The sequence below is a fragment of the Carcharhinus amblyrhynchos genome, unplaced genomic scaffold (genome assembly GCF_965287045.1).
Source record: "Carcharhinus amblyrhynchos unplaced genomic scaffold, sCarAmb.v2.hapA scaffold_56, whole genome shotgun sequence".
Taxonomy (NCBI): Eukaryota; Metazoa; Chordata; class Chondrichthyes; order Carcharhiniformes; family Carcharhinidae; genus Carcharhinus; species Carcharhinus amblyrhynchos.
Genome location: NW_027649797.1, coordinates 298,688 through 1,422,711, shown reverse-complemented (window position 1 = coordinate 1,422,711; position 1,124,024 = coordinate 298,688). Strand labels below are relative to the sequence as shown.

The following is a 1,124,024-nucleotide window of genomic DNA, read 5'->3' as shown; positions in this document are numbered from 1 at the left end:
TTACCTCTGTTTACTCTATCTATACCCTTCATAATCTTATATACCTCTATTAGATCCCCCCTCAGTTGCCGTCTTTCAAGGGAAAACAGCCCCAATTTGTTCAATCTTTCCTCATAACCCAGTTCTTCCATACCAGGCAACATCCTGGTAAACCTCCTCTGCACTCTCTCCAGAGTCTCCACGTCCTTCTGGTAGTAAGGTGACCAGAACTGGATGCAGTACTCTAAATGCGGCCTAACCAACGTTCTATACAACTGCAACATTAGACTCCAGCTCTTATATTCTATACTCCTTCCTATAAAGGCTAACATACCATAGGCTTTCTTCACAACCTTCTCCACTTGTACTGCCACCTTCAAAGATTTGTGCACTTGCACCCCCAGGTCTCGCTGCGATTCTATACTCCTTATGTGCTTACCCTTTATCATATAACTCCCCCCTACATTATTCTGGCAAAACGCATCACCTCACATTTATCTGGATTAAACTCCATTTGCCATATATCTGCCCAATATACCAGCCTATCAATATCCCGTTGTATTGCCAGACACTGCTCCTCACTGCCTGCCAATCCAGCCCTCTTGGTATCATCAGCAAATTTGCTGATCACACTACTTACTCCCTCTTCCAAGTCATTTATATACACTACAAAGAGAAGAGAGTCCAGTGCTGAGCCCTGCGGCACACCACTAGTGACAGAGGTTCTCACTCTACAGAACACAGTTGAAATCTTTCCTAGGTACCATAAAATACTATGGGAAATTTACACTGAAGTTTACAATCTTGCTGGCACCCCTCCATGTACTGCTTTTTCTCAAGTAAAGTCAGAAATGGTCATGGCAAATGCCACGAGAGGAAGCCTTTGCAAATGTTAAACAACAATTGCAGTCAGCAAGTATTAGTCCATTGTGACCTATGATGCCTCCCCCTATAGGATAGGACTGGTATTTTTGCATCTTTGGAACAATGGGAAAGAACATCTAATCGTCTATGCATCACGAATCCTGGCAGATACAGAAAGGAAGTAGACCCAGATTGAAAAGGAAGGTTTGACCATGGGGTTCCAGGTGAAGAAGTTCCACCACTGTCTACAGTTGACATTTCACCATAGTAACCAATCACAAACCTCTGCGCCTCCTCAAGGAAGACCAAGTGATTCTTCCCATCACATCAGCTAGGCATTGATATTGGGTGCCTATAAATATACTTCAAAACACTGTCCAGATAAACATCTGGCCAACACAGATGCCTTAAATCACTTGCCACTACCCACCACCCTGCTGCCTTCTCCGAAGATGGATGAGGTCATCATGACTGAACTTCATGGACCCTCTGCCAGTATCCGCCAAGCAGATTCAGCCATGGACCCAAAAGAACCCCATGTTGGCAAAGTTACATCACATTGTCCTAAGTGGCAGAACTCAAGGGTGTCCTATGGAGGATTTAAAACCTTATCTCTCAAAATATCAGGGGTTGAGTATAGAAGATGGCATCATCTTGTGGGTGACTGTTCTGCATCCATGCAGCTTCAAGAATTGCACAATGGCCACTTTGGAATTTACAAGATGAAAATGCTCAAGACGCTATGTCTGGTGGCCTGGCATAGACACTGATTTCAAAACCCTGGTCAAGCTGTGCAAAACCAGAAGAAGCCTCATGCGCCATTGGGAATGTCAGGGGAAACCCTGGTGCGAATACATGCAGACTTTGCAGGGCTGTTTATGAGCTTTTATGTTTTTAATCCTCTCATTTAAAATGGATTGATGTGCACTGGATGGCCTCTACTATCTCTTAGAATACCATAGAGAAACTCCATCAATCCTTTAGTACATATGGCATACCTGAGATTGTTGTAACAGACAACATGATCCCATTTACCAGCAGAGAGTTTCAGACCTTCATGGCTATAAAAGGAGTAAGGCACTGCCGCACAGCATCCTATCACCCATCCTCAAACGACTGGCTGAACAGACAATACAAGAGATTCAAAAGTGGCATGAAGAAATGAATCACATGTTCTTTGGAAACAGAGCTTAAGGGTTTTTTTCAACTGTCAGATATGCCACATATGCCGATGGGAATACCTCCGGTGGAGCTATTGATGGGCTGATGCCTTTGGACAAGGATTAGCCCTAGAGTTCCCAAATTTGTATTAAAACAAGAAACCAAGAAAAGGGGCCACGATGGTCAGAGACCAGATAGTCTTCAAGCTGGGAGATACAGTCCACATGAGGAATTCAGAGAAACAAAAGACAAAAATCAAAAAGGGTCACCGTGGGAGAAACTGGAGAATTCAATGAAATGGGTCCAGTAAGGCTAAGAGAAATAAAACATGGAGAGTGTACAAAATATGACAGGACAGATGGTCTGAAGTGTCTTTGCTTTAACGCAAGGAGTATGACAGGTAAGGCAGATGAACTTAAAAGCTTGGATTAATACATGGAACAGTGAAGTTGTAGCAATTACAGAGACTTGGACGAAAGGAGGACAGGACTGGCATTCCAAGATTTAGATACTTCAGGTGAGACAGAGAGGGTGACAAAAGAGATGGTGTGTTGCTTTACAGATTAGAGAGAATGTCACAGCTATACAGAGGGAGAGCACCTTGATGGGATCATGCAGTGAGACCATATATGTTGAACTCAGGAATAGGAGCAGTGCAATCATACTGGGGTTATACTACACACCTCCCAACAACCTGTGTGAAGTGGAAGAACTGATATGTCAGGCAGATTATGGTAAGATGTAAAAACAACAGGGTTGTTGTGATGAGTGATTTTAACTTTCCCAACATTGATTGGGATTCCTTTAGTGCCAGGGCTTGGACGGGGCAGAGTTTGTTCAATGTGTCCAAGAGTGCTTCTTAAGGCAGTATGCAGATATTTCAACTCGGAAAGGGGCAACCTTAGATCTAGTTCCAGGATAAAAGCCTGGACAGGTGATTGATGTCCCAGTGGGAGACCATTTTGGGAACAGTGATCACAATTCTATAAGTTTCAAGATACTTGTAGAAAAGGATAGAAGTGGTCCTAGAATGAGTACTAAACTGGGGAACGGTTAACTATGACAGTATTAGGCAGGAGCTAGGAAATGTAGACTGGGAGGTGGCTGTTTGAGGGTAAATCCACATCTGATATCTGGGAGTCTATTAAAAGTCAGTTGTTAACAATTAGGACGAGTATGTCCCTGTAAAAATGAAGGATAAAAATGGCAAGATTTGGGAACCCTGGATGACAAGAGATTGTAAACTTAGTGAAAAAGAAGAAGGAGGCATACGTAAATTTCAGGAACTTGAAAATGGGTAAGGCTCTTGAGGAATACGAAGAAAGCAGGAAGATTTAACAGAGATTTGGAAGGGCAAAAAGGGGCCATGAAATGTCATTGGCAGGCAGGATTAAGGAGAATCCTAAGGTTTTTTATCATAGAATCATAGAACCCCACAGTGCAGAAAGAGTCCCTTTGGCCCATCGAGTCTGCACCTAACACAATCCCACCCAGGCCCTTCAGGAGATTTGTTGTATTGAAACAGCGCATTTAGTTAAGGTTTATACAATATCATGGTTGTTATTTTTTCTTGTTTGTAATGGGTAAATGTAACTGCTAATTTTCTTTCTATATAAATTGTATTCTTAAATAAACTTTGTTTGATAAAAGCTCTCCAGTGGGTCATTTTAATCATATCTGAAGTGAAACATCTCATGCTTACCCTAGCCAAATTCAAATTGCAAATGTTATGAATCATAGAATCACAGAAACCCTACAGTGCAGAAGGACGCCATTTGACCCATCGAGTCTGCATGGACAACAATCCCACTCCAGGCCCTATCCCCACAACCCCGCACATTTACCCCCACTAATCTCTCAAACCTACACATCCTGGGATACTATGGGCAAAGTGGCATGGCCAATCAACTTAACCCACACATCTTTGGACTAGGGGAGGAAACCAAAGCACCCAGAGGAAACCCACGCAGACACAGAGAGAATAGTTTGAATATCCAGGGGTATCAAACTGTTCAGAGGGGCCAACAGGAAGGTAAGGTAGCTCTGATATTTAAGGATATCAGGCAGTAGTGAAATATAATATAGGTTCTATGGAAGAAAAGGTCCATTTGGGTGGAAATTAGAAATAGTAAAGAGAAAAAGTCATTGATAGGCGTAGTCTATAGGCCACCAAATAATGATGTCATGGTGGGGCGAGAAATAAACAAAGAAATAACTGCACGTAAAAATGGTATAGCAATTATCATGGGGGGTTTTAATCTACATATCAATTGGTCAAACCAGATCGGTCAAGACAGACTTGAAGAGGAGTTCATAGAATATATCCACGATAGTACCTTGAACAATATGTAATGGAACTGAAAAAGGAGCAAGCTATCCTTGATCTGGTCCCGTGTTATGAGACGGGAATAATTAATGATCTTCTTAGGGATCCTCTTGGAAGAAGTGATCACAGTATGATTGAATTTAAAATACAGACGGAGCGTGAGAAGGTAAAATCCAGTATCAGTGTCTTGTTCTTAAACAAAGGAGACCATAAAGGGATAAGGGACGAGTTAGCTAAGGTAGACGGGGAGCAAAAACTTAATGGTGGGACAATTGAGGAACAGTGGAGGACTTTCAAAGCGACCTTTCACGGTGCTCAGCAAAAGTATATACCAGTGATAAGGAAAGACTATAGAAAAAGAGATAATCAGCCATGGATATCTAAGGAAATAAAGGAGGATATCAAATTGAAAGAAAGTGGCAAAGATTAGTGGGAACCTGGAGGATTGGGAAATCTTTAAAGGTCAGCAGAAAGCTACAAAAAAAGCTATAAAGAAAGTTAGGATGGATTATGAGAGTAAACTAGCTCAGAATAATAAAGACAGATAGCAAAAGTTTCTACAAATATATAAAACAAAAAAGAGTGGCTAAAGTAAACATTGGTCCTTTAGAGGACAAGAAGGGGGATGTAATAACTGGAAATGAGAAAATGGATGAGGCTTGAACATTTGTGTTGAATATTTTGTGTTGGTCTTCACAGTGAAAGACAGATAACATGCCTAAAATTTATGAAGGAAGGCTATGGCAGATGAGAACCTAGAAACTATCATTATCACGAAAGAGGTAGTGTTGGGCAAGTTAATGGGGCTAAAGGTAGACAAATCCTGATGGAATGCATTCCAGGTACTTAAAGAGATGGTGGGAGATGTAGCAAATGCACTAGTGGTAATTTACCAAAATTCACTGGACCCTGGGGTGGTTCTCGCAGAATGGAAAACAGCAAATGTAACGCTGCTGTTTAAAAAAGGAGGGAGACAAAAGGCAGGTAACTATAGGCCAGTTAGCTTAACTCTGTAGTAGGGAAAATGCTTGAATCTGTCAACAGGGAAGAAATAGCGAGACATCTGGATATAAGTTGACCCATTGGTAAGACGCAACACGGGTTCATAAAGGGCAGGTCACGTTTGACTAATTTGTTGGAAATCTTTGAGAACATTACATTTGCAGTGGACAATGGGGAACCCGTGGATGTGGTGTATCTGGATTTCCAGAAGGCATTTGACAAGGTGCCACACCAAAGACTGCTACATAAGATAAAGGTGCACAGTGTTACAGGTAATGTATTAGCATGGATAGAGGATTGGTTAACTAACAGAAAGCAAAGTGGGTAAATGGGTGTTTTTCTGGTTGGCGATCAGTAACCAGTGGTGTGCCTCAGGGGTCACTGTTGGGACTGCAATTGTTTACGATTTACATAGATGATTTGGAGTTGGGGACCAAGTGTTGTGTGTCAAAATTCGCAGATGACACTAAGATGGGTGGAACAGCAAAGTGTGCAGAGGGTGCTGAAAATCTGCAAAGGGATATACATAATCTAAGTGAGTGGGCAAGGGTCTGGCAGATGGAGTACAATGTTGGTAAATGTGAGGTCATCCATTTTGGTCAGAACAACAGCAAAATGGACTATAATTTAAATAGTAAAAAATTGCAGCGTGCAGCTGTGCAGAGGGACTTAGGTGTCCTTGTGCAGGAACCTCAAGGAGTTGATTTGCAGGTGCAGCAGGTAATTAAGAAGGCAAATGGAATTTGTCCTCCATTGTTAGAGGGATGGAGTTTAAAAACAGTGAGATTATGCTGCAGCTGGATAAGGTGCTGGTGAGGCCACACCTGGAGTACGGTGTACAGTTTTGGTCTCCTTGAGAAAGCATATACTAACACTGGAGGGGGTGCAGAGGAGATTCGCTACGTTGATTCCAGAGTTGAGGGGGTTGGCTGATGTGGAGAGACTGAGTATACTGGGCCACACTCATTGGAATTCAGAAGAATGAGGGGTTCTTATAGAAACATGTAAGATTATGAAGGGAAAAGGTAAAATAGAAGCAGGGAAGTTGTTTCCACTGGCGGGTGAAACTAGAACTAGAGGGCATAGCCTCAAAATGAGGGGAAGCAGATTTAGGACTGAGTTGAGGAGGAACTTCTTCACACAAAGGGTTGTGAATCTGTGGAATTCCCTGCCCAGTGAAGCAGTTGAGGCTACCTCATTGAATGTTTTTAAGGCAAGGATAGATAAATTTCTGAACAGTAAAAGAATTAAGGGTTATGGTGAGCGGGCGGGTAAATGGAGCTGAGTCCACAAAGATCAGCCATGATCTTATTGAATGGTGGAGCAGGCTTAAGGGGCCAGATGGCCTACTCCTGCTCCTCATTCTTATGTTCTTATTAACATGCAAACTTCACAAAGACAGTGACCCAAGTCGGGAATTGAACCCAGGGCCCTGGTGCTAATCACTGTACCGCCCCTTATGATCCAGGTGGACTTCATAAAACACTTAGGAGTTTCTGACCTCGATTATAACACCTCTTATCATACAAAGTGGCAGGCATAACTAGGATCCATATGGTTTGCCATAGCAACGTCTATTGGGAGGAAGTGAGCGGACTCAAAGCAGAAGTTGTTCAATTTGGGAATAATTCAGCGTGGGGAAGAAGATGGTGGTTGGGAACAGGTTGAGTTCCTGTCGAAGGAAGAAATGGAGATTCCTCAGGTTGACCTGATGGAACGTGGAGTTTAATTGGGATTTGGCATCAGTGAAGAAAAGGAGACAGGATTAGCAAACTTGAAACCGTTATAATAGCAGGAGCCATTGGAAGAGTTGTGAATGTTATGGGAAGAGATTGGACAAGAGAAGAAAGAAAATAGAATCATGCTAGGCAGAAATCAGTTCTTTGCGGCAGGAGCAGGCTTAAATAATTGGACTATCAGGGCTGTCCTCTCTGTGAATCATGAAAAGGAAGTAAAACTGGACTCTGCGGGATTGAGGTTTACAGTTTACAGCCATGGAGAACAAGATCAGTAACAGTCCTGAAAACAATGGCATGATGTTTAGTGGTGGAGTCATGGTCCCAGAGTTGGCTTTCAGGTTCTGTGAAGAAGAGGTCAGTTCACACAATGATGTAAGCTCTATTCCTGTCAGCAGGTTTAATGCATTCCAAAGACTAAGGAAGGTAGGTTAGACTGAGTGAGGGAAATTGAACCAGCTATTGACAAACTGGCAATTTTCAAAAAAAATCCATTGAGGGTTAAGGCCAAAGAGAATTATGTAGGTGAAACAAGAAATCTGAAGCCATGAGAGAGTCTGATGAACAGGTGTAAAACTCCTGGCTAAAGAAGTGGGCATGGAGGTGAAGGTGATGGGGCAAGTCTTAGTACCATGCTGAGCTCAAAACGCACTGAGGTGGGGGCAAAAGGTTGTTCAGGGTCAGAGAAGGGACTGGAAGAGTGAATAGTGAAAATATAGCAGGGTGTGAAATTGGAAGAAAGAAGGGTGGGGTACCAGGAAAGTGAAGGGGAACAGGGTCTGGATATCCGAGAGTTTTTGAAGCTTGTGATCTTTGATACATAAAAGTAAGAAAGAAAGCTTTCTTTCAAAGTTCGGATGAATTGAAACTGAAACTGTAGACCTGGAGAACTTTTGAGTGCTGCAATGAAGAATTGAGAGTGTGAATGTGGTGGCATAAGACATGAATCTCAAGATGCAATGCGAGCAGTAGGAATGATGAATGCCTGAGATACTTATAATCGTAGGTAGATCCATAACATGAAGGGAGGAATTTCCGTTCAAATCGACACAAAATAAGTCTGAGCTTGAGACAATGGTTGAGGAAAGAGAAATGGTTGTGAAAGTGGAACTAGAAAGCAATGAAGATGAACAAGGTGAAAGAGACAATGTCCTAGAGAACAGAACTTTGCTAAGGTGGGTATTCTTGGAAGAGAAGTAGCAGTGAATTGAACACAAAACTAAAATACTGCAGATGCCAGAAACCAGAAATAAAGATGTAGAAACTGCTGGAAATATCAAGGCAAGTGGCACCTAGAGAAAGAGAAACAAAGTTAACATTTCAGGTCGCTGATCATCAAAGCTAGAAAAGGTTGATTATCAGGTTTTCAGCAAGTATAGTGGAAAGGAGAGGGAGGAGAACAAAGGCAAAGGTCAGTGATGAAATGGAAAGCCGAAGAAATTAAATGACAAAAGGAGACGGTAATGGGTTAAATAAAAAAAACAAAAGATGGGTCTTGAGAAGCTATACTTAGGGAAAACCCGAATCATCTGCAGTAGCAGATATTTTCTTATTTTAGGTTATTAACCTTTTTGTGGCATTCCTGAAATAGAAATCATTTAGCTTTTTCAGTATCTTGTCTCTTTTCTTCTGAATAAGATAGCCTTCAGTGGAGCCAAGGAGTCTTTCTGTGCATAGACCAGGTGGCTCTTCTTAATTTCTGTGCCTTTATAGTGTAAATCGAAGCTTTAATTTAGTGTTTTCTACCAATGGTCTGAAGAGTTGAACACACGATCTAAGCTTTTTAAATTTTTTCGCAGGATGAGCATCGCTAGCTTAACCAGCATTTATTGCCCATCCCTAATTTCTCCTGAGAAAATGATGGTGAGCTACCTTCTTGAATCATTCTGATCCATATGGTGTAGGTATACCAACAGTGCTGCCACTCCATCATGCTGCCACTCCATTATGGTGTCAAGGGAATGCTTCACAGTCAGAGGCATTGTGTTTCAAATTAGACATGAGGCCAAGGCCCTGTCTGTTCTCTTGGGTAGAGATAAAAGATCCCTTTGCACTACCCAAAACAGCACGGAAAGTTCTGGTGAGTTGGCCAACATTTTGCCATCCTTCCCCCCCTCCCAGCCAGCTCTCCCAAAAAAGGCTAACTACTCATTTATTTCACTGCTTTTTGTGGGTCCTTGCTATATGTATTTTTCCTGTTGTATTTGTCTACAGCAAAATGCAAACCACGCTCGGGAGTGGCTCAGGGATATCTCATATGTCTATGGGTGCCTTTACTCTCTGGTTTTTGGAGGAACATGAAATTGTTTATTTACAATGAAACTCTGTTTCCTTTTTGCTTTCTTCGGAACTCCCTGTACTATATGCCATCAGTAACGAAGACGGATTGAAAATGTGCTCCCTGGCATCTACACTTGACACTAAAAAGGCAATATTTAGTGCAGGCAAAGGGGCTCTCACTTGGCTGTGAAGAACCAGCAAGAGCTCCACATTGTCCCCTTTTGGGGAAGGTTGTCTATGGAACCTACGAGAAAATGTGCCATAGACAGTAGAAAATTGTATGCAAAAGAGCAGTGGTTATGTAGAATCCAAATAATCTCTGCAGTGCAGAAAGAGACAGTTTGGCCCACTGAATCTGCACTGACTCTCTCCGAGAGAGAATATTACACACGCAAGATATTAAAGGACAGTGGTTGAATATTTGAAAAAGAAAATTTAAACTTGTGTGGCGAAAGGGCTTGACTCACAGCTCATTTTCATTGCAAGGGAGAGAATGGCCTTCTTAATTTTGGTAGTTAGCCATGGGTCAACAAAGGACCAAAGATACCTCTCTCCATTAGAGAAAAACAGTTGGTTTTGTGTTGCTTGAGGGGCACCACTTCATAAGCATGGGAGAAGGTGAGGACACTTGTCTCCATGAGCTACCACAGCTGGCACAGAGATTGAACCCATGCTGTTAGCATTATTCTGCAAATTATTCTAGTGATCTAGCCAACTGAGGCAATGAAACTCCAGCCCTCCTGTTGTGCTGTAAAATTGTACAATTATATAATTCCAAGGCTTCTGACCTTAATTGTGGATGATGTGTGGCTTAGCAAGACAATCAAGAAGGTAACAAGATGAAATAAAACATCATTTGGGGAAAATAAATCTCCAGACGTCAACATTTGTTCCACATGAGAAGTACCTTCAAAGTAAAGGTTTAAATAAAACAGATCCTAATTCGGAATAAAAATCAAACAGTTAACTCATCACATGTGTGTCATTACACTTTTGGAAGGTTTAGTTAATCTTTTATGCCTGATCTTTTGATTCAATCAATTGTTAAGGATACTGAAGAACAATGATAACACAAAATACAGGATAAATTCAGCAGGCCTGACAGCATCTGTGGAGAGAGAAACAGAGTTAATGTTTCGGGTCCATATGACTCTTCCACAGAACTGTTTTTATTTCAGATTTCCAGCATTCACAGTATTTTGCTTTTACTGAAGAATACCTTGTTCTCCCAATGAACTATGTATTTCTGGACTACTAAGCTCCTGAAGGGATATGGTAATTCCATAAGTTAATCATTCACAATCTTACTTTTGAATGGTTGGAGCCTATGGACATCTCCCTGGATGCTATAAATCCTCTCCATAGTTAACCAATCAGGAGGCAGACCTCAACAATGATGAAATCTCATATTCACTGGCCCCACCTCCCCCTTGACAGAGTTCACCTTTCAGGTTGTGACCTTTCAGAATTAAAATTTGTTGTCTAAAGAAAATCACACTACTGGAAGGATATGGAAGCTTTGGAGAGAGTGCAAAGAAGGTTCACCAGGATGTTGCCTGGTCTCAAGGCTGTTGACTGTGAGGAGAGGTTGAATAAACTAGAATTGTTTTCACTTGAAAGATGGAGGTTGAGGGGAGACCTGATAGAGGTCTACAAAATTGAGAGGCATAGACAGGGTGGATAGTCAGAGGCTTTTTTCCAGGATGAAAGTGTCAGTTACAAAGCAGCACAAGTTCAAGGTGAGAGGGGGAAAGTTTAAGGAAGATGTGCAGGGGAATTTTTTGATGCAGAAAGTGGTAGGTGCCTGGAGCACACTGCCAAAGATGGTGGTGGAAACAGGCACCTTAGCAACATTTAAGAGGCACCTGGATGGGCACTTGAATAGGGAAAGGATAGAGGGGTATGGACCAAGTAAGGGCAGAAGGGGTTTTTTAGCTTAGTTAGGGTATCATGAGTGGCACAGGGTGTAGAGCGCCAAAGGACCTGTTCCTGTGCTATACTTTTCTTTGTTCTTTGTTCTAAATCTTATTGCAAACACATTTAAATTCTGGCCTCCTCAGAAAGTAAATTTGCATGCGGAAGACATCAAATCACATCTTTGTTTGGAATTGCAAATAAATGTAATGGTTTGCAAAACTCACCTAACTTTGAGGTCAAATCTGATTTTTTTTTCCCCTGCCTTTTTCTGTCCTTTTATCTGCAAGTGTAATCAGGAATCATAGTGAGAAGGCAGAACACAAGAAATAAGGCCAGGGGCTACCCTCAATGACTCTATGCATCCAGTTGACCAGAATCCAAAACTTTTAATTATTGTGAACTGTTATTTCATCCTTGTTTTACCTATTCACAAATCATTCCTTCGAGTCCATGTGGAGTATATGCTGAACTTTTGCAGGTCTTCAATATCCGAGCCCTCATGCATTGTACCTGTATAAGACAGGTCTAACACATTGTATACATTGTTTGACCTGAATAAGGACAGAGTACGTGCGGCAGCTGTACAGTGACAAGCCTCATATAATAACACACACCTTCCTTGTACTAGGAGAGGCGCAGCACTGTTGAAATGTTGCAGATAACTTGATTATATAGTTGCAAAAAGTTTAAATACTTCACAAACATTAACTGTAGTTGAAATTTGTCATTTAGGTGACCTATGGGTAATGGTAATCAGGCAAGAAAGGTGAGATCAGATTGTTGTTGGTGCATAGTTTCAGGATCAGGAAAAGTACGTTAAATCAATTGCAAATCGACAAAGTTTTATATGACTAAAAATAGTCACCAGATATTTGTGACATAAAGGTAAATCTGTTGAACTGGAAGAGTTAAGAGAAATTAAATCATAGCCAAAATCATTTCCTGCTGAATAAATTTAAACAACTGAAAGATCATTGGCTAGAATACGCAATTTCCTTGCGTGTCCCCTAGCCCCCATGAGGTGCACAAACTGTGCCATGAGAAAAATCTTCCTACGTATTTCCATTCATATAAATATAAATGATAGTGTTAAGCTTCACTACTTTTCTTTTGTACCATTCCATTGACTGTTAGTATGACTTAATCTTGCTTATCAGTGTGGCTTTACATTAGACAGAAGCTACTTTATTTTTTGCAATTGCTTTCTTTTGTTGTGTCAGCATGCAGACATTAATACACTATATCTTAATAAACAATTTTATCTATTATTCTATTTCCATATTATTCTAAGGGGAGTTTTTGGGAGTTCATCCTTTTTTTTGTTATTACAATTGACTGTCTTTTTGACATTTTGTATCTCTCCAATCAGGTGTCCCTTCCTACAACTGCACCAAAACCTGCCTAACTAAAATTGGAAAACATATCCTTTAAGACTTTGTCTGTGATTCCTCATCCTCCCTCTGTTGCGCTCTTTGACAGACCACCTTCCTTCAAAGCCTTTCCTCTGTTGTCCAGCTCACTGGGATTATCCTTGATCAGTTTTACATTTGCCTATCTAATTGTAGCAAAAGTATCTACAACAATGGGCTAAGCTTCTGACCCCATTTTATTTCCCATGAAAAAGCCTATCAATTTCATTCTCAATATCTAATGCCTTATCCCTTGTCTGAGCCTACTGAAACCCCTATCCATTCCTGTCACTGCCAGGTGTCACTATTCTAATGCTTGTTCATTCCTCATATTCCACAAACATAAGTTTATCCAATCTTATACTAATCTACATCAGATCCCTGTTACTATCATTCAGTGTCCTTACTGACCTACGTTGGCTCTTGGTGCTCCTATGGTCCCCAATTTAAAGCTCATGATTGTGTTCAAGTTTCATCACAGACTTGCTTTCCTATCCATTTATCTCCCCCAGCCCAAGAACCCCCACCCTTGTAACTCTCCAGTTCTCTGTGCTGGTCCTTCATGCTTTTGCCCCATCAGTAGCACATCTACCCTTCTAGGCCCTATGCTATGAAACTTTCCCTCCAATCTCCTCTGTCATTCCTCAATCCTCTTTCCCATTAAGACACTCTTTAAAATCCATCTCGACTAAGCTTTTGGTCAGCTGTCTTATCCTTCTTTGATCCATATTTTTGCCTGTTTACACCTGTCCAAATGTATAGACATAATAAATGCAAGTTGTTTCTGTTATTGTTGAAATATTGTATTGGAAATTGGGGGCTTTTTTAATACAGAACCTCAAATTGACTCATTTAATTTCCCAGGTCAACAAGAGCACAAGGTCATGTTTGGCACTAATGTCATACATCAGAGCTGAAACCTTCTCTAGGGATCAAAGACCATTTCAATTAAAGGTGTGGTTTTGTGGGCTTCTGTAATCAGGTTTGGGTATATAGAACTAAAATACGTGAGTGTTAATTAATACACTGATGCACTCCCTAGCACATCAACCTCCATATCTTTCTGTCTCTTACTCGCTTAAGCAATCCCATTGATCTATGACAATTGAGGGTTGTGGCTCATAAGCCTCACTCAATCATGGTTCTATCTACGTGCATTTTAAGCCTCACATGCTAGGATTTGTCGTACGTGCATCAATCATTTATCTAGGCTTGATTCAAAACAGCTCCTCACAAGTAATTCAAAAATTTCTGAAGAAGGTGTTCAACAGTTGAAATTGACTTCTCATTAAAACAGCGTAGACCAAAATCCTGGGTGCATTTAAGGAATAGTTGTAGGCTGCATTAGGGACAGGGTGGGGGCTACTTCAGTGGTAGTGTGTGTTTTAAAACGTGAAAGCACTAAGCATAAGAAATCATGCAACTAGTAAACCACATTTAGCCATGACAAACTGACTCTTTTCACCTGTCCACATACAATTTATATTTTTATAAGTTGTTCTCAACTTGAAACTCATGAAGAAATTCTGCTTCCACAGGGAATGTATCAAGGAGATCAAACTGAGCAAAAAAAAAGCCTGGATGTTAGCTTTACAGGCACATTATTCAACCCTGACTGCATGTATTCAACCAGTGGCACTCCTGAAGTTCTAGCAAATCCAGAACCCAATTGATTCCAGTGTGATGCTCTTTTTCTAATTTCTCCCTTAGACCTTTAACTTTGTTGACAACTAGATATTACTCCAGCTCATTTTTTTTCAAGGATCCAATTGACCCCGCTTTGAAGCAAAATACAGAGGAGAATGCCTTCTTTGAAACTGTAGCATTTAACTGTCAGGAAGGAGGCCCAGTTGTGTTTGTGTTGCTTCTCTTTAAATGTTCTGGAGTGTTAGATTTTCCAGACTCAAATGCCTTCTGCTCGTGATTGAGGTCTGAAAGAATTTTCATCCATCAAATTTCCCATGATCATTAATGCTCTCACAGTTGACCAACCGAGAGCGTGAACTGATTATGATAAGTATAAATGGGCATGAAAACATTGCCAGAAGTATAGTATTTTTATCTCCTTTTCACCAATAGTGTGTAATATTTACATGAAAAGTACTCCCCTATACATTCTTCTTTAATTATTTTCAATGAGAACGGTTCCACATATGTGCAATCCTAAGGGAAACAATCCTGTCACCTGAGGCTTGCTAATTTAATGATTGCTGTTTGTGTTAACTATCTTGTTAACGTACAGTTCCTTCAACCTTTAGGTTTGCATTTGCAGTACCTTAATAGCATTACTGCCAGGCAGTTTCACTTTGTACGAATACTAGGAAGTTCTAAAGAGCTGATGTTGTTACACTGCACTCTGTGGAGTTTTGCTAAAAGAGACAGATTGGAAATACTATTATAACCTTATATAGCACATTCTGCAATCTGACATCCTATTTAATTAGCTGTATGATGGGAGAAGAGATTTGCAAAATTAGCCCTTTATCATCTGACCTGAAGTGTTTGACCAGTATCATGCTGCTTCCCTCTGGAGTTAGGACAACTGCTGACTCTAGGTTTATATCATAGAGATAACTTTGTGAGGCTCACATGCTAGAGATCTGATGTCACAATTTGCCCTTTATAAGCATTATAACACTATCTTTGATCCACACTCTACCATGGCTTCACAATGGGAGAAGAACCTCACATGTAACCCTTTAATTTAGGATTGGTTCAAAGTAAACTGCCTTGCACTGGTGCAGTGTTTGTGCTATTAGTACAGCTTTGTTAACGTGAGTCATGCCCCCAGTGAATCTTTTGGTCATGTCCATTCTTAAAGTTACAAAGCCAATGCACCAAACAGACCGGATAAGCTCTTAATTCATCATTTTGCTTGTTCCAAAAACAAATTCATGGTCCACACGAGAAACATGCAAGATCTAAGCTGACAAGAAAAGGCATTACACCTGATCTTGAGTTTACATAGAACAGTACAGGCCCTTCGGCCCTCAATGTTGTGCCAAGCTTTGTCCAAACCCAAGATCAACCTATCCCACTCCCTATCGTTCTGGTGTGCTCCATGTGCCTATCCAATAACCGCTTGAAAGTTCCTAAAGTGTCTGACTCCACTATCACAGCAGGCAGTCTATTCCACACCCCGACCACTCTCTGAGTAAAGAATCTACCTCAGACATCCCTCCTATATCTCCCACCATGAACCTTTTATATTTATGCCCCCTAGTAACAGCTACGTCCACCCGAGGAAATAGTCTATGCATGTCCACTCTATCTATCCACCTCATCATCTTATAAACCTCTAAGTTGCCTTTTATCCTCCTCCACTCTAAAGAGAAAAGCCCCAGCTCCCTCAACCTTTTCTCATAAGACCTACCCTCCAAACCAGGCAGCATCCTGGTAAATCTCCTCTGCGATGCTTCCACACCCTCCTTATAGTGAGGTGACCAGAACTGAACACAATATTCCAAATGTGGTCTCACCAAGGTCCGGTATAGTTGCAGCATAACCCCACGGCTCTTAAACTCAAAACCCTGTTAATAAACACTAACACGCTATAAGCCTTCTTCATGGCTCTATCCACTAGAGTGGCAACCTTCAGAGATCTGTGGATATGAACCCCAAGATCTCTCTGTTCCTCCACATTCCTCAGAACTCTGCCGTTAACCCTGTAATCTGCTTGATGCTAGCCAAAAGTCCAAAAGGAAGGGCATCCATGTCAGGTGATCATGGTTTCACCCTGCCACGTCCAATTATTTTAGCCTTCCCTCCAGTTTGAATCACTTCTCCACATCAAGGGTCAACAGCTTACTCTACACCACCACCAGTAGTCAGGATTTATTTTCTGTCTGGTTTAAAATGTTCCTTTAAAATGGCAGAGCAGTGTATTCGGACAATAGGGTGCAATGCAGAGTGGTGGGATGTGGCTTCATACTTCTTGAAACACAAACCCCAGCCTTTTGGGAGGCAATATCAGAATGGTGCAGCCATTAAACTTTGAGCATCTCCCAGCGGGTGCTCCCAGGATTGACTCAGTAGAGGCCTGGGATTCATGTTCAGCTCATAAGGAAATCGGCTTGCAGTCAGCGTGGTGTTCCACCAGAAGTGAAAAAAATCTACAATTTGCTCCCTTTACGTATTTAAAATTGCAACTATAAATGCAAAAGAAACAAAAGAGTATTTTGCTACCAAGACGTGTACTTAAAATGCAATGTTGTTAAATTGGTGTGCAATGTTACGAAAAAGAGACTGAGAGGAATTACAGTGTTCATAAACTTTGGTGGGGTGAGATACATGCAGACAATTCAGTGTTTTTTCCCTTTGCATAAATGAGCTTGAAATTGCAACATTGATCTTCCGAGATTGTGTGGGTGACCCCAGTGGACAGAGTTGTGCTATGTTACTATGTTACCAGGGAGATGTGTGTAACCAACCAGGAGGGGAGCAGGTGAACCCAAGCCAGAAGTTTAACAGGGCTGGTTAGCTAAAATATAACTTCTGTTCCATTAGTTGATTGCAAAGTGGCATGTGGCAGAAAATTGGGGACATGGGTGAAAATGTTACCTTGCTGCCATTTAAAAATGCATTAACAATACTGAAAGTAAGCTTCCTGTCAACTGGGATTAGCAATATTTTGCCTTTAATGCAGAGTTTTACACAGAAATTTCCTGAAATCTATTTAACTAAATTGAATATTTTTGTGAAAATTGTGTTAAAACAATCCATGAATTTGTTTTCACACATGATCGCCATTATTTTGTAATTAAGAAACTAAGAAACTAGCAACAGTTCATTTTATACGTAGATTGTTTTATATAAGAAATGTGTGTGGATTGTGTTACAGTCAAGAAACGATGGTAATGCACTATTTATTCTTAGCTTAAATCTAAGAATACTAAGGAATAAATATTTCAAAGATATCTAATCTGTTATACCCAGTCTTGAAAATCTGGAACTTGAAGCTCAGACAACTGTTATTCACTGGGAGTAGTTGGTGGAGGTTGGAGATGTGCTGGTTGGGGGTTGGGGGGGGTGCAGTGGTGGTGAGGTTAGAGGAGAGTGATCATAGGAAGGGTTTTAAGGTTTTTAATGTTCATACCATGAAACTAAATACCGTCCACTTCCTGAAATACACTTTTAGAATTTAAACCAGCTTATAAATAGTCTAAATTTTTATTATGCCCTGAAGTATACACAATTCTGATGACATGCAGTGTTGATCACTCGAGAACCTTGGGCCTCATCAAAATAAATGTAAGAAACTGAAACCCAAAGTGGAATCTTACCAGAAAAGTGACCACATGTCAAGATTTGACTGAAGACTGGCATGTTTCTCTCCAGAATCATTGGCAGGTTTTCTCACATGTTCGTTTGGCAATTTGTCAAAAAGTGACAGATGAGCATGTTTCATGCTGTCATGTTGAGGGGAAAGCCTAAACACACCGGCAAAGCCACCTACACTGAAATCAGGGTGCAGTTTCTTAACGGGTGCTCTGGTCAGAGAGGAAAGTAACCCCACCCACCACGAAAGTCTCAGGAGGTCACCGCCCCCCCACCATCATTAGCAGCAAGCCTTTCCCCCATGATCAATGCCAGCAATCCCCTGCTCCTCCCTCCATAGTTGATGCTGGCATCAACCCCATCATCACTTTCTCTCTTTTTCTCCCCTCTCTCCCTACCACCCCCAAACAGTCAGTAGCAGAACACCTACTCCCCTCCCTCTCCAAACAGTCATTGACAGTGTCCCTGCCACTCACATGTCTGCCTGCCACCCCCTACACCCCCGATGTCTGGGTGAATCTGTTGTAAACCTCGCTGATGTGACATCACGTTGGTGAGGTTTGAAAATTCAGCAGCTGAGAAACATATGGCGGGGAGCTGGGATGTTCTTTTCCATTGACTTCAATCTTGTTCTTTTGTCTCCTTTCCTTTTTTGAGGTACTGTGATATTGTAATAATGTTGTTTTATAGATTTTAAAAATATATTGTAGTGAGAAACAATCATTAAACTGATAGAATGGTGAATCATTCAGGGTTTGTCCTCTGACCGCTTGAAAATTATGTCGCATAGAGACACCTGAGCGCTCCAGTGCTTCTCGCTGACACTGAAGACCCATGTTGTTCAATCATTCCACTTTGCTCAGGAGTCATTGATCATTCTACCTTGTGAGATTACAGCTTGGTGGGTTGTGGGTTCAAATCCCAAGTCAGAGACCTAAGTAGAAAATCCCATGCTGACTACTTACCTGTGCTTTCAACCTCCTGTTGCTTATTTGAAGTACATTCAACTGCTTGCTCTGAAGAATTAGAGGAAAGATTTGCCATCAACATCAATATGTGGTTAGGATCTGGAATGTATATTGTATCTGGAATGTATACCTTGGGACTGCAATGGAAGATTCAATTGTGACTTTTAAAGGAAATTAAATAAGCACCTGGAGAAATATTTGCAGGATTCCAGGGAAGCTTTGGAGGAGTGGGACTAACTGAGTTGCTGTTGTGGAGAGTGAGGATGGACACAATGGATCTTCTCCTGTGCTGTAACTATTCTATGATTATTTACATGTAGAATTATCATAAATACATATATTACTCTAGTTTTCAGTTTTGTTAGTTCCTTTCTTTCAGTATATATCTCCATTGTCCCCAACCATGGATGTTCCACACAGGCAGGGAGAATTGTGATTTACCCTGAGGTTGCTGTTGGTCATTCCCTAAAGTTGGGTAATGAATCAGCACTGTTACAGGTCCAGAATGTGGATATGGCGTCAGAGTTGGGAATCAGACAAGTGGACAAAAAAAAGCAAAATCTGTGACATTGGTCTGTTTGCTGTACTATGCATGCAAATTCTTACCAAAAGACGCCTCTAATGACCACCTAATCAAAACCAACAACAGGGAGTACAAGGTCACAAGTTGATTCTTAATTGAGCTAAGTTAGCTCAACTGGAATTTAAGTTGGGATGCTGCAATACAATTGACTCAGCACCACTAGATTAAGATGTAAATAAAAATAAATTGTGGTTCCCACATGTCTCCTATTTGTGGATTTTGGGTCAGACTAAGACAGGGCACAACTATGACACTTTCCATGGCGAAATAACCTACCTACATTTACTCTATAGACTTTATAGACTCTATAGACCCTTTGCCATCAAAGGATTTCCTGAAACCTTGGGACCTGTCCATGACCCCAGTTGCAGAAAGGTAGAGGAGGGCAACATTTTCATAGAACTTATGAAAGATCCTGTAATGGGATGGATAATAACTAACGTGAATTGGATGTTGGTTTGTCATGCATACTTTCCACAGGAGAGTCGGGAAAGAAAATCATTAAGTCAAAATATACTTTTGAAATTTTTGACTAAAATTACCAGAATATGAGAATTTCTGAGTATATTGGTGCATACAAAGAGTTAAATGAATCAACAGTAGGCTTGTGAGGTCACAACACACGCTGCATTCTGGAACAACATGTTTCTCGGTTTAGGTCCAAATGGAAATTCAATTGCTCTCATCACCTACAGGAATCGCTGTTATTTAATTGTCACGTTGCTGTGCTAGCCCAGCCTTTGCCTCTCTGGAGGGCAATTACTTGGGGAATGTGATGGTGTAATTGGGCAGGTGTGTGGAACATAATCACAGCTAGCTGCAAATTAATGTTGGAAGTGGTTGCTTTTACGTCCATGGTGTGTGAGTGAGTCAGTGTATTGAGTAGCAGCACAAAAGCAAGATGCTGTTGATGCTGGAAATCTGAAATAAAGACAAAATACTGGGAGTACACAGCAGATCAGGCAGCATCTGTGGCGAGAAACAGAGTTAACGCTCGAGATTGGTGACCTTTCATTGACTTGAAATGCTACATTGGATAAGAAACAAGTTGAAGAGTTACATAATGTGTGATTTGAATTGGCTGAAGAGCAGAACAGCGTAGAGTTCTTGCAGCACTGCAGAAGCTGGAGAAGATATACTCTGGAAAGAAAAATGGGGTATTAACATTTGCCAGAATAAGTAGGATCACCAGATGACATTTCATCTGAAGAACAGCTCTTCTGACAATGCAGTACTCCCTCAATACTGCACTGATATGCCAGCCTGAATTATATTTTGAAATTCTATAGTGCTACTAGCTTCAGCCAAATTGAGATCCAAAAATAATTCTTTCCTGCCCTTTAAACTGCTTGATAGCAATTGGACATGAGGGAGGGAAAGAGTAATTTTAACCTCAAGGAGCACCTGGAATTTGGCTGCAGGTGCAGAATGACAACTGTGGAAAATGCAAATGTTGGGAAGCCAATTCCAATCTGTTGATTCTGTATTTAACTGAAATTTGTTAGACTCTTAGGGTACAACCCCCTTGGGTTGCCTTTTAAACACCTCTCATGGAGTGACATTTCAGCTGACTTTCACATGTAATGGTTCACCTACAGGTTTGCTGAGCTTCCTGATATCCTCCTATGAAAGCAAGGCAAAAAAAAAATGATTGAAAGGACTGATTCAACCACCATGAAACACTGCAACAAATGCGCAGCCCTAACAGCTGTATTATGTACCACAGAGTATAAAAGGATTTATTCATAATACATTTGCTGAGAATCTACTTTCAACATTTAGAGGTTTTCTGGCATTTTGGCTGCCTTGGACCTCAGGAGCAATATGACTCTCACCAATGTTAATGATTTGAATGAAGGGACAGCAATTGGAATGAGTTTGCAGATGAAACAAAGCTGGTTGGAAAGTTAGCGATGGGAAAAGCAAAGAGGCTGCAAAGGGATACTGATAGGTTAAGTGAATGGACAACCAGATGGCACATGGATTATAGTATAGGGAAGTGTGAAATTATTCACTTCATCAAAATAATGGAAGAGATCAATTTTTATTTAAACCTTTTGACCTTTTTATTGCAAGGGGATTGGAGTACAAGAATAATGTAGTCTTGCTCGAGTTGTACAGTGTTTTGGTGAGACCGCATCTGGAATACTATGTGCAGTTTTGATCTCCTCATTTAAAAAAAGATATGCTTGCCTTGGAGGTAGTACAGTGAAGGTTAATTAAATTGATCCCTGGGGTGAGGGGGTTGTCCAAAAATGAGAGGCTGAGCAAATTGGGTCTATTTTCTGTCATTTAGAAGCATGAGAGGTGATCTCAATGAAATATGCAAGATTCTGAAGAGACTTGATTGAATCTATGCTGAGAGATTGTTTCCACTGGTTGGGGAATCTAAAATGTAGGGGCACGGTCTTAGGATAAGGATTGAGATGAGAGGAAATTACTTCACAAGCTAGTAACAACTTGCTGTTTAGAGTCCTTCAGCTAGACAACAAGGGGCAAGCAACTAAAGGGTGCAACTCACAGGAGACACAGACCTTGCTACACGTCTGTAGGCAACTGCTGAGTTTCTTTGACATGTCGAAACATCGTGTTCCAGAAGGCCCAGGTTAACTGAGGTGGTGCCAGCCATCAACCTGCCTGAAGACTACCTGGTGCCATGTGTTACCAATGGCTGTCAAAGTTGCCACCACCCTCTATGTTTTTGCCATTGGATTCTCATAAGGCTCTGCTGCAAATATATACAGGATCTCCCAGTCAGCAATCTATGAATGCATAAGGCAGGTGAATAATGGGTTGTTTGCCAGAGCAACAATTGTGTGAATTTTGCCTTTTCTGATGCCAATCAAAATAAGTAAATGTTCAGGTTTGCATCTCCGGCTATTTTCACATAGAATCAGGGTGTCGTTAACTGCATGTAACTGGTAATCTGGGCATCCTGCATATCAAGAAGGAATATTCATCTGCAAGGTCATTTCACTCCATCAATGTGCAGCCTGGGTGCACCAACAAAAAGATATTTCTCAGGGTGCTGTCATAATTCTTTTGTTCATCAATAATTTAAGCTCCCTGACATCTTTGGAGCTGGAAGCACACATGAAATCGATAGGTGAGACAACTACTTCAAATTTGGCTGTTGGTTTTTAGGGATTTGAAACCTTAGTTGTTATGAGAATGGGCTAGCAAAAGGTTCAGCTGTGAAACTGAATGAGCTAAATGTCAGAACACGTTCATTAAGTTTTCAGGTGAACTACAGCAATAAATTCGGGCTGTGATTTACAGTCTTGTAATATCCTAACTGTGTTAGGGATTGTGGGTTTTAACAAAAAGAATGTGGTTTGCACACACAGGTTCAAACTAACAGCAACAAATTTATTCCAGGAGCCTTTTCCAATACAAAATACAAACTAAAAGTAAAACAGCAGCCTCTGCAAACACCGTAATGACATCACCATCAAATAATATGATCAGTTCTCCAAGAAATCTGCAAACCTTTTAAATATATAACAAGTCTAATGTGAACTATATACTGCCCATATTGTGACTGGATGGTAAGTGTACAATGGCATCTCTTGTAGCTTTTAGTCTTCGGGCTTTTATTTTCTCTTTCTCTCTTGTTTCTAATTTTAGCCACTATACAAATCTGATAGGAGGCCCTCTTTTTTTAATCCTGGCCCTTGAGGCTTTTTTATCCTGTGGTCTTTTGTATTAGTTGAAATTGTGCCATGGTAGCATACATGCTTTAAGTTGGTAATTAAGCACTTCTGTCCCCAGTATAAGGATTAGGGAATCATTGCAAGAGTATATACACCAGTTCTCCCTGGCAGACTCTCTGTGAGAGTCTGTGACTTTGTGTCTTAGAAATAAACTTGTTTTAAGATGCAGGCCAGCTTCAGACTCATTCTTCCTCAACGTACAGTTACTGGAATTAAAATGAGCAGAGGATGAATGTTAAGCTTTAGTTGCTGAATAAGAAGTTGTCTCAATTCTCTTAGAAGCATATTGCCACTGATAGACCTTTTTTGATGTCCCGGGAAATGGGTGAGTATCAAATTAGGAACACCAGTGAAATTCCAGATGCATAATGGAAGGGAATTGTGAATGAAGGGAAAATGTGAAAATTTCAACATATCGTTGCAGCTGAGAGCCCATTCAGCAATGATTGTTGTAAGTGAAATCTGCAGTGATAGACATGATATATAAGATGCATGCTGATCAATTGGATTGCAAAAGGCATGGACAGTACATACAAATAATTCTTTTCAAATGGTTGAGAGGTAGAGCCTATACCATTTGGTGTTTGGAAGGAATCCAAAGATGCCTTCAGTGCTATCATTTGCTACCACTCCTGCGAAGGAATTACTGTGAGCTAATTTTTCTGCTCATGTAAATACCTTGCATGCAAGCAGGAAGTTACATCAAGGTGAAGGTTTTCGACAGAATTAGGAGAGCACTGCAGCCCTGCATAAGACTGCCTGAGGCAGAGGCAGAATTAGTTCAAGTGATTTGATTTATTATAAGAGAGAGGCACAGATAAAGGACAGGCCCAGGGAAAGTTGTAGGATGTGAAGGGAAAACTGATTATTAAAAATGGGAATCAAGCAACAAAAGCCCATTTTTCAAGCGTTATCAGAATGAATTATGAATTTACAAATACAGACGTGATAGAAGCACCATGTGCATTGGAAACTCATTTTATGGGGCAGAACCAGAGGAGCAAGAAAAAAATGGAAGAGGAGTTGGATGTTGGTAGAAAAGCAGACTGTGATAAACAGGAAGGAGGTATTTTGTCTAGAAGGCAGCAGCTCAAATGAGTTCTTGGATATTGCATCATCCAGAAAGATCAGATACATGAGGGATGATAGTGGGATGGTCAGGACAATCTACTGGAAAATATAAGAATTGACTGAATGTCCAGGATGATGGACAAGCAGTGAAGGCCATGGACTGGGAAAATGGAGTATGAGAGTGGAAAATAAGGAAGAGTATTCCATGTTGCAGTAATGGGTTAGCTGATGAATCATAGGTGAAGAAACATTTACATATGTTCCTGACTCAAAATGTTGGCTGAATTCTCTCTCCACGGATGCTGACAAACCTGCTGAGTTTTTCCAGCATTCTGTTTTGGCTCAACTGACAAGTCTAATGTACATATTCAACAACCACTATTCCTCACAATAACAGCTATATCTCGCACGACTGGTTGCTGGTCACATGCTGCATTACATTCTTGTTCCTTGATGCCATGCATCATTTGCATATTCTTAGTGAGATACTACATCCCCTTTTCTTTTGTACCAGGATAACACTGCATACAGTGAGAGTAAATGGGGTGTTTGTGAAAGCTACTTATTAGAAAGACCAATGTTCAGCAGTCAAGAGTATAGTGTGTAGGCTGCTAGATAATGTGATGGGATAACCTTCCTGAGATTTAGATTTATCACTTTGCTGTCCTCAACTTTTAGATGCATTGAATCCTGTGTATGATCAGAGTGCTGATTGTTTGTTTTTATGGTGGTTTCCAAATCTTACCTTTGATTTCATCTTGGGATGTGTTCTGGAATGCTGACTGTTACACAGCTGGATATTCAATTAGCTCACTTCTTGTTCTCCTTGGCATTGTGCATTCAGCATTGTGACCTCATAGGATCTAGGCTCATTGCGCACTTCAGATAATTGTGTGGGTAACCATGTTTCCTGGGTGGATTGTTTGACGCAAACCTTTCTGTCCTATGCGTATATTAGGCAGTTCTGCGCTTGCATGTCGGTCATGGATTGTCTCTGTTCTGTCTTTTTTTTTGAGAAGTTTCTCCTGTGTTCCTGAGAATTTGGACAAGTGATAGATTTTGGAACGTAGTCCCAACCTGCCTCCCATGTATGATTTCCACTGGTGATGGAAGCCTGTGTCTAAACGTGCTGACCTCGTGTAACATAGCAATACGAGATCTGGTTTCATTCCACTGCCCTTCACAATGCAGATTATTCACTCAGCAAGACTGTTGAATCTGGTTACATCTGTGGCTTATGTCCCATTTAACATACATGATCCGAACAGGTCTCCCAGTATATTGTGGCCTGTTGTCCAATTACAATATTCATCTGAAGAGCTCGTCAGCCACAGAGAACACGCTGCAGGTATCCTTCAATCTTCTGATGATTAGTAACTTGGAAAACTATTCCATAACTGGGAGAAAGTCATCGCCATGGATAGTGAATAAACCTGTTGCAATTTTGGACCAAGGGTGCTGTGTAACCTTGTGAGCAAATTGTGGTTCTTTATGTTGGTGACTCTGACATGCTACATACATTCTCACCATCTTTGGGTTATCTTTGTTAATCTTGAGCCTATATACAGCTTTCTTTGTAAGATGCTTCATTCGATCTATGTCCACATGCCCCTGGTGTGACTCTAACAGCATGTCCTGGTGAAAAGCTTCAGATACAAGCATCTGCATCAGTTGGCAATGCACAATGGGTAATGCCATTATGTTCCATGTTGTCCAACTCACTCTTGAGCTTCTCCTGTATGTGCACACTACATTTTCTAAAAAGGACCAACCTTTGGGATTGCATATTTTCTGAGGTTTAGTACAGCATCACCTCTGATATTTCATATAGCATTGAATCTCTCTGGGTATATCTGTTGTCAGTCATGGACTGGCTCTGCAGTTTGTTTTTAAGCTTTGATGCATTAGCAATTTTTATGTCACAATGTTGAGTTCCCTATACAGTAGTAACCCTGCTACTGCTGGTTTGCTCATGTCCACCAAGAAGAATTGTCGTGGTTTCTATGCAGACTTGCCTTACTGCATTTCAATGTCACTGTACCAATGTAATAAATGGGTGAACTGTTGTATGCAGCTAGCTAGGCTGTCCTTGGTTTGACTCCGAACGGTCCGAGTATATGTCCTTCAGGATTCTAGCTGGTAAGGTATTCATGCTCATCCTGTGTTGACTGTCCGCAAATATGTGTTTGCTGCCTTTCTTTGGGCATATGATGCTTATAGTAGCAAAAGCTTCTTAACTGATGTCAACCACAAATTATGTCATATTCACTATGGGGTAAAACAACAGAGCACGTACTTTTTGTAACCTTTAGCTGCACCTCCAGAACCGTTTTTCCTGCATCAGAAAGCATAGTGTCTTGCACTGCATACCTGGCAAAGGTCATGGAATACAGAACTACTGCAGTCAGTGTAGATACTGTATTTCCCATATATCTATTTACTTTTTTGCATCTTGACTATTGTGCCAATAATGGTAGCTGCATCAATTATTTCAGGTGTTGATGCACAGCCACAATGTCTTCATATTTTCTTCCTTTTTTAGTGCTAAACATTTTCTTTGAAAATCTTTTTGGAAGGCTTTGGCATTGAAGCTATAACTAGCTCTGAAAAATTGCAGTCCTTGTCCTTTATTGTAGTATTTACTGACAAACTAATCAATTGATTCTTGTGTTTTATCTTGGTGATTTCACAATAATAGAGTAATGGACTAAGCTTGACAACAGTAGGACAACAAGATGCTGCTGAATGTGCCACTGACTAGCTTTACCTGACCTAATTTGGTTATTAAAACACTTCCTGCACTGAATTCGCTAATGTGCACAGTGTCTCTGCTGCTGACCTCCTGAATCACTTCCAACTACATCATCTTTGTTTCAGCTGTAGGTTTATTTCTCTCATGTTGGGGAAAATTATCCATCTCCATTTCCTCATAACCTCCAGTATTACATAAAACAAGATACCATCATTATAGCAGGTTGCAACTTTTGAGGATCTTGATTGCATATCTGATGCTTTCAACAGCTTTCATCTTTGGATTGGCATGTTGGAATCAAGATCATATCATGCAAGTCCTCGGTATACCTCTTGCCACCACACAATTGCCATCAGATGTGGAAGTAATATGATAATATAACTGCATTAAAAAAGCCATAAGTATGTGTGAGGAACTTGCTTCTAGATTTCCCATGTGATGAAGGACCTCCCTGCTCCCAGTGCGTCTCAAGTTAATATCAGGTCATGGTTTCCAATTCTGTGTAGGACATGGAGTTTGGCCATGCATCAGAGTGCTATGTCCCACAGAGAATTGACTTACTTATCTGTATTATCTGTTTGGGCATCAATCTCCATCTCTGATCATCATGGAAGAGTTTCTTCCAATGGAAGGAGGGAGTCTGTCGATGGAGGCAAGATTTGGGATGTATAGAAAAATATTAAGATTTTCTTTTTAAAATTCAGGTCACGTATCCTTTATCCGAAAGCCTCTGGATCAATTGCCTTTTTGATTTCAGATCATTTTAGTTTTCAGATACCACGTACAAGTCTAAACCTACTTACATTACAATGGCCAAACCTAGACTGGCTATAGTCTAAAGTAATAAAAGTGGGTAGAAATGTAAGATGTACCACTGAACAATGAATAAGAGGTATCTGTAATAAGTTCCAATTTGTGGTGCCATCTGCGACTGTTTTTGTAGGAGGACAGTTTGCAAGGTAAACCGTGCAGACAAACAATTCTACTTCCTGTGCTAAAGGTTGATTGTGATTGGCACAGTTCACGTCAGCCTCAGGTTACACGTGAATGGTCAATAAAGTTCTAAAAAGTGCTGTTTTTGGATGTGTTTGGTTTCAAATTTATGGACCTATGGTGCAAACAAATATGAAGTATATACTGGCAAAGAGTGAAAACCCAACTGGCCTTAATCATTATAACCCAGGAGCCCTAAGCTCTAAAATCCCGCTGGCCTAGTAGATTGAAATCTTTAATCCACGTAGAGTCAAGCTCATCGGCTCAAACCCAGCAGGTTAAAATGTCATTGGCTTAATAGATGAAACTCTCATTCCTGTTAGACTAAAACCACAGAGTCAGCAAACTTAGGCTTCTGAGGCTCAACAGACAAGCTTGCAGGCCTAGTAGATTGATCAATGAACTAGTCTAATATACATGTTTATCATAAGGGAACATTGAGTAGTTAATTAAATGAGAACCTTGAGGCATTGTTGTTGGTTTTGAAATAGACAGACGTATTTGTTGGGCTGTAAACACTAAATAATCTTCCTAAATCACCTTTTATTTTTGTGCACTTGTGCAGACACCATGTATAGGCGATTATTCAACTAGAGAATCTGACAGCAAAGTCTGTTCCTGTTCTCGCCCAACATCCATATAGACATATTTTCCATTACAAATTATTGGATCGATTTATTATTTGGGTTCACCGCATTACAATACTAACAACACTTAAGTACTTCATTGGTTGTAAATTAGGCATGTCCTGATATCATGAAAGGTACTACATTAATATAAATCTTTATTTCCTTTGTGTATGAAACTGTTGGTCTAGGGAGCCTTATGTCAATTGTGGCATCCCATCTGAGCTCATTTCCAAGGATTTTTCACTCATGCCTGTACTACAGAGGTCTGTGGGTGATCGTTTTTGGTTATGAAATTTTAGGAGGAAAATTCACAAGATTACATTTAGGAAAAACAAGCTGAAATTTGGAAGTGATTTGAGTCTGTCATTGACTCCAGATACCAATTAAATTCGTAAAAGGGAAGAGCAACATTCAGTAATACTGACAGGCCATTGGCACTATGGATAGTGACAGCTGCAAAAGTATTAGAACCAGTGTCACTTACTGCTTTTCATTTTCACTTCTTCATATCCATATTGTCCCCTGACTACGCGCAGAACCTGGTAATTAGAGCTTTCACCTATCACTTTCAAACTGAGGCAAGCCTCAACAAGCATCCTCTCTTTCTCTAAAATTCCAGGTTATTGATAGTTCTCAACTAATTACACTTAAATTGAGAAGAGGAAATGCCAGGCTACTTGTGAAAGTTTTCACCAATTTGTGCAGCATGCAAATTAAACCTGAATTATAAGTAAACAACATCCGATGAAGACTTTTATGCATACAAAGAAGGTTCTGATCTTTACAGGAATGATATTTTTCCTAATTACAATTGTACTTGGACTCATACTTTAATACTTCTATTTACTAGTGTGTGATCTATATTTGAAATGTAATGAAGAAGCAAAGATTCATTGCATTGCTGCTCTGTTCTTCTGTTTCCATTTGATCTGAATTTTGTAGATCAATTCTTATTTTGAACACATACAGCAACAGTTCAGCCATGAACCTGGGCTATTTCTAAGCTCAAGAAAAAGCCTTGGACATGTTTTGCTCAGCCTCTAATATAATCAACAGAGAGATGCTCCACAAATGCTCACCACCTGCATGTCTAAGTTCTGCTGTATTTGCTACTGATGTCACAGAGTCCTTCTTCCAGTGCAGAAAGAGGCCATTCAGCCCATCAAGCCTACACTGACAACAATCTCAACTAGGCCCTATTTCCTTAATCCCCACCTATTTACCCCGCTAATACCCCGATACTAATGATCAATTTAGGATGACCAAACAATCTAGCTTATGTGTTGCTTCACTTTATTTTGCATAGCTCTGCCCGTTTTGGGTAGCACGGTGGCACAGTGGTTTGCACTGCTGTGTCACAGCACCAGAGATTCAGGTTTGATTCCTGGCTTGGGTCACTGTCTGTGCAGAGTCTGCATGTTCTCCCGGTGTCTGCGTGGGTTTCCTCCCACTGTCCAAAAGCATGCTGATTAGTGTTGGGTGAACTTACAAGACTGGGATGAATACATTTTTCATATTTTCTACTCATTGCATTCCCAGACAACTGAAATAACAACTGCTGTCCAGGCTCTCACATTTAAAGAATGACCATAGTAGTGGTGGATCAGAGAGCATCGGGCAAAATACTTGAGGTTGTTGAAGTTTCCTGTGGATATTGGAATATTAGCTGCAATGGACTATTGCTACCTCTTCAGTTTTCAATGTTGTAAGTGGCTGAGCCAAATTCTGAGCAGTAATATCAGTCTTGGTCCAGTAGAGGGCTCATCCTTTGTCCCACACAAAATAAATATTTCCTTAGTGATTCAGTGACAGCACTGACACTATTCCATGAGTTCCTCTGTTCGTCTGGATTATTGTCATGTAAATGATAAATGTTCTACATAAAATGCCTGCCCAACATCACCTCTGCCTGCTCACTGTATGCTCAATGATTGCTAATTTCTTGTTGTACAGTTTTCTGTTCAGTATTTGTTTGATATCTGTTGAGTATCTATTCAGTCTTCTTGAGACATGTTCAATGCCTGCACAGGTGAGGTAAAGGTGACAACGTTGAACGTCAAGGCACCATTTGACTGGCATCAAGGAGCTCTAGCAAAATTAAAGTCCATGAGAATCAGGGATTGTTCTCCCTAGTTGAAGTCGTACCTAACGCAAAGGAAGACGGCTGTGGTTGTTGAAGGTCAATCATCTCCTTTCTTGGGCTTACTGTAGGAATTCTCCAGGTAATGTCCTAAGCCCAGCTATTTCTTCAGCTGCTTTATCAATAACTTCCTTCACCTTCATTGTAAGGTCAGAAATCAAGGTATTTTCTGACATTGGAATTCCTCAGATACTGAAGCAGCCTATGTCTATTTGCAGTAAGACACAGACAACATTCGGGCTTGGGCTGATCGGCAAGTAACGTTAGAGCCAGGCAATGTCCGAACAAGAGAGAACCTAACTGTCTCCTCCTGGTATTCAATGGCATTGCCATCACTGAATCACCCACATTTAATCTCCCTGGGATTACCATTGACAAGAAACTGAACTGGATCAGCCATATAAATACTACGGGTACAAGATTACATCAGAGGCTGAGAATTCTGCAGCAAGTAACTCACCTCCCTTGCTTCCGAAAGTCTGTCCACGATCTATAAGGAGCGTGATGGAATACGCTCCATTTACCTGGATCTGTGCACCTTCAATAATGCTTCAGAAGCTCCACATTAACTATGACAAAGCAGCCTACTTGAGTGAAACCCCATTTTCCCCCACCTTGAATATCACTTCCTTCACTACTGACTAATGCATCGTAACCACTCAGTGACAGCACTTTCCAAACCTGCAACCTCTACAAGAAGAACATGGGCAGCAAATGCATTAGGACTTGCAAGTTCCCGTCCAAGCCACACACCAACCTGACTTGGAACTATGTCATGGCTCCTTCACCATACCTCAATCAATACCCTAGGCCTCCCACATAACAGCACTGAGGGTTTACCAGCACTGGATGAACTGCAGCGGTTCAAGAAGGCATCTAACGACAACCTTCTTGAGCACAATTGGGGGTGAGCAATGAACATCGACCTAGCCAGCAATGTCCATACATCTTGAAAGAATTTACAAAAACTCACTTTCTGCTTAGCACCTGTTCGCTGTCTTGTCAATGCCTGCACATGGTCTGCTCAATGCTTGGTGTCCAGTTATTGTCTGCTCGGCATCTCATAATAAAGTAATTATGAAACCGTAGGAAGCCATTTGGCCCATCAATGTAATGCCCACTCTCTCTATACAGCAATTCAATCGTGGATGGCCACAATAAGCTGATTTCACTTGGGTATGTCAAGCAGAGAGAGACTGTTCAATTCTGAACTTGATTCGATCCAGTACAGAACCTCCCTCCCCCCACCGCCCCCCCCCCCCCCCCACCACCACCACCACCACCACCACCAAACACTCCCTTTATGGATGTCGTCACCACCACCACCACCAAACACTCCCTTTATGGGTGTCAAGTCTCTTGATCAGGTCTTGAATGTCTTTTATTTTGAGGGGATCCCAACTCCTCTGCCCAGAGGTGATGAGCTGGTGGTATGGTTTTAGCTGCCATACACACCACATGACATGCCCATCTGCAGCTGGGTTAATACCAGTTGTGGCAGGATGAGGTCCTTAAGTAGTCATTAATTGACCAGTTAAGGGGATAAATATGTGGCAGGGTAGGAAGGTTGACAGTGGGCCTTCCTGCCCAGAGCTTAATTCTAGAGAAGGTGGGAAGGGATAGCATTCCAGTATGCCACCATTCCACCTAATTTTCCAGCAACCAATGAAAACAGAAGATTCTGCAAATTAAAAGGTATCTCCTTATCTATTGTTTATAAGAGTCCTGTTTTTAAAAAGATGGCCAATTTTAATCCAGTTTCTCAAGTGTATGTCCCTAGCACAAAACGAGCCCTAGTTTGGCAACTTCACTCTGGAATTCCATTAGAATGGAAATGTGTGAGAAATGGAAAATGTCAAACACTTGTGGAAAGGAGACAGGCACATTCAAGCAAAGTAGGAGGTTTTCTCCAGGTGTAACCATGCCATGGGAATGTTTGATATTGTCACTGGGTGCTGAGAGTGGAAGATGTTCCATTTCCACTGCTTTAACAGTTCACAAAGGAGCAGACTGTAAGAAGCAGAAATGTGTTAAGTTAAGCTCTTGATTCTAGACCATCCTTGGCTGGAAAAACCCAAAAATATTAGGCTGAGTTCCCTATTCAAGTCAACGTGAGTACTGGCAGTTTTAGCATGCATCTGGTAGTCCTATACTTGTTTTTCTTGGACGAGTCCTGGATGTACCAGGTCGCTACAAAAATCAAGAGAACCAGTTATTGATTAACCTAATGTGTTAGTTGATTAACAATCAGATGGTTAATTACCTGATTAATTTGCTGACTTTAGATACTTTGTGTTGTAGCCTGTAATCATATTATGTCTAAAATATTCCCCAGGTAAGGTTGACAGTCAACATTGCTATTGGTCATCTCCCAGTTTATTTATCCTGTTGGGTGAACATCTGTGCTTGGTTAGCTAGTCTTATCCAGAAAATGATAGGGGAGTTACAGTGTCTTCACTCTCTTAGGCTGGGGGCATATCAGCCAGGGTTCCCAATTTTATCACCATCCATTGTTCCGTGATAGAAAATGCACATATGAGTGTTGGGTTAGGAGATTATTCCTGAAATGGGATTAATCACTTGGGCCAGATAGAAGATTAGAAGGTAATTTCTGAAATTATATTTGCCTGGGCCGGTGAAAGAGGGCTCCTATCACTTGTGGAACTGTAGACCAGCAAGAGTCAGCATTTCACAGGAGGTTACGAGGTAGTTGAGGAAGGGAAAAATTGGTCTCATGGTATATCCCAGATCAATAGACTGATTTCCAGAGAGGTTCCTTTTTGAAGGATTGGCATAACGTGTGCCTGCATTAGGAGTTAAAATCAATGAGCAGCCTCTCAGCAGCTTATCAAAGCCGAGAATTAACAAATCTTTCACTGCAAAATAGTCTTTAAGTGTCATCTTGCAGGGAGTGACACCTTGCAGAGACTTGACAATTGAAGTTTAGCTCAGGGCCAAAGGATTGCACTGTAGTGCAACTCATGGGATTACAAGCAAAGGTCATGTTAATTTGAGTAAGATAATTACTCTAACAAACACTTTATGGGGGCTTCATTAGTGTGTCATTTTTAATTTTTTTATCTAACACAATGCAAGTGACCCAGGCTGCTAATAAATATGAAAGGCATCTAGGCTGTTTGAATCCACATCACATTCCACAATAACAAGCTGCTAACCCATCATTCAACATCCTCAGGTATTGTGCTGCTTCATTGTCTATTAGTTAAGGGTACGATGACACCATGAGTGCTATTGCTAGAGGTTATCTGAGATGGTCAATAATAAGTCCAATAAGCAGTTCAGGACAACATGGAACTTTGCACAAGGAGTGGTTGATTGACGTATATGTAGTTAAGAGGGAGGCGAGGGCAAAAATACAGAAGAATATGTTGATGAGGTGAGTGGTGGTTCATGTGGAGCATAAACGTTGACCTGTTGGGCCAAATGGCCTGTTTCTGTGCTGTATAATCTTACGTAGTTTGAGAGCATGGAAAAATGTGGAGCAGCATCCTTAAGTTGTGCTGAAGTCACTGCATAGTATTATAGCCCAAGAAATCAAAGCTTCAGAAATGCATTTAGAAATCTCTGCATGCTAGTTCCTAAAAGATTGTTATTTTCATGATACAAGTTAGTGGGACAGCAATCAGCAATGGGAATTTCTGAATCTTAAATCTCCTGCTTGCAAAATTGAGGATAAGTTGCAGAAATTGTTTGTCTTCCCTTGAGTATGGAAGATTTATGACAGTACGATCAAACTGCTTAAAATATTAAAATGATTTGACAGGCTAGATTTGGAGAAACTATTTCCTCTGGTGGAAGAATCAAGGAACAAAGGGTCATAATCTTAAAATTAGAAACAGGCCCATCAAAAGTAAAATCAAGGTACAAGTTTTCACAGAAAAGAGGAACAAAAATCTTGAATTCTCTCCCCAGTGTACTGTGGATGCTGCTGGAATTGAGTTTTGAAAATTGATGTAGATAGATTTTTGAGGGGTAAGGATATCAAGGGATTTGGGTCAAAAGGGTAGGTTGCAGATCAGTCAATATCTAATTGAATAGCAGAGTAAGGCTGATTGGCCTACTCCTGTTAATATTTCAATGTATTTTTGGCATTTATCCACTTTGTCTCTTTTTGCTGGCATGTAAGTGGAAACAACCTAAATTCCAGCTCTGGAGACAAAACGCGTGCAAGCCATGGGCAGAGATCCAGAAATACATGAAGCACAGGTCCACTACCAACCAGAGGTGAAAAGGAGACAAGAAGCCCAAGGACTACATTATAATTGTCACTTCCCCAGTCCTGCACCCCTGAACCAGATTGTTTGCTAATTACTCTGGGCAGAGTAAAGTCTAATCTCCTCCCTTCCCCAATTACAGCCATGCCTTCTCTATTAATTCTCATTCTGCTCTTTACCTCAGTCTTGGATCCACTGTCATCAATATAAAAACATAAGAACATAAGAAATAGGAGCAGGAGTAGGCCATCCAGCCCTTCGAGCCTGCCCCGCCATTCAATAAGATCATGGCTGATCTGTCGTGACTCAGTTCCACATTCCCGCCCTCTCCCCATAACCCTTAATCCCCTCGCTTATCAAAAACCCATCAACCCGCGTCTTAAAAATATTTAGCGAGGCAGCCTCCACCACTTCAACGGGCAGAGAATTCCAGAGATTCACCACCCTTTTGAGTGAAGATGGTCCACTTTGGTAGGAATAATGGTAGGAAGGATTATTACTTACGTGGAGAAAAACTGCAGCAGGCGACGGTGCAGAGGGACCTCGGGGTCCTTGTGCATGAGTCGCAAAAACCCAGCTTGCAGGTGCAGCAGGTGGTCGGGAAGGCGAATGGGATGCTGGCCTTCATAGCGAGGGGGATTGAATATAAAAGTAGGGAGGTCTTGCTGCGGCTATATAGGGCATTGGTGAGGCCGCAGCTGGAGTACTGTGTGCAGTTTTGGGCGCCGTACGTACGCAAGGATATTTTGGCCTTGGAGGGAGTGCAGAGGAGCTTACTAGGCTGATGCCGGAGTTGAGGGGGTTGAGCTATGAGGAGAGGCTGAATAAACTAGGCTTGTACTCATTAGAGTTTAGAAGAATGAGGGGAGATCTCATTGAGACGTATAAGATGATGAATGGGATGGATAGGATAGAGGTGGAAAGACTCTTCCCACTGAGAAAGGACAGTAGGACTAGGGCGCACAGCCTCAAGATAAAGGGGGGGCGGTTTAGAACGGAGTTGAGGAGGAACTTCTTCACTCAAAGGGTGGTGAATCTCTGGAATTCTCTGCCCGTTGAAGTGGTGGAGGCTACCTCGCTAAATATTTTTAAGACGCGGGTTGATGGGTTTCTGATAAGAGAGGGGATTAAGGGTTATGGGGAGAGGGCGGGAATGTGGAACTGAGCCACGACAGATCAGCCATGATCTTATTGAATGGCGGGGCAGGCTCGAAGGGCCAGATGGCCTACTCCTGCTCCTATTTCTTATGTTCTTATGTTCTTAAGTTCCTCCTCAACTCCGTTCTAAACCGCACCTCCCTTTATCTTGAGGCTGTGCCCCCTAGTCCTACTGTCCTTTCTCAGCGGGAAGAGCCTCTCCACCTCTATCCTATCCATCCCATTCATCATCTTATACGTCTCAATGTGATCTCCCCTCGTTCTTCTAAACTCTAACGAGTACAAGCCTAGTTTGTTCAGCCTCTCCTCAGAGCTCAACCCCCTCAACTCCGGAATCAGCCTAGTAAACCTCCTCTGTACTCCCTCCAAGGCCAAAATATCCTTGTGTAAATACGGCGACCAAAACTGCACACAGTACTCCAGCTGCGGCCTCACCAATGCCCTATAGAGCTGCAGCAAGACCTCCCTACTTTTATATTCAATCCCCCTCCTATGAAGGCCAGCATCCCATTAGCCTTCCTGACCACCTGCTGCACCTGCAGGCTGGGTTTTTGCGACTGATGCACAAGGACCCGGAGGTCCCTCTGCACCGTCGCCTGCTGCAGTTTTTCGCCCCGTAAGTAGTAGTCCTTCCTACCATTATTCCTACCAAAGTGGACCACCTCGCACTTGCCAACATTAAATTCCATTTGCCATTTCCTGGCCCATTCGCCCAACCTATCTAGATCCTTCTGCAGACTCTCCACACCCTCCGTGCAAATGTTCTTGCAAGTTCCACTTCTGGATCAACTGCTATATTGGATGCAGTGAATAATCCTACTGCACTGAATTAATTATCTGTCGTGGTTATTGCACTTAGTATTTGTTGTGCAGATTTTCCCTTCTTTCTCACATCTGTTCCTTCCATTTGTGATTCCTTAAGGCACAGGTTCATTTGTGTGGTGCAGTTCCATGAACAATGGGCCTGCAGGTATGAGTCTGAGAGAGTGTTGCCAGCTCATTCAACCATAGACAACATCACAGCTAAGATAAATCAATGGAACAAGCTCTCCATGGAGATTGTGGAAGCAGATAATATTGAGTCATTTAGATGCAAATTATATAGATTTCCTTGAGGAAAACTATATCTTGGGATACTGTATATGAGTAATTTGGGTGGATTTAGAATGCTTGGGAGGAAGAGAAAATTTAAGACTTTAGGTTTTCCTTGCCTATTGTCAGTCTGTTGTAGAGCAATTAAGAGCGATTGATTGCAATGATGAGACAACAACTATGCTATTGTTGTGACTACCAGGATAGTAAAAGATGAACGAGGTGGACTTTGATCTTTTTTCTCTGAGCCAGGCCCCGCTGTCTCCTAATGTCCACACATTCGTATTTCTAATGTATTTTAGTAGATAGCAATCATATGTAGAAATCTGTACAAATTTCTCCCCCTTTGCATTACTCAAGGACACTGAGGCTGACTGTTATACACTGGCTGAGACCAGCAAACTTAGTGCAAGAAATCAAACTGGGATATTCTTGACATGTGTAACTTGAATACTCAATCCCTCAAACAACTGAGATTGGTGGGAAGCTGCGATGCAACTTTCAGATAGTTTATTGAGTGGCCATGAGTGACATCATTGAGTTGCAGATGATATTGTTGCCCCACTGTCAGCCGAAGCCAGGGTTGGCAGATCTATCAAATATTTCAGCATTGACCCCTTCCCTTTAAATCAGGCTTGTCTGCTACTGGCTGAACTGACTTGTGTGTGAATACTTTTTCTTTTCAAGTTTACTGAGTCTCCACCCAAAGTCCAGCCTCTGTGCCCGGAAAAGCCTCTGCCACACTTCCACCTAATCTTCTCCCCGGCACCAGATGCCGTCACCGTGGAGACAGGGACGCTACATGCTGAGCTGCAGTAAATAATGTGGTTTCACAATAGCAGGCCACTCCTGCTCACCAGATCCCTGTGGAGTTAAAAAAAACACTTCAGGTACAGTAATAAGCAAGTGACGCTCTTTTTAAATGTTAAGGAGTTGCTGCTTTTTCATGAGCTGAGGAAAAAAGGGTAGCGAGAGCTTTCGTGGAAAAAGTTTTTCGGTAATTTAGGAGCTGAGTTGATATGTTGTTGTACTTCACTCAAGGCTTTGTGTTCAGTGTATAGAATTCTGAAAGGAAGCTTAACCCTTTATGAACAACCACTGTACATATCAGATGACTGAAGAAATGCTTATTTGCAATTCTTATTGTGCTTTCTGGGTGACAAAGTTGTTTAGTGCGTTCCCTAAAGGGCGGCACGGTGGCACAATGGTTAGCACTGCTGCCTCACGGCACAGGGACTCGGGCTTGATTCCGGCCTTGGGTGACTGTCTGTGTGGAGTTTGTATGTTCTGCCCGTGTCTGTGTGGGTTTTCTCTGAGTGCTCCGGTTTCTTCTCACAGTCAAAAGATGAGCAGGTTCGGTGAATTGGCCATTTGGCCATGTCAAATTGCCCCTAATGTCCAAAGATGTGTGGGTTGTGGATTAGAGAGATAAACATGTGGGGTTATGGCGGGGGATGATGGGCCTGGGCAAGCTGCATTGTCAGTGAGTTGGTGCAGATTCAATGGACCACATCGCTGCCTCCTTCTGCATTGGAAGGATTCTATGATTCTAATGTGGAATTGAGGCATATATACTGAGATGGTCTTCTTGGTTGCAATACCTAGTTTACGTTGTGTTAGTTAATCTTAGCTTGTGCAGCTGCATGAACAATGCAATTGGTCTGTGAGACCACTCCTGGATTAAGGATAGAAAATGTATCCAGAACCTTCTGCAGAGATTCATGGTTAAAAGTATAAACAGGCAGCTGAGAATAGGCTATGATGCCCTGCATAATGGAATAGCCCTCCTGGCTTTTCTGGATGCTTTTAAAACTGTATGTCAGTGAGAGTGAGTGCCTTCTGGAAAAGGAGGGTGAAAAGTTTGGGAACTGCAAAAAAGCCTGTTTATTGTATTGATTTATTTGCTGTGTTCCATTCCTCCTAACTGATTTCTCAATTTTACATTATTGTCTTATTTCAGAAATGGTGCAGACTATATGATTGAAACTTGACCAATCCAAGATATTTCTGTCTGCACATTGTTGAACCTTCAGTCTTTTGGCTTAAACTAAAATTCGTCCCATCCTAGCTGTCAATTGCTAAATTTTGTAATCAGCATTCATTTTTTTTAACACTAAATGATAATCTAAAATGTCACCTTTAAATGTAATTATTTCATTATAACTTGTTTGAATTTAATTTTTGCTCGTGCCTAATTAGCATTCAGAGCAGTAATTCTCAAACTTTGCCATGTAACAAATGACCTGAACATGTATTGTGGCTATTCTAGGGATCGACAGCAAATAAGGATAAATGGAAAGATATCTGATGGTCCTGTGGACCCAGAATTCCTTTGTGGCCTTCCAGGGTCTGGGACTTCCAGCTTAAAAGGCTATGTCCCAAGATGTCAGAAGATCTCATTACTGATTTCCACTCAATTTAATGGTTCCCAATTGATGTGTGTTTGGACTGAACATGGCTGGTCAAATGAGGTTTATCCAATTTTAATTTTCTTGATGAAAGGAAAAGTGAAAAATAAAATATGGTTAAACCAAACACTGACAATTGGCAAAAATGGGAATTAACAAATGTGTTGAAATGCACAAGGAAAAATTGTTTCCAGTACTTACTTTAAGCCATCGTGAGTTTGTGGAATACATTGACATATGTTCTGAAAGTTTTAAAATTGCTTGGAAGTTTGTGTTTAGAAACATAAGTGAAGATTTGCTGTACTGCATTCTCATCAATTTACCAACACTTATTCACAAAACGCCAGGCAGGTAAAGGAAGGAATTTGAATCATTTCACCTAGCTGTCACTTATTATGTGTAAATCATTCTCTTGATTGGGCACCGACCCTATTGGACAGGGTTTAACAAATATTTATTTTCCTGATGACAATGATGGTGTCGAGACTAGTGCTTGATTTGGATTAAACTGAGGGAGAGTTGCACAGTGTCAGCCTCACTCCGATATGTGACAGAACATTCCATGCCTGAATTGGCCTGATCAGTCCAGCCTCAAAATGGTGTTGAGGTCCTCATCGATGACAATGGACAAACAACAACAACAATTTTCCTTATGAAAGGACAAGGCCTGTTATTTAATACAGTTTTAATGACTGTCAGAAGAGGGCAAAGTAAATAATTAAGCAGAGAGAAGATGACACCCAACCTACTAAGGACCCAGATTTAACCATTTGAAACCTAACTGCTTTCACAAAATTTACATTGAGCCCTAAAACTGTCATTGTCAGTGTTTTAAACATTGCCAGCAATGGGTTATGGTTATTCAACTTTTTCAGTTGTGTAACCTCGTCTGATCTCTTATGCCTACATATTCCAGTTCATGTAGAGTACCTAGCAACACGTGAAGCACCTACATTGTCCAGTATGTACAGAAACAGAGCAACTGTCTGGTCCAGCACATGTAATTCAGGCTCATCTTCTATGCATTGCAGGCCACCAGAAAAGTCCCTAATATTATACAACTGCAAAATCCCACTAGTTCTGGTGTGGGACCTCTGGAGGGCTAGATGGGCAATTAAGGGACAGTAAAGCCCAAAGATCTTGAGATCAATAGACTGTAGACAATGACTGAAGCCAACATAAGAGATAAAAATGCAGATGATTGGAGAGAGCTGATGCCTCTTTGGGCTACTCAGCTTAATGCTCTACTTCCCACGGCCTACATTCACCTTTCCCGTGGACTAAGTGGCAATAACTGATGGACAGGAGGGAATCAAGCAGAAGCTGGTTCATTGCAGTAAAGGAACATCCAGTGGAAACATGGGGAGGTGAATCCTGATTGATTCAAAAACCAACAGTGAAGCTCAACACCCACATTCTTCACCACTGTAGATCCTAGCCAAACTTTACTTTTTCAGGGAGAATCAGATCAGCCCTCCCTCTGGGACAAGTCAACAAGTGTCTCCAACAGACCAAGAATCTGCCAAAATAAAAGCAAAATATTGTGGAATCTGGAATCTGAAACAAAAACAGAAAATACTGGAAAGTTTCAGAAGGTCTGACAGTATCTGTGGAAATAGAATAGAGCCAATGTTTCAAGTCTTGATGACCTTTCATCAGAGATTCTGCCAAAGTTAGCAGTACCAAAATTGCGCAACTTGACAACTGTAATATTACACCATCTCTGCCTCCTGGACAAGGACTGATTTGTATTTTTTTAAAAACTTTTCTTTGGACTCCTAACCCTCATTTCTGACATGTGAGTGTGTGTTGTGTCTTTATTATTTTTCTTTGGGTTTTAGTAACCAATAAACTCAGTTTCTTTGACTCAAAGCCTAGTTAAATTAGCTCCTTTCTAAAAAGTAAATACTTTTGGATTGGGTAAAGTATCCATGAGGAAAAGATTTCAAACAAACCTTTGTTGTAACCAACTGAGGAGATTGGAAAAAGGGGGAACCAGCTTATTCCTTCTCATCCAGTCGAGCAAAATTGGGATTCTCAGCCGTGATTGTAACACAATGCTCAGAAGATAAAGTGGGAAGAATCCACATCAATTCATGTTGAAATTGGGCAACTGGATTTAATGGAATATAGTTTGCTTGACTACCACTAGTCGCCATATATTTTTGCCACGGGTGGATTGAGCGCAACGATTGGTAGCACAGGCCAGCAGTGTGTTGTTTTTGATTGGTGGACTACACATCCAGAATGTTCAGGGTCAGACACCAGTATTTACTGCATTTGAATATGTGTATACAACAAATCTGTACTTCTATAATGTAAACAATGCAAATTAAGCCTATCGTCATAACATTCTTATATTTCAGAAGTAACTCATTATGTTAAAAGACATTTTAATGTACAAGCATTATTAGTCACTAATACAACAGCATTGTTCCCATGATATAAAGATGTCACTAGATGTTAACAATCAAGAACACTTAACCTCTGAGACCATCTTGCCAACAAAGCCCAAAGTATTCTGTACTGATCACTTTGTGCACTCATTTTTGTTGCAGTGATTGCCTAAGAGAGGCTTCAGGGTCCTACCTCCCTGAGAATGACAATTGAGACCTTTTTGAGAAGTATTGAAAGTATTAATTATGCATTCAGCAGTGGCCCTCAATACAAGTTGTAAGTGGAGAAGGAATGTGAGACTTACAGTCTGAGAACTAGCTCCAGGACTTTGTATTACATAGCCACATCTGTGTGTTAATCCATTTTGCTATGCAGTGACGACAGACTGAGTTAGCAGCCAGCTGGCCTCCAGGGTAGGATGAGATTATTGTACAGTATAATGCAGAAGGTGAGTACACTTATGAAGGCTGTACTTAGCAGCTTATTCAACTATCAGTACATTATTACAGATGCAGCCATTTCATCTTTTTGCAGTCAGCACCTAACCGCAACAGAATTTCAGCCAAGGATTAGCATGTAATAAGAATCCAGTCTATAATACTGGCATCAGCTCTATATAGGACGTGTGCTACCACATCAGACCGGATGTAGAGTTTATTATTGTAGGGAATTATAAGCAACATAGCTTGGCCAAAGATGAGTTTAACAAAAGTACAGGTCAATGACCTTTCACCAAAATGAGAAATGTTAGAAAAGAGAATTGAGTTGAGACATTAACTCTGATTCTCTCTCTATTTGTGCTGTCAGATCCGCCAAGTATTTCCAGCTTTTTCAGATTTCCAGCATCTGGTAGTTGCCTTTGAATAAAATAAACCATTGAGTTTGTGGAAGATTCTTGAGATGTGCTTCGCTACTTTTAGATGATGGGAACAAATTTTGTAAAATATGCAATTTGATTTACACAATAAAAGGCCAATAAACCTGTTTCTTGAGAGACAGATTTTGCCTATCCACCTTCTTGCCTTATCACCTAATCGCTTCTTTCTCCAGGAACACACTAATTATACCCTGTATAATTATGTTAAAGAATTAGACTCCTTTAGCAGCCTTTCCTAATGCTACCTAGCTGTATTACCCACTAGGGTAAAGGTCCCTCCCAAGTTTCATTCTTACTCTATTATTTCAAATGTGTCCCCAGTATCTAAGCAATTTCCATTCTGAACAAATTGACTAGATAAGCTTTGTTGCCTCCCTTAATAATTTAAAAAAAACTATTTAAATATTTTGCCCAGTTTTTAATTGGGTGAAACCTATGAAAGGGCAAATGACGCAAGGAAGGAACAGGCTTTGTGGACAAAGGAGCCTTTTCTCATATGTTGCATGTGTGTTATTATACCAATGGTCATAACAGTATATGTTATTGAATATTAATAGCTACACTATAGAAAAGAGCTCCATAGCCTACCCGTGTATCATTATAGGAAGATAGGTTGCACTGAGACTATGGGGGGATTTTCTGCTCCACTTTGGAGGTTGGGAATTGTGGAGTGGGATGGAGAATCATATGGGAGTCTCAAAATAACATTTATGTCAGCAGGATTTCCCCACCCGATTTGCCCTGCCTCTCTGGCGATGGTCTAATAGGTTTCCATGCAATAATGGGAACCCTATTGTACACTTAAATGTGATTAGCAAGCATAGCTACTGTAGCATGCCTTCCCTCTACCCCAGATGGGGTGATGTCATGTCAACATGGTCTATGACAGTTTTGAAAAATGGGGAGCTGGTGACCAGAACTGCCACCTCCCTGCACCCCCCTTCAACTTGGCATTGCCTGCGTATTGCTCCACTCACTGCACCCTGCTACTGCCTGGCACAGGGTTCAGTGGCCTTCTGTTGAGGGGGTTGGGGGTGATGGGAGGGCTGGTGGTGGGAGGGAAAGAGGGTACCATATCTGCATGGTGGCTCCTTTTTATAAAAGAAATGTGCCCAATCTCTCAGCCTAGGTTGCTGGCAGGGTGAGTTCATTGAAAATCCACCAGGTCAACATGACATCATGGGACCCATCTCTTTTTTTCCAAAGTGTTTAAAAATTCAGTGGGAAATGCTGGCAGTGCAGCCAACACGCCACTCGTTGTTTATCCTGCCTAAGATGATGCTTTGAAACAAAGTCAGAAAATTCCAACCCCTATTAAGATAGGGCCATACAAAATTGTGTGACACAGTAACTGCAATGGGGAGAAGTGTTCATTTAGATGATAGCGTAAACCAGGAAATATTGATTCAACCACCTATTATACATCTCCCTCTCTCAATTTTTTTTCCACTTAAGTAAATTGCCTTCAAAGTTTAATAGTTTTTTTAAATTTCAGTGCAAGCTGTCTTCTTAACCTCCTTTTGCCTGCCCCTTCCAACCTCACCACCAACAAATGCAAGGAACTCATGGATTTCTTTGCATATAATCTTGAGGTCTTCTGTTAGCTCACAAAGTCAAACTTTCTGCAAAACATTCAAATGCCCTGAACAATCTTTCCCTAGTTTTCTCTGATCTGCCTTTATACCTCCTTATGCAGTCCACTGTCAAACTTTGTTTGATAAATCTCCTATGAAGTATATTGGGACATCTTATTGAGTGTTGTGGAAGAGAATTCATGCCAGACCATGTTTTAGTGTGATCTTTATAATATGAGGACCTAGCACATTTAGCGTTAATGTGGGGTTGAGTGCATTACCACCCACACAGAGAGCACATGACCTGCACTTAGGGTCAGTTGCGTGTTGGACAGAGCCATGTATACCAGCAAGATGGAGACAGCTCCTGGCTTGTCCCGTTTACTGTATATTTGTAAATAGTTTGAAGAGAACTTAAAGACTTTAGACCTATCAAACAGTAACCTAAAACATGGTGACAGCTTGTGGAAAAAGCCAGAGACAAACTGAAATGCTGGAAGATTGAGGAAAAAAAAGACATTCTGATCTGAAAAGCAGCACCAGAAGCACAGGTACAAAGGAAAAATTGTCAGGACAAAGCTCCCAAGAAAGGTTTGGAAGCTGAAGGCAGAAAGTTGCAACTTCTTTCTGCAACAGAATACCCCATTGAACCTCATTTGGAAGTCCAGCTTCACATCCCAGAGAACACAGTCAGCAAACTAGCAAGGGTGAGCTAAATTTTTTAAATTCCAGTCTACAGCAAGAAATCTTTAAGCATTTCCGAGTCAAAAGTACAAAGTTCTTGGTAAAATTCCTAGATGGTACCTTAAACACATGGTGTCTGAGCTTGCTCCATAATATTTATTAATAATTAATTGTATACTTTGGGAGAATCACAACTTTATAAACCCAGATCGAGGTAAGCAAAAGCCAATATTCTGCAAATTTCTGACTCTAAACATACAAGCTAGACAAAAGAATGCTGCAGGCAGTGATCGTTGAGAATTTTTTCAGTTAAGTGTGACTACCATTGTAGCTGAGCCCACCAAAACCAACAAGCATGCGTAATCTTTTCATCTCAATGTACAGCAATACCATCTTGATACTCAGAAAGCACTTTAAGCAGAACTGACACTTTAAAAAATTTATCATGGGTTAGAATACCACACTCCCAAATCAGTTCAGACAAATCCAAGTCCCAGATTAATCACATAATTGGAAAGAAAACCTTTCTAGATACAGCATCATTTCAGGTTTAGACAAAGTCAGAAGCAAAACAGGTTGACACATTGCTTTACTCAGTAAACCTGAATTGGAGGCAACATTATTACAAGACCAGGAATTCATGAATCCAGGAATCCATGAATCATCTGCTACATTTGCAGTAATACTACAATATTTCAGCCTGAGAACAAATAAAGTACTTGAGAGCTAAATTTAACAAGCAAGTCCCACAACCAGGAGATCCTGTCAACACATTTATTGATAACCTTCTGCCATCCTGTATAAATTATGAAATCAGAAACTTAATTTGAACCACTTAATAGTGGTAATAGGAATACTAATAATAGCAATAGGAATAGCAGACGATGCACTCTGATCTCTTGGAAGCAAAGGATGATCCAGATAGTTAGGCAATCAGAAATCCATGAGTAGCATAGTAGCAGATGTCAACCCACAGTTCAAATTAAGCAACAAGGACTCAAGAGAAGCAATAACCAAACTGGATAACAAAGTGGCCATGTCAATGCGTTGGAATAAAGTACTCCTAAAGCAAGATCAATGTGAAGGAGGTGCCAATGAAATGTTTCTCCACCTGAAAAGAATGTTTGGGGCTTTGTACAGTGAGGAAGGAGGAGGCAAAGGGCAGATGCTGCAAGTTCTGTAATTGCATAAGAAGCCCACCAACGCCCCTACTTAGAAGACTAAGGAAATTTGGCATGTCTGCTACGACTCTCCCAACTTTTACAGATGTACCATAGAAAGCATCCTTTCTGGTTGTATCACAGCTTAATGTAGCTCCTGCTCTACCCAACACCACAAGAAACTACAAAAGGTCATGAATGTAGCCCAATCCATCACGCAAACCGGCTTGCTATCCATTGACTCTGTCTATTCTTGCCACTGCCTTGGCAAAACAGCCAGCATAATTAAGAACCCCACACACCCTGGACAATCTCTCTTCCACCTCCTTCTGTCAGGAAAAAGAAACAAAAGTATGAGGTCACGTACCAACCAACTCAAAAACAGTTTCTTTCCTGCCGCCATTAGACTTTTGAATGGACTAACCTCGCATTAAGTTCATCTTTCTCTGCACCCTAGCTATGACTGTAACACTACATTCTGCACCTTCTCCTTTTCTTCTTGAACGGCATGCTTTGTCTCTCTACAGCATACAAAAACAATACTTTTCACTGTATATTAATAGATGTGACAATAATAAATCAAATCAAAGGTTGGAGGCAATGGAGGAGTGTACCAGGGAGCCACAGAAGAAATGGTTTCTATGTAATGATGACAGGGGAAGATGTGTTTCATGGTGGCATCATGCTGGAGATAGAGGATGATCAACTGAATGCGGAGGTTAGAGAGTGAAAGATGAAGACAAGACGGCCCTTATTATGGTTCTGGGGTGTGACAGTAGGGGTGCAGGGGATGGGGCGGACACAGAGTTCCCTGTCAACCACTGAAGGGGAAACGCTGGTTGAGGAAAAAAGACAGATGTGGAAGACGACTAATTTCAAAAGTGGCATAATTGGACAACAAAGATAGAACCTGGGAGAATAGGATGGAGTCCTCTATAGGAAGTGGGGTGTAAGGAGCTGTGGTTAACGTAGCTTTGGGAATGGTGCATTTGTAGTGAATATTCGCTTCAGTCTGTCACCAGAAATATAGATGAAAAGGTAAAGGAAATGTTAGAGACAGACCATGTGAAGGTGAGAGAAGGGTAGCAATTGGAAGCAAAATTGATAAATTTTTCCAGGTCCAGATGAGCGCATGAAGCAGTACCATACAGCCATTGGTGTAATGGAAAAGGAGTTGTGGAAGGAGCCTAATAGGACTGAAACAAGGAATATTCTAGATGCCGCACAAAGGCAGGCATAACTAGGGTCCATGCAATTACCCTTGGCCACCAAGTTAGAGGAGAAATTGCTGACTGAGAACAAGTTCAGCTAGGTGAAGGAGAGTAGTGATGGATGGGATTGTTCGGGCCTCTGTTCACAGAAGAAGCACAGTAAAAAGTCTGACAACACCAGGTTTAAGTCCAACCGATTTATTTGATAGTAAACTCACTAGCTTTTGAGGTTACCCCCTTCGACGAAGGGGACTTAAACCTGGTGTTGTCAGACTTTTTACTGTGTTTACCCCAGTCCAACGCCGGCATATCCACATCATAAGGAAGAAGCAGCAGATGAAGCGGCATTTTACTTGCACCTCCTTCAATTTGGTCTATTCGCTTCTCCCAATGCGGTCACCTCTACACTGGGGAGACCAAACTGGGTGACTGCTTTGCGGAACCCCTTTACTAAGTCCATAAGCATGTCCCTATCCTTCCTTTCAACTTGCCATCTTACTCTCATGCCCAAGTGTTCATCCTTGGCCTGCTGCAATTCTCCAGTGAAGTTCACGGCAACTTGGTGGAACAACACCTCATCTTCCAATTAGGCACTTCTGGATACAACATGAGTTCAACAGCTTTATACTGTACGCTTTCTCCTCTATCTTGATCGTTTTTTTAAATTTCTTGTTTACTTTGTTTATCCCATCCCATTCACCAACTGTGTCATTTGTCACTTGGTCTTCAATTTGGCTTCAGCATCTTCTTTATTCCTTAATTCTACCATTAACACTTCCTTTGTTTTGTGTTTATGGTATCTTTGCCAATTTCTCCTCATCTCCGACCTATCCCTGATGTTCTATTCTGTCCACCTCTTGCCCACCCGCTTAGTATATAATCCATCATATCTCTACCCCTCTTCAGCTCTGAAGAGTCATACGCTCTCAATGTCCATAGATGTTGGCAGACCTGTTGAATTTATCTAGCATTTTCTGTCATTATATACACAGTAAAAAGTCTGACAACACCAGGTTTTAGTCCAACTGATTTATTTGATAATAGACTCACAAGCTTTCGGGTTAGTCTCTTCGTCAGGTGAATGGAGAGTTCTGGCCTCAGACAGAGCATATAAAGCACAGACAGTTTAGAGATTACTGATTAGAATGCGAATCCTTACACCTAACCTGCTGTTCAAGACCTGAAGTTGCTGACAATGTGAGTGGAAGGAACACTGATCACAGGTTACAGAGATGTGTATTGTCTCCAGACAGTACAGTAAGTGAGGTTTTGCAAACCCAGGCAAGTCACGGGGGTTACAGATAGTGCGACATGAACCCAAGATCCGCACACATGAGGACGGTCTCAACAGGGATCTTGGGTTCATGTCGCACTATCTGTAACCCCCGTGACTTGCCTGGGTTTGCAAAACCTCACTTACTGTACTGTCTGGAGACAATACACATCTCTGTAACCTGTGATCAGTGCTCCTTCCACTCACATTGTCAGCCACTTCAGGTCTTGAACAGCAGGTTAGGTGTAAGGATTCGCATTCTAATCAGTAATCTCTAAACTGTCTGTGCTTTATATGCTCTGTCTGAGGCCAGAACTCTCCATTCACCTGACGAAGAGACTAACCCGAAAGCTTGTGAGTCTATTATCAAATAAATCGGTTGGACTAAAACCTGGTGTTGTCAGACTTTTTACTGTGTTTACGCCAGTCCAACGCCGGCATACCCATATCATGAATTATATACACAGCCATGCTTTTTGGGAGAGGTTAAGGATTTTGGTTTCTCACTAGGTTATGCAATTCTTTCAGTCAATGGCCATTTACTAAATTTTAAATTAAACACTGGAGCCAGTGTAACAGTCCAGCTGAACAAGGAACCATGACTAAAATACCTCTAACTGTGAACAACAGACACAGCACTTATGGGCCTGAAACAACTCAACTTCCTGTCAGACATGATTCCAAAATCACTAAGGCATGGTGGCAAACAAATCTTCAAGCTGATGTACATCATTCATAATGAATCTTTCTCTCTCTTGAATAAAGATATCTGTGTAGTCCTGGATTTCTTTAAAATGGCAGAAGATGTCAAGATAATCATAATTATTAATCATGTTCCCAATTATTCAAGCAAAAAAAATTGTATCCTGACTAGGACTTCATCTCTGAACTGTCTTATCTCTTTGTGGAGCAGGTTTGTCCATTCTTGTTACAGGTGCTGGAAAGATGGTGATTAAATGTGCCAACTATCCAGATGGTAACCCTAATGCCTTCAGTAGTGAAACTTAAAAAAAAACTACCAGCTGTCCAATGATACTTAATCTCTGGCTCCAACAATGGTACTGCAGGTCAACTCTGCAACCACTGAACATCAAATGCAACTCCCAGGCAGCGTGCCGAAGACTCAGAATACACTGGAACCCAATAGCAGCCATCCATTGCCAACAGCAAAATGCAGAGGTGAATATGCTAGTATACCTCATTCTAGCATAGAAATACTTGGCCTCCACTACAGCAGATATTGCCATAACCATACGACAACGGAAGAAGCAAAATAAATCACAGAGACGAATACAATGTTTGTCCACCCAAACAAGAAACAAGTTAGGGTAGCATGCACCACCCAACACAACAGCTGAACTGACCAAGTGTGGTTCAACATGAGGAATGAAAGAAAAGGATGAAAATGTACCCAGTTGCCAGAAGAACTCTAAATCTACAGAAAGAACCAGCAGCAACAAAGCTTATCACCCATCTGACAATATGAAAGGGCTGTAAGGCCTCCAGACTGCCTAATCCTTTGAATTGAAGAACTTGAAATGATAGGGTAATGATAATGTAGGGATTGCAATGTGAATAAATCATTGTCATGACAATGTAAGACACAAGGTAAACTGTAACCACTTAAAATATCATGAGATCACAAGATATAGGAGCAGAATTAAGCCATTTGGCCCATCAGATCTTCTCCGTCATTCAATCATACTTGATAAGTTTCTCAACTCCATTCTTCCATCTTTCCCTGTAACCTTTGATCCCCTTACCAATCTAACATATCTATCTGTCTTAAATATACACAATGACTTGGCATCCACAGCCTTCTGTGGCAATGAATTCACCACCCTCTGGCAGAATAAATTCCTCCTCATTTCGGTTCCCTTTATAAGAATATAAGAAATAGGAGCAGGAGTAGGCCAACTAGCCCTTCAAGCCTGCCCCGCCATTCAATAAGATCATGGCTGATCTGTCTTGGCTCAGTTCCACATTCCCGCCCTCTCCCCATAACCCTTAATCCCCTCTCTTATCAAAAACCCATCAACCCGCGTCTTAAAAATATTTAGCGAGGTAGCCTCCACCACTTCAACGGGCAGAGAATTCCAGAGATTCACCACCCTTTGAGTGAAGAAGTTCCTCCTCAACTCCGTTCTAAACCGCCCCCCCCTTTATCTTGAGACTGTGCCCCCTAGTCCTACTGTCCTTTCTGAGTGGGAAGAGCCTCTCCACCTTTATCCTATCCATCCCATTCATCATCTTATACGTCTCAATGAGATCTCCCCTCATTCTTCTAAACTCTAACGAGTACAAGCCTAATTTATTCAGCCTCTCCTCATAGCTCAACCCCCTCAATTCCGGCATCAGCCTAGTAAACCTCCTCTGCACTCCCTCCAAGGCCAAAATATCCTTGCGTAAGTACGGCGCCCAAAACTGCACACAGTACTCCAGCTGCGGCCTCACCAATGCCCTATACAGCCGCAGCAAGACCTCCCTACTTTTATATTCAATCCCCCTCGCGATGAAGGCCAGCATCCCATTCGCCTTCCTGACCACCTGCTGCACCTGCAAGCTAGGTTTTTGCGACTCATGCACAAGGACCCCGAGGTCCCTCTGCACCGTCGCCTGCTGCAGTTTTTCTCCACGTAAGTAATAGTCCTTCCTACCATTATTCTGAGCTGTGCCCCCGGATCCTAATTTCGCCTACTATTGGAAAGATTTTCCCCACCTCCACTCTATCCAGGCCTTTCAGCATTCTGTAAGTTTCAATGAGATCCCCCTCTCATCCTTCTTAACTCCATAGATGCAGAGACCTCAAACTCTCCTAATACATCATTTGATAAGACCTCTGGGGATGTGTTGTATAAAGTTCTGGCACAGAGGGTTAATGTGGGGTTGAATAAATTACAGTCCACATTATGATCGCACAACACATTTCCAGAGTCAGTTGAGTATTGGACAGAGCTGTGTGTCCTAGCAAGCATGGAGGCAACTCCTAGTTTGTACCTTTTGTTGTTTATTTGTAAATAATTCTATATATGACTACAATGCTTTTTCAGACCTACAGAACTGCAATCTATACTATAACCGTGATAATCATCAATGGGTTCTAGATGGTTCATGATATTTGTCCTCATTTAAAGGGTGGACATCCTCCTTCATACCATCTCTTCAAAGGTACCTCTAGCCATGCATTTTGCAGCGGTTGGAAGGATGTGCAAATAATTTGCCTTTTGCTGCCAATTCCACATATAATCAATCACTGGCAACATGCAAAAGGGAAAGGTGAAGATTCCCAATTTAATTGTTCTAGTTGCTTGTTCCCATGATGCCAAAGGTGTTTGTGGCTACGTCTGTCCTCAAAAAAATTCTTATTCCTGCCCCTTTCCCTCATAGAGCAGTGCTGTTGAGATCATAACGCCATTGTTTCTAAATAAGTTTGTTATTGATAAGGTAGTCATAAACACTGGGCAATGTGATTTAGTTGGTAATTACTCAAAGAGCATATATGAGGATTGAACAGAAATTGTACTTTGATCTTTATGGCATATTTTTGAGTTACACTTTTCTCTGCAGGAGATATTCTAGTCTTGTATCCCAACTTTACTCAGTGAGAAAGAGGAAATGCAAGAAACAATTACAGTAGCTTTCATTTATGTAACAGAATGGTAGGAGGAGTGTGTTCATGGTCAGGGACAGGGGAAGCCCAAGGCAGGAGAGGCCCAAATTTTCCTGTGGAGCTAGGAGGAGAAGTTCTGATCCTGTTGGCCCACAAGGATATTTTCTTTCCATCTCAGCTGCCTTCTGGGTCTGGTACAGGTCCTGCTCTTTGGTGCCTGGCATCAAACACACAATTGTGCTTTAAAATTTGAATGGATTCCAAGTTACACAATCAGATCCTCACCTTTTATATTTCCATGAGGAGCTCTGCATGTATTGACAAACTCTGTTACCTACCTTATCTCTCGGACAGTATTAGCTACACAACATAAATCAGCTCTTTTTGCAGACCTTTGGCATCATAATTTAGTACCAGTACATCAACAAATACAGAAGAAAAAGAGAGAATGCAAAATTTTTAAAAGGTAATGAGGCACATTATATTTCTGTTGGAAATCTCATTGACTCCTTTGGATTCCCCCCTGGAGTCTGCATTATGAGCTTGCAGTATAATACTTGTGTGCCAAACAGTATAAGCAGCAAAAATAGAGCTATATAATTCCACAACCAGCTGATCAGATCTAAGCTCTGCAGTCCTGCTACATCCAGCCATGAATGTGGTAGATAATTAAACAACTCTTTGGAGATGGGATTCCACAAATATTCCTATCCTCCAGGATAGAAGAGCCCAGCACATCAGTGCAAATATACAACATTCACAATAATCTTTAGCCACAAGTCTGAGTGGTTGATCCATCTCGTCCTCCTTTGGAGGTTCCCAGCATCACGAATGTCAGTCTTCAGCCAATTTGATTCACTCCACGTGATACCAAGAAACTGCTGAAAGCACTGGATACTGTGCAGACTATGAACTCTGGCAATAGTCCTGAAGTTCTCCAGAACTTGCTGTGTCCCTGATCAGGCTGTTCCGCTACAGCTACAACAATGGCATCTACCTGGCAATATAGAAAATAGCCCAGATCTGTCCTGTACATGAGAAATTGAATAATTACTGCCCCATTAGTCTACACTCGATCATCAGTACTGTGATGGAAGGGATCATCAATGGAGCTATCCAGCGGCACTTGTTTAGCCACAATGTGCTCACTAATGCTCAGTTTGGGTTCTGCCAGAGCACTCAGCTCCTGACCTCATTACAGCCTTGGTTCAAACGTGGGCAAAAGTGCTGAACTCCAGAGTTGAGGTGAGAGTGACTGCCCTCGATATCAAGGTACCATTTGACCAAGTATGACATCAAGTAGCCCTAACAAAACAGGAGTCAGTAGGAATTGGGGAAAACCCTCCACTGGCACAAAGGTCGATGGTTGTGGTAGCTGGAGGTCAAACATCTCAGTTCCAGGACTTCACTACAGGTGTTTCTCAGGATAGTGTCCTAAGCCCAACCATTTTCAGCTGCTTCATCAATGACCTTTCCATCATAAGGTCAGAAGTGGGGCTATGTGCCGTTAAATGTTTACCATTCATGATGACTCGGATACTGAAGCAGTCCATGTCTAAATGCAGCAAGACCTGAACAACAACCAGGTTTGGGTTCACAAGTGGCAAGTAACTTTCACACCACATACATGCTAGGCAATGACCATCCCCAACAAGAAAGGATCTAACTATTACCCCTTGACATTCAATGGCATTACCATTGTTGAATCCCCCTCAAGCAACGTCCTAAGCGTTACCATTTGACCAGAAAATTAACTGGACTTGCTACACAAAATATCGTGGCTACAAGACCAGGGCAGAGGCAAGTAATCCTATGGCGAATAACTCATCTCCACGTCCCCTCCCAAAGCACGTCCACCATCTACAAGACACAAGCCTGGAATGTGATGGAATACTTGCCTGGATGAATGCAGCTCAACAGCATTGAAGAAGTTTGTCATCATTCAGGACAAAGCAATCAGCTGATGGTACCTCTTCCACAAACATTCAGTCCCTCCACCACAGACAAATAGTGTTTACCACCTACAAAATACACTGCAGAAACTCACCGAGGCTCCTTAGGCAGTACCTTCCAAACCTACAAATGCTACCACCTCAAAGGACAAGGGCACCAGATACATGGGAATCCCACCCCCTAGAGGTTCCCCTCCAATTCACTCACCATCCTGACTTGAGAAATATATATTTCAACTATAGCAATTCAGAACAGTTCATCACCATCTTCTCAAGGGCAACGAGGAATCAGCAACCTAGTTTAACCACCATCCCGTAAAGAAAATTAATAAAATAGAACCCCAATGTGAAAAATCAAGTAGTTCTCAAAGTTCATTTCCCATGGACTGTTCCATTCAGTTCCTGATGGTGAGAGTACTAGCCTCACATGTTCTACTGAGTTTGAAATGAAGAATAATCCTCGAATTACTTGCACCATTCATATTTTTCCAAATAAATATTAATCAGTAATTGGCAAACTTATTGCTGTGAACCAATTGTTTTGTAAACTTAGCGTTATACTTTTTGCATTAATGTGATTTTTGACCTTATCTATTGTGCTGCTGTAAATGTGACCTGACCTGAGCCAGGACAAGTTCATTCATAACTGGGGTTGTTTTTCATTCATGGAAGTCCTAGACTATGGTTTGATCTGGAAGGTTAGGATAATTTGATTAATGGGAAATTGGAGATTTTTGATTTCGATGAAGCAATGAATTCAGTCTCGTATTACTGTATTTAGAAAGGCTGCACCATGCAATAGGGCCAGTACACTTCTTGATGTCCGTCGATTTTCTTAGTGCCCAGTACTAAAGCAATGAGTCTACTCTTAGAACTTGCTAAAAGCTCAGTGAGTAAAGTCACCATAGATACAAGAATGAGCCATGGAGACCAGAAGATTGCAGGTTCACACTTCAGGACAGAGTTAGCTATTGGGTTGCTATAATTGTTCTCAATGCCACTAGCTCAGCAAAAAGCATCCAGGATGCTCGCTTGAAGATGCCTTTGTGTTATGTGCATTAGGTGAACACAAAATTGAGTTTGTACCCACTTTAAGGCTAAATAAACAATTTCTTATTAACCATACCCAAGTAAGTAGTTGTCGTCTACCAGGATGGAAAGAACATTGGAAAAATAGATCTATTCCCTGGATGCAAACAGGTTAAAAAGGCAAGTTAAGATCCATAGAATCATAGAATTCCTACAGCGCAGAAGGAGTATATATATCTCCTTTGGCATCCAAAGTTTGAATGCTTTCTGACAAAGTGTGATCAATACCCTGAATGTCTGAGTGGACCATAGAGTCATAAAGATTTACTGCATGGGGACAGGCCCTTTGGCCCAAGTTGTCCATGCCATCCTTTTTAAACCACTGAGCTAGTCCCAATTGCCCACGTTTGACCTATATCCCTCTATACCCATCTTACCCATGTAACTATCTAAATGCTTTTTAAAAGACAAAACTGAACCTGCCTCTACTACTATTTCTGGTAACTCGTTCCAGACATTCACCGCCCTCTGTGTGAAACAATTGCCCCTCTCACTTTAAACCTATGTCCTCTGGTTTTAGACTCCCCTACCTTTGGGGAAAGACGTTGATTGTCTAGGTAGCCTACGCCCCTCATTATTTTATAGACCTCCAGAAGATCACCCCAAAGTCTCCTACACTGCAGGGAAAAGAGTCCCAGTCTATCCAGCCCCTCCTTATAACTTAAACCATCAAGTCCCAGTAGCATCCTAGTAAATTTTTTCTGCACTCTTTCTAGTTTAATAATATCCTTTCTATAATAGGATGACCAGAACTGTACACAGTATTCCAAGTCTGGCCTTACCAATGTCTTGTACAACTTCAACAAGATGTCCCAACTCCTGTATTCAGTGTTCTGACCAATGAAACCAAGCATGCCGAATGACTTCATCACCATTCTGTCCACCTGTAACTCCACTTTCAGGGAGCTATGAACCTGTACCCCAAGATCTCTTTGTTCTATTATCTCTCCCCAACACCCTATCATTAATTGAGTAAGTCCTGTCCTGGTTCTTTCTATTAAAATGCATCACCTCACATTTATCTAAATTAAACTCCATCTGCCATTTGTCAGCCCACTTGCCCAATGGGTCAAGACCCCGTTGCAATCCTAGATAACCTTCTTCACTGTCCACTGTGCCATCAATATTGATGTCATCTGCAAACTTACTAGCCATGCCTCTAAATTTTCATCCAAATAATTAATATAAATAATAGTGGACCCAGCGCTGATTCCTGAGGCACACCTCTGGTAAACACAGTAAGAAGTCTGACAACACCCAGGTTTAAGTCCAACCGATTTATTTGATAGTAAACTCACAAGCTTTCGTGCTTTCTCCCTTTGTCAGGTGAATGGAGAGTTCTGGCCTCAGACAGAGTATGTCTGTGCTGTTATATGCTCTGTCTGAGGCCAGAACTCTCCATTCACCTGACGAAGGAAGAAACCCCGAAAGCTTGTGAGTTTACTATCAAATAAATTGGTTGGACTTAAACCTGGTGTTGTCAGACTTCTTACTGTGTTTACCCCAGTCCAACGCTGGCATCTCCACATCATGCACACCTCTGGTCACAGGCCTCTACAACCAGGCCTCTTCTGTCAACAAGTCAATTTTGTATCCACTTGGTTACCTCACCCTGGATCCCATGAAATTTAACCTGCACTGGAGACAAAATCTCTGGAGACATTCAACATCAAGTTGAATTCTGGGATGTGAAATCTAGATCTCAATGGAAGGATGAGCTTTCCCTCATCTCTGCTTTTTGGTCTTTCCAAAATCATCTTTGGACAAATGAGTTGAGAAAATAGCTGGGTTCAAAGATGATTTGAGACTTAACCCAAATGCTGTGTATCCTTTTGAAACTATAGCAAGATTAGTTCTGCTGCAATTCCAGGAGGGGCAGCATGTTTGCTGCAAATAGAGCATTGCCATTCCACATTGTCACAGGTAAAACATACACACTCTCTTACTGCCTGTAATCAATATGGAGAGATGCGGTCTGTCTTTCCTTACTCTGTGTGTGTATTCTAATTGAATAATTCTTTTGAGTTGAAAATAAAGGTCATTTATTCTCACACACTTGGTCTCTTACACAAGTACACACCACATAGTCATAGAGACACACACAGAAATATTGGATACAGATTACAGTTAATTAAGTCTCTGGTTTATGATTTTGTCTCCCATGTGTAAGGAGATCTGTAGTTTCTTGAATGGATTTGGTGATTTAAAGTTTAAATGAGGGTCTCGTAAAGCAAAGGGTTCACAGCAGGTTGCAAGATTTCTTGTAGTCAAATATCTAGGAGATTGTTTCACATGTCAACTTAGAAAGTGAAACAAGTTAAATACTTTGCCTGTTTAATGATTTGCAGGAGTTTGAGTCTGGTCTTCAGACTGCCTGACAACTACTGGTTTTGTGGATCTACTGGGTCTTGGGCTAATACAGATGCAGTCTCAGAAACCAGCCCCAATCATATGATCGCTGGGTTAACACTTATGAGGCTGGGGGAGGCCATTGTGGTAGCATGGAAAGTTGATAGTGGTCATTGTGTTTTGATCTTCCCTTTTATCCACTATGAAAAATGAAGGTAGGCAGTCTGAAAACTTCATAGTCTTTAGGTCTTAGCCGATCCCTAAACAATGAGACGTGTTCCACAAATAACTAATTATCCTCACCTATGTCTATACTTAGATATTCACCGGAGATTTGCTACAGTTTGTAGTCAAAATTGCCAAAAGTCACATGATTTGCAGCAGCCATCTTGTAGCTTGTTTGAGCCCATTTTTAAAAGTATTGACTGAAATTTCATAATATCATATGCCCGAACTGGGCATGACAACTTATTTGTGGAGAAAAAAATAATAAGAACAGAAGGTACCAGAATGATGTAAAATCATTTCCATCGTTCATTAGGAGATAAAACTCAAGTTATGCAGGAAGGAAATTAGAAAAATATCATCTAGAGATTTCTCTGTGACTCCAACTTGATATTGATAAATGTCTCTCTCTGCTTTTGCTGCCATTATGCTTAGAGTCCCAATTCCGTTTCTGGTCAATGGTTACTCCTAGGAAGAAGCTGAATTCAGCAATGGTAATGCCATTGAATATGAGGGGAGATGATTAGATTCTTTCTTGTTGGAGATGATCATTGCCTGCACTTGGTGAAAATTTACTCTGTCACTTATCAGCCCCAGCCAAATGTTGCACGGATCTTTCTGCATGTGAACACTGATTCCTTCTGTATGACATTTTAAGTAATGCATAGTGATAAAAATGGCAAACAAGAAGGATCCAAGATTTGCTTCCCAGTGAGTGTTTTCTTCAAATTTTTCACGGGATGAAGATATTGTAGACAAGGCTTGATTGTTCCTGAAAACTTGGCTATGTGCCGTTGAACCACTGCTGTCCATCTGGTGCAAGTGCACCCGCAGTGCTATTAGGAAGGGAGCTCCAGGATTTTGTGCTAGTGACAATAAAGAAATGGTGACATAGTTCCAAGTCAGGATGATGTGTGACTTGGAGTGGAATTTGCAGGTAATGGTGTTCCCATATATCTGCTGTCCTTATCCTTCTAAATGGTAGAGGTTACTGGTTTGGAACATATAAACTTATGAACAAGCAGCAGAAGTAAGCAATTCAAAACCTCTGCCTGCTCTGCCATTTAATAAGATTTAATTGTAGCCTCAAATCAGCATCCTGCCTACCCCTAATAACACATGATCTCTTGCTTACCAAGAATCTACCTACTTCTGCCTTAAAAATATTTGAAGACTCCGCTTCCACAATCTTTTCAGGAAGAGTATTCCAAAGAACCTCAACCATCAGAGAAAGAAATTTGCTTCACTTCAAATTTGGACGTGCGACCCCTTATTTTTAAACAGTGACCCTCTAGTCTTGATTCTCCGACAAGAGGAATCATCCTCTCCACATTCACCCTATCAAAATCCCTCAAGGTCTAATGTTTCAATCAATTTGCCTCTTACTTCTCTAAATTCCACAAGAAGCAAGCCTAACCTGACCAATCATCCTTACGATAGCCCACCTGTTCCAGGTATTAGCCTGGTAAACCTTCTCTGAACTTCAAATGCATCTACATTCTTCCTTAAATAAGGTGTCTAATACTATACACAGTACCCTGCCTAGGGGCACCTTCACTAGGAGGTTGTTAATTGCTCTCATCTCATTGCACAATACCAGATCTTGTATAACCTGCTCTCTGGTTGGCCTCCAGAACACGTTGTTCTAAGAAACTATCCTGAAAATATTCAATGAACTTCTCATCTGGGGCTACCTTTTGCCAATCTAATTTTTCCAGTCCACATTTCATTAATATTTGCATGCTTATCATTGTGCCTTTCTAACAAGAATCAATTTTTTTTCCTTTATGTTCTATCCTACCACATGGTTGGTGTTGATGGCCTGAAAACTTAAGTTACTTCTTACCTTTACCATTTCTCATCTCTACCCAAACTGTTTCCACATCCCAGGTTCCTGTAGCGGCATCACTAAGTAAACACATCCAACCATTTCAAATCAGTCTCTTCTCTCCACATTTATATAAAAGTATATCAGACTGTTTCAGTCCCCTCTCCCGGTCCAGTCCATTTACGCACAATTACATCTTGCGTATCCCTATCTATTGTGATAATATTATTATTAAACAGAGGTAGTCCTCCACCCTTTCCTCACTTCTTGTCCTTTTCTAAACATTCTGTACTCTTCAATATTTCATATTAACATAATGGCTATCAAACTGTACTTATTTATTTTTGTGTGCACTCAGTTCATCTCTTTTGTTTTGAAGATTGTGCATGCATATACAAAACTTTTAATTTTATCCTTTTTGTTCTTTTTTGTAACCGCTGGTCTCATCTATTCATTTACTGTTGAATTTGTACTCTCTGTATCCCTTCCTGTCATGGTCTATTATTCATTTCCCATGATAATATCTTTCTCTTTTTGCCTTGTCCTGTTCTTTGATTTGCCACATCTTCCCAAATTTGATTGCCCCCACCACTTACTTTAAAACTCTTCCCTAGTTATGCAGCTTGCAAGAACATGGTCTCAGCATGGTTCAAGTGTAGACCATCCCAACATTACAGATCCCACTTTCCCCAGTACTGGTGCCCCACAAACCAGAACCCACTTTTCCCACACCAATCTTTGACCCACACATTGAGCCACATGTAAATTGGCATGCAGCTCAGGTAATAATCCAGAGCTTATGACCTTTTGAGATTTTGGTCCTCATACTCATTATGCAGAACTTCCTTCTTTTTCCTGCCTATGTCATTGGTATATAATGGACTAAACAACTGGGTCCTCCCCCACCCAATGCAAGTTCCCCTCTAGCTTTGAACAGATGTTCCGAACCCTAACAATTGCTGTCAACGGATCTTGGTGAGTTGCTGCAGTGCTTCTTCTACATAGTACAGATTATGCCACTGTGCATCAATAGTGGAGGAAATGAATGTTAAAGTTGGCGGTTAGAGTGCTGATCAAACGGATTGCTTTGTCCTCTATTGTTTCAAGCTTCATGAGCATTGTTGGAAGTACAGTCATCCAGGCAAGTGCAGAGTATTCTATTGCACTCCTGCCTTTAGCCTTGGAGATGGTGGACAGGCTTTGGGGAGTCAGGAAGTCAGTAACTTACCTGTGACTTTTTAGCCACTGTATTTACGTGGCTAGAGTCTAGTTCAGGTTTGGTCAGTAATAATCCCGGGATGTTGATAGTGGTGGATTTGGTATTGATAATGCTAACAAATGTTTGATTCTCCCTTGTTGGAGATGATCATTGCCTGGCACTTGTGTGATGCAGATGTTACTTGTCATGTGGTCCAAGTTTGAATGTTATGTAAATCTTCCTATACATGGACAGAGAGCTCTGTATTTGAGAAGTTGCAGATGGCATCAAACATTAGTGAATATCCCATTTTTGACCTTATGGTAGAGGGACCGTCACTGAAGCAGACGAAGATGGCTATGCCTAAGACTACTCTGAGGAACTCTTGCAGTGATATCCTGGGACTGAGGTGATTGACCTTCAACCATGTTCTGACCAATGCCTGGTATGACTCCAATCATTGTAGTCATATCCAGCATTACCTCAAATAGTGAAGCTGTTAGCCTTAATGCTCATTTGGACAGGAAAATGATTGTTTTGTTAAACATTTTACCCAAAGAACTATCCTGTTTATACCAGAAGATTGAGCTCTCAGACAAAAATTGGCATTTATATCACCCTCTTAATGTAGCAAAATATCTTGAGGCGCTTAACGTGACTATTATCAGACAAAAATTAAAACCACGTCCACATAAGGAGATATTGAATCAGTGGACTAAAAGCTTTGTCAAAGAGAGATTTTAAAGGACAACTTAGAGAAGAAAACAGAAACAGAGAGGCATTGAGCCATAGAGATTATTTCTTCCATTTAGGGTGTTTTCAGGAGAAACATCCCTATCCAAACAGTGGCGAGAATGCGGAACCTGTTACCACGACTGTGCAGATGTATTTAAGGAGAAGTTAGGTAAGCATATGAGGGAAAATGGAAAAGAGGGTTTCCTGATTGTTTGATGAGGAAAGATTGGAGAAGGTTTGAGTGGAATGTAAATGCCAACATGGACTGGTTGGACCAAAGGTCCTTTCTGTATTATATATCCTATGTTTCAAAAAAAAATTAAAGTTTTCCCTTTAGAGTCTAATTTGATATATTCAAAATATCTCGGGCCAAATATCATAAGCGCTGGAATGCACCAACGTCAAGAAGCACACAAGCGAAGGTTAGCTAAATCAGGAAATAGTGTTAAGGTGGCATTAAGTTTAGGTTTCAAGATCTATAGGTTGTCAGAAGAAGAGATGATTGAGAGAGATAAGGAATTGTACACTTTTGAGATTGTAACAAAGCATGGGATAGAGTAAAAGTTAATGTGATGAATCAATTTTAACACAGGTGTATATGTATACAGACAGACAGTTATAGACTGACATTTTTGAAGTTTAGAAGAAGCATGATAGTAAACTTCAGAGGAAGACTAAACCTAATAGTAGAAACAAAATAGAAAGAGACAACAACAACAAAGCTTATAAAAGATTAGATTGGCAACCAAAAATGACGGAGGACTTGATGATCAAACAACAGCTTTTATTTATGTAAAAGCGAAATGCAGATCTGAATGGAAAAATCCGACTGGTCAGGCAGGATCTGTGGAGAATTAACATTTCAAGACCAAATTTACCCTTCAAAAGTCATATTGGACTTGAAGCTTTCTATATATTCCCTCCAGGTATGAGAGAGATTTTGGGCAGGATCTTGTGCTGTCATTAATGTCGAACTTGGAAGCAGGAAGGATCTATACTTAGGTAGGATGGCGATCTACTGGAAGCCTACCACGCCACTTTCCACTTCTGCCTGAATAAAGTTCTGGATGGCAAGACCCATGGATGACCTTCCCTTTCAACCATCAGTTGAGGCCACCAAGTGGCCAATTAATAAGTTTAGGTGTCTCATCTTGCCACTGCTGGCATTAACCCAGCTTCAGTATGCATGACAGGTAAACCTGTGCAGACTGCTTGTCATCTCCAGGGGCCAGATGTTGGTGTCCCTCAATCAAAGGCACATTGCCTGATCAAAGGACTATACATCAGGAAGGGTGGAGTGGCAGATGCTGAAAGCCACACCTATGCCCTTGTGGCTGACGACACAAGACCTAATATTTAGACTTTGCCCCTTAGCCCTGGACTCCCTAATTATCAGAAATAAATTTTTCTTTTTACCCTATTTATTCCCCCAATATCTTGAAAGCTTCAGTCATATCACCCCTTAACCAACTACATTTTAGTTTGTTTAATCTCTACTTGCATTGTAACTATTTAAATTCAGGCATGATTCTGGTAAAGCTATGCTCCAACACCAATATATTGCTCTTAAGATGTGATCTCTCAGGGCTTTATAAAGCTGCAACATGACTACTATCCCCTTATACTCCAATCCTGTTGATGTAAAGGCCAGAATTTTATTAACCTTTTTGATTATTTTCTGTATTTGTTAATGACATTTAATTTATGCATTTGAACCTCCATTGTTTCTAGCTTCTCCCCAATAGAAATTATCTTGTTCTATCCTTTTTTTGGTCCAAAGTGAATGACCTCACATTTGTCTACATTAAAATCCATTTGCCATAGTTTTGCCCATTCACTTAATCTATCATTTTCTCTTTGTGAGGTTATACTTTCATCTGCACTGCTTACAGTGCAGCTTAATTTCAGTAGGGCTCTATGAATGAAAATAGGGACCATACAAGTCAGGTGTGAGTTCACCTGAGCATGATATGGGAGACTTGGGTGACCATATCTGAGAGAGGTGGAACTGGCTACAACTTATTATATATTTATTTTGAAGGTTTGCCATCAGATGGGATTGTTTTGGTGAATAGGCTCAGTTAATCCAGTTCTCACAGCAAGATTTCACAAAGAGCAAATTAGACGAATGGTAGCCTGCACTTAATTGAGGTGAAATATTGGCCCAGGACATGCTGTTCTTCAAAAGTGCTATTTTCTGTTTAAAATGTAGACCTACAATTAATGCCTTGTCTGAAGAAATGCACTTCTAACTATATAGAACTCCCTCAATACTGCATTAGATCATGTTTAGATTCGGAAATGGGGCTTGAAACCACAATCTTATGACTCAGCGCAAGATTATTCTGAGTTGTGATACCACAATGATGGAGATTTTGAACCTAAAGGGAACTTGCTGCATTAGGATAGGTTGTGACAAGTACAATCAACATCGTCACATTTTCTTAAAATTAAGAGTTGATACATGCAATGACATCACTATGTACATTGCATTGATCAACGATGAGCAGCATCTTGTGACACACTTCAGCCTTGAGAAAATACAGAGATTGGATATGTCTCTTTTACAATGAAAGTAGTAGAATTGGAGATATGTTCAACACTTTTGCAATCTAAGGGTTAAAGGTATGTACTACATTGGCTCCATAGCTTGGAATGGGTCAGACATGTAAAGAACAATTGGATCATTGTGATCGGAGTTTGTAAAGGGAATTTTGACAGGCTGACTAGTTTTACTTAGATGTTTCCAATCGAGGTTGGTTTGGGCTCAGGTGTGTAGTAATGCTTCGTTCATCATGGTCCCTTGAGGCTGACATGAACAGATGGATAAGGTAACAGATCAAGGGTGATACAAACCTTCTGGGCAGGTTTGGGCATGTCCATTTTAGTAAAGATTAATTTTGCCAGTACTCCCCGAACAATCTGATAGTCACACACTGAGGCCCTCTGGAGGTCCAATGGAAATACTAACATTCAATGAAATAGTATGGCGAACGCAGGACAACTAAGTGTTGTGTACAGACTGTGTGCAAGTTGTCATAAATGCATTTGATTCACATTACAAATCATAAGCAAGTGATAATGGACTTTCCTGAACAGATTATGAAATTGATTCTAGAGGTCTACCAGCTGCAGTAGTGCAACAATGTAATGTCAGTTTGACGCAATTGGTTGCATTTTTATTCTGAAGATTGTGCACCCAACCTACAATGAGCTGACTCCCAGTGCACTGTTGACAGAATGCTGCATTGTCAGAGTAACCTTACTTTGGATAAGGCATTGAACTTGTTTGCCTCATCAGGTGGATGCTAAACAGGCACTCTCTCTTTTTCCCTTCACTTGTTCTCTTCACTTGCTCTCATTATCTCTCTTAAACCATCTCACTGTCAAATCCTGGGGGACCACCAAACCCAGGCTGAAACCATTAAAGTCCTCAATCGACAAGATCCATTTATCACTAACTTTTATTAGACTTTTAAAAAAACTACTTGATGTAACCCCCCACTTTGTAACTTGTGTGCACATGTGTGCCCTTAAATGCATGTGTAAGAGAGTTGGGGTGCTTTTACTATTTTCATTTAGACTAGATGTTGAGTACAATAAATACTATCCTTTTTTTAAAAGAAAACTTAAAAGAAAGCCTGTGTCTTTTACAATCACAGTACATAAATAATTAAACGCTAAATGACTTGGCAAACATATTCTTAAAGAAAACCTTATTGTGGTCAAACAAGGAATGGGAAAAGAGGAGAGCCAGTCGACCCTTCCTCACCTGATTGGAACAACTGGAATATTAATAGTGTAAAGGACAATGAGGGGTCAGAATTTCTGAAGTGCATTCAGGAGAATTTTCTAGATCAGTATGTTTTTGACCCAATGAGCAAGGAGGCATTATTGAGTCTGAATATTGAGGGACAATTGGATCAGCTTGAGTGGAGAAAATTTAGGGACCATGATCATAATGTCATATGGTTTATGTTAGCTATGGACTAGGAGCGATCCAGAGCAGAAAATAATTAATTAGTATTATGCTAATTGTGGTGGGGTGAGAGTTATCTGGTCGAGTTAAATTGGAATTAAGTTTTGAATGTAAATGAATAATGGAACAAGGCTAGCTTTAAGGAATAGATAGTTTATGTACAGTTGAGATGCGTTCTCGCTAGGGGGAAAATGGAACAAATAAAGCAGAGCTCCTGAGATGATGAAAAGGTTGACGAGTAAGATGAAGAAGTAAGAAGGTGCATGTAACCAATGTCAGGTTGGTAATACAAGTCAGAACCAGGCTGAACTTAAAAAGTTCAGATGGAAATGAAAAAAGAAATGGGAAGTATGAAAAGAGACTGGCAGCTAATTCAAAATAAATTCCAAAGACTCCCATTGGCATATAAAATTGTTGTTGTCTTCTTAGGCAGTCCATCTGAATCAAGACTGGCTTAGATTGTAATTTGCAAAAGCAGTGGGGCCCATTAGGGAGAAACTGTGTTCTCTTATTTTTCTTTCCACTGTAGTTATAGTAGAGTTTCTACTTGTTTCTGGTTCTTGTCTTCAACCATTGATTGGAGTATACACTGGCCATCTGTTCTAGCAATACTGTTTTCTTTTCATGCACTCACCATCCTACTGTTGTGTTAGCTTAATCTCTTGTAGTATTTCTTCGGTAGCTGTCAAGTGTTTTGTGATGAGTGAATTCTGTGCTTCCACTTTGTCAATAAAATTTAAATCTACCAAATGTACTCCTTCCACTAGAATTTTTGACAATGCATCTGCAGACTTTTGGTACTTTTCCCTGGACTTGCTCAACAATTGAATTGTATCTTATGGGTCTCAGTTGAAAATATTGAATTCTTTCTGGTATCTTTGCAGTTTATTTTTGGTTAAGGGGAATAATCAAAGACTTGTGATCAGCTTCAATTTTGAGTCTTAAGCCATGACATAAGAACAAAGAAAAGTACAGCATGAGAACAGACCCTTTGGCCCTCCAAGCCTTGGCGGATCATGATGCCCTCTCTAAACTTAAAAAAAAACCACCGGACCTTATTTGATCTGTATCCCTCTATTCTCTGCATATTCATATACCCATTCAGACGCCACTTAAATATTGCTAATGCGCCTGCTTCTGCCACATCCTCTGGCAGTGCGTTCCAGGCCACCACCACTCTGTGAAAAACTTCTCCCTTAAACTTCCCCTCTCACCTTGAACCTCTCCCCCCTTGTAATTGACACCTCCTTCCTAGGAAACAGTCTCTGACTATCTACCCTGTCTATGTCTCTCATAATTTTGTAGACCTCTATCAGGTTTGTTTTTCTAGTGAAAACAAACCTACTTCATTCAACCTCTGTTCATAGTCAATACCCTCGACCAGGCAACATCCTGGTGAACCTTCTTTATACTCCTTCCAAAGCTTCCCCATCCTCTGGTAGTGTGGTGACCAGAACTGCATGCAATACTTCAGATGTGGCCTAACCAAGATTTTATAAAGCTAAATGTGAGAACTTCTCGCAAGCCCAAGTTGCTGCTGAAGCTCCTTTTTCAGTAGTTGCATACCTTTTCTCTGAATCCACAGGGGATCTTCAGACATAATACATGATCTTCTTTGTCTATTTTTTTGAATTTGAAACAGTACTGTGCCTAATCCTATAGAGGATGAGTCTGCTGTTACAATTGTTGGCAACTCTGGGTCATAGTGTCCTAGTATCGCCAATGATATTAAGAGATTTTGTCAAAAGCATTTTGCTGGTTGACGTTGCACCACTATTGTTGACCTTGCCTCAGTAATTGTCATAATCGCTCGTTGATTTCTGCCAATTTCAGTAAGAATTTGCCTACTTGATTTACCATGCCAAAGAATCTTTGTAATTCTGTGATGATTCTAAATGCTGGGGACTCTCAAATCACTTGTGTCATCAGTGGGTCAGCCATAATTACTGAACCTTGTATAATAGAACCCAAGAACTTTAACATACGCTTTGCAAATTTTCATTTGTCACTCAGTGTCAAACCTGCTTCTTGTAGGACTTAGGACTGTTCTTACATGATGGTCATAGTCTTCCTTTGATTAACCATGTAATAGAATGTGGTCCATATAGCATAATGCGCTTTTCAGGATCTGAGACATCATCTGGATTATCTGAAGTGCAGAAGCAATTCTGAATTGTGTTAAGACAAAGGTTGTTAACAATCTTGATTCGTTGATAGAGGTAGCTACCACTAGGGTGCTTTTTGCCAATTTGGCAGGACCTGATCCTTTTGCTTCTGATGCAAACCCAAAACTGTTCAGTATCTGGAGTATCTCTTCCTCTCATTCTCAGTGTTGGGCCTGTTATGATACTTGAGCATTTCAGAACAATTCAAGGAGTAGCAGTGCTTACCCTAAGCTCTGAATCCATTGCTGCTTCTGAAGTATGACTTATTCACTGCTGTCTGGCCTTCTGCTGCACCCACAATGCTCCTTTCTGTTGTGAGTCTTCATTTCTTTTCTTGCCCTTTTTTCCAAGGATTTGTATATCTTTCAGACTGCAGTCTTCACTTGGTAGTTTTCTTGGTTTTTCACGCACTGTCCACTGGCACCATGTTTTGTCTTGAGTTTGAGTCTTGGATGTGATTCCCGAGGGTTTGCCTGTTACCCTAAACTGTTATTCGTAAAAACCATTCCTGCTTATCTTTTTACGTCTCAGTGCTATACACAAGGTTCTACTTCTTGTTTCCAGCCAGTTCTCAGTTACTTAGCCATGTAACATTACATTGCAGTTACCACAGGAGTTATATCAGAATCAGATGCTCATGAATTAATCCTTTACATATAGTGTCTTGAAATTAATGGAACACCCTGAGGTATTTCACTAAAGTTAATGCAGTGACATACGATGTACTTTGGCAGGAAGAATGAGGAGAGGCAATATGCAATTATATAGGGGGTATAGGAACAGAGGGACCTTGGAGTAGATGTGCTCAAATCATTGAGTGTGGCAGGATGAGAAAGTGGTTAATAATGGGATGTTGGGTTTTATCAAAGAAGCATAGAGTAGGAAAGTAAGGACATTGTGGTGAACCTTTATGAAACACTGGTTCAATCTCAAGTGGAGTACTGTGCCCAATTCTGGGCACCACTTCTTTAGGAAGGATGTGAAGGCATTTGAGAGGGTGCAGTGAAGATTCATGAGAATGTTTCCAGGAATGAAGAACTCCAGTTACATGAATAGATTGAAGAACCTGGGCTGTGCTCCATAAAAAAGAGAACCTGAGATGATACTCAATATATATATTCAAAATGATGAGGGATTTGGACAGAATAGATTGGAAAATGTGATTCCCGTTAATGGAAGGATCAAGAACCAGAGGACACCAATTTAAGGTGAATGACAGAAGAACCAAAGGTGACATGAACAAAATCCTTTTTTATCCTGCGAGCAATTACGATCTGGAATGCATTGTCTGAGAACATGATGGTGACAGATTCAGTCATGGCTTTCAAAATGGAATTATATAAATATCTGAATAAAATAAAATTGCATAGCTACAGGGAAAAATGTGGAGAGCTGGAGTAGCTGCATTGCTCGTGTAGAGAGCTGTGGTCGCCTTGTGATGGATGCGAGGGTGTTGCTGAGCAAATCAGTAGCTGCAGAAATGTTGTGGTGAATGAAGGGCTAAAGTATAGACAATTGGAATTTTGATAGTGCAGCTGTAATTGAATTGGGGTATAGTTTTTTTCCAATGGCGAATACAGAGGGAGGAAAGGATAGGGCATAGGATATGGGTGTGGGTGGACAGTGATACAGGACCTTGCCTTGCTTTAAATTCTTTCACAAAGTGTGAGCATCACTGACTTTGGTCAACAGGTTTGCACTACTGCCTCCCAGCGCCAGGGACCCAGGTTCAATTCCGGCCTCGGGTCACTGTCTTCATGGAGTTTGCACATTCTCCCCGTGTCTGCATGGGTTTCCTCCAAGTGCTCCGGTTTCCTTCCACAGTTCAACGATGTGCGGCTTAGGTGGATTGGCTGTACTAAATTGACTTGAGTATCAGTGGGATTAGCAGGGAAATATGTGGGTTATGGGATTAGGGCCTTGGTGGGATTGTGGTTGATGAAGACTCAAAGGGCCAAATGGCCGCCTTCTGCATGATAGGGATTCTATGATTCTATAACATTGCCCATTCCTAATTGCACTTGAGAAGGTGTTGGTGAACTGCCTTCTTGAACTGTTGCAGGCCCTGTGATGTAGGTAAATCCACCGTATTATTAGGAAGGGAGTGTGAGGGCTTTGACCTAATGACAATGAAGAAATGGTATCTGTGATTGATACAATGAAACAAGCAAGACCATGTGAGATGGCAAGGCCAAAGTGGTGGTCATGAATATGAGCTCAGAAGGGAGAGAATTAAGGTGGAAGAAGAGATAGTTAACTTAAGAGGGGAGAGAGCATGACGAGTTGAGATGGAAATTTAAACCTGAGGATGAAATTTATTTACTGCACAGGCTGAGGGAGAAAGCAGTGAAAACATCTAACTGAAAAAAATTTTATTGTACTTGGGAAAGCGGTTGAGAATAATGGCACCTTTGATGCCCTAGTCCCTAGTAAAACCATTGCACACATTGTAACTAAGAACAAAGAATAGTACAGCACAGGAACAGGCCCTTCGGCCCACCAAGTCTGTGCCGACACAGATGCCTCTCTAATTGAACCTTCTTGCTTCTGGGTGCTCCATATCCATCTATTACCTGCCTATTGATGTATCCATCCAAATGCCTCTTGAATGTTTTAGAATCTGCTTCTACCACCTCCTCTAGCAGCATTCACCAACCTCTGTGTGGAAAAGCTCTGGCCGTTCCCCTGTTATTAGCATTCATCCCTGCTCCCTTAAGTCCAAGGGATGCAGAATTGAAAGGACATGGTAGACAACTGGTTTAGTCATCAACAGCCAAATATGACTAGGTCACAAAGTATCATCAGATCCTGCTCTCGACCACGAAAACTGTTCACTATTCCAGAGTCATACCGGAATGCAGGAATAGTTTCCGGCTTCTTTTCTCTGCTGTTAATCATCTTAAACCCTGGCTCCTCCCTCCTTCACTCCAACAACAAGTGCAAGAAATTCATGACTTGGACAGCTGATCAGCTATCTCTGCCACATCCCTCCCTTATACTAGCCAGATCTCCTCTAAAGCTCCTCCACCTTAGACATAAACTTGCAACTTTCTCTCGTTTCCCTCTTATTTCACTGCATACCTTCACTAAGCTTATCTTGTCCATGAGACCCAGCACCTACTTCTACTCTATTCGCACTAACTTGCTGATCACCCAACTTCCCCTCCTGTTACCCAGGTTTCTAAAATGCCAACAGTTTTCTTTCCAAGTGCTATTCCTATCTCATTTAATTCTCTTATCATCTCTCCTCAAAACAAAAAGCCCTTGACTCCACCATACTAACAAACTTTGCCCCATCTCCAAACTCCTTTTTCTCTCAAGCTTTTGAACATGTTGTTGCCGCCCAAATCTGTGCCCATCTTTCCCAACATCCCATGCTTGAATCTTTCCAATTAGGTTTCTGCTCTTGCCAAAGCATAGAAACCACTCTTATCAAAAGCATAAAACACATGTTTTGTCACAGTCATAAAGTTTAAGTATCCCTCCTTGATTTGTCTGCAGCTTTTAACATGGTTGATCACAGCATCCTCCTCCTTTGGCTCTCCATCCTCATCCAGCTGGATGGGACTACTTTGACCTGGTTTCATTCTTGTCATAGAGTATCACTTGTAATGCCCCTCCTGGGATCTATCCTTGGCCTTCTCTTGCAAAGCACAGTGTTAACTTATCCATGTATGCTGACAACACCCAATGCTACCTCACTACCACTTTGCTTGATTCCCTTACTGTTGCAATACTGCTTATCCCACATCCAGTACTAGTGGGAAGACTGAAGCTATTTTTATATATAATGCAACATATCCAATTTTCTTCCTGAAACCTTTGAATCATGGCAAGGTATGAGGGCTGATTCCACAATCCTACGCTTCCAGCAAGGAAAATGTCTTTGCAGGAACCACAGTTTTTTGGAAGAGCTGTAACACCATAGATCTGATAATGCACCATACAAATTCAATTTCTAATCAGAACAATTGAACTAGAAGTTCAAACTTCTATCTGATACTCTTCCAAATGGTCATTTGTTGTTCATGAGCCTAGAAAGAATGGAACAGTCTATTAGACTAATAGAGGCATCACAACCAAGTCTGATTCTGTTCTCACCTGACATGCAAGTGTTAATACTGGAGAGCAATTAGGAGCAGAAAAACTGGCCAACGTTCTTCAACTAATCAAGGAGTATCGTGACCCTAATCCTAATTGCAATGTCAATGCAGCTGAGATTATCTGATTTTATTTCAACTTGATTTTAAGGCTCAATTTCACATAATGCATTTGTACTTATGAATTGAACAACCAAAATTATTTTGTCATTTGAACAATTTTTAGCAAATGAAAAGTCAATATTAAAACAATTGAATAACAGACTAACAAAAGCAATAGCAATATGAATTTTAACACAAACAAGTTATAATGTGGAGGAAATAAAACAATTATTTTTAATTTCAGTTCTGAGATAAGTAAACCAAAACATTGAAAAAGTTCTTTGCACCTCTGTAATAGAAGCTTGGTTCTCCCACGACCACCTGCACTTTTCAACAGAATCGTGACCAGACATCAAGTAGATTTGACATATCAATTAGGGTTAAGTCTCCACGATTGAGTATTGTTTTCAAAATTTGTTCACCCAATGGATATTAATGAGTTATTGGTGGGTTTGGAAAGTGATATGTTCATTTTATACAAGTATTGTCTTAAATATTTCTACTGTACATAGGTCCAATGGTCAGTTGGAATGCCAATGTTTTTCTTTTGCTTTGATACTAAGGACCTTTGGTACAGTCTTAAAAAAACAAATATTTTGTAATTAATATTAATCTGCGACATGTAATTGCCAATTTGGTCAGCCATCCCTTCTAGATTGCTGTAAAGGACTCTTAACATATGGCTGGAGAAAATATCTTGGATAAAGTTGGACAGGATCGTGGAGGGAATTGGGTTGAACTTGAAGTTGATGTGCCATATAAAAGTAGGGAAGTCTTGCTGCAGCTGTATAGGGCATTGGTGAGGCCGCAGCTGGAGTACTGTGTGCAGTTTTGGGCGCCGCACCTACGCAAAGATATTTTGGCCTTGGAGGGAGTGCAGAGGAGGTTTACTAGGCTGATACCAGAGTTGAGGGGGTTGAGCTATGAGGAGAGGCTGAATAAACTAGGCTTGTACTCGTTAGAGTTTAGAAGAATGAGGGGAGATCTCATTGAGATGTATAAGATGATGAATGGGATGGATAGGATAGAGGTGGAGAGACTCTTCCCGCTCAAAAAAGACAGTAGGACTAGGGGGCACAGCCTCAAGATAAAGGGGGGGCGGTTTAGAACGGAGTTGAGGAGGAACTTCTTCACTCAAAGGGTGGTGAATCTCTGGAATTCTCTGCCCGTTGAAGTGGTGGAGGCTGCCTCGCTAAATATTTTTAAGACGCGGGTTGATGGGTTTTTGATAAGAGAGGGGATTAAGGGTTATGGGGAGAGGGCGGGAAAGTGGAACTGAGCCACGACAGATCAGCCATGATCTTATTGAATGGCGGGGCAGGCTCGAAGGGCTAGATGGCCTACTCCTGCTCCTATTTCTTATGTTCTTATGTTCTTATATGCAGACTTACCAACTAAATTATAACAACTGTTAAGTTTCATTTTGTTAGCTGAATATAAGTAATCAAGAATATGTCCATCACTCCATGATGCAAAGTGTGCTTATAACTTTTTCTTTACTTTGGTCATAGAATACTTTACCCATCACTGGACCATCCCAGAGCCAAGATGGCCCAATCTTCGCCAGCAGATGAAGGGCCTACATTTGAACATCTCTGGAGTAGTTTGTAAGTCTACAATTGTGTTTTTTCCACATATAGATGACTCCTTTGGGGTGGAGGAAGGGGGATTGGAGGGGGTAGTTTATCCCCAAAAAATCAGGCAGGTTTAGATCAGATCAGAATCCCAAACCCAACTCTTCCCCCCTCCTATTTGAATGTAAACAGCACGATAGATACTCCCAAAGTTGGCGATTTCGATATCATAACAAGACTGTATGCTTCATTATTATTCCTCATTTGAAATTTAAAGATGGATATTTTGGGTTTCCAGCCCTCAAGTAACCCGTCTGCTAAACCCTAGTGAAGAGCGCTGGATCGAGGTGCAAGTGCCTTTCTATTTATCTTCTGGATTCAGCATGCTCGCCTTTCCAATTGAATTATATTTACTTTCTCTTCCTGCAACAGCCCCCATCCCCCCTCACCAGGGAAAAGCCCTAAAGAAAGGCCTGGAAGATGGTGGCAGAAATTTAAAATCTCCACTGCACAGAAGACTTTGAATTTTCTTCGGAAGTCCAGCTTCTAATCTCAAAGATTTAGCTGGTGTGAGCTAAATGTTTTAATTCTTCAGGCCATAGGAAGTCCTGAGAAAACTTTAATGCAGAGTCAAAAATGAAGTTTTTAAAAAAAACTAAATTTGCTAAAACCTGATCCCCGAGTCCACACCTAAATGTGATGCCTGAGCTTGCTCCAGAGCAAAAAAATTTCTAAACTCAGCTGAGAGCAAACAAAAACCAGGATTCGATAAATGTGTGACTTTTTAAGTAAAATGTTGAGTAAAAGACCTTCACAAGGTAGCGGACACAGGCAACCATTGATGAATTTTTTTTTCAGTTGAACACAACCTGCATTGTAGTGGAGCCCACCTAAGCCAAGCATGGGAGATTATTTGTGTACAAGTGAACTGCAACACCATCTTGAAATTCAGAAAGCTCTCAAAGTAGAACCTGAACTGTTACATTTGTAACGATGGATCAGGATTCCATTCTTCCAGAACAATTTGGACTTATTCAAGGGTCAAACCTAATGGAAAAATTGGGAGTTCTGGAAAAGAAAATTTCTAAGCCACCAGAGTCTATTGGTTTAGGGAAAGTCAGAAAAGGTCCAGTTTGATATATTTTTATGCTGAGGAACTAATCCAAATATAGTGCATTGAGTCCTCAACCAGCTTTGATGAAATGTTAAAAACCTTTGACAAATTATTAACTGTTGTGGACTGCATTGCCCTTATACAGAGAATAGACAATTCCCATTAATATTGTAAAAGGGGAAAAGACATTACTTAAATAAACCAGACAAGGGTGCCAGAGAGGCAAAGAACATTCCAAAGCCCAAAAAATATATATTTCTGGAAACCCCCAACATATTACCCAAACTACAACAACGGGTGGCCAAATGGTATAAGCTGATTGTGAATAAATCTGATAAAGTTCAAAATACACAAATTCTACAAAACAAAAATGAAGTAAGGTTGTAAAATGCGTGCATCAAAACTGATTCAGAAGATTTGAACCACAAAATTCAAACTGAGTATGTACCTTTCGAATGTGCATGATAAGCTAAATCTATTTAGACTTATTTAATTTCTTAACAAACACATTTCTGAAGAGTTACAAAAGCACGAAAAAGGCAGTAACAGCTCTGAATTCCATTGTTGGCAACTCAAAGTAGGAGTTGGAAAGATTCAACCAGAAGTACAGCCAGGCCCAACAGCAGGAAGAAATAGTTGGTGGCGTTACGGCAAATAGGGTCCAGGTGAAGGCTGGGATGAAAGCGCTTTATCTGAATGCACAAAGCATTCGGAATAAAGTGGATGAGCTGGTGGCGCAGATCGACACAAATGGATATGATCTGGTGGCCATTACAGAGACGTGGCTGCAAGGTGACAGGGACTGGGAGCTGAATGTACAGGGCTATCAAGTGTTTAGGAAGGATAGGCAGGAGGGAAAAGGGGGGGGGCGTAGCTCTGCTGATTAAGGATAGCATCAAGGTGGTAGCAAGGGATGATATTGGAGCCAAGGAGCAGAATGTGGAATCGTTGTGGGTGGAGATTAGGAACAGCAAAGGGAGGAAGACGCTGGTGGGTGTCATCTATAGGCCCCCGAATAATGATCTGGAGGTGGGGCGGGCTGTTAACACGCAAATAAGTGCAGCGTGCAGGATTGGGACGGCCGTAGTTATGGGGGATTTCAAGCTGCATATTGATTGGTCGACCCATGTTGGACGCGGTGGGCTCGAGGAGGAGTTCTTGGAATGCTGCCGGGATAGTTTCCTGGAACAGTGCGTGTTGGAGCCGACAAGGGAGAGAGCTATCTTGGATCTCGTGCTATGTAATGAGGTGGGTAGAATTAGGGACCTTGCGCTGAACGATCCTCTTGGGGAGAGTGATCATTATATGGTGGAGTTTCTGGTGCAGATGGAGGAGGAGAAAGTGGGTTCCCAGACACGCGTACTTTGTTTGAATAGAGGGGAGTACGGTAGGATGAGAGAAGAATTGGCGAATGTGGACTGGGGGAGCGCGTTGGAGGGAGGGTCTGCTGAGGAGCAGTGGAGGATCTTTAAGGAGATCTTTCTTGGTGCTCAGCGGAAATTTATTCCGATGGTCAAAAAGGACAGTAGGAGGAGAGGTAATAAGCCGTGGATAACAAAGGAGGTGAAGGAAAGTGTTAAATTAAAAGCGGAGGAATTTAGAGTAGCTAAGAGTAGTGGGCGAGAAGAGGATTGGGAGAGATTTAAATGTCAACAAAGATTGACAAAGAAGTTGATAAAGAAGGGTAGGAGAAACTATGAAGCTGGGCTAGCGCTTAATATAAAAAAGGATAGCAAGAGTTTTTATAAATATATAAAAAGGAAGAGGCTGGCTAGGGTGAACGTTGGTCCTTTAGAGGATGAGAAAGGGGACCCAGTGGTAGGGGATGGGGATATGGCTAAGGTATTGAATAACTTTTTTGTTTCTGTCTTCACGGAGGAGGACGTGAATAATTTGCTGGGTGTTAGCGATGGAAAGGTGGTAGGACTGGAGGGTCTTAATGACATTACTGTTACTAGAGAGGCGGTGCCCGACAGACTGGAGGGGCTGATTGTGGACAAGTCCCCAGGACCGGATGGAATGCATCCGAGGGTTCTGAAAGAAATGGCAGAGGTGATAGTGAATGCCTTGGTGGTTATTTTCCAGACGTCACTGGATTCCGGGGAAGTGCCGGAGGATTGGAAAACGGCTAATGTTACGCCGTTGTTTAAGAAGGGTGCCAGGCAAAAGGCGGGGAATTATAGGCCGGTTAGTTTAACATCTGTGGTAGGTAAAATGTTAGAATCCGTTATTAAGGAGGAAATTGCGAGGCATCTTGAAGGGAACTGCTTGATAGAGCAGACGCAGCACGGTTTCATTAAAGGGAAGTCGTGTCTGACAAATTTACTGGAGTTCTGTGAGGATGTGTCTAGGGCGGTGGATAGAGGAGAGCCGGTGGATGTGGTCTTTCTGGATTTTCAGAAGGCGTTTGACAAAGTCCCTCACAAGAGGTTATTGCAGAAGGTCGAGGGACATGGAGTTGGGGGTAGGGTGTTAGCGTGGATAGAGGATTGGTTGTCAAATAGGAGGCAGAGAGTGGGGGTCAACGGGTGCTATTCGGATTGGCGGATGGTGACTAGTGGAGTGCCCCTGGGGTCGGTGCTGGGGCCTCAGCTATTTACCATTTATATAGATGATCTGGAGGAGGGAACCGAGTGTAGGGTGTCGAAATTTGCACCAAGATTGGGGGAACGGCAAATTGTGCGGAGGGTGTGGAGAGTCTGCAGAAGGATCTAGATAGGCTGGGCGAATGGGCCAGGAAATGGCAAATGGAATTTAATGTTGGCAAGTGTGAGGTGGTCCACTTTGGTAGGAAGAATGGTAGGAAGGACTATTACTTACGTGGCGAAAAACTGCAGCAGGCAACGGTGCAGAGGGACCTCGGGGTCCTTGTGCATGAGTCGCAAAAACCCAGCTTGCAGGTGCAGCAGGTGGTCAGGAAGGTGAATGGGATGCTGGTCTTCATAGCGAGGGGGATTGAATATAAAAGTAGGGAGGTCTTGCTGCAGCTGTATAGGGCATTGGTGAGGATGCAGCTGGAGTACTGTGTGCAGTTTTGGGCGCCGCACCTGCGCAAAGATATTTTGGCCTTGGAGGGAGTGCAGAGGAGGTTTACTAGGCTGATACCAGAGTTGAGGGGGTTGAGCTATGAGGAGAGGCTGAATAAACTAGGCTTGTACTCGTTAGAGTTTAGAAGAATGAGGGGAGATCTCATTGAGATGTATAAGATGATGAATGGGATGGATAGGATAGAGGTGGAGAGACTCTTCCCGCTCAAAAAAGACAGTAGGACTAGGGGGCACAGCCTCAAGATAAAGGGGGGGGGGCGGTTTAGAACGGAGTTCAGGAGGAACTTCTTCACTCAAAGGGCGGTGAATCTCTGGAATTCTCTGCCCGTTGAAGTGGTGGAGGCTGCCTCGCTAAATATTTTTAAGACGCGGGTTGATGGGTTTTTGATAAGAGAGGGGATTAAGGGTTATGGGGAGAGGGCGGGAAAGTGGAACTGAGCCATGACAGATCAGCCATGATCTTATTGAATGGTGGGGCAGGCTCGAAGGGCTAGATGGCCTACTCCTGCTCCTATTTCTTATGTTCTTATGTTCAAAGAATTCATAGTCTCGAATACCCTAAGGAACCAATACATGCCCCAGGGAAAGATATGAAGCATTTAAAATCATGTTGAGTGCGATTTCAAACTGTAACTAACTCCCTACAACAATCCTCACTCAGGGTGTCTGAAATTGAAGGAGTTGCATTTCCCAGCAAATATACACCTCTAGTTGATGAGCAAAAATGCATTAGAAAGATTTTTAAAAAATATCTCCCATCTTAAGTGATTCTCCTGTTGCGTCCACCAACTAATAATGGGTTGAATTTTCAGGCCGCTACCACTGGCAGGATCTTCCACTCTCACCAATGGCAACCCCTGCAGCGGGTTCCCCAGCAACGCAGCCAAAGAACAACACAAAACACCATCGACATGGGCAGGAACAGAAACTCCTGTCAAAGATCAATGGTGAGCTGCATCTGACAATGGAAAACAGGGTGAAAGGCCAAAAAATCCCACCCAATGATTAAGGTTGGCAAGTTTGAGCTTGAGATGAATTTCATCCAAACACAGTTGATGAACTATGGCATTTGTTTTTTCTCCCCAGAGAACCAGACAGTACTTACTTTGATATTCCACAAACCAACCTTTCTGGCAGCAATGAGGCTGTGCCAAATTTACCACAGAACCGAACCGAGGTTTGCATGGATGTGTTTCAGATGAGGGATATGAATGAGTCTGTGATGGTGAGTATAATCAAACCTCTTTCTTTTGGTTCATGTTGTTTGGTATGGCAATGGAATAATAATCAAAATATGTTAGATTATGGAGTGGCAGTTTGATAACTGAAAGAGTAGGGCTTGACTTGCACATTTTAACATTTCTCTGTTGTGACCATTTTTAAAGCATAAGAATGACAGTAACCTTTTTGTAGATCTGTCATAGTTAATTACTAAATGTTATGTATCAGGAAGTGTGGTGATGGATCCTAGGAACAATAAGCAATTTTACATTTGGATAAGGGATACAGGCACCAAAATTGACACACTGGGCTGAGATTTGTTTTCCCACTTTCACTTCCTCTCTCTGATGATTAGTTCTTGCTGGTAATGATCACACATGTACTGATAACTTCCAATACTTCACTCAGGTAGTCATTCTATTTATAAGTGTGTGTGGTGGCAGGTGGGTGTGTGCAATCCTGTCTTTCTCTGATGTCTACATTCTTTGTATCAAAAGTCAATGGAAAGCAATAAGGAGTGGCATTCCAATAGAATCCTACAGTGCAGAAGGAGGTCATTCAATCCGTTGAGTCTGCACCGACCACAATGCCATCCAGGCCAAATCTCCATAACCCCATACATTTACCCTTATAAATTGACTAAGGAGGAATTTAGCATGGCCAATCCACCTAATCCGCACATCTTTGGACTGAGGGGGGGAACTGGTGCGCTCGGAGGAAACTCCGCGGACGCAGGGAGAATGTGCAAACTCCACACAGACAGTGATCCAAGCCGGGAATCGAACCCAGGTCACTGGAGCTGGGAGACAGTAGTGTTAATCACTGTACCACCCTGGTTTGTAGACTTCCAACTGTAATCCTGACTGAGTGGAACTAACTCAGCACTAATTCCAGTTAAACTGAAACCTTGCTGACTTGCTCAGCTCCATAATAAATATCATGTTTACCAACTGTGCTATTGGAAATGCAAAGATCTAAATGGGTTCTTAACCCTTAACACATGTACATTACACATATTTTGCTTAAACATTCGGATACATATACATGCACCCACAGATGCACACAGCAGCAGACAAGCACAAATATGATAATATATACATTCCCAAAGAGCAGTAATACACATTTCCCAAAAGAGCAGGAATATCATAGTGGGTATGCTATTACCAAGTTTAGCACTTAGCCTCCAACAAAATTGCAGAGAATCCTACCCCATTTACCATAAGACATAATGGGCGAGGCTGTAAAATCTCACTCTGCTCCGATTCTCGTGGCAGGTGTGGCAGTAAAATTCATTCCAATATGCTTTGCTGCTGTAGATGGTACACAATGAAGTTAAGGAGTGGAGGCAAGAAGAGAGGTCGGTGACAAACATACCAATGCTGGCCAATTTGTCAGCATTGGGATGCCATTTCTGATGCTGGTAACTTTTGGGGCAGGAAAGCTTGAGGCGCAGGAAGACTGTCTGGCCTCTCAAGATGAGCAAACAAATGGACTCATTAAGAGCCTTATTAAAAGAATGTTCAGGAGGTCTACTGGGATATTTGGCAGGTTAGGATACCAGTGCTACAGGCAGGCCTGAAGGCCTTTCCTGCCTGGCTGCATTGGGGAGATGGCCAAAAAAACACCCTATAGTGGGGTCCCGTTCAACCTCTCACACTGGCTTTGTTTGTTTTTTTATATATGAAATATTTTTGAGAGTTGCTGAAAGGGTACCTTCTTGTTGAAATGCCCTCCCAGATACCTTGTACTCCTCTGAAGCTGGAAGGCTTCAGATCAGCCCTCAAGCTGAGAGCCTGTCCACCATCCTTAACTGAACAAGGAGCCCATCTCCTTGCCAGTTAAAGTCTTATTTTTCAATCCGTTTCTCCATGAAAATGTGTTTTGGGTGTAAAACTGACTCCTGACTTTCCCATTTTGGTGTGAAAATTTAGCCCAACAGCCATTACACCTCAAAAGTTTTTGAACAGCTTAATTCGATCAAAAAACAATTATTTGATCATTCATTCACTTGTTGTTCATGTGTGCTAAACAAGCTGCTGGGGGGTGGGGAGAGAGGGGAGAAAAAAAAGCTGGTTGCCAGAGGTGGACAGGGGGGAAAGTGGGAGAAACTGACTGCTGGGAAGACAGAGTGTGTGTGTGTGTGTGTGTGTGTGTGTGTGTGTGTGTGTGTGTGTGTGTGTGTGTGTGTGTGTGTGTGTGTGTGTGTGTGTGTATCTGACTCATTCTCTTCATTCTTACATCCACTCTCATAGTCGATGAGAGTAAGTGAGTGAGCACCTGAGACTGATTGAGCCAGACACATACATACACATTCACCCTCTAATGGCCATTTTTATCAACAACTCATTTTTTACATCATCAATTTATTGAAATTCATGTTTGATCTTGTGCCAAAACTATTATAAATTTTTTGGTGGCCTGCTGCTAATTTCTAAACCCCCCCCCAACCCTCAGACTTGCTATTGTTCTTTCCAACGTTGTAAGCCTCTTCTTTGTAATCTAGCAATAAATTTCCTGAGTGAATCACGGATGGTTCTTTCTTGCTGAATGGAATGTTTTTTCTTCAATATTTTGAATTGTTTCTGTTAAATGGTTCCCCCTGTTCATATACTTCCATACTTTTTGGTCTATTTATTCAATTAAATTTACCCAATTAACCCACAGCCAGTTTCCCCCCTCAAGTGACAGTAACTTAAATTTCTTAGTGGTCCGGTCGGATCACAGCTCCCCCTTTTCACCTGTTAGCACACTCAATATATGTTGCATTGACCTTGAAACTTATGCAGTGATTTTTCTTGTCATTCATGGGACATGGGTGTTGCTGGCTGGCCAGCATTTATTGCCCATTCCTAGTTGCCCTTGTTCAGAAGGCAGTTGAGAGTCAACGACATTGCTGTGGATCTGGAGTCACATATAGGCCACACCAGGTAAGGACAGTAGACTTCCTTCCCTAAAGGACATGTGTGAACCATTACATTTTAATGTAAAAATGTTTGCTGTAAAATTTCCTGTACCTGCTAGCTTAACTGAGGTGTTGATTTGTTATGAAATTGCATCATTTATGGAGCTAAAAATATAAATTAAACTCCTTCCTGGAAGAGAGAGTTTGAGAGAGCAGACATTCTATTTAAACATATTCATACAAAAAAAAACAGCAGTGTGGTGTCCAGCCCCTTTTGGTGGAAATCCTCTAAAAAGGTCCTAGCTGACCAATTGGGAACCAAGTAGGGGCTTCACTCCAACGTGACTGTGCTTATCCCAGCAGTTACATTCTAAAGTCATGTCTGGAAACATTGAATCTGCACCATCCTGTAAATAGTTGTTGTTTGTTAATAAGCATCTATGGTTTGTTCTTAACTGGTGGAGTCAGGCTATGACAAACAGTCTTTTAGTGCAGTGGGCCGTGAAAGTTGCATGTCAGCCGATCCGCAGGATTCCCATGAGCGTTTATGCTGTGCTTGCTTCTCCCAGTCCTGGATTTCCAGCAATGTCTGTGCGATGCTAAAAATCAGCTGGACGGTGGGGCTAGCATGTAAATAGTATTTCACTTACTAGTTAAATGCTGTTAGCAGGCCTGAGACTGAATTCTCCAGGCCCGCCAGCATTTCCTACACCACCAGGGTATTTCACTCCAGCAGGGGTCACTATAGCTCCCCATTTTCAGGGAATTAGCAGCCTGACCCTACTGATGTGAAAGGGAGGGGCAATCAGGTGGTGGGGGAGTGGTGCCCCTGGGCATGGGCAGCCTGGCAGTGCCAGCCTATGCCCTCAGCACTGCCCCAGGGGGCACCTTAGCATTGGCCCCAGGCAGGGCCTATTGGGGGTTGGGGCGTAAGAGGCACTCAGTGGGGGTGGGGTCTCCTGCTGCCACTCTGCATAGGGATCGGTGGGAGTTGGAGGGAGGCCAGTGATCAGGGCATGCTAGGAGAGTTGTGGTCTGCCTTAGGTTGGGAAGGGGTATCATCACTATTGAGGGTGGGGGAGGGGCTGGAGATCAGAGCAGGCCAGGATTGCAGAGGGAGGGATTTGTGGCTGGCCTGCAAATGGATAGGGAGCCGCAGTTGGGTTGTGAGGGGTTGGGGGGCCCCAGCACTGCGGGCTGGCCAGCAAACCAGAGGATGACACTTTGGGGCCACTATGCATGTGCAGAGCCCCATGATTTCAGCTTCTCCAGGATGAATAGAGACAGCCCCCTGAAATTTAATGATATTTATGCTGGTGGTCTCTGCAGTGCACGGTGTGTGGGAGATTCTAGTGTGAACTTACAGTGAAAAAGAAACAGCGTGAATAACTCCAGTTTTCTCACTAATTCGACACTTAGGATTTTTTTTTGGGAGAATCACCTCCATTATTCCTGGTTTTATCCATGTCATTAGTTCCCATGTGGACTCATGCCAACTGGATCTTCCTCTTCCCACTCCTGAGTTCCACTTCAGATATTCTTGACACAACCTTCTGAGCTCCTGGTCAGGCCTGGAGAGAACCGTATCTATCCTCTTAAGTACACTGTCATTTATCACTACCACATTCCCCTTTGCTCCCCACATTCCAATGTCATCCTTCACCATTGTGCCATGACCAGTCTGCTCATCAACCTGGCAGTCCTTCTCATCTACACAGGTAGCAAGCAGCTCATACTTGTTGGACAAAGTCAGGAATCGAGTCTCCTCCATCATTATATGCTGATTCCTGACACCTGCCTCACTCGCAGCCATACCCTCCTGTGCCTGACTATTGATCAATTTTAAAGTTCTGCCTATCACCCAGAGTGTGACTGGCTCCTTGAACAAAGTGTCCAGGTATCTCTCCCCCCTCCCTGATGCCCTGTGGTTTCTGCAACTCAGCAGAAACTCTGAGCTGAAGTTGCTAATGCTGCAGACACTTTCTGTAAATATGGTTGTTGGAGAACGCAGTGCATTCCACAGATTCCCATATGTTGCAGCCATGACACACCGCCAGCCTGGTCATTTCTGCACAATCTTGCATGTCACTTAGCTAATAATTTACATAAATTAATTGAAAACTGTACTGATTCAGTTTGGAGAAAAGGAAGAAAACTCACCAACTAATGGGAGGCTGAAAAAAAAGGAGGACCTCTTTTATTCCCATGCCCTGAGTTCCACCTGAACTAAAGTGCAACTGCACACTATGTCTACATCTCACTCCAGAATAGTCTTTCCATGTGTCTTTGTTTATCATTCACTACACCAAATTCGTGGTCAATTTGGAGGCAGAGTTTATGAAGGAGAAAGAGGTTGGACAATTTGCCTAGAGTCTAAGAAAGAAATCTCCAGTAAGCTCTATAGTGAAAGGCAATTAGTCTGGGAGAAGACTGTGGTAAAGCACTCTTGTATCTGCCTAGGGAAAGGAGGTAGAGACCATTATGAATCGGGGATGAAATTTTGCAATTTATTTTCAGTGTTGTTTTGGGCAAAAAAAGAGGCCAGCCTGCCAGATACCTTGCTGGCTTTTCCTGGATATTTTCAAACTCTGTGGAAATAGAAAATGGAAGGGGTGGGTGTCATAACCAGGCAGTATGAAGCTGTGCACCCCAGCGACTTCCATTCACTAGGTCCCTGTTTGTCAAAAGCTGTTGTAAAGCCCACCAACATGACATCATTCTGGGGGAGGAGGAAGCGGGGGATGAGTTCCTTGCATGGGAGGATGATGTCGTAGGGAGTCCTACTAATGACGTTTGAATGTATGGTAATGATGCTCCTGACCTTTCATGGCAGGGACCCCATTATGTCATTGACAAGGGCCTGGGACTATCACAACAGGTAATTCTGCCAGCATTGCTTCATGGTGGTAGATTTATGAGTACTAACCAACCTACCAAAGTTCCAATGTCGTCCTTGTCATCCTAACCCTGGGTAGGATACAAGATCGTGTTCCCAGAATGGCATGTAGGAAGTGTGTACACATCTCCAGCCCTCCACATTGGATATGGTAGATGCGTTGCTAGCAAGATCGCATATTAGGCTTGCACGGCACACAGGATCAATTTTTGATTACAGAGCACCCCAGTGCTTCAAAGACCATGTGCTCAATTCACACAGCATTTTGTGACACTGACCAGCAGGAAGGCCCAAGTGTGGAGCTAAAAAGGATGGGACTGCTGGTCCTAACTCAATGTTACAAAAATATCACCACCACTAACCCCCCATTATCCTTTCCGGCCTGAAGCCTGAATGCCCACTCTTTCTGGTCTGAAACCAAAATACCCACACTTTATCACCCGAGGGTCTCTGTGGCCCAGTCTCAAAATATACTTGGCTGGCAGCTGTACACAGCTTGCCAATTCCAAGGAAATGAGGCCTAATATGGGGGATATCTTGGGTCTTGCTATTCAGGTGCAGACTTTGTCATTCAAAAATGATGTGCTCGAATTTCAAGGTTTACATGTTTTTCTCGTCATGTGCAGCGCTCTGACTTTTGGCTTTCAAAGAAAAATGCACTGAATTGTGACGTGTAAACTGCCCTCCTGGCCAAAAAAACCTGACAAAATCCTGCAATTCTGCATGCAATTAAACAACTTATTCAGCCACCTTTGGGGCTATGGCCCCACATATCCTATGTCCAGGGCTGTACAATGTCTGAGTTGTTGACTATAATTTGAATAGGAAGCCTAGTGGGGGCTATGTCCCTGTCTACATCAACAGGGATGAAGTAGAAAAGGTCAAGAACTTCAAATTTTTAGGTGTCCAGATCACCAACAATCTGACCTAGTCGCCCCATGCCGACATTATAGATAAGAAAGCCCACTAACGCCTTTACTTTCTCAGAAGACTAAGGAAATTTGGCATGTCAGCTACAACTCTCCAACTTTTACAGATGCACCATAGAAAGCATTCTTTGTGGGTGTATCACAGCTTGGTATGGCTCTTGCTCTGCCCAAGACCACAAGGAACCACAAAAGGTTGTGAATGTAACCCAATCCATCACACAAACCAGCCTCCAATCCATTGACTCTGTCTACACTTCCCGCTGTCTCGGCAAAGCAGCCAGCATAATTAAGGACATTCTCTCTTCCATCTTCTTCAGGAAAAAGATACAGAAGTCTGAGGTCACGTACCAACTAATTCAAGAACAGCTTCTTCCCTGCTGCTGACAGACTTTTGAATGGACTTACCTTGCACTAAGTTGATCTTTCTCTCCACCCAAGCTATAACTGTAACACTACATTCTGCACTCTCTTGTTTCCTTCTCTATGAATGGTATGTTTTGTCTGTACAGCATGCAAGAAACAATACTTTTCACTATGTTAATACATGTGACAATTAATCAACTCAAAAAATTGTAAGGTTACATGCAGTTGTGACTGAGATTTTTTAGATTAATGTCAATGTGAAGCTGCTGTTCTAACTTTATACTTTCTACCCTGTCAATTATTTTGTTTATTTCTATTAGGCCTTCTTTGTCACATTTATATTCACAAAGGAATAGCTTTGTTGATTAACTCATGTGCTGGGTCGTTTCCCCTGGGCTTCTTATGATTGGCCAGCAGGAGTTTTGCTTATCTTTTTGAGGATAATTTCATGGATGGTGGACTTCTTATTTTTTGCAAGATAAGTTACTGAACAGGAATACCACATACAGTGATGCACAAAACACAAGCATTTGACTGAATTGTGATTCCCTCCTAAATGTGAACTTTTCCCTCCTCTAATGTCTTATTCCCACCAAAACCTCTGTTAATGGAGGGAAGCTGTTTGTGTTTAATAGCCTTGGCCTCGGGTCAGTGGAATGAGGCAGTTAAAGCTTCCTTTGACGCACTAATTATACACCAAGCCAAGCCTGTCAACTAGAAGCTCTGTTACACCATCTGCAGCACCAACCCGAGCAGCCAAATATTGAATAGGCTCTATTATTACCAAGTAAGGGAGTTAAACTGCTCTCAGCTACTCATAGCCACAAATCTTGCCATCCTTTAAAAATAATCAATTTAATTGTAACATACTTCATTATAAAACTCAGTTTTTCATTTCTAAGAATGAATTTGTCCCTTTTACTTCAGTTAGTTGCAGTCTTTTGAATCTGAAAGCCATGAAATACCAACCATTTTGCCCTGAATCAAAATTTTTAAGCAACTGCAGATACAGCAGTAAGAATTCTATGGTTGGGTGCAGCTCAGTCCTGGTTGACAGAGAAAAGAACAATCTACAAACAGGGTAGCATTTATTATTCGCAGATTTGTTCGTATGGTGGTCCATGTAGGTGGATGGCCCACAACCAATCACCTGTTTCAACCACATTTGAACTTCAAACCCCAAATCCAATCCATTACCAATGCCTCTGAATTGCTTGCCCTTACCCCCAACCCACCTCATTTTTTTTCACTGTTGCTGAAACCCTTCTTTCTGCTTTTGTTATCGCCAGGTTCAACTTCTCCACCACCCTCCTTCCTGACCTCTTGAGTTACATTCTTCACACACTCCAAGACCAGAATTTTACATGTCTGGGCTGGGCACACACCCGAAGTATATAAAATCTTTTTCATAGAAGGGTGATACAACAGTTAGCTCTGCTGCCTCTCAGCTCCAGGGACCCAGGTTCAATTCCAGCTTAGGGTGACTGTGCAAACTCCATACAGATATTCTCCCTGTGTGCGTGGGTTTCCCCCCAAAGTCCAAAGATGTGCAGGTTAGGTAGATTGGACATGCTAAATTGACCTTTAATGTGCAAAGATTTATAGATGATTGGATTAGCAATGGGAAATGTGTGGGATTACAGGGATAGAGTAAGGGAGAAGAGGGCCTGGGTAAGATACTCTATCAGAGAGTTGGTGTGGACTCAATGGGCTGAATGGCCTATTTACTGTAGGGATTCTGTAATTATGGTTAACCTAGATGGATGGGCATCTAGCAGAGTGACCAGGTGCCTCAGTCATCTCTCACATTGGCAGTAATCCCCAGAGGTCACGGCCAGTGTGCTGGTTTGCTAGTCCATACATGCCTCCTGGAGCCCTTAAGGGTGTCCCTAAAGCAGCTGCTTCACTAGTATCGCCATCTTCCCAATGGAGGAGGATGTGTGCTACGTACTCAGAATCAACGCAGTGCTCATGTTTCATGTAGACTCAGTGATCAAAGCATTTGCATGCAGATTCTCATAGATCTCCACTAGATTTCTCTGTACATACAGCATCTGCTATCTGATGGACATCTCCAGATGCTTGTCATCAGCTTCCAACTCTGTGTGGTCCTAGTCTCCAACAGTGCTCCCACAGTCAGCACCTGAGGATCTCTCTGCCTCTGCCATGTCTTCACACGAGCCTGATGTGCCCTCACCACTTTGCACTATTTGTGGAGCCAATGACCTAATTCTCACCAATATGAGTTTCTGCGCTGGTGCAGAGTTCTGAGAGAAGGTGTGACACTGATCAGGATCTTCCCTGTATCTTCCTGGGAGCTTAACAGGGAATCCTTGGGATTGCCAGCTGTTGCTATGGGTGACAGTTCTTTGGAAGGGAGGATAAAGATCAGTAATTTCAATCATATTCATGCTAGGCACCCTGAAAAGATAATGGAGAGGTGTTGCATGGTGCCATCTGCATTGGTGCTTCAATGGACGCTGCGGCTGCGACAGTTCACTTTTTGATGACTGAAGTTCTTAAAGTTTCCAGTGCCTGTGGCTCAAATATTTGTGACCTTGCAGTCTTACCATCATCCCGGATCCCTGCCTCACCACGACCAGAGGAGCAAGCTGGTTGGTGGCATTCTAGCTCTAGTGCATCACTTCATACTTTGTGAGGATTAGCAGATTTGGCATTCCCCCACCGATTCTGCAGCGCTCAGCAACATTATGAGTTGTCTTCTCCTGACAAAGAGCAATAGAAAGTGCCCCCCGCCTCCCCTGCCACATTAAGCAGATTATTTCACTGTGGTTCACCTCACCCTCCAATGCACTGAGGCCAGAAACAGTTGAAGATAGGAAGAAGCCACTTTTGGGTTTTATTATCCCTCTAACAGTGACCAGATCCTAGAAATTCATATACAGGAAGAAATAATGGAAGCTTGGGGTTTGTGAGAAAGATATGGCGATAATCATGGGTAATTTTAATAGATTGGTTAGTTGGTTGGAAAAATCAGATTGCAAAGGTAGCCTGGATGAGAGTGTTATGGGACAGTTTCTTAAAGCAACACATTTTAGCACCTGTCAGAGAGCAGGCTATACTTGTTCTGGTAAGTGGACTTTTCTACTTTTGTAGAAAGAAAAGGAATGCAAAATATTTAATAGTAATTGCAGAACTCTTGCAGCACATAAACATCTAGCTGTCCTAGTACATGAAATGTTAGTATGCAGACACAGCAAAAGATTAGGAAAGCAAACGGAATGTTGTCATTTATTACAAGGGAAACGGAATATAAAAGTAGGGATGGTTTTGCTGCAGTTGCATAGATCATTGAGACCATTTCTAGAGTGGCGTGTACAGTTTTTGTCTCCTTTTTTGAGGAAGGATAGAAGTACATTAGAAGCAGTTCAGAGAAGATGCCTTTGATGAGGGGAATTATCTTATGAGGAAAGGTGGAGAGGTTCGGCTTGCTTCCATTAGCATTTAGAAGAATAAGAGATAATCTTATTGAAAAGCTAAGATCCAGAGGGGACTTGACAGAGTGGATGCCGAAAGAATGTTTCTCCTTGTGGGAGAGACTACAACTAGGGGACACAGTTTTAAAAATAACAGGTCTCCCACTTAAAATGGAGATGAGATATTTTTCTTTGAGGGTTGTGACTATTTTAAACTTTACTCCCTGAAGAGTAGTGAAGTAGGGTCATTGAATATTTTAAAGCAGGGATTGCTAGATTCTTGCCTAATGAGAGATAAAGATTATTGGGAAAAACCTTGGAAAGTGGCGGTGAGGCCACAATTCGATCAACCATGATCTTACTAAATGGTGGAGCAGGCTCAAGGGCTCTTCTAGCCTATGTCTCCTAATTGGTATCTTCATGTGTCTACCAAATCTTGCCTCCCCCTCCTCTTCATCATCAGTTTCAAAACATTCAGCTGTCTTAGCCCTAATTTCTGACATTTCCTGCCAGTATTCTTTGCCCCTGGATATCCCTGCCCCATCTTTCGAAAGCCCCTTCTATTTGACTGTACTTTCGGTCAACTCTCCTAATTCTTCCCTACTTTTGTGTCCATTCCTCCTCTGCGCAATGGCTAGGGCATTTTCTACATTAAATGTGCCATACAAATGTAAGTTGTTGATGTCCCTGTGGACCATCAGCCCTATAAATAGGTGCTTTTCTGAAGAGACTTCACCATATTAATGTGTCGCTTTGCCTGTGTTTTGGAAAATTACAGAATGATATATAGAAAGGCATGGCACGGTTTCCCAGTCATGTGTCAAGGTCTCAGTCCTGCCTATACCATCAGGAACAGGCACTGTGCAAAAATCTATTGTATCTCACAGGGAGGGGAAATCAGAAAACAGGGGTACTCACTTGGCCAAGGCATCGTAGATTAGAGGGTTCTAGGGGGTGAAAATAAACATTTTGCTTCCATTTGTAAGGCCGACGTTATCAAGAAATGTAAAATCCCCCTTCAGCCGAATTGGTTGTTTCCATTATATTTTCCTGTGATTTCACTAGAGGGCTCTGTTGAGTGTGGTTTACATCAGTCACCTCCCAACAAAATGCAAACTGTCTGCAGCTTCAGAACTAATTGTACTGATTACATAATGTGATCATAAGTTGTCGTGAAAATGTGAGTAATAAAGACACAATTTGACGTGACCATCATTGTAAACCAGACACCCCTACCAAGGTCCGTCATTATTTACTGCAGCCTGTTATTTCACATAATTTCAAAGATGTTCAGGTTCTTCAGATATCTTTTTAGATGAAGGGAAAACTCAAGAATGATTTAATATATCTGGTTGTCCCTGGAAAGGGGGGCACAGCAGCTGATGAAAACAGACGGGGCTGGACCACGTATAATTGTCACTACAGAGCATGGCTTGCAGGACTACTAAGTCCAAAGTCTGAGCCACCCCAAGTTCAAAGTCAAACATGGGCTGAGCAGGGAGCAGAGCTTACACAGGAAACTTTCTGTATTAAAACAGCAATGTGTAAATGCGCAAATCTGGGCCACTCACACAGCACAGATGTGAAGCTGGCTTGTTTACACATACAATAAGTTGAAAAGCAGATCTGAGCTGGTTAGTTTTTAGTTATCAAAATTCTATTTATTTAAACCAGACTCCTACTATTAAAGGGAAATTTCTGTACTACTGATTAACAACCTACAGGATTAGTCAACACAGCATCACTCTTTACAATTACCTCTATTTGTTAGGGGTGCTCTTTGTACAGACTATTGGGTCTATCCGCCTCACTCCAAATGAAGGAAAGTTGTTTAAATGTTTCTTTGGTACATTCACATTGGCCATCTGTTTGTTCCTGTACACTTTGCCCATGCATGTTGGATTCCAATTTCCCCTGACTCTTAATATTCTAGTTACCTAAACCTTTGCTTCTCCAGCGCCCAAATCCACCACTGTCTAATCTGATCATCATAGATCTCTGCTATCTGGCCCCACCTGACTCATGCTTCTAAGGAATGCACAGCTATGGTCAGTTTGACATGTTCCCTTTTGATGACAATCAACCATACCAAAACACATTCAGTCTCCAGTGTACTTAAGCAGCATATATTTTGGGTATGAAAAATTAATGCCATGCACTGCCTGAGAGTGCGGTGGGGGCACATTCATCGTGGCTTTCAAAAGGGAATTGGATAAGAACTGAAGGAAAAATTTTGCAAGGCTAAAGGAAGTTGGGACTAACTAGATTGTTCTGGCAGAGAGCTGGAACAAACTTGATGGGCTGAATGTCCTATAATCATTATATGAATCAAAATAAATGCAAGGTCTTTCTTTTGACAATTTTCTGTTTGCTTTTACAATACAAAGTACTTGGATTTGCTAGGGAATGGTAATGAAACTGTCAGCGTTTGCCATCATTGCTCCAATAAACGTGACAACAAATTCTGGAGTCACATGAATGCAGAATTACAAGAAAATCCAAAGCATCCTGAAAGTAATTCTGTGCTTCTCCAGAGGATGCGCTGTTGAGACACCCGTCCCCATCATCCCCAGATTGCAATCAATTGAATTGACAAGAGCCCGAAGCTTAATAAGCCTCACTGTAAAAATCCTTGTCTAAGTTGTATGTTGTATGAGGTATAACGGCTCACTAACTTCATGATTATTTCTAAACACCCTTATTTGCCTGGAAAATTAATTTTGTAATTGTGGGATGTCCATAGAAGTAAAAAAACCCACACTTTCAGTTTAATTTAATTTTCATTTGCCTAACTTGTTAATTTAACTTCCCATCTTAATTCAATTATAATCATTTATTTCTCTATTTGAAAATTTAAATTAAGTATTAAATGCTTTTAACTTCACAGTTTATTGTGTATGAGTACTTAAAATGTGATAAGTTTGTGGACATCACAGCTTGCTGCACACTGTCATCCTTTTGACTTGGTACCAGATTTAAACTAGTATTAGGAAAGGGGAAAACTAAGCCACACAGATCGCTGGATCTTTGTGTGCTTACTTTGAGGTTAACAATGAGCACCCATACTTCACTATTGACCACAAAATCCACAAACTATCTAGAACATCATCTTAATAATTATTTTATGAGGCAGTGAGCTTGCTTTCTAGAAATAATGGTGCCTCAGCATGGATAAAATCATTACGTTTCTCCTCAACAACTTTGTGTTGAAGAGATTGGCTATCTGTTCTTCAGAGTCTAATCTATTAACTTAAATAGCTAACTGTCAGCTGCAGCAGAATCTAGCTCAGTAGGCTGCCTTGACAACCAGATATAACCCTCTCAAGCCCAAGTGACCAAAATGCCAACTGAGGATAGCCTCAGAGCTCAAAACATACAGTTTGTGTTTGAGCAATTGGTGAAAGACTGGCAGGAGATAGGCTGGGAAGGAGCGTGCAAGATAGAAAATTACTGACATCAAATCTTATAACTGTAGAATACACAAGGTGTGATAATTACACTCAACAGATGCAGACTTTCCAAGAGTATTTGTGGATAGTTCATTGGTATAAAATCCTACATGGGCATATTCTGTCCTTGCATCACAATCAGCAATCAGTGACCAGGATGCAAAAGGGTTTTATTCACCTAATTTTTGTAATCTCCTCCCCTGAAGACTGTAACTCCTGCTGAGTCCAGGGTAGTATATATCCAAGTAACCTTCTAGGCATGTGGGCCAAGAAGATGCACGTCAGCAGATTATTTGACTTTGGAGAGTCAGTATCACTAACTCGTTCCTGAGGGTAAATTCAAGAATATTGCATTTGTGGTGAGAAGTCAGGCTTGAACAGAATGTGGATTAGAAATAGTGCTACAAAGATTTAATGCCATTTCTCTACCATTCCCTTTCTACAAGTACAGCTGGTTGTTTGGAGTGTAAGATGAATTAATGAATTATCTAATATCCATGTTTCCAAGAAAACACTGGAACAAGAATTTTGAGATTTTTATTTTGCTTCTCATCAGATCTGAGTACTTAGACCCACTTTTGCAGAAATCAGTTATCTCAACAGCAATTGAGGATTCAACTCCTGGCTTTGCTGTGTACTTCCACATTGGATGGGGAATTTTGATTTGGATAATTTGGATGTATTTTGTTTTTGTAGAATAGTTGTGGCTGTGATTGTAAATGGAACAGTAAGCATTGTGAGGGTGAAACCTCTATGAAACTTGTTATGAATTTCAACTTTCCTAGTTGGGAACACCAATCCTTTACTGAGTCATATGCTTGTGGACCGAATCCCTCTGTCGATCTAAGTCCATATTGCAGAGCAGTGTTTGGACATTACTGCATTGTCAAAAGTGCCATTGCTTGGACAAGATATTAAAATTGACCCTATCTGTCCACTGAAATCTATATAAAAGATCCCCTCACATTTTCAACAAGGAGCAAGTATTTCTCCTAATTTTTTGCCAATATTCTTTCCTCAACCAAAGCCACTGAAATAGATCAACTGTTTGCATGTTCAGTTGCTGCTTCTGACTTTTTTTTGTCTAAACTAACTGTTGCATCTGCCTACTTAAAAATGTTGACTACATTTCAGAGTAATTCATTGGTTGACTAGTGTTTTGCGACTCCGAGTTTATGGGCTGCTATGTAAAGGCAAGTTCTTTCCTTCTGTCAATTCTCTACTCAAGTTCAGATTTCCTTTGTTTGCAATTGTAGTTTTACCTCTATGAATCAATTGAAATTATGTTATTTTAACACCAGCTCACAAGTAATCTGAAGTCTTTACCATGGTTCAGTTTGCTAATGCACCTTGTGCTTTTCTGGGCAGTACCAAAGTACTCCGTGTGGAGAAGTGGCCTAAATAAATAAATCAAGGTAATTGTTGCAGCCTATGAACTCCTGTGCTCCATCATGGAAATTATGAGAGCTCAGGAGAAAATACAACAGATGACGGAAATCTGATAAAGGGACAGAAAATGCTAGAAATACTCAACATGCATGGCAGCATCTGTAGAGAGAGAAATTCTCCCATTTGCCTTCTAAGTGTGCCCACTAGCAGGAAAACCAGCGTTTTGAGTTGACATTAGCAAGGCATGCCAGGTGGGAGTCACCCACCTTAACCATTTTAATTTCTGGGAAACATGTCAGCCAGCCTGGCCTTAGAGATCTAAGAACTGTTTTTACAGTGCACTCAATCTCCAGGCTGACAAAAAGCCCCCCCACCTCAATGGACATGGCAACCCCTGCTGGCAAGCGTAATACCCCTGAAATAAGTTGAGGCCAGTGTCCCTACACCAAAACTGATTTATTTACAATGGTTTGCACATACTCAGGTATGTACTTCCCAGAACAAAGTATTCACCCCAAGTGCCAGGGACCCAGACACTCCACGTTATATGTCTCTGTAAAGCTCCCTCTCTGGGCAGCGTTAACAGGCCTCAATTAGAGAGTTCACATTCTAGCAGGTCCAACTCCTGGACCTCGTCATTTAAAGTCATTACACCCATTCTCCTCTAGGTCTGAGGAACTGCAGGGAAGTCAACCAACTTGTGAATCTTTTTCAGCATTTCCATGCTGGATCTAGATGCTCGTGTTCAGCCTCAGAAGTGTAGCAGACTGGAGTTCATCTCTTCCACCACAAGCATTGTGGCATAAGTTCACTTTCATCATCGAGCAGCAAGGATTCAATGCAGCTAAGTCTCCCAAGTCCATTTAAGTCTTTGGGGTCACCATCAGTGGAGATGGAGAGCACTAGACAGAGGGTCCTGGAATTACTTATGAAATTCCTGACATGCTGGGTATCAATTGTTCCTCCCCCTCCCTACACTCACACTCTCACTCACATTCACACTTTCATTCTTCCCTCAGGCCTCAATGAACACTGTGCCTTGTAAGAAATGTATTTTAGCCATGTCAGTTGATAGGAAAACCTCAAGCACTTTTAATACCCATTCCAGAATTTGATCCCTTCCTAAAACAAATATTGGGAATCAATATTTATTGATCATAATGGATGTGTCTACGATGTTTCCAGAGGCTACTCCATTACGCAATATTACAGCGTAATGGAGTGGCTGCTGGAAACATAGTAGACACATCCATTGTGTCTACTATGGATTGTAGAGGAGTTGCTTAAAATTTTTATACATCTGGTGTCTTCACTCTTTGAAGTGGTTTGATTGACAAGTATGGATTACTTACCCACTAACAAAGAACCTTGTTTGTTTTTCCTTCCCTTTATGGTTGAATGCGTCTCCAGTTCTTTGTTAACATTGTGGTTAGAAGAGGAAGTTAAACCTCTTAAATTATCCTACTTGTCAATCCAAGGCTGAATGTTTATAATATTGGTTAGGCAGTCACTAGACCTCCATCCCAGGGGAAGAGTCCTCTCAGGTCAAGCCCTTTCCCCCAGTCTGAGCCCACAACACCCAGGTCCCTTGGGGAGGGAACCCCCTCTGCAGCCTGATAGGGGCACACCATGTACGCCCTTCCTCCTTGCCTTCCTCATAGTACAAGGTGCTAGGTCCACATTTGACAGGATCTGTACCCAAGCCTGCCCGGTGGGTTTCCAGCTTGTGGATGGTAGGGTGGTGCATAATGAAGGATCTCTGAATCAGCCTTCCAGCTTGTTAATTACATGTTTATTAGCAGCTTTGTACAATCAATTGTTTGCCGCCTGCTCATAGTCATAGAGAAATACAGCATGGAAACAGGCACTTTAGCCCAACTGGTCCATGCCAACAGTGGTGCCATTGAACTAATCCCAGTTGCCTGTGTTTAGCCAATATCTCTCTAATCCTTTCCCATCTGTGTATTTATCCAAATGTTTTTAAATGTTGCTATTGTACCTGCCTCAACCACTTTCAGTGGCAGTTTATTCCATATATGCACTACCCTCTGCGTGAAGAAGTTGCCTCTCCGATCCCTTTTAAATCATTCCCCTTTCACATTAAACTTAACTAGAGGGCATAGGTTTAAGTTTTTCACTTCCCTTTCCCTGGGAAAAAGACTGTGCTTTCATCCTATCTATGTCCCTCATGATTTCTACACCTCAATAAGGTCACCCCTCATTCTCCCACGTTTCAAGGAATTAAGTCTTAGCCTGGCCAATCTCTCCCTATAACTCAGGCTCAATAGTCCTGGCAACATCCTCGTAAATCATCTTTGCACTCTTCCCAGTTTATCAAAGTTTTTCCTACAAGAATGACCAGAACTGTATACGATACTTAAAGCGTGACCTCATCAACAATGTGTACAACTGTAATATAATGTCCCAACTTTTATACTCAGTGTTCTGACTGATGAAGACCATTGTGCTAAATGCCTTCTTCATTACCCTGGCAGAAACCTGATTGGGGCTGGCTGGGATCACAGCAATGGGTTTGCTGCCTGGCGGGAATCCCGTTTTAAGCCTGACACTGGATTCAACTGGCCAGCAGGATTCCAACCAGAGGCTAACAGGCCCAATGATCGGGGAGGCAGTGCATAGTGGTATTGTCACTTAAGTAGTATTCTAGAGACCCAGGATAATGATCTGTGAACCCAGATTCGAATCCCACCCTGGCAGATGATGAAATTTGAGTTCAGTAAAAATCTGGAATTAAAAGTCTAATGATGACCATTGTCAATTGTCATAAAAGCCCAACATCTGGTTCACTAATATCCTGTGGGGAAGGAAGACTGTCACCCTTACCTAGACAGGCCTATATGTGACTCCAGAAACACAATTCTGAGTGAGTCTTAGATGCCCTGAAGGATAGATAATAAATGCTGGCCTAGCCAGCCATGCCCACATCCCATGAACATTTTTTAAAAGCCAAAAGGGGGGTGGATGAGAAGTTGTGGGGTTTGAGGGCTGGAGGACCCTTCAGTTTTTGTTGTAACTGGGGGCAAGTCGCATAGCACCGAGACATGTCCTTTAAACACCCCAACCTTTTCCCTAGTCAGCTGGCCTACCTGCAATTTGCAACCTTCACCAGAAAACCATTTTCTGTTTTTGTCACAGATTCCAGCAGTATTTTGCCTTTGTCTTGGGGCTCTGTTTCTTGCTCTCCATATGGTGCCAGACTTAGTGAGATTTACAGCATTTTCTGTTTTAGAAGAGCCCCTTTGAATTGCTCAGCTTTATTCCTTCTTCTAAAGATTGTTTGCATCTCTCAAAAGTTCACTATTTGAAGTGAGAAATCAAGTCTTTTAGAAATGTGCCAATGAGTCAAATGACATGCTAAAATCTGAAGTGTGATGCCTTAAGCATGACAGGAAGTAAGCATAATGCACCCTATAAATGTAGTTTTTAATGTACTGATGGTAATAGGTTATAAAACAGTTTTATAAAAATGGAAGTAGGGGTTTATGGAGGTCTCATAAGAGAAGTATTTAACTTTTGGTTAACTAAAGTAACTGTACAGTAAGATTAATTTGGTCTGTCAGGTAAACATTTGTGAAAAAGAAATGGTGCATATACCCTTATCAACCTGATTTGATTTGGTTTATTTGATTTGATTTATTGTCACGTATTAATATTACAGTGAAAAGCATTGTTTCTTGCATGCTATACAGACAAAGCATACCGTTCATAGAGAAGGAGAGAGTGCAGAATATAGTGTTACAGTCATAGATAGGGTGTAGCGAAAGATCAACTTAATCCGTTCAAATGTCTGATAGCACAGGGAAGAAGCTGTTTTTGAGTCGATTGGTACATGTCCTCAGACTTATGTATCATTTCCCTGACGGACGAAGGTAGAAGAGAGTATGTACGGGATGCATGGGGTCCTTGATTATGCTGGCCGCTTTTCCAAGGCAGCGGAATGTGTCAATGGATGGGAGGCTGGTTTGAGTGATGGACTGGGCTTCATTCACGACCCTTTGTAGTTTATTGCAGTCACGGACAGAGCAGGAGCCATAGCAAGCTGTGATACACCAGAAAGAATACTTTCCATGGTGCATCTGTAGAAGTTGGTGAGAGTTGCAGCGAATATGCCAAATTTCCTTAGTCTCCTGAGAAAGTAAAGACATCGATGGGCTTTCTTAACTATAGTATCTGCATGGGGACCTTTAGTTGCTGAGGTGAACTGAAGCTTTCATTTCAACAATAACAATAGCTTGCAACTTTATAGCAACTTTAAAATATTAAAATGTCTTGGGAAGCTTCACATGAGACAAAGATTTAGATTGGTCGCCTTTTTTGACTCAAACAGGTGACCAGAAGCATGGTCAAAGAGGCAGTTGCCAAAGACGATATTAAAGTAGGAGAGAGAGGCAAAGATTTGGGGAGGGAATTCAGAACTTAAGGTCTAGATGCCTGAAGGCATGGAGCTAATGGTAGGTGAAGGACAGGAGGCCAGTATTGGAGAAATTAAAAGATTTTGGAAGGTTGTAGGGATGGAGAAGCTTAGAGATGGAAGAAGATGAGACCACGGATGGATATGAAAACTAAGGTGCGCATTTTAAAATCAAGGTCCTGGTGGACTGGAAGCTATTGTACGTCAGCAAGCACAGAGGGGATGAGTCCCAGCCAAAATGGGCCTTGTGATGAGTTAGGATATGCGCTGCAAAGTTTTGGATGAGCTTAAATTAATGGAGGGTGGAAGATGGGAAGCTGGCCAGGAGAGTGTTGGAAGGAATGCGTGAGATTTTCAGCAGCGATTGAACTGAGGCAGAGGTGGAGATGAGTGATATTAGAAATAGGAGGTATTGGAAATGAAAAGAATATGTAGTTAGAAGTTTAACTTGGGGCTGAATAGGATGGTGAGGTTGCGAACAGTTTGGTGCAGTCTTATTCAGCGACAGGAAGGGGGATAAAATTGGTGACTAGAAAGCAGAGGTTGTGCCAGGGGCAAAAGTCAATGAGTTTGATCTTCCATTGCTCTTTGGAAATAAAACACAATTTAAATTTTGAACTGTATTAACTAGTTTTGGAATCTGGCATTGGGTAATATTGCTCATTGTAAAGAAAAAGGTTAATAAACCCCTGCACGAGGTGAAATAATGCCTTTTTAATTAATGAAGTCCCTCTGTCACCGCAGATCCGAAATGGTAGAGTCCCAAACATCATTGGGCAAGTCTGAACCTGCCTTCTGGTTAATTGAATAGTCATGAGGAATAGAGGGGAGGTCCAGGTTTTGTTGTTAGATGCAGTCTGGAGAGAGGATTGAGAGAAAGAGAGGGAGAAAGAAAGAGAGATAGAAGAGATGGAAAAGCGACAAAGACTGTCCCACCGTGTTTACCTGTTTCATAACCCCCAAACCTTGACCAGTGGATGCCAGTAAGGTCTGCCGTAGACTCTGCACCATGTTTGTTTAAGACGGGGAGCAAAACATCCCTCCTCTCTCCGATGACACCTGAGGTGGGAATAATCCCTGCTGCACCCACATTTCGGAAATACTAAAATGCTTTACATAAGTGACGCAGCCCAGCACTGCACCACGGTAGGTGGCTACAAATTTACCTATTTTGTACATATATAAAAAAAATTTTAAAAAGAATTTTGTATTTTTGTCAAGATCTGAACCTGTTGCTGATTTGTGGGGTAATAAGTTTGATGCTGCTCTCATTTCCTTCAGCTTGTTGCTAGGTAATTAGACAACACTATGACTGAGATTAATATTATTTACTGCTATACTGACCCAATATCACTCTTATCACAGGAGTTTGTAGAGGTGTTGCTGCAGCTCAGAGTTACCTTTAAGTGCTGCTGTGCCTCTTACTAAAGAATCCTATTGGTTTCCCATAAGAGTCCATTGGCTCATAATGATTTTAGGTATATGGAATATTTAACACATTCCAATTTATGGTGTATAATGCAGGATAACTCTGATGGGTCTGTAATAGAAACCCTATAATTGATACAAGTTCCTTTTTAATTGGAAAAGTATAGGTATAGGTGGTCAGTAGTTCTTTCTGTTCCGGCCTTACTTCTTTCTCTGTTTTATTGCTACTACTGTTGGTCATCACTGCTCTGAACTTTTCTCTTGTGGTTCCCTTAAGCTGGCAATTTCACTCTCCAACACTGCTTTCCATCTTGCAACAGACTTTGAAATCAGGACATCACATCACCACCTCCAAATTTCATTTATCCTTTTGCCGGACTCCAAAACTGTGCCATTCCCTGCCCTTCTGATCTTCCCTGCTTTCTAGCATCCACAGGTTCCAGGTTATTCCACAAAATCCAGTGATGGGATGGACAGGGCCTAGTATCATGCCTTTTGGGCAGGATATTGATACTCAAGAACACTCTTCAATATTTGAAATGATTGTTCAATGAATATGATATCCGCCTTCTACAGAATGGACTGTGCATCTTCAGATTTGTTAGTTATCATCTTTCAAATGAATTCTCCACAACCTGGTTTCATATCTAATGGAGCATGAAGGGTTCAGGTTAATGAGAAGGAACCAGTTTCTAGATTTTTGTTCAGATTAGGAAGTTTTGGGTCAGTATATTTATTTGACAATGAGAACTAAAAATGCAGTTGATTTAAAAATAGGAAGCAGTTGGCTAGTCCTAAGAAGAGAAAATACAGACCAATATCTTGGTCAGTTTAGCTGGTTCCTTTATTTTTCTAATCTGTCTTGAATCACCCAGTATGAATCAAAACAATACATCTAGAATACATGGTCAGATGTCATGCCTCTGCTTTAAGCTGTAATGAATTTTACAAAAAAATTTTTCCAGTTATGTTATATTGTAACTTGAGGTCCTGATGAACGAGATGACCAGTATGTTTTGCTAGGTTTGTTTCAATAAAGCTCATCGCATTGCTTACTGGCTTCACAACATTCATCATAGGGGCGTCATTGCCCTTCAGGGGAAGAATTTTATCCTGCATCGTATGCAAGTAACACAATAGGAGTCATTCTGAATCGACGACACACTTACCTGGAATCACAGAGGAAGCTGATTAGCCTACAATGCTTGTCAGGGCTAACTCTTCAACCACAGTTATTCTCTATCTTCCTTTCTTGACTTTTCCTATATCCTTTAGTATTCTTCCTTTCCAAGTGCCTAGAACATTTATTTTCACATTATGTTTATAGTGTCTTCACCCAACAGCTTCTGTACCAAAGCGTCCCACGTTCTAAGACTTGAGTAAAAACACATTGCTTTTACATGGTGACCCTCATGCACACCATCTCCAAGGGCTTTACAAGGGATATTAGACAATTATGTGCAGGCTAACAACTGCACATGTGGAGAGGAGGAAAATTAAAGAAAGGGAGGAGTTGAAAACTGAGTTAAGTGTTTTCAAGAAGCTTTGGATGAATAGTGGGAAAACAAAGTAGATTAGGGAGATGCTCCAAACTTATGCACAGGGACATTTTGCAGATTATTGTTGTTTATAAGTTGCATGATTTTCTTAGTAAATACTTTCAGAAGGTTCATGATTGCTTTCTAATAATTTGTTTTTAAAAGCTGTATTTTTATTTTGATTGTTTAAAATCTTACTTTTGGCTCCTGATATGTTACTGCCAGTAGGCATTAAGGATGATTCCTTAATCCCACATACTCGACAGTGAAATCACCGTAATGGTGTTGCTTGCAAGAAATCTGTTTATGGCACAGTTGATTCTCCAACGTATGCTCTCTGCAGTATCAGCTGGGAGTGCTGAAACACCTGGATTACTTATGCCACTTTGCTTCCTGTTTCCTAATTTGCAGATTTTGAACCTAGTTCTTTGTTTATTTAGTACACAGATCCAGTTCATATTCCTGAATCTCAATTTCCTTACTGGCCCTATGTGCTTGGAATTGCATCTTTATACAAAATGTACAAAACTGTCTAATGATAGGACAAGGCAGATGGATGACTGATCATTTTATCCCCTCCGCCCGCCTGCTTCCTTAAAAAGTGTTGGTTCTGAGGAAGTTTTCTGAACGACAGTGGTTCTTTACACAGCCATTGTTAATGTGTGCACTTATGCTATTTGCCGCCACTGTTTCCTGTCAATGTCCAAATTTTGCACAGTTCCATTTTTCCAGTAAAGTCAGGAAGAGGAACCCTGCTCCATTGGCACTGAGATCAGTTGAAATGATCCAACTGTTGCCTTGGCTGACTTTGGCTAATGAGATCGGTAACTTTCTGTTCTGCGTAGTTGGTTGATCCATAATGCTGTAACCCTCCTCCTTCATTGAATGTACAACAGCAAAAGAAAATAATGCAGAAAAGACACTACACAAAGCTGGACCAAAATCTCTCATTTTCCACTTTTTCTTGTTAAAATTATAGAAGTCTAGATGAAGAGCCAAATACTTAAATTCAAGATTGATGATAGTAAATGAGGTAAATCACAACATTATACTTTGTTAACACCAAGCGTGAGTTTCAAAATATGGATTATAAGGGGAAGGAAAACTGAAGGAGGCAAGGAACCTAATCATTTCGAGATGCAGGGAAAGAAGAATTTAAAATGGGACAGTGTGTGCTGAGTGCATATCAACAATAACAAGAAAGTTCAGCATTTATGATGACTTATAACTTGGGGAGGGCAGCTTACAGATCAATTTATTCCTAGGGCAGCTTCAGTGTTGTCCCTGGGCCAACTTGCAAGAGCAAATGGAAGCTCTTCATTGAGATATCTGGCCTGTACACCGTCATGTGATACAATGGAAATCTTTTTTAAATCTTGCAACTTGGGTGAGGGCAATTGAATATGGAGCATCAGTGTTTGATGTTGGATGGGATATTGATCCTATGCTGTCTGCATTCCAGTCAGTATTTGGTTGTTGGCCAGATGGAGTGGCACAATTCCATTTAGGAAAGAGGTTGAGAGATCAAACAAGGAACCATTATAAAGCAACTGTTGCCAGATCAGGCAACGGTAAATTGTGTCATGTGCGGGTGATTTAATTATATACTTTTTCTCAATTTTATCTCAAGTTTGCAACAAATGAATTAAAGCTTTGCTGCTCACTTTTTGATGGGCTTGGTATCATTTTGGCAGAAAACCGTTTTAAGACAAAAATGTAAAGCTTAAACATGCCATAGATTCTTTGTCTCAAGGTTGAGGAGACCTACCCAATATTCTGGGGCTCAGAAGGAGCGATCACTGATGTCCTTAGCATGGTCTCAGCTCCTGGCAGTAAGAAAAGTTTTCATTTTGAAACATACTGCCATATTATAGATGTTGCCAGCATTACTGATTTTCCCCCTCAAGTTCACCTGGCCTCATCATGGCTTTGGGTTATCATAAAAATCTGTTGAAAAACCTTAATACCTAAATTAACTGGTAATAAATTTCATTATTTACCAACAGCAGACCACAAAAAGAAATTCAATATGAGGAATAAAATAGTCAGGGTTTTTGGTGCCTGATGCATTTTTAGAAACTTTCAATGATTTTGGTGGACATGGACAATTTATGTGAATCCAGAGTATTGCAGCAATGAACTGACAAACATTCCCACATGGGATGCGATTTGAACACTGATAGATGTTCATGAAAATGAGGGCAGGATGAAAACTAATTGCTTTCAGCCCAAAGCCACCAGTCCCAGCAACCTATCATTTGCCGAGTTAAACCTAGCCCCAATCTAAAATCAGGTCTCATAAAATGCTGTGCATGCAATCTCACTCCCTGCAGAATACTCAATGCTGTCTTTGCTCCCAGTAGGTAAGCCTATATAAGCCTTTCTTTTTTTAGCTCCTAACAATCATAGCTCCTGTTTCCAAATTATGTAGGATCAAAATTCTCTAAATTGGACACTAGAAATGATAGATGCTGGAAACACATAGCAGAACTGTGGCATTTCAGGGAAAGGGAGAGATATAGTCTTGAAGACTCCCTGAAACATATCACTGGCTTTTCCAATATGCAAAGAGCCATCCTTCATTTCCAACATGTTTTTATTTTAGAGTTCAACAATATGTGCCAATCCAGAAACAATGTGTACGTGACTGAGGTGTATTATCTGCTTTAATATTTTTGTAGATACATTTTAGCCACCGCAAAGCATTGGGAGCTGTAAAGTGGAGCTATGGCTGCTAGAATGTCCTTCAATGAACATGTGCTGGTTAGGCAAAGCAGGTGGAGGCCAATTATTTATATTTCCACAGCCATAAGAGTGGTTGCTGTGCCAGAAGGTATTTCCAATTGCTTTTGTTTTTCTGGTTGCCAGCTACCTGGATGATAGAAATAATTGATCTGCAGAGAAAGGATTTGAGATTTCCCAGAAGACATTTGTTAATTGAGAAGGGCTTGCTTTTGAATTGAGGACCTTGAATTTCTGGGGCAATCTTTCCAATCTTCCTCTGCATTCAATGGCTGATCAAGAGGAACCCTGAATATAAGATATCAACAGCCATTCTTGAGCATTTATGCTGCTGTTCAAAGAAAGGGGATGCATGGGTAGGTAGTTAGTGGAGTGAGGGGGTGGAGGGATGGGGTAAGATTTATTGCAACCTTTCACTTTCTCTCATTCTCTTGTTTCCACATCTTAAATCACCCAAAAGACAGCACTGCATTTTCTCAGTGCTGCACTGGGGTGCCAGCCTAGATTTATTTGTGCTCAAGTCCTGGAATGGCACTTGAACCCACAACCTCCTGACTCAGAAGCTGAAAGTACTACCAATTGAACTATAGCTGGTGTACATATAGTGATGTGCTGCAGCAGCACTGACCTTATTTTATCGTGACCCTGCCAAAGTTGTGGAAGATAGCTGTCATAACTCTAAAGGCACAGCAGGCCAGTGTGAAATGGTGAGTTACTCTGACATTCAAGGTAGTAAATTTAGCATGGCTGATCTTCTGTTTCAACTCCACTTTCCATTTAGGTCCCCTGCAAGTTTGAACAACCTGTACTTTCACACATCCAAAGTATCAGATTGTTCTTCAAAATTACGCAGTTCCACGTGGTTCAAAGTTAATACGATGTATAATTATTGACAGATTCCTAAAAAAAATTCAATTTGTTATGTATATGGGATTCCACGAATTACAGACATCACCGTTTCCTTGCATACCATTTTCTCCTTCAGTTTTCTTCCCCCTCTAGAACAGATTGCAGCATGAATCCACGGGCACAAAGAACATCGGACGTTTTATACATCCTAGTCATAGAACCGTAGAACACTACAGCACAGAAACAGGCCCTTTGGTATCTCTTGGCTGGGCCAAACCATTCTTCTGCCTAGTCCCACTGACCTGCACGTGGACCATATCCCTCCACATCCCTCTCATCCATGTACCTGTCCAAGCTTTTCTTAAATGTTAAAAGTGAGCCTGCATTTACCACTTCATCTGGTAGCTCATTCCACACTCCCACCACTTTCTATGTGAAGAACCATCACCCCACCCCTCATATTCCCTTTAAACTTTTCCCCCTTCACTCTTAACTCATGCCCTCTAGCTTTTTTCTCCCCTAGCCTCAGTAGAAAAAGCCCGCTTGAATTCAATCTATCTATGCCCATCATAATTTTATACACCTCTATCAAATCTCCCCTCATTCTTCTACGTTCCAGGGAATAAAGTCATAACCTATTCAACCTTTCTCTGTAACTCAGTTTCTCAAGCCCCAGCAACATCCTTGTAAACCTTCTGTATACTCTTTTAATCTTATTAATATCCTTAATCCTATGCTCATCTGACATCCACATACACAGTTTTCTATAGAAGTCAGTGTTTAGTAATAATAAGGAAGAACTCAGGCTGATCTCCACTGTACTCGTCAACACTTAATAAAAGAGTGCTCACATTAACTAATTCAACGCAGACCAATTATTGGGCTTGGGGCCTTCTGGTTTCTGAGACTCCTTTACACACAATTTTGGCCAACTGAGCCATCAGAGCAGCAATTACATGGAAGGCAAGAAATATCACTTGTAATTTAGAATGTTTGACCTGAAATTCTAGTCTCATTACAACATACGCTTGGGAGCAGAGGGTTTGGCATATAGACAGTACAGTGACTGTCCTCAAATCAAGCGTAAACTGATGTTAAAATATTGTTTTCCTGGGAAGAAATATTGGAATTCTTTCCTTCTACTTCCTACTCCCTTCTTCCCATAAACTACAAGCTTTTAAAAGCTTTTTCTTATTTACCTAACCTTCTTACTGCTAGATTGAAAGCATAGGCGTTATGCGCCATAGGCTCTTCTTCTCAACTGGATCTCTCAGCAAAACTAATTTGTTATCTGCAGCACATACATGGGAATGTCAGAGGACCAGTCATTCCACAAAATCGTCAGCATTTTTTTGTAGTTTTAAGTAGGTTCCCCTAATAATGACAATTATTGCTACCACATTTCAAGTGATGCACCTTATTTGTTCTTCATTAAATCAATTTGCTAGCTTGCCCCTCGAGGTCAGTTGTTTTTAATTTGGCTTTGTGGATGGCCTTTTGGCTGTGGGTTGTACTTCTTTCAGTACTTACCCCAGAATTTTATCTCATAATCCAGTGCAGTGTTAAGATGTTGCCATCTTTGGATGAGCTATTAAACAGAGGCCCTCACTGCCTGTTCAGGTGAATGTTAGAGATCCTATGACACCACTAGAAGAAGAGCGCAAAGGACTCTGTGCTTGGGCCAACATTCTACCCTCAACTATCAAGTTTGGTTATCCATTACATTGCTATTTTTAGAACCTTGCTATATGCAGGTTGGCTGTCATGTTTACCTACCTAATGGTCACTGCAGTTCAAAGATTAAATCACTTTAATGATTGATTGTTCTGAGATACTTCAGCGGCATTATGATGCACAGGACCTTTCACTTATGTAATGTCCATATTTATCAGAGTCAGCTACCGAAATCAGGCAAATGATGATGTTTGCCATATACATTGAAGTCAATTACTAATGTGCCATTTATAACACATTAAGCTGCCAAGAGAAGCAGTGATGGTTAAAACTGTTCATACTTGACTTTATAGTTACATGAGATATGGGAGGTAGAAGCTTTGCCCCATTAATGTTGACAAATTGGCACTTGGACGATAGTTAACTTTTGAACTCCTCTTCCAGCACATTTCAGAGACTAGTGCAGTGTACCAATGCTTGCCGTGTAATAAACACATGTACATGATTTTCAATCCTGTTTGTATAGGTATTTATTCTATCTTTAGCTTTTTGATAAATCTCTATTTTATCTAAATAAAGATAACTTAAGATAAAAACAGATAAAGCCATGGTTGTTGTAATTCTCAAATAAAAATCTGAAAATGCTGCAATTACACACCAGTGTCAAGAGAGAAGAAGAGTTCTGTCTTCAGGGGTGGATTATAAAGCACTCTGAAGAACATAAGAAATAGGAGCAGGAGTAGGCCATCCAGCCCTTCGAGCCTGCCCCGCCATTCAGTAAGATCATGGCTGATCTGTCACTGCTCAGTTCCACTTTCCCGCTTTCTAAACCGCCCTCCTTTTATCTTGAGGCTGTGCCCCCTAGTCCTACTGTCTTTTTTGAGCGGGAAGAGTCTCTCCACCTCTATCCTATCCATAGAAGGGGTTATACCCAATACACTTAACTGCTTTTTCAATTTTCAGGTAATTGCTGGCATGCTGTGTGCTTTCAGTATTTTCTGATTTTATTTAAAATATATACAATAATTCCATCTAAGTTTTGGAACATGCATGCCCACCAAATGTGCCAGTTTTAACGACATACAAACAAATACACCAAGCTTTGAATTAGGAGGAGGAGTAGGCCATTCGGCTCCTCAAATCTGCTCTGTCATTTGATAAAATCATGGCTGATCTTACTGTGGCCTCAATTCCACTTTCCTTCCTACCTTCTATAGTCTTTGACTCTCTTGTCAATCATAGGCAGCATAGGCAACCCGGCATTGACTGGCACCTTCTGATCTCGTCAATGTAAACAGAGTTTCCTATTCTATTTCTCTCCTCCCCTGCCACCACCACCACCACTGGGAAACCTGCAGTGGGGGTTCACAGTCAGCAGAACCAGAAGATCCCGCTGGCAAGAACGGCCATCAAATTCTGGCCTATATATTTCAACATGATCACATCCTGTTCTTTTAAACTCCAACTGATACAACCAAAACTTGTCCAATCTTTCCTCATAGGATAAACCCCTCATTCCAGAAATCAGTTGAGTGAACCTTCTCTGAACTGCTTCTAACATATTTACATCCTTTCTTGAATAAGGAGACCAAAACTGTACACGGTACGCCAGATATATTCTCATCAATGCCCTGGACAACTGTAGCAAAACATCCCTACTTTTATATTTAATTTCCCTTTTAAAAAAATGACTACATTCTACCTTCCTAACCACTTGCTGTACCTGTATACTATGTTTTTTGTGATTCATGTGTCAGGGCACCCAAATCCTTCTGAACCTTAAAGTTAAGCAATCTCTCCTTATTTAAATAATATGACTTCTTTCTTTTTTCTGCCAAAGTAGACAAGTTCACATTTTCTCACTCTATCTGTCAAATCTTTGCCCAGTCACTTAACCTGTCTGTAACCCTTTGCAGATTTATGCCCTCCTCCCAACTACCTATTTTTGTATCATCTGCAAATTTAGCAATCATTCATTTGATCCTAGCATCTAAGCTATTAATATAAATTGTAAATGGTTGAGGCCCCACCACAGATCCCTGTAATATTGTATTCAGCACATCTTGCCAATCTGAAAATGACCAGTTCACGCCTATTCTGTTTCCTGATAACTAATCAATGCTCTATCTATCCTAATATGTTACGCTGTACACCATGAGCTCTTATTCTGTGTGGCACCTTTTGATATAGCACCTTGTTACTCCCTCAAAATACCCTAATAAATTAGATACAATTTCTCTTTCACAAAACTATGTTGACTCTGCCTGATTGCATTAAGATTTTCAAAGTGCCTCACAAAAAACTCAGTAATAGATTTCAGCTTTTTCCCTGTGATTGATTTTAAGCTAACTAGCTTATAACTTTCCGTCTCCCTCCCATCTTAATAGAGGAGTGGCATTCACTATTTTCAAATCAGCAGTTTAACAGTATTACTTAATTTACCATTTAACTAGTTTTAAATTGATTACGTAGCTTGTATGCTCTTTATTTCACCATATTAAAAGTAATCTAATCAAGATAGTTTAAATTTAATTAGGGATTTGGTAGTTTATAGAAAATCATTGATGGTAATATTCAGAACAAGTGCTCTAATCTTAAAATTAGAGCTGTGCCTTAAGGAGAGAAATCAGGAAACAACTTTTGACATGGACTGAGATTCATGGATTATTGTTGGATAAAGTTATCAAGGGCTATGGAACAAAGGCAAGTAAATGGAGTTGAGTCATGATCTGTGTGCCAACTCATATTCTTTTGTTTCTAATTCCCTCGCAGTCATGCAGCTCCTATGGCTTCTGACATGAGCAACCCCAATAATGAATTCCCCCTTGGAAAAGATGCACAAACTTTGTCACTTTCACTGCTGGCCAGCAGAGTGCACCCTTTGATCTTTTCCAACTAGATTTCCAAGCATATAGTCTGTGAAGGAAGCAGACTGGCTGTAAAATATATATGCACCAGTGACTTGAGTACTTTGGTGGGGGAATGGAGAAGAACGGGGAATTGACACAGAACGAGATTGATAGGTTAGTGGTGAGGAAAGGAGAAGAATTGCAAAAATATATGTAGATTATCTTAAATTCTGTTTGTAATGTATAGATTATCTATCTCTAGCTTTTCATTAAATCTCTGTTTCATCTGAATTGAAATAATCCAAGATTAAAAAAGATAAAGCCACAATTGTTGGAGTTCTTGACTACAAATTAGAAAATGCTGCAATTACACAAGTCCCATTACTGTGAAGCGAAAAGAAGGTATGGATCTTACAGAGCTCTGATCAAGGGGCTAAACTCAAAACACTATCTTTCAATTTTCACGTAATGACAGGTGTGCTATGTCCTTCCAGTATTTTATTTAAAATATATAAAACTAAGGTATCGAAGGTTTTGATAACATGTATGCTGACCAAAGGTGACCCTAGGAATCATACAGCTCAGAAGGAGGCTATTCAGCCCATCATTGTCAATGGCAGCTCTTTGACACGCATCCTCATGGAACCATACCATACAATCAATGTCCTAGACACCATCACAAACATCCCTGGGTTTGCTCTGTCCAGCTGGCATGGCAAACTCACCATAGTTGTTAGCATGTTTGCTTACATGTGGGAGAGGGTTCACAGCCAATTAATTCTAAATCATCCATAACTTGTAATCTCATGGCCTGGCATATTACCCGCTCGACTACTACCATCGATCCAGGCATCAACCATGGTTCAGTGAAGAAGAGCATGATAGAAGGAGCACCGGGCCTCCTTAAAAATGAGAGGTCAGTCTGAAACTACAACTTAGGGTTAGTTGCATGCCAAACAGGAGAAGCAGCAAGCAATAAATAAAACTAAGCGATCCCACAATCAATAAATCGGATCTAAATTCTACAATCCCGTCACATCCAGCCACAAATGGTGATGGACAATTAAACAACTCACTGGAGGAGGTGGCTCCAAAAATATCCCTATTCTCAACGAAGGGGGACCACTTAACATCAGTGCAAAAGACAAGCTGATGCATTTGCAACCATCTCTAGCCAGGAGTGCTAAGTGGAAGATGTATCTTGGTCTCCTCCTAAGGTTCCAGCAATATTCAGCTAATCCGATTTGCTTCATGTGCTATCAAGAAATGACTGAAAGCACTGGATATTGCAAAGGCTCTGGGCTCAGACAACATTCCAGCAATATTACTGACAACTTGTGCTCCAGAACTAGCTGCACCCCTTGCCTAACTGTTCCAGCATAGCTACAACACTGGCATCAACCTGGTAATGTGGAAAATTGTCCAGGTATGCCTGCCCACAAAAGGGAGGGCAAATACAAGCCAGCCAATTATCCCCCAAGTAGTCTACTCTCTCCTAACAGCACTAAGGTTGTACCTACACCACATGGATTGCAGTGGTTTAAAAACACACCTTCGAGAAATTAGTAATGGGCAATAAATTTTGGCTAGTCAGTGACACCAACATCCCGTAAATGAATTTTTAAAAACATTTCACTCCACTCTTAGTTGCAGTGAGATTTGAAGCCAGGCCTCCAGAGCTTTAGCTTGGGCCTCAGTATTACTGGTCCAGTGTCATTACCAGTACATAATCGTCTCCCATTTGTGCACGACATAATTCTGAAGGGCAGGGCTTGGAGTACTAACCAAGTACAGAATCACCCCCTCCGCCCCCACACTCATAAAGCAGTGAACACAATCATTGCTAACTCCTAAATTTTATAAGCATACAATGGGATAACCAGCCACAGTATGAACATTCACCTCCGCGGCTGGTTCCTCGACATGTGCATACCTGCGCCTGTGTTGTTGTCTGGGGGAAGTTATGCAGATAATTAGTCTCGGCTGCCTTGTCTGTTATTTTAACTTGGACTAGTCCATTAATAACATCAGCTCAAAGCCAGCCCAGCTAAGAAGAAGGGGTGAAGGGGAAAAATGATAACGAAGAAAAGTAGCCCATCTCAAGCCAGGCAACCATCACAAAAAAAAACCTCCCCCCCCCCGCCGACTCTTATTCATCTACTATTGGGAAAAGATGAGCCTACTCTCTGACTGACTTTTGGATTCAGTTGGACAAGTCTAAACAATGTATTACATTTAGAAAGATATTAACACATTTTCCCATTGTAAAATTTCTGTGTGGAACAGCGAAAGAAAGAAGAGATCATTGTACATTTTTGAAACAGTTAAAGCAATGTCTCTAAGAAGGAAAGGCCTGAATTTATAAAAGTTATTTTACAACTTCAGGGCATCTATAGCACTTTACAACCAGAGAAGTACTCTTGGAGTGTAGTTACTTTTAGACAAGCCCAGCAGTGAATTTGTGCACAGCAATGTGATAATGTCTAGGTGATTATTTTTATGTTTGAGGAATAAATATGGCCAGGACTCCAAGGAGAACACCCGTACTGGTCTTTAAAAAAGACAAGGCTTTGACAAAGGGTCATCCAGACCCGAAACATTGGTTCTATTCTTTCTCCACCGATGCTGTCAGGCCTGCTGAGATTTCCAGCATTTTCTGTATTTGTTTCAGCTTCTGGCATCTGCAGTATTTTGCTTTTATTATAAGGTTATTTGATGGTCACCAGAGAGGATAGATGGGGCTGGGTTTAACATATAGAAATATAGGAGCAGGAGTAGGCCATTTGGCCCCTTGAGCCTACTTTCCATGAAGATCATGGCTGATCCTCTATCTCAACATCACACTTCCATTCTCTCCCCAGACCCCTTCGTGCCTTAGAGTCTAGAAATCTATCTCCTCCTTAAACATATTCAGTGACTTGACCCCCAAAACCTTCTGTGGTAGAGAATTTCACAGGTTCACCCTGTGAGTGAAGAAATTTCTCCTCATCTCAGCCCTAAACGGCCTATCCCATATCTCAAGATAGTGAACCATTATTTCAGATCCTTTCCAGCCAGGGGAAATGTCATTCCTGCCTCCAATCTATTCAGTCTTGTCAGAATTTTATACATTTCAATGAGACCCCCTCTAATTCTTCTAAACTCCAGTGAATACAGGCCAAGTTGACCCAATCTCTCTCCCTACGACAATCCTGCCATCCCAGGAATCAGTCTGGTGAACCTTCGCTGCACGCTGTCTCTCGGCATGTATATCCTTCCTTGGGTAAGGAGACTAAATTGCATACAATACTTCGAGTGGTCTCGCAAAGGCACTGTACAGCTGTAGTAAGACATCCATTTTCCTATACTCAAATGTCCTTGCAATGAAAGCCAACCATTTGCCTTCCTAACTGCTTGCTGCACTTGCATGCTTGGTTTCAAAGACAAGTGTACAAGCACACCCAGGTCCCTTCATACAGCAACATTTCCCAACCTATCACCATTTAAGTAATACTCTGACTTTCTGTTTTTCTTACCAAAATGGATAACTTTACATTTATCCATGTTATTCTGCATCTGTCATGTGTTTGCCCACTTACTTAAATCTCACGGGATCCAGGGTGAGGTAGCCTATTGGATACAAAATTGGCTTGATGACAGAAGACAGAGGTTGAATGCAGAGCGTTGTTTTTCAAACTGGAGGCCTGATACCAGTGATGTGCCTCAGGGATCGGTGCTGGGTCCAATGTTATTTGTTATTTATATTAATGATCTGGATGAGAATTTAGGAGGCATGGTTAAGTTTGCAGATGACACCAAGATTGGTGGCATGGTGGACAGTGAAGAAGGTTTTCTAGGATTGCGATGGGATCTTGATCAATTGGACCATTGAATGGCAGATGGAGTTTAATTTAGATAAATGTGAGGCAATGCATTTTAGTAAATCGAATTGGGGCAGGATCTACTCGGTTAATCGTAGGACATTGGAGAGAGTCATAGAGCAAAGAGATCTAGGGTACAGGTTCATAGCTCCTTGAAAGTGGAGTCACAGGTGGACAGGATGGTGAAAAAGACATTTGGCATGCTTGGTTTCATTGAATATAGCAGTTGGGACAGCTTGTTGTACAGGACATTAGTGAGGCCACACTAGAATACTGTGTACAGTTCTGGTCACCCTATTATAGAAAGGATATTAAACTAGAAATAGTGCAGAAAAGATTGACTAGAATGCTACCGGGGCTTGATGGTTTGAGTTATGAGGAGAGGCTGCATAGACTGAGACTTTTTTCCCTGGATTGCAGGAGGCTTAGGGCAATTTTAGAGGTCTATCATAATGAGGGGCACAGATAAAGTAGATAGTTAACATCTTTTCTCAAAGACGGGGGAGTCAAACTAGAGGGCCTAGGTTTAAAGTGAGAGGAGAGCAATACAAAAGGGGCCAGAGGGGCAATTTTTTTCACAGAGGATGCTGAGTGCCTAGAACGAGCTGCCAGAGGCCGTAGTAGAGGCAGGTACAATTTTGTCTTTTAAAAAGCATTTACACAGTTACATGAGTAAGCGGGGTATAGAGAGATATGGGCCAACTGCAGGCAATTGGGACTAGCTTAGTGGTTAAAAACTGGATGGCATGGACATGTTGGACATTTTTCCATGCTGCAAACCCCTATGACTCTGTCACTCAATTTGTCTAAATCACTTTGAAGCCTTTTAACTTCCTCCTCATCGGTCACATCTTGGCCTAGTTTTGTGTTTTCAGTAAACTTGGAAATATTACATTTGATTCCCTCATCAAAACTATTGATAGTCAGGGAGTAAGAACCAGATCCTGCAGTACTCTACCAATATCCACCTGTCAGCCCAGAAAAGACCCATTTATTCCTACTCTTTTTTTTCCTGTCTGCTAATCAATTCTTAATCCACATCAATATATTATCCCCAATCCCATGTGCTTTAATTTTGTACACTCGCCTCATATGTGGGATTTTATCAATAGCTTTCCGAACATCCAAATACACTACATCTGTTGATTCTCCCCTATCTATACTAATTATGACCATCCGACAAGGTAGAACTTCCTCAGAGGATCAGTCTTAGATAATATGTTCACATCCTGGAGTGGGGCTTAAATCTTTGATCTTCTGCTCAAGAATAAAAGTGTTGCCAACTTAATTGAGCTGTTGTAAAACTATTACACGTTCTTACAACTTTGATTTGCACTATTCATACATTTTAAACCTCCCAAAATATAGCACTTTGCTTCAGATCTGCACTTCTGTTACAGCCAATGCTTTTTTCAATTTTACCTTCATTTCAATCCAAAGCCAAATTTTCATGGGAGGGAGGATAATTTTCAATTCTGGCACGCAATGGGGGAAACTAAAATGAAACTGCTACCCCAGAGGTGTATTGTATAAAAACAAAAGTCATCGTTGCCTTTTGGTCAGCTTCAGTTAGCTGAACTTTCATCAGGAAATGACTACCTTAAATTTTACCGTCAACTCTCATCAATGCTTTTATTCATCTCTAATTTAAAACCATGGCAGTGTATAAAACTAAGAGTAAGTTAACTATAACATCAGCTGAATGTGTCATCTGAGTAACTTCACTACGAATGTTTTTCATAGTTTTAGTCTCAATGTCACAGGATATAGAAACACTAAAGAAAGTGAACAAGAGATTTACAAGGATCAAGTCAGAGCTGAAAGGATACAACTAAGAAGCAAAGGGCTGCTAGAAAAGAGCAGATTAGGACCTGATAAGAGCTCATTACAACTAAGAAAGAAGAAAGAGACGGTGTAGGGAAGATATTTCTACTTGTGAGGGAGACCAAAATTAGAGATCATAAATATAATAGTTCAGGATTTTCCGCATCCCACGAAGCATGTTTTCTGTTGGTGGAGGTGACCAGTCCTGCCAAAGTCATTGGCCATTTGTGTTGCCACGCTGCTGGGGAACCCCCTGTGGGGCTCACTTTTGGCGGGACTGGAAATCCCCCTGACAAGTTGCCTCCACCGCTGGAAAGGGAAGGGCCATGAAATCCCACCCATAGTCACCAATGAGGAGTTCAGAGAAACGTCTTTACTTGGAGAACAGTGAGAATGTGAACTCCTGACACATGGTTGAGACAAGTCACATGGATATATTGAAGGGATTTGGGAAAAAATGAGGGACAAGGGAATTGAGGGTTGTGCTGCTAAAGTTCGTTGAGGAAGATGGAAGGAGAAATGTAAGGATGTATTTATTGATGGGGTGAGATTAAGTAAATGGAGTAAGAGAAGGCCATGAGCAGTATGAATGCTAGCTTAAGGCTGTGTTATAATTCAGATCAGAAACTCCAAGGTGTTCTGTGAAATCCTCCTAGATCATAAGTTTTGCACTTTAAATTTGGCTAGAGTGAGCGTGTGATATTTCTCTTCAGGTATGATTCAAATGACCCATTAGGAAGCTTTTATCAAACAAATTTTATTTGAGTGCAGTTAACATGTATAGAAAGAAAATTAGTGATAACTTTTACCAATTACAAATAAGGAAAAAACAATCATGATATTGTATAATTCTTAACAGCTAACTATCATTCCAATGAAACAAATCTGATAAACAAAACCTTTGCCATAGGTTTAATACGTAAAATGTGAATGTTCAGATGATACTAGAACTTAGACTTTTGGGTGGAGAATTGAAACGCTGACTTCCTAGCCTTGTAACTTCTAGCAGTGCTCTGGATATAGCTTGAAATCAGAACAGCTTCCCAAAACACACCAGGGAAAGAGAGAATCTAGGCAGGCCTTATGTCCAGCCAACAGCAGAATTTCTAAAAGTAGGGAGAGAGAGAAATACATTTTTTTCAGCTTGATGTCCAATCCCTTCTAAACTAAAACTGCTGTCAGCCAAATTAAAAGTGAATTCACTATGAAGAAAACGATCTGTCCAAAACACATGACTTACCACCAATCTTCCCTCTCACAATGCAGTGTCGTAAAACAACTCCCAGAAAGTACCTAAGCCCTATAGTAAAAAAATAAACAAATCCCCATTTAAGTCACTGAAGCAGTAAGAAGAGGACTTCTAGCAGCCAGCCCGGCAACACAAACCAAAAAGGCCTGCTTACGACTGCGGAGAACACAGTTTTTCAAACAAATTCTTGAAGGTACACTAACGTCACAGTTCGTTTAGTTGGTCTGCTTCCATACTGTAAGTCTGTGTAATTTAAACTTACTCAGGAGGCCAGAGAAAGAACATGCCGTGTACACTTCAAATGGATTAAGCGATGTATCAGTGAGTGTGGGAACTGAAATAGTAACTTTATAAACGTCTTAATTGTAAGCGTCAACTTTTTGGGTCCTGCTGCTTGCCGTTTCCCCAGTATGTGCAACCAACATTGCTTCCCAATGATAGTCCAAACTTAGTGTGAAATTGATGAAGTTGTTTTCTAAAACTTTTTATGCAGGGCTAACTTGACACAAATATAGCGTAAAATGTTTGACCTTAAAATCTGCTACTTACAAAAGTGGTGTAGACGCCTTGTAATGCAGAATCCGAGAGAGCATACACACTTTGCTGGGTGCAGTAATAGAATCATACAGTACAGTAGGGGGCCATTATGCATGTGCTGATTCTTTGAAAGAGTATCCAATTGGCCTCACTCCCTGCAATGGTGGGGAGGCAATGGCATTGTGGTATTGTCACTGGACTAGTAATCTGGAAACCCAGGGTAATGCTCTGGGACCCAGCTTCGGATCCCACCATGGCAGATGTGAAACTTGAATAAGAAATATGGAATTAAAAGTCTAATGATGACCTTGAGAGCATTGTCGATTGTCGTAGGGGTGGCACAGTGGTTAGCACTGCTGCCTCAGTGCCAGGGAACTGGGTTCGATTCCAAATTTGGGTCACTGTCTGTGTGGAGTTTGCATATTCTCCCTGTTTCCTCCAAGTGCTCTGGTTTCCTCCCACAGTCCAAAGATGTGCAGGTTAGATACGTTGGTGATGTTAAATCCTCCCTCGGTATGTCCTAGGCACCGGAGTGTGGTGACTAGAGGATTTTCACAGTAACTTCATTACTATGTAAGCCTACTTGTGACTATAAATAAATTTTAACTTTAAAAATCTACCTGGTTCACTAATGTCCTTTAGGGAATGAAATCTGTCGTCCTACATGTGACTCCATATCTGCTGATCTTCCCTGCTCTGGCACACATGTGACTCCAGATCCAGAGCAATGTGGTTGACTTTTAAATGTCTCTTCAAGGGCAATGAGGGATGGCCAATAAATGCTGGCCCAGCCAGCGACACCCACAACTGAAGTTTATATTAAATTCTCTGAAAGGGACTTCGACCTACCTCCTGGATCAGCTGGTGACATGCCAGCCTGAGAGACCCCCACGTTGGTTGTCAAGGCTGAAGACAGTGTTGGAAAGGATCTTTTATAAAGCAGTCTTTGTCATCATGTAACTTTTTAAAAATCAAAAGATATGAATTTGTCATGAATGAAAGTACATTGAAGTGAGGTTACTGTGCCCTGGTGAAATATTGTCTCATGCACTGTTCCACAAGGGCACTCCACCTGACTCTTTGTTCTGGATTTTGGTATTTTCTATCCTATCTCAGGTCTTCTGGTTCACTATCCCCACCTGACAGGCACAGACAGGTAGACATATGCTCCCTGGTTCTCTATTGTCACTACAATGTGTTAGCCTTTCTTCCATCTGTTGAGTGCACACTAAGCTCCATGATCCTTTTCCTATTTATGTTAGATTGGTATCATTGGGTGGGAACAATGTTTGTCTCATAATCCTATTTTTCAAAGTGAATGGGGCAGTAGCAACATGATCACTAATGTCTTCTTGCATGAGGCCTCTCTGACATGAAATGTAAGCTGCCCTTGAAATGAGTGGCTGCACTGGCGCTCCTTAAAGTCTCCATTGTTTAATCTTGAAGACTAAATGCGGTAGACCGAATCAGGATGCCAGTATAGAACCCTGCACCCTGCCTGCCCAATTTAAAAGAGGTTGGGGCATCAAAATGGCAGGGGCTTCTTCATAGCCAGCATGGGGAGCAGGGGTCAGTTGGGTACCAAAAGTCAAAATCAACTCCAGTGTTCCAACCATAAGTTGATAAAGTGATCCTTGTGTTACTGTCTACGCTAGGACAGCCCTTGAAACAGTGATAGTGATCCTCTGATTACAGTAATGGACCATGCAGCCATGAAGAACAGGAAAATCCTCAATTCATTCATTGGTTGATTTTTCAGTCACGACAGGAATTGGGATGCTGCTATCGGCCTCAATATTGCTGGGCTGGGGAAGGCAATTTTTGTTCTTGTTGCTGTGCCTGATAGTCTTTGTGTGTATCAGGTGTGGACAGATTAAGCTTAAATTTTGATGCACCACATAGCAGAATAGTCTGCCCACATGCACTGTCTAGGCTGCCATGTAGAGAAGAGCCAATCAAGTGAGGTGGCAGAGAGATAGTGACAACAGCAGTGGAAGTGGACACCAGCTCAAGCCAAGACCTTCAGGAGAGGAGAAAAATAGGGTTTGGGGAGATTTCTTTTTTAAACAACCACTCCATACGTTTATTTGATTTTCTTGTATTATTTTCCATTTATCTGATCCTCTGAACTTTACAGCTGAGTCGATTTGATTCATTCGTGAGCCCAGGTTTATTCTTAGCTCCTGAGGAAACATGTTTTTTGAATGATTTGTGTTCATTCATTTGTATGGGGTTGCTTCCTTGCTTGAAATTATATGAATGAAACAAAAAAAATCTGCTTGAACAATCCGACCGGATTTCTCCCACAATCACCAAACAGTTATAAGTAAACCAATGGCCCAAAAATAGTTTTCAATACATAAAAAACTGTCAGGGATCAGTGGTCAGAGAAAAAAACAAGAGGTAACAAGTTTCAAACTGACATTTTTCCCTTCATATTTGCCTGAATAATACATTTATGATTAATTATTTGACAAGTCTTTACATGGGGCAACAGGAATAAAAAGGATTCCAGGAGCTGAAATGTAGTGACAGCTGTCTGATGTGTGTGTTTTCTTAATAGTCTGAAATAAGTGGATGTTGCAAGTCCTTACCTGGCTGTTTCACTTCTTATCCCCACCCCTTTGCCTTTCCAGTCCCAGTTTAATTTGCTAAACAGCAGCATGGATCAGAGTATCACCAACCGTGCATCCTCCGCCAGCCCTTACAACTCGGAGCACGCCTCGAATGTCCCGACGCCGTCTCCCTACTCGCAGCCAAGCTCCACATTTGATACCATGTCGCCTGCTCCAGCAATCCCTTCCAACACAGACTATCCGGGACCACATTTATTTGAGGTCACTTTTCAGCAATCGAGTACTGCTAAGTCAGCTACCTGGACCGTGAGTCTGCTCTTTTGTATTTTTGATCGAAATATACTGTAAAGAAAGTATAGACTATTTATATGAGAATATTGTGCTCCTCCTTAATTCATCAACAAAAAAGGATATTTTCAGCTACAGCCCCTTGTAGTCCTTTGTTCTTTCTTCCTGTCTTTACTTTCATGGAAAGTGTATTATCTAAATGTGATGTTCAAGTGTTGTTAAAGTTTTACTGGAGATTGACTCAATGCAACTTCAAAACTTGGTGTTTTGTTGAAATGACTACTGATTTCAGCTTGTACCCTGTGCATCCCACTACATGCCAGACACTAAATAGCTAACTTTGCAACAGAACATAATTTTAAACAGTCTGGCCAGAAAATGAACCAGAATGCGAGATGCTCAAACCTCTCCAACTGTAACATCTGCACTTTCTCCAATGGGAGAAGCCGAAGTGTTTTTAATTGTGAAAATTGCTTTTAACACGAGTCTCTAGTCTGCTGAAAACATGTGTTTTTTTTTATCCTGTGTCTTATATATCTTAAAGATTATGTCTTGCAGCAAGACGTGACTGAACACGCTCGCAATCCAAGCACATGTTGGATGCTGCTTGTGCTATCTCCTGAAGGGAGATGTTCAGACTTGCTGCAGACGAGCAAGCATCCTGTCCAACAGTAGAAGAAGCACGGCTCCCTGTCTGCTGGTAACTGATGGGATAATTAGTGTTTTTCTCAAGTGCAATTTCAAATGTGCTGCTCATCCTCGTCTGTGCAAAGGCTCGCCACGATGTGAAGGGCGTACAGTCGGGCTGTTGATTGGGTTGCGGCGATTGGCAGCGGTTAACTCTGGCTGAAATTAGCAATGCTGACTTTTCACTAAATGTAGAATGTCATCCATAGCTTAACTGTTTGAGTTCCAGCCTGTTGCATTTGTCCTGGGTTCAAGCACCAACCAGTGCTACGGTTTGCAGTAATGTCCTCTGCTGTAGCATTGTGTTAAAAGCCAGTTCTGTACCACACCAGGACTCTGGTTGCTGTTGAATTTTCCTCTGTTATGAGCTGTGACTCCCACAGCAACAGTGCATGTGAAAAGAACAGGATGCAAATTGTTGCATGAACAATTTCTGTCTATTGGGTCTCCCCTCCTGGTTGGGGTAAGTTCCACACAAAACATTAGGACAGCTGACCCATACTAGTGAACTGAGAACTCAGCCTCCCCTTCATTAGCCATCTCCAGAAAAATATCTGTTTAAGCCAAATGCAGTGCCTTGATTAGCTGTCAAGGGGTGTGCTCGCTTCTTTAGATCTTTTCTGGCACCTCCAAAGGCAGCAACGACACTTCACAAAGTTGCTGCTTCCCTGAGACAAGGAGCTACTCTAGAGCCCACTCTAACAAGGATACTAGACTCTTAAGGGGGTCAGAACCAAATAGCCATTTTCACGAACCCTAGAGGTGAACCATAACCTTACACCACCACATCCAACTTCATATCAGATCTTTAATACTGATGAAATCGTTGTGTAGCATTCACATGTGTAATTATAAGATGATTTTTTTGGGTGTTTTGAGTGCCCTTAGAGCGTCAACATGGTGTCTGTTTCTTGAGTGAACCCTATGATATTGGTGCAAGCTTCAGCAAGCATGCAGTGAATATCTACCAAAAGTATGCAGAGCAGATGTACAGTGTCATCATGCAACGTTCAACACTGATTCAGTGCTAGCTGTGGTCATTTTGAACTCGGTGCTCCTGTTATCACCCTCCCTGAATCTCACACAGCAAATTCTCAACAGCCGAAAGGAATCCCCACCAAGGCTGTTTAGGGAATTGTCAACTACGTACAAGTTAGTTGCTGGTTGATTTTCTTTCTGGTTATTTTTACTTTGATGCTTTCTATGGTTGTTTCAAGTTGAAAAGATCTCCAGAACATGTGGCATGCTTAAAAGCATCTGCACAAACAAGTTGCTTCTAGACACACTAGTACTCATTTCCCTTGGAAACACAGTATGGCTGAAAGAATAAGTAGAGGTCACACACGACAGGGCAAGCTACTGGAAGTGGAAGGAGGAGAAGAGGGTGAAATACACTCAAAAGGAAGCTACATCGCACAGTGTTCAGCGAGCTATTCTCCTATTAGCCTTAGCGAGGAGTGGTGAGTGATATTTCTCTGCTTCAGTAAGGATACCTTTGCTGAAATTTATTGCCTGTAGCAACCACAAATGGAAACCTCACTATAGGACAAGGACCACATTGCCGGTTGCTGCCAAGGTGACCATGGCAATGAACTTTTTTTTGCCTGGCTCCATCTAAGCTGGAGCTGGAGATCTTTGCAACACCTCCATAGTTTATCATCCACTTCTGTAAGCAAATCAATGTGGCTCTTCATTCAAAGAGTGACACTTCCTTTGCATGTACATTGCTTTGTGGGTTCCATATGTTAACTTTGTCCTATGCTGGAACCAAAAGGAATTCTGCTCCTTCAAAAGTTGAGCTGATAGCTCACCATAAATAATGGTGCCTTTGTTCTGTGGCAGTCTGCTGTGCCAGTTGTGTTTGGGTCAGCATGAGACACCAGAGGGTGATGAGGGCAATCCACTGAAGACATGGCTCATAACTCTATGCACAACTCCATACACATGCATGGCATGCACACAGTAAAAACCATGCTACCCAGGTGAAATGTGATAGAGCAGACCACAGCATGCTGAAACAGTTCTGTTGCTTACACCACTCTGGATGAGCCCTGCAGTACCCTGGGGTAGATATCAGGATTTATGGTGGTCTGCTGTATACTGCACAATCTTGTCATCATGAGGGCACAGCCACCAGCAATACAAGAGGAAGAAAAGATGAAAGGGTGTGGACAGAGTATATAGCCATGTTCTGCCTGGACTGTCCATGAAGACCCCAGTTCACCAACAGCTGTGTACTTTATCCTCCCTCTAAGCCATGATACAAAATAAAACCACCTCAAAATAAACATTCCAAACCCAATTTATAAATGAAATCATGCCATGTTGCGTGAAAAGGCCAACAATTCACCTCGTGCAAGTCTGTCGTTTTTGTGCCTCTGCCTATCTTGTAATCGCTACCAAAGTGGCTGCAACATGTCCACTAGAAAGCTGCTGACTTTCAGTGAAAGATATTACAAATGACCCAGAGTGACCTCAAACCGTTCTGGGTCTAGGAGACCCAACTGTGGCCTGCAATATCTTGGCATCTGCAGCTGCAGTCTGGGCTGACTAGCAACAGTAAGGGCACTGGCAGAGTGACAGTGTTGAAGAAAAAAATTTGTCTTCCTGACAGAGCACAGCAAATTTGTGTTCCATGGAACCACTGCCACTCCCCAGGGCAATACCCCAACAATCCTACTTATCTGCTGGAGGACAGATTGCTAAAAAACTCTGCAAGCACCTTATCATACAGTAATCCACAGCCGTGATGGGAGCCTTATAAGCTTCCCTGGCAGCAAGATGACCTTGCATGACACAGCCAAAAGTTCCACCGCAGCACTTGGACACTGGGTGGCTGTGCTTGTCCATGTGGGAGCTGTGACATTGACCGTCAAAGGCTACATCGTCATTGATCCACATGCTGTTGGCCACCACTTAGAGTGGAAAGGATGGGCTCCAAGCTTTGTACAAAGCTCTTTGCCAGGTTGGTGCTGAACTTCTCCATGCACCTTGACATTTAACACAGGCTGCCTTTCTCCCAATACACCATTTTATTGTGCATCCATCTACCATCTTCTGTAGGCTGTCCCATTGAAGTTCCCAACTGAGTCTTCTGTAGTGGAATATGTGTGGTCTCGCCCTCTTGGTGTGCTGGCCATCCATGCTGGTCTTTGTCCCTGTCCTGCCAGGAGGCTATCTATGCCCAATGTCTTATCCTATGTGATTCCCACCTTGATACTATCCTCCAAATTATGCACACTGTCAATATGTGAGTTGGTGCTAGTGAATGTGAAATCAAGTTACAGTGCATCTTCACTGTCATCTTCCTGTTCCTCTACTCTCTGGCCAGATTGGGTGTATGAAAGATGAAAAGCACAAGGTTAAGTTTGATGTGAGAGAGTAAATGGAAAATAAGGAGTGCATACTTGCACCATCTGCAGCTTGTAAGTCTGTAGATATTGTGGGATGTAAGAAGAGTATCAGGTACGCAATGCTGTTATAATCGATGATTTCAGCCCCGCCACTGACCAAGGCTTCAGAAACAAATATTTCAATAACAGTAAGTAGTATCTTCCAGATGGGCTCTTATGGGTAGCTCCTGCTTCTTCAGGCCTTCAAGAGAGAAGCCTGTCATGGAGTTTTGTGTAATCTGGGTGATGTGGCTGTCTCGATTGGATAGCCGTCAGTGCGTGCAAGCTGAGCGATGTGGATATGAGGCTGCAGCAATACTGAATGTATGAGAATGAGGTGAAGCATATGAATAAGCCCTGGTTGATAGTTGGTCAGTGAATAATTGGAATGTAGTGAATTGAGCAGTATCTGAAAGTAGTGCTTCAGTGAGATATTTGAGTGCACTCACTGACCTTGATCGCTCTTGCAGTTGAACCTCTTGTATCATTGCATTTAAGTCCTTGGGAGTTTGACTATCCAAGCTCTCCATGGCTATCTGCGCCCACTGCTTTTTAAGTTTGACTCTGGAGGGCTACCTTCCCCTGCATGTACAGAACATTGCTTTCCTCCTGTGGTGCAGCATCAGAAACCTTTGGCTGTTCACATATTGTATCATTCAACATTGTTCATTGTTTTCCAAGTCAGACTCATTTTCTACACAACTGTCAACACATGCTCCTCCCTTTCAAGAGTTATAACCGAGCTTAAAGGAGTGAAGACGAGCTTTAACTAGTGCTAGCAAATTATAGTTTTGCATCCAGTCAATCAACATCATGATTAGTGCTGGATTCAAGCGAAAATCATTCAAGTGAGCATGCAACATGAAGTTGCCATGTTCTCTGCATTGCACTCAATGGCCATGAGTTCGCACATCACAGTCCCCTCACCCATTTTTAGGGTTATCCAATTTACCCTCTTCAGTCTCCACCAGCTATTTTATTTTTTTCACCTTAGTTTAAGCCCAAGAAAAGAAGCATGTACAATTCCAGCCAAGCTTAGTGCTCAGGCTGACCTGTGGGCAATGCCAAGTAGAGATAGAAATATCACCAGCATGATGAGAAAGCTTGACTGAATCACACCTGGCAAGTTGGTGGCTGCAAATGGCATTTAGCTACAAAAGTTCACCATCTTTTTTAGTTGCAGAGTTATCAATCCTGGAATTCACCAGAGAAGGTATTTAAAAACACAAATGAACAAAGGCAATTTGCCCCCCAAAAAGCACATGCACACACACCTTTAACCTCAAGTTCTCATACATCGCTCACTTCTGGCTCTTGAGAGAATAACAGCAACCATAAGATGGTGGTCTCCATCCCAAATCCCACCATGGAATTTGAATCCAGTTAATGAATCCAGAATATAAAGTAATATTGACCATGACAGCTATCTTCCATTGTTGTAAAAGCTTATCTGGTTCATAATGCCTGTTAGAAAGGAAATCCACTGTCCATACTGGGTTTGTCTTGTATGTAACTCCAGGCCCATAATAATGTGGTTGACTTTTAACTGCCCTTGTAAAGACTCAGCAAGCCACTCTGTTCAAAGGCAATTAGGGACGAGAAGCAAATACTGGCCTTGTCAGTGACATCCATATCCTATGAAAGGACACAGAAAACAATGGGTATTTTATACAGTGACCACCCATTGAATTGGAGGTACTAGAGAAGGTGCAAAGTATATTTATTAGAATGATACCAGGGATGAGGGACTTCAGTTGTATAAAGAGACTTGAGAAGCTGGGATTATTCTCCTGACAGCAGAGAAAGTAGAGATCTAACAAAGATGTTCAAAACTGAGGGGTTTTGAAAGAGCAAACAGAAGAAACTGTTTTTCCTGGCAGAGGATCAGTAATCAAAGGAACACAGGTTAAAGATCATTGATAAAAGAACCAGTGAGGGAGATACTTTTTTTTATTGTGCAAGTTGTTATAATCTGAAATGCAATGGTAGCTTAAAGGGGAATTAGCTATATACTTGGAGGCAAAATTTGAAGAGCTATGGGAAAAGGTGGGGGAATACAATTAATTGGAGAGTTGTTTCAAAGAGCCTGCCCAGGCACCGTGGGCCAAATGATGACCTCTTGGGTGCATAATTCTAGGAACTGCTGTGACAGAGGACACCAATTTAAAGCAGTGACCTGGCTTTACTCTGTTTACAGAAGATCCCCCTCCAAGTTTCTGAGTATCATTCCATTCCTTCACTGTCACTGGGTCAAAATCTTGAAGTTCCTTCAACAGCTCACTGTGTGTGTACCAACACCACATGGACTGCAGTGGTTCAAGAAGGTAGCTAATCCCCACCTTCTCAAGGACAATTAGGGATGAACAATAAATGTTACCCTAGCCAACAAAGCTCACGTCCCCCGAATGAATTTTAAAAATATGCTGACAGACTCATTGTGAATAACTATTCCGGATTGCCAATATTTGCATTTTAAAAAATGCCTACTGTAAGCAGAGGATTCTGCACAGGAAAGCAACCAAAATTAATTATTTTTCTGCACTGTTTTACACAGTAACTTGGATGTACACATACTAAGAGAAATTAATTCCAGAGTTTGCAATTTTTTGATTTTTAAGGCACTTGTGTAATGTCATTGTGTTCCTGTTTATTCAGCATCACGAAGTGTAAAATACTATAATTGCTTACTTTGTATGTTCCTGTGATGCATTTTTTTAAAATGTGAAAAATAGAACTTCCTCCACACTGCACAATGGATGAATATGTTGTTCAATGTGGCATTGAACCATATAAACAAGGCAGGTCTCAAGATTGGTTCCCAGTTTGTCCTGAGTTAGTTGGACTCATGCATGGGAGGATACTTAATTGGTCTCCACAACACTAAGCTACAAGAAAGAGGGAAATCAGCTGGGGTCAGTGCTCCTGATGGCTACCCAGTCATGCCAGCTGTTTACAAAGTGACATGCAAGTGATTGTTTGGTGAGGACAGGATAAGGTTCAATTTTGACATTCTCATGGTCAAATTATCTGCTGACGCTTTCTGTCCAAACAGCCACACGAAGATGATCTGCTCGTTTAAGGCTGCTGGCATCTTGGAACCATACCCCAGCAATGGCAACAGCGTCAGGAGAAGGGGAAAAGGGGGCAAATAAATTGTCGGAGTGTGGCTTTTCTTAAAATTGAGTAACCGGCATGCTTAAATGCAGTGACAGGCTTCAATACTTCAGTAAGTGTAATGGACTACAGTTTGGATTAAAATACAAATTGACTATTTATTTTTGCTGATGTGGCTCATTTTAATGAATAAACACCAAGATAATGCACCAAAATTAACTTGTCCAGTACACACAGTCTCCAGTGACTAATATCATTTCCCTGGTATCGCCTCAGTACTTGGTTTCACAGACTGATTGCTTTGTGTTGCCTCAATCCACACTAGTTAACATAGCCATCCTAGCACTTACTAAATATACTACTCAAGTGAAAAACCAAAATATGTTCCATCAGCTGAATCATTTCCAATGTGCCATTAAACAGAGTTCAAATTAATCACTGTATATAATCATCAGATGAAATGGAGTTGGGATGGCTGCTGATTGGACACAAGTGTAATGCACTCTTAATTTTCAAATTGTATGTTCTGCTCTTATTATTATATTTTTTAGTATAATTTTTTATGCACTTATTTATAATGGAAGCTGCCTGTCTAAATTTTCCATGCTGTAATTGCAACCTACTGCCAGTGGCAATATAATGGCAAAAGTTGACAAGAAGTGCACGCAAATAATTTGTAACACATAGATTTAGGGTCAAGCTTTCTGCCACCACTTGGCAATACTCTTGCTAAACTTCTTATACTCTTTCTCAGCTCAAACATGCATTAAGGCCTTTACCTTTCATCTGGATTCCACAGGAAAAAAAATATATATCATCACTTGGCAAATATTTCCACCTTGTTGTTCAACATTGTTGTACTAATGATTCGGCAGCATTCTCCACTTTTGTAATGCTTTGATTCTTGTTTAGCTGCCTGAAGGGATTTTTATAAAAAAACAAGACTCTAATTGTCACAGGGCACTGGGTGTAGCTCTGTTAAGTTACCAAATCTATGATTAACAGGCCTACCCACCTACTCTCACGAACCAAGTAATGTAAATTAGATCTAAGTGAAACAATTAGGCATTTTCATTAATGTTCTACAGCTGATAATTGCAAAAAGAACTAACATCAACTACTTCAGTCTACAAAATCTAACTTGCACTGTTTCCAGAGGTTGAGCAACATTTCACCCTGAGGCTTTTGAAGTACTAACGGATATTTGCTGATCAAATTTCCAATTTGACCAGAATCCAACACAGAATTAATTCCCAAATCTGAAAATTGGTGCAGTAGATGGATATCGGGATGTAATTGGCAAATTAGTGTTCCTGGCACAAATCCTGGAGCTTCAGCTGTTGAAAACAACCTCCACCTTGGGTCATCCATAAAGACTGGTACCCAGTGTCAATGAAACCATATATCAGGGCACAAGGGAGTGTGAATAAAAAAAACAGGGAGGAAACAAACTAAAAAGTAAAGCAGTGACCATGTCAGTAAAACAAAATACAGGCTGAAGGCCAAAGGTGAAAAAGAACAGTTACTAAAGGAGCTTTCCAAAGTGTAGCTTGTGCTCTGTATTTGTTATGCTGTCTTGTGTTAAGTACAGTGCACCTTTAGTTGTGTTAAATCTGATTGTAAATATATACTAATATTGCACAAAAGCAAATAGTAGTGGCATGGTGGCACACTAGTTAGTGCTGCTGCCTCACAGCAACAGGGACCCAAGTTTGATTCCGGCTTTGGTTTGTTGTGTCTGTGTGGAGTTTTCACATTCTCCCTGTGTCTGCATGTGTTTCCTTTGGGTGCTCCAGTTTCGTCCCACAGCCAGAGATATGCAGGTTAAGTGGATTGCTGTCATAAATGCACGGGATTACAGGGATAGGGTGTGGGGAGGGAGTGAGCCTGGGTGAGGTGCTCTTTTGGCGTGTCAGTGCAGACTCAATGGGCCAAATGGCTACCTCCAGCAATGTCAGGATTCTATGGCCTTGCAATATTAAAAAAACAACTGGGCTGGACTTCCTAAGTCTTCCTCAAATTCACCCTGAGTTATTTTAAATCCTTAGAAGGTGCTGTATTGCCAATCTGCACCCTAAAAGCATTTATATTTAAGGTTTGAGGTAGGAGCACACCAAGTCATTGTACATTGGCTAGGAAAATTCACAGTTAGATGCACATTACATGAATGCATATTACCTGTTATAACTGACATTGCAGTTGCTGGAGTCAATATAAATGCAACTGACACTACAGACAGTTGACCTAACAGAGAGAGAGAGAACACTCATGGTGAGTTGACCATCTAAAAAATTAACTCTTAGGCTGTTGACCCCTGCTTCCTTCCCACCAGAGAATGATCTGACAGAAAGTTAAACCTGAAAGACTTAACTCTATAGAGTTAACTCTACAAAGAATTGGCCATCAGTCTAACTCTTGTTGCTGTCCTAGGTGCTGAGGTCACTGCAGCAATTCCATAGTACCTGGTTTAATGTGTTTGTCTCAAAAAGATCACTTGGTGATCTACCAACTGTAACTGGCAGCACTGAAAGAGATATTCCCTTGAATGTTATAAGGTTTGCCCAGTATTGTGTTCTGTCAGCTAGAGAGGAGAAAATTCAGCTCCAGTTATTGCTTCTCACAAGGTTTTCCTGTGTCAATATCACATAAAGATTGAAAGCAATGGATCTTTGCTTAAACAGCTCGTTAGGTAAGCACTGCCTGATGTGATGCCAGGTCAAATGTAACTCGAAGATCTTAACAATCCTAGTCTTTTCTGAATTTGTTAATCTCAATTGGGATGGCATTCCATTCAGTATAATGAACCTTTGCGCACTTAAGTTATGGAAGGGAAAATTCAGTCGGCCATCTCACTCCCAATAACTATCAATAATTTCTTGTAGGGAAGAATGAAATCTGCTGAGATACTGTTCCTCTAGGGTATGATGCCTCACCTGAGTCAAGTAGCTAGTGGATACTTGCTGAACAGGAACAAACATTGGCGCTTAGATAGTATTGAGGGTTGCTAGTGCAGTCTTGTGTTGCCATTTCAGTGCCTCAGGGGTGGAGGGCAGAAAGGTGGGAAAAGTAGGATCAAGTTGGAACCTCCGAGGCTCCAAAATTATAGCTAAATCAAATATTTCTGTTGGAATTACATTCTGCATACTGTTGAATGATATTCCCAAACTCATTGTTTGTAAAGAATTTATATAAATTACATCAAATCACACTATTGATGTATAGAATATATATCCCACAGCTTTTGTTTCAGAAGGAACACTTCTTAAAAGTTCTTGCAATGCACATTATAATATTTTGTTATATAACTAAAATCAATTTTGAGATGTTGACTGTCAAAATACACATAATAGAGTGAAATTTATGACGGTCCCCAACAGCTTATTTGAAAGTTGGGGAGAGTTGTAAAACAAACACAGCTGACCTGCCTGCTGCCTTCCCACCCAACCTTGACCTATTTCCCATATTATTGTGGATGGGCAACATGTAAGACAGCTCACCTGCCCTTGGGGCTGCTGAGGTTCTTGGGTGGACAATTAATGGCAGCTTTTGCTATGCAGGCTGCTTATTGAGCAGAAAGGCAGGGGCTGGTATCTCCTTTGTGCGGCGGGGTGGGGGGGTGTGGTTCCTTGTCTCCATTGGAGGCAACACACTCGTTCCGACCCCCAAGCATTATGCTCCTTCTTATCTCTACCTCCCCACTGGCCAGGGTGAAGGGAATCTGGTCCACACCCAAACTAATCATAGGGCATTGTTGGCAGAAGATGTGAGCTCTAGCTGTTAGCTGCAAATTGTGGGGCCAGTGAAATAAACAGAGAATTAATCTGCCTTGAAAGAACATCCCCTTAGAAAAATTGTTGTTTTTTTAAAAAATTAAGCCAAATGAAGTTCTTGGAAATAACATAAACATCACAAAATCAGCACCATTAGGAACAGATCCTGTTTAGCAACGCAGTCCGAGGGAGTTTTGGATGTGTGCGTGTGCACATGTGTGTGTGCATTTTTATGTATGTCTATGTGTATGTGTAGAATGTAACAATTAAAGTGGCAAGTACATAAAAGAGAAGGAAACTAATTATTTCCTGTTGTTTTGACTGATCTTGATAATATGGCTCTTAGAATTACCCTCCTATTGATGGAGATTGTGTCTATTTTGGCCATTTCTGCAAAAAGAAACCCAGGCAATGCCTTTCAAAATTAAGTAAACGCAATATTATCAACCAGACCCCGCCCCACTCACCCAGCCCTTGTACCTGACTCCTGATCATGTATGATCAACAATTAGAGATGTATAGTTGTCCCGTGTTGCACTAAGATATGAGTGATTAATGCTGGCACAAGATTTGTTGGGGGCACATCCTGAGTATTCCTTTGATTTTTCAAATAGATTCACCTCAATCTCAGGTTTCAGTTTTATTCTTTCACTAGACCTCAAAGCTGTGGTAGTCATTATCGTTTCCTGTTTAACCTTTCTGGGAAGTTGCAAAGAGATATAGACAGATTAAGTGAGTGGACAGTGAGATGGAGATAGAGCATAATATAGGTAAGTTATTCACTTTGGTTATAAGAATAAAAAAGCAGAATATTTTTAAAAAGTGAGAAACTGCTAAGTGTTGATGTTTAAACTTGTAAAAGGAATGTAGAAAGTTAGCATGCAGATACAGCAAGCAATTAGGAAGGCAAATGACATGTTGGCCTTTATTGCAAAGGGATTAGAGTACAAGAATGAAGAAGTCTTGCTACAGTTGTACAAGGATTTGGTGAAACCACATCTAGAGTACTGTGCACAGTTTTAGTCTCCATGTTTAAGAAAGGATATACTTGCAATGGAGGCTGTACAGCAAAGGTTCACTAAATTGGAAATCAGATGAGGAAGTTGCCCAATGATGAGAGGCTAAATAACTTGCGATTTTATTCTCTGATGTTTCGAAGAATGAGAGGCAATCCCATTGAAACCTATATAATTCTAACGGGGCTTGGTAGTGTGGATGTTGATGGATTATTTACACCGGTCAGGGAATCTAAACCAGGTGGGCAGAATTTCAGGATAAAGGGTAGGTCATTTAAGACTGAGATGAGTAGAAACTTCTTCACTAAAAGGATTGTGATTCATTGGAATTCTCTACCCCATAGGATTGTGGATGCTCAATCATTGGATACCTTTAAGGTAGGGATAGATAGATTTTTGGGAATGAGAGGTAAAATGGAGTTGAAGCCAGAGATAGCCATGATTGTACTAAATAGCGGAGCAGGCTCAATCAAACATGTGGTCTATCATTGTTCGTCTTTCTTATGTTCTTGAATGATTTTATGATACGTAATTTCTGTTTCTCAGTTTAACCTGTCTGACCTCAAAGCTTCAGTGATTCAAGCTTTGACTTTGATCCTTATGAGACAAATCTTCCTGTTATTGCAGCAATGCCTGAATGAAGCACGTAGAGGTGAGTGATGTGAGGAAGATGTCATGTCCTAATTGGACAAGGCATTGGGTCAAACCCTTGACCTACACACAATTTTCTCAGTCCAGTTTTTCTCAATGTAGTGTAGCCAATGCCCAGGTGCAAGAAAGCGAAAACCACCCCTAAAAGTTATCTGAAATATTTGTGAGCTGCTGAGGAGTTGAAACATTTGAAAGGGTTAATATTTATTTTATTGCTTTATTTTATATTCTCCCATAAAAGCACATCTTTGAAAATTGAAGCAGCACAGAGGCAAGGCAGTTAACGGTATCTATGATTTGCAAGATGGTACTTGCCTAGTGACAAGGGATATAGATCATTACCACTCTCACTCTGAGAGCTTGTCCCAACATGTCGCGGAGATGTGAAATGGCAGCTGTTTGGCTCAGACCTGCCTGTGGCTGCCATCTCCTCTTGGCCAGCAGAACTAGCGGTTTATTAGGAACCGTTGAGCGTCTGTTCCGGGCATATCTCGTGCATGCTCCTGAGCGCAGTAAGGAATGCAGGAGACAGGAGGCACAAAGCATTCATTGGTTAGATCCTTTATTTAAAAACAAAGAAATTGATGGCTTTAATCCCTAAAGAACAAGTCTGAACTCTTCCAAAGGGACAGCTGCACTTAAAGTTTCATCGGAGACTAGTGTTCAAACAAGATCATTAATGGTTTGGAAAAAATGTGCTTTTCACATCTAAGTAAAACTTTACAGCACAAATGCAGCTATCCAGCTCAAGCAAGTTTTGGGTAAATTGTGCTTTTATGAAAAAGTATTCATTCAACTATCCCTTATCTTTTGGAGATTCACAAAAAATATAACTTGGAATGTGCTACAAGTCTGATAGCAGACCAACTTGAGCGTTTAGTCAACGATACAGCTTTCTGCAGTTGCTAACTTGACCCCAATCATGTTACCTGCAAATGATGTGATGGCATCAATATGCAATAATATGTTCTGACACAAATCAAACCTTCCATTGACAATGTTAGGTTTAGAACTCCAGAGCGGTTCTAAATATGGACAGTATCTATCTTCTTAAATAGTCTTCCTTCCTCTTGTGCATGAAAAGCCTCAAAGGTCTTAGTGGCGTACAACCCCATTAAAGCAAGCTATTCTTAATCCAGGCATTGGAATTTGATTTTGTTTTGGGGATTACCACTTTGGAAATTACATTGGAAAAGTACAAGATTCGCTAGGATGATGGCTGCAACGACTGGTTCATGATGAGACACTGAGTAAACTTGTATTACATTTCCTTAAGGTTATCGAGCAATAGAGATATTTGAGGTATGATACTGCCCCCCCAATCAGGGGGATCCAGGACAAATCAACATCATCTGAAAATTCAAACAAGGCCAGCTAATAGTATATCCAGAAAAAATTTCTTCTCACAAAAATAGTATGGATTTGGAGAGTCCCAGAAACCTGTGGATGTAGAATCAGCCAAGGTTTTGGTACTACTTAAGATATAAGGACTTTAAGGGATTTGGACACAAGGCAGAAATTTAAAAAGAGTTGCCTCAGCTATCAAATACAGGAACCAGATCAATGGACCAAAAGATGTCCTCTTGCTCCTAAATACCAATTTTAAGTAAATGACTTTCTGTTAAGAAGAGTACACTGACAAATTGAACTGATTAATTTAGAAATAATATGGAAATTCTACCCTAGGAACTTTAAGCCTGGAAATGCCAGCATCTGTAGTTGGAATACAGTTCCTTTGTGAGAGAGGAGGAGGTAGTCTGCTAGCAGTCGGTCTTTGTTTGTTTACTCTTTTCTATAAACCAAAGATAAGACTCAATAGAGACAGGAATCTTACCTGTAGCCACAGTCAAGGAGAGAAGCTGAACCAACAAAAGCGATCTTTACAAATTGTTCACTGCCTTGACCAATTCCTCTACAAACAACAGTCATTGGTTGTAAAGCGCTTTGGGATGTCCTGAGATTAAGAAAGGTGCTTATAAAGCCTCCTTTGAAAAGTTCAATTATTATGGAATCCGAATTGAAAATACACATATTTAGAGTAAGAAAGGAGGTGAAGGGATCCCTTTTACCAACAGGGTATTAGAGTTTCAGAATAAATATCCAGGGAAGAGCTCATTGAAGCAGACAATAAAAATGAGCTTAAGGAACAATGTTGTAGAACGGTTGAATTTGATGCAGTCAATAAGAGGTATTGATCTTTCCTGTTTCTAGAACTCATTTGCTTCTATTAGAAACATCAGAATCAGCAACCTCTGTGTTAAACCAATGAATGATGTCAGTACAAATAATAAAAGGTAAAGAAATGAGCTGGAAAGTGGAATTAGGTTAAATGAATCATGCACAGATTCAATGACCAAAATAGTTCCCTTTTCTATGATGATTTTCTGATGCAGGTTATGGTGGCTACATATGATTTTGTCATTTCATGTTTGTTTAAAGTCCTGTGTGATTTGCCATCCGCATTGGACCTGCCTTGGACACACCTAAGTTCCTAATTTGCTTCCTCATTGCATACAGTTTTTGCATCAGGAGTGTTAGTAGTAAAACGTATTCAAAAACTATATTACAGACATTTCCCATTCACACTGATGCAGTCACAAGATGAGGGAAAAGGATGAAAAAGATAGGAAGTAATTATGGAAAAATAAACAAAGTACTTTCTTTGGCGCTTAGTTTTAGAGATTCAAGTTTCAGATATTCAGAATATTTGTTCTGAAAGGAATAAATGAACGATGTACCCCTTGACCACTATAGTTTTGAGCTGAGAAAATGCATAACTTACACCTGTGAAAAATGTTCCTGAACGTATTGACTGCGAACATCTTCTTTGCCCACCAGCATTGGAGGGACAGCGCACACACACTGCCACTGCAGCAGCATATAATGGGCACATCCTTTAAAGGAAGCATCTCGGAGGACATGTTATAGAACTATATAAGTTTAATCCAGAGCAATACTTGTACACAAGACAATGGAGCAAGGAGGCAGAATCTAAAACTGGCGAAAGGCCAAATTAGAGCAGATATCATCAAGACATGTAAAAAATCAACATTAGAATCATAGAGTCATAGAACCTCTACAATGCAGAAGGAGGCCATTCGACCCATTTAGTTTGCACCCACTCTCCAACAGATGATCCCATCCAGGCCCTTTCCTGTAAACCTACATAGGTACCCCACTAATCCCCCTAACCTGTACATCTTGGCACGCTTAGAAGCAATTTAGCATGACCAAACCATCTAACCTGCAGATCTTTGGACAGTGGGGAGAACACAGTAAGAAGCCTCACAACACCAGGTTAAAGTCCGACAAGTTTATTTGGTAGTAAACGCCACTAGCTTTTGGAACGCTGTTCCTTCGTCAGGTGAGGAGCGTTCCGAAAGCTAGTGTTGCTTACTACCAAATAAACCTGTTGGACTTTAATTTGGTGTTGTGAGGCTTCTTACTGTGTTTACCCCAGTCCAACACCGGCATCTCCACATCAGTGGGGAGAAACCAGAGCACCTGGAGGAAACCCACGGGGAGAACGTGCAAAATCCACACAGATTATTGTCCAAGGGGCTGGAATTGAATCCAGATCCCTGGCACTGAGAGCTAGCAGTGCTAACCACCATGCCGATCTGGACTACTTGAGGTGGTCTTATATGATGTGAAGGCTTTGGATTTTTTGAGACACAGATGAATTAATCTGAACACTGTACAGTTTTTTTGATGGATGAGCCACGATGAATTAAATGGCCTCCAAGTGAACAAATGCCCCACACTGCTAGGCCTGCACTGGCCTAAGTGAAATTCTCCTGAGGGCATTGTTCTTTGACAAATCCTTTACTCACTATTTCATTTCCATTTGCATTGCAGAGAGCAGCTGAGCACCCTGGGCATTCCAACAGCTCCAGTTGAAGCTACGCAATGTTACATTGGAGACTGTCAAAATTATCTTATTTAATGATCTGCTTAGGGAAAGAACTTTGCAGGAGAAGCATAGATACAAACGTTTAGAATGCAAATAGTTTAATTCTATGGGCAGAGTCACCAGGATTAAGAACAAATGAATCCTAATTTTGAGTCTTCTAAATAATGGGATAAGAAAGAAAGAAAAACATTATAGCCTGAATTTTTGCAAGAACAAAGAACCTCTCTATTGTTGTGAAAATGGTGGAGAAGGCCGAAATTCAAAATTTCCGCCACGGAACACAGCATCCACCATTTGCAGGGAGGTGGAAATGGATCTGGATCAGGATTTGCGCATGAGCATTTTGCACAGGTACCTATCCTGATAAAGCTGCCTTCAGTTATGTCTTATTTTGTTAGCCAGGAGTGGAAACATGCATGTGCAGATTAGACTTTGTAGGAGCAGATGTAGGCTTTGTAGAGACTGTTAGCGAAGTGGTGTACCTTTTTAGAAAGGAAGAATATACCTTTGGATATGATCCTAGGAGACTTTTGGTGGTGGGTGGGGAGGGATCAGGGACCCTTCGGAAGAGGTAAGATGCCTTTTGGGATGGTTAAAAATAGGTATGAATAAGTGCTAAAATTGCAAAAGTTCACTGGAACTGTCAAGAGAGCTTCAAAAGCAAACATCTAAAGTGCAAAAGCAATTGTTAAGCTGTTTAGAAATTTAAAAGTCCTGCTCTTTAAGTCTTTCATAAAGGCTGGGTGGAATTCTGCGCTTGCCAATGGTGGGAATCATGGCAGATCAGGGCATGTTATTTGGGAGAATTCAAAAACTCTGTTTCCCAACAGCAGGAGAAGCTGTGTGAATTTTGTCCTCCTGATTTTCAAGGCAGTTTAAAATTAGGTCATGTTTACTGACTAATATTGGGAACTCCATTAGCATTCCATAGTATCACGCATGTTAATTAAAAGGCCACTGGAATTAAGTTCATCCTCTAAATTAAGTTCTTTGCCAGCAAAAGTTTAGAATGTTCAGTTTATCCAAATGGCATGCATTTCTTAAAATTAATTCATGGATGTGGCATCACTGTCTAGGCCAGTATTTATTGCCCATCACTAATTGTCCTGAGAGGATGGTGGTGAGCTGCCTTCTTAAACCACTGTAGTGTAGGTACACCCACAGTGCTATTAGTGAGGGAGTTCTAGGATTTTGTCTCAGTGACTGTGAAGCAATGCTGATCCATTTCCAAGTCAGGATGGTAAGTGGCATGGAGGGGAACTTCCAGGTGATGGTGTTCTCATGTGTCTGCTGACAGAGGTTGGTGGGTGACGCAAGGATATAGTCATAGTGTCATAGTGGTTTACAGCATGGAAACAGGCCCTTTGGCCCAACTTGTCCACGTGCCCCTTTTTTAAATCCCTAAGCTAGTCCCAATTGCTCATATTTGGCCCATATCCCTCCATATCCATCTTACCCATGTAACTCATAAACGCTTTCTAAACGACAAAATTGTACCTGCCTCTACTACTACCTCTGGCAGCTTGTTCCAGACACTCACCACCCTCTGTGAAAAAGTTGCCCCGCTGGACTCTTTTGTATCTCTCACCTTAAACCTATGCCATCTAGTTTTAGACTCCCCTACCTTTCGGAAAAGATATTGACTATCTAACTGATCTATGACCCTCATTATTTTACAGACCTTGATAAGATCACCCCTAAACCTCCTATGCTCTAGAGAAAAAAGTCCCAGTCTATCCAGCCTCTCCTTACAACTCAAATCATCAAGTCCTGGTAGTATTCTAGTAAATCTTTTCTGCACTCTTTCTGGTTTAGTAATATCCTTTCTATAATAGGGTGACCAGAACTGCACACAATTTCCAAGTGTGGCCTTATGAATGTCTTGTACAAGACATCAACAAGACATCCCAATTTAGAAGGTAAGTTAGGATAGAAGGTAGTGGAGTAAGTTTGAAAGGTGTAGCACAACATTTTTCCCATCTAACTTTGACCATACAGTTATCTAGTCAGTGAGGTCCCTTGAAGTAAGAGCAGGATCTTTTCAAGTGGGCGGCATTCAAGTTCAGCACAAATGATTGACTAAAGGGACACCTTCATTCATAGAGCAACTGGATTTCAACCATGCTCAATTGTATTCTCTTTATGGTGAAGCCCACATTGCAGTAGGTTTGTTCCCAACACAGAAATCCCAGCAAGATCTGGAGCTGTTGTTCATTCTGTGTCATTTGCCATCGGCAGCAGTCAGAAGAAGGGAGGTGGATGCCTCCGAGGGGCATGGTTGTTGGCAGCAGTCAACTCATGACTCCAGACTTCCATCCCCTCAGGTGAATGGTCTTAGCTGATGGAGACTCATTGCTATGCTGCCAAGGCAGTGATCTCTCTGTAGAATCTCGAGGGTAATGATATTTATAGTGACAACCGAACCTGCAATATAGCCCTCAATGAATATTGATCCAATGTCACATTAAATACAATCTAATCATATAATATTTACATCCAACTTCAGTGAAACCTGACAAATTGCAATAACATTGCCAAAGATAATGATTTGAGGCCAAGCTGTGGACACAGAACCTCGCTAAACACAAATCCAGATTGGAGATACGGGTATATCATTAGTCCCAATTCTTCTATCTACGGTTTATTGATCCTAAGATTTTGTGGGGCATCTTGAAATAACCCTTTATATACACATGTTTTAACATAATAACTATCATGTTTGAAAGTGTCGCATGGAACATTGACTTGGATGAATGTTAAATTAATAAAAAGACAGCTAACAAATCGAGTGACAAAGAATCCTAAAACAAAATTGGAAAGGAAGATTATAATTTCCTAAGTTTCTTCTGACCTTAACAATTAAAACTATCATAATCTAGCCCATTCCAGGCTCATATTTAGCAAGATATGCTATTTGCAGTAGAGACTTGTGAAATAGCCATGTTGATTATATTTCTGTCTGAGAAATCTCATTGGGTCCATTTGCCTGTCCCAAAGAGAATGAGCCAAGGTTCGCAAACACTCCAATTTAGCAACAAACATCCCTTGACAATAGCAATTACAGAAATAACTTGTATTTATGTAATTCCTTTCCTCAGAACATCCTGAAGAGTTTGCAACAAATGTATTGTTTTAGCAAAATAATCATCGATATATAGGCAAACATAGCAAATTTGTGCAAGGCAACATATAGTTATGTAAGCAAAGAAAGTCTAATTTACTAAAACATTAGTCTTTGTGGCCTTAGTGAGACAAATCCAATTAAACGCTGGACCTTTTGACAGCAGAGTAATGTATGGTACTTCTTTCTATCTCTGACCCACAATGGCATACACAGAGTGAGATTCTCATTGGCAAAAGTAGCATGGCACACAAATTTCTCTTTCTTTCTAGCCACCTCCTCTTAAAGTCTGAAAAAGTGGAAACTTAAGCACCTTAAAGTTTCTAGGCATGGTGAATTGGAATCTGATACTTCCCAATTGATGGATTTGGGGAATTGCGGATAGGATGAGTTTTGAAAAGTTGAAGCTCACGCATGCAGTAGTTGACTTTGAGCTTTTATTAATTAATTAATGGGATGTGGGCATTGTTGACAGACAATCGTTTATTGACTATCCCTAAATGCCCTCAAGAATGTGGTGGTTAGCTGCCAACTTGAACTTCTGAAACCCATGTGCTGGAGGAACCTCCAGCATGTCATTAGGAAAGGAGTTCCAGTATTTGACCCAGTGACGGTGAAAGGATGGTGATATGTTCAAAGTGAGGATGGAGGGGAGCTTGCAGATGATGTTGTTCCCTTGTATCTGCTGCCTTTGTCCTTCCAGGTGGTAGAGGCTGTGGGTATGGAAGGCACTGTCAAAGGAGCCTATGTGAGTTGCTACCGTGCATCTTACAGATGGTGCACGTTGCTGCCACTGGTGGAAGGAGAGAATGTTTAAGATATTGGATGGATGCTAATCAAGTGGGTTCTTTATCCTGGATTAGTCTAGCTTCTTGAGTATTGTTGAAGATGCACTCATCCAGGCAAGTGAAGAGTATTCCATCACACTCCTGACTTGTGCTTGTAGATGGTAGACAGGCATTGGGGAGTCAAGAAGTGAGTTACTCTCTGAAGAATTCCCAGCCTTTGACCTGTTCTTGTCGCTGCAGTATTTATATGGCTATTCTAGTTCAGTTTCTGGTCACTGGTAACCCCACTGTAAAAAGATGACATGGATTTCGCAAGGCCAGATCAAGACACTCTCTGAACCTAATCTGACGTATTGTTTTCCCTTAGACAGCCCTGAGTTACTGAAATCTCATTGTAGGCTGCAGCTCCCTCTGCTCCAAAGTGCCATGATACCAACCTTAGAAGAATCAGTATAGTATTACCACTGTTGGTGCCTCTGTTACCCAAGTGAAACTAATAAGTTTGTGTTAAATTAGTAATGAATTGTAAATGAGGTTCTGCCGCGGACTTGATAGGAATTTTACCGGGACTGTATTAAACTTACTGCCATGAGAAGGTGTAGGCTCCCGATGAGAGATTCCAGTGCAGACTGTTTGAACTATCAAGTCCTTTGTTTTATATATTTAGTCAAATTGAAATATTTTTGTATGTAAGTTTATAAAATATGATGAAATATATATAATAATTTGCATGTGAAATAATTTTAATGGTAGGGAACACGTTGAAACCAAAGCCTTCAACTTGTTACTGTTCAACCAGATGTGTGTGGGTGGAAAAATTAATCTAATGCACAAATGAGAATGTTTATTGCATATGTGTTTACAAAAAATGTTTTAACCTTTTTTCCAGAGTCTGTTGATATTGTATGGGAAAAGGATCAGTGGTTTAGTGCTATCCACTCGTTTTCAAGCTGGGCAAAATGACTTATTTTGACACATGACTTTAATGATGCACACTCGCAGACTTCTTCAGAAACACAAAGGGTATTCATTAATAAAGAAATACTGTACGGAGACTCGCAGTCACATAGCTTTCCTAGGGCAGCCCACCCCACCAGCTGCCCCCAGTACTTACTTGTCTCCTGCCCAAGAGAAAGCTCCACCCCTTGGGTGATTTACCCACTCTCAGTCCCAATTGGTCCTCAAGTAAATTGACCATCTTCTGCCATGTTTCCCTTAAAGGGACAATCACCATATTCCTACCCCCCCCTTAACTCCTTTATACAATCTTCAATAAGCAAGCTACTCAGTTCAAACTCGAACTAAAACACAGGAGTTGGACAATTATAAATAGAGTCTGAAGATTTTTTCTCCTCCTTGTAGAACTGTGTAATTCTGTAGTTTGAGATGCTTCCACAGGATCGACATTAACAGGTACTTCTTCTGGCACAGGCAGTCCTTTGCTACTTGCTTCCACAGAATTATCAGTTATGTCTATAACAGGCCGATCAGCTATTACGTATTTATATGGCTTACAGATTCAAAACATTTATTGACCCAACACTGAGTGCTGGATCATCGTCTTCTCCTCCAATGACCCATATGTGATCCACATGTTTATGAATGATCCATCCCTTCATGTCTACTGGGTACAACAGGAGTCCGGTCACAGAGCTAATAATACCAGGGATCTCACTTGATCTGCTACCGAAAATTCATGTTATGGCACCATATTCTATTATGTATTTGATATGGGTTTTTTATTGTTGGAGTGGTGATAGCTTATTGATAAAATCTTGAGGCTTGTGTATTTTTAAACATACTTACCTTTATTGGTAGGCTTTAACTATGTGCAGTTCCAAACATGTGTTAGAATTCTCCTGCACCATTGGCCACGGAATCAGGGCAGGCAAGGGGCATACAATGGAAATGCCCATTGTCCTCTTTCAAGGTAGGGAGTAAAATCCCACCTATAGTCTTGCATGGAGCTTTTCCATACAGGCTTGCTGCTTTTCCATTCATGTTTTGGCACACAATCTATTTCTCTGTCTGAATTACTGATTCTGCTGTCAATTTCAATGTTTTAATTCTTCAGATAATTTCTCATTGTCAAGCTTCCTTCAAGTTTTTATTTTCCTGATTCCAATTCTTCACTGGACTTGTTCTTATTTTCTGGTTGCTTTTCATGGAGTTCAGCTTATTCTCAATTGTCTCATTAAGTTCTCTTGAACTTCATTTTGACAATTTTTGTACTATCTTTTCTTGTTTGCTGTCAGTCATTACATCTTTTTATTTTAATATTTCTGCTAGAGTTCCTTTTTTTTTTGCAGATTCCTCTTTATGTTCAGTAATTCCTGATATCTTTTGAAGTCTTTCATTTCTGCATTTCTTCCAAGGTGAATCCATCATGTTCTTACTGGGCATGTGCATTTCACAATGGAATCTTCATTTCTACTTGCCTTGACTTGTGCTGAAGGAAATTAATTGATTCTTTGGAATTCTCTATGATGGGAGTGGATAGAAAAGGGATTTGTTCATTGTAATCCTGTACAGCGGGAATGAGCAGAAAGGGGTTTGGGTCAGTTGGAATTTCTGTAGAATAGCATGTATTGGAAAGGTTTTGGTCCATTGGATTTCCGTATAATTGGACTGAATAGGAAGGGAATAATTCGCTGGAATTCTAGAAGAACAAATTGCAATTTTATAAAGCAGGATGACATGCAAGTGAATCACTTGATTTTAATTCTATCACTGAATTAGCTACAAGTCCGGGGATTAATTTCCACAGGAGTGCACTGCTTGTGAGTTTTGAATTCCTGAGCAACAGCATTTTTTTTCTTCAATATCACAGGCAACCATTCCATTTCTGCCTCCATAATCCACACTTTGCCCTTTTTGAACCAATCAAGATAGAAGATAGTATTTGATATAGTATCACTGAAGGAACTTGGAGCCACTCTTTTTTAGTAAGTCACCTGTCAATTTGATAATTGACTGGAAATGCAGAGAAGGAGAATGTGAATAATTTCCTAACTAAAGCAAACTAATAGTCCTTCTCACTTTCATTTGGCAATTGAGTCACAGCCTATCCTCATGCTGTTCCAAAACGCCACACCATGCCTAAAATTCTATCAGCATAATGGAAAAGCAGCATAGACTGCCTTATTTCATGATTTTTCTTTTCCTCTCTGTGGAGTTATCTGCGTTGTTCCCCACATGATCAAAACTAATGTGCAGAACTCTGGTTGCCAAACCCATACCTTAAGTGCATGAGAACATATGTTGCCCTAAGATGTTACTTTAGAATCACCCCGTCTTGCAGTAAAAGTCCTGGATATTCAAGTGGATTACTACATTTTACTTTCATCCCTGGGAACCTTCAATCAATTCTAGCTTGTACTGACAAGACAAATATTTCCTTTCTTTGCTGTAATGGCCTCAAATGAAATGAATTTGTGGTGGCACGATGACACAGTGGTTAGCACTGCTGCCTCACAGTGCCAGGGACCCAGGTTTGATTCCAACCTTGGGGACTGTCTGTGTGGAGTTTGCACATTTTCCCTGTGCCTGTGTGGGTTTCCACTGGGTGTCCCAGTTTCGTCCCACAGTCCAAAAATGTGCAGGTTAGATGGATTGACCATGCTAAATTGCCCCTTAGTATCCCAAGAGGTTATGGAGTTTAGTGGGGTAAATACTTCAGGTTACAGGTATAGGGCCTTGGTAAAATGCTCTGTCAGAGAGTCTTTGCAGTCTCAATGGGCCGAATGACTTCCATCTGCACTATAGGGATTCTGTGAATTGGTCCATTCTCAATCCAGCATACATTGCTTAGAATTTGTCAAATTGGCTCAGTCGACTGCATTCTCAAGTCTGAGCCAAAAAATTGTGGGAAATGCCTCTTCAAAACTTTAGCGTGTAATGTATATTAATGCAGTGGATGGAATCTTAACATGTTTAAAAAATAATGGTGGGTCCAGTATCCACTGGACAATTCAAACAGGCAAGTAAGAAAGTTTGTGACGTAAGAGTTTAAGCATTTAACTAACTCTGGATCCCACAGGATATTTGTTTTAATTAAGTAGCGGCGAGAAAAAAAAGCAATTTCAGTGATATATAATCCTTACACAGCTTATTAAATGTTTAAAGAGTCTGTATTTAAAAGTTTTACGTTGTAGTGACTTGTAACTGTATACTATAATATGCACCTCACAGGCATTCAGTTTCTTTTTATCTTGAATTTATCCATGTTATAGCATGGATTCTCTGCAGAATTTATGCCCGCAAGCTGTGTGAGATTCTGCCACCCTCCACTCCCCCACGGAAGGTTAGAAAGACGTGTTGAGAACTGTTCAGGAAGCAGGCAGACAGTGTGATGGGCCTGTCTGAAAGTGAATGGATAGCTGGCTTCCTGACAGTCTGAGGCACAATTGGTCCAACTCTGAACTCTGGCATTTTGACTTGGCTGCATACAAATTTCTAACATGCAAACTTGATGCACGAAAATCTGTTTTCACAGAGGTCAGCATACTCTGTGCACATAGTTCCTGATTTACTGAACAAGAGTGAAATCTTGTAAAATTTTCACATCGAAGCCTGATGCTTTGTCTGAACTTGTCACCGCATGGAGTAGTTGAGGCACATAGCATAGATGTATTTAAAGGGAAGCTAGATAAGTAGATGAAGAAATGCATAAAAATAACAGCCGGAATTCTCCCATCCCGCCCGCCACTGGAATTCTAGCCAACGAGGGGCGGACCATGTAAAGATCCATTGAAGTTGGGCTGGAATCTCTGGTTTTCAGGCGAGCATGGCCAGAGAATCCCATGCAATATGTTGATAGGGCAAGATGAAGTAAGGAAGAGCAGGCTGTTGATTGATGTTAGCATAATCCAGATGGGCCAGATGGCCTTTTTCTGTGCTATAACTTCAATGTAATTTATCAACAAACGCAACTTTTCCACTTTTACGAGGTTGAAATTGTGTTATGGAAACAAACATGGGAATGCCTTAAAATTAGATGGAGGAGTTTCACCCAACCGATGTAACTTGTTACTATCGTTGCACAATTGGTTTTCTTGATCTGATTTATTATTTCACACATATTAGTATACAGTGAAAAGTATTGTTTCTTGTGTGCTATACAAAGCATACCGTCCATAGAGAAGGAAAGGAGAGAGTGCAGAATGTGGTGTTACAGTCATAGTTTGGGTATAGAGAAAGATCAACTTAATGTGAGGTAGGTCCATTCAAAGGTCTAATGGCAGAGGGAAGAAACTATTCTTGAGTCGGTTGGTACATGTCCTCAGAATTTTTATCTTTTTCCTGACAGAAGAAGGTGGAAGAGAGTATGTCCAGGATGCATGGGGTCCTTAATTATGCTGGCTGCTTTTCTGAGGCAATGGGATGTATAGACAATGTCAATGGGTGAGAGGCTGGTTTGAGTGATGGACTGGGCTTTGTTCTCAACCCTTTGTAGTTTCTTGCAGTCTTGGACAGAGCAGGAGCCATACCAAGCTGGATACAACTAGAAAGAATGTTTTCCATGGTGCATCTGTAAAAGTTAATGAAAGTCATAGTGGACCTGTCAAACTTCCTTAGTCTTTTGAGAAAGTAGAGGTATTATTGGGCTTTCTTAGCTATAATTTCAACATGGAGCAACGAGGACAGGTTGTTGGTGACCTGGACGTCTAAAAACGTGAAGCTCTTGACCATTTCTACTTCACCCCATTGATGTAAACAGGGGCATGTCCTCCACTAGGCTTCTTAAAGTCAATGACTATCTCCTTTTGTTGACACTGTGTAAGAGTTTATTGTCGTTGCACCAGTTCAGCAGATTCTCTGTCTCTTTCCTGTACTCTGTCTTGTTATTGCTTAAGATCCGACCCACTACGGTGGTGTCATCAGCAAACTTGAAATCAAGCTGGAGGGGAATTTGGCCACACAGTCATAGATATATAAGGAGTATAGTAAGGGGCTGAAGACACAGCCTTGTGGGGCACCGATGTTGAGGATGATTGTGGAGGAGGTGTTGTTGCCTACCCTTACTGATTGCATTCTGTTGGTTAGGAAATTCAGGATCCAGCCGCAGAGGGAGTAGCTGAGCTCCATGCCATGGAATTTGGAGATAAGTTTCGGTGTTGAAGGCTGAGCTGTAGTTGATAAATAGAAGTCTGTCATGGGTGTCTTTATTATCTAGGTGTTCCATGTTTGAGTGCAGGGCCAAGACAATGGCATCTGCAGTGGGCCTGTTGAGGTGGTAGGTGAGCTATAATGGATCTAGGCAATCTGAGAGGCCGGAATTGATGCATGCCATGACTAACCTTTAGAAGTACTTCATAATGATGGATGTCAGAGCCATTAGTCATTAAGCACGCTGCTTAGCTTTTTTTGGTATCAGGAAGATGGTCGTCTTCTTGAAGCAGATAGGAACCTCAGATTGTTGTAAAGAGAGGTTGAAGATGTCTGCAAATACCCTCGCCAACTGGTCTGCACAGGATCTGAGTGCTTGTCTGGGTATCCATGGGTTGACTTTTGAGAAGGCTGCTCTGACATCTGCAGTAGTGACCTCGGATACAGGTTCATCCGAGGCTTCCAGGTGGAGGGTGTGTTCTCGCTGACTATTTGTTCAAAATGGGCATAGAATGCATTGAGCTCATCAGGGAAGGGTACGTTGATACCAGTGATTTTACGTGCCTTCATCTTGTAGCCTGTTATGTCTTGCAGACCTTGCCATAGTTGGCGGGGGTCCATGTGACTAGCACGGGGCTCCAGCTCGGGTACTGTCTCTTGGCATCTTTGATGGGTCTCTTTAGATTATATCTCACTTTTTTGTATAGGCCTGGGTCACTTGACTTGAACGCCTCAGATCTAGTCTTCAGCAAGCATGACTATCCCTGCTCATCCATGGTTTCTGGTTGGGAAACATGCAGATTTGCTTCTTTGGCACAGAGTCTTCTACACACTTAATAATGAAGTCAGTTACTGTAGTTGCATACTCATTCAGGCTGGTCGCAGAGTTTTTAAATACTGACCAATCTACTGACGCTAAGCAGGAGGAGGTTATCTGATTTCTCAGACCAACATTGCACAATTTCCTTTGATGGATTCTTCTGTTTCAGGTTTTGCTTGTAAGCCTGGAGCAGGAGCACAGCCTTGTGGTCTGATTTGCCAAAGATATGATTGTGCTCCCCTACTTCCACCACCCAACCCTGACCTCCCCCACCGATTTATTTATCAAAGTTTTTCATAAGGTTCTTATCAGCACAGCAATTAACCAAGTCCATCCTTCCACTCTCCCTCCCGTTACCCCTTATCCTAGTTCTTCCCCTGTCCACCCTTGGATTTGATGAAAGATGATAATCAAAATCACAGGCTTGCATTGTGGCGATGAGTTCAGTCTCAAGAATCAATCAGATGATATTTTGCTGCTGCCACTGGTACTCAAGTAGAGTCCTACTTTTTCTGTTAATGTGCTGTTCATTAACTGTGAGCCTGTTGGAAAACTGGTAGAGTTAGAAGACAGCATTTGTGCAGCACTCAAGACGCACAAAGGGGAGTTGGGCAGTTTTTAATGTGACCTGCACACTCGGGTGGGAGGCTAGACTTCTCCTGGGACAGACATTGTCAGGACAAGGCAATGCGAGGATTGGCAAATGGACAATGTTGGCAGCTCTGCACCATCATCAAGCGAGATGGTTGCTGAGGAGGCAAAGCTTTGGTTGTCTTGCCAGAGTGAGCAGGCAGGAAGAGCCAAGAATTAGATGGGAAACCATGAAGTGTCTGGCTCCAAAGGCCCTCCCTGTAATGGGAAGGAGCAGCTGACACGCTCCACTTATTCCTCCTCCCCCAGAATAATGCCGTTAAGCCAGGAAAATTGACCTTAATTGGACTTTTAATTGTCTAAGTTGGCTCTTTACCACAGTTACCTGGCAGGGAGAGTCATTGATCGGCAAGATTGATCTCCCAAGGGTGGAACCGTGATCCACTTAGCATAGCTATGTTTCTTCTCCTTTTAGCTGAGCTCAAACATCAGATCAAATCCAAGGTGTGGTGTTGATGCCTTATCTTGTTAACTTGGATCTTGTATGTCTCTCTTGTGGGAACCATGAATTGGGTTCAGTTTGAACTTGGTTTTTGGAGCAAGCAAGGTGGTGGATTTCAGTCTGCCCATTCCAGTCCGAGCTGATGCATGGGCGTCGCTATGTCTTGCTGCCACCAAGACAAAGGCCAAGTATAGCTGAAAATAATTAACTTAAATTTGGCAATTCACAAGTATGAAGAATTTACTTAATTTAGAAACGTTTTTGCTAGTCTGCAGCTTCAAATCTCTCCCTCCTGATTACATCCAAGAATTCCAGTCTTGCAACATTCTCATTAAGCTCAGCTTTAACATGAAGTGCGTGGGAAAAGCAACCACAAGAGGAAGGAGTGAATTCCTCAATATTTACCTCTTCAGGGTGGAGGCACACTGGAGTGAATATCAGTGCAGACATGCAAGGTGATTCTTGCTGTGCTGGACTGTATTCATAAAGCTAGTCAAATACTCAAATCTTGCCAATTCCCAGAAACCCATACAGACACTAGAACACAGCCTTAAGTAACTTTGTATTTTTTGTTGTTTTACATTGAATTCTGCAGAAAGAGGAAATTCAGCCCAAATGTTGTGTGCCAGTGTATATGGACCAGACAAGTTTCCTTCCACTCCTCTTGGTGGCCGGCATGGTGGCACAGTGGTTAGCACTGCTGCCTCATAGTGCCAGGGACCCAGGTTCGATTCCCACACTGTTTGTGTGGAGTTTGCACGTTCTCCCCATGTCTGCATGGGCTTCCTCTAAGTGCTCCAGTTTCCTCCCACAGTCTGAAAGATGTGCTGGTTAGGTGCATTGACCTGAACAGGTGCCAGAGTGTGGTGACTAGGGGAATTTTGCAGTAACTTCATTGCAGCATTAATGTAAGCCTTACTTGTGACGAATAAATAAACTTTAACTTCTCATCTCATCCTGCCAGCATACTTTATTCCTTGCTCCCTCATTTGCCTATTTAGCTTTTCTTTAAATTCATCCAAGTTATTCATCTAAACTGTCGCTTGCAGTAGCAAGTTCCATATTCTTATAATACTTTAGTTAAAGGAATTTCCTAAAATTCAGCAATTCCCCAGTTTTTGGTATGTTTTGGAACCGTAGGGCTGGATTTTTACCACAAATGTGGAAAACAGGGAGCCAGATCTGTTAGTGTCAGAATGCCACTTCCATGGGGAAATTGAGATTTATGGAGATTAAAGCTGATGAGAGCAGTGTGGATCATTCAGACAGCCATGGCAGCCATCATTGAGGTTGTTGGTTGCCCTAAAAGAGAGAATGTGTGCCAAAATTTTCCACTGCATCACAAGAAAGCAAGGCATCAAGATAAAGCAAATAGAGCTGGAAACAATGAGTAACAGGAGTGAGGTCCCCCTCCCTTGAAGGAAGAGACCACCTCATCCTGCAGTAGGAACACCTCCCTGTTCATTGTGATTTGCCTTCAACTCCTCCCACTCTCTTACTCCTTGCTTTTGCATCTCACAATGAGCTGTCCTCTTCCAGGGCCTTACCATCCTCAAGGTCCACAGCTCTCGGCAGAATCATGTTTGGAGAGTGTAATAGATCTCTACAATGACCAAGACCCTTGCAGGGGGACTATTCCAGTGAGCAGTTCAGGCACAAGACCCAGCACCCTCTTATAGAGCCTATGATGCCCCATTGATTGTGAATCAGATGTGTTGTCCAACCTTGGTGAAGGGGGCATGTGTTACCTGAGTGATGCACTGGTGTGCAGCAACCACAGAGGTATACACAGATATCTCCTTCAGCACTGCCAAATTAGTTGAGCTCAGCCAGAGATTTTCTTTTGACTTTCAGAATTCGAGTAGGAACATATTAGGTTCCTCCAATGCAAACTAAAGAAAATTAGAGATTTGAAGACCACACTAAGCTGCCACTGATAAAGCTGCAACTGTTGAAGTCTGAGTTCTTGGAGAAAATACATTCTTTAGACACTTAATAACATTTAAAGGGAGCACTGCTTTTGCAAAAATGAAGTGTTTGGAAAACATTGCTATATTTGGTTGCAAACACACATGACAAAAATTATTGTACATTAGCATGTTGCTTCATAGTGATGAAAACAAATGCCTGGCATCTTCTGGTCTTTCACAAAGCTCTGAAAGAAAGAGATAGCACTTCTTTGTTAATGATCCCTATTTTGCTTGAACTATTTTCCTTCCTTTTTAGTTTAATCATATATACTTGGCTATCCATTGCCCAGGTAGAGGATGAGGTATCCAATGTTCAATGACTGGCACACTGCCTCACTCTCTGCTCTTTCTCCTCTTACCTATAGTTCTTCAACTATTTTCTTAGAGTAATATGGCATAAGCACACTTAAAATTGCAACTGTTATGTGCATTTGTATATCACTGTGTGGTATATTTAGAGAGAATGATGAGAAATTTAAAAAAAGAGAATAGTGCACAGCTTGCTTTTGTAGCATTTTAACATAACAAATCATCACATAATGCTTCAAAGTTGTGGATGAACAACAGCAAGAACAAAACAAAACAGTGGCACTAATAGAAAGACCAGAAGATAAAGTGATGAATTGCTAAGATAGAGGAAAAAGAAAGATAGATATTCATACAAACGTAAACTATGAAATTTGGTCCAAAGCCAGATTAAAATCTCTGGGTCTTCCCATAGCCAAGAAGTTTCAGATCATCAGAAACCTGAAAGACTGAGGTGGTCTGTTAGTTGCCTATGGTTTTGCTGATGGAATGCAGCCACATGTAAGGAGCCTGTACATGTTCCAAATGAGACAGGCACACTTCATCTTACTCAATGTGCGTGCAAGTCAGGACCTGGTAAAACACAGTTGTTTCTTTTTTGAAAATTACAGCAAGTCCTAACTTTCCCAAAACGAGAAGCCAATGCTTTCTGAGACTAGATCAGAGTAAAAATATGTTGAGACCTTTCAAGGAACAAGAAGAGCCCTAACAGAATTAGTCTGGGGGGTCTGCAGTTTCAATCTTTAGAGCCTCAAGGATATCCAGGTGTTGGAGGAATTAAGTCTTTTAAGAGTCTCAACAATCTAGAAGTGTGTTTGCTACAATACATTAAAATTACCAGGTCTTCCTGACAGGTAGTGTCAATGGATTGTTTATCAAAGCCACAAAGATAATGAGACGCTTCGAACACAAAGAGGGGATTCCCATTTTTGTCACTTGCCAGCTGCACCCGATAAACTGAAAACAAGCTCTCACTAAGAAGATTGCCTTCTCCAAATACAGCAGCCTCTTGGCACACTGCTGTAGAGACTTGCCTTAATGTTAAAGGCAGTTATATCTGTAATAATAAATGTGGCTGGTGATTACAGTCATGCATGTTTCATGTGAAGATAAGACAGTGAATAGGACTTGCCATTAATACACATTAAAAGGTGATGCTGTTAGAATAAAAATGGTGATCTTGTCAATAATGAGAAAGGTTAGCTTGTTTGCTGACTGATTTACTTAGCAATCATAGATAATTTAGTCATTCCTTACTTAGTCATACCTTATGCTGTCAATTTATGGAATATTTTATGTTCCCCAAAGCTGTGGCAGAGCCTTTGGCTATTATTGCCTGATGCTGTAGAATTCTCAAACTTTTTTCCACTGTACTGCATTTTCTCCCGTATTCAGTCAGTTTCTTACAACTTAACTCTTCAGCCATACTTTCAGGAGCCTGTGTTTTAACTATCTTTTGAACTATCCTAAAGATGCTATAAATTCATGTCGCAGATATGCCTGTATTTCTGCATGTTTACATCTGTCTCTTGCTCTGTTTGTGGCAGCATTACTGTTTCTGTGTGTATTCCCTAGAACACTAGACGTTTACAGCTGTGAAAGAGGTAATTCACTCTGTCATGTCTGTTCAGCAATTCAAATCCCGCTGCTCTGCTTTCCCCATAACCCTGTCTCTCTATCTGCTTCAAATATTTAACATTCCTATAAAAGATGAAATGGTTTCTAGGGGTAAGATTTTTCAGTCACGCCTGCTTGGGGACTGGAAATTCCCACCTCAGGTCAACAGACTTTCTAACAATGCATTAAATGGTCCATCCTGCCTGCGACGATTCCTGTAGCGGGCAGGATAGGAAGATTTACCGCTAGATCAACATCTTCTATGCCAAAGCCACGATTTTGCAACAATCCGTTATGTCAAGAAGTTTCTCTGAACCTCATTCTAAAATTTGGCTTACAACAATTTTTAAGTACCAAAGAAAATAGTCTTTTCCAATTCATTCTATAAAAACTCAAAAGAATTTCAAGACCTTCTGTAATTCTGTTCTTGGCTCTGCTGCAGTTGTGCCTCATGTTTCCTCAGTTGTATAATATTCCACCTGGCGTTATTCTGATGAGTGTGTGTTTTACACTTTCTATGGCTTTAACTTCTTTCGTATAATGAGGTGTCCAAGCTGCACAGTCTTAGCTGTGACCTAACCAATGTTTTGCATACATTCAACATTATTCATTTACATGTATAGTTTATGCTGCAGTTTATAAAACTCCAAATTCAATTGACTATTTTGATTGCTTTACCCAGCTGTATTTTCAGAAAATTATGCATTTGAACCTCTCAACTTTTCATTCACGTACACTCATTTCTTGTTTTAACCATGAAGTATATGTTCCTATTCTTCCAGAAATGTAGTGCTTTGTACGTATCTATGTGTTTGCTACTTGTCTGACCATTTTGCTAACCTGCTAGTGTTCCTGAGTGGTTTTATATGTCCCTCACTGTATGGTAACATAAGAGGAAACCCCAAATGATATTGCTGTTATCAACATAGAAAGCTGGTAGTAAATGGTGAGAATGGCCCATTTAGGGACAAAAAAGTGATATATTCTTAAAGGCACAAATAAACTAGAATAATTCATAAATATCTCATTTATTAAGGAGGAGAATGCCAATTAAAATTTTGGTAGATGCTAATGATGCGGTGAAAATTGAAGGCAGATGTACAAGAAAGTCTTGCTATGTTTAAGAATGGATAAGTTGCCTGGTTTGAGTGGAACAGCAAGGAACAGGATAGAGAAGTCATATTAAATGTTTGTCTTCAGACTGTAGGATGGTTGAGTGATGTTCCCCAAGATTTAGTGCTAGGAACACTCATTTTTTTCTTGTATAAGATGACTTAGACATTGGAGTGCAGAGTAAAATTTAAAAATCTGCTGATGATATCAAACTCTGAGGTGTGGCATTGTGGATAATAAAAATTGACTGCAACATGACATAGAATGGGCAGACAAGTGGCAGGTGGAATTTGACGCGCAGAAGTGTGAGGTGATACATTTTAGCAGCAGGGATAGGGGGAAACAATATAAGGTTTAATCGCACAAAAACAGAAAATTCTAGCAAATCTCAGCAGATCTGACAGCATCCATGGAGAGAGATTTAATGGTACTATTCTTTAAAAATGTGCAGGGATGAGGTTCCACGTGCAGAGATCCTTAAAAGGTGACAGGACATATTGAAAGGGTAGTTAGCAAAACATATGGGAAATAGCGATATTGAGTACAAAAGCAGTAAAGTTATGCTGAATGCTTATATCAGTCTGGTTAGGCTCCAATAGAGTATTTTGTTTACTACACTTTAGGAAGGCCCTTGACAGAATCCTGAAGCAATGTATCAAAATGGTTTCATGGATGAGGGATGGAATTTTGTAGAGGCGACAAGGATTGCAGGAGCCAGCTGGAGAGCTGGTAAATGCTTGCGTCATCTCTCTTCAGGATAGCCTGCTGCATCATATTCCATTCAGGCACATGACAGGCCAGTGGCAGGTCTTCCCTGGGATCAGGGACATTCAGGGGCAGAGGTCCCACATGCTGAGAGTTGCTAGCCAATCAGAGACCAGCAGCACTATTGGATGACAGCACCACCAGAGAAGCATAGGCTGCTGCCTGTATGACACACACACACACACACACTGACCTGAGGCCTAGAATCATTGTTGGGACACAGCCCAGACGTAAGTGATAATGGGAGGGATGTTGGCAGCATGCTCAGCGGGATGTTTCTCAACAACCATCCCCAACACCACCACCCCTCTCCTCAGCCCCCACAATGCTGGGCCCCTTGATCAGACATTGGGTGCCTTCAAATGAGTCACTCCCTCTCCATCCCTGGGAGGGGATGTTTGTTGTGGTCCTTATCAGCCTGTTGCTTGCAATAATTGTCATTTAAGGGCCTCAATAAGAGTGAAGGCCATCCATGGGCCTTCCTGTCACAAACATAATTGTGAAAAGATGACCAAATCCCCAACCAACTTCCTCCCGCCTGATTAAATGCTCCCCAGCACCAAACTCACCATGGGAGGAGGAGGGGATGGTAGGGCACAGATTCTGCCCAAAGAATTTAGTTATAAGGTTAAATTGAAAAAGCAGTGTTGCTCTTGTTGGAGCACAGGAGATTGAGAGGAGATTTATTTTTAGAGGTGTATAGGATTATGACAGGTTTAGATATGGCAGATAATTTGTAACCATTGACATAGTCCAGCTGTGTTGAAATTTGGGTCTGGTATAACAACACTATCTTGATTGGCATAGTGGGGAAAAGTGGACAAGTCCAATCAATAAGGTCCAGAATTACTGTAAATAATGAGCGAAAGGCCTATGGAATGTATGTAGCTGTGCACAATGTCTTTGTCTGCATAAAATTGGGAAAGTATCAAGAGCCAGCCTGTTTAATGTTGTTGACTTCAATTCTTCAGGTAATTGAAACATCTCAAAACTTCATATCATGAATTACGGTTTGGTAAATGTGCCAGCAACATCCCACAAACCAAAAAGAGATGAATGGTAACGTAAGTTGAAGGACGAGCTCCCTGTTCTCCTTTAATCGTGTGCTGGAATTTCACAGACAGATGGGGTCTGGGATTAGTACCTCACCTGTAGGTCCAGTTGTGCAATTAAAATGTGAAGCAATTGCATCAACATATGCAGCAGTTTATTATTCTGAAAATTAAGTCTTGCGCGAACATTAATTGGTTTTATTTTCTACACCCACTGAGTTACTGCTTCTTCAACCCACCACATCTCTAGAATTCCACATCAGCCTCCTCTGTTGACAGATTGGAATTGAAAAAAAGGAAGACTTTTTATTGTGATTTTCACAACCACATGATGACTCAAAGCACTTTACAGCCAATGGAGTATTGTTGAAGTGTAGTCACTGTTGTAATATGTGTAGATAGTTCCCACTAACAACAATGTGATCATGACCAGTTAATCTGATTATTTTGTTTAGAGCTGTTGATTGAGGAATAATTATTGGCCAGGACGCTAGGAGTAACTCCTCTAATCTTCTTCAAAATAGAGCAATGGAATATTTTATAATTATCTGAGAAAATAGATTGTTTCTTGGTTTAATATTTCATCCAAAGTATTGCACCTCCAACAATGCAGTACTCCCTTACTGCACTGAATTATCAGCCTAGATTTTTGTTATCAAATCTCTGGAGTGAGACTGGAATCCATGGTTTTCTTGATGAGCACTATCACCTCAGCCATGGCTGGCACTGGTTTCATCAGGGATCCTGCCTTCTTTCTTTGAATGTGTTGACTTCCAGTTTAAAACAAAGATTAGGGAGGGTGGGGGAACTTGCTTGCAGCCAATCCCAAACCTGTCCTCAACATTCATGTGTACTTTCCAGCAGGGTCATTGAGCTGTGGTCAGGATCAAGGATCCCATTTACAGCCCAGGTACCAAGGTTAAGTCTAGCATAGTGTACTGGTGCTCCTGTTCAGATCAGCTAACTCAGCACAATGGCATTACTTTGCTTGCAGCTCTCCTGTGTGGGGAGTTTACATAACCAGGTCTCCAAATGGCAGGCTGTGTTTAAAAGCCATTTGCAATTTATAGCCTTTCAGATGCTGTCATTTCATTCCATTAATCTGCATGTCTATACAAATACTGCTGAAAAGTCAGGAAACAATATGCTGCAGGTGAAGTTCTGGGTTCTTCTCAGGAAAGACATGCTGAAGCACGCCAATGATAATGTGAAGACCTCCATGCATACGACTGTTCTACCCATGAGTGAAAATAGAATATGAGGGTTTGATTTCAAAGTGGAACAAACTGTTTGAATTTCAAAGACCAGTGTCAGGACACAAGAAAGTGATTTTCTCCACTGGACATGACCAAACTTGTTTGATTTAGTTGGAAGTTGCAATAAAATCATTTTTGCATCGAGTAGATTTGGAATTCTTGTATATGTATTGTATTTTTTAAAACTACTTTAGACATTCTTGCAAAAGATCCTCAGCTGAGTTGAAATTTAGATTCCAAGTTCAAATCTCTCTTAAAGATTCAGTTGGTAAGAGGTGGAAGTAGTACTGAGCTACTCAGAGCAGATTTCTGGTTTTGCTCACTATCCAGCACTGTGAAGCAAGATTATCTTTGTGGGCTCTCACTCCCAGTCTGTATCCCAGCAAATAAGTAAGGAGAAACATTACAATGGAGAAAATTTAGTTCTGTCATATAAATATTGAGAATCGCACAAAGGAAACTCTACAGTTAAGTTTTTAGGTTTATCTTTGTTTCAGTCTCAGGTTTAGGTTTATTTTTGTTTTTCTGGTACTGCAATTCCACCAATTATTATAGGGAAGAAATAAAACCCCAAGACAGATTACATTTTCTTGACAGGATGTGAATCAATAGGGGGTTTCATACAAAAAGATTGTAAAAGAAAAAGTGTCAAAGAAGGTTTAATAGAACATAGAACATTACAGCGCAGAACAGGCCCATCGGCCCACGATGTTGCGCCGACCAGTTAAAAAACAATGACCCACTAACCTAAACAAATCCCTTCTCGTCCATAAACCTATCCATGGATCTCTTAAACGCCCCCAAACTAGGCGCATTTACAACTGCAGCAGGCAGGGCATTCCAATCCCTCACCACCCTCTGGGTAAAGAACCCACCCCTGACATCCGTCCTATAACTACCCCCCCTTAATTTAAAGCCATGCTCCCTCGTGCTAGATTTCTCCATCAGAGGAAAAAGGCTATCACTATCCACCCTATGTAAACCTCTAATCATCTTATATGTTTCAATAAGATCCCCTCTTAGCCGCCTTCTTTCCAGCGAAAACAACCCCAAATCCCTCAGCCTCTCCTCATAGGACCTCCCCTCCATACCAGGCAACATCCTGGTAAACCTCCTCTGCACCCTCTCCAAAGCCTCCACATCCTTCCTGTAATGTGGGGACCAGAACTGCACACAGTACTCCAAGTTTATTCAATGAGCGAATGTCAAAACATTGCGGATGGGGATTTAAGTGTTTACTTACTGATTACCAAGTGTTTACCAAATTCATTATATGTCACAGTGTTTTCTGGAAGCTGTTACAGGCTTTTAGGATACTTTCAGAAGATGTCTAGATGCAAGAATAAATATTCCCATATGACTTCCTCGCACATTTGGACCAAATTCCTTTCCAGATTGTTAATGCTAACCTGGGTCTTGTTAAAAAGCACAAGAGAATTTGGTCACAATTAAAGGTTCGGTCACTGCCAGTTCTAACTGCTGACCCACACAAAGAAACTGCAAGGTGGGTTGGCTCTCTGTTTCATCTCTGAGACCTGTGTTTAAATCCACACCAAACTATAAGTTTTTTTTTGTTATGTGGAGAAACCCAAGTGATAACACAAGACAGCAAAACAAGCTGAAGAATTGAAAAGAAGGTAAATCAGGAACCAGTTAGATGATGCCAAACATTTTTAGAAATCATGTAGTTTGTGGGAAGAAGAGTAAGCTGCAAGAAGGCAAGGGGTTCTGCAATTTCAAGATCCTCAGGAAAAATGAGTTGAAATAAGAGTTACAAAGATCAAAAAGGAGGAAGAGTCTGAATGGCTTGTGTTAGCAGTAGCACTATTGCCACTGAGTTACAAAATTCTGCGTTCAAGTCCCATTTGAGGACCTGAGTACAATAATCAAGGCTTTTACTTAGGGAGTGCTGCACTGTTGAAGGTGCCATCTTTCAGATGATGTGTTAAATTGAAGTCCTATCTATTCTCTCAATTGGATGTAAAAGAACCCACTATTTCACATCACAAAATCAGATTATCTGGGCAAATCACCTTGCTGTTTATGGGAGCTTGTGTGCACATTGGCTACTGTTTCCTGCATTACAACAGTGACTACACTTCAAAGAAGTATGACATTGGCTGTAAAACACTTCGTCTGGTGATCGTGAGAAGTGCTTTATAAGTGTCAGTCTTTCTCTGTTCTTCATTTTGCTGGAGGTTAGGTCTGAGTTGGCTAACTGGTCTTTCATCTCTGAGTTTTGGGCTCAAATAACATTTAAGTATTCAGATGTGCTCTTGTGATGCCATACAAAGCCATGGGCTAAGTGCTGGAAAATGGGATTAGAATAGTTGGGTGGTTTGTCTTTGGCTGGCATAAACCCCATGGGCAAAAGGCCCTTTCTGTGTGCTGTAGATCTCTATGACTCTATAAATACAGCCCACACCCTTTAGGTTTCTGCATAAATAGGGAAAATGGTTGTATCAGTATATTATGCTATTAGTGGAAACAGTAGTATTTTGATTTTGTTTATTGTGGACTAGTAATCTAGAGACCTTAACTAATGATCCAGATACGTGAGTCCAAATCTCTCATGAGGCTGGAGAATTTAAATTACTCAATTAAATAATACTGATATAAAAAGAATAAGACTGGACAAACTACCTGGCATTTGCCTAGACTTTGGATTCAGAAAGGACAAAGGGACATTTGGCCCAGTCAATCTGGCAAAGTGCTCTTCATTAACATTCGTGGCAAAATTGTTGCAAAAGCCTGATTTAATCTTACTCACAGAATCCTATCTCTCACCCAATGACCCAGACCCCTCCATCACCATCCCTGGGTATTCCACTGACAGGGCAGAACCACCAGAGGATGTGATCTTGGGGGTTATCATCAATGGCTCTGGACCAATTGGGTTCATGACAAGCATTGAAGGCAGCAAGTGTACAGAACATACTCAGGTCGGAGGGCTTCAAAGTGTAACACTACAATTAACTGAGCAGGCAGAGTCATGAAGAACATTGCTGTGTTAATAGAATTGTAAAATCCCTACGGTGTAGAAGGAGGCCATTTTGCACCGACAACAATTCAACCAAGCTCTATGCTTGTAACCCTATCTATTTACATTGCTAATCCCCTGACACTAAGGGGCAATTTACCATGGCCAATCCACCTAATCTACAATCTACAGAGCATCCAGAGGAAACCCACGCAGATGCGGGAAGAATGTGTAACCTCCACACAAACAGCCACCCAAGGCCAGAATCGAACCCGGATCCCTGGCGCTGTGAGGCAGCAGTGCAAACCATTGTGCCACACCCCTACTAGGCATGCAGCAGGAGGTGAGAGAACTAACTTGACCTCTTGCGAAAAAAGCTTATTTGATCATCACCTCACCAGTTGACCAGTAGCAGATGCATCTGGCCATGACAGTATTGGTGGAATTCACTTTCCACTCACCTGACGAAGGAACAGTGTTCCAAAAGCTTGTGGGTTTACTATCAAATAAACTTGTTGGACTTTATCCTGGTGTTGTGAGACTTCTTACTGTCAATACCATCAAGCCAGGGGACCAATCCTGGTTCGATGAGTGCCAGGCATCTGTGCAAATGTGGTGCCAATCTGAGGTGAAGTCACAACAGAGGACTAAATGCATGATAATCAGTGGAGTTAGTGTGCTATCGACTGAACTAATTGATCGCATAAACAATGGATCAAGTCAAAACTCATCAGCCCTGTCAGAACAAGTAATGAATGGTGGTAGGCAATTAAATAAAAAAACTTAGAGGAGGAGTCTTCATGGGGTAAAGCGCCACACAAGTGCAAAAGTTAAGGCTGAAGTATTTGCAACCATCTTCAGCCAAAAGTGTTGAGCTCAGCCTCCTCCTGAGGTCCTCATCATCACAGATGCCAGTCTTCAGCAAATTCAATTCACTTCACATGTATATGTACTTGCAGCACAGTGGTTAGCACTGCTGTTTCACAGAACCAGGGACCCAGCTTGAGTTACTGTCTGTGCATAGATTTCACGTTCTCCCCTTGTCTGTGTGGGTTTCCTCAGAGTGCTTGGGTTTCCTCCCTTAGTCCATTTGCCATGCTAAATTCTCCCTCAGTGTATCCGAACAGGTGCTGGAGTGTGGCAAGTAGGGGATTTTCTTGGCAGTGTTAATGTAAGCCTACTTGTGACACTAGCAAAAAAACTTAAATCTTCCTGGACCATCAAGCCCTGGAGCAGAACTTGAACCAGAGCTTCTAGCTCAGAGGTAAGGACACTACCCACTGTGCCACAAGACTTCCTAGGTTTATCTCTATAGCTGTAAAAAGTCAAACAGCATATACAAATCAAGATGGTGTGTATGATTTTAAAAACGTGGACTGAATTAAATCTGTGTGCCTTGTTCCTCTGCTGTCTGACTTCTCTTCACCTGATGACTACTCTGGGTCTGACTTACTATGGAAGGCTGAGATTGATTTTGATTAATGTTTTACTATGTGTTATTTTATTTCCAGTATTCTCCACTGCTGAAGAAACTTTATTGTCAGATTGCAAAGACATGTCCAATCCAGGTGAAATTGACCTCGCCACCACCTCCAGGCAGTGTGGTGCGTGCAATGCCAGTCTACAAGAAGGCTGAGCATGTGACTGAAGTGGTAAAACGCTGCCCCAATCACGAACTTGGCAGAGACTTCAATGATGGTGAGTGGATGCAATGTAACTCCCCTCTCTATGTACCTGCTTAGTAGCCATGGATAGTCACTGATGGGAAGGGAGGGTGAAACTTTCCTCCTCCTTGAAGTGGCACCAATCAGAAAATGTAGACCATTTTTCTACCATTCATCTCTCTTTTTGTCCAAAGCATTGGCCCGTTATTTAAATTGTGTGTTCATTTCTGTTCTGTTTCAGTTGGAGTCAATCATCTTCTCTCCCAGTGGAGAGTCAAACTCAGAGGGATTGCAAACTGGAGAATCAGTACTATAGCTCATTCTTTGACAAATACTTCATTCAAGCATAGCTCAGTATAAGAGCACAGAACTGCTGAAGTTATCCTTCTTTCTTAGTGTTGCGCATTCACTCACCAGACAAGCTATTCTCTTTCACTTCGTTATCTCCACTTGAAACATAAAATGAGTGAAAGACTGAAAGGGGGAAAGAATCATTGGCTGAATGTTCCAGTGAAGTGGTAGTTCATTTTGAGTCATCAGAAAGATTCCAGGAATTTGGTTAAGTGAACTTTGCACAGCTACTTTCAATAAAGATATACCAATTTCTCCGACTCTATCACCACATGTTGGACTTGGTGCCGGTTCCTCTAATGAGTCCCGACATGGCTTGTTCCAAGCTCTCACAACTACCTTTGGTTCTAGTGAGTGTTGTGAATGTACTCTGCTTTCTCACACAATGTGAGGGTCTGAAGTAGCAAAAATGACTCATTGAAATAATAATGAATAGAACAGTACTTGCCTTAGATTGAAGTTGTCTTGAGACCAGGATTGTTTGCTCTGAGGAACAGCAGCATTTCCTTGCAGAGAAACAACTAAATGATTTCACAGTTGGTTATTTATTTTATCATGTATTTTCCAGTCAAGAAGTTTCACTATGGGCTGGATCTTGTAAACCATTCTACTTACACAGTATTAACAGTCACTAAGCCCACTCCACCCTTCATCTCGTGTTTCATATGACTGTGTCCACATTGCAAAAGGCCCTTGTAGTCAAAGCCTCCCTTTTAACTTGCGATGTAATCTTCCCACCTAACATGCAACGATATTCTCCGTCCCACCCAGACTATGGTATAAGCTAAAGTTACCATCCATTGTCTACGTTGTTGTATTTATTCACATTTCACACAGAAGCAACTCAAACTTAAAGAATTGGTGGCAGAGAGTAATGCAGAAACGACAACAGAGGGATCTGGTATTCTCCTTTCCAACATCATCTATATTGCCCTGGCCATTCTCTGCTGAGGGCAGGCTCCCTCATCTGTTCCAAAATCAACTGCTCAAGAGATACAAGCTGGGGGTGGCTCTTCCTTACCTGTTGGATGACGGCTGGGTGTTTCCCAGCAGCATAGCCAGAATCAGTCACTCAGTGTACACGGAGTTGAATCTGGGAGTCAGTATGTCAAAGTGTCTTAATTGCCTTATCCCCCATCAGTCAACATGGAAAGTTGCCAAGTTTCCCAAGTTCAGTTATGTTCACACTCAGAGGCTTTTCAAATATGCACCAGTGAACTGATAGTGTTAAAATTAGCCAGTGTCAAAATTAGCCAATCAGCATGTAAAATATTGCCATTGGGCGCAGTGCCAAACTTACGCTTAAGTATAGACTATTTGCCATCTGCAGCCAAACTCAGTAAAGAAGCTTCAACCAGCTCTGTGTCTGCCAACTGAAGTTTTATCAGGCCCACAAATCAACCACCTGTAAGTAAGGCCATGTTGCAATTGCCATCTAGATTATTCCTGCCAGTTAGATTGTGCTGAGCTTAGTAAACAGCTGTAGTAAACATAAGTCAGCTCATTTGTACAACATCTGTTTACTCACCTCAGCCAGGTTTTTTTGGCAGCAGTGTTATTCTAGATATTATCTCCAATCTCATAACCTCCTCATGCTTTTCCTCACCAGTTATGATGCTCCCTCTCCACTGTTTAATTCCCACATGCATTGAGGTTTCCAAACTTAAGTGAAAAATTAATTGTTCTGATATGATCAACATTTAGATAACAAATTATCTTGGGATTTTCAGTTGGCTGCAGCCTTGTATGCAACAGACAAGGAAGATTGCAGTTCAATCTTCAGTCTGTGCTGATCTCAACCATGACAGTGATAGGAAACTCTACGATTGACCTCTGTCCTTCCTGTTTACTGAGGGAGAAAAGTCAACTAGATTTCCCCCTTCCCGATTACCATTCACCAACACCTGCTAGCGAGGACAGGATTATTCTCAGGTACAATTGTGCTGCACCTCAACAGCTGTATAACCTGCCAACAATCTCTAAACATAGATATATTTCTGTACATAATATATATGCAGAATTGCCTCGAGTGAGACAGATGAAGGCATGGTGGCATTTATAGACCTGCATCTTAGCATGAGGAAAGAAGAGGAGAAATTTGGAAGTGAGGTATAAGAAAGTTAACAAATTAAAACTTGTAATCCTACCTCAGATGGTACATGCCTGACTTCTGAATTCTATCCTGGGTTATAGTTCAGTCAGATCTTCATTCTCTCATTCTAGGCACAACCTCAGGCTAAAGGAACGATCCTTTAAAACGGGGAGGAGTAGGAATTTGTCAGCCAGAGAGTAATGAATCTGTGGATCTTTTTGCCACAGAAGGCTGTGGAGGCCGGGTCATTGAGTGTCTTTAAGACACAGCTAGATAGGTTCTTGATTAATAAAGGGATCTGGGGTTATGGGGAAAAGGCAGGAGAACAGGAATGAGAAAAATATCAGCCATGATTGAATGGCAGAACAGACATGATGGACCAAATGGTCTAATTCTGTTCCTATATCTTATGGTCTTATTTATTCACTTCTCATTACAGATAAGTAATAAAATAGAATAAGCTCTACCTGTGGGAAATGTTATCATTTTTATATTGGATCCATGTGCTTCCTTCTGGGTGAATCCTCATTGGGCCCTCATCATTTAGTTTTGCCCTGGTTGCAATTTATGGCTGAAATGTTACTGTCATCCTCCCAGGTCAGTCTGCTCCAGCAAGTCACCTGATCAGAGTGGAAGGAAACAACCTTGCTCAGTACATCGATGACGCTGTCACTGGACGGCAGAGCGTCTTGGTGCCATTTGAGCCTCCACAGGTACGTTGCATCTGTACATTTTTCATTCTTACGTTTGTCCCTGAGCTAGGTAGCAAGTGATTGAATCATCCATTAATCCAGTCAGGAAGGAAGATGTGTTCCTGTCTTTTGTTCACAAATAAAGAGATTCAGCTCATCCCTGAGATCATTGCACTCCGCAGTTTGTTCACAAGTGCGTAAAAAATAGAAGCAGGCCATTTGGTCCTTCGAGTATGTTCTGCCATTCATTTTGATCATGGCTGACCATCAAAATCAATATCCTGATCCCACCTTCTGTCCCATATCACTTGATCCCTTTAGCCCCAAGAACTATATCTAATTTCTTCTTGAAATCGGACACTGTTTTGGCCTCAACTACATTCTATGGTAGTGAATTCCACACACTCACCACTCTCTGGGTGAAGAAATTTCTCCTCACCTCAGTTCTAAAAGGGTTACCCGCTACCCTCTAGTTCTGGATTGCCCCACCATTGGGAACATTCTTTCTGAATCTACCCTGTCTAACCCTGTTAAAATTTTATAAGTTTCTATGAGATTCCCTCTCACTCTTCTAAACTCCAGTGAATATAATCCTAACCAACTTAGTCTCTCGTCATATGAGACCTGCCATCCCAGGAATCAGCCTGGTAAACTTTCGCTGCACTCCTCTATAGAAAAACATCCTTCCTCGGATAAGGACACCAAAACTACACATAAAATTCCCGATGTGGCCTCACCAATGCTCCATACAATTAATCAGAGGCAACACAGAGTAAACGATTTTTATACTTTGAATCAGTTAGTTATATTTTGCAGTCTGTGTTCTGTTGCACTGTGTACTATAATGATCAACAATGTACGAAAAATCACGGTGAGATATAGTATTGTGGAAATTTCCCCTCCCTCCCATCATGGGAATTGTAAAGTGCAGGGTGCAGAACACGTTAAGGATTTGATTTGATTTATTATTGTCATACGTATTGGTATACCATGAAAAGTATTGTTTCTTGCACGCTATATAGACAAGGCATCCTATTCATAGAGAAGGAAACAAGAGAATGCAGAATGTAGTGTTTTGGATCTGAAATCCATATTCTGTACAGGGTAGGTCCCTTGAATAGCACACTGCTAAGGTTATACTGACACCTAGTGTCAGATATGAAATGGTTATTGTTAGAAACTTGGGGCAGAATTTTACAGCACCATCCTAGCAGGGCCAGAAATTGCAGCAAGCTGTTCAAATGTTCATTGATTTTGGCAGATCCCATTGGTGGAGGGGGCCATAAAATTCCACCCTAAGGGCCCACTACTCTTGACACCTCTTAATTTTAGAAAAAGGTTAGACCAGCAGATTGTGCTGGATAAAACAAGAATTTCAACCACAAGAGACAATGAGACATAAGAAATCAGATAAATTCTGACAGTTTTTTTTGTTATGGATAAAGTTGTAACGTTAAATCCTGTACGTTATATCCTGAATCAAAACTGTAAGTTCAGAATATATGAGAGTAAGGATGGAAAATGCTGGAAGCACATGTTGGGTAGATCAGAGATAGGAACTTGAAAGGAAAAGATAGATTTCAGCAGTGGCCATTCACTGTGTTAAATTGAGAAACTCCAGTGAACTGGGCCATTGTGAAGGATATCTGTTTTGAAGAGAAGATTGAGTAAACTTAGAAGCAGTTGTTAGGCAACACTAAGCTTTTAGGAGATAAGGAGTTCCACAACTTTGAGATTGTTTGTAGAAAGAGTTGAAATGGAGATATGAGATGAGTCTTATTTTCAATGTTATAAATTGTAACTCCACACATATATACCGAAATGTGTATTGGTTAGTTTGTTGACTATTACTTTATTTATTGATTGATTAATTGATTCTTCCGCTTTGAACAGGTAGGAACAGAGTTCACTACAATCCTGTACAACTTCATGTGTAACAGTAGCTGTGTGGGTGGAATGAATCGACGACCCATCCTCATTATCATCACCTTGGAAACAAGAGAGTGAGTAACTGACTCTACAAGAATGTTGGATTACAATCACTGCTGCCTGATTCCAAGATATTTGATCATTCATTAAGGACACAAGTTAGACAGCATGATGAGTATCTGGGCCGAATTTTACCAGCTTTTTGTGGGGGGGATGGGCTCAGAAGCAGGAAGGCTGGCAAAATGCCTTTTAACATCTTGCTGCCATGCCATTTTGCCAGGAGTGGGGAAGGTAGCAAACAGGGTAGCCCACCCCAGAACACGATTGAAGTGTCTAAAAGCCTCTTTCCACCTCCTCTGGCATTTTATCAGTAGTTGAGGCTGCTCCCTGCCCTTGGTGAAACCCCACCCATCTCCAGGGTCTATCCTAATAGCTCCAGTGTCCCTAGACTCCTCATACAGCCATCAATGTGCTCTCATCCTGTAGCCCTGGCAATGGCCAATCCCAGCTATGGCCCTGTTGAGATGCTAACTTTTTGATTGGCCTGTTCTTGGGGCAGTCTTCTGCTCTTAATAGGCTGGTAGCCCTGATGGTAGCTCTTTAATTGGACGCCGCTAGCAAATGCAGCCCTGGATCCTGCTGCTCACTGAAGCAGGGTCACACCCCTCACCCCTTTCTTTTTCTTTGGCAGCAGTGGTGGCACTGCCACCTACAAAAAATTCTGCCCTTTGTATCAATATTTAGAACTTTAGTTTATCCTACTCCACTCATTGTGTTAGTTTATATTCTGACTCGTATCCTTGCTGATCCATAATGTTCCCTGTCCTCCAATGGATTATAGATAAAATTTATTATTTTTAAATTACTCCTGGGCCTGGCTGCACAAGGCCTCAACAACCTGTCTAGACTTGGATCCTTCAATCCTACTTTTTGTGTTTCCCATGCAGCCTCCAGCCTGTTGTTTGCTACTTCTCCCTATTTTTAAGGAACAACCCAGCAAAACCTTGGTTATCCCTCTTCCCACATTTATACACTTTTTCAAATACATCTCTTCAACGAAAGCTTTCAGTCACGTCTTCAAACCCTCCCAAAAATTTATAATACATAGAAATCATAGAAACCCTACAGTGCAAAAGGAGGCCATTCAGCCCATTGAGTCTGCGCTGACAACAATCCCATCTAGCCCTTATCCCCACATATTTAACCCACTAATCCCTCTAATCTATGGATCCTGGGACATTGGGGGGCAATTTAGCATGACCACCTTACCTAACCCACACATCTTTGGACTGTGGGAGGAAACCAGAGCACCTGGAGGAAACTCTCACAAACATGGGGAGAACGTGAAAACTCCTCACAGTCACCCAAGTCAGGAATCAAACCCAGGTCCCTGAAGCTATGAGGCAGCAGTGTTAACCACTGTGCTGCAGAGCTAACCACTGTGCCACCATGCTACCCCAATACCTTCTCCAATTTTCCTCTGTGAGGTGAGCTGGATTGTTTTTCTGCAATAAAGATGTGATTTGATATTTGGGGTTATTGGGGCTGATGAAATTCCCTCACCAAATGAGTGCCCCGGTTGTCGTCTTCAGTGGTCAGGTTCTTGGACGCCGGTCATTTGAGGGTCGAATCTGTGCCTGCCCAGGAAGAGATCGAAAAGCAGATGAGGACCATTACCGTGAGCAGCAAGCTATCAACGAGAGCGCAGCAAAAAATGGAAATGGTAACAAACGCAGTAAGTTTTGCTGGTCTGACTATAGGTGAGGTGGGCATCCCCTAATGTTACCATCTGTTTCTGTGTTGGTTTCCGTTTCAAAGGCTGAGACACACACCGGACTCAGTTGTCTCTGTGAAACTTTTCATTGTTCCCACAACCTTGAAAGCTTGTCAGTGAGCACTTAGCCTCTACAGACACGGACTTACTGATGTCATGAACTCAGCAGAGATGGGAATTCCATGGCTATATGGCGCAAAGACTGTACATTACCAGGACATTATTTTTATTTATTTTAACCAAATTCAAAGTTACTGTTTTAAAAAAAAGTGGAATAAAATTTCAAACTCATTATAGACTATACAATCTGGCCTGGGGTAATTTACAAGATTAGAAATTATATTTTTAAGGAAAGGTTGTAAAACAGATCATGAGTGGATACGCACGAGAGGTGACTAGATGCTCTTATACTTTGTGCTTCAGCCTTCAAACAGACACCACAGGGAGTTCAAGGGCCCAATGCAGGCATCAAAAAGAGGAGGCATGGAGATGAGGAGTTCTTCTATGTACCTGTGAGTATACACATTTTTTCTTTAGCCATCAAAGCATCCAGTGTCTCCATGGTCCACACATTTCCTATCTTTTTCTTCCCAATATTCTCCTCACCATATGCTCTCCGATGTCTACCCTTTCTAATGATAGCAGGCTCTCAAAATTTAATAATTAAATTTGCTGAGACAGGACTCCATTTATTGAATAGGATAAGTTGCCAGCGGCTCTTCAGATGCTTTACCCTCTTCTTGTGTGACCCAAGGCAGGAGTAGTTGGCAGAATTCACAAAGCTCCTTAGACAACACCTTCCAAACTATGACCATTACTGTCTAGAAGGACAAAGGCAGCAGATACATGGGAACACCACCATCTGGAAGTTCTCCTCCAAGTCATTTACCATTCTGACTTGGAAATATATTTTTGTTTTTTTCACTGGTCAAAATCCTGGAACTCCCTCCCTAACAGCACATGGTCTACAGCAGCAGCTCATCACCACCTTCTCAAGGGTAATTAGGAATGGACAGTAAATGCTGGACTAACCAGCGACATCCACAACCCATGAATGAATTTTTAAAAATTTAGTACAACCCTGTTCTCATCCAACATCCACATATGAACACTTTCTGGCACTGATCACTAGTAACATCAAGTCTGCCCAATTTTTCCAATTATCCCAGCAGGACTGTGGTTAATGGTCGCTCTCCTAACCAGCCAGACCGTATTCATGTGGATCTCTTACGTTTTTGCTTTTCCATTTATTTGCGTGGACCAACAGCAGTGTATATTTTATAACACCCTTAACATAAAACAATCCAAAGTACTTCAGAAATTGCAGTAAAGAAATTGAATACTGAGCTATAAGGACAGAGATTAGAAAGGATTATTGAAATGCTAGTCAGATAGCTCCTAAAGGTGGTTGAAAGAGAAGAAGCAGTGCGCTAGCTGAATGCCCTGCTACCAAAAGTGGATTGAAAAGTAGTGAACTGAAAGCACACCTTTTCAAGATGAGCATTATTACAATTGGACAATGGAACAGTTCTCTTTCTGAAACTTAGCCCCCCAAAGTTAAGGATGTATGTATTTTTAATGAATAGCTAGTTATTTTAACCAAAGTAAAAAATTTTAGTGAAAAGAATACCTTTCATGACCTCAGGATCTCCAAAAACACATCTCAGCCAGTGAAGTACTTTTGAAAAACTGTTGTGATGTAGGAAAATCTGCAACTGGTTAGCGAAAAGCAAGATCCCACACACAGCAATGTGGAAAGTGGCCAGAAAATTTCCCTTGGGGAAGGGATAAATATTGGCCAGGACAGCAAAGGACTTAAGCCACCAAAGAGGGTAGACCTATCCTCGATCAAACACCTCATCTGAACACTGAGACCTTCAACTGCGCGATGCAGCACTTTGCCAGTACTGCACTGGGAGTGCCAGCCTTGACTTAATGATCAAGCTCCCGGTATAGGATTGAATCCACAGCTGTCTTGAATCAGAGGCAGGAATGCTACCCACCAAGCCACAGCTGACGCCAAGTGTTGAGCAAAGGTACATTTTTCAATTTGAATGTCCAGTGTCAGCATCAAGCATTCTCAAGTCAGGAAGAACTTAGACATGTTGCAAAATATCTTTTCTTGTACTCTGCTGCAACAACATGCCTCACCTTCAACCTCAGAAGAGCAACCCAATTGTATCAGTGCAGTATTGCCATTTTCCACAGACTTCACTGATTGAAATTGGCTGTTAAACGACAATTAGTGTACCAGTATTTGTGCAATGAGCCCACAACTGTGACAAGGGATGTGACTTAGTCATGGAAAAACACTGAGTAAATCACATGCCCACCACCTTGGGAATATAGTCCCATTGTGACTATTTGCTATGGTAAGTTTCTGGTCTTTGAGCTTGCTAGCAAAATTTCACATTGTAGAATTAAGGGCCTGGTCAGAAATCCTGTTTCTAGTTTTTCAAACCGATTAAAACTGAATCAAAATACAATGGTTTCCAAAAGCTAGCAGTTCTCTTATAGCTTCTCATCAATGGGATGAGTTACACCAACAGATTTATTAGCTCCTTTGGTTAAAATAAACCAGGAAGGTCCCAGTTTCAATCTGTGCTGAGTTAGTTGATTTTGTATTGAGTAACAGTTGGGGCATTGCAACTTGCCCTGGATTATAGAGGGAATAGGTCAATCAACGTTGTCACATTATTATTGTAAGCGATACAATAGAAATGAGTGTGATGGTCTTAATCTTTTCCTGCAGGTACGAGGACGAGAGAATTTTGAAATCCTCATGAAGATCAAGGAGAGCCTGGAGTTGATGGAATTGGTACCTCAGCAACTTATCGACTCATACCGGCAGCAGCAACAGCAATTGCTACAGCGCCAGTCAGTATCTACACTCGGAAAATCCCATTATTTCTGATGCTTATTTCTAAAATTCCCCACCAGCCCCCACCTCCTTCATTTTTAAATTCAAATACCTCAACACACAACAGTCTCTTTCAATGAAAAATAACCATCAGCAGAGACATGACCCTGCCCAATTCTGATGTCCAGGTGACAGAATTTGTTGTGACACAAGCCTGCTTGTTAGCTTTTTCCTTACTCAAATCTCACTGGAGTGTGAAGAGCTTGATGGTATTACTCACAGGTTCACTCTCCCACATTTCAATCAGTAATTTCACAATAGTCAGCCCAAAGTGAATTATAGGAACAGTAAAGCTTGGGAAAGAGCACATTTACATGTTGCATATTGAGCCACATAGGAGCAAATTACTGCCCATTATTCCCTCCGTTCCTTTCTGGACGCCATCGGCTCTTGCTGAGTTATGGTTCCACAAGCATCTGCAGCCTTGTAATATCTTGCCTGAGTCACCATTCTTCAACAGTGAGTGTTTGCAAGCTATTCAACTGTGGTGGGTGTTGAAATCAAGCTGTAATCCTGGCTTCAACTGACATTTTCCCACACTTGCTTCTTAGTGGGCATCATGGGTAGCTTTCAGGACTGATAACTTTTGTAGGTTTCTCTCTCTGGTTCTGGGTTATTGTGAGTAAGCTAGCTCAACACCATCCAAAGAATGAACCTTTAGCTTTCCCATTTTGGGTAGCTCAGTCCCATTCCAATTCCTTTTGTATAGCTTTACCATGCATTCCTGTAATGACTCAAGGGAAGTTTCTCTCTTTTTGTGTAATATGTAGAATACATTTTCTTTCCAAGTCTTTAAATCATTCTAATTGATGTTTTCGTTGTTGTTTTGAGTAGGCAGCAGGCTTCATCTTCCTATGGTGCAGTGATACCGCCTACAAACAAGATCCCCAACATGATGAACAAACTGCCCTCTGTCAACCAACTGGTGGGACAGCCCTCCCAACACAGCCCGAGTACCTCAGCCAACCTTGGACACATGGGTAACTAAGCACAGACGCTGTGTGTTTCTGCAGATGTTTGCGTCTTGTTAGAATGTGCACACTTGTCAACCTTTAGAATCAGCATTACTTGGGAATGGAACACTTTTGTTTTTCTCTGAGAGCTTGTCCTATGTTACCCTGGTAACAGGCTTCAATCTAACCTTTGCACATCAGACCCAGTGATAGTGTCCTTATCTTTTTGTAATCACGTTTTGCTTAGTAATATTGAGACACCACCATCTATGATGCTTTTCTCCCCTGTAAAAAAAAACTCTCGCCCATATCAGTCATTTCCCACTTTCACCTCTTTTAGATCCCAGGGAGGCACACTAGAATGTAACTGGTGCGATGTGGTTGACCCATTTGTCACTGGATCTGGCTCACATACCAAACTGCCCAGTACTCAAGGATCATCTTGGAGAGGAATAACGTCTGGCCTTTTTTTCTCTGCTACAAACTATTTCTTTCAGCCTCTCACTCTACTCTCTCCATCCTCCCCAACAGTAACAAATGCTAGGAATTCATGGAACGTTTTATCATTAAGATTCAAAGATCTCATTTAATTGCATTCCCGCCCTTGCCCACCAATCTATACCTCCTTGAAGGATCCTGACAGCCTTATCCCTAATCTCACATCTTCCTTCTCTTTTATTCCCTAATGCCTTTCTAGCTTACTTTCTCTTTGAGATCCGTCTCTTGCTCTCTTGACTCCCCAGTACCTGACCAATTAACTTTCATTCCTGGTCCCTATGCTATCTGAGATTGCAGATGGTTCTGTCTCCTTGGTTGTTGTAACCCTGTCCTTTCAAATCCACTTGTCCACCATCAAGTCTTGAAAGCAATTCAATCTTCGACTTCCTCCTATTTACCACTGGGCAGCAATCATCTTTGGCCCCTACCACAAACTCTGTACTTTTGCCACTGACCCCATCTCTCTCCCTAGCCAGTATCTCAGACTGAGCCAGACCATTTGCAACTTTGGCCTCCACTCTGAGTTTCCAATGCCTCTGTGACAATAAGGAGAAACAAGAGAATATGACATGGAGAATTTGGAACTTGAATGAAGTAAAGAGGAAAGTAAGGATGAGCATTGGTTGTATCTTTATTAATAAAGTGCAGAGAAAGTTGCAATACTGAGAGAGGGTGAACCATTCAATGAAGTGCGCTATTCAAAGCTTGACTTTTAATAAGGACCTTGTGTGTTGGGATCTCCAGTCTTTCTCATACACAAGAGCAAGTCCTCCAATAAAAACAATCATGCTGGAAAATCTCAGCAGGTCAGGTAGTATTTTTGGAGAGAAAGACAGTTGACAGATCAGATTGAGATGGGCTGAATTTTCCGTCTGCACTCACCCCAAAACCGGAAAATCTTGCCTGAGGTCATAGATTCATAGAGCTTTGTAGCATGGAAACAGGCTATTCAGCCCAACTTGTTCAGATTTCCAACATCTTGTTTCTAGCATTTTGCTTTTGTGATGTTGTAGGGGTGATTCTTCAATCTGGTGCTCCCCATGTGGAACAGCATTCTGGGAGAATGGATCTCAGGAAATAGCAGCTCGATGTTCAAGATTCCCTGAGATATGCACCCTGCAAAGACAGCTCTTCCTTTCTCTCTTTTGGTCATAGAGTCACCTCTAACTTTCACTTCTCATGTGTATTTGGGTAATTTTGTTAAATATGAATAATATTTCCACACTTGTGTTCAGAATGGGGAGCAAATTATTCCTGTAACAAAAACTTTCACACCAACAAGTTGAAGCAAGTATTGCAAACATTTCATCAACTGCCAATAAAGAGTAAAGACTAGAGGAAATGAGCACTGAAATAGAGGGACATCCCCCTCAAATTATTAATATTGTATTTTCTCTTATAGGCCCAACTATAATGAATAACCACCACCATCATCACCATCATCATATACCAACCAATGGTAATATCAACGGAGGAAATTCCTCACAGTCAGCAGGCATGGGGCCAACCTCACACTGCACTCCTCCCCCACCATACACTGCAGATCCAGCTCTTGTCAGGTGAGCAGCCTTCTCTCTCTTATGCCACGTATACTTCTTCAGGTGATCAGCTGTGGGTGATTCTTTCCTAATTGTATATCGTATCATTAACCTCACGCTCATTTAATGTAACTTGCTATTCAATTTTTGGCTTGGAAAAACAGAAATACCTTTCCCAATGACATACCCTGATGAAACAATGGAAGCTTAGCCAGTAAGGCTCCATGGTATAATCCTCTATCTGCTTTTAGCTGATCCCAGTCAGTGTAGCAGTAGGAGTGGTGCCACAGTTGACCTCGGTGCCTCTGGATCAGAAAAGAGAGGAATTTATTCAAGTTAGCCCTCCTGCTCACAATTCAACAACTCCTGTTGGAAAGTGAGCACTGCAGGTGAGGACAGGATCGGTCTTGACTGCAATGCCTCTCACAGCCAAACCTGCCAACATTCACTGTTGAGGTTCTAAGGTGAATAAAAATCATGTTGGAAGAGAAAGGCATCAGAACGTGGCTAGCAGCTATGGAAATGTTTGAGTCAACTTTTTTTTAAAAGCAAATGGGGAGGTTAGGTTCGTGAAAACAACAAATGCAGTATTAGTTGGGTAGATGATGTTTTCCAAGAAGCCCCAACCATGTATCACCATTTAGTTCAATAAACCTGTAACAATTTCTGGTCAATCAACCTGTAATATTTTCTGGTCAGCCCATTCAGACTTAATAAACCTGTAATGTTTTGTAGTCAGCCTCATTCTGTGTGTTTATTGAATTTTCTTTCATAGTTTTTTAACAGGTCTGGGCTGTCCTAACTGTCTGGAATATTTCACCTCACAAGGGCTGCAGACTATGTACCACTTGCAGAACCTTTCCTTGGAGGTACTGTTTACAAATACTTAGGTGGTTTATGAATGGAGATAACGACAGCTGGATCCCTTTTCTGAAAAGTGATACATTTTATGATGCAAAGGTGTGGCCCATGGATTGGTTGTACATCAGTTTGAAGCCAGACTTCCACATGCCTCCAAATTCTTGATTCTACCCACACCAGTTTGGTGAAGCACTTAAGAGGTGGAGGATTCCCATCACAAGGAAGGAGAGATCCCTCAATAAGCTACATACCTCTCCATGGAACAGCCTCTTAGTAAGCCAGGCAAAGTCAGGAACCTATCAGTGTAGCATCAGGCTACACTGGAGCTTGAGTTGCTGATCCTTTTATTAAAGACACATTAGTTTTTTTTTATACACTTAAGTGTAGAATTATGCCCATTTCTTCATCCTATTAATCAAATGATTTTTCTTGTCTCCTAAGTACACTTTTCCCTGTTCCTCCTTCAATGAAGGTGTTGATTTTTGATTCACTTGTCCCAATGATACCAGCTTAAGCTGATCCAGTCCTTGCTGGATGTCGGCACATGCACAATCAAGCAGGGGAGCACAGGATTGCAATAAGAAACACGAACCCCACCCGATGTTCTTACCCCTCCACAGCCCTCAGGCACTGAGGCCAATTCTAGCACCACAACTGCAACTTACCAGTGACTAGCTAACTAAGCATGGATTGGGATTTCTGCTTTTCGTTGCTCAGTTACGCACTGTTTACTAACAAAGCCATTGGGGAGTTCAAAGGAAATCAGAATAACTTCTAATCCCTCAATCTGTAAATGCTTCACTTTCCTTTCTTTCAATAGGTTCTTCTTTTTTTTATTTGTCCTACTTCCTCCCTCCTTTCTGACCATGTTGTCCAGGGGTGGACACACCTTATGGGAATTTGGGAGATAACCTGAATGTTCCTGTGAAAGTTGCCAAAACTACTGTATTACCACTCCAACCCCTTTCCTGGTGCTGCCTATTCCATTAGTTCCAAGAAGAAGCCCTTCTAGGGAGGTCAGTCTATCTTTAGTGGTGTCACTTACTCAGGTACAGGCCCATAGATGTCCTTGGATGCAATCTGCCTTTTTGTAGGTTGCTCAAGTGGCCGATCTTCTTGTGTGAACTCAGACAGTGAATGCTGGGAGGTATCCAACCATGGGGGCAATAGCTAAGCCTGATCCAATCCTGACTCAATATCCACTCTCAAGCACTTTCTAGCAAGTGTCACTGTTTGATTACTAGGTCACTGACAGATTTACGAAGGCTTGCTACTACCTTCTCAGGACAAGTAGGATGGGCAGTAAATGATGGCGTTGGCAGCAATATCCACATCCCAAGAATAAATTTCAAAATAAAATCTCTGGTGTACTCTTACTCAATCATTTAACGTTGCCCTTCTCTTCCTCATTAGGATCTGGGAGCACTAAAGATTCCAGAACAATACCGTCTTCTGATTTGGAGAGGGCTTCAGGAGTTCAAACAGGGGCATGACTATAGCTCGCAGCAACTGATCAGGTCCAGCAACAACAGCAGCACAATCAGTGGGGAGCTGCAGCGTCAGCGGGTGATGGAGGCTGTCCATTTCAGAGTGCGTCATACTATTACCATTCCCAACCGGGGTGACGACTGGGGAGACTTTGGTTTCGATGTACCCGACTGCAAGTCACGGAAACAGTCAATCAAAGAGGAATTTACTGAAAATGATCTAAATTAAGGACAGAAAAGGGAAAAGCAGAAAACAGAGAAACCCAGCAGCTTGTTACCTTGTTCAAAGCACTGACTGTTGTAAAATAAGCTGAGAGAGATTGGAGAGCTTTAGTGCTACAAACATTGTCCCTGGTGGGTTTATACCCAGGCACGTTGAATACTTCCTTTGAAAAACAAAAGGGGCTTGGATAGCAATCAAACTTGGGTCATGGGGTCACCTCATCACTGGTTCTTGTGGCTGATCTGAATGCTATGTGTTTTCCTCCTTTCCTTGCCCTTTGTCTCCATTTCTAATCAGGAGGGTAAATGACCAGAAGTGCCATGATCATGACCCCCCTTCCCCAGTCAATATCCCAGACTTGTTGCAGTCCTTCAATCCATGAATATGGATGAATGGAGCTTCTTGTATAATCAAAGCACAGCATCTCTCACATTCTTCCTCCAACCTCCCACCCACTCCCCACCCCCCCATTCTAATGCCCCCTATCGTGCATGCGTGGGAGTCTCTCATTTTCTGTTGGACAGCCAAAAATATTTCTAATCATCCAAAGTTTGTCAGTTCACTGTGGAGACTGCAGGAGAGGGTGGGTTTGCTACTCATTTTACTTATGTACTTGTACACTTCCATAGTTGAGATTTTCTTTCTCCCAATGTTAAAGAAAATGTTTGGTCATCTGAACAAAATGTGCATTGAAATATTAGTCACTGGGAACAGGAAGTGTGTTAGCCACGGTATGGTTCTCCCATTCCTCATCTAGTTTCTGGTTTTTATGTGCATGAAAATTCTCTTAGAGATATCTTGGGGCAGGACAAGGATGGAAGTGGGAGGTGTGGGGAAAAGCACATTTTTACTGTTAAAACCAAGTGACTCGTGTCCCAGGGAGGGGAGGATTTTGATGGTACACAGGATTAAAGTATCATCCTAACAGTTAAGAAAATAATTGGAAATATAAAATAAAACAGAAAATGCTGGATATGTACAACAGCACCAAAAGCATTTATTAAGAGAGGAGAGAGGCAGATTAATGTTTAAGACATGGAACTAGAAACTGGAATATAAGCAAACCCTTGGAACATTGTCCAAAAAGTATTTGTTATGCTTCCTTTTGCCAAAATACATCCATTGGGGTGAATCTTGTGCCCTCCCTCATGGTAGATTTGGTGATGAGGGAGCATTTAATTGGGCAGAAGGGTGGTGATTAGGACCATGCTGTCTTCCCACTTCCACCTGTGGTAGGAAGACCTGTGAATGGTCTTCTCACACTATCGCCAATTGAGGCCTTTGAGTGTCCAATTTTGCTGATTTAAGAGTCTTATTCCCCTCTCACTGGTACTGACCTGTGGGCAGGGGGCTAGTAATGCAGGGAACATGACAAGCAAACCCTTGTGTGTGGGCTCCCAGGGCACCCCTTCTCAAAGGCGCTCAATGCTTGATTGGGGGATCTGGTATGGGGGGAGGGGGAGATGCTGAAAGCCATCCTGTGCCCTTTTTGCCAACCGCCTCACCTCATCCCTCATCCACAACCCCATCACTCATTGGTCCATCATGATATTCAGGTCTTGGGTGGATGTCATTCCAGCAGCCACTGCCTTCCCAATGGTGCTGCCATCAATAGAGTTACTGGCTTCTGATTGGCTAGCAGCTTTTGGTGGATGGGACTTCTGCCCCCAGGGTTCATAATCCCAGGAGCAGGCTCACCACTGGCCTGTTATAAATGCTTCATTGGCACAAGATGCAGTGGGACTTGTAATAAGTAGGCAATGCAGGGATCTTATCAGCTCTCCAGCCGGCAGCCAAGAACCCTGCTGCTTTTACAAGATATTCAGCCCATTGTTCGAATTGTTTATAGATTTCTACATCACTTCATCTTCAAAAGCAAATCGTATTATACATAGTGTTAAACTCAATACAATCCAGTTCTAATGAGTGGCTCACTCATCTTCCAGTTCCTGCACTGGGTCCACATCCAAAAGGTTAATGTGTCTTTCCTCTTCTCTTGTACTTTGGCAGAAATGTAAATTGTATCAGACTACTGAGATGACAGCCACTCTCCCACCACCCCCATACTCCAACCAAGCTGGAATGAGTTAAGTAGAACTCACTCCAGTGCTAAAAGTATCAATAGTAGGGAAAATTGAGCGGAGGGTAAGACAGGCTATAAATTTGCTATTGCTTGTTTGGTGCTACTTCCCAAGAGGAATTTCTTCTTCATTGTGTTCTGTTGTACCCTGAGTTAACTTTTAAACTCTACATCCAATCCATCCTCCAACAGGGCCTATTTCCCCTAGCATGATATTGCCTGCTTTATCTTTCCCCTACGTTGCTTATGTTCTCATTCATTTTTCCTTACCTCCACAGTTGGCTTTTCCAAGTCCCTTTCGAAAGCCACCAAGTTCCACCCTATAACAATCCCAGACCGCTACCACCTGTGTCCTAACCCATATTAATTCCTGAACATCTACAACCCTTGCTCTCAGCAAGCTACTCCAGCTTGTTATTCCCAGAAGCACTATTTCAAATCCGTACCTTTTAATCATCAAGCCTATGAAATCTCATCCAAAACAGTATGTCTTGCCCTGAAATCTGTTTCTTTAGGCAAGTCTTCCGTTGCCTCCAGAACTCTTCTCCAAAGCCGTATTCAGTGTTTAGTAAGGTACCTCGGAATGCTCTATTAAGTTACGCACTGGTATAAATGTCAGTGGTTGTTGTCGCTTAGAAGGGAAAAGGTGGGGGTTGTCTCAATATGTCACCAATAAGGGCTGCTCAGTTTCAGATTATATGTTGATTAAACTGGCAACTTCAGCATACACTCAACAAACAGAAACAGCAACACTCCATCTTATCCTCAATTCTGATCCAATCCCTGCACGTGCACACTTATTCCATTACATCATTCACTGTTATATTTGTTATCAAACAGAGTAAATGACAAGGTTTTGTAATACCCCAAAGCATTCACTGAATCCCTAGGATGATTAACCCTGCATGGCTAAATCCTCTCCACCCTAAAGGTTTTCCTTTGATTGAAAGATCTGTAAGCATCACATAAGGGAAGCTCAAAAGGGCAGAACCCATTGAATGGTGAGCGCTGGGAGAGATTGCACTGATACCAGTTAATGGCAGCTCTCCACTGCACTCTGTGGACAGACTGCGCAGTTGCATGATGTTTAAGGATGACAGTGGCAATCACTGCCTGAAGCAGACTTGGAAATACCGGGAATTGAAATTTTATACATACAAGAAGATACTGTGATTTGTAATGATATAAGATAAAGTTGTATTTGGAGAATGGATTGGAAGGTTGCTCTGTCTGAAGATTGCCACTGTAGAATAGACAAAAAGACCCAAGTATTGTTTGACTGACGACTAACCATTTACCAGCACCCCTGACTCTCTCCTTCCCCTTCAATCCAGCCCCATTTTCCTGGTCCGTTCATTTCAGATATTTTGATGCATGTTAGATTGTTATTTTTAAACTGAAATTCTTTAACTGCTGTTTCTTCGGTGGAACTGTACACAAGATTCCTCTGAAAATGAGAAGTTCCTTTTTTAAACTTTATGTATATACATTATTTTTCTTTTCTGATGTATTGTGCAGTGTACACCTTGCAGGGCAAGGGAATTCTACGCCTTTGTTGTATTATCTAACGAGTAAAACAGTCCTCTAACTGTCTGTGGCTGGTGCAGAATTTGAGTTTTGTAGCTTTAGGCCTGCAGCATTCCAGCTAGAACCAGCAGCTATTGCTTTCGTCCTGTTGTACAAAAGACTGAATTCCTGGAAGAGTCTTCGGAAAGATGATGAAACAAAGGGCAGGGTGGATATTAAAAATATAACTGAGGGGCTCTGGAGGTGTACTGGGTTAGTCAATGACTGAAAGGTGAAAGACGGTGAACATTGATCAGTTTTTCTTGTTTCTTTCAGGAGTTGATAAAGGTGCCATGTATTTCCAGCCCCCTCTATTTTCAGAATGCGGCAGCCCATCAATGCCTGCGAGGAAGGGAGAGAGAGAACTAGTAGCAATTAGGAGTAAATCAAGTTCTGATTTTTGCTCCCATGTAAACTTCATTCAAAACCTTTAATCGCCGATTGATGCTTCCACTTCACTGGACCCAAGTGTGAAGTAGGCAGAAGAGGGAGAATTGGCTTGTGTTTCTCAAAAGAAAATCAGATTGTTTGATGTTAGGTTTTACATTCTAGATACTTACAGATTTCTGTGAAACCGAGGTAGTGCAGTCCACACTATGTCAACAGCAGGCCAGGTTTTGATTAGGTCAGAAGCTGCCTAGTTTGCACGTCCCTCGGTTTGGTCAGTTTAAAACACAGTAAACCTGATGTGGCGTGCAGAATATGTCTTCTCTTATACGATAACCAAGTCACTGGCACAGGACATGATTGATATTCTGGGCTTCTATGAGCATTGGAAACCAGAAAAAGGATTATTGGCAAGACAACAGAGCACTAATCCATGTCCAAAGGTGGGATTATCAACTCGAGGTGGATGTACCATGGTTTCAAAACATCATCTCCACTAAATAATGTAAAAAAAAGATTTCCCCTCATCTCCAAAGTGTAATCATAAAGATATTCAATTTTTTAAAAACATGTTCTTTTTAATGTCCTATTAATTTTAAGTTGGTCACAGCAGTGCCTAGGAGATTTTTTTAATTTTTGGATACTCAGGACAGTTGGAAACCTTATGCCCTGTCAGGCAGGGAAACATCCATAGCACTGGATTTAAAAAGGAGGGGAGAGGATAGATAACAGGTACAGGGAGTCCTTTATCAGAATAAACATACTTGGGGATAGGTACTCCGAGAAGCTCATTGTAAAGAGCATATCTGGAATGTTACCCATGATTTCTTAACAGGTCAGATTGTGAGTTTATTAAGGTTACCGTGCGTCAGAGAGTGAGATGATTCCTTCCCTCCCAAATTAAGGGGATTTTGTTCTCTTTCAGTACACCGCCAGATTTTTACAGTGTGCAACACTGTTATTGTAGTCATAAATTCTTCTGTGCACTATTTTTAGGTTAACAAGGTCCACTTAAATTTCTGCCTATACTATTTGAGTGCAGTTAGTGACCCATTTGTGTAAGAGTATTGGCCATTGCACTGTAAAGAACAGACTGAACTAGTTAATCTGTCAGGCATTTGAGCGATGTTGAGACATGTAAGAAAGCAGCATCTGCTACAACACAAAGCAGCAGGAGATTCAGGAATGAATCTGTCCCTACCTCCCCACCTCCCCTACACACACCTCCAAAACAAATCTCTCCAAAATGATGCTGGAATTTTACCACATTTGGTGGCGTTTATTACATTGGAGATCAGAGATGAGCAATTGCACCGAGCTACTGACAATGGAAAGAATGTTTCCATTCCACTCTCTTCACCCTTCTGACAAAAGAGATCAGGTATTGCAGGGGAAGAACATAACATTGAAGTGTATTGAATTGTGCTAAAACAAATGCAATCAGTTCTGGATGTCCTTAATCTGAATTCATCTGTCTCAGCAATAGGAGATCCTGCCTTTTCCCCAAAGCGAGGGTTTGAACACAAAACACATCAGACACTCAGACCCTTTTGCAAATCTTCTAGCATGTAAGAAAATGGCTGAACCCTTCAGTTCTAAGTTGGGGAAAGATTCCTGGTACAAGAATCAGAGAAATAGTGTTAATAAGAAGAAAGTAAATATAAATTGTTCTTTTGGAAATTAATCAATTACTTACCAATTTTTCTTCCCTGAACTCCTAAAGGTGCTTCCACATGGGGTTCATGTTTTATTCACCCTTGAAATTCAAGTGGTGACTCTTTATTTGTGAGACTAGATGATGAGTGTCAACAGGTTATTCAGCTGTAGGGTGCATCGCCAGCTAAACCAGTGGCCGCACACACATTTTCTACAGGGATTACACACGCTTTCCAGCAGGGATTATTAAATGGACAGTTGTAGCTGCTGTTCTCATCCCAGGGTGCAAAGACTAATGGTGGTGTTCCTACTGTCATACTATCTAAAATCAGCTAATTTATAGGTTTAGACTGAACTCTAGGGTCAAATCCAAGTTATTTGTAACCTTTAAGGCCTATAAGTATCAGTTGCCTTTTTTGGAATGTTCTGACATTATTATAAATTTAGTTAAACATTATGAGGGGGGGGGTCTGAAACAGAACAAAAAGCCAATGATTTTTGAAATAATATCTTGTAAATACTAGTAATTTGCCTGTAGTCAGTGAGTTAATGTACAAAATTAACACATGAAAAGACCAGGTGGTCATTCAACCTTTCCCTCACTGCCAGAACAAAACTAAATATTCCTCACTCTCCCTACAGCCATGAAAGCCCCCTCAAGAGAGGTGAACAAAAATAAGATAAAAATACATTGTTGAAAGTGCATCTCCTATCCCTTCAAGTAATCAAAATGGACCCAGGAGATCATATAGACAGAGTGTTTTCTATGAAGGCAATTAACTTCTATATGATGGAATTTCTGCCCTCGTCAAGAACTGGGCCAGCTCCCGCTTGAAAATCCTGAGCCATCAAACCCAACCCACTGAGCAAAACCCAATTAGGCTACACCATTGTGATTTGCTCTGACTTCCCACATATTCTCTTTCTAAACAGGTTTCTCACTGGGTAGTTTGGAATTAGGCTGCTGGTCGCTCACTGTCTAACTCGCACGGGAAAAATTGGGTGAGGTATCAGGTGCACAATGCTACCACGGAGCTATGAGCCAAAAAGGAATTGATAGATGTGGCAGAGCTGGGGAGTACTTCCATGGTAATATTGCTCATTTCTTTCCGGAGTTCTTGAAAGAGACATTTCCACAGCACTTAGAACCCATAAATAATTTAAGTCTGCAAGTTTTATATGGTGAACTCACTGTTCTAGGAGCTTTTTCTCAATTGTAAACTGGTGCACACTGTAAAATTACATTTTGGGCACTTGTGACCCCTCACCTTTGAATAGTAGCAATTTAAAGCACTTTATTGCTTTAAACATTTAAGATTAAAAGGAAAAAAATTGTTTCAATGTCAACTAATGCTTTTTAAGCCAGTATTAATTGTTACCTTATATTCCAAACAAGTCGTAACTGTGTACTTTTTTATTATTTGTAATGTATCCTTTGAAATTATGTTTCAAAACATTTTGTAACACAATAAAGCACATGGATCCTGCATCTATCTCTGTGTTGGAATCTAATTTACTTTTTCAGAATTTGCATTCAATTGCAGAAATTTAAAAATTCCCCTGGGCAACTATCTCACAGATGAATAAGTCAAATTTAATTTCCATGCCATGGAATTCTACAGATTTTTCTTTATTTTTAATCGAGATCAATGGATTTATCCATGAAAATGAAAAATTTGTACATATGATATGCAGATACAGATTTTGTGTACTGGGTAGAATATATATCAATAAAACTGAGGGTATTTCAGGTCTTGGATGTGCTTTGTGAGTTTAAAAATATTTCACAGTTAAATACACATTCCTAGGTAATGGCAACTTCTAACCCTTATTGATTTTTAATGCAGGAATTTTATTCTGAGCAATTTTTTTTCATTGGCTATCCTAAAGGGCTTGGATGTAGTTTCACTAATGGGTTGCTGCCTTTTTTTAACTGTGTCCTTTATATTTAACCTAAATAAGTGGTAGTGTTAGGTATTCTGCCCAACTCCTAATTTGTCTACAGACACAGTTTACAGCTGAGATTAATGCAAGTATTCTGACTTAGTGTTTGCCCTCATACACCACCAGTTCATTTAGCACAGATAAATCAGGTCGTTGCCCAAATCTGTGTGGCTCAATCCCACACCAAATGTGGGATTATTTTAGAGTGTAGGGGGGTGCTCCCCAATATCTCAGCCAGTATTTATCTTTCAACCACCATCATTAAAATACAGATTAGATGGCTGTCACATTACTGTGGGACCTTTGTGTGTTCAGATAGGCTGCTGTATTTCTTACACACTTCAACTGCCTAATTAGCACTTTAAGGCATCCTGGGGTCAGAAGGAGCTACATAAATAATACAAGTTCCCACATCCACTTGAAACTGACTAAAACTCCCTTCAGAATCAATTGTCAGGAGTGAGTAAGTAAAGGAGAATTTTGTATTTTCGGCGAAGACTGTATTTTAATCTAAATGTGGTAATCAAAACCAACAGTTTAGAATGTTATCACCCCAAATAATTTTATTTGCAAGTCTAATATTGTAAAAATGAATACATAAAAACAAATCAGAAGCAGTTGACCCAAGAAAAATAATGTACATCAAACTGTTCAACTGCATTTGAAGACTACTGGAAAATGCCAATTAATACAAACTAAAAGGTAACAGCAACTGCTAATCTTCAGAGATCAGTGACCAGCAAGAATCAAATAAGAACATATCCAAAATACATAACTGTTACTGTTGAACAACAGGTAACATTGTTAATTTAATTCAAATACTGTTCTTCTATAGTTTTACGTTTAAAAAAAGTCATGTTTGAAACATTTTTTAAATTACAAGTATAACTCAATCTGTTACAATAGTAAAATAGCATCAATCAGATAAAATTGTAAAATATACTAAATGTTGGTCTCTTTCTTCTGCCTTTATAAAAATGATGGTGCATTATATTTAACTGGGAATTTCAATCATAATTTTTTGTTCCAATTTTCCTTTACCTTGCTTGCTCAGTTTGATTCACTGCCAGTACTTGGCTAAGTGGTAATTCTTCAAGCTTAATTTTTGACAATGATCAGCAAGCTATTCAAACTCATCATAAGCAAAGCATCACAGCCAACCTGAAATCTGCACCCCAACACTTTTCAAAGTCACCACATAGCAAAAGGCAATAAAGACTTCGGCTGAATTTCCCTCTTTAGCCCAATGATGCTGCTGTGGTTTATTGATGCATTCCCACCACTAGCCTGTCTGAGATCAGCTAACATACCACACACTGGAGGTTGAACCAGGGTCCAAGCTAGTTTCAAAGCACTTTTATAGCTTTACACAAAAATACCTGCTGTTTTCCAAAACATTATCATCCTCACATCATTTGATTAAGGCACCTACTTGTATGCACTCACAGCTCTTCAATCACTGTGCTTTTCCAGTGCATTGTTAAATATTAGAAGTCCATAGTTGCTATGGAGGGGAGGAAAATGAACTATTCCTTTAATAAACCTATCAGATTAGTGGAGGAGACAACCAAATCATTAAGGCATTAATCAGGTTGAGTGCTACGAAAAACAAATGCTCTTCAGCTTTAAAAGAAAACCCTGGAAACAGTCAAATACTCTTCTTACATTGCTGGACCTATAATCAAAACCAGCCCACTGGTAGTAAATGTCTTCATTTTCCATTAGCTGCAAGGGCTCCAAAGTGAAATGTTGTAGTGACCAGTGGGTACTGCAGGAAATAATGCCTAATAAAACTTGTATTATGAGTTAGCTGTATAAGATTCCGCTGAATTTAGTGAAATAGGACTATATTACATTATTTTAAGGACTTTTCAGATTGATAAAACCAATGTTGGTGATGCCTTTTAAAAGGGGCTGCTACTGGTGCTTCCAGTTCCAATTTTGCAGTCATCCACAGAGTGGGGAGGGGGGGGTTGGTTTGTTTAGACTGTATTTAATGTCCAGTCCTATGCAAGACCTTGAGAATATTCAATACTAATACTGGAGGCAGGAACTTCACAGAATCATTACACCACAAGAAGCCTTTTGGCCCATCATGCCCACTCTGGCTCTCCAAATGAGCAATTCACCTACTGCCAATCCCCGATAACCCTGCATAGTTTTTTCCTTTCCAGTTAACGGTCCTATTCTGATTGAAAGCCTCAAGTGAACTTCCTCCATTACATACTTGGGCAGTGCATTCCAGGCCTTAACCACTTGGGGCATGAAGTTGCTTTTATTGCCAATTACTCTTATTCTCAATCCTATCACAAATGGCAACAGTTTCGATCTGCTCTGCCCAAACCCTTCATGATTCTCAAAATCTCTAACAATTTCCTCAGTTTTCTCCAAGGAAAACAGTTTCAACTTTTCCCATCTTTCTTCATAATTGAAGTTCTTACTTTGTGGCACCAATCTCGTGAATCTTTCCAACACAGTCTCCAATATGTTCACATCTTTCCTAAAGTGCAACTGAGGCCAAACTAGCCTCTTACTCAAGTTCAATATAATCTCCTTGTTTTTGTTTTCTATGTCCCAATTAAAGCCTCAGATAATGTATGTTTTACTAAATGTGCCTTCAAACTGTGTTGTCACCTTCAATTACTATTGCATACAAATACCCAGATTTCTCTGCTCCCGCACCCCTTTCAGAGTTGTATCCTTTATTTTATATTGTTTCTACATGCACTTCCTACCAAAATGAATCACTTCACATTTCTCTGGTTGAACTTCATCTGCCATTTGTCTGCCCATTTCACCAAATTTTCCATTACCCAGAACTGATGTCTCAGGCTCAGCTAGACTTCACCTGTCATCAAAACCCACAAAGATTAGTATCCAATGACTCGGAAGGTAAATGCAACACCAGAACAGATTACACGGACCAAGAAAGTTCAATGTCTGCTCTTTAGCCTGCGCAGTTAGCGAAGTGTGACTACTAAAACTGTTATTAGTAACTTCAAGCTAGATGGCAGTAGAGACTGTAAGGAACCTTGCACACAAAAAGATTTCCACTTAGGCAGAGAGACCTAAAGGCCAGACATGTGTATCAGGCAACCTAAAATTCTGTTCTGATGCCCCCTTGCTGTACAAATAACCTTTTGATCGTCAACCACCAAGTTCACACATGCAAAATTCTAGAGGCTGCCAGCGATATAGGGGCAAGACAATCAGAGAAAGACAGAAGCAAGCTATCATTGTCTTACGTCTGTTTGCCTTCCCAGAATTTTGAGAAAAGCTATCATTAAAATTAAACCAGCTGAAAATTGTTCAGCAATTACCCATGCAATGTGGGTCCTTTAATGTATGGTTCCATTTTTCTTTAGCAATATGTATCCTTTTGTTTTTGCTGACAGGAATGGATAGACTTGCCACTGGGAATCCAGTAACAAATGAAGATTGCATTAATGATTTAGCAATAAGTGACTGACAGTCTTAGTCATGGTACAGTGGGTAGCATTCATTTCTGAGTCAGAAGGCTGCAGGTTCAAGTTCCAATCCAGAAACTCAAGTACTAAAATTTAGGCTGACATTGAACTACTGCACTGACAGAGGTGTTGTCTTTTGGATGCCTTATGGAGGTCCCAGTCTGCATACTCACGTGGACGTAAAAGATCTCACTGAAACATTTAAAAAAGCAGACGCATTCTCAGGCCACTATTGATCCGTTAATCCAAAAAAAATCTATCCAGACATCGTGCTGCTGTCGTAGGAAACTGTGCAAATCAGCTGCTGGGTTTACCTACACATGTGATAACACTTCAAAGGAATTTCATCAGTTGCTAGAAAAATTCTGTGGCATCATGAGATTGTGAAATGCACTATTTTTATAGTGCATTCCAAAGGCCACATACAGGATTCTATATTGGCTAGTAAGAGCTAACAATGCATTCTGGGTCACAATGCCATCTCCAGAGCAAGGTTCGCTCATTTCAAAAGCTTTGGCAATTTTTTTGGTTAAAAATCCTTCTCTTGGATCACAGTTTCTGCACACCTCTAGAAGATTTGGCAGGTGACAGAGAGCCACAGCCAAGGGGATGTGGTGTAGATTATTAAATGAATGGTTATAAACTGTGACATGGCACATTCTTAAAAGCAGCCAACTTTCTCCTGACAATGTAAACCTTCTGACCAACTTGTTCCACACTGTGTACAGCTATGAAATGTCCAGAAAAGAAAATTATTTCATTGATTGATGACCAAGTTAATTTATTAATTCGTGAGGTGGTCACTCACACAGTCTTCCATGACTAAATCACTAGTCATGTGATCTCAGGATCCAAAATAAATCAACAATTGTGGGGCACAATTGACATATTCATCGGTCACATAAATGTAACTCATTGTAAATTCATATTTATAACTCTCTGATCAGAGAATTATGAATATTGCAATAGCTGGATTGCTTACTGCAAAATAGCATCAACATCTTAATGCACAACATGGCTTCAGGTGGGCACTGCACCAAGCCATCTTAGACTGTTGAACTAATGCATTTGGGCCTCATTGCCCCTTAAGATGCTCAGTCCAAAACATCTGTTAGCATGACTGCAAGAAACTTTGTAAAGGTCCCTTCCACTCTTGCAACAGCTGAGTACATCACACACTACCAGACTCAGCTATACTAGCAGGAAGATGCCAAGTTCAACCTGTAAGATCTTAGCTGGGATAATGATGCAACTGAGGTGTTGTATAACAGGTAATTAGCTTAGATGTGAGATTCACGAGAAATCGTTTTTCTAGGATCACGACAAGGTTAGCCACTTGAGCAAGTTATCAGTGGACAGCCAGTACCTGTGAACCATTCCATCAGGAGCATCAGCATCTTAAGAGTGGAAGTAATGGGCAGGAAAGTGGCTGGAATGCTTAAAAAAAAATCAGCAATTGTTGCCCGGTCTGTGTATCCTGCAACTTGCTCTGTTGCTGCCAATAACATCTACAATCCAACCACCAATAATTGCATCTTAATTGTACAGTAACATTTCTTTAAAAAAATAAGTCGACAAGTGCAGAAATCGATAAATCAAAGGAGCATAAAATGATTGTCTTTTGAGAAAAACAATATTGTGTGAAAAGTGCAATACACATCACTAATCAGGAACAGAGCCAGATTAAAACTTGAGTTTGAATGGGTTCAGATCAGACTAGGCAGACTGGGCCGCGGAATAAAAATTCAAGCAGTCAAAAGGCTAAGAGGAGATTTGATCAAGGTATTTAAAATCATGAAAGGTTTAAATGTAACAAATAAACAGAAAATGTTTCCAATGACTGAAGGGTTGATAACCAGAGCATACATATTTAAAGCAATTGGCAAAAAAACCCCCCAGAAACGACACAAGAGAAAACCCTTTCTTTTAAACACAAGGGGTGGTTTGAATTTGGAATGCACCGATAGGGTGGCAGAAACAGATTCAAGAGTCGGTTTCAAAAGGGAATTGGGTAAATAATTGAAGGAGAAGATATGCAGGGACATGGGGAAGCATGGAGTGGGACTAACTCAATTGCTCTTCAGAAGAGTCAGCACAGACTCGATCAGCTGACTTCTTGTGCAGTGTCCTGTGCTTTCAATTCTGTGGTAACTTAAGTAGATGGAAATATTCAAGACGACGTTTTAGATGACCAATATATTCCTTAAAGAACCTGCAGGCCCATGCCACATTTCAAGAAATCTGCATAACTCAAATCATGGAACTGATACCAAGACCCAGGTCAATAACTAGTTGCTACAACCAACATAAAGTGTATTTAGGGGACCACTAGCCTTACAAATATATATTTTTTAAAGATTTAAATAGAATTTACTGTTTATAGGAAGTACAATTTTTTGACTACCTTTCTATTGCAAATTGTACGTATTCTTAAAGCTAGCTCTGGAAGTTTCAAAATGTTTGCAATCATCAGTGTGACTTCCCACACAATAGGGAAAGAACAGTCCTGAGACTACAATTCCCTGTTGCACACTCTGCACTGGTGTAGAGTTAACTTTCCATTCACTCCATCGTCTTCAGATTCAAACCTAACATCAGCTAATTTGTATTTCCCAATTTACCAAATTTTCTTTCAATGCTGAAATCCACACTTTCTCAGTGAAACACCAGACTACCCAATTGATTACAGCAGTGCTCACAAAGGGCAGCAATCCTGCCCCGCACTATGAAATCCACTCAACATGACTTAACTCTGGTCAGACCCCACTTGGTGTATTGTGAACAGTTTTGCGCCCCAGCTCTAAGGAAGGATGTACTGGCCTTGGAAAGATCCAGAGGAGGTTCACAAGAATGATCCCTGAAATGAGGAGCTTGTCGTATGAGGAACGATTGAGGACTCTGGGTCTGTATTCATTGGAGTTTAGAAGGATAAAGGGGGATCTTATTGAAACTTACATGATATTGAGAGGCCTGGATAGACTGGACACAGAGGATGTTTCCACTAGTAGGAAAAATTGGAACCAGACTAAAGGGACGATCCTTTAAAACAGATATGAGGAGGAATTTCTTCAACTAGAGAGTGGCGAATCTGTGGAACTCTTTACTGCAGAAAACTGTGGAGTGTTTAAGACAGAGATAGATAGGTTCTTGATTAATAAGGGGATCTAGGGCTATGGGGAAAAGGCAGGAGAATGAGAAAAATATCAGCCATGATTGAATAGTGGAGTAGACTCAATGGGCTGAGTGACCTAATTCTGCTCCTATGTCTTATGGTATGCACACCAGGAATCTCCTGTCAGCTCAACATCAATCAGTAATTCTCTCCAATACCACGTTGTGAAGCAGGACTTGCTGCATATCGCAAATGTAAATAGCCACCATAAGAGCTTGGTCAAAGATGCCAATTGAGTCAGGGTGTGAATTTTCTGCCATCTTTCTCACAGCTCAAACTCAGGGCAAGATGATGAAATCCCATAGTGAGCTAACTGGAGTGCCAGCAAGCTCTCATTAGCAACTTTAGACTTCTAAGTGCATTAGGTAATACTACTCATTACACAGAGCTGTGTCACTGAGCTGTTCTCTTAGAGCTTCCTTGCAAAAACACTCTCCCACCATCAGCTCCAGATTTCACCTTACAGAAGTCATAAAAGGTTTCGTTGGTTCTATTGTTCCAAATACACATCATATGCAGTGAAATAAACAAGTTAACTCTGCAGATGTGCTGTGTTCAGTTGAGACATACAGCTTCTTTTGGCTGCCTTTGATTCCTGCTTTTCTGATCTTTCAAGGTTAATTACTGGCATGGGTTCAGTATTTCTCATTTGGACAAATGAAGCCCAGTTTGTCACTGGTTTGACAATAGGAGAAACCTCTCCTCTCCCTTCACCTGCCCAATGAATGTTAGTGTGAATTTTTAAGTTTATTATTTATTACTGTAACAAGTAGGCTTACATTGACACTGCAAGTTACTGTGAAAATCCCTCAGTCGCCACAATCTGGTGCCCGTTCGGATACACTGAGGGAGATTTTAGAACAGCCAATGCACCTAACCAGCACGTCTTTTGGACGGTGGGAGGAAACCCATGCAGACATGAAGAGAATGTGCAGACTCTGCACAGACAGTGACTCAGGCCAGGAATTCAACCTGAGTCCCCAGCACTGGGAGGCAGCAATGCTAACCACTGTGCCACAATGGTGGTAGCACATGTTGGTAAGCACTGCTGCCTCACAACATCAGGGGCCAGGTTCAAATCTGGTCTTGGGTGACTGCCAGTGTTGTATTTGCACATTCTCCCTGTGTTTGCGTGGGTTTCTTCTTGGCGCTCTAACTTCCTCCCATTGTCCAAAGATGTGCAGGTTAGGGGAATTGGCCATGCTAAATTGCCCCTTAGTGTTCCAAGATGTGTAGGTTAGATGAATTTGCTGTGGTAAATGTGCGTGGTTACAGGGATAGGGTGGAGGCAAGGGCCTGGCTGTGATACTCTGTCAGGGGATTGGTGCAGACTCAATGGGCCAAATGGCCTCCTTCTGCACTCCTATGAGGTGATGCAACATTAGGGGTGAAATTAACATTCATTGTGTTCACAAAATTCATTTCATACAGAAAAGAAGAAAATTCGCTATATCTATTAAAAAGTTTACATTTTTTTTAAATAAAAATTAACCATTCATTGCTATATGCCTTTCAGTTAAAACAGAGGTTACGTTCTTTTTAATTGTCCAACTCCCAATTGTTGCCTCTGCTCTGGTAAAAACAAGTCCAACAATAATAATGTTTAGAAGCAATCCTAAACTGGCCAATAATTACAAATATAAAAACACATATTTCTAAATAAATTACCCTTTTAACCTATCGTATACATAAGACCTAATTCTGTTAAATCAATTAAGTTACAGGATTGTGAAAATGCCAATATTGCATCTAAAGTACAGCAAACAAAAGCATGCGCAGACTGGGTTACATCAGTTATACATATACAGTACTTGTGTTAATCCACCGCCATCATACCAGGAATGGTATAGAAATACACTTCTGATTCACGGGCAGAAAAAATTCTCATCACGCCCCGAGGTCATCTGAAGAATAGATGTTAAGCCCAGGCCGCATTCCAGATGTGCTGCTGGGAGTGCTTCACCTACACAAAAGCATCCGAGCTCCATCGGTACAGTTCTGAAATTCAATACACTTATTGGTAGACAATAGGTAGAATAATCAGCTGTTGCTTGTTGCTGAAAAGCACATGAGGAGTACAATTGAGGGGTGGGAAGAGAGGGAGGGGGAGGCAATGCAATTCTACTAATTCAACAGTAGACACTCAAAAGCTTCCATATGTTGGAAGCTCCAACTTCTTCCTGTGTAACATTCATAATGCCAGGCATTGCCAATTGCTAAGTGATTATACAACATGGGTTCTTGCTGGGACATCAGAGTTAGACCTGCAAGGTGGGCTAACTCACTCCACTCCCCTTCACATCTCCTCCCTGGTCTCTTGCACCTAACTCCCCCACACCAGCTGGTCTATCTGCTACCATTCTAACCCACTACTTTGAATAAAATTTTTCCTTTACAAGTATCGGTCTACAAGAGTGACAAGCAGTTTATGGAACAGTTCTCAGTTTCCTGTTTCCTCTCTGCTTCCCCAACCAGGTACTGTTACAGATAGCCATTAAACACGGTCCTCAATTTTCCTGCCATCTGCTTTTTTTCAGGGCACTTCAGTTTTGATAACTGTGCCGTCGAGGGCTTCGTTCCGCAGATCCACTGCTGAACCGTTCCTCCAAGACTGCTCTGCAGCTGCTGCAACCTGAATCGTCCACAGGAAGTTCTCCTTCGTGATAAAAGGCTCCTCTTTCCCTGAGGGAAGAGCAAACAATTACTCAAAAATAAAAAAAATTGTTTCTACAGCAAGCAATAAGCCAAGAGTTATTAAGCCCAGAGTTCCAGTTTAATGCATGGTAACATCAGTATTGCTCCTTCCTGCTTTCTCTCCTGAACAAGGGGGCTGGGATACGGTTCTATAAATGAAGACAGCACTCTCACACCCCACCCATCTGCGGCTGACAGGTGTTGCGGGTTCAAAAATACTACAGAGACTTGGAACACAAAACCTACGCTGGCACTGTGGGACTGTTATTGATGCCATCTTTCCGATGAGATGTTAAACCAAGGCTCTCATAAAAGATCCTGCGGCACTATTTCAAAGCGGAGCAGGGGAATTCTTCCCTGGGTTTTGCCCAATATTTGTGCTCAACCAAATCAAATTATCTGACCATCGCCTTAATTCTGTTTGAGGGAGGTTGCTACATCCAAATTGGCTGCCATGTTCCTACGTTAAAACGGCAACTGCACTTCAAAAGTACTTCATTAGCTATAAATGTGCTGAGATTGTGAAACACACTATATAAAATGCAAGGAGCAGCCTGTTGCTGGGATCTGGTTACATAGGTGATGGTGGCAATCCTGTATCTCACCCATTGTGGATTTGCAAGTTAAAACAGCCACCTCTGTGATTCCAGACAAGATCAGTTAAATGTAGACCTTTCTACAATGATGTGATGCATTTTCCCACTGAGGTATCGGTGGAGTTTGGAATGCTTTTAAACTTTAAAGACTTAGGATTGTCTAATGGATAAACCCAGTGACATACTCTGGAAATTACATGGGTGTAGGCATTGTCAGAGAATAACACTCAGCAGTAATGCGGTCCCTGCATCCTCCCTGCTAGAGCTGGCACGAAGTGGCAAAGGTTGCTGATTCTTAGAAGTCAGTGCTTTCAAAGAGAGATAAAAATTGGGAAACCGAAGAGTGAGAAATCCAGAGAGTTTAAATGGTGTTACAATTTTTGTAGAGACCAATAACATTTAAGAAAAAATTCAAACTTCCAAATAATAGCTGAAAGTATGACAACCCGCATTCCTGTGTAATGAACAATAGTGTCTTGTTATCTGTAACTGCTGTCGCTCTCATGGACCCTGGCAAACTAAGCTTGTCTGTGAGTTTTCAGGGATATCTTTACACCCTTGTCCTCTCAAACACCCACTACTGTGGCAACGTGAATCATACAGTGGGCATTGAATCCAGGTAGAAATGCTGATTTGCTTTCCTTGAGACCCCAATTCTCTTCTATCTTGGAAGGAAATGGACTGTTAAAACACAACTTTTACAGCCCAGCATTCTCTTTTCTGAGACTTTGGAGACACTTAGTCTTTCCGCTGTTAGTACACAGACTCCTGCCATTGTCTCCAAGTGTAAACACTTTACACCTTTTTCCCAGTGAAACGATCTGGGCCCCCTTTTAATTTCTAACAATTAAAACATTCAAGCCTACTGTCAGTCAAACGTCAGAACAAGCTCACATGACTCCCTTAATTTTACTTTAAAGGCACAGACCCCAAAACATAATCTCATAAACCTTATAATTGTAAGAGCAAGAGATTTGTATATTTTTGGTTGCTTTTTACATCCTAAGGGTACCCCAAAACAGCTTCAAAGCCATTCAATTATTTTCTGAAAGACAGTCATTGTTGCTCAGATAGGCAGCTCCAACAGTCAATTTGCTAACAGGAAGATTCCTCAACAATAAAACGACTGACCAGTTAATCTATTTACTGGCAAGTGGCGTCAAAAATAAGGATTCTTGCTCTTTTATGATGACACACTGTGGTATATCTACATTCGTCTGAACCTTGAAGTCCCACACAAAAGAAAGCACTCCCTTGGGGGAGAGGGTGGCATCGTGGTAATGTCACTGGAGCAGAAATCCAGAAGTCGAGGTTAACGTCCTAGGGACATGGTTCAAATTTTGCCATTGCAGTTAGTGGAATTTAAATTCAACTACTAAAACCTAGAATTGAAAGCTAATCTCAGTAACGTTGACTATGAAACTATCATTGACACAAGGAAATCTGCCATCTTTACCTGGTCTGGACTACATGTGACTCCAGATCCACAGCAATGTGATTGATTCTTAACTGTCCTCTGAATTGGGCTGATAGTATGAGGTATGGCCTGCTAGCAACACACACGTCACACCAAAAGAACTAAAATAAAATGCAGCACTCCCGCTTAAATATCCATGCATGAATTTTGCAGTGGGGCTTTTTTAAATTCATTTACAGGATGCAGCTTGAACTCACAAATATTCTGATTTGAGATGAGAATGGTACGCATTGAAACCAAACTGATAGATTAGGTTGACTGGAAATGGTAAACTGATCCTAGCGTCAGGTGATTAACAGGGTAATTGTGAGGGGTTATGGGGATAAGGCCTGGTTGGGATTGTGGTCAGTGCAGACTTGATGGGCTGAATGGCCTCTTTCTGCACTGTAGGGATTCTATGATTCTATGATACTTAATTCAGCTTCTGTAAATGGCAATCTAATCTATCGAGGCCCCAAATCTTCTGGACGGCCACACTTACAACTGGTGAGCTAACATATTCAGTAGTAATTTACTTTGTAATCCAAATCACAAACATAGAACCATCACATTACTGTATTTCTGCCCCTTTGCTAACCTTTCAGAGTCTTGAGGAAGTGTTTCAGCAGATCTCTATAAGCATCTTTGTACTGGTCGTAATGCAGGTGGGAACAGACAGGTCTTGGTGTGCCCTGCTCAGTTATTCCCAGTGCATTCCGATTGTCCATCCTTAGTGTCCCTTCTGATCCGTGAACCTTGAAGGATTCAAAAACAAACATGTGGATGAGCATGCCATTTAAACACACAGCACCCTGATGTGCACATCACCAATACCATCACTACCCTGCACTCACCACCCCTCCCCCCACCCGCACCCACCGCTTGAAACAGTATTAAGCAGCGTGAGTGAAAACTTTGCTCCTACACTGATTACCCAGTAAACACTCCCAAACTTGTGTGAGGTGAGCATAGGACAAAACAAAGAATTGACTGCTATGATATTCCTTTACAACTGAATATCCACCAGGTTGACTGGCATTGTGGAAGTTGTACACCAGATAGAACCGGCACTCTCAGAAATGAAATTGTGGAGACAGATGGTTGAAAAAAAAAGATTTTAAATAAAAGGGTGAAGGGAACAGTCAGTGAGAGATGAAGGAGGAATCCTGGTGGGGATAGGCGTGACAACCATTTGCTTATATATCTGTGGAGAAGTGACTTACCTCCAACCTCTGGTCACTACTGCGTGTACAATGCTGACTGACATCAAGTGTGACGATAGCACCACTGGCAAATTTCATGCTGACTGAGACTGTGTCAGCATCCTTCAGGGCTGCAATCTCTGTCAGGAGTTGAGAATGGATTGGAGTTAACCTCTGCACAAATCACAAAACTGCTTTCATCCAAAGAGAGCTGCCTCCTTTCATTTTTTGAATCATTTTAACCTCTATGCTTTGTTTCCTGGTCTTTTTAAATAATTTATTTTTTGTACCGGTTATTTTAATATCTTTTTGTTTGTCAGGTGTAGATATTGCAGCAGTCACTACTCCATCAGATGCTGCACAGACACACAGTGATATGCTCAGTGAGGTTTAAGAACTGGCCACAATCAATACAGGTTCAGCAAAATTTAAAACTGCATAGAATAGAGAAGGGAGACAATAATATCTTAATAAATCTATGGACACTCAGAGGGATCATGCACTAAGCCCTTCGCCCGGACTCAGTGCCAAAGTGCTGTGCAGCAAGTGTTACCTCATCCTCCTTTCACCCCACGGCCAGCAATATTTCCTTTGTCCCTTCTGAACTTGCTGACTCTCACCGGGGTTAAGGTCCAAAAACTGAAAGTGCCAAATGTTATCTCTGACAGACATGGGAATTTGCCTGTTTAAGGCCACTTAGTATCGGCAGGACATTCTACATGAAGGGCTTCTCCTGATGTCCATGTTTGCACCACAGTGAAGGACATTTGATAGCAATCATGAGAAAAGCCCTGTTTTACCCTCTTTAATAATTTGCAAAATCTTAGCGAATATAAATCTTTACTGTGTTGACTGTGGCTCAGTGGGTAACACTCCTGTCTCCAAATCAGAAGACTGTGGATTCAAGTTCCACTCTAGGTATGGTGGCACGGTGGTTAGCATTGCTGCCTCAGTGTCAGGGACCCAGGTTCAGTTCCAGCCTTGGGTGACTGTCCATGTGGAGTTTGCACGTTCTCCTCGTGGGTTTCCTCCAGGTGCTCCAGCTTCCTCCAGACTCCAAAGATGTGTGGGTTGGATTGGCTGGTTGACCATACTAAATTGCTCCTTAGTGTCAGAGGGAGTAGCAGGGTAAATATATGGAATTACAGGGATGGACCTGGGTGGGATTGCTGTCGGTGCATGTTTGATGGGCCGAATGGCTTCCTTCTGCACTGTATGGATTCAATGATTCTACTTGAACACAACATCTAGGTTGACACTCCCTGTGCAGCGCAGAAGGAGCGCTGCACTATCAGCAGCGCAGAAGGAGCGCTGCACTATCAGCAGCGCAGAAGGAGCGCTGCACTATCAGCAGCGCAGAAGGAGCGCTGCACTATCAGCAGCGCAGAAGGAGCGCTGCACTATCAGCAGCGCAGAAGGAGCGCTGCACTATCAGCAGCGCAGAAGGAGCGCTGCACTATCAGCAGCGCAGAAGGAGCGCTGCACTATCAGCAGCGCAGAAGGAGCGCTGCACTATCAGCAGCGCAGAAGGAGCGCTGCACTATCAGCAGCGCAGAAGGAGCGCTGCACTATCAGCAGCGCAGAAGGAGCGCTGCACTATCAGCAGCGCAGAAGGAGCGCTGCACTATCAGCAGCGCAGAAGGAGCGCTGCACTATCAGCAGCGCAGAAGGAGCGCTGCACTATCAGCAGCGCAGAAGGAGCGCTGCACTATCAGCAGCGCAGAAGGAGCGCTGCACTATCAGCAGCGCAGAAGGAGCGCTGCACTATCAGCAGCGCAGAAGGAGCGCTGCACTATCAGCAGCGCAGAAGGAGCGCTGCACTATCAGCAGCGCAGAAGGAGCGCTGCACTATCAGCAGCGCAGAAGGAGCGCTGCACTATCAGCAGCGCAGAAGGAGCGCTGCACTATCAGCAGCGCAGAAGGAGCGCTGCACTATCAGCAGCGCAGAAGGAGCGCTGCACTATCAGCAGCGCAGAAGGAGCGCTGCACTATCAGCAGCGCAGAAGGAGCGCTGCACTATCAGCAGCGCAGAAGGAGCGCTGCACTATCAGCAGCGCAGAAGGAGCGCTGCACTATCAGCAGCGCAGAAGGAGCGCTGCACTATCAGCAGCGCAGAAGGAGCGCTGCACTATCAGCAGCGCAGAAGGAGCGCTGCACTATCAGCAGCGCAGAAGGAGCGCTGCACTATCAGCAGCGCAGAAGGAGCGCTGCACTATCAGCAGCGCAGAAGGAGCGCTGCACTATCAGCAGCGCAGAAGGAGCGCTGCACTATCAGCAGCGCAGAAGGAGCGCTGCACTATCAGCAGCGCAGAAGGAGCGCTGCACTATCAGCAGTGCTGAATCGGGTGTACTGTTAAAATTGAAGCTCTCTCCCAGATGGAAGATTCCATGGCACTAACTCAAAGATCCAGGTCTCCTTGGTGGCCTGGCCAACTTTTATCCCTAAATAAACATCACCAAAACAGAATACTGATCAATATTATGTAGTTGTTTGTGTGTTCTTGCTGCATACAAAAAAAAGGTTTTCATATATTACAACAGTAGCTACATTTGAAAAGGCACTTCATTGACTAAGAATTTTGGAACTTTCAGGTGAAGACAGAAAGAATAAACTTGCATTTATTTAGTATAACAGTCAGAAGTGGAGCAGGAAAGAGGACTGTGCAAGTTGATAAAAAACATTGCTCTCTATGTTGGGAATTACTTGTAATGCTTCTATTACCCAATGATATCTGAGTATCCCTCTCAAGTGACATTTCCACAAAGACTTTGAGGCCAACATTTTCCACTTTCGTGCATGATAGAAACAGTCTGCTTCCTGTGTTCCTTTTTTCAAAAAATTTAACTCGTGCCTGGGATGTTCATAATGATTGAGGCTGCATTTATTGCCTTTCCCCGAGTGGCTCTGGGGATATGAAGAGTCAAGCACACAATGTGGGACTGGTGTAGTCTGCAGGTCTGAATGTAGGTGGAAGCAGCAGGCTCTCTGTGAACTAGTGGGGTATATTTATGACGAACTTTGATTTGGTCCCCAGCTCAAAAAGGACCAGATTGATTGAACTGGTGGAAAGAGTTAAACTCACAGCTTGTGCCCCCCAGCCACAATTCATTTCACCTGGGAGTTGACCAATTAATCTTTAAATTTCCATCCTCCTGCCCCCCATTCCTCCAGATCTACACTCAAGTCTTCAATCAGAACGCAGCTTGTTAGGTTCAAGCTTCTGAATCAGATTGAGATGGGAATTTGACACAACTGATGTAAATCTACTATTCTGAAGATTCTTCCCTCACTACTTCCAGACAAGTTCTTTGCTACGCTCACTATCTTATTATACATTCAATTAGTTCCTACCTTGGCAGAAGGCATGACCCAATGAGAATATGGTATCTGGAGCATTTTCTCCAAGTAGCCAGCAGACAGTATCCAAATCGTGTACAACACCATCGTAGAATATCCCACCTGTTTAAAACACAACAATTCAGGTGACTACGCCTGTCTGGAACAATAGGTTACAGCCACAGTTATATAACAATGCATATAAGAATTCAGCTTGGAGCAGGTTTTGTGACAGAAAGGACAAACATCACAAGATGTGGGGAATTCTAAGCAGATTACCAGTCTTTATCAGTGTGCCTAAAGGTTAAGACTTGTCAGTCTCAACCTTTAGGCACACATCAACATATGGACATATGACAATCAGGAAAAGATCAGATTATGGAGAAGGCTCCATGGCTATCCCCATCCTCAACCGATAAAGGCAAAATACTGTGGATGCTGGAGTCTGAAACAAAAACAGAAAATGCTGGAAAATCTTAGCACGTGTGACAGCATCTGGGAGAGAGAATAGAGCCAATGTTTTGAGCCTCAATGACCCATCATCAGAGCTGACGGAGGGTCATCCAGACTCAAAATGTTGGCTCTATTCTCTGTCCACAGACTATTCCTCCAGCAGTTGGCGGGCGGATGCGGGGAATAAGGGGGAGAAGATAAAGCTGACGTATTCCTCCAACCATCTTCTGCCACAAGTGCCAGTGAATGATCCATCTCCCCAGCATCATAGATGCCAGCCTTCAGCCAACTGGATTCACCCCATGTGATAATAAGAAATAGCTTAAGGTGCTACATACGGCAAAGGCTAAGAGTCCTGATGATATTCTGGCAACAGTATCAAAGACTTTTGCTCCAGAACTTGGCGTGCCCCTAGCCAAGCTGTTGCACCACAGCTACAACAGTGGCATTTACTGGACAATGTGGGAAATTGTCTCAGTATGCATTGTCCATACAAAGCAGGATAAATACAACCCAGTCAAATACTGTTCATAAGTCTACTCTCCATCTTCAATAAAGTGATAGAAGGGCTATCCAATAGCACTTGGTCTGCAATAACCTGCTCAGTTTGGGTTCTGCCAGGGTCACTCATTCCTTACCTCATTATACCCTCAGTTCAAACATGGACTAAAGAGCTGAACTCCAGAGGTGAGGTGTGAGTGACTGCTCTTGACATCAGGGCAGCTTGGCAGCTTTTGAGCGAGCATGGCATCAAGGAGCTCAAGCAAAACTGGAATCAGTGGGAATCCTTTCCGCTGGAGTTATACCTAACACAAAGGATAATGTCGATCACCTCAGTTCCAGGACATCACAGCAGGAGTTCCTCAGGTCACTGTCCTTGGCACAACCATCTTGTTTCATCAATGACCTTCCTTCAATCATAAGGTCAAATGGGGATTTTCATTATGATTGCACAATGTTCTGCGCCATTGACAGAGCTAAGCGATTCCATAACAAATGGATCAATCTTCAACATACTGGGAGTTTACTTTGACCAGCAACTGAACTGGACTAGCCATATAAATACTATGTTTACCAGAGCAGGTCAACGGCTAGGAATCCTGTGGTAAGTAACTCACCTCTTGATCCTCCCCCTCCCCAAGCCTGTCCACAATCTACAAGACTCAAGTCAGGAATGTGATGAAATACTCTCCACTTGCCTGGATGAGTGCAGCTCCAACCACCATCCAGGGCAAAGCTACCCCTTCCATATTCAATCTCTCCACCACTGATGAACAGTGACAGCAGCATGACCATCTATGAAACTCACCAAGGTTCCTTAAACAACACCTTCCAAACTCACAACCACTACCAACTAGAAGGACAAGAGCAGCAGATATGTGGCAACACCACAACCTGGAGGTTCCTTTCCAAGTCACTCACCAACCTGATTTGGAAATATTTCATTGTTTGCTCATTGTCGCTGGGTCAAAAATTGGAACTAACTCCCTCCCTAATGGCAGTGTGGGTTTACTACAACTCATGATGTAGCGGTTCAAGAAGACAGCTCACCACTACGTTCTGAAAGGCAACTAGGAATGTGCAATAAATGCTGCTCCAGCCAGCAATGTCCTCATCCCGCAAAATGAATTAAAAAACATTCACTACTCTTCAAATGCTGAAACAGCCCACATCCAAATGCAATGAGACCTGAACAAGAAACATTTCGTGCCACACCAGTGCCAGGCAATGACCATCTCCAACAGAGAAAATCCATTCAACGCCCCTCAAATGTCAATAGCATTACCATTGCTGAATTCACCCTTATCAACAACCTGGAGGTTATTATTGGCCAGTAACTGAACTGGAATAGTCATATAAACACTACAAGGGTAGGCCACGGGCTGGGAACCATGCAGCGAGTAACTCACTTCCTGATTCGCCAAGGTCTGCCTGCCATCTACAAGGAACAAGTTAGGAGTGTGATGGAATACTCTCCACTTACCTGGATGAGTGTAACTCCAACAACACTCAAGAAACTCAACACCATCCAGGACAAAGCAGCCTGCTTGACTGCCACTATCTACAAACATTCACACCTAGTGCATTTTTCCACCATTTCTATTTCATATTTTCAACAGTTTTCTTTTTGCTCCCAAAGTAATTTCTCCAAATCAACTTTTCTCAGAGTTGCATTCACATACATCTATTCCACATGGAATTTACTTTTCCAAGCCCATACCTGTTTTTTTGATATAGCTGAGAGACAGAGAAGGGTAGATCCTACTGACACTAACTATTCGATGAATCCTCCCAAGAGCTTTATTGTGAACTTTCTTGTACAAGAATTGCACGGCTGGATCAAAACGTCTGCACAGAGACAGAAAATAGACATTAATGTCAAGCGTAGAGTTTATCTGTTCTGTTTTATGTGAACTTCAATAACACGCTGCTACCAACAGAAGTTTATTCTGGCAGAATAATGAAGTGGTTTCTGAAACTAACAAATCCATTCAGATTCCTGAGGTCAGTGCCAGTATTCCAAAACTGGATTTAAGAGGTTAGAATGGAGAAAACATTGGGAACATCAACAAGGTCACATGTCTTGAGCACATTTTTAAAAAACAAGTTATAATACTATGCTCCCCGCTACCTGTTTTTTAATTTGTCATCTCCTCTCTTCCCCTGAAGCCTGTTCCTGAGGTATAGTTCCATGCTCACCAGTGAATCACCCATTCAGCAAATGTAAGCGAAGTGAATACCAGGAAGCTATCTGATTGCTGGAGATGTTACAGTTGAACCTATTCACTTAATGTATGCAAATAAAGACATACATGCTTTCTTGCTGTGAACAGGGCCAGCACCCCTGGCTGATTTTAATTCACCCTTCCATTTTGGCCAGCTGAGATCTGGGTATATTTGCCCAGAGGGAGTCGCCACCCATGTTTTGATTTAGCAAATAAGTTACCAAAGCAATAGCCTATGCAGTTGGGATTTTATCATTAACCTCAGCTGGTAGACTTTACTCACTTATAGAGTCCACACACCAGAGGTTGCCCACATCTTGCAGCTTCATCGAAGCACGACTCAGCCATTTGTTTGTCTAAACTCAGTAGCTTTTCACAGAATACTCCTTTACCTGCAACACAAAGAAAATAATTCATTCATTTCAGAGAACCGTATACAAGACAGGACAATAATAACCCTTCGCGGTATTCTGGTGGAGTCTGGCTAAGTACGACTGAATAGAGTTTCTGTTTTGTGTATACTTGGGAATTTGGGCTGTTGAAGCTACAATTCAGGTTTTCACTGAAAATCACTGGCATAATGACAAACATAAAATCCTCCAAGCACCTGGCTACAAATGAGAAAAAGTTCATTTATCAGACAACAAGCTTCAACCTGTATCCTTTGTAGGAGTGTGAGAAAGATACTGGAAGGAGTTAATCAGAAATGAATGGGCTCTGGCTGCATAAAACTTTAAGGGGAAAAGCGTTTCAACATGCAAGAGGAAATCTAACTTCCTGGAGAAAGCTTTGCAGGATGGTGCACGTGGTTGTCAACTGCAGTTAGAATCAGCCTTGGCAAATTCAGTCAAATGAGCTTCCACAAACAACAATCCAGGCTCTGCCTGAACCTTAGCTACTCAGAAGAGGCACTTCTGGGCTCCTGAAATACTTGCAGCACATTTTATTTACTTTCAAGGACAGGAAGGGAAAAATGAGGAGATAAAAAGCAACAATCCTTGTGGTTGGCATTACTGAATTGCCAACAGTGCTGCCTACAGTAAATCAGGGGACGTGTTATTTTATACCCATTACCTAGCACGGTGGCACAGTGGTTTGCACTGCTGCTTCATAGCACCAGGGACCTGGGTTCAATCAGTGTGTGGAGTTTGCACATTCTCCCCAGTTCTGTGTGGGTTTCCTCTGGATGCTCCGGTTTCCTCCCACAGTCCAAAAGATATGCTGGTTAGGTGCATTGGCCAAGCTAAATTCTCCCTTAGTGTACCCGAACAGGCATCAGTGTGTGGCGACTAGGGGATTTTCACAGTAACTTCATTGCAGTGTTAATGTAAGCCTACTTGCGACTAACAAATAAACTTAACTTTTTAAACTACAATGTATCATTTTATAGCTAAAGGGTGAATAAAACTAGGCTTTTAAGGTTACAAATTCTAACAAATGTTAAGTAAACATTGGGTTAATTGAAAAAAAAACCACTAATCTATTTTGGGATGAGCACCCTTTACTTTGTTTGTGGCAAGACCAACTAAGAGGCTCGGGTCACTGTGCCTCTGGTATTTCCTGCATGTAGCAAACTCTTCTGTGCTTTGACGAGAAGAGCTCTTGGTCTTAATTAAGTTTTTTTTTAAATAGTTGCAGAAATTTGCATTTGACAACAGGCATGTGTAGTGCACAGGGAATATGTATTATTGAAAAGCAATAAAAATGATTGATGCATATCAGTCAATTAAGTTTGTAACCTCACCTGAGTTAAATAAACAATTATAACATTACGGATTACAGGAACATAAAACTTCACTCGAGTATCCCATCTCGATTTCCATCTTTGTTATCTGCCTATTTCCACTTACAATTCCCCTGATCCCTCCTCTCCTCAGTGACGGTGTCGATCCATAATTTATGGCAGTTACATGGGTTGCAGCAACTGTGCCAAGATCTCAGCCAAGTGGTTACGATTTACACAGAATCCAAACATCACACAACTATCTGATAACATTGAGCACCAAAGCAAATGCTCATCTTTATCAAATGTCCAAACAAATGTATTTTTCAGCAGAAACACTGGCTTGCATTCACGAATAGCGTTGCTGACTGATCACATAACCCCCCCCGCCACCCTGCTCCAGAGATGTTATAGAAGCTTCCGGTAGCTCCCCAGGCTTAAACAACTAACATAGCACATGTTTGCAATCAAAATTAGGACTATCTGGTTGACTCAGAACCACAGCACATGAAGTAGACCCATTTAACCTTTAGAGCAAACTGACAAGAGTTACCTCCTCAACATCATCTTTCCTTGTCCCTCCAATTCCCATCTGCATTTATCCAAAACGCACACCATACCTGCGCGTAAAGCATCCAGGACTATTTCCGAGCCTTCTTCTGCCAGCGAGCAAATAATAATTCCTGAGACACTGCACAAACAACAGCACAGGAAACAATTAGGTGTTTGGGTAGATCAACCTGAAATCCATCTCAGATCTCAATTCATTTTTACGAATACAACTAAAATGCTTTCATTCTAATTTGCAGAAGGAGACCACGGCAAGGAAAAATGTTCCATTGAACCAAATTTTTTCAGTTGCATTAATCACAAGGGCTGAGAAACAAAATAATAGAAACACAGTTTCTATTCACCTCCAGTCAATGTTCTGCCATATTACCTGCTGTCCAAACAGCCAATAGAACAGGATTGTCCTTGCACAAGATAAAAATAGAAAAAAAACTGAAAAATTCAAAATAAAGCAAAGAAAGCTTCTTCATCCAGAATAATCATTAGAACAATTAGGACAACTCTAAAAGGTGAACTTCGAACAGACCTGCTGTCCGTTGAGAATTCATGGTTTGATTTCCGTAACATGTCCTATGCAAGGTTTTTATTGGCAATACTCACTGATTCACAATGTTTAAAGGAACATCACTTCATAAATGAATGGCCAAAACGGTCAACAGACAGGTGCCATTATGGGCAGATAGCAGCTGACAATGGCATTCATTCATCTTGCAATGGAGTAACCAACTGCACCTAGTCCATTACATATTAGGGTACCACAACTGAAGTTAAACAAAATCTGACTTTGCTCATCAGAGTACCTTGTATAGTTCAAACATTACATCTTGTTGAGGGGTGGGAAAACAGTAAACATTACTGTTCTGATGATATTGTGGAACAAAATGAGGAAAAGTCAACAACTGAATGCTGGATTTGGTTCCACTTGGCTAAGGAAGAGCAACTGGTTAGATCCAATCCAAGCTGAAGTAACTGTTTTCAACCAGCTCTACAGGGATGAAAGAGCTTTGTGGTCTACAACTAGGTAATAGTTAGCAAGAGACAAACAGCCTGAGTGTCTACTCCTCTCTGTTCCTATTCAGCAACAAAGGGGAGGTGCTGGCCTATTGGTATTATCGCTAGGCTATTAATCCAGAAATTCTGGGGACCCAGGTTCGAATCCCACTTCGCAGCTGGCGGAATTTGAAATCAATAAATAAAAAATCTGGAATTAAGAATCAACTGATGGCCAGGAAACCATTGCCAAAAAAAATCATCTGGTTCACTAATGTCCTTTAGGGAAGGAAATCTGGTCCTTACCTGCTGTGGCCTACATGTGATTCCAGGGTCACAACAATGTGGCTGACTCTCGACTGCCCTCAGGCAACTAAGGATGGGCAATAAATGCTGGCCAGCCAACAACGCTCATGTCTAATGAATAGGGCATGAATATGGATTCCACATAAAAGATAAGTTCCTGTGCTGATATCCTGCCCTGGCAGATACTTACACTCTAGACTTCCAGATGATGAATGGCCACTTAGGCAAAATCTGTGGCTCATTAGTCTTTCAGGAGTGCCCACTTGAAGAGGAAATTAAAAAGCCTAACAAGAAGACATTATACAAGTATACAAAGAAAGATGAGAAATGATCTTCAAAGCCATCCTTGCTGATACTATCCATTAATGATGCACACTCGTGCATCTCCCTTCTGCACTGGTGGAATACCAAGCGAAATCAGCCAAAGCAGAATTTCAGGAAAGACTCTTGGAGAATCCTCAATGCCCGAGGCAAACAAGCAACTCATGGAGATAGTGGTGGATCTAAACTATCCCAACTATTTTGTTGCCTCCATAATAGGAGCGCACTGCTCCAAAATGTGCAAATGTGTGTAGAATAAATACGCAATTCATAACCGTACCGTTGGTCATTGAGCACAATGTCAGCGTCCTGTCCCCGTAACACCCTGGTGTTTGCAAGAACGTCCGTGCTGAAAGAACATTCCAAGTCCTGGATGCAATCCTCCACAATGTACAGCAAGGTGCAGCCACTCTCCTCTTCAATGCTTTTAAACAAAGCTCTGTTGCCACTACAAACACCAAACAGTGCCAGTCCAATGCGGCTGCCCATCAAATCAACATTCCCATATTGTCCTACTGTTGTGTTGGAAATTACATTATTGGAAGCTTCAGGAACAATGTGCCTTTGGCCATTGGATCTTGAGGAGTGTGAATGACCAAGGACTTGAAAGCCATTGAATAAAAGTGAAGAACCTGAGGGGGTGTTTGAGGTAGCCATGTCATGGCGGATAGTCACTGTGCTGGTTGTGGAGTTGGACACATTGGTTCTGAATGAGATCATGTTCTGATGATGAGGTACTGGAGATGGAATACTGTTGCTGAAGCTGGTGGGACATGGGTTGGGTTGAAATACAAAGGACGATGACTGTGGTAGAACAGACTGATCGAGAACAGACATGCCAGTGGTAAAGTCCACAGGAGGCGACCTAGGAAAGATAATACACCAACAAAATATTAGCTATCTAAATAAAATTTTTTTAAAAACATGGATATCAGTTAGTTTCCCCTGGTCACAATAGTTCATTTGATAAATGCACAGTACAGTTGTACTGAGTCATAATAACCACACTACCCCAGGGTCGAATTAGCCGACGTCAGCAGTTATGGCAGCATGGAGTTGTACTTGACCACAGTACTAACCTACAGAGGAAGGCTGGGAAAGAAGGGAAAAAGTGTTAAAGCCTTGATCCTTACTGGAAGCATACACATTTAGGTGGCGGCCAGAATAGAATTGAGCATGACTGCGATGTTCTCCTTGCCCCAATGGGTTGGAAAGCTTTTCAATATTCAAATCTCAGCATCATTTGTGAAACAAGTTACTTAAAGCGAGGCACCAGATGGACACTGCTGTTCCTGCTCTTACCCAGTAGAACTGTACCGTGTCATCAGGCAAATAAAAAGACAACATTCAAACAGCACCCTTCATGACCTCAAGACATCCAGAAGTGCTTCGCAGCTGATACATACTTCTGTGATCATTTCTGCAATGTAGGGGGAAAACCGGGGAGCAAAATCAATTTGATGTCTAAATTCTACTTCAGCACACAGAGTCATTAATATTTAAATCACTGCCAATTCTTTGTTCAATTTTGAAGTCTTGCTGTTTAGTTTTAACTTTGAAAGTGTCTCCTTAACATTATAATTACTGAGACAGGAAGACAAAAAAAAATCAGTTTGTGAAGCTCACAATTTTAGATAAAAAGGCTGTGTATGTAGATTTTTGGAACCACAAGTTCCAACCCAGTTTGCTTTATTTATAATCCTGCAATTGTATCGGTTGGAAGAATGTGCTTAGAATGCTGGACTTCATCGAGGTGATTTCAAGATTATGGTATTTGACACACAACAGTGGGCTGGCTGCATCAACTGTACAGACACATCACAGATTAACCCATAGTCTTCAGCAGTCTTTCCAAGAAAGGCTTTGGATATTAAGTTGGGAATAGGAGCGCAGTAAAACTGGTCTACTTGTTAGCTTGGCTTAATTGATAACAGTCTTAACTTGGTTATAAATCCACACAGCAAGACTTTTGAATCCAATCTAGGTTGACATCCAATGCTGCACTAAATGCTTCATCACAGGATATACCATTCCTTGGATGAAATGTTAAACCAATGCCTTTTGTACCTTCTCCACTAGTCCAGATGCATGTTAAAAATACCATAGCAATCTCTGAAGAACAATGGGGGAACTCTCTTGATGTCTTGGCCATAATTTTCTCTTTAGGCCAGCATCACCAAATAAACACAACCTTTGATAACATTGTTAATGTCCTGGGGATGGCCCAAAATGATTGAAATCTAGTGAATTACTTTTGAAGTATGGTCACTGTTAATGTAGACAAACTGACCAAACAAATGGGCTGATGTCTTTTTCCAATCCTGTATATTCCTGCGTAATTTCTCAAAAGGATCAATCAGCTCATTATTGCTTGTGGAGTCCTTTAATTAAAAAATGGTGCCTCATTTGCCCACAAAAGACATGGTCAAAGCAGTTAATTATATCTGTGACAGAACAGAAAATGTTGGCGCAGCGATTTAGAATATTGATACAAAGTGTGATCAAAACTCTTGGCAATGGGAAGCAAGGTTTTGTGCATAATAAGTGCACGCTTTACATAAGATTTTTCAACAATCTATTTCCTGTTACACGCTCAATACATTTTACGAAGTGCCTCCAATAGATGCCTCTAAGTTATAAGTAGCATTCTCGCCAACTTTTACTTGTCAAATATTCCATGGGCCAATGACAATTCATCTGCTTTCTCTAGCCTCTTGTGCATTCAAGTCTTCATTGTTCCATCATTGACAGTCATGCTTTCAACTGCCTAAACTCCATGCTCTAAAATTCCCTCCCTAAATCTCTGACTTGCTCTCTTTTTTCAAGAAGGCCCTTAATACCCACTACTTTGATCGAGATTTTGATCACCTGTCCTAATTTTTCTTTGTGGTTCAGTGTCAAATTTCATCTGATAACATTCCATGAAATGATTTACTACATTAAACGTGCAACATCAATATGAGCTGTTGTTGCTACAGATGATGTTACTTTCATGCTAGAACCCAAAACGTAGCAAAAGATAACAGTCCCTGTTCCCCAGATGATAGAGGTACACAAGGAGGATGTAAGAATAGACAATCAGTAAAAAGTGAAGACTCCCTGCATTTTGTAAGAATCTCAAATAGTCTTGCAAAAACTACTAATGCATTGGCTAAAAAAAATGAAAACAACCTGAAAGTGGTTGAGGAATAAACCACAAAAGGGAAAGAAACAAAAGAATGAATACTGACAAACAAGTATGTTCAATTCCCCTCCCACTGCAAGTATTATAATCTTCCCTATTACCCCACTCCTTATCCACCTTTCTCAATACTCTGTGAAGCACCTTTCTAGTTGTGAGCGCTCCAGAAATTTAATCTATGAAGAGAAACAGTACAAACAGAAAGAGAATAGCCACAAAATAAAATAGAAGTCAATGTAATTAAATATATGAAGTTGTAAACATTTTATTTTGTAATTTGTGGATCAAAGTTTGGCTTCATACAAAAAAAATGAGGTGGAAAAAAATTGTAGCTGCTTTTATTTTCATTTTTGTATTTAAGGTGAAGTTAGATAACTTTAAATGAAGGAAAAAGCAAAAAGAGTTTAATGATAGGGTGAGATGATGGATGGTGGGAAGTGGTTTACGTGAAGCATGAATGCTTGCAAGGATCCCTAGGGCCGAATGGACTGTCTCTGTTGCAACTCTTATTCATTTCTTGATAGAGGGCAGCCAAAATCACCAATTTGACCTTGAAGTCAATCAAGACATCTCCAGAGAATGTTAGAATTTGATCTCCTCTCAAGCTGAGTTAATAGGTATTTATACCTGCAACTGCCACTTCTAGCTGTGCCATTTCACTTCAAAATACATTAATCAAGAACTTCATGACCCTACAGTTACTGATTCACAGTGTTCCCACTCCCCAAGCATCACATCCTGCTTGCTCTTCCAACCAGTTCAGTAATCTTACAAGATATTTTTTTAAAAATCACAACTAACTATAATGGACCCCACTATGTTTCATTAATACACCTTTTAAAACATTTTTCCTCTCCCCCGGAATGCAAGACTTTTCTGTTTGGGGACGTCCTCTTGAAGTGCTCACGACCTTATACTGTTACCAGGGATTTAAAGTGGAGAGATTGGGAACAGGAAATTTGTACAAAAGGAAATTATATAGCTGAAATGGAACTCTGAAGTGCAAACCAGAAGTGTAATCCGACAGACAATAAATGCTGTAAACCAATGAATATGTGTTAGTGGCAGGAATTTTGGCATTGCCAAAATGCAGCAAATGATTTCCATGCCTCCAGTGCCCAAGGCCACAGACAATGCGCGACAACTATCCCATCTCCAGTGGGCCCAAAAGGGTTTTGCAACATTAAAAAAGTGTTCCTCTATAAACACATACAAAAATGATTTGGATGCAAATTCAAATGTAATACTTTCAGATTTGAGGATGACACTACACTGGTGGAACGTGCATCATGTGAGGCTGCAAAGGATTTGGACTAGGTTAGTGAGTGAAATAGGCACAGAGTATTAAGATGCTGAGAGATTGGGAAGTGTTGATGTCCAAAGGGACCTGGGGTGCTCTTGTTTATAAGTCACTGGGAGCTAACATGCAGGTGCATAAAACAATTAGGAAGACAAATGTATGTTGGCTTTTATTACAAAAGAATCTGAGAACAGGAATAAAGATGCCTTGTTTCAATTGTATGTAACCTTGGTTAGATCCCACTTGGAGTACTGTGCAGTTTTTGGTGTCCTTACCTAATGTTACACTTACCAGAGAGGAGGTACAGTAGAGATTCACCAGACAGATTCTTGATTGTTCTATGAGGAGAATGAGGAGACTGGGCCTATATTCTCTCAGATTTAGTAGAATGAGAGGTCATCTCATTGAAACAAACTTAAGGGGCTAGACACTTGTGACATTAGTGTACCTTTAAGAAGTGTTTTTTTAAATCATGATCTCTGCAGCTCTCTATGTGTCTCATGCTTTCAGCCTCAGATGATGTCATTGTTGAGAGGAGGAATGAACTGGGCAGGTGACAGAGGCTCATTTTCAGTTTGGAGCTGCAAGTTTGAGTTTTTTAGTTTTAGAAGGGACAGCAAGTTAAAAGTGTTTTTCCTCTCTCCTTGCTGTTTTGAAAATTCTGTTAGCTGAAAACAAGATCTTATTTTCCTGAAGGGTGAAAATCTGTTATTACTGGGAGCTAGACCAGAGCGTCTCTGGCATTTTGGGAAGCAGCCCTGTTTTCAAACCATTCTGAGTCTCAAGAGCACTTGACTGCAGAATTCAACTAAAGGCCTTGATCCTAGTATCACTTGAGCATTAGTCTGTGCTGTGTTAAACCTGTTAAAAGGGTCTTTTGTCTATGGAATTGGTTTGATTGGAACATTGTTGAGATCTTTGTTAAGAGGTTGTTTTTTGTTTGTAATTATTAAAAGTTATTGCTAATTTTCTTTCCATACATGTTAATTATATTCTTAAATAAACTTTGTTCAGTAAAAGCTCCCTAGTGGGTCTTTTGAATCACACTTGAAGTGGAACATATCATGCTTATCCTAGCCAAATGCAAACTCATCAGACATACGGAAGACAACTTTGGATTCCTTCCCTATATCAATTGGTATCAGCTAAACCCCCTAAGCATTTGCTAAGAACTTTTAACATGTACTGCCTATGTCAGTGCCATTTGCAACTTGCAAGTCAGTTGGCCAGCCAGTATCTTGCACAACCTCTTGCAGAAATCACTGAACGGACTCTCAACAGCAATATTCAGGGTTAAAATATTCAAATTCCCACACATGTCCTGAAATTTGCCATTTACAAATTTTCTTCTATTATCCAACAGGGATTCAGTTACCATACCTAGTCCAGTAATAACTCATTTTTCCATTACCTTTTCTCTGATGGCTTGTTTGTCCCTCTCATTTATCAGCATAGATGGTCTGAATTTAATTGTCATATCCACAAAGTGTAGCAAAACAACCCTTGATCATTGTTCCATAACTTTAGGTCAACATAAATGAGTGAAATGTAAATCCACAGCTTTCCCAAATACAAATACTTCGCTATTTTCCATGTCTAGTTTCATTTGAGAACTTGCTCAACAATAAAGGTACTTCACTGGAGACAACATCAGAGCCAAAGAGACTTATTCCAGATGTTTTGCATGGGATGACCGCTACCTCAATATAATGTCATTCCGAAACTGAAAGCAGATGGAGCTTTTATATTCCTTAACCTTCTGTCGCTCTTCCTTGTCAGGAAATTCCAAGTTTTCACTAAGCCTCTTCACTCCACACACTGTAGAGGTGCACCTGCTACCCAACACTGCACAGTTGAATGAATCAGCGATAAAAATGCTCATCACTGGACTCAAACATTGATTAACCAATACAATTTCTTCAGGCCAGTCATCCTTATCTTTCTCACATCAGAACTATCCATATCATGAGTTACCTTAAAGGCTTGATTTTTGTGCTTCGAACAATCCATTGCATAATGATATTTGGAATCACAATTAAAACGCAAGTTAATCATTCCCCGTACATTTCTAGGACTCATGTGTCTATAGTTACCTTCAGTTTTATTTTATGTCTTGCTTCATAGACATAACAGCAACTGTCCTCAGACTGCCCATCAGCAACCCTGTCTTCATCAATCAATCAGCACATTCTTCTCATGCAGAACAAATTATTGCCCCCCGTTCCTGTTGGTAATTTCTTGCGAGCTGTTCTGATGAGCACAAGATGAAAAACTTTGACAACATGTCTGACTTTTCAGCAATACTCAAGTTCTGAACGACTGGGGTGGCGTGGTGGCACAGTGGTTAGCACTGCTGCCTCACAATGCCAGGGACCCAGGTTCAATTCCAGCCTTGGATCACTGTGTGTGCAGAGTCTGCACATTCTCCCCATATCTGCATGAGTTTCCTCCGGGTGTTCCAGTTTCCTCCCACAGTCCAAAGCTGTGCTGGTTAGGCTGCTTGGCCATGCTAAATTGACGCTGGTGTCGGACAGATTAGATTTTTGGGTAAGCGTTCTCCAAGGTCATCTTCATGACACACGACAACACAGAATCGCTGAGCAGAAACTGATAGCCAAGTTCCGCATGCATGAAGGCAGCCTCAATCGGGATCTTGGGTTCATGTCACACTATCTGTAACCCCCACAACTTGCCTGGGCTTGCAAAATCCCACTAACTGTCCTGGCTGGAGACAATACACATCTCTTTAACCTGTGCTTAAGCTTCTCTCCACTCACATTGTCTGTAGTTTTAGGACTTGATTACCTGTAAAGACTTGTATTCCCTGTAAGGATTTGTATTCCAACCATTATCTTGTAAATTGAGTTTGTATCTATATATGCCCCGTTTGTGAACATAACTCCCACTCACATGAAAGGGCAATGCTCCTAAAGCTAGTGGTTTCTGCTACCAAATAAACCTGCTGGACTTAACCTGGTGTTGTGAGACTTCTTACAGTGTCAGGCGGATTAAATGTGCGGGGTTGCGGCGTGGGTGGGATTTTGGCTGATACAGATGCGATGGGTCAAATGGCCCCCTCCTGTACTGTAGAGATTCTATGATCCTATACCAAATTGAATGTTGTCTTCAGGACTGGAATCCCCTTTGCCTGAGTAAAATTCTAAAAGGTACGCGACTTCTGCATTTCACAGTGACCTGCCTTTCCTTCCGGGGAATGCATGCAGTATTCTGCTTTCATTGCAGCAATGCAATGTGGTCCTTCACTTTGTCCAAAGCTTTACCTCCATTAAAACACCAGATCTGGTCTTCAATGGATACACAGGCTTCCTCTGCTTTGGGTCCATAACCTAGTCAGGATTTAAATCAAACACAGCAAGTTAATGGAATTATTTGAACCCTGCCACCACGGACAAAATACTTCTGATAGATGTTTGTTAGGTATAGCTAGCAAAGAATACGGAGCAAAGGCAAGAAAAACGGGAAGCTGAGGTGCAAATCAGCCATGATTTAACTGAATAGCAGACCTGGCTCAGGAGACCAAATGGTCTCATCCTATTCCTACGATGCCAAATGCTACTGATTCCAATATCAAAAGGCCAACAGGTTGTGTTAACTCAACCCTGAAACCAGTGTCAACTGAACAATTGAAGACAGTAAAGGAACACTCTGTACATCTCAAAACCGGGCCAATGCCAAAATGAATAAAATAATGTAATCAAAAGAAACCGAATCCACACAAATTGATTGTCTTGAATAAAGTCAGCATAAATAAGTATAGAATGGGAAAAGCATTGTACGCAGATCTTATCAGTATAGCCCCAGAACCGGTTCTGTATGACTCCAGGAACAACACTTCGCTTTTATTTTCAGTCATTTGTTTGAGAGACAGTTATCACATCTCATATGTACTGGAATGGCTGCATTCAATGTCAACACGATACTATGCAAGATGGATTCATGTGATTCCCTAGGAGATTCACAAAGTGAAAAGTGGGTTTCTTTCTTCCAAGTCTCATTCTGCTGGGATTACTTCTATATACATCTTTCCAATGGGCCACATCGGCTTAGGTCCAAAAGGCATTAACTTCAATTCTCCCTGCTTGGTTAGAAATCTGTCTCAATTTGTGTTTCTTGCTATTTAAGAAAGCGTGGAGTCTAAACAATGCAGGCAAATGCAGGAAACATGCTAAAACTTTTTTAAAAAAATCAAGCAAGGGGACTTTCAAAAGATGCACAGTTTGCGGACAACACTTAAGGGGGCTCCCTAGTTTTTTGTAAAAGATGCATATTGTTGTGGACATTGCCACTGCTAACCACGAAGCAACCTGGGATATTTTCCTTTGTTAATGATGCTGTATCCATCAGCAGTATTTTGCTTGTTTTAAATGTAATTGTTGATGGTTGGATATTAAACATTGCTGCAGATTTTGCACAGAGCACATACAATCTTGCTCCAAATTTCTGACCTGAGTCAGCCTTTGATTGATGGCCTCAGTCTTCAGGGGACCATCAGTTTGGCCACGGTGACCGTTCAAGGCTGTTCTTGCTCCAACTTCAATACTCAAACACATAACTTAGGGCTGACAGTTGACTCCAGTACTGACTTGTCAGAAGTGTCGTCTTGTGTACAAGATGTTAAACTGAAGGCCTGTCAGTGGCTTTGCATGGATAATAAATACCAAACTACTGGAAGAAGAGTAAACATTCTGTCCAACAATTTTACTTGAAATCAATGTTTGAGGAAAAAAAACAATTAACCAGTTTTGATCAATCTTTTGTTTGAGATTTTGCTGCATGCAACAACTGCCTCATCAGTCTACATTCCAAGTTTAATGCGATAATGTCCAAATAATCTGATTGTAATAACGATTGAGGGATAAATATTGGCCCAGGAAGATGGGAAAAGCTCTCCTGCTCTTTTTCATTTAGTGGTACGAGATCATTTGTTTCCACCTCAGAGGGCAGACAAGGCCTTTGTCAGGGCAGCAATCCCCCAGTTCTGCTCTGGAGTGTATCAGCCTAGATTATGTGGGACATGATCAAGAATTATCCTTGCTGGAGAAATAAGTTCAAAGTCTGGAAGTCAAGCGTAGCCCATCTGATCACTGGAGCAGAACACTGTCCTTGCAGCTCCCCTTCAATGTTGCAGCTAATTTGAGGTAAAACTTTGAAGTCATTAGGGCCTGTGTGAAACACTTTGAGATGTCACCACCACTTGAGGATTAAGTTATTCATGTGGGCTGCACGGTGGCACAGTGGTTAGCACTGCTGCCTCACAGCGCCAGGAACCCGGGTTCAATTCCCGGCTTGGGTCACTGTCTGTGTGGAGTTTGCACGTTCCCCTCCATGTCTGCGCAGATTTTCTCCGACAGTCTGAAAGACGCGCTGGTTAGGTGCATCGACCTGAACGGGTGCCAGAGTGTGACGACTAGGGGAATTTCACAGTAACTTCATTGCAGTGTTAATGTAAGCCTTACTTGTAAACTTCACTTTTATTCAACTATGGACAGCATCACATCCTGGCTCAATCCTTTTCTCAGGGGGTTTTACACACCTCTGCTTTTTAGAAGGAGCAACTAGAGACTGATTCGGACCAGGAACCATAACTGTTTTACTTGCCATCCCTATCCCTCAGGCATTGAGGGAAAACCTCCAATATCAGCTAACTCAGCATAGTACATGGGCAGCACCAAGCAGTGTTCAGTTTCTGCAGCACACCAGGTGGTGTTTTTACGCGTTCGACTATCTGATGAACTGATTTTCTGACTTCCAAGTTCTACCGCAAAGTCGGTACAATTGAAGGGGAGCAGTAAGGACAACATACTGAGGCTAAGGGAGAAAAAATCTAGAGGGCATGGGTTAAGGGTGAAAGGAGAAAAGTTTAAAGGGAATATTGGGGGGGGGGGTGGGGCTTCTTCACACAGAGAGCGGTGGGAGTGTGGAATGAGCTGCCGGATAAAGTAGTTAATGCAGGGGTCACTTTTAACATTTAAGAAAAACTTGGACGGGTTCATGGGTGAGAGGGGTGTGGAGGGATATGGTTCAAGTGCAGGTCAGTGGGACAAGGCAAAAAATGGTTTGGCACACCCAAGAAAGGTCAAAAGGCCTGTTTTTGAGCTGTAAATTTTCAATGGTTTCTATTGTTCTGCTTCAGTGATCTAATTGGATAAAGGGGGTGGGATTTTCCAGACATGATCCCCCCAAACCAGAAAATCACACCCGAGGTCATAAGAACTAGGAGCAGAAATAGGCCATCTGCCCTCTTGAGCCTGCTCCGCCACCACTGAATAAGATCATGGCTGATCTTTTCGTGAACTCAGCTCCATTTTTGTGGAGATTTTCGCAGTAATTTCATTGCAGTGTTAATGTAAGTGGACAGCACGGTGGCGCAATGGTTAGCACTGCTGCCTCACAACACCAGGGACCTGGGTTCCATTCTGGCCTCGGGTCACTGTCTGTGTGGAATTTGCACGTTCTCCCCATGTCTGCATGGGTTTCTTCCAGGTTTTCTCCCACAGTCCAAAGATGTGCGGGTTAGTTTGGTTGGCCATGCTAAATTGAGCCTGGTGTCAGGGGATTAGCAGAATAAATGTGTAAAGTTACAGGAATAGGACCTGGGTGGGATTCTGGTTGCTGCAGACTCGATCGGCCAAATGGCCCCCTTCTGCACTGTTGAGATGTTGTGATTCTATGAAGCCTACTTGTGACCATAATAAATAAACTTTAAGCTTTTACCCACCTGCTCACCATAACCCTTAGTTCCTTTACTGTTCAAAAATCTATCCATCTTTGTCTAAAAGCATTCAATGAGGTAGCCTCAACTGCTTCACTAGGCAGGGAATTCCACGGATTTACAACCATTTGGGTGAAGAAATTCCTTCTCAATTCAGTCCTAAATCTGCTCCCCCTTTTTTTTGAGGCTATACCCCATTGTTCTAGTTTCACCCACCAATGGAAATAACCTCTCTGCTTCTATCTTATCTCTGCCCTTCATAATTTTATATGTTTCTATAAAATCCCCCCTCATTCTTCTAAATTCCAAAGAGTATAGCCCCAGTCTACTCAGTCTTTCCTCATAAACCAACCCTCTAAATGCCAGAATCAACTGCATGAATCTACTCTGTGCCCCTGCCAGTGCCAGTATATTCTCTTTCAAATAAGGAGGCCAAAACGATAAGGTCAATAGACCTTTCCATGCTCTGCCCCTTGCCCGCTCTGATTCCCATGGCAGGTGGGATGGAAAAATTCACCCAAATGAGATTCAAAACATACGGCTGTGAGGGAACATAAGTGATTAGAATCTCCTAATTGTGGTAGGAATTGTGGGTTATTTAAAACTGAAAAATTGGGTATGGGGGTGAGGACAGGGGTTGTTTCAAACAATCCAGGATTTTTGAGGGTTTTTTTGGTATACAGGGGCTTTTAACTCCTTTTCAATTATTGCTGTGGAATCCCCCCGCCTTTGTTGGGATGGGGGAACTATGAGCTCCTTCATTTCCGCAGATGTTGTTGTTCCTCACTTTGTTGGTAATTTGTAATACCTGAGACTAGATATTGATTGTGTGCTAGATATTCAACCACAGGAAGGTACAAAACTGAGTCACATACAGTACCTGCCAAATTTGTCAACGGATTACTAAATAGTGATCAGGATCAAAAACCTCCCGTCCTCGTTATTTTTGTCTCTTTCTCTCACCTAGAGGTGAAGAAGCCAATTGCAATGCTTTCCCCCACTGGGACAGTACGTTGGCACAGTGGTTAGCACTGCTGCCTCACAATGCTAGGGACCCACATTCAATTCCAGCCTTGGGTGACTGTCTGCGTGGAGTTTGCACATTCTCCCTGTGTCTGTGTGAGTTTCATCGCGGTTAGGTGAATTGGCCATGCTAAATTACACCTTAGTGTCTCAAGACGTGTGGGTTAGGAGGATTAGCAGGGTAGATGTGTGGGGTTACGGGGATAGGGCAGGGGTAGGCCTGGCTAAGATGCTCTGTTGGTGAGTCGGTGGCCCAAATGGCCTCCTACACTGTGGGGAATCTATGATTCTAAAGAACATATGGTTCTATACATCAGTCCACCTGATACAGGCAAAGAATCAAATCTAGAATCATCTAATTTGTGTAAACCTGCATTTGACACAATACCCTATAAGCCATATGTTTGGCAGCAATCTGTCACTAAAACAAAATATACACTCTTGAAATTTTGACAACTTGCGTCTTGCTGAGATTCTGGAACATTCATTTGTCTGCATCAAAACATCAGCAGGTTTTCTACCTGAAGAAACCTTCACTTCTTTACGAACACTTTCACAGCCGCAGTTCAAACCTCTTACCTCATTTTTCTTGTGGGGAAAGAGTTAAAGTGCCTCTGTTCCCAACACCAACCCCCCAAAACTGGGCATTCATAAAGAGAGACAAAGAGTGAATGTCAGCAGACTATATGACTGTATGGAGTGTCACAGCTGACCCTCAATCCTGTCCTTCATTTGACACCTACTTTTACGGCAGAATCACTGCTTGGTGATCAGCTTGGGATTAATTGTAGTGGCCTCTGCCATCACCCAGTACAAATGAAGTGAAATGAAAACAGCGATCAAACTAGGACCTTCCCTGTTCTCTATGCCATACCACATTGACTGAGGCACTGGATTTCCACTTGAAGACTATTTAATAATTATTATAGTTTAATGGGGCACACATTTCAAATCACCCTGGTTGTATCATCGCACCTCGTCGCACTGTCAAAGTGCATGTGTACGACAAGTGGGATAGGTTACTATTCTAAAGCAGTGGCTCTCCACACAATTTCTCAAAGCACTTTGTTTCACTTACATGAGTAATGTGGTTGCATGAAGCCTGGCTGAGGTATGCTTCTCCAATCGTTTGTTGCGGTAGTGTCTGGCTGATGCCAAATGCTCTAAAATGCGGTCCCTCCGAGCACTCATCGGGATTTCACAGGATTTACAGTACAAAATCTCCACCAAATCCCTCTCCCCTCCTTCCTTTTGCTCAACAATATGTCTCTTCACTGACAAATCACAGAATTCAGCAGCATAATCATGCAGAGACTTTTTCTTCCTCCCCATGCTGAAAATACTTTTTTTCTCTTCTAATTTCAAATTCTTTACCTAAGTCACCGCAGCCCTGCTGTTGGATGATCCCAGTGACGACCTGCCTCTGAGCTGTGTAATGAGTACCGTCTTCCTAAGCTTCCCCTTTATTCAAGCTATGTTCACTCCTCCCTTTCAATTTGTCTTCTGACTTGCTTTGTCCTACTTGCACAATGTCACATCATGAGTCCTTTTTTGCCCCCAATGGTTTCAGATTGTTCTGCGCATTTAAGTATTTTCAATTTAAATTACCTTTTCCCTGATATTTTACACTCCTCTTCATCACATATTTATTCACTCTCATTTGGAATTCTGTGTTTCTTTAGCTGTTTTATATTAAATTCCTTCCATACATTTATTGCATTCTGACAGTTTCTCTGTCTCTACATTCTTGCACTGGTTTCTCCCTTGTTCTAATTTATGAATCCTCTTTGCCTGTCTGCTTCCTCTGTTTCTCTCTTGTCTCACTCTGCAATTCCAATGATAGTTTTTACATTTCACTTCCCAAGTATCTCTCCCAGCTCTTCTCAGTTTTTTCAACGTTGATAAAATATCTTGCTTTCACCAGGTGCCTGTTGTCCTTTCTCAAGTTTCCTTTTCCCCCAGCAAATTTCTGTATTCTGTTCTCTTCCCTTCTTGGTTTCTTTCCAGATCCTACAACATATTTTATTTGTGTTTCTCTTTCAGGTTTAGTATGTTTCTCCCTATCCAGTTTCTGTGTACCCTGGAGTGTCTGTTTCTTCTCTGCACAGTTTACGTAATTCTCCCTCTCTTCGAATTCTGTTTTCTCCCTTTTACTTACTCAGCAGTTTTCGCAATAATTTTCAGTGTTTACCCCTTTGCTCTCTTTTCGTCCTACCCCTCCTGTATTTCTTTCCCCTTCGTGTCTATTTCGATTTCTCTTCAGGTTCTGCTAGCTTCTACTTTTGCTCTTTTCTCTACCCGCCCCCCCATTCCTTGATGTCTCCCTCGCCTTTCACCAGTGTTTCTCCCTCCACTCCGTCCCTGCTATTGCTCAATGTTTTTCCTATCTTTCCCCCTTATGTTTTTCCCTCTCGTCTCCGTCCGTGTAGTTTATTTTTCTTCCCTCCTGCCTGCATTTATTTATATTCCCGGCTCTGGTTCTCCCCCAGTACAGCCCCAATCGCAGAGTGTTCAGCCCCAGCCCTGCTTCTAACTTTCTGCCGGCCCCACCGCCAACAGATTAAAAAAGCACAGCAGTGCAGGCCCTGGGTGATTCTAGTGGCGGCCCAACAGCTTCTCACCCCAATGCACGCATCGTCGCTCTCTAAACGCACATCAATCCCCTCACTCCGCTCCCGGATGTGGAATCCAACTACAGGAAACGAAGCGGCTCCAACACAACCGCAACGGGGAAAGGAACAGAAACAGCGTCGCTCGTCGGAGAGGAGGACTGATACTCTGGAGGAAGGAATCAGCACTGCCTGCCGGAGAGGAGGACTGCTACCCTGAAGGAGGGGAACAGCGCCATCTGGCGGACGGGAGGATTAATCCAACATGTACGCTGGAGGCAGGGAAACAGCAAACCGCCTGCCGGACTAATACCCTGGAGGAGGGAAACAGTGTCGCCTGCGGACAGGAGGACTGCTAGCCTGGAAGAGGGAAACGGCGCCATCTGCCGGACAGGAGGATTAATCCAACACGTACACTAGAAGCAGGGAAACAGCACCAACTGCCGGACAGGAGGACGAATATCCTGAAGAGGGAAACAGAGTCGCCTGCGGACAGGCGAACTGCTAACCTGGAGGATGGAAATAGCGCCATCTGCCGGACGGGAGGACTAATCTTGCATGTACATTGGAAACAGGAAACAGCGCTTGCGTACCGAACAGGAGGATTGATCTCCTAGTAACTACACTCGGAGGAAGGAAACAGCGCCACCTGCCGGACAGGAGGTCTGATATCTTGGAGGAGAGAAACAGTGCCGCCTGTCGGATGGGAAGCCTGATCTAGCAGCAACACGGCGGGGGGAGGGGGGAGCAGGGCCACCTGCCGGACAGGAGGACTGATATCCTGGAGGAGAGAAGCAGTGCCGCCTGCCAGACAGGAAGAATGATATCCTCGAGGGGGAAACAGTGCCGCCTGCCGCACAGGAGGACTGACCTAGCAGCAACACTGGAGGAGGCTTTCCCACATCGTCGGTGCCGTAACTGCTTTGCAATAGCTCGGCTAGATGTGGTGCATTGGTTCCCGACATTCGAAGCCCACTGGTGAACAGTTGAACATTATGCTCATGATACCTGTTGCATTTGGTCTGGAAGTGTGACTTTGCAGATCTCTTGCGATCTCCTCAGGGATCATTTCAGAGCACGGACCCCCAATTTGAAACCTGGCGCTGCAGATGTGAGTTATATCTTTTGAAACTTTCCAAAAGTCTTGGGTCGCAGGTCCAAAACTTAATGCAATTTCAATATTCGGGGAGGAAGAATACGAGTAATAATAGATGAATCAGTCCGGCTTTAATTGTGGAAAAAGTGCTGCAGAGTCTTGTGAGAACAATAAGACAGGATTACCTATCAAAAATGTGGGAGTAGATGAAAGGCAATATAAGCTCACAGAAAGTAAATAATGCTGTGTAAATTTACCAGAATCTCTGGAGGATAAAACCAAGTCAACGGCCGGGGCAAGGGATTTAAGAATATATTCTGTCCAGAAAACACTTCACAGGATATTTCAATAAGAGATTTAAAACCTACGCGGAGGTTCACGAGATTAAGAAATGTTGTGAATGGAATAGAAAATTGTTTTGGTGCAGTTACCAATGACAATTATATGATGAATTGTCCAGCATCTGATATCGTCCCAGACTCAGAACTTGCTCTTTGTGGTCTTTCGTTACGAACAGGGTCGGCGACAAAATGTGTCCAACTCTGTCCAGTGTTCTCAGTTTTGAGGAAGAGCCTTCAGATTGAATTTGTGGGGTGAAATTCCTCTTTGCAGAAACAGAACCATAACCGACTGCAAGTTTTCTATATAGTTAACGGTCACCGACAACGAACGAGTGGCATGTAACTTCTTTAAATATAATGATGGAGAAAACCAGGGAATCTTCCTGTTTTGTTGGCTACAAAGGCAAATTTCACGCTGGGCAGATCAACGACAAATTTACCCCACCAAGATACAATAAAACCTGATGGTTACATATTGCAATGTATCCGTTCAGCGTTTTGTTTGAAACCTAGAATGTATCCTATAAATTACAACATATGAGACATCTGCTTCACTTTACAGATTTGTTTTACTGGGTTATTTTGAGTTATTTTTCCTTACTTTCTCCTTTTAGAGTTAACCTCTGACTTCAAAACATTGTCACAGTTTGTCACAATATTCCAACTATGACTATCTTTCTGCAAGATGCCAATTCCTAAACCTTAGTCACATTGCCCAGAACTATTTGAGAAGAGCACCTAAATGTTCAGTGATGAATTAATCGGTTTAATAATGGAAACCTTGCCAGGTCACAACATTAATTTTACAAACAGAATATATCGCTGAAAAAAGAGACATGTTGCCGAACCTTTTCACTCATTAGCTCTTGCACTCATTAGGACAGATGCAAGAATGCCAAATTTCAAACAATCACCACATTTTCTACCGCAGAAGAACAGGGTGCTAATTGATTGGCCGAGATATTTCTGTAGAGAAAGGAATGGAGAACAATAGGCTTCCCAAGCTCTTGGGTAATTCAAAAAGGTGCAAGGCTTGAACATATTCATTTTGTTTACGGAGCATGGGTATGCCACTTCTAACAAGTGTAAATGAGCTAAGTTATGAGTTTGACTTAAAATGGTTGTTAGTGTAACTATTGGTGCAAACAGAATATAAAATGGAAACCCATTTCATACAAAGTCACGTTTTCATGTCTTCTGTTTCAAGTAAGTTAAGTCGCCTATTTTGTAAAAACAAGAGCAATCCCATATATACACGAGAGGGCAATATTATATGTTTTACAGGTTAAAAGGAAATATACCTCGTATACTAATTGAAGATTGTAGTGTCATATTAATATACTGTTTAACAGTTAACGCTATCCTTACTGTTCTGGAGAAGCGTATAAAGATATCCATAACGATATTTAAATATAAGGATGAGAAGTGTAAATAAGAGATGCTGGGGACCAAAGCCAAAGGTTCCTACAAGATGGATGTTTTGGAATACTAGCTAGCAAGAATGAACTTGTTACTTGTGGTTACTTTTGAAAGACAAGGGAGTCATGGGCTATGGAGGCCAGACAAGGAGTTGGAGTTCAGACCACAACCAGATCAGCCATGACCTTATGGAATGGAGGAGCAAGCTTGAAGAGTTGAATGCTGTTAATTCCTATGTTCCTGTGATTGTTTCCCATCAGCTGTTATTTTTGATGATGCCCTGAGTCTTTAAAATTTAATTTTATTTGGACGTATAGATTGAGAGACAACCTGACAAGAGGTATATGCATTACAGCCATCGATCGGTTCAGCAGTTCATTGGGAGGTTGGACTAGCAGTGAAAAAATGGTGACACGGCATTTAGAGCATTCATCATCAAGCTTAATGCAGACTGAAAAAAAACTGACAACCTTGAAGCAGTTTGATAGATTGATCTCAGTAAGCTGTTTAGTCTGCTGATGAATACTATTGTTTTAATCTATTGGTTAGCTCTAGTTTCTGTTGAATCTTACTTCTAAAAAATAAAAATGAATTGTTTTAATCAGTTATTAATAATTATTCAAATTAGTCTAGACTGAATTCATGGCCTATCATTGGTGGTGCTTTCTGTTGATCAGCAGTGTAGAGTAATATTCTGTATTATTTCCACTGCCTTGCCCTGCCCTGCCCCGAGATTGGAAGATAGTGGCAAACCAACCACCAGTGACAAAAACTGGCTTAAAAAACAGCTCAGGGTGAAGTATCATCAGCAGACAGTGAGCCAAGGACCTGCATTTGTGAAGAGCACATAAGATGTGACATCCCAATGCTTAAAAGGCGCAATCTACACCTGAATGCTCCCACCCTGGTATAAAAGCAAAATACTGTACATACCGGAGATCTGAAATAAAAACAGAAAGTGCAGGTCTGGTGGCATCTTTGGTGAGTCAGAAACAGAGTTAACTATTTAGTCCACTACAGCTCTTCTCTCTTTCTTATCTATACAGTCATAGCTAGATAGTCAATTGCAATGGTTTTTCCTCATCCTACTGGAGCAATACCTCTGCTGTTGCCCCTGGATCTATCACCCCACTCCAATTTCTCACTTACTGCTGTTCCTTGGTGACCATCTGATAACACAATTTTAGGTTCTACTCTCGTGCCAGTGATGGTCTGCTCTATCTTGAGACCACCTCTCTTGATTCCTCCACTGCTATGGTTTCTCACTAAAATAAAAGCAAAATATTGAAGGCTTTGGAAATCTGAATTAAACACAGAACATGCTGGAAAGACTCAGCAGATCTGGCAGCGTTTGTGGAGTGAAAAACAGAGTTACTTCAGAAACTAGAAACAGGAATTGGCCATAAGCCTGTAGAACCTGCCCTGCCATTTATTATGATCATGAGTGATCATCAAATTCAACAACCTGGACACCCCTTCCCCCAATATCCTTTGATCCCTTTAGTCTGAAGAGGCATATCTAATTTCTTCTTGAAATCAGATGCTTTGGCCTCTTTGACTTTCTGTGGTAGTGAATCCACACATTCACCACTGTCTGGATGAAGAAATTCCTCCTCACCTCAGTTCTAAAAGATTTACCCCTGATCCTTAAACTATGATCCCAAGTTCTTGGCTCCCCCAACATCAGGAACATTCTTTCTGAATCTACTCTGCCTAACCCTGTTAGAGTTTTATAAGTTTCTATGAGATTTCCTCTCACTTTCCTAAAGCTGCAATGAATACAATCCTAACCAACTTGGTCTCCCCTTATATGACAGACCTGCCATCCCAGAAATTAGCCTGGTAAACCTTTGCTGTACTCCCTCTATAGCAAGGACATTCTTTCTGAAATAAGGACACCATAACTGCATACAATACTCCAGGTATGGCCTCACCAATGCCCTATATAATTGCATAAACAACTTTATTTCTACACTCAAATCTCCTTGCCATCTCGCGAAATCCCCCTCAAGACTATTTTGAGTCCGTTAACTTTCTCTCTCCACAGGTATAACCTGACCTGCCAAGTCTTTCCAGGATGTTCTGTTTTTATCTTTTATTTCTCACATTGTGTATTCAACATTCAGTTGAGTACAAATATCTCCAACTAAACATTGGACTAACTGAAGCATTGTCTTTGGTCTTCACCACAACCATTACTGGGACAGCTATTTTGTCTCTGTCTCTCTTTCTCTCTCTCTTTGTCAGCTGTCTGAGATGGAACCAGACTTTTTGCACTATGCTTCCTTGGTGTCACATTTGACCTTAAGTTGAACCTCCGACCACAAACCTACTCCACCACCACGTCTGCCTAGTTCCATCAGCGTAACATTGCCCAACACCATCCCTGTCTCAGCTCATCTGTTGCTGAATTCCTCATCCATGCCATTGTTATCTTTAAATCTGACTATTGCAATGCTCTCCTAGCTGGCCTCCCTTTTTACACCATATATAAACTTGAGCTATCCGTATCTTTACATCAGATGTAAACATGGCCTCTTGAAGGAGTTTTTAGTGAAATCAATGCCTCAACCCATTAACCTCCAAATAAATCAGCACTCTAATGTAACAGTTATGCAAATAGTCACAATGAACCATGCAATCCATTTCTAACACATCCTCACTCAAGATAGAACATAGAACATTACAGCGCAGAACAGGCCCTTCGGCCCACGATGTTGCGCCGACCAGTTACAAAACAATGACCCACTAACCTAAACCAATCCCTTCTCGTCCATAAACCTATCCACGGATCTCTTAAACGCCCCCAAACTAGGCGCATTTACAACTGCAGCAGGCAGGGCATTCCAATCCCTCACCACCCTCTGGGTAAAGAACCTACCCCTGACATCCGTCCTATAACTACCACCCCTTAATTTAAAGCCATGCCCCCTCGTGCTAGATTTCTCCATCAGAGGAAAAAGGCTATTACTATCCACCCTATCTAAACCTCTAATCATCTTATATGTTTCAATAAGATCCCCTCTTAGCTGCCTTCTTTCCAGCGAAAACAACCCCAAATCCCTCAGCCTCTCCTCATAGGACCTCCCCTCCATACCAGGCAACATCCTGGTAAACCTCCTCTGCACCCTCTCCAAAGCCTCCACATCCTTCCTATAATGTGGGGACCAGAACTGCACACAGTACTCCAACTGCAGCCGCACCAGAGTTGTGTACAGTTGCAACATGACGCTGCGACTCCTAAATTCAATCCCCCTACCAATAAACGCCAAGACACCGAATGCCTTCTTAACAACCTTATCTACTTGACTCCCAACTTTCAGGGATCTATGTACACATACACCTAGATCCCTCTGCTCATCCACACTATTCAAAGTCCTCCCGTTAGCCCTATACTCGACACATCTGTTATTCCTACCAAAGTGAATTACCTCACACTTCTCCGCATTAAACTCCATCCGCCACCTCTCGGCCCAGCTCTGCAACCTGTCCAAGTCTTCCTGCAAACTATGACACCCTTCCTCACAATCTACCACACCTCCGACTTTGGTGTCATCAGCAAACTTACTAATCCACCCAACTATACCCTCATCCAGATCATTAATAAAAATTACAAACAGCAGTGGCCCCAAAACAGATCCCTGAGGCACACCACTCGAAACCGAACTCCATGATGAATATTTACCATCAACCACCACCCTCTGTCTCCTATCCGCTAGCCAATTCCTGATCCAATTCCCTAGATCACCCCCAATCCCATACATCTGCATTTTCTGCAGAAGCCTACCATGGTGAACTTTATCAAACGCCTTACTAAAATCCATATACACCACGTCCACTGCCTTACCCCCATCCACCTCTTTGGTCACTTTCTCAAAAAACTCAATAAGGTTAGTAAGGCACGACCTACCCGCCACAAAACCATGCTGACTATCTCCAATCAATTCTTTACTCTCCAAATAACTATAAATCCTATCCCGAATAATTTTTTCTAAAACCTTGCCCACAACAGAAGTGAGACTCACCGGTCTATAATTCCCGGGGAAGTCTCTGTTCCCCTTCTTAAACAATGGGACAACATTCGCGAACCTCCAATCTTCCGGTACTATACCAGAGGCCAACGACGACCTGAAGATCAGAGCCAGAGGCTCTGCAATCACTTCTCTTGCCCCCCAGAGAATCCTGGGGTAAATCCCATCCGGACCAGGGGACTTATCTATTTTCAGACCCTCCAGAATATCTAGCACATCCTCCTTATCAACTGCAACACTGTCAATTCTACTCCCCTGCAATCCAGTGTCCTCCTCAGCTATATCCATGTTCCCTTGCGTGAACACCGAAGAGAAATATTGGTTCAATGCCTCTCCAATCTCCTCCGGTTCCACACATAACTTCCCTCTGCTGTCTATAACTGGCCCTAATCTTGCCCTAACCAACCTTCTGTTCTTAACATACCTATAGAACGCCTTAGGATTCTCCTTAACCCTATCAGCCAAAGTCTTCTCATGTCCTCTTTTAGCCCTTCTTAGCTCACTCTTCAACTCCCTCCTAGCCAATCTAAAGTTTTCTAGTGCACTACCCGAGCCCTCACGTCTCACCCGAACATAAGCCTCCTTTTTCCTCTTAACCAACGAAAAAACTTTTTTGGTGCACCACGGTTCCCTAGCCCTACCAATTCCTCCTTGCCTGACAGAGACATACCTATCACGGACTCGCAGTAGCTGCTCCTTGAAAAAACTCCACATTTCAGACGTTCCCAGTCCCTGTAATCTCCTAGTCCAACCTATACTTCCTAATTCTCTCCTAATAGCCTTTGTCACTTATCAGAATTCCTGTTACCTCTTTTGGAACCAAACATAATTTCTCTGCAATTGGCTGCAGATGACACTACAGATGGCACTACTATGTGCCATAGATTATAAGAAGTATATCACTGTTAGCCATAGCTTAGTGAGCAGCACTCTTGGTCTCAGTCAGAAGATTGTGGATTTAAGTTCCACTGAGGAGACTTGGGCACAAAAGCTAGGATGATATTCCAGATGGAATGCTATAAAGAGATTCTGTTTATTTTTGAATGAAACATTAAACTAATGTCTCTCTGCTCTTGTGGTTGAATGTAAAAAATTCCATAGCAATGTTTCAAACTATATCTCAACTAATATTTATCATTCAACCAACATTGCTATCAGCCTTTATTTATACATACCTTTATATATGTCTATATATATATATGTATACGCCATATCAAATCAAACAGTGACTATGCTTTTGCATTCTGTTCTTCTCTCCCATGTACTCTGTGAACTCCTATGTAGTCTGTGGGTGGCATGGTGGCACAGTGATTAGTACTGCTGCAGCACCAGGGACACGGGTTTGATCCCTGGCTTGGGTGACTGTGTGGAGTTTGCATATTTTCCCCGTGTCTGCATGAGTTTCCTCCAGGTGCCCCAGTTTCCTCCCACAGTTTGAAAGATGTGTTGGTTAGGTGCATTGGCTATGCTAAATTTTCCCTCAGTGTAGTCGAACAGGTGCCGGAGTGTGGTGACTAGGGGATTTTCACAGTAACTTCATTGCAGTATTAATGTAAGCCTACTTGTGACATTAATAACTAAACTTTAAATGGTAGGTTTTGACTGCATCCCGATACACGTGACAATAATAATAAAGCAATTCAATAAGTATTTAATTGGCTGTAAAGTGCTCGAGGTCATCAGGAAGTTCTGAAAAGCACCACAATGTGATTTCATATGGCAGTAGAGCGTGGAAGCTACTTGCAGGCTGTGGCTAGTATATTCTCTAATTATAACTTTTACTCTCGTTCTATGCTTTTAAAACTCCACTCTAACTCTTTCTCTGCACCCTTGGTATGACTACCACTACATTCTGCACTCTTTCCTTTCCTTCTCTATGAACGGTACCTTTTACCTGTATAGTGCAAGAAACAGTACTTTTCACTGTATCCCAGTATATGTGACAATAATAAATCAAATGAAAAGTGACTACACTTCTGCACCACATGTTTTCCTTCTCCCTATGTACTCAATGAATAGTATGCTTTGATTATATCCCAATACATATGACAATGATATATCAAATCAATTCAATTCAGTAAATATTTAATTGGCTGTAAAGTGCTTGAGGATGTTCTGAAAGGCACCTGTTTTAATGTACCAACCAACTAAACAAAATCAAATTAACTTAGGGACAACTCAAAAAGGGCAGCTCCCTTTAGGAGGGTAACCACCTGAAACAAAAAACAAAGCGGAAAGGAAACTTAAAACATCAAAATAAAATGTGATTAGTGGGGTCAATAACATACCGCAGTCCTTGCAGTGCTCAACGGGCATGGAAGGCGTCAACTGTGCCCCCAGATACTGCATGCTCCCTTTCCAGGGACATCTGGCTGCGAATATAGCTTCAGTAGAGGGGCAGACAGTCAAGTTGGACAACCCCTTCCATTGTCTACTGCCTGGACCTGTTGATGGAATGCCCCTGAAATAAGAATCTACTGATGACCATGAACTACCATCGATTGTCGGGAAAACCCATCTGGTTCACTAATGTCCTTTCGCCTACATGCGAATCCAGAGCCACAGCCATGTGGTTAACTCCCAACTGCCCTTGGGCAACTAGGGATGGACAAATAGTGCTGTAACAAGTCTCACAACGAACACCACATTAAAGTCCAATAGTTTTATTTGGTAGCACAAGCCACAAAACTTTCGGAGCGCTGCCCCTTCATCAGATGAGTGGGGATTCTGTTAATAAATGCGAGAAGAAATCTCACAACACCACTAGCAAACACCACTAGCTTTCGGGGCTTTGCCCCTTCGTCAGATGAGTAGGGAGTTCTGATCACAAACAGAGCATATAAAGGCACACACTCAGTTTACAGAATACTGATTAGAATGTGAGACTTTACAGCTAATCAAGTCTTAAAGGTGCAGACAATGTGAGTGGAGATAGCATTAAGCATAGGTTAAAGAGGTGTGTATTGTCTCCAGACAGGACAGTAAATGAGATGTTGCAAGCCCAGGCAAGTCATGGGGGTTACAGATAGTGTGACATGAACCCAAGATCCCAGTTGAGGGTGTCCTCATGTGTGCGGAACTTGGCTATCAATTTCTGCTCAGCGACTCTACGCCGTTGTATGTCACGAAGGCCACTTTGGAGAACATTTACCCGAAGATCAGAGGCCGAATGCCCATGACCGCTGAAGTGTTTGCCAACAGGAAGAGAACAGTCTTGCCTGGTGATTGTCGAGTGGTGTTCATTCATCTATTGTTGTAGCGTCTGCATGGTCTCCCCAATGTACCATGTTCAGGACATCCTTTCCTGCAGCGTATCAGGTAGACAACATTGGCCGAGTTGCAAGAGCATGTACCATATATCCACTGTATAAATGCTGGCCACAGTAAGAAGTCTCACGACACCAGGTTAAAGTCCAACCAGTTTATTTGATAGTAATCCCACAAGTTTTTGGAAACGATGTTCCTTCGTCAGGTATGTGGAAGGTTCTGATCAGAGAAGGGCATATAAAGTCATACACAGTTCACAGAATACTGATTAGAATGAAAATACCTGCCCTTCTCTGATCAGAACCTTCCACACACCTGACGACGGAACATTATTTCCAAAAGCTTGTGGGATTATATCAAATAAACTATTTGGACTTTAACCTGGTATTGTGAGACTTCTTACTGTGTTTACCCCAGTTCAACGCCAGCATCTCTACATCATAAATGCCGGCCAGCCAGCGACACCCATGTCCCATGAACGAGTATAAAAAAAGAGATAAATGCGACCTCTTCCTTTGTGTTGTTGGGCATGAGTGCAGATTGTCCGTCTGACTGTGGTGACAGGTGTATGTGTGTTTTTTGGTGGGTGAGGAGACCCCGGAGATTGGATGCTCCAATCTACTGGCTGAAAATAAAACCGTCCCTCCTCCTATTGGCCGGGGCTTTGTTTGTTCCCGATTGGTCAAAGGTGGGTTTCGGCCTCTCCGCTTCTCGGGATTGGCTGCGGGAGGGACAGGTATGCCAGGGCTGGCGCGTGATTGGTTGTTGGGCACGGGAGCTCTGCGAGGACGGCGGGGGGAGAGGGACGGAGATTGTCGGTTAACCTGCAACCGCCATTTGTCCGGCGCGAGCATAATTTTCCGTTTGGGTCCCCCCCCCCCCCCCCACCGCCTTCCCTGCGCGGAAAGCTCGAGACTCGGTTAGGGGCTGTCGACAGCAACAAGTTCCACTGGGGAAAGTACAACAACTTGGTGATGTTTCGTCTTAACTTTGAGGAAAAACAAAAAAACGAAACGTCCCCGAAAGGCTTTTATTTTTGATTTATGCTGAAACTCGATTTGTATTTCTGATAAATCGGTCTAGATTTTTCTTCAACATCTGAATTTACCTCTAAAAGAAGAAGAAACTTGGATTTATACGAGAGAAAGAGAGAAGAGGGGAGTGAGTGAGAGGCGCTTTCCTTATTTCTTGTTTCAAAGTTTGTGCTCCTGGTTTACTTTGAACCCGGCGGAGTTTGGGTTGTGTCATGCCTACAAGAACGGATGATAACATGGAGTATGGAACAGGTGACTCGATCAAAGTGAAAGCTCACTATAATGGGTGAGTAAAGCAACCTGACACTTAAAATAACCTAATCTCTTCCCACACTAAACCACCGGCATCATTCACACTCTCAACATTCAAGCCGCATCACAGAAAATTAACAACGTTTTTTTTAAAAAGGAAAAAATGAAGCCTATTCGTTTTATCACAGACTTAAAACTTTTTGCTATTTTATTTTATTGACATCCATCGTGCTGTATGGTTTATGGTTACAGGAGAAGAGTTGCTTTTTTAAAACTTATTAATCATTCTATATCTTACAATACGAATTTGGCTTTGATTGTACTGGACATGTTGTCTAAAAACATAGCTTGTATAAGAATGTTGGGACTGATATATGTGTTAAATATGTACCGTTTGTGTTTCTTGTAATTTAAATGCTGATTGAACTATATGTCTGAGAGATATGCTGGTTAGCTGCATTGGCCATACTAAGTGCTCCCTCAGTGTACCAGAATAGATGTATGACTATGATGACTAGGGACTTTCACAGTAACTTCATTGCAGTGTTAATGTAAGCCTACTTGTGACACAAATAAATAAACATAACTAATTTATTAATCCTTCCTTTAGTATGGATGTTGTTGCATTACCCTTTAGTATGTATGTTGTTAGAGATCAGCTGCAAATATTATTACTATGATGGCTGACAACACACAAAACTGCCCTCCAGCTGACTGTGATTTATTTAATTTTGCAATAACTGTAACTCATTAATTTGCATATTGGGCTCTGTCTGCTTAATTTGAATCTTTAGATATTACAGCCTTCCATTGGCTTATGGCTGGCTGAAAATTTCTTCAAGATTCATTTGCCATTGTGTTGCTCTTAGGCTGTGACATTATGAACAAATGCCCAACTACAACTGAATAGAATGCCAAACATTAGCCTTGATTTCGGGTTGCTGAATCCCAACTGAGCCAAGCAAACTAGTAGGATTTTGGTTTGTGAAATTAGATTTTAAAAAGATGCATTTGTAACAACTTCTTTACAGAGCATTTAATGTCATTAAACTTTACAAGACACCTCAGAGGAGCATTTATTAAACAAAGTATGATGCAAATATGTATTTGGTCAGATGACCAAAGCTTGATCAAAAATGCTAGGTTTTAAGAAGCATTTTAAAGGAGAAAACTAAGGTGGAAAGTTGTAGGGAGAGAACTCCAGAGTTTGAGGTCTAGGCAACTGAAGGCAAGACTACCAATGTTGGAGTAATAACAATTGGAAATGCACAAAAGACCAGAGTTAGATGACTGCAGATGCCCTGCATGGTTGTGTGATTGGTAGATATTACAAAGCAAGGGATGGGCAAGACCATGGAGGGATTTGAAAAGGAATTTTAAAATCAGGTCTTGCTTGACAAAGAGTTAGTATAGGTCAGTGACCATAGAGATGTTATTGGAATTGGACTTGTTTTGAGTTAGGATAGTTGAGTTTTGGATGGGTTCAAGTTACAGAGGGTGGAATGTGGGAGAGCAAGCAATGGTGAACTTACAGTTAGTGGGACCCTTTGTTCAGCTTCATTTTTGTACTGTCCCCCTCCCACCACCCAAAGGCTGAAGCCAAGGAAATACGCCCATTTTGTGCAATGGGGTGGTTACATTTGTGGCTGTATGTGCAGTCTGAAATTCCCAGATCAACCTACATGGAATTCAGTCAGAGAGGATGCACCAAACAGGGTGGATTTTCCAGTCTTGCCCATGATGGCACTAGTTGTGAACAAGAATGGAAAATTTGGTGTTCTAGCAAACTTCATTCATTCTCAACGGCACCAGAAAATCCCAGTTGCAAATGAGTATCAGATTTTGGCCATTATCCTTTTTACAAGTATGCAGAAGGGATGAAAGCATGAGGTTTTGCGTAAAATAAAGATTTGATGTCTTGATGCAGAATTTTGAGAGGGTATGGATTTGATGTTGAGGGGATTGTGGGCTCAATCTGTTCCAGTAATAGTCTTTATGAAGTCTGTAAAGTGTGTCAGTTGAGTACTGCTGTCTTTCTTTCACACAGTTGACACTGATTCAACAACTATGTCTCAGATTGTTGACAGAGAACAATTCTCACTCTGTGTAGCCAGGCCAATAATTTACAAAGTTACAGAAATTTCAGAAAGTGCTGCCAACAATGTGTGCAGCAACAATGCATTTTTTAGCTGGCTCCAGTAGGTACGTGTGTGTCACTTTACCCGCTCCTTCCTGCCTGCCTGTCCTAGACAATTACTTGGTTTGCTACTGTGTTAGATTGATAATAGAAGTGAGCTTCATTGCCTCAGTAACCTTTCTTATAACTCACTTTGTTTCATTGCTCATTTCTGTTCTTACTTCATAAAGACAGGAAAGGATTTGAGGATATTTTGTTTTGGAGAGCTCTGTATTTAGGTGAGAAAAAATATGCAGTTTAAAAGAAATATAAAAGCAAACAAGTATTTAGGTGGATGAGTTTAGATTCCCCCTGTTTGTTCTTTTTCTGTTTTTTTTCCTCCAGTTTAAACCTTCATGAATGTGTTGCCCAGTCACCAGTGGCTGTTTTGTTATTGTTGGAGTAGGCCTGTATCCATGGTGTCTCCATCTGATTCTGTTTAGGGGCTTTGGTTTAGGCTGTAAGTGAAATGTAAGTATGAAGCTAATAACTGAGTGTCAGTGAAGAGATGGTTACGTGGTGTATTATAGTTTGCTTGAGCAGTTTGAGTTGCTGTTGTTGCAGCACACATGTTGTGGCCTGGAGCTTTTAATAGTGATTGTAAAAGGCCCCAGCGTTCCTTCCATCACATCCTTGGCCAGGAATATCTCCAGTTCCTGCTGTCTGCCATTGGCATTTGTACTTCCTCGTGAACCTGCTCCTGGGCCTGGCAAAGTGCACCATTTACAGGTCCAGGCAGTGGGCGATCGAGGGGGCCATCCATCCTGACTGTCTGCCTCTTTACTGCAGCTATGTTCGCGGCCAGGTGTCCCTGGAGAGGGAGCATGCGGTATCCTCGGGCGCAGTTGACGCCTCCCGCGCCTGTTGGGCACCGCTGGGGCTGGGGTGCATTACTGATCCTAATAATCACATTTTAATTTGATGTTTTCAAGTTTCCTTTGCACATTGATTTTGTTTGGGCTGTTCCTGTTCCTTTTGGGGAGCTGCCCCTTTTACTTTGCCCTGATTTAACTTGAGTTTGTTTATTTGGTTTGACCTTAGAGGCCATTGGCATTTGTTGAAATGATTTTCGGGCTGATTTCCCAGACCATCATTAAAGATCATTGAGTTGGAAAAAACAAGACTGACACTTTAATCACCTCTCCTCTTTTCTCTTTTTGTCTGTTATCATTTCTAGGAAGTGTTTTGGGATTTTTTTACAATGCTGAAAGGTGCTATGGAGATGTAAGTTGTTGTTTTTTGTGCCAGTGTCAGTGAGTGAAACAGCAGATAATTGAATTTTCTGTTGTCTTAAACTTGATTGTGATGACAGATGAATAACTTCAGCCATGTTTGGAAAAATTACTGACTCGCGATTGAATCACTTTTATCATTTCCTCTTTAGTACCTTTTGGGTTAGTTTGTTTTCAATTTCCTCCATGTTTTTAGAGATTTTAGAATCCATTATTAAAGATGAGATCACAGAGTACTTGGAAATGCATGTTTAAAGTAGGACTGAGTCAGCACGGCTTTGTCAAAAGGGCGTCATGTCTGCCAAATCTGTTAGAGTTTTTTGAGGCAGTAACAAGGAAGTTAGATAAAGGAGAACCTGTTGACGTGATTTATTTAGATTTCCAGAAGGCCGCCTTGGAGACTGTTAAATAAGTTAAGCACCCATGGTGTTAAGGGTAAGATCTTGGCATGGATAGAGGATTGGCTGATTGCAGAAGACAAAATCCCCACAGTGCAGAAGGAGACCCTTCAGTCCTTTGAACCTGCATCAACAACAATCCCACCCAGGTACTATTCCCATAACTTCACAAAATTACCCTAGTCATCCTGACACTAAAGAATGATTTAGTATGGCCAATCAACCTAACCTGCACATCTTTGGAGCATGGGAGGAAATCTGAGTACCTGGAGGAAACCCATGCAGACATGGAGAGAATGTGCAAACTCCACATAAACAGTGATCCGAGGCTTGAATGGAACCCGGGTCACTGGGCACTGTGAGGCAGCAGTTCTCATCACTGTGCCACTGTAAAGGGTCTTTTTCAGGATGGCAGCTGGTGACTAGTGGTGTGCCTCTGGGGTCAATGCTGGGACCGCAACTTTTCACAAAATACATTAACGATTTGGAGGAAAGAACTGAAGGCATTGTTGCTAAGTTTGCAGATGATACAAAGATATGTAGAGAGACAGGTAGTATTGAGGAAGCCGGGGTGGGGGTGCTGCAGAACGACTTGGACAGTTAGGAGAGTTGTCAAAGAAGGAACATAATTTGGAAAAATGTGAAGTTATGCACTTTGGAAGGAGGAATGGAGGCATAGACTATTTTCTAAATGGGAAAATGCTTAAGAAATCAGAAACACAAGGGACTTGGGAGTCTTTGTTCAAGATTCTCTTAAGGTTAACATGCAGGTTCATTTGGCAGTTTGGAAGGCAAATGCAGTATTAGCACTCATGTCGAGAGGGCTAGAATACAACAGCAGGGATGTACTCCTGAAGCTGTATAAGGCTTTGGTTAGACCTCATTTGGAATATTGTGAACAGTTTGGGCCCTATATCTAAGGAAGAATGTGCTGGCCTTGGAAAGGGTCCAGAGGAGGTTCACAGGAATGATCCCAGGAATGAAGAGCTTGTCTTGTGTGGAACGGCTGAGGATTTTGGGTTTATACTCGTTGGATTTTAGAAGGATGAGGGGGGATCTTACAGGACACTGTGAGGCTTGGATAGAGTGGACGTGGACGGCATGTTTCCACTAATAGGAAAAACTAGAAGCAGAAGACACAACCTCAGGCTGAAGGCATGATCCTTTAAACAGAGATGAGGAGGAATTTCTTCAGCCAGGGAATGGTGAATCTGCAGAACTCTTTGCCGCAGAAGGCTGTGGAGGCCAGGTCAATGAGTGTTTTTATGACAGAGATAGATGGGTTCTTGATTGATAAAGCGATCAGGGGTCATGGGGAAAAGGCAGGAGGATGGGAATGAGAAAAATAACAACCGTGATTGAATGGTGGAGCAGAATCGATGGGCCGAGTGGCCTACTTCTGTTCCTATATCTTATAGACATGGTCTATGTCTTTGTGGCTCTCTAGCTTTGTAATCTCCACAAACTCCATAGTCCTTTGGGATATGTGCACGCTAATCCTGGCCTCTTGTGCGTTCCCAGCTGTGCTCGCTCTCCCGTTGGTGGACGAGCCTTTAATTGCCTTGGCCTCAAGCTCTGGAATTCCCTTTTAACACTCTTTCTTCCCTCACATTTTTTCAGGATTCCTTAAAGCCCATCTCTTTGACCAAGTTTTTGGTCATTTGATATATCTCCTTATATGGTTCAGTATCATACAATGTTTTATAATGTTTCTGTAAATTCTGGGATCTTTTATTATGTTCAAGGCACTACGTAAATATATGGTGTTATTAAAATATATCTACCTGTATTACCAGCCTTTCCATAAACTCCTCAACTCTCATGCTATGCTTCTTATTGGTCACTATGTTTTCTAATTTTATGCCACCTGTAATGTTTAAGATTCTATAACTAATCAAGGTAATCATATTTCAAAAAGTGCAGTGATCCTAATATCAAATCTTGGGGAACACCACTGCAAATATCATTCTGCACCTAGGAGCTGCTCTTCCCTTTAGTTCCAGGAGCTGTTTTTTGCTTTCAGGACTAGTATTGGTTAATTGTCAAAGTCCATATACTTGTGATCAACCATACCACCCTCATTAACCATGCCCTTCATCAAAGCACTCAATTGTTTTAGCTAAACAAATTTTGTTAACAAATCTGGGCTGAATTTGCATTTATTTGTCTCAAGTGTCATTTATTGTTTTGCTTGTACCTTGCACACTGAACTTTCCTTATCACCAGGAGTTAGATTGTCTGAAATTAATTACTGGGTTTATTCATCTATGTTATTTAAACATGGGTGTGGTGTTTTCAATACAAAAGTGTTAGAAGAATGAGGATATAAAATCTGCAGTTTCTGCTCTTAATTCCCTCAGCAACAGAAGAATAAAACATTGATTAAACAAGAAAAAGTATAATACAAACAAACTGTTCCATCATCCCACTATATTTTTACAGATTTATACAAATTTGTAAGGATACACAAGTTACAACATCTATTTTGGACTCTCATGTTCACAGTAACTACACAGTCCATATAAACCAATTGGTGAATTGTGGTCAGACACTCCACACTCTGAAACAATGCTAGATGGCACCCAAAGTAATATTTATGAACTAACCCAAATTAAAAACCTAACCCAAAGGTACTAGTGTGAAACGGTCAATCCTGGGTCAGTAATTTCTCTAAACAATAGCTGAAATTATTTCCTCTGGCATTAGTTAACTAACAAATTTAAGACATTGTAAAATTCGATTATCTGCTGTTTCACTCACTTGACACTGGTGCAGAAGACCCGTGACTGCGTGGAAGGAGACCCAAAGATGTGCGGGTTAGGTCAATTGACAATGGTAAATTGCCTCTTAGTGTTGAGGATCAGTGGGGTAAATATGTACGGTTACAGGGATAGAGCCCGGGTGAGATTGTTTTGTTGGTGCAGGCCCGATGGGCTGGTATCTATGATTCTATTTCTCAGCAATTTCCCTGCCCAGGCAATTATCACACTGTGAGCCAACTGATCTTACTAGAACTGTCTTTCACACAAGGGTTTACAATCTCTAGGAGCATATCTTGGCACTGTCTCCCAAATGACACTTTTTCTCAGAGATGTCTTCACCAAGGATTCACCTTCTTTTGATATTTCTTGCCAGAATTGCCATGTGCACTCAAGCTTTGCCATCGCCTTCCGCATACACATCTGGATACCCGGTCATAACAACAGAACACCTCTGCTTCACAGGCCCATACCAAGGAGTCACCAACCTTCTTGCCACTATAGATCTTTGGCTTCTCACAAGCTGCCTTTGCTTTCTGTTTATTTTCTGCAGCTTTGATTTTTGGAATCTCCCTTTTTGATCCTAACTCTTAACTTCACTGAACATAACATTTTTTCAGATTCTTCTTCTTGTGTCCTCTTCTTGGAACTTGCTTTGATCTCTCTCCCTGGTTTCAAGACCTTTAGAACATAAGAACTAGGAGCATGAGTGGCCTCTCGAGCCTGCTCTGCCACTCAATAAGATCATGGCCGATCTTTTCATGGACTCAGCTCCACTTACCTAGCCGCTCACCACAACTCTTAATTCCTTTACTTTTCAATAATCTATCTATCCTTGCCTTAAAAACATTCAATGAGGTAGCCTCAACTGCTTCATTAAATAGGGAGTTCCACAGATTCACAACCCTTTGTGCGAAGAAGTTCCTCCTCAACTCAGCCCCCAATCTGCTCCCACTTATTTTGAGGCCGTGGCCCTTAGTTCTAGTTTCACCTGCCAGTGGAAAAAACCTCCCTGCTTCTATCTTATCTATTCCCTTCATAATCTCTTTTTAGCATAATTTCTGCTCTCTGCAGTCTTAGCTCATGTCCAGATAACATTTTCTTGAATCATTTGACCCCTTTCACAGAGTGTTTCACTTTTATTTTAATTTGCCCTCTTGAGTAGGCACAGGATTAGCTTTAAATGAAAGATATGAAAAAAGCAAATTGTGCAGGGCCAGTTCCTGGCCTGGTAAAGAAAATATGTCCCAACTGTGCATGTGCAACCATTCTTCAGCTGGCACATATGCAGAACCCGAAGATTTTTAAAAAAAAATGATCTATGCATGTGTGATATTTTTGGGACCAGGGCAAATGCAGTAATGCTTGATTTCTGTTCTTTTTAAAGAATAAGTATTATTTTCTCTTGCAACTGAAATAGCTACACATTTAATAAGTATGTTTGGCAGCTTAGTCCAAAGTGTGATCCGATAGAAAGTTTACACCAATGCTATTAAGAATCCTAAAGGTTATTTGGATATAGACATGACAAGCTGTTATCTCATTGTGCCTTCGGTGATCTTTAGTAGATTTTCAACCTGCTCCTTTCCTAAAGCCATGTAAAACTGTTCCCTTTGAGATTTATGCACTTGTCTTTGGAATGTTATTATTTGCTCTCTTCATGAACCTTCCAGATACTGCATTCAGCAGACAGTTTAACATCTTGGCACTTCAACATTTACTCATCATATTGGGGCACTCCTTTTGCTACAGCAGTGTTTCATTATAAATCCACCCCGAAACTAACCAGGAGTGCATTAGAATAATTGGGTGTAGCGGCAATAAAGACATAAATGAGAGTTTCAGCAGTGGATGAGCTGAGACAAGGGAAGTTGAGCACTGTTATGGAGGTGGAAGTAAGTGGTCTAAATGATGACATGAACATGAGAGTGGAAACTGATCTCGGGATCAAGTATGCTACAGAGACTGTGAACAGACCAACTTAACCTCAGACTTAATTACATAACCAGGAATTGGAGTTTGGAATGGGGACTGAATACTATCGCTTCAGTCTTAAAATTTATTTGGAGGAACTTTCTGCTTATTCAGTACTCAATATTGGATGAGCAGTCTGATAATTTAACAGCAGTGGAGAAATTAAGAACTGTGCTGCAGTGCTGAGAGCTGGGTGTTGTCAGCATTAAAGTGAAAATTAATTTCATGCCTTTGGATGATGTCATTAGGGCAGCATGTAGACGAGAAACAGAGGGCCAAGGATAGAGCCTCAGGAGACTTTGAAGGTAATGGTGCAGGAGCTGGAGGAGAAGCCATAGCCAGAGTATCACTTTCAATTTTTGGATAGAAAATAATAGAATTAGATGAGAGCTGCCCCACCCAACTGGATGACAGTAGATATACATTGGAGGACGATGTTGTTCTCAACTCTATTAAATGGGTTTGAGAAGACTATTGTACTGGAGAAAATGAGCTGGGATTTATCTTTGCAATGCAGAATGATCCTGGAATAACAGGTAGGACCCAGTGGTGTTTTATGTAGTCCAGCCAGTTTTACGGGGTCATTAAACCAGTTGACCACCATGTCCTTTCAAATCTGTATGCCTTGGATTTAAGAGTGTGGCGGTGAATGGTTTTCGCAGAAGTTGTCAAAATGAGAGTAATGGTTTTATTGGGGATTTAGACATCAAAGGTGCAGGTGAGGGAGTGTTCCTTTCAGTTTAAGGAATTTGAAATTGTGTTTTAGAGACGAGACAAGAACTGAATAAGAGAAAGTAACCAAAAATGTAGTGAGAGTTTCTGAGGAGCCTTTGGCAGATAGATCGTGAGTTATCTATGGTCAGAATGATTTGAAGGCTGTTGATTGAGTGAGAAGAGGAATTGCAAAGGGCTTGTTCTCTGTGAGCAATGAGGAGCTTATAGAAGTAGGATGAATCAAATGTAATGCATTGGATGTGAGGTAGGCATAGATTAGTGAGGATGGAAGAGAGACTGAGTGGGACATTGTTCAGGCAGTGGAATTTTGGTAAGTTTGAATTTGTATTCTGTGCTGCTTAGGACAGTATTATGATTGGGTTTCTCAAGAAGTTGGAGGTGGCTCATTCATTCAATTTATAAAAAACTGGACACTTTTATGTATCTGATTGCACAGTTAATTTAAGAATTTTCTTCATTGGGGATTTTTGCCTATTCCACAGCATGATGGACATAAGCTTTTTAAAAATTTTAGTGCTTTTTAATCTCTTAATTGAGAGTTAATTCTCTCAGAATTTTTATTCTGTTCAAGTAGCATCCTATTCTATTTGCTGTCTAACCTGCTTAGCCAAATATCTTAAATGAAAATAGTGTAGAAATTGTTTAAATGTTCCCTTGGGCATTTTGGCTAACTATGGGCAGAGCTTTGATTATAATGTAGAGCAGAAGTATTCAGACTTTATTTTTGCTGAGCTCACCCTCTTTGGAGTTTCATGCCCTTCATCCCCTCTTTAAGAAACAGTAGGTAAAAAAATGCATATCTATCAGTAACACAAAATGAACAATAAAAAAATCAGCTTATTTTTCACTGCTTCTTATAGAAAAGAAAATCAGACATGCTGTAAAACAGACTACCTGTTAGGTATGTATCACTTTTGTCCTGGCGGTAACATTAATTTCACAGCCTGATTTTTTTTGTTACTTAGAACAAGGTTTTATTTTCTTGGTCACCATAGTAAAATGCTCAAGATAAAACCAGATTTATACAGTATCAGTACAATTGAACAGATATGAGCATAGGGCCAGGGCAAGACACTCTGTCAGAGTTGATGCAATCTTAGTGGCCAATTGGCTTCCTTCTGCAGTGCAATGATTCTATGGTTTAAATACTTGATGACTTGCCCTCACCTCCCCTCATTTGAGTAGTGTGAGCCCAGCTTACAGTTCATGAAATCTCTTTGATTTTGCAGCGATTCAACTACAAATCTGATACCATAGCTTCTATGTTTCGTCTCTAATGTAAAACAAACAATGTCCACTGATGCATTGAAGCAAAGTGGGCAAGTATTTCAGTAGCACGTTTAGAGAACTTTGGAAACTCTTTGAATTGACAGCCACTAATCAGGAAACATAACTTCAAGATTGTCTATAAACAGACTCACTAGCTCTGTCAATTGAAGACTGATGGCAAGCTTGGCAGTTGCTACAAGTTCCTCAAATTGATTTTTAGATTTTAAGTCAGATGAAATTGGGCAATTTGTTCCCTCTTTAAAGAGAATTTTTGTAAAATTTTCAATAATACTTATACTGTTTTGCAATCCATGATAACTGAAAATAATGTTGGGAATGCAGTTGCATTGTCTTGTAGCATCCAGTTACATAATTTTTTGGTAAAGCTCTATTTTTTTGAACACGATGGAAATCTTACTGTCTTTACCTGACAAAGGTTCAGTTTATTGACGATGTCAGAAGTCAGTCAAATAACCCAGTAAAACCTGCAAGAAATCAAGGAAATGGTGGTAAAATGTTGATTCATAGTTGATCAAAAACAAGTGGCTCTCCTTCCTGTATTTGCATATTATTGCCAAAATTTTATCAGGAGACTGCAATTCAACTTCTTTGATCATCGTCACCTGCTCTTTCAGATGAAAGGCTTTTATTTGGGGGAGAAAAATCTTTGTGCTTTTATCTTTAAGAGCATGATATTTGGTCTTCCAATGATATTTTAATTTGCTTTGTTTTAATCTATCACTACACTACAGTGATTGGACTGTAGGAAGAAATCGGAGATCTGGAGGAAAACCAGCGCTGATGCAGGGAGTACATGCAAACACAATAGTGACCCAAGGATGGAGTTGAATCCAGATCCCTGCGAGGCAGTAGTGCTAACTACTGTGCTGCCCTATTCTGAGTAAAAACTTCACAAACAACATATTGTATTTGATCAGTGGAAACTGTTTTCCATTTGCAAAAACAACCAACAACCCTTTGTTTCTGGTCACCAAGCTAATTTTGGATCCAATTTGCCACCTTCCCCAGTATCCCAAGAGATCTCAACTTTCTAACCAGTTTTCCTTGTCAAATGTCTTACTTATGTCAAGCTTTTTGAGTATTATTGGAGCTGCAGTCATCCAGACCAGCACAGAATAATCCATCATAGCCCTTTTGTAATAAGACCAATGTGCAAATAATTTGGAAGGGAAATTGTAAGTTCACTAATCATTATATGATTGGTACATGTAATCAAAGAAAATAACAGAGATGGATTTTTATGAAGGTGTGACTAGTGCGGTTGACAGAGGGGAGCCAGTGGATGATTTCCACAAGGCGTTAGATAAGGTGCCTCACAAAAGGTCGCTGTAGAAGATTAGGGTACAAGGAGTTGGGGGTAAAGTGTAGCATGGATTGAGGCTTGGCTATCTAACAGGAAGCAGAGAGTTGGAATCAATGGGTGCTTTTCTGGTTGGCAGTTGGTGACTACTGGCGTGCTGCAGGGATTGGTGCTGGGGCCTCAGCTGTTTACAATATATATAGACGATCAGGAGGAGGGGACTGAGTGTAGGGTAACAAAGTTTGCTGATGACACAAAGATGAGTGGGAAAGCGAATTGCATGGAGGACACGGAAGGTCTGCAGAGAGATTTGGATAGGCTGAGTGAGTGGGCGAGGATCTGGCAGATGGAGTATAACATTGGCAAATGTGAGGTCATCCACTTTGGAAGAAATAATAGTAAAATGGAATATTATTTAAATGGTGAAGAATTACAACATGTTACTGTGCAGAGGGACTTGGGGGTCCTTGTGCATGAATCACAAAAACTCAGTCTGCAGGTGCAGCAGGTGATCAAGAAGGCAAATGGAATGTTGGCCTTTATTGAGAGAGGCATAGAATATAAAAGCAGGGAGGTCTTGCTGCAACTGTACAAGGCACTGGTGAGGCCGCAACCAGAATACTGTGTGCAATTTTGGTCCCCTTATTTGCGAAAGGATAAATGGCCTTGGAGGGAGTACAGAGAAGGTTCACCAGGTTGATACCGGAGATGAGGGGGTTGGCTTATGAGGAGAGATTGAGTAGATTGGGCCTGTACTCGTTGGAGTTTAGAAGGCTGAGGGGTGATCTTATACAGACATATAAGATAATGAAGGGGCTAGATAGGATAGAGGCAGAGACATTCTTTCCACTTAGAAAGGAAACCAGAATTAGAGGGCACAGCCTCAAAATAAGGGGGGGTTCAGTTTAGAACAGAGTTGAGGAGGAACTTCTTCTCTCAGAGGGTGGTGAATCTTTGGAATTCTCTGCCCATTGAAGTGGTGGAGGCTACCTCGTTGAATATGTTTAAGTCACGGGTAGATAGATTTCTGATCGCCAAGGGAATTAAGGGTTATGGGGAGCAAGCGGGTAAGTGGAATTGACCCACTTCAGATCAGCCATAATCTTATTGAATGGCAGGGCAGGCTTGAGGGGCTAGATGGCCTATTCCTGCTCCTATTTCTTATGTTCTTATTATTGCTTGGCACTTGTGTGGCATGAATGTTACTTGCCACTGATCACTCGAGCCTGAATGTTGTCCAGGTCTTGCTGCATGTTGATATGCAATATCTGAGGAGTCACAAATGGCACTGAACGCTGCAAACATTCCAACAACTGACCTTACGATGGAGGGAAGATTATTGATGAAACAACGGAAAATATTTGAGCATAGGGTGCTACTTCTAGGAATTCCTATAGCAATATCTTGGGGCTGAGATGAGTGACCTTCAATAATCCCAACTATACTTAGTTGTGCTGGCTATCACTCCGACTTACGGAGAGTTTCCACCAATTCCCAGTGACTTCAGTTTTACCAGGGCTGTTTGATACCTCATTTGGTCAAATGCCGCCTTGGTGTCAAGGGCAATCACACTCACTCACCTCTTGCGGTCAACTCTTTTGTCCATGTTTTAACCAGTCTACAATAAGATCAGGAGCCAAGTAATCCTGGTGGAGTACAAACTGAGCATCAATGAGCAGAATATTCCTACAACACCAGGTTTTAGTCCAACCTATTTGTTTGATAATATACTCACAAGCTTTCGGGGTTAGCCCCTTCGTCAGGTGAATTTTTACAGCATTCTTAAAAAGTAAAATAAAACTTAAAAGAAATTTTAGAGGGGGGAAAATAATAAAAGAGGCTGAATCGTGGCAGTAAATCCAAGCCAAAGCCAAAAATAACACACCCTAATTAAGACTGACAATTTGAGGACATTACAGTGTGTTCTAAGATCAATGATCAAATCCCCAGCTCAAGTCAAATTCTGCTGACGAAGGGGCTAACCCCGAAAGCTTGTGAGTATATTATCAAATAAATAGGTTGGACTAAAACCTGGTGTTGTCAGACTTTTCACTGTGTTTACGCCAGTCCAACGCCGGCATACCCACATCAGAATATTCCTGGCAGTGTCTTCCATCATTTTTGATCTAGAGGAGGCTAATGGGGCGATAATTGCTTAAAGTTATCCTGCTTATTGTGGACAGATCATACTTGGACAATTTCTACATTGTGGGGTCGAGGCCAGTTTGATAGCTGCACTAAAACAGCTTTTTGGCTAATTGACCATTTGGCCAATTCATGTTGTGTAGAACCAGCCATAGATAAGTTAGGCCGTAATGGGACATCACCTTTGTAGCATGTCTTGAGCAGCCTGTACATATGTGGAAATTCACTATCATATACACCACATAGCAGCTTATTAGTCTTGCATGGGTCTAGCAGATTTTTTTTGTGACTTTCATTCAGGTCAGATTGTGCAGACCTGTTTGCCAGCTGGCCCGATGAATACAGATTTGGATATGTCATTAAGAACAGCATGCATTTTGTTAATATGTTATTGCTGGTTAAGGGTGACAACTCCAATCATTTTGTCTGACTTACATAATATGTATGTCTGGGTTGGCCTTGAGGCCTTGCAACACCACCAAATATTCATGCTGCATGTAAGAATCAGACAAGCCATTGGGTACCCCAGAATATATATCTGCTAGATAAGCTAAATTGTTGTTCTTTTTGAAATTTGACATTCTTGTATCTGTCCCCGATGAATGCAAGATAAAAAGTTTGGTAGCATGTCTGTTCTTACAGCAATATCTAAAATTTGAATGTTCATAAACCAGAAGCGTAATCCAGGGGATAATTATCTTCATCTTGAATCATTTAATGTTGAAAACCATTTAGGTTACATCTATAAATCTGCACCATATCTGAGTGGGTATATCAACTAATTAACTAGGAAAATGAGAATGTTTATTGAAAAATTTATTTAGCCAGTATGTTCACGATGTGAAAATACACATTGCTCCAAGTCTGCTATTTTGGATCCTCGACTATAGATAGTTCTTGTATACAACAAAAATAAATAAATAATTGTTGTTCAGTCAGCAGTTTCACCACAGAATTTGACTTGAGCTGGGGATTTGACCATTGATCTTAGAACACACTGTAATGTCCTCAAATTGTCAGTCTTAATTAGGGTGTGTTATTTTTGGCTTTGGCTTGGATTTACTGCCACGATTCAGCCTCTTATTATTTTCCCCCCTCTAAAATTTCTTTTAAGTTTTATTTTACTTTTTAAGAATGCTGTAAAAATCCAGTTTGTGACACTTGAAGAACTGTGCACAGTGATGGTTGGGAATAAAAAAGAAGTTGCCTATTAAAATCTGCAGCATATAAAATCTACTGAGCGTGTTTTCAAAGAAGTGCTTTATTAAGTGCTAATCTGGATATTTCAGTGATTCAGCAAATAATTTCAATCATGCTGGTGTGAATTGGAATGGTGGTTAGTATTTTAAGTTAATGATTTTAAAATGGTGTGAATACCATTATGTTCTTTGGCCAGACCCCGGGATATGAGGGGAGTCTGCTTAGGGAGCAGGAATGTTTTGTTTAGTTACATGTTGAAATTAAAATCATTGCTTTTGGAATAAAGCCCACAAGATTCCATAGAATTTGAACAAGCACAATCAATTTTATTACCAAATCCATTCCACAGGGATATTGCCCATATGCACCCCCTGTCTCAAACAGGATTGTGCTTTTCTCCTTCATCACTGAAGGAACTGTCTTTCAAAAGCATTGCAATTTTAGATCATGTTCTGAACCCTTCACTGGAGTCAAGTTGGATAACATGCTACATTAAAAAAAAATCAAGCATGGCACAGCTGCCAGTGAAGACAACATTCTTCCTGCGTTCCTTAAATACTGTGACCCATGTGTCTGCTGCTGATTGGTTCAATTCCTCATAAGGGTTATCTGCAGAGGAAAACTGACATTTCCAAAGTCATCGGCATCCCAAAACCAAGCAGAGATCCAAACTCACTTTCAAGCTACTGACCAATATCTTTGCACTCTGTGCTGCAAAGTCTTAAGAGTATCTTACAAAAATAGAGCCAGAAGTGGAGAAAATCTTGAGAGCTGAACAAGCCAGCATTTGTTGAGGGCAGAGTACATGTAAACAGTTGCTTGTTCTAACCACCTTAGTTGAAAATGACACAATAGGCGTCTTTCTCAACCTCACTGTAGTATGATGCTGTCTGGTACACTGGTCTCCTGTTAAAATCTCAAAGCCCTCTCTCTGTGGGTTACTGACATAGTTGGTTCAGAGTGCACATGGGTAATGAGACAAGTGCCTGGAGAAAGAGTCCAACAATTTCCCAAGGATCTGTTCGAGCCCAACTCTTTTCAGTCTCTATATCAACGATCTGCCTTCAACCCTGTCTCGGAACTTCAAGTATGCTGATGTATTGTGCCTCCTGGGTTTGGACATTTTCTAAACTAGAGATAATGGTAAGCAAGGATGTAAAGCTGGCAAACTATTGTAAGACATGGCAACCTGCAGCAGCAAAACAGTCTCAAGTACATTCCAACTTCAAACGCAGGACCAAGAGGGAATTCCACATTGCCTTGAATGGCAAAAGACTGAATCAATAACAACATGCTGTTACCCTTAACTGAATACCAACATACAAAAAGCATCTGACCAAGACAGCAGCCAAGATCAAAACGTGAAACAATCTCCTCAGCAAACTTGTTGCCTGTTTATGGGGTGCAGATGCCCAGCTTTTGCCATGTTCAGTTGACTGCAGAGTACTGTACATCAGTATGATGCAGCTTATCCTTTATCAGTCTTGTAGATACCCAGCTCAACATAACAATGTGCATCATTTTGGGTACATTCTGATTGACTGAACTCTGCCTCTCAGTTCTGAGCAACATCCCACCCCCTCACAGGGAAGGAGAGTGCAATAGGAAAACTCTTGAATAAGGTTTACATGAACCCAAGCCTGCTGTTACACAAGGACTTTTTTAATAATCCATCTGCTTCTTGCATCGTCACACCAGTCTGTATGGCTTAGACCGCTGTGCCAAGAAGTAACTATAATGTGGAGATACCGGCTTTGGACTGGGGTAAGCACAATAAGAAGTCTCTCAGCACCAGGTTAAAGTCCAACAGGTTTATTTGGTACCTCAAGCTTTCAGAGCACTCCCCCTTCATCACGTGAGTGGGAGTTCTGTTCACAAACAGGGCATATATAGACAGAAACTCAATTTACAAGATAATGGTTGGAATGCGAGTCTTTAGAGGTAATAAAATCTTAAAGGTACAGACTGTCTGGAGAGAGGGTTAAGCACAGGTTAGAGATGTGTATTGTCTCCAGCTAGTGGGATAACTGTCACTAACTGTCCTGACTGGAGACAATACACATCTCTTTGGTACTTAACCCTCTCTCCACTGACATTGTTTGTACCTTTAAGACTTTTACCTCTAAAGACTTGCATTCCAACCATTATCTTGTAAATTGAGTTTGTGTCTGTATATGCCCTGTTTGTGAACAGAACTCCCACTCATGTGATGAAGGGGCAGTACTCCAAAAGCTTGTGGCTTGTGCTACCAAATAAACCTGTTGGACTTCAACCTGGTGCTGTGAGACTTCTTACCAAGAAATAACAGCAGAGGCCTTGTGGCTGAGGAATAGAACCAATGTGCCACCACTAAAAAACATGGATTAAAAATTATTTCATCATCAAAGATCCCACACCCTGTCTGTCCACCCACCTGGCTTCAATCTACCATGTAAGAAGCCTCTCAACACCAGGTTAAAGTCCAACAGGTTTATATGGTAGCAAATGCCACTGCGCTTTCGTCAGCTAAGTGGGAGTTCTGTTCACAAACAGGGCATATAAAGGTACAAATTCAATTTACATAATGATGGTTGGAATGCAAGTCTTTACAGGTAATCAAGTCTTAAAGGTACAGACAATGTGAGTAGAGAGATGGTTAAGCACAGGTTAAAGAGATGTGTATTGTCTTCAGCCGGGACAGTTAGTGAGATTTTGCAAGTCACTGGGATTACAAATAGTGTGACATGAGCCCAAGATCTCAGTTGAGGCCATTCTTGGCTATCAGTCTCTGCTCAGCAACTCTGCATTGTTGTGTGTCGTGAAGGCCACCTTGGAGAATGCTTACCTGAAGGTCAGAGGCTGAATGCCAACAGGAAGAGAGCACTCTCTTGCCTAGTAATTGTCGAGCAGAGTTCATTCATCCGTTGTTGTAGTATCTGCGTGGTCTCCCCAGTGTACCATGCCTCGGAACATCCTTTGTGTATCAGATAGACAACGTTGGCTAAGTTGCAAGAGTACCTGTACCTGGTGGATGGTGTTCTCACGTGAGATGATGGCATCTGTGTTGATGATCCAGCATGTCTTGCAAATGTTGCTGTGGCAGGGTTGCATAGTGTCATGACACCATACAACCCTGCTACAAGGTTCTTTTTTTAGAGGTGATGGGTGCCTGGAACTCGCTGCCGGGAGGGGTAGTGGAAGCAGATAAAATAGTGACTTTTAAGGGGCGCCGTGGCAAATACATGGATAGGATGGGAATGCAGGGATATGGTCCCCGGAAAGGTAGGGGGTTTTAATTCAGATGGGCAGCATGATTGGTGCAGGCTTGGAAAGCTGTAGGGCCTGTTCCTGTGCTGTAATTTTTGATTTTTTAAAAAATCTGACCATTGCCAGGGAGAGGGATGGAGTCAGGGCATGGATTTTGAAGTCTGGGCAAATGCTGCCACTGTATAGCAAAATCTGGCTATTTTTATACGAAAAGCAATTTGATGTTCTTGTTGTTTGAGTTCCCTCATTTATATGTCAGTTACATTTTTTTTCATTTTAAGTATGCTGCAGGGACTTCTACATTCTCCAGAATGCTCCTTTTGTTGCTTATAAAATATTTTAAAATTATTGGAGCTTTAGCATGTTGTATTAGTATTTATTTTGCTACTGGGAGCTGCCAAGGAGACAAAGATGAATTTTGTGTCCAAAAATACATTTGCAAGTTTTCTGCTGTGGAAACGTACTTGGGAGGGGGAGGTGTAGCAAACTTAATTAGCTCACAAAGAACTTGAGCAAAAATCAGAAAATGAGCTAGATTCGGCTGGAAGTTAGTTTTAAAATTACCAGAAATTAGTGTCTTTCATCAATAACTACAATCCTTTTGTGCAAGGAGTTGCATCTCAGTGTTGCGAAATACTGGTAAAATGTAAGATGCAAATAATAGTGCCAGCGTGAATCATGATAAATACCATATCTAACACACTCACTCTCTTTGCTAATAAAAAAATTTTGGATTATTGGATTACTGCAGCCTGTTGATGTAATTTCTTTCTTCTTCTCTGCTCACTGATTTCTGCCCTTCTCTGGGGACTAATGTGAACTTGCAAAAGATGGCCCAGGTTTGTTATTGTTTTTCTGCATATCTTTTGTATCAGATTGTTGTTTTGGAATTTACAACAACCTATTCTGAAAGTTATGCAGATTATTGCTCAGCTGACTCGTGAAGACATTGACTCACTCAATGGTTGTTGCCAGTATCTGCTGTAAACTGCAGTGTTGCCAATCTCAAAGGTGAATTCTATTTTTCCTTCAATAATAACAGCTTTTTGTGTGCAAGTACCTCTGGCGTATCTAAAACCTTGCTTCCATTGTTTGGTGTTGACAGTGTTAAACGTGTACATATAGAGGGAGATGATGTACTGTCCGTAATTCTCAGTTTTGGATCTTTTGCAGCTTCTTTATCTGTCTGATTTGTCGGGCAAGATGCTGTATTCCAGGGTTGCCACAAAAAAAACATGGCTAGAGTACATCTGATGTAGCCACTACTGTTGAGTTCAATACATTGTGTCCCTATGTGCTAAATTAGCAATCTGTGGAGATTGTAACATTTCAGGAACAGGATGTTCCAATGCTTGCAACGTTGGTTCATGCCTAGTAACAAGGATGGGACCACTTGAGGTTGTTTTGATGGTTCCCCAGATTAGTTCAAAGGTAAGTTTTGGAAAAGTCATGGGAGGAGGGTAGAGAAACTCCAAGCAGCAAAAGTACTGTTGTTAGCTTTGAGGAGCTGAGAAGGGGGCTTGGTGAAGGGAAGCCCTGGCAATGGAAGAGGGCTCAGTGGGGGAAAACCCTGTCAACCAGATTATAGTAGACTACAGCTGAGACATGAGTTTGGAGAAACTTGGGGGCAATGCCAGATCAGTGAAGCAAAGAGCTGTAGTTATGCCATTAAGTAGAGGCTGAGGTGCATACTCAGGAATCCGGGGAGAAGAATTTTGGAAGGCCAAATTGAAACATTGTGGGGTGGGCCATTATTAAAGCCATCCTGGTGGGAGTAATTTTTGGAGAGAACTCCAAGGAGAGATTATTGAAGGTGTGAGAAACACAGCTCACAGTTAAACAATTTAGTCAAGTCAAGTTCTGAAGGAGCAAGATTTTATTTGACGTTCTTGCAAGACCGGGTGTCTAGCGAAATAGGCACACCTCACATAGATTTACAGCACATTTTATACCTTTTTTACAAGCATTGTGATGGCTTTGCAATGTGATGTTCTCTCCTAATTGGTGGTCCCTGTCCCATCTATGTGTTGACATTCTCCTATTGGCTCGAGGTGCCCTAAGTTCCTATCCCATCTAACAATGTCTCCTGTTATCACAAGAGTGCATTAGCAAACTCATCCATCTTATCCAATACTGTTACATGTCCAGTTCAGATTGGCGGTAATCAATCCTTTGCCAACTTAATCACTGCTGTCCCAACCATCTCAGTGACCTTTTCCCCTTTTATGCTTAGTTGTAGAAACAACACATCTTGCAGACCATTTGCTTTTTATAACGTGGGCCTCTTACATTCCTGCAGGATGTGGTGTATGCTTCACTGCACATCACATCTCTGATGTTATCTCTACATTACAGGCAGTCTTTTTATTATCCCTAATTATTGCTGTGTTAGCAGCATCGAACCCTATGTCCTATGTTTGTGACTAAACTCACAGTTGTTTCCATAAAGTGGGTTATCAATATGCCTAACTATATCCAATCTATTTAACTTCAAGCTATTTCTCTATGCTCTACAAATATATGTGTTAACAACATCTTTACCTATTGCTCACAATTCCCCCCTTTTCTTTTTAATTTGTTGTTGACACATCCATCCATCCTCACATTTCAAATTCCTGGAGCATTTGTTCTGCTATTTTATTTACTTCATCATCCAGTTCATTTCCAATTTTCAATAAATTCATTCTCTCTCCATGATCTACCGTAGACATTTTCTTTGTTAGTGTTGTTTCAATAAGCCTTTGGACCAGTCCCCTTACACAGGGGATTATGCAACATCCCACGGTTATCAATATCCTTGCCATTATTATTAAGGAGGTTAGTACTGACACCACCATTCCTTTCCATTTTCCAAACCAGGACTCTAACCAGACAGTGAATACGTTGTTTACCCCAGAGTTTTCTGCTATTTCCTCTGCTAAGGTTGTTAGTCCTCATAAGGCTCGGGTTATAGAGCCATCAGGGGCCGTATTATTTGGGATAAAGGTACAACACTTTCCCCCCAACATTACACATACACCTCCTTTTTCTGCTAACGTCATATCTAAGGCTATCCTATTTTCCCACGCCATTCTACTAGTGGCGTCTAGTTGTTCCTCCAACCCCTTGACAGCATCCCTGGTTTAGTTAATGAATCTCTGTTGGTTATAGTATATATAATTTATCCAATCTACGTTCTTATTTATTGTCACCCACCAAAACAAGGATTCAAACCCAGCTGTAATTTGATTTCGAGCTTTAAATTCATCTGGGACTCCCCGAGGCACTCCTATGGGATCTAGATATATCTTTTCATCAAAAGAAATTCCTATCACTGATCTCTTATTTTTCCTTATCTTTTTCGATTCTTCAAATGCCAGGGTAAATGGTATAGCCAATTGGACAATTGCACATGTACCTTTCCACTGGGGGGGTAGAGTTGGCCTCAGTACCCTTCCTCCACAATACCACCATATATCTGCTCTGGGGATTTTCAATGATGAATAGTTCCCTCCCATTCCGTTCTCTGTAATGCTCCTGATCTCTGAGCATGATTCTAACTCTCCCATATTATGAGTTAACTCTGCCCCTTGTCGGTTCACACATGAAGTGTGATTCACAACAGCAGTGAGAAACTGAGGGGGAGTTTTTAAGTTCTTTGCTTCCACGGGAGGGAACATCAGGGATAGGGATGTGCAGTTCGGATTGCCCCATGCTTCCTTTTCTTGATACAGGGCTAACATGCACTCCACACCTCTTCTGTCGCGTTTCCATCCCAGAGGGAAGGGTACTATTTGGGCCACTGGCCTCCCAGACGCACAGGCATAGCAATTGCTTTTATTTAAGCTTTTTACAGTGTATTTAACTCATTCTACCCAGGCATTGGTTTCCTCATACCCAGTCTCTATTTCAAGGGTTTGTTTTAGGTTGTGTATTTCTACTACTTTTACTGCCCTTGGGTCGTTTTGGGGAACCTTATCATTCTGGTCGGGTGTTTTCAAATTTTTATCTACATAGATTCGGAAACAACATTTCAATTTACTATCTTTTCCTCCCTCCTTCACCCTAATTCCAAATACTGCCTGGTGCAATTGGTAGTCTCTGGTCCAGTTAACTGTAAGGAAGGGTCCACCAGCTATGGAGTACCGGGAGAGGTTCTTAGGATCTAGAACTGGACTGTTTACTTTTTTTTTCCCGGTCCATTTGGTCCCTTTTATTGTTATATATATATATATATAGGATTGCATTTCTTATCTAAGCATTCTGACCTGGACTGCATATATTTCTGATGAAGGGATATTATGGAAGGAAGTCTACCCCAAGGATACTTTCCATCAGCATAAAATTGTAAGAATTCCACCGAATATTTTCGCTGGCTCATCAGATCTCCACATACTACCAAAAAACATAGGTCAGTCTCTACCACCTGTGTTGTAGGGAGATCCAGAATCGTAATTGAGCTTATAGTATTTTTCCTTTCCTTTTCTAATTTATCTAAATTATATCCCATACTTGTAAGTACTTTCTGAGACAAGAGGAAGGAAAGCATTATCCAGGTTACCCCTTCCATTCTATCCCTTTCTCGTTACCTTTTAGGAGAGAACTTATTCAAAACAGTTTCTTTCCCGCGCTCACGCCGCTACTAGAAATTGATTATTTAGAGTCTTTTAAATTTCAGCTTTAAAGGTTCTTCAGTTGGTTCGACCTTCCACGTGTCGGAATTATCTGGAGGTTTTACCAGTCCTTTTGATTCTAGTATGATGTGTCCACCCCTTTTCAGCAGTCCTGATTGCTGTCTCAGTTGTTAGGAGTGCTTGATATGGTTCCTCCCATTCCAGTTGCAGCTTAGTTTCTTTCCATGACTTTACCAGGACCCAATCTCCCGGTCGAATTGTATGTACCGTGAAGTCGAGGGCTGGAGTCTGCGACAATAATCCTTGTTTCCTAAGGGAAGATATCGAGGAGGACAGGCCCAGTATATATTTCTTTACAAATTGATCATTCATTTCAGGAACCGGTAACTCCCCGACTGCTCCCATATAAGACAGTCCAAATAGCATTTCATAGGGGGATAAACCCAAATCCTTTCGAGGAGGTGTACAAATATGCAAAAGTGCTATTGGTAAGCACTTAGTCCAAGGGAGTTTCGTTTCTATTATCAGCTTAGATCCTCTGTCCACTCTAAAACATTAGGTTCTTCTTCTAACAGTTTCAAATATAGTTGTTTAGTTTTCTGTGCGTACCCTTTGATCCACAATCTACAGTATCCTACTAATCCCAAGAACCTCCTAAGTTCTTTTTTAGTCCGTAGTATATTTAGATCTAGGATTCCTTGTATTCTTTCTGGATCTATTCTTCTCCTTCCCTCACTGATTAGGTGTCCAAGGTATTTAACTTCCTTCTCTATGTACTGCAGCTTTTTCTTTGACACCCTGAATCCCTGTTGTCCCAGAAAATTCAATAAGCTATTTGTTGTTTCTATTACCTTTTCCTTTCCTCCTCCTGTTACTAGTAGGTCATCTACATATTGTAGTAACGTGATTTCATCAGGCTTTTTAAATCTTTCTAACACCTGCTTTAAGACTTGACCGAAAAGATTTGGGGACTCTGTGAACCCCTGTGGGAGCACTGTCCACCTGAACTGTTGTTTCCGTCCTGTGATAGGATTTTCCCACTCAAAAGCAAATAAGTCTCGACTTTCTTCCACCAGTGGGCATATCCAAAATGCATCTTTTAGGTCTACTACACTGAACCATCCATGATCAGGAGGAATCTTGCTTAATAAAGTATAAGGATTAGGGACAACGGGGTGTTGTGTCTGCACTATCTGATTCAGGGCCCTTAGGTCTTGTACCAGGCGGTACGTTCCATCAGGCTTCTTTACAGGCAATATAGGGGTATTATAAGGGGACATGCAGGGTTCTAACAGTCCATCTCTAACCAATCCTTCAATTACTGGCTGTAATCCTTGTTTTCCTTGCAAAGGTATAGGGTATTGCTTAACACACACCGTCTCTCCTTTTTTTTTAAATTTATTTGCAGAGGAGGAACGTCTAATCCCCCTCGGTTTTCCTCCCCTGCCCAGACTATCGGGTCTATTTGCTGTTCCTGTTCGTCTGTTAATACTGCCAATGGTTACTGTTAATTGGTTCTTTTCTACTCCAATTGCCAAACCCAATTTAATTATTAAGTCTCTGCCTAATAAATTACTGCCAACTGCTGGTATGTATAAGAGTTGACCCTCTATCCGCTCAGTCTGATATTTAAGCATAATCGGTTCAAACATGGGGACTGTAAAACCTTCCCCTTTCACTCCCGATACCATTAATTTTTTTATCGATTAACTTTATTCCTCTCGGTATATAATTCAGAGAGGATCTAGTGGCCCCCGTATCCACCAGAAACACCGCATCTTCTTGTTGGGGACCCACCTGCAGATTTATCAAGGGTTCCCGGTGGATTCCTGGGGGTAGGAACCCCTGACCTCCCTAATCTTCATCCATACTCATGAGAGGGACTACCCTCTCTTCTCTTTGTAATTCAGGGCACTGTCTTCTAAAATGTCCAACCATTCCACAGTGATAACACCCCTTTTGGGTTTTTTTTGTGTTACCCCACCTTTTAGTGCCCCACCTTTTCTACTTCCGCGCACCTTCCGTTCAACATACTGATACCCTCGTGTCCTTTCCTCAGTTAGGGGATTTACCCTCTTTCTCACAATCTCATCTACGGTCGCTACCATTATCTTTGCCTTCTGTTTCTCTGTCTCATTATCTCTCTTCACAAATACCTTCTGTGCTTCTCTTAACAATTCATCAAGTGGCTTCTCACTCCACCCTTCTATTTTCTGAATTTTTTTTTTATCCCCACTCCACTTCTTAGTGGAAGTGACTACTTGTTCAATTAGTCCAGCTAACTGATGTATTAACAATACTGCTATTTTCTTTGTTTGGTTTCTCTTTTCTAACTCTCTAATCTGTGATTCTGACGTTTCAATTCTCTCCTTGTCGTCAGCCCAATTTTTTACCCAAGACTGAGATGTGTTCAATTAATCCAGTTTAAACCTGTTTAATTAATTCAAACTAAGAGAATTCCAATTATCTTAGTTCCGTCCTTTTTTTTCCCAATCATTTCCATTGTTGATCTAGTGGGTGAAATGGATCCCACCCCTAGGTCGCTCTTATCACAGTCCGGTGATACCTATCAGGGGTGATCAGTCCCCTCCGTACCACCGCTTACACTCGTGGGCTTACACCCTTAAGCTCACACTATTAAGCCGGCTTTCCCTTCTACTCCGACAATCTCTCAGACAGATTCTTTCTTACTCTCATCTGAACATCACATCCCAGGCATCCTTTTCTAGCCTTTACACTCACTTCAAACTTCTGAGCTTCGCATAGGGGGCTACCCCTCTTAACAACTGGTCTAAGGCTGGGTGTAAAGACAGACACCTCCTTATCTGCACGTGCTCAGCTCAGACCTCTCACACACTCACACTCTTTCATCACAGATGAGCACCTACTGTACTTTGATTCACTCCCTTAAATTCGGTAATCTATTCCGGAGCTCCGGTTGTGGCCATTCAACCGGACCCGTAAACAGATCCCAGGTTTCAGCACCAATTCTTGTAGGTAAAGATACCTCTGAATCCAATTGTGAGTCAAAGTACAGCAGTTTATTTAACAAAAGCCTGATTCAGAAAATCCAAAATAAGATTTATTTTTATCACCTTTAAATATCCTCACTAAATCAAGACCCTTGCACATTCTTACAATTCTGGTACAATAAAACAAAACATCACTTGGAACACAGATGCACGAAGAAATACTGAAAGCATTCTAATGTGCAATCTACATGTTTAATTATTTCTACAGCTCTGCCTTTGTAACCAACACAGGCAAGTACAAAATCAAATCTACTGTTTGCCTAAATGGTTAACTCTCCTCACAACTTTAAGATGCAATGTAATGCCACCTTTCCCACTTGGCAGAATTCAAATCTCTGTCCGATCCCTACATAATTTAGTAAACTTAAAGCAATTCACTTTGATTGGCTATACCTATTACATCACATGAGGGTCTCAATTACACAGTTACACCCTCTCTCTCTCTCTGTACCATACAGAGTCAGCCTGCTTGTCTCTTTTTTTAACCCTTTACTGGTGGGAGCTCACTGGCCTCTAATAAATTTGACCTGTTTGATTTGGGTGCCCCATGCCGTGACAAATCCCCTTCTCTCTCAAACAGTCATATAGTCATGCACAATTCCAAATACATAACTGCTATTAGCGTTCACCCCGCACCTCAGTAAAAGCCTATGTCAGGGTTCCCAGTTCCACTGACATACTTCTCTCTACTCTTTCTGCTTCCTCATCACATAACCTCCCCCGCAGCCCCGAAATTAACATTATCCAGCAACTTGCATAGTCAATTCCTTTCTGGGACACCGGCTGCTTCTATCTCACATATTCATTAAGAATATGACAAACCCAATCCTCCTCCGATCCGTACTTTGGCCAGAAGACAGACGGACTCCGGATTGCTTCTTTCACCCAAACAAGACAACAATATCCTCTCATTGTCGTCTTGTTTTTATCCCTAGTACAGCTACTAGTGCTCCAACCTTCCAACATCCTTCCCAACGGACTTTCTGGAGGGATGTTACCTGGGGCCCCAATCCTGACACCTTTCCCGGGGGACTTCTTCCAACTACCCCCATTTTTCCATGGTTTACCGACCACGACCCGGTCGCCAAGGCAATACTTAAAAGTCACTTTTCTTACCTTGGTCCGTGCACAGCGTTGCCCGACCACACGACGGTGCCTATCGTATCCCACTTACTCGTTCAGAACAACTTTCCTAGGATTCTTAACAGTCAGTGGCAGAGAAGCCCACCGATGAGCACCTGGGACCGTTCAATTTGGAACGGGACGCGTCTTCCCAGTTGCCACCGGCAACCTCCCTACCAGGGATGTTAGGATCCCGGACGAGCCCCCAATTGTGAGAAACACAGCTCACAGTTAAACAATTTAGTCAAGTCAAGTTCTGAAGGAGCAAGATTTTATTTGACGTTCTTGCAAGACCGGGTGTCTAGCGAAATAGGCACACCTCACATAGATTTACAGCACATTTTATACCTTTTTTACAAGCATTGTGATGGCTTTGCAATGTGATGTTCTCTCCTAATTGGTGGTCCCTGTCCCATCTATGTGTTGACATTCTCCTATTGGCTCGAGGTGCCCTAAGTTCCTATCCCATCTAACAATGTCTCCTGTTATCACAAGAGTGCATTAGCAAACTCATCCATCTTATCCAATACTGTTACATGTCCAGTTCAGATTGGCGGTAATCAATCCTTTGCCAACTTAATCACTGCTGTCCCAACCATCTCAGTGACCTTTTCCCCTTTTATGCTTAGTTGTAGAAACAACACATCTTGCAGACCATTTGCTTTTTATAACGTGGGCCTCTTACATTCCTGCAGGATGTGGTGTATGCTTCACTGCACATCACATCTCTGATGTTATCTCTACATTACAGGCAGTCTTTTTATTATCCCTAATTATTGCTGTGTTAGCAGCATCGAACCCTATGTCCTATGTTTGTGACTAAACTCACAGTTGTTTCCATAAAGTGGGTTATCAATATGCCTAACTATATCCAATCTATTTAACTTCAAGCTATTTCTCTATGCTCTACAAATATATGTGTTAACAACATCTTTACCTATTGCTCACAAAGGTGAAGCTGTAATCCTCATGAGATGGAGTTTCAACAAGTTTATTTGACTTTGTGTTTATTGACATCTATGTGGGTTCTTGAGAAATCTATGAATTCTGTCTTGGTTGCATCTGTCATTTTCTTTTGTCGTGTGTTCGACCACAGTTGTTCTGTTAATTCACATGTATCTTATATCTACCCTAAGTGAGCATAAAATACATTTTGTCAATAGTTTTACCTTTCTGAATTTGTAAAAATTTATTTGTCTTTGTTCAAGACCTACGTAGTCTTATGGCTCTGTTCCAAAAGCAGGTGTCTTGAATCTCAATCTTCAGCTGCTTTAAATAGAATGTCTTTGGTCCATAACAATATAAGGCAGCACGGTGGCACAGTGGTTAGCACTGCTGCCTCACAATGCCAGGGACCCAGGTTCATTTCCAGTCTGCACAACCTCCCCATGTCTGCATGTGTTTACTTTGAGTGCTCCAGTTTCCTTCCACAGTCTGAAAGATGTGTTGGTTAGGTGCATTGGCCATGCTGAATTCTCCCTCAGTGTACCCAAACAGGCGCTGGACTGTGGCGACTAGAGGATTTTCGCACTAGTAACAGTAACACTAACTTAATTGCAGTGTTAATGGAGTCCCATTTGTGACAGTGGTGATTTGCTAAAATGCAATTGGTGAATTGGTTAAACTGATATAAACGAGGCTTATATTCCTTCTATTTTAGAAGCTAAAAGGATGATTTGTTTAAAGATTTCAGGACTTTGAAAGAAATCAGTAGGATAGATAGTAACATTTCCTATTAGTGAGAGAGTCTAGGACAAAGAGACGTGAGCTTAAAGTCAGAATTGGGCCATTCGAGAGAAGTTACTAAATATTTCAAGGATACTAGGGACTAGATTCCCAAATCTTGCTTGTAGCTGGGATTCTCTCGTCTCGCTGCAGTGAATGAGCGCCAAATTCTCCGTCCCCGCTGGTAGTGGTGGTAGGGTGTGAACAGCTGGAGCATTCCAATCTAGATGTGGCACTCTCCCACAAACAGCATATTAACTAACTAATTTAAATTTGCTGTCGGATTTTTGCTGGTGAAAGTATTTGAAAAATGTTTTCAGAATGGGTTACATTTATTGCCCTTCTCCAAGTTGCTCTGAGAAGCGTCTTGAGGCAAATAGTTTGATATAAATAAGTGGCGTATTAGACCAGTTCAGAAAATGGTTCCTAGTTGCCACCTTAGTTACAGACCGGATCAGGTATGGATATCAGATTTCCTTCTCTGAAGGATATTAGTAAACCATTTGAATATTCACAGCAATCCAGCATGTCATGGCCACCTTTCACCAGGTTTTTAAAAATTGAATTCAGATTCTCATGATGGGATCTTGAATTAATTTTTTTGGATTATTAATTAAGAAAAAAATTACTCTACGTGTTAAGGAGATGAAGAACAGAAATGAACCCTTAGCTATGTCCGATGGCGCAAGTTCTATGGGGAGTTTGCCCATTTTAATGACAGCTCAGAATGTATGATCTAACAGACTTAGAAAATTATGACATGTCTACCTCTCCTGAAACCATAGTGTTAAGGGTAAGACATGGATAGAGGATTGGCTGAAAGGTAGAAGGTAGATAGTGGGGATAAAGGGGTCTTTTTCAGGAAGACAGCCGGTGACTAGTGATGTGCCTCGCGTCAGTGCTGGGACTATAACGTTTCACAGTGTGCATTAATGATTTGGAGGAAGGCACTGTTGCTACATTTGCAGATGATACAAAGAAAATGTGGAGAGACAGGTAGTATTGAGGAAACAGGAGGAGCTGCAAAAGTACTTGGACAGGTTAGGAGAGTGGGTAAAGAAATGGCAGATGGAATACAATGTGGAAAAGTGTGTAATTATGCACTTTGGAAGGAGATGTAGAGGCACAGACTATTTTCTAAATGGGAGAATGCTTAAGAAATCAGATACACAAAGGGATTTGGGAATCTTTTGCTGGAGATTCTCTTAAGGTTAACGTGCAAATTCGGTCGGCAGTTAGGAAGGCAGATGTAATGTTAGCGTTCATGTCGAGAGGGCTAGAATACAAGAGCAGAGATCTACTTCTGAGGCTGCATAAGGCTCTGGTCAGACCCCATTTCAAGTATTGTGAACAGTTTTGGGACCCATATTTAAGGAAGGATGTCCATTTGGAAATGGTCCAAAGGAGGTTTACAAGAATGATCCCTGGAATGAAGAGCTTGTCATATGAGGAACGGCTGAGGACTCTGGGTCTGTACTCGTTGGAGTTTAGAAGGATGAGGGGGGAAAATCTTACTGAAACTTACAGGATGCTGCGAGGCCTGGATAGAATGGACGTGGAGAGGATGTTTCTACTAGTAGGAAAAACTAGAACCAGAGGGCACAATCTCAGGCTAAAACAGATGAGGAATTTCTTCAGCTAGAGAGTAGTGAGTCTGTGGAGGCCAGGTCATTGAGTGTCTTTAAGACCGAGATAGATGGGTTCTTGATTAATAAGGGGATCGGGGGAATGGGGATGAGAAAAGTATCAGCCATGATTGAATGGTGAAGCAGACTTGACGGGCTGAATGGCATAATTCTGTTCCTATGTCTTATGATTTTATGGAAACCTGCTTGCAATGAACTGAAATTCCTACCTATAGTCACATCTGGAATTCAGTGCAATAACTGGCTTGGACAAGCTACTTCTCAGTTATTAGCTTCAGCTGTTTGCATTTCTTAGCTGTTGACAATTGTTGAAGGTTTCTTACTTATTAATGGGGAAAAGCTGTTCCATCATTGTTACAAATCCATTAATGAGGAGAAGCCTTTCGCAAATCCACGGGCTACGAAAATGCAAAAAAACTGAAATTAAAAAGAGGATAAATACAGTGTGCAAAGCTGTACAAATAGCATTGAAATAGAATTAGTTTTGAGAGACTCTAATGGAATCCTTCAGGCTAGACTGAGCCATTTTCTGTGTCTTGGATTGGTTTGGCTTCTATTTGCTGTTTCCAAGCTATGTGGTTCAAAACGGTTAAATAACAACTACTCAGCTGGGATAACCTTATAGACCAGCATTTCTCAAATGGTAATTGTGGAATTCTGATGTTCCACAGGAGACATCCAAGTGCTCCATGGTTAGTATGACTATTTTAAATCTTAAAACCTTCCAGCTTGTCCAATCAAAAGCAGTTTTCACAGTTAGAAGCTGGTCTTTGGGCTGGAAATAGTGGCAGAGTCAGTATTGAAAGTCCTTGATGTAGGGGAGATAAGTGTGGAGCTGCATTTCCAAATCCCACACTAATAAATTTGTGAGCAAATGAAGCAGCATCAAAAATAACAAAAAGGTAAGACATAAGTATTTGTTGAATGAGAACTTTGATTATAAAAATATATAAGAAATAGAAAATAGTTTTATCAGTGTTTTTCTTTGTATTTATTCTGCAAAACAATCAAATTTTTGTGGTTTAATGCTTCAAAATAATGTTTCTAAGGAGTTCTAGCTGTACTCTTGAGGTCAAAAAGAGCGGAGAAGTTTAGGAAACTCCACTATGGACCACTACAATTCCCCTTCAGGCGTCTGAGATTGGAAGAAGTGAATGAAATTTAGCCAGGGCTGCAACTCTTGGTTGATATCCAGTGAACTGCAGTTGAACAGACCATGTTTGGCTTGGCTGTGGATGAATCTCTGGTACTTGAATGAGCCTCAAAATTCCATTTTAAAAAGCTGAGTAATTCTGTGACAATCTCATATTTAGAAGATTCACAATTCTCTCAATTTACAATAACTTGAATTTCAATGTGGCCTTAAATTAAATTAAAGTCAGATTTTCACAATTTAATAAGTTAATTGTCTTCCATTCCAATTTAACTTGGACCAAAATTTTAAACCGTAGACAATACATCTTGAGAAAGATAAGCTACAGCAAGTGACACAGAAAATTTATATTGGCTTAAAAAAAAATTACCTTATTTTCCTTTTCTGAAAAAGCTTTCCCTTATGAACAAGCTTTCACAGCAAAAGTTAACTTCAACACCATTGTTCCTTGTATTTCATGTATTTTATTTTGGTTTATTTATTTTTCAGCACCAAAAATGTATTTTACTTGAACAATTCTATAAATGATTCATTTACTGTGATGCTAAAACTAAATTTAAATAGCTTGTTGGCAAGGTTAGATTCCAACTCTGTGTTTAAATTCAATTAGATTATTCATTGAACTGGATCTTTTTCGTCTGACTTCTTTCCTGGAGTTTTCTTCAGGTACTCTGCACATTGCCATGTGGCACTTTATCAAACATACTTCATGGAGGTTCATATCATTAATCAATCACATGATTGTTATTAACGTGTTCTGTCAGCTCATCAAAATGCAAACAAATTCGTTAAACACAATTTGCCTTTAACAAATCTAATCTTACTTTCCTTAATTGATCCACATTTGTCCAAGTGACTAATATATGACCAGATTATCGTTTCTCAACACTGACATTAAATTTCCTGACCCATTGTGCTGGGTAATCCTTGCATCCTCTTGTGAACAAGGGTGTAAAATTTGCAACTCTCCAGTCCTGTATCAAATGACAAATGGAAGATTATTGTGAGTGTCTCTATCATTTCCATTGTTGATCAGTATCCTCAGATGCATACTATTTGGTTCTGGTAGTTTATCCACTAAGTACAGACAGCTTTCAAGATCTCTTGGTAGGTTTTTGGCCCACCCAATAGAAACTAGAAGCAGGAGTGCCGCAGGGATCGGTGCTGGGCCTCAGCTATTTACCATTTATATAGATGATCTGGAGGAGGGGGCTGAGTGTAGGGTGACGAAATTTGCTGATGACACGAAGATGAGTGGAAAAGCAAATTGCATGGAGGGTGTGGAAAGTCTGCAGAGAGATCTGGATAGGCTGAGCGAGTGGGCGAGGAACTGGCAGATGGAGTATAATGTTAGCAAGTGTGAGGTTATCCACTTTGGCAGAAATAATATTAGGGGGGATTATTATTTAAAAGGCGAAAAGCTGCAGCATGCTACGGTGCAGAGGGACCTGGGGGTCCTTGTGCACAAGTCGCAAAAACCCAGTCTGCAGGTGCAGCAGGTGATTAAGAAGGCGAATGGAATGTTGGCTTTTATAGCGAGGGGGATAGAATATAAAAGTAGGGAGGTCTTGCTGCAACTGTACAGGGTACTGGTGAGGCCGCAGCTGGAGTATTGTGTGCAGTTTTGGTCGCTGCGCTTGCGGAACGATATATTGGCCTTGGAGGGAGTGCAGAGGAGGTTCACAAGGCTGATACCGGCGATGAGGGGGTAGGCCTATGAAGAGAGACTAAATAGACTGGGTCTCTACTCGCTGGAGTTTAGAAGGATGAGGGGGGATCTTATAGAGACGTATAAGATAATGAAGGGGATGGATAGGGTAGGGGTAGAGACATTCTTCCTGCTTAGAAAGGATAGCAGGACTAGTGGGCACAGCCTCAAGTGGGGGGGGTGGCAGTTTAGATCAGAGTTGAGGAGGAACTTCTTCACTCGAAGGGTGGTGAATCTCTGCCCATTGAAGTGGTGGAGGCTACTTTGGTAAATATGTTTAAGTCATGGGTAGATAGGTTTCTGATAGACAGGGGAATTAAGGGTTATGGGGAGAAAGTGGGAAAGTGGAACTGATCCACTTCAGATCAGTCATGATCTTGTTGAATGGCAGGGCAGGCTTGAAGGGCTAGATGGCCTACTCCTGCTCCTATTTCTTATGTTCTTAATAGTAGGCCATTTGGCCCTTCAAGCCTGCTCTACCATTCATCATCTTGATCATGACTGATTATCGAATTCAATATCCTGATTTTCTTTCCTCCTATATCCCTTGATGTTTTGCCCTCAACTACATTCGATGGTACTAATTCCGCACATTGACCACCCTCTGGGTGAAGAAATTTCTCTTCACCTCAATTCTAAAAGGTTTGCCCCTTATCTTCAAATGATGACCCCTAGTTCTGGACTTCCCCCACAATTGGGAACGTGCTTTCTGAATCTACCCTGCATAAACTCTGTTAGAATGTTATAAGTTTCTGAGATCCTCTCTCACTCTTCTAAATTCCAGTGACTATCATCCTAACCAATTTAGTCTCTCCTCATGTGACAGACCCGCCCTCCCAGGAATCAGCCTGGTAAACTTGCTGTACTATAGAAAGGACATCCTTCCTCAGGTAAGGATACCAAAACTCCAGATGTGGTCTCACCAACACCCTATGCAATTGCAACAAAACATCCCTTTCCTTGTATTCAATCTTCTCGCTATGAAGGCCAACACACCATTTGCTGCCTTTACTGTCTGCTGTACCTGCATGCTTACTTTCAGTGACTGATACACGAGGACTTCAAGGTCTCATTGAGTATCCACCTTTCTCAATTTACACCCATTCAAATAATAATGTCTTCCTATTATTGCTACCAAATACCTCAACTGTCTCCTCTTCAGCTATGACTTGGTAGCATTTTCTCCCTTGGTTAAGAAAGCACTAATTTAATCACGTAGCTCTTGGATAAGTCCTATTTTCGGTGTCCCAAATGGTCCTACTCATCCTTTTACTATCTATGTCTATAGAGTACTTTTGGATTCCTTTTTATGTTGACTGCCAGTCTTGTCCCAAATTTTCTCTTTACTCATTTCTTCTTTCATTTCCCCTCTAAACTTTGTATGTTTAACCTGGCTCTTGCTTGTATTATCAACCTGCTATATGCCACACACATCCTTTCTCTACTTTATCTTACTCTTTACAAGAACTTTGGCTTTTTTTTTGTTCTGCCTTGATTGCATCCAAACCATCTCTTGAAGGCAGTCCGTTGTCCAGTTACAGTTCTGCTTGCAAATGGTGCTAATTTGCCTGGGCCAGATTTGTTCTCATTGTATTAACCCTTCTCCACTTGTTATCTTTCCTCTTGATTACTCCTTGTTCTTTTCCACATCTAACCTAAACCTTATGATACAATGATCACTGTCCCCAAAATGTGCCCCTGCGGGCGATCGAGGGAGTCGTCCATCCTGACTGTCTGCCCCTCTACTGCGGCTATGTTCACCTCAGGTGTTCCTGGAGAGGGAGCATGCAGTGTTCATGGGCGCAGTTGACTCCTTCCATGCCCCTTGGGCACCGCAGGGGCTGAGGTGCATTATTGACCCTTACAATCACATTTTAATTTGACGTTTTTTAAGTTTCCTTTGTACTTTGTTTTTGTTGGGGCTGTTCCCCTTTCTTTTGGGGAGCTGCCACTTTTATTTTGTCCTAATTTAATTTGAGTTTATTTGGTTTGACCTTTTAAAAGAGGCCAAAATATGCCTCTGCAGACACTTGATCTACTGGTCACATCTCATTCCTGAGAACCAGATCCAGCAATGCCTCCTTCCTGATTGGGTTAGAAGAATACTGATGTGCAAAATTTTGGAAACATACACTTTAGAAACTCATACCCTCTACCTCAACACCCATTCCAAACCTTTCTGTCCTTGACACTTTTAGTATTCTAGTCTATATTGGAATCACTTGAAGTTCTCCATTATAACTGCCCTATGGTTCTTCTCCTCCCTGTAATTTCTTAGGGAATTTGTTCCTCTGTCTCTTTCCCATTAATTGGTGATTGAAAGCATAAGCCTGGTAGTGCAATATTACCCTGGTTGTTTTTGAGCTCTGATCAAATATTTGGTCCTTGATCCCTCTCTCTTCAGCAATCCTTAATCAATTCTCTCCTCTGTTCTTTCCTCCCTACTTCCATGAATATTTAATACCCAGTCTTGTTCTTTTTTGAGACAGGTCTCCATTATCACCACAGCATTATATTCCCACCTGGCTACCTTTGTCTACAGTTCACCAACCTTATTTACCACAGTAAACCTAATTTAGATCATATCATATTATCCCAACTTATTTCTTTATGCACATTATTTTTTTAAATCCTGGTTTCCTCCCTGTAATTCATTTCAACCCTCCCAAATAGCATTTGCGAACATCGGGCATGGCTGAAATGGAGAGGGGCTCCGCTGAACAAGTATAGCCATCAACAGGATTTGGAAGTTAAGTTTCATTTAGCTATAACAAAAATGAAATTCAACTTTGCTAATATGACTGGTCAGCCAGAAACTAGAAATAGAAACTTGCAGTGCCAGTTATGAGACTGTTCCCTCCCTGTCTCTCGCCCTCATCCTTGGCCTGTTGTTTTATGCAAAGTCATGATGTGGAGATGCTGGCATTGGACTGAGATAAACAAAGTAAGAAGTATCACAACACCAGTCCAACAAGTTTATTTGATAGTAAACCCACAAGCTTTTGGAACGCTGTTCCTTCCTCAGGTGAGTGGAAAGCTCTCATCAGAAACAGAGCATGTAAAGGCACACACAGTTTATAGAATACTGATTAGAATGCGAGTCTTTACCACTAATCTGCCATTCAAGTCTTAAAGGTGCAGACAGTGTGAGTGGAGATAGCATTAAGCATAGGTTAAAGAGATGTGTATTGTCTCCAGACAGGACAGTAAGTGAGATGTTGCAAGTTCAGGCAAGTCATGGGGGTTACAAATAGTGTGGCATGAGGCTGTCCTCATGCGTGCAGAATTTGGCTATCAGTCTCTGCTCAGCGACTCTGCGCTGTCGTGTGTCGTGAAGGCTGCCTTGGAGAGCGCTTACCTGAAGATCAGAGGCTGAATGCCTGTGACTGCTGAAGTGTTCACCAACAGGAAGGGAACAGTCTTTGCCTGGTGATTGTCATGCGGTATTCATTCATCCATTGTCGTAGCGTCTGCATGGTCTCCCCAGTGTACCATGCTTCGGGACATCCTTTCCTGCAGCGTATCAGGTAGACAACGTTGGCTGAGTTGCAAGAGTATGTGCCGTGTACCTGGTGGATGGTGTTCTCATGTGAGATGATGTCATTCATGTCGATGATCCGGCATGTTTTGCAGATGTTCCTGTGGCAGGGTTGTGTGGTGTTGTGGTCACTGTCCCCCTGAAGGCCGGGTAGTTTGCTGCGAAAAATGGCCTGTTTGAGATTGTGTGGTTGTTTGAAGGCAAGAAGTGAGGATGACCCTGGCGAGATGTTCGTCTTCATCAATGACATGTTGAAGACTCCGGAGAAGATATCGTAGCTTCTCCGCTCCAGGGAAGTACTGGACGATGAAGGGTACTCTGTCCACCGTGTCCTGTGTTTGTCTTCTGAGGAGGTTGGTGTGGTTTTTCGCTGTGGCGTGTTGGAACTGTCGATCGATGAGTCCAGCGCCACATCCTGGGGATGCTTCTCTGTCCCCATAGGGGATGGCTTCTACATTAAAGAAGCCATCTCCTATGGACAAGCCCTCCATATACACAGATCTGCTCAGATGAGGAGGATTGCAACGGACACCTCCAGTCGCTGAAAGATGCCTTCATGAGAGCAGGATATGGCGCTCAACTCAGTGATTGACAGTTCCAACATGCCACAGCGAAAAACTGCACCAACCTCCTCAGAAGACAAACATGGGACACGGTGAATCGACTACCCTTCGAAGTTCAGTACTTGCCTGGAGTGGAGAAGCTACGACACCTTCTACAGAGTCTTCAACATGTCATTGAAGACGAACATCTCGCCAGGGTCATCCCCACTTCTTGCCTTCAAATAACCGCACAATCTCAAACAGATCATTGTTTGCAGCAAACTACCCAGCCATCAGGAGAACAGTGACCATAACACCACAGCAACCTCTGCAAAACATGCCGGATCATCGACATGAATGGCATCATCTCACATGAGAGCACCATCCACCAGGTTCACGACACGTACTCTTGCAACTCGGCCAACATTGTCTACCTAATACGCTGCAGGAAAGGATGTCCTGAAGCATGGTACATTGGGGAGACCATGCAGACGCTCCGACAATGGAGGGACTGATTGTGGACAAGTCCCCAGGACCGGATGGAATGCATCCGAGGGTTCTGAAAGAAATGGCGGAGGTGATAATGGATGCCTTGGTGGTTATTTTCCAAACGTCGCTGGATTCCGGGGAAGTGCCAGAAGATTGGAAAACGGCTCATGTTACGCCGTTGTTTAAGAAGGGTGGCAGGCAAAAGGCAGGGAATTATAGGCCGGTTAGTTTAACGTCTGTTGTAGGTAAAATGTTAGAATCCGTCATCAAGGAGGAAATAGCGCGGCATCTTGAGGGGAATTGCTCGATACAGCAGGCGCAGCACGGTTTCGTTAAGGGGAAGTCGTGTCTGACAAATTTATTGGAGTTCTATGAGGATGTGTCTAGGGCGGTGGATAGAGGAGAGCCGGTGGATGTGGTCTTTCTTGATTTTCAGAAGGCGTTTGACAAGGTACCTCACAAGAGGTTATTGCAGAAAGTAAGGGGGCATGGAGTTGGGGGTAGGGTGTTAGCATGGATAGAGGATTGGTCCTCAAATAGGAGGCAGAGAGTGGGGGTTAATGGGTGCTATTCGGATTGGCGGTTGGTGACTAGTGGAGTGCCCCAGGGCTCGGTGCTGGGGCCTCAGCTATTTACCATTTATATAGATGATCTGGAGGAGGGAACCGAGTGTATGGTGTCGAAATTTGCTGATGACACCAAGATTGGTGGAACGGCAAATTGTGCGGAGGGTGTGGAGAGTCTGCAGAAGGATCTAGATAGGCTGGGCGAATGGGCCAGGAACTGGCAAATGGAATTTAATGTTGGCAAGTGCGAGGTGGTCCACTTTGGTAGGAATGATGGTAGGAAGGACTATTACTTATGGGGCGAAAAACTGCAGCAGGCGACGGTGCAGAGGGACCTCGGGGTCCTTGTGCATGAGTCGCAAAAACCCAGCCTGCAGGTGCAGCAGGTGGTCAGGAAGGCTAATGGGATGCTGGCCTTCATAGTGAGGGGGATTGAATATAAAAGTAGGGAGGTCTTGCTGCAGCTGTATAGGGCATTGGTGAGGCCACGGCTGGAGTACTGTGTGCAGTGTTGGTCGCTGCACTTACGCAAGTATATTTTGGCCTTGGAGGGAGTGCAGAGGAGGTTTACTAGGCTGATACCGGAGTTGAGGGGGTTGAGCTATGAGGAGAGGCTGAATAAACTAGACTTGTACTCGTTAGAGTTTAGAAGAATGAGGGGAGATCTCATTGAGACATACAAGATGATGAATGGGATGGATAGGATAGAGGTGGAGAGGCTCTTCCAGCTCAGAAAGGACAGTAGGACTAGGGGGCACAGCCTCAAGATAAAGGGAGGGGCGGTTTAGAACGGAGTTGAGGAGGAACTTCTTCACTCAAAGGGTGGTGAATTTCTGGAATTCTCTGCCCGTTGAAGTGGTGGAGGCTACCTCGCTCAATATTTTTAAGACGCGGGTTGATGGGTTTTTGATAAGCGAGGGGATTAAGGGTTATGGGGAGAGGGCGGGAATGTGGAACTGAGCCACGACAGATCAGCCACGATCTTATTGAATGGCGGGGCAGGCTCGAAGGGCTAGATGGCCTACTCCTGCTCCTATTTCTTATGTTCTTATGAATGAATACTGCTTGACAATCAGCAGGCAAGACTGTTCCCTTCCTGTTGGTGAGCACTTCTGCAGTCCTAGGCATTCAGCCTCTGATCTTCAGGTAAGCGTTCTCCAAGGCAGCCTTCATGGCACACGACAACACAGAGACTGATAGCTAAGTTCTGCACAAATGAGGACGGCTTCATGCCACACAATCTGTAACCCCCATGACTTGCCTGAACTTGCAACATCTCACTGTCCTGTCTGGAGACAATACACATCTCTTTAACCTGTGCTTAATGCTGCCTGCACCTTTAAGACTTGAATAGCAGATTAGCAGTAAAGAGTCGCATTCTAATCAGTATTCTGTAAACTGTGTGTGCCTTTTATATGCCCTGTTTCTGATGAGAACTTTCCACTCTCACCTGAGGAAGGAACAGCATTCCAAAAGCTTGTGGGTTTACTATCAAATAAACTTGTTGGACTTTAACCTGGTGTTGTGAAACTTCTTACTGTGTTTTATGCAAAAGCAGGATTTCCAGTTTATCCAGTTTAATATACTTTGTCTTCAAAAGGTGACGAACAAGACAAGTGATTATTTGGATTTTTGGATGAAGTTACAATGTAGATTTTTCTCACGTAATTTCTTGCTCCTCTTGACCATAGATAGGGGAGTGAACAGAGTAGGTGTGGGAAACTGAGTGCAATAGATTGTAGGAAGATGCAGGCAGGTCAGAAATTGGCAGATGGGTGTATTTTAATGCAATGTAATGTGAAGCATTATATTTCTAGGAATAGCACAATGAAATTCATTTTTCATTAGATGGAAAACAGTGGGAGATGCACAGCTCTAGGAATGTAAATTCTTCAATCTTTTAAAGGTAGGAGTGAATGAAGAAAATACCTTTTTAAAAAAAATGAATGCATGTAGGAAAAAGTCATAAGGTCAATGGGATTCTTTATTTTTTATGTGAGTATCAAGTATAAAAACAAGGAAATGCTGTTGAATTTCTCTTCAGTGTTACTTAATTCTCAGGTGGTATATTGTACGGGCATTTCATTGTACAAAATATATTAGAAGCATAGCAGAAGTACAGCAAAAATTCATAAGTGGCACCAAGAATGAAAAGATACAATTCAATTGAAAGGTTTGTACACTGGAGTTTCCACACCGAGAAGGTTGACAAGTGAGCGCTACTGTCTCGGGTCCACGGACACAGGTTTGATTCTGGCCTCAGGCAACTGTGGAGTTCGCACATTCTCCCTGTGTCTGCATGGGTTTCCTCTGGGTGCTCTGATCTCCTCCCATAGCACACAGATGTGTAGATTAAGTGAATTGCCCTTAGTAAATTGTCCCTTAGTGTCCCATGCTGCGCAGGTTAGGAGGATTAAATGTATAGAGTTGGTGGATAGGACGGAAGTGGAGGTGGGCCTCAGTAAGATACTCTGTCGGAGAGTCGGTGCTGACCTGATGGGTCGCATGGCTGCATCTTGCACTGTATGCTTTCTATGATATGATGTACAGTTTCAGAACATCAAGAAGCACTGAGGATGACAAGGGTGCAGAATGTGCTTAGGATGGGGGACTTACCATCACCAAGTGTAGCTCAGTATTACCACCATAAAGGATATTAAACTAGAAAGATTGCAGAAAATATTTATTGGGATGCTACCAGGACTTGATGATTTGAGTTATAAGGAGAGGCTGGATAGACTGGAACTTTTTTCTCTAGAGCATAGGAGGCTTAGGGGTGATCTTATACAGATCTATAAAGTAATGAGGGGCTCAGATCAGCTACGTAGTCAATATCTTTTCCCAAAGGTAAGGGCATAGATTTAAGGTGAGAGGGGAGAGATACAAAAGTGTCCAGAGGAGCAATTATTTCACACAGGGCGATGAGTGTCTGGAACAAGCTGCCAGAGGTAATAGTAAAGGTGGGTATTATTTTGTCTTTGTTGATCCCCAGAAGTAGTAAGTGAACAATCCATCTCGGCATCACAGATGCCAGTCTTTATTTAATTCAATTCACACTGATATCAATAAACGGCTGAAGGTGCTCGATCCTGTAAAGGCTATGGGTCCTGACAATATTCTGGTAATAATAATGAAGACGTGTTCCAGAACTTGCCATGCCCTTCGCCAAGCTGTTCCAATGTGGTTACAATACTGATATCTACCCTGCAACATGGAAAATTGCCTAGATATGTCCTGTACAGGACAAATCCAATCCAGCCAATTAGTACCCCATTAGTTCATTCTTGGTCATCAGTACAGTAATGGAAGGGGTCACCAAAGCCTATCAAGTGGCACTTACTTGGGAATAACCTGCTGCTCACTGACGCTCAGTTTGGGTTCCGCCAGAGTCACTCTGCTCCTGACCTTATTACAGCCTTGGTTTAAACATGGACACGAGCTGAACACCAGAGGTAAGGTGAGAATGACTGCCCTTGATATTAAGGCAGCTTTTGACTGAGTATGGTGTCAAGCAGCTACAGCAAAACTGAAGTCAATAAGAATTTGGGAAAACCCCCTGCTGCTGGGAGCCATACCTGGGAAGTAAAGAAAGATGGTTGAGGAGAACAAGTATTTAGTTCCAGGACTTTAGTGCAGGGGTTTCTCAGGGGAATGTCCTCAGCCCAACCATCTAACTATTACTTCAATGACTTCCTTCCATCATAAGATCAGAAGTGGCAATGTTTGCTGATGAATATACAATAGTCAGCAGCATTCACAACTCCTTAAATGCTGAAGCAGTCCATGTCCAAGTGCAGAAAGACCTGGGTAATATCCAGGCTTGGACTGGCAAGTAACATTGGTGCTAGACGAGTGCCATGCAATGGCCACCGCCAACAAGAGTGGATCTAATCATCTGCCCTTGACTGTAATTGGCATTACCATCATTAAGTGCCCACTACCAACAATCTGGGGGTTACCATTGACCTGGAACTGGACTGGCAATATAAACACTGACTATAAGAGGTTAGAGCCGAAGAAATTTGCTGTGATTAACTCGCCTGCAGTTGCACTATCTACAAGTTGCAAAGCCCCCTTTCCTCTGAGTGCAGCTCCAGCACCACTTGAAGCTTGACAACATCTAAGACAAAGCAGCCCACTTGATTGACACTGCATCCACAAATATGCACTCCCTCCACTACTGACGGACAGTAATTGCAGTGTGTACCATCTACAAGATGCATCGCAGGAACTCATCAACACAGACAGCACCTTCAAAACCCACAGTTGCTGCAATTGAGAAGGACAGAGGCAGCATGTTCCTGGAAACCTGACAACCTGGAGGTTTCACTGCAAGTCACGAACTATCTTATTTTAGAAATATATTGCCTTTCCTTCATTACCGCTCTTCCCAATTGTAAATGGATTGATAGTGATATGCCACTGATTTTAAGTAATCGGCAAAAGGAGAAAAAAGTAAATTTGGAGAACTTTTTCTTGCAGTGGGTGATTTAAGATCCAGACTGTACTACTGAGTATGGTGGAGGCAGGTTCAATTGGAGCATTCTAAGCAAAAATAAACTGTTGGCTGAAAAGAAAATGTCTGAGGTAATGGGGAGAAACTGGGAAATTGATATTCAGTTGCTTCCTTGATGTCGGGATCAGGGATGTTACGGAACGTTTGAAGGGAGAGGGCGAACAGATAGACATTGTGGTACATATTGATTAAAATAACATAAGTAGAGAAAGAATTGAGGCCCTGTAAGCAGAATTTAGGGAACTAGAAAGTAGGTTTAAAAAATAGTGCCCAGAAGGCAGTAATCTCCGGATTACATCCAGCAGCATGTACTAGTTAGTATAGAAATAGGGGTTTAGTCCAGATGAATGTGTGGCTGGAGAAATGGTGCAGGAGGGGGGCTTTAAATTTCTGGGACATTGGGACCACTTTTGTGGATGGTGGGACCTGTACCAGTCAGATGGGTTGCACCCGAAGCGAAATCGGATGGTTGGTATTTTTCTTAATGCAAGTCTGAGACATGGTTGACGAGGGGCAGGATTGACAGCTCGGTGTTTCAGGATACAGAAACTTCAGGTGAGACGTGGAAGGAGATAAAAGAGGGGTGTCGCAACTTTTATCAGAGAATGAATTAAAGCAGTAAGGACGGAGGGTCAACGGCTTAGAAAACTAAAGCCATTTGGGTAAAACTTAAAAAACAGAAAAGAAGCAATCACATTACTGGGAGTGTTTTATAGGCTTTATAGGAGCCTGAGAGAAATTGAAGAGCAGATATGTGGACAAATTTCAGAGAGGATTCAATTAATAGGGTAGTAATAGTGGGGGGTTTCCAATTTCCCCAAAATTAACTGGGGTAGTCATAGTGTGAACAGTTTAGAGGGAGTGGAATTCTTAGTGCATCCCAGAGGACTTTCAAGCCGTACATCAAAGGTCCTATGAGAGGGGGCAGTCTTGGACTCAATTTTTGGTGACAAAGCCAGGCTAGTGGTTGAAGTATCAATGGGGGAGCATTTTGCAGACTGCGGTCATAACTTGATTAGATTCAAACTTGTTATGAAAAAGGACAAGGATGGCCCTGAAATTTAAAGTTCTCAGCTGGGGGGAAGCCAATTTTAATAAGATGAGATTTGATTTGGCTCATGTGGACTGGGAATAAGCCTTCCAAGTAATCTGTGACAGGTTGTTAGGATGCAATTGTGAAGAAAATCGGGAGAGTACAAGGCTAACATATTACAGTGAAGAAAAATGGTGGGACCAATGAGCCATGATATCAAAGAATATACTGCGTTGGATAAAGAGTAAAAGGGAAGTTTGTGACAAATATAGAGGGCTCAAAACAGCAGAACTCTTAAAGTGTAGAATGTGCAAGAGGGAACTTTGAAAGGAAATTAGGAGAACTGTCTGTTCTGCAAAAGAGAGTGCTGATAGTGCATATGATAGCCTTTACAGTCTCGGTGAAGCACACAAAGATGTGCGACACAAGATTATACTTTCAAAAACAAAGGGGCATAGCTTTTGTGACAGTAGGTCCAGATGGCATGGTGGCACAGTGGTTAGCATTGCTGCCTCGCAATGCCAGGGACCTGGGTTCAATTCCTGTCTTGGGTCACTGTGTGGAGTTTGCATGTTCTCCCCGTGTCCGGTTGGGTTTCCTTCAGGTGCTCTGGTTTCCTCTTGTAGTCCAAAGATGTGCACGTTAGGTGGATTGGCCATGCTATATTGCTCTTTAGGGTCAGGGAGATTAGGTTAAAAATGTGAGGTTATGGGAATAGGGCCTGTGTGAGATTGTTGTCAGTGCAGACTCAATGGCCTGAATGGCCTCCTTCTGCTCTGTAGGAATTCTATGACTGTGAAAAATGGGACATGAAAGGATATTGGTGGGTAAAATAAAGGAAAGTCCTAAGTTGCTTTACAAGTATATTAAGTGTAAAAGCATAACTCAGGAAAAGGTAGGTCCCATTAAAGACCACAATGGTAATTTGTTTGTGGAACCAGAGGATTTAGATAGAGTTCTAAATGAATACTTTGTTCGATGTTCATTAGTGAGAGGGATGATGTGGGCATAGAACAGAGGTTTCCAACCTTTTCGTTATATGCCATGGCACACCTCTATGCTGTACAAAACAAATTTGAGGCACACTTCCTATTTTCTCTGTCCTCTTTCCTTGGTGTGAACTTTGTTTTTAACTTCTCTCTTGTCCTCCCTCCTATTTTTTTTTGTTTGCCTCTCCCTGTCTGTCTCACTTCTGAGTTTTTGCACACTTTTTGTGCAGGCATAGGACCTTTGGCTGCAGCTCCAAGTCCTGTTGGTCATGTGATGGGCCTGATCAACGTCAAAAATCTAAACCACGCATGTGGTTATCTACCATCCAGCACATGTGCAGGAGGCCCAAGACTCATCGGCTCTTGCAGATGCCATCCATAAAACTGAAGATGAAGGTTAATTTTATTTTAATTACGTGAATTTTGATTTTTTTTGTGGCACACTTTGTGGGGGGCGGTAGTTTTTACAGCAGGACTCTGATTGGAAACCATATGTATAGAAATCTGAGGAGGATAGTGATATAATTAAATAGATTAACAAGGAGTTTAAGTTTACTTATTAGTGTCACAAGTAGGCTTACATTAACACTGCAATGAATTTAGTGTGAAAATCCCTTAATTGCCACACTTCTGCGACTGTTTGGAAACATAGAGAATTTAGCATGACCAATGCACCTAACCATTATATCTTTCAGACTGCAGGAGGAAACCAGAGCACCCATAGGAAACCCATGCAGACGCGGAGAACATGCAAACTCCGTACTGACAGTAACCCAAGCTGGGAATTGAACATGTGTCCCTGGTGCTGTGAGGGTAGCAGTGCTAATTGCAGTGCACCATGCTGAGAGAGGAGGTTCTGAGTGGTCAGTCAAGCTTAAAAGTAGATCTGGGTCTAATGAAATATATACCAGGCTGTTGTGAGGCAAGGGAGCAAAATAGCAGGAGCGCTGGAAATAATTTTCAATTGCTCGCTGGCCATAGAGGAGGTACTGTAGGAGAGTCGATGTGGGTACCATTATCCAGGAAGGGATAAACCAGGGAACTACAGGCCATTCAGTCTAACCTCAGTGGTGGGAAAACTACTGGAAGTTTTGATAACCATAATTAATCTGCATTTGGAGAGACAGGGATTAATCAAGAACAATCAGCGTAGTTTTGTTAAGGGGAGGTCATGGTCTGACCACCTTGATTCAGTTTTTCATGATGACCAGGCTTGTTGATGAAGGCAATGCCTTTGACATAATCTACTTGGACTTCTTAGACAAGGCTTTTGCTGAGGTTCCACATAGGAGACTAGCAGTGAAAGTAAGAGCCCATGGGATCCAAGGAAATTTGACAAATTGGATCTAGAGTTGGCTGAGTGGCAGGAAGCAGTGGGTTATGGTTGAGGGGTGTTTGTGGCTTATATAAATAATTTAGACTTGAATATAGGAGGGTTAATCAGTGAGTTTTGTTTTCCCGTACATCCTCAATCAGCATGCTGTATTTTACACCCTCACTAACACACCACGTAGTGCAATAAGGACTTCTTACCATCAACACAAATTCCAGCTGCTTCTCCCCTTTTCTGGGGTAGCTGTCAGTAACAACCTCTGTCGAGAACTGGTTTGTGTCCAAAGGTATTTGCAACCACTTCACTCTGTATTGTTGGCTCACCAAACTCTTCTGAAAGAAAGAGGCACATTTCGACATGTCAGTATGTTGTGGAAGGACTGGGGTAGGAATGGGCTGGAAAGGATTGCTGTTATTTGAGATTCTAAACAGTTAAAAGTTTAAGAGTCAGGCTTTCTGAATCCCACTCACTGGTGGCACAAGAATGATTTCATTCCTGACTGTCTAAAGGTTGCTGGTTATTTAAATGACAAGGCACACTAATGAAGGCTGGTTGCTTAGCAGTGCTGGAGTTAAGAGAGACAATAGCTCACAACTTGAGCAAACAAAACACTCTGTACCCTCCAGCACTCTTGAACAGCCCAGATACCCTGTACGGACACCCATCTTTCAAAATCTCTTCACCTTCTGTAATAAGTTGTGTGTAACAAAGTTCCATTGTTAAATGGATAGGTCCTTACAGGATACCATTGCTGATGGTACAAGCATGGGAAGAGAAACCATTGCAGTTGATTCCCGAGAGCATGACCACTAGAGCTATTTGAAATGGAAGTAGATGTAATTTATTTGATTCTCGGAGATGCACGTTTATTATACAAATTAGCTGTGTCTGTGTTAACAAGTGATTCGAAGGTCATTTTGGATATATTTTGCTGGAACCCAGTTTAATGTTGATGAGATAACTGCTTATTTGAAGGAAATGAAGCTAAAAATGAGAGTTGAGTGCAGAAAATGTTGGTGGTCCTGAAATATGTACTGCTTCAGAAATAACTTAGTGCATTTTAGTTTCCTCTGGTAGAAAGCAATGTTGCAGCCTTGTTGCTTAGCAGCACTTCATTGCTAAGTAACCTGGAATGCATTTCTTGGGATTGGCATTTTTCACTCATAATGCTCCAGTTCAATTGAAAAGAATGAAGTGGAACTGGAAAGTTGTGCCCAGAATATTAAAATTATTGTTTTGTGCTGCCACTTAAGCTTTAATTGGGATACAAGCAAAAATTATCAAGATATATTATCGTGTACAATTTTGATGGAAAGAGGTTCTTAAAACATTAGGTCTTATTTATATGTTGTATGATGTGAAATTGGTTATAGGGGTTGGTAGTGGAACTTATTAATTGCTTCCCAATTGTGTTTTTGAAGGTGGAAATTTAATTAATGCTTTATTAAATATCCCCATTGAATAAAATGTGAAAACAGGAAATGTGTTTTTTGTTGTTACGAGTGGGATGCGAGGAGTGTGTAGATTAACTAGCCCCACTTTTTCACAGGTTGAAGCATTAGTTTAAAAGTTTGATTCATTCATCACATTGGCCAATTGTTTACCTTTGCTACTGTTGCCCAGAATAAATGAGACTTTAATCAGGCTTCTTTCAATAAATAAAGTCATTAGCTTATTATAAAACCACACTTGTCAAATAAAGGCAAAGCTTATTAATCTACAGTATGAAAGTATGCCAATTACTATTTCAAGATACAATAAGACACCCCCTCCCAAAAAAAACTTCTGCCAGAGGTTAATAAGTCAAGGGAAAAGGAAAGGTGGTGGAGCCGTTGAAATGGGCATCTGGGTTATGCAGTTTACCTTTCAACACTGATCTGCAAAACGTACTGCTTTTCAGGCAGGCTGATTTTGCAAGTACTCAATCCCACCATGTAGATGAACTTGGGAACAATTTGTATTCACTTCTCCTTGTGGCCTGTCTTTGGACTCCAACAAGGCTGCAGTCTTGTATTCACAAACTCAACCTCTTCCGCAAAGCACAGCCAAAACCAACTTTTAAACAGTTTTTTCCAGGCATGTTTTTTTTTACAGCCATAATCAACCTTTTGTAGCTAGTCCACCAGAATCAAGACGGTTTCAGTTTCTTGAAAATAACTTAATTACGTTTTCTTGTAAAATTATTTTTCCCAGGACTGGCAATCACTGTCCTGTATTAACCCTTTAAGGGACAACATCAGTCAAAAAACATTACTCTAGTGTGTTTTTTTAGTCCTTGAAGATGAATCATTTTCTGTGATTAATTGCTCATGACATATTGAGATTTATTTGCAGAATTGTGAATATTTACAACATCAAGTGATCGAATAGTAGAAGTCAACTTTGTAGAAATGTATATCAGAAAATTTTAAGCTCATGTTTGTGGTGAGAATTATTTCTTTTTTTTTGTATTTCATTTAATTTTAATTTTGGGCAGGTTTTGATGGGGCATCATTAATTTTTGTGAACCTAATCAATTTCTGGGGAGCTGATGATGAGACAAATGTTGTATTTGGGTCAAGCTTGGTTAGGGGGAATACAGGAAAATGGAACATGAGGGAGAGGGAACAGGACGGAGGAGATAAAACTCTTAGATCTGCATTTCGTCAATGGAAATTTGAGGAGAGAGGTATGCCCATGACTAATTTTTCAGCTTGTGGAGGAAGTTATTAGATTACTTCGATTATCTTCTTTGGGGAGGGGTGGAGTAATAAAGTCTCCTAAAGGAGTTTAATTCTTGAGCATTTATTTCTTTTACATGAAGGGGTGGAAGTTACATTGTCCAAGATTGAGTCATGATTATGATAATTCCCTTAGATAGCAGAAACTTGTGTATATCAAGAATACTGGTGCAAATTATATAATTGCAGACTCAGTGCTTCCGATAAAGATTGGCAAGATGAAGCTTCAATATGGTGGTGTTTTCAGTAATTTCAGTTGAACATCACTGTGCATAATGGTGCATGTGAGAGACTTAGCGGACTGAATGACCTCTTCTGTGCTAATCCGATGACAAGAAAAGCAGTCCTGTCCCAGAGTTCTCTGCCAAGCCAACTTGTCCAGCATCAAAGTGCTGATCATTCAAAACCAGCTTTTCTAGGTGGAAGCTGTCGTTCGTATGCCTGACACCAGAATCCTGAACCAATTCCTCTACTTGAACTTGGTTAAGGCAACAGACTTCAATGACTAAGGTCGTCATTAGGAATGCATCCCTGAAGAGGTCAAACATATCCATTGACTCATGGGATATCCTGGTTTGTCACTGATCAAAATGGTGAAGTTTCATGTGGAAATCATTGAAAAACTTTGTAGGGAATGTGCAAAGGCACATTCCAGAGCGTTGCTCAATACGTTGGTCTCTGTGAAGCTGTTAACACGGCAAAATTTATGACCACATTGTTTATATTGCGAACTCTCAAAACATTGAAGTAAGTATAATTAAACATATTTGTTTATGAAGATTCTAAATGCAGCTGCCTGCAGTCATGTGTTTCTCTGTCAGTTGCGTGCTATAGCCACTAAAGTATGTTTATAATTCTGCTTTGCGGTGAGGACTTTTATTCGATTCATAAATGGAGGCTTAAAGGGTTAAATCACGAGGGCAGGTTGCAGAAGTGGGTTTGTATTCTCTTGAGTTTAAAAGGTCGAAGTATGATCTATGAGAATACATTTTTTCAGACCAAAAAAACCCTTTATTTAGATTTCTCACAACTGTAAAGTTTTGGAGAAACAAAGTTGGAATTTTGGGAGTGATTTCCCCAGGTCACCTTGATTGCCCTATTCATTGTTGCTGGTGTGAGCACAATCCAAAAACTGTTTTGCCTAGAGGGCACCACTGCCACTTAGCACCGAGTAAAAGCATAGCAAACGGTGAACAGCCAGTGTTAGATCAGTTACATTTACAACTCCTGGACTGGGGCCAATTAACTCTATTATAATTTCCTTCTAGCTGTTGTGATTTTAGACAATGCTTGTGCCTTATTCAATGACTAAGGAAAAACACAACATGAAAAATTTAATTTCACAGCTCAGCAGGTACTGAATATGCCCATTAGCTTGGTTGCTATTATTTTCCAAGTTATTAATAAGGTAAATTCTGTAATCCCATGCTCCAAACTCAAAGAAATGAAATAAAGTTAGAATACCGTAGCCTGTTTTGTCAACCTGTGCTCTCAATGAATACAATTTCTCACTCGGATCACAGAATTTCCCCTAACATGGCAGTCTTGTCAGTAAAGTCAAAGCCAATGGAATAAAAGGGGTAATGATGACATTGATCCAAAGTTAATGCAACGATAGGAAACAGTACTGATGAACTATTGAACGGCTGTTTTGTTTTGGACTGGAGGAAGGTAGACAGTGCTATTCCACAGGAGTGGATACTACTATTCTTGATCTATGTTAATGATTAAGGCTTTGAAAATTTGCAGATGATACCAAACTTGGATGTATTATTGACTGTAATGAAGAGTGTGATAAACTTCAAAAGGATGTAGGCTGGTGCAAGAGACTTGCGCATGGCAGATGAAAGTTAATGCAGTGAAGTGTGAAGTAAGACATGAAGAAAACTAGGAAAACAAATATAAAATCAAGGCTATCATTCTAATGGGCTGTAGGAGCAAGAGGGAATATGTGTGCAGAAATTGTAAGTGGCAGGGCAGATTGAGAAAGTGGTTAATAAGGCATATGGGATTGTGGGCATAGAGTACATAAGCAAGGAAACTATGATGAATGATTATAAAACACTGGTTTCAATTGGAATATTGTACTTGATTAGGGGCGCCACACTTCAGGAAGTATATGAAAGCATTAGATAGAGAACAAAGGTTTTGAAAACAGCTCAAAGTTAAGGGACTTAAATTACTTGGTAGATTGGAAAAGCTGGGGCTATTGTCCTTTTAAGAAGAGAAGATTTGGTAGAGATGCACAACGTCATGAAGGGTGTGAAGAGATGGGACGAACCTTGCCAAGTTGCAGAGTGGTTGAGAGCCAGACCACACCGATTTAAGGTGAATGGCAAAAGAACCAAAAGCGATACAATTAACAGCATTGGGCATTTATGCATCGAGCTTTTAGACTTGGGACACACTGCCAGAAAGCTTAGTGGAGGCAGATTAAATTGTGGTGTTCTAAAGGGAATTTACAGTGCTATGGAGGAAAGGCTGTGTAGCAGTAGCAGAGAGTTGACACGTGAAGTGCTGTAGCCATTATGACTTTGAACAAAATCCTACTGAGCCATTGCAGTTTTTGCATTTATAAAAGGCTGTTCAATTCAGTTATGTAGCTAGCACAATATAAAAGTGAAAAAAAGTTGAGTGACTACTTTTCTGAAATATCTGACTGAATTTGGTGGCGATTGCTGAGACATGCTTACAAGAAGACTGGGTCTGGGAATTGAATATTCGAAGGTACTTAGCATTTTGAAGGAATAGCAGACTGAAAGGAAAAAGAGGTAGTATAGTTTTGCTGGTGAAGAAAGGATCAGTATTGTAATAAGAATTGACACAAGCAGGAGAGATCAAGATTGGAATCAGTCTGGGTAGAAATAAACAATAGCAAATGGAAGTAGTACTGGTAGGAATAATCTAGAGGTCCCCAACCAGCAGTGGGGCACAGTATAAGCTAGGAAATACTGAGGGCTCGCAAGAAAGGTATGGGCATGAATCATGGAAGAATCAAATTGGCAGAGATTGGCCTGGAAGTGGTAACGGAGATAGTGGATCCATTGGTTATAATATTTCAAAATTCCCTGGACATGGGAAAGGTTCCAGTGGATTGGAAAAATGCTCATGTAACACTCTTTTATTCAAAAAGGAGGAAGGCAAAATATGGGAAATTTTAGACTAGTTTGACATCTGTTGCTGAGAAAGTGTTAAAAATCAATCATCAAGGAGGCAGTATCAGGACATTTGGAAAGTCAAAACGCTATCCATTAGAGTCAGCGTGGTTTTACGAAGAACAAATCGTGATTGATTAATTTGCTAGAGTTCTTTGAAGATGTAAAAGCAAAGTGGATCACGTATATCTGGACTTCCAGGAGGCGTTTGATAAGGTGCCGTACGAGAGGTTAATTCACAAGGTTAGATCACGTGGGATTAGGGGTAATTCATTAGCTCAGATCGGTGACTGGCTGATGGACAGAAGACAGAGAGGTGGGAGAAATGAGTTTTTTTTCTGGATGGCAAAAAGTAACTCGTGGGGTGCCGCAGAGTTTGGTCCTTGGATTCCAGCTATTTGCAATCTATATTAACAACTTGGATGCAGGGCTAGAAGGCTGTATAGCCACATTTGCAGATGACACAAGAATAGGTGGGACAGTAAGTTGCAGTGAGGAAATAAGAACTTTACAGATGGACATAGGTTAGGAGAGTGGGTGAAATATGGCAGATGGAGTTTAATGTGGAAAAATGTGAGGTCTTTCATTTTGGTTGGGAAAAATGGGAAGGCGGCTTATTATCTGAATGTCCGGTGCAGAAGGAGCTGGGTGTCCTCGTTCATGAGTCACAGAAAACTATCATGCAGATAATAAAGAAAGTGAATGGAATATTGGCATTTATAGCTAAAGGAGTAGGATATAAAGGCAATAAAGTATTGTTGCAACTATACTAGGCATTGGTGAGACCACACCTAGAGTATTGTGCACTGTTTTAATCCCTTTATTTGAGGACAGATGTAGTGGCATTGGAGGCAGTCCAGACGAGGTTCAAAACATCGATTCCAGAGATATGGGGTTTGTAGTATGAAGAGAGATTGAATAGTTTACGCTTATACTCTGGAATTTAGAAGAATGAGGGAAGATCAAATTAAGGTATACAAGATGATAAAGTGGACGTGGAGTGGATGCTTTCCCTTGTGGGGCATTCTAGGACGAGAGGTCATAGCCTTAGGATAAAGGGTAGCAAAGTTAAAACAGAGTTGAGGAGAAACTGTTTCTCCCAAAGGGTTGTGAATCTGTGGAATTCACTCGCCCAAAGTGTGGTGGACGCTGGAACAGTGAATAAATTTAAGCAGGAGTTAGATCTTTAATTGGTAATGCGTTGAAGAGTTATGGGGATGACGAGCATATCAGTCATGATCGAGTGGCAGAACAGACTTGATTGGCCGAATGGCCTAATTCTGTTGCTATATCTTATGAACTTGAGTTAAAAGCTAAATTTCAATTGCTTCCTCGCCTCAAAGTGAACTTCTCTTGAGTTGATAGAATATGAGAGATTAAATGTAAGCAGAAATCATAAGAACATAAGAACATAAGAAATAGGAGCAGGAGTAGGCCATCTAGCCCTTCAAGCCTGCCCCGCCATTCAATAAGATCATGGCTGATCTGTCGTGGCTCAGTTCCACTTTCCCGCCTTCTCCCCATAACCCTTAATCCCCTTGCCTATCAAAAACCTATCTACCCGTGTCTTAAATATATTTAGCGAGGCAGCCTCCACCACTTCAACGGGCAGAGAATTCCAGAGATTCACCACCCTTTGAGTGAAGAAATTTCTCCTCAACTCCATTCTACACTGCCCCCCCCCCCCCAATCTTAAGGCTGTGCCGTCTAGTCCTACTGTCCTTTCTGGGTGGGAAGAGCCTCTCCAACTCTATCCTATCCATCCCATTCATCATCTTATATGTCTCAATGAGATCTCCCCTCATTCTTCTAAACTCTAACGAGTACAATCCTAGTTTATTCAGCCTCTCCTCAGTTCACCCCCTCAACTCCGGTATCAGCCTAGTAATGCTCAGGTCAACGGTCACTTTCTTCCCTTCATCCCTAACACAGCTGATGTAAAATTCATTGATAAAAACATCAGGATTCTATTGTATTGAATTAAAAAAAGGCCAAGTACACTTAGGTTTTCAAGGATTTGTTTATTCTTACATGAAGCAACAGATTCAGGCTTTATAGGGGCATTTTGCAACAAAGAGATTGATGAAATTATCTGGACAGCAATAAACTAATGGAGAAATGTCAGTTGATGGGTTATTTCCAGAGCTGCACTTAGCACAAGCTCCCACACGCCACTCAAACCAGCTGCCAGGAGGGGATGTGGGCAAGCAGTGACTTTTCTCAAAACCAGACAAGTACACCATCTGCATCAAAAAGATTCAATCATTTGGTAATATTCCCTTGTTTCATCCCAGCTCTTCCGATTAACTTTTTTTATATTCATTTAGGGGATGTGAGCATTGTTGGCTAGGCCAGCATTTCTTGTCCATCCTCAATTGTCCTTGAGAAAGTTGTAAACTGCTTTCTTGAACTGCTCCACCATGTGGTGTAGCTATATCCAACATGCTGTTAAGAAAGGAATTCCACGATAATGGTGTGAAACGTCGCTGATATACTTCCAAGTCGGGGTCATGAGTGACTGAGGGGGAGCTGCCAGATGGTGGTGTTTCCATGCGTCTGCTGCCCTGGTCCTTCTAGATGGTAGGTTTAAGGGTTTGGAATGGGCTGTCTCAGGGGCCTTGGTGAGTTCCTGCAGATCGGATACACCACTGCCACTGTTGGTGCTGGAGGAAATGATTGGCATTCCTTCCAGAAACAATCAAGTGAGGTGTTTTATCCTGGATGATGCTGCACTTCTTGAGTTTTGTTGGGGCTGTTTGCGTCCAGGCAAGTGGAGAGTATTCCACCACACTCCTGACTTAAGAAAACTTATTCATTAGTGTCACAAGTAGGCTTACATTAACACTGCAGACCAATGTGCCACCCGTGACGCGTACCTTGTAAGTGGTGGACAGGCTTTGGGAAGTCAGAAGGTAAGTTACTCACCACAGGATTTCCAGCCTCTGAACTGTTCTCGTGGCTGCAGCATTAATTTGGCTAGCCTAGTTTCTGGTCAATGGCAACCGCAGGATATTGACAACCCTTAATATGTGCCTTGTGGAATGAATCGCCAAATGAAACTACTCTATCATGTACTCTTCCTGAGGAAGCCAGGAAGCATGCTCAATAGTACCACAAAAGTATGGACCTGAAAATGAAATTAAAAGTAGCATTGATCAAACCATATTAGTAATTTCAGGTTTTTTTCACAAAACCTTTGTATGTTCTGGTCTATGAAAATGATTTGTCAAAGTAGGATAAAACAATAGGCTCTTTATACTTTGTACATTAATTGTACATTCGGGCCTAGGGTAATATGAAGAGTCTCTCATACCAGAATTAAAAAGATTTCTCGTACTTCCTTAAACCATTGCCCTTCTCAACAGCCCCAACCATCCCCAGTATTCTTATTCCAATGCACCAGCCACCATCCCTCAGCTATGAAAGGTTGTGGGGGACTTCTAAGCAGCCTCCATCACTCCAATTAGTCCCAGGATATGTAGCTGAAGCCTGCAGAAATCACTTCATCATTTCCCCTCCTCCATAGAGAGCTCCGTGCAAATAGCAGCTGAGACAGAAAATTTATTACATCGGCATCCACTGTCACACATTGGAGCACCGAAAACGTTCACTGTTGCAAATGCACATTTCTGACATCCAAACTATTTTTCCCATGGTTTAGCACAAGGTTAACAAAAAAATAGGGAATTAGTTTTTATCAGCAAGTGGGAACCCACTCATAGTCATTTATTAAATCATCATTCATGAAATGAATTTCTCAAAGAAAATTAACATGAATACTTGGTTTTCCTAGTTTGTGGAGAACAGTATTTTTTATTGAAGTACTTCGGAAACTTCAACTCCCTTATTTGTCACATCCAAATTATTAGCCAGCATTAACCTGCTGAAGTGCTGAAAATAATCTTCAAGGGAAAAACAGGAAATGTTTACTTTAGTTAATAAATGGGTTATGTTGGCTAGACAAGAGTGGCCATCTGACTTTTGTACTTATTCATTTATGGGGTATGGAAGTCACTGGCTAGGCCAGCATTTATTTTCCATCTCTGATTGCCTTTGATGAGTGCCTTCTTGAACTGTTGCAGTTCATGTGATGTACTTAATTCATAGTGCTGTTGGGAAGGAATTCCAGGATTTTGTCCTAGGGGCAGTGCTGTGATTTTCAAATCAGGATGGCGAATGGTTTGAAGGGGAACTTCCAGGTGGTGGTATTCGCATGTGTCTGTTGACTTTGTCCTTCTAGGTGATAGTGGTTGTGGGTTTGGAAGGTGTTGCTTAAGGTGAGTTCCTGCAGTGCATCTTGTGGATGGTGCACCATAGCTACCACTATTTGTTAGTGGTGGAGGGAGTGAATGTTTGGAAGGGGTGGCAATTGGAAGGGGCTTCTTTGTCCTGAATAGAATTGAACTTCTTATGTTGTTGGAGCTGTACGCATTCAGGCAAGTGGAGAGTAATCCATCACACTCATGATTTGTGCCTTGGAGATAGTGGACAGGCTTTGGGGAGTCCGGTGAGTTACTCTCCACAGGAGCCACTGTGCAATGCTCAGTGAAATGCAGCAAGCTGGAACTTGCCTGAAACACCATAAATCTGATAGACTCGTATTATTATCATCACTGACAATGTACTATCCCAAGCTTAAATTGTGGTGTTGGCAGATGTGATAAATCGATCATCTGAATCATATGCACATTAATTTAAGCAAACCCAGCTAATGCTCAAATTATAATTATTACTAGTATAGCAAATCTATGTGTGTTCAGTGTTCAAAATAATACTACAGACTTGGCAAGTTGAAATCAACAATGTATATTCTGTGTATTTCCTTTTTTTTCTGAAAGTCATACCGGGCAGACTGGATGAGAGCCACACTTGACCATTGAAAAAGATTGTCTTGTGCATTCCATTGGCGGCAATTCATTTATTTTGCAACAGCATTGCTCACTAGAATTTAAATTCTATTCCTGCCTACATGTCCTGTCAATTTGAATGCAGTAATATTACATTCGGGACCAACTATTAAAGTCATACACTACTATTTATTAATTTATACTTAAATGACATCTAATATATTCAATTTAAAGTCTATAAAGTGCAACCATTATTTAAGTGTAAGTGTATATTGCTGTGCATTTCTCCCACTAGATGGAGCTTCCCCATACTGTTATTCTAACTGGAAAATTTCTAATGTACTTAAAGGAGAACTTTGCCTTTTCCTCCGTGAGAAATCCACTGACTTATATAATCTCAAGGCTATTGCCATGATATCTTTATAATTTCTTGAAAAGTAGCTTTTGCTTCTTAAAGTCCTTTGGCATTACAGAAGGTATTATTCGGTTGGAATGTATGTTTGAAGATGTTAAATGTATATAATACTGTTCTTGGAACATAAATCTCAAGTTTCCTCCATGGACAAGGATGTTGAGAGTGATTGAGGAATGGACCAGATATCACAGAGGGAATGTTCTTATTGAATGCTGGAAGGGGATGGTAGGAAGAATGTGTCTTGTGGTGACAGAAGTGATGGAGAATGATCTGTTGAAATATGGAGGTTGGTGGGACGGTAGGTTAGGAATTGGTTCTGGAAGGGAAGAGACAAGAGTATAGGTGTGGGAACTGGGTTGGATCCCACTGAGTGTCTTGACAACTATGCTGGGGAGAGAATCCTCAGTTAGGTGAAAAGGAAGACATATCAAGCATTTGTGGAAGGTTACATCATCTGAACATGCAGGGAAAAAGCCTGAGAGTGGGAGAATGGAATTGAGTCCTTGTGGGAAGCAGTGTGTAAGAAAGTGCAGCTGAGGTAACAGTTGGTGTCAAAGTTGACTAAATTTTCCAGGTTAGGATGAGAGCGGATAAAGTTATCAATGTTCTGTACAAAGAAGTGATTGAGAGGGCCCTAGGTAAAGCTGGGATGTTCCACGCAACCCACACGAAGGGAGTCAGAGCACCATCTTTGATTTGGAGGAGATGAGCAATTTTAAAGCAAAGTTGTTCAATGTGAGAGAAAGTTCAGCTAGGTGAAGGTATGCAGAAACTGCTTCAGTCTCTGCTCAAGAAAGAGAGCTCCAAATCCATCCTGGTGGAGGTATCCACGGTGAAATGGAGCCAGGAAATTTTGAAAATATTATTGATGGACGGCATCAGAAGAGTGAATCACTAATATAAGTGGGTGAGAGTGGACAAGGGGAGAAGTAGAATGAGAAGAAATCAGTTTGCCTCGTCAGGATAAGACTGAAATGATAGGTCTACCAGAGAAGTCCTGTATGCGGATTTTATGATGGAGGTCAAAGAAGACCGTTCACAGTTGGGAACTAAGGTCAGAAGCTGCAGAGAAATTTCTCAGTGCATTGAGACCTGTGACAATTTTGAGAACAATTGCTTGATTTTTGGTAGTTGTGTCATAGTCCAGAGAAAGGGAGGATCAGTTGGCGCACAGCCTCTCTCAGTTAGAGGCCTGCTCACCTTAGAACAATGAGAGCACCTTATAGTAGTTTTGATAAAGTTCAGGTTGGCCCAGAGAGAACTGGATGCAACAGGTTCAGAGGAGGCATCTGGCTTGGCCAAGGAAGTAGGCATGGAGGTGAAGGTGATTGAAGAAGAGGTCAATGTCATGCCAAAATTGCAATTCATTGAGGTGTGGACATAAGAGAATAAAACTGAGTCCTTTTGCTATAGACATAAAAATAGCTCATTATCAGGGAGGGGAAGGTTGGAGAGTGTTGTGAATACACAGCAAAAAATGAGATTAGAAGGAAGGATGAGATCAAAGTGAAGTGACAGTTTTTCTTTCCTGTTTTGCTCTGAAGCTGTCTTTCTTATCCAAGCTTTATACCATCTCCAATTCAAAAGAGCAGTCAAGCTTCATTGTCTCTATCACAGTTTATGATTAAATATTTGCACTGAAAGCAGTAAATTTACAGAGGTTAAAATGGATCTTCTATAAAATCACTATCAAAATACCAAATGACAATAATACAAGGTTCAGATATTCTCCTTGAATAAGATGACTAGTTTTAGTGACAAGCTCAATTGACAAAAGAAGTTGATGAATATTCAAGTGTTCTCAATCTAACAGTGATAAAGACTCTTTTGTATTGCAGTCAACAATTTCAATGAGCAATCTCAATTAGCAACCAACAAATTAAAAGAAATTTCTCAGATATACTAGAAACTGTTCTAGCTGATGCCTTCTAAATAAATTAGTACCTAATTCTGATTGTCATTTTAAAAAAAAACTACAACTGCATTTATGCTTTATTAACTTGAGAGCTCTACTTTAGTGAGTCAGTCCCTGGCATTTAGGCAATGAAATCTTTGTGTAGCAAGGCAGTTGACTCAAAGGAATATTTATGGATTTGTTGCTAGCTTGAAGGAATGCAGTTATCTCAAGTCAGACTCCTGGAATCTGAATTTAAAGTATTAGACAGGTAGTAAATTGAAAACCAGGGGAATGAAGAGAGCAGTTAAGTTGGAAAAATGCAACTGAAAAATGGAGGGAACTTTGTGGTGGAGAGTGAATTAATGGCGCAAATAGCCTTGCTTTTCAGAGGGGTTAGATTGCACCTTGAGTTTGTGTAGAATTAACAGCGAAAGGGGCTATTCAACCATAAATTTTGACAAATTATGGAAACATTGGTTTAAAGATTCAAGGGTTCCAAGAGAATCTAGGGAAGAAATGATGGAGGCTGAGAATATAACTTCCCAAAATTCAGTGGAAAGGAAAATTTTGACAACTTGAGGGTGGTGAATGCAACATCTTAGGGCAAAAATAAGAGACTGACCTCAGCTAGGATATCATGGGTCTTTGCATGTTGTGCTACTAATCTACTAGTACAAATATGGACTGTAATTACTAAATACTTGAAGAAATTTGTTACTCATAGCAGTCGGTACAAGAAATTGAGGGACAAGTCATATTGATCAATCTTGAGAAATGTCAAAAAGGAGATGATATAAGAAATGTAGTTTACATCAACTTTTGGAAAATTTTCACAAGGTATCAGAGAAAAATGCAACTTGCATTGATGTGGTACATTTAATAGAGAAAAAATAAATGTAAAGGAAAAACAGTTACATAGAACAAAAATAGGAAAGATAGCTTGGTTGAAGAGATGGGTTTCAAGGAAGAATGGGAGGTGGCAACCATTGCCACTGATCCCTGCCACAAACTCCATTGTCTGTCCGCTTCTGTCTGAAGCAGAACCAAACTTCATGATTTTGGTGTCTCCTATGATCCCAGGCTGATCTTCTGCACCATCTCTAAGGCCATCTAATTGTACTAAGTTCACAATACCCAATTCCTCTTTTGCTTCAGCTGATCTATTGAAGCTTTCATCCATGCTGTCTTTGTCTCTAAGCATAACTTTTTTAACATGCTTCTGCCTTCTCTGTCTTCCACTGTCCATAAACTTAAACTCATCATAAACCTTGCTGTCAGTAGCTCGTTGCAGATGTTTATCCATTACATCTGATATCACTGATTTAGATTGGCTTCTGGTTAAATAGCACATCAATTTTGAAATTCTCATCCTTGTTTTCATATCCCTCTGACCTTCAGTGCTATAACCTCCAAGATACCAATGCTCCTCCAATTCTGCCCTCAAAAGCATTCCTGATTTTAATCATTTCATAATTATCTGCTTATACCTTCAGTCGCCAAGGTCTTAATCTCTGGAATTATCATCCTAAACCTCCTGGCTTCTCTTTCCTCTTTTTTCCAGTCCTTTTAAAGCTGTCGTTTTGTCAGAGCTTTGGACATCTACCCTGATGTGCCTCCTTATAATGCTTGGTGTCAAAGTTTTTTGATTAAATGCTCCAGTAAAACACCTTGCAAGATTTGTACTGCTTTTAACGTAATGAGATGCAATTTGTTGCGTGGAAGAATTTAGGGAGAATTCTATAGCTGCCAATAATGGGTTATAAATCAATATTGTAGTAACAGAGAATTTGGGGCAGGAAGGTCTAAGGTTGCACTGGTTGCAGAACTGAGAAGGGTCTGCACTACCAACAGATTTGAGAACTAGAATTTTAAATTTGGCTTCCAGTCCTAAAATATCTTGATGTAGATTAGAGAGGATGGGCTGAATGGATAAATGGGATTTTGTTTTGGACAGGTGTCAAAATTTTGAATGACTTGAAATTTATGGTGAGCAGTACTAATCAAATCTGAAGTGAGGGTTTCAACAGCTGAGGTAGTTAGTGGTGGCTGTAGAGTTGAAGGTAGGTGATATTTTTAATGTGGTTAAAAACAATTCATCACTCAACAAGACAGAGGTTGTGAAGGGTTGGTGCCAGTGTTAGTGGTGTAGACTAAAAATGATGGGCTTGATTCTTCTAATTTTAACTGGAGAAACTTAAGCTTTAGCCAAGACAGAATATTAGAAAAATTTTATTATCATGGAGATAATGGTGTAGTTGAGAATTAAAAGACAATTCCGTAGCAAATTCACCTTGAATTTGGAACGCACTTCCTGCTTCGATATATACGTTGGGCCTGATGAGAGTGTAGTCAAACAGGCAATCTAAAATGGCGTTTTGTAAAGCACTCTGGGACAATTGGGCAAGAAACTAAACCGACAGGCTGCAGTTTAAAGACAGACAAACAGGCTGCAACCCTGATCAGTGAATACACAGGATATGGGCCATCTCCAGGATGGAACAGACTTTCTGGTCACACTGGGTTGTGTGCCAGACATAGGGGCACTGTGAATCCTTATTTAGGAGGAAGGTATATGACCTATGTGCCTACAACACCTACAGGCATGGCTGCTGGGGACACACCCAGAGATCGGTGTGGTAGCACCTGATTGGACTCTTATCGATCAGGGTGATCAAGTCCTGATTGATTGGTAATAACCAAACGGGGTATAAAGGGTGCTGCACAACCAGGAATCTCTCTCTCTCTCTGACCCCACAAACGAGCTACAACGATGGAGAACCACCACACCTGAGAAGGAAGGAAAAGAAGATCAGAGCCAGAGTGCCACATCAGACCAAAGGATCAGACTACGCAGACAGCTACCAAGACCAGCGCACAGATAAAGGCCAATATCTGTTTGGGTACTTGTTAGTCATGCAAAGTTAAGTCAAGGCCTTGTATTGTACTTGAGTTCTAGTATTTTCTGTAAGATAACTTATTGTTGGTCGGGTGGGTGATTATTGATTGTGTGGGTTTAAATAAATATTGTTTGCACTAGTAAGACGTCTACTCAGTTATTTGTCCACTGTGTAAGGGTTAAAACAGACTGATTTTACAACAAGAGCAAGCTTTATTCATTAGACTGATGCTTACCTGAATTAGGACTGCTTGTTTGCCAAAAGTAGACAATTACATTTTACTGCACTGACATCCCTCACCTTCAAGAAAACTGCTCATTTTTCTCCCTCCTTTCCCACCCCTCACCCCCACAGCTACTTTATCTGCAAAATAGATAGGATAGAAGTTTCATTCACTGGTTTTCCTCATATTGGTGAATTACACTTGTGTAACCCAGTTATTCCAAGACAGGCAATCTGTCCTCTTCATTGAGTGTTTGAATGTTATGCGTTGAGACCTTAAAAGGTAACTTAAATTTTAGTGAACTTTGTCAGTTATTCAGGTTTGTACTCTGGTAATCCATAAAGCCAATAGTGGTTTGATAGCTTAGTCTGTACATACAGCTATTGGCTATTTGTCACTGTTTCCCATGTTTTGTTTTGTTGCAGTGGACTATAATGTGGTTGGAAGAAAGTGGGATGACTAATGTTGTGCCCAGGCACTGTCACTATTCTTAATTTCTTCCATCTTTTGTGATGTTCCGTAGAAAGAAACATAAAAAGCTGTAGGCCATTTGACTCTTCAAGCTTCCCCTGTCAGTCAATAAAATTATGGTTGATTTGATTTAACTCCACTTTCCTGCCTGTCCCCATAATCCTTGATTACCTTGTCAATCAAAAATTGTGTTCAACTTGACTGTGAATATATTCAATGACCCAGCCACTCATTGGGGGAGACAATTCCAAACATACATCACCCTCTGCAAGAAGAAATTTGGTCTCATCTTCAACTTAAATGGGAGCACCATATTTTGAAATTGTGCTCCTTTGTTCTAGATTTCCCCCTCAAGGGGAAATATCCTCTCAGCATCTACTTTGCCAAGTCCCCTTGGAATCTTATGTTTCAATATGAGCACAACCTGCTCTACCTTTGTGTGTAGAAATTTCTTTGCTCAGAGGGTGGTGAATCTCTGGAATTCTCTTCAGATCCTCCTCATAGCTTGCTTTCCCCTTCATCTTTGTATCATCAGCAAATTTGGTTACAATTGGTCTCTTCATCCAAGTCATGGATCCTAAATAGTTGAGGCCCCAGCACCCGTCCCTGCGACACTCTTAGCTGTTACAGTTTACCAACCTAAAAATGATGCATTTATTCCTAATGTTTGTTTCTTGTTAGTTAACCAGTCCTCTATCCATGCTAATAAAGCAACCTCAACGCTATGAGCTCTTACTATGTGCAGTAACCTTTTTGTTACATCTTATTGAATGTCTTTTTGGAAATCTAAACACATCCACTGATTCCCCTTTATCCACCCTTGTAGTTACATTCTCAAGAACCTTTCACAAAAATCACATTGATTCTGCCTAGTTATTATTATGTATATGTGTAGCGGAAGTTCTCTCCCAGCTTGTCCATGTGACTAATTTTGGTACCTGAGTCAACGCGCTGAATATTGGCAACTGGTTTGATTTGGGTTGAATGGGGGGTATCTGCATGTACTTATTCAGTGGCTACCATAAATGCTGTCTCAATAGAGATCATTGGCTAGAAATGAGAAACCAAACCATATCTCTAATTTTCTGTATTATTGTACACTTGTGTTGAGGCAAATGATAGTCTCCTTGTACTTACTGCTGAAGCAATCTGCTAACCAAATATAGACATTGGGGTTCATATCCACAGATCTCTGAAGGTTGCCATTCAAGTGGCTAGAGCCGTGAAGAAGGCTTAGTGTGTTATCGTTTATTAACAGGGGGTTTGGGTTGAAGAATTGCGGGGTTATGCTGCAACTATACAGGACCTTGGTGAGACCACATTTGGAATATTGTGTGCAGTTCTAGTCACCCCACTAAGAAGGATGTGGAAGCATTGGAGAAAGTGCAGAGGAGATTTACCAGGATGCTGCCTAGTTTGGAGGGTAGGTCTTATGAGGAAAAGCTGGGGCTTTTCTCTTTAGAGCGGAGGAGAATGAGAGGTGACTTAATAGATGTTTATAAGATGGTGAGAGGGATGGATAGACTGGACGTTCAGAGACTATTTCCTCAGGGTGGATGTAGCTGTTACTAGGGGGCATAACTATAAAGGTTCATGGTGGGAGATAAAGGAGGGATGTCCGAGGTAGATTCTTCACTGAGTGGTTGGGGTGTGGAATGCACTGCCTGCTATGATAGTGGAGTCGGACACTTTAGGAACTTTCAAGTGGTTATTGGATAGGCACGTGGAACACACCAGAATGATAGGGAGTGGGTTGATCTTGGGTTTGGACAAAGCTCAGCACAACATCGAGGGCTGAAGGGCTTGTAGTGTGCTGTACTATTCTACGTTCTATGCAGACAGACTGGACCTGACCCAGCCTGTTTGACTTCTTTCACACCAAAAGATGTTTTTATTAATTTTGTCTTTTTCTTACATGTTGTATTTTCCTCAAGGTTGAAGCTTTTGCACACTTAAAGCAGTAAATTAAAGATGTCCTCTAACTCTCATTCAGGATTGTGTAATTCTAAAAACACTGTAATTGGGATGTTCACTCCAATTATTATTTCATGGCATAGAATTCCTACAGTGCAGAATGAGGCCATTCAGCCCATCGTGTCTACACTGACAAGACCACTCAGGCCCTATCCCGATAACACCATGTATTTACCCTGCTAGCCACCCTGACACTAAGGGGAAATTTACCATGGCTAATCCACACATCTTTGGAGTGTGGGAGGAAATTGGCACACCTGTGGAAAACCCATGCAGACATGGAGAATGTGTAGTTAGTAAAATGTACACAATGTTGTTTCTGTAGCTTAATATCCCTAAGTAGTTTGTTGACAAATGTTCATAGATGGGAGAAATCCATTAACAGTAAGTTTTTAATGTGTTTCACTTCTTCATTGTACTTGAAGTATGTTTTCAGATGTAAAAATGGGGGCTTTCATTAGGAAAGTAATGTAGGAATTGTGAAACTGTTCATCTCTAGATTGCTATATCTTTTGTTCTCAGTAAGAAGTCTCATAACACCAGGTTAAAGTCCAACAGATTTATTTGGTAGCAAACGCCACTAGCTTTCAGGGCTTTTGCCTGGGACTCCCTGGGTAGGGAGTCCTAATCACAAACAGGGCATGTAAAGGCACAGACTCAGTTTACAGAATACTTTTGTTCTCAACAGGGACATACTCATCACAGACCTTGATCCTGCAATCACTTATGATGGAATGTGTTCTGAAGTGAGGGATATGTGTAGTTTACAACAGGATCAGCCTATTACACTGAAGTGGATTGATAATGAAGGTAAGAAAACTCATTTTTATAAAAGGTGTTAATCCTGTTTCATGCAATGTGAGCCAGCACGGAGTTAAAGAATTGACAAATGCAAGGGAAATGCAAAATTAAAATTGATGCAACAAGTGTTATGTTATGGCTGATGGTGAAATTCAGATTGTCCAAATCACTCAGGGAAACTTGAAACAGTTGCCAAAATGGTTTTGGCAATTTGTTGAATATGAGAAGAGGTTCTGAAATCAGAAAATTCTGCCCCAGTCTGCTTGGAATGATTTTATAGCAATGTATATGTTTATTAAGAAAATAAAGCAAAAAATAAGAAAATTACATTTAAACACAAGAATGACTTCACACAGTAAACAATGCTTCAAATAGTTCCAAAAGATTTCAACTTTAAATACCCTCAAAACCAACCTTCACTTTTCAGTTCAGCAACTATCCCTATAGATTTTAAAATCTATGGCTTTCTTGTAACTTTGACCAGACAGTGCCTTTTTTCTCTTGGGGTGACCTTTGAAGCTGATAGTAACTGATTCTTCGAGTCTGGCTTGTTCATACAGTGTTTTCTGGGAGTTCTGACCAGCTATCCTGCTGTCTGCTGGGAGATCGCAACAGTTTGCCCCTCATATATAGGCTTCAGTACTTCCTTAAATGCATTAATTCCTTTCGCTCTCGCTGTCGTTTCAATCAGTGTCTTCAGAAATGTAGCTCTTTACTTTAGTTCTTAGGTCTTTTTAAAAACAAGTACCTCATCTTATTTCCTTCCATCCTTTGAACGTCTGCTTCTGAAATCCTCATTTTGTTACCTCTACACTTAATTACTCCAGCGCTTGTAACTTTCAGTACACGTACCACTCCTCAGAGTGCAACTTAAAACTGACTATGGAATATAGTGGTCAGCTATAAAACTGTAGAGGCTGTTCAGATTGTCTGTGTTGGCTCTTTGCAAGAGCAACTCAGCTAGTCCCACTCCCCCACCTTTTTCCCCATGGTCTTTCAGACCTTTTCTATTGAGATGGATACTTTTGCTTTCCTTTGTTTTAGCTGACAGTCTTTGGTTCATTGTCTCTCTGCCACCCAGCACAGTGGTCACTACTGATATGACGGGTGCCTTCATCTGAGGTCATAATTGGATCCCAAGAGAGAGGCAAGTGGGTCGGAATGGGGCACACCACGCAGAGGTCACTGGAGATTGGAGTTTGGTAGTGATTGTGGGTTTGAAAGAGTGCATCAAGGAACCTTGGTGATTTCCTACAGTGCATATTGTAGGTGATACTCTCTGCGGCCACTGTTTCAGTGGTAGAGGGATTGAATGTTTGTGGAAGAAGGAGCAATCAAGCAGGCGGTTTTGCCCCACTTAATGTTGTGCTTCTTGAGTTTGTTGGAGTTGCACTCATCTAGCTAAGTGGAGAATATTCTGTTACACTCCTGGTTTGTGCCTTGTAGATGGTGGACAGGCTTTGGGGAGTCAGGCAGTGAGTTACTCGCCGCAGAATTCCGAGCATTTGATCTGCTCTGTGTGGTAGTCAGCAATAAGAGGAGGGTTTAAGTTAAGTTGGCAATAGAATGGGAACCAAGATACATCATTTGACAGAATAAATAAGATGTACAAAGACTTGGGAGAGCTAGAATAAGAATTATTAAGGTATGGATGGGTATCAGTACAGTGAGATCTAAATTAAGTATAACGTGCACACATAGGAAAACAGAGCATGACTCCTTTTGTGGGAGTGTGAGGTAGGAGAACAAAAATCAGAGCTCTCTGGATGGCAAAGAAGTTAGGGAATAAGATGAAGCAGAGAAAGGGTTCATGTAATGGATGTCAGGTTGATAGTCAAGCAGAATTTGCAAAGTGCAGAAATTAAAGTCAAGCAAGAGAAACAGAACAGATACGTGGGAGCATAACTTGAGTTTCCCCTCCAAGTTGCTCACCATCTGACTTGGAAATACGTTGCTGTTCCCTTACTGTCGCTGGGTCAAAATGCTGGAATTCCCTACTGAATAACACTGTACATTGACCTCAATGTACTTGTATACCACAGTGACTGCAGCATTTCAAGAAAGCAGCTCGCCACTACCTTGGGATGGGCAATAAATACTGGCCATAATCCTGTAAACGATTGAAGAAAAATCCCCATCCTTTAGGGAAATAAATTGAAACTGAACAGAGTTAAGGTAAATCTCATCTCTCCAGAACTGGTTCTATGGCCTGAGAAATCAAAAACCTCCTTCTTTTCCAACCCACTTTATCAGCTCTTTTTTTTTCCTATTTTTATACCCACCATTGCTTGACACCGGGAATAATATGGAGATTTCCAGCTCTTTGAGGTCCTGCCAGTTTTTTTCTCCTTAATCTGGCGTACATACAATTTCCTAAATTTCCACCCCCTTTATTGTGGAGCTCCACTGGAGGTGGACAGGAGCAGCGATGAGGGACTTGAGTGGGGCACTCACTGTGTTAAAATGGGTGGCACGGGCTTGTAGGGCCGAAGGGCCTGTTTCCTGTGCTGTGCTGTTCTTTGTTCTCAAAAATATGCCTACAGCACCTCATCCCTCTTTTTACATAAGTTATTGGTACTGATATGGATGTTCACTTCCATCCCACCTTCACAGTTGCAGAAACATTTTCCCTGACGACTACAGAATCTCATAACGCTATCACTTTGCCAAACTTCCTCCTGTCCCCACTGTACAACTGAATTAGCTGTGATATCATGTGCTTATCTCTGTTACATTCCTCAGAGGGATCACTACTTTCACCAGCATTCAGAGCTGAATGCTGTTTATAGAGCAAGATGTGCTTAGTAACTCCTGGCTCTCCTTGACTGCCTGGTGGTCACCCTATTTTCCCCCTCTGTCTGCACAGTCCTAGTTAGGAAATACAGGGTGACCACATCCAAAACGGTGCTAACCTTTTTCTCTGCCTTGCAAATATTTTGCATTGATGCCATCTGTTGATCAAGCCCTGAAACCCAAAGCTCAAACTCCTTGAGCTGAACAGATCTCCCGTCCAGGACACTGGTTTCCTGGAGTTCCCAAATCAACTGGAGTTACCATGCCTCTTTGTTGTTTTAAGATGTTAAGGCATGGTTTGCTCCACTGGCTGGAAGAATAGTGGGAACCTAGCATTGAACATTTTCAAGAGGCCTGATGAAATCTTTTGAGAGTTGGGAATTCTTGGACAGCATTTGGCCAACGTGTATATCGTGCCCTTTGCAGAGCAGAAATCAAGCCCAATGCCAGACTGAAATTCTGCACTGACAGCTGCTGGCATCTCTGTATTGGCAGTGCCACTAGTCACTGCTGATATGACACCTCAATCCTGATAGGCTTAGAACTGCACATCTATCAGATTTAACCCTCAGAAGAGGAAGGTGATACCTTTGGTATAGGTGTTGCTCTGGTTACCTGACACGGATAGTGGTAGACAGTTAGCAGTAGAAGTAGAAGCAATAACAGTCTGACTGTAGTAAAGTTTTTCTAGAGAGAGCAAGATGTCTCTCTCCATCTTGGTGGAAAGAACAATCCTCCTCTTATCTCACCTGTGTCCTTTTTGTTCCTATAAGAACTTTGTATCAAGCAAATGCAGAAACATGCCTATACAGATGTAGCATATTAGGACTGGAGCAAAATATTGAGTTTGTACCATTCGGGTGAAGAAAAGTTAAGTTGTGCTTTTAACTAATGTCCATATTTGTGGTGCATGAGTTTTTGCTGGATGATTTGACAAGAAAGGAAATCTGTTCACTTAGTAGCCTATGGCTATCCTAATAAACGTTTGAATGGGATGGCAGTAGGGACCAGTTACCTTGCAATGTATTTGAGTGCTTGGGAGTACTATGGAATCCAAGGATATGGCACAGGCGCTGGGAGAATGGATTTGCACGATTTGAGTCATGGTTATTGTCAGTTCAGATTCAGTGAGCCAAAGGACGACTTCTGAGTTCTACATGCCAATATTGGTGTAGATGGGATGCAAAGCCCCCTGTGGGAGGTGGGTCATAAGCAGGAGTCATGGTGTGGGGTGCAAGAATCTTTAATTGTTATTATTTGCAGTGCATTCTATCCCTAACTACAGTGTCTGCATTCACCCGTAACCTCTTGATGACCGTAGAACTTAATTTTACAGGGGCCTACTGCAATATCTAGATGGTCCCCAGGATACACATCAGAAGTGGAAATGGTCAGCTGTGTTCTGTGCCTATGACCTTTGATGCCTTTGGCAGATATTCCTGGAATCTTGGAGTCCCAGGCAGCTTTCAGGTGTTACAGACATAGCTGTGCTACCCAGTTCAACCTGCTGCCTGTGAGATGCATCTGTATCAGGAAGGGGGGAATTCGGGAGGGCATTGCTCATGCAGTAGAAGACAATGGGTATGTGCAAGGGAGAGACAAGTTGGCCAGGGCACTTTGGCACTTGAGAAAGGTCTAAATGGAGATGATGATCTAGTGGTATTATTGCTGTATGATTAATCCAGAAACTCAGAAACTCAGGGGAGTCAGGTTTGAATTCTGCCATGGCAGATGGTGGGATTTGAATTCAATTTTAAAAGATCTGGAACTAAGAATCCACTGATGACCATGAAACCATTGTCGATTGTCGCCATTAATAAGCGCCCCCTTGTTAATGGCGCACAGCTGCGGCCACTTTGGGTGAGTCACACACCTGGGGACTCCATATCGACATATTTTATGGGGAGGCTTTTTCAATGCACAAAGTAGTGAAGGACTGCAGTGTGGAGGAGCGTGCTGAAGAGACTGGCACAGATCACTCCATTGTCTGTTATAACACTTAGAACTTTTTGGGAGAATTCCATCCACAATATTTAACCTTTGACCCACTTCGTTACACGCACAGTAATCTAAAGGTAATATGTGCAAAATATCCAAACTTATGACTTGGACTTAAAGTATTGGGCAAACTCTTGAGCCTGTGTTTGCAATCCAGAATGCTGGGGAGCTCAAGGTAAAGACTCAGTTCTTGTTGGCCAGAACCCAACTTTGGGCTGCCCTTCTCCAGCAACGTCATCAGGTTCAAGCCCATTACAGGCGTGGACTTGCTTTGCATGCACTTCCAGATGACTAAACCCCCACCCCCACTACATAGTGCTGGATATTAATGATCCAATTCTTCTAGCAGTTGTAACTGTTTATGATGTCAGAAAGAGATATTTTTGGTGGTCTGTATAAAACCCAGCTTGCAGGTGCAGCAGGTGGTCAGGAAGGCAAATGGGATGCTGGCCTTCATAGCGAGGGGGATTGAATATAAAAGTAGGGAGGTCTTGCTGCAGCTGTATAGGGCATTGGTGAGGCCGCAGCTGGAGTAGTGTGCAGTTTTGGGCGCCGCACCTGCACAAAGATATTTTGGCCTTGGAGGGAGTGCAGAGGAGGTTTACTAGGCTGATACCGGAGTTGAGGGAGTTGAGCTATGAGGAGAGGCTGAATAAACTGGGCTTGTACTCATTAGAGTTTAGAAGAATGAGGGGAGATCTCATTGAGACGTATAAGATGATGAATGGGATGGATAGGATAGAGGTGGAGAGACTCTTCCCGCTCAAAAAAGACAGTAGGACTAGGGGGCACAGCCTCAAGATAAAAGGGGGGCGGTTTAGAACGGAGTTGAGGAGGAACTTCTTCACTCAAAGGGTGGTGAATCTCTGGAATTCTCTGCCCGTTGAAGTGGTGGAGGCTGCCTCGCTAAATATTTTTAAGACGCGGGTTGATGGGTTTTTGATAAGAGAGGGGATTAAGGGTTATGGGGAGAAAGCGGGAAAGTGGAACTGAGCAGCAACAGATCAGCCATGATCTTATTGAATGGCGGGGCAGGCTTGAAGGGCTAGATGGCCTACTCCTGCTCCTATTTCTTATGTTCTTATGTTTATATTGAATATTAGAAATAAAGTTTAGATTTAAAGGAGTTGAATCTTACACAAAAACAGTAGATTAATGTTAAAGAAATGTGTTTGCATGTATGAGGGTTCTGATTTAATTTCAAACTCTTGAGTTTATTGTGTTGAGAGAGTTTACAGTGTGCAAAGTGAGAAGAACTGGGCTGTTGCTTTGTGACAGCGGCCATCTTTAAATTGGAAAGATCTTTTGAATGTGATTTTAATGGGACTCGAGGCAGTCGCAGCTTAGCAGCGAGAGGGGAAACAATTGGAGCTTAGCAGCAAGAGGAAGCAGCTCTAGCACTTGGCCAGAAGCAGGACAATGAGGTAATGGAAATAAAGCAAGTCCCATTAACTAAAGAACAGATAGTTCTTGAATCCTGGGAATGAAAAGTTCCAGGAAGATTGAAATCAAAAGGAAAAAAAAACAAAATGGAATTTGAGCAAGGTACTGTTCATTGAAGTTAAAAGCAGAGCTGAAAAGCAGATCTGATGAAGTTGGCCAGTGAAAAGCCAGATATCTGCATGGCTGAGTACCTGAGAGATTGTGATACTTGAATGTACATGACAATTCAAGGCAGAGGAATAAAGAAGAGTTGAAACTCCTGGAAGTGGATCCTTTCTGAAAACAGCTGAGGAAAGCTTTGTTTGGAAGAAGACACTCGTGGAAGCCAGAGGCTTGATGGCTCACAGTATAATAATCTTTTGGAGGGATTTGAGGAGAAATCTACAGAAGTTTTGTTGGCATTTCCCACTTGGTTTCAGAGTGGGAAGCCAAGAGTGTCTGCAATTAGCCTGTAGGTTTACAGGGGCTGTGTATTTACAGAAAACACTATAGCACAAGAGCTATATTGTAATCTTTGCCATGCTTAAAATCATCTGCTTATGTTTGTGAAAGTAAGTGGGAGCGAAGGAGTACTGTATCGTAATCGAACTTTTTAAAAGATAATTGGCAGTCCCATAAGCCTGTTCATGTGTGTTTTCTTAAAAATTATGGACTTCTGAGCCAGGATTTCATTAACTTATTATTATGGTTGTGGTTTGGTATTTGAAAACACATATTTAATGCATTACAGATTCCGAAGTGTAGTTTCAAAGGACAACAATCAAATATTCAATTTAAATTGCTTACTGTTTTTAGTTTTTTCTGTGAATACCTTAACTGTAAATCTTTTATTGTTTGTGTGAAGATTGTCATGGGACCTTCCCGCTCTGTAATAACATCAACAGGGATCATAGCAATGTGAATGAAAGTGTTTTTGCATTCAGTATAAACAAATAAAAAGACGGTTTCTGTAACTGTTCAGAATACATTGCAAGTATGTGTATTAAGAATGTGATGTTGTTTAGCGTTTAATTTCTTATGTAATCTGTTGCAAACAACCTCCTGCATACAGCAACTTTTTTTTAAGGCAAGCTATCTTACGGTGTGAAAAATCATGCTTTAACTTTTTATACTTTAGGCAAAGTAAACTAATGTAAATGCTTTTATTGCTCCAGAAAATTACTTCAATGGAAATGAAAATCATTCATTTTCAATGGAACATTTTCATTCTCAAATGTTCCACTGTCACACTTGCATAGTGGGACGTGACAAATTTTAATGCAAATTCTGACACTGTCTGGCCAGTTTTCCTACCAATTCCCTCCCTCCAAAATCTAAAAGTCATAGGGACAAATGCTTGCTGGCTGCTATAGCGCACAAACCTGTCTCATTAGCTGACAGGTGGATCTGGCACCCATGGGCTCAAGGCAGTGGCAACCATTGTAAACCTATTTTTTAAAAAATGCATGATAGCGTTTTTTTAGATTTTGTTGATTGTTGATACCATTTTGTAAATCTAGTTGCTTTCCTTGCACTTGATTTGCACTTTCTGTACCTCTTCAAGTTATGCTTCATACCTATTTTATGTATATGAAATTTGGACTGATCAGTTCACAGAATCACAGAAGAGGCCCTTCAGCCTATCGAGTCTACACCAACGCATGAAAGGCCCTGACCTGCCCACCTAATCCCACTTGACAGCACTTGGCCCATAGCCTTGTTTCAAGAATACAAATACACAAACCCCATTATGTAACACAGCAACGTTAATTGGGGTTACGGACGAAATAGATGCTAAATCTGTATATATCCAGCAAGAATGAAATGTATGAGGGAGTTGATTGTTTTAACTGCATCACCAAAATTTAATGTATTATGACGGTTGTGGTTTGGTATTTGAAAATGCATATTTAATGCATTACAGATTCCTAAGTGTAGTTTCAAAGAACAATGATCAAATATTCATTTTAATTTGCTTGTTTTTTTAGTTTTTTTCTACGTATACATTGCATAAACAGTAAAAGATTTAGTTAAAGGCTGTCATGAATATTTGTGTTGGAAGTAGTTTTGGTAATTTTAATTGCTATATATCATAATGGAATTCCACGCTAGAACAATCATTTTATTCTCCAGATCAAATAAAAAGATGCAGAAAGAGTAGTTTTATTTTAAAATAAAATCCTGCAAACGTTGTAGTTTTGTATAATCTAGAACAACTTTGATCTCTTGCTTTCATTTGGAAATTTGATATCAGTCTTCTGAATCTATTAGCTGCCCCATTGTAAAAACTCTACACGAGTTTGTTTTCGCTTTTGTTTGTTTCAATCAGTACTATAAATAGAATCTCCTTCCCTGCTGTCAGTTCTGATCAAAGCTCCCAGCTGAAATATTAACCCGTTTTAGGTGCCTAGAGATACGCTGTTCATTTGCAGCATTTTTGTATTTTGATCCTTGCAGTTTTTCTTTCTATTGTAACTTGAATTAATTTGTGAACATTTATGTCAGTGGTTCACCCAAGTGATGTAATGGTCTTGCACTGCAGCTGCTACATGCTGTGTGATTGAAAGAGTATGATATCGTCATCTCATTTTAACTATACCACTGAAAGGATTGGTGAACATAAATCTATTGGAGGGAAATCGGTCATCTAGTCATTTGTGGAGTTGACAATACAGCACCATTTACTGAGACTTTGGAGCAGGTCTTTATGATATATTTTGCTGGAAAAGCTACAAGACACAAAATAATGATGGGAAAAGAAATGATAAAAATTAAGTCAACAGTAAGAGAGGCAGGATATAGTTTAAACCACAGCCCTCCTTTCCTGTTCACATCTATGATGTTTGTATACCATGAAAAGTCAATATAAAGTTACATCAAGTGTGCTATTAAGTAACAATTCAGACCTGCTAGGTTATGGAAAATACAGTACTCTTCAGCTCAGTGAAATACTACTGTTTTTCCCTACATATTTCCCCACACTTAAGATTTTGTAGGTTGGATGGTCGTGTAGTTTTTGGGATTGGGGTCTGGGACCTTTATGATTTGACCCAAATAAGGGCTTGTTAAAGAACATCTTTAAAGGACAACCTACATTGTGGCGAATACACGCAATATTACTTCATTTTGCTCTTAAAATGGCCATTGGGAGTGGTCAAAAGGATATAAAGAACATAAGAACTCGGAGCAGGAGTAGGCCATCTGGCCCTTCAAGCTTGCTCCGTCATTCAGTAAGATCATGGTTGATCTTTTTGTGGACTCAGCTCCACTTAGCCGCCCGTTCACCATAACCCTTAGTTCTTTTAATGTTCAAAAATGTATCTATCCTTGCCTTAAAAACATTCAATGAGGTAGCCTCAAGTGCTTCACTGGGCAGGGAATTCCACAGATTCACAACCCTTTGTGGGAAGAAGTTCCTCCTCAACTCAGTCCTAAATCTGCTTTGAGGCTATGCCCCCAGTTCTAGTTTCACCTGCAAGTGGAAACAACTTCCCTGTTTGTATCTATTCCCTTCATAATCTTATATATTTCTATAAGAGCTCCCTTCATGCTTCTGAATTCCAATGAGTATAGCCCCAGTCTACTCGGTCTCTCCTCATAAGCCAATCCTCCCAACTCTGGAATCAATCTAGTGAATCTCCTCTGCACCCCCTCCAGTGCCAGTATATCTCAAGTAAGGAGACCACAACTGTACACAGTACTCCAGGTGTGGCCTCACCAGCATCTTATACAGCTGCAACATAATCTCACCGTTTTTAAACTCCATCCCTCTAGCACTGAAGGTCAGAATTCCATTTGCCGCCTTAACTGCCTGCAAACCAACTCCTTGAGATTCCTGCACAAGGACACCCAGGTCTCTCTGCACAGCAGCATGCTGCAATTTTTTACCATTTAAGTAATAGTCCATTTTGCTGTTATTCCTACCAAAACGGATGACCACACATTTACCAACATTGTACTCCATCTGCCAGATGCTTGCCCACTTACCTAGATTATCTATATCCGTTTGCAGAGGACGCTGAAAGTCTGCACACTTTGCTCTTCCACCCATCTTAGTGCCGTCTGCAAATTTTGACACACTATACTTGGTCCCCAACTCCAGATCATCTATGTAAATCGTAAACAATTGCAGTCCCAACACTGAGGCACACCACTAGTCACTGATCACCAACCAGAAAAACACCCATTTATTTCCACTCTTTGCTTTCTGTTAGTTAACCAATCCTCTGTCCATGCTAATACATTATCCATAACACTGTGCACTGTTTATCTTACGTAGCAGTCTTTGGTGCGGCACTTTTGTCAAATGCCTTCTGGAAATCCAGATATACCACATCCGCAGGTTCCCCATTGACCACTGCACATGTAATGGTCTCAAAGAATTCCACCAAATTAGTCAAACATAACCTGCCCTTCATGAACCCATGCTGCGTTTTACCAATAGAACAATTTATATCCAGATGCCTCGCTATTTCTTCCTTGATGATGGATTCAAGCATTTTCCCTACTATAGAAATTAAGCTAACCGGTCTATAGTTAGCTGCCTTTTGTCTACCTCATTTTTTTTAAACAGTAGCGTCATAATTGCTGTTTATCAATTTGCGGGAACCACCGTAGAGTCCAGTGAATTTTGGTAAATTACCACTAGTGTATTTGCTGTTTCTCCCGCCATCTTATATGCTCAAAGCTGTCCTGTTACAGCCGTGTTTTATACAGATCATACGAGTATATGCAATTCTGTACAGATCTAATCACATTCCTCAATACAATGGATTTCCTACCTTGTTTACCAAGTAGGTCTTTACCAGAATAAAATTACACCCATAATGAAATTACTTAGGTGGTTGTAGCTTTTTTCCTCCCAGAACATTCCATTCTTTGCCTTAATTTTATTCGAGTCATGCTGTCTTCTTTAACCTCTGTCAAGCCATGCTAACCCATGTTTCTTAGTAAGCCCTTTATTTATATTCTATTTTCTTAGCCTCTATTTTTGTGCTTTGCAAGCACAACTTTACTTAGTTTCTTAATAACATTGCTGAGTTTGTGACGTGTCGAACTTTACAGCATAAGGTTAAGATAAAAATTAGTAATAATCCAGTTGCTCTCATCATTACAATAATATATACAAGCAAGAATATTATAATGGAGGCCTTTGGAGACCAGCCCTTAAAAATATCCCCACCAGTGATGTACCGTCAATGAGGATATTTTGTGAAGCAAATGTCTAAGTTCCATTTTGAGTTAATAACTACAGCTCAATTAATTGTTCCCTCTTTGCAAGGCTTCGTTGATCTTTGTATTGTTCTTGAAGTATCTGCAGTCTTTCTTGGTTCACCATTGGTAATAACATTTCAATCAGAGCAACTTGGCACTCAAGCTCAACATTCCTGCACCCACCAAGCTGGCAAGCTTGCTAATCAAAGGTGTCAAAAATAGTGTATATTTCATCACAACATTCATCTATGGGGATGCTTGTCGTTGCTCATCCATGTATACTTCATGTGAGCTGGTGATGCCGGCTTTATTTTGTTCAATTTCATGGACAATGGCCTGGGGTATATTACCCGAGTCCACAATTTCCTTCAGAGTGATTAAAACTACGTGGTTTATATATAGGAGAATGTACAGGACACACCATATATTTGGGCCATATAAGAACATAAGAAATAGGAGCAGGAGTAGGCCATCTAGCCCTTCGAGCCTGCCCCGCCATTCAATAAGATCATGGCTGATCTGTTGTGGCTCAGTTCCACATTCCCGCCCTCTCCCCATAACCCTTAATCCCCTCGCTTATCAAAAACCCATCAACCCACGTTTTAAAAATATTGAGCGAGGCAGCCTCCACCACTTCAACGGGCAGAGAATTCCAGAGATTCACCACCCTTTGAGTGAAGAAGTTCCTCCTCAACTCTGTTCTGAACCCCCCCCCTTTATCTTGAGGCTGTGCCCCCTAGTCCTACTGTCCTTTCTTAGTGGGAAGAGTCTCTCCACCTCTATCCTGTCCATCCCATTCATCATCTTATACGTCTCAATGAGATCTCCCCTCATTCTTCTAAACTCTAACGAGTACAAGTCTAGTTTATTCAGCCTCTCCTCATGGCTCAACCCCCTCAACTCCGGTATCAGCCTAGTAAACCTCCTCTGCACTCCCTCCAGGGCCAAAATATCCTTGCGTAAGTGCGGCGACCAAAACTGCACACAGTACTCCAGCTGCGGCCTCACCAATGCCCTATACAGCTGCAGCAAGACCTCCCTACTTTTATATTCAATCCCCCTCGCTATGAAGGCCAGCATCCCATTAGCCTTCCTGACCACCTGCTGCACCTGCAGGCTGGGTTTTTGCGACTCATGCACAAGGACCCCGAGGTCCCTCTGCACCATCACCTGCTGCAGTTTTTCGCCCCGTAAGTAATAGTCCTTCCTACCATTATTCCTACCAAAGTGGACCACCTCGCACTTGCCAACATTAAATTCCATTTGCCAGTTCCTGGCCCATTCGCCCAGCCTATCTAGATCCTTCTGCAGACTCTCCACACCCTCCGCACAATTTGCCGTTCCCCCAATCTTGGTGTCATCAGCAAATTTCGACACCATACACTCGGTTCCCTCCTCCAGATCATCTATATAAATGGTAAATAGCTGAGGCCCCAGCACCGAGCCCTGGGGCACTCCACTAGTCACCAACCGCCAATCCGAATAGCACCCATTAACCCCCACTCTCTGCCTCCTATTTGACAACCAATCCTCTATCCACGCTAACACCCTACCCCCAACTCCATGCCCCCTTACCTTCTGCAATAACCTCTTGTGAGGTACCTTGTCAAACGCCTTCTGAAAATCAAGAAAGACCACATCCACCGGCTCTCCTCTATCCACTGCCCTAGACACATCCTCATAGAACTCCAATAAATTTGTCAGACACGACTTCCCCTTAACGAAACCGTGCTGCGTCTGCTGTATCAAGCAATTCCCCTTAAGATGCCTCGTTATCTCCTTCTTGATGACGGATTCTAACATTTTACCTACAACAGATGTTAAACTAACCGGCCTAATAATTCCCTGCCTTTTGCCTGCCACCCTTCTTAAACAACAGCGTAACATTAGCCATTTTCCAATCTTCCGGCACTTCCCCGGAATCCAGCGACGTTTGGAAAATAACCACCAAGGCATCCACTATCACCTCCGCCATTTCTTTCAGAACCCTCGGATGCATTCCATCCGGTCCTGGGGACTTGTCCACAATCAGTCCCTCCAGTCTGTCGAGCACCGCCTCTCTAGTAACAATAATGTCATTGATACCCTCCAGTCCTACCACCTTTCCGTTGCTAACACCCGGCAGATCATTCACGTCCTCCTCCGTGAAGACCGAAACAAAAAAGTTATTCAAGACCTCAGCCATTTTCCCCATCCCCTACCACTAAGTCCCCCCTCTCATCCTCTAAGGGTCCAACGTTCACCCTAGCCAGCCTCTTCCTTTTTATATATTTATAAAAACTCTTGCTATTCTTTTTTATATTAAGCTCTAGCCCAGCTTCATAGTTTCTCCTACCCTTCTTTATCAACTTCTTTGTCAATCTTTGTTGACATTTAAACCTCTCCCAATCCTCTTCTTGCCCACTACTCTTAGCTACTCTAAATGCCTCCGCTTTTAATTTAACACTTTCCTTCACCTCCTTGGTTATCCACGGCTTATTACCTCTCCTCCTACGGTCCTTTTTAACCATCGGAATAAATTTCTGCTGAGCACCAAGAAAGATCTCCTTAAAGATCCTCCACTGCTCCTCAACAGACCTACCTTCCAACGCGCTCCCCCAGCCAACATTTGCCAATTCTTCTGTCATCCTACCGTACTCTGTTCAAACAAAGGACGCGTGTCCGGGAACCCACTTTCTCCTCCTCCATCTGCACCAGAAACTCCACCATACAATGATCACTCTCCCCAAGAGGATCCTTCACCTAATTCTACCCGCCTCATTACATAACACCAGATCCAAGATAGCTCACTCCCTCGTCGGCTCCAACACACACTGTTCAAGGAAACTATCCCGGCAGCATTCCAAGAACTCCTCCTTGAGCCCACCGTGTCCAACATGGGTCGACCAATCAATATGTAGATTGAAATCCCCCATAATTATCGCCGTTCCATTCCTGCACGCCGCACTTATTTGAGCGTTAACAGCCCGCCCCACCTCCAGATCATTATTCGGGGGCCTATGGACGACACCCACCAGTGTCTTCCTCCCTTTGCTGTTCCTAATCTCCACCCACAATGATTCCACTTTCTGCTCTTTGGTTCCTATATCATCCCTTGCTACCACCCTGACGCTATCCTTAATCAGCAGAGCTACGCACCCCCCTTTTTCCTCCCGCCTATCCTTCCTAAACACTTGATACCCCTGGACATTCAGCTCCCAGTCCCTGTCACCTTGCAGCCACGTCTCTGTAATGACCACCAGATCATATCCATTTGTGCTGATCTGCGCCACCAGCTCATCCACTTTATTCCGAATGCTTCGTGCATTCAGATAAAGTGCCTAAGCCCTGTCTACAGTCCTATTTACACGATTTGCCAGGACTCTGGTCCCAGCACATTTCAGACCAACCCCATCCCACCTGAACAGGTCCCACCTACCCCAATACTGATGCCAATGCCCCATAAATTCAAACCCATTCCTCCCACACCAATCCCTGAGCCACCCATTCACTTCCTTAATCTTATCAACCTTACGCCCGTCTGCACTCTGTTCAGGCAGTAGCCCAGAGATAACCACCTTGTCGGTTCTACTTTTTAATTCCATTCCCAGCTTTTCATACTCCCTCCCCAGATCCTCAGTTCGCATTTTGCCTACGTCGTTGGCACCCACATGTACCACAACGACCGGATTCTCACCCTCCCACTCCAGGTTCCTCTGCAGCCCAGATGTGACATCCCGGACCCAAGCACCAGGCAGACAACACACCCTTCTGTGCACTTTGTCATTGTGACAAAGGACAGTGTCAATACCCTTAACCCCACTATCCCCAATTACTACTACGTTCCTTTTCACCTTCTCTTTGCCTATGTCCTGCGTCTGCATCACTGTACTGTACTGTGTGCAGTTTGCTCACCAACCTCACCTCCCTCGTTCTCGTCCAGACTGGAAGCAAGAACCTCAAACCTGTTATGCAGATTGAGAGGCTGAGGCATCCGCTTCCCACTGTCCTTCCTCCGCTCCCCACCCGCCTCTTGTTCCTGACCCTTAGAGTTAGCCAGTCTGGGGGGGGGGGGGGGGGTGGATGTCACTTGCACCCCATTGACAGTGGCACCCTCTCTCCCCCTGATGAGCCTGTGTCTGTAGCTCAGAGGCCAGCTCATCTACCTTGAGCTGGAGCTCCTCCAGCAACCTGCACTTACTGCAGACATGGTCACTGGGAAGGACCCTGGGGCCCACCAGCTCCCACATCATACAGAAACAACACATCACATGCCCCTCCATTATTCACTGTAGTAATATTGAAAATTTCAACACAAACTTACCTGGCCCTTTTTCTCCCCAGCCCTTTTGCTCCTAAGCCCTAGTAGCTCACTCTGCTTCCCTCTCACTCCGCTGCCCGCTCCGACACTGCCCGCTGTCTACACCAGGCCTCCTTTTAAACCTGGCGCTGTTTTAAAGCCTGCTCCCCCACAACTCCCTGCTATCCACTCCCTTAGAATTCTTAAAGCAGTAGATACAAAAAGCTCGCAAAAATGCTTTTAAATGATTTAAACAGTCCCACAAGGTAAGTTCTTAGTACAAAAATGTTTTAAACTTATTTAAACAGGTTTTTAACAGGTAATTTCTTATCTGTCTCTCTGCTCGTCATGCAGTCTTTCCCCATTTGAGTATTATTTTTCTCATCAACCCAGTTTCCTTTAAATTCAGGGGTCCAAAAGGTTTCTCCAACCAAGTGAGGTAGAACTACAAATACACACCATGCCTGACCTTTTGTAACATTCGCAACTTGCATAGTAAATTTTGCATCCGGAGGTATCACTTTTTGAGTATTTTCAGCCCTGGCTCAATTTGCAATTGAGGACTGGTAAAGTTATATGAAGCATCCCATCCTCGGCATGTCTTTCTTAAGAATTCTTGTGTGATTTATTTTCTCTGACAGAATGTGTTATTCTGTTTTTGACTAGAATTTTCATTAACACAGACACAAATATCTAGAAATCCTACAGTGCAGAAGGCAGCTTTTTTGGCCATTGAGTCTGCATCAACGACAATCCCACCGAGGCCCTATCCCTGTAATCCTATGTACTTACCCTGTTAAATTGCCCCTTAGTGTCAGGGGGATTATCATGGCCAATCCACCTAACCCTGTACACCTTTGGACTGTGGAAGGAAACATCAGCAGTCGGAGGAAAGCCATGCAGACACTAGGAGAATATGTAAACTCCACACAAACAATGACCTGAAGCCGGAATTAAACCTGGATCCCTGGTGCTGTGAGGCAGCAATGCTTGCCCCAGTGACATCGTTTTCCTGTTCTTCACCTACTCCCTTTGTTTCCAATGCATCCTATCTGAGCACCAATCTGTAAGGTGTAGCTTGGTATGTACTTCTATCAGTTTTGATGCAATCTTGTACCTTTCTCCTATCAATGGTCACACCTTTTGTGTTTTGTAAGGTTTCCAAATCCGTTGCATTAGGAGCTCCTATTCCTGTCCCTGTTCCTTCAAGAATGATTTCCAACTCCGTTTTGTTTCTTATCTTTTCCAGTTTCATTTGATCTTACTGATGTTACATCATTTGGGTAAACAGGTCATATTTGACAATAATAGTAACATTTAAAACACAATTACAGGTGTACAAGTTGAGTCCTGTTCTTGAGATCTTTGACAAATTTACTGGAGTTCTATGAGGATGTGTCTAGTGCGGTGGATAGAGGAGAGCCGGTGGATGTGGTCTTTCTGGATTTTCAGAAGGCGTTTGACAGAGTACCTCACAAGAGGTTATTGCAGAAGGTCGAGGGACATGGAGTTGGGGGTAGGGTGTTAGCGTGGATAGAGGACTGGTTGTCAAATAGGAGGCAGAGAGTGGGGGTCAACGGGTGCTATTCGGATTGGCGGATGTTGACTAGTGGAGTGCCCCAGGGGTCGGTGCTAGGGCCTCAGCTTTTTACCATTTATATAGATGATCTGGAGGAGGGAACCGAGTGTAGGGTGTCGAAATTTGCTGATGACACCAAGATTGGGGGAACGGCAAATTGTGCGGAGGGTATGGAGAGTCTGCAGAAGGATCTAGATAGGCTGGGCGAATGGGCCAGGAACTGGCAAATGGAATTTAATGTTGGCAAGTGCGAGGTGGTCCACTTTGGTAGGAATAATGGTAGGAAGGACTATTACTTACGGGGCGAAAAGCTGCAGCAGGCGACGGTGCAGAGGGACCTCGGGGTCCTTGTGCATGAGTCGCAAAAACCCAGCTTGCAGGTGCAGCATGTGGTTAGGAAGGCGAATGGGATGCTGGCCTTCATAGCGAGGGGGATTGAATATAAAAGTAGGGAGGTCTTGCTGCAGCTGTATAGGGCATTGGTGAGGCCGCAGCTGGAGTACTGTGTGCAGTTTTGGGCGCCACACCTGCGCAAAGATATTTTGGCCTTGGAGGGAGTGCAGAGGAGGTTTACTAGGCTGATACCGGAGTTGAGGGGGTTGAGCTATGAGGAGAGGCTGAATAAACTAGGCTTGTACTCGTTAGAGTTTAGAAGAATGAGGGGAGATCTCATTGAGACATATAAGATGATGAATGGGATGGATAGGATAGAGGTGGAGAGACTCTTCCCGCTCAAAAAAGACAGTAGGACTAGGGGGCTCAGCCTCAAGATAAAGGGGGGGCGGTTTAGAATGGAGTTGAGGAGGAACTTCTTCACTCAAAGGGTGGTGAATCTCTGGAATTCTCTGCCCATTGAAGTGGTGGAGGCTGCCTCGCTAAATATTTTTAAGACGTGGGTTGATGGGTTTTTGATAAGAGAGGGGATTAAGGGTTATGGGGAGAGGGCGGGAAAGTGGAACTGAGCCACAACAGATCAGCCATGATCTTATTGAATGGCGGGCAGGCTCGAAGGGCTAGATGGCCTACTCCTGCTCCTATTTCTTATGTTCTCATGACAGGACTCAGTCTCCTGACGTTATCTGGCGACAGGGTTTGTTCAGTAGGGATTGAGCTTCTTTAAACTGTGAGTGAATGGATCTCAAATCTTTCATTAGCGTAAGTCAATATTGTACTTATTTATTACTTCATGTAGACTGACTGCTTGTTCCAGTAAGGGTTTATTCCAGAGCTCATAGGTCTAAGCCTGTATGAAATCCTGATGGGAAGACCTATCTTTTGGTGAGTGGTCATTCACATACTCATTAATACTAGAGGTAATGCGTCTGGTCACTTCTTTCCTGTCTCGTTGTGTAGTTTTGCAAGCTTGGTCTTCAATGTGCCATTATACCTTTCCACAATTCCTGAGGAATGTGGATGGTATGGACAGTGCAGTTCCTGTTTGATGTCCAATGCTTTATACAATTCCTTTACCACGTTTCTTGTAAAGTGTGTTCCTCTGTCGCTATTTACATATTGAGGCAGTCCATATCTACAGATAACTTTTATTAAACAGAAGTCAAAGGCTGCAGAACTTAACTTTTTTTGCCACTGGTCATAGTTGTTTCTAAAGTAAATCAACATGTGAAGTGCATTACTTGTAATGTATAAGTGTATGTGTGGAGTTTTCTACCAAAATTAAATGTATGCTGTTTAAACAGTGTCATCTTCGCCACATCTGTGATGAATCAGTAATTTCTATTGGACAAATAGACGATTTATAAAGGGTCTTTCCCTTTTCAGCCAGTCAAAACTCTGCAACCTGGCAAGTTATTTTGTTTTTCTGCTCCATTAGAAGTAGTGTAATCATTTAATTCAGGGTGGTTGGGTGGAGAATATTTTGGATTTGAGGTGTGAAAAAGGTAGGTTTCTTAGATTGTCATTGTAGTAAATAAAATGTTCCTATATTCTGAGGTCATAGAAGCCCCACTAATTGGTTCCATTTTTTGTTTATAGGGGATCCATGCACTGTATCATCCCACATGGAGCTGGAGGAAGCATTTCGACTGTATAACCAAAATGGAGAATCAGGCCTCAATTTACATGGTTGGTAGTTTATTAAGGATCTCTGAAAAGTTAAATGATGTACTTGACTGAATGTGACAGTGATATTCCCCAGTGATTTGTACGGGGCCTACAGTTTTCCAGCATATATAATCATATATATTGTAAGTATAGATGGTGTTAAGACAGGTGATGCAGGATTTGTCCTTTCTTTCCCATTCCTTGATTGTTGTAACAGTATCGTTTTGGTTGCAACTTAAAAGGATAGAGATATTAATTCAAGAACTGCCTAACCGTTAATGTGATGTTTGCAAAGGAGAGAGTTCACTGAGTCTTTCACTGGTGTTTGTGGCTGAGGCAGATTTTTTTCCATTGTGGTCTTGAAATTCCATTGGGATTGAGGCTGATGTAAACTGCAATTACTGGGGAAGGTCTCTTTTGAAACATAATCTGTCTTTTCCAAAAGTCAATGATATTGCACCTGAAGATCCTTTTGATTAAAATTCTCTATTTCGTTGACATATTCCACAATGGAGCAGAGATGGGGCTCTGAACGTGAAAGCAGGGAGAGTCTGATGACATTACTGCTCTATTGGCAGATTTCTACTAGTCTGCTTTTAGTAGCTTCAGTGTTCTAATAGTAAACATTTGAAAATGGTTGTTCTTGTCTCAAGACCACTCTCCCCATGGTGAATTGTGTATTCCACAGAAGGTAATTGATTAGCCTGTGTCTCAACAGACCTTGGCTATTGGGTGATTGATGATTAGTTTCTTTCATGTCCCAGCCATCACTTCTGAATAAACCATTCTCTCCTGTGATGAGCGAGGAAGAACATATAAACACCTTCTAGACAGCTATTGTCCAGGCAGACTACCTGAAAGGTAGCTTTATAAAAATGCAAATTGTGAAAACCAGTTTATTTCCATTCATCTCTGAAATAATTCTTGACATTAACTGGTGGGAAATTCCATAGGAAGTTGCCTTGGCATGTCCTAATTGTAATTCACGTGGAATTCATTTCCAGAAACTAGCCAACTAATACCAGACATGTCAGGTGACCTTTAGCAGCCATCTTAAGTCAATGTTGGCTTTCTTTAAAAAAATTTTAAAGACTTCCAATACATATTTAATAATTGAAATTACAGATTAATATTCTATATGTCACATTATCGTCACAAAGGTATTGAACCAAAATTAAACTTCATTCAACTTGGTCATTTAGCTAAAATATCAGTGCCCCTAACATAAATGTAGCTGTGGTAGGGCTGTATATAAACCCCATGGCCTCATTTCCATTTATTAGATCAGGTAACGGTATGGCCAGAATTGACAACATTTTCTTATGGGACCTAGAGGAGCACTTGTGTGCCGTTTGCTCCACAATCTAACAAAACTAAACAGTGCTAACTTGCTGGGCATTCTCATTCATCTGATCTGATGCCAACTTTCTCTGCTGGGTCTGCCATTCAGTGATTTTTAAGAATCTTGAGATTATTGGACCTGAAATCGCAATATTAAACTTTGATTTCTGTTTTGAAATGAGTATTAAAACTGCAGATAAGAGTTTAAAGAAATTGCTTTTAAGTTTATTTCTGCTTTACTGTGTCCTAATAGAATTTCATAACTTCAAGGGTTTGACTGAAGTTTTGAGTATATGAAGGGGCTTAGAGAAGAGAAATTAATTGAATTGGGGGTTTGATAGAATAAGGAAAGTATTCTTTGAGGTTTGATTCATTCACTATTCCTGAGATTGTCTTCACTAACATCAAGCCACACAGCTATATAAGTTTAGTGACTGATGCTGTGTTTCACTGTGTCCCAGGATTTAATGTCTTAGCGTAAGAGAGGGTAAGACACTAAATCTAAAATAATTTGTCATGACATAATTGCACAGAATTTTCCCAAAAATATCTAAGTGTCCTAACAGTGAGAATAACGGAGTCATCCATGCCTGCCTTATCTGTGCATTCTGCACTGCATTCCTCCCACTCAGTCACTCTTTTTTTTGGAGAGTTGAGAGTTCCATGCGTGTACCTGGGGGTGGGAGCTGGGTGGTATATGTGCGTGTGCATTATGAAAGCTTCCCTGGAAACATCTTGGATTTTGAAGGCATAATTCAGTCTGTGCAAGACATTCCATGGGTAAATTTTTGTTTCATTAAAGCTTCATTAATTTGACTATTCCTTCTGTGAGAAGATTTCCATATTTATGAAAAGCTCATTTGCACCAACATATTACGTTATTAGCCCAATTAGCATTTTATTTCTATGTATTCCAACTTGACATTGTTCTATTGCCTTAACACTGTTTTAAGTTTCCCCTTGTGGCCTAGAGTTAACTTATTACTTTATGCACCCTAAGATTTTAGCTAGAAGGTGCCAAGTCTGATTCTGGTTTGTGCAGCATTAAGATGAAGGGGTTGACATATGAGTAGAGTCATAGAGGTTTACAGCATGGAAACAGGCCCTTCGGTCCAACATGTCCATGCCACCCTTTTTTTCCTAAACCACTAAGCTCGTCCCAATTGTCTGCATTTGGCCCATATCCCTCTACACCCATTTTACCATCCTACCCATAAAACTGACTAAATGCTTTTTAAAAGTCAAAGTTGTATCCACGTCTACCACTAACTCTGGCAGCTTGTTCCAGACACTCACCACCCTCTGAAACAATTGTCCCTCTGGACCCTTTTGTATCTCTCTCCTTTCACCTTAAACCTATGCCCTCTAGTTTGAGACTCCCTTACCTTTTAGAAAACAATGTTGACTATCTAGCTGATCTATGCCCTTCGTTATTTTATAGACCTCTATTAGACCACCCCTAAGTCTCATATGCTCCAGGGGAAAAAAAGTCCCAGTCTTTCCAGTCTCTCTTTATAGCTGAAACCATCAAGTCCCATAAGTCAAAAATATCCTTTCTATAATACTGTGACCAGAACTGTACACAGTATTCCAAATCTGGCCTTAATAATATCTTGTACAACTTCAACAAGACATCCCAACTCCTGTATTCAATGTTCTGACTAATGAAAGCAAGCATGTTGAATGCTTGCTTCACCACTTTGTCCACCTATGACCCCACTTTCAAGGAGCTGTGAACCTGTACCCCTACATCTTTGTTCTATAACTCTCCCCGATGCTTTACCATTAACTGAGTAAGTCCTACCCTAGTTCGATCTACCAAAATGATGGAGAGTTTGGGTTTGATCTTGGGTTTGGACATAGCTTGGCACAACTTCGAGGTCCAAAGGGCCTGTACTGTACTGTTCGATGTTCTAAAATGCATCACCTCGCATTTATCTAAATTAAGCTCCACCTGCCATACATCAGCCCACTGGCCCAATTGATCAAGATCCCATTGCAATCCTAGATAACCTTCACTGTCCACTATGCCACCAATCTTGGTTCATATGTAAACGTACTAACCATGCCTCCTAAATTCTCATCCAAATCATTGACATAAATGACAAATAATAATGGACCAGCATCGATCCCTGAGGCACACCACTGGTCACAGGCCTTCCATTTGTAAAACAACCCTTTACAGCCACCCTCGTTCTTCTGCCATCAAGTCAACTTTGTATCCAGTTGGCTACCTCACCCTGGATCCCTTGAGATTTAACTTCATGCAAGAACTTGCCATGCGGCTTTGCTAATATCCAAGTAGACAACATGAATTGCATGGGCTTATCTACCCCTTCAAAAAACTCAATCAAATTCATGAGACATGATTTTCCACTCACACAGCCATGCGACTGTCCCTAATGAGTCCTTGACTTTATAAATGCCTGTAGATCCTGTCTCTCAGAATACCTTTTAACAATTTGCCCACTACAGATGTTAGCCTCAGTGGTCTGTAGTTCTCGGGCTTTTCCTTGCAGCCCTTCTTAAATAAAGGCACAACACTTGCCACCCTCCATCAACCAAATCATCTGGCTGTCAATGATTCAAATATCTCTGCTAGAGGACCTGCAATTAAACAGTTTGTGCTTGTACTTGCTGGTGTTTAGAAGGATGGGTGGGGATCTGATCGGGATGTATAAAATTTTAAAAGGGATTGATAAAGGTATACCAAATGCTTTCTCTTATAAGGCAATCAAGAACAAAAGTCACAGATATAGGCAGAGGTGGTAAATTTAAAGCTGAGAAGAGGAGGGACTGCTACTTGCAGAGGGTGGTGAAATTGTGGAACTCGTTGCCCCATAGTATGGTGGAGTCTGAATCATTGGTTTCAAGAAGGAGACAGACGTATTTCTAATCAAAGAAGGAAAAAGAGATATGGGGAACAGGTGGGGAGGTGGATGTTAGACCAGGAGAGATCAGCCATGATCTGATTGAATGGCAGAGCAGGCGCGAAGGGCTGAACTTAGCTACTTCCGTCGCTAATTCCTATGTTCCTAACTGATCTCCACCAAGAACACTTCAGCTGATTCCCTCACCCAAAACACATTGGTGGGACAGCTCATTTTTGATGCAACTATGATGAAATAACTCACTGACACATACTGATTTGGTTCATTCACAATACTTTTAGGAGGCACTGGAGACTTGTGGAGCCATACCCAAACAAAAATCATCTTGGAACACTGGAGGGTAGTAAATTGGGAAGTGGCAGAGACAGTTTAATTTTGATTCTTATTCATCTTTGGTTTCATTTACTTTCATATGTTTTTAACAACCTCTGCAAAATTCTTCATTTTCAAGTAAGTTATTGAATAAGGCTGTATTTTAACACACTGGATAGAACTGATGACTTTTCATGCATGGCAGTTAATGTTTGAATTGAATGCTTTTTTTTCAAAGCTTTTCCTTATGAACTATTTTTAAAGAAAGCTTTGATCCTTGCCCTCAGTTTAACATGCTTAGAAATAGCATCAGGGGTTCAAAGGGATATACTTTGAAAAATACATTTACATGCAAAATATTCTAGACTCTGCTGTCAGAGCAATGTTGCACAGAGCATTATTTCTTGAAGATCAATTTAATGCAAAGTTTTAAAATTTCACAAGTCATGGAGAAATTTGAGAACAATAATGAGAATTGAAAAATTACAACATGCTACTGTGCAGAGGGACCTGGGGGTCCTTGTGCATGAATCGCCAAAACTCAGTCTGCAGGTGCAGCAGGTGATCAAGAAGGTGAATGGAATGTTGGCCTTTATTGCGAGGGGGATAGAATATAAAAGTGGGGTGGTCTTGCTGCAACTGTACAAGGCACTGATGAGGCCGCAACTAGAGTACTGTGTGCAATTTTGGTTCCCTTATTTGCGAAAGGATATATTGGCCTTGGAGGGAGTACAGAGAAGGTTCACCAGGTTGATGCTGGAGATGAGGGGTTAGCTTATGAGGAGAGATTGAGTAGATTGAGCCTGTACTCGTTGGAGTTTAGAAGGCTGGGGGGGGTGATCTTTATAGAGACATATAAGATAATGAAGGGGCTAGATAAGATAGAGGGATTCTTTCCACTTAGAAAGGAAATCAGAACTAGAGGGCACAACCTCAAAATAAGGGGAGGTCAGTTTAGTGAGGAGGAACTTCTTCTCTCAGACGGTAGTGAATCTCTGGAATTATATTGAGCTCCAGGGCAGTGTGTCTGGAAGGGAACCCCAAGGATGCACTGAGGAGACTTCTCCCAGCACCCCAACTCTTTTGTACTATTCCAGCTTGTACCTAGTGTCATAAAAAGAAGCTTAATTGACTTTTACTGTGCTGCCCTTGATTCAAGGCCTTGGGACCACATTATACTGCATAGATCCTGCCATGAGTCAGAAGGTCAGACAAGATAGTATTGCCTGGATATCCATGCAAGTGATGTTGAGTGTAGTGCCAGTCTGATTCTATTGCTACGCCCATTGGAAGTTACTGCATTATTTCAGATCATGTTTTTGCAATGTAACTTGAAGATTATTTTGTGTTAAACATGGACCAGTAATGCAGTGGCCACAATTAGGAATTTTATGCTCGTATGTGTACCATACAAGAAATAGATACTGAAATTTTTAAAAAATGCTCAAGGCAGTCTAGATGAACGAACATCTATTGCATAAATCAACTAACATTTCAAGTGTGGAATCTCCTTCAAGGTCAAAGCTTTAGATATGAAAAGATGTACGACTGTATATGTATTTTCCCCCTGCTTCCTTTCTTCCTATATTGATAAATTTGTCCACCTCAGTGTTTCAGTACTGAAGTATCTGTCGCCAAAATGTTAATTTTATGATTTCAACCATTACAGACTTGCAGTATGTGTCCACTATTTTTGTTTTAGTTTTTCTTTTAATTGAGTTGTATCAGATGCCCATGTCTACTTTATCCATTTGATGTTCTGAACAAATGAATAACTCCCCGTCACATTGCATTTGCCAACAATTCTCAATTTTTTTTAATGATATACACTTGCCAGCATACAGATATTGGAGCTGACAGTCAGATAAAATAAATATATTTCAGTTTCACCTGGTTTACCCAATGGACAGTGCAAGTTCACCAGGAATTGATTGCAGCTATAAAATCAATCCATAGAATCATGCAAACTTAATTACCTTTAGTATGAGGACAGGTTTACAACTATGTCAAAGATAAATGAGAAAGAAAACAGTTCGTTTGTTTTCTATTTTTAAAATTTGTTTTTTTTCTCTCATTTACCCAGTATTTCCCAGCATTCCTGAAAAGCCAGGCATGCCCTGCCCTGGGGAGAACAGTAAGTATATTTTTCAACACTTATTGGAAAACTGATGAAATATGATAGTTGAAAATTAATTCTGTGGTTATGGTTGGCACAGCTGGGGTTTATTGCCTTTCCTTGAGAAAGTAGTGTTGGGCCACATTCTTGAACCTCTAATTTTTTGTAACAGTTTGGTACAAGTTGATAGCTTGCTAGACCACCTTGGAAGACCATTTAGAGTTGAACAGGATGGTGTTGGATAGGAGTCAGAGGCCAAACTAGATAAAGTCCTTCCTTAAAAGGCATTAGTGAATCACATGGGTTTTTAACAACATCTAGCAGCTTTAGTTTTGCTTTTGTTGATCAGCTCCAGATTTTTAAGAAGATTTAGCTTTAGTTCTGTAATTATGAGACTTGTACTCATGTCATCTGGATTGCTAGTCAACTATACTATTGTGTACCTCATAGAGCATGGTGTGTATCTTTCTGATTTATCTTGTTGTGGCAACTCATTTAAACTTGCATCTTTCTTCGTCAGCCAGAAGTCTAAACAATGTGTGAAGAAACCTGGAGGCCTGAATGACGTGTGTCATCCATCTGTTTGCTTTGGGTCTTTGGTTCAAATTTATCCCAAAACTGTGGGGTTACACTTAACCCATCTTGCTAACTGTAAATTAAGTTGAACAGCTTTAGGTTACTGGTTTCTCCAGTTCTTAATGCGTGCAAGATCAAAGTACAAAACTTTCTATCACTTTACCCTCATAGATACCTTGCTTTAGACACGCCATGATACTCCCGTCAACCTGACAAATGCTTCTTCACTTTGTCCTTCAGTATCTTCTCAGCGCATGTGTCCCATCTATGTCATTCCTTTAGTATGGCCCATTTTGTTTTTTTAACTGTGGATATCTCGCCATGATCTTTGATCCCTTGACATTGCTTCTGCCACTCTCACTAGCATGGTTCTTAGGTTGAACTAGACCACTTGTTATCTTGAAGCACTTTGACCTTCACCTGTTTTAAACCCCACATTTTGGCCAACCCAAAGCAGCATCATTGCAATGTTGCTGGATCCCACCCTTAATTGAATTCCCCCATTCTGCTGCTCAAATCTTTATTTATACTTGCTGTTTGTCATTTCCAAACGACTATTGCAACATTGCCCTTGCTGGCCCTCTCTTTCATAAACTTCAAGCTCTCCAAAGCTCTTGTACACGTGTCTTATTCTGCATAAAGTGCTGCTCATTCATTACCCACATTGACTTATTATGACACATTATTCATCAACACGTTAAACTTCAAATCATCATCATATATAAATTTGTGTGGTGCTGTCCTAAACTATCTGAGACTTAGTCCCACAGTTCCCTCTAAATACTCCATTCTTCTGTGAATCCTCAAGCCGTCCCATGTTTGGTCGCAGAGCTCTCTTCCTAAACCTCTTGTCTCTGAAGATTATTTTTTGGAGACTACCTCAAAATCCATCTTCTACTAAACTTTTGTTCAGTCATTCTAAAACGTATTTTCCTGCCTTAAGACTACCTGGAAGCTCAAGGTTGTTTTTCTTTAGGTTAAGCTATAAGTTGTTATTCTAACTCATCTTGTTGATGTCACCAGCCTCACTTACAAAGTTTATGGAGAAGAATAGAAATTATTCAGGCTTCTGGCATTTGAGCATGCAAACAGACTGTTTGTCCCAGCAGACCCATACTGTCATTCACAAAGCCTCCTTCCATTCATTCATCTAATTCAATCAGCATATCCTTAAATCTTTTTCCCCAGGTATTTATGCAACATACCCTTAATGCATCTTTGCTATTTGTTTCAGCTACTTCTCGTGTTTGCAAATTCCACATTCAATTGGGCCATATAATTTGATTATAATCATCAGTGCTGAACAGCATGGATGTTTGGTAGTGTTAAGATTTCGTTTGACTCTGTACTACCTTGTTAACACTTCCTAACCACATGAAGAGGACTGCTGGCATCTATGAAATCATATGAGTTACTGAATTTGTAGAAATAAGTGAGTTAAACTTGACGTTTTAGACATAGTTAAAAAAAAATACAGTACTTCACTCTAAAGAAGGATCTGACTTGAAATATTTGTTCTGTCCATCAGCATTATCTGTATGTGGTTAAAACATTCAAATTGTTTGTTATCATATATATCCTTGTGAAATATTTCTGGTTCAGAATCATTGATTTCTGAAAATTAAAATTATTTTGAAACCTTGGCTTTTAATTTAAAGACATTTGAAAAGTAAGTTTCCCCTTTGCCCAGTTTCATCATTCTGCTTCCTCGACAGTTTTGTTTTCATTCGTTGGTGAATGGTGTTTGCCCTAGTTTTTAATTGTGCTTTTTACATTTTTGAAGCACATTTTTAGCCTGTAATTTGAAGCTTGGTTTAACCTCTGCTGGATTCCTTACTTTACAGCAGATTGCAGATCTTGATTGTATTGAATCTGAGGATTGATTCTCTTGATGCTCCTTTATTTGGCAAGAAGTTGATGACACTCTTTGACAGAAAATTGGACTCAGCATGTGGAGTTTTTTGTCCTGCAATCACTAATAAATAGGTTTGTCTGAAATTCAATAAAATTGCTATTGATTGATATTAACTAGAAATGTAGTGATTTGTAATTTTGTTCTGTTGCATTTCTATACGCATAGAATATGTGGATTTTGCAGCCAAGATGGATCTTCCTTGTATTCTTAAAGCAGTTTTGGTAGTAAGATTTGCAGTTGCTGCAGCGTTCAACCATATTTCAGTTCTGTGTTATACCATCTGATTAATATAACATGGAATTGCTTTGCTATTGTGTTCTGAAATTTCCACTTGAATATCAAAACAATATTGTCTCTAACTCTATTTTATTGCCCAGTCCTATGAAGTGTATTTTTGTGATACCAACTGCTTCCTGGTTTTATAAAGGCATTCAACCTCAAATTTTCAGTAGCTTCATAATTGTGAAACTAAACACACACTGTCTGTGTTTAGTACTTTATTAACTACTCACTTTCAGAAATGTTTTTCTGAATTGTACATACTTGAGTACTTCTGTACATCTGCTGTTGCTACTTTGCTATTTGTTATGGACAGAGAGAACTGAAATCCAATCCTTTCCCTTACTGATTGTGATCAGTGTGCTTTTTGAAAAGAAAGGTGTGTCTAGTCAATCTGAATAACCAGGAGCAAATTTTTGTGGGTTTAAATAAAGAGACTATTTATTCATGCATTCACCCTGAAATTCTTCAAAGCATGTGCAAGAAAAAATACACTTTCCAAGAATAGTGCATTTTTGCACGTTGTAAACGAAAGAACAGTTTGTATTTCATGTTCTTGATCTGTCTCTGGAAAATGTATTCTGAGACCTAGCTTTGCTGAGCATAACTCCACTAAAAAGCAAAAAAAACGAACTGATTGAAGCACCATGAATAGATGAAGAGCTGAAGAAAAAGTTAAATCGTAAGAGGTATATAAGGAATACTTGGATAATAAAGGTGGGACAAAAGGGGATATGAGCAACTTGGGGAAGAAGTTAAAATAAAATGAAGAGGCAAGGCGAAATTATAAAATACAATGATTACAAAATACGAATGAAGTCAAAAATGATCTTTATCATGAGGACTTCTTTGAAACAGTTTCCAGTCATTCGTTCTCTAAAGACTTGACAGAATCACAACTTCTCCTTTTGTTAAAAGCTCCATAAAGTAGTCCATGTGTGAAAACGTACTTAGGATTATAACTAAGATTTGTTGATCATCTGGCCCCATGACTTGTTTATAACCATAGAAAATGCATGTATAATTGTAAGTGGTTTCATTCTCAATTGAAAAGGCAGGTGGGCACAATGTTATTTGAGAAAGAAAAATTTCCTTGAAATTAACAGCTTCCTAACTACCACCCTTATTTTTTGACGAATAATGGTGACAGAAGATGCAAGTAAAGAAGTGAAAATTAAACAATTGATTATCTCCGCTCTTCTGCTAATTACTCCAACCAATGAAGTGTTAGGTGACAGAAAAGTATCACTGAAACTGAATGGAAGAATCTACAAGATAGTCGTGAGACCAGCATTTTAAATACAGTGCAGAAACTCGGCAACATCGTGATGAGAGAAACAACTGAGTGCTAATGAAATGCAGGTGCTGAGATGGATGTCTGGAGTAGTGACGACAAAATCAGGAACCAGCACTTCAGGGGCTCGAATGTTATGTGTGCAAAGGAAGTAACTGTGTGGTCATTTGTTGCAGAGAGAAATGAAATCTGGTGGTGAATAATAAAGATGTGCCTTCGAGCAAGTAGGAGAAGAGGAAGGCTTAAAACCAGTTGGAAACATGATGCTGAGAGGCTTGAGCATAGTGAGGTGCAGGAGTGATATCAACCAGCATTGGCCAACCCCAAATAGAATGGGAGAAGCAGATAGAAATGGAGAGTCATCGACTTCAAGAAGCGTAAAGGAGAACATGCCTCTGTCTACATCAATGGGGTCGAGAGCGTCAAGTTTTTAGGTGTCCAAATCACCAACAACCTGTTGTGGTCCTCCCAGGCCGACACTATAGTTAAGAAAGCCCACCAATACCTCTACTTTCTTAGACTAAGGAAATTTGGCATGTCAGCGACGACTCTCACCATAGAAAGCATTATTTCTGGTTGTGTCACAGCTTGGCATGGTTCCTGCTCTGTCCAGGACTGCAAGGAACTACAAAATGTGAATGTAGCCCAATCCATCTCTCAAACCAGCCTCCCATCCGTTGACTTTGTCTACTCTTCCTGCTGCCTCAGCAAAGCAGCCAGCATAATTAAGGAGCCCATGTACCCCAGACATTCTCTCTTCCATCAGGAAAAAGATACAAAAGTCTGAGGTCACACACCAACCGACTCCAGAACAACTTTTTCCCTGCCGCTGTCAGACTTTTGAATGGACTTAGCTTGCGTTAAGTTGAACTTTCTCTACACTCGAGCTGTGATTGTAACACTACATTCTGCACTCTTGTTTCCTTCACCATGAACGGTATGTTTTGTCTGTATAACACGCAAGAAACAATACTTTTCACTGTATGTTAATACGTGTGACAATAATAAATCCAAATGAAGAGAATGTTCCCACTTATGGAAGAATTTAAAACTTGGAGCCACGAATCGAAGGTCATTAATAATGCAATTAAAAGGAAACAAATTTTACTCACTTTTTGGAATGTAAAACTAGATTGGTGTGATTAGAAGTGGTTGTGGCAGCTTGCAGGTGTGATGTCAGCAGGGGCTATGTGCTGGAAAAGAATGGCATTTCCCTCAATATCCTCTGGTTTCTGGACTAACTGAGCTACTGAAATGAGAACTCCATCCCACCTATCACAGTTCCCACCCCATGGCGACATCACATTTGGGCAGAGAATGTGGGGCTAGGTTGTGCATAACCATGGAGAACTAATATTGGAAGCGCAAATATAATAACTGGCCCAACATGAAGCTACTCTTACTCGAGCAGAGACTAACCATTTGTTGCCAAAAGAGCAAAGTAACAGTCAGCAACTACAGGTTGAATTGCATTGGGGAAGAGCTGACATTGCCAATTGGACAGCTCAATCTCTCCTGGCAGTTCCAGGAGATACTGAGACGGATGATGTGGAAGCTTTGTGAAGATATTTGAGCAGACTGCAAACAGGAATTATTGCCTTGTATTTGGTCAGTGATCCCCAGAAGACTTACTATGGCCCAGATGAGAAAGTGACTGAGGATTATGAGGCATTTAAAAAAGAAGTCAAAGCATACCTCAGAGTGACGACTATTATGCAAGCTCAGTGCTTCCATGTCTGGGTACACAAAGAATTCAGAGCACCCTGGCCCTAAGTGGTCCATGTACCTGGCCAAGAAGTGGCTACAACCAAAGGAACTCAGCCCTGAAAAAGTGATAGCAAGAGTTCTCCTGGATCACTGATTCAGGACTTACCATTGGACATAGAGAGATCAGTGATCCAAGAAAATCTCCAGTCGGTGGATCAAGCAGTGGAACTTGTTGAGCAATACCTAGTGATACTAATGAATCGAGGATGCATGAAGAAACTGACTGTAGGGCAAAAAAGGTGCTGTTTCGCAAACACGACCTCCGGAGCCATTGCCCAGGAGGTAACCAAGAAGCTATGGCTTTAGGAACAGAGTCCTAGACAGACCACACCTTCACTGTAATGGCGATGGCAGGGGGCAGTGGCGAGGAGATAATGCTATATTTGTAAGGAAGTGATACACCTGGCTGGCCCATGTCCCTACCTGAATGGCCCCACATATGTATTGAGATGCAATGAAAAGAATTGTTCCTTGCTTGCTATACAAACAAATACACCATTCATATATGTTGGGGAGGAGAGCATAGGTTGCAGAATATAGTGTTGAAGAGAAAGAGGTGGTAACTGCATTGCAGCTTATAACAGTACCAACCCTGTACCCCCAAAAAACTCTCAACTGCATGTGGAAGAGAACCATAGAATCCGCCTTGGACTTTGGGAGCCTGGTAACTTTAGTGGACCAGAGTGTAGTGCCCAAGACGTGTTGTGTACTTGGGGAGGCCCAGACATATCCCACAGGGCAAGTCCCATGTCAAAACCCCCCAAGGCATTACCAGGCCAAATTGGTGTTGTAAAGCACCTACCATAGCAAGTATTAATTGGTTGAGCTTGTCATTTGTTCCATGCACTGTGGGAGCAGCCTGAGTGTGTTGCATAAGAGGCTATGATCTGTCTGAAGGATGCAGATACGGCCGCTTCTGAAGGCAAGTATGGAGACAGCCTCCCAATAGTGGAACTGCCTGGACATGTGTGTGGAAAGGAGATGCTATTGGTTTACATCAGCAGGCTGAGCTACCAGGCCCTGGAGTGGGATGTTTCTTCAAGAGCTATGGAGGTGAACATAAAGAATCGGTATGGCTTTGTTGAATTTTGATGGTTCTCATTTTGATGGCAAACAGTGCTGTTTGAGCTGAATAGTAAGAAACTCTGTGGGAAACGAGTAATTGTTGAATGTACTAGAGGTCCTTGAAGGGATAGGGGTTATATCTCTCAGCGCAAGAGTTATGGTTGCAGAAGATCTGGAAGAGACAGATATGGACTTCCAAGCAGAAATCGCCCCGTATGTTCAATCTGCAGGCAGAGATTGCTTCCCAGGAGATGCTTCAACCCGGGGGAGAGTATGTGGTGTCAGCAGGGGCTGTGTGCTGGAAATATATTTACCTTATCATGTCCTCTAGTTTCTGGATTAGAGCTTCCCCTACTAATATGGTCACAGGAAGTCATATGGCAGTGTTAGACAACTTTATTTCAAACATCTTCCAAGCATTCCAGTTTAATGAGACAAACAAGGATAGTAATTCAATTGCTTTACTTCGCACTTCCAGTACCAATTTAAACATAAACAGTGGCCTGCCCCTCAACTCGTGGCCTGCCCCTCAACTCGTGGCCTGAAAATAGATACTACTGAGTTTAGGAAAACCTTGGCCAAGAAATATCCTTGATAGGGTATCTATCATCTTTTCTGAAGCATCCTTCAAGGTACAAGTCATCTTCTTGTGATGGTCTCTGAGTTATCACTGCCAAAGAAAGGCTAAACATGTCTTTTTATTTACAATTCTGCCCTTGCTTCCGGAAGATTATCTGTCATCCAGGCAATGAATTGATCAGAAACCGATCACGTGGCTCGAACATCCAGTGAAACTACTTTTGAATGACGCTATGATGCTTAGCTCATTTTACATGTCCTATGCATAGCAGCCGTATAAATCGAAGCCACAGTGTATCTTGGTTAATGTAAGCAACTTCCCTTATCTGGGCCAACACAGGAAGCTTCAGATCAAGCTCCCAGCCCACAACCTCTTTTTATGACCTGCATCTGCTTTTAATCTATAAGTTGACCAAAAATCCCAGCATGCCTAGCTCTGAGCCAGAATAGTCATTTTAATGCCACTATTGCCGTTATTGTCGTTAAATTATTGTTGAATAATTTCAATGAAGAAATGGTTCAGTGAGGATCAGCTGTGCACCCTTATTGGACTATATGAGCACAGCCCTGAGTCCTGACAAGGGGTGAAGCCCACTTGTGAATGAGGAGGTGGCTGCTTGGAGAGGGAAGGATTCACTATGAATGAACAGTGAGTTCAAAGAAGTGCTAGGTATTTATTTCCTTTTTCCGATTTTGGTGAGTGTCTGAATTCCTGTAAATATTCTCTTTTTATTGTATCTGGATGATTGAGTTATTGAACTGAGAACTCCACCCCACCTATTGAAATCCCGAGTCCCCTGGCGACATCACACTTGGATGCTTTCAAAAAGAAACTAGCTTAACTATATGGGAGGAAAAGGAATAAGTGTGAAGCGTAAACAGCCAATGAGTTGAGTCAAATTACCTGATTCTGTGTTGTATATTCCATGTAACTTTATAATTTTCAAGCTGAACTGCAGTGTATATGAAAAGTGCATTCGTGTAGCTGCATAACACGCAGAATTGTAGCTCCTGTGATGGCTCAGCAGATTTACACAAGCTGAGCTGTATGAATCATGAAGGTCTCCCATTCAATATTGGAGTTGAATTGACTGATCTTGGCTTGGGTGGTATTGATATAATGCAGTTGATCTCATTTGGATAGGGAATTGGGTACAATCTGTGATTGGTGCTCAAACTACAGAAACATATGGAGATTGTGGGAATGCAGAATCAGAATTGAAACACCTGTCTTTGTGAATAATGGCCAGTTAGGCAAATATGAACGCAGATTGGAACCTGTAAAAGTATAACTCAGTCAATGACATTAGGAGTGAAAAAAATGACAAGAAAAATATGTTCTCATAAATGAACAAATTGTTTAGTTTTTCCTCTAAAGTAAGATGGTCATTAAATGAATATAATGGGCCTGGGGAATAGTGCATGCCTTAGATGGAAAAGCTTAAAATTAGGAAGATAATGGTGGATTTAGGAAAAACAACCCCTGCATTACTTACTGTTTTCTTCATACTTTCCTATTTCAATGACCACATAACCAAAAGGAAGCTGTTGACATCAGAAATCTGAACTCTCTTCCTGATGCTTTAAAGGCAGTGTTAACCTGTACAAAAAACAATTGTTGAACACTGTTTAACTAATACTGATCAGAAGTTTTTAGTTGATTTGTTGTATGAGGAATTCAAGGTATGAAGCCACATATGAGCATTCTGTGACTTTGCATATTGGAACTCCGTTGGAACCATCAAGGATTTTTTTTCTTCTGGATGCCCTGTATTTCCATTTTTTTAAAGTGGGATCCACTGAGAGTATAACATTACAATCCCCTTAAATTAACATCAGTTAAATTACTTGTGTAGATTCTTTTCATAATCAACAAAGCTTGATCATGATTTGAGGATGTTAATCTAATTTGAAGTTGTATTACAATTTAAAAAGCAAATCAGCATAATAGTTGTGGCTGGTAGGAAGTCTTTTTAATTTGAAGCAATTGTGCATAATTTGAGAATGTAGCCCTTTAAGATTAGTAAACAATGTTGAAGTTCAAGGCATGGCACAAAATGATAATGATGACTGCTTCAGAAGCTGTTAGTGAGCTACATAAATGATCTGCAGCTCTCTAGTGACATAATCAGGCACTGCAATACTACAGCATCTTCATTTTCCTATGACCTGTTGAATTTTGTAATAATGATTTATGTTTGGATGGAATGGTTCTTATGTTATATTTAACCAGAGTATATCTGACAAGAGTAACATTTTAGTTGAGAGCTATGACAATTAAATATTTAAAATATTCAGATATTTGAATTATAATAAATACTAAAAGTCTTGGCCAAGAAATGTGCTTGAATTGGTTTAAATCAGGATATCATAAAGTGCCCAGTCAAAAGATCAAGTGTCTGTGGTGACGAGATGGTTAGGGCTTAAACGTTATTTAAGTGATGGAGGATATTGCAAGAGTTTTGGATGTAGGGTGGGAATATGCTGGACTGTCCACTGGTATTACAACCAAAACCCACTCAACTGATATGATGAACAAAAAGGTTAGGACACAACAACACTGTTGCCATTCACCAGACTCAAGCTCCAGATTTGTCTACAGAGAAAGCTGTAGAATAACATACTATACCATAAGTGAATATGTTTTATATAAGGAAGGAGTAATTAAAATAAATATCTAATCATTATTAATAAAAAATACTTAAAATGTAGGCTTGGATTTTTCTCTCGGCATTATCATCACGTTATCCAAACAAAATGCAACATGAAACCATTTTCTTAATTACATCCAACTGAATTGTTAGGGCAAATAAAGTAGGCAGTTGTATTCCAGTGCATAATTAATAGAAAATAAGTTTATTTTTAAAACGTACAGTGGTTATGCAGGCACATGGAAGCTGCTGTAATCTTTAAAACATTTCTAAAATACCGTTGCCCTTGCATATGAACTGCAATTGACTTACATGCATAGCATTGAAGAAATTATGTTCTTCCTTACTTCCCATCCATTCACGAATGAGTTTGGATACATGACCATCATCATTTTTTTAGTTGACTATTTCCATGCTTCGTATGAGAAAATTTTTTTTTCCTTCTATTCTTAATCTACAGGCAAGTTTTAACATTTATGTAGATTAAATTAAGTCTTAATTTGAGGTATGTATTCTTCTCCAGTCAGTCTAATTTCTATTTTTCCTTCTCTTGTCTACAGTAGTAACTTGCTAACCTATACAACTTTCCTAGGGAAGATGAAATGCCCAAGATCTTCTGTCAGAAATCCAGTTGGTTGATTAAATGTAGTAGAATATAAGAGCGCATCAAATTCTGCCCATTTTCTCAGCATAAGGCTCCAAATCATTGTTCTGTACATTGCATTGTGTTAAGGCAGGAGTTAAGGACTGAGTCTGTAACTTACTACATGAGTTTAGACTATTGTCATATACTATATGATCATGTCGGAAGAGTGTTTACTTTTAGTTTTAATTTGTTTTTTTTGAAAATGTTATTTGAAGGTTTAAGCAATAGTTGTTTTTAATTACTGTGGCATTATCTTTGCTTGGCTTATTACAGCAGAAGTGTATATTTTTTTGTTTGAGATGTGGGTGTCTGTGACTAGAGTAGCATTTATCGCTCATCCCTAGTTGCCCTTAAGGTGGTGATAAGCTGCCTTCTTGAACTGCTGCAATCCCTGAGGTTTTGATCCAGTGATAGTGAAAGAACGGTTATACATTTCCAAATCAGGATATTGATTGACTTGGAGGGAAACTTCCTGGTAGTGGTGTTCCAATGTATCTGTGCTCTTGTCCTTCTAGATGGCAGTGGTTGTGGGTTTGGAAGATTCTGCCGAAGGAACCTTGGGAAGTCCCTGCAGTGAATGTTGTATGTGGTACACATTGCAACTGTTTGGTGGAGGGAGTGAATGTTTGTGGAAAGAAACCAATTGAGCCAGCTGCTTTGTTCTGGATAGCATTGAAATTCTTGGAAGTTGTCAGAGCTATACTCAGACATGCAAGTGGGGAGTATTTCATCGCACTCCTAACTTGTGCCTTGTGGATGCTGGGCAGGCTTCCGGGAGTCGGGCAAGATTTATTCACCACAGGATTCCAAGCATTTGACCTGTTCTTGTCGCCAGTGTTTATATGGCTGCTCCATTTCAGTTTCTGGTCAAGGGTAACCTTCAGGATGTTGATAGTGACAGATTCAACCATGATAATGCCATTGAAAGTCAAGGGGCAAGAGGTCTAGTAATGCAGACTGTTGATGAATCAATACTATCCTACAGTGGCAGGATTCGAGCTAATGCCCATGATTCTTAGCTACTCTTAAACTGCTAGGCTTGGAGGGATTTGAACGGGATTCTGACTAATGCTGAGCAATTTTCGTTGAAGGGGCTGAATTAGGTTCATGAGCTGTTTTATGGTTACAAGGAATCATATTTCTAATTAGGCATTTGTAAAACAGAGTGGAATGTTTTTCAGTGATAAAGGTGGTATATAAATGCAAGCTGCTGTATTAGAGGTTGTCTGGATACACCTGTTCAGTCTGTTCTCAACTGAATAATAGTATAAGTATGAAGTGGATCTCTTTTCAAAAAAAAGTTATAATCCTCCAAGAGACCAGCAGCTGCTTTAAAAAAAAAGCAGTAAATTTCCTAGTGACCGCTGAAAAAAGTCATAGGACAAGATTTTATGTTTTAAGACTTCCAGTGTAACAAATGAGCTAAAATCAACAGACTAAATGTTGCCTCATTTGCAATTGATGCACTAAAGCTCATTCCCCATTAACGAACTGGACATATTTTATGATGTTATAATTTTGCGCCATGTTCTTAGCAGATAGATCGCCCTGAACATTGAATTCTGAACTCACAGCATTGCAGGCGGCTCCCTACTCCATGCCATATCAGGCGAGTCTTCTGTTGCCTTTGAAAGTTGTTCCATTAAACCTCCTGAGTTCCTCTAAAACACCTTCTTGCAGAAATGTTCACTCTGGTAACTCCTTGGTTCTTAGATCTTCGTAAATCCCACCTTTTTGCGCAGAGAATGAACTCTCACTAGCATCCTGCTTGGTGGTTAACACAAAGTACTTTCATCTGCTTACAGCAATAGCTATTTCTGTTTTCTTATATATTTCTCTCTCTCTCTCTCCAGAAAACCACTGTCCCTCTTGGGTCAAGAAGTGAAAACTGGTACTAGATGTTCTACAGATTTCATTTATGAAATAGACACGAGTCTATTCCAGGCAGAGTTTAGTGTGATCATCATCACCTTTTATGACATTCTACTTGAACTTGACCATCTTTTAAAATCTTTCATTTGTAACAATGGCAAAAAGTAGCATATAAAGGAAAATTTTCAAAGCAGGAGAGCATTAAATTAAAATCTTTAACGTGTAAATAGTTTTTTTGCATGCGTTTTGAGAACTCTAATCTAAGGGTTAAAATAAACATTTGAGAATTGTTTTACTTTTGTCACCTTTATAAAATTGCTCATTTCAGCAGTGTCATATGTGATATATTTGTTGTGTGAATATCACATCAAAGAACCAAGCAAATGTATCAGTGTTTAACTTAATGGAACGAGTATTACTGAATCAAGCCAACTCAGTCAATTCTTGATTTCAATGATTAAGGCCAGTCGTTGCAGCACCGACTATGGTACTGCATGGTGCTTAGTTAGACTGTGCCCGAACGAACATGCTACTAGTACTATTTTTAAATCTTGCTTGACAGTATGATTAAAAAGTGCAAGTCCCTTTATTTCCATGTAAAAATTGTCCAGCCTTTGTGGAGTGCTACTAGATACAATTTAGCAGGCAGTTGGATCATGCTCCTATCATTTGGTGAGCCTTGCAGAAGATGTGCTATGTAAGCTTCTCTTGCTACTGATTTTACCAGGTAATAAATTGTCTATTTTCTCGTGACTGTGACCCCTGGTTCTGTGAGCAATTAAAAATTACAATACTTTGCTTGTGTTGCAATGATACTGACAGCAAGGCAAGTGATGGAAAAAAGAGATTGCAGAAGAGTTTTCACTGCTCCATTCCAGCTTCATGAGACTGGCTGTTTGATTAATATGCATGCTAGGCCTCTGGTTTGCTATTTCCAGTAAGAAGCTGGAAAGGTAAAAGTATGATTTTTAAAAATGTATAAATATTTCTAATTTTCTGGGAAAATAGTTACTATTAATGCAATGATTGAAAAGACAAATGTATAAAATATTGACACATTCAAATTGGGAGACATAGTTTACTAATGATGCAGAGACTAACAAATTGTTGTTTTTCAATAATTGGATCCAAATTGGCACTGAAGCTCTACCTTTTTTGCCATCAATTGGCTTTTTTGAATTGAGTTTAATGCCATTTTTTAAAACAAAATACTAATCGATTACCATATCAAACTCGTCTGTTAGGGGTTCAGCCTTAATTTTTAATCTGTGACTTACTGTTAAGATAGTATAAAATATTCTGTGACAAGCTTTTTAATCTAAGCATTACTAGAACAAAAATGTTGCCTTAATCGTTCTTAAGTGGACATTTTACTTACAATCTTTACATAAACAAACCAATATGTACTGTACAATACTGGATTCTGGGATTTTAATGGCTGTATCAGAAGATACCTGACTGGCTTTTTGAATTGTTCTTGAATTGACACTAGAATGCATGTGTCAAATTATGAAAATGGAATCAAGATTTCATATTTTCAAATGATTTTGTTTTTTATCTTGAAGTGAAAGCTACTTTCCTGTTGTAGATTTTATTTCGGTTTTTCTAGGTGCCTCTAATGTACAGTAATTAATTTCATATAAAGATTAGCAAATAATTTTGGGTAGATTAGAATATTCCACTTCCATCTCTATTCCCTGTATGAGGTATATATTACTGTGGTGGAATCTGATGCTTGGAGAGAAAAATCCAGTTTGTCTCACATTTTGCTGCGAGTGTAATAAATTAACTGATAGAATTCTGGGTGTTTTTTTGGAAAGGAGAAGGTTGTTTTCCTGCTTAAAAATAATTGTGAATATTAAACTAAATGTAATTTTTGCCATTTCCCTTTCACCTCCATGCCAGGTTTTTATTCTACCTCAGAAATTGCCCGGAGACTCTCAGGGGAGAGCAACACCCAGTGCCTGGTTGCATGAAGATGATAGGAAAGCCAGTGTTCCATTAAATATTTGTTCTTAATGTTCATGCCGGTTCCTCCTTTTGTCCTTGGTGTCTATCAGTATTCAGTGGCAGTGATAGCAAGGAAAGAGGGGAATGGTATTTTCAGACACTCTGCATCATACTGCGAGTAGGATGATGTGCTGAAGAGCTGCAGGGATCCTGGTGGGTTTTACAGCTATCTATCTGCACAGATTTGATTTTTCTTTCCTTTATGTGTCAGTGACAGGATTTAGTAACGTGCAATATACTAGCAGTACAGTGCAAGGGGAAAAAATGGAGCGCTGCCTACAGCATTTTGGAGTTGATTTAATAGTCATCGAGGCCATGTCTGTGTTGTATTTATTTTTATCTTAGTACCTATTGTGCTAGCTGTGCATGTGAAATATGCAGTGGAAGCTGGTGCTTTGGAAAGGAAAATATATATACTGAAGTACTTCTGGAGAAGCATACAAAAATTAACATTGATTACAACTGGCAATGGTTCTGAAGTGAAATGCATCCTGAAAAGACAGAGGGTATGTGTAATGTTTCTGATTGCAAGGTAAATGATAAAAGCTTTTTTATGCTCAGGTCACCTTAACGGCAGTCGTGATTGTTGCTCTGGTGATTGCCATTGAATTTTGGTCATTGTTAATTATACTAGCATGGCTGTGCCTTCAGTGGCCTATTTTTCTCAGATGGCACCCTTTGTTGTGATCTTTCAGTGAATAATGTCAGCCAAAACTCTTAAATGAAATATTTTCAAGTATTGAAGTTTGCACAATTGATGGGGACAGATTTTGTCAGTGTGACTCAGACATCAGTTAATTTTATTTAATCAATGTTGACACTTGCATTTTCTTTTGTTAGAATTTCTGGCTACCCTGCTTGAATTCGAGAGTTCTGTTATGAAAATATGAGGGGCTTGAGGTATATACTGCGTAAAAGGTGATGCTGATAAATGTAGTGCGTGCATATCAGGAACTGCACTGGATTTTGTGTGGGAGGTGAACATGATTTCTAAGGATGCCTGATCTACTTAGACAAATTCAGCTCTCAATTTTTTTTGCATGGGATGTGGGCGTCGCTGGCAAGGCCAGCATTTGTTGCAAGGGTGGTTGTTGGTAGTCAAACACAACACTGTGGATCTGGAATTATATGTAGGCTAGGCTAAGTAAGGATGGCAGATTTCCTTTCCGAAAGGACATTCGTGATTTTTAAAATTATGTCATGTTTATCATTACTGAGACTGGCTTTTATTAAATGAATTTAAATTTCACCAGTTGCCATGGTGGGAACCCATTTCCCCAGAGCATTAGTCTGGGCCTCTGGATTATATATCCTCCTTGCCACCATCTCTCCCTTTGTTGATGTTTTTGCTGTGATTCCACAAGATTTCCTGGTTTAGTATAAACTATGCATGAATTGCTACAGATAAGTCGCACATAATCAGATGTTGTCAACAGCTTTTACCCAATACATACTGGGATATTTTTCAAGTGGAGTTGAAAAATATTATCCTAACCTTGCCCAGATGATTGGTGCAACGATATGTGAAATATTCTCTGCAGTGTGAGTATTCCAAATCTTGAAACTGATTCAGAAAATAATGTAATTTCAGGATTGAAGATTTACTTTTGCATTGAAGCAAAGCTGTTTTTGACTGTATATCTAAGAGAGCTATTTCATGAGCTTGGGGGCATACCAAATGCTGTGCAACTGCAAACTAACATGAAGAGATTGGCAGAGTTAATTTGTTTCAAGAGACATAATCCAGATCTCTAAAGTATTAAGAGGCTTTATAACAATAACATGTATTGTTGTGGTGCTTTGGAAAGTAAAACAAAAAGTTTAAACTAAATGCAAGTTCTTCTGTTTGTTTTCTAAACCATTTTGAGCTTGATTTAAAAGGAGTGAAATATTAAAAAATTGGGCAGTCTGTTTTCTTTCTTGCAATTGCAAAAACAAGTCTTTGCAAAGTAGTACTGTTACCAGTCCACTGCAGTGTAATCATTTTAAATAAAATGGAAAAGGCCTCAACAAGCACGATATGTGAATTATATTACAGCCGATACCTAAGTAATTTAACCAGAATTGTAGACTGATGAAGCTTATTGTTGATTACCCATAAAAAAGTTAAGTATGAATTGATTACCTATTGAATTATTTAGCCCTCTTTTTGTGTTGTAAATTCCTATTGGTCCATGCAGTTGAAGTTCCATATCTAAACAGAAACAAGGATTGACATGCATTTTTGTGATGTGTGCTTTTGGTGTACTTTGGGAGAAAAGAGGCAGAAATTCTATCTTGTAGCTCCTTATACAGGGGTCCAATCTTGTTTCTTGTTACTGATGGTAAATTTTCAGAGCTTGCAGGGATGTTAAGAAATCATCATCCTTTATTAATTGCCAAAGTCTTTAATTTTGACTGCAATGACACAAGGTGACAAAAAGTTCTGTCCCTTGGAAAAATAGCATTCCTGTAAGAACCAAGGGTTGCACTTCTTGGTTTTTCACTTGGATTAAATTGTTGGTCATAACAGGGCTTATTTTTCATGACAGTGCATTGCAATTATAGGTTGGTTTCACTAGTTTTTGGAATATTGAGCTTCACTTAGTTTACTCTCCATTGAAAAGCCATGTGTATATTTACAGTACATTTGAACTAAACTATATTTTGATGTTTTGGATTGACTTGTTTCAATTTTGATTCAACTATTTCATATTGTTTGTGCATTACTTTTAAATGTTTTATTATGTTAGTAATATCATGATGCTGTGAAACGTTACGATAATTATGCCATGATGCATAACCGATCAGCCCCAGAATTTCCTCTACAGTTTTGGTCATTTTACATCATTGGTTTCAAGAAATTATGGTCGGTCATACTATCACAGATGATTTGCCATAATTTTCTGGGACTTTTGGACCAGTCTGCCACTATCCGTGGTGAATCTCTGTAAAGTTGATTATTATGCTACCACAGCACAGTTAAGTCGATGGTGCTTGGAAATTTTCTAAGTTTAGGCCAGTTTGCCTGCCATGGCCACTTGGACAAAAATAGTGATGCTAAACATGAATTCAGGAGTTAAAATAATCTGGTCTTTGAGAACCCACCAAATTTGACATGAAAGAAGTGCTGGAAGCTGAGTATTTCTAGCATTTTCTGTTTTTATTTTCTTTATTAGTATTTGTTAGATTTACTAAATATTGTGTACACAGTACAGGGGACTGAAGTACTTGCACATGCCATTGATGAAAATAAAAGTGGGGGAAGAAAAAAGATTGATACATATGCAGCAGGCCCTGGAGCCTGAGGATGGTTTGAAACTGGGCCTCATGAACCACGACATTCCCTGTGATCCAATCAGAAGTGTGTGTTTTCTCTCCCAAGACAGCTCTCCAGTTTTTCCTGGACCAGTTTGAGCCAACTATGATGTCAGCATTTGCCTCATGTATGTTTTATGAAGCAAGACAGGAAGTGGCTAAGAACAGCCCAGCAGTCATATCAGGAACATTCTTGCTCTCTTGTCTCCACATTAAGTTCATAAGAAAATTCAGTGGTGGGGCTGCAGGATACCATCAGAGCAAAGCTAATTTAGTTCACTTGTGGCTGCATTTTCAATATTCCAAATGTCTATCCTTTGACCCTCCATTCAGCACAATATTTCTCCAGCTACCAATCTACTTAACCACAATGTCATCCTCAGCTTTGAAGACCTCTTCCCATTTCAGACTTTATTCTTGTTTCACACTGATATGCCCATTATCTCTGCAACTTTAAGCTCAGGAATACAAATTTGAATGAAAACTGAATGAGGAGATTGGTTTAGCCATTGAGGTCAGTTTCCCCATATGAAAGCTGCCGAAATCCAGCTCCTCCTCACTGCAATCTCTCACCCCCTTCACTGACTCTAAATTCAGGCCACTGATCTGACATCCAAACCTGGGTGAATTGAAATTTCATTGAACTAAAATATTGCTAAAAAGGCTGAAGCCATTGCTTTTGGCCCCCATCACCAATTATGTTCTTTGGCCACTGATGTCATAACTTCTCCTGGAAATTATCCGAGGCTGAACCAGGTTGTTAACAACCCTTTGTTATATTTGGCCTCAAAATGAACTTCTGACCACACATCTGCACCATTGCTAAGACTTCCTATTTCTGACTCCATGTCAAGACCTTACTCCACTGCTGCCCCATTTGCTGCTGTAGATCGTATCCATTTCTTTGTCACTTTTAAACTTGATGATTCCAATATACTCCTCACTGATGTCCCATATTCTATCCTTCATAAACTTAAGATCATGTAAAACTAGGATGTCTGTGTCCTAAAGACCCATTTATCTATCACCCTTGTACTTGCTGATCAACATTGATTCTAAGTTCAGTGACATTTCAGTTTTAAAACTGGCATTGTTTTTTTTCAAATCCTTCTAAGGCCTTGTCTTCCTACATCTATCTAATCTCCACAACTAATGTCCCCTCCATGCTGTGTCAGTATATGGCTGCTCAGCAGTCCAGAGCATGCGTGGAACAAATACAGGATGTGCGGACCAAAGAAAATTGAGAGAGAGCATTGCCTGTAAGCCACTGATGCCGGCACTCCTCAAATTGTGGCCTTATAAAGATCACAGATCTTAATTATCCTAGTATTGTTAGCTGTGCCTGGAGCTGTGAAGGTCCAAGTTCAAAATTTCCCTCCCTAATTTTTTTCTGAGATTACCACTCTTTGTTCCTTGGAGGTGCTCTTTAAATCTTTCCTCAACTCATCTTTTGCTACAAAATCTCCTTATGTGACTCAGTATCAGACTTTTGTTTGATAACATTCCTGTTAAGTGTCTTGGAACATGTTGCTGGCTGAGCTACAGAAAAACTGAGTGGAAATGTCAGTGTGCTCCAGTTGTTTCTAACCAGTTTTGGGGCGAGATCCTTAAATGGGGTTTGGACTTCTCATTAGGATATACAAGAGAACTGGCACTTGTTCAAGGTGATGGCCAGAAATGCCCAAATATAGACTGAACCAATGTGGGGATTGCCCCCCAATATTTTTGTCCCCATTTTATGCTTAAATAATGGATGAATTGTTGTAGAACCTTTGTTTAATTTGAGACTCTGAAGATGACTAACAACAGTTCAGTTCCTGTACCAGCTGAAGTCATTCATGAAGGTCTCGCCTTCTCAACCTTGCCCTTCACCTTGGGTCTGGTGATCTTCGAGTTAAATCACCATGTCAGCTTTCCTTTCAAAGAGAGGAGCAGCCTATGATCATCTGGGACTATCGCAACCTTTAATTTGCAGTAGTTAGAGAGCTGAAATAGTGCAGCACTCTTTGGAAGGATTCATGGCTTGTATGCACAGGATAAGTAATGGTGTATCTTGTCAACCAATTGATTTGTAATGTTGGGGAGTAAGCCCAGAGTGGTGATGCTACTGGCAGATGCAGTACACATGCATGAAGGGGCTAAGATAAGGCACTGCGAGGATGTTGGCACAGTTTACAAAAGGGTGTGACAGGGTTCTGGAACTGGCACCAACTGGTGCACGTGCTTGGTTTTTGCTGTGAGCAAGGAGGATATCAATTAATGTCATGGTGTGTGCAGCTATGAGGGAGCATTGTCCATATTTCCCATCTCTTCTGTCTCTGTGTCCCGATGATTCTCAACATTCCTGAGTATTAGCGGAGCCTGTGGAGTAATATGTGAACCAGGCAGCAGCTAAAATGCAGCAAAGCCCATTGGAAGAGGTGGAGTATATACTGTGCAAAAACCTGCATCCAAGTGACCCAGTTCCTGAGTATTAGAGGAGCTTATGGAGCCATACGTCAACCAGGCAACAGCTGAAATGCAGCAAAGCACGTTGTCAGAGGTGGATTATTTAAGTGGCAACCCAGAGTGCAATGTAAGAACTTAAGAAGTAGGAGCAGGAGTAGGCCATCTAGCCCTTTTGAGCTTGCCCCGCCATTCAATAAGATCATGGCTGATCTGAAGTGGCTCAGTTCCACTTTCCCGCCTTTTCCCCATAACCCTTAATCCCCTTGCCTATCAAAAACCTATCTACCCGCGTCTTAAATATATTTAGCGAGGCAGCCTCCACCACTTCAACGGGCAGAGAATTCCAGAGATTCACCACCCTTTTGAGTGAAGAAGTTCCTCCGCAACTCCGTCCTAAACTACTACCCCCCCCCCCCCCCTTATCCTGAGGCTGTGCCCTCGAGTCCTACTGTCCTTTCTGAGCAGGAAGAGCCTCTCCACCTCTATCCTATCCATCCCATTCTTCATCTTGTACGTCTCAATGAGATCTCCTCTCATCCTTCTAAACTCCAATGAGTACAAGCCTAGTTTATTCAGCCTCTCCTCATAACTCAACCCCCTCAACTCCAGTATCAGCCTAGTGAACCTCCTCTGCACTCCGTCCAAGGCCAAAATATCCTTGCGTAAGTGCGGCGACCAAAACTGCACACACTACTCCAGCTGCGGCCTCACCAGTGCCCTGTACAGTTGCAGCAAGACCTCCCTACTTTTATATTCAATCCCCCTCGCTATGAAGGCCAGCATCCCATTCACCTTCCTGACCACCTGCTGCACCTGCAGGCTGGGTTTTTGCAACTCACGCACAAGGACCCCCAGGTCCCTCTGCACCGTAGCATGCTGCAGCCTTTCGCCATGTAAGTAGTAGTCCTTCCTACCATTATTCCTACCAAAGTGGACAACCTCACACTTGCCAACATTAAATTCCATTTGCCAGTTCCTCGCCCATTCGCCCAGCCTATCTAGATCCCTCTGCAGACTTTCCAAACCATCCACACAATTTGCCTTTCCACCAATCTTTGTGTCATCAGCAAATTTGGACACCTTACACTCGGTTCCCTCCTCCAGATCATCTATATAAATGGTAAATAGCTGAGGCCCCAGCACTGATCCCTGGGGCACTCCACTAGTCACCAACCGCCAATCCGAATAGCACCCATTGACCCCCACTCTCTGCCTCCTATTTGACAGCCAATCCCCTATCCACACTAACACCCTACCCCCAACTCCATGCCCCCTAACCTTCTGTAACAACCTCTCATGCGGCACCTTATCAAACGCCTTCTGAAAATCAAGAAACACCACATCTACTGGCTCTCCTCTATCCACCGCACTAGACACATCCTCATAGAATTCCAATAAATTCGTCAGACACAACTTCCCTTTCACGAAACCGTGCTGCGTCTGCTGTGTTAAACAGTTCTCCTCAAGATGCCTTGCTGTTTTCTCCTTGATTACGGATTCAAGCATTTTACCTACAACAGACGTTAAACTAACCGGCCTATAATTCCCTGCCTTTGCCTGCTACCCTTTTTTAAACAACGGCATAACATTAGCCATTTTCCAATCTTCCGGCACTTCCCCGGAAACCAGCGAGGTTTGGAAAATAATCATCAAGGCAACCACTATCACCGCTGCCATTTCTTTCAGAACCCCTGGATGCATTCCATCCGGTCCTGGGGACTTGTCCACAGTCAGTCCCTCCAGTCTGTCTAGCACTGCCTCTCTAGTAACAATAATGTCATTCAGGCCCTCCACTCCTACCATCTTTCCATTGTTAACACCTGGTAAACTATTCACGTTCTCCCCCGTGAAGACCGAAGCAAAAAAGTTATTCAGGGCCTCAGCCATTTTCTCATCCTCCACCACTAAGCCCCCCCTCTCATCCTCTAAGGGTCCAACGTTCACCCGAGCCAGCCTCTTCCTTTTTATATACTTATAAAAACTCTTACTATCCTTTTTTATATTTAGCGCTAGCCCAGCTTCATATTTATCCTTCCTTCCTTTATCAACTTCTTTGTCATTTTTTGTTGATATTTAAACCTCTCCCAATCCTCTTCTCGCCCACTAGTCTTGGCCACTCTAAACGCATCAGCTTTTAATTTAATACTCTCCTTAACCTCCTTCGTTATCCACGGCTGATTATCTCTCCTCCTACGATCCTTTTTAACCACCGGAATAAATTTCTGCTGAGCACCAAGAAAGATCTCCTTAAAGATCCTCCGCTGTTCCTCAGCAGACCTACCCTCCAATGTGCTCCCCCAATCAACATTCGCCAATTCCTCTCTCATCCTATCGTACTCCCCTCTGTTCAAACAAAGGACACAGGTCTGGGAACCCACTTTCTCCTCCTCCATCTACATCAGAAACTCCACCATACAATGATCACTCTTCCCAAGAGGATCCTTCACGACAAGGTCCCTAATTCTACCTGCCTCATTACATAACACCAGATCCAAGATAGCTCGCTCCCTCGTTAGCTCCAACACACACTGTTCAAGGAAACTGTCCCGGCAGCATTCCAAGAACTCTTCCTTAAGCCCATCGCGTCCAACATGGGTCAATCAATCAATATGTAGATTGAAATCCCCCATAATTATCCCCAATGTAAATGAGTCAGGTGACCAAGTCTACTGAAATAAGAACAGGAGCAGAGGTTGTGATGCCTGGAAAAAGACCAAGAAAGCTATATTTGGGAACAAAGTTAAGGGGGTTTAATAAAATTATGTACTTGCAGAATTTGGCTGGAGTAAAAGTTGCCTTTGGAAGAAAATGGAACTGGAATTTTACTTGATGTTCAGAGCTTCAAAGTACATTGTGGCTGGAATTAGTGCCAAATATGCCTAGCAGACTGCCTGGACAATCTAAGAGAACTATCTTGGTATCTGTTATCTAATGTGTGATGTATTGTTTATATTGACTGTAGTATGTCTGTTAGTTCATGTTCAGTTTATGATGATGTTAGATTTGATATTGTAAAAGTTATATAAGTGAAATCTTGTATGTGGTAAATTTGGTTCTTTGGTCTCTCAGGAGTTATAACAGATTGAAGAATCCTTACTGAAACATGCAAACATTGATATTAACAAGGAAGATGGAAGGCAGGGATGCCAATGTGATGCAGTTTTACATTCAGGGAATCCAAAGGAATAGGTTTCCCTAAGGTCATGCTGCATTTAATTCTCCTCACCCAGAAACTGTGCCAGAAAAGCACTTAGCTGTTTTCGTTTTTGCTTCCCTATAGTGGCCAGCTTTTCAGAAGCCTGGGCAACCCAGTCAGCTTGTAATAAAGTTAGAGAACGGTTTAAAAACCTCAGATGTACCTCTCAATAAAATATTGAAAAAAAACAATGTATATCATCGTCCAAGTGTCACCCTGCCCCTGCCCTCACCTCTGTGAAAACAAAATTGGGTTGATTTGAGGTAGTTTGGGTTGTAGTTTCAGATTTTTCTGTTTTTACCTCCTGAATTAAACCCTCCCATTTTGGAAAATGCCATCCCATAAACTCTTCCAGGAATTGTGGGAAATTATAATATTTAGTTCAGTGTAAAATGTCCAGAAAGCAAAATAGAGAGGAAGATAGAGAAACACAGTTTTAAAATCTCCAGCAACTAACACTTGAAACAGTGAAACTCCACCCTTTTGAAAATAACATTTAAGTGTCAGATATTTGGCAACTGTTTAAACTTGTCACAATTAAAAATTAATTTAGTTTTTTTGGTGACATGTTGGGGAAAATACCCCAACTTCACCATGAATGGTGAGGGATGGCACAGTGGTTAGCACTGCTGCCTTACAGTGCCCAGAAATCAGGTTCGATTCTGGGCGTGGTTTGCTGCTTGTGTGGCGTTTGCATATTCTCCCTGTGTTTGTGTGGATTTTCTCTGGGTGCTCCGGTTTCCTCCCACAGTCCAAAGATGTGCAGGTTCAGTGAATTGGCCATTTTAAATTCTCCCTCAGTGAACCTGAACAGGAGCCAGAGTTCAGCAACTGTGGGATTTTTCAGTAACTTCATTGCAGTGTGAATGTAAGCCTACTTGTGACTAATAAATAAACTTTACTTATCATTTTGAGATACCAGTATACAAGATAACTTTTCTAATTTTCACATTTAATTAATAGTTGCTGTACAATTTGGTCCTTCGTAACAGTAAACACTGATTAGTCTGGGTGTTATTCTTATTGCGAAGTGCAGATCAAAATGTTACTTTTGTGTAAGTATTTATTGGGTATTAAGTTGTTAAACGAACCAGTAACACAAGGTATTCAATTCTTTCAATGTTAAATGGCCTTGTCATCATTTTCAAAAAATGAGTTAAAATAATATTCTGAAAATCTTTTAATATCAATGCCTTCAAATTTGTAACACCTCTGTGATCAACTGTACAATTCCTGGAACTAAATAGTTTTGAAATATTCACTGACTCAATTGGGTGAAATACAAGAACATAAGAACATAAGAAATAGGAGCAGGAGTAGGCCAACTAGCCCTTCGAGCCTGCCCCGCCATTCAATAAGATCATGGCTGATCTGTCTTGGCTCAGTTCCACATTCCCGCCCTCTCCCCATAACCCTTAATCCCCTCTCTTATCAAAAACCCATCAACCCGCGTCTTAAAAATATTTAGCGAGGTAGCCTCCACCACTTCAACGGGCAGAGAATTCCAGAGATTCACCACCCTTTGAGTGAAGAAGTTCCTCCTCAACTCTGTTCTAAACCGCCCCCCCTTTATCTTGAGGCTGTGCCCCCTAGTCCTACTATCCTTCCTGAGCGGGAAGAGTCTCTCCACTTCTATCCTATCCTATCCATCCCATTCATCATCTTATACGTCTCAATGAGATCTCCCCTCATTCTTCTAAACTCTAACGAGTACAAGCCTAATTTATTCAGCCTCTCCTCATAGCTCAACCCCCTCAACTCCGGTATCAGCCTAGTAAACCTCCTCTGCACTCCCTCCAAGGCCAAAATATCCTTGCATAAGTACGGCGCCCAAAACTGCACACAGTACTCCAGCTGCGGCCTCACCAATGCCCTATACAGCCGCAGCAAGACCTCCTTACTTTTATATTCAATCCCCCTCGCAATGAAGGCCAGCATCCCATTCGCCTTCCTGACCACCTGCAAGCTGGGTTTTTGCGACTCATGCACAAGGACCCCGAGGTCCCTCTGCACCGTCGCCTGCTGCAGTTTTTCTCCACGTAAGTAATAATCCTTCCTACCATTATTCCTACCAAAGTGGACCACCTCGCACTTGCCAACATTAAATTCCATTTGCCATTTCCTGGCCCATTCGCCCAGCCTATCTAGATCCTTCTGTAGACTCTCCCCACCCTCCGCACAATTTGCCTTTCCACCAATCTTGGTGTCATCAGCAAATTTCGACACCCTACACTCGGTTCCCTCCTCCAGATCATCTAAATAAATGGTAAATAGCTGAGGCCCCAGCACCGACCCCTGGGGCACTCCACTAGTCAACATCCGCCAATCCGAATAGCACCCATTGACCCCCACTCTCTGCCTCCTATTTGACAACCAGTCCTCTATCCACGCTAACACCCTACCCCCAACTCCATGCCCCCTTACCTTCTGCAATAACCTCTTGTGAGGTACCTTGTCAAATGCCTTCTGAAAATCCAGAAAGACCACATCCACTGGCTCTCCTCTATCCACTGCCTTAGACACATCCTCATAGAACTCCAGTAAATTTGTCAGACACGAGTTCCCTTTAAGGAAACCGTGCTGCGTCTGCTCTATCAAGCAGTTCCCCTCAAGATGCCTCGCTATTTCCTCCTTGATGACGGATTCTAACATTTTACCTACGACAGATGTTAAACTAACAGGCCTATAATTCCCCGCCTTTTGCCTGGCACCCTTCTTAAACAACGGCGTAACATTAGATTCTCCAGGGAATTATATCCATGTGTGTTTCACATTGGTGGTTGGGAACCTGTTGGAGAGGATTCTTGGGGATAGGAATTAAGCACATTGGGAAAGCATGGCCTAATTTGGAAAACTCAACATAGCTTTGTGTGGGACAGGTCATGTCTCACTAACTGGATTTTTTTTGAGGAGGTGACAAAGTTAATGATTGACGGTAGCGCAGTGGATGTTGTCTGCATGGATTTTCATAGGGCTTTCGACAACGTTCCTCACGATAGGCTCAGTCAGAAGGTTCAAATGCATGGGATCCATGGTGACTTAGCTGCTTGGATTTAAAATTGGCTTGCTCATAGAAATCAGAGGAATGGACGGGTGAGTTAGTAAGTTTGCAGACAACACAAAGATAAGTAGTGTAGAAGGTTGTCAAAGGATACAGCGGGATATGGTTCAGCTGCAAATATGAGCAGAGAAATGGCAGGTGGAATTTAATCCAAGTAAGTGTGAGGTGCTGCATTTTGGGAGGTCAAACGTTAAGGGCAAGTATACAGTTAGTGGCAGGACCCTGAACAGCATTGATGTACAGAGGGATCTTGAGGTTCAAGTCCATAGCTCCCTGAAAGTGGCCAACAACTAGATAGGGTGATAAAGAAGGCATATGGCTTGCTTGCCTTTATTGACTGGGGCATTGACTACAAAAGTCAGGATGTCAAGTTGCTGCTTTATAAAACTTTGGTTAGGCCACACTTCTATTGTATTCCAGTCACCACATTACAGGAAGGATGTGGAAGCTTTGGAGAGGCTGCAGAAGAGGTTAACCAGGATGCTGCCTAGATTACAGGATAAGAGCATTAAGGAGAGGCTGGAAAAACTGGTTTGCTTTCTCTGGAGTGGAAGAGACTCAGAGGAGCCTGATAACCTTAATTATGCCTCTCTCAATTTTATAGGCTAACAGTCAGAATCTTTTGCCTGGAATCGAAATGCCTTATACTAGGGGGCATGCACTTAAGGTGACGGGGTACTGTTCAAAGGAGGTGTGAGGGACAAGTTTTTTACACAGGTATCTGGAATGTGCTGCCGGGGTGGTGATGCAGGCAGATACAATAAGAGTGTTTAAGGGGCTTTTAGATGAACATATGAATGTGCAAGGGATAAAGGGATATGGACCAAGGGCAAATAGAAGGGATTAGTTTAATTTGGTGCTTGTTCAGCACAACATTGTGGGCTGAAGGGCTTGTTCCTGTGCTTATACTTTTCTATGTTCTATGAGAAATTGGTGAATCAGGTGGCATGTTGGCATATATTACTCAGATGTGGAATAATTAGGCAAGGGGAGAACATCTAAATCCACTTTAATACATCTCAAAATGCTCTAGCTTTTTCTGAATAACGATTGAAAAATTTGAGTGTTCCCTTTTTTTAAAGACCACCTTCCTCTTGCTGGTGGGTTCCATGCACTAATGTAAATATAATATTCAAATTTCAACGGCCATTAAGTACATTAAAGATTGGCCTTATCAGGATGGCTATCCTTCGTCAGGATCTTCACATTTCCTTTTTTTAAAATTATTTGGCACCATTTCCCTTGAGTGCTACACAACATTTTTAAGAATTGGTAAATTGATCCCTAAATCTGCTTTTGCATCTCTTCATCCATTCTTTGGGTGACAAAGTGCTGTGATGTTGAGTATTGCTGCTCCATGTATTCTGCACTGCTTGAGAAACTGGATTAGGTTGACAGTTGGCAAGAACACAAGACATACTTATTTTTAAACCTGACTCTTCTCATATCTGAATATTTTTTGGAGCAGAATTCATTTATTGTGATATACCTCCAGATTGTCCATTTGAATAATGCATATATAATACAATAGGATCCAGTTTAATTCATTTATGCTGTCTTTGCAATATATATATATCCTATTTTTTTACAGGTACCAGCAGGGTGCTGTGTTTTTACTGCCTTTTGCCTTCTGAAATTGAGGAAATGAAAGCTCTACAAATGAAAACACAGATTTTGTATCGTTGCAAAGTTGGATAGAGCAATTGTAGATTGGTGATTGTAAAATTGTCTGTTAAAAGGTGGCTTAGAGAAATAAAAACTGTAACTACATAGAGAATCTAAAAATGAAACATTTGTATCAGAAGGCCAAGCAGCAGGGTTACCAAGGCAACAGGCTTTTTGCATTTTTTTGAATTCAGCTAATCAAATTTGAATCAGGCACTTAGAGCTATGAGGAGAGGCTGAATAAACTAGGCTTGTACTCGTTAGAGTTTAGAAGAATGAGGGGAGATCTCATTGAGACGTATAAGATGATGAATGGGATGGATAGGATAGAGGTGGAAAGACTCTTCCCGCTCAAAAAAGACAGTAGGACTAGGGGGCACAGCCTCAAGATAAAGGGGGGGCGGTTCAGAACGGAGTTGAGGAGGAACTTCTTCACTCAAAGGGTGGTGAATCTCTGGAATTCTCTGCCCGTTGAAGTGGTGGAGGCTGCCTCGCTCAATATTTTTAAGAAGCGGGTTGATGGGTTTTTGATAAGAGAGGGGATTAAGGGTTATGGGGAGAGGGCGGGAAAGTGGAACTGAGCCACGACAGATCAGCCATGATCTTATTGAATGGCGGGGCAGGCTCGAAGGGCCAGATGGCCTACTCCTGCTCCTATTTCTTATGTTCTTATGTTCTTATACCAATAACCTATAAGATTTACATTTGATGGTTTTAGCAACCTAGGACCAGTCATATTGTTAGGGATAATGATATGTCGTTAGAAGTATGAAAGGAAGGGGCGGTGCAACAGAGGAGAAAGCATAGGTCACAGTTATTAGCTCAAAGCGTTATCTCGGTAGTGAAAGTACCAAAGAAAACAATATAGATGACAGAAAATTAAAAATCATAAAATAGTATCTGGTAACTCATTATATTACTGTTTTGTATTTTAAGAAGTTAAGATTGCTGCTTTTAATCTTTAGGAAGGAACTCAGCAGTCAGTGTTTAGAGTATAATGTTATGAAGCAGAGGTGGATCCCCCTCTGAGAACTAACACCTAACCACTCAAAAAAGGGGAGCACCTGACCTCAGTCTGTAAAAGTGTGTGAGAAATGGTACGATCTGCTTTTCAGCAACTTTTAGTAGTTAAACCAAAATAACTCCCTGACACTCGCACTAAAATCAACAAGTAACAAATTATCTAACAGTTAATCAACAAAGAAAGTCCAGAATATTCTGGAAGACACAGACCTGGTTGTAATTTAGAGTGACTAAAATTCTACTTTTTGGTTAACAAGTAGGATTTGTATTTATCTGACAGCATTAGAATTTTGTTTTATGTGATTTGTTAAAACTTTTGTTAACTTGGTCACTGTTAGTTAGACAATTTGTTACTTGTTGACTTTAGTGAGAGTGTCAGGGAGTTGGTTTAACTACTAAAGGTTGCTGAAGAGCAGATCATACCACTTCTCTTTCAGAGATGGGCAGAAGGGATGTAAACATGTGTGCTATCCAAGTACCAGACATTCAGAGGTTGTCTTTCCACTCTGTGGACATCCAGCTTGCCTGCACTTGAGTAGTGGTATGATATTTGTACATTGACTTGCAAAATAATTTTGGTTTTGTGGAGAACAATGACTCGTGGTCCAAGTATTTGAGGAAATGATACATGAATCTTTTGAGACTCCTACATTATTTGATTTATCTATTCATTGAATAAGTATATTTTGCAAATTGCTGACTGTATACACATTTTAGTTCACTCAAATTCTTAGGACAGTATTGTTAAAAATTCACCTTTCAAATTTTAATCAAAATGTTTTTTGCACAAGTTCTTCTAATGAACATGCAACAGTTAAGCAGAGGAATGCAGTTGAATTGAAACTGTGGTAGCATAGTCCTTTTAAAGAGTGAGCCTTCGCTGGTCATGTGACTGGGCCAGAGCATAAGAACACAAGAAATAGGAGCAGGAGTAGGCCATCTAGCCCTTCGAGCCTGCCCCGTCATTCAGTAAGATCATGGCTGATGTGTCATGGCTCAGTTCCACTTTCCCGCCTTCTCCCCATAACCCTTAATCCCCTTGCCTATCAAAAACCTATCTACCCGCGTCTTAAATATATTTAGCGAGGCAGCCTCCACCACTTCAATGGGCAGAGAATTCCAGAGATTCACCACCCTTTGAGTGAAGAAGTTCCTCCTCAACTCCGTTCTAAACTGCCCCCCCCCCCCTTATCTTGAGGCTGTGCCCTCGAGTCCTACTGTCCTTTCTGAGCAGGAAGAGCCTCTCCGCCTCTATCCTATCCATCCCATTCATCATCTTATATGTCTCAATGAGATCTCCCCTCATTCTTCTAAACTCTAACGAGTACAAGCCTAGTTTATTCAGCCTCTCCTCATAGTTCAACCCCCTCAACTCCGGTATCAGCCTAGTAAACCTCCTCTGCACTCCATCCAAGGCCAAAATATCCTTGCATCAGTGCGGCGACCAAAACTGCACACAGTACTCCAGCTGCAGCCTCACCAGTGCCCTGTACAGCTGCAGCAAGACCTCCCTACTTTTATACTCAATCCCCCTCGCTATGAAGGCCAGCATCCCATTTGCCTTCCTGACCACCTGCAGGCTGGGTTTTTGCGAGGTCCCTCTGCACCGTCGCATGCTGCAGTTTTTCGCCATGTAAGTAATAGTCCTTCCTCCCATTATTCCTACCAAAGTGGACAACTTCACTCTTGCTAACATTAAATTCCATTTGCCAGTTCCTGGCCCATTCGGCCAGCCTATCTAGATCCTTCTGCAGACTTTCCACACCCTCCGCACAATTTGCCGTTCCACCAATCTTTGTGTCATCAGCAAATTTGGACACCTTACACTCGGTTCCCTCCTCCAGATCATCTATATAAATGGTAAATAGCTGAGGCCCCAGCACCGATCCCTGGGGCACTCCACTAGTCACCAACCGTCAATCCGAATAGCACCCATTGACCCCCACTCTCTGCCTCCTATTTGACAGCCAATCCCCTATCTACGCTAACACCCTACCCCCAACTCCATGCCCCCTAACCTTCTGTAATAACCTCTTGTGTGGCACCTTATCAAACGCCTTCTGAAAATCAAGAAACACCACATCTACCGGCTCTCCTCTATCCACCGCCCTAGACACATTCTCATAGAACTCCAATAAATTCGTCAGACACGACTTCCCCTTAACAAAACCGTGCTGCGTCTGCTCTGTCAAACAATTCTCCTCAAGATGCCTCGCTATTTTCTCCTTGATCACGGATTCTAGCATTTTACCTCCAACAGACGTTAAACTAACTGGCCTATAATTACCTGCCTTTTGTCTGCCACCCTTCTCAAACAACGGTGTAACATTAGCCATTTTCCAGTCTTCTGACACTTCCCCGGAATCCAGTGAGGTTTGGAAAATAATCATCAAGGCATCCACTATCACCTCCGCCATTTCTTTCAGAACCCTTGGATGCATTCCATCCGGTCCTGGGGACTTGTCCACAATCAGTCCCTCCAGTCTGTCGAGCACCGCCTCTCTAGTAACAATAATGTCATTCAGGCCCCCCACTCCTACCATCTTTCCATCGCTAACACCCGGCAAACTATTCACGTCCTCCTCCGTGAAGACCGAAGCAAAAAAGTTATTCAAGGCCTCAGCCATTTCCCCATCCCCTACCACTAAGTCCCCCCTCTCATCCTCTAAGGGTCCAGCGTTCACCCTAGCCAGCCTCTTCCTTTTTCTATATTTATAAAAACTCCTACTATCCTTTTTTATATTTAGCGCTAGCCCAGCTTCATAGTTTCTCCTACCCTTTATCAACTTCTTCGTCATTCTTTGTTGATATTTAAATGGCACACAGGTTTGTGAACCTGGGCAGTCAGAAGCATGGGCAAGCATTCCTGGGCTTCAGTTGGAGTCAGGGCATTGTTGTTAGAACAGTATTGTTTTGTTGTTGAACCCTTTAGTATAAATAGTTGTTCTTTAAACTATAATTAGTTTTTGCTATATAAAGTCTCCTCGATTTATTACTCTGGCAATGAATAAAAACCTGATCAGGCATTGAAAGCCCACAGCACCGAGCTGGGGGGGAAGAGAGTGATTACTCAACCCAAAAAGGTAAAAGATTCTACAATTCGAGAACCAGGAGAGAAAGTCTCTAGCTTTGTGGCCAAATTCTGATGGCTGGCTAAGCACTGCAAGTTTGGGCCTGTGTTGAGAACCATGTTGTGGGACCGTTTAGTCTGGTATCACTAATTCCAACAGCAAAATGAAATTGCTTGCGGAAACCAATATTTACTGAAGTGATTATCCAAAACAAAAAGATGGAAAACTCCATCTTAAAATGCCATTATTTAGGAAGATAGAACAATTTGATCCAAGCATGGATCAAGAATTGGGGCAGTATAGTGAGAGGCTCTGGTATTTTTCCATGTCAAACAAAATAGCAGCCAAGAAGAAACACAAGGTGATACTGCTTACAGTTTGCGGCCTTGCAGCTTCCTGGAAGTCGCCTAACATTTCAGACACCAACTTTTGACCAGTTAATCAATTTAATTAAGGATTGCTATAACCTTCAACCTGCTGTAATTGTGCAAAGATACAAATTTCATTCTGCAGTTAGAGAATCAGGAGGGAAGGTCTCTGGCTTTGTGGCCAAACTCTGACAGCTGGCTGAACACTAAGTTTGGGCCTGTGTTGGGAGACGTTTTGAAGGACCATTTAGTCTGTGATATGAAATGGAGTCTGCATGTTCTCCCTTTGTCTGTGGGCTTCCTCCGTGTGCTCTGGTTTCCTCCCACAATCCGATAGATGTACTGGTTAGATGGATTGGCTGTACTAAATTGTCCCTCAGCGTGCCCAAACAGGTGCTAGAATGTGGCGACAAGGGGATTTTCATAGTACCCTCATTGAAGTGTTAATGCAAGCCTTCTTGTGGCACTAATAAATAAACTTATAAACTTAAACAAGCAAGTGCAGTCCCATCAAATTCATATGTATTAGCTTCTGAATTAGATTTTGATACCAATGGTGAGGTCTAGTTTTGGTGGAGGCAGAAGGAGACAAGCGCAACTGCTTACTCCAGAAGTGACTATCATACTTGCCTTCAATTGATTGTGTCATCTGCTGAAGAACCTTGACAATTGTAGCATTCTGCAAGGATCCAGAAGCCTCCAAACTGGTTGAAGTTATGAACTGTTTTCCTCTGATGTTCCTTCTGTTACATTTTTGTTTCTCTACCTATGTGTTAACTGTTTTGCTTTTTGTTTTGTCATCTGTAGACCGAGAAGTTAGGGGGAAGTAATGTGATAATGCTGCCCCATTATAGGGTGATCCTTTGTGGGCTGTGTTACCAGACCAGTAACCTGGGTCAATTGGGAGCGAGGGCAAGCATTCCCAGGGCTGGAAGGCTTCGGTTGGAGTCCAGCAGTGTTAGCAGTAGACTTGTAATGCTGTTAAACCTTTTTGTTGTATGTAGTTCTTCTTTATCAAAAAATCCTTTGTTTTTGCTACATTGAACCTCGAGTTATTAAAGCAACACTGGCATTCTTAATTTTACTATTCTGTAGGAGAGCAGTACAAGTCTGACAGTCTGAAGATGATTGTCGGGATGATCTTAAACCTTTCAAAATTAACGTTTAATAAGGAGATCATGCTTCATTTTGCATAGGTAATTTAGCAAAGTGATTAACTTCAAACCAAATTGTTCAATTAATTGCACATCTTTTGCCCAAGTATATACCTTTTGAGGTATAAACCTTTTGAGGTTTGGAGAATGTGTTGCATTTCTAATAGGAAACGGTAGTGGTCACAAAGCACTTCGGAATTTATGGAATCAAGTACAAGCATTTACAGTACTATTCAGACTCCGTGTCAAAACCATCACATTAATTATTTGTAAAAGTATGATAAAGAAACAAAAGTTGCTCAAATAGAATTAATTTTGATAAGCAAATAGAGATAGAGAACCTTATCTTGAGAGCAAAAAATTATTGGCGAGGAAGGGTTAAAGGTATGGATGAAAATGTTAGCCATTTGAATTGGGATACAACACTCGATAATCAAGGAAGATAAAATTTAATTACAAATATCATGCAGCAATACAATAGTCTCATTATAATGGCTCTGAACAGTGAGTGACAAAAGAAATATGATGGTGATACTGGATAGAGAGAAAAATTAAACTGGGAAGAATTGGTTCACTGTTGAGAACTCTGATTCACATACAAGCTGATACAGGATGTTGTAATAAAAGAGACTACAATAATGTATCCTTTGAGATGTTGGATGTAGAACAATGTAAGATGGCATAAATGGGAAACAAAGCACATTGGTTGCTTTTTTTTTGTATGAGTTGGGATTTCATAATTAAAACAAAGCATGAGTGATTCATTTTGCCCCCCTGCTGAGCTGAATATAATTCAATCATGAATACTGTTCTACATTTATAGGATATAGCAAGACATGAACAGCTCAGTGTTCACAGTTTAAAGATGGATGACTTATTGACGCAAATATTGATTCAAACAAAAAAAAATCCACTTTTATAGATTTTATACTCTAATTCTTTGATTTAAAAGAAAGTCCTAACTACTTCTGATTTCTACTTTTATATGGAGCATGTTCGGTAATAATTAATAAAGATTGTAAAGTTGACATTTCAACTTGGTGATTTAAGCTGAAATTTCAGACCATAAAATAGGACTGCATGGGATAAGTTTCACAGCTACAAATTGGGCGAGCTGCACAAACAGGAAATACAGTGTGATGACATTAAGTCAGCAAAATGTCATCATGCCTGACTCAGATGTTACAAAAGGTAGGCGATTGTCAAAATCGAAAGATTGATGGCCAATTAGCAAGATATTGAGCTTGTTGAAGAGCCAATTGTATTTAATTTTCTGTTCCCATATTGAATTTTTTTGGGTTTTGGATGTAAAAACATTTGAGGGTGCTTTGTGGCAAGTATGATGAGGCAGCACAAACATTTAGAGGCATACGTTGCAGAAAAGGCTCCTTGACCCATCAAGTCTGTGCGACAATTAACACTAAGGAAACACTAATCCCATTTCTCTTGTCCCACATCCTTGAATTATATAATATTTCAAGTGCTCATCCAATTTTTTTAAAGGTTGTAGAGTTTCCATCTCCACTATCTTCCCAGGCAGTGCATTCTAGATTCCCACCACCCTCTGAATTAATTTTGTTTTGCATCTTTGTTTTGCCCCTTACCCTGGAATTATGCCCCCTCATGACTGACCCCTCAACCAAGGGGAACAGTTGCTCCCTACTCGCATGTTCATACCCCTCAATCTTATACATCTCAATCATGCCCCCTATCTCTCTCTCCCTCTCCCCGCCCTCCCCAAGCATTCTCTGCTCTAAAGAAAACAGTCCAGGCCTATCCAGTCTTTACTTGAAGCTCAAATTCTCCAACCCAGGCAACATTCTGATAAACCTCCTCTGTACTTCCTCTAGTGCTATCACATCCTTTCCATACTGAGGTGACCAGAACTGCACACATTACCCCAGCTGTGGCCTAACCATTGTTGTGTGCAACTCCAACATTACCTTCTTGCTCTGATGCTCTATAACATGACTGATGAAAGCCAGTGCACCATATGCCTTCTTAACTATACTATTCACGTGTTCTGCTGTCTTTGGGATCTGTGAATAATTACCCCAAGATCTCTGTGTTCCTCTGAGCGACCAAATGTCCTGTCATTCATTAAATACTCCATCTTGTTTCGTCTTCCAAAGTACATCACATTGTGCTTATCAGGGTTAAATACCATCTGCCACTGCTCTGCCCATCTGACCAACCTATCTATATCTTGCTGTAACCTACAACCATCTACTATACTATTAACCACCCTACCAATTTTGGTGTCATCTACAAACTTGCTTAACATTTCCCCCCCACATTTTCATCTATTTTATGTATACAATGAACAATATGGGTCCCAGTACTGATCCTTGTGACACACCACAAGAGTGGAAGAATGGACTATCTCTGGGAACATGAATGCATTTAGCAGCAGATTCTATTAGTGAAGGTGGCAAGGTCTGTATTGACTTCATTAACTGTTCTGAACTTCTCATAAGAAAATAAGGGATTGAGAGATGTTATGGTTCAGTGTTGTATGGAGCCGTCTGGATCATAAGTTTTGCATCTTGAATTTGGCCAGGATAAGCATGAGATGTTTCACTTCAGGTATGATTCAAGTGACCCATGAGGGAGCTTTTATCAAACAAAGTTTATTTAAGAATATAGTTAACATAGTATAGTACGAAAATTAGCAAGAACTTTTATCAATTACAAGCAATCACAATAATATATACCCCTCAACCAAGATGTCTAAAATTCTATTCAAACCAATCCCATGGACAAAAGACCCTTTTAACAGGTTTAACCCAGCACAGACTAATGCTGATGTGATACTAGAAATTGGGTCCTTTGGTTGAAGAATTGAACATTCTCAGTCTTGATTCATTCCGAACAGGTTAAAGGCAGAACAGCTTCCCAGAACATCAGGGACTTTAGGCAAACAAATAACAGCAAATTCCATCCTTCATGAAGACAAAACCTTGCTTTAAGATCACCAGCAGAATTTCCAAATAAAACTGGGAGGGAGAAACTTCTGTTCAGCTTGCTATCCCTGATAAAACCCAACTGCAGTTCGGAACTGAAAATGAAACGTCAAATACACTGGGGGGAGAAAGCACCTGTCCAGAAACATATGACCATCCTAACAATGCAGGATCATCAAACTAATCCCAGAATAAACACAAACAACCCCATTTAAACAACTTAACTAGCAATAAACGAACTCATCACAGTCAGTCCAGCAACATAATAACATCAGCTAAGGTTATAAGCTGAGAAACACTGATTGTAAGAGCTGTAGAAAATCTCTTAACGATACACTAATGTCACAGAGCAGTATGCAGCTGTGATCAATTTCCTGTTCGCTGCATAACCCCTCTACTATATGTTATCCTGGTCTAAATTGAGCACATGATTAATTGGCTGATTTCCTGTTGGATAGCCGCTAATTGAGCATCCAATGTTTGAACCACTTGAATGGTGAAACAAGAAGGCTACTCACTTTCCATTTTGCTGCCTCCATCCTGCAGATACCTCAGGATCTCTAACTTGTGACATTGCCATCTGGAATGCACCTGTGCATACTCTCAAATACAAGTACATAAATTGTTTTTTTTATAAACAAAGTAGGTTTTTTTTGGTGAATTCCTGCCGTGTATCTTGTATATAGTACAGGCTATCTAATAGCCTGTTTCTGTTCCCCCTGCTGGGGGATTAAATGTTTGTGGAAGTCATAGCAATCAAGTGGGCTGCCTTGTCCTGAATGCTGTCAAGCTGCTTGAGTGATTTTGGAGCTGCACTCATCCAGGAAAGGGAAGAATATTCAATTACACATGTGATATTTACTTTGTAGATGGTGGGCAGGCTTTGGGGAGTTACGACATGTATTACTCACTGCAGGATTCCTAGCCTTCAACCTGCTCTTGTGGCCACAACATTTGTATGGCTAGTTTAGTTTCTAGACATTGATAACCATGTTAATAGTGTGGGATTCAGTGATGATAATGCCATTGAATGTCAAGAGTCAATGGCTAGATCATCACTTGTTGGCGATGGTCATTGCCTGACACTTGTGATACAAATGTTACTTCCCACTTGTCTGTCTTAGGCTGGATATTGTACTCTTGGACATGTAATGGCTCAGTATCTGAGGAGTTGCAAGTGGTGTTGATCATTCTGCAGTCATCAGCAAACATCTCCACTCCTGACCGTATGATGGAAAGAAGGTCATTGATAAAGCAGTTGAAGGTGGTTGGACTTACGACATGATCCTGAAGAGCTCCTGTAGTAATGTCCTGGAGCTGAGATGATTGATCTCCAACCATCTTCCTTTGTGCCATGTATGACTCCAACCAGCAGAGGCTTTTTCCTCTGATTTCCCCATGACTTCAGTTTTATTAGGAAGACTTGACCCTTGATGCCATCCTTGGTCAAGTGCTATCTTGTTGAGGGCAGTCATTCTCATATCACCTCTGGTATTAAGCTTTTTTGTCCATGTTTGAAGCAAGGCTGTATTGAGGCCAGAGCTGACTGACCTTGGCAGAACTCAGACTGAGCATCAGTGAGCAGGTTATTGCTGAGTAAGTGCCGCTTGATAGCGCTTTGACCACTTCTGTCATTTTACTGATGATCAAGAGTAGACTAATGGGGCAGTAATTGGCTGAGTTGGATTTGTTCTGTTTCTTGTGAATAGGGTAGACCTGGACAATTTTCCACATTGCCTGGTAGATGCTAGTGTTGCAGTTGTACTGGAACAGCTTGGCTAGGGATGAAGCAAGTTCTGGAGCACAAGTCTTCACTTCTGTTTGTTGGTGGTAGAGGGATTGAATGTTTGTGGAAGTCATAGCAATCGAGTGTCCTGGATGGCATCATGCTTCTCGAGTGATTTTGGAATTGCAGTCATCCAGGAAATGGGAGAGTGCTCTGAATACTGCAAAGGTTATATTGTCAGACCCATAGCTTTTGCAGTATTATTGGCTTAGCCATTTCTTGATATGACGTGGAGCGAATTGAATTGACGAAAGACTGACATCTGTGATGCTGGGGACCTCTGAGATGGACTATGCACTTTACACTTCTGGCTGCAGCTTGTTGTGAATGCTTTGGCCCCTGATGTACGAGGAACCCCCATCATGAAAGATGGGAGCATTTGTGGAACCTCCTCCTGTAATGAGTTAATTGTCCACCACCATTCATGGCCGAATGTGGAAGGACTGCAGAGCTTAGATCTGATCCATTCATTTTGGAATTGTTTTGCTCTGCGTGTTACTTGCTGCTTATGCTGTTTGGCATGCAAGTAGTCCTACGATGTAGCTTCACTAGACTGACATCGCAATTTTAGATATGCCTGGTGTTGCTGCTGGCATACCCTTCTGCACTCTTCATTGAACCAGGGTTGATCCCCTGGTTTGGTGGTAAAAGGAGATACGCCAGGCCATAAAGTTGCAGATTTTGGCCAGTTTAGTGCTGCTTGATCCATTTGAAGTCTATGTAATTTAGTATGGTGATGGTGATGCAGAAGACATTAGGGTTATACATTAGTGTAAAATAAAATTTTCTTATGCCAATTTTTAAAACTTGCACCCATCGGGTGCTGCTTTCCTTCAATGCAGCATTAAGACAAGTGAAAATCGCTGAAGGGGTTGGGGGTCAGGGGGTGGAGGGGGCTAACAAAAAGGCACAGTTAAATGGAAGGTCAACCCATAATTAAATACATACTTTATAGTTGCCACTTCAACAGGTATTAAAATCTTAAGTTTATTTTTACATACCTCTACCCATGGCACTATTATGGACAAGGACAAAAACTTTATAGGAAGTAAAATTAAAATAAACCTCAAAATTAGTTTTGTAAATGTATCCTGCGCTAATGTTTAGCGTAGTGTAAAAGAGGGAAAAGCTATTTTAACTTGATATATAGATCGCCGAGTCTGGAATTGAGCAAAAATGCGAACAGTACAAGTTCTGATTTTGTTGAATTGATCCAGGCGAGATATATATATCAAGTTATATTTAATCTTAAAAATCAATTTGTTTAAAGCACATTTCAAATATACAATAGCATGTTACAACTCTGAAATCATCCCAAGATTCTAGTCAATTTGACAAAAATCAGTGTCAAGATTTACATTTGACATTGTATACATATGAGCTGTAGATATCCTGCATCTCTGACACATCAAGCAATATGTGCGATGACATTTTGGTGATGCCAAATAAACCTATTGGACTTTAACTTGGTGGTGTGAGACTTCTCACTATGCCCACCCCAGTCCAGTGCTGGCATCTCCATATCATGACATTTTTGAATGTCACATGTGCATGCTGAGAACTGATTTTTCAATTTGAAGCTGAAATATAGAATGGATTTGGGGCTATTACCTCTCATTCCCCTAAAATTGAGTGGATCAACTTTTACCAATTCAATTCAAAGAATTGTGTGAGTTTATGGTGAAATTTCGCCAAAATATAATATTTTAAAAGTGGACTAATTGCAACCCTTTGATCCTGCTTCTTGAAGTCTGTCTTTAGAAACCAAGCAACAGGTGTCATGCTGGATTTTCTTTAACTCCAAGAAATATTTGCCTTTGCTAAGCACATCACTGGAAATTAGATAGGATTGGCATGGAGTTGAACTCTTGCCTCCTGTTTGTGTGAAATTGGACTGCTAAATGTAATGTTAAAATGGCATGAGACACACAGCAGGCTTTAGACTTCCATTGTTAGATATTGTAAGGAAAAATCCTGCTAAGTGCAATAAATTTAAAGATAAAAGCTGCACTTCCTTCATATTTCAACTCGCCATACAAACCCACTCGTTCTAGGAATCTGTTAGTTTATGCTGTGCCTTTTTTTAAATTGATCCTTAATTGTATCATGTTCGGTTTTTGAATCTGCTCACTTCGCAAGCTTATTATGTGCTCATTCTTTGTAAAATTTTGAAGTTTTATTGTACTTTACAGTCAAAGGCCATGTTTATGTGCTTCTTTAACACAACTGATGTATCAGAACCTTCCAACTGGGATGAAAGGTCATCAACCTGACATGTTCACTCTATTTTTATGTGCTGCCTGATCTGCTGAGTATTTCCAGCAATTTTTTATATTTTGAATTTTCAGCATCTGCAGTGTTATGATTTTACTTGTAGTTCTGTATTTGTTTTATGAAAGCAGTTCTGCCCTGGAAAAAAGTAGTGAAGAGTATCCTGAAGACGGTGAAAATGTCCTTGTGTTTTTGATGAGCATGCTGACGACTTGCCCAGAATATTGGGTAACACAATTAGGATTCTTCAATGCACGCTGCAGTGGGTTCGGCTATGGCCCTTCTCAATTTCAGGCCCATGATTTTAATTTACCTGCTCTGATGTGATGAAAATCTCCTATCTCTGTTGTACCACATTGCTAAAATTTGGGCTGCAATTGGTGACATTGCAATAAAATAAACGATGGAATGTTCCTGCATCCACCTCTGCAAAGATGAGATGGATCTTGTTCAACATTCATGAATATTTAGATATTAAAAACAAAGTAGAATGATTATCAATTATAAAAAGTTAAAATTGTGTTTTTCAGAAGTGCTGCATGAAAGGAAACTAAAATCTAATCAAGTTAATTTGTCTTGTGAATTGTTTTGTGTTAGTGATCCATCAAAATCACTGAACAAGTATAAACTGTAAAATGTCATTAATTGTAGTTGTATAAGTGTATGCTTACAGAGACTTGTGGAAAGGGATAAAACTGGTCATTTTCAATTTGACTCTGTAGCCCAATTTAGATGGGTTACATTTCACGTATGCTAATTGCCTTCTGATACTGGATCATTTGTTAGAATTCAGTTTGAATCTAACTTGGGTTCAAACTGAACCAAGTGGAATATTGGCATAGAACCCCTTTTTATACACACTTGCATTTCAAGCTATGGTCACTCAGTAATGATCAGAAATGGGACTGCTGACTATTTTCTGTCTTTACTACCCATGTATTGAAACTCACCACTGCACTGCTTGCTGACTCCCCACGGATCAGTTCAACAAAATCAGAACTTGTACTGTTCGCATTTTTGCTCAATTCCAGACTCGGCGATGCAGCTCTGAAGTGAGCCTTGTCAGCCTACTTATTACCTGCTCCTTTTCGAAGAAATATTCCTCAAGCTGCAACTTAAAATTTGAATTCATGCATCCCTTATAGCATTACTTATCTGTGTCTTGATAATCAATTTTTATAAGTTTCTCTCACCTTCCCCAATTGGTGATGATCCTGCGTTTATGTTCTTTAATTATGGACTTGGGAGCTACTGAAACTAGTTTTTCCCTGCTTATTTTCAAATACTTCATAAACATCTCTATCAGACATTCCCTCAACCGTTCTGACTGAAAAGAGCTTTGATTCCTTGAGCTTCCTTTCATAATGAAAGTCATTCATTTTTGGATCCCAGTGAATTTCTACTATGGCATTTGTTCAAATCAGTGTGTTGACATTCAGTTTATTTTGTAAAATTAATCTTGATGAATTTTTAGCAATAGTCCAGTTTAGGGATTCAAATGGTGCATGTGAGCAATAACCTGACACAACATTACTTATCCATGAGTTTGATGAGAGATTTTCCTGCTGTCAGGAAATAGATTGTAATGTTGGAAACGATAGGAATTCTCAAGAGATATGGCAGTGATGACCTGAACTGTCCAGGAGAGGGAGTGATGATGATACTGCAGACAGGGCCAAGAAGAGAAATCATGGGCCCTGCTGCCTTTGGGCCTTCAGATCACATTGTGTAACAGTTTTAAATGATTGAATTTAAATAAGTTTCACAACTTTGTTCTGAAATTTAAATCACTTTGGTCACAATACCAATCTTAATGAAAGTGAATATGCTATGTCAAACGATACATGGTAAACTAAATGGTAACAATTGAACAATCAGCTCATACCCCACTTCGCTGTTTGAGTAGCCTAGCGGTACAGGAAATACACGCAGAAATTTTCTGCAGTCTTCCCAGGCCAGTTTTTCTAGTACAATCTGCTTAGCGAGATGTCAAATCAAATGTTTTTGCAAATCTCTTTTAACATTTCTCCTTTAAGGAGAACAACTTCAGCTTCTGCAGCTGTCATCCCTCATCCCTGAAACCATTCTAGGGAATCTTTACCATGGCCTCTCCAAAATCATCACGTCTTTCCTGACGGATGGTGCCCAGAAATTAACACCGTACCGGGGGCGGGGGGGGGGGGGGGGGGCTAATGTTTCATAACAATTTAGAATAATCCCCTGACTCTAACCCCACATCCACTAAACTGCTAATCACCCAGCCTCCTTTGCTTTACTTCATGCAAGCTGAAGTGGTTTAGAAAGTTCGCCATCCTCAGGTACTGTTTCTTTCTTAGTCAAAACTCCTCCCCTCAAGAAAACCACGCTCAATCTCTTGCTCTTGCAAATTACTGCACTATCTCCATCCTTTTCCTCAGAACATGTTGTCTCTAGTGTCCATCCTTTCTGCAAGTCTATTTTTGAATCTCTGCAATCATTTGACATGGTCCCAGTGTATCCTTAGATAAGTTTTTGCTATCTTCTAGCTACGTGAGATTCTCCTGATTGATCCTAATATTTGATCATAGCTAGAACTTCTCGAACAATAGCTCCTCTTCCCATCCTTGTACATCCCAGCTTTCACATGAATGTTAATTGAGCTGATCCAGTTCTGCACTTTCTAGCAACATTCACTGCACAATCACCTCCTCTGCATTGCCAACCTCCTCATCTGTGATCCAGTCTTAAATGAGTGGCAACATCTTCCAATTAAAGATATTGAAACAGCCCCATTCCATCTCACTCCCTATTCAAGATCTCGCACTGAACCAAATTGCAATCTCTGTTCCATTGAATCCTAAACTAAGCTTTCCATTGCAAATTCCTAATTGGATAAATGATACACATTATGAATTTTTTGACTGACTGTAACACAGCTTCGAAAGGAAAATGTGTACTTTTTGTTAAACAATGGCTGAGCAATCACCCAAGGATCAGTTATTTGCATCCTTTAAAAGAAAGGACAGTTTTTTTAGTTTTGGGAAATGCCAAAGGGCTTTCAAAGTTGCAGGTTTTGAATTAAAGTCCACACTGGTTACTCACAAGAACTGGGTGTTCAGGATCGCCCAAAATGTGTTATGCAATGTTGTCCAATTGATATTTGAATTACCTGGAATATGCTGTACGAATATAACAACAAAATCATTTTATAGGCTTAAAAAGGTGAGGAGTTTAAGAGGAACAATAATGGATCCATTTTGATCCCTTTTTAAATTCCGCAGTCTAATTGAATTCCTGGCATGCTCAAAGCAGTTAATTTAAAGTCCAAAAGAACTAACCAGATTTGTAGACTCATGGTTATATTTTGTGTCCAAGAGCCTTGTGTTGTGCAGTCAGTGCTCCAACACCTGCCCCTGCCACACTCATGTTCATATATATTCGACCTAACCAATCCTGTTCAACTGATGAACAGAGCCACTGGAAAGCTGAAACACCGTGTCAATCAAGCGTAGCTCCCAGATGTGCCCTCATAACTACTTACCACTCAGGAAATAAAGAGTTCACTTCAGAATAACATTGCCCTGCATCATCATTTCATGTAGAAAATGGGGACTTGAATCCTGGCTCTGGTGTAAAGTAAAGTAGTTTATTTATTAGTCACAAATGGGCTTACATTAACCCTGCAATGAAATTACTGTGAAAATCCCCTAGTCGCCACACTCCAGCGCCTGTTTGGGTACGTTGAGGGAGAATTTAGCATGGCCCATGTACCTAACTTGTACATCTTTGGACTGTGGGAGGAAACCAGAGGACCAGAGCACCCCCAAACATGGGGAGAATGTGCAAACTTCACACAGGCAGTGACCCCAGGAATCGAACCTGGGTCACTGGCGCTGTCAGACAGCAGTGCTAACCACCGTGCCACCCGTGTTTAGCACTATCTGCAGGCTTGCCTGTCTGTATTTCCCAGAACGTAAGAACATAAGAAATAGGAGCAGGAGTAGGCCATCTAGCCCTTTGAGCCTGCCCTGCCATTCAATAAGATGATGGCTGATCTGAAGTGGATCAGTTCCACTTTCCCGCTTTCTCCCCATAACCCTTAATTCCCTTGTCTATCAGAAACCTATCTACCCGTGACTTAAATATATTCAGCGAGGTAGCCTCCACCACTTTAATGAGCAGAGAATTCCAGAGACTCCCCACCCTTTGAGTGAAGAAGTTCCTCCTCAACTCCAATTTAAACTGCACCCCCCCCCCCTTATTTTGAGGCTGTGCCCTCTAGTTCTGCTATCCTTTCTAAGTGGGAAGAATCTCTCTACCTCTATCCTGTCTATCCCCTTCATTATCTTGTATGTCTCTATAAGATCCACCCTCAGCCTTCTAAACTCCGAGTACAGACCCAGTCTATTCAATCTGTCCTCACAGGCTAACCCCCCTCATCTCCAGAATCAGCCTGGTGAACCTTCTCTGCACTCCCTCCAAGGCCAATGTATCCTTCCACAAATGCAGTGACCAGAACTGCGCACAATACTCCAGTTGCGGCCTCACCAGTACCCTGTACAGTTGTAGCAAGACCTCCCTGCTTTTATATTCTATCCCCCTTGCTATAAAGGCCAACATTGCGCCTTCTTGATCACCTGCAGACTAGGTTTTTGTGATTCATGCACAAGGACCCCCAGGTCCCCTCTGCACCGTAGCATGCTGCAGCTTTTCGCCTTTTAAATAATAATCCCCCCTATTATTTCTAACTAGAAGTGAAATTTGATTAAATAGCTTCAGATGAAGCAGCAATGTAAATGTGATGCACAAAATGCTGAGAACTGAGAAGAACAACATTCAGTTTGAACAATAAAAATAATTGCCTTTGATGCAATCACATTGCTGGAAATATTTAATATTAATTACACTGACAGATGATCCTTGGCAAACATACCATAAGTATCCATTGTTTTCATGGAGAAAATGTCTGTCAGTTATTTCCATTATAAATTATTAAGACCACATTTATGTTTGGAAACTACCTACATACCTCCTTGGCCTGCAAAGCAAAGGCCTTTCTTCCCTCCAAGCCTTTTTCTCTGCTGACCAAACTGCCAGGTGGTTTTGCTTTTTGCTGTAAAAGATATGATCAAATCCAGATACTGTTTAAAAATAAGGATAGAACAATGACTTTAACACAATACCTGTTCCACATATTCCCAGCCTCTCATCCCCTTCACCTCAAGACTTGATTGCGACTGCATATGCAATGTTAACTGAGAGCAGCTAGTGGAAATAAAATGGGATAAACCCACCCTTTATTTGCTGGAATTGTCAAATTTAAAATACTTATATATTTTTGTTCAGTTATGATATCAGAATATGATAGAAAATATTCTTAAAGCTTAAAAAAGTAACCTGAAATTGCAGCTTAAAGTTTATAATGAAATAATAAAAAAGGCCAAATTTCCTGGTCTCCAGACGAACGGGAGACCAGAAGTACTGCTGAAAATGCATGTTGAGACCCTGTGGAAGTCCTGACATGGACCTTTTAGGGAATTGCCTAGGAAGTTTCCCAGGATCCTTTGCAAATGTCTTTGACTCTGAGTTGGTGTTGGAGACTTGGAACAGTTCTGTTGTACTTATTGAATAGTTACCCAGGAAATATTGAACAGAAAAAGCCCTGTTTAACATCTGAGTAACTGCACAACTGGACCCCAACTACAAACCTGAACTGACTACTGACCTGACTGCATCCAACCTGTCAAAGTGTGATTTTACAGCTGTTCACAAATAAATCAAAAATAGTTCTCCTAGTGTTTCAGAGTGGTAGTGATTGTTCTTTAGGGCTCTTGGCAATTTGAGTAGTACAATTTAATGAACTATATTTTTCAAGTTTCAAAATTGTCAGACGTGACAACGGCAGGAAACAGGAGCTGGGTTTCTTTGTGGATCAGTAACCTGCCTTGGTGGGAAATGAATTAAGAATCAAATTTTCTCAGTGTTAAGCCCTTAATTGATGGGGAGACCAACTCCCTGTCCAGTTAGAGTTTATGGAGATGGTAGTGGAGGTGGGTCAGATGAAGTGTGGTACTAATTTCGACTTCCCACAGTACTTGTCACGGAGGCTGCTGTTTGTTGTCTTGTGGGAGGCAATGGTTCATTTGTGCTATGGAGTGCTTTGGCACAGAGGAAAGTGAGATGTCAGAAGAGACAGAGCCCTGGTACTCTTCATTGATGCCAACCTGCATCTAGTGTTGGAGGTGAGGACGGGGAAGAGGTCCCAGAGGATGTCAGAAGGAGGCCACCAGGTCAGGCAGAGCACTGAGCGAGTCATGGGTGTAGGGGGGTGGGGGGGGGGAGGGGGGGGGGGGAGGTGGTGATCTGCACTCACTGTCATGCATTTACTCCCTTCATCGTCATTAAACCCAAAATCTGACAGCCATGACCCATTTCCAGCTCTGGCAATCTCTTAATCAAATGGCTTCTTCTTTGTCCTGGGCTTCTGTGCTCCTTGCTCTTCTGCCCCTTGTGATGCCAGGGGCAGTAACAACTGTGTTCAGTGTCTGGGCACTGAGTGCCCACTCATCCAAACCTGTGCAGTGCCAGAATATCTCACTTTTGAAAAGTCTTTCCCTTTACCTATTGACAATGTTATGGGGCTGGGATAACTCCCTGAGGCAGCCATGACTGGGTCTCCACTCTGCATCCAAAACTAGAGGATGTAGGGTTAAGGTGAGAGGGGAAAGATTGAAAAGGGACCCGAGGGGCAACTTTTTCACGCAGAATGTGGTGCGTATTTGGAATGAGCTGCCAGAGGAGGTGGTAGAGGCGGGGGCAATTACAACATTTAAAAGACATTTGGACAGATACATGGATAGGAAAAGTTTAGACGGATGTGGGCCAAACACAGGTTAATGGGACTAGTCCAGTTTAGTCAGAGTAGACCACTGACTAAACTGCAGTGGTCAGCTCCTGAATCCTGTGCACTGCCTTCATACTTCTGACTTTAATGAGCCCTTAATGAAATTATTGAAATATTCCAATGGGGATATGAACAGGATTGTTGTCCTGTCTTCCTGTCTCCAGTACTATTTTGGGTCTAGTTTGGACTCGCTGAATACATTTCAGAGGAGAACAACAGGTGTGCCTCCATAATTAATAGCAAAACAAGGTAAATTAGTAATGGAATCATGTTTTGTGCTTCTGTGCACTTATCAAGTGCTTAATTTTCTGGCCAGAGCTTGCTCGTTTCACAGAATATTCCATGCCTGTTTTTGAAACTAGAAACATGTGGGTATGGGTTTTTGTCATATAGTTTGATTACTGTACTTGGGTGCAGGAGGGAGGTTGTGAGCAGCAATCAGATATATTTCACTATATATATTTTTGTGTAACTTTTGAGTGTTTGTACAACACCCTGTCTCCAGCCCCTTCTCCATAAAGTTCTTCAATTAAGTTTATTGCCACACATTTTCAGCCCAAGAGTCATGCAGAAGAATCCTAAAACTATGGTGTAAGAACAGCTTTTGAAACTAGTTCTTCTATAGGAGCTCATTTCATCAATTGCGTCATGGCACAGCACAGTGATTAGCACTGCTGCTTCACAGCGCCAGGGACCCAGGTCTGATTCCTGGCTTGGGTAGAGTTTGCATGTTCTCCCCATGTCTGCATGGGTTTCCTCCCACGTTCTGAAAGACGTGCTGGTTAGGTGCATTGAGCCGAACAGCCGTTGGACTGTGGTGACTAGGGGAACTTCACAGTAATTTCATTGCAGTGTTAATGTAAGTCTTACTTGTGACTAATAAATAAATAAACTTTAATTTAACTTTAGCTTTTATTGGAATCTCTAGGAATAATTGCTGGAAATAGATGTGTCTGCTTAGTGTTGCCCATGCCCATCCATGTATACTCTAACTGTAAAAGTTCTTCTCATGGACAGGAGTGGTTGCTTAATTGTGTTCTATAGATTGTGCTCTTTCCTTAATTCCTAGTAGTATTATTCCTAATGCATGCATCATAGGATTATTTTTTAGATTTGAAATTGTAGTTTTTAAATGTAGGAATGATGCAAGAAAGATCAGACTGAACAGCTTTTCAGATAGACCTGGCCTTAGAGGCCAAAGAAGAGTATTATTTTGCAGGTGGAATGGTGGTGAAAGATGTTCAAAGCTAGAATTATAGTGGCTTCTCTGAGGAAACAACATTTGTAGCCATATTGGGAGAAGATTTGAAGTTATGTGAATATGGGAAGTTTAAATTATTTGTGTATTTTCCCCAGATCAGTGAAGATTTGAAGAACCTGGTAAACAAAGGAGGGTTTGAAAGTATTTATATACTTTTTAGATCAAAGGGCCAATTTAAAATTAAAGACAATTAATTTGTATCTTTTATGTAGGAACAGGGAAATTTGTATCAGGTTTCCATGAAGATGGCATGTGGGGGAATTTTTTTTTCAGTCTGAGGGAGTAAGCCTGGAAGCAGCTTGGACAAGGCAGAGGCTGTATCGGCAGTCAGAACAAGAAGCAGAAGGCTATCATGAACCAGAGGTGTTTCTGATTTTGAGTCACTACGCAAGGATGGTTTCAGGTACAAGTGCTTATGAGATATTGTGTTAAGTTAATGATTTTGTTCTTTTTCTGTTATCAGTCAAAGCTTTTACTTTTAAGATGTGAAATCCTGTTGCATGATATTTTCAGTTAATAACTTAGAACTCTTTCTTCAAAAGTTACTGGTCACTACCAAGGTCATAGCAGCGTCCTCTGGGAACAGATTCTTACACTCAACAATTTTATTCTGTTTGCAAATATAAGCTCAAAAATCTTTTGTCTGATTAAAATGTGAAATTAATATGACACTTTGTTTCTATAAGAAGCAATGTAATGGATGCATAAAGTAACTATTTCATCAGCTTTTAGGAAACATAGTGATTTTGTAGTGGAAGTCACTGTAATGTAGGGAAACAAAGGAAACTATTGCTTTAGCATGTCTTTACGGATGCTGGAGGGCCTTTAACTTCACCAATGTAGAGTGAAACATGTTGTGATGGAGCTAAGCTTCAGTTGGGCCAAGCTGGCAAGCTCTGGCAAAATTACCCTCCTCTTTGTCTCTCCACTTCCTCACCTGGTTTCACTAATATCACAGCAGTGATGAGAGGATGATCTTAATTGATCACTTAAGGGTCAAAAACTGAAAGAAATGCGGCTGTCTATGACATTGCGTGACAAAACATTCAGTAAAAAAACCGGCAGATCTATGCCACAAGATTTCAGTTTCAAGCAAAAAAAGTTACTGAATTCAAAAGAAATTAAAGCAAACTCTACTATCTTAACACTTTAGCTTGTGAAGACTTATTGTGTAAACTCAGTTCTACCTGTATGCCGTAAGAGTTTCCTTACCTTACAAAATCTTGAAGGTTCATTCATTCTTGCGGAGTAACACAAAGGTATGCCACAGACTTCTAGAAGACATTTAGACTCCTCTTCAGTGTTCCTTCTGTTTTCCAAGTTTTCTATTTGGGCCCTTCCATTAGTTTAGCTATTTGTCTGTCTACTTTTACTTGAGAGACCTTAAGACTGTGAATGCTTCGACTCTTCATTGAGATTGCCAGCAAATAGCCAACTGCCTTTCCCGTAACTTTCCAAGCTAACTTTGCTAACTTACTTCTGCCACAAGATTCAGTGAGGGCCAATGTATATTTCTTCACTATAGCAAATCTTTCAGCTGTGTTTTTCTCATGAAATCCAAACTAAGATTGAGTCCTACCTGGATTCTACATGGTGAATGCTGGAGTTTTTTTTCCCTGCTTCAAGTTCAGACCAGATTTGCTATCTTTTCCTGTTGGTCCTCCCAATCTGGTGAAATGCAGTCTACACAATAGTAATCTGTAAATTCTTCTATGTTCCTCAGACAGAACTGCTCACCTATGTCAGCAAAACACGCAGATCAATTAAACTAATTAATAGTCTATCACCACATCCCACCTCCATGATGATATAGCATGACCTGGGATATCTTTGAACAGAAATGTAAACAAATTTATTTTACCTTCAACACAATTCTTTAATCCTGTAACCCATATGAATAATCTTTATTGCTAATGGAACTTTATGTCACTTTCTCCTGACACCCAAAGTTCACAAGAGACTCCATGTTTACAAACTGCTTTCAGCTTGCTTTTCATTTGGAAATTACATGCACAATTTAAATCTTCTGTTAAAGTAAGACCAGACCTCCTGGCTCAGTTAAACTAAGAATACTCCCTATTGTTGATTGCTTTCACAGGTCTGCCCATGACCTTGTAAGATAAACATAGGTTACCTTTTAAATGTAATAAACCCAGTCTTGTATTGATATGTATTTACATCAAGAGCTATATTTTACCAGTTCCTCAGCTGGATGTCCCCATGTTTCTGAAGTTAAAACTTGATTTTTAAAACCAAAAACTACCAACTAGATATTTGCAAAAGTCTACGGTAATGATTTGAGAATTGAGAAATTATTCCAAATTTTAGCTAGAGAATAATAGCACATAGTATTATTAATCTAACGAGCATCTTTATTGTTACTGATGTTGGACGCACAACAGTTAGTAGTCTTGAGAAGTTAAACATTGAAGTGCCAAATGGTTCTCTATGTTTAGGGCTTCCTGCAAGCCACCCTGCAAGTGTTCTTGCTGTTATATGATCTGTGTTATTAAACATGCAAAATAATGTAAAACATTTCAAAAGAATTTATTTTCTTGCAGCCAAAATTATGAGGAAACTAAGCAAATTGACAGGAAAGGGTTTCTTGCAAAACTGTTCTTTGCAGACCTAAATTTCTCTAGTTCAGTTATGCATTAGTGGATATGTATAATATCTAAGAACTAAAGAGAAGGCTTTACAGTAACCTGCTAAAGCAAGAAACACAAGCCTTTCGAGCAACCAGAATGTTGCATTTTTCAAATTTAGTACAATCATATTACAGCATGAGAAAAAATTTGGCTTCTGGCATCTCTTTTGATGCTCTTCAACAGGAACAATCTAGTTTAATTCCATTTTTCTTGTACGTTTTTTTAAAAAAAATACTATATTTTCTGATTGTGTTTGAATTTGCCTCTTGTTTTGAAAGTTGGCCCTTGCCGAAGGGGCATGTGTATAAATGTCAGCAACACTGAACAGGATTCTGTTCTGATGCCTCTGTGATTAGGATCATGGGAGAGGAACAGACCTTCTGCACATCGAACTTGTGTGCATTGATTAAATTGTGACAGTGTTTCATGTCTGGGCTAGTAGTTGAAATGAGCCCACTCAATACAATACACAGGGAAGTTTCATGTGATGGGAGCGGAAAATTCACATGGCCTCATTTGAAACCTATGTTTTGTAAAGCAATTGGTGCAAAACAAGAGGCCAGCTATACTTGATGGGAGATATGCAGCATAAAGTTGATAGGAATAAAAGAGAAGGTTAAAAGAAAATATTGATTCACTTTTCTAAAAAAAAAAGACCTGTTATATCCTTCTAGTAAAATATTCAAAAATTGCTGAAAAGATGTAATCTCCAGATATTACTTTTGTAAATGTAATATTTAATTTAATGCAAATCTGAGTCAAATTATGCTGAACAAAGACATGTCACAGCAAATATCAGAGTGGTGAAAACAGCAGGCATCTTTTTTATAGTTACACAGCTAATGCATGTAATCAATTTGTCTGTCATGATAGCACTTTGAATAATTCATTCAAAGACCAAGTCTTGAATAGTGTACTTAAAATGAGTGTAAAATACACGCTGAGTTAACCTCGAGATGAATCTTGCTTGACATGCATAGTGAAGCTCATCAATTTTGCCAGTTTTTGGTGCACTTTGTGTGACATTGGTAGCTACACAAAGTTGCACAAAATGCAGCTGGAAATTTTCAAAGCTGCGTTTGTTATGAGGTACTGCCTTTTAAAGTACTTGATATGAAATGTCTAATCAGTGCAAGAAGGTTGCATAACCTGCTCAAAAATACAGCTTTCTGCAGGATTTAACTTCATGTCCCATTTCACATCTAAGCTGACGTTTTCCAATTCAACCTCACCATCACCTCACCTGATTTCGTCTTTATTTCTGATTTGTCATGCTGCTCAGCCAACATCAATACTGGTGAGTGGAAATTTATTTCAACTAAATATGAAAACTAAATCCACTGTATTAGGCAAACCCTGTTCCCTCGCCACTTAATTTATCCTGTTCCCTGATGTTTTGAGACTGAACCAGACCTCGGTGTCCTTCAACCAAATATCCACTCCATCACCAAAACTGCCTGATATCTACCTCCATAACATTGTCAGACTCTATCCCTGTCTCAGCTCATGGTACTGCTGAAATCTTGATTTTAATCTTTTGTTGCCTCCAGGTTTGACACTTCTTCCAATGTTGCTGTCATCAGTCTCCCATCTTGCACCCTCCACCAACGTGAATGCAAAACAACTGCTCTTTGTATCCTAACTCTCATCAAGTCAAGTTTATCTATCCCTTTGCTTGCTCACCCATGTTGATTGTTCCCTTTCTGGGAATGCCTTGATCTTTATAATACTCATCCTGGATTTCATATCCCTTCATGGCCTCCGCCCTTCCTCCTCCTCCCTTCTCCCTTCCCCCGTCCCTCCCAACACCCCCAATCTCTAATTTTCTCCAGCCCTACAATCTCCTTGGATCTCTGAATTCCTTCAATTTCAACCTCTATGCGCCCTAATTTTCCTTGCTCTACTACTGGCAGTCATGCCTTCAAGCTGCCTTGGCTCCAAGGTCTGTCTGTCTACGTTTCTTTTTCTCCCTCCCTTTAAGATATTTCTTCAAAGCTACCTCTTTTACTGAACGTTTGGCCATATGTCTTAATATCTCCATGTGACTCCTGTCAAACATTTCACATCAAATTACTTTTATTCAGTAAACTATAGAAATTTGCTGAACAAGTGTATCTTTCACATCAACACTACCACCAAGAATAGGAGACCTAAATTAATCATGCAAAATACACATTATACCCACAACTATAGAATTAATTATCTTATTCACTACTTTGCAATAATATCCCCAGATGACAGAGCATATCTAATTTATTATGTCCCCTAAAGCATTGCTGAGCATTTGCTTCATACACTGAAATAATTTGATTTTTTTGCTTTGTTTTAACTGCAGATAGTTCACAGGGTGGGTGGCAAGGTGGATGTAGGTATATCTGCTGATTTGACCAAGCGTTTTGTGAAGTTTTGATCTATTTCAATCATAGAACAGTTATAGTACTGAAGGAGTCCATTTGGCCCATGCCTTTAGCCCATAGCCCTGCAGTTTTTTAATCTTCAGATCATGATTTAGAACGGAGTTGAGGAGGAACTTCTTCACTCAAAGGGTGGTGAATCTCTGGAATTCTCTGCCCGTTGAAGTGGTGGAGACTGCCTCGCTAAATATTTTTAAGACGCGGGTTGATGGGTTTTTGATAGGAGAGGGGATTAAGGATTATGGGGAGAGGGCAGGAAAGTGGAACTGAGCAGCGACAGATCAGCCACGATCTTATTGAATGGCGGGGCAGGCTCGAAGGGCTAGATGGCCTACTCCTGCTCCTATTTCTTATGTTCTTATATTATGATCCAATTCTATTTTGAAAGCCATGATTGAATTTTGTCTCCACCACACTTAGGCAGTGCATTTTCAATCCTAACCACTTGCTGTGTCTAAAGCTCTTATCTTCATGTCGCCAATGGCTCTTCGATTCATCGTTTTAGCTTTGCATAACCTAAGACCTATAGCTATTGTGTCATAGCAAAACATTAAATTGTTCTTATTGGATTCCAGTAGTCCTCTACCTTGAGTCAGAGGTACAAAATTTGAGGTTCTAAACAACGAAGAGGAAATTTAGTATCTGAAAGCTAACCTTAGGCTTCCTCCATTGTAAGTTATTTTTATATTTGTGATATCTGAAAGGATGCTGTTTCTACTGCCATATAGTAGATTTTTGTGCATTCATATGGCTATTCTTCTCATGAGAATGCATCTTATTTTTTTAAAAAAAAGTCACAAAAATTAAATTGGATTTACCCATGGATTCTTTTCTTTCAAAGGATGTCTGCATTGCTGGAAAAGTTAACATTTCTTACCTATCCCTAATTGCCCTTGAGAAGTGCTGGTGAACCATCTTCTCGGATCACTGCAGTCGATTTGGTGCAGATTCAGGTTTTGTACTGAAGTCTGGGAAGGGAGTTGCAGGTTTTTGATATAGTAGCAGTGTCTGAAGAATACGTGTGGAGCAGTGCAGTTTTTAAAATTATATATTTCTTTAAGCCTTGGCAATTCTGCTTACCCCATGAGATTATTTTACTAGTCTATTTCCATTTTATATTTTGAGTAGAAGAGCAAACTGAATAGTTAAATTCTGAACAGCTGTTTCTTCCTCACCCACAAATTGGAGAAATTCCCATGCTGAACAACAAACATCCTATGAAAACACGCTGTCGTCAATGAGCAGGAGACCCATGATAACCAATTAAAGCAGTCCCTACAGTCATTGTCATGACAACAAGGACAGAACCGTATTAATGTAAAAGTCATACCTTCTGTATTGCAGCAGGTTAATTCAGTTTAAATTGTGGTCACTCTTGCATCTATTCTGAGTACAATGTGTATGAAATTTTAGCCCTCAACTCATTGCAGGCAAGTGATTGGCATGTAATGCACATGCCTTGACAGTCACAAATAAATAAACTCATCCAGCCAGCAATAGATAAATAAGAATGTACCAAATTGACCTGGTTAAGTTGATGAAAAGATTTTTGTTATTTAATTACCCAATGTTAAATGCTTGTTGCTTTCAAAAAGAAGGCACTGTCCCATCATTTCATCAAATGAATTACTCTACAGTACAATCATGGCAATGCAACAAAGTGGTAGCCAATATTTTGTGTCACAATCGTACAAAAATTGAATTAATTGATTTATTTGCTTGTGATTTTCATTGAGGGAGTGATGTTAGCCAGGAAGAGCCCTCTGTTTGCTCTTGAAGTCACAAAGGATCTTTTACTTCCAAGTGAAAATCTGGGCTTTTGTTTAATCTTCAATCTTAACCCTGTATTCATATGTCAGACTAGATTGTGAGCTAAATGCTGAAGTGGGGCATGATCGCTGTCATTTTTTTTATTCTGTGGTATGCAAACACCATAGGTGAGGCAGCATTTGTTGCTTGTTATTAATTGCCCTCAAAAGGGCGGTGTTGAGCTGCTGCAGTCCAACTTGTGTCGGTAAATCTTCGCTGCTGCTAGGAAGTTTGAGGATTTTAGTCCAGCAACAGTGAAAGAGTAGCGATTATAGTTGCAGGTCAAGATGACGTGTGGCTTGTAGGGGAAGTTGCAAGTGTTCCCAAGCATTTGCTGCCCATGTCCCTCTAGAGGTCACAGGGGTCACAGCTTTGGAAGCTGCTGTCAAAGAAGCTTTTGTGAATTGCTGTCTTTCATCTTCTATATACTACACACGACTGGCATTGTATGTCGTTGGTGGAGGGAGTGAATGTTGAATGTTGTGGATGGAGTGCCAATGAAATGAAGATACTCTACTACGCTCCTAACTTGTGCCTTGTAGATGTTGGACAGGCTTTCAAGAGTCAGATGAGTTACTCACTGCAGAATTCCCACCCCCTGACCTGCTCTTATACCCACAGTATTCATATGGCTAGTCCATCCATAGTTCTGCCTTGGTTAAGTGTGGTGCCAACTGAACCAGATTACAGTCAATTCCTTCTTCTGATTTTATAATTAGATGTAAAACTGCAGATGAAATAGCAAGGTGAAGATGAGATAGAATAAATGGTTAGACACGGGCAGCATTTCATAATGCATTAAAATGTTTCAACCTGGGGTTCCAAATCAATTACTATTAATTTAACGCTGTATATTTTGTAAACCTCTAGATTTTAAACCTGAAAATATCAATAGACCATTTCCTGTTCTGTTTATAATTCCACCCAAGTGTTTCCCAGGAGCTTGAGGGTACTTTCACTTTTACTTCTGAGACCAAACCAAGGCGTGCTTACAGCTCTTAGGAATTCACTGATTCTCCTCACTGTTCCTGCTGTTGCCTGAGGTGGAAATTTCTTAGGACCCTCCCATAAGCATTCAACCTGGTGACCTTCCAATTAATTTTAGGTAGCTCATTATTGTGGACATCCTTGCTTGAAAGTGTTAGGCTTCACCACTTTTTTACTCAGGGACTCTAAAATCCAAAAACATTGTTTCTCAAAGCCTTTGCTAATGGTGCAGCTGCTTTCCTGCATCCACTAACGGCAGCTTTATCATTCCCTGTCTGTATTTGTGAGAAAATGAACAGATAAACCCAACCTTAAATGGTACCTCCCCTGCAACCTACCCCATGGCAATATGGCAACCCTGGCGTGACCCAGATAGAGATTCAAACCAATCATCCACAACTCCAAAACCAGTCCTGTGATTGAAAGGTTTCTGAATGCTTTAAGAACTTTCCTTGTTTACCAGAATGCTTTGCAACCTTCTTTAAATCTGGAAAATCACATCTCATGAAGACGAAGCAATTCTCTTCATTCCTTTCTTAAGGTTCCTAGCTAAACGAGCCCATCTGCCATTTTATAGCTGCTGCATTTCTAACTCTGACCTTGTAAGTGCACATGAACTATCCTTTGGATGGTAACGACATTTACCATTTGAATCCCAACTTAGAAATTATGTTCCTAAAGCGCATGAGTCATTAAATTTGACATTTTCATAACCAAGGGCACTGAAGTTTCTGTTCAAATAAAATGCGCTAGTGAACAGTGTAGCTTCCACAATAAGAACTTTAAATTCCAATTTTATAAGGATGGATTCTGTGGCACTCAAAATGGTTTAAAATTGTTCATTGTGATTCTGTCGTTGCAAACTAATTAATGCTGCAAATTGCTGTTACTGACGTTAGTCCCAATTTGTTGACTTACTGGAAAAACTGTTGAAAATAGAAATGCAATAAGATTGGAAGCTTTCTTTAAAGAAGTTGGTGAAGACACCCTAATTAAATTCATTTTTGCCACAATGATGCTTCAGTTATTCAAATACACTTAAAACTGTAAATATCAGCAAGCATTCAATGTAATTGGTCATGTCCAAATGAGCAAGGACCATTTTTCAATGCAAACCACTTATTCCTTGTTTTGTTCATGAAAGCAAAAAATATTGTTGTACATCAAGGATCAAAGTAATCGTTGCTACAACGTATAATTATTCATGCTTTTTCTTAGCCAATCGAACTATTGTGCCTGCTGCACAGTCTGTTTTAACCCTTACACAGTGGACAAATAACTGAGTAGATGTCTTGTTAGTACAACCAATATTTATTTAAGACACACAATCAATCATCACCCACTCAACCAACAATAAGTTATCTTACAGAAAATACTAGAGTTGAAGCCCAATACGAGACCTTGACTTAATTTTGCATGACTGGCAAGTACGCAAGCAGATATTGGCCTTTATCTGTGCATTGATCTCTGTCGTCCTCTGCGTAGTCTGGTCCTTTGGTATGGTCTGACACTCTGGCTCTGGTCTTCCTTCTTTCTCAGGTGTGATGGCTCTCCTTGTGCTGGTTGTCACTGGTGATGGTCGATGTTGTTGTAGCCTGTTCGTGGGGTGAGAGAGAGATTCTTGGTTGCGCAGCATCCTTTACACCCCGTTGGGTTTTGCGCCCCTTTTGGCCATTGCCAATCGATCAGGACTTGATAACCCTGATCGATAAAGTCCAATCGGGTGCTGCCACCTCAATCTCTGGGTATGTCCCCAACGGCCATACCTGCAGGTGCTGGGGGCACATAGGTTTCACACCCCTCTCCCAAATAAGGGGCTACAGTGCCCCTATATCTGGTAAACAACCCAGTTTGACCAGAAAGTCTCTTTTGTCCTGAGATAACCCACATCCTGTGTATTCACTCGTCTGGATTGCAGACTGTTTATCTCTGTCTTTTAGGCTGCAGCCTGTCATTTTAGTCCTTGCCCAATTGCCCCAGAGTGCTTTACAAATTGCCATTTTAGATGGCCTGTTTGGCCACGCAATTTTCACTTCAGCCTTGTACCACACAATACTCTCTGAAGCACTATTTGACCCTTCAGTTGCAGGCTAGAAATAATAGCACAGAATGCAAGAAACTTATTTTTTAAATAAACTATGGTCTCATCTGACTTTTTTTTGTTGAATTCAGAAAGCGAAAGCAGGTCAACTGCATTTCCCGAGGTAGCGAATAGTGAGAATTGGATGAATTGTAGTAGTGCCGCACTTTTCTGCCCTTGCAATGGAAGGGGGTGGGGGTGAAATACAGGACTTGTTTTGAAATAATCATGCCATTTTTTGCGGTAATAGAGTTTGACAACCAATCCTAGTCTATTGGATTATTTCGACAATATTTGGGTAGTATATTGGACCAGCAAAACTTCTGTCAAACTCTTCAAATGCAGCATGCCCATCTCTCGCTGGAACTTTTCATCAGATTTTCATGATGAATTGCTTTTGCAGTGAACTTTTATTTTTATTCAGTTCTTGTAAAGTTTGGCTGCAACCATATGAAAGCTGAGGTAATAGCCATTAACTTGCTGGTTCAGAAGTATTCAGTTGTTTGTTACTTCCAGGTCTTTTGATATTGGTCAGTAACTTATCTGAGCCAGTTACTCTGATTTTACGAGAATTCACTGATTGATTGAATGGGCTAGGAAAACGTAACCACAAAGAAGATTAATACAAATCTTTGTCACTGTCATTTCCCTTAAATCTCTTCATTTTAATTTGCAAAACCAGACGTGCCTTCAGCATATCCAGAAGGAAATCACTTTGCTACTTTGGATGTGCATTTGTTTTTGGAGAGACAGAAGGCAAAAATGCTAGGGTAGCATAAGCCATGAATGCAACGTAAGTGAAATTCCTGAGTTAAATCTATTGGTTGTATTAATTTAATGATTTCATACAGTGTGAGTTTTGGGATAGCCAAGTCCATTCTGGCCCTAAAGTGGGAGTAAACAAGAGAAAATATTTGCAAATCTCAAAAGATTGTGGGATAAAAAGTAAGATCAAGGAAGGGAGAGCATAGATTATAAGAGGGATAATACAGAATCATATATTAATGTCATATGGTCAACTTAACAAATATTTTGACCCATATTTGTTTAAGGAATAAATCAATGCTCAGGCATACCCCACCACTGATGGCTAAAAATGGTATATCTAGGATTTGTCCAATGCTTATAATGTGGACAGTGTGATTCAATGTAATTTGACCTCCCTTTCATTGCTAACGTACTTTGCCTCAACCTAATTTATTTTCAAACCACCTCATCCTGACAGCACCACTGAGGTGGGAGCTCAGTGGTATAATTTTCTGGAACAGCAGTGCAGCATTCTGTGCTGCAGAAACCTGTGCGTTTAACTTGATGTTTAAATTGGCTACTGTAGTTTATATTATTCTTTGCAGCAATTGTCAGTGTGTAGTAACTTTTGTACTTGGAATTTTGTATTTTTTATATATGTGAAAAAGATCATATTACTAAAGCTGTAAGTTGTTTTCTTTACTATTAGATGAGAGTACAGTCATTTTTGCACAAAGTTTCAGAAATGATGCTGACCATTATCTTTGCTGGTAGGGGAGCATATGGCTTCTCCAATCGCTGTCCAGTCTGGCTTACAAAATTGATTTATAGAGGATGTGCATTTGGTCTTGAATATTCTGCGCTATTCCTCCCAGATCACTGAAGGTCACAGTTTAACGTAATGGGTATGAAACTGTAAATTACTCCCTGTCAGTGTTGGTGCGTTAAGATATTGTACCACGGCCTTCCATTCCATCATTTTAGGTAAATTGGCTAATAATTAATCTTTTTAACCAATGAGTTAAAACCAAGGGCACAGATCTTCCAGTCTCTCGATTGTCAAAGACTAGATACGCAACCCAAGATATTTGTTTGGACCACGTGGAAGTCTTGATGCATCAACCTGCACCGCAAAGAATGGCTCTGCAGTTTACCGAGGGGACGTTGGGCTGGCTGCTGGATAAAGTAGAAGAGAGGAGGGCCCTTTTCTTCCTGGGATGATCAACGTCCGAGGGGTTGGGCCAGCAATGTGGCCTGAGAGGCAGTGGCAGAGTGTGCTGTCAATGCTTGTGCACAGGCACGAAGGACAGTGCCTAGTGCCGGAAGAAGATAAATGACCTCCTTTGGACAACAGGAGTGTGTAAAGGGTCATCTCTTTTCTCTCCTTACAGATGCTGCGAGATCTGCTGAGATTTTTCAGCATTTTTTCTTTTTGGCTTGAGTGTCCATCCTGTCTTGACATTGGTCTTGTCTGTCATGTGTGGGATGTCCACTTCATCCGTGCCCTGATCCTGGATGATGCTCATCCAGCACCTGAGCCCCAACCCCTCTGGCACTGCCCCTTGACAAGGCAGAGTCCTGACATATGCCACCTGATCGCAAACACCCTTGATATCCCATGCTTTTCCAGCCCATCAGGCTTTCAACCCCCCTTCCGTCCCCAAAGAAGAAAATGACCCTTAATTGTCAGGAGCGGAGAAGACTGGAGGTGGGGTTCCTACACTGTCTTTCTACCCCATTTTGGGGGAGAGGGGCATTGGAGATTCCTGGGGAAGCCGAGGATAGAGCTGTGATTGACAGCCAGTTGGGGGTTTCCCATGGAAGTGAGGATTCGTTCACAGGACCTATCTCAAGTAAGTTGTGATCAGTCCAGATTGTCCCTCCCTTGCACTGAACCATGTTTGTTGCAAAAAAAAATTCCCAGATGAGCTGGCCCATCAGGAGTTTCCCCATGGCTCCCATGGTGCTGCCTGTTGCTACCTTGGAGTACAGCTCTGACGAAACCACCACATAAAGCACATGCCTGTTGACACAGGCTCCATCCACCATACAGTCATCTCAGTAGAACATGTCAGCAGTGAGCCTTCTGGGTCATGTTGTGGTGCTTGTCACACAGCTGTTGATGCACATTAAGTGGAGGTGGGAACGTCCAGGGAGGCTTGGGCAGACAGAGGTCTGCTCGAGCCAAGGGAACAGCTGGCCCACAGTCGGGCTGCTGGAATTAGTTCCTCCAGAGTTGCTGCAGGTACAGAGCCAGGGATTTCAAGAGGGGCTGTCAGCAACTTTACAGAATTGCAAGGCAGTTTGGAGGATCCCGTAGTCTTCAGGTGCAGGAGATGGTACCGGCATTGTGTGCACACCCAGGCCAAAACTGCAAAGCTTGTGTCCACAGTGGATGTCCTGGGGCAGGTGACGAGGTCCGAGGCATGGCGGAGCCTTCGAGGGCCCCAAGAGCATGTTCGAGACACAGAGGTGTGGACTTCAAAAACAAGCCCCAGTTACAGTGGGCTATTGCTGAGGAGCTGTAGGGTATGGATGGCCCAGCCTCAGAAGGCCATCGCTGAGGTCTCACACACCTTGGGGAAATGGGTCTCCAGTACTGGCACAGAGACATCAGGAGCTCACTCCAGCTGCTGCTCTGTCCCAGAGGTCCACGGGGGAGTCTTCCACTGGAGAGACTCTGGCCATTCCAGGCCCTCCAAATCCCCCTTACCTGACATATGCATCTCATGGGCAGAACAGGGTGGCACGGCTACATCCATGACACCTGAAAGTTGGCTGGAGCCGTCCAGATTCCCCCCCCAGGGGACACTCACCAAGGCCATGGCATGCAGAACACAGTTGACTGCCTCCACGTCTGATGTGCATCCTGGGGGGATCTCCTAGATGAAGCAGTAGGCCACGTAAGATTACAAAGCTGTAGGGTTGCCAAGAGAGAACAGGTGAAGGCATCTCTTGTCATTAGAGGTGGGGTAATATGTGCTCTTAAAATTCACTGAAATGTTATTTCACCCCACAGCTGTGACTGCTCTGTCTGTGATTCACCTCCCAGAGGAATGTCCATACCATAACTGAGGCTCAGAGTGCCATTCTGCACACGAGGCCCTTCTGCCCATGGGGCTCTGCAACCCTCAGTTTCCAGTACCTGTGCAAGTTTTTGATTGCTGTGGGATTCCAAATGCTCATCCAAAAACACTGTTCAAGTAAGGAGATCTCCAGCCTCCAGTGCTGATGGGGACCTCAGCAGTCTGTGCTCTGCTACTTTTGTTCCCATGGGCGCCTAGAGTATTCCCAGCATTTGAGCCCTGTATGCCCAGAGTGACAGCTTGCCATGGCATCCTCATCACTCATTGGACCTGAGGACTGGTTCCCCCAGGACCACCCCACCCCATCCTGGGACATTGGGCCACATGATGGTGCCATCAACTTTCACTCAGACATGGGCCCAGGCACCACTCTGTAGTTAGAGAACAGGTAGGAGAGTCAGACTAGGATGCTCCATCAGTGTGCCAAAAAGCGAGTCATCATCACCCTTCTACCTGGACCTGTAACTCGTGAACATGGCCAACTCAGGTCTATCACCCTGGTTGGTTAGAGGAACACATGGCTGGAAGTGGGATGGTTGAAAGCTCCTGCGATGTGGTGTGCGGGTGGGGGTTGGAGCTGGTGGACCCCATACCTCCTGTTGGGAGAACCTGGCTGTGATGAGAGCCCTTCTCTCTGCCTTACCCTGTAAGTACAATGCCACCACCTGTCCTCCATCCTCTGGCTCCTTCTCCGCCTCTTCCTCCACATCCTCTTGGGTCTCCTTCTCCACAGTGCTCAGTCTTCCTCCTCCAGTCTCCATGCTGCTGCACCAGGTTGTGGAACACAAAGCAGACCACGATGATGGAGGCTGTACTGAAAGGCATCACCAGAGCAGTCCAGGCAGCAGAACCACATCTTCTGGAGCCCAGTGCACGGCTTGATGATGGACCAGGTGGCAGCATGGGCCACATTGTAGTGGGGCTCCGCATTGGTTTCAGGCCTCTGCACTGGCATAGCCCTTGTTCCCCCACAGCCCATTCCAGCAGCCTGGGCTGGTCTTCAGAGATGTGGAGATGCCGGTGTTGGACTGGGGTAAACACAGTAAGTCGTCTCACAACACCAAGTTAAAGTCCAACAGGTTTATTTGGTAGCAAAATCCACTAGCTTTTAGAGCGCTGCCCCTTCATCAGGTGAGTGGGCATTCTATTCACAAACAGGGCATATAAGGACACAAATTCAATTTACAAAATAAATAAATTGAGTTTGTGTCTTTATATGCTCCATTTGTGAATAGAACTCCCACTCACCTAATGAGCGGGCAGCGCTCTGAAAGCTAGAGGATTTTGCTACCAAATAAACGTGTTGAACTTTAACCTGGTGTTGTGAGACTTCATACTGTGCTGGTCCTCAGAGCCCAGGAATGTCAGAACTGGGCAAGATGTCGCTATCCTGCACATTCCCCGAGTGGCATGCTTACATGTGCATGGTATTAAGCCTGTAGCCACAGACTATTTGCATATTCAGGGAGTGGAACCCTTTCCTGTCAATGAAGGACACCCCTTTGATCATATGGGGACCGCAGGATGACTTGCATACTGACTATAGTACCTTTCACATAGGGCATCCTGAAATAGCAGCGAAGCCTGCTGCCTGGGCTTCATGTTGGGCCTAGCCCATGTAAAGTTGATGTAGTTGGCTGCTTGGGCATGCAGGGCTTCCATCACATCACGGGTACACATGTGCAGAGAGGACTGAGAAATGCTGCTGATGTAACCACTGGAGGCTTGGAAGGACCAGGTGACTTAGAGGTTGAGGGCTTCCATGACCTTCACTGCCACCAGGTGCTGGTGTCTTTCTGTCCCGCAAGGTGCCAGGTCCGCAATGACCTGGCACAGGTGCAGCACTGCCTCCCTGCTGAGCCAGAGCCTGCAGTGGCACATGACATCTGGCATCCCATCTGAATCTCTGTCTCTATCCTCTGGACCCCTCTCTCAGGATGATGTGCTGCTGTGTCCTGGCCCTGACAAAAATCCAAAGATATTCTATAACTATATCAATGGGAAGAGGATAACCAAGAAAAGAGTAGGGACCAAGAGGCCGTCTATGGGTGGAGCCAGAGGATATCGGTGGAGCATTGAATGACTATTTCACATCTGTCTTCATCCAAGAGAATGAGGGTGAAGGTTTGGAACTCCAGGACAGAGATGGTGAGGTTCTTGAGCAAAGTGACATAGGGAATGACAACGTATTGGAGGTGTTGGCAGGCTTGAAAATGAACAAATCTCCAGATCACGATGAATTGTGCATCAGGCTGCTGTGGGAGGCAAGGGAGGAGATTGCAGGAGCTCTGACCCAAATTTTTAATTCCTGTCTAGCAATGGGGGAATGCCAGAGGACTGGTGAACAGCTAATGTGATTCTGTTATTTAAGAAGGATTGTAGAGATAAACCAGGGAACTACAGATCTCCTGCCCATGCATTTAACATAGCCAATCCTACACACTTTTGGAGTGTGAAAAGAAACCAGAGCATCTGAAGGAAACTCACTAAGACACTGGGAGAACATGCAAACTCCACACAGTCACCCAAGGCTGGGATCAGAACCTGGGTTCCTGGCAGTAGTGCAAACGGCTGTCACTCTGCGGTCAGGGGTCATGGATTCAAACTAGGTTAAGGTGTAGAGGGGACATGAAGTACTTTCTTATGCAGAGACTAATGGGTGTCTGGAATTTGCTGCCTGAATTGGTGTTGGAGGAAGAGACATTAAATTCCTTTAAAAGTACCTGAAGTACTATAAGCTACAGGGCTATGGGTCGGGTGCAGGAAGGTGGAATTGGTAAGGGCACTCGAGTGTCCTTGACTGTATGAACATTGAAGTCCCCCACAGTTATTACATTGCCTTCGTTACAAGCTCCAAGAATTTCTAGTTAAATGCCCTGACTAATATTAGAACTACTGTTGTGTGTCCAAAAATTACTCCCACCACTATTTCTTGACTCTTCCTGCCCTACTTTCTACCCATACTGATTCAGCTTCATGATTCCCTGAGGCCAAATCCTTTCTTAATGATGCTCCTGTGTCATCCTTTACAATAAGGGCTATCCTCCTCCTCTGGCATTCTGTCTGTCTTTGTCTAATATTGTGCACCATAGAATATTCATTTTGGTCAACTCATTGCCATTTCTCGGTATTGGTGATTAGATCTAAATTATTTCTTTCTATTTGTGCCACTAGTTCAGATATTTTATTACGGGTGCATTGTTTATTCAAATAAAGAACCTTTCTTTTTGTTTTGCGCAACTCTTATTCCTTGCAATAACCTTATTCACTTGCGTGCAATTTTTGTTAAACACTCTACCCCTTCCTGCCGCACTCTGCTTGTCTTTACCCACATTGCTATCTGTTCTGATGCCTTGACCTAAAAATTCCTCTATGTCCCTTCACCCAACTGTCCCTGCTCTGCTTGTTAACTTCGCCTGCCTGCCCACTACCCCATCCCCACATTCATATTGGATGTTTAACCTCATTTCTGCATTTTGGATTGGAAGTCTAGCCTTTTTAAATAAATGTTGACATGCGGGTAGCTTTCGGTCTGATCAGTGCCAGACACACTGGTTCCTCTCCTAATTGGAAGATTTGGGCCAGAAATCACTGAACAAATTAGATTGAGTAATTCACTGTCCTGGACAAGAAAATGAAACAACAATTTCTCTCGCATATTTTGCAAAATTAACTATCCTAAATTGGTTAAATTAGTATGATATCCTGTAAATTTCAGAGGACAGCAGTGCTCCTGTTAACTTTTTTAACATTAGAAACTTGAGTGTATGGGAATGAATATCGTTTGCCCATTGAAGATTGCAATTTTCTCTACCTTTATAATATAGGCAGTCCTCAGACCTACCACCCAATTGGTTCCTGAGAACCATTTTATAAGTCAAAATGTTAAGTTGGAGCTGATTTTCCCATAAGAAAATGGTATAAAGGTTTCTGAGCCAAAACCAGTAATCACTCGAGGGGCGCTCACTGGTGTTAAAGGCTCTTAACTCCCGCTCTGTCAAGTCACTGAGGCTCTTGTTGATGCCTGCACATACTTTAACTCTAGTTCCTTGGTGAGTGTGGGGATATAAAGAAGCCATTGATCGCAGTCAGTTACCTGCTAAACCTTGAACTTGTATGAATCTGAGTACTTATTAAATACAACATAAACTGGTAAATGTTTTAAAAATATAAAACACTCACTTCTCACCTAATAAAGATGATTCGAATGCTCCAGTCATACAGATGAGCAGTGCAGACCATCAATGTACATGTATAAATGGGCTGGTATGGCGTTATGAAGTTGAAACTGATGTTGTGAAGTCAAAATGGGGTGTCAGTTTGTGAACATTATAAGTCCTGTTGTGAAGTTGAGAGCCTGTAAATGTATTGCACAGTAGGTTTCTGTCACTCTTTTAAAAACTGAAACGTATGGTTTTTAGTCCATGCAACTGCGAATGGTGAGATGGTTATTTGGTTGTACCGTAAATCAGTTTACTTAGCAAATGCAAGGTCCTTATGCCAAACGGTTACTTCTAGTCCTGCTGTATTGAGCGTGGATAATCCTCCACTGAGTCTGTGGATTGGACAATCTTCAATGATATTTGCTCTCTTCAAAAGGCACATGTGGGGCAGGCACTAATACCCCATTTCTGGAGTTTGGCCAAGCAGGTTGCTGTGGCTGGTCCTGAACCTGTTGAGGATAGACTCGTTCCTTGAAAGATTGAAACCAGACAACTGTTGGGTTGGGTTGGAGACCAGGTACTTGTTTGTCATGTCCAACGATTCCCATTCGTTTGTCCAGGTGGAATTTGCATTAAAGCCCTGTGTGGAAGGGTTTTTGCAGATCAGCTTCTTGATAGGAATTGTACCTTGGGTGAGCTGAATAGTATCATGGAATCCCTAGGATGCTGTGGTGGGTCCCCTGTGGGGCATTGTATGCCTTTTTTAAAAAAAGCGTATATTTGCTCTTCAATAGAGCAATGCAATGGCCCATAACTTCCTGGTTCAGCAATGTTACCTCAGTGATGGCTGGGAAATCCTTCTACAAAATTTCCATGTAAGCATCTACCTGGCAATTGCCCGGAAGTGCTAACTTCCTCTGGAAAGTTGCACAGGACTGGGAACCATCCAACAGAAGTTAGAAGGGAAAAGAAAACACTTCCAACTCCAGAAGAACTGTCTAAACACCCAGACTAAACCTTGCATGATGTCCCACAGAGGACCCAGCACAGGACCCCCAAGTCCATCCTCCCCATCACTGCATGCCCGGCTTCACTGCCCCATCCGCTGCCACAAAAAGGGATTCCTTACCCCTCTGTGCCCTAGTTATCTCCACACTAATGCTGCCAGGGATGTGGTGCATTCCTCCTGTCTTGCCCAGCCTGAGTGGGGGAGGTTGGATGAGACAGGGACTTTGGATTCCCAGCACGAGTGAGTGTCGAGACTGGCAATCCAATGGAGATTACCAGTTTGAGGAAGTTTACGGGTCAATATGTTACCTGGTATATTGCTTCTATCCTTGTTGGGACTCCCTTAAAGAAGACATATTGTATAGAGCATTCATTGAACTTCAGGCAACATACTTTAGTACATGCAAATTTCTCTGACAGTTGCATATCATTGGCACAAATTTTGTATTCGTTGAATGGTTTCAAGTTGCATTGAGAAGAAAGGTAGAAAAATAAGTCAAGTGCACAGGCACTTATTTAGTTTAATTGAAAAAAATGTGAATGCACAGTTAACATAATCCACCTTGAAGATGAGAGGAGGAATCAATCTCATCATTTCTGATTTTTAATTAACGAGTCTTCTACTAAGCCATGACAATTTATTCCTAGAAATCAAGTCAGAACTTAATCACATCAAAAAATTCCAAGAAATTATAAAACTAGCCTTTATTGTAAATGTGTCCCTATAAAGCCACAAGAGATTTGAAAATAATGCAAATAATTTGCATGTGTACAGTATCTTTCAGGTTGAAAGATTTCAGAGCTGTTTATATAAGGCTCTAATACTTTGAAGTACAAGAAATGTTGAATACAGAAGCACTCAACTCATCTCTCCCAACATTACCACAATACTATGAGATTAATGATCCCTGTTTTGGGTGATGTAAATTGAAGGCAGAATGGCATTCTTACAGTAATGCCAAAAGATCCTTAATGTATAACTGTAAATTGGATCTTGCTTTAAGGCTCCATTTGTATAATAGCAATCTATAATAATATGCAGTTTTTTGTCTGCCTGGACTGTTTTGATTGTCAAGTTTAAGGGGCGCTTCCAATCATTTAGGACTTTTGGCCACAGGTGTTTTGCAGAATCCTACTATTATGAAGTGGTTGGCCAGAACTGCAGCTGCACTTGTTTATTTTGGTAATGAAAAATGTTATGTTATAGACAGCGTGGTTGGAAATGTTTCATTTTGAGGGAATAAATAGTTATTGCCTAAATTCTGATTACTTTGAGAAATGATGTAACAGTTGTTTATGCAGGCATGCAAAGTAATAATTATGGCAGTCTTTCAGTGAGCTGAATTTAGATTCTGGGAATGAAATAAGTAAGCCTTAATTTTAAATACAATCAGCTACTGACAAAGTGCTCATAGTCATTGTTGCACTTTCTGCAAATATTCACAGCTTTAAATGTGAATACAAAAAGTTCTTGAAACGTTAAGCGTTGGATGCCGAGCACCAATACTGTACTGCACTTTCTCCTCTTAAATCTTATTATTGACATTATGCCACAAAAGAGATTTAAAGAAAAAACTTAGGTATACAACATTTTTGATGCCTGAGCATTTTCCACAAAAGAGAGTACTTGGATTAAAATAAGCAGATTCTGTTTAAGCAGAATTCCCCCTTCTGTGACATGAAGGTTGCTGACATTTTTATTTGTTTCAAAGCTCTGCATATGCATTGTCACAATGTCAGAATTGCCAAAATAATTGTTTATTTTTATTTAAAGGGGATTTGGCAATATTATCGAAATGAGTTTTGGATTTTGAATATCCTGCTTAAATGTAGGAGCCTTGAAATACTTGTTGGAGTCGCACATTTTCCATTTTAATTTGAAAGGGCCAAATTAAACAATTTTGGATTATTTTTATGTGCAGTTGCATCTCAGAGTACTGGTGCTTGACATATTGGATTCTAGCTTTGTTTGCTTGTTTTGTTAACATATTGCATTTTTTTTTTGTTGCATTCTTTACTCTTTTTGAAATTTTCTCTTATGTGGTATAGCCCAGTCAAGCAAACTGTGGCCAAATCCTTTAAGTAATTTTATGGAACTGACTGTTAATTATAGTTGAATAAGGACAAGAGTAACGTTCCCCATCTGCTGATGGCTGCGGATGACCTAGATTGAAACTTAAATATTGAGGGGTACATGACATTTAGGAAGGACAGGAAATTAAGAAAAGATGACGGGGTAGCTCTGTAATGATGGTTTCAGCACATGAGAGAGGGATGTGTGAAATTCAGGAAATCGAGATATAAATGCAATTGGGGTTGAGATGAGAAAATAACCATAAGTTGCCTGGGAGGTGGACCGTACAAAAGAAAATGGGTCACACCTTAACTGTAGGCAGAATTTATTGTGGCTTCAAGAACAGTTTTAGTTTTGTGGTTTCAACCAAATTGGCTGCAGAAAAGAAAATCACTCTTTCAAACAAAGTTCCATTGATATTCTGTGTGTTGGTGACATGACTTCTCTTAATTAATTCTCTTCACAGAGGTTAACTGACCTGTTGGATATTTCTAACATTTTTTGCTATTGTTTCAGATGTGTAATTTTTTTGAAAAAATGATTTTGATGTCTAAACTTCTGACAGGATATCAGACTGAAGCTGTTTACCAAGAAAACCGTGCAACAAAATTGAACCAATTTAACTTGTTTTGCTGGAAACTAATGCTTTTTAGTCTTTAAAACACTTTGAATCTTAATTCATTTGTTACAAGTAATGGGCTTTTGCCCAAGTTCATTTTGTGTTTTTATATTTTACTAAATGTTTTGTGCTTCATATTTAATATTAACTTCATTACAATCTATTCGCATCTGATCTGTGCAAATGGTAACAATGTCTAAGACAACAGGAATTGTAGACATGTGGGGTGCAGTTACATTTAATTTAGTGCACAGATCACTGGAGGTAGTTATACAATTATGAAGGGAAAGATTTACTTTCCAGAATATTTGGGAGTTTCTCAGTTTACAGGAATTAGTGTAATTACGACTGAAATCTTGCTAAAAAACCTCATTGTAACAGATGTATTTTGATTAATGAAATTCAACTTTTGGAGTAATGTTATTATCCTTGTTGTTTCTCTGCTTAAATAAAAGCTCATTAAGTTAGCCACATTACACAAAATTACACTGAATATGCAGTACAGAAACTGGCCATTTGGTCCAGCTGGGTTGCGTTGTGTATTCAGGAGGAATTTCTCATTCAGTGGATGGCCCGACTAAAGATGGGACAAAACTTGACCTCCTCTTGGGAAATAAAGAAGGACAGGTGTCGGAAGTGTTTGTGAGGGATTACTTTGGGACCAGTGACCATGATTCTATTAGTTTTAAGAAAGCTATGGCCAATGGTAGGTCTGGCCCAAAATTCTCAACTGTGGTAAGGCCAATTTTGATGGTATTAGGCAGGAACTTTCAGAAGTTAATTGGGGGAGTCTGTGGGAAAGCAAAAGGACATCTGGTAAGTGGAAGGTTTTCAAAAGTGTTAACCAGGGTTCAGGGTAAGCGTATTCCTCTTAGTGAAGGGCAAGGCTGGTAAGATAGGGAACCCTGGATGGCTCGGGATATTGAGGCCCTGGTTAAGGAGGAGGAGGCACATGACAATGCATAGGCTGCTGGATCAAGTGAATCCCTTGAAGAGTATTGGGGGTTAAGAGAGAAATCGGGGGGTGGGGGCGGGGGCGGGCGGGCAAGAAGGGGACACAAGATTGTTTTGGCAGATAAGGCAAAGGAGAACTCAAAGAGCAGCTACAAATACACGAAGTCCAAACAAGTTACGAGGGAGAGAGTAGGGTCTCTTAAGGATCAACAACGTCATCTATGTGCAAATTCGCAGGAAGTAGGTGAGATCCTAAATGAGTATTTCTCATTAGTACTTTTGCGAAAAGCATGGATGTTAGCAAACTTGGGGAAATAAATAGTGATGTCTTCAGGAGTGTACATATTACAGAAAAGGAGATGCTGGAAGTCTTAAAGCTTGACGTATAAAGCCCCAGGACCTGATGAAGTGTATCCCAGGACATTGTGGGAGACTAGGGAGGAAATCGCAGGTCCCCTAGCAGAGAGATTTGAATTATCAATAGTCACAGGTGAGGTGCCTGAAGATTGGATGGTGGCAAATGTTGTGCCTTTGTTTAAAAAGGGCTGCAGGGAAAAGCCTGGGAACCACAGGCCAGTGAGCCTCACATCTGTGGTGGGTAAGTTGTTGGAAGATATTTTGTGAGACAGGATCTGTAGGCATTTAGAGATGCAAGGACGGATTAGGGGCAATCAGCATGGCTTTGTGAGTGGAAAATCATGTCTCTCAAATTTGATTGAGTTTTTTGAAGAGATAACTAAGAAGATAGATGTGGGCAGTTGATGTTGTCCACGTGGACTTTAGCAAGGCCTTTGACAAGTACCGCATGCTAGGTTGTTGCATAAGGTTAAATCTCACAGGATCCAGGGTGAGTTGGCTAAATGAATACAAAATTGGCTTGATGACAGAAGCCAGAGAGTGGTTGTAGATGGTTGTTTTTCAAACTGGAGACCTGTGACTAGCATTGTGCCTCAGGGATTGGTGCTGGGTCCGCTGTTATTTGTGTTTATACTAATGATTTGGGTGAGAATATAGGAGGCATGTTTAGTAAGTTTGCAGATGACACCAAGTGATAGAAGTGGCAGAGTGGACAGTGAAGAAGGTTATCTCAGATTGCAACAGGATCTTGACCAATTGGGCCAGTGGGTTGATGAATGGCAGCTGGAGTTTAATTTAGATAAATGTGAGTTGATGCATTTTGGTCGACTGAACCAGGGCAAGACTTACTCAGTTAATGGTAGGGCGTTGGGGTGCATTACAGAACAGAGATCTTACGGGTACAGGTTCATAGCTGCTTGAAAGTAGAGTCACATGTGGACAGAGTGGTGAAGAAGGCATTCGGCATGCTTGGTTTCATTGGTCAGAACATTGAATACAGGAGTTGGGACGTCTTGTTGAAGTTGTACAAGACATTGGTAAGGCCACACTTGGGATACTGTGTACAGTTCTGGTCATCCTATTATAGAAAGGATGTTATTAAACTAGAAAGAGCGCAGGAGAGATTACTAGGATGCTACTGGGACTTGATGGTTTGATTTATAAGGAGAGGCTAGATAGACTGGAACTTTTTCCTCTGGAGTGTAGAAGGCTGAGGGGTGATCTTTTCCAGGTCTATAAAATAATGAGGGGCATAGGTCAGCTAGATAATCAATATCTTTTCCCAAAGGCAGGAGAGTCTAAAACTAGAAGACATAGGTTTAAGGTGAGAGGGGAGAGATACAAGTGTTCAAAGGGGCATTTTTTTCCACACAGAGGGCGGTGAATGTCTGGAACAAGCTGCCAGAGGTAGTAGTAGATTGGGCACAATTTTTTGTCTTTTAAAAAGCATTTAGACAGTTTACATGGATAAGATGGGTATAGAGGGATATGGGCCAAACATGGGCAATTGCGACTAACTTAGGGGTTTTTTAAAAAAAAAACAAGTTGCGCCAAGCAGCCTGTTTTCATGCTGTAAACCTCTGACTCTATGACAACAAGTTCACAGCAGACTTCATCTCCCTGGCCGTGTACTCAACCTTGGGACGTCTAAATAACTAGGACACCTAACTCAGGCACCTACTTATTGATTACAACTCAGCCTTCAACACCATTATTCCAACAAAACTCATCTTCAAACTCCATGGCCTGGGGCTCGGCTCCTCCCTCTGCGAATGGATCCTGAACTTCCTAACCAGAGAGTGCAATCAGTAAAGATAGGCAATAGTACCTCCTCCATGATCATCAATACCAGTGCTCCACAAGGATGTGTCCTTAGCCCCTTGCTATACTCCTTACACACCTATAACTGTGTGGCCAAACTTCCCTCCAACTCGATTTTTAAGTTTGCTGATGACACCACCATAGTGGGTCAGATATCATTGTTACTAGAGGGGCAGTGCTCGACAGACTAGAGGAACTGATAGTGGACAAGTCCCCAGGACCGGATGGAATGCATCCAAGGGTTCTGAAAGAAATGGCGGAAGTGATAGTGGATGCCTTGGTGATTATTTTCCAAACCTCGCTGGATTCCGGGGAAGTGCTGGAAGATTGGAAAACGGCTAATGTTACGCCGCTGTTTAAAAAGGGTAGCAGGCAAAAGGCAGGGAATTATAGGCTGGTTAGTTTAACGTCTGTTGTAGGAAAAATGCTTGAATCCGTAATCAAGGAGAAAATGGCGAGGCATCTTGAGAAGAATTGTTTGATAGAGCAGACGCAGCACGGTTTCGTTAAGGGGAAGTCGTGTCTGACGAATTTATTGAAATTCTATGAGGATGTGTCTAGTGCGGTGGATAGAGGGGAACCGGTGGATGTGGTGTTTCTCGATTTTCAGAAGGCGTTTAATAAGGTGCCGCACAAAAGGTTGTTACAGAAGGTTCGGGGGCATGGAGTTGGGGGTATGGTATTAGCGTGGATAGGGGATTGGCTGTCAAATAGAAGGCAGAGAGTGGGTGTCAATGGGTGCTATTTGGATTGGCGGTTGGTGACTAGTGGAGTGCCCCAGGGATCGGTGCTGGGGCCTCAGCTATTTACCATTTATATAGATGATCTGGAGGAGGGATCTGAGTGTAAGGTGTTGAAATTTGCTGATGACACAAAGATAAGTGGAACAGCAAATTGTGTGGAGGGTGTGGAAAGTCTGCAGAGGGATCTAGATAGGCTGAGCGAGTGGGCGAGGACCTGGCCGATGGAATACAATGTTGGCAAGTGTGAGGTTATCCACTTTGGCAGGAATAATGGTAGGAAGGACTACTACTTACAGGGTGAAAAGCTGCAGCATGCTACGGTGCAGAGGGACCTGGGAGTCCTTGTGCATGAGTCGCAAAAACCCAGCCTACAGGTGCGGCAAATGGGATGCTGGCCTTCTTAGCGAGGGGGATTGAATATAAAAGTAGGGAGGTCTTGCTGCAACTGTATAGGGCACTGATGAGGCCGCAGCTGGAGTACTGTGTGCAGTTTTGGTCGCCACACCTGCGCACGGATATTTTGGCCTTGGAGGGAGTGCAGAGGAGGTTCACTAGGCTGATACCGGAATTGAGGGGGTTGAGCTATGAGGAGAGGCTGAATAAACTGGGCTTGTACTCGTTAGAGTTTAGAAGGATGAGGGGAGATCTCATTGAGATGTATAAGATGATGGAAGGGATGGATAGGGTAGAGGTGGAGAGGTTCTTCCCGCTCAAAGGACAGCAGGACTAGAGGGCACAGCCTCAAGATAAGGGCGGGGGGCAGTTTAGAACAGAGTTGAGGACGAACTTCTTCACTCAAAGAGTGGTGAATCTCTGGAATTCTCTGCCCGTTGAAGTGGTGGAGGCTTCCTCGCTAAATATATTTAAGACGCGGGTAGATAGGTTTTTGATAGGCAAGGGGATTAAGGGTTATGGGGAGAAAGCGGAATTGAGCCACTTCAGATCAGCCATGATCTTGTTGAATGGCGGGGTAGGCTCAAAGGGCTAGATGGCCTACTCCTGCTCCTATTTCTTATGTCCTTATGTAACACTCTCCAACTTTTACAGATAAACCATAAAAAACATTCTTTCTGGTTATATCACAGCTTGGCCTGTCTCCTGCTCTGTCCAAGACCGCAAGAAACTAAAAAGGGTTGTGAACGAAGCCCAGTTCATCACTCAAACCAGCCTCCCACCCATTGACATGTCTATACTTCCCGCTGCCTCAGAAAAGCAGCAGCATAATTAAGGACCCCATGCACCCTGGATGTACTCTCTTCCACCACCTTCCATCAGGAAGAAGGTACAAAAGTCTGAGGACAAGTACCAGTTGACTCAGGAAGAGCTTCTTCCCTGCTGTCATTAGACTTTTGAATGGACCAACCTCGCACTAAGTTGATCTTTCTCTACAACCCAGCTATGACTGCAACACTAGATTCCCCATTCTCTTTTCCTTCTCTGTGAACAGTGTGCTTTCTCTGTACAGCATGCAAGTAAAATACACTTCACTGTATACTAATACGTGACAATAAATCAAATCAAATTTTGTTCATTTTCACTGCATGTGATTGAGGTGACAACTTCCTTTCGTTGGTCCCAAGTTGGTTTGTGGTCTGACTTCTGTTGAGTGTGTTAAATGTTTGCACTCTGATAAAGCTACTAAATTATTCCCAGAGCTGAGTTGGCAAGCTTATCAGTGAAATTTGGCTGTCTTGTTTCACTTGATTCATCACTATTTCTGGCTTCAGTACTTGCTTAGCTATTGAAAGAGTAGTTTGGGTGTGGTGCGATTTGTTGCTAGACGAGACAACTTTCCATGCTTTCAGTAGATATGTTCCTTTGCTCTAGGATTGCCCAGAATACATTTGTGTCGGATCCCTCCAAAGTTTTGATGATCTCGTTGACAGTTTTCACTGTTGTCTGTCTTTCCACTTGATGAGATGTGTAGTGCTGAACTAAAGAAGCACCTGAATTCTTCACTCATAAACAATTGTTGCGGATCACAATTATGGAAAGCCATAGCAACTCGAGTGTTCTTTCAGGTATTGTACGACCTTGCTGTTAGTTGTAGACACTAGTTAGTTATAACTCAGTAGTCTGAATAGTAGTCAGCTGTAACAAGATAATCCATTCCACTGAGTTGAAGAGTTCTACTCCAAACCTTATCCATGGTCTGACTGAGTGTTACAATTCATGAGCGATTCTTTAGCTTAATGTTCATCACAAGCAGTAAGCTAGTTGTGGCTGTCCTCGTTCTCATTGCTTATTTTTGGTCAGTGGAACACTTCTCTTGCCTTCCTTGGACTAGACTATTCCTTGTGTATGGATAAGGCTCGCATGGGTACACTTCGGTATCTCTTTTCTCATGTCCTTGGGAATAATGGCATTTGTATACAAGACCATCTTGGACAATAATTTCATCTCTGCATGCTCGATACTCTCATAGCCACAGGTGTGTTCTTGATGGTTTTAGGCATCATGTCATCATTGCATCCTGCGGCACTTGGAGAGTTCTGTCTTGTTGCATAGTTTGCATGATTAGAGCAAAACACCTGTCAGTCAGATGTGGTGTCTCAGCTGGGTTGATGACTTTCAGAACACCTTGTGCTGTTGCTTGTTGGAAGATTTTACATACTATATTAGCTTCATCAACATGCTTAAAATGGATTGCAGCTCTTGACAGCATGTCAGCAATGTCCATCCACTTCTGCTTTTACTACACTTCCAAATTATATATCTGTAAACGAATTAACATCCTTTGCAGATCCTTTGGAGCAGATTGAAGCAGCTTGAGAAAGATGCTTTTATATGGTTTGTGATCAGACTCAACCATTAATGTATCTGTTCCCCCAAACAGATATTGATTAAAATCCTCAAGTGAAATAACAGCCAGATGCTCAATTAGCGTTTTTAGTTTGCTTTAATACTCTGGATGCAAACACAACTTGGTTATTCTTGTGACAAGAGGGTTGCTGTAAATTCTGACTTGTTGGCATGATAATCCAGGATGACATTGTTGATATTGTAACAACTCTGCACTGGCATTGTTGTCATTAGATATCTGCGAGTGAAAGGTGGCGCTTGTTCTGTGTGCCTACATATTGTGCATTCTTTGCAGTGAGCATGTGGAGAGGGTCATAATATATAACAAATTGGGAAGAACTTTACCAGGTAGTCAATAAATCCAACTAATCTCATTGTGCCAGCTTCACATCTCTACTATTTATCAGGAACGGGGCAAAACTGCTTTTGCTGTCAGTATATGACCAATTTATTTAACTTCAGTCATCTTCAGTTGCAGCTTTATCTGTTCAGCTTCAGGTCATCTTGATGACAATCTCTGATAATGGGCTGCAATGGCTTCTTTCATCATATCTCCATATTCATAAGCTAGTAGATCATCCATGATCACTTTCACTCTGGAATGTTAAAGACTTCCTCCTGCTGGTAATGTTGATACTCTTCTGAAGCAGTAGAAAAGCCAAATGCTAACGTGCAGCCATCGGTACCTCCCAAATGCTGTCTATATGGTTGTCAGGAAACTGCTTCTTGCATCCAACTTTACTGGCCAGTGTCTTACTTTCACATTTAAGGTAGTAAATGTTTTGCCACTGGGCAAGTTGCTGCAATATTTCTTCAGTGGTTGGCTTGGAGCAGTCAGATCTCATGAAAGCTTTATTGAGGTCCTTTGGATCTATTTAATGTCTGCTTTTCAGGTTTTTTTTTCCCTGCTATCATATCGCTAATCCAGTCTGTATTAGTTGTCACTTTCTTGATTATTCCCATTCTTGTTCCTGTATCTTGTCTTTCAGGCTGGACTTGAGGGCAGCTTGAACTCTCCTCAGAAGATGCAAATTCTTACATTACTTAAAGCTGATATTCACTAGGAAGACATCCAAGATTGGTGAAAACATCCTTGTAATTTTTTTTATATCTGTCCTGCGGTTGGTAGCTTTGTGCTGTATGAAACACTGAAACCCTCTTACTGCAACATGGAGGGTTACCAGCCCAAGCTATTAACTTGTTTCAGCTGAGTTGAGTGAATTTTACTTTGTGTCTGATATTTGGAATTGGAAAACTTCCTTCTTCCCATTGTATTAGGTTTAGTTTGTCCACTTCGATGAGTATTGCTCTATCATGAGGCTCAACTTCACTTTTGGGTTGCATCTTGAGCAATATCACAAAGGTTTGTGAGATTCATGATGTTGCTCAAGGCACCAATGCTTATCTGACACTTAACTGGATGCTCTGCAGTCACCCTTTCAATAATCACAAATCATTTTTACCTCCAGTCTTGATGGTGTCAACCTTTTCTAGGGTGTGGAGTGATTCGTTAGAATCATGGACTGACAGGTTTTTACAGGTTTGCTTTTCTTTTTTCCAGCAAAGCACTTTTAGGGCAAAGTGTTTCTCTGTCTCCGGTTTAGAACACTGCTTTCCCCATATTAGACATATTTCTTTCTCTTTCGCATGTTGTCCTCTGCAATATTTACATGTCGTACTCTGGCCTTGAACTTTGTACTTCCCCTTCTACAAATACAGCTTCCTTTTCCCCAGTGACTTATGCTTGTGTGGCCTGGATTGCCTCTTGGTATGGGGCAAAGCCTCAAGTTCTCTCATTAATATGCTTCAGCTGTTGGCTCGAGTGCAATAGTGCTTGTATTCTTTCTGCAGCACCTGAAAGTAGAGTTGCTGCTCTTAGTTATTATGGTTTCTTGTGTAAATCTGTGGCAATTTCATTGCTCTTCCGTTGATACTAGAAGCATTTTTAATTCATTCCTAAATCCTTAATTTCTGCTAGAATATTCAAAACCATACTGACTCACTAGCAGTGAATCCTTTGCAAAGTTTTACTTATTTTTCTGCCATTTCTTACAGCAACTGATTTTTTTGCAGCTGTCTTAATTCATTTAATTTCAGCTGCACATTTCTGAAGGGTGGATCAAATGGCTTCTGCTGTGAAACCTTGAAACACATGGTGATTTCAGTGTTCCTATGACAATGTAAGCCTCTACAGCACAGGCTTTTATCTGAACACAATTTCAATTGGTAATTCACATTTTTCTCCTTTTTAAACAAACTAAAATTTTAAAATACAGTATATGTAAAATTGTTTACCTTTTCAGGGCATTTCTTCCCTGTACTCTTAAACTCTCAGGTATTTTTCAGTGTTGCTAATGTTCAATGATTTAGTTTTTTTTTTAAGTGTTGAAGTTTATAAAACTGGGAATGCAACTTTCCTTTGGTTTGACTTCAAAGCAGTCACCAGCAGAGACTCACAGTCAGTTCAGAAAGTCTCATTTTGTAGATATATTTAGATATTTGTGCATTTCAGGTGTGTGATTTTTACAGGCTGACTGTGAACTTGTATCATTTCAAGTTTGGAATGATATCCACAACTCCTGCTTTAATTTTTAAAATTCCTCAAGACTGCTGCCGATTGAAACTTGACTTAGAATTTCAGGTTTCCAGTAAAAACTTGAATGATTGAGTACAGGAGGAAATTATAGTGACACTCATTACCACATGGTTGAAGTGATCGCTGTGACATGTTTCGGGGAAACTCTAAGTACAAGATGAATAAAGTGTAGATATGTGTAGAATTATATTACGCAAATATAGTGGGAGGAGGCTCATTTTGAGTTGAACAGTGTTTTATACTGAAATAAAAGCAGGAAATTCTGGAAATATTCAGATCTAGCAGCATCTAAAGGGACCCTTTAAAACGGAGATGAGGAGAAATTTCTTCATCCAGAAAGTGCTGAGTCTGTGGAATTCTTTGCTGCAGAAGGCTATGGAGGCCAGGTCATTGAGTGTCTTTAAGACAGAAATAGAAAAGCCCTTGATCAATATGGGGAAAAGGCAGGAGAATGGAGATGAGAAAAATATCAGCCATGATTGAATGGCGGAACAGACTTGATGGGTCGAGTGGCCTAATTCTGCTCCTATGTCTTACGGTCTTATCTAGGCAGAGCAAAACGATTAACTTTTCAGGTAGTGACCTTTCCTCAGATTTCAGGCATTCATTATATTTTGGTTTTGAAGTTGCTTATGCTGCTTGGAAAATAAGGATGGTGTAGGAAAAATTACCAGAAAGGATATGGCTTCATCATTGGATGTCCTAGCATATGGAATCTTAAGTATATACATAGCAAGTCTTTTGGACGGAGCATAAATGAGGCAAAAGCCACGTTATGGCTCTAAATTGCAATGTAAAAGTATCATTTGAAGTGCTGAGATAGAGGCAGTGGAAAAATTCAAATACTTTGGCTCCATGATAAATGCCAACTTTACATCCGAGAATGAAATCCAGATTAAGTTTGTTACCTTAAGTGGCGTGACCAGTGATTTAAGTAGTGTTAGGGAGTTCAACATCAGCATGAAACTGAATAAAATTTGCAGCCACCACTGTGTAGTGTTATACTCAGAGATTGAGAGGAGGATAATAGCTTTTGAAGTAGGGGTATGATGGAGAATGCTGACAATCAGTTAGATGGTCAGGAGTGCAATTGAGTGGGTTAGACCAAGGGGAGGAGTTCAGGAATCAAAAGGGTCCTGTGTAGATGAGCAATAATTTGGCACTAATCATTGAAGAAAAAACTACAAATGCCAGAAATCTGAAAATCAACTTGCATTTATATAGCACCTTAAACATTAAAACATCTGCATATGCTTCCTAGCAGCAAGAAAAAGCAAAACTTGACAGAGGCATATAAAAGGGCAGATGATCAAAAGTTTGCTACAAGAAAGGGATTATAAAGAGTAGTTTGAAGGAAGAAAGAAAAGTAGAAAGATGAGGATAAAATTCCAGAAATTCAGACCAGAGCAGGTGAAGGCGTGACCACCAGTGGTGGAGCAATTCAAGTCAGGGATACTCATGGTCAAAATTTGCAGCATTTGGATATCTCTAAGAGCTATATCCCACAAAGGATGGACACCACTAAAGAAGGTACCTGAGATCTGTGGGGCTGGAGGAAATTGTGGCGATAGGGTAGGGATATAGGTAATCGGAGTTTGGAAAGTACAATGAAAATTTTAAAATTGAGGATCTGCCTTAACCGGAAGCTAAAGTAGATCAGTAGGCATAGAGATAACTGGTGAATGGAATATCTTAGATACAGGCAGCAAAGTTTTGGATGATCCCTTTCAGAAAACAGATATGGGAGGCTGGCTAGGCATGCATTGGAATATTCGTATTTAAAAGTAACAAAGCTATGGATGAAGGTTTCAGTCCAACCGATGTATTTGATAGTAAATTCACTAGCTTTCGGGTTAGCCCCTTTGTCAGGTGACAGGCTAACCCGAAAGCTAGTGAATTTACTATCAAATAAATCAGTTGGACTGAAAGCTGGTGTTGTCAGACTTTTTACTGTGTTTACCCCAGTCCAATGGCAGCATATCCACATCATGAAGGTTTCAGCAACAGATAAGCTAAAGAAGCGTGGAGTTAGTAGGTAATGTTATGGAAGTGACTTTGTGATAGCAAAAAATGTCAGAAATGCACAAAGGGAGGTAGAGAGATTCTTCCTGCTTAGAAAGGATAGCAGAACTAGAGGGCACAGCCTCAAAGTAAGTGGGGGGGCAGGGAGAGGTGATGGAACGACAGTTTAGAACGGAGTTGAGGAGGAACTTCTTCACTCAAAGGGTGGTGAATCTCTGGAATTCTCTGCCCATTGAAGTGGTGGAGGCTGCCTCGCTAAATATTTTTAAGACGCGGGTTGATGGGTTTTTGATAAGAGAGGGGATTAAGGGTTATGGGGAGAGGGCGGGAATGTGGAACTGAGCCACGACAGATCAGCCATGATCTTATTGAATGGCGGGGCAGGCTCGAAGGGCTAGATGGCCTACTCCTGCTCCTATTTCTTATGTTCTTATGTTCTAATACCAAAATTATCACTGAGCCAAGTTACCTAGTTATTAATTATCCGGTCACTCAATTTGCAAATTGAATACTGCGTACGTGAAAAATCGTATTATAAAATGGTTTGGGGCATTGAGAATGTGATAAGATGCTACATAAGTTTTTTACTTGAATTTGTGTACAATAATAAAAGGATTTGCAAACATCTGACAAAATATAGCTTGTATTGTTCTAAAATGTAAAGTTCTTGTCACCTTAAGGTAACTCCTGGGTTGCCCATGTTTAATATGTAACTGGAGTTTAATTCTGATTTCAGTAGATTATATCAACAAAAGATAAGTGGGATGAATTGTATGGAATGCAGTTGTGTTAAATTTGTATAGATTGCTTTATTAGTGTTTTGGATTGTGTCCTCGATTTCCTTTAGATTGAAAATAAGCTTGTTTGCAATTGAAATGTTGATTGATGGAAATGACTTCATTGCTATTGAATTCTTACAGTTTATTATTGGCATCGCCAACTATTCTAATTGCTTTACCAATAAAAACTTAGTTGCAAAAGAAATTCGTATTTTACTCCCTCCTGTATGAACTGCTAAACATGGCTACCTGTCTTCACAGGCTGCTCCATAAGCTTTTCATCTTTCAATTCCACAAAAGGCAGCAATTGCTTTAAGTTGCCTTGCTTAACGTTGTATCATTTAAAGTTGTTCATTTTTTGGACCAAGTTAAGGACCTGTTTCTCTTATTTTGTGCAGCAATTTATATTTTTAACATTGTCATCACGCATTGTACGCCCTGGCAACATGGGCAGAGCGAAGAAGCTGCGCTATTGGGAGGTTTGACTTGGCTTGGTTGATTACCCAATTTGCCCTGCTCATTGTCATCCTGCTCCATGCCTTGAACCAAATGACCAAAACTAGTATTGATGTAACTAGGATGCTTAATGTGAGGAAGTACTGTATTTTGTTAGTGTAACAGATTCCTCAGTTAAACCCAGAGGGTAGTTATCCCTGATGCTCTGGGCAATATTTATCTGTCAATCATTCAATTATCTGGTTATTGAGAGCTTAAAGTGTGAAAATTGGCTGCTATGTTTCCTGTGCACTATAATTATTGTCACGGACCATAAAGACGTGAAGCACAGCTGCGCTTGGGTATTTGCCCTGCAATGCAGCCACCAGCACAGATTCAGATCTGTGCCTCGCAACATTAGAAGCTGGCTGTAACTATAAAGCTAACGTGCAAAATGCTTTACATACCTGCTTTTGGAGGCAAGTCCTTGAGTTCAGTTAACTCAGGTTCACTTACTGGACAGTCACTGAAGGTTGATTTTGTTACAGGAGTAACATAAGAACATAAGAAATAGGAGCAGGAGTAGGCCATCTAGCCCCTCGAGCCTGCCCCGCCATTCAGTAAGATCATGGCTGATCTGTCGTGGCTCAGTTCCACATTCCCGCCCTCTCCCCATAACCCTTAATCCCCTTGCCTATCAAAAACCTATCAACTCGCGTCTTAAAAATATTGAGCAAGGCAGCCTCCACCACTTCAACGGGCAGAGAATTCCAGAGATTCACCACCCTTTGAGTGAAGAAGTTCCTCCTCAACTCTGTTCTAAATCGCCCCCCCTTTATCTTGAGGCTATGCCCTCTAGTCCTACTGTCCTTTCAGAACGGGAAGAACCTCTCCACCTCTATCCTATCCATCCCATTCAACATCTTATACCATGCAAGACTTCTTGAGAAGGTGAGAGGGCATGGGATCCAAGGGCCTTTGGCCTTGTGGATCCAGAACTGGCTTGCCTGCAGAAGGCAGAGAGTGGTTGTGGATGGGGCTTTTTCTGAATGGAGGTCAGTCACCAGCGGAGTGCCTCAAGGATCTGTTCTGGGACCCTTGTTGTTTGTCATTTTCATAAATGACCTGGATGAGGAAGTGGAGGGATGGGTAAGTAAGTTCGCTGATGACACGAAGGTCGGTGGTGTTGTGGATGATCTGGAAGGATGGCAAAAGTTGCAGCAGGACATAGATAGGATGCAGGACTGGGCGGAGAAGTGGCAGATGGACTTCAACGCGGATAAATGTGTTGTCGTCCATTTTGGCAGAACCAACGGGATGAACGAGTACACTATTAAGGGCAGAAGTCTGAGTAGTGTTGAGGAGCAGAAGGATCTTGGGGTCCGGGTCCACAGGACTCTTAAATCGGCCTCGCAGGTGGAGGAGGTGGTCAAGAAGGCGTATGGTGTACTGGCCTTCATTAATCGAGGGATTGAGTTTAGGAGTCGGGAGGTAATGCTGGAACTTTATAAGACCCTTGTCAGGCCTCATTTGGAGTATTGTGCGCAGTTCTGGTCGCCTCACTATAGGAAAGATGTAGAAGCTATTGAAAGGGTGCAGAGGAGATTTACAAGGATGTTGCCTGGACTGGGAGGCATGCCTTATGAAGTTAGGTTGAGGGAGCTGGGACTCTTTTCCCTGGAGAGACGAAGGTTGAGAGGCGACCTGATAGAAGTTTACAAAATGTTGAGAGGAATAGATAGGGTGGACTCTCAGAGGCTATTTCCCCGGTTTGAAATGGTCGCTACGAGAGGACACAGATTTAAGGTGCGGGGAGGGAGGTTCAGAAGTGATGTTAGGGGTAAGTTTTTCACTCAGAGGGTGGTGAGTGAATGGAATCAGCTGCCGTCAGTGGTGGTGGAGGCGAACTCGCTGGGGTCTTTTAAAAGACTTCTGGATGAGTATATGGGGTTTAATGAGATTGAGGGTTATAGATAGGTCTGTAGGTTGGTAGGTGATGTGGTCGGTGCAACTTGTGGGCCGAAGGGCCTGTTTGTGCTGTAGTGTTCTATGTTCTATGTTCTATGTTTATACGTCTCAATGAGATCTCCCCTCATTCTTCTAAACTCTAACGAGTACAAGCCTAGTTTATTCAGCCTCTCCTCAAAGTTCAACCCCCTCAACTCCAGAATCAGCCTAGTAAACCTCCTCTGCACTCCCTCCAAGGCCAAAATATCCTTACGTAAGTGCGGCGACCAAAACTGCACACAGTACTTCAGCTGCGGCCTCACCAATGCCCTATACAGCTGCAGCAAAACCTCCCTACTTTTATATTCAATCCCCCTCGCTTTGAAGGCCAGCATCCCATTCGCCTTCCTGACCACCTGCTGCACCTGCAGGCTGGGTTTTTGCGACTCATGCACAAGGATTGTGACTCAAGCACAAGGATGCTTGCAACGTGCTGTTGTGTATGTTGTTATTATTGCAGTGGGTAAAATTGTATTTTACTAATATAAGGCCAATTGCATGTGACCAAGTTGGAATGGCTTTGTGCAGGGAGGTCCTTCACAGTCTGAGTTCAGTTGGCAGATAATGGGACTTTACCAAGTCATGATTTTTAATGCCATATGGGGTGTTCAGGTATTTTTCTCCTAAGATTTTATCAAAAATACTTTTTAATTGATTTTTTTCTTTGCAAAATGTGACCGTATGAGAATTTCCTTATTATGTAGTTGCATTTACTGAATTGAGAAGCATGTTTTACAGAGGGAGCAGCCGCTCAATAATCTGTGGGCTAGGTACAAGAAATTGCCTATGTTAAGGACAGCATAGACCTAAAAAAAAGGATAACTTGAACTTTATTGTTGATCTGTGTTGAGCTAACTTGTTTGCTTTAATCCAGCTAACACTCTGATGTTGGCAGAGCATCTCTAATTTCCTGGTTAATGTCATTCCCGACGCGACGACTGCAGTTTGGAGCTCTATGTACAACCCCTACTTATGCTTTTTCCTCTTAGTATTTCTCAGCTCCATCCGCACGGTTTGCACGTTGTCAGACCTAATACCTTACCTCACTGTTGCATTAATTTTCTCTTTAACCAACAGTGCAACTCCACTGTCTTTTCTTTTATGCTTCCCTAAATACTGTTCCGGGCGTACGTTTCCCGCCCCTCATCACCCCGCAGTCTTGTCTCTGTAATTTCAACTATATCATTTACTCATTTACCCATTGCAGAATTAATTCATCCATATTATTGCAAATGCTCCGCACGTCAAGGCAGAAAGCTATAAGGCTTGTCTTTTTAACGTGACTTGCCCCATTCCCATCATTTTTCACTGTGGCTTTGATTTCTCTGCCTTTCACTTTACTTACTCTCCTTACTGACTTTTGCTCTTGTCCTTGACTCCGCTTCCTCTGACTCCTTGCAGAGGTTCCCACCTTCCTGCCATTTTAATTAAAACCTTCCCCAACCACACATTGCTTCAATTCTTCATCAAGGACATCAGTTCTAGTCCTGCCCAGGTGTAACCCATCCCGATTGTACTGGTCCCATTTCCCTGAGGATCAGTCCTAATTATCCAGGAATCTTAAACCTTCTCCTTCACCATCTCTTCAGCCATGTATTCATCCGATGAAATCCTGCTATTGGTACTCTGACTGGCACTGGTAGTAATCCTGAGATTACTACCTATGGGTCCTACTTTTTCATCTTGCTTCCTAACTCCCCATATTCTGATTTTTACAACTGCATTCCATTTTCTAACCTGTGTTATTTGTTCTAATGTGTACCACAACCACTATCTGTTCATCCTCCCCCTTCAGAATATCCTATAACCAATATGAGACACCCTTGACCCGACACCAGGGAGGCAACAATACCACCCTGGAGTCTCACTTGTGGCCACATAAACGCTTATTTATTCCCCTTAAAATTGAATCCCCTATAACTATTGCGTTCCTTCTCTGTGCAACAAAGCCAACGAATTGGGCTGTTGCTGCTTACCTCTGAGAGACTTTGCCTCAACAGTACCCAAAGCGGTATATCTGTTTTGTAGGCAAATAGCCACAGGAGATTCTGGCACTGCCTGTTTAGTCCTCTTGCTCTGCCTGGTGGCCACCTATTCCCTTCCTGCCTGTGGCATCTGTGCCTGCAGTGTGACCATGCTACTTTATAATGTTTTTCATGTCGTGGGTGCAGTATCCCCATCCTCTGCTTCAGCTCTCAAACAGAGCTACAGTTGGAGATACACCCTGCATACGTGTTGGCCCCAGGCTTTGTAAATATTTCTGGCTTCCCAGACAGAGCATGAGGAGCGTACCACATTTTTGAGCTCTCCTGCCATACCTTACTTTTTAAATTAAATCTTTTGATAGATGCAATTAAACCTTTTGAAAGATGCGTTAGACCTTTGGGAAGAGACTCAGTTCTTCAGCCAAATGCAGGTATTTCTGTATTATTACGTTGTCATTTAAAAAGTTGTAATTATGGATTGGGCTAGTTTGCTGTTCAATAATTACATTCTGAGAATCTTTCAGTGCTTTAATTATTTTCATTCTGATAAATGATCGATATGGATGAAGTAGTGTCCTTGATTATTCCCGATATTTTATTGCATCAATGACATATTTGCATTTGATATTACAAATTCAATCTTTGGTTTTCTGCCTCCTGTCTTCAGTTGGTAGAATCATAGAATCTTACAATGCAAAAGGAGGCCAGTTGGCCCATTTGAACCTGCACTGACAGCAATCCTACCCAGGCTCTATCCCTGCAACTCCACATGTTTACCCTCCTAGTCCCTCCGACACTAATGGGCAATTTATCGTGGCGAGTCAACCTAACCCGCACATCTTTGAAGTGTGGGCGGAAACACACGCAGTCATGGGGAAAGCATGCAAACTCCAAACAGTGATTCGAGGCTGGAATTGAACCTGGGACCCTGGCGCTGTGAAGCAGTTGTGCTAACCACTGTACTTAAAAGGAAAGAGCCCAGTTATTTGTGTTCATCTCAGTCAAAATGAATATTTTTATTGTCTGTGAATTGGAATAAGCAGCATAAATAAAAAGTTGAGCAAAAGTTATGATCAGTAAAAATAAGTAAATCAGCTGATACAAAGGAATTTTACTCAAATGAATTGAATAAAGATATAAACAATTGAGCATAAGTTAATCTTTACTTTATTTCCAAAGAGAGATTTTGTATATTATACTAATATAGAGCTGCTTTATATATTTGAATAGTTTTAATATGCAATAGTTATTATTTCTTGAACATCACATTTGAACATCTCGGTGCATGCTATGAAAGTCTAAAAAGCAAACTGGTCTCAAGTGACTTCAGTTTCTCTGGACTTTACAGCAATCTAATGATTAATTGCTTCTGTGCTTTTTGAGGATGAATTGAAATTTGAAAGAGTAGATTAAAGCTAATTATTATGATCCCCATGCTGACCAACAGCTTAAAAGAGCCAAACTTCCCACACGTCCTCAATAGAAGAAACTAATGAACAAGACTTCATTTTTAATAACTTGTGCTTTAACAATCGAACCAAAATCAGTATATATTAAATATGCATTAACAGGAAAATTACTTTCAATAAAAGCTATAAATTACACTTTAAATAACTGTTACAACAAAGATGGATCTCTCAGACTTGCTAGTAGCCAGCTTGCCACAAATGGATAGGTGCGAAAGTAACAGGGTAGTTGTTATGGGGGACTTTAACTTTACAAATATCGATTGGAAAAGCTATAGCTCAAGCATATTAGAGGGGTCATTTTTTGTCCAGTGTGTGCAGGAAGGTTTCCTGACACAGTATGTAGATAGGCCAACAAGAGGTGCGGCTACATAGAATTTGATACTGGGTAATGAACCAGACCAGGTGTTAGACTTGGAGGTAGGTGAGCACTTTGGTGATAGTGACCACAATTCAGTTACGTTTACCTTAGTGATGGAAAGGGATAGGTATATACCGAAGGGCAGAAGTTATAGCTGGGGGAAAGGTAATTATGAGGCTATTAGGCGAGATTTAGGATATGTAGGTTGGAGTAGGAAACTGCAGGGGCTAGAAACAACTGAAATGTGGAGCTTATTCAAGGAGCAGCTACTGCGAGTCCTTGATAAATATGTACCTGTCAGGCAGGGAGGAAGTGGTCGAGCGAGGGAACCTGGTGTACTAAAGAAGTTGAATCTCTAGTGAAGAGGAAGAAGGAGGCTTATGTAAAAATGAGACATGAAGGCTCAGTTAGGGCACTGGAGAGTTACAAATTAGCCAGGAAGGAGCTAAAGAGAGTGTTAAGAAGAGCTAGAAGAGGACATGAGAAGACTTTGGCAGATAGGATCAAGGAGAACCCTAAAGTTTTCTATAGGTATGTCAAGAATAAAAGATTGGTTAGGGCAAGATTAGGGCCAGTCAGAGACAGTAGTGGGAAGTTGTGCATGGAGCCTGAAGAGACAGGAGAGGCACTAAATAAATATTTTTTGTCAGTATTCACGCAGGAAAAAGTCAATGTAGTCGAGGAGAATACTGAGATGCAGGCTTTTAGACTCAACGGGATTGAGGTACTTAAGGAGGAGGTGTTAGCAATTCTTGACAGTACGAAAATAGATAAGTCCCCTGGGCCGGATGGGATTTATCCTAGGATTCTCTGGGAGGCTAGGGAGGAGATCGCAGAGCCTTTGGCTTTGATCTTCATGTTGTCATTGGCTACAGGTGTAGTGCCGGAAGACTGGAGGATAGCAAATGTTTGTCCCCTTGTTCAAGAAGGGGAGTAGAGATCATCCTGGGAATTATAAACCGATGAGCCTTACTTCTGGTGTCGGCCAAGTTTTGGAAAGAATTATATGGGATAGGATTTATAATCATCTGGAGAGAAATAAATTGATTAGGGATAGTCAGCATGGTTTTGTGAAGGGTAGGTCATGCCTCACAAACCTTATCGAGTTTTTGAAAAGGTGACCAAAGAGGTGGATAAGGGTAAGGCAGTTGACATGGTGTATATGGATTTTAGCAAAGCGTTTGATAAGATTCCCCATGGTAGGCTACTGCAGAAAATGCAGATGCATGGGATTGAGGGTGATTTAGTAGTTTGGATCAGGCATTGGCTAGCTGATAGAAGACGGAGGGTGGTGGTTGATGGGAAATATTCAACCTGGAGTTCAGTTACAAGTGGTGTACCTCAGGGATCTGTTTTGGGGCCACTGTTTGTCATTTTTATAAATGACCTAGATGAGGGTGTAGAAGGATGGGTTAGTAAATTTGCTGACGACACCAAAGTCGGAGGAGTTGTAGAAAGTGAGGATGGATGTTATGCTTTGCAGAGGGATCTAGATAAGCTGCAGAGCTGGGCTGAGAGGTGGCAATTGGAGTTTAATGCAGAAAAGTGTGAGGTGATTTGGTAAGAGTAACAGGAGTACAGAATATAGGGCTAATGGAAGGTAGTGTCGACGAACAGAGAAATCTCGGTGTACATGTGTATAGGTCCTTGAAAGTTGGCACCCAGGTTGATGAGGTTGTTAAGAAGGTGTACGGTGTGTTAGCTTTTATTGGTAGAGGGATTGAATTTCGGAGCTGTGAGGCCATGTTGGAAATGGACAAAACTCTGGTGTGGCCGCACTTGGAGTGTTGAGTACAGTTCTGGTCTCCGCATTATAAGAAGGATGTAGAGGCATTGGAAAGGATGCAGAGGTTTACCAGGATGTTGCCTGGTCTGGTGGGAAGGTCTTATGAGGAAAGGCTGAGGGACTTGAGGTTGTTTTCGTTAGAAAGAAGAAGGTTGAGAGGTGATTAATTGAGGCATACAAGATGATCAGAGGGTTAGATAGGGTGGAAAGTGAGAGCCTTTTTCCTCATGGTGATGGCTAACATGAGGGGACATAGCTTTTAAATTAAGGGGTGGCAATTATAGGATGGATGTCAGAGGTAGGTTCTTTACTCAGAGGATAGTAAGGGCGTGGAATGCCCTGCCTGCAGCAGTTGTGGACTCGCCAACTTTAAGGGCGTTCAAATGGCCAGTGGATAGGCATATGGATAACATTGGAATAGTTTAGGTTAGAGGGTCATTAGATTGGTTCCACTGGTCGGCGCAACATTGAGGGCCAGAGGGCCCGTACTGCGCTGATATGTTCTATATGTGACACCTTGGGCTTCTGGGGCCTGGAGCTCGTGTTTTGAAGCTGGGAAGGAGTCTGAGGACACTGTGCATTTGTGAGGTGAACAGTATCATAGTATATATAGAGATGTGGTCACACCACAGACTCAGACTCCACAGGCAGGAAGGGCATGGGTGACTACCAGGCAGGGCAAGAGGACTTGGCAGGCAGTGGTGGAATCTCCTGTGGCTATATCCTTTGCAACTCAGTCTTTCTCCAGTAGAGTTTAATTCCCTGTCATCATACAGAGTTTGATCATCAAGTCCCTCTGACAATAACTTTACTCCATCTGAGTTTCATGGATACTGTTGTCACCAATAGAGTGTACTCCTGCGGAACGTTCTTAATTTGGCTCACGACAGTCCTGGTGGTGCAGATTCCTCAGAGCTACCTTCATCTTACCAATCAATAACATTCCAATGTATAGCATGGCAGACTCTGGTAAGGTCTGAAGTAGTAGCAGTAACTTAATTTCATTATCTCAAACCCAACCTTTAGTTTTTTGTTCTTTCTTAGCTGTCTCAATTACCGACTCTCAGCCTATCCATACTTTTCCTGTTGAAAACTGATACCTGAGCTGCTTATTTTTTTCTCCAAATCAGTTTTCATTTCTCGAGCAACCTGAAGCTTCAGTCTAATATCCCAGTTATGAACCCAGTTTTACAACCATCAGTCTCCCATCATGTATCGCTTCTTGTTCTTGCTTTTGCTCTCCCTATCTCACTCTGTGTCCCCTCCACCCACCACCTCCAAGAAATCTGAAGTTCAGCTTTAATTTTCCAGTTAAGGATAGTCTGTCAACGTACAGAGGATGAAAGCAAAATTGGTGCAGGCAACAGCTCACACTCTGGATTTCATCACACTAATGTTCACGTGGTTAGGCCACATTTGGAGTACTGCGTCCAGTTCTGGTCGCCACACTGTCAGAAGGATGTGGAGGCTTCGGAGAGAGTACAGAAAAGGTTTACCAGGATGTTGCCTGGTATGGAGGGTCTTAGCTATGAGGAGAGATTGGGAAAACTGGGGTTGTTCTCCCTGGAAAGACAGAGAATGAGGGGAGACCTAATAGAGGTGTATAAAATTATGAAGGGCATAGATAGGGTGAACAGTGGGAAGCTTTTTCCCAGGTCGGAGGTGATGAACACGAGGGGTCACACATTCAAGGTGAGGTTTAACTCAGATATCAGAAGGGCGTATTTTACAGAGGGTGGTGGGGGCCTGGAATGCACTGCCAAGCAGGTAGTGGAGATGGACACGCTGGGATCATTTAAGGCTTATCTGGATAGCCACATGAACAGACTGGGAATGGAGGGTTACAAACGAATGGTCTAGTTGGGCCCATGAGCGGCGCAGCCTTGGAGGGCCGAAGGGCCTGTTTCCTATGCTGTATTGTTCTTTGTTCTAAATGTGACGCAACAAACCACAGCGTACTTAGATCATCTGGTCCAGAAAATCACCCTGCCATAAATTCCCTAAAGTACCCTAAAAAGAAACAGGTCTAGCTCCTCCTTGAACAAATTAGGTGAGTTGTGGTATACTGCACAAGACAACAACCTGTTCCAAAGAGTCACTAAATTTTGAAAAAAGTACCACCTCCTGAAATCCAACTTAGAACTGATTCTCTAACCTGTTTAACTGAATTAAGTGATCAACTGGAGCAAAATCTTCCCTCCTTTTTGTATACCTCAATCCAATCACCCCCAAGCCTATGCTTTTTTTGAAATATTGAGTAGCTATCTTGTTAAGATATTTCACACTAGAAATGAATCCAGTGGCCCTCCTCTGCACCTATTCCAAATGGTAACCAGCCAAGTGAGGAGACCAAAATTGAACACTGTTCCAAGTGAGATCTGACCAAGATCCTGTATAAGGACAAAATACTATGCCACCTCTTTTGCTCAACTTGTCCTCTGAATGTATCCCAACACCTTATTTGCTCTAGTTGTCACTTCACAGCATTACTTGTGTACTGCCAGGGATGAATGCACTACAATTTTCAAATCCCTTTCTCCACCTTCTTGAACATTTTTCACTGAAGACTGTATGCCAATTGAGCATTATAAATGTACTTAACTTCTCTCAAAATAATAGATGTAGGAAGCCCAGAAGAAACTGTTCGCTTTTCCAAAAAGCTTTTGATTTAGTACCACACAAAAGACTTGCGCTGGAAGCCTCTAATATTCTTGGTAATACATTGAGCCTGACTGAGAACTGACTCGCAGGACATGGACAAAAAGCCTGTGACAGTTTTGGATTTGTTCGGAGACCGGTCAAGGTCTCAGACAAGGTTCAGTATTTGGATCATTACTCTTTAGTTTGTTATGAAGCAAAGTTGGGTGCTATGTTTTTAAGGATTAAGCAACTATATTTTCTTTCTACCATCAATCACATATATTTTGCATGTTTGTCACTGTCTCATTTCTTCACTGCCTTGCCATTCTCTCCCCCTCTTCTTTCTTCCTTGGTCCCTTATTCCTTCACTCGTCCTTTGGTATAAGGAATTAAATCTGACTTCTTTGTCTGTGGAATTACATATTACTCCAACCCATCACTTATGGGTAAACAAATTGACAAAATGTGTGGCTTTTAAAATTTGTTATCCCTACAGGAATTCATCAGATTTTACCTAAAGGAGTTCCATCAGATTTTATGTAGTATGCTCTCCAACAGGATCATTTCATAACATTCTGGAGTTCATTATTGGAGCTAATCACGATTATGCAATCCATGTACTTGAGCACACTTTTTTCACCTCTGATGTTTAGAATATTTATTGGATTCATCAGACTAGACAGTTTGCATCCTGTTCCAGACAATTGTGAATGTGCATGCAACCATATGTGGGAGTTATCCAACATCTGACATGTTTTTTTTTCCTGTCAGTAAAACAGATGTCGTCTATATTCTTTCCCAAACTTGAAGATGTTTCTTTTCATCAGTGTGATGTCATGTAAAATTCAGGTACAATTCATCGGTGTATGCATATCAAGAAATTGTAATCTCAATAATTTGGGTAATAAGTCTTTATAATTTAGCAGATAACATTATCAGGAACTTCATTCGTTGTAAAGATTGTTGTCATTGTAATTATAAAATTATTTTAATATGTATCATATCACAAAATTTATAGATAATACAAAATTAGGGGGTAAAGGGGGGTTGTGAATAATGTGGACTGCACCAAAGTACAGGATGATGCAATGACTTGCGGACTGGGCGGATAAATGGTAAATTAAATTCAATGTAGCAAATTAGAGGATGATTCATCTTGGTGGGAGGAATAAAGTGGCCACTTTTTCCATGGAAGGCAAGAAAGCAAATGAGGTAAAGTAACAAAGTGATCAGGGATTACAAATACATACATGGCTGAACCTGGCAACACGGGAAGATTAAAAGAAATGCCCCAGATTTCATTTCTAGAGAATTAGAATAAGGGAGCTAATGTTAAAGTTATGGGAGAATCTTAGTTTAATCAGACGAGGAGTAATGTGCAAAATTAAATACTGGAGAAAGTGCAGAAACGATTTACAAGAAATGTTACTAGAATTGAAATAATACTACTATTAGGAAAAGTTATAGAGCCTGGGCGGTTTCCTCTGGAAAAGAGTCACAGAGCACTGGTCTTGAAAATTACAGAAGTGTAAGATAGGGTGAACATGGAGAAATTGTTTCTATTTGATGGTGTGCTGGTGAGTTCAGATAAGGGGGATAAGAGGGAATGTGGGCGAAATTGTTTTCCATGGACGGTGAGAAAGTAGAACTTAGTGCTAATTGGAGTGATTGAAGCAGAGAGTATTGATGCCTTTAAGCGGAGGTTTAATTCATATATGCAGGAGAAAAGAGGGATACTGGATAGAAAGATTGAGAGGAGGCTAATGTGGAGTAAAGACCAGTTGGACCAAATGACATGTTTCTGTGCTATTGATTCCATTTGTAATGTAAAAATGGACTATACATTTCCATAGAGTTAGTTTTTCCACACTTGAATTATTGTTTCTCAATTAACAAGTGTACAACACTGAATATTTTAGGTATTTTGCTATTTTCCTGTATTAACACTATATAAATACAAGCTGATATTGTTGTCTTACAATACGCATTTACAAATGCAGCTCGCGCTGATAACAGGAGCATTTTTCTGATGGGAGATGTAAAGGATTTCTTGCTGATGTAACTGGCCTGACCGATATAGCAATTGGGTGCATCTGTAGGCTACAGTTGTATACTTGATGTTTTGTATTTTTAACATTCATCTTGATGAATTTTATTTATGCAGAAAGAAAATGTGGTTTTGGTCTATTGATACCTTGTTTCAAATTGAGTTGCTTTCAACATTCTTTTGCGACTTAAGTCCACTTTGAAATTTCTGAGAGTCTTGCAGTGCTCCATATGTGAAACATTTGTCTTAAAGAAACTCAACCTCAAAATAACTTATCAAAATGTTGAAGATTAAAAAATCAAGCTAGAGATTTCGGAACATTGTCAAAATAAGGATTGCTTTGTTAACAGAATAGACTTCCGATTCATATCCATTTTTGAGGATTTCTGTTGCATTATCTTTCTTTTCTCTGGCGCTCACTGTTATCTGGGAATTTCTATATTTATCTTCCTGCAGATTCATGGTGCGTGTTGGAATACAAATTCTTGGAGAAAATATAACATTTTTTTCCATGTTTAGATCAGAAATGATGATAAAACTGTTGAAACCTAAATTCATGCATTTTCCCAGTTCTTGTGATGCAGACGTATCTTAGCACTGCATCTAGTCATAATGGTTTAACTGAATCGTACAGTGGGGTAGATGACTGTGTGCTGGTACAACAGAGATCAAGAATATTATTCCTGAACTCTTTATTCCCCTCCTGGTGCTGCGGCAATGAATGTTGCTGCTGCAGCATGCTATACCCGTAGGATTTTGAAATTTTAATACTTTCGTATGTGTTTTCAATTTCCTCCCTGACCTTGCTCTACTCAATCCATGTAACCTCCTCCAGCTCTGCAATCCTCCAATTTCAACTAATTTTAATTGCTCAACTGAAGGGCGGGTACTGATGGTTGTCAAAGCCCTAATCTCTATAATTCCTTCCCTAAACCTCACCCATCTAACCTTAATGACTTGCCTTAAAACCTTTCATAGATTGAGACATATAAGTCGACCTTTGAAACTTCAAAAAAAACTCTTCTCAAACCTGGTTGATTTGTATGCCAAATATGAATCATTGGTGTGCGTGGTTGCTATTTTGAAATTTGAAAAAATTTCTGTTTGTCAGCCTTCATCTGTAATCTGCTCAGTGTGGGTGTGCCTTAAACTCCTGTACATTTTGTTTGGTTAATACTGTTCCTATTGCCTGTTGATCCCACGAGGCCAACTTATAAGGCAAGTGTAACTCAACTTGTATTTCTGAACTGAAAAATTGAGGCTGACTCCTAATGCATGGAATATAGCCCTGAAGATGAATTCATTAGCTAAAAAATGGGGACCAACTTAGACACTGAGTTTAGGCCTAAACGTACATTTTGGTATCCAAAAACTGGTTGAATTCTATGACACAATCTATGGTGCGTCTTTAATCAACCTTTTGGTCATCTGCTCTGTTAGCTCCTTATATGCTCAGTGTCAAATTTTGTTGAATTATGCTTCTGTGGAGCACATTGGGACATTTTATAACTTTCAAAGTCCTGTGTGAATGAAAGTTGTTGTAGGATTGCGATTTTATGGACAAAGAATGGCACTGTGGGCAAAAATGGTTGTGCATGAGGGAATCAGTCAGCTATCCTTATTTCAAAATGATCATTAGATACACAGTAAATTGGAAGAACAAAATATTGTTTTTTTAAATAAATGGGTATTTATTTCCTGTATATGGCTAACTTTTGCCAAGTCCAAAATGACTATCAAAATCCTTGGATGCCTAGATTTTAATGGTGTCCTTCAAGGAGACAGCCTGTTTAATGGAATATGCAGTCTAGCACCCAACTGTGCACAAAAGGATCAATAGGGGATGTCAGGAAATTAAGCTTCTGTAGAATTAAGTAGAATTTAAAAAAAAACAAAATTGGTGTCATCATTACACGTTAGAAGAAAACTCACTCCAAATCTGTTGTCTTAATGAAAGTAATGGTACAATTTTGTTGACTGTTGCTGTATTGCTTGTTCATAATTTGTGCAGAAATCATCTTTTTATTGTGAAGAGTTAATGGTTTCTGTAGTAATACAGGTTCTGATGTGGTAAACATCCCAAATGCAAAGAAAAACTAGATTCTGGATGCAATTTGATGTATCACCATGCACATCACTGAGCTGTTTACCTTGTTCAGGCGACCTCTTGACATTTTAGGTAGCAGCCAACTGCTAGCTTTCTCGCTGACATGACTGTTGTCATTTAGTTCAGGAGACATGGTCTGATGTTTACATTCTCATTTTACTCCTGTTTATATGGAGAGGAGTTATCATCCCATATGATGGCAGGCAGTTCTTGTCATGTACATCTGGTATTGTTTAGAGGAGAAATCAATAGGTTTATACAGCAGAACATTTTATAAGTATAATTTGTACAGAAACTGAACCTGCCCTTTTTAAGTGAAAACAACTATTGAACAAAATACTGATGATTATTTGGCCTAGAGGTTAAATGTTGATCTTTGAGTGTTTGTCCTTGTTGAATTCTGTGGCTAAAGGTTTTCTGTAAAACATTTAACTTTCTTCATAGTTCCCAACATTGATATTTAAGTGTTCAGTCTTAAATGTGACATTTGTTGCTGGCTGTATTTTGAAAGCTTAGAGATGAATACTGTAGTTGACAATTATGTACAGTTTAAACATTTGATTGAAGTTGATTTAATAGTCATTTAAACTCAAGCCTCTTTATTACTAATCTGTTTCTTTATATCCAGCAAGATCACTTAGCAAACTAAAATATGCCATCTTTAAGCATGAAACGTAAATCAATTAGTTAATGTTGAAACTGTTTGTCTCACACTGTCTTCTGCATTTATTCAAGTATTGAGGATTTGTTGTTTGCAAGTTAGCATATGCTAAATACATGTTTTCTATCAAATAGTACAATTTATACTAAATTCCATATTAGGTATAAACCAGCAATTTTGAACATTTCAGATGGCTTTATATTACCTTGAGATAGCAATGTAAATTCTGTTTCTTTTCAATGATGTATGTGCCAATTTCCCAGTCTGCTGAGGTGCTGTTCAGTTTTGTTTGTCTAATTTGCAACTTAACATGTGTGAGCCAAGATGGGCCATATCAACAGGTTATCCAGTCTTTGGGTACCATACCATACATTGTCTCTATGTTCACCCGTGTGTGCCCCCCCCCCCCCCCCCGCCAACCTGGTTTTTTTTTCAACAGTTCTACCTGGCCACTACTGCAGTTGAGGTCAGCTCATTTGATGCTGACAATGGATGGACATTATTGCTCACTTCTGCATTGTTCAATTCCATATGTGGTACATTTACCTAAAGCTATGCAGGGAAAACAGATCTACCTTTTTAAGCAACAAAATGTTTTATATTGTATCGTGCTAAGAAGGCATGAAGGAAAAATAATTCAAATCTGTTTTCTTTTGTGTTCTCTTGTTTAAATTTGCTTTGTTTTGAATGGATAAACGTTAACTCATTTACCTTCTGGAATGTCACATCCCTTGCATTGTATTCCAGCTAACCCAGCAGAAGGGACTAACATCCGCACCAGCCAGCTCTGGACATAGGCAGAGCTATTGGGACTCCTCAGCTCCAATGTTGTACTGATCATTTCAGTTATCTGCTCAAAATGCAGTAGGATTTAACACGAGTCCTTAAAGTCCATTATTAGCTGAATATCTCGACCCAAAACCACCCTGTCACGTGAAGGACTTGAACTGTTTGAATTGCGTTTATTATACAATTTTTTTGTCATGGGCGGAAGAGGAAAACATTAATAATCAATTCAGCTTGGACTGGTGTCTATAATAAATTTTATTGTGAATTTTATTGCTGGGTGGATGATTCATCTCTGCTTCCTCTGGAGATCCCCTCAGATGCTAGTTCTTAGACAATTTGATTTAGTGGGAGGCAGTGGCACAGTCGTATTAGTCATTGGAGTAATAGTCCAGAGACTCAAATTAATATTTGGGGGACCTGGATTTGAATCCCACCATGGCAGATGGTGAAATTTGAATTTAATAAAAATCGGAATTAAAAGTCTGATCATGAAACCATCATCAATTGTTGTAAAAACTCATATGGTTCACTAATGGCCTTTTGGGAAGTGAATCTGCCAATGTGACTCCAAACTTAAAGAAATGTGGTTGACACTTAAAATGTCCACTGAAATGGCCTAGCATGCTGCTCAGTTCAAGGGAAATTATTGGGGTATTAAATGCAAAATCCCAGTTCCCATGAACAAATACTTAATTCCATGTAATATAAAGAAATAGTGGTATCACTGGATACCACAGATGTTATGTCACCTGGCAGTATCTCTGCTGTAGTAGTGAAAACTTATGATTCAGAAGGAGCCAAGCTGTTCCAGTACAGTTACAACACCAGACAATTCGGGAAGGAGCTCCTTACCTTAAAATCTTGATTGTTAATTCACTTTTCCTGGGACCAACCTAGAAAGTATGGCACAACCCTCCAGAATCTACTTTAATTCTAAATTTACATGAGGATCCTTCTAGTGGCTTAGCAAGTCTGCAATTTTTCTTAAAGATATCATGACATGGGACTCCTAGCTCCTTGTCTTGGCTTTGGAAATGCAAAGACGTGCTCCCTCTCTCTCTCTCTCTCTCTCTCTCTCTCTCCCCCCCCCCCGCTCTCCTTCCTCGCCCTCGTCTTCTATGGCTCTTTCTACATTAACAGTTCAAACTGACTGCTTTCTGTCACAAGCTTTGTGTGGACCACTGTAAATGTCTTAGATTAGCTGCAAGCAAGAGCAAATCTTCCAGCTGCTTTTCCCCTCAAATCCAAATTGAACTGCCCACTTCTGTCTGAAACATACTTAGATGAAGTATAAACAAAAGAATCTTATAACCAAGGTTCCACCCTGAATCACATCATGGCAATGTGACATGCTTTGGAATGATACAAGCAGAAATGCAAATTAATTATTTTACCATAAACATAACTGTCTTTTTGATTCTGAGATCCATATAAATAATTTAAATTTCTAATGGAACTTGACACCCCCCCCAACCCACGCAGCCAGCCAGCCATACCCTCTTCTCAGAATTGCAGTTCCTGTTAAGGAACTCTCTTGTTTGTAACCTGGCTTTGACTTTTTTTGCTTTTGACAACTGCTTACATAATTTAAATATTTTATTCAAGGATGATGTTAAGATAGAAGACCCCAATTTTTATGGCTTTCATGCTGTTAATTCTGACTGTCAAGAGAAATATCAGTTACCTTTCAAGTATGATTAATTCTGAGCTTGTTTTATTTACTGTTAAATCTTAATTCCTAAAACTAAAATTTGTATTCTAAATATGAATTATGAACAGGATACTTGCAACAAATGTCAACGTAATGATCAAATAATGCATTTAACAAGTTTTTTAACACTCTTGGTTTCTAAATGCAGTTAATACAGTTACTTTGTTATTTGAAAAGTTAAATTGAAATTAAAGGACTTTCAACTTCCCGTGTGTGTGTACTTTACGGTCTGCTTAATGACATCATTGCTGCTGCATACCAAGACACTACTTGATGTAGCGCCACATGTAAAATTCTGTTGAGGAAGGGGAAATTCCTGCTATCAAGATCTTTGTGGGCAGCTTAATTTGAGGTCAGCAGTGTACTCCTCTCTTGCCATTGACAGCAAAATGAAGGCAAAAGATTTAAATAATTTGCTGTTAATTGCATCTATTTAAAATTGACACATGAAAAGTAAATTCTGTTGTTGATCTTGTGCCGTACCTTCAGTAATCAGTGAAGAACAATATTTGAAACAGTTCACAATAGTGCTGTTTGAACCTACCTAAATTAAATATTCATTCTTTAAAGAGAAATGTTTGAGGACCAGCTGTATCAGAGCATCCTAAAGAGCTCTGAAAGATGTTTTCAGGAAAAAAGGCGAGGGTTCGTGGCACAGAAGACTTGCAGAACAGTGCAAATGTATCAGAAAGACAGATGAACATTTAAGGGCAGGAGTTGATAAATAGACCGATATCATGTTGATGTTTTTGAATTGTGCTTTGTGCTTTCTTTTTAATCATGAACATTGAAGTGACAATGCCAATCTCAATGAACTTTGACATTGAACATTTGCACTGTTTCCAAAAGCCTTGACTACGTACACTCTGTGTGCAGTAAATCCTGTGAAAATATGCACAAGCGAAACACTGCAGATGCTGGAAAACTGAAATAAAAACAAAATGTGGAGAGAAACAGAATTAACATTTGAGAATCATCTCCACAGCTGCTGCCTGATTGGAGTGTTTCCAATATTTTCTGTATTTATCCTTGTTAAAGTATGCTCTGCAGAGTGACACTTGTATTCCTCATCCCACACACTCTGCTCCTGTTAACATTGCTCTTGTTTAGTTTGGAGGGTTGAGTTTTGCTTTATTTGGGCCGTCTGAAACCATAGTTATGATATACAATACAATAAGATATGCAACAAAAATACGGGAGACAAGGAGAAAGTGTGATTTCTCTTTGGGTCCCAGAGCTAATCAAGCTCCATGTCATGAAATGTTATAAAATTATTTTCTTGAGTAATGGTTCACATTCCATATTTAAATATTTTACATACTGGATGAAGTGAATCTGCACAAGAGGCATTGTCTGTTAATTGAGACTTGTATTAAGACTGAGTATACAGGGCAGATTCTACCCACTACTGTGACCTCTATCCTCTCAGTATCTTGGAGTGTGTACAGAATGACATACTGTACTTAATAGTAGCCAGCACTGATTGGCTGTTGGAAATCATTTTGATTATTAGGATAAAGTTAATGCCACACTGAATGTCCAAAACACCTCCAAATGAAGGAAAAACAGAAAAGCTGGAAAAACTGAAAAGCTGGAAAAACTGAGCCGGTCTGGCAGTATCCATAGGGAGAGAAAACAGAGTTAATATTTCGAGTCTGCATGACCCTTCTTCAGAACTAAAGAATGAGGAAAACGTGACTTGGTGGAATGCTTGGGCAGTGATTAGTGGTAACTGAGAGAGATTGCAATGAACATGTAGCAAAACTTACCAAGTGACAGGTGACCTGGTGGGGGAAGGTTTTTGTATGGGAGCAACGGAATGTTTGTGATCTATGTAAAAAGAGAGGAAGAGAAAAGTCACCATCTCAAGTTATTGAACTCGATATTGTGTCCTAAGGGCTGTAACATAGCTAATTGGAAGATGAGGTTTTGCTCCTCTGGTTTGTGTTAGGTTTCACTGAAGCATTGCAGCAGACCAAGGATGGGTATGTGGGCCTGAGAGCAAGATGCTGAGTTGAAATAGCAGGCAACAGGAACATTGGAACCAGGCTTGCAGACTGAGCGAAGGTGTTCCACAAAGCGGTCCCCACCCTGCATTTAGTCTCCCCAGTGTAGAGGAGACCGCATTGAGAGGAATGAATCCTGTAGACCAGATTGAAAGAGGTGCAAGTGAAATGTTGCTTTGCTTGAAAGGAGTGCTTTTGGGCCTTGAATGGTGAAGACAGAGGAGGTAAAGTGACAGTGCACCTCCTTTGCATTTGTCGTATTGGGTTCCTACAATGGAGCACATCCAGATCTGAAGCTAACTAAGGCTTTCTGTAAAGACTACCACAGCAAACTATAAAAGCAGATTCAAACTGCAAAAAGTTTGGTACAGTACTTTCTGATTTAGTCATTTAAAGCTGGCACCCTTGATTGCACCAGTTTCACAGATTCCACAACTTTGCAAAGTTCCATGTATTTTTGAATGTGTTGAATATGGCAGGTACACAGCATTTGCGTCATTCCAGTGTCAACAGGAAAAAGCACAACTTGATGGCTTCAGTTGTTAAATTGGTGAAATTGAAGTGATTTGAAAAGGACTTGAAACTCACCATTATGGATTATTGTGGTCACCACTGTCTGATTAGTGTGTTGTAATTTTGCACTTGAACATGTTGCACTGCAGCCTCTTCTGTTTGATTAGTATCCCTGTTAATAAAAATCAAGACTTTCTATTCATGTGAGAAAGTCGATGATTGAAGCTTCATAAATTAGTGCTGTGTAGATTTGTGGGATTAGACTTAATTTCCAACCTTCTCTCTAAACATCTTTTTGTATAGAGGCACTATGGAGCTATAATGGCAGAGAAAGAGGCCTTTCAAACCATGAATAATATATAAATATTTCTGAACATGGTTCAAAAGAGCAAATAGCATGTTCCAATTCTTTGTTAGGAGGTTGGTGCACGTAAGGTTTTAAATCACTTTGGTGTGCTAAGGACAAAAAGGAAAATAGTCTGAGTTTTTTGTAGTAGGATATCTTTAAAACTTGAAATTGTGTGAGTAGGTTTTTGATAGAACATAGAACCCTACAGTGCAGAAACAGGCCCTTCGGCCCATCGAGTCTGCACTGACCACAATCCCACCCAGGCCCTATCCCCATATCCCTACACATTTAACCGCTAATCCCTCTAACCTACACATCCCAGGACACTAAAGGGCAATTTTAACATGGCCAATCAACCTAACCCACACATCTTTGGACTGTGGGAGGAAACCAGAGCACCCAGAGGAAACCCACGCAGACACGAGGAGAATGTGCAAACTCCACACAGACAGTGACCCGAGCCAGGAATTGAACCCAGGTCCCTGGAGCTGTGAAGTAGCAGTGCTAATAATGTACTTTCAAGTATTCCAGCTATATGACAATATCATATATAATTGCCAATAGTTACTATTGTATTGGGAATCAAAGATGATCGTTCTGATATAACGACTTGATCTATGATGGTGTCGTTCTGGTGAACTTTGCTATCTTCAGAATTATCCTATGGAGTAAAGGGAGTTGTATTGCTATTTGATCAGATGTTGCTGCTGTTTGAGCCAACACTTGTTTGAGGTGCTTTGTAATTGTTTAATTGTACATTTAATGTTTGATCAATGAAGGATGAAAAAGAAACCAATTCTCATTTGAATCAGCTACTATTTTATCAATTATACCTTTCTTCTCTACCAATAACTCAAGGTATTGGTTGATGCCAGCATTATGTCCAAGATGTCCAAACCCCTCCAAAACGAGGTCTCAGGCTCAGACTGTTCACAATCTTAGCATTTAATTAGGACCCAAGGTGAGCCATACCCATTACATCACACAAGCTGCCCGTCTCCACCTCCGTAACATTAATTTATTGCCCCGCCCCAAAACACCGTTGCCTAAGCCCCATGCTCTGGAATTCCCTCCTTCAACCTTTCCCTTTAAAGACTACACATTTAAAACTCATCAGTTTAATCAAGCTTTTAATCGCACCATTCAGTGTTGTCTCCTTCAGCTTTCCATCGATTTTTTTTTTTCATTCACGTCCCTAAAAGATGCTTTCTGAATTTGTAGGCAGTATATAAAATTCAAGTTGTTGGTTTAATTTGGGAGAAAATTGTTCAAGTTAAAACCATCCTCCAGTTCCTGCCAGCACCTGATTTTTGCCTTCATCAATTTCTTTAGAAGCCAATCAAGCTAAATATGAAGCTTTTTGGTGTGCCGTTCATTTAAGCTGAGCTTTTTACATCATGTTCACTTTGGTAAGATTACTTTTCTTTAATGTTAGTTATTGCTTGTTTACACTCCTACCTTGTCCCTCAATGGCTAGAACACAACCTTTGAGTGATGGATGAGCTTCATTCACAACCCTTTATAGTTTCTTGTGGTCTTGGACAGAACAGGTGCCATACCAAGCTGTGATTCATACGGAAAGAATGCTTTCTATGGTGCATCTGCAGAAGTTGGTGAGAGTCGTAGTGGACATGCCAAATTTCCTTCGTCTCCTGAGAAAGTGGAGGCGTTGGTGGGCTTTCTTAACTATAGTATCAGCATGGAGGGACAGGACAGGTTGTTGGTGATCTGGACATCTAAAAACTTGAGATTTGGAATAGGATCAATTTGAAAGAAACACAACAAGTCTGCAAATATTAGTGGTAGATTTGAAGATTGATCTGATTTTAACAGTTAGCAAAAAATAACTAGAAAAATAGAGGATGAGAGAAATCTGGCTAGTAATATAACAATTGATTAAGATTCTACAAGTATTTCGATAGGAAAAGAGGAACTAAATCAAGTGTTGGTCCTCTAGAGTGTGAGTCTGGGAAATTGAAAATGGAAAACAAGGAAATGCAGAGGTGTTGAATGGGTGTTTTGCCTGTCTTCTCTGTAAAAGACTTAGAAAACCTCCCAAAGATACTTAAAAATCAAAAGGGAGGGATGAAATTAAAACAAATCTTAATCAGCAGGGAGAAAGTCTTGGGGAAACTATTACACTTAAGAGGCTAGCAAGTCCCTAGAATCCATTATTAAGGAGGTTATAGCCGGATACTTGGAACATCATAATGGGATTGGACAGAGTCAGCATTGTTTTCTGAAAGGCAAAAGGGAAATCTGTTTGACTAATTTACTAGAGTCTTTTGGGACAGTAACAAGCAATGTAGAAGATGAAGGGGAACCTGTGGATGTGGTGTATGTGGATATCCAAAAGGTATTTGGGAAGGCACCTTAAAATGTAGGTTACTACACAGGTCAAGAGGTCATGATGCCAAGGGAACATATTCATTTGAATAAAGGATTTGTATCAATAAAAAGAAGCAGAGAACAGAGATAAATGGATCTTTTTCATTTTTAGCAAAGTGTAACTAGTCAAGTGCCACATTGATCAGTGCTGGGGCCTCAACTACTCTCAATCAATATCAATGACTTGAACAAATGTATGTTAGTTAAATTTGCCAATGACACCTAAATAGGTAGAAAACTAAGTTGTCAAGATGAATTTATAAACTCTACTAACGGATATAGGTAAGTTAAGTGAGTGGCCAAAAAATTGACTGATGGGAGTATTATATGAGAAAAGGTGAATTTATCCACTTTGGCAGGGACAATTGAAAAGCAGTATCTATTGAAGAGAGATTGTGGACTTGGTCGTACAGAAGGGTTTAGGTATCCTTGTACATGAATGACAAAAGGTTAGTATGCAGGTGCACCAAGTGATTAAGAAGGCAAAAGGAAAGTTATTGTTAGAAAGGGTAAACAGTTTTGGTCTCCATATTTGAAAAAGGATATAGCTACATTAGAGACAGTTGGAAGAAGGTGTTCATGACTGATACCAGGGATGAAGGACTTATCCCATGAAGAAAAGTTGAACAGGTTGAGCCTGCACTTATTGAAGTCCAGACAACTAAGATGTAATCTTTTGAAATATAAAAGATCCTGAGGGGTTAGGGTGGATGCCAGGATGATGCTTCCTCTTATGAGGGAAACTAGAACAAAGGAATAGAGTTTAAAAATAAATAAGAGGCCATCCTTTTAAGACAGAGATGAGAAGAATTTTTTTCTGAGGTTCTTTAGTATGTGGAATTCTCTTTCCCAGAAAGCTGGGTCTTTGAACTTATTCAAGGCTGAGTTAGATTTTGGATAGACAAGGAAGCCAAGAATTATAAAGGACAGATAGGAAAGTAGAGTTGCGACCACAACCAGATCAGCCAATGGTGGAGCAGGCTTGAAGAGTCTAATGGCCTGTTCCCAAGTCATATATTCCCACATATGTGAATAGAATACAGCAGCACAAGATGTGTCAGACTAGTTTCTGATATTCATTCTCAGCTGTGTCAAAGAGAGATCGAAAAAATTCAAAGAGTGTTGACTTTTATTGAGCTTGAACATATAGTAGACAAAATTTAAAAGATCAGTTCTAGAATAGCCCTCCATTCAGAAACGCGCCCTTCCACTGCTACCCTCTGTCTTCTTTGACTGAGCCAGTTTTGTATCTACCTTGCCAGCTCATCTCAGATCCCATGGATTCACTCTCTGCACCAATTTGCCATGAGGTACCTTGTCAAAGGCCTTACTGAAGTCTATGTAGACAACATCCACTGCCCTACCCTCATCAATCATCTTCGTCACTTGCTTGAAAAACTCGATCAAATTAGTGAGACATGACCTTCCCTTCACAAAACAATGTTGCTTCTCACTAATACGTCCACCTGTTTCCAAGCGGGAAAAAATCCTGTCTTGAAGAATCCTCTCCAATAATTTCCCTATCGCTGATGTAAGTCTCACCGGCCTGTAATTACCTGGGTTATTCTTGGTACCCTTCTTAAACAACGGAACAACATTGGCTATTCTCCAATCCTCTGGGACCTCCCCTGCAGCCAGTGAAGATACAAAGATTTCTCTCAAGACCCCAGCAATTTCCTCCCTTGCCCCTCTCAGTATTCTGGGGTATATCTCATCAGGCCCTGGGTACTTGTCTACCTTAATGTTCTTCAAGAACCCCAATCCACCTCCTTTTTGATCTCAACATGACTCAAACTTTCTACACACCCTTTCCTAAATTCATCGTCCACCAAATCCTTCTCCTTGGTGAATACTGACGCAAAGTACTCATTTAATACTGCACCCATTTCCTCTGGCATAGATTCCCTCCCTTGTTCTTCAGTGGCCAACCCTGGCTACGCCCTTACTCTAAGCCTTGGGATCTTCCTTGATCCTGCTGGCCAGGGCTGCTTCATGACCCCTTCTAGCCCTCCGTGCTCATTGCTTAAGTTTATTTCTACTTTCCTTGTATTCCACACTTGCTCTGGGTGTTCCCAGCTTCCTAGCTTTGACAAATGCTTTCTTTTTCTTTTTTGACTAGGCTCACAATATCAAACAGTTCAGTTAACAGTGTGTTTAAACTGTTTGTAGGCGTCAAGCCACTCATTGTTTACCTGCCATCACTGTCATTGATGTTTTCTTGTGTTCTATTTTGAGCTATTATTACAAATTTTCTGACCAACTTACTTTTTACGCAAGATGAGATTCTCGTTAAAACTAAGACATTTCGTTATTAAATATATCTTGCAAAGTGTGTAGTACATTTCATGTCAAGATTTACTTGGCCCCTTTCACACAATATACAATAGTTCATTAATTTTGTATATATAATGTATGATTTATACTATGTTCAAAATATAGACAATTTAACTTGCATTCTATATATTGCACAAGGGTTGTTGACAACACGTGCACTGTCAATGTGGGTCCCACAGATAACTGTTTCTTTTTCTCTAACTTAGTATATATTGTTGAAGATGATGAAATAGGCTTGTCTCCATTCAAATTTGTTGGTATGTCTTTACACTATATTGCCTGTAATTGTCACATTTGCTCAAAGATGTGAGTGATGTTGGAAAATAGCAAATGTCATATTGGTGTAATAATGGGTATTCTTTTGATGCTGGTCAGAATAGAGTAAGTCCTCACTTCTGGTTGCTTTGCTGAAAATTGTGACACTAAGTACAGTGACTTAGAGTGAATCATTGGTTCTGATGGGAATCAACATTAAAGCTGGAGTTTGGTTCCTCCAAATGCTTCTTGCCTGGAAAAACCAATGTGCAAGTTGAAGTACTATATGGTACGTGTGCAGCACTTTGCATTCCTCGTTGGGATAACTTGCATACAAACTAAGAACAGGAGGAGTCCGTTTGACCTTCTGAGCCTGCTCAGCCATTTAATAATATCATGGTTGCTCTGACCCCGGTCACCTACATCGATCCCTTGTTTATCAAAAACTTCTCTCTTTCTGCCTTGAAAATTTTCAATTTTCTTCTTCCACTGCATTCTGACGAAAGGAGTTCCAAATACTTACTACCATCTGAAAATTTATTCTTACCTCTGACTTAAATGGGCACAGTAAGAAATTTCAACACCAGGTTCAAGTCCAACAGCTTTATTTAGGCAACTCTATTTTTAAACCATGCCCCGACTATTAGATTCTCCCATAAGAGAAAACCTCTTTCCCATACTGACTCTGTCAAGATCTCAGAATATTTTATGTTTCAATCAATTGACTACTTACATTTCTAAACCTTAATAGATACAAACCCTGTCTAATCTTTTCTCATTGGATAACTTGCCCATTCCTGATATTTGGTAAACTTGCTCTAAACTGCTAATGTACTTGCATCCTTCCTTCAGTAAGGGTTCCTTAAAACTTGCAAACTAAAATAAATCACTGAATATAACAGATACTGTACAAATTGAATTTTGATACTAAATTGACAAAATAAGCCCTGAGTAGCACAGTTTCTATGTCTCTCCCAAGCACTCCTGAAACTCAGTTCAGCTTATCGCTTCCCTTCCTTTCCCTTCCCATTATGTTTCTCTCTTGCTGACTTTTTCCAGAGCCTGGACCCCTTCCTGACATTCTGCAGGGGCTTGTCTCTGTCCCAAGGAGAGGCTGTCAGTGGAGTCTGCAGCTCTCCCTCTTTTATGTGCTTGGATCTTTCATCACCAGATTTGTGGCCAGCAATTTCCTGTTCTTTGGATGGAAGTAGGAATGATGGGTTACGTTTATAAAAAATGGCATTTTCTTTTATTTTCACTGAAGCATTGAGGATGAAGAGTAATATGAAGGGTAATGGTAAATTCAACAACAAAGCATTATCTAGGTGGTACAAATTTAAGATGATTGCAAAATGAGTTGAGGGGAAGATTGGGATAACAACATTTTTCACCCACACAAAGGTCAGAAAATAGAATGCTTGTGTTGAAATACAGTTTATTAAAAGAGAATATAACGTTTGATTGAAAAGTGGGATGTTAAAGGATTTGGGGAGAAAACAGGAGGGAAAGATTTGACGGGGTAGCAAAAGTTATTTAACAGAGATAATGGGCTCCGGGACCTTGATGTTAGGACCAAATGGAGGTTCAGAGCCTCCGCTGAATGGCAGCAGGCCTGCCAGTGCAATTTTCCCAGAATGGCCCTGCCTATGCATTTACTGTCCTTTTAAGAATAACAGGCAGGCTTTGGATACTGCAGGCTGAATCTGAGAACCTGCAGCTCTGGAGCTCAGCAACCCCACTGGGGGAGGAGATGGGCACTGCTGAAGCAGGCTGAGGTTTGAAGAGATCCCACTCTGATGCATTCGTGTCTTGATTGAACTAGCAGCTACATGATGAAAGCTGCTCTGATGTCATTAAAATGCCACTGAAAAATTGCCACTAACTGGAACCTTTTATTACCATAATTGGTTATCCATGTCCATGGAGCAGGCAGGTGAAATGGTTCCCTACCTGGTCCTGGAAAAGTGCTCTCGTGGCAGGGAATTGTAGAGAGCAAATGCAATGCAGCTCCGACCTATTTTCCTGAGCCCCTGCCTTCAAACTCCCCTCCATGAGGGCAAGAGAATCCAGCCTAAAGATCAAGTACCAAAACAGAAAATGCTAGAAAATCTGAGCAAGTCTGACAGCATCTATGGCAAGAGTGTAGACCTTTTGAGTCATCCAAACCCAAAATGTTGGCTCTATCCTCACTCCACAGATGCTATCAGACCTGCTCAGATTTTCCAGCGTTTTGCGTTTTTGTTTCAGATTACAGCATCTGCAGTATTTTGCCTTTGTCCAAGGATCAGACAGCCTGTTATTGTACTGTTTCATGATGTGTTACAGTTCTTTTCATTTTACATGCATTTATAGTCTGGAGTTATGGATAGGAATAGTAAAGACTTTCTTTCCTGGCTTGCGTGAAACTCCTCTCCTTCTTACCACCTGCAATTTGCATGTGTTGGAAGGGTTTGCGGGTTAATGCTCAGCTTGTTTGGCCATATTGTGAAGCAACTTTCCTTGGCTATCAGCCCTTGAGGTTGGACTCGGAGGCAGGGCATTGCCCACTAAGCCACAAGACTTGGTTTTATACTATAACCTTCTCTGAATATGGTCCAAAGATAAGGGATGGAATGCAGAGTGGTGATTTAATGAGTTTGACCTCTCTTTCACTCAAAAATACATTGAAATTATTGTTATTGGTATATAATAGGTTAGGAACCTAATGCACTTATATCTGCCGCCAGTGCTAATTTAATCCCTTCTGATTCTTTCAGTTTTCTACAAAACAATTAATGAACTTCAAAAGTAATTTATTAGGTTTAAAGCACTTGGCTATTTTCTGAGGTCATGAAAGATGCTTCAGAAATTCAAAGCTTTTATTTTATTGGCTTTCTTATATGAGTTAGATTTTAGTTTTAAAACACAAGTGCCATGTTTTGAAAAATTATCTTCATTGTGTGAGTCAGTATATGAAAATAGGCTTAATTTTCTGCTTCAGTCTTGTTGACAGCAAACCATGTTTATGTTACAAATAGCTTGCTGATTTAACTGCTAGGATTTCACAGCAGAACCTTTACGATTTTGCACCCTGTATAGCATGATCTATGGAGGGAGGGGAGTGCTCAAGCACTTCCATTTTGGTGTCACTTTTATACTCCAGATTATATAACAACAATAACTGCTGCAGCTAAGGATACCTTCAGATGCACATCATATCTTTTCTCAACAGCCCTGGAATTATGAGATTAAAATAACTTGTGAATGTGGCACACAAACAGACAATGATGGGGTGCTTTTCCCCCTTTTTTATTTGTCCCACAGAAATCTGACAGCATGTTGTTACTGGATCTCCATGTTCTGTAGTTTGTTCCTTAGACTGAGGTGTGCTGTGGCGAAGAAAGAGAGAAGGAAAGAGATGATCATGCCACTTGCACAGCATCTTACTTACAAGTCTATTGCAAGAAGCGAAACACTATGCTGGTTTTTTACACCTTTTTTCTCTCCGTTCTAGAATCAATTTATAGGCGTGGGGCTAGAAGATGGCGGAAGCTTTACCGTGTGAATGGACATCTCTTTCAGGCCAAACGATTTAACAGGGTGAGTAAATTGATTTTTTTTTGCATTACCTCTATCTATTTGTGTGCCCATGTTGCCTTTATAAACATTAGACATATCTATGATAATTAGTCTCTCAAAGACATAATGCATGTAAAAATATTCAGAACATGTATCTGATTTGGGAGCAAGAATGGGTGAGAGAGATTAAGTGGTGCTTTCTACATTAGTTAACACAGGAAACATCAATGTAGTAGACTGCATTTCACTCAGAGTTCCAGCATGCTGCTGTTTGTGTCAATTGACTTAGATTGAAATGCAAGCAACATCCACTACGATTATCTGTAATTTACAGTGTGTTACTATTTCTTTCTTGAAAACTGAAGCATACACTTTCAAAAATTTTCTATTGCTAATCGCTTTTACGTGCGGCACTGAGCATTTTAAGAGGATGTTATTTGTGCTTTCTTAATAGCGTACTTGCACAATATTGGCTAGTTTTTTATCACAAGTTATTTTGGTGCTTATCGAGTTAAAAGGATAATGCATAATTCAAAACTGTTAAAATATAGCAACCAGCTTCACTTGTACGTTGGAAAATGTGCCACAACACTTTGCAGGAACACAATAGGCCAAAAAGTGAAACTGAACCAAAGATGATAGGAAAGAAAACCAAAAGCTAGGTAGGAGATATTTTTTAACAAAATTCTGAAGATGAGAGTGTTGAATGCTTCAGGAGTTAACTCCAGAATTCATGGACAAGAACATCAGACAAGCGATTGTAGGTGACTTGGGGAGTTTATTTTCCTGGGGCAGCACAACAACTCACCAAGGCTCCTTCAACAGCACCGTCCAAACCTGCAACCTCTATGACCTTAAAGGACAAGGGCAGTAGATGTGTGGGAATGCCATTATCTGCAAGTTCCCCTTAAAACCACACACCATCCTGACTTGGACTTGTATCACCTTTCCTTCACTATCACAGGCTTAAAATCCTAACACTTGCTTTCTAACAGCACTATGGGTGTATTTTCACAATCCGCCACTTTCTCAAAGACAATTTGGGATGGTTGATAAATGGCCCATCCAGCGACCCCTATATGCTGTGAAACAAATTTTAAAAAGGCTTGGAAGTGGCTGTTAGGTGCACAAGAAAGTGATCAGTTTTTGAACCAGTTTGTTTTGCTTATTGGGCATGTGTCGTGTTCATAATTTCCATGACTTAATAATGCCATTCACTGAATTGATGGAATGCTTTGTCTCAGCTTCAACATGAATAGCTTGTGGTTTTTCAAAATATCTTTCATATTAATAGTATTTTGTGTGTGCGTTATGTACTTAACTTTTGTTTTCTGGTTTTTTTGGACTTTAAGCTTGTTACAACCAGGTGAGAAGGTATAAACAAGCTTCCTCTACTTGACTTCCTCAATTGGTCACAACAAAGGTCTAAATTTCTTTTTCATGAGCATATGTGTTTTCAAAATTAGATTGCATTCAAGTATTTAAACCTTGAGCAATAAGGAGTCAATCATACAATGTTTTCTGGAGTTAAAGCAAGAGCAAAATTTTCAACCATTAAAACTGAGAAAAATTACAGTGCAACATCAAGTATTCATCCCTCACACAGCCTTTCAGATTTAAGCATATACTGCACTCGTACCATAAAGAAGGGAGTCAAAGTTCAATAAATAAAATATAAATAACTCAGTTAAGTGCCCTTTGATTGTCCTTAGGGTAGTTTATTACTGTCATTGTAAATATAGAAAATATGTCAGCTGATTTGCACACAGAAAATTCCCACTAACAGCAGTGTGACAATGGCCAGATAATCAGTTTACTATGATGGTGATAATTAAAGTGCATATTGACCAGGCATTGAGTTTAACTCCCCAGCTCTTCGTCAAAATTGTGCCTTCGGAACTTTTGCATCAACCCAAGCAGGTAAATGAGGCCTCAACTTAACATTTCATTTGAACGATAACACTGCAAACAGTGTTCCCTCAGTATTGCATTGGAGTGTTAGACTTAGTTTTTTCATTCAGACTTCGTAATGTAACAGGCAAATGGGCAGTTTCCTTCCGCAATCTAAAATGTTCAGGGCAGTGATGGGAGTGAAGGTCGAGGAGGGAGCGGAATGGAAAAGAGCAACTGGTGTTCAAATATTCCCTGTTGCCTGAGCCACAATTTCAGTCTTCAACTGTTAAGTTTTAATCTTTTTCCATGAACCAAGACACCCATCCAAAAGAACAAACAAGGATAAAAAAGCAAAAATGTTTGAGAGAAAGTAGAAGAGGGGAGACAAAGAGCAACATCAAGATAATAAGACAGGTATACTTGAGTAGGAATGTAGGAATTGGAGTAGGCTATTTTCGTATTGAAAACCAGTTGTAGGATAGAACTGGAGACAATCTTTAGATATGTGTTTGTCAGCATTTACTTAGAGTTAAAAATTACAAACATGCAATACCTGACCTAACAACATTTGTTTATATAATGCTTTTACGTAATGAATTATTCCAAAGCCCTTTACATGAATATAATAAAACAAAGTGTAACAAAAAGCCACAGAAGGAGATATTGGGTGACAAACAGCTTGATCAAAGGTTTTAAGTAGTGTCATTCAGGAGAAAAGTGAGGTAGAGAGTTGGAAATGTGTATTGAGGGTAATCTGGAATTCGGGGCATAGGTAGCTGAAGTTACAAGTTAAAATGATAGCGGAGTTATGATTGGGAATGCATAACAAGCTAGACTCAGAGGAACGCAGTATCTGGGAGGATTGTGGTTTTGGAAAAAATTGCTGAGATAGGGGAGAGCTGATGCAGGGACTTGAAAACTAGTATGAGAATTTTAAATTCAAGGTGTTGCTTAATCTGGAGTCAGTGCAGGACAATTACAGCCTATGCAGGTAGGTGCACAAGTGAATCCCTAGTTAATGATGCCTACTACATTGCTACAGTTAAACAATTATGAAATTGAGATGTTACTAAACTCTACTATGACCAATCTTAGTATGGGTGTAATAGATTTTTGCTCATGGTATTGTGTCTGCATCAAGCATTGCCAAGTAACATGGCCTACATATAGAGTAAAGTTGCAAAATACAACTTAAATCTCAATATCAGAAGAATGTGAAATGTGTAATTCTCTTGCAGCCAATTATGTGGTCTTGCATACGAGACTATTAAGTTCACCCAGGTGGCTTTGTGCTGTGGGCTACTTTCACAAATCACTTACCTTACATTGATAATTTCAATTATTTAATGTTTTGAGCTTGACAGTAATGAAGTAGGTTCACTGTTTTGAGTAGCTTCCCCTGATTTACATGGTCATCACTCACAATGGTTCCACAATAACTTGAATTATGATGTAATCCCTCAGTATCACAATAGCATTTATTCCTTTAATATAATTTTGCGTGCGTGGGATATAATAACTGAAGACCTTCATCTTTAGTCTTCATTAAATCAGTCATGTGACATAGCTTTTAAAAGATTGTCACAATGGAAGTGTGACCAATTCCACAATTCCAAATGCCTGTTGCCTGTTTTACAAGTGCTTATATTATAAAATTTTGAGCATTTAGTCAAGTTGGATATAAACTAGAGAAATAGTGGTTTGATTAGAGGTTTCGCCTATTATTCCTAGTCAAAAAATATGAGTCCAACAGGTTTATTTGGTAGTAAACGCCACTAGCTTTCGAAACGTCATTCCTTCGTCAGGTGAGTGGGGAGTTCTGATCACAAACGGGGCGTATAATGATACACATAGTTCACAGAATACTGATTAGAATGTGAGTCTTTACAGCTAATCAAGTCTTAAAAGTGCAGACAGTGTGAGTGGAGATAGGTTAAAGAGATGTGTATTGTCTCCAGACAGGCCAGTAAGTGAGATGTTGCAAGTTTAGGCAAGTCATGGGGGTTACAGATAATGTGACATGAACCCAAGATCCCGGTTGGCAGAAACTAAGAGCCAAATTCTGCACACATGAGGATGGCCTCAACCGGGATCTTGGGTTCATGTCACACTATCTGTAACCCCATGACTTGCCTGAACTTGTAACATCTCACTTGCTGTCCTGTCTGGAGACAATACACATCTCTTTAACCTATGCTTAATGCTATCTCCACTCAAATTGTCTGCACCTTTTAAGACTTGATTAGCTGTAAAGGCTCACATTCTAATCAGTATTCTGCGAACTGTGTGTGTCTTGATATGCCCTGTTTGTGATCAGGACTCTCCACTCATCTGATGAAGGAACAGTATTCCGAAATCTGGTGGCATTTACTAACAATTAAATCTGTTGGAGTTTAACCTGGTGTTGTGAGACTTCTTACTGTGTTTACCCCAGTCCAACGCCGGCATTTCCACATCAAAAAATATGACACGGTATTAACTTTGCCACGAGAGTGGTGTTGCATTGAATGCTAGTTGTATGTACGTGTTATTCTTACATATGATGTGCTAGGTCTCACCTTATGACACATGCTGATGTTATTTTATAGTGAAAATGTATCACTCTGGCACCACTAAAGTCACTCTCTTGAATTTTGTTAGCCATTTTGTTTAATGTGGCTGAAATATTTGTCACCAAAATCACAGCCTTAATAAATTTCAAAAATATGTATGTCACAACTATCACTATCGGCCGGTATCTCTTGAGATCCATCATCATATAGTGCTTCAAAAGGTTAGTTGTGGCATGAATCAATTCCAGCCTCCCAGACTACCTGGATCCACTACAGTTTGCCTGCTGCTGCAACAGGTCCACAGCAGATGCCATTTCCCAGGCCCTGCACTCAACCCTGGAACACCTAGATAACAAAGACACCTCGGTTAGACTCCTATTTATTGATTACAGCCCAGCTTTCAACACTATTATTCCCACTAAACTCATCTCCCAACTCCATGGCTTGGACTTTGGCACCTCCCTCTGCGACTAGATCCTGAACAACCTAACTCACAGACCACAATCAGTAAGGATGGGCAACAACACCTTCACAATCAGCCTCAACACCAGTGCCCCACAGGGCTGTGTTCTCAGTCCCCTTTATACACCTATGACTGTGTGGTCAAATTTCCCCTCCAATTCAATTTTCAAATTTGCTGATGCCACCACTGTAGTGGGTCTCAAACAATGATGAGAGAGAATACAGGAATGACAGAGAATATGGTGAACTGCTGCAGCAACAATAATCTCTCCCCCAGTGTCAACAAAACGAAGGAGATTGTCATTGACTTCAGGAAGTGTAGAAGAGATCATGCCCCTGTCTACATCACTGGAGACCAAGTAGAAAGGGTCGAGAGCTTCAAGTTTTTAGGTGTACAGATCATCATCAACCTGTGCTGGTCCCCCCATGCCAACACTATAGTTAAGAAAGCCCACCAACACCTCTACTTTCTCAGAAGACTAAGGAAATTTGGCACGTTAGCTACGACTCTAATCAACTTTTACAGATGCACAATAGAAAGCACTCTTTCTGGGTGTATCACAGCTTGGTATGGCTCCTGCTTTGCCCAGGACCACAAGAAACTACAAAAGGTCATGAATGTAGCCCAATCCATCGTGCAAACCAGCTTCCCATTCCATTGATTCTGTTTACACTTCCTGCTGCCTTGGCAAAGCAACCAGCATAATTAAGGACCCCACGCACCCCAGACACTCTCTCTTCCACCTTCTTACTTCAGGAAAAAGAAGTCACGTCGCAACTGAGTCAGGAACAGCTTCTCGCCTGCTGCTGCCAGAGGCAACAGTTGTTGAATTGACTTACCTTGCATTAAGTTGATCTTTCTCTACACCCAGCAATAACTGTAACAGTACATTTTGCACTCTCTCATTTCCTTCTCTATGAGCGGTATGTTTTGTCTATATAGCTTGCAAGAAACAGTACTATGCATTGTATGTTAATAAATGTGACAAAAGTAAATCAAAACAATGTGGAAACGCTATTTATTGAATTGCATAGTATTTGTCGGGTGGAGCTGGGCATCAAAAGGGTAATTATGGGAGCTGAAGGGGGAAGAGTCCTTATATTTCAAGATTGCTCTGATCATCTATCAATTAGGGTGTTCTTCCCAGGAGTATGTGGCCTACTTAATCTTTTTACCAAAATGTACCACCTCACATTTGCCTATTTTGAATTTCCTTTGTCAATTATATGCCATTTCACAATATTTTAATACCTTCCTATATTTTATTTCAATCCTTCTCTGTATTAATTGCACCCCAGAATTGTGTTGTCCACAAATTTTGATCTTGTATTCTTGATCCCCAAGTCTAATTTGTTTATGTAAATTGTGAGCAGCAGTGATCTCAATATTGATCCTTGTGGAACACCATTTCCCACTTTCAGCTAATCTGACCTGTATCAGATTACTGGAGTACTGTGTGCAGTTTTGGTCACCACACTTGCAGAAGGATATATTGGCCTTGGAGGGAGTGCAGAGGAGGTTCACTAGGCTGATACCGGAGATGAGGGGGTTGGACTATGAAGAGAGACTAAATAGACTAGGCCTGTACTCGTTGGAGTTTAGAAGGATGAGGGGGGATCTTACAGAGACGTATAAGGTAATGAAGGGGATGGATAGGGTAGAGGTAGAGAGATTCTTCCCGCTTAGAAAGGATAGCAGGACTGGAGGGCACAGCCTCAAGATTTGGGGGGGGGGTGCAGTTTAGATCAGAGTTGAAGAGGGACTTCTTCACTCAGAGGGTGGTGAATCTCTGGAATTCTCTGCCCGTTGAAGTGGTGGAGGCTACCTCGCTAAATATATTTAAGTCACGGGTAGATAGGTTTTTGATAGACAGGGGAATTAAGGGTTATGGGGAGAAAGCGGGAAAGTGGAACTGAGCCACTTCAGATCAGCCATGATCTTCTAGAATGGCGGGGAACCTCAAAGGGCTAGATGGCCTACTCCTGCTCCTATTTCTTATGTTCTTATGACCAATTAATCTCCAGTCTGTTTTCTGCTATGTAGCCAGCTTGCTAAAAAAATTCTGCTACATGATACTGTACTGCCTTTAATCATGAATCTGCCTTCAGACTTCATAAAGACCTTCTAATGTCTAATGTGTCACCTTTCTCTACCCTTTTTGTTACATTTCAAAAAATCACAGATTATATTTTCAGTTTTTAAATATTTTTCTATTAACATCTTGGGTAAGAATTCTGTTTTCTTTTCCTACCAGAACTGCTGAGCCAATTGGGCCTGGACTTGTTATATCTTCAATTTTAAGAGTAATTGAAGCCTCAGGATGCACCAGTTGAGCTGTACTTTGCTGAGGGAATATTTATATTTCGCACTTCTTTGTTGAAAACGTGCAATAATCTCCCACCCCTCTGTGGCTGTGATTCTGATGCCTCTGTTATCTCTTACCGAACTTGTTTTAATATGTACAGGTGAAATTTGTCCAGCCCAGAGGTTTTATCTTCTCTAAGTTTGATTAGTTTAAGTTTGATCCCCTTTCTGCCTTAAATTGGAATAGGGGAAATAGGAGCAGGAGTAAGTTGATTGCACCACTGAGGCTGCTCCACCTTTCATTTAAATTATGAATGATTTTGTACCACAATGCCATTTTCTCACGCTAACTTTGATCTCTTCTGTTGTCATGCTCACCTTGTTGGTCTCCTGATAAATATTGAGCAAAGAAACTATTCTGTACTTTTGGCATTTCACAGTCATTATCCATGAATTTAGCTTCTGCATTAGTTCTTTGCCCTATCTCATCTTATTTTTGTTCATTTTCTTCGTGTATATATGAATATTCTTAATATTTTCATGGTCCTTATAATTAAATTTTGTAATATCAGTTTGTTTTCCAAATTTATTTGCTTTTCCTGATATTTTCATATTTCCTTTGTCATAACTTGAAAGATAAAGTCGCCATAGTCCCAGATGATTATAGCCTGCTCTTCCTTTCGAAGAGGAGAGCTGATTGCCGGTGATTTAACCTGAGGATTGCCACACCTCAGGCGAGCAAGGTTGAGAAGGCCAGCCTTCACAAATAACCTCAACTAGTACAATAAATTGAAATTGCATTATTGGCATCGCTCCATCCCTAATCAGCTGTCCAACCAACTGAGCAGAACTTTTTGGGAAAGACTACTACCACCACATGCCAGTGATGAGGCCAGCAGCAGGCCTTCCCCTGAAATCAGAACCCTGGGAGCAGAAGTCTGACCTTCCAAAAACTTCTGGCCACTCAGAAGCCATGATGTGGAGATGCTGGCGTTGGGCTGGGGTAAACACAGTAAGAAGTCTCAATAATGATAATCAAATAAACTAGTTGGACTTTAACCTGGTGGTGTGAGACTTCTAACTGTATTCACTCAGAAGCCAGCAGCTCTTGTGCTCAGCAGGGCCATGGGGACACTGGCTGTTGTCAGAATGGCAGACTCTGCAATCCCAGGGTGGTGGAGTAACCTAAGCAACAGGAACAAGTGGTTTTGGGCTGGGGGATGCATGGAGGGGACATATCTGCACATCCACAGCCTCGGGACCTACCTGTCCCGTTTCCATGCTCACCACACGTGAGAGCACAAGATTATGGTTTGAATTTTTCCAAATAATCGCAGTGTCATTTTGGGCGAGAAAATCAGTGTGATCCAGCACAAATCATAACATTATTGTCCCACATTTACTGCACTGAAAGAAACACGACTTGAAACACGCCAGTATAGAGTCGCCAGGCATGTGATTCATCCTGTGTGGAGTTTGCACATTCTCTCCATGTCTGCATGGGTTTCCTCTAGGTGCTCCGGTGTCCTCCCACGGTCCAAAGATGTGCAGGTTAGGTGGATTGGCCATGCTAAATTGCCACTTAGTGTCAGGGGGACTAGCTAAGGTAAATGTATGGATTTATGGGGTTAGGGCCTGGGTGGGATTGTGGTAAGTGCAGACTTGATGGGCCAAATAGCTGTTTTCTGCACTATAGATTCTATGATCTTAACTGGTGTTAATAAGGGAAAGCTGCATTGAACACACCCTCAGCACTCTCAGCCAGTTAAGCCAGTAGGATGGCTGTGCAGAGGGCAGCTCCATGCTTCATGGAGGCAGATCTCGGAAGGCTCCTGGAAGCAATGGAAGAGAGAAGCAAATGTGACCTCGGATACAGTGGCTGCAACAGTCAATGTCAGCAGCCTGATACTGAGGACTGCCATTCACTGTCACAAGAAAATGAATGACCTTCTGGAATGACAGTCTGCTCAATCACTGAACCTCGGGCCTTGCTCAGACAAGAGCTTGGAGGTTTATGGACAATGAGAAGACAGGCAGGAGTCTCCAGAGCAGTAGCACAGCTTGCCCCTCAGTAAGTCATCACTCTCTTACACCTTAAGTCGCTGACACAGCCAACCCAGGCCTATCACCCTGGTGTGATGTCAGTGAGACTCATGGAGGGGGAAGGCAAAAGCATTATTCGGGGGAGGGGTGTCGACAAGGGTTCTGAAACGGTAGGTAAGGGTCTTGGAAGGATGGACAGGGCTCTTACAAGAGTGCGGGTGGCGGGGGGTGTTCGATTTTGGGGAGCATCTGGTGGCAATCAGGGTCTCCCTGGTCCATCTAGCATTTTGGACCCTTGCTGGTCTCCATCCTTGGATCTTCTTCTGGCTCTCCCTCCTGGTCTGCCTCCTCCCCAGAAGAATACGCTTGGTGATTTTCCTCCAGAATGTCGGCCTGCTGCTATGCAAGGTACAGCAGACTACCATGATGCGGGCGACATTCTGCGGACTGAACTGAAGAGCACTGCCAGAGTGGTCCAGACAGCATAACTGCATCTCGAACATGCCAACACGCCACTCAATGACAGTTCAAGTGTCAACCTGTGTCTCACTGTAGTGGGTCTCCATCTTGGTCTCAGGCCTCCACACTGGTGTCATTAGCCGTAGCGTAAGTGGGTATCTCTTTGAGGACTACCTCCTGCATCCGGACAGCCTGGGATAGTCGTTGCAAACCTCAGGGATATCCAAGTGCCCCAGGATCAAGTTGTCGTGTTATCATGCTCAATGGTCCTGGGCAGTCAGTGCATGAACTATGATGTAGCCTGGCAGGGAGTCAGTTGTTAGTCCCCTCTCCCATCCTCGGTATGTCTAACCTGACTTCTTTGTCTGAGTGACATGCAGTCAGCCCCTTGTGCCAAAATGGCACATTTTGGTCATGGGAGTCCCTCCTGCTAGTATCTTTGGTCACTAGCAGCAGCATGTGGCAATTATGGCTGAGCTCTTTGACACTCATGTACAATCAGGGTGGCTATGAGAAGATCCTCGTTGGGAACGCTTGCATTATTATTTCTGGTTGTAGCCACCTGCATTTCTGATGCAAACTAGCCTCCAAGGATAACAATGAGTTCAGACACAAGAAAGAACCCTCCTAACATCCATGCAATTAGTCATCACGGTTCTCATTATAGGAAGCACGTCAGAATTTTTGCATTGTGAAGAGTTGTGCTGACATGCTCCCTTGATTGAGATAATAGCTGCTAGATGGGTGCTTGTAACTGTTCATGGGGCTTGGGATGGAATGTCAGAAACAAACCACAGAGCCTTTCAGGCAGGATAACCAGTGTGATATTAGCGGGCTTTGCAATTGGTATCATAGGCAGTTCCTCAAGGGCTTCTCAGCAGCCAGTGAGAATACTCGCCGTGCCAGCCTCAGCCCAGTGGTGGACCCCAATCTGTGGGCCTCCAGCCCCAAGGACCTTGCACATTTGAAGGTCTCCTATCCCACTGCACACCATGGCAGTGGTTGACTTGCCCTCTTGCACCCTGGAGGCAAGTGCTAAGTGGTATTCACCACCTCGCCCACCCTTACAATCCATGGCATCTAGATTAAACTTCAAAGGAGTGATTTGCACCCATGTGACTTCTTGCTTGTGGGGAGGTGGTGGGAACATTCTGGGAGGGAGGATGGTTGTGTGCCAAACTTGCTGATGAGATTGAAATCAAATCAGTCTTATGCTCATGCTCTTTCTGGGCAAGATCTAGTTTGTGTCAGCAGGAAGAGACCAGGCAGATTGCAAACCATTTGGCACCAAGAGCAAATCCTGTCTTTGGGGCTAACAGGTAATTTTCCCCAATTTAGCATGATCTGCACCGGGCACAACATGGCTGGAAATCACAGCCTCTAACTGTTAATTCTGTTTCTCTCTCCAAAGATGTTGCAAGACCTGAGTATTTCCAGCATTTTCTAGCAAATAGAATGTTAGCCTTTATTTCAAAGATAATGAAATATAAAATGAAGGCAGTCTTAGTAAATAATACAAGGCACTAGTTAGATCACAGCTGGGATATTGTGAACAGTTTTGGTCCCCTTTTCTAAGGAAAGATATAATGGCACCGGAGGCAGGCCAGAGAAGGTTCATTTGGCTGATCCTGGGCTTGAAGGGTTTTTCTTATGAGAAGAGGTTGAATAGTTGGGCCTGTACTTATTTACATGACAGAAGAATGAGAGGCGACCTTACTGAGACGTAGGATTCTCAACGGACTTGACAGGGTAGATGCTGACTGGTTGCTTTCCCTTGTTGGAGAGCTTAAGACCATGGGGCATAATCTCAGAGTAAGGATGAATTTCTTAGGGTAGTGAATCTGTGAAATTCTTCACCGCAAATGGCTGTAGAGTCTGTGTCATTAAGTATATTCAAGGCTGCAATAAACAGATTTTTAATTAGTAAGGGATCAAGGATTGAGGTTAAGGTGGAAAAGTGGAGTTGAGGATTGTCTTGTCAGATCAATCATGACCTCATTGGTGGAGCAGACTTGATGGGCCTAATGGCCTCTGACTTATGGATTCATTCAGATTTCCAGCTTCCGCAGTATTTTGTGTTTGCTTTTCTATGCATTGTAGAATGGGTGAAGAAAGGTACCTTGATCTCTTGCACAGCTTTTAAGGTTCTAATAAGCATACTTATCTATCTAGTGGAGATAGAGGAGAGAGACCTGGGATTGAACATGTTAAATTCTGAAAACGCTATTTTTAGGTCGACAGAAAACCATCCAGCGATGAGACAAAGTTCTATTCTATAACATCAGACAAGAAGCAAGAAGGGCAGATAAGAGAAAGGTCTCTTTCCAATTTTTCTCTTTCTAAAAGTTATATTTTAAAAGAAAATATCGGAGATAGGTGAAGGAATGAAACTGTAGGAGGCGGAGGAGTTCCTTGGCAGCTAGCATTGAGGGTAAGGGAGTGGATATAATGCACATTATATCTGTTGGCTTACTTGTAAATTGAGTACCAGTGGAGTAAATGAGAACATACAAATATTAGGAGCAGGAATAGGCCATTTGGCCACTCAAGACTTCTCTGTCTTTCAACAAGATTATGGCTGATCTGATTATAACCTCAGCCCCACAGTCTTCCTCGTCACATCCTCAAAACACTCAATCAAGTTCATGAGACACTGTACTCACAAAACCATATTGCCTCTCATAAATATGTTCAGTTATTTCCAAGTGGGAATAAATCCTGTCTCGAAGAATCCTCTCCAATAATTTCCCTATCACTGATGTAAGGCTCACCAGCCTGTCATTACCTGGATTATTCTTACTACCCTTAAACAAAGAAACAACATTGGCTATTCTCCAATGCTCTCGGCTCTCCCTCAATAACCTTTCACCCCTTGTTCATCAAGATCTATCTAGCTCTCCTTTAAAAATATTCAGAGTCTATTTTCCATTGGCTTTTGAGGAAGACAAATTCCGAAACTCACGACCTAGGAGAGAAAAAATTTTCCTCATCTATGTTGTGAATGAGTGACCCCTTACTTTTAAACAGTGACCCCTAGTTCCCCTCAAAATCTTAAAGGTTTCAATCAAATTGCCTCGTACTCTTCTGAACTCTTCTATAATCCTAACAAAGAACAAAGAAAATTACAGCATAGGAACAGGCCCTTCGGCCCTCCAAGCCTGCACCGACCATGCTGTCTGACTTAACTAAAACCCACTATCCTTTCGGGGACCTTATCCCTTTATTCCTATCCTATTTGTGTACTTGTCAAGGCACCCCTGAAAAGTCAGAACGAGTCTGCCTCCACTACCTCCCCCAGCAAGGGATTCCAGGCACCCACTACTCTGTGTGAAATATCTGCCTCATACATCTCCTTTAAACCTTGCCCTCACACTTTAAACCTATGCCCCCTAGTAAGTGACTCTTCCACCCTGGGAAAAAGCTTTTGACTTTCCACTGTGTCCATGTCTATCATAATCTTGTAGACTTCTCAACCTCCATCGCTCCAGTGAGAATAAACCAAGTTTCTCCAACCTCTCCTCTTAGCTAATGCCCTCCATTCCAGACAACATCCTGGTAAAGCTTTTCTGTATCCTCTCCAGAGCCTCCACATCCTTCTGGTGGTGTGGCAACCAGAATTAAACACTATATTCCATGTATGGCCTAACTAAGGTTCTATAAAGCTACAACATTATTTGCCAATTTTTAAACTCAATACCCTGGCTGATGAAGGCAAGCATGCCGTATGCCTTCTTGACTACCTTCTCCACCTGCATTGTCACTCTCAGTGACCTGTGTGTCTGTACACCCATATCCCTTTGCTTCTTAAGGGTTCTGTCATTTATTTATATTTCCTATTTGTATTAGATCTTCCAAAATGTATTTCCTCACATTTCTCCAGATTAAACTCCATCTGTCTTCTCTCTGCCCAAGTCCCCAGCTGATCTATATTCTGCTGCATCCTCTGATTGTCCTCATCGCTATCCGCAAATCCACCAATCTTTGTGTTGTCCGCAAACTTACTAATCAATCTAGTTATATTTTCCTCCAAATCATTTGTATATATTACAATTAGCAAAGGTTCCAGCATTGATCACTGAGGAATACCACTTGTCACAGCCTTCCATTCAGAAGCGCACCCTTCCACTGCTACCTTCTGTCTTCTTTGACCGAGTAAAAAGTCTGACAACACATCCACATCATGACTTCTTTGACCGAGCCAGTTTTGTATCCACCTTGCCAACTCACCTCTGATCCCATGTGACTTCACCTTCTGCACTAATCTGCTATGAGGGACTTTGTCAGTGGCCTTACTGAAGTCCATGTAGACAACATCCACTGCCGTGTCCTCATCAATCTTCCTTGTCACATCCTCAAAAAACTCAATCAAGTTCATGAGACACTGTACTTAGAAAACCATATTGCCTGTCATAAATATGTTCAGTTATTTTCAAGTGGGAATAAATCCTGTCTCGAAGAATCCTCTCCAATAATTTCCCTATCACTGATGTAAGGCTCACCAGCCTGTAATTACTGGATTATTCTTACTACCCTTCTTAAACAAAGAAACAACATTGGCTATTCTCCAATGCTCTCGGCTCTCCCCTATAGCCAATGAAGATACAAAGATTTCTCTCAAGGCCCCAACAATTTCCTCCCTTGCCTCTCTCCCTGATGGGTATATCCCATCAGGCCCTGGGGCCTTATCTTAATATTTCTCAAGAACCCCAATACCACCACCTTTTTGATCTCAACATGACTCAAACTATCTGCGCATCCTTTCCTCGGTTCATCATCCACCAAGTCCTTCTCTTTGGTGAATACTGACGCAAAGTATTCATTTAATACTTTGCCCATTTCCTCTGGCCCCACTTTTCATTACTGCACCGTTCGTACCTACTCACAATCTCCATCCAAAGGAAATAAAGGAGACAATTAAGAAGAAGGGTAAAAAGGAGCCAAAGGAGCTGTCAAGCAGAAAGAAGCAACAGAGAATAACAAAAAAAGAGGAGCAAAAAATGAAAAGCAGATCATTAATCATAGAATTAAAGATAGACAATGGGGTAACCATGGTTACTGACAATGTTTGTAATGATGTGGAGGTGCCGGCATTGGACTGGGATAAACAGAGTAAGAAGTCTCATAACACCAGGTTAAAGTCCAACAGGTTTATTTGGTAGCCAAAGCCACTGGCTTTCGGAGCACTTGCTGCTCACCTGACAAAGGATCAGCAAGCGCTTCGAAAGCTAGTGGCTTTTGCTACCAAATAAACCTGTTGGACTTTAACCTGGTGTTGTGAGACTTCTTACAATGTTTATAATGCCATGCGATAGCACCTGCTATGGAATTGATCTCCAGTTTGAAATATGTTTGTAAGTTCTAACACATTTGGTTGACTTGAATGACTTTGACTTGGGATGTAATTTTAACTCCTTGATGTACTTAGTAAGCATACTCCAACCACTTTATCTGATCTCTAAATACTTATAGTTATTCTAATATAAGAGATTATCTGTTGTAGGGTAAATGTAAGGTATAATGAGATAAACCTGTTGGAGTGTTCTCACCTGTCATAATTTGATGTGGAGATGCTGGTGTTGGACTGGGGTAAACACAGTAAGAACAGCACCAGGTCTAAGTCCAACCAATTTATTTGATAGTAAACTCACAAGCTTTCGAGGTTTACCTCTTCATCAGATGAATGAAGAGTTCTGGCCTCAGAGCACATAAAGCCTGATGAAAAGGTAAACCTCAAAAGCTTGTGAGTTTACTATCAAATAAATCGGTTGGATTTAAACCTGGTGCTGTCAGACTTCTTACTGTCATAAATTAACAGACTTTACTAATTCTCCAGTGGTAACATGACCCCAACTACTAATGCTGTTCTGTAATCAATTTATAAGTTCATATTCATACTTCTACTCATTCATTTCTTTTCATTTCTTTCTCTCTGCTGTTTGGATTTCCACGCTGGCTAGCTGTTTCAATCACCCAATATGGAACAGCTGATTTTGCAGTAGCTTTACCTTTTCTGAGGATGCACTATTGAAATTACAAAATTGTTGTGTGAGAAATGAACTCCTTATGTCGTTGTACAAAATAGTTAATGTATTATTTCACCGACTAGCTCGCATTTGGACTTGATTTACCATATATGATCAAATTCAGTTTGGATTAAAGCTGCAGAATAATTTTCTAAAACATTTTTGTAATATTTCCAAATGTGTCATCATTTAAAGGAGGATAGGGGCATGTTGCTTTATTGCAGCAGAATAATATGCTGCAGAAAAATTGGATATGGATACAAGTCCATGATTCTACTATGTATTGAATTTCTTAATATACAAAGAATTACTGGAGAATGCAGAACAGGCAACATGTTTCCTGATGTTTAAAAAAAAGATAATGAAAGAGTTAGTGTTCATAACATATGAAGGGTGCACAGTCAGGTGACTACACCAAAGTGAGTAGCTAATTAGGTTCGCATGGGGGAAAGAGGTACTTTGAGTGAAGTTTATTGCTAATAGTAAAACATGTTGAGTGGTTAAATATGTGTTGGACTCATCAGTTACTAGTAAGGTTTATCAGTAGTTGTAAAGCTTATTCAGTTAAGGCCAAGTAAAAGTAAGTTAATATATATAAACCCAAGTTAAGTAAAGGGCTGACAGGACTGTTCAGTAACATGGAACACGTGTCATGAAGTATGTGGAAAGTTATTGACGCTGTGTGCAGGAAATGGCACCATCTGCAGCAGCTTTGAGCTCTGAGTTTTGGAGCTCAAGCAGTGGCTGGGGCCACTGCGGTGCATCCACAAGGCTGAGTGCTACATGGATAATGCAGTCAGAGGGCTGGTCACACCACTGGTTAGCAGCCTGGAGCCAGAAGAAGAATGCCAGCCTATCATATATCCATGCCAATATACTAATCCCTACACAATGAACTTTAATTTTCCACAGTAACCTTTCAAGTGACACCCTTATCAAATGACGTTTGAAAATCTAAGCGCAGCTTGTTCACCAGTTCCCCTTTACCCAAAGCATGTTACTGCAAAGAAGTCCAATAAATAGGTTAAATATTATTTCCCTTTCACACAACAACATGGACTCTGCCTGATTGCCTTGATTTTTTCCTAAGTGCCCTGCTAGTTTCTAATATTTTCTCAATAACATATTAAGCTAGTGGCCTGTAGTTTTCTGCTTTCTGTATCCTTCCCTTTTTAAATAAAAAAGTTACATTTTACAATTTTCCAATCTAATGGAATCTTAGCTGAATCTAAGCAATTTTGGGAAAATAACACATGAACCATGTCACTAGCTGCTTCTTTTAAGACCTTAGAATGAAGATTTCCAGCTGCAGCACCAACAGTTTTGTTGGTATCACTTTCCCAGTGATGGTAATTTTCCTGAGTTCTGCCTTCCATTGTCATCTCCCTTTTCAGCTAGTTTTACAGTACTTCTGGGATGTTACTTGTATTGTCTATAGTGTAGACTGAAAACTACAGGCCACTAGCTTAATATGTTATAGAGAAAACTATCAGTTTAATTCATCTGCTCTCTCCTTATTTTCTGCCAACTGTCGTGATGGTAGGACTGAAGATGCGTGTTCCAGAACTAGCCATATGTTGAACTGGACTGTTCCAGTCCAGCTGTAACACTGACATCAACTCGACAAGATTAACAAATATTCAATTATGCCCTATCCACAAAAAGCAGGACAAATCCAATCTGACCAATTACCACCCTGACAGAGTCTCTACAATTAGTTTGAAAATACATTTTTCAGGTCTTGGGCAGCTTGGTCGGTAGTGGTGCTATTGAAGCATTCTTAGTGATGGACAATGAAATTCCCACACAGTGTGTGGACTTGGTACCCTCAGTGTTTCTTCCAAATGGTGTTCAACATGGAGGAGTACTGACTGATTATCAGACAAGGGAATGTCATAGATCATAATCAGTAGGAGTCTCCAAGGTGTAGGAGACTCCAAGGAGTCTCGTTGCACATGTTTAACCCGATACCCCATGAGACTTCATGGAATGTGGAATCAATGTTGAGGACTCCCAGGGCAACTCCCTCTTGACTGCATAGCACTGCGCTGCTGCCTCTGGTGGGTCCCTCCTGACAGTGGGACAGGGCATACCCAGGGATGGTAATGGCAGAGTCTGTGACATTGCCTGGAGGGTGTGATTCTGTGACTGTATCTTTGTCAGACTGTGGAACAGCTCTCCCAATTTTGATACAAGTCCCCAGATGTTAAGAAGGATGACTTTGCAGGGTGGGTGTGCCATTGTTGGTTCCAATGCTTAATTCAATGCCAGGTGATCTGTCCTGTTTTATTCCTTTTTTGACTTTCCTGGAGTGGTTTGGTACAACTGAGTGGCTTACTTAGGCTGTATCAGAGGACAGCAAAGAGTCAACAACATTGCCGAGGTATGGAGTCGCTTGTAAGCCAGACTAGGTAAGGATGGTAGAGTTCGTTTCAGAATTGCATTAGTGCAACCTTTTCAGTAACAAGATACACTTCAATGAGACACATAATTCCATGGCATTCCCACTTTTTTCAGCTGAATCCGATGCTCATGAATGCCACATTTACTTAAATTTTTTACGGGAAATCTGCAATATATTGTTTACAAGAAGCTAAATGAAGATTAAATTCATTCCTGTTTCAAATTTGCACAATACAGTATCTTTGACAGTGAGCACAGATATATTTACAAAATATGCTCAACTCAACTATTTCTACCTAGTCATTGTCCTAAATCTGTTCCACACATTGCATCCAGTTAGGGTGTCTGAATTTTGCCTTTTTCTCATGATGAATTTCATATTTAGAACTATTTTTAAAAATATAATTTTTACTAAATAGTTGAACCAATAAACAATTGAAATTCAATGGATCAGAGCAAAATGTAAACTAACAGCAACATACTGGATTACTGGGAAACCTGAGGCTGCTAATGTATGCAGAGCCTTTTGATCTGGGGAAGAATTGCTGAGCGGACCAGCTGCAAATCTTGTTCCACTGACAAATGCTCCCTCCTGTTGATTTTTTACGAATTCCTATGTTGAAAATGCTAGCCCGCTGAGCACTGTTGTCAGAAACGGCAAGAGTACAGCAATAGTGTGGTCAGATCCTTGGATATTCATGTGCCGCAGGCAACCAAGACATATCCAAAGACACCCCTCCAAACTTCAGCTTCATTGCATAATCCATCTGTAGTTCTGCATATTGCTCTCTTTCTTTTAATGCCAGCTTTTGTTATGAATCAGAATCGCAGAATTACAACAGTGCAGAAAAAGGCAATTCGGCCCATCAAGCCTGCACCAACAACAATCCCAACCAGACCCTATCCCCATATATTTAGCCTGCTAATCCTTCTGACACTATGGGGAAATTTACCATGGCCAATCCACCTAACCAGCACATCTTTGGACTGTGGGAGGAAACCAGAGCACCCAGAGGAAACCCATGCAGACACAGGCAGAACGTGCAAACTTCACATTTGGCAGTCACCCAAGGCTGGAATGGAACCCAGGTCCCTGGTGCTTTGAGGCAACAACCATGTTGCCCCAAAAGTGAAAAATGGATCACATATCCAGTTGTAGTCATCCACATTTGTTGAGGGAAAGTAACATTCAAACTTGTCTTAACAGCATTTTGACAGCTGCATCTGCTGCTAACAATGTCTCAAGTGAACCCTCTATTATGATCTTTTGCCAAAGACCCAGTTTTGACACACAGCTTTAAAGTTCAGCTGTGATGGTCAAGATTGTCTCGTTCTTCCCCTGTATTTTAGCATTCAGCTCATTCAGTTGACTGAAAATGTGTGCAAGATATCCAAGCTTAGCCCACAATAATTATCAGATAGTAACTTTTTGTAAGGCAGTTCATGTATTTTGAAATCTCTGTCCGTTCTTTCTGGAGATAACCATGGCACCTCTGTGTGTAACAGTAAACTGATGCTCAGCCGCATTTCTGTGCACAAAATTGTGAACGAAGGTGCTTTTATGTAGCTCACGATTACATGAATTTTATGTAATTCATGATTTTCACAGCTTGCTCTCGTATTGCAGCCAGCTAGTGGCCGTGTTTTGACTACAAGAGTTTCGTATTGCAGGATACAATGGTTGATATGCATGTCAGAATTTTGCTTTTCATGGTGGAGGATACAGTGGTTGATTGCTCTTTCACCTAACGGACACGTTCTTTGACTTTCCTCATCATGGCTGCCTCCTCAGTGCAAATCCTCCAACAAATGGCCCAGGTAAGTTTGTTTTCCCTCAAATGAGTACCTATTACCCAAAATATTTCCTTGCCAGTTGCATAATGTGGTACCTCCTTAGAGAATAAAAAATTCTCCAAAACTAAGTCCCCCAACAACATACCGAACATTGGCCAGCAGCTGCCAGTGTTTGCTTGTATCAGTGAACTCATCAATCTGCAAAGTAATCGTCGCTAACTTCTCTTTCAGCATTTTCTCGACATCAGCTGACATGTCGTCAGTTCACTGTTTAACTGTATTATCAGAGAATGGAATTTTGTCAATCTCTTTTCTGAAGCATCAGCTCCTATTATCAAACCAATGTTTTTTTACATGCAAGGATAACTTTAGCAATGATATGGGGCTTTTTGATTTTGCTACAAACTCAGCCAACAGTTAACTCGCCTCTTGAGCTTTATCCGATACCCATGTATGCTTCCATCAGCTGTTGGATCTGCTTCATGTTTTCTTTAAAGTCCTTGAAATACTGAATGTCATTGTTTGTAAGGGATGTGTGTTTTGTCTGCAAATGGTATCTTGGTACCAGAACAAAGTTTGCCAGCTTCTCTATGCAGATGAAACAATCAGGTAAGGGGCAAGCAGCACCTCTCGTCCATGAAAATGCAAAGGCCAGTTGGCCCTCATTATTCTATCTGTGAAGATTTTTTTGTTTTATTTTCCTTGGGGTTTCAGATGTTTCATCAGCGATTGAATAAATGGCGAAATCAAACTTAGCAATTTTGTCTAAGATCAGGGGACATAAAATACATCTAGTAAATAAAGGTGGATTCAGTCAATTTCGATGCCTCAACCAGCTTGTTTTGTCTTCTTTTACTTTGGATACAAAAAGCATGCAAATGCTGCTGCTTGGTTTCTATGACGATGAGTAAAAATGATCACATCATCTCAATTTCCTCCTTTGGCCACCTGCATTTAAAATGTTCATGTTTTAGAATTGAAAGACCAGTACCTAATTTTCATGAGTTTTATAAGTTGTACTTCTGGTTGGATTGAATGTTGTTTATCATGAAACGATATGCTTTACATTGATTTTCATTGCCTTTGTACAAAACTTCACAGCATGCCCATTAAAAACCACTGTATTAGTAAACCAGATTGGTTTTCACAAAAAGCAATGATAGTTTTGTGGCACGATTCATGAGGTTAACTTTCAATTTCTGAGTTTTATAATCACAGGAATTTATTAATTAATCAAATTAAAATTCCAGCAGCTGCGGTGGTGGACTTTGATCCTGAGTTCCTAGACCATTAGTCTTGACCTCAATTGCTAGTCCAGTAACATTGCTGCTGCTTCATCCTTATCCTTGTCGTGAATGGAGGAACCTCTTATTCTGAAATTGTGCCTGTGTTCTCGATTTTTTTTTCCCATGAGGAGCAGTGCCCTCTCAGCACCAGCTTCCTTTTGATCAGTTTCCTTTTCCACACTACATTGTGGGATTGACCTTAATTCAACAAACTCTTGCATTCAAGTCCATTTGTGGAGAACAGGCATGCTTGTCATAAGTGGGTACAATTTTTAAGACCTAACATTGAAAATATGTGTTAATTCTGTTTTTCTTCTCTGCAGAAGGCCTACTGTGGACATTGCAGTGAAAGGATATGGAGTCTAGGCAGGCAGGGCTACAAGTGTATCAACTGCAAATTGTTGGTCCATAAGCGCTGTCACAGACTTGTTCCTCGGACCTGCCAAAGGCATATGGTAAGTAGCATATACCTACACGTGCTAGATGTTGACATGATTTATTGTTTATGCCTAATTTTGTTCGTCATTCTCTCCCCGCCTTGGTTTTGTTTTGAACAACTCTGCTTATAGTTAATAGTGAAGGGTGTTCTAGCTTGCAGGCTTCTTCACTTTTGAATATCGTACTATTACATGGTTAGACATAGTTTTTCTTTGAGTTTTAATTTCTCCCGCCTAAGAGCAGTTAAGCTGTCATAGTACTATTATTTCTGTGAATACTTAAATCCCCATAACACCGTACATTTACCATGCCTAATCCACCTAACCTGAACATCTTTGGATTGTGAGAGGAAACCCATGTAGACACAGGGAGAATGTGCAAACCCCACACAGAATTGAACCAAGGTCCTTGTTGCTGTGAGGCAACAGAGCTAACCAGTGTGCCACCATGCCACCTGCAGGGAAGATGCAATGGGACTGGATTATAATTTTTGGAAAATCATCAGAAATATGAGATTTGGTACTTATGACACCTTTTAGTCCTAAACCCACTCTCAGGCTATCCCAGTATATCATTTGTAGGCTCCATTGATAGTTTATCAATTTTATAATGTTCAGTTCTTGACTAAGTATCTTGCTCCAGTTTGAGTCAGAACAGTTGTCAATGTAATTGTTAGAAATTTAACAAGTTACATTAAGTTTTCATATAACATCTACTGTTTTATGTTAACTTCCTTTGTGTTTTTTATTCTTTCATGATGCATTTCTTTTGTTCAGATATGTTTGAAAGATAGCAGCCAAAAACATACATAATTTGTTTGATTTTTCAGCAAAACTCTGAACAGTTAAAGATTTGGTTTGTTTTATTCAGTCAAAAAATTATTGATACTGATTTGAAGTACTTGAGTATTTTTCTCTTTAGTGATCAGCAGATTGGACCAATGTCACTTGGGGTTTAGAAGAATGAGAGAGATTCTGAGGATTGACAGGATAGAGGCTGAGAGAAGTTTCCTCTCCTGGGAGCATCTAGAACTTGGAAGCACAGCTTAAAAGTAAGGGAGGTTCTCATTTAAGATGGAAATGAAGAGGAATTTCTTCTCTAAGGGCTCTTAGTCTTTGGAATTCTCTACCCCAGACAGTAGTGGAGCCTGGGGCATGAAGTGTACTCGAGGCTGCTGGACAAATTTTTTTTTAATCTACAAGGGCTTTGAAGTTTATGGGGAGCAGACAGTAAGACCTCAATCAGATCAGCCATGATCTTATTAAATGGCCTACTTCTTGAATTTTATTTGACCTTCATTTTTTCTCGTTTTTCCTCATGCTTTTTGATGTTATTTTTTTACTGAATTATCCAATAATAACAACTTGCAACTATTTTGAGCCTTTGGCCTAGAATTTACGTCAGTGTACTTAATAAAGGAAAAATGGAGTGTGTTAAACTGAAGGAGATTGTAGAAGTATAGGACAAGGCCATCAAAAGAATTTATGACTAAGAGCAGCTGAAAGTGGAATCAAGTTTTTGTGCCTTTTATATGGCTTGATTTTCACTATGTTCAGTTATTGAAACTTTTGGCTGATGTACAACTTGATGTTGTGCATTTATTTCAGCATCTTTGTTTGCGATTTTTTTTCACTTCATTTACACACACATGTTCTCTTCACCCTTTCCCATGTTTGTGGATTCTGTTGATAATACTATTGAGTAGTCCTGGTTGAAGTGTAACTAGAGTCTATTTTGTGACCGTGGTTCTCTCAATGCTTCCTCCGAGTGGTGTTCAAAATGGATAAATATTAATCTATCTGTTGTGATGGCAACGGTGCTGTGTGGAGAGGCGGGGGGCCTTGGAAGTTTGATCAAATGGAGGCTTCCTGAATTTTGTTTGATCAGAATTTTCCTGAGGCACATCACCAATCTCTCCTAATCGTCTGTCACTGTGCTCCCTTTTCTGGTGAATGTACCCTTCTAAAAGGTGGGGCAGTGCCTGTTCAAGAATGCGACAAGTTACTATGATTCTGAATAAGAATAACTCTTTCAGGTGGTTGCTTGATGCGCCTGTAGAACAATTTCCCAGGTTGTCCCCCAGAATTAGTTTAGAATTTGATAGTATTGAAATTACCTTTGTTTTATTCTTAAACTGATACATTGGCAATAGATAAGGTTTAATTTACTTTTTTTATTAATCAGTATTGCTGAGGTTGTTTTACAACTGAATGATTTGCTTAGCCGCTTAAGCGAACATTGAGCTAATCACAAGTATGGAATTATATGCCCAGACTGGGTAGGAATGGTAGAAGCTCTTCCCTAGTGTACATTTGTTTAAAAAAAAGTGTAACATTTTTAAATTTAAATTAGATTAAGGGAGGGAAGAAATAGAAAACCCACTTCCACTCATTCTTTCATGGGATGGGAGCATCACTGGCAAGGCCAGGATTTATTGCCTCTCCCTGATTGCCCTCAAGGAAGTGGTGATGGACTGCCTTCCTGAATCACTGCAATCTATCTGGTGCAGGTACACCCATAGAGCTGTAAGGAAGGAGGTTTCAGGGTTGTGGCCCAGTGAAGGAACAGCAGTATAGTGGTTCGGAGGGGAACTAGCAGGTGGCGGTTGTTTTTCACGGTCATGGAGGTTTGGGAGGTACTGTCTTTTATATATTGCACACTGCTGTCACGTGGAGGTGATGGAGGGAATAAATATTTAAGATGATGGATGAGATGCCGATCAGTTGTGCTGCTTTGTCCTGGATAGTTCTGAGCTTCTTGGGATTGAGCTGCACTGATGCATGAATGTGTCAAGTGTTCTATCACACGCTTGACTTGAATCTTGTAGACAGGAATGACCTGTAACCTATTTAACAGAAACACAAGACATTGTTTTTTAATTGAGACGTTCTTTACATCAGGCTATGAAGAGGAACACACAATACGAGAACAATTAAGGCTATTCATCAGATATACCCGTAAAAAGAGGAAAATTCAGGCGAAATTGACAAAGAAAGGCTGAGGTCAAGTCTGAAATAAGAAAATAATAGTAATAAATGACAGGCCTGCAAAATCTAAAAAGGCACGTGCAGGAGTGCAGACTCTCCTGCCAGTAGTGTGAGTTATAATAAATTAGAATTAAGTTCAGATATGTCATAAGAAGTTAGCTAACATAGTTCTTTGGTGGTTTCTATAATGAAGCTTATAAAATATTGGTTGCGAAGAACATGAACAATAGATGTATCTAGGCATCTTATGAATGTGTAATTCTGCATGCACTTGGAAGTGTGTGTGTGGGAGGTGTGTTTTTTTTTCCCTTCCAACGTTTTACTTTTACACCTTTGTTAAAATCTCACTTTCCATCTTTTTCCTCCACTATGCCTCCCCTCACTCGACTTGAACCATCTCAGGTTTTTCTTTAAACTCTGCTTACCTTTGTTCTGCCATTCGCACAATCTGATCTTTTAATGGGCTGCTGCCAGCACCCTCCTTAGCCTTGATCACATTCCATTTGTCTTTTTGCCTATGACATTTTTGTCAATTTCTCCCACCCCCACTGACCCTAATACTATAAATATCACCCAATTTTTTAGTGTTTTCAGCTTTGACAAAGGGTCATCCAGACTCAAAATGTTAGTCTCTGTGGAGACAGAAAAGAACTATCAGACTTTCCAGCATTTTCTGTTCTTGTTTCAGATTTCAGTGATTTGCTTTTGTATTTGTGACTTTGTGCCTCTTTCCAGTTCTGATAATATATGCATACATATGGTAAGAAAAGACTTGTTCACATTTGATTTTTGTGTTTGCACCAATTGTTGTAGCAAAAAAAGGGAATCAACATTATGAGAATGCTTGGGGTTCCCTGATGCTCTTGGGAGGTGACTAGGAGTTCCATGGCTTGCAAACCCAATTGTATAGGAACTTTTAATATCATTCAATTAATGGTGTCCTAAACTGACAAGTTTATAATTCTGCATCTTACAAAAAAAGACAAAACTTTCATAGATTTCATGTCAAAGAAATTGATTTTATTTAATTACCATTTATTTTGTCCAGGGGGGAAAAAATGTCAAGTTTTGTTCAGTTGGCGACACCTGAATATCTTTGACTCTCACTTTTCTTCGTTAGTCTCTTGATGTCCCTTTCTGTTTCCTTTAATGTTTTATGACTTCATGTTCTCTCATTCTGTTGAGCTGATAGGCAGATGAATGCAGAACTTACTAAAATTTACTTTGAATAGAACATTGACCTTTAGACAAACAGGAAACAGCTACGACTTCAACAATAAGCTCTGCAGCTGCTTTGGATCTAAGTTGCAATATGATAGTTTGCTTTTTTAAAACATTAATTCTCAGGATTCAGGTGTTGGCAAGGTCAACATTTGTTATCCAACCTTAAATAGGCAGGCCACCTTTTTGATGAACCTTTGTAGTCAATGTGGTGAAGGTGCCCCCAAAATGCTATTACATAAGATCTGGAAATTGACCCTGCAATAATGGCAACAGTATGTAGGGAGTTGAGAATGATGCATCACTTGAATGTTAAATGTGCTGGGGTTTGTGTGCATCTTGCAGGTGAATGGTGCATGCTGTAGCTGTGATTTACCAGTTATTGATAGAGTGGGTGCTTAATCTCATGAATGGGTGCCAACAAACAGTTTGCATTGTCTTTTGTTGTTGAGTTTCTGGAGCAGTTGCATCCATTCAGGAAACTGGAGAGCATTCCAGTGCACCCCTGTGTTGTGTCTTATGCAGAGCAGTACAGTGGCACAGTAGTTAGCACTGCTGCCTCACGGTGCTTGGGATCCAGGTTCGATTCCTGTCTTGGGTCACTGTCTTTGTCGAGTTTGCATTCTCCCTCTGTCTGCGTGGGTTTCCTCCCACAGTCCAAAGATGTGCAAGTTAGATAAACTGGCCACGCTAAATTCTCTCTTGGTGTATCCGAACGTGCACAAGTGTGTGATGACTAGGGAATTTTCACAGTAACTTGCATTGTGAAAGTAAGTCTACTTGTGACTAATAAGTAAATAAAATAAAAAGTTTTGGAGAGTCAGGTGAGTCACTCATCACATTGTAGCCAGCCTCGCACTTGCAGTACCATTTATGTGGCTACTTCAGTTGAGTTTCTCAATGATGGTGATCCCTGAGATATCGATTGAGGAATTGACAATGGTAATCAGTTTTCTCCAGTTGTGCAAATATTTCAGATTTTCTGTTGAGTTTTAGCCTTTTATTAATATTGATGTGTAGATGCCAGTGTTGGATTGGGATGGGCACAGTAAGAAATCTCTCAACACCAGATTAATATCCAAACAGTCTATTTGATGAGTGGACCTGATGAAGGAGTAGTGCTCCGAAAGCTCGTGCTAACAAATAAGTTAACTTGGTGTTGAGAGACTTATTGTTAATATTGACCTTGCCCAGTGTGGCTGTTAGAACCATAGAGATTTGCAGACAGGAGGACATTTGACCCAATGTGTCTGCTAACTCCTAGAGTGATCCTGGAGTAGTGAACTATTTTAGTAGAAGGAGTTTAATATTACTGTTGCCTAGCCCATAATGGACAGATAAATCAAATTTCACTCAGCATCCAAGTCTTCGTGGTCAGATTGAGCAGATTAACAGAGCATTGTGAATTTAGTCCAGCTTTAGGAGATATGTTGAGGGACCATTTGGTCTGTGGTATAAATAGCCTGAATATAGAAAATAAGTTGTTGACAGAGACTAAAATTTCTCTAGGAACAGTGCTAGAGCTGGCCCAGATGACTGAAAATGCAGAACAGGGTGTAAGGCGAGAGTGAATTGCAAGGCATGCCAAATGAAGTAAACCGTTTATGGTGGGAAATGACTGTTGTGGAGGCCTACCTGAACATGGGTACTGAAGAATCCAATAAAAGGGATATCGCATTGAGGACATAAGCTTCTCAATGTGGGGGAGAACACTGTCAAGAATTCTGCTGATGTAGAAATTATGTTAATTACACATGCAACAAAAGCATGGTGTGGAGCAAAGCTGTCAGGAAAAAGTGTGCAAAAAAAGCCCACAACAGTCGGTTTAACTCCTGTGAAGAAACTGGCTGAGGGACTCGACAAGGGACCCAAATTGTTTACCCTAAACCAAGTTCAAATTAGTAAAGTGCCCCCTATCGAGCTAACCTTGATGGTAAATGACAGACCTGTTAAAATGGAAGTCGACTCGAGGACTGTGACTACAGTCATGGGGAACAGACGTTTTGTTACTTTCAAAAAGGCCTCAGAACTTTGATATTAAACAAGTCTGGAGCTACATTGTCTACCTATGCCAGAGAGATACTGCAGATTTTGGGGACAGCAACAGTCACAGTGCCCTATAAAGATTAGATGGCACAGTTACCTATTTTGGTAATTAAGGGACATCAACCTTGTTTAATTTGGTGTGATTGACTTGAGCAGATTAAACTGAATTGGTTAAAGATATTAAGTCAGCAAGATGGAGGTTTTCAGGAGCTGCTGTATTCCAAGGTCTTCAAAAATGAATTAGGACCAATAAGGGGAGTTGAACTATACTTGAATCCAAAGACAACACCAACATTTTTCAGGGCTCGTCCAGTGCCTTGTGCACTTCATGAAAAGGTTGAAGTTGAACTCAAGATTAGAAGAGTTAGGTATCATAAAACCTGTTCAATTTTCAGAATGGGCCGCACTGACTATAAATTGACAGTTAAAGAGGAGTTCAGATAGACAGAAACCCTATTCCTGAAATTGGAGACCTCTATACAAAACTAGCTGGGGGTTTAAAATATACCAGATTGAACATCAATTATACCAAGTTGGAATTGGACGAAAACTCAGAGAATGGTAACCATCAATGTTCCAATATACACGACTGCCTTTCAGAGTCTCGTCAGCCTGTGCAATTTTACAACGTATAATGTAAAGTCTATTATAAGGCATCCCAAATGTGATGGTTTATCTCGATAATGTTTTAATTGCAGGAGGCACACCTGACCAACACACGGCAAACTTGGAGGAAGTTTTGAAGCAATTTAAAGAAGCAGGGTTAGGCTTAAATGAGAGAAATTTGCCTTCCAAGCAAACAAAGTTACCTATTTAGGTTTTAGGTGGACACGAAAGGCTTGGAAGATGAAGTAAAAGCAATAAAAGAGGTCCCAGAGCCACAATGTAGCTTCTGGTAAACTATTATGGTAGGTGTTGTGGAAGTTCTTAATAACTTCGAGGAGCCTCAGAAGCAGTTCCTGTATGACCTTTATTGTATGGAGAGCCCAATGATCTTTCACCAGAATGAATTCTAATTTGCTGGCAAGTTGCGCATGTTTTTATACTTATACAGTCCATTGTGAACACGAGAAATTAAACCTGTTCCATAATTATATTGGGTTGTCAATATCTTCAGGGAAGGAGATAGTAAAGTGTGTTTTCAGCAGAGACTATTTCTTCATCGCAAATTATTCAATCTGCAACAACCATATGTGGGAACTGTCTGTTGCCATGTGTTATGGAGTTCTTGCATGGCCTCCCCATGACTGCGCTGGCATATTCAAGGATTGCTAGGCTTATTGTTGGACCCAGTTTCATGATTAGAGCTGGACTATGTTGCAATCATGTAACCTTGCTAACCGTGTTGGTCGTTCCATGTCTGAAGCTCTTGTCAGCACAACCTTGTTAACTCTATTACTCGTTCTGAGTCTGCAGCTCCAAGCTAATTTTTTACTGAGTTATAATGGCGAGCTATGATGTAACTTGTAAATTGCAACAGTGGTCCTTTTATACAAAATGAATCTACCATCTTAGCCCGTCTCCTCCAATTGTTAAAGAAACATCAACAATGGAGGTGGGGTGAAGACCAGAAAGAGACGTTCAAAAAAAATTAAACAATGTTGCAGTCTTTAGTACTATTAGTGGACTATGATCAACGAAACACTTGTTGGTTGCTGTGCATCACCATATGGAGTGGGAGCATTTTTTCCCCCCACAGAAAGCCAATTGCCTTTCCCCCAAGGATGTTGTCTGAGGCAGAAAAGGCACGTTCCCAAATCAATAAGGAAAGCTTGTGGTCATGTATGCAGTCAAAAAATTCCATTAGTACATTTATGGTCAGCATTTTACAGTTGTTTTGGACACGAGCCTTTGCTGGGCTTATTCAGAGAAGATGAGCCAGTGCTGCCAATGGCCTCAGCAAGAGTGCAGAGGTGAGCTGTCTCGTTGGCTACATACAATTATACTTTTCAGTGTCGCCGAGGAATATATTTCAAATGCGGGTGCGCTCAGCTGGATGCCATTGCCAAGACAATGACATCACTGTCAGTTCTGCAAGACAGAGTATTGACATTGCATATGATAGATCTTTGCCAGTCTCAGTGAAGCGCACAAGGATGTGGACAGAAAGATTATACTTTCAAAAACAGAGGGGCATAACCTTGTGACCAAAAGACCAGATCGGCACAGTGGTTAGCACTGCTGCCTCAGTGTCAGGGACCAGGATTCAATTCCTGGCTTGGGTCACTGGCTGTTTGGAGTTTGCACATTCGCCCCATGTCTGCGTGAGTTTTTTATAAGAACATGAGAAATAGGAGCAGGAGTAGGCCATCTAGCCCTTCGAGCCTGCCCCGCCATTCAATAAGATCATGGCTGATCTGTTGTGGCTCAGTTCCACTTTCCTGCCTTCTCCCCATAACCTTTAATCCCCTTGCCTATCAAAAACCTATCTACCCGCATCTTAAATATATTTAGCGAGGCAGCCTCCACCACTTCAACGGGCAGAGACTTCCAGAGATTCACCACCCTTTGAGTGAAGAAGTTCCTCCTCAACTCCGTTCTAAACTGTCCCCCCCGCCCTTATCTTGAGGCTGTGCCCTCTAGTCCTACTGTCCTTTCTGAGCGGGAAGAGTCTCTCCACCTCTATCCTAAACATCCCATTCATCATCTTATATGTCTCAATGAGATCTACCCTCATTCTTCTAAACTCTAACGAGTACAAGCCTAGTTTATTCAGCCTCTCCTCATAGTTCAACCCCCTCAACTCTGGTATCAGCCTAGTGAACCTCCTCTGCACTCCCTCCAAGGCCAGAATATCCTTGCGTAAGTGCAGCGACCAAAACTGCACACAGTACTCCAGCTGCGGCCTCACCAATGCCCTGTACAGTTGCAGCAAGACCTCCCTACTTTTATATTCAATCCCCCTCGCTATGAAGGCCAGCATCCCATTTGCCTTCCTGACCAGCTGCTGCACCTGCAGGCTAGGTTTTTGCGACTCATGCACAAGGACCCCGAGGTCCCTCTGCACCGTCGCATGCTGCAGTTTTTCACCATGTAAGTAATAGTCCTTCCTACCATTATTCCTACCAAAGTGGACAACTTCACACTTGCCAACATTAAATTCCATTTGCCAGTTCCTGGCCCATTCGGCCAGCCTATCTAGATCCTTCTGCAGACTTTCCACACCCTCCGCACAATTTGCCCTTCCACCAATCTTGGTGTCATCAGCAAATTTCGACACCATACACTCGGTTCCCTCCTCCAGATCATCTATATAAATGGTAAATAGCTGAGGCCCCAGCACCGACCCCTGGGGCACTCCACTAGTTACCAACCGTCAATCCGAATAGCACCCATTGACCCCCACTCTCTGCCTCCTATTTGACAGCCAATCCCCTATCCACGCTAACACCCTACCCCCAACTCCATGCCTCCTAACCTTGTGTAATAACCTCTTGTGCGACACCTTATCAAACGCCTTCTGAAAATCAAGAAACACCACACCTACTGGCTCTCCTCTATCCACCGCCCTAGACACATCCTCATAGAACTCCAATAAATTCGTCAGACACGACTTCCCCTTAACGAAACCGTGCTGCGTCTGCTCTATCAAACAATTCTCCTCAAGATGCCTCGCTATTTTCTCCTTGATCACGGATTCTAGCATTTTACTTACAACAGACGTTAAACTAACCGGCCTATAATTCCCTGCCTTTTGTCTGCCACCCTTCTTAAACAACAGCGTAACGTTAGCCGTTTTCCCATCTTCTAGCACTTCCCCGGAAACCACCGAGGTTTGGAAAATAATCATCAAGGCATCCACTGTCACCTCTGCCATTTCTTTCAGAACACTTGGATGCATTCCAACCGGTCCTGGGGACTTGTCCACAATCAGTCCCTCCAGTCTGTCGAGCACTGCCTCTCTAGTAACAATAATGTCATTCAGGCCCTCCACTCCTACCATCTTTCCATCGCTAACACCCGGCAAACTATTCACATCCTCCTCCGTGAAGACTGAAACAAAAAAGTTTTCTCCAGGTGCTCCAGTTTCCTCCCAAAAGCTGAAAGACATGCTGGTTAGGTGCAATGGCCATACTAAATACTCCCTCGGTGTACTTGAGCAGATGCCGGAGAGTAGGCTTTTCACCCCCTGAGACTGATTCACTATTCAGTTAGATAATTGTTGGTCTATATCTCAACTGCATTTATAGTTTGATTCTGTGAACATAGTTTAAGTTCATTTCTTTGTATCATAAGTAGGCTAACTATGAAAATCCCCTTGTCGCCACACTTCAGCACCTGTTCATGTACACGGAAGGAGAAATTAGCATGGCCATTACACCTAACCAGCATGTTTTCAGACTGTGGGAGGAAACCGGAGCACCTGGAGGAAAAACACAGGGAGAATATGCAACTCTGCACAGTGACCCAAGCCGGGAATCAAACAAGGGTCCCTGAAGCTGAGAGGCAGCAGTTCTAACCACTCTGCATCGTGCCTCCCAAAGTGGAGAATGTGGGCATCAATTCCATTACACCTCTTATGCAAAGTGAGCGCCCTACCATTTAATCTAATTCCCCTGGAGTTGTCTGACAAAATTCTATCAGCTATTGGTTTGAAATTCTCAGCTGACTTGTCATTGCACTTTTTGAGGTAAAGCATCGCAGATTTCTACTACCCTTTGTGTGAAACATTTCCTGACATCAATCCTAACTGCCTAGCTCTAATTTTAAGGTTATGCTCCCTTCTGGATGACTCCACCGGAGGAAACAGTTTGTGTACCTATGAAAATTTTGACTTTGAGGCATTTTGTTAGTTGTTGTCTGCTTGTCCCAGAGCTATTTGTTTGTATTCGTACGAGTGATATTTAGAGTAAGACTTGATAACAGAGCTGTAATGCCAGCTACTCCCAGCTGATGGCTTGGAAGGAAGAGTGGAATTTAAATGATATCTTGCTGCTCATCTACCTGGAATCTTGACAAGGATGTCACTTACATCAACAGTTTATTCTGCTGTATGAATGACTTTCCTCTGCTTCCTGTTTTAATGATCAGGATCCGGTCATGCCTTCCCCCGAACCTCCACTTGATGACAAGACTGATGAAGTTGACATCCCTTCAGAAGAACCCGATGGAAGTAAGTTTTTAACCTACAATCTGTTAAGAATGATGGATAATATTTAAAAGAAAGTATTCTGCCAAAAATCAGGAAAATGTTGCACTAATGTAGCAGTGGTTGAACCTAAGACACATTTATGAAGAATGGTAGCAGGAGATGTACTTAGTAGTGCTTGATGCTGATGGCAAGTATTCAGTTTCTCAGCTCTAACATCCCTCATGTTGGTGAGCACAAAATTCAGGTATTTCATGTTATTAATTTATATGTTTCGAAATTGATTGTGTTTGATGCAACTTTAAGAAAAATACTTCCCTTTGTACTGCAATGTTCATGAGTTGCATCACCATCACTAACTATTCTACATTGTGAGCTAATGGTTCTCATGTAAAATTTCGTAAAAGTTTACCCATTGATTTTTGACCTAAAAACAGGATTTTTCATTTACCTTCTGTAAAGATGAACTCCAGTTTTTCAGAGATCAAGGCCCAAAAATTTCAGAACCAAGAGTTGTGTAGGTTTGGGAGGAGAGAAGCCATTACTTTGAATGCTAAGGTTGCAGTGACTTGGATGAATGCACCAAACGTATGATTGCCAACTCAGTAGATGGCGTGAAGATAGGAAGTGCAGTAAATTCAGAGGAGGTCATAGTGTAAAGTGGATTTAGATAGGCTGAGTGAGTAGGCAAAAAATTGACAGGTGGAGTATCATGTGGGAAAATGTGAACTTATATGCTTTGGCAGCATCAATTCCCAACCAGTGTGCCCTGGTCCATTTATGCCGTGAGGAGCCCCCAAGTGTGCTGTGAAGGTAGATCCATAATATTTCAAAATTCATGTTATTAAACTAAAACTAAACTTTGTTTTCAACGGTAGTTGGCATCGCCAAGACCCGACAAATCTTTGGCCTCTTGCACATGTGCTGCTGGGAAAGAGCTGTACATGCATGGTTTGGAATTTTATGTTGGGCAGGCCGTGCGCATGACTAATGGGACATGGAACTGCAGAAAAAGGTATAAATTGCAAAAGCTCAAAGATGCAGAAGCCCTGAAAGAGGTAAGATAGATAGGGAGAGGTTAAAAATAGGAGAGACCATGCATGCCTGTGCAGTGAACAGTTTTGAACCCCCTACTTGAAAAAGCATTTGAACCAGTTCAGAGAGTGGTTTGATCGATTCCTGGGATGAAGGAGTTATCTTATGAAGACAGGTTGGACAAGTTGGGCCTGAACCCGTTGGAGTTTAGAAGAATATGAGGTGATCTTATTGAAACATTTCAGATTCTGAGGGGGGAATTGATAGGGTCAGTGCTGAGAGTATGTTTTCCCCTCAGAGAGACTAGAACTAGGGAACACCATTTAAAAGTAAGGGATCTCTCATTTAAGATAGGGTCGTTAGCCTGTTAAATTCTGTTCCCCAGAAAGCAGTGAAAGCTGGGTCAATTAATATTTTTTAAGTTCAGATGTTTAAAATCCTTGATTGACAAGGGAGACAAAGTGACAGGGGATAGACAGGAAAACAGAGTTGAGGCCACAAACAGATCAGCCATGATCTTGTCAAATGGAAGATCAGGCTGAAGGAGCTGTATGGCTGCCTTCTCTCCTAATTTGTAAGCTCATAGATATGTTGGTATGTTATTGGAAAGGCAAGAATGAAGCCACTAAAAACTACTCAGCATGGGTTATGACAGCAAAGCATAAATCCTAGTTGTCATAAAAGCTAGAGAGATAATTACAGTGATGGGTTAATAGTTGAGATTATAAATGTTGATTTATTTTTAAAAAGGGAGAGAATGTTGTTTGCAATTTTGCGTAGTGCAATAGAAAGTGGACACGCTGAGATGTCACTTAAAAACTGTATCAAAAGGAAAGATTTTTTATAAAATGCATTAACAATGCAATTATAGGTTAGCTTCTTTTGCAGCAGCATATGATTATGAATATTGAACAGAGGATTGAGTTTGAGAAAGACTTATTTGAGACTTTAGCTCCCTTTTATAATGGGTTGTAATCTTTCTAAATTAATTTGGCAGTACCCCAGCTCTCTAGCCACTGGAGGTCTCTGTTCATTCATTGTGCTCAAAGTCAAGCACATATGTCAAGCCCTTAAAATTACCTGTGTAAAAGTTGACCACTTGACTTTTGGCCCAGAAGATTGGTATCATAAATTTGACTTCAACACACGTATCTGCAGTGTGTTTTTGATAAGTTGAATATAATTTTTGTATTGGTTTTAGTTCGCAATAAAATTATCAAAGCAACGCAGTACATTAATATACCAAAATGTTGTGTTATTGTTAAGAAATACAAACTTGTGTCCATAACCATCCATTTGATCTTTTCTAATCAATGCCAGATTATTTGTTGATTAGATGCAAAGTTGAAATACAGATAATAGACTATTCAGTCTCCATGTAGCTCTGAATGGGTACTTAGAAGATAAAGTTAGACTCATCTATGATCTTGTTTGGAAAATATTGCACAGAAAAGAATGCATGCCAGTGCCCAGATTTCCTGTCTCATTTCCATAGGACCAAGTTTGTTTCTGCTGGATGATGTTTTCAATCTTTTTCACATTTTATTGATTTCACTCTTTTATTTTGTTGTCACCATTCTCTTTTACATTTAAAAATGGTAAAAACCTGTTAATGCAACATGATAAACATTGAGAAACCATGAGCTTTTGTTTTGCAAGTTAAAGTTTGTGATTATTACATCAGGTATCCAACAAACAACTAAATTCATGTTCACCTTATTACTGTGGAATGTGTGTGCTCTGTCAATGTATGAACTAAATTATACATGAGCCCTTTCCATCAGTCTTCCCTTTTTCTTCTTCCAGCCCCTCGCACCTTTCTTTTCTGTCTTGTTGCCTGCCGCACAGTCTGTTTTAACCCTTATATGGTGGACAAATAACTATGAGTAGACATCTCATTAGTACAAACTATATTTATTTAAACCCACACAATAATCACCCACCCGACCAACAAGTTATCTTACAGAAAATACTAGAATTCAAATCCAATACAAGACCTTGACTTGACTTTGCGTGACTGGCAAGTACCCAAGCAGGTATTGGCCTTTATCTGTGCGCTGGTCTTGGTCGTTGTCTGTGTAGTCTCGTCCTTTGGTCTGGTCTGGCATTCTGGCTCTGTCTTTCTTTCTTCCTTCTCAGGTGTGGTGGCTCTCCTGTTGCTGGCAATGTTCACCATTGTTGTAGCTCGTTCGTGGGGTCAGAGAGAGAGAGATTCCTGGTTGCGCAGCACCCTTTATCCCCATTTGGTTTCACGCCCCTTTTTGGCTATTGCCAATCAATTGATCAGGACTTGATTCCCCTAATTGAGAAGAGTCCAATCAGGTGCTACCACACCGATCTCTGGGTGTGTCCCTAACAGCCGTGTCTGAAGGTGCTGGAGGCACATATGTCACATACCTCCCTCCTAAATAAGGGTTCATGGTGCCGTTACGTCTAGTATACAACCCAGTGTGACCAGGAAGTCTCTTTCATCCCGGAGATGAAACAAGCCAGTGTGACTATAAAGTCCCTTTCATCCTGGCGATGACCAATATCCTGTTTATTCACTCATCAGGATTGCAGCCTGTTTGTTTCTGCCTTTAAATTGCAGCCTGTCGGTTTAGTTCTTGCCCAATTGTCCCAGAATGCTTTACAAAGCGCCATTTTAGATGGCCTATTTGGCCACAGTCTGCCTCCCATTGTTTATAAGCAAAGGTAAAACATTGCAGAGATATGGTTGCAAGGTATCCGAAGTCAGGACCTGAAAATTGAAGGGTATTTGACATTTTGAAAAGACAGGAAGGGAGGAAATGGTACTGGGGTAGCTCTGTTAATGAAGGATGACATACAGACTGAGAGATTATTTTAACTTGAATGAGCACAATGTAGAATCAGTTTGGGTATAGTTAAGAAATAGGAATGGGCACTTGTGGGAGTAGTTTATAGCTTCCCCTAACAGTAGTTGCACTATGGGGCAGAGTATACAAGAATAAATAAATAGGGTGTTTAAGAAAGATACTGCAATGATCATGGGTGACTTTAATCTACATGTAAATTGCTCAAATCAGATTGACAAGAAAAGCCTGGAAACTTGCTCATAAAATGCTTTCAGGACAATTTCTAAGGGGAATTCATACTAGTGCCAACCAGGAGCAGGTTATTCTAGATCTGGTAATGTGCAATGAGACGGGCTTAATCAGTAGCCTCAGTAATCTTCATGCGACAGTGATCATAACATGATAGAATTTCATGTTCAGTTTGAAGGTGAGAAATGCATGTCTAACATTAATCTTTTAAACTCAAATAAAGGCAATTATAAAAGTTCTGAAGGTAGAGGTGGCCAAAGTAAACTGGGAAACTAGGTTAAAAGGCAGGACAGTACAGATACAATGGCAGATCTTTAAGGAGTTATTTAATAACTCTCAGCAAAGATTTGGCCCAGTGAGGAAAGCACTTTGAGTTGGATGCATCATCCATGGCTCAATAGGGAAGTTCAGGATAGTATCAAGGTGAAAGAAACACTGCACAAGTGAAAATTAATGGTGGGTTAGAAGATTGAACAGATTTCAAGAACTAAAAAAGGGAGAAATTGGAGTGAGAGAAGGCTAGCAAGAAATACAAGAATTAATAGTAAGAGTTTCTTACGATTCAAGTATTTGAATAGAAAAACGATAATTAAACTGAGTGTTGTTCCCATAGAGAGGGATTCTGAGGAATTAATAATGCCAAGCAAGGAATTGGCAAAAAGAGTTAAACAGATATTTGTGTTCCTCTTTGCTGTAGACTTGGAAAACTTCCCATAGATACTTAAAAATCAAGAGATGAAAGAGGAGGAGGAAAGATGGCACGGTAGTTAGACCTGCTGCTTCACAGCGCTGGACACCCGGGTTCAATTCCTGGCTTGGATCACTGCCTGTGTGAAGTCTGCTCATTCTCCCCTTGTTAGCGTGGGTTTCCTCTGGGTACTCTGGTTTCCTCCCACAGTCCGAAAGAAGAGATGATTAGGTACATTGGTGCTCAGTGTACCCGAACAGGTGCTGGAGTGTGACAACTAGGGGATTTTCACAGTAACTTCATTGTAGTGTTAATGTAAGACTACTTGTGACTAATAAATAAACTTCATTGCCAGGGAAAAGTTATTGGGAAACCTTTGTACTTATGTGAAGTCCCAAGACCAGATGGCTTGCATTTTCCATAAAAGAAGTGCCTTCAGAGATAGTAGAGGCATTCTAAAATCCTTCAGATTCTGCAAGTGTCCTGAGAGATTGGAAAATAGCAAATGTAATATCTTCATTTGAGAAAGGAGAGAGACAGATGGAAACTACAGACAAATTAGCCTAACATCTGTCAGAGGAATTACTAAAATCCATTATTAAGGAGGTTATGGCAGGATCTTGTAAAGTTATAATGGGATCAAGCAGAATCAACATTGTTTTGTGAAAGGGAAATCTTATTTATTAAAGTTCTTTGAGGATGTAACAGCCAAGGATAAAGGGGAATCTGTAGGTGTGGCTGACTGGAGACCAGTATTTACAGGAGACCTTGGGGACAAGTAAAACATGTAACACATGCAGACGTGCTCTCCTCATGCCTTAACAGAACGTTGGTGACCATGGGCTTCCATGTGTTGGTCTATGGTCATGCTTGGCTAGGTACTGGAGTGATTTACTGTTGCCTTTTGCATGCACTGGCCAAGCAGAAGACACTTCTACTGGCTGCCCTAAGGATATTGGAAGGACTTGTAGGTTGTCGGCCACTTTATGAACACACTTTCTGTGGCCATCATATCCTAGCATGGATCTTGAACCCAGAGCTTGTGGTTGAGCGATAAGGGGACCATTACTGCATCACAAGACTTCGTATTCAGGATTTTTTAAGAGTATAATGCCTTTTCCTTTGAAACATTTTTAGTGGAAATATGTAGAATGGTTAGTAAGAGCAATGATAGCAAAATCAAACATATGACTATCAGTGTATCTAATGTTTTAAAAAAGCTAAATTTGGTATCTTAATTTTTCAAATGCAGGCAATTTCTGTACATGTTTAAAAGTAGTTATGTTCCTCTAATGACATCTGCTGGACAGTAAGACAACTTCAGTAAAACAGATTTGAATAATTTGTGTTGCTCATGCTTGAATTGGCACAACTGTGTTTGCTTTCTGAAGGAGTTTATATTTCAAAGTAGCGGCCACAGTTATAAGTTCATTCCCCTTCCAAAAAATAAACCTTCTTACTGAGTTTTTCCCTCTCCCCGTCATTTCCATAACCATTCTTCCACATATGCCAATTCTGCCACCTACAGCTCCAGCTTTTTCAGCACAGTTACTGCAGCATTTGTTTGGATATCATGATTTATTTGGGGCCAGCCCTATGCTTGTATCATCACAGGGTGTCCAGTTAATGGTCAACCTACAAACATTGACAAAGTGCATTCCAAGCTGTAATGGTGTCCTTTCAGTAATTAGCAAAATAAACATTTTAAGACAATTTCCTGATCAAGAATTGAGAGTTAATGCTGAATGTAATCTGTAATTGATCTTTGCAGAGCTCCCACTAAATGCGGTTATAATAAAAGATTCAAATTTATTATAAAAATATCATGACGTTTCTCCTATTCATGTAGAATGATTGACAGTACAGGGAGATTGCGTTTAGGCAGAATGAATTTTGTATTCCTTGTGATTTCAGTGGCAGAAGAAAATATTGATTGATGTATGCACTCTCTGCCAAAGGTTTCCCAACAAAGTGCTGTTGATTTTTTCCTATGTGAATTAACACTGAAATTAATTTACTTTGCCATGATAAATGGGATACATTTTAAATGCTCTTTGATATGTGGAAAGATCTTGTGGCACTAAGTTGCCCCTCATTCCCAAATGTCCTATCCATTGCAGTAATCTATTAATCCATTATATCGCAACATTAGAATTATTCTGTGACTGTGTCTTCCTGGTTTAAACAACCTGAACAGGCTTAAACAGCATACTGCTGAGAATTAGTCATTTGCAGATAATATTTGACAGCATAGGTTTGTTTTGAGGCTAGTGTGAGAAATTAAAATATCAATCTAGGCATTGAGAGTAGGGTTGGGGATTATTCACAACTGTTGGATAAATTAGTGGAAACTCCATATTTTGAACATTGTCACAGTAGACAGAACATTTTACTGTTGTCTGGAAGACAATACTGCAAATCGGACGGCCATATTCCAAAATTGCCCAGTAAGCTGTTGTTTTTAAACTGGCTTGAGGTTTTTTTTGAGCCAGGTCTGTCTTTGTCCAGAGGCGCTCGTTATTTGCAGCTGGTGTACTAGGTGTCTGCCTTGGTGCCCTCAGACAGCATGTTTCGCCAACTTGCCGGGCAGCAGGAGGCAGACAGTTGTCTGGATTTCTTGAGGAGATGGTCTGCTGCTTGCTGTAGTGGATGAGGCGGGAGGCCTCACAAGCGAGCCGCTCGAAGATGTCATTGACGAACGAGTTGATACAGGTGTCCGGCTTCAGCACCTTGTAGATGTAGATGCTGTAGCTCTCCTTGCGCTCTTCTTACGCTCCTTCTTGCCCTTGGCGTGCCTCTTCGTGGCTGCTTTCTTCAGCCCCTTCTTTGGAGCCATATCCTTTGCTGCCACTTCAGGCATTGCGTATTGAGCAGAAGAATAAACTGGCTTGAAAACATGTGGAACTGGATGAGAGTACCCTGACAAGGAGAAATTGACAATATATCATTTTGTCTCCTGAACAATGTGTACTAAAGTTTATCATTCCTAAAAATGGCTACAAATAGTAAAGACGTAAGATAGCTTTGAAACATAAACTCCGTTTCTCTCTCCAAAGATGCTCCAAAGTACAAATGCAACAAAGAAAGAAGCATTTAATAGAATGGTAATGTTCAATCAATTTCACTTCATTCATTTTTTTCATTTTGCACTGCTGCCATATACCCTTCAGTTACTTAATTATTGAGGATATTTTATAACCAATCTCTCTTTTCTCGTATACAAAAACATGATTGTTAGAACCTAATCTGCTCTTTTTACTGCTCCATAATTGCATGTCATAAACTATGCTATTAGCATTGGTCTTAAATAATACAAAAATACCTTACAAGCCAAGTCTCAAGGTCAACCTGCTTTCTTCAGTTAGCTTAAGACAGTACAGATGGAAACTAACATTATTAACTAACTAACATTTGCTAATGTTACATTTAGTATCATTGAGCTATCTGTCACATTGTACAAAAATACTTTAAGTAAGTGATGGAAGATTGATCATTTATTTTTTTCTCCATTTTTGGAAGTTTTTTTTGATACTGGTAACATAATCAACAATACTTGTTAGAAGATTTGAAATAAAATCATGATGGGCAGGAAGTCCATCATGCCCACCATGAAAGTCCATGCAAAACAGGCTGTATTCAATTTTCCCAGTTTCTCTGCCTTTGTCATATCTGTTCTGACAATGCTACCTTCCACACCAGTGTTTACTGTACAATACCCTGGTCCACTCTTCCAAGATTGCCAACATCTGTTCTCCTTTCTATGTCGCCTTCCAGTGCAAACAGGAGATGTAAAACCTGCACCTTCACCACCTCCTTTCTCACCATCCAGAGCCACAAAAGCTTTTCAGTTGAAGCAGCAATTTAGTCATACTTCTTTCAACTCAGTATGCTATATTTACTTATCGCAATATGGTCTGTTCTACACTGGGGAAACCAAACACAGATTTGGTGAACGTTAGTCTTCCAAGTGTGACCTGAGTTTTATTACATTAAAGATGCTGTATTAATGTAGCCCTATTCCTTACATGGTTTGGGTCCTTAATTAAATACTTAAATTATGAAATTTTCATGTATTTAATTGCCTGTAAATTGGGAATGGTGTATTGCTTTGTAATTTTAGTATAAGTTTGGTCTGATATTGCCCTCCCTTTAACATCCTGTCCATCACTTCTGTCTTTCCTGCTGGATGGTTTATGTATTTTTGTTACTACGTGGTTGTTACATGTTTGCATGTTTTTATCCTAATTACTTAGCTTGTGTATGAATTTCTTGATATAAATTGTGCTGTACTCAGCCTTTGATATGCAAAGATATTTCTTAAATAAAATATATTATTATATAAATATTTCTTGTTGTTGAATAGACGAGGAATAGCACCTGATCTTTTGATTAGGTGCTTTACAACCTTCTGGAGTCAGCAATTTCGAAACGTCACCACCTTCTCATTTTTTTTGGATAGAAACTATTGGGATAGTTCTGCTGTTTTCATTTACAGCTTCTCCAGATCCTTCCCCATGTTTCTTGCTCCTTCTGTAACCCTCCTTTTTGCCATGCATGATCACCCCCTTTTGTCGTTTAATCGCTGCTACCTACCATTTGACCTTCTTGTTCTTTTCTGCACTGGTCGCATTTCCTGTTTCTATACTTGGTTACAAACTGGTACATCTATATCTTTTTCTGTTTTGATCAAAAGAACTTGACCTGAAATATAAACTTCAGTTCTCTCTCCAAAGATGCTGAGTATTTCTAGCATTTTATCTTACTTTTGAAAAAAGGATAAGTTAGATTAATGTTTTGGTGGAAAAGGTTATATTATCAGTGACTTGTGCTTTTCCAACAATTTCCATTTTGATTCAGATTTCTGGATTGTTTTTTCCAATAGAAGGCACACTAAATGTTCTGTAAATCCTGTAAACTGAGTTGCTCTGAGTTCTTGTTTCTTTCCTTTGCAGTTGTACCATTCCTGCCACACAGTCGGACTAAATTAGACAGGGTCACAGACGACTCGGAGGTAGGTTTTGCAATAAAAAGTAAAATAACCTAAGTTATTCATATGTGCAATGATGCACGATGAGTTTTGTATCAGAGCTTATTATGATTTTTATTTTAAAGATTAAGTAATCTTTATAATAGACTGATGCAGAACCTGGTGTGGTACTTAAGACATGTAACTCAGTTGGGATCAAGTTCTATGCTTGATATATGATCAGTTATCTGATCTCTGGAAGACAGAAGTTGTGTTTCTGCTACTGGTTTCACTACACCTAAGCAGAGGTGGAAAGGAAAATAGCAGCAGTTCCAACTCCTGTTCCATGTGTTACAATCTCAACTGATGCTATTACTCGTCAATCAGGTCCCAGAATGGAACTTTGGCTCAACAGACCGTGAGTGTTTTGCTTAGAGAAGTGGATGAATGGAGTTGCAGATTAATTAGACTTTTAGCTAATTAGCTAATCAACTTTTAACAAAATAATAAAACATTTGTCAAATATTAATTATAATACATTACTTCCTCACTCCCTCTACACCTTTACATGCACATGCAGATTTATATGGATTACACAAGTCACAAAATATCTTAAATTCTAGTGTTCTGGGTAAGTACACAATCCCCCCTCCCCAAGATGCTTATCACACTAAGAGCAAACTTATCTCGCTGGAAATCTGACTTTCACCTGAGTGTTTCCAAATTCCACTCTGGAAAAACAAGTCTGAGAATCTTTTCCCAAGCAGCACTTCTTCTCGGGCGCCTTTCGTAAGGATCCATTTCCAGGATTTCAATCTCGCCTTTCAGTCTTCCTGTGTTTTGGATTGCCATATGGATTCAAGCTTCCACATCAACTCATCTCTCAAATACCTAGCCATCCCAATAGAACACTACTGCTTCACAGGTTGTGTTATGATGTCATCAACCTTAGGATAGAAACAAGAAGCAGGAGTAGGCCATTCGGTCCTTTGAGCTCCCCCTACCCCCATATCCCATGATCCCTTTACTCCTTAGAGCTATATCTCATTTCTTCTTGAAATCGGACAATGTTTTGGCCTCAAATACATTCGGTGGTAGCAAATTCCACACATTTACCACCCTCTGGGTGAAGAAATTTCTCCTCCCTTTTCCTCAAACTATTACTCCTTGTTTTGGAGTCCCCTACCATTGGGAACATTCTTTCTGAATCTACCCTGTCTAGCCCTGTCAGAATTTTATGAGATTCACTCTCACTCTTGTAAATTCCAGTGAATATAACTCTAACTGACTTAGTCTCTCCTCATTTGAAAGACCTGCCATCCCAGGAATCAGCCTGGTAAGCCTTTACTGTACTCCCTCCATAGCAAGGCCATCCTCCCTCAGAAAAGGACATCAAAACCGCACACATCACTCCAGGTGTGGCTTGACCAGCGCCCTAAACAATTATATCCCTATCCCTATACTCAAATCCTCTTGCTGTAGAGGTCAACGTACCATTTGGCTTCTTTACTGCCTACTGTACCTGAGCGCTTACTTTGAGCATGAGGACACCAAGGTCTTCTGAGTATCTACCTCTCTGAATTTACACCCGTGCAAGTAATAATCTGTTTTTCTATTATTGCTACCAAAGTGGATAATCTCATTTATCCACGTATTACTGGATTTCCCATGCACGTGCTCACACACTCAGCCTGTCCAAATCACATGGAAGAAATGACTTTGGCTTCTCACCACTAGCTTCACCAGGTCTGCACATTTCAGCTCTGTCTTTAAGTGGAAGCTCCTCTCTACCCCTTTCTTTAACTTAAGATTCCAATTCTTTATCTCTTTGACTTAATTCTTCTCTAGACTCTCTTCATTTTTAGTTTCTGGAGCTATTTGTTCTTCATCTTCTGGGACTTGCTTTCTACCCCTTATGCCATAGCCCTGCTTCTCTTCTCTCACTTCCTGTGAGAGTTGCTTTCTTCTTGGGACCTGGTTCCAACTGAACCACAGCACTTATGGATTGCAGTGTGAGACCCTGATTTCTAAGCAACAACCTAGTCTTTCTTTAAACCCTATTTATTTTGGTGTCGTCAACCATTTAATTGCAATGGAGGCATGGTTTCAAATGAAACCTGAACCCGTAGACGCGAAGGCACCTTTGTTTAACATGAAGCTAAGTAACACTTCTACTTTTTCTTAGAGAGAAACACAAAATTAAACTTAATTAAGTCTATCCTTTATTTCCAATACCCAAAAATGCAAATATGGATTGCTTTAAACTACCTCTTTCTTGACCTATGCTACCAGTTCTGGATAGGTATTGGACAGGGGCAGGATTGGGCTTAGCTATGGAACTGTCATGGTAAAATACCTTTAATGACATTTACAGGTTCATCCATGGAGAATTACCAACTGGATTAAGTACTTGGAGAGTATCTGTATAACACTCAAAACAAAAAGGTCATGACCGCTGGATTTCTGAAAGCGCTTTATAGCCAGCAAAGTACTTTTGAAATGTAGTCATTGTTATAATGCAGGAAACACAGCAGCCGGTTTTGTGCACAACGTGCTCTCTGAGACAGTAATGATGTGATGTTGATTGAGGGATAAATATTGGCCAGGACAGCAGCGATAACTTCCCTGTTCTTCAAAATAGTGCCATGGGATTTTTTTTACAATTACCAAGTGTGCAGTTGAGCCTCGGTTAATGTTGCATTTAAAATACGCACCTCCAACAGTGCAGCATGCCCTGTTCTACACTGGAGTGTCAACCTTGATGTTTTTTCCCATTTTGTGTTGAAGTTTGCTGATGGCACAAAACTAGGTGGAAAGATACAAAACTAGGTGGAAAGGTAAGCTGTGGGGAGGCTACAAAGAGAAATAAACTGTGAGTGAGTGGATTACAGAGAGGCAGGTGGATTATAATGTAGGGAAGCGTGAAGTTATTCACTTCAGTTGAAAGAATAGAAAAGCTAGATATTTTTTAAAAGGTGAGAAAATTGAGTTTGAATGTTCAAAGATACTTGGTTGTGCTCATATAAAGAATGCAAAATGTTCGCATTCAGATGCAGCAATTAGGAAGGCAGCTGGCATATTGGCGTCTATTGCAAGGAGATTGAAGTATGAGGGGGGGGGAAAAAAGGTCTTCTATAATAGTGGATTTTGATGGGACCATATTTGGAATACTGTGTGCAGTTTTGGTTTTCATATTTAAGAGAAGATTTACTAATTTGGAGGCAGTTCAGCAAAGCTTCTCTAACTTAGTTCCTGGATTGAAAGAGTTGACCAATGATAGGCAAATTGTGTCTGTTTTCTCTGGAGGTTAGACGAATAAGAGATAATCTTGTTGAAACATACAAGATTCTGGAAGGGCTTGGTCGATTTGACACAGATTGTTTCTGTTGGTCGGGGAATATAATGTGTAGGACAGTCTCAGGAAAAGGGGCTTGTGAACCTCTGGTATGCTGTGCCTCAGAGATTTGTGGATGCTTGACATGGAATTTTGCCACTGTCCAGCAAATTCTTATTTTGTTTCCCTCAAAATCAGAAAAAGCTTTGAGTTTTCAATTAGCCTTTATTCAAGTTATAGCAAGGAAGCCTGCCATCCACAAGATGGCTTGGAGACTTCCTGGGTGATGCATGGCATGAGCAATTATGCATTTGGTTAGCTTGCATGTAACTTGCATCTACTAATCACAAGAATGAATTTGTTCTGAAGTCATTGATATCCAATTACAGCTAAGAGTTTTAATTCATTGTGTCAGGTGAATATAGTTTACCAGTTATAACTTTTATACGCTTGTCTAATTAATTACTAATGAGGTAAGCCTACATGGTTACATCATTCAAATATCCACACCTGCTCTTTTGGCTACCACCTTGTGGATATCAGAGTTCCATCTTCTTATACCTTGTGTAGCTTGTTTCTGCTGCCTATTGTAAATTTGGGAACTGCTCAAATATCTTCACAGTAACTTTCCAGGGAACTGTGCTGTGCTCAACTCACAGGAGAACCCTGCTGCTCTTGGTGATTTTTAACGCTTTCAATGCTTCATTGTTGAATACATTTAACACTGAGGTCGTAGATTTTCGGTCTCTGAGGAAATCAAGGGAATTGGGGTAATGACAGGAAGGTGAAGTTGAAGTCCAAGACCAGCCATGATTGTACTGCATGGCAGAGTGGGACATACCTTCTGAAGTCCTGGAGTAAAACTTAAACCCTAAACCTCATGACTCATGGGCAAGGGTGCTAACAATTGAGCCACAACTGTCACCTAGCCGAAGGCAGATTTCTCAGACAGAAAGGGAGCAACGAAGAAAGTTGAGGTGGGAAACTTATAGCTTTCGTGCTTCATTTCTGGAGTGAAATGCCACCAAATCAGTAGGTCACAGAGTAGATTTCAGACAATATGTGTTAAAGCTGTTAAGAATGACAATACTCCCACAAAGCTATAATGATTTTCTATTGTGATCTTGTATAGCTGAGAGACTTGCGGCCACTTTTAGAGAGCAGTTAAAAGTTACCCATGGTGATTTGGGATTTCAGTTTTATACGGAGATTAGGTTTCCTTCCCTAAAGGATGTCAGTTGAACCAGTTGCATATTTTTGACAAGCTTCATGGTCACTTTTACTGATACCAACTTTTTATTTACAGATGTTTAAAATTTGAATTCAAGTTGTCAATCTTGGGAATTTGATCGTTTCTCTGAATTTGCAGTCCAAGTCTCTGAATTGCTAATTTAATAACGTAGCATAATAACAACCTTGCCCAATGACCAAATAGTACATATGCTGCAGCGTATTACAAAATCTTAACATACCAGTGTCTCAAACTGGAAGAGAAAGACACAAATAGTTTATTGAACCATATTTTCTCCCAAACGACGATGGTTTGGATCTTTGAAAGATTTCAAAGATTGCAAGAAGTTATATAATTTTAATTTGATTTATTGTTGTCACGTATTAGTATACAGTGAAAAGTATTGTTCCTTGCACGCTATACAGACAAGGCATACTGTTCATAGAGAAGGAAAGAAGAGAGTGCAGAATGTAGTGTTATAGTCATGGCTAAGATGTAGAGAAAAATCAACAGTGCAAGGTAGGTCCATTCAAAAGCCTGATCACAGCAGGCTGTTCTTCAGTCAGTTGGTATATGACCTCAGACTTTTGCATGTTTTTCCAGATGGAAGAAGGTGGAAGAGAGTATTTCCAGGGTGCATGGGGTCTTTGATTATGCTAGCTGCTTTTCCAAAGCAGTGGGAAGTGTAGACAGAGTCAATGGATGGGAGGCTGCTTTGCATGATGGACTGGCCTTCATTGACAACCCTTTGTAGTTTTTTGCAGTCATGGGTGGAGCAGGGGCCACACAAAGCTGTGATATAACTAGAAAGAATGTTTTCTGTGGTGCATCTGTAAAAGTTGGTGAGTCATAGCAGCCAAATTTCCTTAGTCTTCTGAGAAAGTAGAGGCATTGGTGGGTTCTCTTAAGCATAGTGTTGGAATGGGAGGACCAGGATGTGTTGTTGGTGATCTGGACATCTTAAAACTTAAAGCTGTGAACAATTTCTACTTCATCCCCATGAATGTAGACAGGGGCATATTCACCACTACGTTTCCTGAAGCTGATGACTGTCTCCTTCATTTTGTTGACATTGAAGGAGAGATTACTGTTGTTGCACCATTTTACCAGATTCTCTCTATCATCCCTGTAGTCCATATCATCATTGTTTGAGATCTGACCCACTCTGGTGGTTTCATCAGCAAACTTGAAAGTTTGAATCATAGAAACCCTGTAGTGCAGAAAGAGGCCATCTGGCCCATTGAGTCTGCACTGACCACAATCCCACCCAGGCCTTACCCCCATATCTGTATATATTTACCTGCTAATCCCTCTAACCTAGACATCTCAGGGCACTAAGGGGCAATTTTAGCATGACCAATCAACCTAACCTGCACACGTTTGGACTGTGGGAGGAAGCCGGAGGAAACCCACACTGACACGAGGCGAATGTGCAAACGCCACACAGGCAGTGACCCAAGCCAGGAATCGAACCCACGCCCCTGGAGCTGTGAAGCAGCAGTGCTCACCACTGTGCTGCCATGCCTAATCATTAGCTAAGGTGCAGAGTAGTTGTGTTTGACTATTTATTTGGTATGTTTCGAAGAACTAACACAGGCATGATGGACTAAATAACCTCCTTACCAACTGGTTCATTGATCCTGTATTGCCTTATATTGATCTGGTGTGCACAAAGAGAAGTCACAGTAACCCTGATGATCTGGTGATTTGACTAGATCATCATGTCACCAGATACTTCATATTGCTTCATCCTTTTAACTAATACTTGTTTTTAGTTTTTAGGGATCTTGAACTACCAAATATACTTGAACTGTGTCAATTTTTTGGGGTTCTAGGATCTCAAGCCAGTGGTTGATGGTGTTGACGGAATCAAGATTTCTTCAGTGTTAGGTTTGCAAGACTTTGACCTTATACGAGTCATTGGACGTGGCAGCTACGCTAAAGTTCTCCTTGTACGCTTGAAGAAAAACGACTGTATTTATGCAATGAAAGTGGTAAAGAAGGAACTGGTCCATGATGATGAGGTAAAGTTTATTCATTTAAGAAAAGAAAGACCTTACCTTATTAAGTATTTTTCACAAACTCAATGGCCCACAATGCTTCACAGCTAATTATATATTTTTGACACATTGTCACTGTTGTAATGTAGGGAAAAGTTGTTTTGGTGTGGCTTTCTTGTTGTATTTAATTGGGGAATACCGCAGATTTTTGGCATTGAAAGTATAATTATTTCAGAATTTTTTTCAGTTTTTTTGATTCTATACTTCACTGACTCATTTCATAAATGTTATTCAAATTTGCTCTCTGGTCTTTGAGGGAGCAAGGTCCTGCAATCTCCCTTTACTGATAGAGGGAGAAATGGCAAATCACCTGAAGTTTTATACTCCTGGTCACTATCCAATGACTACAGTTGTATGTACAGATTAGATGGAATGGCTATGCTAAATTGTCCCTTAATATCAGGGGGACTAGCAGGGTAAATACATGGGGTTACGGGGATAGGACCTAGGTGGAATGATTGTCAGTGCAGACTTGATGGGTCAAATGGCCTCTTTCTGCACTGTAGGGATTCTATGTGCAGGTTATTGTTTAACGTGTGAGATGCATCCTGCAGTCAAGTAGCCTACGTTAAGGTACATACATGACATAGCAATGTGGGTGAGATTCTCGAAGATTGTTTTGCCTACTGGAAGCATAATCCTAGCATGAGCCATTGCATGGAAGAGAATATGAAAGAAAATTAAGAATGAGGGGGTGAAATTTGCCATAATATTTTCAATGTGTAAGAACTGTACCTAATGTGAAAGCCAACATATTTGTCAATATTTAAGGAATTAATTAGACCAAGCTCAAAATTGTGAAAATGTCAAAACATTGGAACACGTTGTTCTGACTAAGTTGAATATTTAGGATTGTTTCATACTTAAAAAAGATTCTGGAGTTCTATACTGCAGCCCTTCAGAAAAAGTAACTGGAAATCACAAAGGTACTAAAATGGTAAGTAATGTAACACTAAATGCATTCTTAGCCTTTAAAAGTAATTGTAATATGACAACAATAATAACTTGCATTTATATGGTGTACATTCCAGAAAAGTGTCCTGGTAATTTATTGAGACCTAATTGGAGGAAAATAGATAGCGTACAAAAAGAGAGACAGTTTTGAAGAATGATCGAAAGCTTTGTCCCAATAGACAATTTTTAAGAGACTTGAGAATAGTGTGGGCAAATATGAAATTGTCCATTTTGTTAGGAAAAATTAAAAATAAGCTTACTGTCTACATACTGAGAGATTGCAGAGGGATCTGGGTATCCTAGTGCATGAATCACAAAAGGCTGGTACCAGATAGAGCAAGTAATTAGGAAACCAATCGAATATTGTTGTTTATTGAGGGGAATTGATTACATAATCAATTCAGCTTCAGCTGTACAATGCATTGGTGAGATTACATCTGGGGTATTGTGTACATTATTGGTCTTGTCATTTAAGGAAATATGTTAATGTGCTAGAAACAGTTCAGAGGGTTACTAATTCCAAGAATGGGCAGGTTGTCTTATGAGGAAAGGTTGAAGGGGTTAGGTTTGTATCTACCAGAGTTAGGTTGAGTAAGAGCCGGCATAATCAAAATGTTTAAAATCATGAGGGATAATAGGGTGGATGTGGAGAGGGTTCCTCTCATCGGGATATAGTTTCTCTTGCTGTGAGAAATATATCATCTGCAAAATCCTGCTTTCTTCTCCCTCTTAATCATAAATCATACTAAAATAAAGCTGAAGCTATCTTGTATGGTTATATTAAAATAAATTTACTGATGGAATCTTAAAATTTGTAACTTGTTAGAAACCAGTTGTAACCCAGCTTAGTTTGTTGGTATAAGAAGATGTTAATGGAGAATAGTATTTGTTTTTGTAATGCATGCATTGTTTGATGGACTGAAGCCAACCTTGCGTTGTGTATACCAATGATAAATTTCCAGAGCTAGCTTGTGAGCAAGCCACAGGTTTGTCCCAGATTAGCAAAGTAGATCACCAACACATGGTTGGGTTTTTCCGTGCTGACAATTCTGTCATTATTTTACAAAAAGCATTCAAAATGTGTCCTCCTCCTGGAAATGTGAAGAGCAGAAAAGCTGTACTTTTTCAGAAATGCCTACAGTGAAATTATGTATTTAAGTGATTCCATGTAAAACATAGATACTTTTGTTCTGTTTTTATAGAGTTGATGACTTGTGTGGCACAGTGGTTAGTACTGCTGCCTCAGCACCATGGACCCGGGTTCAATTCCCGACTTCGGTCACTGCCTGTGCAGAGTCTACACGTTCTCCCAGTGTCTGCGTGGGTTTCCTGTGGGTGCTCCGGTTTCCTCCCACATTGAGAAAGATGTGCTAGTTAGGTGTGTTGGCCATGCTAAATTCTCCCCTGGTGTATCTGAACATGCGCCAAAGTGTGCTGACTGGGGGATGTTCACAGTAACTTCATTGCAGTGTTAATGTAAGCCTACTTGTGATGCTAATCAATGGACTTAAACTTTAATTCTCATTAGTTATCAACTGATTTGAATCAAGTCATCTAAATTGAATGAATGACTGCTGTAGTCTATTCATATTGCTGATATTAGTTTTATGTTAACAATTTTTAACAATCTAGAAATAATTATTTCTGAAATTTCTAACATATGCTACAAACAATATGTGACTTACTTTAGCGTGGAAGAAATTAAAAACATTTCTACTGTACTTTCACATTAGCTTTTTCTGATTTTTGTCAGACTACAAATCATTGTAATTTTTTAAGTAGGTAAGCAAGGATAAGAAGTCCAAAGATGTGCAGGTTAGGTGGATTGGCTGAGCTAAATTGTCCTTTGGTGTCCAAAGATGTGTATAGATAGAGTAGTGCAGGGTTATGGGGATAGGATGAGGTGATGGGCAAAATGTTGTTTTGGAGCAACTCAATGGGCTGAATGGCTTCCTGCTGCAATGTAGTGATTCTATGGTTCTATGGAAATACCAATATAGGGCTTTATAGGTTTTCCAACATGCACGTCGTTAGACTTGAGAGTAGTTTTATGAGACAACTAATGTTGAAATGAAGATAGAAACTAAAAGAGGTAAAATCAACCTCCTCTTGTTACATTTTATGCCCTTAACATCTCATGCTCTCAGCATCTCAAGTGGAAGTCAGTAGCAAGTGAAAAGGAAGCTACTATGATTTAACAGTCCATACCTTGCATTCATCTCTAATGTCCTTTTTTCAGTCTTTTCCAAAAGCTGGAAAATGTGCTAAATATACTATTAGAATTGTAGCCTCCTTTGTTCCTGGTTTCCACTTTTCTTTGCCATAGCTGCTTTCTAGCCTCTAATTGCATCTCTGGTATCCTGCACATCTGTGATCAATCCATAAATTATTTTGACGCATCATTTTGGAACTAAAAGAAAACTATTTTCATGATAGTAATGAATGACAGGTAATCTGCTGCTGCAACTATTATAGTTATGTTATTGTTGTTTGCCACTTGCGCATGTACAAGCTACAAAGCACCTCAGAGCTGCATTATCCTGCCTTGAATTCTATTACCATATGTGATTGCTAATATGTTAATAACTTGGTTAATTCTATTTCTTTCATATTTGTCCATTTAAAGGTTTTGATGAAACCATACTGATTTTTCTGGCTATATATTTATGTTACTCGTCCATTTCTCAACCTGGATGTATTTGTCTATTCAACAATTATAATAAAGAACCTGCTGCCAACTCATGCACGGGATCATACAAGTCTATCTGGAATCTCCCTGTGACTTTCCTTAATCACTGTAAGGAAGTATCTGAACTATTTTCCTCAGTACCTTAATTGAGATTGTAAACTGATCTTGCCAGTGAGTACAGAAATGAATCTGGATGCTGTCAGTCTGTGGTGCCATTGGTGAGGACTTATTTTTCCATTTTGCATGAGAATTCAGTGAAGTAAAAGGGCTCCTTTCAAAAGGTAACATTTTTAAAAATAGATTTTTGAGGCATCAGGACTCAGAGGAGCAAGATGCTCTTTCTAGTTGACGATATTCATAATGTCTTTTTTAAAACATAAGATGGGGGCCATTGAGCCCCACCAGCCTATGAGCTGGGCAAGCTGGTAAGATTGTGAAAGAGCCAAGAAATCAGGTTCCATTTCGAGCCCTCTCAATCTTACTGGCACTGAGTATCCGACACGGCTGATAATATTTAAATTTATTCAGAAACCAATTTGAATGGATTTAGCGAGTTCAGAACTGAATCGTCTTGGCTCACTTGCCACTGTAGAAAGTTCTGGGGAAGGTTCTCTCCAGTGAGTATCACATATGGTTCCCCCATCAATGGAGGCCACATGTACTGGTCCCGCCTGTAGAACTGGAGGCAATTGTGGCCCCCCTGGGATGTCGTGGATAGGGGTGGGATGCCCCTTGGGCAGTGCCATCTGGCACACTGGCAGTGCCCACCAGGCAGTGTTGAGGAGGCGGGCTGTTTTGGTAGGTGGGCAGCTACTGCACACTTTATAGTAGTGATCAGTAGTGCGTTGGGGAAATCGCTGCACACTGCAACAGTGATCCGTAATGGAAGGGGGCTGGTGGTTTGGGCTGCGATAAGATCGGGGTGGCGGAAAGCAGAGCCTGGTGGGGGAGTGGGGAGGTGATCAGCTACAGAGGCTGGCTATAGCAGCAGAGGCATTGACAGGTCTCTGTGCTGTCTGCTTAGAAACCTGCACATGTGCACTTGCAACCCCGTTGCTGTCAGCTAGCCTTTGGGCGATTTACGCCCCATCCTCTCCCGCTGCTGGTGATTTTAAAGTTTGTCAAGATTTTTTGCCAGAGTCAGGTAAGATTTGACTTTTAAGTCGCCCCAAAAAATGTGCGAATATCTCCTGTTTTTGTGCTCATTCAGGACTTTTTTTTTGGTAAGATCATCCCCAACGTGTATTTCATTGCTTGGAGTCCAATTTATACTTGTATCACAAAGTAGATACAGATAAGCAAAATCATTTGGCCCATTTTGACTCCTGCAGAAAGACTCGATGTTTACCTTTTCACAACAGCCGTTTATTTGTTAATATTTTCACGATCCTATCCAGAAGTCCATTGATCACTCTTGGTTTGACGTGAGCTCTCAATTTGCCATTTACTAGTTTGAAGCTGTCACTTTGTTCCTACTTCCAGTTTAATATGAAGTTATTTCAGAATTTTTTTGTATTTGATACTATATTACCACTGTACAGTTATTAGTATGAATGTTTATACTAATAGCTTACCAGTTGTATGTTGTCAGTTGTTTGGGGGTGGTATAGATTTACTTCGGGAAGTTTCTGAACTCTCCTCAATTTTTGTACGGTAAGAGTTTTTGCTGTGACTAAACTCGCACAAAGATCATGGGTCTGGTTGTCCCAAAAAAATTGAGTGCTGAATTTGCAGGAATCTCTCACACTTTGTGCACTGCAGAGGTCACAATCGTGATTCAGAGTCTGATAGTTCCATGACTCTGCATGTGCAGCGACCCCGATCTGTCAGCCCCCCATTTGCTGGCCAGCCCTGGACCCCCGCAGTGCTGTCTGCCTGCCTGCTTATTGGTCATGTTGTAAAAAGCCACTGTTTCCCTGCTGGTTTGAATGTCTTCTTCAACACTTGCATTGCTCATTTTAGTTGTTTGTTGTGCTGAACTAAACTTTTCTTGGTCTTGTATTATTGATTCAATGCTAAATCTACTTAGATCACTCAGACTGCTTACGCCATTAAATCACTGTCTTGCAATGCATTTATCACCACAACTGACATCCATACCTTTGTCATCTACAGATTTGCTTATTTCAATAGGCTCCTATTATCTACCCTAAGTAAAAATTAGCTTTGAAAAAATTTTTCATATCCTATTCTGCACCCCATCAACTCATTTTTCACCCTTGCCCACCTTTACTGATCTACCTTGGCTTCTAGTTCTCCAACACCTTGGAATTAAAAACTGATTCTTATTTTTAAATCCTCCCAACTCTGTAAACTTCTTCACTGCTTCTATCCCTCTTCAGTCTAACTTAGGAAGGTACGCTTTAAGCTAACTGGACCCCATGCTCAGGACTTCTCGACTCCATTTTTCTTCCAAAGAGATCCCCTGTAAAATACACCCTTCCACCCCTCTGAATATTCCTTTTTTTGGCAAAATAGCCATATTTTGGTACGCTGTGTAAAGTACCTGGAATCATCTTTCGGCATTAAAGCACTGTATTACTACAAGTTATTGTTACACCACTGGTGAAAAAGCGAAGATATATCTTACCAGAAAATAATCAGAAAATAAATCTGGTGAAAGCTGTGACTAACTGTAAATTGTTCTGTTTACCCACTGGGAAATAAGATTGCCCTCAAAAACCTTGGCTGGAATGTTATGGCCTTTCACACTGGCAGAATTTTCCCATCCCGCTGCAGTGAATGAAGATTTGGCTAGATGCTAAATTCGTTGGGAGCATGCGTGAGTGGCCAGTAAGATTGTGCCCTTTGACTTTACCAAATGCATCTCTGGTTTAAAATTTTAAGAAGTTTTATATGTATGGCATTGTAAAATCCTGGTCTACCAAGCAAATTCCCATCTTGAAGTTTACTATTGCAGCTCTTTCGAGAAGGATATCATCTAATTGAATAATACCTTTTTGTTCTATGTTCTTTGAGTATCTTGACCGTTTTCCATTACAGCTATTCATGGATTGTTTGATTTAGCCTATAACTTTGAACACGTTTAAGTTTTTTAATGCACTAGGGAAAAGCATGTCCAAATATTTGCTTAGAAAAACCTGTAATTGTAAAAATGTCAAAAATCAGACAGTTTCCTTCTCAAATCTCTGGTCATGTCCACGTGACAAACTAGGCATCAAACATGGGATTCACCATGCCTTCTGTTTTTAGAAGTGAGTTGTTGGGCGGAGTGAATTAACATTTGTGATCCCGTGCACGGTGAGCCACCTCCTTGGGATAAAGCTATGTTGCTTTAATCACTAGCCAGATTTTTTTAAACTATCTATGGTAATGCAAGTGTGATTTACAATTAATTGGATATCTTGATCTTTATTATCTGAAATATGCATTTTCAAAGCATGTTTCAAGCAAATCTTAATCAGATTATATACTACATTTGCAGATAATTTTAGTCAACCCTTGATTCACAGCATTATTTTAAGTAATTATGCATAAATTACATCAATTTTTAAAGATAAAGAGAAGCTGAGGGAGAGTGCTATCAGAACAAAGTACTCTATTGCATGTAGAAGTTGAAAAATATTAATTCCTACAATTATGTAAATTTAAGTAGCTCTTTTTCTTCTTATGAAAACCTGGTTTTTTTAAAGTTCTGCTTTCATCTGGAGTTCCTCACTTCAGAGACTGAGTGCCAGCCTGCATGTATCCTTAATGGAAGTTAACATTTCGGATTGATGTAACTGCCAGTCCGGCAGCATCTGATAACGAGAGCAAGTTAGTACTGGCTGAGTACTGCTTTCCTTTCAGCTGGTCCTAACTTTTCCAGGCGTTTTGTATTGACCTTGGTGCCAATCCAATGGCATCTAAGTTGGGAAAAATTACTGTTGGCTGGGAATTGCTATATATTCATCCAGCACTTGGCTAAACCACTTCTAGATTGACTTCTTTACTGGTGCTAAGCCATGTACATGAATAGACCAACTAAGAAACTACAAAAGGTTATGAATGTAGCCCAATCCATTATACAAACCAGCCTCCCATCTATTGGCTCTGTCTATACTTCCTGCTGGCTCGGCAAAGCAGCCGGCCATAATTAAGGACCCCACATATTCTCTCTTCCGCCACCTTCTGTTGGGAAAAAGATATAAAAGTCTGAGGTCATGTGCCAACCGACTCAAGAACAGCTTCTTCCCTGATGTCATTATGCTTTTGAATAGACCTACCTTGCATTAAGTTGATCTTTCTCTACACCCTAGCTATGACTGCACACTCTCATTTCCTTCTCTGTGAACGGTATGTTTTGCCTGTATAGTGCGCAAGAAACAATTCTTTTCACTGTATGCTAATACATGTGACAATAATAAATCAAACAGTAAGCTTTGTCATTGGAGAAACTTAATCTGCAATTGGGACCCTCTTGTGGGGAGAGGGAAATTAAGATTATCTGTATTGCGTATTCTTGATTTGTTTTCTTCTTTTATGTTTTTGTGCTTTGTTTATATTATACTTATAAGTTTGAAGTGACATTGCTCATATAATGTATCAGTGCACCTTCCAGCTGATCCAAGTTTGATTCCTGGATTGTGTTGTTTTGGCTACGCTTGCTCCTAATTGTTAGTTGGTGATTCTTGCTGAAATGTATAATACAGTAGCAGTCCTAGGTGGGAAAGACCTTTGGCCTGTCTAGATCACCTGAATGAATTGAAAGTTGCCAAAGTCCCAGAGGACGATAGGCTTGCTCTCCCCCTTTTTTAAGAGAGAGAGAGAGATATGGCTGGTGGTGATTTAACATGAGGGTCATGATACCTCAGGCAAGGAGCAAGATTGAGAAGGTTCTTGAATAACATCTGCTGGTATGGAAATTGAAGCCATGCTGTTTGTGTCGGCCAACTAAACTAAACTACCTAATCACAGTATTCCCTTGATTAGACCTGAATCCCATTTGTTAACAGAAACCTATTTTGTTTTCTTGTTCCGCCACCCATACTGATACTCTGTTTCACATGATACCCTTCGACTAAAATCATATTCTTCCTGCATTTCCTATTTTCTTATGCTGTTCTTAAATATGCCACTTATGTTTAAGTTCTATACATGCAGAAAAACAAGCTTCGAATACTTACTGTATTTCATCAAAGTATCTTTACTAGAGAGAAAAATGACCTGTGCTAATCAATCTTTTACTTGTATGGATTCCTTTAAGTTATGGGCTCAGCTGTACCTTTCCGGTCACTGAAAATGTTTTCTGAAATCGGTTTACCAAAACTTCAGGGAATACTTCAGATAAGGTCTTAGCAAAGCAAAAAACAATCATAAAATGGATTTTTATGTTATACCCTTTGAACAGAGTTCTATCCACAAAACCATTTGTACAAACTAATAAGAGACTTCAATAGTAAACCTTCTGATAGTCCACAGCTAACTAGCTGCCAACTGGGTGCTTATTGACAGTGTGTGAGAACGTGTGTTTAAAAATTGGGTACACCAAGACGTAGAAGTGTGATCACTTGAGTAAGCGACTGGAGGAATGTCGCCACCCATGATATCGCATTCCAATGTGAGTCATGATTTCCAGTGGAGTTTTAATACAGATCAACATTGTAAAACAAGTGAGGATTGTGCAAGGCCATTCTGTATAGAGAGTTCAAAAAGAGTTAGGCAACTGAGTACATAAATCAGTTACAGCTTCGATAATTTTCGATGGGTGATTCTGAATACTATTCTGCACTTAATCAGTGAAAGGCAGGGATTACTGATGGCAATGTAAACACCACTGTTGCGAATTAAGAAAGTGAACCTTGATACAAGTATGTTGCCAACAGTAACTTCTGCTTTCAAGTTAGCTGTCATAAAAATGTTGATCAGTTAATTGTTGAAATATGGCTTTGATAATACAAGATGGTGTGATATGTTGGACTTTGAATGAGTCCTACAATTTTTCGGTGTTTCTGGTATCAGATGTGTTCGTTTTTCAGGCCAGGTGAGAGAAAATGTGTGAATGCCAGGTACTTCATCCTATGGATTAAACAAAAATCCTGAGTCACTGGAGACTGCTATTACAGATCTCCTGGGTATCCAGTAGTGAGCAGCATTTGCAGACGCCTAGTTTCTTGACTAGTGGAAAAGGGTGCAGAGAGAATAAGAAGATAAATAATAAAACATCTTAGAAAATTAATGTTTACTGCTTCATGCTGAAATGAATGGAAATCAAACTCATTAACTTGAATTTACTTGTGACTTCCTGGCACCAGTAGCCTACAAAGGACAGAGTGGAATTGGCAATCTGTTTGGAATTCTTTTTCTCTCATTTGGATCGATTGCAGTTAAGTTATTTGCCCATCACTAGATGGCAGCATCAGTTTAGTTTGCTTTTCCTATTGACAACTAAGCTGTGATTCTTCTGAAGTATGTAACTTTTAATACATGCTGTACAGAAGATAACCTTCCAAGTTAATATTCCATGCATTGAGGATAGCTCAGTGATGCAATATTTTGGTGTATCAACCTGCTGCCTCAGAGCAAAAAACCTTTCTACCTCATGCAGTTACTATCCCATAATATCTTCTGTGAATATTATGTCAGTTGGGAGCAGCATAGAGAAAATAACCTGGTATGTCCCTGCGAAACCACACTGCAGTCAAAGGCTTTAGCAGATGTAGGATGGAAATTGGCATTTTAAAAAAAAAGAGAAAAATCAGTAAATCAACCATTTGGAAGAAGATGTTAACTGCAAATCCTCAAGTCTTTACAGATGAAATATAATATTGGTGTTTTTGTTCAATATATTGTATTAGAGTTTTCATATTGGCTTATAATGCTGTGATTTTAGATATACAGTGCTGTAATGTATTTTGGCTTCTTTATGTTTGCCATGGTTACCCAGCAGGTTATTTGCGGTTGATCATTTTTTGCCTGCAAGCCTGTTTGGTGATCAAACTTGGCCTCAAGGTCTTCTGACCTCCTCTTCCCTGCACGTAACTGACAATTACCCAGCCCATCTCCTCTCTCACTTGTCGCTTCTCCTCCTTACTTTTCTCTCTATTAGCATTAACTTCCATCACCCCACTTCTTGCTTTCAGTCCCACCACCTAATGGTTTTTTTTTCAGTTAGAAAACGGAAAACCACAATTTTGAATTTAACCAGTGTGGAAGAAGAAAATTTCCTGGCTTAGTAAAGCAGTCACAACATGTATAGAGTGATGCAAGCAATTTTTTATTAAAATGTAATAAACGGGTGGCACGGTAGCACAGTGGTTAGCACTGCTGCTTCACAGCTCCAGGGACCTGTGTTCGATTCCCGGCTTGGCTCACTGTCTCTGGGGAGTTTGTATTTTCTCCTCGTGTCTGCACGTATTTCCTCCGAGTGCTCCGGTTTCCTCCCACAATCCAAAGATGTGCAGGTTAAGTTGATTGGTCATGCTAAAAATTGCCCCTTAGTGTTCTGAGATGTGTAGGTTAGTGGGATTAGCGGGTAAATGTGTTGCGATATGGAGGTAGGAAATGGGTGGGATTGTGGTCGGTGCAGACTCGATGGGCCAAATGGCCTCTTTCTGCGCTGTAGGGTTTCTATGATTCTATGATTTCACAATGTTAAATTTTGGACCTGTTTTATGTAGGATGTTAACATTGCGTGAGTGTCAAAGGGTACATTTCTATGATAAAGCAAACAGCAAGAAAAATGTGCAGAAACAGCTGTTTTCAATTACAGTTCAGCTGGACATTGATCTAACTACCAAGAATTTCTGGGAATCTACCTCATCTCCAGCTTTAATGAGCCCGTATCCTGTTTTGTTGGCTTACTAGAAGCTATATTTCACAGCTATCAAAAACCTCAACAGCAGAACATTTAACATACTGCAGCATCTTTATTCCTTTAAGTAAAATGGATCCAAACAGAGTTATTTCAATATTTATGCATGGAATTTATTTCTCTTGCTCTTGGATCCCAATCTTGTATCTCACTTGGCTTCTTGCCTTAGCTGTGATGAATGTTTGGCAGCTTGTGTAAGGATGAGTTCATACTTTCTGCAAGAACCAAGGAGAAGAAACTTGTGCTGGGATTTTCAGCATTCAACCTCTATGTTGCTGAGAAAGGATTTTTAATATGGTCAGAAAGTTATGTTCCCAGTGCTTGACTAATACATTTACAGTACAGTGCAGAATTGAATTGTGCATGCAGCAATTCAGAATGCTTTTGACATTGAATTTAACTTTCACTGTAACCCAGTAATCTGGGAAGGGAAAAAAAGTACATGCTCAAAGTACAAATAGTAACTTAAACTGTGCTTTGCTATAACTAGCCTACGCAAAACATTGTGGCACAAAAATCACACAAATCTTAAGCTACATTTGTTCTAAGGATACAATTTGAAATGATAAAGTTTGTTTCCATTTAGTAATGTGCTAATCATGTTGAATGTGAATTAGAACATGACAGCCAGTTAACTTCTATTCTCTTAGGCTGCTTGAAAACCTCGTTGAAAATTCAGTACATTAGTCAGTGTGCGTAACTTCAGTTTTGAAATCCAAAAGACAAAGTAGTGTACCTAAAATTGGTGATAATGCAAAGTTAGGTGGGAGTGTAAACTGTGAGGAAGAGACAGAGTCTGAAAAGAATATAGACCAGGCTAAATGAGTGGCCAACATGTTTTTGTCTCCATAGCAAAGGAAAGATATACTTGCCATGGAGACTTTACTGTGAAGGCTCACTAGTGTGATTCCAGGGATGAGGAGGCTATCCATCAATGAGATGCTGAGTAAATTTGGCCTCTATTCTGGAATTTAGAAGGATTGAGAGGTGATTTCATTGAAATGCACAAGCTGCTAAAAAGGGTTGACAGATAACAGAGTGTTTCCAGTTTGAGGAATTAAGAACATGGTGACACAATGTTACAGTAAGGGAGTAATCATTTAGTACTGAAATGAGGGATTTCTTCACTGATGGTTATGAATCTTTCAGAACTGTCTACCACAGAGGGTTGTGGATGCTCCACTGTTGAATATGTACAGGACTGAAATTGATAGATTTTTGATCTCTGAGAATCAAGGGATATTGGAAATGGATAGAAAAGTGGAGTGAGGCTGCAGATCAACCATGATCAAGTTGAATGGCAGGGCAGGTTTAAGGGGATGAATTGTTGTTTCCTACTTTAATTTCCTATGTCCCTTGTATATGAAAGGTGCTAACTTTTTAGTTTAAATGTTTAATTTTTTTTGTCATTTATGAGAATGATGCTCATATTTACCTGCCACTGCATTGTTGTTTCTTATCTTCACAGTTGGCTGGGTAGCCAGGTGTCCTAAATTAACACTTGTGCCACTTGGAAATGTGAGGAAATATGTCAAAAGTAAATTAGTAATGGCTCAGCCTCCAGTTTTCACCTTTCCTTTTGGGATGAGGGGCAAGAGATAGGTGGGTGGGTATATGACCTCTAGTCAACTCTGACATTGGGAACTCATGAGTGTGAAAAATATCAGTTATGGGCCCTGGTCCACCATTTGTCAAAGATTAGTGGTAAGCCAGAGGATTGGAAAAGCTTCTTAAACCAACAACGCATGAGCAAAAAATAATAAAGACAGAGAAGATAAACTTAGAGTCGATTAGCAAGTAAAGCTTTAAAAAAAAGACAGCAAGAACTCATTTATATAAAAAGGAAGAGAAGGACCAAGCGAGCACAGCAGCCGCCTCCCCCCCCCCCCCCCCCCCCCCCCCCCCCGGTTCAGAAAGGAGTTAAATAAATACTTTGAGGAGGATTTTACGGTCTCACTCATCCCAAAACTGTAAAACTCCGCTCAAGGTCCATACCTTGCCCCCTTGGATTCCCGTGGCAGGCAGTGTGGTAAAATTCTGGCTTTTGCATCAATCTTAATGGTGGAAGACATTAATAGCATTCCAAAAACGCAAAATAATCAAGAGGTTGATGGTGTGTGTTTTGGGGGGCGGTTAGATTACAGTGGCAATCACTAGAAGAGGTATTAGGGAAACTAATGGGGCTAAAGGCTGATAAATCTCCTGGACTTGATAGTCCATTCTAGGATATTAAAGAAAGTAGCTACCAAGATGGTGGATGCACTGGTAGTGATGTTGCAAGAATCCTTAAATTCCAGCAAAGTCCCTGAACATTGGAAACTGCCAATGTGCTTGTTCAAAAAGGGAGGGAGACAAAAAGTTGGTTATAGGTCAATTAGCTTAACATCTGTCGCTGGGGAAATTATAATGGATTCTAACATTGATTTCCCCTTTATAATAAGGATGAAATAGGATAGCATTTAGAAATTCACAATATAAGCAAACAAAATCAGCATAATGTGAAGAGGAACGTATGCCTGAGAAGTTTATTAGATTTCTTTGAGATGGTAGATCAGGAGAGATAAAGGGAACCAGTAGATGTAATATTTTGGATTTCCAAAAAGCATTCAATAAGCTCCATCACAAAAACTACTTAAGGTAGAAGCCCATAGTTTTGGGCATTGTATATAAGTTTATTTATTTATTAGTCACAAGTAAGGCTTATGATAGGGGAGGCATTTTCAGGGTTGCAACCTGTAACTAGTGGAATGTCAGAGGGATCAGTGCTGGGGCCGCAATTATTTATAATATATACTCATGACATGGGCAAGGGAAGTGAATGTACTATTGCCAAGTTTGCATACGTTAGATGTAAGGAAAATAGTGGTAGTTTTGAGGAATATATATTTGTAATTTTAAATATTAGGAATAAGATATAGTTTCAAGCAGGCTTAATTTAGTGTTGCTGTATAAGGAAATAATCCTTTAATAGATTCATGCTAGACAAAGATGTTTGCAGCTTAGGGTTTTCGTTTCAGAGACAGTTGTGCTTTTTTTTTTGCTCAGAGAAGGGTAAGGCATGAAAAGCAATTGAACTATGGAGAAGTTGAGGTTGTTGCTTAGCAACTTGGGGCACCTTTAGGGTAAGAATGCTTTTTGAGTTTTGTTTAGGTTGAAGCCATTGCCGTTGAAGTTAGGAGGCTGGAGAATGAGCATTTCTCAGCTTTGCCAGAAGCTAGAAAGGAAAAGGGAGCTGCACAAAAGCAGACTTGCCAAAGAATCAGATTAAGTTCAGACAACCAGGGAATTGGGACAGAGAGAATGTCTTAGTAAGACTGAAGTAAAGGGAACAGACCAAGAAATTGAACAAGGAGAGCAAGGGGAGTTCAGGAGAATTCTAGAGTAAAGCTGATAGTGTTCTGAATTAAAGAGACAGCTGCAGTAAACAGATTTAAAATGAGAAAGCAGACTTCAGAGGTAAGTTAAAAATTTGGTGCCATCTTAATATATTCTGTGAATCGATAGTTAAAGCAATTGTGAAGAGTTTGTCAGTCAAGATAAGAGTCCTGAAGGAAGAAGTATAAAATTTGGAAGGGAATCTTTGGATGCCATTGAAGATACACACCATTTGTAATAAGATTTGAAAGTGTGTATTTTTGAAAGCAGAATTTGAAAATACTTGTGTGGAAGACAGTGTTCAGTAAGACAAGGTGGCTCAGAGTATAAGAATCATTTGGGGGCCTTTCGAGGAAAAATCCAGTGAAATTCACTCCGGTCTAAAGTGGACTGTGTCTGGCCACAGCCAGGCTGTGTGGTTAAAGGGACTGTGTGATATTGACCCCATTATAGCCTAAGATGTACTTCGTAATCTGTGTTAGCCTTAAAATCTGAGTATATTGTGAATAAAAATGGGAGTAATGGAGTATTTTATTATCATCAAACTTTTCATATTTAACCAATGTTTCTTCATTATTGTCAAAGCTGATTCGAGGTCCCCTGATTATGTTCCTCCACATTTTCTAAATAAAGTAGAAGTTAGGATCTTTTGAGCCAGGATTCCATGCTAAGATTTTCCTCTCCATCTATAACATCAACTCGGATCATAATGTACACAAATAGCCAAGAAGGCAAGTGATGAGGATGACGCAAAGAATCTACAAAAGGATATGGAAAAGTTAAGTGAGTGCAAAAGCTTAACAGATGGAATATAATGTAGGAAACTGTGAAGTTCTGCACCTTGGAAAGAATCATAGAATCATCAAAACCCTACAGTGCAGAAGGAGACCATTCAGCCCATCAAGTCTGCACCAACCACAATCCCACCCGGGCCCAATTCCCATAACCCCTCATATTTATCTTGCTAATCTCCCTGACACTAAGGGTCAATTTAGCATGGCCAGTCAGCCTAACCCATACATCTTTGGAGTTTTGAGGAAACCAGAGTACCCAGAGGAAACCCATGTAGACACATGGAGAATGCGCAAACTCCACATAGCGGTGACCTGAGGCAAGAATTGAAACCAGGTCCCTGTCATGTGAGGCTGCAGTGCTAACCACTGTGCCACTGTGCTGCCCTAAGAATAAAAAGGCTGAATATTTAAATGGAGGACTGCAGAAAGTAGCAACGCTGAGGGACTTTGGGGGGAGAGATGTGGTTGTTGGGGCGGGGGGAGGTGGCGTGGCGTGGTGTCCTTGTGAGACTTTACGGCTTTGTTTATCCTGAAACCATAAATCCTGCCTAAGGTCAACAAACCTTCCCATTGACCAACCCTTGCCACCTCTAATTTCTATGGTGGATGGGGCAGTAAAATTCTGGCAAATATATCAAAAAAACTAGTATGCAAGTTCAGCAAGTAATAGGGAAGGCAAATAGAATGTTGGTCTTTATTTCAAAGTAAATAGAGTATAGAAATAGGGAAGTTTTGCTAAAACTGTACAAGTTACTAGTTATACCACAGCTGGAATACTGTCAACAGTTTTGGTCTCCTTATGTAAGGAAAGATATACTGGTATTGGAGACAGCCCAGAGAAGGTCCACTAGGTTGATTCTGGATATAGAGGGATTTTCTTATGAAGGGAGGTTGAGTAGGCTGGCCCTGTACTCATTGGAGTTTAGAAGAATGAGATGCGACCATATTGAGACACACACATTCTCAGGAGGCTTGATAAGGTAATTGCTGAGAGGTTCTTTCCCCTTTTAGGAAGACCAGAATGCATAATCCTGGAATAAAGGGTCACCCATTTAAGACACAGATGATGAGGTATTTTTTCTGGGGATATTGGATCTGTGGAATTTTTTTTACTGTAGAGGGCCATAGAGCTGAGAGGTCATGGCAGATTTTTAAACAGTAAGGGAATTCAGAGTGATGGGGATAAAGTGGAAAAGTGGAGTTGAGAGCTGTCACATCAAATCAGTCATCTTCTCATTGAATTGTGGCCAAGGACCCAATGGGCTGAATGGCCTACATCTGCTCCTATGTCTTAACTTGAGTTGGCAGGTATTACGGTTCCACTGTACCATCATGCACGCAGATCTTGGAAATTAAATTTCATCTTTGGCATATGATTGCCACATCAAAGAAAGACTTGCATTTATAAAGCACCTTTCACAAAATCTATAAATCTCACAGGCGTGGGTGCAGTCAAATTGTTTCATTTACCCTTGCCTTTATTCAACAAATACATATTCTTCCACTTTTGAGCTCCATTCTTGTTGTAATGTTTCAAGTTTCTTCAGAGATTTGATTTTTTTTGAAAGAAGCAGCATAAGTACCATAAATACAGGGTGCTTTAATATTTAACAATTCTCCAGAATATGTCTTTGAGTTCAGTTGTGCAAGGACCTCAGCTAGATTCACTCACAACCCGATTCAAATGGTTGGTGATTGGGTAAATTTCCAGATTGACTGGAGTGCCCTTAGCTTCTTGCAAAGTGGCACACTTTTCAATCTGCATAGAAAAAGCACTTTTTTATTAGCTTAAAGAAGTTGAAATTTTTTCTTCAGGGAATTATTTCAGATATTCTATATTGCACTTCTTTTCTGAAATGAAGCTTGTTTATGCTAAGAGAAAAGAGTGATTTGATGTTCCTTGGAAACATTGATTTTCCTTATGTTAGCGTTTGGCTTGTTTTTTCAGTAGGGAGACCTTTAAAGATGTGCTCGCATCACAACTCCAATCTCACCACAAAGCAAAAATTTCATTCTACATTATTCTTAAGGATCTGAGTCAAATCTGGACTCCAGTGCAAAGCCCTTTGAAGAATCAAATCATGCACTATTGGAGTTTGTCATCATATATAGTGCATTGTTAAATTCTAAGCATATTTTAAATTCTCAATTGGTTGATTTCTGTTTTAGTGAATGGGGCTGTTCCCACGCACACTTAAAGCATTCAGGGTTACTAACCAAGAGTGGCAGTTGTGCACATAACATAGTGCTCACTTGGACTGGAAAATTATTATTGGAATCTGTCAGTATGGATGTGATTCTGCTGGGCTGGAATTGTTATGGCAGCTTCTGCTCCCAAATTGCAAGCTGCAGTATAAATACTTCACAAAACTGAGACTCAACATTAGTCCAATTGGATTCTACTAATAAAGTAACATGTTCTATATTAACAGGGCACAATTTCTACATTCGTTTCTTTGTTCTATCTTCCTTATTGTTGCATTGTTAAACTGTTAGTCATTGGAAGCACTGGTGCACTTCAAGGTTAAAAGTAGTCTGCTTCAGCCAGAGACAGTGACTGGGGAGGAGGATGAAATCTGTGACAGTTATATGTTGTTTTGGCAGGAACCAAAGACACTGACTTGATTCTTCTGAATGCTTAACTCCAGGAAATTGCAATTCATCCAAGACTGGATGTCCCTTAACCAGTCTGGAAATATAGAGGCAGAGGGATCAAGCAATATTAGAGAGGCAGAGCTGTGGGTTGTCAGCATACATGTGGAAGCAGATCTCTTTCTGTTCATGTATGTCTGCCTGTATGAAGTTTGAGTGTTACCTCTCTATTCATGTGGGTTTCTTCAGGTCCTCCGGTTTCCTCTCATAGTCGAAAGATGTGCGGGTTAAGTGAATTGGCCATGCTAAATTGCCCATTAGTGTCAGGAAGATTAGCAGGGTAAATAGGTGGGATTTCAGGAATCAGGCTTGGGTGGGATTGTTGCTGGTGCAGTTTCGATGGACCGAGTGGCCTTCTGCACTGTGGAGATTCTATGATGCCAAGGATTAGCATGTAAGTGAGCAGCCAAGAATAGATCTTTGGGGAAGTGAAGCTATTACTGGAGATACTGTGGCTCTGATTGCAAAATTAAGATTGAAGGCAGCTTGAGTTAGACAGTGGGGGAATAAGATATTGGAGAAGAGTTATGATGTTGACTGTGCCCAAGCCTGTTTAATACAGCATAGCTGCAGTCACAAGGATAGCATTTATGACATTTCTTAGAGCTATTTCAATGCTTTGGTGAGGACAGAAACCTGCTTGGAGAGATTCAGACAAGGAACTGCATGGAAGATAGTGACATTACACTCGGACTTTGGAGAGGAACGATAATTTGGAGATGGAACATGTATAATTTATAATTGTGTTGTGTCAATTGGATAGCCTTCTCCTTTCATTCTTAATTATTTTCAAAATAACCTTTTTAAGAAAAAGTTTTTAATCCTATTTCCTATATTTATTTAGATATACTGTAAATTTTGTAGTATTTATTTGTCTTGGGTGCTGCCAGTCAACTGTGTGGGCGTCTTGAGGACCACAGGCTCCAGTCTGACAGCAGTCTGTGGTTTGAGCAGAGCCCACATGGTTGGATGACTGCTCCAAAGGTAAACAACAACAAGAAGCTTTCCTATATCTAAGTAATTAGATTAAACTAACTTCTCCTACCTCCTCCCCTTTTGCTAAAGATATTTTAAGCAGTGATTCAATTAAGTAATCAAAATTCCAGCATTTGAAGCTTTTGTGCACAACATAGCTATCACATTTGTTACAGGAAATTGTTTCTATTGAATGAATTCCAGCATGGTTGGTTTGTGGGAAGCTTATGAATATGAGAGATGCTGTGTATTTGCTGAGGGGTAGAGAAGTTTGGAGCCTGACTGAAATATTTGGAAAATAATTTTTAATTTCCCTCTGCCCCCTTTAATAATTATATGATTGTTTAATAAGTTTTTTTTAAGATGAATGACCACGAGACTTTCAATAAGATTTTCAAGTTATAGTGAAAGAAACTGAGGTCAAATGCTATCGTCTCCACTATCGACATGTGATTTATTTATGAAAATGTCTGCTTAATATGAAACATTTTAAGAACTTTACATGGCTGCTGTGTATCCTGTGAAGTAGTGAAACAAATTATGTTCTTGCAAAACGATTACCCAAACCCTGATAATTTGTTGTTCTTGACCTTAGATTAAAGATCCTTTAACACATTTTCTGAACAGATTGGTTCCCTACAAAACCACAGGTGGTGCTGTGATCCAAGTAATGCCTTCTGGTGTTGACTTTTATTTATTAAAATGTTCTCCCAATAAAGAAGCTACAGTTGAAGTGTATTTCTTTACATATTTCAAATTGGTTGCACAGCAAGATGAAGAAATACAATCTAATAACCAACCATGATTGGAAGGAGCAAGAAAAATGCATGTGCAGTTAACTTAGTAATTTGGAGACAAATGTTAAGAAATCTGTAAATTAATATGCATTCAAAATAAAATGCTAGAAATACTGAGCCAATCTAACAGCAACTGATGAGCAATAAAGGTAGATCATGTCTTGGGTCCAAACACTTCACCAAGATCGCAAACTGGAAGATAAGCGAACCCCCATGTAGGACAGATCAAATCAGTAGAAAGGAAGAATTAGTGGACAATAAGAGCAGTGGATAAGTTAATAGAGTTGATTTGTTAAATTATTTTGAAAGAAGTGATCATACTTAAGGCTGAGTCCTGACACACTGATTATGCTTTTCAGGTACTTTGTTCTTCCTGAACAACTTCAGTTTTTTAAAATTTTTATACATGCTGCAACCCACCTATTTCCCTTTATGCAACCAGGTTACTTACTGCTGTAACTTCCAGGCTCCCCAGTACCAGTTTTGGAGGTACCCCAAAGATGTGCAGCGATTTCCTCTTGGAACGTCCGGCTAAACAGTTGCACGGCAATTGTCCAGAAATGCTAACTAACTTTGTGCAATTGTGCTGTGCTGTGAACCCTTCGGAAAAGCGATTTAAATTGTTAACTTTAGATGGTTCCACTAGGGTTATGCTATGGGTTACTCAGAAAATGTTAGAAGAATTAAAATCTCCTTTAACTTCTCTAACTATTTTAAAGATCCACACCAATCCCCATAAGGGATGTCTCCAACCCTTCAGGGGATATGCCTTTCTCCTCCTATGAAACACCCACCCATGGTATCCCCCACCCCTATTTCTATATTAATAGAACTATCGTCAATTTCAAAGGAAAAAAAGAAAAATATTTACACTTTGGACACAGAGGGAGCGCATGGCTCTCGCAGTCACCGTTGTGCACAATCAGCGTGCACAATCAGCATGCACCTCACTTCACTTGCCCTTGCTTTGCATATCACTTCAGTCTGATCAGTAGGAAAAAAAACTCCACATTGGAAATCAGCAGAATGTGGCAACGCTGAGCATGGGCAGTGGTAAACAAAATGTCTCATGGGTTGCACTCAGAACTGAGATGGGCTGCATGTGGCTCCCGGGCTGGAGGTTGTCCATGACTGCCTTAAACATTTATCCTCTCTCTGACCTGTTTCAGTCAGACCTTTAAATTTGCCTGCTTTATAGCAGCTAGTGCAATTAAGAGGGTGGCACGTCCTCCTTCTCTCCAATTCTTTTAGATTTCAGCACTGAGCCTCATGGACAACTGCGCTGCCTGGATCTCATCCAGTCTGAGAAAGAAAGGTCAGGCAAGATAGCCACAGAACAAATTTGGCACAGAAGAATGGGTATGCTGATTGCTCTTCCAAGGAAGTTACTGAATCATTTTCTCCCTCCTTCCTTGAGCTTTTCAGTTGGTCAGTCTTCTACAAAGACTTAGAGGTTAGGACACTACATTATGACCGAAAACAGTAACTTATGATTTCTGGATTGTAGTATGCTTGTTGAAAGATGTTGCTTTTTTTTTGCTCAAACACACCATACTCATGACAGATTAATGATCACTATTGCTGCTCCACCCATTTAATCATCACTATGAATTGTGAAAATTTACCACAATTGAGCTAAGACTAACTGATGTATAATTTACAGTAATGTCATTCTGTTGAGCTGAAAGGCAATGTATTTGACTATGGTTCAGCTAGAAAGCAACCTACTTTTGTCTTCTGTGATAACTTCTATGCAGAATATTGTTGCTCATTTGGAATTTTGTATATCCTTGAAATTGGCTTTATGTTTCACTCTAGCACTTATGGTGAAAATTATTTGACTCACCAAATATATTATCAGGAAAATAGAACATCATTGATTGTGATTATAAGTGAATAATCTTGAGCCCTTTACCTGTTCCAGTTGTCTGAATTTTAATTGCAGTTTTGCAGTTACATATGTATATAGAGTTTCAGGGCATATATTGGATTTGGGTTTTGTTCCTTTGAGCAGAAATGTTATTGGCTGGTATGCTTCTGTAATTCGTGTGTGATAACATCTTGGGATAAAGTTAGCAATTGGCACAACTGCTCAAATTTGCCAAATGGTATGTTGGCCTTCATCGCAGGAGAACTTGCATCCAGGAATAAGGGTGTCTTAATGCAGGTGTAAGAGGCTTTGGTATGATCATATCTGGACAATTATGTGTAATTTTGATCTCCTCATCTAAGAAAGGATATACTTGCCATACATGCAATGTATCAAAAGTTCACCAAACTGATTCCTGGGATGGCAGGATTGTCATATGGAGAGAGATTGGGTCAACCTGGCCTGTGTTCACTGGAATTGCAAGAATGAGAGGGGATTTAATTGAAACTTGTAACGTTTTGAGAGGGCCGGACAGACTGGATGCTGGCATGTTGTTTAACAAGGTGTCATAGTCTCAGGATATGCGGTAGGTCATTTAGGACTGCGATGAGGAGAAACTTCAGTGAGGGTGATGAATCTGTGCAATTTTCTACTGCAGAAAGCAGTAGGAAGGGAATAGGTTCTTAAACTGTAAAGGTATCCAGGGGTAAGGGGAGAGTTACCCCTGGAAAATGGTATTGAGATAGAAGATCAGCCATAATCACATTGAATGGCCAAACAGGCTCGAAGGGCTGAATGGCTTAGTCCTCCAATGTTCTAGGTTAGTAGAGATTTTCATATATAGTGAAGAGAGAATCTATTATTATCTGCCTTAAGGTCTCGTAGAAATGTTCTCTAATGCTCCACCTAGAATTAATTACATTATGCAGTTACTGTTGTGATGTATAATAGTTCTAATATCCGTGAGGTACTGGTTTGTAACAGTCATCTAAATTTTGCCCTGGATTATTCGCGGCCAACCCTTATGCCCCCATACTTCAAAAACAAGTTCTTGACTTGTAATGCTTTCAAGTGTCCAGTTCTTAGTTTTTGCAATATTCTCTAGTAAATCTCTGTGCTTTACTACTTCTTCGCTATCTTTAAAAACCTCCTCAGAATTGTGCTTTCAATAAACTCTTCTTGAGATCTTTTATTGCAGTAAAGGCACAATATAAATGTACGGTTGTCTTTTGTAATGTCTTTTGGTTGTTTCATTTAATTATGAGGTATTGTTTTACCTCAGCTAAACCTCTATATAGATAATGTTTGCATTGCCATTGATATATGACATCGCTTATGACACTCATTTAAGGTTTGTTAAGGTAATATTTAGCTTTTGCTTTGTTTGACTGTTGTAAAGTTGAAAATTCTTCTCTTTAAACTGTGGAATCTTGTGGCTTTATTCTTTCAGTAAATAACTTCAGTTTCAGTTTTTAATGTTACTGATCTGAACAGAGATCATACCAAAATGTGGTGGTTAAAATGAGAACACAAGAGTTATATGACAGTTGTAAGTTCGTAATACAATAGAGAACAAAACTGAATTTTCAAAATTCAGAGACGGTCCAAGGAAGGGAACAAGATGAGGCAGAGTACAAGAATGGATCAACTGCTAATAAAGGGAGCCAAAAGTAACTTCTAAACATGTAAAATAGAAGGGTTGTTGAAGGAAAGAGGGGGCCAAGTAGGGACAAAATAGAAGTTAAAGGAAATTTTTGAGGTACTAACTGAGTACTTTGCATTCATCTTCATTAGAGAAAAGGATACTGCTAAATAGCAGTAAAGGAGATGGTAGCAATAAAAGGAAAAGAGTAACTAAACTGAAAATTGATCCTCCAGTGAGTGAGAATGGGGAATTAATATTTGGAAATAAGGAAATGGCAGAAACATTGAACAGATATTTTGTATCTGTCATCATATTGAATACAGTCATAGAATCCCCTATGGTGCAAAAGGAAGCCATTTGGCCCATCGAGCCAACTGGCAGCAATTCCACCCAGGCCCTATTCCTGCAACTCCACGTATATACCTTGCTAATCTCTCTGACACTAAGGGAGAATTTGTAATGGCCAATCTATTGAACCCACACATCTTTGGATTGTGGGAGGAAACCAGAACACCTGACGGAAACCCATAGACACACGAACCCAGGTCTCTGGCATTGTGAGACAGCAGTGCTAACCACTATGCCACTATGCAGCCCTTATGAAGACACAAATAATATCCCAGAAATACTTTTAACTTGAGATGAGCAGGAGGGAGGAACTTAATTACAATCACTCGAGAAAGGGTATTAAGAAAACGATAATAACAGGCTTACAAGTCCCAGGACCTGATGACCTGCATTGTAGGATCTTAAAATGGCTACTGAGATAGTAGATTATTGGCTATAATTTTTCAAAATTTCCTTGCTTTTGGGAAGGTCCTATCAAATTGGAAACTAGTGAATGTAACTCACATATGCAAAAAAAAGAGACAAAAAGCCGGAAAGGACAGGCCAGTTCACCTAACATTTTTGAAGTGAGAACCAATTATTAAGGAGGCTTTCATAGGACACTTGGATCGCAATGCAATCATGCAAAATCAACATAGTTTTGTGAAAGAGAAATAGTGTTCACCTAATTTATTGGAGTTATTTGAGAAAGTAACAAGCACCATAACTATAGATGAACCTGTGAATGTGCTGTAATTGGATTTCTAAAGATTTTTGATAAGATGCTGCATCAAAAGTTACTGTGCAAAATAAATTTTTATCATCAGGAGAAATGAATAGATTTAGTGAAAAGGGATTTAGAGGTATCACCCCAGTATTGGAGTAAAGAGCACATGCTCTTCCACTCTTGCTGGAAGTCCTATGGCTGCCAATCTCATGGCCCAGGCAAGTGGGAACCAGGTGCTCTGGACTTCAAGAGGGGACAAGGACGTAAGTACTGTCTCCCATCTGTATCATGTGCTCATTTGTTGCTGCCAAGATGCAGAAGGACCCAAAGGGGGAGGTAGCTTGGGCTGGGGCAAAGGGGTTGACTTCATGGGTTCCCTTGGGATGGGGCTGTTGTAGCCGCAGAAATCATTCCTAGAGTGGTGATTTCAGATGCCTTACTTGTTTAAAAAAATATTATTCCATGTTCTGTAAAATCTTTGAAATGGCCTGATCTCATTAAAATTCATGCCCGCTGAACACCTGGAAGCTTTCAAAATCGCAACAGCACTGCATTCTACAGTAGGGATTGCCCTTGGTTGGTTTCAGAAACCCCAACTGTTAGTGGACCTCCTTGAAGTTCTTTGATAGGAGCATTCAATTTCACAAAGGAAGATCGTCTTGTTTTCTCTCATCAGCACTGAAACCTCTTGACAGGACCATTCAATTTCATTATGGAAATCCCCCTTTCCAGCTTGAATGAACCCCAGTAGCTCGGGAGACCACTGAACTGCTTTGATTGACAGCTCCGGAGCATATCAAAGAGGGCATGAGCTGAAGTTTACTTATACAAGGGACAGTGCATCTACTAGAAGCTTTTTCTGACAGCTCCAGGGCAAATCAAAGAGTTAATTGTTGATACAATCAGATCATACTACTTTAAGCCTGAAGTACTTCCTCCTTTCACCACACTTCTGGCTCCATTTGTTGTTTCTAGCACCATTTTTTTTAACACTGCTGTGTTTGTTCAAGTCTCTGACCCTTTCTAGAGAGCAGATAAGCTTTCTAATACTTTTTTTAATCACTGGTTTTCTTGCCTGCAAAGCTTCTCGTTGAACCCATAAGTTCTATAGGAAGGACCTATTTCTAAAAGCAGAGGAGTCACCAGTGGGCATACATTAAAAGTGGTAGGCCAAAGGATTGAAGGGGACTTAAAGGGAAATTATTTTAGTGTGTGCGCACCTGTGCATGGGGTGGAGGGTAGTGTCATAGTAGAGGCAGAAAGCTTCCAAAACATGCAGTGTATGGTTATCCATTAGAAGTGCCATAATTTACAGAGCTGAATCTCTTTCAGCCAGCAGACATCTGGGTTAAATGGCCACGTCCTCTGCTATTATTTTCTACAACTCAATTGCCAATCTCCTCACTTTAACCAATGAGTTCCTGAGAAGGTATATTATCAAAGTATATTATCAAATAAATAGGTTGGACTAAAATCTGGTGTTGTCAGACTTTTTCCTGAGAAGGACCATTCATAATAGTTAAATAAGACATCAAAATAATTTTGCCAATGAGATGAGACTACAGAATCTTGTCCATTTGAACATTGGCTCATTTGGTATTTTATTGGCTCTTCGAAGTTTCAGAAGTCTGACTTTTGTTATGGCTACCTTGAATTTGAAATTGACCTTAGAGTTATGACAATACTATGCTTAAACATACCAAAAATCCAACATGTGAAAACTGTTAATTAAAGCACCAGACTCTTCATGATTTTGCTTTCTCCTCATCAATGTTCACCTTCTTAAGAACCGTTAATATTTCAGAATAATTCAGTGGCACTCTGGGACAACATAAGGACGTGAAAAGGTACTATGCAAGAATGCAAGTCTTTTTATGATGGTTTTCTCATCACTTTCAGCATCAATAAGTGAAATGGTGGGCAACTCGTCACTGGAAGGTATGCAATGGCTGGTATTGAGGTATCTCTTCCTCCCTGTTTGGGAGTATTTGCCTTCCAATGATTAGATGAAAGTGGAAACTTGAGGCATTATATGTGCTAATCTATATTTCTGTTTTTTGTATACAAGCTCAAAACCCCTAGTGTACTGTGTCACCCTGACATCCTGATGCTGCTGCACTAGGTACAATTTCAGAACTACATCTCATTGTATTATCGTGAGTATACGTGAACAATAGAACCACTGAGATGCAGTTGTCATGAGGAAAACTAGAGGTTTGATGCAGTTGTATCACATTTTAAATGGACCTTGTGTGGGACATCTAATTCATCTTGCAATGAGCTAAATTTTGGGGGAGCAGTTCAGTTACAGGCCTCAATGATTTTTCTCTGGGTTCTTGCTGCAGTAGAGACTCAGAGTTAAATCCACGGTTATAACTTAAAAAGGCTGGTCTCAAAAGATGTAATATAAAATAATGCATCCTGCATGAATGTGAAACTGAGTTATTCAGTTATTTTAAAAGAAGGAAAAGCCAGGAGGTGTTCTTGAAGATCAGCTAAACAGCTAGTTGCCAATTCAGGAGCCTCACACCTGGCCCATTTGGCCCAGTATGATTCACTTGGGGGCATTTTTTTTCAATTTTGAAGTAGTTCAGTCTCTCCTCATTAGTGCTGTCAGCGTCAACAGGAAATGCACCAATTTTTGTGCAGATGACAGCGCTTGGAGTTCATTTGCGAGAATTGCCACCCACATCCCGGGCACTGGGTCATGTTTGGCCTCCTGGCATAAAGGATATAATTTCATTAGCCAACTACAATGGTGAGAAAAGGTTAAGGGTACACTTTTAATGCAGTCAGCAGTGAGTGCCTTTGCTATGCCATTTACTGGAAGATCTAGGCTTCAAAGATTGACTGTTCTCAAAGAAGCAAAGTCGCCCCAACCAGATAAGATGCATCCTCGGTTACTGAGGAAAGTAAAGGTGAAAATTGCAAAGACTCCAGCCACAATCTTCAAACCCTTCTTGATATGTGGGTGGTGCTGGGGGACTGGAGGATTGGAAAAGTTACACCACTTTAAAAACACTTAGAAGGATATACCCAGTACAGTCCTATCAGGTCAATATCAAGATTGGGGAAACTTTTAGAGATAGTAATCCAGGACACAATTAATTGGTATTAGGAAAAGGATGGACTAATAAATGAAAGTACAGATTAATGAAGGCAAATTGTGTTTAGCTTATTTGATCTAGTTTGAGGAAGTGAGAGAGGTTAATAAGGATGATGCTGTTGATATTATTACAAATGCAAGGCGGTTATGATTTCAAACTCTCATTTTAAAGTAAGGCACAATATCCTGGAATTGGGGATGGTGATCATGCTCTAATCTGTCCACAGACTGGCCATGTGATTTGGTTGCCTCACAAATAGAGGCCTGAGTTGAAACCCAAAGTGCCAGCTTTCGCACTTGACACAAGGGTCAACCGGTTTTGTTGAACAAACATATGGTCTCAGTCAAACTGAGACACCTGGAGGGGAAGCCCAAAAATGACAGCTGTTGTGCCAAGCAAATGGTGAGATGGTATTTATGTTAACTGCCAAGCAGAATGCTGGTTAGGAGAGATTCCAAGTTTAAAGTGATCAGACCTTTGGAGATTTAAACATCCAGGAATTGCCAAAGGGTATCAACTCAGTTATAATGAAGAAATTGAGTAAAGGGACTTTTTAATGGACAATTGAAGACTCATCCTGGTGGAATAGGGAAAAGAGAGCCTTTTGAAATGCTGGGAGAAATTTTGGACTTCTTCGGAAGGTTATGTAACTGCTAAGAGTGCAAATATAAATATGGTGTAGGGTTGTCGGTTATGTTAATTGGTCAGTGGATGTTGAGGTATAATGAACAGTTTATGAAAGCACAACGTGGCTGTTGAGGCACAGGGCGAGATTTTCCGAACTCCCAATCACGTGTTTCGTACCAGTGGGAGGTGGCGCGTTATTTGCTCGCAGCGGGATTCTCTGCCGACACTGTCGATGGGAAATCCCGCTTACGTCACCACACGCTGCTGGAAAATCCGCAGGCCAGGGTGCGCAACCAATGGGACCGGAGAAATCGGCTGGCTTGAATGGCTGGAGAATTCCAGCCATAGAATTTTATAACACAAAAGAGGCCCTTTGGTGAAAACCATTGGTTTCTCAACTTTTTCTTTGAAAATGATTGCTGAACTAGTCCCAAACAATATTAAAGTTAAAATCAACCTTATGTTGCATGCTCTCAATTATTTTGCAAATTGGTGACAAATAATGGCTGGCAAATAATTTTCTGGTCATTCATGCCCCGCTGCCACTGCCAGTGTGTGTGGAGAATTTGGCACTTGGCAAGTGGGGAGAATCCTGCTGGGGTGAATGGGCAGGTTTCTCAAACCAATGAGGTGTGCTGTTGCGATGCGTTTGTTTTTAAGATCAGGTAGGTAAATGCAATTATGTGGAGTGAAAGAGACGACTCTACACTGTATCTGTCCTTATTATTAATTTGGGGATGCTTGATGCTGTCACTATTATATAATGATGAAACCTTTTCCATTCATACGTTGTCATCCATCATCCAAAAGACTAATGTTCATACTGAATTTTTAACAAACCAAAAATGTATTGAGGATCTGTTGCCAAAATGTACTATTTGGGAGAAAGCCATATGCACTAGTTTGTTATATATTATGGTTCACGTCCAATGAAAACTCAGATGGAATGTTGTTTGGATTGTCCTTATGACTTTTATAATTATAAGATATTTTTGGAAATTTGAACTAATGAAGTTTATTGCCTAACTGGTGAAATCAATAAGTTCTTCAGTATCTGAATTACATTTTTTTTTCCTTTTTTATAAACTGAGTGATACTAGTGTTTTTGTTTTATTTCATATTTCTGGCTGCTAGAATTGTAAACACAGAAGTCCACACCTTACTGATTACCTTGAATATCAGAAACACGAAGCACTTTTAGAATCAACATCATTAACTGAAAGTTTAAAATGAGTTTTGACTCTAAAGATTTTGTTAGTGTGGGCCAGCTGTTCTTGGTGGGTGTACGTCTGGAGAAGTGTTTTCCAATCCTGAGCACTTTCAGGTGGTATTACCTGCATTGTCAGTATGCATGGAAATAAGTACAACAATCATGAAATGCGTCAGAGGCTTCCAGCCTGGTTCTTTACTGTCATGTAATTAATGTTCGTACTGGAGTTTTAAATGCCAATGTTCATTCATTCTTCATTTGCTAAAACTTAAATTGGTACCATATCAAATAATTGCAGCGTGGAAGAATTTCACTTTTATCCTTACTTTGGGAGTACACATTGTATCGTAGGCCAGATAAGCCCTGTATGTGTTTTTGGAGATCAATTAATTTCCAAAATGTGTGATTTTGATCATAACTTAAACAGTTAAGCCTGGATTTTTGCAAAGTTGGGCCTACTCAGGAACCCTTTAAAAATGGCAGATGGAACCTAAGTCTGGGATTCCTGCCTTCATTCTTGATGCCAGTAATTTTCTCTGATGCAGAGTAAGAGTGCTGGTAATGAACCTCTCAATTCACAGCCTTTCAAAGGAGTTGTGAACCATAATTTGAATTCAGGAGCTTATTGAAAGGTCAATTTAAAATCCCTTACCCATGCCCTCTTATCTCCTGTGCCCCCCCATCTCCCATGTCCCTTCCATTAATGCCATGTCCCTTTCATCCGATCCTGTAACTTCCATGTCCACTCACCCAGTTTGAACCATATACTGAAATGATCAACTATGTAATAAATAATACGTTCATTTAAAAAAAACTCATTTTAAAAACTGCTTTTAAAAACAGCTGTTCTTACAAACCTATAAAAGTCTCAGTCAGACACTGCTATTCATAGTTTTAATAAGCTTTACCCAGCCTCATACCTCCTCAGCCTATCTAAATAAACAATGAATCAAATAAATAATAACTTATTAATGCCCCGAAGATGTTAATAAATTAAAGTTAACGCTCATTTCAAGTAGTATAAACAGATTCCTGCTGAGCTGATTCCATTAGTGAATTTTAAAGCTCAGCAAACATTCAAAATAAAGCCATCTGTGGGAGCCTGGGGAAGGCATTGATATGGATTTGAGCTGAACGAGTGTGACAGGTGATGGCCAGAGGACTTAACAGTCATTAATTCAACTGGATCAAATTCCCAGATAACCAAGTTGAGCCTTCTATCTAGCCCATTCTGACCATCTCACATCTCCGTGGCCATCACAGGACTGTTTCCAAGTGCAGCAGGCCTGAAGATTCCACTCCTACCTTCCTGGAGTGAAAATAGTGTGTGGAAGTCATTTGGAGTTGGGCCTGCCAAGTTGGTAAATTTCCTGACTCAGGATTCCTGTCTCTTTATTAAAAATCTGGCCTTTGATTTTACTTGGGGTACTTGTTCTTAATAGTATCTTGTACAAATCATTATGAAGTGTTTTTGAAAATGTATACTGGACTTTGATGTGTATTCAAGGAAGTAGTCATTGGTGGGATGGTGTATTGTTCAAGCGTTGTAGACCTCCAAGTCTGTTAGTCTGGTGGACAAGACACCAGAACGTAATTCCATATTTATCGTTCAACTTTTAACAAAAACATTAGTTTTCTTTCAAAAGAAAAGTACTGCTGCTTCCCTTAACAGGATTAATTATTGTAGAATTAATTATCATAGCATTGATGAGATCGACATCTGACAGTCTCTACTGACATGCTGATTGAAAGTTTTATTCCATCCTTATTACCTTTGATTAGTTGCTGCTGTAGATATGTTGAAGAGCTTTGAAAGAAGATTTTTCTTTCAAAAGGAAAGCTAAAGAGTAAATTTTATATCATATTTTCAAAAGTAGCATTTCTAGAAACTATGTTGCTATATTAAATTCTTTCTCTACTTAAAAGTAAAAACAGTGAGAATTGCTGTAACACTCTTTCTGGATTTTAACAGAATTTTAGAGAACACATTAGTTTTTGAAGAAACCTATTCCATAAGATGGGTTCCTCGTACACTTAGATGGGTTAGAAGAACTGATCTGACTCCTCCTGAAGGGTAAGAACCACCAGAGAACGTGGTCATTGTCCAGATAGCCTTTTAAACAAGTTTTAGCTAGATTATAACTTGAATTTAAAAGAGCCTAGGCATCTCTCCTCCATAATGTACCTCTCTCTACTGAAGAGTGTACGGAGATGGATTTTCAAGTTCGGATTCAGAAAACTATATGAGATTATTGCAAATTGTCGATGCGAGTGGGGAAAGCAGTGTTTAGCTCGTCAGCTGGGTGACCAGTTTTTGCTGCAAGGTTTTAAACACTTTGGGGGAAAAAAGAAACAGGAGGCAGATCTCACAACATCATTTAAAGGGCGCCCCAATGTTAAAATGTAAAAACAAATCACTGGCAGTGACATGGGGCAGTGCGAAGGGACTGCCTGTGCTTGCGCACCCCCCCCCCCCCCCCCCCCCCACCCCCATAGTCCCCAAATGAAGTAACAGTTTGTTAAACTTTAATAATTAAAGAAACAAGCATGCAGTTCACTTTTGATGGTAATTGCAACATTGATTGTTCTGGGGAAATAAAATATAATCTTGTTTCAAATAGAGAATCAACGTATTATTAATGTTAGAGAAATATTTGATATCCATTAGTATTTAAAATAGCACTTACCTAAAATACCCAGGAAGAAAGCTGCTGAGTCTACTGAGATACCTGTCTCACAACTTGAGCACACAATTATACCCAGGCATGTTTATAAACTTTTAACCTTTGTCCAGCAGATGAACTGGGCTTTTAATTTTTAATCTCAGCTTCGATAGGCGATTCACTCTCTTTCATCTTTAGTTCCTTATTGAGAGGTAGATTCTGTTATAACTCCATATTTGTAGCTGTATTTCTTCACAATATTTTCTATATACAGTTATATATACACCCCTTCACTGAAGAATATACATTTATTTAATTAAAATTATTTTATCATAACCAGTGCCAAATGTCATTACTTCACAGCTTGGCAGTGACTTACTCAGTTCCTGATGTATATGCTGGGGCCAAATTCAGTGTGGAAAAATACTTTCACCTCCACACTGAAATAATGCACTCACTTGAATATAAACTCCCCATTTATAAAGTTGCCTTTTTTTTTAAGATGGCAAAAGACAGTGGTGTGATGAGATAAACTTGATAATGCATATCCAGCAGATGTGCTGTAGTCAAGGCTGGCCTTCTAAGAATATCATGGAAATAAAAAAACTTGAACTTTCTACAAATATTATAAGAACATAAGAAATAGGAGCAGGAGTAGGCCATCCAGCCTTTCGAGCCTGCCCCGCCATTCAATAAGATCATGGCTGATCTGTCATGTCTCAGTTCCACATTCCCGCCCTCTCCCCATGACCCTTAATCCCCTCGCTTATCAAAAACCCATCAACCCGCGTCTTAAAAATATTTAGCGAGGCAGCCTCCACCACCTCAACGGGCAGAGATTCACCACCCTTTGAGTGAAGAAGTTCCTCCTCAACTCTGTTCTAAACCATGCCCCCCCCACCTTTATCTTGAGGCTGTGCCCCCTAGTCCTACTGTCCTTTCTGAGCAGGAAGAGCCTCTCCACCTCTATCCTATCCATCCCATTCATTATCTTATACGTCTCAATGAGATCTCCCCTCATTCTTCTAAACTCTCACGAGTACAAGCCTAGTTTATTCAGCCTCTCCTCATAGCTCAAGCCCCTCAACTCCAGTATCAGCCTAGTAAACCTCCTCTGCACTCCCTCCAAGGCCAAAATATCCTTGCGTAAGTACGGTGACCAAAACTGCACACAGTACTCCAGCTGCGGCCTCACCAGTGCCCTCTACAGCTGCAGCACGACCTCCCTACTTTTATATTCAATCCCCCTCGCTATGAAGGCCAGCATCCCATTAGCCTTCCTGACCAGCTGCTGCACCTGCAGGCTGGGTTTTTGCGACTCATGCACAAGGACCCCGAGGTCCCTCTGCACCGTCGCCTGCTGCAGTTTTTCGCCACGTAAGTAATAGTCCTTCCTACCATTATTCCTACCAAAGTGGACCACCTCGCACTTGCCAACATTAAATTCCATTTGCCAGTTCCTGGCCCATTCGCCCAGCCTATCTAGATCCTTCTGCAGACTCTCCACACCCTCTGCACAATTTGCCGTTCCACCAATCTTGGTGTCATCAGCAAATTTCGACACCCTGCACTCGGTTCCCTCCTCCAGATCATCTGTATAAATGGTAAATAGCTGAGGCCCCAGCACCGACCCCTGGGGCACTCCACTAGTCAAGTGGTAAACTGATGAAGTGAGATCCTGGCCACTGTATTTATTATCCTACTTTTACCCTTATGAAATGAGCATTTCTAGTCAAGGGTGGTATTGTTGAACAAACTGTGGTCTGGCAGCATCTATGAAGAGGAAACAATTATGTTTCAAGTTGAATGACTCTTCTTTGGAGCAGTTCTGAAGAAGAATTATTCAACTTGTAACGTTAACCCTGTTTCTGTCTGCAGAGGTGCCCCAGATCTGCTGAGTTTTTCCAGAACATTTTTATTTCAAGTTTCCGGTATCTACAGTATTTCGCTTTTCTAATTTTGTTGTTAGTAAGAATGTTTCTTGGTTAGCCACATTTCTTCCACCCTCACTTCTAACTGAGAGGAGCTTTAGGGATTTCTTTGTCACTGAGATTAAGACCATCTGATCCACTGCCTCCGTTACTTCCCTCCCATCCCCTAATCAACTAGAACAAACTTCTTCTAAGGCCTGAAATTGTTTCCTTCTCTAGTTTCTTTCATATACCCCCTAGTGTCCCACTAAGCCCATCTTCCTGCTTCCACTTCCTGCTGTCTTGACCCTATTCTCATTAAACTATTGACCACCAAGATTCTCTTCCAGGCTGTCACGTTAGCTGACTTTGTTAATGGTTTACTACCCTCAGATCCTCTCCCTCGCTCCTTCAGATCTGCCATCATCACTCCTCAACAAAAAAACTCTTGCCCCTCCCCACCCCCAATCCATTTTTGCAACCATCATCCATGTCCAACTTTCCATTTTGTAAAATCCTTGAACATATTGTCACCTTCCAAATCTTTGCCCATTTTTCCCAGAGCTCCATATTTGGCTCCGTTCAATCAGATTTCAAGCCCTGGCACATTACCATACAGCTCCTGTCAAAGTTGCAAGTGACATCTTATGTATCTGGCAAACTATCTCTCCATGTCCTTGTCAATCTGTGTATCTCCTCCATCTTTTCATTTTCATCCAACTGGGTGGGACCTCACTATCTTGATTCAATTTTTTTTTATATCCCTCTCTTTAAAATATTGTTTAAAGCCTATCTCTTTGACCATCTGCTCTAATATCTCTATATATGGCTCAGTGTCATAAGTTATTTTAAAATGCCTCAGTGTGGAATGCTTATTACTTCAAAGGTGTTATATAAACACAAGTTGTTATGTAAACACAAGTTCTAGGCTTCTATGGTTTTTCTTTCTTGGCCCGGAGGTCCTGATTCATCCTACTACAATTTGTGTTTACAGATACCCAGAAACATCAGGTGACCATTATGATAACCCCCATGGGCAGTCTTCAATTGATCTCCCTGTGGGGCTCATTGAATATGAGTTCCCTTGGTAACAGACAATGGTCTGCCCAAATGGAACTCGTCACCTGAACTGTAAGGCAGACACCACGAAGGGTTTGCAGAACTATTGTCCTGATTAAGACTTATGTACGTATGCCACGGAATAGTGGTTTTATTTTATGTTTAACAATAAATGATATTAATTTACAGTTGAACTTACTGTGTTATTACAACCATTCGTTATATTTGAGCCCAGACAGTTATAGCATATTTGGCCATGGACAGACATCAGTACAAGCCCAATCCCATGCTGCATATCTGTCTATGCCCACATCCAGTGAATTTATAATAATGATTGCATTTTTCTTCTGCCCTGCTTAACCCAGGGTAACTGAAACCAGTTGCAGCATCCTTACTAATATCACTCATTTAATTCAGCATAGTCCAGAAGTCAAACATACGGTCTCTGCAGGTCATTTTGACTTCGATTGAGCTATTGGTTAACTCAGGATTTCAGAAGTTTTATCAATTACTTGAGAAATAATATTATCTATTACTTTTCATTCTAATACAGAAGTACACATATTGACACTGATCTCGCATTTGCACCATCATTTTTAATTTAAATCAGCAGTTTATTTTTTAAGTGGCACTTAGGTTTGCAGATCAGAATTTCTTGATCATACACACCTTCAAAAAGAAAATTCAAAAAGGCTATGGGCAGGGCTTTATGCAAACAGCAGTGGCGGGGGGGTACGGTTACAGGTCAAGAGAAACTTCAAAATCCAAAGAGAAAGATCAGGGTATTGAGACACTATAGTGATGTGGTTAAAGGCAAAGAATGGCAGGAAGGGACAGAATTTAACAAAAAACGTATACAATATTTTAGCAAGGTAGAATAGCAAAGGAGATTGAATAGCTCTTATAGTAAAGAATGACATAAGGACACTAATGAGAATTTTGATTTGATTTTAATTTTATTACTGTCACATGTATTGATATACAGTGAAAAATATTTTTTCTGGCATGCTATAGAGCCAAAGCATACCGTTCATTGAGAAGGAAAAGAGAGATGCTGAATGTAGTGTTACAGTCATAGCTAGGGTGTAGAGAAATGATGTAGCCTCTGAAGATCATGAAGTAGAATTAGTAAGAGTGGAAATTAGGTACAGCAAGAGTCAGAAAATACTAATGGGAGTAAATTATAGACACAATTGTGGGGGACTTGGATGATCTTAGACTGGGACAATCAAATTTGCAAGAATGCTTAAGATGATAAGTTTGTAGGATGTTTTTATGATAGTTTATTGAAATGCTACATAATGCAACAAACTAGGGATAAAAACTATTTTCGATCGAGTATTGTTTAATGAAGCAGGGTTAATTAATAATATTAATACTATTCAATTTCACCTTGAGTTTGAGAGTGATATATTCCAATCACAAACAAAAATCTTAAACTTAAAGCCCAGTGCAAAGGAATGACAGGAAAACTATCTAAGATTAATAGGGTAAAGAAGCTAAATGGTGTGGAGGTAAATAAATGGTAGGAAATGTTTAAAGAAGCTATTTCAAATGTTCAACAAAAATACATTCCATTGAAGAACAACAATAACAATTCAGCAACCCATCCATGGCTTAAGCAGAAGTGAAGGAGCATGTCAGATTAAAAGAAGAGACTTACAGTATTGCAAAAACCAGACTGAAGTCCGAGGACTGGGAGTGTTTTAGGAACCACTAAAAAGTTGATGCTTTAAAAAAAAGTAAACTGTCCAGAGGTATTAAAACAGATTGTAAGACCGTTTGTAAGTATGTAAAAAGTAATTGTTGGTCCCTTCGAAGCAGGGATAGGAGAAATTATCACGGAGACTGTGTAAATGGCAGAGGCATTGAATAAAAATTTTGAGTCTATCTTCACAGTAGAAGATGCAAGTTCCACACCAGAAATAGACAATAATATGGGGGGTAAAAAGAGTGAAGAAATTAGGGAAATTAATATCAGCAAAGATGAAGTGCTGAAGAAACTTAGGGGAACTACAATCCAACAGATCCCTGGGCTCTAAGAGTCTGCACCCTAGCGTTCAAAGAGAGATATAGAATGTACTAGTTACGATTTTCTAAAATTCCTTTGATTTTTGAATAGTTCCATTAGATTGGAAATTGGCAAATGTTACATGGCTTTTCTAACAAGGAGGGAGAGAGAAAACCGTGAACTTCACAACAGTTAGCCTCACGTCAGTTTTTGGAAAAATGCTAGAATCTGTTGTTAAGGAAATGTTAACAATACTCTTAGAAAAACAGAGTATGATCAGAATAAGTAATCATGATGTTATTGAGGGGAAATCCAGTTAGACAAATTTGTTAGAGGTTTTTTGAGGATGTAATAACAGGGTAGATAAAATGGGAACCAGTAGATTAAGTATTCCTGAATTTCCAAAAGGCATTTGATATGGTGCCACACAAAAGGTTAACATGTAAAATAAGGGTGCATGGAGTTGTGGGGGTGATACATTAGCATGGATAGAGGATTAGTTAATGGATAGAAAATATAGAATGGGCATTAATAGGCACTGACTAATGAAGTGCAGCAAGGATCAGTGGTGGGGCTTCAGGTACTTATAATAATATGACTTCACAAAGAGTAGTGTTTTCAGTTTTCTGCTGATACTAAACTAGGTGGAAAGTTGACTGTGGGGAGGACACAGGCTGCAAAGAGATATAGACAGGTTTGGTGAGTGGGCAACAAGATGGCAGATGAAGTATAATATAGAAAAGTATGAAGTTATTCATGTTGGTTGTAAGAACAAAAAGGCAGAATATTTTTTAAAAGGCGAGAAACTGATAGTATAGAAGTTCACAGAAACTTGGGTGTGCTTGTACAAGGAATGAGGAAGGTTAGCGTGCAGATGCAGCAAGCAATTAGGAAGGCAAATGGCATATTGCTCGTCTTCGCAAAGGGGTTGGAGTACGAGAATAAAAAGGCCATGCTACAATTGCATCGATGTTTGAGGCCACAGCTGGAGTACTGTGTGCAATTTTGGTCTCCCCAATTGAGAAAGGATATACTTGCATTGGACGAGGTACAGGGAAGGTTCCCTAAATTGATTCCTTGAGTGAGGGAGATTTCCTATAATAGGCTGACTATAGTGGGCTTGTACTATCTAGAGCTTAGAAGTATAAGAAGCAAACTCATTGAAACCTACAAAGTTCTAAAGGGGCTTAATAGGAAGATGTTGTGATTGTTTGCATTGGTTTTGGGATCTAAAACATAGGGCATTGTCTCAGGATAAGGGGCCGATCATTTAGAACTGAGATGAGAGAAATTTTCTTCACTCAAAAGGTTGTAAACCTTTGAAATTCTCAATCTCAGAGGGTTGTGGATACTTCGTTATTGAACATATTTAAGGCTGCAATTGAGAGATTTTTGGGGTCTCAATGAAGTATGGGGAATGGACAAGAAAGGGTAGCCATGGTTGTATTGAATGGCAGAGCAGGCTTGATGGGTCATTGTTAAATTTATTTAAATTTATTTAACGATGGGTCATGGGTCTGTACCTCATATTTGCTTTGTTCTTAAGAATTCAAATGTAGCAAATCTTACTATTATGATAATATGATATATTACCCACACTGTGTCAGCACAAATGTATTGCATCTGCAAAGCATCAGACATGCACACTAACATTGACTGAAATTTCAAGGAATGTGAGACTAAACAGGAAATGGGTGTTAATAAACAGTTTATATCAATTTCTATGCCTGAAATTAGGCCATGGTGATGGGATATTAAATAAATTCTATTCTGAAACCTTGGCACGGACAAGCTGATGCCTGTGCAGTTCTCAGCAATATAGAATTGTGCAACTGTTATTTGCCATGACAACTCAGCTGTCTTATGTTCCATCAGAAGAAAACAATTTGAGGGCTGAGTCCTGATTCGATTTCCTCCCTAAGTTTTTGCAATTTTTTGAATTATTTTCTCAAACCCATCTCTGTTGTAAAAGCTATGCCTGAGGACATCATTGACTTGTTTCTGTATGTGCTTTTAAAACACCTTCAGATATTATCTACATGAATGATAGTTATAGTCTGTGCATTTTGTGCATTTGCACAACAAAAGGAGCTATCAATGAGGCAAAGGAGTATGTATAAATGTGTCATTCCATTAGGCTCAACAATGGGTATCCCCCAATGTATTCTCCAATATTTTTATTTACAAGAAAATGTCTAATTTCATGATTTGTGTGTTTTAGGGACGTAACTTTTAGTTTGGGGATTTAAGTGTTAAATCGCGGATGAATAGTGGTGGTGATGGTGGGCAGGGGGGTGAGACTTGAGTATGAGAGGTTAGTAAATAGACCTGAAGTAGTTCAATTCAAAAGGTAGCCATATTTATTTAATAAAGTCAGAATTGGAAGTGTGAAGACACTAAGCAATGAATGGGCTATCTTTGAGTTATGTTAGAGATGTGTTGTCTGTAGTTTGTTAATGGTAGTTAGTGTTAATGGTGAATTGTACTAAGGTTTAGAATATACAGGTGGAAAGCATTGAGCATTTTGAACACATTAAAAATATAAAGAGACGTCAGGGACACTGGATATGTTGATTAGGGAGAAAGCACATTTGTAGTGCTGTGTTCTGTAAATAAATCAAGTATTAAGTAAAAGATTGACATCTAGTTTCCTACTTCAACTAGCTTTGAAATGAATTAATATAGTTGTCTCCATAAGGGTTTAAATTATTCATGTGCCTCAGATCAAAGGTTTGAAAACAAAGGGTAGGTAAGAGAAAATCTTTTTTGGATCATAAGGCGAGTTTAACAATTGAAAATATTCAGTTGAAATTTCTATGGGGACATCCCAGGTATGCCATATTAGTATAGGAATAGATTGCAGGAAAGGCAACCTTTTTTCAGGTTTATCTATGAGATTTCACATCAAAGCAGGTAGAGAGAAAAGGCTGCCAGCAGTTGCATTTGAAGATGGAAGCAGCTTTGAGATGAACAGAAAGGGAACTTTGGGGCTGTACACCACTAAGTCAGAAGTGAGTGAAGCCCATGTTTGAGCTGAGTAGTGGTACAAGAAGAATCGCAAGAAACCTCATACCTTGGAAAACAGGAGGAGAATCAAAGTGAATTCCTAAGAGCTGCGGGCATACATTGAAGAAACCTTTGAGATCCTGTAAGGTATAAGAGAATTTTTGGGTGGAATTAAAAACAGAATGGGATGTGGTCTGTTGAGATTTTTGGATTGACAGTCCAACTGTTTATGAATATAGATGATCTGGAGGAGGGAACCAAGTGCAGGGTGTCGAAATTTGCTGATGACACCAAGATTGGGGGAACGGCAAATTGTGCGGAGGGTGTGGAGAGTCTGCAGAAGGATCTAGATAGGCTGGGCGAATGGGCCAGGAAATGGCAAATGGAATTTAATGTTGGCAAGTGTGAGGTGGTCCACTTTGGTAGGAAAAATGGTAGGAAGGACTATTACTTACGAGGCGAAAAACTGCAGCATGCGACGGTGCAGAGGGACCTCGGGGTCCTTGTGCATGAGTCGCAAAAACCCAGCTTGCAGGTGCAGCAGGTGGTCAGGAAGGCGAATGGGATGCTGGCCTTCATAGCGAGGGGGATTGAATATAAAAGTAGGGAGGTCTTGCTGCAGCTGTATAGGGCATTGGTGAGGCCGCAGCTGGAGTACTGTGTGCAGTTTTGGGCGCTGCACCTGCGCAAGGATATTTTGGCCCTGGAGGGAGTGCAGAGGAGGTTTACTAGGCTGATACCGGAGTTGAGGGGATTGAGCTATGAGGAGAGGCTGAATAAACTAGGCTTGTACTCGTTAGAGTTTAGAAGAATGAGGGGAGATCTCATTGAGACGTATAAGATGATGAATGGGATGGATAGGATAGAGGTGGAAAGACTCTTCCCGCTCAAAAAAGACAGTAGGACTAGGGGGCACAGCCTCAAGATAAAGGGGAGGCGGTTTAGAACGGAGTTGAGGAGGAACTTCTTCACTCAAAGGGTGGTGAATCTCTGGAATTCTCTGCCCGTTGAAGTGGTGGAGGCTGCCTCGCTAAATACTTTTAAGAAGCGGGTTGATGGGTTCTTGATAAGAGAGGGGATTAAGGGTTATGGGGAGAGGGTGGGAAAGTGGAACTGAGCCACGACAGATCAGCCATGATCTTATTGAATGGCGGGGCAGGCTCGAAGGGCTAGATGGCCTACTCCTGCTCCTATTTCTTATGTTCTTATGTTCTTATGAAATATTTAGTGTTAAATGTTATTAGTACTTGCTTTGTTTGACTTTTGTAAAAGTTTTTGTATGAAATGTGAAATCTTGTAGCATGATTCTTTCACTTAATACTTGGGATCTCTAATTTCTTCTTAAAAATTAACGATCACCCTTGAGACCTTAAAGTGAGCAGTGCTGGCAAAACCATCACTTGTTACATATTTTTGTGTGCCCTTGAGAAGCCGGTGATGCGCCACTGCCTTGAACTGCTGCAATCAATCTGATGTAAGGGTACTGGAATGACTGTTAGAAAGGGAGTTTCATATTTTTGTTTTATGACAGCGAGGGGCAGTGAAATTGTTCCAGATCAGGATAGTATGTGTCTTAGAGAAGAACTTGCAGATAGTGACTTTGCAATGTGTCTACATTGTTGTCCTAGGTGGTAGAGCCTGTGGAGTTGGCAGGTGCTTTTGGAAAAATCTTCAAGAGCTGCTGTAGATGGTACACTGCTGCCATAGTGCGCTGTTGATGGAGCGAGCAAATGTTTAAGTGGTGGAAGAGTGCTGATCAAGTCAGATACATTGTCTGAACACTGTCAGGCTTTTTGAATGTTGTTGGCGCTGCGCTCACCCAAGCAATTGGAGAGTATTCCATCACACTTCTGACTTATGCCTTGAGCCTTTAGGCTTTAGGGAGTCAATTCCAGTCACTGACTTATAGCCAGAGTATATGGCTGGTCCAGTTCAGTTTCTGATCAGTGATAAGCCCCATGATCTTGTTGGTGGAGATTCAGGAATGGTTATGCCACGGATTGTGAAGGGAAGGTGGTTGAACTTTCTCGCTCGAGATGGTCATTTCTTGCAACAGTGTTACAAATATTACTTCCCATTTCTCAACCCTTGCTTGAATGTTGTTCAGGTCTTTCTGCATTTGGGTCCTCTTTATCTGAGGAACCTTGAATGCAACCATCAGCACATATCCCCATTTCTGACCGTATAATGGAGGGAAGGTTACAGATGAAGCAGCTCATGATAATTGAGCCTAGGACTCTCCCCTGAGGGATTATTGCAAAGATGTCTAAGGCTGAAATTATTGACCTCCAACAGCCACCTTCATTTGTACCAGTTGAAACAGTGGAGAGATTTCCCCTGATTTCCTTTGACTTTCCATGTTACACATGTTCACATGTTGCAGTTAATATGTTGCAGTCCCCACACAAAATAGAATTGTGTGAGAGAAACAGGATGGAATCTCTCTGATGCTTATGAAGGTAGTGTTTATTTAAATCTGAGCCAGAAATTGGTCAGAGATGCCAGGAATCATGCTCTTCTCTAATTTCCTTCTAATTTTCTTGACGTACTGTAACCGGCTGGGATATGAGTATGTACAATCAATACTTAGAATCACTTCAACAATGACTACAGATTCGGTCAGTAGCCCCACACTGGCTGATATCTGGATTGCAGTGGGACTGACCTAGGAAAGTAGCCCATTGAATCTAGGAATGAAACCAAGAGCCTGCTCCACTTTTTAAGACAGCGCTGCCATGTATACTTCCTGTGTAAACAAACCAGATGAATTTTAATTAGATGATTTTCAGAATGTCGGTTGATGAACTGCTGCCTATGTGTATGGGAAGGCCTGTGAGGCAGGGGCTGGCATGGGAAGAATGGCATGGGGGCATGGGTAGGGTGGAATGGCATGTTAGGAAGGAAATGGGAGGGATAGGACAGGGATATTATGGTAAGGAAAGTGGAATAACATCAGAGGTTGGGATGAGGGGATGGTTAGGGCTGGCATGGGAAGGAGGGGATGGCATTGGACAGGAATGCTAAGCAGCTGGGAACGGAGAGAGCGTTGGAGGAGTACAGAGAGAGTCGGAGGGATCTCAAAAGGGGAGTTAGGAGGGCAAAAAGGGGGCATGAAATGGCATTGGTCGGTAGGATTAAGGAAAATCCAAAGGCGTTTTACTCCTATGTTAGGAGCAAAAGGGTGGCTAGGGGTAAAATCAGTCCTCTCAGGGACAGACGAGGGGAATTGTGCTTAGAGTCTGAGGGAATGGGGGAGATCCTGAATGAATACTTTGCATTGGTATTCACAAAGGAGAGGGGCTTGATGCCTGGTACAGTCATCAAGGGAGCTGTAGACCAATTGAAGGATCTATTGATCACGAGGGAAGAAGTGTTAGGGCTTTTAGGTAGCATTAAAACTGATAAATCTCCGGGGCCCGATGGCATTTATCCTCGGCTGCTTAGGGAGGCGAGAGATGAGATTGCTGGGCTTCTGACACAAATCTTTGTCTCTTCTTTGGACTCAGGTGAGGTCCCAGAGGACTGGAGGATAGCGAGCGTGGTACTGTTGTTTAAAAAGGGTAGGAGGGATAACCCGAGTAACTATAGGCCGGTGAGTTTAACGTCAGTGGTAGGCAAGTTGATGGAGAGGATTCTTAGGGACAGGATGTATGAGCACTTGGAGCGTTGCGATCTGATTAAGGATACGCAGCATGGCTTTGTAAAGGGGAAGTCTTGCCTTACGAATCTGGTAGAATTTTTTGAGGAGGTGACAAAGACGGTCGACGAAGGACGAGCCGTTGATGTCGTCTATATGGATTTCAGTAAGGCATTTGACAAAGTCCCTCATGGTAGGTTGGTAGAAAAGATTAAGGCTCATGGGATACGTGGCCAGGTATCTGGATGGGTTGAGAACTGGCTTGCAAAGAGGAGACCGAGAGTGGTAGTGGAGGGGTCCTTTTCTAGCTGGAGGTCTGTCACTAGTGGTGTGCATGATGTGGATATGCCGGCGTTGGCCACTTTAGGACTTGAACAGCAGGTTAGGTGTAAAGATTCGCATTCTAATCAGTAATCTGTAAACTGTCAGTGCTTTATATGCTCTGTCTGAGGCCAGAACTCTCCATTCACCTGACGAAGAGGGTAACCTCGAAAGCTAGTGAATTTACTATCAAATAAATTGGTTGGACTTAAACCTGGTGTTGTCAGACTTTTTACTAGTGGTGTGCCGCAGGGTTCAGTAGTGGGACCTCTTCTCTTTGTAGTGTATATAAATGACTTGGAAGAGGGAGTAAGTGGTGTGATCAGCAAATTTGCTGATGACACCAAGATAGCTGGATTGGCAGGCAGTGAGGGGCAGTGTCTGGCAATACAACAGGACATTGATAGGCTGGTATATTGGGCAGATACATGGCAAATGGAGTTTAATCCGGATAAATGTGAGGTGATGCATTTTGGCCGGAATAATGTAGGGGGGAGTTATATGATAAAGGGTAAGCCCAGAAGGAGTACAGAATCATAGTGAGACCTGGGGGTGCAAGTGCACAAGGCTTTGAAGGTGGCAGTACAAGCGGAGAAGGTTGTGAAGAAAGCCTATGTTATGTTAGCCTTTATAGGAAGGGGTATAGAATATAAGAGCTGGAGTTTAATGTTGCAGTTGTATAGAACGTTGGTTAGGCCACATTTAGAGTACTGTGTCCAGTTCTGCTTGCCTTACTACGGGAAGGACGTGGAGACTCTGGAGAGAGTGCAGAGGAGGTTTACCAGGATGTTGCCTGGTATGGAAGGACTGGGTTATGAGGAAAGATTGAACAGATTGGGGCTCTTTTCCCTTGAAAGGCGGTGACTGAGGGGGGATCTAATAGAGGTATATAAGATTATGAAGGGTATAGATAGAGTAAACAGAAGTAAGCTGTTTCCTATGATAGAGACACATAGTACGAGGGGCCATGGGCGTAAGGTGAGGGGTGAGAGGTATAACACAGATATTAGAGGGAGGTTTTTCACACAGAGGGTAGTGGGGGTATAGAATGCTCTGCCAAGTAAGGTGGTGGAGGCAAGCACGCTAGAGTCGTTTAAGAGTAACTTCGACAGGCACATGAGTGGGTTGGAGATGGGTGGATACAGGAGATTGTTTTAAAGAAGGTTCATTAGCATTGGGGCATCCCTGGTAAGGTAAATGGATATGGTATGATAATGTTTTTTCTCTTTTCATTCACAGGTTTTAAGTTGGTCCGCCTTGTTGTCCAACGAGGGGCATACACGCGATGGGTCGTACTTGGGCTGCTCTTGATTGTTCGAGATTGGCCTAGTGCTTCATGTCGTTAGTGTGTGCTTAAACTGGACCAGACGCTGGGCAAAACGACAGCGCAGTGACTATCACTGTTTGCTGTGCAGACACATGGATTTGGGCCAGTGTCTTTGGGAGTTTGCGCATTCTCCCCGTGCTTGCGTGAGTTTTCTCCAGGTGCTCCGGTTTCCTCACGCCCCAAAGATGTGCTATTAGGCTGATTGGCAGTAATAAATTGTCCTTAAATTAGTTTCCCTCAATGTGGATGGCCATAAAACAATAGATAAGGGTCATGGGTGGAGCGGGGGGACTGGTAGTGTTAAAATGGCAGCGCGGGCTTGTTGGGCCGAAGCGCCTGTTTCCCGGGCTGTTTTTGTTCTTTGAATGACATGGAATCGCCAGAGTGGCATGCTGTGGTTTGTGAGGGGTGGCGTGGGATAAATGAGATGGGAGTTGCATGGGAGGGATGTGAAGAGATAGCATCAGAGGGGGCATGAGAGGGCGTAAAAGAAAGATGGACTGAGTGGGATGGCATTGGAAGAATGGAGTAGCTTGGAATAGAAATTGCGTGGAGGGGTGAGTTGGAAAGGATGGATGAACTGATGGAATTGGTTAAGTATACTAACTTGATCGCAAATGCTTTAACAGGTCTTTTACAAATGCGAGGTCTCACAAGATTGATATGTTTTCAGCCATCTTTGCATTTCTTTAATTTAAGGTAAAAGGGAGTAATGAAGAGTTTTATGATCGCATAGAGTCCTGTGGTGCAGAAGGTGGCCATTCAGCCCATTAAATCTATGCAATCCTACTCGGGCCCAATTCCCAGAACTTCATACATTTTACCCTAGCTAATCCACCTGTTACTAAGGGAGAGTTTAGCATAGCTAAACAACCTAACCCACACATCGTTGGAGTGTGGAAGGAAACTGATGCACCTGGCGGAAACCCACAAGGACACAGGGATGGATTATTTTATGAGGAAAAGTTGATTAGGCCTGTATCTGTTGGAATTTAGAAGAATGAGAGGTGATCTTATTGAAACACAAGATCCTAATGTAAGACAGGGTGGATGCTGAAAGTGTTTCTGCTTGTGGGAGAGAAGGAGACTTGGTTTAAACATAAGGGGTCTTGCATTTAAGACAGAGATGACAACTTCTTGGATGTTGCCTGGGCTGGAGCATTTCAGCTATGAAGAGAGGCTGGTTAGGCTAGATTGTTTTTCTTAGAGCAAAGAAAGCTGAGGGGGACTTCATTGAGGTGTACAATACCTTATTACATTTAAAATTTCTAATTGCCCTGCAAGGACCACCTTAATAGACTCCAGCAATTTCCACATGACATATTATGGGTAGGTAGTAAGACCTTTTTCCTTCGGAGTGGCGTCAATAACCAGGGGACATAGATTTAAAGTGAGGGGATTTGAGGAACAACTTTTCTACCCAGAGGACGATGGGAATCTGGAACTCGCTGCTTGGAAGGATAATAGAGGCAGGAAACCTTGCAACATTTCAGAAACATTTCGATGAGTGCTTGAAAAAATGTAATAGCATACATGGCAACGGATCAAGTGCTGGAAATTGAGATTAGAAGAAAAGTGCCTGATGGCCAATGCAGACACAATCGACTGAAAAGCCTCTTGCTGTGCAGTAAAACTTTATGACACTCTGGTCCCTTTGAGTTCTGCAGTGTCTCCATTTAAATAATATGCTGCTGTTATATGCTTGCTGCCAAAGTGGACAAGATGTTTTCCCACATTATATTTCATCTGCCAAATCTTTGTCCGTTTACTTAAGCTATCTTTGCAAACTTCTTATATCCTCTTCACAAAGTAATCTCCCACCCATCTTTGTACCATCTGCAAACTTAGCAACCATATATTCAATCCCTTCATCCAAGACATAATGTAAATTTGTAAATAGTTGAGATCCCAACCCTGATGGCTATGGAACTCCACATCACAAGTTACTAACTTGAAAATTTATGACTCCTGTTTCCTGTTAGTTTACCAATCCTCTATCTGTTCTGATGTGTTACCCCTACACCATGTGCTTTTCGTTTGAATAGTAATCTTTGGCATAGCACCTTGTCAAATATCTTTCAGATATCTAAATATGGCACATTCACAGGTTCCCCCTTCTCCACGTCACTTGTAACTTCCTCATAATTTACCTTTCACAAAACCATGTTGACGTTGCCTTATTGCATTGAAATTTTCTAAGTGCCCCCAAGACCCTCATGAATGTAGATGTCAGTAATTTCCATGTGGCATATTAAGCTAACTGGTCTTTCATTTCCTGCTTTCTGTCTTCCTTCTCTCTTGCATAGAGGAGTCATATTTTGCATTTTCTAATCTGATGGGACCTTTCTAAAGAGGGAATTTTGGAAAATTAAAATCAATGCATCTATTAGCTGAGCAACCACTTCTTTAAAGACTCTAGGATGAAGCATGGCAGGACCCTGGGGTCTTGTCAGCTTTTACTTCTAATAATTTGTTTAGTATCCTTTCTTGGTGATTATTTATGATTGAAGAATTACATCCATAGTTATCTAAAGACCCTGAAAGATTTGTTCTGGTGAGACTGGGGGAAGAAATCACCAGAGTAGGTCTTGCTGTTGAAAGTCATTTCAGGAATTCTGAAGAAGGGGACCTTCAGTAGTCACTGGATAATACAACTTGATAAAATGGGGAGACTTGAACCCATTGTGTATGATTATGGACTGTTTTCTATGAAGAGTATAACCCTGTGGAGACAATGTTGCAAATATATTTGTGGCCTGGGATTATCAGTTGTGCTAAGACATTAATATAGGTTATCTTTTCCGTAGTTTAGAACATTAGTTATCTACAAGGTAATGTTTAGTCAATGTTGCTTTGTTTATTTGTTATAATAGAAGTAGTGAAACCTACAGAGATCATTGACATCTTCTGGTATCAGTTATGCTTTCTGAATAAGAATATAATTCAATCTAATTTATTGTAGCACACAATATTGTGAGCAATTTACTGGTGTAATTGGAAAAGCGCTGTAATCAAGATATTATGCACTCTACATCTTTAAATTATTAATGTTCAAATATGACTGATGGACATGAGCTAAAATTCAAAGTGAGATTGCCAAAACATGAATATGGCCATTTGAAAGTACAGTTTATTATTTATACTCTGTCAAGATCCTCAATGTTTGCTGTCATCTTCCTTTAGTATGTCATGATGTTTATCATCATCTGCTGATCAGAAGCTCTCTGTATTGTCTTGTACTAACAAAATGGTGTTGTACGTTCTGCATGTTTGTGTAGGTGGGTGTTTTATGTTACGCGATAGTTTACATGCAGCAAACCTGAAGATGTTATTCCAGTCGTCCCCTTGATGAGTGATATCACTTGCCATGAGCACCATTATAAACATGCAGTACTTGAACTGTGATGTCATTTATTAATGCAACTAAGCTACACCTGTAGTCTATATGAAGGCTTAAACGTAAGTGATCTTTCTGGCTGACTAAATAGTTGATATTTTTGATCATTTTATATTTTGCACTCTACCTTTTTTGTACCATATCTGAAAAAAAGTAGGTGGCCTGCTCTGAACCCCTAAACTTAGCTGTCATTGGAAAGGGTGGGGCTGAGGCAGAAGAGTTATCATATTTGTCTTTGTCTTTTCTCTTTCAGAAAAGTAGCTAGCTGTCATTCATTATATCATAAAGGCAAAGGATATAATCAAGACTCTTTCATGCAGCAATTTCTAGTGAAGCACCAATATTGCTCAGTTCAGAGTAGAAGGGACGAATGGAATAGAAGTATAATTTTAAGCCTCTCCAAAACAATTTCAAAGAGGGAGGCACAAGAGGGTAGGTTTGGAGGAAAAAAATAACAATTTTCTTGATCACAGCTGATAAGGAGTGAATTAGCAAATCATCTGTCCTGTACCATGAATATAATTGTGGATTTACATTGATCAATTCTTAGCTTTATGTGTAGCTACTTATACATCAGAAGTATGATAACTGAAGGTCATGAAGTCAGCCCAGTTTTGCTTTTGGGATCAGAGACAGCCATAATTTGTGATGTCCATCTGTCACAGCACATCAACTTTACAGCAACTTGAAGTGCATTATTTTCATTTTGTGCAAAAACTCAAAGCCTACCACAATATTTTTATATGCATTATGTAAAGTTATAGATGTACTTCCTGCCATCTTTCTTTATCAAAAAGTTTCTATTTTCATATTTATACTGGAAACTGCCTACGCAAGTTTGTCATGCTGTAATTATACTGAATGACCTCACCCACCTGAGGAATTGTGGGAGCACTCCTACTAGCCCCACTGAGGAATTGCAGCAGCATCCCTCTGGCTGTAAAATATGATTACAGCACGAGAAGCCTAAGTGACCGGTTCAGTGATAAATATAGATATGAGAGTTAATAATAATGCAAGTAGATGAACAATGTGAAATTGTCTCCTGTACTGGGCTAGTTACAACAATGGGTCTAATAACTTTCAATGTAGTTTGTCATTCTTTTCAGTCCTCAGTCCAATTAATGCCACAAATTGTGCAAAACCTTTGACCAATGGAGTACCATCAATCAGCTCAGTAGAAAAGAATTTTCCAAATAGCCAGATGTAATGGTATCATGTACCAGACTAGAATTTGTAGTGTGTGCTGGAATCATCATCAACAGTGACGAACTAATGTGCAATGACACAGTGACAGCAACCCTTTCAACATATACCCCTGTATCTTTGTCAGCCTTCATAACTGAACACCAATTTTACAAACTATTCTTGAAGCTGTAGCCCTCCAATTATGGACCCATTCAATTCAAATCTAAAATAGGACTTGTTTTATATCTCCAAGAGTAGTAAATTCCATAAATTTATAGACAAAACTTCAATATTTGAGGTGGAACATCTTAGGGGTATAAAGTTTCAATAAAAATGGAAGTTCTTTCTCAAATTGAAATATTATAAAACTTTTTATTATGCCCACATTATACTTCAAGAATGGTTCTTGACATTACAAGGGTTGATTGAACATATTAGTAAAATATTAATGCATGTTTCCAAAATGTAATTGCAACATCCACAAAAGAGGAAACGATTAAAATTTCAAGTAAACATGATTTTTAATACTGTGATGGCCAACCCCACAATTGCCATTGTTTCAATGATGACTGAATATTTCATAGAATCTTATAGAATCCTACAGTGCAGAAGGCTCTGTAGGATTGAGTCTGCACCATCTACAATCCCATCCAGCTTTCATCCCCATGACCCCATGCACCTACCCTAGCTTGTCCACCTGACACTAAGGGGTGACTGAGGGTGGCCAATTCACCCAACACGTACATCTTTGGATGGTGGAAGGAAACCAGAGCATGCGGAGGAAACCCAGACAGACACGGGGAGAATGTGCAAACTGTGCACAGATGGTGACCCAAGCCAGGAATTGAACCCGGGTCCCTGGCACTGAGGCAACAGTGCTAACCACCGTGACACCGCGCCACCAAACCAATTGACTTTGAACTAAAGACAGGCAAGAATACTGGCACCGTAAATGAAATTATGAACATAGAGTTTAGCCCTGTATCTTGCATTACAAATTATTAATATTAAAATCTGTAAATTAGAATTTTGAGTCAACCAGGACTTAACAAATTCTGCTGAGATATCAGTTTAACAGAAATAATGTTTATTTTTATAAATGAGGCTTGATTGCACATTTTGCAACCATTTCAAATAAATGGCATGAACTTATTTCTATCCGTTTGATACCAATGACACGTCCCATGGTGGAGCTTTAGATTTTTTTAAAAGACTGACTTTTGTTTTACTCTAATTAAACTTTAATTTCGCCATGACTCCTTAAGAGGGGTTGTCTTTGCTCTCAGTTTTGAGAGCATGCCTGTTCTATTGGAATGAAAAACAATCTCTCTGGTGCACAGCAAATAAAGACGTTTGTCCATGGCTTTCTGTGACATAAATGGAGTTGAAACTACCACAAAACACTCCCTTTGAGCAATATTTAAAGACCCAAAATATTTCATAAATATTCGTTCAACATTTTGTATTCCTTGGTGGTGTCACATCATAGCTGTTTATCTGCTATCAACAAAACATTTTCTTCTGCAGATCAAGACTAGTACTGAATTCTCATGTTCTTGCCTGATATCTTTCCAGTGCCTTTATAACAAAATACAATCTCGACGAGTTAAGGAATGGTTTAATTTAAGTTCCTTACCACCCCAAATTTTCTTCCCATTTCTCCCTATCCATCTGTAAGTGCTGACTCATGCTAAAGTAGCTTCACAGGTACAGTCTCGTGATAACTTATACAAGTAACCATTTCTCACATTCGAAAGCCTATACATCAAGACAAATTACTCAGTGATGAATATAGCTGAGCCCAGTCACCTCCACGCCAGATGTTTACACATGCATCATTTTCAGGAAGGTGAACTGGTCATCAATGAAGAAACAAGTGCCCTAACCTAGAGACCAATTGCAGTATCTCCACCACAGCCCAGATAATTCAAATACATGAGTGAAGTTCGAGACCTCTGTCTGTACGCTTCAGTATCATACAAGTTATTCACCAACCAATCCAGGCACATTCATGGCAGTTCTGAAAGCAAAATAAATGAGATTGAGAAGATTGAAGTTCCACTCCTGGACTGATAGGAGAACTGGACCATCAAAAAAAAAATTGGGAAAAGTCAAGTGTGAGCAAAACAAAGCAATAGAAACACATGCGAGCAGCAAATAAAGATCATTTGGTTGATATATTTACTCAACACAAGAGACTTTGAAATTTGTCAAGAGTCCAAAAAATTGTTCTGGATTTAGATAGTGAAGGAGCAGTGATGTATTTTCAAGTCAGGACAGTGGGTGACTTGGAAGGAAACTCCAGGAGGTGGTGTTCCCAGATATCTTCTATCTATATCCTTCTCAATGGTAGTGGTTATGGGTTTGGAAGTTCCTCCAGTGCATCTTACAGATGGCATTGTAAGAAGCCTCACAATGCAGGTTGATGTCTAATAGATTTATTTGGAATCACAAGCTTTTGGAACACTGCTTCTTCATCAGGCAAGTGGAGGCTTGTTCGTAAACGTGCCATATGTAGCCAAAGACACAACTGCAGAATAGAATTCTCCGTTGGCCTCGGGCAGGATTTAATCAGCCTCGTCCGAGTGAGGTCAGAAAATCCTGCCTCGCATCTCTAACAGCTGAAATGATGCTGTTAATTCATTTATTTTATCCTGAATATGACCTGCATTTAAATAAAGACTCATTTATTTTGGCTTTCTACCAATTTTCCCCTTTTGATCCTATTTGCTTTTTAAATGTTTGTGTGCACTGTGACACTCAGAGTAGCATTACTTAAATAGCTGCTTTGCAATGCTGCCATGATAATCCTTTTGCTTTGTAAGCCTATATATTCCCTTTCCTGAACCATCTCCTCCTCCAACCAACCCCCCACACACCCCATTAGTTTAAATGCACTCTACTTCCCTAGTTATGCGATTTGCAAGAACATTGGTCCTAGGATGTTTCAGATGCAGGCCACCCCAATGGTATAATCCCCACTTTGCATGCTACTGAGACTCTCAGCAGATGAGCTGAGCTGAGGCAGATGTAAAGTCCGGCAGTGTTACAGAGGTGAAAATGGGAAGTCTTAATGACAAAATTGATATATATCTTGAAGTTTTTGTATCAAAGTCACCATGGTTGTGAACATTCTAGTCTAGTCTTCATTTCCAGGAATAGGGATGGAATAAGTAGCTAGGGAGCAGAGCTTGGAACTGGTACTGAAGATGATGGTCTGTAAATACGTCTTTAGAGAAAATTTCTGCTCATCAGAGACTGTATGTTGGCCAAACATCCTGATAATGTAGCAAATGTGGAAGATTTGAGAGCTGGGTATCATCAGCGTATATTGGAAAACTAACACTGTGCATTTCAATGATATGATCAGTGAAGCATGTAAATAAAAAATAGGAGGGGATTCCTTGTTAACAGTACAGGAGTAAGATGAAAAACCATTGTAAGTGAGACTCTTTTTATGATTAGATAGATAAAGATGGAAGTAATTGAGTGCAGTTCAACCCAACAAGGTCATATTGGAGAGGGATTGGGGGAAGAGTGTGAACTACTGTGTCAAAGGATCAAGTCAGGTCAGGAAGTATGAGGCAAGATTGTTTACCATCGTTATAGTTACATAGGACATTATTTGAAATTTGGTAGGACTTATATTAGTACAATGACGGGGCAAAACCCAACTCGAGGAAGTCAGATATGGAACTCTGGGAAAGATGGGTGTGGATTTCAATCACAATATGTTCAGGGACTTTGGAGAAGAAACGAAGGCTGAATATGGGGCAGTATTTGTGTGGAAGAAACGATCAAATATTTGTTTTTGAGGAGAAGGGTGATGACAGCAAATTTAAAGGAGAAAGTAATGTGGGGAAGAATTTTCAATATGACACAAAATTTGAGGAGCTGATGCGTTGACGTTATTCTTGTGTGACCCAAACTGTAAAAGTGCCTTAGGTTATTAGGAAGTGGGTAAGTTTCATTCAACGTTCTTTTGGTTAACCATGTCTGTCAGGAGATTAACAACATCTTTGGGGTTATCACTGACCAGAAGCTGAACTGGATTTACTGTATAAATACCATGGCTTCAAGAGCAGGTCAGAGACAAGGAATTCTGGGGGAGTGACACATCACGTCCACCACCTACAAGGCTGGATTGTGATGGAATACTCTCCACTTGCCTGGCCACGTGCAGCTCCAACAGCACTCAAAAGCTTGGCACCATCCAGGACAGAACAGCCCACTTAACTGGCACCCAATCCACCACCTTTGCTCTCTCCAGCACTGAAACACAGTGGCAGTAATGTGTATCATCTACAAGATGCACTGTACTAACTCACCAAGGTCCTTTGACTGCATCTCCAAACCTGTGGCCTCCATCACCTAGCAGGACAAGGGTAGCAGATGTATAGCAGCACTGCAACATGCAGTTTCCCCTCTGAGCCACACACCATTCTGACTTTGAACTACAATTCTTCACTGTCGCTGGGTCAAAATCCTGGAACCCCCTTCTTAACAGCACCGTGGGTGTTTCTGCAACAAATGTACTGCAGCACTTCATGAAGGAAGGACACCACCACTTTCTCAAGGGAATTTACAAATGGGCAATAAGTGCAGGCTTAGCCAGTGACACTCGCATCCCATGAATGAATTAAAAAAAGTCACGATCTGCATTTGTGAAGTGTCTTGCATGTAGAAACACATCGCAAAGTCTTCAGAGCTATTATGAAAATTTGTTGCGGAGTAAAATAAAAATATTGGAGGAGGTGATCAGAACTTGGTCAAAGTGTTTTGAGGAATGTTTCGTAGAAGGAGGGAGATGAAGAGACTGAAAGTTTTTGTGAGACAATTCTGATGCAGAGGGGTTTTGGAAGGATGTTGCTGAGCGTGGGGCCTTGATAGATACAACGGTAAGGCTAAGAGGAGGAGGAACGCACAGGAGATTGAGTTAAGAATGAAGTGTTCATAGAGCTGTGATGCAGTAATAACATTGCATGATTCTCAATTAAAGATGGATTTAGAAATGTAATTTTAAAAACCAAACATACCTTTATTTATCTTACCTGCAGTAGAGAACAAATGTGGTTTTAGTACACAAACAAATCATTTTGCAAGTTGTGCGTTGACTTCAAATGGATGAAAGTAGGATTGGTGGGAAAAACCTTTAGGTGGGATCCTGAACTTCCTAACCCACAGACTGCAATCAGTAAGGATAGACAACAACACCTCCACGATCATCCTCAACACCAGTGTCCCACAAGGCTTTGTATTCACCCCTACTATACTCCTTATACATCCATGACTGTAACCAAATTCCCCTTCAACTCAATTTTCAAGTTTGCTGATGCCACCACCATAGTAGGTCAGATATCAAACAATGATAAGACAGAGTACAGAAATGTGATAGAGAATCTGGTGAACTAGTGCAATGACAATAATCTCTCCTTCAGTGTCAACAAAACAAAGGAGATAGTCATCTACGTCAGGGGGCATAGTGGAGAACATGCCCCTGTCTACGTCAATGGGGACAAAATGGAAATGGTCAAGATCTTCAAGTTTTTAGATGTCCAGATCACCAGCAACCTGTCCTTGACCCCCTCCCCCCATGCTGACACTTTAGTTAAGAAAGCCCACCAATGCTTCTACTTTCTCAGAAAACTAAGCAAATTTGGCATGTAAGCTATGATTCTCACTCAATTTTACAGTTGCACCATAGGATGCATTCTCTCTGGTTGTATCACAGCTTGGTATGACTCCTGTTCTGTCCAAGAGAGCAAGAAACTACAAAGGGTCGTGAATGTCCATCATGCAAACTAGCCTCCCATCCATTGACTCTGTCTACACTTCCTGCTGCCTCGGACAAACAGCCAGCATAATTAAGGACCCCACACACCCCGGATGTACCTTCTTCCACCACCACCTGACAGGAAAAGAAATAAAAGTCTGAGGTCACAAACCAACCAACTCAAGAACAGCTTCTTCCCTGCTGCCATCAGACTTGAATGGATCTACCTCACACTAATCTTTCTCTACACCCTAGCTATGACTGTAATGCTACATTCTGCACTTCCTCGTTTCCTTCACTATGAATGGTCTGCTCTATCTGTATAGCGTGCAAGAAACAACACTTTTCACTGTATACTAATGTGTGTGACAATAATAAATCAAATTTTAAAAACCACCATCCTTTAGAATATGACTTTGTGCACTTTCCAATGCATCTGTAAGTGGAATTTGGGCTGATGGATCACTCAAAAGAAAAGTTGAGGGTCCGGAAAGAGGCATACGTAAAGTACATGAAGAGCAGAAAAGTTACACACTCTATAGGCACATAAGATCTGCATTGGAATAGGGCTGATAAGGGATTTGCAGGATAAAAGTCACAAATCGTGATGATGAAATGGCAGAAATTCTGAGAAATTACTTTACTGTGGTATTTACCAAGGAGGTAGATCAGGTGAACTTGATGCAGAAAGATTAGACTTTTATAATGAAAAGAGGAGAAACAGTAAATAAACTAACCAAATTCAAAGGCAATAACGTACTCTGTTCAAACAGTTCAAAGAATCTGCAGAAAAGATTTAATACATTAGAAAAATATATAGCACAAGAGGAGTGATTGATAGCTAATGCTAAACTTGTATTTAAGAAAGCAGGTAGAAATTTTCACTTGACTGATTCCTGGGATGAGGGGGTTATCTTAGGAGGAATGGGTGGACAGATTGGGCCTATATCTATTGGAATTTAGAAAAATAAGAGGTGATCGTATTGAAACATACAAGATCCTGCGGGGTCCCAACAATTCAGAAGAGATGGCTTTATGCAGAGAGTTGAGAGAACAAAGAACTCACTACCAGTGGGTATAGTTCTGGCAAATAGGAGAGATGCATTTCAGAGAAGAGCCGATGAACATAGGAGGGAGAAGAGAATAGAGGGCTCTGTTAATCAGATTAGGTGAGGAAGAATAGAAGGCGGCAGAAGTGGAGCATAAATGTCAGCATGGACTGATGGGTCCAAATGTTGCATATTCTGTATAGTCTCTGTGTGTGAAAAATCTCTGGGGAAAGCCTTTTTTAAGTTTTTATGGCCATGTTTTATATTTAGTTTGAAGAATTGAGGAGGTTAATGAATGAGGTGTATTCTGCTGCTCCTTTCAGCCAGAATTAACATGGAATTTAATGAAGGGGGTTAATAGGCAAGGAGGAGTTTAAAAAATGCACTTCCAGTCTAATTAAGATTTGTTTATATTCGTATCTTGTGGTTTGTCATTTGAACTACGTGTTACGCAATTCTCTCTTCCTTCACAGGATATTGATTGGGTCCAGACAGAAAAACATGTGTTTGAGCAGGCGTCTAGTAATCCATTTCTGGTTGGCCTTCACTCATGTTTCCAAACAGAGAGCAGGTACGAAATAGTCCTTGCAAACACTGAATTTTTTTTATTTTCTTTTAGTGGTCCTTTTTGTTTGTAACAATGAATCTGGGGAGATTGAAACATTAAGTAAGAATCGTACATAAGACGTGGGCTGAATATTACTGTTTTCTGCTGATATGTTTGAAGGCATAAAATGCAATTTGTAGCCTGTTTATTGCCTTCCTGCCTGTCTTCTATTTTATAAGGGGGATGGTGGAGTTTTTGGAAGCCCGCTCGTTCCAGGGCAAATTGAGACCCTGGTTGGCCACTTAAGTGCCTCATCCTGTCTCTGCACCTGTGGTGGTGGTGGCAGCTCAGGCCTAGTGGATAGACTAGCAACTTTTACTGGGCAAACTTGTGTTGGGCTAGGGGTGGAGGCAAGGATGTCCTTTGGAGGAGGTCATCTATGTTTGTTGGAGGCATTCTCACACCTCCTTACCCCCTCTCGCATGGGCCTGCCAGTCAGCTCCTGCTGATATCCTAGCCTTCAATTCAGCTTCCCCAACCACCTCCTCTTCGGAACTGACTGTAGTCCCTGCAGTGGGTACTGCTCAACCCTTGTGCTGTTGGGACTTCAGAACTGCCAGCCAATCGGATTGGCTAGCAGCTCTCTAAAGCTGGACCTCCTTCCCAGGTGGGACAGCGAGCTTTTTTGTGGACAGGCTCCTAACTGACTTTAGTTGGAAGGGTTGAGCATTCCTTACATCTATAAAATCAAACACAAGTATCTTGAGCAATTTTTGGCCATGAATTCCCATTCAGAAGGTTTTGATTTCAAGCCTTCTGATTATCCAGTATGCTAGCTGGCTCTCGATGAATTGAATTTAACTAATTTTCGACTGCATTACTGAATGGAACAATAAAGTGACAACAAGATGGTACTGTCTTGGCATTTGCAACAACTCAAACTGCCCACCCTGTTTGCTAGTGGATTGCAGAAGGCAGCAAATGGATTCAGTTAAGAGAAAGGGAAAGAATTTGCAAAAATAAGTGACATCTGTCTTCTCTGCCATTTTTCTGACATCCCAGCTCTGATATTTACGACAAGACTGAGGAAGTGGTTGTATTTGAAAAAATGCCAAACAGTAAGCCCATCATGCTTAAATTTCCTTTGGTGTCATCATTGGTATTGTGTTCATGATGTCATAAAGCTGAGGTAGAGAGATTCTTTTCGCTTAGAAAGGAAAACAGAACTAGAGGGCACAGCCTCTAAATAAGGGGGGTGCAATTTAGAGCGGAGTTGAGGAGGAACTTCTTGACTCAAAGGGTGGTGAATCTCTGGAATTCTCTGCCCATTGAAGTAGTGGAGGCTACCTCGTTGAATATATTTAAGTCATGGGTAGATAGATTTCTGATAGACAAGGGAATTAGGGTCATGGGGAGAAAGCGGGATAGTGGAACTGATCCACTGCATATCAGCCATGATTTTATTGAATGGTGGGACAGACTCGAATGGCTAGATGGCCAACTCCTGCTCCTATTTCTTATGTTCTGTAATTATGGACTTTTGTGCTTGGTAAACTGCCGCAGACACAATGGGCTCAATGGCATTTTTCTGCGCCGTAACCTTTGTGATTTTGAATGTCATTCTTTATGAATGCCTATTGTATTTCTTCAAAGAAAATGAACCAACTTATAAATAGACAAATGGGCATTAGAGGTGGCATTGCTATTGGTCACTGGATTTTCTGAGCTGGACAGTACAAATTGAAAGCTTACCTGACCACAAGTAACCTTAAATATACTTGCAGTTGTTTAACATTTGCAAAAGCCAAAACAATGCTTGATATGATGTCCTATGATATTGAAACTTCAGAAAGGAAAAAAACACTTACGCATATTTCACTTTTTGTAAACAACAGCTGTTTTAACCTTGTTTTCTTTGGCATGTTTCAGGCTGTTTCTGGTTATAGAATATGTCAACGGTGGTGACCTCATGTTTCATATGCAACGGCAGAGGAAACTGCCCGAAGAACATGCTAGGTATGTGGCCAAATAATAGAAAAATCATGGATGGGACAAATGTATGAAACTGATGTACTGAATTGAATGACTGGAATGACAAATGAATCTGACAGTGGACTGCTGCCAATGTGAATTACTGATTGGAGCGGTATCTCTGTAAAAGATACTGTTATGCCAGCCAGGTATAGTCATAAACCTAACAAGTTTTGTTCATCTATCACTTTGTGCTTGCTGCCCTATACTGGCTGCTGGTTAAACAAGTGTTCATTTTAAAATTCTTATCCTTGCTTTGAAATCTCTCCATGGCTTCACTCTCTTCCTTCCTCTCTAATCTCCTTCAAGGTATCTGCAGTCCTCCAATTCTGGCCTCTTGCTGATCCCCAATTTGAATAACTGCAACAGTCCTCTATTAGCAATCCTGTAGTCAACTGCTGAAGCCTTTGACCTCTCCACGTCTCTGTTTCCTTCTTGGAGACGCATCATTCATCTGCTCTATTATCTTCTATCTGGCATAGTGTCAAATTTTGTTTGGTGTGAAGCACCTTTGGACATTGCAATTATGAAGACATGGCAATTACGTAATTGCAATTACGGAGACATGATTAAAGGAGGGGCAGGACTGGTAGCTTAACATTCTGGGATATTATTGTTTTAGATGGGATAGAAGGGGAAAAGAAAGTGGTGGGGGGAGTTGCACTGCTGATTAGAGAGCTGATCACAGCTCTGTTGAGGGAAGAGACATTGGAGGGATCTTATAGTGAGGCATTATGGATGAAACTCAGGATTAAAAAGAGTGAAATCACAATGTTGGGAGTGTACTGTAGACCTCTCAACAACCCACAGGATACAGAGGACAGTTGTGTAGTCAGATACTGAAAAGGTATGAAAAAAGTGATTGTGATGGGTGACTTTAAGTTCTCCCATATGAATGGGAATCCCTTACAGCCAGGGGCTCATATGGGGAGAACAATTTGTTAGATGTGTCCAGGAGGGCAGTTTGAGTTGTTGCAAATGCCAAGACAGTACCATCTTGTTGTCACTTTATTGTTCCACTCAGTGATGCAGTCGAAAATTAGTTAAATTCAATTCATCGAGAGCCATCTAGCATACTGGGTAATCAAAACCTTCTGATACATGACAATCCAACCAACGACAGGGCCATACTAGACTTAGTATTGAGCCAGACCAGGTGATCAGTGTTTCAGTGGGGGAGCATTTTGATCTTAGTGATCATAATTCCGTAAGATTTTGGGGTCACGGATAAGGACAAGAATGGTCCTTGGATGAGGGTGCTTAATTGGGCAAGAGCCCATTACATCCAAATTAGACAGGGACTGAAGAATGTAGATTGGGAGTGGCTATTTGAGGGCAAATACAACATGTGGCACATGGGAGGCTTTTAAAGGCCAATTGATTGAAGTGCAGGACAGACATGTCCTCACATAAATGAAAGATAGAAATGGCAGGATTCAGGAATCATGGATAACAAGGAAAATTGTAAGCTTAGTCAAAAGGGAAAAGGAAGCATACGGGAGATCCAGGCATCTAAAAACTAACAAAGCTCTCGAGGAGTACAGTGAAAGTAGGAAGGAACTTAAATGAGGAATTAGGAGAGCTATAAGGAGCCATGAAATAGCTTTAGCAAACAGGGTCAAGGAGAATACCAAGGCTTTTTATGCATATATTAGGAGCAAGTGGGTAGCAAGAGAAAGAGTAGGCCCACTCAATGACAGTGGAGGGAAATAATGCATGGAGCCACAAGAAATGGGTGAGATCCTTGATGAATACTTTGCATCACTATTCACCAAGGAGGTGGACATGATGGATTTTGAGGTTAAGGATAGTTATGTGAACACTCATTGAAAATGTCAATGTATCAGAGGAGGAAGTGTTGAGTATACTAAATTGCGTTAAGATAGACAAGTCCCCAGGGCCCAATGTGATCTATTCCAGGTTACTATGGGAGGTGAGGGAAGAAATAGCTGGGGCCTTGATGGATATCTTCACATCCTGTTTGACCACAGGTGAGGTTCCAAAGGACTGGAGAATAGCCAATGTTGTTCCCATTGTTGTGGGAAATTACCACTTCAGAGTCAGACTCGGGGTGCAACAATACAGTTTTATTTAACAAAGCTTCATGGAGAAAAGGCACTGGCACTCCGCAGTGCTGGGCAGCTACCTTCTCTCAACGGTACAGTAGGAGCGGTCCATCTTTATACCTTTTATACAATAGATGGACCGGACACCATTAACACATCATTGTAATCAAGTAGGTGAACATCGTTTAACACATTGTTATGGACAGATACAGACATGAGCATTCCAATAGCGCATTGTTCCATGAATGGATACATTTCCTCTTTATCAATGACTTAGTTTCGGTCTATTCATACAGTAATTGGTTTTCCTGCATTTATGTATTCCTGTTCCTACTTGTGGCTAATCTCCCTATCAGACCCCGTTGTCCCAGGACTATCTTTGTCTTTTAAGGTGCCTGGCTTCCTGCACTATTTGTTCCCTTTATGTTTAATTCAAATAACTGTCCTGTATGTTTTAAGTAGTTGTCTGCATTGAAAGTCATTATCTGCTTATTTTCTTTTAACCCTTCATGTGCCGGGCAGCTATTTTTATGCCAGGTATCCATCTTTATGGTTTTTTTTCCCATTACGCCTTGTTCAAGAAAGGCATCAGGGATAATCCAGCAAAATATAGCCTGACATCAGTGGTGGGGAAGCTTTTGGAGAAGATACTGAGGGACAGGATATATGTGTGCATTTGGAGGAAAATGGACTAGTTAATGACAGGTAGCATGGTTTTGTATGGGGAAGTTCACGTGTCTCCAACTTGACTGAGTTTTTTGAAGAGTTGACGAAGAAAATTGAGGGAAGGGCTGTGGATATAGTTTATATGGACTTCAGTAAGGTGTTTGACAAGGTTCCACATTGGCAGACTGGCACAAAAAGTAAAATCACATGGGATTTGAGGTGGGCTGGCTAGATAGATAGATACAGAACTGGTTTGGTTATAGAAGACAGTAGTATGGAAGGATATTTTGCAGAATGAAGATCTGTAGCTAGTGGTCTTTCATAGCGATCAGTGCTGGGACCTCTGTTATGATCTGGAGGAAAATGTGGGTGATCTGATTAGTAAGTTTGCTGTGGATGATGTGAAGACTGGTGTAGTTGCTGATAGTGCCGAGGATTGTCAAAGAATACAATAGGATATAGATAGTTTCAATACTTGGGCACAGAAATGGCAGATGGAGTTTAATCAGGACAAATGTGAGGTGATGCATTTTGGCGGATCAAATTTGGATATGAATTATACTATAATGCCCTTAGGGATATTAATATGCAGAGGGATCTTGGCGTGCAGGTCCGTAGTCCCCTAAAAGTGGCAACATAGATGGCCAAGGTGATTAAGAAGGTATATGGCAGGCTTGCCTTTATCAGTCAGGGCATTGAGTACAGGAGTTGGGAAATCATGCTGCACCTATATAAAACGTTGGGTAGGCTGCATTTCAAGTCCTGTGTGCATTTCTGGTCACCACACTATCAGAAGGACATGGAAGCTTTGGAGACAGTGTGAAGAAGGTTCACCAGGATGCTGCCTAGTCTCGAGGGTATTGGCTATGAGGAGAGGTTGAATAAACTAGGATTGTTTTCACTAGAAAGATGGAGGCTGAGGGGAGACCTGATAGAGGTTTACAAAATTGAGAGGCATAGATAGGATGGATAGTCAGATGCTTTTTTCAAGAGTAAAAATGTCAATTACAAGGGATCACAGGTTCAAGGCAAGAGGAGGAAAGTTTAAGGGAGATGTGCGGGGGAAGTTTTTGACGCAGAGGATGGTGGTTGCTTGGAATGTACTGCCAGAGGATGTGATGGAAGCAGGCACATTGGCAACATTAAGAGGCATCTGGATGGATGAAAAGGGAGGAAGTGGAGGGATATGGACCGAGTAAAGGCAGAAGGACTTTTTTTTAATTAGGCCATTATGATCAGCATAAGCTTGGAGGGCCAAGGGGCCTGATTCTGTGATGTACTTTTCTCTGTTCTATTTGTTATGTGAAAGTCACTATATAACTACAAACTGTTAACATATGTGCTGTTGCTTCTGACATACTCACTTCTTGGAACTTTCCATCTTATTTATTATTTTGTGATTTTAAATGGAACTCTGCATTGAGTGCCTCCCTGAGGCTTTCAGTTTTGCAGATTGTCATTTTGTTCTCCTTTTTGTTATTCCGTTTTTCATTTTCACATTCTTTCTTCTTTTTGTTTCTTTTCTCAAGTTACTAAATAATAGCTAATTAGGAATATGTACTAAACCTATTGCAGTCTTCTGATGGCAATTTTAATTTTAAAAATATTGTTTCTGATTGATTTGGAGTTCTGTGGAGACTTAACTGGTAGTCATTAATGTCACCAAAAGTACCACTAATTTGTGTTTTGTGGCCTTCGCTGGAAATAAAAACCATCTATTTCTGAAACATTGAGTATGTGTCACCAAATTAATTACTGGAGAGTCATGAAATATTGGACTTTTACTGTCCCAAAAGAAACCCAGATATGCTATAGTGGTTCATAATGCTATTTGAGCCCTTTCAATTGAATTGTTTTTTTTTACATCATTGACATCTGATATACGTGTTCCCTATGCCCTTATGCAAGATCATGGATAGTCAGGTTAAACCCTTGTATTTCTGAATTAATGTTGATGTTAATTTTGAAATTTCCAAGAATTAAGACTTAATCCTATGATCATTTTCTTTCAGTGCGTTCACTTATTAGTTATAATATATTAGAAATGGATGTTGCAAGGGATAACTGTTGGCAAACAGTCCAGAATCATCTGTCAGATGATGCTATCTATTTCAGTCACCATGGGAAAGCAGGGTACCAGAAAGGTAAACGTGTTGCGTGGCCAATTGCAGGAATACAGGATCAGGTGGTTGGAGACAGGATGCCCTGTGGTGAAACCCTGAAGAATAGTTACATCCAATCCTATTTGATAAACCTACTGCATCAGAAATGTAAATGTGGGTGCATTTCTTATGTGGTAGCTACAGCAGCTACATTATTGAGTGGCAGACAATTATTGCGGAACCTACAGCAACAAATGCAAGCACTTTTGAATGCTTTTCACATGAAATAACTTACAACCTGCTGCAAGAAAAATGGTTCCAACAGCTGTAGTAAGCTTTACTTGAGAGCAGCTGGTTGTACTCGGATAGTGATGGTGAAAAATGGTTCAGCTTCTAAATGATATCACAGCCTCTGTTTGCAATTACTTACGTGGCTCTTGTCTGTTAGATTTCTAATTGTCAGGATTCATTTGTGTCTTAAAATTGGAAGGCATGTCAAAGCAGTGGCAAATGGTCAGGACCTAGCAACTGCTTGAGTTTTGAGCAAATAACATCTAATTTATAAAGGAGAAATGCAATGAGTGAAAATCACTCTGGAAAAATATGTGATGAACTATCTTACAAATATTTAACAGGACACCCATATTCATTGCGGTGGAGTTTAGTGGAATTACCAGTATGTTTGCCTTCTTTAGGTTCTATGCTGCAGAAATTTGTATTGCTCTCAACTTCCTTCATGACAGAGGAATCATTTACAGGGATTTGAAATTGGATAATGTTCTCTTAGACTCTGATGGTCACATCAAATTAACAGATTATGGAATGTGCAAGGTAAGATGTTTATCCATGTCAGTGAGAATAACATTTTAAAGGGAAAATGCTGTTATTCACGTGAGCAATTGAATTAGTCATTAAATTGATACAGATTAAGAGAGAATTTTTTTTTTTAAATCCTCTCCTTGCAGGCCTGATAACCATAGAATCACTATAGTGCCAAAGAAGGTCATTCAGCCTATCGAGTCTGCACCAACTCTCCAAAAGAGCACCTTACCCGATCCCTGTAACGCAATGCAATTACCATGGCTAATCTACCTGACCTACACATCTTTGGATACTAAGGGGCAATTGAGCAAGATTAATCCTCCTAGCCTGCATATCTTTGGACCACAGAACATAGAAACTAGAAGCAGGCGTAGGCCATTTGGCCCTTCGAGCCTGCTCCGCCATTCATCTTAATCATAGCTGATCATGGAATTCAATATCCTCATTCCCGCTTCCTCCCATATCCTTTGATCCCTTTAGCCCCAAGGGCTATATTTAATTTCTTCTTGAAATCAGATAGTGTTTTAGCCTCAACTACATTCGGTGGTAGTGAATTCCACACATTTACCACTTGGATGAAGAAATTCCTCCCACCTCCATTCTAAAAGATCTATCCCTTACCCTCAAATGATGATCCCGAGTTCTGGGCACACCCACCAAAAGGAACATTCTTTGTGAATCTACCCTGACTAACCTTATTAGGATTTTATAAGCTTCTGTGAGATCTCTCACTCTTCTGAACTTCAGTGAATATAATAATATAATAATCCTAACTGACTTAGTGTCTCCTCATATGACAGACCTGTCATCCCAGTAATCAGCCTGGTAAACCTTTGCTGTCCGCTACAGCAAGGACATCCCTTCTCAAATAATGTCTCCAAAACTGCATGCAATACTCCAGGTGTAGCCTCACCAATACCCTATGTTATTGCAGCAAAGCATCCCTATCCTTACACTCAAATCCTCTCACTATGTTGGCCATCATACCGTTTGTCTTCTGTACCGCTGATGTGCCTGCGTGCTTACTTTCAGCGACTAACGCACCGGGATTCCAAGGTCTCGTTGAGTATTCACCTCTCTCAATTTATACCCACTTAAGTAATAATCTGCCTTCCTATTATTGCTACCAAAGTGAGTAACCTCATTTATTCACATTATACTGCATCTGTCATTCAGATGCCCATACACTCAGCCTGTCCAAATCATGCTGAAGCATCTCTGCATCCTCCTCACAGCTCACCCTCCCATCCAATTTTGTATCATCTGCAAATTTGGAGATAATACATTCAGTTCCCTCTTCGAAATTATTAACATACATAATGTAAACAGTTGGGGTCCCAACATAGATCCCTGTGGAACCCCACTAGGCATTGGCTGCCAATCAGAAAAGGACCCATTTATGCCAACTCTTTGCTTCCTATCTGCTAACCAGCTTTCTTTCCATCTCAAAACATTACCCACGATCCCATGTGCTTTAAGTTTACATAGTAGTCTGTTATGTGAGGCCTTGTCAAAAGTTTCTTGCAAGTCTAAGTAAACCATGTCCACTGATTCTCCTCGGTCAACTCTACTACTTAGATTCTCAAAGAATTCTAATGGATTCATCGAGCATAATTTCCCTTTTGTAAATCCATGCCGACTTTGATTACTCCACTGCCTTCCGGAGGCTGTGTAATGAAATCCGTGGATAAAAGACTCCAACAACTTCCCCAGTACCGACGTTAGGCCCACTAGTCTATTGCTCCCTGTTTTCTCTCTGTCTTTGTCAGAACTATTTCAAAGTCCAAAGTATTTTGGAAAATCGCCTCCGATGGATCCAGGACCACTTTCTTAAGTACTCTGGGATGAAGATTATCAGGAACTGGAGATTTATCCACCTTCAATCCCATCAATTTCCCTAAAACATTTCTCTACCAATGCTAATTTCCTTCAGCTCCTCACTAAAACATGTTTCTCTCAGCATTTCTGGCATCTTATTCATGCCTTCCTTTGTGAAGACTGAAGCAAAGCACAAATTTAATTCCTCAGCCATTTCTTTATTCCACATTACGAATTGTGCTGTTTGACTGTAAGGGGCCCATATTCGTTTTTGTCAATCTTTTTCTTTTTACATATCTATAGAAATTTTATAGTTAGTTTTTATGTTCCCTGCTAGCTTACTTTCATGTTCCATTTTTCCCTTCTTTATCAATCCCTTGGCCCTCCTTTGCTGAATTTTAAACTGCTCCCACTCCTCAGGCCCATTGCTTTTTCTTGCAATTTGTATGCTTCTTCCTTGAATCTGATAGTATCTCTAATTTCCTTGTAAGCCATGGTTTGGCCACAATTCCCTTACCACTCGTGTTAAACAGGAACAAATTATGGAGTTCACCTATTCGTTCTTTAAATGCCTGCCATTGCCTGTCCAGTGTCTTTCCTATCAGTAATATTTCCCAGTCCATCACGGCCAATTTATGCCTCAAACCATCATAGTTATCTTTATTGAGATTCAGGACGCTGGTCTCAGAATCAACTGCATCATTATGTCCTGTGTGTGCATCACTGTACCGTGAGCAAACTGCCCATGGTACAGTGATGCAGACACAGGACAAAGAGGAAGAAGTAAAGAGGAATGTAGTGGTAATTGGGGACAGTGTGGTTAGGGGCATAGACACTGTCTTTTGTCATAATGATGAAAAACACAGAAGGGTGTGTTGTCTGCCTGGTGCTCGGGTCCAGGGTGTATCATCTGGGCTGCAGAGGAACCTGGAGCGCAAGGGTGAGAATCCGCTGGTTTTAGTGCATGTGGGTGCCAACAACGTAGGCAAATTGGGGACTAAGGATTGACAGAGGGAGTATGAGAAGCTGGGAATGAAGTTAAAAAGCAGAACCGACAAGGTGGTTATCTCTGGATTACTACCTGAACCGCGTGCAGATGGGCGTAGGGTAGATAGGATTAAACAGATGAATGGGTGGCTCAGGGATTGGTGTGGGAGGAATGGGTTTGAATTTATGGGGCATTGGCACCAGTATTGGGACAGGTGGGACCTGTTCAGATGGGATGGTCTTGGTCTGAACCGTGCTGGGACCAGAGTCCTGGCAAATCGTATAACTAGGACCATAGATAGGGCTTTAAACTAATTTTTTTTGGGGGGGGGCGGTGGTGTGCAAGGGTAGGAGAAATTACAATGTCTAAAGTAAAAGAGAGAGTACAGGTACGGGAACATGTCGAGGATGTCCCAATAATAAAGGGAGTAGGGGGCATGAGAAAGGTTGGCAGCGTTCCTTCAAATAGGGTCCAGATAAAGGCCGGAATAAAGACACTCTATCTGAATGCACAAAGCATTCGGAACAAAGTGAATGAGCTGGTGGCGCAGATCAGTACAAATGGATATGATCTGGTGGCCATTACGGAAAAGTGGTTGCAGGGTGACAGGGACTGGGAGCTGAATGTCCAGGGGTATCAAGTGTTTAGGAAGAATAGACGAGAGGAAAAGGGGGGAGGGGTAGCTCTGCTGATTAAGGATAGTATCAAGACGGTTGTAAGGGAAGATGTAGGCTCCAAAGAGCAGGACGTGGAATCCTTGTGGGTGGAGATAAGGAACAGCAAGGGGAAGAAGATGCTGGTGGGTGTGGTCTATACATCCCCAAATAATAACTTGGAGGTGGGGCGGGCTATAAACACACAAATAAATGAGGCGTGCAGAAATGGAACAGCGATAATTATGGGGGATTTCAATCTACATATTGATTGGTTGACCCATGTCAGACGCGGTGGGCTTGAGGAAGAGTTCTTGGAATGCTGCCGGGATAGTTTCCTTGAACAGTGTGTGATGGAACCGACAAGGGAGCGAGCTGTCTTAGATCTGGTGTTGTGTAATGAGGCAGGTAGAATTAGGGACCTTGTTGTGAGGGGATCCTCTTGGGAAGAGCGATCATTGTATGGTTGAGTTTTTGATGCAGATGGAGGATGAGAAAGTAGGGCCCGGACCTGTGTCCTCTGTTTGAACAGACAGGAGTTCGATAGAACATAAGAACATAAGAAATAGGAGCAGGAGCAGGCCATCTAGCCCCTCGAGCCTGCCCCGCCATTCAATAAGATCATGGCTGATCTGTCGTGGCTCAGTTCCACATTCCCGCCCTCTCCCGATAACCCTTAATCCCCTCTCTTATCAAAAACCCATCAACCCGCGTCTTAAAAATATTTAACGAGGTAGCCTCCACCACTTCAACGGGCAGAGAATTCCAGAGATTCACCACCCTTTGAGTGAAGAAGTTCCTCCTCAACTCCGTTCTAAACTGCCCCCCCCCCCTTTATCTTGAGGCTGTGCCCCCTAGTCCTACTATCCTTTCTGAGCGGGAAGAGTCTCTCCACCTCTATCCTATCCATCCCATTCATCATCTTGTACGTCTGAATGAGATCTCCCCTCATTCTTCTAAACTCTAACAAGTACAAGCCTAATTTATTCAGCCTCTCCTCATAGCTCAACCTCCTCAACTCCGGCATCAGCCTAGTAAACCTCCTCTGCACTCCCTCCAAGGCCTATGCCTTGAAGGATGAGCTATGAAGGATACGCTATGAAGGATGAGAGAGGAATTGGCAAATGTAGATTGGAGGCGCAGATTGGTTGGTAGGACTGCTGGGGAACAGTGGAGGATCTTTAAGGAGATCTTTTTCGGTGCTCAGCAGAAATTTATTCCGATGGTAAAGAAGGAGCGTAGGAGAAGGGATAGTCAGCCGTGGTTAACGAAGGAAATAAAGGAGAGTATTAAATTAAAAGCTGATGCGTTTAGAGTGGCTAAAAGTAGTGGGCGAGTAGAAGATTGGGAGAGGTTTAAAAATCAACGAAGATTGACGAAGAAGATGATGATAAAGAAAGGAAGGATAGACTATGAAGCTAAACTAGCACTAAATATAAAAAAGGATAGTAAGAGTTTTTATAAATATATAAAGAGGAGGAGGCTGGCTAGAGTGAATGTTGGACCCTTAGAGGATGAGAGGGGGGATTTAGTGGTGGGGGATGAGGAAATGGCTGAGGCCTTAAATAAGTTTTTTGCCTCGGTCTTCACGGAGGAGGACGTGAATAGTTTGCCAGGTATTAAAGATAGGAGGATGGTAGGAGTTGAGGGCCCGAATGCGATCACAGTCACTAGAGAGGTAGTGCTTGATCGGCTAGCGGGACTGATGGTGGACAAGTCCCCAGGACCAGGTGGAATGCATCCCAGGGTTCTGAAGGAATTGGCAGAGGTGATAGTAGATGCCTTAGTGATTATTTTCCAAACTTCGCTGGATTCCGGGGAAGTGCCGGAAGATTGGAAAACGGCTAATGTTACGCCGCTGTTTAAAAAAGGTAGCAGGCAGAAAGCAGGGAATTATAGGCCGGTTAGTTTAACGTCTATTGTGGGAAGAATGCTTGAGTCCGTCATCAAAGAAGAAATAGCGAGGCACCTTGAGAAAAATTGTTTGATAGAGCAGACGCAGCACAGATTCGTTAAGGGTAAGTCGTGTCTGACGAATTTATTGGAATTCTATGAGAACGTGACTCGTGCGGTAGACGGAGGGGAACTGGTGGATGTGGTGTTTCTCGATTTTCGGAAGGCGCTTGATAAGGTGCCGCACAAAAGGTTACTTCAGAAGGTTAGGGGGCATGGAGTTGGGGGTAAGGTGTTAGCATGGATAGAGGATTGGCTGTCTAATAGGAGGCAGAGAGTTGGTATTAATGGGTGCTATTCGGATTGGCGGTTGGTGACTAGTGGAGTGCCGCAGGGATCGGTGCTGGGGCCTCAGCTGTTTACCATTTATATAGATGATTTGGGGGAGGGGGCTGAGTGTAGGGTGTCGAAATTTGCTGATGCTACAAAGATGAGTGGAAAAGCAAATTGTGCAGAGGGTGTGGAAAGTCTGCAGAGGGATCTGGATAGGCTGAGCGAGTGGGCGAGGACCTGGCAGATGGAGTACAATGTTAGCAAGTGTGAGGTTATCCACTTTGGCAGGAATAATAGTAGGAGGGACTACTACTTAAAGGGCGAAAAGCTGCGGCATGCTACGGTGCAGAGGGACCTGGGGGTCCTTGTGCATGAGTCGCAAAAACCCAGCCTGCAGGTGATCAGGAAGGCAAATGGGATGCTGGCCTTTATAGCGAGGGGGATTGAATATAAAAGCAGGGAGGTTTTGCTGCAACTATACAGGGCACTGGTGAGGCCGCAGATAGAGTACTGTGTGCGGTTTTGGTCGCCGCACTTGCGCAAGGATATTTTGGGCTTGGAGGGAGTGCAGCGGAGGTTCACTAGGCTGATACCTGAGATGAGGGGGTTGAACAATGAAGAGAGGCTGAATAGACTGGGTTTGTACTCATTGGAATTTAGAAGGATGAGGGGGGATCTTATAGAGACGTATAAGATAATGAAGGGGATGGATAGGGTAGAGGTAGAGAGATTCTTCCTGCTCAGAAAGGACAGCAGGACTAGAGGGCACAGCCTCAAGATTGGGGGGGGGGGGGGTTGCAGTTTAGAACAGAGTTGAGGAGGAACTTCTTCACTCAAAGGGTGGTGAATCTCTGGAATTCTCTGCCCACATTGGTGTGGTAGAGGCTACCTCGCTAAATATATTTAAGACACAGGTGGATAGGTTTTTGGTAGGCAAGGGGATTAAGGGTTATGGGGAGAAAGTGGGAAAGTGGAACTGAGCCACTTCAGATCAGCCATGATCTTATTGAATGGTGGGGCAGGCTCGAAGGGCTTGATGGCCTCCTCCTGCTTCTATTTCTTATGTTCTTTATGTTCTTATTATCCACCTTGACAAAGAATTGTTCCACATTATAGTCACTCGTCCCCGACAGTGTTCTCACAATTAGATTGCCAACTAGTGCTTTCTCATTGCACAACACCCAGTCCAAGATGGCCTGATCACTTGTTGGTTCCTCAATGTTTTGCTCCAGAAAACATAAGAACATAAGAACATAAGAAATAGGAGCAGGAGTAGGCCATCCAGCCCTTCGAGCCTGCCCCGCCATTCAATAAGATCATGGCTGATCTGTCGTGGCTCAGTTCCACTTTCCCGCCCTCTCCCCATAACCCTTAATCCCCTCTCCTATCAAAAACCCATCAACCCGCGTCTTAAAAATATTTAGCGAGGCAGCCTCCACCACTTCAACGGGCAGAGAATTCCAGAGATTCACCACCCTTTGAGTGAAGAAGTTCCTCCTCAACTCCGTTCTAAACCGCCCCCCTTTTATCTTGAGGCTGTGCCCCCTAGTCCTATTGTCTTTTTTGAGCGGGAAGAGTCTTTCCACCTCTATCCTATCCATCCCATTCATCATCTTATACGTCTCAATGAGGTCTCCTCTCATTCTTCTAAACTCTAACGAGTACAAGCCCAGTTTATTCAGCCTCTCCTCATAGCTCAACCCCCTCAACTCCGGTATCAGCCTAGTAAACCTCCTCTGCACTCCCTCCAAGGCCAAAATATCTTTGCGCAGGTGCGGCGCCCAAAAATGCACACAGTACTCCAGTTGCGGCCTCACCAATGCCCTATACAGCTGCAGCAAGACCTCCCTACTTTTATATTCAATCCCCCTCGCTATGAAGGCCAGCATCCCATTCGCCTTCCTGACCACCTGCTGCACCTACTAGCTGGGTTTTTGCGACTCATGCACAAGGACCCCGAGGTCCCTCTGCACCGTCGCCTGCTGCAGTTTTTCGCCTCGTAAGTAATAGTCCTTCCTACCATTTTTCCTACCAAAGTGGACCACCTCACACTTGCCAACATTAAATTCCATTTGCCATTTCCTGGCCCATTCGCCCAGCCTATCTAGATCCTTCTGCAGACTCTCCACACCCTCCGCACAATTTGCCGTTCCCCCAATCTCGGTGTCATCAGCAAATTTCGACACTCTACACTCAGTTCCCTCCTCCAGATCATCTATATAAATGGTAAAAAGCTGAGGCCCCAGCACCGACCCCTGGGGCACTCCACTAGTCACCATCCGCCAATCCGAATAGCACCCGTTGACCCCCACTCTCTGCCTCCTATTTGACAACCAATCCTCTATCCACGCTAACACCCTACCCCCAACTCCATGTCCCTCGACCTTCTGCAATAACCTCTTGTGAGGCACTTTGTCAAACGCCTTCTGAAAATCTAGAAAGACCACATCCACCGGCTCTCCTCTATCCACCGCCCTAGACACATCCTCATAGAACTCCAGTAAATTTGTCAGACACGACTTCCCTTTAATGAAACCGTGCTGCGTCTGCTCTATCAAGCAATTCCCTTCAAGATGCCTTGCAATTTCCTCCTTAATGACAGATTCTAACATTTTACCTACCATAGACGTTAAACTAACCGGCCTAATAATTCCCTGCCTTTTGCCTGCCACCCTTCTTAAACAACAGCGTAACATTAGCCGTTTTCCAATCATCCGGCACTTCCCCGGAATCCAGCGACGTTTGGAAAATAACCACCAAGGCATCCACTATCACCTCCGCCATTTCTTTCAGAACCCTCGGATGCATTCCATCCGGTCCTGGGGACTTGTCCACAATCAGCCCCTCCAGTCTGTCGAGCACCGCCTTTCTAGTAACAGTAATGTCATTAAGACCCTCCAGTCCTACCACCTTTCTATCACTAACACCCGGCAAATTATTCACGTCCTCCTCCGTGAAGACAGAAACAAAAAAGTTATTCAATACCTTAGCCATATCCCCATCCCCTACCACTAGGTCCCCTTTCTCATCCTCTAAAGGACCAACATTCACCCTAGCCAGCCTCTTCCTTTTTATATATTTATAAAAACTCTTGCTATCCTTTTTTATATTAAGCGCTAGCCCAGCTTCATAGTTTCTCCTACCCTTCCTTATCAACTTCTTTGTCAATCTTTGTTGACATTTAAACCTCTCCCAATCCTCTTCTCGCCCACTACTCTTAGCTACTCTAAATTCCTCCGCTTTTAGTTTAACACTTTCCTTCAACTCCTTTGTTATCCCACGGCTTATTACCTCTCCTCCTACTATCCTTTTTGACCATCGGAATAAATTTCCATTGAGCAGCAAGAAAGATCTCCTTAAAGATCCTCCACTGCTCCTCAACAGACCCTCCCTCCAACGCGCTCTCCCAGTCCACATTTGCCAATTCTTCTCTCATCCTACCGTATTTCCCTCTATTCAAACAAAGGACGCGTGTCCGGGAACCCACTTTCTCCTCCTCCATCTGCACCAGAAACTCCACCATACAATGATCACTCTCCCCAAGAGGATCCTTCACCACAAGGTCCCTAATTCTACCCGCTTCATTACATAGCACCAGATCCAAGATAGCTCGCTCCCTCGTCGGCTCCAACACACACTGTTCGAGGAAACTATCCCGGCAGCATTCCAAGAACTCTTCCTCGAGCCCCCCACGTCCAACATAGGTCGACCAATCAATATGCAGATTGAAATCCCCCATAACTACGGCCGTCCCATTCCTGCACGCCGCACTTATTTGCGCGTTAACAGCCCGCCCCATCTCCAGATCATTATTCGGGGGCCTATAGATGACACCCACCAGCGTCTTCCTCCCTTTGCAGTTCCTAATCTCCACCCACAACGATTCCACCCTCTGTTCCTTGGCTCCAGCATCATCCCTTGCTACCACCGTGATGCTATCCTTAATCAGTAGAGCTACGCCCCCCCCTTTTCCCTCCTGCCTATCCTTCCTAAACACTTGATAGCCCTGTACATTCAGCTCCCAGTCCCTGTCACCCTGCAGCCACGTCTCTGTAATGGCCACCAGGTCGTATCCATTTGTGTCGATCTGCGCCATCAGCTCATCCACTTTATTCCGAATGCTTCGTGCATTCAGATAAAGTGCTTTCATCCCAGCCTTCACCTGGACCCTATTTGCCGCAACGCCACCCTACTCACGCCCCCTACTCCCTCTATTATTGGGACATCCTCGGCCTCTTCCCTTACATGTACACTCTCCTTAACTTTAGACCTCGTAAGGTTACCTACCCTCACACACACACACACACACACACCCCCCCCCCCCCCCCCCAAATTAGTTTAAAGCCCTGTCTACAGTCCTCTTTACTCGATTCGCCAGCACTCTGGTCCCAGCATGGTTCAGACCAACCCCATCCCTCCCGAACAGGTCCCACCTACCCCAATACTGGTGCCAATGCCCCATAAATTCAAACCCATTCCTCCCACACCAATCCCTGAGCCACCCATTCACTTCCTTAATCCTGTCAACCCTACGCCCATCTGCACACGGTTCAGGCAGTAGCCCAGAGATAACCACCTTGTCGGTTCTACTTTTTAATTCCATTCCAAGCTTTTCATACTCCCTCCCCAGATCCTCAGTCTGCATTTTGCTTACGTCGCCGGCACCCACATGTACCACAACGACCGGATTCTCACCCTCCCACTCCAGGTTCCTCTGCAGCCCAGCTGCGACATCCCGTACCCGAGCACCAGGCAGACAACACACCCTTCTGTGCACTTTGTCATTGTGACAAAGGACAGTGTCAATACCCTTCACCCCACTATCCCCAATAACTACTACGTTCCTTTTCCCTTTCTCTTTGCCTATGTCCTGCTGCAGCACTGTACCGTGTGCAGCTTGCTCACCAACCTCACCTGCCTCGTTCTCGTCCAACTTGGAAGCAAGAACCTCAAACCTGTTATGCAGATTAAGAGGCTGAGGCCTCCGCTCCTCACCCCCCTTCCTCTTCCCAGTAGCCCCCTCTTGCCCCTGACCCTTAGAGTTAGCCAGTCTAGGGGGGGTGGATGTCACTTGCACCCCATTGACAATGGCACCCTCTCTCCCCCTGATGAGCCTCAGTGTCTGTAGCTCAGAGGCCTGAGCTGTACCCTGAGCTGGAGCTCCTCCAGCAACCTGCACTTACTGCAGACATGGTCACTGGGATGAACCCTAGGGTCCACCAGTTCCCACATCATACAGAAACCACACATCACATGCCCCTCCATTATTTACTGTAGTAGTTTTGAAAAAATTTTTTTTTTTTTTGTTTTTCAAACGAACTCACCTGGCCTTTTTTCTTTCAAGCCCGTTTTGATATTAAGCCCTATTAGCTCACTCTGCTTCCCTCTCACTCCGCTGCCCGCTCAGACGCTGCCCGCTGTCTACACCAGGCCTCCTTTTAAACCTGGCGCTGATTTAAATCTGATGGCCCACAACTGCCTGCCAACCACTCCCTCAGAATTCTTAAAGCAGTAAATACAATAAATAAATGCTTTAAACAGTTCTACAAAGAACAAAGTGCTTTAAACTTATTTTAAACTGGTTTTTAACAGGTAAAATCTTAGCTCTCTCTCTGCTCCTTCACTCGTCTGCTCCAGCAAACAATGGAAGGCTTCACCTTGTGGTCAGTTGATATTTAAATCTGATGGCCCACAACTGCCTGCTAACCACTCCCTCAGAATTCTTAAAGCAGTAAATACAATAAATAAATGCTTTAAACAGTTCTACAAAGAACAAAGTGCTTTAAACTTATTTTAAACTGGTTTTTAACAGGTAAAATCTTAGCGCTCTCTCTGCTCCTTTACTCGTCTGCTCCAGCAAACAATGGAAACCATCTGCATGCAATCCAGAAACTGCTCCTCTATTGTACTGTGACTAATTTGACTCTTCCAATCTAGATGCAGATTAAAGTCGCCCGTAATCACAGTTGTTCCTTTAACACAGCTATTGAGTTATAAGGAGAGGCTGAATAGACTGGGACTTTTTTCTCTTGAGCATAGGAAGCTGAGGGGTGATCTTATAAAGGTCAATAAAATAATGAAGGGTATAGACAAGGCAGATAGTCAATATCTTTTCCCAAAGGTAGGGGAGTCTAAAACTAGAGAACATAGGTTTAAGGTGAGAGAAGAGAGATACAAAAGTGTCCAGGGGGCAATTTTTTCACACAGAGGGTGGTGAGTGTCAGGAACAAGTTGCTAGAGGTAGTAATAGAGGTGGGTACAATTTTATCTTTTAAAAAGCATTTAGATAGTTAAATGGGTATGATGGGTATAGAGGGATATGGGCCAAATGCGGGCAATTAGGATTATCTTAGGGGTTTAAAAAGAAAATAAGGGTGGCATGGACAAGTTGGGCAGAAGGGCCTGTTTCTTTGCTGTAAACCTCTATGACTCTAACATATGCATCTCTGATTTCCTGTCTAATGCTTTTTCCAACATTACCACTGCAGTTTGGTGGTCAGAATTCCGCACCCACCACTGTTTTTTTTTGTCTTTTGTTGTTTGTTAACTTGACCCATACAAATTCCACATCATCAATGCTAATATTTTTCTTCAATATTGTATCAATATCATCTTTAATCAACAATGCAACTCCACCCCCTTTTCCTTTACATCTGTCCTTCCTAACACTGACTCGACCTCAATCTTTTTTTTCCCCATCCTTGCTCACCTTGGACTACGTCTCCGTAATGCCAACTATATCATACGTCTTTACATCTATCTGTGCAACTAATTCATCCATTTTGTTTGGAATGCTCTGAGCATCCAGGTACAAAACCTTAAGGTGGGCACTTTTAACGTTTAGAAAGATAGAAAAACTCTAGCACGAACAGGCCCTTGGGCCCACAAGTTGCACCGAACATGTCCCTACCTACAAGGCATACCTATAACCCTCCATCTTACTAAATTCCATGTACTATCCAAAAGTCTCTTAAGAGACCCTATTGAATCCGCCTCCACCACCACCGCCAGCAGCCGATTCTGTGCACCCACCACCCTCTGAGTAAAAAACTTATCCCTGACATCTCCTCTGTACCTACTCCCCAGCACCCTCAACCTGTGTCCTTTTGTGGCAGCCATTTCAGCCCTGGGAAAAAGCCTCTGAGAATCCACTCGATCTATACCTCTCATCATCATATACACCTCTGTCAGATCACCCCTCACCCTTCGTCTCTCCAAGAAGAAAAGACCGAGCTCTCTCAATCTAACTTCATAAAGCATGCCACCCATTCCAGGCAACATCCTTGTAAACCTCCTCTGCACCCTTTCTATGGCTTCCACATCCTTTCTGTAATAGAACCAGAACTGAGCACAGTACTCCAAGTGGAGTCCGACCAGGGTCTTATACAGCTGCAGCATTATCTCCCGACTCCTAAACTCAATTCCTCGATTGATGAATGCCAGTACACCATACACCTTCTTAACCACAGCTTCTACCTGCGAAGCTGCTTTGAGTGTTCTATGAACCCAGACCCTAAAATCCTTCTGATCTTCCACGCTGCCAAGAGTCTTACCCTTAATATTACAATCTGTCATCATATTTGACCTGCCAAAATGAATCACCACACACTTACCTGGGTTGAATTCCATCTGCCACTTGTCTGCCCAGTTTTGCATCCTATCAATGTCTCGCTGCAACTTCTGACATCCCTCCACGCTATCCACAACACTTCCAAGCTTTGTGTCATCAGCAAACTTTCCAACCCATCCTTCCACTCCCTCATCCAGATCATTTATAAAAATCACAAAGAGCAAGGGTCCCAGAACAGATCTCTGGAGCACTCCACTGGTGACCGACCTCCATGCAGATAAAGACCCATCTAGCACCACTCTTTGCCTTCTGTGGGCAAGCCAGCTCTGAATCAACAGAGCAATGTCCCCTTGAATCCCATGCCCCCTCACTTTCTCAATAAGCCTTGCATGGGGCTATCTTATCAAACGCCTTGCTGAAGTCCATATAAACCACATCTACTGCTCTTTCTCCGTCAATGTGTTTAGACACATCCTCAAAAAATTCAATCAAAATTGACAAAGCTGTGCTGACTAGTCTTGATCATACTATCCCTCTCCAAATGTTCATAAATCCAGTCTCTCAGGATCATCTTCATCAACTTAGCAACCCCTGAGGTTAGACTCACTGGTCTATAATTTCCTGGGCTATCTCTTCTCCCTTTCTTGAATAAAGGAACCACATTTGCAATTCTCTAGAACCACTTCCGTCTCCATTGATGACGCAAAGATCATCGCCAGAGGTTCAGCAATCTCTTCCCTCGCCTCGCACAGTAACCTGGGGTCCATCCCATCCGGTCCCAGCAACTTATCTAACTTTTCAAAAGCTCCAACACATCCTCTTTCTTAATGCCTACGTGCCCAAGCTTTTCAGTCCGCTGCAAGTCTGCATTACGACCACAAAGATCCTTTTCCACTGTGAATACTGAAGTAAAGTATTCATTGAGTATTCTGCGATTTCTACCAGTTCAATACAATCCTTCCCACCATCACACTTGATAGGTCCTATTCCTTCATATCTTATCCTCTTGTTCACATACTTGTAGAATGCCTTGGGGTTTTTCTTAATCCCACCTGCCAAGGCCTTCTCATGACCCTTTCTGGCTGTCCTAATTTCCTTCTCAAGTTCCTTCCTACTAGCCGTAAACTCTTCTACATCTCTAGCATTACCTAGCTCCCTGAACCTTTTGTAAGCTTTTTTTTCCTCTCCAGTAAATTCATTACAGCTTTCGTGCACCACGGTTCCTTTAGCTACCAGAACTTCCCTGTCTCATTGGAACATTGCTGTACAGAACTCCAGACAGATATTCCTTGAAAATTTGCCACATTTCTTCTATACATTTCCCTGAGAAAACCTCTTTGCAATTTCTGTATCTAATTTCCTACCTGATCGCCTCATAATTACCCTTACTCCAATTAAACACTTTCCTCGTTTGTCTGATCCTATCTCTCTCCAAAGCCAATGTAAAGGAGATAGAGTTATGATCACTATCCTCAAAATGCTCTCCCACTGAGAGATCAGACACCTGTCCAAGTTCATTTCCCAACCCCAATCAAGTACAGTATCTCCTCTTGTAGGCATATCCACATAATTTGTCAGGAAACCTTCCTGGACACACCTAACAAGCCCCACCCCATCTAAACCCCATGCCTTAGGGAGATTCCTATTGATACTTGGGAAATTAAAATTTCCCATCACAACAACTCTTATTATTACATCTCTCCAGGATCTGTTTCCCTATCTGCTCCTGAACATCCCTGTTACAGTTGGGCGGCCGATAGAAAACACCCAGTAAAGTTAGTGACCCCTTCCTGTTCCGAACCTCCACCCACAGAGACTCCGTGGACAATCCCTCCATGGCGTCCACCTTTTCTACAGCCGTGAAACTATCTGTGATCAACACTGCCACTTCCCCACCTCATTTTCCTCCCTCCCTGTCCCTTCTGAAACCCGGCACTTTGAAGTGTCCAGTCCTGTCCTTGAGTCCTCCAAGTCTCTGTAATGGCCACCACATCACATTTCCAAATAGCAATCCACGCTCTAAGCTCATCACTTTGTTCACAACACTCCTTGTGTTAAAATAGACACATCTCAAACCTTCGGTCTGAGCGCTACCCTTCTCCATCACCTACCCATCCTCCCTCTCACACTGTCGACAAGCCCTCTTCATTTGTGAGCTAACCTCCTCTCTCCCAGTCACTTCACTTTGATTCCCACCCCCCAACCTTTCTAGTTTAAACTCTCCCCAGTAGCCTTAGCAAACCTCCCAGCCAGGATACTGGTCACCCTGGGATTCAAGTGCAACCCATCCTTTTTATGCAGGTCACATCTGCCCCTAAAGAGGTCCCAATGATTCAGAAACCTGAATCCCTGCCCCCTGCTCCAATCCCTTAGCCACGCATTTATTCTCCACCTCTTTCCATTCCGACTCTCGCTGTCTTGTGGCACAGGCAGCAATCCCAAGATCACTACCTTTGTGGTCCTTCTTGTCAACTCTCTACCTAACTCCCTATATTCTCTTTTCATAACCCCTTCCCTTTTCCTACCTACGTCAGCGGTACCAGTATGTACTACGATCTCTGGCTCCTCTCTGTCCCACTTCAGGATATCCTGGACGTGATCAGAAACATCCTGGATCCCAGCACCAGGCAGGCAAACTACCATTCGATTTTCTTGACTGCCTCCACAAAATCACCTGTCCAACCCCCTCACTGTAGAGTCCCCTATCACTACTGCTTTCCTCCACCTATCTTTACCCTTCTGAGCTACAGGGCCGGACTCCCCGTCAGAGGCATAGCCACTGCTGCTTCCGCCAGGTAGGCTGTCCCCCACAACAGTATTCAAACAGGAGTACTTATTGCCAAGGGGCACAGCCACTGGAGTACTCTCTAGCACGTGACCCACTTGCGTGCCTCCCGAGGCCCTGGTGTGACCATCTCCCTGTAACCCCTATCCATCACCACCTCATTCTCCCTCACCAGACAAAGGTCTTCGAGCTGCTGCTCCAGTTCCCTAACATGATCCCTTAGGAGCCGCAGCTCGACCCGCAGCTGGCGCAGATCCGGACATCCAGGAGGCCCGGAGACTCCAGGACCTCCATGTCCGACATTGAGAACAAACTGGCCTCACGTTCATAATTCCCCTTTTCTTCAAATTTCACAGAGAAAGAAAGTAAGAATTAAACCTACCTTGCCTAGCCCGTTTCTGCCAAAGCCCTTTAGCTCTCACTCTGCTACCTGCTCACTCTGTTGCCCGCTACCGACACTGCCCGCTATATAGTGCGGCCTGCTTTTTAAACCTCGCGCACTAACAAACCCTTCCAGGTCACATGCGGCCTACTGTTAAAGAAACTTGTAAAGAAAAGAGAAACCCCACAAAAAACTAAGAAAAATAGTCAATCGCTTACCTTCAGACTCCCGCCACAAATCGCTCCTCTCTGTTTGCTCTGACAAACAGTGAGAATGATTTGCCAGGTAAGTAGATTTTATATATTTCAAAATTCTTTTCCTTTTACTACTATTTTTTACTCAGTCCTCAGTCTTGATTTCTCTGCCCATCACTTACCTTATTCTCCTTACTGTCTTTTCCTCACGTTCTTAATTCCCCCTGCTCTGAATCCTTGCAAAGGTTCCCATCCCCTTACCATATTAATTTAAACCCTTCCCACTCCAGCAAGTACCCTTAATGACATCAGTCCTCATCCTGCCTAGGTGTAACCCATCCAGTTCGTCCAAGTCCCATCTCCCCCAGAATCGGTCCCAATGCCCTAGGAATCTGAAACCCTCCCCCTCATGCCACCTTTTCTGCATATTCATTCTATATATCTTGCTGTTTCCACTCTGACTAGCACGTGGCACAGGTAGTAATCCTGAGATCACTATTTTGATGCCCTACTTTTCAGCTTGCTTCCTCGCTCCCGATCCTTCAAGATCTAACTCTCATGCCAGTTAATTAAGTGGCAGCAAGCAGTAACATAATCAAGTTGCTGAGTCCAATCCTGTATTCACCAAATATTCACACATACCAATTTGCACTAGTTACAATGGAAGGCTTGATGACTTGTTTTTTTTCTCTCCCTTTGCATCAGGCTGAAGTACCTCAGCCAAAACCTTTTGACTTGTGTTGCTTCCTACCATACCATGCTGTGTACTTAAGGCCATTGCAGTCTTTTGGCTTTTAAACACAATTGCTTGAATTACTAATCATGACCAATGACCAACCCACACTGATAATATATGCATAGGACGCATATTTGCAGATGTTATTAAATAGATAACTTGCTTGTTTGAAAAGGCAAAGAAAAGAATTCTTGATGTTTAAACCATCTGTGTTACTGTAGTGGCCTGCTCCTTGTTGAACTACAATACACCATGCGAAAACTTTCGATGGTGACAATCAATTAATTATTCCTGATTATTAAAGTGATTGTTTTAATATTTAAGTAGATTCATTAGTACCATTTCCTCAATATTATTCGTAATCTTGTACAGTGATCTTCCTTGATTAGATGTATTTTCAGTCTCTTGTATTGCAATGAGGTTTCACCTTGAGATATGTGTTCACCTACAGTTGTAATGTTTTAGTGTGTGCATTCCACAGTGATATGTTATCCTAGTTAAATGTTCATCTTTATTTGTTACAGTAGTGCTATGTAGCATGGCCCTCTGAATAACTTGACACTCATTTTGTTAAATATTTTCCAACACTGTTTTGTATTTGGATAGCTTAATGTCAATTCAAGCAACTAATTAGTTTTAAGTTGCCTGAAACTGAAAATGTGAAAGATCTGTTTTAGCTGCTGCTGATTGTCCAAATTATTGCAAAACATATTTTTTCCATGAGTCTCAATTTATGCTCCCTCAACAGGAAGGGCTTGGCCCTGGTGACACTACCAGCACTTTCTGTGGCACACCCAATTATATAGCACCTGAGATATTGCGAGGAGAAGAATATGGTAAGCAACTGTAATGGAACACTAAGCTAACATTGAGCTTGATTATCTGTATAGCATAGCACATTTGAGGATCAGTATTGTGTTTTATTTGCAGAAAATGGTTTACTATGTGTGGTGAGTTTGTGCTCTCTGCTGTCATACTGGGGAGGTGAAATAAATGCCAGGTACCCACTTAGGAAAGCAAAATTTGGCTCAAGTTCTCATAAGTCAACCTTTTACACTTTTCACTTTAATAATCGATTGATTGCTTGTAGCAAGTTGCTTACCTATCTTGTCAAGAGAATGGTTTGGAAATGTTGAACAACAGGGTTTACAAAACTTTGATATGAGGAGCCACATTTCAGTTTTTCTCACTTGAGGGGCTAATGAGCAACTTTTGGAAATATGAAGTTTGGCACAACATTAAACATGAATTTCAAGAATAAAGTTGAGGTATGAAGAAAAGAAGCAATTTGCTGTGCAAAAAAAAAGTTCAAGTAATAAATTGGTCATTCTAAAAATGAGTAATTCATAAAGATGACCATTAGAGTGTGTGTGTACATGTCAGGCTTATTCCCACTCTCAGGGTGCTCACTTCCCTAATCCATACACTGTTGGTATGCGAGGATGAGTCAGAATAACTAGGTGCTCCCTATCTCCCTATAACTGGGAGTGATCCAGTCACACAGACCCCTCTCGTACGCAGACTTGCATGCACACACTCTTGCTGTCTCTCCCACTGGCACACTATCATTCTTTCTCTCCCACACCCTACCTATCACTCTCTCACTCTGTCTCTCCCAGTCGCACACTATCACACTCTTGCACTCTCACATTTTATCACTCGCTCTCACTCACACACTATGACACTGTTGCACTCTCACACACTTTCTCACTCGTTCTTTCACTCACACTTTCTCTTTCACTCACATGCTCTCTCTCGCACGTACACACCTATCACACCAGGGAGGTTTGGAGACTATATCCACTGGGGAGAGGTTTGGGATGGCTGTGAAAGTACCAAGACACACTCAATCCTGAATATGCATCTTCATGTTGTTAGCTGCTCCTCCAGTTAGACTATTTCTCTGCCTCACTGGTGAACCGTCAGTAGCAAATGCAGGAAACAATGGCCTGTGATTGGAGGAGCAGCTCCTTGCACAAACCTTCACTTCACTTAACCATATATTGAAAACAGGCTCCATATTGATAGACAAGCATGGTGGGCCAGATTGTGGCCTACCGGATGTATTTGGACAACCCTGTTGAAGGACAAAGAGGAAGGAAATGCAACAAAAATCCCTTAAAAAGTCCCTACGTTAGTAGGTCAGATTGAAGAGAAAAAGGAGGATGAAATCAAGCCTTGAGTAACTATACATTCAAAAATGTTAAAATTAGTTTTTACTATTGATTTCAAAAATAATATCAATATGTTGATATATTTGCAGTTTAACTTTCATCAGAATATTTGCATTTAAAGATATTGAAAGCTGAAAAGTTTTAGCAGTTTAATTCAATAGTCTGTTTATTGATGTTGGGCATATGTTACTTTTTATTCATTTACAGAGCTAGGCATCGCTGGCTGGGCCAGCATTTATTGCCCACCCCTAACTTCCTTCCGTTTCAGAGGACATTTGAGAGTCAATCACTTTGTGGTGAATGTGGAGTCACAAGTAGGCCAGACTAGGTTTCCTTCTCTAAAGGACATTAGTGAACCAGATTAGTTTTTAAGACAATTGGCAATGGTTTCATGATTATCATTAGACTTTTTAATTCCAGATTTTGAACCCGGGTCATTGATCTTGCCTTGGGTCTCTTGGATTACTAGTCTAGTGAAAAGACCACTGTGCCGCCATCTCCCCCTGGTGAAACTGATCATTTTTTTTCCATGCCATGAGCCCCAGAACTTGGCTGAAGTGAGAGGGAGGATGCAAGAAGAAGAGGGGAGCAGGCATCTGCTTTTAGTCTCTTTAACAGTCAGATGGCAGGTTCTAATCAGAAAGAGAATGTGTTTAAAAAAAAAAAAATTCTTCAAAAACACTGCTTTTTGTTTTTTGTTGTTTGGCAGGTTTTAGTGTAGACTGGTGGGCACTTGGCGTATTGATGTTTGAAATGATGGCTGGACGATCACCATTTGACATCATCACTGATAATCCAGATATGAACACAGAGGATTACTTGTTTCAAGGTTAGCAGGACACAAGTACAAATTTGATTTTCCTTTTCGCAAAAAGGTTGTAGGCTCTCAAACTTGATGTACCACCACAGATGGAACAGCACTCCCTCAGCAGCTTCAAAGAAGGAGGGAAAAATTGGGGGAATATTTTTTCTGGTTTATTTGTGTTTAATTAAGTTAACTGGTAACAATTTGGGTCTTACACGCGCACAAAGATTTATGGCGCAGAAAAGGACTGTTCTGCCTACCATGTCCTTGTCGGCAGAAAGCGCAATCAAACTTTCTCCCACCTTTCAACTTATAATTAGTAGTCATGTTGGTTATGGCATCTTAATTGTATATCCAAGTGTTTTTAAGTGCAATGTAGGTTTCTGCTTTTATTGCTTTTCCAGGCAGTGAATTTAGACCCCCAAAAATATCCCTTCTCTCTCATCCTTCAACCAATTACTTAAATTCTCTGCCTCTTGGTTATTGACCGCATTGCTAATAGAAGTAGGTGCTCCCTATTCACTCTTTTTGTGGGCTTTTCATTTTTTTATACCACTAAATTAAATCCCCCTTTAGCCCCTCTGTTCCAAAGAAAACAACCGAGAACATCAGGTTATAGCCTCAGGATAAGGAATTTATCATTTAGAACTGGGAGAAGAAATTCCTTCACTCAGCGGATTGTAAATCTTTGGTATTGTCTACTCCAGTATGTTATGGTTATTGAAAACCAAGATCATTAAATTTTTGATCTCTGAGAATTGAAGGTAATGGGAGCAAACAGCAAAGTGGAATCAAGAGATAAGGTCAGCCATGATCATGTTGAATGGTTCAGAAGGCTCAATAGATTGAATGGTCTATTCTTCCAATTTATTATGGAATCCCGGCCTATCCAATACTGCTGTCTCAAAGGATCTATGCAGATGGACTCGCAGGCTCCTCTGTTCCCTCAGTTCTCCTTCAGTGTACTCGAACAGGTGCCAGAGTGTGGCAATTAGGGGATTTTTGCACTAACTTTGTTGCAGTTTTAATGTAAGCCTACTTGTGACACTAATAAATAAACTTTACTCTACACTTCTCAGAATCCTACCACTTATTGTGTATTCTTTTGCCTTGTTCGTTCTCCCTAACTGCATTAACAGTACTACTGATAATCTTGTAATCTATTTTCTTTCTCACTGTCAACTAAATAACCAATTCTCAGATCATCTGCAAACTTGGTTTTCATGCCTCCTTTGTTAAGAACCAGAAATAGTTTTATGTATTTGTGGATGTTAGGAATAAAATATAGCTTTAATTTTAACTAATGTTGTTTCATTTGTGTGTTAAGAAAGATGAACCCTAGGTTTGGTTCCATTTTGGAATGTTTCTTTTTGAGATGAAGGTGGGAAGGTTCTACACCCTGTCTATGCATGCATTTTTAATGAGGTGTTTGGACTTTTGAAGTGAATGGGTTACCAAGAGAAGAGTAGTTTAGTGAAGTTAAAACAAACAAAAAAAGGAAAAAACTGCTGTTGCTTAGCAACACAACAAGGGATTAGTGAAAAGACCCACAAAGATGGAGGTGCAAGAAAGATAATTTTAGTTTCAGTTGGTATGGAAATCCATAGAGTGAAGACAAAAAGGTCTTAAGACACTCTGAAGAATGATGCCTGACTGCTGAAGAAATTAGTGAGTTTTCTGGATCTCCAGAGAGATATCATTTGTAGAAGGACTTCGAGTGATAATTCAGTAGTCTATTAGAAAATAAACTTCTTTGCAACTGAACCGCCTCTACCCTTGGTGTGGAAGTAGGTGGTACTTCACTGGAATGTTAAGCCTGTAAGGGTATTGCTAGGATTAAAGAAAGTGCAAATTAGAATTTTTTTTTGTGTTGAAATATTTCAAGTTTTTTTATTGTCTGGTGTCATATAGTTGATATTTCTTGTTTATCTTTTTGTTAAAAACCAAATGGTAGACTTGTGCGAATCTATTCAGTAAATACCCTCTGCAGTTTAAAAACAAGTTATGACCTGTCAAGCCAGCTCCCAATCTGGGTTCTGACTTCTCCAGTAATAACATCAGCTGGATTCATAACATTATATACAAGTTTAAATCATTGATTAATACCATGAACAACAAGCAACTTGGCACTGAGCCCTTCAAGACCTTTAAGCCACAAAGACAACAACCATTGACCCTTTGCTTCCTGCAACTGGGCCAATTTTGGATCCTGAGTGTCCTTTTCCCAAGGATCGAATTAACATGATCAATCTCCATACAATAATACTGTGTATTCACCTTCAACTTGTCATCTCAGGTGGCCTCTCCATTCTCATGTTCTCAATCATGGACAAGGTCAAATCCAATTTGAATCTTTCCTTGCATGTTCTCCAATAAACTTTAAACACCATTTCCTCTGTTGCTAAACTAGAGAAAAAGCTTCACCCTAGATCACTTAAAAAACATACTTTCAAGCATGCAATTACCTACTTTTAGGCTTTCCATTTTGCCAAATATTTCTGCAGTTTTCTCAACCACGCTCACTTCAATGTTTGATTATCTTGTTGCCAGCAAAGCTCTTGGTCTCTTGATCATCACAAGTGAGGTGCCTGAAAATGGGAGGGTGGCAAATGTTGTGCCTTTGTTTAAAAAGGCCTGCAGGGAAAAGCCTGGGAACTACAGGCCAATGAGCCTCACATCTGTGGTGGGTAAGTTGTTAGAAAGCATTTTGGGAGACAGGATCTGCAGGCATTTAGAAACGCAAGGACTGATTGGGGACAGTCAGCGTGGCTTTGTGAGTAGAAAATCACGTCTCACAAATTTGATTGAGTTTTTTTGAAGGGGTAACCAAGAAGGTAGATGGGGGCAGTGCAATTGATGTTGTCTACATGGACTTGAGCAAAACCTTTGACAGGGTACCACATGGTAGGTTGTTGCATAAAGTTAGATCTCACAGGATCCAGGATGAAGTAGCTAAATGGATACAAAATTGGCTTGATGATAGAAGCCAGAGGGTGGTTGTAGAGGGATGTTTTTCAAACTGGAGACTTGTTACCAGCAGTGTGCCTCAGGGGTCAATGCTGTGTCCACTGTTATTTGTCATTTATATTAATGATTTGGATGAGAATATAGGAGGCATGGTTAGTAAGTTTGCAGATGACACCAAGATTGGTGGCGTAGTGGAAGTGAAGGAGGTTATCTCGGATTATAACGGGATCTTAATCAATTGGGCCAGTGGGCTGACGAATGACGATGGAGTTTAATTTAGTTAAATGTGAGGTGATACTTTTTGATGGATTGAACCAGGGCAGGATTACACTGGGGAGAGTTGCAGAGCAAAGATATCTAGGGGTACAGTGGAGTCACAGGTGGATAGAGTGGTGAAGAAGACATTCAGCATACTTGGTTTCATTGGCCAGAACATTGAATACAGGAGTTGAAGTATCTTGTTGAAGTTGTACAAGACATTGGTAAGGCCACACTTGGAATACTGTGTACAGTTCTGGTCACCCTATAATAGAAAGGATGTTATTAAACTAGAAAGAGTGCAGAAGAGATTTACTAGGATGGTTTGAGTTATATGGGGGGGCTGGATAGACTGGGACTATTTTCTCTGGAGGTTTAGGGGTGATCTTGTAGAGTCTATAAAATAATGAGGAGCATAGATCAGCTAGAAAGTCAATGTCTTTTCCCAAAGTTAGGGGAGACTAAAACTATAGGGTGTAGGTTTAAGCTGAGAGGGGAGAGATAGAAAAGCATCCAGAGGGGCAGTTTTTTTTACACAGGGTGGCGAGTGTCTGGAACAAGCTACCAGAGGTAGTAGGTGGGTACAATTTTGCCTTTCAAAAAGCATTCAGACAGTTACATAGATAAGTTGGGTATAGAGGGATATGGGCCAAATGCAGGCAATTGGGACTAGCTTAAAGGTTTCCAAAAAAAAGGGCATCATGGACAAGTTGGGCATAAGAGCCTGTCTCCATGCTGTATAACTCTGACTCTCCTATCCCAATTTTTCCGCTGATTTGATTCTCATCTTGGCTTTCTCATGCCTGTAGAGTGTAGAATTTAAATTAATGTATCATGTAACATTTGCTATCCATTGAATCACATCAAGCATTATTTGCCATTAGTTTCCTGCTTTCCATCTTGCCCCTGTCTTGAACAGCAGTGTTACATTTGTGGTTTTCCAATATGCTGGGACCTTTCCAGAATCGAGGTAATTTTGGATGGTTGCAACCAATGCATCCACAATGTCTACTGCCATTTCTTCGAAGACCTCAAGATAGAGACCATTGGATCAAGGGGACTTGTCAGCCTTAAGTGCAATTAATATTCTAATTTTTTTGTCCACTTTTGCATTCCACCTTGCCTTTTGCCTCGTGACTTTCTGCTATTCTTGGGATGGTTTTTGTCTTCTACTGTGAAGACGGATACAAAATGCCTGTTTGAAGCCTCTGCCATTTCCTCATTTTCCATTATTAATTCCCCACTCTTAGTTTTGCTAGTTTCCTTTCATGCTCCCAATTTCTCTCTCTCTATTTTTTGTCTAAGTCACCGTTTGCTGGTTCTAAAACTTTCCCAATTTTCTGACCTGCCACTAATCTTCACCACACTCTACACCCTTTTTCAATTTTGCCCTTAATTTCCTTAGTTAGCCACAGATGATAACATCCTTCTGGTAGATCCTTTCTTCTGTGATGGAATCTACGTTTGTTGAGACTTATGAAATATCTCTTTAAATATGTGCCACTGCTTTTCTGTTGTCTTTTCACTTATTTTCCCACTCCAGTTTAGCCAAGTCTGTCTGCATGCTCCTGTAATTGCCTTTATTTAAATTTAAGAAACTTGCTATGGACCCACATTTTTACATGCCCAATAACTTTTTTTAATTTTAATGGCATCAAGGAGTATGGGGAGAAAGCAAGAAAATGGCATTTAGAGGATCAGCTATGATCATATTGAATTGCAGAGCAGGTTCGAAGAGGCGAATGGCCTAATTCTACTCCTAATTTTTGTGTTAACTTGGTGTACCCATTTTTTTATTTTATTGGCTTTTTTGTTGGATTATCAAGATGAATAGTGTGGGGCTGTCAATCCTGAGAGATGAGGCATGTACTTTTGGAACTCGCATTGATAGCAGTTAGTTGCAAAATAGTTAACTTCTATATTGCTCACAACAAAGTGTCTTCAGTTGGCCTCAGAAGAGTATCCCATAGTGTAATAGTGTAATATTTCCATTTCCCCACACAAACTATCATTATAAACTTCCTTGAGCGGGGCTGACAGTTTCACGCCACCCTATGGCCAGTTCTAGGTTGCTAACCATGTGCTTACTGGAATTGATCTTCCAGTCAAGTAATTAATTTGAGATGTTGTGGTTGAAGGGGAAAATCTCATCTCAGCAATCTTATCAGAATTTAAAACTTGGTCCCAGAACTGAAGGATAAAATCTATCTTGTTGAACCTCCCAGTTCCTTCAGCTGTGCTTAATGCTATGTCATACAATCTGGCAAACTTTTAAAGAGAAACCTGAAGACTATTTAAAAAATGGATCATGGAATATAAAAAAAATCTGTAATAAATCCAGCTATATGTTTACATCTTTTTTAATCTTTGCAGTTATTTTGGAGAAGCCCATTCGAATTCCCAGGTCACTTTCAGTAAAAGCAGCAAGTGTCCTAAAGGGATTTTTAAATAAGGTAAGAGAATAATTGTTCAAACATTGATTTGATGCAAAGTATCCATTGCAATCTAAAGTGTTTTGAAGAAGGGGTATAAAGTAAACAGTTGACAAAGTTGTTCACAAGGTGGATCTAGCTCAGACATGGGCAGCACAGTGGTTAGCACTGCTGCCTCACAGCACCAAGGACCCGAGTTCAATTCCAGCCTTGGGTTGCTGTCTGCGTGGAGCTTGCACATTCTTCCTCTGTCTGCGTGGGTTTCCTGTGGGTGTTCCAGTTTCTCCCCACACTCCTAAGATGTGCGGTTTAGGTGAATTGGCCATGCTAAATTGACCCTAGTGTCCGAGGATTAACAGGGTAAATATGCAGGGTTACGGGAATAGGGCCTGGGTGGGATTGTGATTGGTACAGGCTTGATGAGCTGAATGGCCCCCTTCTGCACAGTAGGAGTTCTATGGGATCCTATGATTAATGACTTGTACCTCAGTGTACAGGATGCAATTTGTGGATTATGCAAAACTTGGAACATTACCTACATATAAAGAAGAAAAAATACCGTTCTAAATTTTCAATCATCAGTGTGGTGGGTGGGTGGGTAGGTGGAAACAAAAGACGAGCAGTCTGGAATTTTGCATCGGTTTTCTGGCATGGTCCTGCCTTAAGGTCTATTTTAAATGGCACCATTTCCTGCCAACACTCTGCATGTGCAGTTATATTCTGATGACTGGGTCCAAAGTCGCAATGTCCAAGTCATCACCATAGCAGCAGGAATGGATGTTGTGAATTTCTATCCTGGACTGACAGTGAAGGATTTTGGAAAGTCCTTTTACAGAGGGTTAGAGGAATAGATGGGAAACTAAAGTATTTTCCTTGTGGATATTTCTCTGCAGCCACACGTCTCCCTATCCCACTAATGTAAGTTGATTGTAGGTTGCTGTGAGTATTAGACTACGTTGTCTTGTCTAATACTCAGAACGACCTAAATCCACTTCCAATATTGCGATAGTGCGACACATTTTAAAAACACTCAGCAACAGCTGCATAAAATATCCCGCAAGGAAAGGATTTTAGTTTCTCAACTGCAAATCCTTCTTTCCCACCTCTGCCACGTGTTGAATTCCAGGCCGCAAGCTCCAGCAGTGATGTCATTGGATTTCTGTGGATGCATGGACCAGGGCGAATGCATGGGCCCATGTGATTATGCAGATGAGTATCTGTAGCCATCTTGCTTAACCATAATGCATTGGCAGGGGAAAATGTTTTCAAATAGACTTGATCAAAGGTGAAACAGCTACCTTCCTGCAAGCAGCAGATAGCCAATGAAGGCAAATAAGAGACAGACTATAAGACCCTTTCTCACGTGACCAGATAGTACGTAGGCCTCATGTGGTGGCTGAAACACAGTTGTGACAAGAGGTGGCCTCCCAATGGTAGGCAGGAGGGCAGCATTCCAGAATCATTTAAACATACCTCTCCTTTCAGATATCCAGAGGTAGTCAAAGTGGTGATCATGATTTGTGCTTTTGGGGAATATCTCCTCCACAGTGATAGTCTGGCAGCTGTAAGAGATTTTATTATTTTTTAAAAAAAGTTGTAAATGTTGAGGGGTTTCCTTCATCTTGAGGAGTCACTCTCTCATTGACAGAGTGTCACACTTTGATTCTCCGTGCTGGAGAGCCTCCTATTGACTCTCCAACATCAGAAGCCCATTGCATTAGTTTAAATCGTAAGTTGCCATCTTCTCATTAATTGGTCATTCCTTGGAAAATCTTGTCGAGTCACTATTTCTAATGCTGCATGACGTTGGGGGTCCAGATTTGATCCCAGCATTGGGATCCAAACTCTAAAGCAGAAAATCTGTCTACCAGCTGCCTATCTGATTTAATAAATACAAATGCTTTTAAAGTAAACTCTTGTTTTATTAGAGCATGGCCAGTGTGAAAATGTTTGGATAATATATTATATGTATAAAATGATATATAATATGGCTGTTGGACTTTGCCATGGAAATATTCTACTTGGGAGGTTAACCTAAGACAGGTTTTGAAATTGTGAATGTTCCTCGTGTAAAATTACATTTAAGCAACAGTTGAACTGAACTGTATAACACATAAGCAATGAAGAGTTTTGGACTTAACTAAATACAGCATTCCAGAAGTGAAAGATTGTTATTCTTTTATAGTATTGAAACTATATTATAACCATGGGAGGCAGACAGAAAAGTGGGTTTGAGACCATTGTCAGATCAGCCATGATTGAACGGCAGACCAAGCTTATTCCTCTTATTTCTTACAATGCTTCAAAATTTTTGAAGATGGAAGGTCAAGAGCGCCTAAAAATATCAGTGCAGTCAGGCATGCTCTTTGAATGGGAAACCACATTTGACTAATTTATTGGAATTCTTTGAGGAGCTAATGTTAAAGAGGAACGTGTAAATGTGGTGTACTTGGACTCCCAGAAGACATCTGAAAAGATACCACATCAAAACTTACTACACAAAGTAAGAACTCATGGTGTGGGGAATATCATATTAGCAAAGATAAACAATTGGTTAGCTACCAGGAAACAGAATAGGCCTACATGGGTAATCTTTAGGTTGGCAAGATGTAATGAGTGGAGTGCCACAGCCATCAGTGCTGGGCCTCAATTATTTACATTCTTTATCAGTAACTTAGGTGAAGAAACCAAAGGTATGGTAAATTTGCTGATGACACAAAAATAAGTAGGAGGGTAAGTTCTGAGGATGCCATGGAATCTGCAAAGAGATATAGATAACTTGAGTGGGCAAAAATGTGGCAGGTAGAGTATAATGTGGGAGAATGTGCTTAGGAAAGCAAGTGGAATGTTGTCATTGATTACATGAGGAATGGGTTATAAAAGTAGGGACATTTTTGCTACAGCTGTACAGGACGTTGGTTAGACCACACCTGGAATACTGTGTACAGTTTTGGGCTCATTTAAGGATGCAGTTACATTAGAAGCAGTTCAGAGAAGGTTCACTTGACTGACTGTTGGGATGAAGGGGTTATTTTCTGAGAGAAAGTTGAATAGGTTAGAGTTTACAAGAATGAGAGGTCATCTTATTGAAACATACATGAGGACTTGACAGGCTGGATACTGAAAGAATATTTTCCCCTTGTGGGAGATTTGAATTAGGAGACATAGGGCCCGGTTTTACCAACAATTTGCACCTGTTTCCGAGCATGAAATTGCGGTGAATTCGGCATCAGGCCGATAACGTGATCTGCACCCAAATCCGAGCAAATCTCGACTTTACCGACACCCGATTTGTCAGGGTGGCCCAACGATTTAAATGCATTAACGTGCATTTAAATCGATTTAATGAACTGCGTGCCCAACTCGCCGACCAAATCTTCCCACTTTACCTTCTCCTGGTCCGAAGCCAATTTTTATTTTGCAGAGGAACCTCTGAAGCGGCTCCAGAAGCTGCAACGGCTCTCTGACCCAGATCATCCTCTTAGGGAGGGGAGGGGAAATGTCCACTCCAGAAGGAGAGATTCGTTCCTGCGGTGAGGAGGAGGGATCCCTCACCCAAAGATCCAACCCTCCCATATCAGTGAGCGATCGGGCCTCCCCGCTACCACCAGACAATGGTCAGTCCTCTGGCCCCCCGCCCCCCTCCACTGAGATACATCTAGCCCCCACCCCCACCCCAGAGGATGTTCTGACCTGCCTCCTCTTCCCCCATCCAGAGGATGATCTATGTCAGAGAGCCGGTCTCTCCGCTTTCTGCTTTTTTTTCCTTTCCCGACCTGAGCACGCTTTTTCAAATTTTTATCGAACTGCGCATGTGCAGCTCAGAGCTCCGATCGTTCTGGCAGCACTAGGCCACGCCCACAGCACAGATCGAACTTGAGCCGGCAGAAAGCATATGGGCGCGCTGCAAAGCAGAATTCAAGATCAGATCTGTACTACGCCCAGATTCGGCACTTAGAATCAAAAAGATAAAATCGGGCCCGTAGTCTTAAAATGGAAGATTCCTTATTTTTAGACTAAGATGAGGAGAATATTTTTCTCTTAAAGGTCATGAGTAGGTCGAACATGCTTTCTCAGACAACAGTTGCGGCACGGTCATTGAATATTTTTAAGGCAGAATTAGATTCTTGACTTGCAAGGGTATCAAAGGGTATGTGGGTTTGATGCCATAATGGGATCAGCTGTGATCTTATCAAATAGTGGGGAAGGCTCATGGGGGCAAATAGCCTACTCCTCCGAATTTATATATTCATGTTCAAAATCATGAACAATTTTATGCAGTAACTTTTGACCTGGAATGCACAGCCTAAAAGAATGGTCAACAGACTCAGAGACTAAATGTTTGAAGGAAAAAATAGAGGGCTATGGGAAAAGAGTAGAGTAGTAGGAATAATGAGAAAACTCTTTCAAAGAGCTGGCTGAGGCAGGATAAACAAAATAATCTCCTTCACTGCTGCATTATTCCATGATCCTGTAAAAGAACAGCACATCTCCAATGCAGCAGTGTGACCGCCTGTGCTGTAGCTAGGAATGGAGTTTGCGCAAGAGGCAAGTATATCAAGTGAGCCTAGCTGAGGCATGATGTAAGAAAGTGAAGGAATAAAGATATTTGACATTTTTCTGAAAGTATTCAAGATTTGGTTTCACAAATTAAGTGGATGAGTACGTACATATTAACATGCTGAATTGCCTTGCTAATAGGTATAGATTTTATTTTAGTGTTGTCATCACAGCTAGACTGCTTCTCTACCCTTTGGGAATAGTGGGGAACTGGTAGAAGAACTCCCAAGCTGGTTATCAGCCTGTTGAACTGCTTTGAATGCTCCTTCCATGGCTAACAAACCCTGGCATTGGACTTGAACACGGAGCTTCTGGTCCCGCAGTAAGGATGGTACCACTGCACCACAAGACCTCCAAGTTGAAATATCATTGTTCCCACTTGCCTCAGCTTCTTTTTATTCATTCTTATGTATTCTTATAACGTAGAAATTTAGATCAGTCCCTAACCTAAAGCTATCACCATTCCTCTGTTCAGCTTGAAAGGAAAATTGATTGCTAAGGCATTGACAAATGTGTGTGAATATGATCTACTCCTTGATTCCTTAGTTTCAGAAGTTTCTGTTTGCACCTTGCTGCTTTCCCCAATACCATATTTATGTGTTAGCTGTAAAGTGTGTTTTTATGCTGTCCTCCTCCATGGCAAAAGAGGAAGGAGTTGATGTATAAACTCCAGCTGACACTCGTTTCAGTCAATGACTTCCTGTGAAAGAGAACTCCAGTAGTCCGTTATTAATTTATACTGAACTATTTTTCAGACTTGGTCGAGTAATGTTAACCTTGCCTTCCCCTTCAGTGAACTTAATTGAGAGTATCAGATCCTTGTCATTATTATGCAAACTATTTGTGGTTGGGTTTTAGCTTTACTCGCCTTCCCTGATACCATACCAAGTACTTGATTCACATGGACACTTCCCTGAATAATTAAAAGGGTGAACATCTCTATGTACAAATGGTAACAAAATAACATACTTGTAGTTCATCTAAATGTTTAAAGACCTTCACAGTGGAACCCAAAACTGACCAGTTTTTTTGAAAAGCACGATGTTATTTAGACCGAAGAAGTTTTATGGGTAAGTACCAGTGATGTACTCGCATGTTAGCTTCTCCTTAGGTGCTGAAGAATTGTATGTGCTCATTTTTGTTGAAGGCTTGCTAATGTTTTGTAGAATATAATTTATCGGATTGTACTTCCAGTTTGTGGATACTTTTGCATTATATTGCATGATGACAGGAGACCCAGACTCTGCTGCCAGCTGCACTGTACACCAAGACTTCATTAGTCCCTATGGCTTTATAGACTTGCAGAAATGGAATACAGTATTAAGAAAGTTCACAGTTGTGCTTTAAGATCATTTGAATCTCTCTCTACCTTACAACACTATCTTAATACCTTTTTAACCACCTAATTCTTTGTGACAAAGAAAGCCACATTCGAACCTTAATTATTTTTGCAAATGGTTGACTCTCAGCTGCTCTCTAAGGGCAGTTATGGATGGGCAATAAATGCTGGCCAGTCAGCGATGCCCAAGTCCCATGAATGAATACAAAAATGTAATGCAGAATTCCTGCAGCTGATCGTAAATTATCAGTACTTTTCTGTTGAGGGATCTTATGCAAATTTTACACGTTGTCCACAGAAATATTCTGCTTTGGGTATAATTTGATGGTTGATGATGTGTGTGTGGTCTTGATATGTACATTTTTCTGTAAAACCCTACTGAATTTTCCATCCAGAGAAGCACATCCCAAGTAGAACCCATGTAAAAGATCTTGTTTTTTTGTAAATATTCGCCACTAGCACATTTTACTCTGTCCACTAATTTATATAAGGTATTATGGGTTTTGTTAGGTCTGTTGTTCCATTTTGCCAATAGCAGATGTCAGTCTGAGGGACCCCTGTACTGACAGCTGCTGCCTGCAGTGTGCTGCTATATAGAGCAATTGTGTTGGTCAGGGCTGAGTTGGTCCATGATGCATCTGTCACAGCCTCTAAATGTTTTGAGATTGGGGTGTTTTTGTTGTTCAGTTTTAGTCATCATCCAGTTTTTATTATGGTATTATTTCTGCACCAAAATTGTAATAAAACTAACACTGTCAGTTATTCAGAATTCTTGTTATTCTTAAACTTGTAGTTTAAGCAAGTTTTAAGGGTACAGCACAACCTTTAATATTGCTGTCACTTTGTGGAAATTTCTGGAAAATTTTCTATAGATTTTTAATGAAGGAAGTTTACATTGTCAATTTTAAAAAGTTTAAATATCTTTTTTGGGATGATTTTATTAACATTGTTTTAAATTAATTGAAGTTAAAAATACTTAACAAATAAAAAAAGAAATTGGGAGAATTGAAATCTTTGTTTGCAGATGTATTAGTCACCAAATCAGAAGAAACTTTTTTTATGTTTATCCCCACTGTGTTAGCATCAGAAATATCATGTGAAATTAAAATGTGTACATGTCAAAATTGAAATTATTCTGTGCTCCATGTGAAGACTTCACTCTTCACATTGTCATGCGAGTCACTTGTCTATGATTGGAAGATATTAAACATTACATATTGTAGATTTTTACAGTAAAAGTTTAGGTATGAAGTAAGTCTGTGTTCCAAGTTGGCAGCTTGTTGCAAGAATTAAGAGTGGGAAGAAGAAAGGAATGTTAAAACTGACTATTTTTCTAAATGTTTGTTTTTGTTTTAGAAAATGATACGTTCCTTCATCCCTCCTTCGCCATGCATCTCTTTTAGCCAAAACAGCAGGCAGCCTGTTCCCAGGCTCATTGCTGCATTTGGAAAGCCACCAAGGGGCGAAAGAACAGCTAACTCCTGAGAGTTCCATATTCATTGTTTCTCTTTTCCTTCGGTAGATAATGTGATTGAGAATGAAGTTCTCCATGTTTGTGTTCCACCACGCTCTAATAGACATCTTGTATTTGATTTGTGGTAACTGAACAAATTCTAAATGGCAGCTCCACATTGCAGATATAATGAATAAAAAATCTTTAAAAAAAATCATGCTGACCAAACTAAACTACTGTTAAGAGTCATTAAGAAATTTGACAAGAAACCAATGCAAATGGCTGTAATAGCTTCCTGGGCTCAGATTTTCAATTCAAAGTTTAAAGTTTATTTATTCGTCACAAGTAAAGCTTACATTAACACTGCAATGAAATTACTGTGAAATTCCCTTAGTTGCCCACTCCAGCGCCTGTTCGGATCAATCCACCTAATCAGCTCGTCTTTCAGACTGTGGGAGGAAACTGGAGCACCCAGAGGAAATCCACAGACGTGGGGAGATCGTGCAAACTCCACGCACACAGTGACCCAAGCCGGGAATTGAATCCGATTTTTGGCGCTGTGAGGCTAACCATTGTGTCACTGTGCCGCCCGCTCAGATAGAGAAAATGTACTTGCAATCTTTTCAGAAATGATTTCCTTCCTTCAAAATACAATATTTTTTCTCCAATATTCCTTTTTCCCTTTGTCTGTAGAACTTATTTGTCACAAATCAGACATATGCTAGAATACTTTGAAATGCTTTGAAAAACAGGCTTACGACGTATGCAGTCCAAATAATAGAACTTTTAAGTATTTCAATTTGAATCCCAGTGTATTAAATTGCTCCATTTTTAATTAATCTTTTATTGGTGTAAAACTTGTCTTCACTTCATGCCATTTAACCCCACTCAACTTTGTAGAAATGATGGATAACTGATCTGTAAAAGGATTGCATCTGCTTTTATTGTAATCAGCTTGTATTAATATTGTTTGAAGATAAATAATTGGAAAAAAAATCCTGAACACACTCTACTGAATGAGAATTTGGGATTCTTTACGTATGATGGAGATATGGATTAGAGACTGAGGGCACTGGTTTACTTGTAATGGCAGTATTCCAAAGCCTTCCCCTTTTGGACAAATTTACAGCTTGCTCTTTGACAAAAGATGAACATATTTTCCAAATCCTTTCAAAAATGGGCAACTTTATCCATTGTGGGTAGTTCTAAATAACAAGGTTGCTAACTTACATAATGGTGTTCAAGAATTGGCTGCAATCCTACTTAGAAACCCAAGTCCACAAGACAATCCATTTCTCTTTCCCTGCATGCTCTTAATTTGAGGTTGGATCACACCTGAATTCCATTTCCAATAGACAATATAAACCCAGCATATTATTCATGATGAATTACTCCAAACTTCAGTACAGGAATTTTAGATGTCACATCTGCAGTTTTTTTCTGTCTTTCTGCTCTTTTGCTCTATTGTGTGCCCCTCATATGATCCTATACTTCTGCACCTTATACACCTGTGTGTAAGATCATAAGTGAGGGGAATAATTAAAATGCAGCCGAAGTATATACTTTCTTGAAATTTCACTGGAAATGGCCCAGCATATCACAGTCCATCCTTATCAGTTTCCATATTGAGCTGAGACTGTGCTTCTGGATAGGGAGCTTAGTTCATTAATAAATGGAAACTTGTCAACAGTACTGACATATAAGCAAAATGAATGAAAATGTCAACAACAGTGCTATCAGGTGGCACTTGGTCAGCAATAAGATGCTTAGTTTGGGTTCCACCAGGGCCACTCAACTCCTGACATCATTATAGCCTTCGTCCAAACATGGATAAATGAGCTGAATTCAAGCAGTGAGTTCAGAGTGACCACCCTTGACATTAACGCAGCATTTGACAGGGTGTGACATTAAAGAACCTAAGCAATTATCTGTGATCAGAAACTGAACAGGATCAGCCAAGTAAATACTGTGACTATAAGAAAAAGTCAGAGGCTTGGAATTCTGCAGTGAGTAACTCATCCCCTAACTCTCTCAAGCCTATCCACCATTTTACAAGGCACAAGTCAGGACTGTGATAGAATACTCTCCATTTTCCTGGATGAATGCAGCTCCAACACTCAAGAAGCTTGACACCATCCAGGACAAAGCAGTCCACTTGATTAGCATCCTATTGACCACTTTCAATACCACTGATGCACAGTGAGAGCAGTGGTGCACCACGTGGACTGCAGTCGTTCAAGAAGGCAGCACGTCACCACCTACTCGAGCACAATTAGGCTGGACAGTAAATGCTGGCACAGCCAGTGTCATCCCTGTTTCCCATGAAAGATTTTTTAAAAATGTGTCTATGCAATGATACGTTTTGCACAATTGGTTTGTGATTTGCTGAGCAGTGTGAATAATCTACCTTTAGTAAATTTACATTGTAATCTTACAATAAACAACCACATCAGTTGATAGTCAGTAATGAGTGAATCAAGTAGATTTGTTATTGCAGTTGCACATTGTGACTTGTGCTGATTTTCATTTTTACAATTGACTAAAAATTGAACAAAATTTATTTCAAAGGCGTGAATCTGGGGTGGTTTAAATCAAATGACAAAATTGTTTGAAATATTTTGATAAATGTCTGTACAGCCAGATTAAGAATCTAGAACAATAAATTTACTTAATGATGGAAAAGTTGATAGTGTTTCTAAGGTTCTGAAATAATTTTCGTAATTAAAGATGCATTTATGTATCTTCTACTTATATTATGCGCAGCATTAAAGATTTTTGTGTGCTAAAACAAAGTTGCACACGGTAGTGAACATACAACATAAGATGTAATTTGAAATCAGGAAGGAGAGCATTTCAACTATTCAAAATTTATTTTAAAAATATATATTTATTGTAACAATGAACAGAAATTGGAGATATTGTTCTAATCGTCTGTGAGCAAACATAATTTTGTATATTATTTGATTCAATTGTTTATAGGACCCTAAAGAACGACTTGGCTGTCATGCACAGACTGGATTTACTGACATTCAGGCTCACACCTTTTTCCGCAGCATAGACTGGGATCTGGTAAGTACTACATCTCTTTGACAAACTGTCATTTATTTGCTCTCCATGATAGACAGATGTGCTCACAGATGCCAAGCCCTACTATTCCAAGGTAATGAGGCAGCGGATGCCCTGTGGTGATGGAGCTGTTGTTGTCTCTTTATTCAAAACAGAAAAAGCATGTTCCTCTTGTGCAGGAATAATGCTAAACTGGTCATAACCCGACTAGTTGAGAATCATATCCTCCTTACTTTATTGTATAACTGGACTATTAATTATAATACAAAAGCCAAGTGCGGATGCTGGTATTCTGTTTCTCTCCACAGATAATGCCTGACTTAGAGATTTCCCAATTTTATTTTTGTTTTTGTTTCTGTTTCAGAGTTAAAGCTTCAGGTTAATAACCTTACATCTGTTTCTATTAATTGTAATGCAGCTTTGAACTTTAATAGCTGTGACTGGCATTTTAAGCTAGGACTGAATCCTATCCAGTGGAACTATGTTTAGACTTGTGAAAACAGGTGTTAGACACACGCACATTCAAAGAGTAATTTTTCTTCTAAATTGTTGAATAAATTACTTTGATTGCACCCAGTGTTGAACATGTCTCCCCACAAAGCCACTCTTACTTGACAAAAACATTCATCTGCATGGGAGGCTTTTTTTAAAGGTAAAATGGAGAACGGAGAACTCCATATGGAATTTGCCGTCAATGCTACTGTGTTGGTTTTTCATAAGGCGAGAGAGCCATCTCAATGCAAGACCAATTTAACGAGCAAAGAATCAGAGGTGTTAGATAGTTTCTCACAATGACAGTTCCAACATCTTCTGTTCATATTGATGTAAAATGGCTCTTTTGAAAAGTGATTAATAATTCTGGGACTGTTTTAAATTGCACTCAGATCCCTACCAAACGTCTGCTGTAAATGAAGCTTAGCATTGTTTTGAAAGTCAGAATAGTTCTGTTGAGATAACAGCCGCCGCCTGATTCTGAGATGGGAGCATGTGGCATGTATGTTGACGCCTTTTCGGTTCATTTTACAATTTTTAGGTTGCAGTTAAAAAGGAGTAGATGGGTTCTCTTTGCATGTTTTTTTTGTCATTTCTGCTAATATAAACACCACAGGATTTAGCATACTGCTGCTGTTGTAATGAATGTAACAGTTGGAGCAATTGCTTGAGGAGAGGTGAATGATTTGATTAAAGACTAGTGTGCAGTGAAAATATGCCTATTGTAGATTTCTATTCATATTATAGCTACATTCAGAGAACCAGAACCTTCACCAATGATCTGGCTGACAAAAGTGACCAAGTGGCAACTACAGCAAATCATTTGTTAGTTACAATCACTAATCTTAAAATGACCATTATAACCAGCTGTATATAATGCTTTAGTAATTATTTGGCCTTTGTGAATCAAAGTGATGCCTCTATCTCCCCATCTTAACCCCAACAAAATTAATAACTCAATCCAAGAAAATTTTTTGCTTAAAATAGAAAAACCTATATGAATAAGCACATCTCAAGGTTCCAAGGAATCAACAATTCCTCTGAACCAGACAAATTGAGAAGTAATGGTTGCGTGATGCCAATCTTGGGTTCCAAGTTTGTAAATTACAGGAGGAAAAGAAGACTAAACAAATTAGGTCGAACTATTTGAAGACCCTGGAAACAAATGAGAAATGGGAGACAATGCTACAATCTTTGTTTTAACAGAAGGCAAATACAGGAAGCGTGCAACTGATATTTGTAATTTAGTAGGAAGACAAAACAAAAATTAAGAAAAATGCTGGTTTATGATTATTTTGATAACTTACAACCTTACTTGTGTTTCTCTATGTTAAGTGTCTAGATAATGAAAGCTTTCAAAGCTAATCTGTAAAAAGATCACTTTACATTTAAAATTGGCTTTTCCTTCTTTGAAATTTACTGCATTTAATTCTAAGGAGTATTTTCACCTTGATTCTTATGAATGACTTGGTCTACATTTGAATTCTCAGTAGGATATCTTGATTGCTAGCTTGCATGTCTCCTTCTGTGGATATCAATCCATGCATGCACATTCTATGGCTCCCTGCATCAGTACACCTGCAGGAGGTGGTCTGCAAACACTACCTGCCATGCCAATAAATAGATTGCTAATGTACAAGCCATCTGAGTAGAATCCGTGCCTGCTTTATGTTGTAGGACCTGTAACTTCACCTTGATGTGAAAACTACCTTCAAGGGTATTTGTTCAGTCTAGTATACTTTTGGAAAGTGGAATTTTTGTCTGGTCATGCTGTGATTGGAAGGAAGATTCTAGTAGATGCTGCGTTCATTCTGGAATCCAACTGGTTGTGTAAATGAGGTACTGAATGTCCCAATCTGTCACCACATCACTTGAAGAAGCTTTGTAGATGGCCTGTTAGTATCTTGTCAGTGGTTGCATGACTTAATTTCAATTGGCCTGTTCAAGATTCCATATTTAGATTCCCTTTTAGATCGATACTGTAAGTGGGGGCAGTTACAAATCAACGTCCTAAAATGATGTTTACTTGCTTAAGTCACTTTATGAATATAAGTGATTAGCTAAATGTTCAATATTCACCTGTTTGTAGTTCTTAAGGTGAAACTATTTTTCTGTTATATTGATCATAAGAAACAATAATTCTAGCGCGCATTATCAAATCATGGGCTGGAAAATACCGTCCATGGAATCAGAGAAATTTATAATACAGAAAGAGACCACTTGCTCTGCCATGTCTATGCCAGCACTTTTGCAAGAGCAACTGCACTTAGTTCCCCACCGCTTGTTTATAACTCTGAGTGTTCTTCATCCTCTAGTATCTGTCAAAATGCCTTTTTAAAATTATTTATGGAATCAGCTTCCATCACTTTTCAGTTGGACGATTCCAGATCCCAACAAATCTGAATGAAAAATATTCTCCTCATCGCCGCCCTTGATGTTTGGTTTTATATCTGTAACCTCTAATTGTTCACTTACTGGTTAGGAGCAATTAGATCCCAGCTTTTAAGTATTGCTAACCACTCAAGATATTGGCCATTTGGTGATGTGTCCGGACAATGAACAGAATTGACGCAAAAGATCGAATGAGCAGACCATACATAGTTGTCGAGCTGCTTGCATTGCAATCAACGGACAGAAGTTATTCATGCATGGCAATCCCCACATCTAGCTTCGAAGCTATCCAATTTAGCTCCCACAAGTCTACTTGGACTGGAAAAATTGTCTAATTTGTTTGATCCCTCTCCCTTTATCATCTGCTGTGGGCCTTAATTTAAAGTTTTAGATGAATATATGTACATTACCAAGTCGCTGAGTAATCTCACAAATGCTCATCCAGTCAGTCACTTGGCTGCTGGTATCAATTACACTACAACTGCAGCAACCCTTTAAGCTAAAAATTTCTGTCTCTATTCCAGTCTTTCGAAGTCTCGCACAGTCCATTCCCAAAACAAGTCGTCTTTCTTATCAATTCCTCTCTCAGGCACTCCAAAGCCATGAAGGCTTTTTAATACACAAGTGTTTAGACATATTTTGATGGTATCTTCCCATTGGCCATCCTTCAAGTGTCCCTTAATCAGACTTTCTGATGCTTCAGTGATTGACCACCCAAGTAAGGTTACTCATTGTCCTGGCCTGTAGTCCAAAAGTCACTAAGTGCAGTAACAACAAGAGTTCTGATACATAAAAGACAACTTATTTTGTACTCTAGCTTGAACAATGGAAAACATTAACATTAGTCTGATAACAAGCTGTGCGTGACCAGTGTGAAACAAAGACAAGGCCTGGGAAAACATTATTTATTATTGATTAATTAATCAGAGCACAATCACAGCTGGGTTAAGGTCAATGTCTCCAAGAGTTAATACAAAATAACTTTAAACGCAGAAATAAAATGAAAAAAATAGTTCCTGCAAAGTTCAAGCCTCCAGGGTGCAGAAGAGATTTACGAGGGTATTTCCAAGGATGAGAATCTTCAGTTATGATGCAAGTTTGGAGAAGTTGGGACTCTTTCCCTGGAGAAAAGAAGCTTGAGAGGAGATTTGATAGAGGTATTCAAAACCATGAGGAGTCTGGACAGAGTAGATAAGGTAAAACTGCTCCCACTAATGAAATACTTGAGAATGAGAGGACACTGATTTTAAAGTAATTAGCAAAAGAGGCAAAAGCAATATGAGGAAAATCTTTTTCGCATATTGAGTGGTGAGAGTCTGGAATGCACTGCCTGAGAATGTGGAGGAGGCAGATTTAATCGAGGCATTGAGGGTCAAATTAGATTGTTTTGTTTCAAAAAATTATCTGCTGGGGAGAAGGCAGGAGAATGTCACTATGTGAAATGCTCATTCGGAGAGCCAGTGCAGGCACGGTTGGGTTGAATGGCTTCCTTCTGTGCTATAACAATGCTGTGACAAGAATATGCAGTAGGAAATATTTTTAATTGCCTGAACAGAATAAGCATTGCCATGTGGCAAAGCTGGAAGATAAGATTAGTTATTTTTCTGATTTATGAATGCAATTATTGTATCTTATTTGTGAATCATAATGTACATATTATGAAATGTTTTGCACCTGATGTGGATGAAGCACCATTTGTAGTTGAGAAGGTGGTCAGGCAAAGGAAGTTGGTGTGGTACAAGAGCATTAATTTTATCATCTTCGTGCTTCCTTCAATTCTAAGGCAATTCAAAGCACGATAATTTGGTTCCCATTCATATCCCCATCTGCAGGAGGCTCACAGATGATTTTCTGCTCGATAGTTTAGTTTACAGTAAAGCCGAATTACCTACTTTGAGAGGAGCATGATTTCACCAAATTATAACATTTCCTATCAATAATTTTAGTAGAGTGGTTGAGTCAAATGACCTATTTCTTACAATTATTTAGAACTGTTATCCCGGCAGTCCAGTTTTGTGATTTTCTTTTTTTGATATAGCCCATGCCCATTAATTTTGTCAAAGGTGATTTCTAAATTTCAGTTCAAAGTCTTAAGTAACTTGGAGAGTAATCCTTTTCATCATGTAATGTATGTATGGCTTTGAATAAAATGCTTTTTAGATACCATAAACTTGTATTTTAGTTTAAAACTGCTGTTTTCACTTGCATATAAATATTTAAAAATATACATGAGTTTTGCTGGGTGAATACGGAGTATACTTATAATGGCTTGCTATCAAGTGACGTCTTAATTTTAAAATTCTCGGCCTTATTTTGAAACCCCTCCGTGGCCTCATCCCTGTCTCTGTAATCTCCTTCAAACCCATAACCCCCTGAGATATTTGCAGTCCTCTATTTCTGGCCCCGTGCATGCATTCCCAATTTTAATTGCTCCACTATTTATGTCTATCATTTCTTCAGCTGCCTGGGTTAAAGCTCTGGATTACCCTCACTACATTTCTGTGCCCTCTATCTCACTTTCCTTCTTTAAGACATTGCTTAAAATCTTACTCTTTGACCACACATACGGCCATTTACCCTAATGACTTCTTATGTGGCTCAATACCATACTTTGTTCTACTTTGGGGTGCTTCATTATATTAATAGTGCTATTTAGATACATAATTTCTCGTTTGTTCATTAGTTTTTGCTGACCAGAAGGTCCCCAGTTTGATCTTTTATGTTAAGTTAATGAACATCATTGGGACAGTAGTTAGAACACTTCAATTTGACTCAATATAGTAAGTGTGTAGGAAACGAGACGGAGTTACAATTCCTGAAAATTTTTGATTGGCAATTGGAGTAAGTGCATGGGTAGATGTGTTCTGAGAAGGTGGTAGCATAACGGTATTCTTACTGACCAGAAATCTAGGATAATGCTTTGGGGACCCGAGTTTGAACCCCCCCCCCCCCATTATGTCAGATAGTGAGACTTAAATTGGATAAAAATCTGGAATTAAAAGTCTAATGATGACCATGAAACATTTATTGTAAAAACCCATCGAATCCTACCATGGCAGATGATGGAATTTGAATTCAATAAAACATATCTGGAATTAAGAATCTACTGATAACCATGAAACCATTGTCGATTGCTGAAAAACCCATCTGGTTCACTAATGTCCTTTTGGAAAGGAAAGCCTTATCTGGTCTGGCCTACATGTAACTCCAGGTCTATAGCAATATGGTGAACTCTTAAATGACCTCTGCAAGCCACTCAGTTTATGGGGAAAAATGATGGCCAGTCAGAGCTACCAATATTACCTAAATAAATAATACAAATTAGATGGTATCTGTCCATTCATTGACATTTAGAGATGAGTATCTGAGGTGGCTTCCCACTGCTTTCTTCAAGATTTCTATCTTAGGAGCACTTGCTCTTAGATGGACTGCAACCAAGATGAAGAGCCTATTTACCATTCTTCTTCCTATTGGACCTAAGTGTCCCTTATTGACTTCCTGGAATTGTCTGGAATGGAGTTCAAACTTCTGATTTGGCATTGGAAAGCTAATCCTGTCATCTGTAGTTCGATACTTCCAACTTCCATGTGAATAATTGCCAATTGCTGAGGTACAATTGGGTCTCAGGATAAAAGCAAATTATTGCGGATGCTGCAATCTGAAACCAAAAGAGAAAACATTGAAAATCTCAGTGGGTCTGGCAGCATCGTAAGAAGAGAAAAGAGCTGATGTTTCGAGTCCAAATGAACTCAAAACATTAGCTCTTTTCTCTCCTTACAGATGCTGCCAGACCAAAGCTCAAGCTTTGACAAAGGGTCATCTGGACTCGAAACGTCAGCTCTTTTCTCTCCTTACAGATGCTGTCAGACCTGCTGAGATTTTCTAGTGTTTTCTCTTTTAGTTTACAATTGGATCTCTGATGCTTACACAGCTATATCTTGATTCGGAAGCTTCAGTTGAAAATTCCGGGAAGATTGTATTCATAATTTGTGAATTATATATAATTTGCAGAATTCCAGGGCTGTGAGTGGGGATGAATATTGATGTAAAATGTGGTAGAGAAGAACTGTCTTTTGGCTCCTTGCAGGGTGAGGTCGATGTATAACTGAGCTACAGAGATCAGGAAAGTCATGAATTTGATCACTGCTCTTTACTGAGCTAGCTGATATAGTGAAGCATGACAGTCTGGGAATGTTACATATTAGACTTTGGAGGGGTGGGGAAAATTGGAAAGGATTCTTCTCACTAATCATTATGCAGAGGTACTGATTGAAAATGCTGTATTTCAACGTCATTAGGAAAAATGTCCCCATTAATCAAATGTGTTGATAATGACCGCTTGGACATTTAATGCCATACGTCCCAGTTTCAATGAGCAAGGAAGCAGAAATTTATTTGAAGGATACCCAGAAACAGCTGTTAAGCCTTAACTTCAGCAAGTAACAATTTATCTCCACTCAACCATTTATTGACAACATTTCAGTTCACAGGAAATTGACATGTTATTCTCTTAACTGGTAAAAATCTTACTTGGAATTTACTTGGGTTTCTCTTTAAATTATTTTAATATTTTGTTACAAATGCCCTGACCTGTTAAATGACACTAATTTTAAAATGAATAAAAAGCAGTATTTTAATAAGAACACTTCAGCATAGCACAAAAGCAAAATACTGCAGATGCTGGAAATCGGGGGGAAAACAGAAAATGCTGGAAATACTGAGTAGGTTTGGCAACATCTGTGGAGAAAGTAAGTTAAAGTTTGAGGCAGAGGCCCTTTATGATAGTTGTGTTTTTACTTCACATGGTACTGAACAATTTGAGTACGCCATGGGTTAAGTAAAATGCTTATTTCACTCTTCAGAAAGTTATTCACAACTTGGTCTTCAACAGTCTGGGATAATCATGGTATGCAATAGCTACCAGCTGCCTATTTTCTTATCTCCTGCTGGGCAAGATTATGGCATGCACAACAGAAAAAAGATTACACATAATCTGCCTGAGTTGTAAAGCAAAGACTTTGAAAATAACCGTCTATTAGAACTGGAGTATTAAAATTAATTAATAATCTGAAAATTACTGTATATATTTCTTTTTAAATACTTTAAGGATCCTGATAATCTTGAGGTTGAATGGACTTGTAATAGAATTCAATGCCCTCTATTCATCTGGTTGAAAGTTTTTTTTAAACTTTCTAACTTGCCGTCAGATATGTAACTTGTTAAATATTTTTGGCCCAAAGTTTTCATATTAAACCTCCAAAAATGACTTCTTTTGTAACACATTTTTCAGTGATTTGCACCAGGACTATGAGGAATCTATTTGGACTAACATGTAGCTACTTACTTTATATATTGAGCTAACAATGCGGACATCATGTTTGTTCAGCAGGGCAAGCGAGTATACAATCCTAACTTGCCCCGCAATGCACTTTCTATTATCTCTTCCGATCCTTATTCAGTTCTATTTAATTACTTATTTTTATACCTGTGAATAAATATGAACACATCAAGGAAAAATAGTTCCAGGTTTGTATTCTGAATTTTTGAAAAAATCTAGGATTTTGATTTTAAATTGAAGGTGATACTCTTTGTACAATTAATTACTGACTTTGTAAGCAAATATCAACGATAACCCACTACCATCGGATTGGCCTATCACTAATTACTGCAACTGCAGAAAATCTGAAATATAATCTGAAAATATCAAATTGATCAGCATTTGTAAGTGAAAAATAATGGACTATTGTTTTGTTTCTAGGCTTTGCAGATGAGCAAGATTTTTTTTTACAGGATTTTATTTATTAGTCATAGTTAAGGCTTACATTAACACTGCAATGAAGTTACTATGGAATTCTCCTAGCCACCACACTCTGGCCCTTGTTCAGGTCAATGTATCTAACCAACACGTCTTTCAGATTGTGGGAGAAAACTGGAGCACCCAGAGGAACCCACGCAGACATGGGGAGAACGTGCAAACTCTGCACAGACAGTGACCCAAGCTGGCAATTAAACCTAGGTCCTGGCACTGAGACAGCAGAGCTAACCACTGTGCCATAGCACCAAAACAAAAGCTGCAGCGCCTACAAGTCTGAAACATAAATAGAAAATCTTGGAAACAACTGGTTAGTCACCATTTACAGATGGAACCGCAGGCTAGTCAGCATTTGCAGATGGAACAGGGGCTAACATTTCAGGTGTAAATCCTTCGTCAGCACCTCTTAAACTAGTTGCCTTTTTGTGTTATGATTCATTCCATCAAACTTGTTATACTCTAGAAAGTCAGGTGGGAAGGATAGAAATTGAACCAATCTTTACACACTTCTATAAGCATTTATTTGCAACTTTATAGGACCCTTGTTGCAACTTTATAGGACCCTTGTCAGACCCGACTTGGAGTACTGTGCGCAGTTCTAGTCGCCTCACTACAGGAAGGATGTGGAAGCTATTGAGAGGGTGCAGAGGAGATTTACAAGGATGTTGCCTGAATTGGGAGGCATGCCTTATGAAGATAGATTGAGGGAGCTAGGTCTCTTCTCCTTGGAGAGACGAAGGTTGAGAGGCAACCTGATAGAGGTTTATAAAATGTTGAGAGGAATAGATAGGGTGGATTCTCGGAGGCTATTTCTCAGGGCTGAAATGGTTGCTACGAGAGGACACAGGTTTAAGGTGCTGGGAAGCAAGTACAGAGGAGATGTTCGGGGTAAGTTTTTCACTCAGAGGGTGGTGAGTGAGTGGTGGTGCCGTCGGTGGTGGTAGAGGAGAACTCGCTGGGGTCTTTTTAAAGACTTCTGGATGAGTATATGGGATCTAATGGCATTGGAAGTTATAGATAGTTCTATGGCTTGGTAGGCATAGATGTCCTAGGCGCAACTTGTGGGCTGAAGGGCCTGTTTGTGCTGTAGTGTTCTATGTTCAATAGACATTATGAACATACAGCTTCTTATCCAACAACCACAGGACACAAGTGAATTCCAGTTAGTGCACACTACTTGTATGCAATTAATGACAATTGTACAATTAACAGAGTCCCTTCCCTCTCTTTAAGTAAAAATAGGGATTTATATTTTGAACTGAAATTTCAAAACAAATTAAACCAAAGACTTCTGTATTCTATGCAAAGCATTACAATGTGAGAAGCCCCTCCTCTAAGGCATGTAAAAAATTTCTTTATACGTAAGTGGAATCCAATAGTTAATGTCCCTTTTGAATTTTAAATATTTCCTTTCTCTCCAGCATTTGATTCAAACTACCAAATCAATCCATAACCTTTTATCACTTGCATTTTTTGTGGAGAGCATTTTTATCCCACAAAGATTATCTGCATAAGGCAGAGGTAGATAAATCCTTGACTAACAAGAGAGTCAAAGGGCACGGGGGATAGGCAGGAAAGTAGCATTGAGGCCACAGTCAGACAAACCATGGTCTTATTGAATGGTGGAGCAGGTTTGACAGACTGAATGGCCAACTCCTGTTTCTAATTCATAAGCACGTATGACATGCAATTGGTAAACTATCTTCAGTTTGCTCATTGTACAGAATCTTACTTAAAATATCGGATGAATAGGATCCTATATCCATTGCCTTCCTGAGTCAATATTCTGGCAGTCAAAGTATTTTTAGTAATCTTTTTCATGTCCAGTGCACACAAAGCAGGACAAATGTAACCCAACCAATTACTACCCATCAGTCTTCTCTCGGTCATCAACAGATTGATGAAGGGGGTCGTCAACAATGTTATCAAGTGGCAATTACTCAGGAATAACATGCTCACTGATTTTAAGCCTGGGAACTCAGTTCCTGACTTCATTATAGTCTTGGTCCAAGTATGCACAAAAGAGTTGAATTCTGGAGGAAAGATAAATAGACTTTCCTTAACCTCGAGAAGCATTTGGACTGGGTGTGGCATCAAGGAGTCTTTGCAAAACAAGTCATTGGGAAGGTGAAGAAAACTTTCCATTGGTTGGAAGTCATACCTAGCACAAAAGAAGATGGTTATTGTTGTTGGAGGTCAATTGTCTTAGTTGCAAGACAGGAGTTCCTCAGTGTAGTGTCATAGGCCCAACCATATTCAACTGCTTCCTGAATGACTGTCACTCCATTATACGGTCAGAAGTGGGATTTTCAGTGGTGAATGCACAGTATTCAATGCTATTTGCAGCTCCTGAGATACTGAATCCCTCTGTATCCATATGCAGCAAGAGCTGCACGACATTCAGACTTAGGCTGCTAAGTGACAAATTAGATTAACACCTACAAGTGCAAGGCAATGACCCTCTCCAACAGGAGAGAATCTAACCATCTCCCCTTAACATTCTGTGGCATTACCATTGCTGAATCCTCTCTGATCAGCACCCTGGGGTTACCATTGACCAGAAATTGAACTGGACTAGCCATATAAATACTGTAGCTACAAGAGCAGGTCAGATGCTGGGAATTCTGCAGCAAATCACTCACCTCCTGACTCCTGTCCGCCATCAACAAGACTCAGGTCAGGAATGTGAAGGAATACTCTTGTCTTAATGGTCCAGCTCAAAAAACAATCAAAAAGCATGTCTGCTTGATTGGCACCTGTCCACTACCTTTAATATTCACTCCCTTCCCTACGTTAGCAAAACTGTGCTCTTGCTGCATATGGATACAGAGGGATTCAATATCTCAGGAATTGCAAATAGCATTGAATACTGTACATTCACTAGCGAACATCCCACTTCTGACCTTTATAATGGAGAGACAGTCATTCTGGAAGCAGTTGAAGATGGTTGGGCCGAAGACACTACACTGAGGAACTCCTGTCCTGCAACTAAGACAATTGACCTCCAACAACAATAACCATCTTCTTTTGTGCTAGGTATGACTTCCAACCAAAGGGAAGTTTTCTTCAGCTTCCCAGTGTACACTGCAGCCGCTCATCAAGGCTCCTTCAATGGCACCTTCCAAACCTATGTCCCCTACCATCAAGGACATGACAGCAGACACATGGAAATACCACCATCTGCAAGTTTCCCTGCATATCGCACACCATGCTGGCCTGGAGCTATGTTGCCCTCCTCTCACTGCCACTGGGTCAAAATCCTGGAATTTCCTTCCAAAAGGTTTGGTGGGTGTACCTCCGCCACATGGACTGCAGGTCTAAGAAAGCAACTCACCACCACCTTAAGGGCATTTAGGGATGGGCAATATGTGCTGGCCTAGCCAACAACAACAATATCTGGTGAAAGAGTAATTAAAAAATAACTACCCTAAGTCATGTTAATAATTCCTGCACTATTAATTTCTTTATTTACTCTTTATATAGAAAGCCAGTAATTAAGAAATATATTTTATAAAATAATTTTCTGTTTCGGCTACTGAAGTGAAATACCATGCTATATATGTGTTCCAAACAAAGAATGCTTTTAGCAACGATATTTCCAGTTTGATCATCTAACTCCTATCTAAATTACTGTTTCACTTAAAATTGCCATATTTACTTTATTTCAAAGCAAATAAAATGAAAATCAAAAATAAATTGCCTCTTTGTTTGTGGCCTTTCCCAACCAACCTCCTCTCTCTCGATGTATGGCAGGTGTAAGCACATGCATGACCAGAGGCGACTGCAAGAACTGTGTTGGTTAAATCCAACTCCTTCATTTGACTCCTTGCATTTCCCCTTCCCTGGTGATCAGCACTTGGGAACTAGTCTGTCTCCCTTTCTAGTTCTGCTTCTTAAGCGAAAAGGCAAAAGGTTTTATTAACTCCAGTCATTTTTATTATTTTTTTTATTGCCTATTTATTGCTTTGACATAAATTGGCCATGTTAAATTGCATCTTCGTGTTGAGGGAGATTAGTAGGAGATACGTACGGTTACGGGGTTGGGAGCTGTTGTCAGTGTAGGCTCAATTGGCAAAATGCTCCCCTCCTGCATTTTAGGGATCTATTAAATTCATTCCATAAAAGTTCTTTGTTTAATTCATACCTTAACTTTTTTTTGAAATTCACGTTTAATGTGCCAACCCAGATCTTAGACAGCTGCTACTGGATTTCTTGCTGAGGAGAATGAGAGGCTTGCAACAAGCCTAATTGCTTTTGAGAGTGCTGGCAAAAGAGGTTATATTTGCTCCAGAAGAAACAGGAAACATTGGAAATGCCCAATACATCCAACGGTAACTGAAGTGGGGGTTTTCTCTCAAATGCTAAGTCTTGAGCTGAACTCAGCTAAATACAGACTTACAAAAGATGGTATGCTGGTTAAAGATTTTTTTATTAACCAACATGTGCTGGGACAAAGGCAGCCAGACACACCAACTCCTTTCTGAAGTTTAAAATGCAATGGCAAACTGGTTATACATTTTCAAAACTTCGTTTCTACTGCCTACCCTGTCATCCAACTGGATGCTCCAGTTACATTAGTACACATTATTTACATTGGCCAATCACATCCTACCTTCCAGAATTAGGAATTCATTCGTCTGTAGGACCTGGAAGTTCTTACCCACTGTTCCTAAGCAACCTCACAATGTAAATCTCTAAAGTGTCAAAGGTTGCTTTCTTACAGAGTTGAAAAGCGATGTTCCCACTGTCTCGTCCTGCCTTATCAGTAGGAATTGAATCTTTATACACTTTGTGAATACATCTATTCATTTTCTAAGGTATGAAAATGTGGACATTCCATGACTTTCTTCTGATAACATAACTGTATTCTGTGGCTTATTGTTCCCAAAGATTATGGCTTGCCTGGTTTAATTCTCTTCCTGTTATGCTCCAGGGCAGTTTGCATTTTGGCCAAGGTGCACAATAAATACAAAAATACTTATTTAAATCTAAAAACATGTCTAATTTCTATAACAGTCGTCACGTCTGTGTCTGTGTAAGTAGTACCTTTGTATAAAGTAAGTATAAGGCACATTGTGGTCCTTATTGTAAGTTTATTTCCCCTGTTTAGTAATCTTACTTGTTTTTAAAACCCAGGGTTTATGAATCCCTCTAACAGTGGCCCCATGTCAGAACTAGTGAAGATCATGATCTGAAGCATTGACTTGTGTTTTTTTTCCTGCACAGCTGCTGCCTGGCCTGTTGGGTAATTCCAGCATTTTCTGTTCATATTGCAAATTTCCAGCACCTGCAGTACCTAGTATTCCTGCTACATACTCAGTGTTGGATGTTTGTAAGTGTGGTTAATTTCAACTGAAAATGAGAAAATATTTATCACTCAATGTAAAGTATAATTTTTCTGTTAATTGTTCTGTTGTGTGGATAAAAGTAACACATTATTGCAGGTGTATTGGTTGCTGCTAATTTACTTGGAAGTGAAACCAGGAGTTATGTGCCAAAAGAAATTGTCACTGTTGGGTCAAGATATTCTCATTTATTTCCAATGCTTGAAATATTCAAATCATTTGGATGTTGCTATCCAAATATTGCACAGGGCCAGGTTCAAGAAGTGAAGCCGGTTGCATACTATAAAGAATCAAATTGTGTATAATTGTCTGAAAACACCTTGATTGTAAAGTGTCTCGTAAACCTGAGCTTTTGATGGGTTTTATAAATAGAGGCATAGAGTACAGAAGCCAAGAGGTTTTGCTAAAGCTATATAAAACTGTGGCAACTATGGTTCCTAATTCTGGGCACCTGAGGAATGTGGGGACAGAGTTAAAGGGGGTGGAGGATCAAGGGCCCACAAACAGGAGAAGCACCAAAGCCTATTATTTCTTTTCCTGGCCCTGCCACCCTTGCCCCACACTTTCATTCACTCTGTCGTTGGAAAAGTGATGGAAGTCTCATTTACTCAGCATCAGCCTGCTCACCAATGCTTAGTTTGGGATCTACCAGTTATTCAGCTCTAGACCTCACTAGAACTTTTGTACAAACATGAACAAGAGAGCCAAATTCCAAAACAGAGGTGACATACCTACCACAGTGAAAGATAATTGTGTTGTTGGAAGCCAATCATCCCAGCCCCAGGACATTGTTGGGAGTTCATCAAGGAAGCATCCTAGGTGCAATCTCCTTTAGCTGCTTCATCAATAACCTTCCCTCCAACATGAGGTCAGAAGTGCTGATGTTTGATGCTTGCAGTGTTCCATACTTTATGCAACTCCTCAGATACTGAAAGACTGTGTGTGTGCATGCAGTGCAACCAGGACGACATTCAAAAGTGGCAAATAATATTCGTGCTGTTGGAACTGCCAAGCAATGATCCTCTCTAACAAGTGAAAATCTGATCATTTCACCTTGATTGGGCGGGGGGGGGGTCACTATTTGACAAGAAACTGAACGAAACCAACCATACAAGTACAGTGGCTAAAAGATCAGGATGTGGAGATGCTGGCGTTGGACCGGGGTAGACACAATAAGAAGTCTCTCAACACTAGGTTAAATTCCAACAGGTGTATTTGGTAGTAAACACCACTAGCTTTCGGAATGTTGGTCCTTCGTCAGGCGAGTGGGGAATTCTGATCACAAACAAGGCATATAAAGGCACAGTATTCTGTAAACTGTGTGTGCTTTTATTTGCCCTGTTTGTGATCAGAACTCCCCACTCACCTTTCGAAAGCTAGTGGTGTTTACTACCAAATACACCTGTTGGACTTTAACCTGGTGTTGCTAAATGATCAGGTCAGAGGCTGAGAAATCTGCAATGAAGAACTAAATCACCACCTGACTCCCCAGAATCTGCCCACCATTTACAAGTCAGGAGTGTAATCAAGTATTCTCTATTTACCTGTATGAGTGCAATTCCACCAACATTGAAGAAGCTTGACACCATCTAATGCAAAACAACCTGCTTGATCAACATCCCATCCAGCACCTTAAATACTCACTCCCTCCATCACCAGTGCACAGTAGCAGCAGTGTGTTCCATCTGTAAGATGCACTGCAGCAAGGGCAGTGGATGCATGAGCGCACCATTGCCTGCGTGATCTGCTCCAAGTCACATTGTCCTGACTTAGAATTCTATCGCCATTTGTTTCCTGTCTCTAGGTACCTATCCTACATTAATTTGTGGTTCAACAAGGTAACAAGGGCAGTTCGTGATGGGTAATGAATGTCAGTCTCGTCAGCAACCCCCGCATTCCAACAATGAATTGTCCCAATAATAAAGGGAGTAGGGGGCGTGAGTATGGTTGGTGGCGTTCTGGCAAATAGGGTCCAGGTGAAGGCTGGGGTGAAGGCACTTTATCTGAATGCACGAAGCATTCGGAATAAAGTGGATGAGCTGATGGCGCAGATCAGCACAAATGGATATGATCTGGTGGCCATTACAGAGACGTGGCTGCAAGATGATAGGGACTGGGAGCTGAATGTCCAGGGGTATCAAGTGTTTAGGAAGGATAGGCGGGAGGAAAAAGATTTGGGGGGGGGTGGGGGGGTAGCTCTGCTGATTAAGGATAGCGTCAGGGTGGTAGCAAGGGATGATATAGGAACCAAAGAGCAGAAAGTGGAATCGTTGTGGGTGGAGATTAGGAACAGCAAAGGGAGGAAGACGCTGGTGGGTGTCGTCTATAGGCCCCCGAATAATGATCTGGAGGTGGGGCGGGCTGTTAACGCGCAAATAAGTGCGGCGTGCAGGAATGGAACGGCGATAATTATGGGGGATTTCAATCTACATATTGATTGGTTGACCCATGTTGGACGCGGTGGGCTCAAGGAGGAGATCTTGGAATGCTGCCGGGACAGTTTCCTTGAACAGTGTGTGTTGGAGCCGACGAGGGAACGAGCTATCTTGGATCTGGTGTTATGTAATGAGGCGGGTAGAATTAGGGACCTTGTGGTGAAGGATCCTCTTGGGGAGAGTGATCATTGTATGGTGGAGTTTCTGGTGCAGATGGAGGAGGAGAAAGTGGGTTCCCGGACACGCGTCCAAGAAGAATTGGCGAATGTTGACTGGGGGAGCGCGTTGGAAGGTAGGTCTGCTGAGGAGCAGTAGAGGATCTTTAAGGAGATCTTTCTTGGTGCTCAGCAGAAATTTATTCCAATGGTTAAAAAGGACCGTAGGAGGAGAGGTAATAAGCCGTGGATAACGAAGGAGGTGAAGGAAAGTGTTAAATTAAAAGCAGAGGCGTTTAGAGTAGCTAAGAGTAGTGGGCGAGAAGAGGATTGGGAGAGATTTAAATGTCAACAAAGATTGACAAAGAAGTTGATAAAGAAGGGTAGGAGAAACTATGAAGCTGGGCTAGCGCTTAATATAAAAAAGGATAGCAAGAGTTTTTATAAATATATAAAAAGGAAGAGGCTGGCTAGGATGAACGTTGGACCCTTAGAGGATGAGAGGGGGGACTTAGTGGTAGGGGATGGGGAAATGGCTGAGGTCTTGAATAACTTTTTTGTTTTGGTCTTTACGGAGGAGGACGTGAATAATTTGCCGGGTGTTAGCGACGGAAAGGTGGTAGGACTGGAGGGTCTCAATGACATTATTGTTACTAGAGAGGCGGTGCTCGACAGACTGGAGGGACTGATTGTGGACAAGTCCCCAGGACCGGATGGAATGCATCCGAGGGTTCTGAAAGAAATGGCGGAGGTGATAGTGGATGCCTTGGTGGTTATTTTCCAAACGTCGCTGGATTCCGGGGAAGTGCCGGAAGATTGGAAAACGGCTAATGTTACACCGTTGTTTAAGAAGGGTGGTAGGCAAAAGGCAGGGAATTATAGGCCGGTTAGTTTAACGTCTGTTGTGGGTAAAATGTTAGAATCTGTCATCAAGGAGGAAATAGCGAGGCATCTTGAGGGGAATTGCTTGGTAGAGCAGACGCAGCACGGTTTCGTTGAGGGGAAGTCGTGTCTGACAAATTTATTGGAGTTCTATGAGGATGTGTCTAGGGCGGTGGATAGAGGAGAGCCGGTGGATGTGGTCTTTCTTGATTTTCAGAAGGCGTTTGACAAGGTACCTCACAAGAGGTTATTGCAGAAGGTCAGGGGGCATGGAGTTGGGGGTAGGGTGTTAGCGTGGATAGAGGATTGGTTGTCAAATAGAAGGCAGAGAGTGGGGGTTAATGGGTGCTATTCGGATTGGCGGTTGGTGACTAGTGGAGTGCCCCAGGGGTCAGTGCTGGGGCCTCAGCTATTTACCATTTATATAGATGACCTAGAGGAGGGAGCCGAGTGTACGGTGTCGAAATTTGCTGATGACACCAAGATTGGGGGGACGGCAAATTGCGCGGAGGGTGTGGAGAGTCTGCAGAAGGATCTAGATAGGCTGGGCGAATGGGCCAGGAACTGGCAAATGGAATTCAATGTTGGCAAGTGCGAGGTGGTCCACTTTGGTAGGAATAATGGTAGGAAGGACTATTACTTACGTGGCGAAAAACTGCAGCAGGTGACGGTGCAGAGGGACCTCGGGGTCCTTGTGCATGAGTCGCAAAAACCCAGCCTGCAGGTGCAGCAGCTGGTCAGGAAGGCTAATGGGATGCTGGCCTTCATAGCGAGGGGGATTGAGTATAAAAGTAGGGAGGTCTTGCTGCAGCTGTATAGGGCATTGGTGAGGCCGCAGCTGGAGTACTGTGTGCAGTTTTGGTCGCCGCACTTATGCAAGGATATTTTGGCCTTGGAGGGAGTGCAGAGGAGGTTTACTAGGCTGATACCGGAGTTGAGGGGGTTGAGCTATGAGGAGAGGCTGAATAAACTAGGCTTGTACTCGTTAGAGTTTAGAAGAACATAGAACACTACAGCACAAACAGGCCCTTCGGCCCACAAGTTGCGCCGATCACATCATCACCTACCAACCTACAGACCTATCTATAACCCTCAATCTCATTAAACCCCATATACTCATCCAGAAGTCTTTTAAAAGACCCCAGCGAGTTCGCCTCCACCACCACTGACAGCAGCCGATTCCATTCACTCACCACCCTCTGAGTGAAAAACTTACCCCTAACATCACTTCTGAACCTCCCTCCCCGCACCTTAAATCTGTGTCCTCTCGTAGCGACCATTTCAAACCGGGGAAATAGCCTCTGAGAGTCCACCCTATCTATTCCTCTCAACATTTTGTAAACTTCTATCAGGTCGCCTCTCAACCTTCGTCTCTCCAGGGAAAAGAGTCCCAGCTCCCTCAACCTAACTTCATAAGGCATGCCTCCCAGTCCAGGCAACATCCTTGTAAATCTCCTCTGCACCCTTTCAATAGCTTCTACATCCTTCCTATAGTGAGGCGACCAGAACCGCGCACAATACTCCAAATGAGGCCTGACAAGGGTCTTATAAAGTTCCAGCATTACCTCCCGACTCCTAAACTCAATCCCTCGATTAATGAAGGCCAGTACACCATACGCCTTCTTGACCACCTCCTCCACCTGCGAGGCCGATTTAAGAGTCCTGTGGACCCGGACCCCAAGATCCTTCTGCTCCTCAACACTACTCAGACTTCTGCCCTTGATAGTGTACTCGTTCATCCCGTTGGTTCTGCCAAAATGGACGACAACACATTTATCCGCGTTGAAGTCCATCTGCCACTTCTCCGCCCAGTCCTGCATCCTATCTATGTCCTGCTGCAACTTTTGCCATCCTTCCAGATCATCCACAACACCACCGACCTTCGTGTCATCAGCGAACTTACTTACCCATCCCTCCACTTCCTCATCCAGGTCATTTATGAAAATGACAAACAACAAGGGTCCCAGAACAGATCCTTGAGGCACTCCGCTGGTGACTGACCTCCATTCAGAAAAAGCCCCATCCACAACCACTCTCTGCCTTCTGCAGGCAAGCCAGTTCTGGATCCACAAGGCCAAAGGCCCTTGGATCCCATGCCCTCTCACCTTCTCAAGAAGTCTTGCATGGGGGACCTTATCAAACGCCTTGCTGAAGTCCATGTACACTACGTCCACGGCACTTCCTTTGTCAATGTGTTCAGTCACATTATCGAAGAACTCAACTAGGCTTGTAAGGCACGACCTGCCCTTGACAAATCCATGCTGACTATTCCTGATCATGTCAAACCTCTCCAAATGTTCGTAAATCTTGTCCCTCAGAAGCCTCTCCATCAGCTTACCAACCACTGAGGTCAGACTCACCGGTCGGTAATTTCCCGGGCTATCTCTGTTCCCTTTCTTAAAAATAGGAACTACATCCGCAATCCTCCAATCCTCTGGAACCTCTCCCGTCTCCATTGACGACGCAAAGATCATCGCCAGGGGCTCTGCAATCTCTTCCCTCGCCTCCCACAGTATCCTGGGGTACATCCCATCTGGTCCCGGCGACTTATCTACCTTGATAAAATTCAAAAGTTCCAACACATCCTCCTCCTTAATATTCACGTACTCAATCCTTTCCATCTGCTGCTAATCCATAACAAAATCTCCCAGATCGGCTTCCACCGTGAATACTGAGGCGAAGTACTCGTTAAGCACCTCCGCCATTTCTTCTGGTTCCACACAAACCTTTCCCCCCTCACCTTTTATAGGTCCTATCCCTTCTCTTCTTATCCTTTTACCTTTCACATATTTATAGAAGGCCTTGGGATTCTCCTTAATCTTACCCGCCAAGGTCTTCTCATGACCCCTTCTGGCTCTCCTAATTTCCCTTTTAAGTTCCCTCCTACAGTCCTTATACTCCTCAAGATCTTTAACATCTCCTAATTCCCTGAACCTCTTGTACACCTTCCTTTTCTTCCTGACTAGGTTCAACACATCCTTTGTGCACCACGGTTCCCTCGACCCACCAAAACCCCCTCGTCTCATCGGAACGTTGTCATTCAGAGCTCCAGACACACATTCCTTGAATATCTGCCACCTTCCTTCGGTACTTTTCCCTAAGAACGCCTCCTTCCAGTTTATTTGTCCAAGTAACTTCCTGACTTCTTCGTATCTCCCCTTACCCCAGACAAACACCTTCCTAGCCTGCCTGATCCTAACTCGTTCCAACGCAATTGTGAAGGAGATAGAATTATGGTCACCATATCCAAGATGCTCTCCTACCGAAAGATCCATCACCTGCCCTGGTTCATTTGCCAGTACCAGGTCAAGTACAGCCTCTCCCCTCGTAGGCTTGTCCACATACTGCGTCAGGAAACCTTCCTGAACACACCTAACAAACTCCTCCCCATCTATACCCCTTACCCTAGGGATATTCCAGTCGATGTTTGGGAAATTGAAGTCTCCCATCACGACAACTCTGTTATTAAAACATCTCTCCAGAATCTGTTTCCCTATTTGCACTTCAACTTCCCTGTCACTATTGGGCGGCCTATAGATTACACCCAGCAAAGTTTTTGACCCTTTGCTGTTCCTAACTTCCACCCACAGAGATTCTGTAGACAATCCCTCCACGACATCCTCTTTCTCTGTAGCCATGACACTATCCCTGATCAACAGTGCCACGCCACCACCCCTTCTGCCACCCTCCCTGTCCTTCCTGAAGCACCTGAAGCCTGGCACCTGAAGTACCCAGTCCTGTCCCTGAGACATCCAAGTCTCCGTAATGGCCACCACATCACAATCCCAAACAGCTATCCACGCCCTAAGCTCATCTACCTTATTCACTATACTCCTTGCATTAAAATATATACACTTCAGCCCCTCAGTCTGGGCATTTCCCATCTCCACCACCTGTCTAACCTCCCTCCCATACTGCCTGCGGTCCTCCCCTACCTGGGAGCGAACCTCCTCCGTCCCAGTTTCCCCATCACAGTTCCCTCCCCCCATCCTTTCTAGTTTAAAGTCCCCTTTCTAGTTTAAAGAATGAGGGGAGATCTCATTGAGACATATAAGATGATGAATGGGATGGATAGGATAGAGGTGGAGAGACTCTTCCCACTCAGAAAGGACAGTAGGACTAGGGGGCACAGCCTCAAGATAAAGGGGGGGGGCGGTTTAGAATGGAGTTGAGGAGGAACTTCTTCACTCAAAGGGTGGTGAATCTCTGGAATTCTCTGCCCGTTGAAGTGGTGGAGGCTGCCTCGCTAAATATTTTTAAGACGCGGGTTGATGGGTTTTTGATAAGCGAGGGGATTAAGGGTTATGGGGAGGGGGCGGGAATGTAGAACTGAGCCACGACAGATCAGCCATGATCTTATTGAAAGGCGGGGCAGGCTCGAAGGGCTAGATGGCCTGCTCCTGCTCCTATTTCTTATGTTCTTATGTTATGAGAAAAAAGGCAATCTGGAATTTTGCCCATTTACTAATTGATAGGGACTATACATTCCAACCATCCGGAGTGAACCACCTATGTCAGGATGACCATCAATTTGTATTGTGGCTGATCAAATATAATTTTATGTAGCGTTTCATCAATCATTGCAAAATTCCTCTCTCAAAGTCAATTGCTGAAAGAATTTCAACCTGCAGTATTCAGAATCATATTTTCACACATTTCTCTGAATATGTCATTAACAAACTCCTCTTCCTTATCAGCCAGAAACTGTTCATGTCCCAATTCTGGTTCTTCTTTATTCGTTCATGATTTTGTTCATAACCTGTTATTAAACCTCCATCAGAGTTCCAGACTCGAAACATTAACTCTATTCTCTCTCCACAGATGCTGTCAGACTTGCTGAAATTTTCCAGCATTTTCAGTTTTGTTTTAGATTCCAGCATCCACAGTAATTTGCTTTTATCATTGGACCTTCAACCATCCGTAACTAAGGTCAATGTGGTACAATTGTTCCCTTTCTGATTCTGCCAGCATTCCATTAGTCCTTTCCCAAAGTCCTGTATTAATTCCCACTTTCATTCTTTTTTTTACAACTAGAATTTTCTGGCTTACGCCAAGCAAGCATTCCTAATTTTACCAGCACTGCATGAGGATATATACATATGATAAAGTACTTGGATTTGAATAGAGAGCCCTATCAGCACATTTGTTGGATCTGCATTGTATTTGAGACACTTCTTTGAGTTTTCTCCACTGGCTACATTTTATTTGTAAGGAGGGCAAGCTTAGGACAGGCTTTTAATTCTACTGTATTATGCCATTGTTCCCATGTTTATTCCCATTATTGTATTCACACCTGTTGAAGGTTGCAGCTTCCTGTGCTGTTGCAGAGCTGCCTATTTTGAGTAATCTCCATGGAATCGGGACCATTTTCATCATTCATGAATCAAAGTTTCAAACTGCACATCAGGCCCTCTCCTCCAGAGGAACCCTTTGGCATTTTGGGAGAATGGTCATACTTTCATGGGTATACAAAAGGCCATACACATCCTGTCAATTTCCCTCATCTCTTACCACCACATAGTCAATAACATGGCCATCTGATTGAGTTTGACTCCCTTTGTCCCCCCACATTTGATTTTGGGATATCAGTCACTTATTTCTTTAACCTCTTGTTCTCAAGTTGCAAAATAATGCAGTGAAGATCCTTACTGGTGACAGTGATTATTTTATTCAGTATCAGTGAGACTTGGCACATGTTAATATCTGATCAGCAGCATCAAAACACAACAATATTATCATCTGTGTAAAAGCACAATCTCCATTCATCTACTTACTGATTGTTCCCCAAGTATCATTCCATCAGTCTGTGCAACACGTGGGACTTCTATAATTTCTGTGCTCAACAAACTCCATTTATATTTCTTGATACGGTGAAACTGAAAGAGACTGATATAATCCAATCACTCATTACCAGTATAAGCATTCTGGAGGTCACCATGACCAGAAACTGTGCTGGACCTGCTCTATAAATACTGTGGCTGCAAGAGAAGGTCAGACTGGGAATTCTGCAGAGTGTAACTCACTTCCTGACTCCCCAAAGCCTGTCTTAGGAGGCATAAACTAGGAGAGTTAAGAAATACTCTCCACTTCTCTGGCTGATTGCAGCTCCTGTAACCATGAAAAAGGTTGAAACCATCCGTGACAAAGCAGCCCACTTGATTGGCAGCGCATCCACAAACATTCACTCCTTCCGCCATCAATACAGCAGTGTATACCATCTATACAGCTCATTGCAGCAAATCACCAAAGCTTCTTCAACAGCACCTTGCAACCTCTGCCACCTAGCAGGACAAGAGTAGCAGAAGCATGGGAACACCACCATTTGCACATTTCCCTCTAAGTCACACATCATTTGGATTTGGAAATGTACCACTGATCCTTCATCGTTATTTGGTCAAATTCCTGAAACTCCCATCTGAACTATAGGTGTTCCTACATCATGAGGACTGCAGCGGTTCAAGGGGCTGCACACTGCCACCTTCTCAATGGCAGTTAGGTATGGACAATAAATGCTGGTCTAATGAGCAATACCCCCACCACATGAAAAATCATAAAAATTACCTAGCTCCCCATTGCAAAATATGTCAAACAACCATCTGTACCTTCCCAAATCAGGTCAAACCCTTAATATCTTCCCATGCTCAGACTCCTATCAGCTTAAACATATCAGTGCTAAGCTTAAGAAACATGGTGGCCATGGGATCCAGGTGGCTTATTTTGAAGAACCATCCTTTTCCCTGCTATTTTTTGGTAACTGGTTTCTGGAATCCTGCAAAGGTGTTTATTGTTAGTTCTCACAGTAGGCTGCCTGTTTGCGAACTTGACTATATTTCTGCTGAAGTTTACCCTTTTTTGATTTGATAGATGAAGGCTCATACTGCAATTCCCCATCAAGTCACATTTCAGCTGCTTTTACCTAAAATGAAACGCGCAGGAATAAAATAGTTCAGTATAAGATTAAGTGTACAATGAAATTCAAAAAGTGAACAATCAGTTATAGTATTTAAGTTAGTTGTCATTAATTAGCAAGAAAATCAAAGTAGTGGTTTCCAAGAGTTATTGCATCTGAGATCCATGATCTGATAGTAATTTATGTTGTCAGTTGTCTTTGCTTGGATAAACCATTCGTGTAATTGCTCTGTATCCTCAATTGTATACAGATCCCTTTTCCTTTCCACACTTTAAGTAGTCAACTGTAATTTAGTTCCCTTGTAACTTGTTTTACAAGAACTGCTAATAAATTGAAGTATGCCGTCCTCTGGGGTGAGCTACTGGAGCAATGGCAATCTGACTTTGGTACTTTGAATTGTGGAGTCTGCTGTATATTATCATTGTTTCCATTGGTGCTTCAGTGAGCTGTGTCATTGATTTAATCCAATAGCAGCAGCCAAAGTGTTCTCTCCCAACTCCCCTCGCCATGTCTTCATCCATAGGGAAGGGAATAAAAGCAGAATGTTTACTTCTATTTCTTTTTGCTTTCTCCAAGGCCCCCCTTTTAAGGCCATTTTGTCTATCAATCACTCTGAGTTGAAGAAATGGTCCAAGGGAAGTCGAAGCGAGCTGTCTTATCTGAGCATTCTTGGGATTTCCCTTAAAACCCACCATTTTGAACAATTTCAGCAGCACCTTCAGCAACCTTTCATGCTCTGCTTCTCTTTCCAAGAACAGCAATAAGTTGTTTGCATGCTGAACAAGCTAGCGTGAGTGACTGAATTCTTTCTAACTGTTGGCCACGTACTGATGGAAAATAAATAAGCTTCTGGCAGACATGTCCGCATACATTACTTTCCTTTGAATGTAAAGTAAACTGAGACTGATCCTTTAGTATAAGGAAGTCAACCAGAATCCGGTGGATATCTCTTGTACCGTGAATGCATTGGCGGACCTGAGCATTTTACCAATCAAGTTAACCACCGCAATCACTGTGGGGGTGCATAGAGTACTGTTTTTATTCAGGACTCTATAAATTTATAGTCATTTGTCAAGAGCCATTCGACTTTTTAACCTGTGAAATGAGAGAATTAACATGTAACATAAGGGGCATGTTAATTCCACCAAGGATAAAACGGTGTTTTCCAATTTACTAAATCTCCCTCTGTCTCCATGGAGAAAGTGGACTTTTTTTAATACATCAGTTGTCGCATCAGAAAAAGGAATAATATTCAAATCTTAGATTTTTTTTGGCTTTGTAGCAAGTTGAGCTTTTGAGAGAAAAGTATTGGCTCAAAGTAAGAAATTGTGGATCATAGAGCTAAATCTTGTAGGGAAGTTAAATGAGATTCTGATATCCAAGAGCATGACGAGCTGAAGATGGTCCAAATGGAACATTGAAGATAAGACAAAGGATTCTGTCTAGCTTTGATGAAGGGTAACCTAGACTTGAAATATTGGCTCTATTCTCTCCCACAGATGCTGTCAGATCTGCTGAGATTTTCCAGCATTTTCTGTTTTGTTGCTGAAGATAAGAGATTGTATGGTAACTGTTGAGCTTGCAAGGCGCATAAGTAAATAGTCTCTGAAAAATTGAAATAAATTTTCTTTTCATTACCAGCATCCAATGGTATGAACAATATTGCAATTTAGTAATTTTCAATAATCACTGAGTATTGGAAGTTTTATGCAATCTAAAGAGGGGAATTGTCTGTCAAAGAATGCGTAAGATTAGATAATAAATTGAGGTGGTGGTACTGTAGAAGAGTGACAGAGACTTGAGGAATTCTTGATACAAAATATACGGATTGGGGTTTATAAAAGAGAGAGTTTCTTCAATGAGTGGCTGAAGGATATAAATAAGGGCCAGAAGCCTCCCAAAAAAATTCTGTATCAATTTGTGGGAAAATTGAGGTAATTCACACTGGTTTTTGCAGTGGGAGTCCACACGAGAATCTCCCATACTCTGTGCAATGCAAAGGCCGCCAGCATGAATGTCATTAGATTTCAGGGACAAGGCCTATTCCCAGCAACTAATGGGTCTCTGCACATGCTTAGTGGCCCTGAGCTGTGAGCTTCCCTCTTTGCTGGCCAGCATGAGACCCCTGCAGTGCAAACACCACTAATGGCCTGATTTCCTTCCCCCTGCCCACTCTGATCCCCAGCACCCCTCTTACAGATCCCCACCCCCAACAATCCTGACCACACCCCACTGCCCGAGACCAAGGCTGTGCTGAACGTTCAGCAGGCAGACAACCCCTGATCTCCACCCATTATACTCTCACACCCTCCCCTCCCCCATCCACCCTAATCGTTGGCCTCCTTCCTGCCCTGGTTGATCCCCCTGCAGAGTGGCAGTCGGGTCCCCGCCCCCTTGGCACTGCCTGATGCCCAGTGTGCAGTGCAGAGGTGTCCCTGGGCATGGGCACTTTGCCCCTTGGGCAGTGCCAGGGGGTATCATTCCTTGTCATCCGATTGCCCCTAGCAGGGTCATTCTGGTAGTTCCTGAAAGTGAGGACCTCCTGTAAACCCTGCTGGCGTGAACCACTGTGGTGGGGTGGGAGACGCTAGCGGGCTCGAAGAATATACTCTCACGCCCACAAATTACATCTATATTAAAAACTGGTTAAAATTACTTACCTGGTCTTCCTGCCAGTTTCCAGCACAGATCTGACAGTGCCATAAATCCAGTGCCAGAAATGCTCGGTGGTGAGATTCTCCCACTCTGCTGCTCTAGAAAATGAGTGTGGCGAGGTGGGAAAATTGCCCCCAGGATGGCAGTTTCAATCCTTAACAGTTGTGAGTTTAGTCTTCTCAACTATGGATAGCTGAGGGACGACTGTGTATTGGAGGGGCAAATCAGCTCAAGTTCCTGCTGCAGAACCTTGTTTGATGAACTCTCTTGGCAAGTGTGGACATCAGGTGAGGATAGATCGGACTCAATTGTGATGTTTTCTACCAATACACATTGTCAAGGCTATGTAATAAACACCTGTTCTTTATAAAATGGTGCTCAGCAAGGGTTCAAGAGTAGCAGAGTCAGAAAATAATGTGCATGGAATACATTGGTAAATAATTGGAAACAAACAGATAAAGGGTACAGCAGATTATTTGGGTGCAAGAAGATTTCATGTAACCAAAAAATAATAATGTTATTGGATGATGAGTTGTTATGAATTGTTATATCACCCATTCTGACAGGAATGTTGGTATACTGCTCTTTATTTCAAAAACAAACTTTTAATTTTGTAGTAATCGTCCAATACGTTCCCATTAGCTAACCCAATTAGCTTGGAAAAGATTGGCATTGAAGCTGTTTTCATTGGTTAAATTAGAATGGTTTCATAATGGTAACCTTTCCACTTCACTGAAAAATGTGAACAAGTAACAGTACAAACTTATGATTTAGGAGCAGTATACAGCACTTCCAGTCTGCTGTGCTTTTTGATAAGATCATGGCTGATTCGATTGTGGTCTCTACTTCTCTACCTATCACCGTAACCCCTTAGAGTCAATTTAGCTGAGCCTTAAGAACGTTCAATGTCCCTGCCTCCTCTGTTCTGAAGGAGAAAATTCCACAAACTAACCACCCTCTGAGAAAAACAATCTCATCTTCATCTTAAACGGAGCCCTAATTTTTAAACAGTGTCCCCTATTCTTTGTTTCTTCCACCCTGTCAAGTTCCCTTGAGATCTTGGATGATTCAATTATATTATCTCTTGTTCTTCTAAAGTCCAGTGGGTATAGATAGGCTTGATCTATCCAGTCTTTTCTTATTAAGACAACCCCTTAATCCCAGAGATCAGTCAAGTGAACCTTGTCTGCACTGTTTTTAATGTGATTATATTCTTTTTTAAAAATGGAGGTCAAAACTGTATACAATGCTCGGGCTGTATTAATTTACTTGCACAATAATTTATTTGCACAATACTCGGGCTCACCCTGTACAATGTCCTGTACAACTGTAGCAAAACTTCTGTACTTTTCTATTCCATTCCAAACCAGCCTCCCAGCCATTGGCTCTGTCTACATTTCCCGCTGCCTTGGCAAAGCAGCTCGCATAATTAAGGACCCCACACACCCTGGGACATTCTCGCTTCCCCTTTTATCCATCAGGGAAAAGATATAAAAGTCTGAGGTCACATACCAACTGACTCAAGAACAGCTTTTACCCTGCTGCCATCAGACTTTTGAATGGACTTAGCTTGCATTAAGTTATCTTTCTCTGCACCCTAGCTATGACTGTAACACTACATTCTGCACTGTCTCGTTTCCTTCTCTATGAATGGTATGCTTTGTCGGTATAGCACGCAAGAAACAATACTGTTCACTAAATGCTAAACATTTGACAATAAATCAATCAAATCATTCCCCTTGCAATCAGCATCAACATCCTATTTATCTGCCTAATCATTTGCTGCATGCTCACTTTTTACAATACATGTACTAAGAGACCCAGAGCCCCTGTACCGGAGAATTCGGCAATCTCTCTATATTTAAATAATATAATGCTTTCCTATTCTTCCTGCCAAAGTAGACATGTAAGCATTTTCTCACATTCTACCCCATCTGTTGAATTTTTGCCCATTCATCTATATCCCTTTGCAGACTTTCTATGTTCTACTGACAATCTTTGTATCATCAGCAAATTTAGCAACCGTACATTCAGCCTATGACATACGATATTGTTCACTTCATACCATTATTTTCGGTGTTTAATAAATTTGCCTAACTTATTATTTACAGAAATTTGCCTGCTGGTATTATCAGCAGAGTAAGCCACCTTTCTTACTGAAATGAAAATGTGAACAGCACTGCAACTAATATCAGTCTTTACATTTAACTTGTTTGGTGCTGTATATTTTATTTTCATACATCTGTGGCTCATACATTATATGTTACTTGACCCCACATTATTCTTTTGAAGTTTGACTTTTTCAACTGGAAAAATTTGTATTTGCTATGTAACCAGATGGATATCCTGTTTATTCAGTGGACTAAGAATTAGAATATGAATTTCAGCAGATTTATTTGAGAGTGTCCATGATGTTAGAACATGAAATGAGGTCAAATCAAAGCATTCCTAATGTTGTTTTTGATGCCAAGGTGCTGTCTCTTCCCTTCCCCCACTTCACATCTACAGAATACTGAAAGTGCCAGGCTGTTGCTCCATGACATGCTTTGTGAAGAGTAGGCAGCAGATGCCGTAGCAGGATAGGTAAACGATGAACAAGTTTGAACTACAGAACATACCATTTGTCTGTCAGTCTAGTTTCTTTTTTTTCTTCAAGTTTCCCTGGCATGTAGGCATCGACAGTTGCTGGAGTAAAACTCTATTAGTGGTGACAGTTTAGTATCACACCCGAGTAAATATTCTTCGTGTGGAGCCCTAGATATTCTGTGTTTTCAGGAGGGGGAATAAGGCTGAGCAGGGGCTCTGGCACTGCAGTAAGAACACTTCTGCTTCTCCTAGCTCCACATTCAACTAAAAATAGTCTCTCTGTGGGCAGCCTCGGCAGCTCTAAGGACTCCTCATCAGTTGCATGTAAGAACATAACATAAGAACATAAGAAATAGGAGCAGGAGTAGGCCATCTAGCCCCTCGAGCCTGTTCCGCCATTCAATAAGATCACGGCTGATCTGAAGTGGATCAGTTCCACTTTCCCGCTTTCTCCCCATAACCCTCAATTCCCTTGTCTGTCAAAAACCTATCTACCTGTGACCTAAATATATTTAGCGAGGTTGCCTCCACCACTTCAATGGACAGAGAATTCCAGAGATTCACCACCCTTTGAGTGAAGAAGTTCCTCCTCAACTCCGATCTAAACTGCCCCCCCCCCCCCGCCCCTTTATCTTGAGGCTTAGCCCTCTAGCCCTCTAGTCCTGCTATCCTTTCTAAGCAGGAAGATTCTCTTTACCACTAGCCCATCCATCCCTTTCATTGTCTTATACATCTCTATAAGATCCCCCCTCATCCTTCTAAACTCCAACGAGTACAGACCCAGTCTATTTAGTCTCTCTTCATAGTCCAACCCCCTCATCTCCAGTAAGAGTCTAGTGAACCTCCTCTGCATTCCCTCCAAGGCCAAAATATCCTTGCGCAAGTGTGGCGACCAAAACTGCGCACAGTACTCCAGCTGCGGCCTCACCTGTACCCTGTACAGTTGCAGCAAGACCTCCCTACTTTTATATTCTATCCCCCTCGCTATAAAGGCTAGCATTCCATTCGCCTTCTTGATCACCTGCTGCACCTGCAGACTGGGTTTTTGCGACTCGTGCACAAGGACCCCCAGGTCCCTCTGCACCGTAGCATACTGCAGCTTTTTGCCCTTTAAATAGTAATCCCTCCTACTATTATTCCTGCCAAAGTGGGTAACCTCACACTTGCTAACATTATACTCCATCTGCCAGGTCCTCGCCCACTCGCTTAGCCTATCCAGATCACTGTGCAGACTTTCCACACCCTCCACGCAATTTGCTTTACCACTCATCTTCGTGTCATCAGCAAATTTCGTCACGCTACACTCAGCCCCCTCCTCCAGATCATCTATGTAAATGATAAATAGCTGAGGCCCTAGCACCGATCCTTGTGGCACTCCACTAGTCACCAACCGCCAATCAGAATAGCACCCATTGATACCAACTCTCTGCTTCCTATGAGACAACCAATCCTCTATCCACGCTAACACCTTACCCCCAACTCCGTGCACCCTAACCTACTGTAGCAACCTTTTATGAGGTACCTTATCAAACGCCTTTTGAAAATCTAAAAAAACCACATCCACCGGTTCCCCTCTGTCTACCGCACTAGTCACATCCTCATAGAAATCCAATAAATTCGTCAAACGCAACTTCCCCTTAACGAATCCGTGCTGCGTCTGCTCTATCAAACCATTCTTTTCTAGGTGCCTCTCTATTTCTTCTTTGATGATGGATTCAAGCAATTTTCCAACTACAGACGTTAAACTAACCGGTCTATAATTCCCTGCCTTTTGCCTGCTACCCTTTTTAAACAGCGGCGTAACATTAGCCGTTTTCCAATCTTCCGGCACTTCCCCGGAATCCAGCGAATTTTGGTAAATCATTACTGAGACATCCACTATCACCTCTGCCATTGCCTTCAGAACCCTGGGATGCATTCCATCTGGTCCTGGGGACTTGTCCACCTTCAGTCCCATTAGTCTATCAAGCACTACCTCTCTAGTGACAGTAATCGCATTCAGGCCCTCAACTCCTACCATCCTTCTATCTTTAATATCTGGCAAACTATTCGTTTCCTCCTCAGTGAAGACCGAGGCAAAAAACTTAATTAAGGCCTCAGCCATTTCCTCATCTCCCACTACTAAATCCCCCCCCTCATCCTCTAAGGGTCCAACATTCACTCTACCCAGCCTCCTCTTTATATATTTATAAAAACTCTTACTGTCCTTTTTTATATTTGGTGCTAGTTTAGCTTCATAGTCTATCTTTCCTTAGTCAACATCTTAGTCATTCTTTGTTGATTTTTAAATCTTCCCCAATCTTCTAATCACCCACTACTTCTAGCCATTCTGAACGCGTCAGCTTTTATTTTAATACTTTCCTTTATTTCCTTCAATAACCATGGCTGGTTATCCCTTCTCCTACATTCCTTCTCTACCATTGGAATATATTTCTGCTGAGTACCGAAAAGATCTCCTTTAAAATCCTCCACTGTTCCTCAGCCATCCTACCGACCAGTCTGTGCCCCCAGTCTACATTTGCCAATTCCTCTCTCATCCTATCGTACTCCCCTCTGTTCAAACAGAGGACACAGGTTCGGGACCCTACTTTCTCATCCTCCATCTGCATCAAAAACTCAACCATACAATGATCGCTCGTCCCAAGAGGATCCCTCACAATAAGATCCCTAATTCTACCTGCCTCATTACACAACACCAGATCTAAGATAGCTCACTCCCTCGTAGGTTCCGTCACGCACTGTTCGAGGAAACTATCCCGACAGCATTCCGAGAACTCTTCCTCAAGCCCACCGCTTGGTTGACTTGGGTCAACCAATCAATGTGCAGATTAAAATCCACCATAATTATCACTGTTCCATTTCTGCACGCATCATTTATTTGGTTGTTTATAGCCTGCTCCACCTCTAAGTTATTATTTGGGGGCCTATAGACCACACCCACCAGCGTCTTCCTCCCCCTACTGTTCCTTATCTCCACCCACAACAAGTAATGTAAACTCATTACTTGCTGAACACAGCTGATTCAGTGTTTATTCTCTCTCCACAAATGGGCGGCACAGTAGCATAGTGGTTAGCGCTGCTGCTTCACAGCTCTAGCGACCTGGGTTTGATTCCCGATTTGGGTCACTGTCTGTGTGGAGTTTGCACATTCTCCTCATGTCTGCATTGGTTTCCTCCGGGTGCTCCGGTTTCCTCCCACAGTCCGAAGATATGTGGGTTAGGTTGATTGGCCATGCTAAATTGACCGTAGATGCATAGGTTAGAGATTAGTGGGTAAAAATGTATCGGAATATGGGGGTTGGGCCTGGGTGGGCTTGTGGTCGGTGCAGACTCGATGGGCCAAAGGGCCTCCTTCTGTACTGTAGGGTTTCTATGATTTCTATGAAATGCTGTCAGACCTGCTGAGATTTTCCAGCATTTTCTGTCAGACCTGCTGAGATTTTCCAGCATTTTCTGTCAGACCTGCTGAGATTTTCCAGCATTTTCTGTCAGACCTGCTGAGATTTTCCAGCATTTTCTGTCAGACCTGCTGAGATTTTCCAGCATTTTCTGTCAGACCTGCTGAGATTTCCAGCATTTTCTGTCAGACCCGTTGAGATTTTCCAGCATTTTCTGTCAGACCTGCTGAGATCTTCCAGCATTTTCTGTCAGACCTGCTGAGATCTTCCAGCATTTTCTGTCAGACCTGCTGAGATCTTCCAGCATTTTCTGTCAGACCTGCTGAGATCTTCCAGCATTTTCTGTCAGACCTGCTGAGATCTTCCAGCATTTTCTGTCAGACCTGCTGAGATCTTCCAGCATTTTCTGTCAGACCTGCTGAGATCTTCCAGCATTTTCTGTCAGACCTGCTGAGATTTTCCAGCATTTTCTGTTTTCTTAATTTAACTCGATTGAATTGTTGTACCGCCATCACAAAACGATTTTGTTTCAGTTCCCTCTTCAAATTGGTCATCATCCAGTTATAAATCTACATTTTTTTAGTGACACAGACCTCTGTCACTGGATTTTCTGTTCTCTGGAGAAGTCTAATAAAATTGAATTTAAGAAGATTTATTTGCAATCTGCCAAGAAATTTATATTCTTTGAAATAGGCTAACATTCATCCTATAACATTTTATACCTATTCTTGCACTGCTGCTAGATAGAAGCTAAATGATTTTTATGGTATCCCAGATATTCAGGAAATATCTACAATGGGCTGAACTTGTTTGTACACACTTACCTTTAACATAAGTGTGATTGATGCAAAATATGTTATAAATGTCTTTTGCAAAAAAGAAAATTATATCAATTCAGAAAATCAAATGTACATCATTCAGTTTTATTCTGCTCCACCCTACCAGATTCCCAGGACCCCACACGTCCTCTGGACTACTCGTTTCCCAATGCCTGTCAATCCATTTACAGATGTTCGCTGAGAAACTATTTCAGTTTGACACGAGTCCAATCTCCCCATGTTATGCCCCACAGCTGCATAACTACAATCATGAGTTCTTGGGGTTCGGAGACTGGGGTTGAGAATCAGAACCATGTATGCTGCTGTCAGCATGCTGGACTGTTGATTTTTTTTTTAATGTTGTGAAAAATTCAGTTTCCTTGCCAACACTTCAAATGATTTGTCAGCCTTTAGAGGTTTGTTGTTAGCATTGTGTGCTTCCCTTTGTCCATGGTCTTCTATCCTTGAAACTGCATGATATTAAAGGCACAGCATGCTGCTGTGTATCATCACAGATGTTGTTTGTACCTGTTGAAACACTGTTTGCAGCTTAATCCTCCTTGACACCCTTTGAAATTGCTGAACATTTGTTGCTCAATGTTCTTTCTAATTTACCATGGTGTAAATTATGAATTGGGTTGTATCTGTGTATCTCCTTAGTTCTTTAACTAATTTTGTTGTTCCAAAGAGAGAAATTATAATGAGATATATTTAACCTAACAGTAATTATTAATCTATTTAGTAGGATAGTCAAATTGACTTGTAAATTCCTGCCTTTGTGGACAATATACACCTCTCAGCATGAGGTGTTTTCACAATCAACATCCCATTATGTTAAAGCTTTGAAGGTACAGGTGGTTTTGACACAATGTATCACAGAGTTCAGTTCTGTGTAGGTGTTGGCTTGGATCCAGGTAAACATAAATACAATTCCTAGTTCTGTTATTAATTTTAATTCACATACAAGTCAGCTGCAGTGGGCATCCAACTGGCTGACAAACAGGTTACATAAACCATGATCTCGCTCCAAGGTCATTTACCACATGATGTTTACTGTTCTTCCTTTAATTCAAAATTTTCCTAATTCAGCACTTAAGTTCTATGTAAAATGGTCTCCAACTCCAACTAAACAGTGATCTTATAAGTAGAAATAAAATGATTCAAAAGGAATTGCGATTTTTTTATTATATGGCAAATATTAAAAACTCTTTCGGGCTTCTGAAAATATGAACCTGCTCGAACATTTCCAGCCAGTGCTCCATGCAATAATCTGCACATTTCAGCCTCCTTTTTAGAAAGGATTCAACTTCTCTCTGGCCCAGTCATGAAGCAACTATGTTTGTTGCTAATCTCAAAGAAGGCTGCCCACAAAAATCCAGCCACCCCTCTGCTGTGGTTTTCTCCCTTCCTGCTAATAGTTTAAATTTGATGTCAAATCAAGAGGATGTAATACGTGGATTTTATGTAATCCAGTGGAGAAACTTGACATTCCTTAAATGTAAAATTAGCTTCTAAGACCTAGTGAAGATTTTTAGCAACAATCATGAAGTTAATATGTTATTAAAGACTTAGTTACATCTCGTTCAGCTCAATGCAACTTTGTAAAAGCGATTTTCCAGCAAGATTAACAAAATAGGACTGGAAGTTTCTGTCAGTTCAATTACAGATTGGGGGTGGGGGGTGGTGCTGTGGTCTTGATATCTTTCAGAGAAGCATACAATCGTTGATAACTTATGTACTTCTGCATTATTCTGTGCATGTAAGTGCTCAAAAATTATTGTCACTTTCAGTGCAGTAGTGCTGATGAACGCTGATGGTTATATCATCATTTATCACTTCACAATCCAGGTTCCTGTGTTCCATACTGTTTCCACATTCTTAGTATCATTTATTGTTAATATTTGGGCAACTTGTGTAAAAAAAAGAGGAAGTGAATGCAAAAATAAGAGCAGAGAATATTATAGATTCTATATGAAGCAAAAGGAAAGCTGGAATGTTAATCTAGCAATCTTGTGCTGACATTTAGAATGGTCTACAGCACAGGCTTTATTTTTTTACTGACTCAGTGCAGAACTTTGAGTGTGACCTGTAAATTTGCACTTTTCTGACAACTTGGCCACAGCTTTTTGGGCTTTATCAGAGTTGCTGATTGCATGCTGCGCCTCCTGATAAACCTTTTCACACTGGGCCTGGGCTTGGAACTGGCTGATGTACAATATATTCATCTGGCTCCTCTGTGCCTGCTCCATTGCTTTTTCTTCATTTTCTCCGCTTCCTGCTTCATCCCATCTAATGCCCATCTTAACTTGATATTTTCACAATCTCTTGCAGCTGCTCCGTGCAGTTTGCCGTACTTATAGTCTTGCTCAGCTTGAAAGTACGCTTGCCTGGATCCCTACACACTTCTTCCCAACACTTTTTTGTCCTGGGGGTCTTGGACCGAATATTGGTTCACTGCAGTACTTGGTCCACTTCTGATTTAGATACTTTCTTAGTATCTCTTCAACCCTAGTACTGTGCTACCTTCTCTGTTCTCTGCCTCTCTAGGGTTCGCCACAGGGAGATAGGATTCGACTGGTGTTGGGGTCCAGCTTTCACTAAATTCCCATTCCAGTCCCTCTAAGTCTAAGGTGTACAGAAATGAGCATTGCACCCCTCTGACACTCCAGGTCGAGCATTTCGTTTCAATATGCAAGACAAGTCTAGGTTCTTCTTTCAAGATATCTCTTGATAGGTTTCAGATCATAATAATTCCTCCATTGTTAAGGTCAAACACCTCTGATCAATATGCAAGGCAGGTCTGAGCTGAACCTTTTTGGCTTTTGACCTGTGGTAACCTTGCCCTGCCTGAATTCTAACAGGTTTTTGAACTGTATAAAACCTATGTTTCAGCTTGGGACGCTTGCACATAACATCAATGGGGTTTCCTAACTCTTTATAAAAAGCTTTAGCCATTTGTTGTGAATCCAATTAATATCTAAGCCATGGCTTTTATGTTTCCATTGAAAAAAAGTTTTGTGTGTGTGTATATATAGTATGGATATAATTTAACCAAGTTGCCAGAGCTGCCAAAAATGAATGTATTCCATTGCTTTAGACAAATAATGACAGCATTTTAAGAAAACTCACAAAGTAGGGGAGAAGAACTGTGTCAGAATACATCAAATGTTTTCCCTAGAAATATGTAAAGGCCTTAAATGGTACAGAGAAGGTTTGAATTGTTACCAGAGAATGAGGCATTAACGAGAAGCGACTGGAAAAGTTAGAACTATTCTCTTTGGAACAAAGAAGGTTAAGAGGTAATATAATAGAGATTTTCAGTTTGATTATAGCAGGTGGGGTCAATACCGGAAGTCATAAATTTAAAATCTTTGGCAAAAATTCTAAAGGGGGGAGGTTGGTGGGAGGTAGTGGTAATGAGTCTTTTTTTCTCAAGTTGTTGAGACCTGGAACACTACCTGAAAAGGTGGTAGAGCTGATTCTATAGTTTTAAAAGGGAGTTGGACAAGTACTTAATACAAGTACTTTTGGACAGAAGTCAGGGATGTGAGACTAAGCACAACTGCGTTTCCAAAGAGTCAACACTGACACAACAGGCTGAGTAGCCTTCATCTGTACTGCAAGCTGACCTGGTGCACTACTATTTGAACTACAGAATTTGGCTATCCTTTCTTGAGCACTGAATGTGGTCATCTTAGCTCACTGATTTACAGGATCTGGTACATGACAATTCATTATTTGATTTATTATTGTCAAATGTATCAGTATACAGTGAAAAGTATTGTTTCTTGCGCACTATACAGTCAAAGCATACCATATATAGAGAAAGAAAGGAGATGGTGCAGAATGTAGTATTACAGTCATAGCTAGGGTGTAGAGAAAGATCAACTTAATGCGAGTAGATCCATTCAAAAGTCTGTGATCTCCAGACGTTTGTACCTTTTTCCTGATGGAAGAAAGTGGAAGAGAATATGTCCAGGGTGCATGGGATCCTTAATTATACTGGCTGTCTTTCTGAGGCAGCGGGAAGTGTAAACAGTCAATGGATGCAAGACTGGTTTGTGTGATGGACTGGGTTTTGCTCACGATCCGTTTTGTAGGTTCTTGCGAAATTGGACAGAGCGGAAGCCATACCAAGCTGTGGTACAACCAGAAAGAATGCTTTCTATTGTGCATCTGTAAAAGTTGGTGACAGTCTTAGCGGACATGCCAAGCTTCGTTAGTCTTCTGAGAAATTAGAGGCATTGATGGGATTTCTTAAGTATAGTGTTAGCATGGGGGGGTGTGGGGAACTAGGAGGGGTTGTTGGTGATCTGCACACCTTAAAAATTTAAACTCTTGACCATTGATGTAGACAGGGGCATGTCCTCCACTATGCTTCCTAAAGTCGTTGACAGTGGTGACCTCGGCCACAGGTTCGTCTGATGCTTCCGGGTAGAGGGCATGCTCTCGCTGGTTTCTTGCTCAAAATGGGTGTAGAATGGATTGAGCTCATCGGGGAAAGGTGTATTGGTGCCAATGATTTTACATGCCTTGTAGCTTGTTGTGTCTTGCAGACCTCACCATAGTCGGCGGGAGGCCATGTGGCTAGCCTGGGACTCTAGCTTGTTTGGGTACTGTCTTTTGGCATCTTTGATGGATCTCCTTAGATCATGTCTGGCTTTCTTGTATCAGTCTGGGTCACTTTGAACACCTCAGACCTGGACTTTAGCAACAATGGGAAACACGCGGATTTGCTTCTTTGGCACAATCTTCTACACGCTTGCTAATGAAGTCAGTTGTTGTCATGGTGTACTCATTCAGACTAGTTGCAGAGTTTTTAAATGCTGACCAGTCTACTGACGCTTACGCAGTCCCATAGGCGATCATCTGATTCCTCAGATCAACATTGCACAACTTTTTTGGGGGTATTCTCCCATTTCAGTTTTTGCTTGTAAGGCAGGAGCAGGAGCACAGCCTTGTGGCCTGATTTACTAAAGCGTGGGCATGTGATATAGCGATAGGCATGATTGAAGTTTGTGTAGCAGTGATCTAGGATGTTTGGGCCTCTGGTGGAACAGGAGATGTGTTGGTGGACCATTAAACATGGTCATACATCTGCCCAATATCTCCATTTTGGTTTAAAATTATCAGGGTCTAAAGGGTTCAAATCAGGTGACCCAGACAAGTTAGAAGTTTGAGAATTTTACATCCATTTGCGTTTCTTTGCAGGATTACGCTTGCTTACTTATATTTGTCACTATCCAATAAATACTTCATTTCTGTGGGTCATATTCAGCTTCTGTGTTGTTCTTCACGCTATGGTTGTATTTCTGTAATAGTAATGATTTGGATTAGGTGCAGAACAGACAGCTGCTTGTTCCAGACATTAATTTAAAAAAAAGCTGCTAAGTCCCCAGGACTGGATGGAATGCATCCGAGGGTTCTGAAAGAAATGGCGGAGGTGATAGTGGATGCCTTGGTGGTTATTTTCCAAATGTCGCTGGATTCCGGGGAAGTGCCGGAAGATTGGAAAACGGCTAATGTTACGCCGTTGTTTAAGAAGGGTGGCAGGCAGAAGGCGGGGAATTATAGGCTGGTTAGTTTAACGTCTGTTGTAGGTAAAATGTTAGAATCCGTCATCAAGGAGGAAATAGCGAGGCATCTTGAGGGGAATGCTTGATAGAGCAGACGCAGCACGGTTTCGTTAAGGGGAAGTCGTGTCTGACAAATTTATTGGAGTTCTATGAGGATGTGTCTAGGGCGGTGGACAGAGGAGAGCCGGTGGATGATTTTCAGAAGGCATTTGACAAGGTACCTCACAAGAGGTTATTGCAGAAGGCAAGGGGGCATGAGTTGGGGGTAGGGTGTTAGTGTGGATAGAGGATTGGTTGTCAAATAGGAGACAGAGAGTGGGGGTCAATGGGTGCTATTCGGATTGGCAGTTGGTGACTAGTGGAGTGCCCCAGGGCTCGGTGCTGGGGCCTCAGCTGTTTACCATTTATATAGATGATCTGGAGGAGGGAACCGAGTGTACTGTGTCGAAATTTGCTGATGACACCAAGATTGGTGGAACGGCAAATTGCGCGGAGGGTGTGGAGAGTCTGCAGAAGGATCTGGATAGGCTGGGCGAATGGGCCAGGAACTGGCAAATGGAATTCAATGTTGGCAGGTGCGAGGTGGTCCACTTTGGTAGGAATAATGGTAGGAAGGACTATTACTTATGCGGCAAAAAACTGCAGCAGGCGACGGTGCAGAGGGACCTCGGGGTCCTTGTGCATGAGTCGCAAAAACCCAGCCTGCAGGTGCAGCAGCTGGTCAGGAAGGCTAATGGGATGCTGGCCTTCATAGCGAGGGGGATTGAGTATAAAAGTAGGGAGGTCTTGCTGCAGCTGTATAGGGCATTGGTGAGGCCGCAGCTGGAGTACTGTGTGCAGTTTTGGTTGCCACACTTACGCAAGGATATTTTGGCCTTGGAGGGAGTGCAGAGGAGGTTTACTAGGCTGATACCGGAGTTGAGGGGGTTGAGCTATGAGGAGAGGTTGAATAAACTAGGCTTGTACTCGTTAGAGTTTAGAAGAATGAGAGGAGATCTCATTGAGACATATAAGATGATGAATGGGATGGATAGGATAGAGGTGGAGAGACTCTTCCCGCTCAGAAAGGACAGTAGGACTAGGGGGCACAGCCTCAAGTTAAAGGGGGGGGGGGGGCGGTTTAGAACAGAGTTGAGGAGGAACTTCTTCACTCAAAGAGTGGTGAATCTCTGGAATTCTCTGCCCGTTGAAGTGGTGGAGGCTGCCTCGCTAAATATTTTTAAGACGCGGGTTGATGGGTTTTTGATAAGCGAGGGGATTAAGGGTTATGGGGAGAGAGCAGGAATGTGGAACTGAGCCACGACAGATCAGCCATGATCTTATTGAATGGCAGGGCAGGCTCGAAGGGCTAGATGGCCTACTCCTGCTCCTGTTTCTTATGTTCTTATGTTCATCTCAAATTAATTTATCATAGCCTTCTTTTAATATTTAGAAGCTCAATTCTGAGAGAACAGAAACAATTTGCACTTCTCTGAAGGGAGCAGTTGTTCCTGGAGACACATTTGACACAATGAGCCCGATTTTACCATTTTGATTTTAAGTGCTGATCCTGGGAGTGTTTCAGATCTGACTTTTAGACCCGTGCTCAGGCACTCCCATATGCACTCTGCCTGCAAAAAAAAAAGCAGCAATTCTGAATCATGCTGCAGAAGCCTGTAGGGGGGACTTATCGCACCCAAAACACAGCAGCTCTGATCGAAGCCTTCAACTATGCATGCACAGAAAAAAAAGACAAATGTTACCCTGTCATATCACTCCTGGGCTTGATAATGCCTCCCCGCTGGCCCCACTAACGTTTTCCCACCCCCACAACGTAACTGTCCCCCTTATACCACCTCCCCCCGCTACCCAGACTGATCACAGCCCCCTGCTCCCTTTTTCTTCCCCACCCCCCCCCCACTGATCACATGCAGAGTGGCAGCAGATTCCCCCCACCACCATCAGAGAGTCATCCGACCTGCCCACTTCCCCCCTCCCCCGAGAGCCATCTGATCCACCTCCCTCCCCCACCACCAGTCTGAGTCAGAGAGCCACCGGAAGCTCTGAATTTATCTCCTCAGATGCTGGAGCGTCCGAATCGGACCTCTGTGGACCATGTCTGTTTCGCAGCAAATCTGCATGGGCAAACGTGGTGGTAAAGGAGGAAATGTCAGTAAATTTGAGTGTCCAGTCCATTAAGTCAATTTAAATGCATGCAAATGCACTTAAATTGCTGTCGTGCCTGTTTTGGGCACAGTCCCAATTGTGGCCATTTTTAGGCAGTTGGTCAAGGGGGAACGGGCACAGAGGTGGTTGTGGATCACACGATTCGTCTCACGCTCAACTTTACCAAGTTTTTGGGCCCAATGTGAAAAACACCTAAGGTTGTCTTGGTACCTCCCTATGATATTCGCAGATATAAAAAAACCCTTATATTCCAGTTTGTGTAATCTTAGCTGTGTTATTTAATGTTTACTCTTTTACATGTTTACACCATGAAGACTGACTTTCCTCCCTTAGACCTATATTTGTTTTCTTCTTTTAGCCCAATGTTTAATTACAGTTCTGGATAAAGATGAAAATAGTTTTCTTAACCTGTTGTGCTCACCAACAGTTCAGCTGTTCAATCTTGTCTTATATGCCACTTATATCCTGAGAATAGAATCTGTGTTGGTAAGTGTATGGTGAAGGCATAGTGTCACAATTTTGACTTAAACCATTTACTCTAATCTACACAAAATCTATTGAAGGATTGATTACTTATTTGCTTGTGAGCAATTTGGTCTAAGGTCAAGGCTTATAAAATTTGATTTGACTCAGTTTTCAGATTATACTCGTGATTTTAATGGCTTGCTCCTCGATACCTTCCTCAACTTCAGGAAGTATCAGAGTTGTATTTTGTGAGCTTGCAGTATCATTTATTTCGTTCTGGGGTACAGCCAAGGAAGTATTCCTAAATTTTATAATCTACAATTAGGATAACATTGGATCTGAGTTTTGGAATCTGTGCACCACTGACAATTGTTCTTGTCCTTTAGGAATCAGAAATAGGATTTTCTTCTTGCCTCTTGAACTGCACTTTTCTGCTCAATGCTTACTTCGATGAGCATGCAATAAAACTGTGTTTTTCATTGATCCAGGAGGCTGACAAGGCTACAGGGTAGACTATCAATTCCAGTCATGTATTCTGACCACCTGATTGTCACCCATCTCAAAGATGTTAACCGGATGTTGACTGTTTGTTCTGATATATACATCTGATTATTATACAGGACTTTTGCAATTTCTTTCTTTGAGGCTTTTGAAAACTCTAGATTACATGGTTTTAGGTGTTCCCATTACTGTGGGTAGTTTTCCAGATTATAATCTAAATGTTTTGTCATAAAAGTGATATGGGGAACCAGAATGATGAGTGAACGCTCAACTGTTGGAAACACTTCTTTCAGCTGAGATGTAAAACTGTCTGCTCAGCTGGATACAAAAATCTGGCAGTACTACCCCCCCCCCCCCCCCCCCCCCCCCCCCCAAACCACTGAAACAAACTATTATAATATTTGAGGGCTGGAGTGAAGGGGATGAATTGGAAGGATAGAATGGTGGGTTTATCAGCAAAGGAGGATTCGGGATTAGCAGCCTGGGTGTACTGTAGGAAATATGGATGAATGGCTGAGATCTGAGAGATCAGACCTCAATAATGCCATCTTTTCTGGCTTTTAGATTCATCTTGCGTGCTTCCTTGGTTCTATTGTACAGGCTGGTTTCACCAAAGCGTGCCGATTTCAGTCATCAAAGATAATTATAATGAATGCAAAGAGAGGAATGATGACATGGTTCTTGCTTCCAGAGGCATCAGATTGCAGTGTTGGGCGGTAAATTTTCAATCAGGTTATAAATGAAAGGAGTGGGAGATGGAGAGAAACTCTCTGGATGCACAGCACATCCATTTTACTTCATTATAACTTCTCTTTGTATGCAGTATGACAGTGGGAAAAGAAAGCCTGAATAATCCAAACACCTGGTGTAGATCTGAGTTGACTGAATGATGGCGAGGAGGACATGGGAGGGACACATTGCCATTCCATTGCAGTGCTTTTGATTCAAGGGGAACTGTGCAGGAAATGATGTGTTCTTGAAGCTTCGACTCTTTTTGTTGTGTGTGTTAATGGAAGATCTTGCTGGCATTGGATTCTAGAAGAGTAGGGAAATTTTCGTTGCAGACCTGCAATCCATCACCCAATGTCAAAGGTTGCATTGTTTATGGGAATCTCCTATGTGCAACAGTGACTGCAACTCAATAGTCATTTATTGGCCGTATTGTCATTGTTCACAACCACCGGATATCTCAAAGCGTTATTACGTTTTAAAAACTCCAGCATAAAGATGGAGAGAGTTTGAAGAGAGTCACAGGTTAAATTAACCTGGTGACCGCTAGTCGGGAAACTGATGACACCCTCCTGCTGCACCACCTAATTCTTGGAGAATTCTATTGCCTACTTCATATATTAATGCATTTCAAAGGGCATTAAAGAAGCTGTGAAGTGAGCTCAAGTATAAATCAACTGTTTTATAAGTTTGAGCTTAACCACAAACTTTAGTCTATATCCCAAATGTTTAACCTATTCATAACGTTGGATATTGCTGATAACCATCAGATGGTTTAGATTATAGTAATCATATCTCTGACTATTTTCAATCTGAGAAATTGGCAACAAATTGAACAACGTGAAATGAGCCAAAGGCTCGAAACAAAAATGAAACCAAGTGCAGGATCAGTGATATGAAAGGATTATCACCTTCATTCCTTTCGCCACAGAAGTTGTTTCATCCGCTGAGTATTTGCAAAATTTATGTTGATACTTGAAACATCTAACTGGGACAGATCTGTTCTCGATCTACAAAAATTGGCCCCATTCAATTCTGCACCATAGCCCTTTCCACAGTCAGTTGAAAGCTCATGTTTTTAGGTACGAACTGTTCAACCTACGTTCCTCTGGTTTAGCTTGAATCTTGGCATTGCACACACTGTTCTGACATTAGTGTACCACGTGCTAACTGATTGCACCACGAGAGCAAAACGGTGCTCGTTTGCATACATGTTTTAAGTTGTATTCAAAATATTCAGTTTTATTTTTCAATTTCTCTGTAGCATCTTGATAGAGTGGTTTGCTGTGGTATTTCAGAGGGCAGTTATGAGTCAATCACATTTCTGTGGGTCTGGTATCGCATGTAAGCTGAACCAGATAAGGATAGCAGATTTCCTTTCCCAAAGGACATCAGAGTACCAGGTGCTTTTTATGACAGCCTGGCAGTTTTATGGTCATAACCAATACTGTGACTAACTACACATTCCAAAATTATTAATTAATCCATACTCCTCAAAGTTGAGCATGACTTGGAAGAAGCACAGAAAATAGCAAGGCGACAGAATGCACTCTAGATAGGGGACTTGAATGTCCAAAAAAAGTGTGGCCTTGGAGCATCACTACTGACTGAGTCGGCCAAGCCCTGGAGGTCTTTCTGCCAGAATTTAAATTCACCAGCTGCCATTTTTGAGATTTGAACTCAAATCTTTTGAGCATTAGACTGGGCCTCTGGATTACTAGTCCAGTTACATGACTGCTATTTTACCACCCTTTGGTTTTGGGTGTTGAGCTGACGAAAATTTTGATTGCCAGATGCTGTGTCAGACAACCAATTAGAGAATATTATAGTTTCTCATAGGTCACCCATTTTTATAAATTACTTATGTTTTGCTAGTAATATTGCACACCTTCAGAAGACTGAATTCGAGTACACTGTCTATCATACAAGCACTGCTATAGTGCCTAAAGTGTTGCCTGAGGTAAGAAGGGGAAAACTTACTATTACTTTTTCTTTTGCTAACGGTCTACTGACTTTGTTGTAAAAGTGTACAGATGTGAATACAACCAGGTTCAAATATAATAATCTATTATTTAAATAGTTCACCAATAACATGAGGAGCATCCATTTGAAAGGGAAAAGAAAAACTGAGAGGGGAAAAGAAGAACTGATACTGAGTTAAGATTTTGGGAACTAAGGGCCCAATTCTCCCATCGTGACCCACAACTTTTCTGGCAGATTGGGCTGGAAGATGCATGTGTCAACCATTTCGTGGGTTCCCTACAAGCTTTTACAACCCGTGCAAGTGTCCCAACTGGAGAAAAATGGTGCCACCAGGAACTCCCAGAAAACCAGCAGGCCGCTGATTTGCATTACTTTCCATACCGTAGCATGCAATTATCAGTGTCGACACGGCAAAGTCTGCCCATGTTTGCGTCTCCGCATCTTTGGCGTGATGTCACTTTGGTGCGAATCAGAGTTGGTATATAAAAGTCTGAACCTGGTATGGCAGCCTTGAACTGGTGAGAGGAGATAAGTGCTGTAAATGGAGTGCAGGGAACATTGCAGGCAGGCCCAGGAGATGCCTGGTGGCCTCCCTTCTGCTATCTTCAGATGTCGGCCCATGGACCAGTGATATCTGGGGTCGTGGGGGGTGGGGGCTTCTATTCTTTCATAGCTCTGTGGGTGAAGTTCCATGAAGGAGTCCCATTCACTCTACCCTTCTAGGGCAGCACAGTAGCTCAGTGTGGGAGGCCCCATCAAGGAGCACTGCTCATCCCTCCCCTACAGGGCAGCACTGTAGCTCAGTGTGGGAGGCCCCCTTAAGGAGTCCTGCTGACCCTTCCCCTAGAGGGCAGCGTTGTAGCTCAGTGTGGGAGGCCCCATCAAGGAGTCCTGTTCACCCCTCCCCTCCAGGGCAGCGCTGCAGCTCAATGTGGAAGGCCCCATCAAGGAGTCCTGCTTACCCCTCCCCTCCAGGGCAGCACTGTAGTTCAGTGTGGGAGGCCCCAACAAGGAGTCTTGCTGACCTTTCCCCTCCAGGGAACTTCGCAGTGGCAATATCCGCAGGGTATGGTCAGAGACACAACTGAGTGCTGGTGTTCTGGGGTGGGAGAGGAGTGCACCATGTGTTGACTGAGGCCTAACCAGATGAAGCAGCTGCTGCTCCAGGCCAGGGTGCAGAGGTTCAGACATGGACTGCATGGAATCTGCTATCACTGTGCATACATCTGATGCCGATTCGCAGTCTATCCCTGCCCTGTGACTCAGACCAGCAACACATGCCTGTAATGGATGCTGCATTTGCATGAATGACAATGGCTCAAGATGTGCAGTGCCCATGGCTGCACACTGACCTGCATAATCTGTGCCAGCATTTGCCAAGATGGGAATCTCACACAACTCTCTAATCGGGCCACGCAAGGCACCATGGATTGCATGGTGTTGCCAGCACCCACAAGTGGCCCAAGTGAGGGATTGGGGTGGTGCTGGGTCTACGGAGCCAAAGATGATCCATCGTTCTATGCTCTTTCCAAGCCCCACTGTGCAAATGGATCCCAGTTTACTCGATCTGGAGCTGGCCATGATGGTGGCAGCAGGGATGGAAGAGGAGTAGGAGCAGGAGGTGGCGGGTATGGAGATACCACTGCAGGAGCAGCCACTAGCAGTTCCTCAGGAAAGAGGGCAGGGGACTGCTGCTGAGGACCAGGAGAGAGTGCACAGAAGGGGGACAGTGCCAAGGCCAAGGAGATGCAGGTCCCACAATTCCTTCGAGGCCCTCTTGGAGCTGTGCTGTTGCCAGCTGCGCCTCTACAAGACCACGGTGTGACACATTTGTGAGGTGCTCTCACATCTGGCACCTCAGGGGAGGGGCTGCCACCCGCTCCCTTTGGACATGAAGGTGATGGCTGCTCTGAATTTCTATGCCTCTGGATCATTCCAGGCACCTTGCGGCAACCTAGCTGGGATTTCCCAGGTCTCCGTGCACAGATGTGTGTGACAGGTCACAGATGCCCTGTATGCCCAGGCAGGGCAGTTCATTAGTTTTGATGTAGGCTGTGCATAGCAGGAGGCCCGGGCTCTCGGCTTCGCTTCTATCACTGGGATTCCCAATGTGCAGGGAGCAGTGGATGGGACAAGCATCGCCTTGCGGACCCCACACGCAGGGCCACAGCAATTTGTGAACAGGAAGGGATTCCACTCCCTGAATGTCCAAATTGTCTGCACCATCAAATAACGATCGTGTATGTCGATGCACGCCATCCAGGGTGTATCCATGACAGCTTTGTGCTCAGGCAGTTGGACATCCCTGGGCCCTTTTGAAGTCCAGCCCAGGCTCCAAGGATGGCTCCTGGGTGACGAGGGTTACCTGCTAAGGTCATGGCAGATGATGCCTGTGCGGAGGCCCGAGACTGAGATGGAGACCTACTACAACGAGGCCCATGCAGCCACCTGGTCTGCCTTAGAACGGTGCATCAGCCTACTGAAGATGTGGTTCCATTGCTTGGACTGCTCTGATGGGGGCCCTCCAGTATGACCCTGCGCGTGCTTCACGGATCATCGTCATTTGCTGCGCTTTTCACAACATCACCCAGCAGCAAGGAGACTAGCTGGAGGAAGAGGAGCAGCAAGGCGGACATTCCGCCATGTGTACAGCCAGAGGAAAGAAGGCAGGCAGCGATGTCTAGCAGGGAAGGGCAGCGACCAGAGACACATTAGTCACAGCTGTGAGGTGCAGTTAAGTTTATTGTGTTCTTAACATTATTGATTAATAAACCATGACTACTGGTGACCTTCACCCATGCCCTCTTAATGAACTACAACCTTCATATTTTGTCCGGTCTACTGCTTCTTCTAGGTCCTATCCCACGATGCACCTCGGAGGTGGAGCTGTCCAGCTATGACGTACACCCCCTGATGTACGTCCCCTTGCCTGCAATGCCCTTGGCAGACATCCCCTGGGTGACTACGACCTAGAAGGCCCCAGCTGACTTGTGGATGGCACTGTTTTAGTGCCACCCTATCCACCTTGCTGGCCCTGAGATGCCCCGGTGTGAGGAAGGGGGAATCGGAAGGTCTCGGGACATCCGGATCTCCTGGGTGGAAGGCCCAGGCATGGGCTCAAGCCCTTCCTCCTGGGGACATTCCATGAGACACCAGGGTAGCTCCAGCATCACCTAGTTCTGCCAGTCCTGGAGCTCTAGATACGTCTGCCCCTTGATCTGTGATCTCCCGGCCCTGGCCCTCTGAGACTCTAAGCTCTGGAGTCTCTCTGATCATTCTGTGAATGAGCCAGGCTCTGGAGCCCCTCAGCAGTAGCCCTCTGAGCCAGGGCTAAATTGTCGAGGCTCACAGCCACGGCCAGCTATGTCTCCAGAATGCCAGTGAGGGTCCCAGCCACGGCCTGCAGTGTCTCCCACATGCCCCTGACACCCATGGCCATCAAACGCTGTGGATGCTGGATGCTGGAAACACACTCATCTGTGACCTGATGTGTCTCCAGGATGGCCTGAACCCTGTCACCCGTAAGGACAGACCCCTGAGCCAGACTTTCCACTGCGGTCACCACCCTTGTAGTGTTGGCCTGGTTTGCACACTGTGTTGGCACCACCTCCTGCAACAGCACTCTGTTGGACTCCCCTAAATGGCCTTGCAGCCGCAGCATTATTGCTAACAGTCCTTCCACAATTCCCCAGGTTTGCTGATGCATCTTCACCAACCTTGGGAGGAACACATCCAGAGGCTGAATCCTGGACTCAGGCAGACCTCCATGTGTCCGAGCCCTTGGATGTGCCCATCTCCACCCGATATGCATCAGTGTATGTGATGTGCTCACCAGTTCATGACCCAGAAGCCTTATCACTAAAGATACCCAGAATGGTGATAGTCTGTGTGTTGGTGGGTTGTGCAGTATATGTCTGTGTTTCTTCTGTGGTGCTGCCCTCGGAGGATTCCTCAGTGTTTCCCTCTGAGGTGTAATGCAGGGGGTCATGGGCAGTTTGCTCCAGAGCAGGAGGAGGGGCAGCGGCAACACCCAAAGGAGCAGGTTCTTCTGGATCCAGAGCTGCAATAAAGAACACACATTAGTGGAAGAGAGGCAAAGCATTCTATGCAGCAGCATCACTTATTTGGAGGAGGATCTAGGTTGAGGGTGCTTCTGCTCAGTTGCATGCTGGACCAATTGTGAAGGTCCATCATCCCCTATCAGCTTCATGGCATGCTCTTAGATGCTGGTCAGCTGCTGCAGGTCAGGCACAGCGTCACCAGTCTGTATCATCTCATTCATTGTAAATGTTCTTTTCCAATGGGAACATGAGGTGAACAGCAAGTAATGATATTGCAGTGCATGGTGCTCAATGTGTGCGTGTGTCTTGAGCGTTGTGCTGGCAGTTTTGGGGTAAGCAGTCACCACTGAAGGGTGCTAGTTGAGGGGAAGAAGAAGTTGGATTCTGTTCCTGGGGAAAGGGTAACTTGTTGCACGGCCTTCCAGTGTCTAAGCAGGGTTTGAGATCCGTGCCAAGCAAGTGTGGGGTTCCAAGTGAGATGGTCACTCACCCTTGCTGCTCGAAGAAGGTCGCACATTTTTTTGCGACACTGCCTGCCAGAGCGCAGTGTCAGGCCCCTGGCATTCACTGCTTCAGTCAACTCCTCCCACAATGCCATGGCGGATGCACCCCTTGGGCCCTGGCCGGATAAGATCCGCTCATGCCTCTCCTCCACGGCATCTAGCATGTGCTGCTGGTTGGCCTCTGCGAATCTGGGTTCAGGTTTGCGCGCAGATGTCTTTATTGCCTGACTGGCTGTGTCCATTCCTGCAGCTTTTATATTGCTCTGGTTTATTAGGGGATGCAGGTGCAGTGAGTGTAGCCAGTCAAGGGCCATTGGCAACAAATACTTGAGAAATTTTGAAGGCTGCATTCAGTTGAGTGTCATGCATCCCTTGGGGTGCTGATTGGCTGCCATTGAATAGGCTGCTGTGTCCAGGAGGCTGCAATACTCAGGGCTCCCATTCAAGAGAGGGAATGCTCTCAAACTGCTGTTGTGAATTTCAGCATAAGATGAGTTCTCTGCAGGGCAGCAGTGAGGACTATGTTCAAGGGATGGAGGGATTGGGTACCTGCATTATCTGGATCCATGGCGGCATTGGGTAAGTCAGCAGCCGTGTGTGTGTGTGTGTGTGTGTGTGTGTGTGTGTGTGTTTGGGGGGGGGGGGGGGGGGGCTGCGGGAGGGGGAGCAGTTGGAAGGGGGCAGTGCTACCTGTATGGGGGGGGGTCGGGGCAGTTGGAAGGAGGCAGTGCTACCTGTATGGGGGGAGGGGGACCAGCGCTGTCTGTATGGGGGGGAGTGGGGGCAGGCACTGCCTGTGTGGGGGGGGTTGCCAGTGCTGCCTGTATGGGGGGAGGGGGGCCAGCGCTGCCTGTGGCGGTTGGATAGCAATGATCTGGATGCTTGGAGGTCTTTTCTGAAATCTCCCAATGATGTGCGCATGCGCGGATTCCCGTTCATCCTGCTGACTTCAGGCTCTTTCGTGCCGGTAGGCCCCGCACCCAGGTTTTTAATGATAGTCACGATTGTGACCTCTGCTTTGCACAGAGTGGGAAGATTCAGGCCTGAAGTTGAACTGCAAAAACAGTGGTAATCTAGAACGGTTTTCCCACCAATTCAGTACTTTTGGGAGAATTGTCCCCAAAGATACCACTGCCTCGATACCTAATGTGAAAGGATTTCTATAATTAGCAAATTACTCTACAATGTCAAGTGAATTAGTTGTATGTTTCACCAAAGGCTTGCATTACAGTCCTATAAAAACAAGATAAACAGTTGACCAATTAGTATTGCCTAATTACCTAAAACTACTCTCACAACGATAGAGGATTATTCAAAGATGTACCTCATTGTTTTGTTGTGCAATATTTATTGTGAAGATATAAAGTGTTTTCATTGGCTTTGAAACAAGTCCCTGTGACCCAAGTGGTATGAATGGAGCACAGGAAACACTACGACAGTGGAATGTAAATTAATTCTTGTGGCGCTGTAAATGAATTCTGAGCCACTTGGTTAGAATTGGCACTTCCCACAAATTCTATTGATGGCTTCTTTTCTCCATCATTGATGTAAATGTGCAACATTTTTTTATTGTGAACTTGTTTTACTAGTATTCCATGTTCCCACACTGATCTGCCACCTCTACAAAGCATAGCATGGCTTGCAGTTTTCAACTGGTACACTCCAGTGTAGTAAACAAGCTTCCTGTGTCATGCTGTGCTTTGTTTTCTTCCATGTAAAAACACATTTGTTAATCTCTCAAACAAATTAAAGTACAGGTACAAGAATCACTTTAGTGACTTTTAAAAACTCTTAAGAAAAGATTCGATGCTTCATTTTGTTAAGTGAGGATGCCTTGCATTTGCTTCCGTTTCTGGAATTTAAGCTTTTAAATAAGTTAGTTTAGCTTACTTCTCATGGCCTGTCTCACGAGGTTGGTCACCAGTGGAGTGCCCCAGGGATCTGTTCTAGGACCCTTGCTGTTTGTCATTTTCATAAATGATCTCGATGAGGAAGTGGAGGGATGAGTTAGTAAGTTCGCCGACGATACGAAGGTTGGTGATGTTGTGGATAGTCTGGAGGGATGTCAGAAGTTGCAGTGTGACATAGAAAGGATGCAAGACAGGGCGGAGAAGTGGCAGATGGACTTCAACGCGGATAAATGTGTAGTGGTCCATTTTGGCAGGACCAACGGGATGCAGGAGTACAATATCAAAGGGCAGGAGTCTTAGCTGGGTTGAAGAGCAGAAGGATCTTGGGGTCCTGGTCCATAGGACTCTTAAATCGGCCTCACAGGTGGAGGATGTCGTCAAGAAGGCGTATGGTGTACTGACCTTCGTTAATCGAGGGATTGAGTTTAGGAGTCGGGAGGTAATGCTGCAACTTTATAGGACCCTTGTCAGACCCCACTTGGAGTACTGTGCGCAGTTCTGGTCGTCTCACTACAGGAAGGATGTGGAAGCTATTGAGAGGGTGCAGAGGAGATTTACAAGGATGTTGCCTGGATTAGGAGGCATACCTTATGAAGATAGGTTGAGGGAGCTAAGTCTCTTCTCCCTGGAGAGACAAAGGTTGAGAGGCGACCTGATAGTGGTTTATAAAATGTTGAGAGGAATAGATAGGGTGGATTCTTGGAGGCTATTTCCCAGGGCTGAAATGGTTGCTACGAGAGGACACAGGTTTAAGGTGTTGGGAGGCAAGTACAGAGGAGATGTTCGGGGTAAGTTTTTCACTCAGAGGGTGGTGAGTGAATGGAATTGGCTGCCATCGGTGGTGGTAGAGGCAAACTCACTGGGGTCTTTTAAAAGACTTCTGGATGAGTATATGGGATCTAATGGCATTGGAAGTTACAGATAGTTCTATGGCTTGGTAGGTATAGATGTGATCGGTGCAACTTGTGGGCTGAAGGGCCTGTTTGTGCTGTAGTGTTCTATGAAATATCTGGAAGTATTGAGTAAAAAGCAATACAAAATTGTTACTCAGTTATATAGTTGCATTGGAAATATGAAATAAAATCAGTAAATGCTGGAAATGTGGAGCAGGTCCAGCAGCATCTTAAAAGAGAGGAGACCAATTTAAGGCTTTTGGTTAGACAATCAGAATTAATGTGCGTTTCTTATATTTTCTGTTTATATGTTTACTATCTATTTTCTTTGTTTTCCTCATGGACTTTAAGTCCATCTGGAATATGTATTATATTCTAGAATGCCAGTTATCAGAGTAGATTGGAAAGGTTGGGACTGTTCTCCTTGGAGAGAAGAAGGCTTACAAGCAGTTTGACACTGGCGCTCGTAAGCATGAGGGGGCTGGACAGAGTACATAGGGAGAAACCTTCTGCTTGTAAAAGTATCAAGAAGAAGAGGGCACAGATTTAAAGTGATTTGCAAAAGAAGCAGATGTGATGTGAAAAAAACTTTTGAGTGGTTGGGATCTGGAATGCACTGCCTGGGAGTGTGGTGGAGGCAGGTTCAATTGAGACGTTTAAGAGGGCATTAGATGATTACATGAATTGAAGCAATGTGCAGGAAATTGGGGAAAAGACAACGAATGGCTGTTAAGTCATGATGCTCATTTGGAGAATCAGTGCAGACACAATGGGCCAAATGTACCATAATAATGATGTGATATCACCACTCACTGCCAGCTGTTCTCTCAACCCCTTTCTTTTGTAACCAAGCATTATGGATGCAATTGAGATTAGTCACTTAGTGACACAGACAGGAAAGCAAAATATTCTAATAAAAGGGGTGAAACTTATAAATATTGATGTTCGTAGACATCTGGGTGTACTCAATAACATACAGGTATAAGAAAGCAATTAGGCAAATAGCATGTTGTTTTTTATTGGAATGAGATTGGAATACAAGAATAAGGAAGTCTTGTGACAATTGCACACGGCTTCAGTGAGATTGCGACTGGAGTGTTGTGTGCAGTTTGTCTCTCCATATCTAAAGCAGGATATACTTACAGACAGTACAGTGAAGGTTCACTACTCTCATCCCAGAAACTAACAATGAATTCTCTGCATTCTCCAAAGTTCAGAAGAATGTGAGGTGATCTCATTGAAACATATAGTATGAAGGGATTGACATGGTAGACATTGAAAGGCTGTTTCCCTTGGTTGGGAAACCTATAACACAGGTATGGATTTAGAACTGAGATGAAGAAAAATTTCTTCTCTCAAATGGTTTTGAATCTTTGAAATTTTCTACCTCAGAGCATTGTGGAGGCTCCATTGCATACTTAAGACTGAGATAGATTGTGTTTTGGTGTCTTAGGGAATCAAGGGATATGGAAGCGGCAGGAAAGTGGAGTGGAGTTGATAGTAAGCCATGATATTGAACAGTGGGTCAGGTTCAAGAAGCTGTATGATCTACTCCTGCTCCTGTTTATTTTTTTCTTGAGCATCCCTTAATCTCTCCACCATGGTGACCGTCCCTTCAACTATCTGGGGTCCAAACAGTCTTAATTTCCCTCCCTGCCTCTCTGCCTAGCTTTCCTCCTTTAAGGCACTTCTTAAAACCTACCTGTTTGATCAACCTTTTGGTCATGTGATCTAATATCTCGTTATATAACCAGTGTCATATTTCGTTCAATAATACTCCTGTGAAATGCCTCAGGGTGTTCTCTTAAGTTAAAACTCCTATATAAATGTACTTCATTTAAAATAGTGGAAATGTGAATTTCTGGTAAAGTATGTTCCTATTATAGCACAATCCTTAATATTTAGAAGAATCGACTGTTAGAAGTTTTAGTATTGTGGTAACTATATTTCTCAGAACCACTGTTTTCCAGTTTTAAATGCCTGTTGGCAGACCAAGTTTCAGAATAATTGATTTCAGGAAGGGAATTATAAAGCTGTGATTTAGGGATTCGGATGATTTTCTAATGTGTGAGGCCTTTACCTCAAACCCAGGAATTTATTTAAAAATAAAATATGAAGGGGTTACTTTCATTTTTTCCTTGATGTTTTGCAACAGTGTTGAACCTAATTGCTGCTGTAAAGATGGCACGATGTAGTTGAAAAGTTGTTGAAACCCTTAGTATGTGACAAATTGTGCTGGTCTGAATGTGATTTTCATTGTGTTCAAGTTGTTTTGAGATTCATTGGTTTGATTCATTTATGATACATTTATGATAGCAGCAATATTGTTCAAGCAGCATTCAAATACTTTGCTGTGAAGTATTTGTTTTTAATAGTAAGTTGCATGTTTTATTTACACAAAAAAACTACTTTTTAATTTGTTGACTTGTCAATTTATCTTTCATTTTCACATATCAGATAAAGTCTACAAACTGTTTGACAACTCGAGCATTTAAGATAGTCCCTTCAAGACCCCGTGGTAGATGGTAAATTGCTGCCAGCCAGAAAAGTGTAATGAGTTTTGAGTTGCTGACGCAGAAAAATGTTTACAAAACTATTGTAACAATATGTCTATTAAAAAATCTATGTAGAATGCCAATAGTCAAACCCTACATTTTAAACAAAAACATCCATTCAGGGTTATAAATTCCATGAGAGAAAAAGGCACTGACCAATGTTCAATTCGCAATTTGATAAACTGTCCTCCATATTTACAAGTGTGTTAATACACTGGGCTTTGGTCTTTATAATAACTCTTAGCCGTTTCATCAATTTTCTGGGCATTTGTTCACTTCACTGCTATAATCCTCAACTCCAAATAATAGGCAAAGTCAGTGTTCACTTTAAAATTTTCTGTGCACAGTGGTGCAATAAATTAATTCTGCTAGTACAGCATGATAAATAGTTGGAATACTGGAGGGACAACATTGATGGGCTGTGTCTTTTTCTCATCCTTTATTTGTTTTTCTAATGGAGAGGATGCCAGATTTGTTTACATTGTTCGTCAAAAGTGTTGAATTAAACTTCCATGTCCCCCAAGAGTATTTTACTGTTTTCCGGAAAACGTATCATAACTAGTATATTTTGAATTTTCAACCTTCCTCTGATTTGTGTGCCCAGCAATGACTGACTCGTTTTTTTTCTCAGTTGGAGAAGAAGCAGGTGACTCCTCCGTTTAAACCACAGATCACGGATGACTATGGTTTGGAAAACTTTGACACTCAATTTACAAGTGAACCTGTGCAGCTCACACCGGATGATGAGTGAGTATATACATATGTACATTTTTGAGATTTTTAAACTGATCATTACTCATTGCCTTTTGGGAGCTTTGGAAATATGCATATGGTTTACTAAAGGTTACATGTCATTGTACCATGAGCCAAAGCAAACTATTTTAATTCATAGAGTTTGCTGAATAAATAAACTTTTGTAAAAAAAATTAATTTGGTTATATGTGGGCAGAATATATGAATACTAGAGCTGTTAGATATGATTGTTTTTTAAAAAAAGTAATAGGACTGGCTGAGCAATATGCTTATAACTTATTTTCTGCTGTTTGCGTATGAGTGAGTGTGGCATGCTTATTGGAGTCTGTTGTATTAATTTGACTTCAGCTTCTGTACTGCATATATCACTTCATATTTTCCCCTCCTTGGACAGATAAAATTCAAGTAAAATAAGTATTATGTTTTCCGTGATGTTGCACACAGATAAAAATTAGCATTTTGATTTTCCTTGCACATTGGCAGTTGACACCTATAGGCACTTCACGGGGTTTTATTTAGAACATAGAACCCTACAGTGCAGCAACAGGCCCTTCGGCCCATTGAGTCTGCACCGACCACAAGCCCACCCAGGCCCTATCCCCCCATATCCCTACACATTTACCCGCTAATCCCTCTAACCTACACATCCCAGGACACTAAGGGGCAATTTTAGCATGGCCAATCAACCTAACCTGCACATCTTGGACTGTGGGAGGAAACCGGAGCACCTGGAGGAAATCCACGCAGACACGAGGAGAATGTGCAAACTCCACACAGACAGTGGCCCAAGCTGGGAATCGAACCCAGGTCCCTGGAGCTGTTAAGCAGCAGTGCTAACCACTCTGCCACTGTGCCGCCCATTTAAATGTATATGGTCTCAAGGCTCCCTAGCCTTGGAGAACTCAGACATGACAATGCAGTTTTCTTAGTTTAAGATTTCATTAAATTAATCTTAATAATTACTTGAGTCTGTAACACCTTATTCAGCTTTAATACCTTGCAGCCTGAAATCAATTTAATTTTAGTAATGTAATGGCAACTGAAAAAGTATGGTAGTTTGTTGCTTCACCTATAACCATTGATTAAATCTCTAACGTCTGCAGCCTTACTAGTCAAAAGACCTGTCAGTAAAACAGATCAAATTAGTTGGAAAATTCAGTAATTGGTTGGTCGTCTGCCACATCTTTTTTCCTTTTGCCTGATACTCCAGTTGGTGTTGAATCAGTGAGAAAGCTGAGACATCACGCTACGCTGAACCAAAATAATCAGATGCTATGATGTACACCAGCAGACTGGTGATACATTTTAGCACATGTCTGCTTTTTCTTTGCAATTACTATATTGAATCAGACAACTAAAAATTTATACTAACTCTAATCTTTGCTGTTATTTCCCCCACCCCCCCAGCATCGTAGGACTCTGCCCCTGCCTTAGCTTGTCTGCTGCTGAAATCTTCATTCCTGACTTTGATATTTTAGACTTCAACATCCTATCTTCCATCCACCATAAAGTTGAGATCATCCAAAACTCTGCTGCTCATGTCCTAACTCTCACCAATTCCAGCACACATATCATCCAAATGCTCACTGGCCTGCATGGACTTTCAGTTGAGCGTTGGCTCAATTTAAAATTCTCATCTTTATTTTCAAAGCCCTTCCTTCCCTATATCTGTAACATCCTCCATCCTTTGGACACTGCTGTCCACAAATTCTAGTCTCTTGCACACCCTGGTTTTAACTGTTTTATCATTGGTGAATGTACCTTTAGCTGCAAAGGTCTTTAGCTCTGGAATTTTCACCCAAAAGTCTCTCTTCCTCTCTAGCTGTCTTTTTTCCTTTAAAGATGTACCTTAAAATATTTTGTTAATCTGCTCTTATCTCCTTACGTGGTTCAGTATCAAATATTGTTTGATAATGCTTCTACGAAGCACCTTGGGTTGTTTTACTATGTTAAAAGTGCTATATGAATACAAGTTGTGATTGAATCAATATGTATTTGAAGCTCTAACAGCAATTTATTCCTGATTGAAAGCATTTTTCCAGTTTTTTTTCCCTTAAAGTACGAACTGTTGTCATTGGGTGCAATCTGGCAGATACCAGCAGCCTGCCAGTCGTTAATTCAAATTCCATTCTTTCATACAGGATATGAATAGGATGTGATCCTGTACAATGAACAGTAAATTTCACTTTTATATACTTTTAATGTAGAGAAACTTCCCAAGATGTTTCACAGAAATATGAAGAGCAACTGTCAGTATTTAAAGAAAGTACAATAGGAATGCAAATATCCAAAAATTTAGAAAAGTGTGTTTCAAAAAGGGCCTTGGAGAAGGAGAAGTGGGAGGGTTTGGCAAAGGGAATTTTAGTGGTGGCTGAAACCAGGACATGTCAAGAAACAGAATTAGTTGGTATGTGGGGATTTCAATATTGATTATTTGAATAAAAACAATATGCAGGGTTATGGGAAAAAGGTAGGAGAATGGCATTAAGTCATAATGCTTACTTGGAACTGTTGGGGCCTCGTTTTCCATCATTACAATTCTGTGACAAGGTTATTGCCATTGCCAGCAGCAAGCCCATATGAGGTTTTAAACACAAGGATTTGCATTTTAAATCTGGGGCACGGGAGGTCACTGTAAGCCATCAGATAGGCTGATGGCTTAGCAAGACTTAGGGAGAAGAAAGACTTGTATTTGTATGAAGCTTTTCACAACCGCAGGATATCTTAAAGTGCTTTACAGCCAATCACCTACTTTTGAAGTGTGGTCACTGTTATAATGTCAGAAATGCACCAGCTGATTTGCATATAGCAAACTCTCATAAACAGCAATGTGATAATGATCAGATAATCTATTCTTTTGTGATGTCGATTGAGGGATAAATGTTGGGCAGGAAATTGGGGCTAAATCCCCTGCTCACCTCCAAGCCTGTAGGTTCTTTTACATCGATCTAGCTAAAGAACTGGACTTCAATTTAACATCTCATGCAAAAGACAGCACTTCTCAGTGAAGCATTCCATCAACTACACTGGAGTGTCAACCTTGATTTCTGTTCACCTGATGACTCGCCTGATGAAGGAGCAGTGCTCCGAAAGCTCATGATTCCAAATAAATTGGTGTTGTGAGACTTCTTACTGTGCCCACCCCAGCATGTCCACATCTTGATTTATGAGTTCAAGCTGTGTGAAACTTATATCTGGTACCTCGTGACTCAGGCAAGAATGCAAAATGGGATAGCATTACTAGAGTTTTGGATGACCTGGAGTTTATTCTGGATAAAAGCAAATTACTGTGGGTGCTGAAATCTGAAACCAAGAGAGAAAATGCTGGAAAATCTTAGCAGATCTGGCAGCATCTCTTTACAGATGCTGCCAGACCTGCTGAGATTTTCCAGCATTTTCTCTCTTGGTTGAAGTTTATTCTATGTAGCTGATTGGAGGTCAGCCAGGAGAATTATTGCATACTAGATCTGGCGGTCATAAAGGCATAGGTGAGAATTTTAGGTGCCAGTTGTCTGAAGTAGCAGCAGGACTTACCTGTAATGGAAAAGATATGGAGCTGAATTTTTAGGACTGAATGGAGGTGAGTAAAGGAGGGAGGAGGGTACAGGGAGGTGGATGTGCACAATGTGGTAGGCACAGTTTTTTGCTAGCTTCATACCGCTACTGTGTAATTTTCCTGAGGTGGGATTGCAAGCAGCAGGTAGCCACTTTATAATAGTTGAAGGCTAAATAAGGCCTTTTGTTTTAAGTATTAAGAAACAGGCCAGCTAACTGGAGGTGGACCCCTGGTGCCATATGGGGAGTGGGGGGAACGGTGCAGTGTTAAGAAGCGGCCCAGGCAGGCTTTGAGACTTGATCCACTTGCTCAGTCACAGCTACAGCCACAGGTTTTTCTGTGAGTGCATCCCCCACCAAGATAGTGGCACAGTTGCTGAAGAAGCTTGTAAATTTAAAAGTTTAGAAAAAGTTGGAGAGAGTGTACCTCCATTTTGATGCTCTACCTCTTCCTCCTGAAGAGGCAAGCTTCAGCTTCTTTAATGCTGGAGCATCTCCTATTGGCCCTTTAGCTTCAAAAGCCCACTAGCCATCCTGAAATTGGCCATCAGCTCCTCATTGACATCAACACCGCCAGAGGTGCTGGCACAACGCATCTAGCGGAGGCCCAGGGTCAGCAATCTCAAGTGAATGACAGGAATGGGGTGCATAGAGGAGTCACTGGCTGAAGCAGGGTGCTGTGGTAGGCAGTGGGGTCAGAAGAAAGGACAGGGAAGTGGCTATCAGCAAGCCCCCGTTCCTGATACTGGGTTCTTTGATCAGCCATCAAGTATCTTTGAACAAGGGGCCCTTGTCCCCAGGAGCTCTCAGACAAGCTCAACAAGGGTTGTTTTTTGGATTCCCCACATGGTGACCTCCCCACCCACTGCTGGTTGAACACCAGTGATGGTGGAAAGGTGCCCTTAAGTGGCTATTAGTTGCCCATTTAAGGGCCTTGATTGGATTCTGGATGGGAATACCGGCAACTATGTAACAGAGAAGTGAACTGTATGTATTGGAGAAGCAATGATCATTGAGAGTGTACACACTTTTAGAATGAGTGACTTGGCTGAAGTCTGTCCAGTTGCAGTGTTATGGTTAAGATCAGAATCCAAAGTGTGCTACGGAGCCTTGCGTGGATCATAAGCTTTGTACCTTGAAATTGGTTGGGATAAGTGTAAAATGTTTCACCTCAGGTATGATTCAAATGACCACTAGGGAGCTTATATCAAACAAAGTTTATTTAAGAATATAGTTAACGTGTATAGTACGAAAATTAGCAAGAACTTTTATCAATTACAAACAAGAAACAAACAACCATGATAATGTATATCACTTAACCAAGATATCTACAATGTTCCAATCAAACCAATCCCATTGACAGGTTTAATGCAGCATAGACTAATGCTCATGTGATACTGGAAATCGAGTCCTTTGGTTAGAGAATTGAAATCTCTTGATTCACTCAGAACAGGTTGAATTCAGAACAGCTTCCCAGAACATCAGGGATTTTAGGCAAACTACGAAGAAGCAAATTCTCTCCTTCAGGAAGACAAAACCTTGCTTTAAGATCACCAGCAGACTTTCCAAATACAACAAGGAAAAAGAGACTTCTGTTCAGCTTATTATCCCTGTTAAAAGCCCAACTGCAGTTCAGAACTGAGAGTGAAATCTTAAACTCATTGGGGTGAAAAAAAACCTGTCCAAAAACACGTGACTGTCCTGCAAGATCGTAAAACTAATCCCAGAGTAAACACAAATAACCCTATTTCAAACTCTTAAGTAGCAATAAAAGGATTCATTCTAGACAACCCAATAACAATGACATCATTGAAGCTATGAGCTAAGAAACCAGTGAAGCTGTGAGAGCTGCAGGAATTTTTTTTTAAAATAAAATTTCTTAAAGGTACACTAATATCACAGTTACTCTTGCTTAGGGATGATTTTAACAAATAGATATTTGTACTTATGTTTAAAAAAAAGTGATGCCACCAAAAGGCTACTAAATAACAGAGTGGTTGTAAGAAAAAAACAAGTCTTCCCGACAGACAGTAAATCAAGAGTCCCAATCCCACACCCTTCTGCCCTTTTCAACATCTCCCTGCCTCCATACTCAAAGGAGGGCACTAAATTCCACTGTTGCCAGCTTCAGACTGCATTTAACTCTGACATTGAGCCCTGAAGCCTGCAGAAAAAATCCAGCAAATGGGTCAAAACTTGGGATTGAATGTCAGGAATGGATTAACAGTCACCTATTTAAGTTCTAAATTGGATGTTAATCATTTAATACAAGGCACTGGGATATATAAGGAGTTACAGGTGGCACTGGGTGTTGGCGAGAACTTTATGCAGAGTCGAATCAAAGAAATAAAGGTAGTTTATCAAGAAGCAGAACTCATGTCTCCTTTACTGAACTGCAACTGAGAGGCTCAAATATTGAATAGGACGCTAAGATTGTAGATCATCTTGTTCAGTCTGAATGGTCAGATAGAGGAATAATGATAAGAGAATGGATGTGATGACAGCTTCAGTCTTCTTGATGTTTAATTAGAGAAAGCTACATTTCTTTAATGACAGGAGTCTGACAGCACAAGAGGAATGATGAGCTTGAGAGAAGTGGTAGACCCCCACATCTGCAACTAAGTTAATAAATAAAAATATGTAAATGAGGAGACCAGGGATGTATTGTTGGGTTACCACAGTAAGACGTCTCATAACACCAGGTTAAAGTCCAACAGATTTATTTGGTAGCAGACGCCACTAGCTTTCGGAATGCCACTCCTTCATCAGGTAAGTGGGAGTTCTGTTCAAACACAGCATAAAAAGACAGAAACTCACTTTACAAAATAATGGTTGGAATGTGAGTCTTTACAGGTAATCAAGTCTTAAAGGTACAGACAATGTGAGTGGACAGAGGGTTAACACATGTTAAAGAGATGTGTATTGTTTCCGGCCAGGACAGTTAGTGAGAATTTGCAAGCCCAGGCACATCGTGGAGGTGATCTGGCTGTGCTAAATTGCCCCTTAGTGCCCCAAAATATGTGGGTTAATGGAATTAGGGGGTGAATGTATGAGGTTACAGGAATAGGGTGTGAGATGGGCCTGGGTGGGGTGCTTTGTTGGAGAGTCAGTGCAGCCTCAAAAGGCTGAATGGCCTCCTCCTGCACTGTAGGGATTCTATGAGATATAGAAGGAAGAAAGATCTTTAAAACAGATTAGAGATACTTGATTGATAAGGGATGTGAGGAACTCATTGAAAGTGGCCACAACACTGATCAAGTGGCTGCGAATTTGAATAAGAGATTATATGGATAGTGCGATTTGATTTATTATTATTGTCACATGTATTGGTATATAGTGAAAAGTATTGTTTTTTGCACCCTATACAGACAAAAGCATATGGTACACAAAGAAGGAAAGGGGAGAGTGCAGAATGTAGTGTTATTCATAGCTAAGGTGTAGAAAAAGATCACTTAATATGAGGTAGGTCCATTCAAAGGTCTGATGGTAGGAGGCAAGAAGCTATTTTTGAGTCAGTTGATACATGTCCTCAGACTTTTGTATTTTTTTCCCGATGGCAGCTTTTATTGCGATTATTGCCATTGCACCAGTTCACCAGATTCTCTATTTCTTTCCTATACTCTGTCTCATCGTTTGAGATCTGAACCACTGTGGTTGTGCCGTGAGCAAACTCGAAAATTGAATTAGAGGAGAATTTGGTCATGCAGTCGTTGGAGTTTTAGGAGTATAATAAGGGGCTGATGACACAGCCTTGGTGGGGCACTGATGCTGAGAGTGAAAGAGGTGTTGTTGCCGATCCTTACAGATTACAGTCTGAGTTAGGAAGTTCAGCGTCCAGTCGTAGAGGAAGGAGTTGAGCCCCAGGCCACGAATTTGGAAATGAGTTTTGTAGGAATAATGGTGTTCAAAGTTGAGCTGTAGTCGATAAATAGGAGTCTGACATGGGTGTGTTTGTTATCTAGGTGTTCCAGGGTTGCGTGTAGGGCCAGGGAGATGGCGTCTGCTGTGGACCTGTTGCGGCGGTAGGCGAACTGTACTGGATCCAGGCAATCTGGAAGGCCGGTGTTCATCCATGTCATGACTAACCTTTTGAAGAACTTCATGATGATGGATGTCAGAACCACCGGATGATAGTCATTAAAGCACACCGCCTGACTTATCTTTGGTATTGGGATGATAGTCGTTGTCTTGAAGCAGATAGGTACCTCAGATTGTTGTAAAAAGTGATTGAAGATGTTTGCGAATACACCCGCCAGCTGGTCTGCATAGGATCTGAGTGCTCATCTGGGTACACCGTCTGGGCCAGTTGCTTTCCGTGGATTGACCTTCAAGAAGGCTGCTGTGACATCGCATCAATGGTGACATCGGGTACAGAGTCTTCCAGGGTGGAGGGTGTGCTCTTGCTGCCCCCTTGCTTAAAACAGGAATAGAATTAATTGAGCTCATCAGGGAGGGGTGCATTGGTGCCAGCAATTTTATATGCCTTCAACTTGTAGCCTGTTAAGTCTTGCAGACCTTGCTGTAGTATCTGGGGGTTTGTGTGGGTAATCTGAGACTCTAGCTTGGTCCACTTTTGGCATCTTTGATGGATATCCTTAGATCATGTCTGGCTTTCTTGATTCGGACAGGGTCACCTGACTTTAATGCCTCAACACAAAGGCAACAATTTCATAGGAGAGGACAAGGGAGCCGAGATGAAGTTGAAGCTATTAAAAATGAAGTTATTCAGGATCTCAATGGGTAGAAGCTCAAATGGGGCTTGGAAGAAGAAGAGATAGGAGAAGGATGAGGATTTTAAATGAAAAGTGAGACTGGTGGAATGAGGTTGGATGCTGGAAGGACAGCTGATGTGAATGTGTGATAAAGGCTAGAGGTTTGAGTAGCATTACTGATGTAAGTAAATGTGTTGGCTTCAGTAAGGAGCAAAGTGTTGCTGCTCAAGTTTTGGTTAAATCTGGGATGTCAATAGAATCATTCACAATAAAGTTGCAGATGGCTGAGGGCTTGTTCATGAATAAGGAGACGTTCTAGAAGGAACTGGAGGATGAACATTGATCAACCTTTAATTACAGTATGAAAAACATACATGGACAGTTTTCATAGTAATTGTTAACATAGGAACTTAAAGGGAAAAAAAGGCAGACAAGTGTGTGCAGAAATAATATATGGATATATTTACATCATAGTTTCCTATTTGAAGTGGTTGAATCATTGGCTAAACAAGTGCAGTCTGGAGGATTAGCCATGTGAGCCCTGTGTTAACCGATTTTGTTTCCATGAGTGAATTAAGCAGGTGACTTGTGAATGCTACAGGTGCAAGTGAGTTGAGGGCTGTTTCAGTGGAAAGAAAAAAATCTATAATGCAGATAAGCAAATTATAAATAATCCTGTTTATCCATTCAAGTGCATTCTTCCATAGTTTTAAACTGCTGTTTTTATTTCGGGTTTTGAATTAACTTTAATGGGGCTTTTGATCAGCATGGAGGCTAATTCTACTCCACACAGATGCAAGCTGTCTCTCTCTCCTCTCCAGAGATAGTTTGCTACCTTACAAATTTCTTAATCGTGAGGGGAAGGTTGTTATAATTAGCCACTGTATCCTGAAGTAGAATGAAGAAAAATCAGAAGTTCCCATTCTTGATTGCCATCCTACGATTCCTCTCGGAAATGAACGGGTAGAATTTAATGCTCTCCCCCAAGATATGTTTGGTGGTTATGTTCATTTAATCAGAGTGGTGGGTGGGGATCCTATTGCCTTCCCAGTTGAGCTATTAAGTCCAAGTGGGAAGGCTCATGGATGTCCAATTAATGCCCACTAAAGGGTCTCATCCTGCAACCAGTCTATGCCCAGTTGGGGGACTCGCCATGTAGGAAATCCAAAAAGAAAACCTTGTTGGAGTTGCTTTACAGACTTTTGGGGTGGGAAGGGTGGTTTTCCCTGTGCCTGATTGAGAGAACGGCATTGGGAAAGGGGGGCCTACTAAGAGCCTGCCCCCACCCCCACCTTTGCTGTTGACTCCGTTCCACCCATGACCATGTGATACTGCCATCACACACCTGGGCCCCTCAGATCCTGGGTCTCAGGTCAGTGCATTCTCCCAGTGGCACTGCCAAACAATGCCCAGAGGCTGGCAACTCTGAGGGGTGAGATTTCTGGCTGAGTTTCTTGATCCTGGGGAATGCCCATCAGCGTCCAGTTAAGTACCTGAAAGCAGGTGATGCAGGACTCTCCAGTTGGTACACAAGACCCCCACCACCTCCAATAATTACCGCCCAGTGTGTGTAGACATTGTGTGAGGACAGAATCGGATCTTATGGTGATGCCCACTCTGTCTATCAATGTCCAATTCACTATCAAGGGTCACATATGACCACTCTCATTTGGAAGGCCAAGGGCAGCAGATTAATGGGAACACCACCACCTGCAAGCTCCCCTCCAAGCCACTCACCATCCTGACTTGGAAATATATCACCATTCCTTCACAATCACTAGTCAAAATCCTGGAATTCCCTCTCTAACGGCATTGTGGGTCAACCCACAGAACATGGGCTGCAGCGATTCGAGAACACAGTAAAAAGTCTGACAACAGGTGACGAAGGGACTAACCCCGAAAGCTAGTGAGTGTACTATCAAATAAATCGGTTGGACTTAAACCTGGTGTTGTCAGACTTTTTACTGTGTTTACCCCAGTCCAACGCCAGCATATCCACATCGCGATTCGAGAAGGCAGCTCACAACCACCTTCTCAAGGGCAAGTAGAGATGGGCAATAAATGCTGGCCAGCCAGTGATGCCCGTGTCCTACGAACAAACAATAAAAAACCACAGAAAATGCTGGCAAATTTCGGCAGGTCTGACAGCATCTGAGAAGAGAGGATAAAGCTAACAATTCAAATCAGGATGATCCTTCAGAGATGATCGCAGGCTGGGTAGCAATTAGCATCAGGAGCAAAGATTCGGGAAAGATAATTAGTCACATTCTCACTTCTGAACATGGGGTCCTCATGGTTGAACTGTCATTTTGAAACACTGATATTAAATGCCTAGGCTCACACATGAAATATTGCCAATTCAGCAAGTTTTTGGAGGCTGCCAATATCTGTGTAATCATACCTCAGCAAATAGCTGTGGGACCATATTCCATCAATATAATGGAGATTGCCAGAACCGCTGGGACCATGCTCCAGTAGGAGTTAAGAAGGAGAGAGGAAATGTTTCACTTGTGGGACATATTCCTTCATTACAGATTTCCTTATTTTTAATGCTAGTTTTTTGGTAAGATGATGGAAGATAACATAATATTGTGGACCAGAAGACTAAAACCTCAATAATTTAAGGCACACTACAGCATATTACTTCAGAAACCAAGATTCACACAGAACACATTGCTTGACAGCTAGAATACAATTCTCCCAGTTTAAGCTTCACATTAAATCCTTGTATACACGTTCACGAGCTGGCTAAAAATGCTACAATCGTTCGAAAGAACTGGAGAAGTGCAAGTCAGCAGGAGCAGCACTTTTTTACATTTTATATGCTGTTTCCAAAAAAAAAATCATATTTCAATAATCGTGCAAATAAATCTGTATCTTCAATATTTTCATTCCATCTATCTCCTTTGCTCCCCCACACAGGCAATATAATTAAATCTTAAATTGAAGGACCCAATCCTGGATCCAGTTTTTAATCTAGACAATGTTGAACATGCTATGTTCAACATGCTGACTCAATGTTTCTCCTTCCCACCCCGGGTAGTGTCATTTGTCAAAATATTGATAATTTTTGACAGCTCTCTATTTAAATTGTGGGCACAAATATATGTAATTTTAAAAGGATCATATTTTACATTCATACCTAACACTTCTGGGTTGGAGTAATGGATGTGGTGAATACCAAGCTCTAAATTTTCCTGTAATTGATTGTCAAAGTATTTTGTCACAACACCAATATTCCAAAATAGTTTCATGTCATAGGACTTTAAATTGGGAATCTAGCAACATAACTATGAGAATAATAAATACAAAATAAGGTTTTTTTTTCTTTTTAGTTACATACAGATACCAATTCTCTGTGTAAAATGCTGACCCTTGCGGGATTTAGTTCCAAGTGTTCTGACAGCCATTTGGTACCCTGCCCAAATGGCTATTATTGCATCTAAGAGCCTAGATGATTTTGTGTCAGCAGGCTAGCCAATTCTGGAGGGCAATTGCTCCAAACCTGATCCTGTTCCTTTCTAATTTCCATGGATGTGGACTTTACATCAAAAATCACAGGCTGGCAATGAAAAGCAGGATGCCCAGTTAGCTTTTTGTTCTCCCCACCCCTCAACCATGCATATGGACACTAGTCTCCCAATTAGTGCCTCGCTGCAAAAAGCTAAATCAGCAAAGGTTGTAAATTGAATACTGTAGTTACTCACAAGAAAAAGTACGTCACTTGGGATTTTGACCATGGAAGGTTGCAGCACAAAAGGAGATCATATGTCTGCCACTGTGGTGGCTCTTTAAAAATCCCAAACTAATCCAACACCTCTACTATCCCCACATAACCCTGCAGTTCTTTGAGGAGGTAACAAGGAAGTTAGATAAAGGAGAAGCAGTAGACATGATTTATTTAGATTTCCAGAAGGCCTTTGACAAGGTGCCACATAGGAGACTGTTAAGAAGGTTAAGTGACGATGGTATTACGGGTAAGATCGTGGCATAGATAGAGGATTGGCCGACTGGCAGAAGGCAGAGAGTGGAGATAAAAGGGTCTTTTTCAGGATGGCAGCCAGTGACTAATGGTGTGCCTCGGGTCAGTGCTGGAACCTCAACTTTTAACAATACACTTTAACCATTTGGAGGAAGGAACTGAAGGCACTGTTGCTAAGTTTGCCGATGATACAAAGATATGTAGAGAGACAGGTAGTATTGAGAAAGCGATGGGCTGCAGTCGGACTTGGACGGTTAGGAGAGTGGGCAAAGAAGTGGCAGATGGAATACAATGTGGAAAAGTGAGAGGTTATGCACTTTGGAAGGAGGAATGGAGATGTAGACTATTTTCTAAATGGGAAAATGCTTAGAAAATCAGAAGTACAATGGGACTTGGGAATCATTGTTCAAGATTCTCTTAAGGTTAATGTGCAGGTTCAGTCGGCAGTCAGTAAGGCAAATGCAGTGTTGGCATTCATGTTGCGACGGCTAGAATACAAGAGCAAAGATATACTTCTGAGGCTGTATAAGGCTCTGGTCAGACCCCATTTGGAGTATTGTGAGCAGTTTTGAGCCGCATATATCAGGAAAGACGTACTGGCCTTGGAAAGGGTCCAAAGGAGGTTCACAAGAATGATCCCTGGAATGAAGAGCTTGATGAATGATTGAGGACTCTGGGTTTGTACTTGGAGTTTAGAAAGATGAAAGGGGAATCTTACTGAAATTTACAGAATACTGCGAGGCCTCAATAGAGTGGACATGGAGAGGATGTTTTCACTATTAGCAAAAACTGGAAGCAGAGGGCACAACCTGAGGCTAAAGGGACGATTCTTTAGAACAGAGATGAGAAGGAATTTCTTCAGCCAGAGAATGGTGAATTTGTGGAACTCTTTGTAGCAGAAGGCTGTGGAGGCCAGGTCATTGAGTATCTTTAAGACAGAGATAAATAGGTTCTTGATTAATAAGGGGGTCAGGTATTATGGGGCAAGAGCAGAATGGGGATAAGAAAAATATCAGCCATGATTGAATGGCAGAGCAGACTCGATGTGCCGAGTGGCCTAATTCTCTTCTTATGTCTTATGGTCTTATGCTGCAAGGATATACTGTAACTGCTTAAGCATTAGCATAATCATTACGTTGTTATCAGTTTGAATGTTCAGTAATATTGTCGAAAAATTGCATCTAGTGTCTCACACACAATAGGAAGTGATTTATTGCTCCAAAGCACTTGGGTGTATCCAGTCTACACTGACTCAGCACCCTAAAGGGTATTTGGGCTCTCAGCACCATGTATCTTTATCATTTATATGAATGAATTACTACTAAATAAAAGCATTGTACTTGCCTTTGGATTGTCTGGAAAACTACATTGGTAGCATTTGGGAGGTCCACTTTATTGATCATTCCTTTGTGCTGATAGCTAATTTGCAAACTTAAATTTTTTCATGAAATGTTATTAGCCAACACCAGTTATGTAAACATTTGCTCAAGTATCTAAAATTCAGTGTCAAGCTTCATTAGGTCCCTATTAGTAGAAGTTGTTCTTTGGGATGTACATTCGTTACTGTAATCTGAAAAATATTGGAGGTGCAAGTCTTGCATCTCCAATATTATCTTGCTGCTTACCATGCTGCCTTGGGATCCACGAGAGTTGCTATCTGCCTGGAGAGGAATTAACCCTGTTTTTATTCATCACCAAATAGCCAACTAGTGATTATCCTCTTTCAGGTCTCTTCGTCTCATATTGGCTCCGACATAACACATGATGATGAGAGAATGACAGTAAATTTGCTAATATTATATCTGAACCAGAGCAGCTTGGTAGTTCTTCAGAATGGAGTTAACAATTGACAAGCTAGCTTTGGTGCATTGCTGGAAGCTCCAAATAACCTTGCGAGTAATGTCTTTGGTCCAAGCTTTGTAACCAACAAAAATGGCAGAGTGGACTCTACATGGTTTTAACTGGTTAAATTTCAATATTATCCTGCACAGTAGAGTCCTGAAACTTTGGTTCTTTCCGGCCTGTGCCCAAATCTTTGGATTTGGGAAAATGAAAGACGAGAATGCGCAATCCATATTAAGTGAGCAATAGCTGTTTATATGGATAGCGCACTTTGTTGTTTTGAAAACAAATAGCCTCTCTTGCAGATAATGAAGAAAACATTTAAAATTTATTCTACGTTTAAGAAAAGTAAAATTGATGTATTTTAAAATAACAATACTTTGTTTAGCTGCACAATAAGCACATAAATTTCTTTTGAAAATGGAGCTACAATTATGCAGCAAATGTGATACTATTTTTCAATTTTACATCACATCTTCCATGTTCATAATTCGTTTTGTTTATGCTGATGTGAAATGAGTAGAATGTTCGTGGGGCGGGGTGGGGGGGTGGTGGTGGCGGTGGTGCGGGGAGGATGAAACTTGCAGAAAAGTATCAGAATTAATTCTGGGGGTTGGAGGTCCAAGGTATATTCCTACAAGAATGAAACAAGTCATAAATTGCATTAGCAAAGGCCTTGGAGCATGTTAGCTGACATTTAGCATATTCTTTTTAGGGTGAAGAGCAAGGTTGGCTAGAAAAAAAAAGGAACCCTGAACATTGAGGCCCTTGTAAAGAAGGAGGAGGCACGTATAGGCAGCTGGGATGAAGTGGATCCTTTGAAGAGTATAGAGAATGTAGGAATAGAGTTGAGAGAGAAATCAGGAGGACAAAAAGGGAACACGAGATTGCTTTGGCAGATAAGGCAAGGAGAATCCAAAGAGCTTCTACAAATATATAAAGTGCAAAAGAGTAACAAGGGACAGAGCGGAGCCTCTTAAGGATCAACAAGGTCATCTATGTGCAGATCCACAAGAGATAGTGAGATCCTAAATGAAATTTCTCTTTGGTATTTACTGTCAAGAAAGGCATGGATGCTCAGAAACTTGGGGAAATAAACAGTCATGTCTTGAGGACTGTGCACATTACAGTGAAGGAGGTGCTAGTAGTCTTAAAGCTCATCAAGGTAGATAAATCTCCAGGACCTGACAAAGTGTATCCCAGAACGATGTGGGAGGCTAGGGAGGAAATTGCGAGTCCCCGAGCAGAGCTTCTTGAATCATCACGGCCACACGTGAGGTGCCTGAAGATCAGAGGGTAGCAAGTATTGTGCCTCTGTTTAAGATGGGCTACAGAAAAAAGCCTGGGAACCACAGGCCGGTGAACCTAACATCTGTAGTGGGTAAGTTATTAGAAAGTATTCTGAGAAATGGATCTACAAGCATTTAGAGAAGCAAGGACTGATTAGAGACAGCAATGACTTTGTGAGTGGAAAATCACGTCTCACACATTTGATTGAGTTTTTTGAAGGGGTAACCAAGAAGGTAGATGAGGACAGTGCAGTTGATATTGTCTACGTGGACTTTAGCAAGGTCTTTGACAGGGTGCCTCAGGTTGACAGGTTGTTGCACAAGGTTAAATCTCACGGGATCCAGGGTGAGGCAGCCACATGGATACAAAATTGGCTTGATAACAGAAAACAGAGGTTGGTTATAGAGAGTTGTTTTTCAAACTGGAGGCCCAATACCAGTGATGTGTCTCAGGATTTGGTGCTGGGTCCACTGTTTTGTCATTGACATTAATGATTTGGATGAGAATTTAGGAAACTTGCTTAGCAAGTTTGCCGATGACACCAAGATTGGTGGCATAGTGAATAACAAAGATGGTTATCTAGGATTGCAACTGGATCGTGATCAATTGGGCCAGTGGGCTGATGAATGGCAGATGGAGTTTAATTTAGATAAATGCGAGTGATGCATTTTGGTATTTTGAAACAGGGCAGGACCCACTCAGTTAATGGTAAGGCGTTGGGAAAAGTTATAGAACAGAGATCCAGAGATATAGGTTCGTAGCTCCTTGAAAGTAGAGTGGACAGAGTGGCGAAGAAGGCATTCGGCATGCTTAGTTTCATTGATCAGAACATTGAATATAGGAGTTGCCGGGATTTGAGAAGCTGAGTTGCAGAGAGAGATTGAATAGGTTAGGACTTTATTCCCTGGAGCGTAGAAGAATGAGGGGAGATTTGATAGAGGTGTACAAGATTTTGATGGGTATAAATCGAGTGAACGCAAGCAGGCTTTTTCCACTGAGGCTAGAGGAGAAAAAAACCAGAGGGCATGGGTTAAGGGTGAAAGGAGAAAAGTTTAAAGGGAATATTAGCGGGGGGGATTCTTCACGCAGAGAGTGGTAGGAGTGTGGAATGAGCTGCCAAAGTGGTAAATGCGGGATCACTTTTAACATTTAAGAAAAACGTGGATGGGTTCATGGATGAGAGGGGTGTGGAGGGATATGGTCCAAGTGCAGATCAGTGGTACTAGGCAAAAAATGGTTCAGCACAGACAAGAAGGGCCAAAAGGCCTGTTTCTGAGCTTTAATTTTCTATGGTTCAATGGAGTTGGGACGTCTTGTACAAAACATTGGTAAGGCCACATTTGGAATACTGTGTAGAGTTCTGGTCACCCTATTATGGAAAGGATAGTATTGAACTGGAAAGACTACAGGAAAGATTTACTGGGATGTTAGTGGAACTTGATGATTGGGATAGACTGGGACTTTTTTTCCCTGCAACGTAGGAGATTTAGGGGTGATTTTATAGAGGTCTATAAAATAATGAGTATAGATCAGCTAGATCGTCAGCATATTTTCCCAAAGGTAGGGGAGTCTAAAACTAAAGAGCATAGGTTTAAGGTGAGAGGGGAAAGATACAAAACGGTCCAGAGGGGCAATTTTTTTCACACAGGGTGAGTGTCTGGAACAAGTTGCCAGAGGGTAGTAGTAGAGGCAGATACAATTTTATCTTTTTAAAAAGCATTTAGACAGTTACATGGGTAAGATGACTATAAAGGGATTATGGGCCACATGCGGGCAATTGGGACTAGCTCCTGGGTTTAAAAAAAAGGCAGCATGGACAAGTTAGGCCAAAGGGTCTGTTTCCATGCTGTAAACCTCTATGACTCTATGTTGGATACCACAAGGAAAAGCAAGAAAACAGCACAAGAATCTACCCTAAAAATACTAATAGATTGGTGATTGATTTATGGACTGCAGGATCACCATGTTATACAATTCACAAAACATAAGACCATAAGATGTAGGAGCAGAATTAGGCTACTCGGCTTATCGAGTCTGCTTCGCCATTCAAGAATGGCTGATATTTTTCTCTTCCCCATTCTTCTGCCTTTTCCCCATAACCCCTGATCCTCTTATTAATCAAGAACCTATCTATCTCTGTCTTAAAAGTACTCAACCTAACCTCCACAGCCTTCTGCGGCAAAGAGTTCTGTAGATTCGCCACTCTCTGGCCGAAGAAATTCCTCCTCATCTCTGTTTTAAAGGATCATTCCTTTAGCCTGAGGTTGTGCCTTTTCCTACTAGTGGAAACATCCTCTCCATGTCCATTCTATCCAGGCCTCGCAGTATCCTGTAAGTTTCAATAAGATTCCACCCTCCCCACCCCCATCCTTCTAAACTCCCATGCGTACAGTCCCAGAGTCCTCAACTGTTCTTCATATGATAAGTTCTTCATTCCTGGATAATTCTTGTGAACTTCCTCTGGACCCTTTCCAAGGCTAGTACATTGTTCCTTAGATACAGAGCCCAAAACTGCTCACAACATGAGGAAATGTTTAACCTTTTTATACAGCTGCTTCTATTGACATACAAAAACAAAGGCTAAGAAAAGGCTAGCTAGTCCATCAAGCGTGTTCCATGTCATCATGGTTTGACTTCTACACATTATCCCTATCTGCCTTCCACATAATCATGTCCTTTGTAACATGAATTAATAAAATGGATTGTAATTTGGAAGAGTTTGTCCTTTCTCACTGTCTAATCAAGTGATGTTGAGGAAAACTGTGGCATCCTTATTGCCCCAGCTAAGTTAGCATGGGAGAGAGTTCAAATTTGAGATATTTCTGGTTCATATTTTTCTTTCAGCGGAGTCACGAGGTTTTTTGGAACAATAATTGAGATACAACTTTTGGATACATGTGGCATATTCAATGAAGATGCCCAATTTATTTTGATTAAATGTTCCACAGAATATCCTTATTTTTTTGAGCACTGTATTTTGTTAACCCTTGAGATTTATTTATTCAGTTGTTGGATAGAAGACAACTAATACAGGAGCAGTTTAAACTGGCAGTGTACAAAACTATCTTGGTTGAGGAGTCTGAAACGAGTCCTACAGAACTGGACATATGGACGACAATCGATCCCAATGAAAAATATTGTTTCTTATGCAGAATTGTTTCTATACAGACAAAGCATACCATATACACAGAAGGAAATGAGAGGATGCAGAATGTAGTGTTACAGTCATAGCTAGGATGTAGAGAAAGATCAACTTAATGCAAGGTAGGTCCATTCACAAGTCTGATGGCAGCAGGGAAGAAGCTGTTTTTGAGTCAGTTGGTACGTGTTCTTAGACTTTTTTCCCACCGAAGAGAGTGGAAGAGGGTATATCCTGGGTGCGTGGTTTCCTTAATTATGCTAGCTGCTTTTCTGAGGCAGTGGGATTTGTAAACAGTGTCAATGGATGGGAGGCTGGTTTGAGTGAGACTGGGCTTCATTTATGATCCTTTGTAGTTCCTTGCGATCTTGGACAGAGCAGGAGCCATATCGAGCTGTGATACAACCAGAAAGAATGCTTTCTGTGGTGCATCTGTAAACCTCAAGAGTTGTAGCTGACATGCCAAATTTCCTTAGTCTTCTCAGAAAGTAGAGGCGCTGTTGGAATTTCTTAATGATAGCATTGGCATGGGAGACTAGGACAGATTGTTGGCAATCTGGGCACCTAAAAACTTGAAGTTCTCGACCATTTCTACTTTGTCCCCGTTTATGGAGACAGGGGCATGTTCTCTACTACACTTACTGAAATCAATGACAAAATCCTTTATTGACATTGAGGGAAAGATGCTGTCATTGCCCCAGTTCACCAGATTCTCCATCTGTTTCCTGTACTCTGTCTCATAGTTGTTCCCTTTTAAATGTAGTTCCCTTTTAAATATCTGGTTATGAAATGAATTCATTACTGGATACTGAGTTGTATTAAAGTGAAAACACTACCATGGGATAGTTGCGCCTAGTTAGAACAATCAAATGATAGTGTCTTAACTGCAGCCTGTAAGGAAAATTCGAAGAAGCAAGCCAAACAAGCTAGACAGAATGTTCTTCAATTTTGGTGCCCTTTTGGCTTTTTTACTGCATTGCCCAAGGTGAACTTTTCATCTCATTTAGCCTATCCTGTACCTGATGTAGTAGCACTTAATATAGTTTCTAAGTATAAAATAGTAAACATTCGATTATATACAACTCTTACTCCTCATAACACACATACACACCCTTTCCTCTATAAATACAATGTGCATTCATCTAGCTGAATGTACAGGGGACAAAGGCTCCTCTAATTCCACCAATTGAGAAACCACGGGGTTAATAAAAAGGTTCCTACCATCATTGAAAATGTGGTTTACTTCAGTTCTTAATCTCTGCTTTGCTGATAGAATTGCACACTTCAGAAAAAGCTCTCTGGGCTACAGATTGCTTCTCTCGGTTTAATGATATACAGGAAGTAGTGAAGCACATTGACCTTTATTTCACAGATGTCCATTTTTGGCTGATGAACAAAGCACCTACTACATTCACTGTTAAGCTGCTGTGCTGGAGATGAATTGGTCCCCTTGTCCTTAGTAGGAAAAGAGTTTTTTAAAAAGACTTCAATGTCTTCAGACTAAGACATTTCTTATTTACTGACCAGTTCACTGACATGGATTTTTTTCAAGTCAAGGAGCTCGTTTCCCATCTAGTTTGCAAACATGTTAAATAAAAGCATGTTATTTGTCATTTTAGTACATTGTTCAAGTATAGCGCTATGGTTTTTTCTTGGCATTTCAATGTTAGAGATGTCACATTCTCCTTGCATGGCATGAAATAACAGTTCAGGGTAAAAAATCTGGACACAGAATGGCACAGAGACAGCTTTTAAATTAAATCATTTTAATTTAACCCTTGTGTAATAAGTCCTGTGGCTCTTCATTGTTCTACTATTGTAGTATGGACCTTTTCTGATAAACATGTGATTTAAAATGTGAGTAACATTGAAGCTGTTAACTAGAAGGCCAAATGGTGATCCAGTTGAACTCATTAACATGAGGTAAAAATATTTTTTGATCAGCAATGTTTCAACAATTTACTGAAATGATAAATGAGGTCTTTCTAATGTCGGCATGAGATCTTTGGGATGTAGTCAGCACGTAAGACTTCGTTGGGGCAAAGTAAATTAAAATAGAATTAATTTATATTAGTGGCCTTTTATTTCACCCAGTTCCATTCACTTAACAAAAAAAAACAAAACAGGACTGGATTTTGGCCACTGAAATGGGTAGCTTGCGTCAAGAAGTTTTCACTACAGGTGAGAGGGTCAGGCTAGAGTCAGGCCTGACGCCCCTTGGTGCTGATCAGAGGCGGACACACTGCCACCAACTGTCAAGGCCCGCCCTGGTCCTCTGGAATTTCATCCCAGTTATCTCCTTAAACATTAGGCACTCTGACCTTCATTCTTCACCCCAACAAACTCCTCATCCATACTTTATCTCACCGCCATGTTCCCATGGCAACAAAATACCAATCCATACCCCATCTACCCTCATGATCCTTTATAGCCAACCCATCCACGCATCTTGGCTTTTAGACTCTCCATGCCAACTTGTATCCACCATGAATTCAGGAGCATATTAAGATTAAAATAAATGTCTAAACAGGTCTAAAGCCTTCACTATATTAAAAAAATCACTCCATTCATGAAAGCCCATTCAAAACTCTTAAATCTTCTCAAGTGCTTCTATTCATTACTCACATTATGACCGTTCTAAAGTTTTGTGACTCTAATATTGGCCTTACTGCAACAAAAATGGCGTCTGCTTGAACTCAGCACTGAGTTCAAATGGCCCTGCAGATACAGGGTTTCCCTTGTATGTGAGTCACACCTCACCCACTTTCATCCACCGACAAAAATAGAATCTGTTGGAAATGGGGGTGAGATTTACACATCCAGGTCCCATCCACTATTTTAAAGGTCCATGAAATCTCCACAATTCCATGAAAATCTGACCTTTATTGATGTAATAGCACCTTTGAGGATTTCAGAACATTCCTGAGTACTTAACCAATGAATTACTTTTGAAGTGTAGTCACAGTAACAAGGTTGGGAAACTTGTCAACCAATTTTCCATTGGCAAATTTCCACAAATAAGTAGAGAGATAAATGACTGAATGAACATTTTTTTAGTGATGTCAGTTGAAGGACAATTGTTGGCCAGGGCAAATAGAAAATACTGGAAATACTCCCTAGATCTGAGAGCATCAGTGAAGAAAAAAAGTTAACAGTTCATCAAAACAGGAGACCTCATCTGGATCATCAGATCACACCAAGGGATCTTTTACATCAAACTGAGGACAGGGAAGACCAAGGTTTTGTGTCTTGTTAAAAGACCAGCACCCCCAGTACTGCAGTGGTGCCTCATTGGACTGTCAGCCAAAATTACATGCTCATGACTTGGAATGGGGCTTGAACCTACTTCTGACTCAGAGGCAAACCTGCTAACATTGAGCTGAGATTAATATTCAGCTGAATACTAGGAATATGTACTGAACGATGCAATACAACTACCAGCTCTTCATTGCTCTCATATCAAACCTGAGACACTGGTGTTACGTTGTGTTTTGCTGTATTACTTTCATTTGAGGCATTTGTAATAGTGCAGGTCACAGCATATAAGTCAAGCCAGTGTGTAAGACAATCCTGTTTTCCCAGACCAGATATTATATTTTTGCATGTGCTCAACATACAAGTCCTTTTCAGCCACCACAAATGTTATACTTGCATTAGTAATCAGCTTCAATTATGTTTTGTTCACTTTGTAACTGGGAACAAGGGATGTGGAAAGCAATGCAAAGATGAGTTTAAGCAAAAGCTGTGTGGTGATCAATGAAGAGAAAGTTGTAATATTTGCTAACTTGTCAAATAACTTTGCTGCAGTGAGAAAATTCAGTGTTAGTGGAAAATTGATGTGAAATTGAGAGAAGGAATTCATCCTGAAGAACAAGCCCAAGACTAAATGCATCATGAGAACAGGGACCAGTCACTGATGCGATCTTAAGCATCTTAAGAAAATCATTAATGGTTTAATCGTTACTGGAAATGCAGTGCATATATACACACTTAGGTGCACCAAATCAAACCCTGAATCCAGCCAACATTTCAAAGGGATAATTAGTTGATGTCGCCATTTTATGGAACAAAAGTGTCTAATTTGCAACAGACGACCAACATTGCCAAGAGATTCCCAGAAGTTCTCGGTTACAAGATGACCAGTTTCCAATGATTCATCATCAGACAGTGACAAAAACATGAGTACCCATTATGCCCATGAATTTCTATATGTGAAAAGGTTCAAAAACACTTCTAATGAAATCCACAGAACATAAGACTAAAGTGATGGTGGTACTAGCCTTTGTGACCAATGGAATGAAATGAAACCCAGCAGTAATTTTCCAATGCAAAACTTTGCTTAAAATCAAGTACCTGCAGAAGTTTTTGTGCAATGTGAGGGACCAGGTCAGAAACTCCAGGGTATGTTATGAAGTTAGCCTAGACCCCAACTTTTTTTGATTTTGGCATTAGGGCAAGCATGAGTTGTTTTGCTCCAGGTATGGTTTGATTGACCCACTGAGAGTTTTTATTAAAACAAACTTTATTTAACAAAGTTAAAATATAACAAAAACAACTAGCATAACTTTTATCAGTTGAAAATGCTTAAATATGACAAGATGTAATACCTAACGGCTATCTGTATAGTTCCAGTGTAAGAAATATCCGCACAGACGGAAATTCCTCTTGGGAATAAATTAGCAGGAAAAAAACATATTGGCTCAATGTGGATGCTATATTTTTAGCCTTTTAACCCCTCTGGACAGAAACAAAAAGGTACCTTTCTTCTGACTTTCATATGACAGCCTTCAGAAAAGGGGGCTTAGAACAGAATCCCTACAGTGCAGAAGCAGGCCATTTAACCCATTGAATATGCACTGACTCTCCAACACATTTTACCTCGGTTCTATTGCTGTTATCCCACATATTTACCCCACTAATCCTCCCAACCTATACATCTCTCGACAATAAGGGGCAACTTAGTATGCCCAGTCAACCTAACATGCACATATTTGGACTCTGGGAGGAAACTAGAGCACCCAGAGGAAACCCACACTGACGCAGGTGAATGTGCAAATTCCACACAGTCACCCAATGCCAGAACTTAACCTGGGTCCTTGGCATTGTGAGACAGCAATGCTAACTGTTGTGCTACCGTGCCACTCCGACAGATCCCAGTCTGCAAATCCAGAGAAAGAAAGAGACACTGAGAAAGCTACCTCCCTCTAAAGATGCAAGCAGCAACTGACTTGATTTCTCTGTGTAAGGCTAGTCCCACCCAGTCGTATGGTTTTTCTTGTCAATCAACCTAATCTAGCCTATTCTGAAAAAACCCAGGGGAAAACACTAAAATAACAGAACAGCATTAGTCCAGATTAAAACAAACAATAAAGCAGTTAAGATCAGATAAGCTTCTGCAGTATCAGCAGGGCTGCCAGATACAGAAAAAGTAGCAGTGATAAATTTACAGCTTTAAAAAAATACTGCACAAAAAACATAATACATTTCTTAGAGGCACAATATTGTCACAGCATATCCCTGACGACAGATGGATGAGGATTGACTGAAGTTATGGATTGATAATGTGCAGACCATGCATCCCATTGTCTGTGTAAAGAATTCAGCTTCTTAGTGTGGGGCATGTTCAGATCCCATAAAATAAATGGGATCAATATGCACCTACAAAGAAATAACACCCACATTATATCATGAATCTAATGGCAATAGTTCAACCTTTTGTCTGCCTCAACAAGCCATTCAAGAACCAAATTTGCACCAAGTGGAATAGGTTGGTGGTTGGCAGAAAAAATACCTTCACAAATAGTGGAAATATGCACACTTCTCCACTTGATGTTTAGTGTGGTTCAACTTCAAATCGTGGGATGCTATTACTGTAGTGTGCAAGCTGTCATCGGATTATCCAAGAAATATGAAATATCCAATTCGATGGATGGAGAGAAAGATGATTTGTTGTGGAGGGAGGATTTTGAAACCAAAAGAGTCGCATCTGATCCAGTGCAGGATCCTTAGAATGATGCCATAACCAAAGTGACTCAGTGAATGCGATAAACTTCCTGAATTGGCTACCAAAGACAATGAATTCAACAGATTTTAAAATACTTCCATTGTGGTTAAAGGCATATTTGTACAATTTATTCAACAAACCATGCCATGTTTAATTGATATGAATTATTGATTTTTTTTGATCTAATTTCAAATTGACGACCACTCACATTGGCGGTTCACATTTAAAGTGGGCTTAAGTCAAAACCCCATTTTGGAATGATTTTTATAGGCTTCAATGGTCACTTATATGCTGACATTTACAGTGTTTGCATTTGAGAAGAGCAGGCAGAACTGCTTCCTTATTCTTAAGTTTTTTTTCAGGTATTCTTCAGTTAGGATTAAAATGGTTAGCTCTGCTAACCATTTTAAGAATTTAAACCATTTTTTAAATTCTGCTATATGGCCCATTTCTTTCACTTAAATTTCCTAGTGAGTAACAATTTCTAGCTGCGAAGCAGACTCCATGGGCCAAATAACAATCATTTACTGCTACACCTTCTGGTCTAAGAGACCAATAAAGTGAAGTGAAAGCTATTCCATATTCCTGTGGGGAGTACAAAAGTGGATCTATTATCCATATCAACATAAAATGTTTAGAGTTAAAATATTCTGTATTCAATCAGCCATTGTGAAATATCAGTTCTATCCACTGATGGACATTTGTACTGTTGAGTTCACAGGCAAGGTTTTCCAGCTATACGTGCCCCAAAACTAGAAAATCCTGCCTGAGGTCAATGGACTTTGACATGCTACCTCTTCCTCCGCCTGCTATGTTTCATGAGGCAGAAAAGTTCCGGTCCATGAATTTTGACGTTCTTCTGTTGCAGGATCACAATAGTGCTAAGATTGGTTTCTTATTGTGAAGAACCAAAACCCTTACAGTAGGACACTACCAAGATGACAAAAGTGGACAAGATGTTTCTAACCTAGTGGTAATGATTAGATGATGCCAAGCTTAGGTTTTAGAAACCTGTAGATTCTGAAAGGAAGAGAAGATTGAGGAAGTTAAGCTATCATTGGTCTATGAAATGTTATCAGTGAATGAAAAGAAAACTTTGAAAACAGCTGGCTTTGGATGGAAGAAAGTATGTTTCTTGGCTTGCTTTATTGGTGTTTAACTTGATAGCAGCTGAATGAAGATATGGAGGGAAAGGTTCATTAAAAGTTCCTGTACTAATTTCTTCAAGTTCCAAAATAGTATGTAGGGGAATGATGAAATCCACATGTACATTAATTACCTTGCACATTTACTATTACATCCATTGTGCATAAATGGTTTTAAATTTCTCCAAGGTATCCCTCTGTAAACTCTGTCTCATCCTCACTACTTGCCTTCCCATCTATTTTTGTGACATCCACAAACTTGGCAATAGTACATTCATTTCCATCATCCAAGTAATTCCTAATGAACAGCATGATGGCACAGTGGTTAGCACTGCTGCCTCACAGCACCAGGGACCCGTGTTCGATTCTTGGCTTGAGTCACTGTTAGTGCGGAGTCTGCACGTTCTCTCTGTGTCTGTATGGGTTTCCCCTGGATCCCCTAGTTTCCTCCCACAGTCTGAAAGACGTGTGGGTTAGGTGCATTGGCCATGCTAAATTCTCCCTTAGTGTACCTGGACAGGTGCCAGAGTGTGGCAACGAGGGGGTTCTTAGAGTAACTCTCATGCACTCCATGCATCCTTTTTAACGGACTCTAATATTTTTGTTCCGATGAATGTTGAACTAACTGGCTGATAGTCACCTGTTTTTGTTTCCCTCCCTTTTTGAATAAGGGTAGTTTTCCAATCCAGAATCTAAGAATTCATGGAAGATTACTACCAGTGCATCCACCATTTCTGCAGCTAATTCCTTTAATATCCTAGGATGCAACCCTTCAAGTCCAGAGATCGGCTTTCAGCTGTATTAGTTTCCCTAGTATCTAATCCTAGTAGAGGATTACCAGGGAAAGAGTAGGGCCTATTAGGAACCAAGGGCACAGAGCTGGGGAACATTGGTAGAGTATTAAATGAGTACTTCACATCTGTCTTCAATCAGGGTGTAGGTACAGAATTCACAGAGGGGCATGAGAGGTTTTTGAACAGTTTGACACATGGAGTGAGGATTACAATTTTTGGCAGGCACAAAAGTGGACAAATCTCCAGTCCGGATGAGCTATTATACCCCAGGCTACTGTGAGAGGTAAGGGAGGAAATTACAGGGGCTCTGGCCCAAAATTTTAATTCCTCTCTGGCCACAGGGGAGGTATACGCAGTAAGAAGTCTCACAACACCAGGTTAAAGTCCAACAGGTTTATTTGGTAGCAAAAGGCACTAGCTTTCAAAGCGCTGCTCCTTCGTCACGTAAGTGAGAGTTCTGTTCACAAACAGGGCATATAAAAACAAACTCCGCTTACAAAATAATAGTTGAAATGCGAGTCTTTACAGGTAATCAAATCTTAAAGGTACAGACAAGGTGAGTGGAGACAGCGTTAAGCACAGAGTAAAGAGACGTGGGTTATTTCCAGACAGGACAGTTAGTGAGATTTTGCAAGCCCAGGCGAGTCAAGGGGGTTACAGTTAGTGTGACATGAACCCAAGATCATGGTTGAGGCCATCCTCGTGTGCGGAACTTGGCTATCAGTCTCTGCTCAGCAATTCTGCACTGTCTGGGCTTTCAAAATCTCACTAATGTCCTGTCTGGAGACAATACACATCTCTTTAACCTGTGCTTAACACTCTCCACTCAGACTGTCTGGACCTTTAAGCTTTGATTACCTGTGAAGACTCACATTCCAACCATTATTTTGTAAATTGAGGTTGTGTATTTATATACCCTGTTTGTGAACAGAACTCACACTTACCTGACGAAAGCTAGTGGCTTTTGCTACCAAATAAACCTGTTGGACTTTAACCTGGTGTTGTGAGATTTACCGTGTTTACCCCAGTCCAACACCGGCATCCCCACATCACAGGGAAGGTGCCAGAGGATTGGAGGACAGCCAGTGTGATTACACTTTTCACGAAGGGCAGTAGAGATAAACCAAGGAATTACAGGCCAGTGAGTCTCGCATCATAATAGGGAAACTATTGGAGAAAATTCTGAAGATAATTAATCTCCATTTGGAATGGCACAATTTGATTAGGGATAGTCAGCATGGCTTTGTCAGAGGAAGGTCATGCCTGATGAATTTGATTGAATTTTTCAAGGAAGTGACCTGGTGTGTAGATGTGGGTACTGCAGTCAATTTAGTTTATATTGATTTCAAAAAAAGACCTTTGTCAAGGTCCCAAATGGGAGACTAATAAAGAAGCTAAAAGCATGTCGGACCCAGGGCCACTAGGCTGATGGTTCCAAAACTGGCTCAATAATAAGACAGTAAGAAGTCTGATAACACCAGGTTTAAGTCCAACCGATTTATTTGATAGTAAACTCACAAGCTTTTGAGGTTCCCCTCTTCGTCAGGTGAATGGAGAGTTCTCCATTCAGAATGGAGAATTCAGAACTCTCCATTCACCTGACGAAGAGGGGAACCTCGAAAGCTTGTGAGTTTACTATCAAATAAATCATTTGGACTTAAACCTGATGTTGTCAGACTTCTTACTTGTTTACCCCAGTCCAACGCCAGCATCTCCACATCAATGATAAGAGACAGAAAATGGTGGTAGAAGGCTGTCTGTGTGCTCGGAGGCCGGTGTCCAGTGGTATTACACAGGGATCAGGGCTATTGTTCATGATGTATATAAGCTATGTAGATGAGAATGTGGAGGAGGTCATAAGTTTGACAATAACCTTAAGATTGGCAGGATATTTACTAGAGAGAAAGAAGGTCTTGGGTTGCAGGAAGATTCTTGTGGATTTGATCAGATGGGCAGATCAGTGGCAGATGGAATTTAACCTTGAAAAGGGAGAAGTGATGCACTTTGGAAGGAGTAACAAGACAAGTGAGTAGTTGATGAATACCAGGACACTAGGAAGTTCAGAGGGACAGCAGGATCTTGGGGTGCCTGTCCACAGGTCCCTGAAGGTGGCAAGACAAGTTAGTAGGATTGTTAAGAAGGTGTACAAACACTTGCCTTTATCAGTCATAGCATAGACTATATAGTTACGAGTTTAGGTTGGAGTTGTACAAAACTTTGGTTAGGCCACAGTTGAAGTACTGTGTGCGGTTCTGGTTGCCTCACCACAGGAAGGATGCGATTGCACTGGAGAGTGCAGAGAAGATTCACCAGGACATTGCCTGGGAAGGAACATTCCAGTTATGAAGACAGACTTGACAGGCTTGGGTTCTTTTCTTTAGAGCAAAGAAAGCTGAGAGGGGATCTGATTGAGTTACACAAGATTGAGGGGTGTGGACAGGGTGGCTAGGAAACAGCTGTTCTCCTAAGTTGAAGATCAGTAATGAGGGGACATAGTTTTAAGTTAAGGGGCAGGAGGCTTAGAGGGGATCTGAGAAAAAAACATCATCACCCAGAGGGTGGTGGGAGTCTGGAATGCACTGCCAGGGAGTAGAGGCAGCAAACCTTTAAAACGAATGTGATTACATTCGAGCCTGTGGGCCAACTTCTGGTAAGTGGATTTGGGTAGCTTGTGAAGTTTTGTTGGTGCAAACTCAATGGGTCGCAGGGCCTCTTCTATGATTATTATTTCCCCAGTCTCATTCTTTAATGTTCATTTTGAACTCCTTCTTCCTTTTTACATACTTAAATAAGCTATTACTATCTGTTTTATATTACTTGCTCATTCACCCTCAGAGTTTATCATCTCCCTCTTTTTTCTGGTCATCTTGTATTGGTTTTTAAATCTTTCCTAATCTTCTGGCTACCATTAAACTTTGCATGTTGTATGTCTTCTCTTTCAATTTAATATTAGCCTTGGGACTTCCTTGGTTAAGCATGGTTGATTTATCCCCTTCCTAGAATCCTTCTTCCTCACTGGAATATATCTTTGTTATAAGTCATGAATTATTTTCATAAACGTTTGCCATTACTGATCAACTCTCTTTTCCGCTAAACTCCTTTCCCAGTCCACTCCAGCCAACTCTGCCCTCATTCCATTATAATTCCCTTATTCGAGTTTAGCACGGATCCAAGTTTCTCACACTGAAAATAAACGCTGAATTCTACCATGTTGTGGTCACTGATTCCTTGGATTTCCTTACTTTAAAATTGTTTAGCAAACCTGCCTCATTATACATTACCAGATCCGAAAAAGGCTGATCTCTGTTCGGATCCACAATGTACTGTTCCAGGAAATATCCCAAAAAGATTGAGTTCTTCATCATGGCTACCTCTGCCAATTTGACCGTATCAACCCACATGAAGACAAAAGTCTTCCATGATTAACATACTGCCTTTTTACATGCCCTCATTATCTCCTAGTTTAGTCTTCATCCTGCTGTTAGGCAACCAATAGACTTCTCCCATCAGTCTCTTCTTCCCTTTGTTATTTCTTATCTCTATCCAGAGTGGATTCTGCATCTTCCAATCCAAAATTATTTCTCGCTATCATACTTTTTTTTATCTCCTACTAATAAAGCTCGCCCATTGTCCTTTCCTTCCTACCTGTCCTTACAAAAAGTCACATACCCGTGATTATTTAGTTCCCAGCTTTGATTTCCTTGTAGCCACGTCTCTGTAATGGCTCTAAGATCATATCTACAAAGAACAAAAACAGCCCGGGAAACAGGCCCTTTGGCCCAATGAGCCCGTGCTGCCATTTTAATATTACTAGTCCCCCCCTCCACCCATGACCCTTACCTATTTTTATGGTAATCCACATTGAGGGAAACTAATTTAGGGACAATTTATTACTGTCAATCAGCCTAATAGCTCATCTTTGGGGTGTGGGAGGAAACTGGAGCACCTGGAGAAAACCCACGCAAGCACGGGGAGAATGCGCAAACTCCCACAGACACTGGCCCAAATCCATGTGTCTGCACAGCAAACAGTGATAGTCAGTGAGCTGTCATGTTGCCCAGCATCTGGTCCTAGTTTAAGCACACACTAACGACATGAAGCACTAGGCCAATCTCGATCATTCAAGAGCAGCCCAAGTACGACCCATCACGTGTATGCCCCTCGTTGGAGAACAAGGCGGACCGACTTAAAACCTGTGAATGAAAAGAGAAAAAACATTATTATCATACCATATCCTTTTACATTATCAGGGACGTCCCACTGCTAATGAACTTTATTTAAAACAATCTCCTATATCCTCCCGTCTCCAACTCACTCGTGCCTGTCTAAGTTACTCTTAAACAACTCCAGCGTGCCTGCCTCCACCACCTTACTTGGCAGAGCATTCCATACCCCCACTACCGTCTATGTGAAAAACCTCCCTCTAATATCTGTGTTATACCTCTCCCCCCTCACCTTAAGCCCTTGGCCCCTCGTACTATGTGCCTCTAACATAGGAAATAGCTTACCTCTGTTTACTCTTTCTATTCCCTTCATAATCTTATATACCTCTATTAGATCCCCCCTCAGTTGCCGTCTTTCAAGGGAAAACAGCCCCAATTTGCTCAATCTTTCCTCATAACCCAGTCCTTCCATACCAGGCAACATCCTGGTAAACCTCCTCTGCACTCTCTCCAGAGTCTCCACGTCCTTCCCGTAGTAAGGCAACCAGAACTGGACGCAGTACTCTCAATGCGGCCTAACCAACGTTCTCTACAACTGCAACATTAGACTCCAGCTCTTATATTCTATACCCCGTCCTATAAAGGCTAACATACCATAGGCTTTCTTCACAACCTTCTCCACTTGTACTGCCACCTTCAAAGACTTGTGCACTTGCACCCCCAGGTCTCGCTGCGTTTCTATACTCCTTATTAAGAGTTTTTATAAATACATAAAAAGGAAGAGGCTGGCTAGGGTGAACGTTGGACCCTTAGAGGATGAGAGGGGGGACTTAGTGGTAGGGGATGGGGAAATGGCTGAGGCCCTGAATAACTTTTTTGTTTCGGTCTTCACGGAGGAGGATGTGAATAATTTGCCGGGCGTTAGCGATGGAAAGATGGTAGGAGTGGAGGGCCTGAATGAAATTATTGTTACTAGAGAGGCGGTGCTTGACAGACTGGAGGGACTGATTGTGGACAAGTCCCCAGGACCGGATGGAATGCATTCAAGGGTTCTGAAGGAAATGGCGGAGGTGATAGTGGATGCCTTGGTGATTATTTTCCAAACGTCGCTGGATTCCGGGGAAGTGCTGGAAGATTGGAAAACGGCTAATGTTATGCCGTTGTTTAAGAAGGCTGGCAGGCAAAAGGCAGGGAATTATAGGCCGGTTAGTTTAACGTCTGTTGTAGGAAAAATGTTAGAATCCGTGATCAAGGAGAAAATAGCGAGGTATCTTAAGGAGAATTGTTTGGTAGAGCAGACGCAGCACGGTTTCATTAAGGGGAAGTCGTGTCTGACGAATTTATTGGAGTTCTATGAGGATGTGTCTAGGGCGGTGGATAGAGGAGAGCCGGTGGATGTGGTCTGTCTTGATTTTCAGAAGGCGTTTGACAAGGTACCTCTCAAGAGGTTATTGCAGAAGGTCAGGGGGCATGGAGTTGGGGGTAGGGTGTTAGTGTGGATAGAGGATTGGCTGTCAAGTAGGAGGCAGAGAGTGGGGGTCAATGGGTGCTATTCGGATTGGCGGTTGGTGACTAGTGGAGTGCCCCAGGGGTCGGTGCTGGGGCCTCAGCTATTCACCGTTTATATACATGATCTGGAGGAGGGAACCGAGTGTATGGTGTCAAAATTTGCTGATGACACCAAGATTGGTGGAACGGCAAATTGTGCGGAGGGTGTGGAGAGATTGCAGAAGGATCTAGATAGGCTGGGCGAATGGGCCAGGAATTGGCAAATGGAATTTAATGTTGGCAAATGTGAGGTTGTCCACTTTGGTAGGAAGGACTATTACTTACGTGGCAAAAAACTGCAGCGTGCGACGGTGCAGAGGGACCTCGGGGTCCTTGTGCATGAGCCGCAGAAACCCAGCCTGCAAGTGCAGCAGGTGGTCAGGAAGGCTAATGGGATGCTGGCCTTCATAGCGAGGGGGATTGAGTATAAAAGTAGGGAGGTCTTACTGCAGCTGTACAGGGCACTGGTGAGGCCGCAGCTGGAGTACTGTGTGCAGTTTTGGTCGCTGCACTTACGCAAGGATATTTTGGCCTTGGAGGGAGTGCAGAGGAAGTTTACTAGGCTGATACTGGAGTTGAGGGGGTTGAACTATGAGGAGAGGCTGAATAAACTAGGCTTGTACTCGCTAGAGTTTAGAAGAATGAGGGGAGATCTCATTGAGACATATAAGATGTTGAATGGGATGGATAGGATAGAGGTGGAGAGACTCTTCCCACTCAGAAAGGACAGTAGGACTAGAGGGCACAGCCTCAGGATAAAGGGGGGGCAGTTTAGAACGGAGTTGAGGAGGAACTTCTTCACTCAAAGGGTGGTGAATCTCTGGAATTCTCTGCCCGTTGAAGTGGTGGAGGCTGCCTCGCTCAATATTTTTAAGACGCGGGTTGATAGGTTTTTGATAGGCAAGGGGATTAAGGGTTATGGGGAGAGGGCGGGAATGTGGAACTGAGCCACAACAGATCAGCCATGATCTTATTGAATGGCGGGGCAGGCTCGAGGGGCTAGATGGCCTACTCCTGCTCCTATTTCTTATGTTCTTATGCTTTATCATATAACTCCCCCCACATTGTTCCGGCCAAAATGCATCACCTCACATTTATCCAGATTAAACTCCATTTGTCATAAATCTGCCCAATATACCAGCCTATCAATATCCCATTGTATTGTCAGACACTGCTCCTCACTGCCCGCCAATCCAGCCATTTGGTGTCATCAGCAAATTTGCTGATCACACCACTTACTCCCTCTTCCAAGTCATTTATATACACTACAAAGAGAAGAGGCCCCAGTACTGAGCCCTGCAGCACACCACTAGTGACAGACCTCCAGCTAGAAAAGGACCCCTCCACTACTACTCTCTGTCTGCTCTTAGCAAGCCAGTTCTCCACCCATCTAGATACCTGGCCTCGTATCCCATGAGCCTTAATCTTTTCTACCAGCCTACCATGAGGGACTTTGTCAAACGCCTTACTGAAATCCAATTAGACGACATCAATGGCTTGTCCTTCGTCGACCGTTTTTGTCACCACCTCAAAAAATTCTACCAGATTCGTAAAGCAAGACTTCCCCTTTACAAAGCCATGCTGCGTATCCTTAATCAGGTCGCAACGCTCCAAGTGCTCATACATCCTATCCCTAAGAATCCTCTCCATCAACTTGCCTACCACTGACGTCAAACTCACCAGCCTATAGTTACCCAGGTTATCCCTCCTACCCTTTTTAAACAACGGTACCACGTTCGCTATCCTCCAGTCCTCTGGGACCTCACCTGTGTCCAAAGAAGAGACAAAGATTTGTGTCAGAGGCCCAGCAATTTCATCTCTCGCCTCCCTAAGCAGCCTAGGATAAATGCCATTAGACCCCGGAGATTTATCAGTTTTAATGCTACCTAAAAGCCCTAACACTTCTTCCCTCGTAATCGATAGTTCCTCCAATTGGTCTACAGCTCCCTCGAAGACTGTACCAGACATCAAGCCCCTCTCCTTTGTGAATACCGACGCAAAGTATTCATTCAGGATCTCCCCCATTCCTTCAGACTCTAAGCACAATTCCCCTCGTCTGTCCCTGAGGGGACCGATTTTTTTTCCCCTCGACACCCTTTTGCTCCTAACATAGGAGTAAAACGCCTTTGGATTTTCCTTAATCCTACCTGCCAAAGCCATTTCATGCCCCCTTTTTGCCCTCCTAACTCCCCTTTTGAGATCCCTCCTACTCTCTCTGTACTCCTCCAACGCTCTCTCCGTTCCCAGTTGCTTAGACCTGACATACGCCTCTCGTTTCTTCCTGACCAGGTCCTCAATATCTCTAGTAATCCACCGCTCTCTAATCCTGCCTTTCCCATCCTTCCTCCTAACCGGCACATGCCTTTCCTGCACCCATTTCCGTTTTCCCTTGAAAGACTCCCACATGCCTAACGTGGACTTGCCCTCCAACAACCTATCCCAGTCTGTATCCCTAAACTCCTGCCTAATCCGGCTGTATCTCGCCCTCCCCCAATTTAGCACCCTACCCTTAGGACAGCACTCATCCTTTTCCATTTGTATCCTAAAGTAGACAGAGTTGTGGTCACTATTAGCCACATGTTCACCTACTGCAACCTCAACCACCTGATCTATTATCCTCAAATTATGCCATTTGTTCATTTAATTTTGCCTTTTGCCTTTTGACCAATTTTTCCCCTTTTGTCCCTATTTGCTGCTTTTTAAAATATTTGCACACTCTGTCCCTCCCTGTCACACTAAGTATCAGTACCTAAATAGCTGCCTTGCAATGCAAGGCAACAGACATAATGAGTAGGAGCCCACCTGCATCACTCACATCCTAAAAACTTTAAAGAATTTAAGCGTTTATGGACACCATGCTATAGACTAATATGAGGATCACCACACCTAGAAAGAGTGCAGAAAAGATTTACTAGAATGCTACCAGGACTTAATGGTTTGCAGTATAAGGAGAGGCTGGATAGACTGGGACATTTTTCCCTGGCTTCGGGGTGATCTTATAGAGGTCTATAAAATAATGAGAGGCATATATAAGGTAAAAAACATTTCGACAGTTACATGAGTATAAAGGGATATGGGCCAAATGCAAGCAATTGGGAATAGTTTAGTGGTTTAAAAAAAGGGCGGCATGGGCCGAAGGGCCTGTTTCCATGCTGTAAACCTTTATGACTCTGACCTCAGGTGAAGGACAAGGTTGAGAAGCCTTAACCGATATGGGAATTGAACTTGTGCTGTTGGCATCACTCTGCATAACTAACCAGTTGTCCAGCCAACCAACCCCCACCAGTCAGCGCTCTCCCCTCGAAAGGGGGGAGCAACTTATAGTCATCTGGGATGATGGCAACTTTATTATAAATTGCTCTTTGGACAAAGTACTTGAAAACAGAGGTTGAACTACCCATCTGGTTCACTAATGTCCTTTAGGGAAAGAAATTTCCATACTTAGCTGGTCTGGCCTACATGTGACTCCAGAGCCACAGCAATGCAGTTGACTCTCTTCAGCATCTACGCAATAAATGCTGGCCAGCCAGCGATGCCCATGTCCCACTAATGAATAAAAAAAACCCTCCAGAATTGCCGAAAGAAGAAAACACCTGAGGAGGGCAGTAGGGAGGATAAAAGAGCAAAATAAAAATCTTATTGTGTAAACCAAAATTCTGGGATTTTACAGTTTCAACTTTCAACTATTCAGATTCAAAATAAATTATGTAATAGGTTATCATAGAATCCGTACAGTACAGCAGAAGGCCATTTGGCCCATCAAGCTGTAAAACAACAATCCCACTCAGACCCTATTCCTGTAACTCCACAGATTTGCCCAGCTAATCCCCCTGACACTAAACGGTAATTTAACATGGCCAATCAACCTAATCCACGAAGTTTTGGACTGTGGGAGGAAACTGGAAAACCCACACAGACACTGGAAGAATGTGCAAACTCCACAGTCACCAGAGGCCAGAATTCAACTTAGGTCCCTGCTGCTGTGAGGTAACAGTACTAACCATTGTATCACCATGCCAGCCATATGGCAAAAGTACTACAATCTATATATAAATCTCTTCTTCAATTTTATTCACATAAAAGAGAGTAAGAGTGCTGTCCAGTGACTGTGTTTATCGAATAAGTTGTTGAACCACACAGGCCAGGAAGGTTTGAACAGAGGGGAGTACAGTAGGATGAGAGAAGAATTGGCGAATGTTGACTGGGGGAGCGCGTTGGAAGGTAGGTCTGCTGAGGAGCAGTGGAGGATCTTTAAGGAGATCTTTCTTGGTGCTCAGCAGAAATTTGTTCCGATGGTTAAAAAGGACCGTAGGAGGAGAGGTAATAAGCCGTGGATAACGAAGGAGGTGAAGGAAAGCGTTAAATTAAAAGCGGAGGCATTTAGAGTAGCTAAGAGTAGTGGGCGAGAAGAGGATTGGGAGAGGTTTAAATGTCAACAAAGATTGACAAAGAAGTTGATAAAGAAGGGTAGGAGAAACTATGAAGCTGGGCTAGCGCTTAATATAAAAAAGGATAGCAAGAGTTTTTATAAATATATAAAAAGGAAGAGGCTGGCTAGGGTGAACGTTGGACCCTTAGAGGATGAGAGGGGGGACTTAGTGGTAGGGGATGGGGAAATGGCTGAGGTCTTGAATAACTTTTTTGTTTCGGTCTTCACGGAGGAGGACGTGAATAATTTGCCGGGTGTTAGCAACGGAAAGGTGGTAGGACTGGAGGGTCTCAATGACATTATTGTTACTAGAGAGGCGGTGCTCGACAGACTGGAGGGACTGATTGTGGACAAGTCCCCAGGACCGGATGGAATGCATCCGAGGGTTCTGAAAGAAATGGCGGAGGTGATAGTGGATGCCTTGGTGGTTATTTTCCAAACGTCGCTGGATTCCGGGGAAGTGCCGGAAGATTGGAAAACGGCTAATGTTACGCCGTTGTTTAAGAAGGGTGGCAGGCAAAAGGCAGGGAATTATAGGCCGGTTAGTTTAACGTCTGTTGTGGGTAAAATGTTAGAATCCGTCATCAAGGAGGAAATAGTGAGGCATCTTGAGGGGAATTGCTTGATAGAGCAGACGCAGCACGGTTTCGTTAAGGGGAAGTCGTGTCTGACAAATTTATTGGAGTTCTATGAGGATGTGTCTAGGGTGGTGGATAGAGGAGAGCCGGTGGATGTGGTCTTTCTTGATTTTCAGAAGGCGTTTGACAAGGTACCCCACAAGAGGTTATTGCAGAAGGTCAGGGGGCATGGAGTTGGGGGTAGGGTGTTAGCGTGGATAGAGGATTGGTTGTCAAATAGGAGGCAGAGAGTGGGGGTTAATGGGTGCTATTCGGATTGGCGGTTGGTGACTAGTGGAGTGCCCCAGGGGTCGGTGCTGGGGCCTCAGCTATTTACCATTTATATAGATGATCTAGAGGAGGGAACCGAGTGTACGGTGTCGAAATTTGCTGATGACACCAAGATTGGTGGAACGGCAAATTGTGCGGAGGGTGTGGAGAGTCTGCAGAAGGATCTAGATAGGCTGGGCGAATGGGCCAGGAACTGGCAAATGGAATTTAATGTTGGCAAGTGCGAGGTGGTCCACTTTGGTAAGAATAATGGTAGAAGGACTATTACTTACGTGGAAAAAAACTGCAGCATGCGACGGTGCAGAGGGACCTCAGGGTCCTTGTGCATGAGTCGCAAAAACCCAGCCTGCAGGTGGTCAGGAAGGCTAATGGGATGCTGGCCTTCATAGCGAGGGGGATTGAATATAAAAGTAGGGAGGTCTTGCTGCAGCTGTATAGGGCATTGGTGAGGCCGCAGCTGGAGTACTGTGTGCAGTTTTGGTCGCCGCACTTACGCAAGGATATTTTGGCCTTGGAGGGAGTGCAGAGGAGGTTTACTAGGCTGATACTGGAGTTGAGGGGGTTGAACTATGAGGAGAGGCTGAATAAACTAGGCTTGTACTCGTTAGAGTTTAGAACAATGAGGGGAGATCTCATTGAGACATATAAGATGATGAATGGGATGGATAGGATAGAGGTGGAGAGACTCTTCCCACTCAGAAAGGACAGTAGGACTAGGGGGCACAGCCTCAAGATAAAGGGAGGGGCGGTTTAGAACGGAGTTGAGGAGGAACTTCTTCACTCAAAGGGTGGTGAATCTCTGGAATTCTCTGCCCGTTGAAGTGGCGGAGGCTGCCTCGCTAAATATTTTTAAGACGCGGGTTGATGGGTTTTTGATAAGCGAGGGGATTAAGGGTTATGGGGAGAGGGCGAGAATGTGGAACTGAGCCACGACAGATCAGCCATGATCTTATTGAATGGCGGGGCAGGCTCGAAGGGCTAGATGGCCTACTCCTGCTCCTATTTCTTATGTTCTTGTAGATAACCTGTTTTGACCATTGACTCATGTATGAAATTGCTGGACTAATCAATCCATTATCAGGGTTCAGCTAATATTTATGACATGTAACCGGCCACTTATTTGCTTCTGTATTTTTAATCATCTGTGTTTTGTCTTACTGCCAGATCATTACTTACGAACTTAAATAGTTTCATTGCATTTGAATTTAAGCAAATATTCTGCTAAATTGAGCTCTTCAAACAGACAGATGTGACTGGTGGGTCTGTCGGCTTACTGATAGCAGCTAAATGAAATTAGTTTAGGTAGGCAGAATCTAAAGGTGGGATTTTCTGCCCACACTTGCCCCAAAATCAGGAAATCCCACCTGAGCTCAAAGGACCTTTTGCATGCTTCCCCCCCCACTACACTACATGGAAAACTTCTGGTTGAAATCTCTGGATGAGAGAGAGTCCATGGCAAAAGCAAATCTGAAGCTTGTATGGAAGTCAACACGTCTGACTTTAATTTGTAATGTTTCTCCTCCTCCTCCTAAATTTCTCCCATCCTTTACTGCGGTGGCTGACTGTTGCTGGAGTAAGTTCTATGGTAGCTGTTGCCCTTTGGTGTCCTCACCCAAGTGGCCATTCATTCCTTGTGATTTGAGACGCTATTGCATGTCAGCAGCTTGTTCGTTTATTGGGAGCATCAGGGCAAAGTCTGATCATGTGCACTTTCCAGTGGGAACAGTTTCTCTTGTGTGAAACTAATTTCTTCATTTGACTAGTTGTGTTGTCTTGGGACAGACCTTGGCTATTTTTCACCTGTCGTATTAAAGACTGTGTCGGCAAGCCATTGTTTTCCATGGCGGTCAACGTAGGTGATCTCAGCCCTATTCCTCCCCAGTGGCTACGTATCTACTTTACAGCCCTGGATAGCAATCAAATGTGAGAGTCATTATTTTATCCCCGACCCCAACCATCACTTTCCCTAGTTTAGTAAGCCCAGCTAACTGAGCACTAATCCAACCTGAATCCCACCAAATCTCATTGACTACGCCAGCCAATAGATTTCATTTATCTAATTTTATTTGAAAAATTCTGTGAATTCTTCGCTTGTGAGAAATAATATTGGCTGTGACTCCAGAAAGGGTTTTACCAATTGTATATGGTATAAATCCATCTGTAATTTGGTAATTAGTGTCATTAAGTGGGGTAACCAAGAAAGTATTATTGGAAAGGTGGAGGACTGGCATAGTTTATGGGTGGTGGAGAGAGAGCTTGAAATTGCGTCATCCAGCTTGTGCTGTACTTTTTTATTGTTTGTTCATGGGATGCTGGCATTGCTGGTTAGGCCAACATTTATTCCCCACCCTGAATTGAGACAGTAAGCTGAGCTGCTTTCTTGGAACCCCTGCAGTGCATGTGATGTTGGAACACCCACAGTGCTGTTAAGAGTGGAGTTCCAGGATTTTGACCGAGTGACAGTGATGGAACAACAATATATTTCTATGTCAGGATGTGTGTGACCTGGAGGGGACCTTGCAGTGGTGGTGATCCAGTGTGTCTGCTGTTTTGGTCCTGCTAGGTAGTCAAGGTTGCAAGTTTGAAGATGCTATTGAAAGCTTCTGGGTGAGCCTTGGGATTCCAGGGTTTAGTCACAGTGACAGTAGAGAAACAGCTCCACTGCCACTGGGTCTAAATCCTGGAATGTTGTTCAATTTGGAGAGGAACCTCCAGGTTGCAGTGTTCCCAGACATCTGCTGTTCTTGTCCTTCTAGATGATAGGGGTTGTGGGTTTGGAAGGTGCTGCTTAGGAATCTTGGGGAGTGACTGCAGTATATCTTCTGATGGTACACAGTCTGATAGTGGTGAAGGGATTGCATGTTTGTGGAAGGGATAGCAATCAAGCAGGCTGCTTTGTCCTGGATGATATCAAACCTCTTCAATGTCGTTCATGCTGCATTCATCCAAGTAAATGGAGAGTATTCCATTACACTCCTGACTTTTTTTATTATTAATCTGTGAGACATGGGTGATTGCCCATCCCTAGCTGCCAGAGAGCAGTTGAAAGTCAACCACGTTGCTGTGGCTCTGGAGTCACATGTAGGCCAGAGCAGGTGAGGACAGCAGATTCCCTTCCCTAAAAGGCAACCAGGTGGGTTTTTCTGACAATGGTTTCATGGTCATCAGTAAATTCTTAATTCCAGGTTTTTTTTATTGAATTCAAATTCCACCATCTGCCATGGCGGGATTCAAACCCGTGTCCACTGAACATTAGCTGAGTTTCTGGATTAATAGCCTAGCGATAATACCGCTAGGCCATTGCCTCCCCAACTTGTGCCTTGTAGATGGTGGACAAGCTTTGAGGAGTCAGGAGCTGAGTTACCCATCACAGGGTTCCTAGCCTTTGACTTGCTATTATAGCCACGGTATTTATATGGCTAGTCCAGTTCAGCTTCTGGTCTATGGTAACCCCCACCCTGCATGTTGGTAGTGGGAGATTCAGCAGTGGTAATGCCATTGAATGTTAAGGGGCAATGGTCAGATTCTCTTGCTGGGAATGGTCATTGCATGGCACTTGTGTAGCATGAATGTTACTTGCCATTTGTCAACCCAAGCCTGGATGTTGTCCAGATTCACTCCATTTGGACGTGGGCTGCTTCACTGACTGAGGAGTCAAGAATGGTGCTGAACATTGTGCAATCATCAGCAAACATCCCCACTGCTGACCTTGTAATGAAGGAAGGTCATTGAAGAAGCAGCTGGAGGTGGTGGATACTAACTTGGTGGACTACTGTAGTGAAGTCCTGAAATTGAAATGATTGACCTCCAACTACCACAACCATCTTCCTGTGTGTCAGGTATGACTCCAATTAAGAGTTTTCCTCCTGATTTCCATTGACTCCAGTTCTGCTAGCTCCTCGATGCCACGCTTGGTCAAATGCTGCATTGATGTCAAAGGCTCTCACATTATCTCTAGAGTTCAGTTTTTTTGTCTATGTTTAAACCAACGCTGTAATGAGGTCAGGAGCTGAGCGACCCTAGAGTAACCCAAACTGAGTGCCAGTGAGCAAGTTATTGCTGAGCAAGTGCCGCTTGATAATCCTGCTAATAACCTCTTCCATCATTTTACTGATCAGAAGTAGACTGATGACACAGCAACAGGCCAGGTTGGATTTGTCTTTTTTTCTGGACTCCTCCATTAAGGAGCTAGATGTGATTGAAGTCCATCCTGTTCAGCACAGTGGTCGTGCCACAAAGCAGGATGGAGGGTATCCTCAATGTGAAGATGGGACTTCATCTCCACCAGGACTATGCAGTGGTCAATCTTATCGATACCATAATGGACAGATGCATCTACAGTAGCCAGACTGTTGAGGATGAGGTCAGATATGTTCTTCTCTCTTGTCTTCACCATCTGCTGTGCCAGTCTAACAGCTATGTCCTTTAGGACTCTGTCAGTTTGGTCAGTGATGGTGCTACCCAGCCACTCTTGGGTTATGAATATTTAACTCCCCATCCAGAGTACATTTTGCACCTTTGTCACTGTCAGTGCTTCCTCTAAGTGTGGTCAACATGGAGGAATTCTGATTCATCCACTGAGTGGGGATGATACCTGGTCATCAGCAGGAAGTTTCTTGCCCAAGTTTGACCTGATACCATGAGACTTTAGAGTCGAGGTTGAAAACTCCCAGCATTCCCTCTCAACTTTATACCACTGTGCTGCCATCTCTGCTGGGTTTGTCTTGATGGTGGGTCAGGACATATCCAGGGAAGCTGCAGATGGTGTCAGGGACATTATGTGTAAGATTTGATTCCATAAATCTGACTATGTCAGGATGTTGTTTGAAAAGGCTGTGAGGCAGCTCTTCCAATTTTGGCAGGGTCAACAGGGTTGGGTTTGCTGTTGTTGTTTCTTTTGTCTAGAAACAGGTGATCCATCTGATTTAAATCTTTCTTCATTGGCTTTGTAGCAGTTTGATAGCCTGCTGGGCTATTTTAGAGGACATTTAAAAGTCAGCCACATTGCTGTGGCTCAAGAGTTATCTGTAGGCCACTCATGGTAAGGACAGCAAATTTCCTTCCCTGAAGGACATCAGTGAACCAGGTAGTTTTTTATGACAATCATTGTGTCTGAAAGGTTCTAAAATACCTGATAAAAAGAAGCGCTATTCCTTATGCTTGTGTTGAGCTTTATTGAAATACTGAAAGGATCATGAGGACAGAAAAATGAGTGGATATAAGGTAGAGAATTAAAATTACAGGTGACAGGAAGTTTGGAGATTGTGCTTTCCGACTCAACATTGAGTGTAACAACTCCAAATGTGACTTCTGCCCCCATTTTTTTCCTTTTTCTTTGATGGTAGGTTCTCTCCGTCAATCTGTCCTACTTTTTTTTTATTCTCTACCTTGTTTTTGGAAGGCAGCTGTGCTTCATTCTGTCGTTCATGCCTCCTCTGGACACATCTTCTGCTCCATTTTCTTTGAGGTTGCACCATCAAATGTTTTTTTATTTAACCTCTCCTGTCTTCCACACAATCACTATTCTTTTTCCAATACTCTGCCTCCCCATTTCCAACCCTTTGCTAATTTGCCTGGACTTTTTGCTTGCAGACCTATTACATCGCACTGTTTCCCTATTCTAATGAAAAGTCATCAGCCTAAAATGCTGACTCTGTTTCTCTCTCCCCAGTTGCTCCCAGACCTGTTTTTTCCACTATCATCTTTGTATTTGAGATTTCCAGTATCTACGGTATTCTGCTTTTCTATCATCACCTTCTTGTTTATGCATTCTTAACATTTTTTAATTCAAAATTTTATTGGCTTTTTGTTATGCTTTTAGTTTTATTTACTTTTTCACTATACCTCCATGAAGAGCCTTGGGATACTTTCTATGTGAAAGGTGCTATGTAAATACAAGTTCTTATTGTTCAACCATCTGCACGAGACATGGTTAGAGCCAGATAAAATTGGGAAGATGTGACTGAGTTAACTTAGGGGAAAATACAATCTAGGGGGGAAAATAGGATATTGAGAGGAAGGTGACTGGCAGTTGTGAACAGCTATGGTAGGTGTTGCTGAAAGGCCCAGTTTTGGACACATGAAAGTTCTCACCTCAATCCAAAATAGGGTCAGAGGGAGATCTCAGGAAGTAATTTGTGGTAAACAAAAGTTGGTGGTGTTTCTGTTCTCCAAGATGATCTTGGATTAGTAATCTATTTTAGCCAAGCAGAGGGAATGATGGTATAACTCAAGAAGGTCCAGCTGGATCTAGCAGTGGGGAGCCTGACTGATGAGGCACACCCCAATTTATAACCATGAACTTAAGTTAAGCATCTTGACTTTATAGTGAGTGTAAAAATATTTCATGAAAGAATTGACAGCATCTATTTTGGAAGTGAAACAGTTGTAGAAATTGTGCACAAAAATATTAATGCTATCACAGGTGAATGACTTGAAGGGTAAAATTAATGTTTGAGAGAGATTTGAGGTTAGTTTCTTTACAGTGGCATTGGAAGGATTAGAGACAGGCAAGGAGATATTTAAGAGAATGGGAAATGGTTAGTTGGCTACAGCCTGGTAAATTATACAGATCTCATGGGATCATGAGAACAAGATGGTGGCTGTGTGTGCAAATTGTAATTAATCAATAGTCACAACGAAAAGGTTGGAAAGAAGAGAGTTGTGTCATTCTTGACCAAAAGATAATTTTGAGCAGAATTTGGCACAGTCCTATGAACCTCCTAATGGCCATGACTGATTGATGAATTGGTTAATAGTTTGAACTAATACTTTGAATTCAGAGATCTGTAATTGAAAACTTTAATTGCACTTGCCTCCTTCTACTCAGCTATTCTAAGCTATTTTACTACTACCCTCCTTTCTGAGGTTGCAACAATCCCTGGCTCAGAGCATGGAAAAACAATCATGTTCTCATTGCCATATAAATACTGTGGCTACAATAGCAAGTGAGAGGCTAGGAATTCTGAACTGAGTAACTCACCTCCTGATTTCCCAAAGCGTGTCTTCAATCTACAAATTGCAAACCAGAAATGTAATGGAATGCTCTCCACTTGCCTGCTTGATCAGCACATCACCTTAAACACCATCAATGCATAGTGACAGCAGTATGCTGTAAACAAAATCCACTTCAGCAGTTTCAAGACCGCTTTGACAGAACCTTCCAAACCTACAATTTCTAATACCTAGGATAAGGGCAGCAGATGCTGGGTGGAAATCACCACTATTTGCAGATTCCTCTCAAAGTCACACACCAAGCTAGTTTGGAGCTATGTCACTTGGTTAAACATCTGAAATTGTCTTCCTATGAAACACATATACCTACACCAGATGAACTGCAGCAGTTTAAGAAGGTGGTTCACCACCATCTTCCATCCTTCAATCTTCAATCTACCATCTTCCATCTTCAATCTACATATTGATTGGTTGACCCATGTTGGACGTGGTGGGCTTGAGGGAGAGTTCTTGGAATGCTGCCGGGATAGTTTCCTTGAACAGTGTGTGCTGGAGCCGTCGAGGGAGCGAGCTATCTTAGATCTGGTGTTATGTAATGAGGCAGGTAGAATTAGGGACCTTGTTGTGAGGGATCCTCTTGGGAAGAGCGATCATTGTATGGTTGAGTTTTTGATGCAGATGGAGGATGAGAAAGTAGGGTCCCGGACCTGTGTCCTGTTTGAACAGAGGGGAGTACGATAGGATGAGAGAGGAATTGGCAAATGTAGATTGGGCGCGCAGATTGGTCGGTAGGACTGCTGAGGAACAGTGGAGGATCTTTAAGGAGATCTTTCTTGGTGCTCAGCAGAAATTTATTCCGATGGTAAAGAAGGATCGTAGGAGAAGGGATAATCAGCCGTGGTTAATGAAGGAAATAAAGGAGAGTATTAAATTAAAAGCTGATGCGTTTAGAGCGGCTAAAAGTAGTGGGCGAGTAGAGGATTTGGAGAGGTTTAAAAATCAACAACGAATGACGAAGAAGTTGATAGAGAAAGGAAGGATAGACTATGAAGCTAAACTAGCACTAAATATAAAAAAGGATAGTAAGAGTTTTTATAAATATATAAAGAGGAGGAGGCTGGCTTGGGTGAATGTTGGACCCTTAGAGGATGAGAGGGGGGTTTAGTGGTGGGGGATGAGGAAATGAGGCCTTAAATAAGTTTTTTGCCTCGGTCTTCGCGGAGGAGGACGCGAATAGTTTGCCAGGTATTAAAGATAGAAGGATGGTAGGAGTTGAGGGCCTGAATGCGATCACTGTCACTAGAGAGGTAGTGTTCGATAGACGAGCGGGACTGATGGTGGACAAGTCCCCAGGACCGGATGGAATGCATCCCAGGGTTCTGAAGGAAATGGCAGGCGTGATAGTGGATGCCTTAGTGATTATTTTCCAAACCTCGCTGGATTCCGGGGAAGTGCCAGAAGATTGGAAAACGGCTAATGTTACACCGCTGTTTAAAAAGGGTAGCAGGCAAAAGGCAGGGAATTATAGGCTAGTTAGTTTAATGCCTGTTGTAGGAAAAATGCTTGAATCCGTCATCAAAGAAGAAATAGCAAGGCACCTTGAGAAGAATTGTTTGATAGAGCAGACGCAGCACAGATTCATTAAGGGGAAGTCGTGTCTGACAAATTTATTGGAATTCTATGAGGATGTGACTAGTGCGGTGGACGGAGGGGAACCGGTGGATGTGGTGTTTCTCGATTTTCAGAAGGCGTTTGATAAGGTGCCGCACAAAAGGTTGTTACAGAAGGTTAGGGGCCATGGAGTTGGGGGTAAGGTGTTAGCGTGGATAGAGGATTGGCTGTCTAATAGGAGGCAGAGAGTAGGTGTCAATGGGTGCTGTTCAGATTGGCGGTTGGTGACTAGTGGAGTGCTGGAGCCTCAGCTATTTACCATTATATAGATGATCTGGAGGAGGGAGCTGAGTGTAGGGTGTCGAAATCTGCTGATGACACGAAGATAAGTGGAAAAGTAAATTGTGCGGAGGGTGTAGAAAGTCTGCAGAGGGAGCTAGATAGGCTAAGCGAGTGGGTGAGGACCTGGCAGATGGAATACAATGTTGGCAAGTGTGAGGTTATCCACTTTGGCAGGAATGATAGTAGGAGGGACTACTATTTAAAGGGCAAAAAGCTGCAGCATGCTACGGTGCAGAGGGACCTGGGGGTCCTTGTGCATGAGTCGCAAAAACCCAGCCTACAGGTGATCAGGAAGGCAAATGGGATGCTGGCCTTCATAGCGAGGGGGATTGAATATAAAAGTAGGGAGGTCTTGCTGCAACTGCACAGGGCACTGGTGAGGCCGCAGCTGGAGTAGTGTGTGCGGTTTTGGTCGCCGCACCTGCGCAAGGATATTTTGGCCTTGGAGGGAGTGCAGGGGAGATTCACTAGGCTGATACCGGAGTTGATGGGATTCAACTATGAAGAGAGGCTGAATAGACTGGGCTTGTACTTGTTGGAGTTTAGAAGGATGAGGGGGTATCTTATAGAGACGTATAAGATGATGAAGGGGATGGATAGGGTAGAGGTTGAGAGGTTCTTCCTGCTCAGAAAGGACAGCAGGACTAGAGGGCACAGCCTCAAATTAAGGGGGGGGGCAGTTTAGAACGGAGTTGAGGAGGAACTTCTTCACTCAAAGGGTGGTGAATCTCTGGAATTCTCTGCCCGTTGAAGTGGTGGAGGCTACCTCGCTAAATATATTTAAGACACGGGTAGATAGGTTTTTGGTAGCCAAGGGGATGAAGGGTTATGGGGAGAAAGCGGGTAAGTGGAACTGAGCCACTTAAGATCAGCCATGATCTTATTGAATGGCGGGGCAGGCTCGAGGGGCTAGATGACCTACTCCTGCTCCTATTTCTTAAGTTCTTATGTTCTTATCTTCTTGGGGGCAATTAGGAATTAACAATTAATGGTGGTCTTGCCAGCAATGCTCACATCCCATGAAAGAATGAAAAGCAAGAATCAGTGCCCTCAAAAAGCATGAGGAAATTGTAGGAAGAGGAAAGTGATGACATACTGGCTCCCACCATGGTTTCAGAAATTAAGTGGTCAATTATATGTACCAGGAAGGTACAAGATACTGAGTGAGATTTAACTTCCTCCCTCAAGATAAGTTTTGTAGCAGGAGGGCACTTTAATTAGGCAGGTAGGGACCCCACCACTTTCCTACCTCCACCCAGATTGAACCAATTGAAATACTTATGTATAGCAAGATAAAATGCTTAATTGCTAATCTATCTCTATCAGTTCCATTTTAAGCAATATTCCTCTTACAGACTTAAACTCCTCTTCAAAATCAGTTATCAATACACAAGCTCCTGTGTTTGCATTTGTTAACATTCCTCGGATCTTTGAACACCTCTGGAGAGAGAGTCGTCTTCTGACAGCTTCAAAACAGCAGCTTCCAGAGACAGAGATAGAGATACATCTTGCTTTTTTCAGAACCAAGCAGAAACTACCTGCTTTTTCCTATAAGCTTAGCTCATCCCCATAACATGACTCCCTCTGTAAATCAACCTAATTAAAACTCTATTCTCAAACCCCAAGGGAAAAGACCAAAGGTGAACAAAAGTGCATTAACTCAGTTTAAAACAAACACCCCATTAGCTAAGATCAATTATTAGTCTGCATTCTCATCTTGTGAGCCGCCTGGTGCAGACAAATTGGCACGTGTAAACAGGCCTGAATTCTAAACATACCCCTCAAGAAACATGATATAACTACATCTCCCAAAGGCACAGTATTGGAGTCAAATCCCTACATCACATGGAACAAGTTACATGGTTCACATTACTTCAGAAAATAAAAATAAAGATGCAGACATTACTTATACTTTTCATTGCGTGCTGATAAATGTGACAATAACATATCAAATTAAAATGTCCCTAACTAATGCATAAATATTACATTAGCTCTCTGGCAATTCTGCCTATAGGATAACCAAATTTGAGAAAAACTCATCAACCCATTAGTTTGGCAATCCTGAAAATTATCAGTGTAGTGCATGCTAATTCCTGTGTTTCCATGAGTGAAATATCTTTTTAAATTACTGACACATGGAAAAAAATACAATCATTTTTAGTGGCTGTCATTTATTTCAGATTTCAGGGGAAGAACAAAGTTACAATAATTGTTGCTTCATATCCCTACAGTAGAGCCCTGGTCCCTGTTTTTCACAACTTTGCCCGTGGAATAATGGAATGGTTTTAATAGTTTAATTTTCCTGAAGCCAAACTAAATGAATGCCAATGTAAACATGGATTTCAGTATCATACTAAGAGAGGGGGAGAATGGAAGGGTGTACTTTAAATAATTTATATGTTAGTAGATGCAAGGAGGCTTGCAGAAGTCTTGTTTTCACCAGAATACTTCAGATAGCTGGGATTGTTCATTTCATTTATGCTGTTCTCCTTTCTCTCCTGTACTCAATGTGTATTCAGAACTGCAACAGTCAGTTCCTGCATCTGATGAACCAGCAAGTGATGTGTGTACTTTCATATTATTCACCCCGTACATTAAACATTTGAATAAGATCATCATTTCTGTGATTGGCAGAGTATCTTAGATTTCAGATGACTGAAAATTAATTCCTCACCACACTCCAAATGGAGCTTGTGCTGCTAAAATGTTTTCTTATGTAAAATGTGCGACTTATCCAATCTGCAGTTCACTGGTTGATGATGTATGACACCAAATATCTTCAGGTCCCACGTCATTTTTGTCTTGATTCAGATTTTACAGCATACAATTTATTTTATAGGAAATACAGTATAATGATAAATTTGAAAATAGCTGAAAATAAACTGTAGCTTTATGGGTGATTTACTTCCAACTATAATTCTACAAGGTATCATGTCCTCACTGTGTTGAAATCAAACTCTCTACATTTATTTTAACTTATTCTTTCCCACATCTGTAATTTGTCATTCCTTGCATCCTTCAGTTTCCTAACATTCATCCTGTATTCAATATTTTTAAACCAAAACAACAAATTTGTCTAGTCTTCCAGTGTTGGTGTGCAGCATTATGGGTCTTAAACCTTCATCTAGCCTTCTGAATAAAAAAAACATGTAGTTTTCAGTGTGCAATTTCTTCACAACAGTCAAATTTTAAAGGTTTTTAGTTTGGAAAGTGTTCAAGTTGGAAGAAATGAAATGAACCTTGAAATATTGTATTATGTTACTTTGTAGTGAATCTACATAGCAGCTCTCACGTGAGAAATTAAAAGATGGCTCTACAAGAAAAGTATAATTGAACTTTCAACAAGGAAAGCTACATTAGATGTTCCAGGTCTCAATGACATTTGTGTTAGCTGGTAACTAAATGGACTACGTCGCTTTTCTGCAAAGCACTCACTTTGTGTGCATATTTGATGGTCAATAGACCTAGCGAAATGTACGGAACAATCAAAGCATGTTAAGAGTACAAATTATTGTTATAATTGTTCTTATACTGATGCTTAATGTGTTTTCTTTCCCCATCTACGTTCTGCAGGCAATATCTGTGAGTTAATACCTGATATAAAATAGCGCAGAGGGGAATTTAGTACATTACATTCATTAAGTGCTCATGTAAGAATACCACCCATCATTCCATCTTTTCTGTGCCAAGTACTCTTGGGATAAACAATTATTTTATTTTTGGTTTTGCCTTCTGAATTTTGAAAAACTGAAGGAAAAATGTTTAACTTGATGTGCTAGCATGATAACTGAATGCGATAATTATTACCAAGCAAATGCAAGTTCAAATCTCAGATTTGTATAACATGAGAATTATCATAGGATTAGTACATCGAGTCATGAGTTGAAATCTCATTTCTACCAGCAAGGGTGCAAGAAGAGTCAGAACCCAAAACTGGTAATATTTTGCATGATTGCTTCCTCCAAGTATTCACAATGGAAGGTATTGAGTAATGTTCCCTTCCCCAAACAGAGGTAACCAATGAGTTCAAGGCGAATAAGGTGGAAGACTTAGACTCAAAAGACTTAAGACTGTTAGCGCGAGTGGGCGAAACGACCACTACGGACTCAGGGTGAAGTTCAATAACGTCACAGCTTTGTTTTCTTTACGTCGACAGAGAAGCACAGTCGGGACATACAACCGGACTGTCCCGAAAGTGCTGTGCCCGTCCCTCGCAGCAGGCTATAGTTATACCTGAACTTCGGTGCAGTATGCGATTCAAATGCTAATACTTTATTTACAGTATTCGACCTTAGCCATCCTGTCTCGATGTTTCCAAGTGTTGAGGAAATTGTTTAGGTGTGTGTTAATTGTTTTGCCTGGTTATTTAATAGTCTAGAATCTCTGGGGTTTGAACCATAGGTGTGTCATTGATCTCAAAAGAGGTTTTGAGGGGCCAGGAATTTCCTTAACTATGCTAATTTTAGGTGTCTCCATGGATTGTTTGACTGTTTTAAAAATGCTCATTTTGATGGGATGGAGATTTAGTTCCTGTAGGTGCCATCCTGTCCAGCTTCCCTTATGTACTAGCCCTCATTTGCATTCTAAAAGCATGCTTTTGCCTTTTGAGCAGTGTCTGTTACTTTGTGATTTTTAGTGGAGGGGCTCTGAGTGTAACTTCAGTCTGCTCCCATCTTGTGTGCCCAATTTCATAAAATTTGTTGTCCGATAACAAGACAAGCACCCTTCCAAATTGGTATTTATTCCAAAGCACTGAGGGAAACACGGAAGATTTGTCAGTAAATGACCATTATTATTGGCTTGGCATTGGGGGCGAGGAAGGAATCAAGGAAAGAGGCAATGCCAGTTGATTGGAAACAGATGCCCATATTCAAAAAGGGGATAAAATGGCTCATAAATCTCACCTCTATTCGATCTAAATTTGTTGAAATAATTTATCAGGCATACATTTGAGGTTCATTTGAGAATGCCCACATTCTCCACTTTGATTTTTTTTAAGAAGAGTACAGAAAAGATATACAAGGATGCTACAGAGACTTGATGGTTCGAGTTATAAGAGGCCAAATGGACTGGGACTTCTTTCTCTGGAGCATAGAAGGCTGAGGCCTATAAAATAATGAGGGGCACAGATCAGCTAGATAGTCAATATCTTTTCTCAAAGATCAGGGCATCTATAACTAGAGGGCATAGGTTTAAGGTGAGAGGGGAGAGATACAAAAGCAACCAGAGAGGCAGTTTTTTCACACAGAGGATGGTGAGTGTCTGGAACAAGCTGCCTGAGGTAGTAATAGAGGCGGGAACAATTTTGTCTTTTAAAAAGCATTTAGAGTTGCATGGATAAGATGGGTGTAGAGGGATTTGGGCCACATGCAATTGGGATTAGCTTAGGGGTTTAAATAAAAAAGGCGGCATGGACAAGTTGGGCCAAAGGGCCTGTTTCTATGCTGTAAACCTCTATTGCCCTATTTAAGATGGCGAGGGGAAGATATTTTTTTTCTCTAAGGGTTGTGAATCTTTGAATTGCACTTCCCCGGAGAGTGGTGGATATGGGATCAATTAATAGTTTTCAGGCAAAGATAGATTCTTAACTAACAAGAGAATCAAAGTTTATTGGGGGTTTGTGGATTGCAAGACCACAATCAGATCAGCCATGATCTTACTGAATGACAGAGTTAGCTGAAAAGGCCAAGTGCCCTACTCCTGCTCCTGCTCATTGTTCATATATATTTGTACGATAGCTTAAATCAAGTTGGGAAAGTCATGCCTGTGCACTATCTCAACTCGTTGAGGAAATAACATCCCTAGTTAACTGAAGAAAACATTATGACTTTGTCAAACATCTTTTGGAATTCAAGATACACTAATGTAAAGATTAACTAGATGCAACAGTGAAGATTCAGGATGAACATTTTGACTGGAAAATAATATGGCTGATGGACAGAATAAAAACCACTGATTTGGACGAGTTATGTTAGAATGGGACAAATAGTATAGATGTCCTAGAGTTTGCTGTTGAATTCACTACCATTTCTCAAAATATCTGGACTCAAACTGAATACCAGGTCATCCAATTTGACAGATACCATATTGGGAAAGGTAGTGAAATTGGAGGAAGCAGCTTAAAAACTAAAAGTAGAAGTATGAACTCCATTTTCAACATGTCACTTAAATTTGCTTAATATTGGACAAAAGCTTGTTTCCTTAGACTCGTACAATTTTATCTCCTGAAGACTGCAGATTTTACTCAAAACAGTTCCACAGTCAATCTCTGCTATTTCACTCACATGTCCAATCTGTATTTTTAAGTCTAGTCTGAGTACTTTTTGTCTAAGCAAGGTATCACAGGTGATCCCAATTCTATCTGCATCTATCTCAATTTAAAGCAGCAATCAACAAAGCCAGAACAGAAGTTTAACTAAATGGCTAAATTGTAGAAAACAAAAGGGCACAGTGATTAAACTACTCAGAGCTCTGGTCAGACTATGTCTGGTCACTGAAGCACAAGGCAGACATTGAAGTGGTAGAAGCAGTGCAGCCAGAAGCTGAACTCCAGTGATGAAGTAAGCCTGGAAGAGAGACATCAGTGTGATGATCTTGGAGGCATATGTGTTAATGGTATGAAGTAAATTTGGAATAAAATATTTAATTTTTCTGTGAGGACAAGGGGACACAGCTTCAAACTAGTAACTCCAAGATTGATATCAGGACGTTTCTTTTCATGCGGTATATTAATACTTTGGATTTTTGAATGGAGTATCACAGGAAAAGCCCTGAATGCATTTAAAGCACAGTAGCCTTCTGCATTTGGGGACTAGATTGATTATTGGGCGAACTAATATGATTGTCCTTGTCAGTTGCTATCTTGTAATTTTGAGGAGGCAGGAGGAATGTTCTCCTCATCAAGCTTTCATTTACTGGAATAGATTTATCATCATACAGACCAGAAAATCTAAATCTCAGACCACATTTTGTGCAGAAGCAGTTTTCAGGCAGTGTGCAATACGGTTGCCCTCAATGCCCTGGGGTAAGGATGGAGGAAACAAATATCTCTGGCCAGTCCTTTTGGAAATCACAAACAGATTGAACTGGGTTCATCTGTGATACCTTGCATGGTCAAAAAGACTGACTAGGCTCACAAATGCAGACCAGACACTTAAACAAGACGCCAGAGAGTACTTAATCATAGAATCATAGAACCCTACAGTGCAGAAAGAGGCCCTTCAGCCCATTGAGTCTGCACCGGCCACAATCCCATCCAGTTCCTACCCCCATATCCTTACACATTTAGCCGCTAATCCCTCTAACCTACGCATCCCAGGACATTAAGGGGCAACTTTAGTATGACAATCAACCTAACCCACACATCTTTGGACTGTGGGAGGAAACCCACACAGTCACAGGGAGAATGTGCAAACTCCACACAGACAGTGACCCAAGCCAGGAATCGAACCCAGGTCCCTGGAGCTGTGAAGCAACAGTGCTAACCACTGTGCTACCATGCTGCCTGAATTGATTAACTGTTTTAAATACAATTTGGAGCCTTCAAAAGGTAAAATCAATTGGCTATGAGGATGCCAAATCTTATATCCAATGTTGAACACAATTTTAGGTTCTATTTTAAAAAAGGAGATAATCCTGGTTTGAAACTACAGATCAATTACATGTGAAGCAACAGACTAGTTTAAATGGTGGTCAAAATACTGTGAATTGCCCAGGAAGTAAACTTTATTCCCCAAGCAGACTAGAAATAACAGTTTCAGTGGTGCACAAACAGTGCTGATAACACAAATTTGTTCAGAGATCATACTGAGTTCACCATTGTGTTTAAATATCACTTCAGTGTCTTTTTTTTCCACCTTTGCAGAGATGTAATAAAAAGAATTGACCAATCAGAATTTGAGGGGTTTGAATATATTAACCCTTTGCTGATGTCATCAGAGGAAACCGTATGAACAAGCAGCATTTGAAAAGTGGAATTGTTTTGCCTAGTTTGTCAAAGGTCGACTTCAACTCTCTCCGGTTGGTGACTTTTTCCTTATCTACCTGCATGCAAGGTTGTGGATCTGGTGCAAGTTTTCCAAGAGTACTGCAAACCATGGTGACTGCTGCTGAACAACGAAAGATATTTCAGTGGTAGTTTTCCACAAACAGCCACAGTTTCTCCTTATTTACTGGACATTGATTCAACTGGCAAGGGAAGACTGCCTGATCCGTGCCTGCTTCCATGAAGGAATATTCTTTTCATTCCCTCAAAACAAGGAATTATATGATGGCTTCTATGAAGGAACTTGGAGACACTGCACTTTTCTCTCTCTTTATAAGTAGACATTCAGAGGTTTGACCTCAAGAGAAAGAATGTACAATACTATATTATTTAAGAACAGTAGTATGGGTAACTACACCTTAACCTGTGATTGCCTTTGGACAACTGGCTAATGTGATTTACAAACCACTGGCTCTAACCTATACGTAAGCAATAATAAACAAGAAATCTGGTGTTTTACTGGTCAATAATGTACACTTGGATTAATCTAGGTGTAATATTGTGCAGTACAGAGATATAATCCAGAAATACTTTATTAGCCAGTGAATCACAGCTTCTTGTTAATTACTGCTATATTATATAATGCCATGGAACAGCTGGACTTTAAACAAAGACGACTGTTTTTATCTTACTGACTAAACAGTGGTGTGACACAACTATGTGATTTGCATTCATAATTGTTCATCTAGGTTTTTTTAAGTCGCACTGGTAAATTGCAACTAAACTATACTCGTGTTTCTTTTAGCTATTTGTTAAACTTAACCAAACATTACTTATTGGAACTTTTTTCCTAATTCTGTGATTGAAGTAGGATTTGTGACTTGCAGAGAAATGCAGAATGTAGTAGCATATACATCCTTCTCCCAAAAAAAGTATACTACAAATGATAATAGGAAATTTTGTGTGTTAGGAATGGTGACTCTTCTGCTTAGTACTGCGTTTTAAAATTTGTAAGTATGGGCCATCATTTAACCCTGGAATCAATGTCACAACTAATGCCATTTAGCAGGCACTTGGAAAGTTGGTCTGAAATCCCTAATTTCTAAATTTCTGGCTACCAAAAAACCAGCAAAGAGGTTTCATTTTTCTATCCGACATAATGACTAAAAAGCCATAAAATGATAAATTGGATCTTTCCATCATCAGCTTTTTACATTCTCCATCAAAGTCTACACTTACCCTTTTTATGTACAGCTTTTTAAATTGAATTACGGCCTGTAATTCAGAAATTCGGGTACTCCGTGTGTGTGGATTCCAAAGATTTTCTTCTGAGACAGTGAAGTGCCTAAATAAGTTTTCTGACCAGGTCATATATGTACTCTATTAAGATTGGATAATAACCACAATCCAGGATAATGATTACAGGGATGTAGGAAAAAACAAAGTATCGAGACTATTGGAAGAATTGCAAAACAATGTACATACCTTTTTCTGGACTTGTATTTGAAGTGGTGTAATCTTTTTGAAAGGAGAAGGAAGGTGGTGGCCCTGAATCATATGTGTAAATGGGCAAAAGATTAATATTTTGAAATGTGTTCTTGATTCCCCTGCGCCAGCCTGAAGAATGATAAATAAGCTCCCAATTGTATTTGGTAAATAGCTGGTTAGTTTGATCATTCTGTATAAGAAAGTGTCTAATTACTACAATGTAAAAATATGAATTCAAAATCTTTTTTATTGTGGGTTGAAGCCTGCTTTGAATTAATGAGACAATTTTAACCCTTCAATCACTGAGTGGGTGTAAGAAACCCCCAGAACAGTGCGCTTAAAATTCTCTCAAGGCTGAGTTTTTTTTTGTCTGTTAATTATGGACATTTTTTCTTGTTCTTTTTGTTGGAAATGTGCAACAGATTCATTGTCAACTGAAAAGAAAAGACACAGTACTGTTGGATGAAGGATTATACCTTAAATGTTGACTTTTTCAGGAGATTGCTGCATACCTGTTTTTCACAAATGTACAATTCTGTTTAATCCAAAAAAATCTATTGAATAGACAGAAGCTTTGGCTTCAAGCCAGCATGAGAACGATTTGCTCAAACCTAAATCTATATTTCTAGCAGGTGATGGAATTAGTGCACACTCTTTCACTGACTAGCTTTTATTTAAATCAGATGATCCATGGCATTATATACAATGGCTGGAACTGCACAGATCTTAGCCAATCAGATTTTAACCATATGATTTACGACATTACCTAATATTAAGCCAGCTGCCAATTTTGGGTGTCTATATACAGATTGAATTGTAAAGCAGTGGTTTCTTTCTGTTGCCAAATACACCTCCATTTGCAAGCTCATTCCTTTCCGTTTTTGCTATGTAAGTGTCTGTGTCATTAAGACTGATTATATCGTGCTGAGGGAGAAAAAATTATATTTTAAGTATTCCAATTTTTAAATTTGAAAATTATGAAGGATGTGATCTAAATGTATGCTAATATGTTTTCATGGTCAGGCTAAATGGATATATGATCTCCAAGGCAATACTTGTAAAATAGTGAGATTGTATTTGGCGTTCAATAAGACCAAATACTGGGAAGAGTTTTGCTTTTATCCTAACTTTTTTAATTAGTATCAAAATATAAACAATAACAAACAAGCACAGAGTCAAGGCTACTTGGACTCCAAATTCTATTTAAAGACCTTTTCTCTTGAACAGAAAATGCTGGACATGCACAGGAAGTAAAGTCAGCATTTGAAAGAGAGAGTATTTCAGGTATAACTCTTAATAATTTACATGGAATGATTATCTTCTATCACAACGGTTATTCACAGTACGACCATCTTCAGTATGAAAACTTGAGCTAACCCATCAGGAAAATGTTAATGTACCAAGTATCTGATTGGACCACATATTATCACAGCCAGGACTCCCAATTATTCTGCAAAATTTGTAGACTAGTTTCCTTCACAAATTAATTTTCTTCCTCCCATGTGCAATCCACTTGCAACTCCCGATCCCACCCTCATCCCCAGTATTTATTTGCTATTGAGTTGAGAAAAATCACAACTTTTCAATTTGCTGCACCAAACACCTACAAATTACATCTGTTGTTACCTGTTAGTTAAATAAAGCTAGCACTGGCAATGCCATAAATCAGAGTGGCTGCATCATGGGGGAGATTCTCGGGCCTCCCAACTGTGTTTCCAGCAGTGGAAGGAGGTGTATTGTTGCCCAGTGGTAGGATTCTCTGGTCCTGCCACTGTTAATGGGATTTCCCACTGATGTCACTCCACTTTACTGCGAAACCTGCTGTTGGCGGGACCGGAGAATCCCACTGGCACAAACGGCCAGAAAATTCTGACCCATATCTTTGAGTAGCTATTATTTTTAATCCCCTAAGAAAACTTAAGTCCTAAAAGGTGCACTGGTTTAAACATTGGTTCTTGCCTTTATTTCACCCTTCCTGAAATCCAATCATTCGTGAGAGAGGATGATGTTACAAAATGGCTCCAACAAATGTTCAACAACCACGACGATAGATGTGATTGTATAACAAAATGTTTGATGTACAATCCAATTCTACTGTAGAACAGTTGAGCCTATGCTATAATCTGTTAGACAAATTAAACCATCAGTCATTGCCAACATTTTAAAAAATTAAAATCAAAGCACGCAAGAGTGGCCATTTAGCCTATCTTTCTCCAAATCAATTTTCCTGTGTCTGACTCCCTCTTATTTCAATCTCTTGGGAGTTTGTATAAATAAGATTTGGATGATTTGGATATGTTCCATATCCCTTGGTTGGTTTTTAAGAACACTATTTTCCTTAATTGCTCATCATTTATTTACAAATGCCAAAGTCATAATGGCACAGGAGAAGGCCATTTGTCCCAACAATTCCATGTCAGAACTCTGCAGAGTAATCCAATCAGTCTGTCCTTGTGGCCATATTATCTTTATTTCCTTCAAGTGCCCATCCAATTTCATCTTGGAATCATTAATCACCTCTGTTTTCATCACTCTTGTCAGCAGTGAGTTCCAAGTTTTCGCCACTTGCTGCAAAAAATGTTCTTTGTCAGCTTCCCTCTGCATTTCATCCCCAAAAGCCTGTGCCCTGTTTCTTGCACCATCAGCTAATGGGAAGTTTTCTTTTTGTCTACCATATCTAAACCAATCATAATCTTACACATCCCTATCAGATTCCACCTCCATCAGCTTTGCTCTAAGGAAAATAATTCCAGGTTTTCTAATCTAATGTTGTAGCTATAATACTTTATTCCTGAAGCCATTTTGGAAATCTCCTCTGCACCCTTTCAAGGAACCTCATGTTCTTTCTACAGTGTGGTGACCAGAACTGGACACAATACTCTAACTGATCATTGGATATTGCACCCATTCACTCCCACAAATTATCACTGCTGCTATGTGCCTGTTTTTCTAAATGCTCATTGGAACTTAATAAACTTACTCATGTCATTAAAATCTGTGCGCTTCCATTTTGATTATTCATCACAATGAGTAATCAAATACAAATTATTTGGAGACGTGCAGAAAAGAATGGAAAGTGTTGCAGAAAACTAATAAACCTGTAGCCTGGTCTGCCCCAACCTGCTACCAAGATCTTGGCTTTACCAGCTGTGCACAATTCATTTTTGCAATTCTAAATTTGTATTTGGTCTACAGAACATTTGTGTGGAAAACTGAAAAGGGAGACTGCCTGAGGAAAAATAAATCAGTTTGGTCTGACCTGTAAGAAAAATTTAATACAATTCTGGTGCAAGTGTACAGTGGTCTAACTTGGATTAGTCCTTAATGAAAAATTAGAGCTACTTTAATGATTGTAAAATAGTGAGATGTTCATTGTAGTTATTTTGTATATGGCAGTTGATTTATGGGTGTGAATTGTACTGTTCTTGCCTATTCTCATAAAAAAACCTAATTTAAAAAAAACATTCTGACGGCTTGTGTGCCACTCGAGGCCAATTTTTATTGTACATCAATTGACTGAATTAATCCATAATACTAGTAAGATGCAGAACCTTGGACATCTGAATTAAACATTTTACTGAAAGTATAACAAAATTAATTCAATATTTAGTTCGTGCTTTCAGCATACAACACATGCAGGGACAATAATTGTTATTTACATGCTTTCAATATTTTGATATTCATTAGCAGGTATTGCAACTTCAGGGGGACTACTGTGAGTTGGATTTGATTGAGCCTTAGAGAGGAACTGTGCTTTTCAAAGTGGTTTCTACGTTTTGAAGATTCTTCAGAAAATAAATTCCAAAAATGAATAAATGACTGAAATCACATTCGCGGACAGTTGAGAAGAGCAAGGAGGTATTTATGTTCCCTTTTTAAGAAAAAGATACCTTGATGCTGGAAACTCTTAGCGTGTCTGACAGCATCTGTGGAGAAAGAATAGTGCTAATGTTTCAAGTCTGGATGACCCTTCGTCAGAGTATAAGACAATAGAAAAAGGATGATTCTTATGTTAAGTGGAAGGGAGGATTGACAATGAAGTCACAGACAAAAAGACAAAAGAAATGTTAATGATGGTGATCATGGTGAAAGGATAGCAGTCATTAAGAGATCAGAATGTGAGAGTAGCAGAACAAAGGTAAGCAGTGTCAAAAGATAACCTAAGACATGTAACAGATGGCCCCAATTGAGTGGAGGGAAGGGAGATCATGGTCAGGGGGTAAAAGGTGGAAAACGAGATGGAAAAAAGGTAGAAAATTGAAATAATGGAAGAAGATAAAATTAAATAAAATTGATGGAAATGGGGAGGAAGGTAGAGTGCAGAATTCATGTTCTGAAATTGTTGGACTCAGTGTTCAGTCCAGAAGACTTTAAAGTGTCTGTTCAGAAGATGAGGTGCTATTTCTCCAGTTTGTCTTGGGCTTCACTACAACATTGCAACAGGCCAAACGTGGCCATGTGGACATGAGCAGGTTGGTGAATTGAAATAACATGCGACAGGAAGGTCTTGGTCCTGCTTGTGGGTAGATCGAAGGTGTTCTGCAAAGCAGTCACCCCAGTCTGCATTCGGTCTCTGCGATGTAGAGTACACTGTGGAGTAGTGAATGCAATAGACCACATTAAAGGAGGTGCACTTCACCTGAAACAAGTGTTTAGGTCCTGAGATGGTGAGCGTGAGAGAAAGGGCAGGTATTGTACTTCAGTTCATCTTTCTTGTTTTTTTCATTTCTTTCATTGTTTCATTCTTCCACTTCCCTTTCCACACAGATGCCGTTCAGGGTCTGCTGAGATTTTCAGTATTTGTTTGATTCCAGCATCTGCAGTAATTTGCTTTTATTTCTGATCCAGATAAATGTTATATTTAAGCAATTTTGTATTCAAATGAGAACTGCAAATGGAGAGGGGGGAAATCTTAAACACAATATTGAATTTTTTCTAGTCTGTAAACATCTGTAAAGATTCTAATGAAGGGTATCTATCCCACTCAGGTAAATTTTGCCAAGCTCTGCCCAGTGTAATCTCATTGGTAGATCACAAACTGGCCCTGGAGTGTTAAGGCATCTGTGATCCATACTTCTGTCCTGCGAGATGCTCGAAAATTTAAAGTATTTTAAATTTTATTCCAAAACTAGATTTGTAAAGTAACTTTCTGCTTAGGAAGCACCATTCAATCCATCCAGGTCCTATATTTGTATTATATTCAAAATATGATCCCTGCACAAAATATTGGCCAAGTGTTAAACTTCAGGACAGTAACATGCCAGCTTCCACTCTGAGACAGCTGACAAGCAATGCTTGCTTTGAGTGTCTCTGGTGTTTCCTGTTGAAACAATTTTGTGACTGGGAAATTTGCCAAGGGTTTGCAAGACAGACAAAGAAAAAACAGGCTCCAGAGACTCAACAACTTTCTCAAAATGTCTGACTGACTGGCTAACTATATGAGAAGCTGACAAGAAGGCAGTGACCCAAAAACCCATTCAATAGCAAAAATCTTTTGGCTAGGGAGAATGTGCTCAAATTACCAGAAAAACCAATGAGCAATGAAGACTGTTTCAGCTTTGTCACTTGGAGCAAACTATCGAAGGCAACAGCCCATCTGTCATATATCCTTGCAGTCCAATGCTATAGTTATTTTATAGTAGGCCATTCTTATTCCCAATAGCATTCAAGAGTTTAGATTTAGAAATTACAACACGAATGGCTATGCAATGCTAAATCTTCAACTGAAGCTGGCTACTTTAACTTTAATTCACATTCTCATCTCTGATAAATTCTACCTTTTAAAATTCTTGTTCAATTACTTGAGTTTGTTTAAAAGATGCTGTTATTTCTATCCTCTATTCCATCATTTTGTGAGTTTAGAAGATTCAGTTACAACATTCAAGGCTGATATTTTATAAGATGCCTGAAAACAAATGAAATATGGTGTTTTCAGACAGAATAATGACAGACTTTATGCATTTTGATTTCTACCTAGTTAGGGATAGGAGGCAATTAGTTTAGATGGCTAGCATATGGTTCAGGATAACACCAACAGTGTAGGTTCAATTACTTTTCTAACTGAGGTGAATTTGGGAGTTTTCTTCTCACCCTGCCTGAGTGGCAGGCTGACAAAACTGCCAATAGCTCAGGATGAAGCGTCAGCAGACGAGGAGCCAAGAACCTGCCCTCAGGTAGAGTATACATGATGTGACTACATACGTTGTGAAAGATGTGGAGACAAGATACCTCAGCCCACACCCCAAACACTCCACAACATAGAGACATCAAATACTTAATTTATTATCTTTAAAGTTTTTAGCCAGTTACAACTTTCAGTTCTACTTTAACAATTTAACAGTTGTCACCTATATAACTAAGGGGAGCACACAATCCAATATTTCTTGCTTGGGCAACTCAGAAGAAGTATAATGTTGCAGGAATCAGGCCCAGGGCCGGATTTTGCCGGCTAAAGCAGGTACCTCAAGCCAGGCAGGTTCATAACTCGTTAGCCAAAAGGCCGAGAATTTGGGACATGGCCAAGTGTAGTATTGATATGCTGTTCTTGGTTGATGTCATTAGGTTATGTTTTAGCTTCAGTTGAAGCAATTTTTAAAAGCAGCATCTCAGCCTTTTGGCTAAGATGCAAGTGAGATCAAGCCTGGGAGGAGGTGCTTGGATCATAGATTAAACCCAAGACAGGAGCTGAGGGTCTTGTCAGCTTGGATTAGGAATGTCTCAACTTGTTGAGACTCTGAATTGTACTTGATTGACTTGGAATAAAAATTTTAAAATCCTCAAAATGTGATTTTTCACTTTACAAGGACAAGTACATGATACATTTGGGTGTGCTACCTCAAAGCAAAATACAGTTGGCTGTAACAAGCTGGATAAAAGGGTCTACTTGGTGTTCTCTGACTTTAACCTAGTTGCTTTACAAAATTGCAGCCTCCTGCTATCTACCCTCAATGCCAACTCATTATCTCCAAATAATTTCTCCACATGCTATTCGTGTACCAGATCAGAAACCCCAAGGTATATTGTGACACCAGACTAGACCCCCAACAATTCCCTATTTTGGCATTAGTGTAGGGATAAAATGTTTCAATCTAGATGTGATGCTGATGAAAAATGGAAGCTTTTATCAAAACAAACTTTAATTAACAATACAGTTCAACTATAACATATGCCTAAATAGCATAGTATCATCACAATAGCCTCTCATACTCGCCATTGCCACCTTCAAGATGACTCATCCAGCACTCACCATAAGCAGACTTAAGGGGGCATGAGGAGATGATGATAACCTACTACAGCTCTCACTCTACACATTTGAATATTGAAAAAAATCATACACAGAACTTATTCACAGCTTTTAAATCTTGTGACTAATTTCTTATAAAAACAATTTTCTATTAGCCTTCACATCAAAGACTGCTATTCCTTTAATACACTGCAAATCGGAAGTGAACTCTGAAACCCTGAAGAGATAACTAGATTTTGAAACTCTGCCAGGCATTCATAATGACATGTTGCACTTGGAGGAATTTTAGCAAACAGCTCTATTGTAAAATGCAAGACCAAAATGCTACTGTCAATCAAAAAGAGTCCAGCAGAGTTTTTAAACTCTCTCACTGACAACAATAGTGATGTTTTAAAGTTTAAGAACAAGGCATCACGACAGTTGTACAAACCTTATCCACTGAGTGTTTATGTCAACTCCATAAATTAATGACTCTTACAGTGCGCTACATCCCTTACAACAGGGAAAGTGGGACCTCAATGAACTCAGCAACAAATTCAAGTGGCCCTGCTGAGTTCAGGTTTCCCTCCTGTGTGAATCATGTCCCACCTTTTCCTCTACCAGCAAAAATTAGATTTGTCAGGAATGGGACTCATGCCTCCAGATCCTTCTCACTATTTTGAAAGGTTGTGGATAGTTCCTGTCCCCAGTATCCGAAGACAGTGGAAAAGCTCCAAGCTGAATATCACTGTTTGGAAAAATGTCTTTCCTTGGTCTTCCAAAGATGCGACTATCAGCCAAACTTCACTTTAAACAAGAACCTTACAGAATGAAGGACCGAAACACATTAACACATCATAAACTGTTGCCCTTTGTTAAGCATGTTTCTTTTATTATTTGTATTTTTGACCTTTTATTACAAGACAAATGTCATCATCCTGATGGTCTTTGTATCGGTGCCCAAACCATGTTTCCAAACTTAGTGATAAACTCCATTGTAAAAGTTACGCACACACTCTTTGAACAATTATACAGATTTCTCCACCGAGGCTCAACTTGAATTGTTTCTTCATCTTGAGAGGAACTGAGGTGAACAAAACAAAAAGAACTGGTACAGATATGAAAAAGAGGCCTGATATTAACTCTTAGAGACATACGTTCCTCTCATTTTTATGCTCATATAGTTTAACCTTTCAACCAACAATCCTGATCACCAAAGTAATCCCACTTTTTTTTAAGGAAATACTCACTATTTACATTTCAATTTACTGGGTTCAATAACCCTATCCAATCAATAGCTTAGTAATATGGCTGCCCACAATGAGGGACCTTGGACCATTTCAGTTATTACTGCTATTAATATCGTATGCATGCTATAATAGCTGTCAGCTGTAACCCTTGAGTTACAGATTCAAAATCACACAGGGTTTCCTCTTCCAAGTCAGCAATCCCTTAGAAATGCATGGGCATAGGTAGGACTTGTTTAGCTTGAACCCACCTGCAGAACATACCCTGATGACCACCATTGTAGAGACTAAACTATGACTAATGGGCACAAATGAAATATTGGAGAGTACTTGACAACCTGTAAGAAATCAATATCCTCAAAAAAAGGGGTAGCATATCAAACTGCTAACCAAGCAACTGAGCATATTGCTAACAATGTACAATAAGGGACAATCTGACCTCAGTGATAAAATGGTAACAGCTGATCTAGATAGAGAACTCCAACTTAGCTAATATTAGCCAGTTCTCATCAAATATTTTTAAAGCCAACAAAGCATAGAATATCATCAGAATTGCAGTCTGACATTTCAGCTCCTAGCACTTTATTTATAGACCTTGTTGCAATATATCTAAGCTGCTTTAATATGGTACTCCTTTGTCCAGGTAATTACCATATCACATCTTCTGTGCTTTCAGAGAGACATTTGGCGAGATGACTATCAACTTCCAACACAGTGAATCTGGAAAAGAAAAACATTCTCTACTCAGTACAATGCAAGACAATTAACTCGAATTCATACAATGTGTAGTCTGAGGGCTACAAATTAAACGGAGCATCAAGATGAGCGTTTAAATCTTCTTGGTTCCAATACAGCCCCTGAAAGAAAATTGTAAGTTCAAGTTTGGGAATTATCACATCTTCATTTACCAAATTAGGAGTTGATTTAACTTCATCACAGAAACTCAAAGAGAAATAACACAGGCATGCTACTTCAGGGACAAGGAACAAACTCTCAGCTTGCCACAATAAGTTATCAAATTTCTTTCTGAAAGCTGAGAATCAAGAAAGGTAAAGAACCCCTAATATAATTATCAGGAAGCAATTATTTTTCATTTTAACTCAAGGCACACTAAGTTTTTATAACTTGGAACACAAAGTAATGTTATACATCAAATCGATCTGTTCATCCAGTGTTCCCTCTGCAAAGGAACGGGTGCAAAGACAGACTGATTAGGGCAATATAGCAGTGATTCCTTTCAGCCTCACTAAAAGTTAAATCACTATCCAGGAGGCAGCCACTCTCAGTAACTTATTTCACAATGTAGAAAAGAGCTGAAGCGCATCAGTGAAATAAAGAACAAACCCTTTTTAGAAAGAGGTTACAAAAAGAAGGTAACCTGTTATGGTTGTAAGCAGATTAAACAAACTTGACTTTCTCCCCAGATTTTATCTTGTAAACCGCTGAACCTAACCAACGAGGAAGGTCCCAGGTGCTGATGCTGATAGTTATCTGATCTCAGTCAAGTGGCTGTAGGTGATGCAGTGACCCCTGCTGGAAGTGTATACGGACTTTAGTGGAGAATGAGCATCAATTTAGCTGTCACGTCAACTGACCCTGCTCCAGTTAACAAACAATGACGACTTGAAGTTGTGAAGGGCTTCTGTGGAACTGCGTCTGAGGGCAGTTTCTTCAGAAAAACAAAAAATGGTGAGAAGCTTAAATGTGTCAAACTTTGTACATATATTACATAACCAGAATGTGATACAGTCATGTAAAAGTTCAGAAAAGAAAGCCATTTGCCCCATAGTGACCATGCTAATGCCTATTGTAACAACTACAATTTTTCTGCCCTTGCAATGTTTTGTCTCTCCAGTCCCTCTTAAATGACTAATAAGCTTTATTAACTCATTCTGGTATCTATATCTTATCACTGAAAGTTTCCTTCTAATCCTTTTTTAATGCTCATGCCCCAATGGAATTTGTTTTTGTTCTTACCCTTGCAAAATTTTCAACACTGTATTAATTATCTCTTGTTCCAGTGAACATGGCACTAGATTTTTTGAAGGCTCCAATCCATGTCCCATGTCTAGCTGCACTATTTGCAAATATCTTTCTACAATGAGGTCTGTGTGGCAGTCTCTCTGAATGGTGCATGCTTTGAATAAAGGAGAATCATGCCTCTGTGCAGCAATCAGAAGGAACAAAGACATATGTTTTTGGTGTAGATGGAGCTACCAATATTCACCTACTCGACTTCTCTCCACAGCTAAGGTTTAGGGGCTCATTCACATATCACACCTGGATCAGTATCTGTTTTTACAGCTGGATCCTAGTTAGTTAGTTAGGATGGGTTTATAAAAAAAACTTCACAAATACTATTGTCTCAGTCTGGAGACACAGCAATGCATTCATTTCCTTTCTGCTTTAGTACTGGAAGTGGGAAACATCAAATAGGAAACTCATTAATCAAAATGCTTATCTTTACTGACAGCCTTTATTGTCTTCCACTGAATTTTCTGCCAATTAATGATGAGAAGGTGATGAATCCAGCCCACAAAGTGCAGCAGTTTCTGTGCATTTGAAATTCATGCCATCAAGAAAATTGGAACAAAATAAACAAAATTTAAAAATACACCACATACCATAGCCTCGTCAGCAGTCTGATATGATCATACTTCTTGTCGCATCATTGGAAGGGGAGGTCTACCAAATTGTCCCTGTCCAGTGCTATATGAGCCATCATGTATTGTCGTACAATAGCATGGCAAGTCCTTTTGCTCAGTACCTCACTCAATTGACAATTCTTCACATACAAACCTGGACGGTGATTTTTCGCAAGTTGTTCAAGCATTGGTGATACAAGAGCTTATTCTTGTTCGGATATTTTCTGATAGAGATTTCTGGACTTCAATCATGTGGAAACTGTCTAATTTTACGCTTCCCTCACATAGCCTCTACAAATATCAAGCTTTCACTATTAACTCAACGTGGACCTGGAATTGAACCTGGGACGTTATCGGTGATAAGATTTAAACTATCACTGACGGAACCAAAATTTTAAGGGTCAATGGAAACTTAGATGGAGAAAATCTACTGTCAAAGATTTCTAACTCATTATTGTGCTTCTGTCTGTATTGCTCAATGACCAAGAGAGGGTGAATTTTTGTTCTCAGTTTCTGGCCAACATTTTTCCCACAACTGGAAGCAGATTAATATTAGAGCATCTCACTGTCATTTGTGAAATTGAGCCATGTACAAAATAGCTGCTTCTTTTAACTACACAACAATCACTACATTTCAGAGTAATTCACATGAAAATAAAGTATGTAAAAACATTTCTAACAAGACGTGTTTCCAGCACTTTACTCATCATTTCAGAACAATGGTAATGTTGATTGTAAAATGCTGAGGGAAATGGGGACAAAAGAGACAAAACCTAGTGCTAATGAAAGAAAGATTCTGAAAGAAAAGGATGCAAAATGTTGAACAGAACAAGGTAGAAAAAGAACATATGCATTAAGTATTGTAAGTACTATGCTATGCCAGAGGTAGTATTGTGAAGAAACAGTTCTATTTATAATTCTCACTAGCAAGACCGAAAACAGAAGGCTCAATTTCTGCTGTTTGCCAGAATAAAGAAAAGGAACGGGGGATACACATTTATTTTTCAAAAACTCTGCAATTTTTCATGATTGACAGCACACCCTGGTGAAATCTAAGTATTACAATGAAGAGGGTAATAGATATCTCTATGAATCACAGGGCTGTCTTCCATGTGTTGGTGTCAGGGGGGCAGGGTTAGATGACTTCATGGTGTTTATGCTCACCATAAATCCTTGAAGAAAGAAGACACACAAAATAACTAGAGAAATTGAACCATTTGTTGGAACACACAAGGTTTCTGTTAAAAGCATTTTTTCTGTTGCTGTTTTTATAAATGTTTTGAGATGTTATGTAATGTCACATTTGAAGATAAATCACAAGTATATGGTTATTTTTCACTAAGTACAGGAATAAGTTACGGTGTACATATTTACAGACAGAGCAAACTGAGGAGCTCCACAAATGGCTTCATTTATCAAGGAAGTGAGTAGATGAGTTGAATTGACCAGGAACATCCTTGGTTTATACTAAATGTGAGGTTCTCACCAGGATAACAGTATGGCTCTACAAGTTTGTTCTTAGATTGGAGAAGGGAATGTCTACCTATGTTCCTGCTCCAGTTTAGTTAGGCCTGCTGGAAAGTATGTGCACATGGATGTGATTTTTGCCGGTGCTGTAAAATACCCCAATAGGTACACTGTCTGTGCTTACACAAGAAGAATGGACAGGATACAGTGTGTGATTGCCATAGGGGGAACCAAACGGGTGAGGAAAAGTTTATAGTTGTTAGAAAGAGCTGCAAGATCTACCTCAGTGTCATTGTAGTGGTGCAGTAATCAACAAAACAAATGGAATGCAGAACTATATACCAAATCAGTAAGGCAAAAATTTAACAAAGCATAAAGGTTCCCAGTACACTCTGCCTGATATGGTCTGTGCTGGAAAGAAACAAGAAACCTCAAAACAAATAACACTGCCCTGCTCACCCCATCAGAAACGTATCCAATCTCCCCTAAAAGATATGCAGTGATTTCAGTCTTGCGTCTCATGCCAAACTGTTCCACAGTTCTAACGACTGTGCACGAGAGAGGAAAACTGTCATCTCTCTTCTCACTCAGGAAGAGGTTTTAAATTGATGACTCTCTGTGCTCCTGAGCACTCTGTCCAATTCTGTTCACCAAAACACAAGGGAGACATACATCCCTGGGAGACAGCCACCAAAATGATCCTCTGTATCAGTAGATTGAGTTATCAGGGGAAAAAAAAAGAGCTAGAGTTGTTCTTTGTGATTTGTGAAGTAAATTTAAGACTGAAATCAGGCAGATCCATTTCACACACACAATGATCGATACGGAATGAATTTCTCAATGAGGAATGGAAAAAGCCTGAAATCAGGATTAGCAGAGAGGTGGGGATAATCTTGTTTTAGAATGATAGACTGAACAATTCCCTTTGTTTGTACACATCTTATGATAAACAAACAGATGATCAATTTCATTAAAAACGTACTTCATTTGTTGCACTTAACATATACACATTTAACATAGTTTTACCCATTTCTGGTGTTTTATTGCTTCTGGGTTTCTGATAGACACTGAATTCATTGACTCTAATTCAATTAATTTGATCAGAATTGAGCATTAAATCCTGTCATCGTTATTTTCAAAAGCAGAGAACATAAGTTTACACCCATTTCAACTTTATTTTGTTAGAATTAATGAACGCAGTAATTCCCTCCCGTAAACCATATGGAACTACAGGGATATAGCATATATTTAATTGATTACAAGAAAAATCACTTACTTATACTGTACATAATTTTGAGCTGTGTTTTTCTGCCCTTGTGCAATTTTTTCCCATATTTCATTATTATTCCTCAGCCAGAATAATTGTGCTCTAACACAGAGAATAGGAAACAGCTGAGAAACATTGTCAATGATAAATGGGCAAGAGAGTGAGTAATGTAAGAAAAGGAATGACTTCACTGCTGGGATTTAGCCTCTCTCGGTCCATAAAATGATGATTTTGTTGCTTAATACTGTGAAAATGGCAACCAAAAGGTGGCCACATACTAAAAGGGACAGACCTTCAAATCATACAGCACCAGGAGGCAGTCATTCTGCCCATCATGCCTGTGCCAGCTTTTTCAAAGAGTTACCCCATTAGTCCTATTCCCCTTATATAATAAAAGCAAAATACTGTGGATGCTGGAAATTAGAAATAAAACTAGAAAATACTGGATAAACTCAGTAGGTGCCAGAGTTAACGTTTCAAGTCTGTACAACTGGCGCTGAAGAAGTCATACAGATTTGAAATGTTAACTCTGTTTCTCTCCCCACAGGTGCTGCCAGGCCTGCTGAGTTTATCAAGCATGGTGTTTTTATACTGTTGTAGTCCTATTCCCCAGCTCTTGCTCCATAATTCTACAATTTGTTTCCACTGCTATTTTCATTCATCACTTCAATCTCACCAGACACACAATGAAAATCCCCTCATTCCTCCCACATATGCTAACTTTGCTTTGTACAAAGGACTCCAAAATTCCTCAACACCAACATTTAATAGTTTTTACAATTTGAATTACATTCTATTTTTCCATTCTTCCTACTAAAGTGAATAATCACCTTTTTTATACATTATACTACAATTGTCACTTCCTCATTTACCTATCTATATCCCTATGCGGACTAATTGTGTCCTCACAGCCTTAGGAAAATCCCAGTTGGTCTCCTCAAAAGGCTCTTTATGAATTTAATCGGTTGCCCGCTCGTGGAGGCTGCTGCTTTGGAAACTGGCAGCCAGGCCTCAAACCCACTTTCCATAAAATGGGACAGTGTTGGGAAATCATAATGCCAGCCCACACCACAATTTCTGGGCCCTGTACATTTCCACTCCTGACCTTGGAGGGCCCAAACATCTTGCCCTTGATGTTGATTCTGTGGGCTCCAGTTACACTTCAGTACCTCAATGGTGAGTATTTGCAAGCTAATGAGGCAAAAAGGAGCAACCACAAAGATCATACCTGTCTGTAGGAAACAGAAACCTTGCCCACTGACTGGACAGCCAGTGAGCATCCCATGTCATTTACTTCCAAGCTGAGCTGTCACAAAATGGGCAGCAATGGACATTCCCCAGGATCAAGGTCCCGAAGGGAAAGTCAGAGGCCAGCAGCTATGCCTTTCTCGGCAGTGTCAGAGAGACATGGGCTATGGCCAGAAATGCACCCATCCAAGGCCCACGGATCACTGACACACTCAGGTCACAAGTGAGTTACAGTGGGGGAAGGGAGTCATGGGGGAACGGTGTGTGGTAACAAGTGCAAGGGGTGGTTCTCAGTGGGTCCCATCTTCCCAATGCTGGGTCCCTCAATTAAGAGCTTGGAATGAGACATGGAAGCCTACTAGCAACCACAAAACAGTGTGCATTGTCACACTCCCTGCATGGTGTGCCCCCCACCCCCATCCTTTGTTGGGTTAATAAACAGCAGCAACAGAATGAAGCCCTTAGGTGCACATTAATTTCTCACTTGAGGGTTTCAATTGGTGACAAGGCAGGAAGGGTATTCACAAGCCCCACTGCCAAAAATTTACTCACAGCAGAAACAAGAAGGCAGCTGAATCCCTACTGCCATCCCTCCCAACTGATTAAGTATAATTCCATCAACCTTGCCCCTGGGAAGGGCATTGGATTCTGCCCGCCCACTTCCCAACTGAGGTAGCACTGGCTAATTAGCTAATTTTCTGGTAACACACTGCTTGGATGCAGACAGAATCATAAACAAAAAAAAATTCTAGAAAAAAATTATGTAGATCAAACGGAGTTGTCTGCAAAAGAATATCTTTCCCCAAATCTTTTCTGTTCAGGAACAATGTGACTGAGCAGAAACATTCCATCGTGTGTTGAATACAAATATAATTGAATTGTATGATTATCAACAAGCACAGAGTTCTGTCACATACATTTTCATGCACAGCAACCCTTTAATTTGAATTAATGTGTAATTTGGGTGAAAACAAAATGTCACTCTGCAGAAAACCTGGAGAAAAATATAGAACTAATGTACATGGCACTTTAATTCCAATAAATTCAGTTTTTTAGTGAACACTGACCTCAAACCCAAATGTTATAACCCATAAATTCACTTCCAGGTATTAGTTTCTTTTTGTAATGTCCTAATCATGTTAGGGATTGTGGATTTTACACAAAAAGAAAAAGACGTGGTTGCACACACAGATTCAAACTAACAATTTGTTCTAAGAGCTCGTACCAATACAGAGAAGAGACTGGAAGTATAACAGCTGCCTTTGCAATACCCTAATGACATCAAATCATGCGATCAATTTTTCAGCAAGCTGCAACCACTTAAATATATAACACCTTTAAGCTATTTTTTAAATCTGTGTCCTTTGTTAAAATGGCTAGCGCTGAAGCGATGTCTGCCAGTTCCACCAGTAGACTGTTTTTTTTCTTTGTTTTTGTAAACTTTGATACTAACCACAACAAAACTGAATAAATATGTGGAAGAAATTCATCAAAGCCCAGTCACCTATCACTCCTATACGCACTGACCTACTCTGGCTTTTAGTTCAGAAAATTTAAAGTTTTCATCCTAGTTTTCAATCCCTCCATGGCTTTGCCCTCTCTCTCTTCCAACCTTACAAAACTCTGAAACCTCTGCATTTTCAGGCCTCTGGGAAATCTCAGATTCCCTTCCCTCCATCATTCGGGGCTGTGCCTTCAGCCGCATTTACCCCAAGCTCAAGAATTCCCTCCCTAAACCCCTCTGCATTTTGTCACTTGTCCTAATATTTCCACAAACTTGACTTGGGATTTTTGTCTACATTAAAGACTTTAAGACTTTATAATAAATTTAAGTTGGTGTTGAAGAAAATTGGGCACAAAAAATTGCGACAAGCCCAGAATCAGCCGCATGTGGATGTTAATCTGAAAACGTTCACTGAGCCACGTTATCTCATTACTGTCATTCTATTACTGTTGGGGTCAAGAGTGGTCTCAGAGAGTCATTCAGTAACCTTGAATGTTTCAACATTTTGCAGCCAGGCTAAAATAATTTAAACTGCCCCGGTCTAAAATGAATTTGGTGACTTAAAAAATCTCAGTTTTCAGGGATCGATTAACTTAGAGACACTGACGGAGCCCGTCACAACTAATCGAGGCCTCAGACTATATTTCCCAGACAGGAATTAGCTTCTGCTCCTCTGATCCTGTCATTAAAGCGGTGAAGATGGGATTTCTGTCACCTTTCACCCTCCTGCAGATTGCTCAAGGACCTCTCCCCCCAGCTCCCTTACACAGTCTTTGATTAGCAGAGGCTGACAGAAGGTCTAACCTAAATAAATATAATTCTGTTTAGCCTATCAGCTTTCTGTTTTGTCTACAGTGGGTATGAGACTACTTTTCAAACTTAAAACATTTCGCGACAAAACATGCTTTCCTTTTTACCTCAAATAAAAATCCTTACACAAAATTCAAAGTTACAACTGGAATTTCTCCTGTGTAAAAAAAACCTACAGCAATGTAGAATAAGGGCACTTGAACTCTCTTCAGGTTTGTTTTGGGGGAACTAAAGTAGTAAAGTAACAGTTTCCACACTTCAAACTGAAAGATTTAAAAGTTTGAAAGATTAACTTTGAAGCCAAAGACCTTGAAAGTGAGTGAATCTCAGCTGTGTCCCTCATTCTGTATGCTAATACCTACATAAATGCAGCTTTTCTTAAACTAAAATTTCTCTTTGTAAAGCCAGGATTTAAACAATTTATTCATGACATTGCAAAGAATTCCATGGTTTAAACTGTGTTAAGGAGCACCCCACCCCCCACCACCACCAAGTTCCACTCCCCCATCAACCATGCTTGATCACCTACTCCAGCTCCCAGTTAAGCAATGCCTCTATTTTAAAATTTGCTTCCTTGGTCTCGGTCTTCCCTACCTTTAATCTGCAGTTGCACAACCCTCCAAGATATGTGTTCCTCCAATGCTGATCTCTTGAGCACTTTTTTTAAAAAATTGCCCCACTATTGGCGGTCATGCATTCAGCTGCTGCACCCTATACTCTAGAATTCCTTCCCTAAACCTCTTCTTTTCTCCATCTCACTTTTCTCCTCTCAAAACACTCCTTAAAACCTACCTCTTTGACCATGTATTTGGTTTTCTGCTTTAATATCATTGTGCTCAGTATCAAATTTTGCTTTTTAATCATCCTGTGCAGAATTATTTTAAAGGCACCAAATAAACACAGGTCTTTGTTGTTGGGCTGTTCTTGGATGCATACGTGGCATCCAGTGTCTCAACCAAGTGGATATTCTTGATATGCAAATCTGGTCAACGAGTAACAGGCATATTTGATTTCAGGATGTACCACTGCCCTCAAGTGACATCACATACAGAGGTTGCTGAATAGTGGATAGCAACAGGAATCCTGGATAATTCCCTACTCCTACCCCACTTACTGAGAACTCAATAGACTGACTGGGAACCAAGTCTGGGATCTTTCTGGCCTGTATGGGTCAGTTCCTCAAGCTCATGCATTTAACCAGTCATATTTTGCGGAAACAAGTTAAAACAGCCCACAAAAGTAAAACTATTGGCCATCTAAAATAAAAACTGAAAATTTCTGAAGGAGACCGATAATATACGATGAGTTATTATAAAACATTAACACTTTTTTTTTCCACAGATCTGCTAGACCTGCTGGGTATTGCCAGTATTTTCTGTTTTTACATTTCAAGAGTAGATGTAGATCAAAACATAGATCAAAGAACATAAGAGTTAGGAGTAGGCTATTTGGCCCCTCAAACCTGCTCCACCATTCAATAAGATCATAGCTGATCTAATTTGGCCTCAACTCCACTTTCCTTCCTGTCCCCATAACTCTATACTTCCGGTAGATCAAAAACCTGTCTAACTCAGCCTTGAATATAATCAATGATTCAGCCTCAACTGCTTGCTATATAACTCCAAACACTAACAAGAGAAGAAATTTCTTCTTCTTGTCTGTGTTAAATAGGAGATTCCCTTTTTTTTTTAAAATTGTGCCCCCTAGTTCTAGATGTCCCCTCAGGATCATATGTTTCAATAAATTCACCCCCATATTTTTCTAAACTCCAACGAGTGTAGGCCAAATCTGATCAACCTTTCCTCATAAAACAATCCCCTCATTCCAGGAGTCACCTTCTCTGAACTACTTCCAATGCAAGTATTTCCCTCAAGTAAGGTGATCAAAACTGTACATAGTCCCCCAGGTGTGGTCTCAACAATGTTCTATACAATTGTAGACTGACTTCCCGACTTTTATGCTCCATTTCTCTTGTAATAAAGGCCAAAACTGTCACGGTGGCACAGTGGTTAGCACTGCTCTCACAGTACCAGAGACCTGGGTTCAATTCCCAGCTTGGGTCACTGTCCGTGCAGTGTCTGCACATTCTTCCCGTGTCTGCGGGTTTCCTCTGAGTGCTCCAGTTTCCTCCCACAAGTCTGAAAGACTGGTCCAGTGCATTGGCCATGCTAAATTCTCCCTCAGTGTGTCTAAACAGTCACCGGAATGTGACAACTAAGCGATTTTCACAGTAACTTCATTGCGATATTAATGTAAGCCTACTTGCGGCACTAATAAACTTAAAACTTTCCATTTGCCTCCCTAATCAACATTACCTGCATGTTGATTTTTCTGGATTCGCATACAAGGACACCCAGATCCCTTTATATTACAACATTCTGCAGTCTCTGGATAATTTTCTGCTTTTCTATTCTTCTGGGCAAGGTGGACAATCTCACATTTTCCACATTATATACCATCTGCCAAATCTTTGATCACTTATTTATCTAACAGTCTTTGATCCTGAAAATAGAGGCACCAGGATTGCAACAAATTAGTCCTTGATTGATCTTCACAATTGTTGTGCCTCTACGCAGAGCTTACCCAACTTGAAAATTCAACATCAGACCGCATTCCTATCTACAGCTGCCCTCATCTTCAGGTAGGTCTGAGAGTGCAGGCACAGAGTGGGCAGGGAGGAAGGAGGGTGGGAACTGAAAATAAATGGACCATGGCCAACAGGAGTCTTGCGGGGATGAGAGGAACACTCCAGCTCCTCCTGGCTCCCCATATGTTTAAAAAAACGTTGTTTTAAAATGTATCTTTTCATTGGCCAAACCATATACACATTAGGAATACCAGAGGCAGGTTATGCTCATGGCAGCCCAATTTGGCAACGGGATTATTAAATAGGCAGTAGGCTCCTCATTAGCATAACAAAGTGCCAAAAACCTATCATGAGGCACAGGGCCCCTGTATTGGGCTAACTGGGTGCATGAAATAGGACTCAACAAATTTCTACCTTAATAATAAAAGCAAATTACTGCAGTTGCTGGAACCTGAAAAAATTGAAAACGCTGGAAAATCTCAGCAAGTCTGACAGCAACTGTGAAAAGAGAATAAAACCAACATTTCGAGTCTGGATGACCCTTCGTCAGAGCTGACACCATAATCTGTCATCTGGAAAAGTCCTGATTTCATTCTCAGGACCGTGAGTCAGATGGGCAAGCAAAAATCAAGCATTGTATCAAGAAGGAAGATCTATGTTAACCAAGGTAGAAATTTGTACAGTTTTGAACAGCTGAAACAACAATGATTTAACCAAGGCTTGAAGCAAGGTCAGCCAGGTAAAAGGGGAATAGACCTTAAAAGTAAAGTAGTTGAAAACTCAAAAATAATTCCCAGAGCAGTTTAAAGTATGATTTAAAAACACAAATTAGCAAGGATTTGATCACAACTTTCTTCAGATCATCTTTCCTTACTCAAATGTCCTTCGCCCAATAATCAGATTTTTTTAAACTGAAGAAACAAAATACCTTTTGGACAGAGTTATACAAATGTTATTCTCCATAAGTTTCTACGAAATGGACAAAATAAACGAAGTCAGGAACTGAGGGACAACACATAAACTTACCCTGCTGGAAATGGGACAAGACACATTGGACAGCTCTCCAGGTCCAGTTCTCCTTCCATCTGCATATCAGGCCTCCCTTTATCAATAACACCTTCTGCATTCATCTCGCTGGTAGCACAGAACCCACCCACAGTGAATGAATGGTCCTGACATTCCCCTGTAAGGTTATCGACATTGTCCTTCTCAGCACACAATGTCTCTTGTGTTGCCATTTTATGCACTTTTGTCTTCCCCTTGTGGTTCTTTGGATTGAAATGTAATTCAAGCACTGATTGTTTTGGTTCCCTTTTATCTCCCTGAAGAGATGTAACAGGACAGTGAGTAACATCAACTGACATGTGTCCTCTGCATTGTCGCTCATCCGCTGGGTGATATTTATCGTGTTTACTTGTAGCAGGTTCTATAGAGAATTCTGTTGAATCCACTCCAAAAACATCTTCAGATTTTACATTTCCCATTGTAAAATTAAGGCACTTTGTCATATCAATAGAAGATAAAATGCCTTCACCTTGCACTGTTTCTGATAAAGAATGTTGGAATCTGCCCACTTTGGGTTCAGTGGTATCCATCATCTCACCATTCCTGAAGGTGTCATCTCCCCAACTGGAGAACAATCGAGATCTGTGTTTTCCTTCCAGAGTCACTGCTTTGCATGCAAGTGGAAAAGGTATCCATGTGAAAATCTCTTTGCCTGCAGAGATGATGTCTGTGGTGACAGGTTCAGTGCTTTTGCAGTTCTGTTATGGATGGAAGCAAAATGCAGTTCAGGTTTACTCAATTAGCCAGTGTCTACATAATGCACATCTAATAAATAATATTACTTGCCCCAGTAAAGGAAATTATCAGTATGGTAGAAATAACACTCAACAGAAGCTTTATTCTCACCTTCATTCCCCTCCTGCAGTGAGAGATTGGCCTCCTCCAAATTTATCACTTTACTCCCTTTTTTCTCAAATAGTGATTCATGATGCGGTATTTCCATTGATATCAGAGGCCTGCCGGCATATCACCCAATTGGCAACGACTTTTAGATGGAGGTATATCCTGGCAATACTTGGGCACGTAACCTCCAGAGAAGTCAGCACTTTTGGGTGAGGAGGCAAAGTAAAAGTCCCTTCCCTAAAAGTAAAAGTTCCTTCCCTAAAAATGACATCACAGGTGGATAGGGTCGTAAAGAATGCTTTTGGTACATTGGCCTTTATAAATCGGAATATCGAGTATAAAAGTTGGAGTGTTATGGTAAGGTTATACAAGGCATTGGTGAGGCCGAATTTAGAGTATTGTGTGCAGTTTTGGTCACCTAGTTACAGGAAGGATGTAAGTAAGGTAGAAAGAGTGCAGAGAAGGTTCACGAGGATGTTGCCGGGACTTGAGAAGCTGAGTTACAGGGAAAGATTGAATAGTTAGGACTTTATTCCCTGGAGCGTAGAAGAACGAGGGGAGATTTGATAGAGGTGTATAAGATTTTGATAGGTATAGATAGAGTGAATGCAAGCAGGCATTTTCCACTGAGGCTAGGGAAGAAAACAAAACCAGAGGGCATGGGTTAAGGGTGAAAGGAGAAAAGTTTAAAGGGAATATTAGGGGGGGGCTTCTTCACGCAGGGAGTGGTGGGAGTGTGGAATGAGCTGCCAGATAAAGTGGTAAACGCAGGGTCACTTTTAACATTTAAGAAAAACTTGGACAGGTACATGGATGAGAGGGGTGTGGAGGGATATGGTCCAAGTGCAGGTCAGTGGGACTAGGCAAAAAAAAAAGGTTCAGCACAGACAAGAAAGGCCAAAAGGCCTGTTTCTGAGCTGTAAATTTTCTATGGTTCTACAGAAACCAAAGAGTCCTATAAACTGCTGATTCATCAAATACAAGCATATGTAGAGAAAAGGCCTGACTGTTCATAGTTCGCTCATGCCAACAAAACATCACATGGGATTTCGTATCAGTTCAATTGTTGGTGATGTTGTCCCACCACATCAACATACTCCAGCTAGAATTTTCCAATCAGTTATTTTAACGTCTAATTAAAAGTAACCATGTTACAGAGCCTTTGTCTTCTTGTATAGATTATATAATACTCCATGTTACAGATATGTAACATTGTGATATATACACAAAACAGTAAACATCTAGATATTAGAACATATGCAAGAGCTGCTATATTTCCATAGATATTTTATATTGGACCATTGAGAGAGAGATGGGAGTCATGCAGCACTGCTTTATGTAAAACATTTCACACACAATATCTGCCTGTATTAAATAATTCCACTCTGATAAAGAGCCCTTTCTATTATTGTAATAGCATACTTTGTACAAAAAAGTCAAGACGTAATTGTGATTCTAAAACAGGATAGTGGAGTATTTATCTTCAGATCTATCCTAATCCTGGGACTGAAACCCAGATGTAAGCTAGGGTCAAACTGCAGACAAGAAAATAAATTTTGTTAATTTTTGTACAGCAGCTCAGTAAATAAACAGCGAACAAAATAACCTCCCAGTATACCAGAAAGCACAACAGGAACTATTTAACTGTTTCTTTGTTAGACTCCTGTTTGCTGTAGAAAACTAAACTCAAGCTTCCCTGATGTCTCAGCAAATTTATTCAGTGAGTAACTAAGCCGATAAACATGCCAGGTCCCAGGTTAAGCTGAGTAGGCTGATGTCAACAGGGGTGCTACATTTGCCCTCGGCACTCAGGAATACTGAGGGCAAGTTCAGCCAGAATTCCCACCCAACCTTAACCTAGAAGGAAAGGAGAAAGTTGGAAAAAATTGAAAGTTTAAGCTTCTGGTTTGACCTGAAACAGTGAACCGTATACCTTCCAAACATGGAAGACTATATTTTAGACAATTTCTTCCCCTCTTTTCTCCTAAAAACATTCAACATCATGCCCACAACAACCCACCCATGCCTTGTCAAAGTTGCCACCTTGTCCAGACTGCCAGACAAATGCATTTTCCAGCAAGAATCATTGGTTGCAATGAGGAGTGAGAATTTTAGTACAGATCAGAGAAATGAGTTTGGGATTTTCTGGTCTGTGTGGCTCAGTGAGTGAATTATAATCTGACAGTTATATCCTTCAGGACTGTAGAGACGTTCCCTTACCATTGGTGAAAGGATAGAAACCAAAGCATTGATTCATGACTGTACACCAACATGCATGACATGTTTTTTCCCCCTGCAATTCTTTCCCAAACAGGTTTTGTGATTGCAATGCAGAATTAAGTGCATTAGCTTATATCCAGTTACACATGGTTCTGACAGATGTCAAGGAGCATGTTGGTGAAGTAACCAAATAAGTGTGACATCGGGACATCAAAAATAGGTATCAAAAATCAGAGGCCCTGGAGAAATTAATTAACTGAACTAAATGACAATTCGTCAGAAAAACTCTCATAGTCTCCGTACAATGGAGTACGGTAGCATTTTAGTCAGATCACTGAACTTGTAACCTAGAGGCCTGACTAATGATCCAGAGACATGGGACTGGATTTTACAATCCCCCGCCAGCATCTGTGAGAGCACCATAGATAAAATCACTGTTGGCCAGAATGGCAGTGTGCATAATTTGAAGGCAGTCGGAACTCAGAGAATAAAGCAGGTGGCCCTGGCACCCACTCCGACCTGTCCTCCTAAATTACAAATAGTATGAAAGGCATTTCTTTTTGATAATCTTAATCACAGGCTCCAATGAGAACTGAACTCACGGCACCCTGTTTGCACAATGCTGCAACCACTGAACTATCATACCAATTGCAAAATGCACGGCTGCGACGTGACAATGCAGACAAAGGGCTTCATGATGAACATGAAACTAGCCTAAACTGTACAGACAATTACACTTGGCCAGGAGTCAAATCCACGACCTCAGCATTATTAGCGCCATGCTGTAACCAGCTGAGCTAAATCGGCTGACTGCTATAACAGGAGCCTGGCAATAGCAACTAGTCAGTATGGGGATCAAATCCACAACCTTGGTGTTATTAGCACCACACTCTAACCAACTGAGCGAACCAGTCAACCATACAATCCACCCACCCCAGTGTCTACTGAAACCCTTAATTGGCCAATCAAGGCCCATCCAAAATCACAAACTTATATTCATCTCGAGGACTGCCTGCCATGGCCACCACTTGATCTTGGCATGTGGTGATTGGCCAATAGCTCTCCAAGGTGGGACTTCCTCAGAAATGGAGGAGGAATCCCAACAATAAAGCTACTAAGGTGACTCCCAGGATAATATCATTGCAGGCTGAAAGCTGACTTTTTCACAGAATCAGGGCATGGAGAATATGGAGTCCTATAAAATTAGCCCCTGCAAGGCAGCTGGGAAATTTAAATTCAATTAATTAACATTGGAAATAAAAAAAGTGAGCATCAGTAATGGTGATCATGAAACTACTGAGTTGTAATTAAAACCCTTTTAATTCACTAATGTATTTCAGGGAAGGAAATCTGCTGTCCTTGCCTAGTCTGGCCTCTATGGGACTCACAGTCCCACAGCAATGTGTTTGACACTTAACTGCCCTCTGAAATGGCCTGGCAAGCCACTCAGTAATAGTCTAGAGGCAGCTCACCACCTTGTTTTCAAGGACAATTCAGGATAGACAATAAATGCTGACCTTACCTGCAACACCCACATTCTGTGAATGATTTTTAAAAAGTACCTTCTCAGGGCTTGGTGGGAAATCTGGCAGTGACACAGTTTTCCAATCTGACACTCCCATGCCCGGAAACACACATTTTACGAAAAGAGCCCAAATGTGGTCAGTCTCATTTAAATCATCATTGTTCAGCCAGCTGGAAGTAGCAAGTGGCAGCCTGTAAGTACAAGGACTTAGCATTAATTATAATTTTGAGTTTGTGTTTGTATTTTTTTCTAAATCTCCAATTTTCTTCTCCTGTGCAGAAAGTACTATCACACTCATTCACAAGTTACCCATCTTTTCTTACCTGAGAGAATGGTTCTAGGAATGAGGAACTTTAGTTACGAAGATAGATTGGAGATGTTAGGACTGTTTTCCTGACAGAAAAGGCTGTGATGAGATTTGATAGAGATGTTCAAAATCATAAGGGATTTGGTTAGAGAAGACATAGAACATTACAGCGCAGAACAGGCCCTTCGGCCCACGATGTTGCACCGACCAGTTAAAAAACAATGACCCACTAACCTAAACCAATCCCTTTTCGTCCATAAACCTATCCACAGATCTCTTAAATGCCCCCAAACTAGGCGCATTTACAACCGCAGCAGGCAGGGCATTCCAATCCCTCACCACCCTCTGGGTAAAGAACCTACCCCTGACATCCGTCCTACAACTACCCCCCCTTAGTTTAAAGCCATGCCCCCTCGTGCTAGCTTTCTCCATCCGAGGAAAAAGGCTATCACTGTCCACCCTATCTAAACCTCTAATCATCTTATATGTTTCAATAAGATCCCCTCTTAGCCGCCTTCTTTCCAGCGAAAACAACCCCAAATCCCTCAGTCTCTCCTCATAGGACCTCCCCTCCATACCAGGCAACATCCTGGTAAACCTCCTCTGCACCCTCTCCAAAGCCTCCACATCCTTCCTGTAATGTGGGGACCAGAACTGCACACAGTACTCCAAGTGCAGCCACACCAGAGTTGTGTACAGTTGCAACATGACGCTGCGACTCCTAAATTCAATCCCCCTACCAATAAACGCCAAGACACCGTATGCCTTCTTAACAACCCTATCTACTTGATTCCCAACTTTCAGGGATCTATGTACACATACACCTAGATCCCTCTGTTCATCCACACTATTCAAAGTCCTCCCGTTAGCCCTATACTCAACACATCTGTTATTCCTACCAAAGTGAATTACCTCACACTTCTCCACATTAAACTCCATCCGCCACCTCTCGGCCCAGCTCTGCAACCTGTCCAAGTCTTCCTGCAAACTATGACACCCTTCCTCACAATCTACCACACCTCCGACTTTGGTGTCATCAGCAAATTTACTAATCCACCCAACTATACCCTCATCCAGATCATTAATAAAAATTACAAACAGCAGTGACCCCAAAACAGATCCCTGAGGCACACCACTCGAAACCGAACTCCATGACGAATATTTACCATCAACCACCACCCTCTGACAGGGAGAAACTGTTCCAACTCAGGACTGGATTGGGAATGAGAGGACACCTATTTAATGTAAGCAATAGTGATTGGAGGAAAATCTTTTTCACACAGCAAAGTTCAATTTCGGCCTCAGTCTGTGCGGAGTTGCACATTCTCCCCGTCTCTATGTTGGTTCCCTCTGGGTGCTCCGCTTTCCTCCACTCTAAAGACGTGCAGGTTAGGCTGATTGGCTACGCTAAATTTCCCCTTAGCAGGGTAAATACATGGGATTACGCAGATAGGGCCTGGGTGAGATTGCGGTTGGTGCAGACCCAATGGGCCAAATGGCCTCCTTCTGCACTGTAGGGCTTTTTTGATTTTTTTCTATGAAAATGTTCTGTTGATTTGTCAGTCAATATTAAAATTCTCATCAGAGGGTTCAGTTGAGCGCTTCACTAATGTCAACCTGTCTGTTAGCAGCACTCCCACTTCTGAATCATAAGATTCTGGGTTCAAGCCCTACTCTGGTATGTGTAATCCATTAGTTGTACAGAATGTCAGTGTCCTGAAGATGTGAAAGGTGCTATATAAATGGAAGATCTTTCAAAACATAACCAACACTCCAGTCCAGCATTGAATGTGTACAGCACAGTTCTTGAGATGCTAAAACAAATATCCTGTGCTTATTATGGTGGTTCATATGGATTTGTGGATGTGGTGTATTGTTTGAATAAGAGCAGATTCTCCCAGTTTCCTACCAATAACTAGACTGACTAGTCATTGAACCCATTACCACTTGTGTAATATTGCTGTTTATTTGCACAAGTCACTGGACATATAATTAATATTTTGAAAGAGGATAACATACTATACAACTACAAGTCTTAACATTTTATAATTAATATATTATCACACTTGAGCCTAAAAACTTTAGTGTTTATAAGTGAAGGTTCTCAGTATTAGATATGTAACAAATTGGGCAGCACAGTGGTTAGCACTGCTGTTTCACAGTGCCAGGGATCTGGATTCGAGTCCCGGTTTGGACACTGTGCGTTTTCCCTGTTTCTGCGTGGGTTTCCTCCTGTTGCTCCAGTTCCCTCTCAGTCTGAAACATGATTTGATGCACAGGCTATGCTAAATTCTCCCTCAATGAATCCAAACATGTGCCGGAGTGTGACAACTACAGGATTTTTCACAGGAAGCAACACTGCAAGGAAGTTACTATTTGTGACACTAATAAATAAACTTTAGACTTAAATTCAATTTTAAACACTTAGTGTTGAGATTTAGGCGAAGCACATGTGAAATACAATGTAAAACTTTTATCCTGTTCACAGATATCCCCTTTTATTTCATGTCCATGGTGGTAGGTTTGATTAGAAACTCAAAACTTTTGTTTAATGTTTAGTTTTTCAAAGATAGTAACGTAAACTGCAAGTGGTGCAGAATAGTCCCAATTATGTAGTATGAAGTACAACCCAGAAACAGGCTTCTCAGCTCACCTGAAGTATACTGCTGCCTTTCTCCACAAAGTCCAAGCCCTTTTTACTGGAACAATCCTGCAGCTACGCAGTTTGCCCTTTCATTACTAGAGCTATCTTAGCCCTATATAATTGAGAAACTAAGGTGAGGCCTAAGGCGCGCTAACTTACTCCTCTCCGGGAGGATCATTACCGGTTCCCTCAGTTAGATGGCAGGCACTCGGATTTGTGTTCAGCTCTCTCCCAGGCTGCTGGGTAACTCTCTTCCGCTTTAACTTTAGCTTCTTCTCTTCGGCCATGTCAGATGAACAGCTGTGCAAAGGGCTGCGTTAACAGTACAATTTCTAGTTGTCTACCAAACTCTACCGCCTTAATTCGTCACCGGAATCTGTCTTAAATCTGCCGCCGCTCCTCTCGATCTTTTTGTTATTTTCCGGCTGCCGCCAGCTGTTCAAATGTTACAAACTCTTCGTCAAAAAAAAACTCGCGCGCCTGGTTAAAGAGGGGAGATTTCATTTCATAGCAAACTCCAGAAAATGTCTGTGAGACTGCAGCAAACGTAATATAATTCATATGATCATTCACGTTTTGAAAAATCACATCGGAAAAATATGATTTTTCATTGCTCAACCTAAATAGTTTATTTTCAACAATATATTTTACTTTTTTCTCTGGTGGGCAATTATAAGGTTTTAAATTCCAGTTACTATCTGCAACAATTTAACACAAAACAAACCAATATTCCAACTGCTCGTTATTATCCACCCACCAACTATGCTGAAAAAAAATGCGTCCATGTGGATGCTTGATTAAGAACCAAAATTGGTTTCATCTGTGATCTTTTTCCGCTGGTTAGAGCAAATTATGTTTTTGTCACAAGTATAACATAGCCTAAAAATTCCCTGCATATTTTTGCCCAGAGATATGCACAATTTAAGGGCAGATTAAATATAGCCAAAAAGTTTGCAGAACGTTTTTGGCCTTTGTACATTTTCCTACTTTTGGGCTTGCTCAGAAACTCTTCAAATTGCTTCAATGTCTTCAGGGAAAAAGGAGAAAATTGTTATAAGGTTGTTTTGCGTCTTGCTAAGAGATCATGAGGCTTCTGTTGTTAAACATAAGTTGTTTATACAAATATATAGGGGTGGCATAGTGGTTAGTACTGCTGCCTCACAGCGCCAAAGATCCAGGTTTGATTCCAGCCTTGGGTTACTGTGTGGGTTTCCTCCTACAGTCCAAAGTGTGCAGGTTAGGTGAATTGGCCATGCTTAAATTGTCCTTTAACATCCCAAGATGTATAATTTGGGGGGCCTAGTGGGGTAAATATGTGGGGTTACAGGGATGGGGCCTGGGAAGAAAGTCAGATGGTTGGTGGAGACTCAATGAGCCAAGTTGCCTCCTTTTGAACTGTAGGCGTTCTCCATTACCACAACCACCATTTTTTTCAATAGTTACTTCATCCATTCCTTCCCAGCTTGACATGTTTAATTTTAATTTCCCATCAGTGAGATGCATCATACATATACTCTTGCTCACTTACACAAACATATAGTTATATCAGCTACATAAGTTGTGCCCAAAAGATATGTAGGTTAGGGGGATTAACAGGATAAATATATGGGACTACGGATATAGATTCTCTGTCAGAGAGCTGAATCCTGCGGCATTGTAGGGATTCTATGATATATTTATCTCCTAGGTATAGTCCTACCTAACCAGATACTATCTCCATGCTGTGTCTCTACACACTATCATGAGACTCCCTACAAATTGAGGCTTGACAATTCTTCCAGATCTCATTCTTGTCAGTGTGTGGAGGAATAGTAGTCTCAGTTGCTTTGGGTTGATTTTGTCAGTTTATCATTGAAATTGTAATACCTCGGTGTTTCAGGCACTTGGTTGTCTCCATTCGATTTTATTTTTGATTCATGTTGAATTTCTCCTCATCAACGACCTGCCTGCTTTTTCAGACACACTGAGTTTATCCTGTTCCTTTTGAGGTGAATGGTCACTCATTCATCCCTAGAGTAGATTCAGATTTTTCTGCGAGTGGCTGTGTTCATGCTGGATGTTGATGTTTCAAAAATGGAACCTTTCATAGAAACAGGAAATAGGAGTAGGAGTAAGCCATTTGGCCCTTTGACCCTGCTGCACCATTCATCATGTTAATAGCTGATCATTCAACTCAGTAACTTGCTCCTGCTTTCCCCCCCACATCCTTTGATTCCTTTAGCCCCTTCTTGAAAACATACAATGTTTTGGCTTCAACTGCTTTCCGTGGTAGTGAATGCCACAGGCTCTGCATTCTCTGGATGAAGAAATTTCTCCTCATCTCAATCCTACATGGTTTACCTATATCGTCAGATGTGACCCCTGGTTTTGGACACCCAAGTCATGAGGAATATCCTTCCCTCATCTACCCTGTCTAGTCCTGTTAGAATTTTATAGAGTTCTATGAGATTCCCCCTCATTCTTTTGAACTCCAGTGAATATTATCCTAACCAACTCAAACTCTCCTCATTAGATTAGTCCTGCCACCTCAGAAATTAGTCTGACCTTCACTGCACTGCCTCTGTAGCAAGAACATCCTTCCTTACATAAGGAGACCAAAACTGCATACAATATTCCTGGTGTGGTCTCACTTGTTTCACAATTTTAGCCAAATATTTGTTTATTCATTTCCCATTTCTTTTTCAAGCTTAAGAATCTTTTCATTCACTCAGCAACTATTTTGGTGAATTCAATTGTCTTTGTTGTTTCAGAGTTATCTGCGGAACCCGTATTAGAAGCTTAACAACTTCAGCTGGACATTTGGTCCCTTTTGGAATCTTTCTTCCTTGGTCACTGACTGCTCTTTAGACTTATTTAATCCTCAATTTGTTTCTTAGAATTTTCCCTTGCTGCTTTTAAAATCTGTATTTGCTCTTCTACACTGCACATCTCATCTTTTACGTACTTCAAATTGGATCGAAGTTCAAAAATGTCATTTCTCTCTTCATAATGAAGCTCCAATATTTCATCAGTTTTAGATGTTAATCTTGCATTCAACCACCTGATCTGATTCACCAGCAACACCTTCCTCTGTTCCAGGCATTTTTCACGATACTTTACTGATACTTGAAGTTCATCAAGTTCTAATTTTTCATTAGCAAACTTTTGTACATGAAAGTTGGTTCTCCATATTGAACCATTTTTCCTTGGCTCATTCCATTCTGCTATCCTTTAAACTCACGTTCTTTAAATTCTTCTAATAGTTTTTGAGACTCTTCACATTCTCTTTCAATTTTTTCTTGAAGGACAAGAGGATAATTTCCTCTTGAAGGATAAACTATTTTTTTGTTGACCTCCTGCCACTGCACTCCATGCATTATTTTGACATTACTGATAGTTCCAACACAGGATTTTTCTGAAGTAATATTCATCATCTTTAACTCTTTGAAGAATTAATATATGGTGGCAGAAAAACACAGAGTCTTTCAGGGCTGCAACTTCTTTATGTAGCTTTACTGCCTGCTGTGATGCCTGGTTGTACTTTTGGTTGGGTTCTTCCAACTTCACCTTGATATGAACATTTCCTTTGAAACAGTTTCATTTTCTTTTTGAAGCTTTTATTTCACATGGGTTACATCAGATAGCTCTCCTATAATCACAGCCATTTGTTCGTTTCACACTACCATCTATGCTGGCATTTTCAAAAAGCTTTATTTTTAAACCTGTCAGCCTTTTCTTTCTTTTGCATTAAAAACTTTGACTCACACACTTCTTTGCATTGACAAGGTCTGCCATCATTTTGTCGTTTGTTTGGGTATTGTCTCCCCTTGCCCTAGAGTCTCCTTGCCATTTTGATGTTTTATTGGGAGCTGTTATATACCTTTTTTAAAGTCTGCTCTCTCCACAAATTGGATTTTAAAATACTTGTCAAGGGCTTTTACTATCTCACTAAATGCGGTTGAGGATTCATCTATACCTACTATTAGGATTATTTCATCAACAAATATCGCAAGTACAAAAATGTTTTAGTTTGCACTTCGTCTGATGTCTGACTTAATATGTTCCTCTAAACATCTCTGGTACAAACAATTTTGCACCAGGTTTTGCCCTTGTATCAACAAAAATTGGTGTTTTCAATAAGAGAGAGTACAGCTTTAATTTTTTTTTCTCCTCTTCCCAAGATGGTGCCACAGTAACCTTTTTTTTGCTCTTAAGCCTTTTTTCTTTTCTGAATTTTTCCTCAGTCTTTCGTGACCTGACTCATTCCTACAATGTGTTTGATCAGGTCTGGCAAAGGAACTTTTCTAGGTGATCTCTGTGTCTTCAGCGCAGGCACAATTCTCACATGTCAGCCTGCAGGTTCTTTATTTTTTCATGCTTTAATATTCTGGGGTCCTTCCCTAGTTTCTTTGAGGTTCTGGGTTCTTTCACTGCCACCATGCCGTATGGTTCTTTTGTGACTCACTAAGAGGTCTGGTGCCTTGTGTGGTTGACCATTAACTGTTCATTATTAACACACAACTACATACATTATCTCCCAGATATAGCCCTAACTGGGTACCAACTCCATGCTGGCTTGTCTCTGCACACATAATCCACGATCATGTGACTCTGCGTCATACTGTGGACAGTACCATCTCCTCAGTCCCACATTAATCCTTACTAACCAAAACATACCTGTACCACAAAAAAAAAGTTCAGATAAAAACCAAAGGGTCAAAATCTCTTTTCCTTCTCCAAATTTCACTTGCCACGCACAGATGACTTGCTGTCTGCCAACTGCCAATACAGCTAGTCTGTGGGAAGTAAGTAAACACAGCATTTCCACCTTCTCACTCCTATTAGGCATCAACGGACATTTCACCTTTAGTCAGCATGTACCACAACAGCACAGCTGAGATTGAGAATTCAGCAGAGGAGGAGATGTAGCTTTCAGTCTGCAATTAGAACTCCTTTGTCTTAAAACAGCATAAGATGAACCTTATTTTGTGTGAGACGGTGCATGATGGTAGCACAATATATCAGAAGACAGAAAGGCGTAGCTTTATATCATCTGAAATTTCAGATTTGATTTTTGGAGTCCACTGAATTAGTTGATGTCAGCAGGGGGTACTATAATTAGTCATAGAGGCCTCAATCAGGGTGGGTGGAATTCAGCTACGGCTTGCCAATCTGTTGGCAATCCAATAATCCTTACTGTGCAAATGTGCAGGCATCAGTTATGAGTAGTATTGGACTCAGCAAAGATACCTTCACAGCTGAATGGGCAGCCACCTCTTAATAGACTTAAAAATTGAAAATATCATAAGGCTGCTCACATCCAGCAGGAGTCATGCCTTTAATAGGCATGGGAAGAAAATTTAAAACTAAAAGCACTTTCACAATGACACTCTGAAATATCAGAACTCTCCAATACAGCACATGAATCACCGTTCTCTAATACAGAAAATACATAGATAGCCCTGTACTACACAAATAAGATATAATTCACCTTTTGAATGGCTCTCAAGGATTCCAGGAGTTAATGGTATACAATCAGTATTTATGTAATACATTACACTGTTCTCGCTGTTTGTATGTCTGACATTTTCTCTAATATGAATAGTTTTATTTCTTAAAATTCCAGATCAGTCTTCAGATAAACTCAATATTGTGCATCAAATGACAATCATCTTGAATACAGACAATACTGTGTCCTTGAAGAAAAATAAGCAGCCTTGCTTGTAAAGCGTTTGTACAGAAATTCTTTGAAATTTTACTCAAAATAAAGTCTCTATGGGAACAAGCGACCTGATAATTTGTAATTCAAGGAGATGAACAAATAAACTCTAACATTTCCTTTTGTGATCTCCATCCTATAACTGAAGTTTATCAGAATTGGTGGTTAACACTGCTGTTTCACAGCACCAGGTTCAATTCCAGCCTCAGGTAATTGTCTTTGTGGAGTTTGCACGTTCTCCCCATGTTTGCATGGGTTTCCTCTGGGTGCTCTGGTTTTCTCCCACAGTCCAAAGATGTGTAGGTTAGGTGGATTGGCCATGCTAAATTGCCCCTTAGTGTCCCAAGATGTGTAGTTTAAGGGGATTAGTGGGGTTTCAGGATAGGACCTGGGTAAGATGCTCTGTCGAAGAGTTGGTACAAACTCAATGAGTGGAATGGCCTCCTCTGCAATGTAAGAATTCTATGACTTCAACTTCCTCCATCACCACAACCAACTTTTTTTCAATAGTTACTTCATCCATTCCTTCCAGCTTTATAGGTTTAATAATTTCCCATCAGTGAGATGCATCATATATACTCTTGCTCATAAACACAAACACATATTTAGATTTATCAATAAGGTAGGAGATTTTCTTTGCAAGAAGACCTTTACACTTGAAACCATATCTCATATTGCAAAGAGAATCAATCTTAACGAATACACTAATTTGTATGAAGCAGACAGCCAAGCTTCTTTTGCTTTTTCCACAAATGAAACATCCCATTTGGGTCAACAGGCTGTTGGTGTCTGTATAATTGCCATTCTCTTTTAGTTTTTTGTACACTGATGCTTGCATCATCTGACACCACTAAATAACTGTGTTTTTCTTAAAAAAAACTTGCTGCTTCATGACTTTTGATTTCTATGATAAGCTGTAGATGTTTACTACTGATGGAGGATGTTGCTATGATCATGTCATGTAGGTCACTATTAAGCTGCTTCTCATTTAAACATTGATAATTAGGCCCCAGTCATACTAGTTTAGTAACTTTCTTCTATTGGTGATTTCGTAGTCAAGAAACATTTTTTTAATGACTTTATCATTTCAAATCACAACTCTTACACCAGGAGCACATAGTATTTCAACTGTGCAGTTGTTCCAGATGATACAGGTCGTGCTACCTTCCACTTGTTCCTATCCTGACAGCCTTCTTGCTCAATCATCAATGCAAGTAATGTAGCATGCCAGCTGTCATGTAGCAATGCAATTTTCCATTCTGGTCTTTCTGTATCTTAACTGCCATGACCTCTGATATGCATTTAACAAGTGTCAAGTTCATTGTTTGTTCTTGCTCATTTATAACCACAGTATATAGTGTGACCAATGTGATCCAAGGCAAACTGGGCTGCAGTAAGTGATTGCAGCTCAAGGAGCTTTGGCACAGAGTCATCGAACTAGTGGCCGAGTTGCAGATGCTGCGACACATCAGGGAGGAGGAAAATTTACCTGGATACTTTATCTGGATGTACCAGGACACAGTTACAGCAGTTAGGGTAAAAGCTTCTGCTTTGGGCAGTGCTCAGGGACATGAGGGTGTGAGGCAGGTAAGGGGACCCAGTGGCAGGAGTGCAGGAGCCTCAGTCTTTGCAATTGTTCAATAGATTTGGGGTTATCTCAGCATGTTTGGATGAGAGTAGCAGCTGCAGGGTGGATAAGCAAACTAACCATGGTACAGGAAGCCATTCAAATGAGGACAGCAGGAAGGAATGTAGTGGTAGTAGGGGACAGCACAGTGACGGGGATTGATACTGTTCTCTGCAGCATAGAGAGAGTCCAGATGGCTGCGTTGCCTGCCCAATGCCAGGGTTTGGTTCACCTGCTCAGGGCGAAATGCACGCTTAGCAGGTGGACCCGGAAGAACCACTTAAAGCACATAACTAGCAGCAGGAGTAGGCCATCTGGCCCCTCGAGCCTGCTCCACCATTCAATAAGATTATGGCTGATCTTTTTGTGGACTCAGCTCCACTCACCATAATCCTTAATACCTTTACTGTTCAAAAATTTATCTATCCTTGCCTTAAAAACATTCAATGAGGTAGCCTCAACTGCTTCACCAGGCAGGGAATTCCCCAGATTCACAACCCTTTAGGTGAAGAAGTTCCTCCTCAACTCAGTCCTAATTCTGCTTCCTCTTATTTTGAGGCCATGCCCCCTAGTTCTAGTTTCACCTGCCAGCGGAAACAACTTCCCTGCTTCTATCTTATCTATTCCCTTCATAATCTTACATGTTTCTATAAGATCTCCCCTCATTCTTCTGAATTCCAATGCGTATAGCCCTAGTCTACTCAGTCTTTCCTCATAAGCCAGGCCTCTCAATTCTAAAATCAACGTAGCGAATCTCCTCTGCACCCCCTCCAGTGCCAGTATATTCTTTCTCAAGTAAGAAGACCAAAACTGTGCATACTACTCCAGCTGTGGCCTCACCAGCATCTTATATAACTGCAACATAATCTTGCTGTTTTAAAACTCCATCCCTCTAACATTTGCCTTCTTAATTACCTGCTGCACCTGCAAACCAACTCCTTGAGATTCCTACACAAGGACACCCAGGTCCCTCTGCACAGCAGCATGCTGCAATGTTTTACCATTGAAATAATAGTCCATTTTGCTGTTATTCCTACCAAAATGGATGACCTCACATTTACCAACATTGTACTCCATCTGCCAGACCCTTGCCCACTCACTGAGATTATCTATATCCCTTTGCAGACTTCCAGCATCCTCTGCACACTTTGCTCTTCCACCCATCTTAGTGTCATCTGCGAATTTTGACACATAACACTTAGTCCCCAACTCCAAAATCATCTATGTAAATCGTAAACAATTGCAGTTCCAACACTGATCCCTGAGGCACACCACTAGTTACTGATTGCCAACTAGAAAAACACCCATTTACCTCCACTCATTGCTTCCTGTTAGTTAACCAATCCTCTATCCATGCTAATACATTACCCATAACACTGTGCAACTTTATCTTATGTAGCAGTCTTTGGTGCAGTACCTTGCCAAATGCCTTCTGGAAATCCAGTGAGTGCAGAGTCCACTGAGTACTCAACCTTTCTCCTCCAGTGGTATCCCACTTTGCTCCTGAACTCAGGTCATCCCCAAGAGGCGAGGGAACAGTACCACCCCTGAACCTTTGATGGACCCAAGACTCTAGATTCATCTCTCCAGATGTGTGATTGGAGAATCTATGAAACCCACAAGCTTCATTGCAACAGTGAACAGGCAGCGTTCCCCTGTCCCCCACACTGGACATTGCCCACTCAAAACTCACCAGTACCAAGCACAGAAGCTCATTGAACCTTTTCCAGCAGTGGGTTCAAGTGCGCTGTGCAAGGTCATGCCGGCTGACCTAAACAATTCCCTCTGATCGTTCCTTCTTAATGAGATTTATACTGGCTACCCGCTTAATGTGAACAATGGGGAATCTGTGGTTGCAAGGAAGCTATTACAACCACAGATTCCCCATTGTTCACATTAAGCGGGTAGCCAGTATAAATCTCATTAAGAAGGAACGATCAGAGGGAATTGTTTAGGTCAGCCGGCATGACCTTGCACAGCGCACTTGAACCCACTGCTGGAAAAGGTTCAATGAGCTTCTGTGCTTGGTACTGGTGAGTTTTGAGTGGGCAATGTCCAGTGTGGGGGACAGAGGAACGTTGCCTGTTCACTGTTGCAATGAAGCTTGTGGGTTTCATGGATTCTCCAATCACACATCTGGAGAGATGAATCTAGAGCCTTGGGTCCATCAAAGGTTCAGGGGTGGTACTGTTCCCTCGCCTCTTGGGGATGACCTGAGTTCAGTAGGATACCACTGGAGGTGAAAGGTTGCGTACTTAGGTGGACCTCTGCACTCACCTCAGGAGAAACATAGCCACAACTGGGAGAGAGCAGCCATGGGGTGATGGGGTGGCAAACCTGGCCATCCTCACCAACAATAAGATGGGAGCACTGGAGCTGGAGCGCAAGTGGGGAGGGAGGTCGTGAGGCTGCAATGAGGCTGGTGTCTCGGAGGAAGCCAAAAGCTCAGTAGATAGAATTGTGACAGGATTAAGTTGAAAGCGATGAATGGGTGTTTCATCCCTCAGAACAACTTCAGTGTGTGCCACTGTTTGAGACAGTTCAATGCAACTGAGACCACTCGCAGTGGGCAGCATATATTGATATCAGTAATATCTCTGAACATTTGTTTTCATCCCTCTGTCCACCAGAGCCAACCAAGAAGTCAACAACTCTTCTTTGACATCAGAGTGTGACAACCCACAAGATGTACCTGTGACAATCCCTCTTTAAGCAGTACAGATACTGTCACGTCGGAGGGCACAACAGTGTTGGGAGCATTGATAGTGTACAGCAGTGAGGGCATGTCACATTTGCTGGTGCAGATGATGGAGGCAAGGAGTACCCCGAACACCAACAATCGGAGAATTGCTAGAGACTAGGAGACCATGCTGAGCCCAAGGAAGATGATGAGCCTCTGGAGTCATCCATAAGGTGGAAAATGCTGCATAGTGTAGGGAAATCTGATGAGATCCCTGAAGGTTTGTGTGTCATGGTATCTGTCATGGAGGAGTCCCTGCAGAGTATGAACACTGCACTGACCCTTAGGTTTGAGCACACAACCTCTGTCATTGAGAGAGTGGTGACCCTCATGGAGAGACAGCTCTAGGGACAGAATGAGGGGTCATATTATCCTTACCCACATTATCCTCCTATCCAGAGGTTCACCCCTAGAGAGAACAAGATTAGAAAGACTACAGCATACAACTCCAATGAGTGACATTCGCTCAGGCAGATACTGCAGGTCATCCCCAGGTCGGTCCAGGCACTGGAACCTCAGCTTCAGCAGCCCCATTGTCCTTTTCACCATCTCTTCTGTGGATATGTGGCAGTGATTGTATCTCTCCTCTGCCTCCGAAATTTGACAGGTGTCATCAGCCATCTCTTCAGCAAATACCCTCTGCCACCGATCAGCCAGGCAACAAAGATTCTTGGCAATTGTGACTAGTGTAGTATGTAGCATTGTGAGAGCTGCCTGGGTACATTGTCTAGACCTGCAGTATTTGGGTCCTGCAGCCACAGTCTTTCTGAATGTTCATTGACTAAATCCCTTCCTATTCACAAATGCACTGGCTGGCTGACTCATACCTTGATGACCACAAGGGTATAACCTATGGCTCCCTGGGATGAGAGGAAACCTGCAAGCCTCGTTGACTTGGTCCATCCTGAAATGAATGAATGCTCTAATGTGCCTGAATTGAGCATCTGTCAATAGCTTGACAGATATGTGTGCAGCTGACTGCAAAACTCCGCAAAGAACACCCATGCACCCTGCAGCAATCTGGAGTCAAAAGAGCTTCGTGCTACTGTGGCCTTCAGAGCCATGGACAAAGGGTGTCCAGCCATACAATTGGAGCTATCTCCAGGTCAATCATTTGACAAATGCTCGTCACAAGCTTTGCTTAAAAACTGTAGCCTTTTGTGCAGCACTGGACCTCTGTCATATCCAAGTAGTTTGAATGCTGCCTGTACATCCCAGCTGTTGAGTAGGGGCACCTCCTGTGAGTATGTGCTGCTTGTCCTTCTTGCTGTCTCTCATGATCCTGTGCCTGCACTTCTGCCAGAGGTGAAAGAATGTGAGCACCAGGCCTTCTCCCACTTTGTCTCCTGTTCTCCTCAGAAGAGATGTTCTCTTCTGAGTAAACAATACCTGCTTGCAGGTTTACAGATGGGGCAGACCCATGCACAAATGGTGCCAAAGGGAACCAAACCTCCAGTGCCGGGGACAACAATGTCCAGGGAGCTCCACACTGTGCTGAGCCTAACACAGAAGTCACCTTCTCAACATCAGAAAACACCAATTCAGCTCACTCTCTGAAACTTACAACTCCTTTCATCCAACATTCCCCTTTCAACCTGCCCTTGAATCCAAGGAATTACAAAACAGTTAATCTGCCTGCCCATGTTCCCCATACACCAAGTTTGAAATTGCACAGGGCACTTAAACTCTTGGTCAATTGGGGATTTAATCCCCTCAATAAGCTGGATAACTGTTGGTGGACACTTTGCTGATGTGTGCCTGCACCCACCTACCAAAACAACATGCGAGCGTGCAATGACATCAGGATATGCACCTAGTGTCAGCATGCATTATCTAATGCACTTCTGGGTTCACACTCACCTAGTAGGCATAAAATTCTATCCTTGCATGGGAGGTTGTCGAGGTCCATGTAGGTACCAACAACATGGATAAAACTAGAAAGAGGTCTTGCATAAAGAGTATGAGGAGCTATGCACTAAATTAAAATGTAGAAGGTCAAAGGTATTACACTCCAGATTATTACCTGAGCCGTGTGCAAATCGGCATAGAGTACATAAAATTAGAGGGAGGAAAACGTGGGAGAAGAGGGTTTCAATCTGTGAGGTACAAGCACCAGTACTAGGAAAAGAGGGGACTGTCTCTTTGGGGTTTTGCCCACATTTGGCCCATATCCCTCTATACCCATCAGGGTTTAAAACTAAAGAGTGGGGCAAAGGATCCAATTAATGTGGGAAATGATAAAGAGATGCTGACAGGAAGGGTGAGACATTACAGGAAGTACAAATCTAAGAGTAAATCAACAGATAGCGTTCAAGGTTACAAAAACAAAAGGACAAAACTAAAGGCTATGTATCTGAATGCACGTAGCATTTAAAACCAAATAGATGAATCGAGAGTGGAAATAGAAATAAAATAAATATGACCTGATAGACATGACAAAGACAAGGCTGCAGAATGACATAAGTTGGAGCCTGAAAACAACATGATATTTAGGAAGGACAGCAAGCAAGGAGAAGGTGGAGAGGTGGTTGTGTTAATTAATGATGGTGTTAGTACATCAGAGAGCAATGACCTAAGTTCAGGAAACCAGGATATAGAAATGGTTTGGAGATGAGACATTGATAAAGGTAAGAAGTCATTTGTGGGAGCGGTGCATAGGCCCCCTAATAGTAACTAACATACAGTCGAACAAGGTATAAAGAAAGAAGAAATGGGACTGTCACAAAGATAATCATAGGGGTTGTATTCTGCATGTAGATTGGAAAATTCAGATGGGCAAATGGAGCCTGGATGAAGAATTCACAGTATGTTTTCTGGATGGTTTCTTAGAACAGCATGTTCTGGCACCAGCAAGAGCAGGATATATTAGGCCTGGAATTGTGCAACAAGATAGGATTAATTAATGACCTCTTGGTGAAGAAGCAATCATAATATGATTGAATTTTACATTCAGTTTGACAGAGAGAAGAGTGGATCCAAGATGATTATTTTAAGCTTAAATAAGGGCAATTATGAGGACATGAAAGCACAACTAACTAAGGTAAACTGGCAAATTAGGTTAAGAGATAGATCAGTAGAGATGTAGTGGTGGACATTTAAGGGGATATTTCAGAATATACAGAATAGATACATTCCAATGAGAAAGGAAAATCCAAGTGGAAGACCCACCATCTGTGATTAACTAAAAAAATTAAAGATAGTATCAAACTTAAGGAAAATGTTACCCAAAGTTGCGTAATAGGTCAGAAGATTGGACAAAATATAAAGAACAGCAAAGAATGACAAAAATATGATAAGAAAGGAAAAATTAGAGTGCAAGAAAAAGACAGTCAGTAAGAGTAGCTATAGATATTTATGCTTCAGTTATACAGGGCTTTGGTGAGGCCACAACTGGTATGCTGTGTACAGTATTGGTTTTCTTATTTTAGGAAGGACATAAATGCATTGGAAGTGGTCTAGAGAGGGTTGCTAAACTATTACCTGGAATAGGCAGGTTGTCTTATAAGGAAAGGTTGGTCTGGCTAGGCTAGTATCTGCTTGAGTTTAGAAGAGTAAGAAATGATTTGATTGAAACATATAAGGCCCTGAGGGTTCTTGACAGGGTCAATGTGGATAGGATGTTTCTTTTTGCAGGAGAATCTACTACCAGAGGCCACTGTTCAAAAATAAGGGGTCACTCATTCAGGATGGAGATGAGGAGAAATTTTTAACACTGAGAGGGTTGTGACTCTCTTCCTCAAAAGGCAACTGCAGCAGCATCTTTGAATATTTTTAAAGTCAGAGGTAGAGAGAGATTCTTCATAAAACAGTGGAGTGAAAGGTTATCAGAGATAGGTAGGAATGTAGAGTTTTGGCTACAATTAGATCAGCCATGATTTTACTGAATGGTGGAGCAGGAAAAAACCCTCCACTGCTTGGAGTCATACCAAGCATAAAGGAAGATGGTTGTGGTAATTGGAGCTCCAGAACATCACTGCAGGAGTTCCTCAGGGTAGTATCCCTAGATCCAACTTTCTCTTGCTAGTATAAGTGCAGCTCTGACAACACTCAAACCTCAACCATTTAGAACAAAGCAGCCTGCTTGATTGCTACCCCCTTCACAAACGTTTAATCCTTTCACCACCAATGAACAGTGACAACAGTGTGCCATCTACAAGCACCATCTGTCACCAAGGGTCCTTAGGCAGCAACTTCCACAACCACTACCATCTAGAAGGACAAGAGGAACAAATATCTGGGAACACCACCAGTTGGAAGTTCCCCTCCACTCATCATCCTGACTTGGAAATATATCATCATTCCTTTACTGTCATTAGGTCAAAATCCTGAAATTCCCTCCCTAACAGAATTACTTACACCTCAGGGTCTGCAGCAGTTGAAGAAGGAAGCTCCCCACTATCTTCTGAAGGGCAATTAGAGATGGGCAATAAATGCTGGCCAGCGATGCCCACATCCTGTGAAAAAAAAATTAAATCTCCTGCTCCTGATATGTTCATACATACCCATGGTTCACTGGTCATCTGTTTAGTAGATGCAATGCTTATGGCACTTTTGGTAATACCATCCCATGGTATCTTGAAAGGGATTGCTTAGTCATACAAGGTGCTACTGAACAATGTATCAGAATCAAACAAGTGATTTTAGTCCCTGAAAATCCACTTACAGCTCCATAGTTACAACTGTTGGGAACATCATACCTTCCACTTGACCACATCTTTTGTGACTTTATAAAGACCCAAGCTGCTTCACAGCCATTGAAGTGTTCTTGAACTGAGGTTATGTAGTCATGCAGAAAAACACAGCAACTAATTTGTCTCAAACACAGCAATGAAATAAATGACTAATCGCAATAGTTAAGTGAAATTTTGGAAGAACATCCTTACTTTTCTTTGATTAATGGCACTGGATCTTTTATGTACACCTGAGAAAGAAGACAGCATCTTGGTTTAATGTTTCTACTCCCTTAGTACTGTAGTGTCTGCTTTGATTATGTGCTCAAGTTTCTGAATTGAGGCTTAAACATGAAACCCTCTGACTCAGGTGAGAGTCCTATCCACTGAACCAAAGGAGATTAGAATGCACACACTGGGAACTAGGAGGTTACTGCAAAGTTATCAAATTCATGAGCACTACACATGGAAGTGAATTATGTTAGTCACAATTTGTGTAGTTTCGATCTGGTAAATTACTGATCACTCGCATTTGTAATTTTTGCTTGCTTTTCTCCTGCAAAAGATAATGGTTCTTGTTGATTGTTAGTTCCATGGCAACAACAGTTCTATGGTACATAGCACAAGTTGTCAATCTTGTGAGACTGGATATAAAAACATATGTTTTTATGAGGCTGCACATTTGACAGAGATTTGCTTGACAAGAGAGTGGATCAGAACTGGGAGTGGCAGCCAGAAAGCCTTATTTGTAAAACTCACAATTTAATGATCATTAAAACTAGTTCCTCTAAATTATGAATGATGTGAATCAGGTGTCTTCATATCAGTGCCTAATTCTCTGATCAGTGCTTCTGCAAAGGGTGGCTCCACAGTGGGAATGCAGCCTTGCAAATCCAGTCTTAAGTATCATAGCTAAGTACAATCCCACTCTCCCTTGATGAACATAAATACTCACAGCCGGGTGTCCCTGAAGACGGAGCGCTCGGTGTCCGCGGGCACAGTCAACACCTTCCGTACCCATTGGGCACCACAGGGGCTGAGGTGCATTATAGGCCCCGACAATCATATCTTGATTTGATGTGTCTTAGAAAAAAAACATAAATACTTTTCAGTAGGAGTTAATGGATAGTAATCGGGAATTTCTCCCATTTAAACTCAAGAATTCTGAAGCCAACTGCCCACCGCTATTTGTCTGAGATAATCTGAATCAACATTGATCCTGGTATTTTCATGTTCCAAATGGCACAGTAACCTATCAAAAGTTTCAAAATTATTTTTCGTGGTTTCCATTTTTTTTGCTTTATGGACAGATTTACTGTTCTGAATGCAGTGAGTGACCAGAAGAGCTTTGCATAACAATGTGTTGGGAAGACACTCAATATTAGCATAAAGCTGTATTTACAAATTGGGCATCTAAACATTTAAACAGCAAGTGAAGCATTGGGCCCGGGTCCCTGTGAGGCAGCAGTGCTAATCATATAGGAGGACTTGCAAGGGAAAATAACTGAGTAAACAATAGAAAGTGTCTGGATGGCTCAGTGCAGAGGCAAACATACAATGAAACATACAGCACTGCAGCATATGGCCCTGGCCAATGAGCCCCATATGAGAGATGGCTGTGACAGCACCAATCAAAGTTCTGAATTTGCTGATAGGTTCAAATGAGCCTATCAGCTGTCAATGCAAAACAACATCAGGCTCTGATTGGTGGAGTCCGTCTCGAGCGGGAAAACACTGTTCCAGATGTTGAGGTGGTGGTTTCTTAGGAGCAGTTTGAAGGGATCTCCAGATTGTCTTGTCTTAAGTTTCTGAACTTTCCATTAGTAAAGCAATAGCCAGGTTTCGACATTCAGGCCTGGCAGCCTGAGACAACATGGAGTCCCCAACCTTACATCTGGGTGTCAGCCTGTGAGGCTTTCAGCAAGAACAGAGGAGGAGACACTGGGTAGGAGTTTGCAGGCTCACTCGTCCCAAAACTTAAAAATCTTACCCAAGGTCAACAAGCCTTTCCGTGTTCTGCCCCTCACCTGCTCTGACTCTCATGGCAGCCAGGGCTGTCCAGGGGAGCAGCGGGATGACCCTCAGTCTCCAGGTCAGAGCTGAGGAGGGTGGGTAGGCGGGCAACCAATCAGCCAAAGAAAGAACAGTGGGCAGGCCAGATAAAGCCAGCAGCAGCCAGGCAGTGAGACAGCAGCACAAGCAGCCATCAAGGCTCAAGAGTCAGCCACCTGAGCAAGAGGTGAGCTGTCCAGAGTTTTGAGGGTGTGGCAAACACTGGCATGGTTTTCTGGGAGCAACGGGGTGACTCAACCAGAGGCCAGGGCTGAGAGTGAGGAAGACTGGGCAACCAGACAGGCGAGGGCAAAAGTAGTGGCCAAACCAGAAATAGCCAGCAGCAGCCAGTGAGCCACCAGAATACTTGCGAGCTTAGGTCATCAAGAAAAACAGCTGCAGGGGCATCTTGAAAACCCTCTCCCCCAGCCAGATCTGAAGAGGATAAAGTAGCCTGCCCTTTCTGAAAATTCCTGTTTGTTGAAAACAAGATAGATCAGTCAATATGAAGTGACAGTATGAAATTGACAGTAAAAAATGCAGAAAGTTAAAGGGGAGGCAAGAGGACGAAGTAGACAAAGAAAAAGTTTGGCACTTTACTTTAAAAGGTTCAAAGTATTGAGCAGTGCCCAAACTGGACATTCATCCTCAACAACATCAATTGAAAGTTTTGGTGACTTGTCTAATGACTTCCCATTGTCCGAGACAACACATCACCTGAAAAACGCGAACAAGAAGTGGACTCTGAAATGGGAATGGAACTACAAGGTATTACTCAAACTCATTCTTCTCTTCTGCAGCTGAAGTGAGGGGAGAAGACCCATCCTGAAGCCTTAAGGCCACAATCTATTCCACAGGGTGTGATTGAATATTTCATAAAAGACCAGCGAACTTAAGTAATATGAAAAATTTGAGAAAATAGTTTGATGTTGGAGGCCAAAAGCAGTTTAGAAGTCTTCATGAGTCCCAGTTTCTGAGGGTGAAGAGAAATGGGATGATTGAAATTAGAAATTGGTTGTTTTTTTCAGAAATCTCTAAGGCTGTCTAGTGTTATGTTAACAAATAATTTCTTGACCCTAGTAAAGGGAAGCAATCATTTGTTGATGGGTGCTCTAAATGGAGAAATGTTGAAAGAGATCCTACTGATCATGAAACTTCCAAAAGTCATATTAAGACTATGGGTGGAATTTTCCCATTCCACCCACTATGGGAATTATAGTGGTGAGGGGCAGACCACATAAAGGTCTGTTGACCTCAGGAGGAATTTTCCCCTTTTGGGGCAAGCGCAGCTGGAAAATCTCGCCCTATGTGTGTGTTCATTCAAAAATACAAATCAATTGCAAGAATTGATTCTGCGTTATCGGCTCAGATTGAAAAGGAGTGTTCTGACTAGAGGAAAGCATTGAGAGGTGTTGTTATCACAGTCAAACTTCTGTCTTCCTTGGGAGTTTCTTTAAGATGACATGATGAATCATCAGTGTCAAGCTGAAGAGGTAATTTTTTTGTTAGCCTTGAATATCTCAGTGAACTTCACAAGCTTCTCAAAGAGCATTTGAAAACCTAAAAATATTGTGGCGGAGGGAAGACCAATTTTTTAACCACAGAACCTACAATGGCTTAATCATTATAACGGCAGAGTTGTTCAGAAACCAAATCACTACTAAAATTAAATATGCTAAATATTATTCCATAATAGTTGATTTAACACCAAATATGAGTCATGTGGACCCATTAACAAATAATTTAAGATATATGACCCAGCGATGGTGAAGTTGTAGAGTGATTTCTCTGTTCTGCTACAATCCCAAAATTCTGAGTGCTTGCAGACAATTGTTCTAGAAATCATTGCAAATTTAAGTTTAGACATCAAAAATGTCAAGGGCAGAACTTTGATAATACCGCATATATGGCAGGAAAATATTCAGGTATACAAGCAAGACTAATCACTACAAGCTCCTGTGCATTATTCATCCAATTTTCCAACCACTCCTTGAATTTAATCTGCAATGCAGCTGCTGATTTGTGTGAGGATGCTGTACATTTTTTTGACTTAGTTCAAAACTTGTCTGCCTTTTTTCCAGTTTCCATGCAAGTATGGAATATGCTGCAATCATGTATGGAGCAGCATATGGAAAACATCTGACAATCAAAAGAATTTGTGACATCAGGTGGTCCACTCATGCAGATGCTGTTTTGGCTTCGAAACTGAACTTTGTTAAATTTAGAGAAACCACGTGTGAAAGCTGAAGCAAGATCCCTCACAGAGAAGTTTGAAAGGTACAATATTGTACTTTTGACTGTTTTGTGGAACCACTTACTTCAAAGAATCAATGCCTTCAGCAAATCATTGCAACATGTTTATACAACTTTATCGAATGACTCATAATTATTGGTCTCAGAAGTTTCATCATGCAAGTTCTGAGACTATGGCCGATATTTTACGATCTTGCTTGGCTGAGGCTCATAAAATCCCACCTGAGGCCAACGGAGAATTCCATTCTGCGAGCTTAGGCGGGTGTGCCGGTAAAATTCCAAACTTTATCTCAGTGGAAGCAAGAACACAAATGTTAACAAAGAATACACATTCCTCTGATGATGAGGAACGTACAAGATACAGGAAGTTATTTTTTGATAAAACTAGAGAAAATTAAATCGCTTTAAAAGGGAAAGAGAAGATCATCATTGAGACTGTCATGTTATTTGTGACACAATAATGACTGCAATTGCAGAGTAATAGTGAATCTCTGAAGAAAATTATTGAATTATTTTCCACAGAAATTAGAAGCAGGAATAGGCCATTCGGCCCTTCGAGCCTACTCTGCCATTCTTCTTGATCATGGCTGGTCATTGAATTCAATATCTTGATCCCTTTTCCTCCCATATCCTTTGACCTCTTTAGCCCTAAGAGCTATATCTAATTCCTTCTTGAAATCAGACAACATTTTGGCCTCAACTACGTTTGGTTGTAGTGAATTCCAAACATTCACCACCCTCTAGGTTCAGAAATTTCTCCTCACCTCAGCTCTAAAAGGTTTATCCCTTATCCTCAAACCATAACCTCTAGTTCTGGACTCTCCCACCATTGGGGACATTCTTTCTGACTCTACACTATCTAACCCTGTTAGAATTTTATAAATTTCTATGAGAACCCTTCTCACTCTTCTAAACTTCAGTGAATACACTCCTAACTGATTTAGTCTCTTCTCATACGACAGACCTGCCATCCTAGGAATCAGCTTGGAAAACCGTTGCTATACTCCTTCGATAGCAAGGACATCCTTCCTCAGATAAGGTCACACAATAGTCCAGGTGTGGCCTCACCAATGCCCTATACAATTGCAGCAAAACATCCCTATCCCTGTACTCAAATCTTCTCGCTATGAAGGCCAACATACCATTTGCCTCCTTTACTGCCTGCTGTACCTGCACACTTAATTTCAGCAACTGACGCACGAGGACTCCAAGGTCTCGTTGAATGTCCACCTCTCTCAATTTACACCCATTCAAGTAATAATCTGTCTTCCTATTATTGCTACCAAAGTGGATAGCCTCATATTTATCCACATTATACTGCATCTGCCATGCAGATGCCCACAAACTCAGCCTGTCCAAATCACACTGAAGCAACTCTGTATCTTCATCACAGTTTATTCTCCCATCCAACTTTGTATCATTTGCAAATTTGGAGATTACATTCAGTTCCCTCTTCCCTCTCATTAATAGATAATGTGAACAGTTGGGGTCTTAGCATAGATCCCTACGGAACTGACTGCCAATCAGAAAAAGACCCATTAATGCGGACTCTCTGCTTCCAATCAGCTGACCAGCTTTCTACCCATCTCAAAACATTATCTGCAATCCCTTGTACTTTAACTTTACACAGTAACTTGTTATGTGAGATCTTGTCAAAAGCCTTGTGAAAGTCTAAATAAACCACATCCACTCGTTCTTCTTGGTCAACTCTACTACTTAAATCCTCAAAAAATTCCAATAGATTTGTCAAGCATGATTTCCCTTTTGTAAATCTATGCTGACTTTGTCTGATTATACCACTGCCTTCCAAATGCCGAGTTAGGAAATCCTTGATATAGACTCTAGCAACTTCCCCAGTACTGACGTAAGGCTCACTTATCTATAGTTTTCTCCTGGCTTGCCCACCTAATCCCACTTGCCAGCACTTGGCCCATGGCTTTGAATGTTATGGTGTGCCAATTTACTCATCCAGGTACTTTTTAAAGGGTGTGAAGCATCACGCCTCCACCACCCTCCCAGGCAATGCATTCCACACCATCACCACTCTCTGGGTTTAGAAGTTTTTCCTCAATCCTCCCTGAACCTCCCACCCCTTACTTTTAACTTGTGTCCCCTCATAACTGACCGTTTAACGAAGAGGAACAGCTTCTCCTTATTCATGTCCCTCATAATCTTTAACACCTCAATCAGGTCGCCCCTCAGTCTTCCTGCTCCAGAGAAAACAAACCAAGCCCATCCAACCTCTCTTTATAACTTAAATATTCCTTCCCAAGCAACATTCTGGTGAATCTCCTCTGCACCCCTTTATAGGAAGAATGTGATCACACTGGATGTGATGACCAGAACTGCACACAGAAATGTTGTGGCCTCACCAAAGTTCTACACAACTCCACCCTGACTTCTCTGCTTTTGTAACCTATACCCCAATTGATAAAGGTAAGTATGACATATGCCTTTGTCACCACCCTATTAACCTGCCTTTCCGACTTTAGCAATCTATGGACAAACATGCCAAGGTTGCTTTGTTCCACAGAACTACCAGTGTCAGACCTTCCATTGTATACTTCCTTGTCAAATTACTCCTTCCAAAGTGTACCACCTCACACTCTGCAGAGTTAAATTCCATCTGCCACTTAGCTGCCCATTTGACCATCTTGTCTATATCTTCCTGTAACCCAAGACACTCAACCTCACTATTAACCACCCAGCTGATCTTTGTATCATCGGCAAACTTGCTGATCCTACCTCACACATAGTCATCTATATCATTTATGTAAATGGTGAATAATAGGGGGCCCAACACGACTCCCTGTGATACACCACTGGCCTCCAGTCACTGAAGCAGCCGTCTGTCATCACCCTCTGTCTCCTACTACTAAACCAATTATGAATCCACCTTATCAGATCACCCTATATCCCATCTGCATGCCTTCTTAATAAGTCTCCCATGTGTGACTTTGTCAAAGGTTTTGCTGAAATCCATATAAATTACATCAACCGCACTACACACTTGGATACATGCTCAAATAATTCAATCAAATTTGTTTGGCATGACCTCCCTCTGACAAAACCATGCTGACTATCTCTAATCAAACCTTGCCTCTCCAAGTGGAGATAGATTCTCTCCTTCAAAATGTTCTCCAGTAGTTTCCAAAGCACTGACGTGGGACTCACTGGTCTAAAGTTCTCTGGCTTGTCTCTATAAACATCCTTAAATAGTGGCATCACATTACCTGTTCTCCGGTCCTCTAGCACCTCCCCGGTGGCCAGAGAGGAACTAAAAATTGGGTCAGAGCTTCTGCAATTTCCTCCCTCGCCTTCCACAGCAATTTCCTTCCCTTGACTGAGACACAATTCATCCAGACCTGAAGATTTTGTCCATTCTTAAGCCTGCCAATACCTCCATTACCTTGTCACTCCCTATTATAATTTGCTCTAGAATCTCACTGTCTCTCTCTCTCCAAGTTCCATAACCACCTCTTCATTCTCGTGGGTGAAGACAGATGTGAAATATTTGTTTGACACTCTGCCAATGTCCTCTGCCTCCATCCACAGATTTCCCCTTTGGTCCTTAATGGGCCCAACTCTTTCCCTGGTTTGGATCATGGTTGATCTGATTATGGCCTTAACTCCACTTTCTTGCTTGCTCAGCATAGCCCTTGATTTACTTGTAGATCAAACATCTGTATAACTCAGTCTTGAATATATTCAATGACCCAACTACTACTGCTCTCTAAAATAGTGAATTCTAAAAATTAACAACTCTCTCAGAGAAGAAACTCCTTTGTATTTCTCTCTTAAAAAAGTGACCCCTTATTTTGAAACTGTGCCCCTTAGTTCTAGATTCTTCATGAGGAAAAACATCCTCTCAGCATCTACCTGTCAAGTCCCCTCAGAATTACATATGGTTCAATAAAGTCACCTCTCGTTCTTTTAAACTCCAATGAGTATAGGCCCAACTTGCCTCAAAATAATCCATTCATCCCAGGAACCAACCAAATGAACCTTCTCTGAACTGCCCCCAAAGCAACCATATCCCTCCTTAAATAAGGAAACCAAAATTGTATGCAGTACTCTGGGTGTGGTATCATCAATGCCTGTACAAATGAAACAAGACCTGCCTACTTTTATACTCCATTCACATTACAATAAAGGTCACCATTCAAGTTACTTTCTTACATGCTGTAGCTGCGTGCTAATCTTTTCATGATTCATGTATGAGGACACCCCGATCTTTCTGCCACAGCATTCTGAAGTTCCTCTTCATTGAAATAATATTCTGCTTTTCTATTCTTCCCTTAATAATGGACATCCTTGCACGTTCTCACATTATGCTCTATCTGTTAAATTTTCGCCTGCTCACCTAACATTTCTTTTGCTTTATTCATTTATGGGATGTGGGCATTGTTGTCTTGGCTGAGATTTATTGCCCATCCCTACTTGTTCTTCAGAAGGGGGTGGTGAGCTGCCTTCTTGAACAGATGTAGTCAGTGTTGTATAGGTACTTCCACAATGCTGTAAGGGAGGGAGTTCCAGGATTTTGACCCAGTGACAGTGAAGGAACAGTAATATATTTGCAACTCAGGATGCTGTGTGGTTGGAGGGGAACTTCCAAGTGGTTTCCATGCTTCTGCCAGCTTGCCTTTCTAGCTGGCAGTGATTGTGGGTTTCGATTTTACTGTCAAAGAAGTCTTGGTGAGTTAGGACATGGGAGCAGAATTAGGCCACTGGGCTCATCAAGTCTGCTCCGCCATTCAATCATGGCTGATATTTTTCTTATCCCCATTCTTCTGCCTCTTCCCCACAATCCCTGATCCCCTTATTAATCAAGAACATATCTATCTCTATCTTAAGAACACTCAATGAACTGGCCTCCACAGCCTTCTGTGGCAAAGAGTTCCACAGATTCACCACTCTCTGGCTGAAGAAATTCCTCCTCATCTCTGTTTTAAAGGATCATCCCTTTAGCCTGAGGTTGTGCTCCCTGGTTCTAGTTTTTCCTACTAGTGGAAACATCCTCTCCATGTCCACTCTATCCAGGCCTTACAGTATCCAGTAAGTTTCAATAAGATCCCCCCTCATCCTTCTAAACTCCAACGACAATGGACCCAGAGCGCTCAACCATTCCTCATACGATAAGCTCTTCATTCCAGGGATCATTCTTGTGAACCTCCTCTGGACTCTTTCCAAAGCCAGCACATCAGATATGGGGCCCAAAACTGCTCACAAAACTCCAAATAGGATCTGACCAGAGCCTTATACAGCCTCAGAAGTACATCCACGCTCCTGAATTCTAGCCCTCTCGACATGAATGCCAACATTGCATTTGCCTTTCTAACTGCTGAGTGAACCTGTAGGTTAACCTTAAGAGAGTCTTGAACAATGACTCCCAAGTCCCTTTGTGTTTCTGATTTCCTAAGCATTTTCCCATTTAGAAAATAGTCTGTAGCTCGATTTCTCCATCCAAAGTGCATAACCTCACACTTTTCCACATTGTATTCCATCTGCCACTACTTTGCCCACTCTCCTAACCTGTCCAAGTCCTTCTGCAGCGCCCCTACTTCCTCAATACTACCTGTCCCTCTATATATCTTTGTATTAGCTGCAAACTTAGTAACAGTGCCTTTAGTTCCTTCCTCCAAATCGTTAATGTATATTGTGAAAAATTGTGGTCCCAGCACGGACCCCTGAGGCACACCAATAGTAACCGGCTGCCAACCTGAAAAAGACCCCTTTATCCTCACTCTCTCCCTTCTGCCAATCCTCAATCCATGCCAGGATCTTACCCTTAACACCATGGGTACTTAACTTATTTAACAATCTCTTATGCAGGGCCTCGGCAAAGGCCTTCTGGAAATCTAAATACATCACGAGCACTGGTTCTCCTTTATCTAACTTCCTTGTTACCTGCTCAAAGAACTCCAACAGATTTGTCAGACATGACCTCCATTTGACAAAGCCGTGCTGAATCAGTCCTTCTTTATTATGCACTTCCAAGTACTCTGTGATCTCATCTTTAACAATGAACTCTAAAATCTTGCCAATGACCGAGGTCAGGCTAACCGGCCTATAATTTCCTGTCTGCTGCCTCCCTCCCTTCTTAAACAGTGGTGTTACATTTGCACTTTCCAGTCATCTGGTGCCAGCAATCTACCTGCAATGTATCTTGTAGATGGTACCTATTGTTGCCACTGTGTATTGGTAAGGGAAGAAGTGAATGCTTATACGTGGGGTGTCATCAAGTGGGATGTTGTTGAGCTTCTTGAGTTATTTTTATTCTGATATCGTAATTCAGGTCAGAAACATCAATTTTTATTTTTTGAAGCCTGCCTGGATCATAAGCGATGCACTTTGAATATGACTAGGATAAGCATATTTTGCAGCTCAGGTATGATTTAACTGACCCACAAGGGAGCTTTTATCAAATAAAGTTTATTTAAGAATATAGTTAATATGTATGCAAAGAAAACTATCAATAAATTTTACCAATTATAAACAAGAGAAAAGACAATCATGATACAGTATAACCCTTAATAAAGATATCTAAAATATTCCAATCAAACAAAACTTCCAACAGACAAAGGAACACTTTCCACAGGTTAAACACAGCAAATACTAATGCTCATATGATACTGAGACTGAGTCCTTTGGATGAATGCTGCAGTTCTCTTTAGGCACACACAGACAGGTTTGGAGTCAGAACAGCTTCCCAGAGAGACTCTGGTTGAGCCACCAACAGCAGATTCTCTACTCCAGGAAGCCAAGAAGCCTTGCTTTCAGCTAATTAGCAGAATTTCCAAAAACCACAGAGAAACACTTATTTTCAGCTTGATGTCACTTATAAATTAATACTGCAGCCAGCCAAAACAGAAAATGAAACCTTAAATTCACCAGGAAGAAAGAAAACTGTCCAGAACATATGACCTGTCAACCAATTTTCCTTCTAACAATGCAGGGTCATAAAAAAATCGCAGAGTAAAACTAAATAACCCTATTTAAGTCATTGAAGTAGCAATGAAAGGATTTCTACAGACAGCCTAGCAACAAGAGAACTGAGGCTGTGAGAGAAGCAGATAACGTTTTTTTTAAAATCTCTTAAAGGTACACTAATGTCACACACTCATCCAGGCAAACGGGGAGTATTACATAACACTGCTGATTTGTGCCTTTTAAGAGGTAGACAAGCTTTGGGGAGTAAGGAGGTGAATTACTTGTCACAGGATTCCTACCTCTGACCAGCTCTTGTAGCTATAATATTTATATGGCTAATTCAGTTCAATTTCTGGTCAATGGTTACTCCAACAATGTTGATAGTGGGGACTTCAGCAATGGTAATGCTACTGAATGTCAAGGGTCAGTGTTTAGATTCTCTCTTGGAGATAATCTTGTCTGGCACTTGTGTGGTGTGAATGTTGTGAACATTATGCAATCATCAGTGAACACTTCTACTTCAGACATTATGATGGAAGGGTGATCATTGATGAAGCAGCTGAAGTTGGTTCGGCCTAGGACACAACCCTATTCTAGATCCCTACAGAAATCTATATTCCTTTGCAGGCTTTGTGTCCTAACAGCTTGTTTTCCTACCCATCTTTTTATCATCAGCAAGTTTGGCTACAATCCACTCAGCCCTTTCATCAAAGTAATTAATGTATGCTGTAAGTGAGATTTATTCTGACTTTGTTTCCTGTTAGCCAATTCTGCATCTATGCTCATATACGACCCCCAACACTACATGCTCTTGTGTAGTAACCTTTTACATGGCACTTTATCAAAAACCTTTTGGAAATCCAAATACACTGATTCCCCTTTATCCACACTGTTTATTGCATTCTCAAAAAACTCCGATAAATTTGTCAAATACAATTTTCTTTTACCTAAACTCTGTTTGATTGTATTATGATTTTCTAAATATCCTGTTTCTTCCTTAATAATACATTCCAGTATTTTTCCAGTGACGATTGCTAGGTTTCTGCTTTCTGAATATCTCTTTTCTTAAAGATGTGTTGCATTTGCAGTTTTCCAATCTGGTGGAACAACGCCAGATATAGGGAATTTTGAAGATTAGAACCAATGCATCCACTCTCTTTGAAACCACTTATTTTAAGGCCCTAGAGTGTAGGTCATTAGGTCCTTGCATCAGCCCATTAGCCCTTAGTCTAAGGCTCCAAGAGCTGTAAATGAATTCTGAATTTCAGTCTCCAACAGTTATAACTCTCGCATTAATTAACATATGCCCAAGACCGCAAGAAACTATAAAGGGCCGCAAATGAAGCTGTCCATCACGCAAATCAGTCTCCCATCCATTGATTCTGTCTACATTCCTGCTATCTCGGAAAAGCAGCCAGCATAATTAAGGACCCCATGCACCCTGGACATTTTCTCTTCCACCTTCTTCCATCAGCAAAAAGATACAAAAGTCTGAGGTCACATACAACCAACTCAAGAACAACTTCTTCCCTGCTGCCATCAGACTTTTGAACGGACCTACCTTGCATTAAGTTGATCTTTCTCTACACTCTAGCTATGACCTTAACACTACATTCTGCACTCTCTCTTCGTCTATATAGCATGCAAGAAACAATTCTTTTCACTGCCTATTAATACATGTGAGAATGATGTATTCATGTATTATGTCTCATGTATAATTGACTAACAGGAAACAAAGTTTCATATGGTGAAAAATATTGTTTCTTGTATGATATACAGACAAAGCATACCGCTCATAGAGAAGGAAATGAGAGAGTGCAGAATGTGGTGTTACCATCGTAGCTAGGGTGTAAAGAAAGATCAACTTGATGCGAGGTAGATCCATTCAAAGGTCTGATGGCAGCAGGGAAGAAGCTGTTCTTGAGTCAGTTGGTATATGACATCAGGCTTTTGTGTCTTTTTCCCAATGGAAGAAGGTGGAAGACAGTATGTCTGGGGTGCATGATGTCCTTAATTATGCTGGCTGCTTTTCCAAGGAAATGTAGACAGAGTCAATAGATTGGAGGCTTGTATACATGATGGATGTGGCTTCATTCACAACTTTTTGTAGTTCCTTGCGGTCTTGGGCAGAGCAGGAGCCACACCAAACTGTAATACAACCAGAAAGAATGTTTTCTATGGTGCATTTGTAAGAATTGGTGAGAGATGTGCTGACGTGCCAAACTTCAAATGACCTCAACCCTCTCTATCTCTAACATTCTTGAACCCTCAAACTTCTGAGAACTCAATGTTCCTCCAACTCTGGTCTTCTCATCCTCCATTTCACTCCACAGTTGGCAGCTGTGCCTTGAGCCATCTAGGCCCTTAACACTGTTATTTCCTCACCCAAATTTCCTCTTTGCCCTTTGCCTTTCACTCCTCCTTTAATACACTGCTTAAAGCCTACTTCATTCATCGAGCATTTGGTCACCTGTCTAAAATTGTTTTTGGCTTGGTCTTAGTTCCAGTCTAAACTTTTCCCTGTGAAGCACCTTGGAATATTTACTATGTTAAAATTGCTACATAAATGCAAGCTGTTATTAACTGTTGTCAAAGGTTCAGCACTGGCACTGTACAATAGCCACTAAGATTATTATCCAACAGTTTTTCCTGCAATCAACAAGCATTCAATTAGGTGGTTACCTTCAAGGGAATGGGGTGAAGAGAATAGTAAAAAGAAATGACAAGAAATGTAATTTAAGTGTTCAAAGAAGGGAAATGGCGTTAATATGACTAATCTTGTACTGAGCAGAATAGAAGGGAAATTGGTTACTTTTTTAAAATAACCTTGAAAAAAAAGCATTTCTAATACTTTTGAAATATTGCCTGCGTAGGTTGATCACAAGGGATAATATCTGTTCAGCTTGTGCCAGTTGGAATCTATCCTGATATGTGATTCTGCATTGGGAAAAAGGAAAAAGGACAGATCAGGAAGAAAAGGTTATATCATGATGATTTGTGGTGCAATGTTATGATTCGTTGCTACAGTAACAGGAAGGATGAGGGCAGGCAAGAACAGTAAAACTAGCCTGGCACCATTTCCAAGAGTACTGCTGAAAAACAGATGTTCAACATAATTTCTTTTCTCTTTCAGGGACTGGAGAAACAGTTCACTGAATCCAAAAAATGAATTTGTTATGGTTACAGTTTGGGAAATTTTTCCCTGTCTACACTTGGCATTTTCAAATGGACCACATGTAATACTTCAGATCCACTATTACTTTGATTTCAGTCCAGGTGGAAAACACATGCATCAACTGTTCTGAGCTCACCGGGCACAAATGGAAAATACATATAAATGTGCAGTATACCCCACATTAGTCATGCTGGGATTAAAAGAGACAACAGCATTACTGTTGTTAGTTTAGAAGTAGCAAGTCCTTTAACAACTCAACTTGGACTGTTTTCTGCACTTGCATATAGTGAGCTTGTGTTTATTTCAGTGGCTTTGAGATATTTAACTTGTTGCAAGATTATCTCTACCTTGCATTGCCCTGGTGACTTAAGGAGTGAAAAATACATACAATTTAGTTTGTGTAAAGAAAACTAAAAATTTATATTCTTGATCACCAATATGCATAACTCCTAAATAGAACACTGTGTGACTGAATCTCAAAGCTTCTGTCAATCCGACCCAGTTAGAACTCCAGAACAGGGGATATAAAACTGAATCCCAAGCCTGTTAGTTACTCAGTTCCACTTGCATCTGATGTGTGAGTCTCAGCAGACACTGGCTAAGCCACTGAATAAAGTACCATGTGGTTTCGTTTTGCAATGTGTTTCCATCCAGTGGCTGGAGTTGCAGAGACATCTGCATTCCAGATCTTTTCGTCATTACTTCTGATGACAGATGCACAGACTAACAAAATTGAAAATGTTGAGTATAACCAATATCTTTCAAAACTGTTTCTCAGTGCTTAGCATTGTGGCTAAACAGCCATGGCTATGTGCACTCACCTCTGAGTGTGAAGATTGTGATTTCAAACTTAACTCAGGCATTTTGAACACATTGACTAGACTAACGCTTCAGTACAGGGAGTGCTTTAAGATGTCATCTTTCAGATCAGGCCTTCTCAGGTGGATGTAGAATACTCAATTGCATTAATTTGAAGTTAATTACATGACAGGCCAATATTTATCCCTCAACAAACTTGATAAGAAAGATTATCTGGTCATTTATCATGTTGCAGTGTGCAAATTGGCTGCTGCTTTCCTAACTTTCCACTCCAAAAATACTTAATTGACTGAGAAGGACTTTGAGACATTCTGAGGTCATGAAAAGCACAATGCAGGCATGCAAGTCTTTTTCATAAAGCAAGTGCCAGGAGTGGAGGTACTCTGTTATGGTGTCAAGGCAGATATGGATGAATGCTCAAGTTGCTTTAAGGCATTTCTACGTTGAGTTGATGCGCTGACTGAGCTCCACTTCAACTAACATCAACTTGCATCTAAAGCACAGTGCAATCTCTGCTATATCATCTGTTGGTATGGTTAGATTCTGAAACACAATGGGTCCATCCCTCCAGTTTCTTTTTGCAAACTCCGTATTTTCTCTTCCGATATTCTTTTTACTTTTCTTTTTTTTTGATGAAATCAGGGTTGGGAATAGATTTCTAACTCACTGTCCTGGCAAGAAAGCAGCCAATTGCACGCAGGCACAGTGCCTTGGGGGAAATTAAACACTGGGAGAAAAACATTTTTTTTATTGAGTTGAGGGTAATATTCCTTTGCTTAATTGTTACTGTGTAAAAATGCCACTTACAAAGTCTTACTTCAGAGACACGATGGGTGGGATTTTACGACCTCGCTTGGGCGAGACCAGAAATTCCTGCCCGAGATCCACGGAAGTTTCCATTGTCAGACTTTCGCCTGCACCAATTCCATGGTAGGTGAGGTGATAGAGTTCCAGCTGTGAAATCAGAGCTGGGGCAAGCAAAAATAATTGTAAATGAAAATATCAAAATTACATTTTACGTGCACCCATATGTAGAACAAACATTATTAGCCCCAATTTTCTTTGGCTTTATTTCAACACTTTCCTATTACATTTTTATTACATTTATTATATTCCATATGCCATGGCACTGCTCATTCCTGGAAAGAACAGCACCAGCAAGCACCCCCAAAAATTAGGCACAATCACATATCTTTAATGGGCAGCAGTAGAATTAATTAAACAATGATAGATTAAACTTAAGTACATAAAGTGAATTGGGGCCTTCAGAAAAAGGTAAAAATTGTTGTTATGCTGTAAACAGTAGTTCCCTTTGTGATTACAATTACCATCAATTACCACGTATTTCTTCCAACTTAGGGGCAGTATGGTGGCACAGTGGTTAACACTGCTGCCCCGTAGCGCCAGGGACTCAGGTTCGATTCTTGGCCTTGGGTTACTGTCTGTGTGTAGTTTTAATGTTCTCCCCACGTCTGCATGGGTTTCCTCTGGGTTCTCCAGTTTCCTCCCACAGTCCAAAGATGTGCATGTTAGATTGATCAGCTACGCTAAATTGTCTTTTAGTGTCCAAAAAATGTGTAAGTTAGGGGAGTTAGCAGAGTAAATATGTGGGAATATGGGGATAGGGCCTGGGTAAGATGCCCTGTCAGAGAATTGGTGCAAGCTTGTTGGACTGATTGGCCCCCTTCTGCACTGAAGGGATTGTATGATCTCCATACAAACTATACTTTTAGAAAAAGGTCCTGAATTTTCTTAGATATTGCCATAATGTGGGACTTATAATTCCCTGCTGCTTTAATGATTTGTCTTGGGTAACACCATATCACAATAGGGTATCACCATAGAAAGCATCCTTTCCAGGTGACCACAGTGTGGTATGCCTCCTGCTCTGACCAAGACCACAAGAAACTACAAAGAGTTGTGATTGTAACCCAGTCCATCATGCAAATCAGCCTTCCATCCATTGACTCCATCTACATTTCCTGCTGCCTCGGAAAAGCAGCCGGCATAATCAAGGACCCATGCACCCGGAGAGACTCTCTTCCACCTCTTCCAACGGGAAAAAAATACAAAAATCTGAGATCACATACTGACCAACTTTAGAACAGCTTTTCCCCTGCTATCATCAGACTTTTGAATGGACTTACCATGTATTAAGCTGATCTTTCTCTACACCCTAGCATTACTGTACCATTACAGTGGCTCTCTTCTTTCCTTCTCCCCTATGTACTGTATGAACAGTATGTTTTGTCTGTATAGATGGAAGAAACAATATTTATCACTGTATCCCAATATGTGACAACAATAAATCAAATCAAATATAGCTTAACTCAACTTTTCATTCTTTCATATAGAGTGAGCCACAATTAATTCAACAAATGAATTATGTTACAGACTGTTTTGTCAAATCTTGTTTGATTAGCTACTGTGAAGTGCCTTGGGACATTTTACTATGTTAAAGATGCCATGTAAAAACAATTAAAACAGAAAATGCTGGAAATTCTTGGCAGTCAGGCAACAATGGAGAAATAAACAAAGTTAGTTTTTCAGATGTAGGAAAAGTTGGAAATGTATTAGGTTTTAAAATTTTTTTAAGTTTATTTATTAGTCACAAGTAGGCTTACATTAACACTGCAATAAAGTAACCGTGAAGATCCCTAGTCACCACAGTCCAGCGCCTGTTCAGGAATACTAAGGGAGAACTTAGCATGGCCAATGCATCTGACCAGCACGTCTTTCAGACTCTGGAAGGAAACTGAAGAGGAAGCCCACACAGACACAGGGAGACCGTGCAAACTCCACACAGATAGCGACTGAAGCCAAGAATTGAACCCGGGTCCCTGGCACTGTGAGGCAGCAGTGCTAAACACTGTGCCGCCCAAAATAAAAGATGCATGTGAGTTGAAGAGTCATATCTGGTACATAGGAAGACGGTTGTGGTTGTGGAAGGTCAGTTATCTCAGTTCTACGTCTGCAGGAGTCTCTCAGGGTAGTGTCCTAGGCCCAACAATCTTCAGCTGCTTCATCATTGACCTTCCCTCCATCATGTCAGAAACGGAGAAGTTTGCTGATGATTGCACAATGTTCAGCACCATTCGCGACTCCTCAGATATTGAAGCAGTCTATGTTCAAATGCAACAAGATCTAGAGAATATCCAGGCTTGGTCAGACAAATTGCAAGTAACATTCATTCCACACAAATGTCAAGCAATGATCATCACCAATAAGAGACACTCTAACCTCCGCCTCTGAACCATCACTGAATCCCCCACTATCAACATCCTTGGAGTTATCATTGGCCAGAAGCTCAACTGGACTCACCACATAAAAATACTGGCTACAAAAGCAGGTCAGAGGCTAAGAATACTACGGCAAGTGACTCACCTCCTGACTCCCCAAAGCCTACCTACCATCTACAAGGCACAAGTCAGGAGTGTGATGGAATACTCCCCATTTGCCTGGATGGATATAGCTCCAACAACACTCAAACAGCTTGACACCATCCATGACAAAGCAGCCACTTGACTGGCACCACACCTACAAACATTCAATTCCTCCACCACCGATGCTCAATAGCAGTAGCTGTGTGCAATGTCTACAAAAAGCACTGCACCAATTCACCAAAGATCCTTGGACAGCATCTTCCAAACCTGTAACCACTTCCATCTAGAAGGACAAGGGCAGCAGATACATGGGAACACCACTACCTGCAAGTTCCCCTCCAAGGAGGGGGCTGAGTGTAGGGTAACAAAGTTTGCTGATGACACAAAGATGAGTGGAAAAGCGAATTGCGTGGACGGCGCGAAAAGTCTGCAGAGAGATCTGGATAGGCTGAGTGAGTGGGCGAAGACCTGGCAGATGGAGTATAACGTTGGCAAATGTGAGGTTATCCACTTTGGTAGAAATAATTGTAGGAGGGATTATTATTTAAAGGGTGAAAAGCTGCAGCATGCTACTGTGCAGAGGGTCCTCGGGGTCCTTGTGCACGAATCGCAAAAACCCAGTCTGCAGGTGCAGCAGGTGATCAAAAAGGCGAATGTTGGCCTTTATAGCGAGGGGGATAGAATATAAAAGCAGGGAGGTCTTGATGCAACTGTACAAGGCACTGGTGAGGCCGAACTGGAGTACTGTGTGCAGTTTTGGTCCCCTTATTTGCGAAAGGATATATCGGCCTTGGAGCGAGTGCAGAGAAGGTTCACCAGGCTGATACCAGAGAAGCTTATGAGGAGAGATTGAATAGACTGGACCCGTACTTGTTAGAGTTTAGAAGGCTGAGAGGGGATCTTATAGAAACTTACAAGATAATGAAGGGGCTCGATAGGGTAGAGAGATTTTTTCCGCTTAGAAAGGAAAACAGAACTAGAGGGCACAGCCTCAAAATAAGGGAGGTGCAGTTTAGAACGGAGTTGAGGAGGAACTTCTTCACTCAAAGGGTGGTGAATCTCTGGAATTCTCTGCCCATTGAAGTGGTGGAGGCTACCTCGTTGAATATATTTAAGTCACGGGTAGACAGATTTCTGATAGACAAGGGAATTAAGGGTTATGGGGAGAAGGTGGGAAAGTGGCACTGATCCACTTCAGAGCAGCCATGACCTTATTGAATGGCGGGGCAGGCTTGAAGGGCTAGATGGCCTACTCCTGCTCCTTATTTCTTATGTTCTCATGTAAGCCACTCACCACCCTCACTTGGAAATATATCACCGTTTCTTTGCAGTCCCTTGGCCAAACCCTAGAATTCCCTTTCTAACAGCATCGTGGGTCAACCCACAAAGCATGGACTGCAGCAATTCAAGAAGTCAGGTCATCACCACCTTCTCAAGGGCAACTAGGGATGGGCAATAAATGCTGGCTAGCCAGTGACATCTATGTCCCATGAATGAATATAAAAAGGGCCATGTGAAAGTGAGAAAAGGTGAAAATTGGAAGCAAAGTTGATAGAACTTTCCAGTTTAGGGCAAGAGCAGGAAACAGTTTTGATACAGTTATCAGTGCACCAGAAAAAAGGTGAAGGAGGGGGCCCCCCTGAGTAGAACAAGAACAAGGAATGTCTGGTCATTGCTGGGACACGTGGGTACCCATAGCAACACCTTTTATTTGGAACAAGTGAATGGAATTAAAGGAGAAGTTCTTCAAAGGAAGGTGGTGATGAATGGAGACTGGTTGGGCTTGAGTTCAAGGAAGAGGAGAGCTTTCCTGGTGGGAAATGGAGGTGTAGAGAAACTGGATATCTGTGATGGAGAGGAGATGGTTAGGGTCAGGGAATTGGAAACTGTTAAAGTAACAAAGGATGTTGGAAGAGCCATGGATGTAGATGGGAATATACTGGACTAGCGGAGAAAAGAATAGAATTGAAATAGAAGGAAATCAATTAATTTGGCCAAGAACAATTGTTCTATGACAGTCCTGTTTGTGAATCTTGTGAAGGAGTTAAGAGCAGGCTGTTGAGGGTTGGAGGCTAAGAGGTTGAAAGCTGTGAAGGCAAGATCTCCCGAAAAAAATAAAGGTCAGTGACAGTTCTGGAGACACCAGCTTAATATGGTGTAGTCATGGTTTGGAGATGTTTGGAGGAAGTGTTGGTATTTGCCTTGGAAAGTTTGGTCTGCCAGACAATGGCATCATCATTCTCATCAGAAGGTTTGGACTGGAGAAAATGGAGTGCAGCAAGCTCAGAGGGTGACATGTTATAGTGAGTGGCGGGAGGAGAAAAATCAAGACGACCAGTGTCACACCAGTTGTTCCCAATAAAACAGTAAAGAGCTAATAAGAGGGAGGGGTCCAACTAGAGTGAGAATACTGGAGATTAATAAAAAGGTCTGCCGTGAGGGAATGGGGCAGACCCCTGACCAAAGAAGTGAATGTGGATGTGAATGCGACAAGAGATCAGCAGTGTTCCAAACTCAAAATTCATTGAGAGCATAAGAAGATGAAGCTGAGGACTGTGCTAAAAAACAAATCTTTCAAGATCAGAGAGAAAGTTAGAGACTTTTGTGAATATAGGGGAAGGGGCAAGATTAGAAGAAGACATGGAGTTTGAGAGAGTGAAAGAGAAGATCCTAAGGATGTTGCGATTAATAAGATGCTAAAACTTAGGTTCCTTTGTACCTGAAAGAAAGAAGAGTGTCTTTTTGCTAAAATGACAAAGGATAAAACAAAACTACGGATCAGGACTGCTTTCAAATAGAGTGAGTTGGTGATGCTGAAGAGAGAGGTGCAGAGGGTATATGGGATAGTGCATGGCACTGAGTGTTTTTTTTCTTATGATGTGTGACAACAAGTTGAGAAACACTGAATGTCTAGGAAATACCTATAGATCAAACACAAGTGGCTCTTTATTCATAGTTGGTCATGCAGTTATTTGCTGGCTTGACCACTAGGTGGAATGGTTCTCTAAACCAAAAAACTGACCACATTTGGGTCAGTGACAAGAACTTGATTCCCAGTGTGACCTCTAATTTCATGGCATATATAACTTATTGATTTGGACCTCCTTGATATGTTGCTTCAATAATTCCTCCTACCCAAATGATGTGAACAACTTGCCTAATACATGTAACAAAGAGTTAATGACACTAACATTTTTCAAATAAAACATGTCCCTCCATGTAGCAAAAAATTTGTAGGATTTAAAAAGGATAATATGGGAAATATCCCAAAAAATTATTAACAATGTTTAACAAGTTATGGAATAAGATCCTTAACAATAAAACATTTCAGATATTATAGTATAAAATGTGCAGGTACAATGATGTACATCAATTAATCCAACACTGTCAAGGACAAATTATTGGAAACAATGAAATTGTTTGAGGAAAACAATGATGTAGATTGAAAACATGTGAAATAAATGGGACTACAGTTGTACACTGTTTACAATGGAACACAAAGATATTACTTTATTAATGTAAAGCAGTGACTGTAACTAGAACTAAGATATTTTTGACAAATCAGCATCACTTATAATTTGTGAAAATGGATATTCATAAGCAATTCGTAAGTAATTCATCAGGGCACAGAGTGTAACATTGGGAGCACTGTTGTGAAATCAGCATGACATCCAAGCTTGAAAATTTTCCTAAAGGGCTTCAGCCACCTGATGCTACAAGACCTTTGTTGTCTCACAAGAGGTATGCCACTGCTATTAGTACCTGTGCACCAAGAATGGTAAAGTTTTATGCAACCAAAAATGAATTCTGATATGCCTGATACTTTACTTCACACCTGATGGCAGGCACTTGAAAATGTCATGATTTTTTTTACTACAGGTAAGGCAAGGAGGCAGATCCCAAGTCTATCAAAGCCAGAACAGAGATAGAACACTCTGCTGTTGGCATTAATCTGATCCACAAACTAGTCACCTAGCCAACTGAGCTAACTGCAACCCTCTATCATCACCCATCCCATGCCTGATTCAGATCATCCAAGAAGGTATTCAATGGTGAGCTGAAACTTGGTACATGCATGCTTTCATGCTGGTCAGTTCAAAAGATATAAAGATTGCCTAAAGACTAATAGAAAAATCATAAAGGATTGCAAATGGCATTTAACAGTCAACATTTCAGGTCAATGATTTTTCATCAGAGCAATGAAATCTGTTTCTCGCTCCAAAGTTGTTGCCAGACTTTGGTTTAACATCTCATCAGAAAAGCAACACCTCCAACAATGCAGTATTCCCTCAAGATTGCACGCAAGTGTCAACATAGAATATGTGCTCAAGTCATTGAGGGAGCTTGAACCCACAATCTTTTAATCCAGGCAAAAATTCTGCCACTAACCCAAGGCTGACACTAGATTCCCCATCAATTCTCTCAAATCACAATAACTACTTAAAATTGGTTAAGACATGGTTATGTGGATCCAATTGTTAGTGCTTATACATACTCATGTTAAATACTTGCTGCATATTTAAATCATGCATTTCCATTCTCTAATAATCAAAACCATTTGCTGGAGAACACTTCAAAGGGTTCCTACAAAACCATAATTATTGGGGAGAATAATCATGGTTATTTACTTGTGTGGCCAAATAATTATTTTGTGAATGTTATTCACAACCTGAACATAAAGCAGTATTTATCAATAAGTCCCAGTTGGGAAACTAATCCTTCAGCAGTGTAACTATTGGATTGACTCATTCTTTCTTCTCTATTTTTACTTACTTTGCTAATCCTCTCAGAAATCACATACTATTCATCAAGCCACAGAGGTTTACAGCTTGAAAAAGGGCCCTTTGGCCCAACTTGTCCATGCTTCCCTTTTTTAACCGCCAAGCTAGTCCCAACTGCCCATGTTTGACCACTATCCCTCTATACCCATCTTACCCATGGCCATATCAGAAGACTGGATCCTAATTCAGTTTCAGATCCAATTTCATGTTCCATCAGCTACATTGTGTGATATTTCTTCCCTCATTGTGTTGAATTGGTGAGCCAGGTACTCTCCAGTTCCTTGTGTTGAAAGTTTATCACAAGATTAAAGTTTACCACAGGAGGAATGAGGGTACAAACCATTTGAAGTGTGTGTCATATAACTAGGCTTTTTTAAAAAAAACTGCTGAGGATATAAATGATTACACTTTTGTCCAGTCACTCATGTTACATATCCATTGCCTGACCAATACTACTCTAAAAGCACACAACAGCAGCCAATAATGGCTTTCTGGGTTAATGTTCAAAACATCTTCACAGAAGCGTTACTGAGGTTGGAGAGTCATTATAAATTACTGACCCCCTCCCTCCCTCTCTCGACACAGCCATTGCAGAAGGATTTTTTATGTTCTCCTGAATGGGCTAAGTTTCATTGAGCATGTTGAAATTTTATCATAAAGATTAAACAAATGAGTCAAACCAATGGTACACTGTTGGAGGATTAGTTTCCCAACTGGGATTTATTGACAAATGTTGCTTTATGTTCAGATTGTGAATAACATTCACAACATCATAATTTGGCTACACAAGCAAATAACCATGATTATTCACTCCTGTCCCCTCCCATGTTTTGCAGCAGCAGAGGCAACCCATCATTGGCCAGCAACTGAATCTTCCAGTCCTGCTGCTGCCCATGGGTTTCCCTATTGTTCACACCTTCTGCAGCAGGAGGTCACCTTCGGTGGACCAGACAATCCTGCCAGCAGGGGCGGCTGGAAAATTTCAGCCATGGATCTATGGGCAATGGAAATTTTCTAGTACTCTTCATATGCAAGTCCAAATTTAGAGTGTCAACACGTTTATCAGTCATAGTGGTATCGTAGTCAAACCTAATTTTATCAAATACTTGGAACACAGCATTATGCAAAGTTGTGGAGGGGCAGTCCTTCCCTGCACATATGTTTAATTTCATAAGAACATAAGAAATAGGAGCAGGAGTAGGCCATCTAGCCCTTCGAGCCTGCCCCACCATTCAATAACATCATGGCTGATCTGAAGTGGCTCAGTTCCACTTTCCCGCTTTCTCCCCATAACCCTTAATTCCCTTGCCTACCAAAAATCTATCTACCCGTGTCTTAAGTATATTTAGCGAGGTAGCCTCCACCACTGCAACGGGCAGAGAATTCCAGAGATTCACCACCCTTTGAGTGAAGAAGTTCCTCCTCAACTCTGTTCTAAACTGCTCCCCCCCCGCCGCATTCTTGAGGCTGTGCCCTCTAGTCCCGCTGTCCTTTCTGAGCGGGAAGACTCTCTCTACCTCTACCCTATCCATCCCCTTCATTATCTTATACGTCTCTATAAAATCCACCCTCATCCTTCTAAACTCCAACGAGTACAAACCCAGGCTATTCAGTCTCTCTTCATAGTTCAACCCCCTCATCACCGGTATCAGCCTAGTGAACCTCCTCTGCACTCCCTCCAAGGCCAAAATATCCTTGCACAAGTGCGGCAACCAAAACTGCACACAGTACTCCAGCTGCGGCCTCACCAGTGCCCTGTACAGTTGCAGCAAGACCTCCCTGCTTTTATATTCTATCCCCCTCGCTATAAAGGCCAGCATCCCATTTGCCTTCCTGATCACCTGCTGCACCTGCAGACTGGGTTTTTGCGACTCATGCACAAGGACCCCCAGGTCCCTTTGTACCGTAGCATGCTGCAGCTTTTCGCCCTTTAAATAGTAATCCTTCCTACTATTATTCCTGCCAAAGTGGATAACCTCACAATTGATAACATTGTACTCCATCTGCCAGGTCCTCGCCCACTCGCTTAGCCTATCTAGATCCCACTGCAGACTTTCCACACCCTCCGCACAATTTGCTTTTCCACTTATCTTTGTGTCATCAGCAAATTTCGACACCCTACACTCAGCCCCCTCCTCCAGATCATCTATATAAATGGTAAATAGTTGAGGCCCCAGCACCGATCCCTGCGGCACTCCACTAGTCACCAACCGCCAATCAGAATAGCACCCATTGATACCAACTCTCTGCCTCTATTAGACAACCAATCCTTTATCCACGCTAACACCTTACCCCCAACTCCATGCCCCCTAACCTTCTGAAGTAACCTTTTGTGCGGCACCTTATCAAACACCTTCTGAAAATCGAGAAACACCACATCCACCGGTTCCCCTCTGTCTACGGCACTAGTCACATCCTCATAGAATTCCAATAAATTCGTCAGACACGACTTACCCTTAATGAATCCGTGCTGCGTCTGCTCTATCAAACAATTCTTCTTAAGATGCCTCGCTATTTCTTCTTTGATGACGGAATCAAGCATTTTTCCCATAACAGGCGTTAAACTAACCGGCCTATAATTCCCTGCCTTTTGCCTGCTACCCTTTTTAAACAGCGGCGTAACATTAGCCATTTTCCAATCTTCTGGCACTTCCCCAGAATCCAGCGAGGTTTGGAAAATAATCACTAAGGCATCTACTATCATCTCTGCCAATTCCTTCAGAACCCTGGGATGCATTCCATCCGGTCCTGGGGACTTGTCCACCATCAGTCCCACTAGTTGATCAAGCACTACCTCTCTAGTGACAGTAATCGCATTCAGGCCCTCAACTCCTACCATCCTTCTATCTTTAATACCCGGCAAACTATTTGCATCCTCCTCCGTGAAGACCGAGGCAAAAAACTTACTTAAGGCCTCAGCCATTTCCTCATCCCCCACCACTAAATCCCCCCTCTCATCCTCTAAGGGTCCAACATTCACTCTAGCCAGCCTCCTCCTCTTTATATATTTATAAAAACTCTTACTATCCTTTTTTATATTTAGTGCTCGTTTAGCTTCATAGTCTATCCTTCCTTTCTTTATCAACTTCTTCGTCAATCTTTGTTGATTTTTAAACCTCTCCCAATCTTCTACTCGCCCACTACTTTTAGCCACTCTAAACTCATCAGTTTTTAATTTAATACTTTCCTTTATTTCCTTCGATAACCACGGCTGATTATCCCTTCTCCTACGATCCTTCTTTACCATTGGAATAAATTTCTGCTGAGCACCGAAAAAGATCTCCTTAAAGATCCTCCACTGTTCCTCAGCAGTCCTACCGACCAATCTGAGCCCCCAATCTACATTTGCCAATTCCTCTCTCATCCTATCGTACTCCCCTCTGTTCAAACAGAGGACACAGGTCCGGGACCCTACTTTCTCATCCTCCATCTGCATCAAAAACTCAACCATACAATGATTGCTCGTCCCAAGAGGATCCCTCACAACAAGATCCCTAATTCTACCTGCCTCGTTACATAACACCAGATCTAAGATAGCTCGCTCCCTCGTCGGTTCCATCACACACTGTTCAAGGAAACTATCCCGGCAGCATTCCAAGAACTCTTCCTCAAGCCCACCGCGTCCGACATCGGTCAACCAATCAATATGTAGATTGAAATCCCCCATAATTATCGCCGTTCCATTTCTGCACACATCATTTATTTGCATGTTTATAGCCTGCCCCACCTCCAAGTTATTATTTGGGGGCCTATAGACCACACCCACCAGCGTCTTCCTCCCCTTACTGTTCCTTATCTCCACTCACAACGATTCCACATTCTGCTCTTTGGAGCCTATATCTTCCCTTACTACCGCCCTGATATTATCCTTAATCAGCAGAGCTACCCCTCCCCCTTTTTCCTCCCTTCTATCCTTCCTAAACACTTGATACCCCTGGACGTTCAGCTCCCAGTCCCTGTCACCCTGCAACCACGTTTCCGTAATGGCCACCAGATCATATCCATTTGTGCTGATCTGCGCCACCAGCTCATTCACTTTGTTCCGAATGCTTCGTGCATTCAGATAAAGTGTCTTTATTCCAGCCTTTATCTGGACCCTATTTGAAGGAACGCTACCAACCTTTCTCATGCCCCCTACTCCCTTTATTATTGGGACATCCTTGTCCTTTTCCCGTACCTGTACCCTCTCTTTTACTTTAGACATTGTAATTTCTCCTACCCTTGCACCCTCCCCCCCTAATTAGTTTAAAGCCCTATCTACAGTCCTAGTTATACGATTCACCAGGACTCTGGTCCCAGCACGGTTCAGACCAAGATCATCCCATCTGAACAGGTCCCACCTGCCCCAATACTGGTGCCAATGCCCCATAAATTCAAACCCATTCCTCCCACACCAATCCCTGAGCCACCCATTCATCTCTTTAATCCTATTTACCCTACGCCATCTGCACACGGTTCAGGTAGTAATCCATAGATAACCACCTTGTCGGTTCTGCTTTTTAATTTCATTCCCAGCTTTCCATACTCCCTCTGCAGATCCTTAGTCCCCAATTTGCCTATGTCATTGGCACCCACATGTACCACAACCACCGAATTCTCACCCTCCCACTCCAGGTTCCTCTGCAGCCCAGATGAGACATCCTGGACCTGAGCACCCTTCTGTATTCTTTATCCCTATCACAAAGGACAGTGTCTATGCCCCTAAGTACACTATCTCCAATTACCACTACATTCCTCTTTACTTCTTCCTCTTTGTCCTGTGTCTGCACCACTGTACCGTGGGCAGTTTGCTCATCAACCTTACAGCCCTTGTTCTTGTCCACACTGGGAGCAAGAACCTCAAACCTGTTGTGCAGATTGAGAGGCTGAGGCCTTTGGGTCTCCCCCTCCTTCTTGGCCAGAACTACCCAGCAGCTACACACACTGATTCCCAGAAGATGTTACACAAACAGGAACAGGCACATTCATAGCCACATTAAGGGTAGAATATTTTCATCCTGCCCGCCACAGGAATCGTAGTGGGCAGGGATGGACCATGCAAAGGTTCACTGACCTTGGGCAGGATTTTCTGGTCTTGGGGTGAGCAAGGCCAGAAAATCCTGCCCTAAGTGTTTGGCCCAATCCTCAAAGACACTCTGCAAGACGGTCTTGTTTGGGGACTTTGAAACAAAGCTATTCAAAGACAATTGCTCACCAAAAGTTCTTCAGACACTGAAACTTGCTATTGAGATCGCAGTGTCCATGGAATTGGCCATGAAAGAACCTTCCCAAATTGGAGCTGGAGCCAAAATACACAAGATGGGAACTGACAGAAGGAAATCTCTTAAAACGTAAGCATGCCATAGGTGTGCTCAGTTGGAGCTGAGAAAATAAATGGAGAAGCTGTGGCAAGGAAGGCCACATAACAAAGGTGTGTTGGACATTACAGACTTCTCAAACCCTGAATGTGTGCAAATACAAGAACACATCAAGATCTACAAAAAGGGTCTACAAAATATCCCATGAAGATTTAATTTCCTAAGTTACACTGTAATTCGAGAAGATCCAAGAACTTATTTTAGGCAACCTATCCATGCAAAGGGATACAAAAGTTTATCCAAAGTTAAACGGGAAAGAAGTAAAGATGGGAGTAGATACTGGAGCAGCTTTATCACTCATTTCAGAAAATATATATAATCAGAATCTCAAACATCTACCACTAAAGCCATCAAGCTGAAACCCTGCAAATTTATACTGAGGAGAAATATCATGGTTGAAGGAAAAGCTAATGATCAATCAGCAGAATTGTCATTGAACATACAAAAGGAAATTTTCCTGCATGCTTTGGGAGAGCACATTAAGCAAAATCAAGCTTAACTGGGGAACAGTTAATTAATTGGTTGATGACAAGAAAGCTCTACAAAAACTTGTACAGAAGTATAGGAAGGTGTTCAAGAATAATTTAGCATCCATGACTGAAGTTGAAGCAAGACTCCAGATCAAACCAATAACATCCCTAGATGCTTAAAGGCAGAAACTGCACCATATGTAATTCAACCAAAAGTGGAACCAGTATAGGATGGAGTGATTGAACCTGTAACTCTAAACAATTGAGCAACTCCAGTTGTCCCTGTCATTAAACCAGATGGTTCTATAAGAATTTGTGGTGACTTTAAGACATCAATAAATCCAGTGCTGTCCCCTTTCCATTAGTTGAGAACATATTCACTGGATTGTCCGCCAGCATATCCACATCTTGTCTGGGGGTCAGCAGCACAGTAAAATAGATTTATCCCAAGCGTACCTCGAAATGAAGGTGACAACTGAGCCATAACCACTGCTAACAATTTTACTCACAAAAGGTTTTTCCGGTGTGTTCCAAAAATCTATGTATCAAATTCAACAGCATCCAATGTTATTTGGATGACATTCTTATCATGGACACAAACGAACAGGAACATTTATAAATCTTAGAAAAACACCAAAGCGTCTGGAGAATCACAATCTTTCTGTGAAAAAGAAACACTGGAATGTATGGAGAAGCACAAGATTCGCGTGGGGAAAAGAAAAGTGAATTTTTCAAATTGTTAATCAGTTATTGAGGTCTTGTAATAGATAAAGATGGCCTCCATAAAGAACCAATGAAAATGACAGTGATCCTAGAGACTCCAAGACCACAGAGTGTTTCACAGTTGCAATCATTTTTAGGCCTAATAAATCATTATGAAAAATTCATTCCAAGCCTTGCAACACTACTAAAACCACTTCATACTTTATTGTGTGCTAATCAACAGTGAAATTGGACAGAAGAGCATGAAAGTGCATACAAAGGAGTTAAAGATGTACTAAAGAAATCTGAAGTATGGCCCATTTTAACCCAAAGTTGAAAATTCATTTAGCGTGCAACACATCACGTATGTGATGAGTGCAGTTGTCTCGCATATCATGCCAACAGAGGAAGAACAACCAATAACGTTTACATCTCGGACTTCATCAAGCACTGAACAAGATTATGCTCAAGTTGAGAAAGAAGCCCTGAACATAATTTTTGGAATCAAAAATTAGGGATTCAAAGAAGTAGGGATCTACTTGTTGGAAGCAAAAGTTGGAATCAAAACGTAGGGATTTTATGAAATTATTTCACCAGTATCTGTATGGGAAACACTTCACTTTGTTGACCAATCACAGACTGTTGACAACAATTTTTGGTCCATACAGGGGGATTCCATCATTAGCTGCAAGTTGTCTACAAAGATGGTCTTTAATACTATCAATGCGTAATTATATCATATTGGAGATCAGGGCCAATGCCAATGCCTTATCAGGACAAAATTGAACCACAGATAGCTATGTCAACATACTATACTTTTCCCAGGTAGACAGTGTACCAATAACAGCCAATAACAGGTGCAAAGGCACATGAGGAATGATCTGGTGATGGGGGAAGTTTATGGCCATGGTCTTAAGAGGACCACCACTGGACAAACAAAGAAAGAATCCTGAATTCAGTCCTTATATTATGGGGAATTTGAATTAACTGTCCAAAATGGAGTACTGCTATTGGCGATGAGATTGATCATCGTTTCATGTTTGCAAAGCCGAAAGCCGCAAAAAGGTCATCCAGGTGTTGTAAGAATGAAAGAGCTTGCAAGAAGCTATTTCTGGTCGCCAGGACTTGACTCACAAGTAAAAGAAAAAGTAGGGCAATACCAAAACTGAGCTAGAATATGAAATACTCTACCTCTACAATCACCTCATCCGTGAAAAAGGCCAAAACAACCATGGCAGAGAGTATACATAGACTTTGCAAGGCCGATCGAAGGATACACGTTTTTTGACCTACCTGATGTGCATTCAAAATGGCCCAAAGTCATGATGATGAAATCCACAACAACAGAAAGAACCATAGAGAAGTTAGATGAGTAATTCACAAGATTTGGAAAGCCTGAACAACTAGTTATTGAACACAACTTGCATCTAAGGAATTTGTGGATTATCTTAAGAGCAATCGCATGCAGCACATAAGGACAAAACCATATAATCCATCCCACTAGTGGATTGGCGGAGAGGCTTGTACAGTCACTGAAGCATGCAATTAAAGCATCAAAAGACGAAGGTTCATGAACAAACATAGAAACAGAGGAGTTTTAACCCTGTCTCCACTTGAGCCTACTGGCCCGCTGCACTGCTCCAGCAGTGCGGCGGGCTGGGAGAATCGGCCACATTATGTTTTGCATAGCTCAGTGATATTGTAATGTATTGGGCATAGTTTGTAGGTTTTACTAAGGTAGACATAGTCTTGGGTAGTTCAACAGGAAGTATTTATTAACTACTAGAAACTAGTCCAATAAAGTTCCAAGCTAGGAGCTATCTCCATGCTTGCTTCTACATATGGCTCTGTCCAACAAACTGACCCTAGATGTGGGTCATGTGTTTCTTTACATCACTGTGTGGGCAGTACTGTATTCAGTAGCAAGTTAACCTTTTATGTGCCAGACCCTTACACCACAAGTTTCACATATGGCAGTCCAGTTATCCACTAAGCCATTTAGGAAAATCTATATCCAAATATGAAGCAAGATTTCAGAATTAAATTCAAGATAAATTAGATTCAAACACATAAATCTTTAGAGCCAAATAATGCAGCATAGTGACAATGCTATTGTATTAGTGGAAACTATGAAAATCCTTCAGGCAAATGTTTAGACAACTTGGCAGCTGTGGTTCAGTAACGTAGACCCTAAAATAGCAGATGCATGAGAAACATTTGTGACAAACTATCCAAAAATGTTAACTTAGATCATCAATATGGTCCAGCCTCAAGACTGCTCCCCCATTCTGTGTTCCTAATCTCAACTGGCTTCCTTGATTACAAAAGCTGCTGCTGCAAGTTTCTGCACAGTCAGCCTTTTTATTGCAGCTCTGGCTACACATGAAGCACTCTATCTTATAAACACAACAGCTACATTATTGAGGGGAGTAGGGCTGGGTATGGAATCAAGAGAGGTGAGAAAAGATTCCCTTCCTAAAAAAGGTGGAAAAACAAAATAATAAGGTAGGAGTTAAACTAAATCCTAGTTAGGCCTCTAACCAACTTTCAAAACTTCATCCAACAATAATAATATGATATTCTTAAATGACAATATCAAACAGGTTATTGGCTCATATGACTGGTATGCATTTTTCAATGTTGCCAATGATTGTATTATGGGACTGACTGAACAACACCACAGAGTATATGATCAAAGGAGAACTGCTCTCAGATATAATAGTCTGCACAACTATTCATTCTTAATCCTAAGAAACCCGAATCAAATTTATTCTGCATAGTTGCAAAGCACAAATCTCAGAACTCAGAACAAGGCGATTATTGATTTTGAAACATCAGGAATCTTTATGTAGGCATAAAATGTATGGCTAAAATTTAAAAGCAAAATACTATGGATGCTGGAATCTGAATCAAAAACAGAAAATTCTGGAAAATCTCAGCAAGCCTAACAGCTCCTGGTCAAATAGGTCTAACTCTCCTCCTCATCAATAAACGTCAATCCTCTTTCAGAAAATACATGCACTCCAATTCTATAGATTGGACTTCACATGGTTCAGAAGAGAACTTTTTGCAATTAATTACCTACATACAAATTAAATGGGATTTATTTACCAGTTAATATGCCACAATTGCATTGTTTCTATATTTTTATAGCCAGCTTTTATTTCTCATTGTTTACAAATGAAATATTGGAAGATATTTAAACCTCCACATAATGTCCTCAGTAGGTAAAATCATTGTCCAGTGTGTCATAATATTATTCAGATCAGAAGATTCCAGCTTTGATGCTTGATCTGTCTGGATTAGCTGTACGTAATCAAAGGAGCTGCAAACGTTATAATCAGACTCATGACTCTGAATTAGGAATGGGTAAGTTTAGCCAATGTTCCTGCCATGATAGTTACAAGAAGAAAGTGGGAGAATGCGGTTGAGAAATTGAATGTTGGAGCAGATTCGATGGGCCGGATAGCTTAATTCTGCTCCTATATCTTATGGTCTTATAGTTGCCCAGCGATTGCCAAGTGTAGTTATCAGGTGAGACCATGATTTGAATTGGTTGTGATGCTCCTCATGGTCAAATACCTACCAATGCTCACTATCTAGGTTCACATATAAAGAATATTCATATGCAACAGGTATTGGTGGTGCCTGCTGCTTATAGAACAACATCCTAGAAAGGAGTTATCATCTTTCGGTTAGAAGGCAGGAAAGGTAAAAATTGGGTTAAAAATAAAATTAAATGGTCTTCTTCTTCTTAAAGCATGATGAACTATAAAAGTCCTTTCATAGAATCCCTATAGTACAGAAGGAGGCCATTTGACCCATCAAGTCTGCATTGGCTCTCTCACATAGAATATTACCCAGGCTCTCTCCTATGCCCTATCTCCGTAAATTGACATATTTTATGTGGCTAACCCATTTAACCTAAAATCTTGGGACACTACGGGCCGATTTAGCATGGCCAATCCACTGAACCTGAACATCTTTGGACTGTGGGAGGGAACTGGAGCACCCAGAAGAAACCCACACTGACACTGTGAGAACATGCAAACTCCACATACAGACAACTACCCAAGGCCAGAATGAATCCAGGTCCCTGGTGATGTGAGGTAGCAGTGCTTAATCACTGTGCCACCATACCACCTATTTTCTTTCTCTCTGTTCCTGTGAACAAAATAAAGTGCTAATGGTATAGTATTTTATACCACAGTGATGAAATGTCATTGTAGGGTGGGAAGTATTATCCCACTGGCACTATTGAGATATATACCTGTATTTTAAGGTACTCATAAACAAAATTAAGATTATTGAAGAATATAAATTGGAAAATTATTACTTTACTGTGAGTTTGAGATAGAGCCCCCACAAAGCAAGTGTGTTTCCGCCTTTATCTTTCAATGTCTCCTTCACCAATTCTACCATATAACAACAGCAAAGAGTAATTATATAACACCTTCAGTATAATATCCCAAGGCACAATCACAGGAGCATTATAAAACAAAGTGTGACACTAAAACACATAAAGAAATATTAGAACAAAGAACAGTACAACACAGGAACAGGCCCTTTGTCCACCAAGTCTGTGCCAACATAAATGGCTCTCTAAAGTAATATTTTCTTGCCTCTACGTGGTCCATATCCCTCTATTCCCTGCTACTCATGTATCTATCCAGATGCCTCTTGAACGTTGTTATAGAATCTGCTTCCACTACCGGCTCCAGCAGCACGTTCCAGTTATTTACAACCCTCTGTGGACAGATGACTAAAAGCTTGATCAAAGAGATAGGTTTTAAGAAGTATCCTAAAGAAGAACAGTGAGGCAGAGAGATGCAGGGAGGCTATTCCAGAGTCTGACATCTGACACCAAAGCAACTGAAGACACAACCACCAATGATGGAGCAATTAAAATCAGAGATTCTCTAGAGGTCAGAATTAGATGATACAGGCTTCTGAAAGGATTGTGGGACTGGATGTGATTCCAGAGATAGGGAGGTGCAAAAGTGATTTGAAAACGAGTTACAGAATTGAAAATAGGTGACTTAATGATGGCATGAATATAAGGTTGGAAGCTCATCTCAGATCAAATGTGACACCAAGTTACGAACAGACTGGCTTAATCTCAGACTGTTGCCAGGGAGAGGGATGGAATCAGCATCTGGGGAATGAAGATTGGAATGGGTCCAAAAACAATTCCCAATATTTAATTGGAGGAAATTTCAGCTCATCCAGTGCTTGATGTCAGATAAGCAGATTGATAATTTAGCAACATGAAGGGGCGGAAAGAGATGGTGCTGTGATAGATCTGGGTGTCATCAGCATATTTGTGCTAACTAAAGCTGAGCCTTCGGACAATGTTGCCAAGGGGCAGCATATGCCTTTGGGGGACACAAGAGGTAATGGTGCAGGAGCAAAAAGAGAAGTCATTGCAGGTCATTGCATTGAGGAGAGGCTGAATAAACTAGGCTTGTACTCGTTAGAGTTTAGAAGAATGAGGGGAGATCTCATTGAGACGTATAAGATGGTGAATGGGATGGATAGGATAGAGGTGGAGAGACTCTTCCCGCTCAGAAAGGACAGTAGGACTAGGGGGCACAGCCTCAAGATAAAGGGGGGGCGGTTTAGAACGGAGTTGAGGAAGAACTTCTTCACTCAAAGGGTGGTGAATCTCTGGAATTCTCTGCCCGTTGAAGTGGTGGAGGCTACCTCGCTAGATATTTTTAAGACGCAGGTTGATGGGTTTTTGATAAGAGAGGGGATTAAGGGTTATGGGGAGAGGGCGGGAATGTGGAACTGAGCCACGACAGATCAGCCATGATCTTATTGAATGGCGGGGCAGGCTCGAAGGGCTAGATGGCCTACTCCTGCTCCTATTTCTTATGTTCTTATGTTCTTAGGTGATCCTCGGGCTGTGGTTATACAGATAAGAATAGAACCAGATAACAGTAGTCCCACCGGCTGAGACAATGATGGAGAGGTGTTAGAGGAGGATGGTATGGTTAACCAAGTCAAAGGCTGCAGACATATCAAGAAAGTCAAGGACAGAAAATTAACTTTGTCATCATCACAGAGAATGATGTGTGACTTCGATAAGAACTGTTTTGGTACTGTGGCAGGGATGGAAACCTGCCAGGAAGGATTCAAACATGGAGTTTTGGGAAAGATCAAAGCAGGTTTGGGACACATTCAAGAACTTTTGAGAGGAAAAAGAGATTGAAGATGAGACGGTAGTTTGTCGGAATTGTGAAGTCAAGGATTGTTTCTTTGAGGAAAGGGTTAATGACAACATATTTAAAAAGCGGGACACTAACTGAAAAGAGAGAACTGCTTACAATATTAGCCAAAATGGCTAGGAAGGAAAGCTGGATGATCAGCAGTTTAGTGGGATTAGATCAAGGGAACAGGAGGTTGATTTCATGGACAAAGATGAGCTCAGAGGGGCCATGAAGAGAAATATTGAAGAAGTAAATTCAGTGCCATGTAAGAGGAGAATTTTTTTTTCTTTATTCTTTCACAGGATGTGGGCATCACTGGCAAGACCAACATTTGTTGCCCATCCTTAATTGCCTTGAACCAAGTGGGTGCAGAAGGCAGTTAAGAGTCAATCATGCTTCTGTGGGTCTGGAGTCACATGTAGGTTAGACCAGACAAGGGTGGCAGATTTCCTTCCCTGAAGGACATTAGAAGGGTTTTTACAACAAACGCTGAGAGTTGATATGGCCACTACTACTGAGTTTAGGTTTATATTTCAGATTTACTTAATTTAATTTAAATTCCACCAGCCACCGTGGTGGGATTTGAACTCACGTCTCCAGTACATTAGCCTACCATCTCCCCCAAAAGAAAGGAAATATGGTCAGTTGAACCAGTGGAAGGAGGGGATATGGCAGAGGCAAGTAATTGGATTGTTTCAATCTTTGTGACAAAGAAGTCCGTAAGCTCTAGATTTAAAAAGCTTAATTTCATAAATTAAATCATCTGATAATCATATTTATGAGAAGCTATAAGGACAGCCAGTGAAAGAATGGAATTATCACACTAATGTAAAGGTGTTTTTGTTCTGAACTAATATGCAGTACTCTACAGGGATAGTAGTATACAGGGTGCGTTTTGGTACCATAAAATCATAAGACACAGGAGCAAAATTAGGCTACTCAGTCCATCAAGTCTGCCCCGCCATTCAATAATGGCTGATAACTTTCTCATCCCCATTCTCATGCCTTTTCCCCATAATCCTGACCCCTTTATTAATCAAGAACCTATCTATCTCTGTCTTAAAGACACTCAATGACCTGGCTGCGACAAAGAGTTCCACTGATTCACTAGCATGAATCAATAGGTGTCACTAGCATGTTTTATACCTGAGGGCCCATTGACAAACTATGGATATTGCATCAGCCTATGATTTCTTCAGTCATTCAAAATTTTAAAACTCACACATGATTCGATACACTATTTCCAAAAGGAAAAAAAGTATTGCAATCTGCCAAAAAATTTAAATGTTTCATCACCAGACAATAAACAAAAGTAAAGTTAAAATATAAGTTTGCAGTGTATCCAGTGTCCCAAACACAGTGCCTTAATGAGGAGATTTTTTCAGGAAACACAATGGCTTAGTGAAGAGAGAATGACATATGACCGGAAATGTTTTGTGAGAAACTGTAAGTTATGTAAAATGGTCTCTGGTTGAAAAACGCTTATAGAGCAGAATTCCATTGCTGTAACGTAACTGACACTTCCCTCCTGGAAAGCTCTCCTAAAAGGGCTGAGATAACAGGAAGTCAGGTTTTTTCCACTGAGAACAGACATTTCTTGTTTGGAAAAATATAGTCGCTCACTTACCTCCTGTAACAAAATATATAGCAGCTATGTAATTCCTATTTATCATAGGGTGATTGTGGATCACATCATTCTTGCTACCTGAGTACTTTCTACTTATAGTTAGTCTTTGCTCTGTGACACTGAAAAATTACAATATCCTATATTTCTAGGAAATATATTTCTAGTCATTGTCTATAACTATCACTCTGGTAGACTTTGAAGGTCCATAATGATTTCCTCCTGTGAATAAAACTGATTCATACAGAGAAGGTTTATAGATGACGGTGACATATCTGCAGTGGGAAGGGGACAACGTATAGAAGACTGTGCAGACAACTGAATGTATAGATAGATTAGCACATACTCTTCAGATTATTGATGTTTCTCCTGCTAATGCTTTTGCTGATAGGAGACTTTGTTTTCCAAATAAATCCAAATAACAAGGAAGCTTCTTTGCATACTTGTAATTGTGTAGCACATAAAACACCATCATCATGATCCTGGAGACCCTTAATGGAGTGTATTGAACTGCAGAATATTCCCTGGTTTGACCCAGACTGCTTAAGTGTTTCTTCAATATGCTTTTGTGTGCTCTGACATTGGGTATCTGCACAGACCTGATTGTGATGGTGCTGGGATTCAGTAAAAGATTGCATATGTTATCAGCTATGACTGCATAGGGGAAAGGTAAAGTCAGTTCCAGACAATCATAAACTGCTCTCCCCTTTCAGAGGGAGAGCTGACTGGTGGTGATTTAACCTGAGGATCACCACACCTCAGGTGAGGGGCAAGGTTGAATAAACTCAGCTGGTATGGGAACTGAACCCACACTGTGGCATCATTCCTGCAACACAAACCAACTGGCCAGCCAACTGAGCTAATTGACCCTCGACTACATAGGTAGTCTCAAGCAGCTACTCAGTTTTTCTTTGGTAAAGTGCTAGCATAGTGGAGCGCCTTAAACTAAAAGACTGGGTAATATTAAAGAATGGCCTTTTTTGTTCTTTTTTTGTTCACATATGTCTAGTCATTGATGAAGGGAGTACTTATGGCCATGTGAATGCTATGGATGGTTCATTCAATCTTAACAAATTCTGTCACTCAATAACATTGCAGTGCTCTCCTTGTTGGCGCTGGTTAGATATGGAAAGAGGATAAAGACATTAGCCCTAGTGAAAAATGCATCATGACTTGATTCATACAGTTGGTTTAGGTGGAAGCTTAGTACAATCCCATAGTATTTAAATTAAGTATTGGTGACCTGAACATTCGCTAACAGAATTGGATATAAATGTGAAAAGGAAATATTTGTAGAGAATGGGCAAAGAGCAGGAAAGTGTTACTCATTGGATAACTCTTTCAAAGAACCAGCACGACTGTCCAAATTCTTACTTTGATGTCCTATGAGTGATGTGGGCTGGCTATGAGCCTTTGTGTATAATATGACAAAACTCAGTGATAGCTCCCATCATGTAGAAAAACCTCTGTTAGGCACAATTCATCAATCAAATTAAAACAGGGGTGTCTCTGCCTTTACACTCTGGTGTATCCACAATGTGTGTGCACTGCGGTCTTACCAACCTGGCTATTCTGTATTCCTTTTTTAGGAAGTAAAGACAAGAGTGGAATTACCAAAGGAAAATCAATTATGCCAGGCTGAAGTCCAGGGCCTCCAGGGTGGCAATCTCTGGGCTGCTGCCAGTGCCCAGCAATAGCAGGGATAAAAATAATGAGATCCTACAGCTAAATGCGTGGCTGAGGGATTGGTGTAGGACAGAGGGTTTTAGTCCAGAGATTCACCACCCTTTGAGTGAAGAAGTTCTTCCTCAACTTCGTTCTAAACCGCCCCCCCCCTTTATCTTGAGGCTGTGCCCCCTAGTCCTACTATCCTTTCTGAGCGGGAAGAGTCTCTCCACCTCTATCCTATCCATCCCATTCATCATCTTATACGTCTCAATGAGATCTCCCCTCATTCTTCTAAACTCTAACGAGTACAAGCCCAGTTTATTCAGCCTCTCCTCATAGCTCTACCCCCTCAACTCCGGCATCAGCCTAGTAAACCTCCTCTGCACTCCCTCCAAGGCCAAAATATCCTTGCATAAGTACGGCGCCCAAAACTGCACACAGTACTCCAGCTGCGGCCTCACCAATGCCCTATACAGCTGCAGCAAGACCTCCCTACTTTTATATTCAATATATGAAGGCCAGCATCCCATTCGCCTTCCTGACCACCTGCTGCACCTGCAAGCTGGGTTTTTGCGACTCATGCACAAGGACCCCAAGGTCCCTCTGCACCGTTGCCTGCTGCAGTTTTTCACCACGTAAGTAATAATCCATCCTACCATTATTCCACCAAAGTGGACCACCTTGCACTTGCCAACATTAAATTCCATTTGCCATTTCCTGGCCCATTCGCCCAGCCTATCTAGATCCTTCTGTAGACTCTCCACACCCTCTGCACAATTTGCCGTTCCACCAATCTTGGTGTCATCAGCAAATTTCGACACCATACACTTGGTTCCCTCCTCCAGATCATCTATATAAATGGTAAATAGCTGAGGCCCCAGCACCGACCCCTGGGGCACTCCACTAGTCACCAACCGCCAATCCGAATAGCACCCATTAACCCCCACTCTCTGCCTCCTATTTGACAACCAATCCTCTATCCACGCTAACACCCTACCCCCAACTCCAGGTCCCCTGACCTTCTGCAATAACCTCTTGTGAGGTACCTTGTCAAACGCCTTCTGAAAATCAAGAAAGACCACATCCACCGGCTCTCCTCTATCCACTGCCCTAGACACAACCTCATTGAACTCCAGTAAATTTGTCAGACACGACTTCCCTTTAACAAAACCGTGCTGCGTCTGCTCTATCAAGCAATTCCTCTCAAGATGCCTCGCTATTTCCTCCTTGATGACGGATTCTAACATTTTACCTACAACAGACGTTAAACTAACCGGCCTATAATTCCCTGCCTTTTGCCTGGCACCCTTCTTAAACAACGGCGTAACATTAGCCACTTTCCAATCTTCCGGCACTTCCCCGGAATCCAGCGACACCTGGAAAATAACCACCAAGGCATCCACTATCACCTCCGCCATTTCTTTCAGAACCCTCGGATGCATTCCATCCGGTCCTGGGGACTTGTCCACAATCAGCCCCTCCAGTCTGTCAAGCACCTCCTCTCTAGTAACAGTAATGTCATTAAGACCCTCCAGTCCTACCACCTTTCCATTGCTAACACCCGGCAAATTATTCACGTCCTCCTCTGTGAAGACAGAAGCAAAAAAGTTATTCAGGACCTCAGCCATATCCCCATCCCCTACCACTAAGTCCCCCTTCTCATCCTCTAAGGGACCAACGTTCACCCTAGCCAGCCTCTTCCTTTTTATATATTTATAAAAACTCTTGCTATCCTTTTTTATATTAAGCGCTAGCCCAGATTCTCTGCCCGTTGAAGTGGTGGAGGCTACCTCGCTAAATATTTTTAAGACGCGGGTTGATGGGTTTTTGATAAGAGAGGGGATTAAGGGTTATGGGGAGAGGGCAGGAATGTGGAACTGAGCCACGACAGATCAGCCATGATCTTATTGAATGGCGGGACAGGCTCGAAGGGCTAGATGGCCTACTCCTGCTCCTATTTCTTATGTTCTTATGTTTTGTAAACCATTGAGATGTCTTTGTGAGGGAAGGGCACTTGTACAAGTGGGATGGGGAACATTTAAATGGGAAGGGTACACATATTTTAGCTGGGAGGTTAGCTGGAGTGTTTCGGCAGGGTTTAAACTAATATGGAGGGGGGGTGGGGAGGAGACAGACAGCTCAGGCACTGGGAGTGGGAGTGAGTTGGGTGACAGGTTAAGTCTAGATGAGAGGAAAATCTCCCAGGAGAATGAGGATCCAAGTGGACCTGGGGGTCTTTGGTGCATCTGTTTTAATGCAAGGAGTGTGACGGGTAAGATGGCTGAGCTTAAGGCCTTGATGTTCGCGAGGAATTTAGATGTGGTGGCAGTGACGGAGATGTGGTTAAAGGAAGGGCAGGACTGGCAGCTAAATATTCCTGGGTATAACTGTTTTAGGCGTGATAGGGGAGGGTCAAAAAGAGGAGGGGGAGTGGCGCTCTTAGTTAGGGAGCAGATCACAGCGGTGCAGAGGGAGGATAACATGGAGGGGTTGGAAATTGAGTCTCTGTGGGTGGAGTTGAGGAATAGGAAGGGAGCCATTACTATGCTAGGAGTGTACTACAGGCCGCCCGACAGCCCACGGGCATTGGAAGAGGGTATATGTAGAGACATTTTGGACAAGTGTAGGAAGAACAGGGTTGTTGTAGTGGGAGATTTTAATCTCCCTGGGGTGGATTGGAAGGTGCCTAGAGCTGGGGGTTCGGACGGGAAGGAATTCGTAAGATGTGTATTGGAAGGATCCTTGCAGCAGTATGTAGATAGCCCGACTAGAGAGGAGGCTATACTGGATTTAGTTGTGGGCAATGAGCCAGGTCAGGTGGTTGAGGTTGCGGTAGGTGACCATGTGGCTAATAGTGACCACAACTCTGTCTATTTTAGGATACAAATGGAAAAAGATGCGTGCTGTCCTAAGGGGAGGGTGCTAAATTGGGGGAAGGCTAGATACAGCCGGATTAGGCAGGAGCTTAGGGATACAGACGGGGATAGGCTGTTGGAGGGCAAGTCCATGTTAGGCATGTGGGAGTCTTTCAAGGAAAAACTGCAATGTGTGCAGGAAAGGCATGTGCCGGTTAGGAGGAAGGATGGGAAAGGTAGGATTAGAGAGCCATGGATTACTAGAGATATAGAATACCTGGTTAGGAAGAAATGAGAGGCATATGTCAGGTCTAAGCAGCTGGGAACAGAGAGAGCGTTGGAGGAGTACAGAGAGAGAATAGGAGGGATCTCAAAAGGGGAGTTAGGAGGAGGGGGCATGAGATGGCTTTGGCAGGTAGGATTAAGGAAAATCCAAAGGTGTTTTACTCCTATGTTAGGAGCAAAAGGGTGGCTAGGGGTAAAATCGGTCCTCTCAGGGACAGACGAGGGGAATTGTGCTTGGAGTCTGAGGGAATGGGGGAGATCCTGAATGAATACTTTGCGTCGGTATTTATGAAGGAGAGGGGCTTGATGTCTGGTACGGTCATCGAGGGAGCGGTAGACCATTTGAAGGATCTATCGATTACGAGGGAAGAAGTGTTAGGGCTTTTAGGTAGCATTAAAACTGATAAATCTCCGGGGCCCAATAGCATTTATCCTAGGCTGCTTAGGGAGGCGAGGGATGAGATTGCTGGGCCTCTGACACAAATCTTTGTCTCTTCTTTGGACACAAGTGAGGTCCCAGAGGACTGGAGGATAGCGAACGTGGTACCGTTGTTTAAAAAGGGTAGGAGGGGTAACCCGGGTAACTATAGGCCGGTGAGTTTAATGTCAGTGGTAGGCAAGTTGATGGAAAGGATTCTTAGGGATAGGAGGTATGAGCACTTGGAGCGTTGCGATCTGATTAAGGATACGCAGCATGGCTTTGTAAAGGGGAAGTCTTGCCTTACGAATCTGGTAGAATCTTTTGAGGAGGTGACAAAAACGGTCGACGAAGGACGAGCCGTTGATGTCGTCTATATGGATTTCAGTAAGGTGTTTGACAAAGTCCCTCATGGTAGGTTGGTAGAAAAGATTAAGGCTCATGGGATACGTGGCCAGGTATCTAGATGGGTTGAGAACTGGCTTGCAGAGAGGAGACAGAGAGTAGTAGTGGAGGGGTCCTTTTCTAGCTGGAGGTCTGTCACTAGTGGTGTGCCGCAGGGCTCAGTACTGGGACCTCTCCTCTTTGTAGTGTATATAAATGACTTGGAAGAGGGAGTAAGTGGTGTGATCAGCAAATTTGCTGATGACACCAAGATGGCTGGATTGGCAGGCAGTGAGGAGCAGTGTCTGGCAATACAACGGGATATTGATAGGCTGGTATATTGGGCAGATACATGGCAAATGGAGTTTAATCCGGATAAATGTGAGGTGATGCATTTTGGCCGGAATAATGTAGGGAGGAGTTATACGATTAAGGGTAAGCCCATAAGGAGTACAGAATCGCAGCGAGACTTGGGGGTGCAAGTGCACAAGTCTTTGAAGGTGGCAGTACAAGTGGAGAAGGTTGTGAAGAAAGCCTATGTTATGTTAGCCTTTATAGGAAGGGGTATAGAATATAAGAGCTGGAGTCTAATGTCGCAGTTGTCTAGAATGTTGGTTAGGCCGCATTTAGAGTACTGCGTCCAGTTCTGGTCGCCTTACTACCAGAAGGACGTGGAGACTCTGGAGAGAGTGCAGAGGAGGTTTACCAGGATGTTGCCTGGTATGGAAGGACTGGGTTATGACGAGAGATTGAAGAAATTGGGGCTCTTTTCCCTTGAAAGATGGCGACTGAGGGGGGATCTAATAGAGGTATATAAGATTATTAAGGGTATAGATAAACAGAGGTAAGCTATTTCCTATGGTAGAGACACATAGTACGAGGGGCCATGGGCTTAAGGTGAGGGGAGAGAGGTATGACACAGATATTAGAGGGGGTTTTTCACACAGAATGCTCTGCCAAGTAAGGTGGTGGAGGCAAGCACGCTAGAGATGTTTAAGAGTAACTTAGACAGGCACATGAGTGGGTTGGAGATGGGTGGATATAGGAGATTGTTTTAAATAAGGTTCATTAGCATTGGGGCGTCCCCGGTAAGGTAAATGGATATGGTATGATAATAATGTTTTTTCTCTTTTTCATTCACAGGTTTTAAGTCAGTCCACCTTGTTGCCCAACGAGGGGCATACACGCGATGGGTCGTACTTGGGCTTCTCTGGGTTGTTCGAGATTGACCGAGTGCTTCATGTCGTTAGTGTGTGCTTAAACTGGACCAGATGCTGGGCAAGACGACAGCTCAGTGACTATCACTGTTTGCTGTGCAGACACATGGATTTGGGTCGGTGTCTGTGGGAGTTTGCGCATTCTCCCTGTGCCTGCGTGGGTTTTCTCCGGGTGCTCCGGTTTCCTCCCACACCCCAAAGATGTGCTATTAGGCTGATTGGCAGTAATAAATTGTCCCTAAATTAGTTTCCCTCAATGTGGATGGCCATAAAACAATAGATAAGGGTCATGGGTGGAGGGGGGTACTGGTGGTGTTAAAATGGTGGCGCGGGCTCGTTGGGCTGAAGGGCCTGTTTCCTGGGCTGTTTTGTTCTTTGTTCTCTTTTACTAAACAGCACATTGAGCCTGCACCAACATCAATCCCACCCAGACCCTATCCCTGTAATCGCACAATCCCCTGTTAATCCCCAACACTAATGGACAATTTAGCATGGTCAAGCTGCCTAACCTGCACATCTTTAGAGTGTGGGAGGAAACTGGAGCACCCAGAGAAAACCCACATAGACATGAGGAGAATATACAGCCACGGACAGTGACCCAAGGCCAGAATTGAACCTGAAACTGTGAGACAGCAGTGCCAACCACTGTGCCACCATTCCATCCAAAATGGTGGAAGGTGGTAAATTGCAGTTCAGAAAATTGTATAAAGGCAGAAAGAAAAGAATGTGGCAACAGCAAAAAACAGATAGCAACCAAAACAACACAATAATAAAGTTTCCACACCACCGGGAATTGAAGAGCTTATGCCTTGAAGGTTAGTTCTACCTTCAGGGAGATGCTTAAAAATTATGAATGTCAATGTTATAAAGGAATTATTATGAATGTCTTCTTCTTCAGCAGTCCCTTGAGATAAAGGATTATTTCCTTCCACTTCTGTTTACCGGGTTCAGAGATGACTGATACTGCCAATGCATGATCTGGAGAGTATGTCACATGTAGAGCAGGTGGTGCTTGGAGGGTTGGGTAGACGTACTTTTTGGAGGTTTGTGTTCACTCGCTGATGCTTGAACTTTGCCTCTACATGTTCCCAATGAAGTTTCTTGGTGTGTTTGATGGCTTCCCAATTGAACCTTCCTTATTTTGGTTGGTCACAAGCTGGGGGCTCTCATCAATCACTTGGTATGTTTTACTGCTTCAAGGACACCCCTAAAGCTTTTCTGCAATTCTTCTAGGTGTTTCCTGCAGTGACCAAGTTCCAAGTAGAGCAGTTGCTTTGAGAGTCAAGTGTCAGGTATACAAAAAGCATGTCCTGCCCAGCAGAGCTGGTTTTGAATGATTAGCACCCCAAGTTGAGGGGGTTGAGCTATGAGGAGAGGCTGAATAAACTAGGCTTGTACTCGTTAGAGTTTAGAAGAATGAGGGGAGATCTCATTGAGACGTATAAGATGATGAATGGGATGGATCGGATAGAGGTGGAGAGACTCTTCCCGCTCAAAAAAGACAGTAGGACTAGGGGGCACAGCCTCAAGATAAAGGGGAGGCGGTTTAGAACGGAGTTGAGGAGGAACTTCTTCACTCAAAGGGTGGTGAATCTCTGGAATTCTCTGCCCGTTGAAGTGGTGGAGGCTGCCTCGCTAAATATTTTTAAGAAGCAGGTTGATGGGTTCTTGATAAGAGAGGGGATTAAGGGTTATGGGGAGAGGGCGGGAAAGTGGAACTGAGCCACGACAGATCAGCCATGATCTTATTGAATGGCGGGGCAGGCTCGAAGGGCCAGATGGCCTACTCCTGCTCCTATTTCTTATGTTCTTATGTTCTTAATGCTGGGCATATTGGCTTGTAAAAAGTCTGACAACACCAGGTTTTAGTCCAACCTATTTATTTGATAATATTCAAATAAATAGGTTGGACTAAAACCTGGTGTTGTCAGACTTTTTACTGTGTTTACGCCAGTCCAACGCCGGCATACCCACATCATATTGGCTTGGTCAGTTTACCAAGCAGCAGTAATCCCACACTCTTCTAAGCTCCAGGAACTTGGACAGCTTACATTAGACACTTCAAAGCACTGGAGAAGGACCACCAGAGCTGCCTCTGCAAGATCCAGTGGCAAGAAAGGCAGTCCACCAGCAGTGAATAAACATAAATGAGGTAGAAATTACTTTAAATGGAATAGTATCACAAGTCCCATTTTCAGTCATGTAAACCTCAAACATGCATGTGCCCAAAATTGAGAGGGTGTAGACACCATCTGCTGGAAGATTAGACAGGTGCAAAAAAGTGATCACTTCTCCACCTGCCATACTGCACTTACCCAAGTGCTCAGCGGGAAATCCAGTCCTCAGTCTAAGCTCACAGGTAAAGACAATTTTGGTGAGATCTATACCAGTGGAACTGGCAATACAGCAAGAAAGAAAGAACTTACATTTCTACAGCACACTTCAATTTCTCATTATGTCATAAAACACTTCACAATCAACACGTACTTTTGAAAAAGTGAATGTTGTACTGTAGGCAAATTTTTTCAAAAATCAACCTTTTTAGAAAGGGAGGAAAATGAGAAGAACAATGGCAAAGGGTTCAGATTAAACAACTGTTAATTGCGGTAAGTATATAGCGCGCACTGCATCTTGAACTCCCCCTTTTGCTGACAGGGTGAGTTTTGGGCATTTCTTTTTACACATCAGCTATTTCAAGAAACTAATCTGCCCAAAAAAACACCTTCTATATTTCTATGATCTTCACAGTAAGGACGAAATGGTTGGATTCAGGAATTTCTGGTTCAGGAAAAACAAAAAAATGGTGCTGCAAATAATCTTTGAAGATGTAATATTCAACAATATGTTCATTATTGCTTTGTTAAACATCGGTCACCTGGTATCTCACTCAAACTTTTATTTTCTCAACAATTTTCTACCAGAGAATGTTGATGGGAGTTGGAGGAAAGAAGATCATTGAAATGTTAGAGAAAATTATTCTATAGTTTTCAGCCAATCTGGGTGATTACAGTGACAAAATTAGTGAAATGTGTTCTGCTGCCTGGAGAACGCCCCAAGCCTGGCAAATATTTCAAATATTTGGAGTGATGGAAGGGAGGAATTCCATTGGGAAAGTATGACAGATCAGACCTGAGGAAGGTTTAGAAGGTAAAAGAAGTGGAGAAAATAGGAAGACAGGAAAGCAGCAGCTATTTTACATATGTGGAACAAGACAACAAAAACAGTTAGAATATTGAGAAAGTTATGAAAAAGGAGACAAAAGTTGTTTATTATACTAAGTAAACTAGGTACAAGAGCAATGAGATGTAAACCCTACTAGATTAGATGAGGCTTGAAGCACCAGAGTTCAGAGGATTTCCTGATGATAAGAGTCTGGTCGATAATAAAAGGATAGCAGTCTATGGAGATGTCAGGAGTGTCTGAGATCATAAAAGGTAATTCAATGCTACCTGCCAAAACAACGGTCCAAGGCAGACTGGGGGTTAGCAATTAAACTAATGGGTTAGTAATTAAGAAACTGTGGTAGGAAGGCAAAGAGTGTCTGGATGACTCACTGGAAGTTTCTTCAAGAGGCTGATATATAAACCTTGTTATACATGCTTCAAAATCAAGTGTTAATTGGGATTTGGAAGTGACCAGTACACATACTCTTGTTAGGGAATGGTATGGAAAGGTGTCCTGGAAAGAAGGGAGTAGGTTAATTAAATAGGAAATAAAAACAGAAAATGCTGGAAAATCTCAGCGGATCTGACAGCATCTATGGAGGGAGAATAGAGCCAACATTTTGAGTTTGGATGACTCTTCACCAAGCTTGAAACATTGGCTCTATTCTCTCCAGATGCTGTCAGATCTGCTGAGATTCTCCGTTTTTGTTTCAGATTCCAGCATTCACAATATTTTGCCTTTAACTAAATAGGAAAACCTTGTTAATATTGGCAGCACATTTACAAATCATCACATTGCTCTTGAAAAGTTACCTTCCATAGGGTAAATGTCATATGAAAAGGTTGCTTCTATATTGTTCTTCCATAGGTGGCACTATGGTGCAGGATAAGGAGCCTAATTAGTTTTGCCCTGTTACAGGCCAGGCATATTTTCATCCATTTTGGAGCTGACTTGCTTTTTCCCTTAGACTTTTAATTCAAGATGGATTAAAAAAAAACACAAATTTGATCATTATTAATTAATTGAAGCAACGCAGAAATTGAAAACATCATAGGGTAGATTTCTTTTGTGCAGTAGATGCAAGTATAATTGGGTTCTTGTAATGGATGGGTTAATGATTTTGCTACAGCTCACATAAAGAGGAAATCTACTGAGAGTTAAGAAGTGTTATACATTTTTTAATGTTATGCTCCTTGTAGTGAGTAAATTTACCCTTATTTACTCTGTTTATTGATAGTGTAATACACCAAAAGCAATTTTTTTGATCATTTATTTTAAATTTAATTCCTTTTTAACTGTTCTTAGGCTTCCTCAATGGTTCGGCTAGTTAATTAACTAAGTAGCTTGTCTCAACCACAATTTCTCTCAATTCCTCTTGAATAGAGATAACACAATCACCTCATTCTTATCACTCACTGTCCCTGATGGAGAATGTGTGCATGGATGTCACGTTTTGGGCTTACCGTGATACCTTCATTGTTACTCCATTTATATTTACAAAAATATACTTTCTTCATAAGAAATCTGCAAAAGCATTATAAACATTCCAAAATGACCATTACGCTAAAATACAATAATATTCAGGTTTGTTACATATATCAAGTAACACTCTGAGATGCTTCAATACAGTCAAAGAAACATTACAGACATTTCATTATGGTCCTTACAAATATTGTGAAGGGTGTCCTGGCTAACACAAGAAGATGACCACTTGAGTGATAGGTACTAACCATCTGTGAAACAAAACCTATAACAATAGCTAGCACCTTCAGATGAGGAAGTGGTAAAATATTTTAAAATTATCTGCATTGAATAGCGATTTAATACTAAGGACCAAAAAGATCACATCACTTTTCACATATATATCATATGCAATCAAGACAGAAATATTCTTTTAGTTTTTGGTCAAACTTTCACCTCTCAAAATGCAGATTCAAGCAGATGTAACAGTCTCTGTTTAAATGACTCTAATGAGTTTTGCTACAGGGCTGGTAGAGTTCAAACACTGGCCATGTTATCTCACCTTGATTTTAATGTTAGTTTTTCTATGAACTCCCCCAACTCTTATCATTATCTTGGCCACTAAGCTTTTTTTTGCTGATCGATATCCTATCAATGGCTGAAATATTTCACAAGTCAGGGTTCTACATGTCCTTTTGTTTGATATTAGTATAATTCTTTATTAATGATATTGCTACTAACAAACTAAACAACAGTACAAAGATAATGCTGATCATTTGAATTTAAAAAACACAGATAGATGTTGGTCCCTGTAGGAGACTTTTTAATAATGGGCAGTAATATTATGCCTTTTAACACAGTTTGCATTTAGTATTTACCCAGGAGTGACGAACCCTTTTATATCATTGAGTACATTATAATAGACTTGATTGGTAGGCCTCTGTAACATGGAGTGCAATCATATACAAGTAGACATCCTGTGGTGTTGCTTATCTGTAGGTTGGTATACACTGGTGTGAGATTTTTCACTTGTATGAATTGAATGATTTATTATTGTCACATGTATTGATATACAGTGGAAAAAGTATTGCTCTTGCGCACTATACAAAGCATACCATTTATGGAGTACATGGGGAGGAGAGGGTGCAGAATGTAGTATTATAGTCAAAGCTAGGACACAAAAAAAATCAACTTAATATCAGGAAGGTCCATTCAAAAGTCTGAAAGAGGGAAGAAGCTGTTCTTGACTTGATTGGAGCATGGCCTCAGACCTTTGTATCTTTTTCCCGACAGAAGAAGGTGGAAAAGAATACGTCCAGGGTGCATGGGATCCTTGATTATGCTGACTGCTTTTCTGGGGAGTGGGAAGTGTAGATTGAATCAATGGATGGGAAGCTGGTTTGCATGATGGAGTGGGCTACGTTCACAACCTTTTGTAGTTTCTTGTGGTCTTGGTTAGGAGCTATACCAAGCTGTGATGTATCTGTAGAAATTGGTGAGTTGTAGCTGACATGTCGTCTATAGGTCTATAGGCCCCCGAATAATGATCTGGAGGTGGGGCAGGCTGTTAACACGCAAATAAGTGCGGCGTGCAGGAATGGAACGGCAGTAGTTATGGGAGATTTCAATCTGCATATTGATTGGTCGACCCATGTTGGACGAGGTGGGCTCGAGGAGGAGTTCTTGGAATGCTGCCGGGATAATTTCCTTGAACAGTGTGTGTTGGAGCCGACGAGGGAGCGAGCTATCTTGGATCTGGTGCTATGTAATGAGGCGGGTAGAATTAGGGACCTTGCGGTGAAGGATCCTCTTGGAGAGAGTGATCATTGTATGGTGGAGTTTCTGGTGCAGATGGAGGAGGAGAAAGTGGGTTCCCGGACACGCGTCCTTTGTTTGAATAGAGGGGAGTATGGTAGGATGAGAGAAGAATTGGCGAATGTGGACTGGGGGAGTGCATTGGAAGGTAGGTCTGCTGAGGAGCAGTGGAGGATCTTTAAGGAGATCTTTCTTGGTGCTCAGCAGAAATTTATTCCGATGGTTAAAAAGGACAGTAGGAAGAGAGGTAATAAGCCGTGGATAACGAAGGAGGTGAAGGAAAGTGTTAAATTAAAAGCGGAGGAATTTAGAGTAGCTAAGAGCAGTGGGCGAGAAGAGGATTGGGAAAGGTTTAAATGTCAACAAAGATTGACAAAGAAGTTGATAAAGGAGGGTAGGAGAAGCTATGAGGCTGGGCTAGCGCTTAATATAAAAAAGGATAGCAAGAGTTTTTATAAATATATAAAAAGAGGCTGGCTAGGGTGAACGTTGGTCCTTTAGAGGATGAGAATGGGGAGCTAGTGGTAGGGGATGGGGATATGGCTAAGGTCTTGAATAACTTTTTTGTTTCTGTCTTCACGGAGGAGGACGTGAATAATTTGCCGGGTGTTAGCGATGGAAAGGTGGTAGGAATGGAGGATCTTAATGACATTACTGTTACTAGAGAGGTGGTGCTCGACAGACTGGAGGGGGCTGATTGTGGACAAGTCCCCAGGACCGGATGGAATGCATCCGAGGGTTCTGAAAGAAATGGCGGAGGTTATAGTGGATGCCTTGGTGGTTATTTTCCAGACGTCGCTGGATTCCGGGGAAGTGCCGGAAGATTGGAAAACGGCTAATGTTACGCCGTTGTTTAAGAAGGATGCCAGGCAAAAGGCGGGGAATTATAGGCCGGTTAGTTTAACGTCTGTGGTAGGTAAAATGTTAGAATCCGTCATTAAGAAGGAAATTGCGAGGCATCTTGAAGGGAATTGCTTGATAGGGCGGACGCAACACGGTTTCATTAAAGGGAAGTCGTGTCTGACAAATTTACTGGAGTTCTATGACGATGTGTCTAGGGCAGTGGATAGAGGAGAGCCGGTGGATGTGGTCTTTCTGGATTTTCAGAAGGCGTTTGACAAGGTACCTCACAAGAGGTTATTGCAGAAGGTCAGGGGACATGGAGTTGGGGGTAGGGTGTTAGCGTGGATAGAGGATTGGTTGTCAAATAGGAGGCAGAGAGTGGGGGTCAATGGGTGCTATTCGGATTGGCGGTTGGTGACTAGTGGGGTGCCCCAGGGGTCGGTGCTGGGGCCTCAGCTATTTACCATTTATATAGATGATCTGGAGGAGGGAACCGAGTGCAGGGTGTCGAAATTTGCTGATGACACCAAGATTGGGGGAAAGGCAAATTGTGCGGAGGGTGTGGAGAGTCTGCAGAAGGATCTAGATAGGCTGGGCGAATGGGCCAGGAAATGGCAAATGGAATTTAATGTTGGCAAGTGTGAGGTGGTCCACTTTGGTAGGAAGAATGGTAGGAAGGACTATTACTTACGTGGCGAAAAACTGCAGCAGGCAACGGTGCAGAGGGACCTCGGGGTCCTTGTGCATGAGTCGCAAAAACCCAGCTTGCAGGTGCAGCAGGTGGTCAGGAGGGCGAATGGGATGCTGGCCTTCATAGCGAGGGGGATTGAATATAAAAGTAGGGAGGTCTTGCTGCAGCTGTATAGGGCATTGGTGAGGCCGCAGCTGGAGTACTGTGTGCAGTTTTGGGCGCCGCACCTGCGCAAGGATATTTTAGCCCTGGAGGGAGTGCAGAGGAGGTTTACTAGGCTGATACCGGAGTTGAGGGGATTGAGCTATGAGGAGAGGCTGAATAAACTGGGCTTGTACTCGTTAGAGTTTAGAAGAATGAGGGGAGATCTCATTGAGACGTATAAGATGATGAATGGGATGGATAGGATAGAGGTGGAGAGACTCTTCCCGCTCAAAAAAGACAGTAGGACTAGGGGGCACAGCCTCAAGATAAAGGGGAGGCGGTTTAGAACGGAGTTGAGGAGGAACTTCTTCACTCAAAGGGTGGTGAATCTCTGGAATTCTCTGCCCGTTGAAGTGGTGGAGGCTGCCTCGCTAAATATTTTTAAGAAGCGGGTTGATGGGTTCTTGATAAGAGAGGGGATTAAGGGTTATGGGGAGAGGGCGGGAAAGTGGAACTGAGCCACGACAGATCAGCCATGATCTTATTGAATGGCGGGGCAGGCTCGAAGGGCTAGATGGCCTACTCCTGCTCCTATTTCTTATGTTCTTATGTCAAATTTCCTTAGCCTCCTGAGAAAGTAGAAGCATTGATTGGCTTTAACGTTGGTGTGGTGGGACCAGGACAGGTTGTTGGTGATCTGGACACCTAGAAACTTAAAGTTCTCAACCATTTGCACTTCATTCCCATTGATATACACAGGAGCATGTCCTCCACTATGCTTCATGAAGTCAATGATTATCTCTTCATTTTATTGACATTGAGGAAGAGATTATTGTTGTCGCACCATTTCACCAGATTCTCTATCTCTCTCCTGTATGGAAAATGACTGGCCTGGATGGGCTACCCAGAAGAGCACTCAGATTCTGCATGGACCAGATGGTGGGGTATTCGCAGACATCTTTAACCTCTCCTTACACTGACCTAAGATCCCTGACTGCTTTAAGGAGACGACTTCAATTCATGATTTGGGTCATTTTCTGTGCAGAGTCTGCAAGTTTTCCCATGCCTGCCATGGTTTCCTCCAGGTGCTCCCATTTCCTTCCATAGTCCAAAAGATGTGCTGGTTAGGTGCACTGGCCACGCTAAATTCTCCCTCAGTGTACCCAGATAGATGCCGGAGTTTAGCGACTAGGGGAGTTTCATAATAACTTCATTGCAGGTTAATGTAAGCCTACTCGTGACGCTAATAATAAATTAATTTTGCTTCATCTCGTCTCTGTTTGAGATCCTACCCACTATGGTGGTGTCATCAGCAAACTTGAAAATGAAACTGGAGAGGAATTTGGCCACACATTCATAGGTGTATAAGGAATATAGTAAGGGGCTGAGGACAGAGCCTTGCAGGATTCGGTGTGGCGGACAATCATGGAGGAGGTTTTGTTGCCTATCCTTACTGATTGTGATCTGTGGGTTAGGAAGTCTAGGACCCAGTCGCAGAGGGAAAAATCAAACCCTAGGCCACGGAGTTTGAGATGAGTTTTGTAGGAATAATGATGTTGAAGGCTGAGCTATAGTCAATAAATAAGAGTCGGACATAAGTGTCCTTGTTATCCAGATGTTTCAAGGTTGAGTGTAGGGCCTGGGAGATGGCGTCTGCTGTGGCAATAGGCAAACAGTAATGGATCCAGGCAATCTGTGAGGCTGGAGTTGGTCTGTGTCTCAATTGACCTTTTGAAGCACTTCATAACAATGGATGTCAGAGCCACCGGGTGACAGTCATTAAGGCACACTCCTGTCTTTTTTTTGGTACAGGGATGATGGTCGTCTTCTTAAAGCAGGTAGGGACTTCAGATCCATGTAAGGAAAGGTTAAAGCTGTCTGCGAATATCATGTCAGTTGGTCCGTGCTGAATCTGAGTATCCCACCCAGGCCAGTCACTATCCGTGGGTTAACTTTCAAGAAGGCTGATCTGACGTATGCAATGACAATCTTAAACAATAGTTCAGTCAAGGTTTCTGGAATGGAAGATGCATTCCTGCAGACCTCTTGCTCAAAATGGGCATAGAATGTGTTGAGCTCATCGGGGACTGGTGGTTTGTTGCCTGTGATTCCACACGCCTTCAGCTCATAGCCTGCCTTTTTGAGATAATATTCCCATTTCTGAGTTAGAAGATGCAGGGTTCAACGCTGCTGCAAACAGTCTGGATGAACAAAAACCAGAACTCTAACTCTGAATTCCAAGCTAACATGAGCAGATGTTTGGTCTGCCTTAAATCCTACTGTTATAGAGGGCGAACTATCCATTCACTGGTATAATGATGGTTACAGCCATGGAAGAAGCACTCACATCATGCCAATAAGACTGTTAATCAGTTTGGGAGTCCTTACACTACCTTACATTGTTCTTCATTGGAAAAGGGAAAAGCTATGAAACCAACACATACAAATAACCATTAGTTGGTTGTCTCAAGCTTTATGAAGACAGAATTAATCACTTCTGGGTTCCAGCTACAAGAAGAAAATTGTTAGCTTCATACATGCAGTCATACCATATATTGCATAATCTGCCAAAATGTTTCTGCAGGTACAAAGGAGTCTGCTTCCAGTCTATGTGGAGGCATCAGCAGTCTGCAGTTTATCTTGGAGAGAATGGCCTCCCAACAGTAGTCAATGCTCACAGCCTTTGCACCTTTGGTGGAAATGGTGAACTTTGGTGAATGCACAAAATGCTGCAACGCTGGCCCTGCACTCTCAGCTTGGAAACATAAGTATCAACTCTGGGAAGAATGGTGAACCACATGAATAGAGGAATTCAAGAAATCTTTTCCAGTCTGCTCTCTTGCAGATCAGTGGAACAAATAATTCTCAGCCCCAGGGAAATGGCAGGCTGTATTCACGTCAGCTCTCTCACCACCGTCCTAATGATGAAAGACTAGAATCCCTGGAGGAGCAAAGGGTTTTTGGTGTCCACGTACACAAATCATTAAAAGCTAGTGCACAGATACAAAAAGTAATCAAAAATGCTGACTGAATATTGACCTTTATCTTAAGGTCAATACAAAGGAGTGGAAGCTATGTTTCAGTTGTACGCAGCCTTGGTCAGACCTCTTCTGGAGTCTGTATTCAGTATTGGGTATCACACCTCAGGAGAGATATACTGGCCTTGGAAGGGGTATGATGCAGATGAAGAACTGAATCAAAGCTTAAATGATTAAATTATGAGGATAGAATGCATAAACTTGGTTTGTATTCCCCTGTACTGAAAAGGTTAAGAAATGATTGAATTGAGGTATTAAAAATGATTTTTAAAGAAGTATGCTCATTCATGGGATGGGAATGTTACTGGCAAGGTCAGGATTTATTGCCCGTCTTTAATTGCCCTTGAGGAATTAGCCTCTCTGATCAGAGAAGGGCATATAAAGTCACACACAGTATTCTGTAAACTGTGTGTGACTTTATATGCCCTTCTTTGATCAGAACCTTCCACACACCTGACGAAGGAAGAGCGTTTCCGAAAGCTTGTGGGATTACTATCAAATAAACTGGTTGGACTTTAACCTGGTGTTGTGAGACTTCTTACATATATTTCCAAGCCAGAATGGAGCATTTCTTGGAGGAGAAATTGCAAGTGGTAGTATTCCTCGATGTCTCTGCATTATCCTTCTAGGTGGTAGAGCTTGTAAATTTGGAAATTAATTTCAGAGAGGCTAATTCCTCTAGTGCACAAATCTAGTGGAAGGAACACAATCTTAAAACTAGTGCTAGGTCATTCAGGAGTGAAATCAGGAAGTACGTTTTCATATAAAACATAAGGAAAAATGTCCAAAAGGTTGTAGCTGCTGGGTCAAGGTGTTTATGACTGAGACTGACAGCTTTTCAGTAGGTAAGGGTATCAGGGCATATGGATCAAAGGTAAATAAATTAAGTGAAAGCACAGATCTAACTGAATGGCAGAACAGTCCTGAGGGGCTACAAAATCTAATCGTGTTCTTACGTTTCAACCAATACAGGTTCCAGAAAGCCAGTTGGGCCAGATTACCTCAGCAGAAACTGACTGCGCAAGTAAAGCAACTGGTTTCAGAGCAAAACTGGCAAAAACCAACTATAATCACCAGTTTTCCCTGGTTCCAGTTTGCAACCATTTGGAAAAAATATATACATAAATGCTGCTTATCAAGATTTCAGAGTAGTTTTAGAGCTGTTCACACTTGCCATCTGTTATATAATTCAATTATAAATTCCAGCTGTCTAGGATTGCATAATATTAACTAGGGTGATCACAGTGCAAGCCTATCCAAGGGGAAGGAGGGTACACAGAGACATTACCAGCACAGGCAGAGAGTAAAAATTAGGGCAAATGTTTGATGAAAAAGCAGAATGAAAGTTCAATATCACATTTTATGATTTTTGCATGACATATATAATTCACAGCATCACACTGCAACTTTTCTGACATACTTGCATTGTTTTTTATTCTCTCTTTACATTTTCCCTCTCTCTCAACTCTTTAAAATCAATGACTCTGCTGCAGATGTCCTTAGGGACCTCACTTGCACTCATTTGTCATGTGAGTTTAGGCAGTTGGTTGGTGTCAGTAGGCAATTCAACATCTGAACCCAATCCCCATTCAACATCTGCACAATTCCAGCGCAAATTGCTAAATAACTTTCTGAAATGGAAATCTGTTTTATTTTCCCCCTTCCCTATGGAATGCCTTTGGCCAATTTCCTTAATTGGCCCCTCAGGTGTGATCTAGGCCATGAGGCACCTACATGAAAGGCACTATAAAAGAATTATGCTCTCTGACCCAAGATGTTGAGTATAGCTATAGCATGTCCACTGCTGCACTATCTGAGATCAACACATATTTACATATTTCCATTATGTGCAGCAGAATGGCTTCCCAAAAGAGCATGGGGTTCTCACAGGTAGAGGAATGCCAATTATAATATGCAACTATTCAAAGTGAGGGGAGGGTGCTGGGGAAACCTGATTTCCTGTAAGGCCAGTCCAACCCCACTGTTAGCATGGAAAAATCACCCAAGATGCTTCACAATTTTGTAAGATAATGTGTACACCAAATCAAAGGAAATAGGAGTGGTGCACATCAAAATGAGTTTTAAGAAGGAGCTTAAAAGAACAGAAGTGTTTCAGAATGACGCTGGAACAAAGCAACTTCTTATGAGCTGTCTTCAGCATAGCCTCTAATTCTATCTTTACTCTCATTCTATGCTCTTAAAACTGAATTCTCTCTTAAACTATTATATTCTGTACCCTCTCCTTTCCTTCTCCCAAATGTAATCTATAAATGCTTTGTCTGTGTTGTGTGGAAGAAACAATAATAAATCGAATCAAAAGGCAGCAATGGTGCAGCAAAGAATGGGGGTGATGCTGAATTGAGTTTGAAGAGTTGGGAGATTTTTGGGGTTTACAAAAATAGAGAAGCATGTACTTGGGTTAAATTTGGAACCTTCCTGGCTTGTCTGTCTCAATTACTCACTGTCTTAATCACATACACTATAATTCTGTACTGCTTGAATTTAATTTTTTTTGCAAATCCTAATGCACTTTCCATTTATCCACTTTGGAAGGAATACTAGTAAAATGGACTATTATTTAAATGGTGAAAAATTACAACATGCTATTATGCAGAGGGTCCTGGGGGTCCTTGTGCATGAATCGAAAAAACTCAGTTTGCAGGTGCAACAGGTGACCAAGAAAGCAAATGGAATGTTGGCCTTTATCGCAAAAGGGATGGAGTATAAAAGCAGGGAGGTCTTGCTGCAATTGTACAAGGTACTGGTGAAGCTGCAACTGGAGTACTGTGTGCAATTTTGGTCCCCTTATTTGCGAAAGGATATATTGGCTTTGGAGGGAGTGCAAAGAAGGTTCACCAGGTTGATTCCAGAGATGCTTAGTTTAGCTTATGAGGAGAGATTGAGTAGACTGGGCCTGTACTCATTGGAGTTTAGAAGGCTGAGGGGAGATCTTATAGAGACATATAACATAATGAACGGGCTAGACAGGGTAGAAGAGAGAGATTATTTCCACTTAGAAAGGAAACAAGAACTAGAGGGCACAGCTTCAAAATAAGGAGGAGTCAATTTAGAACAGAGTTGAGGAGGAACTTCTTCTCCCAGAGGGTAGTGAATCTTTGGAATTCTCCACCCATTGAAGCAGTGGAGGCTACCTCGTTAAATGTGTTTAAGTCACAGGTAGATAGATTTTTGACCAATAAGGGAATTAAGGGTTATGGAGAGCAGGCGGATAAGTGGAACTGAACCACTATCAGATCAGCCATGATCTTATTGAATGGCAGGGCAGGCTTGAGGGGCTAGATGGCCTACTCCTGCTCCTATTTCTTATGTTCTTATTTTGCTCTCTCTCCCTTCACACGAGTAATTGCTGCCTGTTGTATACTACCCTCAGAGATGACTCAGGTCAAAAACATTATATCGTGTTGATTGTGGGTGAAATTCACATCCTAACATTCGACGGTATAGCAGGAACTCATGCAACAAGCTCTTTTTTACACAAAAATGTAATTTCAAAACTTGCTTTTGAAGTGATCATTTATTTATTATGCAGAATTCACTATTTTAATTATTAGATCATTGAGCTGTGAAATTATCATTCCCAGCCAGACAATGCTTCCCCTTTTGTTTGTTTAGCAAATGCCTTACATGTTTAAGTTCATAGCCTAAAGCAAACATTACTGGAATGCTACTTCATATTTGTAAATTTTGATACTTAGCAAATTATTTTAGTTTAACACACTCCTACATTGTAACTCTTGTAATTTTAAAAAAAGCCGGAAATACACAATTTATTCAGCTTCTGTAAAGATTAAAAAGTTGGTATGTACATTTCCAATATTTCCTGCAATTTTCAGTATTGCAATGTTTCACTTTTAACACATGAAAGCCCACAATATCTCTTGTTTTTAAGAGAAAAATGAACAAGCGTTCTTCTTCTTCCTTAAAATCAAAACACTTTTTCATGAAAGTAAACCCATTTCAATACGTCGTACTTTTTGTTTAAACTCACGCGCACATATATCCTAGACAGAATTAAAGTTTAGGGTTGGGTTGCCTGTGGTATCTGGTGTAATCATTGGTAGACATGTTTTGACTACCAGGCTATCTGTCATGCAAAAAAATCAAATAAGTCTTGCTCCACCCACGCCAGCTACTTTTGCAGAATAAATAAAAAGTAAACTCGTTTGGTTTGTCGAACTAACTTGCACGAGTCAGAAAATGCAAATTGGTGAGTTAATGAGTGGGTGGAAGTCGCGAAAGTTCAGCCCTGCAAAAGTACAAACGTCTGCTTTTTCATTTGGTTCAACAGTTGAGAGGCGTGTCGGTGTTTAAGAGTGGCCTTGAGGCTACTGGAAATATTTGGTTTCTCTTCCACGCCGACTCGATAACTAGGGTGAATATTTAAGTGAACGAAGTCACCTCCCTGCCTCATCAAACTGTCATAGGACATTTTAGAAACTAAATGTTATAAATGAAGTGCAAAATTACGTTGGATGGATATTATTTCTGTATTCTTGACAAGCCATAATTAGAGATCGACTTATTCGGCAACATTCTCTGAAGTTTCTTTTTCTCAGTTTAAATGTCTTTCTACTTACAGCCAGAATACATTGTAAGGGAAATTGTTTTGTTTCCTGTTCCCTCCTACTTTATTTTCTATATACCGCAACCAAATTAATAATATGGCCGCTGAAGTTAAGCTTTTATAAGAGTACTTCAAATTAAAATATAGATTAAAAAACAAATGGTGGCTAGAAATTCTCAGCACATCTGGCAGCATCCCTGAAGAGAGAAAGAGCGTTCACATTTATTTTGTCAATTCCTTCAGAACACTTCTATTAAAATAAATAAAGCTTAAACTCGACTTGCAAATGTGTCTACAGAATTAGCAGCACTCGGTTAAATGAAAACTACCCCAATTTAGTGATTTGATATATACAAGCATGTGGCACTCAGCCAGTGAGTCCAGAAACCCAAGGTTCAATGTGTATTCTTTGCTGAGCTAGCTAATCTCAGCTACAGTAGTGATAGGAGAGCACAATAACTTGAATTTATGTAGAATGTTTAACACTGCAAGGAATTCCAAGAGTATGGGAGGAAGATTAGGGAGTGATCAGTCGTTCAGTTTAAATAGATTTCAACCAGCTTTCTAAAAATATGTTGAGACGTAGCATGGTAGGAGGCTTCAGTTAGGGTCTTACAATTCTGGGATGTAATAAATCAGTGGAGGGAGTAGAGGGGCTGCACACAATTGCAGGGTGAGGCAATAACCTAGAATGGTTTAGCAGCAATGTACTACCAACAAGGGTCCCATGCACCCCAGATGTACTCTCTTCTTGCTTCTTCCGTTGGGAAAAAGATACAAAAGTCAGAGGGCACATTCTTGAACTGACTCAAGAACAGCTTCTTCCCTGCTGCCATCGGGTTTTTGAATGGACCTACCTCATATTAAGTTGCTCTTTCTCTATACATTAGCAATGACTGCAACACTACTTTCTGCAACCTCTCCTTTCTTTCTCTATATACGGAATGCTTTGTCTGTATAGCACGCAAGAAATAATATTTTTCACTATATATTAGTATATGTTGATAATAATAAATCAAATAAGATAGGAACAGAAATAGGCAAATTCAGCCTTTCGAGCCTGCTCCAACATTCAATCAGATCATGGCTGATCTCTTGCTGGTCTCAAATTCACCCCCCCCCATCTGTTCCCCATATCCCTTTATCCTGTTTTTTATTAGAAATATACCTATCTCCTTCTTGAAACCATTCAGTGATTCAGACTCACTGCACTATGGGGCAGTGAGTTCCATAAATTCACCACCTTATGTGAGAAGTAATTCCTCCTCATTTCAGTTTTAAATCTACCATTTCTCAACCTATATCCGTGATCGCTTGTTCTAGATTGCCCCTTAAGAGGAAATATTTGATCTGCATTTACTCTATCAATCCCTTTTAAAATTCTGATTACCTCTCATCCTTCTAAACTCCAGCAAGTTTCAGCCCAAATTGTTTATTCCCTCCTTATACATCAACTGTTTCATCCCCGGAATCAATCTGGTGAACCTCCTCTGAACTGCCTCCAATGCCACCACATCTTTCCCAATAAGGAGACTAAAACTGGACACAATATTCCAGACATGGTCTCACCAACACCCTATACAATTGCAACAACACTTCTCCACGTTTATACTCCAGTCCTTTTGCAATAAGGGGAGAGGGAAATGTGCAACGGGACCTGGGTGTCCTTGTGCACCAGTCGCTGAAGGTAAGCATGCAAGAGCATTAGGCAGTAAAGAAGGTAAATGGTATGTTGGCCTTCATTGCCAGAGGCTTTGAGTACAGGACCAGGGATGTGTTGTTGCAATTATATAAGGGCTTGGTGAGGTCACACCTAGAATATTGTGTGCAGTTTTGGTCTCCTTTTCTGAGGATGTTTTTGCTCAAGGGATTGTAGCGAAGGTTTGCCAAGCTGATTTCAGGGATGGTGGAACTGATGTATGAGGAGAGATTGACTAGGTTAGGATTATTTTCACTGGAATTCAGACAAATGAGGGGGAATCTCATAGAAACTTATAAAATTCTAACAGGACTAGACAGGGTAAATAGAGGAAGGATGTTCCCAATGGTGGGGGTGTCCAGAACCAGGGGTCACAGTCTGAGGACACAGAGTAGACCATTTAGGATGGAGATGAAGAGACATTTCTCCACCCAAAGAGTGGTGAGCCTGTGGAATTCATTACCACAGTAAGTAGTTGATGCCAAAACATTGAATGTATCCAAGAGGTGGCTAGTATAGTACTTGGGGCAAATGAGATCAAAGATTATGGGGAGAAAGCAGGACTAGACTATTGAGTTGGATGATCAGCCATGATCGTAATGAATGGCTCGAAAGGCCAAATGGCCTCCTCCTGCTCCTATCTTCAGTTTCTATCATCCCATTTACTTTTTTATTACATGCTGATGAGGAAGCACTGGATATCAGTGAGGGTGATATGTAAGCTGGATTTAGTGCAAGTTACAATTGAATTCTGGATGAGATTTAATTCGTATCGGGTAGAACTTTGGGAAGTCAGCTAATAGCATATTTTTTTTAAGAAGCCAAGCCCTGGAGTGACAAAGGCATTTTCAGCATCGACAAATGAAAGTGCAGCCTTTAGAATTCCCACTTCTTATTGTTTTCCAGAGACCCTGTGGAAGTCCATGTCTACACATACTGTGGTAGCTCCACAGCTGAATTAGCTATTGATGTTCATTGTCTAGGTTTACGCATGAAGAGATGTTGTAATTTGAGCTCTGTCTCCTCACCCACTTCTGATTATATCCTAGTTAAGTGCCTTCAGGAGAATGAAGAAGAAAATAAAATATAACATAACCCATGGTAAAGAAAAACTTTTGGCTAAGATCAAGTGTAATATCGACATGCTGTGCTTGGTTGAAGTCATTAGGTTACATTTTAGCTTCACCTGAAGCAACTTTTAAAAGCGGCATCTCAGCCTTTTGGCTAAGATGCAAATGAGATCAAGTCGTGGAGGAGGAGCTACCCCTACTCCAATCAGCTTGGATCATGTAGATCAAGCCCAAGACAGGAGGTGAGAGCCCTGTCTTGTCAGCTTGGATCGGGAATGTCTCAACTTGTTGAGACTCTAAATTGGACTTGATTTTACTGAATTGGAATAAAAACAACAAAAAAAGAAAAACTGGCGCCACTCTTTACTCAGTGAATGAGCAACAAATTATAACAACCCTCACCAGTGATTTATAACGTTCTAGCATAATAGCAATGTAGGAACAGCAGTACGTCATTAGTCCTTTGAGCCTATTCCATCTATCATTCAATAAGATGATAACCAATTTGCAACCTTCATCCCTTCTGATCTCTTTGGAGATAGAATATAAAAAGTAGAAACTCAAGCAACCTGTCTGTAGAGTTGCAATGTCCAGTAGCATTAGTTTTCTGTTAACACCCAAGAATTCCATCTTCAGCAATTGATCATGCGTTAAAGGTTTGACCATTGTTGCCTCATGCCCTTCTTTCCTCTCCTGTGCCCCCCTGATGCCCAGGGTTTTGCCCTTCATGCAAAGAGCCCAAAGTTTGACAGTCATGCTTATATTGCCAGATGGAGCCTTACTACTGGGAAGGTGGCCATCCAGTTGTCCATGGTAACCTTGTTTTTCTGCCCTCATGTGTCAACCCTGTTCAGTGCCTGAGCACTGAGTGTCCACCCACCTAGCTACCTGTGCAGAGCCAAGGACATCCTTTGCCAGGTGTAATGTTCCCACTTGCTTCACTGACCTTCCTTAATGTTTTCTGCTTGCCTGTAGTTGGTCAGATTTTGAAAATCAGGATAACAAGTCAGACGCTTTAACAATTAGAAATTCCAACATTGTGAAGCTCTAAAAATAAAACAAGCTTTTCAACTATTGTAATGGGCATGAATTGGAGGGTGAGAGGGACTCCTGTCCTACCTCCCCTTCAGTTGGGACACTTTGAAATTGACACACTTCTTAGTGTCAGTACTTTTGGAGCCAGCCTTCCTCCACCTCCGTTTTAGGAGGGCCCTGAAATTTCAATCCCTAGCATAGGCACTCTATGGAGATCATTTAATCCAACCCATGAGAACGGGCAGAGGGGCCTGACGGAAGAGTTTTCTGAGGGAAAGTCTGTCACCTCACGAGAGAGAAATGCATTTCTTTCAGTACTAAAGACAGAATAAAAACACAGAAAAGAAATATAATATGAATATAATTTATTCTCAAAACTTTCATACCATGAAATAGTAAATCAAATATAGATTAGCAAACTGTCTTTTCAACACTAGATTGTGGGCTCAAATTCACCTATGGCTGAAAGAAATTCTGAAACAATGATTGGCAAAACTGAAAAGGGTTCAATCCATAAATCAGACAAACATCAACTTAAAGCCAATACAAGTTGCTCAGAATATTTGTAATATATGTATAATTAAAAATGTTTTGTCTATGTACACTTCTTGTTAAATTTTTCATGTCCTTTGTCAATACTTACAATGGGCCCTGTTTAAGTAAACTCATTACGCTGCATTTGGTGGCAGAATTGGAACTCTGGCTTAGATCATGTTCCAACCTAACTCCTTTGCATCACTCTACTAAGACATCTTGCTACAATTACATAGAGCCTTGGTGAGATTGTTCCCATGGCTGCTCTGAGACTTATGCTATTGCCACTTCTCCAGCCCAGACTAATCTTGCCACGTGAGCTCACATTTGCACCCAAAAGCCCTTAGTCCCCTGTGCAACCAAACATACATGGCCCGTCATCCCTACCAATCTCTGCACTTGCACAAGAGTCATGCAGCCCTAGGCCCCAAAACACACAGCTTGAACCCAAGGATACAAATTCTCTCACCATGTGAGTGTTGGCTGTGCAGACAGAAATGCCTGGACAAAATAAAGAGTGCAGTTGTAAGCCATGTTGTTTTAAGAAGTGCTGTGCAGGGGAATGCTTGGAAAGTCAGAATGTGAAATCTGGTCCCTGAAATTATGTCATTCCTCCTTTCTGTTTTCTTGGGTCATCTTGCGCTGTTTCTAAGTTAGAGTGCTCCCACTTGTACTGATTTCCTCGGTCACATTTGTCCACTCCTATTTGATTGGAAAACTGGACCTCTTCTGCCAACCCTTGGGAAAAGCCACCCCTCTGCAGTCTCTGAGATCCTCCAGTAGGACCTCCAAGACTGAGAACCCTAATGAGCAACCTTCCCCAGTTTCCTCTCCATTCCAGTGTTGCTATAGCCTGTCCTTGCCTTGATGCCTTTAATTAGATATCCATCCTTTGACAGATTTGGTGCGTGATCCCAGCCACTCTTCCTCGATTGGTTGAGAACTTGGAAGTGGGATTCTAAAGCTATGGCTCAGTTAAAGAGGCTGCAGAATCCAACAGGTTGCAAAATCACCGATGATCCTGCCATTTTGATAGGAACTAAGTTATCAAAATTCTGCCATAAATACTGTGGTTAGAAAAGCAAGTCAGAAGCTGGGTACTCTGTGCACGTGTTGTTGACTGAGCTGCTATTTTCCAATTACCATGCAAAGAGAAGTACCTCCCTTCTTAACCTGTTAAAGAGTGTGTGAAAAGGGGTGATATCTGCGCTTCAGCAACTTTTAGTGATTAAATCAAAATAACTACCTGAGACTCTCTCTGTAAAAGCAACAAGTAATACTTTATTTAGCTAACTAACAGTGAACAAGTTAACTAAACTATTAATAAACCAAATAAAACACTATTCTAATGGAATGCTGTTTAGATAACAATTATTTGCTTTCTACCTCCCCGTTCGGGGATATTTTGAAAATCATAATTTGATTTCCAGTTCTAGGGATGCACTGTTTGACAATTTGCAGGGGCAAACTTCCTTCCTCATGCAGTTGTCTGCAGATGAGGAAACAGTACTCTCAGTGCTGCTGGTGTCTGGACAGGCAGAGATATTTACTCCTGCTAATATGAATAGTACAGTTAACACTGGCTGGAAGTAGAAATTATGGAATTGTGCAGACAATACAAAATTGCCCATTGCAATCCCTGCAGCCATATTTCGGCCTAACTAATTTAGTCCCCAGTGTGTGCTTGTAAGTGTGTCAAGCTCCCCACCCTTTGTTGGAGGATATTAAGAAGGAAAAAACAATAAGGAGGAACATATGAAGGGGAAGGTTGATCTCCTCTCTGAGAACTAATACGCAACCACGCAAAGAGAAGTACCTCCCTTCTTAATCTGTTAAAGAGTGTGCGAGAAGGGGTAATATCTGCACTTCAGCAACTTTTAATGGTTATATCAAAATAACTCTGTAAAAGCAGCAAGTAACACTTTATTTATCTACCTAACAGTGAAACAGGTTAACTAAACTATTAACAAACCAAATAAAACACTATTCTAATGGAATGCTGTTTAATTATAAATACCACTTGCTAACAAAAAATAGAACTTTTGGTCACTCTCAAAATACAACCAGGGTTTATATTCTGGAATTTTCTGTCTCCTTTGCTGACTTCTTTTGTCTTCACTATTGAGGTGAGGCTTTAATTTAAGATATAAATGCGCCATGGTAGAGGCAGTTGCTGTCTCTTATACCCCTGATGACACAGCAACATCCCCACATTAGGATTTGTATACAAGTTACCAACACATCAAATTCAAATCTGATAGGCTGCTGTTATTCAAATGCTAGTTTAAATTGATTGATTAAAATTCAAAAGCATGTTCTGATTCAAATGCCTGAAGCCTGTTACTAAGGCAACCCTGTTGTTTTTGCCTCTGATACAATGGCTGGTATTTTACAACCTCGTTTTTAAAACAGAACCATGAAATGCTTTCTTCTCTTAGCACTTTACAATTTATTTATAATTTTTACAAACACCAAATCCCAGCATTTTATTCAAATTTGCAACATATAGGGCTTAGGAGCAGGCCATTTGGCCCTTCAAACCTGCTGTGCCATTAAACAAAATCATTACTGATCTGGTTATGGTCTCAGCTCCATTTCCTGCCTATCCCCATAACTCTTGAATCTCTTTCCTATCAAAAGTCTATCTAACTCAGCCTTGAATAAGGATCAAAGGCTCAGCCACCATTTCCTGAGGAATCTCAAAAAATATTTTTTCCCCTCATCTTAGTCTTATTTTTAAACTATGCCCCCTAGTTGTATCTCTGCCACATGAGGAAGCACACTCCCAGTGTCTATCCTATCCAGTTCCCTCTGGATCTTATGTTTCCATGAAATCACTTCTCATTTTCCTAAACTCCAATGGGTATAGGCTCAACCTGTTTCTTCATAGGATAAACTCTTCAGCCCAGAAATGAGTCGAATGGACCTCACCTGAACTGTTTTTAAAGCAATTATATCTGTTTTCAAATAAAGAGACCAAAAATTGTATATAGTATTCCAGAAGTGGTTTCACCTAGGCCCTGTACAGCTGCAGTAAAACATTCCTACTTTTATATTCAATTCCTCTTACAATAAATGCCAACATTCCATTTGCTTTTATTTACTTGTTGAACTTGCATACCAACTACGTCATTCATGTACTAGGACACCCAGATTCTCCTTTTATTGAGTTCTGTAATCTCTCTCCATTTTGTGGGCGGCATGGTAGCACAGTGATTAGCACTGCTGCTTCACAGCTCCAGGGACCTGGGTTTGATTCCCGGCTTGGGTCACTATCTGTGCGGAGTTTGCATGTTCTCCTGGTGTCTGTGTGGGTTTCCTCCGGGTGCTCCAGTTTCCTCTCACAGTCCAAAGTCGTGCGGGTCAGGTTGATTGGCTAGGCTAAAAATTGCCCTTAGTGTCTTGAGATGTGTAGGTTAGAGGGATTAGTGGGTAAATATGTAGGGATATGGGGTTAGGGCCTGGGTGGGATTGTGGTCAGTGCAGACTCGATGGGCCAAATGGCCTCATTCTGTACTGTAGGGTTTCTATGATTTTTCTATGAAATAGTATACTGCTTTTCTATTCTTCCTGCCACAGTGAAAATGTTCACATTTTCCCACATTATACTCCATCTGTCAAATTTTTGCCCACTCACTTAACCTGTCTATGTCCCTTGTCTACTTCCTCTTATTTACTACATCTTGGCATCATTGACAAATTTAGCTACCATACATTTGATGCCTTCATCTTAGTCATTGATAAAGGTTGAGGATCCAGCACTATTCCCTATGGCATTCCACTAGCTACTGCTTGCCAATCTGGAAAATACCCATTAAGGGGAGGGTAAGGAGCCGGAGGTTGTGGTTCATATAGGTACCGCTGACATAGGCAAGAAGAGGGAAGGGGTCATGAAAAGGGATTATAGGGAATTAGGCAGACAGCTGAGAAAGAGGAACGTGAAGGTAGTAATCTCAGGATTGCTGCCTGCGCCATAGGAGAATGAGAGCAGGAATGGAATAAGATGGAGGGTGAATGCCTGGCTGAGGGACTGGAGCAGGGGGCAGGGATTCTGGTTCCTGGATCATTCGGACCTCTTTAGGGGCAGGTGTGATCTGTACAGTAAAGACAGGTGGCACTTGAATCCCAGGGGGACCAATATCTTGGCAGGAAGGTTGGCTAGGGCTACTGCGGGACTTTAAACTAGAAAGGTTGGGGGGAAGGAATAGAGATGAGGTGACTGAGAGCAAGGAGGTTAGCTCCCAAGTAGAGAAGGACTGTAGACAGTATGAGAGGGAGGTTAGACGGGTGATGGAGAAGGGAAGCAGCCAGACCAAAGGTCTGAGGTGTGTCTATTTGAACAAAGTTAGATGAGTTAGGGTGTGCTTTGCTGCTTGGGAATGTGATGTGGTGGCCATTACAGAGACTTGGATGTCTCAGGGACAGGACTGGGTACTTCAGGTGCCGGGATTCAGATGCTTCAGGAAGGACAGGGAGGGGGGCAAAAGAGGTGGCAGAGTGGCACTGTTGATCAGGGATAGTGTCATGGCTGCAGAGAAGGTGGATGCTGTGGAGGGACTGTCTACGGAGTCTCTGTGGGTGGAAGTTAGGAACAGCAAAGGATCAATAACTTTGCTGGGTGTTTTCTATAGGCCGCCCAATAGTGACAGGGAAGTTGAGGTGCAGATAGGGAAACAGATCCTAGAGAGATGTAGTAATAACAGAGTTGTCGTGATGGGGAACTTTAATTTCCCAAACATCGACTGGAATATCCCTAAGGTAAGGGGTTTGGATGGGGAGGAGTTTGTTAGGTGTGTTCAGGAGGGTTTCCTGACACAGCACGTGGATAAGCCTACGAGAGGAGAGGCTGTACTTGACCTGGTGCTGGCTAATGACAGGACAGGTGACGGATCTCTCGGTGGGAGAGATCTCGGGGATGGAGATCATAATTCTATCTCCTTCACGATAGCATTGGAAAGAGATAGGATCAGGCAGGCTAGGAAGGTGTTTGTCTGGAGTAAGGGGAAATATGATGACATCAGGCAGACAACTGGACGAGTAAACTGGAAGGAGGTGTTCTTGGGGAAAAGTACTGAAGGAAGGTGGAGGATTTTCAAGGCATGTTTGACTGGAGTTCTGCACGTCAACGTTCCGATGAGACAAGGAGGTTTTGGTAGGTCCGGGAGCCGTGGTGCAAGAAGGTTGTGGTGAACCTGGTCAGGAAGAAAAGAAAGGCATATAAAAGGTTCAGAGAGCTAAGAGATGTTAAGGATCTAGAGGAGTATAAGGCTTGTAGAAAGGAGCTTAAAAAGGAAATTAGGAGAGCCAGAAGGGGACATGAGAAGGCCTTAGCGGGTAAAATTAAGAGAATCCCAAAGCGTTCTATAAATATGTGAAGAGTAAAAGGATGAGAGAAGAAGGGATAGAACCTATAAAAGGTGAAGGAGGAAAAGTCTGTGTGGAACCGGAAGAAATGGCAGAGGTGCTTAATGAGTACTTTGCCTCGGTATTCACGATGGAAAGTGATCTGGGAGGTTGTACTACAGGTTTGCAGCAGACTGAAAAGATTGAGTATGTGGATATTAAGAAAGAGGATGTGTTGGAACTTTTAAATTCTATCAAGATAGATAAGTTGCCGGGACCGGATGGGATGTACCCCAGGTTACTGTGGGAGGTGAGGGAAGTGATTGCAAAGCCCCTGGCGATGATCTTTGTGTCGTCGGTGGAGACAGAAGAGGTTCCGGAGGATTGAGGATGTGGTTCCTATTTTCAAGAAAGAGAACAGGGATAGCCTGGGAAATTACTGACCGGTGAGTCTGACCTCAGTGGTTGGAAAGTTGATAGAGAGGATTCTGAGGGACAGGATTTATGAGCATTTAGAGAAGTTTAGAATGACCAGGAATAGTCAGCACGGCTTTGTCAAGGGCAGGTTGTGCCTTACAAGCCTGGTTGAGTTCTTTGAAAATGTGACTGAACACATTGACGAAGGAAGAGCGGTGGACGTGGTTTACATGGACTTCAGCAAGGCGTTTGATAAGATGCCCCATGCAAGACTTCTTGATAAGGTGACAGGGCATGGATCCAAGGGGCTTTGGCCTTGTGGATCCAGAACTAGCTTGCCTGCAGAAGGCAGAGTGTGGTTGTGGATGGGTCTTTCTCTGCATGGAGGTTGGTCACCAGTGGAGTGCCCCAGGGATCTGTTCTAGGACCTTTGCTGTTGTCATTTTCATAAATGACCTGGATGAGGAAGTGGACGGATGGGTTAGTAAGTTCGCCAACGATACGAAGGTTGGTGATGTTGTGGATAGTCTGGAGGGATGTCAGAAGTTGCAGCGTGACACAGATAGGTTGCAAGACTGGGCTGAGAAGTGGCAGATGGACTTCAACGCGGATAAATGTGTAGTGGTCCATTTTGGCAGGACCAATGGGATGCAGGAGTACAATATCAAGGGTAGGGGTCTTAGCTGGGTTGAAGAGCAGAAGGATCTTGGGGTCCGGGTCCATAGGACTCTTAAATCGGCCTCGCAGGTGGAGGATGTGGTCAAGAAGGTGTATGGTGTACTGGCCTTCATTAATCGAGGGATTGAGTTTAGGAGTCGGGAGGTAATGCAGCAACTTTATAAGACCCTTGTCAGACCCCACTTGGAGTACTGTGCACAGTTCTGGTTGCCTCACTACAGGAAGGATGTGGAAGCTATTGAGAGGGTGCAGAGGAGATTTACAAGGATGTTGCCTGGATTGGAAGGCATGCCTTATAAAGATAGATTGAGGGAGCTAGATCTCTTCTCCCTGGAGAGATGAAGGTTGAGAGGCGACCTGAGAGGAATAGATAGGGTGGATTCTCGGAGGCTATTTCCCAGGGCTGAAATGGTTGCTACGAGAGGACACAGGTTTAAGGTGCTGGGAAGCAAGTACAGAGGAGATGTTAGGGAAAGTTTTTCACTCAGAGGGTGGTGAGTGAGTGGAATCGGCTGCTGTCAGTGGTGGTAGAGGCGAACTCACTGGGGTCTTTTAAAAGACTTCTGGATGAGTATATGGGATCTAATGGCATTGGGAGTTACAGATAGTTCTATGGCTTGGTGGGTATAGATGTGATCGGTGCATCTTGTGGGCCGAAGGGCCTGTTTGTGCTGCAGTGTTCTATGTTCTATCCCCACTCTCTGCTTCCTGTTAGTTAACTGATATTTCATCAGTGCGTCATGTGCTTTTATCATGAATAACCTTTGATGTAGTACATTATCAAACGGAGGAGGACGTGAATAATTTGCCGGGTGTTAGCAATGGAAAGGTGGTAGGACTGGAGGGTCTCAAAGGCATTATTGTTACTAGAGAGGCGGTGCTCGACAGACTGGAGGGACTGATTGTGGACAAGTCCCCAGGACCGGATGGAATGCATCCGAGGGTTCTGAAGGAAATGGCGGAGGTGATAGTGGATGCCTTGGTGGTTATTTTCCAAACGTCGCTGGATTCCGGGGAAGTGCCAGAAGATTGGAAAACGGCTAATGTTACGCCGTTGTTTAAGAAGGGTGCCAGGCAAAAGGCAGGGAATTATAGGCCGGTTAGTTTAGCGTCTGTTGTGGGTAAAATGTTAGAATCCACCATCAAGGAGGAAATAGCGAGGCACCTTGAGGGGAATTGCTTGATAGAGCAGACGCAGCACAGTTTCGTTAAGGGGAAGTCACGTCTGACAAATTTATTGGAGTTCTATGAGGATGTGTCTCGGGCGGTGGATAGAGGAGAGCCGGTGGATGTGGTCTTTCTTGATTTTCAGAAGGCGTTTGACAAGGTACCTCACAAGAGGTTATTGCAGAAGGTCAGGGGGCATGGAGTTGGGGGTAGGGTGTTAGCGTGGATAGAGGATTGGTTGTCAAATAGGAGGCAGAGAGTGGGGGTTAATGGGTGCTATTCGGATTGGCGGTTGGTGACTAGTGGAGTGCCCCAGGGGTCGGTGTTGGGGGCCTCAGCTATTTACCATTTATATAGATGATCTGGAGGAGGGAACCGAGTGTACAGTGTTGAAATTTGCTGATGACACCAAGATTGGTGGAACGGCAAATTGCGTGGAGGGTGTGGAGAGTCTGCAGAAGGATCTAGATAGGCTGGGTGAATGGGCCAGGAACTGGCAAATGGAATTTAACGTTGGCAAGTGCGAGGTGGTCCACTTTGGTAGGAATAATGGTAGGAAGGACTATTACTTACGTGGCGAAAAACTGCAGCAGGCGACGGTGCAGAGGGACCTCGGGGTCCTTGTGCATGAGTCGCAAAAACCCAGCCTGCAGGTGCAGCAGGTGGTCTGGAAGGCTAATGGGATGCTGGCCTTCATAGCGAGGGGGATTGAATATAAAAGTAGGGAGGTCTTGCTGCAGCTGTATAGGGCATTGGTGAGGCCGCAGCTGGAGTACTGTGTGCAGTTTTGGTCACCGCACTTACCTAAGGATATTTTGGCCTTGGAGGGAGTGCAGAGGAGGTTTACTAGGCTGATACCGGCGTTGAGGGGGTTGAGCTATGAGGAGAGGCTGAATAAACTAGGCTTGTACTCGTTAAGAGTTTAGAAGAATGAGGGGAGATCTCATTGAGATGTATAAGATGATGAATGGGATGGATAGGATAGTAGTGGAGAGACTCTTCCCGCTCAGAAAGGACAGTAGGACTAGGGGGCACAGCCTCAAGATAAAGGGGGGGTGGTTTAGAACGGAGTTGAGGAGGAACTTCTTCACTCAAAGGGTGGTGAATCTCTGGAATCCTCTGCCCGTTGAAATGGTGGAGGCTGCCTCGCTAAATATTTTTAAGACGCGGGTTGATGGGTTCTTGATAAGCGAGGGGATTAAGGGTTATGGGGAGAGGGCAGGAATGTGGAACTGAGCCACGACAGATCAGCCATGATCTTATTGAATGGCGGGGCAGGCTCGAGGGGCTAGATGGCCTACTCCTGCTCCTATTTCTTATGTTCTTATGTAAATGCCTTTTGGAAATCTAAGTATACCACATCTACCAGTTCTCCATTATCTACTTTGAATGTTACTTTATTAAATAAACTGCTAATTAATTTCCCTCCTAGAAAGCCATGTGTGCTCTGCCTGATCATATTGCGATTTAAGTATCTTGCTATAACCTCCTTAGTAATGGATTCTACCACTTTCTATATGATAAATGTTAGGCTAATTGGCCTTAGTTTCTTGCTTCCTGCTTCTTTCCTTTCTTGAATAAAGGGGTTATATTTGTTATTTTCTATCCACTAGGACCATTTCAGAATCTAAGGAATTTTGGAAAATTATAATCAATGCATCCACTATCTGTGTTGCCAATTCTTTTAAGACCTTAAAAGGCCATCCGGTCCTGGAGAATAACAGAGCTTTTTTTAACCCACACTGATATCTTAAAGTTCTGTCACTCTCCAATTTTTCTAGTAACATGATGCATTGCTGAGACATGGGGCTAGATTTTCCTGCAGGGACTTCAGGACCCAGTGTTGGAATCCCAAGCATGCACTTACTGGGAATCTGAACAGCAGCACAATCTTCTGGGAGGGTGCCTCTTAATTGGCTGTGTCTGCATTTACCAGCCTAATAAAGATGGTGGGCCGGCACCTGATGGAACAAACCCAAACATATCTCTGGAACCTCAGCAACCTCAAAAGGAGAGGTGAGCATAGCTGAAGCAGGTCAGGGTCTCAGAGCTTTTCAACATGAAGGCACCCTTATTGGCCAAGCAAAAGAGCTGCACTGAAGACTGCTGAAGCCAGTAGAGACATCAGAGTAGAGGGGAAACACCTATCCAGGCCTGTTTATTGACAGGGCTACAGGTTTCACTGGGGCATGGAACATCCAGCCTGGCCTCCTAGCATGTTGCTGGAAGGCCACCTCAATTGTTGCAGTGATCTCAGAACATGGGGAAGCAGCTGCAAAGTCAATAAATTACTGGTGTGAGCTCAAAAATGGTCCCCAGGTGGGTTCTTATTTGGACTAATTGTCTGGAATAGGCAGCCCATCTTTGTTCGCAACTCACCCGTGGAAAAGTCGCCCAGAAGCAGGAATGGTACAGGGATCTGTCCAACTTTGCTCCTACTATTTCCCAGGCCTCCTGCCCGCCTACAATCGCGTCTTCATAGGGCTGGGAAAATCCAGTTCACTGAATCTATTGACCTGACTTTGTCTTTGATAGCACCTGGAAGCCAACATTTACTTTTTTAAATCAACACTTGATTGCTTGTGGTTTACAGTTTTTAAAAAGACAACAACTTGTTTATTATTTCAATTATTGTTTTAAGCTTTCTCAAACCTCTCACAGTTCAAGTTAAATTTCCATTTAAATGTATCCCAACATGTATTCACATTGACAAAATACAGGAGTAGAAAGAGAAATGAAAAATAAAACTTGCTCAGGATTGAATAACTTCCCATGTGTATTTTCCTCTATTTTTCTCTGGTTATTTCAATGATCTAAGAATGTACAAATGAAATTGGGAGGTGAAATACAGTGATCCTACTCATCCTATTAGCTTTCAAACTGATGCCTACTGAAGAAAAAAAATGGTAACTCCTTTCAGCTCAACCAATATGTGGCACTGAACATGTCCATCAAGGTGGATGAGGAATAGATTAACTCAACCTTCCAGACTATGGAGAATTCTACATTATAGACAGTAAGCGAAGAAAAGGAAAAAAATGTATTCACCTTTAAAATCCCTTCTAGATTTGGAGTTCAGACATTCCTCTTTTGGTTACAAAATTTCTCCATAAAACACCAGATAACAATTATTTAAAAACACATGTGTGGGTATCTAGCAGTCAAATTGTCTTTGTGTGAACAACTGGTTTGAGTCAGGAGAGAAACAGAAAATTTTGTGTGACCTCAAGGTCAATTTATCACAAACACACCTCAACTGTAAAGAGAAAATGAGAATTTGCCCAGTGAGATGAGTCATTAAGTAAAAAACTACTTGTTAAAGGAGAAAAAGAATCCACCCACAAAGCTCAATTTTTACAGGGTTTACACATCCGTTAAATACTTTTATAAGCTACTGATTTGGTCAGGATGTGCTATCATTACACAATAGATGGGAACACTTGAGTTAGGAAAACAATATGTGATAGAGAATTTGAGATATTGGACACATTTCTCCCAAGTCAGGACTAAGTGCCCAGTCCAGCTGGAAAACCAAAGTATTGCTCGCTGGCACTGGTAGCGCCTGTCAGGTGGGGTTCTCCACTTGATGGAAGCAAATTTATGCATCCTGCAAATCACATTAAACAGCCTGGCTTTTCAGAGATTAGGGCGCCCTTTGCCCTGATCGCAGGCAGGCTCCCCTCTCCCAAAAATGGAAACGGTGACTCCTTACACTCACCAGGGGAAAACCACCAACCCTTCAACTAAGAGGGGCATCACAAGAACATAAGAAATAGGAGCAGGAGTAGGCCATCTAGCCCCTCGAGCCTGCCCCACCATTCAATAAGATCATGGCTGATCTGAAGTGGCTCAATTCCACTTTCCCACTTTCTCCCCATAACCCTTCATCCCCTTGCCTACCAAAAACCTATCTACCTGCGTCTTAAATATATTCAGCGAGGTAGCCTCCACCACTTCAATGGGCAAAGAATTCCAGAGATTCACCAACCTTTGAGTGAAGAAGTTCCTCCTCAACTCCGTTCTAAACTGCCCCCCCCTTATCTTGAGGCTGTGCCCTCTAGTCCTGCTGTCCTTTCTGAGCGGGAAGAACCTCTCCACCTCTACCCTATCCATCCCCTTCATCATCTTATACGTCTCAATAAGATCCCCCCTCATCCTTCTAAACTCCAACGAGTACAAGCCCAGTCTATTCAGCCTCTCTTCATAATTCAACCCCCTCAACTCCGGTATCAGTGAACCTCCTCTGCACTCCCTCCAAGGCCAAAATATCCTTGCGCAAGTGTGGCGACCAAAACTGCACACAATACTCCAGCTGCGGCCTCACCAGTGCCCTGTACAGTTGCAGCAAGACCTCCCTACTTTTATATTCAATCCCCCTTGCTATGAAGGCCAGCATCCCATTTGCCTTCCTGATCACCTGCTGCACCTGTAGGCTGGGTTTTTGCAACTCATGCACAAGGACCCCCAGGTCCCTCTGCACCGAGGTCCCTCTCTCACCTCGCACTTAAATAAAGGTTACCCCCCTCTCCCCCACAGACATGAGAGTGATCCAAACCCCTCCCCTCAAGCCCTCGCTCAGTCTCTTCTTCCCTCCAGTGCCTCGGCAGTACACCACCCCCAGCACCTTGGCCAGGTGCCTTAAACACCAGGTCCCCAAGGAATTAAGTCCAATGCCCATGTGCCGTCTGCCATTGCCAGGCTGCAGAGGAAGGGTGTCCCAGGTCTTGGAGTTTGGGTGGGCTTGGGCTGGGAGCCAGGCATTAATCTTGGCACGGTCCTCTGGGATGGGGTTTTGTGGCTGGACAGCTGTCCAGGAAGCAAGGAGATTATGCAAGGGTGATGCCTGAAACTTAACAACATCCTTCCTAGGGCTAGAAGGGGCAGGCAAGCCATGAGACTCCCATCCCAGGGGAGATTGGTGAGATTAATCTTTTGTCCCCAGCTTGAGCCCACCCAACCCCTAGGACACTTGGGCACCCGTCTTCTGTAGCCTGCTAGCAGAGAGGGCACTGGACTTAACTCCTTGACACATCCCCTCTTGGTGTCCAACATGCCAGATCCACAATTGTACCAAAGCCTGCCCAATGAAGATCCCACTGGGGATGCAAATAGCTGGAGGAAATTGAATTTGCCTTCAAGCCCCCTAATCACATTTAAAAGAGGCAATTTGAATAATTACTGGTTCCCACCCACTCTGGCCAGGAAGCATTGTGATGGGTTTGGCACTAAGTGGCAAGCCCATTTTATGCCCAATGTCCAACAGGATTCCCGCCTGGAGGTAGTGGGCCCAGAGAATTGCCCCCATTGTCCAAAAGCAAGAAAATTCTCATTACAAATCTCCAATTTTTCTATTTTTATGATTATGGTTGCATTTCTTGAAATTGTTTTTCCTCCAATTTTCTTACTCGAAGCCATTAAGTCTTGCTGATTTGTGCTTCTGTGGACTGTAGTTACTCCCTGAGTGGCCATTGTTCGTTGTGAGCCAGAAGTCACAAGCTATTTGATATTGGGGACAATGTTGTTCAATCATGACTACTCCTGACTTGATTTGCACATCTGCGCTTTACAACACATCTTGCTCGACAGTCAACATTCAGAAATACCATGGCCAGCTATGACATTTGTACCAATGCCTGACTTTGCACTGACTTTGGGATGTCCCTGATTCACACCACTTAGCTCTATACATGCATTGCATTTACCTTCCAAAGGAAGTTATGGTGTTTAGTGATTTTAAGCAGAAACAAGACTTCCCAGGGAGGGAAATAGCATTAGCGATGCTCTCCTGGAGGTTGCGTGTGCAACTCCTTTGTAAATTTACATGATATACACAGCTGGCCTTGAGCATAGAAACTTCAAGAGACCTTATTTATGTTGATATTACTTGAGGACAAAATCAGGCTTGCTTGCGATGTCCCCTCATGTTTAAATAGACTAGTGCCAACTACCATCAACATTCAAATAAATACTTGGGTGAGGTATCACAGAACAAATGGCTGTGAAAAACATGTTCATGCAAGGCATCAGTGTTGTCCTGCAGAGGAGGGCATGAGAATCAATGATGTATAAAGCAATACAGTTAAAACTGGCACTTGCAATGGTACATATGGAAACTGCCTATCTTATATTTACTGGGAAAGAGAATTCTCTGCAATTTTCCACATTCTTTGATGCTATCTGCACCATCAGCTGGAAATGGTGGTTGTCAGGCACTTCTTCCAAAAGATGAAACCAAAATGAGTTGCATTGGGTCACTTTGACTCACCTTCTATCAAATAACTCAAAAAATGATATTGGTAAAACCCAGCATGTTAGTGGCCAACTCACTTTAATTAAGGAGGAGTAAATGAATTAATATAATAAATCAGTTATTAAAATAAATATAATTGTTCTGAATTAATATTGACATGAAATATATGGATAAATGTGTTTATTTTATGCTGGGACCAATTTGGGATTGCTGAATTGGCTGCGTTTGCACTTAGAATTGGAGGTTAGATTTAAGCAGATGTCCATTCTCTGTAAACTCCAAGTGCCAACACAAACAACTTATAATTCTTCCCTTGTTCCAATGTTGCATGCTTTAAATCTGCTGTAACCTGGGAATGGACATTTTGTAAGTTTTCCCTGCAGTGACATCATTAAGTTCCACACCAATGATATCATGAATGGGATAATTCTTTATAAACTGTCTTTTGCAAGACTGTTTCTGACCAGTAATTTTGAAATACAGGACTGAGAGGCACCAGTGGGTTCAGAGATGTTTATAACTTTTAAGATAGGGTGGCAATTCAGGTGAGTACAGTTCCTGTTTTAACCTTACATTATGCCATACATGTAAAATGAATAGCAGTGACTAACATGAGGTGGATTACTTCTGAAACTGACATATTTTATGAAAGATCACATGATGGGCACATACACTTCCAAAGACAGAAATCCTTTTAAACTGTCTTTCTTCACATCAACATATTACACCAGTTATTACTAACTACATTTTTACTTCAATGCCCAATTTTGACAATATAATTTTTGTGCTATTTTCAATTGCCTTCTTTATCTGTACACCAGCCAGACTGGACTCAGCTGCCATGTAACTACATCACAGTATAGCATATCAAACACAAATTGACAGAACAGCCTTTCATTCTAGCCCACAAATCCTAAAATCAATTGTACTGCACCCGTCACAATACCAGTTCAATAGCTCACAGGAGGATGAACCCTGGTTGACATTCCCTTGTAGTACTCAACAAAACTAAGCTCGATAACTTAGCTATTGATCCAACTGTGTTTGACTAATTTGATACATACAAGGGACCACTGCTGGATTTTGCCGTAACATATGGCTCAGTGTCACATTCTGCAACTTATCTAGCAAGTCAGAATGAGGCATGTTATCTCAATCTTTTTTAAGTCAAAAATCTGTGACATGAACTCAAATAATGTACTGTTGACATTGTAAACACTGTAGTGGGTTAATTCAACCCAGTGTACAACAGCAAGTGAAAAATGAAGACAGTGTAAAGAACAACTAAAATAGTTCAAAACCCAAGAAATTTATCTCAAATTTTGATCCATAGAATATAGTATATTTTCATTTCCTTGGAAAATTTTCAAATGAATGTCACATTCAAATTCACCATTAAATAAAAGTGTGACAGAAATCCCTTTGTCAATCATACAAATTTGAAACACCTATATGCGTCCTAGTGACTTGTCTAGAAAATGTACATTCAAGCGATATTAAAGTAAAATTGAAATTGTAATGATTATTTTAACTCTACTTTGCACATTTTTTGTTCTACATACTTGGAAAAATTGTTATTACTCACCTGTTGTCTATTTTCATCTGAAGATTTTATAAATACAAATCAAGGAATGTGAGTGAAGATTTTATCTCACGTGATCCTCTCCCGCATGATTAAATTAAATACTGTTGTTTTCTTTCTCACCTAAACAACTACAAGAACTTGTATTTACCTGTAATATAGTAAAGTGTCCCAAAGTGATTCACATGATCATTATCAAAGAAGATTTGGTGCTGAGACAAGAAGGAGGTGTTACAACAGAAGACCAAAGCTTGGGATAAAAATGTAGGTTTTAAAGAGCAGCTTTAAGGGATTGAAAGGATGGTTCGAAAGTGAATTCCACAGCTCATGACCCAGAGAGTTGAAGACAAGGCTGCCAGTGGTGGATTGATTAAAACAAGATGCACAAGAAGTCAGAATTGAAAGAGTGCAGACAGAGTGCTGGCTGGAAGAAGTTACAGAGAGGGAGGGGCAAGGCCATGAGGGCATTTGAAAGCATGAATAAGAATTTTGAATTAAAGCATTATCTGACCAGTCTTCTTGAAGGTTGTTGCAGTCATTTAGGCAAGTGGAGGGTATTCCATCACATTCCTGACTTAATGGTGGCCAAGCTTTAGGGAGTGAATACCTAGCTTTCTATCTGTTCTTGTAGCCACAGTAGCTGGTTCAGTTCAGTTTGTGGTCACCCAGGATGTTGATAATGGGGGAATCAGTGATGGTAATACCATTAAATGTCATGGGGGGACAGATTCTTCTTGCTGAAGATGGTAATTGCCTGGCACTTGTATAGCAAGAATGTTATTTGCGACTTATCAGCTCAAGCCTGAATGTTGTCCAGGTCTTGCTACATATGAACAGACTTCTTGACTGCTTCAATATCTGAGGAGTCGCAAATGCTATTGAACATAATTATTAACAAACATCCCCACTTCTGACTTTATAATAGAGGCAAGGTTATTGGCATCTTGGCACAGTCCAAAAGACATGCTGGTTAGGTGCACTGGCCATGCTAAATTCTCCCTCAGTCCACCTGAACGGGCGCCAGAGTGTGGCGACTCGGGGATTTCCACAGTAACTTCATTGCAGTGTTAATGCAAGCCTACTTGTGACGCTAATAAATAATTGATCAAGCAGCTGAAGATGGTTGGGCCTAGAATATTATCCTGTGGAACCCCTACAGTGATGGACCTGGACACAGATGATTGACCTAAAACAACCAAAACCATCTTTCACTGTGCTAGTTATGACTCTAACCAGTAAAGAGTTTTCCTCTGGATTCCACTGATTTCAATTTGCTGGATGCCACTCCAAGTTAAATGCTGTATTGATGTAACTCTCATGTTACCACTGGACTTCAGTGCTTTTGCCCATGTTTGAACCAAAGCTGAGTACCCCTAGCACAATCCAACCATGGCATCAGTGAGCAGCTTATTGCTAAGCAAGTGCCATTTCATTGCACTGTCAACAACTGATGATCACGAGTAGATTGAGGGGCAGCAATTGGCCAAGTTGGATTTGTCCTAGTTTTTGTTAACAGGATGTACCTAAGCAATTTTCCACATTGTTGAGTAGATCACAGTGTTGTTAAATTAAAACTACATATAATTACTGAAGAAATGAAAATTATTAAAATTTATAAACTGTGGATCCTCTGTGTTTCTTTAGCATAACCATATTAATGTGGTTGCTCTGTTCTGTTTTAGTAACTGCATGACGATTACTAAATATTCTGAGTAGAAAAGTGTAAGTAAAATAAGTTAATCATCGAGAAGCTACACCTGAAACATCAAGAGTATACATTTTGGTTCCAGCCTTTGAGGCTTTGTATCTGTCAATACAAGGACATGGAACATTTTTCTAAACTTTGGCATCTAGTTTCAGCATCATCCCCAAGAGTACATCATAGTTAGATGCAAAATAGAACTGTAGTCATTCCAGAGAAGATTTTGGAGCAATCCAGACAACTCAGAGTATTCTGTCCTCTTACAAATTTTGTATTTTTATAGAGAATGAAAAATATGAGTTAATGTTTCCAAATGCACAAATATCTCAATGTACATGTGTTAAAATGCATTATTATTCAGGGTAAATGAATCACTTTATGTCACATTCGAACTTAAAGCATTAAATGTAAGCACTTAAGACAAGAACTGGAGCAATTCTTCCGTCAGCACAGCAGAGCAAGTGGCTGAATTTCTGCACAGCTTACACCAATATAACATCACAGACACTATTTTGTATGTTACATGCTATATAAAAAATAGTATATCTCTGTGCACTGCTTGTCAACTGTCCATTATAAATATTAAACGCTGAAGCACTAAGCAAATCAGGCAGCAGTTATGAAAAGAGAAACAGAGTTAATAGGTTGATTTTTTAAATGATGGTTCCGCCATTCTTGCAGAAGCTTGTAATGAGTCAGGAACACTTGAGCCAAACCACATCCACCTCCAATTTCCCCAGCCCATCAGATAGGTAGGCAGAATGATGCATTAAATCTTTCAAAGGAAGGATTTCTAATTAAAGGGACCACTGCACAAGACTCAATTGTACAGCTACTTTTGAGGTTGCATCAACCATAGGAATGGGAGCGGATCTTGGAATGCTCCTTCTTGGTTCTCTTACTATTACCTGGAGATCCTGCTGCGAGATCTGAGGGATTAATAAGGTTATCTTCTGTAAGAACAGGAGGGCAGGGCCAGTCTCTCCAACCAAGAAGGCTTGCATAGAAGTGATCAAGGGAGGCAGAAAAAAGATGTGTGGTCCTTCCAATTTGAAAACAATGCCCCTGAGGACCTATGACATAGCAATTTCAGGTACCAAACCCTAAGCTCTGACTTTCCCAGCATTCTTCAGCCTAGCACTCCTCAAAACAAAACAGCTGTACTTATTTATCTCTGTCCTGGCACCTCATATCCTCATCTGAGGATATGGGAAACATAAAATCAACTAAAGTTTCTACTGGTATGTAAGGAGAAAAAAGATTAGTGAAGACAAACTACAAACGGTCGTGAATGAAGTCCATCACACAAACCAGCCTCCCATTGACTGACTCCACCTACACTTCCCACTGGCTCGGAAAAGCATAATTAAGGATATTCTCTTCCACCTTCTTCCGTCAGGAAAAAGATACAAACATCAGAGTCCACACCAACCGACTCAAGAACAGCTTCTTCCCTGCTACCAGACTTTTGAATGTACCTACCTCATACTAAGTTGATCTTTCTCTACACCATAGCTATGACTGTAACACTACATTCTGAGCTCTCTCCTTTTCTTCTCTATGCACAGTATGCTTTGTCTGTATAATGTGCAAGAAACAATACTTTTCATTGTTTTCAAATACTTGTGACAATAATAAATCAAGTCAAATCAAGTCCCATATAAAAGGTTAGTGTGTAAAATTAAAGCACATCAGGTTGGGAATAGTGTATTGAGATGGTTGGCAGACAGAAAACCAAGTGTAGGAATAAACAGGTCTTTTTCCAAATGGCAGGCAGTGACTAGCGGGGTACCACAGGGATCAGCACTGGGATATCAGCTATTGAGCTATGAGGATACAGAGATACTTCAGTGTGATCAGACAAGTTGAGTGGGTGGGTAAGTGATTGGCAGATGCAGTATAATTTAGAGAAGTATAAGATTATCCACTTGGTAGCAAAAACGGGAAGACAAATTATTATCCGAATGGCTATAAGTTAGGAGAGCGGAATATGCAACAAGACCTGGGTGCCCTCGTGCACCAATCACTGAAGATAGGCATGTAGGCAGTAAAAAGGTAAATGGTATGTTGACCTTCATAGCGAAAGGATTCGAGGACAAGAGTGGAAACATCTTGAATGCAATTGTACAAGGCCTTGGTGAAGTCACACTTGGAATATTGTGTGCAGTTTTGGTCTCCTTATCTGAGGAAGGATGTTCCTACTCTTGAGGGAGTGCAGAGAAGGTTTACTAGACTGGGATGGCAGGTCTGACATATGAGGAGAGATTGGGTCAGTTAGGATTGTATTCACTGGAGTTCAAAAGAATGAGGAAAGATCTCTTAGAAACCTATAAAATTCTAACAGGACTAGACAGAGTAGATGCAAGAAGGATATTCCCAATGGTGGGGGTGTCCAGAACCATGGGTCACAATCTGAGGATACAGGGTAGACTGGTTAGGACAGAGATGAAGAGAAATTTCTTCATCCAGAGAGTGGTCAGCTTATGGAATTCACTACCACAGAAAGTAATTGAGGCCAAAACATTGAATGTATTCAAGAAGCAGTTAGATATAGCACTTGAGATGAAAAAGGATCAAAGGGTACCAAGGGAAGGCAGGATCAGGCTATTGAGTTGGATGATCAGTCAGGATCAGAATATGTAGTTGAATCATCAGTTGTGATCATAATGAATGATGGGGCATGCTCGAAGGGCTAAATGACCTCATTCTGCTCCTATTTTCTGTTTCTATGAACTGCCAACACACATGTTCAACCTCATGTCATTGCCCCCTTGCATCCTCAGTCACCCTCTACAAATGTTGTGCTTTGCTGCTAGTCACATGAGTTCTTCTAGCACTCATGTTCTCTTCCTTCGAGAAGAGAGTACACAACCTTGGAGACGACCAGGCAACTGAAAGTAGGGGAGGTGAGAGTAGGGGTGATGGTTGCCTTACAGTGACAGGCACTTTGACAATCATTGGCAACGTGTTTTCATCTGACCCATTGGGAAAAAGTCTTGTTCCAGGAGGCTGCAGATGTCAGCAATGACCTACCACAAAAACCTGAATCCCCCAAAGCACTGGTATTAGAACCTATGTTGCGTGCCTTGCCTCTAAGCTGAATCTTTGTGTCTATCCTCTCTGCACTGTGGGTTGGCATGTGGTTGAGTAAAGGAAGGCAACTGATACTTGTGTTGTTCCAGCTGCTGCTGTTTCTGCTTCTCTTCTTCTCCATCAGAGATGTAAGGAAGAGCTACATAAAAAGTTTATTTATTAGTCACAAGTAAGGCTTACATTAACAATGCAATGAAGTTACTGTGAAATTCCCCTAGCCGTCACACTCCGCCACCTGTTGGGGTCAATACACCTAACCAGCGCGTCTTTCAGACTATGGGATGAAATCGAAGCACCCAGAGGAAACCCACACAGACACGGGGAGAACATGCAGACTCCACACAGATGGTGACCCAAGCCAGGAATCGAACCCGGATCCCTGGCACGGTGAGGCAGCAGTGCTAACCACTATCCCATGTGCCACCCTTCTGGCACCACTCCCTCCAAGCTGTTCCCTTGCTATGTAAAGGCTGGCAGCAAGAACTGTAGCCAGTGAGTGAAGTTGGCAATCAACTACCAAAAGAGGCAAAAGTAACTCCTGAAAAGGAGTCATCATAGCAGCTACCACCTCTCACATAGGCTTGGTTGCAGCTCTTCATTGATCAAAAGCTTCTCAGCCTGTCAGTTTCACTGAAGAAGTGTTCCTAGCTGTTCACTTCCCTTGTTGACCTTGCGAGTTGCTGGCAGATTGGGAAATGAGTCTGCTGGATGTTAAGGTCAGAATGGAGAAGTTAAAAAGATGCTTCATTGCCTGTTTGCATAACCTAATTACGTTCCTGACAGTTACAATGGCTCCCTGCTTGTGTTCAAACTCACCCACGTAAACCCAGAAGGGGGCAAGATGATGTCTGAATCTCAATGTCAATTTTAGGGTATTTAACTCTCTGCACACACCCAAACGTACTTCCTCTTGCCTAGGAAAATTTCCTCCAATGTTTCAAAACAGGATGATAGACATGAACATGTCAAAGTTGTTCATCTCGAACATCTTCCAGTTCCGATGAAAAGCCATTAATCTGATATATTGCCCCTGATATTTACAGGGAGGTGAAGACATTGTGGCACAGGTTGGAAGCAGCCACAGAAAGTGGCAAAGCAAGATGTGGAAGTTCTAAAAGAGAAAACACTGAAAAATCTCAGCAGGCCTGGCAGCATCAGTAAGGAGAGAAAAGAGCTGATATTTCGAGTCCAGATGACAGGTCTGGAAGTTCTGGTGATTACATTTTCCGAACAGTTTGATTTGATTTGATTTGATTTATTATTGTCACATGTATTAACATACAGTGAAAGTATTGTTTCTCGCGTACTATACAGACAAAGCATACTGTTCATAGAGAAGAAAATGAGAGAATGCAGATTGTAGTGTTACAGTCATAGCTAGAATGTAGAGAAAGATCAACTTAATGCAAGGTAAGTCCATCCAAAAGTCTATCAGCAGTGGGGATGAAGTTGTTCTTGAGTCAATTGGTACGTTATCTCAAACTTTTGTATCTTTTCCCTGAAGGAAGAAGGTGAAAGAGAAAATGTCTGGGGTGCTTCCGGTCCTTAATTATGCTGGCTGCTTTGCTGAAGTGTAGACAGAGTCAATGGATAGGAGGCTGGTTTGCGTGATGGATTGGCATACATTCATAACCTTTTGTAGTTCCTTGGGGTCTTGGGCACAGCAGGAGCATACCAAGCTATGATAATAACAAGAAAGAATGCTTTCTATGGTGCATCTGTAAAAGTTGGTGTGAACTGTTGTTGACTTGTCAAATTTCCTTAGTCTTCTGAGAAAGTAGAGGCATTGGTGAGCTTTCTTAACTATAGTGTCAGTATGGAGGGACCAGGACAAGTTGTTGGTGATCTGGACAGCTGAAAACCTGAAGCTCTTGGCTCTTTCTACTTCATCCCCATTGATGTAGACAGGGGCATGTTCTCCTTTACACTTCCTGAAGTTGATGACAACCTCCTTCGTTTTGTTGATATTGAGGGAGAGATTATTGTTGCTGCACCAGTTCACCAGATTCTCTATCTCATTCTTGTCCTCTGTCTTGTCATTGTTTGAGATCCAACCCACTATGGTGCTTCGTCAGCAAACTTGAAAATCGAATTTCAGGGGAATTTGGCCACACAGTTATCGGTATATAAGGAGTATGACAGCCTTGTGGGACACCGGTGTTGAGGATGAGTGTGGAGGAGGTGTTGTTGCCTATCCTTACTGATTGTGGTCCGTGGAGATGCTGAATCAGGCAGCAAATAGACTGCATTGCCCAAATATCCTGCATATCAAAAGTTGGATGCTTTCATTGGCCATTCCCATTTTCCCATGGCTGGCTAGCTGTGGTTGCCTCCCCTACCTACTTTGTCTACTGCACTGGAATCAGCTGGTGAAATCTGGTATTCAAAACAAGAAAGCATCCTCCCCCATGGGTATGTGTGACTAAAAGTTCTATGAGTTTTGATACCAAATCAGTCATTAGAAGATCTCTGGTTCAAATGATGTTCTGTGTTGAGTTAGCTGATCTTAGCACAGTCAATATTGACAGTATTACAATTCACTTCTGGGGCTATGAAAATGAAGTAGGATTCTTCTTCTTCTTAATTACTATTCAGTAATCTCTGAAATATCTGTAGGAGTTAAGTGAAGACAGAAACAGGCTCAACAATGATGTTCCCATGCTGAATAACCTACTTGCACTCACAATTTAGACTCTCAAATCTAAAACAACAACTTCATTAAAGTATCAGGACAGCTTTTTTGCATTCCAGCAGGAGTCACTGTTTCCAAGAGAAATGAAAAAAAATTGAAAAAGAGATAAAATGAATCTTGTTGATACGTTACATGTGCAACTCTAACTTGGTTTTTTTTCTCTACACACATGCCAACAGGCCTGCTGTGTATTTCCAGCATATTTTGTTTCAGTATTTGTACATGCTGAATATATAATCTTGAACTATTAAAAACATACAGGACTGAACGGAATGCATCAGAATTACTTTAATGAGACTTATACCATGCAGTAATGCAAACCTCCTGTGTCACACAGCCATTTGAAAACCCAAACACATATCAGGTGCATTGATGCCGATCTTGGTTTTCCACTCCCTTTGTGTGCCAACAGTGCACAGGGACAGAATTTCAGTCCCTTTAAAAAGAAAATGTTGGATTCTTATGCAAGATCTCCTGAATCCAATACTATAGTAGTCATAGACAGAAATTGAATATTCCTTTATTTTAAAAGGCCAAGATTGTTCACATGCTAATGTATTAATGAGTACAACGAGGGTAATTCATATTTAAAGCTAAGTGTGAAAAGGTATATTTGTATATCAAATTCAAGTCTGCTGAAATTAGCTAATGCATTTTAATCTTGGAAACAATGTATCACATTAACATGATCAACTGCAAGATAAAACAGTTACATATTAACTAATTGGTAAATTGATATTCTAAAATATCTACTCTGGTCAGATAGTGGGTGTGACTTTCCTCCACTGTTGCTAATTCATCAAACTATTCATCCAACATTTGGTACAAGATGGGCAGAAATTTCCTCCAATTAAATATTGAGAAGACTGACGCCATTGAGAGGAATTTCCTGGCCTTGTGGCAGAAGCAGTGCGCTGTTTGCCAATGGTGGGATCTTTTGGTCTTATCACCATCAATAGGATTTCCCATTGCACTCACAATTTAGACTGTACCCCACATTGCCGGAAAATCCGTGGCAAAGGGCGGGGTGCCAGAAGATCTCACCAGCCTGAAGAGCTGGAAAATTCTGGCCATTGTTTTTGGTCATCACCCTTGTACTCGCTGACCTATGTTGGCTCCCAGTCAAGCAACATCTTGGTTTTGAAATTTTCATCAATGTTTTCATGGCCTTGCCAATCTCCTCCAACCCACAATCCTCTGAGATATCAGTGCTTCTCTAATTCTGGCCACTTAGCCATTCCCAATCATAACTTCCATCATTGGTAACCATGGCGTCAATTGCCTCAAACTCTGGAATTCCCTCCCTACACCTCTTTGCCTCTGTACCTCACTTCCTCCTTCGAGACACTTCTTAAAACTTACTTCTTTGACCAAGCTGATGGTTATTTAATTTAGTATCTCCATATTGGCTTCATACCCTATCCTGATGTATATAATCTGTGCTATGATCCTGAAAGATCTACGTCAAGAAAACCTTTGTCTGATTGAGGTGGTCGGAGGCAGCTAGGTTGGGGCATAGTCTGCAATGGCGATTTCACTGATGAGCAGGCCTGTGCTTCAGTGATGCTGTTTGCGTTGAGTTGATGGCTGCCATTTTAAGTGGAGATGTGGACAGGATCTTGACTTTTGTCCAGCCCAGAATTTTGGTGTTCATTTTGATGAACTGCGAGATAGCCTAAAGAAAATGGATGAAGCAGAGAATCCTGTCAATGGACAGGACAAGATCCTTGGTGAAGGCTCCCATCCTGCCTGACTCGGGGGAGATGGGACCAGAAGAGTATCCATGCACATAGTCTCCTGAGGGGTGCATTCCTGGCCGAATTTGAGAATTGGCTGCTATGCTTTCACAATCTTGAATTGAGAATTGAGCGTCTCGAGTTCGATGAAGCACATTGCATCCAGTCTTTGGGGCTTGGGGTCAGTCGAAGACTCTGACCACTAGTCTTACATTGTCTTGTTCTCAGTGTTCATCAGGAGGTTGCCAGATGTATTGGGTTCTTGCCACCCACAAGGACCTAGGCTTTTCTTTGCCGGGGCTTCAGGGCAACCATATAACTGAGGTGCAGAAGATCTGGATGGATCTTGATTTAAATTGACTGAAATAAGATGTATTTTTTAAGATGCTTGTAAATTTCAATATTTGTAAAATAAGTTGGATAATTTTTTCTCTTTGTTCTTTTAGAAGATGTAGGTGTCGCTGCAAAGATCAACATTTGTTCCCCATCTCTAATTGCCCTTGAACCCTGGCTTAGGCAATTAAGAATCAACCACATTGCTGTGGAACTGGAGTCAAATGTAGGTTGGACCTGGTAAAGAATCGTAGATTTTCTTCCATCAAATACCTTAGCAAACCAGACAGACTTTTACAATAACTGATAGTTTCCATGATCACCATTGCTGACACTAGCTTTATATTCCAGATTTATTAATGGAATTCAAGTTCCACCAGCTGCCAATATGGAATTTGAATTTCTGTTCCCCTGTGCCCAGAGCATTGATCTGGGTTCTGAATGACTAGCCCAGTGACATTACTACGACACCACCAAATCCCCATAATATGTTGGTCACATCAGTTCCAAGCAGGCTGTTAACACATAGGGCGTGTGAATAATTAAACAACCTAAATGTAATGTTCTCTCTGGACATGTTAAGGGTTTTACAATGCTGTGATAAGCATTAGGTGGGGTGACCCATTTATTGTTGGGGGGGAACTTTGCCCCTTACTGGTCAAGGGTTGGAAGTATTCCCCTTGTCTGCCGGGGGCGATACCCGTAGAGGCCTTTAACTTTAATTTGAGATCAGGGTGGCCCAATGTCTGTGGAGCTGGCCTTGCTTTTTTTTTTGACGGAGTGTCACAGAAGATCTGGGGAGAGACACACCAGTTTTCAGTCAGAAGCTGATACTTTGCCATTGCAGAGGGTACAGAAAAGATTTACAAGAATAGTTCCTGGGAAGAGAGACTTCAATTCCATGGACAGGCAGAAAAGCTGGGATTTTTCTGCTTAGAGAATGAATATATCCAAGTATCACATAAAAGGCTACTTAACAAAATTAAGGTTCATGGAATAGGAGTGCCAGTGTCAGCTTGAATAAGAAAATTGGCTTTAGGAACCACAGTGGTTACCACTGCTGCCTCACAGCACCAGAGTGCAGGTTCAATTCCAGCCTGGGTGCCTTTCTGTTCGGAGTTTGCACATTCTCCCCGTGGTTACGAGAGTTTCTTCCAGGTGTTCCGGCATCCTCCCATAGTCCAAAGATGTGCAGGTTAGATTCATCGGCTATGCTAAATTGCCCCTTATTGTTTCAAGATGTGTAGGTTAGGGGGATTGATGGGGTAAATATGTGGATTATGGCAATGAGGTATAATAATGGGTAAAATACTCTGTCGGAGGGTCGGTGCAGACTCAATGGGCAGAATTGTCTCCTTCTGCACTGTAAAGATTCTATGATGGTGGTGGCCATGCTAAAGGAGAGAAAACAGAAAATCATCCAAAATGATTATTTTTCAAACTGGAGGATGGCAGGCAGTGATACTCCACAACTGCCAGTGCTCCATACAGAATTTACTTGAATATTGGAATACAGAATAAAATTTCAAAATTTGCTAATTGCACCAAACTTAGAGGCATAGCAAACAGTGAGGATGATACCAATTAACTGCAAGAAGATATAAACAGACTAGCAGAATGGGCACAAGTAGTAAATAGAATTCAATACAAAGGTGATGCATTTTAATAGAAGGGATAAACAAAGGCAATATATTCTTATTGTGAGAGTTCTAAATGTGCATGGGGTCCTCGGGTTTGGGGGAGTCATCTGCACTGTATTAGGACATTTTGAAATACAGGATTTTAGGCTTCATATAACAAAGTATTGAGTACAAATACAAAGAAGCTATGCTGCACATTTATAAAACTCTGTGGTTAGGCTACGACTGGTGTATTGCATCCATTTCTGGTCACCACACTTTAGGAAAAATGTGAATATCCTCAAGAAGATGCAGAGAAGATTTACTGGAATGGTTCAAGGGATGAGGGAACTTTACTATAAGGTTAGGTTGCAGAAGCGGGTGTTGTTCTCCTTGAAGCAAAGAAGTGGAGGGGAAATCTGACAAGAGTGTACAAGATTATGACAGGTTTAGATAAAGTGGGCAAAAATAGCTGATGTTATAAGAACCATGGTTCACAGGTTTAAGGTTTTAGCAACAATGAGAAGAGAAACTTTTCTATTCGTGAATGGTAATGTTCTGGAACTACATGATAGTAAAACCATCATACATTCATATGCAGGAACAGGTTCTTTGCAACCAGAAGGAATATGTTCAAACCTTGCACTTTGAGGAACTTTATACTTCTCCACTGCTTTTCTCCAATGACAACACCTCAATCAATCAAAGTTGACTTGCCAATCAAGACGAGCAGCCATTTTCCCTGCAGTATAAATTGAAATTTGGTATTCTTGCATTTGATGTGATGCAGGATGAAAAGATTCGGCACAGGTCTCTTTTCAGCAATATTTGGATTTCCAAAAGGCATTGATAAAAGGTTGCTACACAAGATAAGAACTATATGGGGTTTTTTTGGTGGGTAGGGGGTTATGGGGATGGGGGAGGTGGATGATATATTAGCATGGATTGAGGACCGCCTAACTAACAGAGAACAGAATTGGGATAAATAGATAATTTTCAGGATGATAACTGCTGAAATGCCAGAAGGCCTCAACTATTTATCTGTATTGATGATTTGAATGAAGAGTATTGTGGTCAAGTTTTCTGATGATCAAAGATGGATAGGGAATCAAGTTGTGAGGAAGATACAAAGAGCATGCAAAGGATGATAGTGGACAGAGATAGAATATAATGTAGGAAAATGAGAAATTGTCCACTTTGTCGGGAAAAATAGAAAAGCAGAATATTATTTAATAGAGAGAGATTGCAAAATGCTGTAGCACAAAGGGATCTGGGAATACCTTAATTTTCAATTTCACTCTATTGTCCATAAATTAATTGTGGATACATTGTTTATATCTGAAAAATTATAAATGACCCTTTCATAAAAATCTAACTTTAATTAAAATATGTATTAAAAACATTTCCAATGCATTAAAATAATCAGGTGAGTCCCACCCTGGGTGCATATCCTCATCAACACGTCAAACACGTTAAAAGTCCTTGTAGAGGAGTGCGCAAACAAATTCAGAAATTGATTTGTCCTGCATGTGAGGAATTGTAGCCTTTCCTGAATGCATCCAACAGTAATACTGGAACAAAGGGTGATGCTCATTGCACTCATTACTTTCGTCAAGATTCTTTGAGGAGATTTTGTCACAAAAGACCTGCTCATCAAGTATCCTTCTTGTCTGGTTTAATAATCTCTACATGAATCTGTTTTCCAATTATGGAGTTGGGGAGGAGTTTCTTCTATCAGAGTGTCTTGAATTCTCTTCCCCAGTGAGAATTGGAGGCTGGGTCATTGAATATATTCAAATTTGAGTTAGACAGCATTTTGACTGACAAAGGAGTGAAGTGTTATATGGGCCCTGATCTTGTTGCATGGTGAAGCAGTGTCAAGAGATTGAATGGTCTACTCCTATCCCTGTTGGTATTCAAATTTAGTTGGATAAACTCTAGTATTATGCTGTTCACAATTGGGAATTTCTAAGCCTTGACCTTTGCCATATTGCACCTAAACTCTCTGTAGTTGGTTAAGTCAGGCATGTCCATTCAAGGAAGAGTGTGTACTCTAGACTGGGCAAACAGATAAGCACTATGCTGTTGATTTCTCAGTAGCTTAGTTTTGTGATCCTTAAGCATTGTGGTCAGTTTTTGCTTGTGCTAGACACTAAGATGACTGGAATGGAAATAAGGAGTAAGGCTTTGGCTGTTTGAGCAGCAAGGACTTTACAGCACTGGATGAATTGCACTAACTCAGCAAAAACTGCAAATTGAAACTATACTTTTCTGAAATATTATTTGGTACCATACGCTGTGGTGCACATGCCAAGATTTAATAAGGAAGCCTCAGGATTTGGCAAACATTTTTAAAGATCACAGAATCATAGAAAGAGGCCATTCAGTCCATCACGTCTGCACTGACAGAGTACGGTACCCATGACATGTTGCAACAATTTATTCAGGCATAGGTGGTTTTGAAGTGAAATCATTTCTGAAATAATAACACTCGCATCTTTCTAAATAATATGTATATATTTTCAGCCTTTAAGGGATGGATGGCCTTACTCAATTTGAGTTTATCCTGACATTACATTGTTATTGGCAAGAAAAACTGGCAATTATTAAGCATTTTTCATGACAATGGATGTCTTAAAGTGGTTGAAAGCCAACTGTTGTAATGTAGGAAATTCAACAGCTAATTTGTGTACAACAAGCTCCTCAAACAGCAATGTGGACATAATACGTTTTTGAGATGTTGATTGAGGTGTCAACACTGGCAAGACACGAGTATATCCTCTGCTTTTTAGAAAAAGCAATGGGATCTTTTTCGTCCACCTGTGAGGGCAGATGGGGCCTTGATTTAGCATTTTATCCAAATGACAGCTTGATTTGCATGCTCAAATCCTGTAGTGGGCCTTGAACTCACGAGCATTTGACTCAAGAGGCCAGTGCTATCAGCTGACACTAAAGCAAAAATAGACAGAGATAGCCCTACATACAAAAACTTTATTATATAAGTCTCAATTTGATTTATATGTATAACATTTTCTAAATTATTGATTATACATGAAAAAAGTTACATTAATACTTGATCTTTGTATAATTGTTCGGACATCTGAGACAGAAAAAATCCCGCCACGTTATATTGCATCAAGCTGATGATCTGTAAAACATATGATCAGTTTTGTAGAAGAAAGCTAATCTTGATAATTAATGATATCGAGTGAACTTCAGGGAAAAAAATCCCTCCCTTCTGCGCTGTAATTTTAAAAGCCGACGGTCTGTGAAACCAGTTATTGCATGTTTGTAGGCTGCTGTTGAAATTCGGTGGGCAGTGTACTGGTTCCTGGAAGAGCCCTGGGGGAGTCAGACGCATTCTTGGCTGAGATTCAATGCCTGACCTAGACGTCGACAAACAGAGGGGAGAAGGCAGTCTGAGCTGCAAGGTCGTATTGTGTGGATATGCCGCGTCTTTACGCTTGCAGATCGTAAAAAGAGGGCTGAAAAGAAGAAAAAAAGGAAACAAAGTACAGAGTCTAAAACCAATTGGGGACTGGATTTCGAAGGACTGGTTCAACCAGCATTTGCTTGAAGAGATCTTTTTAAGGGCACAATTGTGGATATGTTTGAACGCAGGAGTGCTGCAGAAACACAGCACGCTTAGAGACTGGATTTCATGAGCTACTTTAATTTTGTCCGTGGTGGTAGGGCAAACTTGGACGCCGTGGCTTTTTAAAAGGGGGATTTATCTTATTTTGAACAAAACGGGTGTGCTTTTTGGGGTCAGAAATCATGGAGACTGTACCAAGATCTAGTTTTCAGCCTCATCCAGGACTCCAGCAAACCTTAAAGCAGTTTCATCTCAGCAGTATGAGTTCGCTTGGAGGACCGGCGGCTTTCTCTGCTCGGTGGGCTCACGAGATGATGTACAAAAAGGAAACTGGGAAAGAGACAGATCAGATTATTCACCTACCTATACAGCCGCCTCCTGTCATGCCAGGACCCCTCTTCATCCCCTCGGACCGATCAACGGAGAGATGCGAGACCATTCTGGAGGGGGAAACCATTTCTTGTTTCGTAGTTGGTGGGGAAAAGAGGCTTTGCTTGCCTCAGATCCTGAACTCTGTGCTAAGAGATTTTTCCCTCCAACAGATCAATTCAGTATGTGATGAATTACATATTTACTGCTCTAGATGCACGGCAGACCAGCTGGAGATCCTGAAAGTCATGGGGATTTTGCCCTTCTCTGCCCCATCCTGTGGCTTGATCACCAAGACAGACGCAGAAAGGCTTTGTAATGCCTTACTCTACGGGGGAACCTACCCTCCCCATTGCAAAAAAGAATACTCTAGTACCATTGAGTTAGAGATCACAGAAAAAAGCTTCAAAGTATACCATGAGTGTTTTGGGAAGTGCAAGGGACTCTTTGTGCCTGAATTGTACGGTAACCCTCATGCTGCATGTATCCAGTGCATGGACTGCAGGCTTATGTACCCTCCTCACAAATTTGTAGTACATTCGCACAAATCATTGGAAAACAGAACCTGCCACTGGGGTTTCGATTCGGCCAACTGGAGAGCCTATGTCCTTTTGAGTCAGGATTACACGGCAAAAGAGGAGAAGGCACGATTGGAACAGTTGCTGGATGAAATGAAAGAAAGATTTGACTACAGCAACAAATACAAAAGAAAAGCACCCAGGGTGAGCGTTTTTTCTAACTTGAGACGTATCTTTTACTATGGGTCGTTACAGTTAACTATTTCCACTATGGCTTAGAAAAAAACCTGTCAAAACTAGTATTGAGGGCGTTTGAATATAACCTTTTCTCAGGCTTTTTCAAACTCACCATAGGCGCTAATAAATATGACTCAGAACTGAACACAATTTCTCTCAATACTTAAAAAGTTAAATCATTCATTTTCGGTTTCACAAGCAGCGATACTGGACACGCATGTATTGTATCCTGGTTCTGTAAGCAGTTTCTACCGAGTTTTGTTTATCACTGTGGAAATTATGTATTTAAATTTCATTTCAGATGTACTTTCCCTTCCCTTGATGGAGAAGTTTTGAAATCATGAATGATATCTTTAAATACTTGAAGGTGTACGTATTTTAATCGTTACCCATTATAGATAATGACGTGCTAAATTGGAAGCATTAAGTTGACTACGAGCTGCTCAATGTGATAGTTTCAGACAAGGGTGTGTGTTTCCTTGCTCACTAATATGTGGGAGTGGTTTTGTGAGACGTGCATTAGTATGGAGAGGGCTGACTCTTAACTGCAGGCATGGCCTGTGTTGGGCACTGTTTTAGCCAATCCACATCCAGTTAGCAGATCGTGGGGATATTTAATGCCGAAAGACGAACTGGGGAAGCTGCTTAATCCGATCTATACTCAAAACTAGATTTCAACATTATCACGACTGTGCTTAGTTTCGCTCACGTTTCATCTGGAAATACACATGGGAGTCATGAATATATGCTGAACCTGTCTGGGCAATTCATTCCAGATTATAAAAATGAGTTTGAAACTGAGTTTGAAAATACAGTTCCGCGATAAAAATCCGTGAATGATCGCCAATTTTCCTACCTCCAAAGTGCGCTGTTAGCCTACCACTTCGATTTCTTCTGGTGTAAAAGTGAAAAGTTTGTATTTTTGTTTTTAGTGCTTTTTTCCCCCTGTTAGCACCCATCCCACACTCTTTCATTCTGATTTCCAAACAGGAGCTAGCAGACACTGAATTGATTGTTTTTTTTTTGCGTGGGTAAAGGTTACGGCCGTGAACCTTGGGATACCTCTTAACTGAATTAAAAAGGAAACGCTGAACTTTTCATTTGCATCAGTTGTTATGAATAAAAAAAACCGATGAAGTAAACTCGGGACATTGATAAGTATGCGGTTTTGACTCTCAATGGGCTAATTCATTCTCTCGCGCCTTTTGGATTTTTGCCCCTGTTATAATATTGTACATTACTCGAGCAATTACAGCGCATTTAGTAAGCAGAAAAATAATGAGCTGTTCCAAGGAATATTGGATTGTAATGCTTAAGTCTTTGGAGGAGAGAATTTACTTTGAAGAAATCAAGTTGCTAGAGTGTTTTTAAAAAGCAAAACGCTTTAGACCACAAAGTTACTTAAGAGGCGAAAATGGTCTCTCAACAGTTAAAGTCTAAGCTTTAGACATCGTGAAGGATCATTTTTCAAATTTTCAAAATCGAACATTTAATAATGCAAGTGAACAGACATTTTAGGGAAAATCAAGTACTCCTTTGTGCCATCTGGATGAAATCTGATATTTCATGCCAATTTTAAAGGGACAACTACAGAATCAGTTTGGCGATTATTCATTGCGTATGTAGATCCGTGTATTAAAAAATTGAGGTGCCCCATTTCTGGATTTCTATCAATAAAAGTAACAAAATCACAGGAATATCCCTGTGATTTTTGTAAAAGCGTAATTTTCGATTTGCTGGGTAAATTCAAAATTGAAGCATGCACGCTGGAGGGCCCCGCCAGAAAGTATGGAAAGATCTCGTGCAATACAGACAGGAAGTTGTGGTTAATGAGACTTGTGGATATTGCGAAAGGGGAGAGAACTTAATGTGCAGGAGTGTTGAGAAACCTGGGTGTACGGACTTTGTCAAGATTAGACTTGAATCCTGCCCTCGTCCTCACACGCACCAGTTGATGCAATTCTAGATTGACTAAGATAGGTGGCCATATAAGTTACTGTTGTCATCCCTCTTAGGTTTATGGCGGGAATTTGTAAAATAACTGGTGTAAAGTCTTACCTCCCAGTCTTTTCGTACGAAACTGTATTTTTTCGTATTCTAACAACTCGGGATTCCTACTAGTGTATCCAGTTAACCTCCATATTCGCACCCTATAATTTAGGTGGATGTGGGAAAGTAAAATTCCAAAGAGGCAATTTCCATTGTAAAATATTTTTGTTTCGCGATTAATTTAAGTGTGCCGTGGCTAAAATACATTCTGGATTTTCATACAGAAGTTGGAATTTTGGAGGGGGGGGGAAGAGAGAGAGAGGATGATAGTCTCAAGTCCTGAAAACACACAGGACCTTCAATTCTACCTCCCACCATCACCAAATACCCGTGTATGATTGCAATAACAAAGATGCCTAGTGACATTTTGTCACGTGTCTAAAACACTATTCACAACCAGTCAGGTGACCAAGTCGAAGCTCATTGGACACGCCAGACTCAATGACGTCACAGCCTAGGTCCAAAGTGCGCCACATGACTGAAATGGCGCATGCTCAGCACACGTGCCATGCCACCTGCCTTACAATTGTGGTCAATTGAAGGAATTAAAAATCACATCCATGATACATCAAGGCGGGCAGCCCAAAACCAGATAGACGCGTCGCTGCCTCCGGCTATCGTGCAATGCCATCATCCCACCGAGTTTGTACTGCGTCAAATACCCTTACCTCATTTATTTTGTTGATTCGACACTTCCGGTGGAGCGGTGGCGGAGATTTTTGGTTTAAACGATGCTGAGAGTTAAATTCTCTCCGAAAGATGGTGGATGGGAAATTGGCGACGGATCGAACGACGACGTTTGGGGGAGACGACACGGACATAGCACCTTCTCCTAGTTCACGGGGCAGAAGGTTGCCATGGTGACCGGATCGGGGCCTTTTCATAGGCTGCGCCCTTCGCTTCGCGCGTTGATCGTTGATGCATGCCAAGGCCACGCGGCAGCTCGGAATTCGAAGCTCTGCAGGGCGCGCGCGACAGGGCTAACAGTCCCAGGGTGGCGTCACGTGATCCCTGCCCGTGGCTATGGCGAACCCAGTGCTCAATACTGCTGATCAGGTTAGCCCGCCACCTCTTTTGCACCCCCCTCATCCTTTCAGGATAACGCACACAACCAAATTAGGAAAAGTCAGCCGTATTTTAAATTTAACAGCCGATATTATGAGAGGCTGCCACTTTCTGAAGAATAAACGGTACGCACTCTCACACTTCAAAGGGTTTGTGGACTTATGATTTTAAAATGTGGTGAATTTGTTGTGGTTTCTCGTGGAGACACCAGAAGAGTGTGATTTTACTACCATGAAGTAGTTTATTGGTGTGTTTTGCCAAATTTATGCCATCAGAGGTTGCAGTGATCTGGTTGGAACTAAAATATTGGTTCTTCTCTGGAGCTAAAGAGGCAGTCCTTCAGCAGGTTTTAAATATTTTCATACATCTAAGCACAATTTATACACCAAAATAACATATGATTTACGAAGCAGAGTATAAGAATTAATTCATTCTGAGCTGATTTGCCTCCCTGAGTTTGAAGACGTTTTAATAGTTTGGCTAGTGACTTCCCAAAGTTTTCACAGTTTAAAGAACTTGAGTGACCCAACCGTAGCCTTTTGAAATAAGGGGAAGATGTTTAAAATATTAAGAGATAGGTAATATGGTTGGCACTTCATGGAATGTTCCTAATTTAATACTTTTATCATTTTTTCTTTGATTTAGTTAATATGCCAGATTTGTATCGCACCGTTCAAAAATTTCAAAATTGCTTTGTATTGGAGTGTTTTGTCAAAATATGCCACTAAAGGTTGCAGTGATCTGGTTAGAAACAAAATATTGGTTCTTTTCTGGTTCTAAAGAAGTTGTCCTTCAGGAGATTTTAAATATTTTCATAAAATACCTCAACACAATTTGAATGTACAAATTGAAGTTCACTTTTAAACTTAAATACATTTAAAACGTTTGAAACTGTAAGTAATGTAACAGGATTTTTTTTTAGATTTGTTCTTTTCAGTGTACTTTAGGTTGTGAAGTGTAATTCCAGATCTATCTAGGGTTTCTAAGTTTGTATCTAGTTTCAATTGATATTTTATTTATTGCATACATTCCTCTAAATATTTAGTATACAGATGCATTTGTAAAGAATTAGTAATTGTCGTGAAGCTTCAATGATATGTAAATGAAGTCAATTATATGTAGGGTTTTAATTAGCAGCTAGGTTCATGTGTGAAGTACATCAGATTAATTATGTGGCACATCTGCTGATAATTTACTACTTTTCTGCAGACCCATCAAAACTGTGAAATTTGCATCCTTAGGTAGTTTGACAAGAAACAGAGGAATTTGACAACAAATAAATCATGTTTTGCCCCGTCTGTTATGTTTGAAACTGTTTTGACTTTTTAACAGGTTAAATGAATGGCTTCATTAAATTGTGTTACTTAATTTTAGTAATTTCTTGTACAGTTTTGCTGGGTTATGTGTCTTGAAATGGTTTCAACTTTCCTTTTTAGAAAATGAATGCCTCCAAATATGGATTGCTTACACAAAGCTTTTTAGTGAATTGAATAGAACTGACCTTGTGTTTCGTCACCTAATCAAATCTGACCATTTTAATTCAGACTTTCATATATTGATTAGGCAAGTCATCTTATGTTTTGCTTGTGTATGTGTTCTGCAAGGGTGATGAGAATATCTTTAATCTGCTTCTGAGAAATAAGTGTTTCTGCCCAAGGGAGATAGATATGGGAGGGACACAGCAGTTGTCAAGCATACAAGAGTCACATTGGCCCAAAGGGACTAAATTTTAAAACAAAATATGCACAATGAGATTTTTTAAAAGGAGAATAAAGCTGGTTTGATGTGGTTTGTCATAAAGGGAAAAAATCTTGTTTTTCTTTGAAACCATCTCAAAAAAAACATTCTTCTGATGGCATCTTGTGACTGGAAGTACTGTTTAGTAATAACTGAGTAAAATTACATTTGAATATGAATGTCAATATGTGAATTTTAATCTCTTGAAGAGGGCAATCAGTGACACAACCAACTGACAACTCCAAGGGAATTTGGAGATTTCATTGATTATAGTATAATAGAGTGATTGTTAATTTGCCTGAAGTTTTTCAGAGTTGTGCTATTGTATTCCATTACTGAGAGTTCAAGGTACAATGATTTTTATGTGTGACTTTTAGTTGCCAGGTATGAACACAGGACACTATTGCTATGACCTACCAGAAATAGCAAATTGTTCTTTATAAGCATGCATAATTGTCATTTTAATTTTGGATGATGTGGATGACTGTAAGTTGACTGTACTTACTGAATACCACCTTAGAGAATGGTAATTTCGGCACGTAGTTCAAATGACACACAAGGAATCCAACACTGATGGTAATGCCTACTAATATTATGCATTTTGGATGTCAAATGAAAATTGACTGGGCAGTGGATGATAGTCACTTGGACAAGGTAGCAGAAAATGCTAGTTGCCAATGCAACTCTATATGGCTGTTGGGAGAGAACACACAAGAAACAAACAGGAAAAGCATTTGTTTCCTCCAGTTATTTCCTCCTTTTCAGTGAAATGCCTGAATGTTGGTGAGGTACAATCTCACATATGTCAGATTTTTGGGTACTTCACTCCTCAGCGGGCATTCTTCATTTTGCGGCTAGACAGTGAATGTTAGAACAATTGGATTGGGTGAGAACTAGTTAGTTTTGATCCTGTACTCGCCCAATACCTGTAGAAGCATACTTGCCAGCAGAGATTGGCAGCTAGAAATCAGGAGCTCGATTTGTAGCTGATTTTTCCCACCTCCCTAGTCCAGGAACATTGAGGCAAACTGTAATGCTTAGGCTGAGCTTCTTTAACTAAACCTAGATTGGAGATCTAACCTGTCACCTCCTGATCTATATCTGCTGACATTTTCTGACCTTTCAGACCAATGTAGTGTAAAGAAAAATTGGTGTTTGTCCATTATCTATTTGATAAGTTATGATTTTGAGAGAAGATCCATAAAGGCTGTAGAATGAAGCAAAAGTAACTATAGTGTTTCAATAATGGGTACCTAAACACATCTGCAGGTGAAATAATTACAGGAAGCTTTAATCACAGTGGAGTATGGCAAATGGTAAATGTATTTTAGATGAGCAGATGCCAGTTTAAAAAAAGTTGGTTTGATGGCACAAGAACCAGGACAGGGATCCAGTTGTTTTATTTTGCCCATTCTGTCCTTAAATTGGTGTTAATTAATTTTCACAATGCAGATGATTGATTAAACTCTTTACATTAGGAGGGAAAGTAGTTAGTCTGGACACCTTGCAAAAATGTTATTACCACAAACATTTGGCTGTGATGTATACCTGGAGATGCCTAAAAATACAGGAAAGTGTTAAGTTTTTAATGTAATGGAAACAGTTGATACAGATCCTCCTTTACTGTCTGATAAAGAAACAACCCTGGTGACTTGGGAATGGGAGTTGTGTAAGTCAGCAAGGAATCATTTTTTTAAGCATAGGCTTCATGATAGCAGAATTGATACTGAAAACTGAGCATTGTACAATTTACGTCTGAAAAGTAGTACAGTTGAGAGGGCTGAGATGTGTTTGTATATTTTCATATCTTCTTGAGTTTGAAATGGGTATCCTATTTTTTTCTCTACATCACAATATTTCACATCCCTCTCCCCAAAGAAAATACAGTGATCAATAAACCATTTTCTAAAGAAATTGGGAAGGATTATTTGACATGCTCTTCAGAATGTGCAAAATGGCATTTTTCTAAACAAGATGCAGTGTTCCAGAATAAAGAAATTTGTATAACAATCATGGTTAGGATCATATGCTTTATATGGTAAAAGAAAAAGTTGCTCTTCCAACCTGGGATAGATTTAATGATGTATTTCCGTACCATTGATAATTAATTTTTTAAAAATTGTTATGTTTTAGTGTTTGCTACAAACCCTTTTTTATTCTTTAACTTCACAGTATCACTACTGGTAAATAGTAGTGAGTGAATAGGCTTCTATACAGTAGTCTCATTGTAGTCTCTTTTTATTACCTTGTCCAAGATTATACCATGTAGTGCAGTGATCACACAGAAAACATTGTGCATTAGTTACTACGACTCAGCTTTTATGACTTTGTACTTTATGCAAACTGCAGTTAAAGAACGATTTGAATCAGTTAGCAATGGTGTCTGCCAGGGACAATATTATGAGCCGTAGTCGGTAGCCAGTCTGTCTAGCTCGTGGAGGGTATTCAATAAGCTTATAAGTCACGTGTTAGTTTATGGCGCTAGTTGGTAAAATTCTCTTAACTGCAGCAGCATGCTGGCAGTGCGTTCCAGACATTCTGTCAGTATTTTGCTGCTTCAGCCACAGTGGCCTTTGTGTGGCGATGTCAGTTTTCATTCCCATGTGTTGCTGGGGGCACTGACATATGACCCCGATGATACTGTTTTCCCCACCCCTAAGGTGCTTGAAAATCCCAGATGGCAGTGTGAAATGGGGGAGGGGAAAGGGGAAAATTTGTTGCAATCATTTAGCAGCTCTTAACTATAGCCATGTTTTTATTTTAAATATAATTGCTTCAATTTTAAGAAAAAACTTGCAGAAATTTAGTTCTGTAGGTTGTTATGCCTTATATTTGCATTATGCTGAAACGCCTGTATAGTTTTACCTTTTTTATAACTGTTTAACACCACAAAATGAATTACTACACTTTTTTTTATCCCTCAGTTTATCTTGCTCTCTGTTTTTAACTCATCAGTCAGTACATTTGAAAGAAGCGAATTGCATTGCTTTGCTGCCGCAAACAATATGTAAGATCAAGTTAAATATGGGTGAAGACAGTCAATAGGCCAGAATGTATAATTCCAAGGTTTTGTCTTCTGCTCAGACTGTATATGTGAAGAATTTCCTGGTTTTAGTCCTAAATAGATCTTCAGTAGTTTGGATCTCTGTCCCCTTGACTTGCTTTCTACCTTTTGCATATTTTCTGTGTATTTAAGGTCTCTTCTCAGTATAAACAGTTGATAAGTTGTACCTTAAAACTGGAAAATTAAGTCTACTTTTAGAATCAAAATAATTGATGTTTAGGAGATTAGCATACTACAAAAAATGGGAAGCTTGGCAGGCAGTATAGCAAAAGAGGACTGTAAAATATGAACTTTATACCATACAAATAGAGTTTAGCGCAGAGACTTTTCTTTTTCATAGCATGACATGTATAACATGAAAAATGACTACTTAAGCAGATGCAGTAGTAAGTTTCCAAATGGAATTGATTAGGCTCTGCAGAGGCCTGAATTTTGTATTCTATGGTAGATTTGAAGTGTAATGATCAGGATCAAGATTACTGCAACTGAGCAATGAATGATCAGAAACTTAAAAGGGGCAATTCTACTTATTTTAGAACTTGGTTTCAACCCTGTGAATTTTGGAAAATTCCAGCAGTTTTATTTTGATATATATAAAACTGTAGTTATATTGATGGTAACTACTTTTGGTGGATTGGCAAGCAAAATCTTTTGTTATTGCACTGTTTAAGAATATTCTTCCAAAGTTTAATTCAAATTTTTGGCTATGGTCTTGTGAAGTATTTGGACAACACAAAATTAAAAACGTGACTTTTTACTCCAAATTGCATGTGTTCAATAGAAATGAGATCTAATTTTAAAATTTACCTCCTGCTCAGCTCACAAAGTTTCAAAAGTTTTTTTATCATTGCTATAAATTAGCATATAAGAAGAACTAAAATATTGAGAGATTTACTGAATTCCCAGGGTATCCCAATCTCCTATTCTTTCTTTGTCTGACTGTTTTGAATATTAAAGAAGTGAAGAGGAGGGTAACATTTCACATGCAGCTCATGAAAGGTTTCCCATTCAAAGCATTGTATTGAAGCTGCGATGTTGCCAGGTTTCTGCACAGTTTTCCAGATCAATGTCTTAAGAGACTTCAGTTTAGAGTCTCTGGTTGGATTTAACCATTTCCTGACCTGTATAGTGAAATATTGTTAATAGCAAACAGATTGTGATTCTTGAAACTCAAGGGTAGCTAAATGAAGACGTTCAAGCCATTGTTTCACATGAATAGTTTGCAATTGTTAGTTTTTAATTTATTTATAATATTTGCTTACCATGGCTAATGTTCAACAGACACTTGCACTGTTCATCTTGTACTTGCTTTGCAGACTAGATTTCAGAAATTAATGAAAAAATGTCTGAAATGTTTATGGCTGCTTTGGTTTTTGTATGATAGAAGTAGTTCATACTTGTTCTGCAATTGTAAGCTCTAGGAGGAAGGTGGAATGCAAAATGTAGTGCATTCCAGAGTGTATTTGAGGAAATACTGGTATAGTTTTCACATGACATATGAGTAAGCTGACATTTGATTTTGGACAAGTGAAAGTTTCTCATCATGAAATAAAGACTGAAAGTTTGTTCAAATTATAGGCTCAATGTATTGAAAGTCACCTCTCAATTCTATTTTTGTAAAATACCAACTCCAGTGCCACAGAACAGGGACAACAGGTTCCTACTTCATTCTTGGTCTGTGACATAACTTGCATTGAGTGGAGGCTTTTGTGCTTCCTCTGGTAGAGCAGAGAATCATGCAGTGGTAGCTCAGGCACTTAGCTTTGGCTGATAATGGGAGGTAAAGTTTGTTTGTAGAAATACTTCTGATGATACTATCAATTACAAGTAGATAAATTACAACTGCATTTAGAAAAAAAGTTATTTCTAAAGCTTATTTGAGGGTCCTTTCCAAAGAATCATTATAGATGTCTATTATAATATTTTGATCTGGCTGAATGACTGGGGGTAGAGAGGGTTAACTTTTGAAGAAAAAAATCCCATCCCCCCCCCCCCCCCCCGCACACACACACACACACACACACACACACACACACACACACACACACACACATATGAGTCACTCTCAGACTAACTACCCTCTGAGAAGAAATTCTTTCTCATCTCTGTCTTAAATGAGAGTTCACTTTTTAAACCATGTCCCCAGTTCTGGATTTCTCCCATGAGGGGAAAGATCCTCTCTCCATTGACAGTCAAGCCTCCTCAGAATCATATAAGATTCAATAAGATCACCTCTCATTCATCGACGGACATCATATTTGGTCAATGTAGGTAGCTGAAGGACAAAACTTTATATGATTACACAAAATAGATTGTTACTGCTGTTAATCTAATGAGCAACACTTATTCGGATGTTCAGTATCAACTGTGCAAAATTGTCAGTATTTTTGAGTCTAACAGAACAGTGTAGTTCAAAAGTCTACTCAAGGTGTGGGTGGATTTATGTAATGATCAATGAGCCATTGTTTTGGGAATGGGGAATAATAAATTTTAAAAGATCTTTATGAAGTTTTAATCCATATTAGAAATCTATGTTGCTTTTACTAGACACAATATGCATTTAAAACATTCTTTTGCCATTTTTATATCACTAGGGAGTTCTGTGGATAAAACTTGTTTTTTCAATTATAGATGCGTTTTTATACTTGAATGTAATGTGTATTTGCTATTTTATAGTTATTTTATTCAGCTTCCATGTGACATGTATCGTTCCCTGGTTTTGTGACTTGCTCCTTATATGATTTGATACTTTTGAACCACAACTAAATGCACCAAAACAATCCAGGATGATAAGCACTCTTGATCTATTGTCCCTCCCAGTAATGAACTGTTTAAGCTGTACTCAGAATCTGCCCAAAGTCATGATTAAACAACTTTGTGTGTGAGAAATTTGAACATGTGATCACTAAAATTCAGCAACATTTTTGTGCTGTTTGGATGCTTAAAATATAACTTATTCCTGAATAACAATCGTCAGTAGATATGTCATTGACTGAATAAAGTAAACCAATATATCAGATTAAATGCAATAATTGGAAGTGATCATTTGATTTTTTTTTGTATTAGTTATGGGGAATAGGATAAAGTACTATTCAGGCTAGGACTCTCACGACCTTTCTTACCAATGGGGTTTACATGATGTATGGGATGTGGAAGCGAAGGCACAAGTAGGAGTTTTTTTATGTTTGTCTTACTTCAACAAATGAGGTTGAATGGAGGAACATTTTGTGAATGGTAAAGGAAAACAAAATACTGTAGTAAGAAAAAACAAAACTTTTGACAGGTGTAAGGAAATAAATGAGGCACAGACTTCACAAAGGGATAGTAGACAGATGGGAGAGGAATAAGAATGTCAGCTGGGGGAGGTCAGAGTATGAACCGTATCCCAGGAACAGAGGCTGAAACATAGGCATAAAACAAAAGCTGACAGGCAGCCTTCAGACTTACTCTAACAAGAGTGTACATGCATGGAAGATCAAGCCTATTCATACCTCTGAAGGGAAATCTCTGGAGGACCACCTGAAGGATTTAGAGAGGAAGTTCACAGCAGTCTGGATTTGGATGTCTTGAAAACCAGTTTAGACTGAAATGGCTAAGTTAGGGGTGAGAACAAAAGGATTAAAATATATTAACACACATTTGCCTTAGGGTGTGTTGCAGTTACAAGGAATGACACTGCCATTTAGACAAGGCTTCTAAAACAAAAATAAGATTGTAAGAATTGGGAGCTGGTTTATGCCATTCGGCCCATTGAGCCTGTTCTGTCATTCAATAAGGTTGTGCTGATCTGATTTTGACCTTAACTTCACTTTCCTGCCTACCCCGATAACCCTCGATTGCCTTGAAGACCAAAAATCTTCAGCCTTGAATATAATCAGTGATCCAGCCTCCACTGCTTGCTGTGGAAAAGAACTCCAAAGACTAACTACCCTCTGAGAAGAAATTCTTTCTCATCTCTGTCTTAAATGAGAGTTCACTTTTTAAACCATGTCCCCAGTTGTGGATTTCTCCCATGAGGGGAAAGATCCTCTCTCCATTGACAATCAAGCCTCCTCAGAATCATATAAGATTCAATAAGATCACCTCTCATTCATCGACAAACATCATATTTGGTCAAAGTAGGGAAAAATAACTTTCAAGTAGTGGGGTTGGGCAGGAGGGTTTGAGTGAAGGGAAAGTTGGAAATCTAAAAATAAAAATTGAGACAATAGAAAAGTAAATTGATGTGGGTAAAGACAAGCTGAGTAGGACAATAAACTTGATGCTTTGAGTTATCTGTAATCCAACTTGCTGATTACTTTTAACAGAATGTTATTTATTTTTCAACTTTATTATTTGAAGTTTTAAGAAGTCTTGCAAAAACATTGAAAATAGACCATAAATGAATGCTGGTAAGTAGGTATATTTGAGTTGTTTCCAAGTACTGTTGAGAAAAAGTGTCAATGTTTCAGAGGACTGGGATCAAAGTATTTGAGATTGGAATAAAATGTCCAATTAGCACATGTTTTACTAAGATGTACATTTAAAAACTTCTTAAAAGCTATTAAAAACTAATTTGTTTTTAACTTTTTTTCAGATATCCATGTTTTGCAGTTGAGTATTGAATTGAGGTTATGCTGGTTGCTTCAAACTGTAACGGTGGAATCTTGTTCAGCATTACTGACAGTAGTTGAGATCAGGAAGTGTTTGTTGATATTTCCTGTCAATAAAAGTTGATCTAGGAATGTCCTTTCTAAAAGGATCATTATGAAGAAAGGAAAGAGGGGGATTATTGAACAGTGTTCTTTCTATTGTATTTATATGGGTGGGAGCCAACAACAAACCTTTTTTGGCTTGATTCTTAATGGATGGTGAGATTAGAATTTCAACTGGTTCAGTTTATTGAAGTGAACTTTCTGGCAAACCTTTAATACCACCTACAAATTCTCTTCCTTGTAAGAAAACTAGTGACTGACAAAAACCTCCTGAAAGTGTTATCAAATCATTATTAATCCATTTCATTACTGAATTCCATTATTTGTGGGGAATTTGGTGTCAACCTCCCCAGGCTCCAAGAAAATTTCCAAGGGCAGGATTCGCCAATGTTATTCTTGCTTGTGTCACTGCAGGTCAGAACAGAGAATTTGGCATTCCGGCCAAAATTCAATTCACTTTCGGCGGCACTGGAGAATCCCAGCCGCAAACGAGTATGGAGGTTTTTGGCGTAAGTGTGGTTGAATTGTGAACTAAATCGCCTTAAATCAACTCAACTGAAATCTACCTGTTTTCCTGCTGGGGACAGCACTTAGAAATTGTTTGGGAGAATTCTGCCCAGCAGAAAATCAAAAGGGAAAGATTGGATTAAAGGGAGTGGGTGGAAAATAAGAAGTCCTTGGTGACACTGCTTGCATCTTCCCCATCATGCCAGATAGCAGCAATGCTGGTAATGCATGAGGCAGCATTGATAGATGCATGAGGGTAAATGAAGCATTTGGATATTTGGTGTGATTCCTGAGTGCCGGGACTGGTGCTGGGAGTGCATTCTGTAGAATGAAAGTTTAGTGAAGCAGTATATGGTGTATATTCTTCCACTGACACTGATGGCACATGAGGTATCTAGGGTCCAGGCACCAGAAATTGACCTTTCTGGCTTCTCCCAAATCTTTGAGAGTGGTCCTTGGGAACCTCCTGCTCTCTGTGGAACCAGAACATATTTCCTCCTCCTCCCTCCTCCCTCCTCCTCCTCCTTTTAAGTGTTTTATTCATAATCCTGGACTCTTCCTACTTTGTCCTAATGTTCTGCTTTTCTTCTTTAGTATTGCAGTAATATTATTCAGGGACAGTCTCCTATAATTCAGCGAGGCTTCCCTTTTGAGGGGATTGACTGCCCTTATGAGAAGACCAAATGCTATCAGCGAATACTGGTTGACACCCTGCGGATTGCAGAGATAGTTAGCATATACTTGGCCCTGCACTGCAATTGTCAAAATGAGGTGACAGCAACAAATTTGTCTACTGCCTAATTCTGCTGGGTTCACGAATTGCAAGTGCCATACACAAATAATGGCATAATTTAAGTTTTAGCCATATTTCTACATCATGACAAATATCTGAAAATGTTGCCTAGATAACTAAATTTGTTGTATCAAAATGTCTCTTCCTGACGACAGTATTTGTTTTATTATTCATTCTAAAGTAGAAAATATTCGCAGTTTGTCACAACTTTATTTTACATCTTGGAAGCCTGAGATAAATTCAGGGCAGCATGGTGGCACAGTGGTTAGCATTGCTGCCTCACAGTGCCGGGGACATGGGTTCAATTCCAGTCCCGGGTGACTGTGTGGAGTTTGCACGTTTTCCCCGTGTTTGCATGGGTTTCCTCCAGGTGCTCCGGTTTCCTCCGCAATCCAAAAATGTGCAGGTTTGGTTGATTGGCCATGCTAAATTGCCCCTTCGTGACGGGGGACTAGCTAGGGTAAATGCATGGGGTTATACTAGGGCCAATAACAACTATACTTGTTGTTGGTGCAGGCTCAACGGACTGAATAGCCTCCTTCTGCATTGTAGTGATTCTATGATTTATTATGATAGGTATAGATTTGTATATCACTTGAAAGTAATTTTTGGTCATCAAAGTTTAAATTGAATTTAAATCTGAAGTCTAAAGAATCCTTACTGTGTAGAAGGAGTTCATTTGGCCGACTGATTCTGCACTAGCTCTCTGACAGAGTATCTTACTCAGGCCCTCTCCCCGCCCTATTACCACATATTTACCACGCTAACCCTTCTGACCTGCACATCTTTGGATTGGGGGAGGAAATTGGAGCAGCTGGAGAAAACCCATGCAGACACAGAGAGAACATGCAAATTCTACACAGTCACCCAAGGCTGGAATTGAACCCAGGTCCCTGGCACTGTGAGGCAACAGTACTCATCACTGTGCCACCATACTGCTCAAAGTCTTACAACATTTCTTTGCGTTCACAATTCTTTGACTCTTGTATCTGCTTTACTCCAAAAAGTGTAATAAATAGTGAATATGACTGGGCAACCTGTACCAATGAGGTAGATACTAATAACCCGATCCTTTTTAGGGATATTGTTGAGGGTGATGTAACAAGATATGAACCAATTATCTGTTGTATGTGTGCTCTTAAATTTTTTTTGCTTTGTTATTGAGACAGATTTTCTCCTCTGACTCTAGATTCTACTTAGCAATTTTATTACCAGTTGATGGATTACTGATAAACTGAAAACATTGCACTGCATTTACTTCCAGTACCGAACCATAAAGACATCTTGTAGATTTTTGTCACAGCTTTAGACAAACTACAGAAAAAGTAAACAACCATAGATTCGTTTAAAAAGAACTTGAAACAAAATTAAAGATTTTTCTGCAGTACCTTGATTAAAAACGATATTGCCTTTAAAAAAATCTTCAAATATAAAAGGATAATGAAATATGATATAGCGTTCAGTTTTATAAAGTGTTTTATCTGATAGTTCATTGATGTAGCTGGGAAAAGCAGGAGGGGAGATTGATCATTGTCCTTCCTCTTCAGTGCAAAGGGTACAGCATCTGTTTGCATTATTCATTATATTGAAATGTACACATCTTTGGCGTCTTCCCTTCCGTCTCTCCAGTCACACAGTCTGTGCTGTCTGACATTGGTCTAATCAAACCATGGTGATGAGGCTAGACACATGCAATATAATGCTGTGGTTATATTAAGACTTTGTTTTTTTGTAATCTAGTCTCAGTCGATTGAACAAACACAGACAACGTAAGTCTATTTCTTAAAAATAAGAACGTTGAATGTTGTGAGTTAAATAGACACAGACACTTCAATAAAAAAAATGCTTAGTAGTTAAAGGTACTGGTGAAAATTTTAAATGCACACAGGACAGCAGTATAATGAATGTCCAACTCACCCAGGAGCAGTGGTGAGAGGCCCAGCTGCTTTTAATGGCCAGTTCTCATTAACATAAGACTCATTTGAATAAACTAGGAAGTTGACAGGAATCAGGAAGCCCGGAGGCTGCCCTCCAGGCCTTGGGCAAATGCAGAGACAGGAATTTGGGGCAGTCAGCAATTCAAAATGATTTGGGAGCCTGGGCATGCCTGTACCTCACTTGTGCTCAGAGAAGCACTCCTGCTTCTTTAAGCCCAGCAAAAGGAAGTTTTAACCTACCTTACTAAACCTGTTCATTCGTCTCATCAGGTTCTTGACATTTGACATGGCTTGTAGGCTTTTTCAACTTGATATAATAGGACTTGCATAAATGTACATTTGAAGAAGAATGTACATTTGGAGCGTAAATATTTTGGATCCTCTGTCGATGGGAGATGGTTGTGGTACAAGTAGATTCAGGGTTACAGAGAGCAAGTGATCACCAAGGACCAGAAGTGACAATTTCACTACCAGTGCATTGCCAGGTTTAACTAGCACTTGTGTGAATTACTACTGACAATTATTTCTTGATCATCTATAATTGAATTTCCAGGCACCTTGTAGCTATTTTCTGAGTTGATTAAGCTCATGTAAATTACTTGTTCTGTTTCCCCACTCCATAACTTTTGTAACAAAAATAATCGTGATTCAGAGGATCTATGATCTGTATTTTTGATTGTTTATCTTTCAAAATGTAAAATTCTGCAACCACTCTATCATAAGTTAAGTTTAATCAAAATTACTATTTTGCTTTTTAATTTTGCACAATTTGTGTATGTGTTGCAATTTTCACTCTCTCGCTTTGTTAAATATTAACAAAATGCAGATACTTATCTTTGTGTACTGTTAATAAAATTCAGTTTGTGAATACAGACTTTGCTTGTTTATTATATTGCACGTTATATCTTATTGGAAATATGGACTTCAAAAATACACGATTTACAAATTACATCACTCTTTCAAGCTAAACATAACAACACTTCAATTGGCAAGAGCTGATATGGTAGACTGATGTAACGGAGAGTCCAGTATTGGTACTCCTTTTAAGAGGAGCAATTACTAGAAGGTGCTTTGTTTTTCGCTGTTTTCTTTTCTCTGGGCTTTCACCAAACCGTACAAAGCTTGCAGTAAATATAGATGAACTTAGGAAAGAAGAAAGTTCGTCATGACTGTCAACCTAAGCAAAGAGGGAGGATGGAATTATGAAAGCTCTCTGACAAAGAGTGCCCTTGTCCTGCTTTGAAACTGTATTTTCAAGACGTGCGGCAATGTCTAATTGGTGTAGCCCAGCTCAGCAATGAGGCCTCTGTCTGTTCAGGGTAAAAGTAATACTGTTGACAGCATAACAACTGGCCGTAATCCAGAATCAGTTCTGGCCTTGGAAATGGGAGCACATTTTATCGCTTGATTTTCTGCTGCATCGTAGGTATTTGAGCCTTGCAAATGGCTTGTGATTATTCCTCAATGCCAAGTGGCTCCTAAAGTTCAAGTGTAGAACAGAATGTACAAAGCAACAATCAATATACTCGGTAATCACCCAATGTTGGGGGAAGGGGTGGTGGTGTTTTTTTAGGTTATAGTGAACTTTGTAACATGACCCTGCTGTTTATCAGTAATGTACTTGTAAACATTCCACAAATATGACAGAAAAATACAAATATATATTTTTTAACTGGCTAGAAAGTCTTGGGAAAATTAGAAATCTATATTCTAGTTTCTTGAGAAGTGGTAATTTTTTTTATTATTACTGAAGACTGTATGATATTTGTACCGTTTTAATTTTTCTTTATGCTTTGTGTATTTTGGCCAAGGATGTCACTTTTAGCAATCCACATATATAAATCCCCTTGGATTTTGCTGTTTAAGTGTAAACTAGAAAGGAGTGGGCATTCTGCAGAGGGTTTGACTGATGGCCACCATTTAAAAAAAACACCCATGCTTTTCGAAATGGTGGAGTGAATAAAGCTTAATATTGTGATTAAAAATACAACCAGCTTTACTCGCAAGCATCATTCAAAACATAAATAAATAGTGGTTTTGAATAATGGCTGTTTTTTATTGAAGTATTTAGTCTAGAATAGCAATGGTTACTAAATAGCAATTTTTAACATTTCATATTTTGTTTTTGTAACATTTGTTTTCTGTTGTTTAAAGTTTATATTAATAATAGATGCCAGAAAAAAAACATCCTGTACATCTTCTTTGAAATGCTCCGATTCCACTATGTTTTTGCATTTGTTTGAGTTTATCACTTCCCCTTAAAGGAATTCTCCCTCCTATATTTTTAATACTACACCAACTGGATAAATACAAATCCAGTGACTGTGTAATTTCCAAAATCTTCTGGCGGCTTAAAGCTTAAGATCTAGAAAATAAATTCTTTAAAATTAAACATTGTACAATACTCTGAAATATCAATATGTGAAATTTATTTTTGTAAAATTGTTTTTACAATCCAAGTCTTAATCTCTTCTTCACAAAGGGATGTTTATGATCAGAAGGCCGGTTTCAGGGGTGTCAGATAATGCTGCATGCTATATTAGAAACCATTTCTTATTAACAGCTTTGATTTCAAGAAGGCAGTATGGTGGCACAGTGATTAGCGCTGTGAGGCAGCAGTGCCAGGGACCTGGGTTTGACTCCTGGCTTGGGTCACTGTCTGTGTGGAGTTTGCACATTCTCCCCTTATCTGTGTGGGTTTCCTCCCATGCTCCAAAGATGTGCAGATTAAGTAGATGGGCCATGCTAAATTGTCCCTTAGTATGAGGAGGACTAGCCAGAGTAAATGCATATGATTATGGGGGTAAGGCCTGAGTGGAATTGTGGCTGGTGTAGACTCGAGGCTGAATGGCCTCCTTCTGCACTGTAGGATTCTATGAAGGTGTTTGACAGCACCCATCAGTCATTTTAGTATGTCGTAAGACAGTATGTCATCCCGTATATTAACATATTAAAAGCCTTATACCACAACATCAGCTGCTCTATCGAGACCAGTGCTGGCTTCATAGGCTCCTTCAGCATCATTACAGGAGGACAAATTATCCCCATTGTGTCTTGGTTAGTGACTTCATCATGAGGAAGACAATTATGAATGTAGACTTTTGTATCCTGTGGCAACACCACCAGTTGACAGACCTGCATTTCACTGATGACATTCCCTTGCTGGCCAAAAATTGCACGCGTTTCTAACTTGTCCTCCAGTCTTGAGTAATGGCACCAAAGTTGGTGTATGCGTCAGCTGCGACAAGGCAATGGTGACTGGATGGCAAAAAGGCTTTGCTGTCACCATCAGGCAACAAAATATTGAGGACATCAATCTACCCAGGAAGGGTGATGTAGAGATAAACATCCACACAAGAATCAGCAAAGCAGCATCACTCTCTCACTGTCCGTGCATTCAACACCAACAACATGGCCGTGAGGTTGCAGCTCCACAGATGAAATTCTCCCACTTGGGACTAATTCCTCTGGCAGGTGGTGGGAACAGAGTGTGTTTTCCTCTGTGAAGTCTAGCAGGCAGCCTCTCTTATCTTCCACCCCTGACCTAATTTTCTACACACCTAGGTGTTTAACACTGAACTCCATTGTGGGACAGGCATAAATAGCATGTCTGTTATCATATATGGTGTTGCATTAAAAAGACGCCTAACATCATTGACCATTATTGAAGAATGAAGATGTACCTCCAAGAACACTGAGGCTGGAAGAATCTGAAGGATCCACTTGTAGATGCTCCCGTCCCACATTGCTATGGTGATCCATGGACAAGGGTTGCTGCTGGCATCCATCCTGAACTCTGGATGCAACCCCAGTCCTCCTTTTGGATAAGTCTCATCTTCTGCTCACTGCAAAAATGTGTTCTGGACCAGTATATTTTCACACTGGCTTTGTGGAGAATTGGACGTGTGTGGACGATTGTGGTCAGTCCTTCATTTGCGTCCCATTAACAGGATGCAAATCTGTTTCACACTGGCCTCTGGTGGGTTTCCATTGGGTACCGGCAATACATGCTGGCATAAGAATGATCTCTGGAAACCCACCAAAATCCCCCCCAACACACACGCGCGCACACACAGCCAATTGAAGCCATTGCCAGGTCATGGGAGAATTCCGCTCTACATGTCCGTTACAATGCCAACTGAAGCCCATGCTTGCGCAACATGGAAGAGAAACAGCAAAAGTGTCAAGTAAGTTGGACATCTTTCACTAGTGCTGTCTGTGAAAGGTGGAGAGACAGAATTGCCAACAAAAGTTCCACAGAGCACTGGCCAGAGACACCTTTTGGACATTGGTGAGACAACAGAAGTTCACTGGACATTTATTTTTCAACCCAAATACCCACAGTGGTAATGGAGTTTACACTACCATATGGAAGAGGAAGATGGGGCTAGTCAAAGATGATCTGGCAAAGTACATTCAAGGAGTATCTTCAAGAGCTGGACATTGCCTAGGCTAGAATGAAAGGGATTGTAATGGACTGCTGTTGGAGCCTTGCTCTCCACTGTCCCGCATGGGACCAGAGGAATTTAGAACTTAAACAATCATAAAATTACAGTAGACTTGGTCTGAGTGCTCAGTCTACGTGGTCATGGTGCCTTTACTACATATCATGTGCAGGAAGTCGTGGATGATGACAAACCAATCAGGCTTCTATCCCATGGGAACTAAAAGGTCAACCATCCATTAGCTTTCAGTGGAGATTTAAGTCTTCAGAGATCAAAGATATGTGTCAGGGTTGGAAACCCAAGTCTTTAATTAAATTACTTTCCAATGCCAAAAGCAAAACTCCTAAAGGACTTTGTGAATGATGTTATTCCATTTGTGATTTTTTAAAAAATTATTGTATTCCTTTTCAAGGCTCCAAACAAAAATGCAGGGAACAATACTCTATTAGATTGGGAGTATTAAATTGGGATTGCCAGAGAAGTGCTGTGTTTTAAGGGCTGCATCAACAGCCTGTAAATAGTCTTCCTACAATCTTGAAGGATGCTGCACAGAATAATTTGATCTTATATTTTTAAGAGCTATTCACAAATACAGAGGGGCAAAAACCAGTGTTAACAGTATGGTTGACATAGCTGAGCCATTTTTACAGGGACCTGCTGCCTAGTGAGTACCGGTTTCAGGTGCTAAGTCTCTTTAAATGTGCAACTCTTTATAATTGGATGATATGCATAGGATTTGCCATTTTAGGACTGAACGAATCAAGGGTACTGTTTTTAGTTTTACTGCCAGTAAGTCAGAGGCCTCAGCAAACTAAGTTTTAAACTATTTTTGTTGTGGCTGAGAGGAAAGGAATGTTCTTTGTCCTACAAAAATTAGATGGGCTGCCACCCCACATTGCCCTCCCACAACTCCTTTCAGAAACTCACTCTAGCTGCTGACTGGGTAGCCTCCACACTGCTTGTTGTTATATTGGTCATCCGCCCATAAGTTAAACTATAGTACAAAGTACTTTGGAGTATCACTGAGAAAGTAGATGTGAGTTTTGTTAAATCAGTTTTTTTGCATGCGTTTGTTCAGAGGGAATGGTGGATGAAGGGGATCATAGTCTGCACAAATTGCAACATACCAGCATGTGACAATTTCAGTGAACCAACTGGTCTTTCCTGGTTATTAATGTTCATGTTTGTACGGCTGTAATGTAATAGTCTTCTGATAATTGCTACCTAGATTCACCCATGCAGAATGGCCACATGGATGAGGTACTAAAAAAAATTATGAATACTCACGTAGCCTGTATGTCAACATCTTAGAACATAGGAAAATGTGTTGAAATAAAATGGGGAAAGAAAATGAAATGCTGTGAGAGAATAAGAGAAAATTGGTTAAAAAAAGCTTTCAATGTATCCATTCAGGAGCCTCCTTTCAAGACTAATTTAAATTCATTCAGATTTAATCTGTCTCAGGATGTTAGACAATGAAGATTTCCTAGCCTGATAAAGATGGTAATGAACATTGTCTGTAAGTGCATAAGATCTATTGTTATATGTTTCCACATGTAAATGTTTCTCCTTTTTTTATTGCATTGGTCAATTTGGACTAAAGATTTTGCATACAGGCAGTGAGGCATATAATGGCTTTAGTTTTCACTTGAGGCACAATCAGCAATCTGTGCAAATTATGCTCAGAATTGAGCTAGTTTTTAGGTATTTTTTCCCCATCATGTTTTCATTCAAATTCATTTGCATATTGTCAAACATGAAATCTGCCATTGATCAGTACAGTTGAGCAGCACTATTGAACAGTTATGGGCTGAGAAGGCCTGACTGGGATCTGCACCATTTCACCATGGGGCAGCAGTCTGGGCTGGCTGGCTGATGAGCAATCGCAAAATGGACTGACAGGACTGTGAAGAGGGATACTATCTTCTGAGAGAGGACAGACAAGACAGCAGGTTCATGCTCCATGGAGCCTCTGCAATTTCCATGGGCGAATGCCTCAGGAATCCTAGTAATTTGCTGGAAGACAGACTGGTGAACTGCTTGGATACCCTGCAGAAGCACCTTTTGCACAGTGTATTCTACAACTGTAATGGCAGCAGCCTGAATTTGCGCAACAGCAGACTGAACTTGCTTGCCAGCAATCTGAACACATACTGCAGTACTCACATGTTAGGTGATTGCTGCTTGTGCTGCAATAGAATCTGCAATTAATAGCCTTAATCCGCTGATTATATTGGATCTATAAGTATGCAAACAAAGTTGGTGAGCATTTCCACGCAGGACAGGATGGCGTCCAAGCTGTGTGAAAATCCCTGTACCAAGTTGATGCTGGCCTCCTTGATACTCTTGGACATTAATCACAGGCTTTTAGCAGGCTTCCCAATTCACCAAGTATTTTGTTGTGCGTACACATCAGCTGCTCTCTGTAGGCTTCCCCATTTGAAGTGCTCACCTGAGCACTTGTAGCATTCCAGTCCTCCAGCGATAATCCTGTCTCTATGTTGTCCTCAAAATTACAGTGTCAGTATCTGAGCTGGTGGCTGCAAGTGTAAATTGATTGTAGTACGTCCTCATCACTGCCTTGTTGCCTGGCCAGGCTGCATTTCTTGGGCATCTGGAAGGAGAAAGGCAAGAGGGTATGTTTGTGGCATGAGGAGGGAAGCTGAAGTAAAAGATCTGTGCTAACACCATGTAGTCCTCGTCAGATGAGAGGCAGTGAGAAGCTGGATTAGATTTGAGAATACCTATATCTTTGGTTTCAGCCCTGCCACTGTTCAGTCTCAGCAATGGGCAATCTCATAAGTACCGTCTCTACCATGGGGTTAGGACATGCCAGGCACACACATCTCTATCTGGGTTAGCTCCTCTTGCTCAAGGTTGTGTGCTATCTCATTCTGTAAGAAAGAGGGAGTGTTAGTGAGTCAGCAGTTTTTGTTCAAGAACGTAAGAACATAAGAAATAGGAGTAGGCCATCTAAACCTTCGAGCCTGCCCTGCCATTCAATAAGATCATGGCTGATCTGAAGTGGATCAGTTCCACTTTCCCGCTTTCTCCCCATAACCCTTAATTCCCTTGTCTATCAGAAATCTATCTACCCGTGATTTAAATATATTCAACAAGGTAGCCTCCACCGCTTCAATGGGCAGAGAATTCCAGAGATTCACCACCCTTTGAGTGAAGAAGTTCCTCCTGAACTCCTTTCTAAACTGCACCCCCCTTATTTTGAGACTGTGCCCTCTAGTTCTGTTTTCCTTTCTAAGCAGAAAGAATCTCTCTACCCCTACCTTAGGTGATGTGGCTGTCATGGTTGAATAGCTGGCAGTGTGTGCGATGTGAGAGAAGTGGGTATGAGGTTTTCTGAGTGCTAATCATGTGAACATACAGTGAAGTATATAAATGTTGGGTGTGAGACCTGATGGAAATTGTTGGTAGGTGAGTGATGAGGGTGTGGTGAATTGTGCAGTGTCTGAGGACAGTGGTGTACCTGGCTTGACCACTTGTGCGGTCATTAAATTTTTTGTGCCATTACATTAGGTCCTCAGAGCTTCATTTCTGGCATTGACCTTCCAGAGCTGCCTGCTCTTGATGCCTTCTGAGCGTGTGTCTGGAAGCCTTCTGGCTCCCTGTGCCTATAGGACACCTTTTTCTCTTTTCCACCTCCACCACCAAGGTATCTAGAGCAGGGTCTGAAAACTTTGGATGTCTGAATCCCAACCTCAACCACTTGATGGCTGGGGGTGTGTAGGGCAGTGCAGGGCATTGATGAACTCACTTACTTGTGGTGGGTTGGAACTTCAAACATTATAATGAGGCAGTGAATTTTAGTACACAATTTTTAATTTGTCTCTGGACAGAACCTGTCTGCTAAACCCAGGGAAGGAGTGTTGGACCCTGGAGGTAAGTAGCTTTGATTCAGCAAGAGATCAAATGTCCTTGTCTGGTTTAAAAAAAAATCCCCCCCCCCTCCCTCTCCCTCTCTCTCTCTCTCTCTCTCTCTCTCTCTCCCCCCCCCCCCCCCCCCCCCCCACACACACACACACACACACACACACACACACACGCCGAACAATTTTGTGTTATGGGCTGGTGTCTGGTAGAAATTGTGTTGATACTACTTTTTTCAGATTATTTCGTTTTTGGGCCTTTGTGGCAGGCAACAGGAAACTCATTTGTTTTGGGTGGATTCAAGCCTGGATCTTAAGAGTTGTGAAAGCAACAACACTCTTATCTCGTCATTCAGTCTCTCAGTCTCTAATAGTAAAAGAGAATGCTGTTAATTTCAGAATTAATGTTTAAGTGAGAAAAGTGTCACTGAAAGCTAACATGCAGGTAAAGCAAGCAATTAAGAAGGCAAATTGTATGTTGGCTTTTATTACAAAAGGATTTTAGTACAGCAGTAAAAATGTCTTACTGCAATTACATAGAATTATACTGGTGACACTGTACCTGTAGCACTGTGTGCAGTTTTGGTCTCACCTAAGGAAAGATATATAGATATAATCTTATGAGGAAATTTATTAGATAGATTGAGTCTTTATTCTTTTGGCATTTAAAAGTTTGTGAGGTGATCTTGTTCAAACGTAGAAAATTCTTGGCGCTCAACATGGTATGTATAGGAAGGATATTTCCCTTGATTATGGGGAGCAGGGGTAGGACCAGGTGACACATAACATAAGAACATAAGAAATAGGAGCAGGAGTAGGCCATCTGGCCCTTCGAGCCTGCCCCGCCGTTCAATAAGATCATGGCTGATCTGTCATGGCTCAGTTCCACATTCCTGCCCTCTCCCCATAACCCTTAACCCCCTCGCTTATCAAAAACCCATCAACCCGCGTCTTAAAAATATTTAGCGAGGTAGCCTCCACCACTTCAACGGGCAGAGAATTCCAGAGATTCACCACCCTTTGAGTGAAGAAATTCTTCCTCAACTCCGTTCTAAACCGCCCCCCCTTTATCTTGAGGCTGTGCCCCCTAGTCCTACTGTCCTTTCTGAGTGGGAAGAGTCTCTCCGCCTCTATCCTATCCATCCCATTCATCATCTCATGCGTCTCAATGAGATCTCCCCTCATTCTTCTAAACTCTAACAAGTACAAGCCTAGTTTATTCAGCCTCTCCTCATAGCTCAACCCCCTCAACTCCGGCATCAGCCTAGTAAACCTCCTCTGCACTCCCTCCAAGGCCAAAATATCCTTGCGTAAGTATGGCGCCCAAAACTGCACACAGTACTCCAGCTGCGGCCTCACCAATGCCCTATATAGCCACAGCAAGACCTCCCTACTTTTATATTCAATCCCCCTCGCTATGAAGGCCAGCATCCCATTCGCCTTCCTGACCACCTGCTGTGGGGTTTTTTTGGCCTCGCTTGTCCTGAAACCATAAAATCCCGCCTGAGGTTAATGTACCGTTCCATGGTCTGCCCCTCACTTGCTCCAATTCCCCTGGAAGGCAGGATGGTAAAATTCCGGCCACAGTCTCAGAACAAGCGATAAGTGATCTAGGACTGAGATGAGGAATTTTTTTCACTGGCAGTGAATCTTTGGAATTCTCTGCCACAGAGAGTTGTGGATGCTCAAGTTATTGAGTATACTGACGACTGAGATCAATAGATTTCTACGTGTTAAGGGATACTGGGATAGTGCAGGAAAATGATACTGAAGTGAATCAGTCATAATCTCATTGAATAACAGAAGATTTGAAGGGCAGAATGGTCTATTCCTGCTCCTATTTCTTATATTTACCTACAAATAATTTGTCTCCCTTCTTTGAGCTTTGTGTTAGCTGTATAAACAGAAGTATATATATTTTCAGAACTCTGTCACAAAGATTGATATGATTAATTTTACAGGACTGGCTGTCATAAGATTTCACTTGTAACTTAGTCACAGTAAAGCAGTCTTCTAATAAGAGTTTACGATGGGCAGAACATCTTTGAGAAATTCTTGATGACCATGATTACTGAAGGTGTCTCAGAATATATATTTCCAGTTTTTTAAATATGAAAACATTGTAAGCAATCCAACAATTAAATCACAGCACAGACATTTTAAATAACTTTTCTTTTGTAGAATCCCTACAGTACAGAAGGAGGCCATTTGGCCCATTGACCCTCTGACAGATCTTACCCAGGCACATATCCCTGTAATGCTGTACCATGGCTAATCCACCTAACCTACACATTTTGGGACACCTAAGGGCCGTTTTACATGATCAATCCACCCTAATCTGCGCATCTTTGGAAGTGTGGGAGGAAATTGGAGTACCCAGAAGAAATCCATGCAGATACCAGGAGAAAGTCCATCTGCACACAGACAGTCACCTAAAGGCCAGAATGGAATCAGGGTCCCTGGTGCAGTGAGGAAGCAGTGCTAACCACTATGCAGCCTTGTACCATTTTTCTTTTACTCTTGTTCCCCCACCCCCGCCCCACGTTGTTTTATCCTCAAATACTGTATATCATCTTGACTGTAACCTTCGTTTTGTTTTTTATTGGTCCTGTTGGTGTCATCCTGATGCCTTTTCTACAGTTCAGTGATTCTAAAACTGAGAGGCTTGATTTTTTTTCTTCATCTGATTTCCAAGGTTGGAATCAGTTACACTGCTAGTTTACTGCTGGTAACATGTATGATAGAAAAAGACTTTATCCCCATCCCAATCCCAAATCTTTGTTTTTTTTTAAGTCCTTCACCCTCTCCTGGAGGTACTATAATATGCTGGATGGTATGTGACACAGGCGTTTGAAGCAGTTTGCCTTCTTGTCCAAATGTCCATTCCTTCTGTGAGCCTAGAAGGAGAATGGACGTGAGTGACACTCTGGAACAGCGGTTAGCACTGCTGCCTTGCAGCTCCAGGTTCTGCTTTTGATTCCTGGTTTGGGTCACTGTCTGTGTGGAATTTGCACATTCTCTTTGTGTCTTCATGGGTTTGCTCTGATTTTCTCCCACAGTCCAAAGATGTGTGGGTTGGGTTGATTGGCCTTGGAAAATTGCTCCTTCGTGTCCCGGGATGCATAGGTTAGAAAGATTAGCGGGGTAAATATGGGGATTACTGATATAGGGCCTGGGCGCAGACTTGACGGGTTGAATGGCCTCCTTCTGTACTGTAGATTTCTATGATTCTGTGACATAATGAGCTTTGTATTGCGGCCTAACTCTTTGCTGAATGACTTAACTGCATCTTTTTCACATTTACATCTGGATTTTGCACTTGGTTTAATGAAATGGCTATATTATGAATCTTGCTATTCTGGATATGCACAGACTGATTGAAACAGTTTAAACAGCGCACATGAATCAAGAGCTGAAGAAACAACAGTACTTTGTAATGTCAATATCAGTCACTGCCCTGATGTTGCTCAGTAGTTAGGAGGACTTTTTTTAAAAAAAAAATCCTCTGGAATATCCATGTTATTTAGTTTCCAAGTATTGTTGGATATAAGATATCTGCATCTTAAGAAATGGTGGAACAAGAGATGGTAAAACCAGTTCTGACCAAACTCAATCCCATCCTTACTTACCAATGCACTTTCCCATAGGAGTGAGAGATAAACCAAAATCATAGCTAATTTTTATCCTTTGCCTTGTGCAGGAGTTATAACAACAATGCCGCTCTGGCTGGAACTGCTGAAATTTGTGATCAAATTTGGGTATTTCTCTCTGACACATGTCAGATGATACTCCTTTTTCCTCCTTTAGACATCAAATGAGGGATATTTTGAGTTTATTTTCCCCATGTTAGAACTTTCCTTTGGCTATAACAGTCCCTGGTAGCCTTTCATAATTTCTAAATCCTCAAAATGAGACAGTCTGCTTCAACTGAAGTCTAAGATTTGCTGATTTAAGACATTTACTCTCTGTGCATCTGTTCCCTTTTTAGATAAATTTTGGCTTGAAAGCAGAAATGGCATGGACATTAGGATTGTGTTGTATTATCTTAGCCCCATGTCAGTCTCTTTCTAAACTCAAGTAAGTTTGTTATTGTTGAGTTAATCTGGTTCTAATCAGGAGTTATAAATTTATAGCTTTTCCTGATAGATCAGAGTAGAACAATGATCATGTACTTGCCTTTCCTGATGTTTCCTGCTGGTTTAATATGTTGCATTGCATCCATATATTAAATATTCAGAATAAAAGCTTTGGAAAGCATACCCACTCTTGATTGTTCTAATCTAGTTTGCCCCATAATAAGTAAATATTGAATCTATTTATTACACATGAATCTTAATGCATTTAATTAAACAGGTTGAAATATTCACTCCTACAATTCAAGCCGTCACTTAGAGTAGTGGTTGAGTAAACACTACCATTCTTGTCATGTCACTTGCAAAGATAATCAAATGTGACAAACCATACTGCATGACTATAAATTTTAAAGGATACTGTTGATAGAGGTAAAAACAATTACAAAATTGCACAAGCATTTATGAAACCAGTATGTTTTGTTTTCCTGTCTGAGGTTGTATTAGCAGCAGGATGTGGGCAGTTGAAGGCCACATGGGGGTCAAAGGAACAAGATTATTACATTGAATGCAGGAGAGAAACCTATTGGTACTGTTTTGATTAGTCCAGGAATGCAATCAGGATTACGCCCTGTATCAAGAAAAGCAATGGGCAGATTCTTATAAAATACATGAGATTTTATGTATCTCATGTGTATATATAAGAGGGACTTATAGACTTTAGCAAGTGTGTAACTTATAATTAGAATTAAATGAAATATCAGGTTGTAACCTGGAGTTTGGAACTATTGTTGGCTGTTCAATGCATAACTATTACGTAATGGTAAGGAGAGAGTTTCGTTAAGTGTACATGTTTGGGATCAATATTAGAAAAATTTAAAGTACAGAGGGCTTTAATGACGCTAAATTAGATGAATGGTGAATTCAGGAATCCTCTCCACTTTATTAATTCCTGATGAGAAAACGTTAACCTTTGTGCTCATCGTTATTGTTCACAATGAAAAATGGTTAAAAGTAACGGGAAATGTTTTTAAATGATCTACTGTAGAAGATTCTTTAGAATCGCACTGCTGTCAGCTTAGATGTGGAACTGCTAACTTGTGGGGAATCTATGACAGTTTTATTCCTTTATGGCTTTTCATGCTTGTCTGTTTGAATTATTTTGTTTTTATAGTGCTGTGCTATATTGTGTTTTTCTAAAATTCTTTAAAAGTATACATCGGCTTTGTTTGAGTTCAATGCTTTCGGATCCAAATCTATTGTGCTATTCTTCATTATGTGTTCATTTTAAACAAAAAAAAACTGAAATAGCACTAGAAACAAGTAGTTAACAAATATTCCAAAACTTTTCAACAACTTGGTTCCATCGAATAACCAGTTTGGATGGGATTGAAACCAGAATGAACATCAACCCAGAACAAAGGTGGCAGTGTGAATGAGCCCCCTGTACTGGAATCAAAAGTCGTGCCTTTGCCCAGAGGTTTCGTATTGGTATAATAGCAGTATTGTACAACATGCATGGTTGGAGACAAGATTTTTTTTCTAGCCACACATGTGATGCTGTGATGCTTTAAATTTACTTGTATTAAAGGAGATGGTGGCATAGTGGTAATGTCACTGAACTAGTAATCTGGAGGCTAGGCCCTGGGGACATGGTTCAAATCCCACTATGGCAGCTTGTGGAATTTGAATTCAATCAATAAATATGGAATTAAAAGCTATCTCAGTAATGGTGACCATGAAAATGACCATCAATTGTTGTAAAACCCCATCAGCTTCATTAATGTCTGCCATCCTTGGCCAGTCCGGTCTACATGTGACTGCACACTCATAGCCCCTGAAATGGCCAAGCAAAGCCACTCATTTCAAGGACAATTAGGCATCGGGAACAAAAGCCTCTAGTGACACCCATAAAGAAAAGAAACCACTCACCAGTGCACTTGGTCTCAAAATGGGAGAACTCTGCCCCTAGTAACTAGATGGGTATTGGGCGAGGACAGGATTGAGCTCAGATATGGTTTTTGCTCCCCTCTCCCTTATAGTGAATAGCTTGCCAAAAACATTCTTTAAACTTGCACATAGAGATTGGTTCACTTGGATGGGATGCCAGAGATTTTAGCTTGAGTACATGCTTTCAAGAGGAAAGGGGTAAATGGGGGCCATATGCAAGTATGTATAAGGGCAATTTATTAAATAAAGGAGGATAAAGTTGCCACTATTAAGTTTGGCAGCGAGATGTGCAGTTTCTTAGTTTGCCAAACCACTATTCAAACTTAATGTTGCAATGTTTAAAAGGGGACAGTATCTCTTTTGTTAGTTGAAGTTGGATTTTAAAAATCCTCCAGAAATCAAATCAACATAGTTTTCTTTTGCAATGAATTTAAGGTTTGTCAAATAAGCAGGCTGCAAACTTTAAACTCAACTTTGAATTTTGATCGGATAAATGGCACAACACATGGATTTTATAGTTTAATTCGTTTAAAAAATTTAGTTTTAAAGTACAAGTGCATTTATTGGAACAATGCAGTGTTGAATAACTGATTTTAAAATGACCGAAGTCAGCTCTTTCTTTAGTAGTTAGTAATTTGACAAGAAAGATAATAGAATAGGGCCAGAAAACATCTGTCCAAGTGTTTAGTCTTTTACGGCATATTTATTGTAGGTTGACAAGTTAATTTTATGATGTATACATAATCTGGGAGGCAAATAGCTATATCATATATGGGCTATTTTCAATATTTACCATAAAAATACAAATTCCATTCTTTTTTGATGGATGTATAGTATTACACTTAGTCCCAGTAAGCAGTGCTTTGGTGAAGTATTGCTCTTGCCATTTAGGACTTAGTGACTTAGTGAATATGATTGGGTTTAGTGAATGGATTTTTGTGCTAAGTTTAAGAAATGGGACTGCATTGTGTGTGCATGTACTTCCAGAAAGAAAGTTGGCTGGCAGCCCACTTGCTCTATGTATGCCCATTGATATTGCAGATGGGCTATATTAGCCAACAGTGGGACTTTCATTCCTCACTGGGGAGGAAGTCCATACTTATGAGATCTACCAGCCAGTGCCAAGAGCCCAGTAGCGGGCACTGCCAGGACTGCAGCCATTCCCAAAAAAGACAGAGGTAATTCCGGCGCATTGGATAAGGAGCGTTTGGCCAGCCTTGGGGAGGTGGGTGGGGCTCAGTGGTTATGGGGAAGTGGGCTTTGGAGAGAAGGTGGGAGGGGCTACCTTTTGGGTGATGCACAAAGACCACTCTCCAAAAAGAGTACCCTTCTTTCTTCCCAACCTTCTAAAAACGTTTTAAAAAAACAGCCTGCCTACTCCCTCCTGCCTATTGCATTAAGACCTGGACATTGAGGTCAACTGAGCTTATTACCAAGCTCAGTAGATTCTTAATTTTTTTTAAAACATGGGTTTGTGGCCTGTCAGTTTTTGTGCCTGTATTATACAAATGAACTTGGAGGTGGGTGGGAAGGTTGTGTGCTAGGCACCCACCTATTTTCAGTGAAGGAAAAGAAATCTCGAGAGACTGAAGCCATTGATGAAAATACCACCTATTTTTATGCTTAAATTAAGTAAAACAACATTGGTCATTTTCTTCAACAAAACTAAAAGACTGCAGGTGCTGGAAATCTGAAATAAAATATTGGAAATATTCAGCAGGTCAGGCAGCATCTGTGAAGCAAAAAAGATGTTGCTTTTCTCCACAGACGTCATTTGACCTGCTGAGTGTTTTCAGCATTTTCTGTTTTTAGTTCCACTCATTTGCTTTCTTTAAGTATTGTTTGAAGTTTTTCAGCGATGTTGATAAGGTCTTCAAACCCATTCCTGTGTCAGCTGCCATTAACTACATTTAACTTATTATTAAGGATTTGTTCAAATATTAAAAAAACTGATCCTGAATAGGAAACCACACATTAAAAAAACAAACTGCAAAGTCAGAGAAGTTTTATGATTCCGCTCACAATATTAATTCCAACAAGTCCATCTCCTTTAACAAGCAGAGTATTACCTTAAGGGACTTGCCATTGATGCATTCATTTAAAATTAATTGATGGAATTGGGTATGTATATTCATTCCAGTGCTGTACTGGACTAGATTAAATTTCTTGATATTTTTCATCTCACTCTCTTGCAGCCAGGTAACGAATGTCTGCTCAAGTTTCATCAACAACAAAGCATATTGGGGCATGTGCTAACATGCACATACCATATGACTCTCTACATTGATCTCATTAATCTTAATCCAAATCATCTTGATCCAAACTCAGCAGATTATTTTGAGATAATGTTGACTGTTGCAGATTGGCCATCTGAACTAAGGAAGGCATATGCTTTAAAAGATATAATTGAAACTCATCTTCCTTTGAGACAAAACGATGTTTGGACAGGAACCATGGTGTATTTTAGCTATTGCCCATAGTGCTATAATATCAAAAGATGAGGTGTCAGAGAGAGCATACAAACCTTGGACACCTCATCTGCTCAACGTTTCAATTATCACCGGAGGCTGCAGATTGCGCTTTGGATTTATCAACTATCTCAGAACCTATTGAACTGGAGTGAAAGCAAGTCATCTTCGATTTTTTTTTTAAGAAACTGCCCAGGAAAAAGAAAATGGATAGAGCCAAATATTTATCTTTTTAAATTTAAAGCTATATCTAGGTGGAAAAACAAATACTATGTTTTTTAGGGAAAGGTGAGATTGGTTGGAATTTATTGTAACAAAAACTTCAACAAAGATTGCAGACTTAGTGATTTTATGAGATTTTAAAAGTATTTGTAAATTCAAGCCTCCTGCAACAGCCCTCCCTCTCATCTCCCAATTGGCAATGTAGCTGCTTTCTGAGCTATCTAGACCAGGGTATTTTGGCTCTGATCCTTGATCTATGCTGCATTACCTGATCCCAATTGAGGTGCGCAAGAGAGAGTACACTGCCGTTGGCCTCAGAATCTGTAAGCTAACAAAGGGTGTGCTAGTCAGAATGCTGCTCTTTTATGATTAGCCAACTACTTCAGTTCCAAATGTTGGGTGAAGGACGATATGTCTTGAATGCAAAGCACCTTACTTTCAGATATCTCGCTGGTCACCTTTTGGGATATATTTGAGAAGTTGTCACTTGGACAAGATGCTGGAGGGTTTTTGACATAAATCATGGAACTATATCACAAGCCTTAGTCAACACCTTCAAGATAAAAACAGCAAAAAGTGTTAATATGCTTTGAAACAAAGCACGTTCACCCTGAGTAATTGTTTTATGTTAATTTTTTTTCAAACTGTATTCAATAGTTTGTCCCCCAAAGTATTGTCTGGTTTGTTCATAGGATGTAAATTGTGTTAATAGGGTAAAGAACAGGACATTGAAGCTGCTCTGTTTACCAGATGTGAAGAGTAAAATGGCAGAAAACCATTTGTGTAAAGAATTTACTGCTCAGCTTAAAGTAGATTTATTGTGAGCCTGGTAGTAGTCTTTGTAGTGATGCTGGTGCAAAGTGGGGGAGGGACTTTTTGAAGCATTAAAGATACTACATTCAAATTTGTGGCAGTTTATGAATATCCTGGAGAACTTGGGTGTGGGACCCTTTAATTTGGTAGCCAAGCTACAAGGGCTATGAAGTGGGCCAATATCTTCTACCAGATGACTATTTCCATTTAAGATTAAAACTTTAAAAAGTCAGTAGAAATATTTGACCAGTGGTGGACTTCATAGAGAATCTTGTTTGTTTTTTTATCTCACGTAAATATGAACTAATGATCAGAAGTATAATTGATTTAGAGGAAAGGAATAGTTGAGAGGTCATAATATTATGAATATATAAAAAAAGAAAAAGACGTGTTTACAAGTTCAAGTTTAGCACTTACCCATTTACAAAATACAAGATTAGAAATATACAAAACACATTTTTGAAGTGAAAAAGAGTTTGATTATCATTTATGTTTTGGTATCTTGTTGCATTAAATATATATATATAAAATGATTTGTGACAAGAAATAATGGAAGAGTAATAAGAACAATTCAAGAGTTTGAGCATTTCAGAGGTATGAAATTAGCACAGAAATTTGATGTATAGCATGTTATAAAAATATTTCAGTAGTAACTTTTAGTGTGAGCAACCATTGATTTAGAAGTAGTTTCAACTCTTCGATGGCTCTAGATTTGCATTAAGAGTTTTAAAGTAGTCCTCTGCTCTCCCCCACCCCCACTCTTTCATGGTCATGTTAAATTCTCTCCTTTTCTGGTCATCACAAAAACATTGTGACTGTAATCATTAAGGACATTGAGGAAATTAAAACTAACCATCCCTGATGATCACTTTTCAAGATGGCAATTAAAGCTTGAACGAATTATAGAAAAGGGGCCAGACAGGATTTTTACAGCTGCATGGTGACTCTCTTTAATTCCTTCTCCCTTCACAGCTGGGGGCCAAATATTTGGATTTTTTTGTGTCTCTTTTGGGGTTGATGGTAAAGTTATAAAGTTGCCAGTAAACTTTTAAAAGGCAGATTCAGCATTACTTTCTACTTTAGCTCAAACATTGAATCCCTAGGTTTATGGGTTTGAAGAGTATATATTCTTGACATGAATAGATTTTGCTTGTGGCTCTCCCTCATTTTGTGGTAATCTAATTTGTAGTTTTTTTTAAAAAACTAATGACTTAATGATGGCAATGATTGGTTGAAGGATCTTCATCTAAAAACAGTGAAGGAAATTATGTTTTGGAATACATCTGTAGCAATAATATAAAACCAACACTAGTAAAAGGTCACTCATTGGAATTGGAAGATAGATCACTTTTAAATTCTGAAACTTGAACATAGGAAATGTAGTACCATTTAAAGTAGAAAAAAAACTTAGAAATGGGAATGTTAGATTTGTTTTTCCCATCGAGGCACTGATAGTGTACTGCTAGTTGCCTTATGGGGTCATGAGGTCAGATTCAGAAGTTAGAAAGTCCACAGTCACTAGGGACTTTACCATCTGGTGGTCATAAAACAGGTAATGGTCAAAGTTTCCTTTTTTTGGAGGGGGGAAGAGGCGGGGAAGGAAGACATGGTCCAGACTGTTGAAGTGAGGCCATGCCCTGAAGCAGACAGTGTTATGGCCATACTTTTTTTCTGCTTGTGTGTCTGCTGAAGGGTCAAAAGTTCAGGCTGTCCAATTTGGAGATAGAAGCAGGCAGGAGGGCTGGAATGCAAAGCTGTAAAACTGCTTCTCCCTGCCACTCCCCCTTTCCCTTACTACCCGCCTCTCTGCCTCCACATGCTGAGAGAGGGATCAGCTGTATTCCAAGCTATCTGCACGAAGACTGTCATTGTCTTTTACTCTACCAGTCCTGATTATTTGTTCCTTTGAGAGGTTAAAACCCCTAGTGGGGAGCTTTTAAATCTGCCATTGACAGTAAAAACAAAATGACTCCTTTCCATGGATTAAGTATTCTGCTTTTAAATAACAATCAGTCACTTATTTATAATAAAACTCAGTAAATAAGGAGTCACAATTTGACCCAATTATGCGTATTGAATTTCCCCTGCAAATAACAAGTTGGTCTGTTAGACTAACTGCGATCTAGAACGTTTATTATATGATGTGCTTTTAATCTGGATCATTAAAGCTTTATCTACTCTTTTATTATAACACATTTATTTAGAGTTTCTATATTCATAAGTAAATGTCTGCGTGGAGTATTATATATTGTGAAAGGAAATAATGGTTGAATCATTAGAGGGGCATCCTCAGTTGGTAAGTTCCTGACTTCAGTACGCTGAAGGGGAAGCAGTCAGTAGATATTAGATACTTTCTAAGAGTAAAGTGAAATCTGGGGCTACCACAAGGCCTTAAAGGAAAAATATACTTTACTGAAGTATCACAATTGTGGAATCCATAGAATCCCTACAGTGCAGGAAGAGGTCAAACAGCCCATCAAGTCTACACTGACTCCGAAAGATCACTCCACCAAAGTGGTTTGGTCAGCCCCGGCTCACATAGCTTTAGATTTGCTGGTGAGAGGTAGCCTAGAGACAGACATTTCGTGTCCACGTAAGATCCTGAAGTTCTACTATAGTGATGTTATTAATTAAAGTTTATTTGATTGTCACAAGTAGGCTTACATTAACATTGCAATAAAGTTACTGTGAAAATCCCCCCAGTTGTCACACTCCACCTTTTGGAGTACACTGAGGGAGAATTTAGCATGGCCAATGCATCCAGCACATCTCTCAGACTGTGGGAGGAAACCAGAGTAGCTGGAGGAAACTCATGCAGACACTAGGAGAACGTACAGACTCTGCATGAACAGTGACCCAAGCTGGGAATTGAACTCCAGTTCCGGGCGCTGTGCTAACCAGTGTGCCACTGTGCAGCCCTTGGAGTCCATGGGTTGTAAACTGCATTTCTTATTCATATTGTTTTGTCAAAATTGAAACTTGATGTTGTAATCGGGGGCATCTCTACACAAAATGTCATCTCAAGTCTGTCCTCTACTAGAAGCTCAACTGTGAAACTTTGCAGGTTTCAACTTTTGTAACATTTAGGATGATCACACAATTCAGTAAAATGTATGGTTCACTGTTTAACAAATTTTCTCCTAATTTTTTAATTCTATATTTTATAATTAAAATAAAGTTAATTGCACATATCACCTAATGATCTTTTTTAGTTTTTGCCTATAAAGTGGGTGCATTGGTTCTTATTTTCCAAAATCCTCTATACTCTAGGATGGTTCCAGCTAACTTGTTAGTAAATGTAATGTTGCTGTTCGTGAAAGGTGAGTGGAGAAAACAGCCATTGGGAGAATTTTGGAATCTATTATTGAGGAAGCCTTAACAATGCACGTAGAAAGTCGTGGACTGGATTTTTCTAGCCATTCCCACTAGGTGGATTTTCCAGTCCAGCCAATGCCAAACCTGGGTCTCTACTGACAGGGGTGGGATCAGAAGATCCTGTTCCAGGAAAATCCCACCTGTGATATGATCTGACGGAGTCAGTATAGTTTCCCAAAAGGCTGTGTCGAATGTAGTGCTACAAGAATGGGATCTCAGCTATTTACAATCTATATTACTGATTTCGATGAAGAGATATTTAGATACAAGAAACATATCTAAGTATCTCTTAGATACGAGAAACGTATCTAAATATGCTGACAGTATAAAGCTAGGTGGGAATTTTAGGCTACTTTCTAAATTGCAAACCTCCATGGGTCAAATTTGCATTCCTCCTAAGATCTGAATGCTGATGTTCCCAATTTCTGCTTTTTAAATACAAAGGCAAAAGCCATTCGACACAGCCTTTTGGGAAACTATACTGACTCCGTCAGATCATATCACAGGTGGTATTTTCCCGGAACAGGATCTTCTGATCCCACCCCTGTCAGTAGAGACCCAGGTTTGGCATTGGCTGGACTGGAAAATCCACATAGTGGGAATGGCTAGAAAAATCCAGTACCAATTTGCTTGGGAATACATTGCTTTTGCCGTTTTCCTTTTTGACATCAGACCTTTCTCAAGGTAGGTGGTACTGCCACTTGCCTCAAAATCTGACTTATCAGCTCATGTGAAAGATGAATCTGACATTGCTGGTTCCCGAAATATTTTGCACTTCTGAACCTCTTCCACCCACATTACACACTGTCCCATTGTACCTAAGCTCTGAAGAGATTTTAGCCTTTGGTTTTCATATCCCATTACATTTACAGCCTGCATATCCTTCCCATCTTCATGCCAATCTCTCCACAGATATTAACACACAGAATATTTTTAATAAATTGTACTATCACTTGGCTCTTAGAATATTTCATCTAATATAGCAGCTTACTTTACCAGTGCAGCTCAAACTAGCCTGGTGGAAGGAGGTAATTGGAGTACTCAAATTTGGAATGGGCAAATTATAACTGAGTTTTGAACGTAGTTGATTTGAGTGGCAAGTTCAAATGATTTGGCAACCCAGTAAATTAGTCGAGTTATGATTGATGATAAGAGGAATACACAAATTGTTATCTGTTCACATGTGATATGAGACAGAGTCCATTGGTTCAAAAGGTCATAACCTTTTCTGGTCACTACAGTTTCTTGTAGGGGGTGGGAGTGGAATGGTTCAGCAACAATGGAGCTGTATATCACTTCAAAGCAGCAATGGTCTTATAACCCTTTTGCCTACTGTACTTCTACCTATATTTAAACATTGGGAATAACAAAACTTTTGGACATATACTAACATGTAGGGGAGAAAGCAAATTTAATTATATATTTCTATGAAAGCTTTGGTACTATCCAGATTGCTCTTTTGCCAGCCCTAAGATTTAATTCAGCTCTGATCATCCTTCGGGTAGTGATTACAACCCCCTACTGCGGAGCCTAAATCCTCAAAGCTATCGAGTGAGAAACATCAAAAAGGTGCAAAGGCAAAAAAATATGGGATTCATTAAAGACCTAATTAGGCTTGGGGGGAAAAAAACATTTCCTGGGCCAATTATCAGAAAGGCAGTTGCACGCACTTCTGTTGCATAACTCCATTGCATATTAATGGTAACTTAACAATGTAGAGTGAATCAATGGGTTTTGAGTAGCTCAAACTGTATCTGTATCCTTTTCCAAATGGTCCTATGTACAGGTTGATTGTGAGCAAAAAATCGCTAACAGAACGATTCATTGCTTTTATAGTTTAATTGAATTAAAGAACCTGTTTACAAAGTTATTCAAATTTCATTCGCTTGCAGTAGGCTGTATGTTCAGCAAAGATTAAGCAGAGTTTACCATTTGCAATACATATACAATATATTGTCTACATCCTTCTACTATGAAGTTCAAATTGCCATATACAGCAAGGATGTTCGCTGTATAATTTGGTTCATTTTATATTAAACAGACACCTAAAATATGGTGTGGAGAAAATACTATATGAAGACGATCCTTTGTTTTGTTCTAATCTTTGGTACCTGCACAAGTTTTGAAATCTCCTGAGGTCTTCTGCCAAATTTATCATAAATATTGTTGAATATACATCAAAGTAGAAAGCATGAAATCAGAAATGGCAGAGACTTCAATCCAAACTATGGAGCTGCAGGTGTGGCAAAATCAAGTATTCCTCAGTCATGCAAATGCAAAGGGTTTTGGAAGAATCTTGTATACTTTTATTGATATTTCAGGAAATAAACTAATGGTGTATTTTCCTTTTCTTCCATGTGCTGTCAATGTTTCCTTTGGTGTCTATACTCAGGTAAGCATTTCACTTTTTTGTTCTGGGTGCTCCAGATGTTACATTACAGAAGTGAGCTTCTGGAGTATTTTCTGTACAATAGTATTTGCACACAATTCTTCAATAGGCAGTATGTATAGAGATCAACAATTTAAGAAATATTTTGGCTGAATTCTCTGATGTTGCCACCACTGCCAGTGAGAAAGGAGAGTTTGGTGCCCAGTCTGATTAAAATGACTGACTGGCTTCTGAAACAAAGTTTATTTCTCCATCCCCCATTAATATTCCTCCTGCCCCACTCTGCATTTGAAATTGATTGATTACATTCTAGGTAATCTCACAATTCAGTAAGCAGTTTGGAACTAATATTTGAACATGGAAACATGATTCACAGCTGCAGCAGGACCTGCAAATTTTATCAATTTTCTGTTGTATAAATGGAGGCAACCATTGTGATCAATACCTTGCTTTTTGTTGCGTGTGTCAGTTGAGCATCGTGTTTCTTTGGGGGTGGAGTTGAAATAATTTGAAAAGGGGAAAACAAACCAAAAAAAGCTCTGTTGTCTTTAAGTCATTCTTCTTGAGATTCCATTTGCTGTTCTGAGTACCAGATGGTGTCTTTATTGCAGCTGTGCAGAGTGGACTGTCTCTGGTAATATATTGTGCATGAGATGAAGGGTTTAAACAAAAAAACGTAGTTTAAAACTGAGTGCTACATGTGGTGGAGAATGGGGCCCTGAATAGTCTCTAAATGATCATGTTTACTTTCAGAATTCAAACCACAGCAGTTTTTAAAAATAAGTTATTGTGTAAATTTTTAGGAGCACCATATCCTTAACATTGTGAGCTTTAAAACAAATTTTGTTTACAAAACAAGTATGGAAATAATTTGGTACAAACGATACAGGGAAAAATAATGCCCCCATTTATGTTAGAAAACAGTCCCAAGGTGAATTCTGTTTCAGAATTCACTCAACCTGCTGCAACTTGTGCAAATTTTAAATAGTAGATTTTTTGGGGTGGGGTGAGGAGGGTGTGGAATGTGTCTGTTTCGGCGGTTTTCAGAAAGTCAAGAGGTGCCAGACGTGGTTTTAATCATTGTTTTCTCACACGCTAAATTATGTGAAAAATAAGTCTAATGTTAGCAGTTTTGTTTACCGCCATTCTCACTATTGCAAGCCCATCCTGCTTTTCCCTATATCAGCAATGCATTTACTAATTCGATGCCTCCTCCGTAGTTGGAGTACAGCTTTGCGTGTGTTGTGTGGTGGGATAGGGAAAACACCAGGGGTGAGATTTTCCAGCCGTGCTTACTCCAAAGCTGGAAAATCCCACCCGAGGTTAACAGATCTTTGCATGGTTCCTTACACCCCACCCACCCGCTACGATTCCCTTGTCGAGCAGGACAGTAAAATTCCACCCTAGGATTTTACTATATTTTCTCTCTTTACATAAAAGCAAAGTAGGCTTTACAATATCAGCAGGTAACAGAATAAAGTCTTTGTACAGTCAGGAGCAGATAAAATCCCTGCATTGTAAATGAGAAATCTTACCTGCAAGATGGTGAAACCTCAAATGTATTGAGTGGCTTTCAAAAGCAGCTTTGTACTGTAAATTGAATGGAAGAAAATACAAAGACAGACAGTGGTCTGTGGTCTCTGGTTTTGGATGAAACCATCACTAGTGGTGTCTGGTTTTAATATGGTTGACTGTCTCCCACAACATTACAATAACTGTTTTTGGGTTTACCACTAGGTTACTTTCTGTTCTTCCCCTCAATCGCAGTCTCTTCTCTCTCACGTGTGTGGATAGATATATGTGTATATATATATATACACTATAGCAGAAATTTTGAGATCACCCAAGCTTTGCATTAGTATGTTAATTTAAGCTAAATTGTGATTTTATTTACATTTCTTTACAGAAAAAGGTGCATTATATGTGTTGGAAATAATTGTTTGGCTGTAGAGAAAACTTTTTTTTTGGTTTGGAACATTTTGAGTAAAGTGAACACAAATCTATAAGATAGAAATTGTTCGTTCTTCAATTAGTTGCAATACATTTGATTTTGTTCATTCATTGGATGTGGGCATTGCAAGCAAGGTCTGCATTTATTGCCTAACCCTGATCACCTTGAGAATGATGTGGAGATGCTGGCATTGGACTGGGGTAAAGACAGGAAGAAGTCTCACAACACCATGTTAAAATCCAACAGGTTTATTTGGTAGTAAAATCCACTAGCTTTCGGAGCACTGCTCCTTTATCGGGTAAGTGGGAGTGCTGTTCACAAACAGGGCAATAAATTCATAAACTCGATTTACAAAATAATGGTTGGAATGGGAATCTTTACAGGTAAAGATTTGCATTCAAAAGCTAGTGGATTTTGCTACCAAATAAACCTGTTGGACTTTGTCCTGGTGTTGTGAGACTTCTTAACATGTTCACCCTTGAGAACCCAGTGGTCAACTGCTTTGTTCTGTCTTTCATGTGGTTTAGGTACACTCAATGCTGTTAGGAAGGGGGTCCCATGATTTTGACTCACTGACAGTGAATAAACGATAATATAGTTCCGAGTGTGGCTTGGAAGAGAACTTGAAGGGACTTGAATTGAAATTCCCTAGCTGCCATGGTGGGATTTAAATCCATGTCTTTAGATTTGCCATCCAGGTTTTTGGAGTACTAGTAAACCACTAGGCTACTGTAATAACTTCATTGAGGGCAGACCTCCAGCACAACACTGCTTTATTAAAACAAAAGGCGTCTGTAACTTGCAACAAATCATGAAGACCTGTGCTCTGGCTCTGTATAACCTGTGGTCCAGGCTGTGAGTGTGGGTATTAAACTCTTGCTGCTCGTCTCTCATTGGGTGAGCTCCTGCTTGCTCAATTGGGTAACCCATATCCCATGAAACCCATGGGGAGATCAATTAATGACGTCCCATGTCCTCCGTGGCCACCAAAACAACTACTTCACTCTCTTTTTAATGGGGGCTCAAAGGAACTTATTTCTAGAATTATCTCCCAATCCAGATATGACTATATCTTCTTCTAAAATGGTAATAACTTATTCCTTTATCAAGCCATTAATAATTATTAATGTGGTTAGGAAAAATGGGGGGAAGGGGTGTATATCTTGAATGTAAAATACTGCATCTGATGGAAATCTGAAATGAAGAGACAGGAAACATTCTGTAAGTCAAGTAGAATCTGTGGAGTGAGAAATATAAGGTTAGCATTTCAAGTTGATGACCTTTGGTTAGAAGGTGCTGGTAACTTACAGCCCATGTAGACCTAAAATGATGATGCAGTTTTAAACCTCAAAGATTTGTCAAAATTTCGGTTACTTTTGTTCAGCAGATTTGTCTACCGCATGAAGTCCACTAGCCATTTCTAGCACTGTGTGCCTGATTTCAGGTTCAGCAGTGTTTTTTTTGCACTAAGTAATTATTATGACTTGGAAAACATAGAAAGTGTACATTCTTTTAGGTGTGACTCGCTTTGATTTAAAGATGAAGCATCTCTTAATCGTTGTTAACTTTCATAATGAAATTGCCTGACCATCAAAAACAGAACCTTGTACCAAATCAGAATTGAAAAACAAACTGATGCGTTAGGGCAGATTTTATCCATTTAATTGTTTATACCTTCACTGACTGCCCCATACTTCCTGATCATATTTCCCATCTGTTCAGTGAAAATATATGTTTTTATGTTCCCATAACACCAATAATCTGTACTTGATATTTGTCATCATTCTGAATGTTTGCTAATAAGTTGAGCCAAAATGTAGTTTCAGTATGATTGCTGATTGCAATTTATACATAATCACTTAGCCAGAGGGTTACTTAATCGCCTGCTATTTATCTCTTTTAGAGGCTCTTTAAATACACCTTGCCTGAAGAATTCATATTTAGCCTGAGCAAAGAAAGAGCTAATTTAACTGGGATGGCTGAGGTCTTACTGTTGGAGTTGAAAGCAAGAGGTGATCCCATTTAGACAATTGGCGGGACCCAAGTAAGTGACCATTACTGGGGTTGTGGTCCCGTTAAGGACGGCAGTGCCAATGCCGTGGGGGCAGCTACTGCTGCTACGGAGCCTTGTTGTGAGCCATCGAGGGTCCACAAAGGAGGCCTGTGCCCTGCTCCTGCAGAGCCAGCTGGGTGGATGCCCAATTTCCCTTGACAGTCATCCCACCAGCTCTGGCAATAAGACATAAAGAGGACCTTATTGGGCCACTTAAGTGATTCAATTGAGTCCATGGCAGGTGGTCTATCACCTCTCCCACTGTTAGCTGAATGGCATGGTGGCAGGAAAACATCAGCAATGCCACCCAATACCTTCTGGTGTTATTTTGCTGGCCTGCCACCTTTTTAACCTTGTCCATAAGGGCTAATTAAAATTCAGCCTAACAGCTCCTTTAAAAAACATTTTTGTTTCACAAATCTGCCTCACCACATTAATAGTTACATTTCAAAAAAGGAACAATAATATGTTTTGCAATTCTGGAAAGCTAGATTAGTGGACTCCCATTATGGGCAATTATTAAAATTCTCATTTGTTTCTCATGCCATTGGTAGGATACTTCTATTTATATGTTCACCTATCAAATTCTTAAAGGGAATAGTAAGAGTTTTTATTGTCAAATTTTGGAAAAATTGGATTGTTTCAAACAGGGCAGCTGAAAATGGCTTAAACCTTTTCCTCAAAGTCTTTTTTAAAAAAAAACACTCATCAGGAGAGTTACAACAGCTTTAGGCAATTAAATAACTAACTGGAGCTCATGATATAAAGATGGAGTTTAATTGTTTCCTGCTTATGTAAACAGATAGCCAGACATGCTGAAAATTGAACTATCACTCCAAATCTAATAGATCTGGAGCCATCTTTTAGATTTTTGTGACCCTCATTATATTGGAGATTGGGATTGCTGAGAGAGGATTTAGTTAGTGTTTTTGTATTGATGTGAAATATGCATATTTTTGTGTGTGATTGCAGTTTAACTTGGTTCTTTCTATTAATATTTTAAGATTAAACTCCCATTGCATTGGAAGCAGTTCAAAGAAGATTCACTGGACTGATCCCTGGGATGAGGGGGTTCTCTTAAGCATGAAAGTTGAGCAGGCCTGTACTCATTGGATTTTAGGAGAATGGGAGGTGATCTTATTTATGAAGGGGTATGACACGATAGATGCTGGTCATGGGGAAATCTAGAATTAGTTTCAAAATAAAGTGTCATCAAATTTTAAGAAAATATTCATTGGTGATTGTCAGACATAAATGTGTCAAAATTTGAATGGACAAACATAAAAAACAATAACATATTATCAATACAATACCAAGAATGAGTTCAAGCTGTAAACCAATCTTGAAAATTTTGATCTTTTTTGTAAACAGTCATTGTTTCTTATATTATCTAAATTGCACTTTACCAAACCTTTCCATGATTAATTAATGTCAATGTTGGAAAGTTTAAAGATAGAGGTAAAAATTTTTCTTGTAGTGGTGCAAAATACAAGGTGTTCTATCAGCTTCATGTTATCTGCCGAGCTCGATGCTCAATCCCATTTAGTTCAATAGAGCTGAATAACAATGGGCTATATAACAATGACAAATGCATTGATGTCTTTTTTACTGCCTCCTAAGATTAATTTCTACCCTGCTGAATTAGGCTTAAGGATGTCATAATAGGATTTGGAAAAAAGAATCTACTCCTCCTGTACCTCTGCTTAAATGATACCATGTGCATGCGGATGGAGGTACCACAAATCCAAAAGGGGGTGGAATGAAGAGAGAAGGTCACTGTTATAAGACAGAAATCCTCTTTTCAAACAGCAGCCAGAAAATAGGAGGGAAACAAATGAGGTCAACTTAGGTTTAGACAATGACAATACTTTTGAAGAAAAAAAAGATGGCTTAGTCTCCAGCAGTAACTTTTTTCATGATGGCTTCTAGTAATTTCCCTATGCTGAATGGCCTGTAGTTACCTGCTCTCTGTCTCCCTTTCAAGAACAAGATGTTACGTTAGTTAATTTCCAATCTACCGGGATCCCTGCAGAATCTATGGAATTTTGAAAGATTATAACCAATGCATTCACTACCTCTGCAGCTGCTTCCTTTAAGGTCCTATGATGCAGGCCATCTGGTCATGGGGTTTTGTCAGCCTTTAGATCTAATAGTTCTCCGAACACCTTTTCCTGCGGGTTGATTATTTTGTTATTTTCTCCCGTTCACCTCTTGTAACACTGCGTTGGCACAGTACTGTTGTCTCTAGATCAAATCCAGACACCCGGGGTAATGCTGTGGGAACCCAGTTTGAATCCCACACTGACAGATGGTGAAATTTGAATTCAGTAAAAATCTGGAATTAGTAGTCTTGTGATGACCATCAATTGTCGTAAAAACCCATCTCATTCACTAATGTCCTTTTAGGAAATGAAATCTGTCCTTAACTGGCATGGCCTACATGTGATTGCCCTCTGGAATGGTTGAGCAAGCGCTCAGTTCACCAGGCCCCTGGTCTACCTGCCAGGGTTATCCTGCTGGTGGGCCTACTTTGCAAGGCCCTGGCTTGCTACTCATTAAATAACAACTGTAACGGGATTAGTCCTTCAAATGCCCTCTTAAAGGCCTTTGGGCAGGAAAATTGGAAACAACTGCCATGGATTTAATAGAAGGTAAGCAGGAAGGCACTGGGTTCTCCACACAGCATTTTACTGCCCAATCACACACCCCTTCTCACACCGCCTACAACTCCAACCTCTTGGGAGAGGCATTAATTCTAGTCTGTATGAGACTGGGTATTTTTTTTTAAAAGTCAAGATGTAGCTGTCTTTAAATTTTACTGAATGTACTGTTATAACTGAGGAATGCTACATTGTTTTTAAATTTTGTTTACTCCGTTTTTAAAATTTTTTACTCTTTTTAAAGTTACAAAGCCAGTGCTCAAGAGTGGACCGCAGATGCGAATCCATACCTTGTTTGATCTAAGAACCAAATACAAATTCCACTTGAATCCAATTTACGGCCCCCATAAAGGAGATATCGGGGGTGCCTTTAAACCAAATCCTTACTTAATTACTTAAAGCAACATGAAAGATTCAATGACGCCACTCAAAAATAAACTTTTCTTATTCATATCTAATTGAAGCACCCATCTTTTCAGAGTGTCAGTGAGCTTGGAAATCCCATTCAGGCCAGAAAAACTGTATTTCATTGGTTTATATTGGAATTTTCTTCATTTAAAACACATCTGAGAACAAACAATAAATACCAGAAGTCACAGTTTTATACAGACTTTGAGAACCACTGCAATCCTAACATGAATCCCTAAGAAGTAGAGATTTATTGTAAAATATAAATATGAGGTGCACGGTGAGCTGATTGAAAAGGAATATTGCTAATCTGTTCTCAAGGATGTATCATAGTTTGGCCTTTGCACACTTGTTAAATTTCTCTCACCACACAATATCAAGTCTGTTGAAAAGATGTTATTTGTTGGCTAAAAGTTGTGTTCAGCCTCCTACAAAAAAAATTCTGCTTTTAAGTACCAAAGTATTTTTTGGAAGAGGCTATTCATGAAGAGAGGGCAGTATAAGGTGCGTGGGATCCTGAAACTTCTGAATAGGAAGCATAGGTCATGACCTTCACTAGACTTAACAGAAATCTTCACTCATTAGAACAGTCGATGTGACTGCCACGTTGCTTCAAGTGTCAACAGACTTTAAATTAAGGCTAGCCACTCTAGAAGAAGAAAAATGCTGTCTTTGAAATTTGATCAGTGTTTGAAAGCAACACCCTGATTGGCCGAATACAGAGTGTTGGAACTTGATTGAGGACAGTCAAGGTTTGAGACGCTTACCTGCGACAGAGTCTCAACAAACTGTCCTATCCATGATATTAATAGCAGTGCATAGATCCCTGCTTCTACTTAAGACAGTTTTTTTTAGTGAAGCTCAAACAGTAACAGAATCTATAACTCACCAACAATAATTGATTCGACCTGCATTGTCCCTGGGAATTAAGGTTGGCAGAGTGAAAGATTTTTTTCTTTGAATTAGCTGTTGAAAACTGCAGTTCACCCTTTTCTCACTGTGGGGTAGGTTGGTGGAAGTCCAGAGCTGGGCCAGATCAAGTAGGGTCAGAATAAATAAAAATGGTAAAATACGTTTCTAAAGGCTGTTTATCTGAATGCACACATCATTCATAACAAGAATTGATAGCAAGAAATATAACTGGGCATGACCTGACAGGCATAAGAAAGATATGCGCCGGGATTCTTTGGCCTATCCGCTACATTCTTCTCGGCAATGGGAGGTGGCGGGATCTTCTAGTCCTGCTGCTCTCACTGGGACTTCCCAGTGGCTCCTCCCCACTCTGCCGGGAAAAACATGCCATCAGCGGGACCAGGAGATCCTACCAGCATGAAGAGGAAAATGGTTTCTTCTCTCTCTGCTGTCCTTCGACTGAACTGAGATGCAACCAGCAACTGCTGCTTTAGACCCTTTACCTGCCATTGATCTGGAGGAATCCAGTGTTCTGTTCCCAAGTTGCTTGGGGTACAGTTTTGTAATTTTACTCTTTCAGGGTCAATTCAGTAATGCAGTACACGCGAGAATCAGCACTTTCCAATGAACCACATCCCTCCATGACAATCTGACACGGTACTCAAGAGATATAAGCCCATAAATATCTGTCTGTGTCAAAGTACAACAAATGGATAAACAGAAATCTTTATACCAATGCAATAACATTGTCTTCCCAGCTGCCCCATCACCTTCATTCTCCTCCCCCACACCCCCCAGCGACAAGGAGCACTGAAAATGCCTTGGAAATCCACTCCAATGTTGCCTTTACACCCCAACCACTCTCCTCCATCCATTTTATTCAGAGCACCTCACTTGACTTATAAATCCTTTCTGAGAAAAGAACTCCTTAAACTGGCATCACTCAGTTTATAGGGGGGAGTTTAGTTTGAAATCAGGGGTGGAATTCTCCCAGGTTTGGTGGTGGACGAATGTGCTGAATCTTGCATGACCCAAAAAATCAGAAATCTTCCAGAGTAAAATCCCATGGCAATTCTCCCAGTTAAAAAGTCTGACAACACCAGACTTTTTACTGTGTTTACCCCAGTCCAACGCCGGCACATCCACATCAATTCTCCCAATGGCAGGTTTCTCTTCCTGCTGGGAGATGGCACAAATGGCATTTACATTCTTTTGTACCACATGAATACTCATTCAAACAGCTACTCGCTGCCATCCCATCAGGCCTTTCAATCACGTGTTACCCCACCAGAAATTTACGCCGACATCAGCCCCGATTAGGTATGAGTATCATGCACAAGGCGGTCTTCAGTAAATAAACCTGCTGGACTTTAACCTGGTATTGTGAGACTTCTAACAGACTTCAGTTTACCAGAGACTTCAGGGTGAGTGCAACAAGTTTCTGCCATACTGCTATGTTGCTCCTAATGCGCTGTTCACCATACTGCTGGGACAAATGGTTCCTGCCTCCAATTCTGTGCTGAGCTGGTCTTCATGGACAGCACCATGCTGCTGGACCCATGCACTCTCTGCATCATTCAGTCAAATCAGTGATGCCTGCAGTTGGGGAGTAGAGGGTTCTGTCTAGCCCTGGTGCCTCACAGGAGTGTTATCTGGACAGGACAATGCTGCGGTACTCATGTTGCCATCATAACAAAGGCCCGAGGTTTAACTGTGGGTTGAGGCCAGTGGGGTTTTGGGGGATGTGGCCTAATGAAGACAGAGGGATTCTGTTCTATGGATTATGAAGCATTTAATTAAACAAAATAGATAGTGCATTTCAGAACTTTAGAAATGGTATTAACGCTTCAGGGGCATAAATTATTGAATTTCCATTTGATGCACGTTGAAAGAAAGCACTACTATGTGAAACCACCAGTGTGTAGGGTGGCCAGAGCTGCAGGCTGTCAGAACTGGACACTTTCACAGGATAATGCAATTGTGCTTGAGGGTGATGTGATCACTTTTGGGGATTCCATGCTGTTGGGGCAACATGGAGGTTGGAGGTGAGAAGAAAGTATTAAAACAAACCAAGATTTTGCGGCCCGCCCAATAGAGTCTGCTACGGATAGGGAAAGGAATAGTTAGAGACTTACTAGTGTTTTACAAGGGTAAGTAACCTAAGGGCCAAAATACTGGACCATTGTCCAACTAGTTAAAAACCAGACAGTCCTGTGCAAAACTGGATGTCTGGCAATTATACTGAATGCCTCCAAATGGAGTAAAACTAATCCTGTGGATTATGCACCTTTGTAGTGGGAGGAAACAAAAAATATAGTTTCTTAGAATTGTTGTTGAAATTGTCGGTTCAATGAAAACCCCATTCTAACAGCTACACCAAAGTAGCTGTCTTGTCTGACTGACAGTTAAGGCTATGGCACGGAGAACTTGTAACATTTTGTTGTTTCTGCTTGTCCTTTTCCAAGCATGCTTTAAATGTGTTTATAAAACTGTACAGGGTGATGTACTGTTCTACTTTAGATGAATTTGAAATGCACCCAGTTTTGTTTCAGAAAATTCACTGTACATTGTAGATCTATTGTAAAATTTAATGTACAATTGCGTGACATTTTACTAAGTTAGAACAGTCTGTAGCACAACAATTGTATTTAAAAAGCTACTATTAGAGCCTACAAATGAATGGAAATTTTAAGAGGAAAATGCAGGCCAATTTTTGTAGAATTTAAATTGCCAAAATTGATTTTCTTTGGACAAAAGCTCTGTACTGAGATAAACTTTCTTCCATGGTTCAAAAACAAGTAGCTGCCTGCATGAGTACTTCGTCATGACCAGCCTGAATCAATATTCTGTTCTCCCTCTTTCAGATGATCCAGTTAAGGTACATTTTAAGTATTTTGGGATGCAGTTTAGGGGCAAGATTTTCCTATGGGCTTCTTTACCCTGCCATGAGGCTCAAAAGTCCACACTGTGAGCAACAGCAATTTTCCCCAGTCAATCGGCTTTTAATAATAACTTCAGTTGGCTACCTTCTACATGTGAGCAGGAACCATGTGGCCAGCACCCCCTAATCCCATCTTTGGGAAAATGGCATGGGAGTGTGATGGAGCCAGGCAAAGGACATGAGTCCAGTGGCACAAAATCTTCTACTTCCACCACCTTTATTCACAACCCCGGGGACTAAAAATCCTGCCCAGACCTCAACAAGCAGAGGTTCAGTGCATACTAATGTAAAACATGGTAAAACTAAGTTGATAGTATCACAGTAAGTCTACTGGAAGCCTTGTATCAGTGGGTGCAAATAGAAGTCGTCCCATTGGGTCCTGTTAGGATTCTTTGACCTAATCTGAGCTGAGTGTTGATAGCATAATGTTACTTTCTGCATGTGCAATCTAGATAAAGGTGTTGCATGGCCGTCATTCAGCCACCATCACCATGACGACATCCCTCCCTGTTCCCAGGCCTGTTCGTCAATTACATTCATGCTCTGATCAGCCTGTGCCATGAGAATGCATTAGGTCTGATTAAAAGCCATTTGAAGTACAAAGAACCCTTTGGTTGACTGAGTGGAATCTAGCAAATTCTGTGTTGGCTTAAAGTGAGCAACTTTTAAAAGGTTTTGCATGATCCTAATTTAGTATACGAAATTCAAAGTAAATCAGTTGAATTGACAAGAAACCAATAATAAGGAAGGTGATATCCCCTGCAACCATGTGTATTTAAAAAAAATGTTGAACTAAGAGCAAGCAGATGGTGCAGTGAAAGTAGATCAATGTGTTTGGCAAAAGCTGTCTTTAATGACAGCTTTGTTGTAGCAAGATTTGCTGTTTTGGGCCTACAGAGGAAATCTGTGTCATTACTAATATAAATCTGAACCCTGATCCCTTTTAGAAAAATGAGAATGAAAAAAATTGCTGATAATTTTGAGCTTTGCTGTTTTGCGGAGCAGGCAAGATTTGCTCTTCTTTGCAAAGATTCTCTATTCGCTCATTATGGAAGGAAAATTGGAAGTTATCTGCACTGGATTGCTCCATTTCACTTGCTCGGCTTCCTCATCCTCAAAAGCACGTTGCCTGGGGAGGATCCATAAGAGAGGAGATTAGAAAGAAAAGGGGTGCCTGACTTCAGGGTAACAGAATCCCAAAATAAGCCTTTCAGAAATCAAATCTACTAATCACAGTTTATTAATAGCACAGCAATTAAAATAAAATGCTAACATATATGCTGATTACAAAGAAGAAAGAGCAAAAACTGAAAATGCTGGAACTACATTGAGATTCGATCACTTGAAATGTTCGCCTGTCGTTTTTCCCTCTCCAGATGCTAACAGACCTGCTTTGTACTCCCAGCACCTTCTGTTTACTTTCAATCTGGTATTCAGTTTTTTGTCCTTTTTCTAGGAGAAAGAATGGATTCCGAGTAGAGGTAAAAAAAAGGCTCATGAACTGCACGATTGAAGCCCAAGTGGATTAGTAGCTTTAAATAAATTGTGCAACTGTCTTTAATTCTTTCTTGATATTTAATGTTTTGCAAGATGTGTCTTTGGTGGAAAAGTATGGTAATAAGTCAGGGATTGAAGCTCCTATGTGCTTTTTGAGTTTGTTCCCAAGTGTAGGCTATTTCAGGCATCATCTGTCGATACAAATAGAGAAAAGTAAAATCACATGCTGACCAGGGTGGCACAGTGGTAAGGGCTGCTGCCTCACAGCGCCAGGGACCCAGCCTCGATTCCTGTGTGAAGTCTGCACATTTTCCCCTTGTCTGTGTGGGTTTTCTCTGGGTGCTCCAGTTTCCTCCCGCAGTCCAAAAATGTGTGGGTTAAGTTGATTGGCCATGCTAAATTGCTCCTTACTGTTGGGGGGATGTCAGGGATTAGTGGGGTTACAGGGATAGGGCCTCCTTGGGATTGTCGGTGCATACTTGATGGGCCGACTGGCCTCCCCTTGCAGTGTAGGTATTCTAGTAGAAGGATATTACAAGATTTATTTTTACTTCTTACACAATGTTACTTAAATAATTTTTTTGTTGTATATTTGTGTCCAAAACCGGGTAACTCTCCCAATTACCTTATTCTAGGCCCACCCCTAAAATTAGGGTAAATAATTATTATTGTAGAAATAATGGAATTTGACCAGTGCTATATTTATAGTGAAAATGTACATCCAGATTAAAATACAATAGTGCATTGCATTTTTCTAAGGTATAAAATTCTGGGAGTTGTACGAGCTTCTGAGACCAAAACCCCAGGCTGCAGCTGCAGTTATGCTGCTGGTTGTACTTGAAATCAGGAAAAGAGGGTGTAGTTCAGAAGATAGGATTGCTGCAGTCTGGGCCTCTAGCCTGCTGGCTAGACTGCTGAAACTTATTACGAGTTCTTCACCAGTGCCTCTATCTCTAAACTATTGGCTGGTTTCCATGCCCTTTCTATGTGACCTTGCCTGGAAATAGAACAGAGGAATTTAAAAACTGGATGCCTGTAGTGTAGACTCAGTACAGGGTTGCCATTGCTTGATATTTGCATGGATGAAGTGCCTTTGCCCTAGGGTAATGAAACTACAAGGGAAAAAAAGAGTAATGTAAAAGCATCTGTAATTAAAACTTGTTATTCCAGTCCCTTATCATTGTTTATGTCTACTGTAGTTTACTCCCATAAGTTGCATTTTCAGAAGCCTCCTTTTGCAATTAGAATAATTGTTCACAGAAGATATTCATCTATGCGCAAGTAAGGCTTAGTACAGGAGTTAGGGGGTGAGGTGTTGTGGGAGGGAGGGCGTGGTCGTGTGAACTTGATAAAGCAGCAACAGAACTGAAACACAGTAGACTAAAGTACCACACAGACTTGTTTCAAAATATACAGGAAATACGAATGTTGTTGAAAATCCAAAAGATTAAAAATGTTGCTTTTTAGGTTGGTCAATAAAATAGACTCGTGCTACAGATTCTTAGGTGTCCTTGAAATTCAGGATATCTTGTGTTTAAAAAAAACTACACAACTGTTACTGCACTTTTCAAGTCTCCAGAAGTGGATTCCTATCATAATTTCGGGTGAGGGAGAAAGAAGGGGTTGATGATTGTGGGAGGGGGTGGTGGTATGCTGGCTCTGATCTGGGGGTGGGAGGGGCAGCAGTTGGGAGGAAGCCTGAGACCGTGGGGAGGGGGGGTGTGATTTATTGCTCCTCTGGGGCACCTTTTAAAGATGACATCCCAATCTCTCCTGTAGCTGGGTTTTGCTCACGACCTTAGGCCTTGCCCTCCTGTCTGATGGTGTGATTCACGCCCCCTTGATTATCTTTTGGCAGTGTCGTGAGATCTGAAGAGAAACACGCTGGTGTTCTCACCAGTTTTACCAATTTTGGTGAGGTTTTGCCTGTTAATTCCAATTGGAATAAAATACTCCATTCAGGAAGCAAATCTGCAGTAATCAGAAATTGTCTGTCATACTTGTGGATTAATTGGAATGTATGAGCCACTCCAAAGCTGCATTTAGATATCTACATCTACAAAAATAATATGTCTGCTTTTATACTGAAGTCTTAGAGCAATTAATTCAAACAATGAACGAAGCAAGGCCGGTAATGTTGTGAAAAACATACTCAAAATAACAGCAGCATTTTGCTACTGAAATTTCATTATAACCTGACTGCATTTTAGCAAAATGTTCTAGCAATGACATACAAATGACACCCATTAAGGTGCTGTGTCGCCATATTGTGCAGTCTGTTGATTAGACAGATGGCATGCCTACAACTGGGCTATGTTCTGAGCAAACAGGCACTGGGCAGAAGACAGTAAAGCAGGCCGTGTAGAAAGGGAGGGTAGTCGGGTAGGAAGGTGTTGCTTCCACTGCGCAGTCCCACCTGGCTACCACCTGTTTCGTAAGCTAGAATCAATGCATGTTCTGTTTTTTCCTTCTGCTGTCTTCTCGGCCTCCAACAGGTATTGTACAAGGACAAGATAAAGGCTTATTTAAGCATAAAGGATGCAGAAAGTAGTATATTGGCAGGTGATAGTGCAAATTAAAGAGATACTGCAGTTAAAATAATTGAACTCAGAAATGAATTGAATGTAACTAACACAAGTACTTTAAAGCATCTATATCAGGTAACTGTTAGATATCTCATTCTTAGAAGTGATTTTTTTATTCACTTTTTTAGTTCTGGATTTTCTGGTCCATTGTAACGTGAGTTTACGTGAGACTTTAAATCAAAAGGTGGGAGTTTCACTATCGATCTGAACTAGTGGGTGCTCCTGTTTCTTACGTTCTTATGTGGCAAGTTGGTTGCTGCTTCACTGCACCAAGGACCTGGGTTTGATTCCCGGCTTGGATCACTGTCTGTGAGTCTGCATGTTCTCCTTGTGTCTGCATGAATTTCCTCCGGATGCTCTGGTTTCCTCCCACAGTTTGAGAGACGTGCTGGTTAGGTGCATTATTTAAAGTTTATTCATTAATGTCACAGTAGTCTTTCATCAGCAGTGCAATGAAGGTACTGTGAAAATCTCCTCGTCACCACACTCTGATGCCTGTTCGAGTACACTGAAGGAGAATTTAGCATGGCCAATACACCTAACCTAACCAGCATATCTTTTGGACTGTGGGAGAAAACTGGAGCACCTGGAGAAAATCAATGCACACACAAGGCGAACGTGCAAACTCCCCCACACAGTGACCCAAGCCAGGAATTGAACCCAGGTCCCTGACACTGTGAGGCAGCAGTGCTAACCACAGTGCTGCATTGGGCATGCTAAATTCTCCCTTTGTACCCGAACAAATACCAGACTGTGGCGACTAGGGGATTTTAACTGTAACTTCTTTGCAGAGTTAATGTAAGCTTACTTGTGACACTAACAAATAAACTTTTTGAGCCACATCTTGAAATACCAGCCATTCTGTGTAATGCAAACAGCTGACATTCTGAAAATTGTTTTCTCTTTCATCCCCATTTTACTCCCTTCCTCTCCTGAGAACACTCACTTGTGATGAGACAAGGTTCCACAGCACCTAGAATCCTGTAGGACTTTTATCTCATGCCTTTTCATTAGGAGAGAATCTAAGAATTATGTAATGGCAGGCTATCGAACCAGATATCTCAACATGTATGTTTTATTATCTCTCCCTCCCACTACCGTACCACCTATTCAGGTGATCTACAGTCTGAGGCCCTTCCAACTCCTCACTGAAATTAAAGGTCACACAGTTACTAAAGCAATTGCCTACTCATAGGTCCATCTTTCTACTTTTGAACTAAAACCTTAATCGCTATCTTTATAGTAACTTCACAAATACCCTCACTAGATAGATTTCAGAAACTGTAATCCTGCTGCATGAGTTTTCACCTGTGAGGGCTGGATTAGAGATTGGCATCTGTGCATTGTGTGGTTGTGCAACCAGCATAGTGGTGAATACTGCTGGTAACGCATCAATCTGCGGCCCAGGATTTTTAAACGTTCCAGGACACTGGAGGGTGATGGAGGGAGGGGTTTGGCACCAAAAGTAATGGGATAGCTCTTAACCCCTACTTCCCAATACCAGGTCCCTCAATCAGGTACTGAGTGTCGACGATAAGGGACACCTCCTGGAAGTCTTGTCAGTGATCCTGACAAGCAAAGACCTTTGTTTACAGTGTCTTGTGTGGCTCGCCTGTCTTGCCGTGGGGGTTGCCTTTGGAAGGGTTGGAAAATCCTGCCCAACGTATTTTTATTTCTGGAAGCGTTCAGTAGATCAAGCAGCATGAGGCAATAGAGCAGATGAATCAGCATCTCAAGTCCGTTAACCCTTTGTCAAGACCAGGCAGTGTTCATACTCAAACCATAGTTTTGTCTGTTCTTTCCACAAATGCTGACTGACGTACTTTTGTTTTTGTTTCAGATTTACAGCTGTATTTTTTTTGTTCATTTTCACTTATTATCTGTTTCAGCTTTTCACTCGGTTCACACTTTTATCAACACTGACTCAGAATTGACCAGTTCAAACAAAAAGAATTCCTAACATGTTGCTATTCTAACTTGTTGGATTAAGGGTGTTGGTGTGACTGTGCCAAGATAACTGTGTGGAATGATTTGCTGAATTCTACTTACACAAAGTGTGTTAAGCTGTTACTAGGCACTCTGTGCCAAGCACATACAACTGAATCTTTAATGACTAAAGTAGTTCACAGATAAGGAGTGATTAATACCCTCAAAGGAATTCTACGGCTGCCATTTGAGCATAATTATCAGTATAAATGTGAAAATTGTTTTTCTAGAAGGAAAAGCAAACTCAAAGGAGACAATGTAACCTGCCAAACTCTTCAGAAGGATGAAATAAAAATGGTAGCAAAATTCACAAGAAAGATCATCTTTCGGGTCCTGTTAGGCAGAGATAAAATATATCATGTCAGCCTGGGTTAAGAAATGTTATGCTAAGAGACTATAAAATGCTTTGAGCTACACAAAACCTGATTTATGGAAAGGTTTATCACCCCAAATTTGATCACAGAGCTGATCCTTATTTTTATGAAATTAACTGAGATTCATTTTCATAGTCGTTCAAAGGCCGTTTGTAGGACGCATAGATTTTTAAAAGTGCTATGTGTGTTGGTATCTTCCTTTTATTGCTGCTAACATAGCAGAACTCTACTTAAGTAAAAAAATCTGAAGTATACTCCCTCAAAGTCAGTTATTTGTTGGACCAGTGAACGAATACAAGCAGCCCACAGTTAAGATCAAGTTTTGTAATTAGTATCATAGGATTGCATCTTTCATAATGTTTTACTGTAAATCTGTTTAAAAAAAGACATGATGGCTTCAGCCTCAATCAATATTAATGTTTTTGATGAACTCAGTGAGACAGGTATACTCACTGCAAATAATTTGAATGCATTGACCCCATAGTTACAAAAAATTGTATTAAGTTAGCTTGCTTTGATCCATTTTAATGACAGTGGTGGAGCTGAAACCACAGTGATATAAGGTTGCGTTACACATTGTCTCTGAAGTCTGCAGGCCTTTATTCATCTAAGCAGAGCTTTGGCTGGTAGCCAGGATCATTTTACAGTCCATCCCTTTAGCATGCCAAGAATGTATTTAAAAAAATGGCAAACACAGGAAATGCCTCAATAGCTTCTCCAGCTGCAGTTGGGAGGAGGTACAATAGGGATGCAAATTATTTGTTTAAAATGTGAATTAAAAAATCTAGCACCACCAGATTAGATTGGTGATGGATCTAGTGAACAATTGTTTAAACATTTTAAAATCTTCTTCCTCTCTGAGGGTATAATTTCTTATTTGGGTATGCTGTTATGGTTAATATTTACAATCTGCACCCAAGTGAACCATTCTTGATGTGTGAAACTAGACCATCAACATCAGCAGGTCACAGGTGGCATCATAGCCAAGTTTAATCCAGCTGTGTCCAGTTTCCTATTTGCTACACACACTCTCATACATACCAAATCAGAGTCACTACCTAGCAACCAGAAGTACAAACTATGGCTTGTGTTCACTTTCCTACCCACGAACACCTGAGGCTAATTGTAGTTCCTCCATTGCTGTACATCAGTGAACTTGGTAAAAACCTGGGATCACATTTGGGGTCTTACGTGCCTACTGAGTGATGTGAACAGTCTTAATTAGAGCAGACTGTACTTGTACACAATATTAACATAAGCAGATTCTCAGCAAGTATCCCACTGATGCAAATTGTCCAAGTTCTGCTCCAATTGTATCAAGGAAGAGAAGTGATGATCTAATTACATGGTGTCACAGGCTTAAGGTTCTGAATGCCCTATTCCTTTTTATAGGGGTGGAACTTTACAACACCCCATGAGTGCCATGGCAGCAGCGTTGTGCCGTCACTTACCTGCCTCCATTGATATTTTATGAGGGGGAGTGCCTGTTCAGGCACTATAAGCTATTACACCCCACCCTCTGAACCCAGTTTTTCCATCCACTCCCCACCCACTGCCTCCTCACTAGAGCTTGCCAAATTAGGTTTGGTGAACCCCCCACCCCCCCATGTTCTAATCAATCTCTGGTGGCACTGCTAAAGACAGTTGTTCAAGGATGCAGGACATCTTCCCAGATGGAACAGGAAAACCTGTCCTGAACAAATTAATGCCAGACTGATGTCAAAGCACTCGAGGCTACCTGGCACACAAGGCAGGCTCAACCTGACTTTTAAGCAGACACCAGAGCCTCTGCCTCCATGTTAAAGCTAGCTCCAGATTTTTGTGCTGTAATCAGTCTGGTGATAGGCCAGTGAACCTACAGACCACTTTTATCTATACCCTGCCTATTACATATACAGAAACGTCTTTTATATTTTGTTTGTATCTCTTCATTGTTGTTTGCATGCACAGTTTAATGCTGTAAAAGTCCTAAAATTTGCTATTTGAATATTAGTGATATGAAATGTTACATGTTTTATAAGCACTAAAGTGAAAACATCACCCACTAATTTGTTTCTTCAATCAGTGTAGCAAATAATCAAAGCTTTTAACAAGCAGGCTGGAACAAACCTTTTTGGGAATTTTTGAACATACTAAGACTAAAGCTTCAAAGCTTTAGATGTGTGTCTGTTTGGAACAGTAACAATTATTCAAATCCAACATTTGAATATTCAAGCTATATAAAACAAAGTCAATGTTAATAACCTAATGTCATTCTGCAAAAGTGTAACCACCTTAATAGAATTTGATAGCAACTGCCTATAAGCCTTAATTGTGAGGCTTCCTCAAAAAACCTTTTCAAAAATTGAGTTTGATAAAATTCAACAGATCAGTGCTTAGTTGAATAAAGTGTAATCAAGTTTGGCTCCTTAAACAACTGTGTAAAATTGCTGCTATGTTGTTGTCTTGTACTATTTCCTTTTCATTCTGTAAAGATGTTCATTCACCAGTTTGGGGAAAACTCAACTAGTTTATTTACAGGTAAAAACTATGCAGAGGCTTGTAGCCTCATGGCTGCAATCAGCTTCCAAGATGACGGAGTACAGAATCTGGTGTTTTTCAGAGTGATTCCCCCCACCCTGGATCATGTGACCCTTATTCTGCAATTGACCCTTAAAGGAACAATCGCCATATCCCTCTCCTACAAATGTCAATAATCAATTTACACAGTCCAAGATAATCAAATATTTAGTACACGAACCATTTCAGGGTGTTTCCAAATCCTTATGGAGTGGGTAATTCCTCCATGAGGATTGCTGTCAGCTGAAACCACAGTGACAGGTGCCTCTACGGGCACAGGCAATTCAGTCTATCTGTTTCCTTGGAGATGTCAATGATGCCTGCCACAGGAGAATCAAGTACTTCAGTTCTAAAACAGTTGGCAACATTTCCTGATGGTAACATAGTTCCTGATGGCAAAACTGGCTGCTAGGGCATCGCTCCTTTTCTCAAATGGCCTTGTGTTTTCGGACAATCCAAAATAGTTGAACGGCTCCCACCACTAGCTGTCATCTGTTGGATGCTGGATGGTAAGGCGCATTCTAATGAGCTTTATACTATTGAGTGTGGTGAAGTTTTGAAACTGAGCACTTGTGAATACTGACTTCAGGTATTCAGTGGGTGGAAAAACTATAGTGTAACCTTTCAATGGTAATGTGTGATGTAGGAGAGTTCACCTCAAAAACATCAATCCACTTAGAGTGTGCATGAGCTTAGAGTGGACAAAAACACTTTGCCCACGAATGGACCAACATAATTAATATGAACTCGTACTCACGATCGAACAGGTCATTCCCAAGAATACAGTGGCGTTTCAGCAGGTAATCTTTGTTGCAATTGGCATTGTTCACAGACTAGGCTTGACTAGGCTCTTGATATCGAAATCAATGCCCGGCCAACACACACAACTTCTGGCAAGCGTCGTCATCTTTGAGGTGTCCAAGTAAGCACTCTGTAATTCCATCAGAAGCAGCTCTGTGCCTGATACAAAGACATACTGTCACTTCCCAGAGTATGATGCCATCCTGGCAAATCATTTCATTCTTTTGGGTAGTAAATGTTTCCATTTCTTCAGAAACTAGCTCATTGATGCAACTTGTAAGTAATTTGTATCTCACTTTGGACAGAGGTGGATGCCGTCTGTATGTTTGTGGGTGGACAAAACTATCGTGCAACATTGAATCCTTGCCAGTACAATTGGTGGATAGCCTAGTCTTCTTTAAAAAAGATCCAGGAGCGGTTTGTGGTCAGAAGTGATAAAATCCCTACCAGATAAGTACAGGTGGAATTTCACGACACCAAAAATTATTGATAATTCTTCTTTCTCAATTTGAGAGTAGCCTTTTTTTGGCCCCTGCGAGGGTTCTTGAGACATAGCCTAATGACCGTTCAGATCCATCATCTATCTCATGGACAACACTGCACCAATGCCATATGGTGAGTCAGCGCAGGTCAACACCAGTTCCTTTAGACAGGTCAAAATGTACTAACAAGTTGAAAGAATGCAGCAATTGTTCTGCTCTGTGGAAAGCTTTTTTTCAGGGGAGTCTTCCAAGACTGACGCCATGTTTCTTTAGCAGAATATGCAAGGGGGCCAATTACGTTGACAAGTTTGGATTTTAAAAATGCTGATAATTTACCATTTTCAAAAATGACTTGCGCTTAGATGTGTTTTTTGGGGTCCGGTGCCTTTTCTATGGCCTTCATCTTTTCTTCTGTGGGGTGTAATCTACGTGATACCCTAAATAGGTTACCTCAGTGAGTTGAAAAATATATTACTGCTCTTGAAACAAACTCCAACCTCTTGAAATCTCTTCAGCATCTCCTAAATTTGCTAGATGCTCGGTTTCTATTGATCCAGTTATGAGGACATCATCAAGCTAAACCACAACTGGTGGCAGCACCTGCAGCAGAGCCTCCATTGTCCTCTGAAAAATTGTACGTGCTAAAGACCTGCCAAAAGACAGGTGCATATATTAGGACAAATGTGTGTGTTTATCATGACAACCTCATGAAGCATTGGCTTAATTCGAGTTGCTGATATGCATGACTTGTATCCAGCTTTGTATAAGATTGACCTCCAACTTGGCATACAGGTATTCCGCCTTTGGGATTGAATATTTATCCAGATTGGCAGTCCGATTAACTATTAACTTGTAATCATCATAAATGCGGATGGTCTTGTTGGATTTCAAGACGCAAACTATAGGTGCTGCCCTTTCTGGTAACTGAACTGTTTGGATAATGTCCAGTTCTTCCAATTGCTTTAATTCGGTCTCTACTTCAGCTCGCAAAAGCACCTGGTATTGGTCTCGCCCAAAAGAATCACGGGGTCACCTCTGGGTCCACATACCTCTAACCTTGTATGCCTTTTATTTTGCCTAATTCATCCTTGAAGACTGTTTCATATTTCCTCTTCAGTTTGGGTAGTGCTCCTTCCTACACTTGGAAAATCACGACCCAATTTAACTTGATTTTCTTAAGACAAGTATGGCTGAGTAGCTTGGTCATTACCTGTCATTATGATCACTGGGAGTTGGGCAGACTGTTGCTCTTGACTTACAGGTCCAATTCTGGTCCCCAATATTTTTTATCACTTCTTCAGTATAAGTTGTTAACTTGGTCATGGTACTCTTCATATTCAATGGTTACAACCATAGAATCCATAAAGTGCAGAAAGCTACCTTCTGGCCCATCAAGTCTGCGCTGACTCTCTAAAAGAGTATCCCACCCTCCACCCTATTCCCATAATCCTGGCTAATCCACCAAACTACACATCTTTGGACTCCTTTTCTCAATTACCAATATGTATTCTCATTTATTACATTACCTGATGCCCCTGTATCAGCATTCACCTTAAGAGGCTTCCCATTTACCTGGAGCATAACCGCATTAGGGGCTATCTTGCCCCTAATTTTTATTTTTAAACAGTGAATGAATATTTAAATAATTGGTCCTAGACTCATTGTATACTGGTGATGCGTTAGTTAATAGGCTACTCAGTAGACTTAATTTGACTCAGCACCTATGCCCCTCCTATGACAAAAAAAAGTATCCTTATACCTGCAGGATTCAGGGGAGTGGTTACCTTCACATCGGTAACATTCCACTTCAAATTTTGCTGATTGCCTCTTCTAAATCGTCTTATTTGTGACTGAACTTGTTTTCTGCCTCGTGGCGGCTACTTCAATTTTGTTGCCACTGCTGACAACAGGTTCCCACCCTAGCTGGTGAACTGTGCCATTTTATGTGTGCTAACTCCTGTGCACCTTTTTAAGCACTTTTTATTGCCTGTGATGTCTCTGCTAGTTTCACATGGGGCTCTCTCCTTGGATTAAACGTGAGTCAGTTGAGTATGACTGGTTTAGGCTGGAATTGTGACTTCAACAATTCCACAAACTTATTGAATGATTGGGAGTTGGTCACGTATGAGGCTGTGAGATTGCAATTTAGATCATAAGTTTGAGTTCCATACACAGTCAGGACAATTGTCTTGCACTTTGCCTCTTCCCCCATTTCATTCACTTGGAAGTAATACCCAAAAAAGCATTCTATATATTCACCTGAATTCTACTGCCTCACCCACTACAGAATTGGGGTGGACAATGGGTTGACCTCAGGCAGAAATTTCCAGTCTTGCTCAAGGACTTTTTAAATATCTTTGTTGCTAAATATAAAGATGCTTGTTCCCCAGTTTAGGGAAACCAGACTTGTTTTATTATATATTAAAACTGTTCAGAGTCTTGTGGCTGTAGTCTGCTCCCGAGATGACTCCGAGTACAGAAGCCCTTGCTTACCAGGGTGATTTCCCCCATGTTGCTTCCCAATTGGTTCCCTGGGTCATGTGACCCTTAACCTGCAGATTGTCCCCTTAAGGGTCAATGACCACATTCATTTCTGTAAAAGCAAAGAAGGCAACACTAAATATGCAGCATGTTTAAATTTTATATATAAGTATGTCTGTCTTACTGTGGGTTATGATTTATGCATCCAATTTTATAGGGAGTATTAAATATTGTATATTTGAATATTTTGAACTGGCTATCCTTCATTAGCAATCTTAGCAAGTTCCAATGTATTGTTTAATCTATAAGGACATGTCCAGCACAAAGCCTATATTAACCATCGGAAGGTGATTTGCAACATCAGGCCAAAAGCTTGATTTAGAGACTTTTAGTAAGTTAAAAGGTCGACCTTTGGTTATATACATCCTGCCTTTCCAACATTACTGATTTGATGCTAGGGGACATGAGGTAAGCAAAAGAATTCTTTAATGAGTGTCATATGAACAAGTGTGAAAGCTTTAACTGTTGTGTTTCTGTGTTGCTCTCATTTGCAGGGGTTTTAGAGAATAAAATCTCTCGAATAAATTAAGCTTTACACATAACTGTATAAGGCTATAACTGGACACTATTGATGAATTAAATTCATAAACAGATGTTTCTTGTCTGCGTCTAGGGACTTGCCTGTAACCTGCCATTCAATCAGTCTATGGTGGTCTGTTTGAGACTGTTATGTAAGGTTAGCCTGGTTTAAATAAAAAGCTGTAATATTCAGGCAAGCTTGCTCAATAAGGATCTGTGACCTTAGCATTTGCAGACGTCTGTCTGTGAAGGGCTTTATTCAAATTATGTGGTGATTCATAAATGCTTTTAGTGATTAGTTGAAAATCTCTTGGAATCTATCCCATTATAGATTTTGTCCAATGTGCATTATAAAATGGGAAACATAACAGCGGTGGCCTTTTAACAAAGCAAAACAGCATTTTGAAGGAGTTTTCTCCTCCAAAATAACTTGAAACTTCACAGTGTTCTAAAAAAAGGTAGACAAAAGGATTGTTAAATAATCAGGAATTATTTAAATTCCTGATAAGGTTAAAGTTACTGATGGGCTTTCCCACAGAATTAACCAATCTCTATCAAAACAGTAATAGAGAAACATAGTTTGCCACAGTAGAGCAAAACATCAACCGTGATGCCAGCTCCTGTTGCAACACCTGTTGCAAAGGCACATGTGTGAACCTTGGGTGAGGACAGGGTTGTGATTGATGGTGACTTCCACCTTACTCCAAGTCAGAACATGCTTCAACTCCTGTAAATGTATGGGAACACAAGTGTGTGACAAGAGCATGGTCTAAAACCTCAGTGAGATGAGCTACGAGTGCTAACTTGGAAATTTGGTGCGGGTAGAAATCTCTCAAGATTACCAGCCAGACTCTAACTTAAAACTTTAAAATTGCAAGCCAGTTAAGAAGCCTAATTAACAGAAATTGCCTGGCAGTGATAGTTATCTGTCAATCAACTGAAAGTGAATAATAAGTGTTGGAAGAAGCTGATTTAACAGTTGTAACTTTGGTGTGAGTCACTCAGCCCTCTATAAAAGTAAACAGGTGTTGCTATTGCATAGATTGTGGGAGCACAGTGTGTGATGAGGTCTGTCTCTATGCTGAGGTATGGGTGTTGACTTGGGAATTTTATGCAGTGCAGACAGGGAAGAAGGTGCTACTTTATAAATCTTTTTCTTAGCCTTCTAGAAGGCAGTGAGTGTTCAAGGCTTTATTTGAATGAGCAGATAGGTGATTTGTGATTTTTGTTTAAAGATTTTGTCCCTGTAAACGTGGGCAGTAGTTTAACAGTACCAGTTAAACTGTTTGGTACAAGTACAAACAACAGATGAGTGGTTTTCTAAACTTGAAACCTAATTAGTTAAATTAAACACAATAAAGATGGTAGGGCAGATGATGTGTTGCAGTTGTAACATGTGGGAACTGATGGACACCAGGGAAATCCATAACAGTCACACCTTCAGTAAGTGTATGCAATGCAGCCTGAGGAAGTTCAGCTCCGAATTGATGAGCTGGAGTCTGAGCTTTGGACATTGTGATGCATTAGGGAAAAAGAAAGTTATCTTGGCACTTTGTTTCAGGAGGAAGTCACATGCCTTAGGCCTGGTACTTCAGATGTGGCTCATGATCATGGACAAAAGGGTAAGACTACAAGTCGGGCAGACGTGGGGATCCAGAAGGTAGCAATGTTAGATCTTCAGGCCTTGCAGTTGTCCAATAGGTTCACGGTTCGTACAACTTTGTGTGGATGAGAGCAACGACTGCTGGGAAGATGACACGGTACTGTTGTTCAGAGAACCATTCAAATGAGAGGAGTAAGAAGAATATACTTGCAGTAGGGGACAGTATAGTTGGAATATATAGTGCTGTCTGCAGCCACAAGTGACAGTGCCAAAGGCTGCATTGCCTGCCTGGTGTCAGGCTTAAGGGCATCAACTCAAAACTGAATAGCAACTTGGAGTGGGAGAAAAACCATGTAGTACTAACCCATAAATAGGACCACGAAAGACGTTATGCAGAAGGGACTATGAGAAGCTAGGGACTAAACAGAACCACAAAGAGAAAATTTCTGGATTACTATCTGAGTCATGAGAAAATTGCATAGCTCAAAGATGGGAGAATGGGGTTTTGATTCATGGGACACTAGCACCAATACTGAGAATTTGTTGGGATGGCCTTCACCTGAACTATGCTGAAAATTGTATAACTGGGGCTGTAGAAAGGGCTGTAAACCAAATCTTATATATTTCAATAAGATTACCTCTCATTCTTCTAAATTCCAATGAGTATTGGCCAAGCCTATATTCAGGTGGGAGATCATTGTAGGTTGTCACTCCGATCTGCTACTTATGAAGGCAGTGAGTGCCAGGAAGAATATCCTGATGCTGTGCAAGAGGAGGCCATCCCACCAAATGAAGGAGGCAAATCAAGGCAACAGTTCAGGGTTTTGCGATATGATAACCAGAACACACCATGTTGTGCCTGCAGATCTAGGCTGTCACCTCTGCCCAGGCCTCCTTCATTTGATGGGATGGCTTTCTCTTGCACAGCATCAGGATATCCTACCTGGCATTTGTTGCCTTCAAGAGTAGCGGGGACAGAGTGTCAACCTGCAATCCCCTGTCCCACCTGAGTATAGGCTTTGCCTATACTCATTGGAATTTAGAAGAACAAGAGATGATCTTATTGAAACCAAGATTCTGAGGGGGCTTGATAGGGTGGATATTTGAAAAGTCTTTCCTATTGTGGGAAATCTCGATCTAGGTTTCCTTGTCACAGCTTAAAAATAAGGGGGCCTCCCATTTAAACTGGGAAATGAGGAGGAATTTCTTCAGTCATTAGTCTTTGAAATTTTTACCCCCAGCAAGCAGTGGAGGTGGGGTCACTGAATATATTCCAGACTTGAGTTAAACAGCTTTTTGATTGTCAAGGGAGTTGAGGGTTATGGGGCCTGGCACTAAAGTGGAGTTCAGGCCATTATCTTATTGAATGCTGGAACAGGCTCAAGGGATTGAATGGCCTACTCCTGCTCCTATCTCTTATAAAGTTATTATCTTAAATAATGAACGTAAGGGTTAATATTTTGGTACCTGTGGCATTCCATCACATCAGTAAGAAATTCAAATTCACATTCGGAACATATTTAGGAAAACAACTAGCAGGGAAGCATATTTAAAATCTGCTTTACTTTCAAGGATGCTTTAACTTTTCAAATTTAAATTCAATAGTATGTCCGCAAGTTTAACCTGACGTGCCTGTCAGAAAATTGACAGGAACAGATGCAACAGTGTAGTTGCACGCAGCCTGATTTTACTTTCGATTGAAATCACTCCCATCTGATCCTTTGGGTTTCCAACCTAGCACGTTAGGTTGAAATTACCTAATTCTGTTTGTTCAGAAATATAGAATATTTTAGAAAACTTAACCTGACTGAAGTCTTTCATTTCATCTGTCCTACAATTTAAAGGGACCATAAGAATAGTTAAAATTTTATTAAGGTACAATGATTTTACAGTTTTTCCCCAATATATCCTTTTGATTTTAGCTGAACCAGGAACCAAATCTAAATTTTCCCAGTGGAAAGAGATAAATTAACTTCCTTACACAATTCATTGTGTACACAATTCAATATTCATGAAATATTTTTTGCTTTGGTAAATGTTTGATTTAGATGCTATTTAAAATGTCACTTTTAATTTTAGCATCTTCCTTTAGTGCAAAAGATTGACTCCAACTCATTGTTTTTTTTTACTAAGTGTGGCACTACCAAGATACTGCAAGAAATGTGCAGAAGTAGATTTTTTTTACTAACTACACACATTGTTCAGAGATAATGATCAGCAAGCAAGGTATTGGTGTTAGTGAAGTGATGGTCCTGACACTTTATTTCATGGGAACAGATTGCTCTGCAGCAGATCAATGCAACAGTACATCAGTGTCACACTGCTAGAATTCAGACCAGGTAAATGTTGTGATAAAATCTGTTAACCTTGTTCGTTGTAGTAACTGCTATGATAATTAATTTCACAGAATTATTGCTTCAAAAAAGAGTCTACAAGTTTCAAAGTACAAGTATTAATAAGTGCTTCAGAGTTTGGGAAACTTAATCAGGCAGGAGGGTGATAGATTGGAACCCCAAAACCTTTCCCCTCTGCCACCAATTGAAGCTCTTAAATGGGCAACTAATGCCCACTTAAGGTCCTTATCCCATCGTCACTAGAATTCATCCAGTAGTGGGAAGGGGATTGGCCGTGTGGAAAGCCTTGGACTTCCAGTGTCCCTCATTGGTCACTCAGTTCCTAATTAAGGGGTGATGGGCCTGTCAAGAGTCAAGAGTTACTTTCTGCTTTTGTTGCTGACCCTCTCCTTGCCCCCTCCCACCAAATGCCAGCCAGCCACCACTATCCTGTGGTCTGGATCCTGGACAATCCTTGGCTTCTGGTGAATGCATTACCAGCCACTGTCTCCCTGGTGGCACTGCTGCATAGTACACAGCTATTGGTTTCTGGCAAACAGCTTTCGGAAGGATGGGGGTCTCTGTCCCCAGGATCCTTGATCCCAAGGAAGGTCCACCACTGGCCACTTAAGTGCCTGACAATACTTTATCCAACGAGCCTTCCCCGGAGGAGGTGACAGAGTCTAGACTCCCATTGCATACATTAAACTCTGCCCAAGCCCTTAAGTATCCCTTGTTACGTACCTGGTGAATATATAGATGCATTAATGGTTTTGAACAATCTAGATAGAAGTCATGTCTGAGGATATGAGTGAGCACGTTGGTGTTCTACCAAGGTTTAAAACTAATGACTTGTAGTCTTTTTTAAGGCTGCCACAGGGATCGGTGCTGGGGCCTCAACTATTTACCATATACATAGACGATCTGGAGGAGGGGGCTGAGTGTACGGTAACAAAGTTTGCTGATGACACGAATGACAACTTGATTTAGGAACCAGTCTACTCTCTTCTACTGAATTTCTTTCACTCTTTCCAGATACAGTTCTATGCATCTTCTAATAGCTTATCAAAATGTCTGTCATTTAAGTATGAATATTAACTTTGTTAGTATGCAGCAGGTTTACGGATGCATGACCAAATTAGATAATCCTCACCTTACGTCCATTCATTGAGGCCCTCAAGTGGATTTTAAATGGTTGAAAACTAGGTGAAGTGGGGAGAAGCATTAAGAGCTACCCCTTGCCTTTTTTTCTCTCAACCCTTTGCCCCCTTCTGCAGTTCTCTCTTTCCAAACCCAAACCGACCTCTCCTATCTGGCCTACGTTCATCGCTGATCCTACACCACTGCTGGGTATATTATTGACCGTTACCAGTTCTTCCTTGGTGGTGCAGGTAGCAATGCAGAAGTGCTGGCCGCTACTTGACTGGCAGTCCTCAGGTGGTGGTGTTGGGGGGGGGGGGGGGGGGGGGCGGTGGTTTGGTGGTGTCCAGCCATTGGGCAGGGCCCGTCACCAAGATTAATTTCTGCCCATTAATCCACCACCAATGATGCCAGATCTGCTGAGTATTTCCTTTGTTTGTTTTTATTTGATTTCCAGCAAGTGCAGAAGTATTTTGCTTTTGTCTCTTAGTGGACCTTTAATGGGAAAGGCCAATTAAGATGCATAGTTGGAATGGCCAGGCTGAAATTAGCCAACCAAAAACAGAATAAGGATCCCACCTGAAATCATCTTTATCAGTATGATTTGATACCGTGCCAATTACTGGCTTTTCCTTTTGAACAATCATTTTTATTATGTATAGTATATATTTCCATAAGGATATGTTGGGGAAAATATTAGGTTTGAATATATCACCACTTTTCTTTTAGTGTCACAAGTAGTCTTATGTTAACGCTGCAGTGAAGTTAGTGAAAATCCTTTAGTCGCCACACTCCAATGCCTGTTCGGGAACACTGAAGGGGAATTTACCATGACCAGTGCACCTAACCAGCAGGTCTTTTGGACTGTGGGAGGAAACGGAGCACTTGGAGGAAACCCATGCAAACACGTGTAGACTCCACACAGGCAGTGACCCAAGACGGGAATCGAACCTGGTTCCCTGGTGCTGTGAGGCAGCAGTGCTAACCACTGTGTCAACATGCTGCCCAATCTTCAATCTTGTCTGCATGTCATGAGAGCTTGTGAGCAGTGTCATAGGTATTACAGGGGAAGAACATTCAGAATTTAATAAAATGATCTTCACTAAATTGAGTTGTTTTGTCTAAAGAATTTTGGAAATAAACCTGAAACGGAATGTACCAGAACATAATTAAAAACCTGCATTCCCTTAAGGCTCTGAAAGAAAGGACAAAAATAAACACCATTGCTTCTTCTTCCAAGATCGCCTCAAAAAATACAGACAAGGTAACAATCCAAGCAGACAAAACAGCCTCTGTCCTGGCACAGGCCAAAGGATTTATTTTAAGCTGTCTTTTTATTCTCCAAGCTGCCTGAATGCCAGCTGTTCTTGGGCTATGTCTTTTGTTTTACACGGTCATTGTTTTCATTCCATGAAAGGAAAACTTGCACTCTAGAGCAAAAAAGGAGTTGGGGAACAGAGGATGATTTTAACTCCTTAACTACTTGGTCACAACAAAGGCGGATTTGGGTTTAAGAAATATGAAAATACTTTGTTCTGATAGAACCAGTGAGGTTTACAAAAGGTAAGTAAATTCCTATTTAGATATAAAGACAAAAATAAGATTTCTAGTGACAAAATGCCAAATGCTGGTTACATGGAGTTTTCAAAACTTTCAATCCTAGTTCATGAAGTCTCCTTTTTCTTTAACTTAATAGCAAACTTACTTGTTAAAATAACATGCATCCTTTTGAAAAATTAAAATATAAAATAGTTTTAAAATGTTTTATACGTATATGCCTTGTGAAATAAAGATTTGACACTTACTGTCATTTCTTTGCTCATAGCAAACCAATAGTGCTTTTTGAGTGTTCTGATTTTATTAGTGTCATGTGCCTTGTGGAATTAAAAGTATGTCTGGACAAATATTATAATGTCTTATTGAAAGACTCTTTAACGTTCTATCATTTTCCCCAAAGAAATGACAATATTAGAATAATTGTAACTAATCTTATCACAATTATTCCAGAGATATTACAATAAGTGACCCTTTTAAAAAGAAATTGAACTGTTACAACCCGAGATCTTACTTTGCATATAACTTTTTTCAGTATTTTAATTTAAATTGAATGCACTGACATCATTGCCCTGTCTTCTGATGTTGTTCAGCTCCTACACAAAATATTTTTTTTTCCTGGACCAAGGCATATAAGGCCGCTTAAAAACAACTCTTCATCCCATTGCTGGTCTGTTTGAGAGACTGAGATACTGTTGGTGAGATTTCCTCCACAAAAGCATTTCACATGTCATTTCCCTGGTATCACCATCAACACTCATATTGGAACACAGATAAAACTAAAAAAAAAACACATCACAAATAAGTTTTGTGATAAATATGGTGAATTATTTCACCTTGATTGATTTTTAAGTGAAGTACCTTTGGTAAGACTTGCACCATCCCCTCAAGGCCCAATCTACTGAGTAGCCCAGCATGGGAGCTGGCTGATTTTCCCCCTTATCCCAGAACTAACAATCTGAGGGATGCCTACTTGGTGTGTACAGCTCACTAGCAGCATGATAAATATGATGTGGGGATGCCGGTGTTGGACTGGGGTAAACACAGTAAGAAGTCTCAACACCAGGTTAAAGTCTAACAAGTTTATTTGATCGTAAACCTACTAGCTTTTGGGGTTTGCTCCTTCGTCAGGTGACTGGAGAATTCTGGTCACAAACAGAGCATATAAAGGCACACATAGTTTACAGAATACTGATTTCTAGAAATCAGTATTCAGTTTGTGACCAGAACTTGTCACTCACCTGATGAAGGAGCAAACCCTGAAAGCTAGTGGGTTTACTATCAAATAAACTTGTTGGACTTTAACCTGGTGTTGTGAGACTTCTTAATTAGCATGATAAAGACTCAGACCTATCAAACAGGTGGACAGAGCAGATACTCCTTATTCATGAGCTGCTTTAAAATCAATCCAAGCATTGTAAGACCGTGGCGATCATCAGAATAAGCTAATCCTATCCTGAACCCATGTTCAAAGTGGTACATTTTCCAGCAGGGATTGCTAAGTAACAATCAATTGTAGAAGTAGTGGGCACCATTGCTGCTAATTCAGCACAGACCAGTGTTTGGATTTAGGATGATTTTGACCTATATAATTCAGTTACCCATAAACTCACTGGTTAATGCAAGGAATCCCACACAAAACAAATGTTATGAAAAGTTTCCACTCTGGCTTCCTTCCCCCCACCCTTGTTTGCCTAGCACACCCCCACATTATAAATATTTGAAGAGAAACATTTTTAAAACCAATACCTTAGATTTTTTTTTAAACTCTGAGGCGCAACAACTCAAGAGCTTTTAAATATTTTATGAGCAACACAACAGGTTACAACAGTACTTTGCAGTGTAGACATATGTAAGGATTACTGCTGTTAAAATTTTTATGTTGGTTCTGGTAAGATTTATTTCTTCCAGATAGTATTAACCAAACAATTCCACACAAGCTTTCTACTTTTATGGAGGGAATCTCACCAACACATTTTTCAGTCCCTCAAACAGACTAGCAGTGGGATGGAAGTATTTTTTAAGGGGCCCCATATGCCTTAGTCCAGGGGAAAAAATACATTTTGTAAGCAGCTTCCAGCAGTCAATTCCAAGTAGGACCCAATTTGGATATTTAAGCAAACTCTCACCTTTTCGTGTGACTGGTTCTGTCCTGTGATTGACTCTGAAATCAATTAAATGAATGTTCTACAAGGAGCAGGTGATTTACTGTAGAGCAACAGGCTGTTACTTTTAAAATTTATCAATTTTTAGATTTTACAAATTCTATAAACCTATGAAGGGATTACATCTTGGTTAATAGTCCTCCTCTTGAACTATTAAAAGTTAAATGTTTCTGTTGAATTGCAACTAGGTTTTGATCCAATGATGATAGAGCTCTGAAGGGAATGCTATTCACAGCACACCATTTCCTTTCGTGATATTATATAACAGAAAGCTATTCCAAGATGTCTCTTTTCAGCCTATCCCGTACTTGAAAGCAATATCAAAGCAAAAATATGCTAACCAGGAACAGCCGAGTGACATTAGTGTTTAGGTGTGAACCATTAATGTACATCAGTGGAATGCACTTCCCTTTTTGTTGTTCTTGCCTAGAAGACAGAGCTAGTCAAGAATTGATACACAATCTGATAATGCAAACCTGAATATTATTGTGTGTTAGAAACTGTCTGGTCCACATTGATTCAGGAGTTCTTTTCCAGTTAGTATTATGGCTGGAAGAAAAATCTGTTTCATTTCCGCCTGCAATGTCAACCTTTTTCACTAGTCTCCTGTGATTTTTGAAAAATATCTAGGGCACGTGTTCTTATCAATGCCTTTGCCAATGTAATCTTGACTTTGTGAGCAGTGCTGTAAATTAAACAAGGTTTTATTTCTGGCTCAGGTGGAGTCAAGAGCCACACAATGAAATGGAATTTATGGCATTTCTATGAGTAGCTGTATAAATGGGAAACCATTTTCTTGCTGCAAGCATGGTTCATCATTCAGCTAACCAATACAAGGATTGGTCTGGCAAAACTGAACAATCCCACAGTCAACTATGTATTGTGAAACTTGTACACCCACTATTGTTTGTTGTTTCTGGTGATGTGTATGATAAACGGCCTGGATTCCACAGTACTCTAGGCTTAAAAACTGATCTAATTGAAAATATTCTAAAGACTTCACAGTATGTCACCATCTTAAATGGTGCTCTGTAAATGGTTTGTTTACTCTCAGGAATATTTGGCCTAGTTTCTTGAAATTTGTCTGTGTGTGTGTGTCTCTATGTGCGTAGGGCCACATCCTCTTGAATCAGTTCTGTAATATTAAATGCAGTATTCCCTTTTAATCAGCCCAAAATAATGGTTTCTCACATTTTTTTTTCCCCATTGATGCTTGACATAAGCATAGCAAAACATGCACTCACTAATTGTTGAAATAAAACGTCTTTCTTTGCATGGAAGATTATTTACTTACTGAGCCAAATTGTCTGGTAACCAAAGGTGTGTCATATTAGCCCAGGTTGGATACAGTAGTCACCATGATGATTTGCAGCTGCATAAAGCACACAGCCATTCTATAGCAGTGTTTATTAAACTGAGATTATGAGAAATGAAGGTTCACAAGCGAGCTCGTGGTACATACACAGCCCACTCAACATCCCCGCCCTGTGACAGATTCCTATCGATACAGTTTTTGTTATGCATCTACAAGTCTTTCACCGTGATAAGGAAGTGAGTGCATTTAGCAACTATGTTACTGAAAGCCAATTTAAGAAGGTTAGGCTAATGGAGCCCAAATTAAAACATCATTGGAATAAAAATGGCGGGTACAGTGCTCAAAGCCGATTTTAAAAAAAATGCTTTTGCAAAAGAAGCATTATGGAAGAAAAGGTTGCTCTCCCTCCACCCCCCCCCCTCCCAAATACACAAGGTTCTGTAATGAATGGGCAATCCTATGCAGTATGACCCAAGTTGTTGTTTTATCCACCTCATGTAGATTTGCTATGAGATCTCTTTTTTTTAAATGGGAGTTGGGTTACTATCCACCTTTTTCCATTTGAAGTTTTACTGGGACCTGTTCCTGGTCCTATCTTTTATGGAACATCAATGGCCCAATGATGATGTGGCTTTATCTAAAGAAAGAAAACAACTACAAGCATGACTCTTTTTATTGATACTACATTTGAAGGATTTGAACTATGCAATCTATGGGGAGGCCACACAGCTTATTCTAGGCTTAAAAACTGATCTAATTGAAAATATTCTAAAGACTTCACAGTATGTCACCTTCTTAAATGGTGCTCTGTAAATGGTTTGTTTACTCTCAGGAATATTTGGCCTAGTTTCTTGAAATCTGCGTGTGTGTGTAAAAAAAAAATATATTTTTGCAATGCAGTAGGAATTCCTTCAAGATTGAAAGAACAAAGTTCCTTTCAAGTTGTGTGAGTTGGCAAGTCTTAGGCCAGTTTTGTTAGAAATTGTTTAAAAAAATCTTAAGTCATCTGCTACCAGGAGATGAGTCCTGTTTGTCTAGCAACACTTTGGCCGAGACCCACTGTTATGTCGGTTGCTATGGAGGGAAACATTTTGAGTGCCAGATTAAGAAAGAAACCGAAGTGAAATGGTTAGAAATATGATCCATGTTTAAGGGTGTGAATCATTGCACCACTTCAAGATGGGGCTGGCTGTACTGAATTCATTTTTCACACCCCCCACTATTACAAAAAAAAACAATTGACTGACACCTTTCAGTTCCTTTCTAGCAGAGTTCAGGTTTCAGACCTTTATAGGCACTGTTTACAGATCAATCAAAAAAGCAGCTGTACATTCAAAGCAGGCTTCGTATCGGAATGTCTGCTTGCCTGCCTACCCGCCTGCCTCAGGCGTTGCCAAGTGTTGGCTGTTAGAGTGGTTGTGTTTGCTCATTGCGTCTCAGACAGGCTGGCGATATGGATAGCCTGTCTTCATGAATGCACTGCACTCCATTTGACCCAGTAAGGACTGAAGAATTAAGAAGGGGAAAAATACCATTCGATAGATATTGTAGCTTCAGATTTAAGAAGGAGGGGTGGACTTCAGACTTGATTTTGAATTAAAAACACAGCTAAAAGCCAGTTCAATTCAGGGTTTTGTGTAATCCATAATACAGTGCATAACCTGCTAAAGTATTAAACAGTTTTCTTACTGACACGGCCATTAAAGGTACAGAAGTAATGCTTTGGATGTTTAACCAAAGCAGACTATTGCACTGTAATGATATTTAAACTAAGACAAATGTTGTGAATTAGCCTATTAAGCAATTGCACCATATGATTCTGACTAATTCCCTGCCATATGGTTTGCAGTCTAGACATGTTAGTGGAAATCTCTCTTGGTTACTTTCTTATTCTGGGATTAAATTTACCTAAGTTACTATTTCCTTGCAGAAGGAACATCAACGTTAATGAAATCATTTGGGAAGTGTTCAAAATGTTCAGTATAGCATGAAGTTGCAAATGTCATTTAACATTGTTTTGTCCAGCCTTGAATTGTACTACCTGACTCTCAAAGACTTCTAACCCTATGATCTATTAGCCTTCCACAATCTAGATCTACATTCAAACTCAAGTATTTCCACAATGGTGTTAAATTACATTTCAGATTACATTAGTGGCATCACATGTTGGATGCAGTAGGTGAAAGTTTATGCTTGGGTGTGATAATGAGTAAGAGCCTCAATGAAATCAGATGAAATTTCTTCAGAATCTACATGTGTGTGTAAATATATAATATGTATGAATAAAGACAAGAATAATGGTCACACTTATATTCCTGTTATATTAATGGACAAAATAAAGAAATTTTATTATGGAAACAAAACAAAAACGGGAAAAAGACCAATATGGTAAACAACATGTGATGTTAACATTAGATTGTACCAATTAAATGTAGACCTCCTATTTTAGTAATAAAAGAAATACTGATTTGGTGTGAAACTGAAATACACCGAGCAAGAAGTTTGAGTATTTGATCTTTGAGTTATCTGATCTCAGCACAGGATGCAACTGGCCACAGTTAGGGAAGGGCGGGGAAGGAAATAGTCTGGCGTTCCATTTCCTAATTGCTGTTGAGTGCTGCTCAGTTAAAAATTGTGCTGTTTGGATGAGGATGGGGGCATTAGGCTTGGCCTTGAAATGTGGACAGATAACCTCATATCCAGGGTGAGAAATCAGGCTTGCCAATGCCTGTTTTATGTGTACAAGTGCCCTTAAAGCTCCAAAAAGGCATCACCAGTCATGTGTACATTCGTGGGAGTGAATCATGCTAGACGTTGCAACCACTGATTTGACGCCTACCCAACCATTTTGAAGCTCAACACTCCAGCCAACGCACTCTGAAACATTGCACAGCTGAACACTCAGCAGGAAGGACCTCCCCAGCAGGGCTTTTTGTTTATCCTTTCATGAGATGTGGATATCACTGACAAGGCCAGCATTTGTTTTCCTTCACTAATTGGTCTCAAGAAGTTCTTGAACTGCTGTAATCCACCTGATGCAGGCACATCAACTTTGCTATTAGGAAGGGGGTTCCAGGATTTTGATCCTGCAACAATGAAGGAATGGCTTAAGTTCCATGTCACGGTGGTGTAGGTTAGTGATTTGGAGGAAAATATGCCAGTGATGTTCTTCCCATGTATCTGTTGCCTTTATCCTTCTAGGTGGTTATGAGTTTGGAAGATGCTATCGAAGGACCCTTGGTGAGTTGCGTCTTGCATATTGTGTTGTGTGTCGGTTGTGGGGGCAAAATATGATTAAATTGCTGGATGGTGTCCAAGTGGGTTACATTGTCCTGAATGATGCCAAGCTTCTTGAATGTTGTTGGAATTACACTCATTCAGGCAAATGAGTATTCAATTGTACTCCTGATTTTGTGTCTTACGGATGGTGGACAGGCTTTGGGGAGTTGGGAAGTGAGTTACTCACCATAGGATTGCCAGCATCTGACCTCCTGTTGTAGTCACGGTATTTATATGGCTTCTGCAGTTCAGTTTCTGGCCCATGGTAACCCCTAGAATGGTGATTGTAGAAGATTCAGTGATGGTAATGCCAATAATCATCAAGGGGAGATGTTTAGAATCTCTCTGGTTGAAGATGGTCATTATCTTACACTTGTGTGAATGTTATTTGCCACTGATCATCCCAAGCCTGAATGTTGTCCAGGTTTTGCTGTATATGGGCATGGGATGCTTTAGCGTCTGATTTATGAATGGTGCTGAATGCTGAGCCACGATTGGCAAACATTTCCACTTTTAATCTTACGACAGAGGGAAATTCATTGATGAAGCAGCTGAAAATAGTGGAGCTAGGACACCACTCTGGGGAACTCCTGCAGTGATGGACTGAGATGATTGGCCATGAGACTTCATGGGTCTGGAGTCAGTGATAAGGACCTAAAACAACTCCTTCCTGACAACCTCACAGGATACAACTGTGCAGCTGCCTCTTTCATGTTAGTGGTATAGGACATACCTCTGGATGGGGTGATGGGATCTGGGACATTGGCTGTGAGATGTGATTCTGAGAGTATGACAATGTCAGCTGTAGTTTAACATCAGCTTGATATTGACAGTTATGGGACAACTCTTTCAATCTTGGCACAAGCCCCAGAGCACATTCAAAATCAAATTTATACAGTGAATAAAGTCATGCCCTATTGCCGATGAAAGGCAAATAATCACGGCCTTGCCGCCCACCCAGTTTGTCTTTGACTGCCCTATTGCTCCGATGTTGTACTGTGCCAGAGGCTGTAACAGAACTTGTGGGTGCCTGCTCAATTCCAGTGGAGAAGACTGCAGACACCCTTGGAGGACAAACTTGAACTGCAGTGGGCCTACCTAAAAGGCCCAGCTACAGACTGCACCATCTTAAACAGGCTAATCTAATGCAAGGACACTGTTGGAGTGGCGGTTGAAAGGATAAATGTTGCCTTCCTGAGGAAGGACAGCAGGTTTCTGCTCAATGGAATTATGCCATTTTCTCCAGCCCAGTCTCAGTAATCCTGTTAGTCTGTTGGAGGACAGATTGCTGTGACACTTACAAGCCCTTTATGTACGGTGTAATCCAAAGCCATGATGTGAAGACTCTGTACTTCCGTGGATGCAAGCTGACTTTGCATGACAGAAGTCTGTGTTCGCAGTGCTGTACTCAGTTGTGGCGTGGCTGTTGCTTGTGCTGCAATGGTAATCGACATCGATCATACACTCTGTCATGATTGGGCCCTCAATTGGGCAAATAGAGTTTGTTCCTCCTGTGCTGGAAAATTTAGACTCTGCTCTGTGCAAAGCCCTTTGCCAAATAGGTGTTGGATCCACCAGTGCTGCTTGACATTTTCCACAGGCTTTCTGGCAGACATTTCAGGTACCAAGCATTTGGTTTTGCAAATTCAATAACATTTTTCTGTGGCTGTAGCATCAAAATGCTCATTTGAGTCCTCTGCGGAGTAACCTGTATGCAGCCTTAACCACTGACAAAGTGGCATCTGAACTACCTTTATCTCCTGTCTTGGCTGTTGCCCATTCATGCCCAATGTTTCACCAGATGCAGATCCAGCCTCTGTCCTATCTGTGTGCAGTGTCAGTAACTAATCTCTTGTGCTACCTGTCTGTCATAATCTGTGCATCTGTTTTTGGGCCATCTAATTTGGGTCCCGCTGTTTGGGCTCATAGGCACAATTAGAGGACTACTAGAACAGCATAAATCGAGAGGAGGGGAGAAAATCCAGTTGAGAGTCCCTTAATGACATTTCGGAGCCTGGTCACAAAATGTACAACAATTAAGCAAAGTTGATATTAACAAGGAATCAACGCAAAATTATTAGGGAGTAATTTTAATGAGAAAATTCAGCAGTGCAAAATGATAATCCTCTACTGCATTTCCATTGATACTTTCTACACTGTCAAAGGTGGATGATGTCAGAGTGGTGATATCACTGAACCAGAGACCCAGGTTTATGCTTTGGGACATAGGTTCAGATCCTGTCGTGGGGCGGCGTTTACATTTTATTGGTAAATCTTGAATATAAAGCTGGCAACAGTGCTTATTGCCATGACAGCTATCATTGTTATAAAAACTCATCTGGTTTACAGATGTCCTTTAGGAAGGAAACATGCCATCTATACCTGATCTGGCCTGCGCTTGACTTGAAACCCACAGCAATGTGGTTGACCCACTGAAATGGCAATTGGGAATGGGCAACAAGTGCTGCCTTTGCCAGCAATGCCCATATTCCATAACGGAATAAAGAAAAAAAAAATCGGTCCTCAAAAGTACAGAAAATTTGCAATTTACAAGATGTAAGATGTTTGTATATAATAGTATTTTGAAATTGCACAAAAGTGAAGTCAGGGATAGCCTCATTATTTTGAATGACTTCTGATGTTGACTGTGGTCTTTATATATAATGGGTGTGTCAGTTGGCATTTATCCATTGAGAGCACTTTAAAATAGTCACATCTCACAGGACAGTCTGTCCCCAGCTGTATACAGATAAGCTATTGAGTAATCTTCTCTCTACCACCAACAACCACCACACCCCCCCCCCACCCGGATCTTTATGTCGTGTTAACTACATAGTACGCTGTTCTTAGTGATTGGATTTTGAAATGAGAAAGAAAGAAGTAATTTTCCTGGAAACTGGATTCTGTGAATAATGGGGTCCATGCCATTCATAGAATTGCTGCTTTCTGAACTACATTGCTCTCTTTATATGTTAAAGTAATAATGCAATTCACTATTTTTCAAATTAAATAACACCCACTCTCCTGCTAACATGTATCGTTGACTATCTGAAGTTTATGACAAAGTTTATGACTTAAACCCACAACAAAAAATGTAGAAAGCATTTGCTTGGTTACATAAATATCTATAAAAACGTATCACACCATCATTGCTTTATCCTGACTAAGCACCTCCAGGCTTTTCACACATACTGCTTGGAGATGCAGCCATAACATTTATCTCCACTACCTGATTCCTTGTGGTATTGCACGTGGGTAGGCAGGGATCTTGTACATGGTTATGTTTAGCCCCTAACCTGATATGTGATTTTGTTGTCATTACTCAAATACTGCATGTGAAACAGTAGGTGATTGTAACTGCATGTACGTATGCTGAGACCAATTAAAGGTCAATAAATCACTTGTAAACTTTGCACTCCAGGTAAAAAGAACTAATAATGAAATGCTAGGCTTTCTTTCTCTCTTCCTGAAAGCTCTTTTGTACCTACAACACATTATGTCATCTAGGATGTAATGGCTGTGTACTAAACTCAAGGCCATATGTCAATGTGTACCTGTGTATGTGTGCTTGGACACAAACACATGTAATTACAATTTATTTGGTGTTTTAGAAGAACCAAGTCCCATTATTGTCACAATTCAATGCAATGGAATGTTGATTATTAACAGATCGTGTTTTTAAATCATTTAAATACTGTTATGGCATTTGTGCTTCTTATAAATACACACGACGATCTAGACCAACCTAGCTTTGATGGGTGTAGCTGCAACTATACTCAACATCATCTGGATGGAGCGCTACATTTGACTGGTGCTGTTTCTATGAAACTAAATACTTATCCTTCCACTACTGTGACTACATTATGAATGATGCATTGCATTATTTGTCAAGGTGAATTTGAAAGCACTTTCCTCCCCTGCAACTCTACCACCAAGAAATACAAGAGTGCCAATTTTCTTGGAGCACCATTTACCCACAAACCCCTTCATGTCACTCAACTACACTTTTTTGGACCTAAATAATTTTTCAGAATCACTGGGGTTTCTTGTAGAAGAAGGAACCCACTACCATCTTCTGAGGGCAACAAGGAATGGACAATAAATGTGGTCATACCGCAATACCCCTGTCCAAACAACAACAAGAACTTCTTGGTTCACCAAATGAATACTAACAAAATAACAGTGAGAAATAATGGGACGCAAAGCATGGTGAGATTATATAGTGGGGAAAGTATATATTTTGTTCAAAATTTGAGGTGCAGCCTTTTCTACCAAGTAAAACTACAGAGTTATTCATAGATATTTTATAATCTTGTGGAATGAATGGAAGGTTTATAATTAGGATGGATGTACTTTAGAAATTGCAAAGGTATTCAGAATTTGTGATCAAAGGACAGTGTTTTAAATTGATATTTCTATTAAATTGCCATTGAAATATTATGGGGGGGGGGAGGTTCTTCAAGTCCACCAGCTCCCAGCGAGTATTGCAATGGCTTGGAAAATGGGTTCTGCACCTATTGGCAAACCTATTGCAATCCTCCCAGGCCGCAATGCCAGCCCAGTGGGCGGAAACCTGATGCATATTCAAATACACAACTATAATGAGGGGGCCTGAAGCCCCCGCCTCCCCAACAGGATCTGTACCAGATGGGCTTTTGTACAGGTGCTCACAAGTGAAGAACTGCCATGTTGAACTCCTAGGGTCGAGGAAGTACCACAAATCTCTCAGCAATGAGAGGCGTGTCCCCCCCACACCACGCTGACATGAGGTGCATCTAACCCAACCCCCTTCTAAGGACCCACTTGACCCCCACTCAACCCCCTTCAGGCCATGTGCCGTGGTCGAGCCAACTGTGCACTAGCACCGACAACCTGGCATGATGTCTTGCTCCCCATGGGAGCTTGAGGAGGTAGGTCCAGTGACCATTTTGCCCCTCTGCTGATGCCAGGCTGCAGAGGAAGGGTCTCTCATGGGGCTGGGTGTTGGATGCGTTTGGGCTAGGGGCAAGGGATTGGCCCTGCCACACTCCGTCAGGATGGGATGTTGTGGCTGGACTGCCCCTTCTAGCCCTGGCAGGCCTGAAGATCACCCCTGGCCTGGTGATTTCTGGCAGCCCTGTGATCAAAATCTGCATTCCTGCCTGTCAGCTGTGCCAGGTCACCATAACCTCCATGTAATCTGCTCCTCCCCTCTCCCATTCCATTCTGCAGTAGAGAGCTTCCTTTTTCTCTGTCAGAAACTGCAGGTGGGAGACTTTTGAAGTCCTCTGACTGGGGTGGGGGGGGTGGTGTTCGCTTGGGAGAGGGGTTCCAGTTTGCACAGTTGTGCACTCAGCTCCAATGTATGCACACAGCTTTGATTTGAAGTTGCTGCAGCTTCCCAGCAAGCTGAAATAATTGAGGCCCTCCGCATTGCACTTGTAGCCTTTGATCTGTAGCAAATTCAATGTGCAGTGCCTCAAAAGAATCAGCTGCCAGCTCAATCCTCCAGACACCTGTGTTTAATTTTTATTTCCCTTCACGGTTGAATGCACCTCAAGAACCCCATTAATCCTGACCGCAATGTTGACAAGAGTCTAAACCTGATTAATACTTTGTGGTTTCACTCCCTTTTCGAAGTGGTCTGAAAAAGGATGGCTGAATGAGGGGTAACGGGGTTGAGTGGGGATCTGATGGGGAAAGGGGACCTGAGGGGTGGTCTGACAGGGAAAGGTGGCCTGAGTGGGGGGGCCTGAGTGGGGCATTCAGCAAATTCAAATCAAAGCTGTGTGCATATATTGGGGCTGAGTGCACAGCTATGCAAACTGGAACCCCTCTCCCAGATGAAACTGACATCCCCCGCCCCCCAACCTCCCGGTCAGAGGACTTCAAAAGTCTCCCACCTGCAGCTTCTGACAGAGAAAAAGGAAGCTCTCTACTGCAGAATGGAATAGGAGAGGGGAGGAGCGGATTACATGGAGGTTAGGGCGACCTGGCACAGCTGACAGTTAGGAATAGAGATATTGATCACAGGGATCCCGGAAATCACCATGCCAGGGGTGATCTTCAGGGCTAGAAGGGGCAGTCCAGCCGCAACACTCATCCCGACGGAGTGTGGCAGGGCCAATCCCTTGCCCCTGGCCCAAACACACCCAACCCCCCAGACCCATGAGAGACCCTTTCTCTGCAGCTTGGCATCAGCAGAGGGGCAAATGGCCACTGGACCTATCTCCAAGCTCCCATGGGCCCAAGGCACCATGCCAGGTTGTCAGGTCAGGTCAGGTCATCCCCGTGCCTGTGTGGTGTGACCAAGGGTTACCTGTTATTTGTGGATGGGAGGATGCCCCTCTTGGTTGAGTGAGTGGTGGTGCTCCCCTGGTCAGTGTAGGGGCCACCTTTTTTTTTTGATTGTGTTGAGGGGGTGGTGGGGGCAGTGTCTGTCTCCGAGCACAGAGATGGGGCTGCCATTTATAACTGGCAATCTGGTCTTGAAACCCTCCAGTTTTCCTGTTGGCATAGGCACTTAGAATCACAGCCATTATTGACAACTAAGACTCACTTTATCATTCAGTAAACAGTTTCCTGTTTTCTGCGTTTTCAGATCCTAGAAGCAGCTAAAATTCTACAAACTGGATATCACATGTGCCCATAGGCACTGTTGTATGATCCATTGTTGATTAGGTTCACAGTCCTTGACTTTGTAAATGGTTTTATCTGCAACAATGAGCATATTACTGAGATGCATTTATTTCTCTTAAAGGGTTTGTTAGGTTGCAAGTCTTTTACATACAGAAATGTAAAATGATGTGTCCACTGCATATCTTTTAGATTTCTGATATCCATTTAAGTTGTTGCACTTCAAAATGCTACACAAAGGAAGACCAGTCATTTCCTGTTGATTTTTCTGACCTTGATAACTGGCTTCTCCCAAATGGTATTTTGCAAAAAGAACAGTAGGAGGAGAGGTAATAAGCCGTGGATAACGAAGGAGGTGAAGGAAAGTGTTAAATTAAAAGCGGAGGCGTTTAGAGTAGCAAAGAGTAGTGGGCGAGAAGAGGATTGGGAGAGGTTTAAATGTCAACAAAGATTGACAAAGAAGATGATAAAGAAGGGTAGGAGAAACTATGAAGCTGGGCTTGCGCTTAATATATAAAAGGATAGCAAGAGTTTTTATAAATATATAAAAAGGAAGAGGCTGGCTAGGGTGAACGTTGGTCCCTTAGAGGATGAGAAGGGGGGCTTAGTGGTAGGGGATGGGGATATGGCTGAGGTCCTGAATAACTTTTTTGTTTCTGTCTTCACGGAGGAGGACGTGAATAATTTGCCGGGTGTTAGAGATGGAAAGGTGGTAGGACTGGAGGGTCTTAATGACATTACTGTTACTAGAGAGGAGGTGCTCAACAGACTGGAGGGACTGTTTGTGGACAAGTCGCCAGGACCGGATGGAATGCATCCGAGGGTTCTGAAAGAAATGGCAGAGGTGATAGTGGATGCCTTGGTGGTTATTTTCCAGACGTCGCTGGATTCCGGGGAAGTGCCGGAAGATTGGAAAACGGCTAATGTTACGCTGTTGTTTAAGAAGGGTGCCAGGCAAAAGGCAGGGAATTATAGGCCGGTTAGTTTAACGTCTGTTGTAGGTAAAATGTTAGAATCTGTCATCAAGGAGGAAATAGCGAGGCATCTTGAGAGGAATTGCTTGATAGAGCAGACGCAGCACGGTTTTGTTAAAGGGAAGTCGTGTCTGACAAATTTACTGGAGTTCTATGAGGATGTGTCTAGGGCGGTGGATAGAGGAGAGCCGGTGGATGTGGTCTTTCTGGATTTTCAGAAGGCGTTTGACAAGGTACCTCACAGGAGGTTATTGCAGAAGGTCAGGGGACAGGGAGTTGGGGGTAGGGTGTTAGCGTGGATAGAGGACTGGTTGTCAAATAGGAGGCAGAGAGTGGGGGTCAATGGGTGCTATTCGGATTGGCGGATGGTGACTAGTGGAGTGCCCCAGGGGTCGGTGCTGGGGCCTCAGCTATTTACCATTTGTATAGATGATCTGGAGGAGGGAACCGAGTGTATGGTGTCGAAATTTGCTGATGACACCAAGATTGGAGGAAAGGCAAATTGTGTGGAGAGTCTACAGAAGGATCTAGATAGGCTGGGCGAATGGGCCAGGAAATGGCAAATGGAATTTAATGTTGGCAAGTGCGAGGTGGTCCACTTTGGTAGGAATAATGGTAGGAAGGATTATCACTTACGTGGCGAAAAACTGCAGCAGGCGACGGTGCAGAGGGACCTTGGGGCCCTTGTGCATGAGTCGCAAAAACCCAACTTGCAGGTGCAGCAGGTGGTTAGGAAGGCAAATGGGATGCTGGCCTTCATAGCGAGGGGGATTGAATATAAAAGTAGGGAGGTCTTGCTGCGGCTGTATAGGGCATTGGTGAGGCCGCAGCTGGAGTACTGTGTGCAGTTTTGGGTGCCGTACTTATGCAAGGATATTTTGGCCTTGGAGGGAGTGCAGAGGAGGTTTACTAGGCTGATACCGGAGTTGAGGGGGTTGAGCTATGAGGAGAGGCTGAATAAACTAGGCTTGTACTCGTTAGAGTTTAGAAGAATGAGGGGAGATCTCATTGAGACGTGTAAGATGATGAATGGGATGGATAGGATAGAGGTGGAGAGACTCTTCCCGCTCAGAAAGGATAATAGGACTAGGGGGCACAGCCTCAAGATAAAGGGGGGGCGGTTTAGAACGGAGTTGAGGAGGAACTTCTTCACTCAAAGGGTGGTGAATCTCTGGAATTCTCTGCCCGTTGAAGTGGTGGAGGCTACCTCGCTAAATATTTTTAAGACGCGGGTTGATGGGTTTTTGATAAGAGAGGGGATTAAGGGTTATGGGGAGAGGGCGGGAAAGTGGAACTGAGCCATGACAGATCAGCCATGATCTTATTGAATGGCGGGGCAGGCTCGAAGGGCTAGATGGCCTACTCCTGCTCCTATTTCTTATGTTCTTATGTTCTTATTTACAGCAGTCTGCAGAAACTGCCCCCAATAACCTGCCTCCATCATGATTTTAGGATTTGCCTATTTCATTACTGTTGCAGAGGGTGCCTGGTCAGTAGTCTTGAAAAGACAAACTGAACTCCAGCGTAGCAGTTCAATGTCACAACTGTGTACCAGAGTCCAGACTACCATGAGCAAGGAGATCAGCTAATACATTTATCTATACTGTAATTAATGTGTACACTTTCTCTCATTTTAATTACCTCCTCTTATTGTATTTTCATCGCACTAATTCTGTACTGCTATTAAACTTGCATATACTTAGCTCGCAATTAATCTTTCCTGTAGCACTTCCCAAGACAAATAGTGCTGTTTTCCACAGTACTTCCCATTTGATACCAAAGGACTTTCATCTGTGTTCCCTCCAGTGCTGCCTCAAACTCTGCATAAACTCCCAAGAGACAATTCCATAGACCTCTGGAATTAAATGAATTTACACCTAACCCTTCATTCAGAGACAAGGATTTGGCATGGCATGCCATCACAGCATTTTAACTTTGCTTCTCCCACCCACCTCACCCCCACAAAAGTCGTAAAATTCTTACCAGTGGATCCAGTTCCCACTATTTCCAGATCCAACGATTTCACTTCCCATGCCCATCCCACTATCACAGTGTGCACAAACTCCCAGGATCTTCTCTTTCCACCACACCCCCACCACCGCCACCATTGTTAAACCCCAGCAATTTGCCTCCCAATGTTTCTACACTTCCAGCATGCCTCTGAGATACTCCAAGATTTGTAACCCTGTTCTGCTACTCTAATACTCCAATGATTCCCTTCCTCAAAGCTCCCACTTAACAATATTGCTGTGCCACCATCCTGCCTGTTCCCACACAGTTGATGATTCTCCCAAAGCCACATTACACATTACATTTTGATGCGTACATCCTGCATGTTGCCTAAAACAAGTTCCGCACCCTCTAGCTTGCAACTTCCTCAAAACTATCTGAATTGAAGCTTAAGTTATTGCTAAAATATCCATAACACTTTGAGTAATTAGAAATGTATTTTCATTATTTACCAAAAATCTTTCGTTCTGATGATGTATATTATCTAGCATGAAACAGGATATCAATCCATGTTGAATGCAGTAGTGAGATAGCCACTAAAAATATAAATCTAAATTTAATGGCGCCAGTCTAGATTTTCTGGTTGGTGTTAAAAATAACACCTGTTAGATAATTTAGGCTTCGGTGTGTGCCATGATGCGGCGCTAAGCCATAGCGACCAACAGGATTCCAGAAATGAGAATTGATCTTTATTGAGTTAGCTAATCTAACCACACTGGCAGCAGATAAAACTTGTCTCCTCTTGAGTATTGTCCCTACTGGAAATGAGCATTTAAAGTTTGTTTATTTATTAGTCACAAATAGGCCTACGTTAACATTGCAGTGAAGTTACTGTGAAAAATATGCAGTCACCACATTCTGGCACCTGTTCAGGTACACTGAGGGAGAATTTAGTGTGGCGAATGCACGTTTTTCAGACTGTGGGAGGAAACCCACATAGACACAGGGAGAACATGCAGACTGCACACGTGACCCAAGCTGGGAATCAATCCCAGGTCCAAGGCACTGTGAGGCAGCAGTGCTAATTACCGTTCACGGTGGTGTGAATAAAAACATTGGACACTAATTGAGGCATCTTCAATTTATCACATTGTTTATTCTTCAGTTTTGTGTAAAGTTCTTGGTGCATTCAGCCTTGAGCCTATTTCACCAATTAATTAATTAGTTCATGGTTGATCTGTATCTTAACTGTATTTACCTATCTCAGCTCTTTAACCTTTAATACCCTTGAATCTAAAGGATTAATACTGTTGACGTACTTACTTGCATACTGTTTCCTTCTATCCATTTTAGTTCCGTTCTATGGTTCGAAGTATTTTCTGCATCTTTGGAGAATTGCACTCTGTGTTACATCTTGAGTATTCAGAATTGTTTTTCCATTGAACTGAATTGTGAAAAATCTGCAAAGGTTTTTGTATCCTAGCAGCACTTTAAAAACAGATTTTTTTTTCACAGTTTTGAATATTCTAAGTGTGGATTTTAAAAATGATACTGATGCTTTTAAACTTTACTAGTGACAAGCAGAGATGGAGCTTTTTAGTCTTGCACACCAGTCAAGTATTGCAGCAGAATGTCACCCTGCATAAATATGACCAGCTATATCACACAATTTAAGTTTTATAAACAAATATTTGAATTAATATTGAAATGTTTAACTGGATATTTAGGTATATGTGGATGTGCTATTCTAAGTATTCTCAGTGCTCTGTTACTAGAAATAAATGAGCCCTGACTCAGTCAGATAATATATGTTTGCATTGCCAGTTAATAAACTAGTTATTACATTTTTAAAACCATGTTAATAGATGCTTCTAGAGTAGGATCTGAAGCAGTGCATCAAATAGATGCACAGTACTTTGCCTCTAAGGACCACAACTTGATGATGAGGCAGTAATTTTGTTGGGAAGCAAAAGACCACATAATGAGTACACATAGAAAATCTATAATCTAAGTTCTAGCATTGGATGGTATCATTTCCTAAAAATGATTGCAGTCAGTTTTCTCTCCAGTGATTTCAATTATTACTTTAAAATGAAACATCTGCAGTATTAGGTGATAGAAAATGATAAACTTCAAATAATAATTGACTGCTGATTTAATTTCAGGCCAATACGTTTTAATAACAAACACTCTATGCACTGTTATCAGTTCTTCTCCAATTCTCTCCCTCCTTTCCTGCAGATAGGAATGCTCTCTGGAGGTCCAGTTTTGTATTTCCTGTTACCCTCCAGTCTCCCATTGAGTTGGCAACCATGCACATGTGAATCTTGTCAGTGGGTGTTGGCAAGTAATCAAGAAATAGGGAATATCACAGCTGAATCCAACCCTATTGTTGTCTGATGTCAACAATTTAACTTACCATTCAAAAGCAGGGGCCTAGCCTATTTTCCCCTTCCTAACGCAAAGCCACTGAAGCAAATTATAGCTGTTTCAGCCGAGGTCACAGAATCAGTACACACCAAGAATCAAGTTGTGAATTTTCCTCATCCTCGTGGATCAGAGACACTGACACAAATTTGAAAATCAAGGAAACTAAGCGAAGGGTCAAAGTGCACTGTATATCTCCCACCAGATTGAATAGGAGTGAAGATGAGGCAAATCAGTATGGAGGATCTAGATGATGCAAAGCATTGGTTTTAAAAGCCCATAGTTTGTAGACAAGAGGCAGAGGGCTCTATAATTTGTGTATTGTGAAATATTGAGTCAGAGTAGGGACAATGCAATGAGTATGTCAATACAGTAAAGATGTTGCATGTTTTATTATACACACAATCATATTGTAAAATAATTTTTGTAACTATTGTATTTAAATTGTAAGAATAATTCAATTTGATTAGCATTAAAGCTTTTGGAATAATTAGAAAGGAGTTACAGATGCATAGTTATATTGTTAAACCCTCTTCTGATGTAACACAGATGAGTATTGGCACCCTCACTAAGATGAAAATAATAGTAAATATCTTTAGGGAAGAGTTCTTCCATGCACTGTATATAACAAGATCATATCTTTGAGGAATGAACTTCTAATTTCACCAAACCTAGTGCCCAAAGGAAATCTTACTGCTTAGTATATGTCTCAATTTAATATGTCTTCATATCGTCCCCACAAATCATGTTACAGGGAATAATTTGGGGGGTGGAGCTACTGTGCATGCAGACTCCATTCCCTAGAGTTTAATTTACAAAATTGTGATCAGTGACAGTGTGACAAGTGCTGGTAACAGCCTGTTAGTCAAAGAGCAGTATTGTGATCTAAAGAGGCGAGTTATTATAAGATCACATTACTGCTCCAGGATGTTATAATGTTAGTTTACTCAATTCTATCCATTGTTCTTGCATATTACGGAACTAATGATAACTTAACCTAAATCATAAAGCCTTTTAGGTTCCCTACTTTTGTCAACTGGATGGGGGTAGCACTGTTGCATCTGAGCCTGGAGATTGGGGGTTGGAAGCCATTGCTGCGAGTGGATAAGAATGGAGGAGGGCAGCAAAATTGCTGGCTGGTTAGGTTAGGTAGCTGGAACATGGTGCTAATAACATCAAGGTTGCTGGTTCAAACCCTGTACTGGACATTTGATAATTTATCATGGGCAACATGGAGGTACAGTGGTTATCGTAGCTGCCTCACATGGCCTAGTACTGCTGCCTCACAGTGCCAGGTTCCATTCTAGCCTTAGATGACTGTATGTGTGGAGTTTGCATATTTTCCCTGTGTTTGCATGGGTTTCCTCCGGGTGCTCCAGTTTTCTCCCACGGTCCAAAGATGTGCGGGTTGGGTTGATTGGCCATGCTAAATTGTCTGTTGGTGTCCTTAGATGTGTAGGTTAGTGGGATAAACACGAGGGGTTACAGGGATAGGGTTTGAGTTCGGTGCTCTTTCGGACAGTTGGTGCAGACTCGATGGGGCAAATGGCCTCCTTCTGCACTGTGGGGATTCTGTTTTTAAGGATATTATAAGAAATACTACTGAAATCTCTAATTATTACTTAAGGGTTCTTTGAAAATTAAGGAAGTTAAGTGTAGTTAAATGGTTTTAACAGAAACTGGGGGCGCTTTCCTAAGGAGATTTTATTCTGTCGTGTTGAAGGCATTACAATTTTTTGGGCAGCTTTGAACTGTAACCAAAGTAGCCACCAAAAAACTGAATGTCGTCATGATTTTCCACAGTAAGAATGAGCCCTTAAAAGTGGGTGTTGTTATGTAGATTTAACATCTGATAGGCAGAACTAGTTGTAAAACAGTAATTTAACTACTAAAGAGAAGGTTAAAAGAAGCCTCTCCAAACTTATGGAGTTTCTTTTCATACAGACTCATTTCTGTTCAGTTTGGCGCTCCCAGTCAGAGATGAGAGTTGTGGCATATTTGTGTTTTTCAATATCTGACCCAATTATTGCACCATTCCTCCATTTTTTTTGCTTGTATCTCTTGCTAGTACAGATTCCACATAGTTGCTTTCAATATCAGTAGACCATAATACATAATTCATGGCATTTTGTTCCACCATAAGGTTTTTGTATACACGACCACAATGAATAAAAGGGCCTGGTTCCAGATGGAAACTTGGCACAGTCTTCAATCACAATTCTTCCCTCCCAATCTGCACTGTACAGCTATTGAATACCTTTTTTTGGAAGGAGAGAAAAGCTGGAAACAGAATACTGCATTAAAGAACTGGCATTGACTTTGTAGGCATTCACAGGCTGTATTGAAAACAGTAATATCACCCTGCACTTAGTCAATTCAGACATATTCATATGCTTAAAAGGCATACAGGTTATAAATTGCAAATAATTGAGGTTATTTATGGCTTGTCTGCAATGTTTTTAAGTTTAAAACAAAATCTCACTAAATAGTTTCCGTCACAAGAACCAATTTTCATTGTGGGTGTGACCTACCAAGAAAAATTTTCAGACCCCTTTGAATCTTCCTTTAGTATAGCTAGGTATAACTAGACAATATACTCTGCCCTATGATTATCAAGAGAAATTAGATTTCTGGTCACCTTTATTTTGCATCAACTTTCTATTGATTTGAATCAGGAATGCCAGCCAGGATTCTCCCAAAAAAGTTCTACGTGTCAAATTTGAGGGAAAACTGGAGTAAATCGTGCTTTTCTTTTCAGTGGGAGTTCACACTAGAACCCCACACTACGGGATCCCAACACAGAGTGGCAGCCGGTCCCCTAGGCCCTGCCTCCTTGGCACTGCCCCTTGCCTGATGGGCAGTGCCAAGGTGGCCTATGGGCTTGGACACTTGTCCCCTTGGGCAGTGCAAGGGGACAGGCTGGCACTGCCAGGGGGCAACCTCCTGCTGCCTGACCCCCTGGGGGGACCAGATTGCCCCCCCCGCTTTCACTCCAGCGAGGTCAGGCTGCTAGTTCCCCAAAAGTAGGAAGCTAGTCTGAAATACTCCTGGCGGGGTAGGCGATGCTAGCAGGCCCAGAGAATTCAGCTAGTGGGCCTGCTACTAGCATTTATATGGTATGTTATATAATAATACCACATTACATGCTGAATTTTCTATATTCTAGCTCTGTGTTAGGCGTAGGATTGTATTTTGACTCGTATTCAACATATGTATCCAATGCATGCCAAATATAATTCATTACATTTAGAACTATTTCAGTATGTTGGGGTATCATATAAAGTGAAGATTAACAATTAAAAGGTTTTAAGAATGTATAGTTTTGTTCCTCTTTGTTATTGGAGTGTATATGGCAGGGTGGCACGGTAGCACAGTGGTTAGCACTGCTGCTTCCCAGCTCCAGGGACCTGGGTTCAATTCCCAGCTTGGGTCACTGTCTGTGTGGAGTTTGCATGTTCTCTTCGTGTCTGCGTGGGTTTCTTCCCACAATCCAAAGATGTGCAGGTTAGGCTGATTGGCCATGCTAAATTGACTGTAGATGCATAGTTTAGAGGATTCGTGGGTAAAATATGTACTGATATAGGGGTAGAGCCCGGGTAGGATTGTGATCGGTGCAGACTCGATGGGCCAGATTGCCTCTTTCTGCATTGTAGGGTTTCTATGATTTCAAGGTAACCACCTACATTAAGTACAATTACGAATGTGAGACATAATGGGTCCGAATCTCCTTGGACACAACAACTCCACAGAAATGCCAGGAGTACACCCACATGAGACCAATAAGGTTGACTAACCTGCCATGTGAAGATGCCTTTCTCTATATTGCTTTATAAATATTGAATGTAGAACTCTTTTTTTTAAGAGGACTACAAACAGACAGATCTCAGCAGCACCATGAATTTTGGCCACCGAGTTTTTGCAACCCAATTCGGGAATCATTTCTGTTTTACTAGTAAAATTGCAATGTTTTATTGCATGATGTAATAGATGTTGTATTAGAGCATCACCAAACTGAGAGAGGGACAGACCTTCCTCTTATAAAATATTCATTGCAGAGTGCAGGTGGTCTTAAAACCACAGTGTTGTGTTTAGTCTCTCCTATGTTTTAAAATATTGTACTGAAGAATAAAGATTGGTCCAGATAACATAGTACTAACAATTGTTTTTTGTTTTTCTTTTCATGTACCATCTAATTTACCTGCACTGTATACTTTCAGGTAAGTTTCTTTACAGTTTTTATTCAAGTAGAAAACATTAACCCAACAATAACTGATGCTTAATTATATATCAACAAATGTCAACAAGCAGAAGGAAAGCCATACCACACACTATTGCTGCAGTACACCTTTGTAAGCAGCTTCCAAAGATAATTTGAGGCGTACTGTCCTTGCATACGCTCCCTGTGTAATTAAGAGTCCTATTCATTCCTAAAGTAGCATGAAAACATTTTGGAAATCGAGAATTTTATTTTTGTTAATATGCCAAGATATATTTCCTTTCATGTGAACACTATAGTCCAGTGAAACAGCAAAACCAAATTATTTTCCAGAAAAAGCAAAGCGGAGACTTAATAAAAGTCTCAACCAAAATAATGAAGTGTGTTGATAGAGGAAAAAGGGTAGAACAATTTGCTCTATTTGGGGAGTCAGTGACAGTTGGTTATCAATTTAAAATTAGTGCTTAAACAGTGAGGAAAAACGTTGAGAAGTGTCTTTACACAGGCGACTGTTGGAGCATGGAATGCTATGCTGCAGGCAATGATGGAGGCAGAGATCATATCTGTTTTAATGGAAATTTGGATAAATATTTGAAGCAGAGGAGGATACAAAGTAATAGGCACAGAACAGGGGATTGGCATTAGTTTGTAATGACTTACCAGGAAATCTTCACAAAACCATTTGCAGCTCCTTGGGTACTGAAGCAATCTGATGCAGCAAGACTGGGAACTTTCAGTGCGGCAGCTCTGAGATGAATTACGTGAACTATACCAATATGGACACTGTTAGAAACCTTCCTTTGACTAACTCAAGTTAGCCTCCTTAAATTTGATGCATTTACTTCATTTGGTGCATTGACTCCTCAGATACTGAAGCAGTCTTGTATCCATAAGCAACAAGATCTCAACTACGTTCAGGCTTGGGCTGATAAGTGGCAAGTAGCGTTCACACCACACAAGTGCCAGGCCGTGACCGTTTCCAACAAGAGAGAATCTAACCATTGACCAAAATTTGAACTGGACTAGCCATATAAATATTGTGGCTACAAAAGCAGGTCAGATGCTGGGAATTCTATGGCAAATCACTCTCCTCCTGATTCCTCAAAAAGGCTGTCCACCATCTACAAGGCACACGTCAGGAATCTGATGGAATGTTCTCCATTTGCCTGGATGAGGTGCAGCTCTAACAATATTCGAGAAACTCAACATTTTTTAGGATAAAACAGCCTGCTTGATTGCACTCCATCCATCTTCACAAATATTCACTCCCTGCACCAGTAACTCAATGATAGCAATGATCTACAAAATGCAAGTAGAAACTTAACAGGGCTCCATTGACAGCACCTTCCAAACCCATGATTTCTTTCACCTAGAAAGACAAGGGGAGCTGACGCTTGCAAATACGCCAGCAAATTCCCTTCAAGCCAAACACCATCCTGACTTGGAACTATGTTGTGGTTTCTTCTGGGTCAGAACTTTGGATCTCCTTTCCTAACAACACTTGGTGTACCGACACCACGTGGACTGTGGCAGTTTAAGAAGGTGGCTCGCCACCACCTTCTCAAGTTCAGTCAGGGATAAGCAACAAATGCTAGCCTAGCCAATAACACCCTTGTTCTCTGAAAAAAAAATTTAAAAGATGAAAAATGGCCTCCTTCTGTGCTGGAAATTTCTATAGAGGTACTATCAAGTATCAGTTTATGAAAGAGATTGTTCTGTAATGGAGAATTTCTTAGCACAAACTATAATCAAATTAATACTCTGTACTTCTTTCCTGACGTAAAACAAAATTAAAGGGCATTGAATCAGTGCAGGTGAAAGAGAGTTTGCAAAATGCTGCCTGCAATTAAAGGGTTACGTTGTGCAATAGAATCAAAGCAACGTGGGAATTTAGAATTTCATGAATGTTACTGGTAAACATGTATACTGTATTGTACATTAATCCAGTTGCATTTAATTGAGGGTTCCTTAGTCCGACTCCAGAAGCCTACAGTATAAAAATAAATATCCGGGAGCACTTTATGTCTATAGATTTATAGTGCATGCTCCTCGTTTGCTACCAGCTGCTGCTTAACCTAGCCAGATTAACAAATGCTAACATTTGGCTGTCTGTCTGTTAGTTTTAAATTGAAACAAAATTGCCCAGTTGCACAATTATGGCTTGCTGCACCGGTAGTTGGTTTAGAATGAAACTAGTATTTAGTGCCTGATGTATAATTCAGCAAATTATCATTCATTTATGGTATTAAAAAAAAAACACCATTTTAAATGAAAGATGCAGGCTTTATATAGTGTGACCACAATATCCTGTTTTACAGTAAGCGCACTTTTAGTTTAGTGACATTTCCTTTATGGGTAATTATGGACAGGAATGTTTGTGTGTTTCATATTGATCTGTTTTAATGAATAGCTGGTGGCAGGCGTCCAGAACCCCCGCTCCCTCCAGCCCTAAACCAGTCATGGTATTGGAATGTCTGGTACATGAAGGCAAAGTAAAGCTTGTCTGGGAAAGTACTGTATTTTCTCTGGGGCATTAGAAAAGTTCTTTACAGCTTCGAACCATCCATTAAAATTCATGGCTATGGCCTTATTGGTTTATCTTGGATTTTATGTGTGCAGATTTATACGTTTACGTAGGCTAATTTAGGTTACCAGATGGAGGAATAAAGTTTAGTCTGTTTACTTTTGCAAGTACTGTGCGCAACTTTCAGTGCAGCAACTCCGAAATGAATTGTGTGAACTATACCAATATGGACACTGTTAGAAACCTTCCAATGACTAACTCAAGTTAGTCTCCTTAAAGGAACCCCTGAATTTGGTGCATTTACTGCATTTGATGCATTGACTCCTCAGATACTGTAGCAGTCTGTGTCCATATGCAGCAAGACCTCAACTACGTTCAGGCTTGGGCTAAGTGGCCAGTAACCTTCGTGCTGCACAAGTGCCAGACAATGACTATCTCCAACAAAAGAGAATCTAACCGTTGATGAGGAATGGAACTAGACCAGCCATATAAATAATGTGGCTGCAAGAGCAGGTCAGGAGCTGGGATTCCATGAATAGGTGCCATCATTGTAGTTCACCACATGGGGTCTGGTCTGCTCTGTGGGGATGCATTAAACTCGAATGTATCCTTGGAACACAGCCTATTTTGCTTCCTTGATCACTTGCACCCTGTTACAGTGTACTAGAAAATAGAACATCCATTAGTGGGGTGAAAAAAACGAGGCTGACCGCTAATACTAATAACATGTCATCAAGTATATATAAAAATATAATTTTGGGCGCTGAAAAAAATGGTGTCGTCTTGTATACCAGTTCAATTGTACACCGAAATCTATGGCAGTTTTTCCTTCATGGATCCTTAATTTTAATGATATACATCTTATTTCTTCCTAAAAACTAAAACAAGAAGTCATATTGATCTACAGAAGAATCTTTCTTAGATTTCCTGTTTGACCAGTTCCCACCTACCGAGAAAGAACTTTCATTGGTTGTATGTGTAAACAGAGAGTGATAACCAGAAAGGATAATCAGCATACTGGATAAATGGCTGTTATGAATAAACCACTGGATTTTGGTCAAGGATCAGGTCTATGCGATGTTAACTGTTTCTTATCTTAGCTATGTCACCAAGCCAAAAGTATGAAAAATACATATATTTCATTACTTGGACAGCAAATGGAATTGCCAGTTCTGCAGCTGTTGTAAGTGCCAAGTCATTTCCAGGGATTAAAAGAGTAAGCATAATGGCATTGAAATTGGACCCTGTTTTACAGACAGGAAATGATTACAAGAACCAATTTGTATTGTCCCAAAGAGCATCTGAAGTTGGGTCAGCTGCTTTTACAGCCCACTCTGACTGATATTTAAAACTAGCGTTAGGCCCCTTATACAGGTATATGAGGGTCCTAATGCCTATTTTAATTATTTCACCAATATTCTATATTGTGAAACTGGATCCAGGCCTGCTGTCCTCAGGATTTTTAAGCAGTCATTAGGCAACAGCCATCAAGAGGTAAATGTTTTGTTAATCATTGTTGTCGGACCAGAATAAACAGGGTTTCCTCTGGAGTGCTGTACCAGTTCCACAGTATACACAGTATCGCATGTCCCCTTCTACTTGTGACCTGAAATTAATTTCTTCAGTTGGGCAAGCTGTCTGGAGGCGCAAGAAGCTCTAGTAGATGCCTCTATTAATATTAAAATCAGGCCTCATGTCTCCTAATTTATCACCGCCTTCAGACCAAAATTTGGTGCCAGTGAGCTTAGACCTCAACGTGCGTTAAGTTCTATAAAGTTTGGTTGCTTAGAGGTGAGGAACAGGTCAGTCTGCACTTGTTAATGTGGTTTTGTTGAATGAAATGTATTGTCTGGTTTCAGAGTAACTGACCAGACAGTCTCTATAAACAGTCTACATTTTATGGTTGGATAGCAAAGTTCAGTTTGATTTGTAAAGAACCGTCTGGTTAGTAAGTGTAGTTACTGCATTGAAACGCACAGCCTTTGAGGAAGTGGTACTGATTGGAGTTCTGATTCTGGAATGAAGAATATTTTATGTGACACATTTAAGAACCATATGTATTTTTTAAAAAATTCACAGTCCTGTCATCCATGCACATGTGCATTATGAATAAATTAATTTTCCTGTAAACAGTATTATTCCACAGAAATATTTTAAAGATCTCTCTGCAGTCTTGCTTCCAAATAAAAATTTCCTGCCATATTCTTAATCTATGCAAATGTTTTAAGTTATCAAGATTTGTAATTACGTGGGATTGCATTTTATCTGATAAAGCAACTAAAGTAATGTCATACAAATATTATCAAATTATTCTAGCATTAATTAAAGTTTTAATAATTATTAATTAAAAGTCATGCCTTGGCAAACTTTAAAAACAAGAAACAAATAATAGTCACCAAAAGCAAGATTTTTAACTTTAGATACATATGTGACTTTTCAATGTTATGTCTCCCCAGAAATTAACATTCTCCATCCATAAAATCACTACAACTCCCATCTCTTTTTTGCCCCCAAATGAGTGAAGTATAATTAAAATTAGTCACAAGAAAAGGTCATTCACTCCCATTTAGCTCACTTCATTTTGTCAAGCTTTCTGTCAGACCCCACTGTGACCATTTACAGCACTTTTGTGCAAAGCACTCCCTATAGAACTGCTCCTCATCATCCTCCTTGATCATTTCTGCAGGCTTTGACACAGTTGGTTACATGCTTCTCTTTTAATATCTTCTTTCCATTGTCCAACTCTTTGTGAAATTGGTTCATACCTTTCTAATTACAACCAGAGCATCCCGAGCAATCTTCCCAACACCACACTTTCACATCTTGAGTTCCCCAAGCATCCATTCCTGGCTTCCTACTGTTCCTCATCCACCTTCTACCACATTGTGATATTATCCACTGCCATTGTGCCAGCTTCCACATATTTGCTGAAATTCTGCTCTGACCTCTTAACCACCTGTCTTGACTTCCTCTGATGTCCTCGTGTTGTCAGACTGCTCACCAGTCTGGCATGAGCCATAGCTTCTCCCCAGCTAAATTTTTCGGTAGCAAATGGGGAGCAACTTAAGTGTTTGAAATATAAAATATACAAAATATCAAGGTCTGGATTTTCATCATTAAGGTGTGTGGCAGGAGTGGAGAAAATTTCTGGCTCAGTCCACTTGCCACAGGAGAGAATGCCCTCAAGGATGGGATTTTCATAGGTGGTAGGTGTGGGTTATGGATTCAGGGAGACATTTGGAGACGGCCACAGGGTTACCAGCTTGGTGGCCGAGTTATGATAAAAACAAGCCCTTCAGCTCTCTTCCCTTCACCTACCACATACCTCATGTCCCCCACCCATTTTGTGTGCATCCCCAGGCCAAGCTCCCATCTGCCACAACCCCCTGTAGCCTCATTCCCTTCACCATCTATTCATCTGTTATCCCCTATTGAAGCAAAGAACATTGAAGTGACAGTAGGATTTTTAAAAAACTTTAAAACAAAATACTTATTCATAACTTTTCATTTTCTTTATATAAAAGAGTTATTTTTACTACAGCCCAGGAGATCAGAGAGCCAGAGTTGTTAAATATGTAATGTTTTCACTGGGGACAGGAGTTTCAAAGTCTAAGGATGTCTGAGCTTTCAGCCAAGAATACAGAATGAGGCTTGACTGAGAGCCCAGAAATCCATTAACCTATTGGAACACCTGAGCCCAGGGAAAATATTGCTTGATTGGTAGCTCTGGTTACCTGATCTGAGCTATTAATTTCACAATGTTTAGTTACACAAGATAGAGGTTTCAAGTGCTTGCCGTTTTAGCTTTTGAAACTGCTAACTGGTCTGAACGATTGACACTTTTATTAGACAGTAGTAAAAATGAGTCTTTCAAGAAATGGAAAGCTATCACTGAATGGCTTTATCTTTTTTTCTTTAAACATACTACTGTTGCTATATAGTTCATTGATTCTGTGCTGTGCATAGTGGGTGAATGGGCATGGAAGTGCCATACATAGGCATGGGGGCATGTTGAGCCATAGGAGGTGGATGAGAGGCACACCTTGATATAGGGGACATTTTGAATGTGCCTTTGAAAAGATTACCTCATGGAGACTATGGTTCAGAACACCTGTGAACCACGATTCTTGGCCTCACCTCCTGAAAATTGGATAGAACTAGGATGCCTCATCCCTGTAATGGAACAGGCTAGTTTGGGAGTTCAGGATGTCAGCTTGCAACCTGAACCAGCTCACACCCTTTTTAAAGGCACTCCCAAAAATTATAATCCCTGGGAATGATGCAGAGAATCCCGGAATAGAGATTTGCCTCCATTTGTAAAGGGCTCCCAAGTCATCCAGTTCGGTGAAAATCCAAGCCAAAATATTTTATATGGCAGTTTTAAAGTTGAATATTATAAAGCACCAAAACAGCCAGTTTGTTGGGCTTTGCAAAAATATGAATTTATGCTGGTAATGTGTATCTAGTTTCGCATATTAATTATGTTCTTGCGCCATTTTCCTTATATTAACCTGTTGCCAGCAAAGATCAGAAAATGTTAGTTTCCCACCCCAGCAACTCAGATCATTTAATTAATGAAGGAACATAATGAAGAAACCAGCATTTAAAAGAATTTATTTTGGATAACCTCAGGGATTCAACGGTGTCTTGCCATCGAAAGCTAATTTCTATTGCTTTTGTATTTATTTAAAATGTAAAAAAAAATTCTGTGGCACAACTACAGGAAATGGAACAGCTCATCTTTGAAAAATTATCTTTATGCCATGGACCAAATTAGATATGCACTCAAATTACACTTGAGGGTTTATTTTCTGAAATCTGTGCCTCCTTATTGTGTATCCTCTATATATACTACATATTTCCAATAGAATGCCTCCAGGAAGATATTAACCTACTTCCACGTTTGCATTGCTACTTGTCTTCTGTGTGTTGTTGATCTTATTTTTTGCACCTGTGTGGTATTCTATGAAAGAGAATCTTTTTAAAAAAATATATCTTTACATGGTCAGAACTTGCAACCATATAGACAAACAGGGAGGGGAGTTTTTCTGTAAATGCCATGGAGCCAATTTTATGAATATGCACCATTAGTATGGAGCTTTTCCCAGAGGGAGCATACCTCAGGAAATTGATTTATTTTAATGGATAGAACATCATATTTAGTTCACCCATAGTTTCCTGATAATCACTCCTGCCATGTCATGATATCTATCCTTTATAAGCTGAAGCAAATAACCTCCTTAGTATTGAAATGTTTTTGATTTCCTGGGCTACAGGATAAGAAAAAAAGGGGAGTTCCTGAAACATAGGATTCGCTGTGGTTCAGGCAAATTTCAAGGTGTTTCTATAGCAAACTGTTAATTAAAAATGATTATGACAAAAGAAATAGGGCCTAATTTCAAGTATTGCACCTATAATAAAAGATACCCAGCAAGATTCTTTCAATATTTCAGTTTCTATGTAAGGATTTGTAATTGAAGAGTTTTTTTTGGCTGCCTTATCATAATTGCAAAGTTTCTTTACTACTGTAACTAATCTATTGTAAATACTTAAAATCGTGCAGCATTATTCCTTCTGTGTAGTATGTTGCAGGTATGCAAGTTCTAGTACTATTACTCCATGTTTCACCAAAAGTCCTTCCATGCAGAGTAAGTTCTCCTGGTTTTTTTGGGAGGGGGGCTCACTTCAAAACTTATAGGGGTGGTCCTCAGTTTCTATGGGTGAGTTGAGAGAACTTTAAACGCCGATTGGGGCACCTTTAAAGATGGCCCTGCCAGAGTGATGTCATAAACCATGTCCCCCGGGTTTTCTGTGCACAGAGTGCCAGAAATTCTGCTCTGAGAACTCAGCTGTGTTCTGGAAAGAAACATGCCAGTTTTCAGTCAGAGCCTGACACTCTTTAAGATTTTGGGAAAATCCTGAACATGGTGTTAAATGTCAGGTGATTTCAAGTTGGAAATAAATGTTTTAAAGTGTGCTCTGAAGATATGATAGGTGCTGTATAAATGCGCACTGTTTCTGAAGCATAAAACTGTAATGCTCATTGAATGTTTGCACTCTTTATAGAATGTACAGGCCATAGTTGCATTACTTAATCTAGCTATGGTCAGGCATTGTTTGTTTGTATATTTCATTCTTTAATCTATGTCTGCCTTTGATTATAAATCGATGACTGTCAGGATATAAATATGGGCCTTTGCATGTGTGACCTGGTGCTGTCTTGTCAGACTTGGCTGTTTTGATTAATGTGAGGAAAAGAAGATAACATTCAGCTCAACAAAATGCAAAAAGGTGAAGAAGACCAGTGAAGCATTGGGAGAACAAATAGTTTGGTGTTTGATGAATTTGTATTGAGAGAGACCTTTACAAACACTGAGGCAAAACATATTCTGATCAAAAATTATCATTTAAAAAAAGGGCAAACAGCAGACTTTGTGTTTTGTGACCAATCACTAGCACCCTCACACCCAACTGAGAGTTTTATTGTTTTTGTTAGGCAAAGCTGATGGAGCCACTGGTATGTTGAAACCATGTGCAGTACCCAAAGTACAGCACAGTAGCATAGTGGTTAATACTGCTGCTTCACAGCTCCAGGGTTCTGGGTTCAATTCTCAGCTTGGGTTACTGTCTGTGTGAAGTTTGCATGTTTTTCTCGTTTCCTCCGGGTGCTCCGGTTTCCTCCCACAGTCTAAAGATGTGCGGGTTAGGTTGATTGGCCATGCTGAAAAATTGCCCCTTAGTGTCCTGAGATGTGTAGGTCAGAGGGATTAGCAGGTAAAATATGTAGAGATTTGGGGATAGGGCCTAGCTGGGATTGTGGTCGGTGTAGGCTCGATGGGCTGAATGGCCTCTTCCTACGCAGTAGGGTTCTATGAAGTTTCTATTCTATGAAGTATTGTAATCAGTAAATCTGTTGTCCTCCTTACCTAGCCTAAAAAGCATACTTGCTAGAAATTTAAAATAAAACGTAATATTTGTTTAAAAGCTATCATGTTGACCTGCATCGAATAGTTGGTATGTGAAAATATAAGTTAACTTGCTAATTGGTGTTTAATCCCCATCTTTGTCACTATTTCTTTCTCTCCTGAATATCTTGGTGTCAATTTTCTTCTGACACCTTGCCAATGGACCAAAAGTCATGTGTGAACATTAGCAATAAATCTTTGCAGACTCTTCAACCGTGGAATGTTTCAAAGTAAAGTCACATCCTCATCTGACTTGCATACTTCCACCATAGTTACCAAATAGTGATGAGCAGTACAATCCCTCGCTGGTTTTACCTTCCTTAGACCAAAGGCAGTGGGTGCAATTGTAGTGCTCCAGCCATTGCCTTGGCTTAGATCAACTAACTCAAGACAAACCTAGAACATTCCAGGTCTCTCTGATATAGTCACAAGAGGCCTAGACATAAATTTTGTTAAAAGCCTATGGTTAATACACCATGGGACCCTTTTTAATAAATCCATTTCAGAATTACTAATGTCTTATATTTTTCTCCAACATTTTCTGTACTGTATAATTTCAGCAGCACCTCATAATGACACAAAATAAGCATGTGAACAAAGGTCAATAATAAAAAAAACATTGCAATCTCTGGATCCATTTAATCTTTCCATTAGGATTGGAAGGTGGGATGCAATACATAAGAACGTAAGAAATAGGAGCAGGAGTAGGCCATCTAGCCCTTTGAGCCTGCCCTGCCATTCAATAAGATCATGGCTGATCTGAAGTGGATCAGTTCCACTTTCCTGCTTTCTCCCCATAACCCTCAATTCCCCTATCTATCAAAAACCTATCTACCCACGACTTAAATATATTTAGCAAGGTAGCCTCCACCAGTTCAACGGGCAGAGAATTCCAGAGATTCACCACCCTTTGAGTGAAGAAGTTCCTCCTCAACCCTGATCTGAACTGCACCTCCCCCCCCCGTTTGAGGCTGTGTCCTCTAGTCTTCCTATCCTTTCTAAGCGGGAAGAATCTCTCTACCTCTACCCTATCCATCCCCTTCATTATCTTATACGTCAATGTAAGATCCCCCCCTCATCCTTCTAAACTCCAACAAGTACAGACAGACCCAGTCTATTTAGTCTCTTTTCATAGGCTAACCCCCTCATATCCGGTATCAGCCTAGTGAACCTCCTCTGCACTCCCTCCAAGGCCAATATATCCTTCCGCAAGTGCGGTGACCAAAACTGCACACAGTACTCCAGCTGCAGCCTCACCAGTACCCTGTACAGTTGCAGCAAGACCTCCCTACTTTTATATTCTATCCCCCTCGCTATAAAGGCCAACATTCCATTCACCTTCTTGATCACCTGCTGCACCTGCAGACTGGGTTTTTGCGACTCGTGCACAAGGACCCCCGGGTCCCTCTGCACCGTAGCATGCTGCAGCTTTTCGCCTTTTAAATAACAATCCCTCCTACTATTATTTCTGCCAAAATGGATAACCTCACACTTGCCAACATTATACTCCAATCATGTGTAGAAACATTTGTGTATACACTTTAGGGGCAGTTTTGACTTTTGACAATGGTGTAAGAGTGATGTTGAACTTTCTGTCTTTATATACTCTGCCGAATTTTCTTCACTATTGACTACAGTTTCAATAAACATCTTTTATTTAGGATTTTCTAACTGCTGGTTCAATTGCAACGGGAGCAGTTTGGAACAATAGTGATGAAATCCACAATACAGAAGCCCACCTTCTCTGAAGAAAGGTGATTGGAATTTGGGTCAAACTGGATAAATGTATGTTAACCAAAAAAGATTGGCATGATTATAGTTTTGGAAATTGATATATTGGCTGGGATTCTCCAATCTCACTATTATCTAGGCACAGGTGAACATTTTCTTTTGTAATATTTTTGCCCCGTGCCTGTGATTCTGGGGCATACTATTATCAGTTTAAAAAAAAAACTACTTGAGAATGCCAGGTTTGGTTAAAATGCCAGGATGGCTGACTAAATTTTCAATTGTGAGACAAACAGGGTCTTCTGTTACTGCCCTTCATCATTGTCACATGTGTTAGTATATTGTTTCTTGCGCCCTATACAGACAAGGCATATTGTACATAGAGAAGAGAGTGCAGAATGTAGTGTTACAGTCATAGCTAGAATGTAGAGAAAGAACAACTTAATACAAGGTAGGTCCATTCAAAAGACTGAAAGCAGTGGGGAGAAAACTGTTCCTGAGTCGGTTGGTATGTGTCCTCAGACTTTTGTATTTTTTTTCCCAAGAGAAGTAGGTGGAAGAGAGCATGTCCAGGGCACGTGTGGTCCTTGATTATGCTGGCTGCTTTTCAAAAGCAGCAGGAAATGTTCATTTGGGAGGTTGGTTTATGTGATGGACTGAGCTTCGTTTACAACCCTTTGTAGTTTCTTGCGGTCTTGGACAGCACAGGAGCCATGCCAAGCTGTGATACAACCAGAAAGAATTCTTTCTATGGTGTAATGTAAAATTTGGTGACAGTCGTAGCGGACATTCCTAATTTCCTCAGCCTCCTGAGAAAGTAAAAGCGTTGGTGGGCTTTCTTAACTATAGCTTTGGCATAGAGGACCAGGACAGGTTGTTGGTGATATGGACAACTAGAAACTTGAAGCTCTAGACCATTTCCACTTCATCCCAATGATGTATACACTAGCGTGTCCTCCACTATGCTTCCTGAAGTAGGTGACTATCCCCTTTTGTTGGCATTGAAGGAGAGTTATTGTCATTGCACCAGTTCATCAGATTCTGTGTCTCATTATTGTTTGAGATCTGATCCACTACGGTGGTGTCATCAGCAAACCTGAAAATCAGGTTGGAGGAGAATTTGGCCACACAATCATAGGTGTATCAGAAGTATAGTAAGGGGCTGAGGACACAGCCTTGTGGAGCATTGGTGTTGAGGATGATCATGGAAATGTTGCCTATCCTGACATAGGTGTCTTTGTTGTCTAGATGTTCTAGGGTTGATTGTAGGGGATGGAATCTGCTGTGGACCTGTTGCAGCAGTAAGCGAGCTGAACTGCAGTGGATCCAGGCAATCTGGAATTTTTAGTTTGAGTTTACATTTTGTTGCTGACGTTGTAAAATTCCTTGAAAAGGATCTGCAACTGAAACTATTTTGCTTTTCCAAACAAAGAGAGCACACAATTGTGAGCTAAAAAAATCTTGTAAGAACACAATTGCTATGCTATCACTAAGTAAAACAAATCTCTTCTGCCAAAGTGATCATTCTGAGCCACTGAAATCTTAATTTTAATTTGTTGAAAAACAAAGACATGCTAAAGTACATTTTCCTTTTCCTGTTTCACATACCAAATCCCAATTCAACTAGTGGCTAGGATTTTCTCCCAGACGTCTGCCAATGCTACTGTAAATGTGCGAGAGTTAATCTTCTCATCTCTTAAAAATGGAAGACCCTGGGCATGTTTAGGGGGTTGGGAGCTCTTAATATAAGGATTGCCTAGCCAATCACCTTCCTGCCACTACCACCCCAAGCTGCTCATCATAATACAATAGGTAGGTCAATACTCAATTGAACTTATTACTAAAACAATAGATTGGGATATTACACCATCTACACCATATGGTTGGCGTGAGCAATGGATGAGAGTGGGTCTTTTTTATAGACCAAGTTGAAAAGAAGTGGGGAGGCACATTAGTTAGGATGCTCTGTGCATAAGAGTCCCCTTCATTCCTCGCCTCTGGCTCTCCAAAACATATACCCCCACCCACCTTCATTTGTGACCCTTCCTTGGCTTCCGGATCTCTCCCTACCCTAAAAACCTGGCACTTGATTTTCTCTGTCAACCATTGCTCTTCTTCCTGCTGCTCCTTACAGCCCAACAGCACCCACTACTGAGCTGTGGCACTGCCATGACTGCTAGGATTATCAGCTCTTGAGGATCATCTTCCTATTCATTAAGGGGTGGTTGTTTAGCCTACCAGCAGAGTGTTATGGCAGCAGGGCGAGTTTCTTCTAAGTGTGTGGGGACTGGCTGACCTTTCTCTGGAAGAGCCAATGGTCTGCCTACTCACCCCAAACCCCATAAAACATCCCGTAAAAGCAATTGTGGGTGTGTCCTACCCTGTCTAGCGCAGCATGGTGACTACGCAATTAGGCAGCAAGGAGTTATGTTTTGGTCCAACAATTCCTATAATTTTTATTTTCTGCATTAAGTGCACAGAAATGTTTTGGATACTGCAGCCATTATCTTTGTTGTGTTCTGTTCCTCTGACTGGAAAACCAAAGGAGTACACCAATAGGACTAACACAGACCTCTGTGCTGTGCTTAGAATTAGTTAGGTTTAAATTAATTATGATGAAATAGTAACTGGAATTTTCAAATGCTTCATGGAATCTTTACAGTGGAGATATAGGCTATTTAGCCCATCAAGGCTCTTTGACTCTCTGAAAGAGCATTCTACCCAATCCCGATATCCCTTAACCTTGCATGTTCTTTCTTTTCAGATCGTAAATCAATTCCCTTTTGAATCAGACCTGCCTCCTCCACCCTCTCAAGAAGTTCATTCCAGACTTCAAGGGTCCTCTGGGTGAAAGAAGTTTTCCTCACATCACTTTTACTCCTTCTGTCAATTACTTTGAATCTGTGCCCTCTACTTGATTGAGAACAGTTTCTCACTATTTACTCTGCCCATACCCCTCAGGATCTTGAATATTTTCATCAAGCCTCCTTACAGTCTTTTTTTCCAAGGAAGGATGTTCCAGCTTCTCCAATCTGTCCTCACAGTGACAGTTCTTTATTCCTGGAATCATTCTTGTGAATCACCTCTACTCTGTCCAGTGTCTTCACATCCGGCACCCAAAACTGGACACAGTACTCTAGACAAGACATAACTCGTGTCTTCTATAAGTTCAACATGACTTTCTTACTTTTATACTCAATACCCCTATAATACTATATGCTGTATTAACTGCTCACTCAAAATGCCCTACCATTTTCAATGACATACGTGCATATAGACTGAGATCCCACTGTTCCTGCATTTTCTTCAGGGTCTCTCCCATTTTATACCGTCTCGCCATGTTCTTATGAAGTACGTCATACTTCTCTGCATTGAACTTTATTTGCCACTTGTCTGTCCAATTCACCAACGTGTCTCTGTCCTTTGGATGTTCAAGATTGTCCTCATCCATGTTTACAATCTTCATATCGTCTGCAGAGTTTGAAATCATGTCCTGAACGTTACAGTCTAGGTCATTAATATGTATCAGGAAGAGCAAGAGTCCTGACGCTGACCCCGGGGAACTCCAAGACAAACCTTCCTCCGATCTGAAAAAACAATTTATCACTATTCTCTTTCCTGTTTGTTACTCAGCCAATTTCTTATCCAAGTGCCTACTTTCCCTTTTATTCCACGAGCTAGAATTTTGTTCTCAAGTTGTGTAGCAAAATCCATATCCACCACATTAACAGTATTGTGCTCATCTGTTACCTCTTCAAAAACTCCAGTCAGTTAAACATGGTTTTACCTCAGTTAATCCATGCTGGCTTTTCTTAATTTTCTTGCACTCATCTGAGCGACTATTGATTTTGTCCTAGACTATAGTTTCCAGAGATTTCCCTATCAAAGTCAAACTTCATCATTGCACCCATTTTTGAACAAGGGTATAACACTTGCAATTCTCCCTCCTCTGGCACTGGCCTGTGTCTAAGAAAGCTTGGAAAATCACTGGTGCCTCTGCAATTTTCACTCTTCCCTTGGATGCATTTCATTGGTCCTGATACCTTATGAATTTTAAGTAAAGATATTCTTGCTAATACCATCTGCTTCTCAATTGTAAATTATTCAAGCATACCAGTTACCTCTCCCTCACCTCAGCCTGGGTAGCATCTTCTTCCTTTGTAAAGGCAGATGCAAATTACTCATATAACACCTTTGCTATTTCTCCTACCTCCACGCACAAGTCCCCCTTTTTATCCCTAATTGACCCTACTCTGCCTTTTACGAGCTGTTTATTTATAGAAAACATTGAGATTCCCTTTTATATTAGCTGCCAGCCTTTTTTCATGTCCTCTCCTTGCTTTTCTTCTTTTTTTCACTTCTGTTCTGGCACTTCAGTGTTCAGCCTGATTCTCCAATGTATTTTCTACCTGACGTACGTTGCAATTCTTTCTTTTCATCTTCACCTCCATATCTCTTGTCACTCAGGGCACTCTGAATTTATTTGTCTTACCTGGGAAAGTGCCTTAACATTGCCTGCAATGCTTTGTCAATGAAGGTGCCCATTGTTCGGCCACTGTCTTCTGTCAACATTTGATTCCAACTTGCTCAGATGCATTCCCACTCTATCGAAGTTGGCTTCCCCCAATTAATTATCGTTCCATGTCCTTTTCCATACCAAGTCAAATCTTATATCGTGGTCGCTGCCCTAAATGCTGTTCCACTGATACCTGATCCACTTGAAGCAACTCATTCCTCAGAAATAGGTCCAACAGTGTCTGGCCTCTCTGGAGGGACAAGAAACGTGCTGTTGCAAAAAAGTATCTTGAACACATTTCAGGAATTCTCACTACTCTATTGTCTGTTTGCATTATTCCTATCCCAGAATATATTTGGATAATTGAAGTTCCCCGAAGCATCTATACTTCTTGCACCTCTCTTTAATTTTGCAAGTTTGTTTTTCTACATCCTTTCCACTAGCTGGTGGCATATACACCACACCAGCCAATGTTGTTGCAACTTTTTCATTCCTTACCTCTAACCAGAGAGATTCTGTCCTTGACCCATCTGAAACTTCCACTTTTTCCAATATCAGTTAATGCCATCTTTAATCCAAACTGCTGCCACTCCCCATCCCCCGCTCATTTTGATAGGAAATGTTTTATATATCAGTCCATTATTGGTGAATTATTAAACAGATATTCAGAGAAAATATGGATGGCTTGTTGTAAGCCCCCTTCAGAACAAAGCAGATGTGCATTTCCTTTTACCCTTTTCAGAGCAGGCCAAACAGATTTGTTAAGTTAAGCCTGCAGAATAGTTTCCTTTCGCACAAAGGTTCCTTAGAAGCCTGAACCAGTCACCTCAAGGTTGGATGGTTTAAGCATTCAAATTTAGGAATTTAGGAGTTGATATAATAATTTCTAATAGGATTAAGTATGACCTAGTTAAGATTTTGACTGATGAAACAGGTGATGCCCCTTAAGGAAGACAAGACAGTTGCCAGCTGAGCCATCAAGCACATTTTCACCATTTGCTTGAATTGCTGGGAGATCGGTAAGGGCGTGTGTGAACCTTAGATTTAAAATTGTACCTAAATCGGAGAAGAATCATCTGCTACATTGAAGTTCAGTCAAAGTAACTTTTTTTTAATGTTTGTATCTGTGTAGGAAAAATAATAATTGAACTATGCTACGTCACTGTAGTAGACTTTTCCTTTCCCGACTTGCCAATTTGACTCTACAATAGCTGACACTTGAATCTGTCACTGGTTTGGTTTTCAAGAATTTTTCAGTTTTAAGGTGGGAGGAGTAAACTAAGAAAAGTTATGGTGTGGCACAAGTCCTAGGGCATGCTTAGACAGTGCCAATATTCCTAAAATTCTTTGTTAAAATTTATATGGATGAACCAGTAAGAACTTGAGGAAATTTGTGAGAGGAGGCCAGGGATTCTTCATCAGATTGTCATGAAAACTCTGCTAATGTATGACAAATTTTACTGGTTCTTGGCCAAGTTGTTAGGGTGTGGTATCCTCTTCCCGAGAACAGTTTGCACTTCCTCTGACCAATCAACGTTGAGCAATCAGTCTGGCATTTGAGTCTGAAATGCCAGACAAATTATGACCTTGTCATCATGGCCCTTCCAGCTGGAGGAAGATTTAATTTTTAATGGCTTTAATAAAGTGAATAAAAGTGACAGGAAACAAGACAAAGCAAAAGAGTCGCAAGTATGCCTTCTACAACAACTGCTTCCATTTAAACATTGCATTTAACCCGGTCACTCATTACAATACATTAACAACAGCATGCCAATGAAAACATTTTTTGACACCAAGCCACAGAAAGTGAAATTTGAAAAGGTAACCAAAAGCTTCATCAAAAAAATAGCTTTCTAGAGGGAGGCTGGAGGTTTGAGGAGTGAATCCAGCAGCTGTTAACCCAGAACATCAAGTGGAATGATTAAAATCAGGGATGTACAAGAGATGAGAATTAGAGTGCAGAGATCTTGGACTTGTAGAGCAGGAGGAGGCTTCACAACCATTGAGAGGTGAGTCCATGGAATAAGTTGAAAATAAGGATGAGGAATTTTAAAATTGAGAGACATTGTTGATGATGAGCCAATGAAAGGTAACTTGCAAAGAGGTGATGGATGATGAGATTTGGGAGTGCATTAAGCAGCAAAGAAAAAAACATCTGCTTATTACCAAGACATGTGGTAACATTTTAAATGACCTGTTTTCAATACAATATTTTTCAGCCTAAGTTTATGAGCACTGATATAGGAAATTCAGTTGTAATGTAATATGACATTGGTAATGTAAAAACAACAACATTTTGACAAATCTCGTGCATACTATATATAGGCTAGAAATAAATATTGGCAATACTAGTGGTAGAATGTCAGACATATATCATGCTTTTATGATGTTCCTCTGTCCATTATTTTAAAGCAGGAGTGAATACATTTACAAAGATGTTATACGTTCACACATTAATGTTAGTAACACTTCGCTCCAGGTGTTTACATATCTACCTTGGTGCAACTGTAACCATAAAAGTGCATGGAAGCTACATCCGTTGTCATAATGTTACTGCAAATTGGTTTGCTGCGTAAATCTAGAGTTAGGACGTGATCTGTTCCCAGTACAATGTGTAACTCCAGAGTCTGTCAATTTGCTACACTCCTGATATTTGACTGGCTAAAAACTGCCTTTAAAACTCCTTTTCAAAATCCAGTTTGGCACATTTGAATAATTTTTGCTTTCCCAATGCCAGGTAGGAAACTGTTTTAATGCCCAATAAAGTAGTGCTTTTAGAATGGACTGTTTAGGAATTTAACAATATTTCAAAATATGAAGGCAAAGAGTAAATTTGTCTTTTCATATCCAAATCTTTCTTATGTTTAAACATATTTATATTTACTAATATGTTTAAACTTTGTGAATAAAGTTTGAAGTTTGTGTAGAAAGTTTAATCAACAGAATTCTCCAACTCATTGAATTTAACTACGTAAAAAGAGGTGCTTGTTCTCAATTCTCTAATTGACACTGGTGAAAGCAGAATGATGTATGAAATTATAATCTGCAGTTACTACTAGAATTCATCGCCATCACCCATACTTGCATGAGAGAATTTTTTTATGCTGGCGTCACCTTCAGAATTGCTAAATTGGATTAAGATGATAAATAGGTTTGAAATGAAAAGCCCTGTTGCTACAAATGATTTTGTTTAAGCAGTACCCCTGACCAGCAGGAAATTTGAAAATCATGGCCGGAATTCTCCAGCTGTTCACATTCTGCTGCGAGTGAGGATGGAGAATTTGCTGGCCAGCCAAATCTCTGTTATGGGGATGGGGGGAGGTAGATTCAGCATGAGGTCTAATGCTAACGTGAACTTCCTGTGGGATCTTCTGTTGGTGCCCACCATGGCAGATTGGGAAGCCCACTAGTGACTGCAAATGTAAATGTAAATTAAGATGCAACTGGCATCTCCATTGCATGGAGGCTGTCAGTAACCTGGGACCCTGGACTGCTACATCGGCGGCTGCGGGGGAGGAGGAGGTATCTATCAAGTGAATCTTCCAGCTTCAGTGACATCGAGGAGGTTCAACTTTCAGCCTCAGCATGTTCCTGGAGATCCCTTTTCTTTCTTCAGTAGTTGATCAGTGATGCTGGGTGCCTTTTCAATATGACGGCAGGACATACATAATCAAGGCTGCCCTGCCAAGGAATATGGCACTAAACCACTCAATGCATAATTAATGAGGTCAGGGCTGGAAGATATAGCATGGTTTCCCGATAGCCTTAGCAGTGGGAAACATAACCTGCTCTTGCTGCGGGACTTAGTCCCAGATGGGAGAATTCTGACCCGTGTAACATGATCATGCCTAGTCTGGTTTTGTATTTAAATCCAGATGGCATGATCAACCTGTATCCTCTTTAGTGAACAGTTTAGTCTGCGTTTGAAAGTACATGCAATTCCTATTTGGTGCATAACCTGTTCTGGTCAGAGTATTTGTTTCATGCAATAAAAAAAGTCATTAAAGCCAAATTTCTGCATACTGCAGTAAGAGCATCTGTACACATTCCCTGTTAAGAACAAATTGTAATTTTGTATTAACAAAAACTGTAATTGTCGTCAGCTTAAATATGTTTTTGACTATTTTGTTTTGATTTCTGGTCAAGTCTTTTAAGGTCACCAAATTCATGTTGCACCAAGATTCATAACAGAAACTCTGACACAGAACTGGACCAGCCATATAAATACTATGGGCTAATTCTTACTAAAAAATGGCTGTGGTGTTTCCGGCAAGAAAATTGGTATGTTTCTCTCTCAAGAAACTGGTGTTTTTTTTCTCCACATCTTACAACACTGCCAAAAAAAATACCGGGGGTGGGGCCTGCACACACTAGCAAAACACAACTGCACAGAGATCAGGGTGCCATCTTTAATGATCATAACCTTTTATAAACCTTCCCTCCACCGCCCCCCCCAAACCAGCCCACCATGAAGGTCTTGGGGGTACCCCTTCCTACCCCTGATCGAAGCATGAGGGTGCTGCCAACCTGTCAAGGGGCAGTGCTGGGGGCATTATCAGGCCACTGCCTGGCCTCGTCCCTCTCCCTGGGGGCCGTACCCTGGGGAGCCCCCATGAAAAGTTCATGTCTGTGTGAACTTGTTGGTGGGTGTCAGTATGTGGCAGGGGAAGGGAGGGGGCAGTATGTGGAAAGAGAGCAGGTTGATAACATTTAAATATATTCAAATGAATGTAGCGCAGGTGTGTACCAGTTAACATCGCCAGGGAGAGCAGGAAAAACCTGAAATTGCGTTCTCGCCAGTGAGAATTGCGACATCCGGATCTTGTGTTGGATCTTGTAGCCTCACAGTCATTTTGCACAGATGGTGAACATGGGTGAAGATCGTTCCCTATGGCTACAAGAGCAGGTCAGAGGCTGTAAATTCTGTGGCGAGTAACTTGCCTCCTGACTCCCCAGTGCTTGTTCACAATCCATTAGGCACAAGTCAGGAGTTTGAAGGAGTACTCTCCACTTGCCTGGCTGAGCACCACTCCAATAACAATCAAGAAACTGGACACCATCCAGGACAAGGCACCAGACTTGATTTGCACTCCATCCACCACATTAAATATTCACTCCCTCTACCTCCAACACAATAGCAACAATGTGTAACATCTACAAAATGTACTGTAGCAACTCACAAAGGCACCTTCCAAACCTGCAACCTCTACCACAGAAAGTGATGAAGGCAGCCAAATTCATTGGAATACCACTACCTAAAAAATTCACTCTAAGCCACACTCCATCCTGATTTGGAACTATATTGCTGTTCCTTCAGAGTCTGTGGGTCAAAATCCTGAGATTCCCTCTCCACATCATGTGGACTGGAGCAGTTCAAAAGGTTGCTCACCACCATTTTCTCGAGGGCAATTAGTGATGAGCAAGAAATGTTAACCTAGCCAGTGAAGTCTGTATCCCTTTTAAAAAAAAGTCTGACCTTGTTTGCACATAATAATTCCTCCATCTCTTCCTTAGTCTTGCTAAGGCCACATCCACAGTTTCACATTTGGCCCACAGTCTGTTGCAGAGTACCCATTCTTTACCCCACTGATGGCAGAGTGAATATACATTGTGTTCTTGATTAACCACGAGGACATGTATGGCCTCATTACTTTTCTCTCTCCTTAATTGAACTAGTACAACATTTCCACTTGTACAGGCACAATTCTAATCTTAGTCAAGTACTCCTATGCTATTTTTCTGCATCTATTAGCACATGAAGTTTGACTACCCAGGCCATTTGCTGTAGGGCCTTTATTGCTGGCAGACAGAAGGTAATTTTATCTAATCAATATGGACTGACTGTATCACAAGCATTCTAATTTAATTTTCTACCTAGTCCCCTTGCATCTTGAATTTGCCTGCTAAACCTTATTTAATATTGTACCTTTTTGCCACACTCTTGAGTCAACTTCTTCCCTTATAAATTCCTATTTGCATATTTATAACAAAAACTGCCAATGTAAACTTGTCATATTGTATTTACACTTTTCTGCCAGTGGGATGTTTTGATGCATTAATTTTGTATCTTCCAACTCTAACTACATATACTTCCCAACATGCTGTCTATTTTTTTAACTTCACTGTCAATAATAACATTAAGGAATTATTATATAACATTAAGGTTAGAATGCTTAAAAATGGAGTGTGATGTACACTTCCGTATCCTGGTACCATTATTCCTGACCTCAAACCCACTTCACTTAAAGAACATCCAGTAGGTAAAATTATCCATGAAGCAGCATTCAAGTGGCACTACACAGACTTGGGTTAATTCCCCAGGGCAGACAGCTTCGGAGGCCTCTACCTGCGTGGCCTGCACAAGTTTTCTAACTGACGTCATTGTGGAATGCCGCAAGGATTGTGCAGGTAGTGGCTCATAGTGCTGACTGCTGCTGGAGATTTGAGTAGTCTGCATAGTGCTACTGGAAGTGATGCTTACAAACATATTTTCACCTCCTGAGCCAGTGTGCAATATTACAGATGATCGTCTACTACTTCAAAAATGTGTTGCTGCCTTTGGAATGATCGAATTTCTACAATGCAGAAGGGAACCCATCAAGTTTGCACTGACTCCACCAGAACATCTTACTCAGCTGAAAGTTCATTGTATGTTGATATTATGTCTGATTTAAAGTTGTCAGTTGCAAACAGTTTGCAAGAGAAAAAATTGTATTGTTTCAATGAAACATTTCGTACAGTGGGAACAAATCAGAAAATGTTTTATACACCAGATTTCAGTGGTTTGATGTAGTACATGTTTGTTTTGGATTGATGTTTACTACTCATTTTAAGCAGAAGGAACAATGGGGAAGAATCATCATGCAAGGCTTTCCTATAATCAATCAGTGCTTTATAAAATGTCCTTATCAATGTGATGGTTATTTCTTAGAAGATTTTGTTGAATTTGTGTAATTGCACTGCAGCAACCATTTTGGATCTGCTACACAAGGTCCAATTGATACTTTTTTGTCTGTTGGTGGGAATAAATAGATTTTTTTGTCTATTTGTTGTTTCGGTGACAAAACTCCTTTGATGACTCATGATTTGAAAATGATTCAGTGGCTTATAGTTTTTTTGAAAAAATATCTAAATGGTTCAGATTCTCACATGCATTTTATTGTGGACTATCATTTAGTTAAATTTAGTCTCTCTCTATTTCCGTATGATTTGGCAAGCTAAATGTAAGAAAATGCACTGATATAATCCATTAAGAATGCTTGAGGGAATTTAATTACAGAACCCGTTTCAGACTTTTTTCATGTAAGTTAATAGGTGTCTGACCCCAGCCTGCTAATTGTAATATCACCCTGCAGTGACTGTAATTCTGACTTGAGTTATGCATAAATTCACTGTGGTTGAATTAACTGAGCGTAGCGCAGATCAGACAAGTCAGTACAAAAATGATGCTTTCAAGAAAAACAGTGAGAGATAATGGGTGAGATTTTTAACTCCCTTAAAACCCACTCACTTACACAGTTATCAAACCCCATATCTACATTTTGGACCTACACAAAGTATAATGGCATATCCACAAATCTAGATATTGCACGTAGCTATGGCTTATTTATTTAAAAATAAAAGTCACCTATTTAATTACTGTTCCAAAAACTATTTTTGCTCTGGAGCTGTAGTAATTCTTTTTATTGAATCATTAACTTTAAGGGTTAAGAAGTCAGTGATTCTGTTAATTTTTTTTCCTGTCAATGTTTATTATTATCAGAAGCACAGCTAAAACTTACTAAGCGAAGTTGAAGCCAAGATAGAAAATAGTAAATTTAATACCATGCATTTCGATCCTCTCAATTATGTATTTGTTATATTAGGCACATTGCACATGCATTTACAATTTCATTTGAAGACATCTAATTAATTCTCTTCAAAGTGTTAAGTATTTCTATTTTTTTTACCCTGTCAATTGTGGAGGCATTTCACAGTTCCCAAGGGATGAATTCCTTAGTGAGCAATTCTGGGCACAATTGATGGTCATTGTCCAAAGATTAGTTGATACATGCCTGCAATTCGGGTGAAGAAATTAATTTGAAGTGGTTTGTATTCTCACCCAAAAAAGCAAAACCTTGAGTCCATTTGCTTGTACTCCAAAATTAAGTCCATATGTGCAACACTGTTTTAATAAAGGTCTACTTAAATACAGAATTTATTTTGCAACTAACACTTCCATGAAATTTTTAGTTAATGGAAGAATTAGTGGCAGATTCAGACAATATAATGTATTAGGAAGACAAGTTAATGATCTTCCTATATAATCAGCACAGGCTACCTCAGAAAAAGGAGTCAACATCCAACTCCTTCTGGGGAACGGAAGTGCTCATGCCTGACAATCTTTATATTCCATTGACAGAATCATTGTCCTTGAAAATACTGACAGTGTACTTAGTATAGAAGAATATACTTAACAATGTTTTCACTATGCCAGTAATTGGACTGTGGCTAGGATTCTTTCACACAGTGTCCCTGGGATGTATATAGAATGTGTTGTAAGATATGATTCGACCTTGCAGAACTCATGGACAATTATTACAGGCCTCTCCTGTCAGATTTGTGGGTGGAGGCCTGTAAAATTCCCTAGATGACCTTCCAGCTGCTTGCACATCCACCCCTGACACATAGCTGAAATTTTATAGGGGTCTGGCAAAGCTAGCCACAGTTTTGAGACTGGTGGAAGGAGTTTAGTGACCAGGGATTCCTTGCATGGTGAATCCCTACCCACTGCTGAGTGACTACCAGTAGCAGTGGGATAAGACCCTGAAGTGGGCCTTATTTCCCACTAAAGGGCCTCAATTAGCAGCAGGGCAGAAAGGCTGTCCACAAGTCTTCTGCCCTGGACTTACTTAGGGCACAGACTGGATTGTGGTGACATCTCCACCTACCACTCTTGTCCAGTTAAATGCCCACTGTCACCAAACTCATTTTGAAGGGCATAAAATTCTGCCCATGTGCCTTGCCCAACTTTTATAATTTGTTTGCAAGCATTGTTAGTGAGTCTTTTCAGGCTATTTGATAACATGGGCATTATGGTTGAATCTGTCATTAATTGATATTCCAAATAAGAACACTCACAGTATCGTTCTTTATATAATAATCAGAAGTGAGTTGGGATGAGGCGAGGCCAGCATTTATTGTCCATCCCTAATTGTCTTTGAGGGGGTGGTAGTGAGCTGCCTTCTTGAACTGCTGCAGTCTATGTGATGCAGGTACACCCACAGTGCTGTTAGGGAGGGAGTTCCAGGATTTTAACCCAATGACAGTGAAGGAACAGCGATATATTTAGAAGTCAGATGGTGAGAGGCTTGGAGGGGAACTTCCAAACGGTGGTCCAAAATGTCTGCTACCTTCGTCCTCCTAGTTGGTAGTAATTGTGGGTTTGGAACATTCTGTCTTAAGGAGCCTTGGTGAGATCTTTGCACTGTGCATTGGTGGTCGAGGGAGTGAGTGTTTTGCAGCCACAATCATCCACTCAACTGGAGCGTATTCTATCACTTTCTTGACTTGTGACTTGTAGGTGGTGGATAGACTTTGGGGAGTTGGGTGGTGAATTACTTGCTGCAGAATTCCTAGCCTCTACCTATTTTTGTAGCCACAGCATTTATATGGCTAGTCCAGTTCAGTTTCTGGAAGATGCAGTGGTGGAATTGGTTAAATTTGATGCAGATGTGTTATGGGTCTCTGCTATTATTTAAATCAAAAGCAAATTTTCTTCTAAATCTTCCCACTAGTCAAGTTTTCTATACATGTGACCAAAGGCCATTGTGAAGGATTGTTTTACATACAATTTGTACTGAGTTAACACAATAGATAAAATAAAGTACAGTGAAGATCCTACCCTCTGTATCAAATGATGAGAGTTAGGCAGCTGTGATGTGTAACATCTCTGGGAACAAAAGAATTGCTGTGTCTGTGGGCTACTCATTTAGAGACAGACGATTAATTTTATTAGCTAGATGTTGGAAAGTGTAATACAAAATTGTGCTGGGAATTTTGGGACACTTTAACTTGGTAGATGAATCCAGAGAGAAAATAACAGCTTTGTAACATATTTGCCGATCTCCTGTGTTTGCTGTGGTCTAGTTGTTGCTTCAATGTAAAATTTGATCATCTATTCTTGTTCATTTTGAACAAGGGACTTCCTTTTGCAACGCAGCTTGTTTTCATTGTACAGGAGTTTAGGTAAGCAATGTTCAAGAAAGTACAATGTGACCTCGATTTGTCAATTAAAATTTCGGCCAGGGCAGACATTGTGTCATGAGGTATTGGATGTCAAGGCTCTCAAGTATTTGATGCACTATTCATTTTCTGTATTATCATGTTCAAATCATGAAGGTATTTTGAGTTGGGAACCATGTATGTCCGTGTCCTGAATCTGCTCTGCTCTATTAGCAGGCTGCACAGGTGCAGGTAGTTCACTAATGCTGCCATCAGATCTGTGGAGATTGGTTTGTTTACTTTGAAGAGAAATCAGCAGTTCGCTGTCAATAATCTTAGATTCAGATAAAAGCCTTTTAGTTCTTATAACTGGGACTCCAGTATGTAACAAATTATTCTTAAAAACATTTAAAACAACATATAGCTCTCAAGTTCACTTGTTCCACAAACAATTGTCGAAATCTTGCTGACATGTACACCGGTGGGATCTTGTTGTCCCCTTGGCGGCGAGGGGTACGTTCAGTGGGAAACCCCATTGACAATGACAGGGCTATAAAGTCCTGCCATCACAAAACAGAGCAAGAGGAAATTCTCACTCATTGAACAATCTGGTAAGTTGGGAAACTTTAAATTTCAGAGGTAAAGTTGTGTATGAATAATCCTTTATTCCTGAAAGTAATCAACTATTTATCCATCCCATTACTGACTTTTAGGACAGGGCTTTTTTTTAGAATATTCCTTAAACTCATCATAAAGCTTACTGTAACCTTGTGGTTCTGGTATTGGACTAGCAATCAGAGTCCATGAATTTATATCCTATTAAAGCAAATAGTGAAGTTGAACTCAACTAGACATAGAATCCCATTGGATTATTAATGTCCTTAGTAGCGTAATCCAGTTTAGTCTGAAAGGGACTTAATTACTACACTATGTTGTTAATTCTGAATGCCCTCAAGGCAAAAACAGATGGTCAAAATACTATCATAGTACCAACATCCCAAGAACAAATAAAGAGTACACATCGAGACACTTCTGTGTTACTCTTGGATGGTGAATCTTGGCATCCTTGCATATTTTGATAACTTGTACTTGCAACTCTGATTTTATAATGAAGGTAGTGAATGCTATACTTTTGGGAGCATTCGGTAGGATCACTGAAACCTTTGGGAAGGAGATGTGACTAAAACAATTTTTAAATTTGGAGATGGAAATAGGGTCCTGTGGGATTTGGAAAGGAAATCCCAAGAGTGGGGCCAAAGTGGCTGGATCATTAAAGGTGGATCAGGGACAGGCAGGGGATAAGACAGAAGAACTTTGCAAAGATCATTTGGGCTAAGACAATGAAGGAATCTCCAGATAAGAATAAGGAGTTTAAATTTTACCCAGAATCTTGAATCATAAAATCCAAATCAGTTCTGATAGTTGTGTCTTGTTAACCTGTGCAAAATATATTTGACATTCAGAAGTTATTTAGAAAATACCAGGAATAAAATGGAAGTCTTAAATACTGAGAAACTGGCATACAACTAATCTATCCTATAGCCTGTTGTTCGTATCTTAATGTCACCACTTGGTTATTTGTGAGTCCTAGTTGGACTTTGTTCCATATTGATCAGCCTTGGAGATTGGCCATTTCATTCTTTTTAACTGCAACAGGACAAATTTTGTTGGCAGTAATATCTGATAAATAACAAATAACAAAACTCAACCAATAGAGAAAGAAATTGTCAGACACTGGTCACAACAAACAAACTGAACATATTCCATTGTTTTCAACTTTGTCTGTTGTAACTTCCAAAAGATAAATGAAAATGTACTATCATGGGAAAACGAACATGTATTTCTATATGCTAGCAAATGAACAAAAGCAGGATGATACAGACATTTGATATGGGCACAAGAAATTATGAGAAGTTTATCAAAAAATTCTGTTTTATCATTGTTCACTCAGCTGTTGCTTTGCCTTCAATTAGCAAGGACAAGAATTTCAGCTCCCTTAATACTGATCAAATTAGCTTTCTATCAGCGCCACTATTTGATTACTGTGGTGAGCCTCTATCAAATCTAACTTGCTGATCATTTGTATTATTTAGTGACTTTCTTGTTTCGCAATTGTTTATATTTGTCAAATGTGCTCCATCATAAAAGTAGTGTACTTATTGGTCAGCAAGTCAGTAATGACATACTTGTGTCATTTCCCAAATTTTCAAATGGAAGTAATGAGCCAAGAAAGTTAAACGTTTTTTACGTCATGTCATTTGACGCCAGTGACCAAAAAGGGAAGGAAGGGGGAGAAAAACCGTAGTCAATCTCGCACAACTGCTTAAGTGGAGACACAGAGCCGGTCAATTATTGCAACATTAGATGGGATGATGATAAGTGTACTTTCAACAGTGGGTTATGCAGAACAAAAGTGCACTTCTAAGCACAGTAGTTAAAGTACACCATTGCTGTTACATGTTACTGATGTTTGACTCCTGCAATCAGGTATGTCATCAGTGTTCCCAAATCTCACCCCACATGAACAAACTTAAACTTGCTTAGGAGGAGGGTTCCTTCTGATTGTTGTGTGGCTGAACAGACTCTTTACAGCTTCACAGGCTAAGTGAGAATATTTTTAGTAAGTTGTGAAATACAGAAGTAAGATTATAAAAAGGGGTGCACTCCCTTTTTCAAAAGGTGTGAAGTAGAATTCAGTGTATTTTTGGGTTTTTTCAGTACCTAATTTCTTTAACACGATAGAGCTCAATATAGGAGCAGACAAAACTAATTCTGAAGCCTTAATTGGACACTATTAATAGTGGGTTTGTGCAGACATGACATGTGGATGTTCAGTCATGCTGCAGTGTGCTCAGTACACCCCAGGCAATGAATCAGTCACTTCGCATTGAAAAGACAATCTGTCTTCCTATGACTCCTCGTGCCCCCCCGCTCCTCCTCCTCTTTTTGCCACTGCAGCTCGCAGACAGGGAAATCATCTTTCCTGATGGGATGCAGCGATCCGCTTGGATTATAGGCTAATACTGTATACAGCTGGTGCAGTCATTTCAAATAAAATTAACTGCAGCCTTCATGAAGGCTTCTTTCAATGGTTTTTGCTTTAACGTTCCACTTGTATTCCTCTGTTTTTCCTCCCTTTCTCTTGTAGAATACGGTTTTGTTGACACATTATTATTCATGCATGATCGTAGGCAGTGAGTGCTATTTAGCCCCAGGGGCATCACAGCTAAGCCCAAAGTCCACTCATACATGCACATCTATCTAGCAGACATAACTTGATAGAAATCAGGAATACAAACTAACAGTTGTTATTTTTTCCCATTTTTCTCTAGGAAATGTTTATTCACATTAAAATATTACTGCAGAAGTTATTTGTGGTTGCTAAACAAGCAAGTTAAGAGTTTTTTTGTCACTCATACAGTTTCACAGCACAGAAAGAGGCCTTTTAGCCCATTATGTCTGTCCTGGTCATAAAACACCTATCTGTTCTATTGTACTTCACCTTAGTTTACATTTTGTTTTGATCATGATGCTTTTAAATTAATGGCTGGAATTTTCCGGTTGTTCTAGCTGGCACGATCTTCTGGCCCTGCGCACCGTCATTGTCGGTTTCCCGGCAGCAGAGGATACAAAGAACAAGAAACACCATTGACAGTGCTGGGATCAGAAGATCCCACTACTGGCCAATGGCAATCTGCCTCCACCACCTCAAAATGCACTGTGGGGTCGCACAGAAAATCCTGCCTTCTATATACTGCTATTCAATGTTGTAAAAGGTAGACTATAAAAACATTATTTGTTGAAAAATCTTTTTTGTTTCCACTCTAACTCTGAAATGTTGACAGTTTGTACCTTTCTAAATAATTATTTAAAAAATTTGGAAACCGGTGTAATTTATGGTCATTGCTCCCACCATAGGTCTGGGCTGGATGGACGGTAGGTAGATACATTACAACATCACGCTGTCTTCGGTTCTTTTGCCTATGCTGTTTCTGACCCTAATTACCCTCTAGCAACACAGGATTGGTGAATTACCTGAGTTGATGCTTTCTGTGAATTACCTCTACAAATGGTTAAAATGTAAGTCCAGATTAAAATAAATAGTCACATTAACTGCATATTCCATAGAATTGCTTGACAGATGTTAAATAATTCCCTCCACAACACTCATCGTCACCTTTGTCTTCCCTGAAGAAATAGACCATTGAATGGGGACACTCAACTGTCCAAGCTCAGTGAGGTGGATTAATCCAATTCATATTATATTATTATATGTGACCTTTACAAAATGAAAGGGGTTTTGGTTAGCATGAAATTTTATTAAATGCTGCAGATGTAACCAGAGAAATAAATAAAACACACTCTTGACAGGATTGCCTTTATTTTGCAATTTATGAATTTGAAAAATAACTTATTCTAAAGTGCTCCAAATCATAATCTAAAATATAGGTTCCTGCACATAAGAGGTGCACTGTGCTTAACTCCGAATGTCTACAATGTACTGATTTGTCGAGTGAAATAGTACACCTTCAGTGATACAACATGACCGAGCCCCTTTGTTCTGCTAAAAGCACCATTAATTGCCCATTTATTCCACCAAATAAGTCACATGATTAAACCCTTGGGTCACATCCATAATTCTATTCCTGCTAGGATATTGTATGAAGGATTTCCCAGAATTATGTCATGAAGGCTGAGGCAGCAAAGTTTGTTATTTCTAAAGATTAACTGTACTGTTGTACTAAAGGAAGGAGTTTTTTAAACTGATATTGGACAGGATCTTACAGCCTCGCTCGTCCCAAAACCATAAAATCCCACCCAAGATCAACAGACCTGCCCATTGTCTGCTCCTCACCCACTCTGATTCCTGTGGCGGGTGGGGGGATAAAATTCCAGCCCTTATCTCTGTGCATCAGCTTTTGAATCAGTTAGCAGTAAAGGTAAAGCCGATTCCTATATTAGAAAAGACAGTTTTGACCAATAATGCAAATGTTCTGCAGAAAAATGGTTATCCATATAGATTAGGTGTTGTTTCCATTTTATATTAGGGCAGCTGATCCCAGCCATGCTGGTGGAAGGCCTACCCTCAGTTGTCCTGGGTGAAAACCAGAAGAAACCAGCCAGGGCACCTGCTTTTCTAGAAGTGCCTGGACATCAGATGAAAACAGTACAGAGTTTTATATCATTAGCCATGCATCATTAATTGCTCCTTAGATGAAGTACTTGAGGATAACTGATACTCAAGAATTGAATCCCAAGTAAGGAACCAAGAAGCATGGTGCCATGGCACAAATGCCTCAATTCTCCTTGCAAAGTATTCAATCTCAGCAGCACTATCTGTAAAATTAGTAAGTGGAGGAAAGAAATGCTTTCATTGAGAGAAGAACAAAGAGAACTGTAACATTGAGAGAAAGGTGCCTGGGTAAGGAAGAAGTAAATTAGGAATATTTTTTCACAGACAAAAGTTACTGCAATCTCAGTCACAAGTGTGTAAATGTGAATTCCAAGTCCCATAAGCTAAAGCAGGGGTAAAAATTGATTTTTTTTTACTGGATAAGCTGTAATTGCTGTCTGGTTTATGTGGCCTTCACACTGCCTGCTTTAAGAAGACTGGGTTGACTGTAGAGTGTTAAAAAGCTTCACTTCACCAATGAAAGAAAAAAGAGTACATGAAAAAGTGACACATCAACTGTGACCATCATTTTTTTCCATAAGCCTTTGTTACTAAAGTGTTCCTTCATACTTTATTGTTGAATCCAAGACAGACAACATTTCCATGAGTACAGTATTTTCAACATTCCCATCATTGGTTTCAGGTAAAAGATTGTTGTTACAGACAAAATTTACTTCAGGATAAATCTTAAGATTTTGATGGCTTTATTTGTAGAAAATACATATGCACATATTGCTGTGGAGAGCACACTTGCCTATCATTCAACTTTAATCTAATAGTTTAGTCTGGATGTTTTGGGACTTTTTAATTATGCAATTTCTTGGCCATCTTATTTGGAAAAAAATCAAATCTGCTTTTGAGCTCTGTATTCAAGCATGTGGAATGAGGATCATATTTTGATTGCATTTGGTAATTTTACATGAGGCAAGTATCAGAGAGCCAAGTTTACTGGCTGTATCTTTAAGAAGAGAATTAAGCAGAAAGTTAAAATGCATTGCTGCAAAATCCACTTTTTCTTGTAATTCTACAGATGATTCAATGTATTAACCATCACAGATCAACCAGTGCTTGTGCTGATTGCACTCAAAACGTAGACCTTGGAGCCATCACATCCACACATTTTGATCTAAGCCAGAAGCTATTCAATGGGAAATCTGTGCATCGTGATCACTTTTATTTCCAAACCTTGAGATCGCAAGAGTTTTATTCCAGAGCCCCAATTTGTTTATTTTTGGTGAAGACTTTCTTTAAACCTTATTCGCTTATTGCTCAGAGAATCCATGGGAGGGTGGTAACTGGTTTCTAGGCTTGGGTCCAGTGCAGATTCCTCCACTAGCAGCTGAGTTCTTTGATAAATCAGTCACCTTTGAGTTACTGCCAGTTTGGCTGGTCCCTTCTGTGAACATAATGGACACGTTCAACTATATAAAAATCAAGAGAAATATTCTTCTAAATGGAATGTCTAATTTATCAAATTTGCAAGCTGTCGAAGTTCACTCGTAAGAGAATGTGTCTGGTGTTTCGGAAAGCAAATGGCTCAAGGGAACATGGCACGTGAGCTTAGAAGTGAACGCATGTGGCATGCTACTACTAACAGTGTGGCCTGAAGCTTTGTAGCAACTGTGTGTGCTGCAAGGAGAATGTGATGCTGATATTTGAAGACAGCTAAAGAGGCTTTGAAACACTAATACAGTAATTGGTTGTCTGGCTTCATCCACAGAGTCTGGGTTTGGAAGGTTTCATAAGTAATAAATGTTCTTGAAAAAGCTGAGCTCTTGCAGCTTTTTTTAAGCCCTTTGGGGATTTTGGTGACTGTCTGTTCTCTCTCCTTTACTGTTTTGATGTTATCCTTTATAATGGGACCAGACTAGCCTACAGTTTAACAAGACGGAGTTTGCATTTTTAGCTGTGCCTTGACCTGTATTGCTCACGTGTATCCGTTTTTCTGGTGTCCAGGGACCTGGCTGACAGGATTAATCAGAGGGTTATTGGGTGAACATGTATGCTCAGAAGGTTTTAACATTTAGTATGGTAGAAAATAAAATACCCAAAAGGCTTGAAGTTATATAACAGCCTTCATAAACTCAGAATGTCCCAAACTGTCACCCAGCCAATCCATTAATTTAGGAGGTTAGTCACTGGGATTTTGTAGGCAAATGCACACACAAACTCCCACAAGCTGTAACAGGTAAATTTACAATGCACCTGTTTTGGTGGTGTTTGTTCAGCCATAAGTAGGATTTCTGGGAGAATGCTACTGCTTTTTTTGAATAGTGCCATAGATTTTTATGTGAAGTTACATTCATTACAATAGCACGCATGATTGTTTAAAGGAACATTGCCTCAGGTAAACAAACATTTTTGTGGTAGTTTAATTACAGTGACATGCTTGAGTATCAAAATGCAACTTTTCTTGATTAAATTAGGCGGTTTTCCCACCACAAACTTTGTGGCCAGGTGACCAAGCATGCTCACTGACAAATTGATAGTGGCAGCAGAAGGCCCATTGCTGTTTGCAACCAGACCCGAGTACTCCAGTGGAATTGATTTTATAGAGCTATGATAGCTGCTCTATCTGGGCCTAGAAACTACAGTTACGTTTATCTGAAGGCTCCTCTTGAACTGCACCAATAGCTTATGTTGTAGAATGTGCACATTGGACTCCAATCAATACTGTGCTATTCCAAAATGGCAAAAATGGAACCTTCCATGTGCCATGATAATGTCATTTGCATATTAAAGGAGTCTGTCTCTTGGCTCAAACAGGAGCTCAAAGAGATAGGTTAAGGGAAAGAATGTTGCAGTAACTTGCCTCAAAGCAAGCAGCTACAATTCCATTGGCAATGCATTGACATTGTTGGGGCAAGTCTAGTTTCAGCCCACAGAAACTCAACTGGATAAAAGCTGAAAATACTGGAAACATGTTGCATGAAAATAAAAGAAATGCAGGGCTATAGAAAAAGAACAAGGGACTAAGATTAATTTTATAGTTCTACTATAAAAATAAAACAAGCATGGTGGCTGAATGACATTTTCTGCGCTAAGATTCTGTAAGAAAGAAAAATTTACTTCTGACTGGTTTCTTGCACCCTGGTGGAGGAACTAAATAAAAAAAAGCCTCTTTTTCAAGACAAGTGAATTCCCTATTAAGCTTGCTCTTAATTTAAGATTTCCAGTGTTTGCAATTTTCCTTACTCCCCACTTTTATAAATGCTAATATTTCATTCACGACCTTAAGGACAAGTTCAGAATTTTACACCAGTCTTGTACTTGCTATGGCTTCCCACAGGCTGGCATCTTCTAACTGCAAAGATTGTCCAAAATGCATCGCACATGGTTACTTTGTCTACATTTTCAGCAAAACAGCATTGGGCTCTGTAATAATCAAACTAGGCGTAATCAATACTGTGCTGTTTCCAAAGCCAGACAGCAGGCACCCAGTTAGTGCTTTAAATTCTACGCTCAGGGAAAATTAAACGATACTTCCTATGCTATGCCAAGTCAAAATACTCAGTATGAAAATGTGGTGCTGGGGCCTTTTTGACCTGAAATTGTTGTTTTAATTTAGTGGAAATAGCGCTGAAAATAAATAGTCAGGTTTACATACTGTACAATTATTTTGGTATTCAGGGTGCTTCAGTGAAGGAAATATTGTGAAATAAAAAATAAATTAGGCATTACAGATCTAGAATGGTGTTTGGTTTTGCAATATTTTTATTCATTTTTTAACTATCATTCTAACCCATGATGTGCTAAACAGCAGTCAAAATACACACACAATTCTAACATGTGCAGAAATGTTGCCTCGGTTTCCAATACTGTACCTTAACAAAAAATTAAAACTGCCTCACTTCAGATCATAATGAAATAGTCCAAAGGTCATTTTCATGATTTAAAAATATCTAGTCTTTAATTAGATGTAAAATGTATTATTTCTGCGTATTAAAATATATTCAACAACAAAAACAGAAAATACTGGAAAATCTCAGCATCTGTGGAGAGAGAATAGAGCAAACCTTTTGAGCCTGGGGTGCCATGTTATTGCCACAAAGAAGAGCCACCCTTCCCCTGGGAGGCGGCCAGAGTTAACTTGGCAGTCACCCCATGAATGCCCGTAATTGGCCACTTTCCTCTGGTTGGCTGGCAGCCGTGCCACTGAATTTTCCAACCCTGAGGTGAATACCCCATAGCAGTGGGCAAACATCAACAATCTTGTTGACACTCCAGCAATCATTTTTATGTGGATGAGAAACCATTTTGAGAATTGCTCAAACATTTCTACATCAGGCGGAGGGAGGATGGTGACATTTTTTGCAGGCAGCCAAATTTGAGGAGGATGTTCCACAATTCCTCCCGATTGACAGAGTAGGAGGCCTTTGTGAGATTGAAGAAAGCCAGTGTACCGAAGATGATGCTGTTTCCTGCGCTTTTCTTAAATTAGTCAAGCACTGAAGATCATGTCAATTTGTACCTTTTTGACAGGCAAAAGCCACACACAAATTCAGGAGGTGCTCTTCAGTTACTGGAAGAGACGGTTGAGAAGGATCGCCCTTGACCAGCTGAGATGGGCGGACCACATTGTCCACTATGCCCAACCCGAAGTTCTGTAAACAAATGCTCAACTCTGAGCTCCTCAATGGCAAGCGCCCACTAGGAGGGCAAAGGAAATGTTACAAGGACACTCCGAAAGTCTCCCCTAAATAAGTGCAACATCCCCACTGACACATGGGAATTGCTTGTCCTAGAATGCACAAACTGGAGAAGAAGCATTCCTGAAGGCATCAGCCATCACGAGCATCACTGAGTGAGCATTTGGAAGCCAACCACAAACAGCGGAAAGGGCATATGGAATCCAGAGCATCCCAGCCACCTGCTTCACCTACCCCACATGTGGCAGAGTCTGTGGTTCCAGGATTGAACTATTCAGCCACCGCAAACCCACCCACCCCAGAGTGAAAGCAAGTCATCCTTGTCCTCGAGGGATTGTCAGAGATAAATAAGAGACCCACGTAGTCATTCTGCATATGTGAATCTTTTGGTGGAGTACAAATTCAACTTGACCTCGTTCTCATCTTGCTGGTTCAGACATGCACTTTTATCAATAGGCTAGAGAGCAATCAGTTAAGATTCATGGCTTAGTCAATTTTCTTCCTCTAAACAAGGGCAACTAAGGCCAATTTTAGTGCTCCTTCCATTTCTTCAGTTCAGCCTCTTAAACTAACCAAGAAGCCAAGGACTTCCTTTCCTCCATAGCAGAGCTACTCGCGGATTAAACCTTTTAGGCTATCGAGGAATTGTGACAAATTTTATATTATCTCAATGTATTGGAAGTAGTTTGCACAGTTTTTAACACTCATTTTTTAATCTAAAACAGCAGTCTTTAAATTGTCAGCAGATTATACCTAATGGAATCTACCATAATGCTATTTTCCGAACAATGTATAAACATTCCTTCTACACTGCTTGTTTGTTGATGTTATCTCACTGTCAATGATTAAACCATAAAGGTTGTTCCATAAATTTGGAAGTTATTTTTCTTTTTATTCACTCAGTATTCTGTGATTACTGCAACCAGTAATGAAGGATTTAAAAATATCAGTAGCCCCGTGTGCTGTGCAAAGTCTTAAAGTGACTGAGGCACAACTTTGACATTCAAAATAACTTTTCCTGGGGTGCTTGCGACATCACCTACATGATTTGTTTGTGTTATGAACGTGCTCCTACTTTCCTGTTGTTTCGTACATAACCCACTAAGCAGAAAACAGACCAAGACATGTCCAACAGTAGTTTTATACCCCACTTGAATTTATTTTCCATTGACTTCATTGGAGGCTAAAAATCATGCAGGGTGTAAACAAGTCTTTCAACTCGATCCATTCAGTTTCCTACTAGGTGGATTAGGTTAAAATTAGTCTGTTATTGAGAGTGCCCAAGCAATTTGTGGAATATATGAGTATCTCTATGTACTTGTTGACCAACACGACACGGTGGCACAGTGGTTAGCACTGCTGCCTCACAGTGCCAGGGACTGGGTTCAATTCCAGCCTCGGGTGACTGTCTGTGTGGAGTTTGCACATTCTCTGTGTCTGCGTGGGTTTCTTCCGAGTGCTCTGGTTTTCTCCCACAGTGATGTGTGAGTTAGGTTGGCTGGCCATGATAAATTGACCCTAGTAAGAAGTCTCACAATACCAGGTTAAAGTCCAACCAATTTATTTGATAGTAAACTCACAAGCTTTCGGGGTTTGTCCCTTCGTCAGATGAATGGAGAGCTCAGGCCTCAGAGCATTCAACAGCATGTATTGACCTAGTGTCAGGGGATTAGTAGGGGAAATATGTGGAGTTACGGGGTTGGGGCCTGGGTAGGATTGTGGTTCATGTGGAGTCGATGAGCAAAACGGCTTCTTTCTGCACTGTAGGGATTCTGTGATTTGACTATATTTTAAACAACACCTCAATTTTAAAATTCTCATTCTTATTTTCAAATTCCTCCATGACTTTACTTCTTATCTCTATAATCTCCCCCAGCCCCACAACGCTTCAAGTTAGACTGGGAGCAACAACTTTATGGGGGACAATTGAGGAACAGTGGAGGACTTACAAAGCAATTTTTCACAGTGCTCAGTATAAACCAGTGAAAAAGGAAGGACTGTCGAAAAAGGGAAAATCAACTATGGATATCTAAGGAAATGAAGGAGAATATCACATTGAAAGAAAATGCATACGAAATAGCACAGATTAGTGAGAAACTAGATAATTGGGAAATCTTTAAAGATCAATGGAAGATCATGAAAAAAGCTATAAAGAAAAATAAGATTGAAAGTAAACTAGCTCAGAATATAAAAACAGATAGCAAAAGTTTCTACAAATATATAAAACAAAAAAGCGTGGCTACGGCAAACTGGTCCTTTAGAGGACAAGGGGGATTTAATAATGGGAAATGAGGAAATGGTTGTGACATTGAACCGGTGTTTTATGTTGGCCTTCACAATGGAAGACACAAAGAACATGCCAAAAATCAATGACAAGGAGGCTATGGCAGATGAGGACATAGAAACTATCATTAGCACAAAAGAGGTAGTGTTGGGCAAGCTAATGGGGCTAAAAGTAGACAAGTCCCCTGGCCCTGATGGAATGCATCCTCGGGTACTAAAAGAGATGGTGGAGGAAATAGCAAATGCACTTGCAGTAATTTATCAAAATTCACAGGACTCTGGGGCAATACCGGCAGATTGGAAAACAGCAAATGTGACACCACTATTTAAAAAAGGAGTAGACAATAGGCAGATAACTATAGGCCAGTTAGCTTAACTTCTGTAGTGGGGAAAATGCTTGAATCTATCATCAAGGAAGAAATAGCGAGATCTCTGGACAGGAATTGTCTCATAGGGCAGATGCAGCGTGGGCTAATGAAAGGCAGGTCATGTTTAATTTACTGGAATGTTTTGAGGACATTACAAGCATAGTTAACAGTGAGGAACCGGTGGATGTGGTGTGTCTGGATTCCCAGAAGGCACTCGACAAGGTGAGGCATCAAAGACTACTGTATAAAATGAAGGTGCAGAGTGTTACGGGTAATGTATTAATGGATAGAGAATTGGTTAACTAACAGAAAGCAAAGAGTGGAGATTAATGGGTGTTTTTCTGGTGGGCAAATAGTGACTAGTGGTGTACTCTGAGGGATCAGTGTTGGAACCGCAATTGTTTACAATTTACGTAGACGATTTGGAGTTGGGGACCAAGTGTAGTGTGTCAAAGTTCGCAGATGACACTAAAATGAGCGGTAGAGCAAAGTGTGCAGAGGACATTGAAAGTCTGAGAGGAATATAGATAGTTTGAGTGGGCAACGGTCTGGCAGATGTAACAATGTTGATAAATGTGAGGTCATCCATTTTGGTAGGAATAACAACAAAATGGACTATTACTTAAATGGTTAAAAAATTTGCAGTATGTTGCTATCCTTGTGCATGAATCGCAAAAGGTTGGTTTGCAGGTGCAGAGGTAATTAAGAAGGCAAATGGAATTTTGTCCTTCATTGTTAGAGGGATTAAGTTAAAAGCATGGAGGTTATGTTGCAGCTATATAAGGTGCTGGTGAGGCCACACCTGGAGTACTACGTACAGTTTTGGTCTCCTTACTTGAGAAAGGATATACTGGCATTGGAGGGGGTGCAGAGGAGATTTATTAGGTTTATTCCAAAGTTTAGAGGGTTGGTTTATGAGGTGAGATTGAGTAGACTGGGGCTATACTCAGAATTTAGAAGAATGAGGGGGGGATCTTATAGAAACATAAAATTATGAAGGGAATAGATAAGATAGAAGCAGGAAGGTTGTTTCCACTGGCGGGTGAAACTAGAATTAGGGGGCATAGCCTCAAAATAAGAGGGAGCAAATTTAGGACTGAGTTGAGGAGGAACTTCTTCAGCCAATTCACAGGAGCTGTGAATATGTGGAATTCCATGCCCAGTGAAGCAGTTGAAGCTACCTGGTTGAATGTTTCTAAGGCAAAGATAGATTTTTGAACAGTAAAAGAATTAAGAGTTATGGTGAGCAGGCAGCTAAGTGGAGCTGAGTCCATGAAAAGATCAGCCATGATCTTAATGAATGGCAGAGCAGACTTGAGGGTTCAGATGGTCTACTCCTGCTCCTAATTCTTGTGTTCTTATCTATATTCCACTAATTTTAACCTCTTCAGCATCTTTGATTTTAATTGTTTCACCATTGACGGCTGTGCTTTCATCTGCAGATGCCCTAAACTCTGGAATTTCCCCTCTCAACCATGTGCTACCTTTCCTCCTTTAAGAAACTCTTCAAAACCTGCCTCTTTCAATGAGCTTTTGCTCATCAGCCCAAAAACCTCCTTATGTGGTTCAGTGTCACATTATTATTGATATTACACTTGTGCCTTGGGACATTTTATTACATGAAAAGTGCTGTGTACAAGTTGTTGTTGTTGTTGTTATGTCCAAGGTGGTTAAATCTCTTATTGGTGTCCTGTGTTTGTTCCAAGCCCAGTTGAAGTTTTGGCTTTATGAGCTGTGTACTTCAATCGTAGAGTAAATGGTACACAGACTTTGCAGCTGCAGCTTGGAGGCTGTTCAGATTCACTAGAGCCTTGCCAGGTCCCTTCTTTTTATCAGCCTCAGCTTTGTAGTGTTCCCACACAAGGGTTGCCAAATAAAACTGAAGAGAGGAAAAAGAGCTTTCTCTATAGATGCACAGGCATGGTTTCAACTGGTTTCAGGCCCTGGCCATTTGCCAGAACGGCAAGAGTTACAGCACTAGAGTGCTGATAGCACTGCTTGGCTCTTCCTTTTCGCACCAAGATGAGGGAGCTGGCGCATGACCAATTTGATTGTACTGAGGCTGCTGTAGCTGCCTTGAAACCTTTGGGAGCTTTGTCTGTCACCAACACTGCTCCTTTGGGTCTCTAACAGACTTAGTCTAAGAATTGCTTTCCCCAAAGTGGAAAGGGCACCATACCTAAGAGAGCTATTACCCATGCCACTAATCTCATTGGAATTCAGCATCTTGTATTTGGATCAAAATGTGTCAGAGACTGGGAATTGTAATTTACAGCACGAGCATTCTTAGCAAAGTGTAGTCTGTGTCTGAAATGTTTCGATAACCATCACATCTTACCATTTACATATACAATTCAAACAAAGTATGCCTGCGCTGTGATTGACAAAATTAAGCCACTTGTAGATTTTTTTTAAATGTCCCCACACTTTACTTGCATCTTCTCTAAGGATGCTGAATCATCCTTAAATTAATAATAGAAAGCATTCTTTCTGGTTGTATCACAGCTTGGTATGACTCCTGCTCTGCCCAAGACCGGAAGGAACCACAAAAGTTCGTGAATGTAGCCCAATCCATTACGCAAACCAGCCTGCCATCCATTGACTCTGTCTACACTTCCCGCTGCCTCAGCAAAGCAGCCAGCATAATTAAGGATCCCACGCACCCTGATCATTCTCTCTTCCACCACCTTCCTTCGGAAAAAAGATACAAAAGTCTGAGGTCGTGTACCAGCTGGCTCAAGAACAGCTTCTTTTCTGCTGCATTCAGATCTTTGAATGGACCTATCCTACATTTAAGTTGATCTTTCTCTACACCCTAGCTATGATGTAACATTATATTCTGCACTCTTGTTTCCCTCTCTATGAATGGTATGCCTTATCTGTATAGTGTGCAAGAAACAATACTTTTCACTGTATGCTAATACATGTGACAATAAATTAAATCAAAACAAAATTTGATTCCATGAATGCCTACTGCTCTTCAGTGCCTTTCCCAACGAACCATTCTTCAGCTGTGATCCTGGCAGACCTGTTGACAACATGTGGGGGGATTTGTAGGGTCAGCATGAATCTGACCTCATTCAACGTACACAAAGATTACTTTTTCAAATACAATGCAAAAAAACATAGGCAATATTATTTTTCTTCTAAACCCAGTAGATCAGAGACTAATTTAGCACCTGAACTAACATGAGCCCAGGTTGAAGTCACATAACTGAGGACAAGTTAACTGACATGAATGACTGAGTATAATGTTTAATAGTGCGTTCCTGCCAAGCCATCAGAGGGGCTATAGTTTTTTTCTTGAGAGATGGTTGTTTAAACTATAGAGTACAATACAGCTAAATAAAACAGCACTTCTACTCTATTCCAATCCAACCAAGTCAAATTAAAGCCAATTCAGAGTCCCAACAAGTTGAAACATTCCCAGTCCAAGCTGGCAAGACGGGGCTCTTACCGCCTGTCTTGGGCTTGATTTACATGATCCAAGCTGATTGGAGTAGGTGTAGCTCCTCCTCCAAGGCTTGATTTGATTTGCATCTTAGCCAAAAGGCCAAGATGCCGCTTTAAAAAATTGCTTCGAAAGAAGCTGAAATGTAACCTAATGACTTCAACCAAGTGCAGAATGTCAACACTACACTTGATCTTAGCCACCCCTGCCAAGTCACAACGTCCAGGCTGATACTTCATTGAGGGTTATTCACTGCTGGGGGTGAACATAAGAACATAAGAAATAGGAGCAGGAGTAGGCCATCTAGCCCTTCGAGCCTGCCCCGCCATTCAATAAGATCATGGCTGATCTGTCGTGGCTCAGTTCCACTTTCCCGCCCTCTCCCCATAACCCTTAATCCCCTCTCTTATCAAGAACCCATCAACCCGCTTCTTAAAAATATTTAGCGAGGCAGCCTCCACCACTTCAACGGGCAGAGAATTCCAGAGATTCACCACCCTTTGAGTGAAGAAGTTCCTCCTCAACTCCGTTCTAAACCGCCTCCCCTTTATCTTGAGTGCCACCTTTTGGATGAGATGCCTGCCCTCTGGAGTAGACACACAAAGATCTAATTATAATATTTTTTAAAAAGATTATTTTTTGCTGGTGTGCAGGCTATATTTATCCCTCAACAATTAAAATCGATTTATCTCATTGCAATTTGTGGGGACCTTGCTGTACGCAAATCAACTGAAATCATTGACTGAAAGCACTGCCCAGTGGAGGGGGGGTTGGGGGGGGTGCGGGTAGCGGAGAGGTTGGCCCGGCACATCCAAGGATGAGGCCAGTGATCGGGGGTGGAGGTTCAGCAAAGCCAGCGATCCAGAGTTGCTGCCCTGGCCAGTGATTGAGATGGCCAGCATTCGGGAAGCCAGCAGTAAGGGCAGTGGCCCACTCAGAGGTATGATGCTGGCCTCTCCAGCATGATTCGCACTCTGGATGCACAGAGTGTAGGAGATTCATTTTTGAAAATCCTGCTGGAAAAAACAGTGGGATTTACTCCAATTTTTACGCAAATTCGACACTTAGAAATCTTTTGGGAAAATTCCTCCCAACGTTTTTGAGATATCCTGAAGTTGTGAAAGTAGATATATCAGTGCAAATCTTTTCTTTTCTGCACATATCTAATATCCCTTTTAGCTAATATATACATAAATGGCATTGATTTATTACTGTCACATGTATTAGTATACAGTAAAAAGTATTGTTTCTTGTGTGCTATACAGGCAAAGCATACCGTACATAGAGAAGGAAAGGAGAGGCTGCAGAATGTAATGTTACAGTCATAGCTAGGGTGTAGAGAAAGATCAAATTAATATGAGGTATGTCCATTTAAAAGTCTGATGACAGCAGGGAAAAAGTTGTTCTAGATCCAGTTGTTATGTGTCCTCAGACTTTTGTATCTTTTTCCTGACAGAAGAAGGTGGAAGAGAGAATGTCCAGGGTGCATGGGGTCCTTGATTATGTTGGCTACTTTTCCAAGGCAGTGGGAAGTGTAGACAGAATCAATGGATGGGAGGCTGGTTTGCATGATGAACAGGACTTCATTCGCGACTCTTTTGTAGTTTCTTGTGGTCTTGGGCAGAGCAGGAGCCATACCAAGCTGTGATACAGCCAGAAAGAATGCTTTCTATGGTTTATCTAGAAAAGTTGGTGAGAATCGTAGTGGACATGCTGAATTTCCTTAGTCTCCTGAGGAAGTAGAGGCTTGGTTGCCTTTCTTAACTATAGCATTGGCATGGAGGAACTAGGACAGGTTGTTTGTGATCAGGACATGGAGAAATTTGAAACTCTCCGTCATTTCCACTTCATCCCTGTTGATGTAGACAGGGGCATCTGCTCCACTACAATTCTTGAAGCCAGTGACTATCTCCTTTGTTTTGCTGACATTGAGGAAGAGATTTTTATCGTCACACCGATTCACTAATGGCAACATTTCATTTGTGTAAAAGCCACTGCTTCCATCAGGACATTTTAAAAGGTACAACAAATATCAGCAATTACAAATAGTTTTACTCTTTCCTGAGCTGTTTAAATCTGAAAGCTATTTGTTTTCTTTTCTGGAGGAATCCTTGGTTAAGAAACAAGAGGCGCAGTGGTTAGCACTGCTGCCTCACAGCGCCAGGGACCCAGGTTCGATTCCAGCCTTGGGTAACTGTGTGAAGTTTGCACATTCTCCCCGTGTCTGCATGAGTTTCTTCTGAGTGCTCTGGTTTCCTCCCACAGTCCTAAGATATGCAGGTTAGATTGATTGACCGTGCTAAATTGCCCCTTGGTGTCTAAAGAAGTGTAATGTGTATGTTAAGTGGACCAGTCATGGCAAATGTGCAGGCTTACAGGGAAAGGGCAGAGTGGGGAGAGCTGTATAAGGTCCCTTTCAGGGAGTTGGTGCAGACTCGATAGGCCGAATGGCCTCTTTGCACTGTAGGGGTTCTATGGTTCTAAATTCATGAAAATTAAAACAGTACGTTGGGATTTTGTACAGGGATGAAAACAAGATGATGGAAGTGTACAACAAAAGCTTGTGGATGAGAGCTTTAATAAAATTACACTGGCTGAAATGATTGCACAGCAAATGTTCACAAAGGTTACAGCACACTTAACCTCTGAGTGATGCTTGTCTGTTCCAGTCAACACGAAAATAATTGCATCAAAATTGTGCAACTGTCAACAGCGTGGTTCAGTGATCTGATAAATAGTTTCTGGGATCTTAATTACAAAATAATGTATCCCTATTCTACCCTGTATCATGGATCAGCTCCCTGATTGAACAATCAGTTACTCCTGTTAAAGTGAATCCGGTACTTTAAGCCTTTAGTTATACTGCCACTTTAGTGCCAGTATAAAGTGATTTTGGCTATATATTAATGTGAAATTGTCAGTGCAACTCTGATAGATGTCAGGTCCTGAGCATGTACCTGAGTTCTGTAAAGTCGAGTAGCAAGTCATCTCCAAGCAGGCATCTGACATCAGTTTAATTTTGCCCCAGATGCAATAAAGCTGCATTTCGTATATACTGATGAGCCAAACTGCTTCTCAGGCTTTGTAAGACATCCCTAAAATTACATCAAATTTGCAGCACAGAAATAGGCACTTAATTTCTTTGTACCTCTCCACAGAACTGACACCCCGAGCAGGAGTGAAGCCCCCACAAAATCGGAGCCACACTCTCCAAACATTAGGTTAGGCATGGGGGGAAAGAAATGATTTCAGTGAGGCATATGCAGAACTCCTTTGTAGCTTACCTCATTGCTGCTGGGTGGGATGCATGGTTAGCAGTATCATTTGATGTGCCAACTTCACATCAAGCTTCAGAGGTACTGTCTGTGACAATAGTGTGTTTACATGACAGCAGCAATGTTTCTTTACTTTAAATGGAAACAAAGTGAAACATATTAAAATTACACGTTATACTGAGGCAGCTTTTAGAATCTTATCTTTGTCGCCTTGTTTTAACTTCCTTCCTTCTGCATCACTCTTTTTCAACAACTCTTGTTATTCCTTAACTTTAAGTAACAACTTCCTGCCACAGCATCTGCCAGTGCTCCTCAGTAGCTATGTGAAGCAGCTTTATTCAGCATTGGTCTGAAACACAGTTGTTTGATATGTTATAGGATTTTATAATACACTCATATTCAGTTAGTGCATTTGTGTTGTTTACAAATGCAAAAGCTAAATTCCTGATCTTCCAGACTCAACTGAATGACTCTGAAAAACTGCCACTAATCTTAGTGGCCTGAATTTTACTGGCCTCCCAGATTGCAGAAATGTAAGTGAAGAGAACAGTAACACATTGCAGCAGCTTCCCATTACGGTTCCATATCCGTGGATGTTTTTCCAGCATCTGGCAGGATGATGGGCCTTAACAAGCTCAGTGTGGGATTTCTGTCCTAAGTAGAAGGAAGACCTGCCCTCAAGCTGCTAGTCAATTAGGTTGTACAGCAGCTCTTGCAGCCCCGCAGTGCTAGAACACAGTAGTGTACACTGCAGGGACTGCAAACAGAATCCAAAGAAGACAACATGGATACCTGACAAAGTCTCGGCTTTTTCGTGGGGAGCGATTGGGCCCAATAGGGAGTGGCGGGAAAGGATGTGGAGTTTCAGGCTTTGGAGAACAGGAGAGGAGTAACCATCTCCTTCCTTTTCACCTGAGTTGGTGAAAAAGCAGCCTCAACCATGATATCATTGAATGGAACCAAAGCTCAGTGAATGTAATACTTTCAGCAAAGGAGGACAGAAATTTGGGTGATAGAAATGACCCTGCCAGCCTCAGAATTATCCCTCTTGAGAAGACCTGACTATCGTCTATTGACATATAAATGCTAACAATTTATTTTTAAGCTGCTTATATCCTGTCTTGTCTCACCATTTTACTTCTGTATAATTGTTGCCTGAAATATGCTGCTCTAAGGCATGACAGGCTAGATTTAACAGCAATTTGCCAGAAGACCTCATCTGTCTTGTTTTGCTTCCATAACAAACAGTAGATTCAAGTAACATTGGCCTTTCAATTTTCTGTAATTTTTCCTGGGAGACCCAACAAATAATATAGTCTGGCCTTTATCAATCTTCCTGTAGACATCTTGCTAATTTCTTTAGGCACCTAGATCTCTCTGTGAAATTTTTAAAGTTAATTTATTTTTTTAAGCATTAATCCAAGTTTGAGAGAAACTAGTAGATAATATTTTTACTCAACTACAGGGTGTTTGGAGTCAAATAACAATATGTATGTATAAAGTTGCTCACAGTAAAGATTTCCTCTTTACTGCAGCTGTGTATGTGTGTAGGTTATTCTTTTGCTCTTGGTGTTGCTCAGCTGCACAACCACTTGCTTTTGATGTGGTATACGAACACGAGCTCCTCAAGATTCCTTTAATGACTTAAATCATCACCAAATTTAGTAAGTCTAGCAGTTTTGTGGTGTCTGGGATGGTGCGCAGCCATTACAGCTTTGTCTATCCGGTGCTCTCAGAACATGGAGTACTGGAATGTTATGAGCTCTTACAGCATGTCTGAGAATGCAGTTAGTGGCTTTCCAGAGAGGAGAGAGGTCATGTCTGTGCTGATCCAGACTGGACCAGGAAGTCTGTGTCAAAGAGACACCCTTCTCAGTTTAAAAAAAAGTCATAAATATGTTTTCCCCATTTGAAATGTTTGAAAAAGATCCAATTCCCAAGTCCCTCATCTTAGTATAATTACAGTAGAAGCATGTGATTAAAAATTCCTGTTTTTGTATCTACATCAAACGTACGCCTGGTGGTGGCAGATTCCATTCTAGTCAATGAAGGAATTCAAAATATCAGACAATCTCCTAAAAATAATTTGCCCAGTTCAGCAATGTTGTAGTTTTAACTGCATAATCATTAAGTAATCACAGTTAAGTTAATGTAAACAATTCCTGTTTTTAAATTTTGAATTTAAGACAGGTATGGGAACCATTTTTTTAAAAAGTGGTTGTTTTCTTCAGTTACAAACTTTGTATTCGCATGAAGATCAGAAAAGTCCTTTTTCTTTCTTCTTCTTCAATTTTCGTTATATTTAGGAATCGGAACAGTAGTAAGCCATTCAGCCCAGAAACCTAATCTTCCCTTAATTTAGATCATGGCAGATCTATATCTTGACTCCATCTATTTGCCTTGGTTCAATATCCCTTGCCTAAGAAAATTCCATCAGTCCATTTTGAATCTTTTCGTTGAATTAATCTAGTCTCGACAGCCTTTTGAGCCACGAGAGTTTGAGATTTCCACAACTCTAAAGGCACTGACGTTGGCCGAGTTATGGATTCCTGGGTACTAGTCATCCTTTGGTGCCTGATACAAGTGACATTCTCCATTTGTAAATATAGATCGTGATTGTCAGAGAGTTATCAGAAGACATTACAGCTGAGCGTGGCTTTGACTTTGCCTAATGTCCAGCTGGACATCCTACAGCAGGGATGACCCGGAACTTTGGTTGAAATTGGAACACCCCTACAACTACACATAAAAACATTGAATTCCAACAGTACAAATGAGGCCATTCGGCCCATTGATCTGTATCAATCACAATCCCACCCAGGCCCTATTCCCATAACCCTCATTTGCCCTGTTAATTCCCCTGACACTAGGTGAATTTAACAATGCCAATCAATCTAACTCGCACATCTTTGGACTGTGGGAGGAAACTGGAGCACATGGAGGAACTCCATAGAGACAGAGAAAGTGCAGACTCTGCAGAGTCAGTAACCCGAGGCTGGAATTGAACCTGGGCCCCTGACACTGTGAGGCAGCAGTGCCAACCACTGTGCCACTGTGCCATCCTATTCCTGGCATTAACTGTTAGTTAGCGTGACCTGAGATTGAAACAAGCACTTTACTGGCCAATGTGGAATTCCAGAAGGCTCCTTGCATCAGTTCTTGTTCTCCCTTCTGAAGGAGCTATCTGCTGCCAGGCCTTTCCATCATTTCTTCTGATGATCGAGCACAAAGAATACACAGCAGAAAAACTCAAATGTGCCATTGCTCTAGCTGAGTTGCTGTCTGACTTTTTTTTCCTACAGCTCCAGTTAAGGGGTACCTAAATCATTGTCATTTGTTTTTCTAATTATATTTCCAAATCCTACATTTTAACATTTTAAAAAACTTTTTAAAGTGATGATGGCACCACAGTGTCATTTTTAAGCTAACGTTTGGTTGAAAATGATACAAACTCCTTTCCAGCTCTGAATCCATTGAATGTTTTAATCAACAGGAAGTGCAAGGAAAAACTCAAGCATCAGTTATTCCCCAAAGTGTCATACACTTCCCTAGTGCCCTAGCTTAAAAGCATTCAGGGAAAATAAGATGGCAAGCCAAAAAAGCAGACTTACAGAAAAATAGTGTGAAAGTATTGTTGCTGACGAAACAATCAGAACAGTAATCCCAAAAATATAGTCAGGTAGATGGAATCATTAGTTATATTGTACATTATTTGAACAATTTTTGTATTGGGTCCAAATAATTTTTTATGAGCATCCTAACCTGTACTTAAGGCCTGAATTGTGCCTAATGATGGATATGTGGTGAACTGCATGTGTCCATCATCATCTAGTTGCTTTGTATCTAGACAGAGGGATGTATATTTTGTTTTCTACTGAGCATTGGTAAGTGCAACGAGTCATTTAATTCCAAAGGATATCAGCAAGAGCATTAACTATTGGTTAAGAAGGTTTAACAAAATCCATTCTCTGTCACAGCTTTCATAAACATGTGCCAAGTGCAAGTTATATTTCATTTCATCCCAAATTTCTCAGAATTTAACTGGAGGCTAAAACTCACTACTATGTATTTCTGTTGGCATTCTGTTGTTGTGGAATTCCTTTTTAAGGAGCAAAGAGAAGGACATTTTAGAGATGCATATGGTGATGGAATATAACATCCCTGGCACTTAAGCTGTCTGAATGTCATGTTGTGGGATAAAATATGTTTGTTATTAGGTAGATAGAAGCTCTGCTTACGTACATTTCTCATCTTGCTTTGGAAAATGTTGATCAGTTTCTTCAAGTGTTAGACATCCCAATTAACCAAAAAATACTAGTTTTTTTATGTGTGGGAATACTAAAAAGGTAAATTGCAAGGAGAAATTTATAACCTATGTCTTAGAAATGGCATACAGCACTGGCTTTTCAAATCAACAAATACCTCCTTTTTGCTGCAAACTGCTTGGTCTGAATCTCAGTCACAGCTGTACGGTCTGTGTGGATCATGTACCATTCAATGTACAGTATCATTCAGTGTATAACTGTGGTGTACATCCCTGTATACTGTGGACTACATTCTACAGCTGGAGATGAGGACATGTTGTATGAATTTGCAATTTAAAATTCATTCAAATGAAGGGATTGAAAGCTATCAAAATAAACAGACCACTGTCCAATTGTTGTGAAAATCAGTAGTGTAATGAGTATAGATGCTCAACAACTGAGGCAGTTATTCACGTCTGTACAGAAAAAACAGTGGTTAAATGTCAAATCGGCAAAGTATTTACGATCCATCGCCTCCAACGTTAGAACCCATTTTGTCAACAGAGTTGGATGCCGAACATCCTTTCTACTGTACTTTCTGGTTTTTTTTGTATGACTCATACCTCACTCTCACAGACTGTCTGAGCAGCTAGTCTGTGAGGTCTCGTAGTGATAAACAACAGCCACTTCTTGTGGCTTTCACTTTGAGTAAAAACCATTATCAGAACATGTAGCCATTAGCTGTATTGCAGAGAAATGAAAAGGAAGCACCACCCTTCCCAGACTAACCACTCACACTAGAGTGGAAATATGAGACATAGGGCTGTGGGTGTTAACCCCCTGCTGATGTGCATATATAATATGTATAGTGTGCGTGTGTGTTTTTATGCAAGGCTATAAGTGAAAAATATTTTGCACATTGCTGATTCTACTTTGTGATTAATTTCAAAAAATGTTTTGAAGATTTGCATGGTGGAAAATTATTTTTAAAGAACAGAGGCTGTTTAAAAAAAAGATTCAGTCTCGGTTAATAGGAACATCCTGCTACTTTGGTCAAGAAATTGCAGCAGTCAGCAAAAGAGCAAGCTTTAAATAGTAGATTACATCTAATAAATTAATATGTTGCTGGTGATGGTGAATTATAGCTATTGTTTAACATAAGATCCATTGCTCTAGAAAAATATTGCTGAATGTTCAATAATGTTCAATCTTTTGGCATTTTCATTTTGATTTTCCCTTGTAGACAATAATCATGAGTTATAAAATTACCAGTCATGTCAATAAAAATATTTTATGATAATACTTTCCCAGTTCCTGTCACTGACATTTCATAGTAGTAAAAATGACTCCCTTTTTCGCAGTCTCTGTGTCAAACACTCCCTGATAAAGTATGTGTTACAGAATCTCCCTTTAAAATGCATACAAAGTGCAAAACCTACTTAGCTGATACTAAGATCCTTTGAATTTAGAAAGTTGAAGATGATCTAATATTAGTCTTTAAAATAATAAAGCAATTTGATGGAAAAACAGAAAGTGCCAGAAGGTATGTCTGATACCATTTGTGAGTAAAGAAACCTGTTCTGACAGAGGACCACTGACTTGAAAAAAAGTTAAATCTGTTTCTATCTCTGCTGAATATTTCCAACATTTTTGATTTTTATCTTTTGATTTCCAGCATCTACAGTGCTGGAAGTTCTTGTATAAACGATTTCATAGGTTGGATATAGAGAAATTCATTTCCTCTGGTGGGGGAGTTCGGAACGGGGAAACATAATCTTACAATTAAAGCAGGGTCTTTTCACCATAAGATCACAAAGCATCTTTTTAACACAGGGATTTTGGTAATCTGGAAAACTCATCTCTCTCTCTGCCTCTCTCATCTCCCCCCACCCTAGCTCTCCCACCTTGAATTTAGTTGGGGTGGAGGTAGGAAGGTGGTAGGTTTCCCACCTGCCACTTGCCCACCCAATTAAATGTCCCCTGCCACCAAACACACCACTGGGTGCTCAAGATTCCACCCTCTGTTATTGAATTTGGTGGCCAAAGTTTATTCGGTTACATTCTTTCATGCTAGTAGGAATCAAGAGTATCTTCATTGCCTTCTAGAGAGATCATTCTTGTTAGTGCAAAACAAAACCAATGTTAACTTTGTTTGCCAGTCGTGCTCATGTTGTAGAAATAATTTAAACAACAAGCTGGGTCTCTAGGGATCGATTACTCCCATGGAATAAACACAGTGGAGTTGAAATTCCATGACTATCATACCAGTCTCTAGCTGTAATTCCAGTGAGACATCAGCAGAATCTAAGATAAATTGGAAAAAGGTTGAGGTGATGCAAGCCCTTCAGAATTTCAGCCCCAGTATATTTCCAGGGCAGAACATTAGATTCGCCCAATGGCAGGTTTGCAGACAAAGTTGGTTGTAAGATTTGTCAGATGGCCTTCCCCACTGGCTCTTACCCATCCCAACCTCTCTGTAATTTTACGATGGGACATGTCAGCCTACCTTAAGTGGCCAATTGATGATGATTTAAGGGCCGTTTTCCACCCAGGCTCAGGCTGGCAGGAGGATGGCTGGGGGGAAGTCCAAAGAGTGACCCTGCTCAGGCCTTTTGGTGAGAACAGGGGGCGCTCCGTCAACGGCTTCCTTTTAAATATTGGGCATCCCAGAAAGATCTGGCCCCAATGGGTGTTCCTCCTCCTCCTCCTCCTCCTCCTCCTCCTCCTCCTCCTCCTCCTCCTCCTCCTCCTTCTTCCCTCACCCCCCCCCCCCCCACCCCACACACCCCCCGCCCACACACACACACACACACACACACACACACACACACACACACCATCCCCACCAACAGCCTTACCCCACTCTGCCCACTCCCAAGCCTCAATTCCCCTCCCCACCCTGAGACCCTCAAAACTTACCTGGTCCTGGGCTCCCGAGGCTTAGACTCTGGAGATAGCTTGCAATTGCAGTCACATCTACTGCAGCTACTGATGCTGCTGGAACTTGAGAGCCTCTGGCCAATCCAAGCTGGCAGCTCTTTGAGCCAAGTCTTCCTCCAGAATGAGAGGCGGAATTGCAGGTCAGCCAGCATCGGTGGCAATATGGATGGGAAACTCTGCCATCCAAAAATTCTTGGCTCAGAGTTCTATTAAGAACAAACGCATATTTATGCAGGATGTTTCCTGTGCTCAGACTTCCCAAAGCTCGATACAACTAATAAATTGTCTTAAACTATAGCTACTAATTTGTGCACTAGTTACTAATTTGTTCACAGCAAGAACCCAAAGAGCAAATGTGATAATTGATTGATGTTTTGTGTTGGTTAAGGGATTCATGTTATCCAGGAATTTAGGAGGACTCTCCTGTTTTGGGATCATTAACACCCAGATCAGTAGAGAGGCTGGTTCTCACTGTAACATTTCATCAAAAGAAAGCACCTGCCACACTACCTAAATATTGCACTGAAGAGTGAGCCTTTATTATTGTTCAGAATCTGGAATGGGCTTAAATCATTTTACATAGAGGTGAGAATACTACCACTAAGCTGCCCCTTAAAATCTGCTACTGGTATGGCTGGGTTTCTTTTAAAGTCCCAGGTCATTTTTCTTGTTCTTGTGACTTTGGCAGGAGATCCACAAAACCCTGGAGAAACAGCATAAACACTGTTTACACTTCGGCCCCAGAGGTTTCTGAGGATCTTCCATTGAAGTTACAGAAAGCAATCAGGTCAAGTCCCGCAGACATTCAACTCTACAGTCAAATAGAAGCATGAACTTTTGAATTAATAAAAAAAAGACTGCAACAACCCTACTAGTAATTGTCATCTTTGACTGGCCTAATATGGTGATGTTGTTATGGTAATAGCTGTTCCAAGCTCCTGTAAGTAATTCACTCTTTAATACTTGCTGACTGTCTGACAACAGTATCTTGGAAGTGAACCTTCCATTTCTCTGCAGTATGTTTTTCTATGTGGTAAACTTTTTACCAGTTCAATTAGCAAACTTTTTACTAACCATTATTTTAGCATTGTGTTTGAATTACTTAACAAAACTAAAAACTCTGGCCGGAATTTTCCAGCTGTTCACACTGGTAGGTTCTTCTGGTTTCCTGGTGGCATGATGAAATTCCATTGATAGCGACAGGACCTGAAAATCCACTGCCGGCGAACGGTGCACCACCTCCCCCACGAGAAACATACTGTAGGGAGGCCTGAAAACTCTCCTGCCCCTGTCCCCCTACTTTGTGTATATTTACAACAAATGTAGCTCAGCTGCCACATTAATACACAGGTTGGAATTCTCCAGTCTTGCACACCCTGCTACTGCTGCAGTGAGAATGGAGAATTTGACTCTCAGCCAATTCACTGCAATGGGACCAGAGGATCCCAGCCGGGGCTGAGGTCAGAGAATTCTGGCCACAATATTCAAAGAGGCAATAATACTCAAAAGAAACAAAAATGCTAGAATTTTTTATAATTATAAGTAAGCATTGACAAACATTTTCCACTCGTAGATAAATTGAATGGGAGCCCTTTGTTTCAGGGTTGAGTACTTGATTGAGTATTCGTATTTACAATATCAAAGCCTTGTCATAAAGATACAGGCTTTTAACACATGGTACTAGATAGAGTCAAGTGCATGATTGTACTTGCACTGAGGTGTGATGACACTTTCAGCCAAGGATCTTTTGGAAAAATTGTAATGCAGAGTTCATTCTGAATTCAGAAAGTACAGTTTTAATCTTTTGAGGATTCAGTAGCATTTCTTGTGACATTTGATTACAGAATTAACTTTAGTACTAAAAATGTCGTCAATAATTCCATGGCTCTGTAGGTTTCTTGGAATGTTTTGCCATGCTGTCCTAGAGGCGGGGACTTCTACTAGATGAAGGTTCCAATGGTGGTGGAAACCTGCATATTTCATTTAATGAACCTTTTTTTTAATGTGCGAGTCCAAACTACATTACCTGAATTTTCCCACACGATAGTCAGATGTCATCGGGCAAAATTTAGCTGAACCTCTGTTTACGTTTAAGTATTAGTGTCATAAGTAGGCTTACATTAACACTGCAATTAAGTTACTGTGAAAATCCCCTCATTGCCATACTCCAGCGCCTGCTCGGTTACACTGAGGGAGACTTTAGTATGGCCAATGCACCTAACCAGCACATCTTTCGGGTTGTGAGAGGAAACCGGAACACCCAGAGGAAACCCATGCAGGCACAGGGAGAACGTGCATACACTGCGCAGACCCAAGTTGGGAATTAAACCTGGGTCCCTGGAACTGTGAGGCATCAGTTGCCACTGTGCTGCCCGTTTGGGGACTTAACAGTTGTATGCCAGCTTCATGTTTCCTCCTCTAACTCTGGCAGAAAAGGTCACTGACTGCTCCTTCATGGTCTGGCTATTTGTAAATGGTGCTGGTAAGCCAGGCTCAGCTAGCAAGCAGCCTAAATCACCTCCATTGCTACTATTGCTGAATGTGAGAAATATCAGGAGGGAAGTGGTGGTAATCTCTGATTCAGCAGAGAAGGCCCACCGAACCCACTTCAGAGGAAGAGAGGCCAGTAGTTGACATTTCTTTATCTGTCACTTCTTAACATGGTTGGTCACAATGAGTTCACAATCTATGCCCACAAACCTTTGTTTCTGTTAACATAATGATGATTGACCAATTCATTAAAAAAATCTAGTTCTTACTCGTTAGTCTTTAATTAAAAGGCCCATAAAGTTGGTGCCTGCTTTACAAATACTGCTACAAAAATGTTAAATTGTGTTATTGTGGATTTGTAGTTTTCAAACATGCAAGATCCCTGAAGCAGACAGGATCTGCAAACATCACTCTCTCCTGCATTAAATTAAATATCCACTCGACCACATGGCTTTACTATTTTTAATTTTTAAATCTTTGGGCAGATACACACATGTTGTCATATCACAGATGATTTCATTGTACAATTCTGCCCACAGGCCTTGAGAAGTGTTTTGCACAACAGCCTCCCAGTGACAATGGCCCTTTTAAGCTTGGACAAGTCAACTTTGCATTCAGCACAAACTGTGACTTGAACTTTAACCCAAACAAAAGAATCCATAAAAGGAATGGAGAATATTTTTTAGAGTTAGTGGGATGTTGAGTATTGCAAAAAATCGTGCAGCATATCAGAGTTATGTATGGCAAAGAGAGAGTGGAAACAAAATGAAAAGGAGAATCCAGTTAATTGAAAAGCCGGCAGTTTGTCTTATTTTTCATCTTGTAAACACCGGATAGTTAGTTACCTTTTGGTGAGTAGAATTTTTCAACTTTGAGCTGATCATTTTGAAGAAAGGAGGAGGAGGAGGGTGAGCCACTAACCTTGCAATACATGGGTCACTGATTCTGCTAGGGACCCTCAGTTCTTCCTCCACACTATAATAATAGCCTTTATGCTGGGTCAGATGTGGCTCAGCGCACTCACACAACAAATCCTTTCATCTGAAAGCATTTTCAGAAATGCCACTTACAAAGCAACTCTAAAACAATGCATGCCAATGAACTGCAATAGCACAGAAACGTTAATTCTGTGGTCTTCTGGTTTTTGAGTTGACGAAACTTATTCTGATGAGTAGTACCTCAAGTGGAGTATTAAGATAGAATGACTCTTTTAATTGTTTGGTGCAAAGCGCTTTCTCTTTTCCTCCTTCTCACCTTCTGAATTTAAAAAAGTCCTACCTCAAAGAAATCTGATTTGTTTCTTATCAATTCAAAGAAGAACTTTGTTCAAGAGGTTTTACATACCTTAATTGTTTGCTTGCCAAACATAGCAACATGGTGATTCAGTTTGCTCCACTGCTTTGCAGAACATTTTTGTAAAGTTTGTTAATGATTAAAGCTTCTCAGTATTTTTTTTCAGTGGCTGTTATTGAATGGTTTATTAAAAGCACAGAATTACGAACTAGGCAGAGTTGATTGACCGTTTGTGATTACTAAATATCCTGTATAACGTTCCAGTAGAATAGGGGTATGTGTGTGGCTCTAGGCCAAGACATCCCTAACTCAGCTATTTTCATTGAAACCAGCTGTAATCATTTCAGATATCCTGGGAAGTGTAGGTGTATTCTTTTGAATGTGTTTCCCATAATTTCAGTGACTGGACTTTGAAAGTTAAGAGTTGAGGCATGCTCAGATTAACACGTGATGAAAACTCAAACTTTTCGTTCAGTAATCAATATTGTATATAACAGATACTATTGGCATTTGGAAACTGCCATGGCTTTCGTCAAAAGTGGTATACTTTGTATGTATTCTTTCACCCTTGACATCCTTCCATTCCGTGAATCAGTAGTTTGCGCTGTTATGGTCAACTCTGTTAAACATCACTTTGTGTGACTCAGCAGCCCCACTCTGGCATGGCAGTCTCTGCTTATGTGGAAGCATAAAAACTATGCAGCTAGTATACCTACCATAAATCTGGATAAATGAATGCCACCTTCTCTGCAATATACAACTAAGCAAACTTATAGAACATAGATAAGAGCTGAACCTGTGACAAAACATTGGGCGTGATTTACCAAGCAATGTGTCGTGTATTTCATGGCGGCAGAAGGCGTCTTGCTATTGGCTGTTGGTGGGATCTTCTGCTCCAACTGTTGTCAGTGGCGTTTCCCATTGAAAGCACCTCTTGCTGCTATGAAAGCCATGGCTGGGGTGCACTATCCTTCCCTATCAAATTACCTTTTAAGCATATTCACATGACACTCTCAGAATTTTCCTTCTACCTGGTGTTCTTATCAAATAATTCACCTCACTCAATTTCCTTTTAATTTGCTAGGGCCCATTAAACCTTGCTTTTAAAGGTTCACCTACCACTGGTAGCTGTACTCTAAGATTTTATCCCCGCTTGCAAAGCTATGAACTTTTGATTTCTTATCCACTTCCTGTTTCATTACATTCGGTGCTACTTTTAAGTGTTGTCTAGCCAATTCGCCTGCTCTATTGAACCCTTCCCTAAAGTTTGACACATAATCCAATAAAGTAGTCTCAGAACATTCACTCACCAATTTCTCCTTAATCAATTTATGTGGTCCTCTTATATTATGACTAAAAATCAGTTCAAATGGACTGAATTTGGTTGACTCATTAAGTGCATCCCTAATCACAAAGAGTACAAATAGAATTCCTTTATCCCACTCCTCCAGATAATCTTGAGAATAAACCCTAAACATTGCCTTTAAAGTTTGATGCCAACGCTCCTTGCAATTCTGGATGGTACACAGTTCTTTTAAATTGTTTTATTCCTAATCTATCCATAACCTCCAAGAATTAACTTTGATGTAAAATTTGATCCTTGATCTGATATTTCTGTGGGTAGTCCATATCTAGTAAAAAATTGAAGTAACACCTCTACAATCCTTTTAGTTGTAATATTACATATTGAAATGGCCTCTGGAAACCTAGTAGACACATCCATTATGGTCAGTAGATATTGACTCCCACGTTTTGTTTCAGGGAGGGGTCCTATGCAATCAGTTAAAACCATTATAAACTCCTTTATTTTGCATTCAAACTACTTTAATTCTTTTTCACATTCAAACTGTTTCATTTGTAATTGAATTCTAACCATTTCCAATTATTCTGACTGTGTTTCTGTCAATTTTAAATGCTGTGCTATCGCCAGAATTATCTCCCCTTTCCTTACGGCATCAGGCAATGTCAACTGCAGTGTTTTAGCCAATTCCGAAAGTTTTGCTTTGGTCATCTTTTGTAAACCACCTTGTGTGACTTCCTCCACTCCCAAGAACTTATGAGCCTCTGAAAGAGCCATTATTCCACAAGACATTCCCTATTTAAACATGAATACACAACCTGAAAAGAAAACATCAATATGCTCACCACTCTGTGTCTTTGAGTTCAATAATCCCAAATCAATCAAGAAATATAGATTTTAATCCCGGAGGAGCCCCCAATTGTTATGATTCAGGTTAGAAACTTAAGTTTTTTTTAATGGAACTCGCATCATAAGTTTTGCATCTTGAACTTGGCTGGGCTAAGATGATATGTTTCACTTCAGGTATGATTTAAATGACCCACCAGGGAGCTTTTAGCAAACAAAGTTTATGTAAGAATATAGTATAGTAAGAACATTAGCAATAACTTCTATTAGTTACAAACAACCACAATAATGTATAACCCTCAACAAATATATCTAAAATGTTTCAATCAAACAAAACTCTTGCTATAGACAGGTTTAATATAGCAAACTCTAATGCTTACGTGGAATTGAGTCCTTTCATTGGAGAATTGAAAACTCTCAGTCTTGTAAGTTCTAGTAGTCCAACAGTTTGAAGTCAGAACAACTTCTCAGAACCACAGTAGACTCTGGTCAAGCCACCAACAACAGAATCTTTCCTTCAGGAAAGCAAGTTGCATTGCTTTCAGCTAACCAGTAGAATTTCCAAAACCAGCGAGAGAGACTTCTCAGCTTGATGCCCCTACTAAAGATTAAAACCCAGCGCAGAGTCATAAATATCTCAATAAAACTAAACAAACACCCGTTTAAGTAGCAATAAAAGGATATCTCCAGTCAAGTTGGGTGCCAATGACATCAGCTAACGCTGTAAGCTAAGGAACACTGAAGCTATGAGAGCTACAGAAATCATGATTTGTTTAAAGGTACACTAACGTCACACTTGTACATATGCTTTTGCCTTCCAAACTTATACCTATACAAAGCTTTGACAAAGGGTCATAGAATCATAGAAACCCTACAGTGCAAAAGGAGGCAATTTGGCCCATCGAGTCTGCACTGACCACAATCCTACCAGGCCCTAACCCCATATCCCTACATATTTACCCACTAATCCCTCTAACCTAGCATCTCAGGATTCTAAGGGGCAATTTTTAGCATGGCCAATCAATCTAACCCGCACATCATTGGACTGTGGGAGGAAACCCATGCAGACACGAGAATGTGCAAACTTCACACAGACAATGACCCAAGCTGGGAATCGAACCCAGGAGCTGTGAAGCAGCAGTGCTAACCACTCTGCTACCATGCCATTCCTTGGGTCACCTGACTCAAAATATCAGCTCTTTTCTCTCCTTACAGATGCTGACAGATCTGCTGAGATTTTCCAACATTTTCCTTTTTGGTATCAAAGTGTCAGACTGTTTATCCGATATCCAGCACTGGATGAGCAGAAATTTCCTTCAAATAAATATTGAGAAGTCTGGAGCCATTGTTTTCAGTCCCCACTTAAACTCCTTTCCCTATCTACCATCTATATTCCTGTCCCTGGCAACAGTCTAAGACTACATTAATCTGTCACTTTGACCCAAGATGAGTTTCCCATCGAATGCCATCACAAAAGATCACAAATTATCAACTCGAGCATCATCCACCTTTGCTACGTGGCAGCTAATAATATCCTCAATTATGCATTTGTTACCTCCAAGATGTTACCATTCTGATGTACTAATGGATAATTTTATTACATTAAAAACGCTTATCGCTGGAATTTTCCAGCTGTTCACGCCAGCGGGCCTCACTGATGGTAAACCCCCGCCCCAAGTTTCCCAGCAGCAGAGGGTGCATAGAATGGGAAACCCCAGAGCTAAATTCTCCCTCAGTATACCTGAACAGGTGCTGGAGTGTGGCAACTGGGGGATTTTCATAGTGACTTCATTGCAGTGTTAATGCAAGTCTGTTTGTAACACTAATAAATAACTTTAAAAAGACAATGGCAGTGCTGCCTCCACTGCCACAAAACATGTCAAGAGGAGTGCAGAAAATATTGCCTTATATAAATTGTTAACCGATACAAGGAACCACTTTTCAAATGTGTAGATTTGTGCCATCATAATGACTCATTAAAATTTAATGATTAAATAATGGTTGAACACTTAAGATTTCTCAGTTAGTTAGTCCCTGAATGATTTTAAAAATGTGATCAGAAATGCTGCACAGGTCCGCAAAGGGTTACTTATTGCGGAACACTTATGATTTTTGGCCCACCATGTCTGTTTCACACTTGACCCACAAAAGAGGCCGTGTTCTAGCAGTTTTTCCAGTGTTGACTGTGAGCCTGAAATTGATGTCTTGTCCGAACAAAATGTTCTGTGTGCTGACAGGAAAATAACGGCCTCCCTTTGGCATTATCACCTGTTGTGGTTTTAATACTGGAACCCCCAACTGAGAGATTTTCAGAAATGAAAGGGCATTTGCCAAATACCTAACTGGTGTTATCATCACTGCTGTTCCAGACAGGGTCCTGTTGTTGATCAACACTGTGCAAGCTGGAGGCTCTGCATTCGATCAGGGTAATTTACATGCCATGTCATGCAGTTCACATGGTAGACAAAGCAAAATTTGGCAAGTCACCCAACATATACTACAGCTGCAGGCTCTGAAATCAGTTGACAAGTTGACTTTCATAGGGAGGAAACAACGCTGTGCACTGTTTCACTCCTTTGGTGGAGTGTACAGTCATATCATTCTAATGCCCATCCTCCTCACCCCACCCTCTCCACCCCATCTATTACAGTATCTTTGACTTAATTACACAGTTCTTTTCAAGTTTTTTGTAACTGCTGAACAAATTAATGGTGCATTTTTATTGTGGTCTGGGAAGAAAGAAATGTACAGTTTTATCTGAAAAGCCTCTGCTTTACAAGGAGTTGTTTGTTGTAATTCCTGAACTTTGCATGAGGAGCAACATCCAACCCAGTAAAATTTTTGCTGAAATTCTACCAGCCCTTTGACAATGGTGTGGGATGCAGGAAGGCTGGCAAAATGATGTGGGAGGACACAAGAGGGAGTGTCCAACATCTTCTCACTGCCATGTCAATTTGCCAGTGACAGGAAAGTTAACAAATTGACTGTCTGCCAGGAGTCTATTACGTAGCCAGTTACAGCCATTTCCTGTTTCCTTAAGCATCTTACCCATTTTAGGGTGTGTGGGGAGGGTGGTAAGGGGGATGAGCTACCATTGCATTGAGAGACCATACAGTGATTGGGAAAGCAGATTCTGGGGGAGAATGGGGGGCTACTTGCTGGGCACACATGATGCCACCTGGCTGGCAGCTCTGGGGGCAACCAGGTAATGACCACCACTGGAAATATGTCTCACCTGGTTCACTGCCAGCCAAAGCAAGGTCATCTGATTTCAGCCACTATGGTGGAACTTATGCTGTTCCTATAAAATTCTGCCCTCTGTTTTAGTTTCGGCCCTTGAAGACTAACAATGTTTTATTAATTGCACATTGACACACTGCCTTATATTGCCTCCTTTATTTCTGATGCATAAGGTATTGATAACAATGCTGAACTTTGAAGGCCTATTGCATTAAGGTCCCTTTCAGTCACACACGCAGCATTATTAATGTTGGTTTATTGCATTATTTTACTCAATTACTACTCGGTGCATTTACAGCAGGTGTCACCAGGACATATCCTTATTGATTGATGACTGTCTTTCCTCTCTTTTTCTCAGGAGATCATAACACATTGCAATGCTGCCATTGCTGTCCCAATCAAAATTAGTTGATCTATGATGCAGTCCCCAACTGGATTATGGAGAAAGTTCTCTTTTTTCCTTTCCCTGATCTTTCACTCGCCATCAGTGATTCTCCCATGGTCTCTGCTAAGTTGGGTACCAGAAGGGAGGTCCAGGATGATTCTTTTCATTTTTGGGGAACTTCTTAGACTTCTGTTGTGTTCCACATGAAATATTTTGTACCATCATAGCAAATATTACAAACAAACAAAAGCTGTCTCTTTTATAATACCCTCTTGAAATACTTTTCAAGAAGCAGGTTAGATTTGAATGTGTTTCAGAAATGCCGCTACAACTCTGAGTTAAGTTTTCTAGCTAGGAATACAAACTTTTCTCCAACATTCATTCATATGTTTAGCTTTACAGAAATTCCACCATCCTTCCTCAAATAAACTTAATGAACAAAACACTTATCTCATTTTATTTTCAGTGTTCTTGAATAATATTTCTTCTTTCATGTTTTATCTTTGCATTAAATATCATCCCAAAAAAATCTTAACTTTGTTCTTGCTGTCCCTTCTGTTTAGGTGCCTTTTGACCAAACCGTGTTTAAAAAGTTCAAGCAAGATGAAACTGCTTCAGAATCTCCAGCTGCAACTGAGAAGGAGAAACAGCCTGAATGGTGGCGATCCTTTTCCTCTCCTTCTAGCACTAAGGTACATCATTCAATAATAATACCAAACAAACCATTTCATTGAGAGGGAGAAAGGGGGAAATACTTACCAATGTTTCAACCTCTGAAGAGTGAGTGTATTTTATTAGTGTCATGTTAGAAGGATCCAACACTGGATTTGTGCACTTAGTTTTGCCTTACTTTGACATGGCTTTTGTGATTTTCGGGAAAATATTTGTAATGCAGATTGAAGGTCAACAGAATGGATTATGGAACTGTGCTGTTGGATGTTTGACATAGGCAGCTCCATCTGAGAGAAATGAATCTGGCAGTGTTCTGCGGAAATGGTTGGGGCTGTGGTGCTGTTAAAAGAGGAAACCATGTGGGGAAAGTTTTGTTTTAGTCACTGATGGAGTTCCATTATTTTGTTGACCATGTAAATGTTCTAGGCTTCCTCTGGTCAATTAGTGTCAAAACTCCTTTCTCATCTGAAACATTTATGCAATGGAAAATGCCCACCCCACTGTCCCAAGTGGTTCATTGAATATCATCTGGAATGGCACTGATCCATTCAGATTGGGAGATGACCAGAGCCAAGTTTTGACCTGGGTTTCATTAGCTGATCTCAGCCAGGGCAATGCCAAGTGCATTGGAGGGTGGTGTGTGTCTGTGTCTGTCTGTGTCTGTGTAGGCCTGTCAGCACCCTTGGAGACATTTCCCAGTGAAGTACCTTTAGAACAGGAGCAATATAGGAAGAGAAGGAAAGCTACAAATGGCATCAAGTATGACCAACGCTATTGCAGAACAGTTAGAAGGAAAATTATCCGCCAAATTAAAAAAATAAATATTTCTTTTTGTCTAGAACGTTCTAAGTAGCAGTTGTGCACATTCTCAACAAAGACTCTCCGCCTTCAGGCCCTGGTCACCAACTATTTCAACAAGTGAAAAAGAAACTCTGACCCATCTTCCTGCACTGGCCCGAGACAGGTACAAGTTCTATTTTTGCTCACTATACATCGGGGAGCTATGCCTGTGCTGATAGCAAAACTTGTCAGGAATCTATTCTTTAACAATTCCTTTAAATGGCAAGTAAATTAAATATTTCCTTGTGTGATAATGGAAATTGAGGCTGTTAATGTATTTTTTTAAAATGAACTGACAGAGTGCTGGGGCCCACAACACTAAAAACCAATAGACATATAACTAGAAGACCCAGATTAAATCTCAGTGCAGAATATCTCATGTGGAATTTCTCAGCTAGGTGGAGGCAGCTTCAGTGTGTGTCTGTGAGTTGGGAAGTCTTGGAAAATGTTTCTGGGTTAGGATCAGCTTCCTCTTATCCTCAGGGTGAATATTGAAGCCTATGGGGAACCCTGGAGGTATGGCAGGAAAGTAGTTGACCTGATTTAAAAATCAATATAAGCCTCTTTAACCATGAATCTCCTCTTTCTCAATAGCTCATGGCTTCTGTGATGTGTCTGCACCTCGCCAAGTTTACCAAGACACATCCACAGTGGGAAAAGCTGTGACAAACTGTGATGGTTTCAGTCAGTTACACTGAAGAGCTCCAGCCTTGGCTGATGAGGGACTTCTGTCCAAAACATTTTTTCTTTCGGAGAGTGCCTTCGCTGCTTGATATGTGATTGCCAACTTCTTGGAAGGCTGTTTACCTGTCTAGCAGATCATTCACTTTCAGTTTTCCAGCTTTTTTCTTCATTCCCTTAGTTGTTGCAGGCTCAAAAATCTAACTTTTGGCACAGGCTTATACCATGCTGTGGTCCCTTTAATTAGAAATTCTTGTTTTGCTGAATGGATGGGGCAGCCTCCACCCTCCCTTAGTAGTGTCCGGAGGTGGGATACTTACGCTGTTGATTTGGGAAAGGAACTGTGGCACAGTTCAATCATTAGGAAATCAGGTTCCAGACATGGACATGGCTGTTCCTGCAGGGACCAAATGGAAAATATTTCATCCTACTCTTGGGGGAGAAAAAGACCTGCTTTTCTATAGAATCTACCACAGCCACCCAATGTTTCAAAATGGTTTACAGCCAATGATTTACTTTTGAAATGTAGTGACGTTGTAATGCAGGAGTGCAAGAGAATATCTTTCTCCATGTGGGCCCTTGAGAAAGGGGAAAGAGAATTAATTGGGAGCTGACTTCCAATAGCCTGACCAGATCATCATTGTGGCTTATTATTCCAAAATTGTAGGCTCCGTTTATGGCACCCTCTGCATCTTCTACTGCAATCTTTGTTGTCTATAGACTTGACCATTCCAATTCTATTCTGGCCAATCTTCCATCTTGCACCCTTGGTAAACCTGAACTCATCCAAAACTCTGCTGCCCACAACGCAACTTACCCCAGGCCTCGCCCTTTCCTATCTCTCTAGCTTACTCCAGCTACGTAACCTTCAAGATCATTCCAATTCTTCCCTCGTGAGTTCCTCATTTTCCTTGTTCCACCATTGGCAGCCATTCCTTTGACTACCCCAGATCTTAACTTCTGGAATATCCTCCCCAAGCCTCTTCATCTTGCTACGTTCTGTCCTCCTGTAAGATGGCCCATAAAAATTTAACAAAATTTTTACTCATCTGTTCTAACATCATATGTGGATCAGTGTCAAATTTTATTTGATAACGCTACTGTAAAGCATCTTGGAGCAATTTTCCCCAGTTGAGTGCTGTATAAATGCAAGTTGTTATTGTCTTGGTGCTTATTAGAATCTTATAGAACACATACAAGGAGCCAAAGGAACCCATTTTAGGGAGAAGCAATGCCCCTGCTATTTTACCAGCAGCGTTAAGAATTTTCAGTTGGCTGCAGAAGCAGGGCTAGAAGCATGTGTGCCCAGAATCTCGCATCACTGGTTGGCATGATGGAGGATGGATTGGGGTGGGATGGCTCTCCACCTGCAAGCAGAGGGTAGCCACTTGATCCAGTTAAGAGTTTTATTAAGGCCTTGCTCTCATGCCGACTGGAATTTTCCATTTGGCAGATGGGCCCCTGCAGTGGGTCAAATACAGCCAGAGAAAGAAGACAGCCTCCTGGCCGGGCCAGTGCTCCATTCCACTATTCAGACATTCTCCCCAGCCCCCAGCAACTGATATCAAAATGGCTGCAGGTTGTCGTGTGGCGTGTGCCCCCTCCACGAGGACATTCTGGCCGATGTGACCACTTTTAAGTTGCAAGATTTTATAAGCACTAAGAGGCTGCTTCCATCTTGAGGTGCCCCCTCTCTCCCTTAGCTGCAATCGCAGTCTGCAACTCCTTCAGTGCTGGAAGGCTTTCTATTGGCCCTGTGGCATTTAGAACCTTGTCTCTCTTCTTCCCTCCACCCTTAATTGAATGGTGAGCTGCCTTCTGGCCATTAATTGGCCTTTCAATCAAATATCAGGACATGCATGTCACACCAATGCCTTGCAGAGTCATTACCTGGAAATAATCCTGACTTGTGGGTCCCAACCACAGAGCAAAAATCCAGCCCATAAGCCTTATTAACATGAAAGACAAAGAAAATTCACGAGGCAGAATAAAAGACAAGATTTTTATTTTAATGTTGAGAACAGATGTATTATTATCATAATCTTTTGAGATTAAAAAATGGCTTTGTTTTTACACTCTCCATAGTTTCTATGCATACAAAAGTTACGAAGGTTCAGTGGCACCAAATGTAGCTCTGACACCACTGCCTCAACAGAGGAATGGCCGACAGTCACCATCAGCCACTGCAGTCTCGCAGAACATCACAACTCCAAGTGAACTTAACAGACCTCGGAAAAGGAGGGCAACTACAGAATTACAGCTAGAGCAGGAAACAGCTGCTCCACTTGCTGCAGTGTTTCCTTCTGAAGACAAAGATTCCGATGCTGAAGTGGAAGTTGAGAGCAGAGAAGGATGTAAGTTTAATTCACACAGATATCTTAAATTCAAACCCCCACCCTACATCATCCCCATTGAAAGGGCAGATGAATGGCTTGTTTCCAGACCCCTCTCAACTCAGCACTTGAGTCATACATTAAGGTGATTGGATTACATGCTTTACTTCCAGTTAATGCTTCTCCAGACATGCCAGCACAAGAAAGTTCTTTTGAAGAATTGCATAGGATATGTAGTACAGAAACAGGCCATTCAGCCCAACTTGCCCATACTGATGTTTATGCTCCACTCAAGCCTCCTCCCATTTTTATCATCTAAATCTGCCATCATAACCATATATTCCTTTCTCCCATAAATGCTATCTAGCTTCCCCTTAAATATATCTAATCCTTTCAACCACTCCCTGTAGTAGCAAGTTTCAGTCTTCAGGTAAAGAAGTTTCTTCTGAATTAGTTTTTGGATATCTTAGTGACTATCCTCTAGTTGTGCTTTTTCCCAGAGGAGAAAATGTTCTAAACAAAGAACAAAGAACAAAGAACAACACAGCACGGGAAACAGGCCCTTCAGCCCAACGAGCCCGCCCCGCCGTCCTACTATCTCAGTGACCTATTCATGATTTTAGTCTACGCCTAACGTGCGAGGATCAGGGAGGTCCAATTTAGGGACAATTTTAGTACCCAATCAATCAGCCTAAAAGCACATCTTTGGGGGATGTGGGAGGAAACCGGAGCACCCGGAGGAAACCCACGCAACCACGGGGAGAACGTGCAAACTCCCACAGACACAGGCCCAAATCCATGTGTCCGCACAGCAACAGAGATAGTCTCTGAGCTGTCATGTTCTCTCTCTCCATTTTGTCAAAACCTTTTCATAATTTCAAAAAAACCTCAATTATGTCACCCTTTTTTTCAAGAGAAAAGACATACAGCCTATCAATTCTTTCCTGAAATACATACACCCATACATCCTTGCAAATCTTCTCTGCGTCTCTTCCAGTGCCTTTGTGCCATGTTTATACAATGGCGACCAGAACTGCAGGCAGTACTCTTAAATGATTTGACCAAGGTTTGGTACAGATTTAACATCTCAATTTTTCAATTATATTCCTTTAAAAACAAAACCTAGTACTTGATTTGCTTTTTTTTAATGCTCTTGCTAAACAATGGCACAATTTTAGCGATTGATGTATATGTACTCCAGGTCCCTTTGTTCTTCTGTCCCACTTGGATTTGGACTTTCCAAGTAATGTCACATCTTTATTCTTCCTACCAAAATGTAACATCTCACATTTATGTGTGTTGAATTTTATTTGTCAATTATTTGCCCATTCTGCAACATTATGAATGACTGCTGTAATTCACTGCAGTCCTCCTCAGTATTAACTATACTCCCCAAATTAGTATCACCACAAATTTAGAAAATTTTTTAATTCCAAGGCCTAAAATGGAGCCACCTGTAAAAACAAAGGGCTTGGCTGATATATCATGGGAAACTAATGTATAATCAAACTTGCTGTCTGCTATCAGTGGAAATGCACTTACGGTGAGCAATTAACTTCCTGTTAAAATAAGAGAGGGAAATTCCAGATAAGTATGCCACAGTTTAACTTCAGAGTCAAGGCATCTCGGATCAAAGGAGAAAAATTAAGTTATGTGACTTGGTCATCCGACAACAAAAATGTGTTGAAGAGATGGCTGGATATAGCACTTGGGGGCGAATGGAATCAAAGGTTATGGGAAAAAGCAGGATTAGGCTATTAAGTTGGATGATCATCCATGATCGTAATAAATGGAGCAAGCTCAAAGAGCCAAATGGCCTCCTCTTGCTTCTATCTTCTATGTTTCTAAATGTGGAGGTGATCCCCAAATCCAAACCTTACTGGGCAGATTTAAATTGTGCTACCTGAGCTCGACTGGGGCAGCAGCACTTAAGTGGCTATCGGTTGCATGGGAGTAGGCTGTGGAAAATTCAGCCAGAGTTCTCGCATGAAATAGCTGCTGAATAACTTGGACAGAAAGTGCATATGTATGGACATTTTATGAAGGCAGGTTTAACCTTCAGTTCTGATGCCTCCACTAATTGTTTAGACTACCACATGAGAAGTGGCCACATGATCAAGGTACCAGAGGATGGTTAGCACCCACTGAACTGTATCCCAGAATAGATTAAAAGTTTCAGGAGAAGGGAAGGGAAGCAAAATAATTCGCTTGACGAAAGACAACTGTGGGGCGGGAAATCAATTTAAAGTTGATTTAGTGTGGCTGCACAATAAAGTCCTAAAGAGTTCACAACAACAAGTAAGCTCTGTATTTATAAGTATGTATTATAATGCAAATGTATTTTCCTTCCTACAGTCACATCATCATTATCTTCACTTTCTTCTCCTTCCTTCACTTCATCTGGCTCATCGGCAAAAGACCTGAGCTCACCTGGAGTGCAAGTTGCATCTAGTGGTGTATTTGAGACTCCAAGCCACACAGATACACACAACAGTGGATTAGAAGTGGAGCTAGAACACTTGAGGCAAGCCTTGGACAATGGAATTGATACCAAGGAAGCCAAGGAGAAATTCTTACATGAAATCATTAAGATGCGAGTAAAGCAAGAGGAAAAACTGAATGCTGCTTTGCAAGCCAAGCGCAGTCTACAGCAGGTAAGAAGGAAACATTTTTATACAATATCTTGAACTTGGAATAAATATAGGCAAATGGCGAAGATGGTGAATCTATACTAACTGTCCTTGTGTAGATTAACATCTGGCTAAGAAATTAAATAGTGCTGTGTGCGTATGCAGTATTGATTGAGTATAGTTTCATGTGTTAGTCCTCCTGACATAGTCCTTCAATTTCTGGCAATTTCAGATTTGCCATTGTAAATTTTTGATCATCATAATCAACAGAGACTGCATTCCCATGAACGAGTAACAAGCCAACACTTATTACCTGAACATTCTCTCAAAGAATTCCAGTTTGTTTGAAATATTAAAGTTCAGCAAGAATCTACAGAATGTACCTCTGCATTTGTAGTATGATTGAGTTAACCTATTATGTCTTCACTGCAAATATGTATTTTCATGACATACAAACATACATCAGGCAAGTGTTTTCTTTACTTTCCAAATAATCTAATCTGGGCTCTTGTACCCTGCTGTATAGTTATGATATTATTCAAATGGAGTTTTGGCAAGGTGCAGTCCGAATGATAATACAGTACCTGAAGCACCAGTGTGGTTCAGAATGCAGTATTTGTACAGCTAAACAATCATTTAGACATGCTTTAAAATAGTCTCTGATACAATATTTATTTTGCAAATTGCTAATATTGCCTTGAGGTCTTGCTTATATTGGAGAATTCCTGCAACAACAGTTCACACAACAAAAAATATAATTTCATATAATTAATTGCGATTTTGTTCAGGCTATCTCACCTTCCCCAATGGCTGCTGAGGTAGCTTGACGCCATTGAGCAAACAGGCATATATTGGGTTGTATGTGCAGACTGAACTGTTCATTTCAACTACAGTCAAGAAATGTAAGTGTTTGCACTGTTAATGTTTATCTTGCTGTTAGTGTCCATAATGCCCCCAGAAGTATCACAGCATTCACTGATTGATGTATTCAGTGTACTGCACTGGACTTTATAATGGTTTGATTGTTTACTGGAACTACAATGCTGTATGATATTAAACACTTGTCTTGGGCAGACCCGTTCTCGAGCCTATAATGTCTTGTACAGGAAGTGATATTAACAAAAAATAATTTTCCATGGCCACTGGCTGAGGGGATGGAAAGAGCATTGCTTTCAGGAAATTTCTCTAATTTCTTATAGCTAAGAAACAGAGAGGGTTTTTTTAATACCAATTGATGGGCAACATTCAGATGATTGAAATGATGATTCCCACTTCCATAACTGAAATGCAACCACACAGTGACCACTGTAATTACAAATAGATGAAAATCTTATTATTTCCATTTTGGGCTCCGTTATATCAGCAACAGTTACATGACATATGAAGTAGTCAAGAACTAAGATTTTGTAGGATTCAAGAATACAATTTGTCTGGTTGGGAACTGCTGCCTTTCTGTATTGGTTCTCCAATGAACAACAAACAGAACACAGCAGGATAAAACAGAGGGTTGCATTTGAAGCTCTCAGGTAGCCACTTAAGCGCTGCTTGAAAACTCATCAACATTACAGCACCTTTTGAGGACAGTAACAATTCTAGTATAATGGCTCTCAACTCTAGACTCTTGAAAAAATAATTAGTCATCTGAAACATGACATTATAGTGATTGACATGAGAAGAAAGGATCTTTGTGTTGGTGTTCACACTATTTCAACCTAAGAAATTAGTCAATTAATACATAGAGATCCTCCATCCTTTGGAATATGAATTTCTTACCTAAACATTAATTTGCAAAAAAAACCAAAATAAAAAGTCACAGGCCTGAGACATTAACTCTGTTTTTATCTCCATCAATGCTACCTGACCTGCTGACTATTTCCAGCATTTTCTGTTTTTAGTTCAGATTTACAGCATCTGCAATATTTTTCTTGTGCATTAGTGTGCAAGGCTAATTTTCCGGTATAACACAATTTAATTGAGTTCTGTACATTTTTTGTAGGAACTTGAATTTCTTCGTGTTGCTAAGAAAGAGAAACTGCGTGAAGCTACAGAGGCCAAACGTAACTTAAGGAAAGAGATAGAGCGTCTTCGAGCAGAGAGTGAGAAGAAGATGAAGGAGGCGAACGAGTCACGGATAAGGCTAAAACGAGAACTAGAACAAGCAAAACAAATCCGGGTCTGTGACAAAGGTTGTGAGGCTGGGCGACTGAGGATCAAATATTCAGCGCAGGTAATCATGGTAGATTGATCACGATTGTGTCATTACTATGTCCTAATACGTTTTTGCTGACAAACTAAAAGTTATGAGAACAGGAAAACCACTGTCTCGATACTTCAGACGAACCCTGATAAGGTCAACTCAGATCTGTTGAGCACAGGGTATTGTGTCAACGTCAACTTAAGAATCAACCCTCTTGATTCTGAGTTTGTGTGCAGTATCGATATTAGCTAGGGGGTGTAAGTGTTCGTGTGCTTTCTGGTTTTCCTCCTTTCCCACTTCCAGGCCGTCGCCCCTTCCCCCAATTTCAACTGACACTATTCGACCAGCACCTTCCAGAACCTTTTCCAAATAGCTTTCTTCAAACCTGAGCTAGACCACCAGCTGGAGAAATTCCGCCTCTGTCTGTGTCTGGTGTGCATTGGGCAGCAGAATTCAAACACATACCCAAAACCAATGCCAACAGGCCAAAACCAGACTCTGCTTTGGAGCTCTTGTGAACATGGCTGACAAGTTATGGACATCAATGCCTTTCCCAAAGCAGGGCCTCAAGAACCTGGTCAGCTGCAATGGTGAACCAAGAGGCCCCATAGGAATTGGTGTTGGGGTGGGGTGGGGTGGAGGGAAGAGAAGATAGAGATTTTCATATCTTGGTTGTATTTTCACTTTACCAGCTAAGCAATGCAAGGTGCCTCGTTATCTGGTTTAAAAAATCCCTGTCCCTCCCTGCCTTCAGTGGGGAAGACACTCCCCCTAACTCGATGCCTCCTCTAATAGCTTGGACCAGCAACTCAATTGAACACTGGATTCAATTCTGCTGTTGGATGTAGGACATTGATGCAGCATGTTGCATCAACAAGTTAAAAAAGTTGTACTGTGGAAGTACACAGCACTGCCCAATTTCACAGTTCCCATAGAGAATCAAAATACATTTTAATACAAGCTATGAGTAAAATAGGATATGTAGCTATAAAATCAGGTGTGATGGGGTTAAGATTGTAAAACCATTAAATATTCCTCAGCCAATTCACTTCCAAAAGTGTTGGGAATGGGGAAAGTAGCGCAGGTTCAATCAAATGAGGGAAGAGGAAATGATGCAGATTTCCATTTCAGCTTCACAGGAAGTTGCAGAGGGCAAGTGTGAGACTAAACAAATTGAATAGGAACTGCAACATGGGTGTCACCCAAAGTACATTCCTGGCTGAGGGAAATGGATGACATTGTCTGCAATCCAGCTGTGTTCGATACCGCAGTGTTTACAGTATCTTTCATACACAACACTCAAAGAAAAGTGAATGGAAAGGATTAGGTAAAGAAACGTGAACAAAATAAAATACTATTAGTGAAGTGAGTGAAAATTCTCCTTCAGATGCCACATTATCACGAGCTTTGGTTTGTGAAACAATGCTTTGAAACTGAATAACTTGGTGTACCTCTAAGTGTGCATTCCTTGTTCAGGAACCACATCAAAGGCACATGAAACTAATTAGAATAGAAACACGAGGCCACCCTTTTCTTAGTGGAGCTGTTTTGTGTTACATTTTGCTTGCCATAGATCATTTTCAAGGTGGTTATTGTGCTAAGATGGAACTTTCAACATCCTTTAATGAAGAACATTCCCCTGGTGGATAGTGGAAATTGGGCACCAAGATTATGTGCTCAGCTCTGGAACCAGATTTAAACTCACCCTCCTGAATCTGATTTGAAACTTCATTGAGATTTAAATATATTCAACAAATATCTAGATTATATTCTGCAAAAATATTGTTGGATGCTTGGGAATGTGGATAGTAGAATTGTGTATGATGCTGTAGCTGCTTGCATTACGTATCTACCCACAGCTGTATGCATTACCTGCAGGCATTGACACAATAGTCACAGAAAATCTAGAGCAGAATTAGTTCAGAATCAAGATGTTACTGCTCTGTTGTCAGTTTTGCTGTTTTAAAACACAGAAACTGAACCGCATAAACCAGGAAGGCTCCAGGTTAAATCCCTGATCTGTATTGTTTTAGCTGATCTCATCTACGTCACTGGCTGGCCTGTGACATTTGGTCTCAGTACAATACTGCTGAGTTTCTGCCCTGACTGCTGTCCACTGGCCCCTTCTGAAAATATATGTGACTCTGGAGGTATAGTGAGGAGAGGATCAGGCTCAGCTGTGGAACCCTTCTTCATTCAGTTCCATGGCCTGCAGTTTCACAAGCTGTGTTAATGTCATGTTGAAAGGAAAATGTTCATCTATTGCAAGTATTTATTTTGTTTTAGTTTATTTATGGTTCACAGATGTTATTTCTTTGTTGGATTGGAAGATGCTGCAGAATGAGTTTTCAGTCATGGTCAGGAGGTGTTGTTAATCCCATCGGGAGAGGAGAGGAGGATGGGTTGGCTACTCACTTTGGCACACTTCCTAACAGCTGGTCATAGAGCAGTGGCAGCCTGCTGTTCTCCCTTTTGGATGGGTAATGGTTTGTGCTCTTAACAAAAAAAGGCAAAATAATAAAGCAAAATTAGAAGGGAGGTATGATAATAGCCCCATGACGGCACCATTGACATTAACTACACCTGCCAGCAACCCTTAAGCGTTTTTGCCATCTATTCACATTACCATTTTCACCTATTTCTTCCACACATTATATTGGCTGCCGTCTCTTCTAATTAAGATTTAATTGTCAAACTAGCAGTGCTAAAGTATTAAGGCACAGGTCTGATCTGGAGTTACAGCTGAGCCAAGGACTGTTTGTTATATTGTACTAGTATCCTCAGTTGCAAGCCAATTATACCCTCACAGACACATCAATTATCTTGCGGGAAAAAGACCATGCTAAACATAGCAGGTGGGGAGAGGGAAATGGCTAACAAGAGTCCAAAGGCTTTTAATATCTGCATTAGCTACCAGTGATAACCAAGATGTAATTAATTGGTGTGTCATAACTTACAGTACGCCATCAAAAAATACTGCTGACTCTGTTACTTGCACTTAATGCTCTTCTGTGGGAAAAGTTTAGTTTTTTGTTACAAGAAAGTTGTTCCCAAAGTTGTTTAATCTTTGAAACTTAAGGTAAGAAACTTCCATAGTCGAAGGTTTTACAGTTCTTGGAGTTTTACAGTTCTGGAATGGCACGGTAGCACAGTGGTTAGCACTGCTGCTTCACAGCTCCAGGGACCTGGGTTTGATTCGTGGCTCGCGTCGCTGTCTGTGTGGAGTTTGCACATTCTCCTCGTGTCTGTGTGGGTTTCCTCCAGGTGCTCCAGTTTCCTCCCACAGTTCAAAGATGTGTGGGTTAGGTTGATTGGCCATGCTAAAATTGCCCCTTAGTGTCCTGGGATGTGTAGGTTATAGGGATTAGCAGGTAAATGTGTAGGGATATGGGGATAGGGCCTGGGTGGGATTGTGGTCGGTGCAGACTCAATGGGCCGAACGGCCTGTTTCTGCACTGTAGGGTTCTATGTTCTATGTCTAAAATGTTTTCCTATTCAACAATATGGCCACAAAAGTATCACCAACTTTGAAAATTTAAAAATTAATGGAATTTGTGTACACCTAGTTAATGTGTCTAGATGCAGAAGGGTGAAACAGGTGACTAAATGTTAATAGGGAACACTCTTGTATTTGTGTTCTCTTCCTTACCATAACTTGGAGTATATATCGACATCATATTATAGCCCTGTGATAGTCATAGAGTAATAGAATCGTACAGTGCAGAAAAGGCCCTTCAGCCCATTGAGTCTGCACCAACAAAAATTGCGACTGAAGTTGCACCAATCCCATTTTCCAGCACTTGTCTCATACCTTTGAATGTTTTGATGTTTCAAGTGCTCCTCCAAACACCTTTTAATGGTTGTAAGTTTTCCAGTCTTCATTACTTTCCCAGGCAATGCATTCCAGATTCCCAACACCCTCTGAGTGAATTTTGTTTTCCTCAAATGTCCTCTGAATCTCTTGCCCCTTGCCCTAAAACTATGTCCCCTTGTGATTGACCGCTCAACGAAGGGGAAGAACTCCTGACATCTTATACACCTCAATCTGTCCCCACTCAGCTTTCTCTGCTCTGAAGAAAACAATCCAAGCTTATCCAGTCTTTTCTTGTAGCTCAATTGCTCCATCCCAGGGAACATTTGGTGAATCTCCTCTGTACCTCCTCTAGTGCAATCGTATCCTTCCTATAGTGAGGTGACCAGAACTGCACACAATTCTCCAACTATGGCCTAACCCGTGTTCTGTACCGCTCCAACATTACCTCCTTGCTAATATTCTATGCCACGACTGATAAAAGCAAGTGTCCCATGTGCCTTCTTAACTACCCTATTCACCTGCTCTGTGATAATGTGACTGTTCATCAAATTATAACAAAGTTCATTCTCTGTTGCAAATACTGGCATTATTTTTCACAAAAACCATTCTGTTAGAACACTGAGAGTTCTAGGGTTGGAACCAAACAACACAGCACCACATTTTTACAGCTTTCCCCAAAGCACCACACAGGTGATTTTCCCAACAGTTGAACTGTCACTTGGTTGGAATGTTGGAACAAGATTAAGCCATTCAGGCCACCAGGTATCAAACTGTATACCAGGCATATCCTTCCTTAATTGTGACATTATCACTGAGTTACCACCAGAGCTCCTTGCCATTACCAAAGGAATGTTGCTTGGCTCAACTGAAAGTTGCCTATGTAACTAAGTATTAGCTTAATAATGCTGTAAGAGGAAGTGGACTAATTAGGACAGATGATAGGTCTGTATACTATTCTATACCATGTTCATGATAAACTTGCATTCTTTTTGATCTGTTACACTTTAATGATAATTATCCCTTAAGTTGTAGTCAATTTCTTAATGTCAATCCCATAAAATAACAATATTGTGCCTCTGTCAGTATATCTCCACTCACACAGTGAACTTTCCATCATGCACCTTTTGCTGACATAATAGTTCATCATTAAATGAAATGCGTACAATTTATACAGAATCAGCAGGTTTATTTTATTTAATTTCACTTGTATTTTTCAGATCGAAGAGTTGCAGGTCAAGTTACAACATGCTGAGGCGGATCGGGAACAGCTGCGTGCAGACCTCCTTCGGGAGCGAGAGGCAAGGGAACACTTGGAAAAAATGGTAAAAGAGCTTCAGGAACAACTCTGGCTGAAACCAAGCAACTCCACTACCAGCAAAGTGGTTTCAAAAGACAGTGAAATTTAAACGAAGATACATAAACTGAGTGCTTGTGTGTGAATGTATGTGTGCATATTCATACATACACACAGAGGATACTAGAGGTGACTGTTTTCGGAGAAAGAATGTTACTTCAGACATGCACTGAAACTCCCCTAAGTGACACAGCACAGCACAGACAATGTGCGCCTGCCAGCCTTTGAATACTAAGCCGTTCCTGAGATTCTTTACTGCAGTTAGTGACAGCACCAAGGAATTTTTTTTCTCTACAGCACATCATACGGCGTACAGGATTCCTGTACAACTGTTGATCATAGTACCAAATAAACGAAAAGGGAGGAGGAACAAAAAAGGGTTGGGGAGGAGTAACAGTACTTTCTCTGGTTAATTTACAGAACTCTTCAAATTCTACTCTACTTTTGTAATAAGCTATTGAAGTATAGAAACAAAAAAAAACTGTTTTTGGAAACAGAAGATGACTTTAAACCAAGTTTGAATTAAATGCAGTTGTTATGAAACTTTTACTTCTCCCTTGATATTTCTCATGCGGTTTCCCCAGGATTGTCTGTTGTGTAGGCTGTGATGGCAACCCCCCCCACCCCCCCCCCACCCCCCCCCAGTACTTTCCGTCTTCTCTTGAATTAGAGAACTTCACCATGAGTCAAACGAGAAGCCATGAAACAACGTTACTACAAGCCCCTTCCTTCAAACAAGAGAAAAAATGGCACGTGGAGACTTTCAAAAGACATTTTCATTTCCTTCACCCACCCGACCCCCATGTTTAGTTGGATTATTTTCAGCTGGTGGGGATGTTAAAACTTGCTTGGCCTTAACAGTGACGGAGCATTCTGCAGAAAGACTTGAATATTTTTGTTTTTGTTTGAGAGAAGTGATAAATGGATGTGTTCAGAATGCGATTCTAGTTCCAGTGCACTTCAGTTAAAAGAAGAAAATGGATGGAGGAAGAGAGCAATATCACAAAAAAAAGCTGGGACAATTGTTAAGAAATTACATGCAACAACAAAATTAATCATTATGATTGGGACACCATTCCAAAATATATGCTTTTGCAACCAATAAATTTAATAAAAGCAGCTTTTTTTAGTAGCTGCTTTACTCTGTTCACAGTATTTACAGTGCTCATTTGTCCATTGGTATTATTGTATTTTTTTTCAATTCTGTTGTTTTTTTTAAATGTTATTTTTTTTTTCCTTTCGTGCTATTCAGCGATTCATTCTGTTTGCTGAACTAACATTTGCAGAGTACAGGATCAATTGGGTACCTTGCTAGTAAGATACACATGGTGCTCCCTGAAAGATCTACTTGCTTTATTACCTGAGCACACATCACTTTTGTTAAGCAAGCTGTGATAGGGCTAAATTCACATGGATAACTTCTGCACAGAACAAATTTGAATTCATTAGTTACATCCTTACTGCTAAGAATTTGTTGTATTTTAGTTCACTTTCTTATGGTTGCAAGGGGAAACTTTTCTGTATTTTCTTTACCCTTTGCTATTCCTTGCTTCAGCTGCATGAACTGTTTCAGTCCTACATTCAGGCACCCAGCTTTATTACCAAACAGATATGAGGTATTCCATCTTAAAGCCAGCAAGAACTTTAATTTTTTTTGTTGTTAGCTGCATTATTTTTTGGTTTCCCCTTCGCTGTTCGCAAATTCAAGAGCTTTTCCTTATTATAACCATTCTCCTGACTAAACTGTGCTACGTTATCTTCGCAGCAAAACAGTAATGTCATCTGTGTCACCGTCGCCAAGGCATACAGCCTTAGCTCATGCTCTGATTTTTGTGAGCCACCATCTCCACCCTGGGTAACTCGATCACAATCAGGAATCACAGTATGAAGCGGAGCCTGCTTGTTGCTATTCTGTGGTACTGAGCTACCCATCTTGGCTTGACCACTGAGAATTTTGGCAGCCAAAACAGTTGTGAAATGTGTGGGGGATATACAGGAGTGGTGGGAATGATGGTGACAAAAATATTACAAATATATTTTCTGTACCTGCTGCATTTTCTACAAATCCCACATAGGACCCAATAAGATTTAGTAATCTGATGTTAATGTAATTCTCTAATGATATAAACTACATTCATATGTTTTTCTCTCTTAATACTTAAAAGACACCCGCTGCTGTGTTTCATTAATAAGGTTAAAAAAAAAATATTTATCACATGGAATGAATAAAAAAATTTAAAACGTTTTAAGATATTCTGCATGAATCCAGTATAATAACCAATGTTACTTTGAGATTTATGAGGCGGATCTCTAGAATTTCGGTACAAATGAAAGCTATCAATTGGAAGAGTTGTCAGGGCCGCTCGAGTTGTGTACAATGTAAAACCAAAATCTGGAAGAAATGGAATGAACATTGTAAACTTTTGTAAGGGTGTAACCCTGGATTGTGACAATCCCAATACTTCATGGGAACCAGCTTCACTTTTGTGAATTCAAAATTTTAATACAAAAAGAATTCCCCCATTATGAGTGCAATGCAAATGGAGCATAATCATATTTATGCAATTATGTGGAATATTTCTGCTTTATCTGTTTTTTCTTAAATGAGAAGACTCAATATCTTTCATATGCATGGAGTTCAATATTTCTACCATACAGTACTCTTTAACGGGCATTAAAACTTGTATATTTAAGGGGTTTTATGTTTATATAATATGCAACAAAAAAAAAATCAGCCTTATATGTCATTATCTCTCCTTTCCTGGTGTCCCATGCAGTCTGTTTTATTGACTTTTTCTTGTTTGATACGGTAATGCAAAAAAGGAGAAGCGGTACATTAGTAGTTACTAACTCTCCTGGCAGAAGAATTGTCTTTTTGTTCTGTGTTCTTTTGTAAGCCGCTTATTGTTCAGTCAGTCGTGACGATTCACATTACTTTAGAGTTTCAAATAAATTGTGGGAAAAAAAAAGCAAAAAAAAAAGTCAGGGTAAAAGTTTTTTAAATGAAAACATTCTTCAGCAATAATGCTTTATACCTGAGGGGCAGCTAACTACAGCTGGGTTTTTGCACCAATAATGTCCAGAGTTACTTGATGAAAAAATAAGTTTTTTTTGTTCAAATAGTTTTTAGTTGAATCTTGTAGATTTTTGCATGCAAAGGAGAGAAAAGTGCAGAAAAGAGTTGATTGCAACAATAATAACAGCAAAATATAGTGTTTTTCATATTTTTATGTTAATGTAGTTTTTTATTTTTTTTATACCGGTTAGTTCTTTGTGTGTGGCGTGCGTGGATTGTCATTTTTTAAATAATGTATACATAACACATAAAGCAGTATTTTAATCCTTACAGCACAGTAATACAATAATCTTATCATTATATGGTGCAGTCTCCGTTTTGACTCTGCTATTCCCATTGGCTATTGTTTGGTCAACTGATGCCAGTTATTTCCATATGGTTACAAGGGATTTTTATTTAAAATGGAAATCAAATATAAACTCACGCTTTGAATAAAAGCCTTGAGCCTTCTATTCAAGGGGACCTATTGGCATAAAAACCCAGTAATCATTTTAAACTGCTTCACTACAAGCTAGCCAATGTACAAAAAAAACTTTGTAAATACTTGTTTTCATTTTATGCTATGTATTATAAGTGTATATTGTGTTCAACTTTTCTTTCCTCCCTTTAATACGTCATAGTTGTCCTGTTAATTGATTGTGTTATTGCTTGAATTACTGCAGTCAGTAATTGCTTATTAGGAGTCCCTACAAAATGGGTTCCTCCTCTATCCTGCCCCTACCATTCACCTCAACCCTTGCCTTTTTATTGCTGTTTGCAAAGTCTCTCTCTAATAATTTTGCTCCCATCCTAAAAGGCTGCTTTTTCTAAAAAAAAGAAAATCAGATTTTTACTCGTTGAAATAATTTTTTTTAAACATGAATAATTTTTATTTGATCTTGAATGACACTATACTTGGGACTTTTTACTGCTTTCTTTCACATCAGCCAGCAGGACTCACGGTCATGTTACCTATGCATTTCAGCATATTTATATTTGATTTTTTCATACATTAGCTGCTAAAATAAGCAACTTAATTTCCATTCTTTAGAATATTTTTATGTAATAATTAATGTATGCTTTCTTGTTTATAACTGCCTAAACAAAGATCTTGCTGAGCTTATTTATCCACTGCGCTGTGTACCTGTCTGTCTTTTTCCCCTCGCCCCTCCTCACTGTTCCACTCCTTATCCTTTTCACCAATAATATTGTAAAATAAAGGACTTGATGAGATATGTATGAAATAGCAATGCAAAACCACAGTTTGCAATGGACACAGTGACTGAATGTACAGTGTATAGATGGCATTACCATAAATAAAAAAAAGTTTGCCCAGATAATGGTTTTTTTATCTTTCTGATGAGGTTCAACAAAAGCTATTGTGATGTTCTTCCCCCAAAGTGTATATTTAGGTCTGTAATTATCAGCAGTGATGATTAATAATGTCTCACCTCCATGACTAAACCTTTTGCTCCTGTTATCTTGTGGCTACATGGATACACAGAGGTCAGATCACCTGCATTTGACCTCTGATGTAAAGGTAACATACTGAACTTGAGAAACAAATGTGAAGTGTAAAATGAGAAAGCACAGACAGGAAAAGCAAACCATATCTGACTTCCAGCTTCCCTTTCTCCCCCCAACTCCTGCTTCCTACCAAAGTACAGTTCCATGAGTACTAAGAGTTCTCTAATACTTGGGCAGGTTGCATGTGTTAGCAGGCTAATCGATCCAGAGAAGCATCACAGGCAAGCCCAATCTAATTCTCACCCAATCTCTTTCCACCATAACAGTACCATTTGGCAAGGAAGAAGGTACTTAGCCAGAAAACCTCTTGTCAAATGCTATTTGAGTAGTCACCTACTGATCAATCTGAAATCAACTAACTTGGCTCAGATTAAATTTGGATCTTTTATCAGTATCAGCTTGTTAAAGCTGCCCTATAAGCAGTGCCATTATTATTAGTCTATTGGATAGATTGCTAATAACAGAATGACACCAGTCCAACTGGACAGACCTTACTGCCTTGAGTCAGCACAGACTTTAATGTAAATTGTCTAACTGTGGACCATGGGTGATTTGGTATAATCCAGATGGTCTCTTCATTGAAACTGTTGAGCAAGGAGCTTCCATTTAGAAATAAAACAGTGCCCAGTACATACAATCAAGGCTGATACTCCCAGTTCTAAGGGAGTGCTGCATTGTCAGAGATGCTAACTTTCAGGCAAAACATTAAACCAAGGCCCTGCCTGCCAATGAAGGTGGACGTAAAAATCTCACGGCACTATTTTGAAGAAGAACAGAGAAGTACCCTGAGTCAACATTTATTTATTTCTTTACCCACATCCCAAAGCTTCTTGTGGGATCTTGCTGTGTCATTCAGCTGTTGTGTTTTCCTATATTTCATAGGAACACTAAAAAAAAGCAGGAGTCTGTTCTGCCATTTATTTTGATTATGGCTAATCATTGTCAATATTCTGATTTCACCCCCACCCCCCTGCAGTATCCCTTGAACGCTTTAGCCCCAAGAGCTATGTCTAATTTTTTCTTGAAATTGCACAACGTTTTGACCTCAACTACGTTCTGTGGTAGTGAAATCCACAGTTTCAGCACTCTCTGTGAAGAAATTTCTCCTTGCCTCAGTCCTAAGATGTTCATCCCTTCAAACTATGACCCGTTATTCTGGACTCCTCCACCATCGGGAGCATACTTTCTGGATTCACCCCATCTAATCCTGTTAGAACTCCATAAGTTTCTATGAGATCACCTCTCACTCTTCTTAACTCCAATTCCTAATCGACTTAGTCTCTCCTCAAATGACAGACCTGTCATCCCAGAAATCAGCATGGTAATCTTTGCTGTACTCCCTGTATAGTGAGGGCATCCTTCCTCAGAATAACAACACTAAACCGCATATAATACTCCAGGTGTGGCCTCATCAGTTGCAGTAAAACATCCCTATCCTTATACTCAAATTCTCTCAAAATGAAGACCAAGATACCATTTGCCATTTTTACTGCCTGCCGGACCTGTGCACTTAATTTCAGTGACTGATGCCCAAGGACACCAAGTCTCACTGACTACCCACCTCTCTCAATTTACACCCATTCAAATAATAATTTCAGCAGTGACTATGCTTCAAAAAGCACTTCACCAGCTGTAAAACACTCTAGGACATCCTGAGGTCATGAAAGGTGCCATGTAAATGCAACTCTATCTTTTCAATATATAATGTAGATATCACAGGGCTGTGTAAAATTACTTTCTGTCTTGGTGCATAGTTGTTGACGCTGTTAACATTTAACCTCCATCCTGATTCAGTGAAACCACTGCAGGTCATGGAATTGTCAGACTAATCAAGAGCAGAGATAAATTCTTCCTGTCTACCCAGAACAGCAGAAGGTTTAGGTTGAATCTTTGTAACAACATGAGGTGAATCTCCTGATAACATTTAACCTTTCAAAACAATGAACTTATTTATATTTTTATGTGATTATTTCATTTCCCAATGTCCCATGACATTGTCATTGAGAAGGCAGACAGCTGATTGGTGCCCAGCGCTCTGCAATGTTGCATTTTTATGTACTGTGTGGTAGGTATCTGTAATTTGAATTGCAGGAAAGTAACATCAAAATGTTCACCCTGAAAGCATCGCCCGGCTTCCCCCTTTGCTCGTGCTATAGTTACCTCATCCCTTTGGCAGACTCGCAGGTCCTGAAGGCTTGAGGTGTGAGAGCTGTTTTGGTAAGGTAAAAGCAGCTTTCATGCAATGCCTCTTGCAGTCAAATAGCCTCCCACACGTTGACCGCAATGTTTATGGCCATAAAGGAAGAATGGACATTTGAGCAAGGTGTATAAGGAGCACAAATGGTGTCTGTTAAACCAAAGGCCAAGCAAGGGTCAGCACTGAGAGAAAAAGGAGAAAATCTCCAATGAAAGTCGGAGTAAACAACCTCTGTATCACTGTACATCAACACAGAGTGCGGCACTAACAGACGTTCACAGCTGTAGTCTAAACAGGGCTAAAGATTTTGACCCTCCCCCACCCCCCCAGGTCACCAAGTGCTTTGTCCCAGGCATTGTGCTCGATTTGATGGTAATGGGAAGCGATGGGAGCTTCAGTCCAATGTTCAGTGACCTGCAAGCTGTTCCGCAGACACAGAGGTTCCCCAGAGTGTCGGCTGAGATTGAATATTCACGTGTAAGGCCCAATCCCCCCAGCAGCAATGATTGATATGTTTTATATTAATCAGAGGGCTGCGGTTCTATTAATGTGCAAATTATATGCGACTGCTCCATGAGGATCAGAAAGATGATTGCTCTGTGGGTTCGCTCAGGACATTAAAGTGAGAATATTGCTGATGACTCACGATTGCCTGCAGCACAAGATATCAGCACCTTTAATATTGCTTCATTTTGTTTTAATGTTAGTCAATTTCCATTAAGTGAATAACTTATGCACAGCAAAATGTTGTTTGCTTATGACACTCAAAGCACCAAAGACATACTAACTTGGCAGTGTAATTACTCTGCACGATAGCTAAAGTCCCATCCAAACCCCCCCATAGTTTAATGGGCAAGTAACTGAGCCATGCAGAGCAGGAAGGAACCAGTTTGACCGCTGTCCTCCATGGAATTAGTTGGTCTCACTTGGTGAGGTACATCATCAAAAAGGAAATACATGCATTTATATAGCACCTTATTCATTCTCAAAGCCAGTACAGCCATTAAAGTTCTGTTTGGAAGTATAGTCTTGGCCAATCCATCACGCAAACCAGCCTCTCATCCATTGACTCTGGCTACACTTTCCACTGCCTCGGAAAAGCAGCCAGCATAATTAAGCACCCCAGACATTCTCTCTTCCCACTTCTCCCGTCGGGATAAAGATACAAAAGTCTAAGGTCACATACCAACCGACTTTTCCCTGCTGTAATCAGACTTTTGAATGCACCTTCCTTGTATAGGGTGTCGAGAACGTTGATCTTTCTCTACGCCCTAGCTATGACTGTAGCACTACATTCTGCATCCTCTCCTTTCTTCTCTATGAACTGTATGTTTTGTCTGTATAGCGCGCAAGAAACAATACTTTTCACTGTATACCAATATATGTAACAATAATGAATCAAATGATGTAATATAAGAAATGCAGGAGCCAATTCATCCAGCAGGTTCTTGCAAACAATTATGATGATCAGTTTTAAGTGATGTCGGCTAAGGGACAAATATTGGTCCAGGCCATTTCAGAGAATTGTCCTGCTCAGTTGTTGCCTTGTGATCTTTTTCATTAACCTGAGCAAATAGAATGGGCCTCAGTTTAATGCCTCCTCTGAAAAACAGCAACTTTGACAACGCAGCACCCCCTCACTACTCATCAGACAAGATTTAATGCTCGCAACGCTCTGACCCCCTGGGGTGAAAGTATTACCCATTGAGCTTTTTGTAGAATTACAGAGGGGTATAAGAAGCAAGTCACTCAGCCCAGTGGTCTGTGCCAGAGTTTATGCTCCACACAACTCTCTGAAGATAAAGGCAAATTACTGCAGATGCTGGAGTCTGGAACAAAAACAGAAAATGCTGGAAAATCTCAGCAGGACTGACTGCATCTACGGAGAGCAAATAGAGCCAATGTTTTGAGTTGACTCAAAACATTGGCTCTATTCTCTCTCCGTAGATGTTTCTGTTTTTGTTCCTTCCATCCTACTTCACCGCACCCCTTCACCATCATCTCCTTCTATTCCATTTTCCCTCTTGTGTTTACCTAACTTCCCCTTAAATGCATCTGTATCATTCACCTCAATACTCCATGCAATATTAAATTGCATATTCTCACCACTTACTGGATTAAAAAAATATGGCTCCTGAATTCCTTGTTGGGTTTATTGATGGCTAACTTATATTTATGGCCCTAGATTTTTGAACTCCCCCTGTGTAAGTGAGAACACGTTTGCATCTTCACTTATAAAACTCTTTCTAAATCTTCAAGACTTCTCAGTTATAAAAACATTGGTCTTCGGGAGTATGTTCTATCAGAGTTGCAGTTTGCAGCATTCTAACTGATGAGTCCAGGAGTGTTTGAGTCTCTCACATACGGCTGTTATACTGACGATCCAAGAAGTGCTTCCTTTGACTCACTCAGCTCCTTGTCTCTGCTCTCCGTCCCCCATCTGGGATGTTGACAATGCGCAGTTTAACCTTTCACCCAGTGCTTGCAGTCACCTTAATGTGTGGCTGATTAATTCAGAAGCTCCTGTTTAATTAAAGCTGGTCCCAGTTGTTTCTGAGGAAGAAGAGAATAGACTGTTTTACATATGGCAGTTTCCTCAGGGTCCCTCAGAGAAGGGCTTGTGTTATGTTAACTTAACTAATGTCCTCAGGCTCTCTAGGAGATGCTTTAGGCACTGTGTGGGTTTCAGTGATGTAGACGGTTACCCTGATGGTGGTTAATGAGTTGCTTCATTGTATGCACTGTGCACCAGTTTCTTCCAGTCAGTCTGTCTCTTGCCTTTGAGTCAAGAATTCATGGGTTCAAGTGCCAGACTAGGAACTGTACTCAACTGGCACTTCAGCACAGTCAGGAGAACTACAGTGTCAGAGGTGCTGCCTTTTGGATGAGGTGTTTACCATGGCTTGAGGCCTAACTATCCATTCAGATAGATGTATAAGATCTGATTGGAAGAGTCCCTGGTGTCCTGGCCAATACTGAACAATCAAACAACATCTGATCACAGCTAAATAAAAATTGGAAATGTTGTAAACCTGACAAAAAAAAACTAGTAAGCTGTGAAAATACACAAATATCAGACAACATCTGTCAAGCTTTTATAGGCTAGCACATTTGCAGCATGTACTTATCGATTCTTCAGGCATGTAATGCGAGTTAGAAGTGATGTCTCTTTCTGTCTCTCTTGTTTTGTCCATCTGCCTCTCTCTCTCTTTCCCAATGCTGTATATTTCCAGCATTTCCTACTTTTACTTCTGAAATGGATCTCTGATTACCCAGCTTGTTGCCTGTTTGTGGGATCTTGCTGTGCACCAATCGCTTACTATATTAACCTTATATACACCAAGAAGTCTCACAACACCAGATTAAAGTCCAACAGGTTTATTTGGTAGCCCAAGTTGGTAGCACATCTTCTTACTTTGCTTATCCCAGTCCAACACTGCCATCTCCACATCATTAACCTTATATAACAGTGACAGCCCTTCACTGTAATCCATTAGTAATGAAGTACTCATGACCTGACAATATGAAATGTTCTAAGTAAATAAAAGGGGAGGAGGAGTGAGGACAAATTAGAAAAGGATTTGAAAATTTATGAGATATTTCTGATTGCCTGTTAAGCTAAGCAGCAAAATTTTTATGAAGGAGCCTCATACTTCAAATAGTGAAGATAGGATACTCCCTAAAATACAAAACACTGCCTTTCCTCTCATTTATTCATGATGCACTTCCAACCCCAATAATTTTCCCTCAAGAGCCTCCCCATCGTCATGCTGCCTTTCCCCAGTATCTGGACTCTGACATCCCCTGACTGTGCCCCAGTATCTGTATTCTGATATCTCCTGATGCTGCCCCAGAATCCATATTCCAATATCTTGTTTGATAACACTGTGCTTTTTTGCTGAATCTTGTGTTTAAAGTGGGGTTATTTTAAGAGGCTACATTTTGTTACAAGAGCCAATTTGACTAGTAAGCATTGCAGCAGATGCTAAGAATGGAGGGTAATAATTGATTTTAGCTCAGAATGTGTTACTTTATAGGGTTAGTGGACCTTTTGTTTATTTAGGTTCTCCTGAGCTGTTAGACTAGATACGCAGAGCCATGTGAATTTTGATTAGGTTGATTGACAGGACAGAGTCATGTGATTAATGGAAGGCGGTTAGCTTGCGGGAAAATCTGCTTCATTTTCATTTTTAAAATACAAGCAGTTGCTGCCTGGACCTGCTAGAAGAAACAGTTGTGTCCTTCTTTCTCCAGGACTTCTAAAAGGACTGTTAATGTATGGCAAACAAATAAGCCTGTTTTTGTTGACTAATTCTAAAATGGGGTTGGAGTCTATAAGGGAAAATTTGCTTGATTGGAACTCATATAGATAGGTTAGCAGTTAAGAAGTAGATCTTGTCATGTTAAAGTATTGTTCAATTGTTAAAGGTTAAGCTAATTCACTTGTTAAAGTTAAATTGTGTTGTTAAATAAACTGTGTTAGTTTTGATAAAAGCTTCCTAGCTTGTCAGTAGAATCACACCTGGAGTAAAACTCATATTTTCCCATTAATGCCACATTATTGGGCCTAGTCTGACTTCATAACATACCTGTGGGGTTTCTGGTTGGTACCCGAACAAAAACTGAGGGCTTTCCTATGGGATTAAAAGCAATTGGACAGTGGGTGTTGAGGAACCTAGTGTTTTTCTTTCTCCAATGCAGCATTCAGTTGGGGCAGCATGATGGCACAGTGGTTAGCACTGCTCCCTCACAGCACCAGAGACCCAAGTTCAATTCCCGGCTTGGGTCACTGTGTGGAATCTGCACATTCTCCCTGTGGTCTATGTGGGTTTTCTCTGGGTGCTCCAGTTTCCTCCCACATTCTGAAAGACTTGCTCATGCATTGACCCGAACAGGCACCAGAGTTTGGCGACTAGGGGAATTTCACAGTATCGTCATTGCAGTGTTAATGTAAGTCTGACTTGTGACACTAATAAATAAACTTTAAGTTAGTTTAAGTCAGGAGTGCCTTGTGGGAAAATACCTCTTTCAGTGGCTGAAGTTTTCTTGGGTGTGGAAGAGGTGACTTGCAGTGGTTTATAGAAGGTGCTTAAAGCAAAGCTTTTGGTTTTGGCAAATAAACTGAAGTTGACTTTGCCTGAAAGGATGTAGAAAGATGAGATAGCTTCAGTGATAGCTCAGCATCTACACAGGACAGGAACACAGTCTGAAGAATCATTGGAATTGGCTAAGATTCAATTACAGATGGAGCAGTTGCAACAAGAAAAAGCAATGGAACATCTTACATAAGAACATAAGAAATAGGAGCAGGAGTAGGCCATCTAGCCCTTCGAGCCTGCCCCGCCATTCAATAAGATCCACTTTCCCGCCCTCTCCCCATAACCCTTAATCCCCTCTCTTATCAAAAACCCATCAACCCGCATCTTAAAAATATTTAGCGAGGCAGCCTCCACCACTTCAACGGGCAGAGAATTCCAGAGATTCACCACCCTTTGAGTGAAGAAGTTCCTCCTCAACTCTGTTCTAAACCGCCCCCCCTTTATCTTGAGGCTGTGCCCCCTAGTCCTACTGTCTTTTTTGAGCGGGAAGAGTCTCTCCACCTCTATCCTATCCATCCCATTCATCATCTTATATGTCTCAATGAGATCTCCCCCCATTCTTCTAAACTCTAACGAGTACAAGCCTAGTTTATTCAGCCTCTCCTCATAGCTCTACCCCCTCAACTCCGGTATCAGCCTAGTAAACCTCCTCTGCACTCCCTCCAAGGCCAAAATATCTTTGCGCAGGTGCGGCGCCCAAAACTGCACACAGTACTCCAAGAGAAAGAAATGAAACCGCTTGTGTTGGAAGAAAGAATTGAAATAGTTGCATCATGAAAAGGAAATGAGATTTCATTTGACACCTCTCCATGGGGGGGATGGGGAGGGGCAATCAGGCATTGGGGGTGGTGGGATGTGGTTCAGGATTGGGGAAGAGGGGTGTTGGGCTTCAACTAGGGGGGTGGGTGGGAACAATGCTCGATACCTTCCAGGGGCTTCAGTATCAGCTGGGGTGTGGGCAGGACTTGGGGTCTTCAGTATCAGCTGGGGTGTGGGCAGGACTTGGGGTCTTCAGTATCAGCTGGGTGGTGTTTTGGTAGCGATCAGAGGGCAGCCTCCAGTTTCTGCTTTGAGTTCACCCTGCTCTGAGTCCCAGTGACGCAAACACCATGGGGTGTTTCACTGGGGGATGGAGCAGACTTGAATAACTAGAGTTGCCAGATTTTTGCTTTGTTTGCCAAAGCTGGCCTTCTTACCTCCTGTACAGCTTAACTAATAGTTAGGAGTTTGTATTTTGTTCCAGCTGTCACTAGTCTGCAATTGGCTGACACTGTGACACAATTGTCGATTTTGAGGATTTAAAAGCAATGTATAATATTTCCCAGTGATTGTGTTGCAAGGCTGATTTATTTTTGTCTTTGCTTGCCAATGTTCTTTCTATTGTTTAACTACTAGCTCCGAGCTGGGAGGCAGTCCCAGGGCAAACTGCTTACTCCACGTGGGTTTGTGAGTCTTCATTACTTGTACACACACACACACAACACACAGACACACACAGACACGCTCACTCACGCACACACACACACACACAAACACACACGCACACTCCCTAACACTCAGACACAGACCCACACACATACACACAGACACACACACACTGATACACTCACACACACACAGCTACACACACAGACACATTGGTTCATTCACGGACACGCGCGCTCACACACACAAATACAATCACACAAACACAGTCACAGACACACATGCTAGAATTTTACTGGCATGTCCACTCCAGAATCGGGGCAGGCGAGGCTCGCAGAACAAATTCTCCACTGACCTTGGGCGGGATTTTACGAACCTCGCCCAAGTGAAGTTGTAAAATACTGACCATACACTCACACGCACACACACACTCACACACACACACTCTCTCACACACGCACACTCTCTCACACACTCACACATGCACACACACACACTTACACACGCACACTCTCTCACACACACACACACACTCTCACACATGCACACTGTCACACACACACACACACACACACACTCACACACACACACTCTCACACATACACACTCTCACACACACTCTCACACACACACTCTCTCACACACACACTCACACACACATACACGCACTCTCTCACACACACTCTCTCACAGACACACACACACACACTCTCTCACACACACACACACTCTCTCACACACACACACACTCACACACACACTCACACACTCTCACACACACACAGACTCACACACGCACACTCTCTCACACACACACTCTCTCACACACACACACACACACTCACACACTCACACACACACAGACTCACACACGCACACTCTCTCACACACACACTCTCTCACACACACACACTCTCACATGCACACTCTCTCACACACACTCTCTCGCACACACACTCACACATGCACACTCTCTCACACACACACACTCTCTCACACACACACGCACACTCTCTCACACACACTCTCTCACACACACACACACTCACACACACACTCACAAATTCTCACAAACGCACACATTCAGACACTCACACAAACACATACACACAGGCACACATGCACTTATGGATGTACATACACATCCATTCACACAGATGCAAGCAGTACAAACATGTGGAAACAATCAGCGACACAAATGATTTTCCTCTCCCAGATTGTCAATTTCCCCGAGAAAAGCCACAAACGGTGACCCTTCAATAGTCAGTAAAATTCTGCAGAGTGGCACAGGGCACACTGGTGGCTCAGAGCAGTTAGAATCACTTTTACACTTGGTATAGTTGAGGTTGAGTGAGTCTGGGATATATGGCTCCCTACATTTCACACCCTGAACTCTTGCTCCTTCCTCACTCTCTGGCTGAGCCAGATCCTCATTGTTAATGATTCCAGCAGGCTGACTCTGCTATAACCATCGAGCTCTCAGGGAGTTGGGTCTTACACAGCAGAGTTTGTGGAAGGCTCTGAAATTGGTCCCACTCTCTGTGCGGTTAAATAATTCTAACCTCAGAGATGTGAAAGATGATTTTGAGCTGTGTGTTTGGGGGCTACCAGGTGTGTTATGGATTGTCTGTGTCCCCATGGGGAGTAAGTGCTGTGTATTGGATGACACCAAGTCTTCTACAGGGACTGACACTCTAATTGCCATCACCTCGGGCTGCTCGCTACCCCAGAGACTAGGAGCTGACACAATCCTAGGAGGATGGAACTGCCACTCCCTGTTAGGTTCAGGGGTCAAACACAATAGTACACAGCTCCAGGTTGCAGTTGAAACCACAGTAGACCATAAAGTTATTGAGATTTGGAATCCCATTTAAAAATCCCTCCTCTTGTTTTATTAAATTGCTTGTTTCTTTTCCCCATTCTCTCTCCATCCTGACTGCCTCACACTCTCTGTCTCCTTACTCTGTCTGTCTCTGAGTCAAATTCTCCAACCCCCACTTTCTTCTCCTCACTATCTGTTCACACTATTTGAAACTGTGTATATGTCAATACGCATATACTTGTTTTATGGGTGTGTAGGTGTGTGTGTGTGTTGTGTGTCCACTTGCACGTGTATGTGTCCACTTATGAGTGTGTTTGTCCCCATCATGTATGTGTGTGTGTGTCTCCGTTTGCATACATGCACGTGTCTGTGTGGGCACACATGTCCATGTATGCGCATGTCTGTGTGTGAATGCAGATATGTTTGTCTGTGTGCCTGTACATGTGCAGATACAAGCGTGTCCGTGTGTGTGGATTCGGGTCAGGTAATGACACCCTCCGTGACAGAATATATTAAAGAGAGGGACCAGAGGCCTGGCCTTTCCTGCTTTTAATCTCTCATTGCTCTTGGGATTAATTACAATGAAAGATGGAAAGAGCAGCTGTTATCCTCAGTAACTGAGGCTGGTAAAAGCGTGAAGATTCCTGAGTGTTTGATTACTGCTGACAGGCCCTGGAAACCAGCAATCTCACTTTATATTGAGAATGGACAGCGATAGATTCCCACCCCACAGCACTCTGAAACTCACCCTGCCAAAAAACACCAATGTGAAATGGGTAGATTTCTGCTGGCAAAGATAATGAGGCATCTGGAATTAAGGTACAGAACAGCCATGGTCTAACTGTGTGGTAGCCACGATGTGGAGATGCCAGCGTTGGACTGGGGTGGGCACAGTAAGAAGTCTCACGACACCAGGTTAAAGTCCAACAGTGAGTGGCCCACTTACCTGATGAAGGAGCAGGGCTCCGAAAGCTGGTGACTCCAAATAAACCTGTTGGACTTCAACCTGGTGTTGTGAGACATCTTTCTATAATCGGTTTGAGGGGCTGAATGGCCTCCTCAAGTCCCTTGTTTCAATAACCCTCTAAGGGGTGTGAGACAACTGGGGTGTTTTGACCCACACCATTCCCCTAATCACAGTGAAATCTCCCATTGCCAGACATGTCAATGGTCTGTGCTCCATCCCCAGCAGTCTCTCTCAGTCCCAAGTTATTTGCCCAACAGGTAGTTATTAGATGAGCAGACATTTCCTCCAGTTATGGATTGGAAGACTGTCCTCCGACATCAATTCTACCCTCGCTCTTGACTTCCCGCTCACTCCAGCTGTTATCTAAAGCTGAATAAGGCTGTTTGTATCAACCATCTCCATATTACTGGGGTGAATTGTTGTGGGTACGGACTCGATGGGCTCAATGGCCTCCTTCTGGAGGGATTCTATATTCCTGTCCACCTTAAACACCATTTATTTCCAGGTCTGTAAATACCACATCATTTTGAAGAAGAATCCTGGCTAATATTTATTTCCCAACCAACATCACCAAATCCGATGACCTGCTCATGATCACACGGCTGTCTATGGAATCTTGCTGTGCACAAATCGGCTGCTGCGCCTCCTAAATTCCACTTCAACAAATATTTCATTGGCTGTAAAGAGCCTGGCGGTGTCCCAGCCTCATCATAGAGGTTTACAGCTGGAAACAGGCCCTTCAGCCTGTTCATAACCAAGTGCCTTGGTTATAAATGTAAGACAGCCGTGAGTAATGACATTGCATTGTTTGAAAAGGTTAATATTGATCTGCAATAGGAAGGCCTGAGACATTTCTGTCAAGTGGTTGGTGTGACATTGAAGAGGCATTCAGAAGGGAAGACCCATAGAGAGGAATAGGAAGGAAATGGAGGGGTACAGACTGAGTAAGGGCAGATGATGTTTTTCAGTTAGGATATCATAATCAGCACAGGCTTGGAGGGCCGAAGGGCCAGTTTCTATACCATACTTTTCTTTGTCCTTTGACTGCACAGTGCGGAGAGTTCTGGTTGCCACAATGCAGATATCCGGGTCCCTGGCGCTGTGAGGCAGCAGTGCCAACATTGTCCACATAGTTAAGAGGTCTTTAGGATTGTGACGGGACTTGATGGGGAGATGCAGAGACGATGAGTGGAACTTAGTACTGCCCCAGGAGCAAGGGGGCATTTAATCAGGCAGGAGGGAGGGGGCTGAGGACTTAAGGGCCTCATCCGAATGGCATTCAAGCAGCAAAGGGCAGGGTCCCACCAGGCAGGAAGGTCAAAAGACAAACCCTATCTGAATGCACAAGGCAGCCCTGTAGTAAAACATGCAGCTGGCGAGAGGAGACTGGCTTCTCTGAGCGATAACAAATGGTGACCAAGGTGAGGCTGATGAATCCCTGACAACTGAACCCCAGTAAATCACCCAGCGACTGAACCCCAATAACTAAACCTCCCGGCGACTGAACCCCAATAACTAAATCACCCAGCGACTGAACCCCAATAACTAAATCACCCGGTGACTGAACCCCAATAACTAAATCACCCGGTGACTGAACCCCAATAACTAAATCACCCGGCGACTGAACCCCAATAACTAAACCTCCCGGCGACTGAACCCCAATAACTAAATCACCCGGTGACTGAACCCCAATAACTAAATCACCCGGTGACCGAACCCCAATAACTAAACCTCCCAGTGACTGAACCCCAATAACTAAATCACCCGGTGACTGAACCCCAATAACTAAACCTCTCGGTGACCGAACCCCAATAACTAAACCTCCCGGTGACCGAACCCCAATAACTAAACCTCCCGGTGACTGAACCCCAGTAAATCACCCGGTGACTGAACCCCAATAACTAAATCACCCGGTGACTGAACCCCAATAACTAAATCACCCGGCGACTGAACCCCAATAACGAAACCTCCCGGTGACTGAACCCCAATAACTAAATCACCCGGTGACTGAACCCCAATAACTAAATCACCCGGCGACTGAACCCCAATAACTAAACCTCCCGGTGACTGAACCCCAATAACTAAACCTCCCGGTGACTGAACCCCAATAACTAAACCTCCCGGTGACTGAACCCCAATAACTAAATCACCCGGCGACTGAACCCCAATAACTAAACCTCCCGGTGACTGAACCCCAATAACTAAATCACCTGGTGACTGAACCCCAATAACTAAATCACCTGGTGACTGAACCCCAATAACTAAATCTCCTGACGACCGAACCCCAATAACTAAACCTCCCGGTGACCGAACCCCAATAACTAAACCTCCCGGTGACTGAACCCCAATAACTAAATCACCCGGCGACTGAACCCCAATAACTAAATCACCCGGCGACTGAACCCCAATAACTAAATCACCCGGCGACTGAACCCCAATAACTAAATCACCCAGCGACTGAACCCCAATAACTAAATCACCCGGTGACCGAACCCCAATAACTAAACCTCCCAGTGACTGAACCCCAATAACTAAATCACCCGGTGACTGAACCCCAATAACTAAACCTCTCGGTGACTGAACCCCAATAACTAAACCTCTCGGTGACTGAACCCCAATAACTAAATCACCCGGTGACTGAACCCCAATAACTAAATCACCCGGTGACTGAACCCCAATAACGAAACCTCCCGGTGACTGAACCCCAATAACTAAATCTCCTGACGACCGAACCCCAATAACTAAACCTCCCGGTGACCGAACCCCAATAACTAAATCACCCAGCGACTGAACCCCAATAACTAAATCACCCGGCGACTGAACCCCAATAACTAAATCACCCGGTGACTGAACCCCAATAACTAAATCACCCAGCGACTGAACCCCAATAACTAAATCACCCGGCGACTGAACCCCAATAACTAAATCACCCGGTGACTGAACCCCAATAACTAAATCACCCGGCGACTGAACCCCAATAACTAAATCACCCGGCGACTGAACCCCAATAACTAAACCTCCCGGCGACTGAACCCCAATAACTAAATCACCCGGTGACTGAACCCCAATAACTAAATCACCCGGTGACCGAACCCCAATAACTAAACCTCCCAGTGACTGAACCCCAATAACTAAATCACCCGGTGACTGAACCCCAATAACTAAACCTCTCGGTGACCGAACCCCAATAACTAAACCTCCCGGTGACCGAACCCCAATAACTAAACCTCCCGGTGACTGAACCCCAGTAAATCACCCGGTGACTGAACCCCAATAACTAAATCACCCGGTGACTGAACCCCAATAACTAAATCACCCGGCGACTGAACCCCAATAACGAAACCTCCCGGTGACTGAACCCCAATAACTAAATCACCCGGTGACTGAACCCCAATAACTAAATCACCCGGCGACTGAACCCCAATAACTAAACCTCCCGGTGACTGAACCCCAATAACTAAACCTCCCGGTGACTGAACCCCAATAACTAAACCTCCCGGTGACTGAACCCCAATAACTAAATCACCCGGCGACTGAACCCCAATAACTAAACCTCCCGGTGACTGAACCCCAATAACTAAATCACCTGGTGACTGAACCCCAATAACTAAATCACCTGGTGACTGAACCCCAATAACTAAATCTCCTGACGACCGAACCCCAATAACTAAACCTCCCGGTGACCGAACCCCAATAACTAAACCTCCCGGTGACTGAACCCCAATAACTAAATCACCCGGCGACTGAACCCCAATAACTAAATCACCCGGCGACTGAACCCCAATAACTAAATCACCCGGCGACTGAACCCCAATAACTAAATCACCCAGCGACTGAACCCCAATAACTAAATCACCCGGTGACCGAACCCCAATAACTAAACCTCCCAGTGACTGAACCCCAATAACTAAATCACCCGGTGACTGAACCCCAATAACTAAACCTCTCGGTGACTGAACCCCAATAACTAAACCTCTCGGTGACTGAACCCCAATAACTAAATCACCCGGTGACTGAACCCCAATAACTAAATCACCCGGTGACTGAACCCCAATAACGAAACCTCCCGGTGACTGAACCCCAATAACTAAATCTCCTGACGACCGAACCCCAATAACTAAACCTCCCGGTGACCGAACCCCAATAACTAAATCACCCAGCGACTGAACCCCAATAACTAAATCACCCGGCGACTGAACCCCAATAACTAAATCACCCGGTGACTGAACCCCAATAACTAAATCACCCAGCGACTGAACCCCAATAACTAAATCACCCGGCGACTGAACCCCAATAACTAAATCACCCGGTGACTGAACCCCAATAACTAAATCACCCGGCGACTGAACCCCAATAACTAAATCACCCGGCGACTGAACCCCAATAACTAAACCTCCCGGTGACTGAACCCCAATAACTGAATCACCCGGCGACTGAACCCCAATAACTAAACCTCCCGGTGACTGAACCCCAATAACTGAATCACCCGGCGACTGAACCCCAATAACTAAATCACCCGGTGACTGAACCCCAATAACTGAATCACCCGGCGACTGAACCCCAATAACTAAACCTCCCGGTGACCGAACCCCAATAACTAAATCACCCGGCGACTGAACCCCAATAACTAAATCACCCGGTGACTGAACCCCAATAACTAAATCACCCGGTGACTGAACCCCAATAACTAAATCACCCGGTGACTGAACCCCAATAACTAAACCTCCCAGCGACTGAACCCCAATAACTAAACCTCCCGGTGACTGAACCCCAATAACTAAATCACCCGGCGACTGAACCCCAATAACTAAACCTCCCAGCGACTGAACCCCAATAACTAAATCACCCGGTGACTGAACCCCAATAACTAAATCACCCGGCGACTGAACCCCAATAACTAAACCTCCCGGTGACTGAACCCCAATAACTAAATCATCCGGCGACTGAACCCCAATAACTAAACCTCCCAGCGACTGAACCCCAATAACTAAATCACCCGGTGACTGAACCCCAATAACTAAATCACCTGGCGACTGAACCCCAATAACTAAATCACCCGGTGACTGAACCCCAATAACTGAATCACCCGGCGACTGAACCCCAATAACTATACCTCCCGGTGACCGAACCCCAATAACTAAATCACCCGGCGACTGAACCCCAATAACTAAATCACCCGGTGACTGAACCCCAATAACTAAATCACCCGGCGACTGAACCCCAATAACTAAATCACCCGGCGACTGAACCCCAATAACTAAACCTCCCGGCGACTGAACCCCAATAACTAAACCTCCCGGTGACTGAACCCCAATAACTAAATCACCCGGTGACTGAACCCCAATAACTAAACCTCCCAGTGACTGAACCCCAATAACTAAACCTCCCGGTGACTGAACCCCAATAACTAAATCATCCGGCGACTGAACCCCAATAACTAAACCTCCCAGCGACTGAACCCCAATAACTAAATCACCCGGTGACTGAACCCCAATAACTAAATCACCCGGCGACTGAACCCCAATAACTAAACCTCCCGGTGACTGAACCCCAATAACTAAATCACCCGGTGACTGAACCCCAATAACTAAATCACCCGGCGACTGAACCCCAATAACTAAACCTCCCAGCGACTGAACCCCAATAACTAAATCACCCGGTGACTGAACCCCAATAACTAAATCACCCGGCGACTGAACCCCAATAACTAAACCTCCCAGCGACTGAACCCCAATAACTAAATCACCCGGTGACTGAACCCCAATAACTAAATCACCAGGTGACTGAACCCCAATAACTAAACCTCCCAGTGACTGAACCCCAATAACTAAACCTCCCGGTGACTGAACCCCAATAACTAAATCACCTGGTGACTGAACCCCAATAACTAAACCTCCCGGTGACTGAACCCCAATAACTAAATCACCCGGTGACTGAACCCCAATAACTAAATCACCCGGCGACTGAACCCCAATAACTAAATCACCCGGTGACTGAACCCCAATAACTAAATCACCCGGTGACTGAACCCCAATAACTAAACCTCCCGGAGATTGAACCTTAATGACTGAATTCAGCAGAAGTCTGCTATCTGTGGCAGGGAGGGGGCAAAGGGAAAAATATTAACCAGTGTTAACACAACATGTTACAGAGTCCCATGTGTGGCCTGGTGACTGCAACTTCTCTTTGTGTTTGCTGACCTTTGAATCAACTTCAAAAAAAAGACTATCGCTTTCCGTTTCTGCTCAGGAAATCCTCCCAGTATAAAAAGGGAACTAGATGTCCCTTTCTATAAAGTTCGACTTCACAAAATGACTTGTTCAAGCTGTAAATGTGATGGTGCTGTGAGTGGGGCTGGAGCGAGGGAGCAGGCTCTGATTGGCCCTGTTCTTGGTGCTTTCATCACATGACCTGACGTGTCACCACCAGCTGCCTTGCTCGCCATTGGTCACCTCGCTTATCCACTTTTTGGCCAATGGGAAAGCACACACTTTCCTTGCTCCTACTTTGACTCGTGGTCAAGCAGATTGGAAATTCTCATCTGTGGGTTCAAATCTCTCCGTGGCCTCATTCCTCCCGTCCCTGTGGTCTCCCTCAGCCCCCAAAGCTCTCTGAGATCTCTGTGATCTTCTAATTCTGGACCTTTGTGCATCCTCAATTTTAATTGTATTTTTTATTCATGGGATGCGAGTGTCGCTGGCTGGCCGACCCTAATTGCCTTTTGAACTTACAGAGGGCATTGCTGAGCCCATCATATTGCTGTGTCTCTGGAGTCACATGTAGGCCATACTGACGGCAGATTTCCTTCCCTAAACGACATTAGTGAACCAAATAGGTTTTTCTGACAATCGACAATGGTTTCATGGTCATCAGTAGACTCTTAATTCCAGATATTTATTGAATTCAAATTTAATCATCAACGATGGTGGGATTCGAACCCGGGTCCCCAGAGCATTGCCCTGGGTGTTTGGATGATTAGTCCAATGACAATGCCACAACACCACCACCTCCCTTAATTGCTCCACCATTGGCAGTTGTGTCTCCACTTGCCCAAGTCTTAAACTCTGGGATGCCCTTCCCAACATCTCTCCACCTCCCATCTTTAAGACACTCCTTAAAACCTACGAAGCTTTTGATCATCTGACCTAACAGTGTCTTGTGTTATATTTCGTTGTGAAGCCTGTAGGATGTTTGGTTCAGTTAAAGGCGCTTTCTAAATCTAAGTTATTGTTGGTGTCAGCTGGATGATTCTTGGCCATTAATCAAACCGCCTTTTCTCCCAGCTCCAACATTTCTGGAATTAGTAAATAAATCTGTTCAGGTCACTTGGTTTTGGAAAGAAAAACGTACATTTTGTCTAACACCCCCAGGATTATTTCCCTTTGAACGCTCTGGTTGTGCTGGAGATTTTAACCTTTCATTCCTGGAAACTCCAGAGGAAAGCCTGGAGATGTTGGCAACCCCCTACCTGGGCCTGGACACCTTTAAACTGTGGCAGTCACTCAGAGGGACAGCACGGTGGCACAGTGGCTATTACTGCTGCCTCACAGCATCAGGGACCCAGGTTCAATTCCCAACTTGGGTCACTGTCTGCGCAGAGTCTGCACATTCTCCCTGTGTCTATGTGGGTTTCCTCTGGGTGCTCCAGTTTCCTCCCACAGTTCGAAAGATGTGCTGATTAGATACATTGGCCATGCTAAATTGCCCCTTAGAGCCCAAAGATATGTAGGTTAGGTGGATTAGCTGTGGTAAATGCTGGTATAGTGAGGAGGGGTGCGCCTGGGTATGATGCCCTTTCGGAGATTTGCAGACTCAATGACTCCTTACTCCTATGAATAGTGGCAAGAGTGAGGGAGGGTGGAGATGCAGGAAGAGTGAGTGGGGTAGCCGCGGGGGAGAGGGAGGTGGATTAGTGGGGTAAATATGTAGGGTTACAGGGATAGGGCCTGGGTGGGATTGTTGTCGGTGCAGATGATGGGCTGAGTGGCCTCCTTCTGCAATGTAGGGATTCTATGATTCTGTGTGTGTTTGGTACACAAAGTAGACGGCCAGGTGGATTGTCCAAACAGCCCAGGACTTTCAGAATGACTTCAATCAGCTTCACCCCACCCTGAGACATAGGCGACAGCAAGGATCTGTGAGGGAAATTGGCATTGAGCCAGTGATTACTCAGGTTGTGAACACTGCAGGTAGCAGCTGAAATTCCATTTCCCAATCCCCTTTACTGAACTCTCCGCAGCTCCTTTCGGGAAGTAAGATTCCTGTCAGTCCTGCCAATTCAGTTCACAGTCCTTCAGAATCCACCCACTCACAGAGGAAACGAAACTCTGGTGTCTCACTCCAGTGTTCTTATTTTGTCACACTGGTTCCTCGCAGACAACCCCGGGGTTTTCTCATGTGCCTGTGTGAAAAACAACGTCTCCCTGGAGAGGCTGAGTGCAGCCCCCTCCTCCCTCTCCCACTACCACAAGGTGAATTCCCCCCGGTACCTGCTTGCTGTCTGCTGCTCTGACACACTCCCCTGACCGTACAGTCAGTAACTGCAGTTGTGAGTGGGGGAGAGGGAGGGGAGCACTGAGCAATGTAAATTACCCGATTACACCTTCACACTGAGGTCACCTGATGGGAAATGATAGCACGTTGATAGCACCTTTCACAACCTCAGCATTCCCCAAAAGGCTTTTCCAGCCAATTAAATACTCATTGAAGTGTAGTCACTGTTACAACATAGGAATTGCACAGTATAATCCCACGAAAGGCAATGTGAAAACAAACAACAAATAGAATAGAATCATAGTACAGAAGGAGGCAATTCAGCACATCAGGTCTGCACCAGACCACAATCCCATCCAGGCCCTATTCCCATAACCCCCCACATTTACTCTAGCTAGTCCCCCTCACAGTAAGGGGTAATTTAGCATGGTCAATCCACATCTTTGGAGTGTGGGAGGAAACTGGAGCACACAGAGAAAACCCACACAGACCCAGGGAGATTGCACAAACTCCACACAGACAGTGACCCAAGCCGGGAATCAAACCCAGGTCCCTTGCAATGTGAGGCAGCAGTGCTAACCACTGTGCCACCGTGCTACCTCATCTCAGTGAGCCTCAGTCCCAAGATGTGCATGTTAGATGGGTTGGCCATGCTTGGGGACCAGCCCACCCTGGGTTTCTGATCTCAGGATCAGAGCAGTCGGTTTCTTTGGGCTCCCACTCCTGAATGGAAGCAAAACTTGACAATCAGACTTGACAACCCTGAACCCTGTCACCAGCTTGGGGGGGGTTGGTGCTGGGGGTAATCTGGCTTTCTCCTCTGAAATTCCCCCCCAAAACTCTGTACGTCTCTCGTTAAGATCCAGGATAATGGATGTACTAGATTGACTGGAAAGCAATTTGGGATGTTCTCCAGTCAGGAAAAACAGTCTCTTTCTATTCACTGGGAACAAAGGATGTCATGATGTGGGTATGCCGGCGTTGGACTGGCGTAAACACAGTGAAAGATAATATACTCACAAGCTTCCGGGTTAGTCCCTTCGTCAGGTGAATGAAGAAGGGGCTAACCCGAAAGCTTGTGAGTCTATTATCAAATAAATAGGTTGGACTAAAACCTGGTGTTGTCAGACTTTTCACTGTGTGAACAAAGGATGTGACATTGAGTTCCCTCCTCAATCCCAGGGCGGGGAGATTCTGGAATAATATTGCCCCAAATAAACCTGCTTCCAGCTTTGATAAAGGGTCACCTGGACTCGAAACGTCAGCTCTTTTCTCTCCTTACAGATGCTGCCAGACCTGCTGAGAATTTCCAGCATTTTCTCTTTTGGTTTCAGATTCCAGCATCCGCAGGTAATTTGCTTTTAACCTGCTTCCTGCCAAGCTTGCTGTCCGTGGAATTGTTCTGTCTCCAGGAATCTTGCCATTCCCATAGGAACAGTGACCAAATTTCGAGTGGCTCCGTTGTGGGTGAAAGATTTTGTGAGACGGCGCTGTTCAAATGCAAAGTTTTATTCCTGATGGGGGAAAATGCTGTTCACAGAGGGAGGTACGTGTGTGGAAAGGAGGTGTGTGTGCAGGAGTGTAATGCCAGCTATCCCGAGTTTAGGCATGGGGAGGGGGAGCATCTTGGATACTGTGTCAAACTGTGCTGGACGGACATGGGGATCTTTGAAGTTAACACAAGGAGGCCGAACTGAGAAAGAAAAGCCTCATTACTGAGTAGCAATGTGCTGGAATCAGCACAAAAAAGTTGAACCAAATTAGAATTGTAACTTTTACTCAAACTGCACAGTGAAAGAAAGAATGATTTGAATTTATATAGCGCCTCAAGGCCTCTTAAAACATTCTACAACCAATGAGGCACTTGGAGGTGCAGCCCCTGTTGTAACGCAGGTAATGGGACAGCTACACAGCAAGATCCCACCAACAGCGAGATGATAATGACTAAATAATCTATTTATTCACGTTCTGAATAACTCCCCTGCTCTTGGTCAGAGAAATGCTGCGGGATGGCTTACTGCAATATAAGTAGGTAGATGGGACCTTGGTTTAACATCTCAAGCATTCCGGCAGTGTGTCACTCCCTTGGGACTGCACTGAACAGTCACATGCTTGAGTCCTGGGGTGGAATTTGAACCCTGTCGTTCAGGGGGTGAGGGTGTCTCTGAGTGAGCTGTGACTGATCATCCTCCATGTGAACTGTTTTATTGATGTTGGTTGCCGGTTAAGTCATCTTCCTCCAATCCTCGCCTTCTTCAGTGTCACATCTGTGCCTCGCCCTCACTGCTGGGCTCCAATGTTTTGTTTTGCTGCTGTCTCTATTACAAGTTGTTATTGCTTATCTAAGTGCTGTCCCTCTCCCTGCTCCCCGTAGTTCATACCAGAGTATCAGCACTGAGGATTGGTGAGATGTATCGCAGCATGTCCATGTGAGGTATATATGCTTCTGGCTGGCCTGTGTGTAAGATGGAGATGGTGGAGGAACCCACTTGAATGCAGTGGCCTCAAACTTGCATCCTGCTGCTCGGTATCTCTGGTGGGATCTTGCTGTGTTGGAATTAGCTGTCCCATTCCTTGCATTACAACAGAGAATGCACCTCCAAGTGCTTCCATCTTAGATTGACACGGTGGCACAGTGGTTAGCACTGCCACCTTACAGCACCAGGGAAATGGATTCGATTCCTGGCTTGGGTCACTGTCTGTGTGGAGTTTGCACATTCTCCCCGTGTCTGCGTGGGTTTCCTCCAGGTGCTCTGCTTTCCTCCCACAGTCTGAAAGACGTGCTGGTTAGGTGCACTGGCCATACTAAATTCTCCTTCACTGTACCCAAACAGGTGCCAGAGTGTGGTGACTGGAGGATTTTCACAGTAACTTCATTGCAGTGTTAATGTAAGCCTTACTTTTGACTAATAAATAAACTTTAACTTTTACTTTAGATCAGCAACAATCTCCTGTCCTCTAACCTCGCCAATATCTCCCATCTGCATTAATCCCCTGGACGGTGAAAACAAGAGCAGGTTATTAACAGGATCGGAGGGAATAAACACGGAGATATTATTTCCTCTAATGGAACAAAGATTAATTGGAGCCGAATTAATCAGGCGTCAAATTAGGAAAAAACTTCTTCACACAAAGGTTGTGGATGTGGGGAGTGTGTGTGTTGGGGGGTGGGGGGCAGTCAGTTTGGTTGTGGGTAATCCTGTGATAAAATCTCTGAGAATGTGTCCAGGAATTTCCAGGTAACAGGTGGACTAACTGATCTTCAGCCTAATAATAAAAGTAATTTTACTTTTTTCTCTCTGTCAGGCCTTTTCTCTTCATCCTCAGGTTTGATCCCTGGTAACCTCCATGTTGAAACGAGGGCCTCCATTTTGTGACAGGAATCTAACAAGATCCAGATTGAAATAAAAATGGAAAATTCTGGAAACACGGACAGTGTCTGTGGAGCGAGAGAAACAGAATTAACTTTCCCGGTCAATGACTCTACACCAGAACTGTCCTGATTCTCGGTGACCCGGATGTAAAGAGTGGATGAACCGAGTTGAAGGTGATATTGAGTTGTGATGCTTCCATTCTTTTTCAGATTTGTTCGTTGTATGTGGGTGTTTGTTGCCCATTTCTGATTGCCCAAGGACTGAGTGACTTGTGAGGCCATTTCCGAGGGGCAGTTAAGAGCCAAGGACATTGCTGTGGTTCTGGTGTCACATGTTGGCCAGGCCAAGTAAGATGGCAGATTTCCTTCCTTAAAGGACTACAGTGAACCAGGTGGGTTGTTATAACAATCGATGATCGCTGTTAGGGTCACCATTACTGAGACTATTTTAATATTTATTTATTAATTGAATTTAAATTTGTCATGATGGGATTTGAGTCACAGAGTTTTCCTCACCTGATGAAGGAGCAGCACTCTGAGAGCTGGTGATTCCAAATAAACCTGTTGGGCTTTAACCTGGTGTTGTGAGACTTCTTACTCTGTCCAGAGAATTAGCCTGAGCCTCTGGATCGTTGTTCCAGTGACATTGCCACTGTCTCCCCACATCCTGATAAGGTCCTTGTTGTGATATCATGAGAAGGGCAATCACCTTCTCAGTTATTGAGTGCAGTGGGCTTGTATCTAACATACTGAGGAACGGAACATGGAGCAGGGAGGGTGAGAGCTCGTTCTGTTGGTTGGTAGTCGTACAGCCAGCGGTTACACCTTTAGGAATAGAATGAAGCTCCTCTCCTCTCCTCTTGGCTTGTTTCTGAGCGGCTGGATCTTCTGGATAGGATGAGCTCACTGGGGTTTGTGTTCTGAATAACTTTCCACATCAGCCTCAGGGGGAAAAACAAATGATAAATATTTGTTCTGCGTCTAACCCAAGCTGTGGAAAATTACACAGCATTTCCAGAAAGTGGGCTCGCTCGGAACTTGGTCCTGCCTTGGCAGTCCGATGAGTTTCCAGCCCACGACAGGTTAGAGTGACCAGCTAACCTGTGGCTTTGTGTTGTTTTCTCTGTTTTGCCCCATTTTGTCCTTTGCTTTGATCTCCACAGTGAAGGCACTGACTCCTGTGTGACCGACCCTGGCAGAACTGGCATGCATCACATGGTGACAAGCTACCGGTGCCCAGACATTATCACCACCCAGGCAGTGCCCAATGTGACCGAGCTGGTGACTATTTCCCACCTCGTAATGTCTCCTACACGGGCATGCTGAGGTCAGTTGTACTGTGATTGGCCCTACCTACTGGGACAGCACAGTAACACTGCTGCCTCATACCTCCAGGGACCCGGGTTCGATTCCCAGCTTGGGCCACTGTCTGTGTGGAGTTTGCATGTTCTCCCCATGTCTACGTGGGTTTCCTTCTGGATGCTCCGGTTTCCTCCCACAGTCCAAAGATGTGCGGGTTAGGTTGATTGGCCATGCTGAATTGCCCCTTAGTGTCCTGGTATGTACAAGTAAGTGGGATTAGTGGGGCAAATATATGGGATTATGGGAATGGGACCTGGGTGGGATTGTTGTTGCTGCAGACTCAATGGGCCAAATGGCCTCCTTCTGTAGAGATTCTATGATACCAGTGCTGCTGCTGATACTTATCTCCCAGCTGGGGTGAGGGATAAAAATCTTCCCCCAGTTATCACACTGTGTTTGTGTGGGATCTTGCTGTGCCTATCTGCTCTGTAGGATTAACGACAGAGAAACAGCACCTCAGGAACTGCATCACCAACAGAACACAAGGCACGGATACCCGGGCTGCAGCTGGGCAATGGGGTTGGTGAAAATCTCGGAGAACGTGTGGCTACATTTAGACACAGCGCCTTGTGGAGACATTGCTGCTGGGTATGACCGACCCAAACCCCAATCACAGCCTCAATTACTTGTGGTGTTACACAGTTATTAAAAAAACTTACATTTATATAGCGCCTTCCACAACCGCAGACATTGCAAAGCGATTTTCAGCCAATTAAGCTTTTTTGAAGGGTGGTCACTGTTGTAATAGAGGGAGCACACTCGCCAATTGGCACGCAGTGAGCTCCCTCGCCCACACACACACACACTCACATCCCAACATGCGTACACACACTCACACTCACACACTCACACACACTCACACACTCACACACTCACACTCACTCACACTCACACTCACACACACACTCACACACACACACTCACTCACACTCACACACTCACACTCACACACTCACTCACACTCACACACACACTCACACACTCACACTCACACTCACACACACACACACCCTCACACTCACACTCACACACACACTCACACACACACACACTCACACTCACACACACACACTCACACACACACTCACACTCACACACACACTCACACTCACACACTCACACTCACACACTCACACTCACACTCACACACACACACACCCTCACACTCACACTCACACACACACACACACACACTCACACTCACACACTCACACTCACACACACACTCACACACACACACTCACACACTCACACTCACACACACACACACACACTCACACACACACACTCACACTCACACACACACACACACTCACACTCACACACACACACACACACACACACAGACACACACACACTCACACTCACACACACACACACAGACACGTACACACACAAACACTGCACACACACACGCTCACACAGCAATGTGACAATGATGAGATCATTGCTTTTTCTGATGTTGACTGAAGGATAAATATTTACTTAGGCAGCAGGAAAAACTCCTTTGCTCATTTCCAAACCGTGCACTGGGATCTTTTGAATTGAGCCAAGTAGACAGAAAAGGCCTCATCCGATGGTCAGCCCTGCCGCCCCCTCCAGCCCTGCAGTCCCTCCAGCCCTGCCGCCCCCTCCAGCCCTGCCGCCCCCTCCAGCACTAACGCCCCCTCCAGCCCTGCCGCCTCCTCCAGCCCTGCCGCCCCCTCCAGCCCTGCCGTCCCCTCCAGCGCTGCCGCCCCCTCCAGCCCTGCAGTCCCTCCAGCCCTGCAGCCCCCTCCAGCCCTGCAGCCCCCTCCAGCCCTGCCGCCCCCTCCAGCCCTGCCGCCCCCTCCAGCACTAACGCCCCCTCCAGCACTAACGCCCCCTCCAGCCCTGCAGTCCCTCCAGCACTGCCGCCCCCTCCAGCACTGCCGCCCCCTCCAGCCCTGCCGCCCCCTCCAGCCCTGCAGTCCCTCCAGCCCTGCAGTCCCTCCAGCCCTGCAGTCCCTCCAGCACTGCCGCCCCCTCCAGCACTGCCGCCCCCTCCAGCCCTGCAGTCCCTCCAGCCCTGCAGTCCCTCCAGCCCTGCAGTCCCTCCAGCACTGCCGCCCCCTCCAGCACTGCCGCCCCCTCCAGCACTGCCGCCCCCTCCAGCCCTGCAGTCCCTCCAGCACTGCCGCCCCCTCCAGCCCTGCCGCCCCCTCCAGCCCTGCCGCCCCCTCCAGCCCTGCAGTCCCTCCAGCCCTGCAGTCCCTCCAGCACTGCCGCCCCCTCCAGCCCTGCAGTCCCTCCAGCCCTGCAGTCCCTCCAGCACTGCCGCCCCCTCCAGCACTGCCGCCCCCTCCAGCCCTGCAGTCCCTCCAGCACTGCCGCCCCCTCCAGCCCTGCCGCCCCCTCCAGCCCTGCAGTCCCTCCAGCCCTGCCGCCCCCTCCAGCCCTGCAGCCCCCTCCAGCCCTGCCGCCCCCTCCAGCCCTGCAGTCCCTCCAGCCCTGCAGTCCCTCCAGCCCTGAGCCGCATGACAGCAAAACCCTTGACCTTTATATTGAAGCTCTGGAGAGCAGCTTGGAGCCAGAAACTGTGCATTTCAGAGAGTCACTAATGGAGCCACACTGCACTGAGTCATTGAATCCCTGCAGAGCAGAGGGAGGCCATTTGACCCATTGTCTGCACCAACAACTACCCCACCCAGGCCCTATCCATGTAACCCCATATATTCACCCTGCTAATCCCCCTGACACGAAAGGGCAATTTAGCACAGTCAATGCAGCTAACCAGCACATCTTTCTGACTGTGGGACGAAACTGGAACACCCGGAAGAAATCCACGCAGTCATGGGGAGAATGTGCAGACTCTGCACAGACAGTGACCCAAGCCGGGAATCGAACCCAGGTCCCTGGCGCTGTGAGGCAGCAGTGCTAACCCACTGTGCCACTGTGCTGCCCTTTTACATTCAGAGAGTCTCACTGACACTTTACTGCATTGACTGAGTTGCAGGAACTTGCTCCTGGAGACGTGGAGAGGGATCTGGATTCTGATCGACTCTGGGAGCTGCTGTTTGATGGGTTTATGGGGCTCTTTGTAAAGAAGGCTCCTCACTGCAGACAGCAGCACTCTGAGCCTCCCTCACTCAATGGGACATTATAGAGGCAGCTCTGCTTTCATGAGTTGTCTGATATTAAATTGCAGGAGCCGGTTCTGGACTTGTCTGATCTGGCCTTCCGTCTGTACCCAAAATCAATGGATCAATGTCTCAGAACAGAATGATGTTAAAAATAATCCCCCCCTTCAGGGATTCCTCACTGACAGCTTTATTTAGCAGCGAGGGGCATTGGAGTGGAGAGAGATAGAAATACTGACAATCAAAGAGAGGCAAAGACAGCGGGAAACCTCAGCTCCAACCCTCCCATCCAACAGGCTCCTGACCCCTTCATCTCTGTCAGGGGTAACATGTGCGATACAGAGAGAGCACACACTAGGCAGCAGGGCTGGGGGAGGGAGAGAGAGAAGGAAAAGGAGAGAGAAGGAAACAGAGAGGAAAAAGTGCTCAGTGCTGAGACGGTGGGGGGAGGTGGTGGGGAACAAGATTGAATGGAGAGAGCAGATGGAGTGGGGGAAAGGAACGAATGTGGGTTTACAAGGTCAAGGCAGAGGCAATAGGATGTGAGGGAGCAGCCTGAGAGAGAGGGAGTGTTGAAGACGGGGAAGGAGAAAGAGAGAGAGGGAGAGATAGGGAGAGAGAGAGGGAGAGGGAGAGAAAAAGGGAGAGAGAGGGAGGGGGAGGGAGAGAGAGGGAAAGGGAGCGAGAGAGAGAGAGAAGGAGAGAGAAAGGGAGTGAGAGGGAGGGAGGAGGGAGAGAAAGGGAAAGGGAGGGAGACAGAAAGAGAGAGCCGGAGAGAGGGTGAGAGAGAGAGGGAGAGAGACAGACAGAGAGAGAGAGGGTGAGAGAGAGAGGGAGAGACAGAGAAAGAGGAACATGTGCTTGAACAGGAAGAGCACCTGTGGGGGCACAGAGGGTGAGTAAGTGAAGACAGATAGAGAGAGACAGAGAGCGGAGTGAGCAGCGAAAGAGAGGCAGAGAGAGGGAGGGAAAGGCAGAGAGAGAGACAGAGAGCAGAGACAGAGGCAGAAAGAGAGAGACAGTGAGGGAGGCAGAGGGGGAGAGTCAGAGAAAGAGAGAGCGACAGAGAGCAGAGAGGGAGGCAGATAGCAGAAAGGCAGAGAGAGAGAGGCAGAGAGAGAGGCAGAGAGGGAGGGTCAGAGAAAGAGGCAAAGAGAGAGAGAGAGGCAGAGAGAGAGAGAGAGACAGTGAGCAGAGAAAGGTAGATTACAAAGGAAGAGAAATAACCAGGGGAAAGATTTCTTACTTTTTAAACAAGAATTAAAATTATTTATTAAAGGATTTAATGTAATTTTGACCTTGTAATTGCAGGATGATTTTAAATCTGGTTAACATAGTGCAGTTCCTACAGCTGTAATTTGAGTCTGTGTTAATTTTACGAGTGGACAATCACTGTGAAATGTAATAGCTTTTCAGTTGGATAATTTGAAATGGGATTTTTTTAATGCTGATTGATATGTGGATTATTTTAATATTAGTGGCTAGAAGTCGATTAGCCCGCGCTTCAACTCTTTAATTAACTTCTACAAGGTTGAGACAGAGGCTGAAAGCACCTCAAGAACTAGGTGAGGATATTGATCACATTGGGCTCTCTGTCTCTCGGCTTCTCATCGCTTGAGGGGGTCAGGCAGAACTTTGCAGATTCTCTCCTTCCTTATTGGCACTGGTATTTTATCTTCCTCTCACAGGAGATTACAAAGCTGTGAGAGATCTGTGTACTTGTGTGCATGCATACGTGTGCGTATATATGTGTGTGTATGTAAGTACATGTGTGTGAATGCATGTATATGAATGTGTTTGTGTGTATGAGTACATGTGTATGTATGAATGTGCACATATAAATGCTTGTGCGTGGGTATGTGTGCATGCATATACATGTGTGCATTAAAGTGTGTAAATGTCCGTGAATGTGTACATATGTGTGTGTATATGTGTGAATGTACATGTATGTGTGTGTGAATGTGTAAGTGTGTGAGTGAGTGTGTGTGAGTTGTGTGTGTGTGTGAATTTGTGTAAGTGTGTGAGTTGTGTGTGTGTGTGTGTGTATGAGTGTGTAAGTGTGAGTGTATGAGTGTCTGAGAGTGTGTGTGTGTATGTGTGAGTGTGTACAAAGAACAAAGAACAACACAGCACAGGAAACAGGCCCTTCGGCCCTACAAGCCCGCACCACCATTTTAACATTCAGTGAGTGCCCTCTTCTACCTATCACCTTTGTCTACACCTATTGGACTCCACAATAAAGGTGTGCAAATTTAGAGAATTATAACCAGATTGAGGGGAGACTAATTTAGGGACAATTTGTTACACCAATCAGCCTAAGAGCACGTTTTTGGGATGTGGGAGGAAACCGGAGCACCCGGAGAAAACCCACGCAAGCATGGGGAGAATGTGCAAACTCCCATAAACACTCGCCCAAATCCATGTATCTGCACAGCAAACAGTGATAGTCACTGAGCTGTCATGTTGCCTGTCAGATGGTCCAGTTTAAGTGTACACTAATGACGTGAAGCACTAGGCAACTCTCGAAGCAACATCCAAGAGCAGCCCTCGCACGACCCACTGCGTGTATGCCCCTTGTATGTGAGTGTGTGTGTATCTGTGGGTGTGTCTGAGTGCGTCTGTGATTGTATGTGTGTGTGTGAGAGTCTGTGTAAGTGTTTGTGACTGAGTGTGTGTGTATGAGTGTGTGTGTGTCTGTGTGTGAGTGTGTGTAAATATGTGTGTGTGTGTGAGTGTGTGTTTAAGTGTGAGTGTGTGTAAGTGAGTGTGTGTGTTTAAGTGTGAGTATGAGTGTGTGTGTGTGTTTAAGTGTGTGTGTGTGTGTGTAAGTGAGTGTGTTTAAGTGTAAGTATGAGTGTGTAGCGTCAATGCTCTGACTATCATGGTGTGTGGGGCAGGATTAACAGACCACCCAGTTGCCTCTGTCCATTCATTTACACGCTATCTTACAAATCCCAGCTTTGCCTTTTCCACGGGCTTTTGCTGCATCAAATTTACTTTCGTTCCTCCAAAGATATTTTCTCCCTCTTCGCCCCAGTGAGTATCTGACACAATAAAAAAGAGATGCAAATTGTTGAAAATCTGGAAAAGCAATCAGAAAGATTTTCCAAGCACACACACAGGTCAGTCCAAAACTGCCGAGAGAGTCAAGACAGGCTAACAGCCAAACAAGCTACACCCTTTTAGAACCAAGAGATAAATAATCCTCAGAGCACAAGCAGGGAGAGGAGGAGAGGGAAACGTGAGCAAGTCCTTTTGCACGAGGACCAATTCACAGGAAAGGGCAGCGACTTGCAGACGATCCATCAGTGATGTTGGAAAACTGGCAGGTAAAGCGGGAAAGTTTCCCACTACAAGACCTGGATGTTAAAATTCTCATTATTTTCAAATCCCTCCACGTACCCGAGCCTCCCTATTTTTGTAACTTCTTCTCACAATCTTACAATCTTCCTGGTCTTACATCCATCCAATTCCGACCTCTTGTAAGCCCGCCCCCCCCTCCTCCCCAGCCACCACCAGCGCCTCCCCCCCCCCCCCCCCGTGGCTGTGTCCTCAGTTAACCAGATGCCAAGCTCTGGAATTCCTTCCCCAAAGCTCTCTGCCTCCCCTTCCTGCTCTTTAGGAATGGCCTCTCGGACCAAGCCTTTGGCCATTTGTGGCTCTATACATCAATTCTTTCCCGGGAAGCGTGCTGGGACATTTCTCTATGTTATAGATGGTGTCTAAATGCAAGTTGTTGCCGTCTGGGACTATATATGTGACTCCAGTCTCACACCAATGTGGTTGGGACTCAAGCGGATCCCTCACTTGTGGGAAGATTGCTCTCTGAGAGTTTTGGTGAGGGATGGGAAATAAATACCGCCAGCACCCACAAACAGTGAATACATTTTAAGATTCATTTCCTCGGGTAAAGTTCAGACCTGCTCTCTGACATGGGTGGGATTTTACAGACTCACTCGTCCCGAAACCGTAAAATCCCACCCGAGATCAGTGGACTTTCCCACTGTCCCCCCGCAGCCCCCCCTCCGGTTCCCATGGCGGGCGGTGCAGTAAAATTCTGGCAAGTTTCTTTCCATTGTTGACAAGGTTAATATTTGCTCGATGTCATTCCTGCTGCCAGTTCCTGCTCTCCCCACATCCTGCCCCTGTTCCCCTCCTGCTCTGCACATGTCCCTGTCCCCATGCAGAGTCCCTGTCGTCCCTCTCTCTGTGTCCCAGCTCCTGTGTTCAATCAGTAACCAGAACCAAGCAGGAATGAACCCCCTTCACTGGATGTGGCAGCAGTTAACCCTTCCTGTACCCTGCTCAGGGCGATAACCTAACATTGGGATTCTAACTGAGGAGCCCCCACCACTTCCCTACACTCCTCCCCCTCACCCTGTCTGCTCTCCAGCCCCTCCATCCCTCCGCCTTGCCTCCCTCCACACACCCTCCCCTCTCTGCTCATGCTCCCTTTGATAATCATAGAATCCCTCCAGTGCAGAAGGAGGCCATTCGGCCAATCGAAACTACACTGACCACAGTCCCATCCAGACCCTATTGCTGTAACCCTATGTATTAACTGTGTTAATTCCCTGACACTAGGATCAATTTAGCCTGGCCAATCCACCTAAGCCGCACATCTTTGGACCTTGGGAGGAACCTGGAGCACCCAGAGGAAACCCACGCAGACACGGGGAGAATGTGTCACGAGGCCGGAATCGAACCCAGGTCCCTGGCACTGTGAGGCAGCAGTGCTAACCACTGTGCTACCCTCACCCTCCTCCTGACTCTTCCACCCACTTCCCCTTCTCGACACATATCTCCCCCTCTCTCTTCCTCCTTCCCTTTCACTGGCCCTCTCACTCCTCTCCTCCTCATCCCCAGCAAGGAACCCCCCCCCCCCGGGGCTGGGTGGGAGACCAGTACCATTAAATCCCTGGATTGAAAGCTGCTGTGTTTCCATGGCTACAGTTGCTGCAGTTGTGCTTTTGAGACTGGCCATTCCTGAGGCTGTTCTTTACAAATCCTTCTCCAAGCCCTTTCCCACATCCCTTCCCTCCCCTCCCGAAGCTGCCCGGGTAGTTACAGACTGCTTAAACACAGTGGGGAGCTACACATGGGGATAAACCTGCCTCATTACTTTCCCCTCTCTCCCCTTCCTCTGGTGAACTTGGCAGCTTTTCTCAGAGACACAGGGAGAGGGTGGATTGCTGTATGTTAGACTGTGGCCCGCAATGTACTCTATCTCTCTCTGCCACCCCACAAATAGCCCAAATCTCCCTCTTCTGAACAGATTGCAAAGCAGTTTCTGTGCAGCGAGGCTGCAGGCGATCTCTGCTCGTTGTAAAATATTTACAGGGCCGGCTAATGCACAACAGCTCAAGAGCAAACTTCAAAGGAATGGCAGATTTCAGAGCGGTGCAGGCTGGGCTGTGTCAGAACTCTGCCTCCTGCCACCACCCCCCCCGCCTCCTGCCGCCCCCACCACCCCTCCCGCAAACAAACTTGATTCAGCTCAGGCAGCAAACTCAACCAGACCCAAACTCCCAGAGACTGAACGAATGGGACAGGAACAAAATCCACTTGGGATTGGAATCAGGGGCAGCGGCGGGGGGGGGGGGGGGGTCTGTCTGAGTGGGGGGGTGCAGGGTCTCTCTCAATGGGGGGAGTGGGTCTCTTTCGATTTGGAGGGGGGAGTGCGTCTCTCAGTATGGGGGGGCAGGGTCTGTCTCTCAGTGTGGGGGGATAGGGTCTCTCAGTGTGGGGGGTAGGGTCTCTCTCAGTGTGGGGGGTAGGGTCTCTCTCAGTGTGGGGGGGCAGGGTCTCTTCTCAGTATTGGGGGGGTAGGGTCTCTCAGTGTGGGGAGGCAGGGTCTCTCTCAGTGTGGGGGGTAGGGTCTCTCTCAGTGTGGGGGGTAGGGTCTCTCTCAGTGTGGGGGGTAGGGTCTCTCTCAGTGTGGGGGGTAGGGTCTCTCTCAGTGTGGGGGGTAGGGTCTCTCTCAGTGTGGGGGGTAGGGTCTCTCTCAGTGTGGGGGGTAGGGTCTCTCTCAGTGTGGGGAGGTAGGGTCTCTCTCAGTGTGGGGGGGTAGGGTCTCTCTCAGTGTGGGGGGTAGGGTCTCTCTCAGTATTGGGGGGTAGGGTCTCTCTCAGTGTGGGGGGATAGGGTCTCTCTCAGTGTGGGGAGGTAGGGTCTCTCTCAGTGTGGGGGGGTAGGGTCTCTCTCAGTGTGGGGAGGTAGGGTCTCTCTCAGTGTGGGGGGGTAGGGTCTCTCTCAGTGTGGGGGGGCAGGGTCTCTTCTCAGTATTGGGGGGGTAGGGTCTCTCAGTGTGGGGAGGCAGGGTCTCTCTCAGTGTGGGGGGTAGGGTCTGTCTCTCTCAGTGTGGGGGGTAGGGTCTCTCTCAGTGTGGGGGGTAGGGTCTCTCTCAGTGTGGGGGGGTAGGGTCTCTCTCAGTGTGGGGGGGTAGGGTCTCTCTCAGTGTGGGGGGTAGGGTCTCTCTCAGTGTGGGGGGTAGGGTCTCTCTCAGTGTGGGGAGGTAGGGTCTCTCTCAGTGTGGGGGGGTAGGGTCTCTCTCAGTGTGGGGAGGCAGGGTCTCTTCTCAGTATTGGGGGGGTAGGGTCTGTCTCTCTCAGTGTCGGGGGGTAGGGTCTCTCTCAGTGTGGGGGGTAGGGTCTCTCTCAGTGTGGGGGGGTAGGGTCTCTCTCAGTGTGGGGGGTAGGGTCTCTCTCAGTGTGGGGGGTAGGGTCTCTCTCAGTGTGGGGGGTAGGGTCTCTCTCAGTGTGGGGGGGTAGGGTCTCTCTCAGTGTGGGGGGTAGGGTCTCTCTCAGTGTGGGGGGTAGGGTCTCTCTCAGTGTGGGGGGTAGGGTCTCTCTCAGTGTGGGGGGTAGGGTCTCTCTCAGTGTGGGGGGGTAGGGTCTCTCTCAGTGTGGGGGGGTAGGGTCTCTCTCAGTGTGGGGGGGTAGGGTCTCTCTCAGTGTGGGGGGTAGGGTCTCTCTCAGTGTGGGGAGGCAGGGTCTCTTCTCAGTGTGGGGGGTAGGGTCTCTCTCAGTGTGGGGGGTAGGGTCTCTCTCAGTGTGGGGGGTAGGGTCTCTCTCAGTGTGGGGGGGTAGGGTCTCTCTCAGTGTGGGGGATAGGGTCTCTCTCAGTGTGGGGAGGCAGGGTCTCTCTCAGTGTGGGGGGTAGGGTCTCTCTCAGTGTGGGGGGTAGGGTCTCTCTCAGTGTGGGGGGTAGGGTCTCTCTCAGTGTGGGGGGTAGGGTCTCTCTCAGTGTGGGGGGTAGGGTCTCTCTCAGTGTGGGGAGGCAGGGTCTCTCTCAGTGTGGGGGGGTAGGGTCTCTCTCAGTGTGGGGGGTAGGGTCTCTCTCAGTGTGGGGGGTAGGGTCTCTCTCAGTGTGGGGGGGTAGGGTCTCTTCTCAGTATTGGGGGGGTAGGGTCTGTCTGTCTCAGTGGGGGGTACACTGAGAGATGGGGTGATAGGCCATAAATTAGGAGAAAGTTTATAAATGTGTCATTTCTCTCTTTGTTGCCCACACCATAACCCCCATGCCACCACCCTACACCCCCGCACACCTCCCCCCTGTCCCCCGGTGCCTCCCTCCCCTCCAAGCATACATCTCATCTCAGAGTGGGAAAGTTGAGGGTTTCAGACACTCAGGGTGGATTTTCCCAATCCCTTGGAGTTGGGGTTGGAGGCTGGAGATGGGAATGGGAGTTGGGTTGGGATGGCTTCCTGGAACTTCCCCAGGAGTTTTTTTAGAAACAAGATCGATGGCCTATGCCACAGATGTAGCCTTCCAGCAGCAAACCAGGAAGCCACAGGACCGGAGCCGCCATGTCAGAGGGGCAAAGGGCCAAGATTCTCTTCCTGAATAGGCCCACACTCTGTTTCCTGACCAGCTCTGGGAGACATTATGGGAGAACTCCAGTGCAGATAACTGAGGATGCCTCAATGTTGAGGATGCCTCCATGTTGAGGGTGCCTCGATATTGAGGATGCCTCAATGTTGAGGATGCCTCCATGTTGAGGATGCCTCGATATTGAGGGTGCCTCGATGTTGAGGGTGTCTCCAGTTGAAAGTGTCTCCAGTTGAGAGTGTCTCCATGTTGAGGTTGACTCCATGTTGAGGGGGCCTCGATATTGAGGGTGCCTCCGTGTTGACAGAGTGTCCACTTGAGAGTGTCTCCAGTTGAGGGTGCCTCCATGTTGTGTGTCTCCACATTGAGATTGACTCCATGTTGAGGGCATTTCCATGTTAACAGTGTCTCCATGTTGAGGGTCCCAGACGCTCGCCTGCCTCTCTCAGCCTCACATCCTGTGCCCGAATAAGTCTCAGGGAACACCCGACTCCAGAATGGGACCATGAGCAGAGAGAGGGCCAATTAGGAGGCTACAATCTGGCCAGGTTTATTGGACAGGACTGGCTGAGTTTGTGCTTGGGAACCCCCACGCAGAAGGAGTGCCGCACTGTCAGAGGGTCAGTGCTGAGGGAGTGCCGCACTGTCAGAGGGTCAGTGCTGAGGGAGTGCCGCACTGTCAGAGGGTCAGTGCTGAGGGAGTGCCGCACTGTCAGAGGGTCAGTGCTGAGGGAGTGCCGCACTGTCAGAGGGTCAGTGCTGAGGGAGTGCTGCACTGTCAGAGGGTCAGTACTGAGGGAGTGCCGCACTGTCAGAGGGTCAGTGCTGAGGGAGTGCCGCACTGTCAGAGGGTCAGTGCTGAGGGAGTGCCGCACTGTCAGAGGGTCAGTGCTGAGGGAGTACTGCACTGTCAGAGGGTCAGTACTGAGGGAGTGCCGCACTGTCAGAGGGTCAGTGCTGAGGGAGTGCCACACTGTCAGAGGGTCAGTACTGAGGGAGTGCCGCACTGTCAGAGGGTCAGTGCTGAGGGAGTGCCGCACTGTCAGAGGGTCAGTGCTGAGGGAGTGCCGCACTGTCAGAGGGTCAGTGCTGAGGGAGTGCCGCACTGTCAGAGGGTCAGTACTGAGGGAGTGCTGCACAGTCAGAGGGTCAGTACTGAGGGAGTGCCGCACTGTCAGAGGGTCAGTACTGAGGGAGTGCTGCACTGTCAGAGGGTCAGCACTGAGGGAGTGCTGCACTGTCAGAGGGTCAGTACTGAGGGAGTGCCGCACTGTCAGAGGGTCAGTGCTGAGGGAGTGCCGCACTGTCAGAGGGTCAGTGCTGAGGGAGTGCCGCACTGTCAGAGGGTCAGTACTGAGGGAGTGCCGCACTGTCAGAGGGTCAGTACTGAGGGAGTGCCGCACTGTCAGAGGGTCAGTACTGAGAGAGTGCCGCACTGTCAGAGGGTCAGTACTGAGGGAGTGCTGCACAGTCAGAGGGTCAGTACTGAGGGAGTGCCGCACTGTCAGAGGGTCAGTACTGAGGGAGTGCTGCACTGTCAGAGGGTCAGCACTGAGGGAGTGCTGCACTGTCAGAGGGAGCGTACTGAGGGAGTGCTGCACTGTCAGAGGGAGCGTACTGAGGGAGTGCTGCACTGTCAGAGGGTCAGTACTGAGGGAGTGCTGCACAGTCAGAGGGTCAGTACTGAGGGAGTGCCACACTGTCAGAGGGTCAGTACTGAGGGAGTGCTGCACTGTCAGAGGGTCAGTACTGAGGGAGTGCTGCACTGTCAGAGGGTCAGTACTGAGGGAGTGCTGCACTGTCAGAGGGTCAGCACTGAGGGAGTGCCGCACTGTCAGAGGGTCAGTACTGAGGGAGTGCCGCACTGTCAGAGGGTCAGTACTGAGGGAGTGCTGCACTGTCAGAGGGTCAGTACTGAGGGAGTGCCGCACTGTCAGAGGGTCAGTACTGAGGGAGTGCCGCACTGTCAGAGGGAGCGTATTGAGGGAGTGCCGCACTGTCAGAGGGTCAGTACTGAGAGAGTGCTGCACTGTCAGAGGGTCAGTGTTGAGGGAGTGCTGCACTGTCAGAGGGTCAGTGCTGAGGGAGTGCCGCACTGTCAGAGGGTCAGTGCTGAGGGAGTGCCGCAGTGTCAGAGGGTCAGTACTGAGGGAGTGCCGCAGTGTCAGAGGGTCAGTACTGAGGGAGTGCCGCAGTGTCAGAGGGTCAGTACCGAGGGAGTGCCGCAGTGTCAGAGGGTCAGTACTGAGGGAGTGCCGCACTGTCAGAGGGTCAGTACTGAGGGAGTGCCGCACTGTCAGAGGGTCAGTGCTGAGGGAGTGCCACACTGTCAGAGGGTCAGTACTGAGGGAGTGCCGCAGTGTCAGAGGGTCAGTACTGAGGGAGTGCCGCACTGTCAGAGGGAGCGTATTGAGGGAGTGCGGCACTGTCAGAGATGCTATCTTTGGAATGCGATATGTAAGTCATTTGCCTGGGAATGAGCTTGTGTTTGAGGCTAATTAGACGTGTTGGGGGAGTAAATTCCCTTTGGGAAAGGCCAGTAAATGTGGGATAACTGACCTTCAGCATTGTTAAATCACAGCGAGGGAAATGGAATATAAAAAGGTGAGTCTGTTTTTGGAGTTGAACATTGCCAAATGATAGAGGGTGTATTGGAGCTGACAGTGAGAGATGATTAATCTGAGCGCTGCTGGAACTCAGGGTATATCACACTGTGACTTTGTCACTCTTTAAATCTCCCCTTGTCTCACTCACAGAAATTAATCAAATATCATGACAGGTGTCTCCCAGTCTCTATTTATAGCCACCTTTCAAACTCAGATACCAGCCCCATACACAGAGCTGTGAGGGGCTTTCCTGTGACTCAGTGGGTAAATGCACTGCCCCGTGTGACTCTGTGAAAGGCACCAGCCTCCATCCTCGCTCACTGCTGCCTTACCTGTCAACACCCCCAGGCTTTCGCACCCCAGGGTGGGTGAGTGGGTGACTGGATCAGCGTTGAATCAATGCAAACCTTCATGGTTGAATAATCCAGTTACATGTGCAGACAGAAAGCATTGACACAAGCAGAACCTGTGGAATGGTCATTCACTAAAGTGTCATTGCTTTTAGTCTGGAACTAAACACGTATGCACATATACACTCACATGTTTCTGTGTGTACACACACCTATATAACGCGCAGATACAGGCAGGAAATTGCAGTGAGAATAGTGAATTTGACCCTCTGCCAAATCTCAGTTCACTGCAGCAGGGCTGGCGACTCTCAGCAGCAGGACTGGAGAATCCAACTGTGAGACCAGTGAATCCCAGCCATGGAACTGGAGAATCTCAGCTGCGGGAATGGGGAATCCCAGCCATGGGACTGGAAAATCCCAGTGGCAGGACTGAAGAATCTCAGTGGTGGGACTGGAGAATTCCAGCTGTGAGATTGGAGAATCTGAGCCACAGGACTGGAGAACCCCAGCCACGGGTCTGTGTAATCCCAGCTGCAGGACTGGAGAATCCCAGCCATGGGACCGAATAATCCCAGCCGTGGGACTGGAGAATCCCAGTGATGGGTCTGAAGAATCCCAGTGACAGGACTGGAGGATTCTAGCTGTGGGAATGGAGGATCCCAGCAGTGAGACTAGAGAGATGCAGTGGGGGACTGGAAAACCCAGCCATGGGACCAGAGAATTCCAGCAGCAGGACTGGAGAATACCAGCCACAGGACTGGAGAATCCCTGTCATGGGGCTGTAGAATATAGCTGCAGCACCAGAGAATCCCAGTGGCAGAACTGCAGAATCCCAGTGGTGGGACTGGAAAATCCAAGTCATGGGACTGGATAATCCCAGTGCCAGGATTGGAGAATCCCAGCCGCCAGACTGCAGAATCCCAGCAGCAGGACTGGAGAACCCTAGCCATGGGTGAGGCCGGAGAATTCCAGCCATGGTGTTGCAGGAATGACTGGGAGGCATTGGGAACACTCTCATTTTCTCTCATCTCCTTGTTCAGGGGCAGTGAGATCAAGCCAATGGTTTTTATCAGACTGGCAGTGAGAGGGTTAACAGTGAACCACTCAGCACAGAGAATGTTGCCAGCTTGATTTGGTCGGGTTTATGAGAAATCCCAGAATCTGTGTGTAATTAATTATCCGCCTCTCCCTCTCTCCCTGAGCCACCACCTCTCCCTAAATGCTGCATATGGGCAGATAATCACACCCTGTGGAAACATCCCATTCTTTTCAGTGGAGTGGGTTAGAGAACGGCAGGGCCCGTTTGTCACACTGACACATCTAATCTTGCCACCTATTTATTCCTATTTTATTGAAGATATCAATAAAAAGGCTGACCCGAGTGACAGAGGGCACAGAGTAACAAGAGTACAGATCAGTGGGAATGAAAAGACACTTTATTCACTGAGGGAAGGTGATCTGGACCTGACGAAGGATTTGACACATTGTACAACATTAATAATAACGTATTATTTTATTACCCGTTAGTAAAAGATCATCCCTGACCTGTGTGAACTGGTGGGTGTGAGGGAATTTGAATATCTGTGAATATGTTGTGAGGGTTTGTGTCTGAGTGTGAGCGTTGTGTTTATGTGTGAGGGGTTGTGTCTGTGTGTGAGGGGTTGTGTCTGTGAGTGAGGGGTTGTGTCTGTGAGTGAGGGGTTGTGTCTGTGTGTGAGGGGTTGTGTCTGTGTGTGAGGGATTGTATTTGTGTGTGAGGGATTGTGTCTGTGTGTGAGGGATTGTGTTTGTGTGTGAGGGGTTGTGTCTGTGTGTGAGGGATTGTGTCTGTGAGTGAGGGGTTGTGTCTGTGTGTGAGGTGCTGTGTCTGTGGGTGAGGGGTTATGTCTGTGGGTGGGTTGTGTGTGTGTAAATGTGTGTGTATTGGTGTGAGGTTGCCTTTGTGGGTATGTCTGACAGTCTGTGAGTATGTATGTGGTGTGGTTGTATGGGACTGTGTCTGTGTGTGGATGTCGGTGGTATGAGTGTGTGGGTCTGTGTGTCGGTTTGTGTGTGTGAGTATGTGTGTGTGGGTATGTCTGTGGGTCTGTGAGCGTGTGTTGGTCTGTCTGTGAGTGTGTGTGTGTGTGTGTGTGTATGTGTGCGCGTGTGGGGTGGGGGTGTTTTTGTTTACACGCAGTTCAGTGATGATGCCCTTCATGGTTGAATAGGCACAATTAGCACATGGGTAACTGGGGATGTGAGATGTCGCTCTGTATAAGGCGGAAGTCCCCCGGTGAAACCCAGGTTGGGAGAGTTTGTGATCTGTTTTGGTGAGTGCCCCTGTCTGTGTTGTCAGTGGCGGGCTGGGTCTGAGTTCTGCCCACAGTGCCAGTGTGTCAGGCACTTCAATCCAGTCCTGGCACAGAAACAGCTGGACAGGAACCAGGGCTCCGAGGCACTGGGTAATCAAGTTTGAAAAATGAGCTGCCCTCATGGTCCTGCCCCCACAGCGAGTGTTGACAGGATTAGTTTTGAGTTTCCAGGTGAATTCCGATGGGGAGGATTGGACTGAGAGAGAGAGAGAGCGAGAGAGCGTGCTGCCTGGATCCACTCAATTCAAAGATAATGCCAGGGATCGGCGAGGATCCCCCACTCAGCCCGACATTCCCGACGATCCTCCACACAGCCCGACGTTCCCGAGGATCCCCACACAGCCCGACATTCCCGAGGATCCCCACACAGCCTAACATTCCCGAGGATCCCCACACAGCCCGACATTCCCGAGGATCCCCCACACAGCCCGACATTCCCGACGATCCTCCACACAGCCTGACGTTCCCGAGGATCCCCACACTGTCTGACATTCCCGAGGATCCCCACACAGCCTAACATTCCCGAGGATCCCCCACACAGCCCAACATTCCCGACGATCCTCCACACAGCCCGATATTCCTGAGGATCCCCCATACAGCCTGACGTTCCCGAGGATCCCCACACTGTCTGACATTCCTGAGGATCCCCACACTGTCTGACATTCCCGAGGATCCCCACACTGTCTGACATTCCTGAGGATCCCCACACTGTCTGACATTCCCGAGGATCCCCACACTGTCTGACGTTCCCTGACGTTCCCAAGGATCCCCACACAGCCCGACGTTCCCGAGGATCCCCACACAGCCCGACGTTCCTGAGGATCCCCACACTGTCTGACATTCCGAGGATCCCCACACAGCCCGACATTCCCGAGGATCCCTCACACAGCCCGACATTCCCGAGGATCCCCACACTGCCCGACATTCCTGAGGATTCCCCACACTGTTTGACATTCCCAAGGATCCTTCACACTGCCCGACATTCCTGAGGATTCCCCACACTTTCTGACATTCCCGAGGATCTCGGGAAATGAGTCTCTGTGAGCTGACGGACTCCTGATTGCATCCTCGTATTAACCCCATTTATCTGGGGGGATTAGTGTAGTTTTAAGGTCAAACTTGTGTTTGACTCCCCTTCTCCCACCCCCGCCCCTTCTCCCACCCCCACCCCTTCTCCCACCCCCACCCCTTCTCCCACCCCCGCCCCTTCTCCCACCCCCGCCCCTTCTCCCACCCCCACCCCCGCCCCTTCTCCCACCCCCACCCCTTCTCCTTCTCCCACCCCCACCCCTTCTCCCACCCCACCCCTTCTCCCACCCCCACCCCTTCTCCCACCCCCACCCCTTCTCCCACCCCCGCCCCTTCTCCCACCCCCACCCCTTCTCCCACCCCCGCCCCTTCTCCCACCCCCACCCCCGCCCCTTCTCCCACCCCCACCCCTTCTCCTTCTCCCACCCCCGCCCCTTCTCCCACCCCCGCCCCTGCCCCTGCCCCATCCCTGTACCAACCCCTTCTCCCACCCCCGCCCCTTCTCCCACCCCGCCCCTGCCCCTGCCCCATCCCTGTACCAACCCCTTCTCCCACCCCCACCCCTTCTCCTTCTCCCACCCCCGCCCCTTCTCCCTCTCCCACCCCGCCCCTGCCCCTGCCCCATCCCTGTACCAACCCCTTCTCCCACCCCCACCCCTTCTCCTTCTCCCACCCCCGCCCCTTCTCCCACCCCGCCCCTTCTCCCACCCCCGCCCCTTCTCCTTCTCCCACCCCCGCCCCTTCTCCTTCTCCCACCCCCGCCCCTTCTCCCGCCCCCGCCCCTTCTCCCACCCCCGCCCCTTCTCCCTCTCCCACCCCCGCCCCTGCCCCTGCCCCATCCCTGTACCAACCCCTTCCACCACCCCCACCCCTTCCCTGCCTCCACTCCTGCCCCGTCCCTGCTCCACATTCATTGGCCCTGATCGACAGAGCTATTGGGTGTAAATGTCGACTCCAGACCCACCCCATTCCTGGGGGAAAGACTGAGCTAAAATCCAGGGGCCTAAATCCACAGAGACCAGAACAGGAGAAGACCATTCAGCCCCTCTAGCTCGCTCTGCCATTCATGGCTGATCCTAGGCAGCGAATACCAGGCTGACTCCTCGAGAGCTGAGGGGGCCGGCCTGGAAAGAACCCAGGGAGAGGCGGAGGGGGGGAGGGCGGGTGGTGCGGGGGGGAAGTTAGAGAGGGGGGGAGGGCAGAGTCGGAAGCATGGAATTACGGAGGCAGTGAGAGGGAAAGAGATGAGGAGGGAGGGAGTGGATGGTGGGGGGATTCAGGGAGTTGGGATGTGGGATGGAGTGGATAGTTGTAGGAGATGGGGGTGTTGGGGGAGTTTAGGGTGTCGGGAAGGGAAAGGAGCGGATAGTCAGGGGATTCAGGGTACAGGGGGTAGAGTAGGATGGAGAGGATAGTGGGGGATTTGGGGAGTTGGGGGAGGGGGAGATGGAGTGGATAGTGGGGGATTTGGGGAGTTGGGGGAGGGGGAGATGGAGTGGATAGTGGGGGATTTGGGGAGTTGGGGGAGGGGGAGATGGAGAGGATAGTGGGGGATTTGGGGAGTTGGGGGGAGGGGGAGATGGAGAGGATAGTGGGGGATTTGGGGAGTTGAAGGGTGGGGGAGATGGAGAGGATAGTGGGGGATTTGGGGAGTTGAAGGGTGGGGGAGATGGAGAGGATAGTGGGGATTTGGGGAGTTGGGGGTGGGATGTGGTTGGATAATCGGGGAGTTGGGGGGGTGGGGGTAGATGGAGTGGATAGTGGGGGATTTGGGGAGTTGGGGGAGGGGGGAGATGGAGTGGATAGTGGGGGATTTGGGGAGTTGGGGGGAGGGGGAGATGGAGAGGATAGTGGGGGATTTGGGGAGTTGAAGGGTGGGGGAGATGGAGAGGATAGTGGGGATTTGGGGAGTTGGGGGAGGGGGAGATGGAGTGGATAGTGGGGGATTTGGGGAGTTGGGGGGAGGGGGAGATGGAGAGGATAGTGGGGGATTTGGGGAGTTGAAGGGTGGGGGAGATGGAGAGGATAGTGGGGGATTTGGGGAGTTGGGGGAGGGGGAGATGGAGTGGATAGTGGGGGATTTGGGGAGTTGGGGGAGGGGAGATGGAGAGGATAGTGGGGGATTTGGGGAGTTGAAGGGTGGGGGAGATGGAGAGGATAGTGGGGGATTTGGGGAGTTGAAGGGTGGGGGAGATGGAGAGGATAGTGGGGGATTTGGGGAGTTGGGGGGTGGGATGTGTTGGATAATCGGGGAGTTGGGGGGGTGGGGGTAGATGGAGTGGATAGTGGGGATTTGGGGAGTTGGGGGGAGGGGAGATGGAGTGGATAGTGGGGGAATTGGGGAGTTGGGGGGGTGGGGGTAGATGGAGTTGGATAGTGGGGGATTGGGGAGTTGGGGTGGGGGTAGATGGAGTGGATAGTGGGGGATGTGGGGAGTTGGGGGGTGGGGGTAGATGGAGTGGTAGTGGGAATTTGGGGAGTTGGGGGAGGGGGAGATGGAGAGGATAGTGGGGGATTTGGGGAGTTGGGGGAGGGTAGATGGAGTGGATAGTGGGGGATTTGGGGAGTTGGGGGAGGGGGAGATGGAGTGGATAGTGGGGGATTGGGGAGTTGGGGGTGGGGGAGAGGAGTGGATAGTGGGGGATTTGGGGATTTGGGGGTGGGGGAGATGGAGTGGATAGTGGGGGATTTGGGGAGTTGGGGGTGGGGGAGATGGAGTGGATAGTGGAGGATTTGGGGAGTTGAAGGGTGGGGGAGATGGAGTGGATAGTGGAGGATTTGGGAGTTGAAGGGTGGGGGAGATGGAGAGGATAGTGGGGGATTTGGGGAGTTTGGGGGGTGGGATGTGTTGGATAATCGGGGAGTTGGGGGTGGGTGGGTAGATGGAGTGGGTAGTGGGGGATTTGGGGAGTTGAAGGGTGGGGGAGATGGAGTGGATAGTGGAGGATTTGGGGAGTTGAAGGGTGGGGGAGATGGAGAGGATAGTGGGGGATTTGGGGGAGTTGGGGGGTGGGATGTGTTGGATATCGGGGAGTTGGGGGTGGGGGTAGATGGAGTGGGTAGTGGGGGATTTGGGGAGTTGGGGGGTGGGGGAGATGGAGAGGGATAGTGGGGGATTTGGGGAGTTGGGGGGGTGGGATGTGTTGGATATCGGGGATTGGGGGGGTGGGGGTAGATGGAGTGGGTAGTGGGGGATTTGGGGAGTTGGGGGAGATGGGAGATGGGAGTGGATAGTGGAGGATTTGGGGAGTTGGGGGGGTGGGGGAGATGGAGTGGATAGTGGGGGATTTGGGGAGTTGGGGGGGTGGGGGAGATGGAGTGGATAGTGGGGGATTTGAGGAGTTGGGGGGAGGGGGAGATGGAGTGGATAGTGGGGGATTTGAGGAGTTGGGGGGTGGGGGAGATGGAGAGGATAGTGGGGGATTTGGGGGGGTGGGGGAGATGGAGAGGATAGTGGGGGATTTGGGGAGTTGGGGGAGGGGGAGATGGAGTGGATAGTTGGAGGATTCAGGGAGTTGGGGAGAAGGTTCAGAGGGGTTTTCAGGGCGTCTGCTGTACCTGCACCTGACACCAGATCTTTAGAAATATCCTGAGACACTGCGGTAAATCACTAACTGGTGGTGCCGCAATCAAACACTCGCCTGAGTCATTTTCCGTTCCAGAAAAAAAGAAAATTGGGAAAGGAAAGCTGTTTTCTGGAAGCTGGTGCCCCTCTAACCAGCAGGGAGGATGAGAAATGTTTGTCTGTATGTTTAGTGGCAAGAATCTGCTTTGCAAGGACCACTCGCTGAGTGAGGGAGTTGAATTTGTCACTGATGAGAGGGAAGTTCTGTTCGTTTCTCTGTCTGTTGTGGTGGTTGAGAGATGACTGTACGTAATTAAAGGCAAGTGTAACTCACTGTGTGTTTAATGTGACCGGAACCCACTCACTAACCACAGGGAGAAACTGTGTGAAGCAGTCACTCCACATCTGGTACACAGCAGGGTGGCTGCGGGTTCACATCCAATACTTGCAGTTCCAACCAGGAATTTGCATTCCTCCCTCTTTCAGCGGTTTGATTTTTCCCTGTCTCTCCCATCCTTCCATTTCTGTGCAGAATTCTCCTCTTTCTCCCTCTGCCTCTCTCTCCCTGTCTCTCAGTTTCCCAAATCCCAGTCTGGCCCCTATCATTGTTCATTGAAAAAGTTCATTGGGAAACATTCAAACACTGGGTTAGGAGAGCTCCCATAGTGACCAGCCTGTCAGCAAATTTCAAAAATGGAAACCAGATGTTCCAGGTTTCCTTTTAAGAGATGAATCCCCTTTTTACTCCTGCTCGCACCGCCCCCCTCCCACAGATATCACCCCTTTGGCTGCCCTCCCCCACACTGTCCCCTACTCTGCCAGACTTGTCACCCCCTCCCCTCCAAATCCCCTCTCCACTCCCCCTGACACCCCCACTCTGCCAGACTTGTCATGTCCCCCCCGAATCCCCTCACCACTCCCCCTAACACCCCCACTCCTACTCCATCTCTCCCCTCCCCACCGTCTCCTCCACCCACAGTTCCCCTTCCTGTTGACGCGTTCATTCATGCCGGTCCTGTGAAGGTTAAGGGGTGATTGAATGGAGACGTTCCAAGGCTGAGTGAATGTGGGGGGGCAGCAGGGTCAGTGTTACCGGGTTGGGTGCACAGATTGCAGTCAGAGGAGCAGGGGGGAAGTGGAGAGCTTGATGTTCTTTTGATTCAGAGAGTCATTCCGATCTGGAACTCCCTGGCTGGGGTGACAGTGCGAACAGATTCAATCATAATCTCCACAATTGGACCGTCACCTCAAAAAGAAAGGAAAATGGAGAAAGAGATTGGAGGGGGCATGGGGAGGTCGATTAATTAGAGAGCCCTTTCAAAGAGCCAGTAGGGGAACAAGGGGGCGAATGACCTCTTTCTGTGCCAAACAGCCCCGCTGCCATAGTAATGTCATCCCTGATGTGATTGGCTGTGGCCACATGGAAATTCCTGGGTTTTACTTTAATTCTTACCTCTGAGAAGCTGGAACAAATGCCCAATGATATTTAATCGATTGACAACAGGGTCACATCTGCCTCAGCTGCTCATTCAGCACCTCAACCAAATAATTCGCTGTAAAAGCAAAGCTTGCATTTATATAGCACCTTTCATGGTAGCTCATGGAGGCCTGTCTTGATGTGAAGCAGTCCTCAAGCTATATGATCACAGGATCCCCACAGTATAGAAGGAAGATATTCGGCCCATCAAGTATGCACTGATTGTACAACACAGCATCATACTTAGGCGTGTCCCCAGCCCTATCCCCAAAGCCCCAAGTATTCCCTTGCTAATTCCCCCTAACCCACACATCTTGGGACACTAAGGGGCATTTTAACCTGGCCAATCCACCTAACCTGCACATCTTTGGAGTGTGGGAGGAAACCAGAGCACCTGGAGGAAACCCACGCAGACACAGGGAGAACATGCAAACTCCACACAGACAGTGACCCAAGCTGGGAATCAAACCCAGGTCCCTGGTGCTGTGAGGCAGCAGTGCTAACCACTGTGCCACCGTGCCACTCATATGTCTCTCTTTCTCAAACAGAGAGATGCCCAGAGGGTCTTTGATGGACTCTGGTTACTTACCATTTACCATTCCCTCCTGATTGCCTGTGCCCCTGAACTTCCTAACTCACAGATCACAATCAGTAAGGATAGGCAGCAACACCTCCTCCACAATTGTGCCACAAGGCTATGTTCTCAGCCCCCTACTCCTTATACGCCTATGACTGTGTGGCCATATTCTCCTCCAATTAATCTTTCAATAAAGTGTTGTCACTCTGCTATAATGTCAGAAAAACAGCAGCTAATTTGTGCACAGCAAAATCCCACAAACAGCAAAGTGGCAACACGGTGGCACAGTGGTTGGCACTGCTGCCTCACAGCGCCAGGGACCCGTGTTCAATTCCCAGCTCAGGAGACTGCCTGTGTGGAGTTTGTACGTTCTCCCCGTGTCTGTGCGGGTTTCCTCCGGGTGCTCCAGTTTCCTCCCACAGGGATGCATTGAACAGGCGCAGGAGTGTGGCGACCGGGGGATTTTCACAGTTGTGGTGTTAATGTAAGCCTTACTTATGACTAATAAATAATTTTTAAAAATCAAAGTGGTGATATTGGGGGATACATTTGGCCAGGACACCGAGGAGAACTTCCCTCACCATTCTCCCAGATTTAAACCGGCTGATTTAAGGTACGCAGCTTCTGGCTCTGGAGAGACCTGAGACTGAACCCGAGACCTTCACTGTCTTCTTGGTTCAACCACTTGTTGCCTTAACCAGTGAGTCACCCAGTGAGTCAAAGAGAGAAGTAGAGTGAAGCAACAAAATCCCGACTGTGGAGAAAGGCGAGGCAAGCAGGAGACATTGCAATCCTTCCTATTGTGCAATGAATGAGACTGAGTCACACGTACAACCCGAGATATGAAGAAAGCAGCGGGCTGACCGAGACAGGCTTTCCCTGGAACTGAACAGCAGTCACTGGGTTCATTGTATAAAAGTTCACATTGTTTAGGGCAAATTATTAAAGATTTGAACATTGCACCGTGTAGAAAAGGACGTATGAATTTTATGGTTGACTCCAGTTCCTGATGGTGTCATGTACACGTTGAGATTGACAGCCAGACAAAGAGAAGCAGACACCAGTGACTCATTGATAAGCTAGTTAGACACTGGGTACTGTATTTACACAGAATGGGATTGCCACTATATCTTGAGAGAGCTGGGAATGAGCCATGGTTTCATCATATAGGCAGGAGTGAAGGGTCAGGGTGTTTTCAATCTGCAATGTAATCTCTCCATCAACGATTGGTGCTGGGACACACCCTAACAGAAGAAATGACTTGCACCTCCCACCACTTTCCTGCTGACTCAGTTAGTAATAGTGCCACCTGGAGCTGCACAGTGGTTAGCTCTGTTGCCTCACAGCGCCAGGGACCCCAGTTCGATTCTGGCCTTGGGTCACTGTCTGTGTGGAGTTGCACATTCTCCCCGTGTCTGCGTGGGTTTCCTCTGGGCACTCCATTGATTGGCCATGCTAAATTGCCCCTTAGTGTCAGGGGATAAGGAGGGGTAAATATTTGGGGGTCTGGGTGGGATTGTGGTCAGTTCAGAGTCGCTGAGTTGAATGGCCTCCTTCTTCACTGTAGGGATTCTGAGTGGGGTTGAATTCTGTGGATCAGGTGAAGCCCAGGTCTTAATCCAGGTCTGAGTGGAATTAATGGTAAAAAGTCTGACAACACCAGGTTTTAGTCCAACCTATTTATTTGATAATATACTCACAAGCTTTCGGGGTTAGCCCCTTCGTCAGGTGAATGGAGAGTTCTGGCCTCAGACAGAGCATATAAAGCACAGACAGTTTAGAGATTACTGATTAGAATGCAAATCTTTACACCTAACCTGCTGTTCAAGACCTGAAGTGGCTGATAATGTGAGTGGAAGGAGCACTGATCACAGTTTAAAGAGATGTGTATTGTCTCCAGACAGTACAGTAAGTGAGGTTTTGCAAACCCAGGCAAGTCACGGGGGGTTACAGATAGTGCGACATGAACCCAAGATCCCTGTTGAGACCGTCCTCATGTGTGCGGAACTTGGCTATCAGTCTCTGCTCAGCGACTCTGCGCTGTCGTGTGTCGTGAAGGCCGCCTTGGAGAATGCTTACCCGAAGGTCAGAGGCTGAATGCCTTCGTCGTCCAGTACTTCCCCGGAGCGGAGAAGCTACGACATCTTCTCCGGAGTCTTCAACATATCATTGATGAAGACGAACATCTCGCCAGGGCCATCCCCACACCCCCACTTCTTGCTTTCAGACAACCACACAACCTCAAACAGACCATTGTTCGCAGCAAACTACCCAGCCTTCAGGAGAACAGTGACCACAATACCACACAACCCTGTCACAGCAACCTCTGCAAGACATGCCGGATCATCGACACGGATACCATCATCACATGTGAGAATACCATCCACCAGGTACACGGTAAATACTCTTGCAACTCGGCCAACATTGTCTACCTGATACGTTGCAAGAAAGGATGTCCCGAAGCATGGTACATTGGGGAGACCATGCAGACGCTACGACAACGGATGAATGAACATCGCTCGACAGTCACCAGGCAAGACTGTTCTCTTCCTGTTGGCGAACACTTCAGTGGTCACGGGCATTCAGCCTCTGACCTTCGGGTAAGCATTCTCCAAGGCGGCCTTCACGACACACGACAGCGCAGAGTCGCTGAACAGAGACTGATAGCCAAGTTCCGCACACATGAGGACGGTCTCAACAGGGATCTTGGGTTCATGTCGCACTATATGTAACCCCCGTGACTTGCCTGGGTTTGCAAAACCTCACTTACTGTACTGTCTGGAGACAATACACATCTCTGTAACCTGTGATCAGTGCTCCTTCCACTCACATTATCAGCCACTTCAGGTCTTAAACAGCAGGTTAGGTGTAAGGATTCGCATTTTAATCAGTAATCTCTAAACTGTCTGTGCTTTATATGCTCTGTCTGAGGCTAGAACTCTCCATTCACCTGACGAAGAGGCAGTCCCCTCGAAAGCTTGTGAGTATATTATCAAATAAATAGGTTGGACTAAAACTTGGTGTTGTCAGACTTTTTACTGTGTTTACGCCAGTCCAACGCCGGCATACCCACATCATGGAATTAATGGATCAGAGGCAAGAGAGAGAGAAATTTACCAGAATCCTCAACACTCATCCAGGGATATTTCCCTAAACAGCTCATCCATTTCGCTGATTCTCACAGAGTGTTGACATCAAATTCCCATTCAGCAGATTCCAAATCAGTAAAATCTAATTACCCCCTCTCAATTACTGAATTAATCCCATCCCTGTTACAGCATGACTCTCCCCCATTAACCAAACTACCCCCTCACAGTTACTGAATTACCTTGGGTGGCACAGTGGTCAGCACTACTGTCTCACAGCCATGATGTGGAGATGCTGTTGTTGGACCGGGCTGGGCACAGTAAGAAGTCTCACAGCACCAGGTTAAAGTCCAACAGGTTTATTTGGCAGCACTGGCTTTCGGAGTCTCGGGCTCCTTCATCAGGTGAGTGAGGAGTTGTGCTCACAAACAGGGCATATAAAGACACAAACTCAATTTACAAGGTAATTGTTGGAATGTGAGTCTTTACAGAAAATCAAGTCTTAAAGGTACAGACAATGTGAGTGGAGAGAGGGCCATGCACAGGTTAAAGAGATGTGTATTGTCTCCAGCCAGCTCAGTTAGTGAGATTTTTCAAGCCCAGGCAAGTCGTGGGGGTTACAGACAGTGTGACACGAACCAAAGATCCTGGTTGGGGCCGTCCTCATGTGTGCAGAACTTGGCTATCAGCTTCTGCTCAGCGATTCTGTGTTGTCGTGTGTCGTGAAAGCTGCCTTGGAGAACGCTTACGCAAACATCAGAGGCTGAACGCCCTCACAGTGACAGGGACCTGGGTTCGATTCCCAGCCTGGGTCGCTGTCTGAGTGGCGTTTGCACGTTCTCCCTGTGTTTGCATGGGTTTCCTCTGAGTGCTCCGGTTTCCTCCCACAGTCCAAAGATGTGCAGTTAGATGGATTGGCCATGCTAAATTGCCCCTTAGTGTCAGGGAGACCAGCTAGGGTAAATGCATAGGATTATGGGGATATGGCCTGGGTGGGACTGTGGTCAGTATGGACACGATGGGCTGAATGGCCTCTCCGTACAGTAGGGATTCTATGATTCTATGAATTACCCCCTCACTGTTACTGAATTACCCCCCTCACTGTTACTGAATTACCCCCCCTCACTGTTACTGAATTACCCCCTCACTGTTACTGAATTACCCCCCTCACTGTTACTGAATTACCCCCCTCACTGTTACTGAATTACCCCCTCACTGTTACTGAATTACCCCCCTCACTGTTACTGAATTACCCCCTCACTGCTACTGAATTACCCCCTCACTGTTACTGAATTACCCCCTCACTGTTACTGAATTACCCCCCTCACTGTTACTGAATTACCCCCCTCACTGTTACTGAATTACCCCCCCCCTCACTGTTACTGAATTACCCCCTCACTGTTACTGAATTACTCCCTCACTGTTACTGAATTACCCCCCCTCACTGTTACTGAATTACTCCCTCACTGTTACTGAATTACCCCCCTCACTGTTACTGAATTACCCCCCCTCACTGTTACTGAATTACCCCCCTCACTGTTACTGAATTACCCCCCCTCACTGTTACTGAATTACCCCCCCTCACTGTTACTGAATTACCCCCCCTCACTGTTACTGAATTACCCCCCTCACTGTTACTGAATTACCCCCCCTCACTGTTACTGAATTACCCCCCCTCACTGTTACTGAATTACCCCCCCTCACTGTTACTGAATTACCCCCTCACTGTTACTGAATTACCCCCCTCACTGTTACTGAATTACCCCCTCACTGTTACTGAATTACCCCCCCTCACTGTTACTGAATTACCCCCCCTCACTGTTACTGAATTACTCCCTCACTGTTACTGAATTACCCCCCCTCACTGTTACTGAATTACCCCCTCACTGTTACTGAATTACCCCCCTCACTGTTACTGAATTACCCCCTCACTGTTACTGAATTACCCCCCTCACTGTTACTGAATTACCCCCCCTCACTGTTACTGAATTACCCCCTCACTGTTACTGAATTACCCCCCTGTTACTGAATTACCCCCTCACTGTTACTGAATTACCCCCCTCACTGTTACTGAATTACCCCCTCACTGTTACTGAATTACCCCCCCCTCACTGTTACTGAATTACCCACCTCACTGTTACTGAATTACCCCCTCACTGTTACTGAATTACCCCCCCTCACTGTTACTGAATTACCCCCCCTCACTGTTACTGAATTACCCCCTCACTGTTACTGAATTACCCCCCTCACTGTTACTGAATTACCCCCTCACTGTTACTGAATTACCCCCCCTCACTGTTACTGAATTACCCCCCCTCACTGTTACTGAATTACCCCCTCACTGTTACTGAATTACCCCCCTCACTGTTACTGAATTACCCCCTCACTGTTACTGAATTACCCCCCTCACTGTTACTGAATTACCCCCTCACTGTTACTGAATTACCCCCTCACTGTTACTGAATTACCCCCTCACTGTTACTGAATTACCCCCCCCTCACTGTTACTGAATTACCCCCCTCACTGTTACTGAATTACCCCCCTCACTGTTACTGAATTACCCCCCTCACTGTTACTGAATTACCCCCCCTCACTGTTACTGAATTACCCCCCTCACTGTTACTGAATTACCCCCTCACTGTTACTGAATTACCCCCCTCACTGTTACTGAATTACCCCCCTCACTGTTACTGAATTACCCCCCTCACTGTTACTGAATTACCCCCTCACTGTTACTGAATTACCCCCCTCACTGTTACTGAATTACCCCCTCACTGTTACTGAATTACCCCCTCACTGTTACTGAATTACCCCCTCACTGTTACTGAATTACCCCCCTCACTGTTACTGAATTACCCCCTCACTGTTACTGAATTACCCCCCTCACTGTTACTGAATTACCCCCCTCACTGTTACTGAATTACCCCCCTCACTGTTACTGAATTACCCCCTCACTGTTACTGAATTACCCCCCTCACTGTTACTGAATTACCCCCCTCACTGTTACTGAATTACCCCCCTCACTGTTACTGAATTACCCCCCTCACTGTTACTGAATTACCCCCCCTCACTGTTACTGAATTACCCCCCTCACTGTTACTGAATTACCCCCTCACTGTTACTGAATTACCCCCCCTCACTGTTACTGAATTACCCCCCTCACTGTTACTGAATTACCCCCCTCACTGTTACTGAATTACCCCCCCTCACTGTTACTGAATTACCCCCTCACTGTTACTGAATTACCCCCCTCACTGTTACTGAATTACCCCCCCTCACTGTTACTGAATTACCCCCCCTCACTGTTACTGAATTACCCCCTCACTGTTAATGAATTACCCCCCCTCACTGTTACTGAATTACCCCCCCTCACTGTTACTGAATTACCCCCCCTCACTGTTACTGAATTACCCCCTCACTGTTACTGAATTACCCCCCTCACTGTTACTGAATTACCCCCCCCTCACTGTTACTGAATTACCCCCCCTCACTGTTACTGAATTACCCCCACACTGTTACTGAATTACCCCCCCTCACTGTTACTGAATTACCCCCCCCTCACTGTTACTGAATTACCCCCCTCACTGTTACTGAATTACCCCCCTCACTGTTACTGAATTACCCCCTCACTGTTACTGAATTACCCCCTCACTGTTACTGAATTACCCCCTCACTGTTACTGAATTACCCCCCTCACTGTTACTGAATTACCCCCTCACTGTTACTGAATTACCCCCCCTCACTGTTACTGAATTACCCCCTCACTGTTACTGAATTACCCCCTCACTGTTACTGAATTACCCCCTCACTGTTACTGAATTACCCCCCTCACTGTTACTGAATTACCCCCCTCACTGTTACTGAATTACCCCCTCACTGTTACTGAATTACCCCCTCACTGTTACTGAATTACCCCCTCACTGTTACTGAATTACCCCCCTCACTGTTACTGAATTACCCCCCTCACTGTTACTGAATTACCCCCTCACTGTTACTGAATTACCCCCCTCACTGTTACTGAATTACCCCCTCACTGTTACTGAATTACCCCCTCACTGTTACTGAATTACCCCCTCACTGTTACTGAATTACCCCCCCCTCACTGTTACTGAATTACCCCCTCACTGTTACTGAATTACCCCCCTCACTGTTACTGAATTACCCCCTCACTGTTACTGAATTACCCCCTCACTGTTACTGAATTACCCCCCCCTCACTGTTACTGAATTACCCCCCTCACTGTTACTGAATTACCCCCTCACTGTTACTGAATTACCCCCCCCTCACTGTTACTGAATTACCCCCTCACTGTTACTGAATTACCCCCCCCTCACTGTTACTGAATTACCCCCCTCACTGTTACTGAATTACCCCCTCACTGTTACTGAATTACCCCCCCCCGACTGTTACTGAATTACCCCCCCTCACTGTTACTGAATTACCCCCCCTCACTGTTACTGAATTACCCCCTCACTGTTACTGAATTACCCCCCCTCACTGTTACTGAATTACCCCCCTCACTGTTACTGAATTACTCCCCTCACTGTTACTGAATTACCCCCCTCACTGTTACTGAATTACCCCCCCTCACTGTTACTGAATTACCCCCCCTCACTGTTACTGAATTACCCCCTCTCACTGTTACTGAATTACCCCCACTCACTGTTACTGAATTACCCCCCCTCACTGTTACTGAATTACCCCCCCTCACTGTTACTGAATTACCCCCCCTCACTGTTACTGAATTACCCCCCTCACTGTTACTGAATTACCCCCACTCACTGTTACTGAATTACCCCCCTCACTGTTACTGAATTACCCCCACTCACTGTTACTGAATTACCCCCACTCACTGTTACTGAATTACCCCCTCACTGTTACTGAATTACCCCCACTCACTGTTACTGAATTACCCCCTCACTGTTACTGAATTACCCCCACTCACTGTTACTGAATTACCCCCACTCACTGTTACTGAATTACCCCCCTCACTGTTACTGAATTACCCCCCCTCACTGTTACGGAATTACCCCCTCACTGTTACTGAATTACCCCCTCACTGTTACTGAATTACCCCCCTCACTGTTACTGAATTACCCCCCTCACTGTTACTGAATTACCCCCTCACTGTTACTGAATTACCCCCCCTCACTGTTACTGAATTACCCCCTCACTGTTACTGAATTACCCCCCCTCACTGTTACTGAATTACCCCCCTCACTGTTACTGAATTACCCCCTCACTGTTACTGAATTACCCCCCCTGACTGTTACTGAATTACGCCCCCTCACTGTTACTGAATTACCCCCCCTCACTGTTACTGAATTACCCCCTCACTGTTACTGAATTACCCCCCTCACTGTTACTGAATTACCCCCCTCACTGTTACTGAATTACTCCCCTCACTGTTACTGAATTACCCCCCTCACTGTTACTGAATTACCCCCCCTCACTGTTACTGAATTACCCCCCCTCACTGTTACTGAATTACCCCCCCTCACTGTTACTGAATTACCCCCACTCACTGTTACTGAATTACCCCCCCTCACTGTTACTGAATTACCCCCCCTCACTGTTACTGAATTACCCCCCCTCACTGTTACTGAATTACCCCCCTCACTGTTACTGAATTACCCCCACTCACTGTTACTGAATTACCCCCTCACTGTTACTGAATTACCCCCACTCACTGTTACTGAATTACCCCCCTCACTGTTACTGAATTACCCCCTCACTGTTACTGAATTACCCCCACTCACTGTTACTGAATTACCCCCTCACTGTTACTGAATTACCCCCACTCACTGTTACTGAATTACCCCCACTCACTGTTACTGAATTACCCCCCCTCACTGTTACTGAATTACCCCCACTCACTGTTACTGAATTACCCCCCTCACTGTTACTGAATTACCCCCACTCACTGTTACTGAATTACCCCCTCACTGTTACTGAATTACCCCCACTCACTGTTACTGAATTACCCCCTCACTGTTACTGAATTACCCCCCTCACTGTTACTGAATTACCCCCCCTCACTGTTACTGAATTACCCCACTCACTGTTACTGAATTACCCCCTCACTGTTACTGAATTACCCCCTCACTGTTACTGAATTACCCCCTCACTGTTACTGAATTACCCCCTCACTGTTACTGAATTACCCCCCTCACTGTTACTGAATTACCCCCCCTCACTGTTACTGAATTACCCCCCCTCACTGTTACTGAATTACCCCCTCACTGTTACTGAATTACCCCCCTCACTGTTACTGAATTACCCCCCTCACTGTTACTGAATTACCCCCCCTCACTGTTACTGAATTACCCCCTCACTGTTACTGAATTACCCCCCTCACTGTTACTGAATTACCCCCTCACTGTTACTGAATTACCCCCCTCACTGTTACTGAATTACCCCCTCACTGTTACTGAATTACCCCCCTCACTGTTACTGAATTACCCCCCCTCACTGTTACTGAATTACCCCCTCACTGTTACTGAATTACCCCCCTCACTGTTACTGAATTACCCCCCCTCACTGTTACTGAATTACCCCCTCACTGTTACTGAATTACCCCCCTCACTGTTACTGAATTACCCCCCTCACTGTTACTGAATTACCCCCCTCACTGTTACTGAATTACCCCCCCCTCACTGTTACTGAATTACCCCCCCTCACTGTTACTGAATTACCCCCCCTCACTGTTACTGAATTACCCCCTCACTGTTACTGAATTACCCCCTCACTGTTACTGAATTACCCCCCTCACTGTTACTGAATTACCCCCCTCACTGTTACTGAATTACCCCCCCTCACTGTTACTGAATTACCCCCCTCACTGTTACTGAATTACCCCCTCACTGTTACTGAATTACCCCCTTACTGTTACTGAATTACCCCCTCACTGTTACTGAACTACCCCCCCTCACTGTTACTGAATTACCCCCCCCTCACTGTTACTGAATTACCCCCTCACTGTTACTGAATTACCCCCCCTCACTGTTACTGAATTACCCCCTCACTGTTACTGAATTACCCCCCCTCACTGTTACTGAATTACCCCCCTCACTGTTACTGAATTACCCCCCCTCACTGTTACTGAATTACCCCCTCACTGTTACTGAATTACCCCCCCCTCACTGTTACTGAATTACCCCCCTCACTGTTACTGAATTACCCCCCTCACTGTTACTGAATTACCCCCCCTCACTGTTACTGAATTACCCCCTCACTGTTACTGAATTACCCCCCCCTCACTGTTACTGAATTACCCCCCTCACTGTTACTGAATTACCCCCCTCACTGTTACTGAATTACCCCCCTCACTGTTACTGAATTACCCCCCTCACTGTTACTGAATTACCCCCCCTCACTGTTAGTGAATTACCCCCTCACTGTTACTGAATTACCCCCCTCACTGTTACTGAATTACCCCCTCACTGTTACTGAATTACCCCCCTCACTGTTACTGAATTACCCCCCTTACTGTTACTGAATTACCCCCCCTCACTGTTACTGAATTACCCCCCTCACTGTTACTGAATTACCCCCCCTCACTGTTACTGAATTACCCCCCTCACTGTTACTGAATTAACCCCCCTCACTGTTACTGAATTACCCCCCTCACTGTTACTGAATTACCCCCCTCACTGTTACTGAATTACCCCCCTCACTGTTACTGAATTACCCCCCCCTCACTGTTACTGAGTTACCCCCCTCACTGTTACTGAATTACCCCCCTCACTGTTACTGAATTACCCCCTCACTGTTACTGAATTACCCCCCTCACTGTTACTGAATTACCCCCCCCTCACTGTTACTGAATTACCCCCTCACTGTTACTGAATTACCCCCCTCACTGTTACTGAATTACCCCCCCTCACTGTTACTGAATTACCCCCCTCACTGTTACTGAATTACCCCCCCTCACTGTTACTGAATTACCCCCCTCACTGTTACTGAATTACCCCCTCACTGTTACTGAATTACCCCCCTCACTGTTACTGAATTACCCCCCCCTCACTGTTACTGAATTACCCCCCTCACTGTTACTGAATTACCCCCCTCACTGTTACTGAATTACCCCCCTCACTGTTACTGAATTACCCCCCTCACTGTTACTGAATTACCCCCCCTCACTGTTACTGAATTACCCCCTCACTGTTACTGAATTACCCCCCTCACTGTTACTGAATTACCCCCTCACTGTTACTGAATTACCCCCCTCACTGTTACTGAATTACCCCCCTCACTGTTACTGAATTACCCCCCCTCACTGTTACTGAATTACCCCCTCACTGTTACTGAATTACCCCCCTCACTGTTACTGAATTACCCCCTTACTGTTACTGAATTACCCCCCTCACTGTTACTGAATTACCCCCCCTCACTGTTACTGAATTACCCCCTCACTGTTACTGAATTACCCCCCCTCACTGTTACTGAATTACCCACTCACTGTTACTGAATTACCCCCTCACTGTTACTGAATTACCCCCTCACTGTTACTGAATTACCCCCTCACTGTTACTGAATTACCCCCTCACTGTTACTGAATTACCCCCCTCACTGTTACTGAATTACCCCCCCTCACTGTTACTGAATTACCCCCCCTCACTGTTACTGAATTACCCCCCTCACTGTTACTGAATTACCCCCTCACTGTTACTGAATTACCCCCTCACTGTTACTGAATTACCCCCCTCACTGTTACTGAATTACCCCCTCACTGTTACTGAATTACCCCCTCACTGTTACTGAATTACCCCCCTCACTGTTACTGAATTACCCCCCTCACTGTTACTGAATTACCCCCCCTCACTGTTACTGAATTACCCCCTCACTGTTACTGAATTACCCCCTCACTGTTACTGAATTACCCCCTCACTGTTACTGAATTACCCCCTCACTGTTACTGAATTACCCCCTCACTGTTACTGAATTACCCCCTCACTGTTACTGAATTACCCCCCCTCACTGTTACTGAATTACCCCCTCACTGTTACTGAATTACCCCCCCTCACTGTTACTGAATTACCCCCCCTCACTGTTACTGAATTACCCCCTCACTGTTACTGAATTACCCCCCCTCACTGTTACTGAATTACCCCCCCTCACTGTTACTGAATTACCCCCCTCACTGTTACTGAATTACCCCCCCTCACTGTTACTGAATTACCCCCCTCACTGTTACTGAATTACCCCCTCACTGTTACTGAATTACCCACTCACTGTTACTGAATTACCCCCCTCACTGTTACTGAATTACCCCCCTCACTGTTACTGAATTACCCCCTCACTGTTACTGAATTACCCCCCCTCACTGTTACTGAATTACCCCCCCTCACTGTTACTGAATTACCCCCCTCACTGTTACTGAATTACCCCCCTCACTGTTACTGAATTACCCCCTCACTGTTACTGAATTACCCCCCCTCACTGTTACTGAATTACCCCCCCTCACTGTTACTGAATTACCCCCCTCACTGTTACTGAATTACCCCCTCACTGTTACTGAATTACTCCCCTCACTGTTACTGAATTACCCCCTCACTGTTACTGAATTACCCCCCCTCACTGTTACTGAATTACCCCCCTCACTGTTACTGAATTACCCCCCTCACTGTTACTGAATTACCCCCCCTCACTGTTACTGAATTACCCCCCCCTCACTGTTACTGAATTACCCCCTCACTGTTACTGAATTACCCCCCTCACTGTTTCTGAATTACCCCCCCCTCACTGTTACTGAACTACCCCCCCTCACTGTTACTGAATTACCCCCCTCACTGTTACTGAATTACCCCCCCTCACTGTTACTGAATTACTCCCCTCACTGTTACTGAATTACCCCCCCCTCACTGTTACTGAATTACCCCCTCACTGTTACTGAATTACCCCCCTCACTGTTTCTGAATTACCCCCCCCTCACTGTTACTGAACTACCCCCCCTCACTGTTACTGAATTACCCCCCTCACTGTTACTGAATTACCCCCCCTCACTGTTACTGAATTACTCCCCTCACTGTTACTGAATTACCCCCCCCTCACTGTTACTGAATTACCCCCCCTCACTGTTACTGAATTACCCCCCTCACTGTTACTGAATTACCCCCCCTCACTGTTACTGAATTACTCCCCTCACTGTTACTGAATTACCCCCTCACTGTTACTGAATTACCCCCCCTCACTGTTACTGAATTACCCCCCTCACTGTTACTGAATTACCCCCTCACTGTTACTGAATTACCCCCTCACTGTTACTGAATTACCCCCCTCACTGTTTCTGAATTACTCCCCTCACTGTTACTGAATTACCCCCTCACTGTTACTGAATTACCCCCCCTCACTGTTACTGAATTACCCCCCTCACTGTTACTGAATTACCCCCCTCACTGTTACTGAATTACCCCCCCTCACTGTTACTGAATTACCCCCCCTCACTGTTACTGAATTACCCCCTCACTGTTACTGAATTACCCCCCTCACTGTTTCTGAATTACCCCCCCCTCACTGTTACTGAACTACCCCCCCTCACTGTTACTGAATTACCCCCCTCACTGTTACTGAATTACCCCCCCTCACTGTTACTGAATTACTCCCCTCACTGTTACTGAATTACCCCCCCCTCACTGTTACTGAATTACCCCCCCTCACTGTTACTGAATTACCCCCCTCACTGTTACTGAATTACCCCCCCTCACTGTTACTGAATTACTCCCCTCACTGTTACTGAATTACCCCCCCTCACTGTTACTGAATTACCTCCCCTCACTGTTACTGAATTACCCCCCCTCACTGTTACTGAATTACTCCCCTCACTGTTACTGAATTACCCCCTCACTGTTACTGAATTACCCCCTCACTGTTACTGAATTACCCCCCTCACTGTTACTGAATTACCCCCCCCTCACTGTTACTGAATTACCCCCTCACTGTTACTGAATTACCCCCCCTCACTGTTACTGAATTACCCCCCTCACTGTTACTGAATTACCCCCTCACTGTTACTGAATTACCCCCCTCACTGTTACTGAATTACCCCCCCCTCACTGTTACTGAATTACCCCCTCACTGTTACTGAATTACTCCCCTCACTGTTACTGAATTACCCCCCCTCACTGTTACTGAATTACCCCCTCACTGTTACTGAATTACCCCCTCACTGTTACTGAATTACCCCCCTCACTGTTACTGAATTACCCCCCCCTCACTGTTACTGAATTACCCCCCTCACTGTTACTGAATTACCCCCTCACTGTTACTGAATTACCCCCCTCACTGTTACTGAATTACCCCCCTCACTGTTACTGAATTACCCCCTCACTGTTACTGAATTACCCCCCCTCACTGTTACTGAATTACCCCCCCTCACTGTTACTGAATTACCCCCTCACTGTTACTGAATTACCCCCCTCACTGTTACTGAATTACCCCCCCTCACTGTTACTGAATTACCCCCTCACTGTTACTGAATTACCCCCTCACTGTTACTGAATTACCCCCCTCACTGTTACTGAATTACCCCCCTCACTGTTACTGAATTACCCCCCTCACTGTTACTGAATTACCCCCCTCACTGTTACTGAATTACCCCCCCCTCACTGTTACTGAATTACCCCCCTCACTGTTACTGAATTACCCCCCTCACTGTTACTGAATTACCCCCCTCACTGTTACTGAATTACCCCCCTCACTGTTACTGAATTACCCCCCTCACTGTTACTGAATTACCCCCCTCACTGTTACTGAATTACCCCCCCCTCACTGTTACTGAATTACCCCCCTCACTGTTACTGAATTACCCCCCCTCACTGTTAGCCATATGAGGGTGTGGAATTTCCTGGGTTCGGGTGGAGGGCCCACAGTCGGAATGTGAGTATTGCCTCCACATTTCTGCTGTTCTCTGTTGTGACCTATGATTGGGGTTTTTCTGCTTTGCCCATCCCGTCATCTCTGGATGTTTGTGGTGGTGAACACGTCCTCCTCCTGCCTGGCCGTGTAGGAGTTAACCAGGCAGAAAGGACTTTGATATCAAATCAAAAATCAGCCAGTCACCAGGTGAAGGAGGAAGAATGCAAACATGGACAGACTGGAGTCTGTGTTTTGTCTACGTTTCCATGAGCTTTTGTTTCTCACATGCTGCAACATGGAGATAGAGAGGAGGTGACTCATCTCAGCCACTTGTTGGCAGGTCTCTCCCTCACATCCTTTTACAATCTCAACAGGCCCATTATCAGAATCAAGTTTCACACATAATTCTTCAAAAATGAATTACAGATTAAGGCTTGAAGGGAAGCTGAGATCAGCTTTCCATTTTATTTCCAGTTTCAGTCAAAGGGAGTCAATCTGCAGAGAGATCTTGCATTTATATAGCACCTTTCCCATCCTCAGTGCACCCCCCCCCCCTCCCCTCTCACAGTGCTTTACGGCCAATGAAGCCTTTTGAAATGGGCACTTGCTTTAGCTCAGTTGGCTGGTTTCTGATTCAGAGTGACAGCACCAGTGTGGGTTCAATTCCTGTACCCGGGGCAGTGAGATCATTCACAAAGGCCCTGCCTGAGGTGCGGTGATCCTGGGTCACCATCAGCCTACAGTCACCCAGGTCATGGTGACTTGACCTTTCACTGTTGTAATGCAGGGAACCTACAGCCCCTTTATACACAGGAAGATCCCACAGCAGCAATGTGAGAATGGCCAGGTATCACCTGTTTTTGGCCCAGTAAGAAGTCTCACAGCACCAGGTTAAAGTCCAACAGGTTTATTTGGAATCACGAGCCTTCGGAGCGCTGCTCCTTCAGCAGCTGAGTGGCGTCTGTGTCGATACGCGCGATGCTGTTGGAGATGCTCCCCACTTTGTGAGGTTGGAGTAGGGATTGCTCTTGGCCAGGGTATCCGGGGACATCTCCGGCTGCTCCTCTTTGTAATCGTGCGGTGGGATCATTCACCTCCACCTGACGGGGCAGACAGGACGAGGGGGTTTGACCTCTCACCCTCAAGACAGCACCAGCCACAGTGCAGTGGGGAAGGCGTTGGCCTAGTGGTATTATCGCTGGACTATTCATCCAGAAACTCAGCTAATGTTCTGGGGACCACAGTTCAAATCCCGCCACAGCAGATCACCATCTGAATTCAATAAAAACAATCTGGAAATCTACTGATGACCACGAAACCATTGTTGATTTTTGGAAAAACCCATCCGGTTCACTAATGTCCTTCAGGGAAGGAAATCTGCCGTCCTGACCCGGTCTGGCCTACATGTGACTCCAGAGTCACAGCAATGTGGTTGACTCTCAACTGCCTTCTGAAATGGCCTAGCGAGCATTCAGTTCAAGGGCAACTAGGGATGGGCATTAAGCCAGTGACGCCCATGTCCCATGAATGAGTAAAAAAAACAACTTCTTTTGGTTCAATGATCAAGAAGCCCCCCGACTTTGTGGAATATTAGGTCCAATCGAAGGAATGGAGTATCTTTATTGGCCAAAGTCGAGCCTCCATGATTGGTCTGGTCAGCAAAGGGGAGCAATGTTCAACTAACTCTTTATCGTTACCTGATCATCCCAGCCGGAGCGTGTCTCTGTGGGAATATCGGGAATAGGTACGCACATTTGTCAGTGTGTCTTGTCTAAGTCAAGAGATGAAGTGCAGTCACTGAGAATCAGGTCTTAGTGCGGGTAAGTGTCTGCAGCTGAGAGTGTGAACAGGAAAAAATAAGGAACTTTTAGCTGAGAAATGAAGGGAATGTTATTCTTTAATGAAACCCTACTCCTCGCCTTGAGGAAAAACCATAACAAAAAAAAATTCCAACTGTTAATGTTAAAACAAAGCTGACATGTGATCACGGGAGAACGCCAGTGAAAATCTATCTGGGTGTCAGCTGCTAACAGGCAGGAACCCAAAGCAGTTTCGCGGCTTTGTTTAATGATATCGTGTTCCCACGTTAGCTAAACTGTTAACTCAACAGGGCCAGGAGCAGATGGTGATGTTAATGATATTTGTTAATGTGTCTATAACCCAGTTATTGAGATGGTTTATTCTGTCGATGAAGGGGGTGTGCCAGCTTTCCTCACCTCCAACCCCAATGAGTACAAATTGCTGCCCCATGGACCAAGAGTTCAGTGGGTTGGATGTTAGAGCGATGGTGAGGTGCCCCTGAGCTGAGGAGTAAAATAATCAATCTAGGGTTTCCTGAGTCCCTCCTACTCTGACCTCCCGCTATTTTACTCTCTGCACCCATTGATGGTTGTGCCTTCGGTTGCCGAGGTCCTAAGCTCTGGAATTTCCTCCCTACTTTGCCATCTCCCTACCTTTCTGCCCTCCTTTTAGATGCTCCCTTAGAACTTATCTTTTAAGATAAGTGTTCGGTCACCTACCCTGCGGCTCAGGATCAAATTTGGTTTGATAATTCTGCCTGCAAAGGATCTTTGGATGTTTTATTATATTAAAGGTTTTATATAAAAGCAGGTTATTGTTGACATCCCCAATAGCCATTGTCCATGTTCCTATAACTATTGTCAGTGTGCTCTATAACCATTGTCCATGTCCCCTATAACCATTATTCATGCCCCAATAACCATTGTCCATGTCCCCTATAACCATTATTCATGCCCCAATAACCATTGTCTCTGTCCCCAATACCCATTGTTTGTGTCTCCAATACCCATTGTTCATGTTCTCTATTACCATTGTCCAAGTCTCCAATAACCATTGTCCATGTCCCCTATAATCATTGTCCGTGTCCCCAATAACTAGCTCATGGTATGTGACTCGACACCATCTTCCAATAACTAGCTCATGGTATGTGACTCGACACCATCTTCCCGTATCCCTTGATGTCATTAGTATCTAGCAATCTCTCGACCTCTGCTTTGACAGACTCAATGATTGAGTCACAGCCCTCTGGGGTAGAGAATTCTAACGATTCACCGCCCTCTGAGTGAAGAAATTCCTCCTCATCTCAGCCAGTGTTGTGAGACTTTTTACCCCAGTCCAACGCCGGCATCTCCACATCTAGATCCCTCAGCCAGGGGAAACATCCTTCCTACATCTACCCTGTCATACCCTGGATTTTGTACACTTCAGCCAGGTCACCTTTCATTCTTCTACACTCGAGAGAATACAGGCCCAATCTCCTCAATCTCTCCTCAGGGGGCAATCCCACTATCCCAGGGATTAGTCTGGTGAAGCTTTGTTTCACTCCTTCTGTGATGAATATATCCTTTCTTTGGTAAAGAGATCAAAACTGTACACAATACTCTAAACGTGGTTTCACCAAGACTCTGTATAACTGCACCAAGACTTCATTATTCCCGTACTCCAATCCTCTTACAATAAAGGCCAGCACACCATTTGCTTTCCTACTTTCTTGCTGCATTTGCTGGTTAACTTTCAGTGACTTATGAACAAGGACGCCCAGCTCCCATTGGACATCAACACTTCTAATCTCTCCCTATTTAAGAAAATATTACGCATTTCTGCCTTTCCCACCAAAGTGGGTAGCTTCACAATATTCCACATTATATCCTGTCTGCCAGCTTCTTACCCACTCCCTCAGCCTGTCTAAATCCCCTTCAAACGTCTTTACATCTTCCTCACAATTCACATTCCCACCAGGTTTTGTTCCATACTCAAACTAAAAAATATCCACCTGCTCCTTCTGGCCGAGCTTTCCCCAAAGCCAGGAAATCCCTCCTGAGGTCAATGGACCTTTCCATGGTCCTGTCCCGCCCTCTATGATCGCCGGGGCAGGCGGGACAGGAAAATTCCACCATTGTATCTGGTTTCCAAATCCAAATTGTTGCTATTGGTTGTGAATATCTGGGGCCCAAGCACTGAACCGTACAAACTGCCAACCTGAGAATGATCTGAGTCAGTCTATTCCCCCTAACCCCATATACTCAGATTGTGGTTACTAACTCGTTGTGTAACCAAATTGAAAAACCTCTGAAAATCCAAATACACCACAGCCAGTGTGATAGTGTCATGATGTGGATGTGCCGGCGTTGGACTGGGGTAAACACCCCAGGGACTAACCTGAAAGCTAGTGAGTTTACTATCAAATAAATTGGTTGGACTTAAACCTGGTGTTGTCAGACTTTTTACAGTGTGATGGTGAGCAGGGAGTGTGATATCAGAGTGATAGTGAGCAGGGGGTGTGATATCAGAGTGATAGTGAGCAGGGGGTGTGATATCAGAGTGATAGTGAGCAGGGAGTGTGATATCAGAGTGATAGTGAGCAGGGAGTGTGATATCAGAGTGATAGTGAGCAGGGGGTGTGATATCAGAGTGATAGTGAGCAGGGGGTGTGATATCAGTTGATAGTGAGCAGGGGGTGTGATATCAGAGTGATAGTGAGCAGGGGGTGTGATATCAGAGTGATAGTGAGCAGGGGGTGTGATATCAGAGTGATAGTGATCAGGGGGTGTGATATCAGTGATAGTGAGCAGGGGGTGTGATATCAGAGTGATAGTGAGCAGGGGGTGTGATATCAGAGTGGATGGTGAGCAGGGGGTGTGATATCAGAATGATAGTGATCAGGGGGTGTGATATCAGAGAGATAGTGAGCAGGGGGTGTGATCAGAGAGATAGTGATCAGGGGTGTGATATCAGAGTGATAGTGATCAGGGGGTGTGATATCAGAGTGATAGTGATCGGGGGTGTGATATCAGAGTGATGGTGAGCAGGGGATGTGATATCAGAGTGATAGTGAGCAGGGGTGTGATATCAGAGAGATAGTGAGCAGGGTGTGAGATATCAGTGATAGTGAGCAGGGGGTGTGATATCAGAGAGATAGTGAGCGGGGGTGTGATATCAGAGTGATAGTGAGCAGGGGGTGTGATATCAGAGTGATAGTGAGCAGGGGGTGTGATATCAGAGAGATAGTGAGCAGGGGGGTGTGATATCAGAGTGATAGTGAGCAGGGGGTGTGATATCAGAGTGATAGTGAGCAGGGGTGTGATATCAGAGTGATAGTGAGCAGGGGGTGTGATATCAGTGATAGTGAGCAGGGGGTGTGATATCAGAGAGATAGTGAGCAGGGGTGTGATATCAGTGATAGTGAGCAGGGGGGGTGTGATATCAGAGTGATAGTGAGCAGGGGGTGTGATATCAGAGTGATAGTGAGAGCAGAGTGATAGTGAGCAGGGGGTGTGATAGTGAGCAGGGAGTGTGATATCAGAATAATAATGAGCTGGGTATTTTACTCTCTATTCTTTATTGAGTTCCTGTTTGAGATGTGTGGCACTGTTCCCCTAGCAGCAGGCCTGTTCACACAAAGCCAGCAGCCAAAGCACCTGTAGTGTAGGCAGACTCCAGCCTGTTTGTTAAGCACACACACCCTTGTCCCTGGGAACATTTCTATCAATGCCTCGAGGAGCTGAATAGTCTGCGTGTTTCACACCGTTTACCAAGTTGACAAGACTCAACAGGAACATTGACAGTGAGACTGAAAATGAATCACCATTAACTTCCCTACATTACAATAGTGACTCCAATTGCTGAATCCCACATTGGTTGTGAAGGGGCACCCTGAGATTGTGAAGCCAATGCAAATATTTCCTCCTATTTTATTTAGTCCTGGTTTACCCTCAATCGGCTCCTTTAGGATATTTTAGTAATGAACCTAAATGTTCTGATAATGTGCTATTGAAAGGTTTAAGTTTAAGTTTGTTTATTAGTGTCACAAGTAATTCTCACATTAACACTGCAGTGAAGCTACTGTGAAAATCCCCTAGTTGCCACACTCCAGCACCAGTTCGGATACACTGATGGAGAATTTATCACGGTCAATCCACCTAACCAGCAGGTCTTTCGGACTGTGGGAGGAAACCGGAGCACCCGGAGAAAACCCACGCAGACACGGGGGAGAATGTGCAAACTCTAGGAACCCGGGTTCAATTCTGGCCTTGGGTTACTGCCTGTGTGGAGTCTGCACGTTCTCCCCATGTCTGCATGGGTTTCCTCTGCGTGCTCTGGTTTCCTCCCACAGTCTGAAAGTTGAGCTGTTTAGGTGCATTGACCCAAACAGGTGCCGGGCTGTGGCGGCTAAGGGAATTTCACAGTAACTTCATTGCAGTGTTAACGTAAACCTTACTTGTGACAATAATAAATATACTTTACTTTTAAAGACAGTCACTGAAACCAGGAATCGAACCCGGTCCCTGACACTGTGAGGGAACAGTGCTAACCACTGTGCCACCGTGGATGGGCTTTAAACAATACCCAGGTTGCTCGGTAGGTATGCTGCACCTGAAGGATTCTTTGCCACTCGTGCCAATGTTATTTCACTCTGGACTGAACCCACTACCTTCTGTAGCAAACTTTCAAAGTATCATTTAAGGTTTTTAATTAGGGAATTCAAAATGAAATCAATGTTCCAAAGCAGAAACAAATCAAATTGCACGGCTGGCCCAAAATGTTCTGAAGGTTCTTTGCTGTTGAGAGTGAACGTGTGTCAGTGACCACCCCCCCCCCCCCCCCCCCCAACCCCGGCAATGTCTCCTCTGAGAGAATCAGCCAGAGTTCTTACCTTTGATTTTAATCCACCGTCTCTCAGTAAGAAATATTTGTGTGTAAACCTTGAGCCAGAGCAGATTCAGGTCAGATAGAGCGATAACTTTCAGTTAATGCAGTAAAGATGCTTCATAAGATGTTTCAGAGCAGAGTAAATCACGGCAGAATCTGACACCAAGCCTCATGGTGAGACAGCGGGGCTGGTGAGTCGGTCACAGAGGTCATTTGGTCACAGCATCTTTGGAAGGAAGTCGGAGCAGCTGCGAGGTTGAGGAAGGGAATTGCAGAGGGATTGGGTAACTGAGGCTGCTAGAACACATTATCTATAAGAGGAAGAACTTGCGTTACTTTTAGCACCTTCCATCGACGAGGTATTTCTGAAGCAGAGTGACTGTCGCAATGTAAGAAACACAACTACCAATTTACACCCAGTAAGATCCCACACACAGAAACACAATGATGACTAATTAATCTGTAGACAAAAGCACAAAATCACCAAAGGAGCTGTCCTTTCACAAAACATCACCCCTTTAAAGGTGGCGCCCGTATCTCCGTGCAGCTGGGTTTTTGCCGTGTGTTGAGACCCCTCTGCCCCCCACTGTATGATAGCCTGAAATAGGCACCCTTGATTTTTTTTGGTAGAGTGTCTTTACAATCTGGAGAGAAAATTGATGTGATTCTCTGAAGAGAATACACCTGTTTACGTGCCAGAAACAACACTTTCTTTGATTAGATTTAGCCCATGTTTAAATTCACACACATGGCAGATGGTTACTTGAATGAGGTAGTGAAGGGCAGTCACTGACTTCGGAGATGGAGTCATGCAGACCTACCAAAGGAGACTGTTCACTTCATCATACAACGTTGGAAAGAGGGATGGTTTGGGGTGGGGTTGGGGGGTTGGAGTAACAATCTCTTCCGTGTGAAACACAGGCTCCCATTCCAACAGGGCCAATGTACCCAGTGCCTGGTGGATGCTCCGGATCTGACCCCTCTCCCCCAGTTGCCCATGAGGTGAGGCAGTGGGTGATGGAGAAGGTTACAAAAGCCGTTATTCGATCCTTCCACGGGGCCACTTGGAAAACCTGAAATGCTTCCAATTCTCGACTAAATGAAGTGAGGGAAAGGAGTTAAAAAGAGTAAAAGTCTCAGCTCAGGTCACACACCAGTAGATTAGATTCTACTCCTCTGAATATGGAAGATGAGGAAGGTGATTGAATGGAGGTGTTTAAGACGATGAAAGGATCTGGGAGGGCAGCTGGAGAGAAATGGTTTCCTCAGGTGGGTTTGTCCAAAATAAGCTTATTAATCAGAGCGAGGCCATTCAGGAGCAATGTCAGGAAGGGATTCTTCTCCCAAAGGATTGTGGAATTCTGGAACTCTCTCCTCAAGAGGCTGCCGAGGCATGGAGCTCACTTGAAAATTTTAGCACTGAGGTTAAGCAAAGTTTATTTCTTATGTCACAAGTCGGTTTACATTAACAGTGCAATGAAGTTACTGTGAAAACCCCCTAGTCGCCACACTCCAGTGCCTGTTCGGATACACTGAGGGAGAATTTAGCACAGCCAATGCACCAAATCTAGCACGTCTTTTGGACTGTGGAAGGAAACTGGAGCACCCGGAGGAAACCCACGCAGACATGGGGAGCGTGCAGACTCCTCATGGATAGTGACCCCAGCTGGGAATTGAACCTGGGTCCTTGGCACTGTGAGGCACCAGTGCTAATCACTGTGCCACCATGCCACCTTGATAGATTTTTGTTAAGCTGCGATACGAAGGGATTTGAACCCAGTACTCATAGAGTTAAGATACAGTTTAACCATGGCCTGATAGGATGGTGGGAATAGGCTTGAACATATGAGGAACATTGTAATGTTAAAGGACAATGGAAGGTCAGTGTGGAGTATTTACCCTCTGGATTACCCCAGGCACTCTCTGATTATTGTTTCATGTTTGGATCCAGGGTTTCCAATCCAATTTAGCGAGGGAGATTTCTGAACAAGCAGTGACTTGCACGCTGACATTTTCTAACTGAACGGCTGAGTCGCAGTCAAAATTCATCAGGTTTAATCGGTCTGCGGTTAACGGAATGGCTGTCTGTGTCAGTCTGTCCGGGACACTGTCCTTTCACTTCCAGAAGCTGGCCTAACAGATGGGATGCTGTTCTCTTCCCATCGGGGGCTGGGTCTCATACAGTGTGTCACAGCACAGGCTTTTCGCCAGTCTGCATTGGCAATCTGTCACTGACCTCTCTGCCATATCAAACCAAAGTGCTCACTCTTCATTGAGCATTCAACAGGACCAGGTTCGCTGGACTGTAAAGAGAGAGAGAGTCTCTGCTTTCCCTAAATTCTCATACAGGCTGCGGAATATAGTATTCTCCATTTACCTGGACACCTGTACCAGGTCACGACTTGGTCAGGGGTCACCTGGCACTGAGAAATGGAGGTCCACAGGTTCTGCTTCCAATGTGTGAAGGGCAAAGGCCTCTCCTCAGGACAGCAGCAAGCATGGTGCCACAGTGGTTAGTATTGCTGTCTCTCAGCACCAGGGACCCGAGTTCAATTCTGGCCTCGGGTCACCGTCTGTGTGGAGTTTGCATGTTGTCCCCGTGTCTGCATGGGTTTCCTCCGGGTGCTCTGATTTCCTCCCACAGTCCAAAGATGTGCAGGTTAGGTGGATTGACCATGCTAAATTACCCTTTAGTGTCCCAAGATGTGTAGTTTAGGGGGATTAGCGGGGTAAATGTGTGGGTGGGGTTATAGAGTTGTAGCAGGGTTGGGCCTGGGTAAGATGCTCTGTGAGAGAGTCGGTGCAGTCTTGATTGGTAGAATGGCCTCCTTCTGCATTGTAGAGATTCTATGACGATCAGTCAGAAAGCTGCGGCTTGGCAGCACTGCTGTGGGTTTTCAGAGCCCGCTGGGTCCCCAACCCTCCAGGATTGGCCCAGAGCTCTGAGAATTGGTTAATCTCTGAGACTCTGCTGTGGAAACCCAGGACGGGAAAAAGAGAAGTAAACTGTGACCTTCAAAACATCCTTTATTTATAAATGATAAAAACAATTGTGAGCGGGGCCCTTGACTCACAGCCCAGAATCATCCAATCAGTGAATGAAGCAGCTGCTCACGTTCCAATTGGCTGTGGGGAGGACGGGTGATTCAATGAGGGACGTGTTGGGCAGCCAATGGCTGGAGCCTGTGGGGGGTGGGGGGGAAATCACATGATCAAACCTCCTGGAATGTGTCCAGAATTGGCAACATTGGAAGCAAACTGAGGAATGGGGATGGGAATGGGGGCGGGGGCGGGGGCGGGGGCGGGGGTGGGGGTGGGGGTGAGGGCAGGGGCGGGGGTTGGGGCAGGGTTGGCAGTGGGCTGAGGGATGGGATGGGAATGGGGGTGGGGGTGAGGGTGGGGGGGTGGGGATGGGAATGGGGGTGGGGGTGAGGGTGGGGGCGGATGTTGCGGGTGGGTATGGATGTTGGGGGTGAGGTGGGTGGGGAGGGGGGGAGGGTGGAGGAGGGGTGGAGGTGGGTGTTGGGGTTTGGGTGTGGGTGTTGGGGGTGGGGAGGGTGGGGGTGGGTGTTGGGGTTTGGGTGTGGGTGTTGGGGGTGGGGAGGGTGGGGGTGGGTGTTGGGGTTTGGGTGTGGGTGTTGGGGGTGGGGAGGGTGGGGGTGGGTGTTGTGGGCGGGTGTGGCTGTTGGGGGTAGGGAGGGTGAGGGAGGGGTGGGGAGGGTGGGGTAGGTGTTGCGAGTGGGTGTGGCTGTTGGGGATGGGGAGGGTGGGGGCGGATGTTGTGGGTGGGTATGGATGTTGGGGGTGAGGTGGGTGGGGGGGAAGGGTGGGGGTGGGTGTTGGGGTTTGGGTGTGGGTGTTGGGGGTGGGGAGGGTGGGGGAGGGGTGGGGGTGGGTGGGTATGGATGTTGGGGGTGGGGAGGGTGGGGGAGGGGTGGGGGTGGGTGGGTATGGATGTTGGGGGTGGGGAGGGTGGGGGAGGGGGGGGGGGTGGGTGGGTATGGATGTTGGGGGTGGGGAGGGTGGGGGAGGGGTGGGGGTGGGTGTTGGGGTTTGGGTGTTGGGGGTGGGGAGGGTGGGGGAGGGGTGGGGGTGGGTGGGTATGGATGTTGGGGGTGGAGAGGGTGGGGGGAGGGGTGGGGGTGGGTGTTGGGGTTTGGGTGTGGGTGTTGGGGGTGGGGAGGGTGGGGGAGGGGTGGGGGTGGGTGGGTATGGATGTTGGGGGTGGGGAGGGTGGGGTGGGTGTTGTGGGTGGGTATGGATGTTGGGGGTGAGGTGGGTGGGGTGGGGAGGGTGGGGGTGGGTGTTGGGGTTTGGGTATGGATGTTGGGGGTGGGGAGGGTGGGGGAGGGGTGGGGGTGGGTGGGTATGGATGTTGGGGGTGGGGAGGGTGGGGGAGGGGTGGGGGAGGGATGGGGAGGATGGGGGTGGGGTAGACAGTGGGGATGGGGGTGGGGGGAGTGGTTCACTGCAGCCTGTTGGGTTAAGCCTAGTTTCTGTGGTGAAGTCTGTGCTCAGACCCCGGGGGGAAGCTGTGTTTGATCCAGCGAGGGCTCCTGGTGATGGAATGAGCTCCTTCAGCAAGGTTCAAAAGCTCAAATCCTCCACTGAGTTTGTGAACATCTTCAAAGCAGCCAGCCTGAAATGCAGCTGAAACCTCCAGCAGACAGGGAGGTCTGGAGTCTCTTGTGAAGATGCTGGGGGTGTGTCGGGACCATCTGTAGCTTTGGACTGTAATTTGAGGATGACTGTAACTGTCTTGAACAAATTTGTGGCTCTTTTTCAGTCTACTCATTGCCAGGGAAACGCTGTGTTGCTGGGGCCTGGTTTCAGAGGGGAACCCGTACCACACAAGGATTATTAACCCACCCGCACTGCCCTGGAACCTTCAGGAATATAAAAATATTGCAGATGGATGTTTGACGAGATGGGGCAGATGAAGGCAGCAGCTGATAAGGTGAAACCTCCAGGAATATACCCAACTGCAGCTGGCAACCAAGCACCACGCCAAGTGGCAGTTCCTTGTGTGTGAACCAAGACATTGAATGCCATCTATATATTTGGCAACAGGAGGCATCACAGCCGGGCATCATCCTGTTTTCAAACAGCATTGGAAACAGTGCAGAGTGGGGGAGGGAGGGGGGAGACCTGACACAGGAATGTTCCCTGATTAATCTCCTCCCCAAGACCAGATACATAAAAGTTGCTCTGTGCTTCTTACTAACCTACTCAAGAGCAATAAGGGATGGGTGTTAAATGCTGGCCTGGCAGGATGCCCACATCTCATGAGCGACATGGTAGTACAGTGGTCAGCCTCCCAGCCTAGGGTCTCAGGTTCAATTCAGCCTTGGGTCACTGTCTGTGTGGAGTTTGCACATTCTCCCCGTGTCTGCGTGGGTTTCCTCCGGGTGCTCCGGTTTCCTCCCACAGTCCAAAGATGTGCGGGATAAGTTGATTGGCCATGCTAAAATTGTCCCTTAGTCGGGGGTATTAACAGGCTAACCTTGGGGTTACGGGAATAGTGCATGGGCGGGATTGTGGTCGGCACAGACTCGATGGGCTGAATGGCTTTCTTCTGTACCAAAGCCATTCTATGGATACCATGAGGGAATTAAAAAATGAGATTCTATGTTCGGGGCACACTTCAGCGAGAGCAGAAAATCCCATCTGAGGTCAAGTGACAAATCCATTATCCACCCCTTGCCCATTCCGATTCTGTGACAGGCGAGGCAGTAGATTTCCAATGTTAGTATCAGCAGCCTTCAGGCAATATCATCTTAATCGCAACAACCACAATCTTTGCAAAGGTAATTAGGGATGGGAAATGTGTACCACCCTCACCATCGTCATTCAGGGTAATTAGGGATGGGAAATGTGTACCACCCTCACCATCGTCATTCAGGGTAATTAGGGATGGGAAATGTGTACTACCCTCACCACCGTCATTCAGGGTAATTAGGGATGGGTAATGTGTACCACCCTCACCACCGTCATTCAGGGTAATTAGGGACGGGAAATGTGTACCACCCTCACCACCGTCATTCAGGGTAATTAGGGACGGGAAATGTGTACCACCCTCACCACCGTCATTCAGGGTAATTAGGGACGGGAAATGTGTACCACCCTCACCACCGTCATTCAGGGTAATTAGGGACGGGTAATGTGTACCACCCTCACCACCGTCATTCAGGGTAATTAGGGACGGGTAATGTGTACCACCCTCACCACCGTCATTCAGGGTAATTAGGGACGGGTAATGTGTACCACCCTCACCACCGTCATTCAGGGTAATTAGGGACGGGTAATGTGTACCACCCTCACCATCGTCATTCAGGGTAATTAGGGACGGGTAATGTGTACCACCCTCACCACCGTCATTCAGGGTAATTAGGGACGGGTAATGTGTACCACCCTCACCACCGTCATTCAGGGTAATTAGGGACGGGTAATGTGTACCACCCTCACCACCGTCATTCAGGGTAATTAGGGACGGGTAATGTGTACCACCCTCACCACCGTCATTCAGGGTAATTAGGGACGGGTAATGTGTACCACCCTCACCACCGTCATTCAGGGTAATTAGGGACGGGTAATGTGTACCACCCTCACCACCGTCATTCAGGGTAATTAGGGACGGGTAATGTGTACCACCCTCACCACCGTCATTCATGCTGCCTGATGCCCAGTTGTACCTGATTGCTCCACTCTGCATCAAGAACAACAAAAGTGACATTTCTCCGAATCTGGCCACTGATTATAAAGTGGATATTACACTGGATTGCCAAGTCTGAACTATTTCCAATGTGGTGAACACAACCCTTCAACCTACATCCTGCAGTTTCTCAAAAGGACCCTGGGCAATTTTCTTTAAGTCTTTAATTAAATTTTCTAAGCACCAACTTGTTCCTGTATTCTTCATCCTTAATCGCTCTCAGCCAAAAAATTGCGCTTATTTTTGGAAACCCGTCTTGTTTGTCAGCCTCATCGCCAACACTTTCTCTCTGGGTCCCACAGACATGGATCTGCCTGTCCATTAGACAGCGAGTTGGACAGTGTGGTATAGGAACCTCTCTGACCACGGGGTTAGGGAATGCCTCAATTAATAAATATTCCCCCTTGTTTACAAATCCCTTCGTGCTCTCATCGCTATCTCTATAACCGCCCTCCTGCCCCCAAAAAACCTCCAAAATCTCTGCGCTCACAGAATCCTGACCCCTTCCGCATCTTTGATTTTAATTGTAACACTGTCTGTGGCTGTGTCTTCATTTCTCTGGAACCCAGATTCTGAAATTTTCTCCCTCAACTTCTCCACCTCTCTCTCTCACTTTCCCCTTTTAAGACTCTCTGGAAAATCTATCTCTTTGACTCAACTTTTGGCCAATTGACCTTTTCCTGTCGCTCGGAGTCAAGTTTCACTTTACAATGTTCCTTTGAAGTGTGGGACATTTTAGTACTTTGATGGTACTTCTATCAAGTTTTTGTTGTGGGGTGATCACCAACAATAGCCACCTTTCCAGGGTAACAGCAAGTCCATGGAAATACCATCAGTTCCAAGTCACAAACTATCCTGAATGTAGACATTAATTGATCATTCCTTCATTATCACTGGGTTCAAATCCTGGAACTTCCTTCCTAACAGCACTGAGGATGTACCTACATCACTCGGGCTGTAGCGGCTCAAGGAGACATGTCCAAAAGATGTGCAGGTTAGGTGGGTTGACCAGGCTAAATTGCACCTTTGTGTCCAAAGATGTCTAGGTCAGGTGGATTGGCCACTGTAAATCCACAGGATTACAGGGAAAGGGCACAGGGATGGACCTGGGAAAGATGCTCTTCCAAAGAGCCGGTGTAGACCTGATGGGCCAAATGGCCTCCCTCTGCACTGTGGGGATTCTATGGAGCTATTGGTTCTAACATGGTTCACCATCAGCTTTACATGGGTCTTTAAGGATGAACAGTAAATGCTGGCCCAGCTGGCCACGTTCACATCTCGCGAATGAACAACTTAAATAAAAGCATTTAAAGAGGAAATGGGCGACAAGAGTGTTGTGAGATCCAGTGCCAGCGCAGAGGCTTGGGCCTACAACCTAGGCTGAGCTCCGGTGAAGCGCCGAGGGGGTGCCGCACTGCCGGAGCAGCAATTCACGGGTAGTTTTCTGACGAGCTGCTAACCACCTGTTCAGGTGACTGTCCAACATCCTGCGATGTTATTGGACAACAACGTTTATCTCAGTTACCAGGACATTGACTGTGGCGTTTGTGTCGATAGCAACAGTGACTGTACTTCTTGTGAAGATGTTGGAACAGCCCCGAGGAGCCAATGTACAATCTTTCATTTCCCGATATTTTTCTTTCCCTGAGAACGCTGACTCCTGCTGGAACCTCCCCGACAATTCCACCCAGACAAACATCAGGGCTGGGAATTCTCCCATCCTGACCACCACTGGAATTTTAGCGGGCGGATTGCGGAGAATGTGAAACCCCATTGATGGTCAGGCGGGAGTTTGTGGGTTTGAGACCAGCGCGGCTGGAGAATTCTGCACCAGGTGATGCACTTTGACAGGGCAAATAGTAACGTCAGTAATACCATCAGAACATTAACAAAAGTAACCTGACTGAGGGAGAAAAGAGAAGGGATCGCAGGGTGGAGGGTCATAAATCATTAAAAGCTGCAACACGCTTAGCAAAGCAACAAAAAATGTTAATAAAGCATTGGGATTTATTTCTGGGAGTTCAAAGGCAGTCAGGTTATGGGAATGAGCCTGGTCAGTCTACACTCGGAGTACTGTGAACAGTTTGACTCTTCCAATATAAAAAGCATGTTGACGAACCAAAGGGGGAAATGGTGTAGTGGTATTGTCGCTGGACTGGTAATCTAGTGACCCGGTGCAAGGCCCAGAGGCCTGGGTTCAAATCCCAGCACGGCCAATGATGAAATTTGAATTCAATAAAAATCTGGAATTAAAAGTCCATGAAACCATTGTCTTAAAAATCCATCTGGTTCATTAATGCCCTTTAGGGAAGGAAATCCGCCATCCTTACCTGGTCTGGCCTACATGTGACTCCAGAGTCACAGCAATGAGGTTGACTCTAAACTGCCCTCTGAAATGGGGGGCAGTTTGGGGATGGGCAATAAATGCTGGCACAGCCAGTGATGCCCGGTGAAAATACTAATCCGAATGGTACAGAACACAGAATGCACAACATGATGGAGATCTTAAAGATTGTGGAATTGTTTGATTAGGTGGTGAGGGAGGTCAGAACTTAGAGACCTTAAATAAAAGGTAAATCCAATCAGGAATTCAGGAGAAACTGCTTTATTGAAAGGATGGTTAGGATGTGGGACTTGCTGTCACACAGAGGCGATTAGCATAGGAAGATATAAGGGGAAGGTGGATGGGTCCATGAGGGAGAAAGATATAGCAGGGTATCTTGATGAGGTTAGCTGTGAGCGAGCGAGCTGGGGGGGGAATCTCACACACAACGGAAAGGGTCAGGCTGATTTCTCTGCTGTGAATACTTTGTGACGTACAGATTTATAATTCCACTGCTGCAGTAACTGTTAGCACTGCGAAGCCACAAAATGGTGGGAGTTTACAGCAGAGACAATCTGAAAAGAAAATGACAGACTGTAAAACGGGGCAAAGAATGAGAGTTGAACGATCGAGGGCTGTGAGCAGAGCCAGCTGCTTGTCCTTAAGATAATATTGCTGGAGTCTGTGGATTCCAACTGACTCGGAGTGTCAGCAGATCACAGTGCGGTCTGTACAGATACTGATCTAGAAGCTGTCACAACAGCAGTATTCAATGCAGTCTGTATAGTCACTGTTCTAGAACCTGTCACAACAACAGTTAACAGCCTGTATTGTCACTGTTCTAGAACTTGTCACCACAGCAGATTTCAGTACAGTCAGGATAGTCACTGTTCTAGAACCCATCAAAACACCAGATTTTGTTGCAGCCTGTACAGTAACTGCTCTAGGGCCTGTCACAACAGCAGATTTAAGTATGGTCAGTCCCATCACCGTTCGAGAAACTGTCATAACAATAGATTTCAATACAGTCTGTACGGTCACTGTTACAGAAAGCTGAGACAACAGCAGATTTCACAGTCTGTATAGTCACTGTTCCAGAACTTGTCACAACAACAGTTAACAGCCTGTACTGTCACTGTTCTAGAACTTGTCACCACAGCAGATTTCAGTACAGTCACTGTTCTAGAACCCATCAAAACAGCAGATTTCGTTGCAGTCTGTACAGTAACTGTTCTAGAACCTGTCACAACTGCAGATTCAGTACAGTCTGTATAGTCACTGTTCTAGAACCTGACACAGCAGCAGTTCACAGTACAGCCTGTATAGTCACGGTTCTAGATCCTGTCACAACAACAGATTTCAGTAGTCTGTACAGTCACTGTTCTAGAACCTGACACAACAGCAGTTTACAGTAGTCTGTATAGTCACGGTTCTAGATCCTGTCAAAACAGCAGTTTACATACAGTCTGTATAGTCACTGTTTTAGAGCCTGTCAAAACAGCAGTTTACAGTACAGTCTGTATAGTCACTGATACAAAACACACCAACGACTGGAAGGTGGAGGCTATCTCCTTATTTGTGCCTTGCCGGATATTGCAAAAGTCAGTGGAAAACCTGCACCATATCGAATGCCAAAAGCAACAGCAGAGGTTGATAGTGAACCTCCTCGCCATGGTAACCAATATTAACACATTGCCAAAACTCACGAAACAAAGACAAACTCAATAAGAAACCGGAGTCCCAGGATGTGAAAATGATATGGTGGATCTTTCCATGCCCTTTTTCAGAGGTCCTCAACAAATATCCATATTCCTGTATAAAGCTTGCTCTGATATTATCCCTGTGTTTACAAACCAACATAAACTGCCGACAAGAAATCTCTTCCACTTTATTGGAGCAACTCTGCTTAAACTGTGAATAAGAAGTCAGATCAATGATCTAAAACCACATATCATCGCGAAAGGCGCATGTGAAACCCTAGCAACATTGTGGATTTCAAAGATTCATCTATAAATACAGTGTAATCACAAACTCCAGATCTCCAAACGCAGCATAAACACGCTCCCAAACACAAACTCCAGATCTCCAAACGCAGCATAAACACGCTCCCAAACACAAACTCCAGATCTCCAAACGCAGCATAAACACACTCCCAAACACAAACTCCAGATCTCCAAACGCAGCATAAACACGCTCCCAAACACAAACTCCAGATCTCCAAATGCAGCATAAACACACTCCCAAACACAAACTCCAGATCTCCAAACGCAGTGCCAACACTCTCTCCCAAACACAAACCCAAGGCATGGGGGTGATTGGGTACAGCGGGCAGCTTGAGGTCACTGTGTCATTACCAGTGGTACCTCTGACCCTGTGTTTGGGAGGCTGAGAATTAGCCACACTCCCCAGTGCCCAATCACTGTCTACGGCCTGTTGGAAGATGTAAACATGTGACCTGCAGCAGATGGTGGGATTGGTCAGTGAATATATTGGCTTCCCTTACCCACAAGGCTGAATAGCCTGTCAGGCTCAGCTGTGTGTAAAATGGACACAGGTGAGGAACGGTTAAAGCTGCGGAGGAGGAAAGGGTGGGTCGGGGAGAGTTCTTAAATAAACTCATAACGTGTTGTCCCCATCACAGACAAAATGGAAGAGGGAATAAGATCCCTGCAGCATAATATAAAGACTTCTTTACATTCATGCCAGGAATGCACAGCATCCCATTACACTGTTAGCTTGCGGCAATGTCCAGTTTGCTGCTGTTTCCCTCCCTCACTCGCTCACTCCCTCCATCCCTCACTCATTCCCTCCTTCCATCCCTCCCTCCATCCCTCTCTCCCTCCATCACTCCCTCACTCACTGACTCACTCCCTCTCTCCATTCCTCCCTCCTTCACTCTCTCCCTCCATCACTCCCTCCCTCTTTCCTTCCCTCCTTCACTCCCTCCCTCAATCACTTACCATCATTCACTCCCTCACCCCTCCCTCCCTCTGTCACTCCTTCCCTTCTTCACTCCCTCCTTTCCTCCCTCCCTCCGTCACTCCTTCTCTCACTCACTTCCTTCCTCCCTCACTGACTTCCTCCATCCCTCACTCCCTCCCTCCTCTCCCTCACCATGCACTCACTTCCTCCCTCCCTCACTCCCTCCCTCCTCTCCCTCACCATGCACTCACTTCCTCCCTCCCTCGCTCACTTCCTCCCTCCCTCGCTCACTTCCTCCCTCACTCACTCCCTCCCTCCCTCACTCACTCCCACCCTCCCTCCCTCACTCACTCCCTCCCTCACTCACTCCCACCCTCCCTCCCTCACTCACTCCCTCCCTCCCTCACTCACTCCCTCCCTCCCTCACTCACTCCCACCCTCCCTCCCTCACTCGCTCCCTCCCTCCCTCACTCACTCCCTCCCTCCCTCACTCACTCCCACCCTCCCTCCCTCACTCACTCCCTCCCTCTCTCTCTCCCTCCCTCAGTCCCTCCCTTCCCCACACAGTCTCCTATTCCCACTGTCCTGTCCAAGCCAGACGTCCTGATCTTCTCGTTCCAGCAGCACATCTGCTCATTGTTTCTCTTTTAACCCGTGCAGAGTGAGGCCATCCTCTCGAGTCCAGGGTTGGGGGAAAGCTGATGTGTGTAATGATTGCTATAAATTGCAACCAGTCCCCCGCCAAATCATAAAATGGCCAGCCACTCCCTGGGAGAGCCTGTAAACCTTTAGCAGATGTTCAGCATTGTGACTCACAAACACTCTGGTATTTCTTTTGTTTAGGTTCTCTGACAAGCTTCTCGCATTCTTATAATTTCAAACTGAGGGAAACAGTTTCCCTCGGCACGCAATCTTTAAAGCTGGTTTGGGTTTCTTTCCCCGACCGATGTATCCTGCTCACTTCTCCCCAAAGTTCCTTAAATTCAGACATTGTATCTTCCATACATAGTCAAACACAGTCACACACTGACTCTGACTGGAGTACAGTCTCACACACATAGACTCTCACTGGGGTACAGTCACACACACACACACACACACACACTGACTATCACTGGGGTACAGTCCCACTCACACTGTGTCTGCCTGGAGTACAGTCCCATGTATATTGACTTGCGCTGGGGTACAGTTTCACACACACACTGACTTTCACTGGGGTACAGTCCCACATATACTGATTCACGCTGGGGCACAGTCTCGCACACACTGGATCTCACTGGAGTACAGTTTCATACACTTTGACACTCACTGGGGTACAGTCTCACACATACTGACTCTACTGGGGTAAAGTCCCACACACACTGACTCTCACTGGGGTACAGTACAACACACACTGACTCTCATTGGAGTACAGTCCCACACATACTGACTCTCACTGGGGTACAGTCACGCACCCTGACACTCACTGGGGTACAGTCACACACACTGACTCTCACTGGGTATAGTTTCACACACACACTGACACCCACTGGGATACAGTCCCACACACTGGTTCTCACTGGGGTACAGTCCCACACACACTGACTCTCACTGGGGTACAGTCACGCACATGCACTGACTCTCACTGGGGTACAGTTTGGCACACATTGGCTCTCACTCGGGTACAGTCCCACGCACACTAGTTGTCACTGGGGTACAGTCCCACACACACTGGCTGTCACTGGGGTACAGTCCCATACACACTGACTCTCACTGGGGTACAGTCCCACACACACTGGCTGTCACTGGGGTACAGTCCCATACACACTGACTCTCACTAGGGTACAGTCCCACACACGCTGGCTGTCACTGGGGTACAGTCCCATACACACTGGCTGTCACTGGGGTACAGTCCCATACACACTGACTCTCACTGGGGTACAGTCCCACACACACTGGCTGTCACTGGGGTACAGTCCCATACACACTGACTCTCACTAGGGTACAGTCCCACACACGCTGGCTGTCACTGGGGTACAGTCCCATACACACTGACTCTCACTGGGGTACAGTCCCACACACACTGGCTGTCACTGGGGTACAGTCCCATACACACTGACTCTCACTGGGGTACAGTCCCACACACGCTGGCTGTCACTGGGGTACAGTCCCATACACACTGACTCTCACTGGGGTACAGTCCCACACACACTGGCTGTCACTGGGGTACAGTCCCATACACACTGACTCTCACTGGGGTACAGTCCCATACACACTGACTCTCACTGGGGTACAGTCCCACACACTGACTCTCACTGAGTACAGTTTCACACACACACTGGCTCTCACTCCGGTACAGTCCCACGCACACTAGTTCTCACTGGGATGCAGTCGCGCACACATTGACTCTCACTGGGGTACAGTCCTACGGGAAGGAACATTTGATACAGGATGAGGCCTTTCAGGCCCTCGAGCCAGCTCTGCTGGTCAGTGAGATTGTGGTTCATCTGTCCCGAAACATTGAGTTGCCTTTACTCCATGTACCCTGAATGCTTCCACTGTCCCCTCACATTGTTAAGCTTTTAGATAAGAATGTCCCAGATTTCCACACTCTCTGTGTTCGTACAGACCCTGACTGTCCCACCCTACAGCAATAACTGAATTGTAAGATTTGATCCTTTGTTCTCGATGCCCACATGAGATGAAAGAGTTTCTCTGCTTCTGCCCAGTTTCATCATTTTAACAATTTAATCATCCAATTGCAGCGCCACTTAAGCTTATAAACGCAATGAAATACAGGATTATTTAACCTGTTCTCATATACACCACTCTGGCAGCACGGTGGCACAGTGGTTAGCACTGCTGCCTCACAGGGCCAGGAAGCTGGGTTTGATTCCTGGCTTGGGTCACTGTTTATGTGGAATCTGCACATTCTCCCCTTATCTGCGTGGGTTTCCTCTGGGTGCTCCAATTTCCTTCCACACTCCAGCGATGTGCGGATTAGGTGGATTGGCCATGCTAAATTGTCGTTTAATGTCTCGGGATGCATAGGTTGGAGGGATTAATGGGACAAATGTGTGGGTTTACAAGAATAAGGCCTGGGTGGGATTGTTGTCAGTGGGTTCAACAGCCTCCTTCTGTATTGTAGACATTCTATGATTCTATGATATACACCACTCTGATATACACCAGTCTGATATACACCAGTCTGTGATATACACCACTCTGATATACACCAGTCTGATATACACCAATCTGTGATATACAGCACTCTGTGATATACATCATTCTGATATACACCAGTCTGTGATATACAGCACTCTGTGATATACATCATTCTGATATACACCAGTCTGTGATATACAGCACTCTGTGATATACATCATTCTGATATACACCAGTCTGTGAAATACACCATTCTGTAATTTATATCACAAGAAATGAAGCTTTTCATTGTATACTAATACATGTGACAATAATAAATCAAATCAAATCAGATATACACCATTCTCTGATATACACCATTCTAATACACACCTAATATACACCACTCTGTGATATACACTACTCTGGTATACATCACTCTGTGATATATACATCACTCTGTGATATACACCACTCTGTGATTTATACATTACTCTGTGATTATATACACCACTCTGGTATACATCACTCTGTGATTATATACACCCCACTGGTATACATCACTCTGTGATTATATACACCACTCTGTGATATACACCACTCTGTGATATACACCATTCTGTGATTATATACACCACTCTGTGATATACACCATTCTGTGATTATATACACCACTCTGTGATATACACCACTCTGATGTATATACTACTCTGTGATATACACCATTCTGTGATTATATACACCACTCTGTGATATACACCACTCTGTGATATACACCATTCTGTGATTACATACACCACTCTGTGATATACACCATTCTGTGATTATATACACCACTCTGTGATATACACCATTCTGTGATTATATACACCACTTTGTGATATACGGCTCTCTATTCACACTGCAGTTTGCTATATTAGGCGATGATGATGGGTTGTACGGGGAAAGGGAAGCCTGACATTGTACCCTGTTCCCCTGCCTCATGATTCACACTTGCCCTTTGACTCTGCAGCGGGGGCAGTGCAGCCCAGTGGGTTTGCCAAGAACACCCCCGCCCACCTGGAGCAGGCTGTAACCCGTTGGTGTGATCTGAGATGGATGTATTTTTTTATCTGATTACCCAGCCTGGAATAAAATATCATTCTCTTTCAAATGCTAATCTGTGCAGCAGGAAAGGGGTGGGGAGTTGCTGATTGAATCTTGAAGAAAAGCCAAAAATAGTATTGCTTTATATTTATTTAGTGACATAGTTCACTCCATGTTCAAATCCCATTCGGTTCTGAACATCAGATTCCAATGTGCCACGGTGCTTCTCAATCACCCTCATTAAAGTATGGATCTTGCTCGATTATTGTCTCCAGCCATTGCTTGTTGACTTGTTGCCAACCCTTTTCAGAATGCCTCAGCGAGATGCTTACACTCAGACAACACTTTATCTCTTTCTCAGAAACTGCCCGAATCACCTCACATACCAAGAATTGCTTTGAAATGCAGTCACTGTTATCATGGCAGACCAACACAACACTGAAAAACCCTACACATCACAGTTGGATGAAGGATCATTTGGGGAAGGGTTGGAATACAAGGGCGGCACGGTGATTAGCACTGCTGCCTGAGAGTGCCAGGAACCAGGGTTCGATTCCCAGCTTGGGTCACTGTCTGCGTGGAATTCGCATATTCTCCCTGTGACTGTGTGGGTTTTTCCCCCGGGTGCTCTGGTTTCCTCCCATACAGGTTAGGTGGACTGGCCATGGTAAATTGCCCCTTAATGTCCCAAGATGTGTTGGTTAGGGAGATTAGGAGGGTAAATACCTGGGGGTTACAGGGATAGGATCTGGGTGGGATTTTTGTCAGTGCTGGAGGGCTGAATGGCCTCCTTCTGCAATGTAGGGATTCTATGATTCTACAGAATGTTTCTTCAGGACACCTCCATCAGTCACCAGTGGAGTGCCTCAAGGATCTGTTCTGGGACCCTTGTTGTTTGTCATTTTCATAAATGACCTAGATGAGGAAGTGGAGGGATGGGTAAGTAAGTTCGCTGATGACACGAAGGTCGGTGGTGTTGTGGATGGTCTGGAAGGATGTCAAAAGTTGCAGCAGGACATAGATAGGATGCAGGACTGGGTGGAGAAGTGGCAGATGGACTTCAACACAGATAAATGTGTAGTCGTCCATTTTGGCAGAACCAATGGGATGAACGAGCACACTATCAAGGGCAAGAGTCTTAGTAGTGTTGAAGAGCAGAAGGATCTTGGGGTCCAGGTCCACAGGACTCTTAAATCGGCCTCGCAGGTGGAGGAGGTGGTCAAGAAGGCGTATGGTGTACTGGCCTTCATTAATCGAGGGATTGAGTTTAGGAGTCGGGAGGTAATGCTGCAACTTTATAAGACCCTTGTCAGGCCTCATTTAGAGTATTGTGCGCAGTTCTGGTCGCCTCACTATAGGAAGGATGTAGAAGCTATTGAGAGGGTACAGAGGAGATTTACAAGGATGTTGCCTGGATTGGGAGGCATGCCTTATGAAGTTAGGTTGAGGGAGCTGGGACTCTTTTCCCTGGAGAGACGAAGGTTGAGAGGCGACCTGATAAAAGTTTATAAAATGTTGAGTGGAATGGATAGGGTGGATTCTCGGAGGCTATTTCCCCGGGTTGAAATGGTCGCTACGAGAGGACACAGATTGAAGGTGCAGGGAGGCAAGTACAGAAGTGATGTTAGGGGTAAGTTTTTCACTCAGAGGGTGGTGAGTGAATGGAATCGGCTGCCGTCAGTGGTGGTGGAGGCGAACTCGCTGGGGTCTTTTAAAAGACTTCTGGATGAGTATATGGGGTTTAATGGGATTGGGGGTTATAGATAGGTCTGTAAGTTGATAGGTGTTGATGTGATCAGCGCAACTCGTGGGCCGAAGGGCCTGTTTGTGCTGTAGTGTTCTATGTTCTATGTTCTACTGCTAGATTGTGCAATTGGAGCTATTAATGTCCAGCTGAATCGCTTTACTTTGAAAAACAAACTTTATTTGTAAAATATCTGAAAGAACATTACAAAACATTTCAAAACAGGTCAGCAAAGAAAGAGCAATGACATTCAACTTTTCTACACAGGTCAAGTTGCACTCTGAGGTGCTTCTGTACAGCAGTGGTAGATGTAATATTCACAGGGCTGGATTCCCCGATCTTGCCCATGGCTGGGATTCTCCAGCCCCGCTGCTGTGAGTGGTGGCTTGGCTGGGTGCCAAATTTTCCGTTCTCGCTGGCAGCGGTTAGCAGGGTTTGCAAGAGTGGAGAGTTCTGCCCAGTGTAGACATTCAATGTGAGTCATACGTCTCAAGAGGGTTCTGTTCCTGGGAACAGCTCGTAGAGCGCAGAGTCCCCGTCCCCGGGAACAGCCCGTAGAGCACAGAGTCCCTGTCCCCGGGAACAGCCCATAGAGCACAGAGTCCCCGTCCCCGGGAACAGCCTGTAGAGCACAGAGTCCCCGTCCCCGGGAACAGCCCATAGAGCACAGAGTCCCCGTCCCCGGGAACAGCCCATAGAGCACAGAGTCCCCGTCCCCGGGAACAGCCCATAGAGCACAGAGTCCCCGTCCCCGGGAACAGCCCATAGAGCACAGAGTCCCCGTCCCCGGGAACAGCCCATAGAGCACAGAGTCCCCGTCCCCGGGAACAGCCCGTAGAGCACAGAGTCCCCATCCCGGGGAACAGTCCGGAGAGCACAGAGTCCCCGTCCCTGGGAACAGCCCATAGAGCGCAGAGTCCCCGTCCCTGGGAACAGCCCATAGAGCACAGAGTCCCCATCCCGGGGAACAGTCCGGAGAGCACAGAGTCCCCATCCCTGGGAACAGCCCGTAGAGCACAGAGTCCCCGTCCCCGGGAACAGCCTGTAGAGCACAGAGTCCCCGTCCCTGGGAACAGCCCATAGAGCACAGAGTCCCCGTCCCCGGGAACAGCCCGTAGAGCACAGAGTCCCCGTCCCTGGGAACAGCCCATAGAGCACAGAGTCCCCGTCCCCGGGAACAGCCTGTAGAGCACAGAGTCCCCGTCCCTGGGAACAGCCCGTAGAGCACAGAGTCCCCGTCCCTGGGAACAGCCCATAGAGCACAGAGTCCCCGTCCCCGGGAACAGCCCATAGAGCACAGAGTCCCCGTCCCTGGGAACAGCCCATAGAGCACAGAGTCCCCGTCCCCGGGAACAGCCCATAGAGCACAGAGTCCCCATCCCCGTCCCTGGGAACAGCCTGTAGAGCACAGAGTCCCCGTCCCCGGGAACAGCCTGTAGAGCACAGAGTCCCCGTCCCCGGGAACAGCCCGTAGAGCACAGAGTCCCCGTCCCGGGGAACAGCCTGTAGAGCACAGAGTCCCCGTCCCTGGGAACAGCCCGTAGAACACAGAGTCCCCCATTCCCGGGAACAGCCCGTAGAGCACAGAGTCCCCGTCCCCGGGAACAGCCCGTAGAGCGCAGAGTCCCCATCCCTGGGAACAGCCTGTAGAGCGCGGAGTCCCCGTCCCCAGGAACAGCCCGTAGAGCACAGAGTCCCCGTCCCCGGGACCAGCCCGTAGAGCGCAGAGTCCTGCGTCACGGAGTTGCTTGGGATGAATCTCGACAAAAACCATCTTAACTTTCTCTGGACCATTTTTTGCCAAGGCTCATTCCACACAGAGGTGGATAATAGTCTCCTCCTCACCACAGCCACCTCAAGGGCAACGTGCAGATGGAGGTGAGACTCCAGGCACGTCAGAAGGATCTGACGGGGAAAGCCTTTCTCACCATCAGCTAAGCTGGATCTTGGTGCTTGTTTGAAAGTTCTGGTGATGAGGCATTCTGCCAGATGATTCTGACAATCTGCTCAGGGAACCACCGACAGGATCCACCTTCTCCTTTACTCGTAGGGCCTCTAGGGTGTTACATGTAGACTACTGCCGGATGGACTTGAGGTGAAAAGTGTTTCTCTGCGTACGTTTTTCCAGAAGGATAGGTGTAAGACACAGTCCAACTACTTGGTGCGTTCCGTGACGATGTGTCCAGACCCATCTTTCACAACACCGGGGATAGGTAGAATCTCCACATGCAGTGACAATTGCTGTTTGTTTCCAAGGATCTATGCACAGCGTGAAGTAGCTGCAACAAAGATAAAGGTCATTCAGTCTCTGTGTGAGAGAGTGTGCATGTATATGTGTGTGTATGAGTGTATATGTGTGTGTGTATGAGTGTGTGCGTGTGTGTGTGTGAGTGTGCGTGTATGTGTGTGTGTGAGTGTCTGTGTGTGTATGAGTGTGTGTGTGTATGTGTATGAGTGTGTGGGTGTATATGAATGTGTGCGTGTGTGTGTGTATGAGTGTGTGTGTGTGAGTGTATGTGTATATGTGTGTGTGTGTGTATGAGTGTGTGTGTGTATGAGTGTGTGTGTGTGTACGAGTGTGTGCATGTGTCTGTGTGTGAGTGTGCGTGTGTGTATGAGTGTGTGCGTGTGTGTATGAGTGTGTGTGTGTGAGTGTGTGTGTATATGTATGTGTGTGAATGTGCGTGTATATGTGTGTGTGTATAAGTGTGTGCATGCATGTGTGTGTGTGTATGAGTGTGTGCGTGTGTGTATGAGTGTGTGCGTGTGTGTGTATGTATGAGTGTGTGTGTGTGTATGAGTGTGTGCGTGTGTGTGTGTGTATGAGTGTGTGCGTGTGTGTGTGTGTATGAGTGTGTGCGTGTGTGTGTGTGTACGAGTGTGTGCGCGTGTGTGTGTATGAGTGTGTGCGTGTGTGTGTGTGTATGAGTGTGTGCGTGTGTGTGTGTATGAGTGTGTGCGTGTGTGTGTGTGTATGAGTGTGTGCGTGTGTGTGTGTGTGTATGAGTGTGTGCGTGTGTGTGTATGAGTGTGTGCGTGTGTGTGTGTATGAGTGTGTGCGTGTGTGTGTGTGTATGAGTGTGTGTGTGTGTGTGTATGAGTGTGTGCGTGTGTGTGTATGTATGAGTGTGTGCGTGTGTGTGTGTATGAGTGTGTGCGTGTGTGTGTGTATGTGTGTGCGTGTGTATGAGTGTGTGCATGTGTGTGTGTATGAGTGTGTGTGTGAGTGTGCGTGTATGTGTGTGTATGAGTGTGTGCGTGTGTGTGTGTGTATGAGTGTGTGCGTGTGTGTGTATGAGTGCGTGTGTGTGTGTGTGTATGAGTGTGTGTGTGAGTGAATGTGTGTGTGTGTGAGCATGTGTGTATGTATGAGTGTGTGAGCATAAGTGTGTGTGAGTGTGTTTGTGTGAGTGTGTGTGGTGGGGGGAGATGGGGGGGGTGGCGTGGGGGGTTCCAGGGTCTCCTTCCTCCAGGAACATCTTGAATCAAACCTAAATGAGCTGTGGATGAGTGCACTATTGCAGTTATGGAAAGTCTCGTGTTTGAGTTGTTTGCTGTGATACTCAAATGCACAACAAATGGTTAAGTGGACTGAGACACATGGTGGTCATTGTTATTTTTAGAGAGAATCTAAAAATCCTGACTCTAGCATAAAGGGACCCTTGAGTTTGACATTTTTCAGCCGCAGTCTGACCAGTGTCGAATATGCCTTGGCAATCCAGCAGTGTGTTTACCAGGAGAACAACTGTAAACTTGCGACATGTATTGTTTGCATTCCCCCTCTGTGGCTGCTTTTAGCTCACACTCTCTGGCACATTTCAGAAACATTAACATTCTTCTGTATTGTAGCCTGGAAACATCTCAAATTCTCATTCAGCTGTAACTGTGGTCAGAGTTCCAATGGACCAAATCACATCCCATTCAGGAGAATTCCAAAAGGAACAATTCATTTCCTACTCGACCCAACTCATCCTGTCTGGCCCTCCGATGTTATCAGTAATCAGTAATGACCTTGATCCAATAGGGAACTAGGGACAGAGGGTGGGGGAGAAAAGTTGGAGATGGATAGGAAAGCTTAGCTTCAGAAATTATTGATGATCACAATACTATTCCGATGGACTGAATCCTCTTCCCACTGTACAGCATTCCAGTAGATTGTATTCTGTTTCTGTTGTTTTGTGTTCCAATGGATTCTAATTGACCTTTATCTAATGGCTTTAATCAGTGGAAAGCCTTTCGATCTTGGGGGCAGTTGCAGTTTAGGTATAAGCCTTGGCTCAGTCAGTTGTGGGTTCAAGTCACTTCCCAGAGGCTGGAATGTGTAATCTAGGCTGGCACTCCCGTGTGGTGCTGAGGGAGCACTGTACTGTCAGAGCTGTAGTCCTTCAGGTGAGATGTTAAACCAAGTCCCCATTTGCCAACCCAGATGGGTGCAAAGGATCACAGGCCAACATAACTAAAGAAGATCAGGGGAGTTCAACATGTCAACCCACAACAGTGGTTAGCACTGCTGCCTCACAGCGCCAGGGACCTGGGTTTGATTCCCCGGGGGCATGGTGACACAGTGGTTAGCACCGCTGCCTCACAGCGCCAGGGACCCGAGTTCGATTCCCCGGGGGCACGGTGACACAGTGGGTTAGCACTGCTGCCTCACAGTGCCAGGGACCCAAGTTCGATTCTGGCCTTGGGTTGCTGTCTGTGTGAAATTTGCACATTCTCCCCTTGTCTGCATGGGTTTCCTCCGGGTGCTCTAGTTTCCTCCCACAGACCAAAGATGTGCAGGTTAGGTGGATTGGCCATGCTAAATTGCCCATCAATGTCCCAAGATGTGGAGGTTAGGGGGGTTAACCATGGTAAATGTGTGGGGGAGTTATGGGGATATGGTGGGGTAGAAGACCTGGCTAAGATACTTTGCCAGAGAGTTGGTGCAGACTCGATGGGCCAAATGGCCACTTTCTGCATTGTAGGGACTCGATGATTCTACGAAATGCTCGTTTCTCAGCATCTGGGGTCTAACCCCTGAGTCCATGATCCCTGCACTTTGACCTTGAACTTCCGATTGGGGTTGCCAACTCTGGTTGGACAGATTACTGGAGGTTTCATCACATGGTCTCCAGCCTCGATGCTGCAGTTGTCTCCATGGGTTACCAGACACACCCATTCTCACTGAGTCCCACCTCCCCTCACAGACAGAGAGATCATGGAATCTTCATTATCCAACTGAAATAGTGTGAGTCAAATGGCCTTTTGATCAGGTAAGGCTGCTTTTTAACGAATGCTAAACAGCAATATTCGAAGAAGATGTGGGAAGTGTTTGTTTTTTAATGCGTCTGTGATTTTTCTCTGCCGGATTTTCCTGGCAGTAGTGTCCCAGAGGATTAATCTTTAATTCCTAAACTCCAGGGCAATCCTGGAGGGTTGGTAACTCAACTCAAAAGCCCTCTCCTCGTTCTTCCTTTACAACCTCTTAAGCTTCATTTGATTGGCCGTGGCATTTTGTAGCTGCCCAAATCCCACTGACTAACCTCTTCCTCTGGGATTCATTTCCTTTGGAAAGTTCAAACGACGGCGTGTAATCAGCGATTCAGATGGAAAGTAAATGTTAACCCTTTTCTTTGTGAATCTGCTGCTGATTCGGCTTAATTTTGAAATAAAAAAAGGGGAACTGGTATTTCTGTCTGTCCTTATCACATTCTCCAGAGATCTCACGGTACTTGATAGCCAATGAAATATTTTTGAAGTGTTGTTACTTTGGAAATCTTAGCAGCCATGGTGTACATCTCCGGTCTCCATCTTATAAAAGGGATCTACAGACATTGAAATAGTTGCAAATGAGATTTACTGGAGTGATTGCAGGACTGAGTGGATCCAATACCCAGGCTGAACTGCCCTGGCCCTTTCCTCCAGTCAGGAGGAAGCGGGGCTGGGATTTTCCAGCCCCGCACACCTCAAAACCGGAAAATCCCACCCGAGGTCAATGGACCTTTGCATGGTCCACCCCCACGATGGAAAATTCCTCCCCTGGAGTTTGATAGAGGTCATTAGGATTAGGGATTTGTTTGGATTGATGTGGAGGAACTGTTTTCTCTTGCTGGGGGAGACCAGAACTAGGGGCCATGTTCTGGGGAGCTGGGTTCCACAGCAGATGGTGGAATTTGAATTCAGTAAAATATATCTGGAATTAAGCATCTACTGATGACCATGAAGCCATTGTTGATTGTCAGGAAAAACCCATCTTGTTCAGTAACCCTCCTGATTCGCTATGGATGGCACGGTGGAGCAGTGGTTAGCGCTGCTGCCCACAGCATCAGGGACCCGGGTTCGATTCCCGGCTTGGGTCACTGTCTGTGCAGAGTCTGCACCTTCTCCCTGTGTCTCCATGCGTTTCCTCCGGGTGCTCTGGTTTTCCCCCACAGTCTGAAAGGCATGTTGATTAGGCGAATTGGCCATGCTAAATTCTCCCTCAGTGTACCCGAACAAGCATTGGAGTGTGGCTGCCCAGGGGAGTTTCACAGTAACTTCACTGCAGCGTTAATGTAGCCCACTTGTGATACTAATAAATAAACTTTAAACTTTAATATCCTTCAGGTGAGGAAATCTGCTGTCCTTACCTGGTCTGGCCTACATGTGACTCCAGAGCTACAGAAATGTGGTTGACTCTCATCTGGGCCCTATCAACTAGGGATGGGCAATAAGTGCCGGCCAGCCAGTGACACTCGCGTCCCATGAATCAATAAAAAGAAAGAAAAAAATCAATCCAAGATAATTACTAATAAATGCCATCGGAATTCAGGAGAAATGTCTTTACGCAATGAATGATAAGACTGTGGAACTGGTTTCCATGAGGGGGTGTTGAAGCAAATAGTGTGGATGTCTTTAAGATGTCTTTAAGGGGAAACTAGGAAACTGCAGCGGGGGAAAAGGAATAGAAGGTTATAATGATGGGATTTGGTAACGAAAGGGGAAGGATCGAGTATGGACCAATTGGGCTGAATGGCCCAACATTCTGTGTGATTCTACATTTCTTGGCCCAGATTGGGTCAAAGCTGGTTGCTTATCTGAAGATGGAGAGGAAGAGAGAAACCTTCCCATCTTATGTAAATGTGAGTTTATTTACAGCTCTGCTGTGGGTATCATAGCTCACACCAAGTCCTGCCCACCCTTCGCCCACGTGCTGCCGACTTGGCCGCAGATCAGGTAACACTCTGATCTTAAAATTCTTCTTCTTGTTTCAAGTCCCTCACTCCTCTCTCTTTGGATAATCTCCTTCAGCCTGATAACTCTGTGAGATATCTGCGCTGCCCCAGTCCTGACCTCTTGCTCACCCTTGATTCCCGTTCTTCCAGCAATTGACAGCTGTACTTTCAGCCTGAGCTCAAGAATTCCCTCGTAAATCTTCCTCCTCTCTGTCTCTATCTCTCTGCCTCTGTCTCTCCGCCTTTCAGACCATCCATAACACCTTCCCCAGGTGCCATCGCTGATTCCTACCTGGGATATAGTGCCACATACAGCAGGCATCCACATCTGAAACCAGACAGTGTGCCTAGGATATTCAATATTGGTGGGCTAAATCTCACACAAATCTCAATCTTAAAGTTGTTTATTCCTGTTTGGCACAAGAGTAGGAAGGGGACCGTGGCCAAACCATGTCTTACAAGGGAAATGAGAGATAGTATCAAATTCAAGGAAGAAGCATACAAATTGGTAAGAAAAAGCAATAGATCTGAGGATTGGCAGCAGTTTAAAATTCAGCAAAGGAGGAAGAAGGAATTGATTAAGAAGAGAAAAGTGGAGGATGAAAGCAAACTAGCAGGGAACGTAAAAAACTGACTGTAAAAGTTTCTTGAGGTATGTACAGAGAAAAAGATTGACACAAATGAATGTCAGTCAGAAATGGGGAGTAAAGAAATGGCTGAAGAATTAAATTTGTATTTTGCTTCAGTCTTCTCAAAGCAAGACATGAATAATATACTGGAAGTTCTGAGAAGCACATGTTTTAGTGAGGAACTGAAGGAAATCAGTATTAGTCGAGAAATGGTTCTGGGGAAACTATGGGGTCTGAAGGCGGATAAATCTCCAGGACCTGATAACCTTCATGCCAGAGTACTTAAGGAATTGGCCCTGGAAATAACAGATCCATTGGTGGTCATTTTTCAAAATTCTTTGGACTCTGGACTGGTTCCTACCGATTGAAGATAGCTAATGTAAGCCCGCTATTCAAAAATGGAGATAGAGAGAAAACAAGTAACTATAGGCCAGTGAGCCTAACGTTGGTAGTAGGAAAGTTGAGTCCATTATCAAGGATTTCACAGCAGAGCATTTGGAAAGCAGTGGAATAATTAAACAAGATGTGGAGATGCCGGCATTAGACTGGGATAAGCACAATAAGAAGTCTCACAACACCAGGTTAAAGTTCAACCTGTTGTTTTGAGAAGTTAAAATGCATGGTATTGTGGGTAGTAGGATCCAGTAGCTTTAATGGCAATCTGCTGGGATCCTGTTCAGAATCCAGTAGCACTAATAAGCTTGGATCCCATTCGGTCTCCAGTAGCTCCAATGCACTGGAACCCTGTTCAGGATCCAGTAGTTCTAATGAGTGGGGTCCCATGTGGGATCCAGTAGCTTAAATGGGCTAGGGCCCTATTTGGGATCCAGTAGCTCTAATCCGCTGGGATCCCATTCTGGGTTTTTTACGACTCAGTGCTGCATTTTGAGATGCATTTCCCCACAATGTATTGTGGGAGTGACAAAATGATTTCTATGACGATAAATACTTTGCTGTTTGTCATTTTCCTAACCACCAGCAAACAAGAAACATGTGTTTATACATTGAAACATAGAATACTTACTGAGCTGAGGGAGGCCATTCGATCCATCATATCTGTGGCAGCTGAGGAAGACTATCCGTCCTGATCCCACTTTCCAGTTGCTGGTGCGTGGATCTGTAAAGTTTCAGTATTTAACAGCGTGTATTTCCGATATGATGTTAACATCATTTCAGGCAGTGAATTCCTGATACCCACCAACACTGTGGGTGAGAAGAATTTCTCCTCAACTCCCCTCCAATTCCTAATCCAATTCCTTTAGAGCTTGTGTCCCTCGATTACTGACCTCTGTTCAGAGGGGAAAATAGGTCCTTCTTTCCACTCTCTCTAGGCTCCTCATGCTTTTATACACTCAACTGAATCTCCCTTCAGCCTCCTCCCTTTTAAGTGAAACAGCCACAAGCCTATCCAATCTTTTCTCAGTGCTAAAATTCTTCAGCCCTGGCAACAACCTTCCCTGAAATCTGTCTGGGGTGCTCCCACCCTTCCTGCATTGCAGGGACCAGAACTGTACATGGCATTCTAACTGTGGTCTAACTAGAATTTCATACAGTTCCAGCATAACTTCCCTTGCCCTTTAGCTCTATACACTAGCTAGTAACAGCATACATCCTGTATGCCCTAGTAACCACCTTTATTTACCTGTCCTGCCGCATTCAGGAATCTATGGGAGTGCATCCCCAGGCCCCTCTATTCCAATTTCTCATTATCCTATCAAATTTGTATCCTTTGCCATTATTTGACCTGCCCAGATGTATTACATGTGGCATGTGGAGATGCCAGCGTTGGACTAGGGTAGGCACAGCAAGAAGTCTCACAACACTGGGTTAAAGTCACTCACCTGGTGAAAAAGCAGCATTCTGAAAGCTCGTGCTACCAAATAAACCTGTTGACTTTAACCTGGTGTTGTGAGGCTTCTTGCTGCGCACACTTTCAGTTTTTATTTAAGTTTATTTATTGGTGTCACAAGTAGGCTTACATTAACACTGCAATGAAGTTACTGTGAAAATCCCTAGTCACCACACTTTGGCGCGCATTGAGGGAGAATTTAGCATGGCTGGTGTACCCAACTAGCACATTTTTTGGACTGTGGGAGGAAGCCGGAGGAAACCCATGCAAACAATAGAAGATTGTGCAAAATTCACACAGACAGTGACCTGAGCTGGGAATCAAACCTGGGTCCCTGGCACTCTGAGGTAGCAATGTTAACCACTGTGCCACCCCACAATTCTCAAGACTCCCTTTCATGATCTCAGGTTTTTTGCAGTCAGTGATGTACTTTTCTGAAGCACAGTGCGATCCCAATATACAGCAATCTGATAATGGCCAGATAATCTCTTCTTAGTTGTTACTTGAATGATAAATATTGGCTGGGACATTCGGGAAAACTCCCCTGCTCCTCTTTGACATGGTGCCATGGCATCATTTGTGAATGAGGTCTTTCTTTAACATCTTTGCCCGAAAGTCAGCGCCTCACTGGCTCAGAACAGCACCACAGGGCCAGCTTAGAGTCTGTGTTCAGTGAAAGGCCTCGTGACAGCGGGACTTGAACCCAGACCCTCCTGCCTCAAAGGCGAGAGTGCTACCCACTGTGCCACAGCTGACTCGGAGAGGAACCAACAACATTGACTGCCAGAAAATGTTTAAAGAGGGTGTAATGACAACTGGCTTATCTCTCCCAGTGCTTAATTTCAGCTTGTAAAACCGTCAAGGAAAGGCGTTGAGAAGTTATCTGTGGTCAGCAGCTGGCTGTGAATGACAAACCTGGCAGGGGTTCACACACAGCCTTGCGTAGCCTCTCCCTCATCCCCTGCCTTCTCCAACTCCCCGACACAGATAACATTTGACTGGGAGTGTTTGCTGTAGAAAGAGAGAGAGAGAGCTTGTGGCACACTGGAATCTTTATCTCAGTTTGCTCATTGAGAACTCAGCGCCTCTCACTGACCTGGATGTGGGAGGAAAGTTCCCCTCAGTCCTTCCCCAGAATCTTGATTCAAAATGACATCCGTCAGACACGGCATACTGAGGGGCTCCCTGAGCCTGTCCTGCGCAGACAGGTCATATCACCATGTGAAAGAAGCTATGCGGAAGCTTTATAAATCACTGGTAATACTTCAGTCTCCACATCTGGGCACCTCAACTTTAGCACAGGCGGCAAGGCCACAGACAGGGCTTAGACTGGTACCAGGGCTTAAAGATTAGGAGCTGGATTGTTCTGTTCAGAGCAGAACAGAGTTTTAATAGAAAGGCTAGGGGGTTTTGTGAGGGTAATAGAGTGAAATTGTCAGCACTGGCAGGGTGGACACAAAGATTTACAGTAATCGGCACAAAGCAGGGGAACTGGGGGAAGGTTTTTCACACAGTGACTTGTGATTGGGAACGCATTGCCGACAAAGGTGGTGCATTCAGATTCAATGGCAACTTTCAAAGTGGATCTGGATAAATATCTGATGGGGAGAAATTATTGGAAGGCTATGGGGAACGAGCAGGAGAGTAGGCCTAATCAGATAGCTCTTTCAAAGACCTGGCACAAGCAGGATGGGCCTCCTTCTGTGCTGTAAGATTCTACAAGTGGAACATTGCCCAGCATGCATTTCCTTTTTGAGTAACATTGGGGTGTTATCCTCTATACGTGGTGCTCCTTTGCTGTGTCTTTGGGGATTGGTAGAGATCTACTGAACAGGACAAACATTCAGTGCAACCAAAAAGAGGGACATAACACAAATGGACATCACCACCACTGTATCAGCCAATGAGGTGGAGCAGGATTTTCGGCGGGGCTTCACTTTACAGCAAACAACAAACAGAGTCTACTTATGCAGTCTGAAATGAGCTACAGCAAACTCAGCACCAACTCTGAGTCATATCATACATCAGAGACTGCCCCACCTCTTTGAGCAAGTCACCTGTCCTAATGTCTCCTCATGGGTCTCTGTGTCAGTTTTTGTTTGATAAGACTCCTGTGAGACTCCTGCTAAAGGTGCTACATAAATGCAAGTTGTTTTTGCTGTGTTTGTATCTATTTTGTAATGTGGAGTGTGGAACTGTTCAGAGTAACTCAAGTGTGGTTTAACCAAACTTGTATTCAGGTTTAAGGTAACTTCCCTTCTTTCAATTCTATCCCTCTGGAAGCAAACCTCATTAGAGGGGAATTCATTCTCCAGTGAAATGCAGTCAGTGGAGGATAGTTACAGACAAACGATATCCGTACAATCAACCCCAGACCTCTTGTTTGGCGTGATTGATGGGGAAGTTACTCAAACATCTCCATCCTGCCCAGGACTAATGCTTGCAGCTTAATAAAACACAGGGAAAGTCTGCAAATGCTCAGTGTGGAGAAGTTCAGCTGAGACCTAGTTTACCGGATGGGATCAGTGTCAGTGCCACTCTCTGGGCCTTTGTTACTCAGGTTTGGGAAGTGTGGGGATGGGGGTGGTGTCCAATAGTCAGGATTGGCACTTCCAGTTACAATCAGGACACCTCGCTCCACAACAGCAAGTGGACATGTGAGTCAGTGCTGGGATCTGGGGCCTAGCTGTTGTAATAGCTACAAGGATTGGCGTTAGTATAACGAACAATAACAATTTATTTATCAGCAGGTAACTATAAACAGAGTGCTTCCCCAATGTTAACAACGCCAGCTATAGGATCCTGGCCTTGGGTCACTGTCTATGGAGTTTGCACATTCTCCCCATGCCTAAGTGGGTTTCCTTTGGGTGCTCCAGTTTCCTCCCACAGTCTGAAAGATGTGCTGGTTTGGTGCATTGATCTACACAGATGCCAGACTGTGGCGACTTGGGGAATTTCACAGTAACTTCATTGCAGCATTAATGTAAGGCTTACTTGTGACAAAACATTAAAACTTTTTACTTAAAACTTATTCTGTAAATGCCCACACTCTGCAGCAAGGTCTGTGCACATGTTTTCCATTGACCAATCAGATCACATGACCTTTCCAATGTTCACTCTCTGAAAGGGGACAGCAACTACAGCTGTGATTCTTGCCATGGACGAATAGCTGACCAACAGGACTTTCTTTCACACACCAGCAATGGCCACTTGGGAACAGGAACCTGTCATAGAAACATAGAAACCCTACAGTGCAGAAGGAGGCCATTCAGCTCACCGAGTCTGCACTGACCACAATCTCACCCAGGCCCTATCCCATAACCCCACGCATTTACCCTAGTTAATGCCCCTAATACTAGGGTTAATTTAGCATGACCAATCTACTTAATCCACAAATCTTTAGGCTGTGGGAGGAAACTAGATCACCCTGAGGAAACCCATGCAGACACGAGGAGAATGTGCAGACTCCACACAGACAGTGACCCAAGGCCGGAATTGAACCCAGGTCCTTAGTGCTGTGAGGCAGCAGTGCTAACCACTGTGCCGCCATGTTGCCCACTTTGGAATCCCTCCCTCAACAGGAGGCTGGGAGAGGTGACGAGGACAATTGGAAGAAGAGAAGTGGAAAACTATTCAGGAGAATGGTCCAGATTCACATTTCATTCTGGGTACTGCAGCAGGTTGACAAGGCCATAAAAGCTGCAAGCAAATAAAGCACGGAGGCTGTCTTCCAGGGGAACAGAATTGAAAAGAAGGAAGCTATATTAAGCCTGAATAAAACTTTGGTTTGACCACAGGTTTTGTGAAGGAGAGGTCGTATCTCACAAACTTGATCGCGGGTTTTGCAGAAGTGACAAAGATGATTGATGAGGGTAGGGCAGTGGATGTTGTCTACATGGACTTCAGTAAGGCCTTTGACAAGGTCCCTCATGGCAGACTGGTGTAGAAGGTGAAGTTGCATAGGATCAGAGGTGAGCTAGCAAGGTGGATACAAAACTGGCTCAGTCAAAGAAGGTGGAGGGTAGCAGTAGAAGGGTGTGTTTCTGAATGGAGGGCTGTGACAAGTGGCATTCCTCAGGGATCAGTGCTGGGACCTTTGCTGTTTGTAATATATATAAATGACTTGGAGGAAAATGTAACTGGATTGATTATTAAGTTTGCAGACGACACAAATGTTGGTGGATTTGCGGATTGTGATGAGGACCATCAGACAATACAGCAGGATATAGATCAGTTGGAGACTTGGGCAGAGAGATGGCAGATGGAGTTTAATCCGGACAAATGTGAAGTAATGCATTTTGGAAGGTCTAATACAGATAGGAAATATACAGTAAATGGCAGAACCCTTTAGAGTATTGATAGGCAAAGGGGTTTGGATGTACAGGTTGCTGAAAGTGACAATGCAGGTGGAGAAGGTAGTCAAGACGGCATACGGCATGCTTGCCTTCATCGGCCGGGCATTGAGTTTAAAAATTGCAGCTTTGTAGAACCTTAGTTAGACCACACTTGGAATATAGTGTTCAGTTCTGGTCACCACACTACCAGAAGGATGTGGAGGTTTTGGAGAGGGTACGGAAAAGATTTACCAAGATGTTGCCTGGTATGGAGGGCATTAGCTAAGAGGAGAGGTTGGAGAAACTTGGTTTGTTCTTACTGGAATGATGAAGGTTGAGGGGAGACCTGATAGAAGTCTACAAGACATGCAGAAATATTCGGGACAGGTGATTTGGTCAAAGAGATAGGTTTGAAGGACAGAGTTAAAGGAGGAGGTATGGTAGAGAGGCAGAGAGGGAATTCCAGGGCCAGGGTAATTGATCGCATGGCTACCAATAACAGAGAGATGGGAATCAGGAATGTGCGCGAATTGGAGGATGGCAGTGATCGCAGAGGGTTGTAGGGCTGGATGGGGTTACAGAGAGAGGGAGGGACCAAGGCCCTGGAGGGATTTGAACCCAAGGCTGAGATTTTTAAAAACTGAGATTGATAGAATTGAGAGGGGCAGCACAGTGGCTAACACTGCTGCCTCACAGTGCCAGGGATGTGGGTTCAATTCTCGGCTTGGGTCACTGTCTGTGCGGAGTCTGCACATTCCTCACGTGTCCGCATGGGTTTTCTCTGGGGGCTCCGGTTTCCTCCCCCAATCTGAAAAAAGTTTAAAGTACATTTATTAGTGTCACAAGCAGGCTTACATTAACACTGCAATGAAGTTACTGTGAAAATCCCCTGGTCACCACACTCCGACGTCTGTTCGGGTACACTGAGGGAGAATTTAGCTTGGCCAGTGTACCTAACCAGCACGTCTTTCAGACTGTGGGAGGAAACCAAAGCACCCGGAGGAAACCCATGCAGACATGAGGAGAATGTGACCCAAGCCAGGATCGAACCCAGGTCCCTGGCACTGTGAGGCAACAGTGCTAACCAGTGTGCCACTGTGCCTAAAGACGTGCAAGTTAGGTGGATTGGCCATGCTAAATTACTCCTTAGTGTCCTGGGATGTGCAGGTTAGGTGGACTAGCCATAGTAAATGTGTGGTGTTATGGGGATTGTCATTAATAAATCCAACAAGGGTTATAAAATTCCAACAGGATTAGACAGTGGGTTCAGAAAGAATATTCCCAATGGTGGGGGAGCCCAGATGCAGGGGGCCATAGTTTTAGGATAAGGGGTAAACCTTTTAGGACTGAGGTGGAGAAATGTCTTCACCCAGCGGATGGTGAATGTGTGGAATTCACTACCACAGAATGTAGGTAAGGCCAAAACACTCTGTGATTTCAAGAAGAAATTAGATATAGCTCTTGGAGCTAAAGGGATCAAGGGATATGAGAGGGAAGAGGGATCGGGATATTGATTCAATGAGCAGTCGTGATTAAGATGAATAGTGGAGCAGGCTCGAAGGGCCAAATAGCCTCCTCCTGCTTGCAGTTTCTATGAAAAGAAAGTTCTTTCTCTAGAGAGTAGCTAGATTGTGCAATTTTCAGCCATCTGAAGAAGGGGGAAGCCAGGTGGTTGGGGAGGGAGAGGGGGGAACGTAGGGGAGAAAGGAATATGGAGGATGTGCAGATAAATTGAGATAAAGCAGGAGTGGGAGGAGGTTTGTGTGGAGCCTAGAGACTGGCTCAGGGCTGCTGTCTGAACCGTCTGTTTCTGTGTTCTACATTCTGTGTAATTCTGTTTCAAAGATAAGTGAGCGAAATTTACTTTACACATAAACAGAGAACGGAATAAGCATGACCCGGCATTCGGGGAAATTCCAGGGCAATGTCTGATTACAGCTGGAGTCTTTGGCTGTGGCGAACAATCGAAGGCAGCCATTGCTGGGCTGGAAGAGCGGAGGGGAGGCCGGGACTGCCCTTGTGGGCCTTAAGCGCAGAGAGGCCATGTCACTGGGGGAGGAAGTGCTGTTGGATTTCGGATACAGCTGTTGAGACTGCAAAGCTGAAAGAAGCCTCTCTCTCACAAGGCAGGAAGCTGGAATGGAATGCGATGCCCTCCCAGTGCTGGGCTGCAGCCAACAGCTGGCCTCACCCCAAACAGGCCCCTCTCCTGCACTCTGTCAACCAGCCTGGAGGGAGAGGCCCACAGGCATTAACCCTCTCCTTCCCCTGGCACTGCAACTCATTCATTTAAAAGCTGCACATCGCTTTTTAACCCTTCGAGGGCTCGCTGTGGAGAGGTTAAAACATAGGGTTTGTCTCTGTCAGTTGCTTTGGGGAATGTGTCTTTGAACGGTTGTGCCTTCAGCTCACTATGTCTCTGGCCACGGGTACCGAGCCACAGAGCTCAGGAACAACCCAGATTTGATCCCGTTTTGGCTGCAAAATGCTACCATTGAGTTCAGTACCAAACAGGCCGGTTCACCATTGCTGACCCGCGCTGGGAGGTGGGTGCAGGAACTCAGGTGAGATTCACACTAAAGCTGGATAACCTGCCGACAAATCATCCAATTAGAATGAGAATCACAGCAGAAAAAGAGGCCCTTTGGCCCATCTTATCTGTGCCAGACATCCCTGATGCTATTTTCCAGCACCTGATCCATAGTCTTGTATACTGTGGCGTTTCAAGTGCTCATTTCAATGCTTAGTACATAGAACAGTACAGCACAGGAACAGGCCCTTCGGCCCACAATGTTGTGCCGTACATGATGCCAAATTAAACTAATCTCTTCTGATTGCCCTTGATCCATATCCCTCTATCACTTACATATTCATGTACAAATCTAAAAGTCCTTTAAACACCCCTATCATGTCTGCCTCCTCCATCAGCCCTGGCAGCGCGTTCCAGACACCTACCACTGTGTGAAAAAAACTTCCCCCTCACACTTGTTAAATGTTGTGAGGGCACGCCATTCCCTGTGGCACCCCAAGAAGTGTTGGTGCCTTCAGGAGAGGGGACGGGAGGAGAGGGGAGGGCCGAGGCGTCAGCAGAACCTGACCCTCCAGATATCTAATTGCCATCAGCCAGATAGAATTTCACAACAGGTAACTAGAACAGAAACTACTCGAACAACACCCAGGAAACATGCTTTCATTGCTGGGGCTGGGAATGTGTAGGTGTTACAGAGGAAGCATATTCCATTCCTTTTATTCTAAAAAAAACAAAACATTCTTTTGAAGTGAGGGTGGCAGGTAGGAGGGAGAGGGCAAGGAGGGAGGGCAGGGGGGTGGGGGGAAGGGTGCTAAAAACTGAGGAACAGAACGTTTGATTTAAGATCAGCACTGAAACCCCAGCAGATGCAAGACAGAGAAGCTTTGTCCCAAACAGTGCCCCCCACCCTCCAAGAGTGCCCCCTGGTGCCCAAATGTGGACTTTTGGCTTTTGGCGATGTAAAACATCTGTGCCACATTGAAGGCACTTTTGTGCAGCATCCCAGCTCTGCTAAGGGGTGCATGTGAAAGCAGGTGCCCTGTTCAGGACCACTGTGCCACCATTTTTCATGATGTGGAGATGCTGGCGTTGGACTGGGGTAAACACAGTAAGAAGTCTCACAACACCAGGTTAAAGTCCAACAGGTTTAATTGGCTTTAATTTACTTTAGCCTGGTGTTGTGAGACTTCTTATGCCATTTTTCAGCCAGGGAAGTATTTCTGAAGCCTCTTTTACAATGTTGGAAACACAGCAGCAACTCTGTGCCACAAACAGTAATATGATCACGATGAGCTAATCTGATCTTAGTGATGATAGACGAGGGATGAATGTTGGCTGAGAGAACTCCACCAATGGAGGGCAGAGGAAAAACCTTTATAAAGTTTACCCAGCTGTAAATGGCTGGGGACTGGTGTAACTCTCACCAGGCAGGATGATAAAGTACTAATAACGCACAATTCTCAGGGGCAGCCATTTACATAATTACTCCCAGTCCCAGGCACGGATTTGATTGGCTGTGGGAAGCATGATTATTGGGAATGCGAAATTACACATTGGTGAAAGTTGGAAGGATGGAGATAATTCACAAAATAGAATAGATTCGGAGAATCCCTACGGTGCAGACGGAGGCCATTCGGTCCATCGAGCCTGCACCGACAACAATCCTATTAATATACCCCACCTGAGACTGTCTGGTCTCCTGCAAGGAGTGAAAAACGAGATAAAAATCCAGGCCGATTTTGGGGGAAAAAAGATCTGGGGAATTCTTTTCCCTGGATTGTGAACCTGAGAATCATAGAATCCCTACAGTGCACAGGAGGCCATTCGGCCCATCGAGCCTGCCTGGGGTTAAGGGGGTAGGGCCAGGGTAAGATGCTGTGTCAGAGAATGGGCTGAATGGCCTCCTTCTGCACTATAGGGATTCTATGATTCCAGGGGTCACGATCCAGGGAAAAGAATTCCCCAGATTTCTTTTCCCCAAAATTGACCTGGATTTTTATCTAGTTTTTCATTCCTTGTGGGAGACCAGACAGTATCAGGTGGAGTAAGGAAACCAGCGGATATTACGAGTGTGTGGAACAGGCTGGCATGGTCTGCTCCCATCGTTAATGTTTCTCATTCTGCATTGCTGATTTTAGGATAAGAAAGCTATTGGCCTTTACCTTGTACAGCCCATACATGACTCCAATTCCACATCAATGAGGTTAGTACTTAACTGCTCTCTGAAGTGCCCTAGCAAGTCACTCCATTGTATCCAAAGCACTAGGAGACCCTTTACCACACAGGCTGCATCACCTGAAAGGGAGGTTTCACCACCAACCTTCTCAGGACAACAAAATGGGCAATAAATGCCAACTTTGCTCGCACCGCCTACATCCTGAGAATAAACTAATCCTAGAATCTCTACAGTGCAGAAGGAGGCCATTCAGCCCATCAGATCTGCACCAACTCTCTGACAGAGCATCTTACCAAGGCCTTATCCCCGTAACGCCACATATTTACTCCACTAATGCCCCTAACCTACACATCTTGGGACACTAAGCTACAATTTAGCACAGTCAATCCACCTAACCAGCATATCTTTCAGACTGTGGGAGGAAATCGGAGCACCAGAGGAAACCCACACAGACACGGGGAGAACGTGCAGATTCCATGCAGAAAGTGACCCAAGGCTGGAATTGAACCTGGGTCCCTGGCGCTATGAGGCAGCAGTGCTAACCACTGTGCCATCGTGCTGCCTAGATTAAGAGAAGGTGCCGTCGTGGCACTTTGCCTAACTCGGCACCTGGGTTAGGGTTGACTCAGAACTACTGCAAACTGTTTGCTTTAGTCATTGCAAGTGGTGTAATCAGGATTGCAAGGCTATCGAAGACTTGATTCTTCATACAAGGAGTAGTGACATCTTATTGAATACCAGAGACCGTGACATACCTTCATTCATTCAATATCACTAAAGACATAAAATTTTGTGATTGGTGTGTTTCCAACAAGCCATCTAAGTTAATCAGGTCTCCATATGTTTCAGGGGCAGGGCTGGTTTCTGTCGGAAAGATCATCTGCATCTCTCTCTGTGCGGTTAATGACGGGCCCTGACCCGCTTGACATCCTCCCCTGTTGGATCCCTGTTTCTCCCAAAGAGCTCAGTATGGGGGTGGGGTTGGGTGTGGAATTCCCATTGTGAAGACCACTTTGAAAATGGAAATGGTGGAAAGATAGCACAGACTGAGGAAACGGAACAGGAAGTCTGGAACCACTGGCATTGACATTGCTGAAGAGAATTGTTTTTAATGGGCCCTATAAACTTCCCTGTGTTTCCAGCTCAGTAACTGGTGAGTCTGGTCAGCCTGCTCCCCCCCACCCTGATTGTACACCGGTGTCATCATGGTCTAAAACATAACATTGCAAGCGCCAAGATGTCAACCCCACTTGATTGACAGAATACACTGAGTTCCTGTAGAGAGTGGGGGGAGGCTCATGAAGGCCTCAATCCCCAAGTAAGGGCATGGTACCTTTAAGAACATCAGTGTTACAAGTTGAATGCAACTGAAGGGGGTGGGGGGGGGTGGTTGTGGAGGGATGTTCCTCAGCTAACTGAATGTTAAAAAGTGAGACAAGTAGGAGAAAGGGAAGGATGTGCTGTACAAATTCTAAAACGTGTTTGAAACTTGGATTGTTTGAGGAACACTGTTTGTCAGAGAAAATGGATGGTGGCACTATGTAACAGTAGATAAAAATTGGCAGGTCATGCTGCAGCTGTACAGGGCCTTAGTTAGGCCTCATTTAGAATATTGTAGACAAATCTGGTCGCCACATTACCAGAAGGATGGGAATGCTTTGGAGAGGTTTACCAGGATGTTGCCTGGTTTGGAGGGTATTAACAATGAGAAGAGGTTGGATAAATTCAGTCTGTTCTCACTGGAACAACAGTGGTTGGGGTTGGGGTTGGGGTTGGGGTTGGGGTTGGAGGGGGGGGGGGATGTGTGTGTGTGACCTGATAGAAGTTTAAAGATTATGAGGGGTATGGACAGAGTGGATAGTCAGAAGCTTTTTCCCAGGGTGGAACAGTCAATTACTAGGGGGCACAGGTTTAAGGTGTGAGGGGAAAAGTTTCGAGGAGATGTGTGTGGCAAGCTTTTTACACAGAGGGTGGTGAATATCTGGAACATGCTTCCCGGGAAAGTGGTGGGAGCAGGTACAATAGCAACATTTAATCTAGATGATTACATGAATAGGGATGGGAATGGAGGGATATGGACTCTGTATATGTAAATGGTTTTAGCTTAGGCAGGCATCGTGATTGGCGCAGGCTTGGAGGGCCGAATGGCCTGTTCCTGTGCTGTACTGTTCTTTGTTCTTTGACACAGGCAAAAATAATACAGACTATATCAGAGCTTAGAAATATCGGGAAAAACAGAACAGGTTGCTGCCCCTTTCTCTGGAAAACAGAAGGTTGAGTGGTGATCACTTCCAGGCTTTTCAAATGAAAAGGGGGTTTGATAGGATTGAAGTAAAGATGTTTCCACTTGTGGGATTGTCCAGATTTCTCTGCTTTCTATAATCTCAATGTTTTCAGATGCACCCAGCTCACAAAGAACAGGCAGAAAAGGAGTAGACACTAGGTTCCTTTAGCCTGTGAGTGCCAGAACCCACACTGGCTAATGCACTGGCACAGAGACATCAGTACAACTTGTACCAGCAGTATTTCCTGTGAAAAGGATATAAGTAAAGGTTATCTGTGATAACAACATTGCTTATCTATCATTTTGCTTCCTTTCCTGAGACACAAACAGATAAGTAGAAAATTCTGACCTCACAATTTATACAAATTGTCAGAATCGAATCATTATTTTTTGAAAACTGCAACATGAGGATACACTTCCTGGGGCCAAACATCCTGTGTGAGGAACACCAATTCCATCCACTTCAGACACCAGACCAGGTACAGTGCCACCGTCTCCAAATACTACAAATATATGGTTCCACCATCTCAGACACCAGATATCAGACAAGGGTGTAGTTCCGGCTTCCCAGACACCAGACAAAGTTACAGTTCCACTCTCACAGACTCCAGACACCAGACATGTAGTTTGTTCCACTCTCCCAGACACCAGACAAGGGTGAAGTTCCACTCTCCCAGACAGCAGATATGTAGTTCCATTGTCAGCAGAAAGAAATATTAGGTGAGGGATGTTGGGTGAGGAGATGCTAAAATGGGTGACCCAGAATCAGCTGCTATTTGTGAAGAGAGTATCTGGCTCCTACCACCCTGAGTGTGCAGAAATATTCCTAACTTCACTCCTGAAAATGATGGCCCAAATGTTTATGCTGTGTCCTCTTCCTAAACTCCCCAACAACTGGAAATAGTTTCTCTCAATTGACTCTATCATTTCCTCTTAGTATCTTGAAAGTTATGATAAAATCACCCCTTCATGTTAGTTTGGAGGGAATACTGGCCTAGTTTGTGTGAACTGTCTTCACAATGACTCTGGTATCCAATTTGGATTCTAGTAAACCTATACTGCACGCTCTTCAATTCGAACATATCCTTGGCATGGTGCAATGGCCAGAACAGGACACAATTAAACTCTGCCATACTTCAGCCCCTTTTCCCTAATCTATTCTCTCTCCAGTGGTGGCTTTCAAACACTCCTGTGGATCCACGTAAAATGAACTTTTTGGTACATTCCACAACCAGCAAACTCGATCCATCTCCTCTCAGAGCTCTGAGTGTTGTTACTCTCTGTTCATTCCTCCTCTTTCCAGCTTGATGCTTTCTCTTTAACAACTTGCCCTTTCTGTCAAAAAGATCCCTCTTGTTCCCACAAACCGATCACATTTACAAAAAAAAAACAAAAGTAAACAAATCTTTGGAGTGGCTGACGATAAACTGAAAATTAACGACAAACATTTGGACTTGTTAGCTGAAGCCCAGTGCGGACAATGTGTGAGGAACCGCATGTTGGAGAGGGTTACACTCCAGGGTTGTGTTGGATGAGCTTCATTTGAAAAAACAATCCTGGAATTTGGACATTTTTGGCATTTATTCCCTATCCCTA

General features: G+C 41.9%; 5 protein-coding genes across 9 annotated transcripts; 3 read left to right on the top strand and 2 right to left on the bottom strand.

Annotated features, from left to right (window-relative positions):
• Positions 1–38,069: 38,069 nt before the first annotated feature.
• tp73 (tumor protein p73) lies at positions 38,070–176,979 on the top strand. Of its 2 annotated transcripts, XM_080182486.1 has the most exons (14): positions 38,070–38,175; positions 73,713–73,808; positions 79,023–79,161; positions 120,141–120,386; positions 161,412–161,598; positions 164,605–164,720; positions 166,593–166,702; positions 168,221–168,363; positions 168,826–168,914; positions 171,155–171,279; positions 172,157–172,302; positions 174,176–174,332; positions 175,087–175,180; positions 176,586–176,979. In XM_080182486.1, exons 2-14 carry the CDS (start codon positions 73,750–73,752, stop codon positions 176,886–176,888), a joined length of 1,914 nt encoding a protein of 637 aa, XP_080038612.1. In that variant the 5' UTR covers positions 38,070–38,175; positions 73,713–73,749; the 3' UTR covers positions 176,889–176,979. The 2 variants fall into 2 exon arrangements, with proteins under 2 accessions (XP_080038612.1, XP_080038614.1); XM_080182488.1 differs by lacking the exons at positions 38,070–38,175; positions 73,713–73,808; positions 79,023–79,161 and adding an exon at positions 99,865–100,100.
• Positions 176,980–192,606: 15,627 nt separating this feature from the next.
• LOC145337662 (myo-inositol 2-dehydrogenase-like) lies at positions 192,607–222,534 on the bottom strand. Of its 2 annotated transcripts, none has more exons than XM_080182473.1 (9): positions 220,844–222,534; positions 207,809–208,393; positions 205,962–206,032; positions 203,902–204,010; positions 203,114–203,241; positions 200,455–200,562; positions 197,124–197,242; positions 196,499–196,655; positions 192,607–193,836 (listed from the first exon to the last, which is right to left on the bottom strand). In XM_080182473.1, the coding sequence occupies exons 1-9, from the start codon at positions 221,095–221,097 to the stop codon at positions 193,688–193,690; spliced, it is 1,680 nt and encodes a 559-aa protein (XP_080038599.1). In that variant the 5' UTR covers positions 221,098–222,534; the 3' UTR covers positions 192,607–193,687. The 2 variants fall into 2 exon arrangements, with proteins under 2 accessions (XP_080038599.1, XP_080038600.1); XM_080182474.1 differs by lacking the exon at positions 220,844–222,534 and adding an exon at positions 214,103–215,030.
• A 10,879-nt stretch (positions 222,535–233,413) lies between these two features.
• Positions 233,414–713,640, top strand: prkcz (protein kinase C, zeta). Of its 2 annotated transcripts, XM_080182477.1 has the most exons (21): positions 233,414–233,848; positions 299,562–299,683; positions 318,952–319,041; positions 325,648–325,698; positions 437,824–437,909; positions 459,432–459,563; positions 470,832–470,913; positions 480,630–480,688; positions 487,044–487,232; positions 544,645–544,742; positions 546,648–546,734; positions 552,279–552,414; positions 570,506–570,593; positions 572,641–572,760; positions 578,335–578,414; positions 588,725–588,814; positions 644,664–644,779; positions 699,068–704,533; positions 709,821–710,014; positions 710,569–710,833; positions 712,078–713,640. In XM_080182477.1, exons 1-18 carry the CDS (start codon positions 233,775–233,777, stop codon positions 699,153–699,155), a joined length of 1,788 nt encoding a protein of 595 aa, XP_080038603.1. In that variant the 5' UTR covers positions 233,414–233,774; the 3' UTR covers positions 699,156–704,533; positions 709,821–710,014; positions 710,569–710,833; positions 712,078–713,640. The 2 variants fall into 2 exon arrangements, with proteins under 2 accessions (XP_080038603.1, XP_080038602.1); XM_080182476.1 differs by having other exon boundaries at positions 709,821–710,833.
• On the bottom strand, positions 707,682–729,772 carry LOC145337666 (uncharacterized). 2 transcript variants are annotated; one of them, XM_080182480.1, is made up of 5 exons: positions 729,286–729,420; positions 726,363–726,516; positions 721,699–722,435; positions 709,796–709,864; positions 707,682–708,981 (listed from the first exon to the last, which is right to left on the bottom strand). In XM_080182480.1, the coding sequence occupies exons 2-5, from the start codon at positions 726,420–726,422 to the stop codon at positions 708,831–708,833; spliced, it is 1,017 nt and encodes a 338-aa protein (XP_080038606.1). In that variant the 5' UTR covers positions 726,423–726,516; positions 729,286–729,420; the 3' UTR covers positions 707,682–708,830. The 2 variants fall into 2 exon arrangements, with proteins under 2 accessions (XP_080038606.1, XP_080038605.1); XM_080182479.1 differs by lacking the exon at positions 729,286–729,420 and adding an exon at positions 729,436–729,772 and having other exon boundaries at positions 707,684–708,981.
• A 108,929-nt stretch (positions 729,773–838,701) lies between these two features.
• skia (SKI proto-oncogene a) lies at positions 838,702–1,010,330 on the top strand. The gene is made up of 7 exons (XM_080182475.1): positions 838,702–839,974; positions 995,746–995,874; positions 996,694–996,818; positions 999,461–999,729; positions 1,002,064–1,002,362; positions 1,004,335–1,004,565; positions 1,009,567–1,010,330. The coding sequence occupies exons 1-7, from the start codon at positions 839,066–839,068 to the stop codon at positions 1,009,753–1,009,755; spliced, it is 2,151 nt and encodes a 716-aa protein (XP_080038601.1). The 5' UTR covers positions 838,702–839,065; the 3' UTR covers positions 1,009,756–1,010,330.
• Positions 1,010,331–1,124,024: the final 113,694 nt, after the last annotated feature.

Bases quoted from the DNA above. Each gene is read 5' to 3' on its own strand.
- skia (XM_080182475.1), top strand. From the start codon at position 839,066: ATGGAGACTGTACCAAGATCTAGTTTTCAGCCTCATCCAGGACTCCAG. The intron at 996,819-999,460 runs GTACAAGTTCTA...CACTCTCCATAG, and splicing joins CCTGCACTGGCCCGAGACAG to TTTCTATGCATACAAAAGTT. The intron at 999,730-1,002,063 runs GTAAGTTTAATT...TCCTTCCTACAG, and splicing joins AGTTGAGAGCAGAGAAGGAT to TCACATCATCATTATCTTCA.
- tp73 (XM_080182486.1), top strand. From the start codon at position 73,750: ATGGCCCAATCTTCGCCAGCAGATGAAGGGCCTACATTTGAACATCTC. The intron at 120,387-161,411 runs GTGAGTCTGCTC...TTTTATTTCCAG, and splicing joins CTAAGTCAGCTACCTGGACC to TATTCTCCACTGCTGAAGAA. The intron at 164,721-166,592 runs GTACGTTGCATC...CGCTTTGAACAG, and splicing joins TGCCATTTGAGCCTCCACAG to GTAGGAACAGAGTTCACTAC.
- prkcz (XM_080182477.1), top strand. From the start codon at position 233,775: ATGCCTACAAGAACGGATGATAACATGGAGTATGGAACAGGTGACTCG. The intron at 319,042-325,647 runs GTTGGTAGTTTA...TCATTTACCCAG, and splicing joins ATCAGGCCTCAATTTACATG to TATTTCCCAGCATTCCTGAA. The intron at 470,914-480,629 runs GTAAGTTTTTAA...TTTCCTTTGCAG, and splicing joins TTCAGAAGAACCCGATGGAA to TTGTACCATTCCTGCCACAC.
- LOC145337666 (XM_080182479.1), bottom strand. From the start codon at position 729,563: ATGGCCGAAGAGAAGAAGCTAAAGTTAAAGCGGAAGAGAGTTACCCAG. The intron at 722,436-726,362 runs GTACTTTTTAAA...CATCCATAACAG, and splicing joins TCCCACCAAGCCCTGAGAAG to AACTGCAAAAGCACTGAACC. The intron at 708,982-709,795 runs GTAATTACCTGG...TGTTCACCTCAG, and splicing joins AGCACAGAAGATGTGATATG to TTCCTCTCAAGATGAAGAAA.
- LOC145337662 (XM_080182473.1), bottom strand. From the start codon at position 221,097: ATGGGGAGGAAGAAAAAGTCTCTGCATGATTATGCTGCTGAATTCTGT. The intron at 197,243-200,454 runs GTAGGAACTAAT...AACTCCTGACAG, and splicing joins GGGTCATGCCTTCTGCCAAG to AGATTGCAGCCCTGAAGGAT. The intron at 193,837-196,498 runs GTTAGCAAAGGG...CTCTTCCCTCAG, and splicing joins CTTCCTCAAGACTCTGAAAG to GGAAAGAGGAGCCTTTTATC.